The sequence below is a fragment of the Schistocerca cancellata genome, chromosome 3 (assembly GCF_023864275.1).
Source record: "Schistocerca cancellata isolate TAMUIC-IGC-003103 chromosome 3, iqSchCanc2.1, whole genome shotgun sequence".
Taxonomy (NCBI): Eukaryota; Metazoa; Arthropoda; class Insecta; order Orthoptera; family Acrididae; genus Schistocerca; species Schistocerca cancellata.
This window is the reverse complement of record NC_064628.1, coordinates 416,208,099-417,361,531: the sequence shown is the minus strand read 5'-3', so window position 1 is coordinate 417,361,531 and position 1,153,433 is coordinate 416,208,099. Positions and strand designations below refer to the sequence as shown.

At 42.2% G+C, this 1,153,433-nt stretch overlaps 2 protein-coding genes and 1 pseudogene across 4 annotated transcripts; 2 read left to right on the top strand and 1 right to left on the bottom strand.

Annotated features, from left to right (window-relative positions):
- Positions 1 to 101,009: 101,009 nt before the first annotated feature.
- On the bottom strand, positions 101,010 to 101,127 carry LOC126177401 (5S ribosomal RNA; annotated as a pseudogene).
- An 8,336-nt stretch (positions 101,128 to 109,463) lies between these two features.
- Positions 109,464 to 110,636, top strand: LOC126176348 (craniofacial development protein 2-like). The gene has a single exon (XM_049923501.1). It carries the CDS (start codon positions 109,464 to 109,466, stop codon positions 110,634 to 110,636), a length of 1,173 nt encoding a protein of 390 aa, XP_049779458.1.
- Positions 110,637 to 204,127: 93,491 nt separating this feature from the next.
- On the top strand, positions 204,128 to 790,522 carry LOC126175163 (diuretic hormone receptor-like). 3 transcript variants are annotated; one of them, XM_049921748.1, is made up of 12 exons: positions 204,128 to 204,216; positions 417,097 to 417,168; positions 528,408 to 529,276; positions 660,744 to 660,948; positions 667,706 to 667,799; positions 674,538 to 674,631; positions 683,160 to 683,240; positions 689,494 to 689,564; positions 696,532 to 696,660; positions 725,441 to 725,626; positions 768,080 to 768,273; positions 789,400 to 790,522. In XM_049921748.1, exons 3-12 carry the CDS (start codon positions 529,051 to 529,053, stop codon positions 789,542 to 789,544), a joined length of 1,425 nt encoding a protein of 474 aa, XP_049777705.1. In that variant the 5' UTR covers positions 204,128 to 204,216; positions 417,097 to 417,168; positions 528,408 to 529,050; the 3' UTR covers positions 789,545 to 790,522. The 3 variants fall into 3 exon arrangements, with proteins under 3 accessions (XP_049777705.1, XP_049777706.1, XP_049777707.1); XM_049921749.1 differs by lacking the exon at positions 789,400 to 790,522 and adding an exon at positions 778,086 to 778,641; XM_049921750.1 differs by lacking the exon at positions 696,532 to 696,660.
- Positions 790,523 to 1,153,433: the final 362,911 nt, after the last annotated feature.

Below are 1,153,433 nucleotides of genomic sequence, written 5' to 3'. Positions count from 1 at the left end.
TTTTATGGAATTCAGTGGAATATTTATGACCGTAAATGACTATGTACAGAATTCTTTTGAACTTCAGTGTCTTATTCTCCTTGTTTCATGGCTTTGACTGCCTCGATGGGTCAATGCCGTAGATCTTTTCATGTAACTTATATATTTTTCTCTTGCTTTACGTATTATGTACCATACTTTACTTGTTATCTTCATCTGGGTTCTCTGAACATCTTACGACAGTGGTCTTATTAGCACGCCAGTATTTTGTATTAACTAGTCGCTGTCACCACTCAGAAATCGTCTTCTGTTGAAACGTGCTCATCGATACCTCCACACCGCTTTAATGGCTAATAACGGCGTTACTCAAGCAGTATATTCACTGTCACTACAATCAAGGAGCAATATGCATTATTTGTCATGTATATCTACACTATGTGATCAAAAGTAATCGACCACCCCCAAAACATACGCTTTTCATATCAGGTGCATTGTGACGACACCTACTGCCAGGTACTCCGTATCAGCGACCTCAGTAGTGAATATACATCCTGACAGAGCAGAATGGGGTGCTCCGCGTAACTCACGGGCTTCGAACGTGGTCAGGTGATCGAGTATCACTTGTGTGATACGTCTGTACGCGAGATTTCCACACGCGAGATTTCCACTGCACGCGAGATTTCCCTAGGTCCACTGTTTCCGATCTGATAGTGAAGTGGAAACGTGAAGGAACACGTACAACACAAACGCCTACAGGCCGACCTTGGCTGTTGACTGACAGTGTAAGCAGGCTGTTTATGTTTTCTTATTGGCAACGTTACGTAGCGCTCTGTATGAAAATCACAGTCTGTGGCTAGTTTGCATTGTTGTCTGCCATTGTAGTGTTGGGCAGCTGGATGTTAACAGCGCGTAGCGTTGCGCAGTTGGAGGTGAGCCGCCAGCAGTGGTGGATGAGGGGAGAGAGATGGCGGAGTTTTGAAATTTGTAATAATGGATATCATGAACTGCTATATACATTATGACTTTTGAACACTATTGAAATAAATACATTGTTTGTTCTCTATTAAAATCTTTCATTTGCTAACTATACCTATTAGTAGTTAGTGCTTTCCGTAGTTTGAATCTTTTATTTAGCTGGCAGTAGTGGCGCTCGCTGTATTGCTGTAGCTTGAGTAACGAAGATTTTTGTGAGGTAAGTGATTTGTGAAAAGTATAGGTTAATGTTAGTCAGGGCCATTCTTTTATAGGGATTTTTGAAAGTCAGATTGCGTTGCGCTAAAAATATTGTGTGTCAGTATAAGGACAGTCTTGCATAACTGTTCTAAGGGGACTTTCCATATGTCGACCCTTAGCCAAGGATACCTCACTGGATTCTTCTGATTTTTTTCTTGTAGTTTGTGTAATTAGTGTAGCTATTGTTTATTGCTAGCGCGTAATTGTAGAGAGAATCTCCTTTGTAGTTGCAGCCTTTCATTGTTGTTGTGACATGCATGTAGATTTGCACCAAGTATTTCGCTGCTGCGCTTGCAATTAACGAGATATTATTTTCAGTGCTAAGTTAATGTGTTCTCTTATTTTTGCTCTTCAAATTGTGTTTTTCTGTGTTATCGTGTGAAATATTGTGACAATAATGGCGTGTGAAAAACGTAATACTAGGCTCCAAAGTAAACTGAGAAATGACAGTGAAGACGAAAGCAGTGTGTTAGCGCCATCATGTAATGAATTAACTAATATTCAAAGTAATAATTTGGTAACTGTGCATAGGGAAATGGAGCGGGCGTCAAATAATGGTGTAGACAGTGAAACAGGTAGTGAACATGGAAGCATTATCGATCGATCGGTCGGCAACAGCTCGCCTCAGGAATCGGGAATGACAGAACAAATATTGCAAATACTGTAGAGTCAGGTTTTGGGTTCTCACCGTTATCTCAAATGAGTCAAGACACATTTTCCACTTGTCAAAATGTGAATGTTGCCGGTGCAAATTCACTGCCGAAAAGCACTGAGGAACATGTTTCAGACACCAGTGCATTGTTATTACAGTTAATGCAACAAATGGAACAAAAGCTTCAAAAGTTAGACACAATGGAACAAAATCAGAGACAAACACAGCAAAAGCTTCAAAAGTTAGACACAATGGAACAACATCAGAGACAAACACAGCAACAGTTAGACGCAATGGAACAAAATCTTCACACCACACTTGAACAAACACGTGAAGATTTAACTACTGAGTTACATAAAATAGAATCGAAATGTCAAAAAGTCTGTAATGACGTAAAAACACAAATTTGTGAGCATTTCCAACCTATTTTTTTGCGGCATGAAAATGCATTACAGAATCACGAAGCAGCCATAAAAGAACTGCAAACTATTGTTCATGAAAATCATGAGACCTTGCAAGCTAAAATTGACAGTTGCATCTACCGATTCGGTTACGCAACTTGCAAAAACTCAAGAAAACTTAAAGGACACGGTAGATACTCTGAAAATTGGTTCAGAAAGACACATGGAGGAAATTAGTTCATTATCAGAGAAAGTAGATGAACTTTCGGATCAGCTAAATAATTTATCTACAAAGGTAGATGATGATCTGAATGACACAAGACCTGTAGCCTTTTCTGAAACTGAAGAGTATGCACAAATTAGAAAAATCAAACAAAATCAAAATCAAATCAATACACTGTACAAAAGAGAAATCCGGGAAGTACAAGATCAGTTGGCACAAGTAATACAAGAATTACATATTTTAGAGGACACTCGCGCTCCAGTACGGGAAGAGGGATATAGAAATATGGAGCAACCACAAAATAATAACACAGGACACTTCGGAAATTATGAAAGAAATTGGCAAGGTACACCGAATTTTTAGATGGAACCGCCGAAACGACGTAACAATGACCGATATGCTACTCGCCGACACGATGATTTTGACTATAAGCTGTTCATTACTACAAGTAAATTCAAAACGTTTAAGAATTCTGCCAACGACATTCATCCACAATTGTGGCTCCATCAATTCTCTCATTGTTTTCCTCCCAACTGGTCATTGGAGCACAGGTTAGAATTTATGTGTGGCTACTTGGAGAATGAACAAGCTGTAAGAATACGATCGGTCATTCACGATTGTCACATTGAAGGAGATTTTTATCATGCCTTCCTCTCAGCATATTGGTCTCAAGCTACACAAGACCGAGTAAAACATAGCATCATAATGATGAAACATTTCGAACAATCTGAATTTTCCAGTCTTGTGAAATATTTTGAAGACATGTTGCATAAGAATCAATATCTTTCAAACCCATACAGCCCTTCAGAACTCATCCACATTTGTTTAATGAAATTGCCTGAACATTTAAGAAATATTATTTTGGCAGGGCGTTGCAAAGACGACATTGAAGCTTTTCAGGGACTCTTACAAGAATTAGAAATTGACACAGACAGTCGCGGGACGCGAAAACAGGAAATCAATCACTACAGGTCACATCCGTCACAATTCCGTGACGACAGAAACAATAACTGGACACGACAAGCCTATTCTTACAACATAAATCGTGACCAAAACAGACACCACCCGTATGACAACCACCGGCAGAGTAATAGTTACAGAGAAAGATCGCATTTCCGTAGTAATGAATATGACAGAGACAATCATAGAAACAGACAATTTGGCCCCAGAACTATTATTATGACGGGAGACAGAATAACTTCATATGCAATGGTCCACCGTGCAGTGATAATTCAGGGAGAAATTCTCCACCACTTAACCAACAAGAAAGAAACTACAGGAACAACCGACATGAAGACAGAAGGTATCTGAATTTCATCAGAACTGGTGGGATTTAAACAGGGCTGGGTCCTCTGGGCAAGGTGAATTTGTAGAAGTTAGACCTCCAAATCCCAATAACGACGCGCGCCAACAAAGAAACAGACAATGACTTGCACGGCAGACAGCCACGTGCGCCGGCTGGCTCAGAGAAAAATAACATAGACGCTAACCTTGAGCAAATTTTAGCATTCTTTACCAAAGTATACCGTATGATAATTGCGTTCAAGTTGAAACTCTGCGTACTAGGAAGAGTAAAGGTTTACACTACATTTCACATGTAGAACCGTTTATTGAAAGATAATCTGCTTTTTAACTTTGTTTTTGCCATATAACTTTTCACTTTACATTACTAGTATGCTCTGTCAGACTTAGAATCTGTTAACATGCAACAGTGCTTGAAGTTAAATATCCAGTCAAGAATCAAGAGAACTTATTTAAACAGAAATTACAAATGCATTGTTATAGTGAACAGACGACACAGTGTTGTTATTTGTACATTCTTGCTTGTTAGTTGCACGATCACATAACGACTATAAGGCTCACATACTTAGAACATATATCGGCACTGCTAATGAGATTTTCATGCAACATTTTGGTTTACTTGAAAATAATTTCTGGATTTAAAGTACCTTCAGTGAGATACCAGATGACACAGTGGTTAGTTTATGTGACAGCTACACGATTTTATCACGACGCTACTAACGAGTGACAATTTACAATGTTGCTTTTTCAGTGTTTCTGTTTTATATCTGCACAGTTTTCCTGTATTATTCTGGATAGTAAAACATGTTTTAGTAGTAGCTTTTGTGGTATAGCTACAATGAGACTGCCTTTTCTGTAGCACAACAATACGTTACAGCACAGTACTTTCTTCATCATGGCAATAAGCATAACAACTAAGATATCTACACGCAAAGCATTTCACTTTTGTTTATCATGAGGTAAGTACATTGACTTCTGCAGAACTTAGCTTTCGGAGGACGACAACTACGACACTTCCACAGAGATTATCTTACAACAAGACGCACAGTTTAGCGCTACTGTACATGTATTTGAGTGATTAATTTTATACTTAAAACATTTATTTTTAAAGGTTTTTCAATTACAAAGAAAGGTTTCCGTGATACATTTTATTCCATTGCAATAATCTGTAACACCTGAGGGTTTAATTACATTAATCCTCAGGGGGGTATATGCTTACTTTGTGTACCATGTGTTTGGCAAGCACAAGGAGCCCTAGCTAATATGGTATTTGCTTATACAACTTTACACATCGGTATCATATTTCTCTAACACGCAAATTACACAGCTATCTGATCATTTAACTGAGAGATAAACATTTTTTTACTACATCAGTGACACATGTTTACGTAATTACACAGTTGGGTAACTTTACACTTATGAAATTGTATTTTGTCTGTACTTTGTGAACTGTTCATATTTTTTTGGAACCATTGTGATACTATGAGAGCTTTGAATGATGTATTTGGGATGGGATCATGATTTTTAAAGTACGTTTGAGGTAGATGACACTATTGAAATGAGAAGAGAATTTTCTTTAGGTTTTGAAATTATTGCAGAAAGCTACGACGTTTTAGAGATTTGACTGAGGTGTTAGGATGTTATTATTACGACGACGATGTGTATTATGCTGCTGAGGTATGTTTATGATTAATAAGCTGATGCTATATGAGTTATTTGATTATGCTACATATCTGTTATGATGAAATATTGAAGAAGTGTCGACGAATATGTATATATGTAATAAGGTAAGGAATAATGAGTAGTGGTTAGGGACTCTGGTTTGTGAATAAGGTTATTGGAAGCCAAGAATCGTACTTTAAGAGTTATGAAATGTATGTAAATGCGTGAATGTATTACAGTGCCGACGAAAATTTTTTGGACACTGTTATATCAATAGGATTTTGTTTCTACACATTTGTAATGCAAATTCTCAATCTGTGGAATTTTTTTATATGAGACTGCCACTGTAGCAGAAACTGCTGTCATAAATATTTCCATAAGAAAGGTAAGTGACCTTGACATAATGCGTTTTGGGCACCCAGCTGAGAGGTAGTCGTCTGACAAAAGAAAGCCATTAGGTGGAGAAAAATAAGAGGCCATTATCCTCACCATTGACATTCCTTTAGACAAAGCATTGCAAATACGACACACTCAAACTTGAAAACATATGATTACACTGCGGAGCTCTTAATTTATGATATTCACTAAAATGCCTAATGAAATGATGAGAAACATTTTACATCTATTGTCTTTCTAGTTGAGAGATTGCTCATATGTTTAATATCTGGTCTCCAGCTGTGTTGAAGCATTGGCTTTATAAAATAAAATTAAGTGCATTTGCTAATGTGAACACTTTCTGCCAACAGATCTGCACTTGGAATGGAAAGAACAATAATAAGGGATTAATAACAGTAACTGTATACATAATTTTCTTTTCAACTACTTGATAATTTTTTTTGGTAGAGTAAGTTTTTGTGATGCATCACTCTAGTGTTAAGATGTGACATAAGTATTAAACATGGCCATTTTTAATGTAATATTTTTTCTGCTTGAGCTTTGTCATGTTTAGATATAAGTTATTGCATTTGCTGCTGCTGTTTGCCAGGCATAATGTTACTGAATTTGACTTTGTATTACGCTGTTAAGCCAGTTTTACTACAGATTTATTTTTCTTGTTTGCTGCACAGTGCCTTATATTAGTTGTAATATTGCAATTGCTTTGCCAATTTGAATTTTTTTGTCATTGCTGTTCGTGTTAATTGTTTTGTGCTGCTGCATTGCCTCATCCCTTAGTTTATGCATCTGAGCTCAGTAGATTTAAGCTAGCTTAAGAGGGGGTAGCCTATAAGAGAATGAGTTGCGATGAATTTGAAGAAATGCACTGAGAGGTTATACGAGAAAAGTAAAGAAAGCAGGTATAGATATGACTTTTTGGAAATAATGAAGAACAAAGCGAGATCTAAGAGAAGTAAAGAAAGATTTGTTTGCAAAATACTGCAGTAAAACAAACCCTGTCCTTTCCTTGTGTTATCCCACTATGTGTTTGTGTACCCTTGTATATTTATGTTCCTCCTGTCTTTATATGTTTATCTGATAAGACTTATGAAACGTCCCCTTTGAAAAATTATACAATACTGTGCTTAAACTGACACACAATATTTTTAGCGCAACGCAATCTGACTTTCAAAAATCCCTACAAAAGAATGGCCCTGACTAACATTAATCTATACCTTTCACAAATCACTTACCTCACAAAAATCTTCATTACTCGAACTACTGCAATACAGCGAGCGCCACTACTGCCAGCTAAATAAAAGATTCAAACTATGGAAGGCACTAACTACTGATAGGGATAGTTAGCAAATGAAAGATATTAATAGAGAACAAACAATGTATTTACCTTAATAGTCATAATATATGATATCCAGTATTACAAACTTCAAAACTCCGCCATCTCTCTCCCCACATCCACCACTGCTGGCGGCTCACCTCCAACTGCGCAACGCTACGCGCTGTTCACATCCAGCTGCCGCTGCCAAACACTACAATGGCAGACAACAATGCAAACTAGCCACAGACTGCACACAGCACAGCCAGTGATTTTCATACAGAGCGCTATGTGGCGTTACCAATAAAAAAACCTAAACAGCCTACTTACATAGCCCCCATGCCCCCACAAAAAATTTTACAAATTGTTTTGGGCACTGGGCAATATATATTTGTTAAAATGTTTCATAATCGTAATTACAATAACAAAGAAATCAAATGCACACACTTATTGATACAATGTTGGTCAAAAGCTAAAATTTTCTCACAGTCCATAAAGATAGTCCTGATCACTCATCATAATAGTAATTACAGTTTTTTTTCACAAAGTCTCATTAGTAAAAGAAATAGCACACAGAAGTAGTGGATTTCCATGCAGTCTTGAAGAAGTAGAGTTGTCCTTCCAACGGAAAGACATTGCTCACTCTTGACATGCAGACAGGTAATGGGCCACAACAGAGCAAACCCACCGCAGAGTCAGTCGAAGTTGATGAATATTGGTAGGTAGGTCATCACAGAGTAGACCCACTGTAGTCCTGGTTGAGATTGTGGTATTGGTGGGCCACCAGAGATGCAGACCCATTGCAGTCCTTGTAGAAATAATGATATTGGTGAGTCATCAAAGGTGCAGACCCACTGAAGTCCATGTAGAGACGGCCAGCAGCCATCTGTTGCGACTGTGCAGGTGCACATACACCATCGAAGAGTCTTGCGGAGAATATAGCAAGTCCATGAACCACCACTTGTGCACGCACAAAGTTTTTGGAATTGTCTTTAGAAGTCTTGCAGACAATATAGCAAGTCCATAAACCACCACTTGTACACTCACGACGTTTTTGGAATTGTCCTTAGAACCAGCAATGCTCTTATCCAGTCCCTTGCTGAATTAGTAACACATGTGCAAACACTAACAGTCCCAACTTCTCACATATTGTCCATATACTATGACCAACAGAAATGTGTGCAGTGAAATGTAATGTACAAGTTACGTAATTTGATGAACTGGTGTCAATTACAATATTATAACATGAGAATACAATTACAAAGGTACAAAATACATCATTAAAAACATAACAATACAGATAAAATTTGTAGTACAGGCTTTACAAAAGAATGGAAATAACATATACATCAGTGTTACAGGAATTATGACATGAGTACATACATAAAAGATCAGAATAACTTTTGAAACATCAACTTTACACATGAGCATTAAAATAAAACAGAATAAATAATGTCTAAACATTTTTACAAAGAAAATAATATAGTATTAGAAAAATTCTACAACATAACTCTCATCAGCTAAACACATAAAGACAGGACAAACACAAATAAACAAGGCTACACAAACACATAGCGGAATAACACAGGAGGAAAGGACAGGGTTTGTTTTCAGTGTAACATTTGTTACTGCAGTCCAACCAAAAACTTCATTCCATAGATCTTTCGTCATATTTCTATATTTGCTCCAGCCAAAAAAATCCAATCCAAGCATGCTTTCTGTATTTTTCTCGTATAATGTCTCAGTGCATTTCTTCAAAGTCATCGCAAGTCATTCTCTGATAGGCTACCCCCTCTTAAGCTAACTTAAATCTACTGAGCTCAGATGCTAAACTAAGGGACGAGGCAATGCAGCAGCACAAAACTATTAACACAAACAGAAATGACAAAAGAAAAATGGAAAATTGCAAAGCAAGCTACAGTAAATCTAAATTACCAAGCAATGCAACATTACAACTAATATGAGTAAATGTGCAGCAACAAGAAAAATAAATCAATAGTAAAACTAGCTTAACAGAGTAATAAAAAGTGAAATTTAGTAGCACTATGCCTGGCAAACAGCAGCAGCAACTTATATCTAAACATGACATAGCTCAAGCAAAAAAAATATTACAATAAAAACAACAATGCAGAAAAGGGAAATGTCTATTCACATCTTAATGTCTATGTAATTAAAGTGTTGCACCACAACAACTTATTGTAAAAAAAAAATATTACCATGTACTTGAAAAGAATATTATGTATTCAGTTACTGTTACTAGTCCCTTCTTATTGTTCTTTCCTTTCCAAGTGCTCCTTTTTTGAAGAATGTGGATCACAAAATTATTATTTAATAGATCTGTTGACAGAAAGTGTTCACATTAGCAAATGCATTTTATTTTACTTTATAAAACCAATGCTGCAACACAGCTGGAAACTAGATATCAAATGAAATAAGCAACTATGAAAAGCAAAGCATAAAAATGTCATTCAATAGTCATGTGACATTTCATAAGTTAGTAGAAATTCTCTCAACTCTCGTAGAAAGATGCTTGTCATAATCAGGTGTGCAGATGTAAGTATCTTTCCAAGTAATGAACGTGTCGTATTTGCGATGCTATCTCTAAAGGAATGTCAATGGCGAGGATAATGGCCTCTTTTTTTCTCCACCTAATGGCTTTCTTTTGTCAGACGACTACCTCTCAGCTGGGCGCCCAAAACGCATTACGTCAAGGTCACTTACCTTTCTTACGGAAATATTTACGACAGCAGTTTCCGCTACAGTGACAGTCTTATATAAAAATATTTCACAGGTCAAGAATTTGCGTTACAAATCTGTAGAAACAAAATGCTATTGATATAACAGTGTCCAAAAAATTTTCGTCGGCATTGTAATACATTCACGCATTTACATACATTTTATAACTCTTAAAGTACGATTCTTGGTTTCCAACATCCTTTTTCACAAGCCAGAGTCTCTAACTTCTATTCATTATTCATATACATATAAACACGTAATCACATTCCTCATATATGGTAGCATCATCTTATTGTACTTTAAAGTCATGATCCCATACCAAATATATCATTCAAAGCTCTCGTACTATAACAATGGTTCTGAAAAAATATGAACAGTTCACAAAGTACAGACAAAATACAATTTCGTAAGTGTGAAGTTATCCAACGGTGTAATTACGTAAACATCTGTCACTGCCGTAGTAAAAAAGTTTCTTTCTCTCAGTTAAATGATCAGATAGCTATGTAATTTATGTGTTAGAGGAATATGGTACCGATGTGTAAAGTTGTATAAGCAAATACCATATTAGCTAGGGCTCCTTGTGCTTGCCAAACACATGTTACACAAAGTAAGCGTGTACCCCCCCCCCCCCCTGAGGATTAATGTAATTTTACCCTCAGGTGTTACAGATTACCGCAATGGAATGAAATCACGGAAAACTTTCTTTGTAATTCAAAAATCTTTAAATATAAATGTTTAAGTACAAAATTAATCACTCAAATACGTGTCCTGTAGCGCTAAATGTGCGTCTTGCTGTAAGATATTCTCTGTGGAAGTGTCGTAGTTATTTTTCTCTGAAAGCTAAGTTCTGCAGAAGTCAATGTACTTACCTCATGATAAACAAAAGTGAAATGCTTTGCGTATAGATATCGTAGTTATTACGTACCTTACCGTGATCAAGAAAGTACTGTGCTGTAACATATTGTTGTGCTACGGAAAAGGCTGTCTCATTGTAGCTACACCACAAAAGTTACTACTAAAACATGATTTACTTTAGAGAAGAATTCAGAAAAACTGTGCAGATATAAAACAGATACACCGCAAAAGCAACTTTGTAAATTGTCACTCATTAGTAACGTCTTGATATAATCGTGTAGCTGTCACATAAACTAACCACTGTCTCATCTGGTATCTCACAGAAAGTACTTTAATTTCAGAATGTATTTTCAAGTAAACCTAAATGTTGCATTAAAATCTCATTAGCAGTACTGGTAAATGTTCTAAGTATGTGAGCCTTATAGTCGTTACGTAATCGTGCAACTAACAAGCAAGAATGTACACACACAATAACACTGTGTCATCTGTTCGCAATAACAATGCATTCGTAATTTCTGTTTAAAGAAGTTCTCTTGGTTCTTGACTGGATAGTTAACTTTAAAACATATTTGCATGTTAACAGTTTCTAAGATCGAAAAAGATCACTAGTAACGTGAAGTGAAAAATTTTATAGCAAAGACTAAGTTAAAAAGCAGGTTATCTCTCAATAAATGGTTTTACATGTGAAATGTGGTGTAGCACTTTGGTCTTCCTAGTATGCAGAATTTCAACTTTTATGTTATCATGTGGTATACGTCAGTAAAGAATACTGGAATTTTTCTCAAGGTTAGTGTCTATGTTATTTTTCTCTGAGCCAGCCGGCGCACGCGGCAGCCTGCGGTGCGAGTCATTGTCTGTTCCTTTGTTGGCGCGCATCGTTATTGGGATTTGGAGACCTAATTTATGCAAATTCACCGTGACGAGAATACTCTGCTCTGTTTGAATCTCGCCAGTTCTGATGCACTTCAAGTCTGTCGTTATGATTATATCGTCTGTCGTCATGTCGGTAGTTCCTGTAGCTTCTTTCTTGTCAGTTAAGTGGTGGAGAATTTCTCCCTGAGTCGTAACTGTGCACTGGACCGTTGCGTCTGAAGTTATTCTGTCTCTCTTGATAATAATTGTTTTTGTTCCCATATTGTCTGTTTCTATGGTAATCTCTGTCATATTCATTACTGCGGAGAGGTGATCTTTCCCTGTAATTATTACTACTCTGCCAACGGTTGTCATATGGGTGGTGTCTGTTTTGGTCACGATTTACGTTATAAGAATAGCCTTGTCATGTATTATTTCTGTTATCATGGAATTGTGACAGATGTGACCTGTAATTGTTGTGTTCGTGTTTTTGCGTAACGCAATTGTCAGTGTCAATTTCCAGTTCTTATAACAGTCCCTGAAAAGCTTCAATGTCGTCTTTACAACGCCCTGCCAAAATAATATTTCTTAAATGTTCAGGCAATTTCATTAAGCAAATGCGGATGAGTTCTGAAGGGCTGTATGGGTTTGACAGGTACTGATTCTTGTGCAACATGTCTTCAAAATATTTCACAAGACTGGAAAATTCAGATTGTTCGAAATGTTTCATCATTATGATGCTATGTTTTACTCGGTCTTGTGTAGCTTGAGACCAATATGCTGAGAGGAACACATGGTAAAATTCTCCTTCACTGTGACAATCGTGAATGACCGATCGCATTCTTACAGCTGGTTCATTCTCCAAGTAGCCACACATAAATTCTAACCTGTGCTCCAATGACCAGTTGGGAGGAAAACAATGAGAAAATTGATGGAGCCATGCTTGTGGATGAATGTCGTTGGCAGAATTCTTAAACGTTTTGAATTTACAGTAGTAATGAACAGCTTATAATCAAAATCATCATGTCGGCGAGTCGCATTTAGGTCATTGTTACGTCGTTTCGGCGGATCCATCTAAAAATTCGGTGTACCTTGCCAATTTCTTTCATAATTTCCGAAGTGTCCTGTGTTATTATTTTGTGGTTGTTCCGTATTTCTATGTCCCTCTTCCCGTACTGGAGCGCGAGTGTCCTCTAAAATATGTAATTCTTGTATTACCTGCGTCAACTGATCTTGTACTTGCCGGATTTCTCTTTTGTACTGTGTATTAATTTGATTTTGATTTTGTTTGAATTTTCTAATTTGTTTTTACTCTTCTGTGTCAGTGAAGGCTTCAGGCCATGTGTCATTCAGATCATCATCTACCTTTGTAGATAAGTTAGTGACCTGATCCGAAAGTTTGGCTACTTTCTCCGATAGTGTACTTATTTTCTCAGTGTGTTTTTCTGAACCAAGTTTCAGAGTGTCCATTTGTGTTGAAATAGTATCTACTGTGTCCTTTAAGTTTTCTTGAGTTTTTGCAAGTTGTGTAACCGAATCGGTAGATGCAACTGAGTCAGTTTTAGCCGACAAGGTCTCATGATTTTCATGAACAATGGTTTGCAGTTCCTTTATGGCTGCTTCGTGATTCTGTAATGCATTTTCATGCCGCGAAAAAATAGGTTGAAAATGCTCACAAATTTGTGTTTTTACGTCATTACAGACTTTTTGACATTTCGATTCAATGTTATGTAACTCAGTAGTTAAATTTTGACGTGTTTGTTCAAGCTTATGTTCCACTGAGTCTAACTTTTGAAGCTTTTTTTCCATTGTGTCTAACTGTTGCTGTGTTTGCCTCTGGTGTTGTTCCATTGTGTCTAACTTTTGAAGCTTTTGCTGTGTTTGTCTCTGATATTGTTCCATTGTGTCTAACTTTAGAAGATTCTGTTCCATTGTGTCTAACTTTTGAAGATTTTGTCCCATTTGTTGCATTAATTGTAATAACAATGCATTAGTGTCTGGAATCTGTTCCTCTACGCTTTTCGGCAGTGCATTTGCACCAGCAACATTCACATTTTGACAGGCAGAAAATGTATCTTGACTTATTTGAGAAAACGGTGAGGACGCAAAACCTGAATCTACAGTATTTGCAAAATTGTGTCCTATCATTTCGGTTTCCTGAGGCGAGCTGTTGCCGAGCGATCGATCGATAATGCTTCCATGTTCACTAATTGTTTCACTGCCTACGCCATTGTTTGCCACCCGCTCCATTTCCCTATGCACAGTTACCAAATTACTGTGTTGAACATTAGTTAATTCATTACATGGTGGCGCTAACACACTACTTTCGTCTTCACTGTCATTTCTCAGTTTACTTTGGAGCCCAGTATTACGTTTTTCACACGCCATTATTGTCACAATATTTCACACAACAACACAGAAAAACACAATTTGAAGAGCAAAAATAGGGGAATACTTTAACATAGCACTGAAAATAATATCTAGTTAATTGCAAGCGCAGCTGAGAAATACTTGGTGGAAATCTACAGGGTTATTACAATTGATTGAAGCGATTTCACAGCTCTACAGTAACTTTATTATTTGAGATATTTTCACAATGCTTTGCACACACATACAAAAACTCAAAAAGTTTTTTTAGGCATTCACAAATGTTCGATATGTGCCCCTTTAGTGATTCGGCAGACATCAAGCCGATAATCAAGTTCCTCCCACACTGGCGCAGCATGTCCTCATCAATGAGTTCGAAAGCATCGTTGATGCGAGCTCGCAGTTCTGGCACGTTTCTTGGTAGAGGAGGTTTAAACACTGAATCTTTCACATAACCCCACAGAAAGAAATCGCATGGGGTTAAGTCGGGAGAGCGTGGAGGCCATGACATGAATTGCTGATCATGATCTCCACCACGAACGATCCATCGGTTTTCCAATCTCCTGTTTAAGAAATGCCGAATATCATATTGGAAGTGCGGTGGAGCACCATCCTGTTGAAAGATGAAGTCGGCGCTGTCGGTATCCAATTCTGGCATGAGCCAATTTTCCGCGGGCTACGCGTGAAACTTGCCCGCACGCGTTCAACCGTTTCTTTGCTCACTGCAGGTCGACCCGTTGATTTCCCCTTACAGAGGCATCCAGAAGCTTTAAACTGCGCATACCATCGCCGAATGGAGTTAGCAGTTGGTGGATCTTTGTTGAACTTCGTCCTGAAGTGTCGTTGCACTGTTATGACTGACTGATGTGAGTGCATTTCAAGCACGACATACGGTTTCTCGGCTCCTGTCGCCATTTTCTCTCACTGCGCTCTCGAGCGCTCTGACAGCAGAAACCTGAAGTGCGGCTTCAGCCGAACAAAACTTTATGAGTTTTTCTACGTATCTGTAGTGTGTCGTGACCATATGTCAATGAATGGAGCTACAGTGAATTTATGAAGTCGCTTCAATCATTTGTAATAGCCCTGTACATGCATACCACAACTGTTTTACTGTACAACAATGAAAGACTGCAACTACAAAGGAGATTCTCAATACAATTACGCACTACCCATAAACAAAATCTACACTAATTACACAAACTACAAGAAAAAATCAGAAGATTCCAGTGGGGTATCCTCGGCTAAGGGTCGACATATGAAACTTCCCCTTAGAAAAATTGTACACGACTGTGCTTAAACTGACACACAATATTTTTAGCGCAACGCAATCTGACTTTCAAAAATCCCTACAAAAGAATGGCCCTGACTAACATTAATCTATACCTTTCACAAATCACTTACCTCACAAAAATCTTCTTTACTCGAACTACTGCAATACAGCGAGCGCCAGCTAAATAAAAGATTCAAACTACGGAAGGCACTAACTACTGATAGGGATAGTTAGCAAATGAAAGATATTAATAGAGAACAAACAATGTATTTACCTTAATAGTCATAATATATGATATCCAGTATTACAAACTTCAAAACTCCGCCATCTCTCTCCCCACATCCACCACTGCTGGCGGCTCACCTCCAACTGCGCAACGCTACGCGTTGTTCACATCCAGCTGCCGCTGCCAAACACTACAATGGCAGACAACAATGCAAACTAGCCACAGACTGCACACAGCACAGCCAGTGATTTTCATACAGAGCGCTATGTGGCGTTACCAATAAAAAAAACCTAAACAGCCTACTTACAGACTGATGTTGTAGAATTTTTCTAATACTCAGCTACATTCACTATGATGAGGAATACTGTTATCCTCAATTATAATTTGCATTGATTATATGTTATTTAGTTTGTAAAGATGTTTAGACATTATTTATTCTGTTCCGTTTTAATGCTCATGTGTGAAGTTGATGTTTCGAAAGTTATTCTGATCTTTTATGTATGTACTCATTATTTTATATATTTACTTATGTCATAATATTTGTAACACTGATCTGCATGTTTATTTCTATTCTTTTGTAAAGTCTGTGTTACTACAAATGTTATCTGTACTGTTATGTTCTTTAATGATGTATTTTGTACCTTTGTAATTGTATTCTATTGATATAAAATTGTAATTGACACCAGTTCATTATATTATTAACTTGTAAGTTCCATTTAACTGCACACGTTTCTGTTGGTCATAGTATATGGACAATATGTGAGAAGTAGGGACTGTTAGTGTTTACACGTGTGTTAATAATTCAGCAAGGGACTGGATAACAGTATTGCTGGTTCTAAGGACAATTCCAAAAACTTCGTGAGTGCACAAGTGGTGGTTATGGACTTGCTATATTGTCCGCAAGACTCTTCGATAGTGGTTGTGCACCTGCGCAATCGCAGCGGATGGCTGCTGGCCATCTCTACAAGGACTGCAGTGGGTCTGCACCTTTGATGAATCATCAATTCCATTATCTCTACAAGGACTGCAGTGGGTCTGCATCTTTGATGACTCACCAATACCATTACTTGTACAATGACTACAGTGGGTCTACACCTTTGCTGACTCACCAATACCAAAATTTCTACAAGGACTGCAGTAGGTCTGCACCTCTGGTGGCCCACCAATACCGTAATATCTACCAGGACTACAGTGGGTCTGCTCTGTGATGACCTACCTACCAATACTCTTCAAAATTTCGAGTGACTCTGCTGTGGGTTTGCTCTGTTGTGGACCAATACCTGTCTGCATGTCAAGAGTCAGCACTGTCTTTCCGTTGGAAGGACAACACTACTTCTTCAAGACTGCATGGAAATCTACTACTTCCGTGTGCATTTTCATTTACTGCTGAGACTTTGAGAAAAACACTGCAATTTACCTGTGATGAATGATCAGGACTGTGTCTTTATGGACTGTGAGAAAATTTTAGCTTTTGACCAACATTGTATTAATAAGTGTGTGCATTTGATTTCTTTGTTATTGTAATTATGAAAATTTTTTTCAAATCTGTATTGGCCACTGCCCAAAGCAAATTGTAAAATTTTTTCTGGGGAGCATGGGGGCTATGTAAGTAGGCTGTTTATGTTTTCTTATTGGCAACGTTACGTAGCGCTCTGTATGAAAATCACTGGCTGTGCTGTGTGGCTGTGGCTAGTTTGATTTGTTGTCTGCCATTGTAGTGTTGGGCAGCTGGATGTTAACAGCGCGTAGCGTTGCGCAGTTTGAGGTGAGCCGCCAGCAGTGGTGGATGTGGGGAGAGAGATGGCGGAGTTTTGAAATTTGTAATAATGGATATCATGAACTGCTATATACATTATGACTTTTGAACACTATTGAAATAAATACATTGTTTGTTCTCTATTAAAATCTTTCATTTGCTAACTATACCTATTAGTAGTTAGTGCTTTCCGTAGTTTGAATCTTTTATTTAGCTGGCAGTAGTGGCGCTCGCTGTATTGCTGTAGCTTGAGTAACGAAGATTTTTGTGAGGTAAGTGATTTGTGAAAGGTATAGGTTAATGTTAGTCAGGGCCATTCTTTTATAGGGATTTTAGAAAGTCAGATTGCGTTGCGCTAAAAATACACTCCTGGAAATGGAAAAAAGAACACATTGACACCGGTGTGTCAGACCCACCATACTTGCTCCGGACACTGCGAGAGGGCTGTACAAGCAATGATCACACGCACGGCACAGCGGACACACCAGGAACCGCGGTGTTGGCCGTCGAATGGCGCTAGCTGCGCAGCATTTGTGCACCGCCGCCGTCAGTGCCAGCCAGTTTGCCGTGGCATACGGAGCTCCATCGCAGTCTTTAACACTGGTAGCATGCCGCGACAGCGTGGACGTGAACCGTATGTGCAGTTGACAGACTTTGAGCGAGGGCGTATAGTGGGCATGCGGGAGGCCGGATGGACGTACCGCCGAATTGCTCAACACGTGGGGCGTGAGGTCTCCACAGTACATCGATGTTGTCGCCAGTGGTCGGCGGAAGGTGCACGTGCCCGTCGACCTGGGACCGGACCGCAGCGACGCACGGATGCACGCCAAGACCGTAGGATCCTACGCAGTGCCGTAGGGGACCGCACCGCCACTTCCCAGCAAATTAGGGACACTGTTGCTCCTGGGGTATCGGCGAGGACCATTCGCAACCGTCTCCATGAAGCTGGGCCACGGTCCCGCACACCGTTAGGCCGTCTTCCGCTCACGCCCCAACATCGTGCAGCCCGCCTCCAGTGGTGTCGCGACAGGCGTGAATGGAGGGACGAATGGAGACGTGTCGTCTTCAGCGATGAGAGTCGCTTCTCCCTTGGTGCCAATGATGGTCGTATGCGTGTTTGGCGCCGGGCAGGTGAGCGCCACAATCAGGACTGCATACGACTGAGGCACACAGGGCCAACACCCCGCATCATTGTGTGGGGAGCGATCTACTACACTGGCCGTACACCACTGGTGATCGTCGAGGGAACACTGAATAGTGCACGGTACATCCAAACCGTCATCGAACCCATCGTTCTACCATTCCTAGACCGGCAAGGGAACTTGCTGTTCCAACAGGACAATGCACGTCCGCATGTATCCCGTGCCACCCAACGTGCTCTAGAAGGTGTAAGTCAACTACCCTGACCAGCAAGATCTCCGGATCTGTCCCCCATTGAGCATGTTTGGGATTGGATGAAGCGTCGTCTCACGCGGTCTGCACGTCCAGCACGAACGCTGGTCCAACTGAGGCGCCAGGTGGAAATGGCATGGCAAGCCGTTCCACAGGACTACATCCAGCATCTCTACGATCGTCACGATGGGAGAATAGCAGCCTGAATTGCTGCGAAAGGTGGATATACACTGTACTAGTGCCGACATTGTGCATGCTCTGTTGCCTGTGTCTATGTGCCTGTGGTTCTGTCAGTGTGATCATGTGATGTATCTGACCCCAGGAATGTATCAATAAAGTTTCCCCTTCCTGGGACAATGAATTCACGGTGTTCTTATTTCTATTTCCAGGAGTGTATAAGCCTACATGGCGGTCACAAAAAGCGATATAGAAAATAAGATATTATGTTATCTGTATCTAGAAAGGATGATGATGTAATGGATACAGATGCTGAAATATGACTATGGAATTATTCCACTGCTTAAGCAGCCTGGATCCCGAAGCCGTCAACTTCTGCCTTTGTGTGTGTGTGTGTGTGTGTGTGTGTGTGTGTTGCGTGTGTAGCGAGAGCGTTGCTGTTCATGTGCATGTATCCTTATGTGACATGTACTAACGCTCTGCACTCCACATGAAACTCAAGGGCGTGCCTGTTGAGACACAGACGTGCCGCTGCCGCCTGCCCGCAGCCTGGTGTCCCATGTGCGGCGGCCACGCCTCTGTTTCAAATGAAGATTGGTTCATAAGAGGCCGAAAACAGTCGTAATTGAACCATTAAATCTATTTACAACTGAATCGGTTTATTACTTGATTCCACGATGCTCTCTTGTGGATGTCCTGCCAACAAAAATTTATGCGTTGAATCTTATTTTTTGTCTTGACGTGTTTCATATTTCTGCCTTCAACATTTTTTTGAGTCATTTGTTGCAAAAACAGTAGTTCCGAGATATTGAGAGTCTAAGCTTTTTTTTAACATTATTAAATAATATACAGACTTACTATTGTGGCTCGGTGTCCTCTTCAGTGTCACAATTACCCAGTACTGTCCTCCTTCTTTACTTTCTTGCTTCTTTTGTCATTTGCGCTGAACTCTACTTTGCACACTCCAAGCACACCTCGTATTCACAGTTCAATAGAACTGTGCTACCTAATAGCACTCCTAACTGCTCCAGAATACCTTCAATACTTTATAATTCCAAACGTTAAATGTCCTTACAGCATCACAAAATGTTATCAAGTAATGACGCTGCCAAAAACATTTAGAGGCGCAACGGCACCACGTAACATTACAGAAGGAAACATTGCATTCTGAGTCTTCCCATACAAACAGTTCTTTAGTAGCTCTGTATTTGTCAAATCTTTGAATATAGGGTCGATTGTCTTTATTACTGTCACCGGAAGAGAATGTTTATGCATAAATCCATCTAGGTTAACAGAAAATTCAGCTTTCCTGTATTTAGACCAAGCACTACAAGGTGCGGCTATTTCAGAAACATTATTCTTGTTATTTACACTTCCTTCACTGTTTGCACACGTGTTTCCTGCAACTTCAGGAGCAGATATAGATCTCACACATCTGCTATTCAACAATTTGCGTTTCTTTTACGGTTGGTGAAAAGAACAATATTTGCAATCGTTACCCTGCATATTTTCTAACAAACTAGTGCCAGAAAAACAGGACTGATTTTTTTTATTCGTGATTACAACTTCTGAGACGTAACAGTGGATATCAAAACAAGGTAATTTACAGCCTTCTAGATTATGTGGTTCCCGGGGCATGACCATCCAAGTCCAGCAGTGTATACGAGGTGCTGAAAATTGTCAGTCGTACGTCACATTTTAAGACATTATTTGAAGGTCTTAAAATTCTCTGTTACTAGTGTCTGATATATCAAAATGTTTAGGAGAGTCTGTAGTACACTCCTGGAAATTGAAATAAGAACACCGTGAATTCATTGTCCCAGGAAGGGGAAACTTTATTGACACATTCCTGGGGTCAGATACATCACATGATCACACTGACAGAACCACAGGCACATAGACACAGGCAACAGAGCATGCACAATGTCGGCACTAGTACAGTGTATATCCACCTTTCGCAGCAATCCAGGCTGCTATTCTCCCATGGAGACGATCATAGAGATGCTGGATGTAGTCCTGTGGAACGGCTTGCCATGCCATTTCCACCTGGCGCCTCAGTTGGACCAGCGTTCGTGCTGGACGTGCAGACCGCGTGAGATGACGCTTCATCCAGTCCCAAACATGCTCAATGGGGGACAGATCCGGAGATCTTGCTGGCCAGGGTAGTTGACTTACACCTTCTAGAGCACGTTGGGTGGCACGGGATACATGCGGACGTGCATTGTCCTGTTGGAACAGCAAGTTCCCTTGCCGGTCTAGGAATGGTAGAACGATGGGTTCGATGACGGTTTGGATGTACCGTGCACTATTCAGTGTCCCCTCGACGATCACCAGTGGTGTACGGCCAGTGTAGGAGATCGCTCCCCACACCATGATGCCGGGTGTTGGCCCTGTGTGCCTCGGTCGTACGCAGTCCTGATTGTGGCGCTCACCTGCACGGCGCCAAACACGCATACGACCATCATTGGCACCAAGGCAGAAGCGACTCTCATCGCTGAAGACGACACGTCTCCATTCGTCCCTCCATTCACGCCTGTCGCGACACCACTGGAGGCGGGCTGCACGATGTTGGGGCGTGAGCGGAAGACGGCCTAACGGTGTGCGGGACCGTAGCCCAGCTTCATGGAGACGGTAGCGAATGGTCCTCGCCGATACCCCAGGAGCAACAGTGTCCCTAATTTGCTGGGAAGTGGCGGTGCGGTCCCCTACGGCACTGCGTAGGATCCTACGGTCTTGGCGTGCATCCGTGCGTCGCTGCGGTCCGGTCCCAGGTCGACGGGCACGTGCACCTTCCGCCGACCACTGGCGACAACATCGATGTACTGTGGAGACCTCACGCCCCACGTGTTGAGCAATTCGGCGGTACGTCCACCCGGCCTCCCGCATGCCCACTATGCGCCCTCGCTCAAAGTCCGTCAACTGCACATACGGTTCACGTCCACGCTGTCGCGGCATGCTACCAGTGTTAAAAGACTGCGATGGAGCTCCGTATGCCACGGCAAACTGGCTGACACTGACGGCGGCGGTGCACAAATGCTGCGCAGCTAGCGCCATTCGACGGCCAACACCGCGGTTCCTGGTGTGTCCGCTGTGCCGTGTGTGTGATCATTGCTTGTACAGCCCTCTCGCAGTGTCCGCAGCAAGTATGGTGGGTCTGACACACCGGTGTCAATGTGTTCTTTTTTCCATTTCCAGGAGTGTACATTATGGAACAGGACACAGAAAATATCAAATATCAACATAGAATTTCTCCTTAATAACTATCGAAAGCAATGAATCGTGCAAAGTAACTAAAACAGGAAAAAGAATAATGGATGTGCTCACACACTATTAACTTCATAATATGTGTGACTGCTAGGATTGCCGTATTCTGGCTTAATTCGTTCAGCTGAAAACTTATTTGCTGCTTGTAAAGTTAAATCTATCTAGTGTATCAAATCACAGGTTATGGTATAAACAAATGTATTTCATTTGCCACCTCGTTTGAGTTTGTATCACTTCAAGTTCCCATGCAATTATTTATTAAGGAAACTGCATGAATGACGATTATTAATATTTATCTACACATACTCATACATGCTGTCGCTTGCGTAGTTTTTGGCTTGTAAAGACATTCTAAGTGACGATTGACTCATTTCATCGACACACTTAGTTCTGTAGCTATGGAATTAATGTAACGTTGCTAGATCGAGTATTTCTAAGCATTCAAGAGTTTTACGTAGACATACTTTATTTTAGTGAGAATGCTCGCCATGTCATCCCTTGTGTTTAATGAGTGCAGATGTATTTTGGCAGCAGGGAAATCACCCTGTTTTCAGTGTCTCTCTTGCCTTTTCATTTACCTGAAAACCAGGAGCTGCACGTAAGCTCTGCCCCCTAGTGACAGGCGCGATTTATAATCTCCATTCAGTTTCACTATAATTGTTATTTCTGTTTTTTTTGCTCTATTCCCAGATACCCTATGTATTATTTTTCTTACTTTACATCTACACCCACACTCTGCAAAGCACTGTGAAGCGTATGGAAGAGGGTACGTCCCACTGTACCATTTATTAGGGTTTTTTTCCCTTTCCATTTATGTGTAGAGCGCAGGAAGAATGATAGTTTAAACGACTCTGTGCGTGCTGTAATAAATCTAATCGTGTCCTTATGATAGCTAAGTGAGTGTTTCGTAGGGGGTTGCAGTATATTGCATGAGCCTTCACTTAAAGATGATTCTTGAAACTTCATAAGTAGGCTTTCTCGGAATAGTTTATGTCGATCTTCAAGAGTCTGCCGTTTCATTTCCTTTAGAATATCTCTCACACTCTCCCGTGGGTTAAACGAACCTGTGACTATTCATGCTGACTTTCTCTGCATACGTTCTGTATCCCCTGTTGGTCCTATATGGTAAGGGTCCAACACACTTGATCGGTATTCTAGGCTGGGTACCACGAGTGATTTGTAAGCAACCTACTTTTTAGACTGACTGCATTTCCCTAGCATTCTATCAATAAACGGAAGTCTACCCATCTGCTTTACCCACGGCTGAGCCTACGTGATCATTCCATTTCGTATCTCTACAAAGTGTTGCACCCACATATTTGTATGAGTTGACCGATTCCAGCTGCGACTTATTGATATTACAGTTATAGGATACTACAGTTTCCGTTTTGTGCAGTGCACAACACCAAAAAACTTAGTACCCTTACTTTGATAGCACCCTACCAAGTGAGAATAAAACTATATTCGCACGTCAAAAATTCCGATTTTTGGTGACTGCGAACCATTGATTTCTAAAATACCCCTCTGCTTCCTTTTTCATTTCGACCTTGAGATTATAATTTCCCACATTGCCTTAGTGTTCTAACATTCGACATGTCCACCTCAATTAGCACTAACTTTATGTCTGACAGTTCATCGGCAGTAATCTATGTCCAAAGTTCTATATGAGGAACTGTTTTCAGAATGTTTTCAGTATTAGGAAGGCTTCACGAAGTTTACATAAGAGAACTATAAGTCCAATGTAAAGGTAGTTTGGTGGTTTCCCGTTGCGTTACACAAAGCAATACTGCAGTTTTTAAAAGTGTCTGTTGCTTTCCTCCGAGACGATCATTTATGTGTGCTAACCTCAACAAATATAGTGTCTACACTCGTTCTGTATGACTAAGCAGCAAAACAGTTTTGTCTAGCTTGTCTGGCTTGGTGCTGTGTGAGCTGTCACGTTTCATTATCACACATGTGACTATGAAAGGTACCTATGTATATGACTATGACATCTTCTGCATTACTGGGTAACAAGTAATTTGGAATTAATCTTTTACTGTGCAGCGAAGTGAACGCTTCTAAGAGATTTCCATGTGGATGTACACGGTCTGGTAGTCCTAGACTAGGACAGTGTTCCTTGATTATTGTGGCCAATATTCTTAGAGCACTCGACTCCCGGACTGTTACAGTCTTCGACATAATTGTTGTCAGAGACCGTTACAAGTAACTACAAGCAGGCCAGTTGGAACATAGATTTTTAGGCGCTATTAACCTCCATCATTCACTCGTTTTCCTGGCTTTGAAAAAGCATATCTGATGACAGAGGTGTTTCAGAGCACAACGTTCAGCGAACGTTACTGAACATGGGGTCCTGCAGAGTTCATGAAACTGAGACATAGGTACTGGGGCCGCTCCATAATATGCACGGTAGCTCTCATGTTGACTTAACACTTACAACTGAAGTGGGCTCGGGATCGAAGAGATTGTACTGTGGATCAATGGAAACTTGTCGCCTTGGGAGACGAACCATCTTCATTGTTATACCATGTAGATGGTCGTGTCGGGATACGCCGTCTTCCAGGTTAATGGCTGCTCTTCAAATTTGCTGCGCGCCTCGGACGGAGCAGTATTATGCTGTCGTGGACATTCCCCGGGGAACCCAATAAACGTGTGGTGCTAAACGAAAGTACCATGACACCTGTTGATGACACGAACATTACTGCGGATTACTTCTATCCCTTCTAGCTTCATGTCTTCCTCGAACACAGTGCCGTCTTCATCTAATTACAGTTCGTGTCTTAAGGCCAGAATCGATCTAAGGTTGTTTGAGGAACACGAGTGAACTCACTTTGAGGGTTTTTCGTGTGAGCTGAATCCGATGGAACGTATCTGCTATGGTACTATGGAAAAATGGTCGTGAACTCACCTTGATGTTTTTTCGTGTGATCTGAACCCGATGGAAAATACCCCGGTTATTACCAGAACTGCACACGTTCTCCTTTTAACTTGCTCATGCTAGCCTGTCAGCCAAGCAGGCAAGCTGCTGCTCGTTAGCAGCAGAACGGGCAGTCTGCACTGTTCCCACCCAAGCAAAGCTGTGCCCAACACAAGCAGGCTAAAGGAATCTAATTGCCTGCCCGTGTTCTCGCTGTACTGTGCTACGTAGCAGTTTACTCTGTTAGCTTTCATTGTAGTGTTATGAACAGAAGTTGATGAAAAGACTCTTCTAACCCCTAGTACCACTAGACCAGACTCAATGAATCATGTATTCATTTTGGGTCATTATAGACCAGGAAATGGTGGATTTCATTTGTTCTTTTTGCTTTTTGATTGTATTTCGGGCTTATTTATTCATTTCGATATGAACTGTTTTCTCTGAAACGTAACCTCTTTCTTCATTTGTGTGGCCATAGTAGTTACTTTAGCCAGCCGGTGTGGCCGAGCGGTTCTAGGCGCTACAGTCAGGAACCGCGCGACCACTACGGTCACAGGTTCGAATCCTGCTCGGGCATGGATGTGTGCGATGTCTTTAGGTTAGTTAGGTTTATGTAGTTCTAAGTTCTAGGGGACTGATGACCTCAGAAGTTAAGTCCCATAGTGGTCAGAGCCATTTGAACCATTTAGTAGTTGCTTTACAATTGTTGAGCGTATTTTTATTCTGTCTTTGCAACTACAAAAATGCGTGATTTTTTCAGCAAACGTGTTTCCTTCAAGGAGGTAAAGCATCATCAGTGGTCTGTAATTAAGTTCGTTACATTTTGATTTGATTTTAGGTACAAAAACAGTTCGTTAGGAACAAGGTGATTTGTACTGACGGTGATTTTCGGTTGATTTCTCGCTTACATCGGGAAATACCGTATGCTAGCGCATCGTTGTGTTTCTGCGTTAGACACTGATTATTTTGGTTTATTTTTCAGTTTTTCTGGAGCAATATGCATTTCTTACGTTTTTCACATCACACTTTTTTGCACACCACACATACGAAATGCATAGTGCTGCAGAACAACTGAAAATTAGACCATAATTATCGGTGTCTAACGCAGAAAAACAACGATGTGTTATCAAACGGCATTTCCCGATGTAAGTGAGAAGTCGACCGAAAATCACTGTAAGTACAAATCAACCTATTCTTAACGAACTTTTTTCGGTCTAAAAGCAAATCAAAATGTAAATAACTTAATTACAGATCACTGATGATGCTTTACCTCAATAAAGCGAAACGTGTCTGGTGTGAAAAATAACGCATTTTTGTAGTTGCAACGACAGATCAAAAATACCCTCAGGTACCCTCTTTCGACTAGTACTGGCTATTCTCGATTCTAATCATCATCAGGTCACCTCTAATACATGTTCTCCACAATACGCAGAACCATCTCTGAAAATCGAGGTCCTTTACACCTATGAAATTGGAGGTATCTACACTCCTGGAAATGGAAAAAAAAACACATTGACACCGGTGTGTCAGACCCACCATACTTGCTCCGGACACTGCGAGAGGGCTGTACAAGCAATGATCACACGCACGGCACAGCGGACACACGAGGAACCGCGGTGTTGGCCGTCGAATGGCGCTAGCTGCGCAGCATTTGTGCACCGCCGCCGTCAGTGTCAGCCAGTTTGCCGTGGCATACGGAGCTCCATCGCAGTCTTTAACACTGGTAGCATGCCGCGACAGCGTGGACGTGAACCGTATGTGCAGTTGACGGACTTTGAGCGAGGGCGTATAGTGGGCATGCGGGAGGCCGGGTGGACGTACCGCCGAATTGCTCAACACGTGGGGCGTGAGGTCTCCACAGTACATCGATGTTGTCGCCAGTGGTCGGCGGAAGGTGCACGTGCCCGTCGACCTAGGACCGGACCGCAGCGACGCACGGATGCACGCCAAGACCGTAGGATCCTACGCAGTGCCGTAGGGGACCGCAACGCCACTTCCCAGCAAATTAGGGACACTGTTGCTCCTGGGGTATCGGCGAGGACCATTCGCAACCGTCTCCATGAAGCTGGGCTACGGTCCCGCACACCGTTAGGCCGTCTTCCGCTCACGCCCCAACATCGTGCAGCCCGCCTCCAGTGGTGTCGCGACAGGCGTGAATGGAGGGACGAATGGAGACGTGTCGTCTTCAGCGATGAGAGTCGCTTCTGCCTTGGTGCCAATGATGGTCGTATGCGTGTTTGGCGCCGTGCAGGTGAGCGCCACAATCAGGACTGCATACGACCGAGGCACACAGGGCCAACACCCGGCATCATGGTGTGGGGAGCGATCTCCTACACTGGCCGTACATCACTGGTGATCGTCGAGGGGACACTGAATAGTGCACGGTACATCCAAACCGTCATCGAACCCATCGTTCTACCATTCCTAGACCGGCAAGGGAACTTGCTGTTCCAACAGGACAATGCACGTCCGCATGTATCCCGTGCCACCCAACGTGCTCTAGAAGGTGTAAGTCAACTACCCTGGCCAGCAAGATCTCCGGATCTGTCCCCCATTGAGCATGTTTGGGACTGGATGAAGCGTCGTCTCATGCGGTCTGCACGTCCAGCACGAACGCTGGTCCAACTGAGGCGCCAGGTGGAAATGGCATGGCAAGCCGTTCCACAGGACTACATCCAGCATCTCTACGATCGTCTCCATGGGAGAATAGCAGCCTGCATTGCTGCGAAAGGTGGATATACACTGTACTAGTGCCGACATTGTGCATGCTCTGTTGCCTGTGTCTATGTGCCTGTGGTTCTGTCAGTGTGATCATGTGATGTATCTGACCCCAGGAATGTGTCAATAAAGTTTCCCCTTCCTGGGACAATGAATTCACGGTGTTCTTATTTCAATTTCCAGGAGTGTATTATACAACGACAGTAGTAAGGTTTTTGAAGCCTAGTTTCTGTAACCTTAGAGTCTTTTAGTTAAATATGACTCCATTTATGACAATTTTAATTGCTTTTCCCAGGCTATATGTTGCAGTTTCTTTGAGTTCATTCTAAGTGACTAAAAAAGTTCATTTTAAGTCCCCCAAATGCATTGTAGCAAACATGAAGTTAGTTTTTCATATTATGTTAATGTAAAAAGTACATGTCTGAAAGCAGAAGCCTTCAATCATGCTAAGATTTCCATGTTATGTACCACCAGAATGTGGTTTTTAATATCCACTGAGCAACATTTTTTTCCTATTTTAGTCCTTGTTTGCCCTAAATTTATAAAGCCTATACACTGCTAAATTGCCTCAAGTTCGTAGCACATATTTCTACACACTTGCAGCCACCAAGTTTCTGTCCTCGTTCGAAATATTTATGTAATGAGAAAACTGTGGTGAAACTTACAAACATTCGTAACACGCTCGAGGATCCCGAATGAGTGTTCAGTAACTTCTTACACAATCTGCATTACGAGGCACCTACCAATTTATTTGAAGCTGCGTCATAAACAACGAAAACTTATCCACTGCTGGACTTGCACTCTGTTTCGTGACTAGTGTACATTCCGCAAATCTTAATTTCTTATCAGTCTCTTTGAAGTTTTGTTTGTTAATTTTGTGCACCCACCGTTCTGATAAATGAGCTGCAGTGACACTGCCTACGTAGGCATGTACCCGCTAGTCACGTTGAGCTGATGACGCAGCCTGTTACCAGGTGCAGCCGGCTGAACGGGTACCGTGAAACTTGCCTGGCTCGAGGAAAGCCAAGCCGGCCTGCTTTAATCACCGTGCTTCAGCACGCATGTACTCTTGTGTCCTCCTTTGGCAGGTTGAGCTGCTTTTATGGTTGCGCGGACGCAGTGGCCGGCAGGCAGAAGGCAGAGTTTGTACACCTCCGGTCATTTCCGTGCGCTTGCTCCGCATCCACAAACCTCCGGCCCGCAATTTGTGGTAGGTGCGTGATCTGAGCGTAGAAATCTGGCGCCACTTACCTTCGTGAACCTACCAAGGACCTGTACAATGCATGTCACGCAGAGTTGCTGATGTGTTGCGTTCAAAATGTTTAATAATCTGGTGATTATAATGTTTAGTATTATGAGTGTATTTTTAACTGTTTCTATGTCGTATTTTGTGTGGCAGATATTGGGAACGAACTCCGCATTCGCTCGAACCAACATGAGGAACCGATTAAATATTACGCTGAAGAAATGGAAGCGATTTACGTGACAAGGTTTAAAACATAAGACTCTACAAGTTTCATCGAAATTTGGGAATGTGGTAGCATGGCGCCCTCGTGACACGGACGCATCAGAATAGTGGCAGTTGCACGTGAGTTTTTCCCGGCTTATAGGTCTTTCAAACTGCAGAGAGGACTGAAGTCGGCTGACGTATTTCACAGCTGCCAGAATTTGGACAGTTGTACATCCTGCCGTTTTCAGTGTAATGCAATGAAGAAAAGAGCGTCCCTTGAAATCGGTGGCCCTGAAACCTGCATGTTTTCTGTCAGGTATGTAGACGGTACGTATGTTGTTTAGCCTCACGGAAGTGAGAACTTCAACGGCTTTTGATCAAATCTTAACTCAATCTAACCGAATATTCTTTTCACGAAGGAGGTGGAAAAAATCGGCGGTCTTCTCTTCATTGACGTGTTAATCAGCGAGAAAAAAATGATTCAAATGGCTCTAAGCACTAAGGGACTTAATATCTGAGTTCATCAGTCACCTAGACTTAGAACTATTTAAACCTGACTAACCTAATGACATCACACACATCTATGCCCGAGGCAGGATTCGAACCTTCGACCGTAGCATCATCGCGGTTCCGGACTGAAGCGTCTAGAACCGCTCTGCCACAGCGGCCAGCTAATCAGCGAGAAGTTGGTGTACGGTGGACATTCCGTTTACAGGAAGCAAACTGGTACTTATTTGTATCTACAGGCCAACAGTTGTCACAATCCATCTCAGCGCGAGGGAATACTTCGTTCCTTCGTCCACAGGGCCCACGTCATCTCAGACTCTAAAAGTTTCTCAGCTCAGTTAGCCCGTCTTGAGGTCACCTTTAGTTGGAATGTTTACTGTGAAGTATAGGTAAGTCGCACGTTGCACTGTCGATCGACAGTGAATCGGTTGAGTGATAACATAATAAGATTGCACCAAAGTCTACGACATTTTTGCCTTCTGCGGGAAGCATTTCCAAAAGAATTCTTCGTAATATCATGCGAAATGTGGTTTTCGACTACCATCTAGGATTAGGGCCCTTTTAGGAGCAACTTGGGATTATCGTGATATTCCTTGCAGTTGTGGCATGTAAGAGTGGCATGCCATGGCAGAGTTAGGGGTACAGTTACAGATATCGTGATAATTGGTACCTTAATATGTTTCACTTCACGGTTTTAGTGGTTTCTTTCTCTGTGTGTAATAGTCTACTCGCCAACACATCATGTAATTTACTACCTGATGTTTCCAGCACAGTCATAACTGCGCCACGAAATGGACCACACTTGTCAGTAAGATCATCCGTTTTGCGTCCACGCGTCCAAACTTCGATACCTGACCTATCGCCCAGGTGAAAGGTAAACATTAATGGTTTGTTTGTGCCACGCGTACTTGGAGGTACTAATCAATTTTTAAAAAAATATACTACTCGTAATAGCTATAATCATTAGTTGGAAAATGAATTAAATACTGATGTGTTGTTGCTCTGCGGGCTGTCCTTTGTCATCAACAAGAATATCTGCGCTTACACCCCTAACACTCTGTAAAGTGTCCGCCCCCGGTAGCTGAATGGTCAGCGCGACAGAATGTCAATCCTAAGGGCCTGGGTTCGATTCCCGGTTGGGTCGGAGATTTTCTCCGCTCAGGGACTGGGTGTTGTGTTGTCCTAATCATCGTCATTTCATCCCCATCGACGCGCAAGTCTCCGAAGTGTCGTCAAATCGAAAGACTTGCACCCGGCGAACGGTCTACCCGACGGGAGGCCTTCGTCACACGACATTTACCCTGTAAAGTGATCAGACCATTAGGACTGTGGACAAGAGGTGTATTGAGCATAAGCATCACGGACAGAACAGCCGAGTAATCCTGCCTTGGTACCGGTCACCCTGTGGAATATAACAATACGGCAGTTCTGGCATGCACTTCCAGCTATTGGGAGAGTATTAGAAAGGAGGCAGGTTAAATTAGAAAGTGACCTTATAAGCAGAGAGGGAGCTTCGAATCCTGCTCTCTCCCTAGTCAAACAACGGAGGGACAATGTTATTGTTGCCTCGCCTGTTGGTTAATTATTCACTATCGGTAACTTGTGATGTCAGTCATCTTTTGTTATGTGGTGGCTCTAGTGTCACAGAGAGAAGAGAGACAGAGAGAGAGAGAGAGGAGAGGAGAGTGTGTGTGTGTGTGTGCGTGCGTGTGTGTGTGTGTGTGTGTGTGTGTGTGTGTGTGTGTATGCACGTGCTTCGTCATGAAAAAAGAACTCTGAGTACTCTGGTACGCAGCCTTTATGGCTCATTAATGCGACTGTACCATTTATATACGTAATGAGACGAATTATGTGATACGCTGAATCCACTCAGGTCTGCAGATGGTCATAGCTGATCGAAATTAATTATATAGTTAACAAAATTTTTGTGGTTCATGAATGGAATTACAACAAAACAATTATCTGCTAGATCGCTATGAAACCTCATTGCAAATATGTTGCAACTCGTAAATATAGTGAGCGTTTCTTAGATAAAGCTGAGATATCTCATGCGTGTGGAGTTTTTTGATGGTCAAAACGATGACAGGATAGTACTTTTGAACTGTGTAACCGAAGATCCAAGGTAGAATGGACGATGTGTCAACCTCGTGCTTGCTCGATTCCCATGAGAGGTACTGCTTGTGTATAGATTAAGTTGGAATACTTTTCGTGTGATAATAATTGATCAAGAACGTTATTAATGAGCGTTCACGTGACAGGAAACAACCAGTACTGGCATTAATTAAAATTTAAACTGAACGTATAAACAAATTAATGAACAGAAACGGTTCATCATGAGACTTTTTCATTGATCTTCCGGTCCAATGTGGAGTGATTGTTCAAGATAATGAGCTAGATTGTTTCTAATGAAATATTAAGCGGCCCTCCTGGGAGGTGTCGCCAAACGTTTCCTTCGTTTGGTTTCCTAAAACCGAGCAACTGAGCAATACGAAAATTGGACGTGGGACGGTAGCAAGGATCGAACCTGACCTGAAGGCTGATCAGTCTCGCGCGCTGTCATGTACGCTATGCGAACAATTGGCACTAATTGTATCTGGAGGGCCGCTTCAATCTGTGCGAGAAGTGACCTGATTTGGCTAACTTCAATGCCAGTTAACTCGAAAACAGCGGAACGTATCGAATTTTTCTCTTAACTATTATTTCTCAGCACAGCCTACCCTGAAACACCTTTACAAGATTTTCAGACTCTTCCTGACCACCCTGTACGTACCAGTTAACGCGAAAATAGTGGAACGTATCCAATTTTTTTCTTAACTATTATTTTTCAGCACAGCCTACCCTGAAACACCTTTACAAGATTTTCAGACTCTTTCTGAGCACCATGTAAGTGCCAGTTTTGCACGTATGCAAGAGTGTAACCTTTCCATTCTCGAGTGGAGCAAATGATTCTTCACCTTTTGGATTAAGTTAAGTTAATTACTGTTGTTCAGAATGCCTCGTGGTAGTTTAATGGGTACGTGTATGAAAGAGAATTAATGGAAAATTGGATGAAAGATACCCTTCTCGGAATCAATAACTGAGAACACTTCCTTACCGCCGACCAATGCGAGTATGTTTAAATCAGTAAGAGGCGCAATAGTTTATTATGAATCATAGTTAAGTCATGATTTGTAATAGAGTGAGGGTATTATGGCATTGCTCGCCTTACGCAGTATCATGTTTGAAAAAGATGCTCTCTAAAGTCTTATTTCCCACCAAAGAGGGTAGAATAATAAATTTACAATGAGTTTAAACTTGGAATGTTTTTCTTAACCCAGAGCCGTCATTTTATCGTAGACCCCAATCCATGCTGTACCCGTCATCATAGAATGTTTTAGGCATCACTGAAGATAATGGAAACCTCTATGTCTGCCACAGACGGCCCCTGCCAGGCAGACTACACTCAAGACACCCTGTGTACCATATAACATACACAAGCACTTGCAGGCGCAACCAAGAGGAAAACAGTTCTTCAAAACAAACAGAACTTGCTAGAGACTAATGCGAACCTTTTTCTGCAGCGGTCACCTCACAGATTCACGGAAAGTTGGAGTACTCCTCCGGCCTCCGCCGGCTTTATAAGGCCAGCGCAGCAGCAGTAACAGCCAGTTTCTCGCCGAGCTAGGACCAGCTCCAACGGACCTCACCGACACTCTTGATGAATGGTCGTCTACAAGTTATTTGTTTTTGTGTGTATATAGTGATTGTTCGAGAAGTGTGGTTCAGTTTCAATAAACGACATTATACTGAGTGTTCTACAATACTGAGTATTCTCCAGAAACTGTACTGAAAATATTGTTGAAGAGAGATGAGGAATGAGTGGGACGAAATGAGCAGAGTGGTTAACTGTGCATTGTGTACCCAGGTTGCAGGTTGTACAATGCGTTATCCGTTGTGCAGTTCATTAAACGGTAATGATGACTGCCTGGATGTTGTACCGTCAATATTTCGGAAAAAAAATGTGGTAAGTTCCTATGGGACCAAACTGCTAAGATCATCGGTCCCTAGGCTTACACACAACTTGATCTAACTTAAACTAACTTACGCTAGCGACAATACACACACTCACGCCCGAGGGAGGACTCGAACCTCCGACGGGGGAAGCGACGCGAGCTGTGGCAAGGTGCCTTAGACCGCACGGCTGCCCGGCGCGGCTCAATAGTTCGGGATTAAACATCCTTAGTTAGAACGAACACTGAGAAGAGAAGGTGGTAGTGAGCGGACTTTTGCATCTGCGTCCCCCTCCCCCAATTCGTCCGATATTCCTGCCTAAGTTCCTCTCACATACCTGAAATGTTTAGGAAAGGCAACAACAAAAAAAGTAGGTCATACAATTTCAATTAAAACACTCCCATCTCGACGTCAAGCAGCTGCATTCCCGTACGTTATTTGACCACAGCGAGTAGGCTGTTCACTCGCAGAGCCTGCGAGGTGACCTGTGGCCGCAGACGCGCCACCGCCCTGGCCGGACCACACACCGACGCACTCCAGACTCGCGAGTATCGCTGACGGACGCCGCCGCCTCTGGCTGCGTTGATATGGAGCATCCCCGCGCTCTAGTGCATGATTTATGGCGCCGCTTGCATACAATAAACAGACTTTTACGTTCAAGTGAAATTTCAGCTAGCTGGCCGTCGCGCCGCTCAGCACCGGCCTCTTGCGCGTGATGGATGGCGGCTCTCAGCGGTGCCGGGAGCTGCCGGCCGGGACGCCGCGGACCGACAGTGGGTCTGGTACGCCGCAGACGTCGTAGCACACCTCAGTGTTTACACAGAGGAAGAGCGAGTAGCGGGTATACTCGTGAGTAAGCGCAAAGATTGCAGCGCGTGCTTCTTACGAAGGGTAGTCATGAAGTTTCAGTTATAGCCTGGAACCAATCGAGCTAGAACCACGAAACTGGGCGATAATGGCGTTAGTCCTTTTATATGTATTCCACCTTCACCTTGTGCACGTTTATGTATAAAAGCTTAGGATGAATCGACGTAGACCTTAGGTGCAGAAATCTCTGGTTTTGCAGTCAGGAAACGTTCCAGTCCGAAAATAACCTAGTCGTTTTTCTGTAAATGACTGCCATGCGATGGTGTCTTCATCCGAGAGAAGAGAAAGAAGTAACATGGTGACATATCTTCAGCATAAGGGGCGGGAAGGGGAGGGGCGGTTGGAGAAACGAGAGCAAAATTTTATAGCCCAAAAAAGCAGTCAGCAGACCCATGCAGAACAAGCTGGAGTGTTGTCGTGGAGCGCAGGTGTCGTTAAAAACGCTTGACAAAATACTCATGCCTATAATTGGGCACTCGTCAATGTTTTTACACTACCGGCAATTAAAAGTGCTACACCAAGAAGAAACGCAGATGATAAACGGGTATTCATTGGACAAATATATTATACTAGAACTGACATGTGATTACATTTTCACGCAGTTTGGGTGCACAGAAAAAAATGGTTCAAATGGCTCTGAGCACTATGGGACTTCAGAGGTCATCAGTCCCCTAGAACTTAGAACTACTTAAACCTAACTAACCTAGGACATCACACGCATCCATGCCCGAGGCAGGATTCGAACCTGCGAACGAAGCGGTCACGCGGTTCCAAACTGAAGCGCTTAGAACCGCACGGCCACACCGGCCGGCTGGGTGCATAGATCCTGAGAAATCAGTACCCAGAACAACCACCTCTGGCCGTAATAACGGCCTTGATACGCCTGGGCATTGAGTCAAACAGAGCTTGGATGGCATGTACACGTACAGCTGCCCATGCCGTTTCAACACGATACCACAGTTCATCAAGAGTAGTGACTGGCATATTGTGACGAGCCAGTTGCCCGGCCACCATTGACCAAACGTTTTCAATTGGTGAGAGATCTGGAGAAAGTGCTGTCCAGGACAGCAGTCGAACATTTTCTGCATCCAGAAAGGCCCGTACAGGACCTGCAACATGCTGTCGTGTATTATCCTGCTGAAATGTAGGGTTTCGCAGGGATCGAATGAAGGGTAGAGCCACAGGTCGTAACACATCTGAAATGTAACGTCCACAGTTCAAAGTGCCGTCAATGCGAACAAAAGGTGACCGAGACGTGTAACTAGTGGAACCCCATACCCTCAAGCCGGGTGATACGCCAGTGTGGCGATGACGAATACACGCTTCCAATGTGCGTTCACCGCGATGTCGCCATACACGGATACGACCATCATGATGCTGTAAACAGAACCTGGATTCATCCGAAAAAATGACGGTTTGCCATTCGTGCAGCCAGGTTCGTCGTTGAGTACACCATCGCAGGCGCTCCTGTCTGTGATGCAGCGTCAACGGTAACCACAGCCATGGTCTCCGAGCTGATAGTCCATGTTGCTGCAAACGTCGTCCAACTGTTCGTGCAGATTGTTGTTGTCTTGCAAACGTCCCCATGTGTTGACTCAGGGGTCGAGACATGGCTGCACGATTCGTTACAGCCAAGCGGATAAGATGCCTGTCATCTCGATTGCTAGTGATACGAGGCCGTTTGGCTCCAGCACGGCGTTCGGTATTACCCTCCTGAACCCACGGATTCCATATTCTGCTAACAGTCATTGGATCTCAACCAATGCGAGCAGCAATGCCGCGATACGATAAACCACAATCGCGATGGGCTACAATTCGACCTTTATCAAAGTCGGAAACGTGATGGTACGCATTTTTCCTCCTTACATGAGGCATCACAACAGCGTTTCACCAGGCAACGCTGGTCAACAGCTGTTTGTGTATGAGAAATCGGTTGGAAACTTTCCTCATGTAGGTTTAAGTGTCGCCACCGGCTCCAACCTTGTGTGAATGCTCTGAAAAGCTAATCTTTTGCATATCACAGCATCTTCTTCCTGTCAGTTAAATTTCGCGTTTGTAGCACGTCACGTTCGTGGTGTAGCAATTTTAATGGCCAGTAGTGTAAAAATATGTGGAACCTGTTTTCATTCCTTATGACAATAACAAAAAATTTATAGCAGTACTCGCAGGTAGCATCAAGAAAAAATTGTCAGTGTCACAAAGCATTCGTAACTTACTTTTAGTTGAAAACCACACGATAATAAAGCCGGAGTCGTTAATGGGAAGCATACCTTCTTTTTAGGGTTCAGCCCGCATCTCGTGGTCGTGTGGTAGCGTTCTCGCTTCCCACGCCCGGGTTCCTGGGTTCGATTCCCGGCGGGGTCAGGGATTTTCTCTGCCTCGTGATGGCTGGGTGTTGTGTGCTGTCCTTAGGTTAGTTAGGTTTAAGTAGTTCTAAGTTCTAGGGGACTGATGACCATAGATGTTAAGTCCCATAGTGCTCAGAGCCATTTGAACCATTCTTTTTAGGGTTCAGTTATTCTGTGGGTAAAAACGGATCTTTCATGTCCACCTGTCTGTTAGTCCGACTATTAGAAACTCTTTGTCTCTCGAACGAGTAGGCGCGTCAAGCTGAAATTTATGTCACATAGCAAGATCTGTAGTCCCTTGGCCATGTAAAAACTTGAAGCTTCTAAGTCAATGCGCCAATACATCAAAACCTACAGCGTAATTATCGTTCACGTAGAATCAAAAAATTTGGCAAGAAGCAAGGTTGCACAGTACAAATAAAGGAAAATATCCGAGAATAGTTAATTTATTATTATATCCCAACAAAGAAAAAGTTTTTTTTCATATGTAATTCGACCATGTGTCTGTCCGTCCTTTCGTTAGGACCCCTTTTTCTCAGTAGCGTGTAGCCGCATCCAGTTGAAATTTATGTCACAAACTAAGATCTAAAGTTTCTTGGCTGTATAATAAATATAAGCTTTTAAGTCAACGCAGTCGAAAGATACAGTCATTTATGTCACATTCTTTGAAACTGGCAAACTCACTCATTAAAACCTGTAGGGCACTTACCTTCGGCCTAGAATCGTGAAATGTGGAAAAAGCAAGGTTTCACAGTTCAAGTAAAGGAAAAAATCCGGAAATTGGTAATTTTTCATTATCTCAAACGAAAAACAATTGTCGTTCGTTATCCGACTTCCTCTTTGTCCGTATCTTTTTCTCAAGAACTTTTGGACCTATTAAGCTGAAATTTATACCAATCACTAACGACTATGAATCCTTGTTAATGCAAAAAGTTTAAGCTTCTAAGTCACCGTAATCAGAAGATTTGTGCCACGTATTTTGATACTCGAATACTCATTAAAACCGATAGGATCTACCCATTTACTTAGAATCATGAAAGACGTTGAGAGACAAGTTTGCGGTACCAGTAAAGGGAAAAATCAGAATATTGTTATTTTACATTTACATCACAAAAAAGAATATTATTTTTCTCAGTTGTTATCTTACACGAAACGTCGAAAGTCTTGGAATTCCCGAGATCGATATATTGCCAGTATGAATGCTGTCAACAGGCAAAAATGGTCGAGAGCCTCGATTGCTGGGATGGATGAACTATCAATATACTTAATTAAATTTGTACGGGACTCTCACAGCGCGAGTCCTCCTTGCAATTTGACAGAGACATTTCGTGGAAAACACTATGAACTTCATTTAACGTTTCCGGTAACGACGGCTAAACATATCTTCTGAAGCGATAAATACAATTTTTAACGTTGATAACATCTTGGCTGGAAATATCGAGACCACTGCAGTTGACTTAGCAATTCATTTTAATGGTCTCTCACATAATCCAGTAACAGCCTTCCGTTTTGCAATGTTGAGTGTTATTTGTCTACGTTGTCAGTGGCTTCAAGGTTATGACTGACCTAATTAGCAAACTCAATGTGGGTTGAAGATCCGTTTAAGTAAATACGTAATTTGGTAGTGTCCCGTGAACCTCCACACGTCTTGCCGTTATGTTTCTCTATCTTCTCGAAATTTATTTCCTCCAACGGCGATCAACTTAAGGTCACTTTCACTTGTTATACAGGATGAGACACTAACTATTGCCACCAAGAATAACTCATAAAGTGTGATAGGAGCCGAAATGTTTGTGGGACAAAAGTAGCATGTGACAACGCGGACAATAATATGGCATTGGTTTCTTGTAGCTAGGTGGGGTCGCTTCAGAGGTATGAAGATCAACTTTTTTTTAATGGAATGCTATGTTTGGTACTTATTTTCTGATAGCAGCTATCGAGACGAATCCAGTGATGTGTAACAGTAAGGTCTTTGAAGGTCAACGAATGTCACAAAGGTGGCATAAACGTCCATTTACAGAAGGTGTTCGAAGTTATGTCCATTCGTATCAATGCAGTGCTGCAATATTCTTCTCATGGACTGAGTGGTATTCCTTATCACTTGTAACGTCTAGTAGCAAAAAACATATTATGTAGTAACGAGAAAATCATATGTATTATATTTTGTTATTGTATAAAATTGTGTATTTTTTATTATTTGTTTTAGAGAATATCTGTGTCGGCGAGTAATGAAACAGCCACAGACGATAAATATCAAACAAAGATTAGAATATGTGACTAGTATATAATACATGACGAACATTAATTTCTCTATCTTCTTCTTCTTGGAGTTAAGCGAGTAGGATATCCTGTGACGTTGTATTGTACGCTAGCGTAGCATTTTTTTGTCAAGACTGGAAGATGTACGCCATTACGTGCGCATTTTAAAGGTGTGTAACAGTTAACGTATTTAAATGTTTGAATAGAGTTATTTAAATGAAAACTTGCATTATTAATTGTTATAGCTTGCTTGCATATCATCCCATCCTGTTGAGACATTTTTCAGTTATTTAAATATTATCTGTGGTTCCAAGCTGCGCGGCGAACGAAAGAGCCGCTGCCGTGGCGTATTCAAACTACCTCAGATAGAATCTATCATACCGCAAGGAAGCGGGAAAGTAATAGTGAAATAATATTATTTCTTTTAGCTTCCGGACTTGCAGTGCAGAGCAGCAGATTTTATGATGTGTTGCAGGTTGACGCGGGTGCTGATAATATATAGATAACAATAGAAAAAAGATAATGTACCTTCAAAATCTAATAGGAATCTTGCTGTGCTCGGTTCTGATCTGGCAAACTTCATAGTGAAAACGTATTTTTTCAATAAGAGTCTCATGTTCTGGTGCTAGTCGTGGTATTGAATGGTGTTTTACCGAGAAACAAAATCCACTGCAAAATCTTGTTGTTGAACAATCATACGAACTGTAACATCAGTATTCATAACAAAGTAATTTTCATTTTCAATAACTATAAAATAGGGAAGATATGTTGATTTTTAGAATGAGTTACAGTCACGAAAAATGTTGCTTCAATAGAAGGCCAGATACAGAACAATAAGAACTCAATATATTCTGTTTTGTTAAAAAGTAATGATGATAAAGAAATTCATAGCTCAGCATTACTAAAAGATATTTCGCGGCTCTTTTCATATATGCGTTGTTACGCAAATAATAATAATAGAAAAGAGTGACACCAACGATGCGAAACTGTCGCCCAAAAACGCGGGGCCCGAATTTGCAGTGGCCACAAAAATAAAATTTTTATGTATTTTCCTTTCATTGTCTATTGTCATATAGGTATATATGTATGTATTTAGTGATAAATGTATGTATGTGTATCATGATTAATGCAATGTATTAATGAATGTACAACCACTCTTTCATGAAAAAACGCACTACTGCAAGCGAGTCAGAGGAGACGATCCTGATAGTACTGAGAAACTGTAACGACTACGTAATCCGGGGGGCAGCCGAACCCCGAGATCAGATAAACTAATGGTAAGACTACAGTGTAGTTGTCCTGTTTGTAGAAGCTGAACTCCAGTGAAGTGATCTCATATCGCTAGTGGTGTGCGTAGTTTGATGTTAGTGTTTATGACAGGACAAAGTTGATGGTAGATAGTAATTTTTAGTGCGCAGTGTAGTGTAGATAAATTAACGTATTTTGTGTGCAAGTGGCAAAACTGTTAGATCTTGTGTTAGAGTAGGCAATTTAGGAATATGTTTAAATTGCGTAGTCAACGTCCGAGCAATATGGATACTGAGGAACAGCCATTAATTAGTGGAGGAAATGTAGAAACGGGTACCTTAAGCAGTACAAGTACTCTCTTTGAGGATATACCATGCGAAAATGTGGGGGCAGGGGCACAGGAAGTGGTACCACAGCCCACTAGTGCTCAAGGAGATGTAGATAAAGAAATTGCACCAACCCCAGAAAAGCAGGAACCAGAGAGTGGTAATCTGCCTGGCGGGTATTCACTTCAGGTGATATTAGAGCGCGTGCTGGATTACCAGGCAAAATTTGCGCAACAGCAAGCTGAGCGAGATCGCCAGCAAGCTGAGAGAGATCGCGAGCAAGCTGAGCGAGATCGCCAGCAAGCGGAGCGGGACCAGCAACTTGTGCAATAGTTAGAAAATATGAAAAAGGAGATTGCCGATATGAAACAGAATTATGAGTCGATACCTAAAGCCGTGCAGGAGTTGACGGTACAGGTCAACAACCTGCAAGTAGCAAATACCAACAGGGTAGACGAGATAGTTGTCTTAGCCAACCGAGTAGAAAAGCTAGAAATAGATTCCACACAGCTTGTAGAGCAGAAGTGGAACGAACAAGCGACCAAAATTGAAACCAAATTCAACTCATGGCTAGAAGCGAAGGAGAGTGAGATCGACAAAAATATTAATTCTAAGGTACAAGCAGCCATGATAGATAGAGATTCCGAATCGTTCAGTACCGCAGTAAATAGTCAGGTACAGAATGACGTGCAAACCATCAAACAAATACTCAGTGAGGATATTCCGCAGTGGGAAGTGAATATTAGTAAACGGATATCTGACTTGGAAAAGGGTTTAGCACAAAGCAGAAAACATCTAGAATATGAAACTATGTCGCCAACAGCCAATGTTTTTGGCAACGCACAAACTTATACGCGACACAACAATGGTGAAGCTGTAGGCGATAATGCGAAGAGCTGTAGCTTCAGTTCGGAGCACACAGCCTATGTCCCAGGAGCAAATCCATATAGTCCAAAAATATTAGTTGAAGAAAGTTTAATCAAAAATAGGCAGTTTCAAACGTTTACTACTGAACGGGAGTCAGTACACCCAGTAGTATTCATAATAAGCTTTAAAAATATCTTGCCTAGTGTGTGGAACGAAGCAAAGAAAATTCAATACGTAATGTCATACAGTCAGGGTGATGCAGCGTTGTGGGCTACGGAAGTAGCAGATAGCTGCATGACGTATGAACAGTTCGAAAGGGCGTTTTTGTCGAAATATTGGTCGCCTTGTATACAAGAGCGCCTAAGAAAAGAAGTATACAATCCCGAACCGTACTCACCCCGTCTTGGGAATTTGAGACGGTATTTTGAAAAGTATATAAACAAAACGCGCTACTGGGACGAGCCTATATCACCAAGAGACATAATAAGACTCCTAAAATCACATTTACCCATTCATATCAAAGAGAAATTAATACACGTACCAGAGAGCGACATGGAACACTTCCTGTCTGTTCTAGATTCAATAGACTTAATCCAGGAGGACGCAAAAGCAGCGTGTGATCACTCGCGGAATAATGGATTAGGGTGTAAACATGACAGAAATAATAGTGCACAAAACCACAACCATGGAAATGGTGGGAGTGGTAACAAGCGGCAAGAGCATTCGAAAAATGGTAATAATGGGAGAAGTCAGAACGGGTATGGGCAACCAACCTATAACAAAAAGCGTCGATTTGACGACCGGTACGACTCCGGAATGTCAGGGACCAACCGCTGGAAAAATGCGCGAGGTCAGTGGCATAGCAATTATAGTGACAGTAATCGCAACTGGAATCAGAATCAGCGAACAAGCCCAGAGCGACAGGGTAATGACCGGTACGACAACAACAGACCGCTACCGCAAAACGCGCCTATTGCGCAGTCGTGGCGGCCTACAAATCAAAACGTACACATAGTAGAGGTTGCGGACAATAGCCGTCCAAGTACCTCACAAGAAAGCAATCCAACAAACTAGAATCGGCCTCGATATGCTCTCCATCGCTGGCCGAGGGGTGGAGTGAGTGCAACACGAATGACAATAATATACCTCGAATATGTATGCTGCGATACAACGACGGTATCAGTATGGATAAAGATCTACTGACCGAACCGCACGAATGTAAGAAAGATAACAACGAAAATGTGCAAGCCATAATAGAAGCGAAAATCAATGATGTTGCAGTGAATATAATCATCGACACAGGTGCCTCAGTAAGTGTAATGAGTACAGAGTTGTTTAAAGCGCTGGGGAAAGGACGTAGCATACCGACTTTCCCGGTTAATAATTGCAAGGTGTCTGGAGCCATAAGTGCACAGAGCCAATTAGTTAAGTGCCAGGTGCAGGTGGAGATTTGTAAGGAGGGCGAAGCCATAGTGAGCTCGTTCCTCATTGTTGAAGGGTTAAAGGTGGCCTGCATTCTGGGAGTAGATTTTCTCCGTGAGAGGGACGCAGTGATCGACCTCTCCTTGGGGAAACTGAGCATAGTTAATAAAGGAAGGAGGATTGAGTTGTCTATGATGAAATCGAAGGAGGTACTTGTGCCATGTTGTAATCGAATGAATATCAAATGTAGGAACCCCTGGGTACTACACCTCGATGATTTTTCACATGTAGCAGACCTCTATTTCCCGAATTTAGAGGATCGAAATTTTGAAACAAATGTTGAGGCATTTCAAACCAAAGTACAGGAATCTGAAGGTTTAAGCAATATACAAAAGCAACAGTTGACGCAGCTGCTATCGGAATATACCATGGTATTTACCGACCGACCAGGAATAGTCAAAGGGTACCACTATCACATAGAGGTGATGCCCCACAAAACATATTGTCGCGCAACTTACTCCATCCCTTGGTCGAGGAGGGAAGTAGTGGCGAAAGAGATTCGGAAGATGCTAGAGTGGGATATCTTTGAGCCCTCTTTCTCCCCATACAGTAGTCCTCTTGTAGCAGTGGCGAAAGCCAACGGAAAAATCAGGCTAGTGTTAGATGCGAGGGATATTAATAAAATTATTATACCTGTCAGGACTCGTCCAGAAAATTTAGACGAGCAGATACAAAAATTTCATGGAGTGCAGGGCAGAAACAAGGGAGGAAAAGATAAAAAAGATATGGAACAAACTAACCAGCTGTGCTGCAAAGAGAAAAAAGAAGTACGACCGAGGTATAACTAACAAACAGAGATATAATGTAGGGGACATGGTACTTATTCGTAACCACCCTAAATCCTCAGCCACCTTAAAGCAAAATAGTAAGTGGCAATTGTTATATTCAGGGCCCTTTGAAGTAATAAACGTGCCACACGAATGTAGCTATTTGTTAGCACATCCCCATTTGGGGAAGATAAAAGGATTGTATCCACGTAAAGATGTAAAGTTATTTATTCAGGGACATGTCACATATAAGGAGTAATAGTTATAAGAAGATTTTAATTGTGTTTTAGAGTCTAAGTATGTTAGTTTTAAGAAAAAAATTGTATGTAATTAAACTTGGAGGAAGTGGAATCAGTAAAGTGAGCAATAGCATACAAAGGGAAGACTTTGTTTACAAACAATTAGAGTCATTAAAATACTATATGCTCATCAAGCAACGAACAATCTTCTTGTTGATAAAGTGAGGGTTAATTTCTTGAATCATTTTCCATGTGTAGTATGTAAGTACAATTAATGAGGCAATCTCATATAGTAAAGTAATAGATGTAATGGTATTAGAATTAAGGAACCCTGAGAGAGAGAGTCTCTATTAGCCAAAAATTGACTTTGTAATATGAAACAATTATGTGATGTAACGTTTGCTGCCAGTAGTGATCTGAGAACGACACTGGAGCAGAAGCCAATCAAAAACAAACCCGTTCCGTGTAAACTCCGCTTTGTATGTATCGATGCTTCAATTGAAGCCTGTGTACTTGGTACACGCCTTTGAATATTCATTACGCGATACGCGAATCAAGTTAATCGATGCGGAACCTACACTGTAGTCATGTAGGAAAGATCATTAAAAATAATGCTAGTACTAAATGAAGTATGTATTGAGCAATATGCCCAAGTCAAGTTGTCATGCACATGGTAAAATCTGTTTGCTAGATGGGTGATAACCAGGCAAGCTACACTAAAAAAAAGGAAAGGAAAGCTATGTACCAAAAATCACACACCTTTAAAAAATTACAAAAAGGCCATATACGCCTAGTAATAGCATTAAAAGTGTGTAGTGACAAAGTAAAAACAATGGACGCAATGTAGACGAGAGTGATTATGCTAAGAACAGTTAAGATGCAGTTAAGATGCATAAACAATTGAGGAAAGGACGGAATATTGTGTGTAGTAAGGACAGACAATGACTGTTGTATCTGCACCAATATATACGTCGATATAAGTCAAGTGTTGAGTGACAGACTGTCATAGTGCAGTGCTCAACGAACAAGAGACAGTGTAAAAAAACAATAGTGATTGATCCGTTCGGAGTCGATTCAAACAAACATCGCTCGACAGAGACATTTAGTATGTGTGAACCGAAACATTCTCGCGTGTTGAGAGACGCTCTGGCAGTGTATCAACCGTGAGAACAAGTGAAAGTGTGTAGTACAATGTGCGTGTGACGAGCCCTGAATACCAGTGTCACAATGCCACAAGAAACCTGTTATCACGCCAAAACATCCTGTGCATACCAGTGAAGCGACGGCTTACTGAACAATAAACGCTTTTAAACAAGTTGCATTTTCTTCCACAGCTAGTAATCTGTGTCCTTAAAGACAGTACACCGTTGTGGAATATTTGTTTCATGCGCTACGACGGGGAGCCATGCGGAGAAGCAGAGACGAGTGCCGTACCGCCAGCCAGCCGGTCGCGGTAAACCACTGCAACACGCCGACATTGGCGAATGGTTCGGCGCGGTTCGCGACTGCTTGGGTGCCACGTCAGCACGACGTCGCTGTTACTGAGAGCCGGTCGTCGACCCCAGCGGTCGTCGGCACGCTGCGTTCCAGACGACGCTACTCAACAATTGCTTCGCGCAGCACGCGCCGTACATTCTCGTCATTCAAATGAACTATCAACTATATGGTTAACGTACTAATATGAAAATGGTTTATTGGACACGAAATGACGTGACAAACATTTTTTTTCTTTAGTTACTGGGTGCAGACTCAAAAATATTCATTGGTTCAGTGATATATATATATATATATATATATATATATATATAATATGTTTTCGTCATGTGAATGAAGTAAACTCGCACGAATGCCAGAACATTATAGAAGAATTGTCGTGAATAAGTGCAGAGACAATCCATTACATTACTGTAAAACTGTTTAATGATTGACTTTCATTGCAACACAGAACACAAATGTGAAAAAGGGTAAAAGGTACATTTGTAACAAAGAGACTAAAAGTTTAACATTTTGTCATAAATAGCCTTTGTTAGCTGTGAACATTGGATAAAGTCTGAACTTTTTTGTGATGAACAATCAAACTGTGTGTAAGACAAACCAGGCGAGATGACCATGGCTCCGGCGCAGTTTTCCCAGGTTTTCTGACCGCACGTAGCCCGAATGGGAGAGCCAGATAACTGTAATGACCCTGGGACTAGGTTTACGGTCACCTCGCAAAGTGGAAGAAAACTATAAAGAGTGTAATTAAAACTATAGTGCAAAAGAACTAAGAAGTGAAAAGTGAATGTTCCAATCAAGGTGACAGATAATAACCAAACAGACGTTAGTGGCAGCATTTTGCCGAACATTCTTAACGTTAGTCAATTGCTGCCAGGGGGCATTGTAACGTCTAGTAGCAAAAAACATATTATGTAGTAACGAGAAAATCATATGTATTATATTTTGTTATTGTATAAAATTATGTATTTTTTTTATTATTTATTTTAGAGAATATCTGTGTCGGCGTGTAATGAAACCGCCACAGACGATAAATATCAAACAAAGATTAGAATATGTGACTAGTATATAATACATGACGAACATTAATTTCTCTGTCTTTTTCTTCTTGGAGTTAAGCGAGTAGGATATCCTGTGACGTTGTATTGTACGCTAGCGTAGCATTTTTTTGTCAAGACTGGAAGATGTAGCCATTACGTGCGCATTTTAAAGGTGTGTAACAGTTAACGTATTTAAATGTTTGAATAGAGTTATTTAAATGAAAACTTGCATTATTAATTGTTATAGCTTGCTTGCATATCATCCCATCCTGTTGAGACATTTTTCAGTTATTTAAATATTATCTGTGGTTCCGAGCTGCGCAACGAACGAAAGAGCCGCTGCCGTGGCGTATTCAAACTACCTCAAATAGAATCTATCATACCGCAAGGAAGCGGGAAAGTAATAGTGAAATAATATTATTTCTTTTAGCTTCCGGACTTGCAGTGCAGAGCAGCAGATTTTATGATGTGTTGCAGGTTGACGCGGGCTGCTGATAATATATAGCTAACAGTACAAAAAAGATAATGTACCTTCAAAATCTAATAGGAATCTTGCTGTGCTCGGTTCTGATCTGGCAAACTTTATAGTGAAAACGTATTTTTTCAATAAGAGTCTCATGTTCTGGTGCTAGTCGTGGTATTGAATGGTGTTTTACCGAGAAACAAAATCCACTGCAAAATCTTGTTGTTGAACAATCATACGAACTGTAACATCAGTATTCATAACAAAGTAATTTTCATTTTCAATAACTATAAAATAGGGAAGATATGTTGATTTTTAGAATGAGTTACAGTCACGAAAAATGTTGCTTCAATAGAAGGCCAGATACAGAACAATAAGAACTCAATATATTCTGTTTTGTTAAAAAGTAATGATGATAAAGAAATTCATAGCACAGCATTACTAAAAGGTATTTCGCGGCTCTTTTCATATATGCGTTGTTACGCAAATAATAATAATAGAAAAGAGTGACACCAACGATGCGAAACACTTCGGCATTTATCAAAACACATTCTTTCTCGTATATCGTGCAAATAGTAATTATTCGCCGAATATGGCGAATCAATCTAACCTGCCATTGACATGTAAACACCATCGATGGTTTCGAAATAAAACACTAATAGGAACAGTAAGACTGGTATCGTCGAATCAAGCGAATGTGAACGATATATTCCTTCCAAGTCGATATGCTTCTCATTTACGGAGAACGCCAAAGAAATTCAGTGAGAGCTATATACTTATACGCTGAAAGATATCCTCAACCAACTCACCCTACACGTCGTGCATTTAAATACGTGCGTGATAAACTGAGAATAACTGGATCTTTAATGCATCGGAAACATATCCGACAAAGGAAAGTTACTAACGAGGAAGTGGACGTTGGTACTCTTGCCACTGTGGTTCGAGATCGTTGTGTTAGTTCGCGTCAAATCGCAAGAGAATCTGGCATAAGCCAGAGTAGTGTTGTTCTTCTTCCGCATCGCCATAAATAACATCCTCACCATATCAGTCTTCAACAAGAATTAACTAGTACGAGTTGTATGCGTCGCATTCAATTCTGCCGATGGGCTGTACTTCAGATTCAGAGGGATGACATTTATTAATTTGGTTTTACTTACTGACGAGGCTACATTCACGAGCCACGGAAATGTTAATTTGCATAACATGCATTATTGGGCAACTCAAAACCCATGTTGGCTGCGGCAAGTTGCACACCAAAAACCGTGGTCGTGGATGTTTGGTGTGGATTTCTAGAGGACAGAGGAGAAAATCTTAATGGTAGGAAGTAACCACATTATTGCAAGTAACATTAGGTCTGTTATTGGGAGAAATACCTTTAGGAAAAAGGAAGGGTATGCGGTATCAACACGATGGTTGTCCAGCACATTTTCCGCTGATGGCTAAAAATGAGTTGCAGAGACAATCCCCAAATCGTTGGATTGGACGCAGAAGATATGTGTCGTTGCTGGCTCGTTCGTCAGACTTGCCGCCTCTGGAGTTTTTCTTGTGTGGAATCGTAAAATTTATTGTTTATAAAGACGTTCCAACTATACCTGAAGATATGAGAGAGATAATTGTCAGAGTTGTGCTTCGAGAAGTGCTAATGTGATAAGGAATATAACTCAATCCATGATAACAAGATTGCAAAATGCTTCAAATGGCTCTGAGCACTATGGGACTTAACATCTGAGGTCATCAATCCCCTAGAACTTAGAACTACTTAAACCTAACTGACCTAAGGACATCACACACATCCAAGCCCGAGGCAGGATTCGAACCTGCGACCGTAGCGGTCGCGCGGTACCAGACTGTAGCGCCTAGAACCGCTCGGCCACACAGGCCGGCAAGAAGATTGCAGCCCTGCACTGATAACTATGGTCATCACTTCGAACACCTTCTGTAAATGGACGTTCATGCCACCTTTGTGACCTTCGTTCACCTTCAAAGACCTCACTGTTACACATCAATGGGTTCGTCTCGATAGCCGCTATCAGAAAATAACTACCAAAATGCAGCACCCTATTTAAAAAAACAAATTTGTCTTCATGTCTCTGAAACGACCCCACCCAGAATCAAAAAACCAATGTCATATCATGGCTCCCGTTATCCCAAGCAACTTTTGTCCCACAAACTTTTCAGCTCCTATCATACTTTCTGAGTTATTCTTGGTGGCAATAGTTAGTGACTCATCCTGTATACTTCCACAGAAACTTTACTATCCAATTCTAACTTAGGGAGTCACATACGAGAAGTTGGTGCCGCCAAACACAGCATAGCACTCTTACAAAGTGACTAACGGTAACTGCGCTATCAACAGTTCAGTGAAAAGATAAAACGATCGCGTAGTCGATTTGCTTGTAACATACCTCATGACGCCTGGTTTTCCATTTCTTGATATAAATTTGAATCTGCCCTCGCGCTGTTGTGGAACAAAAGAGTCTTTTCGCGCGCAATCGGTATAGTCAGCGCAGGATACGGTAGCCGAAGGGCAGTGACTAGTTTTCGTCCAAAGCGCCTCTTTGGAAGGAGAGGCCAACACTGTTGCCACATTTCGGCTGGTGGGTGACTAGATAAAAAAAATCATTTTCGCTTTACTTGCAGCTTTATATGATGTGCGCATCATTTCGTTAATTGTCGTACTTATTGTGATGTTAAATCGCAACGAAGACAAGGATTCGAAAAATTTTGCAATGAAAAATAGGAGTCCCTATGATTTTGGTTTTTTGCATATTACATAATACGTTGCTGCTTCCGGAATTTAGCTGACATACTGCATTTTTTTGGGTGGATGTCTCTGTCTGTCACCCAATTTGAGAGAATTTATCTGACGTTGCACACTCATTTGCGATCGCACCGTACCGGCAATGAAGCCAGAATGAAATATCTTCAATATTCCTCATATTTTATAAACGGTTTGAGATATATATCCTTTCTTTCAGGAGTGCTAGTTCTGCGAGGTTCGCAGGAGAGCTTCTGTAAAGTTTGGAAGGTAGGAGGCGAGGTACTGGCGGAAGTAAAGCTGTGAGGACGGGGCGTGAGTCGTGCTTGGGTAGCTCAGTTGGTAGAGCACTTGCCTGCGAAAGGCAAAGGTGTCGAGTTCGAGTCTCGGTCCGGCACACAGTTTTAATCCACCAGAAAGTTTCATATCAGCGCACACTCCGCTGCAGAGTGAAAATCTCATTCTGGTTCGAGACACTGAAAAATTCAAATGGTTCAAGTGGCACCAAACACTATGACACGTAACATCTGAGGTCATCAGTCCCCTAGACTTAGAACTACTTAAATCTAACTGACCTAAGGACATCACACACATCCATGCCAGAGGCAGGATTCGAACCTGCGACCGTAGCAGCAGAGCGGTTCCGGACTGAAGCGCCTAGAACTGTTCGGCCACAGCAGCCGGCTGAGATACTGAAATGAGATCTTTGCAAATGATCGCATGTAAAAAGGGAAGTATTTTTGAATAAGGTTATTATGCAGAACTTCGTTATCTACCATGTTAGTCCCCTGACTACATACTTTTTCGATGAAAGAACGCAATGTTTAAGGGGGTAGGACATCAAACGGGCCAACCTGGAGCAGGAGAGACACCACAGGATATTTTAATTTTCCACTGTCTATACTTTTACAGATAAATTCATAAAACTTTGTCAGCATGACCAGGAAGGATTCAGGATTCACACTCATAGCAGTGAAAGTTGAAAAACATAACAAAATAATTTTTTTACATGCGAAATTTCATCGTTTTCACTTACTGTTGGCTGCATTTGTTGCTACAGGAACACATTTCTTCATAAGTAAGAGAGATACTTCGATGAATTTTGCACAGCATGTAAACCGTACTTACAGGTGTATTAAACTGTAGAATGTCCCAAATGTACTAAAAATTGTGGTAAAAATGGAGACAATTAACTATAAAATTTGAGTTTTTTCTAAACATGAAGTTTAAAACATAACAGCCGATTCATTTTTTTATAAATTAAATAAATGCTACAGTTTAATACATCTGTAAATATGGTTTGTCCGCTGTGTAAAATTTATCGAAGAATCTGTCTTATTTATGAAGAAAAGTGTACCTATAGCAACAAATGCAGCCAATAGTAAGTGAAAAATTGATGAAATTTCACATGTAAAAATAATTATTTTGTTATGTTTTTTTTTAATTTCCAGTGATGTGAGTGTGTATCCTGAATCTTTCCTGCCGATGCTGACAAAGTCTTATGAATTTATTCGTAAAAGTATAAGACAGTGGAAATTAAAATGTCCTGTGGTGCCTCTAATGCTCCAAGTCAGCCCGTTTGACATCCTACACCCGTTAAGGGCCATCGATAGCTGGTGGAACAAGAGATGTTATTGGTTTTGGAACAACGTAAGTGAAGTCATTATACGTTTATTTTGTACCGAGGAAGTTCTTTTTCATAAGATACTTAACTTACTTTTTTTCAGTTTCTCACTTAACAAAATAAACCACTGTTTCAGAATCCTCTCACAATTGCGTCTGCACAACATGTTGGTGAGGTGAGACTGTGTGAACTCCGCTGTGTTTTGGCAAAATAAACAAATTCTGAAATATCAATAAGAAAATGCGTAGTTTTGTCTCAAAATTCACCTTTCGTGACATTTCTTTGAATGTTACAAATTGTTAACAAGTCAGGCGAAAATAAATCGCTGCATTTTTAATGGAATTATTTTTAGATACTAACGAAAGCAGAGGTGAAAGATCATTTCGAGTGGTCACCATGCAAGTGTGACCGTGGAGGGGAACCGCTTAATATTTACAAAAACTGTGAGTGAGGACTTCAGTTTAGAACGACACTTCCCCTCCAGCGCTCGACATTTCCCACACAGCGCCTGTCCACAGTCCCCAATACTACCGCTCTCCCCACGCGCGCACTGCCGTCTCCACATGTACCAGCCACGGCATTCTGCACGGATCCTGCCTACCCATATACACGCCTATGGATAGCCTCATTTGAAGAGGTCCCCGTAACCTTGTAAGAGTTCAGTAGTGTGCCGCCACTTTCCAGGGCAATTTGTTAGCATCACACCACACTCCCAAAAAACACATAACATTAAAGCGTTTGTAACCTGCGAAAATGCTGAATAGGTCACTGAGGAAAAAGTCGTTGACTGTAAGCAAGTTGACTTTCCCATTCCAATACTACGAGTTTCTGAAATTGGCATCATTAGATATCTTGGAACACCATGTTGCAGACAGACATAAAAGGTACATGTTGTAGTGGTAACGTTCGTAAGCAGACTTTACACGTATCACTAGAACAGAACTTCTATGCCCATGGTATCTGATGATGACAATGTCCATAACGAGTAATGCTGGGATAATAAAGTCAACTTGCTCCCAGTCAACTACTTTCCCTTCACTGACACATTCGTCATTTTGCATACTAAATATTTTGTTCAACACAGTCGTATACCTCCTTCCTGGCTTTTCTATCATCAAATTGTACGATGCTGGTTGACCCTTCGCCATCTTCGGTTTCCGTTGCCTGATACGCTCCTTTGTTTCATACGTAATGAGTGGCTAAAGCAGTGATCTGAATTGGCCTGACACAGCTACAACATATCCGTTACTCCGATTCGGCGGCCATTGCGAGCGTGTGTGAGCAGTAGCGGAATCCGGCGGCGGCGATCCTTCCCACGTTCAAAGTACTGAGCAAGGTGCTGGAAACGACCCAATTTTCACTTTTCCCACTATCGCCTCGATTGTGTTATGTTCGGCTTCGTGCACCAGGACCTCCGTCCGCCTTCTGATTCCCGGTTCTTCATAGTATGACGGTCTGTATTTCGTTTCGTGTCACTCGTTCTTGTTTGACCGCCCTGTAAGCGTCTGCGCCATTAGAACACTGTCATCTGATGGTGCGTTGTTGTGCTTTTTCAGCAACTCAGCATACGTTGTGGCAACGTTGTCGCCTCCAAATGCAGAAAACGAATCTCCTCACAATACTGCGCTCTGTCAATGGGCTGCGCTGTTTAGTTTAGGGACCTCTAGTGGCGTGCTACAGCACTGCGACGCGGGGATGTCTCTGTATGCGAGGAATACAGGCTTTTATCTGTAAACACACAAAGAATTGATAGCAAATGACCTATTGTCATACGATATGGCGCAACTGGATATTATTTAAAAAAAATTTTTATTTGAACAGTCTTAGTTGAAACCGATCACTTGTGATTGTTAGGAGGGCGTGTTGAAAAGAAATGTCTCAGAATTTGTTAGGCGAAAAATCCTACATCTTGTTAAAATAAACGTTAGTCACATGTCACATCTTTATTCTTCATGTCTACACATTTGCGGTCTCTGAACTGTAAGGTGTAAATGACGTTGTTTAAAGTAACTACGTCGGTGGGTGATAAAGAGCTTGCTGTAATCGAGTTTGGATTCGAAGAGTTCATCTACACATGGAGCACCCCCTCCTTCAGCATGACAGCGGCAGAGCACACACGAGCGCTGCGACTTCTCCAACAATCCGATGCTTTGGATTCACTGTCATCAATCATCCTCCAGACAATCCCGACATGGCCTCATTCGATTTTCATCTCTCCAAAACTTAAAGAACACTCTCGAGGACTACACTTTAAAAGTGATGGAACGGTGCAAGCAGATGTGAGGCTGTGGCTTCGTCAACATTGTCCAGTGACGGTATCAACAAATGGGTCTGTCGTTGAGAGAAATGTTTTCGACGCCAGGGTGACTATGTAGACAAATAAATATGTAGACATGAAGAACAGAGATGTAGAACATTAATAGCGTTTGTTTTATTTGAAGAGCTTCAAGAGTTTTCCCATAAAACATTCAGAGCCATTTTTTTCAGCATCCTCTCGAAGTTTTGACCTCTTAATGATGATCTTCGGATCTATAACTGAAAATAAATGTAAATAAGAAATGAAACATTGTATATTCTACGTAACTAGTCAAGTTAATGATTTTTTACATGTTAGAGTAACTTATTAATGAATTATTTTTATTTATAGATCTAAAGACAATTATTAAGCGATCGTAACAAGTAATCATTCGTGACAATTTCCATCTGAGACTGTTACAAAAAATAGCTTTTACAAAGAAAAAATAATTGTCTAGATTTATTCTTTCCAACTTTATAACTACCTCATATAAATGCTTGACCAACAACAGATCTGAAAAACGAATGTCGAGGACACAGCCCAACAGAAGACCTTACTGGTACCGTACGACGTTCTGTGAAACTCTGCTCAGTGAGCCCCAAAGCAGAAGTCTCCCTGCACTCATCATTATTATCTTATTGATAAAGTTTTTAAAGATTTCAGTATAAAGGTTGCAACACTTAATGCGTGTTAATTCACGATTGAATGGTATGTGCCATGACGGAAATGTAGGTACAAACAACTGTCGTGAAAATAGCGGTTCCGTGGAGGTCCCGATTCTGAAATTCGCGCGCATTTCCGTCGCTGCATGATGTGACTGGGCGCCTGCAGCATAAGGGAAGGATGCAACCAGCCGTGACGATCCGAAGACGCAGCGGCGGATAGACGTACAGTAATGGAAATAAGTATTCATACACTAGAGCGTAGAAAAGTAAACTGCCTTTATTGACAATACGAAACCAAGAACACTAATTGGATATGCACTATATACACTGACCAGTCGCCAATGCAGCTATGCTAGTATATAGAACGAGAATGAACAAGCGTTTACAAAACAAAATACAAAAACGTCTGCCAAGTTCTCTACTGCCAACAGAAAATTCATAGACCAACAAAAAATGACACTTCTAACAAAGCCAGAACGTATTTAATACTTCGTATGCATAACCTTCCTATGTATTACTCCTCGCAACCTCTGTGGCATGGAATGGAGCAATTTTCTTGTAGTTTCCGACGTTATACCTTCCCATTCTCGAAGGAGATCCTCTATCAAAGAGGCCTTACTACGGATGTCGTGTTTTCTCACTCGTGTTTCCAGCTCACCCCACAAGTGTTCGATGGGATTCAGGTCCGGACTCTGAGCTGGTGTTTTAAGAGTGTGTGGAGTGTAGTAGAGCAACAACAGCTGGACAATTTGCGCCGTATGTTTCGGATCATTGTCCTGTTGGAAGTAATAATTTCTAGGAAGACCCAGGACGTCAAAACTCTGTTGTAAGTTCTGTTTGAGAATGTTCATATACACAAATCTGTCCATGGTGCCTTCCACAAACACTAATTTTCCGACACCGGAGGCTGAGATACAGTCCCATACCATCACTCCACCACCTCCGTGTTTCACCGTGGGTTGAGTGTTGTTTCGGCCGAGGTCTGTATTCGGTCTTCTCCAGACTAAGATCCTACCATCATTGTGCACGATATTACATTTGCTTTCATCACTAAACAATACAGTATCCCAGAAGTCTGCTGTCTTGTATACATGCTGTTTCGCGAATTCCATGCGCCACTTCCTGTTCTTTTTGCTGATGTAGGGCTTTAATCTCGTCGGGACGCTGGCTCTGTAGCCCGAACGATTGAGAATGGTACGAACTACCCTTGGAGTGATGTCCTTTCGGAAGTTGTCATGTACATATGCGGATAGTGCCGACGCTGTCATTTTCGGGTTTTTCTTGATGATTCTTAGTAGCATTCTGGTCTCTCTTGTTGTAAGCTTCTGTGGACGACCGTGTCGTTCACTGTTTATTACTACATGTCTGTCCTTACTTCGCTTAATGATAGATTGCACAGTCGCTTGGCTTCGTCCTATGATGTTCACAATTTCGGCATACGACTTGTGTTGAAGATAATGGGCGACAATGATGCTTGGGTCCTCAATGGTCGTTTCCTTCCTCTTGCTGCCCATTCCGCTGTATGACGGTACCCACGTCCGACGTGCTGTTGCTTCACAGCCGCCACACGACTACACAAGTGTGGCATGCACTCCGGGGCTGCGTCAGCCGTTTGTTTGGTTGAATGTATGAATACATTTTGCCCTGTCGTAGACCGTGCGGAGTGTAACATATTTTATTTTCCCAGAATAGATTCATGGCATACGGGAAGCTTCATTACCAAGAACATGGTTATCTGATGCAACATCATCGTACTTATTCGTATCGGCACTGTGTGTGATTTACTGTCCCAAAACATCATCGTAGTTTGTCACCAACTGTAGTATGAATACTTATTACCATGACTGTGTGTGGATGGAGTTAGACCGGGCAGCGCTGCGATAAAGACGCGTGGATCGCCGACATGGAGAACGTAGCCACGATAGAGGAGGACGCTTCGCCGCTGGTGATTGTCTAATCCTACGTAGTGAGAATCTTTCTAACAGACTGAGTGCAGCTGAGCGCTGGACATGAAATTGTGCTGCAAACAACCCGACATCAAATACTTGTGTAGCTGACCTAGACAAACAGCTGTCACGGGCAAAATCTGCGCTCATTAGGTCTGCGAAAAAAGTCCATAGCGATGCAAACGAGGCTTCAGTAACTGCTGGCGCAAGTGATTCAATTAATTCTGCGTAAAATGGAGACGTTGGCTGAACATCTGGGTCATGTCCCTGTTGGTATTAATAATAATGATTTAGTGTGACTCAACGTCCGAGCAGCTAGTCTTTTAAATGGATGCCACTTCGGTGACTACCTCATCAGCCCCACCACCAAAAGAGGACCTACACTTTCACTTGGAATACAAAACACCTGCCATTCCTGGATAATCTGCACATACTTGAGAGGTTAAGGCTAGATTAAAGATAGACTGAAGAAATCCGGACCGCTATTCAGTCTCACGAATTCTTGGTTTCGAGACACGCCCGTCACCGCTAGACCACCGGGCCTGAATAATGGCGGTAAAACGTTGGCACTATTCCCTCTTTCTCTTCAGTCGTGTGGGTGACAGAGGAGCGCTGTAGCCCAATGACGGCGAGTATGGAAGCCAATACAGCGAGCGCGGCACCGACTGGAGAGCCTGCAGGAGTATTCCCTTCGGTCTCTTTCCCTGATGTTTATGGGATTCCTGTGTGGAAGTACTTCGGCCCTGTACATAATATTCACCAATGTGGATCTTATCTTCCACCAGGTGATGCTGTTTTCAGTCCTGTACGTTCACGAAGGTTATATTGAATTAACTGACACTTTTATCCGATAGCACTTTTAGGTCACATGATTATTTATTCTGCAGCTTAGAACTTGCGGATCGCGTACCCTGTCAGAGCTAGTATCGTAGCACATTGTTTCAGTTGTGATTTTTTAATTTTATTCACCGTGATACTGAAAGGCAGATGTTCCTTACCAGTATCTCTCATAATGTCGATGTCACTTGTATGTATCTTTCGTAATTCCATTTTTGAGCTATTGCTGGTTGATACTTAATTTTTGCATAATCCACGTCGTTCTGAAACATGTCGATGCCTGGTGAAGGGTTTCAAATGGACAACATATTTTATTTTAATTTCCTCATGTGACTGCTGAGATCAGTGGCCTCATTCCAGTCCACATCCCAATTATTTGCTTAGCCACTAGCATGAAGACAGTAACATGGCGTCTTTAGAGCTAGTGTGAGGTGATTCCCTTCTTCCTTTCCTCACACCAGGGACAAAGAAAATTCGCTGGATTTCTTCAAATTTGACCATCGGGAACGACCCATACATCTACATCTACATTCTACATTTATACTCCGCAAGCCACCCAACGGTGTGTGGCGGAGGGCACTTTACGTGCCACTGTCATTATCTCCCTTTCCTGTTCCAGTCGCGTATGGTTCGCGGGAAGAACGACTGTCTGAAAGCCTCTGTGCGCGCTCTAATCTCTCTAATTTTACATTCGTGATCTCCTCGGGAGGTATAAGTAGGGGGAAGCAATATATTCGATACCTCATCCAGAAACGCACCCTCTCGAAACCTGGCGAGCAAGCTACACCGCGATGCAGAGCGCCTCTCTTGCAGAGTCTGCCACTTGAGTTTGTTAAACATCTCCGTAACGCTATCACGGTTACCAAATAACCCTGTGACGAAACGCGCCGCTCTTCTTTGGATCTTCTCTATCTCCTCCGTCAACCCGATCTGGTACGGATCCCACACTGATGAGCAATACTCAAGTATAGGTCGAACGAGTGTTTTGTAAGCCACCTCCTTTGTTGATGGACTACATTTTCTAAGGACTCTCCCAATGAATCTCAACCTGGTACCCGCCTTACCAACAATTAATTTTATATGATCATTCCACTTCAAATCGTTCCGCACGCATACTCCCAGATATTTTACAGAAGTAACTGCTACCAGTGTTTGTTCCGCTATCATATAATCATACAATAAAGGATCCTTCTTTCTATGTATTCGCAATACATTACATTTGTCTATGTTAAGGGTCAGTTGCCACTCCCTGCACCAAGTGCCTATCCGCTGCAGATCTTCCTGCATTTCGCTACAATTTTCTAATGCTGCAACTTCTCTGTATACTACAGCATCATCCGCGAAAAGCCGCATGGAACTTCCGACACTATCTACTAGGTCATTTATATATATTGTGAAAAGCAATGGTCCCATAACACTCCCCTGAGGCACGCCAGAGGTTACTTTAACGTCTGTAGATGTCTCTCCATTGAGAACAACATGCTGTGTTCTGTTTGCTAAAAACTCTTCAATCCAGCCACACAGCTGGTCTGATATTCCGTAGGCTCTTACTTTGTTTATCAGACGACAGTGCGGAACTGTATCGAACGCCTTCCGGAAGTCAAGGAAAATGGCATCTACCTGGGAGCCTGTATCTAATATTTTCTGGGTTTCATGAACAAATAATGCGAGTTGGGTTTCACACGATCGCTGTTTCCGGAATCCATGTTGATTCCTACATAGTAGATTCTGAGTTTCCAAAAACGACATGATACTCGAGCAAAAGACATGTTCTAAAATTCTACAACAGATCGACGTCAGAGAGATAGGTCTATAGTTTTGCGCATCTGCTCGACGACCCTTCTTGAAGACTGGGACTACCTGTGCTCTTTTCCAATCATTTGGAACCTTCTGTTCCTCTAGAGACTTGCGGTACACGGCTGTTAGAAGGGGGGCAAGTTCTTTCGCGTACTCTGTGTAGAATCGAATTGGTATCCCGTCAGGTCCAGTGGACTTTCCTCTGTTGAGTGATTCCAGTTGCTTTTCTATTCCTTGGACACTTATTTCAATGTCAGCCATTTTTTCGTTGGTGCGAGGATTTAGAGAAGGAACTGCAGTGCGGTCTTCCTCTGTGAAACAGCTTTGGAAAAAGGTGTTTAGTATTTCAGCTTTACGCTTGTCATCCTCTGTTTCAATGCCATCTTCATCCCAGAGTGTCTGGACATGATGTTTCGAGCCACTTACTGATTTAACGTAAGACCAGAACTTCCTAGGATTTTCTGTCAAGTCGGTACCTAGTATTTTACTTTCGAATTCACTGAACGCTTCACGCATAGCCCTCCTTACGCTAACTTTGACATCGTTTAGCTTCTGTTTGTCTGAGAGGTTTTGGCTGCGTTTAAACTTGGAGTGAAGCTCTCTTTGCTTTCGCAGTAGTTTCCTAACTTTGTTGTTGTACCACGGTGGGTTTTTCCCGTCCCTCACAGTTTTGCTCGGCACGTACCTGTCTAAAACGCATTTAACGGTTGCCTTGAACTTTTTCCATAAACACTCAACATTGTCAGTGTCGGAACAGAAATTTTCGTTTTGATCTGTTAGGTAGTCTGAAATCTGCCTTCTATTACTCTTGCTAAACAGATAAACCTTCCTCCCTTTTTTTATATTCCTATTAACTTCCATATTCAGGGATGCTGCAACGGCCTTATGATCACTGATTCCCTGTTCTGCACTTACAGAGTCGAAAAGTTCGGGTCTGTTTGTTATCAGTAGGTCCAAGATGTTATCTCCACGAGTCGGTTCTCTGTTTAATTGCTCGAGGTAATTTTCGGATAGTGCACTCAGTATAATGTCACTCGATGCTCTGTCCCTACCACCCGTCCTAAACATCTGAGTGTCCCAGTCTATATCTGGTAAATTGAAATCTCCACCTAAGACCATAACATGCTGAGAAAATTTATGTGAAATGTATTCCAAATTTTCTCTCAGTTGTTCTGCCACTAATGCTGCTGAGTCGGGGGGTCGGTAAAAGGAGCCAATTATTAACCTTGCTCGGTTGTTGAGTGTAACCTCCACCCATAATAATTCACAGGAACTATCCACTTCTACTTCACTACAGGATAAACTACTACTAACAGCGACGAACACTCCGCCACCGGTTGCATGCAATCTATCCTTTCTAAACACCGTCTGTGCCTTTGTAAAAATTTCGGCAGAATTTATCTCTGGCTTCAGCCAGCTTTCTGTACCTATAACGATTTCAGCTTCGGTGCTTTCTATCAGCGCTTGAAGTTCCGGTACTTTACCAACGCAGCTTCGACAGTTTACAATTACAATACCGATTGCTGCTTGGTCCCCGCATGTCCTGACTTTGCCCCGCACCCGTTGAGGCTGTTGCCCTTTCTGCACTTGCCCGAGGCCATCTAACCTAAAAAACCGCCCAGCCCACGCCACACAACCCCTGCTACCCGTGTAGCCGCTTGTTGCGTGTAGTGGACTCCTGACCTATCCAGCGGAACCCGAAACCCCACCACCCTATGGCGCAAGTCGAGGAATCTGCAGCCCACATGGTCGCAGAACCGTCTCAACCTCTGATTCAGACCCTCCACTCGGCTCTGTACCAAAGGTCCGCAGTCAGTCCTGTCGACGATGCTGCAGATGGTGAGCTCTGCTTTCATCCCGCTAGTGAGACTGGCAGTCTTCACCAAATCAGATAGCCGCCGGAAGCCAGAGAGGATTTCCTCCGATCCATAGCGACACACATCATTGGTGCCGACATGAGCGACCACCTGCAGATGGGTGCACCCTGTACCCTTCATGGCATCCGGAAGGCCCATAAAGGTGGCAATGCAGTTTCCCGCTGTTTTCAAAACGAGTCTTTCGACTGGTGTAGGGGAGATGGCTGGAGGAAGCTTCCAGAAAGTACTAAAAACTTCTGTGTCCTCAAAGAGCTGAGGCCTTTAGCATCCAGGGCTTACAACAGTCACCCTGATTGGCTTGGAGTGGTGCGTTGTGTAGTGGGCTTTAGAGACTGGCCGATACCGTCCTCACGATAAGAGTTTTGCTCTAGACTCAGCGTCCGGGGGTGGGGGAATGTTAAGTTCGGGGATGAGGGCTGCAGTTGCAGGCATCGTTGAGTACAGACGTTTCTCGTAGAACGTGATTGTAAGTGTACATTTGGGATGAAATTTACAAGTTAGCTCTCGTTGAAACCTAATGATATGAACGTCACCGAAAGTAGGGAGTGAATCACTATACTCACTAGCATATTAGATCGAACACTGGGATCTTGTGCTCGTAACGTGTCACCCTTGTGGTCATAGCAATAAGTCAGTGGAGCGTGTGGTACTGACTCTTTTCTCTGTCTTATGTTTGGAATTTCAAATCGAGCGTGTCTTTATTTGTAGTGGGATGGGATAGACTACCTCGTTGTCATGGGAGGTTTTAATAATGGCCATGGGCATCCAGTTTAAGGAATGTCCGTTTCCCCTATGTCAATTAAGTTTTACACAGTCCCTTTTGCTGTGTGCATGTCTGCTTCCAAACGCAGATTATATTGAACCCCTTGTGTGTTAGGAGGCCATCCCGGGCTGATTTTTCACAACTGAAACCTAACCCTCTGTTCAATATGTAATGAACTATAGTAGGTAAATGACGTTTAACTAGTGTCACGAATTATGCTGAATTTTCATAATAAATGATTTGTCAGTTGAACAGGAGATTATATGTCATAATACATAGTTCCATGTTTCTCTCCTTACCAGAGTATCCAATCGATGTTTCAATGATTGTCAAAGAAACTACGTGAAATTATTCACTGTGCGGTTGTACTGAGAGGTTCCATGCCCTCTTTTGCATGTCGCGTCTCACTTTCATCAATTTTATTAATGTTCTATGTCACGGCAAGGTGGTAACAGACCGAATAAGATTATTGTAATGAGAGTATTTGTACCGAGAACTAAAAAAACTTTTCACTTGATTCCCATGCATGTTGGGTTACTTCCCTGGGTGACCTGTGCGGGGCGAGCATCGGAGGACGCGGCACACTGCATTTCCGGTTGGGGACTGCACTTCCACGAATTCTGAGGGGTTCGTACAATGGGCTTAAGCGCCTGGCAGAATGACTGAAGTTGGTCGAGTTTCGCCTATTGTACGCAGGGCGAAATGACCTGCGAGACGTCTGAATGTCGCTGATGTTCATGTATTTATTGTTCCGACGCGTCAGGAATGAAGACTCCTGGCACCGACTGACTGCATTGTCCTCTTGATTCTGAGAATACTTGTGGACCGTGCCCTGCTGGGTGATACTGTCTGGCGCCAGATGGCCGGCAGTCTAGGCATGTTGTTTTCGTAGCTGGTCAAATGGTAAGTTCAGTGCCCTCAGCTGAATAGCAGAAGCATGATTGGTCAACTTAAACTGAGGCTAGTCGACGACATAAAGCCCTGCTCGAAATTGGAGGGGACGGTCGCTATTGGCGCAAATGATGTTGTGAGACAGTGTGGGGGAATTTTGGAATCAGCACTGAATGCCAATTCGCGGTTTTCGAGGAAAGTAGAGAGTTGAGCAATGCTGGCTTCGCTCTTGCGTTGTGGGGGCGTGGGGATTCGGGTCTGATCTTTGTCGGAGTCGGATGGTCTGGCGATGTAGTCGCACTTTTTTCGGCAGAACTTAGAATTCTCGGATAGCCTTCGAAGCCAGGGGTTGAAACAGAGTTGCTGCACACCAGAAGTCGGCGCCTACATCATCAGAAAGCTGCCTACCGACACCTGCTACAAATTTCAGGATTGGTAAAGCATTATGCGGCTCCGTCATTGTAGGACCAATAAATTTTATACTGAAGTCCTCAGCAGCACGAGCCCTCGCTTTATCACAATTCACCTTGCTTGTTTCTCCATGTGATCTCATGTGAGGTCTCACTACTAATCGCGATACTACAATATAGTCGAGAGAGTAATATTTGACTGATTAGGACCTCCAGTCATTATCGTCAAGCTATTGCATCACAGAGAGTGGGAACTCTTGTTCTCGAGCCAACTCATATTCACATAGTAGTTCAGAATACCCTTTCCTTTAACCTACCGTTTGTGTCGATAATCATGTGCCTTTAAGTTCTGATGTCCTTTAACCTACCGTTTGTGTCGATAATCATGTGCCTTTAAGTTCTGATGTATAATAAATCTCATTGTAGTATTTAAGCCACAATCATTTCGTAGATATATGCAGAATCCCATATCCTTTTGTTTATTGTGATAAAGTTCTCTTTTCCTTCTCTTTGGGTAGATTACGATTTTTATTAAATTATTGTGAGTGTGCACCACTAGCAGGGGCCACCATCATTTCCCTTCGTTACCGTTGTGTGCATAATTAATTAGGTGGTAGGTAAAGAGGGGGTCGAGTGGATGTCTCGTTCTCATGCAAAATTCGTCATAATTAAAGAGGTACAAACTCTTCTCCAGCCCGGCACATCGCAGTACTGGGTCTTAGCATTTTCGTTGCATGTATATATTCCTTTGTCACTCAGATTTAAGAGAGAAGTTAGAGCCTAATGTTTCAGGTTAAAACAGTCATGACTCACATATATGTGGTGACTGTTGTTTCGAACATGTCCGAAAGAAGAGACGCCATTTTGATCCAGCACTCACTGTGAGTTAAGACACAAAGAAATTACAGGGACTGGTGGCGAGTGAGCTCTGATTTAAATCAATGTAGAAAGTTAAAGATCTGAGCCGTACTGGGATTCAAATCCGCGTCTCCTGTTTACTAGGAAGATGCGCCATCCGGACACAGTTGTCATCGCAACTCCATGGTCTACGCTCACACCCACACCATCAGACCCAAATTCTCAACTTATCCGCACACTACTAATGTAGTGCCCCCTTACCCATAATCGTCATTACTCGTGGCATTCTGCCGATTCCCGTAAGATTTAGGGCCTGGTGTGTATCCGCACCGAAGAGATTATTCCCCGTCATCGCCTTAATTATGTCTACATTCGGACTTCTCCGAAACAACAGTCGCCGCAAATTCTGGGTGAAACAAAACTCTAATGACAAACTTTCAGAGGCTGGTCGGGGATACCTTGCGAGTATCTTGGTACAGGGGACCCACGTTTTCAAACATGGTTCAAATGGCTCTGAGCACTATGGGATTTAACATCAGAGGTCATCAGTCCCCTAGAACTTAGAACTACTTAAATCTAACTAGCCGAAGGACATCACACAAATCCATTCCCGAGGCAGGATTCGAACCTGCGACCGTAGCGGCCCCGCTGTTCCAGACTGAAGCGCCTAGAACGGCTCGGCCACTCCGGCCGGCTCCCACGATTTCCTGCTGCTTGTTGTACTTCGTTTTGTTTGTAGCCGCAGTTAGCTTTGTATTTGTATCGCAATGAAAACAGTGCACAACGGTGCAGATGTCGACGTTATGCGCTGTGTATCTCATTTCATTTCGCTCAGTTTTTGACAGCAGTATTGCCCTCCTTACCTCGTTGTGCACAAATTTGCCTTCAGTACTGCTCGGTTCTGTACAGAGTTTTGTTTAAATGGTTGGCTGATTTGAGGGAGGGGACCAAACAGCGTGGTCATCAGTCCCATCGGATTAGGGAAGGATGGGAAAGAAAGTCGGCCGTGCTCTTTCAAAGGAACCATCCCAGAATTTGCCTGAAGCGGTTTAGGGAAATAAGGGAAAACGTAAATCAAGATGCCGGAATGCGAGTCCAGTGTGCTAACCACTGCGCCACCTCTCTCGTTGGGTTTCTGTTGTCCTGCAGGGCTAGTACCGTGTTAACCGTCTTACACAGCAGTGATATGGGTAGGTTTACTGAAGAAGAGTTTCAGGCTTGAAGCATTGCTTATTTAGGTGTTTAACTGACAGAACTTTGCGCGGGACAATTGCATACCTACTACTTTCCTTTTGTCCAGTCAGTCGGCCGGAGTGACCGAGTGGTTATTGGCGCTACAGTCTGGAACCGCGTGACCGCTACGGTCGCAGGTTCGAATTCAGCCTCTGGTATGGGTGTGTGTGCTGTCCTTAGGTTAGTTAGGTTTAAATAGTTATAAGTTCTAGGGGACTGATGACCTCAGAAGTTCAGTCCCATAGTGCTCCGAACCATTTTTTTTTTTTTTTTTTTGTAACCGGGGGCCTACAACGACGGAGAGGCTCCGTCCCCGCCGCAGCCGCAGTGGTCTACAACCCCACGACGACTTCCGCAGTCCACTTCAACTCCCCGCCGCCCCACACCGAACCACTCTTTCAGGGTTATTGTGCCTTTCGGCTCCCGGTGGACCTCCCCCCCCCCCTTTCCCCCACGCCCACTTTCACCCAGGGAACATCTCACACCAGACGTGTGTAACCCTATGTTTGCGTGGTAGAGTAATGGTGGTGTACGCGTATGTGGAGAACTTGTTTGCGCAGCAATCGCCGACATAGTGTAGCTGAGGCGGGATAAGGGGAACCAGCCCGCATTAGCCGAGGCAGATGGAAAACCGCCTAAAAACCATCCACTGACTGGCCGGCTCCCCGGACCTCGACACAGGTCCGCCTGGCGGATTCGTGCCGGAGACCAGGCGCTCCTTCCCCGTCCGGAAAGCCATGCATTGGACCGCACGGCTAACCGGACGGATGGTTATGTCTGAGGATTCTTGCATTACTCTATATTGCCCGTTGTACTTTTTTCTGATTGCATAGTACAGGTTTCCTTATTGTCGTGAAGTTATTTTCAGAGAAAGAAGGTGTTTGCGGAAACAAATCGAATAAATCATAATTACATTATTGCTCTGTAACGAGCCCCCAGAGACAGTAGGTCCCTGATACCAAAATACGCAAAAGGCATCCGTGAACGATCTCTGCAAGTTTGTCGGTGAAGTTCTAGTTCACCCCACACATATGATTAAGGCGAGAACGGCCAATTTTCTCTTCAGTGCGGATGCGCACTACTCTCGAACTCTTACGGGAATCGGTGAAATGCCGCGAGTAATGAGCATAATGGGAAAGGGGCACTTCATTAGTAGTGTGTGGATAAGCTGAGAATTTGGGTCTGATGGGAATCGTGCTAGGGTTGTCCGTGCAGCTGCGATGGCCAATGTGTCCAGATGTCATAGTGTTCATTACATCTAACTAGTAAGCAGGAGACCCGTGTTCGAAACCTCGTCCAGCATAAATTTTCAACTTTCCCCGTTGATTTAAATCAATGCCCACTCCCAGCCAATGTCCGGTATTTTTTTGTGTCTTAAGTCATGACAAAGTCCAGCCATTGCATGTGCGGTGACTGACGAAGCAGCCGAAGGGGCGCGTCTCGACAAATGAAATCCAGCTTTGAGTGACAACTTAACCTAAATTCCTGAACGTAACCACAGACGCTGCGCAGAGTATGTAGACAAAGTAGTAGACCACCCTTTCAGTATAGAACAAGTCACATGTCTGCTGAAGAAATTAAACTTTTAATCTCGTGCTCAGGTTTGCTTATTTAGGTGTTTAATTAACAGATCTTGTGCGCAGTACAGCTGCATACCTACTACTTTCCTTTTGTCTAGTCGCAGACATTGTGGCGCCATGTAGTTTAACCTGAAAAACTCATTACCATTAAGTAATGTCTTTATCTAACTGTAGTATATTATGAAACAGTGAGACCCGAAGGGTCGGTGCTGAATAGGGTTGTGACAAATCTTGGCATTGCTGCCAACTGCCACTCAAGTCGGAAGATCAAATCCCGTTAACCATCTCATGTTGTTCTGGGAAACGATGATATAAAACTGGGTTCACTTCCCAATTGTAAAGCCGAGTGAAAAACAGGAGAACTCAAATACTAATTGCACAGTTCGAGTCACAGCAAAAAACTCGGAAGCGGCTGCTATTCCGACGACATTATTTTTTCAGTCCGTTATCCGGAAATGTGTCAAAGAAATACCCGTTTTCATTGATTTCATCTGAAAACGAGGATATGAGAACGAGATTATATTTGGGGTGAAAGAATACTCTCTACACAGTCTGACAAACTCGCTGTCAGTTAATGAAGATGCTCTTCCAGGAATATTTTGCCAAATTTGTCTTGCTATGGGGGGACAGTTTCCTTCAATGAAGTACTTAACCCTATAGAGAATCAACATCATCGCCAGAATTGTGTTCCTCAGTTACTTCTCTCTGAAAACACCTCACTGCACTTTGTATTGGAATTCACGTAAAAAAATTCTGTTGAAGTATTTCGGTGCAAGAGTCCTAGAGTCAAATGCATTCAAGAAAAGTTTCAAAGTTTTCAGTATCCAACGGCTCCATCTGGAGTAATGGCTTCATAGGTAATGGTCATCATGATACTTTCCTTAATTTCATGAACTTCAATTTACACCTAATCTGTCAAGAAAGAAAATTATAACCGTCTATTGCACAGCCAAATAACAAACGGGATTTCTCTTTAACCACTCCGCAATACAGACAAAGCAATTCGATAACCAATGGCACTATTTAATGCAAAAACAGTACAGTTGGAGCACGTGATGAAATACAATGAACAGAGCTGAATAGTGCTTCCTTGCATGTATGTTACGCATGAGGTATGATGTCATTGTCACAGCGCCATCATTATCTCCGGATTAGACGAGCCTTGCGTAAGGCTTTGATGCAGTGTCACTGAATGTTTTTGTTACATGAAAGCTCGTTAAAATGTAAATCATGTTATATATGTTCCTGAGTGGAGTAGAAGTTAGCAACAGTAGATGCAAGCCCATACCTTGTAGAAGTGTTATCTACGTCTACCGATCTGTTTCGATATAGAAGCATATATCACTAGGGGAAAGACAGCTACTACCTACAGGAAAATTAATGAGCCCTTTGGAGGAAAGAGAAGCAGCCGTGTGAATTTCAAGAGCTCAGATGGAAAACAAGTACTAAGCAAAGAAGAGAAAGCTGAAAGTGGAAAGATTATACAGAGGATCTATACAAGGGAGATGTACTTGACGGCAATGTTACAGAAATGGGAAAGGGCATAAATGAAGATGAGACGGGAGATATGATGGTGCGAGAAGAATTTGACAGAGCACTGAAAGACCTAAGTTGAAACAAGGCCCCGGAATTAGACGACATTCCGTCAGACCTATTGATAACCTTGGGAGAGCGAGCAATGACGAAACTCTTTCACCTTGTTTGCAAGTTGTGTGAGACAGGCGTACTCTCAGACTTCAAGAAATGTAGTAATTCCAGTTCCAAAGAAAGTAAGTGTTGACAATTGTGAATATTATCGAACTATCAGTTTCATTAGTCATGCCTGCAAAATATTAACACGATTTCCTTATAGAATAATGTAAAAACTGGTAGAAGCCTACTTCGCAAAAGATCAGTTTGGATTTCGGAGAATTGGAGGAACACGCGAGACAATACTGATTCTAGGACTTATCTCAGAAGATAAGTTAAGGAAAGGTAAACATACCTTTGCAGAATTCTTAGACTTAGAGAAATCTTTTACCAATACTGACTGGAATATTTCCTTTGAAATTCTGAAGGAAGCAGGGGTGCAATACAAGGAGCAAAAGACTATTTACTACTTGTACAGAAACCAGACAGCACTGATAGGAGTCGAGGAGCATGAAAAGGAAACAGTGATTAATAAAGGAATGATATAGTGTTGTAGCCGATCTTAGACGCTTTTAGATCTGTACACTGGGCAATCAGTAAAGGAACCCAAAGAAATGCTTGCAACTTAAATTAATGTTAAGGGAGAAGAGATAAAAACCTTGAAGTTTGCCCATGACATTGTAATTCAGAGGCAGCTAAGGACTTAAAAGAGCAGCTGAACGGTGTAAGAGGTCCGAGCAGATGTAATTGTCTTTATTTCATTTGTTACTAAGATCAGTTGTCCTAAAAATACTAAAGACTTAATACAGTGGGTGTGCACTTTGTCATTTGTTAATATATTTTGCATTCAGTGCGTGTGCACTTTATTTCACTTCATGATATGTTATGTAAAAATGCTAAAGACTTATACAGTGCGTGTGCACTTTGTCATCATTTTGTACTCATTGCGTATACTTTTTGTCATTTCTTGATATATTCTGTACTCAGTGCGTGTGCACTCTATTTCATTTTTATTGTGTTCTGCAATTATCAATAATGTATATACTCTGTGACTGTAGACTTAGTACCTAAACAGATTTTTAAAAAAATTGTTGCACATGGCAAGTCCAATTGACTCACCATCGCTGCCAAATTTTTGCCCCCCCCCCCCCCCCAAGTGGAGGGTTATGTAAGAGGTCCGAGCAGATGTAATTTCGATGTATTGCTCATGCGCTGCCTGCGATATGTGAGGTATAAGAGAATCTCAGACCAGAGAGCAGTGTTGACTGCAGTAGGAACTGTGTAGCAGTAGGAGTAAGTTGTTGCTACTGTGCAGTCTGGTCTGGTGTATGGTGTTGGCTGGGCCGGTCGTGGTGCAGCGATGCCGGAGCCTGAGCATTATTGTATAAGGTAAAAAGCAGCCTCGCGCATATGTAGTATTGTTATCTCAAGTCCCAATGTAAATGTTTTAAAAATCTGCTAATAATAATCTTTCTCATAAAAAGCAACTTTTAACTACCATTCATATCAATTTAAAGAATTTACTAATTTCTCCAATCCATAATCTTCCCGATTATTGCAAAAGAAAAATCAGTTGTTTCTTTTTGTAAATGACAAATCTATTGGCCAACATTGCACAGGGCTGTGCCAGAAAAATTTATTGTAAGAGCAGATATATATGCGTTATCCGGCGACTTTCATTGAGGTAAGAACTTTTCTTTTTTATTCAGAATGATCTTTCAGGGCCATGACGCAGCACTGCTGACATCCACAATTTGCCAGGTTAAATTAACAGTCAATTATTCAAAGGTTGTAACTGAGTCACATTTATTATTGAGAGATTAGTCACATTGTATTATTGCAAGATTACGGAATTTATCTGAGGGAGGTGTAACGTCTCTTAGTAAAAGACATATTATGTGATAAAGAGAAAACATTGTGTATCATATTTTGTTATTGTATAAAATTATGTATTTTTTTATTATTTATTTTAGATAATATCTGTGTCTGCGAGTAATGAAACCGCCACAGACGATAAATATTAAACAAAGATGAGAATATGTGACTTGTATAAATAATACCTAACGAACATTAATTTCTCTGTCTTCTTCTTGGAGTTACGTGAGAAGGATAGCCTGTGACGTGATATTGTATGCTAGCGTAGCATTCTTTTGTCAAGTTTGTAAGAGGGACGCCATTAGGCAAGATTGTCAAAAAGGTGTGTACTACTCAAATTGTTTAAATGTTTGAATGGAGTTATTTAGTGAAACCTTGTATTATGATTCATGTCAAGCTTGCCTGGTATTTTATCCCATCCCTTTAAGACATTTTCAGTTGGTTAAATATTATTCGTGGTGCAGAGCGGCGCTACGAACGAGCCAGCCACTGCCGCGGTTCATTAAAATTGCAGTACATGAAACCTATCATACCGCAAAGAAGCGGTCAGGTAATAGTGAAGTGAAAAATTATTTCTTTCAGCTTCCGAAGTTGCAGAGCAGAGCAGCAGATTTTATGATATGTTTTACAGGCTGACGCGGGCTGCTGATAATATAGTACTAATAGTGAAAAGAGATAATTTATTTTCATCACATGAAAGAAATCTTGCTGTGCGTAGTTCTGGTCTGGCAACCTTATAGTAAAAACATTATTTTTCTCCGATAATAGTCTCATGTTCTCGGGTTAGCCGTGGTACTTATTGTTGTTTTACTATTAACAAAAATCCACTGCAAAATTATGATGCTGAACAATCATTGCGTAATATAACTGCTTTAATAGAAAGCCAGATACAGAACAATAGGAACATAATACATTTTCTTTTGTTGAAAATTAGTGATCCAAAGAAAGGCATAGCACGGCACCGCTAAAAGGTATTTCGAGTCTGTTTTCGTAGTAACATATCTCATTTGATATATGAGTTGTTACGCGAATAATAAGAATAAGAATAAAAACAAAGCAAAGTAAGGCGAAATAAAATAAATATAAAAAAGTAGGCCAGAGAGGTGAAACTGTCGCCCAAAAACGCGGGGCCCGAATTTGCAGTGGCCACGAAAATAGTAACTGTTTTATGTGTTTTCTTTCATTGTCTATTGTTATATACATGTATGTATTTGGTGATAAATGTATGTATGTGTCATGATTAATGCCATGTATTAATGAATGTGCAAAATCTCTTTCATGAAAAAAAAACGCACCACTGCAAGTGAGTCAGAGGAAACGATCCTGATAGTACTGAGAAACTGTAACGACTACACAATCCGGGGGCAGCCGAACCCCGAAATCAGATAAACTAAAGGTAAGACTACAGTGTAGTTGTCCTGTTTGTAGAAGCTTAACTCCAGTGAAGTGATCTCATATCGCTAGTGGTGTGCGTAGTTTGACGTTAGTGTTTATAACAGGGCAAAGTTGAGTGTAGATACTAATTTTTAGTGTGCAGTGTATTGTAGATAAATTAACATATTTTGTGTGCAAGTGGCAAAACTGTCAGATCTTGTGTTCGAGTAGGTAATTTATGAATATGGTAAAATTGCGTAGTCAGCGTCCGAGCAATATGGATAGTGAGGAACAGCCATTAGTTAGTGCAGGAAATGTAGAAACGGGTGAATTAAGCAGTACAAGTACTCTCTTTGAGGATATACCATGCGAAAATGTGGGGGCAGGGGCACAGGAAGTGGTGCCACCGCCCACCAGTGCTCAAGGAGATGTAGATAAAGAAATTGCACCAACCCCAGAAAAGCAGGAACCAGAGAGTGGTAATCTGCCTGGTGGGTATTCACTTCAGGCGATATTAGAGCGCGTGCTGGATTACCAGTCAAAATTCGCACAACAACAAGCTGAAAAGGATGAAAAAATTGAGATCTTTCTCGCGCAGCAAGCTGAGCGGGATCGCCAGTTAACACAAAATTTCCTTGCCCAGCAAGCTGAGCGAGATAGCCAGTTAACGCTAAATTTCCTTGCCCAGCAAGCTGAGCGAGATCGCCAGCTAGAGGACAAGTTCCTTGCCCAGCAAGCTGAGCGGGATCGCCAGCAAGCTGAGCGAGACCAGCAACTTGTGCAATCGTTAGAAATTATAAAAAAAGAGATTGCCTGTATGAAACAGAATTATGAGTCGATACCTAAAGCCGTGCAGAAGTTGACTGTACAGGTCAACAACCTGCAAGTAGCAAACACTAACCGGGTAGACGAGATAGGTGTCTTAGCCAACCGATCAGAAAAGCTAGAAATAGATTCCACACAGCTTGTAGAGCAGAAGTGGAACGAACAAGCGACTAAAATTGAAACCGAATTCAACTCATGGCTAGAAGCGAAGGAGATCGACAAAAATATTAATTCTAAGGTACAAGCAGCCATGGCAGATAGAGATTCTGAATCGTTCAGTACCGCAGTAAAGAGTCAGGTACAGAACGACGTGCAAACCATCAAACAAATACTCAGTGAGGATATTCCGCAGTGGCAAGTGAATATTAGTAAACGGATATCCGACTTGGAAAAGGGTTTAGCCCAGAGCAGCAAACATCTTGAACATGAAACTATGTCGCCAACAGCCAATGTTTTTGGCAACGCACAAACTTATACGCGACGCAACAATGGTGAATCTTTAGGCGATAATGCGAAGACCTGTAGCTTCGGTTCGGAGCACACAGCCTATGTCCCAGGAGCAAACCAGTATAGTCCAAAAATATTGGTTGAAGAAAGTTTGATAAAAAATAGGCAGTTTCAAACGTTTACTACTGAACGTAAGTCAGTACACCCAGTAGTATTCATGAAAAGCTTTAAAAATATCTTGCCTAGTGTGTGGAACGAAGCCCAGAAAATTCAATACGTAATGTCATACATTCAGGGTGATGCAGCGTTGAGGGCTACGGAGCTGCATGACGTATGAACAATTCGAAAGGGCGTTTTTGTCGAAATACTGGTCGCCTTGTATACAAGAGCGGCTAAGAAAAGAAGTATACAATCCCGAACCGTACTCACCCCGTCTTGGGAATCTGAGACGGTATTTCGAGAAGTATATAAACAAAACGCGTTACTGGGATGAGCCTATCTCACCAAGAGACATAATAAGACTCCTAAAATCACATTTACCCATTCATATCAAAGAGAAATTAATACACGTACCAGAGAGCGACATGGAACATTTCCTGTCTGTTCTAGATTCAATAGATTTAATCCAGGAAGACGCAAAAGCAGCGTGTGATCACTCGCGGAATAATGGATCAGGGTGTAAACATGACAGAAATAATAGTGCACAAAACCACAACCATGGAAATGGTGGGGGTGGTAGCAAGCGGCAAGAACACTAGCAAAATTGTAATAATGGGAGAGGTCAGAACGGGTATGGTCAACTGTCCCATAACAAAAAGCGTCGATTTGACGACCGGTACGATTCCGGACTGCCAGGGACCAACCGCTGGAAAAATGCGCGAGGTCAGTGGCATAGCAATTACAGTGACAGTAATCGCAATTGGAATCAGAATCAGCGACCAAGCCCAGAACGGCAAGGTAATGACCGGTACGACAACAGCAGACCACCACTGCAAAACGCGCCTATTGCGCAGTCGTGGCGGCCTACAAATCAAAACGTAAATATAGTAGAGGTCGCGGACAATAGCCGTCCAAGTACCTCGCAAGCAAGCCATTCAACAAACTAGAATCGGCCTCGATAAGCTCTCCATCGCTGGCCGAGGGGTGGAGTGAGAGCAACACGAATGACAATAATATCCCTGGAATACATATGTTGCGATACAACGACGGTATCAGTATGAATAAAGATCTACTGACCGAACCGCATGAATGTAAGAAAGATAGCAACGAGAATGTGCAAGCCATAATAGATGCGAAAATCAATGATGTTGCAGTGAATATAATCATCGACACAGGTGCCTCAGTGAGTGTAATGAATACAGAGTTGTTTAAAGCGCTGGGGAAAGGACTTTCCCGGTTCATAATTGCAAGATGTCTGGAGCTATAAGTGCACAGAGCCAATTAGTTAAGTACCAGGTGCAGGTGGAGATTTGTAAGGAGGGCGAAGCCATAGCGAGCTCGTTCCTCATTGTTAAAGGGTTAAAGGTGGCCTGCATTCTGGGAGTAGATTTTCTCCATGAGAGGGACGCAGTGATCGACCTCTCCTCGGGAAAACTAAGCATAGTTAATAAAGGTAGGAGGATTGAGTTGTCTATGGTGAAATCGAAGGAGGTACTTGTTTGTGCCATGTTGCAACCGAATTAATATCAAATGTAGGAACCCCTGGGTACTACACCTCGATGATTGTTCACATGTAGCAGACCTCTATTATCCGAATTTAGAAGATAGAAATTTTGAAACAAATGTTGATGCATTTCAAACCAAAGTACAGGAATCTGAAAGTTTAAGCAACATACAAAAGCAACAGTTGACGCAGCTGCTATCGGAATATAACATGGTATCTACCGACCGACCAGGAATTATCAAGGGGTACCACTATCACATAGAGGTGATGCCCCACAAAACATACTGTCGTGCATCTTACCCCATCCCTTGGTCGAGGAGGGAAGTAGTGGCTAAAGAGATTTGAAAGATGTAAAATTATTTATTCAGTGACATGTCAGATGTAAATAGTAGCAGTAAGAAGATTTCAATTGTGTTTTAGAGTATAAGCATGTTAGCTTTAAGAAAGAATTTGTATGTATTTAGAATTTTGAAGAAGCAAGACATAAATAAGTAAGCATAGCATGAAAGCATAATTAGTAAACCGAGCAACAGCATGCAAATGGAAGACTTTGTTTACAGACAATTAGTGTCATTAAAATACTATATGCTCATCAAGCAATGAACAATCTTTTCGTTGATAAAATAATGATTAATTTCTTGAATCATTTTTCATTTGTAGTAAGTGAGTACAATTAATGATGCAATCTCATATAGTAATGTCACAGATGTAATTGTGTTAGAATTAAGGAACCCTGAGAGAGAGTCTCTAATGGCCAAAAATTGACCTTGTAGCCCGAACCAATTATGTGATGTAACGTTTACTGCCAATAGTGATCTGAGAACGACACTGGAGTAGAATTCAATCAGAAACAAACCCGTCCCGTGTAACCTACGCCTTATATGTATCGATGCTTCAATTGAAGCCAGTGTACTTGGTACACATCCTTGAGTATTAATTACGCGATACGCGAGTCAAGTCAATCAACGTGGAAACTACACTGTAGTCGTGTAGGACAGATCATTAAAAAATAATACTAGTACTAAACGAAGTATTTATTGAGCAATATGCCCAAATCCAGCTGTCATGCACATGGTAAAATCTGTTTGCTAGATGGGTGATAACCGGGCAAGCTACACTGAAAATGGAAAAGAAAGCTATGTACCAAAAATCACACACCTTTCAATAATTACAAAAAAGCCATATATGCCTAGTAATAGTATTAAAAGTGTATAATGACATGGTAAACACAATGGACTCAATGTAGATGAGAGTGATTATGCTAAGAACAGTTGATATGCATTAAAAATAAACTGTGTGCATAAACAATCTAGGAAAGGACGGAATATTGTGTGTAGTAGGGACAGAAAATGACTGTTGTATCTGCACCAATATATACGTCGGTATGAGTCAAGTGTTGAGTGACTAACTGTCATAGTGCAGTGCTCAACGAATAATAAATTTACCGTGTGTAAAACCGGTAGTTAGTGATCCGTTCGGAGTCGATCCAAACAAACATCGCTCGACGGAAACATTTAGTGTGTGTGAACCGAAACATTTTCGCGTGTTGAAGACGCTCTGGCAGCGTATCGACCGTGAGAACAAATGAAAATGTGTAGTACAACGTATGTGTGACGAACCCTGAATACCAGTGTCACAATGCGATTGACTTGTGAAGCCACAAGAAACCTGTTATCACGCCAAAACATCCTGTGCATACCAGCGAAACGACGGCTTACTGAACAATAAACGCTTTTAACCAAGTTGCATTTTCTTCCACAGCTAGTAATCTGTATCCTTAAAGACAGTACACCGTTGTGGAATATATGTTTCATGCATTGTGACGGGGAGCCATGCGGAGAAGCAGAGACGAGTGCCGTGCCGCCAGCCAGCCGGTCGCGGGAAACCACTGCAACACGCCAACATTTGTGAATGGTTCGGCGCGGTTCGCGACTACTCGGGCGCCACCCCAGCACACCGTGGCTGTTACGGCGAGCAGGTCGTCGACCCAGCGGTCGTTGGCACGACGCGTTCCAGACGACGCTACGCAACAATTGCTTCGCGCCGCCCGCTCCGTACAACATTGTTGACATTCAACTGAACTTTACCAACTACGCTGTTAATGTTCTATATGAAAACGATTTATTGGACACGAAATTACGTGACAGACATTTTTTTTCTTTAATTCACTGTGTATAAACTCAAAACATTTACTTGTTCGATGATATATGTTATATGTTTTCGTCATATTAGTGAAGCAAACTGACACGGATGCCATACCATGGTAGAACATTGGTCGTGAGTAAGTGCAGAGACAATCAATTACACTACTGTAAAACTGTTTAATGATTGACTTTCAGTGTGACACAGAACACAAATGTGAAAGAGTGTAGAAGGTACATTTTTAATAAGGAGACTAAAAGTTTAACATTCTGTCATACATAACCATTGTTATCTGTGAACATTGAATGAATTCCAACCTTTTTTGATGAACAATCGAACTGTGTTTTAAGACAAACCAGGCGAGATGACCATGGCTCCGGCGCAGTTTTCCAAGGTTTTCTGACCGCACGTAGCCCGAATGGTGGAGCCAAAAAACTGTAATGACCCTGGGACTAGGTTTACGGTCACCTCGCAAAGTGTGAGAAAACCATAAAGAGTGTGATTAAAACTATAATGCAAGATAGCAAACAAGTGAATAGTGAACATTCCAAATAAGGTAACATACAATGACAAAACGGACGTTAGTGGCAGCATATTGCCGAATATTCTTAACGTTAGTCAATTGCTGCCAGGGGGCATTGTAACGTCTCTTAGTAAAAGACATATTATGTGATAAAGAGAAAACATTGTGTATCATATTTTGTTATTGTATAAAATTATGTATTTTTTTATTATTTATTTTAGATAATATCTGTGTCGGCGAGTACTGAAACCGCCATAGATGATAAATATCAAACAAAGATGAGAATATGTGACTTGTATAAATAATACCTAACGAACATTAATTTCTCTGTCTTCTTCTTGGAGTTACGTGAGAAGGATAGCCTGTGACGTGATATTGTATGCTAGCGTAGCATTCTTTTGTCAAGTTTGTAAGAGGGACGCCATTAGGCAAGATTGTCAAAAAGGTGTGTACTACTCAAATTGTTTAAATGTTTGAATAGAGTTATTTAGTGAAACCTTGTATTATGATTCATGTCAAGCTTTCCTGGTATTTTATCCCATCCCTTTAAGACATTTTCAGTTGGTTAAATATTATTCGTGGTGCAGAGCGGCGCTACGAACGAGCCAGCCACTGCCGCGGTTCATTTAAATTGCAGTACATGAAACCTATCATACCGCAAAGAAGCGGTCAGGTAATAGTGAAGTGAAAAATTATTTCTTTCAGCTTCCGAAGTTGCAGAGCAGAGCAGCAGATTTTATGATGTGTTTTACAGGCTGACGCGGGCTGCTGATAATATAGTACTAATAGTGCAAAGAGATAATTTATTTTCATCACATGAAAGAAATCCTGCTGTGCGTAGTTCTGGTCTGGCAACCTTATAGTAAAAACATTATTTTTCTCCGATAATAGTCTCATGTTCTCGGGTTAGCCGTGGTACTTATTGTTGTTTTACTATTAACAAAAATCCACCGCAAAATTATGATGCTGAACAATCATTGCGTAATATAACTGCTTTAATAGAAAGCCAGATACAGAACAATAGGAACATAATACATTTTCTTTTGTTGAAAATTAGTGATCCAAAGAAAGGCATAGCACGGCACCGCTAAAAGGTATTTCGAGTCTGTTTTCGTAGTAACATATCTCATTTAATATATGAGATGTTACGCGAATCATAATAATAATAAAAACAAAGCAAATAAATAAAAAAAGAACAGAGAAGTGAAACTAGGCCAGAGAGAAGTGAAAGAGGTTACGCTAAATGTGAATGAACGACATAATTATATTTTTTACTGTTGATAGGTTAAGGAATTTTTCTGTTTTGAGGTTAAACTAAATGAGAATACATTTTAATTTTTGTGGGGAGGTTACACTTGGCGACAACCGGCCAGGATCGTATTTCTTTGTGAATTTCTGAGAAGTAGTCAGTTATATATTTGCTCTTATTTACTTTAATGTAGTTTGCATCTGGCACAACGCATTTACTAACTTGTCACGCTTTCTCTCACAGATCATCGGCAATTTATTGCTCTTTGTTGTAATTGTGTTTGTTCCATTTTTGCTTCGTGTTTGTTTCATTTTGTGCTTAATTTTGATTTGTGAAAAATGCCGCAAAAAACTTAACAGTACATCGCGATGTGCAATGAGTGAAATAGCAGACTCGAATAATTTGACCGATCATACTAGCGACAGTCAGTGTAATAGTGATAATCTTCTAATTACTGATAATCAGTGCTTACCGACCACTAGTGATGATTTTAATTCTAATGATGAGCAAACAAATTCAATTATGTCCACAGTAAATGTAACAATTGATGACGCGGCACGTTCCGATATAATGAACGCTGCCCAGTTTGACACGCCCGATTAGAATGTAGTCAGAATACGTCAGATTTATTTGATTCCGATGTAGTGACCAACAGAGCACATTCAATTAGCAAACCTTTTTGTGAATCAGACAATGACCAAATGGTTAACGGTACACAAAACGTGACAAATGCACATACACCATCACACAGCACAGAGAATACAGCAACTAATTTTGGCATGGGACAAGTTATGGCATTATTGCTACAACCGAATGAAAAACTAGACAGCAATGCCAAACAACTTAATGATAAACAAGACAACAATTTCAAACAACTTAATGAACAGAAGAAACAACTTAGTGAACAGATTACAGCCGTTGCCGCGCAATGTCATGATACTAAAGAACAATTACGTGAGGAAATTAAGGCTTGTGCTAGGAACAGTAGTGAAGAAATTAGATCTGTGGCACAAGAATTAAGTAATACACATGCAGCCACAACGAAATTACTTAGAGATGAAATTAGTGCAGTCGCTAAACAATGTTCTGAAAACGCAACACAGTTACGCGACGAGTTTAAATTAATGTCAGCAGAACTTTCATGCACACTGGATGCGAAAGTAGACGCGAAATTTGACCAACAGAACAGCCAAATTGACGAACGTTTTAATCACCACCTACAAAACAGTGAAACGCGTTACAGCAAATTTATACAGGAACAGAATAAAGTAAAGCAACAAGTCATGGAAACAATTACGGCACAGAGACAGGAAGACAGGCGTAAGTTATTTACGAAAGCAAAAACATACGTAGACAACAATATTGCTGCAGTATCAGACGAAATCAAACAGTTGAACACCGAATTGCACAGTGAAATCTCCGATCTTAAAACAAAAACAGACACACACACATTTGACTTTCAGACAATGACCAACAGACTTGAAAAGTTGGAACTAATACAGGTTCCCGATGCCATCAAAGCAGACGTTAAAAAATTGAACAAAACCACACGTAAAATACAAAAACAAATTAATGCTTGTGATACTAAAAACGATGATCAGGTAAAAGCACTGACTGAAAAATATGATGAATTGGCCAGTCGTATTGATGTTATCGAAAATAATAATGACACCAAATCAGACGATACGTCACCAGTTTCGCTTAATCAAACACCCGAATTCCAAAATTTACAGCAGACGATCAGTGAGATAGGTTCGTCCAATAATACATTACGTAGAAAATTGTCATCTTTACAGCACGAATTGACGGAGATGAAACATATTTCAGCCTTTAACACATCAGAGCATATGCCACTCTCCGAACATTTGTCAGACTCACACAGCCAGTATAATTTAAGTAATTTACAGAGAGTACGTGAGTTAGATTCCGAACAGTCACAGACAAGCAGATTATCATACAATCCTGAACCTGTTCAGACATACAGAGACGATAATTTTGATTATAAGCAATTTTTATCCGTTAGAAAATTTAAGGTATTTAAAAATGACAGAACAAAGATTCACCCTTTGGACTGGATACAACAATTTGCTTACGAATTTTCGCCGGCATTGCCTGTAATGCAGAAATTAAAATTTATTAGCAGCGCGTAAGAGACCTCAGGGGATTCATTACGCTTCGGTGAGTATGTGCCGTAGCGTGTACAGGGCCCCGGGCCGTAGTAGTGCTATTTCATCTTTAGTTTTCTGTACTGCTGCCTTCTCTTCTACTATCCTTTATATCTATCAGAACAACTCTTCAACTATCGATCTATCTCGGATTACGTATGAGTAAAGAAAACATGATATGACAAGATTTTTTTCTGAAAGTGACAATTTTCATTAGACGCTCCAGAAATGACAACTACCACATCTTTAATACCAGAAAAAAGTTTAATCATGAGTATCGTCAAAATTATCAGCAATCGCAGACACATTTCGTCAACAATAGAGGCTTTTCCCCACAACATCAACAAAACCAGCCGGTTAGCATACCTAACCAACAATGTAGTCTGCAAGGTCAACCAAGCTTTAAAGTTTCGCCGCCTACACGTATAGCGTCGGCTCCGCCAAATAGTAACGCACAGAAACAAGGAAATCACTACGTACAGAAAACACATCATTTCAATTCCTATCGCAACGCGCCGTTTAGCAATGACTATCATGACAGACGTAAAAGTAATGAGCACAATTTTCAGTGTACATTTAATAACAGTCGGTCTTACCAGCAGCAGAATCAACCACAACAGATTATCATGAATGAACCAGACAGTCGGTATCATCCCGAACGTAATACGTCAGGACGAAATATCAGAACAGTAAAAATAGTCGAAATACCACAGCATCCTCCCGCAAATAATTGCACGTGAGATAGAATTTGACTAGATACAGTACAGATTGCATCCTTCAGCAACGTAAGCAATACTTCAGATAGGCAGAATCTTGTTCACGAAAATGTTATTACTTTTGACTGCATCCGAGACACTCTTTTGCAAGAAAAACCAGTTATCCAAAAAACCATTTCCAACCCTGTCATTGAAGTAAAGATTGGATCATCCAAATTTTCAGCAGTAATCGATTCTGGATCAACTATGTCAGTTATAAATGAAGAAACTTTCAACGAATGTAACAAAGAGAATACCTATCCTACGTTATCATTAGGCAAAAGTAAAGTAAAAGGAGCAGTATCTGGTAAAGGAGTAGATGTAAAATTACAGACACACATATCGTTTTGTATTGCAGGTCGTACGTTCCACTCAAATTTTTGGATTGTTCCCTTATTGACAATAGACGTTATTTTCGGTACGAATTTTTTGGTACAACACGACGCAATTATTGACTTTCAAAATTCCTATTTACTGTTAAAGGATGAAAATGTACAACTGGCATTAGAATTTCAGCACTCTTTATCTGCAGATGAACAAACAATTAATCGGATAGAGGTCATTTCTGCATCACGTAACATAGACTGTCATTCCACATTGTTCACAGATACGTACATACACAACTACGAAACACCAGACGAAGCCGACTATGACGTTATGCAAATGATTTCTGATAAAGTAAAACAAAGCAGTGCAAATACATACGTCGAACGTACTCAACTACGCAATATTCTTTTACAGCAAGCTCCAGTTTTTGTCTACGTCCCTGGTACTATGTCCGGTTTTATGTATGAATTTCAAGTTAAACAGCACGACACGTTTAAAGCTAAACATTATCCCATTCCTTATATCTACAGAGAACAAGTTAAGAAAGAATTGCAAGCTATGCTAGACCAAGGAATTATTGAACCGGCAGTTAGTCCGTACATAAACCCGCTCCATATTGTTAAGAAAAAGGATGGTTCACTTCGCCTCGTACTTGATTCGCGTCACATCAATGACATTATTATTAATGAAACAGACCGCCCACAGACACTAGAAGAACTTCTACGGAAATTTCATGGTACTGCTATTTATTCCACATTAGATTTGAAATCAAGATTTTGGCAAATTCAGCTCCATCCTAACTGCAGAAAGTACGCAGCTTTTCTCTGTTTTGGTGACTGTTCTCAGTTTTGTAAATTACCGTTCGGTTTAACTATTTCTTCAGCAGCATTTATTCGCGGTTTGAGTAGTATACTTCCGACAGAACTTAAAGACAGAATCACAACGTATGTAGACGACATTCTTATTGCAGAAGCTAACTGGTCTGAACACAATCTGAATCTTGAACAACTGTTGCAAACTTTTCGTGCACAAGGACTCACAGTTAATCTTAGCAAATCGCTCTTTGGCAAAACTTCCATAAAATTTCTTGGATATGTAATTTCAGCGGAAGGCATTGCGCCTGACCCGGAAAGACTTCAAGCTTTACGTGACATTACTGTTCCAACGACGAAGAAACAACTACGCAGCTTTCTGGGTTTAATTAACTTTTTCCGTAAATTTATTCATTACTCTGCTTTAGACACCCCTAGATTATGCCAGTTGACGGGTAAAAACGCTATTTGGTCCTGGGATAGCCAAGCACATTCTGAATTTGTTAATTTGAAACATGCCTTGTTGAATGCACCTCTTATCACACCCAGATCTTACTAGAAATTTTTCCATTGCCACCGACAGTTCTAGCACCGCTTTAGACATATACATTTTTCAGGAAATTGAAGAAGACGGTACCACAGTATTTAAAAACATCGCCTTTGCAAGTCGTATTCTGTCACCTGCTGAACGCAATTATTCTGTTACAGAACTTGAAACATTATGTGTTGTATGGGCATTTACGAGATTCAGGCATTTTCTTTATGGAAGACATACTACTGTTTACACAGATCATAGAGCGATACAGTTTTTACTTTCCGCAAAATTCACACATGACAGGTTAAGCAGATGGAAACTTTATTTACAGGAATTTAATTTTACAATTGTTCACATTCCCGGTACACAAATATTGTAGCAGATGCACTATCCCGTTCTCTCAGCAACAATCAGCAGGACATCGCAACCAACTTCTGCCAAGCAAATTCTAGCGTCATGTATATTCAACAAGTCGCATTTGAAAACTTCATTTCATCGTCATTACGAGACATAGCACAAGAGCAGAGCAAAGACAACGATGGAATGAAATTAAACATCATTGGCAAGATAGGAATAACGTTACAATTAGAAACCATTACACTGTACGCAATAATATTCTGTTTCACCGCTCTCACCCTGACAGCAACAATTGGTTATTATGTATTCCTGACGAGCTTGTTAACAAATTAATTTGGTATACTCATTTAAGTTACGCACATTATGGAGCCAGAAAATGTTTTCTTGTATTGAGACAGAACTGTTATTTTGCCAACATGGAGAAACGTATTCGACGAGTTTTAGCGTCATGTAAAATCTGCCAGAAAGCTAAATCAGACACGACTTCACATATTCCTCCGTTACATCCCATTGTACCTGTTAAATTGAGACACATGGCCGCAGTAGCCTTTTTTGGTCCGATTCCCAGATGTAATAGAGGTTTTTGTTACAACTTTGTCGCTGTTGAACTCACTTCGAAATTTGTTACCTTCACTCCGTTACGCAAAGCTACTGCCAAAACTATTTCGAATGCATTTGTAAAACATTTTTTATTTCATGTAGGGCATGTATTGAAAGTAATTTCCGACAATGGACCACAATTTCGATCTGCAATATGGACACGTATGTTACGAGCTAGAAACATTTCTCCGATCTATATATCCAAGTATCACGCTTCTTCGAACCCTTGTGAACGACTAATGAAAGAAATTGGTAAACTATGTAGAATATACTGCCATAAAAAACATATTGATTGGGACACACACATACTCTCATTCGAGGATGTAATTAACTCCATACCAAATGAATCTACTATGCTATCTCCGACTGTTATATTGAAAAATGTATAAAATATTCTCGGTATTCTTGCCGCATCAGTTCTAGATAAAATCTCGAGCTTTCGACGATTACCTCCATCGTCATCGTCAGGAGCTGACTGTCTCCACTGCTGCTATGGTAGCCTCTATATAGCCCGAAGACGGCTTCTGATTGGTCGGCTTCTGATTGGTCGGCGATTACGTGCTGCTGTCTCAGACGGTGTCACTGTGTGCGCCGGTGGCGCCACCGCTTCCGTTTAAACGTAAACCTTGGAAGGAACGTCTCTGCTGCTTCTCTGCATCAAGCGCTCGTTTCCACGCACAGCTCAGATGGTATCCGCTATCGCGGTTAAAGTTCTTTTGGCTCATTCTGATTTCAACAGCCTCCTTAATAACAGAATCCCAGTACGTGGAGGCATGGGACAGAATTTTAGTTTCATCGAACAATATTTTGTGTTTGTTCGTGAGGCTGTGCTCCGCAATTGCCGATTTCTCAAGCTCTCTATTTTTAATGTGGCGTTGGTGTTCTGCACAGCGGTCGGAAACGGTACGAATAGTCTGACCTATATAATTGCTTCCACACTCACAGGGTATATTATAAACACCGGGGACCCTGAGGTCGAGATTGTCCTTAACAGGGCGCATCATCTCCTTAATTTTCTTAGGAGGACGAAAAATCGGTCTAATACCACGTCTACGCAGGACTCTTCCTATTTTGCTGGAAATTGCGCCACAAAAAGGAAGAACCGCAATTGGTGTTTCATCCTGTGAGGTTGCAGCATTATCACGTTTCCTTCTTTTGGAGAACGCTGCCTTTATATCGCGTGCACTATAGCCGTTCTTTCGGAACACGTTCTTTAGGTGATTAATCTCGAACCTTAAGTGGTCCTCGTCAGAAACAGTTTTAGTGAAATGACAGACGGTATGGCAATGGGCTCTCCGTTGTCTCCATCATTGGCTAACTTTTTTATGGAGAATTTTGAAGAACGTGCACTAAATTCGGCTCCCCTCCGTCCGTCCTTATTTTATCGTTACGTTGACGATACATTTATGATCTGGCCACACGGCGAAGAAGCTCTTAAAGAATTCATTGAACACATGAACAGCATCCATTCGAACATCCAGTTCACTGTCGAGATGGAGAAGGAAGGGAGACTGCCTTTCTTAGACATTTTAGTACAACGACAGACGGACGGGCGTCTTGGCCACTCTGTATACCGTAAGCCGACGCATACCGATTTATACCTGAACGCACAGAGTTTATATCACCCTGCTCAGAAGAGAGCCGTTTTGAACACGTTGGTATATAGTGCTAAAACTGTTTCTGACGAGGACCACTTAAGGTTCGAGATTAATCACCTAAAGAACGTGTTCCGAAAGAACGGCTATAGTGCACGCGATATAAAGGCAGCGTTCTCCAAAAGAAGGAAACGTGATAATGCTGCAACCTCACAGGATGAAACACCGATTGCGGTTCTTCCTTTTTGTGGCGCAATTTCCAGAAAAATAGGAAGAGTCCTGCGTAGACGTGGTATTAGACCGATTTTTCGTCCTCCTAAGAAAATTAAGGAGATGATGCGCCCTGTTAAGGACAATCTCGACCTCAGGGTCCCCGGTGTTTATAATATACCCTGTGAGTGTGGAAGCAATTATATAGGTCAGACTATTCGTACCGTTTCCGACCGCTGTGCAGAACACCAACGCCACATTAAAAATAGAGAGCTTGAGAAATCGGCAATTGCGGAGCACAGCCTCACGAACAAACACAAAATATTGTTCGATGAAACTAAAATTCTGTCCCATGCCTCCACGTACTGGGATTCTGTTATTAAGGAGGCTGTTGAAATCAGAATGAGCCAAAAGAACTTTAACCGCGATAGCGGATACCATCTGAGCTGTGCGTGGAAACGAGCGCTTGATGCAGAGAAGCAGCAGAGACGTTCCTTCCAAGGTTTACGTTTAAACGGAAGCGGTGGCGCCACCGGCGCACACAGTGACACCGTCTGAGACAGCAGCACGTAATCGCCGACCAATCAGAAGCCGACCAATCAGAAGCCGTCTTCGGGCTATATAGAGGCTACCATAGCAGCAGTGGAGACAGTCAGCTCCTGACGATGACGATGGAGGTAATCGTCGAAAGCTCGAGATTTTATCTAGAACTGACGCGGCAAGAATACCGAGAATATTTTATACATAAGTGCCGCCGCGAAAAACTTCGTTCTCATATTAAAAAATGTTGAACCGCCCAACAAAATTAAGGAATTAGTATCCTTTCCTACATCTCGTCGACTACGCTACCATGAAATAATTGACATTGCACTCAACAACAACATACGTGCCGCAGAGCGCCGGAGAAGACAGCAAAAACAGGTTTGTACACGCCGTGACCTTCACGTTGGAAAATAGATATTAGTACGTACACACTATTTATCCAACAGAGGAAAGAGTAGATGCAGTAAATTTGAGCTTCTATACGCAGGTCCATACAGAACTCGCAGCATTCCTCACCCCAATGTAGTACATATTGAAACATTGAGAACCAGAAAAAGCAAGGGCAATCACCATGTCTCCAATATTAAACCCCTTATTGAATGAACATACTTTACGATTTATCACACTGTAATGCCATTTCCTGAATTTTATATGACCAATGATGCAATTATATTTATGTGACTACTTACTGATGATTATCATATATTTTCTTGGCAAGTGCCCGGCAAGGTAAGGTTAGCAGGTCGCTTTTCTTGTCGTTATATATCAGACTGTGCACATTTTTCATTTTTTGTGTATGTATGATTGTTTTCCTATCGAAAGTAGAATTTTTGTCTGTATGCACTGTGTAACCATTAAGATATAACAAACACCAGTTGACTTTGACATTTTTGCTTATGATATCTCAATATCTTGACTATTCTTCATTTTTTTGCTACTGCATTATGATACTTTGTATACATTTTTTCACTTGAAAACTGTCTGTTTTTGACATAATACGTTTTCTGTTATGCTATGCTGTATGCTTAGTTGCATCACTAGAAACAAGTCTTTATCTAATGGGTATATGATTTAAATGCAAGATGTTAATCCTTATGCATCATTTTCAGAAAGCAATAAGGTGTACAAGAAATAAATTAAACAAACCACAGTGGTTTACTCTGAAATGGAAATTTTACCATCGCAATGAACGAAAGAAAATGCAATATCTTGTCATGAAGAGTAAATGGATCAGAATTAACAAGCATTAACCAGAATACACTATACACATCGTATGATAGCAGTCTTGACTAATTATTTTTCTTTCAGAATACGAGGCGATTGATGCAGGCTGTCAGACAGAAGTACACATCTTAGTTTTAGTGATGAAATATGCTAGAAATAAGAAACTGTATACTATGGATAGTTGTATGAAGTAAATGGTAATATGAATATGAATAATGAAGTGTCTATTTTTTGCAGATGATAATAAATGATGATGAATAGTTATATGAAGAATGCAGCTGATGGTAGTGATGAAGTTATGATAATATGAATAACGAAGTTTTCCTTTGCAGATGAGAATAATGATGAAGTTTATATATTTACTATTAGTTAAGAAATGCTATGTAGTTATTTAAGTATTTGTTGCAGTTCCTTTTGACAGTAGGTCTTATGTCACATGGTATAATGACAATGTTTTGGAAAAGACAGCTAGAGTACATACATAATGAGTACACGTTTCATTACCTGTTAATTCGGATTTCACTACTTTTCAGCATAATATGCGTTTCATCTTTCAGCTCAATAATCCATTTTGTACTTTTTTTTCTATGAGAAGCTATTCATGTAATTAATTTGCTATAAGCAGTTAGTCATTAAACCTGTTCTAGTACTTGCATTTTTTTTACCCAGTTGTGTCTATCATTTTTGAATGTGATCACATATACTCTACTTCTTTCATAACCTTGCTACAGCTGACTCATGACAAATGACGTTATTAATCCTTATTTCCAGCAATATGTCAAAAGCATATATTTTCATGCCCCAGCAATTATCGATCCCAACTTAATGCATTGCTAACATGCACAAAAAAATTATTACCAGTCCCAACTATTACCAGTATACAACCAAATAATGCTACCAGTTTAGGATATATTTCTAGTTCTAAATATAATGCAAACTTCTCAGATGTATTCAATCCGTTATATCTATGTATTATTGGACCACAGACCTTGAGTAATAGTTACAGTGTGTTACATTTTAAATATGTCCTATGTCACTTGAATGATGAGTTCTGAGTAATACTGAATGATGTTTTGTAATAATGCATAAATGCTATGTCAATAATTTCTGTAAATAATATTTTTGTTATACTCTATAAATGCTATGCCAATAATTAACTCATTTTGAATGATGACTTCTGAATACTGCATAAAAATGGTTTGTAACTGGCCAATGAGTGCCAATATTTACTGTAATTAGATGACTTATGAATACTGTTCTGTAATACTCCATACATAGTACAGAAATGTTTAGTAACTAACCAATGAGTGCCAATAATTACTCAAATCGGTTGATACACTAATGTAATTCTCAATTATGACTAGCATAAGACTTAATGTCCTTCACCTTCTGACCTAATTACCAGAAATTACTGCAATATCCGTTTGTCCTGTCCATCCTCATGATCATGGAGCACTATATTTGGTTTTTGCACTAATTCAACGTTGATGTGAGAGTATTGATTCTACAAGAATGTGGTGTTGACATATCAAGCTGTCCACCGCCTTGAACGATGAAGAGTTCATTATGGTCCTACAGTTTGGTGTACCTAGTGTACTACCAAAATGATAACATACAATATTGATGCAACGTTTCTGTGTCTTGGCTAGACTGATGAATACTTTAGGGAAGAGAACATCAGATTGTCTCACTTGGTGTTGTGCTTCTGTTCTCGGATCATTAGTGGTGTGCTTGTTGTTAGTGCTTTTTTTTTTTAAATAACAGGACATTTGAGTAGTTAGTCACTGTAGTATATAATAAGTGTGTTTCAACAAATGACCATTTCTTGTGTGATAATGTCAGTGAAACCTGAGTGTTAGGATATTTAGTTCAGATTTTGTTTCTTTTGTTGACTATGGTTAGATTGCCTAGTCAGAAAGATATCAACATGGATAATGAACAACAGTTAGTAAGTAGTGATACCGAGCTAGAAAGTGGGACACAAAGTAATGTTAGTGGCGTAGTTCAGGAAGTACAATGTGAGAATCTGGGGGCAGAAGGGCAAGAAATGTTGCCACTGCCAGCCAGTGATTCAGTTGATAGCGGAAATACTGTGCCACCCGCAAGCACTGGATACGGACCAGAGAGTGGTGAGGTGTCAGAAGTGCAATCATTAAGAGTTATGTTCGAGCGCATGCTCAATTTCCAAGCTGAATTTGTACGTATGCAAGCAGAACGCGATAGAGAACGTGATGCTAAACAAGCAGAGCGTGATCGACGCCTGCATGAGACTTGCAGTTAATGCAATCCTTGGAAACTATGCAAAATGAGATTGTTAGTTTAAGACAAAACTATGAAACTATACCCAAAACGGTGCAAGAACTGAGCGAAAGAGTAGATAGTATCCAACTGGCTAACGCCAGTATCGTAGATGAAATCAGTGTACTGACTAATAGGGTGGAACAATTAGAAATTGACACAAATCAAGTAATTGAGCACAAAATGTTCGAACAAGTGCACGAAATTGAAAACGAATTTATAAAAAAAATAGACTAGAAAGTGCACGCCGCGATTGAAGCCAGAGATGTGGGCTCAAATGCGGAAATGCAGGACCTAAAAAAGGTGGTACACACTGACATTCCGCTGTGGCAGCGGAATGTCAACCGTCGTCTTGCCGCGCTAGAAATCAGCTTGCTGCAAGGCGACGCACAGGCGTATGTCACGCCAGCCAGGTCCAACAATGATAGGCATATAAATACAGCAGTAAATAATTGCGACTGCGAGACAGAACAGGCAACCAATGTTACCGAAACAAATAAATGTCACCCCAAAATAGTGATTGAAGAAAGCCTGATTAGAAACAGACAGTTTCAGATCTTTACAACGGAGAAGAAATCTGTTCACCCTGTAGTGTTTATCAAGGGATTTAGAAACATTTTGCCTAGCGTTTGGAGTCACACACAGAAAATACAGTTCGTTATGTCTTACAGACAAGGAGATGCTGCATTATGGGCAACCGAAGCAGCTGACAGTTGCGACACATATGAGCAATTTGAAAAGGCATTCTTGGCCAAATATTGGTCAACATGTATTCAGGAGAGATTACGGAAAGAGGTATACAATCCAGAGCCGTATTCTCCACGACTAGGCAATTTGCGAACATATTTTGGGAAGTACATTAATAAGACCCGTTATTGGGACGAGCAGATTTCATCCCGGGATTTGATCAGACTTTTGAAATCACACTTGCCGATACACGTAAAGGAAAAACTTATACACGTGTCGGAGAATGACATGGAACATTTCTTGTCTGTTCTGGACTCAATTGACCTGATTCAGGAGGATGTTAAGGCAGCCTCTGAACAGGCTAGAAGTAACGGGAACGGTTACAGAAATGGTCGAAATAACACGCCTCCACCAAATAATGGAAACGGCGGAGGTAACAATAGGAGACAAGATTATGTACAAAATGGGAATAGAGGTAGAGACCGAAACGCCAATAGTCCGCCGGTGAATAATGACCGGAAAAGGAGGTCTGATGACCGATATGAAACAGGCCCACCAAGCAATAGTAGATGGAAAAATGCCAGGGGGCCGTGGAACACTAATACCTATAATGATGCAAACCGAACTTGGCCACAGAACTAGAGGCCCAGTCCGGACCGGCAAAACAGTGAAAGATATGACAATAACCGACCGCCACCACAAAATGCGCCAATTGCGCAACCGTGGCGGCCGACGCAACACAACTTACACATAGTGGAGGTCAGCGACACAGAGCAGCCACACCCATCCACCTGTAGTAATTCAACAAACCAGATTCAGCCGAGATACGCTCTCCATCGTCGGCTAAGGTTTGGAGTGAAGCAGCCCGACACAGAACAAAACATCGGGAATCTGTATCCTCAGGTATAATGACGGGGTACAGATGGGACATGAATTGATAACTGAACCATCCACGTGCATAAAGGAGCACAAAGACAAAGTACAAGCGATAATTGAGATCAAAATTAACAATATTGATGTGCAAGCAATCGTACATACAGGTGCTACTGTCAGTGTCACGAGTATGGACTTATTCAGAGTACTGGGGAAAGAAAACCGTATGCTGACTTTTCCTGTGAACAATTGCAAAGTCACTGGAGCCATAAGTGCACAGCGACAAATAAATAAACTCCAAGTGCGGGTAGAGATGTATATAGGGGAAGAAGCCATAGCGTGCTCATTCCTGGTAGTAAAGGGTTTAAGGGTAGCCTGCATTTTGGGGGTAGATTTTTTGAGAGAAAGGGACGCAGTAATCGACCTTTCTCGGGGAAAATTAAGTTTGATGAACGCGGGTAGGAAGATAGAATTGTCCATGCTCAGATCTGAAGAGGTACCTATGCCTAATTGTAATGCTATTAACATAAAATGTAGGAATCAGTGGATACTACATTTAGACAATCATTGTCAAGGACAAAATCTCTATTATCCAGACGTACAAAGTGATCAATTAAAAGCAAATGTGGACGCACTTGTGAACGAAGTATCACAGTCCGAAAATTTGAACTTAATGCTACAGCAGGATTTGGTACAGTTATTATCTAACTATGCAGATGTATTTTCAGAACCACCAGGAATTGTTAAGGGATATCATTACAATATCGAGGTGAAGCCTCACAAAACCTACTGTCGAGCCTCATACTCCATTCCTTGGTCCAAGAAGAAAATAGTAGCTAAAGAAATAAGAAAACTGATCGAGTGGGGAATAATAGAACCATCTTTGTCCCCTTATAGTAGTCCTTTGGTGGCGGTAGCAAAAGCAGACCGACAGGTACGGTTAGTATTAGATGCGAGAGACATAAACGAAATTATTGTACCTGCCAGGACTCATCCGGAAAACTTAGATGAGCAAATTCAAAAATTCCATGGAGTGCAATATTTGACATCTGTTGATATGAAAAGTTCATTCTGGCAAATCCTGCTCACACCCGAATCGAGGAAATATACTGCATTTATATTTGGGGGAAGGAGCTACCAATTTAGGGTACTACCTTTCGGCTTAAATGTAAGTCCTGGAGTTTTCATAACAGCCCTCGACGCGGTTTTAGGTCCGGATTTGCTGCAAAGGGTAACAGTGTATGTAGACGATCTGGTGATTGCTACTGCCACCTGGGAGGAGCACGTAGAACTACTGGATAGAGTCTTAGAAAGGTTTAAGCAAGCGGGAGTAACAGCGAATCTTGAGAAATCCAAATTTGGACGTAATCAGATTAAATTTCTAGGTCACATAATAACACCACAAGGCATCAAACCTGACAGCAAAAACTTGACGCAATTCGTGGGTTTCCTAGCCCGAGAACTAAGAGACAACTCAAAGCGTTTATGAGTCTTGCATCTATTTTTAGACGGTTTGTTCCAAACCAATTAATGAATAACGAATCTTTATTGAGCCTGTTGCGTAAAAATGCGCACTGGGTGTGGACAGAAGAATGTCAACGCGCATTTGACGCTATCAAAAACGCCTTGGTGAATGCAAACATACTGCGACACCCAGACATGACAAAAGATTTTTGCATAGCGACAGATTCGTGTTCATACGGTCTGGGCGCTTGTTTATTTCAGTGGGACAGGAGCAACGATCCCACAACAATCAATGTAATCGGATTTGCCAGCCGCACACTAAACAGCTGTGAGAGAGCATATTCCGCTACCGAATTAGAGGCTCTTGCAGTGGTTTGGGCGGTAAAGAAATTCAATTATTACATCTATGGCAAAAAAGTCAAAGTATTCAGTGACCACCAGGCTCTGAGCTATTTAATGTCTTGCAAATTATACCATACCCGCTTGCTAAGATGGAGGTTAGCATTGCAGGAATATAAAATTAAGATTATGTACCTAAAACGACAAGATAATGTTGTAGCTGACGCCTTGTCGAGGCTCCCACTAGGGCAATCCTCAGTGTCAAAGATTTTGGAACAATCGGAGGAATATCGAATACTCTTAGTACAAGATTAGGTACATAGGAGGGACTTTTTACATATGTATAAGAATATGTCTATATTGCAGGAAACTGATCCGATTTGGCGAGATATCATTAGCAAAATTAAAGAAGGAACCAATCTTAAAAGTGTTCAGAATTTCAAAATAGTAGGTAATATTCTGTATTATAAAACAGGTGTGTCAAATGACCATGCAGTCGTGTGTATACCGCAACAGGCTATCCCAGCTGTAGTGTGGCACACCCATTTAGCATGGGGTTACGCTGGGATATGCAAAACAATAAGGATTTTATCCAGATTCTGATACTTTAAGGGAATAAGCCAGCAGACTCGCACCATTATCAGGACTTGTCCTCTGTGCCAAAAGGCTAAGTTTCAAAATAAGTCCACAAGGTTTGAACTGCATCCTATAGTGGCTCATCGGCCACTTCAGTTAGTATCTATAGACATAGCAGGACCCTACCCTCGAGCCAAGGGTGGATTAAAGTACATTTTAGCGGTATATGACCTTTTCTCTAAATACTTAAAAATATACTGCCTTAAATCAGCCACTGCTCGTGGAATAGTTAAATGGTTAGGGAAAGAATATTTTACACAGGTGGGTAAGCCTGAAGCGATAATATCGGATAATGCTTCCTATTTTACAGGCCATACCTGGAAGAACTATTTACATGAACAAGATATAAAGCACATACTAATATCCCGTTTTCACCCACAAGCAAGTTTAGTAGAGAGAACATTTGGAGAGTTAAATAAATTTTTCAGGTTATACATTGCATGTAAGCACATAAGATGGTCAGATCTGATACCTAAGTTTTTGGAAATTCACAACGCAACCCCGCATGCTTCTACGGGGTATCCACCAAACGAGATTATAATGAATAATAATAGAGTTCTGAATGAGTGGCTGGCACCTTTGCCTAAGGTCCCAGTCCTTCCTGAGCCTAAGGAAGAGAAGATAAGAAAAGCAGGGTGCAACCTTACCAGGTGCGCTCAGAAAAGGAAAGAAAAATATAATCGACATGTGACGAATAACCAAAAATTTAGTGTTGGGGACTTGGTGCTCTTACGCAATCATCCTAAGTCCTCGGCATCCTTGAAACAGAATAGCAAGTGGCAATTGGTGTACAATGGACCTTTTAGAATAGTAAGTGTGCCACATGAGTGTAGCTATCTCTTAGCAGATCCCCACTCAGGGAGAGTACGGGGACTGTATCCGCGTAAGGATGTCAAAATATTCCTACAGTAAATGACTAATAGTCCTATGTGGACACCATTCTTTTGAAAATGAATGAACATTAATGATGTGTGATCTGTAGAGATAATGTACTAGTGTAGAAGTATTTAGTTATAAGAATATGATTGACTTTCTCTTTTGTTTATGAATATTTGTGTTATGTCTTCTTTTAATTAGTGTTAGCTGAGACATGCTCTAAATGTCTGCACAGATAACCTGATTAGTGCAATTATTTATAGTGTTAAATTATGACAGAGATCAGTCAGGAGGAACATTTTAGTAGTGATTAGTTTGTGTACTGCATAATATTCTATATGTGTGTCAAACTTGAAATATTTCTTGGTACAATCTTTTTTATTATATATGTATATATGTATATATGTGTAGCTGTCAGATTGACAGATTCGAACCCAGAATAATATCAATAATATGAGGCCCTGAGAACTTTATTATCAAACCAGTGTTAGCAAAGAGAATAATGCACCCAGTAGTGACCCGAGGGCACCATGGGAGGCAAACTTATTGCAAATTTAAGTAGCGCAAAGTTACACACAAAGAAGCTTCAATTGAAGCATGTGCAGATTCAACCAGTAAAAAAGGAGCTAGCCTGATACAGTCCAAGTCAATTTTAGCCTACAGAGACTACACTGTAGTTACGTAGGACCTTGCAAGTAAAGTGAGACATAATTTCAAAGGAGTTATTGAACAATATGCCTGAATCCGGCTGGAATGCACAAATAAAATCTACTCGAACATGAATATAGATGATTTTTGGGCAAACTAATACGAAATTTTAATATTTGTTACCATGTACGCAATTATCACACACCTTGGTAAAGAGCGAACAAGAAGTTATGAATGTGCTGTTAAAAAAAAAATGCACAACGGACATTGTAAATAAAAAAAAACTTAAACAAAAGTGCAGTATTGTGTGGCAGAGACAGACAGTGACTGTTAAACCTGCAGTAATACGTCACGAACTTGTTTTGTACAAGCAATAAGAAACTGTATCATCGCCATGTGTGCAAGTGGACAAGGAACTAGCACGGCACGAACAGTGAGCCGATAATGGACGGGGACCAAATTAGTGTCAAACTTTAACTCTTTGTGTGTCAAGGGACGCTAGGAAAGCGCATTGACTACAGAGATACATTTTGTCCTAAGGTGAAAACTTGCGTGTGACGAATGACAAGTCATGACATGGTGAAAAAATATTGTGTGCCCATAAAACGTGTTACTGTGACAACGAAACATTGTGCAAACCAGACTAGTGAAGGCCTACTGAATAATAACTGCCAATAACTGTGTGCGTTTTTTCCCACAGCAGGAAAAATGCCCATAAGGATAGTACACTGTTTGTGAACTTGTTGCATGTTTGCTGGAGCACTGCAAGAAGATGTCACACGGGCGAGCTGATATACAACGCACACCCGGCTACCTCAGCCATGCAGGGGCCGCAGCAGCCCGTAGCAGACCAGACGGCCACACGCCTCTCCGCGCCGTAGCTGTCAACACCGGGGGCGGTGACCTACACGGAGCCAACGCGCCGCGCCGAGCGCCGCTCAACAATCACTCCGCACCGCTCACCAACTACAGCATTATTGACATTTTCCAAAATATTTACACAAACTGCATAACATGTCAATGACTCCAATTTTGATAAACAGTGAACATTTATTATGTATATCCGTAAACTGATAAGAGAAAATGAACACTAACAAGTGTAGGAGATGGATTTGTAACATGTAGGTAGTGGAAACATTATGAAAAGTGAAGCTGTGCTAAGTGATTTAAAAAAAAACTAAGTGATATATCCTAGGACAAGTGACCTTGCAGTATATCGCATAATTAATAATAACGAGTTGTTAATCACACACAAAAAACTTTCGTTGAACTGTATGTGACTGTGATATTATGTAACCGTTGATGACAAACTGCTAAATTAATTCAAAAGAATGACTGTTAAAGAGACAAGATTAATCATGAAACAACTGGGATGGCTGGGCTCCAGCACAGTTTTGCCCAGGTTTCCTGCCTACCTTCGCCCAAATGGGGGAGCCATGAACATATATAACCCTGGGACTAATTAAAAGAGCCATTCCATAAAAAAATACAGAATTGTAAAGAACGTTACTGGCACCATTGTGTCAAAGTATAGAAACTCTTTGCCAAATGTTGCCAGGGGGCAATGTAACGTTCCCTGGCAAACTCACGCTATTAATAAACTAAAATTTATTTGTACCATATACGCCGCTCTGAGCAATTTGTATATACTGTAATTATTTAACAAAAAATATTATTGAATTTTGTGTAAAAGACATTTGTTATTATTGTAATATTTTTTTGTAGTAATATTCTCTCTGTATTTAGGATGGTAATATTTCTATATTCATTATGTGATTGCGTAATGTGTCAATATCTGCGATAACACAGATGTGAAATTTAGCCAGAGGAAAATAATGTTATGAGATTACAAAGAAATGTTAATAATCAGCAGTAGTATAAAAGCACCACGTACTGTGTATTCTTTGGTCATCTCCGTGTAGAGCTGAAAGCGAGAGGAAGCTGTGACGAAGCGTTTTATGAATGGGTAGACTTCTTTTGTCTGTATCTAGATTTAGCCGCCATTAGAGGAGAAATTACAAACTAATGTAAGTTGAATTATTGTTGGGTCTAAATATATCATAATTTATCAAAAGTGTGTATCATTAGCTTGCCCATGTCATCTATAATATTTATTTAAATAATTTTCAGCATTTTTAGCGGTGTTGCTGGGCTGTGCCGCTACCGATCGATTTGCAGTGGCAGCACATTTAAAAAAATTGTTCCGCTAAAGGAAAATTAACCAAACCCGTAAATCGGGAACAGATAAAAATTAGCAGTGAATTAAGAAAATGTTCTTCTTTTACAGTGATCCGGAGATTGATGAATTTTAACTAGTTACACATTTGTGCATTCGTGGCGCATAGTTAATGTTGAAATTTAACAATTTTGGTTCTCTCAAATAACTTAAATGTAATAGCGAAGTGTGTTTTATCAGTGATAATTAAATGTCGGCTTGGCAATATTTAACCATTTTCTGCTAATAGAGACAGTCTTGTGTTCCATAGCTAACGCCGGGAAAGAATTCAGTAAATATTTAAAAAAAAACCACTGCATTTAGAAAATGTGTGCCAAGGCCGAATTATGTAAAGGATTTAATTCTCAACTAAATATTCTTAATCAGTTAATATGAGTTCACGTAATTTTTAAATGTACGTAATTCTTTTGAAAATGCATTTCTATTACCACACGTAAATAAGAGAGAGGTTCTAAAACAAAGTTCGTACTTACTGAAGGAAAGAAAAGACAAAAATTAATTAACTAAAACAAACAAATTAGATTATTGATTATTCTTTAATGAAAAATTTCATTCATTACATTAAAGTAACCATTGGCATGGGGTTGATTTGATTGAACCAGTAGTGCAGCACATTGTGTCGTTGTAACTACTGGCCCACCACACCTTGAAATTTGGGGTGGGACCTGCGTGTCGTGGGTGAGTTCACTCTGTACTAGGCAGCTCGCCAGGTTACGTCATACACAGGTACGTCAATCACTCACATAGGTACAGAACCCACTCTCACTCTGAAAACAACGCAGTACCAATCCACTCTGCAGTCAACTCCTTTACGACACCAGAGTAACCATGACGAGGTAACAGTTGCAGCCTGGCCAGAGGCGTACGTAATCTGATTCCTGCTGCAAGCAGACTCTTTCCAATGGTCCCTCATACAGGATGATACAGTAATTGTAACAAGTGCCGGTATTTTGTCCCTAAAAGACGTTCGTTCGATCACAGTTGTTCCCACGACTGTACTGCGTGGACATCCAGAACCTGGTCTAGAGGTGTAGTAGTATTTCCCAGGCCACTGTTAAAACCGGCGACACACCACCCATGCATTGTGCCCAACACTTGCAGAAATCCGTCGATACGTCCATCCAGCTTCCCGCAAGCACACAATGCGACTCCGTTCCTATGGCTGAAGTTCGAGTACGTACTTGTCCAAGTGGCATGATCGTACCATAGAACGAATGATGCAGACACTGTTCGCCCCTAAACTCAGCACAGTTATTGCTGGCAGATTAAAAACAGAGTGTGTGCAGACAGGCCTCCTGAGCGCCGTGTCGTCGCTGCTGACCGTGAAGAATGAATGAATAACACCACAACCCATCGGAATGCACATACTCTGGTGCCACTGAGCACAGGCCTCGAATGTGTTCCATTTTTGGTCCCGGCGGAGATTCGAATCCTCCCTCGGGCATGGGTGTGTGTGTTTGTCCTTAGGATAATTTAGGTTAAGTAGTGTGTAAGCTTAGGGACTGATGACCTAAGCAGGTATGTCCCATAAGATTTCACACACATTTGAACATTTTTGTTCCATTTTTTTTCCGCCACTGTATGTCAGGAATATCTTTATTTCTCTTGTTCACCGTTAGAGGTGGTGACAACACAGTAATAAGAGTCGTTTTACGTTCTTCGTTCTAACGGATGCAGCTCAGTTACAAATGTTCGACGTCATTTTCGCCGAGAGTGTGATAAGCAGCTCCTACAGTTCAGTGCATGCTATGATGGTTGCTGGTTAACATAACAGTTTTATGGATATGGAACCGTGCCATAACATAAAAAAAACTGTACTAAAGAAATCAACAGTGGCCTTGTTTTGGATCTTTATGGTGACTCTGGCCGCGGAAGCCTACGCATTATGAAGTTCCTGTTGATGTGAGGGAATATCGCCCAGTCGCCCAGTCTGTTCTTGCTACCAGCAGCAGAGTCCTCAGAAGACAGCTCGTCTGACCATACGATAGTTATCCGCTCCTCATGTGTTCGACTTGTTTATGCGGAAACGTTAGTATTTTAGGCCATGTTGGAATAAATTACTACAAGCGCTTCATAACGGTAATACACAACAACGGTTAGAGTTTGTGGATTCCAGCTGGGCGTGGACACGTAACACGAATGGTTCAAATGGCTCTAGACACTATGGGACTTAACTTCTGAGGTCATCAGTCCCCTAGAACTTACAACTACTTAAACCTAACCAACCTAAGGACATCACACACATCCATGCCCGAGGCAGGATTCGAACCTGCGACCGGAGCGATCGCGCGGTTCCAGACTGCTTCTGTTTCTGCTGTGCATGCTTTTGTTAATTCAGCTCCAGCAGCTATGGTAGCAGAAAAATTCTGTTTCCCTTCTATGTTTCTTTAACGGTGACCTATTTACAAGCTTGTAAATAAAAACATGTTCGATACGGCGAAACAGTTACAGAGATGTGCAAACACAATTATAAATAGCAAATAACATCGATTAAAAGTATGTTTACAAAATAGCAGTTAACTTTGGTACAATCTGATGCGTGGTACCTGATGTCCGAAATCTGATATAATGACATCTAAATAACTTTGCTTCTACTTGACAGTCTAAGATTTGTCGCTATAACTGAATATAATATTGCAGACACTGTGGGTAGTTTCAAGATTTCTGTAAATAGCGTCTGCCAAGTCGGAAGGCGGTCTTCAGAGTACTGCATACAGCACTGGGTTGACTTCAGGCGCTGAACAGTACTGAGTATTTGCCGGTGCGGAAACTGTGTGAGTGCCCTTGGCGCCCTGTGTTCTAAGCCTGTCGCCACAAGAACATCCATTTCCTCCCATACGAAGCTGGAGCAAAGTGGTCCGCAGCTGAATGCGTTCCCTATTGTCTGCTAGTTAGTTACTTCTCCCATAGATAACTTGAACGATTCTTTTGTCGAAATAATGTAGAACGAATAAGTTTACAGGACATGTGTACTTGATTAGTGTTAGCACTAAGAATACATTTTATGAGTTCTGTTGATGAAACAACTTTTACTTTTTTTTCTGAGTACCAGTTTTTAAGTAGATATTCGTCAATGGAATACAAGGAGTCGTCCACGAGAAATTCTTTCAAGTTAGATTTAACCCTCTGAGATATGTGAAACCAAATATAATTTTAATTTTTTTCGCAAGATTAACCTTTATTATCATAGCACACAACGAGTACAACAAGAAATTCGCAAAAAGTAGACACTCAGTTGTTTTAAGGAGGTGCTTTCATTTCGGAATATGATTTTAAAATTTGTCACAAAATTAACTTTTGTTATCGTAGTAAGCAATGAATACAGGAAAGCACTCCGTCGTCAGGCCAGGAGTGGCCTACCGGGACCATCCGATCGCCGTGTCATCCTTAGTGGAGGATGCTGATAGGAGGGGCATGGGGTCAGCACTCAGCTCTCCCAGTCGTTATGATGGTATTCTTGACCTAAGCCGCTATTATTCGGTCGAATAGCTCCTCAATTGGCATCACGAGGCTGAGTGCACCCCGAAAAATGGCAACAGCGCATGGTGGCCTGGATGGTCACCCATCCAAGTGCCGACCACGCCCGACAACGCTTAACTTCGGTGATCTGACGGGAACCGGTGTATCCACCGCGGCAAGGCCGTTGCAATGAATACAAGAAGAAATTGGCAAAAAATAAAAATCACTTATTTTAACCTCTGGCTACAGTTCTGTACATAAATAATTAGTCTGTATCAGCTGTAACAGAAATAATTCTCGTCAATGGAAACCTCACCTACACACATGTGAATGTTTAATCTTTTCATCATGCCCAAGTGCTACCATCTGTTGTGCATCATTGTAAAGAAGCAGCAGCTTGTGACCGCAAGCATTCACGGAATTTGTTGGTTTGTTATTCTCCACTGCATAACTGCAGATTTTTATTGTTATTTTGCATGGTAATTACTGGATTTTCAGTTTATTTAACACAACAGTGAATATTTCGAAAGTATTTATTGTAGTCCATAAAAAGAAGCAAAACATTCAAAGTATGAACTGAAAACGAGTACATATATTTGCGCAAATCATGCATCTAAAATCATTAAAAAATTACCGAAGTTCATTGGAGCACAAAGAAAAACTTTCCTTCCTCCGGACAAAATTCAGGTCTCAAAGGGTTAAGGAGGTGTTTTCACTTTGGAAGCACTAGAACATGCAATTTCCAACCATCAATCATTTCATGCGATTTATCTGAAAATAAAATTCACATTTTTCCTAGACACAATCCCACATCTCGAAACTTCCATGAACTCATAATGCCTAAAAAAATTATAATCCTAAACATCACACAAAATTAGACATAAAATTTATTAAATTTTGTATCCAAATTACACACTGATGAAGTGGTGTCATTTCTAAAACACTCACAAAAGCGTAGTACAAAGTCAAATTTACGTTACAGTAACTTTAGATGTAATTACTTCGCTTCAAAGATCTCCTCAATATGACCACTGTAAAAATAAACCGCATGTCACAATCTCCTACAATCAGGTAGCGCAATCTCTGAGCGGGCTGTTGCTTTGATGGCTGTAAGGTGACGCTGCCATGCGACAGCATCGGTAGTTTCATGCTGAGTGAACTGGTCCTTCAAAAACTAGTTAGTAAAATGTTGGTTCAGGTAGAACCCACTGGTGCTCAAAGTGTTAAAACTAGCTTTGCTATCCTTTAGACATTTTATGGTATTGGAAAAACGATCAAAATTTTTGATTTCTGCATATTGAACATTCTGAATCAATGACAGTTTTAATAATGGGCAATAGAGGTCATTTTTTCCCTCTAGTGTTGTAGGTATGGACATCACTGTTCTTATTAAATTGTGATCGATTATTTATGGCGAATTTCATTAGTGAATGTATGTATTGTGACGCCGCAGTTAAAATTCGTGGCTCCTTGAAGAGATGTCTACGTTACGTCTGTGGGTGAACACCAGGTTGCTTTCGTACTATCAATACTTTCCTTCTAAATAATGAGTTACACAATAAAATTATTCCGTATGACATTACTGAGTGGAAATATGCAAAATATGTAAGGAGATCGATTCGTTTCTTTCCAAGAGAAGCAATTATATGCGGAGCAAAAGTCATCGAACGTAATTGTTTAAGAAGCTCAGTAAGATGCTGCTTGCAGCTCAAGTTTTCATCAATACACATCCAAAAATTTGGAGAAATATACAGTCTTTGCCGACCCCTATTCATATGTTTCATCAGTTGTTAGTATGAGTAGTTATTGCACAGAACTGAAATTGTATTTTTTGAGACAGTACACCTCGAATGCCTATGAAAACAATAACAAACGTGAGTGTGCGCTCGACATCTGTTGTAAGGCTAGCAGCTCAGTCGACGAATGTTATTAAATGTTTTGGATATAAAACGACCTACAAAACTTAATAACATAGTAAGGCCTTAAGTGATTTAGACAAAAGTTGTGTCAATGGTAAGGGCTCAGTGATTGATATTGAACTATCCTAATAAATCGCATTTCAAATCACAGGCCGGAATGAATATTTCGGGATATAAAGAAGTGAACGCTCTAGTAAATAAAACATGGAACAATGAAGGTAGCAGCAGCATTAGTAAATAGAAGTAATTAGATATGTACGACTGTAATTAGTTCAATAGTTTAACATCTAGTACCAATACAACGATCCAAAATGGCGCCCATATGAGCAAAAAACACTATATGCCAGAAAAGCGTTACAGCTACACGAAACCTTCGAGCAGCAATGAAAAGCTGATGAAATTCACATTTTTGCGTTTCTCGTGGTTTGGAAACTCATCCGTAATATGTACATACATCATTAAATGTATAGTTTATACAGGGTGATCCATTGATAGTGACTGGGCCAAATATCTCACGAAATAAGCATCAAACAAAACAACTATAAAGAACGAAACTCGTCTAGCTTGAAAGGGGAAACCAGATGGCGCTTGGGTTGGTCCGCTAGATGGCGCAGCCATAGGTCAAACGGATATCAACTGCGTTTTTTTTTTAATAGGAACCCCCATTTTTATTACATATTCGTGTAGTATGTAAAGAAATATGAATATTTTAGTTGGACCACTTTTTTCGCTTTTTGATAGATGGCGCTGTGATAGTCACAAACATGTAAGTACGTGGTATCACGTAACATTCCGCCAGTGTGGACGGTATTTGCTTCCTGATACATTACCCGTGTTAAAATGGACCGTTTACCAATTGCGGAAAAGGTCAATATCGTGTTGATGTATGGCTGTTGTGATCAAAATGCCCAACGGGCGTGTACTGTGTATGCTGCCCGATATCCTGGACGACATCATCAAAGTGTCCGGACCGTTCGCCGGGTAGTTACGTTATTTAAGGAAACAGGAAGCGTTCAGCCACATGTGAAACGTCAACCATGACCTGCAACAAATGATGATGCCCAAGTAGGTGTTTTAGCTGTTGTCGCGGTTAATCCGCACATCAGTAGCAGACAAATTACGCGAGAATCGGGAATCTCAAGAACATCGGTGTTGAGAATGCTACATCAACATCCATTGCACCCGTACCACATTTCTATGCACCAGGAATTGCATGGCGACGATTTTGAACGTCGTGTACAGTTCTGCCACTGGGCACAAGAGAAATTACGGGGCGATGACAGATTTTTTGCACGCGTTCTATTTAGCGGCGAAGCGTCATTCACCAACAGCGTAACGTAGACCGGCACAACATGCACTATTGGGCAACGGAAAATCCACGATGGTTGCGACACGCGGAACATCAGCGACCTTGGCAGGTTAATGCATGGTTCGGCATTATGGGAGGAAGGATAATTGGCCCACATTTTATCGATGGAAATCTAATCGATGTATGCTGATCCCCTACGCAATGTTCTACCGATGTTACTACAAGATGTTTTACTGTATGACAGAATGGCGATGTACTTCCAACATGATGCATGTCCTGCACGTAGCTCGCGTGCGGTTGAAGCGGCATTGAATAGCATATTTCATGACAGGTGGATTGGTCGTCGAAGCACCATACCATGGCCCGCACGTTCACCGGATCTGACGTCCCCGGATTTATTTCTGTGGGGAAAGTTGAAGGATATTTGCTATCGTGATCCACCGACAACGCCTGACAAAGTGCGTCAGCGCATTGTCAATGCATGTGCGAACATTACGGAAGGCGAACTACTCGCTGTTGAGAGGAATGTCGTTACACGCATTGCCAAATGCATTGAGGTTGACGGACATCATTTTGAGCATTTATTGCATTAATGTGGTATTTACAGGTAATCACGCTGTAACAGCATACGTTCTCAGAAATGATAAGTTCACAAAGGTACATATATCACAGTGGAACAACCGAAATAAAATGTTCAAACGTACCTACGTTCTGTATTTTAATCAAAAAACCTACCTGTTACCAACTGTTCGTCTAAAATTGTGAGCGATATGTTTGTGGCTATTACAGTGCCATCTACCACAAAGCGAAAAAAGTGGTCCAACTGAAACATTCATATTTCTTTACGTACTACACGAATATGTAATAAAATGTAGGTTCCTATTTTAAAAAAACGCAGTTGATATCCGTTTGACCTATGGCAGCGCCATCTAGCGGACCAACATAGTGCCATCTGGATTCCTCCTTCAAGGTAGACAAGTTTCGTTCATTGTAGTTTTTTCGTTTGATGCTTATTTCTTGAGATATTTGGTCCGGTTACGATCAATGGACTACCCTGTATATGTTTTTGGAAGTCAGACGGGCATAAGTTTTAGTCACGTTGATGTGAAGATATAAATAGCGGCAGCCATTTTCACGTGGGACAGCTAAGATTTCGGCAGGCAGTGATGCGGATTTCATGTATATACAGAACGTATGTCTGGGTGGAAACCGCATAAAGCGGGGAACTGAAATATTATCTAAGTCTTAGGTCGTGAACTTGTAAAAGTTTCACGTGCGACGATCGCGAGGAACTTTGAATTATTTTAGCTTGTGTGGGTGAACTGATTGGTTGGAACTTGTAAATATTTCGAAAAAAAAATTTTCAGCCTGAGGCCTCAGAATAATTTAGGGTTAGGCGACTTAGTCTAAACATCTATGAACTGTTTTGCAGGTAACTTGATGGTGGCCCGCAGTTAAAATATCGTTCGCAATCACAGAACTCTTAAACAGAAGTGTCCTGAAGCACTAAATATTTTCCATGGATTTTCTAAATGTTAAGTGTACCTGCATTTGATGATGGTTGACTTACTTACATTCTTGTACTGATAAATATTATATTATTTTGAAAATAAGGTGTTGTGAATAATGTGAAAGAACAGTTCATTTACTTTTTCTGCAATAAATTCAGTCTGTCAAAAATGGGAAGTGAACATTATTTCACCACAAATTCCTGTCTATATATTTATTAAACTTGAGACTGATTTCCTTTTGGTTAATATGATGGATATGTTGGCTGGACCCTGGGCAGTAACGTAGCCAATATTTTAGGATCCAGCCACACACCTTTGAGATCCAGTTTCTCTTGCATCACTCAGTTTTAAATTCATGCACATGCACGTGGGGATTCACTTGTTGATCACTGCAGGAAACAACATTGATTAACTTAACCATTAGTCATTTGCGTTTTCGATAGCAAGCAGCAAGAAGACGGTGTGAACGTGGCTTAAGATTTCACATTTCCAAAAATGTTCTGTTGTGTTGCATCTCACAATTGACGTGTAATTCGTTTTCGGAGAATTATTTAATAATGATTTGAAAAATATCATTAAAATCTCTTTGGTTGCTTTCTGTCTGATGGGATGTACCATAAAACTAGTATTGGCTTACAAAGTATCGATTCTGCTTAGCCGGCCGTTGTGGCCGAGCGGTTCTAGGCGCTTCAGTCTGGAATCGCGCGACCGCTACGGTCGCAGGTTCGAATCCTGCCTCGGGCATGAATGTGTGTGATGTCCTTAGGTTAGTTAGGTTCTAGGGGACTGATGACCTCAGATGTTAAGTCCCACAGTGCTGAGAGCCATTTGAACCATTTTTGATTCTGCTTATTGAATGTTAAGTGGAAGGTATTTCACATGTAAGAAATATGAGTAGGCCCAAAACTGAATCGTATGTGATTCGCTTTGTGATTTCTTCATAGTGAATAAAGTTTTCTACCGTTGCCACAATCTTTGAATTATTGAGAACAACTTTCTGCATTCTGTTTATTAAGGACGACACAGAACAGTTGAGTGTAAAGCCAACGATTACATGAATCTTCGGTTTCCTAAGAGTGTAGCATGATCTATATTCTACAGACTCAAAAGTCTTGGAAAGGTGGGAAAAATGCCATCTGGTGACATTTTATTATTTAAGGACTGCACTATTTGGTGAGTGAATGTATAAATAACCTTCTCAGTCAAGCGACCCTTCTGGAATCCAATCAGCGATATGCTAAGTAAATTGTTTCTACTTAAGTGTGAGACTGCACACGAGTACATCGCTTTTTCAGATATTTTGAAGAAAGGTGTCAGTGAGAAACTGGACAGCAATTATTTGTGACTGTCTTGTCACCTTTCTTATGGAGAGGTTTAACAACTGCACATTTTAACCCGTTTGGAAAAAATTACATATTTCAGTGGTGCATTACATGTCTAACTAAGGACATTGCTTATTAAGTTGGAACAGTTTCTCAAGATTCTATTTGAAATTCCATCAACACCACACGAGTCGTCGTTTTTTTAGCATTTTTAGAATGCTCTTAATTTCATTGAAGGATGTTGGTGCTACTTCTAGTTGTTTCAAGTGTTATGAAATGACATGTGTAGTACATTCCCTTTCTTCTTCAGATGAAATGGAGAAATACCGACTGTATAGTAACTTCCAACTGCTTCAACAAGCATTACAATATAATAATTGGAAGCAGGGAGCAAGGGGAAAAACAGTTCGACACCGTACGGGGGACATCGTTTGGTTCACCGATCGGTCGAAATCAGACCAAGGAGTTGGGGCAGCGGTGTACGGGGTTCACCCAAAACTGGACTGAATCATCTCTCTAGGAAAACCGGCCTCTGTATTCCAAGCTGCAATTGCTGCAATCAGGGCATGTGTGGAGAATAATATGCGTAGGTGATACAATGACCGTAGCATCTACATCTATTCAGACAGCCAGGCAGCCCTGAAATCATTGGCAGCTCCTTCAACAAGATGTAAGATTGTTGCAGAATGCCACAGGGCTCTGGTGGAGCTAGGGGGAAGCAATAAGGTAAATCTAGTGAGGGTCTCTGGCCACTCAGGGATCTGTGGCAATGAACAAGCCGACATATTGGCCAGGATGGGGCAATGACTCCATTTATTGGATCGGAACCTGTCCTGACAATCACCAAGGCTATGATCAAACTAGAAATACGGAACTGGCTTAGGAAACAACACGTAGAATATTGGACCAAGGTCCACAAACAAAAACAAGATCTGTAATCCTGGTATTGAACAGGAAAGAGATCAAACTCATGACTGGATTGATGACAGGCCATAAGAATTTCAAAACACACCTACACACAATGGGTATAACGGAAGAACACCCTAAATGTAGGATCTGTGATGAGGGTGAAGAAATTGCATCACATTTAATCCTCGAATGCATGGCATTGGAGAGCAAAAGATATAGAATCTTTGGGACAACTAGACCTGAAGAACTTGTGTAACAAAAAACTGGTAAAGGGACTCCTTGCACTATTTAAGGGCATTGGTTGGCTTTACTAGATAAGCAGGGAGCGATACCGCACAATAGACTCAGTTTCGGTGCGGACACTGGTGGGTTATACATAAGCTGTTTTAGCTTCCCTGTTAAAAATCAAATCAAATCAAGCGTTTAATCTCATTTTTGCTGTTACATTTACAAAGTGATTGTTAAGACTACTCGCAGTTTGTGAAGTATCAGCCACAACATTGACATTTAGTTTGTTATAGTATCTTGTGCACTTGGTGGCAGTCTTGTCTCCAGTTTGACAATATTCCATATAGTTTTAATATCTGCATTATTTATATCTGTCAGTATGTGCATTCTTCTGGACATTTTAATGACTATGCTTGTAATACTGCAATATTCTGTTTTAGTCTGCAAGAAATGTCAGCATTCGACTTACTCTGGCTGTTATGTAAATTTCCCTCCTTCCTTACGTGGTACACTACTGGCCATTAAAATTTCTACACCAAGAAGAAATGCAGGTGATAAACGGGTATTCATTGGACAAATATATTATACTAGAACTGACATGTGATTAAATTTTCACGCAATTTGGGTGCATAGATCCTGAGAAATCAGTACCCAGAACAACCACCTCTGGCCATAATAACGGCCATGATACGCCTGGGCGTTGAGTCAAACAGAGCTTGGATGGCGTGTACAGGTACAGCTGCCCATGCAGCTTCAACACGATACCACAGTTCATCAAGAGTAGTGACTGGCGTTTTGAGACGAGCCAGTTGCTCGGCCACCATTGACCAGACTTTTCAGTTGGTGAGAGATCTGGAGAATGTGATGGCCAGGGCAGCAGTCGAACATTTTCTGTATCCAGAAAAGGCCGTACAGAACCTGAAACATGCGGTCGTGCATTATCCTGCTCAAATGTAGGGTTTCGCAGGGATCGAATGAAGGGTAGGGCCACGGGTCGTAACACATCTGAAATGTAACGTCCACTGTTCAAAATGGCCCAGGAAATGATCTGGGGGGTGGGGGGGTGTGGTCTCTGCAGACATCACGAGACTCTGGCATAAAATGAGGGTGATACGCGATTACAAGAAATCAGCAAGAGAGTTCTCACAGCTTCTGTCACCTCAATTCTCCAACTTCCTACCTACACGTGGTGCCCCTGTTAAGCCGAGCAACTCAGCGGAAGGTTGGGTAACCAACCCCAGCGGGAAACTGAGTCGGTGAGCAGATAGGAGTTGGAGGGCAGTGGAAGGCAACGGGAAACCACCACTGAACTATCCAAGAAAACCCCATGGCTTCGCTCAGCTCAAAATGTTCTGGAGTTTCCAGTTCCACGATCGGATCTCCGGGGGGAACCAGGTTGAGAGGAGCTTCACGAAGAGTAAGATGGTGCAAAGAGAAGCACTGCATAGGATCATGGAATGTAAGATCCATGTCTCAAGGAAAAATAGATGTACTGAAGAGAGAACTGGAGAAAATTAACATCGACATATTGGGAATAAGTGAAATGAGGTGGACTGGCATGGGAGAATTTGCTTCGGATGGCCATATGGCGTATTATTCTGGGCACGATAACAACAAAAGTAATGGAGTAGCCTTCATAGTTAGTGATAAAGTGAGAAAAGCTGTAATAGGATGCAAATATAAAAATGATAGAATGATGTCCATCAGACTTCAAGGTCAGCCCCTCAACATCACAGTAATTCAAGTTTATGCGCCAACAACCGATGCTGAAAAGGAAATTATTGACCAGTTCTATGGAGATTTACAAGAATTACTACTGTCAACACAAAAAAAGGATATTGTCTTCATAGATGGAGATTGGAATGCAAAAGTGGGATATCAAGCTGTAGAAGGGAAATATGGTCTTGGTACAACAACTGAAGCAGAACAGAGACTCCTAGAATTCTGCCAAGAAAATTCATTAATAATTACTAATACACTGTTTCAACTACCAAAACGACGCCTATATATGTGGACTTCGCCAGATGGCCAACACCGGAACCAAATTGATTACATACATTGTAATCAGAGGTGGAAGAGCGCAGTTCAGTCAGCTACAACAATACCTGGGGCTGACTGCGGATCAGATCATGAGCTCCTGATTGCAAAATTTCGGCTGAAGCTTCAGAATGTAGCGAAAAGTATCCCAACTTGCAGATACGACCTTAACTCTATACCCTCCGACTACACTTTAGAGGTGCAAAACAGATTTAATGTATTAGAGCTGGAGGACAAAAGCTCACAAGAGATGTGGACAGAAGTAGCTAATACCGTCAAGGAGGCCGCAGAGAAACACATTCCCAAGAAAAGGAACAGCAAGAAGGCTAGATGGCTATCAGTTGAGGCACTGCAAATTTCAGACGAACGGAGGAAAGCAAAAATCGAGGGACATAGATCAGCTATGTTTGAATTAAATAAAGATTTTCAGAAATTAGCTAGAAGAGAAAAAGATATTGTTTAATGAACAGTGCATGGAAGTTGAAGATAGTAACGGAATGGGCAAGACAAAAATGGTTCAAATGGCTCTGAGCACTATGGGACTCAACTGCTGTGGTCATAAGTCCCCTAGAACTTAGAACTACTTAAACCTAACTAACCTAAGGACAGCACACAACACCCAGCCATCACCAGGCAGAGAAAATCCCTGACCCCGCCGGGAATCGAACCCGGGAACCCGGGCGTGGGAAGCGAGAACGCTACCGCACGACCACGAGATGCGGGCAATGGGGAAGACAAGAGATCTTTATAAGAAAATTATAAAAATTAAAGGAAAATTCCAGGCAAAAATTGGAATGATAAAAGATAGAAACGGGAAAGATCTGAGTTAAGCAGAGGATGTTAAGGAAAGATGGGCAGAATATGTAGAAGACCTATACAAGAAAGAACTGCATAATGACAGGGCTCCTACTGCTGATGTTAATGTTAATTTAGAACTAGAGCCAGATATTTTGGAGAGCGAAATCCAGTGGGCCCTTGAAAATATGGCTGATAACAAAACTAGTGGACATGATGAAATACCAGCAGAATTGTTTAAAGTCACTGGAAAGAATACAGTGAAAGTGCTGCACTCAATATGTCAAAAAATATGGATCACGCTGCAGTGGCCAGAAGACTGGAAAAGATCAGTATTCATCCCCATTCCAAAGAAGGGAAGTTCTAAAGAATGCTCAGCTTACCGAACAATCGCACTTATCTCACATGCTAGCAAAGTCATGTTAAAAATCTTACAAAATAGACTTCGCCAATATCTAGATCGAGAGCTACCAGAAAAACAAGCTGGATTTAGGAAAGGAAGAGGAACTAGAGATCAAATTGCCAACATTCGGTGGATTATGGACAAAGCAAGAGAATTCCAGAGAGATGTGTACCTCTGCTTTATTGACTACGCCAAAGCCTTTGACTGCGACGATCACAACAAATTAAGGAACGTACTGAAAAACATGGGTGTACCAGATCACTTCATTCATCTAATACGTAGTTTCTACCTTGACCAAGAAGCCACGGTGAGAACTATGCATGGAACAACGAAATGGATAAAGATTCAGAAAGGGGTCCGACAAGGCTGCATACTGTCACCGTACTTATTCAATCTGTATGCAGAACATGTTATGAGGAACGGGAGACTAGACGAAGGAGAAACAGGGATTAAAATAGCTGGAATAAATGTAAACAACCTCAGGTACGCGGATGATACGATCCTGTTGGCAGAAAGTGAAGAAGAATTGAGAACACTCTTGCTGAAGGTGAAAGACGAAAGTGAAAAGGCCGGTCTTACACTGAATGTGAAGAAAACGAAAATAATGGCAACTACACCTACCAATTCGTGGGACATAGTAGGAGAAACCATGGAGGTAGTGACCACATTCAGTTATCTCGGTTCCCAGATATCTGCTGATGGCGACTGCAGCCATGAAATCCGGAGACGCCTGTTGCTCGGTAGACAGGCGATGACAAACCTTGACAAGGTTATAACGTCCAGAGACATAACACTAGCAACAAAGATCCGTATTGTCAGGGCTATGGTCTTTCCAGTTGTGATGTATGGATGTGAGACCTGGACCGTTAGAAAGGCTGAGCGGCGAAGAATTGACTCCTTCGAATTGTGGTGTTGGAGGAAACTTCTTAGAGTTCCATGGACTGCAAAGAGAACCAACAGATCAATATTGGAGCAAGGAAAACCAGATTTCTCCCTGAAAGGTCTAATGTTGAAACAAAAGCTGACCTACAATGCGAAGGCATGCCTCGCTGAAAAAAAAAACATTAATACTGGGAAGACTGAAGGAACTAGAAGAAGAGGACGTCAGAGGATGAGATGGATCGATGGCATCACAGAAGCAATGTATTCCAACCTTGAAGGTCTACGGGAAAAAGTCCAAGACAGGAAAAAGTGGCGTGATTTGGTTCATGGGGTCACGAAGAGTCGGAACCGACTAAACGAATAGAGAGAGAGTGTGTGTGTTCAAAGTGCCGTCAATGCTAACAAGAGGTGACCGAGACGCGTAACCAATGGCACCCCATACCATAACGCCGGGTGATACGCCAGTATGGCGATGACGAATACACGCTTCCAATATGCATTCACCGCGATGTCGCCAAACACGGATGCGACCATCATGATGCTGTAAACAGAACATGGATTCATCCGAGAAAATGACGTTTTCCCTTTCGAGCACCCAGGTTCGTCGTTGAGTACACCATCGCAGGCGCTCCTGTCTGTGATGCAGCGTCAAGGGTAGCCACATGCATGGTCTCCGAGCTGATAGTCCATGCCGCTCCAAACGTCGTCGAACTGTTCTTGCAGATGGTTGTTGTCTTGCAAACGTCCCCATCTGTTGACTCAGGGATCGAGACATGGCTGCACGATCCGTTACAGCCATGCGGATAAGGTGCCTGTCATCTCGACTGCTAGTGATACGAGGCCGTTGGGATCCAGCACGGCGTTCCGTATTACCCTCCTGAACCCACCGATTCAATATGCTGCTAACAGTCATTGGATCTCGACCAACGCGATCAGCATTGTCGTGGTATGATAAACCGCAATCGCGACAGGTTACAATCCGACCTTTATCGAAGTCGGGAACGTGATGGTACGCATTTCTCCTCGTTACACGAGGTATCACAACGTTTCACCAGGCAACGCCGGTCAACTACCGTTTGTGTATGAGAAATCGGTTGGAAACGTTCCTCATGTGAGCACGTTGTAGGTGTCGCCACCGGCGCCAACCTTGTGTGAATGCTCGGAAAAGCTAATCATTTGCATATCACAACATCTTCTTCCTGTCGGTTAAATTTCGCGTCTGTAGCACGTCATCTTCGGGGTGTACCAATTTTAATGGCCAGTACTGTATAATCTTAAACCGACGCAATGAGGGAATTTTGCAAAGTCGTGTAATGAACCCCTAACGACTGGTAACGATTAAAAGGTTGACAGACGTTAACGCTATCCTGTTAACACACCACTGAACGGTAGCTTTAAATCCCTGGAAACATGACACTAATGATAACACGAAAAAGTACAACAGTATTGAACGATCACTATCCGGAAATTACGGAAAGCTCTGCTGCCCACTCTATCGGCCAACATGTACGGCACATTGGATGAAATGGCATGGAAGCAGGAAGCGGTCCGTGTTTATGGGCGCAATCTGGGGGCTGCTTCGTGGATCTTGGAGACGCCAGGCGGGTGGTTGTGCCTGTGTAAAGGCACCTCTCGCGTTACTTTTTGCTCACGTCCTGCTTGGAACACAACAATTTCCTCTCACTTTCGGTGTTCAGTGATACGCTACATTTAAGTGGAAAAGTGAGGCACCACAATGTAAGAATATGGGAGCAGGCACCTACTACAGTCGAGCACGGAAGAGACTCACTAAGGCTTCATAAATTTCGTGTCTCTTCCTGAGAAAAGATTTACAACTCTCTCCTTTTTACTACAAGTCGGTTACAGGTACTATAGGAGATTGGCTTTCTCCAATATTGCGAAAAAGTGCCGAAAATTTCATTTTCCGGCAGAACAAAACAACACCACGCTATCGCATGCATGTAAGAGCATGTATCTGACACATGTACTGAACACACCTCCTCCTTTCCCTCTTTGTGTCGACCTCTTCCACTGTACGTCCGCCTCAGCCTCCCACTTTCCTCTGGCCATATGTCCCCCACCCCCCTTTTCCCATCTCCACTTCCCCCTCTCGTTTTTGCACCTGTCCACCATTTGTCTTTACCTTCCGCCTCTTTTATCCATTTTCCCTCCTCCCCTCTCTTTGTCCATCTCTACATCTACATCTACATACATACTCCGCAATCCACCATACGGTGCGTGGCGGAGGGTACCTCGTACTACAACTAGCATCTTCTCTCCCTGTTCCACTCCCAAACAGAATGACTGCCTATATGCCTCTGTACGAGCCCTAATCTCTCTTATCTTATCTTTGTGGTCTTTCCGCGAAATATAAGTCGGCGGCAGTAAAATTGTACTGCAGTCAGCTTCAAATGCTGGTTCTCTAAATTTCCTCAGTAGCGATTCACTAAAAGAACGCCTCCTTTCCTCCAGTAACTCCCACCCCAATTCCTGAAGCATTTCCATAACACTCGCGTGATGATCAAACCTACCAGTAACAAATCTAGCAGCCCGCCTCTGAGTTGCTACTATGTCCTCCCTCAATCAAACCTGATAGGGATCCCAAACGCTCGAGCAGTACTCAAGAATAGGTCGTATTAGTGTTTTATAAGCTGCCTCCTTTACAGATGAACCACATCTTCCCTAAATTCTACCAATGAACCGAAGACGACTATCCGCCTTCCCACAACTGCCATTACATGCTTGTCCCACTTCATATCGCTCTGAGATGTTACGCCCAAATATTTAATTGACGTGACTGTGTCAAGCACTACACTACTAATGGAGTATTGAAACATTGCGGGATTCTTTTTCCTATTCATCTGCATTAATTTACATTTATCTATATTTAGAGTTAGCTGCCATTCTTTACACCAATCGCAAATCCTGTCCAAGTCGTATCCTCCTACAGTCACTCAACGACGACACCTTCCCGCACACCACAGCATCATCAGCAAACAGCCGCACATTGCTATCCACCCTGTCTAAAATATCATTTATGTAGATATAAAACAACAGCGGACCTACTTCCCTGGGTCACTCTAGATGATACCCTCGCCTCCGATGAACACCCGAGCTCCATCTCCTCCTCTATCGATCTCAGCCTTTCGCCAGCTAAGCTGATCGGCACACGCAGCCCCTGCAATAAAGTTCAATAAAGCAGGTCGATACGACTCCATAGCAGGTCGATCATGCAGGCCAATACTACTCCAACACAATGCGCAAGGCTGTCTGTACTCTAGGGGCTGGAAAGAACACGTTTTTGCCCAGACCTCCGTTCATATTAGAGCTAGGATTTTATAAACCTCACAGTGCTGGTAGTCGTGAGGCCTACTGTTTCTGGGTCAAATTTGGTTGAAATCGAACCAGCGCTTTGGGGCTCCTGGATATATATACATACATACGTTCTGCTTTGTTTATGTAACAGATGAGATGCGACTGCCATAGATCTGCCGTAATGGGCGTACCAATCTTTTACTGCATCATTCGGTCTAAGGTCGCTCGATCTAGCGGAATGTCATATTTTTAATGTGAATGGTTCGGAAAAATACAGATTTAAGTGAACAGCATGATAACAACAATAAATGTAGTAACTAAATGTGCTCATTACTGTTGTCTGGAAGTTTCTTGCATGTGTGGTGAATGGCACGCTGAACATTTTTGAAAGATAATGAAACCTTTGATACTAAACATATTTGTAAAAAATACTTAACATTATATATGCATAATTGTAAAATACATACCCTTGCATAGTTGTACGTTTCTTTTGAAAATAAAATAGTTGAAGGCGTATGCACAAGTTAAAATTTACTAAAGTTTACATCTTCATTCATGGAGAGGATATACTCCTGTGAGATCAGATTAATCCTTTTGAAACGCTATGTACCTCAAATTCAGCGGAATGGTGTTTAAGTAACCGTATCTTCAACTGTTAATGGTAATGCACGGAAAGATCAACTAGATACGCAACATAAAATTACCTAAAAATGTAGCTCTGAACGAAGAACAGTATGCAACATCCTAAAACCAACATTTCCCAAAATTAATTTGGACGTTCTGTTGGTACGTTATCACACCCGCTAGTGTAGCTATACGTTCAGAACGCCGGATTAAAGACAAGAAAGTGAGCCCTACTTTGATGGACTCTGTGCTGCAGGAAGACACCCGTTTATGTGGTAAATGAGGTATTCTAACAAACGCCAGCGTAAAATACGGTAACCTACACGACCTAGTACTAGATGACTCACAGACAGATAAAAAAACTACCGTGTGCGACTGAATGGGCATTGGCCATAAAATTAAAATATAATAAACGTGCCATATCTTAAAAACAGGGGACCCATATTAGGAGACAGCCGGCAGATCTTTCGTTGGCTTATTTATGATTGTGAGACGCACTGACTTAAGAACGAAATCTTATTCGTATTGCTGTTGGTCGTCAGCGACATGAAATGTATTTTTTCAAATAATTGCTTAATTCAGCTGAAAGTAGTCTCAGAAGCATTAATTATGGACTATTTTATAAATTTAAAAGTGCTAGTTAGTGTTTGGGTGGCTAGAAGGTACCAGGTCACCAAAAAACTTTAATTCAATACCAGTTTGACAAACCTTTATTTCACATTTCTTGGAGTAATACAAAAATATTTAAATCTTTAATAATTTATACACTTTGAACCAACTGGACCAAATTGTCTCGAAAACTTGAGATCAGTACGCATAACAGAATAGATGTCAAATTGATTTCTTGCATATTATTAGTTTGAAAAATTCATCATAGCAGTTCGGAAGCCAGTTCGGTATTTGCCTCCACTGGTAGTCACAACTGTTAGATGATAGAACTAAACCAAGGAAAAGCTTACACTGTAAAAGGACCACAAGATACAACATACTAATATAAGCGAACATGGATCAAAAACATCCTGACACTAATTTGATGGGTTAAGACAGAGTAATTATCCAAGCAAAAAAAGTTTTCACTTAATGTAACTACTCTATGCACCACGTGACTCACGATCAGAAAGACAGCAGAAAACATTAGGATGTTCAAACCCTTCTAGTTTAAGGGGGGACGCAACGGTAAATGTAAACATTAATTTAAAAATCGTTACAGTCATGTTTATTAATGTACAAATCTAAAATTTTGCGTGTGTAAAAAAAAGAGCTCTGATTCAGCAGAAAAATATAATAAAATATGCAGGATTAATATTTTGCCAGAAATTTGAATTTTTAATTTTTTTACTGTCTTTTTTACGTTAAGGCATAACTCAAATTCTAATTATGCAATTAATCTGAGAATTTCATTGTAGTGCCCTGAGAAGGTTATAAGATCACTGAACTACAGCTATTAATTTATGGGTCAAATTGTTTCATTAATAGAGTTTTGAGACAGAAACAGGTTGCGAACAGCTCCTGAAAATTTCATAGCATTAGCGTATATACTTTTTGAGAGAAGGCTTCTAATAACGTAAAAAATGTAAAACAGAGAAATTGAGGTTCAAATACTTTCTTCTCATACTTCTGCAGGTAATAACCTCACCTCAGTTTAAAATCCTTCATACTGATATTCCTTATCCATCAGGTTTCTCTTCTCTCCTCTTCTAATCTTCCTGGCCTGTATTTGCAGGTGAGACAGTGATCTGTTAGCTTTCTTGACCCTGCTCTCGTCGATGATGTAAAATGCGTTTGTTGTAAATACACCAGGATCTATAACAACAATCTTCAGCACTTCAATTCTGCCATTGTTTCCGTTATTGTAACATAAAACTGCATCATGGAAATCTGTTTTGAGTACTTCAAGTCCACAGAATGTCCTTTTAGAGCATCTAATCCAAATTAAATTATTGAGGCTTTAATTTGCATTTTCATTTTGTGTCTTTCTGTGAAGACATTTCCTCAATAAATAAGGGTTTGCAGGAAACCTGAATGTAGGCTTAACTGCATTCTTAACAGGTTCAGGTAATGAGTGTTTATGTGAATGCGTCACATTTCTATTGTTGAACTTACACCAATCGTCCTTCGGACACAGATTGTGCATTGGTGTTTGGTCAGTAGATAATTTATGGAAAAAAATGGCCCACACAGTACGCCTCATTGCCTCTAAATTACGCGTGTGTTCCCTGATGGCTCTCCCATAAAATAACTGAAGAGAATAAATTTTTTTCAGGGCAAGCCTGCCTTTTCCACCTAGTGGCTTTCCATCCTCAAATCTTCACCTTTCTTCTCTTTCAGCAAGCGACGAAGCCTACCACCAAGCCTCTTTTGGGTGTGGCCAACACATTCAAACTTTTCTATTATTGCATTGTACGGATTTTTACCTATTACAGCTTTGAACGAAGAGGAGTTCCCACCACCAAGGTAATGTATCTAACACCGAACTGGTCTTCAGATCTGGAAAATATCCTCACAACTGCAGCAGCCTCCATTCCCCCACTTGAGCCACTATTATTTTTAGAGTACGCTACTGCATGCATTTCTTACTACAGTTTCTCACTGTCTTCACTGTTGGACATTTTCCTTGTTGCACACTGGTGGCGGTATTTAGACATAATGTGTACATCTAAAACTTAACCCGAGTCAATACCAGTAACAGATGCAACTCCATACATAGATGTGAGACCCCTTTTCATCCAGGTCAAAGCTACAGACACACACAGCTAAGTAAGATTTGTAGGTTTCATACAGGTCAAAGATACAGACACACACAGCTAAGTGAGATTTGTAGGAGGTTCCCTGCCATGATTATCTACCCCAGGCTCTATTTCTTTTTGGTTTATTTCCACCAGTTGCTCCACTGCTTTCTTCATAGAATCTTTGGCAGTATCGCATACAGCGTCAGACATTTCTTCATTTATTTCTTCAAACTTTGCACAAGGTGGAGGCATGTTCAGAAAACCACACACTAAGTTACCTCCTACCCTGCCCTGTCCAAGGCATCTCAGAGCATATGCTAACCTAAAATTGCTTTCATACGTACCGGTGTCAGTTTTTTTGGAGGAGGAAAATGAAAATTCACAGCCACACGAATTACAAATTAATTTAAAATCACAAGCTTTTCCCACTCTTCTATCTTCAACAACAATCAAGCATTCCGTAGCTTGACAGCTAACACATGAACATGGAAACTCTATATCCTGGCAGAGAAGCTCTAAATCAGTAAGTCTGCATCCAGTGGACACCATATCAACGTCATTCGTGCAAGTTTCGATGCTGAAGCTGAGAGCTTATGTTCTTCATTTCGAGCTGCTTCCTCGATTTTGTTGGTAAGCCGATTTCCATGGAACCACCGTTTCCTGAGCACAGGTTTTCCACCACCTATTATGCATAAATCTTGATTTCCATGTAAAGGTTTGCGAATTCAACCTTCCACCTACTAATATATGTTAGTATTGTCAAAAATAAATAAACCGCATGCGAGAAAGTTTTCAGGCAAAGATATAGCTGTCAGTCAGAGATATGGATGTCAGCCAAAGATATCGAAAGAAAAACACTGAAACAAGCAGTTCCCAAATGTCGGAAAAGGTGGGAGTGGCTTTCAGTGCAGATTTAAAGGCATTTCTAAAGCTGCTACCACAATAGAATTCACACACAACATAGATTAAACGTTGTAGTTCAAGAAATGGTTCAAATGGCTCTGAGCACAATGCGACTTAACTTCTGAGGTCATCAGTCACCTAGAACGTAGAACTAATTAAACCTAACTAACCTAAGGACATCACACACATCAATGCCTGAGGCAGGATTCGAACCTGCGACCGCAGCGGTCATCATATTTTAGAAAAATAGATTTTTGGAGCAAAATACATTACATCCCCAGTTAATAGCAAAAAATTAAGGAGATCTACAACAAAAGTAATAAAACCAACTGATAGCTTAGGAACAAAATCGTTGAATAAAGCACAACAGGTAGCTTAAAGCTAGACTGTATAGCCGTTATTCTCCCTAATCACTTGCAAGGAAACTCATATGCGTGCTTTAAATCAAAAACAACGTAACAATTTTTAAACAACTTTTAACAACTGTATCTAGCATACATGACTCGGCTAAATCATTAACCTTTAAATACATTCATGCTCATAAAATAAGGATAATGCTGATACATGGTGAAACAAAGCTCTGGTGGGCGGATCGCGGGTTTATATTACCTGGGGGTATGACCACGCGGTGTATTTGACCTGCAGTCATCGTAGGGTGGCCCTGACAGCAGTCCACATACGCAGAAGTGTGTTGGTGCATGTCAGAGTACGGTGCAGCGAGTAAGAGTGCAGACGTTTTCAGACATGCTAATGGTGACTGTGTGTTGAAAATGGCTCAAAGAACATATTGATGACGTTATGATGGGTAGAATACTGGGGCGACTGGAGGCTGGTCTAACACAGCAGGTCGTAGGACGGGCCCTCCGTGTGCCACAAAGTGTGATCTCAAGATTATGCCAACGATTTCAGCAGACAGGAAACTTGGCCAGGCGCTGCAGTACGGGACGTTCACAGTGTGCAACATCACAAGAAGACCGTTATCTCACCATCAGTACCCACAGACGGCCACGAAGTACTGCAGGTAACCTTGCTCGGGACCTTACTGCAGCCACTGGAACAGTTGTCTCCAGACACACAGCCTACTGACGACTGAACAGACATGGTTCATTCGCCCGGTGACCTGCAAGTTGCATTTCACTGACCCCTGGTCATAGAAGAGCTCGTAAAGCCAGGTGTGAAGAACACAGTACATGGTCATTGGAACAGTGTACCAGGTATAGTCTGAACGGTGATTCTCGCCGTTTATCTGGCGCGAACAAGGAACCAGATACCAAGCCCTTAATGTCCTTGAAAGGAACCTGTATGGAGGTCGTGGTTTGACTGCATGTCTTTGACAGAGGAACTGTAACATGTCAGGTGTATCGAGACCTCATTTTGCACCAGTATGTCCACCTTTTCATGGGTGCAGTGGGTCCCACCTTCCTCATGCTGGATGATAACGCACAGCCCCACCGAGCTACCATCGTGGAGGAGTACCTTGAAACAGAAGATATCAGCTAATGGAGTGGCCTGCCTGTTCTCCAAACCTAAGCCCTATTGAGCACGTCTGGGATGCTCTCGGTCGACGTGTCGCTGCACGTCTTCAAACCCCTAGGACGCTTCAGGAGCTCCGACAGGCACTGGTGCAAGAATGGGAGGCTATACACCAGCTGCTGCTCGACCACCTGATCCAGAGTATGCTAACCGGTTGTGCTACCTGTGTACGTTTACACGGTGATCATATCTCATATTGATGTCGGGGTACGTGTGCAGGAAACAGTGGCGTTTTATAGCACATGTGTTTCGGGACGGTTTTCTCAACTTATCACCAATGCCGTGGACTTGCAGATCTGTGTCGTGTGTGTTACCTACGTGCCTAAGCTATTAGCACCAGTTTTGTGCAGTCCCACGTTGTGTGGCACCACATTTTGCATTTATCATTAATTTGTGAGCATGAGTGTATAATATTACACGCCAACGATTCGAACACATGCGATGCTCACTTTTATGAGCGTAGTTCACAAAACCTGTGACTATCAACGACCAACATGCTGCAGATTGTAAATGACGTCAAATCGCTGTACACACGGCCGGGTACCTCCTGAGCCGGCCAGAATTTGGTTCGCTCCAATAGACTACAGTGGTATCTCATAAGACATCAAATAATGGCGAAGGCACTGATCAAGAGGGTGATTTTTTCCACCGTGTACAAACTCTAGGGACTGACTGATAAGAGGATACGGACAAAAAACGTCTAACGAACTTAAGTCCGGAAATGATTGGTTTCAATGCTAGAGACAATTCATTCAATCACACACTGTTACAGAGACTGCAGTATAACACGCGCTGTACCATGCACCTACAGCTACAGTATGTTTTGAAAATGAATTCCATGTGCATCAACGCATGCATGCACGCATCGTAGAATGTTCTGTCTCACAAGTTCACATCGGCCAGGCAGCATCCAAACAGCGTCCAAGGTAGCATGAATACATTGCTCCAGTGTCTCCAAATCTGGAATAGGCTCTGCATATACGACACTTTTGACATGGCCCCATCACCAGATACCGACGGGTTGAGATCCGGGGAACGAGAACGTCATGCAACTGGACCGCCATGTCCGATCCATCGACCAGGGAAGACACGATTGAGATGCGTCCGGACTTTTAACGGCGAAATGCGATGGACCACCATCATGTAGCAGCCACATAACCGTTCAAAAATCATGGCATTTCTTGCAGCAGGGGAGTCAAAGCCACCCGCAAGAAACGCCGATAGTTCCGGCCTGTTAGGCGAGGGAGTAGGAGTAGCCCCAAATTACGGTTGCCAATTATCCCGGCCCACACATTCAGGCTGCACCGATGCTGATAACTCGCTGTCGCCATACCATCGGGGTTCAGCATACTATCCCACGGATGACTATGATGAAAATTGAAGGTACCACTCCACGTAAAGATGGCCTCATCTATGAATAGGATGGATGACACAAATCCCGAAATTGTGGTTGTCTGGTGAATAGACCAGTGACAAAACTGCTCCCGATATGGGATGTCTGTCGCTAGTAAGCGCTGCACATTCTGTAAGTGATAACAACTGTCATGGAAAATATTCCAGATGGTCGTCTGGCTTAGCCTGTACTGGCGGGCGTATTTCCTGTTACTGTCACGGCGGTCTTCTTCCACAGTGTTGATCACATTTTCCTCCAAGTCAGGTGTCCGAACATTACGGGTACGTTCATCATGATTTCCTGCATTCTGAAACGACCCTGTCTCAGACAAACTTCAAAAGAACGTTTCAAACATTGCCGGCCGCTGTGGGCAAGAGGTTCTGGGCATCTACAGTCCGGAACCGTGCGACTCCTATGGTAGCAGGTTTGAATCCTGCCTCGGGCATGGACATGTGTGATGTCCTTAGGTTAGTTAAGTTTAAGTAGTTTTAAGTTCTAGGGGACTGATGACCTCAGCTGTTAAGTCCCATAGAGCTCGGAGCCTTTTAAACCATTTGTTTCAAACATTGACTGTTGTCGTTGTTGTCAGCGGCGATGGTTCTCCTGATAAAATCTTGCTGCCCGCCTCCATAAAAAACAGCAAGTCGGCAAGCTCTCAATTCGAATAGGAAATCAATGTGTACACTCTGTATCACACCCACTATAATGTGAATCAGTAAGAGAAGTGAATCGGACACAACATTACCGATATCTATGGCAGTAGAGGACGCTAGGACATGAGGTATGAGGAACATTGACTGTTGTCTGCAGGGACGGATCTCACATAAAACCTTGCTACCCATTTCCGTAAATAAACAGCATGTCGGCAAGCTCGAGATTCGAATAGGGAATCAATGTGTACACGCTGTATCACACCCACTACAACGTGAATCAGAAGGAGAAGTGAACCAGACACAACATTAGCAATAACTATGGTAGTAGAAGACGCTATGACATGAGGTATGAGGAACATAGACTATTGTGGTTGTTGTCGGCGGGGACGGATCACCTGATATTACCTTGCTGCCCGCCTCCATTACTAAACAGCATGTCGACAAGCTCTCGATTCGGATAGGGATTCAATAAGTACACGCTGTATCACACCCACTATAATGTGAATCAGCAAGAGAAGTGAATCAGTCACACCATTACCAATCACTATAGCATTAGAGGACGCTAGGACATGAGGTATGGGGAATATTGACTGTTGTGATGTTGTCGGCGGGTACGGATCTCCTGATATAACATTGCTGCCCGCCTCAGTAAATAAACATCATGTCGGCAAGTTCTCGACACGAATAGGGAATTAATGTGAACACGCTGTATCACACCCACTATAATGTGAATCAGCAAGAGAAGTGAATTGGACACTACATTTCCAATAACTATGGCGGTAGTGCACGCTAGGACATGAGGTATGAGGAACATTGATTGTTGTTGTTGTTGTTGTCGGCGGGCACAGATCTCCTGATAAAACCTTGCCGCACGCCTCCGTAAATTGGCAGCATGTCGGCAAGCTCTAGATTCGAAAAGGGAAACAATGAGTACACGCTCTATCACACATACTACAACGTGAATCAGAAAGAGAAGTGAACCTGATACAACATTACGAATAACTATGAAGGTAGAGGACGCTGGGACATTAGATACTAGCAACATTGACTGTTGTGGTAGTTGTCGGCGGGGACGGATCTACTGATAAACCCATGCTGCCCGCCTCAGTAAATAAACAGTACGTCGGCAAGCAATAGATTCGAATAGGGAATCAATGTGTACACGTTGTATCACACCCACTATTACGTGAATCAGCACGAGAAGTGAACCTGACACAACATTACCAATAACTATGGCAGTAGAGGACGCTAGGACATGAGGTATGAAGAACATTGTTGTGATTGTTGTCGGTGGGAACGAATCTCCTGACACAATCTTACTGCCCGCCTCCGTAAAGATACATCATTTCGGCAAGGTCTGGTGTCGAATAGGGAGTCAATGTGAACACGCTGTATCACACCCACTACAACGTGAATCAGAAAGAGATGTGAACCTGACACAACATTACCAATATCTATGGCAGTAGAGGACGCTAGGACATTTGGTATGAGGAACATTGACTGTTGTTAATGATGTCGCTGGGGACGGATCTCCTGACGAGACCTTGATGCGCGGCTCCGTAAATAAACAGCATGTCGGCAAGCTCTCGATTCAAATATGGAATCAATGTGTACACGCTTTATCACACCCACTATAAAGTGATTCAGCAAGAGGTCTGAATCGGACACAACATTCCCAATAACTATGTCAGTAGAGGACGCTAGGACATGAGGTATGCCGAACATTGACTGTTGTGGTTGTTGTCAGCGGGGACGAATCTATTGGTACAATCTTACTGCCCGCCTCCATAAATAAACATAATGCTGGCAAGCTCTCGTTTCGGGTGGGGAATCAATGTTCACACGTTGTATCACACCCACTATAATGTGAATCAGCAAAAGAAGTGAATCGGACACAACATTACTAATAACTATGGCAGTAGAGGACGCTAGGGCATGAGGTATGAGAAACATTGACTGTTCTGGTTGTTGTGGGCTGAGACGGAACTCCTGATAAAACCTTTCCGCCCACCTCCGTAAATAAACAGCATTTCGGCAAACGCTCGATTCGAATAGGGAATCAATGTGTACACGCTGTATCACACACACTATAATGTGAATCAGCAAGAGAAGTGAATCGGGCACAACATTACCAAAAACTATGGCAGTTGAGGACGCTAGAACATGAGGTATGAGGTATATTGACTGTTGTGGTTGTTGTCGGCGGGTATGGATCTCCTGATAAAACCTTTCTGCCCACCTCCGTATATAATCAGCACGTCAGCAAGCTCTCGATTAGAATAGTGAATAAATGTGTACATGCTGTATCACACCCATTATAATGTGAATCAGCATGAGATGTGAATTGAACACATTATTACCATTAACTGTGGCAGTAGAGGATGCTAGGACATGAAGTATGGTGAACATTGAGTGTTCTGCTTTATGTCGTCGGGGACGGATCTCCTGATAAAACGTTCCTGTCCACCTCCGTAAATCACCCCATGTCGGCTACCTCACAATTGCAATAGGGGACCAATGTGTACACGCTGTATCACACCCTCTATAATGTGAATCAGCATATGAAGTGAATTGGAAACAATATAACCATTAACTATGGCAGTAGAGGATGTCAGGACATGAGGTATGAGGAACATTGACTATTCTGATTGCTGTCGGCAGGGACGGATCTCCTGATAAAACCTTACTGCCCACCTCCGTAAATAAACAGCATGTCGGCAAGCTCTCGTTTTGGATGGGGAATCAATGTTCACATGCTGTACCACACCCACTATAATGTGAGTCAGCAATAGAAGTGAATAGAACACATCATTACCAATAACTATGGCAGTAGAGTACGCTAGGACATGTGGTATGAGGAACATTGACTATTCTGGTTGTTGTCGGGAGGGATGGATCTCCTGATAAATGACTGCTGTCCGCTGCTGTAAATAAACAGCATTTCGGCAAACGCTCGATTCGAATGGGGAATCAATGTGCACACCCTGTATCACACCCACTATAATGTTAATCAGCAAGAGAAGTGAATAGGAGACAACATTGCCAATAATTATGGCAGTGGAGTTCACTAGGACATGAGGTATGAGGAACATTGATTGTTGTTGTAGTTGAAAACCTTTCTGCCCCCCTCTGTAAATAAACAGCATGTCGGCAAGCTCTCGATTGGAATAGGGAATCAATGTGTACACGCTGCATCACACCCACTATAATGTGAATCAGCAAAAGAAATGAATTGGACATAACATTACCATTAACTATGGCAGCAGAGGACGCTAGGACATTAGGTATGAGTAACATTGATTGTTGTTGTTGTTGTCGGCGGGCACGGATCTCTTGATAAAACATTTCCCCCCACCTCCGTATATAAACAGAATGTCTGCAAGCTCTCGATTAGAATAGAGAATCAATGTGTACACGCTCTATCGCACCCACTATAATGTAAATCAGCAAGGGAAGTGACGCAGGCAAATCATTACCAATAACTGTGGCAGTAGAGGATGCTGAGACATGAAGTATGGTGACTATTGAGTGTTCTGCTTGTTGTCGGCGGGGACGGATCTTCTGATAAAAGGATACTGCCGACCTCCGTAAATAAACAGCATGTCGGCAAGCTCTCCATTACAATAGGGGATCAATGTGTACACGCTGTATCACACCCTCTATAACGTCAATCAGCAACAGATGTGAATTGGAAACAACATTACCATTAACTATGGCAGTGGAGGATGCTAGGAGATGAGGTATGAGGAATATTGACTATTCTGGTTGTTGTCGGCAGGGACGGATCTCCTGATAAATCCTTAACGCCCACATCCGTAAATTAACAGCATGTCGTCAGGCTCTCGTTTCGGATGGGGAATCAATGTTCACATGCTATACCACACCCACTATAATGTGAATCAGCAAGAGAAGTGAATAGGACACAACATTACCAATAACTATGGCAGTAGAGGACGCTTGGACATGAGGTATGAGGAACATTGATTGTTGTTGTTGTTGTGGTCGGCGGGTACGGATCTCCTGATAAAACCTTGCTGCCCACCTCTGTAAATTAACAGCATGTCGGCAGACTCTCGTTTCGGATGGGGAATCAATGTTCACATGCTGTACCACACCCACTATAATGTGAATCAGCAAGAGAAGTGAATAGGACACAACATTACCAATAACTATGGCAGTAGAGGTCGCTAGGACATGAGGTATGAGGAACATTGATTGTTCTTGTTGTTGTTGTCGGCGGGCACGGATCTCCTGAAAAAACCTTGCTGCCGACCTCAGTAAATAAACAGCATGTCGGCAAGCTCTTGATTCGTATAGGGAATCAGTGTGTACACGCTGTATCACACCCACTATAATGTAAATCAGCAAGAGAAGTGAGTCGGACACAACATTTCCAATAACTATGGCGGTAGAGGACGCAAGGACATGAGGTATGAGGAACATTGATTGTTGTTGTTGTTGTCGGCGGGCACGGATTTCCTGATAAAACCTTTCTGCCCACCTCCGTAAATAAACAGCATGTCGGCAAACTCTCAATTCGACTAGGGAATCAATGTGCACACGCTGTATCAAAATGGTTCAAATGGCTCTGAGCACTATGGGACTCAACTGCTGTGGTCATAAGTCCCGTAGAACTTAGAACTACTTAAACCTAACTAACCTAAGGACAGCACACAACACCCAGCCATCACGAGGCAGAGAAAATCCCTGACCCCGCCGGGAATCGAACCCGGGAACCCGGGCGTGGGAAGCGAGAACGCTACTGCACGACCACGAGATGCGGGCCACGCTGTATCACACTCACTATAATGTGAATCAGCAAGAGAAGTGAATCGGACATAACATTACCAATGACTATGGAAGTAGAAGACGCTAGGACATTAGGTATGAGGAATATTGGCTGTTGTTGTTGTTGTCGGGGGGCACGGATCTCCTGATAAAACCATGCTGCCCACCTCCGTAAAAAAAACAGCATGTCGGCAAGCTCTCTGTTCGAATAGGTAATCAATGTGTACACGCTGTATCACACCCATTATAATGTGAATCAGCATGAGAAGTGAATCGGTCACAACATTACCAATAACTATGGCAGTAGAGGACGTTAGGACATGAGGTATGAGTAACATTGACTATTGTTGTTGTGGTCGGCGGGTACGGAGCTCCTGATAAAACCTTTCTGCCCACCTCCATAAATAAACAGCATGTCGAAATGCTCTCGATTCGAATAGGGAATCAATGTGTACAAGCTGTATCACACCCACTATAATGTGAATCAGCAAGAGAAGTGAATCGGACACAACATTACCAATAACTATGGCAGTAGAGGACGCTAGGGCATGTGGTATGAGGAACAGTACCACCCTCTAGGAGGAAACAATCCATACCGTAACGGTGGCCGCAGTATACAGAGCGAATTAGACCGCTGCTCCTGGAATAATGCATGATTGAGTAAATGGTCTGTAGTACGGAAAACATGTATGTATCTGGACATTAGTTCATTAGTCCACCTTTGTTCCGTATTCTGTTATCGATCATTCCCTAGACTTTGTACAGGATGGAAAAATTACCCTGTATTGGCTACAGTATTCAGCAGAACTGTATCACCATATCTGACTGAATTGTGGGAACTATGGTAAAAAGAATCACTACTCAACTTCTAGGCGTGTGATGTCACTACGGCATCGCTAAAAGCACACTGAACCATAGTAGCTGTCTGAAGTTACTGGAGCGTTGGCTTGTGTCTCACCGACGCCCGGACTACAAGAGAACCGCCTAATGCCAGTGACACAGGATCATTCGCAGCGCCACCGCCATGCCACCCATCGGACGTTGCATCGTGTTTTGTCCAGAGGAAACGTGGAGAGATGATGACAATCTATCAGTCGCACCTGAGAAGACGCATACTTGCTCAAAAGTGTGTAAACGAAACAAATGCATGACTAAAATCTATCAATCGAATTTCATTCGATAAACGAATAAACCACGCAAAATGGTAATGCATATCGGAAGTAGCTACATTGTTTAATAACAAGCTACTGTTAGACTGGTAACTGTACTATCCTCACTCATCGTGTTGCTTCATCCTTGAACACCGTATTTTGCAGAAACTCATACGATACGAAAGAGTCTGCTTTTTCTGGCGTTCTCAGACAACAGCGAACGAGCTATCTTTCAGCGCACACAGTTCCAAAAATAAAATATTTAATATCAGATCTTTGGTTTCCTTGCTAGCTGAAGAGGGATGTTACACGTTTCAGCCGAAAAGTTTTCTAACACCGCCGCTCTCTACTCACCTTCAAAGGTAGGCGAAGAGTCGCACACTTTCGCAGTTTGTCAGCGAGGCTCTTCCTGCGAAATGCCACCTCATGACTACGAAGCTCGTAAAGACCTGTTGCGCCTGCTGTTTCCCTGGAGGACAGACATCCTTTATGCAAAGCATCCCCCTTCCCGCCACCCCGACTCCCACACCAACACTCACACCTGGAGGTAGCATGAGACATGAAGTTCGCAGCCTTCTCATTAGCCTGCCTACAGGCGTTGGTTTATTAATTACACCAAAAGAGTAATTTGTTTATTTACATCTGCACTTTCTCCCTAGTGATTTGTGTCTCGAGAAGTTGCTCTCTGTTTCCTCAGATAGTACTTATAACGTCCCCCTTAGATATGCTACTAATATTTCATTCGTGCGTTTTTAGTACATAACACTACATCTGCAGTATATCTAAGAGAAGAAATTATACTACTACTTATGTCGTATATGACATGAGTGTGTAGGGGTTGGGATCCCTTTAAAAATTTTGACTAAAGTTTATGTCGTCCGGGTTTTTGAGTATATTAAGACTGAAGCATTATCTTCAGCTTTAGTTTTGAAAACTTTTTGTTTTTACGTTCACTCGTCACAATATTGTTCACAGACGTCGCATATTACAATAGAGTGTAACAGTTTTAACGCAAGTGATAAACATTTTCATGCCTACATGCTCATAGTGATCGAACAAAGACTGTATGTCCAGTATATAAACAGTCTAAGATCTCACAAGAAATCTGTACTGTGGTGAGGAACTGAAGTTACGTTGGTGTGAATTTTCGCGGTATGTATAAGACAGTATTCCTTCCAGAAACATCTAGAAGCTTCTATTACTCAAATTAATGAATCGTTTAATTTCCAGTTGTAACAACAGAGACAAACGTAAAAGAAATCATTTTTATGAATTCAAAACTCTAAGAAGTGTAATAGAAAGAGTATATATTTATATAGTAACGAAATAGTGTAATTTTTAAAACATGCTACACCGAAAAGCTATTTTATATGTAGCTTCCACATTAAGATACGTTTTGTCTTATGAAGTTAATTATAATATTGGAATATAAAAATAATTATTTGTTTAATGTGTAATAAAGTTTTGTTTTACATTACATAAGCTAAATTTTGGGTAGATCACATAACTAATGAGGAGGTATTGAATAGAATTGGGGAGAAGAGGAGTTTGTGGCACACTTGACTAGAAGAAGGGATCGGTTGGTGGCACATGTTCTGAGGCATCAAGGGATCACCAATTTAGTACTGGAGGGCAGCGTGGATGGTAAAAATCATAGAGTGAGACCAAGAGATGAATACACTAAGCGGATTCAGAAGGATGTAGGCTGCAGTAGGTACTGGGAGATGAAGAGGCTTGCACAGGATAGAGTAGCATGGAGAGCTGCATCAAACCAGTCTCAGAACTGAAGACCACAACAACAACAAGCTAAATTTCAAAAATATTTTATTTATTAGTGGAATTTGTTAGGAATGATACAAAGAGAAAATAAAAATCAGATTGCTTCTTGTATAGTAGATACTCTATTTTGAATCTAGGTCACTATAAAATGAAATGTCTAGGATAAATAACCTTCATATCACAACTTTATCACGTAATGGAAAAATTTTTAAACATTCAAAATTTCGTAAATGCACTAGTGTATTGAGTAATAATATGAGAAATATGAATGTTACACTCTGTAGCAGAAAATAAGAATAAATACACTCCTGGAAATGGAAAAAAGAACACATTGACACCGGTGTGTCAGACCCACCATACTTGCTCCGGACACTGCGAGAGGGCTGTACAAGCAATGATCACACGCACGGCACAGCGGACACACCAGGAACCGCGGTGTTGGCCGTCGAATGGCGCTAGCTGCGCAGCATTTGTGCACCGCCGCCGTCAGTGTCAGCCAGTTTGCCGTGGCATACGGAGCACCATCGCAGTCTTTAACACAGGTAGCATGCCGTGACAGCGTGGACGTGAACCGTATGTGCAGTTGACGGACTTTGAGCGAGGGCGTATAGTGGGCATGCGGGAGGCCGGGTGGACGTACCGCCGAATTGCTCAACACGTGGGGCGTGAGGTCTCCACAGTACATCGATGTTGTCGCCAGTGGTCGGCGGAAGGTGCACGTGCCCGTCGACCTGGGACCGGACCGCAGCGATGCACGGATGCACGCCAAGACCGTAGGATCTTACGCAGTGCCGTAGAGGACCGGACCGCCAGTTCCCAGCAAATTAGGGACACTGTTGCTCCTGGGGTATCGGCGAGGACCATTCGCAACCGTCTCCATGAAGCTGGGCTACGGTCCCGCACACCGTTAGGCCGTCTTCCGCTCACGCCCCAACATCGTGCAGCCCGCCTCCAGTGGTGTCGCGACAGGCGTGAATGGAGGGACGAATGGAGACGTGTCGTCTTCAGCGATGAGAGTCGCTTCTGCCTTGGTGCCAATGATGGTCGTATGCGTGTTTGGCGCCGTGCAGGTGAGCGCCACAATCAGGACTGCATACGACCGAGGCACACAGGGCCAACACCCGGCATCATGGTGTGGGGCGCGATCTCCTACACTGGCCGTACACCACTGGTGATCGTCGAGGGGACACTGAATAGTGCATGGTACATCCAAACCGTCATCGAACCCATCGTTCTACCATTCTTAGACCGGCAAGGGAACTTGCTGTTCCAACAGGACAATGCACGTCCGCATGTATCCCGTGCCACCCAACGTGCTCTAGAAGGTGTAAGTCAACTACCCTGGCCAGCAAGATCTCCGGATCTGTCCCCCATTGAGCATGTTTGGGACTGGATGAAGCGTCGTCTCACGCGGTCTGCACGTCCAGCACGAACGCTGGTCCAACTGAGGCACCAGGTGGAAATGGCATGGCAAGCCGTTCCACAGGACTACATCCAGCATCTGTACGATCGTCTCCATGGGAGAATAGCAGCCTGCATTGCTGCGAAAGGTGGATATACACTGTACTAGTGCCGACATTGTGCATGCTCTGTTGCCTGTGTCTATGTGCCTGTGGTTCTGTCAGTGTGATCATGTGATGTATCTGACCCCAGGAATGTGTCAATAAAGTTTCCCCTTCCTGGGACAATGAATTCACGGTGTTCTTATTTCAATTTCCAGGAGTGTATTACTCAAAATAAGATGGCATCGCAAATTTTACTTATTTCAAGACGTTACCGTAAACCTTGTTTCGTTATATGCTGGTGACAGCCGAGAACCAAAACTTGAAAAGCATTACCTCAGAATAAACAATAACGTTCTTGCCTCTCATGCAGCGGGCCCGGGTTCGATTCCCGACTGTGTTGGAGATTTTCTCCGCCCGTGGACTGGGTGTTGTGTTGTTGTCATCATAATTTCATCCTCATCACCAGCACGCAAGTCGCCCAATGTGGCATCGACCGAAATAAGACTTGCACTCGGCGGCCCAACTTCACCGGATGGGGTCTCCCGGCCAACAAATCGGTTTCGAAGCCTTCTGCAAAGGTTTCGTAACTCACTGTACTTTCTTTTCTCATTAGAATATGATATGGCCACAACAAAATTAAGGGACGGATAGAACCACTTTTTCGTGTCAGCGCTGTTTGAAGAATTTCAGCGACGTTTGCTTTTTTCGTTGTGGGATTCCGGGGCATAAAAGTTGTGGGTGACCGGTGATGCGGACTCCTGTCTCCTAACTAGCAACCACACGACATTAGAGAAGACAATTCGAACACTTCTGGACATAATATCAACTGTATTAAGTACTGAGATTGTTCTGGCGGTGGAAGGATCTGCCGTTGGAAGGACGTGCCGTTGGAATTGCTCCCTACGTTGCCCAGGGTACACCCGATCGCTGGTCATGACATTGTGTGTCTATCTTCCCCATGTTGCGATCATCGGTGAGGCCCCTTCTGTGTACTGTTGGCTCGTTTCCAAGATTCTTCAGCAATTGCCATGCCTTTCTATTGGTTTGTTTCATATCAAGCTGCATCAGAAGATGGCAGCATTTGTCTTTTCTTGTGGCTGATATGACTAACATCAGATCTTCACCAACCTGTATTGTTCCCTCAGAAAAGAAGTCATTTTCACCTCTTTGATGATGACCCAATTTCTGAAGAAACAACATAAAATGGCGAAGACGTGATATTAGCCACATCAGCTACAAGGAAAGAAAAGTGGTGCCATCTTGTGATGCAGCTTGATATGAAACAAAACAGTATAAAGCCATGACAATTGCTGTAGAACCTTGGAAACGAGCCAAAAGCTACTCCCTCGACCCTTCCTGGTATAACAGCTAACCAGATAGGGCAGCAGTTACCACTCAATGGCAAGTTGACAAAAAATCTGTAACTCCAAAGATCAAGAGCACTACTGTGGAGAATAACTACATTGCCACACCTTCCTCACTGGACGAATTAGAAAATGCAATATGCTCAATGAAGAACAATAAAGCCGCTGGATTAGATTGTTGTTGTTGTTGTTCGATAGAGAGCGGAAAAGGTGTAAAGCTAAGGGCGCAAGATCAGCTGAAGAAGGGGAGTATTTTCTGTTAGTCCAGCAGAACGCAGGCGCGCGTTATCGTGGAGTATCAGTGCTTCACGCTGCCTTTCTGGTCGTTGCTCCTGGATTGCGTCGATGTCAATAAACGTCAGTAGTGACCCCGGGGAAGCATTTCGCAGTATACTACACCGTCGCTGTTCCATCAGATGCATGACGTTATCTTCTGCGGATACGCGCAGGAGTCTTGAAAGAGGTGTTGCTGCTTTGTTTGCGCTCAACCATCACTTTCTTTTCCTTATGGTGGTGGTAAGACATCATTTATCGCCGCCAGTAACGATATAGGATAGAAATGGACGTTATTGTTCACGAGCCAACTGATGACGAGCGAGCAGAGATGCTCCTACAGCCACCTTCTCATTTTTGTGATTTTGGTTTGGAGCATGTGGTTGGTATCAATATACCCGATTTTTTAACCTTCCCCATTGCATGCAAATGCCACACTATGGTGGAATGGTCACAGTTCATCACAGTCCTCGAGTACGCTGACGTGGGTCATTGAGGGTTAATACGTTTAAACGATTTTCAACAAACCCTGAATTTCTTCCCGAACGTGGAGAGTCACTAATGTCAAAGCGATCCTCTTGAAAAAGACAAAACCATTTTCTTGGCGTACTCTGTCCAATGGTGTTATCCACATACACGGAGCAAATCTTTCTGACTGCCTGCGCTGTTGTTACCCCTCTATTGAATTCAGACAGATGAATAGGTTGGAAATGTTTCGATTTCGTCACTTCGCACTCCATTCCGGAGGGCTGAACGGAAGGCCTCTCCAGTTTGTCTGACGAACCGGTTTCAGGCTCTGTCTCAGGCTGATACTGATCTTCGGCCTGACATGGCTGCTTGTCCTGTTCCAGAGGTTGCCCCTCAGTCTGCAACATCCGGGCGGTCGCAGAGGGTGGGCTTACTGGTAGTTGGGAGCTCCAACGTCAGGCGCGTAATGGGGCCCCTTAGGGATATGGCAGCAAGAGAGGGGAAGAAAACCAATGTGCACTCCGTGTGCATACCGGGGGGAGTCATTCCAGATGTGGAAAGGGTCCTTCCGGATGCCATGAAGGGTACAGGGTGCACCCATCAGCAGGTGGTCGCTCATGTCGGCACCAATGATGTGTGTCGCTATGGATCGGAGGGAATCCTCTCTGGCTTCCGGCGGCTATCTGATTTGGTAAAGACTGCCAGTCTCGCTAGCGGGATGAAAGCAGAGTTCACCATCTGCAGCATCGTCGACAGGACTGACTGTGGACCTTTGGTACAGAACCGAGTGGAGGGTCTGAATCAGAGGCTGAGACGGTTCTGCGACCGTGTGGGCTGCAGATTCCTCGACTTGCGCCATAGGGTGGTGGGGTTTCGGGTTCCGCTGGATAGGTCAGGAGTCCACTACACGCTACAAGCGGCTACACGGGTAGTAGGGGTTGTGTGGCGTGGGCTGGGCGGTTTTTTAGGTTAGATGGTCTTGGGCAAGTACAGAAAGCGCAACAGCCTCAACGGGTGCGGGGCAAAGTCACGACATGCGGGGACCAAGCAGCAATCGGTATTGTAATTGTAAACTGCGAAGCTGCGTTGGTAAAGTACCGGAACTTCAAGCGCTGATAGAAAGCACCAATGCTGAAATCGTTATAGGTACAGAAAGCTGGCTGAAGCCAGAGATAAATTCTGCCGAAATTTTTACAAAGGTACAGACAGTGTTTAGAAAGGATAGATTGCATGCAACCGGTGGTGGAGTGTCCGTCGCTGTTAGTAGTAGTTTATCCTGTAGTGAAGTAGAAGTGGATAGTTCCTGTGAATTATTATGGGTGGAGGTTACACTCAACAACCAAGCTAGGTTAATAATTGGCTCCTTTTATCGACCTCCCGACTCAGCAGCATTAGTGGCAGAATAACTGAGAGAAAATTTGGAATATATTTCACATAAAGTTTCTCAGCATGTTATAGTCTTAGGTGGAGATTTCAATTTACCAGGTATAGACTGGGACACTCAGATGTTTAGGACGGGTGGTAGGGACAGAACATCGAGTGACATTATACTGAGTGCACTATCCGAAAATTACCTCGAGCAATTAAACGGAGAACCGACTCGTGGAGATAACCTCTTGGACCTACTGATAACAGACCCGAACTTTTCGACTCTGTATGTGCAGAACAGGGAATCAGTGATCATAAGGCCGTTGCAGCATCCCTGAATATGGAAGTTAATAGGAATATAAAAAAGGGAGGAAGGTTTATCTGTTTAGCAAGAGTAATAGAAGGCAGATTTCAGACTACCTAACAGATCAAAACGAAAATTTCTGTTCCGACACTGACAATATTGAGTGTTTATGGAAAAAGTTGAAGGCAATCGTAAAATGCGTTTTAGACAGGAACGTGCCAAGTAAATCTGTGAGGGACGGGAAAAAACTCACCGTGGTACAACAACAAAGTTAGGAAACTACTGCACTCCAAGTTTAAACGCAGCCAAAACCTCTCAGACAAACAGAAGCTAAACGATGTCAAAGTCAGCGTAAGGAGGGCTATGCGTGAAGCGTTCAGTGAATTCGAAAGTAAAATTCTATGTACCGACTTGACAGAAAATCCTAGGAAGTTCTGGTCTTACGTTAAATCATTAAGTTGCTCGAAACAGCATATCCAGACACTCCGGGATGATGATGGCATTGAAACAGAGAATGACACGCGTAAAGCTGAAATACTCAACACCTTTTTCCAAAGCTGTTTCACAGAGGAAGACCGCACTGCAGTTCCTTCTCTAAATCCTCGCACAAACGAAAAAATGGCTGACATCGAAATAAGTGTCCAAGGAATAGAAAAGCAACTGGAATCACTCAACAGAGGAAAGTCCACTGGACCTGACGGGATACCACTTCGATTCTACACAGAGTACGCGATAGAACTTGCCCCCCTTCTAACAGCCGTGTACCGCAAGTCTCTAGAGGAACGGAAGGTTCCAAATGATTGGAAAAGAGCACAGGTAGTCCCAGTCTTCAAGAAGGGTCGTCGAGCAGATGCGCAAAACTATAGACCTATTTCTCTGACGTCGATCTGTTGTAGAATTTTATAACATGTTTTTTGCTCGAGTATCATGTCGTTTTTGGAAACCCAGAATCTACTATGTAGGAATCAACATGGATTCCGGAAACAGCGATCGTGTGAGGCCCAACTCGCTTTATCTGTTCATGAGACCCAGAAAATATTAGATACAGGCTCCCAGGTAGATGCTATTTTTCTTGACTTCCGGAAGGCGTTCGATACAGTTCCGCACTGTCGCCTGATAAACAAAGTAAGAGCCTACGGAATATCAGACCAGCTGTGTGGCTGGATTGAAGAGTTTTTAGGAAACAGAACACAGCATGTTGTTATCAATGGAGAGACGTCTACAGACGTTAAAGTAACCTCTGGCGTGCCACAGGGGAGTGTTATGGGACCATTGCTTTTCACAATATATATAAATGACCTAGTAGATAGTGTCAGAAGTTCCATGCGGCTTTTCGCGGATGATGCTGTAGTATACAGAGAAGTTGCAGCATTAGAAAGTTGTAGCGAAATGAGGAAGATCTGCAGCGGATAGGCACGTGGTGCAGGGAGTGGCAACTGACCCTTAACACAGACAAATGTAATCTATTGCGAATACATAGAAAGAAGGATCCTTTATTGTATGATTATATGATAGCGGAACAAACACCGGTAGCAGTTACTTCTGTAAAATATCTGGGAGTATGCGTGCGGAACGATTTGAAGTGGAATGATCATATTAAAATTAATTGTTGGTAAGGCGGGTACCAGGTTGAGATTCATTGGGAGAGTCCTTAGAAAATGTAGTCCATCAACAAAGGAGGTGGCTTACAAAACACTCGTTCGACCTATACTTCAGTATTGCTCATCAGTGTGGGATCCGTACCAGATCGGGTTGACGGAGGAGATAGAGAAGATCCAAAGAAGAGCGGCGCGTTTGGTCACAGGGTAATTTGGTGACCGTGATAGCGTTACGGAGATGTTTAACAACCTAAAGTGGCAGACTCTGTAAGAGAGGCGCTCTGCGTCGCGGTGTAGCTTGCTCGCCAGGTTTCGAGAGGGTGCGTTTCTGGATGAGGTATCGAATATATTGCTTCCCCCTACTTATACCTCCCGAGGAGATCACGAATGTAAAATTAGAGAGATTAGTTCGCGCACGGAGGCTTTCAGACAGTCGTTCTTCCCGCGAACCATACGCGATTGGAACAGGAAAGGGAGGTAATGACAGTGGCACGTAAAGTGCCCTCCGCCACACACCATTGGGTGGCTTGCGGAGTATAGATGTAGATGTAGATGTAGATTTTCTAGCTTCCACAGCGCCACTCTGTATCTCCAAATAAAAAAATGACAATATGCAACCTCAAATAGCAATAGTAAATTACAAATTAAAGATGAAAATCGGTAAATAAACCCATAAAACCGGAATACCAACATGCAACCTAGTAAAATAGAGTGTTTTGTGTTCTGTTTGTAATCATACTGAAGGCGTGTTGAACAATTGTGTATAGCTAGAAGTTTTATGAATTTTATATATCTGAGTTCTCTGTAGACTGGGTAGCGTTGGTAGCTCTGTTGTATGTAGTAAGGGAAGTTGCTGGTGGAGGTCCTCTAGCGGTTTTATTCATATATTGTACTATATTTATATGCGTGTGTTGCGAATGAACTTTACGCAGTAGATAGAGATGTAGTTAGCGTATTTAATGTCTGTTGCTGCAGCATTCTCTATATCTTGTGCTGTAACTTAGTATTTACATCAGAATGTGTTATCTGTTGCTGTATTAGTGTTCTGTTCTATGTCTCCATCGTTTGCTGCATCATCGTTATTTCATTTGTGTCACTTTATTCCGTTTGTTTTGTGATTGTCACAAGACCTCCTGCAAGTGTAACTTATTTTAACGTCAAGCGCTGCATCGAAGACGGAAGGAGCTGTCATGGACTTTTGTGGTCGTACGGTTCACAACACGTGAGGCAAACAAGACATCCAAGACAATAGCATTCGTCTCATTTAGAGAGTAATGGAGGTCACGACTTTTCTTTATTCCATACGCTAACATCGAAAATACGTAAATGTATAAAATAATGATTGGTATGGACCGGATTGTGGATAAAGTAGAGATTAAAATGTTTGCAAGAATTAATTCCAAGACTCACCGAAAAAGTTGTGCTAACTGTTTTGAAGCCAAAATGAGAGACGATTTGTTGATTTACAAGCAAAAAACAAGCTGAAGCCATCCAACACTGACTTCATTCGACGTATGTGTTCAACGTAGTTCATTAAGGTATCTCAACAACGTAAGTTTCTTTTTTATCTTTTTCTTTTTTTAAGAAACTCTGAAACTTAGTTTCAGGAGTTGTTCTGTCATTAAAACGAGTGGGCAGCCATTCTAGCAGACGAATTAAAGCAGCAGCTCATTTAACTTACGCTGTATGAATAAATACTGTTGGAAAAAGTCAGCACATTTAGTATCTGTCGAAAAGGCGTCGGAATTGGTTGACTTTGTTGTAAGAAAATAATGAGAAACGACAGATTGGTGGTTAAAGATGTACTTTAATTGCAGATATTCTTGTTTGGCTGTGAAGTGTCGTAAAAGAGCCAGCTCGTAAATTTTCTTTTATACCTTATCGATAGCTGAGTCAAAGTCACCTTTTAATTCTTTTGCAAACGCATCAGTCTTTTATACACTGAGTCATAGTTTGAGTTACCCGATGACCAACGTGTTTAAGTATTATCTCGCATCTGTGTCTTTCATGCTTAATTTGTAAATATTGACAATGACAACTCACTCGAGAGGGGGATCACTCACACATGTACATAACATCGAATATTACAGAATATAATTCTATTCCCCCCCATGAACCATGGACCTTGCCGTTGGTGGGGAGGCTTGCGTGCCTCAGCGATACAGATAGCCGTACCGTAGGTGCAACCACAACGGAGGGGTATCTGTTGAGAGGCCAGACAAACGTGTGGTTCCTGAAGAGGGCAACAGTCTGGATGATTGACTGATCTGGCCTTGTAACACTAACCAAAACGGCCTTGCTGTGCTGGTACTGCGAACGGCTGAAAGCAAGGGGAAACTACGGCCGTAATTTTTCCCGAGGGCATGCAGCTTTACTGTATGATTAAATGATGATGGCGTCCTCTTGGGTAAAATATTCCGGAGGTAAAATAGTCCCCCATTCGGATCTCCGGGCGGGGACTATTCAAGAGGATGTCGTTATCAGGAGAAAGAAAACTGGCGTTCTACGGATCGGAGCGTGGAATGTCAGATCCCTTAATCGGGCAGGTAGGTTAGAAAATTTAAAAAGGGAAATGGATAGGTTAAAGTTAGAAATAGTGTGAATTAGTGAAGTTCGGTGGCAGGAGGAACAAGACTTTTGGTCAGGCGAATACAGGGTTATAAATACAAAGTCAAAGAGGGGTAATGCAGGAGTAGGTTTAAAAATGAATAGGAAAATAGGAATGCGGGTAAGCTACTACAAACAGCATAGTGAACGCATTATTGTGGCCAAGATACACTCCTGGGAATTGAAATAAGAACACCGTGGATTTATTGTCCCAGGAAGGGGAAACTTTATTGACACATTCCTGGGGTCAGATACATCACATGATCACACTGACAGAACCACAGGCACATAGACACAAGCAACAGAGCATGCACAATGTCGGCACTAGTACAGTGTATATCCACCTTTCGCAGCAATGCAGGCTGCTATTCTCCCATGGAGACGATCGTACAGATGCTGGATGTAGTCCTGTGGAACGGCTTGCCATGCCATTTCCACCTGGCGCCTCAGTTGGACCAGCGTTCGTGCTGGACGTGCAGACTGCGTGAGACGACGCTTCATCCAGTCCCAAACATGCTCAATGGGGGACAGATCCGGAGATCTTGCTGGCCAGGGTAGTTGACTTACACCTTCTAGAGCACGTTGGGTGGCACGGGATACATGCGGACGTGCATTGTCCTGTTGGAACAGCAAGTTCCCTTGCCGGTCTAGGAATGGTAGAACGATGGGTTCGATGACGGTTTGGATGTACCGTGCACTATTCAGTGTCCCCTCGACGATCACCAGTGGTGTACGGCCAGTGTAGGAGATCGCTCCCCACACCATGATGCCGGGTGTTGGCCCTGTGTGCCTCGGTCGTATGCAGTCCTGATTGTGGCGCTCACCTGCACGGCGCCAAACACGCATACGACCATCATTGGCACCAAGGCAGAAGCGACTCTCATCGCTGAAGACGACACGTCTCCATTCGTCCCTCCATTCACGCCTGTCGCGACACCACTGGAGGCGGGCTGCACGATGTTGGGGCGTGAGCGGAAGACGGCCTAACGGTGTGCGGGACCGTAGCCCAGCTTCATGGAGACGGTTGTGAATGGTCCTCGCCGATACCCCAGGAGCAACAGTGTCCCTAATTTGCTGGGAAGTGGCGGTGCGGTCCCCTACGGCACTGCGTAGGATCCTACGGTCTTGGCGTGCATCCGTGCGTCGCTGCGGTCCGGTCCCAGGTCGACGGGCACGTGCACCTTCCGCCGACCACTGGCGACAACATCGATGTACTGTGGAGACCTCACGCCACACGTGTTGAGCAATTCGGCGGTACGTCCACCTGGCCTCCCGCATGCCCACTATACGCCCTCGCTCAAAGTCCGTCAACTGCACATACGGTTCACGTCCACGCTGTCGCGGCATGCTACCAGTGTTAAAGACTGCGATGGAGCTCCGTATGCCACGGCAAACTGGCTGACACTGACGGCGGCGGTGCACAAATGCTGCGCAGCTAGCGCCATTCGACGGCCAACACCGCGGTTCCTGGTGTGTCCGCTGTGCCGTGCGTGTGATCATTGCTTGTACAGCCCTCTCGCAGTGTCCGGAGCAAGTATGGTGGGTCTGACACACCGGTGTCAATGTGTTCTTTTTTCCATTTCCAGGAGTGTAGATACGAAGCCCACACCTACTACAGTAGTACAAGTTTATATGCCAACTAGCTCTGCAGATGACGAAGAAATTGAAGAAATGTATGATGAAATAAAAGAAGTTATTCAGATAGTGAAGGGAGATGAAAATTTAATAGTCATGGGTGACTGGAATTCGAGTGTAGGAAAAGGGAGAGAAGGAAACGTAGTAGGTGAATATGGATTGGGGCTAAGAAATGAAAGAGGAAGCCGCCTGGTAGAATTTTGCACAGAGCACAACTTAATCATAGCTAACACTTGGTTTAAGACTCATGATAGAAGGTTGTATACATGGAAGAACCCTGGAGATACTAAAAGGTATCAGATTGATTATATAATGGTAAGACAGAGATTTAGGAACCAGGTTTTAAATTGTAAGACATTTCCAGGGGCAGACCACAATCTATTGGTTATGAACTGTCGATTAAAACTGAAGAAACTGCAAAAGGGTGGGAATTTAAGGAGATGGGACCTGGATAAACTGAAAGAACCAGAGGTTGTACAGAGTTTCAGGGAGAGCATAAGGGAACAATTGACAGGAATGGGTGAAAGAAATACAGTAGAAGAAGAATGGGTAGCTTTGAGGGATGAAGTAGTGAAGGCAGCAGAGGATCAAGTAGGTAAAAAGACGAGGGCTAGTAGAAATCCTTGGGTAACAGAAGAAATATTGAATTTAATTGATGAAAGGAGAAAATATAAAAATGCAGTAAATGAAGCAGGCAAAAAGGAATACAAACGTCTCAAAAATGAGATCGACAGGAAGTGCAAAATGGCTAAGCAGGCATGGCTAGAGGACAAATGTAAAGATGTAGAGGCTTATCTCACTAGGGGTAAGATAGATACTGCCTACAGGAAAATTAAAGAGACCTTTGGAGATAAGAGAACCACTTGTATGAACATCAAGAGCTCAGATGGAAACCCAGTTCTAAGCAAAGAAGGGAAAGCAGAAAGGTGGAAGGAGTATATAGAGGGTCTATACAAGGGCGATGCACTCGAGGACAATATTATGGAAATGGAAGAGGATGTAGATGAAGATGAAATGGGAGATACGATACTGCGTGAAGAGTTTGACAGAGCAATGAAAGACCTGAGTCGATACAAGGCCCCCGGAGTAGACAACATTCCATTGGAACTACTGACGGCCTTGGGAGAGCCAGTCCTGACAAAACTCTACCATCTAGTGAGCAAGATGCATGAAACAGGCGAAATACCCTCAGACTTCAAGAAGAATATAATAATTCCAATCCCAAAGAAAGCAGGTGTTGACAGATGTGAAAATTACCGAACAATCAGTTTAATAAGCCACAGCTGCAAAGTACTAACACGAATTCTTTACAGACGAATGGAAAAACTAGTAGAAGCCGACCTCGGGGAAGATCAGTTTGGATTCCGTAGAAATACTGGAACACGTGAGGCAATACTGACCTTACGACTTATCTTAGAAGAAAGATTAAGGAAAGGCAAACCTACGTTTCTAGCATTTGTAGACTTAGAGAAAGCTTTTGACAATGTTGACTGGAATACTCTCTTTCAAATTCTAAAGGTGGCAGGGGTAAAATACAGGGAGCGAAAGGCTATTTACAATTTGTACAGAAACCAGATGGCAGTTATAAGAGTCGAGGGGCACGAAAAGGAAGCAGTGGTTGGGAAGGGAGTGAGACAGGGTTGTAGCCTATCCCCGATGTTATTCAATCTGTATATTGAGCAAGCAGTGAAGGAAACAAAAGAAAAATTTGGAGTAGGAATTAAAATCCATTGAGAAGAAATAAAAACTTTGAGGTTCGCCGATGACATTGTAATTCTGTCAGAGACAGCAAAGGACTTGGACGAGCAGTTGAACGGAATGGATGGTGTCTTGAAGGGGGGATATAAGATGAACATCAACAAAAGCAAAACGAGGATAATGGAATGTAGTCGAATTAAGTCGGGTGATGTTGAGGGTATTAGATTAGGAAATGAGACACTTAAAGTAGTAAAGGAGTTATGCTATTTGGGGAGCAAAATAACTGATGATGGTCGAAGTAGAGAGGATATAAAATGTAGACTGGCAATGGCAAGGAAAGCGTTTCTGAGGAAGAGAAATTTGTTAACATCGAGTATAGATTTAAGTGTCAGGAAGTCATTTCTGAAAGTATTTGTATGGAGTGTAGCCATGTATGGAAGTGAAACATGGACGGTAAATAGTTTGGACAAGAAGAGAATAGAAGCTTTCGAAATGTGGTGCTACAGAAGAATGCTGAAAATTAGATGGATAGATCACGTAACTAATGAGGAGGTATTGAATAGGATTGGGGAGAAGAGAAGTTTGTGGCACAACTTGACCAGAAGAAGGAATCGGTTGGTAGGACATGTTCTGAGGCATCAAGGGATCACCAATTTAGTATTGGAGGGCAGCGTGGAGGGTAAAAATCGTAGGGGGAGACCAAGAGATGAATACACTAAGCAGATTCAGAAGGATGTAGGTTGCAGTAGGTACTGGGAGATGAAGAAGCTTGCACAGGATAGAGTAGCATGGAGAGCTGCATCAAACCAGTCTCAGGACTGAAGACCACAACAACAACATAATTCTATTGAATTAAAAAGGAAGTTAGAGAATCTTTTAGAAAGAGGAAAAATTGCAGGTCGTAAGAAACAAACCAGCAATCTCCCATTTCACAATTCCACACTCATAGCCATTATACCAAAATGATTTGATGAATTTAAGACTGTACTGCAACTTAGACCTCACAAAACTTTTAACTGCCGGTAAGTCATTATGTGATGTTTCATTATAATAAGAATAATTATAATAAATCATATCAAGAACAACATTTTTTTAATAAATCTTCGATTCTGCATGTGGCGTCAAAATATTTTTTATACCTCACCTTACCACGGAGGATTGTGGCTCAAATGGTTCAAATGGCTCTGAGCACTATGCGACTTAACTTCTGAGGTCATCAGTCGCCTAGAACTTAGAACTAATTAAACCTAACTAACCTAAGGACGTCACCCACATCCATGCCCGAGGCAGGATTCGAACCTGCGACCGTAGCGGTCACGCGGTTCCAGACTGAAGCGCCTTTAACCGCACGGCCACACCGGCCGGCCACGGAGGAATGTGAAATGTTACCCGTGCGAGAGGGGCTCGCATCGAATGCTAACAAAAGTTTATAGCTTTTCCTGTAGTAGTCGGTGTTGCGTGACACGTAAAAATGAGGAATTTTTTGCAGGTAGTCTTGCGAAATGAGTGTTATCTATGTCTGGTCGGAAATCTGATAGACAAAGAAGCCGACAGGTGAATCGAGGAAAGTTCGAGAGTCAGTGGAGGAGCACAAGGTACTTATGCGGAAGGTGTACAAAGTCAGAACACATTAGAACACCTACTGTCGATATCAGAAAGCAGCAGGAATAAAACAGGGGAATGTGCAGCGACTGCAGAACAAGTCGCACCGAGACAATCTGCGAGGATAGAAACTGACCTGTAAATCTTTAATTAAAAGTTTGATTGTTTGATTGTGGAAGTTAGACGTCAATTGACGGCAGAAACTGAAAAGATATGGGTGTAGGTCGCCGACGGTGTGGACGAAGTGAAAAATGCATGATAGGAGAGAAATAACAGCGTGGAAACAGGTATTGTTCCAAAAATAGCGGTGGTGTCTGCTCTCGACCAGGAGGTGCCTGCAATGGGGCAGCGAAGTGTGTTTACGACGCAGGTCGCGTCATCCTGTGTTTCCGCTGCAGGAAGTGCACTGCCGCCCATACTCAGTCGAACGCAGATCAACCACCCGAAAGCATAATTAAGGAATTTAGTTGTGCATCTGCGGGCGACAGGGGCGGATGAGTGGAATCCGTTGCTTGTTGCAGAGCAGACACTTACTGGGACGAGGCCACCGGTTTCGATGTGGCCATTTTTCGAGATCAATACGGACAAAGAATTCTGCACCAAGTTTGTCGGCGACGTGGTGGAACCAGGCGGCCCACGAAAGTGCAGAAGTGAGAATACGCTGGCCACCGTAAGGGCCATAGTCGTGCCAATATATGAAAACATGCAGTGCACACATTTTTTGTCGTTCTGACGGGATACACTCTAAGCCAAACGGTAATCGGTGCATGTGATTTAACGTACGGCGTGTTATAATTAAAGTTTCGAAATGCTGTAGACATAAGACCGCTGGTCAGAATGACGTCAAATTGCAACGGAACATTATCAGCGAAGAGGGAAAACTTATGGCAAAAGTAAAAAAACAATGCTAAACTGATCAATAGATGGCGCTGTATGTGTCAGCATATGCAAATGGAAACACCTGTCATGTGCAAGACCCACTGATGTTGGTACAAACATGCTAGGTACACGGCTTTTCCTCCTTTCGCGTCTGCGACGTTAGCTGTATTACAAAATTGATGACTGTGCACAAGCCGCTCCACTGAATTTGCAGACATTGAAGGGTCCGAAAAAAGGCGTTGGTCCGATTAATTGCCATGGATCTGATGAAAGTGATTCGGTACTTCGAAAAGAAGGATTCTTTTGGTGTGCAACCTGGTAGAGGAAGGAAATGAATTGATTCGACGTCAGTGCAAGCAGTGGCCACAGCAATGCAGGAGGAGACGAGAGGTGGTGTGCAAACGTGTAGCGCACGGAGAATCGCACGAACATTGGACATACCCGTAAGCAAGATGCGTAATATCCTACGAAACATTCTTCTTTGTTATCCATTCAAAATTACACATGTGCACGAGTTGCTTCCTGCTGACTTGCCAGCACGAGAGACCTTTGCTTTAGAATTTCTTGCTCGCATAGAAGTGGACAATTACTGGCCGTGGAAGATTTTTGACATATGACCTGTACCGTCACTGGTAGGCGCTAAGAGTGTCTTTTGCGCAACTATGTCATTCCCCCTCTCCAACAGTGTGGATGTGTGGGTGGGATCATTTTTATGCAAGATGGCGCCCCTCCGCACATTGAAAATCCAGTTAAGCAGCTGCTGAAGCGCGGAAATGCTAGAAGTATCAGCCGCTATTTCCTTACAGCCTGGCCGTCCCGATCACCTGATCTTAATCCTTGTGACTTCTAGTTGTGGGGCTATCTGAAAGATGTGTTCCGTGTTCCAGCTGCAAACTTAACTTCACTGAAGGCACGCTTTGCGCAACACATTCTAAACGTGACCCCGGAAACACTTCGATCAATTGTGGAACATGCTGTTTCTCGATATATTCACTGGTAATCGGAATATTCTTCTTACTCTGACCAGCATTGTGGCCGAGCGGTTCTAGGCACTTCAGTCCGGAACCACGCGGCTGCTACGGTCGCAGGTTCGATTCCTAACTCGGGCACGGATGTGTTTGATGTCCTTAGGTTAGTTAGGTTTTATTCGTTGTAAGTCTAGGGGACTGATGACCTCAGATGTTAAGTCCCACAGCGCTAAGAGCCATTCTTAGTCTGACGTCTTGCTATGCCCTCCTCCTCGCGTGTGGCCTGTTTGCTAATATTTTTGGTGGTCTTATTGTCAAAACTAAATAAATAAATTAAAAACAGAAATGAAAAGAGAACACAATGAAAAATAAATAAATACACTATGCTAATTGTACCCCTGCTCCACGTTCCCTAGGCTTTCTTTGGTTCCTGGAGGGTGGGAACGGGACCTGGTGGCGAGGCCTCGGGTCGCGACCCCTGCCCACTTTGCCCCCACACCTCCATTTGGGTGTCGGGAAGGTTTCTTAAAAAACTGTAAGGCAACTGTTCACGAGAAGAGGGAAATACTCGTTCGAGTCCCGGTCCGGCACAAATTTTCATTTTCGTCATTCCATTCTACAGCTGATGGTTGTCCTCATTCGCAATTGCGAATTCATTTCGTGTCTGTCATCATGAAGTTCCGCTCCTTCTGCCACAGTGGTCAATCATAACAACGACCTATTAAAATTATGACGTAACGTCATGTTCAGTGAGCCCATTAAGAGACCCAGAAGAACGCCACTATAACCGTGGATGAACTTCATTTTTTTACATTATGATGAAAACTATTTGGTCAGACACATAGATGGCGCTCGCAAACTATCATGTAAGTAAGAAAAAGGGGGGAAGAAAGTCTAAGCTACGAAAAGTCAGAATAAGTCCAGCCGTTGGAATATTTTGCAGTCAGAATTAAATAGTTCAGTCACCGTTAAACGACCTTCAGAAACACACTGGTCAGAGCGTCACGATTACTGCTAAAGGCACAATGTTAACTGGAAGTAAATAATATCAGGTTTGGAGATTTTCCAGATGACGAAACTCAAAATGTTTCACAAAGACGCGAGGTGAAATGAATGCTAAGCAGTCTGCAGAGACTGGAAACTGCCTTAGTGACAACTTTTTGGTCAGCCATATTGAAGGGATAAACTCTTGGAAAGTGTTGACACTGGTATTGGAACTGCAATAAAGTTGGACAATTCGTTACTTGAATAAGTTCGAGAGAATCGTTCTATGTACGACACTTATGAAAACGCTGTCACTGATAAAAGTAAGATAAATACGTACAAAATAGGTAATAAGAGGAAAAAGTCAAGAGAACTGGTAGTGGACGAAACAGCCGATCTTGATACTACATTCAAAGGGAAGGAAGAATTTTGGGTAGTATATTTCTGCTTATTATGGACAGATTGATGTCGGAATTGGAGAAAAGATCAAAAAAATGTTTGAAGAACTTCATAGGAACTTTGACTTCTGAAGTGCCATGGACATTGCCGTTGATGGGGAGGCGTGCTTACCTCATCGTTATAGATAGCCGTACCGTAGGTGCAATCGGAACGGAGAGGTATCTGTTGAGAGACCAGACAAACGTGTGATTCCTGAAGAGGGGCAGCAATCTTTTCAGTAGCTGCAGGGTCAACAGTCTGGATGATTGACTGATCTGGCCTTGTAACATCAGCCAAACGGCCTTGCTGTGCTGGTACTGCCAACTGCTGTGAGCAAGGGGAAACTACAGCCGTAATTTTTCCCGAGAGAATGCAGGGTTAAATGATGAGGGCATCTTCTAGGGTAAAATTTTCCGGAGGTAAAATATTCCCCCATTCGGATCTCCGGGCGTGGACTACTCAGGAGGATGTCTTTATCAGCGGAAATAAAACGCGTTCTACGGATCTGAGTGTGGAATGTCAGGTCCTTAATCGCGCAGACAGGGTAAAAAATTTAAAAAGGGCGATTGATAGGTTAAACTCAGATATAGTGGGAATTTGTGAGGTTCGGTGGCAGGAGCAACAGGACTTCTGATCAGGTGAATAAAGGGTTATAAATACAAAATCAAATAGCGGTAATGCAGGGGTGTGTTTATTGAGGAATAAAAGAACAGAACGCGGATAAGATACTACTAACAGCTAGGTGAAAGCACTATTGTAGCCATGATAAACACGAAGCCCACTCACCACAGTAGCACAAGTGTATATGCCAACTAGCTCCGCAGATGATCAAGCGATTGAATAAATGTATATGAGATAAAAGAAAGTATTCAGATAGTTACGGTAGACGAAAATGTAATAGTCATGTGGGACTTGAATGCGATTGTAGGAAAAGGAATAAAAGGAAAAGTAGTAGGTGAATATGGACTGGGGGTAAGAAATGAAAGAGGACGCCACCTGGTAGAATTTTGCACAGATCATAAATTAATCATAGCTAACACCTGCTTTAAGAAACATGTAAAATGTTGGATACGTGGAAGAGGCCTGCAAACACTGGAAGGTTTCAGATAGAACATATAATGATAAGACAGAGATTAAGGAACCAGGTTTTAAATTGTAAGACATTGCAGGGGCAGATGTGGACTCTGACCACAATTTATTGGTTATGAACTGTAGATTTAAAAACTGAAGAAATTGCAGAAATGTAGGAATTTAAGGAGATGGGGCCTGGATGAAATGAAAGAACTAGAGATTGTAGAGAGTTTCAGTGAGAGAATTAGGGAAAGGTTGACAAGAACAGGGGAAAGAAATCAATAGAAGCAGAATGGGTAGCTTTGATAGATGAAATAGTGAAGGCAGCAGAGGATCAAGTAGGTAAAAAGACGAGTGTTAGTAGAAATCCTTGGGTAACACAAGAGATAATTTAACTGATAAAAGGAGAAAATATAAAAAATGCACTAAATGAAGCAGGCGAAAGGGAATACAAACGTCCAAAAAATGAGATCGACAGGAAGTGTAAAATGGCTAAGCAAGGATGGCTAGAGGAAAAACGTAAGGACGCACAAGCGTGTATCACTGGGAGTAAGATAGATACTACCTACAGGAAAATTAAAGGAAGTATTGGAGAAAAGAGAACCACTTATATGAACATCAAGAGCTCAGATGAAAAACCAGTTCTAAGCAAAGACTGGGAAGCAGAAAGGTTCAAGGAGTATAGAGAGGGTCCATACAAGGGAGATATACTTGACAGCAATATTATGGAAATGAAAGAGAACTTAGATGAAAATTAGATGTGAGAAATGATACTGAGGGTAGAATTTGACAGAGCACTGAAAGACCTAAGTCGAAACATGTCCGCGGGAGTGGACAACATTTCGTTAGAATTACTGATAGACTTGGACCACCCAGGCATGACAAAATTGTTCCAGCAGGTGAGCAATATATATGAGACAGGCGAAATACCCTTAGACTTCAATAAACATTTAATAATTCCAATTCCAAAGTAAGTAGGTGCTGACAGCTGTGAAAGTTGTTGAACTATCAGTTCAATTAGTAACGGATGCAAAATACTAACACGAATTCTTTACAGAGGAATGGGAAAAGTAACAGAAGCCGACATCGGGGAAAATCAGTTTGGATACTGGAGAAATTTAGGAACACGCGAGGGAATACTGACCCTGCGACTTCTCATAGAATATGGGTTAAGGAAAGACAAACTTACTTTTACAGAATTTGTAGATTTAGAGAAAGCTTTTGACAATGTTGACTGGAATCCTATCTTTCAAATTCTAAAGGTGGCAGGATAAAATACAGGGAACGAAAGGTTATTTAGAATTTATACAGGAACCAGATGGCAGTTACAAGAGTCGAGGGACACGTAAGGGAAGCAGTAGTTGAGAAGGGAGTGAGACAGGGTTGTTGCCTACCCCTGATGTCATTCAATCTGTATACTGAGCAAGCAGTAAAAACAAAAGAAAAATCTGGAGTAGGATTACGTCCAGAGAGAAGAAATAAAAACTTTGAGATTTGCTGATGACATTATAATTCTGTCAGAGACAGCAAAGGGTTTGGAAGAGCAATTGAAAGGAATGGATAGTGTCTTGAAAGGAGAAAGTAAGATGAACACCAACAAAAGCAAATCGATGATAACGGAATGTAGTCGAATTAAATCAGGTGATTGTGAGAGAATTAGATTTGGAAATGACACAAAGCAGTAAATGAGTTTGACTATTTGGGCAACAAAATAACTCATGATGGGCGAAGTAGAGAGGATATAAAATGTAGACTGACAATGGCAAGAAAAGAGTTTCTGAAGAAGAGAAATTTGGTAAGGACTGGTACAGATTTAAATGTGAGGAAGTCTTTTCTAAAAGAATTCGTATGGAGTATAGCCATGTATGGAGGTGAAACTTGGACGAGAAACAGTTTAGACAAGAAGAGAATAGCAGCTATTGAAATGTGGTGCTACAGAAAAATGCTGAAGATTAGATGTGTGGATCACGTAACTGTTGGTGAGGAACTGAATAGAATCGAGGAGAAGAGGAATTTGTGGCACAACCTGACTAGAAGAAGGAATCGTTTGGTAGGACACATTCTGAGGCATCAAGGGGATCACCAATTTGGTACTGGAGGGAAGCATTGGGGTAAAAACCGTAAGGGGGACCAGGAGATGAATACAGTAAGCAGATTCGGAAGGATGTAGTTTGCAGTAGATACTCGGGGATGGAGTGGCTTGCATAGGATAAAGCAGCATGGAGAGCTGCATCAAACTACTTTTTGGACTCACGACGACGACAACAGCAACATCAACAAGTACTTTTCCTGCAGAACTCTGAACTATTGAAATGTGCTAGAAATCTCCAACTACATTACAAAGACGATTTTGAAGACTTTTTGAGTGATGAGGTTATTCATTTTAAAGCATATGTGAAGAGCAAGGACATAGAAATCTCATTCTTAAGTACTTTGTTCAGACGTACGGAGTACGACGTGGAAACCACGTTCAAGAAGTGTTTCCTAATTTGGAGGTTGCATTAAGAATATTTTTGTCAACCACTGTACCCAACATTGCCGATTGTTTGTCCGATCTCTCAAGATCCACGTCACAGGATCGAGTCAGCTGCCTTGCCTTCCTCGCCATGAATTCTGGCGTAACCAAGCAACTGGACTACGAAGATATGATCGTCAAATTTGCTATAGAGAAAGCACGCCTTGGGTGTGATGACTTCAATATGCACGTATTTATTATTATTATTAGCAGCAGCAGATACAGTATCCAGTTACGTACAGATGAAAACTACTTAGTGTAAGGGCAGAAGTATTTTTATCTGTCTAGCGGCAGCAAATAGCTAAATTCCCCCTTAGTAGTTTCCTATTAACAAAATTTCCGCCCATATGTTTGGTGTTATGGAAGTGGCCGCTTCATAGATGTGAAGTTTTCCTGCTCGCCTTAGATGAAATTACTCTGACAGAAGATTGTCGCAAGATCTGTGGTACGGCACTTGTTCCGCTGGATCAAAGGAAGATGACTATATGCAATGCGTCTTCAATTCCATCGATGAGATTATAACAAAACATTCTTCTTCATAGTATCCATTCAAAAATAATGACATAAACTTACCATATCTCTTCAAGTAAGATATCCAAAAGGTCCAGTGAGTAATTGGCTCTGAGCGCTATGGGACTTAACAGCTATGGTCATCAGTCCAGTGAGTGATTATGCAAGCTAAAGCGGTTGGAAAAAATATGAAGACACTACGAGGCATGCTTGCTTGAAAAATATGCAGATGTAACGAAGCCCGCCAGTTGAGCTGTAGTAGTTGACCACGAACGTTTGTGCGCTTACTGGATTCGGCTGTTAACTGCTAGATGCATATTATTACAAAATACGAGCGAGAGCTGCGGGCGTCAGGGACCGCAAATTGACGACTACTAGTGTACGGTCTCCACTTCAATTTTATAACTCACATGTTGCGTCCTCTGACTTATTTTTCATAAAAAATACTTCTTTAGGAGACAATTATTTCATAAAATTGAGAGGGAGAGCGTGTCCTTGAGGAAGTGAGTACACCAGTTTCCACCAGACTTTTCTCAAAGATGATTCAAGTGTTGGATTTAACAGAAGCTTATAACGCATAAGAACTGGCTACACTTGTTAAGGGAGAGTTATCCATGATCATAATTTCTAGAAAGTACACTTTTTTCAGTGTGTTGACAGTATTTTGATATCTAAGAATAACCGTTTCCGGGCACTGTCTTCTATTTTCAGGTCTATTAAGAAACATAAAAGTAAATGACAGTTGGGATCTAATTCAATGGCTACGATGTTACAGAGCTATTTTTTATTTACAATACAAATATTATGTGACATACAATTCTCATGGTTACAGAGTAACCAGTCTTATGAAATATACTGTCACTGTCATATACTAATGCCAAACGCGTACTGGTATGCTGTTGTTTTATATTAAATTTTAAAATATTTGATTGGTTTGAAAAGTCTGTTGTATCACCGAATGACTTTTGAACGTATTGACGGATTTAAAAACACAATCAAGAAATAATTTATACATAAAATTTATACATATACTTCCTTCCGTTAAAGGAAATGAATAAAAACTTTTTAAGACATGTCCTCGCTTCTTTTCCATTAAGCCTCGCAGTACCGATGGGGGGGGGGGGGGGTAGGGGGTTGGAGGGGGGTGAAGGACCTACCTTTTTTTTAAGAAAAGGTTAGTTAATATTTAAAAATTGTGAAAAAAATGAAGTGTTTTTAATTAATTCTTCTACCAGTTTCCATAAAATGTTATAAATTTTTCAATTAAACTCAATCCAAAAATTTAAGTCTTAGTAGTAGATTTCAGTTTCCACAATGGACGGCACATACAGTATTTTCGGGTTCAAGATCTTATATCTCTTTGAAAAGTATGCTGCGAGTAAAAGACAACAGTGAACGAAAATTTGCATTTTCTTAATGTTTTTCGAGGTGGTTATGAAGTACCCCCAGGTTGGAAGTACATGTTATTGAAAACGTCTTGATATTGTCATCTTAGGTACTAATAACCGCTTCAGCTGTATTTAGTCCTTTATTATTGGATCATTACCGGTTTCATGGCATTAAAAGCCGCACCTTCGGGTGAATACAGGGCTAAAACATTAGAGCGTAAAAACTCGGAACCCCTTTACCCAAAACTCGTTGTCCGTCAGAACGAAACACCGCAAAAAGGTGATATGTCATAGAATGAAAGAGCCTTACTCCAATGTAATGGATGTCACACAGAACACGCGGCCGCGTCCCCTGGGCACGATTCCTTATAACTAGAAGAAGCGGGGCCCGTTCACTATATTGGAATCCGGCTGCTTTATTTTATGACATACCGCCTTTTAGGATTCAGGATTTCCTAGAAGAAAGAACTCAACATGTCATTCTTAACGGTTCAAAATCTGCAGATGTAGAGGTAATTTCGGGAGTACCGCAAGGAAGCGTGATAGGACCTTTATTGTTTACAATATACATAAATGACTTAGTTGACAACATCGGTAGCTCCGTGAGGCTATTTGCAGATGACACGGTTGTCTACAAGAAAGTAGCAACATCAGAAGACTCGTACGTACTCCAGGAAGACCTGCAGAGGATTAATGCATGGTGCGACAGCTGGCAGCTTTCCCTAAACGTAGATAAATGTAATATAATGCGCATACATAGGGGCAGAAATCCATTCCAGTACGATTATGCCATAGGTGGTAAATCATTGGAAGCGGTAACGACCGTAAAATACTTAGGAGTTACTATCCGGAGCGATCTGAAGTGGAATGATCACATAAAACAAATAGTGGGAAAAGCAGGCGCCAGGTTGAGATTCATAGGAAGAATTCTAAGAAAATGTGACTCATCGACGAAAGAAGTAGCTTACAAAACGCTTGTTCGTCCGATTCTTGAGTATTGCTCATCAGTATGGGACCCTTACCAGGTTGGATTAATAGAAGAGATAGACATGATCCAGCGAAAAGCAGCGCGATTCGTCATCGGGACATTTAGTCAGCGCGAGAGCGTTACGGAGATGCTGAACAAGCTCCAGTGGCGGACACTTCAAGAAAGGCGTTACGCAATACGGAGAGGTTTATTATCGAAATTACGAGAGAGCACATTCCGGGAAGAGATGGGCAACATATTACTACCGCCCACATATATCTCGCGTAATGATCACAACGAAAAGATCCGAGAAATTAGAGCAAATACGGAGACTTACAAGCAGTCGTTCTTCCCACGCACAATTCGTGAATGGAACAGGGAAGGGGGGATCAGATAGTGGTACAATAAGTACCCTCCGCCACACACCGTAAGGTGGCTCGCGGAGTATAGATGTAGATGTAGATGTAGATGTTTCGTACTGACAGACAACGAATGTTGGGTAAAAAGGTTCCGAGCTTTTCCGCTCTAATGTTTTAGTCCCATGTTCGCCTGAAGATGTGGCTTTTAGTACCACGAAAGCGGTAGTGATCGGGTAATAAAGGACTTAATACAGCTGAAGAGGTTAGTAATGCCCAAGATGACTACTCATAGGTATAGTTGCCCTACCTATGATGTTTTCTGCCGTCTTGTATTGACAATAGTGATCTGAGAGATATTTTCAAGTTCTGGACAGTACGTACACGTCAGTACCTCTTTAAAGAATATGTCGTTAGTATGTATAAGCCAACAACAGTTAATGAAGTATTTTGAACTTTTTTGGGGTGGGTACAAAGTACCGCCCCCGTCCCTCCCTTGGTAATGCACATTACGGTAAATGCGTTGGTATTGCTAGAGTTAAACCACTGTCGAGGGAACTGGGTAAATGCGAGGACGAAAGTAGTGCCACGTTGAGAGGGCCTGCTGTGACGTTGCCAGTGCGCCGTCACAGCAGACAGATGTTAAAGCGTGCCATCTAAGTCTAACACGGCAGGCTGGTACAATGTGTAGTTCCATCTTTGCACAGAGAAAATGTCACTCTTGTTATGGCGCGTAGAGCCATAGGTCGTAGTGTATCAACCCTCACTATGCCGTATGTACACTCCTGGAAATTGAAATAAGAACACCGTGAATTCATTGTCCCAGGAAGGGGAAACTTTATTGACACATTCCTGGGGTCAGATACATCACATGATCACACTGACAGAGCCACAGGCACATAGACACAGGCAACAGAGCATGCACAATGTCGGCACTAGTACAGTGTATATCCACCTTTCGCAGCAATGCAGGCTGCTATTCTCCCATGGAGACAATCGTAGAGATGCTGGATGTAGTCCTGTGGAACGGCTTGCCATGCCATTTCTACCTGGCGCCTCAGTTGGACCAGCGTTCGTGCTGGACGTGCAGACCGCGTGAGACGACGCTTCATCTAATCCCAAACATGCTCAATGGGGGACAGATCCGGAGATCTTGCTGGCCAGGGTAGTTGACTTACACCTTCTAGAGCACGTTGGGTGGCACGGGATACATGCGGACGTGCATTGTCCTGTTGGAACAACAAGTTCCCTTGCCGGTCTAGGAATGGTAGAACGATGGGTTCGATGACGGTTTGGATGTACCGTGCACTATTCAGTGTCCCCTCGACGATCACCAGTGGTGTACGGCCAGTGTAGGAGACCGCTCCCCACACCATGATGCCGGGTGTTGGCCCTGTGTGCCTCGGTCGTATGCAGTCCTGATTGTGGCGCTCACCTGCACGGCGCCAAACACGCATACGACCATCATCGGCACCAAGGCAGAAGCGACTCTCATCGCTGAAGACGACACGTCTCCATTCGTCCCTCCATTCACGCCTGTCGCGACACCACTGGAGGCGGGCTGCACGATGTTGGGGCGTGAGCGGAAGACGGCCTAACGGTGTGCGGGACCGTAGCCCAGCTTCATGGAGACGGTTGCGAATGGTCCTCGCTGATACCCCAGGAGCAACAGTGTCTCTAATTTGCTGGGAAGTGGCGGTGCGGTCCCCTACGGCACTGCGTAGGATCCTATGGTCTTGGCGTGCATCCGTGCGTCGCTGTGGTCCGGTCCCAGGTCGACGGGCACGTGCACCTTCCGCCGACCACTGGCGACAACATCGATGTACTGTGGAGACCTCACGCCCCACGTGTTGAGCAATTCGGCGGTACGTCCACCCGGCCTCCCGCAGGCCCACTATACGTCCTCGCTCAAAGTCCGTCAACTGCACATACGGTTCACGTCCACGCTGTCGCGGCATGCTACCAGTGTTAAAGACCTTTTTTTTTTAATTTATTTATTTATTTTTTTTTTTGCTGCTCTTTATTTATTGACCCACCTTCTAATTGCTTATGGTGGGTCGTATTAAGCCTCTTAGCCACTGTGACTGGGCTCGGGCCCAGGAGTGGTTATGTGAGTTACCTCCCCTGTTCCCGATCCCACTCACACTGTTGCCCAAGTCTTGCCACGTGGAGGCGGGCTTTTACGTTACTTGTTCGTTGTGCAGCTTTTAGATACGTTACAAATAATATAAATAATACGGAAATGGAAAACAATTTCATTTTGAATTTAAGAAGGAGTAAACAGAAAGATAGGAAAGAAAAGGATAGAGAAATTACCACCACCTATGTGTGGGTTGCGGTCAGGGTCTTGGAATGACCTTCAAGACGCTGGCCGCCACTCACAGTTCACATATGTACTTGTAAACTTAGTTAGCTTTTTACTACTTACATAGTGCAAAATTAAATATTAACTAGTCTAGATGTGATGGAGTGATTTTATTGAATTTGTTTAGGTCTGTGTGTGTGTTATTATGTGTGGTTGTGGGTGTGTATGTGTGCTTGTCAGACAAGTTCTCGCTTGATGAATGATTGGCACCTCCCGGCTATATGGCAACTCAGCCTGGACGGTGGTTTTCCCCGATCTACATTGTGTATCCGTCGGGTTGGGCCCAGCAAAGGGGAACCACAATTAAGATCCTTCCATCCAGGCCCAGTGTTGTCTCTCGTCGGGAGGCGTAGGTTCATATGGTAGGTGCCTATCTTGGAGTTAACCCTTGTTTACAGGTGTCATGTCACCTTTTGACTGCATATCCTCTTGTGTGTGTTCTTGTATGTATGTGCTATGTGCGTGTGTGTGTATGTGTGTACATATGCATGTAAGACCAGTTCCTGCCGCCTGGTTACGCGGCAACTCAGCCTGGACGGTGGTTTTCCCCGATCTACGTTAAGTATCCGTCGGGTTGGGCCCAGCTAAGGGGAACCACAATTAAGATCCTTCCATCCAGGCTGGGTGTTGCTTCTCGCCAGGATGCGTAGGTCCCTGGGGTAAGTGCCTGGATTTTGACTATTACTCATTTGTGATTTTGTGTGCATGTGTGTGTTCTTTAGTGTTGGATGTTGTTCAGGTACCTAGACTACTCATACGCAGGTTGCCACAATGGGTCGTCGACATGGCTTATCTCAACATCTGTGTCTTCGCCCGAGGTGTTTGTACTGCTATCCATCTCATGGGCACTCTGTGGTCTGCGTCCCCGGCCTTGCCTTCTGAATAGTCTATTGTTTAGATATTCGGTATACAGGGACCTGGATATTTCGTCAGTTAGTGTATTAAGTTTGTCACATAGGTCTGGGTCTCGTAGAATGGTGTATATTTCATCTTGGGTATTCTGCCGGGTAATGTGTAGTGTGTGTCTAATGTTTGTGCGTTGCCCGCAGAATAGGACAGTGTGTTCTGGGGAGCCTTCTTCCCCACATGTGCATCTGGTAGTCTGCTGCAGACTCATGCGGCTCAGGTGCGTGGGATAAGGGCCGTGGCCTGTCAGAAAATGTACCATACCGCGGCTAGGATCGATATGCTTCAGTCTTAATCGTTCTTTGATGTCAGGGAAAAAGCTATAGAGGCCGGCCGGTGTGGCCGTGCGGTTAAAGGCGCTTCAGTCTGGAACCGCGTGACCACTACGGTCGCAGGTTCGAATCCTGCCTCGGGCATGGATGTGTGTGATGTCCTTAGGTTAGTTAGGTTTAAGTAGTTCTAAGTTCTAGGGGACTTATGACCACAGCAGTTGAGTCCCATAGTGCTCAGAGCCATTTGAACCATTTTTGAAAAAGCTATAGACTCGTCGGCCCTTATCGCTGTTAGCCCACTCGCTCTGCCAGGTATCCACTCGCCATGCTTTGAGTTGACGTGATGTAGCATATGGTTCACCAGTGATCTGCCGAACCTGGTCTAGTTTCCCCATCTTTAGCCAGTACTTTGCCGCACGGTATCTTATGGTTACGTCTATTGGGAAGATTCCCATCACGACGCAAAGTGCGTCGACTGAGGTTGTGTTGAAGGCCCCTGTTAGTCGAAGCAGAATGCTTCTTTGCCCCCGCCGTACGGCGGTTCTGTTAGTGGATAGGCTGAGTCTATGGGCCCACGTGCTGGCAGCAAAACATAGTACCGACTCGAAGAGAGCGCAATGATATGTTCGTATGACTGACAGTGGTAGTCTGTACTGTTTCGAGTTTAGCCTTGCCAGTTTGTGCAGTATTTTTTTCTGCTTTGTCCGTGGATATTCGTATGTGACCCTAAATAACGAAAAATGTGAGGTCATTCACATGAGTGCTAAAAGGAACTCGTTAAGCTTCGGCTACACGATAAATCAGTCTAATCTAAAAGCCGTAAATTCAACTAAATACCTAGGGATTACAATTACGAACAACTTAAATTGGAAAGAACACATAGAAAATGTTGTGGGGAAGGCTAACCAAAGACTGCGTTTTATTGACAGGACACTTTGAAAATGTAACAGACCTACTAAGGAGACTGCCTACACTACGATTGTCCGTCCTCTTTTACGATACTGCTGCGCGGTGTGGGATCCTTACCAGATAGGACTGACGAAGTGCATCGAAAAAGTTCAAAGAAATGCAACACGTTTTTTATCATCACGAAATATGGGAGAGAGTGTCACAGAAATGATACAGGATCTGGGCTGCAAATCATTAAAAGAAAGGAGTTTTTCGTTGCGACGGAATCTTCTCACGAAATTCCAATCACCGACTTTCTCCTCCGAATGCGAAAATATTTTGTTGACACCGACCTACACAGGGAGGGATGACCACCACGATAAAATGAAGCAAATCAGAGCTCGTACGGAAAGATATAGGTGTTCATTCTTTCCGCGCGCTATACGAAATTGGAATAATAGAGAATTGTGAAGGTACTTCGACGAACCTTCTACCAGGCACTTAAATGTCATTTTCAGAGTATCCATTTAGAAGTAGATGTAATTGTCAACTTTGTATATTCAAATAGAAATCCTTCCCGCATTTTTATTACTTATTCGGATACTACTGTTTACTCATATCATTATTTTCCATTCCTGGTAAATGTCACAGCAATCGACAAATACCAACTTTGCCTGTTGCTGCAGTTAAGAGCCGAAGCATTTGATTCTACATACCATTTACAATCGAAACCATTGTGCGCTAACGGTTGGTATTTACATTCGAAATTTAATTTAGTGTCGCAAAATTTGAATCTACAGCACAATTTGGATAGCCATTTCAAGTGTATTTAGAAAATACGTTTAGCATGACTCAGGAGCAACAACGTGGCTGTAATAGTTTTCTGTTCCCATCAGGATGCTTGATACTCATATGATATCTTAACCCCCCTTGCCTCTCACCATTGGGGTGTCTCATTTCGGTATGTCTCCTTTTCTCTCGCCATTGGTGTGCACGATTTCAGTGAGTTTCCAAGGCAGGTGCGCCTGTCACCATAACTTTATGGACATTTTACTTTATTACAATGACTGGGGCTCGATTCCGCCGGTAGCCACATAGAAGGCAGCGCGAGAGTCACGACGGTCGTATGGAAACACACACCGAAATCAGTCTCTGATGGCTGAGTAGGAGAACTGCCACCGAAGTCGAGCATTTCGATGGTCTGCGGACTCACCACAATCAACCCCGTAAGGAACAAAAAACTACGTTACCATACAAGTAGCTAATTTGTCAGAAATATCAGTGTGTAGCAGTATTATTTGTACTGTACATTGGCAGCACTCAGGTAACGTTTGAAGGTCAGTATCAACCGTTAGAACACAAAGGTTTACATTTACATGAAACGAAATGTAAAATCAAATGTGTCGATTCTTCATCGAAAATACACACACACTTGAGATCTGTTGATTGCACCACAACCTAGCAGGAATAGGAAACAATGGGTTGAGTAAATCGTACGAATTGTTTCGAGTAAAATCTGAATATGCAATAAAATAGGGGGTACCGACTTGAATATACCAAGTTGAACCCACCTACACACGAAGGATAGTTATGAGGTGGCGAGTTGAAGGACAGACAGTTGATCCGTCTACTAATATTAGCTTTTCACCTAGAACATTTTGTTTCGTACGATTCAACGTTTTATAGGTAGTTTAGTTGTCTCAATTTAAAATAAACACCCTGTATTTATTATTGCTTTTACAGCTACAGCTATTATACGCGGTCGTCAAACCCCCATCAGCATGAGTTAGTATTCATTACAGTAAAATTTGTGAGGAGTTTTGAGGAATATCGCAAACAGCCTCCACAACGTTTCTAGCTTTAATCGATGGTGTGCGACGGAACGGAAGCTGCGCGCAGTCTCATTCCTGTGTCCCCGCTACTGAGTTCTTCACTTCCACCTTCCATCTGTATGCTGAATCGTTGCCAATGTGTGTAACTAACTAAAATCACTACATCTGCTATACATTTACATCATCCTCTGCAACGCGGGAATTATAGCTAGACGACTTAGCACTTGTTCCATTTGTATATTTTTCCGTCTGTTCTGCGTTTTGGACACGCTTATTTTATCCCTCTTTTTCATCTGACTGTATATACGCAAATATTTGCAATGGTCCCTACACTAGAAGACAAGAAGGCTTACATAATAGCGTAACAAGGTTTGTACTCTCGACTTAAATTAAAAATCCGGACACACAACCAATGCATGGCTTGTGAGTATGCTTGCCGTAATTGGTACTCTTACTCAGACAGTGATTTTCAGTCTTCAATAGACATTTGGACAGAAAAACACGACGACGCTATAACACGAGTGAAATCGACTATTGCAGAACGCGATCGCGAAACGCGATCCATACCGATTGTTTCGTAAAACAAAAACGAAGACGCATTTATAAGGCAGTACAATGAAAAAATGAACACTGGCATTGTCACGAATCCAAAAGCAACGAACAGGATAAGCAAGCCAAGACTGATAATGTTCGTTATTGACTGAGGACCAGGTTTTGACAAACATTCCTGCTACACAAATTCGTTAATAAAAAAAAATGTATTCTCTGCACTATACAGTACTTTCTGTAGTTCGCAGTGGCTGTAACCATGCAAAATATAATTAACAGTCTTAGACAGAAAATTTAAAAAAAATCCATCTAAGGCTGTCAATCACAGTTTGCCTGATTACAGCCGCTGCGAACTGCAGATCAGTTTTGACTTTAAGCACTGGCGAATCCAAAGCAACATTCTGGAACTAGCATCATCATTCAAACAAACGCCAGCCTTTCTAACAAGAAGGAACAAAACTAGCGCTTCAAATACAGGCGCACCAAAAAAGTGCTTTAGCTGCAACTACGCGACCAGAGTGTCAGCTCTACTTACCAGAAAATGAGTGTTCTAAAGTACTCACGCTGAATTGCTGCCCGCCGCGGTGGTATGGCAGGGGGACTACTGCGCCCGAGGAATTCTGCAAGCTTTGTCGTTTCCGTGGAAACCACGATTAGAAGAAGACAATTGCCAGTGCTTGTACGTCAGCAAAGGCTCCTCCATCATGTCGTCGTACCTCAGTTGTTTTAGCACCCAAAAACAAAACAAAACAAAGCATCATGTAGTCGTCCCTGAAAATTACACGCAGATTACCGTCGCACATAGGCACACCGGATAAAAGAAGTTCAGTCGCCTCTGAACTCCGTCTCCCTAACATCGTGAACGACGTCCCTAGTCTCGGCAACGGCCACAATTCGACGAGGAAGAGCGTCTACGAGCCTTTTCCAGTGTGCTGTGTACATCTGATGCAATTGATTCCACAAATGGACGATAACAACTCGTAGAGCTACCAAATTTCAGGGATGTTGATTGCTATGCTTTACCACCTGTTCCAAATAGACCCAGACATTTTCTGTGGGATTACGATAGGCTAATTTAGAGAGCCCAGTGGAAATGTAATGGGTGCATGAAGTTCGTAAGACCAGGAACGTGTGCATGCTGCCCTGTGAACACGGGTGTGGCCATATTGGAAGATGGTAGCTATCCACAGGATACCATACTCATCATGAAGGCGTAGAAGATAGGGCAATTACTGGTCGTCGAGAATTTTGATATGAACATCCTGATTCACGTTCACGGGAAAATGAGTAAATCTGTCCAAGTCGTGGTACGAAGAACCGTTAAAGTGCACATACAGTGTTGGCGGCTCTTGGAGAGAGGACATTAGTGTTTAACGTCCCGTCGACAACGAAATCATTAGTGACAGAGCACAAGCTCTGATTGGGGAAGGATTAAGAAGAAAAGCGGCCGTACCTTTCCACAGGAACCATCCTGGCGTTTGCCTTAGCGATTTAGGGGAATGACGGAAAACCTAAACCAGCACCGGACGCAGGTTTGAACCGTCATCCTCCCGAATGTGACTGCCGTGTGCTAACTAACCACTGCGCTACCCCGCTTGGTGTCGGCGGTTCTTCTGTTGTGTGCTACTTCTGTTACGGCATTTAGTTTCTGTTGGTCGTAGCCAATCGGGCGATAGTGCAGAGTCGCCAAAGAAAATCGTTGAATCTAACGTCCTGTTTCGGCGAAAAACACGAATAATGACTGTTATTTTCAACATGGCTAATGCGAGGTTGATGATTATTGATCTGGCAATTATGGATAATAAAGTTGATGGCTGGTTATCATATGTGTTTCTTGTATTACACGATTCTCTGAAAATGACGGAATTTCTCGAAATATTGTTTGGTGTTCCAATGCTATGGCTTGGTTGTGAGTTAACAAACTATGTTAGCGAAAGAATAGGGTAAGGTCGAATATTAATTATAGAAGCAGTTTCCAACATTGTAATTCATCAACATTATACATAAGAATTTGACTGCGAGAACGTATTGCAAAATCTGACTGCGAAAAACTAATTTCATAGTATTTACCCGGTTCTCTGCTTAAAGATTCGTAATGGCAAGCGAACAGTCTGACTTCGACACTCAGAATCGTTAAACTTTTAAACTCTTCAATTGGCCCTGGAGAAACTCAGTGTTGACTTTTTTTATTATTTAATTTTGGCTTACTTGTTGTACAATGGGAACACCGTTACACTCCGTGACACTGCTCTTGCCTTGAAAAGCGAGCGCGTCACATTTGCTGAGCTACAACTAACTGCGTTCTCTCTCTCTCTTTTTTTTAAGGAATGCGTACCTGGTTCAGAATAAATCTGAATAAGTAACGATGATAATTCATATTTTGGCATGGACTTTGGATTCGAATAACGACTTGGGATAAATTATAACATCAGATGTTATTAGTTTTCTGATTAGGAAAGCTATGTATTGAATTTTATCTCTCTCATTGGTTTACAAACATTAATACACAAAAAATTACAGATCTCAAGCGGACAAACGTAAGAGGTCATTTCAAAAATTCAACCCGTAAAAATGATATTAAATATTCAACAGTTATCCCTACCCCATAATTCAAACTGAACATTATGCAAGGTTGTTTATATTTCCCTATATTCAAGTCTCCGGATGTCCGAAAGAAGAAGCTGCCGCGGTAAAGTACAAACTCTGAAACCAATTACCTTAAATTAAATCCTCTTCTACTACTCCTCGACATAATCATACTAAAACGTTCTTCCCACAATGCTTCAATCCCTTTCCACATCTCAAATAATTAACCAGTAAATCAACATGTTCCACTGCCTCAGAATATAACTGCAGCCGTACCACGCGGACTACGCAGTACTACTATTCATGACACACCGCTGCAGAGTACTGTGTTCCTTCATCTCACGATTAGCAGTGGGGCTCATCTCCCGCTCATCTTTAAAAGCAGAAATGGTCCAAGCAGGCCTCCAGGCGATACAGCCCCTCTGATAAGACTGCGCGCTTGTAATTTCAAACAGTACAAAGGCGCCTAGGCGTTCATGACATCCAAACACAAGAGAAATGCCTATGAAAGTATCTACAGGCCCCTGTCAAGGTTCCATTGGAAACCATACAGGACCTGTATGTATTCATTCCGTGCCTATTAGAAACTGTTTTGAATGTCAACGGTCTTCCTGCGCCGTATTAGGCATGGAAATGTGCTGTGTTTTTTATGTTTTCTTATTTTTGTCCAGCCGCTCTATTATCTGGATGCAGACAGTCATGTTAGAGAAACTGAAGTGCGTCTATTACACACAGTTGTTCTCTAGTGTACAAAAAAGCAATGCCACAAGCTGAAAGACTTTGTAACAGAAAGTCCACATAAAGTGTGCGCCAAGAAAGGTAGTAAAAGACAGCAAAGACCCGCCTTGGTTTGACAGTGCCGTTCAGAGAACGTTACTAGTATAGAGATCACTGCAATGTCACAGTAAGATGGTTCAAATGGCTCTGAGCACTATGGGACTCAACTGCAGAGGTCATTAGTCCCCTAGAACTTAGAACTAGTTAAACCTAACTAACCTAAGGACATCACACACATCCATGCCCGAGGCAGGATTCGAAACTGCGACCGTAGCGGTCTCGCGGTTCCAGACTGCAGCGCCTAGAACCGCACGGCCACTTCGGCCGGCTCACAGTAAGAACGATTGGAGGTATAATGATAGACAAAACTTAATAGCGACTGTTTCAATCATAAAAAGAGCAATGTGTGGTACCAAGAACAGCTTTTAGCCAGATCCTGGAGAAAGATGTATCAGAAAATACTATGAACTTCTAGGGAATGAACGAGTCGGGCCGCACTCCAAGCCGCGCTAGTCGACCGCCTCACTGGGGGGAAATGCAGCCGAGCCTCTGCGAAATACAGGAGCACGGACGGCCCGGCTAAGAGCACTCTGTGTCTCTTCTGCGAGCAGTTGTCTATGCGACGCCGTACGAGTAGTGTCTGCACCGCTGAGTTTCTTGTAGTAGTAGTAGTAGTAGTAGTTGTTGATGTTGTCGTTGTGAGCTGAGTGAAGATCCTGCGGGAGTTGTGCGATGGCGCTCTGCCAGTTGGATGAGTGGTGTCAAAAATGGCTCTGAGCACTATGGGACTTAACATCTGAGGTCATCAGTCCCCTAGAACTTAAAACTAGTTAAACCTAACCAACCTAAGGTCATCACACACATCCATACCCGAGGCAGGATTCGAACCTGCGATCGTTGCAGTCACGCGGTTCCGGACTGAAGCGCCTAGAAATGCTCGGTCACAACGGTCGGCGATGAGTGGTGTCGTTCCCTGGTCGACGTTGTGTACATTACAGGGAGTAGCTGTGGTAGCCATAGTGAATAGTTGCCGGATACGGCCTATTAATAAAGGTCTACATGTCGGAGATCAGCCGCACGGGGTAGCTGCGCGGTCTAGGGGGCCTTGCCACGGCTCGCGCGGCTCCCCCTGTCGGATGTTCGAGTCCTCCCTCGGGCATGAGTGTGTGTGTTGTCCTTAGCGTAAGTTAGTTGAAGCTAGATTCAGTAGTGTTTAAACCTAGGGGCCGATGACCTCAGCAGTTTGGACCCATAGGAAATTACCACACGTCGGAGATCGAAACGCCAGGCGGGGTTGTCAGCCACTCCCTATATTAGTCGCCCGCTGTGGATGATTCCCGAGATAAGTTTGCTGATAAAGAGCAAAGCAACACTTCAACGCATGGTGAGCGTCACATTTGCATGCAAATAGTTCTTCATTAGCATTAGGATTAGAGGCTTACTTGTGCTCACAACGTTTGGGTATGTGGTTTTCTGAATTTTGACTGAACCTAAGGCTTTGTTGGTTAAAGAATTTGTTGTTTTAATAATAGAGGCTGAAATGTGTAAAATTTATCTTATGTTTGTTCACTCAACACCTTTTAAACGTTTTTATTCCGCTGGGCCATTTGTTTTAGTGCCGTTGAACTCTCAGTAGTTCTTTGTGAATTTAAATGGTTATTATGCTTGAAACAAGTTACGAAAAATTGCAGCTGGCTTGTAAACCTTTGGGCTTTTCATCAGCTGATTATACTGTGCCGAAACTGAGTTTACGTAAGTTGCGGGCATTAAGATTCCAACTTGAGGTAAAGTGTACTTTCTCTTGAAATTTTTGTTCGACACTCCTGGACGTAGCCCTTTTAGTGAATACTGAGTTTTACTGCAGGCTTGTAAGCTCGCCTAATTTAATTTGACTTTCACCCCAATATTGGTTACGTAAATGTCAAGCAGGTTTCCTTTTAATGATGTTGAATGATTACTTGCCAGTGTATGTCTCGTAATTTTTTGAATATATGTGTGATTTAGATGTTACTTCTTTGCGACATGTGTTAGTTTTTTGAAGGCAGCTTTAGCATGGCCGGACGTGCTGTTTGTTTGGAAACTATGCCGTTCGTCATCACAGTCATTTGAAATTTTTGTGAACTATTCAGAGAATTATTTGCTGGTAATTTATTCTGAATAAATTTATATAACTCACATGTTTCTCCTGGGTTTGTGTCCATGGCCCTTCCACAACAGCCAAGAAATCTTCAGTTCACTCCCGTAGTGTTGAAACTGAAGGCTGTCTGAAAGAAAAAAATAGTAAATACCAAAGTTGAAAAAGTATTCACGCAACAGAGTTCTGTTAGGATCAATGTTTAACCACCCCACAAACTCGCAAATGAGCAAAGTGCCAGGCTGTGACTGAATTCCAGTTATACACACATCAAAAAAAGTTTTGTATCACCCCGGTTCCCAGAACATCTGCAGATAGACGTTGACTCTGGATATTGTATCACAGACACAGTTCCTTTGACTGTTCAAGAAATGTCACTAAACTCGCCCAAAGATGTAAACAACCATGCATGAGCAGCGCCTATTAGACGAAGGCGGTCCGACAGCCGATCAGTTCCAGTCATTCTACCATGAAGGAGGTACTCGGCTCGTGTTGTCTGTCGTTCTGCCATGCCTAGACGGTCAGTACCGCGGTTCAATCGAGCCCGCGTTGTTACTTTGTGCCAGGAAGGGCTCTCAACAAGGAAAGTGTCCAGGCGTCTCGGAGTGAACCAAAGCGATGTTGTTCGGACATGGAAGAGATACAGAGAGACAATAACTGTCGATGACATGCCTCGCTCAGGCCGCCCATGGGCTGCTACTGCAGTGGATGACCGCTACCTACGGATTATGGCTCGGAGAACCCTGACAGCAACACCACCATGTTGATTAATGCTTTTCGTGCAGCCACGGGACGTCGTGTTATGACTCAAACTGTGCGCAGTAGGCTGCATGATGCGCAACTTCAATCCCGACGTCCATGGAGAGGCCCATCTATGCAACCACGACACAATGCAGCGTGGTTCAGACGGACCCAACAACATGCCGAATGGACCGCTCAGGATTGGCATCACCGATGCATCACCGATGAGTGCCGCATATGCCTTCAACCAGACAATCTTCGGGACGTGTTTGGAAGCAACACGGTCAGGCTGAACGCCTTAGACACACTGTCCAGCGAGTGCAGCAAGGTACAGGTTCCCTGCTGTTTTGGGGTGGCCGACGTACGCCGCTGGTGGTCATGGAAAGCGCCTTAACGGCTATACGGTACGTGAATGCCATCCTCCTACCGACAGTGTAACCATATCGGCAGCATATTGGCGAGGCATTCGGCTTCCTGGACGACAATTGGCGACCCCATCGTGCACATCCTGTGAATGATTTGCTTCAGGAAAATGACATCGCTCGATTAGAGTGGCCAGAATGTTCTTCAGACATGGACCCTATCGAAAATGCCTGGGACAGATTGAAAAGAGCTGTTTATGGATGACGTGTCCCACGAACCACTCTGAGGAATCTTCGCCGAATCGCCGTTGAGGAGTGGGGCAATCTGGACCAACAGTACCTTGATGAACTTGTGGATGGTATGCCACAATGAATATAGGCATGCATCATTGCAAGAGGACGTGCTACTTGGTATTAGAGGTACCTGTGTGTACAGCAATCTGGACCAACCCCTCTGAAGCTCTCGCTGTATGGTGGAACAACATGCAATGAGTGGTTTTCATGAGCAATAAAAAGGGCGCAAATGATGTTTATGTTGATCTCTATTCCAGTTTTTCTGTACAGGTTCTGGAACTCTCGGAACCGAGGTGATGCAAAACTTTTTTTGATTTGTGTATTTTGCATTGAATCCGCTGTGAAAGGATCCTCTATCCTGCCTCATATTCATTTATGAATTCTTTGCGCAGCGCAGCACCACACCCATACTACTCAGAAATTTATAAAAAATTGGATGTAGTTACTAGAAAAACAGTACACTTTACATGACTGAAGGCTGTAGCATTCTTCTCGCTGCGCCAGCTCTCCCGTACCTGAACATGGACACAACCCCTGTCCACTTTGCTGCACAATAATTTCATGAATCTCACAGCGTCTCTTCAAAGCTCTGTTGCATGATGGTGCAACAGTCTCGATTCCACCTCACTGAGAAACCGCTAGTAGAACACAACAAGCGCAAGTTCTTCTGGGAGCTGTAAATCATGCAACCCAATAAATTGGTAAGGATATAGATGCAGGTCCTTTTTGAAAGTGTTTCGACACGATGCTCTCTTTATTCCCGCTAGGACAGATAAACAGCGTTAAGATTTCGTCGGACTTTGTTCCAGGCTTTTCTTCACTCGGAAAATGTTTTCTGGAGTTGGATCACTTTCGTGTGCCCAGGAGGGCAGGAAAGGCCAGGAAACTGATAACCGCACTCATCGCTCTGATAAATATAGCAAACTGAAGGATAAAGATTTTTAAATTTTAGGCTGTTTTGTATGAAGCAACATCAGACATAAAATATTCCAGACGTTTGCTATTGCACTTCGTATATAGTGGCACGACAATTTTAATCGTCACACTGCCTCCCAGAAGTAACTGACAACAAGAAGAGGTAAATGTGTTTGCTTGACAGGGAACTTAGAAGCTCCGAACTGGATCCTATCTTCAGGACGAACTGAAGTGATCACCATTCATCAGGGCCAACGGAAAATTACTTGGGGGCAGAAGATGTAACAGTGTGGCAACGTCTCTCGTGATATTAAGAGTTTCGTGGCTAATGTCCTTGGGACTAACAGTCATTGATGTCTAGAGATCTGTGAAGTTGTGCAGTCCACGGGCAGCTGACGATGCACTGCAGCCCGTTCCTCAATGTTCTTTTGTTTGCTGGTTTTTTTATCGTTGTATCATAATACTGTGAAATCCCACATCTATTAAGGTCAAGTGAAGAAGACACATTGTTTGTACGTATATGTGCGTGTTTGTGTGTGCGTGCGTGCGCGCGCGCGCGTGCGTGAGAGAGAGAAGAGAGAGAGAGAGAGAGTTGGTGGTAGTCTCAGATGTTTTCCTAGGAATACCAATAGCTAAACGTCTGTATTTACACGCATTTGAGTGTTCCTAAATCCACGGGAAATCTTGGTAACATATTCGACATTTTCTTTGTGTATTTGACTAACGAAAAAAGTGTGTTGTACGTTTTGATTTTTCATTGTTTTGAGATATCTAAACCTAATTCACCTTATTACTGCAGTAGTACATATGACGTATTTCATACAAGCATAATGGTGAGCTGATTCAATAAAATTATAGTAAAGTTGAAGGATTTCGAACCAAACGGTCACACACATTACTAGCTTACTTTTTAAGTTGTGAATATACCGTGACTAAAGCATTTGATACTCCCGAACCAAAGTCAATTACTATATGTTTATTACTTTAAGTCGATATTCGACGTTTTCCGAACACAAAATTCAATTTCCAAGGTTTATATTCACGTATTTAGCGGTTCATTTGCTTGAATTTTATGCATTTTTTAATCCGTTGTATATCTGTAGTCCGTCTCACAAGAAATCCTCATTTATTCTTACACATCTTAGCAGTCAATGTATGAAATGTCGCATTCGTAAAATATTTGTGCTTATGTGGAGACAGCTGTTACTCGGTTACTGAATGGCCGAAAAAAAAAAAAAAAAAAACAGATTATACGCATGTGCAACTAAGAATTTCAGTGCAGCCCTGGAACAGGAAGCTGAACTGCAAAAAGGGAAGAATGTGAAATACATAAACATGTAATGACTAGAGACGGTTTGTAGGTATGATACACTTTACCCGAGGTAATGTTATTGTATCTACTGGGAGAATACGTATTCCATCGTGTACGATTCATTATTTTGCGTCTTTGTGTGTGCTGGGGGGGGGGGGTGGGGGGGGGAAGGGGAGAGGTTGGGGAGGATGAAGGAGGGAGGGTTAGGGGATTGGAGGGAAGCCTGGAGGCAGAGATATGTACCGACTTTTATTTTACAGAGATTAAAAGAGGAGGGCACATTTGCTAACATTCGAGCGCTGGCGATTGTTGTCCATCCCTACGTGGTTTCCACGGAAACCACAGAGTTGGCAGCTTACCTCACGCCTGCATCGTTCCTCCCGCTGCACGATCGGGGCGGAAAGCTGCGCAGTGTGAGTCCTTCAGCACAATTACTCTCTGCTAAGTAAAGCTGACACTTTAGATGTGTAGTTGTAGGAACAGTACATTTTTGATGCGCCTATATTGTAGCGTTAGTTTTGGTCTTTTTTGTTAGAAAGGCTGGCGTGGGTTTAATTGTAAAGTATTTTTAGTTCACAACTGTGAATCGCAGCATCTACGGAAGTTTATGTTGCGATACATGCTCAGATTGTTTACAATTTTGTTTGTTCGTTTTGGGTATCAACATCTCCACTTGAGCTGTAGAGCTTTTTTACGACAATTTATATATTTTTTACCTAATTTTTCTTTACAAATTTGACTATAGTAATTTTAACTAGACCTACATAGTTATAGCTGTTTTTCATGCACGAATTTCTCGCAATAAAAATTGTTTCATCTATTGTTGGAAATGTATCTTGAAAGGTCTGTTCCCACATGAGAACTCCAAATTCCGCAGGTGTCCCGAAAATTAGCTACATAATATGGCAATGAATGTTATGCTACTTACGCTTGTGTTTTTTGTTATATTAACGTTGCAACACAGAGCCCCATATTTTCGCAGAGGTGTATTTCGCAGTTCCATTTGTGCCCAACAATATGACACTGAAGTCACCATAACGGCTATTCATTTAACGATTAGCCACCAAATTCACTACATCAGGAATTAAACAACAAAACCTGTATTCCACGTTATACGACAGAGGTATAAATGAAGCTGATTATAACGCTACACTTTCACGTTACTACAGAAAGAGAACAGTATTTTTTCATGTTAGAAATAATCTTAATTAAATACTTCAAACGTAATCAGTTAGCAGACTCTGGTTCCAAGATTCATTTAAATGTGTTTCCTACGCTAGCTTTTCCCCTACATATTATCATGCATGACCTTATGGGAAATCCGGTGTGATGTATGGGCTGTCTCGGGAATTATCTAGTTAACAAAGCAGCAATTGACTGCATTGATAGTAGCGATCGACAGTGTAGTGAATTTGTTGGATATCTAATAAGAAATTTTTAAATGGAATATTAGGTATATGATACACCTAGTGCATGTAATGAACTCTTATAGAAATGTAGCAATACGGAAATACAAACCGAGTAGAACTTTAATCAGGTAATAACACTATAGCAGGAGTAAGCGACATAGGCATGAATCGTATCGTTCTATATTAAAATTGCCGGAAGAATAAACCGCTACAAACAATGAAGAGTCTGCTGAACTACATATTCCACGGAATTCTGCAAACACTCGATGCGAACAGTGAAAACAATCGTGATACCCACCGGAATAACTCATTTCTCAGAAACTGATCTAACTTTTGTTATGGGGACACTGCTAAGGTGTTACGTCGAGAATTTCTAGCTGCTAATATTAGTATTTTTTAATTATTTATTATCACAGGATTAATTAACACAAAGATCAATAACAACATTTTGCAGTATTCCTGTTTTGTTCCGCCAAGCCTGTTTATTCGGGACATCCTCCTCCTTGCATAAACCGGGCATACTGGATTCGGGCAGAACAGATCCCGTGCAGCTAATGAAGAAATTGATAGCAGTAGAGGGGCTACACATTGTCTCTGTATTTATCTAAAGCTTATGGCACGGTTTCTAGATGTTATTATTCAAATGCACAGAGATTATTATGTACAGATTAAAAGAGGGTCAAAATTATCATTGTCACGAAAGCACCGAGACAAGGTTTGCAGTATGTCATCCATATTGTTCAATTTATACATGAAATGGCTCTCCGAAGATGGAGGAAGAGCTTTGGAGATATGGGAATCATTGTAATGATATACAGGTGTTTTCATTAAGTTTTTATGATAAACAAGCCATTGCAGCACAAAATGAAAGCGATCATGATTTCATGATATAACGTTTATTTCATGAATACGACAAATAAATGTCGTCTATGAGTCTAAAGAAAACGAATCTCTGGTAGTGAACACTGACACTAGATTTGAAATAAACATCTCTGATGGAGAAGTTATGAGACAGGAAGAAAAAGTGAAATATCTAAGGGCATATACTGACAAAATTGGATTGGGTAGTACAGAAAGGAAGAAAGCACGAAAGTAGTAGGGTTTGTGAAACTTTTTAGGTTCGACGAGATCATTTCTATCAGCAATAACAGAAGAGTGGGTAGGCTAATGGTTGAATCTTTTCTATCAGAGTTATGGATTATAAACACTAACCTGAAAAGAAGGCTAATATCTGTGGAAATGGACTATTTACGAAAGGGCGCTGGTACATCAACAACTGAAAAATAAGCTAGTGAATCAGAGCTAGAATGAGGACAAAAGAAATAGTGATAGATAAAACTGAAAGATAACCATTAAAATGGAGTGGGCATTTTGTTGAAAATACCAGATCTTCGGTGGGCAAAGAAACTATTTGAATGGAAACAATCTGGCAGGCGTCAACGCTGCAGACGACTACGTTCTTGGAAATTGTAGCTAACAATGAAATAGGTTTGACTGTATAGTTTTATGCAGATTACTCATTCACACTGTGCAGACAAAACTTTTGGGCACACAAGTAAGGGCGGACCAGTTGACGTCAGGCTAACGATCCGAGGTATAAGAATGCAGCACAGCGTTCCTCAACATAGCTGCGATTTCTGTCTGGATGACATAGCAGACTTGAGCCAATTAAAACGGGACGTCAGTCTCGAGTCACACATATCCCTGCATCCTCTCAGAGAAACTTCTTAGCACTTAAAAAAGTCCAAACACACATTGTTGTCAGAATGAGATTTGCAATCTGCAGCGGAGTGTGCGCTGATACGAAACCTCTTGGCAGATTAAAACTGTGTGCTGGACAGAGACTCGAACTCGGGACCTTTGCCTTTCGCGGGCAAGTGCTCTACCAAAGCACGACCCACGCCCCGTCCTCACAGCATCACTTCTGCTAGTACCTTGTCTCCTACATTGCAAACTTTACAGTAGCTCTCCTGTGAAACTTGCAGAACTAGCACTCCTGAAAGAAGGATATTGCTGTGAGGACGGGGCGTGAGTTGTGTTTTGGTAGAGCACTTGCCCGCGAAAGGCAAAGGTCCCGAGTTCGAGTCTCGGTCCGGCACACAGTTTTAATCTGCCAGGAAGTTTCATACCAGCGCACACTCCGCTGCAGAGTGAAAATCTCATTCTGGAAACACCCCCCAGGCTGTGGCTAAGCCTTGTCTCCGCAATATCCTTTCTTTCAAGAGTGCTAGTTCTGCAAGGTTCGCAGGGGAGCTTCTGTAAAGTTTGGAAGGTAGGAGACGAGGTACTGGCAGAAGTGAAACTGTGAGGACGGGGCGTGAGTCGTGCTTAGGTAGAGCACTTGCCCGCGAAAGGCAAAGGTACCGAGTTCGAATCTCGGTCTGGCTCACAGTTTTAATCTGCCAGGGAGTTTCACACATTGTTGTAATCGAAGATATGTGATTATTAATTGTTTACATGAAAGTTCCTTTTTATTTATTGATGTGGTACTTTCGAGCTTTGCTCATTTTCACAAGCCAAATATTCTGTATGCACTTAATGTGCACAGATCTATTTATGTTCAAATTACTTCCGGGAATACAAAATGGGTGAAATGGCTCTGAGCACTAGGACTTAACTTTTGATGTCATCAGTGCCCTATAACTTGGAACTACTTAAATCTAACCAACCTAAGGACATGCCCGAGGCAGGATTCGAACCTGCGACCGTAGCGGTCTCGCGGTCCCAGACTGTAGCGCCTGGAACCGCTCGGCCACTCCGGCCGGCCCCGGGAATACAGCCCGGTGTGTCGGCGACAATCACCGATATTTCGACAGAAGCACATCCTGCCACTTTCAAGGCAAAACTGGAGCTAGCAAGCGTTGCGCAAGGGAATATAAATCCTCGGTTTTCAGGAAAAATGCGGAAAAATAAAACAGCACACACACACACACACACACACACACACACACACACACACACACACACACACTGTAAATACAACGGCCATCACAAGCGAAAGATCACAAGGTTAGAGGTTATCGATAGTGTAATTATTAATCGGCGGTTAAAATAGCATAAACTCTGTACATCTGCTTTTTGACGAGGGAGACAGCTAACGCTGCCGTCGCTGGGACAAACGACCGCACGAGCGACAGCGCCGTCGGCACACGGGACGAGCTGGTTAACGCGATTTGCACTCTCAGCGCTCTCCAGCGGCCGTTGTTGGCTTTACTTGGCTGGCAAACTACACAGTTTTACGAAAATTGACGTGCGTGAAATAGTTACGTTAACTATGTCAGCGGTTGTCGAAGAAGAACGGATAAAATCGCGAAGAAGGTTCTAGACTAGTTGATGGCTTGAACAGCAAACTGCTGGTATAGGAACATTACAGAATGCTGTAAAACCATCTGAGATACATACTAGCAGAAGTTATTCGTTACTTAAATTGAATTTTCATGCGATTTTCGGTTTTAAATTGAATACAGTTAAGATATAGTGTGTCAGTCTGCGCGTGCATAATCTCCATATTCTCGGTGTTGCATTGACTACCAGCACTCCGAAATAACGTAATTTATCACATATACTTCAAGATCGAGAATTCAAGATCGAAATTCGTTTTGTAATTTCATTCGAATGGAAGCAGAGATTTCTTTAAGGCTGCTCACTATCGCGGAAAAATACAGGGTGAGTCACTAATTATTGACACCTAGAATAACTCTGAGTGTATGACAGGAGCTGAAAAGTTTGTGGGACAAATGTTGCATGGGACAACGGGGGCCATAATATGACGTTGTTTTGTTGTTGCTAGGTGGGGTCCAGTCAGAGATATGAAGGTCAACGTTGTTTTTTTAAGTGCGATGCTATAGTTTGATACTTATATTCTGATAGCGGGTATGGAGACGAATCCAGTGATGTGACAGTAAGGTCTCTGAAGGACAACGGAGGTCACAAAGGTGGTATGTACGTCCATTTACAGAAGGTGTTCGAAGTGATGACCACTGCTATCAGTGCAATGCTGCAGTCTTCGTATCATGGATTGAGTGGTATTCCTTATCACTTCGGCACTTATCGAAGCACATGCTCTGACTATCTAATGTCTGAAATTTGGTGTTCTCAGCAGACTCTTGACACTGTGGATCCCGGAATACTGAATTCCCTAATGATTTCCAAAGTGGAATATCCCATGTGTCCAACTCCAATTACCGTTCCCGTCGTGCCACCACAATCGCATCAGAAACATTTTCAAATGAATCACTTGGTTACAAATAACATCTCCGCAAAGGCATTACCCTTTTACGTCTTGTGCACGCGATACTGCCGTCATCTATATATGTGCGTAGCGCTATCCCGTGTTTTTCGTCACCTCAGTGTGCAATGCAGTATGTGTTGTGAAGCCGGCGGGGGATCTGAGTTATGGCAGCAGGCTGGTCACGACCATATTGCGCATGGGCGGAGTTGCTGGATACAGCAGAGACGAGAGTCTGAATATGACATAGGTCGCCTTCAGCTGGATTCCATAACAACTCGCTCACAGTCTAAAAACACATAGAGTCAGCGCAGGAGCTGAACTGTTGCAGCTGTGTCAGGACTATTCACATTACTTACTTGCAGCCTAATTATCGCGGACAAGTGCTGTGTATGTCAGACCACGATACCAGGGAACAAATGGAGCACTGGAAACATGTAAAGTAACCATCACAGAGAAAGGTGGTCCTGCGTGCTATTTGGAGCTATCATAGTGTAGTGCTAACTGATTATGCTGTTACAGAAGAAACCGCGCAGGAGAATGCCATCGAAAGTCCTGACGAGTTTACAGCAGGCTGTCAAGCGGTGGCTTCGCGGGAAGCTGTCCGACACGGTATTTCCGCACTACCGTGAAGTTCCAGCTGATGCTAAGCTGTTTGTGTTATCAAATTTTGCCTCACCCATCTGTATTCTCCTGACATAGCATCCAGGTTCTTATTCCTCTTTTTTGGGATGAAGCAGCTCCACTTGACAGTCACTTCCAGAGTAAAGATGAGGTACAGCATTTCCACAACAACCAAAACGCGGAATTACACAACCAGCGTCCCTGTTATTCATCCAGGATGTATCGCTTTTAAGGTTAAATGTGTAGACAATTACTGACACTACGAGCGAATTTCATGATCGTAGCGTAGTTTTCTCGTTACGATATATCAAAGGTAATCAGTTACTCTCTTGTTTTTGCCATGTAGGCTGTAGTGGAGGCTGACAGCTTGTAACGAAGGTCTATACTTTTCTTAGTTACACTTATGCTCAGTGGCACAGGGGAGAGCTACAATGAGGGCGTGAAAATTTTGGTGCTGGAGGCATGAGAATGACATAGAAAATACCTTCTATCTCGTCGGATATCGTCGACTGCAGCGAAGAGAACGTCGCTGTGACAATTTACATTTGTCTGATATGTAACGTACTAAGCAATATGCCACCATAATCAAGTCGGAAACCTTCTTTCTCGTAAGCCGTGCTATCTGGTGAGCATGGAAAGTGACAATTTACACATGCCGATGGCGAATCACAAGGGTTCCCCTCATGGAGAGGGCGACCCCCGCGACCATACATAGGGTCCGCTATACATTAAGAAGACATGTGCCTGAAACGTAAGCACCGAAAGCACCTCATGGGCGGCGGGACGTACGGCTTTACGTCAAACCGATAACACATAACCTCGGCCCTGTCTGGGAGGGTATCTCTCTCGAAAGCCGGAATTAAGACGCCGGTATCAGCGCGGTTGCCATTACGACCTTTCTGCACACGCCAAACAAAATTAACGCCCTATCGTTCCAGATTGAACCGATGTTAGTCAGTTTGAAGGATGAGGTTCCTATGTAAAATGACTCTCTCGACCACAAGCAAAGACAGATGGATGTAATGGACACCGGGACGTCGCCAAGATGAGAAGTAGGAAGAGCTGCAGATTGGGTGTCAGAAGAAATTTTGATCAACTGGGTATTCGAACGCATCTTACTGGCAGACTCCACTTCCGCAAACTTGTCCTCGATATTTTCCATATAAATCAATGGCCTTTCGGCGGTGATTGTTTCCGAGTCCGTCCTAGTACAGACCAGGTTGCAGGGAAAGTATTTCATCTGAAGCCAGTGAGCCTAACACTCCCCCAAGATCTAGCCAGACAAGGCTATGCCACAGGCTCATAGAAGCCAGCATTCAATGGTCCGTTACCACTCAAAGAGATGACCGTAAGAGAATGGCCAGGTTTTCGGAGCTTGGTACGCTTCATGCACTAAGCATCCGCCCTGATGCCACCCATTCCGATCAGGGGCTTTTCGCATGGGCGCCATCCAGTCACAGCAAGGGCCATCTGCCACAGCGGAAATTGCTGGGAGTACCAATGCTCCAGAATCACAAGCAACCACTCAAAGCTCAGGTGTCAGAAGTGTGATACCTGTGTTGTCAGGGGACTCAGCCAGATGGGTATATATCAATCCAACCACACGGACTGCCTACAGGTGCTGGTGACCTAGCGCTGCGGAGGGGCTATGTTAGGGAATGAAGAGGAAGAGGAAAGTGGGAGAGGAACCACGCAGTAGATCTAGAGAGTAAGATCTTCCTCAAATAGCTCTCACTGCGGAGAGAAAATTTGGAAGTGGAGGGCTAACCCCAAAGGGGCACCAAAAAGCCAAAAAGAAAGGATGACAGCGAAAGGCAAGCAGAACAAAACTGCAAGGAATACAGGAAACCAGGTGGATAGCTAGTCGACATAAGTAAGAACACCGAGAGAGAGGAAGGAGAGAGCAGAGGGGAGGAGCGAGGACATGGAGGGAGAAGCACAGCGAATGAAATGCAGGTGTTTTACCAACGAGCGCTGGCTCTGCACTCGTTGACAGCACACCACGCCTTGTAACCGTCCACCGCGGCGCTCGGGGTCACAGCACCAAGTTACGACACCGGTTGTGTGTTAAATAAAAGAACCTTACAACTGTAGCGGTATTTTGTAAACTATGGTATAATGCTCAGTTGCGGATGTTCCAACGACAGATTTTGATTAGGATGGGTAGAAGGGATAGGGAGTCGTGTGAAATTGTTCTAAGTGCCTTACTGGTTATAATCTTGAGCATTGATCAGAGATGCGACCAGTGAAGGTAATACTGTATGGTTGCTGATGACAAACAGGCACGAACCTTTCGACTCAGCGTAGAAGAGGGAATCAATAATCATAAGGCTGTTATAGAGCCACTAAATACGGCTGCAAATAGCAATACAAAGAAAGGTAAAAAAAAGTCTTTCTGTTTAGTAAGAGCGACAAGAAACATTTCAGGTTACCTGACAGGTCAACATGAAAATTCCATTTCCAGCTCTGACAGTACTGAGCGCCAATGGACAAAGTTCAAGAGCGTTGTAGAATACGCTTTAGACTAGTATGTACCGAGTGCCGATAAAACTTATGAGAGATGGAAAAGACCCGCCGTGGCTCGGCGACCGTGTTAGAAAGCTGCTACGAAAGCAAGGAAGGTTTCGCAAATTTAAAAGTAGCGGAAGCCTCACAGACCAACAAAAATTAAACGAAGCCAAAATTTTCGTAACGAGAACCACGCATGAAGAATTTAACGAATAGAAAAGTAATATTCTAGCTATCTACTTGACAGAAAATTATAAATTCTGAAGGTACAGATGTTTTGTGTCTCTCTGAACACCGTGTATCTGCAAGGATGGAGAAGTTAAATTTAAGGTATTACAGATTAGTATCTTATTCATTTAGAGTCAACATGGAAAAAGGAGGAATTGCTACTTATATAAAAATTGGCCACAAAGTCAAAAATATTGAATCAAATAGTTTTTTTTGTAGATCAGATCCTTGGAGCATGTGTTTGTGAGTAGCTGCTGTAATATACTTCTATAGTAATTGTAACAATCTACAGATCCCCTCAAGGTAACTTTCAGTTATTCATGAAAAATTTAGAGGCATTATTGAGCTACCTGTCAGACAAAAAGAAGCAGTTAGTGGTTTGTGGTGATTTTAATGTAGATTTCTTAAAACATGCAGATAGGAAAATTGAGATAGAATCTTTGTTTGGTTGTTTAAATCTAGTATCTGTAGTAAATTTTTCAACTTGTGTGCAGCAGGATAGTAGGTCATGCATTGGTAACATTTTCATAGACAGTGTTCAGGCAGAAATAATTAATGTGCACCCAGTTGTTGATGGGCTATCTGATCATCATGCACAGAAAATGATGTTGATGCCAAATTCTATTTATTCCACTGTAAATTGGTCTCAATATTTGAGAGTTGCTTTCCTGAAACATTACCCAAAAAATCCATTACAAAGTCAAGTAAGCCATGGATTACAAAGGGAATTAAGATATTATGTAAGGGGAAGAGGGAAATATATGTACAGGCCAGAATAAGTCAGGATCAGATGTTACTTACTTACTACAAAAGATACTGTAATATTTTAAAGAAAGTCATTAAGAAGTCAAGAAGCGTAAGTCTTGTGACAGAAATTAATAATGCAGATAATAAGATTAAAAGTATATGGAATATTGTCAAATGGGAGATGGGGCAGATTGACAGTGCACATCATACCATAGCAATAAAGTGAAATGATGATGTTGTGAGTGATAATTCCCAAGTTGCAAGTATTTTTAAGAGTCACTTTCTGAATGTAGCAACAAAAATAGGATTAAAGGGTTCAGTTGAAGAAGCAAAAAAAAATGTTAAAAATGTCATTCCCTAGGACTTTAGGCCTTTAGAAATAGCACCAATATCCCCAACTGAAATTGAGGAATTATAAATATACTGAAAAACAAGAGCTCATGTGGTGTTGATGGAGTATCTAACAGAATTTTGAAGAGCTGTTCTAATTTAATAAGTGGAGTCCTTAGTGGTATATGTAATGCTTCGCTGGCACAGGGAATTTTTCCAGGCAGTTTGAAATACTCAATTGTCAAATCTCTTCATAAGAAAGGGGACAAAAGTGATTTAAATAATTATAGACCAATCACACTGCTGACTTCATTTTCTAAAATATTCGGAAAAGTAGAGTAGTCTTACATTTAAGTGAAAATAATTTACTCAACATGTCGCAGTTCAGATTCTGCAAGGGTTACTCGACAGGGAATGCTGTCTACACATTTACCCATCAAATAGTACAAGCCATAAATAACAAATTATCGCCAGTTGGTATTTTGTGATCTTTCCAGCGTATTTGACTGTGTGCATCATGCTACACTCTTAGAAAAACTCAGGTTTTTTGGAATTGAAGGCTACACAAACAGCTGGTTTGAATCATACTTAATGAACAGAAAGCAAACATTTGTGCTGAATTACTCAAATAATTTTGGGAGGGTGGTAAATTTTAGTGAATAGGGAGTTATCACAATTTTGGGTCCTCTGCTGTTCCTTATTCATGTGAATGACCCCTCACTTAATGTTCAGCAAGCAGGACTAGTACTTTTTGCAGATGACACAAGTGTCAATAACTCCCCTTCCAGACAAAGCAGCTGAAGATATTGTTAAAGATGTATTTCAAAGAATTATTAAGTGGTTCTCAGAAAATTGACTCTCACTTAATTTTGAAAAAAAACGCACTATATCCAGCACTGTACACCGAACAGAGTCAGACCAACAATTGATGTAGCATATGAACAGGGCACAGGTAAGAGGGTACATTTCTACAAATATTTGAGTGTTCACATTGATGAAAACTTGACATGGAAAAAGCATACTACTGAGCTTCTCAAACAGTTAACTTCGGCTTCTTTTGCTCTTTGTATAAACGCTAGTCTTGGTAATAAACAGATCAGCCTCCTAACATACTTTGCATATTTCCACTCAATAATGTATTGTGGAATAGTTTTCTGTGGTAACTCACCACGTTGAAATAAAGTATTGAATGCGCAAAAGGGAGCTGTGAGGATAATTAGTGCTGTTTATGTTCACCCAAGGACGTCATGTAGGCACCTATTCATGGAATTAGGTATTTTAACTGCACCCTCACAGTACATATATATGCTAATGAAATACATTATTAACAATCCATCTCATTTCACAAAGAACAGCGATGTTCATATGCACAACACTAGAGGGAAAAATGACCTTTACTATCTGCTATTGAAGCTAACAGTTGTTCAAAAAGGAGTACATTATTCAGCAACAAATATCTTTGATCATTTGCCCAACAACATAAAGTGTCTGGCAGGTAGCAGATCGAGTTTTAAATCTAGCTTACAATTATTTCTTTTCGACGGCTCCTTCTATTCCATGGACAAGTTTCTGTTTCAAAACTGGTAAAAAAAATTGTGCCTCTGAATGTAGTTGTATATGTAGGACTAAAAATTTCAGTTATATTAATATTAGCACTATGCATGTGTGTATATATGTCTTGTAATCTGACTTTTTCCATAAGCAAGATATGAAGAAATAATAGACATACAGAGGGAAGAACCCTTTCCTATCCTCAATTTTCTGACACCCATACTTCTGAGCAGGCTACTATCGTATTTGCTCACCATCCCCACCTTCCATTATGCATTACAACCTGATGTCATTCACTCGCCCCTGCACCTACCTTTCAGGCGAAATATATAGGTCGTTTCTCGGTTTAGAGGTGGAAACGAACTTATAGCTGTTGGTGACTGCATTTCAATTACAATCATGGGAATGTTGTTAAATAATACACAAGCAGGATGGAGTAGCTGCTTGAACACTATTATTTCGGAATACCAAGGTTTAGGAAAAGGCTCCTCACACACAGCACAACATTCTTATTTTGCTCACCCCAATTCCCCTCAATGCTTTACACTTTAATATCTTCTCCTCCTTCCCCCTTACTGGAAAATTGTATGTCTTCGATATCATTACACATGAAAACACACATTTACGTTAATTGATATATGTATGCTAATTTACAATTATGAAATTATCAACAATCATTACAAACATAGCAGGGAAAAACCTAGTAGAGAAATGAGTTGCTTAAAAACATGCAAAAAAGACATGCAAAAAAGGACATGCTAGAAAAAGGCAAGCGTAAAGGAGATAAGAATAAAAGAGCACGCAAAAGAATACAGTAGAAAGAGAAATGGAAAAAGTCTTGCAAAAAAGGTATGCAAAAAACAGACACACAAATATAGGTGATACACAAAAAGAAGATACACAAAAGAAGAAGACATGAGAGAAAAAAGAAGACACATGAGAAAAGAACACACACAAGAAGAGGAGACACACCAAAAAAGAAGATATGCAAAAGAACACATTGAAAACTATGCAAGAAAAGAATATACTAAAAACACCACAGAAGAAAGTCCTGAAAAAGTGAAGCACAAGAAATTAAATGCAAAATAAACCACATAAGAAAGACACACAAAAAATATGGACAAGAAGAGAGGTGCAGTCAAGGCCCTCAAAGAAACACAAATAAGAGACAGACAAAACAGCCTGCAATAAAACCCAAGTTAAACACAAATAAAACATCGCATACAAACAACACACACACTAAGAAATGCAGAAACAAAAACATACATATGCAGCTACACACACACACACACACACACACACACACACACACACACAGAGGGAGGGAGGGAGAGAGAGAGAGAGAGAGAGAGAGAGAGAGAGAGAGAGAGAGAGACTCCCACCAACACCACTGCACACCAAAACAACAACACACACAATTGCAACCACATACACAGCCACAAACACAGTCACAATCACAACCACATGTGATCACAACAACACACACAATCATTAGCACATACACAATCCCAAACACACAGACAATTACAATCACACACTCAATCACAACCACAGGTGCAACCACAACCACACATGCAATGACAACTGCTCTCACAACCATACCACACACACACATTCACAGCCATGGCCCCACATCAATTCCCTCCAATGTTTTACTCCTTGATACCTTCTCCTCCCTCCCTCTTAATGGAAACATATACATATTAGATCTCATTACACATGAATATGAAAGTGTGCATTCATTGAGATATATGTGTGTTCAATTACAATTACGAAGTTATCAACAGTCATTACAAATATAAAAGGCATGCAAGAAAAAGACAGGCAAAGAAACACAAACAAGGAAAAGACATGCAAAAAGACATGCAAAATAGGCATGAAAGAAAGAGAATGGAAGAAAGGCAAGCAAAAATAGGCATGCAAAAAGCCAAGCAAGTAAAATATACAAATAAAGCATGCAAAATAAGGATGCTGCAAAAGGTATTCATAATAAGGAAGGCAAAGAAGAAATGCATAAATAGAAATTAAAAGAAGACATGCAAAAAAACCTTGTGAGAAAGATATGCAAAGAAAAAGACATGCAAAGAAACATGAAAAGAGACAACAAAAATAAACATGCAAAAAGCATAGGTAAAGAAAGACATATAAAATACATGCAAAAAGAGGACAGACAAAAAAGACACACAAGGAAAAGACATGCAAAGGAAAGACAAGAAAAAGAAAGATACAAAAAAAAGACACGCAGAAAATAACACATAGTAAAGGACATGAATAAAAAAGATGTGCAAAAAAGACATGTAAAGGTGAGACACGAAAAGGCACAAAAAAGAAGAACTCGCAGAGAAGGGCATGCAAAGAAAGACATACAAGAAAGGATAAGCAAAAAAAAGATGAAAAAGATACACCCAGAAAGAGATATACAAAGGAATAAGTCGTCCACAAAATAAAGACAGGGAGAAAGTAAGGAGGTGCTAGAAATAAAGAAATACAAAAATTAAATACAAGGAAATATAAATACATGTAAAGAAGTAAAGACAAATAAAAAGATTCTGTTATGCAAAAAAATAACATGGAAGAAAATAAAGTCAGAGACATCCATAAATAAATGTGGGAAAAAAACAAAAAAATGGAAGTATGACAAGCAAAAACATAAAGACATGCATGAAAGAAAGTCATGCAAGAAAACAAAGATATGCATAAAAGAAAGACTGCAGAAAGATAGACATGCAAGAACGATAGACATTCAGCAAAGAAACACATGCAAAAAACAATGACATGCAAAAAAGACACGCAAAATATGAAGTCATGCAAAACAGAAATAAATTTAAAAGGAAGGTATGAAAAAAGAAAGACATGAAATAAAGGAAAACATGCAAAAAAGACATGCAAAAACAAATACATGTATAAAAATGAACAGAAAGTAAGGCATGCCAAAAAAAGATATGCAGAAAAAAGACACAAAAAGGACATACAAGAAAGACTTCCAAGAAAAACACATGGAAAAAAAGATGTGCAAACTACATATGCTAAAGAAGATATGCAAAAACAGATATGCAAAGGAAGGTATAAAAGAAAGAGATGCAAAACGAGACACACAAAAAAGGTATGAATGTCACACAAGAAGGCCACAAAAAGTCACAAAAGTAAAGACATGCAGAAAAGGCACACAGAGAAAAGACATGCACACACAGACACATGCACGTACACATACGCACACACACAGACACATACACACACACAGACACATGATGACACAGGAAGAAGAAGCTACATTTAAAGTCATATTATGGAACATAAAGGCTTCTCAGCAGGCTCCACAGAAACAGACACATAGATTAGATTAGATTAGATTAATACTAGTTCCTTGGATCATGAATACGATATTTCGTAATGATGTGGAACGAGTCGAATTTTTCAATACATGACATAATTAGGTTAATTTAACAACATACTTAAGTTAATATAACAACTTTATTTTTTGTGTGTTTTTTATTTTTCTTTATTTTTTATTTTTATTTTTATTTCTTTTTATTTTTTAATAATTTTTTTTCTTAATTTATATCTAAAAATTCCTCTATGGAGTAGAAGGAGTTGTCATTCAGAAATTCTTTTAATTTCTTCTTAAATACTTGTTGGTTATCTGTCAGACTTTTGATACTATTTGGTAAGTGACCAAAGACTTTAGTGCCAGTATAATTCACCCCTTCTGTGCCAAAGTTAGATTTAATCTTGAATAGTGAAGATCGTCCTTTCTCCTAGTATTGTAGTTATGCACACTGCTATTACTTTTGAATTGGGTTTGGTTGTTAATAACAAATTTCATAAGAGAGTATATATACTGAGAAGCTACTGTGAATATCCCTAGATCCTTAAATAAATGTCTGCAGGATGATCTTGGGTGGACTCCAGCTATTATTCTGATTACACGCTTTTGTGCAATAAATACTTTATTCCTCAGTGATGAATTGCCCCAAAATATGATGCCATATGAAAGCAATGAGTGAAAATAGCCGTAGTAAGCTAATTTACTAAGATGTTTATCACCAAAATTTGCAATGACCCTTATTGCATAAGTAGCTGAACTCAAACGTTTCAGCAGATCATCAATGTGTTTCTTCCAATTTAATCTCTCATCAATGGACATACCTAAAAATTTAGAATATTCTACCTTAGCTATATGCTTCTGATTAAGGTCTATATTTATTAATGGCGTCATACCATTCACTGTACGGAACTGTATGTACTGTGTCTTATCAAAATTCAGTGAGAGTCCGTTTACAAGGAACCACTTAGTAATTTTCTGAAAGACAGTATTGACAATTTCATCAGATAATTCTTGTTTCTCAGGTGTGATTACTATACTTGTATCATCAGCAAAGAGAACTAACTTTGCCTCTTCATGAATATAGAATGGCAAGTCATTAATATATAATAAGAACAACAAAGGACCCAAGACTGACCCTTGTGGAACCCCATTCTTGATAGTTCCCCAGGTTGAGGAATGTGCTGATCTTTGCATGTTACGAGAACTACTTATTTCAACTTTCTGCACTCTTCCAGTTAGGTACGAATTAAACCATTTGTGCACTGTCCCACTCATGCCACAATACTTGAGCTTGTCTAGCAGAATTTCATGATTCATTCTGCCTCTACCACAACGTTTTAAACTTCGATATAGTACTGCCTTTACTGCCCATACATATTTCATCTCTCACATTAGACATGAAACCATACAAAACGGTTGATATGCATATTTTCAGATATAATGTAGAAGACATGTAGAAATAATACACATACAGGAAGGAATAATCACTTTCAAGTCACAATTAGGTGGCATCTATTCTGCTGAATATCAAACCTTTAAGGAAAAATACTTACATAGGTTAGAGATGGAAACGAGCATACATCCGTTGGTGCCTATGTTTCGGTTAAAATTATGAGAATGTCATCAAATATTACACTTGCAGGTGAGATTGTTGTTGTTGTTATTGTGGTCTTCAGTCCTGAGACTGGTTTGATGCAGCTCTCCATGCTACTCTATCCTGTGCAAGCTTCTTCATCTCCCAGTACCTACTGCAACCTGCATCCTTCTGAATCTGTTTAGTGTATTCATCTCTTGGTCTCCCTCTACGATTTTTACCCTCCACGCTGCCCTCCAGTACTAAACTGGTGATCCCTTGATGCCTCAGAACATGTCCTACCAACCGGTCCCTTGTTCTAGTCAAGTTGTGCCACAAACTCCTCTTCTCTCCAATCCTATTCAATACCTCCTCATTATTTATATGATCTACCCATCTAATCTTCAGAATTATTCTGTAGCACCACATTTCGAAAGCTTCTATTCTCGTCTTGTCCAAACTAGTTATCGTCCATGTTTCACTTCCATACATGGCTACGCTCCATACAAATACTTTCAGAAACGACTTCCTGACACTTAAATCTATACTCTATGTTAGAAAATTTCTCTTCTTCAGTAACGCATTCCTTGCCATTGCCAGTCTACATTTGGTATCCTCTCTATTTCGACCATCATCAGTTATTTTGCTCCCCAAATAGCAAAATTCCTTACTACTTTAAGTGTCTCATTTCCTAATCTAATTCCCTCAGCATCAGCCGACTTAATTCGACTACATTTCATTATCCTCGTGGGATTAGCTGCATTAATACCATAATAATGGAAGACGTAGATTTCTGAAAAGGCTCCTCACGCACAGCAAAATTTACAAATCTTTGACATAATGCAGCGCTTGAGAAATCGTGAATTGTTGAGACAATAAGAAATTCAGCCTTCAGTTGCAAGGTAATTTTTTTTAGTTTACCTAGGTTTCGATGCCAATAATGGTATCTTCCTCGGAACCTATTACTTAATTCATGGTGCTATAGATTAAACATCGAAACACGTCATCAACCTAATGATTTCATAATAAGGAAAATCGTGCTACTTAAATGTCCTCAAAAACATCCCTCAGAATAATGGATATAATCCCAGTATATAACAAAAAAAAACACGAAGGAAGGCTACCACCCTTTCCAGGTCAGGTACCCAGAATCAAGATCAGGCAGCAAAATACATATCGGTTCCCTTTATGGGCATATCGTACAAGGTATGTCGTTCATTAAAAGACCTAGGGTGTAAAGTTTCATACTCTACCACCAACAACCTTAAAAAGAATCTAGTCCATTCTCTTGATAAAGGTACTGATAAATCATCCCTGTCAGGTGTACGTAAGGCCACTTGTGTTGAATGTCCCTGTTATTGCATTGGCCAGACAGGAAGGCAGGAAGGACCCTGTCTGTTAGGTTTAACGAGCATCTGCCGACTAAAAGCGGTGGTGGAAGACGAGGATCTACATTTGCTGAACATTTTGTCCAAATGGCCCATGCCCCCAAGCCTCTAAAAGATGCAGAACTTCTGCATAATGAAGTCAAAGGGTGTAAGTTAGATACTGTTGAAGAATTGCAAATATTTACACATATACTAATGATAGAGGAAATTTACTTCATGATCAGCTGCTACTAAAAAATAGAAATTATTTCGAGGGATTTCAACCTTTACTCCAATGGAGTTGACCCACGGTCCGCTTCGAATGGCCGATGCTGTTTCCTAACTGCTTCGCCCTTTTATTATTGTGCGTTTGTACATTGTGTCTCCTTATATTTTGTATTATACTGGTAATGACACCAGTTGCAAAGGTGTTCCTTAATTTGCCTATTTTATGTTCAAGATAGTTCATGTTTCGCATGCCTGTATCTGCCATACTAATTTATTAGTTACTCTAGTAGGGTTTCGTCCTCTTATTATAATATCTGAATGTAAATTTTCTTGCCCTGTCTTAATAGCGAGTTCTTAGGAAAATTGTTTAATGTACTGTACCATAGGTAGGCATTTGTCCATTTGCAGGTCTGTTTCCTGTCACATTTTGCTTACAATTTACGTTGCGCTAAGTAATTTTGAGACAGCTTGTCTCTAGCGCTTGTGCATGTGCTCGCGCATGCGCTTGGCCGCTGGCTGAACCTCGCCGCTTAACTGCTCGCGAAGCCTAGCTTCCTTGCTGCTTACGTGTGACCCTTATTCCCGGCCCAGTGCAGCTCCGTCTACATTTTTGTTATTGTTTTTAGTATTAATTTTTAGTATTAGTATTTAGTCTTATGATTAAGCGTCTTTCTTCTGTATTAGTTTCATCCTGTGAGATGGCAAACGTTTGGTCCTCAAAATAATTTAATTTTTGCAAGTATCACGATTTTGCTTATTATAAGATCATTAGATTGATGATGTATTTCAATGTTTAATATACGTCCTTATGGTTTAATTTATAGGTTCTGAAGACGATACAATTTATGTCATCGAAACCTAGGTAAACTAAAAAATTTTACCTTTCAACTGAAGGCTGAATTTCTTATTGACTGACACAGCAAAATGTTCCTAGTTTTTAGACCCTCTCTCCACTGCCACAGTGTCTTACATCATGACACCTTCCCCTCCTTCACACCTTAATGGAAAAGCATACATTTTATTTCTTATTTCACGTGAAAACAAACAAGTACACTCTCAATTACAATTATGAATATGTCAATAAGCAATAGGAACACAGAGGGGAAAGCGCTCACAAAAAAGAGGCATGGAAAAAAGCGCAAAAAGACACACAAGGAAAGACATACAATCACAAACAGGAAGGAGGAGGCAAACAGAAAGTAAAACTTTTAAACAGACTGGCTCCACAGACAAATAGACAATTCTTATTTCCTCACTCTGCCTCTTCCACGATGTTTTACGCTACAATACTCCCCCTCCACCCACAAAGCAAATTACATACTTCACCTCTCACATTAGAGATGAAATCATATACATCAACTGATGCCAAGTTTCAGTTATTTATTTAGGAAGATATGAAGAAATAATATACATACAGGAGGGAGGAACCACTTAAATTCACAATTTCACTACACCAATTCTTCTGAACATGGTATGCACACAGAGCTACAAGTTCGTCATTTCCTCACCACTGCCTTCTCATGAGATCTTAAAACCTGACATTTTTTAACCTCCCTCACCCAACCTTTCAGGAAAAATACATACATAGATGATATCTCTCTGTAGAGAGCTGTTGGTGGCTGTATTTCAGTTACAGTTACGAGACTATCATCAAATATTACACATGGAGAATGGAGTAGCTGCATTAACACCTTAATTTTGGAAGACCTACATTTCTGAAAATACTCTTCACGCACACCAAAATGTTCCTAATTTGCTCGCTACTGTCTCCCCACCACCACAACGCAACAATGTTTTACACCTTGGAATCTTCCCTTCCGTCCGCCCTTACAGAATAAGCATATATTTCAGATCTCATTACACATGAAAACCGCATGAAAACAAACATATATATTCGACGATATATACACTCTCAATCAAAATTATGAATTTATCGGCAATCATTACCAACATAAAAGGGGACCACCACACCAAAGACAGACACCTAACAAAAACAGATACCCAACAAGAAAAGGCATGCAACGAAACAAGGCATGGAACAGAAGAAGGCATGCAGCATAGAAGACAGACAACAAAAAAAGATGAGCAACCAAAAAAGACGAACAAGAAAAGATGTGCACAACAAAGTGAGGCATACAACAAAGATTGGCATGAAATAAAAAATGGCGCACAGCAAAAAAGTCGCACAGCAAGAAGAGACAAGCTACATAAAAAGGTGCAGAACAAGAAAGCGCACTACAAAAAAATAAGCACAACAAGAAAGATGCGCAGCAAAAAAAGATGCGGAACAAAAAGAGACACACAACAGAAAAGATGTGCGAAGGAGAAGCTGCACAAAAGAAAACTTCCACAAATAATGCACACAAACAAAAATGCAAGTGCTCTCTCACACACACACACACACACACACACACACACACACACACACACACACACACACACATGCACAAATACACTTAGAAACACACACACGTGTGCAGATGAATGAAGACACAAGCTTGCAGACACACACTAGAAGAACTTGCCCACATGTACTCACAGACACACGCTCACAGACACACGCTCACAGACATATGCTCACGGACACATGTGCACCAACAAACCCACACACATGCAAATACACAGGAAAGAGGAACCACGTCCAAAATGCCATTTTCGAACAGACTGGGTTTTCAACAGGTTCCATGGACAGATAAACAATCCTTACTTTCTCAGTCTGCCTCTAACAAAATGTTTTATACTTCGATACTCTCCTCCGCCCCCTCCCCCCACATCCATTTCAAGCAAATTACATACTACACTACTGGCCATTAAAATTGCTACACCAAGAAGAAATGCAGATGATACACAGGTATTCACTGGACAAATATATTATAATAGAACTGACATGTGATTACATTTTCACGGAATTTGGGTGAATAGATCCTGAGAAATCAGTACCCAGAACAACCACCTCTGGCCGTAATAACGGCCTTGATACGCCTGGTCATTGAGTCAAACAGAGCTTGGATGACGTCTGCAGGTACACCTTCAACACGTTACCACAGTTCATCAAGAGTAGTGACTGGCGTATTGTGACGAGCCAGTTGCTCGGCCACCATTGACCAGACGTTTTCAATTGGTGAGAGATTTGGAGAATGTGCTGGCCAGGGCAGCAGTCGAACATTTTATGTATCCAGAAAGGCCCGTACAAGACCTGCAACATGAGGTCGTACATTATCCTGCTGAAACGTAGGGTTTCGCAGGGATCGAATGAAGGGTAGAGACACGGGTCGTAACACATCCGAAGTATAACGACCACTGTTGAAAGTGCCGTCAATGCGAACAAGAGGTGACCGAAACGTGTAACCAATGGCACCCCATACCATCACGCCGAGTGAAACGCCAGTACGGCGATGACGAATACACGCTCCAGTGTGCGTTCACCTCGATGTCGCCAAACACAGATGCGGCCATCATAATGCCATGCAGATAAGATACCTGTCATCTCGACTGCTAGTGATACGAGGCCGTTGGGATCCAACACGGCGTTCCGTATTACCCTCCTGAACCCACTGATTCCATATTGCCGGCCATTGTGGCCGAGCGGTTCTAGGCGCGTCAGTCAGGATGCCCCGCGACCGCTATGGTCGCAGGTTTGAATCCTGCCTCGGGCATGGATGTGTGTGATGTCCTTAGGTTAGTTAGGTTTAAGTAGTTCTAAGTTCTAGGGGACTGATGACCTCAGATGTTAAGTCCCGTAGTGCTCAGAGCCGAGCAGCAATGTCGCGATACGATAAACGGCAATCGCGATAGGCTACAACCCAACCTTTATCAAAGTCGGAAACATGATGGTACGCATTAGTCCTCCTTACACAAGGCATACACTGTTTGTGTATGAGAAATCGATTGGAAACTTTCCTCATGTCAGCACGTTGAAGGTGTCGCCACCGGCGCCAACCTTGTGTGAATGCACTGAAAAGCTAATCACTTGCATATCACAGCATCTTCTTCCTGTCGGTTAAATTTCGCGTCTGTAGCACGTCGTCTTCGTGGTGCAGCAATTTTAATCGCCCGTAGTGTATATTTCTTCCATTAGAATTGAAAAAACCTAACCATTGGTGTGCATATTGTCAGTTATTATAAGGAAGATAAGAAGAAATAATGCGCATACGGTAGGGAAGAACCACTTTTAGGTCACAATATGCCAACACCCATTCTTCTGAAGACCTCACCTTTCAGACAAAATACATACGTTTGTCATATCGCACTTCTGAGACGAGAACGAATATACACATGTTTGTTTCTATGTTTTAGTTAGAATTACAAGAATGTAATCAAATATTACACATGTGGGAGGGAGTAGCTGCATTAACACTGTAATTTCGGAATATGTAGGTTTCTGAGAAGGCTCCTCACACAGAGAAAAACGATCCTAGTTTGCTCACCACCTCTCCGCCCCCCCGCCCCCCAAACCTGTACAATATTTTACACCTTGGTATCTTCCCATCCTTCCCCCTTAATGAATAAGCATACATTTTATCTCCATTACTCATGAAAACAGACATACGTTTGTTGATGTAAGTATGCTCAATTACAATTGCGAATTTATCAACAATCATTAAAAACTCAGAAGGAGAAAAAAACTCACATCTAAATTTCGGAATATTGTGGTTTCTAATTAGGCTCCCTAGACAGAGCTATGCACTCCTCGTTTCACCGAACCACCATCCCATAATGTTCTGCTCCTCAATACATCACCAACCACAAAACCCATTTTAGAGAAGGTAGATACTTCATCTCTCACATTAGAGGTGAAAATACATACCCACAGCTGTTGGTATAAATAATTTTAAACACCGACTTTTCTCACAAAGCTCTGTACAAAGAGCTACACAATCCTAGTTTCCTCACCCTCACAGCCCACCCATGTTTCTCACCCCTTGATACTATTCACTACCCTCAATTTAAGGACATACATAAGTCATACTTCCCATTAGAGATGAAAACAAAAACATACCTTTGTTTATATACATATTTCCGGTTACAATTAGAGGAAAATCAACTAACATTTTACAAACAGAACGGAGTTACCACATTCAAACCAAATTTTGCCAACACCTAAGATTCTCAGCGAGCTCCACACACAGAGCTATGCTAACATGCCTTTCTCAACAACCTGCCCCCACCTTCAGCCCACCAACCATGGTTTACACATCGGTATCTTCAACCCCTCTACCATACACCCACTTTGGTACATTCACGAGTTATACAAGGGCAACGCTTTTGGTGGAGCTGCCATTTGTACTCAGGTGATTCGTGTGAAAACTTTTCAATGTAATTATGGCCACATGACAGGAATTAACGAACTTTGAACGTGGAACGATACTTGGAGCCTGCCGCACGGGACATTCCATTTCAGAAACCATTTGGGAATTCAATATTCCGAGGTCCACAGTGCCAAGAGTATGCTGAGAATACCAAATTTCATGCATTACCTCTCTCCATGGACAAATCAGTGGCTGACAGTTTTCACTTAACAACTGAGAACAGCGGCATTTTCGTAGAGTCGTCATTTCTAACAGACAAGCGACACTGCTTGAAATAACTGCAGAAATCTATGTGGGACGTACGACGAACGTATCTGTTAAGACAGCGAGGCGAAATCTGGCGTTAATGGGCTATGACAGCAGATGATCGACTCCAGTGTCATCACTAACAAAACATCACCTGTAGCATCTCTCCTGGGTTCGGGACTACATTGGTTGGACCCTAGACGACTGGAAAACCGTGGCCTGGTCAGATGAGTCCAGATTTCAGTAAATAAGAGCTGATGGTAGGGTTCAGGTGTGGCGCAGACTCCACGAAGTCATAGACTCAAGTTGTTAACAAAGAACTTTGCAATCTGGTGATAGCTCCGTAATGGTGTGGACTGTGTTACAAGAAGTGGACTGGGTCCTCTGGTCCAACTGAACATCATTCACTGGAAATGTTTGTGTGCGACTACCTGGAGACCATTTGCAGCCATTCATTGACTATGTTTCACGGAATTTTTATGGGTGACAATGCGCTATATCATCGAACCACAATTGTTTGTGACTGGCTTGAAGAACATTTTGGACTGTTCGAGCGAATGATTTAGCCACCGAAAGCTCCAGACATGGATCACATCAAACATTTATGAGACATAATCTAAAGGTCAGTTCATGCACAAAATCCTGCAGTGACTACACTTTCGCAGTTATGGCTGGCTGCAGAAGCAGCACGGCTCAGTATTTCTGCAGCGGACTTCCAACGACTTGTTGACTGCACGCCACGTTGAGTTGCTGCACTTAACCGTGCAAAAGGAGATCTGAAACGGTATTAGGAGGTACCCCATGACTTTTGTTACCTCACGTATTTCAGTTAAAATTACAATTATTTCATCAAATATTACAGGGGCTAAATTAATACCTTAATTTCGGAAGACCTAGGCTTCTGAAAAGGCTCCGCACACACAGCACACCTTTTCTAGTTTGCTTCCCCGCCCTCCCCTCCATGTTTTACACCTTGATTTCTTCCCCTCCCTCCCTCTTAATGGGAAAGTCAATGTTGTTTCTCGTGTTACGGATTAGAAGAAACATTCATTCATTGTCGTACATATGTTCAATTGCAGTTACGAGTATATCGACAATCATTAAAAACATAGGAGGGAGGAAGCACATACAAATAGAAATTTCGTAACACCGTGGTTTCTGGTTAGGTTTCATACACAGCAGTACACAATTCTCATTTCGCCAGACTTCCCTTGCACTCGTTCTGCTCGTCAGTACATTCCCCTGCCAACCCCCCCCCCCCCCTCCAGCACCACCATCACTCAATTTTAGCGAAGATAAATACTTCATCTCTCACATTAGAGATAAAAACACACGTCCACCGAAACTGCTATAAAATTTTTCAGTTACGATTAATGTTACATCAAGAAATGCTACACTCACAAACATACGAGAGCCATGTACAGTATGAAATTTGCGAGTTTCAAGATTTTGTACAAGGCTCCACAAACAGATCTACACCATAGCCTTTTCCTCATCTGCCCCCCCCCCCCCCCCCTTCCCCTCATTTACGCGTTCGTATCTTCCACGTTAAGAGATTTTTCATACATCACATTTCATTAGAGGTGGATACAATGATGCACATCCGTTGATATAAATAATTTCGGCTACATTAGAAGTATGTCGATAAAAATTACCCAGACAGGAGAGAGAATTCACATTCAAACATTCCCCCACATCTAATATTCTGAGCAGGCTCCACACACAGAGCTACTTATTATTTACTTCCTTCCTTTTCCCTATAATTATATTTTACTCGTTGCTATCTTCTATTCCCTCCCTCACCTCCCAATCATTAAACACACAGTAGTGGAGTTATATTCAAAGTAAAATTCTGAAACAGCTTGGCTACTGAAGAGACTCCAAACACAGAGTGACAATACGCGTTTCCTCTCCCCCCTTTTCTATTACGGTTTACAGGTCAATTCATTGCATCCTCCCTTCGTAAGGGAGAATACATGCTACATCTATTGCGATAAACGTGAAAGAAAACCTTTACAACCATTGACATACATTTTTCGGGTATGAGTAGGGGGATATCAAGAAATATTCCACGCACAGGAGAGAGGAGTAACAGTGAAACTGAAATTTCGTAACACCTAGGCTTCTGAACAGGTTCTACACTCACACGATCCTCTTTTCTTCGCACCCTGCCCTTCTCTAACAGTGTCTTACATCTCGGTACTTTCTTTGACCTTGTGCTAGGACAGAAGGATTTCACACGTTTACCCCCCCATGAACCACGGACCTTGCCGCTGGTGGGGAGGCTTGCGTGCCTCAGCGATACAGATGGCCGTACCGTAGGTGCAACCACAACGGAGGGGTATCTGTTGAGAGGCCAGACAAACATGTGGTTCCTGAAGAGGGGCAGCAGCCTTTTCAGTAGTTGCAGGGGCAACAGTCTGGATGATTGACTGATCTGGCCTTGTAACATTAACCAAAACGGCCTTGCTGTGCTGGTACTGCGAACGGCTGAAAGCAAGGGGAAACTACAGCCGTAATTTTTCCCGAGGAAATGCAGCTCTACTCTATAATTAAATGATGATGGCGTCCTCTTGGGTAAAATATTCCGGAGGTAAAATAGTCCCCCATTCGGATCTCCGGGCGGGGACTACTCAGGAGGACGTCGTTATCAGGAGAAAGAAAACTGGCGTTCTACGGATCGGAGCGTGGAATGTCAGATCCCTTAATCGGGCAGGTAAGTTAGAAAATTTAAAAAGGGAAATGGATAGGTTAAAGTTAGATATAGTAGGAATTAGTGAAGTTCGGTGGCAGGAGGAACAAGACTTTTGGTCAGGTGATTACAGGGTTATAAATACAAAATCAAATAGGGGTAATGCAGGAGTAGGTTTAATAATGAATAAAAAAACAGGAGTACGGGTTAGCTACTACAAACAGCATAGTGAACGCATTATTGTGGCCAAGATAGACACAAAGCCCATGCCTACTACAGTAGTACAAGTTTATATGCCAACTACCTCTGCAGATGATGAAGAAATAGATGAAATGTATGACGAGATAAAAGAAATTATTCAGGTAGTGAAAGGAGACGAAAATTTAATATTCATGGGTGACTGGAATTCGTCAGTAGGAAAAGGGAGAGAAGGAAACATAGTAGGTGAATATGGATTGGGGGGAAGGAATGAAAGAGGAAGCCGCCTTGTAGAATTTTGCACAGAGCATAACTTAATCATAGCCAACACTTGGTTCAAGAATCATAAAAGAAGGTTGTATACCTGGAAGAATCCTGGAGATACTAGTAGGTATCAGATAGATTATATAATGGTAAGACAGAGATTTAGGAACCAGGTTTTAAATTGTAAGACATTTCCTGGGGCAGATGTGGATTCTGACCACAATTTATTGGTTATGAACTGCAGATTGAAACTGAAGAAACTGCAAAAAGGTGGGAATTTAAGGAGATGGGACCTGGATAAACTGAAAGAACCAGAGGTTGTAGAGAGTTTCAGGGAGAGCATAAGGGAACAATTGACAGGAATGGGGGAAAGAAATACAGTAGAAGAAGAATGGGTAGCTCTGAGGGATGAAGTAGTGAAGGCAGCAGAGGATCAAGTAGGTAAAAAGACGAGGGCTAATAGAAATCCTTGGGTAACAGAAGAAATATTGAATTTAATTGATGAAAGGAGAAAATACAAAAATGCAGTAAATGAAGCAGGCAAAAAGGAATACAAACGTCTCAAAAATGATATCGACAGGAAGTGCAAAATGGCTAAGCAGGGATGGCTAGAGGACAAATGTAAGGATGTAGAGGCTTGTCTCACTAGGGGTAAGATAGATACTGCCTACAGGAAAATTAAAGAGACCTTTGGAGAGAAGAGAACCACTTGTATGAATATCAAGAGCTCAGATGGAAACCCAGTTCTAAGCAAAGAAGGGAAGGCAGAAAGGTGGAAGGAGTATATAGAGGGTTTATACAAGGGCGATGTACTTGAGGACAATATTATGGAAATGGAAGAGGATGTAGATGAAGACGAAATGGGAGATAAGATACTGCGTGAAGAGTTTGACAGAGCACTGAAAGACCTGAGTCGAAACAAGGCCCCGGGAGTAGACAACATTCCATTTGAACTACTGATGGCCTCGGGAGAGCCAGTCATGACAAAACTCTACCATCTGGTGAGCACGATGTATGAGACAGGCGAAATACCCTCAGACTTCAAGAAGAATATAATAATTCCAATCCCAAAGAAAGCAGGTGTTGACAGATGTGAAAATTACCGAACTATCAGTTTAATAAGTCACAGCTGCAAAATACTAACGCGAATTCTTTACAGACGAATGGAAAAACTAGTAGAAGCCGACCTCGGGGAAGATCAGTTCGGATTCCGTAGAAATGTTGGAAAACGTGAGGCAATACTGACCTTACGACTTATCTTAGAAGAAAGATTAAGAAAAGGCAAACCTACGTTTCTAGCATTTGTAGACTTAGAGAAAGCTTTTGACAATGTTAACTGGAATACTCTCCTTCAAATTCTAAAGGTGGCAGGGGTAAAATACAGGGAGCGAAAGGCTATTTACAGTTTGTACAGAAACCAGATGGCAGTTATAAGAGTCGAGGGGCATGAAAGGGAAGCAGTGGTTGGGAAAGGAGTAAGACAGGGTTGTAGCCTCTCCCCAATGTTATTCAATCTGTATATTGAGCAAGCAGTAAAGGAAACAAAAGAAAAATTCGGAGTAGGTATTAAAATTCATGGAGAAGAAGTAAAAACTTTGAGGTTCGCCGATGACATTGTAATTCTGTCAGAGACAGCAAAGGACTTGGAAGAGCAGTTGAACGGAATGGACAGTGTCTTGAAAGGAGGATATAAGATGAACATCAACAAAAGTAAAACGAGGATAATGGAATGTAGTCAAATTAAGTCGGGTGATGCTGAGGGAATTAGATTAGGAAATGAGACACTTAAAGTAGTAAAGGAGTTTTGCTATTTAGGGAGTAAAATAACCGATGATGGTCGAAGTAGAGAGGATATAAAATGTAGACTGGCAATGGCAAGGAAAGCGTTTCTCAAGAAGAGAAATTTGTTAACATCGAGTATAGATTTAAGTGTCAGGAAGTCGTTTCTGAAAGTATTTGTATGGAGTGTAGCCCTGTATGGAAGTGAAACATGGACGATAACTAGTTTGGACAAGAAGAGAATAGAAGCTTTCGAAATGTGGTGCTACAGAAGAATGCTGAAGATAAGGTGGGTAGATCACGTAACTAATGAGGAGGTATTGAATAGGATTGGGGAGAAGAGAAGTTTGTGGCACAACTTGACTAGAAGAAGGGATCGGTTGGTAGGACATGTTTTGAGGCATCAAGGGATCACAAATTTAGCATTGGAGGGCAGTGTGGAGGGTAAAAATCGTAGAGGGAGACCAAGAGATGAATACACTAAGCAGATTGAGAAGGATGTAGGTTGCTGTAGATACTGGGAGATGAAGAAGCTTGCACAGGATAGAGTAGCATGGAGAGCTGCATCAAACCAGTCTCAGGACTGAAGACCACAACAACAACAACGTGATGTAATTTTTTGGGTGGTTCGTTTCACTCTATTGAAACAGCACGAGCGAAATAAAATGTGGGATAAAGAACACTTAAAAACTTGTAACTTTGTGTATGTAATATATGAGTTGTATTTGTGCAGGTAGTCGAGTAACGTGTACAGCATGTTCAGGACGTAGTGGCAAAGAACATCGGTTAGCCTAGAGACAGCCGCAGAGCTCTATAGCCAGAGACCATCGTGCACGAGCTGGCCGCTAGAAGAAGGATAGGCGGCTGTATATTACTCACTGATAACTGTTAAGGAATAATAGTGGCACCGTACAATTGTCAACGAGGAGCAGTGAGAGACACTAAAGAGGAACTAAGTTTGTGTGTAAAGAGTCGGAAGGACTGGATGTGTAATTGCTGTTTGTTTGCAAACTTGAACTGATGCGGTTAGCTATCGATATTAATAAACCGGACGGTTGTATCCATTTATTCTGCAGGTGGAATGTTTCCGAAATTTTAGCAGTATGACTGAAAGTTGGCAATTGACAAAAAAAATTATGGTTATTAAGGTCCTTAGCTTATATCATCAGTTTCTTTTCTTCTTACCTTATCAAACTGTTACACCTCAGGAGTAAGACCACAAATATTTAGTAAATAGTTCAATTTATAGAAGCGATATGTGGCAATTGACTGTAAGAAAATAAGAATAAATCTACAAAGTTTATTTATCAAGAGAAATATATAAACAAACAGATCGTGCAGTCTGACGTAAAATCATGGAATGTCATCAAAAAGTACGTTATTAGTAACATAAATAGAAATGTAGATAGTTTTATATCTCGACAGCTGAAAAAGTTAGTAGTACTGGCGTTAGAGTAAATTATTCACATCTTACCCACCTTATCTGGCTGAACGTCGTTTAGACACCTCAAACCGACCATATAATATGACGGGTGGGGTTCACTCTACATGTCAGATAATGTGTGTGCGTACGGGGAGGAGTATGGGGGCAAGGAGGCAACGTGTCCTTAACACAAGAGATTCGTCTCTGCACCGAGCGGCAATTCTAATTTCTGATGTCGGCTACAGCCTCAAATTAAATCTCTGTAGGAAAAAAAACTGACATCGTGCGTATTTCTTTCTGCCAACAGAGGCGAAATGAAGTCTCTTTCACTCGATTCTATACAGGGCACGTCCCGAAGGCTTATGGATTTCTGTTTCAGTGGCAGGATACTCCAATGCGTGGTGCTTGCGGTGAACAGATTTCGGTGTTTCGTATTTTAAATAAACGTACTTCGTATTCGGAGGTGTGGACAGGGGCTACTTTACCAGCTGATCTCTCCTGTTTTAATTAAGTTTGACGGTGACTGTTTCATTCTAGCTTCTTTAATGTTATCCGATGAACACTTGAGTTTTTATATTAGCCTCTCTCAGTGAATCAAAGTGGACAATTTTACATTCTGTGTGGATGGATGTGAATGAGCAGGTTAATGAGAATGAGAATGAGTGATACTCACAGCGATTTTCACTCAGACTGCATGGTTATTACTACATTAAAAATGCTGTCGTCAGGCTGTTGTCAGCAGTGGATGCATATTCCAGGACCTGCATCAGAACAATGTGTTTATTTACTACCGGTTTCGGCCTATGACCTTTATCTGGTACGAAAAATTCGTCAGTGCATTGTCACATTAACATATTTCAGATATTTTTTTATTGCTATGATTCTAAATATCGTTTGAAAAAAAAATACCTGACACTAAAAATTCTAAAACTGAATACGAAAGAATCAAGACAGTTTTTCAGTTCAAATATTTAGGCAAAACCATTCAGGAGACTACCCTGGAAAAGATTGTGCGTTTCAAAATACTCTAACCTCAGACACTACAACACAATTATCAAACCAGAGGGTCCATGTGAGGTTCAGACACTGTTTCTAAACAGAAAGAGAAATTGATTAATGGAAAAGATTGAAAGAAAAGAATTCAGGAAAATGTAATAAGTCATTATGTCCGAGATCACTTAAAATTATAGTGTTAGCATTACCAGGTTCAGGACTAGATTACCATTTTCAGATGTGGTTAATACGGCAAGGAAACTGTAGAAATCGTTAATGGGAACACTGTAATTTCCAAGCCATCTTGGAGGTAATAAAGTATTACCTGAACTTTTAAAAGGTCACATACTTGCTTCTGGCAATATCTTGTTTTTAAGAAGATAATCAGCAAAACGTGAGGTCGAAATTACACATAAAACAGTTTATACAGGTTAGAAGCAAAGAAAGAAATTGAAAAGTATACCAAAACTTATTCTGATACAAAAAACTGCACGTTAAAATTCCTAGAGCATGTGGAAGGAATGGAACCAATCACGTTAAATATACAGGATATGGAACTGAACGAACGCATCAGTAACGTTAAAATGTAAATAATAATATGGATCGGAGGTATAAATGAAGACCTGGAGGCAACACGAAAATAAATTGAAATAGCAAGGAGGAACGGCTGGTCTGACAGAGGAAGTCCGAGAAGCTCTGAGCTACTTTGTCCGATGAATGGATAAGCGCTTGTGCTCTAAGAGAATGGAACGAATATGAGCACAAAGGAAATGTCCTTCGTTGTACATCGCGAACTCCAGTACGGTTCAATACTTATTATTAACAAATTTTGTATTCTGGTCATCCACAGCTGTAGAATTGTATGATGGTCAAAAATACTGTTTCAACTGTATGATATATATTTATTTGTGAACCAATTAGTTTCGCGGCGTTAGAGCAACATCGTCAGGGATGCATCTGTATACAAACAAGAGCAAAACAAATAAAGATTCCGTTTAGGTCAAAATGAAACTGAACTAGATACGAAACTGTATAGGACAATCAAGTATTCACATTTATTATATAATTTAGTTCAAGGTATTGCCAGTAGTGACCCAAGTTTCTTTGTCCTTTTGTCATTAAAGAGTTCACAGGTACAGTAATGTAAACCTCATAAAGTAGAGCTTGTATAATTGTACTACAGGTGACGATAGCGATGGTCAAGTTTAGGTACAACGTTGCTTACACAATAGACCATCCAAACAAAAGAAGGATTACGGGAAAGATAGAATGCAGGAAACATCTCGATAAAGGAAACCTAAAATTACGATAAAGCGGTAAACCAGATGGAACTTATTATTGAATCAATGCACGTGTGGGGTTAAGACACGTTCGATGGATGGAGGGGGGAGTGAGCTGTGAGTTCAGCAGACCTGAAAGCTTGACCCGCGCCCGGTGGACCATGCCCAGCGCCCGTCGCGGAGCGGCCGTAGTTGCCGGCGGGTTCCGCGAGGGGCGCTGCCGTCGCGGCGTCCAGCGGCGCGCAGCAAGTGGCTGTCTGAGGCTGCAGTGCGCGCCCGTCCGCCGCTCCTCGCGACCAGCGACCAGCAGCCGCCGACGCGCGTCTCATACCCACACACCTGCCAGGCCGCCAGCGATACAGGTAGGCACCGCTGCCGATCCGAGCAAACACCGGGGAAAGTCCGTGCAGGCGCATTAAAAAGAGACGGGCCTCGTTCTTTGTCCGCTCACCTCAGCGGGCCTAAAAGCCTAATTTCCATTCCTTCTTTTCTCATCCCGTCATTCTTCCAATTTGCAACACAACATACGTGACACATATGTGAGGTAACTGATCTGGCTGCCATACATGTAGCAATTTGCCATGTTTAAAGTACAGGAATATGTATTCTCATGAAATATCCCCACTTTCCTACATTAAAAAAATGCACTAATGCAGCAATAAAACTCGTGTTAATACCAGGAGGACTGGTGTCACATCATCATTGGGTTGGCCAATAGAAGGTAATGCTTTTTCAAGTTAAGTGGGCCTATTATTTTGCAGCTGATGATGGTGTTACAGTAACTTGACAAAGGATTAAATCGTATGAAATACGAAAGTTCACCATTTCGTAAGTTAATTTGCGGAAGATGCTGTTTGGGCTTCCACTAAATTTCGTTTCTCTTAAGTGGATACGTGTTTACCACCATTTTGTCTACCAAATTTTTATTGTGCGAGTTGTAACTATCCTGTTGCGAAATACTAGTCTTGAGCGATTTTGTTTTTTTAAGTTGCATATTAATGTCCGATTTCCAATCAAGGTGTTACCTCTTCAACAATGCTGGCAATTACATCTTCTTCCAACGTTAGGCACGTATTATTTTCGCCTTCACACACGATGGAATGCATAACGTTATCATAGTATACAGGTACACGCAAAGTTCGCCATTTAGCTGATGTATCCCTCTGCGTTATCGTAAAATCGTAATTTTCGACTGTATTCGGAAATTACTTCTGAAGTCAGAGGATAACTTGACGTTAACGTGAGACACAAAAAGGATTTCGCCAACACGAAGGATTTAGCGCCGGAAAGCTAAAACTCTCGAAGCTCATAAAAGAGAGAGACACACACAGAGAGAGATGGAAATTATAATTACTGTAAAAATATAATTGTATCCAGCCAACTTGAAACGTGCGAAAGCAAAAGCGATCTCAGGAGGACGGCTATTTTCTTTCGCTCATTAACGGTTCTGTTTCATCTGTCTTCAAGTTCTGTTCTGTCGCAAGTGAAACTCTTCTCGGAAGTAGTTGATCTGCTACTGGGAAAGCTAGTGTTGTTCAACGGCTGGCTGTGACTAATATGTTTAACAATACTGCGAGTGCTGTTTCATGTGAGAGGTATGACACAACTTAGTTATGTTTCATTGTTGTAAATACTCTTAGGATGCTGTTACTCATGAAGAGTATCAGAACTTGGGTTTGAGAAACGAGTAGGGCGTTACAGACACGGAGAAAAGCCAGTAGCCGAGACCATTCTGTTACTTGCCTAATGCTCTGGTGAACCAGAACAATCCGTGTCAAATATTTGCCGTTTTTGATAAGGGTGAGCGTGATGTAACTGCAAGAGGAGTCATAGCTGAAAGTGGAGCCACCGTAACTCGACACTTAAAGTTTCTTCAAAATTTTTGTCACCACTACACAGTGACTGAAAAAGATTTTCTCTCTTAAACTTTTGAGAACGACGCCATCACTGATCCGATGAAAGATTTATGCGTCACGAGGCCCTAAAATAATTCACTACGAAAGGAAAACTTGAATTATCACAGTAGATAAATATTTTACATTACCAAATTTCCCCCATATCTCCACTCCCTTTAAAAAACGTTGTTTGATGTTAATGTAAATTTATCATAAACAAAAAGTCCCAAGAGTGCCGAGCTGCGGCAAAAAAACTGATCTCCGTGTTTCATGATTAATTTAAGTCGTGTTACGGACCATATTCAAAAACCATTTTCTAAACCGTTTCTAACACTTTTCATCGTCATAATAAGGACGAATTTCCGCGATGGATTCTGAACGTATTGACGTAACAGGGTTTGAACTTTCCTTAGATCTGCTCATTTCATCTTCTGGTCATTGAAACTGCAAATATATACTGGAGTACACATGTTACGTCACTATTAGGAACTACTGATGCATCAGAAACTGGTGATACACCCGTATTTTTAACTGCAGTCCGATCTTGAAGTCCGACATAACAATTGGTTTGCCAGTGATGTATTTGCTACTGTGAAACACATCTCTACTACCGAACAGGAGCTCACAGATGTCAAGGTATGCAGTTTAGAGCCAATGTTTACTGGAGTTTTATCCTTTTTTTTATCCATACTACTCCCTCCGGAAGTTTGGTGGCGGTGTTCTTGTTCAGTCTACGTATAGACGTCATACTCCTTTTGTTTGGTCAACGGTTCCATATATCGAAACGACGTTTTCGGCAAATGATGGTACGCTAAGGGGCATAGCACTCTGGTATGTAATAAATAGTCTTAACTCTTGTATCGATCGAGATATTGCAGCAAGTATGATTTTTAAAAATAGAGTAATAAACTTTTTAACGGCATCAGAAGCACTGATTTAAAGTTTGTTAATGTTGAGGCTGAACCTTTTCGCGAAAGGATCCGAGAAACATTCTAAAATTAAAAGGCAAGTCGGCCGGAATCGGCCATTGCGTTTTAAACGCGCTCCTGTCACGCTACGTCGTATCTACTGTCTACGTGTGTGCTTTGTTGAACCAGCATGATCTGTGTCGGCAACCGACAGTTCATTTCTGCTTCAACATTCCTTGCATGCAGACGTGTACACCAATGAGAAGAAGTTAGAGATGCTACTTTTATACGCCATGAGTGTCTTTCGCATCCAACATCGTCATAAATTCCACCCCTATCACCTGTCATTACATCAGACATGTCAGAAATCTTATAGAATTTTGTCGGTTTGCCGTGCATCGCTTGGGAGTCGTCACTACGTCTTTTCAACGTGTACTCTTTACCGACGAAGTAACGTTTACGGAACACCGTAATATAAATTTACGTAACATGCAGTACTGGGCAGTTGAAAATGTATGCCGGGGCCGTCAGGTACAATGACCGTGAAGCGTAAACGTATGGTGCTGCTTCATAGGAAATTCCGTTATGGGACCTTGCTTCATCACAGGAATGTAAACTGGAAATACGTATGTACACTGCCTTACGAAAATTCTATCTGTTCTTCTGTAACATGTACCACGGGATAAGCGACAGTGTATTTGGTTCCAGCAAGACGGTTGCCTAGCTCACTCTTCACCTGTTGCAACGCAGATACTGAATGAAAAGCCTTCTGACCGTTGGATAGAACGGAATGCTGCAGTACAATAGTTGGACACGACTCTTGATTTGAGGTCTCTTCATTTCTTTCTGCGATGAGCACTGAAATATGTCCCAACTACCCCAAACGGCATTTCACCGTATATCGCTGTATTTTTATTTTGTACTGACTTTAAAGGTCTAAGGACTTTTTCCATTGTACTCGATAAAAGCGTAAAAGCCGATATCTAGAGAGTGTAAAAGAAAAATACAATAATATGCAGTCAAATGGCGGCATATTCTTTCAAAAAATACACCAAGATTGTGCCTCAGCACCATCGAAAATTTTCTACGCCAGACGATAAGCTTCGTCGAATCACCACAGCATGCAGCGGCATATCATCCAATGTTCTTTTATCTGCTCATCTATCTCTCGAGCGGCGATTGAAAATGTGCTTTTGTCGGTTGTAGACAATGTGAGCACATACTTAAGTGTAAAACTACGTTTCGTACAGAATATCATTTATTTTCTGGGTGACATGTTGTCAGTCATTCGGAAAAAACTATTTAGTTTATTTAAAATGTATTCCGCCTAATTAGAATTACGAGTAGTATTTATTCTTAGACACATTTGGCCGACAGCGTTCAGCCGTCTCCAGGAAAAGGCAAAGACAGGTCAGGTGTTTTTCTTAATTTCTTTTCTCTCTCTCTCTTTTTTGTTTTTTGAAATCTAGGAAAGTTAAAACAGTAGTTTCCCTGTTCTCTTGAATAGGGATGCTTACGATTATGAATTATGTATGACCGACGTTTCTGTTTCGGGTTTGACAAGCAAGCAGCAACGGTGATGTTCAAATGGAAAACTGCCTGACGAAAGTGTAGTTGTTTCCACCAAAAACTGGACACGTACGCACACTGGAAATAGTTTTTCCTAAGTCCCATGTAATGCTCCAAACGCAAGTATATGCCGTAATCCATGTACAAAAATCATAGCTGACGTTCTATCCTAGTAGGATAGGTCCGTCTTGCTGCATGTAACGATGGAACCGGGCATGAAAGCTCGGCTGGAAGGTGTTTACAATCCAATTGCTATCTTTAGCCACATCGATTTCCAATTTTAGTACAATTCTCGGATTCTTTGGAAATGAGTTTCAACCGCAACATTGACAAATATTATATTACTGTACTCCTCTTTTCAAGCGCTTCGGATGCCGTTATAAAAGTGTGTAATTGTATTTAAAAATCATACTTGTTTCAGCCCCTCGATCGATACAAGATGTAAGACATTTTATCACGTACTGAAGTGCATGCCCCTTAGCGTGTCATCATTAGCCGGATGTCTCTTTCCGGTATCTGGAACTGTTCACGAAATGAAAGAGGTGACGTCACTCTCTCTTTCTCTCTCTCTCTCTCTCTTTGTGTGTGTGTTCTGCAAAAAATTCTCTCACATTCACAAAACTGCGAAAGACAGAAAACGCATCAGTCTGTAATATTTTCAGTGGTTTAGTCAATAGTAGAAAATTTCTTCGATTCCAGAGGACTAAAATGACCCTGTTATTTAAAATTGTAAGCTTTAGTGTCTCGATAGAACTACTAATTACTTTATTCTCGTGTCCCAAACATTTGAAGGGAATGGAACGTAGTTGTGAACGTACATCTGCTTGTACGGTATCTCAGATTGCATTCATCGAATACAGAGGGAATAACGTAATACAGTTATAGGAAACGGGCAAGTTAAAAATGAACGGCGAATTGTCACATCTGAGCGGTAGCTTTACACCTTCGTATGTGATGGACGATAAGGACAAGTGTCATTTCCTAGCGAGAATTTCTTGTTCCCATTGTCGCTGTTGGCTACAAATTCCATTCATCACCCACACGGCATCCCGTAATCCAATGGAAAAAGAATTAAGATAAAACTATTCAACGTGGTCCGCTCTGTGTATCAGAACTTACTGACCAGTTACAATTGAGTCCATAGAACAGTGAAATGTGATAAGTTTATCAACAATTGTAAATTAATTCCTCTTTTATATTCTATAAGCGAACAGGATTTCTTTTATTCAAAATTAATTAGTGAAACAGAAGAGACTATAAAGCGTTTCATTCTTCTTCCCCCTCCCCCCCTCCCCCAGGCCTTGGTTTGATAGCAGCTAATGCGTTCCATTCAGGGTATTAACTGTTCCAGGTATCTAATTTTTATTGTTCAACGAAGAATCTACATAGAAAAATAAATTTACGCTTTTTAAGCTCTCACACAAGAAGAACTGATGAGACAGCAAACATTTACCGTGTGAGTATTGAATTAATTAATTTCTGTATGTATGTGTTCTCTTAGGAACTTATGGGACTGAAAAGCTTGAACAAAAATTATCTCTAAAATTTATGATCCGCTGCAGTCGTGTGTAACGGGGTGAAAGAGAATAACTGGATTATGTTACTTTTTTTGCTGTATTGGTAGCTCGGGTGTCCATGATCTTGAATACTAGCTCATACTTATCATTTTATTGATTTGATTCATTTGTAACTCAACTTATTATCGAGAATACATTTTTATAATGTGTCCTTCAAAAATAACGATATTTGCGTTAAAAGTGGTAGAAGTGTTTCCAGTAGTAACAGCTTAAAGTGGTGCATTATCTATGCACACTCCCGGTAGAAAGGAGAAAGAGGGAGATGACAAAATCACAAAGGGCACTTTCTGCTACTCGTACCACAATGTCAGCTCTACATGCGAATTCCATCTCAGTTGATTGTATAATCATGAATGAGAAGCTACATAGCGACGCACACACATTCCCAGGCACCAATATTTACTGGCACAGACGAATAACCTAACTTGATTGCATCGTACCTTACAAAAAGGAGCACCAGATTTATCTTACTGATAATGTCGTCCGTATAGAATTTTCTTTCAGGCTCAGAAATAGTTTGTTAAACCAATTTCGTCATTGTGTGTGTAGCCGTTCTGCAATTGCCGCTTAAAATGCTAATTCTGTACTGTATGCAGGATGTTGATTGTGAGCAAAAAGGTGAAAGTTTTCCAGTCTGACGCATTCCACTGCGTTAGCTGAAATACAAATTATTTTCGTTTTATTGCGTAAACTTAGCAGCACCCTTCGTAAATATAATACACATTCGTCGTTTGCTATCCCGCTTTTATCTTGTTGACCCCTGTAAGTGAAAAGACAGAAAACATTGCTAATATTGAAGGTAAATGGGAAGAGAGAAAGCACAGAGGAGGTATCTGACGATTCATTTCTTGAACACTTACTTTGTTAAATGTGCTTAACGAAGAATCTTTTGCCGAATAAAAGTCAAAGAGAGCCAACAACTTACTTAAACTGCAAAATATCGAATGAATGTGCCATCTTTCCTATAATTTAACTAGCTATAATATTGTGGTCATTTTAAGCGGTTTATGGTTTATTTTTATTAGCCTATCGATACGTTAAACCAAAGGACGGATTTTTCAGTTATCATCTTCACTAAAGATAAAGCCCTACGAATGCTAACAGACTGTCAAGTATTTTACTACTGTTATTACCGAAGCTAGCAGTGACACAGTATAAACTTTTGTGTTCACTGGAACGCCTAAATCTACTGATAATTCTTATGGTGCAAAGAATACCTGTCTAATTCTATCTGTAGCTCTTGGGCACTAATACGAATAACCATCCTAGTAAAGAGAAGGTAATTTTTCTTGAACTACAGATTTATTGCTGTTATCAGTTTCATTCCACTCAGACGTTTACATTGGCGGCCGCTGGATAGAGGTGGGGCGGTGGTATGTCACTACACTGAGGTTCGGGAGCACGTCGGTTAAAATTCCCGCCCAGCCACACAAAATCAGGTTTTCCTTGATTTCTGTAAATCTCTTAACGCGAACGCCGGGATAGTTATTTTGAAAAGGACACCTAAATCCTGAGCTTCCTTCCTTGAGACTAAGATTAGGATTAGGGAGTATCTTTGTTCCGACACAAACAACTATACAATTGACACAGGATGTTTTGTTGTTGTTGTTGAAAAACTGTCTTTGACGTTCCATATTGGCTGATATGTTGGCTGTTACTTCTGCTCATTCGATACGGTGGATAATTGAGTGGATTGCAAGAGATATTTTAGTTATTCTGGAGAATTCCCTAAGCAATTAAATTCACTCTGCAACTTACGTACTGAAAATAAATTGATTATTTCTACTCCCTGTCATAATGAAACGTTACGCAAGCACACGGAGGTCGTAAAAGAATGCCCAGATTACATCTACATGTATATCCTTCTGTGTTATATGAATCTCCATAATATAAGCGTGAGGACACCTTTTACTGCACCACATACTTTTAATAAGGTGACTTCTAGTCTCACTGGAGGATATACCAAGACGTTGGCTTTCTTATACGCTTCTGTGAGAAATCTCATTACAGCAATTTCATCTTGACTGTCTTAGCACGTGCCATGCCAACGGAAGTGAAAACAAAATTTTGATCTGCTCTAAAACATAACGGGGGATCAAAAAGTTTCCGTTTGAGGACTTTGGTGCACCGTATATTCAACGTAGCCCGCCTGTATACAGGTTGTTCGGAAATTACCTTTACGATCCTGTAGAACATTTAGGGGGGCGTGAGTGCATAATATTTTGAAGAGGAAGCTATGTCCGGAAACATACCGTTTCTGTTCTACAATGGTTTCAGCTCAGATGTGTAACGCATCTGCTGAGGGAAAAGAAAAGTCTCAGAGTTGCTTTTCTTTGCATGCAGTGGGACAGAGAGGATGATGTGCTCTACGATAGACGGTCACTTAACGCCTGCCTTGCTGCGAGACCTATTCAACGTATAACTGGAATAGAACTGATGTCCTGGTTGGGGAGTGCAGTATAGTGTTTCAGTGTTAAACAAACAAATGTGCTTAAGTGATAAATGGATGTTTCGTTAAGTTTATTTTCGAACTGTCACTTTAATAACTGTACTGCGCCACACGTAATTCATTTCCTCAAGCAGAAGTAGATGAGTTAAACATCTGAATTCAAACTGTTGTCGAATGGAAATGGCACGTTTCTAACCATGGATTCCTATTCAAAATGTTATGTACTAACTCCCCTCTTCAAGTCCTAGGGGTTTGTAAAGGGAATCCTCAAACTCCTGTAAAGCCACTGACATGTAGACAAGGGATAGTGTGACATTCGTCTCCTTCTGAGATGCGTGCGGTAAATGCGGAAACTTGAACTGTTGTTGTTGTGGTCTTCAGTCCTGAGACTGGTTTGATGCAGCTCTCCATGCTACTCTATCCTGTGCAAGTTCTGTCATCTCCCAGTACCTACTGCAACCTACATCCTTCTGAATCTGCTTAGTGTATTCATCTCTTGGTCTCCCTCTACGATTTTTACCCTCCACGCTGCCCTCCAATACTAAATTGGTGATCCCTTGATGCCTCAGAACATGTCCAACCAACCGATCCCTACTTCTGGTCAAGTTGTGCCACAAACTTCTCTTCTCCCCAATCCTATTCAATACTTCCTCATTAGTTATGTGATCTACCCATCTAATCTTCAGCATTCTTCTGTAGCACCACATTTCGAAAGCTTCTATTCTCTTCTTGTCCAAACTATTTACCGTCCATGTTTCACTTCCATACATGGCTACACTCCATACAAATACTTTCAGAAATGACTTCCTGACACTTAAATCAATACTCGATGTTAACAAATTTCTCTTCTTCAGGAACGCTTTCCTTGCCATTGCCAGTCTACATTTTATATCCTCTCTACTTCGACCATCATCAGTTATTTTGCTCCCCAAATAGCAAAACTCCTTATGTCGACATTATTACCAAATGCGTCCAGACAGGACCAACGTGCTGTTTTTCTTTTCTTGGCTGCCAGAAAGCACGGTAGACATCCATCAAAGAATGGAGCAGCCTGTCTGCCAAAAACCACCACTGTGGAATGGTGCGCCAAGTTGCGTGCTGGTCGCAGTTCGACACAAGACACCGGTCGATCTGGCAAGCCAGCCTCACCCATCACGAACAAGTGCGTGACTCTCGAGCACCAGCCCTGTAGTCTTCATCTCTCCCTCTGCTGTTATCATGCCTTCGGTCTCTTAACAGAGAACTTGCAAGGGTCGACGATTTCTGTCGTACGAAAATGTGCAGCAAGCAGCTGCGGACTTCTTCACGCAGCAGGACACGGTGTTTTGCGAAGCGGGGTATCTACTACCTGGCGCATCGGAGGGATGGTTGCCTCAGTACTTAGGCGATTTTGTCTCATAGGTGTACCTATTCTGGAATGTATGGACTTTGAACGGAAACTTATTAATACATCAATTTTAAATAAAACTTTCCTTCTCACTGCCTGTGTGGTCTCTTTGGATATATCACTAACGAATAAAATTTTCCATTGTGACCGTCTATGTAGTTAACAATCGAAAGAAAGAATAATAAATAGCGTTACTCTTTGACGTCACGTTACTGCCAAATTGTCCGACCCGATAGCTGAGTGATCAGCGTGACGGTTTGCCGTCCTACGGGCCCGGGTTCGATTCCCGGCTGGGTCGGAGATTTTCTCCGCTCAGGGACTGGGTGGTGTGCTGTCTTCATCATCATTTCATCCCCATCCGGCACGCAGGTCGCCCAATGTGGCGTCGAATGTAATAAGACCTGCACCAAGGCGGCCGGACTTGCTCCGCACGGGGTCTCACGGGTAATGACGCTAAACGCTCATTTCCGTTTCCACTGCCAAATTCATTAGAACAGGGGTACAAGCATGGATTGAGAATGGACAGGGATGTAGATCGGCCATGGTCCTTCTCAAAGGAACCACATATCTTAAGTGATTCAGGACAACCACGGGAAACTATCTGGATGGGCGGACGTAGATTTCAACCATTTCCCAGCAAATTATGAGTCCAATATCTTACCAGTGATACATCCCGGTCTGTCTGAATCGAAAGCCATCACAAGATGTAGAAACATTAATCCTAAAGGATACGATTTTCCGTGACTTTGATGATATTATCCGCGAGGAGCGTGAGTTCCGTGCAGAACGTAAAGGAGGATAAGAGGAATTTTAGCTCTGCAAGGAGAAGTAGGGATGTGTAGCGTGAAGTGAAAAATTGCGAAGTTACTGGACAATTTAGGTGCCAGGTGACACTAGTGCTGTACACGATTCTCAATGAAAGAGCCAAATATTTGAGCTGTCTCTTAAATGAACTGGTATTTCATGTTAACTCATACCTGAGATACAATACGTACGAAAATATTTTCTGTGGACATGATCTATCAGAAGTGAAATCGTATAAATAAAAGCATGGTCTCCTCTCACAAAAGGAGATCTTACATTGTCCAGTCGCATTAACGTGAAATCCTATCAAAAGTTTGAATAACCACTCCTTGTAGCGCGATGTCTGAGAGACATAATGGTAAAGTGTCAACAAGGTTCTGAACGGTACCGATAGGGATGTGTAGTCATGCCGACTCCAATGCCGTGGCCAGCTGCGCTAGGCTGCTCAATTGTGGATCCATGACGATGGCTGTGGTACTTAGATTCACGACTAAGTTAAATGCGGAGAATTTCGCAACGAGGGCAGTACGGTAAACTTATGCTTGTACTCTTTGAACCAGGCACGTACACTGCCATTGTGCCTTCCAGAATGACGACATCACCCAGGCAATGCCTCGAAAACATTCCCCAGACCATAGTGCTTTCAGTCGTTTCACGCCGCACGCGCCAAAGGCCACCTGTCCGATGGAGCATAAAACATGATTCATCTGAAAAGATCACCTGTCACCATTCAGTGGACGTCCAGTTACAGTACTGGCGTACAAATACCAGACTTCATCGCCGATGAACGGGAGTCTGCGTCGGTGTACGAACCGGGCGCCTACTGTGAAGGCCAATACGCAACATCATTCGCTGAACGGTCGTTCGGAAAAGACTGTTGGTAGCCCCTTCGTTCAGCTTGGCGGTCTGTTACTGAACATTTGCACGTCCATTCGCCCATATACATCTCCGAAGCCGCCGTTAATCTATGTCACCTATGGCCCTTGCTGCACCATAGCTGCATCGGCCTCAGTTTTGATAGCGCTAGTTTGCCATGCGTGGTATAGACTGATCAGCCAGAAAATTATAACCATCGACCTGCTATCGATATAAACTAGTTCGGGCAATAGCAGCATCACCTGGCGAGGAATGGAGGAATGACTGCTAGTCAGACACACACACGGTGCCTGTAGTATCAGCGAGCATGCTGTCAGTGTGTAGAATGGGGAAGGCGGTCGATCGATCTGAGTTTGACAGAGGGCAGATCGTGATGAGCCGGTGGCTCGGCACGAACATTTTGGAAACTGCACGACTTGTCGGGTGTTCGAGGAGTGTTGTGGTGGGTGTGTTCAACACGTGCCGAAATCAAGGTGAAACCACATCCAGACGTCATAAAGTTTGGCGGCCTGCCCTCTTCACAGATGCCGGACACCATTTGCTGGGCACTCTGGTAAAACAGGACAGGCAGCGAACTGTGGTGACACTAATGTTCAAATGTGTGTGAAATCTTATTGGACTTAACTGCTAAGGTCATCAGTCCCTAAGCTTACACACTACTTAACGTAAATTATCCTAAGGACTAACACACACACACACACCCATGCCCGAGGGAGGACTCGAACATCCGTCAGGACCAGCCGCACAGTCCATGACTACAGCGCCTTAGATCGCTCGGCTAATTCCGCGCGGCGGTGGCACTAATATCAGACTTTAATGTTGGACACAGTACATGTGTGTCTGAACGCACAGTGAACCGAATACTTCTAACGATGGGTCTTCGCAGCCGACGATCCATGTGTGTACCAATGTTAACACCACGACTTCGGCAACTGTGACTGAAATGGGAACGTGACATCGGTACTCAACGTAGGTGCAGTAGCACAGCGCTCCATGGTCGGATGAATCCCAATACTTTCTTCATCATGTTAATGGGAGGCCGGGAATCCGTCGTCTTCCAGGGGAACAGCTCCTTGACACATGTACTGCAGGACGGAGGCAAACTGGCGGCGACTCCATTATGCTTTGCCGGCAGAAGTGGCCGTGCGGTTACAGGCGCTGCAGTCTGGAACCGCAAGACCGCTACGGTCGCAGGTTCGAATCCTGCCTCGGGCATGGAAGTTTGTGATGTCCTTAGGTTAGTTAGGTTTAACTAGTTCTAAGTTCTAGGGGACTAATGACCTCAGCAGTTGAGTCCCATAGTGCTCAGAGCCATTTGAACCATTTGAACCATTATGCTTTGGGGAACATTTACTTGGGCGTCCGTGGTTCCAGTATAAATCATGTAAGGCAACATGACGGCCAAAGAACATCGTACACTAGTTGCAGACCACATACATTCCTTCATGACGATTATGTTACCCAATGGTAATGGCATTTTTCAACAAGACAATGTGCCATGTCACAAGACCAGAAGCGTGATGAAGTGATTCCAGGAGCACAGTGGCTAGTTGTAGTTGATGTGCTGGCGTCACAACTCGCCAGTTCTGAACCCGATGGAACACATCTGGGACGTGACTAAACGCAGACTCAGAATTCAAAGGCCCCCCTCCCCGAAATTTACGGGAATCATCTGACCTGTGTGTGCAGATATGGTGCCAACTCCCTCCAGCCACCTACTAAACCCTCATTACTTCCATACCACGACGCGTCGCCGCTGCTATTAGGTAGGTGGTCATAATCATCTGGCTGATCAGTGTACTTTAATGATGGCGGCATGCGAACAGTTTACAAACTTAGTTTTTTCGGAAATGCTTCCACCCTTGTTTTGAAAGCCAATGATCGTGAACTTTTGGATGTAGAGTAAATCACTCCGTATCCGCGTTACGACATTAATTGTACTGTTTCCTGCAGCGTCCCCGAAACGCTTTATGTACTTTCCACTAGTAGTGCTGCTACATTTCGTCTGTGAGCCGTTCTTGCACGCTGACATCGAACGTAGGTGGTGGTCACACTGATGTGACTGGATCGTGTAATTCGGCAGGATTTTATTACTCACATTGCTAGCACCATGGCACCTTGGTCGTACAGCTGACACTGTCTACAGATGCTAGAGGTAAAAAGGAAAATTGTTGAAGAGGAAGAACTTTCCCGTTTTCTCCCACCAATTTTTAAGTTTAAGATTTACCTGATGTGATTTAGAATGGATTATACAAAATTTGTAAAATAATCGTTCATAATAATCTCAAAGTAGGTATCACTTCATGCGTGCAAACTCACTGCAGTTCCACTCTTCACACACTGAAAAGCACGCTGATTGACTGCTAGATTTTTACAATGTCATGGAATAGCTTTCTTGGAAGAAGATACACATGCACCACCAACTGTAATGAGGGAGAGAGCTGTTCTATTAGATGGATGGCACTTCTGTCTGACAGCTGACGGGGTAGTTAGATACGTCACGTGAGCGGTAAGTTGACAGCCCTTGTAATGAGTATCGTTGGTAAACAAGAGGACATAGTGTGTAAGAAGGGTCACAAGCCTCTTTTAAACGCGAAAAATACGATTCTTAGACATCATTGGTCATTAACCAAAGCCACTCATAAGTTGACAATTGGAATCGCTGTCAGTTATTTCTGATTATATGATATTGCAGCTCCTGTGTTATTCAGAAATACGATGCAATGTCCTTTCGGGCATGCATTCATGTCCAAAGGAACAGGCACTGTGGCGACTGCAGCCGTTATGAAATACATTAAATGTATTCCCAGTTGCGAATGTGGACAACCATCAGCTGCATAATGGAATGACGGCAATGAAAATTTTTGCCGGACCGGGACTCGAATATGGATTACTCGCTTATTGGGACCGGTCGCCTAACCATTATGCTATCGGAACACAGCTTACGAGCAATGCGATGAGATAAGTTAGACATGGGGACTACAGATTTCTGTAAGACCAACTGTGAGAAGATGGTTCAGAAAGGTTGACGATGTATGGAAGTTTGCGTCTGACCGTGAGTCGTGCTCGGACAGCCTAATGGTCAGGTGACCGCTCGTGATAAAAGGGAAATTTGGGGTTGGGTCCCTTTGCTGCACCAACTTTTACTGTCGTCATTGCATAATAGAGCTGAACGGGTACGTATTGGCAAATGCGAAAACATTAGTACACTGCTGGACAACAATAATACATTAGAAGCTATAGCCGGCTGTTGTGGCCGAGCGGTTCTAGGCGCTTCAGTCTGGAACCGCGCGACCGATCCGGTTGCAGATTCGAATCCTGCCTCGGACATGAATGTGTGTAATGTCCTTAGGTTAGCAAGGTTTAAGTAGTTCTAAGTTCTAGGGGACTGATGACCATAGATGTTAAGTCCCATAGTGCTCAGAGCCATTTGAACCAGAAGCTATACCTTTCTGAACCACGCGTGGTCGTGCAGAAATCTGCAACTCCCATGTACAACTTTTCTCATCGCGTGTAATGTGGCACAGACATGATGTAGGGCATTGTAGGCCGGGAGACTGCGTCTGTGGTTATTCGGCTGTCTGGTCTCTATTTGACACCACTTCGGCTACTTGCAAGTCTCTGTGACGGAAATTAGGTGAAATATTTAGGATAAACACATCCAGTAATGGAGTAAGGTTAATCTCCATTCCCACCGGAAATCGAACCAGGGTGCCCACGATCTAGAGGCAATTACGCTAACCACCAGACTATTAGTATGGATGCAGTAAGATCGCAATTAATGTCTGAACATGGGCCGATGAGTCACAGATGGCCATAGTAACGCGCTGCGAGAGTTCCGATGTGTGTTACTAATAAACTACACACGTGCCCTATAATAGTCGTCGAACTTCCGACTAGATAAAATCTTCTTACATCTTGATTTGACGCCAACGGATACTAAATCAGTATTTCGACTACTATGAGTTATAATCGGATTAATTACACTTTGAATTTACTTTACACAAGAGTTTAGTCATTAAAATGCGCCTTATGTTAGTGTGCAACCCAATTCAAACTATGATATGCAATCAACCAGATAAACAAAACGCTGTCAGAAAAATATTTAATACATATAGTGACATTATTGCCATATAAACTCAGTAAACGTACCATAAAGGAATTATCTGAGTGGGGCAGAAATCGCTAGATGCGATGTACGTTTACAGATAAACAAATGATGACAATTTCAGGAAAATTGAATGACTTATTCAAGAGAAAGCGCTTCTCAAATTGAGCAAGTCAGTAAGTCATTAGACCATTTATGATCCGTATGCAAGCACTTATTCGGCTTGGCATTGAGTGATAAAGTTGCGGTTCTCCTTATGAGGGATGCCAAATTCTGTCCAATGGGCGCGTTAGATCAATGTTCGAAAAGTTCTGTTGCAGAGAGAACTGGCGACGTTGCTGGCCAGGGTATGGTTTAGCAAGCACGAAGACAAGCAGTAGAAATTCTTGCCTTGTACGGGTGGATATTATCTAGCTGAGAAGTAAGCCCACGATGGCTTGCCATGAAGGGCAACTAAACGGGGCGTAGAATATCATCGAATTACCACTGTGTTCTAAGGGTGTGGCATGTGACAACCAAAGTAGTTCTGCTTTGAAAAGAACTGTTACCCCAGAGCATCACTCCTGGCTAACGGTCCGTATGGCGGGTGTCAGTCAAGTTGGAAAGCCACTACTGTCTGGGGTGCCTTCAGATACGCCTTCGGCCTGGAATCTCATTGACTGGAGCAGAATTGTCTTCAGTGACGAGTCCCGACTCGAACTGAGCTCCGATGAACAGAGAAGACATGTCTAGAGACACCCTGGACAATGGTGGAATACTAACCTAACTGTCGCGCCCCGTACCGCCCTATAACCAGGAGTGATGGTGTGGGGTCCCATTTAGCTACTTAGTAGAACCCTTTTGGTTGTCATCCGAGGTAACCTTACAGCAAAGCAGCACATTCGCCTATATTCTATGCCCCATTTCGTTGCACTGCATGGAAAGCGAGAGTTACTTCTGCTTGTCTTTTTTGTGCTTACCAAACACTACCTCGGCCAAAAAGGTCGCCGGACCTCTCCCTATCTAAGAACGTTTGAAGCATTTGGGCAGGGCCCTCCAACCATCACCAGATTTTGACGATCTAACGCGACAGTCCAACAGCTGTGTCAATCAATGCCAAGTCGAATACCTGCTTGCGTAAGTACCAGTGGTGAAACTATGAGTTATTTACGTACTTAATTTATGAGTCTATTTCTCTCGCATAAATGTTGCAGTTCATCTGAAACTGTAATAATTTGTTTGTCTGCTCATGTACATGACATCTACCGATTTGCATCTCATTCTGATAATTCCTTCATATTGTGTCTTTTTTTCTCTCTCTCAAAGTGTCTATGTTAGACTCGCTGGTATTTCTTGGAGCCGCGTACGGCGTAGCAGTCTCTTTGCTGCACTTGCAATGACGTCAAGCGCAGCGTTACAGTTCCCTCCGTCGCACGAAGCCCAAAGTTGTACCTCAGGCAAATAAATAGAACAACCACAATAGAACGTGTTCCGTAATAAAACTTCACACATAACGAAGATAGTTCTAAGCCGTCTCGAAATGACCTTTCTACTGAACTTTACCAATAAGCACAACTTTGTACGCTTGCTCATTTACTTATCAATCTAGTATAATATTCTCCTATTAATGAACTGACTTCCGTTTTTGAAATCCTTACTATTAAAATAGCGGAAAATCTCGTACCCTCTCAGCGCAGTGACGTAGAAAACCGCGTGTTCTGGCTGGTAGTAGAGATAGTCTTATATACGCTTACACGGAATACGACGATAAGACTAAGCTGTAGGCCTTCGCTTCTCACCGACAAACTACTCTGCTGGCCTTTAAAATGTCGGCCTCTTGAGACTGGCAGGTAAAAATCGCCAAATATGCATGATGTGTACTACTCGCAAATTATTAGCATTGCAGCGCAACAGCACAAAGTGCGTAGGTGGAGCATCACCGATACTTTATACGTACGGGAAGATTATAAAGAGTTTTTCGTTCAGAAATCGCATTTGAATGTTGTTTGCGACAAAATCGTGTTATGCGTCCTATGACAAGGAGCGTAGTCTACCATCAGGTAACAGAATTCTACTGCGGCGGAATCGTGGGCTATCGAGACGGTTTATCGTTCCGTGACGGTGCTGCCACTTGTTCATCAGGTTTCCACTATTGTCATGCAGACACGGCATCGATGGGTTCAGGAGGGGCACACTCAACACCTTGCAGGATCACAACTTCACCACGCGACTAGTGCCGGAGAGGACATACAAACATTTCTCTCGTCTGTGGGGGATCGTGTGAGTCAGTAAATGGGCTGGTTTGCAGCAGGACAAGTATACGCGTGGACAGTACGATGACCTCTAGAACCAATGGAATATCAGCACAGTGACCATTGTCGGACTTCACATCGCTCTACAGCAGAGAGAGATACGCCGAAAACTCTGCACACACGAGTGGTACCATGTCGTTGTTTCGGGCGAGTTCCTGTTATGGGCACAGCAATACGATGAACGTATTCGTTTATGGAGAGTCCAAGGAGAACGAACGTTGCCAGCTAAGACTAGTCATCGCCATAAGGGCCCAGTACTTGACATAATGTAAAGAAGTGCCATTAGGTGCACACTGCTATCACTTGTGCTTCGCATAGCTGGTAGTTTGGACAGCAGGTGTTGTGTTTCTCATATGTTAAGGCCAGTGGCTGTGCCCTATCATTAATGTCTCCACGATGTTTCTTTCAACAAGCTTGTTGCCCTCACTGCTTCGATAAACAGAAAGTTCAACTGTTGCCCTGACGAACACTTTATTTCTAATACTCTTCTAATAAAGAACATCCGGTTTTCCGTTGCTGAGACTCTGGAATGCCACCGTTCTATAACCACTACATTTGTTGATCTCTGGCGTACAGTTGAACCAGCTAGCTCAGGTCGAGTCGATGACTTGCTGGGTTTGAGCTATTGATGCTATCACAGGTGGCAGCACTCTCTGCTTTATTTCCCTCTCTGTACACCAACAAATAACCGAAAGGTTTAATCCCGTGTTCTTCCTACTATACTGTACATGCACAATGAGCAAGATTTAATTTTCTTTATCTTCCTTGTGTTGCAATTTGGATGGTCAGAAGTGTACACATAGTCCGTGACACAGTTAAGATATTTGATGTGAAATAAAATACAATATGTTGTTTATTTTTATTTTACAAGGCTTTTTATTCAGCAGAGACTCCTCCTGACTCAGTACACAACTGGAAGCATTTTAAAGATTGTTCGAAGCAATTCAGATAGTGAAATTTGAAATTGCCTGCAGTACCCTGGTCAGAGCCTTATGAATATTTGACATCGTGTTGCAACGCTTTTCTTTCATTTTCAGTTTTGGAACTAACCAAAAGTCGCACGGAGAGAAATCAGGTGAATAAGGAGTGTGTTCAAGCAGAACAATACGTTCTCGAGCCAGGAAATGGCGTATGATCTTCCTTTTGTGTGTCAGTGCATTCTCGTGCAACAAACACTGTGTTCCTAGATTCCGGTATTCACGTTGAATCCGAACAATCACTCAAACAGTAATCTGGGGCGAACTGATTATAACTATTTCCTTTTAAATGAAAGAAAACAGTGAGCAGTTTCCTTATAACTTCTTTTGCGCATGCGCTCGTTTCTCAGTCTCGGAGATTCTTGACCTCCCCATTTCGAGCTTTGGCGCTTCGTAAGTGGCTAGTAGTGAAAACACGATGTTTCCTTACATGTTACGGTGAAAGAATGTAGACTAGGTCCCTATACGCCGGTCTGTTTATGCTTCTGCGTCGTTTCACTCTGCAACCTTTTTGATCGTCGTTGAGTGAGTGTGACACAACAGATCTTTTTGCCAGAATTTTCAGTTAGTGTTACTCGCAGTTGTTTTAGGAATTCCACTGAGCTATTCAGCTAACCTGATAGTTGCAGAACGATGGTTTCGAAGAATTTCAGCAACTTTATGAACATTTCCTTCGACTCTAGCAGTCGATGATATTCCTGGACGTGGATAATCTTTAATGCTCTCTTTACCATGAAAAAACCTTACATTCCCCTTGAAAACGTTTTTACGACGCATTGTTTCACTATAATCAACAGTCTGTATGATTTCAAAAGTGTCTGGAGAATATATATCCAATTTAAAACCGAACTTAATATTCTTACGGTGCTCCATTGTTCCTTTCACGACCGAAGTTCAAAATATACTGTTAAAGTTTCGCTATTGCGAGCAGTCTGTGATGCCAGCTCTGTTAAGAATATAATCGAAGTATCACCATAGTTAATTCATACATCCGTTCACAGATGGCATTCGTAGTATAAAATCAGTCACCTTTACTGGAGGACAAAAACTAGTGATCGATCGTTTACATCCTACAGCATTCTGCATCTTCAGTAGCTTAATACTTGAAAACATCCTTCGCGAAATATGGTGGAGTAGCTGAAGGGGCACTCCACGGCACGAGGGTGCTCGTGTGGTCTGTCCGTGTCACGTGATCGCTGTCCTACTGAGTACATTGTTTCCCATCGAGCTAGGGGTGCTAGCATTGGACAAAGCTCCGAGTAAACCTGCGGGAGCTGCGGGCGCCTGTTGAGCTCTCATGATTTAGTGTGGCTCCCGACTGCTAACAGAGTCTCGCTGGGTCCACACAACGAAGCGTCGCCGTCGTAATACGGGTGAAAGGGGATGCTTACACGACACTTGGGTAGATTTATCCAATTCAGTTGCGTACTTTAGTATATTATCTGTGAGAGTCAGGAAACAGTAACACAACAACAACAAATAAAGTTTATATTAAAAGACAGGGAAATAAGAAACAAATTTTAAATATTCTAGAAAGAAAATATACCGTACTTACAGATAAATTAAGCGTATTACCGCTATTGTGATTTAGGAAAACAGACATGAAGACTCTTATTAATAGGAACAGTGATTCAAAAATATTAATTCGATTTCAGAGAACTAAATCTTCCATATGAACGAAGATGAAAAATTGAAACTTCATTGGGCGTTACTTGTAAGTCTGAACAACTGTGCGGTGTGGTTTTCGTCGAGAGTGCGGTACAGCACCTCCTACAGCTCAAAGGATTCGAGGAGGAGAAGTTCGTTCGGTGGCATTGTAAGGTGAAGTCTACAGGTCGCCCCGTTGTGTTCGTGCTAGACCTAGAGCGCATTCAAAACACTTTTGCTAGTAAATCGCAGAAATCTACTCATCGCGCCAGCAGTGTGTTAGCTACTCCTCATACACCTGTCTGGCATGTGTTTTAATATCTGAAATGTATCTGTTGACAAGGATAAAGAAAAATGTCTATCATTGCTGAGAGGTCACCGTTTCAGCTCGAAGCACACTGGGTACAATTAGTTTCAAGCCACTGATAGTTTATCTAAAAAGAGGACCGTACGAACTTTCCCCACCGATCTGATTCGTATTGACAGGATGTATAAGACACGACTAGGAGTTCAACATGTGTAAACTGGGAGATAAAAAGCTTAGTCGGTTTCTATAAAATCAAGTTAGAATATTTTTGACCTACTTGTACACGTTGTATGGTCACTAGTATCTAACCGAGTGAGTAAGCTCTTAGGTACGTAAGTGCAACGTCTCTGGATCGAATGTCGCTGCCTGTATTTCCGTTTCCTTTTAATCACACTAGCAACATATTAATCCCATAATTCTCATTCTGGAAACATCCCCTAGGCTGTGGCAGAGCCATGTCTCCGCAACATCCTTTCTTTCAGGAGTGCTAGTCCTGCATGGTTCGCAGGAGAGCTTCTGTAAAGTTTGGAACGTTGGAGACGAGGTACTGGCGGAAGTAAAGCTGTGAGGAGGGGGCGTGAGTCGTGCTTGCGTAGCTCAGTTGGTGCCGGCACGGTAACTCAGCGTGTTCGGTCAGAGAGCTGATTAGCCTCTGTAATAAAAAAAACTGAGTGGAAGGAGCAACAAACGAACTTGACCGGATGTTCTGTGACGACCGCAATGACCAAACACAACGATCCACAACGAACTAAATGGAGAAAAAGGTTGGTAGAGCACTTGCCCGCGAAAGGCAAAGGTCCCGAGTTCAGGTCTCGCTCCGGCACAAAATGCCAGGAAGTTTCAACATATTTATTATTTTCATAATTTGTATCCTGAAAATGGAGACAAGCATGTTTTGGAAAGGAGACTGGAAATGTAAAGACGATACACAAGAACTTTCAATCAAATCAGTACAGTCATTTTATTTATGTTATTGTATCTACATTTGTGAAGAGTGTACTGTGTAGCCTACAGATCACTGCACAAATCAGGAGCTACTGAACGTAGAAACATGGCAAACAATTACTGGGTCATACAGCACATGTAATTAATAGCAATACAAACTTACATTCATAAACGGTTCTCGCTCATTAGACAATTTCGTCGTTCACCACTTGTTCTGTTGTTAAGGGTACGGGAGAAACGAAAAAAAGCAAGAAAGGAAATACCGACAGTGAGATTCGATACCGAGACCCTGCGCTTACGAAACTAATTGCTTACTTGCTCGGCTGCTGACGACTAGAATAGTAGCGATCATACGAAGTATCTAAGGCAGCCCAAAATTATCGTACGCGATTTTCTCGAAACCTGTTGAGGATTTAGTCTTCCTATTTACGTATGTTGAAGTCCTGGTCGTGTGCTACACGCTGTCAATACGAATCAAATCGGTGAGGAGAAGTTCGTTCGGTGTCCTTGTAAGGAGAAGTCTACAGGTCGCCACCATGTGTTCGTTCAAGACCTAGAGCGCATTGAACACACTGTTGCTGGTAATCCACAAAAATCTACTCAACGTGCCAGCCGTGTGTTAGCTACTCCTCATACACCTGTCTGGCATGTGTTTTAATATCTGAACTATACCTGTTGTTTGGAGTAGGTATTAAAATCCATGGAGAAGAAATAAAAACTTTGAGGTTCGCAGATGACATTGTAATTCTGTCAGAGACAGCAAAGGACTTGGAAGAGCAGTTGAACGGAATGGATGGTGTCTTGAAGGGAGGATATAAGATGAACATCAACAAAAGCAAAACGAGGGTAATGGAATGTAGTCGAATTAAGTCGGGTGATGCTGAGGGTATTAGATTAGGAAATGAGACACTTAAAGTAGTAAAAGAGTTTTGCTATTTGGGGAGCAAAATAACTGATGATGGTCGAAGTAGAGAGGATATAAAATGTAGACTGGCAATGGAAAGGAAAGCGTTTCTGAAGAAGAGAAATTTGTTAACATCGAGTATAGATTGAAGTGTCAGGAAGTCATTTCTGAAAGTATTTGTATGGAGTGTAGCCATGTATGGAAGTGAAACATGGACGGTAAATAGTTTGGACAAGAAGAGAATAGAAGCTTTTGAAATGTGGTGCTACAGAAGAATGCTGAAGACTAGATGGGTAGATCACATAACTAATGAGGATGTATTGAATAGGATTGGGGAGAAGAGAAGTTTGTGGCACAACTTGACCAGAAGAAGGGATCGGTTGGTAGGACATGTTCTGAGGCATCAAGGGATCACCAATTTAGTATTGGAGGGCAGCGTGGAGGGTAAAAATCGTAGGGGGAGACCAAGAGATGAATACACTAAGCAGATTCAGAAGGATGTAGGTTGCAGTAGGTACTGGGAGATGAAGAAGCTTGCACAGGATAGAGTAGCATGGAGAGCTGCATCAAACCAGTCTCAGGACTGAAGACAACAACAACAACAACCTGTTGACGAGGATAAAGAAAAATGTCTTATTGCTGAGAGGTCGTCGTTTCCACTCGAAGCACACTAGGTAACGTAAGAACGAGTGGGCTAGCGGCAACAGCTGCATCCCTACCTTCAATTACATGATATCGCAATCTACAGCGTCCGCCAAGATATACTTTTAGTTTCGATGCGTAAAATAAAATTCACCCCGAATTAGTACCTCGAGTCATGCAGAAGATGTGAAATCGGACGATATAGGTTTTGAACAGCCCGCACTTTATGGACTGGGTGATAGTGTTAATTGAAGAGTAGAAGTAGGTTGAGTCTTAATGGGGATTCATCACATGCAATGTTTCGCGTCATTAATAAAAAAGGCCATTGAAACATTACAAGGACTGGAAATAGAACAGAGTAAGATCCCAGGTACTTCATTGGTAATATCTGAATACAATGACTGCGCAGACACACGGGGCTTACATTAATCTGCTTGTCCTATAGTCGTCTTTATTGTTTCGTTTACAACAGCATTGTTAAAATCTACTCGTCTCTATCCGATACAATACAAAAAAGGATCAAAATACCGCAAGGAAACCGGACATACCTTGTAGAAACCATGAACAATTTATAGCGGTGTTTGAAAAGGTTTCTATTAGATTGTCCGAATAAAACATAAGAAATTTAACATCATGCCTACCACACTGAACCCGTCGAGGCAGTTTCCTGTGATAAACAAATGTCTGGCTCCTCATGACGATTTACATAAATACCATATTGCAGTGCGTGTGTTATTCCGATAAGGTGCAAAGTTTCTTCGGACATACATACATGGACAAAGGAACTTTGCATCGTATTCGGAATAGCACACACACTGCAATATCATATGAATCCGCCGATACCGGGCAAGTGACTTTCAAGTAAAATGTCTCGCCTGTACGGAGGTATACATAATGGATGAACGAGTGCAGGTTGTCGAAGTATTGTTAACGACGTATGGAAGTTTGGGCGAGCTGCCGACTCGTTCACGGATAGCCAAATGGTAAGGCAACTACTTGCGATAAGCGAGAAATCCGGGTTGGGGTCCAGGTCCGGCACAAATTTTCATTGTTGTCAATCTATTCTACAGCTGATGGTTATCCATATTCGCAGCTGCGAATATATTTAATGTATTGAAATAAATAGTCATTCCTAATGTTCGATGTAGTTACGTCAATTGTTTCCGTTAGAGTATGCAGTGAACCTTGATATCGCTCATTGTAACTCAACCCTCTTGTTTAGTGAGTCCGTAGTACTTTCTTATAGTAGGAGTCGTATCGCCATTTTCAACTATGTATCTGCGCTAATCTTCATGGAGTCTTCGCAGAAAATTTGTGAACCTAATCACTCCGGGCAGAAAAAAAGAGACGCCTGTGCGGTGGCGCTCGACTCGAAGGAAAGTCGGTTCGAATCGTGGTGGTGGGAAATTTTCACTAACTACATTCGGACGGCAAGGGGAGGAGTGGTCGTGGGGTAGACTTCTTGATCACCGGTCTACGTGCTAATGTGCCGGATTACATTCGAAACCTCTCCGCAGTGACTCGTGAAGTGAGGCCCAGTGACACTATTAATGGTGATGTATGTGGGTATGTTATCTGCATGCAATGTAACTGTTCATTTGCAATTCATGATACGTATATATCTTTGACATGGTTTTAGTATTTTTGGAAATACCATTTTGACTACCTGGATGATTTGAAAATAGGTCCCGGGGCGAAACTAGTCATCAAGTAAATAAAAATTATGATTTGCAGCATTGGCGTGTTTCTCGTTGTACTGGGTACGTTAAGCTTTGCGGCCCTCTTTGGTGCTTTTAGAAAGGCGTAAGCTATGCGCCAGCAGCAGATTTTAGCATCTACCTATCCTTGCTCCATAAAAACACAAACCCAACATTACACTGTTCAAGAACTCATCACGGTTATCCACACGACACAGATACACACCCTACACTTCATACCAGCTCGGAGGAAGACAACGGCGAACCACCTCCACCAGGGTTTTGCTTCGAACGGAGGGGCAGGACTGTTGCATCTGCACCTCTAAACAGTTTCCTGAGTACGGGGCTACTTTAATTTGACCTTAACTAACGGCTATTCACATCCTTAGAAGCAAAAATTTTATCTCTCACGTTACGTACACTTTTTATACTCTTTTTCCAAACAAATCATTGCTTCTATTAATCCCGGATGTTAAATTATTCCATTGTTCAATTTGGTTGAGAAACCATCTTACGTGTGCCGCTTCATTTGCGTCTACAGTGGAGGTTTCTGAAGTTCAGTTACTAATCAACCTTCCTCTTCGATGAAATACAAACTGGAAAAATTGGCCTAGTGGAAACAGTTTATATGATTCGAAGACTGCTGTATGTCTGTAAAATTCTACCCGGATAGCGACCGATTTTCTTTTCCATTCTTTTCATATCGGAGAGTTTTCTCCACCCCTAATGATCTAGTCGTCAACGGGGCTTTCAACTCTAAATTTCGTTTCTTTGCGAAACTTATTCGATGGCAGCCATTCCAGCAATAAAAAGGATGTGAATTTTCCTTGTTGTTTTGGTGTTAGTAACATAAAAGTTTCCAGTGCAATGTGAAATACGTGACTAGTTGCCGGATAACATTTTTCGTAAAAAAGATCCAGGAGAGCTGTTCATCTCTCCTTTGACGGTACCCACATTCGAGGGCAGCTGTCCCAGTGGAGAAGTTCTACTCTGAACAACCTGCGCTGTCAGTCTCCCTCGGCGCGGAAGCTTTGAAATACGAGTATTTCACAGCCACACCGGCCTGCGGCCCTGTTTTCATTTCAGCCGATGCAGACCGCTTGCCCGCTTGCCGCATTCGTTTGTTTTTGTTATATCCGCTTAATTTTTCGTTGTATGACGCTGTTCATTTATTGGAGAGGCGAAGCGATGCGGCCTGTAAACGTGGCCGGCCACCCAACAGTCTGTGTGCATTCTGAACTCCACACTAATTAGCGCTGCCATTGACAAATTTCTGGCTCTTTGATGATGCTGATTATGCACGAACCATAACACCCAGATGATGACGTTTATCATTTGGACTTGGTAATGTTCATTACAGTTTTCCTATCTCCGATTGTTCGATTACCTGTACACAAAAACTGAGCAAATACAATTTTAAAAAACTCCCATAGTTCAGTTCAAGGAGATAAATATGTACCAGTTTGTATAGATCGTGCTCGAATTGAGTGCCTTGAATAATCAAATAAAACGAAATATTATGATAATATTCTTACAACAGGCACTTGTTGTCCTAATTTGAACTTCCCTGACTGTTAAATTTCACATGCATAATGTGCCTAACATTCTGATATCCTTTTTCCCCGCCGGCCGATGTGGCCGAGCGTTTCCAGCCGCGATAGCCTGCAAACGCGCGACTGCTACGGTCGCAGGTTCGAATCCTGCCTCGGTCATGGATGTGTGTGATGTCTTTAGGTTAGTTAGGTTTAAGTAGTTCTAATTTCTAGGGGACTGGTGACCACAGAAGTTAAGTCCCATAGTGCTCAGAGTTATTTGAACCTTTTTTCCCTTTTTTCCATAATGCGGTACCAATAAGCGTTGTGCATTCTCTAAGATTTTGAAGTATAGATTTTCTTCTTCTTTGTTAAATGTGATTACATTTTTTAAAAAATTAGACATAATTCGGTTACCATGGCGAAAGCTAAAATACGTGGTTCAGCGTTTTGAACCAATAAGTAGTTCGTGTAAGTAATCTATACGAATGATTTTGGAGACAATATGAGCAGCCATTCTAGATTGTTTGTTAATGATAACTGTCATTTACCGTCAGGTCTAGTGAAGTAATCAGAGGTCCGCAGCTCGTGGTCTAGTGGCTAGCGCTGCTGTCTCTGGAGCACGGGGTCCCGGGTCCGATTCTCGGCCAGGTTGGGGATTTTGTCTGCCTGCGAACTGGGTTTTGGTGTTGTCCTCATCATCATTCGTGGCAGTGGCAAGATTGGACTGTGATAAAAATGGACTGTGTAAATCTGGAACTTTGTACAGGCGCTGATGACCCCAGTTGAGCGCCCCACAGACCAGTCATCATCATCTTCAAAGGTCAAAACCTACTGAAAAATGATTTAGACAAGATATCTGTGTGGTTAGAAAAGTGGCAATTGATTCTACATAATGAAACGTGTGAGGTAATCGACGTGGTCAGTAAAATGAATCCGTTGACTTTCCGTTACACGACCTATTACACGAATTTAAATTCTGTCAATTCAACTAAATACTTAGGAATTAGAATTACATATAACTTAAATTGGAATGATCACATAGGTAATGTTGTGGGGAAAGCGAACCAAAATGGCGTTTTATTGGCAGAACACTTAGAAGATTCAACAGGTCTACTAAGGAGACTGCCTACGCTACGCCTGCCCGTCCTCTTCTGGAATAGGCATACTGCTGCGCGGTGTGACATCCGCATTAGATAGGATCAATTTAGGACATCGAAAAAGTTCAAGGAAGCTCAGCTCGTTTGTTACTGTCGCGAAATAGGGGGGGGGAGTGACGTCACCGATTCGATACGCGAGTTCGAGTGGTAATAATTACAGCAATGGCGTTCTTCGTTATGGCGAGATTTTTTCACGAAATTTCACTCTTGCATTGCTGTTGTCGATCGACATTTCATATGGTCTCAATTTCGGCCATCGTCACTTATTTTACTTTTTGGATCTGAGGTTCTAATGTAGGAAGGTCATTATACAACTAAAGAACATTTTATTCCGAAGTTCCGAAGAGCCGCGTAATTCTACATCCCCCCCCCCCCCTCCCCGCCACGCCAACCACCCACACCCACACCCCGAACGCCTCCGACGTGTTACAGCCCTTCCTAAATGTTAGTTCCAGTATGACGTTAACAAGCAGCAACGCTCGTTTAGAGTTCGTGCGATTTTAAAATGTGTGTCGCAATTAATGATCCCCCAAACTGTGAGGTTCATAGTGTAATGAGGTTTCTCAGTTAAAAAAAGGAAAGGCTGTATCGAAATTTACAGACAGATACCCGAAGTTAATGGAAATGTAATGATTGAAGCTTCATTTCTAAAATGAAGCCTCCTATTAAATGCAAACGAACAAATACTCATAATGGAGCCCAGATGTGCCATCGGGTAATTACAATGTTTTTTATAAACTGGAGGATATTTTTGAAAAGAAAACACTATAGAAATGCCAACGCACTGAAATAAATGGTTACTGTTTTAACAATTTGGAGGCAACTGCGTATGCAAATGGCATACGAAAGCTTTATTAGCACTATGACAAGCGTTTATATTTGAATGGCGGCTACGTAGAATATAATATAACAAAAAATTCTTTCATTTTAGTGATAAAAATGTCTCGATAAGTAAATATTCTTTACTTTTAGAATGACCCTCGTAATTCCTTAGGGCCGCTCCAGTCTGCTGCTTTGAACGGTCCTTGTTTTAATTTTGTTGATGTTGTCTTACATCCTCTTCTCAAAACTCTTTTCATTCCTGCGCTTCCAATTCAATTGTGGTCTATGACAGCATTACCGCGTCATCAGCTAACTTCAAGGGTTTAAATTGTTCTTCCTGAACTTAAACCTCTCTATTTAGTTTCCTTTACAACTTGCCCAATATACACATTGAATAACATCGAAGATAAGCCACTGGCCTGTCTCACTCACTTCGGAATTACTGCTCTACTTTCGCCTTTAGCTCCCTGTTTTCTATCGCTGCTCCCTTCGGAATTTCAGGATGTACTCCAACAAACATAGTCAAGTACTTTCAAATGCTGGCAACGTAGATTTGCGTCCTCTCAGTCTGTTTTCTAGGATAAATCGTAGTGTCAGTACTGCCTCGCGTGTCCTACACTAAACTGAAGTTCTCCGAGACCGGCTTCTACTAGTTTTTTCCTTCTGCTGTAAATACTTCGTTTACGTATTTTTGAAACATGACGTATTTACTGAAATGACAGTTCCGTAATATTAACAGTCGTTAACACTTATCTTCTTGAAAGCGATACTGTCCACATGCGCTGTCTGATGAAAAGAATCCAGAAACCTGCTAGTTGACATTAAGATGCGGAGTGTCCACCTTCCACAATTATGACATCTTGAAATCTATTGGGAATACTATCAGTGAGGTGCCCGAATGTCTGTGGAGCAATGGCTGCTCGTCACTCCAGAGGAGCCGATACCAACACAGATACTGACGTTGGGCCCTGGGGGTCTGGAGCGGAGAACACGTGGTAACTCATGCCAAAGTAGTTCGATTTGGTGCTTTTAGGGACTTTGAGCAGCTAGTCGATTTCAGGAATGTTATTTTCCACCAGAGCTATTTTATTTAACAATCGCTTTCTGAAAATTGCTGTTGGATTGAATAAAAACTTAATTCCTACAAGCAATCATATAACTCTCTTGGAAAATGCCTTTCCGAGAGTGTGGTCTGAAATATTCCTGTGTAATACTGACATGGGGAAGACAGAGTCAATAATTAAATCACTGAAGACTAAGGACTCTCACGGATATGATGGAGTATCTAGCAGAGTGTTAAAGTACTGTCCTGCACATGTTAGCCATGTACTTAACCACATTTGTAATTTTTCCTTCAAGAATGGTCAGTTTCCCGAACGATTGAAGTACTCAGTAGCAGCGCCGATGTATAAAAATGGAGAAAGGGATAATGTAGGCCATTTTAGATCTATTTCTATGCCATCAGTGTTGGCTAAAGCTATAGAAAAAGCTATGTATGTAAAGATAATTGATCATTTTACTTCACATAAATTGTTATCAAAGGTACAGATCGATTTCAGAAGTGCTTCAAAAATTGAAAAAGCTATATTCTTTTTTCTCTGTGAAGTACTGGGTGGATTAAGCAAAATATTCGAACGTCACGCATATTTTATTTATTTTATTTAACTGAGGCGTTTGATTGTGTTGATCACAAAATATTGATCCGGAAGTTGAACTATTATGGGATACGGGGAGTAGCCCACAATTTTTTTACCTCTTACTTCAACGACAGACAGCAAACGGTCATTATCTATAATGCTGAGAACGGCTATGAAGTGCGGTCCGAGTGGGGCACGGTGATATTGGAGCTGCCCCAGGGATCAGTGTTGGGGGGCTCTCCTCTAGTACTACAGGTGATTCTGAAATATTTATGTTTGCTGAAGAACTAGCTTAGTAGTAAATGACGTTGTGTGAAACACTGGAACTGTTTCAAATAGTGCAGTTCATGACGTAAGTTCATGGCTTGTAGAAAATATACAAATTAACTTTTTACGGTTTCTAACACACCATTCAACAAAACCTGACGTTTTGATTTCACAGAATGGGCATATGATTAGTGAAACTGAACAGTTCAAATTTCTTGATGTTCAGATAGACAGTAAACTGTTGTGGGAAGCCCACGTTCAGGATCTTGTTCAAAGACTTAATGCTGTCGCTTTTACTATACGGGAGGTATCTGAAGTAAGTGATAGTTCGACACGAAAAGTAGTCTATTTTGCTTATTTTCTTTCGCTTTTGACGTATAGTATTATATTTTGGATTAACTCTTCCCATTCTCGAAGGATATTTTTGGCTCAGAAACGCGCGGTTCGGGCAATAAGTGGCGTAAGTTCGCGAACCCCTTGGCGACCCCTGTTTGTTAGTGAGGGTATTCTGACATTGGCCTCTCAGTATACATATTCTTTACTATTACTGTTAACATCACCAGCTTATTCCCAAGAATTAGCAGCTTTCACTCAACTAACATGAGACAGAAATCCAGTGTGCACTTGGATTGTTTTCCTCGACTCCTATGCAGAACACAATATTGTAAAATGTTTCAGTTCTTCGACATTTAGCGTTTTTTTTAAGCGCAGCGGGAGGAGCACATCCTAACCACAAAAAATACCTCTGTACCACAGCGTTACGTTCTCTGTACTTCGTTGCTGGTACTACACTCGACGGTAGGTAACGTTCTCCAGGCATTCGTCAAACCCAAACATTTCATCGGAATGTCTTATGATTGGTCACTTCGAATCACTCGTTTCCAGCCATATACTTCCCGCTGTCGTCGCTTTCAAATCATGAATCGCTTAGCACTCTGTAATTGCCTAGCACAGCCACTGTGCTAACCGAACTCCTGGTAGCAGTTTGAAACACAGTACTGATTCCTTCCTCCAATTTGAAGGCTTCTTGGTCTTCAACTTATTTGCTGTTGTTTCTTCGCGTTTCCACTTCGTAATCACACCACCAGCAGTCCACTTGGGTAGATTCAGAGGAGTTGAAACGTCCCTCATTGAATCGTCACTCAGGCGACTTTCAATTTCTAGCCCACGTTCGAAGTCAGTGTGGCCTCCTGGTCGACGCATTCTGTTGTTACTGCTTCTCTGCAGATAACACAGTACCCCTCGCATCGTTTTGTAGTGGCAGATCCGCCTCTCGTGTCATCTATAGGCCAATTCCAGATTACATACAGGTTTCCGTTGGTCTTTTATTAGATAATGTATATTAACTGTCAGACGTTTGCAACCTTATTTTTACTAAATAAGCAAATGTGTCATATACGTTTTGTTTGTGTGTCACTCGTACTAAATGTCCTATGAAGTTTCTATCCTTTGTCCTGTAGTCGTCTAAGTTCTTTTATACATAGTTTCAAACAAGTTTACTCTGAATCTACAGACATTCTTTTACATTATTCATTTGTTTCGCATCACTGATCGCTGCCCACACAACACACTACATTTTATTGAGTTCTTCGTGTTGTTCCCCTCGGCCTGTGGGGAAAAAGCTGACAGCACCTCACTGTAAAGAATGCGGTGTTGAGCTCAAGAAAAGGGAAAAAGTTTACACTTACCCCTCACAGATCTTTGGCATAGGATTTCACAGTAACATTCATTAAACTATAACAGTTTGCTGTCTAACGAAAGCGCCAAAGAAACTGATATAGTTATGCGTATTCAAATACAGAGATATGTAAACAGGCAGAATACTGCGCTGCGGTCGGCAAGGCCTAGGTAAGACAACAAGTGTTTGGCGCAGTTGTTGGATCGGTTACTGCTGCTACAATGACAAGTTATAAAGATTTAAGTGAGTTTGAACGTGGTGTTATAGCCGGAGTAAGAGCAATGGGACACAGCATCTCCGAGGCAGCGACGAAGTGGGGATTTTCCCGTACGACCATTTCACGTGTGTACCGTGTGTATCAGGAAAGCGGTAAAAAATGAAATCTCCGACATCACTGCGGGCGAAAAGAGATGCTGCAAGAACGGGACCAACGACGATTGAAAAGAGTCGATCAGTGTGAAAGCATTGCAACTTTTCTGCAAATTGCTGCAGATTTCAATTCTGAGCCATCAACAAGTGTCAGCGTGCGAACCATTCAACGAAATATCATCGATAAGGCCTTTTGAAACCGACGGCCTACTCGTGTGCCCTTGATGACTGCACGACACAAAGCTTTACGTCTCGCCTGGGCCCGTCAGCACAGACACTGGACTGTTGATGACTGGAAATATGTTGCCTGGTAGGACGAGTCTCTTTTCTGATTGTATCGAGTGGCTCGACATGCACGGTTATGGAGACAACCTCATGAATCCATGGACCATGCATGTCAGCAGGGGACTGTTCAAGCTGGTGGGAGGCTTTGTAATGGTGTGGGGCATGAGTGATATGGAACCTCTCATACGACTCTGACAGGTGACACTTACGTAAGCATCCTCTATGATCACCTATATCCATTCATGTCCATTATGTATTCCGACAGACTTGGCCAATTCCAAGGACAATGCGACACCCCACACGCTGAGAATTGCTACAGAGCAGCTCCGGGAACACTCTTGAGTTTAAACACTTGCGCCGGCCACCAAACTCACCAGGCATGAACATTATTGACCATACCTGGCTTGCAACGTGCTGTTCAGAAGAGATCTCCACCACCTCGTACTCTTACGAATTTATGGATAGCCCTGCAGGATTCATGGAAGATTATTTCTTTGTAGTCACTGTAAAGATTGGATCAGTCAGGTAGCATCAGTTATGTATTATGATTCATACATCTAACAAAGCGAAAAACAACTATATATATGTTCATCTCATTCGCCTTGTCTTGAGATACGTGCCATCCATTAAAGCTATTCAATATTTTTGTTAGCGTGTCAAGTCTAATTATCCTTACACTATTAGTAGGCACAATCTGGTTAAATAATCGAAATGGCAGTAGATAACTGACCTTACCATTTCTCTTTTGCTCTCCATCTCTTGATTAACACTGAGAATCACTGCTCTAGATTAAAGCGCTCTAGAACTCTAATAGCAGAACTTCATTAATTTGGACTCACACGAGAAACGAGATACCACTGAACACCCTGGTTTCGTTATAAGCCTTTGAACGGATAAAATATGTCTGTCATGTCCACCCAATATTTTTAGCTTTGAAGTTTTATATTGACAGCGATACGACCCTGATATGCACGTTTATTCGAAAACGTTAATTGTGTAGGACTACTGGGTAGCTGAAGATAGGCGAAGGGTATGGAGGAAGGGATATGTGAAATAAATACATGTGATTGCAATAGTACCAACATTTCTATTCTCTCTCTCTCTCTCTCTCTGTCTCTCTCTCTCTCCGTATGTGTGTGTGTGTGTGTGTGTGTGAGAGAGAGAGAGAGAGAGAGAGAGAGAGAGAGAGAGAGAGACAGAAGAGCAACGGGGAAAAATTATAATACAGGCAAAAAAATACAGAGCTTGGTGCAGAAGATTTATGTCCTTTCTGGGATTACGTTTGAAATTACGATAACCTGCGGGTCGACAGCTGTCAATATCTTCGAGTACAATAGTAGGCTGACGAATGTTTTGAAATTTTTGGGAACTGGTGTTATTATAATGACAGTTACAGCTGTCTGATATTATCTGAATTTATATATCGGCAAATGAGGTCGAAATCTGATCTTAAGCTAGGCCGCAACAAGGATACGAGAGGCTCTTAACGGTGACCGAAGTTCGTAATGGAGTGATGGGGGGGGGGGGGGGGCATTAGTAGGCATCACGCTACTTTTACACCATAGATATCGTTCATGAAGACTTTAGTATTAAATTTGTATAGACTCGCCATTTTCAATCTAAAGAAATAATAACCCGAGTAAAACATAGCCGTAGTCTTTTTGTGTTTTCACGCAGATGAACCATGCTACTGATGTTCCAAAATTGCAAGTACAGATGAAAATATGAATAGGTACACTGTATGGTATCTGGTGCTCGGTGACTGAACGAATAGGAGGTAGACAAGTCCATAGGCCGGAGGAGAAGTAGGCGGTACATTTCACCTGGAACTACCTATTAGCCTTCTTCCAGTATAATGGGTCCGTGTTTGTTGAATGCAGCGCGGAAGGAAAAGCAAAAAAAGAACCCAATTAAATTTGTGCGCATATTTGTTATTTTAGGTGAGGAATTTGTATGGCTCTGCACACCGGGTGCGCAAAGTCAGTTGTATTGGGAGGAAATGTTGGCAAGAGTTTTTTGAAGTATAGAGGAAATTTTACGTAGTGATTACCTGCCGAAGGGTGAAATAATATCAAGCCAATATTATGCAAGACTTCTGGACCAAGTACGTGGAAAACAAAAAAAGTAAAAAATAAAATATTTCGTCAGGATAACAGGTATTTGCCAACGGCAAGGCTGAAAGATTTTAAGTATGAATTAGAGAATAACCGCCGTCTTCATCGCAAGACAGTTACAGCATCCTCTGACTTCAGCTTATTCCATCATCTAAATGAACTACGGCTTCAAACCGCTTCGTGTCCAACAAGGAGTTCAAAGCAGAAGAGGATGGTATTTTGCAAATCTCGAACATTTTAAATGCTTCAATGGAGTCTATACACACGATAAACATAGCAAAAAGTGCACCGAACAAAAAGAGGATAACGTCGAAATATTGGTGTATTTATACTTTGAAGATTTTTTATGTTGCCTTTGTAACACTTCGGAATTAGGAAATAAGTAAATAAATTGGTTACATGCAACTCTCCATTCTAGTCGGTCTTGTGCAGGCCTCTTCATCTCCGCATAAACACTGCAACCTACATCAATCTGAACTTGCTTGCTGTATTGATGCCTATGTCCCCCTATACAATTTCTGTCCGCTTCACGTCCACACACTACCCTCCATTATCAAATAGACTTCCTTGATGCCTCAGTATATTTAATCAACCTGTGACTTCTATTAGCCACGTTATTCCGTATTAATTTTCTTTTTTGACTGCTCTGTTCCGTATATCTTCATTACTTATTCCACCGGCCTCACCATTCTTCCGTAGCACCACACTTCGAAATCTTCTGTTCTCTTATGTTCTTAACTGTTCATATTCCACGTTTCATTTCCGTACGATGTTTCATAGCAGAATAATTCCTTCAGAAAAGATTTCCCATCACTTGAATTTGTGTTAACCCTCCGGCAGGCGCGCCTACTGTTGTCACACGAGTAGGGGCGCGTTGTAAAATTTACAACATGGTCATTTGCCAGTAAAAACAAAATTGTCTTAAACAAACTATTATAGTTATTGAAGACAGCATTTCATACTCGCTATCTTCAACATTTATAACAAAAGCTTTTGCTCTTTTAGTTCTTTAAATGATAATTTAGCCAGTTTTTGTGACATATGTTCAATTTCATAACACCTTTCACAGACTATTTGTTTGCTAATTAAACCAGCAATGTTCAGAAAAATGGCCAACACCTTGTAATTCTAGAAATGGAGTATCAGGCACACATTTTAGCTACAACGTCAACTCCACTTTTTGTCATCTTGTACTCAATTATGATTTCAGGTTTCTGTCTTTCCCTATCCACTGTTGCCATGTCATGCACTGCAGACAAAAGTATGATGGCACAGCTTTTACAAGAAACATATGAAACTAATGTCTTATCCTACTGAAATCCAAACTTTGCACTTCTAATTTCTTTTGTTTTGTTTGGGAGAAATTCTGGAAGAATTTCACGTCTGTTCGTCATTGTACCAATGCAAGTGATAGTCTTCTGCAGCAAATATTCAGAAAGGAGGTAGCTTGTGTAGCAATTGTCAGTTGTAAGGTTCCTGTTAGAGTTTTATACAGGCACCACGTATCTTTTCACTACGTCCTCAGGAACATTGGATACCCGGGACTGTCCTTTGGTTGCATGTCGCAAGTAACTTCCAGAGTATTGAAATAAAATGTTTTTCCATTACACAGAGCAAACATTTTTGTCCCATATCTAGCTGGTTTGCTGGGTATGTACTGAATCCATCTACAGCGGTCTCCATAGGGGTGAAGCATTTCATCTATCGAGGTGAATTCACCAGACTGTAAGAACATTGACAGTTAGCAGCAAAAGAATCTAATATTGTACGAATTGCAACCAACTTATTTTCTCCTGTCATACAGCAGCATACAGCTTTTTTTTTAAAAAAAGAAAGAAAAAACAGAAACCTATTGTAATACATTGCTGTCCTAAGCAGTAGCAGTCCTGTTCCGGCTGTTGGCAAGGGTTCCAGTAAATTATCATGATGGCATTTTCTTCTTCTTCTTCTTCTTCTTCTTCATCTTAAAAAAAAGTCCCGAACACAGCCATTATTTCGTCACTTTATTACCCCTTTCCCGAGAATTGATGTGTGTCTCGCTGTTTATTTATATAGGTATTTGTATAGTTCACGATTTCACCAATAAATTCGAGGTCAATTACTTTCAAAAAAGCACTAACTTTATCAGTTATACCCGTCACCTCTCTCTTCAGATCAGGTGGAATTTGCACAATGCTTTTATTGTTGGTTTTTGAAGTTTTAGCACACTCACTTTTACACCAACGTGAAACTTTGTGGTATCAATAAAGAACCCTCGTATATTTGCTGTCTCTTCGGGATCATCACCATCATCACTTTCAAGATCAGGTTCACTGCGATGGTCCCATTCAATGTTTCCATCATTTAAATATACTTTACTTTTCTCCAAGCCTGAAAAGTTTGGATAGACTTTATCATCACCTTCTTTGAGCTGTTTGCAAATGTCTTCGTCTGATACAACCTTTAAATTGGAGCAAAACATCAAAGAAATGAAATGAATAAGTACATTCAGATATCGGTGTAACCAAAGTAACCTTTGATGTGCATGTATAAAAACTAAAAAACCAACGAGCAAGTATGGTTAACTTTTTAGTACACTTTCCTCTGGACACTGACAGCTGGAACAAAGCTTGCAACTGCCACACCAGCAGGCACGCGTTGTACTTTTTAGAACATTCGACACGTCTTTGTTTACAGTTCTGAAGACAAACTGAGAAAGCTAATCCAATTAAATGCAGCCACTTCAAAATTGTCGAGAAAACATCAGCGATGGAATACATGGCAGTAACGACGCAATAGCTCAAGGTTAAGGCGTCGATTAGACATAAAAACTGCATCTGTTGTACTTTTTACAACAGCGCGCCCGCTCGAGGGTTACACTAGCGAGGCATCCTGGCATCGAATGCGTAGCGGTAAGTATCTATGGCCCGACGACGTTTTTTATAATATGTAGTGATATACACAAATCTCTCACATGAATCACGCTATGTATTACTGAAAACCGTATCAGAATCGCTACGGTAGGTCTGAGATCAGCTTTCATTTACAGACAGAAAAACGCGACAGTGGTCGTTTACGTATAAAAGGAAACGTCCTCACTGTTTCATTACGCCACCATTGCCCAACCCAAACTTCTAAGGACAGAAACTTGAAATTTGGGAGGATGTTGATCTTACACTTTAGGAATCTCGTAGGAAGGGTTTTTCGAAATTCCATTGCTAACCGGGTGAAATAGGGGCTGGAAGGTTTTCTGAAAAACAGTCGCTATTAAGGCAAATTTCAAACTAGAACTACGAAAACTGGTATTTGGTTTCTCGGTCAGAAAAGAAAAAAAATTACGTTCTTCAGTGTTTTTGGAAATTCAACCACTAAGGCAGTGAAAACAAGGGATTAAACTTTTTATGGAAATATTCCACAATTATAGCTTTTTTGAAACTAAATGTATAAAAAGTTGAATTCTCTTCTCAGTTACAAATAAAAATGATACGTGTTTCAACTTTGGGAATTCAGCTTCGAAGGGGGTGAATTTGGGGATGAAAATTTTCTTGAAACTATTTCTATATATTAAGATTTTTAAACGTAAATCTATGACAACTGATATTTAAGTTATCGGTTAGAAATTAAAAAAAATATGTTTTAAGGAATAAAAGTTTCTGTGGAAATATCACTAAAAGAGTTTAAAAGGGTGGATTAACTAAAAACCTCCGGCTACAGCTACCGAAATCGCTTTTTGGTCACTAGTACATTCGGAACAGACCATGCCTGAGAGGCCTCAGTTATCATGAAAAGATTGGAAGGTGTAGCAATTTATGAACTACATAAAAATAAAGCTATTTAACAGTAGCCACCAAAAGTCGGCTTTGTCAGAACTGCATAGAAAAAGAAACGACTGTTAGATACATTCATTTTTCAGTGCAGCTAATATGAGTTTATAAAATTATTTTTCATGTAATTACTACCCAAAAACGTTAGAAGCAGAGGGCGCTAAGCATAATTCTGGTCAACTTTCACAATTCTCTGGAGTTTCGGCGGCTGTTTACTGCTTTTTGAGTCCAGATACCGCCTGCTCTGTAACTGATCAGTTCGTTGCTCTCATCATTGTTACTGGATGCTACTCCAAATGACACTTAATGCAGAACGAGTAACAATACCTGCACCTCATACTGATTATTAATCTCAACAGCAAATTATGTATACAGTCCATTGTATTGAATCAGTGTATATATCAGCGAAAACTATATCAAAACCCCTCATTAGTTCGTGAGATTAGCAGTGCCCAACAGACAGAAAAACGCGATGGGGAACTTAAAAAATATATAGATGTAAGCAAAGTCCTCTTGTTACAGAACCTCCTTTATTGCTATTACAGGTTTGTTTTTTACATCCACTCCACTTGGTGATCATCTGTTACCCTGCTGCCGAAACAGCAAAGTTTATCTACTACTTTTAGTGTATTATTGCCTAATTACTTCAGCATAGCATGATTTAATTCGGCTACATTCAATTACCCAAGTTTTACTTTTATTGATGTTCATGCAATAACTTCTTTCCAAGACTTTTATCCGTTCTTTCAGTTCCTATTTATTTCTTCTCTCTGAACATTAATTTCCCTCTGAAGATTATTTTTCAAAATACCTCGTTGGTTTCCTTTATATTTTGTAATTGAAAACGTTAGTATTTATGCTTTACGCATGACTTCGCGAGGTGGAGATGGTAATCTCAATCTGAAATTTCTTTTTCAAGATTGTGGGCAAATCATGCTTGCGTTTGAGGCTGAGTGACGATATGTATGAGAGCTTTCTCTATGAAACTATTTACTTCTGGAGTTATTCAGATTGAACGAATGCTTCCAACTTTTGTAGAAAGATCCTTCAAATCCCCAGACAAGATACCATATTATTCTGTGCACTTTATTGCTACAACGTGCTACTCATAAGAACGCCTACCAACTTAAAAGAATCTTCATGCAGCTATCTTCTTTACATCGCCGTTATTCAAATACTTAAGTGACACTCCATTAGATGATGATGTTTGGTTTGTGGGGCGCTCAGCTGCGCGGTTATCTGCGCCCGTGCAAATCCCCAAAAGTTGCTCAGTCCAGTCTCGCCACTTTTATGAATGATGATGAAAAGATGAGGACAGCACAAACACCCATTCCACTCCATTAGACTACTTCGCACAACGTATAATTAACGATAGTTAATTACAGTTGAACGGGATACATTTAACATTTAATCTCGGCAAAAATTTCGTTGAATACAATCAATTAATAAAATTAGCTCATAATTGTAAAATGTAAATTGCAGTTTATCGTAACCGCTACGTTAAATTTTTGAGCAGAGACTGAAGAACCCGTAATTACTGCTTTATGTGTGAATGAGTTTAATAACGTTAATTTGTAATCGTCCGCACCTATGCCCAGTCAGAATATTGTTTGTAATAAAATGGTCTGCTATAATCGTCCATTATCGCAACAGCATTAACAAGAGAGTTACCACTGACAGCCGTTGTGGCCGAGTGGTTCTAGGCGCTTCAGTCTGGAACCGCGCGACCGCTACGTTCGCAGGTTCGAATCCTGCCTCGGGCATGGATGTGTGTGATGTCCTTAGTTAGTTTAAGTAGTTCTAAGTTCTAGGGGACTGATGACTTCACATTTTACACTACTGGCCATTAAAATTGCTACACCAAGAGAAAATGCAGATGATAAACGGGTATTCATTGAACAAACATATTATACTAGAAATAACATGTGATTGCATTTTCACGCAATTTGGGTGCATAGATCCTGAGAAATCAGTACCCAGAACAACAACCTCTGGCCGTAATAACGGCCATGATACGCCTGGGCATTGAGTCAAACAGAGCTTGGATGGCGTGTACAGGTACAGCTGCCCGTGCAGCTTCAACACGATACCACAGTTCATCAAGAGTAGTGACTGGCGGATTGTGACGAGCCAGTTGCTCGGCCACCATTGACCAGACGTTTTCAATTGGTGAGAGATCTAGAGAATGTGCTGGCTAGGGCAGCAGTGGAACATTCTCTGTATCCAGAAAGGCCCGTACAGGACCTGCAACATGCGGTCATGCATTATCCTGTTGAAATGTAGGGTTTCTCAGGGATCGAATGAAGGGTAGAGCCACGGGTCGTAATACGTCTGAAATGTAACGTCCACTATTCAAAGTACCGTCAATGCGAACAAGAGGTGATCGAGACGTGTAACCAATGGCACCCCATAGCTTCACGCCGGGTGATACGCCAGTATGGCGATGACGAATACACGCTTCCAATGTGCGTTCACCGCGATGTCGATAAACACGGATGCGACCATCATGATTCTGTAAACAGAACCGGTATTCATACGAAAAAATTATGTTCTGCCATTCGTGCACCCAGATTCGTCGTTGAGTACGCCATCGGAGGCGCTCCTGTCTGTGATGCAGCGTCAAGGCTAACCGGAGCCATGGTCTCCGAGCTGATAGTCCATGCTGCTGAAAACGCCATCGAATTGTTCGTGCAGATGGTTGTTGTCTTGGAAACTTCCCCATCTGTTGACTCAGGGATCGAGACGTGGCTACACGATCCGTTACAGCCATAAGGATAAGATGCCTGTCATCTCGACTGCTAGTGATACGTTGGGATCCAGCACGGCGTTTCGTATTACCCTCCTGAACCCACCGATTCCAAATTCTGCTAACAGTCTTTGTGTCTCGACCAGCGCGAGCAGCAATGTCACGATACGATCAACCGCAATCGCGATAGGTTACAATCCGACCTTTATCAAAGTCGGAAACGTGATGGTACGCATTTCTTCTCCTTACACGAGGAATCACAACAACGTTTCATCAGCCAACGCCGGTCAACCGCTGTTTGTGTATGAGAAATCGGTTGGACATGTCCCTCATGGCAGCACGTTGTAGGTTTCGCCACCGGCGCCAACCTTGTGTGAATGCTCTGGAAAGCTAATCTTTTGCGTATCACAGCATCTTCTTCCTGTCGGTTAATTTTCGCGTCTGTAGCATGTCATCGTCGTGGTGTAGCAATTTTAATGGCCAGCAGTGTAAGTCCCATAGTCCTCAGAGCTATCTGAACCATTTTTAGAGTTACCATTGAAGGCAAACTGTTACCGAAAGCAAACTTTTCAATGTCGTTTTACTCTCGGGCTTCTTTCGTTTGATAGTTAATTCGTTTATTGCCTTGTAGGACAGACGAAAATCTGTGTCAAACATAGCTACAGAATGCGGCGCAGGTGTTGGTACAAATTTCGAAGCACACTGTTCAGCGCACATAGATAAATCAAAATTCCGCTGCGGACGAACTGCCGTGTTTTGAAGGTGAACCAACGACATCGACAATATTACGGTTGCACTGGATATGGGATCATTGAGAATGGACTGCGGATCAATTGAAACTTGCAGTCTTGACGGGTGAATCACATTTCATGTGAACGGCTAGTCGAAAAAAGCACCACACCATGAACGCAGCCCGACAGGAATGTTATCATGCCTTCTCTCTTTTAAATTTCTGTTGAGAAAGTGCGGAATTTGTTGTCGGAGATCGCGGAATATTCCCGCTTCAGCCCCTGTAGTTTCATGAAGTTCCGATAGGTGACGACGCTATACGTAGCCTTCAAAATGGCATTTGTAACGGAGGTGTGTTCAGACAGAGAGCTGTCATTCAGTTTCTTTTGGCGAAAAACAAGAGCATCGCAGATATTCGTAGGCGCGTGAAATATGTCTACGGAGAGACCTGTCAGTGAACAAACCCACGGCGAGTCATTAGGCGAGACGTCTGTCATCATCACAACAAGGTCGCGCAAACCTGTCCAGTCTCTCGCGTGACAGCCGGCTGCATTCTTGCAATGTTGGAACGTGCAGACACCTTCATTCGCAGTGATCAGCAAACACCTCGCTGCACAAATCTACGGCTGTGTTCATAGTGTGGAGACATTCGTCCATGACTTGGGTACTCAAAGGGAGTATGCCAGCAGTGTTCCTTGCCGCTTAACAGAAAACATAATGAGCAACGAACGAGCATCTGCGCGGATTGGCTTGCCTGTTACGAGAGTGATCATGACAATCTTTTGTCGAACGGCGTCACAGGCGATGAAGTATGAGTTCATCCCTTTGAGCAAGTGGAGTTGTACTATGCAGACAGGTTTTCCTAGAAAGGTGGCGTAAGGCCGACGCATTGAACAGAGGTTATGTGGAGAAATAGGATTGTTCAGCGAAAAGAGTGGAGAATAATACTGCGTATTGGAATCCTGAATAAAACCAATCTGCTTTCAGAAAAAAAGTGATGCATTACGTACTGAACGATGCTTGTAATTGCCGGCCGGTGTGGCCGAGCGGTTCTAGGACTTCAGTCTGGAACCGCACCACCGCTACGGTCGCAGGTTCGAATCCTGCCTCGGGCATGGATGTGTGTGATGTCCTTAGGTTAGTTAGGTTTGAGTAGTTCTAAGTCGTAGGGGACTGATGACCTCAGATGTTAAGTCCCATAGTGCTCGGAGCCATTTGAACCATTTGATGCTTGTAATTGAAGGTATTATGACAGCTGAGGACTACTTCAACATTACTGCAGCCCAACTGTCATCTTTCATACATGTTGACTTCCCCAACAGCGATGTCTGCTTCCAGGACGATATCTGTCTATGTCACAAGGCAACAATCTTCCTAGAGAGATTTGAGGAGCTTGACAGTGAGCTCACGTTGTTGTCTTGGCTATAAAATTCGACTGACCCAAACCTGATGGAACACATATGGTGCCAGATACTTCAGGTAAAGTACCTAGGAACTGTCGATTTCGTGCCACACCGAACTACTACTGTATTGCGTTGCAAAAGTGGTCCAACACGGTATGGAGCCGCTTTCCCTAATGTAAGGGTTCATCAGTGTAACTAATTGTCTTCGGAAAGCCATTGTGGACCAAAAGACCCAGTATTCAGAACCTAAGCTCTTCAGGTGATCTGCTTCTTGTCCCTACTCGAGGTAACTACGATTTGGAGCTGCAGAACAGTATGTACATTTTATGGAAATATTGTAGATATTTATCACATGACCGCAAATGAAGTCATTTCGTTTGTGTGGATGGTTGCGTATAGTAAAACGTCGTCAATACGGTGCCCGGGTTAACAACCATCCATAGGTCTCACGGTTCTTTTGTGAGTTTCTGCCTGTAACCATGCGGCCCTGAGATATTGCAGCCCATTGTTCCTTCTCAAGCTGCATTTCCTTTCTCGTGCCCCTCCTTCCCTGTCCTCGCACCTTCTCCATTGCCTCCCTCTCGGTGTTCTTAGTTATGTCGACCTGACTATCCAACTGATTTCCTCTACTCCTTGCGGTTTTGTTCCCCTTGCCTTTTCCTTTACATCCTTCATTTGTGGCGTTTGGTTCCCCTTTGGGGTTTGACCTCCACTTCTAAATTTTCTTACCGTTGTGTAAGCCATTTGGAGAAGACCTCCCTCCCTAGAATCTATGGCGTGGATTGCTCTCCGCCCTTCCTCCCTCTTGCTTCCCCATCGTAGCTCTCTTGAACAAGATAGGTCATCAGCAAATGCAGCCAGTCCATATTGCAATATGTGCCCATCTGGCTGAGCCCCATGGCAATACAGGGACCACACTTCTGATACCTCAGCTGCTGCCTCCCCATGTATGCCTAGGAGTGGTTGCTTGACGTTCTGGAACATGAAACTTCCAGGTGGATTAAAACTGTGTGCCCGGACCGAGACTCGAAATGTAGATCATTGCCTTTCTGATACAAGTGCACTACCATATGGGCTACCCAAGCACGACTCACGTCCCCTTCTGACAGCTAGATTCTGGATTCTGGAGCATCCTGACCACAGCTTGTCAGACAGCCTTTCCTGTGGCTGCGTGCCGCCCATGGGGAGAGCCCCTGCTGAGAATGGGTGGTGTCAGGGAGGATACTTTGCCTATGAAAGGTATCAAGCTACAAAAACCTAACAGTTCTTCTACAGCCATCTCATTAGATGGTAACGGGTCACTGAATGCTGCTTCTTATGACCCTGTGACCTGGGACGAGTGCCTGTCTCGCTGGCTTGGGGAGGAACACTTTCCACACTACTTGGTCTGTACCAGGACGGACACAAAGTCGTTATTTTTTGTGGAAAATATCGAAGACATGTTTGGCGAATCGGAGTCCCTCAGTAAAATGGGGTCAGGTTCCTTATTGATCAAAACTTCTTCTGCTTCCGAATCTGCGGCCTTTTGTGATTGTGATCATCTTAGCAAGGTCCCCGTATCAATTACACCTCACCAGTCTTTGAATATGGTTAAGGCAGTCATTTTCCTTAGCTTTCTCGTCCTTCAAACTGAGGAGGAACTGCTGGCCAATGTGGAACAATAAGCGTTCATTTTGTTCGGCATGTGCAGAAAGGTAATGAGGACAATCGTGCCACTACTGGCGCCTTTATTCTGGCTTTTGAGGGAGATAACCTCTCAGAGAAGGTCAAGGCTATGTGTAATCGATATGATGTGGAGCTGCACGTCCCGCCACGCTTGAGGTGCTTTCACCGTTTACATTTCAGGGACGTCTTCCCAATGTACCCCAGCTTCTCTGTGTGGTGAATATGGACAATCACTCCATGAGGGAAGCCCCTGTATTCCGCCACCCATGTGTGTTAATTGTCACAACTGTCACTCTACACTCTCATCAGCTTGCCCACCTTATAAAAGAAAAGAAGATACAAGGGTGTAAGCCCGATGATCGTTTATCTTACACTGCGGCTCATCAGAAATATAACCGACTTCATCCTGTGCCAGTGAATTCTACTTTTGCCTCTGCTTCATCCTTTCCTCCTCCTCGCTCTTCAATCTGTTTCTCTCTCCTCTCCCCTCCCCTGCAGTCCCACGTCCTCCCCTCTGGGTGCTGCTCCACCTCCATGAATGAAGAATGTCCTAATTCTTTGGTGTCTGCAGGTGGTAGGGCTCCCTCCTATGGAACCTTGCTGCTGGAATGTCTCAGACCAGAGGGCTGATACCAAAACTTGGCCATCGGGCCCAAGGGCTGTATACCCGAAGGTCACCTGCTCTCTTTCAGTACTGGATCTTGTAGAAGCCTTCTCTCCCTTTGTGGCCTACCCTCCTCAGCCAATCAAAGAGAAGAAGAAGAAGAAGAAGAAGAAGAAGCAGAAGTAATGATAATTAAATCGACACCTTAGTTGCAAACAGGCGTTGATATATTTCATTGGGGACATGTTGAAAATGTGTGTCCCGACCGGGACTCGAACCCGGGATCTCCTGCTTACATGGCAGACGCTCTATCTATCTGAGCCACCGAGGGCACAGAGGATAGCGCGCCTGCAGGGACTTATCCCTTGCACGCTACCCGGACGGACGGAGTTCGAATTATAAGATGCTACATCCTGTCTTTACCTTAGAATGTTACCTCTAATATTCGGGGCTGGCTAGTACTTAACCAGGGTACCAATTCCATCAATGTGATCGTTCAGCAGTATGTTTGTAATTACTATTATCTTTAAATTTTCTGTTTCTGCATTCGTGTCGCTGCTTGAACTTTCATCCTGGTATGCAGTGCCAATCGCAGCTATGTCGAACTTCTTCACCATCTGCAGGGAAGCGCTGTGATGATGGAAGATTATGTTACTACCCACTTGCTACGCGATCGCGTAACGACTTCTTTTCAAAACTCTTCTGTACTTTACAGTCCACCTAACACTTTCAACATATCAATGAAGCATTCCCATTAAACCTCCTAACAACCAAATTCGTCAACAGACAGATCATTAGTATTACAAATTCAAAAAGTAAGTAAGTAATTAAGTAATTCCAGTCAATCTTCTCTTGTTTCCTCTTTCGGAACAACAGCCATTGTCTTTCCGACCTCTTGTTCTTTGGCGATCATGGCAACTCCAAACGGCGCGATGTCAAAGTTAACGGCTCCATCCCACCAGTAATACACTCACCCTCCGTCTCGTCTTGTGGCTGTGCTGTGCATACGTTTGAGGTTCATTTTTGCGCATAACAAATGATGCGTGCAGAATATGCCTGTTTTCCATAAATTAAGATTTCCACAGGACTATCTTTCATCCATAGTAGAAAGGAAGTGGGATATGTTGCTGCTTTGAATAACAACATTTACCACCGCAATCTCAATACGGTTCAGAAGGATGGACACTGAACATTACAAGAGCAAGAAAGATCGAAGCCCTTGAAATGTTTATGTACCTCAGAATGCTTAAAATACCGTATACAGCAAGAGTAACTAACATCGAAGTATTGCGGCGAATACGCGAACAGCGAGAAACGTTAGCTACGCTTGAAAGAAGAAAACTAGGATATACCTTACTGCTGCAGGTGATAATAGAAGGGAAGACTGAGGGAAAATGAGGACAAAGAGGAATATCTTGGTTAAACAACATAAAGCAATGCACTGGAGTACCAAGCAAGTATTACATACCGCGGTTCGTAGAATAAAGGTGTGCCGTATGGTTATCAGCATCCATTAATGGATAAGAAGAAGAAGAAGAACACGTATTTCAGAATGATATTTCACACGGTCTTGAAGTGTGCGCTGATCTGAAATTCAAACAAAGAGTGGTGGAGGAGATTTGAACGTACATATGTAACAGGTAGTTCCAACCCATGTGAGGTCAGCCACTTGATTGCTAGAAACAAATCGCAGGACAGAGCATATGCTCTTTAAGGGGACTCAAAGACACATGTATATCCACAAATTTACTACTATTTGTTATAACTATAAAAACGGGAATGCGCAACGATGATAAACTGTGGAGTCTGGAAGGAAAGGCTCAATTTGTGAATAAAAAATCTCTCGAACAATAGCCATCGCCAAGTGGCATAGAAGGTAAGTGTCGTAGCGATTCCACTGGATGTGAAGACATAGTACAATTGAAGTTTTGCTCAAAGATAGGCATTTCAGGGCTAGTTTTTCAGTAACGTCCCCTGCTACATATAGTTTGGGCAGATTAAATTTTCTTACGAAGTGTGATTGGAAACTTTTAAGACTGGATCCGCAACTGCTTACTGATTTGGCGGGCAGGTATATGAAGGGTGGGGAGTGAGTCATTGCCTCGTCCTTGAACGTCCTCTGACAGAAAACTGCGTTTCTTTTATTCAGTTTGTTGAGGTAGCTGGTTGAGTGAGGGTCTGTTAGGGCTTGTTGCCGGATTCTGTCTGCGTGAAAATGGACATAAAAACGGAGCAACGAGATTGTGTCTGTGTTTTTTTTTAAACCGGGAAATCAACTTCTGAGGCTTAGAAACTATTAAAACAGGTTTTGGAGATAATTGTATGAGCCAGTCAAATGTTTTCGTCTGGTTCAACAGATTTAAAAATGACCGTCCTTCCACCTCAAAAACGAATGAAAATGTTGTGCAAGTTCGCGATTTAGTGCCCCCTGATCATAGACTTACAATTAGGGAGATGGCTGATGAACGTAATTTAATTTTCTATGCGGTTAAGTCAATTTTAACTGAAGATCTGAACATGCGTCGAGTGTCCGCATCCCACGCCCGGGTTCCCGGTTTCGATTCCCGGCGAGGTCAGGGATTTTCTCTGCCTCGTGATGACTGGGTGTAGTGTGATGTTCTTAGGTTAGTTAGGTTTAAGTATTTCTAAGTTCTAGGGGACGGGTGACCATAGATGTTAAGTCCCATAGTGCTCAGAGCCATTTGAACCATTTTTTGAGTGTCCGCAAAATTCATTGCAAAAGCCTTGTCAAGTGACCAGAAACAATACCGACTTGAAGTGTGCCAAGAACTGATTAATCGAACTAAAAATGACCCAGATTTGTTAAACAGGGTAATTACAGGCGACAAATCGTGCGTATATGGATATGATCCTGAAACCAAAGTCCAGTCTTCACAGTGGAAGACTCAAGGTTCACCACGACAGAAAAAAGCACGGCAAAGTCGATCTAAGGTGACTACAATGTTGGTGACTTTTTTCGATTCTACTGGTATTGTGCATCATGTATTTACCCCTGGAGGACAGGTAATTAAACAGGAATACTAAAAATGTATCCTTGAGCGTTTGCGCGAAAAGGTGCGGAAGAAAAGGATTGCATTGTAGAAAGACAGGAGTTGGATAATACACCATGACAATGCTCCGGCTCATTGTGCCTTCTCCATCGTTGGATTTTTGACCAAATTCAAATTTCCTGTGGGTCCACAACCACCATATTCTCCTGATTTTGCCCCTGCGGGCTTCTACCTGTTTCCTAAACTGAAATTTTCACTGAAAGGGAAGCGATTTGACTCGATTGAAGACTTCCAGGCAAATACAGAAAGCTTCCTTAACACATTTCAGGAGAAAAAGTTCCAGGAATGTTTCCAGAAGTGGAAACACCGTTGGAGTCGGTGAGTTCAGTCAGAAGGGGACTATTTTGCAGGAGATACATCACAACAGCATGTAAGTACCACCATTGTACAATTTCAAGTCCATTCTTAAAACTTTCCAGTCATACCTCGTACTATTCCATCCCACTTCCAAGACCTGAATTGCATGTTTAGTCCCAAGACCTAGCGAGTACCGTACCGGTTTTGTGCGTCAGGCTTGATCACTGCCAGTCTTTGGTGAAGGGTGCGGCCACGAAACTGCCTCTCACATCGTGCGTTCAATCGCCCGAGAATCTAAATGTGTGAGCCGGAGACAAAGCCCAAGATAAATGTCACGTTTTTGTGCTGTAGGATCCCTTATTGCTACTGACAAGTGTTAGTTCGCTTATTGCAGGTGTCAAAATAAGTAGACTAGGTACCAGTCCGGTTCGCAAAAATTTGAACTGAGAAGGTGCTATGCTGTCATTCGTGCTGTATGGATCCTTCTCTGTCTGTCCAATTTGGTGGCACCTTGTAATAATCTGTCTTGTACTTTCAAGGTTAAGTGAAGACCTGTTCCTTACCACAAACATGCGTTCTTTGCCATTACCGCAGCAATTTTCCGGGGCGCAAGGGAATAGAGTGAGCTGGATTTGTAAGGCGTCATTGAAGGAGATAGAATTTGTTTCCTCTTATAATGTATCAAAACCAAAATTTTAATTGGTATTTTGAGTATCATATTTCTTGAGGATGATATGACAAATGAGATATGTATTGCGGAACATATGGACATGTGATATTCTCCTTTAAATATGAATTCATACAAACCGACGCTTTCCGTCGACAGTGCGCGTAGCATTAAAGAAATAATTTCATTTCGACCGACTCTCGTTATATATTGAGGAAACGAAATGGTAAATATCTATCGCAACACCAGAGAACATGAACCTGATGACTCATAGGAGGGACATCCAGTACATATGTCATAGATATGTCAGTCTCCAATAATTTATTGCAGAAATGCACGTATCAGTTTCGGGAAGAATCCTCTTCCCTAAGTGCCAATGTCAAAGACGTATGTTTGCGTTTCCATGGATGCGTGTTTAGTTTTCATCCTAGTTTACGCAGAACAACTGGTGTGCCATTCACGGCGCTTTATCTTTGTTACTGCCGCCTGAGAGCGTCATCGTATTTCGAATGTGTTTCCTGAAACAGAGCACGTTTCCTTTGAATGTTCACTGGTGCTTGCAACCAAGATAGTCCCACAGTCAATTCGACATTACACAACAATGCGTCACTGTTGAATACTCAGAACAAAAGTCTGCAATTGAATGGATACCACTAATCAATGATTTCCCGTGAATACTATATTGCCTAGCAGTGTGGGTTGAATGCGGCTCGGCGTAACAGCATCTCAAAATCTAAGTCGTTTGAAATCTACTCCATCGACGTGAAACTTGCTTCAACGTGGTGCAGCGTTTTAGCTAATTAATATATCTTCGCCTTTTCAGTGTCGATAATTTGCTGTGAAGCATAGGAAAGTCAGCTTTGCATACACACGTTAACATGCACGCCACACAATTCACAAATCTGTCACAGCACTCTAGGTACAGACGGCAACACAATCTACTCTAGTTAGCTGTGTAACACACTGAGCGAGTTTCTTCTTCCCTAAATAGTATGGTGACGGGATAGGAGCTTATCTATTTCTTCACAGACGTCTCGTCTCAGCAACTCCACAACGAAGCGTACGGTTTACTGAAATGTGATCAGGTGAAGTATGGATGTAAATATCTAAATTTTCTCTGCTGCACTGTTGGGGACTTCGTCACTTAAAAATCTCTGATAATCATAAGTTTAGGGAATCCGGTACCTCGTCATCCAGAATACGTATGAAAATGAGAAACGCTGTATAAACACTCTTGCAAAATTTATCTAAACGTATTACCTGAACTTCAGTTGCTCAAGTACTGTGAGTTTGTATAACAAAACTCAAATCTTTATGAAGTTTAGCATTAAATGGATATAGACATCATTAAGATGAAGCACTACCTTTATCGTATATGCGTTTCAGAAGAATAAGCCATCCACTACTGAACGAATCTTACCGGTACTCACTTGAAGAAAAATCATAGAATACCAAAAATGCAGTTGTTGCTAAGGGGATCTGAGTTACCCTTCTTTAAATTCGAGTCTTGTTTGCTACCACTGCGCCATCTCACGAGACTCATAGGAGCAAGCGAAAAACTCATGTCACATATTTCTGAGGACAGCAGGTTCAGATAAGTGCGAAAATTATCGAACAATCAGATTAACAGTTCATTCATCTAAGAACTCACTCGTGTAATTGACAGTTCTCTGCGGGTAGTTCTGCAAATTCTTACTATCTTCTGGCGTTGCCACTTTGGTATGAACAACTGCACAACTGCATCATCTACGAATAGCCTTAAAGAGCATCCGACGCTTTCTACTAGATCATATAGCAACGGTCCTATCACGCTTCCCTGTGGTACTCCGGATATTACTTTTACATATGTCGATATAGTTTCGTTAAGAGCGAGGTGTTGAGTTCTATCTGCAAGAAAGTCTTGAATCCAATCGCAGGTCTGCTCCGATTCTCTGTAAGCTCGTATTTTTTTCATTAATCGGCAATGCGGGACGGTGTCAAACGCCTTACTGAAATCAAGGAACACAGCACCAACCTGAGCGCCGTAGTCCACTGCGCTGTGGATCTCATGGAGGAACAGAGCGAGTTTCGCGGGATCTCTGTTTGCAGAATCCAAGTTCATTTTTATAGAGGTGCTGTTCATTTTCCAAGAACGTCATAATTATTGAGCATAAAACATGTTCCATAATTCCACAATACATTGAAATCAACGATATAGTTCTATAAATATGTGGATCTGTCTTTAGGGCCTTTCTTAAAACGAGAATGACCTGCGCTTTTTTCCAGTCGTTAGGTACCTTTCGTTGCTCAAGCCATCTACTATAAATTACTGTTAGAAGAGGAGCAAGTTCTTTCGCATAATCTTTATAGAATCTTATAGGTATCTCATCTGGTCCTGAAGCCATTCCACTACTAAGCGATTGTAGCTGTTTTTCAATTCCGACATCGGTTATCTCAGTATCTGCCGTTTCGACGTTCGCACGACGATTGAAAGGAGGGACAGTGTTACGACCTTCCGCGATGAAACAACGTCGGAAGACCGAATTCAGTATTTCAGCCTTCTCTCTGATATCTTCCGTTTCGGTGCGGTGTGATCGCTGAGAGAATGAATAGATGATTTTAAGCCACTTACTGAGTTTACATACGACCAAAATATCTTAGGGTGTATACTCAGGTCGGTTGACAACGTCTTACTTTAGAAATAATTGAGTGCTTCTCTCATTGCTCTCCTTACGCTCATTTTTGCTTCGTTCAGCTTTTGTTTGTGAGATAGGCTTCTCTTGTCCTTCTTCTTCTTCTGGTTCCTATCCTTTCCGGATGTAGGCAATCATATTGGCAGGGCTTTTCCTGTCACTTGCAGCTCTAAATAGTTCTGTAGGTGTTTTAGAGGTCCACGTTCTGATGTTCCTAAGCCAGGATAGTTTTCTCCGGCCAACGCTTCTCTTCTCTTCTCTTCCCTGGTATTTTTCTTTGCAGGATGGTCTGGAGAGATGGTATCTGTTGTTGTTCCGCATGATGTGTCCCAGCCGGCCGGAGTGGCCGAGCGGTTCTAGGCGCTACAGTCTGGAACCGCGAGTCCGCTTCAGTCGCAGGTTCGAATCCTGCCTCGGGCATGGCTGTGTGTGGCGTCCTTAGGTTAGTTAGGTTTAACTACACTCCTGGAAATTGAAATAAGAACACCGTGAATTCATTGACCCAGGAAGGGGAAACTTTATTGACACATTCCTGGGGTCAGATACATCACATGATCACACTGACAGAACCACAGGCACATAGACACAGGCAACAGAGCATGCACAATGTCGGCACTAGTACAGTGTATATCCACCTTTCGCAGCAATGCAGGCTGCTATTCTCCCATGGAGACGATCGTAGAGATGCTGGATGTAGTCCTGTGGAACGGCTTGCCATGCCATTTCCACCTGGCGCCTCAGTTGGACCAGCGTTCGTGCTGGACGTGCAGACCGCGTGAGACGACGCTTCATCCAGTCCCAAACATGCTCAATGGGGGACAGATCCGGAGGTCTTGCTGGCCAGGGTAGTTGACTTACACCTTCTAGAGCACGTTGGGTGGCACGGGATACATGCGGACGTGCATTGTCCTGTTGGAACAGCAAGTTCCCTTGCCGGTCTAGGAATGGTAGAACGATGGGTTCGATGACGGTTTGGATGTACCGTGCACTATTCAGTGTCCCCTCGACGATCACCAGTGGTGTATGGCCAGTGTAGGAGATCGCTCCCCACACCATGAAGCCGGGTGTTGGCCCTGTGTGCCTCGGTCGTATTCAGTCCTGATTGTGGCGCTCACCTGCACGGCGCCAAACACGCATACGACCATCATTGGCACCAAGGCAGAAGCGACTCTCATCGCTGAAGACGACACGTCTCCATTCGTCCCTCCATTCACGCCTGTCGCGACACCACTGGAGGCGGGCTGCACGATGTTGGGGCGTGAGCGGAAGACGGCCTAACAGTGTGCGGGACCGTAGCCCAGCTTCATGGAGACGGTTGCGAATGGTCCTCGCCGATACCCCAGGAGCAACAGTGTCCCTAATTTGCTGGGAAGTGGCGGTGCGGTCCCCTACGGCACTGCGTAGGATCCTACGGTCTTGGCGTGCATCCGTGCGTCGCTGCGGTCCGGTCCCAGGTCGACGGGCACGTGCACCTTCCGCCGACCACTGGCGACAACATCGATGTACTGTGGAGACCTGACGCCCCACGTGTTGAGCAATTCGGCGGTACGTCCACCCGGCCTCCCGCATGCCCACTATACGCCCTCGCTCAAAGTCCGTCATCTGCACATACGGTTCACGTCCACGCTGTCGCGGCATGCTACCAGTGTTAAAGACTGCGATGGAGCTCCGTATGCCACGGCAAACTGGCTGACACTGACGGCGGCGGTGCACAAATGCTGCGCAGCTAGCGCCATTCGACGGCCAACACCGCGGTTCCTGGTGTGTCCGCTGTGCCGTGCGTGTGATCATTGCTTGTACAGCCCTCTCGCAGTGTCCGGAGCAAGTATGGTGGGTCTGACACACCGGTGTCAATGTGTTCTTTTTTCCATTTCCAGGAGTGTAGTTCTAAGTTCTAGGGGACTGATGACCACAGCAGTTAAGTCCCATAGTGCTCAGAGCCATTTGAACCGTTTTTTTTATGTGTCCCAGGTACTGGATCTTTCTTGCTTTCACGGTGGCCAGTACTTCTTTCTCTTTCTCCATTCTTCGTAGAACCCGGCATTTGTGACATGCGCTGTCCACGGTATTCTTAACATTCTCCTGTACAGCCAATTCTCAGAAGCTCCAGCCGCTTACCCAACGATTCTGTCAGAGTCCATTTTTCAACACCATAGAAGAGGGTGGAAAATACGTAGCAGCGTAGAAGTCTGATCTTCGTTGTAATTGCTAAGCCATGATTCTTGAAAAGGTTACTCATCTTATTGAAGACAGCGCTGGCTTTTCCAATTCGAGTTCTCTCCTCATCAGAAAGATCCCACTGGTCATTTATTGCAGTGCCAAGATACGTGTATTTATGTACTTGCTCAATGTGATTTTGGCCTATCTTAATGTGACATACAGGGACTCTGTTTTTACTGATTATCATTGTTTTCGTTTTGGAGGTTGACATCTAGAACATACTCAGAGCTTCTATGTGGAATTCTATCGACAAGGTACTGCAAACTGCGAACTTCTTGTCCTCCGCCGGCCGGAGTGGCCGAGCAGTTCTAGGCGCTTCAGTCTGGAACCACGCGACCACTACGGTCGCAGGTTCGAATCCTGTCTCGGGCATGGATGTGTGTGATGTCCATAGGTTAGTTAGGTTTAAGTAGTTCTAAGTCTAGGGGACTGATGAACTCACATGTTAAGTTCCATAGTCCTTAGAGCCATTTGAACCATTTTTCTTGTCCTCCTCCTCTTAATTCTTCCGGTTTTTAAAGTAAATAATTGGTAACGTAGTTTTTAATTGGAGGCGCAGTGAAATGTTTAGTACTACCACTTACCACGGATGATTAATTGTTTACGTCAAAATGTGTGCCTGTTTTGCTGTTTTATTGGCCTGTTTATAATTTGCTTTGGTTTTTCTGGTTTCTTTGAAGGTAATGCTTTGTCTTCTCCGAAGCACTATGGCCTAAAGTGTTTGCTAATGAGCTTTGAATGTCATGCTAGTGCCCTTGCTGTTTCTTTAGGGGTTTGCTAGAAAAGAAAATTTTTCAGATATAACTGTCTTATTGCTGGAATTATGTCTTGAAAATATGCTTGTAGCTGGTTTCTTAAATCTTTTGGTTAACTTGTTAAAAGGCAGCTAAGTTCAGAGGTTTTTGGTAATAGCTCAGATTAATTAATTCTACCGTAAGAGTCATTTATTTTATTCGTGGTTGTGTGTTGGAATTCTGTCTGATTAAAATTGTTTGTGCTGCAGGAAACTGTCGTTAATGATCTCTTGTACTCCAATGCTAGTACGTGCTACTTAGGATCAGGCCCCACTTACTCACGCCTCGTCAGTTTGCTTAGCCGGTTGTTTACGTCATTTGGAGAGCATACGCTCGGCAGTTCTCGCCGCTATCTATCTTTTCCTCCAACCGCGGCCGCACTAGTTAATGTTCCTGTTCAAGTTAAGTCTATACTTGGAATAATTCTGAATTTGTATCAGTTAGTTTGCTGCAAATTTTTACGTGTGTTGGCACCCCAAATTATACCTTAGACTTAATTATTCTTGTGTTATTGACAAATGTGTTGCCGGCCGGTATGTCCGAGCAGTTCTAGGCGCTACATTCTGGCACCGCGCGACCGCTACGGTCGCAGGTTCGAATCCTGCCTCGGGCATGGATGTGTGTGATGTCCTTAGGTTAGTTACGTTTAAGTAGTTCTAGGTTCTAGGGGACTGATGATCACAGATGTTAAGTCCCATAGTGCTCAGAGCCATTTGAACCAAAAAATGTGTTAAATCTCCAATTACCTAGATATTGGCCTTAAATTGTTTTTAATTGTTTTAAGTATGGTTCTAAGTTTCTTTAACCAGTCAAGTTTAAATCATGTTTCATTCTCACCGTTTCTTAATTAAGGCCATTCTGACCTGCTCTGATATTGTTGCTTAGGTTTAAGCTTGCCTTGATTACGCCTTTAGCCTTATTACATTCTGTACCTTATATAGCACGTGTCTTGCCTTAAAGAATATTTAGTCATCTTGGGTTAAAGTTAACTTTAAATTTTCTGTAAATTATTTAAATTGGCATTGAATTTTAAATGAGTTTCTCATTGCTTGGCCTTGTAACTAATTTAAAAAAAGTAAATAAATTCTTAATTGGCTACTATGTATTTTAACTGTGTAAAATAAATCTGAGTTCTACCAGTGAATGAAGTGTGTAAAATCTCCACTGACCCAGCCCTTCCGGGTCTTCCTTCTTGGCTGAATTAAGAGGCAGTAACTATCACCATTTCATCTGGTAGCAGAGCGTGGTTACGATTCATCGACGTCTGGATTATGGACCCAGCGCACATCCACAATACATAAAAACCTTTTTGAATTGGAGCATCAGACTAAGTTTATTTAAGTTTATAAGTCGAGTTATGACAGTGAAGTTGAATCCTTTGCGACACCGTGTATACAGAAAAACAGAAAAGGAAACTGAAGGTCTTTCAGATGACGATCAGTTTGGCTTTTGGAAAGTTAAAGGCGTCAGAGAGGCGTTTCTGTCGTTGCATTTGATTATGGTGGTGGTAAATTGTGAAAATATTGCAACTGTTGACATGTACCAAAAACCATTCAGCGGTTGTCAACGACCCTGGCGGAGGAATGCAGCGCCGTACTCGAAGAACTCCGTACCAACATTGTAGCACGTTGCAGAGCAATGCACTGCTGTTCGTGGTGATCACAAACCCTATTAAGAACCATGTCCCGCCTTTTGTAACGTCCAAAGAACCATCACGAATCGCAGTGACATTAGCGTAATTATTGTGCTTGAACAAAAGTGTCATTTCTGCCCATCTCATTGCGTATTTCTTACGGTTACCTTCTCTATTGTGCTGCAATGATTCTTTCTGTGTACTGCCCATGTATGTTACTTGACAGTTCACATCTTGCGGAAGCTGTTTTTGTCCTTAATATTTGCTCATCTATGTAGTAAACAACAGTTACCAGCCGAAGAGGAAAAATTGTTAAATGAGTGTGTGACCATAGGACTAACAATTGCACGAAGGTTTAGCCATTGCTATGTCAGTCTCTGGGAGTGCCAAGAGAAATCCTTTGCGTTCAGTAATGTTTGATTACCTTACTCTCCGTTCTTACTTACGAACCCAACTATGTTGAATTGTTTCAAGGCGGACATCCTGTTGGCATTGGCGCACACTTGGTTTATGTTTCGGAGCTGCTATTGCGCTGCAAGAAGTTCGTGGAGTACCAGCAACCGTAGTGGCTGATTTATGTATTGCCCGTCCTGAAGGATTCTCCCTGTTACTAGCGAGCCAACAGCCTGCTGTTTCTGCAGCCAGCTGTCAGTATTTATGTGTGCTGAGCAGAGATAAATACTAATGAGCTCTCTCGCTGTTCCGCACCAATGAGACTGCAGAGAGAGCAATTAAAGTCCTCGTCGTAGTCCTAATTAGTTACTGCCACGTTATCTCAGTTACAACAAGAACGCACCTGCGTATCCAAGATCTTGACTTAGAGAAAACCAGCTTGAATTATGACAAGGGGAAAATTATTCCCAAGTCTTGGCGATGTGATTTAATAATTGAATTTCGGAGGTCTACAACTCCGGTGGTACTTGCAACGATTGAGAAGGCGCAAACTGAAACACTGTACTCTCATCTAGGAGTAATTGGTTTCATTCCCATGTAATGAGATCATTAATCAATTTAGGCAATATCAGGATTGATACTATAATTACCAATGGTCGATTTCTACCATATCCACCCCTAACTAATCTAGTCTCTTCTTCCATTATCGGAGGAAAGTTCAGCCCAATTGAAATATCCATGATTCACCTGTTATTTCTTTACTGTTAACAGCAGCTGCATCTTTCCGTAGCAAAAAACGCGAATGCTAACGAACTATCCTTTAAAAGCAAAAATGGTATTATCTTCTTGAGAAAGCTTGCTTAAAAGCACGACGTTCACCAGTATTTAGTGGTATAACGAATTTAATATGAATGTCATCTGTAATATGAAGGGTAGCATTGAAACCTGTTCCACAGCTTGGAACTTTCAGTTTGTGAAAATCGCCTTCAAGACGAACTATTTTCCGTTTTATTTTGTAGACACATTGTCTACCTTTTCCTAATTTTCTTCTTTCTTTTCTATGCCAAATATATCGCGTAGCACTGCAGAGACACGAGGAATGAGATAGTTTGTAGAGATCAATTTTCGTTACACTTTGTTTCCCGCCTCTGTAATATCATGACAAGTATTTCAAAACATTGATATCACATTTTCATTGTAAATGTAATAACCGGTGAATTTATTTCCCTGATTTTATGGCGCAAAGAAGGGAGATGAAAATGTAAAATTGTGAGTACTGAATCTTCTACACATATTAATCATAAGATTCGACCATTAATGTAGTTTCTGTCTTCAGAGCGTCACAAATTATGAATGTTTGTAGTACGATATTTGGAGAAAACTACACGAGATAGCACATTGTATAACTATATGGGACCGCCTTCACTTCCAACACACCGGAGATTACGAACGCTCCACTGAAGAATAACATTTTATGAGAAACTAGCTGACCCGGCGAACTTCGTACCGCCTAACAGTCAATGAATGTCGTGTTACCTTTTAGCTGAACTAATTTAGGCTTTGATGAACGTAATACAATGATACAAAATAATATTAATATAGATAGAAATATAAAAGTATTTTTTATGAATGATGATGAATACATACAGAATGAGAATAAAAATTAAAAAAATAGTAATAATTAAGTATTTCAAACACATGTCAGAAAAAAAATCATTGAAAACTATGTTGTGCAGGTTGGGATACACTCTGATTAATTCATTAATCGGATTTTCATTCAAGCACCTTGTGATAAACGACATTCTTTGTTTTTTGGTCAGGCGCAAGAACAAATAATGCGGATGGTTTGCCGACACGTGAGCATGCCACGTACAATTGACCATGAGAAAATCACGCATTTTCTAGATTGAGGCCACAAATAGTCAAGGATTGGCCCTGTGATTTGTTGATCGTCATGGCGCAGGCAAGACGAATCGGGAATTGAATTCGTTTAAACTCAAAGGGCATATCTGTTGGGATCATCGGAATCCTTGGAATAAGAACTTCCTCATCTTTAAATTTTCCTTTAAGTATCGACGCGTGAATCACATTGCTCATCAGTTTTCTTATCACCAAACGCGTTCCATTGCACAGTTTTGGTTGGTTTAAATGTCTAAGCATGATGACTACCGAGCCAACCTTCAGTTGTAAGTTGTGCGGTGGTAAACCAGCCACATCCAAGGAGTTCAAAAATTCAGTTGGATAATTAGTGGCTTCTTCTTCGTTTGTTACACAGTCGATAGATTTGAATGAATACAGAGTACCTACGATTTGATTTCGAATTATAAAACTGAGGTCATCTACATCTTTATTTTTAGCCGCCAAAATTGCTCGCTCACTTAACCGTTTAGTATTTTTGTGGTTAGCAATGATATCGGAAATACTTTGTTGATAAGCTCGTCTTTTGATGAGACGAAATTGCAAAAATTTGGAGGAAATGAAATCAAACCGCTCGATTCGTCAACAGGAACACGGCCATTACCGATAGTCAGCAATTGCTTCGAGAAATCATCAGCAGATAGATCGTTCAACAATGCAACTCTCATATTTACAGACAGTTGAAGTTTGTTTACATATCGCCACAGATTTGATGCTTTGAGGCAAACGTTTATTTCGTCGGCAGCAGTAGATCTTGGAATTATTGGTAGTGTTTGTCGGAAATCGCCAGATAATAAAATCATTGAACCACCAAAACATCTCGAGTCATTGCGCAGATCTTTTAATGTTCGGTCTAGTGCTTCCAATGCGCGTTTGTGCGCCATTGTGCATTCGTCCCATATGATGATTTTTAATGCTACTAAAACTTTGGCCATTGCGGAGTGTTTCGAAATGTTACATGTCGGTTGTTCAGTAGTTTGAAGGTTTAATGGCAATTTTAACGCTGAGTGAGCCGTACGGCATCCGTCTAACAATGTGGCCGCTATTCCAGAAGAAACAATTGCTACCGCAATTTCGGATCTCGCACGTACAGTGGCCAAAATCAATGACATGAGGAATGTCTTCCCAGTTCCACCGGGGGCATCCAAAAAAATGTAAGCCAACATTTCCATCATCAATTGCATTAATCAGTGTATCATAGACTTCCTTCTGCTTAGGATTCAACATTCGTTTGAACTGATTGGATTAGTTCATGTGGATCATATTTACGTTCACGTTCCAATTCTCTATTAAATGCGTCATTCATTCCGCGATCTGGCGCTGGCATTCCTAACCTAACTAACAAACTGCCGCACATGAGGTGACACATATCTTCGATCAAGATCAAAGCCTGGTTATGCATATCCTCATTCGCCTCAAGATTGGGATTTCTTGAGCTGACACGAATTCGATATAAAATGTCTTCTGACATGTTATCTTTGTATTTGTTCCACAGGTCACGTGGGTTCGATGGGAAGCATGTCGAAATGATGATAGCAAATAATGTGCGTATCTGACTTGGAGATGCACAAATATTTGCTTCAGCGATTGTCGTGTCCCAATGAGTATCGTTTTCAAGCAAATTCAGCTCTTGACATGCTGCACGAAATGTGGGGCACACTATACCATTAACAGTTCGTAGTGATTCAAATGATTTTGGCCCTCGAACATGTACCAGCAACAACCGCAAATAGAAACATTCATCATTCTTCGGATGAACTGTGTAAATACGACCAAGAGCATCAGCAGAACGCATATCTGGATGACGAGGAACTGCATCGCCTTGCTTCCGACGTTGAAATTTCTTCGATGTAGCGTTCCAAGTGTAATAACGTGGCATTTCCGAGTAAAGCAACGTTCGTGCGAACGGATCGTTTTGACAAATCGCAAAGAAACTGGTCAGTGTTGTCGCTGGAGGTGTTTCGGCACGTTGAGCAGCATTCGACGCTGTGAAATATACTCTCTGACCGTTCTCTAGATGCGCCCCCAAATGTACAACAGTGGGATAACGTTCGTGAATAGGGAATGAGAATATACGCCAAATTGCTTCATTGCAGTTCACATATCTACCAACTTGACAGCGCGTGATTTCATCGTTGATATTGGATGTTTGGATACCAAAAACCGCCATGTCGCTCCCTTTCGTGACATATTTGCAAATGTATTTAATAGATTTGACCGAATTGCAATACTCAACATTACAATGTGCCTTGAATATTTTGGAAAGAAGTGGCGAATATGGAACAATCCAACTGTTGTCAACTATGAAATCGTTTCCTTTCACTTTAGTTGTGATAGTTCTACCATTATCATCGGGCGATCGACGCCGATACAATGGATAACCATCGTTGCCTGTAATGGTCTCTGCCGTGAATTTTCGCGGATACCGTTTGGAACACTTGCCGTCTACCATGCACGGTGATTGGCGGTTGATAGTGCCACATGGTCCATGAATCATATTCGTGATTACAACATCATGTAGGTCTGGATCGGTTTCAGGAGCAGGAATCTCCGCACATATGATGTCATCTATTTGATCTGGCCGAATTCTGTCTACTAACCAAATTAGAATGTGAGCATGCGGTAGGCCTCGTTTTTGCCATTCAACTGAATACATCCAGCATCGAGTAATCCCAAAGACGTGTTGCTTAACAATGTAATTTATTAGTGACCGAATTTTTTGCTTGAAAACCCGTGCGGTGATGTCGTGTCGATCACTTGACGTTTGTCCGGGAATTTAGCAATTGAATAATTTCCATTCATTTCGGATTACATGTAAATGTAATGAATAGATCTGGCCGACCATAATGACGAACATATGTCATTGCATCTTGCGCATATTCATGCATATGACGCGGGCTACCTGTGTATGTCGCTGGTAAAATAGTCAATCGACCAACATTTTCTGAATCTCCTTCTGTGCTTATTGCATCGCGTAAATGAATATACTCTTCCGAACGCAATTTAGCTTGATTCAACCGGATGAAAGTCAGGCGCTCCGTTTCGATTTTAACGTACATGTCAACGCAGTATTGTTGAAGCAGTCGACGAAATCGCAACAAATAATTGTCAGAATTTTCACGAATCATCAAACGATATGCGTAATAATTCATCGAACTAACCTTCTTGGTAGTTTCCTCACCTGAAACAAATACAGTAAAAATTGTATTTTAGAACCCCTAATAGGTTAACGGCTCTTACAGCTACTCTCTACTAAATTAGGAGTGACAACTTTTTTTGTGTACCAAAAGCAAACAGAATAAAATGTATATCAAGTTAAAATGAAAACAATGATATTGATCTTACCATTCAATGGATTAATCATTTTGATATTAAAGTGATATCCATCGTCTCCTTGCCAAAACATCAGCGGGTATTGTAACGCGTCATATGAACGGTGTGTTTCATATATTCTTTGTAGTTGCCCAGTATTGCGTCGTGTAAGCACAATATCACGTGTTTCCAAGTTTTCACCAACAATCAGGATTGCCACTTCATCGATTGTTGGAGCATTAAATGTGCGTTCATGTGTTCGAGCTGGTCTTTTATCTGCTCTGATTACAACTTTATAGTCATCACTTGGCATGCGCTCTAAAGCAGTCTTGAACAGCCTGACCAATGCATGATGTTCATTAAGCATTTGCTGCAAATCTTGGAGAATTGCTCTTTTCGTAGCTGTGTTGATCCCTTGACGCCGGTCACGTTCTTCCATATTGCCCATGAAGTATATTTGCAAGAATTTGTGCTGTGCACCTTCAATAGGTTGCAATGATCCAATGCGATGGCAAATCTGGCCTTGAATCTGTAAATTCAAAGCCATAGTTATAGTTAGATTTACAAACACTTTTTTTTCAAATAATAACATACCATTTTTATTTTAGAGACAAATACAGAAATCTAACAAACTACATTCCAAATTTTTTTTACAATCATAGAAAATAAAGTTTTTAACGTAAATTACCTTAAATGTCGGATTATATCCGTGTTCTTCGATAATTTCCGCCCCAAATGAAGTCATTTGGAAACAGACATTGTATTTTTGAGTGTGCGCTAGAAAATGTCGTGATTCCAATGTTTCGCCATAAAGCAGGGAACGCAATGGCTCTGGTGGCGGGACCACTAATGGCAATGTCACTTTACCACTAAGGCAGCACAAACCAGGCGTTTCACTAGCAAACTTCAATGCGCCACAATGCTGGCAAACAACGTCCATTGGACCAATGCAAACTAAACGATGCAAGCTGTAGTCGATGGTGCAATTATATCGAAACGCTGCTCGATTCAAATCAATACTTGAACCATTTCTTCTTGCACTTCGAAGATTATTCCTCTGTTCATCTGTACGATAAGCTCGACGATTTCTCGTTTCTAATCTAGCCGTTTCACGGGCTGCCTCTCTTTGCTCTTGTGTTTGAGAAGCACGAATTAAGGCCCTTCTTTGCTCCATCCTAACGCGGCGCTCTTCTCGGGCAATTTCTCGTTCTTCGTCAGATAATTGACTCGCGATATTCCGTTGCCTAATTGCATTACGGCTCCGCTGGGAAAGATTAGATCTTCTAGGACGCGGCATTTTTATTAATAGTAATACTGAATATGCACTCGCACAAAACCACATAAAACAATCGAGACATAGACAATAGCTTATCAAGAAAAATCATAGACAACCTATGAAAAGACATTTACACTTTTGTTAACCTGTAGAATAAATCTTTAATTAATTTAATAAATAATTTAGACAAAATAATGTCTAAAACAAACAAATATAACAGTACCTACCTGAACTTTCGAGACATTTTACACAAAATAAATTTCTGAACGCACACATAAATAGTTGTTACAGTATTTGACAGGATTGGACAACAAATGTTTGACATGTAATAAACAAATGAGCATTTATTGAAATGATTGAGTATTCATTACACATTTCTGAACACACGCGTAATATTTTTCAATCTTTTTTTTTTAAAAAATACACATAATAGTTTATTCATCCATTATAAATAGTTTATGAACGCATGCATAAATGTCAATCATTACTTACAGATTTTGACAAAAATATTTGACAGCTCCGAAACTAAAGAACGTTTAGGGAAAATAACGCATTTTTCAAGTATTCGTCAATTTTTCATTATTTTTAAGATGTATTCTGCTATTCGGGGCGGAGACAAATCCAACAAATCAAAAACCATGAAAATTTTTATTCGTCAATTTTTCATTATTTTTAAGATGTATTCTGCTATTCGGGGCGGAGACAAATCCAACAAATCAAAAACCATGAAAATTGGTCCAGCAGATCTCGAGTTATAAGTGTTGTAACAAACCCGACTTTGTTTTATATATATAGATAATGCATGCAGTACGTTCATCCTATTTGTTGACGTCCATTTAGATTTCGGAGATGAAATTATCTCAATTTTCACTCAAAACTTTTCACAATCACAACCTCTGTCAGCGACATAATTTTTGTTGTTGAAAATGACATCTGTTTCAGAAAAAAAGCTGTACAATTGTAAAAACCATCATCATACAAACTGAACATAAACGTAACTAATTCGTATTAGCTCAGATGTTTCAAGGGCTGTTAGCTTGACGAGGGACTCTTTTAGCAGGCACCCTTCCGGAACGAGTGTGAACATGACACTCTGATAGTGTCACATCGATCGCAGATAATGTCATAGATAAAGTGCTCCTGATTTCGGAAGTTTCCTACAGAATGTGTCAAATTCATCGTAAGGGTGGTACAAAGTGTTGTCCGAAGCGAGGAATTAGCTCCAAAGTAACCTACAAAGCAGTTCCGTAGCAGTCAAATTCACATGACACCCGCAACTGATTCATTTATCAAGTCCATTGTTCTCAAATAAAGCGTGCATATAAATTTTTATCTCAAATACGTATCGTCTCTGATCACTAGTTAGAAGTTACTTTATAGCAGAGCCGTAACGCATTTTATTGTTACTTATGCTGGAAACCAAGTGGATTGTGATGATTTGTAATTACTAATGGAGGTAGGAAAATACAAACAGGCAACGGGAACACTTCATGTTACATCAGTGGGTACGCTGAGAAATACCGTGATCATAGTGGTCATAATGGAACATTTCACAAAAAAAGGCTAGATTTAACGCACAAAAAGTGTGTAAAAGGAAATATGCAGTCCACTATAACAGTCTTAGCCTAGTTTATTTACCATATTGCAGAATAGTAATATGATTAACTCTTCCCGACGACAAACGATGTTACTATTCCCCTCTAGTTTCTTCTACCCGAGTTGTGACATTCATCATCACATGATAGCTCTCTGTTATCCGTCCGTTACGAAATATTTTTACAATTTTTTTCTTCTTAGTTTCCTTCTAAACTTAGTTTTTTACTCTTAATATAATGCCCCTCATTTTTGTTCCCTAATATTGTTTGCTTCCAGAACATCCTTGATCTCTTTAAACAAATCTATTCTTAGTTCTTAAGAAACAGACAAGCAGCTCTCATAATGTTCCGTGGTTTTTGCACATTTCCCTCAAGAAAACTCATTTTCTATACATCTCTGTCTGCACGTCAGTTGTTGCCTTCATTACAAAGCGTCTCAGAATAACGAACACCATTAAGGAAAAACGTTTAGAACAAAAGAGTTTATACATAAATTCTAACATAACGCCTCATTTGAACCAATCCTGAGGTAAAAGCTTCAAAAGATTTATTGCTAGTACTTATTTTTAATTTGTGAGGTTTCGAATTTATATTTTTCAGCAGTTCCAGTGACATCAGTTCACTTTTAGCTTTAGGTCACAAACTTCCCAGAAACTCGCTGTCAGTCTCAGTACTTTTATATATGTTGCGAAGGTTCGCTCAGTGTTCCTGTAGGTATCTGTAAGGGGTCACCAATGCTCTAGATGGAGTCTAGTAATTAAATGTCACGTAAGCATCTTCCTTGTGTGGAATTATGTCTTCATCCATCCCAATCGCCAAAATCTCTAGATTCAGATCTAGAGATACCAGTGACGAAGTAGTTCCACAACCACAACTAATTCACAGATCCACTAGTTAGGCCTTGCTTCAGATGAAATGTAGTATGCAGACAGACTTCACTATGCTGATAATTAATTGCGTTCTGTGAAAGAAAACAGAACATCATGTGACTGACAAATTCACGTACGTTTCAGGCAGTAAAAACACTTTCGTACTGTTGTCAGTTCCTCAAAACATGCACATCTTGTAAACAGTTCTCTGAACAAGCCTCATCACACATTGATAGAAGAACAGACTTTAAATTTTGTGTCACTGTACGTTGGTGTGCAATCGTCGATTTTTATCGTGAATGTCATTGAATCCAGTCCATTTAAATGAAGATACAGCAGTAAGTAGTAGTAAAGGAAGTACTTCACGATCGATATGACAAAACTGAAATCACGCAGCAGTGTCTCCAGGGTAAAAAGATGGTGCACAGATTTATGAACTTATTGATCGCCACGCACATGTTCCTGGGACAGCGAGCGAAGCAGAATGTTTTCGTATTCCTCAGATAAGCTGAGTAAGACTAACATTGTGTTTCTGTCGTTGAGAAACCAGCGAGAAATGGTTGCAGCATATCCCTATCGTTACTTAGTTTGTAGACACAGCAGTTAATTAAGAAAACCAATGAGAAATTTGGAAAAAGATTAAAGTTTCAAATAAATTATTCTCTTCCAATGATACTGTAATTCTGTCAAAGACAGCGAAGGAATAGCAGAGTCTGTTGAATATAATGTATAGTAATTTGAAAGTGGTTATAAGAAGAACATAAAGTGTAATAAAACAGTGGTAAAGGAGTGTACTCGAATTAAATTAGAAAATAACACGATAAAAGAAGTAATCAATTTTCACCCTTTGTACAGAAAAGTAACCGATGATGGCACAAGTAAAGAGGACACAGAATCCTGAATGGAAATATAGTACCTTTTTTCCAAGAATATAATGTTAACATTTGATGTAATAGAGGAGTCAGAAATGTGGAAGTTGATACATCATGTAACTAATAATGAAGTACCAATCCAATATGGGAGAAAGAAATTTACGGCACAACTTAAAGAAAGGATAGGTGGGTAGCTCACATCCTGAGGTATCAAGGTATCGTGAAGTAATGGGACAGGGCGAGAGCATTCGGGAGGACGACAGTTCACAACCGCGTCCGGCCATCCTGATTTAGATTTTCCGTGATTTCCGTAAATCGCTTAAGGCAAATGCCGGGAGGCTTTCTTCGAAAGGCCAATGCCGACTTCCTTGCCCATCCTTCCCTAATTCCGACGGGACAGATGACACTGCTGTTTGCTCCCCTCCCCCAAATCAACCAACCAACCAACCAAGTAAGTAATGAAGATAAGTGCGGGCGGATAAAAATTCCAGGAGGAGACCGAGGCTCGACTGCGATACGCAGGTTGAAATCGATTTAGACCACAGTAGTTATGCAGAGGTCTTCATAGGATGAACTAACGGAGGAAGTTACATGTAACCAGTCTTCGGACTGCAGAGAAGAAGACCAATAACGATGTGAGAACCATCACTCTCCTAAATTGGTCTTGGGAAACAATACTCTAAATGGAGGAACTGTTACTTTAACCTTACGTCTTCCAATTGCGGGTCCAGTTTCTGAAAATCTACATTATTGCGCACACGAATTTGCATATGTGTGTGAGAGTGTGTTTGTCTTTGTGTGTTAGTGGTGCTTGACTTTATTGTTGGGAGAGAAAGGAGGAGTAGATGAAACCCTCTATTACAAAAGAATGTCCTCTCCAGTAGCAAAAACAAAAATACTGACATAAACTTTCCTTCCAACTACCACCCTCCTCCCCCTTGCCAGACTGCTTTCAAAAGCATTATCTACCATTGTCCCCATGGGACTGAGAGGAAAGGTTTGCTATTTGACCCGCAACACTGGCACATAAAGTAGGAAATGTATCCAACCACTTTAAGTTCTCTTACTTCCCTTGCCAAATACCGGAAGAATTTGATTCGGAAACCCTCTACTCAAGTGTTACAATTGATTTGGTTATTTTGTTATGCTGGATAAAAACTATAAAAGACAGTAACATGGTATCAATTAAATTGTGTATACGGGCTCATCGAGCCAAAGTACGGTGGCTGCTGGATACATTGGATACAGCGCGGTAATGCAATGCATCCTGGAGGACCTGGATTAAAAATTCTCATCAGGCCATCCAGATTTATGTCTTCTACCGTTTTTCTAAAGAACCTAAGGCAAATACCGGAACAGCATAAAAATTTCGCAGTAAACGTGCAGCGTCAAATTCGAATAAAATCTCAAGTTTTCGATGACTGCCTCCATCACAGTCGCCGGTGAACGACGCTGTATCTGTCAGTCATAACCTCCGACGACAAGATGGAGGCAGTCATCGAAAACTTGCGATTTTATCCAAATTTAACGTGACAAGTTTACCGGGAATTTTTTTATCGAAGGACACCGTCACGAAAGACTTCGTAGCCAAATACTGGATTAGTTCCTTTGAAAGCGATAAAGCGATACGGCCGATTCCCTCTTCTATCCTTCAACGATCCATGCTTGTGTTAGATATCTAGTGACTTAGCCGAGGAAGAGGCTTGAAAGGTGAATGTCCTTTCTTTTATCATTGTACGCTACTATCATTTTATTAACCTTCCCTTGCTTCATGTCCTCCGTTAAGACAAAAGACTATAGGCACGCTGTGTATATGCCCAAAGTCTCACTAGCTTTGATATGACACACATTATGCGAAATCTGTATAGGAACGAGCAAGTGCTTTCTTCCAAAAGTTCCTTAGGAAAGGCTTCCCGTGACGCACATTTTTTTCCAAGGAAGTCTGCAACGTGTTTGTTAAAGACTTCTATGACGCTCTCTCTCTGACTAAACAAGCCCGTGACAAATAGAAAATTCTGAATCATCTCGCTGTCTGCCCTTTATCATATTTAGGAAGGATTATAAATGGACCAACTATCTTATTGACAATATGGTGAGTAACCCCAGTACAAACGCTAATAAAGCAAGATGCTGTATAAAAAATCATGTTTATATGCTGATGAGGGCAGAAGTTTCACGTAAGTGTAATACTACAGAGTGAATGAACTTGAAATAAGGAAAAGTATCCATCTATAGGATATGTATAAATTTCGTAAAATGTTTTGAGAAGCGACGACTACATTGCAATTGTGGAAAAGACAAAAAGTTCATTGCCGTGACTTCTGTTGTAAGAACTGTAAGGTAAAACTCCGGAAACCTGAAACCTACATAAATGTGATCCGCTAATAAACTAATATACTCTACTACAGCGTTTTGCGTACATGAGACGTTAATTGTGAGGACATAATATTGGACGTTATTTTAGAGCAGTAGAGCTAGAGCTTTCGACGATTCTATGCTTATGAGTTTATGAAACCTAAACGCTATCAGTGTATCAGATACTTTTAAACGGACTCCTTGAATCTTAGTCGTTTTCAGTGTAATACTGACTTCGTATCTTGTGTTAGCCTCTTTCATATTATAATGTTTTTTTTCTACTCTACTGATCCTTCCCTTAACAAACTGTCAACTTCCACATGCCTCTCTGTCTCCTAGTCTGATGATGGTTGACTTCTGCTATTCTTGTTAATACCTCTTTTATCTGTTCTGAAGCACAAAATTTCATAAATTAAAAACGTAATATTGTTTTGATTTCCCTTTTAATTCCCAGAGAAAAAATAGGACGATGTTTACTCGGTAGATGCGCACTCCAATCACTTTCGGCCAGGTTGTTTGCTATAATAACGTAGGATTTGTACATAAAGCTATATAACATGAGATGGTAGGTAATGGTAGGTAATGCCAGAAAATGGTACCGAAAAAAGTTATAATAAATGAAAGAAATTAATACAGTGTGCTTTTATGGGCACTTACGTGTCAAAAATGACCATCATGTACATCGAAGCTGCCGTGCAACCAAACTTCAAAGTTCTTCATAATATTATTATATTGTTGGTAACATATACATAGAGCTTCCTGCGATCAGTAACTCATATGACGCCTATCATTGAAGAAGCTACACAGCTACCTTTCTCTGGGTGGATAAGTCTACCCACATAAAAATTTATCATTGTACAACGCTTATCATGCGATAGTGTCAGAAACAACTGCGACTTTGAGTTCTTCGTTCATCCCAAAATACTCCAGCTTGAATGACACTGGACATCCATGAGCCTCAGATTTTTTTGTCCTTTTGCTATTGTTCGGGGTGCACAAAAGTATTACCATTCATGTAATTCAGTTATCCTGATAGAGTGCCATAATCTTATACTTTTTCTCTTACAGCTGTCGTTAACTAAGACCGTTAAATATTTTTGAATTTAAGCTTTATTCTGCTTTTGAAGGGCCAACATAAACAGATAACATTTAACTTTCGCAATTATTACCAACGTTAGCACATTTCTGTTTACGAGTACTATCGCAATCATTACAAGGAAAAATATTAATTTAGGGGCAACACGGCTTACGAATGATTGTCGAAACGAGCATTAGATTTATTGTGATATTTTTCGTTGGCTTATGACTCAACGGCAAAAATTTTAAGGTTCTGTGCATTCTTATTGCTGTGAAAGGTTCAAGTACGAGTAGTTGAGAATTACTATAGGCGCTGTGGTCAGGGAATTTAGAATATTTTCCACTGAAATAAGCGTCTGTAATACATAAGAAGACGTAGAATCAACGTGTTACGTGATGTCAGTAATCGACTACTGTCTTTCCGCAACGAGTAATTTTCACTCGTTTGATATTAGCAATATTTATTGCGTTGTAAAGTTCCTCTAATTTTTTCCTCGTTTCAGTGCGGAGTACTACAGGGTATTTTTCCCATTCTGGAAAACTTAGAAGATAAGAAAGGTACGTGGGTACACTAGTCTGCTATACGTCTTATTTGTCCGTCTGTTAATCTAATTCTTTTGACCCTGTTAAGTACTTTATCCCGTTTCCACGCTTTCCATACAATAGGCGACGTGTCCGGTCCGTCATCTTTAATCTTTTTTCGCTAGCGGAACGCTTTCTCTGTTCGAGAACTAAATCATGTCAGCACTTTATGGCTCCGTGAAGTGTTTATCCTCTTAATGAACAACCACTCCGAACTTACGACGAAGTCGCTCCTCCTTGAACGATTTTGCGTAATAGACGTCTTGACGTTATGAGAAAAGTTTTTCGAAAACACTCTTCCAGCAAAATTAAAATATGAATTTCTCGTTCGAATGCAGACTCGAGTACTCGGAAAAAAAACCGTAGATAACACGATCATATTAATAATAGTGATGATGATAGCTGTGATAGTGACGATAATGTAGAGGAAATATGCCTTTCTACCACATCTGTCAGTGATGCAGAGCCAAATTAGATTCCAATTTTTCAAGTCATACTGGAACGACATGTATCCTGTTTAACAGTATAACAAATCAGGCAGTCCATATCACAATGGACAACTAAGAGCTGTATAAAGGAAGTACGACAGTAAAAAATTCTGCCTGAACGGGACTCAAACCCGGATTTCCCATTTATCACCAGCGAGCACTCACCCTACTATTAGGGTACCCGAGCACGAATCATAGCCAGACCCAAACTTTCATATGCCGTTAACCACGTGTCTACAACCAGCATTCGTGTATTCATTGTATACATTGTGCGGATGCATGTCCGAAGGAACATTGAAACATATTTCTGAACAACACAGGCAATGCCAAACCGCAGATATTTATTTATTTAATATGGTAACCAGTTTTAGTCAGGTAGCCATCTGCAGACGGGTAATTCTGAAATTAACAGAGTGAGCATTGTATGATAAAGCTACGCACCTTAATACAATAAACATAGCTACAAAAAATAGTTATGTCTATAGATACACTTGAAAGTTCGAAAATAAAAGTAAATTTTCAGCTATATTTTTAGTTGCGTTTGCCACAATACTAATATTCTCAATATTACTCTTTACAGTTGTCCTGCTTCCAGAATTCTTCACTTTGTTTCTCACTTCAGTGTGCATAATTGTAGGCCCTCGAGTTGCTCTTTACGCGAAATGTCTAGAAGGAACTCAAGAACGTCTTTCTGGCGGTAGTTAACAAAAATTTAAAACGCGATGGTCCAATCTTTGTTAAAGGAGAACGTTTTAGATGCGGCACATTACCTCAATGCAGATTACGACACACAGATGTTTAAAACTGCTGCTGAGGGAAATAGTTAAGATGATAATTAACTGTAAGATGTTTCAGTATGGTATTTAGTACTACACTGACGCTCATAACTGATATCCAAGGAAATGAGAACAAAGTGCTGAGTGCGTAATAGGGAAGCCATTAGAAGACAGCTTAGTGTATATATATATATATATGTATATATATATATATATATATATATATATATATGTGTGTGTGTGTGTGTGTGTGTGTGTGTGTGTTTGTTTGTGTGTGTGTAACAGTCCGTGTGTATTTGGTACTGCAATTGCGAAAGCATTTGGCATACAGTATTGGAATCGTAGCGAACAAGAATGACACATCGCCTGTGCAGGACGTATAAAAAAAAATTCACTTCATTTCACAAGATTATGTCTTCTATAGGAATGAGGACACAAATCTGGGGTGTATTTACGAGTAAATTCACGCGTCTGAACCAAATGTTTACCTTGTTGGCAGTTGTAATTTGCCGGTACTCGTAACTGCCCGTATTGGTCATGTGGGTTGCTCTCTTATTATCCAATACGCGTTGTGTCGAATAACGATAACACAGTCAAGAAAATAAAATATGAAATTAAAAAGGGTAAAGGTGTTTGGCGTTTCCGTTTCAACACGTGCATTTCAATTGCAATTGCGTGGAGTGATTTGCTCGAAGCGCACGGCACTGTTCCTCCTACAGCCCAAACCATTCGACGATGGCACCGGAAGTATCAAAACTCGGGTTGTTTATACGGTATATTTCAAAGTCATTGCATCAAAAATCTATGGGTAACAGATAATGACATGGGGAACAACTTTTGTTAGCAACAAAGCGTCTTCAAGAGGAGAAAAATATTTTAGAAGTGAATTAGAAACTTTGCGCGGCCTACACCCTTTCTCGCTATGCAGATGACTGGATTGTAGGCAGCACACACTGCATACACACACCGCAGATTGTCTACAAATAGTAAAAGGTACATTTCATCACCAGGAGCATGAGAGAATATTTTGCCTCAAACAAAAGTTGTTCCTTTCCCACATGACGTGATCTATCACCAAATAGGACTGATACATACACTTTGAAACATGCTTAAAAGGCATATCTCATTAGAGCGCATTCGACAGTTTCTTTTCACATTGGCATGGTTTGCAGCGACGTTTGTGTTCCAACCCATACAGCATTCAATTGCTACAAACCCTCGATGACTCGACGCATTTTGGATAAGGAATGAGTGGACGAGTGAGTTAGCTGCACCAAGGGCGCCCTGCTAAGAACCAAATGAACCGCATACTTTCAAAACGGGCCAAGGCTACTATTCAGCTACCATATGTAAGTTAAAATTCACCTTATTCTTTTGTCTTGCTTCATGTAGAAGATACAGTCTTATGAAAACGGATGAGTTTGAAATACCGTGTATTTTAATGAGGCTGTGCGGTCGGATCGTTGTCGGACTAGACGGTGGCCGCAGTAAGAGCGAGGTGAAACTGAATGCTCGTAGAATGTTATCGATATTGTCTTTTCACATGCGCGGAGAAGACCACTTACTACCATCGAGCAGCAGTATCGTTACCTTGCCAGACGGTTGAGGTTATATTGATCCAAAACAACAGCTAGGTGGGGGAAGACCACCAGACAGCCTCTGGATCGCATCAGTGGTTTTAGTCGCGTCCAGGTGACGGGTGCCTGACGCATAGGATGATCGCCGACGTCGTGCGTAACAGTGTGGTGAATGCGGGCCGCAAGGGCCCAGCTCTTGTTTTATTTGAACAATTCGAAAACCTTGAGCTATAGTGAAAATATTTCCCCTAGAAAATTAAATTACATTAAATTACCAACAGCATAACGTGCTATTCATTTTTTGTCTAGGACTAATACTTTTCGAGTCGCAGGTAATGGAAAAATTGCCGATTACTAATAGTAATGTTTTAATAGTTTTTAATGATCACTGTTTCCTGTTAAGTGAAGTAGCTTAAGAACAAATTTTAAATATTGTACCACGTCTAAGTGCAATACAGCCGTACTGTGGTCTGCGGGTATAACAGGGAGCCCTGGGTGGGGTAGAAAATAGAAGTACGAGGGAAAATATGTAACCAGATTGTGATGACGCACTTCCATTTGTCATAGGTCTGCAATCTGAGAAGCAAACAGGTGATTCCCCGCGCTGTCTACCCCACTACGTCACACGGAACAACTACAAGGTATTTCGAAAAGTTATACTGACCTACAGTAACGCGCCTTATGAATCATTGGTGCGCAGACGTGCGAGGGCTGTTTATATTCCACTAAGTACAGATATGAGTGACAAATAATACCAACTCAAGAAACCGTTGCTCCGTCGTCTACTTGTAGATCTACGTAGGAAGAAGTGCAAAACAACAATCCTGTGACCCTCCTTCCTTCGCACTTCCACCCTCCAGAATCATTCCTCCGTCCCTCACCCCCCTCCCCACCCCAGAACACTTTTTATCACTCAATACGGCTGTACTCTACTTAGATGCGGTAAGTATATTTAACATTTTCCTTAACTCACTTCATTTAAAAATAAATATTAAATTTTTACCATTAAAACACTATTTTCAATAATATGCGGTTTTTCCATCCTCTACGACACGCAAAGTATTAGCCCTAGAGAAAAAGTGAAAATAACTTTTCTTCGTAGAAATTTAATGTGTTTTACGAGGATGTACTAAAAAGAAATACCCACAAAATTTTTATGTGGTAACTCTTACAGCGTATTAAATATCTCAAACTTCATTAACATTGTACATCTTTGTTCTTCATGTCTACATATAATGTAGCTCTCCCAACATCTACAGATGTCCAGAGGCTTAAGTCGTCTACCTCTGCAACAAAGGCAGGGCACATAAGTGTCGAGGAGCTTCATGTATTTCAACGTAAGCACAGTGTTACAGCAGATATGAGCATAACTCTACTGGATGAACATGAGCTGAGTGAAGGTATATGTCTGGTGAAATAACAGAAATGAGGAGGAAATGCTGGGGATATATACTCTGTCTGCAAACTGAAAAGCAAGCAGCGCTCGAGTGGGGGGAAATTGCCTTTCCCGGAAAAAGGCTGCAACTGCCATACAGGATGACCAAGAATCAATTTCCCCCTCTAGCAGCGTAGAACAGTATGCAGATATTAACGTAGATACTGTCCATAAGCGATTCTAGAGTTAGTACTGTTAGTAACTCATGTGTACATTCCATATTGTGCTAATGTACTTTGTGGAATATACCCCCCCCCACCCTCCACCCCCCGAGCACCCGGCAGTAAATTGTAAGACATACTGCAGAAGGTGGGTATGATTTGTGAAACACACTGTAGTTGTTTCTTGTGATGTAGTAGGGTAGCCAGAGTGAGGAATCACTCGCTCGGTCTTCTACTTGTAAATCTATGTACGAAGAAGTGCAAAACAACAATCCCGTGATCCTCCTTCCTTAGCACTGCCACCCTCCACCACCGTCACATGTTATTTTCTGCCAAGGTAGCAGATTCCTTCAATTCGTCTACTTCGTGACCCCCTACATGTTCTCATTTCTCCTAGGCCTCATCATTTTCGTCATTCTTCAGGTTATTCCGAGTCCACATTCTGTGCTCAAAAGAGACTTTATTTTGTTCACCTTGTTGTGTAATTATTTCTCGCTGCTACTATGAATAGCAGTGTCATCAGCGAATCTTATTGTTCACAATCGGTCTTTTTCAATTGTAGTCCCACTTCTGGACGGATCTTTTTATTTCTGTCATTCCATCTTCGATGTACAGATTGAATAGTATGGGAGAAAAGCAAGTTTCTTTTACAACTTTTTGAATTCAATCTCTTCGATCTTAGCCTTCCATCCTTATTGTTCCTTCTTGGTGCTTATGCATATTGCACATTAAACCATATTTGCCTGTTTATGCCTAATTTACTGAGAATTTCAAACATTGCGCCATTTTACATAATCGAACTTTTTTTCTAGGTCGACAAATCCTATGAAACTGTCTTTATTTTGCTTAAGTCTTACTTTCATTATCAAGCATGATGTCAGAACTACCTCTCTGGTACCTTTACCCATCCGAAAGCCGAGGTTACGTTAGTATATAATAAGCCGGTTAGTCTGTGACGTGCTTACTCTAAAACAAGACGAAGAGCTAGTGCAGCGTTAAGCCGGAGCAGTGAAGATTAACACGCTCCACAAACAGGGCAGGGCCTTGAAATCACATACTGCATGGGAGCGTAAACTTCTCTACCGCTTCGCTGTCACGGAGTCATAGCAAGTTAATTACCTCAACACTGGTACGGCGTTACAGGACGCAGAATTATAAGCGGATAACTTCTGCCAAAGATCCAGGTATTACTGTTGCCAGTTACTTTTATCTCAAATCACACAGGACTGCAATGATTATAAAAAAAATATTAAAAAGTATACTGAGAATATGTCTCAGAGGAAGAAAATTTTATTGTGTTTTAGAAATACAAATAGGCAGTATCAGTGCTCATATCGAAACGCTAAAATGTCTTTCTGGGTCTTGTTTTTAATGCAAGACTGGGAGTCTAATTAAAAGTTATGTGAATCGTTTTGCAGATCACAGTTACCCTCTGTCTGGTACTGGCACATACCAATGTACGCTTGGGTGGCAGATAAAACAAATCAGCAGTTATCCGTTCTACAGTGAAGTAAGACTTACCATATAACCATGTTTCGCACAGAGACCAAAATCCAGTGGGAACAGCGGTAAAACTGAGCGCATAGCACCGTCTTGCCGTCAGTCGTGCGGTTATGCATTAATCCTGGAGGAAAACATCCTAAAACTGGAATAAGTGTCCACGATTCAAAAATTGGACGAATTCAGACACAGAAGATTCTACTACATGTTCCACATATCACAGCCTAAAAGCCGTACTAACGTTCAGTACATTCATTATGCTATTATGTACATATATGAACTCATAAGATAGTCTTATAACAATAACAAGCCGAATAAAACTAAGTTGTTCCGTCCCTGACAATAGACAAAAAGATACCCATTTATTAAAGACATGCAGAATTCCGGTATACGAAATTCCTCTGCATCTTTCACAGTTGTCTGATGTAAACCAGACAACTGAACCCATCTGCTGTATTAGCTATGGTTTTTCAAACGACTCGACATAGTACGTTTGTCTGAACTAACTTTCGCCCAAAGAAAGGTGAAGTGTTTGTTAGTGAGACTTTGCATACCAGAAACTGGTTTAGAATAGGGGTTCGTCAAGCAATCCAGCATCCCAGAAACGTAATATCCGTTCATTTTGCTTATTATTGTAAGTTTATTGAGATACCATATACTGAATTCTTTTAATTGTACTATTACGGTGGTAATGGACAAAAATTCCAGGTCCTTTGAATATAAGGGTGTTAGATTTTTGAATTTGCTGAAGATAGCATTTTTGAGTAGGAGATTCAGCAGTTCTCATGACTGATTTGTTTTCCCACATTTTTGGAACGAAATGTTTCTGTTACTTCTCTTCATGTTGGTGCAGTTTTTATAAAGTTGTGTTGGTGACGGGGGTGGGGCGACGTTTCGTGAGCTGCTATAATGTCTGAAGAAACTAAAAAAGGTGATTTATTTGTGTCCTATCTATTCTTTCGAACATCTCCGACAGGATAGACACCACACACGTGACGATGTACATATATGTGCCTTGACAGCGAAATAGTATCTTCTGTGCGGATGCACTCACTCGTCCGAACACTTTGCGGGACTCGTTTGAATAGTACACAGGGGATAATGGACGGAGGACACTACATCTGTATTGTGCGGCTTGTGGGAATTTGTGCTGCAAGGGAGGCGTGTTCTGATGGCCGAGGCGGTTAAGCAACCGTTATACAGAAGGGTAACATGCGGGTTCGCGCCCCGGTCTGGCTCAAAATTTCAGATGTCGTCGTTGAATTTAATGCAATGCCCGTATGCGTCTGTAATCTGCAAATTTCTCTTTCATAAGGAATGTGAATCTCTTATGTTCCTACCAAGCAGTGTTTCTGAGTAAGAACGCAATGTAACAAAGCCAGATAATATCAAACTCGGCAGTAGCCGCACATAATAGAAGAGAAAGCACATGTTTGCCTTTAATACATCAGGAAAACATGAAAATTCTGATCATTAGCGACAGAATATCGCCACTTATCCCAGTATGCGGTTTCCTGTGTAAGATTGCTTTCACAGTAAAGCAGTAATACGAGTATTCATTCAACATAAATTAATCTGTACATTCTTAATTGTTTCTATACTCGTAATAATATTTATAGGAAAACAAGAAACATAACGGATAGAGATCGTAAGCAGAGGTCCTATGGAGAGACCAGCAGGTGACATTGACTACACAAGAGAGGATGAGTGCTTTGAGTTCTGGATCGATGTTGACTGTGGCTCTCATCTTATTGGACTCCCCAACTTAGCCACCCTACGACGGACGTTTGGCTGACAATGCATCAGCGGCGGATCTCGATTTACGTTTTCTTTGTGATGGGGGTTTTTATTCCATTATTTAAGGGAGGGACTTTCCACCTTATCGGTGAGTGGAGGGGATGGCAGACCCTGTTGCTCCCCCTTCATCCCGACTGGATTGGCTTCAACTGGGCTTGGTGGTTCACCCCGGCCCTCTACCTTCCCAATCCTTTCCTTACGGGTTCTGTTATGTCTTGAGCGTGCAACAGTGAAGGTGTGGTGTACTGCGGGCTGCTTGCCCGAGGCGTAACCGTCATTACTGACATTTATTATCAATACCTGAGACGTCTTGAAGACGCAGACCGAGAACAACGATCAGGAAGAATGCGTGAAGTGATGCTACTCCACGATAACACGTGCAAGCATTCTGCTAGACTAACAAAAAGTGCCATTGAGGCCGGCTCTGAGCACTATGGGACTTAACTACTGAGGTCATCAGTCCCCTAGAACTTAGAACTACTTAAACCTAACTAACCTAAGGACGTCACACACATCCATGCCCGAGGCAGGATTCGAACCTGCGACCGTAGCGGCCACGCGGTTCCAGACTGTAGCGCCTAGAACCGCTCGGCCACTCCGGCCGGCTGCCATAGAGGAGTTGGTTTGTAAAGTCTTTCCTCACCAACCTCATTCATCTGGTCTCGCGCCCTCAGATTTTTACCGTTTACGCCATGTATGCAACAACCTTCAAGGAACTTCCCTTCCGGGTGAAAATGCGCTCCAAATGTATCTCGCCGGCCGAAGTGGCCGTGCGGTTAAAGGCGCTGCAGTCTGGAACCGCAAGACCGCTACGGTCGCAGGTTCGAATCCTGCCTCGGGCATGGATGTTTGTGATGTCCTTAGGTTGGTTAGGTTTAACTAGTTCTAAGTTCTAGGGGACTAATGACCTCAGAAGTTGAGTCCCATAGTGCTCAGAGCCATTTGAACCATTTGAACCAAATGTATCTCGATGTCTTTTTCGCCTCGAAAACACGTGATTTCTAAAGTCGCGTAATCGAGAAGTTACCTCAGCGCTGACAGACCGTTGTAAATAATGAAGGAGAATATATTATTGATGACAAAGTCGGTGTTATGCGTGTGTGTTGCTGTTATTAAACTCATCGCTACAAACTTTTGCACCAACCTAATAGCTACAGACAAGAAGTGAGAAACTGTAGGATGCATGGTACGACACACTGGAACAATAGCAGAAGGAGTAAATGGGGAAAGGAATTGCCTGAAGCAATCAATGATGTGGCAGCATCTTTCGAGGTCCTCTCCATATGCTGAAAGAAGGAGGAAAGCGGGAAGAGTGGAATGAGATACTTTAGCAAATCAGTCTCTGTGCTGAACACTAGAGAGAGGAACATTTGTGTTACTTTTATACAATTTGAAAGCGAGAAACAGGGAAAAGAAGCCTCCAGTTATTTCTTGTATAGTGACTTACAATTCTACAGGCTACGTTGTTTTCGATGAACATAATTGTGTTTTCGAGTGCCATAGGCGCTAGTCGTGAGTAGTCTCAGCAATTTTACTTAATAATTCTGCTGCAGTGCCAGATGGACTCAACTATATATATATATATCGCGATGAATTGCAGAGTGAGTAGTCTCAGCAATTTTACTTAATAATTCTGCTGCAGTGCCAGATGGACTCAACTATATATATATATATATATATATATATATATATATATATATATATATATATATCTCGCGATGAATTGCAGAATGCGATTATGGTTAAATGTATTGACACATATGTGCATCTGCGACAGAATATTAGTCCGAAATTTCCAACATAATTGTCGCTAATGGCTTAATTTAAGCCCATTTTATACTTTAAAATATGTCAGTGATGTGATAGTTTGTACGTGTTTAAAAATTTTATTTTGCATCACAGCACAGTTGAGTCTACAATTCATGGAAACCACCGATATACTGAGCATCCGCAGATGATGGGACAATTTATGCCGCATATTCGTCGCCAGTAATAAAGCGGACGGAGACTAAATTAAATTCTGCGGTTTTTTTCCAATTAGATATTGATCTTAAGTAATAACAGTACCCATTTCATGCTGGCGCGGATGAAAGGACCCCGCTTCTTTCACTCCCGCAATTCAATTTACCTGTAATATTCTCAAGCAAAAGGAATTCAGCCAGTAAATTTGCAACGAAAAATTTGGCGAAGCGAATCGCGTCTTCCTGGTTGGTTGATCGCGTCATTTTTTGACATATTTCGCATACGAGCTACACATCATTTGAAATACTCTCAGTAAGGCTGCTAGCAACAGTGCTAAAACGTTGGTCTGTTTTATAACGTACGCAAGAATTTTGTGGAAATTGAACGCGATCGCAGTAGACCACACACTTATAAATTTGCACCCTCGTTCAGATTCTGTTCTCGTGTTTATGTGATTTGTGAGAAAACATCTCCTTACATAGTTTACCAACGTCTTTGGTATCGAGAAACGTAAGTATTATCCACCATAACTATACCTGAGGTAACGCACCGCGTAGTTGCGTATCTCAAGGGATTGCTCAAGAGGAAAGTAGACTGACAAAAAGCAACGGATAGCGATATGCACATACACAGATTGCGGAACACATGGTATGAAAAGGCAGCGAATTGGCTGACCTGTCATTAGCAGTCAGGTGATTCACGGGAAAAGCTTTCCGACATGATTACGGCCGCACAACGGGAACTAATAGTCTCTGAACGCGGAATAGTACTTGGAACCAGACACATGGGACATTCTGTTTCGGAAATCGTTACGGAATTCAGTATTACGCGATCCAGAGTGTCAAGAGTGTGCCGAGAATACAAATTTTCAGGCACTACTTCTAACCATGGACAACGCAGTGGCCGATGGCCTTCTCTTAATGACCGAGAGCAGCGGCGTTTGCGTAGAGTTGTCAGTGCTAACAGACAAACAGCACTGCGTGAACCTCAATGGAAATAAACTAACGTGATCACAGCTGATTAGCTTTTATAGCCCTAATAAGCCGAAGAAATTTGCGATATCACCATATGTACTGCGTCCGGTGCGTTGAAGTGATGGTTCTCGTACTCGTCTGCGACGATGGAAGGACTCCAGCCACAAATAAACTCTTTCAAACTCTAGGACGGCAGAAGGCGGTCCTCTGACTAATATACTCAAATACTGTCTTCTCCTGTCTGTGTTCTACAGATGAGAAGCGCTAACTCCCAACCTCAAGTACGGAGTTCAGATAACGTCTCAACGTAAGTATAGGCAGAGGAAGTGCTCTCAATTACTGAACGCTGCATAGTCAACGACGGCTTCGAACCTGGAGGTGAAGTCCAGAATCGTATAGGTTCGCAACAGTAGAGTTCCTAACTGTTCTAACTATAAACTCTGCTGAGAGCAAAGACAGCAAGTCCGTCTGTCTCAACAAAGGTGATATCGAGCGACCGTCACACATGGGTGCTCACAACGGAAGACCTCATCTCTCCAGCGCTGGCTTCCCAGCAAGGCTTGGCTCCCCACCCTCGTAATTCCGAAAACGAATCATATTCCCGAAACCACGGGATGTTCTCCCTCTCTGCAGATTTTTACGAACGCCGACCAACCATATTTTAGTCTTTTGTCGTCCAGCGCTGAAAGTTTGTGAGGAAAAACCTATATTCGTATAACGGTACACTTCTGAGCAAAAATCCTTGGAAATAACCCAGCTTGCGTGGTTTCCGAGGTGCCGCTTCTTCGTTCCTCTCACTGCGTCCAAGATTTTCGGCGTTTCCGAAGTGTAATCCTTCCGGTTCGGCTACAAACAGCCGGTCGCGACTGTATTATGCTCTAGCGCTTAGGTGCTACGACGTCCGTTGCTGTTTGCTGTGTTTAAGCAGGACCAACACACCAGTGTGGGCCTTCCAGCCAGGGCTTCAGTTCCGCCAGCCGTTTCATTTCCACTGGCGTTCCAACCTCTACTAGTAAAGGTATTCATTCATTACGCCGTTTTTATAATAAAGACACTCCGTCACCTTTCATGCAGTAATTGTTAACAATTATTTACAAGACGTACGTGACAATGTCAGTCTCCTTTATGTACAACCTATCACATGATACCTAATTGTGTTTGTAGATCATGGCAAAGTATGTGGATGAGTGCTTGTAAGGTGCGAAATTTTAGCCGCCTTGCAAAATACGTTCTGGTTTCAGTTGGTAAGGGCTGACGGTAGGGTTCGAGTGTGTCACAGACCCCAAGAAGCCATGGACCCAAGTTGCCAACAACGCACTGTGCAAGCTAGTGTGGTTCCGTAATGGTGTGGGTCATGTCTACATGGACTGGACTGGGTCCTCCTGTCCAACTGAACTGATCATTGACTGAAAATGGTTATTTTCGGCTGCTTGATGGACTCCACTTATGGATGAAAACGCTCCATGTCACCGGGCCCCAATTGTTCGCTACTGATTAGAAGAACGTTTTGGACAACTCGAGCCAATGATTTGGCCACCCAGATTGTCCGACGTGAATCCCACCGAACATTTCTGAGACATACTCGAGAGTTGAGTTCGTGCACGAAATCCTGCACCGGCAACACTTCCGAAATTATAATCGGCTAAAGAGGCAGCATGGCTCGTTATTTCTGCAGGGGACTTTCAACGAATTGTTGAGTCAATGCCACGTCGACCTGCTGCATTATGCCGGAAAAAGGAGGTCCGACACGACATGACTTGCGTCATCTCGGTGTATATGCTCTCTATTAGGTGTAACCAATGCTATTCGAAAACTTCTGGTGGAGATGTCCAGAAGATTTGCACATGCAGTTTATGGACATTTTTGGGACTTTGAGAAATGTCTAATCATTGTCATGAGCGACGTGGAAGCGATATGCTATCAGACAGCACAGGCATTGATCCTAATGCAAATTTCTGCAGAACGAGTGGTGGCGAATTGGAATCAGGGCAACAATGCAAAAAGATCAGGCAAAAGGCCTCCTAAAAGGATTACACGGCAAGAACATCGTGGGATCGTTCGACTGGCTGTTATGAACAGTTGGATGACAACAGCTGGAATCCGGTTATAGATTTCAGGCAGGGTGTCACCACGAACCGCCAGGAACATATTATTGGAAGCTGGGCACAGATCTCGAGTTGAGATGTGTGATGTATCACTGACACCATGCCTCACAAAACAGAGACTTGTGTAGTGTAGAGAAACGATCAGCCGCGACATTCAGTGTCATTCTATGGTGCACACCAATTAGTCTCACTTGTGTGTGTTGCGGTCCATTAGACGCCGGCGTTTCCGTAGACGAATTGGTGAGAGGTCACAGGACGCAGAGATTCCAGAGACCCATACCTCTCTAATACTGACAGTGATGATGCGAGGAGCTATTGGATATAACAGTAGGGCTGATTGAGCAATTGTTACGGGGAAGCTGAATGAGCGACAGTATGCCACACGAATGGTAAACCATATTGTCATGCCTTCCATGACCAGGACATCAAATGGCAGGGTGACACAAGAAGTCACACCACAGGCGCATTGATGGATGTATGGACTATTGACTGGCCTGCCCAGATCCATGATTTGTCAACCTCAAATCATGTCTGGGATGCAATGAGAAGGCGTATACTTTGCCTCCAGTCTCCAGACGACAATTTTCTTGAACTGATACAGCGCGATTGCTGACATGGCCAGAAATTCCTGAAGATGACATACGGAGGCTGTTTTCTTCCATGTTACAGTGAATAAAAGAGTGCATTCATGGACGTGTGAGTAGCAATTTATACTGAATCTGATGGAGCACATCAGTTCATAATGGATTGCTCGTATTCCTGTCATGAACGTCTCTACAAAGTCTGGAAAATATTGGTCTGGTGCTTATGGTGTAACACTTGCAGTTTCCGTCTTCACATTGTTATATACTTTTATCCACACTTTATATTGTTGCCGGAGGCATAGTCGCTGTTGAACTTGTTAACGAAGAAAAACAGTTACAAAATAATAAAGTTGGGCATTTATATCTTTCTCTGAGATTCCCCGTGGAGGATTTTCAATTAAGAAAAATAACAATCGTTGTCTAGGCACCCATTATCAATTTTCCCTATCATGTCCATTTAGGAACGACTGACACATGAGTTACAGTCCTCCAGGCCATTTGGCATAATTGCTCAAATATACACCGAATTTGACTTTAGGAGAACAGCTGCACCCTCGGACTAAATGTAGCGCTTTAATGTTAATGCTTTAACAAAATTATTCCCTACAGGTTCCTAATGGAAATGTACAAGAATTAATAAATACACCGACGGAAAAAAATCGCAATACCAAAAAGTATTTAATGTGGAGTATGAAATCTCGGGAGTACATTCGTCCATTCGTATGTAAGTGATTCGTATTTAAGTGATTAACGTTGCAAGGTCACAGGTTAATCTAAGTACAAGATAAGCCATTGCAAATGTGAAACGATTGTGCATTAATAACCGGTGTAACCGCCAGAATGTTGAGTGCAAGCACTCTGCCCTCAAATGAGTTCTCGCTTAACACCATTGCAGTCGCAAATGGCAGTGGTTTTGCCTCAGTGGAATGCACGCTAGAGGGCCTGTAGCTCGGTGTTGTCCATGAAGCAACCGATTCGTAACAGTTCACTGTGTCACTGCGGTTCCAACTGCTCAGATTGCTGCTGTAGATACAGTACCTCACGACAGAGCCAAATGCCAAACACGACGGTCTTCCCTCCATGTACGTAGCCGTCCGGAGCCCGATGCTCTTTCGACCTTATCTTCTCGTGATCAGCGCTGCCAGCAGTCATGTACAGTGGCTACATTCCTGCCAAGTCTTTCTTCAGTGTCGCAGAAGGAACACCAGCTTCTCGTAACCCCATTACACTACCTGGTTCAAAATCGGTGAGGTGTTGATAATGGCATCTCTGTTGCCTTAAAGGTATTCTTGACCTGAGTCAACTCACCCTATCCAATCTTAAATGTAACTAACACTCCTCATAGTGGTATGCACTGTCTTGTGGTATTCACATCAGATCGCTTCTTATAACGTGCTTCATTACGCTATGTACACAAATAAACACAGTATGTAGCTGCAGTTGGTTTTACACTGGCTCACAGCATGTAAACGTTCGATGTTTTTACAAAGAATACGGATAGACAGATACTGCACTTTACTACATCATGGTCTTTGGCAAGAGATACAGTGTATTATGATACAAATATTACTAGTACACGTTTTACATGTCAGTAAATGTTGCTAGCAGCATACTAAAGGTAAACAGCTAGAGGCGAATATTTAATAAATAATTAAAAACTTCTGTAAGTTACAAAATCTGATTTTTTTTGTGCCAGGATATCTTGGAAATTCTGGAAGAAACGGTTTTGGTTGACTTAGTCTGTTCATCCAAGTTGTTTGGGCTGATTTTAGTTTGTGGATGAAAATTTCTAATTCTTTAAGGAGGTCCTTCTGTAGTCTTTTTTCAGAAATGTGTAGCACAGAAAACCTGTTATTGATATCGTCTACAGAGTGTTCATGATGAGCAACATGTGATGCAAAGCTAGACTTGTGTATGTTTTTGAGTTGGAGGGCGTCCATATGTTCTTTGTAGTGGGTTGCAAAATTTCTCCCCGTTTGGCCTATGTCGAACGAAGAACAGGAGCATGTGAGTTTGTATATGCCAGAATTTTTATGCCAATCTCTTGTGGATTTATTATTATGAACAATTTTATTTTGTAGTTAATTGTCAGTGTGGAAGGATATTTTTATACTGTGTGGTCTGAAAAGATTTGCATGTTTATATGACACTTTGCCAAGGAATGGAAGACAGAAAAATTTTGGCTTTTCTTTCTTAGTTTGTAATGGTGATGGTGGATGCTTGAGTTTACTTTGGATTTTTTCAAATAGGGTGTCTATCAAAGAGGCATTGTATCCATTATTTTGGGCTACAGATTTAAGTATGTTCATGTCTTTACTTGCATTTTTTTCACTGATAGGGGTGCAGAGCATACGGTTTACAGATGACCTGAAGAAAGCAGTTTTATGTTGGTTTGGGTGGTATGAGATATTGTTAATGGTTTTCTGTATATTTGGAAGTTATGCTTGTTATTGTGAGTGGAGATATTCATGACAAGGAAGTTAATTCCTACGGTGGTCTAGTATTTAACTGTGAATTTAATATTTGGGTGCATTTTATTCATTTCACCTGCTATGTTATTTAGTTTTTCTTTTGTACCAGTGAAAAGTATTATTGTGTCATCCACATATCTTCTATAACACAAAATTTTGTCAGTAAATTGTGGGTGCATTAAGAAGAAGTTTTGTTCCAGATTATCTATAAATATGTCAGCAAGCAAGCTTGCAAGGCTGCTATCTATTGCCAGACCATTGTTTTGCATGTAAAACTTGCCACTAAATGAAAAATAGTTATGTGAGAGCAATATCATGAGTTCATAAATTTCTGCATTGATTAGCTTTTTGTATTTGATTAGATTCTTTTATATTTGTATTATTGTGAGAGTGTATTTTCAGGGGATATTGGTGTAGAGCTTTACTATGTCAAAGGAGGCAAATGTTGCTGTGTCTGGCACTATTAGATTTTTAATGTAGTTGATTAACTCAAAACTGTTGTTAAATGAAAAGCTGTTTTCAAAGGTGTAATTTTTGTTTAGTATATCATGAAGTTTTCTGGTGATTTTGTATCCTGGGTTGTTTATTGCATTTACAATTAGATGTACGGGACAACCAGCTTTGTGAATCTTTGGCTGAGGCCCTAACCTACGGGCCTATGGGGTCATGGTAACACAGTACTTAGCTTCACTACTGGTCAGTAGAAAATTGCAGTATTTAGGAATTCTTTTCAGCTTCTCTTGGTACTTTTGGATGGGGTCTGTTTGCAGTTCAGTGATATTAGATTCAAAAAATTCAATGGTTTTCTTATTGTAGTCTCTTTGGTACCTGTTGTGTTGCTTTTATCTACTTTTATTACTAGGGCTTCATGAATAGTAACTGTTTTATTGGTGTTTGCAAGTATTATCTGCTCACTATTTTCTATAAAATTTTTATTTATAATTTGTTTTGGTTTACATGCTGTGGCGTTTTGTGTGTTATGGTTTAGTTTGGCTTTGGCACAGGCTATTTTGGTGCTAATAATTAAATTTTTGATATTTTTCTTATTTAGTTTTGGACCAATGTTGTGTATGAATCCTTTATGTAATAGGCTCAGCTCATTGCTGTTAAAGTTATATCAGTGTTATTCACAACTCTGTGATAAAATTTATGTGTTGTACATGCAAGATCTACAGATTCGTCTTTTGGTTTTTCTGTGATCAGATCAGAAACTTTTTTCTTTTGCTTACATTCTATTTTTAGTTGTAACTTATTACCCTGTGCCACAACATTGTCAAGAAATTGTGTAAGGCGACTTGGGTCGATGACATCATATACTTCAAAATGTAACTCATGCAGCTGTTTAGTTAGCAGGTCTGTCTGTTTGTAGTCCTTCATGATTTCCGATTTTATCCAGAAGATTTCACAATTTCTTTTAGCTTTCTGTGGTGACTTGTTCCTGTAGGTGTCCATTGCTCGTTTTACCTGGCGAGGTAGTGGTAATATCATTATATCCATTGTGGATGACGAATTGCGACTGTGATTTAAACCGGCGTTTATCTGGTTATAAATATGCAACCAGTCACTTTTTTACGATTTATTCAATTATGAACATGTTTTCGAGCCACTGCAGGCTCATCTTCAGATGGGGCTGCTAGCAACATTTACTGAAATGTAAAACCTGTACTAGTAATATTTGTATCATAATACACTGCATCTCTTGCCAAAGACTTTCTTTTCTTTATTTTGCTTGTGCCTTTTTCCCACAGATACGCAGGGTCAGCATGGTTAAGCGGATTTGGCAATGTTAATTTAAGGGGTGGGCGGATGCCCTTCCTGCTGCCACCCAGAACCCCCGGGACGGAAGTGGTGTACCCCAACTGTCTGCGTGTAGTGTAATCCATGGTAGAGCGTGAACGTGTTCAGATCTCTGCGAGCCGTGTAACTGAGGCGGAACGTAGGGATCAGCCTGGTATTAACCTAGGGGGATGTGAAAAACCGCCTAAAAACGACATCCATGCTGGCCAGCACTCCAGCCTCCTTCGTTAATCCGCTGGGCGGATTCGATCCTTGGCTGGCGCGCCTACCGGAGTCCAGGAACCAGCGCATTAGCGCTCTCGGCTAACCTGGAGGGTATCTCTTGCCAAAGAGTATTATGTAGTAATGTGTAGTATCGGTCATAACCGTTTCTTTGTAAAAGGATCGAATGTTTACATGCTGTGAGCCAGTATAAAATCAGGTGTAGCTACATACTGTGTTTGTTTGTGTAAATAACGTAATAATGCAGTTATAAGAAGCAATCTGATGTAAATACCGCAAGGCAGTGCACTGTAAGTACCTAAAACATAAAAAATTCTCGATTCGTAAATGTTTCGCCACCGATTACTAAATTTCCGTTTTTTCCGCCAGCAACATGAGCACTGCATCTAGCTACCCTTGGCCCACAAGATCATTTTTCTGTAACACCTCCATCTGACGATGAACCTGCAGTGGCTCGAAAACATGTTCGTGGTTGAATAAATCGTAAAAATGCGATTGGTTGCATATTTATTACCAGATAAACGCCAGTTTAAATCACAGTCGCCTTTCATCATCCACAGTGGATGTACTGAAATTAATTATTCTTTTCAAATTTTTCTACAGATTAATCATTGTGAGAACATGAAGATAAAACAGATTCCTGATACTGTAATTCCTCTTTTTCACGTGGAATAAAAATCAATCAACACAGTATACCGTATGTAGGCCTACCACGACAAACAGTAAAAGACTACGCATTGCCTAGCGGTCCGTTTCTTCGTATCAGTTTCCGCCAAACAGCAAATAAGCTGACGGAAGAACGCGTTTAAAGAGTTTATAGAAGGAAACGTTGAACGTTTCTGCAGTTAGTTCGTAGGTTTCAAAAAGTGAATTCTCATTGGCAGAAAACCACATCGAAACGGTGTATGATTTTGGGTAGTTGTACCCAACATTTGCCAGAATCGAACATCATATTATCATACAAGCTGACAACTGCGCCATACAAAGTTTGCTGCCACTAGTACGAGAGAGAATTCGTGATACTCTACCACTGCTAGACGTCACTTTCCAAGGAGCATCTTTATCTCCATTCTACATGTGATGACGCTCTGGTAAGCTTCTAGGGGATGAGCTCACGATGCGACACGGTCTCAAGCGGAATCCACGAAGTTTAAACCGTCTGCACGCCAGAAATCAAAGATCTATTTCTTGCGCAAAAGACCAAGACAGGGTTCAGTGAAGAAGACGCTTGCTAAAGTGATAAATTTCACACACGCTTCAGAAATTCCGCTCCAACTTCGTTGTTGTTTCTAATTAATAACAAAATTCGCCGGTAAAGTGAGACGTTCGTGGAGCATCTTGTAGCTCCGCTCCCATCGGAAGCAGTAAAGAGATTGGTCGCGAAACCTGTAGGGTAGTTGCCATAGTACGGCTTCTTAAATGCAGCACCGCCAAGATAGAAAGGGTATCACTTACAAGAAGAGGAGAGGAGAGGTTTTTCGAAATGTGGTGCTACAGAAGGATGCTGGAGATTAGACGAGTAATTAGATGAGTAATTCACACAACTAATGAAGAAGTACCGTACGTAATTAGGGATGAAAGTAGTTTGTGGTACAACTTGACTAAGGGAAGGAATTAGTTGGTAGGAAACATTTTGAGACTTCAACGGATTGCCGATTAGGTACTGGAGGAATGTGTGGGGGTAAAAATCGAAGATGTAGACAAAAAGATGAATACAGTAAGCACATTCAGAAGGATGTAAGTTGCGGTATTTATTTAGAGATGAAGAGCCTTGCACAGTATAGAACAGAATGGACAGCCGCATCAAACCAGTCTTCGGACTGAAGACCCACCACAGCACCGTGTTATGTGTAAATAGGGAGCAAAATTCAATATAGATGGTAATCATTTACAACTTCATCAAAAGTGAAATAGGTAAATGTAAACACTTAGAGCGCGTTTAAACGCAGCTGTCACGTAAAACTAGTTTTTGAGAGTCAGATGTCAGACTGAAGTTCATTGGAAGGATTCCTGAGCAATGTAATTCACTCACGAGACAGTCAGCTTATAAGACCGTCATTTGGCTGATGCACCATTACAAGGTAGGATGAATGGAAAGGATATAGCAGCGAGTTACGCCAAATATTCTCTAGCAAGCGCAAGAGAGCGACGTAGGTGGCCATCCAATTTCGATGGCAAAAAGGTGCGTTGTCTGCGACAGATTGTAGCTGCAGACGTAAAGCCGGCCGGAGTGGCCGAGCGGTTATAGGCGCTACAGTCTGGAACCGCGCTGCCACTACGGTCGCAGGTTCTAATCCTGCCTCGGACATGGGTGTGTGTGATGTCCTTACGTTAGTTAGGTTTAAGTAGTTCTAAGTTCTAGGGGACTGATGACGTCAGCAGTTAAGTCCCATAGTGCTCAGAGCCATTTGAACCATTGCAAACGTAAAATAACTTGTAGACGATTCTTCGAAATCAGCTTGATGTCACGTAATGACTGTTTATTTTATAGGTTGGGTTTTAATTTTTAAAAATATAGTCTAAGAATTGCAGTAGGCTGGCCTAAGTGGCCGTGCGGTTCTAGGCACTTCAGTCAGGATCCGCGCAACCGCTACGGTCGCAGGTTCGAATCATGTCTCGGGCATGGATGTGTGTGATGACCTTAGGTTAGTCAGGTTTAAGTAGTTCTAAGTTCTAGGGGACTGATGACCTCAGCTGTTAAGTCCCAGAGTGCTCAGAGCCATTTGAACCAATTCCAGTACACTTTATGCGTTGTCATCGAAATAGTTCACCTACTAGACCCATCAATGCAAAAATGTTTGTGTATTAAGACATTTTGGTAACTATTTTAATGTCATCTGCTTGTTAGTCTAGTCGTTCTCCTCTACAAAGCATGAGAAGCTGAAACTTACATACATGCAAAAACTTTTTACAAGTGTAAAAAAAACCTTATATATAATGTACTTTGTTTGATGCACAATGTATTGCGTTAATATTTTCTTTCTCGGATTCACTTAGGGAATATCCGACACATAGGTTGAAGGCAGTGAAAAGAGGTGGGTGCTGTGTGTCTGTTTGCTGACGCAAATATTCATCTGTGAACAAAACGCGAGAAAATACATCAAGCAGTACGACTACTCTTTTCAGTTACCGTCCATTAATGCGGAAAATGTGAACTGCAACCAACTGTAGTACGTTAAGAGGTTTACTGGCGGAGCGTTCCATTTTATCGATAGTGCTGTGTTCACCGGCAGATAGCAGGTCGGTCTGCTCTGTTAATTCCATTAAACTCACTCCAACAAATTAAATCGATAGTTCGCTGGGAAATACTTCGTTCCCTTTGAATTTCTAACACTTTCGTTTCCGTCTCTACTCATTCAGTTGCGATGATATAATAAATTGTACGTTTAAAATGGTAGTACATATCTTTATACGATAAAGTTTTGTTGTGTACATTCACTGAAACGTTATCGTGTTATAGTCACGTAGATTAAGGTATTGCACATCATGCACGTTACTCGTTCTACTCCGCAACGCAAGTTTCTACTCTCTGCCGTTAGAGGGCGGTGTGTAACGTAACTACGTCGTTGCATGAGAAACAACGTACCGTAATCCCTCAGAAAAATTGGAAGCACGAATTCTAAGATTTCGTCCACCCATGGAGCACTGTCTCCTTCAACATGACGTTGGCAGACCACATACGAGCGCTGTGACATCCGCAAAAGCCCGACGCCTTGGTTTCACTGTCATCGATCACCTGCATACAGCCCAGCTTGTCCCCATCCGATTTTCATCTGATTCCAGAATTTAAAAAACACAGTCGAGGACTTCACGTTGATAGTGATGAAGTGGTGCAAGCAGAGGTGAGGTTTTATCTTCTTCAACAAAGGCAAAACATTCTACAGCGATAGTATCATCAAACTGGTCTCTCGTTGGGGGAGATATGTTCATCGGTGTGGTGACTATGTTGAGAAACATATATAAAGATATGAAAAATAATGATTTTGAATGTTAATAAATTTTGTTTTATTTAAATAGCTTTAAATGTTTCCATACAAAAGATTCAGAGGCGTTACTTTTCAGCATCCCCTCGTATAATCATATGAATGTTGCATCTATATAAATACGGAACAGTACTAAGTTTCTCCAAATATGGATGGAATACGATGTCTATTTTTAGTTTATCAATCTTCTCAGGCTGTGTAAAGTCCATTTGCCAGTCTTATCCTTCTGACCATAGAAGAGAAGTAGCTGAAAAATGTGGATGGGATGGTTATGTAGGATTTTGCGTAAGACATACGTCCCTGATATAATACGAATATGTTTAGGGCGCGATAGTCCTGATTATATAATGTATTGTTTGTAACTATCATTCAGAGTAGTTAACATCCAATTATCGTTCTCCCTATAAGTGTTTATATGCTACAATATTCCTCTGCTGCAGAAAGTAAACATTTCTCGGAGTGTATGCAATCTACCAAACCAATATACAGGGTCCTGAAATTTCTGTAATTGCCGGTTTCCACAGTTTGTAAGAAATATCTTGTGAATCAGTATCTAGGACAGATTAATACCTACCAGTAAATAACAGAAATTAGTAGCTAGTAACACTTGCTGGTGGCAAACAGACCCGAACTTTTCGACTCCGATGGCGAAGAACAGGGAATCAGTGATCATAGAGCCGTTACAGCTTCACTAAATATGGCTGTAAATAGGAACGCACAGAAAAACAGTAAGATTTTTCTATGTTAAAAAAGCGACAAGACATATTTCATATTTCGTGATTAGTCGTCACGAAAATTTCATCTCCAGCACTGACGACGTCGAACCTCAATGGACAACAAGAGCATCACACAACACGCTTTAGACAAGTCCTGTATGTAGCGAGCAGAATTGTGAGAGATGGAAAAGATCCACCATGGTTTCGTAACCGTGTCAGAAAACTGCTACGAAAGCAAAGAGAACTTCACTGAAAATTTAAACACAGCCGAAACCTCAAAGAGAAACGAAACTTTACGAAGCCAAAATTAGCGTAAGAAGCGTGAAGCGTTCAACGAACAAGAAAGACTCTATCAACCTAATTGACAGATAATCCTAAGGAGTTATTCACATATGTTCTATCATTTATCATTTAACGGATCGAAGTCATCTGTCCAGACACTCTATGACCTAAATGGCATCGAAACAGGGAACGAAACGGAAAAGGCCGTCTTTTTCCAAATCTTTCGCAGAGGAAGCTCACACTGTAACTACTCCTCCTAAATCATAGCCCGAACATCAAAACAAGAGGTATCGAAATAAATGACCAAGGAGCAGAAAAGCGACTGAAATCGCTGAACAGTGGAAAGGTCACTCGAACTGACGGGATACCAGTTCGATTCTACACAAAAAAAAAATTCGAAAGAACTCGCCCCCCCCCCCCCCCTCTTCCAGCAGCAATGCACTTTGTGTCTTTAGAGAAGCGAAGCGTTACTGATGATTGCAAAAAAGAAAAGCACAGGTCTTTCGCATTTTCGGGAAGTGTCGTCGAAAAGACGCACAAAAGTACAGGCGTTTATATCTGACGTCGGTCTGTTGTAGAATTTTTGGACATGTTTCATGCTCGATTATTAGGACATCTATGGAGACCGAAAATCTCATCTGTAGGAACCAACATAGGTTCCGGAAACAACGGTCGTCTGAAATCTAGGTCGCTCTGTTCGTCCACGAGGCACAGAAAGCAGAAGATGCAGTCACCCAGGTAGATACCGTGTTCCTTGATTTCCGGAACGTATTAGATATAGCCTCACACAGCAGCGTAATGAACAAAATACGAGCGTATGGAAAATCAGAGCAGCTGTGTGATTGGACTGAGGAATTTATAGCAAACAGAAGACAGCGAGTGATTCTGAACGGAGAGAAGTCTTCAAACGTAAAAATAACTTCGGTCGTACCCCAGGGGCAGTGTTGCAGGACCATTATTTTTCACAATATGTAGGGTGGTCAGAACCTTCTGTAAAGCATGTAAGGGTGTTTCAGTATATGTTGCGCTGAGAAATGACTGTTAAGAAAAAAGTCATTGCGTTGCGCCGTTTTCGAGTTGATTAGCATCGAAGTTAGCCAATCAGGCTATTGCGCGCGGAAATTCAAGCGGCCCGCCAGATACAATGAGTCATAGCTACTGTCATAGCGCAGATGATAGCGCAGAAACTGCTCAGCCAGTGGCTCGGGTTCTGTCCTTACTACCGCCCCAGGTCCACTTATTGTATCGCTCTCTTTTTCAGTTTCAGGAAATGAAACGAAGAACACGTTTGACGACAACGTCTCTGCCGAACCACCTGAATTTGCGCACGTAGCCGGTGTGACTGGCTAACTTCAGTGTTAATTAACTCGAAAACGGCGCAGTGTATCTAATTTTTTCTTAACAACTCTTTCTGAGCGCAGCCTACCCTGCAACATCCTTACAAAAGTTTAAAGACTGTTTCTGACCACCCAGTATATTAATGACGTATGAGATAACATTGGAAGTTCCATGACACTAACAAGGTGTTATTTACAGAAAAGTCGTAACGTTAGAAAGTTTTAGTGAGGTTCAGGGAGACCTTCGGAGGATCTACGCTACAGACAGTAAGTGGCAACTGACCCCCGACATAAAAAAATGTAATCTATTGCTAATACGTAGACAGAAAGACCATAAAGTGTAAAAGTGCAAAATAGCAGAACAGTGATTTGAAACAGTTACTTCCATAATATATACAGGAGTATGCGTATTGAGCTATCTGAAGTGGAATGACCACATAAAATTAATGAGTAAGGGAGACTAAGATTCATTGTCAGAGGAAGTAGATCATAAAACATTCGTTCGATCGGCAATTGAACATGGTTCGTCAGTATGGAATCCGTACCAGATAGAATTGGTAGAAGAAATAGAGAAGATCTAAAGAAGATCAGCACGTTGCATTACGGGTTCATTTAGTAAGTGCGAAAGCGTCACGGAGTTGTTCGGCCACCTACAGTGGCAGAAGCTGCAAGAGAGGCGTTCTGCATCACGGCGTGGTCTACTGTTAAAGTTCAGAGGGCGTAAGTTGTTAGGTGAGTCAACAAATGTATTTTTTCCTCCTATGTATATCTCATGGAAAAACCATAAAGATAAAGTTAGACTGAAGCCCACACGGAGGCTTACCAGCAATCGTTCTCACGCGAACTTTTATGCAACTGGAACCGGAGAACGAGGAAGTGACACTGGCTCACGAACTACCCTCCGCCACCCACCGTAAGATGGTTTACAGAGTACAGCTGTAGATGTAGATTTAAACAACTCTGCACAGCGGTGGACGTAGATTTAAAGAACTCTGTTCATAACAAAATAAAACAATTTCAAACAAAGTATTTAAGAAAATCAAACTTTATCATTTAATAGGAAGAACGCATTACGAACTGAGTGTGGCAGCTTTACAGCAAGAGTATATTTTTCACGTTATTCTGAGCTGCCTTTCCATTATTAATTTCTCCGGATTGGGTTCCTGATAAAAAGTAACTAAATTCAATTCTGCGCTAATGCGGGGTTTCTGGCAGAATGTTGTTCTGATTACATGTCACAGCAGTATTCGAGTCAGTTTTTGTCACAAAATTGTGGTTTCAGGCCAGTGAGATAACAAGTCCCCTGACTGATGTGTGAGATACATAACGAGAGATAGTGGTATGCTTACGAGGAAATAAATGTTTAGCTTGTATTAGATTGTGTAAAGTCCGCAGCTCCTGGTTTTGCGGTAGCGTTCTCGATTCCCGCGCACGGGGTCCCTGGTTTGATTCCCGGCGGCTTCAGGGATTTTTCCTCCCTCGAGATGACTGGGTGTTGTTGTGTCGTCGTCATCATCATTCATCCTTATCACGGTCGGTGGAAGGCAATGGCAAGCCACCTCCACTAGGACCTTGCCTTGTACGGCGGTGCGGGTCTCCCGCATCGTCCCCAACGCTTCTCGGAGTATGGGACTTCTTCAACATCAGATTGTGTAAAGGCATTTTAATGATGAGAAAAATTTCCAATCTGTATAGTGGCTATTGAAACTGTCATCTGAGATATTTAAGTATTTTTTCTACGTGACATTGGAACGTCGTTGCTTATAGGCAGGGAAAATAAGGGTCATATTTGAAATGGGACTGCACTGGAGACAGGCAGAAAAGAAGCGTGATCCACTGCGACCCCATGTACAGCTTTCCGAATACACCATCCCACATCGACCATTCGGTTACAGTACGACGTTACAAAACTTTATTTCAAGAGCAAGGTTTCCTATGGTGGAATTCCTCTTTTGGTAAACATCACAGACCATTTTATGAATACTCTGAACTCTAGAAAAAAAGTGTAATTGTCATAGTTTATAGCAAAACGAACATATGTCTCGTAGCTTACGATGACTCGGTCTCGAGTTTGTTTCGTCGACCTTAGTTACTTAAAATAGCCTGCTGCATATTCTATCTTACATTAATCAAATTATGGTATCTTCGTAACGAAACGTTTCGTCTCCTCTTATTAATCTGTTTCAATTTTATCCACTAAAATGCCAGAGAGTACAAAAGGGCAACTGGGCTCCGGTCTGCACCGTACCGTAACCCAGCTTCATTGAACGCTACGCGTCTGTGTGAGTGCGCAGGACGTCTGACGTCAGAGCCGCACCTCGCAGGACTCAAGGGCAGGAAGTGGATTAAGCGTGAGTGATCAGACGGGAGCGGGCTCCTTTGTGCCAGGTATTAGTACTCCACCTCCCAGTTAAGGTCTCGGCAACGGACAGTTCTGAGATCGAATCTGATGATTCGCTCAGGGCTCCTAATTGTCTGTAAGGGACGCCGACGTCTCACATCAAAGGCTCCAACCGCGGCTTAGTGTTCGGAACTGGCAATCACGAACCACGACGGTGTCTTTGGAAGGTGTTAGTCATGTTAATAATTCACTTATTGAAAAAATCAATTTAAAATACTGAAATTAGGGTCATATCAGTTGACGCCGATCAGCATTCCAGACAAACTCACCATTATCTTGCAATGCCTGCGGGAATTCACTATAACTGTTGTCTTCATTTATTCGTAATACTTATGAGTTTACATCTACTACATCTACATTTATACTCCGCAAGCCACCCAACGGTGTGTGGCGGAGGGCACTTTACGTGCCACTGTCATTACCTCCCTTTCCTGTTCCAGTCGCGTATGGTTCGCGGGAAGAACGACTGTCTGAAAGCCTCCGTGCGCGCTCTAATCTCTCTAATTTTACTCTCGTGATCTCCTCGGGAGGTATAAGTAGGGGGAAGCAATATATTCGATACCTCATCCAGAAAAGCATCCTCTCGAAACCTGGCGAGCAAGCTACACCGCGATGCAGAGCGCCTCTCTTGCAGAGTCTGCCACTTGAGTTTGTTAAACATCTCCGTAACGCTATCACGGTTACCAAATAACCCTGTGACGAAACGCGCTGCTCTTCTTTGGATCTTCTCTATCTCCTCCGTCAACCCGATCTGGTGCGGATCCCACACTGATGAGCAATACTCAAGTATAGGTCGAACGAGTGTTTTGTAAGCCACCTCCTTTGTTGATGGACTACATTTTCTAAGGACTCTCCCAATGAATTTCAACCTGGTACCCGCCTTACCAACAATTAATTTTATATGATCATTCCACTTCAAATCGTTCCGCACGCATACTCCCAGATATTTTACAGAAGTAACTGCTACCAGTGTTTGTTCCGCTATCATATAATCATACAATAAAGGATCCTTCTTTCTATGTATTCTCAATACATTACATTTGTCTATGTTAAGGGTCAGTTGCCACTCCCTGCACCAAGTGCCTATCCGCTGCAGATCTTCCTGCATTTCGCTACAATTTTCTAATGCTGCAACTTCTCTGTATACTACAGCATCATCCGCGAAAAGCCGCATGGAACTTCCGACACTATCTACTAGGTCATTTATATATATTGTGAAAAGCAATGGTCCCATAACACTCCCCTGTGGCGCGACAGAGGTTACTTTAACGTCTGTAGACGTCTCTCCGTTGATAACAACATGCTGTGTTCTGTTTGCTAAAAACTCTTCAATCCAGCCACACAGCTGGTCTGATATTCCGTAGGCTCTTACTTTGTTTATCAGGCGACAGTGCGGAACTGTATCGAACGCCTTCCGGAAGTCAAGAAAAATAGCATCTACCTGGGAGCCTGTATCTAATATTTTCTGGGTCTCATGAACAAATAGAGCGAGTTGGGTCTCATACGATCGCTGTTTCCGGAATCCATGTTGATTCCTACATAGTAGATTCTGAGTTTCCCAAAACGACATGATACTCGAGCAAAAAACATGTTCTAAAATTCTACAACAGATCGACGTCAGAGATATAGGTCTATAGTTTTGCGCATCTGCTCGACGACCCTTCTTGAAGACTGGGACTACCTGTGCTCTTTTCCAATCATTTGGAACCTTCCGTTCCTCTAGAGACTTGCGGTACACGGCTGTTAGAAGGGGGGCAAGTTCTTTCGCGTACTCTGTGTAGAATCGAATTGGTATCCCGTCAGGTCCAGTGGACTTTCCTCTGTTGAGTGATTCCAGTTGCTTTTCTATTCCTTGGACACTTATTTCGATGTCAGCCATTTTTTCGTTTGTGCGAGGATTTAGAGAAGGAACTGCAGTGTGGTCTTCCTCTGTGAAACAGCTTTGGAAAAAGGTGTTTAGTATTTCAGCTTTACGCTTGTCATCCTCTGTTTCAATGCCATCATCATCCCGGAGTGTCTGGACATGCTGTTTCGAGCCACTTACTGATTTAACGTAAGACCAGAACTTCCTAGGATTTTCTGTCAAGTCGGTACCTAGTATTTTACTTTAGAATTCACTAAACGCTTCACGCATAGCCCTCCTTACGCTAACTTTGACATCGTTTAGCTTCTGTTTGTCTGAGAGGTTTTGGCTGCGTTTAAATTTGGAGTGAAGCTCTCTTTGCTTTCGCTGTAATTTCCTAACTTTGTTGTTGTACCACGGTGGGTTTTTCCCGTCCCTCACAGTTTTACTCGGCACGTACCTGTCTAAAACGCATTTTACGATTGCCTTGAACTTTTTCCATAAACACTCAACATTGTCAGTGTCGGAACAGAAATTTTCGTTTTGATCTGTTAGGTAGCCTGAAATCTGCCTTATATTACTCTTGCTAAACAGATAAACCTTCCTCCCTTTTTTTATATTCCTATTAACATCCATATTCAGGGATGCTGCAACAGCCTTATGATCACTGATTCCCTGTTCTGCGCTTACAGAGTCGAAAAGTTCAGGTCTATTTGTTATCAGTAGGTCCAAGATGTTATCTCCACGAGTCGGTTCTCTGTTTAATTGTTCGAGGTAATTTTCGGATAGTGCACTCAGTATAATGTCACTCGATGCTCTGTCCCTACCACTCGTCCTAAACATCTGAGTGTCCCAGTCTATATCTGGTAAATTGAAATCTCCACCTAAGACTATAACATGCTGAGAAAATTTATGTGAAATGTATTCCAAATTTTCTCTCAGCTGTCCTGCCACTAATGCTGCTGAGTCGGGGGGTCGGTAAAAGGAGCCAATTATTAACCTAGCTCGGTTGTTGAGTGTAACCTCCACCCATAATAATTCACAGGAACTATCCACTTCTACTTCACTACAGGATAAACTACTACTAACAGCAACGAACACTCCACCACCGTTTGCATGCAATCTATCCTTTCTAAACACCGTCTGTACGTTTGTAAAAATTTCGGCAGAATTTATCTCTGGCTTTAGCCAGCTTTCTGTACCTATAAAGATTTTAGCTTCGGTGCTTTCTATCAGCGCTTGAAGTTCCGGTACTTTACCAACGCAACTTCGACAGTTTACAATTACAATACCGATTGCTGCTTGGTCCCCGCATGTCCTGACTTTGCCCCGCACCCGTTGAGGCTGTTGCCCTTTCTGTACTTGCCCGAGGCCATCTAACCTAAAAAACCGCCCAGCCCACGCCACACAACCCCTGCTACCCGTGTAGCCGCTTGTTGCGTGTAGAGGACTCCTGACCTATCCAGCGGAACCCGAAACCCCACCACCCTATGGCGCAAGTCGAGGAATCTGCAGCCCACACGGTCGCAGAACCGTCTCAGCCTCTGATTCAGACCATCCACTCGGCTCTGTACCAAAGGTCCGCAGTCAGTCCTGTCGACGATGCTGCAGATGGTGAGCTCTGCTTTCATCCCGCTAGCGAGACTGGCAGTCTTCACCAAATCAGATAGCCGATGGAAGCCAGAGAGGATTTCCTCCGATCCATAGCGACACACATCATTGGTGCCGACATGAGCGACCACCTGCAGATGGGTGCACCCTGTACCCTTCATGGCATCCGGAAGGACCCTTTCCACATCTGGAATGACTCCCCCCGGTATGCACACGGAGTGCACTTTGGTTTTCTTCCCCTCCCTTGCTGCCATATCCCTAAGGGGCCCCATTACGCGCCTGACGTTGGAGCTCCCAACTACCAGTAAGCCCACCCTCTGCGACCGCCCGAATCTTGCAGACTGAGGGGCAACCTCTGGAACAGGACAAGCAGCCATGTCAGGCCGAAGATCAGTATCAGTCTGAGACAGAGCCTGAAACCGGTTCGTCAGACAAACCGGAGAGGCCTTCCGCTCAGCCCTCCGGAATGTCTTTCGCCCCCTGCCACACCTTGAGACGACCTCCCACTCTACCACAGGTGAGGGATCAGCCTCAATGCGGGCAGTATCCCGGGCAACCACAGTCGTAGTCCGATCGGAGGATGCGTGGGACGAGCTGGCTGTCCCCGACAAACCCCCATCCGGACCCCCACAGTGATGACCATTGGCAACAGCCTCAAGCTGTGTGACCGAAGCCAACACTGCCTGAAGCTGGGAGCGAAGGGATGCCAACTCAGCCTGCATCCGAACACAGCAGTTGCAGTCCCTATCCATGCTAAAAACTGTTGTGCAAAGAACGTCTGAACTAATCTACAGAGAGCTCAAACAAATCGACACAACATTTAAACGGTTATTAAAATACAAGATTGCCTAGTGAATGCAGTAATGCCGCCACTTGTGCACTGCTGACACACTGCTCGGCGGCGGAAGGAGACTACGCGATTTTACACTATTCAGGTACTAAAACGCGATGCTACAACTCTCAAATACTATAATACGCCCGAAATTTATGAATTAACCAATGCAAGTACCAAAAACACGCAAAGAAATTAAGAATTAAACTATGTAACAAATGAGTGAGCTAGGAGTATACGACTTGCTGCTGCAGCTGCTTATCCAACGGCGGCAGGGAGCAGTTCGTAGACTGCCTTGAAAGAACCAAATAGTAGTTAATATACACCGTCCCGTCACATTAATGTGGTCGCCGACTATGTTCTGCGTCAGCATGCAATACACACTCACAGATGGCAGGTGGCATCTCTGACAGTGGAAGCTATATAAAGTTAGTCGGGGTCGGGAGGGAGAGGGGGGGAGCGGGAAACAGGGCATTCGTTGCAGTAACGCGAAAACGTAGTGATTTAACTGACGTCCAAAAGGGGATGATTATTGGCTTTCCGGCCAATGGCTCATTACCGAAACGACTAAATTTGTAACCAGAACGAGTGCCTCCGTTATTAAAACATACCGTGCGTGGCAAAATGGCCTAGCCGTAGCTGGCGCCGAGACATCTGTGGTGCACCGTGAGACATAGATCAAAGGGCTGAACGACGGTTGCGTAGATGTGAACAGGCGAACAGACGTGTAACTATTGAGCAACCGACCACCCAGATGAACCAAGGGGCTACCAACAGCGTCTCCTTAACGACCGTTCAGGGACCGTTGCTGCGCACAGGCCTCCACAGCTGACGCCAGGTCCATGCACCAATGCTAATTGCTGTTCATCAATGAAGAAGGGTGTAATTTGGACACCAATACAGCAACTGTACATCCACTGAATTGCGACAAGCAGCATTCACAGATAATCAGGTTTTTTGCACCCTCAGGAAGAAGGAAGTTGGCTTGTGCGGCCTGAAACGTCTAAATGCAGACACACTGCTACGAGGAGGGAGCGTTAGGGTGTGGGGAACGCTTTCTTTGCATTCCCCGGGTGATATCGCCATTTTGAAACCATAGTGGATCAACAGAAGTATGCGTTTATCCTTTGGTATCATGTCCACCCATACATGAAGTCTGCTTTTTCTCGGCACGATGGCATCTACCAGCAGGGCAATGCAACGTGTCACACAGCTCGCAACGTACCTGCGTGGTTCGAGCACCAGGACGAGTTTACCGTACTCCCCTGGCCATTAAACTCCCAGGATTTAAACCCAGTGGAGAATCTTTGGAATCACCTCGTGCGAGTTCTTGCCCCATGGATCCTTAACCGAGAAACCTAACGCAATAGAGTCGGCATGGCTGCTAGTCCACATCGATACATTCCTGAACCACTATGGCTCTCTTCCTGCACTTTTCGCTCCGCGAAAGGATCTTATTCAGGATATTGTCTGGTGGTCACACAAATGTGGCTGGGCGTCGTATGTATGTACGTTGTAACCTTCCAGGCTCGGAAATAGCTTCAGAATGGCGATTCAGAATTAATATATCGTTTAAAACAGTTATAGCTATTTAATACATAGCGATACGTCCATAGGACCTACAGAAAAAGTAGATGTATTGTGTTCTCGCCAATCGAAGCAACCGGAGCTGGCGCAGTGAAATAGTTTCTGAGTGGCACTAATGGCGGTTTGAAGAAAGTCGCCAACCACAAGCGGTGCCCAATCAGATATCTCCGCGCCACCGCCAATGATATGGACTTCTTCGTTGTTGTAAGCGATGGCTACAGGCAGCAATGTACAGTTCGTTTTCGGCGTTGGCGTACGACAGTTCTAGTACTCAGTTCCACGGCTGCAGTTCGTAGTGGAGTCGCCTTCGCATAGTAGCAAGTGTTTACTCAGTGACTGACAGTGTGGCGCCCAGGGCCGACAATGTTTCGTTGACACTGTATTCAGAACGTGCGCTTTGACAGGCCACTGCGAGTTCTTTCTGTCCGCAAGCACATACAACTAGTTGCTGTACAAGTTTAGTTTAGTATCAAAGCTCAGGGAAATGTAAATTTGTATGTCACTAATTTGTTTGCACTGTCACGGTTCCTCCATCCACCTCTGCGCACCTAAACCTATTATTGACGTGTGCAAACCGCTCTAATCAGTCGACACGTACACATCAAACTGTAAGTTGAAATTTAGTTTTACGTGTTTCATAAGCTTTCTATATGATTTCCCCTGGTCACACCTGCAACATCTACGCGATAATCCATTTGAGGACATACGTCCTGAAATGCATGTGGAGTCATCGAAGTGAGAACATTAGCAATGCCCGTCTGGAGTTCTGAAATTGTTCTCGACCAAGGAGGCACATACACAAGCTCTTTCATTTAACCTGATAAAGAGCATTCCATGGGTATCGGTTCGAAGATTTAAATAATCAACAGCAGAACAGTGTCGTCATGTCCAGCAAGAAGAGCCCAACGCTTTGGCAAATATTGATTTGAAAACTTGCTAACCTCCACATTACATTGGTGGGATGGTTGAAAGAAGTATTCTGCGGCGCACTTGTATGTGGCACCAGAATAGCATAAGAATATTAATAAATTAAAATGAAACTAGTAAACGATGAATGTCTCTGATGGGCTCGATAACGTGCGCGACCGCAGAGCCAAAGATACTGATTTGTTGGAGCAAGGAGAGCAAGGAGAGCGTTTGGCGCACAGTTGTAGGTAGCTGTCTGTGAGGGAAAGACGATGGAGTAGGCAGTTTCTGTGGTGTGCTGTGTGAAGTCACCAAGAGTTACATTAATGTAGGTATGTCAATATTGTTGAACACGGAAGTAGAATTCTTCACTGAGTTGGCTGATAATTTGTAATTGTTGAGTAAACCCAGGATGTACGTAAACTGTTTTGGGAAAAAGACTTGTTAGATATTTCGTTTTTGTAATGCTTTCAAGATTTGTTAACAGAGCTGTATGTAATTTGATGATTTACATTTATGTTGGATTACTGCAGTGAGATAATGCTTGACCCACCAGGGTAGCCGAGAGTGCTAACGCGCTGCTTCCTGGACTCGGGTAGGCGCGCCTGACCCGGATCGAATCCGCCCAGCGGATTAACGACGATGGCCGGTGTGCCGGCCAGCCTGGATGTGGTTTTTAGGCAGTTTTCCACATGCTCCTAGGTGAATACCGGGCTGGTCCCCACGTCCTGCCTCAGTTACACGACTCGCAGACATTTGACACACATTCACACTATTTCACGATTTACACTAGACGCAGACAGCTGGGGTACACTACTTCCGTCCCAGGGGGTATGGGGTGGTGGCAGGAAGGGCATCCAGCCACCCCTTAAAATTAACCATGCCAATTCCGTACTTAACCCGGCCGACCCAGCGCACAATGCGAGATGAAGGCAGTAGCAAAAGAATAAAGAAGAAAGAATGAAGTGAGATAATACTTGCTGTTTAGATCTCATTGTTTGTCAATCAATTGTGAGTAAGGTAGACTCAATTGTTTTTGAAAACACAAACTTAACTTGCAATATAATTTTGCTAACAAAACTCAGTATTAGTAATTCACCATAAAGAGTACCGCCTCCCAGTCCATGTCATATTTTTAAAGAAGTTGAATTTTCTTAAATGTTCTCGTTTATCAGCCAAATAAATTTCATGTGAATTTCAAGAATTATGGCCAGAGTTGCACACTGCTGAGCCTATAATTAGTATATTCGTATTTTATTATGAGAGACCAGAATATGTCGCGCTACTCCGGTGCTGCTTTAGAGGTAAGATAATTTAACAAATGAAAAGCATCAGTTTGCTTTTGTTCTACAACATCAAACTGGTGGTTTTCATTTATTATTGCTGGCCGCGGTAGTCTAGCGGTTCTAGGCGCTCAGTCCGGAACCGCGCGACTGCTACGGTCGCAGGTTCGAATCCTGCCTCGGGCATGGATGTGTGTGATGTCCTTAGGTTCGTTAGATTTAAGTAGTTCTACGTTCTAGGGGACTGATGACCACAGATGTTAAGTCCCATAGTGCTCAGAGCCATTTTTTTTTCATTTAGTATAATGCTGTTCTACCAAGAACCGACGGAAGATTCTGTTAACATAAGATAATTTAATTTATTTGTTATGTGAACAGGGCCTTAGGATTCAGTGCTTAAGGGGCTGAATGTATTTTGAATTGACTGTATTTGTTTATTGGTATTGGGAGTTGCATTGTCTAATCGATTCGTATAAAGTTTTAGCTACCAGTAACACAGAGTAAGCACACCACTTGCACTTGCAACACGGAACACCACAATTCGAGTTCTGTATTCATTTCACAGATCAGACTTCATTTAACGTAATCGCAAAGATAATTATATTATCATTTTTAAGGATCGTTACATTGTCTATCTTGCAAAAAATGTATTTATGGAATCGGTATCAAGCTTTGGCGTCAGTATTGCTCAAACATATGCAGGTACTCTTCGTTAAAACAGTTTGCTGAAAAGAAATGGAGTGTTCAATTTCTGTTCTGACATCGAACAGTACAAATGAACTTTTCTGTACCCCATATTCGAATGCCGTGCTGTTTAACCTCACCACTAATACTGAAGGTCACTTCGATGCTAAAATTGAGATGTGCAGCCATTATTTGTTCTTTCATGGTTTCTAGCATTGCCGTAGCATTATTCGTACATTTGTGCAGTCTTCCTGTTGGATTTCCTATAAAGTTTTAACTACATACGGTTTCTTTTTCAGATTAGTTTCTGAGATCACGCAAAACTGTTTTCTTTGTGTAGTTGTAGCTTATCTGTGCAAAGTGATGTAGTGGTTAGCACACTGGAGTCGCATTCAGGAGGACGACGGCTCAAATCAGAGTCCGGTCTACCTGATTTAAGCTTTCCGTGGTTTCCTAGATGTAACGCGGATGTTAGGATGGTTCCATTGAAAGAACGCTGTCGATTTCCTTCCCCACTGTTGAAGTTCGAGGTTTTGCTCCGACTGTAATGTCCGAAAGAACAGACACCACAAGTTCATACAACTGTTACGCCTCGATGGGCCATGAATCCAGCACCTTCAGTGTGGATGCACAGTTACGTTCGACCTCCTGCGGGAGTGCAGCCTTAGCTAGCTGCTGATGGCGAAAGCAATTAAAAGGCCATAATCTGATCGTAGTACGTCCAGTTTGTAGTTTTTTCGCCACAATTGTTCACAAGAACGATTCGCTTATATGCTCATTTAATACCCATCCACAACTATCAGGTGGAAAGTAATATTAGTGTTTTAAGTCCCGTCCACTAATAAGATTGTTTGAGACGAAGCATTGCTCGGATTTCTTACTACTGTAGGGGAAGGAACCATCCGGCATTTGCATGGAGTGACCTAAATGAATGCACACAACCGATATCTGAGTCACCGACCAGAGAAGTGAACCCGGATCTCTTGAAAGCGAGTACAGGGCGTTAGCCACTACACCACTTCACTCAGTCACTGTGAAGATATTGTTGAATTACTGTTCAGTGGAGAGCGAGCTTTTTCAAGTTTACTTTGTTTGAAATATAAGTACAGGAATAGGCCGAATGTAGTTAGTGCCCTGAGGCTACACGTAACCAGTTTTAATCCAGATATAGAATCTGTCGCTGGTGACAAACAATGTCAAATATCCGACTGAATTATTTTTAACACTGGCAACTCAACCTTGAGTATTCACATAATTGTGTCAGCTAGGTGAATAAAATAAAAATATTTTCTTTTTAAAAAAGCGTTTTCTAGTTGGACCATTACGGAATACGCAGAGTAACTCACAACTGGTTCACGTCTTGGTCTGAAGTGCCAAAGAACTGGTATATACATGTGTATTCAAATACAGAGATGTGTAAACAGGCAGAATATGGCGCTGCGGCCGACAACGCCTATAAAAGACAACAAGAGTCTGGCGCAATTTTTGATCGATTACTGCTACTACAATGGCAAGTTGTCAAGATTTAAGTGAGTTTGAACGTGATGGGATAGTAGGCGCACGAATAATGGGACACAGCATCTCCGAGGTAGCGATGAAGTGGGGATTTTTCCGTACGACAATTTCACGAGGGTACCGTGGGTGTCAGGAATCCCGTTAAATATCAAATCTCCGACATCGCTGCGGCCAGAAAAAGATACTGCAAGAACGGGACCAACGACGAATGAGGAGAATCGTTCAATGTGACAAAAGTGCAACCCTTCCGCAGATTTCTGCAGATTTCAGTGCTGGGCCATCAACAGGTGTCAGGTGCGAACCATTCAACGAAACATCAACGATATGGACTTTCGGAGGCGAAGGTACTCTCGTGCCCCCTAGATGACTGCACGATACAAAGCTTTATGCCTCGTGTGGGGCGAGCCGCTGTGACCGAGCCGTTTTAGGCGCTTCAGTCAGGAACCGCGAGACTGCTACGGTCGCAGGTTCGAATCCTGCCTCGGGCAAGGATGTGAGTGATGTCCTTAGGTTAGTTAGGTTTAAGTAGTTCTAAGTCCTAGGGGACTGATGACCTCAGATGTTAAGTTCCAAAGTGCTCAGAGGCATTTGAACCATTTCAACCTTGCCTGGGCTCGTCAACAGTGACACTTCACTGTTGATGACTAGAAACATGTTGCCTGGCCGGATGGAGACAGGCTTGTGAATCCATGGACCCTGGTTGTCAGCTGGAGATTGATGAAGCTGGTGGAGGCTCGGTAATTGGGATTGTGCAGTTGAAGTAATGTCTGACCTCTGATACTTGTAGATACGACTCTGACAGGTGACACGTACGTAAGTATCCTGTCTGATCACCGACATCCATTCACGTCCATTGTGCATTTCGACGGACTTGGGCAATTCCAGCAGGACAATGTGACACTCCAAACGTCCAGAATTGCTACAGAGTGGCTGCAGGAACATTATTCTGTGTTTAAACACTTCCACTAGCCAACAAACTCCCCAGATACGAACATTATTGAGTATATATGGGATGCCTTGTAATGTGCTGTTCAGGAGAGATCTCCACGCTTTCATACTCTTACGGATTTATGGACAGCCCTGTAGGATTCATGGTGTCAGTTCCCGGCAGTACTACCTCAGGAATTAGTAGAGTTCATGTCACGTCGAGTCGCGGCAAGGAGCCAGTCTCTTTGGCTCTTCAGCGTATGAGGGTTGTTCAATAAATAATTCAACACATTCTTTTCTCAGTCAGTTTTGGTTAAAAAATGAGGAATTTGCTGTGGGACGTCATGGAGTATTCCAGCTTCAGCCCATATAGATTCATGAAATTCCGATAGGTGGCGGCGCTACGCATATTCTTGAAAGTGACATGTGCAACAGAGGTGCGATCCGAGCAGACAGCTGTCATTGATTCTGTTTTGGCGGAAAACAAAGCATTGCAGATATTCATAGTCTTTTATAGAATGTCTGCGCAGACCTAACAGTGAACAGAGCACCGTGACTCGTTGGGCTAGGAATCTATCATCGTCACAACAAGGTTTCGCAAACCTCTCCAGTCTCCCGCGTGCCAGCATCCCGCACACAGCTGTGACTCCTGCAATATTGGAACGTGCGAACACTCTCATCCCAGGTAAGTGACTGATCACAATCAAACCCCTCGCTGCACGACTGGACGTATCTGTTGTTAGTGCGGATGCATTCATTCGTGACTTGAGGTGCTTAAACGTGTGTGCTAGCTTGGCTCCTCGTCACCTAACAGAATACCATAAGAAACAACGAAGGATCATCTGTGCGGAATTCCCGTTACGCTACGAGGATGATCGTGAAAATTTGTCAAACATCGTCAAAGGCGATGAAACACGGGTTCATCTCCTCGAATCGAAAATAAAACAGCAACGCATCGAGTGGTTCCACACCACCTCTCCTCCGAATAAAATGTTCAAAGTTACAGCCTCAGCTGGTAAACTCATGGAGACGATGTTCTTGGACTCTGAGGGGGATGTCTGTTTAATGTCCTCCCTCATGGCGCAACGATCAACTTTGAAGTACATTGTGGTACCCTCAGAAAATTGTAGAAACGGCTTAAGCGTTTTCGTCACCTTAAAAAGGCAGCCGCACTTCTCCACAGCCACGGCAACGCAAGGCCTCACACAAGTTTGCGCACCAGAGAGGGGGCTCACAAAACTTCATTGGACTGTTCTCCGTCATCCACCCTACAGCCTGGACCTCGCACCTTCCGACGTCCATCCGTTCGGCACAATGAAGGGTGCACTCTGCGAGAAGCAATAGGTGGATGGTGTGGAGGCTATTGGTGGAGCAAGCCATTGGCGCCGACGTCTACCAGTAGAGTGCTACCATGCGGGAATACACGCCCTCTACGAAGATAGTGATACCATTCGGGCATACAGAGGCTCCCACTATGTTGGCGTAAGACACACACGCTCACGCACGCACGCACACACACACACACACACACACACACACACACACACACACACACATAGTGTGGATAACAGTCGAAGCTCCGTGAGACTGTTCGCAGATGATGCGCTTGTCTCTAAGAATGTGACAAAGCCAGAAGACTGTATCGAATAGTAGGAAAATGGATCAAATGGCTCTGAGCACTATGTGACTTAACTTCTGAGGTCATCAGTCCCTTAGAACTTAGAACTACTTTAACTAACCTAAGGACATCACACACATCCATGCTCGAGGCAGGATTCAACCCTGCGACCGTAGCGTTCGCGCGGTTCCAGACTGTAGCGCATAAATAGACAATGGAATCAACTGCTGTACGATTACACTATTGGCAACAAATTACTGGAAACACTAAGTACAGTGAAATACGTAGGAGTAATCATCCGGTGTGACCTAAGGTGGAATGGCCACGTAAAGAACGAAGTAGCTCCATAATACGTCTTGAGTGTTGCTTATCAGTTTGGAGTTCAGACCAGGTTGTCTTAACAAGAGAGATAGAGAAGATTCGAAGAAGGGCGGCGTGTCGTTTACTCGGAGGGAGAGCATGACGGTGATGCTCATCAAACTCCAGTGGCAGAAGCTTAAAGAGAGGCGTTGTTTACCACGGAGTGTTATCGGTTGAAACTGCAGTACAATATGTTCCGGAACGAACTGGAGAACATTTAATTCCTCCAACGAACGTCTCGCGAACGGACCACAACGAGAAAATCCGGGAAATTAGAGCTAATACGCAGCTGTATTGACAACTAGCTTAGCTCTAAATGGCTCTGAGCACTATGGGACTTAACTTCTAAGGTCATCAGTCCCCTAGAACATAGAACTACTTAAACCTAACTAACCTAACGACATCACACACATCCATGCCCGAGGCAGGATTCGAACCTGCGACCGTAGCGGCCGCGCGGTTCCAGACTGTAGCGCCTTTAACCGCTTGGCCACCACGGCCGGCAACTAGCTTAGCGCCCGCTACTTTGCTCGCGTACACTTTGTGGACGGCAAAGACTTTTTCTTTTTCCATAATCGAATTTTTACGTTGTTAACAAACTGCAGCACTTTCTAGACTTTTCGCTCTGATTTAGTCCATAGAAGCGGTGCCTTTTCCGAATATACCTCTGACCAAAAAGCAGTTCTGGTTGCTGGAGTCCAAAGTTTTTGTTAATCATGCCTATGCGTTCTTGTGGCAACGTTTCCATTTCATCCCCTGACACATATTTCTTTATTTATAGCTCAGAATTAAAATAACAGTTTTCACAGATTTAGCTTTAAAATTTTTTTAATCTAACGAAATATTTTATTAATAATTTTTCTCACTTATTTCATCCTCTTAGACATTCAATTTCCAAATACAGTGAAATGCGTATTGTTTTACTTTCAATCGAGAAGTCAAATATCTGCTTTCATGGATGTAGCTTTAAAAATGTATTAGTAATTCTTTAATAACGATTTATTGAAAAAAATCACCCCCTTAGTAACTGAATTTCCAGAACAGCTGACAGACGTATTTTTTTATTCTGACTGAGGAACCAAGTACCAATATTCATACTTTTAGCTTGAAAATTGTCTTAAAAGCGATAGAGTGTTCTAATATCCGCAACGAAGCGTCGCGCAGCGCCTCCCTACAAACACGTGTCTGTCCTGGAAAGTATGCATTTTCGGACCCAAGTTTATTGGACTTACGTTTCTTGTTTCTGTGAATACTAAAGCCTCCCAAAGTATTAGACACTTTGTTGTGAACACTCTGTATAGAAAGATAATTCGTCCAAGGTACCATTCGCGAGAGGTTCAAATGGCTCTGAGCACTATGGGACTTAACTTCTGAGGTCATCAGTCCCCTAGAACTTAGAACTAGATAAACCTAACTAACCTAAGGACATCAGACACATCCATGCCTTAGGCAGGATTCGATCCTGCGACCGTAGCGGTCGCGCGGTTCGCGAGAGGAACAGGGAAGGGGGAATCAGATAATGATACCAGAAGTAACCTCCTCCACACGCCAAAAGGTCGTTCGCGGTGTATAACGTCGATCTTGCTGTATTATGAGTGATAATGAACTTTTCCAGAATAAGGTGTGCGAAATATCACGGGCTTAGATCTCTCAAACGGTATTTAGAGTGCTTCAGGACTGGCGTCACCTGTGATTTGTGACCCTCTGTGGAGAACCACAAGAGCTTGATAGATGTGGCTGCTGTATTTTTCGGCTGCTACGCTATATAAGACAGAGAACTGTGGTGCAGCTGCCAATGCTACGGGCATCCGCGCAGCATACACAATGCGTCGCACGTCCGCACGTATGGACTATTCCAGCACACGTGCATTGCGTCAACCAAGCCTCGCACAACCCAACGAGCGAGACTGATGTAATAGCGTACAGACTCTCCGGATGACGGGGAAAACTACGTTCACCTGTAAGTTACAACATGCAAACGTTTGCCGTCAAAGGGTGGTAACATTGATTGTTGGGAGTGAACAAAGGTTATCTGGAAAGTGGTTGAATCATTCATTTCCTGACTGGAGACGAACGTGCGTCCGCTTTCACCCACAGTGATCCTTAATGATATCGGGAGTGATGGATCACGTGTAAAATCCGACAGCGGGGAGAGAGAAGGCGGACAGAATTTAGCTTGTAAGAGCCGGCCTATGTGGCCGAGCGGTTCTAGGCGCTTCAGTCTGGAACCGCGGGACCGCTACGGTCGCACGTTCGAATCTTGCCTCGGGCATGGCTGTGTGTGATGTCCTTAGCTGAGTTAGGTTTAAGTAGTTCTAAGTTCTAGGGGAGTGATGACCTCAGATGTTAAGACCCATAGTGCTCAGAGCCATTCGAACAATTTCTTTTAGCTTGTAAGATTTCTAAAAACTAACAGTGCCACCAGAAGAGCGCTAAATCCCGTTGGTTTAATGAGAATGTAAACGTCACTCCTGACATAGTGTTGCACGGAAATGCAGAGTGTTGCAACTAAGGGAAGTAACCCTAAATATAGCCAGAATGAATAAATGTATGAGGATACGGCTTTCGGACAGGGTATGGCAGACAGTGCGAGGAATATTCAGACGTACGTTAGCAATTTATAACATTTCTCACTGCTGAATTATAAAATCGACGGCTATATCAAACTGTATGATTTCCTTTAACCCTGCTGTTCAATCCATGCATCAGAAAGGAAATGGCGTATATAAAATAAATACTGAAGAATGGGAATAAATTGATTCGTTGATAGCACCTCTATCCTCAGTGTAAGTGAATAATTATAGATCTTGAATGTAACGGTTCGAGCGGCTCCTTCCGTCGAAGGTTCGAGTCCTCTCTCGGGCATGGATGTGTGTTAGAATGGGAATAAATTTATTCGTTGATAGCAAAAAAAAATGTTCAAATGGCTCTGAGCACTATGGGACTTAACATCTATGGTCATCAGTCCCCTAGAACTTAGAACTACTTAAACCTAACTAACCTAAGGACTACACACAACACCCAGCCATCACGAGGCAGAGAAAATCCCTGACCCCGCCGGGAATTGAACGCGGGAACCCGGGCGTGGGAAGCGAGAACGCTACCGCACGACCACGAGATGCGGGCGATACGTTGATAGCACCTCAGATCTTGAATGCAACGGTTCGAGCGGCTCCCTCCGTCGGAGGTTCGAGTCCTCTCTCGGGCATGGATGTGTGTGTTGTCCTTACCGTAAGTTAGTTTGCTCCCATAGTCCTTACCACAAATTTCCGATTCTGAATGCAACGAATAGTCCAATGGTACAAAATATGGACAGTAAATCGAAGAAGGATGAATGGAATGAGAAGTAGCGGAATTGAGACCAACGATAAACTTAACCTTGAGATTGATGGGTATGAAGTACATGTAGTTAAGAAATTCTGCTACCTTGGAAGCAAAATAATCCATGACAGACGAGGCAAGGAGAACATAAAAAGCAAACTGCACCAGGCGAAGAGGGCATTCAAAGCCAAAGTAAGTCTACTAGTATCAAACATAGACTTTAATTTGAGGAAGAAATTTCTGAAAATGAACATTTGGAGCACACCATTGTGTGGTAGTGCGTCATTAAGTGCGGAAAACCCGGACAGACTGTAAACGAAGTGTTTGAGGCGTGGTGCTACAGCGTGTTAAAAAAAAGGTGGACTGACAAGACAAGGAATGACGTTTCCCGCAGTATCGGCGAAGAAAGGAACATATGGGGAACTCCGATAAGCAGAATGGTAGGAAGATAGGACAAGTGTTAAGGCACCCTATCACCACATCCTCCCCTCGGAAGAACGTTTATCTGAGAGATCTGCGGTAAACAACGTTCCCGCTTAGATTACCGCTACGACAAATTCGTACGTAACTAAGTTTCAGAACAGAATACACTCCACTGCAGTGTGCATTTCGGACTTCTTAGGCATTTGAAATATTAAATTTCTGATTCCATGTCGGATTTATTTTATTTTAATTTTTTTGGCATGCAGTATTGAACATACTTCTCACAAAGTTAGGAGCTTACCCAGTTAATCCCTGAGTTTAAAGCATGTGGATTTAGTAATCAGATTGATGAAACTGCGTACACGACGGGTTATAATTCCGGAAACGTATTTCTGAGTACCCATTAGGCTCAGTGCAAGCCAGAGTGTGACGGACGATAAGCAGAACTCCCGCTGAAGCTCTCGACTTTCATCGACTGCCTTAATGGAGTGTTCCTACACCCCTGACGGCTGGTGAATGTTGTTAGTATCGGTGTTCACTGGTATTTTTCCTGAACTGTCGACTTGTTTCTTTTAGTAGTACCTCGTAATGGGACTCCTGGACGTATCTTTCTGTTCATGTAAGCATACCGATAGCTTAATATGGAACACAGCTTGCCGGTAGTATTTGATGTAAACACTCTTAAAGGAAGAGGACTGAGCTGACAGAAAAATTTGCTTGAATGCGAAATCGGAATGTCCTTGTAGCACAACCACTTATCAACACTACTGATATGAAGTGAATATACGGACTGTCTCAGAAGGAATGGTTTATAATCAGGTATTTGACAGGAACTATAATGCGAAGCTAAAAGAGTATTTGTTAATCTCTGATACTGCAAAATAAATCTCTTATAATTCAAGCTCTTTGCTTTTCATATGATTAAAGGTGGCAGTATGAATTAAAACTAGGAAAAAATGTCCAAAGAAACATGGCCTCTAAGCTGCATACCTTAAGAGCCATGAGCACTTTTGTCTTCGCTAGTCTGAAACACATATCTTCCACTGGACAACAGCTCATATCTCTTAAGGTACGCATTTCAGAGCCGAGATTATTAGATGATTTTTTCTTCTTTGGACCATACTACCTCCTCTCAAAATATGGGAAGCAAAGAGTTTGCAGTAGAAGAGATTTGTGTTAAGGTACGCATCTTAGAGTCTGTGTTTACTAGACTTATTTGCTTCGAATAATCGTACCTGTCATATCCCTGAATGTTGACCATTCTTTCTCGAACACTCTGTAGAACTACTGAAGTAGGCTACGTGATACAACTTAGTGAATGTTCAAACATAGACAACTATACCGGTTTTCGAACAGTTCGTGGGTAGCGTATGTAATGTTTGCTGTGATTTCGTGTACCATATATGGGTGAAACAAGTAAAGGTTATTAAGTTTGTAGCCAAGTGCAAAATATCACCAACCGAATACGCACTCGACACAAACGTGGATATTATCAGTGGAAGAGTGAAAGCCACCGTGAAGTTACTCAGATGTCTTGAACTAGAGTTATTCTATCACTTGTATATGGATGATTGTAATATGTGAAGGAATCATTTTTATTTAAGAATTTGTGATTTAGTTAGTCCGAGAAGAAGAGTGTGTCTTTACGGAGGAGAGAGGCTGTGATAGAACGACGAGAAATACACAGTAAAGTGAGTTACGTATACGAATTGGCATGTATGGCGAGATATTTTGAGCTTATAATACATGAAGTGGCATACGTGAATGAGTTTTAGTAATAACAGGAAGATGTCTGCAACTCAGGTTCTTAGGTGTGGGCAAGCCTGTATTACTTTCAAATGCTGATTTGTTAGTGAAATTCCATTAGAAATATTCTCCATATATTCTGCTTGGTCTCGGAATAACTTACGTTTATTGAAACTGCTTTCCATTTCTGTCTCATTTACTGTGGCACATATGTTACTCTTATAATGATTTCGTCAATCCTTATAAGTAGTAGAGTCCGCGCAGGATACGGTAAGCGATACACAGTGACCAATTTTCGTCCAAAGCACAGGGCGAATTTATTCTTTTATTCAGAAGGGGAGGCCGACATGTTTTCTTTCTTTCGGCTGGTTGGCGATGGCAGAATCGAGGTGCACGCGCTGCAATCTTCCTCAAACGATTTTACCGAAACTATTCGGTAAAAAAAATTATTTTTGGTTTATTTATAGCTCAATATGTTGGTTTCCCTGCAGTATCTATATATATATAATTTGTAAAGAAATTATATTCCTCTGTTCCTGCATTTCCCTCAAAATGCTTTTATCTTCTTTCGTCGATCAGTCACTCGTCACCCAAGGTATCTTCAGAGTTAGCTTCACCTTACCTATGTTTGTCTGTCCAAGTATGATCTTTACAGATATCTTTGGTATTCATTATCGAAGTATCTACACTATATGATCTAAAGTATCCGGACACTCCTATGTAAAGCGGAGGTGACCACTACATGTCACGCCAGGTGCACCCATCAGACGTCAGAACGAAAGGGGACGGGCAGTATTGTGTTGTCAGTAGAGAAAAAGTAACAGCAGACTGATTCGGTCAGAAGAGCTCAGTCAATTCGAACATGGACTAGTCGTTGGATGTCACCTTAGTGACAAACCCGAAAGTGTCATTTCAACCCTTGTAGTGATTTCCAAGTAGACCGCTGGTGATGTGGTTATGATGTGTAAAGGTGAAGGGACAACCTCAGCCAATCCAAGACCAGGCAGACCATGTGTATTAACGGACATTCGAACACTGCGGAGGGTAGTTGTAAAAAATCACTGACGGATGGTTCAAATGGCTCTGAGCACTATGGGACTCAACTGCTGAGGTCATTAGTCCCCTAGAACTTAGAACTAGTTAAACCTAACTAACCTAAAGACATCACAAACATCCATGCCTGAGGCAGGATTCGAACCTGCGACCGTAGCGGTCTTGCGGTTCCAGACTGCAGCGCCTTTAACCGCACGGCCACTTCGGCCGGCTCACTGACGGAATCAGTTGTGATATCCAAAGTGCTACCAGCAATGCAGCCAGCTAGGGACTTTGCATATGGAGTTAATAACAGTAGGTAACAACAGTGGAGCAGCTTGTCATAATCCACACATTTCTGTTGTTGATGCTAAGCATCGGTTGAGGGAGATGTAAGGTGCGATACCACAGGACAGCGAATGACAGAAAATGTCTGATTTGGAGTGATGAATCACGCTGTACTCTGCGGCAATCCAATGCAAGTGTTTGTGGTTGGCGAATGCCTCGTGAACGTTACCTGCCATCAAAATGTAAACAATGTAATACGAGGCAGGTAGTGTTACGCTTTCAGAGTTAGGGAGCAATCCCCTAACTGCGCTTAAGAAAACGCCAAACGTGGAAGTGTGTGAGCACATTTTACAACACTGTGTACCGTGGACGGTAGATGAGTAGTTCGGAGACGATGACTGCGTCAATATGACAATGCACCCTGTCATAAAGCAGGATCTGCGAGGCAATGTTTTACGAAGGAAGACATTTCGGCCGGCCGGAGTGGCCGTGCGGTTCTAGGCGCTACAGTCTGGAACTGCGAGACCGCTGCGGTCGCAGGTTCGTATCCTGCCTCGGGCATGGATGTCTGTGGTGTCCTTAGGTTAGTTAGGTTTAAGTAATTCTAAGTTCTAGGGGACTGCTGACCTCAGCAGTTAAGTCCCATAGTCCTCAGAGCCATTTGAACCATTTGAAGACATTTCTGAAATACACTGGCCTGCCCAGAGTCACGAGTTGAACGCAATGGAGCTCCATTCGACTTCGCTTCAGACTCTAGCGTCCAACATCACTAGCTTGCTTAGCTTCGGCTCTGGAGGAAGAATTGGCTGCCATTCTTCCACAGACATTCAGCCACCTCTCTGAAATGGACCCAGAACAGTTCAAACCAAGATAAATATTGGAGAGTGGAATTTAAAGTAGGCTGCGGCGACAGTGACAATTTGGATCGAGGAGGAAGGTGTGCCGGTGTAATCCGTGCAGTTGTGTGAAGCCCTGTGCCAAGGTGGCCTCGTTGCTAACACGCCTGTCCAGCTAATCAGGAGACCCGAGTTCGATTCAGGGGCCTTGGTACAAATTTTCATTCACAGCTTCAAAAATGGTTCAAATGGCTCTGAGCACTATGGGACTTAACTGCTGAGGTCATCAGTCACCTAGAACTTAGAGCTACTTAAATCTAACTAACCTAGGGACAACACACAATTCCCAGCCCGAGGCAGGATTCGAACCTGCGGCCGTAGTGGTCGCGCGGTTCCAGACTGCAGCGCTTAGAACCGCTCGGCCACTCCGACCAGCCCATTCACCGCTTCAATCCATATACATACACACATATTAATGTCCACTAATAGTTATCTGGATATTGATCAGACAGTGTAAAGCCTCAGAGAACTTCATGCGCATTTCATCGATGCTCAATACTTTGCAAGTTGATCCTTCCGAGTCATAATATGTCAGTACAAAAATAATTCCATAAATTTACGGGATACTGACCTCAGCGCAAAGGTCTATTAATCCATACATCTATGCCAGTTCTACAGATAGTCGCAGTAGCGTTCCTTGGAAAGCAAGTCGTCTTCCCTCTAGGGATTCCCATTTGAGACCCCGAAGTATCTCCGTTATTCGAACCTACCAGTAACAAATCTAGCAGTCCGCCTCTGTAATCCTTCGTTGTCGTTCTTTAATCCAACCTGATGGGATCCGAAACAATCGATCAGCACTTATGAATGGGTCGCACTAGTATTCTGTACGCAGTCTCCTTTACAGATGAATCACACTTCCTTAAAACTCTTCAGATGAACCGTGGTCGACCATTCGCCTTCCCCTGTACAGTGCTTACATGCTCATTCTGTTTCACATCGCTTTGCTACGTTACACCCAGATATTTAATCGACCTGACAGAGTCGAGTAACACACCACTAATGCTGTCTTTATATTCGAACATTACGGGCTTGTTTCTCCTACTCACATTTCTCGCCACTTAGAGCTAATGGCATAATTATTTTGTTAAAAATCGGGGATGATGGTGGTTGAAATTAAAAGTGTGGATGTTGCTTTGTTCCTTTCGGACAGTAGATGAAATAACTGAATTATTGTGTTCCACTTCCATTTTGTGTGTTTCTCCCTTTTAATTGCAACGATTGTACAATTTTTTGCGAATTATTGAAACTTTTTATTCAGGCACCAGTCATGTGTATTCATAGGATGTGCATCAAATTCAGCAATGAATTAATGTGCTACGTAAAAGATAAACTCTGCGTCCTTTATCTTTCTCATTGATGCCAGTTTTCAAAATAATTTTCTATTACCTGATTTTTTAAGTTAATTTGCTTGCTTGTGATGAACAAAAATGGGAGGAAAAATCAAAGTGAACCGTGTACTGTCTCAAAATTAAGAAATTATCACATTTAATTAAACAACCTCATTGATATACGACAAAAATGCTGTTCATCTTGTTAGTTTCTTTAAAAATTTGCATTCTTATGATTAAATTCTTAATTTAATCAAACTGATGGTTTCCAGTTCGGTCTTTTCTTAATTGTTAGGAAGGGCTTGGGCTGGTGGCGACCCTGTAATTTTTAAATTTATAATTGTCCTTGTGAGGTGGCTTAACCAGAAGTTGCGCACAAGGGTTACATCTCCATTATTCTTGGTACGTAACGTATGTCGAGCCTTGGCTAGGATCCGTTTACAGTTCTACATACATACTTTACAAGGTTATCGTGTAATCCTAATGAGGAACAGTGGTGAATCGTAGGACAAATCTAGGAAGCCGGCCGGGGTGCAGGTTCGAATCCTGCCTCGGGCATGGATGTGTGTGATGTCCTTACGTTAGTTAGGTTTAAGTAGTTCTAAGTTCTAGGGGACTGATGGCCTCAGAAGTTAAGTATCATAGTGCTCAGAGGCATTTGAACCAAATCTAGGATTAATGAAGTTCGGTGGCTCTTAATATATAACATTCTATGTACAATGCTGATGCTACCGTTACATACAATACAGGAAACATACCTTCTGTTCGCTTGTGACATATATAACCACAGAATGACACAGAGGGATGTGAACGATATAGGTTAAACGTTACTGAAGAGCAAATTTAGTTCTAGTAGCAGTAGTAGTAGTAGTAGTAGTAGTAGATTTATTCATCAGTGGATAACTTTTACAGGAATATAGAGTGTGTTAAAGTATTATAGTGCATAAAATCAGTCGTACATGTGTTTAGATAGTACAGGTCTAGTTAGACAAAGATAGTCCTATAATTGGCCACGGCTATGTATGAATAGGAACCATACCGGCATTTGCCTGAAGTAATTTCGGGAAACCAAGAAAAACCTAAATTGCGATATCAAGAGTCAGGTTAGAGGCTTCACCCTCCGGAATACAAGATCAGTCCGAATAAGGCAGTGCAGCCTCACACGATTTATTTCTTGTATCAATACCGTCTCTAAAAAGTTGTTTTTACATTGTTCATTCATTAGTCAACAGTCACTGAGAACACACACACACAAAATTGACAGCTGTACTAAGTGTTAACTTGTGTAAGTATAATTCAGTTTATAACTTTCTTCCCACACGTTTTAAAGAGTCCGGTGATTATTAGGGAATTCGTAGCGACACTGTGAGCGGCCTTGTTCAGAAGACAGGAATATATGCAGAAACCACCACACTCATCTTTCTTCAGATGGGTAGTATCCAGGAAGTTAGTAAATTAAAGCAATGAACCGCTATTTTCCCGTATTGTGTTTAATTCACCGTACAATCACACAGACTGTCAACAGATGTCCGTAAAATCGTCCTCTGCACGGAAAATGGCATTCGGGTCAACGGATAACCATGTCAACGATGGCGTCAGGGTACCTATCAAACGGGGTAGGGTTTGCTGGGTGGTCCCACATCCACAATCGCTGTGTATACAACCATCGTCGGTGCAGTATGGCACAAAGAAAACGTCTATCAGACTCTCTGCGATGGAGGGCCACGAGAAAAATGGAAGCAGGAGAGTCGCAAACTGTTGAGGTCTGATAGTTTAATGTGAATAGTTCTGTTGTTTCTCTAATGTGGCAACAGTTTAAGGGACTGAAACAGTACCCCGAAGACTCGGACAAGGCCGACCACGTGTGATATCAGAAAGAGAGGACCGTTATTTGGATGTAAGGTTAGGGTGGTACCGACTTGCATGGCAACTGGCATCTGATCTCGCAGCATCCACTGGACGTGTTGCATCGAGCAAACTTGTCCAGAAGGCTTCTGTAGAGTGGCCTTCATCGTTGGAGACCTGCTGTACGTGTATGTCTGATGCGTCTTCACAGAAGCGAACGTCTAGAGTGGAGTCGTCAACATCCCACCTGGGCGGTCGAACAGTGGACCTATGTTCTTTTCACAGATGAGTCCCGATTTGGTCCGGAGAGTAATTCTCGACGCATTCGCATTCGGAGGGAACGTGGAACACGATTTCGGTACCCAAACATTATGGAAAGAGACTGATATCGACGCTGATCCTTAATGTTGTGGCCGGCCGGAGTGGCCGTGCGGCTCTAAGCGCTACAGTCTGGAGCCGAGCGACCGCTACGGTCGCAGGTTCGAATCCTGCCTCGGGCATGGATGTGTGTGATGTCCTAAGGTTAGTTAGGTTTAATTAGTTCTAAGTTCTAGGCGACTGATGACCTGAGAAGTTAAGTCGCACAGTGCTCAGAGCCATTTTTGAAGCTAATGTTGTGGGCAAGGATTATGTTGACCACACGAACATCTCTTTCTGAAGTTGTGTGCGTGAATCGGCAAGGTTTAACTACTGCCAGGTATCGTGACGACATCTTGGGAACTCATGTGCGGTTGTTGTGAGTTGGTGAGGGCCAAGACTTCGTACTGATGGACGATAATGATCGACCTCATATAGGAAGAGCGGTTGTCATTTTCTTGGAAACGGAAGATATTGCACGAATGGCGCGGCCTGCTACCTCTCCCGATTTGTATCCCATAGAGCGTGTCTGGGGCGCACTAGGAAGACGGGTTGCATCAGTTCAGCATTCAGTAACCGCTATCCAAGAGTCGGAATGTGTATGCAGATCCGCTAAACTGAGAAAAACGAAAAACATTTTTGTCTACCGTTGTGCATATTACTGTTGTTTACTTTGTGTATTCTTTACATTGTTTTAACTTTACGATGATCTGTTTATACTGTTTTGCAGCAAAATAAACACAACCTGGCAAAATTTTCGTTTGTTGCTTTAGGACACCAGTGTAATTCCGGCACGCTGTATTTAGTGTTAACTTTGTACATACTAACAAAACAAACTTTACTTTCTATTTCATGTCATCACCTGTGATGTCTATGCGCTTTTTAAGACCATGTACATGAGATTCTAATGTGACTTTGTATGAGAGTTCCATCTCGTCTCTCAACCACTTTATCACCGCCTGTCGAATCCCACCGTCGCCAGCGGAAGTCTGTCCTTCAACTTCCGAAAGAAGAAAGATTAAGTTGCTGCCGGGCCCATAGTTCGCGATGGAGCAGCCCAAACTTCCCACTCTAGCGGACTGCAATGACTTCCGCTAGCCGTGAGCAGTGTGTGCACCAAATTTTCTGCAAAAGTTATCCTCGCTGTTTTGAAGGGGCTCGCGCAGTTTTTCCAATACAGCGCTGCCAACATCACTAATGCCAATTTAATACCGAGACAAAAACTGAACACTACCTAATTATATCAAAAAAATGGTTTCCATTGTGTGGTTTGGGCAATTACTGTAGAGCAGAGGTCCTCCCCCTCCCACCTATCCCCTCTCCCATCAACCATCCTGAGACAAACACGCCTGAGTGGAATCAATTAGCTTCCCCCTCCCCCCCCTTTCTACCTTCCCCATCATCTACAACATTAGCGTCTAACTAAGCTTTAGAAAGAAAAAGAATTTTGTTTCAACATTTTTTAAACGACCAAAGTTAATGATAGTTAGTTTTTGTAGGTGTTTTATTAAGCCACAAAAAAAGAGTCAGCGAGACAATTGCTGCTTATTTCTTACAGCCATTTTTAAACAGAGTGATGAAGCAAGTGCTCGTACATTGCGGGTGCTACCTACAACTTCTTCTGAGGAAGTGAAATACTAGTTAGAAAACATGCTTCCTCTTCAACATTTCTCTGCCTTGCTATACCCTCACCCTACACTCCCAGCTAAAATTAATCGAATTACTGTTTGTATATCATTAGTTTGCTGGACTCCTTATTTCAGAAGTGACAAATTGGAGGACTTCAGGCTGTCAATGCCTAGTGTCCGACCATTATCACAACTGATAATGACAGTAATAATAATAATCATAATAATAACACATTATAGGCCCTATATCAGTGTAGTAGCCGTTACATATTGACTGCTGCTTTCTGCTGTCAATTCGTTCGTTTATTGTTGTGAAGTGAATAGGAAGCAGCTGATGATTTTTTTCCTTCATGTGAATTCACAGTAATATAAAACTCACGGAAGGATATAACGGCTATTTGACTGTGTTATATGCTGTGTTACACGATCCAGATTTCAGCCTTAGGCCATTTTCAAGTGTTACGATGGGAATAAATGAATACACGAAAAGTACAAGTATTACAAAAGTAGGACAATGAAGTAAATACGAAGCAAGTAGGTTACAGCATAGGCCATTATCAAGTGTTACACCTAAAGAAAATGAATACATGATAAAAGTACAAACAGCAGAAAAGTACGGCAGTGAAATGAATATGAAGCCATTTCTGGTCTGTTGTGAGGCCTACGTACTACCCAGAGAAGACTTTTCATGAAATGTTGAAGTATGTGTCTGGTGTGTGTGTCTGATTCACTGTCATATGTGCAGAGTACTAAGTAGTGGATGGACTACGTGAAGAAGATTTTCATAAGTTTCACACACTGTAAAATCCGCCACATTATTTCATGTATTAATGCTATCATTTGAAAGAAATCGCAATTATTGGCAACTTTCGTAATCACCTTTACAGTCTCTAAGATATAATATTAATAGTAATGAACTTTAAAATATAAATTAGTGTCGTCACATACACAATCGAACCCGTCTGTTTTTACCCCGCAGCGAATTTCATTTTATCCCTCAGGAGGTAATCACAGCCAGGTTGGGAACCACTGGTGTAGAGACCAACCATTGATTGTCGCTTATTCTGAGTAGTGGACAGACTAGTTTAATCTTACTCCGCTACGTACTTAGAAAAATGTCACTTCCTTCCATTACATATGATATTCAGCCTTGATCGTGGACTCCATTTTGATCTTTGTTTTCTGCAGAATCGTGCCGAAAACTGAGGTCTGGTGCCTCAGGCATGGTATACAGCCAGAGTCCACTTCGTTGTCACCCATTGTAAAAACTACATTTTCCTTCGTTTTTTAAAGACTTTTATCTTTATGTACTAAATTTCACAGTCGCCATACTGTAATTATTTGATAGATTACCACAGTGACGGAAAAAATTGCAGTACCAAAAAATAATTACTGTAGAGAAATGAAATTTCGAGAATACATTCGTCTCGGTAACATATTTCACTGACTAATACTGCAAGAGCACAGGTTAATGTAAGCGTGAGATAAGCCATAGCAAACGTGAAGTGCTGGTACATTAATAAAGGTTGTAGCCGCCAGAATGTTGAATACACGCATGCAAAGGTGCATGTATTACGTTGTACATGTGCCGGATGTCAGTGTGGTATCGATAGCAACGATTCCACGGCATAGGTACAAGTTCGAAGGTTGGCACTACGTCAGACACCGACGACAGCGCTCTCTAGCCGGAGCGGGAGAGCTCTACGAGCCCCGCGCCAGATTCAGCCCATTTTGATCAAGGGCAGACGGCCTGGAAACATCGCTTCAACCTCAGCTTGCTATTGAGACTATGTAGTACTTACGACGGGAATACGGTTTTGCACCTACGGACTCTTCACTTGTAAAGTTACGTATGTCATTGACTAATAATTAAATGTACTTGCACATAAAAGCTGTACCTAGAATCTTACCTCACCTGCTTCTGCTCACTTCCTATATTCGGCCTGCCCATTCCGTTTACAGGAGCTTACCCATGCGCCGCCTTCCAGGCGGGATACAAAAGTCAGGTTGTGGGATGGAGTTCCATGCCTGTTGCACATGGTCGGTCAATACAGGGGCGGTTAACGTTGATAGTGGATGACGCTGGAGTTGTCGTCCGATTATGTTCCATATGTGCTCCATTGGAGACAGATCTGGTGATTTAGGAGGCCAAGACAACATATCGATACTCTTTAGACCATGTGGGTTACAACAGCGGTAGGTGGGCGAGCGTTATCGTGTTGGAAGCACACCCTGGAATGCTGTTCATGAATGGGAGCACAACAGCTCGAATCATTAGACTGACGTACAAATTTACCGTCAGGATGCGTGGCATAATCACGAGAGTGCTCCTGCCATAATACGAAATCTCTAGCATCAACCTCAATGCATTTGACAGTCCGTGTAACGACACTCCTCTCAACAGCGAGTAGTTCGCCTTCCTTAATGTTCGCACATGCATTGACAATGCGCTGACGCATGTTGTCAGGCGTTGTCGGTGGATGATGATGGCAAATATCTTTCAACTTTCCCCACAGAAAGAAATCCGGGGACGTCAGATCCGGTGAACGTGCGGGCCATGGTATGGTGCTTCGACGACCAGTCCACCTCTCATGAAATATGCTATCCAATACCGCTTCAACCGCACACGAGCTATGTGCCCGACATCCATCATGTTGGACGTACATCGTCATTCTGTCATGCAGTGAAACATCTTGTAGTAACATCCGTGAAACATTACGTAGGAACTCAGGATACATTGCACCATTTAGATTGCCTGCTACCGAGCAGCATACATAGCACACGCCCGTTAGGCATTTTGATCACAATAGCGATACATCAACACGATATCGACCTTTCCGGCAATTGGTAAACGGTCCATTTTAACAGGGGTAATGTATCACGAAGCAAATACCGTCCGCACTGGCGGAATGTTACGTGACACCACGTTCTTATACGTTTGTCACTATTACAGCGCCATCTATCACAAGGCGAAAAAAGCGGTCCAACTAAAACATCCATATTTCTTTACGTACTATACAAATATCTAATAAAAATGGGGGTTCCTATCTAAAAAGGTAACCGCCTTGCCGCAGTGGATACACCGGTTCCCGTGAGATCACCGAAGTTAAGCGCTGTTGGGCGTGGCCTGTACTTGGATGGGTGACCATCCAGCCACCATGCGCTGTTGCCATTTTTCGGGGTGCACTCAGCCTCGTGATGCCAATCGAGGAGCTACTCGACCGAATAGTAGCGGCTTTGGTCAAGAATACCATCATAACGACCGGGAGAGCGGTGTGCTGACCCCACGCCCCTCCTATCCGCTTCCTCCTCCGAGGATCACACTGCGGTCGGATGGTCCCGGTAGGTCACTCGTGGCCTGAAGACGGAGTGCTATCTAAAAAAACGCAGCTGATATCCGTTTGACCTATGGCAGCGCCATCTACAGGGTCTAACCATAGCACCATCTGGTTTCCCCCTTCAAGCTAGACGAGTTTCGTTCTTTGTAGTTTTTTCGTTTGATGTTTATTTCGTGAGATATTTGGCCCGGTCACTATCAATGGACCACCCTGTATTCACTGATAAATGTTCACTCAGAATCTAATGTGCTACAGTCTTCCACATGCCCAAGGATATCTCTGTTTCACAAAAAGTCGCGTTGCTGTCCAGTCAGGTTGCGTACAAAATTGACGGAACAAAGATTTTGGTAGACCTAGTAGGATCCTTGAGGACATGTTCACTACTACCGCACTCTGACGCAGCCACCGGCCAAGAAACATTATTGACTGATGATACTGACCGAATAGACGAAACTGCTACAGCCATTAAAGAAATATATAGTGCGAGCATCGACTGAGCTAAGCTTTACAGTAAACAGCAGTATCATATGAGAAACTACCGTCACCTGGTGACAGTGTGTATAATTGTAAAAGACGTTTCTCGTGCGTTTGCGTTGAAACCGAAAGCGGCAGGACGTCCACGAGGGCCGCTGGCCGCCCGGGAACCGCCGGATATTCTGAAGAAGCAGGAGCGCGCGCGCTGCAGGTCCCGGCTTTTGTCGCCGTCGCGTCTCGCAGCTAAGCTCCGCACTTGCAGATAAGGCGCGCCCGTCGGTATACAAGCCGGGAACCCGCAACCACTCTGCGTCTCAACTCCGCTGCCGTGGTGGTGGCAAGCCCTGCGTCACATTTTCATTGCACGTGGAAAAGAGCCGTGAGTAATTCTTCAGGACAATATCAGCACATACAAGGTTACTGTAAACGCATGGAGCGATTTCGTAAATTCAGTGTAGCTACTTTAATTGACAAACATTACATGTCGTCACAGAACTCAACAGTGATATAGAAAAATTCAAAATGATTTATACTGCTGCAGCCGCACTTCAGATTTCTGCGACGAGAGTGGAGAAATTAGCAGTTAAACAAGACGATGTTGGGCGCAGAGAAAGCGTATGTTGTGCATGAACTGCAATCACACCAGCACGCTCTAACAGTGCAGCGACACTTCAGAACGAAACTCAATAAAGAACGGCGAAGCCATGCGCAGTTTAAAGCTTCAAGATGCCTCTGCAAGGGGACATCAACGGGTCGGCCTGCAGTGAGTGAAGAAGCGGTCAGATCGCGTGCGGGCGAGTTTCGTACATAGCCAAACGAGGTTCACGAACAGTGCAAGTAGAGAGCTGAGCTGTACCACGATCGACCGTTTGGAAGATCTGAAGCTGCGACCTTACCGCTTTCGGTAGCTATGAGCCCTGACTTGCGATCACAAAGCCAAAAGCTTTGAATTCTTGGCTGAGTTGCAACAGCTTATGGAAGAAAATAGGTTTTGTGAGAAACTCATCTTCAGTGAGGTAGCAACATTTTTTATGAATGGCACAGTGAATACGCATAGTGTGTGAATCTGGAGCTGTCGTGCAGAACATTCGAGATACGCCAAAAATTAATGTTTACTGTGCAGTCCCATGGCTTAAGGTTTTCGGTCCATTTTTCTTCCGTGAAAAGGCAGTTACATGAACTTGTAATCGAACATGCTGGAAAATTGGCTCATAACCCAACTAGGGACCGACAGTATGGACATCATCTAACAACAGGATGGAGCTCCACCCCACTTACACCGCGATGTTTACACAGGAAATTGAGAAACCGATGGATCGGTCGTTGTAGGCGTAATGACCAGCAATTCGTGTCATGGCCTCCACGCGCTCCTGACCTAACCCCATCCGATTCTTTGAGTGGGGTTACGCGAAAGATTCAGTGTTTACGCCTCCTCTGCCAACAAATCTATCAGAACTGCGAGCTCGCATCAACAGTAATTTTTAATAGATTGGTAGGGACATGGTGCGCTGAATATGAGAAGAACTTGATTATCGATTTGATGTCCGCAGGAACGGTAGGAGGACATGAAAGGAGCACTTGTTATAAGTAAAACTAAAACATTTTTGAATGTTTTACATGGGTGCGAAGTCCTGTGAGAATGTGTCAAATAACGTAATTACAGTAAATCTGTGAAATCACTTCCGTAATTTATAATAACTTTGTACTCTAACGCGAAGCAACACTCTGTTACGGCACTCATATCCCCAATCCGGAAGAGTGGGTTCAAATTCATGACCAACTGTTCACATTTAGGTTATCGACTTATTGCTCTAGATAACGTAAGTCGAATTTCAGGATGATTCGTCTGTATACAACAGAAGGGATATCCAACTCCACTCTTGTCCAATCCGACATAATCTTATCTGATAGTCTTGTGATCCAAAGGACGTCAAGTGGCATCTGACACTCCAGATACGGGTGTTGAGCTGAAGAGCGATAATGACGCGAATATTCACGCATTCGATACAAATCTCGACTCGGATAGCCAACACCAGCATCTGCTCCACCAAGAGCGATCGCAGTGAAGGGCAATGTGGATCAGTCAACTCGTAGCTACTGACGGTAAATCGGACGACCCCACCGAGCCCTAAATCGCTTCAGACAAATGTTCGGATGGTTTCTTTGAAAGGGCAAAGCCTACTTCCTTCCCCATCCTTCCCTAATCCACTGGGACCGATGACCTCGCTGTTTGGTCCCCTCCCCCAAATCAACCAACCAACCACCGAGCCCCAGCGAAGCCTTTGTGTACCTGAATATTAGTGGCCTCCGTTGAAAGTCCACTCTCGCATATATAAGTGAATGCGCAACGACACTGTTCTGTCACGAGTGGCCCGGTCTTTCAAGAATCGCAGTATTGTTCCTTGTTTTATGGATGCCACAAGTACCTACACTTCCTGCTGCCGTAGTTATTGGATGGAAGCTCACTGGACATGAGGCAGTCAATGTGGTACTAACATGACGGATGTCTTGCAGATTTTGCACAGATAGTTACAGTCCCAAAACAAGATTTGGAGATCGTTGAATCGCTCGCCAGGAAAACATAACACGGGTTACACGCTCCCTGGATGTAGCACTTGTGGACTTCTACATGTGGAGAAGATTAAGCTGACCTGTACGACATGGCTTGTAGTTTTTACTGGAACTTGAAATCTAATAACTCAAAATTTTTAGTAGTAATTAGAGTGAAACTTTCATCAAATATTTTACGTTTAGTTCGGCCTGCAGTACAGTATACCTCAGTATAAGACATAATGAAAATGAATGCTCCAAAATTAGCTACAATAAGGCAGTATAATTATTACTTTTTAAATTACACGACAGGCCAGTTTCAGCTTATTGTATGTAGCATCATAGTAAAGAATTGTCGAAATTGAACTGTCAAAATATCTGACAAAAAGTTATTTTTACGTCTCGTAACTACAAAGTGTTATACTTACACGATAGAAATAAAATTTACTATAGATGCAATATGGTCGTCACTTCCAAGTAGATGTCACTTCAGAATGTCAATAAGCCGAAACAGGCCTCTCGTATAAAATATTAAATAATAATAATAATAGTAGTAGTCATAAGATATATTATCTTATTGCAGCTAGTTTTGGAACGTTTAATTTCATTACGTCTTTAATCAAGTAATTAGTATATTTTGGCCTCTACGTGAAAATGATTTAAAAATGTGGAATATATAGTGGAGTGAATATTGACATTTATCTTATGTTCTGAATTAAGTCTAATTTTTATTGTAGTACTCTGTACTTCCACAATATTTAAAATAAAATGTCAAAACAAATTTTATTCCTTTAATTACTAACTTCTTTAAACAGTAAACCAGGAATTTGTCGTTATCTGTATTAAAAATTTTTTACAGCAGTCAGTTTTTCCCCGTAATAATTTAAGAACATATGATATGCTCCAGCCTAAAATATTTAGTACATTGTCGAATGACGTGGTTCACTGTGCAAGCAAGTACTATATTATCATTCATGAAAAATTTTGTTTTTGAAGATTCAATGTTGGATGAAATAATGATATCTTAAGCAAGTAAAAACTTCGATTACTGGATATTGAAACTAAAGATTTGCATCTCATTTTCTTCTCAATGACAACATATCAAAACAGTCCAGCTCCATAATCTTGTTGATTCTCAGTGTCCTTTCTGTCTTTTTCAGTTTTCTTTCTTTTCGTTATTATTGTGGCCTCCTTTGCCATGCTTTCAGCAGCTTTTTCAACTTCAGCGACACGTTGCCTGTCCACTTGTAGCATCCTACTTTTCATGTTATCCCCAGTTTTGACTAGTCTGTTCATGGTTTTTAATATGCTTGATACATAATCTGCTTAATACATCATTACAACATATTATTGCATCACACCAATCTGAAAAGCTGACATACGGAACAACAGTTTTTGGCAAGTGATCCCGAATTCAGCTACTGAAACTTCCATTTGGATTCTGTGTTTTTCTATGTAAGCGTTTTTCAAGGGGTTTAGAATCTGAAAGATGTCTATATGGTGGCTTTAGTTCTACCATAACTGTTTGTGGCATGGGATGTGCATGAGCATGTTTTTGGTACCATTTGTTTTACATGTCTTATACTATAACCATGAAGTGATTCCTTTTGGGCAGATGCCATTCTGTGGATACTCAGCAGTGGATATTTTGTGAAATAGAGTTTTCCAAATTGCTTTCCTCATCTCAATGATGTTTTCGCCATTTTTCCTGGTGGCTTGACCGTAATATTGTGCGAAGGTTTCTATTTCTCATTTGGTGAGTCTGCCTTGTCTAATAATTGCTTTGTCATCAGAGAGGTTGTTTCCTGTCATGTCCTTGAAAAATTTCCTAGATCTTGCACCCGTTCTTTCCTGCATAAGTCCAGTGAATTCCATGTTTTAAATTTGTTTCACAATTTAGTTTAGCAGCCGCAGAGCTATTGAATTCTTTAGAGTCAGCTTCACCAAGGTAGTGAGTGTACACACACCACGTGTCACAGTAGATCTTCTAGAAACAGAGACAGCCCCTTGCTTTCCATACCACCCCTGAAACCTTCAAAGTTTTGTCACATTTGTGTACATTTACCTTGTTGGCACAACCATGGAGTGTTTTGGCAGACATTCATAGACCAGCAGTTTCTTTCGCTGCCCTCTACATAGATGCTTCACTGACTTCTGTTAGGGCACTATGCAAACATTCGTAATACCTCGCGAATTTAACAGGTGGTTGTGGGAGACACATCATAGTACAGACTATGTGGGTTGCTTTTCTTCCCTTCTCAGTACACGTCATGGCATAAGTAAGGCGAATATTCACTTCACTACATTTTGTGCATATTACACACATTCAACTACATTTTTGCAAGATAGGCCTCTTCTCTTACTTATGTCATCACTAAACGTAAGAGATACTTCACTATTATAGCATTTACATTTAGCAGCTGACAAAAACAGTTCTGAAAGCTTGCACATACTAATTAAAAAGCAGCCGTTATTTTCGCTGTTTGCAGCATCAACATTGTGTTAATTTTCGGTAAGATGTATCAATCTGCGTATTGAAGCACAGCTTGACCAACTTTAAGGCTTCACTTCGCTGCAGTCTAACAGTTTCTTCGTTCTACGATTTCCAAGAACACGCTTGTGTTGATTACCGTAAAATTTACGATTGCAGTTAAGCTTCTACGTTTTGGCATTATACGATGTAAAAATGGTTGAAATACGCAGGCACAACACCACATTTACGACACGAAGGCACACGAAAAACGTAAGTAGCCACAAGTAATCTACGGGTGTGGATAGTGTTGTGACTTGGCAAGACAGCCAAGCCACTAGGAGGAAGCCGAAAGGCACGCGTTTAAGCTCACGCAGGCTGGCGTGAGGTCTGGAACAGGTAAAGTAATTATACTAGCAAAAAAAGGTACGTAGCTTCTGGAATACTTAACTTTAATCCATAATTGGTGAACATCGGTCTGACGGTACATGCATCACAAGATAAATAGCAAATGATAATGGCGCCTTGCTAGGTCGTAGCAAAATAACGTAGCTGAAGGCTATGCTAACTATCGTCTCGGCAAATGAGAGCGTAATTTGTCAGTGAACCATCGCTAGCAAAGTCGGCTGTACAACTGGGCTGAGTGCTAGGAAGTCTCTCTAGACCTGCCGTGTGACGGCGCTCGGTCTGCAATCACTGATAGTGGCGACACGCGGGTCCGGCGTATACTAACGGACCGCGGCCGATTTAAAGGCTACCACCTAGCAAGTGTGGTGTCTGGCGGTGACACCACAGATAGAAAGATCGAATGCAATAAATTCCTGGTCACAGTACAGTCGATATGTTCTTTAACGATATCACACAAGCGAGCTATTATGGAAATAACGGTGCCAAAACTAAATAACGATACATTGTAGGCGACGTTATGTGTTTAGCGCTAGTGTGACTACTAATCATTTGCGCGTCGTGTCTGCTTTAAAAAGGTGTTTAAAAACGAAAATGATGAGGTACTATACATAAAGATCAAATTTTTTGAATCAGAAAGGATAACAGAATTTTATTAAATAAAACATTCCATTTTTGTGCTTCCATAACGTCCAGGACCACTTAAAGAAAGTACACTACAAGGCAACATCCACGACCCTTAGTGATATGAAAGTCAGTAAAACAAAGGCCTAGCTATAATATGTGAGCTACGAACATGTAAAATAAGTTTTTCTGAGCCAAAACATTATGACCACCTGATTAGAGGTGTGTTGGTCAAGTTTTGGCACCAAATACAGCAGTGATTCCACGTGGCACGGATCCGACAAGTCCTTGGCAGCTTTCTGGAGGTAACAGCAAAAGATGTCTACGCACAGGTTACGTAAATCCTGTGAATTACGGGCCGCCGGTTACTGAGAGTGGAGCTGAAATACGATAACGTCTCAGACGTCTTCCATCAGATTCAGAACAGGAGAGTTTCACTGACAAGGCATCGCGAGTTCACTATAACGCTCTTCAAACCACTGTGGCACATATAGCCATGGTGTCATGGACAGTTATCTTGCTGAGAGGTGACACTGCCGTCGGAGGTGACATCAAGGATAAAGGGATGCAGCTGGTCTGGAACTATAGTCCGCAGCTGTCCTGGTACCTTGGTTTATTATCACAGATCCCACGGGCGCTCGGCTAAATATCCTCCGATGCGTAATACTGACTCCAGCGGCCAGCTTGCGTGGCGCTGGACATGTTTCCAGCAGCCGCTTGCCTGGAAGATGACATATACAGACTTTACAGTGCCAACAGGTGATGCGTTCCCAGTAATCCACGGTCAAATATCTGTGATTCTGAACCCACTGCAATCATAACTGACGATGTCGTTGGGTCAACATAGGAGGGTTGGAGCTTAAATAGCGGCAACTATTTATTCACAATCGATACGATAGCGTTGCATGTTTGCACCTGTTACTGTCCTTCAGAGTAGTCACCAGCGTTGTGTAGGACCCGTTTTCAGCGATGTGGAAGGCGGAGTATACCGTTATCAGAGCCTGTTCTGTTGATAGTACGCAGGGAGCGGTCTAAAGTGTGTGATTCTCTTGTACGACTGTGATGGTATTAGCCTGACGCATTACGTTCCTCCACGGCAGACCGTCATTGCACAGTATTACTCTTCGTTTTGGAGCATCACCTGCGATCAGCTTTGCGAATGAAGCGTCGACACTTTCTGCGCAACCCACCCATCATTTTGCACGACAATGCGCGGGCGCATACAGCGCAAGCTGTGGCTGCTCTGTTCGGTCGCTGGGACTGGGAAGTACTGTACTGTACCATCCACTATACTCCCCGGACTTAACACCTTGTGACTCTGATTTGATTACGAAGATGATGGAACCACTTCTAACATTCGCTTCAGCACTGTTCCAGAAATTCGACCGCTCCATCCGTACCATCAACAGAACAGGCTCTGCTGACGGTATAGTACGGCTTCCACATCACTGGCAACGTGTTCTACACAAAGCTGGTGACTAGTTTGAAGGCTGGTCCCGGCGGAGGTTCGAGTCCTCCCTCGGGCATGGGTTTGTGTATGTTTGTCCTTAGGATAATTTAGGTTAAATAGTGTGTAAGCTTAGGGACTGATGACTTTGGCAGTTAAGTCTCATAAGATTTCACACACATTTGAACATTTTTTGAACTAGTTTGAAGGACAGTAATAGGTGCAAACATGTAACTCTTGTGTATCAGTTGTGAATAAATAGTTGCCAAAATTTAAGTTCCAACACTCGTATCAACACGTAGGGGTCATCTGCTGCGTTGGCTGCTTATTCCCTAGTTCAATAACGTTCGAAGAACGATGTGTTCCGAAACAGCATTTTACTCTGTCGCTAGATCTTCTGCAGATCGCTGCCTTTTCTGCTGCAGAGAGCGGCCGTCCTGCGACCTCCATGTTGTGTGACAGGGCGTATATGTCCAACACCTTGTCACTTGGTTATGGATTCACCGTACCATACTTCAGTCACTATCCGCACATAACCGCGAAAGTAGCACGCAAACAGCTGACCACCTTCGCCTCAAAAATTGTTCTATTAGTTTGAGGAACGATCTACATACGTACTGCGTAAATGTAGTCTTTCTAATTCACCACTATCTGATTGTAGATGTGGGCAAGAGAACAACATGTCATGAAATGTCTGGAAAGGTCCCTACCTGAACTTGAACAGTTCAGACATGATGTTTCGCCTTAAGTTATGACACTACTGTTTAAGAAAAAAATGGTTCAAATGGCTCTGAGAACTATGGGACGTAACATCTGATGTCATCAGTCCCATAGAACTTAGAAATACTTAAATGTAACTAACCTAACGACATCACACACATTTTTGTGTGTGCAGGATTCGAACCTGCAACCGTGGTAGTCGCACGGTTTCGGACTGAAGTGCCTAGAACACCTCGGCCACAGCGGCCGGCTAATGTTTAAGACACTACGTTGTATCTACATCATAGCAGTGAAAAACATTTTTTCGCTGGACCTGTAATGTCGTTTACGTACCTTAAAGTAGGAACTGCTCCTCCTTAAAATTTCCACTCGTAACTATCGTAGTTTTCTTTTGATAGTTATCGTAAACTGTTCGTCTATTTCTGTAAATTACCTTTAAAATATTTGAATAAAGTCTGTAGGATATTAAATTTTCAACCGTAACTCTTGGTTTGGTTTCAGCATTTGGAGAAAAGCTGGAAATGCATTTCGCACACATTCACTTTTCATCATTTGGTATTACTATTTCTCTGTGCAGTACGACGGTCAGCAAATGACGAACATGAAATATAAAAATCATCTCTTGATAGCTTCCCAATGTTTCTCTTTACACATTTTTGATAATGGAAAGCTACTGCTATCATTAAAACTAAGAACACAACTTTTTTTCGCAGTCGTTATAAACAACAGTATGAAACAAAGCAGTGTAATGCCTAATGTACGAATGTGTCCAAGATCAATGGCAACATCATATCAATATGAGCCTAATTCAAATAATTAATTTCATTCAGTTTCGACTAACAGTATACTTATCACTAACAGTACTTACTGACGATATTATGTAGCAGCCTTGAAAGCAAAATTAAATTAAAATTATCATCATAATTAGTGCGTTGCACCGGCGAAACCTTGTTTCTTTGAGCAGTTTATTAGACGACACTAAGTACACGCTAAAGGATAATAATGAAACAGAAACCTGTCTAGGAAGTACACGTATTCACACAAAAGATGCTACCAATAGGCTGGAAAGCAGAAAATTTCCAAACTTCCCCTGCTCGCATCTGAACAGTGTCATTAGACTCACTAAACCTTAACAAGTAAATAAAAACTCTTAAATTTGTCACGAAATCCTTGTCGTTATGTGATAGTCTGCTTTCCAGATTTTTAGTTCTCAACATTCCCTTGGTATTGTGCAAGCAACTATGGAAATATAGCACTTGAATTTAAGATTCTTTAAATAGCATTTATAGACCAATAATTACTTGCGAAATTTAAAATTTACCCTGTGAATTGAATGTTCGAAGAAATTTCGGGCTTGCAGCTGACGGTCGTCACCTACAAAAATGGTTCAAATGGCTCTGAGCACTATGGGACTTAACATCTGAGGTCATCAGTCCCCTAGAACTTAGAACTACTTAAGCCTAACTAACCTAAGGGCATCACACAACACCCAGTCATCACGAGGCAGAGAATCGTCACCTACACTTCACGGTAGTTCGAATGGACACCTGCCTACCGCCTTGAGGTGAGCCATCGATGACTGAAGCCTGAAATTTCTGCGAACAATTACTGCCTGTTATTTTAATCCAGCGTTGAGAAAAAAAAAGTTTTTTATTAAGTGGTGTACATCCGAGGGGCTGCTGAAAAGTAATGTCTCCGAATTTTGTATGTGAAACCTCTCGAATCTTTTTAAAAACTACAAACGTTGTTAAGATACTACACATTTATTCCCCATGTCTACGTATCTGCAGCCATCTGCCGTCAGAGGGCTCCGAATTGTAGCGTGTAACATGGCGGTATGTGATGTGCGTACTGCAACAGAGTTTCGAATTCTAAGAGTTCGTCTAAAAATAGCCTCCTTCATCGTGACAATGCAAGGTCACACACGAGTGCTGCGGTATACGCAACGATCTGAGGCCTCGGGTTCACTGTCCTCGGTTACCCACCATACAGTCCCGTCTAGGCCCTGCCCAATTTTTCGTATGTTTCCTTAGAGAACACTTTCGATGAGTTCACTTTGTATTGATGAAGCGGTTCAAGCAGAGGTGAGGTTGTGGCTCCGCCAACAAAGTCAAACTTTATACCGTGGCGGTATCAAGGAACTGGTCTCTTCGTGGGAGAAATGTGTTCGTCACCAGGGCGACTCTGTTGAGAAATGGAATGTTAATAATGTTTGCTTTATTTATAAAGCTTTAATAGTTTCCACATAAAAAATTCGGATCATTTCTTTTCAGTACACCCTCGTAGAAGTATGCAATTGATGACATAATGGCATAGAATTTCTGAATATATGTATTGCAGTACATATTGAACGTGTGACGTTCAAACTGATAGAAAACTAAAAATCGCGATACGCCCGCCACCTCAGGTTGCTTTTACTTACACGATGTATTAGTGGTGGGGAATGTCACTCCAGCCAGAAGTGATTGACAGGTAATTAGAACGAGACTCTGCAACTAAGTTCCGCAATTGTGCCGAAAAGGTTTAACCAAGGAACACCGAAAAAAGGTTCCCATGTTGTCACATCATGCCATGTTGTAACACATTGGATGTGAGATTAGCTTCACCTGATACTGCAATGTGAGAAGTAAACTCATATATATTATGGGATGATCTGCTTAGGAAAGTGGCCTACGTCTCAATCTGAATGACAACTCGAGCTAGTATGAATAAATGGCTGACGAGCACATCATGTTTTTCAGACAGGCAATGTGCTCCTCCCAGCAGACCAAAGCTGTGCTGCAATAATTTTTGGAGGATTGAAATGAGTTCCACTTGATTGTCTGGACTCCAGATTTGTCAGATATCAATCTTGTCGAATGGTACGCCATGAAGTAGGAGCTGAAGGAAAGTACTACCTTTGGTAGGTGAAAGCGGGTGCCTTTAGTTTCCAGCTGTGCCCGAGAATATAAGACGCTAAGAAGAAATGTTAAAAGAAGAGATTTGTGTGTGACAGTGCATGTTTCCTGCTGGGTTTTTACTTTTATATGTGCATAATGGCACTGAAGCTTTGAGGCATGTTATAGAACACGACGACTTAAATATATTATATTAATATTAGTAAATGTAGTTTTGTAATTTATTGATTGGTTTGCTTGTTTTATAGCATTAGACAATGGGATAACTTAGTCCTCACCATGTTGTCTTACAGATATCACACATTTGACAATTGGTGGCGTAACATTCTCAGTACCGATTCAGCAGGCAGTTGTACGATGGCGTCACAACGTGTAAGATATGTCTTAGTTTTCGTGACAATGCCATCAGAGTGTTGAGACTCGCGGATGAAATCGTGCAGTTGTTTACTTTGGACTACCTTACTTTCGTAGCTGTTTGTGACAGCGTCCTTGAGCGGGGATTCACGTGTGAGATAAGATACTATGTCTCTTCTCCAACTGCTCCTTGTACCTGGTGAGCGTTCAACTTTTCGAAGTAATTTCCACTCGGAGGCAGATTATGTCTGTATCTTCATGATAAATTTCGTAAATTTGTAAAGATGGCGACTCTTCTATGTTTCACTGTCGTCTGCAGACGGGACTATTTTTCTGGGCTTACTTCTAAAATGTGGACTTCGTGAAAGGAGCTTTGAATGAGAGAACATTCCAGTTCCGATGTTCGTTCTCAGAGAGCTCCTGAGTAATACGTCCGCTAATGATATGTACCGCCTCAGTTACTGCCTGCCATTATTCTGCAAGATTTTCAGTGCAAATAAATTAATATCTTTGTTATGAATGAAGATAAGGAGAGAGATTCACTATCAAGCCCAACATAAAAGGGTTTCTGTGGCCTTTACCGGTGACGTAGAAGCATATGTCATGATAGTTAAAGCGGCACTGGAAATTTGGCCTAACTGCAGAGAAGACAGGTATTGTTACTGCACAAAAAGAAAGAAAAGCAGTGAGTTAGAAGACGGACTGGAATATGACCTTGAGATGGAACTGACTGCTTCTAGACATCTGGTAGAAAATAAGGTGTAATCTGTAGAGAAGTAAAGGCGCAGTAGAATGATCCCATGTATTGGAAGAAACTTCTAAGCGTGGCCATAACGTCTGATAGACTAGCAGACCTATCGAGGGACATCATACTACGAAAATACACGTAGACCATTTGCATATAGGACAGGAAATCCGTAAACAGTTCAGTAAGAACTTTAACACTTACAATGAATTTTGGCTCGTTCGCAAACTATTTTGTTATTCAGTTTTCCTTACAACGCCTGTCGGCAATCGCTGTCATCAGATCGGGGCAAACGCACGGGGAAAATCAAAATAAAGTGAACAAAGTATGAGGTGGGCGTGGATAAAGTGTCTGTGTGCCGCTTGGCGACAACTTTTTATCTCAGTTAGCTGCTACTGTCTTTCAATTTGACCTTGTAAGAAGATGAATTCACATCAATGAAGAATATATATAATTTGGTCACTGCACTGATTTTCTTAAAGATCAGCTGATGAACTTGAACGACAATGAAGTAATTTAGGTACAATGTTGTTGTAAATCGGCTGATTTCTCAAGCCTGTCTACCACCGTATTTGTATTTTTTGAAAATATCAGCACAAAAGTGCAAACTTCGGCGTTATATGCAGCGTCACTTGTTTGGAAACAAACTTGTTCCGTGCACTCACACCACTTGTTGCCTGCATGCAGTACTCCTCCGTTCCGTTTCGAGTTTTTTTTTCCGGCTTTGTCAGTTGTGCACTAACAGTGATACACAGCAGTGTGGGTGGGTTCGCTTGTGGGAAGTTGGCTGCCATGCACCGAGGCAACGCTGAGCTGTTCCTACAGCGACGGCAACCACAACACAAAACTTTTTTATGTGTTCATAGGCGCCTAAGAGAAACCAGATCCGTCTGTGTTACTCGTAGAACTATAGATAATGGTTGCGCGTGGTGTGACACGACACCCGATCTGAAAGAGGCAATCGCGCCTACAGGAACTGGCGCGTTGCATATACGCCAAGACACTCTTTTGAGAGTCGTACTCTGTGATTTGTCCCGTACTTGTTGCCGATTAACAGTTAAAGATTCTTTTCATTGTTGCGCAGGTATTTTCAAAGAAACAAGTGCAAGCGGGGTAAAAAAAATGGTTCAAATGGCTCTAAGCACTATGGGACTTAACTTCTGTGGTCATCAGTCCCCTTGAACTTAGAACTACGTAAACCTAACTAACCTAAGGACAACACAAACATCCATGCCCGAGGCAGGGTTCGAACCTGCGACCGTAGCGGTCGCGTGGTTCCAGACTGAAGCTCCTTGGCATTGATTGATAGAGTTGTTGGATATATTTTTGAGGGATATTGTGGAAAATTCTGTACAATTGGGACGTAATATCCTCAAAATCCTGAGCTGGTTGAAGGGCCCTGAGCACACTGCCCCAAACGATCTCAATTGGGGAGAGATCCAGCGGCCTTGCTGGCCAAGGTAGGGTTTGGCAAACGCGAAGCCAAGCTGTAAGAATTATCGCCGTCTGCGGGCGGGCAGTATCTTGCTGAGGTGTCACCCAAGGATGGTTTCCCATGGAGGAGAACAAAACGGGGAGTAAAATATTGCCGACGTACCTCTATGCTCTAAGGGCGCCGCAGATGACAGCTGAAGAGGACCTGCTATGAAAAGAATTGGCGCCCCCGACCATCAGAACAGGTAGTCCTACCATTTGGTGGGCATCAGTCAGGATGGTATCCCACAGCTGTCCAGTGCGTCTCCAGACATGTCTCCTGCTCACAGGGGCTCAGTTCGAAGTGGGACTCATCAGTGAGGACAGTTCTACTCCAGTGAATGACATTCCAGGCCGAATACGTATCTGGAGACGCCCTGGACAGCACTGGGATACAAACCCGATTACCGCCCACCATACCGCCTGACAACCTGAAGTGATGGTCTGGGGTGTCATTTCATTTCTAGCAGGACCCCTTGCAGCATAGCGGTACGCCGACGGTACTGTATGGCCCATTTTGTTGCCCTTCATGCAAACCGTCCGTGGCTTACATTTCAGCAAGATAATGCCCACCGGCGCACGCGAAAGTTTCTACAGCCTGTCTTCGTGCTTGCCAAGCTCTACCTTTGCCGGCAAGGTCACCAGATCTCTGCCAGTTGAGAACTTTTGGAACATTATGGGTTGGTCCCCCCAGCCAACTTTGGATTTTTATGTTTTAACACGCCAGTTGGACAGAATTTGGCACGATATCACTCAGGAGGACGTTCAAGAACTGTATCAATCAGTGACAACCCGAATACTGCTTGCATGAGAGCAAGAGGTGGACCAGAGCGTTAATGAACTGCTCAATTTGTGAAGCTCTTTCTCTTCAATAAATGATCCAATTTTTCAGAAGTTGTAGTTAATTGTTTGTCTGTACATGTATTTCACATCTGATTCAAATTCGGATATTTCCTGCAATATGCGTCTTTTTCTTTTCTTTTTTTTTTGTATGTGGTAAAATAAGCAGATGGCCACGGGAGCCATGTGAGAGCGCACAACTAATATCACCCTTAATGCGAAAATGAAAATTGAGAAATACGTGGAGCATAACGAAATTAGACGACCATATGTTACCCAAGATGCGCATTAAGATTGTAGCTTAGCGATTGAAGAAAATTCCGTGTGATAGATATTCATTATTTTTCACTCCCTAACGTTGTTTTTCAATCATCCTGTTTCATGTTACTTCGTGATATTCATTTAAGTTATATGAAATACATCAATTTTCGTTCAGTTCTATCCGAAACTTGGAGTGCTGTAAAAATGAAATTCATGTTTTGCTCTAAATATATAGTGATTTGGTTAACAGATTTTAGCGAAAGATAAACGCGTTATACATGTCACTGCAACACATCGTAGATATAGCTGGAAAAGGTATTAACTTTTTAGAACTGTAATCAGCTCTAAGAAGTTAAGTTTGATATTTTTCATGGCTTGTAGAAATAACGTTTACTTAAATGGTGATCGTATGAACTGTTAACGGGAATTAGACAATTAGCAAATGAACAATTAGTTTCAATGATTTATAATTTCGTTGCTGCAAGGAGTAGCATTTAACTTTAGTTATGTGACACACACACACACACACACACACACACACACACACGCGCACACACACACACACACACACACACAACACACACACCAACGTAGACAAGTGTGCGCGCGACAGATATCACAAACACAAAGATTTGTTTTACGAGCCATTTCAACTATGATCCCATCTTGGGACAGCAGAACGAGTGTGTCGCTGTCAGCAACGTACTTCTCAGTCTCAACTCTATTATCCCGCAAATACCGGTGTCGTAAACAGCAAAGTAAGAAGCGACTGATAATGTTCCGAGTTCACTGTAACTTGTTGATTTATATCTCCTGTGCTATGAATAAAACATAAAACTTCGAACTCGGACGACACAGTGGTCCAAGGTTGTGGCCACATCTCGCAGAAACAAATGGACGATCTGTAAACGATAAACTGTTCTAACTGCAGCGCTACGCATTCCTTCTTGAACGTAATGCGAAGAGAGTAAGGCGCACAGAAACTAAAGGGGGAGATGGGAATGACTGATATGGCTCCATCAGAGATGAAAATGACCCTGTAAAGTTCAAGAGCTTGAGAAAAGGTGCACACTGACTGTTTTTTGAATTCCTAATCCACATAAGATAAATGAAACAAGACTATTTTGGCTGTAATCGATGACAGAATTGCATGACTGTTACGAAATAAAACACTTGTTAACTTCTGTCACACAATTTTACTTGCGCACCTCACTCTATCAAGCATTGCATCAAATCATCAAATTGTTATCCATAACAAATTCGTTCCTGCCCCCCCCCCCTTCCTCCCCCGGCTCCTTCCAATCACCCTCACGCGACTGTTACATACACTGGTGTTCATCTTTATTGCACCTGCGAAGAAGTTTCAGTGAGGTGGCATACCATCTGCCTTTGTTGCCACAGAGATGGAATGTCGTTTGTTGTTAATGCTATTGGTTTCAAGATTTATATAAGACTATTCCTAAATCAGAGCTTGCATTTTTAACTATTTTACATTTAGTTTCCAAGAACGTAAATTTAATGGAAATTATTAATTCCGAAAATATTTAACCAAAGCTTTTTTATCTAGAATATACATATTTTCACTCCATAGCGAAATGTGCGCTGGTTTGAAACTTCCTGGCAGATTAAAACTGTGTGCTGGACCGGGCTCCAGGTACCAGGTTTATGACCCTGTCCCGCAAACAGTTTGAGTCTGTTGGGAAGTTTCAATTTTCTAATTTTTCTAGTAGCTATGCTTACTCTTATTCTTAATCCTTCAGTTCGCTGGTTGGAGGATTTTCGCATTGTTTCACAGTATTTTATTTGATCTATTTTGCCTTCTGGGTTGTGTAGGCATGTTTGTTTTCTCTCTAATAATGTTTAGTCTGTTTAGTACACAATAATTAACGGCAGTCATGTTGAACTGTCGGGGGATTTGCAAAATAATTATCTCCCAGCAGTGTGTGTAGCTTCTGCCCAACGCTGTGAAATCAGATACAGTCCTGTACGCTACACGTTATGGTACTCACCGTATAGTTTAACTGTAATTAGGCTGTGTCAAATGACTGCTCTGAATGGCCCCTCTAGGTATGACGTTAAATGGAGGAACTCAAATTAGTTCTAGATATTCGCGTAATGTTTAAGTATTCTCTGACGGTGCTGTTATTTTCTCACTCGAGTTGAGAAGGTGCTTCTCTCTTGACAAGATGTTTGCGCAGAATCCGTAAAGTTTTTCTTCGTATTATTCCTCAGCGATTGCACGGAGGAAATCCTCCTTTCTAGTCTACTCAGCCTATTTACTTTTCAGCATCCTTCTCTAACACTAGACACATATTTTTCTGAAGATTTCAAATATCTTACACCACCTCATCAAACATTTCATCTGGACAACAAATTCTATGAAATGTGATCACTTTTCTTTATTTCCATTATCAAATGCAACGTCAGAACTGTTTCTATTATGCCTTAACATTTATAACGACCAAACTAATCGTAATTTAACAGATTCTTAAATTTGTTTTCTATTGCTTTGTGTACGATTTGGCTGAATGATAGGCGGTTCTTATTTTCGGTATTATGTGCACGATATTCTTCTGAACTAATATGAAATAGTTAAAATTAGTTTTGTAAAAGGAAGGCACTAGTTTAGAGGATGGTCATTAACAGTTCTAAATCACGTAAAATCTCGTATTCCATCGAACTGAAATACGCACCAATAGCACAAGAAAATGAAAGACTGAAAGATAGCGGGATATTTGAGCCATCGAACCCTTCAGTTGATACAGAGAGTGATCGGTAATGATTCGATTGGCGCCTGAATCAAGTTTCATCGGCCGGAAGTATGTAAGACATTCTCTGACTGAACGTGCACCAAATAATCCTACTTTCATAGTGCTGCTTAGATCAGGCTTCTTCTTCAAGACAATACTTTGCTCAGTAAATTTCACCGTTGTGTGCGTATGTTAAAATCATTTTCTTGTTCGTGAGCCTATTTGTGTGGGATATTTTCGTTTGCTTTCAGTCTTACAAATAAATGATCTTGCAGACTCTTAGCGATCTTGTGGACGTCTGTGTTCTTACAGTAGTGTGTTTGCATACTTACGAGTTTGTGTGCTTGTTTGAGTGAGTGTGGAAGGGACCTGTACTGGCTAAGAATTTGTATTTATTTCTTATGCTACGTTTGTTAAGAGTAGCAACGTCGGCGGTACAGGATATAAGAATCGATGTAATGTTTAAGGTCGTTACACGTCTGTCTCATGTATCTGATTAGAATGACTCATACTTCATCTGTCACTGATATAAAAGAAAAAAAGGTCACGATTAATGAGCTGTTATCGTACTTATAGTCCTTTTATTTGCATTTTGCTACCCTAATTATCCTCATTTTTCTATTGTCGGTAATAAATAAGAGATAATACAGTGTCAGACACAAAGAAACCAGTGAGTCACCAACAGCTGTGCAGTTCGCCCACGCAGCAACAGTCTGACTGTGTGCTTTTCTAAGCGCCGTTACCGATTTATTACGACTAATGGCGAATGTCGATAAGGCTTTATCGCTAAGCTAGCTTATGGACTCCAATTTCACATAACATAGAGGTATGAAATGTTATTTGGTGCACGTTTAGTCAGGGAATATCTTACAGACTTCCTGTCGATGAAACTTGGTCTCAGACGCCAATGTCCTGCTCCAGTCAGGTGGAAATTAAAAACCCGATTTGATTTTGATTGTTGCTTTTTATGCTGTTTTTGGCCACAGGATGATGAAAAACCGATGTAATTGATGCTTTTTATGCAGTTTTTGGCCTCAAGACAATTAAAAGCCGATTTTTCCCATCCGATGTGATATAACCTTACCGTAGTGGATTGACTGACGTAACTAACAGTGTCACACATGTACGCTTATGCACACTGAATAGTGCACTTTAACGTCAATCGAATACCTTAAGCATTGTTGTATGATTCATTTGTCGTTTGTGGTCGACCACTATTAAATTATGATGCTTACAGCGCTATCTATTGCTACATTTTGTAACTATTTATTTTTCTTCTGCCATACGTTTTCCCTCTTCTCCGATAATATTCCGTTGCACTTTGACGTCATTCTTATCAGTGGTGTTATTTCTACAGCGATTTGAAAGTTTAACTTTAATTATAATCTCCCAGTGCAATTAATCGACGATACAATGGCTTACGAAATCCTCACTCAATCGCCTCTTGAAGGATTCTGGGCAGTCTGCGGTCCTAACCTGATCGGATTAGGAAGAGAGATAGAGAAGATTAATGAAGAGCAGCGTGTTTCGTCATACTTTATTTTCGTTAGTGTGATGGTGTTGCGGAGAAACTCACTAAGCTCTAATGGTGAACGTTGCGAAAGAGGCGTTATGCGTGATTTTCGATAGCGTGTCAGCAAACATATTAATTATTCTCACACAGCTCATCACCAATCAATCTATGCATCAACTAAAGGATTCGATGGCGTAATTATCACGCTACTATTCAGCCTCTCATTTTCTTGTGCTACTGGTGCGTACTTCTATTTTGTGGGATATCTTGATGATCCTGGAGTATGAGACATTGCGAAGTGAATGTACTCAAAATGGTTCAAATGGCTCTGAGCACTATGCGACTTAACTACTGAGGTCATCACTCGCCTAGAACTTAGAACTACTTAAACCTAACTAACCTAAGGACATCACACACATCCATGCCCGAGGCAGGATTCGAACCTACGACCGTAGCAGGCACGCGGTTCCGGACTGAAGTGCCTAGAACCGCACGGCCACCGCGGCCGGCTGCTTCCGTTGACCACAATCTTACTGAAATATCTCGGATTCCCTTCCAAAATAGTTGCTGTCCCTGATGAGGGACAATGTGCGTGGAGATTGCATTGTCTACAAAGGCCGCTAAGTACATTGTTTGTATTTAAATCGTCACCCTGTGATGTCACCTAATGGTGTGTAGTGAACGATGCTTCGGTTACTGCTATCATGTTCTCCATTTCAGTTCCATTCGAAAACGACGCGTGGGATGAACAGTTATCGATAAGCTTCTTTATATGGTATAATTTCTCTGATTTCCCCGAAATTGTAATTTCTTGAGAACTGTGTGAGGAGAATTAATATGCTTGCTGACACGCTATCGAAAATCACTCATAACGCCTCTTTTGCAACGTTCACCATTAGAGCTTAGTGAGTTTCTCCGCAACACCATCACACTAACGAAAATAAAGTATGATGAAACACGCTGCTCTTCATGCATTTTCTCTATCTCTCTTCCTAATCCGATCAGATTAGGGCCGTAGACTGCCTAGAATCCTTCAAGAGGCGATTGAGTGAGGATTTCGTAAGCACTGAGAGATTATAATTAAAGTTAATTAAAGTTAAACTTTCAAATCGCTGTAGAAATAACACCACTGGTAAGAATGACGTCAAAGTGCAACGGAATATTATCGGAGAAGAGGGAAAACGTATGGCAGAAGAAAAATAAATAGTTACAAAATGTAGCAATAGATGGCGCTGTAAGCATCATAATTTAATAGTGGTCGACTACAAACGACAAATGAATCATACAACAATGCTTAAGGTATTCGATTGACGTTAAACTGTACTATTCAGTGTGCATAAGCGTACATGTGTGACACTGTTAGTTACGTCAGTCAATCCACTACGATAAGGCTATATCACATCGGGTGGGAAAAATCGGCTTTTAATTGTCTTGAGGCCAAAAACTGCATAAAAAGCATCAATCACATCGGTTTTTAATCATCCTGTGGCCAAAAACAACATAAAAAGCAACAATCAAAATCAAATCGGGGTTTTAATTTCCGCCTGACTGGCGCAGGACATGTTCAGTATGCTGTCCACCGTTTTCTGCAACAACTTGAAATCGAGAAACAGCATCTTCCACAAATGATCCAAGTGTTTCCGGGGTCACGTTCAGAATGTGTTGCGCAATGCGTGCCTTCAACGCAGATAAGTTTGCCGTCGGAACACTGAACACATCTTTCAGATAGCCCCACAACCAGAAGTCACACTGATGAAGATCAGGTGATCGAGACGGCCAGGCCCTAGGGAACTGGCGGCTGATCATTCTAGAATTTCCGAAATGGCGCTTCAGCAGCTGCTTAACTGGATTTGCAACGTGCAGAGGCGAACCATCTTGCGTAATAATGATCTCATCCACACGTTCACGCTGTTGGAGAGCTGGAATGACGTGGCTGCGCAAGAGACACTCATAGCGCTTACCAGTGACGGTACAGGTAATAGTATCAGAAGCACTTGCCTTTTCGAAAAAAATATGGCTCTATGATAAATAATGCCGTAAACCCGCAGCACAAATTGAGCTTTTCAGGATGAAGTGGTACTAGCTGATTTGTGTATGGATTTCCCGTTGCCCATATTCCGACAATTCTCTGTATTGACACATCCTGTGGGCTTTGTCCGTCCACAAACTATCCCACGGCCAATCATTGTCCATTTCCATGCGAGCAAGAAGTTCTAAAGCAAAGGTATCTCTTGCTGGCAGGCCAACATGAAGCACCTCGTGTGCACATGGGTAATTTTGAATGGATAGCAAAGAAGGATGTTTCGTAGGACTTTACACACCCTGCTCACGGGTATGTCCGATGTTCGGGCAATTCTCCGTGCACTACACGTTTGCACACCACCACTCGCCTCCTCCTGTATTGCTGTGGACACTGCTTCCACTGACGTCGAATCAATTCGTTTCTTACCTCTACCAAGTTGCTCACCAAAATAACCCGTCTTTTCGAATTTCCGAATCATTTTTTCCAGACCCATGGCAGTCATCGGACCAACGCCTTTTTTCAAACCCTTCAGTGTCCGCAACTTCTGCAGAGCAACGTGTGCATAGTCATCGTTCTTGTAATACAGCTTTACAAGCAGAGTGCGTTCCTGCATTGAGACAGTCATGGCGAACGTCGTAGACGCGAAAGGGAAACGCTGTGTGCCCGGCGTGTTTATACCAACTTCAATAGGTCCTACGCATGACAGGTGTTTTCATTTACGTATTCTGACAACTATTGATCAATTTTCGCACTTAATTTTTTCTTTTGCCATACGTTTTACCTCTCCTCTGATAATATTTCGTTGCAATTTGACGTCATTCTCACAACTGCTGTTATTTATACAACGTTTAGAAAGTTTCCCGAATGAGATTTTTACTCTGCAGCGGAGTGTGCGCTGATATGAAACTTCCTGGCAGATTAAAACTGTGTGCCCCACCGAGACTCGAACTCGGGACCTTTGCCTTTCGCGGGCAAGTGCTCTACCATCTGAGCTACCGAAGCACGGATCACGCCCAGTCCTCACAGCTTTACTTCTGCCAGTATCTCGTCTCCTGCTAAGTAATTAATTGAATTTAATGTGCTACACAGAGATGAATCTGATGACAATTCATCAAGCAAAGTAGAGTTGAGATCAAGTCTCAAGTCTGGATTCTCAACTGGAATAAGTGACGCTTATGGAGCATTGCTCGTCCAGTAAAATCCCCTACATCCTAATTGTTGCTGGTTGGGTGTGACCATGTTATCTCTTGAGCTGTGGAAGTGCGAGATGGGTGCAAGTTGTGAAGTAATACATCGTGTGGTATGAATTTATAATCGCACGGGGGACGCACTGGATCACGGCGGTAGACAGCTACGCCGCAGGGTAGTGCTTCTCGGACGACGTCATCAACAACCGTCTTTCTCGACGATAGCGTCCGCAGCTCGTGGTCTAGTGGCTAGCGTTGCTATTTCTGGATCGCGGGGTCCCGCGTTCGATTCCCGGCGCTGATGACCGCGGAGTGGAGCGCCCCACAAACCAAACATCATCAACATCGTCAACATCGACGGTAGCAACAAGAGATTTACCTTTCCAGGTCGGGTTATGGGGGCGTGCTGCCTCTCCAGTTAGGTGGGTTAGGCTTTAGCGAATCATAATTGTTCCTACTTTCACAAACTTTTCTCTTCTGTGCTTTTGTTTATTGTGGTTAGCCACTAGTTTCCCAGGGGGTGGAAATGTTCTCTCGACTCCCAGTTTGCTGTTACATCCTTTGGCGGGGCTAGTTTCAAGTTTTAGCATCTACTTTCCTCCTTACGACCAGTCTACTCAGTTACAACTATTTTCTTCTCCCTCTGACTGTATCAATCGCTCTCTGCGTGACAGTTTCTTGCTGTTGACGAATGGGAAGCTTGCATTTCAATTCGGGAAAAATTCCCGGATTCTGATTTCCCTATCACGCGGCTTAAAGTGGAAAAACCCTATATTTTGCGGGCAACCTTGAAACGTCCCCTTTGAAGAATTTTACATGTGAAACGTCCACTTAGAACAATTGTACAAGACTGTGCTTAACCTGGCACACAATAATTTTAGCGCAACGCAATCTGACTATCTAAAAATCCCTGCAAAAGAATGGCCCTGACAAACATTAAACTATACCTTTTACAAATCACTTACCTCACAAAAATCTTCGCTGCTCGAACTACTGCAATACGGCGAGCGCCACTACTGCCAGCTAAATAAAAGATTCAAACTACTGAAGGCACTAACTACTGATAGGGATAGTTAGCAAATGAAAGATTTTAATAGAGAACAAACACTGTATTTACCTTAATATTCATAATTAACATCCAGTATTACAAAACTCCGCCATCTCTCTCCCCACATCCACCACTGCTGGCGGCTCACCTCCAACTGCCCAGCGCTATGCGCTGTTCGCATCCAGCTATAGCAGTTCATGACAACAATGGCAGACAACAATGCAAATTAGCCACATACTGCACACAGCACAGCCAGTGATTTTCATACAGAGTGCTATGTAACGTTGCCAATAAAAAACATAAACAGCAAACTTACATAAAGAAAACATAAACAGCCTACTTACAACCTGCACTTTCAAGGGGCGTCAAGTGTACACGTCTGACAGTCTTCCGGCTCGGGCATTTCCTTACAGTAAACTGGTTTACTGGGTATGCGACCTTTGCTTCGGACAGGAGCGGTTCTGCTAACCTGTCCGAGCGCGCATTGTGTCCTCAGCCGATGGGATGGCCGGGCCGTCCTCGCGCTCCCGACTTGAGCCCAGGGGATGTGAGGGTCAGCGGCTGCACAGTCAAGCCAAGCTGGCGTTCCCGGCATGAATTCACAGGCTACTTTCAATTGGACCTTAAAGTTAAATAAATAAATTGTAATACTCAGTAAAGTAACTCTTAACGACTTCGTATCAAACGAGATTGCATATTATTAACCTCAGTTTCTTAGAACTTCAAGCACTGGATCAGAATAACACTCTCTGACTGACATGTTCTGAGGGATATACACGTGGAGTTACTGTTAGGAATAATCGTTACTCCACTGCTGACAACAGTAATGACAACTCTAATCTTCGGGCTCAAGCTTGCATTCCAAATTGCTCGGTTCCTGCTCGGGTTTGTTTCTCTGAGGTACCGGATCGGGTCAGGTTTAGGACTGATTTATGGATTTTCTAGGAGGTAGAACTCAGTATATTATTCTGAACGGGACGCAATCGACAGATGTAAAGCATTTCTGGAGTATCGCAAGGGAGTATTATGGTGCCGTTACAGTTTCCATTATATAGGTATATAAATGATTTACTATGTAGCATCGGAAGCTCCATGAAGCTTTTTGCATGCGATGCAGTTGTCTATAGGAAGATCGCAAAGCAACGCCAGATGCTGTGTAGAAATGCAGGAAGAACGGCGAAGGATCGATTATTTACACGGGAACTGGCAGTTGGCCCTGAACGTAAGTAAATCAAAAGATTTTTCAATCATCCAGGTGAAGAGATTCATTGCTATTCTATTGGTGGAAAATCGCTGGAAACAGCAACAAACTTAAAATACCTAGGAGAACCCGCCCTGAGTGACCTCAAGTAGAATGACCACATAAAAGAAATATAAAAATCTGATGGCAGGCTTAGATTCGTTAGGAGAATCTTAAGGAAATGTAACTCATCGATGGAAGAAGTGGATTGCAAATGACTTGTTGCACCAATTCTCCAGTATTGTTCATCAGTCTGGGGGCCCTTATCAAGCATTATAAACAGAGAAGATAGAGAAGATACAACGAAGAACGATACATATCGTGACGGGATTGTTTCGTAAGCACGAGAGCCTTTCGGAGACGTTAAACTCCAGTGGAAGCTACTCTGTAGGAACCAACATGGATTCCGGAAACAGCGATCGTGTGAAACCCAACTCGCTTTATTTGTTCATGAGACCCAGAAAATAAAAGGTACAGGCTCCCAGGTAGATGCCATTTTCCTTGACGTCCGGAAGGCGTTCGATACAGTTCCGCACTGTCGCCTGATAAGCAAAGTAAGAGCCGACGGAATATCAGACCAGCTGTGTGGCTGGATTGAAGAGTTTTTATCAAACAGAACACGGCATCAGAATGAGATTTTCACTTGCCCGCGAAAGGCAAAGGTCCCGAGTTGGAGTCTCGGTAGGGCACACAGTTTTAATCTGCCAGGAAGTTTCAGAACACAGCATGTTGTTCTCAGTGGAGAGACGTCTACAGACTTTACAGTAACCTCTGGCGTGCCACAGGGGAGTGTTATGGGACCATTGCTTTTCACAATATATATATAAATGACCTAGTGGATAGTGTCGGAAGTTCCATGCGGCTTCTCGCGGATGATGATGTAGTATACAGAGAAGTTGCAGCATTAGAAAATTGCAGCGAAATGCAGGAAGATCTGCAGCGGATAGGCACTTAGTGCAGGGAGTGGCAACTGACCCTTAACATAGACAAATATAATGTATTGCGAATACATAGAAAGAAGGATCCTTTATTGTATGATTATATGATAGCGGAACAAACACTGGTAGCAGTTACTTCTGTAAAATATCTGGGAGTATGCGTGCGGAACGATTTGATGTGGAATGATCATATAAAATTAATTGTTAGTAAGGCGGGTACCAGGTTGAGATCATTGGAGAGTCCTTAGAAAATGTAGTCCATCAACAAAGGAGGTGGCTTACAAAACACTCGTTCGACCTATACTTGAGTATTGCTCATCAGTGTGGGATCCGTACCAGGTCGGGTTGACGGAGGAGATAGAGAAGATCCAAAGAAGAGCGGCGCGTTTCGTCACAGGGTTATTTGGTAAGCGTGATAGCGTTACGGAGATGTTTAGCAAACTCAAGTGGCAGACTCTGCAAGAGAGGCGCTCTGCATCGCGGTGTAGCTTGCTCGCCAGCTTTCGAGAGGGTCCGTTTCTGGATGAGGTATCGAATATATTGCTTCCCCTTACTTATACATCCCGAGGAGATCACGAATGTAAAATTAGAGAGATTAGAGCGCGCACGGGGGCTTTCTGGCAGTCGTTCTTCCCGCGAACCGTACGCGACTGGAACAGGAGAGGGAGGTAATGACAGTGGCACGTAAAGTGCCCTCCGCCACGCACACAGTTGGGTGGCTTGCGGAGTATAAATGTAGATGTAGATGTAGATCTTTCCGAAACCCAAAATGACCATTGTCTAACACACATCAAATTTCTTTTCTGTGTTCTAGTGAACAAGGTGTTGCGCAATAGTTCTCACAGTTATTTGCGCTTGCTGTCTTTGGTATTGCGAGGATGACATTTTTTCGAAATTCAGAAGTTTTCTGTCCACTCTCATACATTCTAAACACCATCTTTCGCAGTCGTTTGGTTGCTTGAGGAGTATAAATGTAGATGTAGATATAAGTACTACAAGAGGCGCTGTGCTTCATGAAGAGTGTTAAAGTTGAAATTCTGAGAGTATGCGTTCGAAAAGAGTAGGTTAGGATATTATTTCTCGTGAAATGATCACGAAGAGAAAGTCAGAAAAAGTAGAGGTAATACGGAAGTTTATCTACAGTCATTATTGCTGCCGACCAATCGCGAATGGAACAGGAAAGGGGAAAATGACAGAGACAACATACGTATCCTCCGCCACACGCCGTTAGGTGGCTTCAGAGTATAGCTGTAGCTGCAAATGCAGATGTATGGGGCGTGCGGAGAAGTAATGGCTTCTAATTTTATGTGTGAAAATTCTTACGTTGTTAACGTTCCGCATCTTTCTTCATCTGTGTATATTTGCAGGCATCTGTCGCAAGATCACTCAGAGCTCTATTGTGTAACAAGACGGTGTGTAAAGTAACTGTTGGTATATGAGAAACAGCGTGCTGTAATCGAGTTTTGAATTCGAAGAGTTCGTCAGTTCGTCTACAAATGGAGCACAATCCCTTCAGCATGACAGTGTCAGAACACACACGAGCGCTGCGACATTTTTAAACATTCCAGTGCCATGATTTAACTGTCATCAATCATCCTCCATATAGTCCTTACTTGTTCCCATGCGATTTTTATATGTTTCCAAAACATAGAGAACACCTTCGACAGTGATGAAGCAGTGCTAGCAGAAGTGAGATTGTGGCTCGTCAACGAAGCCGAACATTGCAGAGTGCCGGTATCAAGAAACTGGTCTCTTGTTGGGAGAAATTTATTTGTTAACGTAGTAATGATGTTGACACTATAAATACAAGTGCTATTCGGAAAGTAAGTTTCGGTCGGTCGTGAAATGGAAACCACTGTGAAAATCAAAAATGTTTGATTTGTAGCATTCACCTATGCCATCCAGCCACTTCTCTACATAGTCACCGCTTCGACTTAGCTTTCCTGTCGTAGCGTTGTAGTTTTCCTGTCGTAGCTTTGCACAAATTTTCGAATACCCTTGTCACAGAAGCCAACAGCCTGTTCTTTCCGCCAATTCTCTGCGCTGATCTACAGCTCTTTGTCTGTGCCAAAACGTTTGTCTTCACAGCCAGCAGTTCATGTGAGCAGAGATGAAACTCAGACCGAGCTCATTATTGGCTGAATTGTAGATGATCAAACACTTCACAGCAAAAAAGCTGCAGAAGTATTTTCATTACACTTCAAGAGTGCGGCCGAGAATTGTCAAGGAGGAGGAACTGTGTGACAATTATGCTCCGTGGGCTGTATGAAATTAGGCGAAATCTCTGAGCGGACACCCATACTTGGTGGGATACACCATTTTCTAGGCATCTTTACGTGCTCATTCTACGCTCAGAACTGGAAAGAGAGACATGACGCGATCGGCGAGCATACTAGAGACGCTACCCAGCACATATGTGCTAAGCTTCATCGGATTTTTACAGTGGTTTCCATTTCGTGACTGTCGGAACTTATCTAGGCGCTTCAGTCTGGAACCGCGTGACCGCTACGGTCGCAGGTTCGAATCCTGCCTCGGGCATGGATGTATGTGTGTGATGTCCGTAAGTTAGTTAGGTTTTAGTAGTTCTAAGTTCTAGGGGACTGATGACCATAGATGTTAAGTCCCATAGTGCTCAGAGCCATTTGAACCATTTTGAACCTGTCGGAACTTACTTACTTTCTGAATATCCGTCGTATGTAGACATGAAGAATAAACTTGTAGATTGTTCATAACGTCGACTTTTTCTTTAAAAAAAAAGCTGTAGGGGTTTTCGCCTAAAAATTCGGGCTCATTAGATTTTAGCACGCACTCATAGTTTTAGCTGTACATTAATAGTGACAGTGGCCAAATGACGCCATGTAAATCTGTTACTGCAGCGACGCCACCCACATCACAGTACTTTTGAATCTGAATATATGCCGCCCCGTGTTAGGAAGATTGCACTTTACATGCTTCTGCAATGTTGTGTAGATATAATCACGGAAACAAAGGTAACTGCGATAACAAACATAATATATGACTCTTGAGTCTGCCACCAAATCACGTTTTGTAAATCTCACAATATATCTTCGAAAACAACACCACGAAGTCTTAAGGTGGTTTCTGCCGGTTACTGCTGCCATGTAGCAACCAGCAGTAATCAGCAGAAACCATTCAACGACATCGAGAGGTTGCCTCGAAGGATATACAAAGCTGGCGGCACACCCGTGAGCCATATTACAGAGGAGATCAGCCGCGAAATACTGAGCAGTTACATTAGAATAAGTCATGCACTACTCCCCTGTATTGAGACGTACGGGTCTCTTATAGGGAAATCCTAAAAGTATACCTGAACAACCTCCGAATTACGAAGGTTGTTTATCACTGTATCTAAATCAGGTCAAAAGCATCCGGACACCCTTACATAATGCCGAATTGAACTCTAGATATCACGTTAGGTGGACCCGCCAGTATAAACGGAGGAGGGAAGTACTGTGTTGTCAGCAGAACGGCAGTAACAGATGGATGTATCGATTCAGGAAAGCGCAGTGACTACGAACGTAATTTGTCAATGGATGTGACTCGAGTGATGAATCCATCAGAGACATCTCAACCATTTAAAGTTGCCCAAGACGGTGTGACAGTGAACCAGAAACGCGAAGGAGTAAATACAGCTAAACCAATACCAGGCAGGCACTGCGGAAGGTGGTTGTAAAAATCGCACGAAACCAGCGGAAGTAATCACTCGTGAGATACAAATCACTAACAGCAGTCCGTTTATCACTGTGACTGCGCGCAGGGGTTGAAAAGAGTAGGGTACAGTGGACGAGCAGCTGCTCGTAAGCTACACATTTCTGTAGTCAATAGTAAGCGGCGGGTGAGGTGTAGAGATCGACGCCACTCGACAATGGGGTACTGTACTGTAAATGAGTGATTTCGAGTGAATGCCTGTCGCTGTCCGATGGAAGGGCTTAGGTACGGCAAATGCCTGGAGAACTTTACCTCTCTCATGTGCAGTGCGAACAGTTCAGTAGGGACAATGTAGTGGTTCATAATGCGGGTGTTTTTCTTCGTTAGGGCTGGTCCCCTTATTGTGCTTAAGAAAGCGCTAAATGTGGAATGCCTCATGCCGAACAGCGAAAACGTAGTAAGAGATAAACATTTTTCCCCTCATTTTATGTTCGGTGTCAGCGAGAAAAAAATGCGTATGGTTTGAAATTATGTCTAAAATTTTTGGAAGTCCCTAAGTGCTGTCAGTCTCAAACACTGCGTGAATGAAGTCTGAGTGTCAGCGCGCTGTCAGTTACAGTGCCTCGGGACAAACACAAAGTTTCTAACAGTAGTACTTGCCTTTTTGTGTCAGACGTTAAACATAAGATTTTATCGCTTAATGAGTAGATTATGACAGCGTTTAAAATTTTTGAATTCAGTAGATAATTACGCAAAATACTGTTGCCTTTGGAAGTCATTAGACGGCAACCAGAAACTGTAACTTGCACCGCCGGCCGGAGTGACCGAGCGGTTAAAGGCGCTACAGTCTGGAACCGCATGACCACTACGGTCGCAGGTTCGAATCCTGCCTCGGGCATGGATGTGTATGATGTCCTTAGGTTAGTTAGGTTTAAGTAGTTCTAAGTTCTAGGGGACTTATGACCACAGCAGTTGAGTCCCATAGTGCTCAGAGCCATTTGAACCATTTTTTTTTTTTTTTGTAACTTGCACCGGGTTCCGGGATAATCATTGTTTAGTAATGTAGATGGAGAAGGGAAGTGGCTGTCGGCATCCGTTTACGTTTGCAACATCTCTGGATTCACCTTAAGGAGTTTTTCTGGCTTCAAGGATAAAAAAATTGCTTATTTCGCCTCCTTACGGTCATAATAATATGTGATCTAAAGGATTTTGTCGATAAATTGTTCTTTACATCTGAAAATCACATTGGAGGAGCGCACGCGTCTACTGTAGCGGCTCTCGGCGCTTGGGCCGTTTGCGACTCCGATCGATATCTGATCCTCTGTAATGCTATTGTAACATTCTATGTCTAGGAAAATATCGATATAGGTGTTGTGCTTGCACACCAGATGTTTCAGGTATATGCTTTCTACAAAAGTGCGACGTGAAAAGCTGTTGTGGCGACGCTTCATGATAGAATGGTTCAAATGGCTCTGAGCACTATGCGACTTAACTTCTGAGGTCATCAGTCGCCTAGAACTTAGAACTAATTAAACCTAACCAACCGAAGGACATCACACACATCCATGCCCGAGGCAGGATTCGAACCTGCGACCGTAGCAGTCCCGCGGTTCCGGACTGCAGCGCCTAGAACCGCGAGACCACCGCGGCCGGCGCTTCATGATAGACGTTCAATGAATGGCAACCTCCAATAGGATTACTGTTCTGAAAGTTGGTGTAAGTAAAAGCAAGATGAGATGAACGGGACGTTTGATGCTTTTGATCACGAGACACCACTGACGAGTGAAATTATTGAAGCTACTGCTGATGTGTACAAACAGCTTACTGAAGACAGATTGACAGAGAGCTGTCTTGCAGCCTATACACAGAATAAAAATCAAGCAGTGATTTCATTAATTTTGGCTTACAAGGATGCTCCAAAACACATTTTTCCGAGTGCAAAAGTCGTCCAAGTTGCTAACAATCTGGCGTGCGTCATTTTTAAGGGTTTTCTTCATTAGATGGAAGTCATGGGAGTCGTTAGCGGCACCTCGGTTTGCTCATTCGCCACGAAACACCTCAAGGGTTCTAACAGGCTCTCGTTCCAGAAAAGCGTCCAGGCAACAGTTACGAATAGAAATACTCACTTTAGAAAATTTTATCTTAGAAAAAGTGGAAGATTTACAGTCTGAGACAGGAATAGCAGGTTAATGGGGAAAAGAAAAATTTTTAAATTATTTACGCATAAATACAAATCAAAATTTTAAATAGGTATTTCTCGAGACAACGTCTACTAAACTGTTTCGCATCGGAAGAAAATCAGCTCCGTAAAATGGTCTGATATTGAGAGTAATCGAGGAAAGATGGAAGTAATGAGTACAGGCAGAAACAAGAACAGCGCGAATATATCTGAATTGATGATCAGAAAGTAGATAGAGTTAAGTTTCCAGAATGGGATTTTCACTCTGCAGCGGAGTGTGCGCTGATATGAAACTTCCTGGCAGATTAAAACTGTGTGCCCGACCGAGACTCGAACTCGGGACCTTTGCCTTTCGCGGGCAAGTGCTCTACCATCTGAGCTACCGAACACGACTCACGCCCGGTCCTCACAGCTTTACTTCTGCTAGTATCTCGTCTCCTACCTTCTGTAAAGTTTGGAAGGTTTTAGTCTGCCAGGGAGTTTCAGAGTTAAGTTATTCTGCTTCCTAGGCAGCAAAACAGCGCATTACAGACGGAACAAGAAGGACATAAAAAACAGACTAGCACTAACAGAAAAGGTCATTATTAACCAAGAGAAGTCCACTAGTATCAAACATAGGCTTTAATTTGACGAAGAAATTTCTGAAAACGTACAGGATTCTATGTCAGTGAAATATGGATTGTTGGGAAACCGGAACAGAAGAGAATCGAAGCCAAATGGTTCAAATGGCTCTGAGCACTATGGGACTCAACATCTTAGGTCATAAGTCCCCTAGAACTTAGAACTACTTAAACCTAACTAACCTAAGGACATCACACACACCCATGCCCGAGGCAGGATTCGAACCTGCGACAGTAGCAGCCCCGCGGTTCCGGACTGCAGCGCCAGAACCGCTAGACCACCGCGGTCGGCAGAATCGAAGCATTTGAGATGTGGTGTTAAAGGAGAATGCTGAAAATTAGGTGGACTGATAAGGTACGGAATGAGCAGGTTTTACGCAAAATCGACGAGGAAATGGTTATATGGAAAACGCTGACAAGAAGAAGGAACTGGATGATAGTGCATCGGTTAAATATCAGGGAATAACTACCATGGTACTAGAAACAGCTGTAGAGGGTAAAGACTGCAGAGGAAGACGGAAATCTGAATATATCCAGTAAATAATTGAGGACGTAAGTGGCAAGTGGTTATTTGAGATGAAATGGCTGGCACAGGAGAGAGATTCGTGGCAGGCTGCGTCAAATAAGTCAGAAGCGTAGATGATTCAAAAATAAATAAATAAATAAATAAATAATAGCCACTTGCAATTTTGGCGTGAACCTCAAAAAGCAATGCGTTGTTCATACTGCTTGTTATTTATTTACATTTAAAGGCAAAAAAAATGTAGATTTTCAGCACCAACGTTTTCAAACGGCCGCCCGTTTGAAATTCACTTCCGGAAATTTGATTTTCGAGGTTCACAGCCAAGAGAATGTAATTCTGAAATGTTTATTTGTTTAACATTTTTTGCAGACCTATACTTGACGTTAATCTTGGGTAACGTTTAATAGCGCAATACGCATAGTTGTATTTTGGCCCATATTTTGTGGTACATGCGCCCATCCACTTACCGGTCAAAAAATTTTACGTAGGTCTAGTATGCAAGGACGTGCTTTTGTTTCTTAAGAAATTTTTGTATAATAAATTTTTTTTTTTTGCAGGAAATAAATGTTGAACGTGAGTTTGAAATAGGGCTCCGAGACAGAGAAATTCCCCTTAAGTGCATTACGGAAATCACAGAAAGCCTCACTCAGCATGGTCAGATGCAGGTTCGAACCGCCGTCGTCCAGAATATAATCTAGTCATACCTTTCGGTACCTACTGGGCGAGTACGTCGTTACGTAAGCGCATTTTCCACTGCCGGACCGTCTAGTTTTCACCGTGGCGTGGTGCTTCTGTTTCTTCTTTTTCTGCCGTGCTGTTTGTTTCCTTCTCCTTTATCGCTTGGCCGTTTAGAGGCCAAGTCCGTGGGAACGAGATACGCAGCGAGTACGCAGCACGCATCTGTTGCCACTAAACGAGGCGAAGGCGCAAACAAATAGCGGCGGCCGCGAAACGCTAACTGCAAACAACAGTTTAAAGACGAGCCGAGCCGAGCCGAGTCGCGCCGAGCAGAGCCGAATTCAGCCTGCGGAGTTCTAATTTAATTCCGCCGTCTGTCGGTGACGTCCCCTACCCCAGCCCGCTGTCCAGCCGGTTGCAGAGAAGGATACGCCGCCTCCAGCTCGAGCAGGATTCGTCTCACGGCTGCGACGGCGGACGGAAGAAAAAGAGAGGGCGCCGGCGAAAGGAACTAATTACAGCGGGAGTGCGAGGCTGCATCGGTAATTCGGTTTTACGTCTCGTCCCGCATTTTGTGGCGCCCGGGGAAAGCCCTCCTGCCTCTCGGAGCATGTCATTTCCGACTGAATGGCTGGTTGGGTAGCTGCACGTGCAAGTAAGTCAGAGTTACTTAGTGCCGTGCCACGACCTGATTCGATAAACCAGCCCGCGCTGGCGACGTTTACGACCCAAAGTTTTCACTACCCCCGTCTGCAGACCCCGGGGCAAGACCAGCAACGCGGCCCACGTCGAGTGCCGTACCCTCGTCCGGATGACGCCACTGAATTGTTGAATTACCCCGACATTTTATGAGCGCCCTATGTTCCATCGCCGCCAGACCCTTCTCATTAACCGCTAGAGGAGTGTATATTACTCGACACACTTCTCACGGCCAGTGGACCACCAGACCTCCTCCAGCACCAACCCTCCGTTTTACTATCTTCCTAGACACCATACCAGCCATTACAATTATGTAAATTAGCAATATCAACGGCTCTTAGTATCTCGCGGATTTTAATGATCTTTGATATCGGGTAGGCTGCTGGAATGATATGGCTTCACTGCATACCCAACAGCAGATATCTGCGTGTAGTTTTACCTAGTGTAATTGAGGAGTTTGGCTGTCAAATAGAGAATTCGGGTTTCAACTCTGGTCCTGTAAATGAGTTTTATCCATGTGAAACAAACATACTGGAGGATTATTTATTTCTTATTTCACAGTTACCATCAGTTATGTGGATTACTATTATTGTACTGATACTACTACAAATAAATGTCGTCTGACTAGGGCCTCCCGTTGGGTAGACCGTTCGCCGGGTACAAGTCTTTCGATCTGACGCCATTTCGGCGACTTGCGCGTCGATGGGGATGAAATGATGATGAGCAGGACAACACAACACCCAGTCCCTGAGCGGACAAAATCTCCAACTAATGCTACTGTTATGTAGTATTTACGCAAGAAATACAACAAATAAGATAGGCAGAAAAAAAACCGCTATCAGGAGTGATTTGGTTTCTAAGATTCTGGTAGGTCTGAAAAAAACAAGTTTTAGAGTCGTTATGTATTCCTATATTTCATATATGGCGTGATGGACTGCTCTTTGATACAAAAACCAAAACATGCCGAACTATCAATTGCAGGAACAGGGAAAGGAATGCATCAAGGAACAGTGTTGTAATGAACATCAAATTTAGGTGACTTACACACTTATGCGTTATGCAGGTTCATTGATGGAAGACAGACGAAAGAAATTTTTTTCATTCCAAGAGATAAGGAAACGCTAGAAAGATAGAAGACATTAGAAAATAGATAGATAGAACATTTTAGAAAATACACTATGTGATCAAAAGTATCCGGACACCCCCAAAAATATACTTTTTTCATATTAGGTGCATTGTGCTGCCACCTACTGCCAGGTACTCCATATCAGCGACCTCAGTAGTCATTAGACATCGTGAGAGAGCACAATGGGGCGCTCCTAGGAACTCATGGACTTCGAAAGTGGTCAGGTAATTGGGTGCCACTTGTGTCATACGTCTGTACGCGAGATTTCCACACTCCTAAACAGCTCTAGGTCCACTGTTTCCGATGCGATAGGGAAGTGGAAACATCAAGGGACACGTACATCACAAAAGCGTACAGGCCGACCACGTCTGTTGACTGACACAGTGGAAAAACGGTGTGCGGAGTGACGAATCACGGTAGACAATGTGACGATCCGATGTCAGGGTGTGGGTATGGTGAATGCGCGGTGAACGTCATCTGCCACCGTGTGTAGTGCCAGCAGTAAAGTTCGGAGGCGGTGGTGTTATGGTGGGGTCGTGTTTTTCATTTGTTTTTTTGCGTGGCACTATCATATCACAGGTCTACATTGATGTTTTAAGCACCTTCTTGCTTCCCACTCTTCCTGACCTGAATCCTACAGAACACCTTTGGTATATTTTGGAACGCCGACTTCGTGCCAGGCCGCACGTATCTATATCGATACCTCTCCTCAGTGCAGCACTCCGTGAAGAATGGGCTGCCAATCCCCAAGAAACCTCCCAGCACCTGATTGAACGTATGCCTGCGAGAGTGGAAACTAACGGGGGGGGGGGGGGGGGGGGCAACACCATATTGAATTCCAACATTACCAATGGAGGGCACCACGTACTTGTAAGTCATTTTCAGACACGTGTCCGGATGTTTAACAGGATCAACAAGGACGAGCATCACGAGGATAGCAATCAGCTGAAATGTCTAAAGGGATAGACACGTTCGCGACCAGAGACAGTTCTTAAATTTAGATCATAGATTTTCTGCAATGGCAACTGCATAATCCCGACATTGGAAGTCAGCTCATTCTGCTAACGAACTTGTCAATAAGCGAGAAAGAGCGGACAGAGGTTCAGGGCAGTTTCTTGCCCAAGATACAGAGGCAAATGTAACGCTCGCCAAGTGCCCAGGGAGCTGGCTGGACATGTTTGTGGACCGGGGAGTGATGGAGTGCATTGTGAAAAATGAGAGACAAGAACTGAAGTTGTTATAATAGCAGTAGACATGGATTTGGTAATAGGTGTAATTTTTATTCATACCAGAAATAGTGTCCTTTTAATTATTATTATTATTAACAGTAGAAAATAATGTGGGTGATGGGAGATAGTAGTGTGTAGGATAATATTAAGTATTAACGTATATTGCATAATTCGTATTAAAAACCATTTCAGTTTGTGATTAAATTATAGGTAAGAGGCTACAGTGGAATAAATAAATAAATAATCTCTTGCCCCTGGGGTGGAAAACTGCCCTTAAAAGGCGGAAGAATCAGTAGTGATCAACGGTCAACGGCATGATGATGCCGAAGGCAAAGGAAACCAATGCATCAGTGACACGTAATGCATATCCACAAGACATTGGACAGATAGTAACCGACGAAAGGGTAACATTCGACGAGTCGGAACGTGGAACGTCAGAAATATGACGTGATAGAGAAACTAGAAAATTTGAAAAGGTAAATGCTAAGGCTCAGTCTAGATATAGTGGGGTCATTGAGATAAGTGGAAAGAGGAGACGAACTTCTGGTCAGAAGGTATGTGGTAACATCAACAGTGGCCGAAACGAGGGTTGGATTCGTTTTGAATAAAAGGATTGAGCAGAGAGTTACTGTGAAGAGTTCAACGATGGGGTTGTTCTGATCAGTAACGATGTCGAACCAATGGCAAAAACAGTAGTTTAGTTATAACTGCCGACGTCACACACAAGCAGAAGATGAAGACCCTAGAGAGAGTATTTGAGATGATTCAGTGTATAAGGGCAGGATATAAGTAAATAATCATGGAGGACTGGAACGCAGTAGTAGGGGAAGGAACAGAAGAGGCAGTTAAGAGAGAATATGGGCTTTGACAGTGGGAATGAAATAGGAGAAAGGCTAAGTTCTGCAGTAAATTTCAGCCTAATAGCTAAATAATAGCCAGTACACCGTTCAGAAATTACAAGAGGAGGAGGTTGTACTTGGAAAAGGCCTGGAGATACGGAAAGTTTCTAGCTGGATTACATCATGGTCAGCCTGTGGTTCCGAAATCATTTGTAGGACTGTTAAAATATACCGAGGAGCAAATATACACTTCGAACGTAATTTAATAGAGTAGGCTGAAGTTTAAGAGAATCACTCGGAAGAATCTACGTCGAAATATATGCGATAGTAAAGGATTCAGGAACGATGAGGTTTCCTTTCCTGTTCTGTAAGGCTGTAGTTACCGCGATAATTTGTACTACGGAAGGAACTTCAGTTGGAGAGGAAGGGACATCACTAAAAACGGCGATCACAGATGTCGTACAGACAATCACTGTCACAAGGAATGTGACTGCGAAGACACATTGGCTAACAGAATAAATACGTTAACTGATCGACGAAAGAAGAAAGTAAAAAACATCTCCAGGGAAAGAAACAGAAACGCCGCAACATAATTCACTTAGAAATTAAATTAATATCAAGTGAAGTCAAGGCTTAATGGTGGGGTGAGAAATTGTAGAAATTGAAAAAGAAATGATCGTTGGAGGGAGTGATTGAACATACAGAAAATTCAAAAGAACAATCATTGAAACTAAAATCAAGTGGTAATTCCATTGCTCAGTGAAGAGGAGAAAGTGGGAATCCGTATAAGGCATCTACCAGGAGAAATAAATGTCTGATGACGTAACAGAAGAATTAGTGGTAGTCGATCTTGCAGACGTAAGGCATCCGATAACATAGCCAGAGTTTAACCATATTTTGGAAGTTTTGTGATTAAATAAATCAATAGGGGTAGATAAAACTCCATCAGATATTATACAATCATCGAGGGAAGTGGCAACCAAACGACTGCGAAAGATGGTGTTTAGAATGTATGAGAGTGGACAGATAACTTCTGAATTTCGAAAAAATATCATCCTCGCAATACCAAAGACAGCAAGCGCAGATAACTGTGAGAACTATTGCGCAAAACCTTAACATGTTAAGCATACAAGATGTTCACTAGAACACAGAAAAGAAATTTGATGTGTGTTAGACGATGGTCATTTTGGGTTTTGGAAAGATCTACATCTACATCTACATCTACATTTATACTCCGCAAGCCACCCAACTGTGTGTGTGGCGGAGGGCACTTTACGTGCCACTGTCATTACCTCCCTTTCCTGTTCCAGTCGCGTATGGTTCGCGGGAAGAACGACTATCTGAAAGCCTCTGTGCGCGCTCTAATCTCTCTAATTTTACATTCGTGATCTCCTCTGGAGGTATAAGTAGGGAGAAGCAATATATTCGATACCTCATCCAGAAACGCACCCTCTCGAAACCTGGCAAGCAAGCTACACCGCGATGCAGAGCGCCTCTCTTGCAGAGTCTGCCACTTGAGTTTGTTAAACATCTCCGTAACGCTATCACGGTTACCAAATAACCCTGCGACGAAACGCGCCGCTCTTCTTTGGATCTTCTCTATCTCCTCCGTCAACCCGATCTGGTACGGATCCCACACTGATGAGCAATACTCAAGTATAGGTCGAACGAGTGTTTTGTAAGCCACCTCCTTTGTTGATGGACTACATTTTCTAAGGACTCTCCCAATGAATCTCAACCTGGTACCCGCCTTACCAACAATTAATTTTATATGATCATTCCACTTCAAATCGTTCCGCACGCATACTCCCAGATATTTTACAGAAGTAACTGCTACCAGTGTATGTTCCGCTATCATATAATCATACAATAAAGGATCCTTCTTTCTATGTATTCGCAATACATTACATTCGTCTATGTTCAGGGTCAGTTGCCACTCCCTGCACCAAGTGCCTATCCACTGCAGATCTTCCTGCATTTCGCTACAATTTTCTAATGCTGCAACTTCTCTGTATACTACAGCATCATCCGTGAAAAGCCGCATGGAACTTCCGACACTATCTACTAGGTCATTTATATACACTCCTGAAAATGGAAAAAACAACACATTGACACCGGTGTGTCAGACCCACCATACTTGCTCCGGACACTGCGAGAGGGCTGTACAAGCAATGATCACACGCACGGCACAGCGGACACACCAGGAACCGCGGTGTTGGCCGTCGAATGGCGCTAGCTGCGCAGCATTTGTGCACTGCCGCCGTCAGTGTCAGCCAGTTTGCCGTGGCATACGGAGCTCCATCGCAGTCTTTAACACTGGTAGCATGCCGCGACAGCGTGGACGTGAACTGTATGTGCAGTTGACGGACTTTGAGCGAGGGCGTATAGTGGGCATGCGGGAGGCCGGGTGGACGTACCGCCGAATTGCTCAACACGTGGGGCGTGAGGTCTCCACAGTATATCGATGTTGTCGCCAGTGGTCGGCGGAAGGTGTACGTGCCCGTCGACCTGGGACCGGACCGCAGCGACGCACGGATGCACGCCAAGACCGTAGGATCCTACGCAGTGCCGTAGGGGACCGCACCGCCACTTCCCAGCAAATTAGGGACACTGTTGCTCCTGGGGTATCGGCGAGGACCATTCGCAACCGTCTCCATGAAGCTGGGCTACGGTCCCGCACACCGTTAGGCCGTCTTTCGCTCACGCCCCAACGTCGTGCAGCCCGCCTCCAGTGGTGTCGTGACAGGCGTGAATGGAGGGACGAATGGAGACGTGTCGTCTTCAGCGATGAGAGTCGCTTCTGCCTTGGTGCCAATGATGGTCGTATGCGTGTTTGGCGCCGTGCAGGTGAGCGCCACAATCAGGACTGCATACGACCGAGGCACACAGGGCCAACACCCGGCATCATGGTGTGGGGAGCGATCTCCTACACTGGCCGTACACCACTGGTGATCGTCGAGGGGACTCTGAATAGTGCACGGTACATCCAAACCGTCATCGAACCCATCGTTCTACCATTCCTAGACCGGCAAGGGAAATTGCTGTTCCAACAGGACAATGCACGTCCGCATGTATCCCGTGCCACCCAATGTACTCTAGAAGGTGTAAGTCAACTACCCTGGCCAGCAAGATCTCCGGATCTGTCCCCCATTGAGCATGTTTGGGACTGGATGAAGCGTCGTCTCACGCGGTCTGCACGTCCAGCACGAACGCTGGTCCAACTGAGGCGCCAGGTGGAAATGGCATGGCAAGCCGTTCCACAGGACTACATCCAGCATCTCTACGATCGTCTCCATGGGAGAATAGCAGCCTGCATTGCTGCGAAAGGTGGATATACACTGTACTAGTGCCGACATTGTGCATGCTCTGTTGCCTGTGCCTATGTGCCTGTGGTTCTGTCAGTGTGATCATGTGATGTATCTGACCCCAGGAATGTGTCAATAAAGTTTCCCCTTCCTGGGACAATGAATTCACGGTGTTCTTATTTCAATTTCGAGGAGTGTATATTGTGAAAAGCAATGGTCCCATAACACTCCCCTGTGGCACGCCAGAGGTTACTTTAATGTCTGTAGACGTCTCTCCGTTGATAACAACATGCTGTGTTCTGTTTGCTAAAAACTCTTCAATCCAGCCACACAGCTGGTCTGATATTCCGTAGGCTCTTACTTTGTTTACATGAAGACATCAGAGATACAATTCTGACGATGCGCTTGACAATTTAACGACGATTAGAAAATTCGTTTGATATTGTAAAATGGTGCAAGATGTTCGAAATTATCAGGAAAACAGGATCAAGCTATGGAGAAAAGCGAGTAATATTCAATAGTACAAGAATTAAGAGGGAAGAATAATAATGGAAGACCATGAGGGTATACTGAAAAAGGGTGTAAGAGGCGTACAAGCGTCTGAGACAAGGTACTACCCTGCCCACCAATGTTCGATTTTTACATCGAAGAAGTAACGACGGAACTCATCAAAGGATATCAACAATAATATTGGCTAATGACATTGCTATTCTCAGTCAAGTCGAAGACGAATTTCGAGAGCAGCTGAATGGAATGTTCAGTGTAATGAGTACAGAAGATGATGACGATACGGTTAAGACCCTGAAAACTAAAATCATGTAATCTCTACATTTTTGCATATTGATTACGTAAATATTAATTGTTACAACTGAAGACATACTAGAGTTACGAAAGACTATTTACAACTACTGCTATTACTGTCCGCCTCCGTTGCTGAGTGTTCAGTGCAGATGGTTGCCATGCAGAGGTCCCACGTTCGATTCCCGGTGCTGCCAAGGAATTTTCTTTGGTATGAGGAAAAGTACGGGGTGCGCTCAGCCTCGTTAAGCTAATTGAGGGGCCACTTACCGAGTAGTAACGGCTCCACGGTCTGGAAACTCTGCAAAACGGACAGGAGAGCGGTGTTTTGACCACATGCCCCTGCACATAGCATCGACACATGGTGAAGCACAGATCGGTTGGCAGCTTGTCGTGTCACGCTCAGAGTGGGCGCTGGAGGACAAACGGCAACAATACAAACATCCCACGACTCCCTTGCCAAAGGAGTCCAAAATTGCTCTCACAAGTTTCGGAAAAGCCGTGTTGATCTCCTCTTTGGACTGCAGGAGATCTGTGCTCGTAGATTTCCTCGAGCGGGGAACCACAATCTGTGCGCAGCGCTTTGAAGACATTCTGCAGAAATTGCAACGTACCGTAAAGACGAAAGCCAGGGATGGTGTCGGATGGAATCATATTGTTACACGATAACGCCAGCCTCCATACTGCCTACCGGACGAAAACTTCACTTCAACCATTTGGTTGGGATAAACTGCAACATCCACCGTACAGCCTGGATCTTTCAACGAGTGATTTTCACATCCTTGGCGACCTGAAAAAAGACATGCGAGGGCATCGGTTTCAGTTGGATGAGGAACTGCCAGAATGGATGTAATTGCGGATCCGTAAGCGGCCGACCATTTTATACGAAACAGGAACTGATCGTCTCATGTCCAAGTGGGATAAATGAAAAACAAAAATGTAGAAACAAAATACCTTTCAGCAGTCTAAATTTCCAGTTGTTATTTTATTTGAGAAACCAGTTTCGGCGCTACATTACGCGATCTTCAGGGCCCCTGAGTGACGTGGAGGAAGAGTCTCACCGCTGGTCCAGTGAAAATAGGGGCCGGCATTCAGTGACTGGTATTCGTGGATTTTTACTTGACACAGCGATCCCTTAGATCATCACTAGCCGACAACTGATGATCCAAGAGATCGCTGTGTCAAGTGCAAATGCATGAATACCAGTCACTGAATCCCGGCCACTATTTTCACTGGACCAGGGGTGGGACTCTTCCTCCACGTCGGTCCGGGGGACAGAAAGTAGCGTAACGTAATGCCGAATTTGGTTGCTCAAATAAAATAACAAATGGAAATCTATACAGGTGACATGAACCTAGCAGTTTGGTAACCACAGTTCGCGTCGTTCTGTCGTAAGCATATGTGGAGAGAGGTTGAAGGACGGTGAAATAAATTTTGTATTCAACAGCCGAGATTCCGCAACCATCTGCACTGAAGATGGGCTTACAGAGACAGTGACATAAATACAGGGTGTTTATCAATGAATATCGAGGTTTTAGCTCTTCATAATATTTATTACATTAAACTTACAGTTATAAATGATATATCAAGTGAAATAGCAACTCAAACAGTTGTGTTTGGCACCAGTGCGCATGCGCAGCGCGAAATTTTGCCGCCGCAATCCACTAGGCAGCGGTAGTAGCGAAGATGGCGACTAGTGAACAGAAAGCATTGTGTGTTTTTGAGTTTTTAAAGACCGAATTTGTAGTTACTGTGCAACATGCGTTACGGCTGAAATTCGGTTGCGATCCTCCAAGTGATAATAACATTCACAGACGGTATCATCAATTTGATGATACCGACTGCCTTCGTAAGGGGAAGAGCACAGGACGACCAAGACTTAGTGAAGAGACTGTTGAGCGAGTGAGAGAGTCGTTCACTCGTAGCCCAAAGAAATCAGTGCGAAAGGCTAGTCGTGAATTACAAGCTCCCGTGTCGACTGTTTGGAAAGTTTTAAGAAAACGCGTACCACTACGTCCTTACCGTTTACAGTTATTACAGGCTCTAAAGCTGGCAGACCATGGATTAAGTGCAAACTTCGCAAAATAAATGTTATTTCATGACGATGAAGATTTTCTGGATCATGTTGTCTTCAGTGATGGATCGACCTTTCACATAAGTGGACATTTTAACACTCACAATGTGCGCATCTGGGGCTCAGAAAACCCTCACGAGGTGGTACAAATGCAACGGGATTCCCCTAAAGTGACTGTTTTTTGTGCAGTATCCCGGCAGAAAGTTTATGGGCCTTTCTTTTTTGGTGAACCTGCTGTAACTGTCGCTTAAGCCTTGATACACTAGAGCAATGGCTCTTCCCTCAGTTGGAAGAAGATGAGCCAGAAAACTTCATTTTCCAGCAAGTTGGTGCGCCACCTCACTGGTATAGTGAAGTACTCGATTGGTTGAATTTCACTGTACCCAAGCACTGCATGGGCCACAAGGGCTTGCTTTGCATGGCCTCCACGTTCACCCGACCTAACGCTATGCAATTTTTTCTTTGGGGCTTCATCAAGGATCGTGTGTACATGCCTCCGCTACCAGCAGACCTCCCTGAATTAAGAAACCGGATTGAAGCAGCTGTTGCTCCAATCACCGAAGATACACTTATCAACATTTGGGAACAACATAGCCATAGACTTGCTGTGTACCATGTGACAAATGGTGCTCAAATTGAACATTAATAAGGTCCTTGATAAAACTGTTTCAGTTGCTCTTTCTTTTGACGTATCATTTATAACTGTAAGTATAGTATAATAAATATTATAAATATTCATTTATAAACATCCTGTAACTTAACTCGTGTGGTGATTAATTTTGAATGGAACCATTACGTAGCGCCATTGTGGCGGGCGGGCGATTTTCATTTGATTACTCCTTTTACGCTATGTGGTCTTGTAGCAATTGAGGGCAAAATAATTAGTCGACATTAGCAATAATGAGTGATCAAAATTTTGATATAAATACAGCACTGAGACTGTCTAGTGGCATCGGGCAAGCGACGCGGGCGGGTGATTTTAATTTGATTACTCCTTTTAAGTTATGTGGGCTTGAAGCAATTAAAGGCAGAATAGTTAGTTGAATTCACAATTTTGATATAACTACAGCACTGAGACTGCCTAGTGTCATCGGGCAAGCGACGCAGTTAGGAGAGCGAAGACGAATGGGGAGTCACTGTAGATACGATAAGGGCCGCAAATGGGAAAACCACTTACATAAGCGACTGTGACAAAGGACAGGTTGTTACGGCCCGCCGCCTGGGACCTGGCAGTTCGGTAACCACCGTTCGTGTCGTTCTGTCCGTTAGCGTATATGGAGAGAGGTTGAAGGGCGCCGAAAACATGGTTGTTGGACGTACACGGCGCATCACAGAACGTGGAGGTCCAGTCTTACCCGCTCTGCAAAGCAGGAAAGGCTGCGACCTGTGGCAAATCTCATGACAGAATACAATGCTGGCCCAGGTTCAAGTGTTTCGCTGAACATATCCCAGCACTCATTGTTGACTAGTGGTCTCTGTAGCAGACCATCACTACCTTCTCTCTTATTGACCAACGACATCATCAGTTTCGACTGCAAAGAACACGGTACCATCGAGAGTGGACCGTGGATCAGTGGAAATTGGTCACCTGATCGTCTGGATCACGTTACAGTAGATAAAAAGACGTGACAGCATATGACGTCATACAGGCGAATTGCTGCTCGAAACATACAACGCGCCATGGACACAGGCCATTGGGAGCAATATTTGCTGTGAGGGACATTTCGGCACGCTTCCATAGGACCTATGGAAGTAATCGAAGGCACAATGATAGCTGTGACGGCCTGAACATCTCCGTGTTCCTGTACGGTGATCGTGTCTTCCAGCAGGACAACGGTCCACGTTACAAGCCCGACATCACGCTACAGTTGAGGAGCGTGATGGTGAACGCACGTCTGGGACGATACCGGATACTATCACAGCATCCACAAACCATCAGCTCGTAATTTATGGGATTTGTGTGTCCTACGGGTAGACGTTTTGTGTCCCACACTTCTAGAAACCTAACAAGGACTTGTCGAGACCATGTTAAGCAGAATAGCTGTTGTGTTGCGCTCCGTAGATAAACCAACGTGGTAATAAGATGATGGTCATAATGTTTTGGCTCATTTGTATATATGGCTATATTCTGAGAACAATGCCGGCAGCAGCAGTCTTCTACTTACCAGGTTATTATAGTAAATCGTTTTTGTGGGGATTATTGGCTAATAGTTAATGAGTAGACAAAGGAGGTGGTGGTTTGTATTAACATATCTGTAACATTGGGCAAACCGACCTTTAATCAAAATATTAAACGAGAGTAGTGAGTAAGACATTTACGACATCCTACCTCTCAGTCTGTTTCGATCATAGTTGATCGTGAGTTCTTAAATTTCTCTGTTGCATTAGGCTGGCTACGGAGCAGGAAATTTATACTCTGATGTATATATTGCATCAACCTGGCTGCTCGATGCACGAATCAGACTGCTGCATCTGACTGTAAGTATAAGTGAGATAATAGTTTCACGGTGTCTGGTATATACACGATGTCTAGGATATAGTCTTGATTCAAAGACACTTCGGACTTGAAAAACACGTAGTCAGTTCAATTCTGCAACACGGGTTAGAGCTCCATTTCGAGATAATTAATTTCTGTGACCTTCGTAGAAATAATGAGAAAATGAACCCCTAACCTGTATACATGGGAATCTATTTCCAAATACATTTTTTTTGACTCGTCTGCAGAAAAATAAAGCACATACGAAAACAGAGCCAGCTCCGTAGTAGGACTGAAATTTAACTACAGAAACAATCAACAAATTAGTTTACTTATGCAATTTAAGACAAGTGAGTTGTCAACGGAAATTGTAAACAGGAGTTTAAAAAAATCAGAAGGTTTATTTTCAAAATGTGACTATGGAGAATGGAAGTTAAATGTGGGAATTATTCAAACACTTCGAGTGAAATGGCAAAGGCGTGTGCCGAACTTAAGGAAAGGAGATGACTTGGTCATGAAACAATGCGAACTGCTGGAACATTGACTATAGAAATTCGTTACTGCATTTCTCGTTATAAGAAACGTCGTGGACGACGAGATAACAAGACACTTAAAAACGATACCTGGGCGCATAAAGCAGATCATTCTTGTGTAATTTTTCCTCCTATCTATGTAATTACGTAGTTCTCAGATCGTTCGAGCAGTCAATCATTCATAGTAGGAAACACAGTCATAGCTCAGTCACTCAAAATGATTCAGAAATTTTACTTGTTAGAATGAAATGAGGCGACGATTCTTCTTCTCTGCAGGCTCGTGCTTTGCGGCAGTCTGCTAATCTGTACAAATAAAATGCCTCGTAATTTTGGGAGCGTTGTATAATCAGTCGGGAAACCTCAGATGAAGCGGATATTTGGCTTTGATGAAGTTAAACCTTCCGAAGAAGTAATGGAGCTCTTGGATTATTAAATGCAGGTTCATATCCAGTCTTTCGGAAGTTCCCTTCTCATTAACAACTACGCAATATATCGATGAATATCATTAATTCTCAAATGTCAAATACACACCTTTTGTATGAAGGAGCAATATTTATATATATTTCCCTTTTAATCGTACAATTTCGTATCAGTTATCTTTTGTCATAAATCTCAATATTCAGATTACAATTCTCCAAACAAAGCTCAGGCTAATCCGCACGAAGACAATCTCGGAAGCTTTTTTTTTAACAACCACCAGAGAGAGTACTAGAAAGAATAATTATGCGCTCATGGCATAGCTATTGTATGAAACTAATTTACGCATGGATTCTGCGAGTATGAAGATTAAAATTAGTGAACGTCATTCAAGGGTAGAATTGTATCAGAGTAATTCATCGAATATAAAGAGATATTACACTTGTACGAAACATGGTAGAAAACCCTCCTCATTTACTAAGCGAGGTGGAACATTGGTTGCGATACTACAGTCGCCTTCCAAAGGGCAGTGATGTAATTCCTCTTTCGTCCATCCAGACTTACGTTTATATGTTACCCTTTATCGCTAAAAGGAAACAATTAGTTAATTCAACTGAAATTGAGATCCCATTATCTGCTCCTTCCATCCCTAATCCTAACTTGAGCCACCCTAATGACATCATCGAGCTGGCCGATGTGGTCGAGCGGTTCTCCGCGCTTCAGTCTGGAACCGCGAGACAGCTACGGTCGCAGGTTCGAATACTGCCTCGAGCATGGATGTGTGTGATGTCCTTAGGTTAGTTAGGTTTAAGTAGTTCTAAGTTCTAGGGGACTGATGACCTCAGATGTTAAATCCCATAGTGCTCAGAGCCGTTTTGACATCATCGACAGGACATTAAACGTTGATATTCCCTTCCCTTCCCTTCCCTTCCCTTTTCTTCCCTTTCCTCCTCTTCCCTCCCATTCCCTCCCCTTCCCTTCCCTCACCTTCCCTTCCCTTCCCTCCCCTTCCCTTCCCTTTCCTTCCCTTCCGTTCCCTTCCTTTCGCTTCCCTTCCCTTCCCTTCCCTTCCCTTCCCTTCCCTTCCCTTCCCTTCTAGTCTTACTTGATGTGCTATTTGTATGCAAAATTTTGCGAGACTTTAGTGAGAAAATCGCCGAAACTGTTCACGACCAAGTACTTGCTTCTGTGGAGTAGGATGCCTGATCGCGAACTGATTAACGACAGTCCTGAAAATCGCTATCAACGACTTAGATACGTTACGCTTAGTCACAAGGGTCAAGGGCAATTGCAGGATTGTTCGACTGTACCGAGAGTTCAGAGACTTCAAAAAGCTTCTGTTTGATCTATTTGGTCTGTTAGATTCTGTTATAGGCCAAAGATTTTACGAAATGGATTAGCAAATTGAGAATTCGGTTTGACATCAACTGTACGTTATATTAGTGATACATGAAACTTTGTGCTGGATTGGAACTCGAACCCGGATTACCCACTTATCATGACTGGTCACCTCAACCACTTCGGATAACCATGCACGTCTCCCGTACCGACAAAAAGCTCCAAATGTCATACATAATCCTTATCGCCTATGCTCGCAATTGGTGAATCCCGTACAGGGAGACAGCTGTGAATTTTCAAACAGTATACACTATCGCACAAATGCTTTCGGACGCTCTGAAACTAAAATAAATACGGCTAGTTACCAGATTGAAATACCAATCAGTTATATTGTTTCTCCAGTGTCACGCTAAATATAACGTTTAAGAGTAGTGTTCCACGTTTCTAAAAATGAAATCGTTAAAAACATAACTTTTCGTTGTTACGTTGTGCAGGTTGCAAGCATTGCATACCGCTAGTTTTGTATTGTGGTGGCATAATACAATCTTTCCTAACTAGATGGCGTTCATAGAACATCAATAGGTAAGAACGGGGCATGTAGTTACGCGCGAGGTATCAAAGAGTGAACTTCAGTGAGTGCTCAGTGTAAACATCAATAATTGGCCGAAGAAAGAAGCTTTGAACAGGAAAATGTTCTGTAGTTGTCTTTACGTGCATTGACTGTGCGACAAATAACACGTCAAGATTATATTGCCTTGGGATGTGTCCATTATACCTTGCAGAGGCATGCGGATACTGGCCAGAATATCGACCGACCTCGAAAGGGTAGGCGAAAAGTCACATCAAAGTGTGATGACAAATATATAGCAGTCATGACGAAACGCGATCGCTTCAAAACAGTTCCATTTTTAGCACCAGAAGTCAACCATAACAGCGGAAAGCGGGTGAGTGTAGGTACTGTGAAAAGACGTCTTCAGACAATGAACCTTAACGAGCGTGTGGCGGTTAAGAAACCATTACTGACGGCTATTAATAGGCAGAAGAGGCTACACTGGTCAAGGCAACATGAAAGCTGGGCAGTAAATCACTGGAAAAAGGGGCTTTTCACTGATGAATCCAAATTTGAGGTCTTTGGCGCAAAGAGGTGCAAGTTTGTTCGCCAGTTGCCAGGTGAACAAACGTTACACCAAAGTGTATCTCCAACATTAAAGAATGAAGTGGTTTCCCTCATGGTCTGGGGATATGTTGGAGGCTAAATACTGGTGATCTCGCACAAATAAACGGAACAATGAAGAAAGAAGATTACCATATCATTGTACAGTATCATGCAAAGCCATGTGGAAGACATTTGATTGGCACGGGATTCGTCCTACAGCAAGACAACGGCCCTAAACACACTTCAAAACTGTGTAAAGCGTATTTGACATATTTAGAAAAAGACAAGGAACTGAAAAATATTATCTGCCTGCACCAATCCGCCGACAGAATCCTTCTGAACTGCTGTGGTATCACTTGGGTACAGCAGTTAATTGAAGGCCTATTAGCAACGTTCATCATCTCTGGACTAGACTACAAGAGGAATGGCGGCATGTCACCGAGGAAACCCCGATAAAGCTAACAGCACGAATGCCTCGCGTGTGCAGAGCAGTGATTAAAGCTAAAGGAGGCTACATTGAGGAGAGTAAAATTTGACTGCATGTATTTAGTTTCAATAAAATATTATTTCAAATCTGACTTACGAGTATTTCTAACAGTTCTGCTTCAAAGTTGGATTTTTTCTTCAAAATCACTAATGTTCAAAATCTTTTGAGTGACAGTGTTTGTCTCAAGGACCTTTTAATGTCATACACAGGCACTGTATAATCCCAAACATTGCGTAAACCCTTAGCAAGGATTTTAAACTTCGTTTACTGAGTAAAGACTTAAATTTTCTATGATTCAGCTGTGTGAGACCAAATATCCTAGCAATGATTCAGAAAATTACTTAAGTTGTCTCTTGAATAATAAGTGTTGTCTTTTAGCGCCAAGCATCCAGTGGAAATAAAAATGCTGGCAGCTAAAATACAGCAAGTTACCGCTTATAAAGCCCACCATTAGACTATAAAGTGCCTAGTCCGGCTCTGTGATCTACAGCTAACTTCTGAGACAAAAAGGACCAACACTAAGCGACCCTTCAAATTAAAATCTGTACGCAGTTATATTGATATCTAAAAAGCAATCGAAAAGTTTCTGTTCCAAGGCCCTACAGTCCATCGGTATGCCAATCAGGCAAAGCCGGCCGGAACCGCGCGACTGCTACGGTCGCAGGTTCGAATCCTGCCTCGGGCATGTGTGTGTGATGTCCTTAGGTTTAAGTAGTTCTAAGTTCTAGGGGACTGACGACCACATATGTTAAGTCCCATAGTGCTCAGAGCCATTTGAACCAATCAGGCAAAATCGCCTTGAGGAAATTATCCCAACGACGCATCAGACTGAAGATAACCATTTGGTGAAACACCGTGTCTTGCTGCGTGAAGAAGTCCGTAAACGCCAACTGCACATCCTCGTCCGACCGGATCGTCGACGCTTGAAGGCCCTTTTTAAAGTACCAGAGTAGTGGTAATGGCATGAGGGGGGATCAGTAATACGGGGCGGGTGCTCGAGCGTCACCCACTTCATTTATTGTCAGTAATGGATGAAGCTGGCCTCCCAGATCGACTGGAATTTTGTGTGAATCGCAACCAGCACGACACTTGGAGCACCAGTTGACAACGGTGGCTTTCGACAGACATGCTGCCCCATACACATTCTTCATTCTCCGACGGGTGTCCCGTGTTTGTCCTTCGGCAGCAAAAGAATAACAGCGCGTCGGTGCTGTTTGGACGTATTTGACAATAGCATTGCCATAGTAAACTTTTTCGCATTTACCGCACGCACTTCGCAAAGATACGAATGTCCCTTTTACATTTCTGCACCTTCGCCTAGTTAAGAACGCAGGCTCATAGATGATAAGCTGACAGATATGACGGATTTAACGAAGGACCTCATATGAAAGTGAACCAAGTAATATGTTCTTAACTGCTAGGATTCGTCAAAATCGAATGGGTAAATCAGTATATCACAAAAGCAGTGTGATAGTGCTGCTGTTGTTTGAGATATAGTGCACTGAATAGAAAACAATTACTCACGGGCATGTGACATTGCACTAATAAGTTGTAACGTTACCTCTAGCCTTCACAGTGGTTTGAATTTGGAGAGGAAAAGAGTTGATAAGTTCATTCAGATATGCCACATGCAGCTGCAGCCACTCATGGCAAATCTTGCAGAGGCAACAAATTACTGGGTTGTCAGTGCCTGTGTTTCTCTCGCTGTTCCAAACACTCTCAGGTACTTCCTATGGCAATAAACTCTGCTGATTTAGCCATCCAGTCGAGGTGCGGTATTCGTCAAACCAGGAATGTACGAGGGGCGTACAGTAAGTAAAGCAATACATCTTTTTCTCAGACAATTTAGCTTGAAAAATTTCGAATTTTGTTGTGGTACATCGTGGAATATTCATGCTTCAGCTCCTATACTTTCATGGAGTTCCAACAGGTGCTGGCGCTGTACAGAAGTACGTTCCAAGCAGAGAGGTGTGACTGAGTTCCTTTTCGAGGATAACCAGAGCACTACAGGTACAGAGGGTCCCAGAAAAATGTAGACAGTCTTGAATAGTCAATACTAATGAAACAAAATGACATATCGCTGCAGTTCTTGCACGGGGGAAGGTTGTTTTGTGTGTTAAAAACGACACCCATTGGCAACCAAACAACAGTTGACCGAACTACTACTGTCAGTGTTGCCCGTGTGATAACCGCACAGGATGCCTCGATAGTTTCACATAGCTGATTCAGTGTAGCTGGCTTCTGTTAATAAATTTCATTTCTCAAGATCCCGCGTAGGTAGAAATCAGTAGTGGGACTAGAGACAGTGGTGGGTACTCAACAGCTCTCTTCCACCTATCCATCGCCCAGGTGCATTTTCATCCAAGTAGGCTTTGACATCTCTGTGGTAGGGAGGCGGAGCACCATCTTGATGTAGGCAGAATCTTTCATTTCCAAACGCCTCTCAGATGGCAGGTAAAATCGATGTTTGCAGCATATGAAGATACACCTTACCAGTTAAGGTACCTTCAAAGAAGAATGGGCCAATCAAACCGCGTGATGACAGACCACACCACACATTGACACCAGGTAGATTAACATGTTTGTGCACAGGAACGTGAGGATTTTTAGGAGCCCATTACACCCAGTTGTGGCAGTTTACAATATCATTCCTTCGTCAGACCAGACCATCCCTGCAAACTGTCCATCCTCGCGAAGTATGCCTTCAGACCGCTCGTAGTACTTAACCCTTCGATTAGGGTTATCCTCGTTCATAGCGTGCAGCGATCCTGGAATGTACCCCGTCTGCCAGACCTGTCCTTATGCACATCCTGAACAGTACCGCCGGCTGCAAACTTACCCCGAATACCATAAATTGTTATAAGTGTTGGTGGCTGAGATCCGTACACATTGCACTATTGCCGTTGTACCTTCATCATGTTTTCGCACTTCCAGTAGCACATCAATACGGCCTTGCGTTGCGCAAATGACAATCTTACTTCATTCACTGCCGCACTGTTATATGCTTGAAAACGCGCTCCAAGATTGTTGAGAAAACAATGGATAACGTTATCGCCCAAAATTACTACAATATGTCAATTTCATCCAAAGATATTAACTACCAACCCCACTGTAATAATAGGCGCACGCAGAATATCTATGGAGACGTGGCAGTGCAAAAGCACGTTGCCTCCGACGTCGACCAGTAGAGTGGTATTATGCAGGCATAAGACCCACCAGGTAAGGTGGCCCAAGGCCTTTGCATTGAACGGAGAGTATGTTGAAAAATATGGTTTTGTAGCCAAAAGAGTGGGGAATAATATGATGTATTGGGCTCCTGAATAAAACCAACCTGCTGTTAGAAGAAAAAGTGTTGCACTATTTACTGAAAACTCCTCGTATGCGTGCTGGGCAGTGAAAACAACTGTGTTGTCCGACCAGAAGACTGGTTGGAGGTGTACCGATATAAGAGAAAGGGCAGAGTTTGGTCACGGACGCTGTTGGGATAAACATCCAGAATTTTCGTTTAATGTTCGCTGCCAGTGTGGCTATTGAGGTATTTGGAGGAAGGAAGGGGGAGAGCAATGGCTGTCCAGTAATGACTTCTGCTGGTATGGAGTTGTCGTGTTGCTTATTACGAATGACATCACAGCCTGTGCGCCGTGCACATAAAATGGTTCAAATCGCTCTGAGCACTATGGGACTTAACTTCTGAGGTCATCAGTCCCCTAGAACTTAGAACTACTTAAACCTAACTAACCTAAGGACATCACACACCTCCATGCCCGAGGCAGGATTCGAACATGCGACCGTAGCGGTCGCGCGGTTCCCAACTGTAGCGCCTAGAACCACTCGGCCACCCCGGCCGGCGCCGTGCAGATAGTTTTTCATTAGTTATTATGGTGCGAAAACCATCTAACACACCATTTCATCTGACAGTGTCTCATTTACGGCTTTGGCGTTCTAGAGCTTTGTTTATATCTTTGGTTTAGTAGTGGAGCTGTTGTGGGACATCGCACTACTGCACTGTTCATTTTGGCACTACTTTGCGATGTAAGTCACTGCACCAATTTTTCTACAGACATATGAACACCATATACGTAATACAATGTGGTAGACTCCTAGCGTGTAAATAATCGCGATATTGACAGTCTGCTAGTCGTTTGTTTCATGCTATTTTGTCTAAAACTGATATGGTGAGACCGTGGCTGTGTACAATTAATGTAGGTTAATTCTTACAAAGAAGGAAACAGCAACCAGCCACTATTAATACTGCTATTTATTTAGGTAAATAGCGCCGTTACCGGTTTCGAACTGTGTTGAAAATCATGTGAACAGCCGTCTGATGATGAACTTGCCAGTTCGAAACCGGTAACGGTGCTATTTACCTAAATAATTAGCAGTATTAATAGTGGCTGGTTGCTGTTTTCTTCTTTGTAAGAATTAACCTACATTAATAGTTTGTTTTACATTGGCGTATCTTTAACTTTTTGCATTAGAACTGGCTTAAGACTACTGAACTGGCTTAAGACTGCTGAAGAATTTTGTGTTCTTGAATTCGATTTTCATTAAGAATATTATGTCCATAATTTGTATTACGAATGAAAATTTTCATTTCTTTGATGATATCCATTTTCTCGCTTGCAAAATTGCAAGATTGTCTTCGACTTCCGAAAGATGACCTGTGTCTTTAATGTGTGTAGCCACATCTGAATTGATACATTCATCCAGTCTGCAGCAGTCTAAATATTCTATAAATCAAATTCTGAAATATCTGCCTGTTTGAGCTTAAATTTTCATTGGTTGCAGATAATTTTGTAAATGACAGATGATTCAAGATCTGTATCTATACTATACTGGAAGGAAGGAACTTGAACAAATTAGTAGGTTAAATGCAACGCGAGTCGCATCTTCTGTTTACTCAGACTAACATCGAATTCGATTTGAATGATGCGAAGCAGATAGATATTTTACTGTAGTTTTAAAGTACGAGGCTTGTTGATAGCCGCTAGATAAACAGACAAGTTTTATGCAGTCGTTTGCATCTGCGTACAGTGGTACTATCGGATACATGTTCAGTTGACACACAAAGTTACTCGGCTAATAAGTGAATACGATCGATCTAGGCAGAGAAAATCGCGAACAGCCTTTCAGCAAAGTTGAGGTGGCTGGTTGCGTAAAGCTTATTTGGGTGATGTGCTGTATTTTAAGCAGGGCGAGGAACGAGGTGGAGACAGGCCTGTTGTTACTATCGGCGAGGAAAACCTGTCAGCACTTTCGGAAGAAACACTTTGAATTTATGGGATTGGCTGCATAAGCCATTCGCTGCAGATAGGAGCGCTCTGTACCTTCTTAGAGGTGTTTCAACTTGGTAATTGGCAATATTGTGCACAACGGCAAATCACATAAAACTGTATAGAGTAGAGAGTTTTCCTATCCCTTCCCTATAGTCGATGTATGTCTATGCAAGAGGGGAATGGACTCATGACATTTTGGAGCACTTGCGGAAATTTTGCTTACTGTTATTCTTTTTGCCCGTGATTTGATCCTAGAGCTTTTGACAACCGCTTCTACACTCTGTGCTCTTTTTTTCCCTTGGGTGATGTATGTTGCGTATGTATAAGCCTATTACTCAAGTGATTCTGATGTGACTGTAAGCTCTTGCGCTCTCTGTAAAGTTGGAATGCAGACCTCAGCCTTTTAGGCCTAGATATATGTTATTTTGCTATTATAGAATATGGAATTTGATAAGGATCACGGTTCACAACATGTGTCAGCAAGTTTATTAATACAAAAACTGCAACTATTCTGAAGTAATTTGCAGTGATTTGCGACATATTTTCAGTGTACGGATGCTAGATATAGATGTACTTCCATTTTTTCTCTGTTCCTGCATCTTTCTCCTCTTTGTATTTTATTCTCTTTTTTCTTTTCACAGTATTGACTCAACCACTGGCAGTTGCTACCAGTTCCACAATATTTATTTTAAGTTTAGAGTATATTAGATTAGGTTAGTACTTGTTCCCTAGATCATGAATACGACACTTCGTAATGATGTGGAACGCGTCAGGTTAACGAAAGGTGTCTATACAAGATATTACATTACACACAATATTACATGACACTTAATATTTTTTTTGTTTCTTTGTGGAGGGTGGGGAAATTACCCACTTACTATATCCAAAAATTCCTCTAATGAGTAGAAGGAGTTACCATTAAGAAATTCTTTTAATTTCCTTTATAATGCTGTATGGCTATCTGTCAGACTTTTGATGCTATTAGGTAAGTGACCAAAGACATTTGTGGCAGCATAATTTACCCCCTTCTGAGCCAATGTTAGATTTAACGTTAAGTAGTGAAGATCATCCTTTCTCCTATAGTCTGGGAGACGAGTCGTTGGTATTGACAGCTCGGTAGCGTCTTTCCGTTGCCTAGCGACCGCAGGCAGGCAGCCAATGACGGCCTGACTTTGAGCGGGTAGCAAGGGCCACGTTGCCGCTCTGAAACCCGGTCGCGCGCGCTTATGAAACTTACCAGTGTCTCGCGTGCAGGCGGTGCGGTCGTTCGTCGTTTGTCTGAAGTTGAATTCGCAGTTTATTTCGTTTTTGTTGTTTTTAGTGTTTCTTTGTTTATGTTTAGTGGTAAACAATGTCTAGTGCGGCGGGTAGTACCAGCCCAACACAAGAAGTGGAACGGAGGAAGAAAAGTTTGCTACACACCCAGGCCCGTGAATTCGTGTGCTCTGTGAGGGATTACTTTGAGAAAGAAAAGGACAAAGGTGGTCCCTTAGTTCCTGTTGTTCAGGTTGTGAACAGAACTGCAGCAGCATTGAAAATAAGTAAGAACACTGTTGTAAAGATAGGGAAAGAACAGTATAGTGTAGATTGTGACGAGAGTGGCACAACAAAGCTGCACACACCAGGAAAGAAGCGACCAGAAATAAGCAGGTGACAGCTTTGGTCGATTTTCAGAAAGACGCTATTCGTCGTCATATATACAGCTATTATAAGAGAAAGGAACATCCCACTCTATCTAAATTACTGGTGTCGCTTCAGAAAGACGATCTTTTTGAAGGGAGCAAATTTTCATTGCGTACAGTGTTGAAAGACATAGGCTTCAGCTATTCACTGTTTAAAGGACGCAAAATATTAATGGAAAGGACAGATGTAGTTACATGGCGGTGCAGATTTCTGCGCAGGGTCATGGTTGTGGAATTCGAAAGTATAGTGTGGTTAGGTGAAACTTGGGTCAATGCCAGCCATTCTTTACGTAGAGGCTGGAATGATGGAACGCCCGAGGGGACAATGGCAGTGCCTGTTGGCAAAGGAGGGCGTATTATTGTCTTACATGCAGGAACATCGAAAGGTTTTGTGCCAAACTGCTTGAAAATGTTTCGGTCAAAAAAGACGGGAGATTACCATGAAGAAATGAACAGTGTAGTATTTCAAGAATGATTCGAGACATCGCTTATGACGAATCTGACAAGTCCATCAGTGTTATGGACAATGCGCCTTATCATTCCGTTGTTCACGATAAGGCATCAACCTTGGCAACAAAAAAAGACGATATCATTCAGAGGTTGAAACGGCGAAAAGTAGATTTCAGAGAAGATTTAACTCTCTTTCCAGCAGCTATCAATAAAGTGACAAGCGAGACGTGGGCTAAAATTGTAAACAGCACTGCAAGTGCCATCAGAGAGGCGGCCAAAACCGAAGGGGTTGTGGAAGAATGCATCGAAAATTTAATTGTACATCTGGGAGAGAGCAGTGATAGTTCGAGTAGTGCTGAGGAAGACAATGTCAAATCAGATTCTGACAGTGATGTGAGTGGTGTTTTTCCATTACAGTAACTATAACGTATTCAGGAATGTAAGGAGGGAGTTTGCTATCGATCTAAAACCAGATCATCATATTGTGAGTACTTTCTTCAGATTATAACTCTTAATACACTGACCAATTATTCTGTAGCTTGTAGTAGAACAAATTAATAATGCTAATACTTAACAATGGAAACCAAAACTGCTAATGTTCAACAACTTGCGAAAATAGTTTTCATTTCAGTTGTGAAGTTTAACAAATAACTTTATTATGTTTCAGCATCTTAGATACTTGTACTAAATAGCTCTTAACAGTTTTCGAGTTAATATATTTCAAGCATCAACTTTAAATAAATTCACGCGTAACAATACGACTTGTATTTTGTCTCGCTTTTATTTCTGATGCTAGAGAATGCGTGTAGCAGACAGGGCGCCGCGTGCTGTGAGCCACGTTCGGCAACAGCGCCGTCTGCCCGCCGGAACTGTCAGTACCAATCACTCGTCTCACGGACTATAGTGTAGTAGCCATGTACACTGCTATTACTTTTGAATTCGTTCGGATTGTTAATAACTAATTTCATAAGTGAATGTATATATTGTGCCGCTACAGAGAAGATCCGTAGCTCTTTAAATAAGTGTCTACAGGATGATCTTGGATGAGCTCCAGCAATTATTCTGATTACACGCTTTTGTGCAGCGAACACTCTTTTACTCAATGATGCGATACCCCAGAATATGTTGCCATACGAAAGCAGAGAATGAAAATAGGCGTGGTAAGCTAATTTACTGAGATGTATACGCCTAAATTTTCAATGACCCTATAGCATAAGTAATTGAACTCAAATGTTTTAACAGATCTTCAGGGTGTTTTTTCCAGTTCAACCCCTCATCAATGCATACACCTAGAAATTTTGAATATTCTACCTTATCTACCGATTTCTGATCTAAGTCTATATTTATTAATGATATCATTCCATTTACTGTGTGGAACTGCATGTACTGTGTTTTGTCAAAGTTTAATGAGAGCCCATTTGCCGAGAACCACTTAATGATTTTCTGAAAAACATCGTTTACAATTTCACCAGTTAATTCTTGTGTGTAGGGTGTGATAGCTATTCTTGTATCATCGGCAAAAAGTACCAGCTTTTTATCTTTGTGAATATAGAATGGCAAGCCATTTATATATATTAAGAACTGCAGAGGACCTAAGACAGAACCTTGCGGCACCCCATTCTTGATTGTTTCCCAGTTTGAGAAATCACCGTTTTTTTTGCATATAATGTGAACTGCTTATTTCAACTTTCTGCACTCTTCCAGTTAGGTATGATTTAAACCATTTGAGCGCTGTCCCATTCGTACCAGTGTAATTGAGTATTCCATGATTTACATAATCAAAAGCCTTTGAGAGATCACAAAAAATCCAAACAGGTGACTTCCGCTTACTCAGAGCATTTAATATTTCATTAGGGAACGTATACATAGCATTTTCCGTTGAAAAACCTTTCTGGAAACCAAACTGACATTTCGTTAAAACTTTATTTTTACAAAGGTGTGAAGCTACTCTACAATACATTACTTATTCAAGAATTTTGGATAAGGCAGTCGGAAGAGAGATCGGGCGGTAGTTGTTGACATCAGACGTATCCCCTTTTTTATGCACTGGTTTAACAATGGCATGTTGCACTTATACTTGGATCTAGGATACTTTCGTCGGAAGCAATACTGACGTGTATGTGGTTTGTTTACTAATGGTTAGATGCCATGATGTTGCAGGAAGTGTAGTGTTGGTTATTGTAGCTTTCTTATAAATTTTGAAGGTCCAAGGCATTGATACTTTTGTCAAGTTTTCAACAACCATTTCATAATGGATAATATATGCGTGTATATATATACATATTCTAAATATAAATCTATAGAATGATTCTAAAGTAGTTGGAGAATATATGCTGACGACCTTCTAACTAAGAATATGAAAAATTCTTTTTTTAATTTCTATGATTTTCTCACTTAGAAGCCAGCAGCAGCGTTGGCAACACTTTGACGATTGACACAATGTGTTTCGATTGGAGTTGCGACTAACGATATAAAATATCCAGTTGGAGTCTACGCAGCGAGCTTGTTGAAGATCTCTCTTGCAGTTTCTGACGAGGGTCACGTATGTCGAAATGCAGGGGTTTCAGGAGGAATTATAAATATTTTAGGATATTGTAGTAATTTGTATAAAACTTCCCATGTAACATGTGTCTAAATTTTATTGGGTTTAGAGGTACAGCTGGTCACGGAGGTGAGTTTCCAATTTGCGTGTTAATCCTCCACTTCCTATGTCTTTAATTAGCCAGTGTCATTTTTGTTTTCAAGTTAAAATTGTGAAGTTATTATTGGATTTACATGACTGCATTTTTCAATTGTAATGATGATTTTGATTTTTTGGCCAAATTCACTGTATCGTTTAAGAATTCCACAGGTGATGAGTGCGGCAATGTGCTAATGGTGTACGGGTTTTGTAAGGGAAACATTGCTGCTGTGTGTAGGGAATGCTATAAACGACATTATAATGTGTGCCAGATTCATGAATGTTTACTCGTCTTTTCACTAAACTGTTTGAGTCTAGTGCAGCGCCCAACAGTCATACATTCATCTGAACGAGCAAATGAACAGTGTGGTTTTTAATTACGTATTAGAATATAGCCCTACAACAAACACATGCAGAGTGTCGGCATGCATCGGTGTTCCTAACGTAAGAACAAGGGAGAAATTAAGTACGTACGGCCTCCATCCTTATCATTTACAGCAAATTTAACACTTTCGCGAACAATATGAAGGCCGTCAATTGGGATATTTTTGTTGGGTAATAGCATATCGTCGAATAATCCCACAACTGTTGTTTCATGATGTAGCCACTTTTACTCCTCACGGAATGAGTAACACCCTCAACTAAAATCGGTGATCGGACCAAAGCAGATTTGCATTTGTGTAGAACTTTGGAAGAACGCTACTCTGTTAACGCGTGGTGTCGTATGACAGACAGTGCACTGACCCTGTTGTGTTGGAGCATCGTCTTACGGAGCCCCGTTATCTAGTCATCCTTGATAACGAGCTTCTGCATTACTGTAACAGGGTTCTTTGGGTACAAGGATGTTCTTGTTCTTCCAGTATGACGGTGTCCCAGCACGTTCTAATCTCCAATAATCACGTCATATAAACCAAACTTTTCTCGAAAAATACATCGGCAGAAATGATTAGGTTTCTTGGCCATCAAGATCACCGGACATAACCCCTTCAGATTTTAGCCTGTGATCATGGTCGAAATGCGAAATTTGCAAAATAAACACAAGAGACTAAGTGGTCGTTCCGTTTATGGATAGTGATACCTAAAAAAAAAAGAACGGCAAGACGACCTTGGAAGATGTTGTCAAGAGAATTTCAAACTGCATTCAAGATGGATGCGGAATTCATGAAAGTCAACTTGGAACTTAATGATTTGATTTGTCCTGGAGTAACGCCTGCTTTGAGTATTTGTGCGGGGTTGCGATCTAACAGCTGTTCACCTGTAAAATTAGGTACATATTATGTGGAATGTTTTATTCGCATTAGTCCGGACTAACAGACCCTAAAAGATTTAGAGTTCCTCGTGAAACATCCTGTATTATGCGAAAAATGAACCCATACACCTGACTGAAGATCTGGTAGTAAAGCTTCTAAGTTTCATATGTTTTCACACAACAATAGAATTTCGTACCTTCAGCGGTAGACAGAACAATAGACAAGAAGCATACAGTGGAGTGGAGTAAGCGAAACATATTCTTCCACTAAAGGCGACGTATGAAGAAAGTGCGACCTTCACGAAACTCCTGAACAAAGTGAACTTACGCAATACTGTATTGTGGTGTGAAATGTGCTTACTGGTTGCGCTCAAATTTGAAATCTTCTTCGCTTAGGAAACACGTGTTCCTTTTAGCATGATCGAATACCTGACAATTACTTTTGTTTGTTGATTATACTGTGCGGGAAATTTCGTCACAAACTGTTGTTAAAGTAGTACCTTACTAGTGTGCTGGTATTTCGGAAACTTTGGTATCACTTCCGACATTAGACATTCTTGAATTTTATATACTGAGTGCTTTTTAACTTACATCGTACTACAGACAACAACAGACTAAATCCAGTCATGTAGCAATTACCTCTACAGAAACTTAGACTAGTACATCGTGAGCTCCTAAAAACACAGGCTGGCGCATGTGCCATTCCGTTTCACCAGTGAATGCTACGCAGCAGGTAGCTTATGCGAACTGTTTTGCTTTGTTCAAGTTTTCTGAAGTATTTTAGAAGTGTCGTGCACAGAGCCTTAGATCGTGCTATTTTGAGCTTTCATTCTGCTCATGTTTACATCGATATGTGTATTAGAAACAAAATTCTCGCATTTTATTTGATTATTGCTGCTTTTATTTGCAGTCCGAATGAAGAATAGGGGTGCAAGAAACAGGTATATTTCTATGATAGAATCACGCACTATGGTTATGTTTTATTTTCCTCGTGGAATTCAAATTAAATGACGTTTATTAAAACATGTACCAGGCTCCTGTGAGTACGAGTTGGCGAGCTGCATCTAAAGTGCATACTTGCGCATTAACCAAGTGTGTATATGAAACTCACCAAACACGGTACTTCAAATCGAATGAATTTCCAGGACATACAAGAACACACTTAACACTTACACACTACACGATTCCTTCTCCAAGGTAAATCACAAGTTATGTGTAAATATTGAAAATGACTAAAGTTGACAGATGGCCGACTATCTGTAATGTTAATTTCAGCCTTCTGCATTCTGAAAAGTTAAATATGAAGTAAACCATTTGTGCACTTACCCACTCATACCACAATATTTAAGCTTATCTAGAATAATTTCATCATTCATACAGTTAAAAACCTTTGAGATTTCACCAAAAATCCCAATGGGTGATGTTCGGTTATTCAGAGCATGAAATATTTGTTTAGTGAAAGCATATATAGCATTTTCTGCTGAGAAACCTTTTTGAAAACCAAAATGACATTTTATTAGTACTTCATTTTTACAAATATATGAAGCTACTCTTGAATACATTACTTCTTCAAGAATTTTGGATAAAGTTGTCATAAGTGAGACTGGGCAGTAGTTGTTAGCGTCAGACATATCCCCTTTTCCTGCAATGATTTGACAACAGCATATTCCAGTCTATCTGGAAAAATGGCATGTTTCATTTAGCTACTACATATGTGGCTGAGAATTCTCCTTATCTCTTGGGAACAAGCTTTTAGTACTCTGTTGGAAATGCCATCAATTCTATGAGAGCTTTTAATTATTAGTGAATTTATTATATTCCTAATTTCAGTAGGAGAGGTTGGTTGAATTTCGGTTTTATGAAAACTGCGTAGGTACTGACTCCTCCAAATACAGCCTTGCATTTATTAATGGACAGCTGGATCCTATTTTCTCTACAACAGTTGAAAATGATTATTAAAAACATTTTCTGCCTCTGACTTTTTGTTAACAAACTTTTCATTGAGTTTGACAGAAATACAGTCATACTGTGTTCTCGGTTTTCCGGTTTCCCTTTTATCAATATTCCAGATTGTTTTAATTTTATTATCAGAGGTGCTAATCTCAGACATAATGCGCATACTTCTGGTACTTTTAACAACTTTTCTTAATTCAGTGTAATAGTTTTTACTATGTTTGACTGTTTCTGGATCATTACTCCTCGCTATAAGATACGTTTCCCTTTTCTGTTTACAACATATTATTATTCATTTAGCAAGCCAAGGCTTTTTGGATGTTTTCTTATAACTATGTTTCACTGTTTTCTTAGGGAAATAGTTTTCAAATATACTCACAAAGATATCATGAAACATGTTAGGTTAGGTTAATTAGCATTAGGCTCCCTGTACACTTCATCCCAGTCTAACTGTTGCAAGCTTTCCCTAAAATATCCAACAATTAAATCATTAATTGAGTGCACTGTTTTGGAGGACTGTTTTGCATTACTGTATGGAGCTACGTAATATACTGTAACTAGCTGGAAACGAACCTCTCTAAATCCACTTCTAGAATGGTTAGAACAGCTTATGGCAGCACAACCACCTATAATGTCGTGTTAAAGTGCCGTGACGCAAATTATATAGCACCGCAGAACGTTTACACTTCAGAGCTCTGGGAAACAAAATGGCGGATGGGCCATGTCGTACTTATAGGAGCCTTAGGTACGTCCAAGACGTTATTATATGCGCTTTTGAAGGGTCAATAAAACCTTTTCTGGAATCTACCGAGACTCATAACTCTTTCCTGAGGTATAGCCGCGACAATGTAAGTTGCTAAAATGTACTGAATGTACAAAATTTAACAAAATGTGCCTATGTCACGGCAACTTATGCAAATATCCTCATCAAAGGGCGAGAAGATGATAAGAAGGAGAAAACCTCGCTTCATAAACATTCAGATTTGGTTCAAATGGCTCTGAGCACTATGGGACTTAACATCCGAGGTCATCAGTCCCCTAAAACTTAGAACTACCTGAACCTAACTAATCTAAGGACATCACACACATCCATGCCCGAGGCAGGATTTGAACCTGCAACCGTAGCGGTCACGCGGTTCCAGACTGAAGCGCCTAGAACCGCTCGGCCACACCAGCCGGCCATTCAGATTTACTTCTCTTCCATCATTTTTATTTCTTAAAGGAACCTCTCTTGCATGGATGATCGTAGTGTAAAAGGTAAAAGTCTGCAGCAGGTTGCGAGGGCGAATGAAATTTTCCACTTAGCAGTAACAGTTGTCTGTCGTTTCTTTCAAACGATTCAACCGATTCAACTTATTCTCCGGAGGATAGGATCTACAATCTCCGTTTTGTTGTCATGACTCAGGTTTTTCTAGTTTCGTGAATAATACTGTCGATTTCCTTGCCATCGTTACACAGCTGAACTGATGTTCATTCTCAAATAATATTGATACCGACATTCCAATTTCCCTTTCATTATAGGAGTAGGTAATGTATGTAGCTTCTTCTGAGCAATAAACAGAAATTAAGATCACTGTGTTGGTACGTCACAAAATAACAGTATTCTCCAGTATTAGCTGCTGGAAGTAGCAGACTGTTGGCGTTTACCGCACGCTGGTGTCGCCTATGCTCCGTCCTTGACTTACTATCCTACTGCAACGGGACGGGCAAGCTCGGTGCGGCGAGCGAAAATATTTCACTGGCTAGGGACAGCTGGCATTAGGGTTAGACTCGGCTTCTAGAAAGGAGAACAACAAATGTTTAATGGCAGCACGTTTAGTGAACGTTTATTGAAGTTATTGTGATAAAAATATTAGGAGGGCTAGATGGAGAGGGGTGACTTAAAGACAACTGGAGCATGATGTGATAGCTTACGCTGCCTATATGGTATCACAGGTGTCGTTGACCAGTGAGATGAGTCCGGCGATATTTGCTCGGCGCTGTTTTTCTTGCAGGTTCTCGGTGACAACAGCAGTTGGAAATTTCTTGAGTCTGGGTGGTGAACACCCTGGAACATTTAAAGCAGATTCACCCACTTCTGATTAACTCGTTACCATAGGGAAACAAAGGGGGGGGGCGGAGTGGAGAGGAGGAACTGGAGAATTTATTGTTCGCTTGTTGAGTTACTGGATGATTTGGTGGTGTCGGATAGGCAATTTCCTAGCATCACGCATAGTTGGGCTAGGGCGATGGTGAGTCTGTAACTCCTCACTCTACATTCCTTATCTCTTCCCATGCACTTCTGTGTGTTGCAAATTCTCGCGAACAAGTCGCATCTGGAGTGATAGTGTCATGCACATCACTCGCAAAGGAATCTCTTGTTGTCTTTAGGCACGCCGTAGTCGGCTTCTAGCCAATGGACGCGTCCGGTACTAAGAAATCGAAGTGTTACTATTTTCATGTCAGTTGTCGTAGAGCTTGCCCTGTCCTCATCTCCGTGTTACTGTTTCTGGCGACCGTACCAGTTCAATTACATCCATAATATGGCTTTTTGTATGGAAATTGTACGGTGAATTATAATTGTGCAAAGTTATTCCATTTATTGTCTTGATCGCACTGGTTTTTGAATAGAATTACCGGTTTCGGATGTGCAGTAGCCGTCATCAGACTCTGCAATAGAAGTAAAAGAATATACAGTACCAGCCACTACATTAAGAGATTAAAAACAAATTACAGAAGTTATAAAACCCGTTATACCATCTCATTCTGTTACACTACAAGAAGTCATAACATGTAAAAATAACATAAGTAAAAACTGTAATGCATGATTCAGCCGCTAAAACATAGGATGCAAAGCGATCCTAGACGTCTTTGATGCATTCATACCTTACAAATAAATATAAAAAGTAATTAAAATGACAGTCTTTTAAAATTAAAAGTGCAGTTCTTTAAATTGTTCTCAGTAGCATATAAGAAAGCATGATTAAAAAATTTAATCATTTGTAAAAAGTGTTCGTCTTCAGACAGTTTATTTTGTTAAGTGCTGACCAATTTAAACTGTAAGGAGACGATTACGTTGTTCATATGATTAAACATTTTAAATATCCTGCTTTCATACAGTGCAAATGATATTTTAACGAACTGTACTTTTAAAGGAACTTTCGTATTTATTTGTAGGTCGTGCATGCATCAACGACTTCTACGTTCGTTCTGGATCCTATATACAAATGGTTGAAGGATGGATGGCAGTTCTGACTTGTGATATTTTTTAAACGTTATGATTTGGTCCTGTGCAGCAGAATGTTTGTAATCTCTTACTGCAGCAACTAGTAATGTACCGGTATATTCTTTTACTTCTATTGTAGAGTATGAAGATGACTATTTGATAGCCGACAAAAGCTGTACGATCAAAGGCAATTAAATAAATTACGTGTACCATGATCACTGTACAGCTAAATTCTATTCTGATTTTAAATTCAAAGGTGTGCAATATTTCATATTACTATAGTCAGAGAAATTCTGTTATTATAACAATAACCAGCACCTATGTCAATACCCCTTGCTATAACTAGGCAACTTATACACTCCTGGAAATGGAAAAAAGAACACATTGTCACCGGTGTGTCAGACCCACCATACTTGCTCCGGACACTGCGAGAGGGCTGTACAAGCAATGATCACACGCACGGCACAGCGGACACACCAAGAACCGCGGTGTTGGCCGTCGAATGGCGCTAGCTGCGCAGCATTTGTGCACCGCCGCCGTCAGTGTCAGCCAGTTTGCCGTGGCATACGGAGCTCCATCGCAGTCTTTAACACTGGTAGCATGCCGCGACAGCGTGGACGTGAACCGTATGTGCAGTTGACGGACTTTGAGCGAGGGCATATAGTGGGCATGCGGGAGGCCGGGTGGACGTACCGCCGAATTGCTCAACACGTGGGGCGTGAGGTCTCCACAGTACATCGATGTTGTCGCCAGTGGTCGGCGGAAGGTGCACGTGCCCGTCGACCTGGGACCGGACCGCAGCGACGCACGGATGCACGCCAAGACCGTAGGATCTTACGCAGTGCCCTAGGGGACCGCACCGCCACTTCCCAGCAAATTAGGGACACTGTTGCTCCTGGGGTATCGGCGAGGACCATTCGCAACCGTCTCCATGAAGCTGGGCTACGGCCCCGCACACCGTTATGCCGTCTTCCGCTCACGCCCCAACATCGTGCAGCCCGCCTCCAGTGGTGTCGCGACAGTCGTGAATGGAGGGACGAATGGAGACGTGTCGTCTTCAGCGATGAGAGTCGCTTCTGCCTTGGTGCCAATGATGGTCGTATGCGTGTTTGGCGCCGTGCAGGTGAGCGCCACAATCAGGACTGCATACGACCGAGGCACACAGGGCCAACACCCGGCATCATGGTGTGGGGAGCGATCTCCTACACTGGCCGTACACCACTGGTGATCGTCGAGGGGACACTGAATAGTTCACGGTACATCCAAACCGTCATCGAACCCATCGTTCTACCATTCCTAGACCGGCAAGGGAACTTGCTGTTCCAACAGGACAATGCACGTCCGCATGTATCCCGTGCCACCCAACGTGCTCTAGAAAGTGTAAGTCAACTACCCTGGCCAGCAAGATCTCCGGATCTGTCCCCCATTGAGCATGTTTGGGACTGGATGAAGCGTCGTCTCACGCGGTCTGCACGTCCAGCACGAACGCTGGTCCAACTGAGGCGCCAGGTGGAAATGGCATGGCAAGCCGTTCCACAGGACTACATCCAGCATCTCTACGATCGTCTCCATGGGAGAATAGCAGCCTGCATTGCTGCGAAAGGTGGGTATACACTGTACTAGTGCCGACATTGTGCATGCTCTGTTGCCTGTGTCTATGTGCCTGTGGTTCTGTCAGTGTGATCATGTGATGTATCTGACCCCAGGAATGTGTCAATAAAGTTTCCCCTTCCTGGGACAATGAATTCACGGTGTTCTTATTTTAATTTCCAGGAGTGTATATCCATCACGCGCACATGGTTGTTCTTTGGTGTACTACACTCGCAAGAAAACTAATTAGAAAATACTGCCAAGTATGTGTACCGAAGTGAGCTGAACGGCACGTGACGTGTCTGGGTTGCCGTCACACCACGTCCTGGCCACCTGGTGGGGTCTGTCGACAGCAAAATGGGGCAGTATTAGCGCATTTGATGCGGTCAGATCCTGGACTTGACACCACCACCTTATCAATCAACGACGTAATACAATGAAACACCTACAGCCTTCCTTTTGATGTTATTTATTGCGTATCAACCAGTTTCGGTGACTCACTACACCATCTTCAGGCCTTAACTGACACTGAGGGGATCTACTCCAATCGTATACACGATCCCATCAGTGGCCAACATCTATGAATAGACTTCCGTAGAATGTAGCACCTGTGAAGTTACGTCTGCGACTGTTAACTACCAGTGTACTGTGACTCTCCAGAGGGAACTGACGCCGCTAGCCTCAGATTCTGTGGGCAATGTTGACGACGAGGGTCACCACCACTATTGTAGACTGCAATAGTGGATAGAAGTGCCACGGACCTCTGACATTTCATACGTCATCGTCTCTCTCCGGCAAAAGATACAGGATCGCGATTTCCGTTTTGTTGCGTAAAGCAGTCTGTAGGTCATCTGCACTTCGAGCAAGATCAAGGTCCGCCTCGTCAGTCCAGAGCTGCAGAGGCGGTTCTTTCACGTAGCGTAAGAAGCTCACGGTACCGGATCTGCGATGTCGGGGGCTCCATAGCCGCACAGTCCGGTCTTTCGAGGAATAAGTTTTCGCTGATATACTGTAGGACAAAACGACTCGGATTGATAAGTAAAACAGGCTAACAACCACAATACTCCTAAAGTCTAATCACTGTTCGTTTTAATTAAGGGTAGTTTGAGTTCAGCCGCAGCACGTCTTTACAGTATTCTTTCTACTAGATTTCAACGCGTTTTTGTAAGCTTTTCCAGACTGCTTTAACGTTTAACATAGTGAGTTACGCCAATGTTCTCGTCCTCTCCCGCCGAATAATGGAGTGTTCGGTTGTCATCCAACACTGTTGGATTTAGCAATGGCGGTAGCGAAGTTTTGCGTGTGGCATAGCCCAGTGGAGTTCGTCGCGATATTTTAATCTTACCAGAAAAAAAAAACTTTGTAACGAAACTCATACCACTTTCTAACGTCAGCTGTTATAATTTATAATTAGTCTTAAGACAGTCCATACATATCAGCGACGGGCAACGGCCAGCAGCTGTTAGTTCAGTTCGCTGATAATCAGAGCACTGGTGAAACCGTGAAAATCACATCGAGACTAGCCGGTGGAGACGACTCGGAACGAAGTGGGTTTGAATGGACGCAACATTCACCACTATGCGTCCAGACTCTTTAACGCATCAGCGACCTCGGCAAATTAACCATTTTCTTATTAAGAATGTACATAAAGCAAACACTGCAGAAGTTAACTACGATGGGCAGTTTTAACGTTTTAGCTGCTGTTTATTTTACGGGGAGGCTGTAGGTTCGAAAAAGCCAAATCGTATATCACTTGTAAGTGCTTAAATTAGTGAAGTAACATTTTACTAAGTGTTAACTTCACATTTTACATGGAAGTAAAATATCTTTAAATAAAAGGAGCACGTAGCGAGACTTTAAACTGGGCCAGCCGAACTGTGTCAGAATGGATTGAGGAACATTTCAAGACTATGGTGACATGTCTGTGCCTTTACCTGCCCCCAAGGTCCCGTTAGCACGAACTAAGTCATACTGAGAACGCCTGGGACGCCATTCAACAAGATGAGCTTGTGTTAAATATAATCACTAATCTCCGTGATTAGTAAGCGAACATTGAATGCTTGTGTCTCAGACTCTTCCTCAATGCATCTGTCGTCTCGTAGAATCCAAGTCACGATGCGTTACTGACGTTATTAGAAGTTAAGTTTGTACTACATATTGTCAGGTAAAAAAAAAACTGCTCACTCTCATGCAAGGCTATCTCCTAAGTGATGTCACACCATGTAATAATTAAATATTCTGCCCCTCGCTTTTAACAACCTAGGGAAATTCGGTACACATAAAACGGGGGTGACGACGAGTATCTGAAACCATATCGTCATCATCTTACGATGTTCTGCCCATTGGCAGGTTCCTGACACACTGATGCCGTCTGCATCTGATCCTGTTCCAGGCAAACTGCTTTGTTGTTTTGAGTCTTCCTCTTTTTCCTTCACTCAGCATTTTTATTCTTCTCCTTCGAATTTTCTGCTGTCTTTCCATCACACCTTAGGTAGCTGTTGATAGGATTCTTTTTCCTTTAAATATACCTCACACCTAGTATGATTCCTTTTCTTGACCAGGTTTACGAGAGTTCGTAAAATTTATAGCGAAATGGGCTGGTGCAAAAATAATCTTGTGAGTTACGGCTTACATCCAACTACTATGTAGCATTTTGTATCGTTCTCATGAGCTAAGGCGTGGCTGTTAGCTGATCATTTCCTGGCCTTATTTGGTAACGTTGGTTCTCCTGTCATCTCATAAAATTTTGCGTACTCATTACTGGAAAGTAGACCTGTATATTCCTCCAACAGTTTCACAGAGCCAGATGATCAACGGAACCACAACCGTGCATCTGGCCATCCAGAATTACATTTCCTTGATTTCTGTAAATCGCTAGAGGCAAATGCCGGCATGGTGTAGATGTTACGGCTTCCGCCGGTTGTCTTTAAAAAAACGAACTTGGCGATAGGGGTGGTAGAAATTCAAATGGCTGCCAGACTTACGATTCCCAATTAACAGGTACATTTGACCTTACCTTCTGATCTTCTGCTGTCTTGACCGTGACCAGAATCGGAACTCATCTCTTCTGACAAGGGTTTCTGATTGTTAATTATAGGGATATAGGTAGCAAAAAGCTAATTCAACGGATAAAAAATGGGAGAGATAGGTTAAAATATTGCTTGTAGTTACATGGTAATGTGAGGTTGTTAAGTTGAAATATAGGATACTACACACGTAGGAGTAGCACAAAGCTGATACAGACTGCAGGACTAGACAAAGGGAACAATCTGGAATACAAACGAGCGTTCTGTTAACTCGTCCAACACTTGATCAGGGAGAGGTAGAGTATGTATAAACTAAGAGAAAAAGAGCGTTGATTATTATCCACACAAAAGAATAAACTGAATCCCACGATGGTGCAGTGAAAAGTACTATCGAGCAAACATGAATAGTTTCTTCGCCTCTACCGATCGATATGCAAATCGGCGCAATTCTGATGGATCACGATCGAAATAATCGTAGTTGCATTACCTTTAATGTGAAACATTTGGAACCATAGTTATAAGGTCCATGGTCCATGGCTGCTACCGAGAACAGCAGGCAAGCACAAAGACATGCCGATGGCGGCAACTTCATTGCGTCTGTACTCCATGGATCTGCTCCAACTAAGCACTGTGAGCAACTGCGAACAAGAGGGCCTCTCCCGCCAGTTTTTTTGGCGACAGAATGGTAACTTAGTAAGCGTCCGCCGGCAGCAACAAAAGCCCATAGCCAACCTAAGCGGACTGACGGCTGAGTTTGGTTCCAGCACGCAAGGCGTGCTTTCACGGTTCCGAAGTTGGGTTCTCTGGAGTGGCGGGACCTCGTCGAAAGTGGAGGGACAGACTGGGGTCCCTCCGCCACGAAGAAGCCGTGGTCTTAAATTCAAAATAAAGGCTCGAACAACGTTTCGGGTGTTCACCATATTGCAAATTATTAGGAATATTTCAATCAAATCTTGGAAAATTACTCAGCTCACACGAGGCCACAGTCCTCTGGTTAGGCAAGGTCACGGTGACATCTGACTGCCGTGGAAAATTTGTTTGATAGTATTTAATTAACGATTGCTTTCATCGGGTTTCTGAATAGTAAAATTTTGGAAATTTGTGGTAAGTTCCTATGGGACCAAACTGCTAAGGTCATCGGTCCTTAGGGGTTTACACTACTTAATCTAACGTACACTCACTTACGCTAAGGACAACACACACACCCATGCCCGGGGGAGGACTCGAACCTCCGACGAGGGTAGCCACGCGAACCGTAGCAAGGCGCAACAGACCACATGGCTACCCCGCGCGGCTTCTGAATAGTTATCGGATCGATCGTTGTGATTTATAAAAGTATTCGTGCATTTGCGTATAGTCTGAATCTCCTGTCATAAAGATAAAATGAATTTTGTTACGCTACTCTCCTTGTCAGAAAGTTTGGACAGGGCGGCAGTCGTTCCTACTCCACACCTTTTGGTAGTCTAAATAGAAGTCTCTGTTTGAGCAGTTCTTTCGAAAGGGCATGGCCAATTTCCTTCCCCAGCTTTCAAACAGTCGGAGCTTTTGTCGCTTCTCTAATGAACTCGTTGTCCACGGGACGATCTTCTGCGAGTGGGAATCAAGTTGTACAAGAGGCAAGTTGAGGTATCAGACTTCGGCGTCGTGTGCCTGACACAGTACTTGTCTGCCTGCAACTCTAATACGAACTGTTAGTTTGTTACAACAAGCCACACTCTTACGTTCGCATTTAAGCATATGTGTTGCAAGTTCTTTGTTTTCTTACCCTTTTCAGTACTTCGTTGTTTCCCACTTGATCGACCCATTTGATTTTCTGCGTTCTCCTCCAAGTTCAAGAAATGGTTCAAATGGCACTGTGCACTATGGGACTTAACTTCTGAAGTCATCAGTCCCCTAGAACTTAGAACTACTCGAACCTAACTAACCTAAGGACATCACACACACCCATGCCCGAGGCAGGATTCTAACCAGCGACCGTAGCGGTCGTGCGGTTCCAGACTGTAACGCCTAGAACCGCTCGACGACCCCGGCCGGCCTCCTCCAAGTCCACATCTCCAATGTTTCAGTTTTCTCTCCTTCATCATTTTTCAAAGACCAGCTTTCACAGTCGCACTGAAAGAAACTCCATAAGAAACATTAAATCTGTTATGGAAAGTTGGTTTTGCCACTACAGTTCTTAATTTTATATCTTTTTCAGTCATCCAGTCGTCAATTGCTCCACGAAAATCTGAACTATCTACACTGCTCAATTTGACCTCTTGTTGCTTTCACTTTCATAGCTGCTTCGTCAGTTTCTTTCATCACATGTGTTAATTTTCATTCTATACTCTTGCAATCCCCCTCGGTATCATGTCATCAGAAAATCTGATGCAGTTGATCTTTCAGCCTCATATTCTTACTACTTGATTCTTTACTTCTAGTGTTTTTACTAACAAGTCTTCGATATATATTGTAGACAGAGGTAGAGAAAGACAACGCTGTCTCATTCATCTTTAGATTTCAAACCGGACTGTCATGCAACTTCTTAGCTTTGTACTTGCGTCCTGCATTGAATGTAGCTCTTTAATTAGGCCGGTATTACACTATCAAATTTATTTTACAAAGGAATCAAATTTTATAAGGGGTAATACAGTGTCGTAAAATATTTCGTCATAATTCCCGCAGAGGGTTGGAATGTATTAACAGAGCAACCGCGTAACATCAACTGAAAAATTATTGTTCTTATTAGTGTTGGTTCCGTAGGTCAGTCAGTGAATTTTCCAGTACGAATACGAAATTTAATTAATGTCCCACCTCCTGCTAATGTTAACATATAATAGTAAAATCTGAATGCAATGTAATGTACACAGTTCACTGCAGCTGAGTCGTAATCGCACCATTCAAAATCCTTTAACATGTGAAATAACTCGTGACCTGATGCGTTTAAGTTAAAAAAAAATTATGATTATATCCGAATTTTTGCCAAGTAATTTTTGACGCTATACGCCGATTCAAAAATAGGCATAATTTTTACGTTCTCGAAATTACGTGTAGTTTAGTCTTACAAAAGACCTTTTGGCCTTGTTCTTGCTTCTGTGTCTTGCGTGTACATATGAATTTTTGTGTTTCCTGGTTGCAACTTTCAGTCGGTATGCTTCTGACTCTTTCTTCTTTATGTGCATATCCTTAACTACAGCTATCACATGTTCCATTACATTTAACGCAAAAGTCAGTTCCTATTCACTTTCAGGTACCACTGTTGCATCATCAGTGAGTCGCACTGTGCTTATTTTCTGTCCTTGACAAACAACAACAGTCCTTTAGTTCCATTTTTAGTCAACAAATGAACATCAGTGGAGCCAACGAATTTAACTTATGTCTTTCGCGGTTCTGACTTCTTATATAAATCTGTCACTGCAGACTATTTTAATTTCGTTTTAAGAAAGAAAGTTGGTTTCAGTCTCCCCGCCTAAAATAAGAGAAACATGTTATTTCATTCCAGATTATAAAACGCATTTCCATATTTTTAGCGCCACCACAAGCTCAGAAATACGAGGCGCTACATTTGATCAAATAAATTTGCCGAAAGGTAACATTTGAAAAAAATTCCCTATTACACTACATCAAATATATTTCACAAACCAACTTAGTCAACAAAATTTGATAGTGTAATACCGGACTTGTGTTTCTGACGTCACAGCGTAGAGAAAGAACGTTGGGGATGGTTTCCGAACGTGTAGGGTAACATCTAGCATGATAGAAGTTCTCCACCTGCGTTTGGACGAACACGTATTAGAACGCCATCTACGCCACATGATGCCATCTGTCTTCAGTAGAAAGCCGCGAGACGTTATTTTGGCTTTTAGTTGAAATCCATACGTAAATATGCCGTTCCTAAGCACCAAAAAATTGCGGATCTCTCCAAAACCCGTCTTTAATTGTACAATTTGTGGTAATAAAGTGACGGTAAACGTCATACTGGTGATTAAAGTTTTATTGTAACTTGCCTACTATGGTATTATGCCGTTTCTAGGCAATAAAATATTGAAGATCCTTCATAAATGCAATGTTACCGGTACAATTTACTATAATTAAATGTTAGTTACTAATACACCCACGATTAAAGCTTTCAGGAGATGGAAAGAGCCAAAATATGGCTGTAAAACTTTCGTGGTTGGTGTAGCGCAATGATTAGACTCAGATTAGTAGTGTTACAAATGATGTTTAGCTGTGTTACACATGATGTGTAACTGATTCGCTTCGCACTACGTCGAAACATTTCCTTACCAACCTCTGCCTTTCCTGTTTGATACTTCCATATTAGTATAATAGAAGAATATCCTATAATAACCAATGGATATAATCGCGCTCTTTCTGAGGAGTGAGCTTTCGAGTGTCTTTAGCTGTAAGACATCTTGCACTACTTGGAGTAAGATATTTTACACGTTCTTGTTTTAAGTTTTGTATTTCACGTACTGTAAAGACTGTGCTGCTGAACAGGAACACTGTTCAAGTAAGAATGACCTTATGACTTTACTAAAAAGTGAGAATGATTAAATGTTTTGCCGAGCGGGATTAGCCGAACGGTCTCAGGCACTGCAGTCATTGACTGTGTGGCTGGTCCCGGCGGAAGTTCGAGTCCTCCCTTGGGCATGGGTGTGTGTGTTTGTCCTTAGGATAATTTAGGTTAAGTAGTGTGTAAGCTTAGGGACTGATGACCTTAGGAGTTAAGTCCCATAAGATTTCACACACATTTGAACATTTTGGTTAAATGTTTTAATTTTACATGGAGAACTATTCAAAAGTTGTATTGCGATATTTGTAATAAAACTGTAATAAGCTAACGTCGCTTCTGTCTGGCCATGGTTCTTCCCTTTTTGCCTTATAAGACGTCTACGGATAACGAAGCTTTTATTTATGTGTACGACATATACCACCGTGACTAGCATAAGGACGAGGGATGAAATGTTCATTTTAATAGAGCTAACATAGGTTTTTCACGTCCGTCCGTCCACTTGTTAAACAGTGTGATGTGCGAACCAGATGCAGCCGACCACCGCCACTGGAGCTCGCTGCGATGGCGTTGAGAACAAGTACTGCATGTACAAGTTGCATCGTTCCTCAGCGTTCAACAGAACGCTGAACTCGGCATGCTCAACGTAGATGTTCGAATGCATGGTCCGCGTGCCGATGGCTTTAGCCTCCTCTTTTAGTGAATACGATTCTAATTGCCAACCACTTTGCCACATTATTTAGTGCCGCAACTGCACTTAATAACAGGCATCGAAGTAAGACTACGAACGACTACCGTAATGGACCAGTCACCAGCAGATGAGACTCGGAAGACTCCTTAAGCCGTCGGCACACGGACCTTGCATCCGAGCGTTGAGCGTTGAGCGTGCCGAGTTGTGAGGCGCCATGTTGGCACTCATTTCAAGCCTATATGTATATATGCTGTTTCTGAGCAACAGCACAATGAGAATCACTGGAAAACCCGTTGTTAACTGTGTGATTCGTCCAATAAATATTGAGAAACATCATATTCGTGGCAAAAGATTTATTGTAACTTGCGTAATATGAGAGTAGGCTATTTAAAGGCAGCGAAGCACTGAAGATCCACCCAAAACGTGTTGTTCTTGGTACAATTTGTTATAATTAAATTTCAATTAGTAACATATATACGATTAAGGTTTTCAGCACTGGGTAACATACTATGATTAGAAACATACTGCATGTTGTTGGTGTAGCGTAATGACTAGCGTCACTGTCCTCTATTGAGTTGTGTTTTGGGGTGGTAGTTCGCGTCTTGCCACTTCCTATTTTTGTTTTTCCTAACATTCGCGGTTTTATTAGGTTCTGATACCTTATTATTAGTTTAATATAAGTATATAATATAATATTTTTGGTTATGTAAATATAAGTTCACCTTTTATCGAGGGGTAAGTTTGTTCGGTTGGCTTAATCTACCGAACAGCTTGCGCTACTTGTATAAAGATATTTTGTTCCTTTTTCTTTTGTGCTTCGTAATTCATATGTTGTAAAGATTCTGCTATTGGGTAGGAACAGTGATCGAGTAAGACTGACCTTGGGGTTTTACTAAAATGTGGGAGTGATGAAATAATGTTTATCGTATGGGGAGAAGTATTCCAAATTTGTACCGCACTGTTTGTAATGGAACTTTTATAAGCCTGTGTCCTTATTGATTGGACATGGTACTTTCCATTTCGTGGGTGATGGAAGAAACGTGTATTTCAATAGCGCTAACGTGGGAATTTTAGCGCGCCCGTTGAGTAAACAATGTGATTTACGAACTAGAAATATCCCTCAGCTGCCGCTGGAGTGCGTTGCAATCGCGTATACCACATTGGGGCCCACGTACCGTATGCACAAGTCACATCGTTCCTGAGCGTTCAGCAGGACGTTGAACATGGCACGCTCAACGTTAACGTTCGACAGCACGGTCCGTGTGCCGACGGCTTTAGACGCTGTCGCAGGGCGTGGAACGATATTTTTGGTTGACAGTCGCGCACGCAGTTCGCCCGTGCGCCGGAACATTAGGCCCTCCTCGGCACTCGCGGCAGTATTTGCAGTGCTCGCCCGAGCAGTAGTAAACAGGCCGTGGCGGCCCGGCGCCGCGAGGTTCCGATAGCGCGAGGTCGTGGGGTCGCCCCGCAGCCAACAAACACGCCTGCCGTGATAACCTGCCGCCGCTATCGCCGCGCCGAGTCACCAGCGGGAACGGCATAACCCCCTGCCGCGCCGCGCTCCCAGGTGCGTCACGAATACTAAACACTGCTGGTAGGACCAATGCCGCAGAACGGAAGCAAACAGCCGTTCCGTCTCGTGACATGGCTCGGTTTGTTTGTCGGACTCTCGCGTTATTGTCTGTTGCAAGAGATGGTACTGGCACACGTGATGTGCGCCCGGCAGAAAGAGCGTCATGTAGCTATGCGTGTACGGGTAACAAATGAATAACTGATCACATGCCCTTGCAAGTCTTAAGCTGTCGGCACACGGACCGTGCATTCGGATGTTGAGCATCGAGCGTGCTGTGTTTCCGACGTCATAGCGTGGAAAAAACGGATTGGTAAGCATTTACAACTTTGCAGAGCAATATCTAGCATGTAACGTGTGTTTCAACGTAGACGAATAAAATAGAAGAATGCCACCTACGGCATATACACGCCGTCTCTCTTCAGTACAGAGTCGTTAGACGCCATATTAGCTTTCTGTTAGACCTTGTGCTGTGTCAAAACGCCCGGGGTACGTTCGCCCTTACTGGTGCGGAGCGTCCTGCGTGATAAATCAATGATAACACCTGGTGGTCACGATAATGATGTGGTAAAACCAAAATCAAATTTTCTTCTAGGTGATATGAGAGCGTCTACGGAATAGCAGGTGGCGAGCATGCGCGACTGCAGCGTTATACCACATCGCCCTCGCTGCGTCCAGAGATGCCGCCTGAGGGACGCGCAGCAGCCGGCCGCTATTGCGAAGAATCTATAGCATCGATGATTATTACATTAATTGTTAAAAGTTGGCGTGGCGTTGCGTGTTTGTTCGTTTTAAATGGTTCCTATTGTACAACGAAAAGGGTTAGTTAGTTCCCGGATACACCTCTCACCGACCAAGTGGTGGTAGTGGTGTATATCAGGTCTGATCTTAAAGCGTTTCACTGCGTGGTATAGTGAGGCTACTCAGTTGACACCTAAGTCTTGGGAGAGTGCACGGAATTTTGTCAATTATAGTTGTGGGAACAGTTTCGTTCGTAAAATTTGCTGGGGTGAGTCCCGCGTGAGCCTGATTTAATTGAGAGATTGATTTGTTAGGTGCTGAGTTTTGTGGAATCGGTGTGATCGATATCCCGTCTGCATTGTATGTTGAGTGGTCGCGACGCGCCCAGATGTAATTGGGTTGCTTGTCGTTTTTATTGAGGTGGTTTGGGTATTGTGCGTGTGTGTATCGAGAAGGGAAAGCCTCGAACACGTGTTGGTAGTTGTATTTTCAAGACCACTAGCTTGCAGCAGACAGCGAATTGGCTCATAGAATGACGAACTGTTTCACTATACGGTGATGGTGTGCACGTATCACTGAGTAGACAAGCGATAGTAAATTGAAGGAACCATTTAACGAGCTATACGTAGCTAAACCAAAACTTGATTCATCAAGGTAACGAGTGGCCGATTTAAATGTAAGGGAACTAAGCGGATCGCGTGTGGTCAACTCCTGAAGAGGTCGGCCGCGGTGGTCTAGCGGTTCTAGGCGCGCAGTCCGGAACCGCGCGACTGCTACGGTCGCAGGTTCGAATCCTGCCTCGGGCATGGATGTGTGTGATGTTCATAGGTTATTCAGGTTTAAGTAGTTCTAAGTTCTAGGGGACTGATAACCACAGATAACCCATAGTGCTCAGAGCCATTTGAACCTGAAGAGGTCAAGATTTGCTTTTAAATTGTAACTTAAGGTTAGTTGAAAAGTAGCGGTGACATTTAGGATTTTTGTATTTGATTTTTTTATTACTTGTTTCCGTATTGTGGGGAATGATAATATATTTGCTGGCACCCGTTCACTGGTGATAACCAACGTGTATCGAGATACCTAGAAGGAAAATAAATCAAATTTTATTGGGGTTAAAGGAAACCTTCCAGTCTGTTTAATTGGTATCTAGTGTGAATATATCTATATCATTTTCGGAAGTATAAAAAGAGTGTAATTCAGAGATATTGATACAGTGGAGTCGATATCACGTATAATGTGGTGTTTTTAACTGTGCTCGGTGAAGGGTTCTTGAACGACTGAAATTATAAATAATCTACTGAAAGTAGATCTTCTCAATATTAAAGAAAAAATTTCAATTACGGGAAAAAGTTTTCTAAATGATGAATAAGTTTAATTGAAGTAATTGAATTATTTACGGAAAGGCTAAAGATGTTGCTACTCACAAAGATTCGTTATTCTGTGACGCATGCGAAGTCTCATCACTTACATATTATCGCTGCGTCGAGTTGTAAAATTATTTAAGGGAGAATTAAAAATGTTTTAATTCCTAACAGTAGTGATGGAAGTGTCCATAAACAGAATAATCATTTCAAGACGGTAGACAGATTGGTATTTTAGTACAAGTAATAAAATATTTCCGAGTTTGAGTCAGAGAGTGCGTCGTGCGTTGTGAAAAGCTCGTTGCGAAAGATAACAATTGCTAGTTAGATGTCGCAATTATCATCACGCAAGATAATCAGGTACTGAAATTAAAGTAATTTGTTGCTCTGACGATATCAGTATCGTAGACAACGAGAGTGGTTCATTAAATAAGCCCATTTATTCACTACTGCTTAACTTCAGTAATCATTGTTGTGTGAATATTGTTAAGTGATTATTCGTAGTTCTATCGTGCCTTGGTACGATTTCAGCGTCGTGTCTAGGCAGTTGGCAGACAGGCTGTCTGCATGGTCAGCGGTTGAGGTGGCTGCAATATTAATTGTACTAAGGCTGATTTCGTGTCCGATTAGTTCATTGCCAGTGTGATTGCGGCGCGGGCTAGATTCTTATCGTCATCAGAGGCTCCTCTCCAACTGGAATCTTCTGCAATTAGATAGCGTCCTGAAGTCTTAACATCTATTTTAAAATAAGAAACTGTACCTAATTACCTGTGGTGGTCGACTGGTGGCTTTGCGCAACAGGATACTCTGCAATAACGGCAGAGAGACGTTGGTACAGTACGATCCCTTGTCGTTGTCAATCGATCTTGGGTACTGCCAGCCAGGGACCAGTACAACCACATAAGTATATACACTGAGGGCCATGGAATACCTCCTAATATAGCGTCGCACCGATTTTTACCCGGCATAATGCAGCAAATAGACGTGGCACGCATTCAACAAGTCGTTGGAAGTCCCCTGCAAAAATATTGAGCCTTGCTGCATTTATAGCCGTCCATAACTGCAAAAGAGTTGCCGGTGTCACATTTTGTGCACGAGCTGACCTCTCGATCATCCCATAAAGTTTAGATGGGATTCATGTCTGGTGATCTGCGTGGCCAAATCATTTGCTTGAATCGTCCAGAGTGTTGTTCAAATCAATCGCGAACAATTGTGGCCCAGTGATAGAGTGCGCTGTCATCCATAAAAATTCCATCGTAGAATGGCTCCGAATTGTCTCCAAGTAGCCGGACGTAGCCACTTAGACTCAATGATCGGTACAGATGGACCAGAGAACCCAGTCCATTCCGTGTAAACATAGCCCACACCATTGTACAGCCACCACCAGGTTGTACAGTGCCCTAGTAACAACTAGGCTCCATGGCTTCGTGGGGGCTACGCCACACTCGAAGCCTACAATCAGCTCTTACCAGCTCAAATTGTGACTCATCTGGCAAGACCACGGTTGTCCAGTAGCCTAGAGTTCAATCCACATGGTCACGAGGCCAGGAGAGGCGCTGCAGGTGATGTCGTGCTTTAGACAAGGCACTCACGTCGGACGTCACTGCCATAGCCCATTAACGCCATATTTCACCACACTGTCCTAACGGATACGTTCGTCTTAAGTTCCACATTGATCTCTACGGCTGTTTCACGCAGTGTTCCTAGTCTGTTAGCACTGGCAGCTCTACGCAAGCGCCGCTGCTCTCTGACGTTCAGTGAAGGCTGATGGCCAGTGCTTGCTCCGTGGTGAAAGGCGCTGCAGTCAGTCATGGACTGTGCGGCTGGTCCCGGCGGAGGTTCGAGTCCTCCCTCTGGAATGGGTGTGTGTGTCTGTCCTTAGGATAATTTAGGTTAAGTAGTGTGTAAACGTAGGGACCGATGACATTAGCAGTCAACTCCCATAAGGTTTCACACGTTTGAACATTTTTGGTGAAAGGAAGTACCCAAAATTTGGTATTCTCGACACACTCTTGACCCCGTGGGTTTCTGAATACTGAATTGCTGAACGATTTAAGAAATGGAATATCCCATGGACCTAGCTCCAAGTACCATTCCGCTTTCAAAGTTTATTCATTCCCGTTATGCGGCCATAATCGCATCGGACATCTTTTCATATGAGTCACCTGAGTACAAATGACAGCTCTGCCAATGCACTGGCCTTTTATTACTTGCGTGCGCGATACTACCCCCATCTGTATATGGGCATATCGCCATCCCGTGCCTTTCGTCACCTCATTGTAACTGACAACATCATACTTACAACTTGAAAACTTCTCAGCCACTGTTTATAGGACCGTATTTTACATTAAAACTTTCTTAACACTACTGAGTTAAAAAGTTAAAAATAACTCGACAATGTAAACATCTCAGTGAAGTTCGTCTAATGACGTCGGAGAACGGGTTAGGGAATGTCGGGCAGGTATAGTTTCTCTGTTAACAGAAAAGGGAGCTACAGTTGCGGTGAGGAAGTCGCCTATCCCAGAAGAACGCTACAACTGCAGTACAGCATGAATCATCTATTCTGCATCTAGCAGTATAGAACAATGTGCAGAGTTTTACGTAGAGTCTGTCCATATGCGTCAGTATTGTTAGTACCTCATACTTGTATTCCAGTTAAGGCACTTAGTGGAAAATAAACGCCCTCGCCCTTACCTGTGCACTGCGTCGCTAGTGATTCATAAGACGAGAAGCGGAAGAGTCGGTATAATTTTGTGAATCACCTTGTACTTGCTTCTTGTGACGTGACGGAGTAAAGAAAGTGGGGTCTTGTCTAGTCGCTCTTCAGTTTTCAGATCTACGAAGGAGGACAATGCATGAACGCAACCGAGGGCCTGCCTTCCCCCACACGACCCTCTCCTCCCAGCCACCCCAACCTATTGCATCCCCATAATACAGTTTATAGCTTAACACGGCTCTACAGCACTTAGATGTGTTGCAAACGTGTGATATTCGTTCTTAAACCTCGTCATTTAGAAGCGAACATTAAATTTCTACAATTGAACCTAATTATTGGCTATTCTTTCATCCCCTGCAACGCCTAAACTATAAGTCCTAGAGATAAAATGAATGGAACGTTTTTGTAGGAAATGTAGTATATGTAGGAAATGTAGTATATTTTTTAGCAGGAAAGATTTTCGCTAGAAGTCGCGGTATTCAAATTATCAAAGAAAAGATGGAATAAAAACGGAATTGCCCCTGCAATAGATTCCTTAGGAGTCAGGAAGAAAAGACCAGCACTCTACCCAACGCCGAACCTGGGCATCGGGCGCTGTGCGGTCATCCTCTCGAGAATCCTGAACGATCCATAACACGAAGATAGTAACCTGGAGATGATTGCGATCTCCCGCACCTTGAAGCCTAGCTTCAAGAGCTCGCTCGCAGATTATGGGGTCATAGTCCCCCTCCAATTTAGCGTGGTCGACGTGAGGTAGACATCCGTGACGCAGGGACTCCGGTCGAGTTAAACTGATGTCGAGTTAAAAATCATGTTTCAGTCCACCAACTCTACCCTAACACTTACACACCACCGGTCAGGAAATTTAGTATGTTGTTTATGGCCTTCCTTCCTAGAACTGTACAAAATTTGCGACTGCAAGAATTATTCTCTTATTCGATCTTTTTGGTCTTGATCGACTAGGCTCCATATCGTAGCTGGAATGAAATCCTATTCGTTCAGCTCCGGTTATATACTGTTCTTACAGCTCCACGAGCCTGCAGTGCTGCCAGTTGTCACTGAATAACCGCTGTGTCCGTGATGTTTCGGCTCACCCGAGTGTGTTCTGTAATTTGCGCTTTCGTTACAACCTCTTCTACCGTTCCTTCCTCTTAAAACGCTGGCACTGGGTGCCAAGTGTAATGGGTCTACTCTGTAGTTACTGGTTTTGATTTTTTAAGTGCTGGTTTTTTACATTCTTACTTGCGCAGCGTATTTTCATAATTGTTCATATGATGTATTCTAACTAAATAGGGAAAAAATGCGCACAATAATCTTGTTCTCTGAAATTCTCGCATCATTATCTTGAAAAGGTGTTCTGGTGTCTATTCTTCTTTGATTACGTTTTCCTCTACACATACATATAATCTGATCTTCAAGATGATGTTGAGCTCCACTTGAGTGCATAGATCTTTTCTCAAGATGAAACGTAGGCAGGTGATTAAATGAAGTAACAAACCTACATTATCAGTTTCCCCAATTTGTTTTTCGGCTTCACCTGCTATCAGACAACATTACCATTTATTGCACCACATTATTGCACCACTTTCAGCAGTCTGTTGAAATTATACTCGTTCGGTAACTTTTTTATACCACAGTCAAGCCGATGCTATGCCGTCTGTATTCTGTTTTAAAAATTGATAATTTTCTCAGCATTTCCTCAGCACTCCATTATTACCTTCGTCGTGATTCACTCTTTTGTACGCCACTCCGAACATCCAAGGCCATTCTGCTTCTGTGATGATGTGACGCTAGCTTAGAGTTCCATCTACCAGTTTCATGTCTTTGTTTCGCAGACTATTCTTTTCACCGGTTGCACCACATGGCTTAATGTTACTTACCGATGAGAACAATATTCTGCCAAAGAATTTCCGATTGTAATCGGTACTTTCTCAGAGTTATGCCTATAACTGAGACTGAGTTCGAGATGAATTTATTTTCCTTTTACCTGCAGAAAGTTTTAATTAGTTTTACATTAATAAAATGTAAGGTGACATCGAAGGTTTCTCAAGATATGGTTACCTCACAGTCCCTAACCTAAAATAATCTTTCGCGTCATTCATTGCTTTTTAGACATAAAATTTAGCAACAGCGTTGATCGCTTAAAACAAGCCTTGCACTGAAAACGTTTATATCTTTATTTTTCGTTTTTAATTTTCTTTATATTTCTTATCATGCATCACGTTGATAATGTATGCCTGTTCTTCTCAGAGATTCGACGACGTTTGCTTACATTCTGCTATCACGTAAGTCCATAAAAGCACTAAATGCGCATTTTCTCTTTGATCCTACTAAGTACTACATCATGGTTGCTTCCTGGACAGGCTTATAATATCTGAAGCTTGCTTAGTGCCACGACTGATCATGTTTGTACCGACAATTTTTTATCGCCAATCCGGCTCGTATTTGAAGACTTTTAGTGTCCGCTCACTACAAAATATTTTTCTTTTTTCTTTTTAGATGCAGGCAAATTTCAAAGAATGGAGCACATTTTCGTTATCTTTCACTCGCCATAGTATTGATGATATTCACTGCATAGTAAATTTTCACTAGGAGCGATATGTATGCTTACGCTCTTTTCACGTTACGAGTATATTTTGGACATTCCTTTATTAATTTGAATACACGCAAAATGCTTTTTACAATGTGGATTGCACCAGATGATGATGCGGTTTTAGGTCGCGAAACCAGTTGTGTTTTAATAAACAACTATTTTACGAGCTGTTAGCAGAGTTATTCCTAACATCGTGGATCTCAACAGGTGAGATTGCCCGGAATATAAAATAGTTTTCTGATTTGCCAGAACTACGTAAGGGGAAAGCTGGAACAGATCCACGGAGGGAACGGGATCAGTAATCAAGACATTGGACTCGCTTTCTGCAGGACAGTGTTCAGATCCCCGGCTAATCAGCAGTAACGTAGGGTAAATACTGGGATGGGGATGGTCCTACGAAAAATGTCACGGAAAATTTGCTTCCCTCCTCTCCCCCCCCCCCTCCCCCGTCTGAATTCGTCTTTTGACTCTAATGACCATTATGTTGACGAGACGGTCAACTCTAAGCTAGTTTCCTTCTATTTCAGGGTGGAGCCGTTACACACCCCATGGGCGGCTGATTTGCTTCCGCAGTCGGAGAAATTGCTTCCTTTTTCTTGGTAAGTCTCCTGTTTGACATATTTTCAGACACTAAAGAAAGATTTTCTAATGAATACAGTGTACAGTGTATCTCAAATTATAGGGACGGTGTTTCTAACGTCTCTGGTGATATGAACCCACCGTTTTAATTTAAATGTTTCACGTTTTTTTTTTTTTTTTTTTTTTGTGGTTTTAGGGCGCACAACTTCAATGGTCATTAGCGCCCTGACTACTCTAAGAAGGCACCGCGAGGCACAAGTGGACAACAACAACTAAAAGGGAAAACACGATAAAAGACAGACTGACAGGCATAGAATTAAAAAACAGCATCATCAAATGTCCTGAGAGAGGTTTGTCAAATTGATAAAACGAAGAACACGAGCGACTGCTCGTGGGTCATCCGCTAAAATGGCATCGAAAGTACTTGGCAGGTTAAGATCTAGACGCAGTGTGTTAAAATATGGACAGGACATTAAAATGTGTCGAACCGTCAGCAAGTGTCCACATGGGCAGAACGGCGCTGGCGCAGCCGTCAGCAGATGGCGATGGCTGAACCGGCAGTGTCCAATTCTTAACCGGGCCAAAACTACCTCCTCCCGCCGAGAAGGGCGTGAGGAGGACGTCCAAGCCACAGGAAGAGGTTTTAAGGCCCGAAGCTTGTTGTCTGTAAGTGCAGCCCAATCGGCATGCCACAGCGACACAATGCGCCGACAAATGACCCTGCTAAAATCGGACGAAGGGACACAACAAGAAGCTGTCCGAGGCTGGAGGACCGCAGCCTTGGCTGCGGCATCTGCAGCTTCGTTCCCAGGGATACCGACATGGCCAGGAACCCACATAAAGCTAACCGGAGAACCGACGTCCACCAGCTGCTGAAGAGAGCGTTGGATCCGGTGTACGAAAGGGTGAACCGGGTACGGATCACTGAGGCTCTGGATGGCGCTCAGGGAGTCGGAGCAGATGACATAAGCAGAATGTCGGTGGCGGCAGATGTAAAGAACAGCCTGGTAGAGGGCAAAGAGCTCAGCTGTGAAGACCGAACAATGGCCATGGAGCCGGTATTTGAAACTTTGTGCCCCGACAATAAAGGAACACCCGACCCCGTCATTGGTCTTAGAGCCATCTGTATAAATGAAAGTCATGTTGATGAACTTCGAACGAAGTTCCAAAAAACGGTAGTGGTAGACCGAACCGGGGGTAACCTCTTTTGGGAGCGAGCTGAGGTCAAGATGAACGCGGACCTGAGCCTGGAGCCAAGGTGGCGTGTGGCTCTCGCCCACTCGAAAGGTTGCAGGGAGTGAAAAATCAAGGTGTTGAAGGAGGCGACGAAAGCGAACTCCAGGGGATAGCAGGGCAGAGACATACAACCCGTATTGACGGTCGAGAGAGTCGTCAAAAAAGGAACGATAAGACGGATGGTCGGGCATTGACAGTAGCCGACAGGCATACCGACAAAGCAGTATATCGCGCCGGTAGGTGAGTGGCAATTCGCCAGCGTCAGCATGAAGACTCTCTACGGGACTAGTATAAAATGCTCCGATCGCAAGTCGTAAACCCCGATGTTGTATGGAGTTGAGGCGGCGTAAGATGGATGGCCGTGCAGAGGAGTATACGAAGCTCCCATAATCCAGCTTGGAGCGGACGATCGACCGATAGAGACGAAGTAGGACAGTTCGATCCGCTCCCCACGACATACCACTGAGAACACGGAGGACATTTAAAGAACGGGTACAACGGGCGGCCAAATATGACACATGTGGAGACCAGCTAAGTTTCCTGTCAAATGTAAGGCCTAAAAATTTGGTTGTCTCCACGATTGGGAGAGCAACGGGACCGAGTCGTAAGGACGGTGGGAGAAACTCTTTGCAGCGCCAGAAGTTAATACAGACCGTCTTCTCGGCAGAAAAACGGAAGCCATTGGCGACACTCCAGGAGTAAAGACGGTCAAGAGAACGCTGAAGACAGCGCTCCAGGACACGTGTACACTGCGCGCTGCAATAGATGGTAAAATCGTCCACAAAAAGGGAGCCTGATACATCAGCTGGGAGGCAATCCATTATTGGATTGATCGCGATGGCGAAGAGAGCGACGCTCAAAACTGAGCCCTGTGGCACCCCATTCTCGTGGCGAAAGCTGTCGGACAGGACAGAACCCACACGTACCCTGAACTGTCGATCCAGTAAAAAGGAACGAATAAAAAGAGGGAGGCGACCGCGAAGGCCCCATGTATGCATGGTGCGGAGAATGCCCGCCCTCCAACAGGTGTCGTAAGCCTTCTCCAAATCAAAGAACACAGCCGCGGTCGGGCGCTTCCGCAAGAAGTTATTCATAATGAAGGTCGACAAGGTAACTAGATGGTCAACAGCAGAGCGGCGCCTACGAAATCCACATTGTACATTGGTAAGTAGGCGTCGAGACTCGAGCAGCCAAACCAATCGAGAGTTAACCATTCGCTCCATCACTTTACAGACACAGCTAGTAAGCGAGATGGGTCGATAACTGGAAGGCAAGTGCTTGTCCTTCCCCGGCTTAGGAATCGGGACAACAATAGACTCGCGCCAGCATGCGGGAACATGCCCCTCAATCCAGATGCGATTGTATGTACGAAGAAGAAAACCTTTACCCGCAGGAGAAAGGTTCTTCAGCATCTGAATATGAATAGAATCAGGCCCTGGAGCGGAGGACCGTGATCGGCCAAGTGCGTTTTCGAGTTCCCGCATGGTGAATGGGGCATTGTAACTTTCACAATTCGAGGAGCGGAAGTCAGGTGGCCTAGCCTCCTCTGCCTGTTTGCGGGGGAGGAAGGCAGGGTGGTAATGAGCGGAGCTCGAAACCTCTGCGAAAAAGCGGCCGAAGGCATTGGAGACAGCCTCAGGGGCCACAAGGACGTCATTCGCGACCTTCAAGCCAGAAACTGGGGAGTGGACCTTAGTGCCAGATAGCCGGCGCAGGCTACCCCAGACAACAGAAGAAGGAGTAAAACTGTTGAAGGTGCTTGTGAAAGCAGCCCAGCTGGCTTTCTTGCTTTCTTTAATAATACGACGACACTGAGCACGTAATCGTTTATAATTAATACAATTCGCCACTGTAGGGTGGCGTTTAAAGGTGCGTAAAGCACGTCGACGAGCACGTAAAGCGTCTCTACATGCTGCGGTCCACCAGGGGACCGGTACGCGACGTGGAGAAGAAGTAGGGTGAGGGATGGAATATTCAGCAGCAGCGAGAATGACTTCCGTGAGGTGTGCGACCTGACGATCGCAGCTTGTGAAGGTTTGATCCTGAAAGGTCGCCCTGGAAGAGAAGAGCCCCCAGTCTGCCTTGGAGATGTTCCAACTAGAGGAGCACGGAGAGGGAGTATGCTGCAGGAGATGGATAACACACGGGAAGTGGTCGCTCGAATATGTATCAGCAAGTGCATACCACTCAAACCGGCGTGCAAGTTGGGGAGTACATATAGAGAGGTCTAAATGGGAATAGGTGTGAGATGTGTCCGATAGAAAAGTAGGGGCGCCAGTATTGAGGCAGACAAGATTGAGCTGGTTGAAAAGGTCTGCTAACAAGGAGCCCCTCGGGCAGGATGCTGGAGAGCCCCAAAGGGGATGGTGGGCATTGAAGTCTCCAGTTAACAAAAATGGTGCAGGTAGCTGAGCAATAAGTTGCATCATGTCTGCCCTGGTAACGGCAGATGACGATGGAGTGTAAACGGTACAAAGGGAAAACGTAAAAGTGGGGAGAGTAATGCGGATGGCAACTGCCTGCAGGCCGGTGTGCAACGTGATGGGATCGTAGTAAATATCATCCTGGACCAGCAACATAACCCCTCCATGAGCTGGGATACCTACCACAGGGGGTAGGTCAAAACGCACAGAGGTGTAGTGTGCCAAGGCAATTTGATCGCATGGGCGTAGCTTCGTTTCCTGGAGGGCTACGACGAGCGGACGGTGCAAGCGGAGCAGCAACTTCAAGTCCTCTCGGTTGGAGCGAATGCTGCGAATATTCCAGTGAATAAGTGCCATCGTAAGAAAAGGAAGATGAAAAAAGGGGTCACCTCGAAGGCCGCTGAGGGCATGGCTTCGAGCGAGCACCGCCGCCGCTATCAGTAGGCGGACAGTCATCGTCCATTGGGTCCATAGGTTCATCGGCCATCTCGGGAGGATGGCCGGGAGGGGGAGCTTCCTCCGCCGGTGAACGGCCAGATGTACGGCTACCAGCGGTGCGGCCAGGCGAAACGGATGACGGCCTGGGGCGGCAACCGCTGGGTGGCGCAGGAGAAGAAATGCGCCGTGGCGGAGAACTGTGCTTCCTATGAGCCTTTTTGGAAGGACGTTTGGTGGAAGTACCGGTCGAAGGCTGGGAGGTCGAGGAACGTAGGAAGTCTGCACGGAATGGTTCCTTCTTGAAGGCCCGTGCATCTGACTTCGGGGTCTTCGTCTTAGCAGAAGCTGATGAAGGGGCTGATGTCTGTGGGGTGATGGGAGGAAGAGGAGACGTCGACCGCGCTATCTTAGCACTGGCCGAACGGACGACCGTGGTGCTGAAGGTCAGATCGCATGTCTGGGTTGCTACCTCCCTGGTAGAACGAGGAGAGGCGAGGACAGCACTGTATTTCCCCGCTGGGAGCAGCGCGGGCTTCCTACTAGCCAATAGCTTGCGAGCAGCCGAGGTGGACACTTTCTCTTTGACCCGAATTTCTTGGATACAGCGTTCTTCCTTATAGACAGGACAGTCGCGGGAGGATACGGCATGGTCACCCTGACAGTTCACACAACGAGGAGACGGAGGTGGACAGTCACCCTCATGGTCATCCCTGCCACAAGTGACACATTTAGCCGCATTGGAACAAGACTGTCGAGTGTGATTGAAACGCTGACACTGGTAGCAGCGCGTAGGTGTCGGGACATAGGGGCGAACAGAAATAACCTTGTAGCCCGCCTTGATGCGCGATGGCAGCTTAACACTATCGAAGGTCAAGAAAAGTGTCCGGGTCGGTACAAGGTCATTGTTGACCTTTTTCATGACCCTATGGACAGCCGTCACGCCCTGCTCTGCGAGGAAAGATTGAATCTCCTCGTCAGTCAATCCGTCGAGGGAGCTAGTATAGACTACACCACGAGACGAATTCAAAGTTCGGTGGGCCTCCACCCGGACAGGGAACGTGTACAGGAGTGTGGCCCGAAGCAGTTTTTGTGCCTGAAAGGCACTCTCAGTTTCTAGTAATAAGGTGCCGTTACGCAAACTGGTACAAGATTTGACAGATCCGGCTATGGCATCTACGCCCTTCTGGATAACGAAAGGGTTGACAGAGGAAAAATCCTTTCCGTCCTCAGATCGAGAAACGACGAGGAACTGTGGGGCAGGCGGTAGTACTTTTGTCACTGGTGGCTGGTCACGTTTCCGTTTTGGGGCAGAAGTCGAAAGCGATGGAGTAGAATCCATTGCGGAGGAATCCCCCATGATTGCCAGCGTCTCCGATGGCGCGCTCCTTCCTTGTGGGGACCCTCTCAGAGGGCACTCCCGCCTTAGGTGAATGTTTACACCTCAGGTCACACCTCCCGAGAAACAGACGGAGGGACCAATCGGCATGGTCAGAAGGTATCAGCTCAGGCAATCACCCCTCCCCGGGCCTGGCCTTTACCAGGGGGTACGCGCGTGCCTTACATGTCTACCCACGGCGGGGACTTACGCGTTACCCCGTCACCGGCTACGCGTGCGAACGCGTGGGTCGGCCTTCAGGCACGCACAGGGAGGAAGGAAGAAGAGGAAAAAGAAGAGAGAGAGGGAGAAAGAGGACAGACTGTCTCAAACGCCAAGGCGGAGACCAGAGAAGGCAAGGAGAAGAAGGCAATGAGAAGGCAAGGAGAAGAAGGCAATGAGAAGGCAAGGAGAAAAGGCAATGAGAAGGCAAGGAGAAAAAGGCAATGAGAAGGCAAGGAGAAAAAGGCAATGAGAAGGCAAGGAGAAAAAGGCAATGAGAAGGCAAGGAGAAGTCAAGGGAAAGAGTAAGGAAGACAGTGAGGTGGAGAAGAGCAAAGAAAAGAACCAACAAAAGGAAGGAAGAAACGAGAAGTGAAAAACCAGAAAGACCACAATTATAGGTCGTGGAACCGTCCGTCTCCGGACGCAGGCGCTAACTACCCCCGTGAGGGGGATGGACTCCTTTTAGTCGCCTCTTACGACAGGCAGGAATACCTCGGGCCTATTCTAATCCCCGGACCCGCAGGGGGGAAATGTTTCACGTGAAATGAGGTCGTGGAATTAAGAGTGAGTATGAGGCAGCTGCTGTAAACATTTTATGTCACATAACGAACATCTTCCTGCTGAATTGGAAGGTGTGGAGTGTTCTTAGTGAAGCTGATTTCTGTTCATGAGTGGTTGCAGACGTACTTGTAACGTACGGTGAAGGGTCGAGACAGACGAATGTGTATACAGAGAAAAGTTTCACTACAGCTGCCATACTATTTGGGAGAAATTTCTCCCTGTGCATAGATATGTACAAGAAAATGGGTCTCGTGAGATGCAGGCGGTCGGCTGAGGTGCTTGTACAGTAGTATTTAAGAATATGGGTTTGGATCGCATGGGAGAATATTCATCACTTGCCCAAGAAGTGTACTCTTCAAAGTATTTTGTGTGCAGAGAACTGATGATGCAATAACAAAACCTCTGTCACATAACTGCGCAGAATGATTTGGAATCCTGTGTTTACTTCCCTCAGTGAATATCCGATGCTGAGACTGGCGTTCATCTGAGTGTTGGCTCTGTGCTTAAATTATTCTTGAAATATGTAGGCTTTTTTTTTTTTTTTTTTTTTTGGTCATCAGTCTACTGACTGGTTTGATGCGGCCCGCCACGAATTCCTTTCCTGTGCTAACCTCTTCATCTCAGAATAGCACTTGCAACCTACGTCCTCAGTTATTTGCTTGACGTATTCCAATCTCTGTCTTCCTCTACAGTTTTTGCCCTCTACTGGTCCCTCTAGTACCATGGAAGTCATTCCCTCATGTCTTAGCAGATGTCCTATCATCCTGTCCCTTCTCCTTATCAGTGTTTTCCACATATTCCTTTCCTCTCCGATTCTGGGTAGAACCTCCTCATTCCTTACCTTATCAGTCCACATAATTTTCAACATTCGTCTATAGCACCACATCTCAAATGCTTCGATTCTCTTCTGTTCCGGTTTTCCCACAGTCCATGTTTCACTACCATACAATGCTGTACTCCAGACGTACATCCTCAGAAATTTCTTACTCAAATTAAGGCTGGTATTTGATATTAGTAGACTTCTCTTGGCCAGAAATGCCTTTTTTGCCATAGCGAGTCTGCTTTTGATGTCCTCCTTGCTCCGTCCGTCATTGGTTATTTTACTGCCTAAGTAGCAGAATTCCTTAACTTCTTTGACTTCGTGACCATCAATCCTGATGTTAAGTTTCTCGCTGTTCTCATTTCTACTACTTCTCATTACCTTCGTCTTTCTCCAATTTACTCTCAAACCATACTGTGTACTCATTAGACTGTTCATTCCGTCCAGCAGATCATTTAATTCTTTTTCGCTTTCACTCAGGATAGCAATGTCATCAGCGAATCGTAACACTGATATCCTTCCACTCCTGAACCTTTCTTTCATTTCCATCATTGCTTCCTCGATGTACAGATTGAAGAGTAGGGGCGAAAGGCTACAGCCTTGTCTTACACCCTTCTTAATACGATCACTGCGTTCTTGATCGTCCACTCTTATTATTCCCTCTTGGTTGTTGTACATATTGTATATGAGCCGTCTCTCCCTATAGCTTACCCCTACTTTTTTCAGAATCTCGAACAGCTTGCACCATTTTATATTGTCGAACGCTTTTTCCAGGTCGACAAATCCTATGAAAGTGTCTTGATTTTTCTTTAGCCTTGCTTCCATTATTAGCCCTAACGTCAGAATTGCCTCTCTCGTCCCTTTACTTTTCCTAAAGCCAAACTGATCGTCACCTAGCGCATTCTCAATTTTTTCCCATTCTTCTGTATATTATTCTTGTAAGCAGCTTCCATGCATGAGCTGTTAAGCTGATTGTGCGATAATTCTCTCACTTGTCAGCTCTTCCCGTCTTCGGAATTGTGTGGATGATGCTTTTCCGAAAGTCAGATGGTATATCGCCAGACTCATATATACTACACACCAACGTGAATAGTCGTTTTGTTGCCACTTCCCTCAATGATTTTAGAAATTCTGATGGAATGTTATTTACCCCTTCTGCCTTATTTGACCGTAAGTCCCACAAAGCTCTTTTAAATTCCGATTCTAATACTGGATCCCCTATCTCTTCTAAATCGACTCCTGTTTCTTCTTCTATCACATCAGACAAATCTTCACCCTCGTAGAGGCTTTCAATGAATACTTTCCACCTATCTGCTCTCCCCTCTGCATTTAACAGTGGAATTCCCGTTGCACTCTTAATGTTACCACCGTTGCTTTTAATGTCACCAAATGTTGATTTGACTTTCCTGTATGCTGAGTCTGTCCTTCCGACAATCATATCTTTTTCGATGTCCTCACATTTTTCCTGCAGCCATTTCGTCTTAGCTTCCATTATACTTCCTATTTATTTCATTCCTCAGCGACTTGTATTTCTGTATTCCTGATTTTCCCGGAACATGTTTGTACACTCCTGGAAATGGAAAAAAGAACACATTGACACCGGTGTGTCAGACCCACCATACTTGCTCCGGACACTGCGAGAGGGCTGTACAAGCAATGATCACACGCACGGCACAGCCGACACATCAGGAACCGCGCTGTTGGCCGTCGAATGGCGCTAGCTGCGCAGCATTTGTGCACCGCCGCCGTCAGTGTCAGCCAGTTTGCCGTGGCATACGGAGTTCCATCGCAGTCTTTAACACTGGTAGCATGCCGCGACAGCGTGGACGTGAACCGTATGTGCAGTTGACGGACTTTGAGCGAGGGCGTATAGTGGGCATGCGGGAGGCCGGGTGGACGGAACGCCGGATTGCTCAACACGTGGGGCGTGAGGTCTCCACAGTACATCGATGTTGTCGCCAGTGGTCGGCGGAAGGTGCACGTGCCCGTCGACCCGGGACCGGACCGCAGCGACGCACAGATGCACGCCAAGACCGTAGGATCCTACGCAGTGCCGTAGGGGACCGCACCGCCACTTCCCAGCAAATTAGGGACACTGTTGCTCCTGGGGTATCGGCGAGGACCATTCGCAACCGTCTCCATGAAGATGGGCTACGGTCCCGCACACCGTTAGGCCGTCTTCCACTCACGCCCCAACATCGTGCAGCCCGCCTCCAGTGGTGTCGCGACAGGCGTGAATGGAGGGACGAATGGAGACGTGTCGTCTTCAGCGATGAGAGTCGCTTCTGCCTTGGTGCCAATGATGGTCGTATGCGTGTTTGGCGCCGTGCAGGTGAGCGCCACAATCAGGACTGCATACGACCGAGGCACACAGGGCCAACACCCGGCATCATGGTGTGGGGAGCGATCTCCTACACTGGCCGTACACCACTGGTGATCGTCGAGGGGACACTGAATAGTGCACGGTACATCCAAACCGTCATCGAACCCATCGTTCTACCATTCCTAGACCGGCAAGGGAACTTGCTGTTCCAACAGGACAATGCACGTCCGCATGTATCCCGTGCCACCCAACGTGCTCTAGAAGGTGTAAGTCAACTACCCTGGCCAGCAAGATCTCCGGATCTGTCCCCCATTGAGCATGTTTGGGACTGGATGAAGCGTCGTCTCACGCGGTCTGCACGTCTAGCACGAACGCTGGTCCAACTGAGGCGCCAGGTGGAAATGGCATGGCAAGCCGTTCCACAGGATTACATCCAGCATCTCTATGATCGTCTCCATGGGAGAATAGCAGCCTGCATTGCTGCGAAAGGTGGATATACACTGTACTAGTGCCGACATTGTGCATGCTCTGTTGCCTGTGTCTATGTGCCTGTGGTTCTGTCAGTGTGATCATGTGATGTATCTGACCCCAGGAATATGTCAATAAAGTTTCCCCTTCCTGGGACAATGAATTCACGGCGTTCTTATTTCAATTTCCAGGAGCGTACTTCCTCCTTTCATCAATCAACTGAAGTATTTCTTCTGTTACCCATGGTTTCTTCGCAGCTACCTTCTTTGTATCTATGTTTTCCTTCCCAACTTCTGTGTTGGCCCTTTCAGAGATGTCCATTCCTCTTCAACTGTACTGCCTACTGCGCTTTTCCTTACTGATGTATCTATAGCATTAGAGAACTTCAAACGTATCTCGTCATTCCTTAGTACTTCCGTATCCCACTTCTTTGCGTATTGATTCTTCCTGACTAATGTCCTGAACTTCTTCATCACTACTATATTGTGATCTGAGTCTATATCTGCTCCTCGGTACGCCTTACAATCCAGTATCTGATTTCGGAATCTCTGTCTGACCATGATGTAATCTAATTGAAATCTTCCCGTATCTCCCGGCCTTTTCCAAGTATACCTCCTCCTCTTGTGATTCTTGAACAGGGTATTCGCTATTACAAGCTGAATTTGTTACAGAACTCAATTAGTCTTTCTCCTCTTTCATTCCTTGTCCCAAGCCCATATTCTCCTGTAATCTTTTCTTCTACTCTTTCCCCTACAACTGCATTCCAGTCGCCCATGACTATTAGATTTTCGTCCCCCTTTACATACTGCATTACCCTTTCAATATCCTCCTACACTTTCTCTATCTGTTCATCTTCAGCTTGCGACGTCGGCATGTATACCTGAACTATCGTTGTCGGTGTTGGTCTGCTGTCGATTCTGATTAGAACAACCCGGTCACTGAACTGTTCACACTAACACACCCTCTGCCCTACCTTCCTATTCATAATGCGTCCTACACCTGTTATACCATTTTCTGCTGCTGTTGATATTACCCGATACTCATCTGACCAGAAATCCTTGTCCTCCTTCCACTTCACTTCACTGACCCCTACCATATCTAGATTGAGCCTTTGCATTTCCATTTTCAGATTTTCTGGTTTCCCTACCACGTTCAAGCTTATGACATTCCACGCCCCGACTCGTAGAACGTTTTCTTTTCGTAGATTATTCAATCTTTTTCTCATGGTAACTTCCCCCTTGGCAATCCCCTCCCGGAGATCAGAATGGCGGACTATTCCGGAATCTTTTGCCAATGGAGAGATCATCATGACACTTCTTCAGTTACAGGCCACATGTCCTGTGGATACACGTTACGTGTCTTTAATGCAGTGGTTTCCATTGCGTTCTGCATCCTCATGTCGTTTATCATTGCTGATTCTTCCGCCTTTAGGGCAATTTTTCACCCCTAGGGCAAGAGAGTGCCCTGAACCTCTATCCGCTCCTCCGCCCTCTTTGACAAGGCCGTTGGCAGAATGAGGCTGACTTCTTATGCCGGAAGTCTTCGGCCGCCAATGCTGATTATTTATCAAAATTTAGGCAGTGGCGGGGATCGAACTCGGGACCGAAGACGTTTTGATTATGAATCAAAGACGATCCCCCTAGAATGTTTCTTTTTTTTACCTTTTTTTCCTTTATTAAAACAACCATATATTTACATAAGCACAAAAACAAAATATTGAAATGCTGGAACTGATTCAACACGAATTGTTTCCTACAATAGACTGAAGAACACATTTCAATATAGTGCCATTTGTAAGCTTAGAAAATATATCATAAATAGTAGCCTCTTCAGTCCAGACAGAGACATTGATCCGAAACGCAAACATATATATATAATTGATTGTCTTAACTGGAATGACAGTTCTGTCATTTGATTCATAACCGTCCAAACTCAAAGTAATTTGGAGCACACAAACGGATAACAAGAGATGCACAGGTACATAAATTAATGAAAACGTCATAATGAAGCTAATTACACCATTGAGAAGTCGGGAGTAGTCCTAGGAACTGGTATAACCTCTTACTCGTTGTGTATTTTGTTCGCTACATAGTCTTGCATGTGATTTGTGTCCTTACCGGCATCGAGAATTACCCTACGCCTTGTTTTTCAAAAATTATGTCTAACATGTTAGCAAACATCTTCCTGAAATTGGGGTAACGTTTCATCTTCCAGCGTGCCGTTCTCATGTAAGCCTCGAAACTAATGAGATTATCTTCACTATTGTGGATGATGATATATGCCACAAACTGTCCTAACATCCACATCACAGTGTTGTTCTTGATAGCGGGAAAATGTTTCGCGTCCGGCCAGAGCAGGATGTCGGTGCAGTGGTTGGCTGGGCTGCTGCGGGTAATCAGGCCCAGCCTCTGCTGCACCCATTTCCAGTTAATGAGATGACCGCCACAAGTGAAGCGATGGCGTAAGGTGTCGACCAGGCCACAGCGGACGCATTTATCACTGTCACTTAAACCGATTCTATGCAACCTTTCATTAGTGGGTATAACATCGTTTACCACTTTATACCATGTGGACGCCACTTCAGCAGTGTGGACGGTTAAACTTATGTTGTCCCAAACTGCCTTCCAATGAACACTCGGGTATTTAAGTTCAATAGGATTCCGGACTATTGGAGATGTCCATCTTTTTAATGACAGGTGCGTCGTCGGTAAATCCTGCGTGAAATAATGTCCATCAATATAGCTTACTTCAAGAAAAAACTGCTTGACATGTCGTAGTTTGTAATGTATTTTACCTACATCAATGGGTGGATGCGTATCGGTGGGTTGTAAGGTTCGGAAGAGCCAACTGGTTACGCTGAGAGTTTCCTTGTCCAACAAATGGGTGATTCGTTTAATACATAACGCAGTACACTTTCGGTTAATGTCAGGCATGTTTAGTCCGCCGGCCTGTCTGGAAGACGTCAGCGTGGTGTATTTCACTTTGAACAGATGCCCTTGCCAGATAAATCTATTAGAGAGTTTCATCACGTGTTTGGCCTGCATCTTGGGGACTGGAAATAGTTGGGCCATATAGTACGCTTTACTGAATATATAACTGCTGAGGAGTCGTATGCGTTGGAGAATGTTAACGGACCGCCAATTGTTTTCATAGATGGCACCTTGCATTTTATTGGTGACCTGCTTCCAATTTTTTGCATTCATTTTTAGCGGGCATTTGTCGATAATCATCCCCAGAGTGGTGTGGTTTTCGACACGCTTCGCCCAAGGTATAACAACTGCGTCGAATCCTCGAATGTTGACGAAGGTGCACTTACCGGCGTTGATTTTAGCACCGGAAGCACGACAGTACTCGTCTACCGCGGTCTTGAGGGTTGATACGTCTCCGTCGTTGCGCAGTAACACTCCGACGTCGTCGGCGTAAGCACGAACCACGAAGGACGTCCCGGCGATCGAAAGGCCTGCAAGTTTGTCATGAATAGAGCGTAAGAGCGGCTCGAGCGATAAAACAAATAACATCATGGAGAGAGGGCTCCCCTGCGGCACTCCTCTTTGGACCTCGATGGGTTGAGTAAGCGGTCCATTTACGCTGCTTCTGGTTGTAATGCCCGTGACGAAATGTTGCACGACATTTATAACCCGTTGCTCAAAACCACACCGCTGCAGTAGCTGTAGGAGGTACTCGTGGCGGACGCGATCAAAAGCCTTGCAAAAGTCGATAAACAGCAAAGCGAGATTCACGTTAGTGACTGACGCTATGGCTATTACATCTCTATATTCCGAAAGGGGCGTCATAATAGTGCGACCAGGGATGCATGATTGATGGTTGTGAATCACTTGCTTCATTAACGCACACAATCTGCTGTTGAGTGCTCTGGCGAAGGTTTTGTAATCAAAATTGAGTAAAGTAATAGGTCGGAAGTTATCTAAGGTTTTTCGGTGTTTGCTTTTTGGTATCAATACAATTCGGCCTTCCTTCATTTCGGCCGGCACGTCACTCCCTCGCATCACTTCATTGAGAAAATCTGTAAATGCGTGTCCGATTATGGGCCAGAAGCGCACATAAAATTCCCGTGGCAAACCATCAGGGCCAGGGGATTTATTTGATGGCGAGCCAGAAATCATTTCAAGGACTTCGTCTGGAGCAAAATCGTGTACGACCGCCAAGTTGTCCGCAGGTGTGACTACGGTGGGCAGAGCACTCACGATATCGCCGCCGTCATCACCATATGTTTCACATTGCGAGTACAGATCCGTGAAGTACCGATAAACTGCAGTAAGAATATCACTCTGTCGGGTCAAACGGAGTCCATCATCTGTGTCCAGCTCCCCGATAAAAGCTCGCTTGCAATGGGCACGATGTTTTATGAGGTGATACAGCGATGCAAGTTCGTCCTCTTGAAGCGATTTTGCTTTAGATCTGATCTTTAGTCCTTCAAGCTGCGTTCGCTTTATGCCTATAAGCTTCGCCTTTATTTGCTTGATGGTCGTCAGCTGTGTGTTGGTTGGTGTCGTAGTCGCATACAACTCCCGCAGAACTGTTTGGTAAAAATCAATCGTGCGTTTGACATCTTGCGCCCGTTGCCAACTGTAGTTTCTTAAAGATAATCGCATTTTCCGTTTGACCACAGCATTCCACCAGGCTATCTTGCTCGGATATCTGCAGCATTGCTTGAGACAATCCGCCCATGTCGTGGAGATGACATCTTGTAGCAAGGCATCGGCGAGAATAGAAACATTTAGGCTCCACGGAATCCTATGCCATATGCTGTTTGTCCAGATTTATTGTGACACAGAGGGCGCAGTGGTCGGAGAAGCTAGCCGGAATGACATCGGCGTCCAGAACATGTTGGCAAATGTTCTCAGAGATGTACAAACGGTCTAGACGGCTACATGCGGTGGTGGTCAGGTACGTGTACTTTACCAGGGTAGGAAATTTCAGTTCCCACGCATCCTTCAGCTGCAGGTGACGCACCAGATCATGTAGTTCCCTACAGTAATTAAAGTTTAGCGATTGGTCTTTCTGATATCATTGATACCAGCACTGGTGTTCTTGGCGGCCACGGGTGTTCCTCAACATCATTCAGATAGTTCACACAGACAGGTAGGACCTGTAGACGAGCATTGTCATGTTGAAAAATTCATATTACCATATAATCGCGCGAAAGGTAACACTTGGGGAATCGGGTCGTCCATGATGTATCGTTCTGTCATCAGAGCTCTTTCAGTCACTAACGGTCGTGACCATTCATCAGCAGTCCATGATTTCCAGGCGCGGCCTCACTCTAGACGTAGTCGTTAGTGTTGCACTGTTAGTAAAAGCCTACGCGTGGGACTGACATTTAGTGTTCTGTAATACTTCATCTCACATACAGTGTGATCTATTACTAATATAACCAGTCTCCATGGTCCCAGACTGCACCATATTCCTTATCGTTTCCCCAGGAACAATGAAATTAAAATATGACTAATAACTGCTGTCATCGTGTTTTATTAGAAATGAAGATGCTTAAATTCCACTAGTCTATCAAAGAAGCCTTTAAGTGAAATAAAATATAAACTATTTTTCCCAGACACTTGACAGATGTTTGGATAACGTGGGAGCACCGTCTATAATTTAGAGGTGCGCTGGATCCTCTCTTTAAAGGAACAAACATTCGTGGTTGACCGCCGCAGGTCGAGATGTTAATTAACTTCTGCGGCATACCTTGTCTGTGAGCTGCGTCAAGCGCCAGTGGCAGCCTAACTCAGCTACTCTGAAACCATATTTACATCTGTTAGTAAACGATAACACTGACTTGTTATCTGTCGGTATCAAATAAAACTGAAATAACACTCTTACTTCTAAAAAGTTCACAGGCATTACATAATAATGACTACATTTGAATGCCTAAGGTTAACTATATCCACCGAGACCCTATGAACTATATAGGGGAACGCGGGGCAAGATGGGGAAGCTAACTTTAAACTCTTACAAAAGGGATAAAAATAAAAAATTGAAGTAGGTTTGATTATAATTTGTTTACTTAACCATTGAATTACAATAGCATGCAATGAAACCTGAAAACTTGTTACATTTGGTTAGAAATATCTCGATTTGAAACATAAACTACCAATTCCCCGTCTTGCCCCATATGCGGGGTAAGATCGGGAACTAGCATGAATTCATCTCTAAAGCTTAAATAACGACTGGAATAACGAAATCATGTGACGATAAGGTTTCGAAACATGGTTCCGCGAATTGTAGAATCAGATATTACGTTTTATTTAGGCCTCTTACTTTCACATAGTACACTTTCTAACAGATCGAAGAACCCCATTGCTTGTGCGATTGATGTGGCCTATGGTTTTCGTATTGTTAAGGTAGGATTTCGTGCAAGAAACCCATTTAACCAATCTCTTCCAGCAGATTTGGCTGCAGTATTAAATGGATGTTTGATGTTGTTTCGTTCAGCTAGCTGAAAAGCAAGTTCACAAAGTTCTTTAAGTGTTAGGCCAAAATACTGTCCTTCCATCTGTGTTAAGTAGTGTTTAAGTTGTGCCTCTTGTTCTGGGGTGAACACACTAGTGATTGGTCCTAACCTTCTCACAACTGCATAGCCAGGATTAGCACATTTCTTTGCCACAAGTCGTTCAATTGTTGTCTGTGTGACTCCGCAGATCGTGGTCGTGCGGTAGCGTTCTCGCTTCCCACGCCCGCGTTCCCGGGTTCGATTCCCGGCGGGGTCAGGGATTTTCTCTGCCTCGTGATGACTGGGTGTTGTGTGATGTCCTTAGGTTAGTTAGGTTTAAGTAGTTCTAAGTTCTAGGGGACTGATGACCATAGATATTAAGTCCCATAGTGCTCAGAGCCATTTGAACCATTTTTTTGTTGTCTGTGTCACGTTGAACTGTCGAGCAGCCATGAAAGAACCCATATGACTTTCTATAACAGCATTTACAGCGTCTTCCATTGACTCCAATGACCAATCTTGCCTAGACGTTTATCGCCGATACTTGCGAACCATCTGAAATAAAGCACGTGGAACGTACTATTGAGTCAGATCATTCCTGGTAATCTATATTATGTAGTAAATACCATATTTCCAATAGTCAGTCGTTAAATCATAGCAAGAATACTGATTTTGCACGTTTTGTATAATTTTATTCACCATTTAGTCTAAGGCATACTTTGTATTTAATTAGGAAACGTTGGAATAACCAATACCATTCTATTTACAATTGTATTCAGCATATAATGTACGTGTTCAAAACCCGCAGCGAGGTAAACACATGAGACGATAAGATCGTAATGGTTGGACAAATAGTAGGAGCAAGACGGGGAAGCTCCCCATTTTGCCCCACCCCGTCTTGCCCCCTACCATGCTGTCAGGTTATGTCACGCCTACATGAATCCTATTTAGTGAAAATAGACTACTGACACAGCAGTTTACTGTTAATAAGACGTACTATTCAGTGCTATATATACAGTCTGAACAAATGTTCACGAAACACATGTTTTAGGACCTCGAAAGGTGTAAAACATTGCAAATCAGCATAACAATTGTACGTACCTTGCAAAGCTCACAGAAACCGCCGCGAAACTAAGGTTCAGCAATATCAACACACTGGGACTTGTGTATTGATGATGTTGAAGTAGCTATCCACAGATGGCAGCACTCTAACTGTAGCTTATAGCCCTTCCCCGTCTTACTTCACCTCCTCGTCTTGCCCCGCTTTCCCCTACTACAGCTTTACTAAATATGTTTGTGAAATTTAGGATACATTGCAGTGGTTCTCGTAACTTCCGGATAGTGCCTGTGTAATATTATTTTTTGAATATGTTTCAACTAGGATTCTTCCGTTTTGTCTCTTCTGTGTTATAAAACTGACGTTCGGCGGTGTCTTTACAAGCTTACGTTAACATTAGCCCACCCTATAGTCATTAAGTGATGTTTTGGACTCATGACAGTGTTTTACATAATTTATTGATAGCGTCGGCTTAAGACTGTCGTTCGAAAATAGCATGCTTTTTAATTTCCATTCACATCGTGACTCATGCTACCTAAAACTTACGTTCAGCGAACACTTTTGCGTCGTTTACATTCTCGTGTTTTACACATCCAAATACCATCTAGAAGCTAGCTGTATAACTCACCTTTTAACATTATTAAGTTTTTTGCAATGTCTTTAGTTTACTGTGTGACAAATGTGGATGTTGTCGTAGCTTAATTTGTTTTAAAAAAACATGTTGGTGTTTCATTGGCGTGAATGCAGCGAGGAAGTCAATAGAGTTTCAGATGAGGCTTTTCCATGGAGTTATTGACTATGTAGCCGAGACAAGAAAGTCGTAGAACGAGGAGGAAGGATTTGGGTCGTTCAGGCAGAATTATAATAGACAGGTTGAAGGGGAAAGAGACAAAGGGATCTGGGAGAAGGTAACAAATAATTGGCGAAGGAGGAAGCCTGACAAATAAAATTCCAGATTCCGGTTAGTAATCAGTTTGACTTGTTTTCTGAAACAAGAGAAGACCCTCAATCAATTTTTAAGCTAAGGAGAGTCCAGCAGGATCAGAGACACGACATTGTGACAAGAAGGGTAGAAAAGTCACGTAGAAACAAAAGATTCTTATTGCTAGTGTAGCAGTCACGGGAGATGTGTATCCCAAAGTCTACAGGAAGAGCTAGGTGTAGAATATCAGGCTACAAGTATCGTGAAACCTAATGACAAGCTTACCCATGTGACAGATAACATTGGAGCCTTGTGCAGAGATTTTGGTGGAGATGATGGTGTACTTCCTGTAGGAGGAGAAGGAAACAGCCTGGCGAGCTACATTGAATATGGTATTAAAGGTGACCTAGAGGAAATAAGAGTTGCAACATTACACACTCGTGTGGGGTTTGTAGAGGTTTTTTAGCGCCATAACCAGCCCTGCGTTAACATGGCTATAAGCGGTGTTAACAGAGAGTTGTGCGGACTGATTGTGACTGAAACAAGGTCTCGTATCTATGACGTGACTGTGCTTCGGAGATGGGAATGCACATATGGTGGCCTGCGCCGGAATGGGAGGCAGAAAGAGAAGTTAGCTGTACATCTTTCACAAGACAAAATCCCTGTGATTACTGGAGTCAGACGGACACATTTTTAAGTTTAGAGTCAAGCTGTAGACAGAGTATTGAGATAAATTAGAAAAGAACAGGACCATAGTATATGCAACAGTTTCAGATAAATGAAATCAATTTGTTTCATCAGAACATTAGAGGATTGAAAAACAAGATAATTAAGCTTCTTGTATTCCTAGAAAATGTGGAAAAATTCTGAAGTGGTGGCTGTTCTGTGTCTCTCTGAACACCACATAAACGCACGGACAGAGAAGTTAAATATCAGGTATTGTAGACTAGCATTATTTTCAAATAGAGTTAAAATGGAAAAAACAGGAGCTGAAAATGTGTAAAATTTGGTCACAAAGATAAAAAAATATTGCTTATGAATTTTTACTCCAATATAATTCCTTGATAATTGTAACAGCCTGCAGATTCCCTCTAGGAAACTTTCAATCATCTATGGAAAATTAAGATGCATTGCCGGCCAGAGTGGCCGAGCGGTTTTAGACGCTACAGTCTGGAACCGCGCGACCGCTACGGTCGCAGGTTCGAATCCTGCCTCGGGCATAGATGTGTGTGATGTCCTTAGGTTAGTTAGGTTTAATTAGTTCTACGTTCTAGGGGACTGATGACCAGAGAAGTTAAGTCCCATAATTCTCAGAGCCATTTGAACCATTTTTAAGTTGCATTATTAAGCTACCTCTCAGACAATAAGAAACAGCTAACAGTTTGTGGAGATTTCAGTGTAGATACCGTAAAAGATCTTGACAGCAAAAATGAACTACGAGTAGAATCATTATTCGGATGTTTAAATTCAGTAGCCTAGTTTCGAACTCATTTGCAGCAAGATAGTAGGACACTCATTGATAACGTTTTTGTACGCAATGCTCAGGAAGAAACTGCTAATCGACTATCTGGTAATGATGCATAGTTTATGAAAATAAATTGTTTGACACCCATCACGCCTGAGGCAGTTTCATAACAAGGTGTGAGGCTTATGAATGAGAACAGTATACAATGTTTTAAGAGTAAGTTAAAAGAGATAATGTGTGATGAAGCATATAAAGCTTGATGTAATGTTTTGAAAAGTGGTTCGAACTTAAAAAGTAATGTCCTTGGTGATATATGCAATGCAACACTGCTTTAGGGAATTTTTCCAGACAGGTTAAAAATATGCAATTGTTACACCTCTTTATAGGAAATGTGACAAACCAGACGTAAAGAATTTTCGTCCAGTTTCCTTTAAAAAATGTCGAAAAAGTAATGTACTCAAGAGTATCACACTTAAGTGGAAACAATTTGCTTTGCGTATCATTATAGATAGCTTTCTCGATTGAGAATGCTATTTATACATTATTTATACATATTGTCATTCATCAAATAATAACAGCCTCAAATAATACTAAATTAACAGTTGGTTTTTCTTTTGATCTTTCCAAGGTGTTTTATTGTATAGGTCATGGTAGTCTCTTACAAAACCGATCCTCTAGTTTTATAGAGTTTATGGCTTTTCACACAACTTGTCTGAATGATGTTTAACCAACTGAATGCAAATTTTTGTGCTGAATAATTCAACCAATGTTGGATGGGTAGAAAATTTAGTGACTATGGAGAAGGCGCAGAGGAAGTATCCAGAGGCTTCAACTTTGGAACCACTCCAATTCCCTATGTTTGTGAATGAGTTTCACTTAACATTCAACAAGCAGAATTGGTAGACGATTCAGTCTTATTACAAATCACGTTAGAGAGAATGGAACGGCTGATATCGCACGTGATATTTTCCAAACAGCTATAAAGTGGCTCTACATTATGAAAGCGCTCAACGAAGTGGGCAGGTGGCACCAAGGATGTTGACGAAATGGGTGGTCAATGTTGCAAGCCCTTCTTCCCCCTCCACCCCCACCCCCCCGCCTCTTTCAACAATTTCACACCGTTGGAGGGGAAGCAAGGAGGGCTGAAAAAGCAGAGCACCCTCGGCTACTTCGGATCACGTTGAAATTTTCTCGAATGGTTTTGAACGGTTCCTAGTGGTTGCATTCTGTGCAACAGAGCAAAAATTGCAGTCCCATTGCACTGCAAAGGGTAACGATTACGTTAAGTCCTTAAAGAAGAGTTGAATTTTCGAACTGTTGTTTTAGATCATGAAATGTGTGGGAATCAACGCCCCGAGGGAACGCGTGTTTTATTAACAATGTTTATGTCAAGTTTTTGTCGATTCTAAGCGCTGGGGGTTTGAAACGTTTTCATCTTGTACCCATAAGCAAAACCGAACGATTTCTACTATGGGCGTATCTTTGCTGACCACCATCGCTGAGGTATCAAAAGGAATAGTGAACTGCGTGTCAGATTGGGTAAACGGGGATATGACGAATCCCTTCGTGGGGAATGTCGTGTCAGACGGAAGTGTGGTGGAATTTGGTGCCAGTGTGACATCAACTAACCCATCTTACAAATCACATGAACTTCTGAGCTTTGGGCTCTTTTGACATGTGTCGACACCTTCGTGTTGGAAGCGTCGGCGATCGCGATGTTGATGTCCCTATCTGCCACACTTTTGCACCATTATAGAGCAAGGTTGTAGGCACCTTTGAGCCAAATTTCGATCGTCTACTTCGCAGCGGGAGACCAATTACGTGGTTTCGAAAAGTGAATGATTGATTCTGTTACGCAGTGTATTTGCAATAGGCCTACAGATGCGAAAACTCACTACGTATTGGTGATTCCAGAAAAAACTAATGTACAACAGCGGTTTAAGGCGCTGCAGTCATGGACTGTGCGGCTGGTGCCTTCGGAGGTTCGAGTTCTTCCTCGGGCATGGGTGTGTGTGTTGGTCCTTAGGATAATTTAGGTTAAGAAGTGTGTAAGCTTAATGACTGACGACTCAGTAGTTAAGTCCCATAAGATTTCACACACATTTCAACATTTTAACAACATCTTCCCCCTCCCAAGGGAGGTAAAAGTCTTAAATAATTTCTGATGTTACTATTGTTGATACAAAATTCCATTAAACATTAAATTGTCCGTATCTCAAAAGTAGTGTAATGTACAGCTTTTACTTTACATAAAGAGATGGCGTTGTTCAACGTACGTTTTTTTGACTGTCTAGATTGAGGAATCGAATGGTTGATTGACGTGACGGCGTAGCTGGTGTGTTCCTTATTGTGCGTCAAATGCAGGAAGAAGGAAATTAATGTTGAATGATCTGTTACCTGTGCGCCGCGCTTTTATTTATGGATGAACTAAGTTTCCGCAATGTATAATGGACACACATCGGTGGGGCACTGGCGAATCCTAACGTGTAGAAGATATCAGGTGTGAACATTTCGAAAATTCCTTTTACGAGAACAAACCTTGAAGTAAGACGTATCAGTCATTGAACCGGAAATGTTTCGCAGGTGCCACAAAGTAGCACATTGTATAGACGAATATAATCTGTAAATGTAAGGGTGACAAAAATATGGAAACACCAAGAGCATGAAACATTACCATGCCTAATACGGTGTTGGAAGCCAGTTAGCATTCAAAAGCATCCAGTTGTCTCGGAGTGGCCAAATACAGTTCCTGTTTGGCTTCAAAGAGTATGTTATACTGTTATTTCTGTATAATAGTGTCAAGTTCAGATAATGATGTGGGAGGTAGATAGTGATCCCTCATCCTTCTCTCCTAAGTAGACTGCAAACGCTAAATAGTACTGAGATCTTGGAGACAGTGCTGCCCAGGTTAGACGCGATAATTCATAAAACGAGTCCTCGACGATGTTAGTTTCTTGAACACAAGTTCTGTCGTGCTCCAACACATCGTCACTACTGGAGAACAAACCCTGTACAATGGGATGGACCCGGTGAGCCAAACTGGTTACGTAACCCTTGTCAGTAATGTGACCTTGCAGAGAACGCAAGGGACCCATGGAATACTAGGACTTGGCTGCCGAAATCATCGCCGAGCTCCTGGCTTGTTTCCGTCGTAGGGTGTAAACTCGAAAGTTGATAAAAATGTGAAACAAGACTCATCCGACCAAATGACTGTCTTCCATTGCTCCCTAGTCCAGGTTTTATGATTTCGGTACCACGGTTTCCTGTTACGAGTATTTGCATCACTGATGAGGCATTTAGGGATTTCAGCTCGCTCCTGCAATTCCCACCTTAAGGAGCTCCCTTCGTATGTATGTGGGGCTGAGAGGATACACGAGTTGGTTCAAATGGCTCTCAGCACTATGGGACTTAACTACTGAGGTCATCAGTCCCCTAGAACTTAGAACTACTTAAGCCTAACTAACCTAAGGACATCACACACATCCATGCCCGAGGCAGGATTCGAACCTGCGACCGTAGCGGTCACGCGGTTCCAAACTGACGCGCTTAGAACCGCACGGCCACACCGGCCGGCCGATACACGAGTGTGACACTCAGTTCTGTAGTGACTTTTGCAGCTGTAGTCTTATTTTTCGTCGCAGTCCTATTCAGTGTCCGTGCGTCAAGATCACTCAATGAACCTTTTCGTCCGCATTGTGAGTTAGCGGATGATTTTTTTCTGCTTTCCATTTATGCAGCATATATCTTCGATGTAGTGCCTTTTGCAAATTCTTCGGCTCCCTTGATTACGGATGCACCCGCCATAGGAGTACCAACAGTTTTCCCACATTCGAATTGATTTAGCTCCGACATAATGCACTGGAAACTACACCTAACACTGTCCTGGCTACGACTGACACGAGCAACGTGTTCAGGGCGAAGCACACATGTCGCCCTCGGTGAAATACAACACCGCAAACAGCAGGATTGGCTGGAATCTAGATTTATTTTCAAGCGTGGATTTCTGTCGATATTTTTGCCCAACCACTTTGTACGTTAATGTGACATATTTCATATTGTGCACTATGGAACTGTAACCCTATGGGCTCAAGCTCACAATGACGATATAGATCTCTTGTCGTTACCTGCAACAGATATACTAGTGGCCATTAAAATTGCTACACCTCGGAGAAGACGTGCTACTGACGTGAAATTTAACCGACAAGAAGAAGATGCTGTGATATGCAGATGATTAGCTTTTCAGAGCATTCACACAAGGCTGGGGCCGGTGGCGACACCTATAACGTCCTGACATGAGGAAAGTTTCCAACCGATTTCTCATACACAAACAACAGTTGACGTGCGTTGCCTGGTGAAACGTTGTTGTGATGCGTCGTGTAAGGAGGGGAAATGCGTACCGTCATGTTTCCGACTTTGACAAAGGTCGGATTGTAGCCTATCGCGATTGCGGTTTATTGTACCGTAACATTGATGCTCGCATTGGTCGAGATCAAATGACTGTTAGCAGAATATGGAATCAGTGGGTTCAAGAGGGTAATACGGAACGCCGTGATGGATGCCAACGGCCTCGTATCACTAACAGTCGAGATGACAGGCATCCTATCCGCATGGCTGTAACGGATCGTGCAGCCACGTCTCGATCCCTGAGTCAACAGATGGGGACGTTTCCAAACGACAACCATCTGCACGAACAGTTCGACGACGTTTGCAGCAGCATTGACTATCAGCTGAGAGACCATGGCTGCGCTTACCCGCGACGCTGCATCACAAACAGGAGCGCCTGCGATGGTATAGTCAACGACGAATCTGGGTGCACGAATGGCAAAACGTAATTTTTTCGGGTGAATCCAGGTTTTCCTTACAGCATCATGATGGCCGCAACCGTGTTTGGCGACTTCGCGGTGAACGCACATTGGAAGCGTGTACTCGTCATCGCCATACTGGTGTATCACCGGGTGTAATGGTATGGGGTGCCAATGGTTACACGTCCTTGTCACCTCTTGTTCGCATTGACGGCACTTTGAATGGTGGACGTTATATTTCAGATGTGTTACGACCCGTGGCTCTACCCTCCATTCGACCCCTGCAAAACTCTATATTTGATCTGAAGAAATAATTTTCAACACAGAATCGCCAAATACTGGCACTGGCCGTCGTCATTACCACACTATCACATGATCCTGCAATAAGGTGAGAGGCAGTCTAAGATGAGAATTTCGATAAGTAAGATGAGCCTGTTAATTGGCGAATGTGTGACGGTGGACCAAAAAGTTTTGGTTTTAAGGAGTTACTGCAATGAATGAAGCGCGACTCCGATGCGAGTACATAAGCACCGACATGTAGGCAAAGTGTTAGTGTTCAATCAGGAGCAATGTGCTGTTATTTTTTCTAGGATACCGAAGGACAAACGCTGGTAAACATCCATTGGAGAATGAAGACGGTACGTGGGGAGCATGTCTGTCGAAAAACACTGTCATGGAATGGTGGGGCAAGTTCCCTGCTGGTCGCTATTCGACACAAGACGCTGGTCGATCTGCAAGGTAAGGCCTCATCCATTAGGGACAACTACAAGCGGGCAGTTGATGATGCAATTAGTACACATCTCTGTCCATGCGATTATCACGTCTTCAGTCCCTAAAAAAAGACCCTAAGCGGTCGACGATTCTTGTCGGAGGCAGTTACGGATTTCTCCAGGTAGATGGACACAGTGCTTTACCAAATGGAAGTGTTCAACCTGATGGTTCGATAAAATGATTGTTTCAACGCTCACGGCGATTTGTCCCGACAAGCATTCTTATTATGGACTGTACAGCCTTCTAACAGAAACTTCTTGATCTCCTATAAAATTTAGTATCTGTTTTCTCTTTAAGATAAATGTAGTACCTGTATTCACTTTAAAATAAAATTTTCTGGTCGTAGTATTGTACTCGGTCTATCTACAACATCGTCGCTGCGATAGCAACAAGATACAAATACGGAACTTGCTACACATCCCTCCCTTCAATTTTTCGGATTGTTTGGAAAAGATACGCACGCAGACTCCCGTTCATTCAGAGCTCTGAACATGTTTCGCAGATTCTGATTTCTCACGTAGAGAACAATATTTTTCTCTCGTGAGGAGATTTGCAAACCACCGTCATACGGTGTGCGCGCGAACCTGCACAAATTTATTTGTTCCGGGTGGCTACGAACCGCAGCCCACACGGTATTCTAAATTGGCAGCCGAGTCACACGTGTTTGGAGCTGGTCTGTTTCCAGTATTTCGTGAGTTCCATGTGCTGGGGCGTCAGTGTATTTCGAGTAACTGAAAGCATTTCTGCGACCGTGCGTATGTATTATTCGAGAAGTCGTACTATTTATTTGTGGTAACTGTATTTCAGGTCAGAAACTGACGTTTATCTAATATTCTTGACACTGCTTTTTGCATGTAAGTTGGGGTATTATAAGTTGGACAATAAATTTTATTTCATTATTTTGGCTTTGAATCGCAGACGTGGAATTAATCACTGTTAGCTGCCCAGTTTAATTGCGTTCAGTGCAACATAATGAGATTAGGTCACCATGTGAGTGTTCGGTCTTTTACACTACTTAAATGTAGGTCGACCATCCCGTTGTGTTGTAATATAATGTTACTGGTTATATGCTTTACTAATCTAAGATTCTCCCTTGATACCATTTCCGCTCTGCATGATAACACATTTCATTAACATGACGAGAAAGTGTCTCTACGGAGCCATTGTGTGTCTCATTTTGGGTCCACATGTGATTACACTCTCTTCAGGAACGTGGCGGCAGTTGGAGAAGGCAGGGCATCATGACTCAGTATTCTTTGCTATTTCCTAAAAGCCGGTTATCCAATAGAGGTTGCGTTCATTTTTTTTCTTCCTTTTTTTTAATTTATGTCCGACCGAAGACATTTAAGTGATTCTTGAGCCTAACTGTAATTTTTCTTTGTCTGAAGCAGCCATCTTGTTGTAATTTTTCGCCAGCGAGTTACTTATGCAGCCATGCTGTGAAAAGAAAGCTAAATTGTCCCTCACAGAGTTATACTCATTCAGATCTTTACATGTCAGCCCACAGATTCCGATATTAGCACCAAAACTCAAGTATCTGCTTCTCATGTGCGAGAAATAATTGCCTGTTTGGCAATATGAAGAATAGTACCTCAAATACAGCAGGCTGATCAACGCGCAATCTCAGAAGGTCGTCTGCCAAGCGTCTGATGTTGTCCAGGCTTACCTCCCGCTCGCTCTCATCTTATTCTTGGTCTCAATTCTTTAATATCATTTGACATCGCATTTCCCAGTTGCTCTTATTTTACCATCAAGTTTCAGAGTAATTTGAGACAACTACGAGGCCTGATCAGTCTGTAGCTTCCGTGGTAGTTTCCTTTCTGTACCATGGATATGTGAAAAGAATGGTTTATTATGTTTAATGTTCATAGGTGGCAGCACTCTTGTATCGATAGGTTGGTAGTAATGCTCTGTTTTGTAGACGCTCTGTGCATCTCGCTTATCAAACAATATAGGTGACTCGAGAGGAGCAGTACGGAGCTATAAATTACTGTGTTTATTTAAACCGTACATACACTGGAAAGCTGCAGCCAGCTAACGATGAAGATGCGCTATCTCGTGCAACGGTGTTTAGGTGGTTCAAGGACTACAAAGAAGGCCGACGTGTCTGTGTTTCGGCATCTGCTGTCAACATCAACATAATTACTGTGATTGTCCGTGAGGATCGGCGGATAGCATTACTGGAAGTCGATGAAGTGTTGAGAATTTTGTGTGGCAATGTCTTTACGATTATGCATGATCATCTCCATATGACACGTGTTTGTGCCCGTTGTGTGCCACGTCTGTTGACACTCGCACAAAAAGCTATGCGAATGGAGACAAGCTATGAGATGCTGCAGCTCTTCGCTGATGGAGGGATGCGTTTCTGGAATCGACTATCAGCCGTGATTAGTCATGGCTGCGTCATTATGATCCTGCAGGAAAACGATCCAACGCAGTGTGGAAATCGTGTAATTCTCCAACACCTTGCAGCGTGACGTCTTCATCGCACGTTTTAAATTTCACGTTTTGAGAAATAACAGAGAAACGGGGAGGAAAATTTATTTCACTGTAGCTCAGTCCGTAATTCATATCAAAATCCTGGTCACTGTCTATCAGTTTCTTAGCAGAGGCACTGAATCATTCAAAACTTGTCTCAGTGTCATATCTATTCTTTGGACGCTCTGACGACATTCTGTTTCGACGCCGCGTTGGATACGATATTTTCGTATCTTTTCTGCCCGAGCACACTTTCTTACCACTCATTCTTACTTGAAAGATAAAACTGCATGCTGTAAGATCACAAATTAACTATCAAGACTCAACACTACAAACAAAAATCAAGATTCGAAACGGAAGAATAGTCTTTTCTGTACACGTACTGCTGCCTGTTGACGCCAAGCTAATGTATTGTTCTGAAATGTTTCTAACTATACCCGGACACTACAGGGTAATCGGGTTGGTACAGATAAGCTCATCCGAGGCGCTAGAGGAGGAGATAGGAATTTCATAGAAATTTTTTTTCAGGGATTAGACTTTTGTCTCAGATTTCAGCAGGTTCACAGCGTTTTTAAGCAAACAGAAACAATATTTTGTGAAAATTCTGCAGTGGTGTCACCCGCTAAAGGCCAAGTATCCTTTCTCTCCAAGTGGGGCGCAAATAAAACAAAAATACAGTATTTTACGTCAGTGCGCCCATAAATCGACAGATGTATTAGTAATAGTAATAATAGTAGCTTTATTTATCCGTACATCACTTTTACAAGGATATAGGACATGTCATACTTGTGTTAATAACATCCATCCAACTATTATCATATTAGAGGTTCTAAAATCTTACCACTAAAGTGCAGTGTGGACATTGTGCCAAAGCAAGAAATGCGACTGCAGAGTCAGATTGCAGTTGGTGAATAGGATAAACAGAGTTCTTTATTGCAGAGGGACGTAAATAATTAAAATATGTAACTATGCCAAACAATGCACAAGACTGAAACTACGAAACAAGTGTCCAAAGATACATACATACATAAATGTTAAAAATGAGGCTTAGATGAACAAGAAAGTGGTTGATGCAGAACTTCTTTGGCGGTACAGTGTGCAATACACTGAGGCGAAAAGTCACTGGTACCTCATAATACCGTGTCCGACCTATTTTTGCCCGGCCTCGTGCAGCAACTCGACGTAGCATGGACGCAATAAGTCGCTGGAAGTCTCCTGGAGAAATACTGTGCCTTGGTGCCTCTATAGCCGTAAATAATTGAAAAATTGTTGTCTATGTAGAATTTTGAGCACGAATTGACCTCTTGATTATGTACCATAAATGTTCGTTGAGGTACATGTCGGGTGACGTTGTTGGCCAAATCATTTGCTCAAATTGTCCAGAATGTGTTTAAAAAGAATCACAATCAGCGGTGGTGCAGTGACATGGCGCATTGTCATCCAAAAAAATTCCATCGTTCTTATGGAACGCAAAGTGCTTTGAATGGCTGCAGATAGTCTCCAAGTAACCGAACGGAATCATCTCCAGTCAATGATCGGTTAGAATGTCTCAGTCCATTCCATTATTTAGCCCGCACCATTGTGGAGAAACCACCAGCCAGGACCTTTGTCGTCTACTTGGGTCCTCGACATCGTGGGGTCTGCGCCATACTCGAATCCTGAATCCTACCATCAGCCTTTATCAGTTGAAATCTGGACTTGTGAGACCAGGCCACGGTTTTCCTATATTCTAGAGTCCAATCGATAAGGTCACAAGCCGAGGAGAGGAGCTGCAGGAGATGTTCTGCTGTTAGCAAAGGCACTCGCGTCGGTCTGACGTCTGCTGCCATAGTCAATAAGGCAAAATATCACCTCAGTGTCCTAAAAGATAGGTTCGTCGCACGTCCCAGATTGATTTCTGCGGTTATTTCATGCAGTTTGCTTGTCTGTTAGCACTGACAATTCTATACAAACGCCGCTGCACTCGGTCGTTAAGTGAAGGCCTTCAGCCACTGCGTTGCCCTCGGTGAAACGTAATGCCTGAGATGTAATATTATTGCCACACACTTGAGACTGTGGATCTCGGAAAATTGAATTCCTTAACGATTTCCGAAATGGAATGTCACATGCGTCTAGCTCCAACTACCATTCAAAGTCCGTTAATTTCACACGAATCCCCGAGTACAAATGACAGCTCAGCCGGCCGGCCCGGCCGAGCGGTTCTAGGCGCTACAGTCTGGAACCGCGCGACCGCTACGGTCGCAGGTTCGAATCATGCCTCGGGCATGGATGTGTTTGATGTCCTTAGGTTAGTTAGGTTTAATTAATTCTAAGTTCTAGGGGACTGCTGACCTCATAAGTTAAGTCCCATAGTGCTCAGAGCCATTTGAACCATTTTTTTTTTTTTTGACAGCTCAGCCAATGCACTGCCCTTTTATAACTTGTGTACCCGATTCTACCGCCATCTGTATAAGTGCATGTCGCAATCCTACGACTCTTTCCACCTCGGTGTACATTCAAGAAGGGTTGGAAGAAAATGTGAAAGGCAATCAAACAAAGAGTGTGAAATATGCAGCTTCTTGATGTAACTATCCGTAAAGAAATCGACCTGCAGGTTATCCATCGTGAAGATGTGATATTTTTAAGGTTGCCGTTCGATCGGGCCAATTTTTCATCGCTAGTGCACATCTCAGCGCCTGAGTTTCCTGAGAATAAAGTGGTTAGTCAGAGGATACAGAATTAGCACGCTCGAATAGTTTCCAGTCGGCGCTGCTTCAAGCGGCGGCGTCGCCGAGGCATAAGAGAAAATATTATGGCTGCCCCTGTGAGCTCCGGGCCGTGCGAGCCCCCACCGGCGTGCGGCGACGAAAGCTGCAACACATTTAGACCGGCGCCCGGCTAATCCGCAGCAGAAGTGAAGCTAGCGCGAACTGCATCGGCAGTTTGAGCAAGGCGCGTTCATTACTTAGCTGTAAAATGGTGGCCTGTTACTGCTGGCTACAGCGCCAGAAGCTTAACGAAATTAAAAGCAAAGGCGTCAACATTAAGGGTAAATACGAATTCCACAAATGTATGCGAGAGGGTAGATACGCTGAAAGACTAAAATGAAGGTATCTATGAGGAGGAAAAACTGTCTGATAACTTGACGGACGAAGAAACATGTATCTATAAGTGTGACATACGCATACTACATAACGTATTCGTTCTGATGCGCTACTTTATGTTAGAGACTGTGTGGGTAATGGAAAATTGAGAGAACGAAATTCACCAGGGACTTGTTTACCAATCAGTGAAAAGGAGAATACATTAAAAACGCACATACAGAGAGGTCAAAAAAAGAAAAAAAGTATCCACTGTTTAAAAGTCCACAACTGGCAAACTAATTGACGGAGTTGTTTCATCTTTGGTAGTGTAATAGTTTGTAGTTCGAACAACCGCCACACAAGCGTTGTATTGCGTTGTTTTGTTTTGTCAGATGACAGTCGCCAGATAGTCAGTGTTTTGTTCTTAGTTGCACCTAGTTACACGAGTAAACATGGCTGGTGCAAGGCTTACATTCGATGAAAGGAAGTCAGTTTTGAAGTGGTATTTTAAGTACGAAAACATTAATGAGGTTCAACGGCAATGGCGAAATGAGTATCAAACAGAGCCACTGTCGCGTTTAACGATTCGTCGCATTTGAGACATATTTGAAGCCGAAAGCTGTGTTAAAGATGTACACGAACAACGACCTGGACGACCTATAAGACTAACAAGTCCAGTAACTCCTGTCGTGTGTTACAACAATTCACTCGCTCACCACAAAAGTCTGTGAGACAGTGTGCCCGTGAAACTGGAGTGAGTCACTCAAGTGTTGGGCGAATTTTGAAGGCAGCAAAGTGGAAGTGCTGCATCCCACGGTTGCTATACGCAATGAATAAGGACGACCCAGATCGTAGAATGGACTACTGCGAGTGGTTTACTAACATCCTGCGCAACGATGAAGAGTTTGCAGAGATGATTGTGTGGTCTGATGAGGCACAGTTCAAACTCAATGGTACAGTAAATCGCCACAATTGCATCTACTGGGCCGCCGAAAATCCGAACGCCTATGTAGACAAAGCCGTGAATTTGTCTGGAGTAAATGTGTGGTGTGGGTTGTCTTACTGGGGCTTGATTGGACCATTCTTCCTTGACGGCACAGTTACCGGTGAGGTGTACCTTCAGAAGCTTCAGACATCCATTTCACATGCCATCCGAGACTTGCATGGAGATGGAAGAGTTTACTTTCAACAAAATGGTGCCCCAGTCCACTACCAAAATCGTGTTAGGGCGTATCTCGACGAAAATCTACCAGGAAGATGGATAGGCCGTAGAGGTGCTGTGGAGTATCCACCACTTTCTCCAGACCTAACTCCTCTGGGTTTTTACCTGTGTGGAACACTAAAGGACGTCGTTTATCGACAAAAGCCTAGCACAAAATTAATGAACTTGGAGAATCCATCGTACATTCGTGTGCAAATATCCAACTGAACACGTTGCAGTCAGTAGTTCGTGCTGCAGTTCGGCGGCATCGTTTGTGTGTGGATGTTAATGGTGACCATTTCGAACACCTACAGTGATATCTTTAAGATGGACTTTTAGCTACACTTTCACCAAAAATGAGACAACTCCGTCAATTAGTTTGCAAGTTATGGACTTTTAAACAGTGAATACATTTTTGGACTCCTCTATATTTCTATTTACACAAACACAATTAAACATTCATCTGCTATACTGAAAAGCACATTCTGAACACAGAATGTTGCGGTTAGTACTCAGTAGGCCCTTCAATCCTCTTTATGATCTCTTGTATTCTCCTTGTCATAGATTTTACCGGGGATTCTGCTTTTTCCACTGAAATTTTAAGCCATTTCTCAGGCAGAGCATCCCTTGCATTCTATTAGACTTCTGATGATTACTCATTTTTTCCTCGTGTACATTCCACAAATTCTCAGTTGGACTAATGTCTGGTGACTGCGTTGGTGTCGGCGTCCAGCAGAGAGTGTTATACAGCGAACTCAGATTAGATCTAAGGCTCTATGTTTTGGATCATTATCTTATGTGAAAATGTCGTGTTAGTAGATAAGTTGGTATCGTATTTGTTTTGTCTGTTGGTATTCCGGTTGCTATGGGTTTCATTATCGATTCTCATATTTTATTTGTAATTCACTGTTGATACTTGGGTTAATATATTGTAATTTTGTCATTTAGAGATAGAGAGTGGAGCTGTGGACGCTAGAAAATGGAGTGCCAAATGGAGAAATAGGAACATGTTCGACATATTCTTCTATCTCAGTTCGATAGAGGGATGCAAGTAGCGGAGACAGCCAGAAAAATTTGAGCCGTGTATGGGAATAATACTATTTGACAGAGCACGGCGGGAAAAAGGTTTTCTCGTATTAAGGAAGCTCGTTTTGATATTAGTGGCTCTCCAGGTTCGGGAAGACCTCCGCGGTTTCATAAAGGTCGTTTAAACGCATTAATCCACAATCATCCACGTCAGCGTACTCGAACTGTGATCATTTCACTGTCGTTCGAAACTTGCATGCAGTGGACAAGGTGTGTGGGTACGGGATGCTTTAAGCCAAAATCACAAAAAGCGGGTGGCTATGCATGCACCTCTGCTTGCTCCTTATCAGTTAGTTAGTGAACAACACCAGCCATTCCTATTAGGTTTTGTTACTGGTGACGAGAAATGGTGTCTTTATGCTGACATAAGGAAAAGAAAAGAAAAACCGAGCCCAAACCGTGTAGCAAATCCCCGTACGAAGACCTGCGAGTATCCACAAGAGATAATGCTAAGTATCTGATGGAAAACCGACGGTGTGGTGTACTATGAATTATTTCCCCTAGGTGTTATCATCACTGTTGACTTTTACTGTCAACAACTTAGAAGTCTTGCAGACGCAGTCAAAGAGTAAGTACCAGGAAGGCTGCATGAAGTTATGATACTCCACAATCTCATACGCCCGCATTCAGTTAGACTGATAAAACTATACACTAGTTGGGTTGGGAAGTGATTCCGCACCCACCTTATTCACGTGCGCTATCAGATTTTCACCTTTTCCGCTCTCTATCGAACAACGTTCAAGGAGCTTCCTTTCCGGGTGAAAATGAGTTTCGAACATGACTAGACGAGTTCTTCACCTCAAAACTACGTGATTTCTTCAGTTGCAGAATCGAAAAGTTACCCCCGCTGTCGCAGACTGTTTTATATAGGGAAAGAGAATATATTTTTGATGATTGAGGTCTCTGTCATGTGTATACGTGTGTTTATTAAACTTATAGAAAAGTACCAGAAACTTACGCACCAAACTATTGTAGCCCCAGGAGGATCCATATTAATCACGTTTCTGTATAGATACGTTTTTAGGTTGCTTATGCGAACCTTGTGAACTGTAATTCCCACGTCGTTTGCATTGCCGCCTTAAACAAGTAGTGAACCTCCTCCATGTTTAACTGAGGCTCTTATACGCCTCACTTCAAGTTCACAATTCATTTTGCTCCACAATGTACACTTGACTTAAAAAGTTCAGATCGATTCTCATCAGTGAACACAACCTCTCAAGCCCACAGGATTTATGTACTCTTGCAAATGCAACTCGCTTCCTCATGTTGATTTTACTGATGTATGGTTCTCTGCGGGCTGTTCAGCATCCATACCCAGCTTCATAAAGCACATTTCTTACAGTTTGTGGTGAAAAAGGCCTTCCTATATACCTTTGAACTGTAGTACGTTTTGGAGCGCTTAGTCTTGTATTTTTCTTGACTTCTCTAGGTAGCTGTCATTTCTCCTTCTGGGATAGAGTTGTAGGACGACCGCTTCGTCACTGACTTTTGTACGTTTTGTTCTGATTAAACCTATTTATTATAGCCTTCACTGCGTTAGTAGGTCTGCCAATGGTTTCTCCGTTTCCTTGAAAAGATTTTCCTTTTAGACAAACCTAATGTAGATATCGCTCGCTTCCTTTGCAGTTTAGAGACGTTCTTGACCTATGTTTTTTAAATATCACTCAAAGACGTAGAGAACGTTGAGGGAACTGTACACTACAGCTGATGAAACGCAACTGCATAAGGAAAGACAGAGGACGTGTGTGTTAGTGTGCCACCGTACCTAGAATGCTGTTTGCTAGACGAATACGTGTTTGACATGAGCTAGGGATTGTTTTGAATAATGTAAATTTTTCACAAATTAAGTAGCATTTAAGCCCCAGTACCGTTTTGTCTCTAAATGTAGATACAAACCGATGTATGTACATAGTTCTTGCTCGTTTTTAGCAATATTTTTACGATTGTGCTTGTTATGTTGTATGCGCTGTGATCGGACAGATACGTTTTGGAGTCACTGTAGGTGATCTAGTATTAGATTCAGAGTTTAACAGGGCTTTATAACAGTTGTGCTTAAATAATGTGGATTTTCTAAAATAACTAATGCGAAATGGAAACCAAACGACTATTCAAGTTGGTTTCTAGGATCTTTGAGGAGCACAGCATCAAAATCCTGAAATAATATAGTCCATAAAGTCCCGTACACAACAAGGGAGAATAAGAGCTAAAACTATCGTACCGTCAATTTAACAGCACATGCATTAAAGATGATGACAAGAGCCGCAAGCCGAACAATAGAGAAGAAAATTGAGTATCTGTGAAACGAAGGTTATTTCGGCTTTAGGATAGGAGAAGGCACGGGAAACGAAGACCTGACTTAGCACTTGATAATGGAAGCAAGAAAAATCAAGATATATTAATTGGATTTTTATACCTAGGAAAATATTTCGACAAAGTAAAATTATGTAAGACGATCGAAATTTTCAGGAAAATAGGAACGAACTACAGGAAAAGACGGATAAAGGATCTATGCGCCAGAAACAAGAGTGAAAAATAAGAACGAAATAGAAAGAACAAAGTGCTCGGTATAGAAAAGGTATACAAGTACGATAGGATCTGAGTCTTTCTCCTATACTACACAAACTCCATGTCGAAGAAGCAATGACGGATATGAATGATGCAAGGAGAACAAATATAGTAGACTAGGACAGAAAAGACAGCGTTCCTGGGCGAAAGTAGTCTGTTACTAGTAGCCAACGGCCCTATTTTTTGTGGTAGAAACGTTTGAGAATGTACATTTGGAGTACAGAATTGTATGGAAACAAATCACGGACTGTAGAAAACTGGAAAAGAAGAGAATCGAATCGCTTGAGGTGTGTGCTATAGAAACATTTTGAAAATTTGATGGAGCGAGAAGGAATTTGTCCTCGAATATATGAGGCAAGGAAGTACGGAAAAATTGAATAATTGACAAAGTGGAGGGTCAACACGATATATCTAAGTATATCAAAAATAAGTTCCATTGTGCATGAGGATGCTGTAGAGAAAAAAAAAACAGTAGGCGACGAAAGAAAGTAGAAAATATCTATCAAATGGCTCAGTGCGTTGGGTACAAGAGGTAGAGTAGAGTGGGGTAAGATTGCTCGGCGGGTAAGACTGCGCAAGGCTTGTATCTCAGTTTTAGTGATGCAGCAGTTGGCTACTCTGCAGGGCACGAAATACCCTCTGTGGCTGATTGCCGTAGTTTGATTGTTGGCCTGATGTTAACGGCTGCGCAATGCGGTAAGAACTGTTTTACGTTATTTTCATATAACATTTCATGTTCCGGAAATAAGCTATAACTCAGGCAATAATGGGATTATCAATTTTAACTTTATTCCATTGTGCGCTACGATGCATTGTCAGTCCTGTCGTATATTAATTAACACATCTATATCCCTACAAAGCGTTTCCATGTGCAGTCAAAAGCTGCAGTGTCGTAGTGTGGGGCAAGTTTACGCGTTACAGGTGGGGCAAAACTGCGCAGTGCGTAAGCTTACACCATGCGTTATAATTATCAGATTTTTCATAGACCTAGAAATATTTACGAACGTTGAGGTGGATATTATACATCGACAATATCCTCTAAGAATCCTTTTTTATATTTTAGCGTCTACAAAAGGAAAACCGAACGGAAACCATGCACTCCAGAAATGCTGGAAGCTGCAAAAGAGGGCATGAAAAATGGCAAGTCTAAACGACAAATAGCGAGGGAGCTTGGAATAAGTGAAGCTGCCCTCAGAAATCGCCTTAAAGAGGTACGAGGCCCTTGCAAGAAAACTTTTATCTCTATATTTTTTATTTTGAAAACTTTTGCCTAAGTAGGGATAAGCTTAAAATTAATGCTCCCACCCCCATTTTTTCAGGGTTTTGTGGTAAATAAACTGGGAAGATTCGGAAGAACTTATAATGATGAACAGGAACTGGAACTCGCCGAGCACTGCAGATCTTTGGACAAATGTTATTATGGTACAACTCTGAAAGATATCAGATTAGTTCATGACTACTCTGAGAGGAAGAACATAAAAACAAGATTTGACAAAAACACTAAGATGGCCGGAAAGGACTGGGCTTATGATTTCCTGCAGAGACGAAATCTTAGCCTTCGGATATCACAGAAAACTAGTCTCCGACGTGTGATGGGGTTGAACAAACAGCAAACGAGCATCTTCTTTGATAATCTTTCGTCGCTCATGGAGAGATATAAATCTGAACCTCATCGCATATATAACATGGATGACTCAGGAATTACAACTATTCCTAACAAAGTTCCGAAAGTGATGGAAACATGCGGCAAGAAGCACATAGGCAAAATAGCATCTGCAGAAAGAGGTCAGCTGATAACGGTTGGGTGTTGTATGGGAGATGGGGGGACTTACATCCCTCCAGGAATAACATTTCCTCGGAAAAGGATGAAGGAGAGTTTGAAGAATGGTGCCCCTTCTGGGTCACTAATGATGTGTTCGGACACTGGATACATCAACTCAGATTTGTATGTCACATGGCTACAACATTTTGAAAAACATACACAGCCAACAGAAGATGATACAGTGTTGTTAATTTTGAACAATCGCTCGTCACATTTGAGTCTGAACGCCTTTCTTTACTGCAAGGACCATAACATTCACGTGCTTACCATTCCTCCACACAGCAGCCACAAAATGCAGCCACTGGATCGCTGCTTTTTCAAGACACTGAAGGACATTTATTCTCAGGAATGCGACCAGTGGCTCATTAACCACCCTGGATACGTAATTACGCAAGAATGTATCGCTGAATTGTTTGGAAACGCTAATCAAAGGACGGCCACAATGACGAAGGCAACAAAGGCGTTGAAGATATGTGGCATTTATCAAATCAGTCGTCACATATTCACCGAGGAAGACTTCCTGCCTTCGACTGTTACAGACCAAAGTGACAAATTTAATGATGCATCCACAGTTGAAACTGGATCTCTCCAGAGCCAAAGTTCAGAGACATCTACAAATGAACCACAACCAGGATCAAGTACCTACCTTTCCCCAAAAGAAATAATTCCTTTGCCAAGAAGAAAAGATTGCCAAAAAAGATAGAAGAAAGGAAAGAAGTCATAAATGGTATCTGGGACCCCATTCAAGAAGCAACTGGAATCCCAATGAACAGCACAAGAAATAAAGAAACCAAAGAGGAAACTGTTTGATTCTGATCAAGCAAAGAAAAAGAAAGCAAAGCAAAACTTAAATACGTCTAGGGAAAATCACAAACTTTTCACTGTCCAGGCTGTACTGAAAAATACAATAATCCGCCAACAGAAGACTGGATTCAATGTCTCAAGTGCGATGAGTGGTAGCATGAATCCTGCTCTTGTTATGAAGGTTCTGGACACTTCATTTGTGATCTCTGTTAAAAAGGTTTTCGTCCATCAAGAATATTTTTGCATGTTTTTGATGAGAGGCCTAGATTTGTTCATTAGGTCAAATATTGTATCAACAGTAACTGTTATATGCTGAGAAACAAGGTATATTACGTTTATGCACGCTATAAATTAAATAAAAGACGAAGAACTAAATGACACATATGTTTTTCTCATTTGATAATAATGCGCAAATTTACCCCACTAGAAACGCACTCTAACCCCATGGTTGGGTAAGACTGCGCATTTGCATTACTTTTATTTACTAAGTGCGAATTACAGTTTAAATTGTTTCTGTAATTTCGGACTCTGTCATATAACAGGCAAAATTTAGATGAAATGCCAGTTAAAATATAATTGTAATTTGTGATGTTTCCTTCAGTATATCGCTATTTAAACCTTAAGTCCGCAATCTTGCCCCACTTTACTCTACTCTGAAATGAAGTTGGCAAAGAAGGATAATTCGTTGTAAGCTGGAGTAACATATTTCAAGAGCTCCAATTACTCCATATCGACTTCTGTATTCATCGTCCACCTTTTCCACGCGCTTCCTTTACCAACTGATCGAAAACGCACCTCGCTTCTCATTGCTCTAACAACTTTGCTAATGTGAGACATTGTGTAAACTGTAAGATCAAAACTACATAGTCTCCCCAGCAGTCTCTAACCACGAGCTGCCACCACCTATCTCATCAGAGACAGAAATAACGTCAGGAGGGACCCAGCGAAGCTTCGTATTTTAATACATTAAGTTGGTGCATAAGATCGTAGCGTCTTTCCGTAAGTTTCATAAACGCAACAGATATATTTAACAGAGACTCCTGGTCACCAATAATAAATTCTCCTTCACTATTTAAATAGTCTGCCAACACTGGGGTAGGTTTTCGTTTCTGCGACTGTAGAAATCACGTGGTTTTGAGGCGAACAACTGGTCGAGCCATGTTCAAAGTATATTTTCATCCGGAAAGGAAGCTTCTTGAAAGTTGTTTGACAGAGAGCGAAAAAGATGAAAATCTGAGGGCGCAAGATCAGGAAAATATGATGGCTGCGGAATGATTTCTCAACCTAACTTCTGTACAGTGTTGTTTCTCATTATAAGCAGAATGCAAGCTGGCGTTGTCGTGGTGTAGCATCACTTCACACAGTCCTTCGGGCCGCAGCTCTTGTATTGTGTCTGAAAGACGTCTCAGTAGTTGACAATAAATGTCAGCAGTGATGGTTACAGCTCGGGGAAGCAATTCGTAGTTCTCCACTTCGTCGCTGTTCCACCAGATGGATAACACATTATATTATGTAGAGGAGCATAGGTGTTTATACGGGGAGCTGCTACTCTGTGCCCGCGTCTCGTGGTCGTGCGGTAGCGTTCTCGCTTCCCACGCCCGGGTTCCCGGGTTCGATTCCCGGCGGGGTCAGAGATTTTCTCTGCCTCGTGATGGCTGGGTGTTGTGTGCTGTCCTTAGGTTAGTTAGGTTTAAGTAGTTCTAAGTTCTAGGGGACTTATGACCACAGCAGTTGAGTCCCATAGTGCTCAGAGCCATTTGAACCATTTTTTGCTACTCTGTTTTGGCTCAACCAATCCTTTTTTCTTTATATTAGCGTAAAGACGTTATTTCTGGACACCAGTAACGATATGGGATAGGAAAGGGCAGTGTTGTTCACGAGCCAATTGATAACGAGGAAGTAGAGAAGCACATATGGCCGCCCGCTGATTTTTATGATTTTGGCTTAGAGCATGCCGTACCCAAACACGCAAGTTTTGAACCTTCCCCATTCCTTGAAAATGTCGAACGATGGCCGAATGATCACAATTTATCTTATTTGGCCAATTCTCTATTATACTGTCTTGGATCATTGTGGATTAATGCGTTCAAACGATCTTCATCAAACCCTGGTGATGCTTCCGAACGTGGAGAGCCACTGATGTCAAAACGATCCTCCCTAAAACGAGTGAAACGATTTTTTGCCGTGACTTGTCGAATGCCATTATCCCTATACACGGTGCAAGTTTTCCTGGCTGTATTCGCACATGACGCAATTGTTTTTGGCTACCTCTGCTGCTGCCACCCCTCTATTGAACTCATACAGAAGAATATATCGGAAGTGTTTCGATTTCTCCACTTAACACACCATTTTCTAGCATCCATAGCTTCAATCTCTATCTCCAAATGACAAAATGATAGTATGTAAACTCAAGTAGGCACAGCGAACTACAAATGAAAAATTAAATCGATAAGTAAACCGTTAGGAACCGGAATAACAATATGAGAAACAAAAACGCTAAGAACTTACGCACCAATCGAATATATAAGTATAGTCCGTTTGCTCTCATGCAGTAAAATGTATTAGATGATATTGGACTTGACGTTTAGCTAATGTATAAATGAAAATTAAAGGTGCACTAGATGACAAAATTCGCGAGCTCCCTCACTTTATCGTTATACTTAACTGCACAGCTTGCTGTCTGTTAACACGCTATAAGCAAGGAGACGAACTGCTACTGACATATTGTCTCCAGGAGTGGATACGAAAAACTCTCCGAGCATTGGCAGACTGTTTTATGTACCCCAGGAGACTATATCGTTTCTGCTTAATTAGCCTCTTACCTTAATCTGCTGAGTTCGATAATATAACTGAAACCAGGCTATTTAGCACGCACTGCTCTACGAAAATAAATTAGAAATCATGATGATACCACTACGAGAAAAGTACTTTTTACAGGATTACTATGAAACTACACACATGTAGCAGTAGGGATAGATAACAAAATTCCGTTAACAAGTCATAAAGTGCCACAATTAGGTCATTACATTTGACACAAGTAGAAAAAGCAAGCATTAACAAGTGTGCAATACTGCAAGCTCTTTAGAGCTACAGGGTACAGAATGTATGGGACAATACTTATGCGAAGAGAAGTTGTATTAAGGTTTCTCTAGTGATTGGCGATCTGTCTAAAAGTGGCTCTTACACAGAAACGGTAAAAATTTTGTCTCCAGCCAGACTAGAGTTGGTAGCTAATGGGGTCTTTTACGTCAAGGATGAACACTTTATTTACCAGTAAACTAGCATGGACTAATAGCTGACATTGCTCCCTTGTCGTTCCAGTGAAGGCTAAGACCGAGAATTCGCAACGTAAATCGCGATGTCAGCTACAATTTCTGTTGAAACGTGCTTCCTGGACTCAAAAACACAGATATGCCGTGTCTATGTCATCCCTTTAGTGAGAACCATTGAGAATATTTCATCTAACTGACAAGAAAATATTCAGTGAACTTACCAGGATAATTCTGAACCACTCCGGGAGGTAAATCGATAGTCACGTAGGTACCAAAGGTTTTCTACAATGTTGCCAACGGCATTAGACTAGCGCCAGGTAGAATACATTTCCTCAGCCGATATGTTTCTGAAGCTGGGTAGTGCTGCGGAATCTCAGAGTTCTAAGATACACCGTCACCGGCTCCATCGTTTTGGCTGGGAGGAGAAACACGTAGCAGTAGCCAATGAATTCTATTCACATTTCTGTAACTATGATTTGGGTCTAAAGCATAGTTATGGATAATATCCAGACGCGCCTACTGCAGCTCGAATGTCATAAATATAGAGGAAATTATTTGAATTTTTCTCCTCTTCAGTAGCAGTTGTAGATGTGTTTGTTTTTCTGCTCTAAGCGAATTCCAAACTGAACGTTCTTTTCGATTTTCAGGCAACTTAAGACAGAGCTGAACCAAAGTAAGGAGATGAGGTTATCGTAGGTGAGCGTCGAGTGGTATTTCTATGGAGTACATCGCAGTTGGAGCATTTTTCTTATGGTGTATCTCCCTGTTGTTTTATACTAACGGCCCCCCTAGGCTATCGCAAGATTCATATGAGAATCATCGAAGTGTGATTACTAAACAGACTGCTACCTTAAATATTACAATATTTTCGGTCGAATCTGACTCCTTGGACGACGATAATTGTAATTTCATGTCATCTTATTTACTATTGGAAAGCCTTAATGATGCTTTTGTGATAGACCCTGCATACAAAATAAATAAAGGCAGCAAGACAGGCAGACATGGCGACTAGATCGTTCACACTTAAAAAGACCGTGGAATAACTTGAAGCAGTGGCACGTTGGTAGTTGTATTTAGAAAACCACCTAAAAACAACGTTCAAATCGTTAATACACCGGGCAGATTTTATCCAGGGCCAATCCCCCTCCCCGAACCCCCAAAGGGGCATACTAACACTCGCGGATATGCGGGCGAAGTTTATTCTTTTTCATACTACTATCATTACCAATTACATTTGGTTTAATACACATTAGTCTGTCTATAATACGCAAGCATGGCAATGGCAGCACTTTCAGTGCTATAAACGTTGTTTTACATTATTATCGAGCTCCACGTAAAAACTGTAACGGCTGTCTTTCGGATTCTGAAGGTTCCCTGAGTTGCTGGGGAATATCTCTATAGTAAGAGGCCTTATTCAGCACTGAAATAAGCAAAAAACACTGATCAGTAAGACATCATTAGCATATCATTCCAGGATTTTTAAGAAATAACAGACTAGTACCGTTTCAGTTCTCTAGGTGGGCAAACGATGTGGTGAATAGATTGGGCAGTAGTTGCAGAGTGTTTTCTGATGACGGCGTGTTTACGGGAAAGAGTTGTCATTCAGTAATTGTAAGGCGGATCAGGAGGCTTGGACGGAATTAATATTTGGTACGATTAATGTCGGCATGCTTTCAGTGAGAATAAGTGTAAGTTACTGAGGACGGATAGGAGGAACACTCCTGTAATTTTGGAATATAATATTATTAGCATGCTGCTTGACTCAGCCACGTCGACAAAATATCTAAGCGTAACGTACGAAACAAAATGAAACTGAACGAGGCCATAAGATCAATTATAGGGTAGGCCAAAGGCCCGCTATGATTTACCCCAGTTCTGGGAAAGTATTGCGCTCCTTTAAAAGAGACGGGACATGTAACACTTGAGCTGCCGTTTCTTGTGTACTTCTCGCATGGCTGAAATCCCTACCATATAGGATTAAAGGAAGACATCTAAGCAATTCATTGTCGTGCTGCAGTAGTTAGTACCGTTCTGTACGAGAATGTGACGTAATTGCTCTATGCGTTTAGTTAGGTAAGAAGGAAGAATATAATCTTTTCACGGTACGGTATTGAAGAAAGTTAGAGAAACAGCTATTGCGACTAGCCGGTAAATAACTCCACTGTCCAGCACTGATCACGCAGGCACAAAAACCGCAAAAAATTAAGGGATATCAGAGCTCAGAGAGAGGCATGCAGATATACGGGCAGTCCTTTTTCTCTCGCTCCATTCTCGAGTGGAATAGGGGACAGTGCAACTAGCAGTGGTGCAAAGTGCCCTCCATCGAGCACTATACAGTAGCTTTTGGATTATAAATGAATATGTAAATAACCCTTCTCTCACCATCGGTCTCTCTAAGATCACATCCTCGTAGCGTTCGCCTATTAAGGAAAATAGTACGACATGGAATAGCATACAGTTCGTGCACTTCTTTGTTATTTATATGAAAGCTATGCGATGTCTTTATTTAGTAACAGCTGTTCTTCATTGCAAATGTTAATTTAATTCAAGCAGCTGGTAACACCAGAAATTAACGATGTACCCTTAGAGACCCGTATTTCTTCATACAGTAGTACACCTTTGTTGAAGTTTACTCCTCCAGGAGTATAATCAGACATGCATAAAATTATAAACCTTTCGTTATATATCACGATATCTTCTCGAAACTGGGTTCGATAACTTAGTGGTACATCAATGCCTGTTCTCCTAGCCTATCAATATAGCGGTCTGATCCAATAAATTCTCCGTCTAATAATAATGCTGAGCAAATCCGCCCTGTTAGCTGAGATATCAACACCAGAAGACGAAGAAGAAGACAATGAGTAAGTGAACATCAAATAAAACAATACAATTGAGGAACGTAATTTCTTCAGGGTCTGTGTAGAAACGTACTAACTGTTTCTTATGGCTCTGAGCACTATGGGACTCAACTGCTGTGGTCATAAGTCCCCTAGAACTTAGAACTACTTAAACCTAACTAACCTAAGGACATCACACACATCCATGCCCGAGGCAGGATTCGAACCTGCGACCGTAGCAGTCCCGCGGTTCCGGACTGCAGCGCCAGAACCGCTAGACCACCGCGGCCGGCTAACTGTTTCTTATCTTTGCACATGAGTCTCTGGGGGCGGAAGAACACTTTAATTAATCTCTGGTTTGACTGTACCTCTAGTATGAAGGGAACGTTTAACATGTTCTCTCTTCCTAATCTACAGCTCTATGCCATCATTACCAACCCTCCTTTACATGATAAATGGGAAGGCTGGACCGCGTATCCTGTATTATTTTCCTTACGAATCATGGCCATGTAGCTCTGCAAGATAACTCTATGTCTTCCTGTTTAACTACTTATCAGCTCCTGCCCTATTTCCATATTGTCTGCTTAGTTCGAGGCAACAGCATTCCTCCACCTCCTAAAAAGCATAGCTCCATTTTCGTTTCATCTCATGCTTATCGATCAGAGATTGTCCATCTCAACATCATGATTCTCACTCCCAGACATAGTGACCCCCCCCCCCCTGTCTTCACACATAACTAGATCTAGGTTCATGGTCTATCTGGAAGCAATATCATTGTCGGGGTCGCAGCACGCCCCACACATTCATCATTTGTGTTTCATACAGTAATGCTGCCGAAAGCAGCCACCTTTTATGTTATTTTAGTCCAAAATTTTTTTTTCGTTTCAACTGTTACAAATCTATCAGAATAAAAATATAATTACGTAGCTTTATACCGTTGAAACAAACAACTGTTAGGCTAAAACAGTAATGTGGCTGTTGCCAAACAACCTGCATCACAGTTGTCAGAATGAAGTGAACAATAAAAGAAAAGGAATAAAGGATAAAAGTCGAGCAGTGCAGCAAGGAGGGAAAAGTAGAATTGTCGTCACGGGACGACGTTTTGATTAGGAACCAAAGTGATGTTAGTATTGGGAAAGAATGAGAATGTAAACAGTCTTCAATCTAATGCTTTTGAGAGGAATCAAATGTGCACCTTAAACGAGTTAAGGAAAACAAGCGAAATTTAGATCTGTGTGCTCGGATTTAGATTTAACCTCGGATCTACCGAATGTGAGTCCAGTACTACAATCGACATGCCTGGTTTTCAGTGCTCGTACCACTCGGCTCTCTTCCTCAGAGATTTTTATACTGCGCCAATCAATTTAACTTCCTCTTGGAAACAATGTAAATCAAAATATCTATTTGCATTCAACCAGACCATCTCTGTAGTTTCATGTGTCGTCACTTGTTACCTCTTTTGATACAAGTAATTGTGGGTCATTGGAGGAAGAGAAGATGGAAGTGACAGGACAGTAATCTGTGCGCCTTGAGAAGCCACACAGACGAGACTGAACTGTGAAAAAATGCGCAGTTTCCTACTGTGAGCAGAGGATCCACCACTGTTCAGCGGGTGTGGAGAACAGAAGCCTGTAAATTTCTTTTCTAATTTGTTGGTCTTGGCGACATGCTCATACAGACATCTCAAGAGTGGAATGTCAGTTATGACCACAAGGACCTGAGGACAACACAAGACGCAGTCTCAGAACACAGAAAATCTCCGACTCGACTGGGAATCGAAGCCAGGGCCTCTTCGATTAGCAATCCGCCGAGCTAAGCCGTGCAGCTACCGAAGCTGATGAATTCGGTACATTTTATTTCAACAGATGGTATTTCACTTTCAGACAAACCTATCTGCCTCTACACTTAAGTATTTGGAAAGATATTTTCTTTGTATGTTGTCAAGGTGATAGTTTCAGATGTTATTGAAAATAATGAGACAGCCTCCTGCCCTAAGTATTTAAATTTATCTATTATTTTAGCGAAGTTTACAACAAATACGATGTTTACGAGTTTATGGTCGGACTGACTGAGTACGAATGTGAAGATGAATATGAATGTAAAGGGAAGCTGATGAGTACATTTTCAACTGACAACTGACGTTGCGTTTCTGTTTCACCCGTATGAGACTGTTTTACCAATGGGGTGCACTGTACTGAGAATCAAGTGCAGAAACAAGGATGAATGCATCAACCTGTTGTTGCAAGAGCTGATCATCATGGGTGTACTGGAGTTTCAATTTTCGAGTTTATACTAGCATGAGCAATTTTTTATATGCAATCAACCTGTGAATAAACTACCTTTTCCCGATCGATTCATTTATAATAAATCTATTTTAAACTATGTACTGCGTAATGTTGGAGGCTTACCGCAGAAAACAATGTGACGCAGTCCAAATCGGTTACGCAATTATAGTAGCAAAGTAGTTACAACTGGAGACATTATTTTCAGAAATAAATAATTGAAATCTTTTTTGTCCAACGCAGTGAGATATCAGTTATTAAAATTTGTTTCACAAAGTATCGATCTTACATGAGGAACAATTTGGCCTGAAATCTTCTTTAGTATCCCCGTGGTTAAGGCGACTGCCAAGATGATTCCTTTGGAATGTACCCGACACATTATCTCCCCGTCCTTATCGAATCAGAGTTTATATCCTCATGTCTTATGACGTCGTCGTGGACAGGATGTTAAATGGTTATCTTGCTTCTCTTCTTCCTTCCATATCGTACTACGTTGCATTAGAGCTCCAAATCAGTAACGTACAGTAGAATAGGAACAAGCATGATATGTTCATATTTCGTCTTCTTAGTTTACCTTTTAAATGTTTTTTTTTGAGGTTGGTTAATTTAGCAATAGATACTACTTTATTTACAATGTCTATGTGTTCTTTGAAAGTTCAGATTCGTTCAAAGAATGAATAGGGTTATTTCTGTTTGTTTACTATCATCTATTTGTATACCACTTTATATCCATAATTACTGTTCCTTTAAGGCCTAGGATTTACCTTTGCTGGTTGCAATGTTATGTGCTCACTAGGTTTCAAGTATTCATGAAGGGCTCTTTATGATTCAATAGAAGATGCGACTGGTGTCAAATACTGGAGTTGATATCAGACAAATGTTTAAGGAATTGCTTATTTTGGATAGCACGTACAATGAAAGTTAACATGCAGACCGAGACAACATGACTAGAAAATGCTGGCAGCGTTTGAGGAGTCTTCCACGAAGTTCTTAAATATGAACCGAAGAAGAAGGAGTTAACTGAAGAGGTAAGACTAGGAATAAACTGACGAAAAATCTACCGTAGATTTTCTTTCCCAGGCTTAGCTGACGAGAGCGGTTTGAGGGAAATTATGCTACAGCATCTAAAACGAGTAACTTTTTAAAAACTATTACCTGAAAACGATGTGTGTTTGTGCATACATTAAATATATTGCACACAAAAGGGAGAGCTGGAACACGCTATCAAACCTCTCGAACATTATAAAAATTTGTAAATTGTACAAAAATATTCTTAGACTTTTTACGAGAGCTGCATTATACCTACTGTCATGAAGTATTGGAGAAGACCGTCATAACACATTTCATCGCTTCCTCCAAAATTAGCATTTCTGAACTTTGTGAATACATAATGCTGTAATATGTAAATCTTCAGCTGAATTTGCCCTGAAAGGTACGAGCTTCAAAACTTTCAAACTGAAACACTTACTCCTTAAGTGCAAGTGGTCTGACCAAAGCTAATGGAAACGTACGCAGTAACAAAGCTCAGGCAGAATAACAAAAGTTTCGTAATTAAAAGGCGCGTAGGTGGACTGAAGCCTTCGGCTTTTTCCTGTGGAAGTACAAACGAGCCTTCATGCACCATTCCAAGAGCGGAAATTAACAATATGCGAGGACAGACGTACCTGGCAGTAAGCCTCGAGATAATGCGAAATATTCTGAAAAATTGGAACGCTGAGAACATGTCTTCCATTTCGCTTTAGTTTATAATTAAGACCATTTATGTGATAGGCGCTTCAGTTCGGAATTGCGCTGCTGCTACGGTCGCAGTTTCGAATCCTGCCTCGGGCATGGATGTGTGTGGTGTCCTTAGATTAGTTAGGTTTACTTAGTTCTAAGTCTAGGGGACTGATGACCTCAGATGTTAAGTCTCATAGTGCTCAGAGCCATTTGAACCATTTATGTGATATCCAATGAAAGCGACAATGAACTACAGCCTTTAAGGCACTGAACTGTAGTACTTTTTAAGCACATGTCTGCTATACCTGTTACTAGGTATAAATTCACTGAGGTGACAAAAGTCATGGGATAGCGATAAGTACAGTCACAGGTTGTGGAAGTACTACGTACACAAGGTATAAAAGGGCAGTTCATTGTCGGAGCATTGTCGGAGTACTCAGGTGATTAATGTCAAAAGCTTTCCGACATGAGTAACGCTGCTCGACGGGAATTATCAGATACTGGACGCGGAATGGTTGTTGGAAAATTGTTAAGGAATTCAGTATTAAAAGATACACAGTGTGAAGAGTGTGCCGTGAACAAGGACAACAAGTTACGGACGGCCTTCACTTAATGACCGAGAACAGCGGCGTATGCATGGAGTTGTCTGTGCTGACAGACAAGCAACACTCCGTGAAATATCTGCAGAAATCAATGTGGGACTTGCGACGGAAGTAGCAGCTAGGACAGCGCGGCGAAATTTGGCATTAATGGGCTACGAATGCAGACGATCACCGTTAGCAAAGGCACTCGCTTCGAGATTAGCGCAGGCCCAGTAAAGTAATGTACCGAAGTTGTCAATAAGGCTCTGTGAAACTGTTGGTGACTCTATAGCCGTATGGGCTGTGTTTACATGGAACAGATTGCGTCCTCTTGTCTAATTGAATCTATAATTGACTGGAAGTGATTATGTTCGACTACTTGGAGACCATTTGTAGCCATTCATGGGCTTCATTTTCCCAAACAACAATAGAATTTTTATGGGTGACAATACACCATGTCGCCGGGCCACAGTTGTTAGTGATTGGTTTGAAGAACGTCCTGGATAATACGAGCAAATGATTTGGCCATCCTTATCGCCCGGCAAGAATCCCATCGAGAATTTATGGGACATAATCGAGGGGTCAATTCGTGCACAATATCCTGAATCGGAACACTTTTTCAATTATTCACGGTCATAGAGGCCGCATGGCTGAGTGTTTCTGCAGGGGCTTCCAACGACTTGTTGAGTCCATGCCATGTGACCTTGCCTCACTACGCCAGGCCAAAGGAGGTACGAAAAAATATTAGGAGGTACTCGACGACTTTTGTCACCTTAATGTAAATAAGCCTAAAGGAAAAATTTAACTGTCACCAGGATCTACATCTACATCTACATCTATGTGACTACTCTGCAATTCACATTTAAGTGCTTGGCAGAGGGTTCATCGAACCACAATCATACTATCTCTCTACCATTCCACTCCCGAAAAGCGCGCGGGAAAAACGAACACCTAAACCTTTCTGTTCGAGCTCTGATATCTCTTATTTTATTTTGTTGATCATTCCTACCTATGTAGGTTGGGCTCAACAAAATATTTTCGCATTCGGAACAGAAAGTTGGTGACTGAAATTTCGTAAATACACTCCTGGAAATGGAAAAAAGACAAGCAATGATCACACGCACGGCACAGCGGACACACCAGGAACCGCGATGTTGGCCGTTGAATGGCGCTAGCTGCGCAGCATTTGTGCACCGCCGCCGTCAGTGTCAGCCAGTTTGCCGTGGCATACGGAGCTCCATCGCAGTCTTTGACACTGGTAGCATGCCGCGACAGCGTGGACGTGAACCGTATGTGCAGTTGACGGACTTTGAGCGAGGGCGTATAGTGGGCATGCGGGAGGCCGGATGGACGTACCGCCGAATTGCTCAACACGTGGGGCGTGAGGTCTCCACAGTACATCGATGTTGTCGCCAGTGGTCGGCGGAAGGTGCACGTGCCCGTCGACCTGGGACCGGACCACAGCGACGCACGGATGCACGCCAAGACCGTAGGATCCTGCGCAGTGCCGTAGGGGACCGCACCGCCACTTCCCAGCAAATTAGGGACACTGTTGGTCCTGGGGTATCGGCGAGGACCATTCGCAACCGTCTCCATGAAGCTGGGCTACGGTCCCGCACACCGTTAGGCCGTCTTCCGCTCACGCCCCAACATCGTGCAGCCCGCCTCCAGTGGTGTCGCGACAGGCGTGAATGGAGGGACGAATGGAGACGTGTCGTCTTTAGCGATGAGAGTCACTTCTGCCTTGGTGCCAATGATGGTCGTATGCGTGTTTGGCGCCGTGCAGGTGAGCGCCAAAATCAGGACTGCATACGACCGAGGCACACAGGGCCAACACCCGGCATCATGGTGTGGGGAGCGATCTCCTACACTGGCCGTACACCACTGGTGAACGTCGAGGGGACACTGAATAGTGCACGGTACATCCAAACCGTCATCGAACCCATAGTTCTACCATTCCTAGACCGGCTAGGGAACTTGCTGTTCCAACAGGACAATGCACGTCCGCATGTATCCCGTGCCACCCAAAGTGCTCTAGAAGGTGTAAGTCAACTACCCTGGCCAGCAAGATCTCCGGATCTGTCCCCCATTGAGCATGTTTGGGACTGGATGAAGCGTCGTCTCACGCGGTCTGCACGTCCAGCACGAACGCTGGTCCAACTGAGGCGCCAGGTGGAAATGGCATGGCGAGCCGTTCCACGGGACTACATCCAGCATCTCTACGATTGTCTCCATGGGAGAATAGCAGCCTCCATTGCTGCGAAAGGTGAATATACACTGTACTAGTGCCGACATTGTGCATGCTCTGTTGCCTGTGTCTATGTGCCTGTGGTTCTGTCAGTGTGATCATGTGATGTATCTGACCCCAGGAATGTGTCAATAAAGTTTCCCCTTCCTGGGACAATGAAATCATGGTGTTCTTATTTCAATTTCCAGGAGTGTAGATCTCGCCGCGACGAAAAACGTCTTTGCTTTAATGGCTTCCATCCCAACTCGCGTATCATATCTGCCACATTCTCTCCCCTATTACGTGATAATACAAAACGAGCTGCCCTTTTGTGCACCCTCTCGATGTCCTCCGTCAATCCCACCTGGTAAGGATCCAACACCGCGCTGCAGTATTCTAACAGAGGACGAACGAGTGTAGTGTAAGCTGTCTCTTTAATGGACTTGTTGCATCTTCTAAGTGTCCTGCCAATGAAACGCAACCTTTGGCTCGCCTTCCCCACAATGTTACCTATGTGGTCTTTCCAACTGAAGTTGTTCGTAATTTTAACACCCAGGTACTTAGTTGAATTGACAGCCTTGAGAATTGTACTATTTATCAAGTAATCGAATTCCAACGGATTTCTTTTGGAACTCATGTGGATCACCTCACACTTTTCGTTATTTAGCGTCAACTGCCACCTGCCACACCATACAGCAATCTTTTCTAAATCGCTTTGCATCTGATATTGGTCTTCGGTTGACCTTACTAGACGGTAAATTACAGCATCATCTGCGAACAACCTAAGAGAACTGCTCAGATTGTCACCCAGGTCATTTATATAGATCAGGAACAGCAGAGGTTCCAGGGGAACACCTGATATCACTTGAGTTTTACTCGATGATTTGCCGTCTATTACTACGTACTGCGACCTTCCTGACAGGAAATCACGAATCCAGTCGCACAACTGAGACGATACCCCATAGGCCCGCAGCTTGATTAGAAGTCGCTTGTGAGGAACGGTGTCAAAAGCTTTCCGGAAAAATAGAAATACGGAATCAACTTGAGTTCGCCTGTCGATAGCGGCCATTACTTCGTGCGAATAAAGAGCTAGCTACGTTGCACAAGAACGATGTTTTCTGAAACCATGCTGATTACGTATCAATAGATCGTTCTCTTTGAGGTGATTCATAATGTTTGAATACAGTATATGCTCCAAAACCCTACTGCAAACCGACGTCAATGATATTGGTCTGTAGTTCGATGGATTACTCCTGCTACCCTTCTTAAACACTGGTGCGACCTGCGCAATTTTCCAATCTGTAGGTACAGATCTATCGGTGAGCGAGCGGTTGTATATGATTGCTAAGTGGGGAGCTATTGTGTCAGCGTAATCTGAAAGGAACCTAATCGGTGTACAATCTGGATCTGAAGACTTGCCCGTATCAAGCGATTTGAGTTACTTCGCAACCCCTAAGGTACCTACTTCGAAGAAACTCATACTAGCAGCTGTTCGTGTTTCAAATTCTGGTATATTCCATTCGCCTTCCCTGGTGAAGGAATTTCGGAAAACTGCGTTCAATAACTCCGCTTTAGCAGCACAGTCGTCGGTAACAGTACCTTCGGCACTGCGCAGCGAAGGTATTGACTGCGTCTTGCCGCTTGTGTACTTTGCATACGACCAGAATTTCTTCGGATTTTCTACCAAATTTCGAGACAATGTTTCGTTGTGGAACCTATTAAAGGCATCTCGCATTGAAGTCCGTGCCAAATTTCGCGCGTCTGTAAATTTTAGCCAATCTTCGGGATTTCGCGTTCTTCTGAACTTCGCATGCTTTTTCCGTTGCCTCTGCAACAGCGTTCGGATCTGATTTGTGTACCACGGGGGATCAGTTCCATCTCTTCCCAATTTATGAGGTATGAATCTCTCAATTTCTGTTGCTACTATATCTTTGAATTTGAGCCACATCTCGTCTACATTTGCATAGTCAGTTCGGAAGGAATGGAAATTGTCTCTTAGGAAGGTTTCTAGTGACACTTTATCCGCTTTTTTAAATAAAATTATTTTGCGTTTGTTTTTGGTGGATTTGGGGAGATTGTCTCTTAGGAAGGTTTCTAGTGACACTTTATCCGCTTTTTTAAATAAAATTATTTTGCGTTTGTTTTTGGTGGATTTGGGGAGATTGTCTCTTAGGAAGGTTTCTAGTGACACTTTATCCGCTTTTTTAAATAAAATTATTTTGCGTTTGTTTTTGGTGGATTTGGAAGAAACGGTATTGAGCCTAGCAACAACTACCCTGTGATCACTAATCTCTGTATCAGTCATGATGCTCTCTATTAGCTCTGGATTGTTTGTGGCTAAGAGGTCAAGTGTGTTTTCGCAACCATTTACAATTCGGATGGGTTCGTGGACTAACTGCTCGAAATAATTTTCGGAGAAAGCATTCAGGACAATCTCGGAAGATGGTTTCTGCCTACCACCGGTTTTGAACAAGTATTTTTGCCAACATATCGAGGGAAGGTTGAAGTCTCCACCAACTATAACCGTATGAGTGGGGTATTTATTTGTTACGAGACTAAAATTTTCTCTGAACTGTTCAGCAACTATATCATCGGAGTCTAGGGGTCGGTAGAGGGAGCCAATTATTAACTTAGCTTGGCTGTTAAGTATAACCTCCACCCATACCAATTCACACGGAGTATCTACTTCGACTTCACTACAAGATAAACCACTACTGACAGACACAAACACTCCACCACCAATCCTGCCTAATCTATATTTCCTGAACACCGTCTGACACTTTGTAAAAATTTCTGCAGAACTTATTTCAGTCTTTAGTCAGCTTTCTGTACCTATAACGATTTCAGCTTCTGTGCTTTCTATTAGCGCTTGTAGCTCAGGGGCTTTCCCAGCACAACTACAACAATTTACAAATACAATTCCGACTGTTCCTTGATCCAAGCACGTCCTGTATTTGCCATGCACCCTTTGAGATTGCAGCCCACCCCGTACTTTCCCGAGGCCTTGTAACCTAAAAACGATCCAGTCCACGCCACACAGCCCCCGCTACCCGTGTAGCTGCCAGCTGAGTGTAGTGAACTCCTGACCTATTCAGCGGAACCCGAAACCCCACCACCCTATGCCACAAGTCAGGGAATCTGCAGCCAACCGTCTGAGCCTCTGATTCAGACCCTCCACCCGGCTCTGCACCAAAGGTCCGCAGTCGGTTCTGTCAACAATGCTGCAGATGGTGAGCTCTGCCATCATCTCGTAAGCATGACCGGTAGCCTTCACCAAATCAGATAGCCGCTGGAATACAGAGAGAATTTCCTCGGATCCAAAGCGACACACGTCATTAGTGCCGACATGTGCCACCACCTGCAGCTGGCTGCACCCTGTGTTCATCATGGCATCCAGATGGACCCTTTCCGCATCAGGAATGACTCCACCCGGAATGCACACGGAGTGCACACTGGATTTCTTCCCCATCTTAGCCGCCATATCCCTAAGGGGCCCCATTGCGTGCCTAACATTGGAGCTCCCAACTACCAATAAGCCCACCCTCTGCGATTGCCCGGACCTTGAAGGCTGAGAATCATGCTCTGAAACAGGGCAGGCAGTTGCATCTGGCTCAGCCAGAGACAGTGCCTGAAACCTGTTTGTCAGACGCACCGGGGTGGATTTCTGATCAGCTTCCGGGGACGTCTTTCGCTGCCTGCCACGCCTTGGAACGACCTCCCAATCAACCACAGGTGAGGGCTCAGCCCCACTGCGGGCAGAAACCGGGGCAATCACAGCGGCAGACCGATCTGGAGACAGACGGGACGAGGTTGACATCCCCTTGATACCCAAGTCCGGCTCCCCACAGTGGTGCCCATTGGCAACAGCCTCAAGCTGCGCGACCGAAAACAGCGCCGCTTGCAGCTGTGAGCGAAGGGATGCCAACTCAGCCCTCATCCGAACACAGCAATCACAGTCCCTGTCCATTCTAATCGATGTCGAACAATAGTTACTGAAAGACGTGTCCGTGCCTAGATAACGCACGGGAAACACGAAAAGAATATATGAACTAACCTGTACAAATGCCTAACGACTGCGCTACAATCTGTTTGAATTTACGATTACAGTAATTAAATCTCGCTATCATCGTGCAAAACTGCCTGTAGCTTTGATAATACCTTCACCTGAGTGGAGAAGTGTATCCACAGGTTTCTTAATGTGTACCATATACTGCCGGTAACCTCTGTAGACCCTGTAGAGCTACCAAGCTTCACACATTTTGATTGCTGTGCCTTCCCACTGTTACAAATAGTCACAGACATTTTCGCTGGGGTTTGGAACGGCTCAGACATCGACAGCCGGGACCGCAGCCCAGCACCTGAAACGAGGTAACAGTTACTGGTCAGTGCCTTGCCCACTCAGCAGCGTCAGCAGACACTGCGCTACCGCATGAGGGACGTCACATGATCGCATGATCGTCCGACGTACCGTTTATGTCACACCAGGCCATCGATCCCCATCCAGGTGTTCCGACTTGGCGTCAATACATGAGGTCTTGTGTAACTGTCAGAACGTGGAAACGGGATTCAAACCACTGGGATCAACCTGTCAGGAGCTGTCTCAGCTGAGCCGTCCGATGACGAAAAGCTTTTGTTACATGATTTTGCCAGAGTATTTGCTAGGTGAGCTAGCTATGGGGTTTCGTAAGTTTTCTGTACTGTCTTGAAGTTAAAAGCTTCAAAAATGTTCTTCTATAATCTTCTTAATTTATATCAACAGTAGCATTGCCTTTGTCAACGGGAAGAACCACTATCTCCTCATCTGCATTTAAATCTTTGAGAGCCTTTCTCTCACCATTAGTTAAATTAATTTCGCAGGTTTACTGTGGCTCAGAAGTCTGTGTGGCGTCCATTTTAATTGCATTTACAGTTTCTTTGAGGAGTGTTCGTGTCCCTGCGTCTACATTCGCGATAATCTGCTCAGGAGATACTCTCATAGGTGTTATAGCGTAGTTTCCTCCTTTCGCAAGAACGGAAGACAATGTTCTCTCTGACTTATGAACAACAGTGTCAGGCAATATATTATTACTGCTTTGTAAATCAGTCTATAATTTTTCGAACATTTTCTTATACATAATGGTGTTTGTTTCCATTATATCTTTCATAGATCTAAATGTAAGATAATCTGTTTTATTCCATAGCTCCGTCTGAACTAGCAATTAGTAGAAGCAGTTGCAGCAATTTACGGATAACAGAATCGACTTCACGTCTTGTAAAATGAATCTCGTTAGTCGGCAAGTTGTTCAGCGCAGCTCTGGACGAAATGTCAGGAACCGAAAAGTTTCTTCGACGAAGGTCATACAGCCAGGAAGATTCATCAGCAGCTGTGACATCCGTTCGTAGAAACATTCATTGTATAATGCTTTAGAAATATTTCAACGTATTTTTATTCCATTATTACTGTTTAAAAACATTTATGAGTGATCCCAAAGAGTAAAACTGGCGGGAAATTTTGTCGTGTTCTGGCAGTGGAAGAAAGTCACTTTACTTTGAACAGTTATCGCGATCTGACTTTGGACTGGTGTTTTACGCAATGCGATACTGTTGGCAACTATTGAGATTAACGCTGTGGTTCTAATTACTAGAATCTACATCCAGAGCAGTAACTGACAATAATTCGACATAGCTGTTTCCGAAAATGGGATCATTTGAATGAGGCGTTTTGAAGACCGTGCATTACAAATGACAACAGTAAATGGGATTTATTGTAGAGAATAAATAAGTTTCGAAAAGGTAAGGAAATTGAGAGGTAACGTTACACGTCTTGATTTTATAGTCTCGTAACCCTTTGTTCATGCACAAAACAATCTGGTAAGCAATTTATCACGAATTCGTACGGACAAACATATCGACGTTTGTTCTGGCTTCTGTAGGCTTTCATCACCGCAAATGGGAGAGTCAGTGACGTTCAGACAAAGCAGTAGTGAATATGCAAACAGTAACTGTCATAATTGGCATGCGAATGAATGAATGAGTGAATGAATAAATGACAGAATGACCATGCGGCATCATTGAAGACTCCTTCTGGAGTTGTTCAGGCTCACTGTGCCAGTTTTTTTTTTTTTATTTGAGCCACTTCGACGACCTGAGCGTCTATGAAGATGAAATGATATGATTACCAGAATGAGATTTTCACTCTGCAGCGGAGTGTGCGCTGATATGAAACTTCCTGGCAGATTAAAACTGTGTGCCCGACCGAGACTCGAACTCGGGAACTTTGCCTTTCGCGGGCAAGTGCTCTACCATCTGAGCTACCGAAGCACGACTCACGCCCGGTCCTCACAGCTTTACTTCTCCCAGTATCTCGTCTCCGACCTTCCAAACTCTACAGAAGCTCTTCTGCAAGTTCGAGTCTCGGTCGGGCACACAGTTTTAATCTGCCAGGAAGTTTGATATGATTACGTTGTCATAGAATAGTAAGGAGCGTTATTTATGACGACAAGTTTTGGTTAAAAGACACTAGACAGAATCATCTAGTAGGAGCAGACTGAGAATTAAGAGATGTTGCATGAAGTGATGTGGTCACTTTAACCTCGAAATAATTTTTTAGATTTATAATGATGCATGCTTGAATCGCAGTACATGTGGGGACAGATATACAGTTCAAATTTGAGTCCAAGAAACATTATTACATACGATATCTTCACGAGTTGGCAGCCCAATCCTAAAGTTGACACAATACTTCGACGGTCCACCGGGCCATCGACTTCACGTGAAACGCTGCTGCTGTCGAGTTTCGCAGAACTGATAACTTCAACGAGACTTAATGACAGCCGCATCTCACTTGAAGATGACGGCCGGGTGGGCCGTCGAAATATTGTATAAATACTTAAAGGTCAGATGCGTATCTGTTGGGAAAGCTTACGAAGTAATTTTATTACGTGGTTGCTGTGCCTGAAATACTGCGATGATCTAATAAATTTATATTGAGACAAGTGCATGAGAGTACTTGTCTAGTGTACCAGAGTAAATTACTGTCGATCATAATCGAATTGTCAAATATTATAGAAAATTATCGTTCTAGCAAGTACAGACATAGTCCACAGGGGGAGCAGCGTCCGATAGAAATTGAAAGGTTACAGCAGCCTGTGGATACGAATGACTGTCCTGTAGTGACGTGTTTCACTCGATAGACGGGCCACATGTAAAATACACCGACGGAAAAATATAGGGTAAAGAAATTTCGGGAATAAACATAATTAAGTGATTAACATTGTAAGATCAGAGATTAATGTAAGCTCGAGAGAAGTCATTGCAAATGTGACATAATGGTACATTAATAACCGGTGCAACCGTCAGAATGTTTAATGCAGTCATGAATATGTGCGTGCTTTGTGGTGTACAGCAGTCAGATGTCAGTTTGTGGGGTGGACTTCCATGCCTGCTACACTTGATAGGTCAATACAAGGACGGTTAATGCTCTTTGTGGATGACGCTAGAGTTTTCGCCCGATCATGTCCCACTAGTGCTCGATAGGAGACAGATTTGGTAGTCGAGCATGCAAAGGCAAACTTTGCCACTCTGTAGAGCATGTTGTGTTACAACAGCGGTATACAGAATTCTGATCATCACTAACATCACAACGGGTCGAATCACCAGACCGGCCTTCAGGATGCGTGAGGTAATCACTACAGTGCTCCTGAGTCACATGAAATCGCACCCCAGACCTCAACTCCAGGTGTAGGTCCAGTGGTTCCAGCTCACAGACGGGTTCCACATCTACATCTATACGGATACTCCACAGGCCACCGCACATTCGTGGCGGAGGGTACCCTGTACCAGTACTAGTCATTTCCTTTCCTGTTCTACTCGCAAATAGAGCGAGGGAAAAACGAATGTCTATATGCCTCCATACGAGCCCTAATTTCTCGTATCTTATCTTCGCGTTAGTTACGTGAAACTTATGTTTGTGGCAGTAGAATCGTTCTGCAGTGAGCTTCAAATGCCGGTTTTCTAAATTTTCTCAATATTGCTCCTCGCAAAGATCATCGCGTTCACTCCAGGGATTCCCATTTGAGCTCCGAAGCAACCCTGTAACACTTGTTTTCGTTTTCTTACTCATCCGCATCAACCTACATTCTCCTACATTTAGAGCCAGATGTCATCCATCACACCAACTAAAACTTTTGTCTGGGTAACTCCATCGCGACACCTTCCCGTACGCCACAGTATTATCAGCAAACAGTCGCAGATTCCTACCCATCCTTTCCGTCAGATCATTTACGTATGTAGAAAACAATAACGGTCCCGTCACATTTCCCTGGGGCACTCCTGACGATACTTTGTCTATGACGAACACTCTCCGTCGAGGACAACATACTGGGTTCTATTACTTAAGAAGTCCTGGAGCAATTCACATATCTCTGAACTTATTCCATACGCTCGTACCTTCTTTAGCAATCTGCAGTGGTCCACGGTGTCAAGTGCTTTCCGGAAATCCAGAAATAAGGAATCGGTCTTTTGCCCTTCATCCATAGTTAACAGTATATCATGTGAGAAAATGGCAAACAGAGTTTCGCCCGAGCGATGATTTCTAAAACCATGTTGACTCGTGCACGTAAGCTTCTCAGTGTCAAGAAAGTATTCGGACTGAGAATAAGTTCAAAGACTCTGCAGCAAACAGAAGTTACGGATATTGGTCTGTAATTTTGCGGATCCGTTCGTTTACATTTCTGGAGTCACCTGCGCTATTTTCCAATCGCTTTTGACTTTGCGCTGGGCGAGAGATTCATGATAAATCCAAACTACGTAAAGGGCCAATGCTGTGGAGTACTATTTGTAAAATCGAACTCGAATTCAATCCGGACCTGGTGATTTATTTGGTTTAAAATATTTCAGTTGTTTCTCTACGCCAGGGATGCTTATTAATATGTTGCAAATAAGGGAGTCTGTTCGATGGTCAATTGACGGCATGTTTGAACGATTTCTTGAACGTGAAATTTAAATCTTCGGGTTTCGTTTCGCTGTCTTCAAATGCCACATTGGACTGATCAACAAGCGGTTTAAGTGTCCGGTCATCATTTCAAGCAACTTAATGGAAGCCTTAGACCCGTTTAACGATTTTACGTAAGATCAGAATTTTCTCGGGTTTTCTGCAACATCCCTTGCTAAGGTGTGACGGTGGTAGCTGTCGTGTGCTTCGCTCATAGACCTTTTCACAGACGCAAGAATCTCTACCAACCTTGCTTGGCGTCATTTGTGCGTTCCCTTTTGAACAGATAGTACAACAGCCTCTGCTTTCTCAGCATCCTCCGAATTTCTTTATTAAACCTTGGTGGATCTTTTCCATCCTTTGCCGGCAGGGTAGGCCGAGTGGTTCTAGGCGCTACAGTTTGGAACCGCGCGACCGCTACGGTTGATTTTTCTGCCACATCCCTTGTAAGGTGTGATTTACAGTCTGCTTAAACTTCTCCCGTAATTCCTCTACATCCGTCTTACTTGGACAAAGTGTTGCCAATTCACTGTCTAAGTGAGATACTGATAACTGCTTATCTACATAAATATGTTAATTAGTACCAATTGTAAGCCATCTATTGAAGGTCTCATTTTTATTTGCGTATTTTACGGAAAAAGAAAACATTTCACACATGCGATCTTTTGGTGTAAGTTTTGTTTACATTATCGTTTACTGTCATTTACTGGATTGTTTCAGTAAAGTATAGTTTGTGTTGTTAGTCCAGCTCAGAAATAAGCGAAAAGTTCATATAACGTAGACGCAGTTCTTTGTTTACATTTGTCTCGTCGCGTAAATAGTGCGAAGTTATTTTATTTAGAAACTTTTGAACTAGTCCTTTGTTTACATAGAGTGTGCTTACAGTTAAGTCCATTCAGTTGTGATTACGTAGCAGTTCTAAATGTGTGTCGATGTACTCCTGAAGATAGACGATAGTGTTCTCCATCGCCATCAGATGGTGTTGCTGTTTCCCATAGGTGGAACATTGCAGCAGCACTTGTTCCAGTTTGGAAGTACGTTGGGTGACATCCGTAAGACAATATGGTAGCATACAAGCATGGGCGACGGTGGATTGTGTGGGTGGGGAAACAGCATGAGGTCGCAAATCAGTTTTTCGTTGGGTATCAGAGTTCAGAGAGGGCACGGACTGTGCTGAAAAATGCAAAAGCAGTGGGTGTCCAGCAACTGTACGCAAACCAATCAATGCCGTGTCTGTCAATGTCTTGATAGTGAGGCATAAGCGAATCACGTCCGATGAATTACTTAAGGCAACAGGTCTATCACGGGAACCCTACAAAACATCATCGAAGAGGGTTTGAAGATGAAAGTGTTTGCACAATGGTGCCCCGTTCACTCACCATTTCGCAGGAACGGAAGCTTGTGGAGATATGCCAGCTGTTGGTGCAAAAGTACACTGAAGGTCCATCGGAGTTCTTTGAGCGTCTGATCATCGTCGACGAGTCAACGGTTCTTCAAAGAGACTCCAGAAAGGGCACAATAGTCACGGCCGGGACTATTCGTGCAGAAACAAATGGCGACGGCGTTCTGTTGTCAGGAAGGGTTACTGCTGGTGGACTACCTCCTTCCCAATGACACCATAAACAGTGATCGGTGCTGCAGTTCACTGCAGGACTCCGCCGACACATTCAACAACTCCGCCGTGGAAAATGGGACCGTGACGCTCTGCTCCAACACCACAATGCGCAGTCACATGCCAGTCTCTAAACCAAAGCCACGGAAAGTGAATTACCGTTCATTGTGCTGTCAAAACCTCCATATTCGCCAGATAAGGCCCCTAGGGACTATTACCTATTTGAAGCAATAAGAGAGGTCATGCGGAGTAAGAAGTTCACCACCAGCGACGAGCTTTTGGCAGTTGTCCACCACTGGCGTAAATACAGAAGGTACCAGAACCATGGAAAAAGTGCAAAGGTATTGGCGGATAATACCTGTAATATAACCTCTATTCGTTTCTTCAGTATATGGTTCCCGTGAACACAAAAAGAACTATAGTTCCAAAGGTTTCCATGTTCCAAGGATTTATCACCAGAAATATAAACACTGTAAGGCATAACTTGAAGTTTCCTGTCGTTCACTTGTTACGATATATTCACATTACGTTCGTCCTGCAAACAAAGCAGCAGACTAGAAATGTTATGCGGACAAGAATTAAAGTATGAACTACAATGATATAATGTAGGAGTTGATTTACCTTCCGCGTACATCTCTACCCTACTTCAAATCTTTGAAGTGCTAGACACTTTGGATCGTAGAGTATATTCGTTGGCCTCGCCATCCTTTCGCCGGCACTCGAGCGGCATCTCCTGACGTTAGGGGAGGGCCTGCAGGGGAGGCGAGAGCTTCTGCGATCCGTCACTCAGTCAACGTCAGCCTTCCCCGCGGCTGCTTCCCCAAGCAGGGCACTCAAGTTCAGGCATGCGGCGAAGCTCGACCACCAAGAGACAGACAGCACGTGACTGACTGTTGGCTGTTCCCGCGTAAGTTGACGCTCGAAGGATTTTCAAGCTCCCTCTCTGTGCTTTGGTGCGCATCGTTATACGAATGGGTATGCATACTCATGAGCCAAATCATTATGACCACCTGCTTAATAGCTTGTTTGTCCTTCTCTGGAACGAAATACGTCACTGATTCTGCCCATCAGGGAACCGCCAGCTGGTTGGTAGGTTTGAGGAGGCATGTGTCATTAGATGCCTACGCACAGTGATCATGTAATTTATGTAGATAACGGGCCGCTGATAGGCATTCGCAATAGTGATGCCCGATAGCTGCCCAGATGGATTCAATAGGATTTGCATCAAGAAAATTTGGTCGCTGAGACGTAAACATGAGTTCACTATAACGCTCCTCAAACCACTTTAGCACGGATCTGGCTCCGAGACATGCAAGATGACATAGCCGTCGGGGAAGACATCAATCATGAAGGAATGCAGGTGGTGCGCAGCTGTGGGAGTGTCTTAGATTACTGTTACGGGGTCCATTCAAGCGCAGGGGAATGTCTCCCGTAGCACAATATTGCTCCCACCAGCCTGCGTCCGTGGCGCACTGCACGTTTCGAGCCGCCGTTCACTTTGACGACGACGTTTGTGGAGACGACCGTCGACCTATAGTTTCAGTTTGCCATGAAGTTTCATACCATATAACACTCAGATGCAGAGTGAAAATTTCATCCTGAAAACGTCCCCTAGGCTGTGGATGACTCATGTCTCCACAATATCCTTTCTTTCTGAAGTGCTAGTCCTGCAAGTTTCGCAGGAGAGCTTCTGTGAAGTCTGGATGCTAGGAGATGAGGTACTGGCAGAAGTGGAACTAGGGTACCTCAGTCGGTAGAGCACTTTCCACCGAAAGGCAAAGCTCCCGTGTTCGTGTTTCGGGTCGGCACACAGTTTTAATCTGCTACGACGTTTCAAGATAATTAGCCTTAACCAGCCAATAGAATGAATTGCTTAACACGGCAGGAAGAAAATACAAACAAATGCTTGTGTAATGTTTTGTATTACTCCTTACCAATTTATGAATCATGAGACGTCCTCTTTTAGGATCAAATGACTCAACTGAGGTATCCAATCACGTCTTACATTTCGCCTTTATTCTGTCAATAACTCTCCATTTCTACTTTTCAAATGTACAAAGCTCTCCAATTTACTCTGGTGGACCGGAGAGAAGCTGAGGAAGGCTCACGAGAGTTACCATGTGCATTATTTGTCCAGAGACGACACAGTTCACGACGCCCATGAAGTCCAGGTATTGTTTCAAAAAATCGTGTCTTGGAAACTATCCTAGAGAATCGTGGTTTGTTTGCAAAACGTTTACGAGCTCAAAACGTTTTTCCGTTTGTCCTTTGCCCTTGATTGCAGATTGGACTTGGAATCAATCGAAATGGCAACAGACCAGGAAAGGATGAATGTGCCATCTTGTAAGCAGCTAGCCTTGACAGCCCGACTGTTTGGTGTGACCTAATGCACGATAAGGTGAGAGACCCGTTTTTCCTCGCAGATAAAACCGTAACGGGAAATGTTTACTTGGACATGCTCGAACAGCTTCTGCTATCACGGACAGAAGAGCTGCAGCCACCCGTCATCTGGCAGCACAGTAGGGCGCCCCAACAATGGAGTCTGAACATGCGGGATGTGCTGTATGACCCATTTACTGAGAGGGGATGGGTTGTGATGGTCCTATCGTACGCCCACGTGCACTCCCGTTTCACGCCATTACACTTCTTTTTCTAGGGTTACGTCAAGAGTTGCGTGTACTCAGTGAAGTTACTACCCTTCGTGCACAAATCAGTGAAGCAATCAGAAATATTGATGCTACATTGCTGGCCCATGCATAGGCATTACTCTAATATCATATAGATGTTCTACGACCGACGAGTTGGTCACAAGCCTACACTAATATTCTGCCACAGCAGAAAAAAAGAAAAGAAAAAAAAATCTTCAGACCCGGTAAAGTTTCAGAACAAACCACGATGCAGTAGTTTTAATAGCTTACGAGTTATGATTTTATGTCATCTCATATATATAGGGTGGTCAGGGACAGTCTAAAATGCTCGTAACAGTATTGCAGGGTAGGTTGCGGGGAGAAATAATCGTTAAGAAAAAGAAATTCGATACCATGAGCTGTTTCCCAACTAACTGGCATTGGAGTTAGCCAATCAGGCAATTGCACGAGCGAATTCAAGCGTCTCGTCAGAGATCGTGTCGCCGAATGTGCTCTTCGATTGGTTTTCTAATATCGAACAAGAAAGTGACACAAAAATTGGACATCGGACGGTAGGAAGGATCGAGTCAGAGCCAACGGCTGAACGGTTTCGTGCGCTATCATCTACACTATATGAACTGACACTAATGGTACCTGGCGGGCCACTTAAATTTGCATACACAAAGAAATGATTCGCTGACTTCAATGAAAATTAGCTCGCAAACGGTGCAACTATTATTTCTCACCACAGCCTATCCTGCAAGACCACCCTTACAAATTTCTTTTCACCCTGTTTCTGCCTGGAGACGGGCTGTTTGTGTTGTCCTTATCATTCCATCATCATCATCTTCATCAGTTGTGACAGCGTCTAGATTGGATTATGCAAAAAATGGACTGTGTTAGAATTGGTCCTTTGCATGGGCGATGATGTTCGCGCAGTTGAGCACACCACAAGCCAAACATAATCATCATCAGACGGTTTCTGACTATATATATCCTAAGTCTGGTGTTTCAGCAGATATTTATACTTTCGTTTTTGCTTTGAGTAGTTTGCATCAGCACAAACAGATATGTGCATCACGTTATCCATGCGACTCCTAGGGTCGACGGAAAGTGTTAGTTTGTTTCCTGTTACAAATAAAATAATTTTTAAAGAGGAATTTTACGTGGTCATTTCATAGAACGATCCAAAATTAGCTTTATTCGCCTTTGCCAATTTACCTCTTGATATCCTCCCGATTAGCTTCTAGTGGTTATAAGTTAGTTATAGCAGTTTGTCCACAACATGTCCAACCATTTATGCACATCATATTTAGGTAGCAGAGAATTTTCATGTTACTTTTAGTTTTAGTTTTGTGTAGTTTTTAATTTCTTTTCCACTTATCCGACAAAGTTAGTGGTAATTATAGTGGTATCAGATTGCTGACAATTGTACCTCTTGCTGTTGGCCACATCACATAAATAGTTACCACAAACACTCAGTGCATTTGCCCAAATCGCAGAGATGAGCAGCTGCACACATCGCTGATACGTCGGTACCTGTTTAAAATGCAGCAAAAGAATGATGTACAATTTAGTGTTCGTAATTTCCTGGTATGCTGTATTTATAACAGTACCGTTCGTTGGTTGGTTTGAGGGATGGGACCAAACAGCAGGGTCATCAGTCCCAACGGATTAGGGAAGGATAGGAAAGGAAGTCGGCTATGCCCTTTCAAAGGAACCTTCCTGGTATTTGCCTGAAGCGATTAAGGGAAATTACGAAAATCCTAAATCAGGATGACTGGACTCGGGTCTGAAGCGTCGTCGTCCCGAACGCGAGTCCAGTGTGCTAACCACTGCACCATCTTGTTCGGTCTAACAGTAAAGTATGGGATGTATAAACGGATATTAGGCGACAAGTAAATAGCAGAATGTATGGTAGAAATTGATTTCCGTAGACTTCTCAAGCCGACGAACACAAAAAATAACCACAGAAAAATTGGGAAATTTCAAAAAATAACGGTAAGAAAACGTAAAAAAGGACCAACGTTTTTACAATCAAGAGATCGTCAGTCCGTAAGTCTCAGCTTGGTGCATACGACACTATTTAGTAGCAGTGGTGCACAAGTGGAAGACGCTCTTGTTGATTCCACTCGTTACAAAGTTTGGTTGGCGTGGTGTCCTTAGATATCAGCCCATATCAGCCTCTTTGATCTTCTTTGGCTTTCAACACCCACTCTCATCTCTTGGGCAAGTGGTTTTAAAAGCGAATACTAGGTTAAGAATACCCAGTTTCGCCTTTCGTAAACTTCCGGCAATCTTTGTTCGAAATTGAGACGAAAAAACCTCTTTAATTACCCATACACCGACATAAGATTGATGTGTGGAAGTCTGTGGTTTGCATAACATTTTTATAGCAGTTAGCTGACTCACATAATCACTGTACAGTGGCGTAACTGTTTCATCAGTTCCGAGAACTCGTTGGCATCTTTCAAAGCATGGTCCACGAGGCAGAAAATAAGAATGCGTGACTTCTACATGTGTAAGCCGTTTTTGCATGTTACTGTGTAAACTACGCTCTTAAAATAAAAAAAATTAAAATTGAGATGTGATGTAGTCAGGCAAAATAATTGTTTACAAACTAGCGTCTGTCTTTGTTCTTAATATGAGAAGTTTAGAGAATTCATGAAATACTGAATAATGGGAGACTAGTGTACTTCAAAGAATGATTACGTACTACCTATTTATTTTATTGAGGAAGTAGGGGATGATGACAAGTACCTTAGATCTCTTCACCATAATATCACCACAGAATTCCAGAGCTTACAGTCTCTCTTTCTTCCCATTGTCGTACATGGTATTTGACAATCCTTGCTTTGTTTGATCGCTAATTCCATACTCAAGCGGTCAGGAAGGCTGTTTAATAGAACTCGATCCATTTAAACACGAATTACTTTTTGTGCGCCCTAAAACACCAATCATCATCATCATCACGAATTACTTTTAGGTGAGTTCCAGGAAACTGGAATTCGGAAAGGGGATTTCCAATAGGAAACACGTGCGATGGGATTTCCAGTACCAACATTTGCCTTAGACAAAAAAAAAAAAAAAAAAAAAAAAGCAGTAAGGCTTTGGTAGGAGTCAGAGATGGAAAATAATTTTCATTTTGGGATGGAACAACAATTGTCGTTTTAAACATTTAGGTATATTTAACTGGAAGTGAGTTGCATTTGTAAATCTTTGCCCAATAATTCATTACGTCGTGATCCGTCACTCACAAACACACACACACACATCGTAGAGCTACATAATAGTTAGGCATTTCGAAAATCATAAACTCTGCTAAAAAATTTTCATGAATGTACGTTACAGTGTAACATGGTAAGAAAGACTCTTTTTATCATGGGACGGGAAATGTGAAAATTTAATATATACAGAGTCATTGTGAAAAGTATATGAGCAAATGATGTCCACGCGAAATCGTTTATATATGTGCCACTTATGTGTACACTATATGTAGGCCACTTACTCATTATGAACTCGCGTATATTTAATTTGAAATCCAGAAGCAAAGTACCTTGCCCTAATCCATTGTGTAAATGTACTCAGAGTTGGTCCTTACCAGAGATCTGTTCTTTCCACCAAAATCCCAGTCAGGTGGAAGAGTTTTCCAGAAGGGATTACTTGAGAGGGGTTTCCAATGCCAGCGTTTGCCTTACAACCAATATTGCCTCACAAACAATGAAAACAGCCAAAACTGTTGGTAGAACATGATGGGATTGGAGCTGTTTTTGTTTCTGAAGCAGTCTTTTATGCCATTAATCATGTGAATTGGTAGTGGACGCGAGGGGTTTGCAGTTGCGAATGAATGGGAGACGTTACCAGCTCCAGTATTTGCCTAAAAAGCAAGGGAATTCTCCAGAACATTGGCTCGAACTCGTTCATTCATCTCTGGATAATAGAATTTATTGTCCCAGAAAAAGTCCACAATATTGTGTGTGTGTGTATGTGTGTGTGTGTGTGTGTGTGTGTGTGTGTGCAGGTTGGTCGGTGTTGTATTGCGTGTTATTTGCCTGTAACTGTGAGCATGGGCTATAGTGTACCTGTTGGACAAGACCCTGTGAAATGGAATAATGGTCAGAATGCTTTCACCAATAAATGAAAAAAGTCCAGAATTTCTCGATGACACCAAAAAGGTGCAGTGGAAGCTTTCTAAAACAGTGATTGTAACAGGTGCATTTTTTAAGTGATTGCAGCAAAAGGATCTGCTTTTGTACCATCATTGTGTCTCAATATTGGTTACGTTTTAACAAACGTAATAGGTACTTAAGTAAGCAGGGTGCTGGAACGGTCTCTGAGGAAACGAGGAAGGCTTAAGTAACAAAAGCAACTGAAATTAATTTGTACCAAAATAATAGAATTTAGAAAAAATTCTGGATATGATGAATCACAGCTGAATGTTATTTGTTGACATAGAGTCTGACGTAAAGCAGTTTAATTTCTTCTAAGCGGTGCTGCATCGTACAATACACAGCTGTACTAGGGTATTTTTATAGAAGACAGTCGATCTTGGTTCTCAATCAGACCCTCTTCGCCGCTCTAAAAAGCTGTTCAGCTACGTATTATACAACTGCAATGCCAAAAGCAACTTACAGAATGTTCCATTTTTATCAGTAGCTATGTATTTGTAACGGTAATGTCCTGGAAACATGAGAGACGTAACCATTAGACACAGACAAGTATTAATAACAATCGAGTATTCTGTAAGTGGCAGTTCGCATTCTCATTGGACAATACATAGCTGAATATCTTCTTGAGACCCGAAAGCGGTCTGATTCAGGTTCTAAATCGAGTGTCTTCGTTAAAAATAAAGTATTAGAGCTGTGTGTTTTACAATGAAATTTTTATGATTTAAATTTATCTGAGATGTTGACGTCATTTGTGCAAATCATGTGGAAAATGTGAGATTAAAAGGCAGAACAAAGATGTAGTGTTTCCGAAGCTTACACATATTAAATTTAACGACAGACGTACGATAGCGCAAATAAGAATGTGGAATTCTAATGAAATTTTCTCTCGTGTAGCCACGTCTGATCACTGTTTAAGCTGTTGTCTGAGAATTAATCTTCACGATTTGCGAAATACAGTCAAGTTAGGACAGAGTCTGTACAGCGAATGTGTAAACAGGTAAACCCACTGCTGAGGAAATAGAGCAAAGAGCAGGATCCAGTGGCTTGCTCCATTAAGCACTAAATGCTACGTGAAAATCCGCAACGTTTCCTAAGCCAAGTTCCACAGGCGCTATTTCTCGGCGCTGCTCTAACTTAATTAACAGCAGCCATCTTCTGAGGTAGACTAACACTCCATAGAAACTAATGATTAAATTATCTTTGTAATTAACTGGAAACGACTAAAATCTAAAATGTTAGAGCAACAGCAGAATTTCCTTTTTTATCTTTTGTTCCGAAAATTTTTCACCTTTAGTTACTCTTAAAACAGAGTAACTCATTAACTATTTATGAATATTTTTATTTTTTTGAACGTAGTATCATATTTTTGTCACTAAGGTATGCAGCATGAACTAAGATGAAATATGACAATTTGTAAGAAGTCAGTTCCAGTAGCTGCAGCGTGAGCGTTATTTGCTTGTATGTAGGGATTTCTGCACAACAGGCTTGCCTGTTTCGGCCTGCAGTGCCATTACCAAGTGCTCCTCTGGCTTTTGTGAATAGCGAATCCTATTTACGTCTTACGTATGACCAATAACGTCATTTTTTATAAATTTCATTTTTACTTAGATCTGATTGAAGTTGACGATTGTATGCATCCAGGGAGTAACTGTGAGCTGCCTGTTATGAAATAATATCATTATAATCTGCTAGCTATTATAATGTGAAATTTTTCGAGGTAATTGTTTGACAGCTATTCGATAGTGAGGATCCTTATCCTGCGTGTTCACGGCTTTTTCATCTTTGGGGATCAGGGATGCAGTGTTTGTTGTATAGGTATTATTTGATTAAATTATTTTTGGTGTATGTTTTATCTGTGATCCCATATGTTTATCTTTTTTCGTGGTCGAAGATGGCAATAAAATTTTCTAAGTAGTTATTGTATTTCAGGATAGTTTGTTCACTGCGTACTTTGTTCGGGGAATTTCTCATAAGAGTCTATATCTCCAGTTCTAACAAAATATTCATAGTACGTGATTTAATACTTTGTGTAAAATATCTATAGTGTTATCAATCTGTTCTGTTTTGTAATTTTCATTTTTAAGATGTAGGTAGAAAGTTGAACGATTGCTTTCACATGCTCACGTATTTTCTTTGAGTCTAATGTCGATGATTCTTCCAGTTTGTCCGATTCGAGAGTACGTGGAAGCAATCTCTCAACTTTCTACCTACATATTAAGAATTAAAACGACAAATGCCGGCCGGAGTGGCCGAACGGTTAAAGGCGCTACAGTCTGGAACCGCACGACCGCTACGGTCGCAGGTTCGAATCCTGCCTCGGGCATGGATGTGTGTGATGTCCTTAGGTTAGTTAGGTTTAAGTAGTTCTAAGTTCTAGGGGACTTATGACCACAGCAGTTGAGTCCCATAGTGCTCAGAGCCATTTGAACCATTTTTTGAAAACGACAAATCAGGACAGACTGAAAACACTGTACAAATTTACACAAAATATCAAAAGGACGTACAATGAATATTTTGGAAGAATTAGACGTATAAAACATACAAGAAATTTTCCGATCGACATACTCAATGAACAAATTGCCTTGAGACACAAGGCCTACTTAGGAAATTATATTGAAATTTTCGACCTGGAGAGAGATTAACATATGACATCACATGAATACAAAAAAATTAACTAAATAATATCTACATAACAAACGCTCCATCCCTCATTACCAAAGATGAAAAGTCTTCAAACATAGAGCAATTAAGGATTCCAACTGTCAAACAGCTGTCAAACAATCATCACGAAAAATTTCGCATTATAGAAACTGAGTGATTATAAGTCATAAAAGGCAGCTCACAGTAGCCTCCTGGATGCCGTATGATCGTCAACTCCACCGAATAATAAAAGTAATTAAAATGACATTATTGATCATAAGTAAGACATAAATAAGGTTCACTCGTCACAACACATACAGTTGCATTTAGAAATGGCATTGTAAGCAGAAATGGACAAGATTATTGCGCAGAACTCTCTAAATGTACGCAAATAAAGACTACGGTACAGCTACTGGAATTGGCGTCTCATAAAAGGTCGTATTAGTAATATCATATCTTAAAAGAATAATAAACCAGTTTGATAATTCAAGAGTACCGAAATTCCTTACTACTCTCATGAATTTATTAAAAAAATTCTATCGATGTTGCTACGAAATGAAGCGCTCTGAATGTGAATAAAATGCCACCATCGAAACAAGTGTCTGCCAATGTCGTGGCAATATTACTACACGCTTTAAGTAACTGACTGAAATACTTCACTGGCCAATAACGTGTTTGTTATGGAATGTTTAATGCGTAAACCATATGCGAATACTTAATTACATCGAAAAATCTCAAACAAAAGCATGATGATGAAATGGAATACCACTAGCTCTCGATGTTGCAGATTTTTTCTGAACAACTCAGTTAAAACACTCGTTGCCATCACAGAAAAATCCTATCTGTCCGTTTCTATCACTCAGCCGTTTTTTCTCAGGCCTTCTCAGTGGCAGGAACACAAGTCCTGAATGATTTCACGCACCCTACAGAGAACTGATCACCATCTCCAGTTTTTAAAGAGAGATAATGCCATTCTATGAAAACAACAAACATGGCTGCACCTTCCCTCCCCCATTTTTTTTTTCTGTTTGCTTACCAGCCTCACAACTGGTTTGATGTGGGCCTGCATGAATTCCTCTCCCATGACCACTTATTCATCTGAGAGCTATACTTACAACCTACGTTCTGAATTACTTGCTGGATGTATTCCATTTTCTGTGTTCCTCGACAGTTTTCACCGTCTGCAGTACCCCTCTGGTACCACTGAAGTTATTCCCTAATGCCTTAACAGGTGTCCTATCATCCTGCCCTTCTCCTTGTCAGTGTTTTCCACACATTCCTTTCCCCTCTGATTCTGCGGAGACTCTCCTCATTCCTTACGTAACCAGTCCACCTAATTTCCAACATTCTTCTGAAGCATCACATCTCAAATGCTTCGATCCTATTCTTCTCCGGTTTCCTCGCTGTCCATGTTCCACTACCATACAATTCTGTGCTCCAGACGTACATTATCAGAAATTTCTTCCTCAATTAAGGCCTTTGTTTGATACTAGCAGAGTTCTCTTGGCTAGAAGTGATCTTTTTGCCAGTGCTAGTCTGCTTTTCATGTCCTCCTCGCTCCGTTCGTCATGAATTATTATGCTGCTTAGGTAGCGGAATTCCTTAGCTTCATGTGCACTGTGATTACCAGTCCTAATCTTAAGTTTCTTGCTGTTCTCATTTCAGTTACTTCTTATTACTTTTGTCTTAATTCGATTTACTCTCATACCATATCCAATACCCATTATACGAGGGTTATTTGGAAAGTAAGGAACGATCGGTCGCGAAGTGGAAAATACAGTGAAAATCTGATGAAGCTTTGCACAGATGCGTCGATCGTATCATGCCACTATTTTCAGTCCTGAGCTCACCGTGAGAACTTACAGATGGTTGGAAATTAGCGTCTCCCGTCAAATGTGAGGGCCTGGCGAAAGATTTCGCCTGAAGCTATGCAATCCACATAACATGACTGTCATGCGATTCGTTCTTCATGACAATTCTCGGCCGCTCTCTGCATGGGCAATGAAGATGCTCCTGCAGCGTTTTCGATGGGAAGTGTTTGATCACCCACAATACACCCCATAATTGGCTACCTGTGAGGTTCACGTCTTCTCAAATGAATCGCTGGCTATGAAGGCAATCTTTCGACACAGACAACGAGCTGCAGTCCAGAGTAGAAAATTCTCGAAAAGCACTGGCGGCTGTCTTCTATAACGAGGGAATTGAAAATTTGGTACAATGCTACGACAGATGTCTGAGTGGCGACAGTATAGAGAAGTAGCTGGAAGGTATAGCTAACCGTTGCAAATAAAACAGTTTTTATTTTCACTGTGGTTTCCATTTCGCGACCTATCGTTCCTTACTTTCCTGAATAGCCCTCGTACTTTTCATTCCCTTCAGCATATCCTGCATTTCTTCTTCTCTTTCACAGAGAATAGCAACATCATTATAGAATCTTATCGTTGGTGTCGTTTCACCTTCACCAGTCTTGAATCTTTCTTCTATTTCCATCATTGCTTCTTTGGTGTATAGACTGAACAGTAGGAGCGAAAGACTGCATTCCAGACACACCCTTTTTAATCCAAACGCTTCGTTCTTGGTCTCCCACTCGTATTACTACCTCTTGGCTCTTGTACATATTGTATATTACCCGTCTTTCTCTGTAGCTTACTCCTACCTTTCTCAGCATTTCAAACATCTTCACCATCTGACATTGTGAAACGCTTTATCCAGGCAGACAAATCCTATGAACGTGTCTTGGTTTCTTCTTTGGCGTTGCCGCCATTAACAACCGCAACGTCAGAACTGCCTCTCTGGTGCCATCACCTATACAAAAGCCAAACTGATCCTCATTTAACAGATTCTCAAATTTCTTTTCCATTCTTCTATATCTTATCCTTGTCAGTATCTTGGATGCATGAGATGTTAAGCCAGCTGTGTCGACTCGTGCAATCTTCGGAATTGAGTGGATGACGTCGTAGGGTATGTTGCCACACTCGTACATGCTACACACCAAAGTGAATAGATGTTTTGATGTCACTTTCCCCAGTGGTTTTAGAAATTACGATGCAGTGTTACCTATTCCTTCTGCGTTATCCTATTACAAATCGTCCAAAGGTCTTTTAAATTCTAACAATGGACCGCTCATTTTTCTCTGTAGACACCATTTTGCTTCTTCTATCACATTATCAGACAAGTCTTCCACCTAAAAGAGCCCTTCAGCGTACTCTTACCTTCTCATGCTACTGATTTCACTGAAGGTTGTTTTGACTTTTACTGATTCAGTTCTTCCGATACTGTGTCTTCTTCGATTTCTACACATTTTTCATGCAGCCATTTTACCTTACCTTCCCTGAACTTCCTATTTAATTCAATCCCAAGTGATTCGTATTTTTGAGTTCCTCGCAATATTTCTGTATCACATCGTCCATCGATCATACGAAGTATCCCTCTTTTTACCCATGTTTCTTCGGAGTTACTTTCCTTGTACACGCGTTTTTCTTTTCAGCTTCTTTAATCGCTCTTTTCAGAGATGTCCATTCCTTTTCAACCGAACAACCAACTAAGCTCTTCTTTATCGCAGTGTCGACGGCGTCAAAGAACTTCAAGCGTATGTCATCATTCGTTAGTACTTCCTTATCCTACTTCTTTACGCACGGACACTTACTGGCTGGTCTCTTAAAGTCCAGCCTACTCTTTATCATTACTAAATTGTCATCTGAGTCTATATCTGCTCCTGGGTATGCCTTACAATCCAATATCTGATTTCGAAGACTCTGCCTGACCATGATGTAACTGAATGAAACTTTCCCATACCTCTTGGTCTTTTCCAAGAATACCTCTTCTAATTATTGAACAGACTATTCGCTATTAATAGCTGAAATTTATTGCAGAACTCAATTAGTTCTGCTACCACATCCATATACTCTCGTTAGCTTTTCTTCCACTCATTGACCTACAACCGCATTCCAGTGCCGCGTGACTTCTCATCTCCCTCCACATATTCAATTCCTCATTCAAAATCCTCATACACATTTTCTTCTACTTGCGCCATCGGCATGTACACCACTGTCGCTCTCGGTATTTGTTTGCTATCGATTCTAATTGGAACAACATTATCGCTGAACTGCTCGCTTTAACTCACTCTCTGCCCTGCCTTCCTATTCACAACGAATCACATTTTCTGCTGTTGTTGATATTATCCTATACTTGGCTGACGAATAATGCTTTCCGTCTTTCCATTTTATTTCACAAACCCTCACTATATCTAGATTGACCCTCTGCCTTTCCTTTTTCAGATTTCGTAGCTTACCTAAACCACATCCCCATTAGGAGAATTTCACCCTTTCTTTGGTTATTCAATCTTTTCCTCATTATAACCTCCACTTTGCCTGTCTCCTCCTAGAGACCAGAATTAGGGACTAGTCTGGTCTCTTTTGCCAATGGTGACACTTTTTCAGTTAAAGGCTACATATCCCATGGATACATATGATGTGTCTTTAAAGCAGTGGATCCGCAGCTCGTGGTCGTGCGGTAGCGTTCTCGCTTCCCGCGCCCAGGTTCCCGGGTTCGATTCCCGGCGAGGTCAGGGATTATCTCTGCCTCGTGATGACTGGGTGTTGCGTGATGTCCTTAGGTTAGTTAGGTTTAAGTAGTTCTAAGTTCTAGGGGACTGATGTTAAGTCCCATAGTGCTCAGAGCCATTTGAACCATTTTTTTTAAAGCAGTGGTATTAGTTACATTCTGCATCCCCATGCCGTTGATTGTTGCTGGTTCTTCTGCCTTTTAAGAGACGCTTCCCACCGCAAGGTGCAGCTCCCTCGCGCCTATAAGCACCCGGTAACCCCATTACAAGTAAATACCCATCTTTACTAACAGTAATTCTTCGTTTTCCAGAGCCCTTAGCTTGTGAATTGTACCTAAATTTCTCTCCCTTATCACTCACTGTGTCAGACAATATCACCTTTACATGCCCATAAATGTAAATCAGTTATTATTATTATTATTATTATTATTATTATTATTATTATTAGTACAGCAGCAGAAGTAGGAGCTATACAGCAGCAATAATAGTAAATACACCGCTATTAACAGCGCCTTTCTTCATAGTCGGTACTGACATTATACGCATTGACATCTCTTTCAAATCATTTTAATTCCACTAATACTGTAAAATGAAAATTATTGTAATATCTTAAATAACTAACAATAAGATGTAAAAAGTACTACTTATAGTCTGATGTAAGCAAAAATCTAATGTTGGGGAAAAACTAATGGCCCTATTCTGATTAGGTTAAGTAAATAAATAAGTCAATAAATTGTAGATAAATCGGCCTCGACATATTCTTCTTCGAATTCCACTAACCACGGTACGATGTGACAGTCTCGCATCTGTTTATCAATGCAGATCATGACATTTGGAGGAATGCGGACCACATCAAACTGTAAGAATAATTCTAAAGCGAACATATCGACTTCTGTAAGGCTTGTTACGTTAGCAAATTATTCCCTTTTCAAAATACGGGTACGTCACCCTGAGAGAGCTTTCTCTGATTTCGTTGTGTAGTGTTCATCAGGTCATCCATTCCTGAGCAGGATATTTCTTAACAGTTTCACCACACAGCCAGTGAAAGGAACTGGCTAAGTGAAATACGTGTCTGCGCCTACCAGAGAGAACCTGTCTGCTACAGCAGAAGCCGTTTCACGTATATCCTTGTAGTCCACGCTTGTTTATGGCGTTATAAATCCTCCTTTCAACCCCACAACCTCAGGTGGAGTTTCACCTCGCCGCTAGTTGCGTGGCCTCTGGCAAAAGCCTCATGTGCGTCTTAATAGCCCGAGCCACTTTGAGATGTTACAAATCTTCCTCTTCGCCTTGCGCACTTAGCGGAACATCAGCTCCCTAAGAGCAGCGTCGGCTTCGCTAGAAGTGGCTCAGGTATATTCCATTCCCCTTCACTATTTTGAACGTTAAAAATCTTCTGTGTCTTCCTTACTAGATCCTCACCTACCTGCGGATATGCGTCTGCATGCTGCAAGCGGCAGATAAATTCTTAGTTGTTTTGTTTGTTTCTTTTGGAAATAAGAAATTTTTTTCATAAAATACGTACTTGATATTCGAAACATGTATCAATTTAATTTCGACAACTGGAATTCTCACAGAATTCACATAGAATTGCTAGGTTGACTCATAGGTTTATTATAAAGTGAGTAGTATTTCTACGTAGAATACTGAACAGTGAATGATTAAGGCGTCCATAGTAGCGATACAGACTAATGTAACACTTATGCTCCAGTGAGTGAAGTGTGTGACTGAGATCCGACCTATTATCGACTCGCGATCTCTTGCAGCCAATTACGAGACGAGCTGCTGGTATGGCAGGTGGGTTTTCAATTTGTAACAGTTTTCTTATATGCTTTTCATCCTCTAAGAAAAACAGGGTAACCGAGTGATGACTCATGTAAAATCACAGTTTTCCAAACCAAATATCTGTATTTCACTACGATACAATGACGTACTCCAAACGCACATTCTCAATGCCTGTGCTAGTCTGTGTTTTATGTCTTCTTTGATTCTTTCGCCATGGGTTATTTTGCTGCCTAGGTAGCACAATTTCTTAAGTTCCTCTACTTCGTGATCATCAATTATGACCTTACGTTTCTCGCTATTCTATTTTCTACTAAACCTCATTTTCCGTTTGACTGTCAGTCCATGTTAAGGATCACTTTGCTGTGTATTAAGGATCACTTTCCTGTCTCTCCGTCCATTCGTCTGAATGTTAAGATCCCTTTTTTCAGGAACAGGTACTGTTATTAGGTTTAAATTTAAGTCGGATATCAGGGTCTACGTTCCCATAGCGCTGCAAATAATTTAAGTATGTAAGACAATGCAGTCAAATAATACGGATATTTGTGTTACATATTTTGATACTCGCTAATTGGCTCATCGAAAACTATAGATGAGCTAGATGTCGAGCCTCATGACCTAGCTGTCCAGTCTGCTTACTGCAGTGTAGCGCTCTTGTCGCTCATGGTTCTCACGGCAGTGTTTACTCGTGTGCTGCATCATATACTAGTGTTGATTTATGCGAACTACAATAGCTCTTTCTACCGAAAAACGTCTCTTAAGTCCACTTTTGAAGCACAATATACGCGACTAAAAGCATACGAAACTGAACTTTCTTAAGTAACGTAGCGTGACTGGACCTAAGAGAGCTGACAGGAATCCATTTGCCCATTATTTCCATCATAGTTTACGTTAAGCTCGTGATGAAGCAGCTGTAGGGCGTTAGACAACCAGAGAGGATGTTGTCTGGATCATCAACCGATCCAGCCAATGTCACAGGCTAATTGTGTCATTACAGTCAATGTCAATTGTTTAATAACCTAATAAAAGCACAAATGAGTAAAGATGTGTTCCCGGCAATGGAGATGGACATTGTGTTCCTACAGAAGGTATGCGACACTACCCCATAGGAATTTGGTGGTTATGACGTCTGTAGTTTAGAGGGTGGTGAAGGTGGCAGTGGCAAAACCATTCTATTACGGCAGAGGGAGGTGACGGAAGGTGTGACCTATTTATCACCGATCTGAGATGTTGCGCTTACTGTAGGAGACGTCCGTTTGATGAGCGTCTATGCTCCGTTAGGACCAACGGAGAGATGCAAAAGGACAATCTTTCGTACGGCGTATGTGGCACCTTTCTTTGGACAAGGTATGGAGAACAACACTGTGCAGGACAGGAAGAAGGTCAGAATCGGTCGTAATGTCATTTGTATTTTTTAAATATATACACTCCTGGAAATGGAAAAAAGAACACATTGACACCGGTGTGTCAGACCCACCATACTTGCTCCGGACACTGCGAGAGGGCTGTACAAGCAATGATCACACGCACGGCACAGCGGACACACCAGGAACCGCGGTGTTGGCCGTCGAATGGCGCTAGCTGCGCAGCATTTGTGCACCGCCGCCGTTAGTGTCAGCCAGTTTGCCGTGGCATACGGAGCTCCATCGCAGTCTTTAACACTGGTAGCATGCCGCGACAGCGTGGGCGTCAACCGTATGTGCAGTTGACGGACTTTGAGCGAGGGCGTATAGTGGGCATGCGGGAGGCCGGGTGGACGTACCGCCGAATTGCTCAACACGTGGGGCGTGAGGTCTCCACAGTACATCGATGTTGTCGCCAGTGGTCGGCGGAAGGTGCACGTGCCCGTCGACCTGGGACCGGACCGCAGCGACGCACGGATGCACGCCAAGACCGTAGGATCCTACGCAGTGCCGTAGGGGACCGCACCGCCACTTCCCAGCAAATTAGGGCCACTGTTGCTCCTGGGGTATCGGCGAGGACCATTCGCACCCGTCTCCATGAATCTGGGCTACGGTCCCGCACACCGTTAGGCCGTCTTCCGCTCACGCCCCAACATCGTGCAGCCCGCCTCCAGTGGTGTCGCGACAGGCGTGAATGGAGGGACGAATGGAGACGTGTCGTCTTCAGCGATGAGAGTCGCTTCTGCCTTGGTGCCAATGATGGTCGTATGCGTGTTTGGCGCCGTGCAGGTGAGCGCCACAATCAGGACTGCATACGACCGAGGCACACAGGGCCAACACCCGGCATCATGGTGTGGGGAGCGATCTCCTACACTGGCCGTACGCCACTGGTAATCGTCGAGGGGACACTGAATAGTGCACGGTACATCCAAACCGTCATCGAACCCATCGTTCTACCATTCCTAGACCGGCAAGGGAACTTGCTGTTCCAACAGGACAATGCACGTCCGCATGTATCCCGTGCCACCCAACGTGCTCTAGAAGGTGTAAGTCAACTACCCTGGCCAGCAAGATCTCCGGGTCTGTCCCCCATTGAGCATGTTTGGGACTGGATGAAGCGTCGTCTCACGCGGTCTGCACGTCCAGCACGAACGCTGGTCCAACTGAGGCGCCAGGTGGAAATGGCATGGCAAGCCGTTCCACAGGACTACATCCAGCATCTCTACGATCGTCTCCATGGGAGAATAGCAGCCTGCATTGCTGCGAAAGGTGGATATACACTGTACTAGTGCCGACATTGTGCATGCTCTGTTTTCTGTGTCTATATGCCTGTGGTTCTGTCAGTGTGATCATGTGATGTATCTGACCCCAGGAATGTGTCAATAAAGTTTCCCCTTCCTGGGACAATGAATTCACGGTGTTCTTATTTCACTTTTCCAGGAGTGTATTTATTATGTGTAAAATAAAGTGATGCGACAAAAAATAAAAATAAAAAACAAAAAATCGATAGAACCCTTAAAAAAATAAATAAAAAGCTGTGAGGTGCCAACCTGGAAAACGAGAGGTCATGGGACCGAATCTCCATCGGACAGCGGATTTTACAGTCTTCGTTTTAATCTGGCTTTCACCTTTCAACGATGTGAGGAGTCGCCAAAAGTAATACATTGTTCACATTCAATTTTTAACTGTAGGTCACCTTTCCCCGTCGGATAAATGGACTTAGAGAGCGAGTCTTACTTGCACTTGTTCTTTTATTATTTTATTTCATTTTTCCTTTTTTTTGTTTTTACACTTTTGGCTCTCGTAGTTCTCTTCATCTCAGAGTTCTATCAGTCTGGGGGCAAGGTACAGGCAAATCCCAATTGCAGATGTTGAATCACGTTTTGTATTTAAAGCCACATTAGTGATACATCGACCCCGACTATTTTTTTTAAATTGGTAACAGGTTTTAAGAGATATTACGTTTTTGTCATGGTTTCGACTGTATCTCCTTTCTCATCGTGTGAAGCTGCGAATCTTGCTCAGTAAATTTTGCATATAGGCTTGTAGCCCTTATATGTCTATATTAATTAATTAGGTGGTAGTAATGTCGCAAATCTACATATTCAAACAGAGTTACCCGCTGTTTTACGAACAGAAATGGGATGAAGATGATTGGAAACTGATGTAGTAACGTTTGTACGGTTGTTCTGCGCTGTGCTGTATTTTTTCTAATTTGTCTCAATTATTCGATTTCAGTAACTGACGTCAAATATGAATCATTGAAGGACACATTAATGATCTTGAAAATAGATGAATGAAGTGCGGTGTGCCACAAGTGTGGTAAACAACCCACCATGGCTTGAAGGAGGAATGCTTTTCGCATTAACAGCAATAAAACTGTTTCTGCGGGAAGCATTTTTCCGGGACTGCTTGCAGCAAGAAATGCGTTAATTATGTCAGAATCTTGCTAAAATTGTTGCAGTTGAACCGTCTAACAACCCTACCACAAACAAGGTCAAAAATTAATTATGATTGTAGTGTTGCTCACGCTGCTAAATATTGCATTTTCGGGCAACAACAAAGTTATATTATGTGGCAGGTGTGATTACCGCACAATTAATAAAGTCATTTCTTGAAATAATGGATGAACTAGGCAATCATCTTTTCGTGTTTCCCACGCTGGTCTCGTTGTGAACTCATGGCTCAATCATCGAAAATCTAGGTAGTGATGATTCCAAGTTCGGATGCAAAGAGGCCTAGGTGTTATTCTGCGATATTCAAAAGTTTTATAGATGTGTTTCATAAACCATTCTTGAAGATTAGACTTTTGCAAGTTAAGACAATGGTGATGTAAAAAAGTAATCAGCACTCCGAATTAAAGTTACACTTCTTTTTTTTTTTTACTTTTGTTGCAACATCACTTCACAATATAAAACATACTTGAAAATATCTTCCTCACTGTTAAAGTTCACATTTCATAAACTGACTACAATTTGCGTCTTTTCAACATGACGGCCAAGACTTGACTCTCTAATAACCGCTTACGCGCCCAAAAATCAGAGTTACAAGTACGTCAAAGATCATAGTGACAAAAGAAAGAATACACATAACAATAATATCATTGCAATATAAACATATCGATGTATCAAAGTACCTCTACATTAATGAAATCAAATCTGAATGTAGTCACAGAAATATGTTAACTATTTTACAGAAACACAATAGAATCTTGCTGGTATCGAGAGGTTGAGGTGAGATTCCGTAATGGTTACGTAATTCAAGTACCATTACAACCGCAAACAACTATCGGTTTCCAAACACCAAAACAGTAACTGGAAATGCACAAATGGAAATGGCGAAAACAAATGGAAATCAAAAGTAGAAAGTGATCAGTTAGTTATATTAAGAGTTGTTCCAACAGTGCAACAAGAGAGATAATATGAAGGAAATAAATATGTACTCGTATATACTCTCCTGCCTGTTGTGATGTGTAGATCGTCAGGAAAGGAGTCACAGAAACGATATTTCGAATGGTAGGGGTGAGTGTTTTAGCTTGGTACATTTTTCAGATTTTCTCTTCTACCTGGTCGTGTGATAGAAGTTTAGTACATTTTATTATAACATTTTTAAATGCTGGCATACCGTTTTTATGTGTTGGTGTCGCATTCTGAAGCTAAAAAAATTCAGGTTCTTCCAAATGTGAAAACATGCTACAAAGTCGACCTACACCACGGTTATGTATCTATGAATAAACATTGGACTGCATTTTAAAAGCGCTGCATTGAAAAAATTTTCTCAGTGCTGTATTTAACAGCCTATCTATTACAGTATTTATCTACTACACACAAACTATCAGTAACTGAAATCAAATGAATTAGAAATATTATCAGAACTGTTTTGAAATAGAAGCTGTTAAAAACTGACATAAATTAGCATTTCTAACACAGATAGAATTCTTAAGACATTAAATAAACTTAATCCATTTGTAAGTTACACATTTCAAATGTTAAAAGTTATTTTTATGTTTCATGGTAAAAGATGGTGCACGAACGACGACGTAAAGCCTTAACTGTCCACGTGTTACTTAAATAGTTCTAAAATACAGATATTTCTCATCAAGAATCAGTGTAAATGAAGAACTGATAATATATTCCAAATAGCTATAATATATTATGCAGAACTTCTACACATTTAAGCTACAAATGCTGTGCAAAACACAACCTCATACCTGGCAACACAAAAAGTGTAGACAATGGCGGAAGCTGATTATGGTGGGACCCCGTGTGATTCTAAAGTCAGGCACTAGGCGCAAGTCCTGCCTGGAAAACATCATGTGTTCCTTTGTACACTATCCTTTACAACACCCTGCCGTACAATAGGGTAGACAAGAAGACTGGGAAAGGTAATGCACAGAGTTACCAAGCTAGGCAATTGGAGTAAGCATAGAAGGTGGCTTATGGTTAATGAAAATGCATACTTAATCGGGGGAGGCCTACTGACAGGCTTCAGTCTCTTGCAAAGCAGGATTTAGGATAGGTTCGTCGCTGCAGTAAGTCTCGCAACGCATCCCAAATGTGCTCGGTGGGATTTAAATCGGGGGAGGGGAGGATGTTCAGGGCAGCCCATTCGCTGAATATCTTCTCTTTCCAGGAGCTACCCCACTTACGCAAATCGATGCGGTCGCTCGTTGCAATCCGTTAAAATAAAGTCAGGGCCGAACGCTTCACTGAAAAGATGCACATTGGGAAGGAGTTGAAAGGTGGCTACACTGAGCCACAGCGCCAGAAATCGCGCCAGAGAGTATTGTTCCGCCGCCTCCACTGGCAGTGATTATTGAGACGCAGCGACAGGCAGTTCTTGCCGAGAAGTAGTGGTGGACACTGCTTGTAGCTGAAGTTGGAGTGAGATGGGGTAGTAGTGAGTGTTTGTTCCATGTTTTATGCAGCTATGTGATGGGAGAGATAGCAGATGTTATTCTAATGGAGACATTGTAATGATCAGAGTGCATTTCGTCAATATAAATTAAGGTAACAAACTACTTTTATTCTTCTCTCTCATTATTTCAGTGACCTGAATAATGTGTCATTACAGGTTCAGTCAACAAGAATCTGGCGTGTGTTCTTGTATTAGAGTGTAATTTTGGTTTTCTTGCACAATTATAGTATTTGTAATTTTCTTTTATCACGTCAGTATAATTGGTATTTTAAAATTCTTGTCTTGTTGAAGAAGAACCGTGCCAGATGTGCGTTGAGTCATACTACCACATACAGAACAGCTACACTTGTGCTTTGTTGGTTTCGTAGGTTTTATAGTTGCTGGGGACTTAATTAATTATTTGTATTAACTGAAATTTTCATTTCATTCTTTGTGGTTGTTACATGCAGTCAGATTGCGTACAAAAACTAGTCAGGGCCAGCCGTTTACGAAACAGCGTAATCGGACATACAGCGACAGAAAATTAAAAAGTATTTGCATTGCATTCTTATATCTTTATTTTAATTAAGCACCCATGCACGTGGCGACCGCTGCTTTGGATCGTCCCTTGGAATTCTTCTGATTGTAAAAATAGTAGACAGTAGTATTGTTGTAGTAATTTGTAGTTTAGTAATTGTAGTCTATTTTGCATGTGTAGATTTGGTAATTGGCATTCTTCTAATGGTATTTTTCAAAATTTAATTTTTATTGCCTTGTATACGCGTTTGACGATTTGGTGCAATTATTTCAATTGTTCGATTAATCGTGTTTGAGGGAAATATTTCGTGTGAATGGTATTGTTGAAGATAAAGAGTCATTGTGTGTAATTTTCATATAGTGACGAGTTTTGTATGTTTTGTAAATGATTACGCGATCGATGAAAAAGGCAAAAATGATGAATAGTGAGAATGACGAAATTGTTAACATGGCGAACTCGCCAACAGAGGAAAACAGTATGATGGATAATGAAGTGGAAAACAATGTAATAAGTCGGGAAAATAGTCCGGAACCATTTCAAAATTTTTCTCAATCAGAAAATTCACAGAATCCGAGATTAACGACAGAAGATTCTGGAATAGTATCGAACTCAGATAGCTTTACTGCTATGACGAAGGAAGTTAGTTTTACGGGAAATGTTAGGGGCGAAAAGAATTTCGAACAAGTTAATCTGGAGCAGTTGATGAGTGCAATATTAAATTTACCATCTGAAATAAAAAAAGATAGGGGAACAATGGAGCAGTTTCGATCTGAATTAAAAACAGAGATAGGAACAATTAAAACTGAGATGGGAACTTTGGGATCTGAATTAAAAAATGATATGGGAACAATGGAAACACAGTTTAGATCTGAATTAAAAACACAGATGGGAACAATGGAAACACGGTTAGACTCACGAATAGGGACATGTTTCAAAAATATGAAAGATGAATTAAAGAAAGAAATCAGAGAAGAAGTACAACCGATTTGGAATTCTCACAATAATAGATTAAGTGCAGTAGAGATTAGACAAAGGGAACAGGATAGAGAACAGGAAGAAAGAGATCGCGTGATAGTACAGAAATTTTCAGAGTTAAATTTACAACGTGCAAAAGATAAGGAAGAAATATTTGAGAGAATCAAGGAATCCGTACCAAATGACAGATTAAATAACCTAACACAACAGTATGAACAGTTAACTACTAAATGCGTTAATACTGAAACGCGAGTCGCGACACTTACGGAAGACGTAAATAAACAGAAAGAACAAATTGGTGACTTATCGGAAAGAGTGGAGGAGATTTCAGATAAATTGACAAATCTTAGTTTAAATGGGGACAGAGATTCGGATGACACAGCTCCATTGCCATTTTCAGAAACCGAAGAGTACCAGAGCATAAGTAAACATGTTGAAAATCAGGGAAAATTTAATGAACGCGTGAAAAGGGAATTTGAGGCATTAAAAAAGCAAGTCAAACAAATTGAAGGCGAAATCGTAGGAAAAGACGGCAAAAGAAATTTAGAATCACAGATACCAGAGGGGTTTGAAGAAAATAATTTGTCTCATTTACGGGATGCAACAAGAGAGCGCCAGGCGCGCGAACTTGAGAATAATCGGCATTGGGACAGGGACAGACGCGGTAGGTCTTTGTCGCCACGAGGCGAAAACTTTGACTATAAACACTTCTTGACTGTTCGGAAATTTAAGATCTTCCGCAATTCTAAGAATGACATACATCCATGTTCATGGTTAGATCAATTTATGTACGCACTTCCACCAAATTGGCCACTAAGTCACAAACTGGAATTTGTGTGTGGATATTTAGAAAACGAACCGGCGACGCGGATGCGCGCACTCATTAGAGATTGTAATAATCTGAATCATTTTTATCATGCATTTCTATCGGCATATTGGTCCGAAAACACGCAAGACAGAGTCAAACACAGTCTTATTATGCAGCGTAATTTCAAACAGTCTGAGTTCCGCACGCCAGCGGAATATTTTGAAGACATGATTCGAAAGAATCAGTTCCTTTCCAACCCTTATAGCCCGACTGAATTAATTCGCATTTGTTTAACTAAGCTGCCACAATCCATAAGACAAATTGCTTTAGCTGGAAGATGTAAAGACGACATCGATACTTTTAAGACTTTGTTGCAAGAACTTGAGTATGACAACGACGACGGGACTTCTTGTAACTTTTTCAGTAACAGTAATTACAATAGATTTTCAGAGAAAAGGAATAGTGATCGGAACGGGCGTTATATGGGTAATTTTGACAATGACAGACGTAACAGACAGGACAATAGATACCAGCCTTATGACAATAACAGACGTTCTAACAGAAATTACACAGACAATTATAATAACGGTAATTCGTACCGGAATGATCAATCATACGGAAACAGTAATCGGTATTATCAAGACAGAAATTATTCAAACAGTAATAGAAATTCTTACTACAGAAATAATCCGGGTAGTAGATACAACAATAATTTCAGAAGTGACAGTCGAAATTACACAAGAAGTAGCTATGCAGACAGACAGCAAAACAGAAATTTTAATAACAGACACAACCAAGAATTTGTATCTAACAGACAGGAGGGACCTAATTGGCATCCTCCACGTGACAGAACTTCAGAGAGACAAGTGCAAATCGTAGAAATGGATCCGCGAAATGACGCGAATAATCAAAGACGTGACGCAAACAATCGACAATGACTAGCAGCTTCGGCTTCTGGCAGCAATATAGACGGTTCAGAAAGTAATGACACTACGGCTTTACACTGCGTACGCCTGGAAGACATGAGAGACATTTTGCTAGACGAAAAGGAAAATAATGTAGACGCATTTTTACATCCTGTTATTTAAGTATGTGTGGGTAAGAATAAGTTCACTGCAGTTTTAGATTCTGGGAGCCCATTGAAGGTCATTAGTGAATCAGTTTTTCGTATATGTGAAAGGACTATTGCCTGTCCTGTGTTACCTATTTCTAAAACTACAATTCGAGGAGCGATTTCTGGAAAAGGTGTAGAAGTTAAACAACAGACCAACCTAAATTTCAATTGTCAAGGATACGAATTTTCTGCTAATTTTATTATTGTTCCATTACTCAGTACACAAATTATACTAGGTATGGAGTTTCTTAACGCACATAAGGCAATTTTGAACTTTAAAGAGGGAAGTGTGAATTTGACTGTTGCCGGAATGCCGAAATGTTGGAAATTTTTCGAGTGTTTAACAAGATCTGAGTCAGATACAAAATGTTTAAGGTTTCTTACTTCTGATGTTTTCGTTGAGCATTATGACGACAATGTGTTTATTCATGACAATGACAATAGATACAGAGACGCGATGGATGATATAATTAATAGCGAAGAACTGATTAATGAAAAGGTTAAGAAAGCTGAAGTGCCAGATGACGTTGCAAGAGAAGAGCTGCACCAAATTTTGACTTCACATGCTACAGTGTTTAGTCATCACACGGGAACTATACAAGGCTTACAATATTTATTTAAAGTAAAAGAACACACACCATTTCGGGGGAAAACGTACGCTATTCCTTTGGCTTACAGAGACAAGGTTAAGAATGAACTTCAGTACATGTTAGATCAGGGCATTATTGAGCCTGCAGTCAGTCCTTATACTAGCCCATTACACGTTGTTCTTAAAAAGGATGGGTCAATTCGTTTGGTTCTGGATTCCAGACAGATAAATAATATCATCATTCCTGAAACTGACCGCCCACAAAATTTAGATGAACTTCTTCAACATTTCCATGGAATTAAAGTTTTATCCACGATTGACATGCGCGCAAGTTTTTGACAAATAGAACTCCACCCTGATTGTAGAAAATATATTGCCTTTTTAGCCTTTGGTAACTGTTACCAGTTTCGGAAATTACCGTTTGGACTTACTGTATCTTCGGCAGCATTCATTCGTAGCTTAAATGAAATTTTACCTGTTTATCTTCGTGACAATATTACTTCATATGTTGACGATATTCTTATTGCTAAACGTTCTTGGAGTGAGCACAACAAAATTTTGGATTCATTATTACGTATTTTTGCAAGAGTTGGCATTACGGTGAACTTAGAAAAATCTGAATTTGGTCGTTCTCAGGTGAAATTTCTCGGTCACATTATTTCTACAGAAGGTATTCTTCCTGATCCAGAGAAATTAGACGCTATTCGTAATTATGCTGTTCCTACCACAAAACGTGATGTTCGTAGTTTTCTTGGTGTCTGTAATTTTCTTAGACGCTTTGTTAGATTGGACGATTTGGCCACACCTCGTTTATGTGAACTATCTGGAAAGAAATCTAATTGGTGTTGGGATGAGGAAGCTCAGTCAGAATTTGAACAACTTCGTGATGCTTTAGTTGGTGCTCCACTTCTTTCACACCCGGATTTATCTAAAGATTTTTGTTTGGCGACGGACTCATCATACAAAGGCCTAGGTGCACATTTATTTCAAGAGATAGAAGAAAACGGCGTTGTAGTACAAAGGACTATTGCATTTGGAAGTCGTGTTCTTTCTAAATCAGAAAAGAATTATTCGATTGCGGAACTTGAAGCTTTGGCTGTTGTTTGGGCTTTTACAAAATTTCGGACATTCTTGTTTGGCAGACATACTAAGGTTTACACCGATCATCGAGCTCTGGAATTTCTTATGTCAACAAAATTAACTCACGGCAGATTGTCACGATGGGCGTTGTACCTACAGGAATTTGATTTTAGTATTGTTTACATACAGGGTTCTTCAAATATTGTTGCTGATGCTTTATCACGTGCACCTATGGGTTTGAAACAAAGTGCTGAAGAGGACTGCAAGGAAAACAATTATTGCTTGATGTATATTCAAGGTGTTGCGTTTGAGAACTTTATTTCGTCTTCGCTCCAGGACATTGCTAAGGAGCAAAATAAGGATCCAATCTGGAAGGACATTAAGGAGAAGTGGAAGAGAAAGGAAAGCGTAGCGATTAGACAGCATTACTTAGTTCGCAATGACATTCTTTTTAAACGAAAATCGGTCGACAACTCTGTTTGGTTAGTTTGTATTCCTGATGAGTGGGTTAATAAGCTGATTTGGTATACGCATTTCAGTTATGCACACTTTGGTCCCAGAAAATGCTTTCATAAATTACGAGAAAATTGCTACTTCAATAATATGGAAAAACGTATTCGATTTGTTCTTGCCAAATGCAAATTATGTCAAAAGGCTAAGCCGCCGACAGTTTCTCACAGAGCACCATTGTTTCCTATCATTCCAGCAAAATTAAAGGACATGGCTGCAGTTGATTTGTTCGGTCCAGTGGTTCGATCTACTAATGGTTTTGCGTACATTTTCGTAGCAGTGGAGTTGACATCAAAATATGTGTGTTTTACTCCGTTACGCAAAGCAACAGCTCGTTCAGTATCTAATGCTTTCATTAACCATTTTCTTAAAGAAGTGGGTCATGTTGATAAGGTTATATCAGATAATGGATCACAGTTTCGTTCTAAAATTTGGCTTCATACTCTACGGCGTCGTAAAATTAGCCCAATTTTCATTTCACTTTTTCACCCTCAATCTAACGCTTCAGAGAGATGGATGAAGGAAATCAATAAATTGTGTCGTCTTTATTGTCATCAGAATCACAGAACTTGGGATCAGTATCTTCATATTTTCCAAAACATTCTGAATGAACTTCCTAACGACTCAACTTCTTTACCACCTATACTGATATTAAAAAACAAAGCACCGACAAATCGCATTTCTGAAATCGTTCCTTTTCCGCCTACACGGAAACTGCGGCATTCTGAAGTTGTCAACCTGGCTCTACAAAATATTGCGTCTGCGGCTGCTAGAAGAGAGAGATCAGCGAAGCGTCCTGGTCGTTTAAAAATCTTGTCAGTTGGTCAGAAGGTGTTAATTAAGGCTCATCGTTTGTCTCACAAAGGAAAGGGCTTGTGTCGGAAATTTTTTCTGCTTTATAACGGTCCATATAGAATTCGCAAAATTATTCATGATAACACCGTCGAAGTAGAAACTCTTAAATCACGACGCTCTAAGGGAATACATCATATATCTAACGTTAAAATTTTTGTGGAATGATATACTTTTGAAAAATTTTTGTAGAATGACATACTTTTGAGAAACTAACAGTTGTATGTAAACACACGGAGAGTACAAGGATACCGCGCTGTGTTTTGGCGGCGGCATATACTCAAAGCAACAGTCAAGTCTGCGCGCCGCACAAGGCAGTCGTTGACCGCAAACAATCACTTCCTACGTCACGCGCCTACAGCTGATCAAGCGCTCAGTGTGAATGCACTGACAGCCGTAAATAAATACACAGTCTAATTTCTCCGACTAAATTCAGTATAAAGCTATAGTGACTTGATGAATTCTGTTATTAACATTCAGTATTTTTCAGGATACGGTTCTATAAAATATTTAAGAACTTCAGGTAAATTCTGTGCGTGTCCGACGTTAAGACGACTTGCTATCGAGAAAATTTCAGGAAAAATGTCATTTCGAAGAAGAAAGTAATAAACTAAAAAGGTAATTATTAATTGAGTTTATTTTTCAGGTAACATATTTCCACTTAGGTACGTACTTTAGACGTAATTTGCTGCTCGCGATTACGTGATTCATACTTTGTGCTAAATTTCATGTTCTATGAAATTACTTGTGAAGCGACGTGCTTGCGTACGTTAACTGATTTTGACAATGATTATTAATGAACTGGGTTGTAACTTGTGTATATTATGCATCGCTTGACTGCACTGCTTTTTCACTGATGTTATATTTCTTTTATTATGTGCCTGCTGTGCTTATTTATTTAAATTATAATTGTCACCTGATTAATTGTGCTGATGTGGTTAGGTATGTAAGTTATACTTTGTGATTTATCTGCTTGCGCCTTCATGTTTACTTATTAAGATACGATGCTAATGACCTGTTTAGTACGTAAGATATATGTTTACTGCTATGCGTATGGATTGCACATTTACACATTTCTGCTTGTTGTCATAACTATACTTTAATTTGGTATATAGCAATGCTGATGTACAGTGTACAAACATAGAGTTTAGGTTACACTATGGTACTAGTTACAGATTGTTTGCTTGGCAGAGCCTCGTTGTAAGAATTGTGCTGCATCCACTTGTTGATATTCTGTTCACTACTGGTATATTTACTCGCTATTGCTTGCCTTGCTTACGCTCAGTGCCTTATATTTTTAAGATAAGAAAATGAACTGCTATAATTCGACGAACGACATTAGTACAAGAAACTTCATAGAAGTCACATGAGCTGGAGGTTTTATGAAAGCTGTATAAATGTATGCCAATAGGAAGGAAGCTAACGACATGACATACCAACACAGTTATTACACTGCATTTCTCGTGAGCAATTGAAATAGGAAGTGACACTTGACACAAGAAATACTCCACATGTTTGCTTCTGTTTGCCATAATTCTTGAAGTGGTGTACACACTGTGAAATATTAGGATCATTCACACTCCGAAATCGTACTTAATTACTGAGAGTTATTCGAACTAAGTCTGTTAGAGGTCATGTATGCATTCTTTGTTTATAATTCATAATGAGTAGAAGATTTTGGTCAGATGGATTACACAGAGGTTGTGTGTTGACAGTGTGTCTTCGGATTGTATGGGATGAGGAGGTTTGCATTAGGATTTTATCTGTACTCGATCAAGGAGACTGACTAGAGGAAAGAGTTGTTATGGAAGTGAAATGATACTGGCAATAAGGTTTATATGTATCGACGTATTGAAGAGGTATTATGGAGGTATTGAGATTATATGAAGTTGATTGGAGTTATGGTGTATAAGAGGTAAAATAAGTGAGGTGCATATTTTTTTTTTTTTGTTGTTGGTCTATATGGAACAAGGAGGATAAAGATAGCAGACTAGAACACTAAATTGGAAGGAAGATTGTCTACACACACTTTGTTAAATCACTAAGCAGTATGTACTTTTTTTTGGAGAGAGGAAGTTGCATATCTTGGCACACTGACAGTTGTTCAGCAACCGTACATTTTGTTCTTGACATGATGACTATGACGTTGACTTAACTATTATTGACTGTTATACATTGCTGTCACTACTACTTGATACACATGATGAACATGAAATTTTGACAGAAGTGGATTCACACAGTTAACACTATTCAATTACACAGTAGTACTTAATGTGGATGAAAGATGACTGAGTGTGTTTTGTGTGTTTTCCTTTCCTAATCCTACCCACCTATCTCCTAAATATTATTTTATTTCTTTGTAGTGGCTTGCACTGACACCCATAAATATTATAGGTTTACTGATGTTTGTGTATTTGTAATAGTTAATATGACAATTATCTGACATCATTTGTGTGTTTGTTATGATTTCTATGTTTAGTGTAAAAGCATTTGTATGTGTATTCAAACTATTGTTCATGCGTGAACTGTCTGATCAGTGATAGTAAATATTATGGACTGTTACTTGTACTTTTTCTACATGATTGGTGCCACTAGGACATGTTTAATTTCTGCTGAGGAACAGTGTGATCAGTGATAGTTGTTTAATGTCATTTGTCGGTGTCTGCACCTACTCAACAATGCTGGGTGCCACTGATGAACTGCTTCTACTGAGAAATGTGACTTGTTGCTGTGTGTACCTCTTCAACATTGCTGGGTACCACAGATGGAACTGCTTCTACTGAAATGATGTACTTCTTGCTGTCTGCACCTACTCAACATTGCTGGGTGCCACTGATGGACTGATTCTACTGAGATGATGTCACCTGTTGCTGTTTGCACCTACTCAACATTGATGGGTGCCATTGATGAACTGCTTCTACTGAGAAATGTGACTTGTTGCTGTGTGTACCTCTTCAACATTGCTGGGTACCACAAATGGAACTGCTTCTACTGAAATGATGTTACTTTGCTGGGTACCACAAATGGAACTGCTTCTACTGAAATGATGTTACTTCTTGCTGTCTGTACCTCTTCAACATTGCTGGGTACCACAAATGGAACTGCTTCTACCGAAATGATGTTACTTCTTGCTGTCTGTACCTCTTCAACATTGCTGGGTACCACAAATGGAACTGCTTCTACTGAAATGATGTTACTTCTTGCTGTCTGTATCTCTTCAACATTGCTGGGTACCACAAATGGAACTGCTTCTACTGAAATGATGTTACTTCTTGCTGTCTGTACCTCTTCAACATTGCTGGGTGCCACAGATGGAGCTACTTCTATGGAAATGATGTCATCTGTCGGTGTCTGCACCTACTCAACAATGCTGGGTGCCACTGATGAACCGCTTCTACTGAAATGATATCACCTGTTGGAGTCTGCACCTACTCAACATTGCTGGGTGCCACTGATGGACTGCTTCTACTGAAATGATGTCACCTGTTGGAGTCTGCACCTGTTCCACAATGCTGGGTGCCACTGATGGACTGCTTCTACTGAAATGATGTCACCTGATGGTGTCTGCACCTACTCAACATTGCTGGGTGCTACTGCTGTAACTGTCAACCACTTGTTATGAAAACATTTTATGAGAATATTTGTATAAACTGATTTTTTGTGTATTACTGTTTGTGAAAAGTTATAAGACTCTTACCTGCTCATATTCGTCATTGCTGACGCTATCGATTGAATTGTTTAACCACATGATATTTCTGTAAACTATTATGTAAAGTCATATGTATGAAAGAATTTGTATTCCTTACTGTATTTTATATATTAGGCTATTGTAAGGTCAGTGCAAAGCCAAAATTTTATCTAGTTATATGATACTTACGTATTAATATTATCTTTTATTTTTGTCTGTATTTTTTTTTTACGAATTTGGTGGTATTTTCACCACCAATGCTGGCAAAAATACCATCAAATTCTAGCCCGTGGAGGAAGGGCATATGAAAGGTGGCTACACTGAGCCACAGCGCCAGAAATCGCGCCAGAGAGTATTGTTCCGCCGCCTCCACTGGCAGTGATTATTGAGACGCAGCAACAGGCAGTTCTTGCCGAGAAGTAGTGGTGGACACTGCTTGTAGCTGAAGTTGGAGTGAGATGGGGTAGTAGTGAGTGTTTGTTCCATGTTTTATGCAGCTATGTGATGGGAGCGATAGCAGATGTTATTCTAATGGAGACATTGTAATGATCAGAGTGCATTTCGTCAATATAAATTAAGGTAACAAACTACTTTTATTCTTCTCTCTCATTATTTCAGTGACCTGAATAATGTGTCATTACAGGTTCAGTCAACAAGAATCTGGCGTGTGTTCTTGTATTAGAGTGTAATTTTGGTTTTCTTGCACAATTATAGTATTTGTAATTTTCTTTTATCACGTCAGTATAATTGGTATTTTAAAATTCTTGTCTTGTTGAAGAAGAACCGTGCCAGATGTGCGTTGAGTCATACTACCACATACAGAACAGCTACACTTGTGCTTTGTTGGTTTCGTAGGTTTTATAGTTGCTGGGGACTTAATTAGTTATTTGTATTAACTGAAATTTTCATTTCATTCTTTGTGGTTGTTACATGCAGTCAGATTGCGTACAAAAACTAGTCAGGGCCAGCCGTTTACGAAACAGCGTAATCGGACATACAGCGACAGAAAATTAAAAAGTATTTGCATTGCATTCTTATATCTTTATTTTAATTAAGCACCCATGCAGAGTATAGAATCACAATAACACTGACCGGTTACAGTACCGTGTTCATAGATTCGATGGTCAGTGCACAGTGCAACATTATGCTTTTGTAAAGCCTCGTCGCCAGCTTTGTCATACCTCGTCGCTACTACTGTGGAGGCCGAGTTGCCACTATTACTGTAGGCCGAGTTTGTGAGTTCGTGGAACGGCTTCTGGTGCCGCACACCGCTAAGATAATTTCTCCCGGCCACTATTACACAGCTATGCCCCAGGGTCGGGTAACAGGATAGCAAAACATAGATTCTGCAACACTCCAAAAATTAGTAATAAAGTCACACAAATGAGTTAAAAAAGGTCTGTTTACCTCTGTGGGTAGTTGAATGATTAAGTATGCAACACTGCATGTAATATAACACAAAAAGGCCCTTAATGGCTATGTGCAAATAATCGTAGGTAAACTTCACAGTACAACAACTATCTGTTAACTTCTAAGAGTTCACTAAAGGACGTTGCCTGTCTAAGCCAGTCCTGGACGATGATCTATAACCAAGATGGCGCTGCTGCTCTCCTATCTTCCGAGCAGGCTTCAGTCCGTTATCGTCCGGTCATTGGTGGATTGCACTCGGCTGGCAATTGGCGGAGGCGAAGTCGATATCTTCATCTTCAGCTCCGCCCATGGCGCTGGTGGAACTCTCGCAGATGGCGAGTATCTACGGCACTGGCACCAGCTCGCACTTTTGCACCTGTGGTGCTTTTGCCCTGGCTGTGTCTTGTCCGCACGGCACAGCATATGCCTCGCTACACGGTTAGCACCTGGACCACGAAAACGATCATGTTCTATAATGCTGCACGTATCCTCATATGGCGAGAAGTGCTATCACGTAATGCACCCAGGAAAATTGTCGATCACCATCGTTTTGGCGGACGCGATGTTACTGCTTGGAGGACCATAATGTTGCAAGTACGTAGCTGACCTCCACGTCTTTGAATACGGTACACTCACAGGTCAGCGTTACTGTGACACTGTACTCCTTTCCCATGCACGTGTTTTTAGGCATGCAGTTCGTTCTGACTTCATTTTAATTGATCGCAGTTTGTGATCGCATCGAACTGAGCAAATGGAGGAACTCTTGGAACGGGAGTATATTCTGCGAATCTGCTTACTTTCCCGTTCGGCCGAATTAAATCGCACAGAACCTGTTTGGGTGCGTCCAAGGGATGTACTGCAGCATATCCACGTAATTCAACAACCATCCACCTGTTGCCAACCACGCTGGTGAAGAACGCGTTTCCAACCTCGTGGCCGTTCGTGGTGATCATACAGCACATTAAGAACCATCTGCAGTCGTTTGTAATGTTCAGTAGATAATTATGAACCGCGGTGAATTGTCTTTTAATAAAAGTGTTATTTCTGTTCGTCTCATTGCGTACATAGCGTTTCCGAGTTCATTGACCCTGCAGCTAGCCAGTCAAGCAGTTCCGCGAGTAGTTTCATCCTGCCCGCGAGATAAATTTACTATCAGTCGTTCTAGTAGCGGAGAGGATAGCGCACAGGACTATTGAGCTTTTGGCTCGTGTTCCATCCCTACTACCTCCCCATGTCCAATTTTTCTATCGCATTCGAGCTCTGTTTTAGAAAACAAAACGAATTACTCGATTGTGGACACCAGCTCTGGCAGGCGGCTTGAATTTGCTAGTGCAACGGTTTCGCTGACTAATTTCTATGCTAGTTAACAAGTAAAAGGCGCAACATATCAATTTTTTAACAATTACTTGTCAGCAAAATCTTTCCAGAAACACCCTTCAAGCTTTTTAGGCTCTGCTCACCCTGCAAAAATAACGGAATCAATATTATCATTACGACTGCATTTTTGTCCAAATATGTTCGTTTAGTATAAAAATACTTCATGTTTCAGGAGGAGTTCTATAAATAAGAATGCCGCAAACGATTTTCGCACATAATGTTACATACTATGGTATGTGTAATGGATGTCTATTTTGTACATGTACAATTACACATTAGTATTGTACTATGGTACACAAAGAAAAACATGCAAGCCGCGAAAATGCATAATCGAACGTAGAAGAACGTCCGTTAGAAGTAACACGGCTTTTTTATTTTTGGATTCTAAACGTAATGCGTGTAGTGAGCACGATTCGAAACGTGGGTCAAGCGTTTGTCGTGGGTATCCAATTGATTGCCAAGGGTTGTGTATATGGGAACAGTGAATATGACAATATTCTATCATGTATCTATACACGCAATCACTGTAACATAAGGGTGATAATAGTTATAAATTTTCTTAGAAACAGGTGTTCAGATGTCTTCTAGTCGATAGCTGTATCATTGGTTGGAGCAAGATATTACACTCCTTGTTAGGTGAATTACAACCGATTTTAAGCCATAAATATAACAGATATATAAACACTGTATACAATGGAAGATAAAGAAACATACATATGTATCATTTAATTACATGTAGAGCAAAAGACTTACATCGTGCTGTATAGAAGCAAAGTTCTCAACTACAACTGGAACGGTTTTTCATTAATTAAACAAACAGTTGTGGGATTAGGACAATGAGAAACTGATAACTGAGAACGTTGCAGCGTGACATGTTGAGTCTTGTACCGAAAGGAAGCAAAAGACAGGATGTTATGGGTGGCTTCTTACAAAAAAATGGTTCAAATGGCTCTGAGCACTATGGGACTTAACATCTGAGGTCACCAGTCCCCTAGAACTTAGAATTACTTAAACCTAACTAACCTAAGAACATCGCACACATCCATGTCCGAGGCAGGATTCGAACCTGCGACCGTAGCAGGCGAGCGGTTCCGGACTGAAGCGTCTAGAACCGCTCGGCCACAGCGGCCGGCCTCTTCTTACAACACAAATGCACACGTGGGTTAATACGGTTCTTTATTTACATGAACTTTCTTTTATATTGAACAGAGTCCATGTGTCGTGGTACAAGCTCATCAGTAATAGTCTTCTTACAGACAGTATCGGTAATCTTGCTATTACAAAGTTTAGTCTCACTGCTAGTCCCGCTATAGTCACTAATTTGGTCGCTATGTAATGTTGTAACCTGAAATGGACTATACTCGTTGCGTTAGTATATTGGCAGACGCCAAACTGGAAGAGTGAGTCGTTGAGTGAGGCCCTCTGGTCAGCAGCGGCGGCCTAAATACAAACATCAAAAGTTTTGCATCACCCAGATTACCAGAACTCATGAAGATAGACGTTTACTGTGGATATTGTATCACAGACACAGTCCCTTTGACTTTTCAGAGACGTCACTAAAGCGGCCAAAAGCTGTAAACAACCACGCATTCGCAGCGCCTATAAGACGGTGGGGATCCGACGGCCGATCAGTTTCAGTCATTACACCAGGAAGGAGGTTCGTATTGTCTGTAGTTCAGTTATGCCTAGACAGTCAATACCACGGTTTGATCGCGTCCGCATTCTTACTTTGTGCCAGGAAGGGCTCTCAACAAGGGAAGTGTCCAGGCGTCCCGTTGTGAACCAAAGCGATGTTGTTCGGACATGCAGTATATACAGAGAGACAGAAACTGTCGATGACATGCCTCGCTCAGGCCGCCCAAGGGTTACTACTGCAATAGATGACCGCTACTTACAGATTATGGCCCGGAGGAACCCTGACAGCAACGCCACCATGTTGAATAATGCTTTTCGTGCAGCCACGGGACGTCGTGTTACGACTCAAACTGTGCGCAACAGGCTGCACGATCCGCAACTTCACTCCCGGCGACCATGGCGAGGTCCATCTTTGAAACCACAACACCATGCAGCGCGGTACAGATGCGCCCAACAAAATGCCGAATGGACCACTGAGGATTAGCATCACGTTGTCTTCACTGATGAGTGTCGCGTACGCCTTCAACCAGACAATCGTCGGAGACGTGTTTGGAGGCAAACCGGTCAGGTAGAACGCCTTAGACACACTGCCCAGCGAGAGCAGCAAGGTGGAGGTTCCCTGATGTTTTGGGGTGGTATTATGTGAGGTCAACGTACGCCGCTGGTGGTCATGGAAGGCGCCGTAATGGCTGTACAATACGTGAATGCCATCCTCCAACAGATAGTGGACCCATATTGGCAGCACATTGGCGAGGCATTCGTCTTCATGTACGACACTTCCCGCCCCATCGTGCACATCTTGTGAATGACTTCCTTCAGGGTAACTACATCGCTCGACTATAGTGGCCAACGTGATCTCCAGACATGATCGCTATCGAACATGCCTGGGACAGATTGAAAAGGGCTGTTAATGGACGACGTGACCCACCAGCCACTCTGGGGGTGGACTAATAGTGCCTTGATGAACTTGTGGATAGTATGCCACGACGAATACAGGCATTCATCTGTGCAAGAGAACGTACTAAAGTATGGTTTGCATAAGCAATAAAAAGGGCGGAAATGATGTTTATGTTGATCTCTATTCCAATTGTCCGTACAGGTTCCGGAACTCTCGGAACCGAGGTGATGCAAACCTTTTTTTGATTTGTGTACATACTGTCGAGAAGGCGCTGGCGGTATGTTGCTTGTCGATGTTTTTCAGGTCTCTCTCGTGATAGGCGTACTTGATTCTGCCCCCACTTTTCTATCTTCGCGCTGCAGATTTGCCGACATTTGTACTCAGGACAACTTACGCTAGCGCATGATATTTTTAATGGAGAGTTTTGTATGTCTGAAACTCATTTTTCTACTTGCATGTTCTTCACTTTGCGGAAAGCATAATGGTTTGATGGTACGCAATGCTACAGGAACAACTGAGACATCCATGATATTTACGTCATTACTTGAAGCAATTCAAAATAATAAATCATGCTTCCTTGTTTATAGAACTCGATAATGGAATCATGTCTTTCCGAAACACGTTGTGTTTTTAAGTTAAATAAATCTCACATGTGTTCAACTGGTGCGTCATAAGCTCTGTACCGATCTCGGTGCCAGTTCAGTCAAGTCTGAGGAGACGATAATTCACCATGTCGCACGGCGAATGCGTCGCCTGTCGTATCGGGAGCACATGGGCCTTCGCGGCTTATGTTAGTCCCACGTCACTTCCGCCGCAGCCCCGGAACGCCGCGACACGCAGTGCTTCAAGTTGCTCACCAGTGTGAAAGGAGAAGCCGCCGGCTGACAACTCGCAAGAGACCTGCAGCCCCCAAAAACCTCCACCCCCGGGAGCGGGGCTTAGTGGTGAGAGGAGCGCCCCGCTCGGCTCAGACTCGCCGGCCTGTGTTCAGCCGCTCGTTGTTTGTCTTCAGCGCCGGGGATAGTGGCGGCGCCACGCGGCGTTTCGCGTAAATGCCGTACAACTCTTGGGTGTAGGAGGGTGAGGTGGGGGGGGGGGGAAATTGACGGGACGACGTCGACTATCGTGGTTGCTGTAGAACGAGCGAGCGGTGGCTGAAGGCATGTATGAACAGTAACAGGGGAGGAGCGAACTACTTAAATCTGCATCTACATACTCAGAAAGTCGGTGAATGGCGACGGGTACCTTGCAACGTCGCCAGTTATTCCCTTTCCTGTTTCACGCGCAAATAGATCGAGCGAAGAGTGAATGACTGTAAGCTTCTGTACGATCCCTGAGTTTTCTATCAGCTCTCATTCTGCAAAGTATAGTCAAATATCGGTTCTCTATTTGACTTGAAAGAACATTTCAGCAATTGACGCACGTAGACTGAACCTACCAGTAACATATATGAAACATATTCGCAACCGCGATTACGAACAACCCTCAGCTGTATTAGGGAATGAAGACAACGAAAATTTGTGCCAGACCATGACTCGAAACCTAATCACCCACTTTACGCCAGTGGTGCCTTGCGCGCATTAGCGGTCCATGTGGACTCATGGCCTGACCCAAACTTCCATAATTCGTCGTTTCTGCGTCACATCCTGACTCTTACACACATTATGTAATTCCCGTCCAAGGGAGAACATTTTAACTGAAACTCGTTGCCTGATATCGGTGGATAAATACGATATTATGGTGCCTGATCTGTTAAGGAAAACGATCCTTAACACAGGTACTCCAGCAACCCACCATGGGTAACATTTGTAGTGGCATGCCTCTGAATAGCTTCCTTGCAAGAACTGTCCTAATATCAAATATATGTCTTAACCTGGTGAAGAGATTTCCGAGAACATTCTTTTCGAGCATAGCAACAGATGTATGTGAATCTTGGACTGTGTAGAAATCGGCAAGGAAGAGAATCTAAGTGTTTGAAATGTGGTCTTATGGAAGGATCTTGAAATTTAAGTGGACTGAGAAGCTAAGAAGTGAAAAGGTTCCTCGCAGGTTGGCGAGGAATAGGATGCTGCCAAGAAGAAGAGGTAGAATGATAGGACATGTTTTAAGACATCAGGAAAATAACTCCTATGGTACCAGAGGGAACGGTAGCGGGTAAAAGTGTAGGTGAAGAAAGAGATAGGAATATACTTCTAAAAAAATTGAAGGCGTTGAGTGCAAGTCCTACTCTGAGCTGAACAGGTGGCATAGCTGAGGACGTTGTGACATGCACATCAAAACAGTCAGCAGTATGATGATTACAAAAGTCAGTGGTCAAATGATGATGTGTTAGTGATGGAGAATTACCCAATGCAATGAATCTGTCGATCGGGTAGGCGGGAAATATTTCTATAGGTAGAATTGAAGCGAAGGTATGGATATTTCGATTAGTTGTGTTAATTTCTTCTTTTTATCGGTGAGTATGATATCAGGTTTATTATGTGGCGTTGTTTTATCTGTTATAATCGTTCTGTTCCAGTATAATTTGTATTCATCATTCTCCAGTACATTTTGTGGTGCATACCTGTATGTGGGAAAGTGTTGTTTTATTAGTTTATGTTGTATGGAAAGTTGTTGATGTATTATTTTCGCTACATTGTCATGTCTTCTGGGGTATTCTGTATTTGCTAGTATTGTACATCCACTTGTGATGTGATCTACTGTTTCTATTTGTTGTTTGCAAAGTGTGCATTTATCTGTTGTGGCATTGGGATCTTTAATAATATGCTTGCCGTAATATCTGGTGTTTATTGTTTGATCCTGTATTGCAATCATGAATCCTTCGTACTCACTGTATATATTGCCTTTTCTTAGCCATGTGTTGGATGCGTCTCGATCGATGTGTGGTTGTGTTAGATGATACGGGTGCTTGCCATGTAGTGTTTTCTTTTTCCAATTTACTTTCTTCGCATCTGTTGATGTTAAGAGATCTAAAGGGTTGTAGAAGTGGTTATGAAATTGCAATGGTGTAGCCGATGTATTTATATGAGTGACTGCTTTGTGTATTTTACTAGTTTCTGCTCGTTCTATAAAGAATTTTCTTAAATTGTCTACCTGTTCATAATGTAGGTTTTTTATGTCGATAAATCCTCTTCCTCCTTCCTTTCTGCTTAATGTGAATCTTTCTGTTGCTGAATGTATGTGATGTATTCTCTATTTGTGGCATTGTGATCGTGTAAGTGTATTGAGTGCTTCTAGGTCTGTATTACTCCATTTCACTACTCCAAATGAGTAGGTAAATATTGGTATAGCATAAGTATTTATAGCTTTTGTCTTGTTTCTTGCTGTCAATTCTTTTGGTTTGTGTTGAATTTTTGGTTTTGTTTCCTTCTATTTAACTTTTTTTGTATCTTCTAAGTCGTTTGGCTAATGCTTGTAATTCCTGCTTCTTTTCATCTAATTGCTCTATCGCTTTTTGTTGTGAAATTTTACCTAACCTTTTTCGTTTTTTGTCAGATATTTCATTTCTTATAAATTGTATTAGCTGCCCGATGTCTTTTCTCATTTTTCTATTCTGATCTGTAGCCTGTGTTGCCATGCTGGTTTTGTGGGTTTCTTCTGTGTGTTGGTTGGTTCTGATCTCTGCCTAGTGTGTATAGTGTAGTGAATGCTCCTATATAAACCAGTAGTTTTAACTCTTCCATAGTTGTATTTTCATTTATTTTGTTGTGTATGATTGTGTTGATAGTTTTTATTGTTGTTTCTACTTGTGGGTTATTTGTTGGTGTATGTAAGAATCGTCTGATGTCTGTATTTGTGTCTTTGTGTTCTATATATGTCAGCTGAAATTTTTCTTCTATATGTAACATGTGTGTCACTTTGTGCTCTATTTGTGCTTGTTTTGGTGGCTGTATTAAGATTTCGTTTTCCTCTGATTGTTTAATTGATGCGTGTAGTTCTTTGTTTGTTTGCTCTGGGATGTTTGAGTCAATTACTGTATTTTCTTCTTCTTCTTCTTCTGATTGCACATTATTTTGTTCCAGTATTTGTTGTACTTGTTGTTTGATGTTTTCTAATTCTGACTGGGGTATCCTGTTAGTTTTGATTATTACACGGATCTGATCAGCTAGTCGTTGTTACGTTAAAAATTTTAATTCTGGGTACCTGGTAATAAATGTTGTGTATACTTGTGATGTGTATCCAGTTGTGTTAGTTCCTAAGTTTGTTGCCTAGCAATAACACAACATGAGGTTTCGGTTAACTTCATCTGACCATCTCATCCTCTGTCTTTGTTTTCCCTCTAGAATGGTTGCAGGAAGCATACCTGCAAAACACCTATATTTGGATTTAAATCATTTTCCCTGTGCCCAGCAGTGTCGTTACCATTGTGGGCGGGCATAGGGTTCAAGCGTCGTCCCCGACCATGACAGCGCTTGTCCGAGGCTTCATTAGTTCTGTCCTGAACCAACTAATCACACTAAAAAGTGGGTTAGCCCTATTAGTGGTTTGTTCTTTCGTCGCCTTTTACGACTGGCAGAACATACTGGAGGCCTATTCTTTTTCCGGGCCTTATTATCATCATTATCGTCTATATTGACACTTATTATGAAGCCCAAGATAATGGCGATATATAGTTGAAGAAATTTCAAAGTTGTTTACTGAGATGAGAGCTCTGTCGTATAATGAATCATCAGACAGACGTCTGACAGCTGTTAAGCTGCACGTAGTATTTCCTGGTATTATTAATCGAAATTTGTTAGCACTTGGTTGCGGTAACAACGTTATAAAAAACAAAATTGGGGAGCTGCAAGCCAAAAGCAATGTGGTACATCATCTCTGCTATCGTGTCAAAATGGTTCAAAAGGATCTGATCACTATGGGACTTAACATCTGAGGTCGTCAGTCCCCTAGAACTTAGAACTACTTAAACCTAACTAACCTAAGGTCATCACACACATCCATGCCCGAGGTAGGATACGAACCTGCGGTTCCAGACTGAAGCGCCTAGAACCGGTCGGCCACAGCGGCCGGCAATTTGGAGAAGAGGTGGAACGTAAATAGATACGTACATACATACATATCTTATATTTTGTGTCTATATCACGACAGGATTCGAGCTAACAAATGGTGCATAGTTACTGTAAACGAGCAATAGACGCCACTAGCGACGCACTACTTACAAACGGTTGTAAGCGTAAGACAATGGATTCTAATAAGAGCTATCATAGTTAAGATTCTACCTGCGATCGGGCTACTTGCAGTGAAAAATATAAGAAATGCCGCAGAAGAGTGGTGATTAGAGAACTAAGAGTAGAAACAGAGCCTATATACGTAGATACGGTAGAACTGGTTGAAACTTACATCAGGTGTTGCGACCCTCAGCACAGTGGACTGTGTAGCGCAGAGACGACCACCTGAAGTAATAGGAGGGCACACGGAGAAGGGAAGTAAATAGGAAAGCTAGTAAGTCGATGGGGCGAAGCTATAACTATCTATTAGGACGACTAGGAGGTGTCGCGAAACCGACTAGCATGGCAGTTCACATGAAACTAACAGTCTTAATCACAAGCTATGGAAGTATATTATGAAACGAAGTAAATGACGGCGAAGGCGCATAAAACGCAAAAAGTATGATATGACAACCATGAAACTGACAATTTACAGGCTGAAAAAAAGTTGGAAAAGTATACTATAAAGCCTTGTGAATAACGCAGAAGGCGAAGCCTCACGTGGTGGTGGTAAGATCGTATGGGACCAAACTGCTGAGGTCATCGGTCCCTAGGCCTACACACAACTTAATCTAACTTTAACTTACGCTAAGGACAACAGACACATCAACGCACGAGTGACGACTCGAACCTCCAACGGGAAGAGCCGCACAAACCGTGGCAAGGTGTCGCGCCGCCTAAAGTCGTGTAAAACGTAGGAGGTGTAACAAGATAGACTAATGGCAGAAATAGAACACATTATAACGAGAAAGCCAATTTGATTTTATCCATACTGGATGAGAGGTCGTGGTTGTGAATGTCAATGTTAAAAAAATATAGGCTCAACCACTTCTTTATAGTGTAAAACACTAAGATTGAGGCGTGTCGGAAGTCAAGCTTCCATCATCAGAATAATAAAAAGTAAAAGAACCTGTTAAAACTCGCTAAAATGGAACATGCACCAGGCACAATAAAATTGATAATAAAATTAAAACATCGTGGCTGCTTCCCTTGTTGCAGCCGTGTCTTCCTAGGTGCATCTCCACATAGTCGTCAAAATATAAAAACCTCTATAATGGTGTCGCCTATGGTGTTCAACATTTAACCACATGGCTCTCTCCTCTATCGTCGTATACCGCCCGTGCGTCTTCGTTGATACCTCACACCACATAGCCAAACACGACACTGAAACGCGAGTGAGCTCACCGCGCAAGTAAACAAGGAAGTCACAGAGATGTCTATACAAACAGATAACGTATACATGTTCCAAGGACCTCATGAAATGATGGTATCCTGCCAATTGCTAAAAATGTAGTTACTAAAAGAAACCAGTGAAATGTTTGAAAAAGTTATTTGTATCACCAGTTAGCTGTACATTCAGTGTGTTTTGATTATCCACGCTATGTACCGTAATTTCCAGTTGTTCTAGTAGATCCAGCTTTTTTCTTTTGTCCTGTCTATGTAAAATAACGAGATCCTGATATATTACAAACATGGGGTGTCCCGTTTCCCAAATATGCGTGGCTACAGCTGACTTTTCGAAATTATTAAGCCGGAAAGCATCGCTATGTTCTTTGTAACGTACTTTAAAGGACCTACCAGTTTGGCCTACATAACTTGCCTTGCACGTGTTACACTGAATTTTATAAACCCCAGCTCTCTCATATAAACAGGTTTTACACTATAAACAAGTGGTTGAGCCGATATATTTTTTAACATTGACAAGAAAGCCACTTTTTTCACGTCAGGACATATAAAAACTGTATACAACACTAAGAAACCTTCCCAAGTACTAAGAAAATGTCATGTAGTGAAAAGAAAAGTTAGGTGAGTTGCATCAAATCTACAACCAAACATAATGCAATAACATTCCAAAGCCAGGAAAGAGAAGCTATGAAGGTGGACGCTGCTTAAAAAAAAGTATTCAGGAGGGCCAGATGTTTGAGTGAGGTTTGTTCATTCACAGTATGCAACGGGTTGTGGTTGGTGCTGCGGGGTATTTCGATTTACTCAAGATTATTCAATACACCGCCTTCAGGCTGCAGATGTAGAATGCTGCAGCTCATGTTTATGTCCGATACAGGGTGGTCACTAATTTTTAGGTGGTTGATCAAGGCTGATTTTGAGTTGTCGAATTCCTGATGCTCTCAAAAATGTGCGTTAAAGGAACGATCGGTCTCTGTACAGATATGTCGGCAGTCCCTACACTGAATCTCATCAATACCTGACTAAGCGTAGCGATTGCACTCTCTGGTTTCGTGATGTTTCAGTTGGAGTCAAACTTTACTGGGAGCGTAGAAAGCAGGTGTAATCCTGGCTTTTCTAAGCCATTTACCGATCACATCAGATGTGATACCCAGATACGGGAGACTGCAACGAATTTGTACGAGACAGTCTGTGCTGAAGGGTACTAAAGTAATCTGAACACTGGACTCGCATTCGGGAGGAAGACGGTTCATTCCCGCATCCGGCCATCCTGATTTAGGTTTTCCGTGATTTCCCTAAATCGCTCCAGGTAAATGCCGGGATGGTTCCTTTGAAAGGGCACGGCCGACTTCCTTCCCGTTTTTCCCTAATCCGATGAGACCGATGACCTTGCTGTCTGGTCTCTTACCCCAAACAACCCACCCCAAGTAATCTGATAACGGTTCTTAGGTGGGACTTCCAACTGAATTTATTGGAGGAGTGATTCAATAAGATTCTCTTGACATCCGTTAGAATGCACAATAAATCTAATTGTATTAAGCTCACGCTGTTGGTCTTCTGAAAATGGCACGCGACTGATACATTGCATGGAGAGCAGCCGTTTTATGCTGTTCCGAGTGATTTGAGGAATAATAAATGATACAACTAACCTATTAAAGTGGACTTCATTTTTTTCGTAGGGTTATTTACAGATCCAAAAATGGGAATGTGAAGCCATTATGGTGTTACAAAGAGAACTCAAGTTTAGGATGCGTTTTATTAAAATCTTGTTGAAAGAGTTGTACTTGGGCATCGGCTCCCTTGTACAAGAGTATAATGCTTCAACTATTCTCTTTGAAGGTGCTGAGGATGGATGGAAAAGAACCAGATGTTCGATACAGTTAATGTAAATGTAAGCAGGTACGCTTGCAGAAGGGGACACCATAACCAGCGCGTCGATTTGTCTGTTACTATGTTAATAAAGGAGAAATAATTATTATCCATCACGATTCAAAGCAATGTCAGGAATTTGTTAATTATTTGCGGGTCTCAGTAGGAAGCTGACATAGGTTGGATACAACGATATGAGTCACGTCTTTAATAGGGATATTTGGGAGCATGTTTGCAATATACAAGCTTACCAAGTTAGTGTCATTGTTTATGTTTACCTGTGTAAGGTGTTTAATGAGGCCGACTCTGTTTTTGATAGTATAATCAATGTGAAAACTATATTGTTTACTAAGGATAGTTTCAGTCCATTGGTTAGCCTGTAATCTATGAGTCAGTAGCACAAATAATAAAAGAATAAGGCTTATGAACCGTCACTACACCTCTGAACGTCCTAGGGAAATTTTTCCGTGGGATTGAAAGGACACGACGCATTAAAGTGGAAGGAAGAACACTTTATGCTTTCTGAAAATGATCAGCTTCATACAAAACTACAAACGTACAGCCATTGACTGCAGCCACAATAGTGGCCTGATTTTCTTGACGTTTCTTACTAACAACGCGCAGAAACCATCCTGCGAGATAATAAAGTCCACTATAAAAAAATTGCGGAAGGAAACACCAACTAGTTGTATTATTCACTATTCTTCAGATCATTGCAAACAGCATAAAATCGCTGCTCTCCGTGCAGTGCTTCATCGTGTCAGTCACGTTCCGCTTTCTGAACGAGACTACCAGCGTGAGATGGATACGATCAGATTTACTGGTGATCAACCAGATGATGTTGATTCATTCATCCAAGAAATACAATTAAAAGTCCCACCTAATAACCGTTATCAGAATACTTTATTACTCTTTCGCACAGACAAACTTGTAAAAAACTCATTTGAGGGTCCCGCATCTGTTAGGATCAGTAAATAGGTTAGGAAAGCAGGGATTGAAACCCCTTTCTACGCCTCCAGTAATGTTGGACTCCAACTGAAACATCACGAAACCAGAGAGCGCAATCGTTACGCTTAGTCAGATAATGATCAGATACAGCGTAGAGATTGCCGATGTACACTATGTGATCAAAAGTATCCGGACACCCCCAAAGACATACGTTTTTCATATTAGGTGCATTGTGCTACCACCTGCTGCCAGGTACTCGGTATCAGCGACCTCAATAGTCATTAACCATCGTGAGAGAGCAGAATGCTGCACTCCACAAAGCTCACGGACTTTGAACGTGGTCAAGTGATGGGGTGTCACTTGTGTCATACGTCTGTAAACGAGATTTCCACACTCCTAAACATCCCTAGGTCCACTGTTTCCTCTGTGATACAGAAGTGGAAACGTGAAGGGACACGTACAGCACAAAAGCGTACGAGCCGACCTTGTCTGTTGACTGACAGAGAACGCCGACAGTTGAAGACGGTCATAATGTGTAATAGGCAGACGTCTATCCAGACCATGATACAGGAATTCCGAACTGCATCAGGATCCACTGCAAGTACCATGACAGTTACGCGGGAGGTGAGAAAACTTGGATTTCATGGTCGAGCGACTGTTCATAAGCCACACATCACGCCAGTAAATGCCAAATGACGCCTCGCTTGGTGTAAGGAACGTAAACAATGGAAGATTGAACAATGAAAAAACGTTGTGTGGAGCGACGAATCACGATACACAATGTAGAGACCCGATGGCAGGGTGTGGGTATGGCGAATGCCCGGTGAAAATCAACTGCCAGCGAGTGTAGTGCCAACAGTAAAATTCGGAGGCGGTGGTGTTGTGGTGTGGTTGTGTTTTTCATGGATGGCACTGTCACAGCGCAGGACTACATTGATGTTTTAAGCACCTTCTTGCTTCCCAATGTTGAAGAGCAATTCGGGGATGGCGATTCCATCTTTCAACACGATCGAGCAGCTGTTCATAATGTACGGCCTGTGGCGGAGAGGCTGCACGACAGTAACATCCTTGTAGTGGGCTGACCTGCACAGAATCCTGACCTGAATCCTATAGAACGCCTTTGGGATGTTCCGGAACGCCGACTTCGTGCCAGGACTCCTCAGTGCAGCACTCCGTGAAAAATGGGCAGCCATTCCCCAGAAAACCTTCCAGCACCTGATTGAACGTATGCCTGCGAGAGTGGAAGCTGTCATCAAGGCTAAGGGTGGGCCAACACCATGCTGAATTCCAGCATTACCGATGCAGGGCGCCACGAACTTGTAAGACATTTTCAGCCAGGTGTCAGGATACATTTGATCACATAACCTATCTGTACAGGCTAGACAGGTTGTGCCTTTAAAGTACGTTTGAGAGAGCATCTGGACCTTAAAACCTCAAAATCAGCCTTAACCAATGGCATAAAAATAATGGCCACTCTTTTCCAGACATCAACGTGGTCTGCAGCATTCTACATCTTCTGCCTGAAGACGGTGTCCTGAATATTCTTGAGGAAATCGAAGTAATCTGCAGCACCAACCACGACCCGTTGCATACTTTGAATTAACAAACCTCGCTTAAACACATGACCCTACTCAATAATTAATCTTTTTCGAAACAGGGTCCAGCTTCATCCCTTCTCTTTTCTGGCTTCGGATAATTGTTCCATTACGTTCGGTTGTAGACTTACTGCATCTCAACTAAATGTTTATTTACTAAGTGTCTTGTTCTCAGTACTTGGGAAGAGGTCTTAGAATTGTTCACTGTATTTGCATGTATGGACTTGAAAAAACGAGGTTTCTTATTGAAAGTGTTTTATTGAGTCCGTTAGTCTATCGTATTATACTTTCTACGTTTTATGTGTCTTCGGAGTTATTCACCTTAATTTACAGTATGCTGTTTCAACTTTGCATTTTTAACCTGCTCAGTTGGATGATTGTCGTATTATACCTTTCTACATTTTATGCTCTTTCGTCGTCATTCACAACATTTCAAAGTACACTTTCTTAATTTGTACGGAAGACTGACAAATTCATGTGAACCGGACTAGACACTTTCGCTTGCTAACCTTCCTAATAGATGGTAACAGCTTCGCCGCATCGACTTAGTGGCTGACCTATTGCTTCCTTTCTCTTTGTTCGCTATTCCGTGACCTGCTATTGCTTGTGATGGCCTCATATGCTCTATCCAGTCCCGCCGCGCTTGGGTTCGCAACACGAGACGTAAGTTTCAACCTGTTATTCTGTCTCGTATGCCCCTCTGTTTCCATTCTTGGTTCCCCGATCGTCACTGTTATGCGACATTTCTTCTATTTTTCACTGCAACTAGTCCGACCACAGGTAGAGTTTTAGATACGGTATCTCTTATTAGTATCAGTTTTCTTATCGTTAGAAAAATTTATAAATAATTCTTCTTTAGCGTCACGTCTTTCTTGTTTTCTGTAACATTACAAGTGATGAAGGGCATCTGTTTCCTCGAAAGTAGTCGCGATACTGGAAAATAAGAGTGTTACAACTGAAACTGTTTACCTCCGTATTAACTATGTATTATTTTATTTGAAAATACACCTTTTACTTGAGTGTTTGGTATATCTTCTGTTTCAGGTTGGGAGACTTGTTGGTGGGTATCTGGAGGCAGTGGCCCATACTGAAGCTGGATACTACACACCCAAATACTGTCTGCTGCATCGCTGCTCCCATTGACGCCTATGACGAGAAGCCGTGTCAGGATCAATAGTTCGTTTGTGTTAAGAACTAGATACACAACACGTAGAAAAAAGTGTACAATTAATTAAAATATCTGTTTCGTTCATTATGCTTTCTGCAGTAGAGCATTTCAGACGAACGTGTTGTTTTAAATCAGTTTACCACGCCTAACGCACTTTCTGAATGTCTTTTAAAATGAACACTTCCTTTATGCGTGAACTGACTCTCGGAAATGATAGAAGGGCTTCTCTATGAGCAAGAGTCTAATGTGCAAGCGTCGTTGTTGTGTCGTGTTACAGTACAAATGATCAATATTTTTGTGTTCTGAGGATAGTACTGTGAATACTGAACTCCACAACACTTAATTAATCTTGGCACGCACTGGTAACAGAGGTGCAGGAACACTGGACGACAAGTTGGCGTATAATGGGGACGAGAGGTGACTGGTGTATAAGCACGCAAAACGACAGTGTAGATCGCTTTCCCTGCAGAGAGAACCTCCCACCTGTTGAGTAAAGTACTCCAAAGTGCAACGTGGGCCATGGCGCTGCCGTCGCTGATGTTCCCTATGCTGGAGAACACGACTCTGGAGGAGCTGCAGTGCCTGCTGGCGGAAGCCACGGGGGCAGAGCTGGAAGCGGCGGTGTCGGGGGCCAGCTGCCCCCGAGCCTGGGACAGCGTCACCTGCTGGCCAACCTCGCCGGCCGACACTCTCGTGCTGATGCCCTGCTTCTCGGAGCTCAACGGTATGCCGTATGACACCAGCCGTAAGTACTCTGAACATTTATCGACTAATCGTAAGGTCAACGGACGAACTGTTAGTCACACACGTAATAGAGAACGTCAGTAACTTTGGGGATCTTTAGATCGCGTAGAACTGGTGGTAGACTATCGTGTGATCCTCCACCACTGGTAAAGACTCAGGTGACAAAGGTCGCGGGATAGCGATATGCACATACACAGATGGCGGCAGTATTGCAGACACAAGGTATAAAAACGTAGTGCATTGGTGGAGCTGTCATTTGTATTCACGTATTTCATGTCAAAAGATTTTCTGCGTTGTTATGGCCGCATAATGTAATTAACAGATTTTGAACGCAGTGTGGTAGTTGAAGCTATGCCAGTGGGATATTTCACTTCTGAAATCGCTAGGGATTTTAATATTCCTTGTTCCACAGTGTCAAGAGTGTATTGAGAATACCAAATTTCAGGCATTAACTTTCACCACGGACAAGGCAATGGACGACGGCCTTGACTTAACGACCGAGAGCAGCGGCGTTTGCATAGAGTTGTCGGTTCTAGCAGACAAGCAACACTCCGTGAAACAACTGCAGAAAGCAATGTCTACGTACAACGAACGTATCAGTTAGGACACTGCGGCTAAATTTGGCGTTAATGGGCGTGGTGGCAGACGAGCGACGCCAGTTCCTTTGCTAACATCTGATGGCCCGCGACCATATCGGCTGGACGCTAGGCAATCGTGACCTGATCAGATGAGTTCTGATTTCAGTCGGCAAAATCTGATAGTGGGGTTCGAGTGTAACGCATACCCCACGAAGCCATGGATCCAAACTGTCAACAAGGCACCGTGCAAGGTGGTAGTGGCTCCACAATGGTGTGAGCCCTATTTACGTGGAACTGACGGAGTGCACTGGTCCAAATGAATTGACCAGTTACTGGAAATGGTTATCTTCGGCTACTTGGAAACCATTTTCTGCCATTCAAGGACTCCGGCTCCCAAAAGACTGACTGAATGTGTATGGATGGCAATGCGCGATGTCACAGGACCACAATTGTCGGCGATATGTTTCTGGACATTTCAAGCGACTGATTTGGCTACCCTGATCGCTTGAAATCAGTCCCACCCTATATTTATGGGACACAATCGAGAAGTCAGTTCGTCCAAAAAATACTACACCGGCAACATTTTTTCAATTATGGTCGACTGTAGAGGCATCACGCCTCAATATTTCGGCAGAGGACTTCCAACGAATTGCTTAGTCCATGCCTCGTCTAGTTGATACACTACACCGGACGAAAGGTGGTCCGACACGATATTAGGAGGTATCCCACGTCTTTTGTGGCCTTAGTGTGAGGTGTATGCTGGGGGGAGAGGGGGGGAGGGGGCGAAGGGGTCTATCCCATTTCAAACAAGACGGAAAATGAGAATGTTGGCCTTTTTTTTTAATCATTAACATTATTACAAAATAAAACAACTTATTTGTCAAATTAAAATTCGGTAAAGTTTGTGCTTGTTTTTCGAACAACACAGTTTGTAGGTATTATATCATCGAAATCAGACCGCGGTAAAAAATACATCGTAGGCAACCCGATCAGGCTGAACGCCTTAGAAACACTGTCGAGCGAGTGCAGCAAGGTGGAGGTACCCTGCTGTTTTTGGGTGGCATTATGTGTAGCCGATATACGCCGCTGGTGGTCATGGAAGGTGCCGTAACAGCTGTATGATACGCGAATGTCCAAAATTTATTGCAGAATCCAAGTAGTCTTTCTCCTCTCTCATTCCTACCGTAAGTCCATATTCTCTCTTAATCCTTTCGTCTGCTCCTTCCCCTACAAACACATCTCAATCCGCCACGACTGTTAGATTTTCATCTCTCTTTACATACTGAATTCCTAGTTCAATGTCCTCATAAACTTTCTCTATCTCTTCACCTTCTGCTTGCATTATGTGTAGCCGATAAACGCCGCGGGTGGTCATGGAAGGTGCCGTAACGGCTGTATGATACGTGAATGTCGTCCTCAGACCGATAGCGCAACCATATTGGCCGCATATTGGCGAAGCATTATTTTTCATGGATGACAATTCGCCCCCCATCGTGCACATGTTGTGAATGATTTCATTCAGGATAACGACAAATTGGAAAATGGAAATTTTTTGCAAGGTCAGATGGGACCAAAATGCTGAGGTCATCGTACCCGGAGCTAAGGACGACACATGCACACACACACACACACACACACACACACATGCCCGAGGGAGAACTCGAACCTCCGACGGAGAGAGCCGCAGGATAACGACATCGCTCGAGTAGAGTAGCCAGCATGTTCTCCAGACATGAACCCTATCGTACATGCCTGGGATGGATTGAAAAGGGATGTTTATGGACAACGTGACCTGCCAACCACTCTGAGGGATCTACGCCGAATTGCCGTTGAGGAGTGGGACAATCTGGTCCAACAGCGGCTTGATAAACTTGTGGGTAGTGTGCCATGATGAATACAGGCATGCATCAATGGAAGAGGACGTGCTACTGGGTATTAGAGGTGCCGTTGTGTACAGAATTCTGGAGAACCACCCCTGAATGTCTCGCTGTATGGTGGTACAACATGCAATGTGTAATTTTCATGAGCAATAAATAGGGCGGAAATGATGTTTACGTTGATCTGCATTCAATTTTGTGTACAGGTTCCGGAACTCTCGGAACCGAGGTGATACAAAACCTTTCCCTGATGTGTGCATATAAAGCAAAATATTTAAATAAAAAGGGAACTGAATATAGAATTGTATAGATTGTGTTGGTACGTATGCTGTTAGATCTTAAATTTAATGTAATTTTCATCTTGTTTCAGGTTTTATGATAAATACAATTTGAAATGTAATCAAAATTGTCATATTTTTCAGCATTTGATTTAAAAACAATATTGGTATCCATTTTTACGATATCTTTAGTACACAGCTGTACAAGAAAGGGAAAGTAAATACAAACAGTGGCAAAACTCGCTGAGGTACGCAATCTACGCAACACAAATGTGTGAGGCCTCTTCCCACTTTGAGTGGCAGACGGAAGCCCATAGCAGACTAAGATCAGCGCAGCCGTTTAGACAAGGGCCTCCATTAAATTCTCTCCGCGAAATGTAAGTTGGCGGCAGTAAAATTGTACTGCAGTCAGCCTAAAATGCTGGTTCTCTAAATTTCCTCAGTAGCAATTCACGAAAAGAACGCCTCCTTTCCTCCAGAGACTCCCACCCGAGTTCCTGAAGCATTTCCGTAACACTCGCGTGATGATCAAACCTACCAGTAACAAATCTAGCAGCCCTGCTCAAGAACTACAAGAGGAGGAGGTATACACGCAAAAGGCTGGGAGATGGCGGGAAAATTCCACAACGGTCAGTAAGAGATTCAGACATTGGATTGTAAGGCGTAACCAGGAGCAGATACGGACACATTTCACAATTTAGTAGTGATGAAGAGTAGGCTGAAATTTAAGAAACTGATTGGGAAGAACTGATACGCAGCGTTATATCTGGGTATAGTTACTGCGATAATGAATAGGTTATTATGCACTCCATTCGGAGAGGAATGGGCATCTTTAAAAAGGCAATCAGAGAAGCTGGAAATAAAAACCAGGTACGATGAAAGTAACTGCGAAAAAACCTCGGGAAACGTAAGAAATACGTCAGCTGACTGACGAAAGAGCGAAGTGCAATAATATTCAGGGAAATTAAGGAATACAGAAATAAAAGTCACTTACCAATGAAATAAACAGGAAGTACAGGGAAGCTAAGGAGAAATCACTACATGAAAAATATGAAGAAATCGATAAGGAAATGACTGTCGGAAGGACTGCCTCAGCATATAAAAAATCAAAGCAAACTTCAGTGAAATTAAATTGAATGGTGGTAACATTAAGAGTGTAGTGGGAATTCCACTGTTAAATGCAGCAGAGAGCGTGGATAGGTCAAAAGAGTGCATCGAAGGTCTTTATGAGGGGAGAACTTGTCCGATATCGTGACAAGAAGAATAAGCGGAGTCGACAGGAAATGGATTTGGGATTCATTGTTAGAATCAAAATTTAAAAGGTACTTGGCTGACTTAAGATAAAATGAGGCAGAAGGGATGAATTACATGGCATCGGATTTTCCATTATGAGTATGGGAAATGCCAACAAAACGACTATTCTCGTTGGTTTGTAGAATGTATGAAACAGGTGACGTACCATCAGACTTTCGTAAAAATATCTTTCACACAATTTCGAAGATAGCAAGGGCTGGTAAATGTGAAAACTATCGCACAATCAGCTTTACAGCTCATGTATTCAATTTGCTGACATGAATAATGTACAGAAGAATCGAAAAGAAAATCGAGGCTCTGTTAGATGAAGATCAGTTTTGCTTTAGGAAACCTAAAGGCACCGGAGAGGTGATTGATAATGGTAACAAGACTGAAAGAAAGTGAAGACACTTTCAGGGGATTTGTTGACCTAGAAAAAACGTTTGACAGTGCGAATTGGAGCAAAATATTCGAAATTCTGAGAACAAATTGGGAAGCAATCGGGAAGGGCGAATGGTACACAATATGTACAAGAACCGAAAAGGAACAGCAGTACTGGAAGACCAAGAACGAAGTGCACAGCTTAGAAAAGGGTGTGAGACAGGGATGTAGTGTTTCACCACGATTGTTCTGTCCATACATCGAAAGAGCAATTATTGAAATATAAGAAAGGTTCCACAATGGAGTTAAATTTCAAGGTTAATAGATATCAATGATTAGATTCACTGTTGACATTCCTATCCTCAGTGAAAGTGAAGAAAAACTGTAGGACCTGTTGAATGAAATGAACAATCTAATGAGTACAGAATATGGATCCGAAGTCAATCGACGAAAGATGCAAGTAATTGGTTGTAGCAGAATCGAGAACAGCGAGAAACTTAAAATTAAAATTTGAGCTTAACGTTTAGAATAAGTTAAGGTGTTCTGCGATCTAGGAAGCAAAATACACTCCTGGAAATTGAAATAAGAACACCGTGAATTCATTGTCCCAGGAAGGGGAAACTTTATTGACACATTCCTGGGGTCAGATACATCACATGATCACACTGACAGAACCACAGGCACATAGACACAGGCAACAGAGCATGCACAATGTCGGCACTAGTACAGTGTATATCCACCTTTCGCAGCAATGCAGGCTGCTATTCTCCCATGGAGACGATCGTAGAGATGCTGGATGTAGTCCTGTGGAACGGCTTGCCATGCCATTTCCACCTGGCGCCTCAGTTGGACCAGCGTTCGTGCTGGACGTGCAGACCGCGTGAGACGGCGCTTCATCCAGTCCCAAACATGCTCAATGGGGGACAGATCCGGAGATCTTGCTGGCCAGGGTAGTTGACTTACACCTTCTAGAGCACGTTGGGTGGCACGGGATACATGCGGACGTGCATTGTCCTGTTGGAACAGCAAGTTCCCTTGCCGGTCTAGGAGTGGTAGAACGATGGGTTCGATGACGGTTTGGATGTACCGTGCACTATTCAGTGTCCCCTCGACGATCACCAGTGGTGTACGTCCAGTGTAGGAGATCGCTCCCCACACCATGATGCCGGGTGTTGGCCCTGTGTGCCTCGGTCGTATGCAGTCCTGATTGTGGCGCTCACCTGCACAGCGCCAAACACGCATACGACCATCATTGGCACCAAGGCAGAAGCAACTCTCATCGCTGAAGACGACACGTCTCCATTCGTCCCTCCATTCACGCCTGTCGCGACACCACTGGAGGCGGGCTGCACGATGTTGGGGCGTGAGCGGAAGACGGCCTAACGGTGTGCGGGACCGTAGCCCAGCTTCATGGAGACGGTTGCGAATGGTCCTCGCCGATACCCCAGGAGCAACAGTGTCCCTAATTTGCTGGGAAGTGGCGGTGCGGTCCCCTACGGCACTGCGTAGGATCCTACGGTCTTGGCGTGCATCCGTGCGTCGCTGCGGTCCGGTCCCAGGTCGACGGGCACGTGCACCTTCCGCCGACCACTGGCGACAACATCGATGTACTGTGGAGACCTCACGCCCCACGTGTTGAGCAATTCGGCGGTACGTCCACCCGGCCTCCCGCATGCCCACTATACGCCCTCGCTCAAAGTCCGTCAACTGCACATACGGTTCACGTCCACGCTGTCGCGGCATGCTACCAGTGTTAAAGACTGCGATGGAGCTCGGTATGCCACGGCAAACTGGCTGACACTGACGGCGGCGGTGCACAAATGCTGCGCAGCTAGCGCCATTCGACGGCCAACACCGCGGTTCCCGGTGAGTCCGCTGTGCCGTGCGTGTGATCATTGCTTGTACAGCCCTCTCGCAGTGTCCGGAGCAAGTATGGTGGGTCTGACACACCGGTGTCAATGTGTTCTTTTTTCCATTTCCAGGAGTGTAGGTCGCGACAGATGGAGAAATGAGGGCATAAAAAGCAGACTAGCACAGACAGAAAGAGCAGTCCTGGCTAAGATAATTCTACTAGTATCAAACATAGGCCTTAATTATAGGAAGGAAGTTCTGACAATGTTCGTTTCGAACACAGTATTGTATGGTAGTGAAACAACGAATGTGGGAAAACCGGAGCAGAAGAGAATATGAGATTCTGAGATGTGGTGTTACAGAAGAGTATCGAAAATAATGGTAAGGAATGAGAAGATCATGCGAAGAATTGGCGGGGAAAGGAGTGTGTGAAAACACTGACAAGAAAAAGGGACAGGATGATAGAACCTCTGTTAGGACATTAGTGACTAGATTAGATTACTACTTGTTCTGTAGATCATGAATACGACACTTCGTAATGATGTGGAACGTGTCAGGTTAATAAAAGGTGTATATACAAGGTATTACATTACACAAAATATTACGTGACACTTAATATTTTTTGTGGGGGTTGGAGAAATTATCCACTTACTATATCCTAAAATTTATCTAATGAGTAGGAGTTGCCATTAAGAAATTCTTTTGATTTTCTTTTAAATGCTGTATGGCTATCTGTCGGACTTTTGATGCTATTAGGTAAGTGACCAAAGACTTTTGTGGGAGCATAATTTACCCCCTTCTGAGCGAAAGTTGAGTAGTGAAGATCATCCTTTTTCCTAGTGTTGTAGCCGGCCGCGGTGGTCTAGCGGATCTGGCGCTGCAGTCCAGAACTGCGGGACTGCTACGGTCGCAGGTTCGAATCCTGCCCCGGGCATGGATGTGTGTGATGTCCTTAGGTTAGTTAGGTTTAAGTAGTTCTAAGTTCTAGGGGACTTATGACCTCAGAAGTTGAGTCCCATAGTGCTCAGGGCCATTTGAACCTAGTGTTGTAGCCTTGTACACTGCTATTACTTTTGAATGCGTTCGGATTGTTAATAACAAATTTCATAAGTGAACATATATATTGTGAGGCTGCAGTGAAGATCTCTTTAAATAAGTGTCTGCAGGATGATCTTGGATGAGCTCCAGCAATTATTCTGATTGCACGCTTTTGTGCAATGAACACTCTTTTATTCAATGATGAGTTACCCCAGAATATGATGCCATACGAAATCAGAGAATGAAAATAGCCGTGGTAAGCTTATAAAAATTACACAGGCCGAAGAATGCTTGCAACTGTTTTTTATTTGTCGGCATTGCACACTCCGCTATCGCCGCAATTTTCTCCGGGTCAGGTTGTATTCCATTTGCTGAGGCAATATGGCCTTAGATTTGTATGCTCTCTCGTCCGAACTGTGACTTATCTAAGTTGACTGTTACACCTGCCTTCTCAAAAACATCCAGTAGTCTGTTCAGAACGTCATTATGGTCCTCCCACGACTTTTCCGCAATTAATATGTCATCCACGTAAATTGTCACTCGCTGTTTCAAATTATCAGGTAAAATGCTATTTAATCCCCTTATAAAAGCAGCTGATGAGACGTTTAGTCCGAACGGGAGACGCCGGAATTGGAAACAATTTCCGTAACACAGGAACGCTGTATATAATCTGCAAGATGGGTGTAGCACGATTTGCCAAAAACTCGAACGGAGGTCGACAGATGATAGTACCTTTACCCCGTGGAAACGTTGTAAGAGTTCCTCAAGGATATAAGGCCTGTCCGTTTCCGACATAATAATTGTGTTTATCTGTCTCGAGCCTAGCACCAAACGAACTGAGTTGTCTCGTTTTGGTACGACAAGCAAGGGTGAGTTGTACGAGCTTACTGCCCGGTCAATTATTCCTTGTTCTAACATCTTGTTTATTTCCTTCTCCACCTGGGCTTTATACGCCACGGGAATAGGGTATGGTCTAACAGAAAACTTCTGATGGTCACGTACTATGAATTGGCAAGTAAAACCCTTAAATGCCCTCGGAGTCTCAGAAAATACCCATTCATAATTCCTAAGTAGGCAATACAATTTCTCCTTTTCCCTGTCCGTGGTTCTGACACCCGCGATGCTCTTTCTCAGTGCATCAGCAAAAACAACATCTTTCCCCTGCTCACCAGACATAGAGCACGACTCACTTACATAGTTTACGAGTAGCTCCAGTCTGGGTTGCGACTCGGTTTGAGCTTGAAATTTTAGGCAACTAATTTCTGACTCGGCACGTAATATGCATTCATCAAATACTAAATTAATTGGCTGATCCCCAACTTGAACTGTCATTACTCCTCCACCCATGTCAATTACTGAATGGTGGGCATTCATGAAGTCATTTCCTAAAATCATAGCCACATACAGCATTGGGAGCACAAAGAAGTTGTACTCAAACTCTCTTTCCTGGCAGGTAAAATTAAGCCGAGTCTGCCTTCGGATTTCTACGCTCTTACCGCAGATTGCACCCTTCACCTTTATTCATCGCACTTGAAAAACGGGCCAAGTCCCAGTCCCTTCGCATTTTTGAAATGCTGCCTCGCTCACTATCGAGAAAGGGCTTCCAGTGTCAATGACACACTTAAAACATATTTCGTTTACTGCAACTGTCACGACTGGATTTATTCCCGAAATTTTAGCACTCGTTGTTTCTTGCAACAAATCCTCTCTAATATCTTCCCTCCCTATATACGTTTGCACTCCTTTGCCATGTCGCTCATTTGTTCCGATTGGGCGACTTCTGCGCTGATCGTTTGCCATTGCCGGTTTTGTTCATTTCCATTTGCTGAATTATGTCTAGGGTTAGCCGGCCGAATTTCATCATGAGGTGCTCCGCCTACAGTCCTATTCCCACCGTGTTCACCGTAGTATCGATTCTGGTTGCCGTAACTGTTGCGTTCACGATCCTGTCCACGTCCTCGATCATTTCCGTTGTTCCACCTGTGTTCGCGACTGTTACCCCAGTTTCTATACGTCCGGTCCCGATTATTGTTCCGTTCGCGTCGCGACGACCAGTCACGCCGTTGATTAGTACTACGGCCACGACTGTGATCGCGCTACTGTGCCCCGTAATAACTTTGTGCCTGATTAGGCTGGCATTCTCCTGTATTGTATTCCAACTCTTGGAGAAGTGTCTTAAACGTTTCCACGTCCTTTTTGCATAGTCCCGCAAGAATGACGTGGCGCAAGTGCATCGGCAATTTGGTGATGCATATCCTAATTAGTTCCGCAGGCCCATATGGATGGTATAAAAATTGATTTGCGTGCAGCATGTGGTCGAATAGGCGTTCTGGGCTGCCTAAACCAGACTGTTTCAAATTTGGCAGCATAATTATGCCATGCTTGACCCTATCTTGTGCCGATTCCGACCAATAGGCGGACAGAAAGGCTTGTCGAAACTCCCGAGTGGAGTTGCAGTGACGCGCTGCCGACCTCATGCGAATCGCCGGTTCGCCTTCCAAATAGCCACACATATATTCTATCTTATGTGAACTTGCCCAGTCAGGGGAGAAGACAAAGCTCAAATTGCTCGAGCCATGCTCGTGGATGTATTCCTTTTTGCGAATTTCTAAATATCTCAAACTTTCTCACCGTAAGGAAATGTTTAAAATCAAATCCCCGCATTTCCTCCCAGCGAGGCCCTTGAATGTTTCTATTTTTCTCATGTCTGCCCCTCAAAATACATTCTTCCCTGTCGTCAAAATCTCCCTCGTGGTCGGAGTCCCTCTCTGCACTGTTCGTACGGCTATTTTTAGTGCTATTGGCGAGTTCAGAATCACATGCCATGCGGTTTTCCAGATGCGCCACGCGTTCTTGTAATTCGCCTGTTACAGCTTTGTGCCGCCTGTTCACTTCGAACTGTCCCTTCTGAAATCTAAGAAGCGAACGCACTTCATCGGTCTCTGCGACCGCTACCGGTGTAGTATTGTTCTCGCTTTCCGTCACCTTCATCGTGCCTACGATGTCCGCTAATGCCGCAATCTTATCATGTATTTGTCTGTTGTCCTCCGCCCCAGTCTGCTTCAATTGTTCTACTTGCTCTTCGAGTGCGTGTATCGCTTGACTGTTGCCCGCTACTGTGTTGCTAATGGACGCTGGACAATGCGTTTCCGCCTCCTGGACCCTCGAGAGTACCTGCTGGCGTCCCCTTTGGCATTCTTCTCTCAGCGCTTGGAAATTGCTAAGTAGCTATTCTTCACTCTCTTTCGATTCTGCATCGCGACTCCGCTTGCCCTGTTCTAAGGCTTGCAGATGGTCTTCGATTTGTTCAAATGTACGGCCTAATTCTTTCATAATATCGCTTTTTATTTCACTTTCCAGATTGTTTATTCTTTGTGAGATGTCATCGGACACTCTCTGCATCGACTTGTCGACTTTATTTGTCTGCTGGATTAGTTTTTCGTCTATTTGTTCGCCTAGCTCGCGGATCGATTTTTCAGATTTCTGCGTCATTTGTTCGCCTAGCTCACGGATCGATTTTTCAGATTTCTCTGTCATTTGTTCGCCTAGCTCTCGAATCGATTTTTCAGATGATTCTTTCTGTTCTCGGAACGATTTTTCTGATTTCTCTGCGTTTTCTTTATTTTGTTGCAATAAGGCTTTCATGAGTTCTTCCAAATCAATTTGCTTAGTAGGAGGCAAATTAATTTCTGGCTCTGCTGTGAGCCCGTTCGTCCTGTTCTGCATTTCGTCTGAAGTATTTCCCATTGCATTTTCGGAACCGTCCGACGCGTTAATATTCGATATCAGATTACCCCCTTGGTCCATGTTGCTTAAGTTGTTTGACCGCCTACTTTTAGCTTGTTTACGTGTCTGCATTAGTTAAATTTATACCGGGTACGCAACACACTAATCAGAATGAACGCATCCCCCAAAAATTACGACAGTCACACGAAAGGTACCCAACCTAGTACGCACTTTTTCACACGCAAAACAAATTTATATCTTTGATCGAAGTCAGTGCAATTTACAAGCGAGAAAAAAAACACATACATATAAAACAAACAAATGTAGAAAACAAAACAAGACAAACAACAAAACGCCGCTCAACAACGCCGTGAATATTTTGAAAGTCTGTTCAGAAACAACGCAGAAGTTGTTTGAGCATTGTAGGGAAAAAAAATTAAGATTATACAACGCTCGCAATCTAACATTTCAGAGATTCCAGAGTCTAGCGGAATCACAGAACAGGGTCGTCATGTGTAACGTTGTTGCTTTAATTTCTTCTGAAAGCGGTGCTGATAGACAATAAAAGCGGGTTAAAAGCTGTGAGCTGTCTGGGGAAGTTAACCTTGCATTACTGAGCAACTGTTTCACCAGGTATCCAGTCTAGCTTACCAAATTCCCAACCAGAATAACATTAATTATAATCTTTTAATAGTCATATGACAACTGGTGATATATATATAGTTTAGTTATGAATCAATATATATATATAAGAGAATTTAAATAAAAAGAAATAAATCAGTTTATATTTGGAAATTTATTTTAACATTGATCATTGAAATTTCAGCATATTAAACTGGTGCCTTATTTAGGATTGTGAAAATGTGAGTTTGTAATCTTACAGAACACATCAAATATGGAGCCAAGATTGAGAGACTGCATACAACACTGCATTCATAAAATAACACACGAAGAACGTTGAAGCATATGCAAGAGGAAATTAACCACTACCAACCGATTCAATTTTCACCCAAAGAAGTTACGTTCGTAGCACAATCCTGTCCGTCATGTAATTACCACACACTGGTATACTAAATTCATACTAACTCTCTGTGAAATCTTCCCGAAAAGAATAGCTGAGGGCTACTTTGATGATTTCACCACATGCTTCACATGGTCAACTTGGTTTACACAAATAGTGTAACTCCACAATAATTTTGATAATTAAAATAAATTAGATCGAAAAGCAATTTACAAAAGAAAAACTTCGAACTAGTTACTAATGTCTTACTATTAACCTGATGGGTCAAACAATTGTAGAAGCACGTGGTACTTGTCTCACAAAGTACACCCCACGTGGGTTGAACAAAAAGAAAAGTTACTGTATTGAAAAATATTGTCAAGACGAGGCATTATAATCTCACGCACATTCGCATTTAAGATTGATGATCTTAGTTAGTTACTGATCAACACGTGGTTTCACTTTACTCACAAAGTAGTGACAAAGCAACTACTGGAAGATATTCTGAACTGTACACTCGAATCACACTGCGTTGCAATTTAAGATAACATTAGATATTTTAGAGCTAAACCTGACATAAAGGTGATTAAATTTTCAGTTAGGCTGAACTCAAGAAATCCATTGTCCTACGGACTTAGCAGACACGTGCTTAGCCGGAGATCTTACCATTTCAGACGCTCGCCTCGGACAGACTGCCCTGTTCCCTTCCTGAGGGTGGCTCACAAATACAAACGGAAGTGGCCAGAGGGGCAGCTTCCTATACCAACATGACAAGGGATGGACAGGACCACACTAAGAATAGAAACCTCTCTGCTTTTAGAAAGCGTAGCTACCTGTTCCGACGTTGGTCCTACTGTTCTCTAGCAGACAGGCTTGTCTGCTACCATCCAGCACGCAACTAGAAATACATTTGCTCATTCATCCTCTCACACAGAAGGGAAGGGGGATGACAGTATCTTATCATATACAGTATATAAAAGAAAGCGGATGTAGGTTCCGTATGAGACTGTGTGACATGAATTACATATAAACAGTGTTTTAAAGTGTAGTAGTGTGACAGATCGTTCTTGTTTATGTGTAAAAGTAACACGTTCCACTACTCAGTCTTCTCTCAGATAGTCAGAAACGCCACAGTAAATTTAGAAGAGGAATTTATGTCGTAAATGACAACAGATTTAAGAAATTAGCATGAAAGGAATCCAACAGAGACCTTTCACCCATTTGAGGAGAATGACGTTCATGGTATTAGAGGGAGATGTAGAGGGTAAAAACTGTAGATGCAGCAAATAATTGAGGACATAGGTTTCAACTGCTAATGTAGGATGAAAAGGTCAGTTCAGCATGGTAATGCAGTATCGGCTGCATCAAACCTGTCAGAAGACTGATGACTAGATAGCGGATTATATGCATCATAAAAACCTCAAAATATACATGCAAATATGCATGAAAAATACTTAAAAATGCAAAAAAAGTGTCGAAATATGCAAGATCAAATAATAAGAAAACATGGTAGTTACTGGGTGAACTATATCAATTACGAGGAAGAGTACCGGCCAGGCTAAAAATTGGTACATTTAGAACGCTGATGTCATTTTCTGAGTACTTTATGGTTCATGTTAGGAAGGGGGCATTTCTGGGATTATTTTCTAAAAACTTGCAAATGGGGACGCATACCGTCTTTCAAGAATTGTTCCTTCTTTGCTTTTGTTGTCGGTAACAAGCAGATGGGATGCGAGTGAGTCGCAGCGAAACAGTCGATATGTACAGGACCAACTTCGCGATACGCCGCCTGCAGAGTGGCACGCTCAAAAACTCGGTAATATTTTATTTAAAAAAACAACATAAAATCTTGAATTTTTCTGAATGTCATTAACTTTGGACCAAAGCATAATTTACAATTTATTTTACATTTTTCTACTGTAGTGGACATAAACGACCAAGTACTGTTCCAAATGTTCGGGATTAATATTGTGTCTTCGATCATTCAAAACATTTTTATAAGCAGAGGCGTACCGTTTTACAGCAACTGAGGTAACTGGGCAGTATTTGAATTAGGGTGCAATGTTTGCACTTATTGTTTCTGGTAATAGTTCACCCATCCCATTAATAAAACTATCAATTTGGCACCAGGGTTCAAAGCCTGGGTTAATGCTTAAAACGTTTACAAACTTTTCTTTAAGTTTCTTGGGAATACCTCCGGCAATGAGGAGTTCACTAGAATAGTTTTATTCATTAAATGAATAGCTTCATTCAACGCCAAACGTTGAGTTTCAAGCTTTTGAATACTTGGTGATATATCGGATAAATGAGTGATAATCACAGAAATGTCTTTTTAACATCGGAATCATCAAAAGCTTTCTTGCACTGGCAAACTGCCAAAGCCTCTGCACTGTCGAAGTCGTGTAACCCCTATATTGGACTCGAAATGTTAATTGTAAAATAACACAGCTTCAACCCATGTACCCCAACGTGTTACCACTGGTTCGAAAGGTAAAGGCACATTTTGTAATTTTATTTGTAGGTCTTGATGCGAGCTGGAGCCTTCAGAAACACTTTCTGTGTGGATGAAATCAGTTTATTTACATATTTATTCAGCAAGGCGATGTACTCCATCAGCGAAGCATGTCACACGAATCAAATTGGGATAAAATACTCGGTGGGCTTTTCCTGCTTTGATCATAAAGGGAGCAGCATCTGAAATAAACACAAACCCTCTTACATCTGCAGAAGATTCTGGAAATATTTTTGTAATACCCTCATTCATAAATCAGGCGACTATAGAATGATTTACTTTTTCAAGTTCTTTGCAAGCCACTAAACAGGAAGAAGAAGGCTCTTCTTTTAAAGCTCCAACAATTAAATTTGCAATGTAACGGCCACAAGTGTCTGTAGTTTGGTCAACTGAAATCCAGATAATGCTGGCCTTGAGTTCATTGCGTCTTTCATCAACAACATTTACGTAAATTGTCGGTATGTAATTTTTACGCAATGTTAATTCATCTGGTATATTTTGATTTAAGCAGTATTTGCGCAGGAAGCCTTTGAGAATAGGGTTTGTAAGTTTGTGAAGAGGGTTATTGCTTGCAATGAATGCTTTACGTAGATCCATGTTAAACCGACTTTTTCGGTTACCTTCGGAAAAATCAATGTTACTGCAACTTGCTGTTGTCAGAAGTTGTTGTCATGGACCTTTCTTCTGCATTACTGCGATATTAAGACTTGTCTAGACATGCTGGTCTGATTGAAACTTTTTTTTTTTTTTGTACGAAATGTTTTCCTCACAAACTCAACAATATAAATCAATACCGTCATATGTAAATACTCCAGAATGGTCAGCTATCCACGAAACGACGTTTCTTTTTTCTTTTTTCGGACGGCATGGCGCACAACACGTTACCCACTACATGTCGTAAAAACGTTCAACTGTGTACGAGTAAATAGGAAGCTAAACTGAAACAACGGACGTGCGACTAGAAGCTTGCATAGTTTAATTTAATTGTTGCCGACGCATACGGTAAGACGGCGGAGGGGATTAACCGGAGGTGCGGGCGCAAGAGCGTTGCCTGTCTGTTCCTGTTCCTCTTCTGTAATGATTTCGCTTGGCAGTGGCCTCTCGCTTAGCGATTGCACGCAGTTCTAGGTCGCGGTCAGTCTGTGAGACACCAAAACTAGATTGAACCAGAGACCACCCGAATACATTTTTACGAGTTAAATATTGTAAACATAGAGCGAAAACATGCATCGTCACTAGTTTTTAGTTAATATATCAACAACCGGCGAAAAGGAGCCAAATATGCAGATGCATATGGAACATGAAAATGCGTGTAATCCGGTCTCGACTGATGACTCAAAAGACTGTGCTGGTAATGGCAAATGGTTCAAATGGCTCTGAGAACTATGCGACTTAACTTATGAGGTCATCAGTCGCCTAGAACTTAGAACTAATTAAACCTAACTAACATAAGGACATCACACACATCCATGCCTGAGGCAGGATTCGAACCTGCGACCGTAGCGGTCGCTCGGCTCCAGACTGTAGCATGGTAATGGCAGATATACTGTTATTATCCATATGACTACGTGTCCGTGCTTTTATTCTATGCATCAGAATTCCTGAGAAACCGGGAGGAAGGCATCTCTGTTCAGATTCGGGACTCTGTTTCTGGAAATCTCGCTATCCATCCACTTCTGAAACAAGTTAGTTCTGTTTCGTTGTTACCTTTTATGACCATGAAATCTGGAAAAGTAATTCAGGTTCAGTCCCGAAAGTAGGTCGAAGATCACAGACTTTCCAAATAACTTTGTAATGTTTCCATCAGCTTTTCCAACAGCAGCAACATATTTTTGTATGACTCTGAAAATCTCTCTAGTACTACTACCCAAACCTTGCTGGAGCTCTGGGCTCCCGGACACAAACTTGAGGGCAGGTTCCATTCCACACACCTACAGAACACGTCACTGAATTTTACATCGATTCTAACTGATAATTACAATTATCTAAACGTGCAAATATAAGTAAAACATTCAGTGATTGAAGAATTTGTGTTATGATATGTTTAGGTGTGTCATTGTGTAATGAAGATACAACTGCGTCATTAAAACTGTCAAAGATGAAAGCTCTTACATAAATCTTTTGGACTGAGACGTTCCATGTCAACGATAGTACAGCAATATTTCTATTGTTGTAAAACACCTATGGTGGCTAGAATATCGGCCTTTACCAGGCGTTCATTAGGAAACGCATTGTTTGGGATACAGCCAGTCCTTCGCAAGTGCACCACAGACAGAAAAGAATCTGAAAAACTGCATTGTACTATTGGAAAAGTTAATAGAGTGTAAGATCACAGTAAAAAAGCAAAAATAAACGTGTCGGTTTCTGCAGACACGTTAGTACTAAGGAACTGTTCGCTGCTATCTTACTACAGCAGGTAAACGTTCCTCATTCTGTTAGCAGCGGACAGAACTGTAATACACTGTAACCTTTTTAACAATACAGTCATCAGATGTACGTTGCCTTCAGTTAAGAAAAGGCAGGTTAAACTGTAAGCCACCAAGTGACGCAATTTATTTGGCCTTCCAGACAATATAAGTTATTTGCAAATATTAGTTTTGCCATCTACGTGTTAGCGTCTTTGTTCCAGTCGCACGCGTTTGTTTGACGTGGGTGAGTGACCCTCCATCCATGACTGACTGGCCCAACTGCGACACATGTATGTTTCCGTAATTATTTGGTCGCACCTGAAAATGTAGGTTTAGGCTTCGAAACAGGTCATGCAATAAATAAGATAGGCCTATTACTGGCAACTGAAGTGGATTTCTTATTTTGTTAATATCGAATATTCCTCGGTTGAGAAGTTCCCGTGATCAAATATTTCCTAATGTAACAACGGAAACCCTGATGATGAAGATGTGGTTTATAATTGTATATTAGAACTAGTAACAGCTCTATTAGACAGACAGTAGTGGCATTTATAATGTTAATTTTCCCAGATGATTTCTCACTGATATGTCCTGTTTAGTCACAGATAACACCACATCACCCCCTTCTCTCTTCAAATTTACGCCAGTTATATTCCTAACCGTCACTTGCTTGTTGGCCTTAGAAGACAGCTCTTCAACTATCTACATTTCTTTCGTGGGAACTGAAATGAATCATTGGTGAATTTTTTCCCTAAATCTGCGATCTTCCTTCTCACGCAAATGCATAACTTGACCCTGCCAAACTATTTCAGTGTAACTTCGAAGTCTTGTCTTGACGAAATGTACAAACTATTTAGATGTGTTGTAAATATAATGAACAAATTACATTATACGTAGTTTGTAGCCGGCCAAAAACTCTGCTAAACCATGGACGTGTGGAGCAACAGACCAAGTTAACGTTATTGCTGTCGGTGTCAGCGCCGCGCGTGTTTGTGTAGCCTGCATTCTGGATGCAATATAAATGTATTGACATTCTACAGTGGGACCGTCTGCTTGTGGCTGATAACTGCAACACACGGCCCGTGCTATCACTTTTGCATATGACAGTTGCAGGGGCGCATCGCTCTTGCTGTTATCGAGCGGTATTGGGGGTTTTGTCGGCTGTTTACTGGCGCTCTCACATCTCCATGAATAAACAGTTTTCTTGATCCGTCATATTCCCAGCCTTCACCTAAAGCGTTACTACATTTGTCTCCTAGATTTATAGATCTTTCTTCAAACATACAAACTCTATCATCATTCCATTTCGTTGATAAACCTGTATCGTTCTTTAGAGTAAATCTGTAAAGAAATTTTGATGATTAGGGTAAGTGCACGGATACACTTGAAAGATTTTTGCTCTCAGACAGTTTGGTTCTCTCAGATAGCACTCGCAGAATTATTTAAATTAGGGCCGAATTTTCGCTTAGAGCCACTGTCTGATAGTTTCTTGCGAGTACTTTCCGTAAGTAAGAGTTTTGCGAAAGCAGATGTCGGAAGCGTTTACACACAGCATGGTGAGAGTGTATATAAAGGCTGATAGATAACCCTCTCCGAGATAATTCGGTCGCAATTGTGCTCCTGAAGCAAGAGGTTACGATAGAAGAGCCTCAGGCTGCAGCTACGCTTTTAATACTGTTAATGCAAAAGGAAAAAAAATATAAACTATGTGTTCCTGTAGGATAAGACTGGATTATCTGTTAGATGATTCAGGAGCATGCAAGAACCTCGTTACAGGTCATGTGATGGAAAAGCCACATAAACTTTACGACAATGACAGCAATGGAGATGGAAGGATACTCTTTATAATTTGATCCAAAGTTGCCAATCTAGGTAGCATTATGCGGAAATCCCTTAGCAATAAAGACAGATTGCTTGTGATGCTAATATTCCTAGCATCATCTATGGGGGACTGGTGACTCTGTAGTGTGGTCCCTTTCTTTCCAAACCAACTAACCATCACCTATGTTTAGTCTGTTTCATATTTGGGAAAGTGACAATTACGGTGAGATGACATTACACAAATTTCATCTTGATGCCCATAGACGTCAAAGGCCAAATAAGGTGAATATCTGGTAAATGAAGCATCTCCGGAGATACATGTTATTTGAACGTTTCTAACTGTATTGACTTAAGGAACGACTAGTAAATTACTGAAATGTAGAAATGGCTCTGAGCACTATGGGACTTAACATCTTAGGTCATCAGTCCCGTAGAACGTAGAACTAGTTTAACCTAACTAACCTAAGGACATCACACACATCCATGTCCGAGGCAGGATTCGAACCTGCGACCGCAGCGGTTGTGCGGTTCCAGACTGAAGTACCTAGAACCGCTCGGCCACACCGGCCGGCAAATTACTGAAGATCTTCTCTTCAACACCCAGTATAATAATGAAATCACAAAATATTACGTCATAGAAAATTATAGATTTAGCTGGATTACTTAAAGTTAAATAACAATTTTGCGATTTCCGAAATAATTATTTTCAAACATAACTTCACTTGTTTCTCTATGTTAATTAACCTGTTTTAAAAGACTAATTTGCCAGATACCTTCAACTGCCGATATTCTGGTAAATTTCTTCTGTGGAGGTGTTTAGCCTGTAGCCATTTGAGTCAATAAACTTTGCTTCTTATCTTGACGTTTCAACCACAGCCCAGTTACATTCTCAAAACCCACCCTCTCACGACCCGAACTCGGAACCTCCCATTTCGCGAGCATGCTCTCACCGACTGTAACTGTACATTCCAACGCTGGCCTTCCCTCGTACACACTAATTAAATGCCTAACTTCGTCTTCCTGGCAGCTTTCTTCATCACTTTTTTTCTTTTTGCGTCACATCGGTGCACTGACAATGCGTATCCACCGTGATAGTAATCTCAACTGTCCCGACAGTGTCGGTACACGTTATAGAGCGGGTTGTTGCAGTGTTGATGTGGAGCAGTCGGTACGCGCTGTTCTGTAATTCGTAATTTCTTGTTAACATGGGATCGAATCTCCTCAGTGACAATTTTGTTTCATTTGTTACTTCTGTATAATATGTCTATGGTGTTTATATGTTATTTGTCGCGTAGCATTTTTCAGTCTAAGTCTGAGCCTACACTTACGGCACGAATGGGAGGTTCCGTAGTGTCGGTAACGAAAGAGAAATAGGCAAAGACATGGAAAGGAACTGAATGTCACCTAGACGTTCTTCCGGAAACAAACAGAGCGCATCAGGAAGTGTATAAAAAAACCGTTAGGATTAAAGTAGTAAGCCTCATAGCTGTATCCAGCACGATTCCGTAGAAATAAATTTTTGTTATCAGGAAAAGACTTCATGCTTAGCCTGCGAGCAACCACATCCACAGCCATCTTCTAAAATTCTCTTTAGCACAATTGAGTCAAACAGTTCAGCACCATTAAAGTAAGAGGAGAAAGTTTTGTCTACTCTGGAGAGGTGCATAAGCGAAGTTATTTTAAATTTTCGCTGTAAACGGGCAAGTAGATGCTTCTAAAAGGGACAGAACCCTAGGCCACACAAAATACACTTTTCTCTCTTCTGTATCGCAGGTGCAGTTTTGAAGGGCTTGGTTACATTCCCTTGTGGGTTAGGAGCACCAGCGAGCGAGAGGTATTGCCTAATTTGTAGCAGTCAGGGCGAGTTTTGAATAGTGTCTGCATACCACTGTCGGTGAGAGCATGCTCGCGAAATGGAGGGTTCTGAGTTCGAGTCGTAAGAGGGTGGGGTTTGAGAATATAACTGGGCTGTGGTTGGAACGTCGAGATTAACCTGCAATTTATTTGAAATGCTACTGCTCCGAGCTACTAATAAATAATGTAGAATCCCATACCCATAATTCCCGCGGATCCTGTGATGGTTCGTTGCCTAGAGTTGCAGGTCCACTGTTCCAGTTTATTGTTATTGTTACCTTGGCTTTATAAAAATGAAACAGGGCATTGAGTAATGTTTGGTGGTTATGTTCGGTACAAAATAATAACACGAGTAAGATGAACTGAAATATTTCGCTGCATCAGTGTTGCCTCCTACACTCTAGGCGAAACCAGTACAACACAATCTTGAAGACGTGCGTAATGATGGCTGTCAAAGTGTCTGCTTGCTACACCCACTGATATCGTGTGAAGTCTGTGACGTCACCTGCCGCTATTTCCCGCTTTCCACTGGGGCCACTGCTTTCATTGTGGTGGCTTATTATGTTCTCCTCAAGGCGTCGCACAAACTCTTCGTTAGAAGTATGATATCTTCCATAAATCAGATTAAGTTTGACGTAATTTAAAGCTACTCTTATGGTCAATTATATAGATACTTCAGTATATCCAAATTACGCTAGGAATACGTCAAACATTGCCACCTCTGTTCAGATGCAAGTCATGGTTATAATATATTGATTGAACTGGGTTAAAAACGGTTGAAGGGCCTAAAAACATACAAATACACAAATGACTAGAAAAAAATCCCAAACAGAAAGCAAACCATACTATCATGATGTGTAGCAAACGATCCAGTTTTCTCAGGGGATTACGAAAGTGAAATTATACTTTGTCCCAGTGATGTGTTACGAGAGTTGTCAATGAATCTTTATCGATAATTTAATAAATTAACATCACTTAAAAATCGCTTTTAAGTAACATTATTTATCAGAAGCGATGTATTTTGACACCATGCTTCCGCTGCTATAACTTAATTGCTTCAAGAGGCTATATTCTAAAAAGTGTCATGACTAAGATGAGTAGTAGTCTCATATCAGATACGCAAGATTAACTGATGGAAGCCATGCCGTGCAAAATCTATTTTGTCACTGCGAATAAGAGGTAGTCATGACTGCCAAAAATATGTAAGTAAAGCTGCGGATAGTTCTTCAAAGCAAAGCCTAATAAGAAAATATTAACTACACGAGGAAATCTCAAAGTAAATGTAAGTGAAAAGAGCGGTAGGTAAAGATCGGAGAATTTCAAGCACCAGCGGCCGAAAACTTGTGCTGTATTACAAGGAGTGATTAAAATGTTTCCGTTCGAAGGCCACAGCATCCACTTGCCTACATGGTGGTGCTTATATACCAGCATCCGAGTCGCGCTGGGTTGTATATGTGCTGCAGCAAAGCCCTTAATCGCAAACTTTTTGATCTTCCCTCATACATCCGCATGAACTTATATTATATAGAATTTTAGATTATAGTCTACAGAGTAGATTTCATCTCAAGCAGTCGATTTGGAAAAAAATTTAGTAATCGCAGTTGATGTCGAATTAACAAAAAGAGCAGCTGGTTCAATAGAATTAGGTCACAAGGTGTGAGAGGATTGGACGGAGCCATGATGTGGAGGAGGAGGTGCTGATGAAAGACGCAGAATCGAAATGCTGGTAGGACGGGAAGATCTGACCGTTATGCTGATATTAAAATTGGATTCTATCGAAGTTACGTTGCAAAGAATGTGTCTATGTGAGATTTCATTGATGCATGAGCGTACAACGACTACAAATTAGGGAGAAACGACAGAGCGGATGTTACCGGGCGTGCGGGATATAGAGGTGTGAACGAGGAAAATGGTGGCGGCGGGGAGGAGGGGGGAGAGGAATTGATTTTCTGATAGAGATTTTGTATTGGTGAAGTTACACATATCCGGAGAATAAAATGTGTTGGAATTTGGTGAGTGTGTTAGAATCTGCGACGTAAAGATTGATGTTACTACCGTGAAATATTTTCCACACCCATCTCTCTACGTAGACGATGGCTTCCTCCCTTTGGTGACGAGCAGTTTCACGGCACGTACTGTTGCCGTCTGCGCGGTACTGTCTTGCGGACAGCGTCAAAGTCGGAGAACGTAATTCCTCTCGGCGGCCAAGGCGCGCTGTAAAACCATGAGGGCTTGTAGTGTAGCTAGTTGCGGGTCGTCGAGCTGTTCGTCGACCGCGCTCGGTTAGCCGGCGTAGGGAGCAGTGGGGCACCCGAGATGCTTGCATAGCCGCCTTTACTGCGCGTTCCCGACTTTTTACGGCGATTCTCAGACGTGAGCGGACTTGTTTTATTCCTTTCCATTTCTCGCAAGGCTGTCACGAGCTCCTTGCAATCCGCCCTGCTTTTTAATGCTGGCTTCCCCGTTCGGCCATGACACGGCACTTTTCACGTATACAGCTACACACTTCGCGGCAATGAATATTCTAAACGCCGGGTCCAGTTTTGCTGCTGCGACTCGCGTAAAGGAAGGACGAGCTCAAGTTGAAACTTTAAAAGGTTATTTCGGGGGGGAGTGGCAGTTGTAGCAACTGTAACTGAATCAAAAGAAAATAGGCGAAACGTCTTTATACAGTAAAACCGTGTGGTGGATCTGGTCTCGAACCAGCACCCTTTCCATTCTGTAACAGCCAGACTAGCGTCATTCCACGGCAAAGAAAAAAGTTGATATAAATATATAAGGCCTGTAACAAAAAGAAAAGGTTAGGGATGAAGTAAGACAATTTCAAATCGACGTGGTGGCCCATACCTAGACTGAACGAAAGGGGAAAGAAAGTGAACAGCAGGACTGTTATATCTATCTACGCAGTGGTATCGATAAAGACCGGGCAAAGTTTGGGTTTCCACGCTTACCAAGCAAAAATCAGCTAAAGACATTAAGCATTGGGATGCAACAGATGGTTGGATTATAAAGGTACAGCTTGAAGCAAAAGGACTGAAGTGGTTGTAATTGAAGTGTGTGCTCCATTAAATGCAAATCAAGCCACGTTAAAACACATGTATTTAATATGTTTTAACTTACTCTGTTCACAAGAAGGGGTAACCAAAAGGGCAATACTATGTAGGGTCCTTACTTTTCGTATCTTCGTAACAGATGTAAGGCACCAGCAGGGATTGATATACCACTGTGGATATCGGAATTGTCCGCATCGGCTGAAAACTGACCATTACTCAGATCTTTCACCAATAAAAAAAACATAAGAAAGGTACCACAACGTATTAGTGAGAGGAGGAGGGCGGCCCTATCAAACCTGAGTCATTGATGTTGCACCTCCCATAAAACAACTAAAAGAAAATAATGGTCCAAATTAACCCAATTTACTATGAAACTCTCTGCTGGCATAAACATGGACCAGAGTTAATCATAGGGTCTGCTCGAGATCGACAAATAAAGAGAACACGGAAACTGACAGTTGCTAAACATGAAATCTGATCTAACAATTAAATGACCGGCAAGGACGGGGTAGGTAAGGTGAGTGGGGAAGACCGGCATATTATAAATCAGTTACTGAAAGACAAATTGTGGCCTAATTGCGCTAAAAGAACGGAAAACTACTGGATCAAAACATCACTGGTCGAGTATGATTAAGCTCTAAATCGCTAAAGAAAAGCATAAGATTCGCGGAACATATTTGACCCTAAAAGATGCACATACAAGCGAGCACCTATGCTGTAATTTCTCACCACACTAGCTATCGTCGTGATCTGCTGCTCTCAGAAGCCCATTAACTGCTGATGGCTCTCGCTGCTCTACCAAGACCGCTCAGTTTCTGTGAGCCAATGGAAAGTCTCTGCGAAGTGCTGGTCAATCATATAATCGTTAACAAAATAACTCCCCACCTCGCAAAAGTTTTACAATGTTCATCAACTGTCGAACTCCTATGCACGCAGGTCTTCAACAGTTTTCCGTTACACTACACTCTTCTGTTACGCTTTCACTTGTTTGTGTTTGTCTCCAAGTCTGAATTTCTCTGAAACTGGCGTCCTGTCTTCCTCCGCTCTGGTATTTTTAAGGACTAATCAGTGACGTGGTCTCTTATGACATTCTAGGCAGGACAGTGTTCACCCCATGTGGATTGGTGCCAGAATGTCAGTCCATCGCTATCAAAAAGAGAGAAAAGGATTCCTAGGCAAAGTACGCAAGCCCAGGCGCTCGTCACAGCACGTTATGTCTTCTTTGCATAGAGGCCGGGATCCCATATTGCACAGAGCATATTATGTGGAAAACTGTTGGGAGGCAACTCCTAGACGCCATTGCAATCTACCTGCCGCTAGTAGACACTTTCCCCATCCCCTCGCTTTCACCTCTGAAAGATGGACGAAATTCTCAGTTGTGTGGGGGGCTGTGGATGGGGGGAAAGCCTTACAGGACTCAGTGGTTGCTTTTTGGCTCTTGTTTTTCCTTGTTTCGTGATGGCCTCATGTAAACTACAGAAAACAACACACGCAAAATTGCCACCAGAAAAGAGGCACCTCAATCCTCGAAATCAATTAGGTTATTTGTTACTAGCCTCACATATTTATTAACTGACAGGAATAGAACTTAGATTGTAATGAATTTAAATCAGTTATAAACGAAAGATAACATGTTCCAGTACGGAAGAAGATTGTATCGTTTCACAAGGCTTGTGTGAGCCAAGTATGTAAGCAAATGATTTAAATCTGACTTTTTTGATTTAGCCACTGACAGCATTAACATGGAGCTCTTCTTGCTATACGAGCTACAGCATGGAGAAACTTGTCATGCATCTCAGTGACTAATACAATCTGCCTTTTTAGCTCTCATTACGCCAGTTTGAGTGACAGGGTGTCCACCCCCGGTAGCTGAGTGAAGCCGGCACGAACTGAAACGGGTCTAAAATGGTTCAAATGGCTCTGAGCACTATGGAACTTAACATCTGAGGTCATCAGTCCCCTAGAAATTAGAACTACTTAAACCTAACTTACCTAAGGATATCACACACATCCATGCCCGAGGCAGGATTCGAACCTGCGACGGTAGCGGTCGCGCAGTTCCAGACTGAAGCGCCTAGAACCGCTCGGCCCCTGTGGCCGGCTGAAACGGGTCTCTGTTGATCCATCGACGATACGGGTCAGCGATCTTACAAGTAGGAATTCACAGATTCCAGATATTGATGGCTCCAGTTATTCATTTATTGATATGGCTCTCTGTACATGGAGTATATAGGGGCGTGAGGATAGCTTTAATAAGAGACGCAAAAATTGATCATCTAAATAAAACAACTCCTAGAAGCACAATGTTGTTAGGCGACACTTTTTGTAAATTGTAATTTTATGTACCACAATATGAAGCATAGCACAGCTTGGTCCCAAATAAACGATAAGAGGAAGATTCTGCTAATGTCCTGTAGATACAGAATCGAGCGAAAATCACTCAATACTGATGGACATATTCTCAAAAGCGCGACCGTGAAATGGCTAACATGATAATACGTTCACATAAGCAATTCAGGATCAGCTTTAATCGAGTACTGGACGATGTGGTGTGCTCACCAACAACGGACTGACACTGAAACGAGTGTAGATCTTAAAGTCACGTGAATTTCATAGCAAAGATTTTACATTTCCGGAATAAATACTAAAGCGAATTTAGAAATGAAGTAAAGCATGAAAAACTCCGTTCAGTGGTCTTTAGGCGCACGTCAGAGCACTCCCTCACAAAACAAAGGCCATGTCACTAGGTCGCTTACTTCAGGCGAAGATCAGGTAAGTATAATCAAAAATAAAACGATGAAAATAAATATTCAGTTGTAGGACTAAAGTGGAAAACCGGCTGAAAGTACTACATGATGAAATAAAAGCTCAGGACCTAACTCCAAACTATTAACAGTGAATTCATCAAGCAGTCGAAGTCTTAATCACCTAGGATTGAAGATGGCTATTTTAACCATAAAGATACTCATAAATCTACATGGACACAGGCTGTGGTCCAAAGAAAATCTATAACTGACTACGTCAGAGGCAGATAGAAATACTTTTCTTAAAATTTTTGACGTGAGATTGTATAGAGTCGCAGAATGTGGTACTGACCATAACCATATAAAAACTATAATATTTTTCTCAGCAGCTACATTTTTTATAAATCAAGCAAAATGCAATGATGAAGAGATTTAAAAATGAAGTATAAATTTAAAAACTGGAGAACGAATCAACGTTATTCCTGTATAGTCTTGGATTTAATCTGTAACTTAATAACTTAACATACTCTTTGGGATTGATATGTATCACAATATTGTCACATGTACGGGGGAAGCAATTAAGAAAGCTTTAGGAATACAGCAGCGTAACTCAGGAATTCAAAAGAGAAATTCATGTTGGAATGAAAACACTGAGAAACTAGTATAAGAAAAGTAGAGAACATACAGTATATTGTTAATGGCAAATAACAAGGAGAACAGGAATGGCCATAACCACGCAAATGTAGATCATAGGTGAAGAAAGCATTCAGAAGTACCAAGAATGAAGTATGGACAATAGATCAGTATACTTGAGGTGGTCGAAGCAATGAAGCATACAGAACTATGAAATCCCTGTGATGTAACAGGACAGAAAAATTTCCCATTACCTTAACTCCAATGAAAGATTGAAAGAAGTACTGTGAGAATCTGTTTACTGAAAACCACCTAGAATTCTTTGTAAAAATTGACTGTGAATTGTTTATCTCTGATGTGTCTTAATTTTCAGTTGCGTTCTAAAGGGGTGGGGATGGGGAAGCGGGGGATACAATCACCAGACGAATGGAAAATACATATTCAACATAGAAAAAAGGCGGACAGGAAAAAGTGCTCCAACCATATGAGTGCAACAAATTCAGTTTCAACATTCTATGGAAAACTCATAGAGGTGAAAATTGAATTAAAGATTCTGGGAGAAGAAGAACAGAGGGGTTCAGTGCCGGAATATCATGAACAAACAATGTTTTTTGCCTAAACAGTTCGCAGAAGAAAGACTGGTGAGGAATTTAAAGACCCATATAGTTTTCATTGATTTTAAGGAAGTCTATTTCCCTCTGTAAATTGTGGACTGCAGTGTTAGAGAACAGAGTGAGTCGTTTATAAATGTTGATACCACGATGATGTTAAAGATTTTCAGGGTTGGTAGAGAAGGGTTAATTATCAATTCGAGGTAAGGGACCCTGCTCTGGAAGCGACCGAATCGAAAGTTGTAAGCAAAAATCGTTCTGGTACCTCAGTGGGCCTCTTCTAATACATGGTCTTTGCTTTTCATATCTTAGAAGGAGGGAGAAAGGGAAAAAGAAAATCAATAAAAATATCTGGTAAACATGGGATGTAAAATGCACAGCTTAAGAGCTAGCAGGAGTTTTTTTCAGTAGAAGGGATATATTTCGCGGTAGTTTGTAATAACATCCCGGAATCGCCATGTGTTTTAGGTCGACGGTACTCGTACTTAGTGACAGCAGGTCTTCCGTAAACAGACCGCTCCTCAAGGTGTGTCACGTGATCTTCAATCCGTGGAACCTAGTCGGGTGAATATCACATCTGAATACAGTTTAACTCAGATTTGATGCTGTTCTCTTTATAATAAAATTCACAGTTTACGAAGAAGGATAGCAGAGTACATGTATTGCAAGAAATGTAAGAACGTTGATAATGTTAGCGGCGAATATTCGATTTAGTCGGCTAGTGGGGAGCGCAAGGTAACCAAAGCCCCATTGGAGGAGCAGCAGGGCGAGACGTTGAGGGCACAGTCAGGCTATATTGCAGTGTCAGGTGACGGCGGAGTCTGGATACACTTTGAAAGTCGACGGAGGAAGGCAGCCATATAACTTGGAACACAAAGGATCGGAACAATACGTTACTGAGACGGCAGAAAAAAAGTGCCGCAGCAACACCATCATAGTTTTGTTTGAGTGTTATATTGACGCTATTATCAGTTTATTGATTTACGGGAAGGTTTTAATTAAACTTCGGCTAATTGAGCCAGTTCAGACGGAAAATATTTACCCTACGTGTACCGAACTTTGTAGGAATTATGTTTAGACTGCGCGCTGCAGGATCTGGTTCAAATGGCTCTGAGCACTATGGGACTCAACTGCTGTAGTCATAAGTCCCCTAGGACTTAGAACTACTTAAACCTAACTAACCTAAGAACATCACACACATCCATGCCCGAGGCAGGATTCGAACCTGCGACCGTAGCGGTCGTGCGGTTCCAGACTGTAGCGCCTTTAACCGCTCGGCCACTCCAGCCGGCTGCAGGATCTGCATTGACAATAGTTTACCGTCATGACTTGCCATTAGGCACTGGTATTTATACGGCGACGTAGGGTTGAAACACAAGCTTCGTTGTGTATTACAACTGCAGACTGTTTACAAGGTCTGGACAAGGCGAGGGCTTTACTCGTAAAGCTGTTTTATCAAAACAACAGCAATTGTGCCCCTGTTCACGACGCTTTAAAAGAATACGGAAACGTCCTCGTTCCGTAACGAGGTTGCAGGACGTAATTTGGAAGTTCAACTTAACTGACGATTTTGGAATCGCTCCTGGGAGAGGCAGAGAGCCAACTGCGCCACTGATTGAAGAACTTACTGTTGCAATGGCTGAGAATGCTAGGAGCAATGTGCTACCTTCAATCACTGCAAGAGGTGTGTCATGACAGCTGAACTTTCCGTGGTACACTGTTTGAAAACTGCTGCGAACAGTTGTGAACTGGTACCTCAGGTGTAGTTCCAGCTGTCCTGGAAGCAGATGGTCGTCACATTGAGCAAAGTTTCTAATTTTGAACCTAATCATGGTACTCAGTTAACAAACATCACCTTCTCACTTGGAAATGAAAATGTGTTTCTTCCAATGGTTTATTCATTATTTCTCTTCTGCTGTCCTTACAAATGTTTCTACAAAGTTTCGTTGTCCTACGATGACTAGTTTTTCATTGGGACCCTCTCAGTAGCGAAAATTTAATTAGAACCACCTCGTATTTATTTTGAGAAACAGCGATCTTGGTTTAAAATTATGTGAAGAGACCAAATGTTGTTTTTATTTAACTGTGAAACACAGTTTCGGCCGATTTAGACCTTTGTCAAAGCCGTTTAATTTATTGAGCGTTATGGGTTTATGAGCCCCCATCACCGACAGTCATCATGACAATTTTAATGAATATCTGACACACACCTACATCACGCTGTCTCATCAGTTAGTCACCCTTTCATTGCCTAACCGATATTTCTTAGAATCAGCCTTTTAGTCATCTCTTTGTCCAATTCCGTTAAGTGGAAGGTATATTTCTGTTTGTTTGAAAGTCTAAGGAGTCTGTTCTGTATCGTTGTTACTGGCTGCACTTGCAATTTGGCTTAGGTTATTTTAACAGGGGTCAATATAGTGTCGGGTGCTAACACTGCTGGAGTTTGGACAGAGATTCCCTTCTTCGATGCCAAACGAAATGTATCTAATTTAACAAAGATGAAGCCTTTAATAAAGAATGCATGCTTCTATACATAACAGAATGGCTCACCTTAGCGAATGAGTAAATATATCAACAAAACAATCTAGATGACAGTTCGTTTTTCTTAATTGTAATAATCAGCTTCAGCTGAATTTGGTTATCAACAAATACAAAATTGTCGGTGTTAACAACGGTCACGAGTTGATGTCGATTTTAGCAACCGTCCGCCTGTTTCACAGTTGTAGATCTGAAGAAGGTCTCAATATTAAAGTATTAAGAAGGAAAAAATAGCTGAATGGTCAGCACGGCTGACTGCATTCTGGAGAACCTGAGTTCGGGTCCCATTACTGTCAGGTGTTATCCCAATGTGGGAGGATTTGAACGGGTGCACTGTTCTCACGATTCTAACTGAGGAGCTACTTGACCAAGTGGTACCGGCTCCACATCACGAAAACTGACAACGACCGGGTGGGGGGGGGGGGGAGCCTTTGTGTTCACCCAAAGAGCCACTATACCACCTGCCATGACACCATTGGCGGAGGATGACACGGCAGTCAGTCGTACCAACGGGGGGGCCAGGACCTGTGAACGGAGCTTATGCTACATTCACCTCTGTCTTCCTTACCAGTTTTCAGCCTCTGGTCCTCCCTCTAATACAATGAAAGTTATTCCCTGATGTCTTACCGCACGTCCCATTATCCCGTCTCTTTTTCTTGTCAGTGTTTTCCGTATATTCCTTTCTTAGTCGATTCTGCGGGGATCCTATTCATTCCTTATCACTCAGAATAACGTTCAACGTCCTTCAGCAGCACCGCATCTCAGAAGTATCGTTTCTCTTCTTACCCGGTTTTCCTACTCCCATATAATGCTGTGCTTCAAACGTACCTTTCCAGAGACTTCATCATCAAGGCCGATATTTCATACTGCTAGAAGTCCCTTGGACAGGACTGCGCTTCTTGCTTTGATAATCTGCTTTTTATGTCCTCCGAGCTTCATCTGTCCGGTGTTATTTTGTTTCCAAGGTAGCAAAAATGGTTCAAATGGTTCAAATGGCTCTGAGCACTATGGAACTTAACTACTGTGGTCATCAGTCCCCTAGAACGTAGAACTACTTAAACCTAACTAACCTAAGGACATCACACACATCCATGCCCGAGGCAGGATTCGAACCTGCGACCGTAGCAGTCCCGCGGTTCCGGACTGAGCGCCTGAACCGCGAGACCACCGCGGCCGGCGCAAAAATGGTTCAACTGGCTCTGAGCACTATGGGACTTAACATCTGTGGTCATCAGTCCCCTAGAACTTAGAACTACTTAAACCTAACTAAGCTAAGGACATGACACACATCCATGACCGAGGCAGGATTCGAACCTGCGACCGTAGCGGTCACGCGGTTCCAGACTGAAGGGCCTAGAACCGTACGGCCACACCGGCCGGCCCAAGGTAGCAGAATTCTTTCACTTTGTCTACTTCGTGGGCTCCAATTTAATGTTTGGTTTGTCGCTATTCTCTGCTGGTCCTCATTGCTGTAGTCTTCTATCGGTTTACTTTTAATCTATCTTCAGTATTCAACAGACTTAGTTTCATTCTGGAAGTCCTGTAGTTTTTAGTAATTTTTCTTCACTTTTACAGAGGATAAGAATGTCGTCTGCGAATCTTGCCATTGATACACTTTAGTCTTAATTTTAGTCCTTCTCTCGAATTTTTTTTTCTTCCGTCATTGCTTCTCGATGCATAGATTGAGCAATGAACTCGGATGAATGTATCTCTCTCTTACACCATTTTCAAACTGAGCAGTTCTTTCTTGATCTTCCATTCTTATTGTCCCCTCTTGGTTATTTTACGCGTTGTAATTTATCTGTCTTCCCTTGGAGCTTACTCGTATATGCCCCAGAATTACGAACATTTTGCACTATTTTGTATTGTCGGACCCTTTTTCCAGGTTGACAAATCCTAGTAAGTGACACACTTTTCTTCAGTCTTGCTTCCATTATCAATCACAACATCAGATCTACCACTCTGATGCCCGTACAACTTCTAAAGTCAAATTTATCGTCATTAGACCCCAATTTTCTTTTTCATTCTTCTGTATATAATTCTTGTCAGCAACTTGGTTACATAAGACGTTAAGCTGATTGGGCGATAGTTCTCGCACTTATCTGCCTTTCCTACGTTGGGGTTTGTGTGAATGTCATTTTACTGGAAGACTGGCGGTATGTTTCAAACTCGTAGCTTCTACATACCAACTTGAATAGTCGCCTGGTTGTCACTTTCCCCAATGGTTTGAGAAATTTGGAGGGAATGATATCTATCCCTTCTGCCTTACTTGATCGAAGACTGGTACATTTCTGTTGCATTGTTGCACTCTTTTGCAATACTGGATACTCTGCGTCTTCCATTTCTTCCTCAGTCACGTCATCACGAAAGTTCTCTCCCTCTTCAACCATCTACATTCTACCTATCCATTCTCTCCTCTGCGCTTAACAGTGGTATTACCGTTGCATTCTTAACGTTGCCCTTGCTTTCAGTTTCATCGAAAGTTGTTCTGACTTCTCTATATGCTGAGGCAGTCCTTCCAACGTCAATTTTTTTCGATTTTTTCTCATTTTTCCTGTAGCCATTTAGTATTGGCTTCCTTGCACATTCTATTTATTTCATTCCGAAGGTATTCCCCAAGTTTCCTGACCATTTTTGTACTTTCTTCTTTCTTCGAGCAATTGATTTCTTCTGTTCCCCAAGGTCTCTTCAGTCACTTTTCTTGTACCTCTGTCTGCCCAGCTTCTGTGACTGTCATTTTTAGAGATGACCATTACTATTGTACTGAACTGTCTACTGTGGTATTCATTATTGCGGTATCTGCTGCCTCTGAGAGCTTCAAATGTACTTACCAGTACTTCAATATCCCACTTCGTTTCACAGTGACTCTTCCAGATGATTCTGTTAAACTTCAGCCCGATCCTCATCATTACTATTTTGTGATGTGAATCTGTACCTAGTCCTGAGTGCACCATAAAACTCTATAATTGGTGCTCCGTCTGGCCCTAATGTTATCAGCTAGAAACTTTCCAATTCTCCAGGCCTTTTACAAGTATGCCTCACTTGTTATTATTGGTCTACTGGCTGCTACTAGCTGAAAATGATACTTGAACGCAAATAGTCTTCCTCCTCTCTCATTCGTACTACCAAGTCCATACTCTCCCGTAATTCCTTCTCCTATTTCTTCGCTACCAGTGCGTTCAGAGCCGCCATGACTATTAGATAATCAGCTCCTTTACGTACTGAATCGCGCGTTCTATATCGTCGTATAGTTTCTCTATCCACTCATCTTCTGTTTGAGACGTCGACATGTATACCTGAACTATTGTTGTTGTTGGCGATTTGCTGTAGATTCTGATGGGAACAGCAGGAATACGTAACTGTTCGCAGCAACTCACTATGTCACCTACCTTCCTACTCATAATGTATCATTTGGTCGTTATATCATCTTCCGGTGCTGCTTGCATTGCCATATACCCATCTGAGCAGAAATATTTGTCTGCTTTCCACCTCACTTCACTGACCCCCAATATAAATACATTGAGTATTTTCATTTTCTTTTTCTGATTTCCTGGCTTCCCTACCACGTTAAAACTTCTCACGTTCCACGCTCCGACACGCAGTATGTTTCCCTAGCATTAGTTACTCAGTCTTTTCCTCATGATTACCTCGCCTTTAAATTGGAATCTTTTGCCCCTGGCCCACATGTCACCAAAGCTGTTTCGGCTACGCTGAAAAAGTTTGGCTGGGAGCCTTTACACATCCTTCTTACAGTCCCGATCTCTCCCCATACGAACTCCATATTTCTGGAGTCACGAAGAAAGACATTCGTGGACGTCAATCTGTTACGACGAAGTGCACGCCGGGGTCCAATCATGCATCAGCAGGCAAGCCCCAACATCTTTTCATGAAGACATTGACTTTCACGTTTCACAATGGGATGAATTTAATAACAGTTACGGTGATTACTTCTGAAATAAAATACAGTCTACTTATTTTTTACGATCTGCCTTGTTATCATGTGACTGTCCATTACGTTTGTAATAGTTTAAGTGTCATTTGCGCCTGGAAGGCTGGTAAAACTGCAAATATGCCATCTGGCCCACGCGATTAGTTTTTCGGAGTATGTGTTATTGCGGCGTGTAGATCATCTTCGTTAATCTTCACACTGACACTGTCAGATGCTGTAACACTAAGTTCTTCTTGAAGATTTTGTATCAGTTCTACCTGTGCATTGTTATCAACAGCACGGTGGGACATTACGTGTGCGAAATGTCTGTATATTCTTTCCTTAATTTGGTTTTGGGTGGTTAATAGTGTTCCATCGTACATTTTAACTTCTGCAAATACTTTCCTTTGCTCCCTCTTCTTTTAACTTGAAGCATGGAAAACACCTTTTAATTGTTTGCGCTTCAAAGCCAAGATTTTGGATTTAATATTCTTGATATGAACCTAGTTCCCAACAGCTGTCGTATCTTGTCTGTGAAAGTCCGCAGAAACTTATCAAATGCATGCGTTGTCTTTTGACCGAAACCGTTCCCGCGCGAATAATCCACGAACACATTTTTCACTTTGGTTTGGCATATTGGAGCTATCATGTCAATACAGAGTTATAAAAACTTGCCGTCACATTCCTCTCATGTGATCCAAAAAACTCGTGGCACGCTGTATCTTGCAGGTGCGCAACATTTGGTTCCCAGCATCCCCGTGATCGGCAAGTGTTTTGTGGCCAGAGATGTAGATCCTATCGAATCCAATCGCTGAGGTATTCGTAATAGAAGGGAAGAGTGCATAGGCTCACGCGTGTCGGATACGTTACACTCTATCCCTATGTACGAGTATGTATGCTAACGCTATGGAGGGGTTACAACTGGAGAATTCATCTTTGAAAGTTAGAACACAGCTAAAATCTTACTCAAATGTGATATTGTCATCGTTCTCACCGAATAGGGGATCAGTTCATCTTTGAAAAGCTCTTCTCTACTGTGTCTCTTATTACTTCCTAACGGCACATATATATATTAATGATCCTCTTGTTGTACAATGTGTAGATACCTCTACGTTGAGGAAGATTTTCAACGTCTTTAATTACAGTTCTTTCTTTCATCACTGTCGCTGTCCGTAATTCACTTTCTTGTCCCGAATTAAAAACTGCTTTATACTGTAGCGGTAGGCTGCAAGGCGTCATAATTTATTGAATGTTATGGGGTTAAAAACTCCCATCACTGACAGTCTCCAGTGACAATTTTGATGAATATCTGACACATAATTGCATCCCATCGTATGATCCGTTTTTGCATCATCATTAGGTGGCGGTATTTCACTCTTCTCTTCGTCCTCGGTTGGTTCGTCTGCCCAGTTACGTTGAGTAGGAGGTTTGTTTCCATTACTTGGAAGTCGCGAGGGGTCCGTTCTGTATGGTTGTAGTGGCTGCACTTTCAATTTGGGTTAAAGTAGCAGAGGTGGATACGCTGTTGGAGGCTGATACTGCTGTATTTTGCGCAGAGGTTCCCACAGGTCCTTCATTCATTTTACTGGCTACTTGTTTACTCTTTTCACGCGTTGGTGTAGTAATTTTCTCTGTGCCTTGATGCGTAAGCTTTCGTTTTTGTGTTTTCTAGGGGAACGGTTTCTTGTTGAAGTTCCTGAACTGTCCGCTGCAGTTCTCAGTTACAAATCCTCAGATATTATTGCGTTTCGTGGCATGTTGTTCACTAGGGCTGGTGTCATTCAGGGTCGTTGGCAAAAACGGGGTTTGGTGTTTTTGTCCAGTGGCAGTCGCTGCGTAGGATAGCGGTCTAGTAGACATAGCCGCGGTTCTTGTTTCTTCTCCGGCCGGCGTCTGGGCCGTACACTGCTGAGGACTTCCCCTGCACCCAGTGCTTGGACGTGGTTGTCTGTCAAAGATGACTATGGCTCGATACCCGCACATGCTGATGTAATACGTTGTTCATTGTCTCACACTGTTCAACGCCGAAAACCTCTGTGCATTAAACGATTTATCCAGAATATTGGTAATGGCTCTCCTGTAAGTTGAGACAACTGCATTAATATTTCACATCGTACTTCGTAGGTAGTTGAAAAATTCTGACAGTTCCGATACCAAATCTATGTACTTAAAACACAAACTTCTTAAGCAATGTCATCACAGTGTTTAAATTTTAACGAACCTCCACGCAGTTTCACTACTTTATCACTATATTCTGCGTTCTTCAGTTTAACAAAACTAACACTGGTGTTAATCGACATTTCGCTTCTAATATTATCACCAAAACTCAGTTCACATACTTTTTCAAAGAAATTTTCAGCTTTGAGAAAAGTCTGTCTAACATACTTTCCATCGAAAGTATACTTCAAAATGTCTTTCCTACTTGGTTGAGACATCCCAGCATTTTCTGTTATTCAGATAGTTTCAAATACTGCAGATCTAATCTAAATACAAAATGCAAACTCACTGCGTCATGAGCAAGGTCGGCCATAGCACACTGCAGAAAACAAGGAGTACACATCACCATTACCACCGGCAGATTGAGTGCACCTAGACGGCATAAACTGTTAATTTTCACATTTGTTTTCAGGTACAGGTTTACACCAGTCGTGCATCGTGTCAGTGTTAATACTATCAGAAAAGTCTCCCTAAAATTGTTTGGCACAACTTTCGTAAAATACTTTCATTGTAAAATAACCAAAACAAATTGTTTTGTTTTATTACTTTGCAAGCAGTTTCGATCTAACAAATCATCTTCCGGCAGAGCGTGGACATAGGTACATAAAGAAGACCATAAAACGTTTTATTATGAGAAAAGACGAAATTCACCATGGGAATCATTAGAACTATGAAACATTTACATTCAAAATTTCTGGAATCATTACTTATCACACTGTAAACACGTGGCCCTGTAAGTACAACTAAGATAAACAAAAGAACATATGTTACCTATCAAAACAACTACATTTCTATTCAGTCATAGTACACCTTGCTTACGGCATGATATTATAAATTTTAGAAGTGAATTGAGAACTCTATACTTATTCTGATAATAGGCTAGACAAGTAAACTTTTACTGTCAATGTGTATGATAATTAGTATTCATACATTAGGTACTTTCTATCGATATTATACTACAATTTACATTGTAGCTTGTCTCAGAATAAAAAAGCAGATTAACAAAAGACTATCAACTAATTTCTATGTAGTACAGATTAATTATATTATAAAACTGCCACCTCAAATATCTCTGGAACAACAATAGACATTAAAAAACGGTTTTCACCAGTATGAACATACGGCAGGGACTGAGGAAACAAAATACTATGTGAAATTTTAAAACGTAAACAAATACTATTTTCAACACAAACTTGTGTATTTTTAAATGGACACTCCCTATTATTTCGTAGGTAATCAATAGCATGAAAAATCACAAAAATAATGGCGTTAGTTGCATCGAAATACGTCAATTACATCCCGAGAAATTGCGAAGTTGACGCTTGAAATAAATGAAGCGCACAGCTAACACACTTCCTGAGACTCAAGTGTGCACCTCACACTGCTTGTGTCAGGGGCTCACACAATGGGACGGTATGCACAATCCACAGAAATAAACAAGTGACACGTCCAACGCAAAGTTACGTTTTCCAAATTGTGAATATATGTTTATACTAGCGAAATGACAACTAGAGCTACAATTAGAGATAACATAGTTGAATTCACTTTTCTAAACACGTTTACTACTGCTACGTCGCCCACAGAAACTGTATTGTTGCGCGTTACATCCAGCATCGAAAATACACCCACATCTTTACCATTAAAACTGTGTCACGTCAACATATGTTCGAAGTGCTCTCCGTTTCGATCAATACACGTTTGCAGACGGGTAACGAGAGAGTGTTGCACAGATTGCAGAGTTTCTACAGATATTGCCGCATACGTCGCAGTAATACGATGTTGCACATCGTCTACTGTCGTTGGGGTTTTTTGATACACTCCGTCTCTCACTGCACCCTAGAGAAAGAAGTCTAATGGCGTCAAGTCAGACGACCGTGGTGTCCATCGCACAGTACCTCCCAGCCTCATCCACCTATTTGGCAGTGTCGCATCTAGAACCTCTCTGGCAACTTTTGCATTGTGTGCGGGACATCCATCATGTTGGAACCATATTGATAGAGGAGTTTCCAATCCTAAATTCTCCATGAGGAGCGCTAGTGTGTGTTGCAGAAATGATGCATGTCGCTGTCCATTCATTGTTCTACGGTAAAAATAGGGACCTACAATACAGTTAGCAATGATACCGCACCAAACATTGACACTCCACTGTCGTTGATGAGCAACTTGCCGAATCCAGTGGGAATTTTCCATGGACCGGTAGTGCATGTTCTGTAGATTCACGTTACCATGATTTGTAAATGAAGCCTCGTCCGTAAACAACTTACTGCTTAGGAATATTGGATTACCTTACAAATGCTGAAGTGAAAAACGACAGAATGCAATGCGGGATTCAATGTCATTCCCGTACAGTTCTTGATGCAGTGAGATATGGAACGGATGAAACCGATGCCGATGCAAGGTTCTGCACACACTACTGTGGCTTATTCCTACACCTCGCGCAATTTCTCGTACATCTACCTGAGGATTGTGCGCTACAGGAGCTAGAACACAACTTCGTTTCCATTGCCAGTCGCTGGCGTTGTACGTCGACGTTTTGTGGAGAGAGCCAAGCTTCCTGTTTCCGTGAGTGTCTTGTAGAAGTTGCCAATTGTTAGACGTGACGGATACTATCGATTTTGGTAGCGTTCAGCATACAGTGTCACTGCTGCGGTTTCATTTCTGTGACATTCGTCATAAATTAAAATGATATATAGTGTTTCTTCATTACTGAAGGCTGACATATTGACTAGATGACGGCAAATGTAACAAGGCACAAGGAAACAGGTTTTAATGTGGCAACGTATGTGAATTACATTTCAGTATGAGAGCAGTTCAGCAGACAGATTAGGAGACACTTGTACACTGAAGGTAGAGCGTGCCGTGGCAATATTGGTATGTTTACGGCAGGATACAGGCACCTGTGCAGGCAACCCGTGCTCTGAGCACACTACTACATGCGACGCATTACGGCAGAAACTGTGACGACGTTGCTATTCTTTACAAGCCACATATTTCAGAACTTATGAAGTTTAGAAACGTGAAACCAAATGTGTTACCACTAATTGTACCTCCAGTTGTCTTTTCGCAACAATAAACATTTTGCGCAGGACATCCATAATTCTGATACCGCAATATTTGACACATTATAAGAGGTGGGCCGGTTCAAGTTAGGTACAGCCCAAGAATGGGATAAACCATCCCCCTTTAGGAGTGCCATCAATGAAGTATGGGCCAATGAAGTGTTGTCATACAATACCACACCATACATGAATACTCCACTGACGTAGTACGTCAATCACATCACGTTTACCGCCAGCGTGAGGTGTACGCTTAAGTCTCAGGACGTGCGCTAGCTGTGCGCTTCATTTATTTCAAGCATCGACTTAGCTTCGCAATTTCTCGGGATGTAATTGACGTATTGCGATGCAACCAAAGCCATTATTTTTGTGACTTTTCATGCTATTGATTGCATACAAAATAATAGGGGTGTCCTTTTAAAAATACACAAGTTTGTGTTGAAAATAGTGTTTGTTTACGTTTTAAAATTTCACATAGCATTTTGTTTCCTCAGTCCCTGCCGTACGTTCATGGTGGTGAAAACCGTTTTTGAATATCTATTATTGTTTCAGAAATATTTGAGGTGGCAAAGTTAGGTGAGACACCCATATATACACAGGGTGTAGGCACAAGGAAAGTTACCAGTATATTATTTGTGATAGTGCATCTACATCTACAGCTACATGACACTCCGCAAGCCACCTAATGGTGTGTGGTGGAGGGTACTTCCGATACCACTATCTGTTTCCTCCAACCCTGTTCCACCCGCGAATAGAGCGTGGGAATGATTGTTGGTAAGACTCTATATTGGCTCGAATTTCTCGAATTTTCTCCTAGTGGTCAATGTGTTTTGTGACTCCTCCTGAAAAGTGCTGTCCCGAAATTTCAATAGAAAATCTCACCGTGATGCACAACGCTTCTATTGTAACGTCTGCCATTGGAGTTTATTTAGTATCTCCGTAAAGTTCTCTCGCCAGATAGACGATTCCGTGACGGAACGCGCCGCTCTTCGTTGAATCTTCTCTATTTTCTGTGTCAGTCCTGCCTGATAGGGATCCCAAATAAATGAACAACCGGACAAACAAGTGCCTCATAAGCCACTGCTTTCGTGGATGCCTTACATTTCCTTAAGATTCTTCCGATGAATCTGAGTCTGGTGTCTGCTTTTCCCACTATCTCTTTGATATGGTCATGCCATTTATGGTCGCTCTGGATAGTTACACCTAGATATTTTACGGCAGACGCTGTCTCCAGCTGTTGTCATCAATAGTGTAGCTGTACAGTAGTGGATTTCATTTCCTATGTATACGCAATATGTTACATTTATTTACGTTCAGGGTCAACTGCCAGAGTCTGCATCATTCATCAATTTTCTGCAGGTCGTTTTGCAAATTCTTATTATCTTCTAGCGTTGCTACTTTGGTATAGACAACTGCATCATCTGCGAATAGCCTTAAAGAGCATTCGACGCTTTCTGCTAGATCGTTTATATGTATTGTACACTACGGTCGCAGTTTCGAATCCTGCCTCGGGCATGGATGTGTGTGCTGTCCTTAGGTTAGTTAGGTTTAAGTAGTTCTAAGTTCTAGGGTACTGATGACCTTAGAAGTTAAGTCCCATTGTGCTCAGAGCCATTTGAACCATAGTATATTGTAAACAGCAACGGTCCCATCACACTCTCTTGTGGTACTTCGAATATTACCTTTACATCTGTCGATTTAGTTCCGTTAAGAGCGACGTGTTCAGTTTTATCTGCAAGGAAGTCTTGAATCCAATCGCAGGTCTGCTCCGATACTCCGTAAGCTCGTATTTTTTTCATTAACCGGCAGTGTGGAACGGTGTCAAATGACTTACTGAAATCAAGGAACACGGCACCAACCTGCCCGCAGCTGGAAACGAAACGTCAGGGAGAAGTATTTCTACTATTGGACCACGGCCTCTTAGCCCGGAAGTTTTAATTACTGAAGACGCCGGCCGTGAAAGCCTACACGCTATGATTAGAGCGAGCTGAGTTTCGCCGGACCTCTGTTTGCGGAATCCATGTTGATTTTTATAGAAGAGCTGTTCATTTTCCAAGAAAGTCCTAATTCTTGAGCATAAAACATGTTCAATAATTCTACAACAGATTGACGTCAACGATACAGGAATATAATTCTGTGGATCCGTCTTACGGCCTTTCTTAAAAACGGGAATGACTTGCGCTTTTTTCCAGTCGTTAGACACCTTTCGTTGCTCAAGCGATCTACGATAAATTATCGCTAGAAGGGGAGCAAGTTCTTTCGCATAATCTATATAGAATCTTATAGGTATCTCATCTGGTCCTGAAGCCTTCCCACTACTAAGTGATTGTGGCTGCTTTTCAATTCTGCGGTCGGTTATCTCATCATCTTCCATTTAGATGTGCGCACGATGATTGAAAGGAGCGACAGTGTTACTATATTCCGCAGTGAAACAACTTCGAATGACCGAAGGGATAGACGATTTCACGCACTTTCTGATTTTACATACGACCAAAATCCCTTATTTTTTTTACTCAGGTCGGGTGACAACGTCTTACTTTCGGAATCATTCGACGCTTCTCTCCTTGCTCTCCTTACGCTCATTTTCGCTTCGTTCAGCTTTTGTTTGTCAGCTACGTTATTACTTCTCTCGACTGAGATGAAGTGCTCTTTGATTACGTGGCGCTTTTCTTATACAGCTATTAAACCATGGTGGTGGATCTTTCCCATCCGTTAAAACCGTGCTCTGAACGGATATGTCTAGGGTATATTGAACGATGCCTTTGACTTTTTTCCATTTGTTCTCCACATCTTTTTCCTGATCACTGAATATTTAATGCTGACTGCTGAGATATTCTGAAATTTGAATCCTGTCACCCTTGCTGAGCAAATGTATCTTCCTACCTTTTTTAACATTTCTTGCAGGACCTGTCGTCATAGATGCTGTCACAACCTTTTGATCACTTAAACCTTCCTCTACGTTAATTGATTCGTTAAGTTCAGGTCTGTTTGTTGCCAGGAGGTCTAAGACGTTACCCTCACGAGTTGGTTCTCCTACTATCTGCTGAAGGTAATTTTCGGACAAGACATCCAGAACAATGCCACATGATTCCCTGTCTCTGGTACCAGTTTTTATGGAATAACACCATTCTATACCTGGCAAGTTGAAGTCACCCGCTATTACAACAGCATAATCAGGAAAATTACTAATGATAATCTACCAGTTCTGTCTGAAGCGATCTACAACTACAGATCCTGACCCAGGTGCTCTATAGAAGCATCCGTCTCCATATTTGACCGTTCTTTGATACTCAATTTCACCCTCACTAATTCACATACGGAATCCAGATAACCCCGCTAGATTTTATCGAATTTCTTACTGCGATTAACGCGCCTCCACCACTGGCGACTAACCTATCCATACGCTAAACATTCCAGTCCGAACTTAGGTTTTTGTTATCACTGACGTCTGGTTTCAACCAGCTTTTTGTTCCCAATACTGTCTGTGCATTATAACCTCCAGTAAGGGATACTAATTTTGGGACCTTTGCTTGAATGCTCCGGCAGTTTACTAAAATCATATTAATCTCTTCTATCTCTGATCTGCGAAGACCAGGATTCTCTGAGGAGGCTGTGGCTGATTTAACAGGCAAATCGTCTTTGCTCTCAAGGGAGAGGTTCTCTAACCTAACAAGGCCTATATTAAGTGGAACATTACAATTCGGCACCCGACAGTGGAGGTCGAGAAATTCGCATCCGATACCGTCGAAGAGCCCTCTGAGCCTCTGGTTTAGACCTTCCACTATTCTCCAAACCAGAGGACCACGATTAACCCTGGGTACGATGTTTCAAATAGACAGCTTAGCGTGCACCCCGCGTGCGTTGCAAGTTGTCTTCACCAAAACAGCCAGCCGCTGAAAGGAGCCGAGGATGGCCTCAGAACCCAAGCGATAGGCATCGTTCGTGCCGACATGTGCCACTACAAGCAGCTGGTTGCACCCAGTGCGTTCGATGGCCGCCAGCAGGGCCTCCTCCACATCACGGATGAGACCTCCCAGCAAACACAGAATGCACACTGGAACTCTTTCCCGCCTTGCCTGCTATCTCCCTGAGGGGCTTCATCACTCGCCTGACATTGGAGCTCTCAATGACTAGCATACCCACCCTCTGTTCTTGTCCGGACTGGGCAGGAAAATCGACCGCTAGCTCAACAGGAGAGGCATCCCCTGCTGGCTGAGAGTTATCCTCAACAATGGGTAGCACCTCGTAACTATTGCTAAGACTTAGGCAGCCGGCCGCACGGCCTGCTCCCTCTTTCGCCTTCCGCCCAGTGACACGCGAACCCACCACTGTCTGCCACCCACTCTGGCGTGAGGACGGACCGATTGGATGTTGCGTATCGAAAGCCGCAGTTACGTCCGGGCCACCAGGAGGTTCCAGTGGCAACAAAGGTGTCGCAGGTCTCGTCACTGTCGCCGCGACGTCACCGCAACTTTGAGCATTAGTTAGAAACTTGTCGACGGTAGCCAACGCAGCTTCCAGCTGTTTACGAACAGGAGCCAACTCTCCTTGTGTCCGCTCACAACAAGCATAGTCCCTAGCCATATCCTACTGTGTATAAAATAGATATAAGGACTCCAATGGCGCTACTGAGTTTGAAAAAATACAGAAGGAGAATAAAGCAACACTAAAAGTTGCTGTGCAGGTTTCTCACAGTACTCTTCACCGCAAGCTATCAAAGAGAAATAAATTTCTCTACTGAAGTTGATGTATTTACAGACACCTGTTATTAGAGTTCCTGTTTGCCGAAAAGTTAGTGCACGAGAAAGTATTCAAACTAGAATGCACTGATCTAAACTGTGAGCTGCCTACTAGCACAAAATTAAAACTTAGTGGCGTGACGGAGTTTCTGACGACGGGAAAATTTACACTAGGTAGCCGCCCTGTACAACGATATTCATAAGACTTAAGCCTAAACAAAAACTAAGATTAATTTTCTAACCACTAGTCTACATGGTAAAATGCACGAGTGCGGTTCACTTCTTTGCAGAAGAACGTGAACATTGCTGCCACTATACCAGCTTTCTGCTTGTGACACGGTCCTGCTATTATCCCCTTCACTTTAAATGTGGACTACCACTTTTAGCGAGTTGTTTGTTTACAACTTGTTTTGAACGATACGGAGTAGCTCGAAGGCAATTACCTTTCCGTTATACCTTATTAAAAAGTATCTGAGAAGAATCTTCAATTTACGTGAGCTAGTATGACTTTTAATTTAAAAAAGTATTTTACAGCCAATGTGAATCATTTCATTCAAAATTCGGAAATTCGGCTGCGGCTTGGGCATGCTTATATCTCAAAAGAAAACCGCAGTTAGATATTCTATGTACCATGATTGTTAGTAAACCTCTCAGTTACTTATGTTTGAAGAATAAGGTACTATCGTTCAGTAATCGATTAGAAATCCAGCACATACTTTATTTGAAGATCTTGATTTCAGCTGCTCAATAGCTATTGCATTTAAACCGTGTCCAGTGGATTCATTAAGTTTTTTATAGTGCATGAGAGTTAGAATCTGGCTATGAGCGTGTTAAAATCGTATAGTAACACGTGCTGTAACAAATCTGACGAGTTTAAATGACTCAGTGCATTACAGAGAATAGATGTTCACTAGCTGAAATCTAGATTTACAATAAAATATATATTGGATTTGCGAATGATTGCTGAAAACCTTTCTCTTTCTGAAATATACTACAGTCGTTGTGCACAATTGTTGAGATGGAATCAAACTTGGTTAATATTTGAAGATCTCAATTTTATAACGTACATTTATTCATAGTTAATGCTTCATTTCTGAAGTAATGAATGTGTCTGCGTTACGTTGGTGTTTGATTATTTATTTATTAATGCCGATAGTATGAAATATTATGTGCTGAAGCACTGAACATGTGCCATACAATATGACTTTCAACATAATACATACGTAATAGGATACTTAGCAAGAAACAGAGGGTGGTAAGGTGATGGATAACAAAATTAACATACATAGTATAGAAGTTTTTTTTATCCATAACCAAAGATCAATCTAAAAACTAATTTGGTCTTTGAAATTCCTTTAAAAAGAATGAGAGCCCCTTAATATGTACAATTAATCAAATAAGAGAGTTTTTACAGTTTGGAATTGCGCACCTTAAGATCACTTGGTTATAAGGTCTCAAGTGCCTCTGTCCCTGGCTGTACTGAGTAAGGAGATATGCACTCAAACAGCAAATATTTTGATTAGTAAAACTACATGCCAATAATATTAACAATAATGGACTTCTGGTTCCATGCGCAAATCAGAAAATGAGTCACAATCACTTAATATTGTAAGAGATGATAACAATTTTTATGAATAAATTTAAAAAAACCAACTGACTACAACAGTAAGTACCGGACACTAATAATTAGCTTAAATGAAAATGGCCACCCTGTAAGAAAGGTTGGCTACAATAACATATGTACAAGAAAAGAATTCACATAACTGCACCCAGCTGGTCGCAGTACCAAGTAGTGGGCATTGACAACAGAAACCAGAACACCTACACACTTCCACAAACGAGACCACTATTAAACCAATGGCTAACGATAAAAGATGGAGCAGTAAATTTAAAAGAACGAAGCTTCGACTGACGGAATATTTGTAACCCATACAGCACAAGTAGCACTCCAGATTCCACATTGGGCTCAAACATCAAACAGTAAGGATAATTATTACAGACACTTATAAAAACTCTTAGTCTGATATACCACTTGCACTATTGACAATTTAAATAAAAGCTGCCTGAATACACTCAGTCAGAACGCTCCAGTGTGTTTAATTGAAACAAGAAAATAAAAATGGACTACATTCTGAGTGATGTTACAGACACTATTCACCATATTTGTGAATTATCTACAATGCACAAGGCGCAAAGGTCGCAGACGCCTATAAGCGTAATCTTAAATCCATTCCACGAACGCGGCTACTGGTAAACACTTCTTAACAAGTGGGTTAACTGAAGCACAGAGCATAGAATACGATGCTCGCCAAACAAATTCGTGTACTTCTGCCGCACTGTTCAGCATGTGTATCCACATGTAACAGACAGCAGGGGTAAATGAGACAGTCTTGCAATTATAAAACCGTGTTCTCCAGCCAAGGAAATTTAATAGTCTGACTTCTGTTCAAAATATGGCTAATTCCAGCAGGTGCCTCTAACCTTCAGGTGCCATATAACCGGCAATCCATCTTCTAACTGACGACGAGCCGATTTTCAGGAGCGTTAAGTGAATGCTCCGTTGACTGATGACCTCAGATGTTAAGTCCCATAGTGCTCAGAGCCATTTTGAATGCTCCGTACCGCGCTCACGCCATCTCGCGGGGTACCGAGGAAGACATTGCTTGGCGACTGGAAAAGAGGTTATACTGGGTCGAATATACACACGCTCAACATTATAGTATGTTGTGATGTGAAGTTACATATCGCTGAGAGATATTATTTTTCTGCTCACTTCTTGTCTATTTTTGAGGAGAGTACATGGCTTGGTAACTCTGCAGAAACGCTTCAGATTTCTTCTTAAGAAAAGAGAGGGCCAAGATGTTGGTAACATGGTCTTGTTTGACCAAAGAATGTCAGTCTCAGAGGCTCTAAAGAAAGAAAATGGGTACCCAGGGCACTGCAGTTCCCGGAAGCGGTTCCGTTAGGCCTCTTCACTTCGCTTTGGCGGCTAAAGTGGATTTCTCCTTTGAAGGAACTTGCCACTGAACCACTGTAAGTCCCTACTGTATAATTGTCCGTGACGGATTCAGCTACCTGTACGTAGATCTAAGACTGGGGTACTGTGAGAAAATGCGTTTCCTTGTACTCCAAATCTTGTTATCCAATCAAGTGAGTCTTGACCGCCACAGAGCTTGGGCGTGAAGAGCTCGACCAATGAGCAAAACATCGCTAGCAGCAGATACCAACCTAATGTGTACTCTGATGCATTCTGTAAGCAACGAATGCGATATTTTTGCAGGGTTTTCTTATATTCACATAAATGAAGGGAAATTTTCGCTGGTCACTGTGGAAATGGTACGGAGTTACCCTCCATATAAAGTTTTCACATAGTCAGGAACTTTACGAGGGGAAGACGTCTCAAGCATTCGTGTTTCAGAGGTCGTTGGTGCGAGCGTTTATCTCCGCCATCTCAGCTGAACTTACCCGGTGCTAACTGACGTGGTCTAGCGCCGTTTGATGAGTTTGGAGTGAGTGTTGCATCCCACATTAGCGCTATCCACTTCCTCAACAGCTCACAATTTGCGGAGTTTCCTGATTAATTGTACAATATGAGTTCGTTGGTCTTGGACTCGTTTACTTTGCATTTGCGAGCTGCACGGAATAGAAGAGCGTTTAGCGTTCCCCAAGCAGTGTTGCACTTAGATGAGATAACTTTCGACAGGGTTAGCCGGACGTTCGTGACTAACCTGAGCTTCTAGAGAGCTTTCTATTTCAAAGTTTTAGGTGACTTTGTGGTCACTGTGTTGGAGAAATTTCTCATTCAGAATTACGAGACTGTTCATTTCAATGGAAAATTATTCTCTATCACTTTAATGTGGTATGGGTCGAGATCCCTGAATTAATAAACGACTGAGACTTGATTTTAATCTCAGAAACAAACTATTATCCTACAACTGATGGGGGTCAGGCAATCCGTTAAAACCAAATATAGCCCCTAAATTCCTAATTTGTTTACCTCGCTATGACGGTATTCCATTCAATGCAGGTGCCAGCCCTTCTGGTTAAATATTAAACACGGGAGCACTTTGACCTGTGATTATGACTTGTGATTTTCGAGTATTGCACTGAGATTTTCACAGACGAGTTAAACGCTGGTCTTAGAGAGACCGAGAAAGACAGTGTAATATTTCTGGCTTAGTCAGCCATCATATTAGGCTTCAAGAGGCTGTTTCCAGAGCAGTGGAGATGCAAGAAGTATATAGATGACGAAATGTGGTGTGAGGTACCTGTGGCAGATGTTAGATTCGGTACCATTCCCGTGAGAAAGACCGCCTGCATAATGTTGCTGCTCTGTGATTGGCTGTGTGTTTGGGGCAAGGGTGCCAAAGCCTGAAAGTGTAGTTATTATTATTAGTTAAACTTCTCATTGGAATGACTTCACTTTTTGATATAAATATCTCTCAACAGCTGACTATCAATCAGTCATTTTAGAATTATTAAAAACAATTTAAATCAAAAACAAAAGACTGACGAAATTGCAGACGAAGCATTTCGGAAGCGTTCCGGTCACGCCTTTTCTGGTATGGCGCGCGAAGTGTTTCGGGCTGTTCGTCACTCTGGATTAGGCAGTCGACAAGAACAGACATGTTGTCTGTCGTAGGATGTTTTTCCAATTTTTATTTAAGCTCCTGTTCGTCGCTCTGGATTAGGCAGTCGAGATGTACAGTCATGTTGTCTGTGGTTGGATGTGTTTGTCAGTATTCAGTATTAAAAGATTCACTCCAGTAGTCATGAGGCACAGACACGTGCAACAAATAGTGTAAACATACATTTTCGTAAACATTGAGTTTGATCATGTACTTTGCTGTATCAGAAGGTGTTGTATTAAGCTCATGTAGTCTTCTCGTGTGGCTATATTAAAATACGCGACTGGCATCCCAAAGAAGTGATATATTATTTCAGAACAGAACCTCGCTAAAAGTCAGTTTCAGCCTGAAGATACAAAACGTACGACCTGCGTGCTGTTTTCTGCGCTGGGGACACCAACTTGAAGACAGCAGGTTAGTGAACTATAACAGAACCTTCGTATTCGACACAGTGCAGTGGAAACAACTAGGCGCCTCACGTGTACTGCATGCATAGAACAAATGCGCTCAGTGACACGTCATCTGCAGTAATGCAGAGGAGGTAAAGGAGGATGATTAACACCAGCAATCAATTCATTCTTCCTTTCTTGCCGTAACAGGCAGGGCAGGTTCTGTTCCTGTCGACGTTAATCCAGGAAAATCATAACAATTGAAGTTGAGTGTATAGCAAATGGCACTATAGTCTGCTATACAATAGTCTGCAGCTCGTGGTCGTGCGGTAGCGTTCTCGCTTCCCACGCCCGGGTTCCCGGGTTCGATTCCCGGCGGGGTCAGGGATTTTCCCTGCCTCGTGATCACTGGGTGTTGCGTGCTGTCCTTAGGTTAGTTAGGTTTAAGTAGTTGTAAGTTCTAGGGACTGATGACCATAGCTGTTAAGTCCCATAGTGCTCAGTGCCATTTGAACCATTTTTGCTATACAATAGAATGATTCACAGATTTTTGTCTGTTTTTTTTGTAAAAGACATGTGGGTAAGAGTTTTTACAGCCAAAAAACGATGCAAAATTTTCATTGATATTTACTTTTGTATATTTTGTGACACACCGTTTTATAATGTACTCTATTAATAGTTTTTGATAATGTTTTAATAACCTGTCTTGTATTTTGAGTGAATGTACATATAAATTGTAATGATTTTATGTATAGATTGTAATGCTAATTATAATATACATTTGATAGCTAAGACATCATGTCTGGTCTATAAATATACTGAGCGTAGATCTCTAATTCAGTCGCAGACTTGACGGTATCAAGTGATATGCAAGGTATATTTTGACTGAATGTAACTGTATATTATCAAACGAAACTATACGGTTCCAGAGACTTTTTAAAGTCACAAAGAATCCCTGATGTGTATATGTAGACCGAAGTAACAAATCAAAACTTGTACCAAGGTATTCGAACCAGCGTCTCTCTCTCACTAGGCAGAAGCTTTAAACAATACGCGACACTGAGACAGTGGCTCTGCACAGCTGCATACACTACCCTAACACGCCTCCCCCCTCATTCCCAAATCTCACACACACCTGAGGCATGAATGGGAATTCGGATTGACGACGGATGCATGCTAAGGTAATCCGTGCAGTTGTGAAAAGCCGGTGTGCCAGGGAGGCGTAACGGCTAGCGCATCTACCTAGTGAGCAGGAGACCCGGGTTCAATTCCTAGTGTCGGCAGTTGGCTTTCAGCCGTGATACCGTGCGGACGGGCTCGGCGCGCCGGGCAGTGCTCCGCAGGTGTTGTTGTTTACCCGCTAGTGCGCGGTCGCGTCGTTGTATTGCCTTATAGTACCTGTACCACCCCGCCATGGCGTTCTCATATCGAACAGCTACAATCAAACTAACGTTCAACGCATCGTACACGACACCGAAGGCCCATGAAATTGAACGGTTTCTTCGAGACATCATGCACATAGAACCGCAAGAACTGATAGGCATTCATTTGGGTATTGTATCCAGCACAGTGTACCTCAGACTGATTGACGACACGCCCGGGTTCCCGGGTTCGATTACCGGCAGGGTCTGGGATTTTCTCTGCCTCGTGATGGCTGGGTGTTGTGTGCTGTCCTTAGGTTAGTTAGGTTTAAGTAGTTCTAAGTTCTAGGAGACTGATGACCATAGATGTTAAGTCCCATAGTGCTCAGAGCCATTTGAACTGATTGACGAAGCGGCCTGCGACAGACTACTCCAACGATCTGCAAACGGCTTTCGCTTCTGTCACGCAGACGGTAATGTGAGTGTGGTAGGAGCTGACCACGCTGGTCTGGGGATGCGTACCGTGCGCATCTTTGAACTACCGTTCGAAGTTCCTGCCAACCTTGTCGTTGATGCGCTGCGGCCGTACGGAACAGTTCTGAGCCACACAGAGGAGAAATGGAACTTATTCGAAACGTACCCTGTCCTTAACGGGGTACGACAAGTGCTCAGAGAACTTAAGAAGCACGTTACATTATATATTTTCGTTGGTGGCTGCCGTGCAATTGTTATATATGATGGTCAACCGAGGACCTGCTCGGGCTGCGGCCAGGAGGGCCATGTTAGAACTGAGTGTCTGCAGCGCCGCCTCGTTCTGTTGTCCCGCAATGAACTTCCCCAACGATCCACTATGACCTCGCTCCCGCTAACATATGTGGAGGCGGCACGACATGATGTGATGGATGATCAAAACCTGCTACCTCCTCAAGCCGCTGCCAGCTCCGTTGGAGAGTCAGCGCCGTCGACGACGCCGCAGCCCTACGGTGCAGAGGTTCCTACAGCCTCTGCCCACCGCAGCGTCGTGGGCACTCAGCCACTTTCACTGTCGGGATCGGACACAGGGATTCCTAGTGACAAAGACTGTGTCGAGCCCCGCCCTCCAGTGGATGTCGAATCTCGGACCCGAAAGCAAAAATCACCCAAGCGACACAAGAAGAGGCGATTGGCAGTTGAAAAACAGGATAGGGATGTGAAGCCGGCGGAAGTCATCAACTTCGTTGACTCGTTCACAGTTGCAACGGACTCCAGTGGCATCATTCACCAAAAGCTGCCTGAAGACAAGGAACACTCTCCCAAATCTGGTGGCCCAGAAAACGAGGCGCATTGCGTCGACTCCCAAAATGTGGGCTCCTGTGAAAGCGACCAGCCACCAATGACATCACAATCCTCTCTTGGTGATTGGACAGACGATATGGAGGCAGATGAAGCACAGCAAACATCGATATCTCCATCAGAGCCCATGGCTGCTATTGAGCCCGGAGGGCTCTGCCAGTCAGGGACTCAAAAGGCACACTAATGCACAGCATGGAGCTGGATGGTTGTGTGGTGTGTGAGATCACTGTGGGCTTGCACCAGCACACTGCCTCCGCCACTTGATATGTCTCAGTCATACCGTGTGGGAACAGTCAATGTAAATGGTGTCCACTCCACTGTCAAGACGCGCATGTTACACGACATGATCAGAGCGGCAGACTTGGACATTGCCCTTCTCCAGGAGGTCAGTCCCGAGCTGCGTTTAGACGTATATGGCTACACCACCTACAGCCTACCCTGAGGTGAGGGCGCAGGAGGAACGGCCATCCTTCTCCGAGATGGCGTAGACGCGACGGACGTGACGTACTTGCCGAACGGGCGAGGCATCGCTCTCACACTTGGCGCAGTCCGCCTCATTAACGTCTACGCTCCCTCCGGTAATTCGCACCGTGGTGACAGGCATGTCTTCTATTCGGAGGAGGTAGCCCCACTTTTGCAAGGAAACATGAACCATTACATAGTGGGCGGTGATTTTAATAGTGTTCTGCGGCCCGAGGACCAGATACCGCATTACGTCCCATGCCCGGCTCTACAAGCATTGATACGTGACCTCGCGTTCCACGACACATGGCTCTTACATCATGGGGAACCAGCATGGATATACGCACTTTACCAGCCATTCTGCCAGTCGTCTGGACCGGATATACGTCTCGCGTGCTCTCCGCACAGCAACCTGTGATGCAGAACTCTGGCCGACGGCCTTCACGGATCATCTCGCGTACATCTGCTCTCTCACCTTACCCCGACAACTCAAAAGACGCAGCAGGAGCCTGTGGACGCTGAACGTCTCCCTCCTTCGCGAGGAAGCGTGTCGGCGAGCAGTCACTGACACGTGGCGTCGATGTATTAGGCGCCTGCCCATGTATGCTTCCACGTTGCTGTGGTGGCTGGGATGTGTCAAACCTGCACTCCGAAAGACCCTGATGGCCTACGGGCGAGACAGATCAAACTGGCAAAGGGCAACATCGGAATATTACTATACAGCGTTACGTGAGCTGGCGACACAGCCGCCGTCTCCCGAACGTCAGATGTCCGTACAACGCATCAAAGCTCGTCTACTTCGCATCAGGACAGAGCAGTTAGAAGGTGTCCGCATCCTTGCGCGAGTGCAAGACTGCATCCCAACGAAACGGCGTCAGTGTATCACATTGTGCGCGAGAGGCGCCACCGCAAACGTCAGCTCATTACGGCGGTAAACACGGAGGAGGGCGGCCGCGCAGTGACACAAACGGACATCGCGCACACGTTCGCCAGACACTATGGGACCTTGTACATGGTAGATCCGCGAAACGTACGTGTTTATGGCGAGCTGTTGCACGATTTTTGTCCGCAGCTCGTGGTCTTGTGGTAGCGTTCTCGCTTCCCACGCCCGGGTTCCCGGGTTCGATTCCCGGCGGGGTCAGGGATTTTCTCTGCCTCGTGATGACTGGGTGTTGTGTGATGTCCTTAGGTTAGTTAGGTTTAAGTAGTTCTAAGTTCTAGGGGACTGATGACCTCAGAAGTTGAGTCCCATAGTGCTCAGAGCTATTTGAACCATTTTTGCACGATTTTTCCGCCCCTCGGGACGTGGCACCCGATGATAGTCTGCTGTTGCCCATTACATCCGACGAGCTGACATCGGCCTTGGCACGTGGAGCACCGAACAAGTCGCCTGGACCGGACGGTTTACCCTGTAATTCTACCGCACTTTTTACAACCTTATGGGCGACAAGTGGCTCCAAATGTTTCAAGACCTGATCCGCCCTGCATTCACAGAAAACATCTTGATCCCAGTTCCGAAACCGAATGGTGGTTGCAGGTGGCAGGACTTTCGCCCACTCACACTCCTCAACAACGACTACAAGATCTTCGCCCGCATCCTCCGCTCTCGTCTTCACACCGCTATCGGGAAAGCCATCCACACAGATCAGACATGTTTAGGTGGTGTCAGCAACATTCATACGGCGTTAGGAGCATACCGCGACGTAGTTGCTTTGACGGCGGCCTGCAAAATACGAGGCGCCCTTGTCGCCGTAGATTTTGACCACGCATTCGACCGCGTCGACCACGGCTTCTTACGCGCAGTTTTGCAACACATGGGCCTCTCTCCAGAGTCTGCTCAGGTGGTCCTTCGACTGGTCCACGGAGCGCGCTCCCGCATGATGGTCAACGGTTATCAGTCTGGTCACATTGTTGTTGGATGGTCAGAGCGACAAGGGTGCCCCCTGTCGGGTATATTATTTGCTGCACCGCTTGAACCAGCTTTTCATGCTCTACGGCAGCGGTTAACTGGTATTTCCTTGCGGGACATAACCTTTCGTTGTGGTGCATTCGCCGATGACGTGGTGTTCTTGGCCAGATCAGAGGGTCAAATGCATATTGCGCTACAGTGGCTGCGCCAGTAGGGGGCGGTCGCTGGAGGCGTCATCAAAGTGAAGAAGACAAAATACATGGATGTCGGAGGGGGGCTTTCCCACACAACGGCGGTGCCCCTTGACAAGGTGCCCGTACTCAAGTGTTTAGGAGTGCAATTCTATAGCAACGTCCGCCGCACGGCGGCGGCTACGTACCGCCGGCTCCTACACCACACACGCGCTCTGATGCAGGACAACAAACTGCGTCGCTTGGATATGCTCCTCAGAACACGTTATGTCAACACCTATCTTGTCTCAAAACTGAACTATTTTGCTCATGTCCTTCCCTTGACGGCTACTATGGCCGACAGATTTCAAGCAGCATATGGACATTTCGTAAACACCGGTCTGGTTTTTGAAGTCCGATACGCCACCCTGACACTGCCGCAGCGGGCGGGCGGTATCGGTATAATTCATGTATATAACCGTGAGCGATCGCTTTATCTCAGCTCTATGCGTCGCACGTGGACCTCTGCCCACGCCACTCTGACGGGCACCCTGATAGCGAAAGTGGCACCACACTCTCTGCATCCCCCGGTTTCTGTAGGACACATTTCACCGGCACTCACCCACATCAGAATGTTCTTGATTGACTTCAGCTACTTACGGTCAGAACTTCCGACGACACGGAAGCCCAGCACGAAAGACTATTATCGCCTCTATCAACAGCAGAAACCTGTAAATACGGTCGCCCACAGACATCCTGTAGTTTCCTGGAACACGGTGTGGCAAGCGGTACACACGTCTTTTCTACCTACGACGGTGCGTTCATTGTGGTACGTGGTTGTGAATGGGAAGTTCGCTACTCGTCAGGGGCTACATTCCATTCATCTGACGGACGACCCCTTGTGTCCGACATGCTCAGTCGTTGACTCGGTTGTACACCGTCTGACTTGTGCCGCGACCAGCGTGTGCAGGCTACTGACGCAGCGCGTACTGTCATTACTCTTGCGGAGATTGCCGGAGTCTATCTCCCCTGATGATATATTACGCCCCGACGGAGTATACTTTCCATCAACCAGGACGAACGCCGTTAACTGGCTAAAAGGCATGGCCCTTTACTACATATTTTGCGATGCTCCCAAAGGCACACTCGACTTTTGGTCCCTACTGATGACGACACATGCAGCTTTCAGTCGCCACCCGAAGTACAGAATTCGTTCAAAAATGGTTGAAATGGCTCTGAGCACTATGGGACTTAACTACTGAGGTCATCAGTCCCCTAGAACTTAGAACTACTTAAACCTAACTAACCTAAGGACATCACACACATTCATGCCTGAGGCAGGATTCGAACCTGCGACCGTAGCGGTACGCGGTTCCAAACTGAAGCGCTTAGAACCGCACGGCCACACCGGCCGGCACAGAATTCGTTTCGCAAATTATTTAGGTTCATTATTTGCGGATGCTCCTGATCACTGGAGCGTTCCGGGTATGAGACGCTGAAAATGAAGAAGAATCCTGGAGCATATTGATCCTCTACGGACGGAATAGGGGGGAACCCTCCCAGCTGACGAGAAGACGACTCGGACGCTCGGCTACGGCAGTTGTAGGATCTTTCTTTGTAATGAAACAAAAATAAATCTATAAATACAATACAAAATGAAAATTTAAAAAAAATAATTAAAAATGTTCTAAAAATTAAAGATATAAATAAATAAAACAAGATCGAATGAACCCACTACATCCTCGTCCTGATCCTTCGATCCTCGAACACGTTGCTTGGGCGTGGCGGCGGGATGGCCAGGCTTCGGGTGTCGACCCCTGCCCTACGCGTCGCTCTGCTCCTGCAGCGGTTCCTTAAAAAAAAAAAAGTGAGCAGGAGACCCTGGTTCAATTCCTAGTGTCAGTATACATTTTCATTTGTTGCTTCAATCAGCTTATGTAAATGTAATTGTTGTGACATGTAACACATGTTCTTTCGTTTATAGTACTGGTGCTATTGGGGCCACATACTTACACAATGATATGTAATCTTGTTTACTTTATAGAATTATAGACATGTACTATTTATCATAAAAAATATTAAATGTAGTATTTAAAATTACTGTAAATGCTATTGTTCGTTCATGGTACCCAGGTTCTGAAACAAAACGGCTTTACTCGAAACTAGTTGCAGAGTCGAAAACAAATTTGAAGAGATTGGTGTGGTAACTTTGCGAAAAAAATCCCTTAATTTAAGTAAAGTGGAGGTTATCGGCTCAGATATTGTACTTTCTGGAGGATAACATCGGAAAGTCACTGCTACATGAAGAAACAGTAAAGTGCCCAAGAGTGGCTCCTCTGCCATGAGAGAACATGTTTCCAGTGCACCGTTTCATTCCCATTTCAGTTGGCGCAATATTGTGAACCAAATGTTGTACTTGAGGATATAAGACAGTACGATACCTCACGGTGGCCTGTGGCTTGTTCCAGGCCATCAGGTACCATAAACAGTGCAATGATCATAAAATTTTGTTTTACGGGAACCTCTTAATAAAGGACTCAGTTAATGTTATCAGTGACAGGACAAGAATGTGCTATATTCTTCCTCTTCTGACGACTAAAACGGTTGTATTATTTTGTCTCTTTCAGCTTTTTCTAGCTGAATTTTCATTGTACTCGTCGACAGTCCTTTCACGTAGTGTTTCCGAGTAAGTGGCGTTGCCGAAACAGGTTTCACCTTTAAGCCGTGTTAACGTACAAAGGGTGAGTCAGTGAAAGAGCACGCAGTCTTTATAATTCCGCAGCACGTAACCCGGTCGCCGGCGGCGTCGCTCTGTGATGACGTGCAGAACGACCACTGCTGCTGTTTAGCGCAGACTTTTTCCAGCAGCTGAATATTCAACGTACTAACAGAAGCTGAATTAAATTTCAGTCCGTCGTTGTCCACCAACGCGATTTGGAGCAGTGGGAATCTGCCACAAACATTTTCTCCAGCGTATGAAGCGTAGCACAACAGTCACTCCACTAGTGTCGTTGACGGAATATACACACATCACCTCGGTTCCGAGAGTTCCGGAACCTGTACAGAAAATTGGAACAGAGATCAACATAAACATCGTTTCCGCCCTTTTTAATACTCATGAGAATCATACATTGCATGTTGTACCACCATACAGCGAGACATTCAGAGGTGGCGGTCCAGATTGCTGTACACACCGGTCCCTCTAATACCCAGTAGCACGTCCTCTTGTATTGATGCATGCCGGTATTCCTCGAGGTAAACTGCCCACAAGTTCATCAAGGCACTGTTGGTCCAGATTGTCCCCCTCCCCAACGGCTATTCGGCGTTGATCCCTCAGAGTGGTTGGTGGGTAACATCGTCCATAAATCGCTCTTTTAAGTCTATCCCAGGCACGTTCGCCAGGGTTCATGTCTGGAGAACACGCTGCCCACTCTAGTCGAGCGATGTCGTTATCCTGAAGGAGTCATTCACAAGATGTACACGATTGTGGTGCGAACTGTCGTTTATGAAGACGAATGCCTCGTTAATATGCTGCAGATATTGTTGCACTGTCGGTCGGAGGATGGCATTCACGTATCATACAGCCGTTACGTCGCCTTCCATGACCACCAGCGGAGTACATCGGCTACACATATTGTCACCCCAAAAGAGCAGGGTACCTCCACCTTGCTGCACTCGCTGGACAGTACGTCTAAGGCGTTCAGCCTGATCGGTTTCCCTCCAAACACGTCTCCGACGATTGTCTGGTTGAAGGCATATGTGACAGTCATCGGTGAAGACAACGTGTTGCCAATCCTAAGAGGTCCATTCGGCATGTTGTTGGGCCCATCTGTCCGGCGCTGCATGGTGTCGTGGTTGTGAAGATGGACCTCACCAAGGACGTCGGGAATGCATGGACGCCGAGAGTGAAGTTGCGCATCATGCAGCCTATTCCTCACAGTTTGAGTAGTAACACGATGCCCTATGGCTGCACGAATATCATTATTCAGCATGCCGGCGTTGCTGTCAGGGTTCCTCCGAGCCATAGTCCATAGGTAGCGGTCATCCTCTGCAGTAGTAGTCCTTGGGAGGCCTGAGCGAGGCATGTCATCGACAGTTCCTGTCTCAATGTATCCCCTACATGTCCGAACAACATCGCTTTGGTTCAGTCAGCGACACCTGGACAGTTCCCTTGTTGTGAGCCCTTTCTGGCTCAAAGTAACAATGTGGACGCGATCGAACCGCAGTATTGACCGTCTAGGCGTGGTTGAACTACAGACAACACGAGCTGTGTACCTCCTTGCTGGTGGAATGACTGGAATTGGTCGGCTGTCGGACCCCCTCCGTCTAATAGGCGCTGCTCATGCATGGTTGTTTACATCTTTGGTCGGGGTTAGTCACATCTCTGAACAGTCAAAGGGACTGACACTGTGATACAATATCCGCAGTCAACGTCAACCTTCAGGAGTTCTGGAAACGGGGGTGATGCAAAACTTTTTTGACGTGAGTATTTAGATACCGTAAAGTTATCTATAGTCATCCAAAGACGGCGGAGTTATAACATATTCGTGTATGGTATGTCTCAGTCTGGATTCGAAAGTCTGCCATTTTCTGATTATCAGGGTGACCCCTCTAAATTTTTTGAAATGAGTCGGTTTTGTTGGGTATTCTCGTTGCGCTCGTTTTTCATTTGTCCTAATACTGGAGTCTGATTACAGATTTTCTAATATCTGCGTGATTTTACAGTCGTTATGATTGCGTGCTGTGGTTCAGTTCTGATAGTTTTGTTGCACACCGCATCGTACTTTACGAAATCAATACAAGTAAAGGGGTCAGTAACCTAAAGTTGTGACGTACACCAATATGCGTGGTTGTATGTGAGGTGCATACCGTCTCTCACTGCAACTTTACAATTGCTGATATTTCAAAATGAATTTCAAAATTCGTTGTAAATGGGCCTTTCAAACTGTTACTGCTAAAATACACGTTACCTACCAGAAAAGAATAGTACTAAATCAGAAATCTTTTAATTACTTTTGAAATACATCTCAATTAGCAGCCATCTTTAATTTTCTTGAAATTACCTTCGTGTTGAATATACATTTTGGAGAATAAACACTTCACCATGAGCTGATATGTCTCACCTAGAGCCCATTTTCCTTTTTTAAATTCTTCAAAGATGTTTTTTTTTTAAATTTTCCTTGATATCTGAGTTTGTAGTTAGAAAACTTAGTTATGTTGGCAGATTTTTTAAAAATCCTTTTTTTTCTGTTACTGAGTCCACTGCTTTGAGATGCAACTCACTATGTGGAACTTTTCCTCAGAAACAATAAAGGTTTGCAACATTATATCTTCTCATCTCCAGTGATGAATTTTCCTGTCGCTTGTCTTTCTTTGGTTTTCCATGTGTTTCATTTCTTTGCATTCCGAACTACCTTCCGAGAATGTTATTTGACCCATATAATTCTTACGTGGTCGACGAGAGAGTCTTCATGAACTTCATTTCCGTATTTATTCTGTTTGCAATTCTTGTCCTTTGAAGAAAATTATTCTTTTTTTGCTTAATTTCTCTGGGGTGGAGGGGAAGGATGATATATTATTATGGGTAATAACCTATATTGCGGTACGAATTGATAGCACGTAATCCTACTTTTCCTTAATTTATGGTAAATGTGATTTAATAGATACGGCCTGCATACTAATAGCTAATGCATTTGGGAGTAAATTACGTCAGGTAGAAGTACAAGGTACTCAGACGGAAGTCGGAGCCACCACCTCGCTCCAGTTTCTTTTTCCAGTAAATGTCCCTTCGCTGCAGGGTAAAGTAATTATGAGCAATCCTCCGTCTATGATATGGTAATATTTCTGTTATAATTTTGCTGCCAAATAATACTGTCGACGCAATTTCCATTTATGTGGTAAGAAAGTTCCGTCACCCCTCTTTTTGTGAGTCATGTAAACTTTATTTTGTGCGGAGCCATAATTTACTTTTCTATTTTTTTAACCAATATTTCGTAGACAATACTTTCAGACTTCTGGCCGGCTGCAGCATTACATCAGTGTTTCCCCATAGGGTTCGCAGGTCCGATTTACATATGAACCCCTCCCTGTCTTGAAAGCCAGAGTGTTGCACGTTGACATTCCGATTACTGCCACATTTTTAAATTCAGAAGTAGTTCATCTTCTATACGGACAATCGTGTACCGAAAATAGTACACCATAAGACAAAAGAGGACACGCAATGTAGGAATTACCCTGATGTAATGAAAATAGGTATTTGTGATTACTTGTACAGACAAACAAATGAAAACAGTTTCGGATGGATTCTACGATTCATTCGACATAAAGAGCTTCAGAAACTGAGCAAGACAAACACGGTGGTCCACTTTTGGCTCTTATCCAAGCAGTTGTTTGGCTTGACAATGATTGATAGAGTTGCTGGAAGTCCTCCTAAGGGATATCGTGCCAAATTCACTCCGATTGGCGCTTACTTTTTTCGTCTTCTGACTGATTAGACGCGACCCATCGCCAATTTCTCTCCTGTGCGAGCCTTTTCATCTCGAAACAGCACTTGCTACCTACCTCCTCAGTTGTTTGCTGGATGTATTCTAATCTCTGTCTTCCTCTACAGTTTTTACCCTTCGCAGCTCCCTCTAGGGTATGGAAGTTATTCCCTGATTTCTTAACAAGTGTCCTATCGTACTACCGCATCTAATTGTCAGCGTTTTTGTCATATTCCTCTTCTCGACGATTTTTTGGAGAAACTCATCATTCATTATCTTAAAAGTCCTCTTAATTTTCAACTTTCTTCGGTACCACCACATCTCAAATACCCCGATTCTATTCTGTCCCGATTTTCCCACAGTCCATGTCTCACCACTATGCAATACTGTGCTCAAAACGTACATTGTCAGAGACATCGTCCTCAAATTAAGGTTCTCTGTAACGCTAGATGACTTCCCTTGCCTAGGAATGACCCTATTGCCAGTGCTAAACTGCGTTTTATGTTCTCCTTGCTCCATCTGTTATGGCTTACTTTGCTGCGTAGGTAGCAGAATTTCTTGACTTCCTCTACTGCGTAATCGACAATTATGGCGTTAAGTTTCTTTCTGTTATTATTTCTTCTAGTTCTCATTACTTTCGTCTTGCTTCGATTTGTTCTCAATCCATATTCTGTACCCATCAGACTTTTCATTCTGTTCAACAGTTTCTTTAGTTCTATTTCCCTTTCACTGAGGATGGCAATCATCAGCGAATCCCATCACTGACATGGTTTCACCCCGAGTTTTAATCCCACACTTGAATTTTCGTTTTATTTCCGTCATTGTTTTTACGGTGTATAGATTAAACAATAGTGGCGCAAGATTATAGCTCTCTCTCTCACCCTTTTTAATCCGAGCACTTCGTTCTTCGTCTCCCACTCTAATTGTTCCCCCTTGGTTCTTGCACACACTGTATAGTACCCGCCTTTCCCTAGAGATATTCCCTACTTTTCTCAGAATTTCGAACTTCATGCACCGTTTTACATTGTTGAACACTTTTTCTAGGATGACAACCGAAGGGGTGCTGCTATGAAAGGAAGTGGCACACCAGACCGTCCATCACTCGTGACTGTGGGGCCGTATAGCGGGCGACAGTCGTGTTGGTATCCCACCACTGTCTGGGGCGTCTCCAGACAGGTTTCCGCTGGCAGTCGGGTACTCAGTTCGATGCGGGACTCATCACTGGAAACAATTTTACTCCATTCGTTGAGATTCCATTCCGAATGTGTCCGAAACCACTGGAGATAGGCTTATGATGTACCGAGCTCAACAGTAGTTGGCGCGAGAGGCGCTGTGAGATCAGCCCCCTTTCTGTGAGGCGTCTATTAATTGTTCTTGTGGTCAATGAAGCACCAGTTACACACTGGATTAATGATAATGATGAATCCAGGGCTCTGAGTGGCTCCCTCTCTGACACTTCTCGATCTACAAATGTGCCCTCACGTTCTGTCGCCTCTCTAGGTGAACCGCTTCCTTCCTGGCCCTATGTTGGACCATGGTTCACCCATGCCGGCAAACATCATCGAATAGTGTCAAGTCGAGAGATTCGTCCTCTCCCAAATGCTGTCATCTGCGTATAGCGTTCTCGCGCCTGCCTTCGAGGCATATTTACTGTCCAGCTGAGTACAGGGCATGGAATTTGTGAGAACTATACGTACTGGTATCGACATGTCTGCTGTTTACCAGCCTTTCCAGCTGCACGGTGACATCGTGCTGCAGCGTCACACACTACTCTTTTAAATTTTTTTAATTGTGCATATACAAAACTTCCGAAGCAGAGTGTCTCCTTAGCGGAGTGTTTCCGTGTCTTTGCCTTCGATGCGGAAGGATTTGGTTCGATTCCAGTAGCCATTCAGATTTTTCTGAGGTAAGGAGATGTTGAACGGGATCCACTCAGCTCCGTCAAGTCATGTGAGTGACTGTTGAATAAAGACGCAGTGCCATCATTAGAATTCATCCAGTGGCAATAACGACTGGAGGGGTTGGGGACATGTTGATCACATGTCCCACGACCTAAATGGCTGGTCGTACTGCCTTGTAAGTAGCAGTCGGTCAGTCAGAACAGTCCGAAGGTCTAATCCGTGAATGCTGTAGTGTGTTAAGTTCCGGTGCTTCACCCTGAAAGCGCCGTAGCTTCAAGTAAACTACTGCAGCAGCTACGTTAACTTACACCAGCTTTCGTTTTCTCTTTGTATCACGTGTAGCTTCCGTAAAGTACTCCTCTATAAAGGTGTTGAAGTGGGGCAGAGTGAATTTATCGCGACGTAGCGAATGAGCGGTGTAACCATTACAGACACGGCGTTCTACACCAGCAGATACTGGTGTGTGCTGCACTCGGCTCGATGCGACCGGCCGTGGATCCCCTGAGATGGTGACGTGGTCCGTCCGGTGCCACATTGTCGTGTTCCCGTAAACAGCTCGCGTCTCTCGTCGTAAAGTTAGCCCTAAGAGTCTGCAGCCAGGCGCGCAGACAAAAGGCTTTACTGCTCCACCCTATCCCTCGCGCAGTCCTATTACTACGCTACGCACTCGCTTCATGCAACGTCATTACGCGTTACTCTCGCAGCGTTGCGAATACCGTAAAATCCAGATTCTATTGTACCCTTTACGGGAGAGCGGATTCCTATAGCAGTTGGCAAGAATCGCTTATTCGGTTCTCGATTCCATTTTCGCGCCAGTTTCACTGCTCCTAAGGTATGATTGTTTCACACTTAGAATCACCTCCAGTTTTTCTCATGCAGGCTGATCGTTTGGTGAGCACGTGCCCTCGGTGAAAAATTCTCCATTTATTGTTCGCTATTTGAAATATAGGTACAACAGTGAATTTTCAGTACCACAATTCAAGCAATATTTTTCACACTGTGCATTCAAACGATAGTTTCAGACTTAGCACCAGATAAAAGAATTTTGTTAGTATCTGTCCCATGCAATGAAATAAATTACCGTGTCTAACCTTTTACTTAGCTTCAGTATTGCTCCTATGAACATTAGTGCTCTTACGACAATATTTGCAAATAGATGTTAAAAGCGGGTGCTGTTTTTGAGCTTTTGTAAATGAAGGGACGTTTCTGTCCTAATTACGACACTGGACTTTTTTCTGGACATTCAAATGACCCTCTTGCAGATTTAAAATATGATCCAGAAAATATCCGAATAAATTACCCCTACTTTCTGTCAAGACTTTCCTGTAACATCATGTTTTGGCTATTTTATCTACTGTTCCTTCATTTCGTGTAACATACACTCGAATAACGTTTATAGAGGTTTGTAATTGTCAAGTTTAGAGTGCTCCGAATTTCGCTTATTTTTCCTATTTTTGTAACTGTCACGTTTCATAATTGTTGATTATAGCGTGAGTTTCTATGGTTTGCTTCAGAAACATCTCCAGCTATAGGCCAATGTCGCGATCATTTGGCAAAAAGATGTTTTCGTTTATATTAATCTTTCCTCTTGATGTCTTTTTCTTTCAGTTCTCTTCCTTGCTACAACTTTCTTCCGAGATTTTGCGCTTTAGTAAGACGAATGATTCCTTTCTGTCTAGTAATGGTATATATTAAAAGAATTTTATCTATGTAATAATGCTGATATCATTGTTTACTGATGGGGTCTATTTGCTACTGGTTTCTTCAGTCTTAATCTATATTCTCTTATAAATGTGCTGTCTATTTCCATCTACTAATTCCCCAATTACTTCTGAAATGGAATAAAGAAGATATGTCTGCTAGTACTGGCCCTACTGTTCGTCGCTCTGACATTATTTTATTACTACCTCAAATTTGCTTTAACTTGTTGTTTACCTGTCCGATGTTGCTTCGGTTGTTTGGGGGAGGAAACTAAAGAGCGAAGTCATTGGTCCCATCGGGTTAGGAAAGGATGGGAAAGGAAGTCGGCCGTGTCCTTTCAGAGGAATCACCCCGGAATTCGCCTGAAGCGATTTAGGGAAATCACGAAAACCTAAATCAGGATGGCCGGACGCTGGATTGAACCGTCGTCCTCCAGAAGGCGATGCGCCACCTCGCTCGGTGGTCTCCGACCTAAGAGGGTGGATTGGAAAGTATCGTTCTGAGGTAGCAAACACCGGAAACATTCTTAAGTGGCATGGCTGCTAGTAAGTGCTCTTTTACGTTGTAGCTATCTTTAGCTGTGGGTGTTTAGCTGTGGGTGTTCTTAGAGCTGAGTAAATAGAAATATTATTCGCAGGTAAAGCTCGTTTTATAAAAATAATGCATTGCGGCGCTGATGAAAACTAGGTTGTGGAAAATCATGGTAACAGTTGACAAGTATCTTGTCTGCCTAAAACGTTTCAAGAATGTATTACAATGGATTAATAAAAAATATAGCGACGTTAAGATGGTGACTTTAATGTTTCAGATGCTCTACACAGTTTCCTCCCCTTCCTTCCGCCCCCACCCTCCTTGAGTACAACGCAGAGAACGTACATACTATAAAGCTAAAATTTCAGGAAAATCCTTGTTTTGGATGTTGTTCAACTCCCGTGTCACATTGGCTTGGACGATGGTTCTGTCATGAAAGATGTGCATTTGTGCACTTTTTCGTTCTGCGGTAGGTTCGTATTGATACGACAAAATCTCCTTACCTGTAGTCATTTCTTTCTAGAAAATAACCTTCCACGTTTTCATTTCAGTCAAGTTAACGCTGGCGTCCACGTGTCGTTGTTTTGGTCATACCTATTATTTAAGTTTTTAGTTCACTGATCTGACGTTGCTTCAGGATTAACATACAACATAACAATAACATGTTACGACTTAGGACGCTAAAGCTGCACACAAAAATTCAATAGATATTCGTACAGCTAACTGAGGCATTTACACTTTTCCGAACCCGTCATATTGCTTTCTTTCTTGTATTACAATCGCTGTCATTTCCACTTCTCGGTCCACATACGGCGAAAGAATTACGCGCATTGTCTTGTGTCGAATACGTCAGGATACTGCATCTGACTTCAATGAGAAGAGGGCATTTTCCGGTGGAGTCAAGAGGCAGTGTACAGCGTCTGATAGCGGTAGCACTTTGGCAGTGGCCAGAAATTTCCCTAGAAACTTCTGATGCATTCGTATCAGAATAACTGTGATAATAACAAAACCTGCAATACTTTGCAACCCTTTTTAGACAAGCGCAGATAGTAGGTTGTAACCTCTTTGAATGAGGACAGTTATAGAAAATTTGCCAGAAGTTGTTTAAAAATCTTATATTTGAGCCATAAAAAGTGCTAAAAAGGATTACGTCATGAGAAATATTAATGACCATTCATAAGTAGTCTAGCTACTCCTCTCTCTCCGTACATGTTTTTTTATGGAGGTGCAGTTTGCCAACAGTGTCTTCACAATCCCTTTGCATTTCAGTGACGGATGTTGCCGAAGAAATAAATTTAACAGAATGATTGCTTATGTGGCCAGTTTCTCTCAAGTCTTGGGGCTAGTATCTCGGAGTGGTTTTGGGGTAGCATGTTTCACAAGTAACCAAGACTTCCTGGATTCGAACGTCACCTGAGCTTGAAGTTTGAATAAAAATCTTCAGTAATGGTGGCCTAAGACATGCGGCATCAGAAATGACAGTCGTTCTACCAACGTCGTTGTCATTGAGATCAGAGTAGTGGACAAAATGTCAGGGCACTCTTTTGCGCTTGGGGAGGGAGATGGTCCCCAAATGACGGAAGAATCAGCAATGATTAAGAGCTAAGGATACAGAAGGCAATGGAAACCACTGCGTTAAAGACACATTATTTGTATTCACAGGACTTGTGACCTGTAATTGAAAAAGTATCATGGCGATCTCTCTATTGGTAAAAGATTCCGGATTAGTCCCTCATTTGGTTCTCCTGGAGAGGACTGCCAAGGGAGAGGTGACGATGAGAAAAAGATAGGGTAACATACGACGAGTTAACATTCTACGAGTCTGAGCATGGAATATCAAAAGTCTGAGCGAAGTAGGAAAGCTAGAACTTCAGAAAATGGAAATGCAAAAGCTCAATCTAGATGTAGGGGGGTTCAGTGAAGTGAAATGGAAATAAGACAAGGATTTCTGGTCAGACGAATAGAGGGTAATATCAATAGTAACAGAAAGTGGTAAAAAGGGAGCGGGATTCGTTATGAGGGGAAGCTAGGGTAGAGAGTGTGTTACTGTGAACAGTTCTGTGATAGGATTGTTCTCATCAGATTCAGCAGCATACTGACACCGACAACGATAGTTCTGGTATACACGGCAACGTCGCAAGCAGAACACAAGGTGATAAAGGTATCGTATAATAATATTGAGCAGGTAATTCATTATCTGAAAGGAGATGAAAATCCTAATAATAGTGGGGTATTGGAACGCAGTTGCAGGGAAAGAAGTAGAATAAAGTGTTTTGGGAGAATGTGTGCGTGTCAGTAAGAATGACAAAGAATAATTGAGTTCTGCAATAAATTTGAGCTAATAATAGTGAATATTCTGTTCAAGAATCGTAAGAGGAGAACGTATATTTACAGAAGATCCGGAGACATGAGAACATCCCAGCTGAATTACGTCATACTGAGACAGAGATTCCGAAATCAGATATTCGATTGCAGAACGTACCCAGGTGCATTTACAGGCTCAGAGCATAATTTAGTAACGATGAAGATTAAGATGAAATTTAAGAGATTTGCTTAGAAGAAACAGCTGAAAGGAAGTGGGAAGCTAAAGTACTAAGGTACAGGAGGCGTGTTTGAAATAGATTCTGCCATCAGGAATAACACAGTAAACATTTCAGTTCAAGAGGAGTGGATATGTATAAAAAAGGCAACAAAGATGTCGAACAGACAAACATAGGTACAAGGAGCCTACTGCGAAGAAACCTTGCATAACACGAGAAATACTTCAGTTGATCGACGAATGGAGGAAGTTCAAAACTGTTCAGAGAAAGAGAGGAATACAGCGATATAAAATTAAATAGTAAATGCAGGGCAGCCAAGGCGAAATAGCAACAAGAAAGGATATAGAAAAGACAAAACAACGTTAGGTGAAATTAGAAGCATGGATTTTAACATTAAGAGTGAAATGGGAATTCCAATTGTGAACGCACAGGACAGAGCGGATAGGTTGCAAGAGTACATTGAAAGACTCTATGAGAGAGAACTGATCTAAAGACGCGATGGGAGAAGAGGTAGAGCATCTAGTATTACGAACAGAAATTAAAAAGAGCTCTAGAAGTCTTGAGATCAAATATGGCAGAAAGGACAGATCACACTCCATCGAAATTTATAAAATCATTGGTGGAAGCTGAAATACGTAGAATCTACGAGACTGGCGATGTACCATCAGACTTAGGGGAAAATATTATCCACACAGTTCCGAAACTAACAAGGGTAGGTAAGTGCGAGATCACACAGTCAGCTTAACAGCTCATGCATTAATGTTACTGACAAGAATAAGAAGAAAATTTAAGATCTGTTTGACGACGATCAGCATGAATTCAGAAAAGGAAACGGCCCAGACAGTCAGTTCTGATGTTGCGTTTGATAACAAGAGCAAGACCTAAGAAAAATCAAGAGACTGTCTTTAACTTCTCTCCCCAATAAGTTGAAGTTATTAAGACTGAATAATATATAGTTCTTGACTGGAAACTTTTGGCCAAGAGGAGTCCTTCCCCAATATCTTAACACAAATATCCCCCACACTCCGAGATACAAATTTAGTTCCCAATTTGAATTCTCATGTTTATAAAACAAAATGATTATATAGCTACCGCTCCTAATCATACTCTGTCTGTTTCTCGTTGTCGACGTCAGCACCTGGAATAAAATTTCTGTGGCTCTGCAGAATTACAGCGATCGTCGTCTCTGAAAATTCTTAAAATAACCAGAGGCAAATCGTATGCTGTGGGGAAGTCGTCTTGGTGCTATGACGTACTCATTCTGCAGCATGGGAATCAGTGTCCAATGTCCAAGTTGTGTATTAATTTAGATAAAAGTCCAGAAGTTAATCTCTCAAAATGAGCTTAACCGATCGCAGTGCAGGCTTAACTGATCTCTCAAGATACTAATTTCCCTACGAGTTACGACACACCAAAAAATGTTCTGAGCCACAGACAACGAAAAAGTTAAAACCACAAAAGAATTAAACGTACGTTTCCCATTCATGACACTATATTTTTCCACAAATGATCTTCATAGCTACATTTCAGGATATATCGTCCTCTGGTATGAGATGAAATTTTATCATAATTAGTCAAATTACATTACGTATTCAAAATGGAAGCTTACAATAATTCCGATAATTACAGTTCCGCTGCGATCCTACTCTCCGCAATTGCTAAATCAGAGGTAAGTCCATCGTACACATAATGTTCCACATTATATCCACAAAGTTTTAAATCACGAGTCAGAGGTAATCTGTCTCTCGCAGTCGTAAAGAGTCGTTGATCCATATAGGTTACTTGCGCAGTTACACATCAGCATAAGTACATATGTTAAGATAAAGTGTAAAATTATATTCGATACCAGATAGCGTTCAACAATCGGAAGTAAAACAAAATTTGCGAATTCTGAGAAAAAGTGACATAAGCTATAGGAATAAACGAGTAGTACACTATATGGTCTACATCCAAGAGAGAACATTAAAACTGGAAGACCAAGAACGAAGTGCTCGGACTAAAAAGCGTGTAAGACAGAAATGTAGTCTTTCGCTGCTGCTGCTCAATCTATACATCGAAGATGCAAAGGCAGAAATAAAAGGAAGGTTAAAGAGTGGGATTAAAATTCTGAGTGAAAGGTTATCAATGACAAGATTTGCTGATTGACATTTCTATTATCAGTGAAAGTGAAGAAGAATTTCAGGATGGAATAAACAGTCTAATGCGTACAGAGTAAAGATAGAAAATAAATCGAAGAAAGATGAAAGTAGAGAAGTAGCAGAAACAAGAACAATGAGGAACTTAACGTCAGGCTTGCAGATCATGAAGTAGACAAAATCAAGGAATATCTGTAGTGGGACAAAATTCGTTCTACACCACTTCGTTTGTGTGGGTTGCATACATTCAGACCCTCAGTCTGCCCATTAACAATGTGGTATGTGGCAGCTGAAGAGAAGTCCCGTGAGCAGCAGGTGACCGTTAATTGTGTGCTGTCATCTTGGAAACGGTAACCAGCATTCTCCTGACACAAGGATGCCACTACACCATATTAATCATTGAATCGGGTGATCCCAACGACCACCTGCACTTTTGAGCTGCGGAGCTTCGTATTTGTGGACGTGGGCAAGTGGTAATCATGTGAGGGCCTATTCCTTACCACTGAGTGTGGCCCACTTATCTACTAATAGTCAACAGTCTTCGTTCCACAATGTTTGCTTAAAAATTTATTACAGACTCTTAACTGCACTGTCAAGTCTTTGAAATATGTGTTGCGATTTGTGCCAATGTAGTAATGTGTGTTCACATATGTGGTCGACTGATAGTGTTGATTGTTTCTGTCTGCTGCACTGCTATGTCACCACCTCTCCCTGGTGTTGCCTGTGGCTGTGACAAGGTGAACATTAGAAGAATTCTAATTTTTGCGGCTTCTCTATTCTCTGGCGTAACTGTACATGAATAGCCTGAAAGACCTTCACTGGGGAAAAAGGTTTTGGGGAGATGGGAGAGAAAAAAAATGGAAATTTTATGGGGGGGGGGGATTTCAGTGTAAACATGTATCCTGTTGATTGGTACCTATAGGAAATGAGGGCATGCGTTACGGTGGCCAGTGGGAAGACAGAAGGTGAGGGGGAGTTTGGCGGGTGAGCAGGTCCATGGTATTGAGAGGGGAAGCGATGGGTAGAGATGGAGAGAGCATAGGGAGGGGATGGGCGCTCTGATATGGAGTGTCATAGGTAGGAAATTATAGTTGATGGAACAGATAAATATCAGATCAGGTTTCACTATCTGGGAAAAGGAGTCAGTTGAAATTACGTTGGCATAGGGTATGCTGCATGTATGTAGGTGCAGACACTGTGGGTTGTATTTGTAAAGGCATGGCAGCATACCAGGATTGGTGATCAGAGGGGACGCAATAGGCTTATTGGAATCTAGTTTGTGTGTAGTGCATAGGATAAGCAGAGTTGTTCGATGAGGGAGAGGAGGAGTGGAAATTTGATGAGATGATAGTGAATCCACAGGAGAGATGGTAGACAGATATAGAAAGCAAGGTGGATTGCATGACATCCATGAATTTGGAGGGACTGGTAAAACTCGAGCACATATTCACTCAAAACTTACATATGAGCGAATGGATCAGACTAAGTATTAGACAGATATATCTTTTTTTATTGGGGAGTGGGCTGCTGGCAGTTGCAGTTCGCTGCTCTTCAGTCAATCGATGTTAAAAATGTAAAACATAGTAAAATTATGCTAGGTGTTCGAAAAATTAGTGTTTTCACAAAATTAAATGTAGGTCGCCAGTTGTAAAAGTAAAAACCTGATTTGTTGATTAAATAAGATATGTACACAGACGAATGAAGTAAGGAGTTTACTTAGCCTGAAAATGGAAGGGTATCATGATACGGCATTTGTAGCGTTTGGGGCTCTGTGCAGGCAGATGTTTTTCTGGATGGATGTTTGGCGGAGAGATCTGGAGAATGAAGAGGGATGTGTCTCCAAACCAAGCCTTGTTGTCTCGTTGGAGAGGATTGGTGAGAAAGGGATCCCTGACAAGGGGACGAAGGGTGGGTTCTCCTGGATGTGGTAGGACGGGTGGATTTAATGGTCAGGTAAGGGACAATTAAACTTCCCGTGGGAGATTACGTGGAGAGTGTAGAAGTGTAATGTTGGGTCAGACATGTCAGATTACCAGGATATGATAGCATGAGGGGTACTAGCAGGTGATTAATGTTGAGTTTACGGATAACTTAGGATATTCACAGATGTTCAAGATTGTAGAGCAGGGTGTGTGAGGAATTTTGTAAGTTATTAGAGGATTTGGGCAGGGGAGGAGTGTGCGGCATTCTAGGAACTGTAAGAAGTGATAGAAAGAGAGAGGGGCGGAGATCCATACCAGATTTGCATAACAGAAGGTGCTTGTGATCAGGGATTTTGTAGGTATGGAGGATCACGGAAGGCTGAAATCCCCCTATTTGACCAGTTAATAGTCCCATTAATTTTGGTCTATTGTGGGTTTTCTGGGATTAGACAGAGTGCACCGAGCCATTTAAGCAATCATTCTTCTTCCTACTTCGTATTTGAATGGAATGCGGATAAGCTCTCATACATGGTACAATGGAGCGTACTGCCTGTCATGTACGTGACAGTGGTTTGCAGAGTGTGGATGTAGATGTAAATAAAACCGTATGTCTGCATCTCCTTAACATGAACACAAGACCCTAACGACTTCCGTGGTTGTGCACATTCGTATACCAGCACAGTAGGTTAATGTGATATCTGTTTGGAACCACTGCAGTCATCGAGTGGTTATGGCATTCAGAAACCACGTGTCTCAGTTTTAATGAAGGTACTTTAGGCAATAATTTTTCGATCTTCTAATACTAGATAACAAATCCACAGTGATATATTTAATATTAATCGTAGGAGCACTAAGGTATTTTAGGTTACATGGAGCACCAACCAAGGGCAAGTTTTTCCCATGTAGCAATAGGCTGTAAATCTTGTAATATATATTTATTTTAAGTAATTATGTTTCCAATGTGAAATCAGTGTAACAGGAAACATTGACAACATAACTGAAAAGTAATTTTTCGAACACATAGGATGAAAATAACAAGCAACAAAGGTCATATCTTGGACAACGAAAGTTTACATAAACTAGAAACATAAAGTATGTGTATTTTCAACTTTCCACCGCGTAATGAATAGTCCACTAAATTTCTTTCGACCTACTCTGAGGATGGCTGGACGATACATGGCAGAAATATCAGTGGAAGAAATTTTATTTGCACAGCTGCAAGCCTGAAATTTAATGGAATATAAAGTATGTACTTGATTACACAGGCTGTACAAGTTACTGTGCACTATTTGATCTAATAACTGAAAAGTAGTTTTCTCCTCTACGAAAAGTTTCAAAAACAAAAGTAACAATACTTGCACAAATACAGGTTATGGTACACTGAGAACTTCCAAAAACACTCTGCACTTAGAGACAATACTGTCATTTAAAGATGATATTTACCACCTCCACAAACAATCGTTGATTCTGAATGACTCTTACACATATGGAGACCACGGTTTCCGCATTTAAGCTTAGCTTTCTTGGTTTCTTGGTGTTGTCTCTGATTCTTAGGTACTTGTATCCTTCAAGCCTCAGTTGTGCGACTGAATTCGTGATTTCCTGTCAGAAAAGTCACAGATCGTAGTAACAGACGGAAATTCATCGAGTAAAACAGAAATAATATGCGGCGTTCCCCAAGGTTGTTTTACAGGCTCTCTGTTGTTCCTGATTTATATTAACAACATAGGAGACAATCCCAGAAGCTGTCTCAGATTGTTTGCAGATGATGTTGTTATTTACCGTCTTGTAAATTCACCAGATGACCAAAACGAATTGCAAAATGATTTAGATAAGATATCTACATGGTGCGAAAAGTGGCAATTGACCCTGAATAGAGAAAAGTGTGAAATTATTCACATGAGTACTAAAAGAAATCCGCTAAATTTCGATTACGCGATAAGTCACACAAATCTGAAGGCTGTAAATTCAACTAAATACTTACCTATTACAATTACAATTACAATTACAATTACGCTAAATTTAAACGATCACATAGATAATGCTATGGGTAGAGCCAACCAAAGACTGCGATTCATTGGCAGAACACTTAGAAGGTGCAACAGGTCTACTAATGAGACTGCTTACACCACGCTTGTTCGCCCTATTCTGGAGTGTTGCTGTGCGGTGTGGGATCCGCATCAGATGGGACGGATGACACTGAAAAAGTACAGAGAAGGGAAGCTCGTTTTATACTATAGCGAAGTAGGGGAGATATTGCCACAGACATTATACTTGAATTGGAATGGCAATCATTACAACAAAGGCGTTTTTCGTTGCGACGGGATCTTCTACTGAAATTTCAATCACCAGTTTTCTCCTCCGATTGCGAAAACATTCTGTTTGCATCCACCTACATAAGGAGAAATGATCATCACGATATAATAAGAGAAATCAGGGCTCGCACAGAAAAATTTATGTGCTCGTCTTTCCCGCGCGCCTTTCGAGTGTGGAACGGAAGAGAAACAGCTTGAAGGTGGTTTATTGAACCCTCTGCCAGGCACTTTGTTGTGAATAATAGAGTAGATGTAGACATCTAGGATCTTACTTTCCTAGTTGGTCCCTCATTTGCAGCAACTTTGGTTACCACTAGTTTTCTTCGAAGGATCTCCCCCAAACTGGAGGCCTTTCAAGTCCTTGGATCGCTCCTCTACATATGGTTTCAAAAGTTCAATGCCTAATTCATGGAGACACAGTTTTCTGGCGTTTGATTTCCCTTCGTTCCACTCAGAAACACTCATCTTGAACTGTATGTATGAATTTACTGCAGCTATATGAAGTAGGCTTAGCATATTGACAGTGGCCATCTTCTCGTACTCCTTTTTGTAGAATATGTCCTAGCCATTTGATCTAAGGCATCCACTCCTCCTTTAGTATAATTGTAATATAGGTTTATGTGGGTTTCCTTTTTTGGTGTATCAACTTCTACTCCTGCGTCACGATGTTGTGTTGACAACATCACCAGGTTCATTTTTTTTTTTTTTTGTTTTTCCTTTGTGATAAGAGACAATTGTTACTGGAGACTTCTTAGTAGACGGATCTGTGAATGCAAATTTGGAGGGATACAGCTTTCTGCCTGCTGTCGTCTTAAGTTCTTGCGGTAGGTGTTTGCTGTTTGATATGAGTGTTCCAACCAATGTAATTTTGTTAACTTCATACAGAATGTCCACGAATTCCACATAAGTGTAAAAACGGTCAGTTGTGATACTGTAGTCTGTATTCTTTATCGGCTGCACCAATCTCTTCACAATCTTAAGAGGACCTCAATCACAGGGGGGGCTGCTTTCTTTTCCAGCATAAACTTCAACCTTTATTATGTAACGTTTAGATGCGCTTCTAAGAATTCTAACAAGTGTACCATATTTTCCACGTTTGTCTTTGAGGAAAACTTTGAAAGGACAGCGACCTTCAAAAAGACATAGCATTTCATCAACTGTATTCCGGAGTTCACTACTGAAGTACCTTGGGAATATTCCATTTAATTCTTCAAACACTCCACGCAGCTGCGCAAATTTGTCAGTTTCACGCCTTTCTGCCCTGGTGCTCTTATCATCAAAGCGAAGAATTTTCAGTAGCTGATGTGCTCTTGTCTTCCTCATAGTTCCTCTATATACGGACCATGCCATTAAATTTGATCGTAAATCAGGTAACGAAATATTGGTTCCTGGTAATTCCCATTAGAATTAAAATGTCCATCAAAGCATATATTGCAGGAATGCTAGCAGGAGATACTTTTTTTTTCTTTCGGTTTCTTCATTAGTATTGTCAACAATTTCTGTGCTTTCTCAGAAGTGAAAAATTTCTTGAATGATTCACAAATACTTGTTACTTTCCCAGCAGTAGCTATTCCCTGATATATACAGACCACGTTGCCAAATCCCTTTTGCAGTTCATTGGAGCTTCTGCAAGATACACTCTACCAGAACTTGTAACATATTTGTTTGAAGCGGTACCTGCATTCTTGGATCTTCAGTGTCCTCCGCTTCTTCCTTTGAATTCTCTTCTACTTTTGTGTAATCCGGCTCAAAATCACTGAAATCTGATAATTCTTAGTCTACTAAAACTTTAGCATGAATTTTTGCGTCGTTCAAGTGTCTATACCTCATTTTAGAAAATCTGTTTTACAAGAAAGGCGTTTGATCTACTGTGAAAAACTGCTAATGATAATGGTTATTAATCAACAATGAAAATGAAACTTAACAATTAGACTCTCATAAGACACTTTAACATTTGATGTTGCCAAATGAAATTTAATATACGAAAAATGTACTGGTAATTTTTAATTCTGCTTGATGGTTGTAGGGAAGACAATAAAATTATGGTCGCATGTAGTACCAACCGAGGGCAAAATGTGCCCTTGGGCAAAAAAATTCCTATTTTTTATTTGCAGTTTTTAACATTATAACCATAGAAATGTACAGTATAATACTTTATAAGTTGAAAGACAAATAGAAAAGGTCCCATAAACATGATACGATACTTGTTACGATTTTTTAATAAAAGGCAGATGTATGGGCAATTTTTGTGTACACAACTATATGATGGTGGCATGACGAAAATTCTTTTTCACTTCGGAATTTGCGACTGCCATAAGAAGCAGATGATATAATTATGGTGTTTGGTTCTGCGCTTACTACTAACTTCACTGTACTCAATAAAATTATTCAAGAAAATGTGTGGTTCCGATTTCCTAGTAGGATGATTTTCATAACCAGAACCATTATTGACTTATTACATTGCGCAAAGGCTGAAACGTAATCCTGACTCGCACTTATTGATGATAATGTTTCGTCCAAATTTTTGGAGGGCACTGGTTTTAAGTTATCCCTGCCTGTGTAGTAAAAGAAACGTTGACATTACCTCAGGACCACAGCCATTGAGGGCTTACCATGCGTGGACAAACGGCGATTCAATTGCAGTTACCCGCACTTTGGAAATGCTCATAGAGACTGTCGTATCCCATGCCGACAGTACTTAAACGACTTTATTATAGGCATCAGAACTTATTTTCAAAGTATTTAACGTTCTCGCTATCTGATAACCATTTTTGAAAGCTAATGTCATATTTCGTGGCATAGTTCTATGTATTTGTTGTTGCAAATAAAATAGATCCTATGTTTTCCATACGTCATTAAGTGAATCGTTCTAGTGTAATATTTTTAGCAAGTAAGAGGCAGCGTGCACACATCAGAAACAAACACAAATCCGAGAACCAACAGTGTTGATCTCGTTTTAGTCTGTGAAACGAAACACACACCTGAGAACGGAAAAGTGAGAACTGAGAAGCGAGCACAACACTGCGACCTGAAAAGCGAGGACCAAAAATCAAGTTCTCGGATTTGCCATTACTACTGTCTGTTATCTTAGCAAAATAAAGTAAATGAATGTATTTAGAAATTTAAAAGGACTGAGAATTTATGTGCAGAGTCTCATCTTAAAGGAATTTTGGTGCTGATTTAAAATCTAGCCTCAGATTTTGCGAGCCTGTCGTATTTACGAAATTATGTAGAGTGTAATATTATTGTTTACGTTTCGCTACTATTAATTCACTTGACACCTTTGGATTAGATTTTTATGTGTAGAACATGATGTATTTTTCCTCCAGCATATGCTGAATAAATGTTACTTTTGAAAAAACGGTTCGTAATTGAATCTGAAAATTGAACTTGATGAAACGTATTATCCTATAATAGTCTAGAAATATTATCCATCCTCAGTTCATAGTACCAAAATATCGTGTAACATATTAAATTGATCTCAACAGTAAAAATATGGAATTCTTACAGTAGTCCTAAAATAGAACTCAAGAAGGATTGTCTGGTATCAGTGGAATCAGCAAATAATTAACAATATCTTGATACTGTCATAAATATGTCTTATGTACCACGGCTATTTTTTAAAGGTCTGAGCAGTCTGGAACGAAAACCTCAGTGAATATGAAAAACGTTTTATTTGCTATATTTAGCAATACATACATAGATGACATCTGACTTCGACGTTTGTTGTAGCGTGGTGCCAAATTTCCAGTACCCTCGTCATAGAAGGCGGCCGCCTATGCTTTCCACCAATTCTATACACTGGTCTGCTGCTAGTTCTCTGTGCCAAAAATACTGCCCTCATAGCCAGCGTTCCAGGTGCCCAACGCACTGAAATCAGAAGGAGCCAGGTTCAGGATGTACTTTCTGTGGTCAAACACTTCCCATGGAAAGCGCTGCAGGAGGGTTTTTTTTTTTTTTTTTTTTTTCAGCAGTGTGCGACCCAGTTTTGCAATGAAGCAGGACATTGCCTGCTGACAACATTCATCTACGCCTGTTCTGAATTATACCTCGTAGACGATTGTATCGAATCGCCAGATCCACTACCTGAAGAAGATCCTACGTTGACACACGCTTCTTTTCGTGAACGCGTGCATCGTTCTTGTAAAACACAACTAGTTCTTTACTCGCACGAGGTGTTGATTGCTATTGACAAGTACTTCTGGATCTCCGGAAGACATTTGGCCTCTACCACACAAGCAGCTTGCAGTGAAATCGCGTGCTTATGAAATATCGCCTCAGTTATGTGAATGGATTCGTGATTTCCTGTCAGAGAGATCACAGTTCCTAGTAATTAACGGAAAGCCATTGAGTAAAACGAATGCGATTTCTAGCGTCCCCCAAAGTAGTGTTATAAGCCATTTGCTGTTCCTTATCTATATAAACGATTTGGGAGACAATCTGAGCAGCCGTCTTAGGTTGTTTGCATATGACGCTATCGTTTTCGACTAGTAAAGTCATCAAAAGATCAAAACAAATTGTAAAACGGTTTAGAAAAGATACGCTATGTGATCAAAAGTATCCGGACACCCCCAAAACTTACGTTTTTCATATTAGGGGCATTGTGATGCCACCTACTGCCAGGTACTCAATATCAGCGACCTCAGTAGTTATTAGACATGGTGAGAGAGCAGAATGGGGCTTTCCGCGGAACTTAGGGACTTCGAACGTGGTCAGGTGATTGGGTGTCACTTGTGTCATACGTGTGTATGCGAAATTTCCACACTCCTAAACATCCCTACGTCCACTGTTTCCGATGTGATAGTGAAGTGGAAACGTGAAGGGACACGTATAGCACAAAAGCGTACAGGCCGATCTCGTCTGTTTACTGACGGAGACGGCCGACAGTTGAAGAGGGTTGTAATGTTTAATAGGTAGACATCTATCCAGACCATCACACAGGAATTGCAAACTGCATCAGGGCAATACTGCAAGTAGTATGACAGTTAGGCAGGAGGTGAGGAAATTTGGATTTCATGGACGAGCGGCTGCTCATAAGCCACACATCACGCCGGTAGATGCCAAACGACGCCTCGCTTGGTGTTAAGGAGCGTAAACATTGGACGATTGAACAGTGGGAAAACGTTGTGTGGTTACAGTACACAATGTGGCGATCCGATGGCAGGGTGTGGGTACGGCGAATGCCCGGTGAACGTCATCTGGCAGCGTGTGTTGTGCCAACAGTAAAATTCGGAAGCGGTGGTGTTATGGTGTGGTCGTGTTTTTTCATGGACTTGCACTCCTTGTTGCTTTGCGTTGCACTATCACAGCACATGCCTACATTGATGTTTTAAGCACCTTCTTGCTTCACACTATTGAAGAGCATTTTGGGGATGGCGATTGCATTTTTCAACACGATCGAGCACTTGCTCATAATGCACGGCCAGTGGCGGAGTGGTTACACGACAATAACATCCCTGTAATGGACTGGTATGCACAGAGTCCTGACCTGAATCCTATAGAACACCTTAGAGATGTTTTGGAAAGCCGTCTTCGTTCCGGTCCTCACCGGCCGACATCGATACCTCTCCTTAGTGCAGCACTCCGTGAAGAACGGGCTGCCATTCCCCGGGAAACCTTCCAGCACCTGAATGAACATATGTCTGCGAGAGTGGAAGCTGTCATCAAGGCTAAGGTTGGGCCAACACCATATGGAATTCTAGCATTACCGATGGAGGGTGACACGAACTTGTGAGTCATTTTGAGCCAGGTGTCCGGATACTTTTGATCACATACTGTAGGATGCGAAAATTGGCAATTGACGGTAAACATCGAAAAGTGTGATGTCATCCACATGAGTGTCAAAAGGAATCTGTTAAATTCAGGTTGCACAATAAATAAGTCAAATCTAAAGGCCGTAAATTCAACTAAATACCTAGGAATTTTAATTACGAACAACTTAAATTGGAAGGAACACATAGAAAACGTTGTGGGGAAGGCTCTCCAAAGACTGCAAAGACTGCGTTTCATTGGCAGGACAGTTAGAAATGTAACAGATCTCCTAATGAAACTGCCTACACTACGCTTGTCCGCCCTCTTTTAGAACGCTGCTGCGCGGTGTGGGATCCTTACCAGATAGCAGAAGAAGTTCATAGAAGGGCAGCACGTTTTGTGCTATGGCGAAATAGGGGGAGAGCGTGTCAGTGAAATGATAAGGATTTGGGAAGGATATCATCAAAACAAAGGCGTTATTCATTTCTGAGGAATATTCTCACGAAATTTCAATCACCAACTTTTTCCCCCGAATGCGAAAATATTTTATTGACGCCGACCTACGTAGGGAGAAACCATCACCACCATAAAATACGGGAACCCAGGGCTCATACAGAAAGATACAGGTGTTCGTTTTTTCAGCGCGCTATACGAGATTGAAATAATAGGGAATTGTGAAGGGGGTTCGATGAACCCTCTGCCAGGTACTTAAATGGATTTGCAGAGTGTCCATGTAGATGTAGATGTACGTCATGTTGCAAAGCTCGTCCACCATTCCCGCACTTTGTTGTCGATCATAACAGGTACGTTTGTGGGCTCCATGGAAATCAGGAGTTGTTGTTGTTGTTGTTGTGGTCTTCAGTCCTGAGACTGGATTGATGCAGCTCTCCATGCTACTCTATCCTGTGCAAGCTTCTTCATCTGCCAATACCTACTGCAGCCTACATCCTTCTGAATCTGCTTAGTGTACTCATCTCTTGGTTTCCCTCTACGATTTTTACCCTCCACGCTGCCCTCAAGTACTAAACTGGTGATCCCTTGATGCCTCAGAACATGTCCTACCAACCGATCCCTTCTTCTAGTCAAGTTGTGCCACAAGTTTCTCTTCTCCCCAATACCTCTTCATTAGTTATGTGATCTACCCCTCTAATCTTCAGCATTCTTCTGTAGCACCACATTTCGAAAGCTTCTATTCTCTTCTTGTCTAAACTATTTATCGTCCATGTTTCACTTCCATACATGGCTACACTCCATACAAATACTTTCAGAAACGACTTCCTAATACTTAAATCAATACTCGATGTTAACAAATTTCTCTTCTTCTGAAATGCTTTCGTTGCCATTGCCATTCTACATTTTATATCCTTTCTACTTCTACCATCATCAGTTATTTTGCTCTCCAAATAGCAGAAATCCTTTACTACTTTAAGTGTCTCATTTCCTAATCTAATTCCCTCAGCATCACCCGAATTAATTCAACTACATTTCATTATCCTTGTTATGCTTTTGTTGATGTTCATCTTATACCCTCCTTTCAAGACACTGTCCACTTCGTTCAACTGCTCTTCCAAGTCCTTTGCTGTTTCTGACAGAATTACAATGTCATCGGCGAACCTCAAAGTTTTTATTTCATCTCCATGGATTTTAATACCTACTCCGAACTTTTATTTTGTTTCCTTTACTGCTTGCTCAATACACAGATTGAATAGCATGGGGGAGAGTCTACAACCCTGTCTCACTCCCTTCCCAACCACTTCTTCCCTTTCATGTCCCTCGACTCTTATAACTGCCATCTAGTTTCTGTACAAATTGTAAATACCCTATCGCTCCCTGTATTTTACCCCTGCCACCTTCAGAATTTGAAAGAGAGTATTCCAGTCAACATTGTCAAAAGCTCTCTCTAAGTCTACAAATGCTAGAAACGTCACTTTGTGTTTCCTTAATCTTTCTTCTAAGATAAGTCGTAGGGTCAGTGTTGCCTCACGTGTACAGGAGTATACCATCAGAATGAAGATATCGAATAACAGTACGCGTTTTGCACTTGGCGGAGACTGTAGTTCTAGGCATCTTAGCACGCTCCCTGTGCAGTCAGAACTGAAAAGTACGACGTGATGCGATCGACGGGCATACTAGGGACAGTGCAGAACACAGCTGCGCGAAACTTCATCAGATTTTCATTGTGGTTTTATCTTCGCAGTGATCGAAGTTGGGAAAAGAAGCCATCATCGAAGAGAGAAAAAAAAGTAGAATGCACTTGACGAAAATTCCGTTTGGAGTAAAATAGTTTTTTGTTAAGTGTTGCGATTTAGTTTGTTGCGTCAAGGCCGGTAGCCACGCGGACCCCCTGAAGGCCACACGGCCGCGCCGCAACACGCCTCCGGCAGATCCGCATGCCGCACCGTCTATCACTGGATGCGCAGGCCGGCCGTAAATCCGCGAGGCTATTCTCAGAGGCGGCCGCCGGCCGGCGCTTCCGGCTTCGCTCCCGTGGGACGCCTGGACGTGGGACGCCGCCGTGGTCGTGTTTCGAGTTGTTACAGTCTCTCGTGTTGCCGAAGGTGGGTGCTGAGTTGTTACGGTCTCTCGTGTTGCCGAAGGTGGGTGCTGAGTTGTTACGGTCTCTCGTGTTGCCGAAGGTGGGTGCTGAGTTGTTACGGTCTCTCGTGTTGCCGAAGGTGGGTGCTGAGTTGTTACGGTCTCTCGTGTTGCTGAAGGTGGGTGCTGAGTTGTTACGGTCTCTCGTGTTGCCGAAGGTGGGTGCTGAGTTGTTACGGTCTCTCGTGTTGCCGAAGGTGGGTGCTGAGTTGTTACGGTCTCTCTCGTGTTGCCAAAGGTGGGTGCTGAGTTGTTACGGTCTCTCGTGTTGCCTAAGGTGAGTGCTGAGTTGTTACGGTCTCTCGTATTGCCGAATGTGGGTGCGCCCGGGTACAGAAAGCAGGGCCACGTGACTCAGCATAACTGGGAATCGTTATTACATAGTGGCTCAGTTTGGTTCAATGCACCGGAATGTATGTGGTTTACCAAAGTAGAGGTAGTAATTATTCCAGAATTATAATCAAATTCAGTTGCCAACACTAGTAATTTAAAACTTGAAACAGACCGTGTAGCGGAGTTTGCCAACAACATAGATCGACTTATATTCTGATGGAAAAAAAAGATGTAGCGTAAAGTAATGAACTTTTGGTAACACAATTGTCTAGGTAACACATGTACATGGTTAACATCGCAAGACCACAGTTTACTGTAAGCGCGAGATAAGCCATTCCAAATGTCAAATGCTAGTGCGATAATAACCGGCTTAATCGCGAGAATTTTTAGTAAAAGTAAGCAAACGTGCATGCATTGTGTTGTAGTGGTGCCGTACATCAGTTTGTGGGATAAAGTTCCGCGCCTTTTGTATTCGGCATGTCAATATGGGGGCGGTTGGTGCTGTTTGTGGATGACGCTGGATTTGGCGTCCAACGATGTCTCTCTTAGAGTCAGATATGGTAATTAGGTAAGCTCAACATGTCAGCATTCTGTATGGCATACTGGGTTACAGCATCGGTATGTGGGCGAGCTTTATGTCATCAGAAAACACCCCCTTTCATATTGTTTATGTATGGCAGCACAACAGATCGTATCAAGAGATTTACGTACAAATTTGCAGTTAGGATGCATGGGATAACCAAGAGAGTGTATAAAATGACTTTTATCTTAATACGAGGGCAGTTCAATAAGTAATGCAACACATTTTTTTTCTCGGCCAATTTTGGTTGAAAAAACCGGAAATTTCTTGTGGAATATTTTCAAACATTCCCGCTTCGTCTCGTATAGTTTCATTGACTTCCGACAGGTGGCAGCGCTGTACGGAGCTGTTAAAATGTCGTCTGTAACGGATGTGCGTTGCAAACAACGGGCAGTGATCGAGTTTCTTATGGCGGAAAACCAGGGCATCTCAGATATTCATAGGCGCTTGCAGAATGTCTACGGTGATCTGGCAGTGGACAAAAGCACGGTGAGTCGTTGGGCAAAGCGTATGTCATCATCGCCGCAAGGTCAAGAAAGACTGTCTGATCTCCCGCGTGCGGGCCGGCCGTGCACAACTGTGACTCCTGCAATGGCCGAGCGTGCGAACACACTCGTTCGAGATGATCGACGGATCACCATCAAACAAATCAGTGCTCAACTTGACATCTCTGTTGGTAGTGCTGTCACAATTGTTCACCAGTTGGGACATTCAAAGGTTTGTTCCCGCTGGGTCCCTCGTTGTCTAACCGAACACCATAAAGAGCAAAGGAGAACCATCTGTGCGGAATTGCTTGCTCGTCATGTGGCTGAGGGTGACAATTTCTTGTCAAAGATTGTTACAGGCGATGATACATGGGTTCATCACTTCGAACCTGAAACAAAACGGCAATCAATGGAGTGGCGCCACACCCACTCCCCTACCAAGAAAAAGTTTAAAGCCATACCCTCAGCCGGTAAAGTCATGGTTACAGTCTTCTGGGACGCTGAAGGGGTTATTCTGTTCGATGTCCTTCCCCATGGTCAAACGATCAACTCTGAAGTGTATTATGCTACTCTTCAGAAATTGAAGAAACAACTTCAGCGTGTTCGTAGGCACAAAAATCTGAACGAACTTCTCCTTCTTCATGACAACGCAAAACCTGACACAAGTCTTCGCACCCGAGAGGAGCTCACAAAACTTCAGTGGACTGTTCTTCCTCATGCACCCTACAGCCCTGATCTCGCACCGTCGGATTTCCATATGTTTGGCCCAATGAAGGACGCAATCCGTGGGAGGCACTACGCGGATGATGAAGAAGTTATTGATGCAGTACGACGTTGGCTCCGACATCGACCAGTGGAATGGTACCGTGCAGGCATACAGGCCCTCATTTCAAGGTGGCATAAGGCCGTAGCATTGAATGGAGATTACGTTGAAAAATAGTGTTGTGTAGCTATAAGATTGGGGAATAACCTGGTGTATTTTATTGATGAATAAAACAACCCCTGTTTCAGAAAAAAAATGTGTTGCATTACTTATTGAACTGCCCTCGTAATATGAATATTTATATATGGGTTTGGAGAGAGAGAGAGATTGATTTTTGATTGAGATTTTTACTTTATGTAGTAACTGGTACCTGAATTTTGGTTGCTGCCTCCTTGAATGATTAGCTTCTGCACCAGTTGGTGCCGTATTATAATTTGGAGGATGTTATTGTTCTTTAAGGTTTAAAATACGACTCTGTTAATTACTTGGCCGTATTGGGAATAGCTTTGAGCCCACGTTTTTGTAGCTTTTCATACCTAAGGGACCACTGTTGCAAGTAAATAAGATCAAAGAGCAATCTGCTTTTCGTGAGAAAAGGAGATTTCTTGGCACACAAACTTCCTTCAAACTACCCGTCCTGCTACATCAAAATTGGTCAGTGGAGTTCAGCACCATATTATCATACAAGAACATAATCCAATTACTGTAATGAAGAAATTATGAGAGGTTGTTACTCATTGAATGAAAACTATAGAGAATGCATCTCTTTTCCTGTATTTCAGTGAACTTTGTACTCTTACAATTCTGTCGATTGATAGACGGCGACGACAATGAAGTACACCTCCTTTTCGAAAAACAAGATATTTCTGTTCTTTACTTCCAGAAAATTTGTATACATAGATGTTCGGCAGTCCTTACACGTACTTTACTCGGTTTTATCACTAAAATATAAAAAAATGGCTCTGAGCACTATGGGACTTAACTTCTTTGGTCATCAGTCCCCTAGAACGTAGCACTACTTAAACCTAACTAACCTAAGGACATCACACACATCCATGCCCGAGGCAGGATTCGAACCTGCGACCATAGCGGTCGCGCGGTTCCAGACTGTAGCACCTAGAACCGCATGGCCATTTCGGCCGGCCTAAAATATCAATTTTCATTAAATATAACTATACGTTCCGAGCAACGGCCTAGCAACACGCCCTCTTTCCACTAGATACAGGTTCACAGTCCTCTTTTTTTTAATAATTTTTTTTTGAGTCCATTCTCAAATATTCACAACTACTATCGTTGCGGGGATTGCGCGCTAAAGAGTTTCTTGCTGTCCAGCTGCGCTTCACTTCACTTCAAGTACTTTTTGAATCACATTTACGTTTACGGTATTTACATACATTACTGAGCTTCTCAGAATAAAATCAGGCAAAAATTAGTTTTAAAAAAAGCAGTGAGGCACACATAACATTACAAGTGCTCTTGCCGTCATTCGAAATCACGCTCCAGGCCATAACGCCAGCTATAGGTTCAGCATTTCTAGCCTGCAACTGGCCTCCTTCTAACCAATACACGACCATCACTGGCCCCGAGGTGGAATCAGCTTTCACCAGAAAATGCACCAGACGTCCACCCTGCCCTCTACTGAGCTCTAGCTTGACAGCACTGAAGTCGAAAATGGTGGTGGTTTGGATCAATCGAATGCACGCTACACGGCATTTGGTTCGGAGCTTTCCTTGAAGTAAGCTATAGATGGTCTTCCCTTTCGGGAGTGCTACGTGGTCTTCTTCCGACCGTACATTCTTTTGATCACCTCTGTCATCAATCAGTGGCTGTAGTCCTGCACAATTTTTCTGCAATATCGCAGAAGGAACGTCCAATTTCTCGTAGTCCTATAACACCGCACCGTTCAGCCTCAGCGAGGTGTTGATAACGGCGTCTTGGTCGAGTTAAAGGCATTCTTGACTGACGTCAACTCACCATGTCCAATGTCAAAGGTAAGTAACGCTCACGACCGTTACAGAGTCAGTTTAAAGCAAACCTGATTGAGTCCCTCGTCGTGGCACCACTAGCGCTACTCTTATGCAACTGGCACGCAACTGGAATAGACCTCATGTTTCAGATGTAGAAACGTATCTACCAAATTTCGTTTATGTATCGTAACTCCTTGTAGGTATTGCTACCTTTCTTCCGTTAGTGTAAACCTTTTGGTTATAATTAAAGTACAGTATCTAACGCAGGTCCATTGTGGGCTGCAATTATCGTGTGGTAGCCGAACAGTAAACATGCTAATGTGTTACAGTGGAACCTATTTACGCTGTAAAAATAAATTCCAATTTTGGCCACCAAGTGCTAATCTGGCGCTGCACACTGCTTGCATGATGGTATGAAATCCACTCTGTCATAAGACAAGCCATAAGTGTCTTGCAATCGAGAAGAGAGAGCGTGTACTGTTAGTGAAACTGTACCTGCGCAGAAGGCTCCTGAATGCTCTCTGGAAGACTGTAGATTGATGTCCATTTCACTTTCCTACGTCTAGGCAACTCATAAAATGCACATTTCGATGGTAGGCAATCAAAACCACGTAGCTCCATCTGTCTGTGAAACCCTCGTAATTCCAGTGAACAGAAACTTCATTATCAAAGAAATATTTGAAATTGAATGGCTTCCTCTAATATGTCAATGACTAGGCTTCTGTTTTCTGGTTACACCTGTAGCAGCTTTATCTGTATAACTTTATATTATATTTTAAGAAACCCATTTTGCTTCTCCTGTAAAATTTAACAAAATGGGGTTACGAGGTTGTCATTGCCTACCACCGATGTACTGGATAGCATCAAATCTTTAGGAATGGGACAAAGAAATAATGGTAACATGCAGTTACTAGTTGCAGAACTGACTCGAAAATTGTGGGCTATTCAATGCAAAGACAAACGCAAACGCTAAACGCGACACTTAACTGGAAAATCGCTACAGACGCGCCTGGCCGGAGCCGTGCACCGAACCGCAGCTCTTCAATGAGCGAGACACGAGTCACTCTCGGGCGCTCGCCGCGAAATCGACACCTCCACATTTCAAGGGAACCCCGACTAGACTCTCCCTCACACTTTTTGCCACAGCTAACACTGAAAGCCTGTCTCTCTTTCTTCCTGCGTATAATAAAAGTCCGCAGAATTTTCCATTCAGCATTTGTTTTATTCTCTTTTAAAATAGCTTAAATTGGCAGAATACCGGGCCTCGCCTAACGACTGGCCGAAAAATATCAGCCCACATAAATGCAGCTTGCTTTACACGCTGTTAATGGGAACGTAGCGGGGTCCCTGCTTTTACGCTAGCATCTTCTGGAACACCTGTGGGTTTTGTTTAAATCTCTCAGTTCCTCTCGTGACTAACATGGCTTTGAAAGGCACTTTTATAGCACTCTGGCTTAGAGACACCCAAAGCGGCTTACTCTCACGACTGCTGCCCGTGAGAACTTCTGTTGGCAAACCTCTCGTAATTCCTCTATTGTCAACACATTGCCGAAGTCATGCAAGTGCCACATTCCACGAACTGAGGAAAACAAACGCTAATACGCCAGAATTCACGGTCTCGGCTTTTCCATTCAAGATGTTTACGAGAATACAACATAAAGTGACTATACACACTGACTGAAAATAAATTCGCAACACCAGGAAGTATTTGTGCGACATAAACGAATGTTAGTAGCCGTGTTTCCACATCTGAAAGATAATGTACATTCCAGTTTCGCGCTAGTCGCGTAAGAATTGTGCCAGTAGCACCACTATGAGAAAGCAAATGGTGTCTGCTTTAAACTCAAGCTTTAACAGTCATGAAATTTCCTTACCTTTGACAATGGACGTGGTGAGTTGATGTTGGTCAAGAATGCCTTTAAGGTGACAAAGTCGCCATTATCAACACCTCACTCAGTATGAAAGAGGCTTTGTAACATACCGCTATTACACCACCCCTTTCACACTCAAATGCTCCTTCTGCAATACTGCAGAAAGACTTGGTAGGAATGTAACTACCTTATATGGTTGCTAGGAACTGTTTTCACGAGAATATATGGTCACAGAAAGACCGGGCTCCGGATGATCATGTGGCGCCACCTAGACTGAATACCATCGTTTTCGGCGTATGTCTCTTGTGCATCCTGCTGTATCTGCAGCCGCAGTTTCACAGCACTTGGCACCGCAGTGACACAAAGAACTGTTGCAAATCGTTTACTTCAAGGGTAGCTCTGAGAAAGACGCCCTGAAGTGTGCATCCCACTGACCTCAAACCACCACTATTTTCGACTTGAATGGTGTCTGACGAGAGCGCACTGAAACAGAGGGTGGAGGGCTACTGTGTTTTCTGATGAATACTGGTTCTGCCTCTATGGCACTGATGGCCGTGTGCTTAATAGGAGGAGGTGTCTACGAGACATACTGGACCTACACCTTGAGCTATGGTCTGGGATACGATTTTATTTATGACAGTAGGAACACTCTCGTAACTATCCCAAGCACTCTGACGGCCTCATTGCTCGTCAGCCTGATGATTCGACTTAGTTCTACTACCATTCATGAACAGCATTCCAGAGGGTTTTTTAAAAATAGTTCAAATGGCTCTGAGCGCTAAGGGACTTAACATTTGAGGTCATCAGTTCCCTAGAACTTAGAACTACTTAAACCTAACTAACCTAAGGACATCACACACATCCATGCCCGAGGCAGGATTCGAACCTGCGACCGTAGCGGTCACGCGGTTCCAGACTGAAGCGCCTAGAACCGCACGGCCACACCGGCCGGCGGGTATTTTAAAACAGGATAATACTCGCCCACATACCGTCGTTGCAACCCCAATATGTTCTACAGAGTGCCGACATGTTGCCTTGGCCTGTTCGATTACCAGATCTGCGTCTAATCGAGCACATGCGTGACAAATGGTTCAAATGGCTCTGAGCACTATGGGACTGAACATCTGTAGTCATCAGTCCCCCAGGAATTAGAACTACTTAAACCTAACTAACCTAAGGACATCACACGCATCCATGCTCGAGGCAGGATTCGAACCTGCGACCGTAGCGCCTAGAACCGCTCAGCCACCAGGGCCGGCACATGCAGGACATCATCGGACGACAACTCCAGCATCATCCATAAATAGCATTAACCGCCCCCGTGTTGACCAACGAAGTGCAACACACATGGAATTCCATCCCACAAACTGACATCCGGCACCTGTGCAGTACAATGCATGCACGTTTGCATGCTTGCAGTCAACATTCTGGCGGTTACACCTCTTATTAGTGTAGTAGCATTTCACATTTACAATAATTTAGCTAGTGCTTACATTAACCTACGGTTTTTCAATTAGTCCTATTACTTGTTGCTGTTGGGATTTTATGTTCGTTTTTGCAGTTTTATGTTCGTTCTTCAGGAAATAGTCTAACTGCTTAAGTCTTTACAGCAGAACAGACTAATCATTGCACTTCGCCATCCAAAGTGATGTTGAATTTTGACCTCTTACCTCGCAGACTTCTTTCTGTTTTCGTAATTCCCTCCCAAAATCTTGTCGAGGCCCAATACGACATTGGGATGAAAATGTTATGATCATGCGGCAAATATATCTCCGTGTTTTCTTGATTTTTTTAACCTTTTGCTAACTTCATTGAATATTACTCCTCTCAACACTTGGTTAAATTCAGCACAAGATCCATGCATGGTATTCTACCCGTGAATCTATGAAAACTAATTACGTATGTAGTAAAAGTATTCGTGACAGCTAAGTAATCTTAAATATAGTCGTGGATCGCGACATAATTAGAAGCTCGCGCTCAGATATGAGATGTCGGTAAATTTAAGGTCATCCATTTCTTGATACAGTATCGGTTGTGTACAGGAGTGAAATGGCGATGGGGTCAGGTTGTGATTTTTCAGGTATCTGTTGTTAGAGGCAGTACAGAAAGGCTTGCATGTTAGACTAAGAAGGTACATATAGCGATGAAAGGAAAATGAGGGCTACCAAATTCTCCAACAAATTACCAGAAAAATGGCTACCATGTCCTATAACTTTACTAAAATTCGGCTATACACAGTTACGCATGGTGCTACAGACTACAAACCACGCTGTAGCAGAACCCTTGGGTTCAAGTGCATGTCGCAATGAGAGTGACATAAAAAACGTAGGTATATGTGGACAGATAGGCGGTGGAAACCAATAACCATAGTCCAGAGGTACGTACCATCAAGCTTTGCACGTCCTTTTTAGTGTGCAAACTTAACTGAAGGAAATACCCACACATGTGGTACCGCTGTAAGCAGTCGGTCATCTGAGATTGTAACTCTTCTGCTCACTAGGCACTTGAGCTCTGGAGCTCTGCCATGCTTGGCGTTTAAAGGCCTCTATACACGGCATTTGTGACTGTTTGCTTACAGTTGAGATGTGACTGCGCCGTTTTCTACCTCCAATTAGCAATCAGTGTGCGTAAAATAAACGGTTTCTCAGTACGTATGAAGTCTTTATGGACTGACGAAAGTGGTTTGTAATGTAAGTCTCTACCTTCGTTAAAAGACCTACAGCTAATATTCATATTTGCAATCCTTCAATATTCGGACATTACGAAGTTGAACATAAGTGAGAAGTTACAATAAGATATCTCACATGTCGGACGACATCAAAGAAAATTGGTAAATGTGGGACTGAATAGGATTCTATAATTAAAACATTGACATTACAGCAGCCGTTTAAAAACAAACAAGTGTGCCGACAAAACTGATTTTCAAAATGAAAACTGTTTGATTATATATTACCGTTACTATCGGAAATAACAGACAATGCCTTAAATTTATAATGATTCAGTGGGTATAGCTACGAAATTCCTGGGCATCTCTCTCAAGACGAAGATAAACGCAAGAAGAAATATTAAAGTTTTTTCACCTGACAAAACAAATGTTTTATATTCATACAGGTGATTTTTTCCACTCTGTGCGAACTCCAGGGACTGATCGATGAGAGGATACGGAACAAAAAAGGTCTAAAGAACTTACGTGCGGAATTGCATGGTTTCCACGATAGAGACCATTTATTCAATTATACTTTCTTACAGAGACCGCGGTCTAATACGTGCTGTAGCATGCAGCCTCAGTTACAGTAGGAATGGTTTCCTGCTGGGGGATGGTACTGTTCCTCATACTTCATGCCTAAGCGCCCTATATTGCCATAGTAATTGCTAATGTGTCGGATTCACTTCTCTTGCAGACTCACCCTGTAAAGGATGTGATACAGCGTTGTACACAATGGTCCCGCATTCGAATCGAGAGCTTACCGACATTGTGTTTACTTACAGAAAGGCAACTGCTAATGGGCGGCGGGCAGCAAGGTTTTATCAGGAGACCTATTCCCGCCGACAACAACCACAGCATTCAATATTTACAACAGTGTTTCGCCATTTATCTGAGACAGGGTCGTTTCAGGATGCAGGAAATCAAGAAGGACGTACCTGAAATGTTAGGACACCAGACTTGGAGCAACATACGTTAACACTGTGGAAGGCAACCGCCGTGTTAGTAACAGGTAGTTGCCCCACCAGTACAGGATAAGTTAGACGATCGTGTGGAACATTCTCCATGACAACTGTTACTTCCCTGATCACTTGCAGCGTGTGCAGGGCTTTCTAGCGACAGATTTTCTACACCGAGAGCAATTTTGTACCTGGTTCCTTCACTAGGCTGCCACGATTCCGAGGATTTTGTCAGCCATTATATTCACAAATGAGGCCACCTTTACGCGGAATGGTATCTTCAACATTCGTAAAATTTATCTGTGGGATAGTATGCCGATCACCCATGGTATAGTGACAGCGAATCATCAGCATAGCTGCAGCCGGAATGTGTGGGCCAGGGTAGTTAGCGACAGTGTTCTGGGATCGGTCTGCCGTCCAAGTCGCCTAGCAGGCCAAAACTAACGGCGTTTCTTGCGCGTGACTTTGCTTCCCCTGCTGGAAGAAGCGCTATTGACGTTTCGAAGGGTATGTAAGCAGCCTGGCCGATGTGAACGTGTGGCAGAGAACATGTTTCGTCGCGTACACGGACGAGTTGAGGCAAATTGAAACCATTTTCCACACATACTGTATCTGTGGCTGCATGGTATAGCGTATATTAGACCGCAGTCTCTGTAACAATGTATGATTGAATAAATGGTCTCTAGCATGGAAACCATGCATTTCCGGTCATCAGTTCATTACAACATTTTTGTTCAGTATCCTCTCATCGATCAATCGCTAGAGTTGGTACACGGTGGAAAAAATATTACCCTATATATATATATATATATATATATATATATATATATATATATATATATATATATATATATATATATATACTGGAGTACGTCAAGGTGACGGGCTATCTCCACTTCTGTTTAATATAGTCCTGGATAAAGTCATTAAGGAATGGGAAAAAGAATTAAAAAATCAATCCTACTGGAAACCAATCCATCTTGGTAGAACCAAAGACAACGTGGAGGTATCTTGTTTAGCATTCGCGGACGACTTGGCCATACTTGCAGATGATGAAGAAATCGCCACCAAACAAATAGAGATCCTTAAGGAATGCGCGGATAAAGTAGGTTTACAAATTTCGTTTCAAAAGACAGAATTTTTCTGTACGAAATTCCATATACACAGTTTGAACACAAAATATGGAAAAATAAATAGAGTAAAACATTTTAAATACCTAGGTGAAATTTTGGAGCCAACCGGAGGAGAGAAAGTTGCACAGAAGATCAGACAACAGAAAATGAAGAGAGCATATGGTATGACACATGAAATATACAATAAAAAATGCATCTCCTCGAACACAAAAATCAGACACTACTGCGCAGTAATTAAGCCAGCAGCACTATATGCTAGTGAAACGCTCACACTCCACACAAAATGTGACTTAGAAAAAATACTAAAAGAAGAACGCAAAATTATGAGAAAGATTTTAGGTCCAAAATTAACAGAAGAAGGATACCGGATACAATCAAGAAGAACCACAGAAACTATATCAAACCTGGCAGCAGACATAAGAAGGCGAAGATTAAAATTTTATGGACATGTCACTAGACTCCCCCCCCCACACGACTCACCAACAGAATTCTCACTTACATAGAAAAAGTCAAATCAACAACACCATGGATTAGCCAAGTAAAATTAGATTTACAAAAAGCAAATATTGCACTTAAAGATGTCAAAGATAGAAAAACTTTTAGAAATAAGGTGGAAAAGTGGATTGTATTGTCGGAGAAGGAAGCACTAAAGAGACCAGGAACAAAATGGACAGAAGAAAGAAAAAGAAAACATGGAGAACGAATGAAAGAAGTATGGAAGAAACGACGTCAGAAAGCTTTGCGTGATCCTTCTGGGTCCATTCGCGATAAGTAAAGTAAAGTATATATATATATATATATATATATTGAAGTGCGGCCGGTAGGTGTGGACCAGCGGATCTAGGCGCTTCAGTCTGGAACCGCGTGACCGCTACGGTCGCAGGTTCGAATCCTGCCTCGGACATGGATGTGTGTGATGTCCTTAGGTTAGTTAGGTCTAAGTAGTTCTAAGTTCTAGGGGATTGATGACCTCAGATGTTAAGTCTCATAGTGCTCAGAGCCATTTGAACCTGTTTTTTGAAGCGCTAATGCAACTGGTACTCTCGATCCATATTCAGTACTCATTAGATTGATCATTCCATTCAGAAGATCATGTAACTCTTCTTCACTTTAACTTAAGATAGCAATGTCATTAGCGACTCGTACCATTGATATCCTTTCACTTTGAAGTTTAATTCCACTCTTGAACCTTTCTTTTATTTCCATCACTGCTTCTACTATGTACAGATTGAACAGTAGGGCCGAAAGTCTACAGCCCTGTCTTACAACCTTTTTAATCCGAGCACTTCGTTCTGGGTCGTCCACTCTTATTATTCCCTCTTGGTTTTTTTACATATTGTATATTACCCATCTCTCCCTACAGCTTACCCCTATTTCTCTCAGAATTTCGAAAATCTTGCCCCATTTTACATTGTCGAACGCTTTTTGCAAGTCGGCAAATCCTATGAACGTGTCTTGATTTTTCTTTAGTCTTGCTTCCATTATCAACAGAAACGGAGAATTGCCTCTATTGTACCTTTACCATTTCTAAAGCGAAATCGATCGTCCTGTAACACATTCCCAGTTTTCTTTTCATTTTTTTGTATATTATTCTTGTCAGCAACTTGGATACGTGAGCTTTTAATCTGATTCTACAGTAATTCTTGCACTTGTCACCTCTTGCAGTCTTCGGAAATGTGTGGATCATATTTTTCGGAAAGTACGATGGTATGTCGCCAGACTCATACATTCTGCACACCAACGTGAATAGTTATTTTGTTGCTACTTCTCCCAATGATTTTAGAAATTCTGATGGAATGTTATCCATCCCTTCTGCCTTATTTGTTCTTAAGTCCTCCAAAGATCTTTTAAAAATCTGGTTCTAATACTGGATCCCCTATCTCTTCTAAATCGACTCCTGTTTCTTCTTCAATTACATCAGACAAACCTTCCCCCTCATAGACGCTTTTAGTGTGTTATCATGTTGACCCAAAGACATCATCAGTTACGATTGCAGAGGGCACGGTATCATCGAGATTCACCAGTGGAATCTTGTCCGCTGGTCGGATGAATCACGCGTTTCTTGTTACACCAGGTTGACGGTCGTGCACAGAAATTCAGGATGTCCTCTACTCGAAACATGCAGCCCGTCACGGATGGAGGTTGAGAGTGCCAGTATAACGCTATGATGCGCTGTCACCATCGTCATCGTGGGATCTGAGGAAGTAATCGAAGCCATTAAGACAGCTGTGGACAATATGAACACAATTTTGGACAACCGGCATCCCTTCGCGCTTGATTTATTCTCCACCGGAGATGGAATTTTCCACGAGGATACCTAGCACTGTCACAGGGCCGCCACTGTGCTGCCGTGGTTCGAGGGACACAGTAGCGACCTCGCTACTGTGTTTAGCAAGAGAGACAGAAAACAAACCCAAGGTAAACATTAAGGACTGCTGAAAATAAATTTGTTGGTACTAATGTACGAAATACAGGGTGGCTCGTCCGCAGCTTGTGGTCGTGCGGTAGCGTTCTCGCTTCCCACGCCCGGGTTACCGGGTTCGATTCCCGGCGGGGTCAGGGATTTTCTCTGCCTCGAGATGACTGGGTGTTGTGTGATGTCCTTAGGTTAGTTAGGTTTAAGTAGTTCTAAGTTCTAAGGGACTGATGACCATAGATGTTAAGTCCCATAGTGCTCAGAGCCATTTGAACCATTTGAACAGGGTGGCTCGAAAATCCGCTAACGTTTGAAAATTTAATACTTCATGGAATAACGTAAGTAGCGAGATAAAAATTGAAACACATACTTGAAATGATGTGGAATTTATTTAAAACAAAACGAAGTGCACAAAATTAACAACAGATTGCGCTTCACATGACGCAAGAAGAATAACACAGATCTGCGACATAGTTTCACATTTATTGATTTTTATATTTTTTTCAACGCTGATTTCGGGAAAAATAGTGAAAAATTCCATCACGTACAGTTATTTCACAAACTGCTTGTCTAGTTTTAGATTTTTACGATATTTCAGAGCTCTGGTGAGTTTGAATTTTGGTTTTTAGGATCTCCATAAACTGTTTTTGGCCGTTTCTATACTAGATACACGTAAAATACAGAGTAATTAGGAGAAACGAGCAGTATTTTCATGTCAGTGCCTGTCTGTCGCGCTGCTCCTTCCCCCGCCATCACCAAGCTGTGAGCTTCTGCTATTGTCCTTCAGTTCACAGTACCTCATCACTCTGTGCTGTTCACGTGTAGTTGTTACTAGTGCTTTAAAGTAGTGACTGACTCCTTCTGTTGAGAAGTTGTTTTATGGACAATGGACAATGGACAATGGCTGCCAGAGGATGTATAAACTCGGCAGATTGTTTCTGCTACATTTGTGGTAGCTATGCCGTTTAAAAGCAACAAAGAAACATTTCCGATTTTTTTGAAAAAGTAAATTTCGCTTATTTTGGTATAACGTTAGGCGATCAAGATAAGTCTTGGCCTCACATAAAGTCTGTTGACTGTGTGTTGAAGAACTGAAGCAATGGTTTCTACGTAAAAAGCAGTCCTTACGTTTTGGAATACCGATGGTTTGGAGGGAGCCCAAAAATCATAGTGACGACTGTTATTTTTGTTCTTGCAACGTATGAGGTCTTAATTTTAAAAACAAAAAGGATATTTCTTACACTAACATTCAATCAGCGATGCACCCTGTTCCTCATGGCCCTGAAGTACCAATATCTTCTTCTTCAGATTCTCTGGATGATGTAAAAGATCATGAGCCATTGGCTCAATAACGTGATAGTGAAGAAGACAGAGATTGCCACGGTCCTGGCACAACCGATCCCATTCCATTCTCACAATCTGAACTGAACTATTTAGTTATAGACCTAGGTCTTCGTAAAGAATCGGCAGAGGTTTTAGGATCTAGATTGAAAAATAAGCGTTTGTTGGCTCCGGGTAAATCCTTTTCTTGGTATCAATTGAGGGAAAAGGAGTTTGTATCTTTCTTCTCTCAAAAAGGTGACCTGGTGTTTTGCAGTGATATTCCTGGACTCATGGTACGTTTCAAAATAGAATATGCTCCTGATGACCGGAGAGTTTTTATTTGTTCTTCAAAAAGAAGCCTTCAAGCAGTACTTATACACAAAGGCAAGAAGTATGCTTCTATACCAGTTGGACACCCGGTTCACTTAAAATAATGTTACGAAAACCTCGAACTGGTTTTAGGAAAACTCTACTATTCACACCACAAATGGACACTATGTGGTGATTTAAAATTGATTTCAATGCTGCTTGATCAACAAAGTGCCTATACAAAGTTCCGTCGCTTTATCTGTGAATGGGACAGTAGAGACACAAAGCAACATCACATAAAAAGAGCTTGACCATTGAGAAAAACCTCACAGGTAGGGGTTAAAAATGTTGAGAGGAAAAGCCATGTGGATCCCAAAAAGTTCTTACTTCCACCACTTCACATTAAGTTGGGGCTGATGAAAGGATTTGTTAAGGCATTGCCAAAAGAAGGGGAGTGTTTCAGATACACTCCTGGAAATGGAAAAAAGAACACATTGACACCGGTGTGTCAGACCCACCATACTTGCTCCGGACACTGCGAGAGGGCTGTACAAGCAATGATCAAACGCACGGCACAGCGGACACACCAGGAACCGCGGTGTTGGCCGTCGAATGGCGCTAGCTGCGCAGCATTTGTGCACCGCCGCCGTCAGTGTCAGCCAGTTTGCCGTGGCATACGGAGCTCCATCGCAGTCTTTAACACTGGTAGCATGCCGCGACAGCGTGGACGTGAACCGTATGTGCAGTTGACCGACTTTGAGCGAGGGCGTATAGTGGGCATGCGGGAGGCCGGGTGGACGTACCGCCCAATTGCTCAACACGTGGGGCATGAGGTCTCCACAGTACGTCGATGTTGTCATCAGTGGTCGGCGGAAGGTGCACGTGCCCGTCGACCTGGGACCGGACCGCAGCGACGCAGGGATGCACGCCAAGACCGTAGGATCCTACGCAGTGCCGTAGGGGACCGCACCGCCACTTCCCAGCAAATTAGGGACACTGTTGCTCCTGGGGTATCGGCGAGGACCATTCGCAACCGTCTCCATGAAGCTGGGCTACGGTCCCGCACACCGTTAGGCCGTATTCCGCTCACGCCCCAACATCGTGCAGCCCGCCTCCAGTGGTGTCGCGACAGGCGTGAATGGAGGGACGAATGGAGACGTGTCGTCTTCAGCGATGAGAGTCGCTTCTGCCTTGGTGCCAATGATGGTCGTATGCGTGTTTGGCGCCGTGCAGGTGAGCGCCACAATGAGGACTGCATACGACCGAGGCACACAGGGCCAACACCCGGCATCATGGTGTGGGGAGCGATTTCCTACACTGGCCGTACACCACTGGTGATCGTCGAGGGGACACTGAATAGTGCACGGTACATCCAAACCGTCATCGAACCCATCGTTCTACCATTCCTAGACCGGCAAGGGAACTTGCTGTTCCAACAGGACAATGCACGTCCGCATGTATCCCGTGCCACCCAACGAGCTCTAGAAGGTGTAAGTCAACTACCCTGGCCAGCAAGATCTCCGGATCTGTCCCCCATTGAGCATGTTTGGGACTGGATGAAGCGTCGTCTCACGCGGTCTGCACGTCCAGCACGAACGCTGGTCCAACTGAGGCGCCAGGTGGAAATGGCATGGCAAGCCGATCCACAGGACTACATCCAGCATCTCTACGATCGTCTCCATGGGAGAATAGCAGCCTGCATTGCTGCGAAAGGTGGATATACACTGTACTAGTGCCGACATTGTGCATGCTCTGTTGCCTGTGTCTATGTGCCTGTGGTTCTGTCAGTGTGATCATGTGATGTATCTGACCCCAGGAATGTGTCAATAAAGTTTCCCCTTCCTGGGGCAATGAATTCACGGTGTTCTTATTTCAGTTTCCAGGAGTGTATCTTTATGGACAGTTTCCTGGTTTATCCGAGGCAAAGCTAAAGAAAGGAATTTTTCTAGGGCCAGACATTGGAAAACTAATGACAGATCCCAACTTTGTGGACAAAATGGAAACAAAAGAACTGGCAGCACGGACATCTTTTAATGTAGTTGTTACGGGTTCCTAGGAAACAAAAGAGATCCAAACTACAGGACAATTCTCGCAGACATGCTCGACAACTTTAAGAAGCTGGGCTGTAACATGAGCACGAAAGTTCACTTTCTCCACTCACATCTTGACTACTTCCATGCAAACCTTGGTGATGTAAGTGAAGAGCAGGGCGAAAGATTCTACCTCAACGAGTCCACAGCCGGAAAAGTAATAAAAGAAGCTTCGACAGAAAGCGAAAGCGTTATTATAGGACTTGTGAGCTTAAAGATAAATGGAAGTGTACTGGAAATGTAGTTTAGAACATGGTTTATAAATAAAATAAAATTTTAACTTTGAAAAAATGTAATAAATTGCTTAAATTTTGTTATTATACCGAAAATATTCCCTTTTTGTGAGAAAACCTGACGTGATTGAAAAAAAATTGATTTCATTTTTGAATCAGCGCTGAAAAGTACATAAAAGTCAGTTATCAAATTTCAAACAACTTTCCAAAAATATTTTTTGCACACCTGTGTAATTTGCATAACAGTTGATGTTTAGCAAAGAAAAATGTCCAGCATGTCGGCCTCTCTTCATCAACAGCACCTGTAGTCGATGGACAGCATTGTGAACACCACTGTTCGCTTATCAGTAGCTGTGGTGAGAAACTGCCATCAGACGCTGTCTTAGCATCACTAATGAGGTCGGGCGATTGCAGTAGACATGTGACTTCATGTAACGCACAATCTACAATCACGTGTTTATTAGCCAGGCTATGGATGATGCAAATCTGCAACGTATCGCCATACCTAGCATCCATCACGCTGATGTTTTATGACCGATTCTCATGCGGCTTCACTGACAAGTTGCAGTCCAACGTCATCTGTGGGCCGGTTTTTGCACTCGTTTTTGGTTTAAATAAGACGCCATTAATTTCCGTCATGTGTCAACTTCATTGTTGAAACCTATCGGGAGCGAAAAGCAATTGAGACTGAAGATCCGACGCGGTGGCAAAAAGAATTAACTTGGAGCAATTATGTTCAAGTTATTTGCCGCGTATTTAAAACTTTGCACAACATGCAGATATAATCACCTTTTAAGTCAGTAAACGTCACTAACTGCGGGCACGTCAGATTGCATCCACTTGGCTACCACTGCGTGTGCGCACGGTTTACGGACACCGATCAAAGGGGATGTATGCGGGTCGAGAGTTGGTGTGGTATCAGCGATTTCTGATCCGTTGCGATACCACGCATGCAGGCACCCAGAGATAAAAACAATGGACAGACGCGCTGACGCCAGAGATAATGCCGCAGCGTCGGTCGACAACAGATGCGCTGTCTGCGATCACTACTAAATTAATATCCTTTGGCCGTATCTGCTAGCGAGGCTATCGCTGACTGTCACACGGGTTCGATGTTCACAGTCGCTTCATAGCCACGTGCCCTGTATTTCTTCTAATGGTAACTAGTATACAGTTACCTTCAAGAATTTTACTATCCGTATGTAGGTAGCATTGTGACAATTCACAGATTATTTAACTTTTGTTTTCATGTATCATTCCTTTTGCTTAGAAATCAAGGTTCGATTCGCCGTACTACCAAGGATTTCTCCTTGATGTAAGGTCTGGTATGGGAAGCACTCAGTCTCATGGGGCCAACGGAGGAGCTATTTCTACGGATTACAAGCGGTGCAAAGGTACAGAAACCCGACAACGATCAGGAGTGTGGTGTGCTTACCACATACCCCTACATAATGCATCAAGGACGCCTTTGGCAAGGGATGCCACTGCGGTCGGTTGGACCCGATAGGGCCGTCTAGGACCAAAACGCGGAGCTTTACCTTTTACCTGTTTAATTCATGAATAAAAAGAAACTCGGAGCATTACGTTTTACAAGTGTCTATTGGAATGCTACTCTCCATGGAGTATAACAATGAGACGTTTCACAGAAAGGAGTATGCAATGGAAGTCAACCTCCTCAAGCATCTCCTTAGTATCATTTGACTGGCGAGTCACCACGTTAATTTGTGCAGAACTGACTTTATATCAATACATTCCAGATAGCGTTGTTGACTGTCATGAGACCGAACATAGTTACAGGTTTGTAAAGTTTATTCTTTTTTTCGGGTGATAAGTCTTTTGTACCAAACTCTTCATCTTACAGTAACACTTGGATTCACCTTCCTCTGTTAATATACATCTGAATCCCTGTCTTCACTTACAATTTTTAGTCGCTGCGGTTCCACTTAATAAACAGGAAATAAGTTCCTTGATGTTTTAACACAAGTTCTCTCAGTCTGTCTCTTCTTTTTGTCAATGTTTTCCACAAGTTCGTCTCCTCGGCAATTCTAGGGAAAGCTCCTGATCTCTTATCAACCCACCAATTTATAAACGTCATCTTCAAGAACTACATTTCAAACGCTTTGATTCTCGTCTTTTCGGATATCCTCCACGTTAATGACTCACTTCCATTCATTTTCTGTGCTCCAAACGTACGCTCTCAGGAATCTCTTCGACAAATTGAGGCCAAATTTTGAGTCTAGTAGATTTCACTTGGCCAGGAATGCTCTCTTTTTTAGTGTTGGTCAACTTTTTATGTCCTTGTTACTGGGTACGTCACGTGATGTTTTGCTGCCATGGTAGCAGAATTCTTTCACATTCTCTAATACGTGGTTTTATTGGTAATCTCATTTTTTCCTACACCTCAGTACGTCCGTGTTTCCTACGTTTATTCTCAATCCGTAACGTATATTCAATAGACTATTCATTCAAATAAAGACGTTCTGTAATCCTTCTTCACTTTCACTGAGGATAGCAATGTCGTCAGCTAACCTTATCATTAATATTCTTTCACTTTTAATTTTAAAGCCATTCCTGGACCTTTCTTTTATTTCCAGTATCGTTTTATCGATGTGTACATTGAACAGCAGAACTGATAGAGTGCGTCCTTGTCTTACACCCATTTTAATCCGAGCACATTTTACATCTACATCTACATCTACATCTACATCTATACTCCGCGAGCCACCTTACGGTGTGTGGCGGAGGGTACTTATTGTACCACTATCAGATCCCCCCTTCCCTGTTCCATTCACGAATTGTGCGTGGGAAGAACGACTGCTTGTAAGTCTCCGTATTTGCTCTAATTTCTCGGATCTTTTCGTTGTGATCATTACGCGAGATATATGTGGGCGGTAGTAATATGTTGCCCATCTCTTCCCGGAATGTGCTCTCTCGTAATTTCGATAATAAACCTCTCCGTATTGCGTAACGCCTTTCTTGAAGTGTCCGCCACTGGAGCTTGTTCAGCATCTCCGTAACGCTCTCGCGCTGACTAAATGTCCCCATGACGAATCGCGCTGCTTTTCGCTGGATCATGTCTATCTCTTCTATTAATCCAACCTGGTAAGGGTTCTTGTACATACTGCAGTAATGCTACAGCTTACACCGACTTTCCTGACAATTTAAACATCTTGCAACATTTCATTGTCTAAAGTTTTTTATAGGTTGGAAAATTATGTGAATTTCTTGCTTTTTCTTTAGACTTGGTTGATCTTAGGAAGAACGTATTGTATGAGGATCTATTTTTAATTTTTAACTCACCATTATTATGTGTCTTAATCCACAGGAAGGAGTCAGCAGACCAGGAGGGAAAAGTAATAATTCTTGAATGTATTAACTGTTCAATAACAGAAGTCGGAAGCAGAATCACTGGATCCTAAATTAGGCAAACGTATTCGGTTTTTAAGTAGTGTCTATGTAATGTAACTGAAATATTTCTCTATCGCCATGGTTAACTTTGCAGCGATTGTTGTCAAAGCCACATTGAATTATTACCTAGAGATGTGGGTCTCATTCTCACGTTTCCAGAACTTCTTTCATTTGCAATCGTTCTAATATGGGCTACAAATTATTAAAAGCAGTTCTCCTTAGTGTAGATCTGAAGATTGTAGATGTAACTAAGCGACACTCTATTGGCGTGTTCAGTCAGTCAAACTGACGGTTAATTAGAAATGAATATTAATAACAATCAGTCGAGTATTCGTAAGATGTGATGCCGTCGGGTGAAGGAGGCACTGCGATCAATATTGTTTGTTGAAATTCGTAATGGTATCGATCACCATAAAATATAACTGCAACTCGGTGACTACCGTTTTAGATTAAACAGCACAATCCTGAGATCATGCTTACTAAATAGTAACTACCTATGTACAATGTTGGCCACAACAATTTCGTTACTAGGGGTAACTCATTAATATTTACGCACAAGTGTTCTGTACGCGGTCTGCTTTACAGATGTCCCACACTTCCCTACAACACTGCCAACAAAGCGAAGTCGATCATTCACCTTCCCTACAACGGACCTCACGTAACCGTTCCATTTCATGTCGCTCTGCAACGCTTCCCCCTGATATTTATCCGACGGTACTGTGCCAAACAACGAACAAGTAATAATGTGTTCAGACATAACACTATATTAATTGCCACTCATATGCATTGACTTACACTTTTCTGCATTTAGAGCAAGCTGACATTTATCGCTACAAATAGAAGTTCCTCCCTAGTCGTCTAGTCACCCTGTATTCTCCTACAGTCAGCCAACGGCCACATTTTACCGTACACTGCAGTGTCTTCATCAAACAGTCGCAGATTGGTGCTCATCCTATCCGTCATATCATTTATGTATATAAAGGACAAGAGCGGTCTTATCAAAATTTCTGTAGGTCATTCCTGACGATGCCCATTTCTCCGACGAGCACTCGCCTTGAGCCACTCACATATCTGAGAAGTTATTCCATATGATCATAACTTCGTTAAAAGCCTGTGGTGTGGCATTTGGTCAAATACTTTCGGGAATTACATGAGTATCGAATCTACCCGTTGTCCTTCATTCAGTGTTCGCTGGATATCGTGCGAGGAATGAGCAAGCTGAATTTGACACTATCGATGATTTCCAAATTGGTGTTGATTCGTGGATACAAACTTCTAGGTCTCAAGGAAATTTATTATATTCAAAATTACAACGTGGTCAAGAATTCTGCAGCTAACCTTAGCTTGTGTAGTACGCGGAATGAAGATGCGTTAGAACAAACACGTTTCAATGCCTCATAACAGTCTGTAGCTGAAGTTCGCACTCAGTGCTAAATATTTGACAGAAAATCTTGTTAGTAATGGATTAACTTCGTAGTACTGATATTTTCAGCTCTCTGAAACGACTGCTTGGCTTATTCGCATACCGAGCTGCCCCGATTAGTTTCAAAATTGCTACATTACAGGCCACAGTTTATATCGCTTCGAGATGGCGTCCTGTATCTGTCTGCCAAGTACGCAGTTTTAAATAGGCCTGCTTATTTTCCGGAGCCCAGAATCGAGAGAGATGGCTGGAGGGAGGTACGACGTTCTGCCGCTGATTTCACTACCAAACGGAATTTTAGACGTGAGGTGGGCCACGCGAAACAAATGTAAAGTGGCGGTATCATACACAACAGGAAGAGAGCTGAGTCAGCCCAAAAAGTGCTCGGTTTACCCCAGCTCCTTTCCACATTAAACAAAATGTCAATATTACTCAATAGCTTGCGAGAAGGACTGTAATGAAAGTAACCTGTCAAGGTCACTTGCATCCAGAATTATTGTCGTGCTAGACCTAAGGTAGCAGTTTCGAAGTGGTGGGAGGTATTTACGGTAGTGGGGCATGCCTAGAAGTAGCAGGAGAAAATCCATTGTACTCTACGAATGTGCGTCAATGTTCTGGGGTAGCTTCCTGCATTGTCTTATGGAGTGTGGATATGTTGACATTACTAATGCGATTCGTCCGTCCCTCAGTGGCGAGTCCACTGCTGCAGTCGAGAACCCCAAACTAAGTGCCATCATCGAGTCTTACCAACGGTTTCTTTTGCTATCATCAGCTGTAAAATCACGTACAGCACTATTCATATGCCGTAAGGTATGTATGAATCACTACATTCAGACTACCGAATGAATGGCAATGAATAATTTGCTAAATGCAACTGATGCGACTGAGCATGTGGTCGACCAACTAGCCATAAAATATTTATTGTATGAATCATAATAACTGCTTTTTTTTAATAATTTGTTTGCTTGTGTTATATTGACGATACTAGGTGACTGGAGCCGCTATTTTGTAAACCTTAAAAACGAATGGATTGGTAGCAAATAATTTAGGTGTGATGTCTATATTGGACTCACCTGTTTTTATTGCTGATGTTTTCTGTGATAAGTATTTTTTGTTACAACATATATGTCTGCTTAGTTGAACGACAAATAAAAGTCCTGCATTAAGATTGTTAACATTATATCCCCAGAGAAATCCACAAACAGCAATTTTTCTGGATAACTCATCGAAATGAAACTCTCAACGATATCAAAATAAATTCAGATAAAATGATAACTATGACAGAAATAATAATCAATCAATTCCTTCAGCTGAGGGGTGAGTCTGAGATATTACGTGGCTTCTAACAGTAGCAGCAATCATCAGTATTATTTTGTGTTGGGCGCTGCCGTATGTTTACTCCTCTTTGTTGTAGCATTATCTCTTAATGTACTCTGACGATTAAACCACATCCCTGTATTTTTAATAATTTTAAAGAAACGATCAAACCATTTATCTCCATTATTTTTTTCTTTTTAGGATACATTAATCGAGTCTTGTGGCATTACAAGTTAGACCCTAACATTAGTATATCTGTATGCTTTGAGCAGTGCCTTTTTGTAAAAATTACTGCCATCCCCACGGAAACTACATATTTATGATAACGCACAGTGATGAACGCAGACGTTGGCACCGATTAGATTTTTATCCAAAAGATGCTGTTACTATCTTCGTCTGAAACAAAATCACCCCGAAGGAATTATCCGAATGGATAATACGGTCTCAATTCGAAGCGGGACTCATCGCTGAAGACAATTCTGCTTCAGACAATGAGATTCCAGGCCCTGATGACCAGCCAAGACGTGTCTGGAGACCGTCCAGACGTCGGTGGGATACTAACCTGACTCTCGCCTGCCATACGCCCCATCAGTCAGGAGTGATGGGATGAGATGCAATATCTTTTCTTAACAGGATCCGCTGGTTGTCATACGAGGCACCGTTAAAGTACAGCAGTACTTCGACGATATTCTTCGCCCAAAGTTGTTGCCCTTGATGGCAAGCCATCCTGGGCTTGTATTTCAGCAAGATAATGCCCTTTCTCACACGGCGAGAGTTTCTACTGTTTGTCTTCGTGCTTGTCGAACATTACCTTGGCCAGCAAAGTTGCCAGATCTCTCCTTAATAGAGAACGTTTGGAGAATTATGGGCAGGGCCCTCCAACCATCTCGGGTTTTTGACGCTGTAATGCGCCAATTAAACAGAATTTGACACAACACCCTGAGAAGGACCTTATTAATCAATGCCAAGCCCGATACCTGCTTGCATAACGTTTAGAGGAGGACCAACGCGTTACTGTCTTGCTCTATTCGTGACGCTTTTAATCTTAAATAAATCATCCAATTTTTCTGAAATTGTAATTATTGGTTTGTCTATATACGCACATTACATTATCCGATTTCTGTCCAGTTAGGATAATTCCTTCATGGTGCGTCTTTTTTGTGTTGGTGTAGATTTCGCAGGAAATCAAGCTGCGTTCCAGCAAAAGTATTCTATAATACCTAATCTGGAGTTCGATCTGTGCTCAGTTCTAGGATTTCTTTCTGTGACTTATGGCATTTTCCAGTGACAGGGTTTTTAAAACGTGAAAAGTGTCACGCTGCACTACTATTCAGAGTCTATGTTAAAATCTTCATTCTCACTGTAACACACTGGATTAGTCAGTCCAAATGTCATAGGAATACCAGGGCATGAAACGTCCAATATGACCACACTTTGCAAAGCAATATCGTGATCAAACCAATCTTCAGATTGGAGGCAGCTTTAACTTATTTAACATGTATGAATGAGCGAATTTCATACTTGACTACTTTCAACGGCCGATCGACTACCGATGAAGGTAAGACATGAAGGAATTTCTAAATTTGCCAGGATCAAGGATCTTCTCAAATGTACTTTTGTCTAATAGCATGTTGGGTACAGGACTAAGGCATAAAGTAGTGGACACACGAACCACAGATGAACATAAATTTGTATGATAAGCACAAAATTTCTGATTTTACTCTTCTCCTTCATGCTCCATTCATATCCATGAAGCTGGTATTTGGGAAAGACAACACATCACCTTTTCATAAGCTGATGCTTTAACTTACATCAATAGTTTGGAAATTTTACATCTATTCCCAGATTTTTGGTAGAAGTTTCTGTCGACCAGCCCAAACACGAGACAACAATTTGGTACAAAGCAGCTAAACGATCTATGTTGCATGTTTTATCTCCATTGATAAAACTTCATGTACTGTATAACAGTATAATGGTCCTTTCACCAAGAGTACGGTTTGAGTGTCTCACATAATGTTTTTAATGTGTGTTTTGTGTTATTATGTGTTTTGTGAAACACTTGGAAAACGAATGAAGGTTGGGGTTCCAAAGTACCATTGATGATAAAATCACTAAAGACAGGTCGCCTACTTGGGTTGGAAAAGGGTTTCTCTCTGGTCTGTGTATGTGTGGGGGGGGGGGGGGGGGATGTGGGAATGTAGTCATTTCCTTCTTCTCTTCTGTCTTCTGTGACACGGCCTGGCGCTCCCCTTCTGGCAACGACTCCACGTCAGAGTAGTCTAGCACTTGCTCCCAACGTTCTCAGTTACATTACATAACATATGTTCCACTCTGTCTTCGTTTGTTAGTTTTACTTCTCTACTCCTTCCAGCACAATGGAAGGGATTTCCGGACGTGTTAACACATCTTGTACCAATCTGGCCCTTATTCTTGTAGACTTTTTTCAGGAGTTCTTCTCATCACTAATTCTGTGGAGAAACTCCTTATTTCTTATCTTATCATTTCACCTAATATTTTTAACATCCTTCAATTGCGGTGTGTTTGTACTTCATCAAAACTATTATTCTGTACGGTATTCCTATATACCATAATTCACTTCTATACAATCATGTGCTACAAACGTACATTTTCAATAATTTGTTCCTAAAAATAATTGAAACTGGTAAAAATTTTTTGGCCAGGAGTGTCCTCGCGGCCTCTGCTAGTCTGCTCATTACGTCGATGTTGCTTCGCCCGTCATGTGCTACTTTACTTCCAAGGCACCTGAGTTCTTTCGATTCATCTGCGTCGTGGTCATCAATTTTGATAATTTTGTAGCTAATCTCATTTCTGCTCCTGTCATTAGTCTCGTCGTTATTTGGTTTGTTCTCAATCTGTAGTGCACGGGACATTAAATTCATTCTATTTAACAGGTTCTGCAATTCTTCCACACTTTCACTGAGGATGGGAATATCATCAGCGAATCTTATCACTGATATAATTTCGCCATAAATTTTGATCCCGTTCCAGAAGTTTTATTTATTCCCATCATTACTTCCTCGATGCATAGATTGAAAACAGGGGTGTCTTTAACCCTATCTCATTCGAGCACGTCCCTCTAGGTCTTCCACTCTTGTTGTTCCCTCTTGGTTCTAGTGCATACTATTTAATACGTGAATTACTATATAGCTCACACGTAGTTTTCTGAGAATTTCGAACGTCCTGCACCGTTTTACATTGTCTAACTCTCCGTATAGGTCAAGAAATTTGTGTCTTTCTTGTTATCGAGTCTTCATTCTCCACTGTCCAGTCACGTTAATGTGACCACCTGTCAAAAGTCTGAGTGATCATCTTTCGCAGCGCAAACCGCTACGAGACGTGCAGGAAGAGCCTCAGTGAGGTCCTGGAAGGTACCAAGAGGGATGTGGAGCCGTGTCGATTCCAGTGCCGAGTGCAGCTTTGCCAGACTACTCGGATGAGGATGCACAGCACAAACAGCCCGATCGAGGTGGTCCCACAGATTCGCGATAGGGTTTAAACCCAGGGAGTCTGGTGACCATGGAAGTACGGTAAACTCATCCTGGTGCCCTCTGAACCACGCAAGTCTGATATGTTACATTGTCCTGTCGGTAGATGCTATCGCCTGCCGAGGAAAAACAGACATCGTCTCCAAGGATAGATGCATATATGTGTTGATTCACTGTGCCCTCAGTTTTGGATAGCGCCATTTTGCAGTGCACGACATACACCTTAACCACGGCGACACGCGAAAAGTTTATATATTTAGCAATTTCGGAAATACTTTAATCTTTGTCCCGAATGCAATGATCATGTCCTTCTGGACGTCAGATAAATCACTCAGTTCTGCTCTATGACAACGATTTCACTGTTTCCCGCGTACGTCTTGTACTTCCTACCCCCCCCCCCCTCCCTCTCCACTTCCCACCACCATTGGCACATTTTTTTATACACTCTAACTGCTAAAGTTTCCAAGAGGAGTCTGCGAGTGCCTATCGCAAGTTGACGTCAAATATAGGTGGCGGCCACATTAATGTGACTGGACCGTGTATTATCAAGTACAACTGCTTGTATGTTGCCTTTACCTTTTCTAAACTAATCGTCATCTGCTAGATTATGAATTTTCATATCTAGGGATGCACAAATGAGAAATTAAGCTGTGTGTATAACACCATATGCCTCCTGAATACAAGGCTAGTTTGCTAAAGACCGTGCATCCGCATTCGGCTTATCTCTGTACTTCGTACGGCAAATTAAAGGTCGTTATAGCTTGTCTGTTTCCACGCTCGATGTGCAAAAGGCTGCCTTCAGTACTGTCTGAAAACCTGCAGCCGCGGTAACAGTGAGGCGATGGCACTAAACCAAGAAATTTGCGTTAGTGGATTGTTCATGGGAGACGAGTGAACAATGAATAGAGTCGTCGGACTGAACAACAATTCTCAACCGAAGATTTTTTAAATATTACAGAACACAAGGTGTTGCAAAAGGTTGCATATTATTTCAAATAAAATGATAGCTTATAAATGAAAGAAGTTATAAGTTTGAGGTTACTTGTAACGCGTAAGAGTACAAAGTTTTCATTTTCAAAACGATCTCAAAGTACGTTTTACTTATTTGTATATACAACCAGCGCGTACTTTTTGCATTTATGTTCTGCGTCACGCAAATGTACAATGAGCCTCTATAGGATGCACGATAATCATTCTATACTTTTGTGAACATTTCTGGAGTTCATGGATTCACTGGTGTTTCTAAGCAGTGTCGCAGTTATCTAAAGTTCTTCTAAGGGAAGACACATAGATGGGTTGTTTCACACTTCTCTGTCAATAACAGTCATATTCTTTGAGATCAGGTGACCATGGAGGCCAGTATTGCAATTAGAGATCTTTAAGCACCTTACCAGGTGTCAGATTAAATCCTGCTGTTGCTGAATTATCGTCATAACTACTAAACACGTATTGGGTAATGGTCGAGCGAGCTAGATTACGGTGGGTGCAAAATCCCCTCACTGTACTAAACCGATATAAAAGTTTCTGAGTATGGTATAGGTGAGGTACAATGTAAATGGTCGTGGCTTCCAATCCAAGACTGCGTTAGTTAAACCAATCTTTCCGTGGATTATCTTAACGAATGGGCACGTAGGATGTCCTTCTACCTGTTTTCTGTGAGTATCTCGTAATTGTTGCCCCCTCGAAGCAGCTCTTGTAGTGTAGTGGATACTTCAGAAGATGCAAGCGGACTACCTGTGATTGCAAGTTGACAAGAAGGGTAGCTTATTTACTTAAACTAATTCCCGGGGTGCCATTATGATTAGTTTATTATCAAACATCGTAAAACAGTAACAGTTTAATATTACAAAACAATTCCTTTCAAAAAGTTGATAAAATTCGAGAGTCTGATGAGACCGAGTACGACTTAGGAAGAGGACCCGAACACATCCTGTCGGTGATTGGCGGGATAAGTGATTCAACAATATTTAATTGTCAACTGAATCAATCCTTCTCTTTACTACCATTACTCACTACTATGCCCTATGGTCCGATCACAAACATTGCCTTCAGTGTGACCAGCTCCCGACTGGCTGCCATCGTATTCTGCAGTGCTGCTTAAGGCAGCGAATTACTTCTGCTGTCTGCCAAGATCCCGTATTCGTAAAAGTTAGAAAACAAAATATATTGCAAAACGAGGGGTCCTCAGACAGACCGTTCCCAGCAAACACATGAACCAGCAATTGACTACTGGCGCCATAGTAAACTGTAAGTTTCTAGGCGTAAGTTAAAACGTACCCCAATTTTACGTTATTCACACAGAGTATGTAGTATTGTGAATGGGATGAATGTCTTTGAAAACCTTGTATGTTTTATCCCTCCTACAATATAAATGAATTTCGAATGTCAACACTGGGGAAACAGTTCATGAAATCTGATATTGTTAAGTTGGAGCACGTGATTTTTTGAAAAATACGTTTCTTATTCACAAACGCCTTTATCGAATTTGATGGAGTTACATCAGCTCTATTTGTTTCACCAAACTGGATCATATATTTGTGAATAAAATTAAAAAATAAGCACTTAATTCCCCAATATTGTCCTCTAAAATCTGTCAATTAACCAGAAGTTTCTTACTGGGTAATGGTACGTCATACCATTAATTACCATTCAACACTTTCATGCGACTGTCACCAGCAGGAATATCCCATTAATCGATTCTGAGAACGTCCCAAACATTGTTTCTTCGTAGGTAATAATTACAAACCGTTTTCTATTAAAAATTTTCTATGTGCGCGTTTCTGATTTAATACTTTGTCAGAATATAAAACAAAACAACGTAATACACAGTACTATGCCAAGGGGTATCAACCAAAACGTTGGTGCTGTTGAGCATCAGTGATTCGGCTGCTATCACTGCACGCAGTACTTTATAATTAAGCTCTTTTTCTGATACTCTGACGACAAGGTTGTGGCCGAATCGCGTAAATAACTGAGTTTCAGCAACAAAATGATTATTGTTGTTAGCAACCAAAAGCGACGTTGAATATGTGGTAAGTATTCCTATCATGTTCACAGGCTTACTGCGTGACATTACGTCACAAGTTAAACTTTTGTGTCTGCCAACGGTGGCCTTACACAGAGTTATGTAGGTGCTGTTGTTATTTTGGTCAGCTGCTGTGCAGATGTAATGTGATAATGTTGTTCTGCCCAACTGCTGTATCGATTGTAGTTGCTTTACCGTAAATAGGGACACGGGACGCAACACTGACCCCAAGCCATCTCTTACAACACATGTTAAGGAAAGGCAAACCTACGGTTGTAGCATTTGTAAACTTAGATATAGTTTTTGACAATGTTGACTGGAATACTGTCGCTGAAATTCTGAAAGTAGTAGGAGTAAAATACAGGAAGAGAAATGCTATTAAAACTTGTACCGGAACTAGACGGCCGTTGTAAGTGTCGGGGGTATGAAATTGAAGCAGTCGTTGAGAATGGAGAGATAAGGGGTGTAGCCTACTCCCAATGGTGTTCAATCTGCACACTGAGCAAGCAATAAACAGAAAGAAGAGAAAAATATAGAGTAGGAATTAAAGTTCAGGAAGAATAAACAAAAACATTGAGATTTGCCGAAAACACTAAAATTCTGTGAGAGACAGAAAAGGACTTGGAAGAGCAGTTGAACGGAGTGGACATTTTCTTGAAAAGAACATGTAAGATGAATATCAACAAAAGCAAATCAAGGATAATGGAATGTAGTCGAAATAAATCAGATGATGCTGAGAGAATTAGATTAGGATACGAGACACTAAAAGTGGTGGATGACTTTTATTATTTGAGCAACAAAATAACTGATGATGGCCGAAGTGGAGAGGATAAAAATACTGAAGAATGCCAATGGAAAGAAAAGCGTTTCTGAGGAAGAGAAATTTGCTAACATCGAATATAGATTTATGTCTCCAGAATGAGATTTTCACTCTGCCGCAGAGTGTGCGCTGATATGAAACTTCCTGGCAGATTAAAACTGTGTGCCGGACCGAGACTCGAACTCGGGACCTTCGCCTTTCGCGGGTAAGTGCTCTCCGTGACGGGGTGTGAGTCGTGCTTGGGTAACTTAGTTGGTAGAGCACTTGCCCGCGAAAGGCATAGGTCCCGAATTCGAGTCTCGGTCCGGCACGCAGTTTTAATCTGCCAGGAAGTTTCATAGATTTATGTGCTAGGAAGTCTTTTCTGAAAGGGTATGTGGAGTGTAGCCGCGCGTGGAAGTTAAACATGGACGATAAAAAGTTCGGACAAGTAGAGGATTGAAGCTTTTGAAATGAGGTTAAACGGAAGAATGCTTGTGATTAAATAGGCAGATCACGTAACTAATGGGGAAGTACTGAAAAGAATTGGGGAGAAAAGTAATTTGTTGCACAATATGACTAGAAGAAGAGTTCGGTTGGTAGCACACTTTCTGAGACATCAAATGCTCATCAGTTTAGTAGTGGACGGAAATGTGGGGGATATAAATCGTAGGGGGAGAGCAGGGGATGAATACGGCAAGCAGATTCAGAACGACATAGGTCTGCAGCAGTTATTCGGAGGTGAATAGCTTGCACATGACAGAGTAGCAGGGAAAGGTGCATCAACATAACAGTTATAGAATGACCTCGGATTTGGGAAGGTTGAGTAATGAAATCGGACGTTCTCTTTCATAATAACCATCCCAGCATTTTCATCTAGCGATTTATGGTAATTACGTAAATCCAAAGCCCGGATGTCTCGCTGGAGATTTGAACCGCCGCCCTATCAAATTCCACACGTTACATTTGCGATACCTCAAGAACTTAATATGGTTCGAGTGAAGGTACTTCTGTCATTAGTGCAGACTGTGAACAACACGGAGTATTTCCGGGAGAAGCGTGGATGTATGTGAGTGTGTGTGTGTGTGCTGTCTGTGAGTGTCTGTGCGCATGTGTTGACTAGTTTCTCACAAGACATTTTTCATTTAGTAAGACTGGCGATGTGTCTTTCTGATGCAGTGTGATAGACGTCAATGCCAGAACTGTAACTTCTTAACCTCTTTCCTTCGTTGTCTCTTGGCCGAAAGCCACGTGACCAGAGTTAGTGCCCGCTGGGAAGGGAATGGACGGGACGGGACGGGACAGTTTCCATCAGACTGGGCGCTGGGCTTCCAATCGCGTAGCCAGTGCCGTAGTTCCTCATTACGCAGCCGGAGGCCGTCCACGACAAAGGCCTCGCCGAGCGCCTTAGGCGCGCGGATTTACTGCTTCCGCACCCAAGGCCTGTCCCCCTACGCGTTACGCGATTGGGCGGCAGGTGTGGGACGGGGAGGACAATGACGCGGCCACTGTGCAGCGCGGCGGCCATCTGGTAGCAGCGGCGCGTAGCGGGCGGGGCAGGCGCCGTGACGTCACCACGTGGCGCCGGCGCCGCCGCGCGGAGAGGGCGCGCCCGTCTGCAGCTGGCACGCACCCTGCATCCCAGAGCCTGGCACATGCTGATGCGGGCCAGGGTGCGAGCCAAGGACGGGCAGGAGAGGGAGGAACGAGAAAGTACACTACTGGCCATTAAAATTGCTACACCACGACCATGACGTGCTACAGATGAGAAATTTAACCGACAGGAAGAAGATGCTGTGATATGCAAATGACTGGCTTTTCAGAGCATTCACGCAAGGTTGGCGCCGGTGTCGACACCTACAACGTGCTGACATAAGGAAAGTTTCCAACCGATTTCTCATACACAAACAGCAGTTTACCGGCGTTGCCTGGTGAAACGTTGTTGTGATGCCTCGTGTAAGGAGTAGGAACGCGTACCATCACGTTTCCGACTTTGATAAAGGTCTGATTGTAGCCTATCGCTATTGCGGTTTATCGTATCGCGACATTGCTGCTCACTTTGGTTGAGATCCTATGACTGTTGGCAGAACATGGAATCGGTGGGTTCAGGAGGCTAATACGGAACGCCGTGCTGGATACCAAGGGCCTCGTATCACTAGCAGTCGAGATGACAGGCATCTTATCCGCATGACTGTAACGGATCGTGCAGCCACGTCTCGATTCCTGAGTCTACAGATGCGGACTTTGCAAGACAACAACCATCTGCACGAACAGTTCGACGACGTTTGCAGCAGCATGGACTATCAGCTCGGAGACCGTGGCTGCGGTTACCATTGATGCTGCATCACAGACAGGAGCGCCTGCGATGGTGTACTCAACGACGAAACTGTGCGCACGAATGGCAAAACGTCATTTTTTCGGGTGAAACCAGGTTCTGTTTACAGCATCATGATCGTCGCATCCGTCTTTAGCGACATCGCGGTGAATGCACATGGGATGCGCGTATCCGTCATCGCCATACTGGCGTATCACCTGGCGTGATGGTATGGGGTGCTATTGGTTAGACGTCTCGGTCACCTCTTGTTCGCATTGATGGCACTTTGAACAGTGGACTCACATTTCAGATGTGTTACGACCCGTGGCTCTACCCTTCATTCGATGCCTGCGAAACCCTACATTTCAGCTGGATAACGCACGACCGCATGTTGTAGGTCCTGTGTGGGCCTTTCTGGATACAGAAAATATTCGACTACTGCCCTGGCCAGCACATTCTCCAGATGTCTCACCAATTGAAAACGTCTGGCCAATGGGGGCCGTGCAACTGGCTCGTCACAATACGCCAGTCACTACTCTTGTTGAACTGTAGTATCGTGTTGAAGCTGCATGGGCAGCCGTACCTGTACACGCCATCCAAGCTCTGTTTGACTCAATGCCCAGGCGTATCAAGGCAGTTATTACGGCCAGACGTGGTTGTTCTGCGTACTGATTTCTCAGGATCTATGCACCCAAATTGCGAGAAAATGTAATCACATGTCAGTTCTAGTATAATATATTTGTCTAATGAATACCCGTTTTTCATCTGCATTTCTTCTTGGTGTAGCAATTTTAATGGCCTGTAGTTTACTTTGCCGGCTCTTCAAGTTGGAATTTGCAAATTATTGGTACTTGTGAACAACCGTACAGAGTACGTGGGAGTAGCGCCATCTACATGCGGTGTATATATAAAAATTACGTAGCGAGCCTTCATTCAGAAATTGAATTTCGGTGCTAGCTGTTGAAGGGAAAATCCTGTTATGCCTCTTGTAACAAGGAGAAACGCCTACCAAATCGTGTCAGAATACAACTGTATCTGTATCACGACCTGTCGAGACAGCGGTTTATTGTTATGTGACGTGGCTGCTCGGGTTAGTTGTGAGGGATTCCACGACTGTCATTAGAAAATGGAAATGATGGGTTACAGATAGCTATACTCCACGTAACTCCGGATGTCAGCGGCCCCACGTGACTAGTGCCCGAGTGGTCAACGTATTCACCTGGCCTTGCAGGATCATATAATTAGGCTGCATACCTCGAGTCAGGAAACGCATTTGTGGATCTGTAGTAAGACCTAAAGTGGCATTCGGGAAGACTGTGGTTCAGATTCTCATCCGGATTCAGGATTCCCATGGTTTACAAACGCCAATTAAGGCAATTGCCGGGATGCTTCCTACTAAAAGTATCTGGCCTATCTACTACCACAATCTGAGAAAGGCGTGCTTCTCTGATGACCTCGTTTTTTGCACTGTATTAAACCGTAATTACTTTATTCCGGTTTCAGTGGAAAAGAATGTTGTGAAGCTTTTATTAAGAAACCTGTCACAGTTGCAGTACATACTCGTTTGTTTGGGTGCGCAGCTCGTGGTCTCTCTGTCGCGTTTCTCGCTTCCCGAGCACGGGGCCCCGGGTTCTATTTCCGGCGGGGTCAGGGATTTTCACCTGCCTCGAGATAACTGGGTGTTTGTGTTGTCCTCATCGTTTCATCATCATTCATGAAAGTGGTGAGATTGGGCAGAGCAAAGGTTGGGAATTTGTACGGGCACTGATAACAGCGCAGTTGAGCGCTCCACAAAGCAGACATCGTCATCGTAAGTTTGGCGGCTAGTTTCGAACCAGCTTGTTCTTTCTCAAGCCTGACTTCCCGCCGCTGCACTGACTGTGCTTTATCTTAATAGCTAACGCTTTACAAAATAATCGCAGATGACTATCGCAATCGACATGTGTCTGCCTAGCTAGCAAGTTTGCTTCTGACATGCTAAGTAGGCACATGTTGATAGTGACAGTCATCTGCGATTACCTTTTTAAAGCATGTAGAGCGATTTTGCTGTTTGTTATCAAGATCAGACACATTCAGTGCAGGTCAGTCTTGAGAATGAAACAGTTGGTTCGAAGGTAGTCGCCAAACATAGGCACCGCAACTGTGACGGTGTCTGTCAATAAACGCTACAAGAATTTTTTGAAAAGGTTGCTGGTCCCGTATAAATAAAATATTGAAACTGAAAAAAGCGAAAAGGATTTTTTTTGCTTTTTGTTTTTTTTTTGTTTTGTTTTAGAAGTGCTTCTCTGCTTGGTGGTAACGGCGGAGGTCCTGAGCAGTCTCGGAAAAGTGACTCGCACAAATGTTTTGGGCAATAGAAGGAAATAATGTGGTTGTGTGAAAATTGTCGCCGTTAATAGATGAGAAACTTCCGCGCAATAATACGGCACGACGAATTAGTACTTCAGTAATGAAATCAGTGTCATCTATTTTCTTGTTGGCTCTTGTATACCGTCTCGAGTAATACAAATTATGTTTCTCGTATATAGCAGTTAACATGTGTAAAAGGCAACACATATAAGATCCGTACTATTATTTCTACAAAATGCACCGTACGGTCACCTTAGCACTATCGATACCAACGCATATTCCATAACGTGGCTTACAAGTATGATGAGGGAGGCGGGGCGACACGGATACTTTATGCTCATACTAAGAAAAATCTAAAAAAAAGTGGAATTCGTAAATTGTTATTGAGTTACAGTAACACAATTCGTTTTAGAGAGGCACTGATATGTAAGTAGGGTCCAGAACCTGAAAATATCGTTTAGCACACTCTTATCAATATGAAAGCACTTTCATCAGCATGTACTGCCAGCTGTACTATGACTAGAACAAAAAAAACTTAAAATGCAAATTTCGTTAAGTGCTGTTTAAGTTTACTCACAATATGGTTTCTAGAGAAGTACTGACGTGTAAGTAGGATCCTGAATTTGAAATAATTGAATATGACACTCATTTGGAAAAGTGACATCAACTACTACGACTTAAATTTTTGGTTTAAGTTTAACTGAAATATGTAGAACATTTATAGTATCTGGTAAAAGAATTAATTAAAAACAATAAATACCTTTCCTCAGAATTTTAACATATGAAAAAGCAGAGTAGATTACAATGTCTTCAAAAGGTTTGGGTTAATTTTACCTGAAATACCTGAAACATTTATGGTATCTGGTTAAAAAGTTTAATTAAAAAGAATAAATACCTTTTTTCAAAATTTTAAAACATGAAAAAACAGAGAAGATTACAATATCTTCAAAAGCTGGGCACGAAGTACCCCTACCATCCCCCACTTTGTACTTCGAGGGCTATTGCGACAAGTGGCCACCGTATGTTCGACGTCCAATAACCACTCAAAGACGGCAGGTGGCAGCAGTAGTAGTGGAGCGCATATAAAGCTTTTCGGGTGAACGCGGAATACAGTGCAGTAATGCGGAAACAGAGAGATTTATCTGACGCCCAAAAGGTATGATCTTTGACTTTCGAGCCAGAGATCGAAGGATTTCCGAAACGTCTAAGTAACAGACTGTTTCCGTGCCGCCGCAGTTAAAGTACACCGTGCATGCCAAAATGGCGCTATCCAAAACCGCCAATAGATAACAGGGGTGAGTGACAGCTGCGGCACACAGCAGATATTCTTTCATGTCCATGGTTGTCCATTTAGCCTACGTTTACTTGGTAATAGTGGAATTGAAGTTATTTATATTAAATATTCCCACAATGAAACGGAGGGTCATGTAAAAAATAATGTGATAACTAGAAAGAGATCAGTCATTTCCCCGTCAGGTAATAATGTTATCGTAGCGTTGGATAGTATCACAGATTGTCTGATTCTTAGTAGTAAAATATTTACAAGAGATTGAAATTTTAATGGTTTAATTGCATTACGTTTAGAAATGAGAGACTAGAATATTACGCATTTCACATTTTTCATGCACGGATTTGCATTTTCTTTCCTTTTGACTACTGTTATTAAAAATTTGATCTCGTGTTGAAAGTTTTGCATTATTAACTTTCGTTAAACTCTGGTCGACGAGGCACAGTGTGATGCGAAGTCTATAGCTTTCAGAACACAATAGGCGCTGTTCTCTCAGACACCGCTTAAGAAGAGCGTGCTGATCAGATAGCACGTGCTCAGGGCAGAGGGATACGCAAGCCGAGGAGAAAGGGAACGGCTCGATACCAGGATGAGAACTTTTCAGACGAAGAGAAGAGCCTCCAGTGAACCATCAACAAGTTTTCGGATTTGAAGACGAGTCTTACAGCGAGGCTCGTTCTCCAATGCCTGTCACACAGCTCGTGTAATTGGCAGCAGTTTTGTAGACAGTCGGCTTGACTTCGGATCGACGATATTCTTGAAGCTAGTGTTGAAAGCTAAACTGGATGTGGAATATCACGGCCACTGAGATCCAAATAGCTAAAAAGTAACATAATTATTTTGCTCTTTACCTCGTGTTTTACTACTAGTGGCACATCTATTTCTTGTTGGTTTTCCTTCTTTTCTATTCATTTCTACATTTCCTCTCACGTCTCACTTTCCATTATTATTAATGTCATTATTGACATTTTGGCTTTTGTAATATTATGTGGAGAAAGTATTAAGGAGTATATTTCGTGTTTGTGTTGCGTAGCTGGTGGTGACCCAAAGAAATACTGCTCATGACATGTTTCATGCGACACCCAGGGTGAATGAAAAACTCCATAATGCTAGCCATTACAAACAAAATTGCACTCTAAGACAAAAACGGCGCCCCATGAAGGGATTATCCGAATGCGACGGAAACTAGTAGATGTGTCGTACATTTACATACAAACAAATGATTAACATTTCAGAAAAACTGAATTACTCATTCAAAAGAACCAGCTTAACAAATAGAGCAATGACCAGTACGTGCTGGTTCACCTTTGACCCTAATGGAAGCATTTATTCAGCTTGGAACTAATTGAAAGGCTTGCCGGATGCCCTCCTGCGGAATATAGTGTAAAATTCTGTCCAGTTTGCAAATTAGGTCATTAGAATGCCGAACTGATTGGAGGGTCCTGCCCATAATGCTCCAGAAATTTTCAATTGGGGAGAGATAGAATGACTTCGCTAGCCGAGGCAGGATTTTGGAAGCCTTAGGATACGCAATAGAAACTTCCACCGCGTGCTGCAATGTAGGCAAATGATGGCTTGCCATGAATGGCAATAGAACAGGGCGTAGTATATCGTCGGCTACAGCTGTGCTGGAAGGGTGTCGCGGATGACAACCAAAGGGGTCCTCCTAAGAAAAGAAATGACACCCCAGACCTTCAGTTCTTGTTAGGATCTATGGCGGGCAGCACGATGGTTGGCATTCCACCGCTGCCCGGGACGTCTCTACAGACGCTTTCGTTGGTCATCGAGCCTCAGTTTGGAGCAGTACTCACCACTGAAGACAATTCTATTTCAGTTAATGAGATTACAGACGCTGACGACCAGCGAAGAAGTGTCTGGAGAGGCCTTGGACAGCAGTAAGATACCAGTATGTGTGTCGCCCGCAGTATGACCCGACAACCATGATTGATAGTCTGGGGTGCAGTTTCATTCCATAGCAGCAGCTTTACACGACAGCGATATTTCGTCGATATTCTGCTCTCCGTTTTGTTGCCCTTCAAGACAACCATCCTTGTCTTATATTTCACCAAGATAATGTCCTTCCGCACATGGCGAGAGTTTCTACTGCCTGTCTTCGTGCTTGCCAAGCCCTACATTGGCCTGCTACGTCGGCAGATCTCTTCCCAGTTGAGTAGGTTTGGAACATTATGGGTAGGACAATCTACCAGCTCGATATTTTCACGATCTAACGCCAATTGGACAGAATTAAGCATGATATGCCTCAGGAGGACATACGACAACTCATTCAATCAATACCAAGCCGAATAATTGCTCGCATAAGGGCCAGAGATGGGTCAACGCGTTACTGACTTGCTCCGTTTGTGAACTGTAATCAGTTTTGGTGTACATGTGTGTTACACGTACCGATTTCTGTCCCATTCGGATAATTCTTTCGCGATGCACCTTCATTTAGCGTAGAGCGCTCAAGAACTAGTCTACTGCGATATTCAGTTTAGCTTCATGTATTATCAAGGACAGTAAACCGTGAAGAATAATCAGTACTCCAGCAGCGACTGACTAGCGCCCCTACACGGTTGTTGAAGTCAGCATGGGTCAGGGCAGCATACACAGTCACTGATGAAATGCTGGTTATTCTTCATTGCTAAACAGAATATCGTGCTAGACTAATATGAGCCCGCTCTATCGAATGAGCAGGTAAAATTCCGCTTAAAAATTATTGTACACACTGTCTTTCTTGTTTTTAGGCCTCCTTTTTCCCGCAGTCGCAGTTATACAATCATATACCATGTTTTGCGACTGTAATAATTTTCTTATGTACACCACACACATTCCGCTTTATTTCAAAGCATCTTCAGTGTACACTACAACACTTTGGTTTTTCTTGCAAATTAATACTTTTAGGCACTATTAAATTACAGTTATTACACACTGTATTTTGCCTCCTACTTCATTACTGCTATTCATCAACCCCTCCACCAACAAAACGCCCGTATGTGTGGGAAATCCCGAGTAGTGATGATCTGGGTGGGGCGACTAAGCGAAGCAGATTCCTGTGTGGTGGGAGTCCTCGTAGGGCGGTAGGGAAAAATAGACGCTGCCTTGTCTTTCGTTGTCCTGGATGGAATGAGATGCCGTCTCTGCAATTTATTGGTGTCAGCGGAAGGCCAAACTGAAGACTTTTATCGTCGGCATATGAACTTGTTGTGGACACCCATATAGTGTGTTACGTATGCATGTGACGTGAGACTTCGTCGTCTGCTTTCTGAAAGCGCAGAGGTCTGCTGCCCCAGTGATGATTGTCATTAATTATGTTGCTGCTGATTCTAGGACTTCACTCCTGGTAGGTGTGGTTGCTGGGAGGACCACTGAAATCTTGACTGATTCAAGCGGTGCTGACGTTTCCAATTCTTAGTTAGTTAGTTGTAGTTAGTTTCATGTTCTATGGATCATTTTACACGATAAATCATAATGATGAGAAACGAGTGATTTTACTTTCACATGGCAAGTTAATTTTTAAATACGCCTGCTTGCACCACCTTTTGCACATTATAGCAATAGAAATTGGTCTGTGGAATAGGAGGACTTGTTATGGAGAAAACTTCTTCAATTGGTTGTCATCTTTTACTCTGCTGTCTGTTAGACATTCAGTGTGAGTGGATACGTCATCAGAAACTTTAGTTGCAGCTTTGTACACAGTTTTTTGTGCTAAAGACAACCTTAGTGTGGAGTAATGGCTCTTATTTTTCCTTCTAGTATTGTAATTATGGCCGGCCGCTGTGGCCGAGCGGTTCTAGGTGCTTCAGTCCGGAACTGCGCTGGTGCTACTGTCGCAGGTTCGAATCCTGCCTCTGGAATGGATGTGTGTGATGTCCGTAGGTTAGTTATGTTTCAGTAGTTCTAAGTCTAGGAGACTGATGTCCTCAGATGTTAAGTCCCATAGTGCTTGGAGCCATTTTTTTAATTATGTGCATCATTGTTCCTTTTGAACGGTAGTGGTTACTGACAGCAAACTTCGTGAAGGAATAAATACACTGTGAATCATTATTCAAATCCCCAACTCGTTAAACAGATGCCTACAGTCTACAAGATGATCGTGAGTGATCATCACGTATCATTTTTACAGAAGGCATTTGAGCATTGAAATCTTTCTTTCTTAAAGATGAGCCACCCAAAGCATTATTCGATACGAAATCATTGAATGAAAATATGCCAAATATGTTGACTTAATTTGTCTCTCCCCAAGATTTACTATGATTCTAAGTACAAATGTGGCTGAACTAAGTTGTTCTAAGAGTTCCAAAATGTGCTTGTTCCAGTTTAAATTTTCATCAATGTGGACACCTGAGAATTTTGAAGTTTTCGCTTTGTTTATAATTTCCTCACCGTGTGTTACACTTATCATTGGTGTAGTTCCAATAGATGTCCAAACTGACTCTGATGTGTATTTTTAAAGTTGAGAGTGACATCGTTTGCAGAAAACCAGCCAACTACGCGTTTAAGAACATTGTTTACCATTTCTTCTGTTTCTGTATGTATGATTGGATTGATTAAAATACCAGTGTCATCTGCAAAAAAAGGGCCGACTTTTTGTGTGTTAGACGGTAGATCTTTAACATATATGAGGAACAACAGTTAACCTAAGACTGAGCCTTGGGCAACCCCAGTCATGGATTCTTCCTACTCAGAATTAAGTCCCCGGACTACGTTGGTTGATTTACTAAGTATAACTTCCTGCATTATTTTGGTTCTACGAACGTGTATTGTGTTAAGCTTTGTTTGTGTCCAGCCTGGAGATGTCCTGCACGAGTGCTCTGAGGACTAAGGATGTAGCAGTTTGGACATGGTTCATGAATCTCTTCAATGGAAGATTTCTCGGCGGGAATTTGGGAATACTGCAGCCATTTAGCTTTTATGATTAACATATTGCACCATCCGCTCTGCAATCTTTTTCCCCACTGGTTATAACAGTACAGTTATCACAAGTCTCAAGTCATTTTATCGAGTTCCAGAAACTCTCTGCCGGGAATAAGTGTCTACTATGTATCAAAGTTTTAAATGGTAGCCGCTACGTGCTCAATGTGTGTTTGGGGCTCGGATCATAGTTTCAGCGACGGTACCCTGCAATCTGGCTATGTACGGAAAATAGGAATTTTTTTTTTGGGGGGGGGGGGAGGGGGGAGGTTGAGCGTTATATGTACAATCACCAATCACCTGGAATTAATAATAATTAATGGTCACGCAAAATCTACATGACACTCTGCCATGATGTGGAATTGGCCAACATACCCGGTGAAAGCCCTGTACACATACAAACGAGTGAATAGGCCTTTCCTCTTCGTCCCTGATTTTATCAGTAAAAGTATTGACGTGGTAGGTGTTTCATTCACGTCATTCTCTAGTGGGTTATATTTAGTAAACTGACGCTATACTGTTACGGAATCTGGGGAATGATCACCCCATGGTCCTATGTGTTACGAGTCAGTATGGACACCAGCACCAGAGTGAGTTGGTGCTGTTGTGCAAAGAATACTCGCCGCAAGGAATTCTTTGATGCTCGGTTTGGCCATGTATGAAGAATGTATAGAGCCACTTTGACTACAGTGTAACCTTTGCTGGTGTAATGTGCAATCGTATGTGCATTTCTGGGAAAAATATTTGCAGTGTCCGGCGGCTTGGTATCTAATTATAAAGGATACAAAATTATTCAAGCCCTTTATCAGTTCCAGCAGCGACAACTGCATTGGCGAGGCAAGGGAGGACTCGAACCTCCGCCGGGACCAGCCGCACAGTCCATGACTGCAGCGCCTTAGACCGCGTGGCTAATCCCACGCGGCTCCGATTTAGTTCGTGCTGTGTGCTGTCGCCCAGTAGAGCATGCATAAAACGTAATTAAAAGTATCACCTTAACTACGGAGCGTAGGAAAAACGTATCTGCGAATAATTGATTTGCTTGTGTGGCGTGGTTGAGTTGGTAAAGCGTTCGGTCGTCAAACGAATGGTACTGTGGTGAAATCCCGCTGTTGAGGAATTATTTTTAACTGTTATATAGTTGAACATTTTCGTGATATGTAAACAGACGCTTCGGAGTTTGTAGCAATGTTATTTTGGCAGCCTGCCTTCGCTTCGTTAGTTGAACTTTATGTATTTACTATATATATTATTAATTTGTTTATTAGCACTACGATTAGTTTTATTATTATTATTAGTGTTTGTATTATTATGGTTATTACTATTACTTCCGCACTTGTGATGCAAGTGTTTCCTTATTTTTCCGTCCGAATTACATGTTCTATGAAACTACAATTATGGTCTATAGGTTTACTACTTTCAAAGAAACAAAGCGAAAGTAGACTGCCAAGAAAAAAATTCTGTAAACCCCAAAAAGCCCTTTCATATATCATAAATATCTTGTTCCATATAACACTTTCACACACAACAGAGTGAAAAAAACATTATCGTCTTTAAGGTTTGAACCCAGGCTTCTACCAACTTGCCAATGGGAGCTGCACGTATTACTTATTTACTTTTGTGCTTTTCGTCTGCTCCGTTAACAGGTTTTACTTTCAATTAATGTATACGCCCGGTCTGCAGGATGACAGCACGTAGTACGAACAAATTGGAGTTTTTATTGACACTGTATCGATATACAACGTTTGGTTCCGATCTGAGTGTCTGACGTCTGGAGGTTTGGGTGTAAGCGCTTTCATCCTCAAATACTGGATAGTCATGCATCGTTGGCTAAACTACTTTTTCACCCCCACCATTCTGATCGGTAGGTGGTTCTCAAACCCACAGCGATTCTTTCCAGGCAGTAAGTGATAAGTGTACCACGTTTGGTTGAAATCTGTCCAGAAGGTCAGGAAGAGGCTTTTATAATAAGTATGGATTCCGTGGCAGTTGGTGAAAGTTAGAATATACGAGGGCTATTCTGAAAGTAATGGAAACCACTGTGAAAATCAAAACTGCTTTATTGGCAATAGTTAGCTACAACTTCCAGCTACGTATCTCCATAATCGCCGATCCGACGAAGACTTCTGTCGTAGCGTTGTACCAACTTTCCAATGCCATCGTTATAGAAGGCAGCTGCCAGTGCCCACCAATTATCTGCTTTGACCTACAGCTCGCTGTCTGTGCCAAAATGTTGTCTTCATAGCCAGCGGTTTATGTGAGCAGAGATGAAACTCAGAGGGACACAATTATGGGCTGTATTGTGTGTAATCAGACATTTCCAATTGAAAACGATGCAAGGGCATCTTCATTGACCTGCAGAATACGGTTGAGAATTGTCTTGAAGAAGAAGGCGCACGACAGTTATGTAATGTTGTAAGCATAGCTTCAGGCGAAATTTCTCACCTTGCCCTCGTGCTTCGCGGGAGACACTATTGCTCTAGGTATCTATATGTGTTCCCTGTGTGCTAAGAACTTGACGTAACACGATCGACGGGAATACTAGAGCCACTTCCCAACACACCTGTGATAGAATTCATCTGATTTTCACTATGGTTTCTATTTCGCGACCGATAGTTCCTTACTTTCTGAATAACACTAGTGTGTTAGTCTCCAGATCTAACTCTCTTAACTGTTTTCTTATGTATTATGCTCCTTGATATTGCTTCGGAATTTGCTCTAGGAGACTCAGTAGTCATAGTTACTTCGTGTAAAACTGGATATTATGAACAACAACTGATGTCATTTCTTATAAAACCATAATAAAATAATTCACGCCTATTGTTGAGGAATCTTCAGGAAACTAAATGCTTTTTGCCGGACTGTCATTTCTGCTTCTACTCCTGTGGAAGCGGTGTATAACCTAACTCTCACTGCAACAAAAACAAAAATTCATAGAAGAAATGTAATTCTGTCATTCTAAAGTAGGACAATCTGCCGGTACAGTGTTTCAAACTTTTTGTCACCTTTTCACCTAGCCAAATGTAAGAACCAACAATCACGGCATTAATATTGAGCATTTCGGAAAAAACTACGTTACCTCCACTACCGCATTTGTAATACTCAAACAGGCTATTTAATGCTTAAAGTGAATGCTTGAATCAGCTATAAATGAGAGAAACTGTTACTGACGACTCAAATTTGCATAACAAGTACTGACAGAATCTCACCCTTTTTGGTCTCTGTCATGTGACTTCAGAACCTAACACGACAGAGTTAGTGGTCTACGCCGTCTAAGGAATGATTTCACGATGAGGTTAAAATTTTTCAGGGATGGTGAAGAAGGGGAACTGTATCACTTGCAGGTAAGGAACGCTGGTCCAGAAACGATCGAGTCGAAAGTTATGTTCGAAAACTTGTCTGATACCTCTGACAGGGGATTAAATGATCCGCTAGTGTTGTGGCCAATACTGTAGGCTGTGAAACTTTCAGAGGTAGTATTACGGATCAAAACAAGAAAAAAGTCTAGTAAACATGGCCCATAAAAAGCATATTTTAAGGCCTATGAGCATTTGTTAATCTACGATACTGTAAAGCACACGCCTTCTACTGCAAACTGTTTGGTTTCCACATCTTTGGAGGAGGGAGTGTGGACCAAAACAATAAAAAACTCCACTAAATATTGGCACTAAAATACATACTTTCCTTAAGACCTATGCGCATTTGTTCAGTGGAATATATGTTTCACAGTAGCGAAGACAGGTAATTGCTCATAGTTCTTAAGGTATACATTTTATAGTCCATATTTACTAGATATTTTTCCTTGTTTTGGCCCACACTACCAACTCTGAAAGTTATCTAACCTACAATTTTAGCAACAACAGTACCGGTATATAGATTTCACCGTCGGAGGTACCAGAACGATTTTCGCTTCTAGCTTTTGGCTCGGGCGTTTCCGGACCAGGGTACCTTCCTCAAATTTATACACTGTAACCTCCCCACAAAATAAAATTAAATATTATGGATAAGATTCTAATTTTAGTGTAACCTCCCCACAAATAAAATAAATATTATTGGTTAATGAATCTGATTTAGTGTAACCTCAAAACAAAATTCTTTCTCATTTGCAACCTCCCTACAAAATTCTTTTACATTTAATCTACCCCCAAAATTCTTTCTGATTTAATCTAAGCTCAAAATTCATTCACATTTAGCGTAACCTCACAACAGAAAAATTCCTAAAACTCTCAACAGTAAAAATTATAATTACGTCGTTCACATTCCGTGTAACGTCCCAATAAAAAAATAAATTCAGTAACCCGGTAATAAAACAATGTAAGTAACCTCTCAATTAAATTGTCGCTCACTTATGACTTTTCAATAATTCACTGTGAATTTAACCTGGTAAATTTTGGACGACAGCAGTGCTGCGTCATGGCGCTGAAAGATCATTCTGAATGAAAAAAGGAAAAATTCTTACCTCAATGAAGTCGCCGGACATATCTGCTCTTACAATAATTTTTTCCGGCACAGCTCTGTGCAATGCTGGCCGACCTATCTGTCATTTATGAAAGGGAGCACCTGATTTTTCTATTGCAGTAATCGGGATGATCATGGATGGGAGAAATTAGTAAATTCTTTAAATTGAAATGAATGGTTGTTAAAAGTTACTTTTTATGAGGAAGATTATTATTAGGAGAGTTTTAAAACATTTACATGCGACTTGAGATAACATTACTACATATGCGCGAGACTGCGTTTTACCTTATACAATAATACTCAGGCTCCGGTATCGCTGCACCGCGACCGGGTCAGCCAACACGATACACCAGACCAGACCAGAGCCGACTCCAGACTAGCAACAACTTACTGCTGCAGCTACACAGTTCCTACTGCAGTCAACACTGCTCTCTGGTCAGAGACCTTGCATATCGCAGGCAGCGCATGAGCAATACATCGAAATTACATCTGCTCGGACCTCTTACAACACTCACGCTTCTCTATCACCCATGAAAGCCTGTAACATCATCATGTAAATAGCTGTGGTCTAAGATATCTGTGGTGGAAGAACGTTAGCACCAATCCTGATCCTGTTATTGGTAGATGACGCAGCTTATTTCTCTTTGGCCTTTCAGCATCGAGCGCACGTTAGCATGCACCACTGAGGCCCGCTACACACTGAAGCGAACGGTCTGTGCCCCGTATCATGCGCGCGGTTAGTAGCCACGCTTTCTTTTATGGCATTTCACAGTTGCACGGGCGTTCCGCAAGCGGTGGAGCAGTCCACTAGGATCCCCGGAGCCGATAACCGTCCGCATCAGATGAATACAGAAACAAGTTGATGCGTGCACAGTCCTACGCTTATCTCGCAGAAGAAGCATGAAAAATTCAGAATGAGATTTTCACTCTGCAGCGGAGTGTGCGCTGATATGAAACTTCCTGACAGATTAAAACTGTGTGCCGGACCGAGACTCGAACTCGGGACCTTTGAAAATTGCGGGCAGGTGCTCTACCAACTGCAGAGTGAAAATCTCATTCTGGAAACATCCCCTAGGCTGTGGTTAAGCCATGTCTCCGCAATATCCTTTCTTCCAGCAGTAATAGTTCTGCAAGGTTTGCAGAAGAGCTTCTGTGAGATTTGGAAGGTAGGAGACAAGGTACTGGCAGAATTGAAGCTGTGAAGACGAGTCGTGAGTCGTGTTTAGGTAGCTCGGTTGCTAGACAACTTGCCCGCGAAAGGCAAAGGTCCCGAGTTCGAGTCTCGGTCATGCACACAGTTTTAATCTGTCAGGTAGTTTCAAGAAAACTTCATTTCAGCACAGTATTTCCCTAGAGAGGCAATAAGATTGTTTATCAGAGTATTTTGAAAATTTTCTACAATGTCAGTATAACCTTTTAATCAGTGAATCTAAGAGAGGAACTGTGCCATAAACACTCACTTGATCTTGGGTGACAATACAATAATTATGGCAATTAATACGTAAAACACAAAAAAGTAAAATTGTTTAATACCAAACGAACGAAATTAAGAAAAAAATTGAATGATTAAAAATCTTATTTACGTTAATCGTCTTCGATAAACTTGTTCATATTCTTACCATATTGTTGCTGCTACTCGTTCTATCGAAGTTACAGGCATCCGTTTGCGATCTTAAAGTATCAAACTGACTTGCACTCCACCGACAAGCTCGGCAAAAGGACGAATAGATATAGGTTACTAATTATAAAATTTGTCTTCGTCGTTACGCAGTTTGCAATACATTGTGACCAACTTCCCTTTCTTACATCTATGTCCCAAAGCAGGATGCATCCAAAATCTTCCTTCGCATGTGGAATTCCTCTTTTTGTGTGGGCAGTAAAATTAAAATGAGACAGATGGAAAAAGTGAGTAAATTGCTTTTTATTTAAAAATAATCTCCATAACTGTTTATACATTTGTCCCACTCTGAGCCAAGACGGGCAGCGCCCTCACGGTAAAATGTTTGCGGCTGCGTACAGAACCATGTGGTACAGAGCCGTGCACCTCTCCGAAGCAAATCGACAACCAGGAATGCCTTTCTTCAGGGCTCTAAAAACATGGAAATCGCTCGGGTGTCTGGACTTGATGGCGCGCTTCAGGTTTTACCAAGTGCTCTCGTACCACTGTGCGTTAATTCAGGTGATCTCTCCCACTGTCATTACCATCTATTTGGAATCCTGAGGAAATACATTCGCCGGCCAGAGTGGCCAAGCGGTTCTAGGCGCTACAATGTGGAACCGCGCGACCGCTACGGTCGCAGTTTCGAATCCTGCCTCGGGCATGGATGTGTGTGATGTCCTTAGGTTAGTTAGGTTCAAGTAGTTCTAAGTTTTAAGGGACTGAGGACCTCAGAAGTTAAGTCCCATAGTGCTCAGAGCCATTTGAACCCTTTTTTTTTAATACATTCCTGGCCGTAGATTTGCTTCGGGGAAAGAGGTACAGTCATGATTGTTTAGGCAACCGCAAACATTTTCCCGTGAAGGCATTGACTATTCTGTCTCACAGTAGAGTAAGTGTAGTAATAGGCTTTGCGATTACTTTTGAAGCAAAAGACAGTATACTTCCTTTGTCATCTGTCTAGTTTTCATTTGGTTGTATGATAAATATCAGATAGAGTGACTTTTAATTGCGGGGAGCTCATCTCTACACTTTCGATCAAAGAGCAGGATGTGCAGCTGCACAGAGCACAGAACTACAACGTCCCTCCATTGCACGGAATCACGGTCACCCGCCCGACTGTGAAAACTATCGGCGCGGTTCCAAAACCACGCACGGGAGGCGGAGCGCGGACCATCAGCTTAAGTTTGTAACAAGCCTAAGGCTGCAGCCGCTGTTCGGGTTGAAACTGATACTGCATATTCTGTACTCAACAGCCTTTAATGACATGCTCGTTGTAAATAGATGCACGCCGGAAAATTTTCTTTTCATAAGACATAATCGTAAGTTTGTCTTTGATGTTGTGTTCATCAACGGCATATTCGCCGAAATGTTCAGGGTGACTTCAAAAGTCCCTGAAACCTGGTTGGTTGGTGAAATGCGATAACAAATATTTGCATGTGCACATTTGTCTTTAATTGGGGCGATACACTGGCACGATTATTTTTGGGTTTCTTCGTGTTTATTATGTCCTGTTTTCCAACAGAATTTTGGTCACAGATGAACAAGACGTGCTGTTTTAGCTCACTATCCACGTGTCTATTGTTGCAGAAAACGCGAGCCGGTGGTGCCACGCGAACGGCACGTGGTCGAGCTACAGCAACTACTCGTCGTGCGAGGCGATGCTGCCCAAGATGCCGGTGGCCGAGGTGATCGACGAGGTCATCGTCGAGGTGGCCACGACGCTGTACTTCACCGGCTACTCCGTCTCGCTCGCCGCCCTCATCGTCGCCGTCACGATATTCCTATACTTCAAGTAACGTATGACAGACAGTATTCTGAAGGAAATTACGTACGCTAGAGCCTTCTATCAGCACCTGACTACTAGACTGCTAATTCAGATACTTTGTACACTGATGCAAATGTAGCATCTTACACCATGAAGCACTAGACCGATATTTATCAAACTCTGTGATTGTTTTCGTCGCATAACGAATATTAAATGAATAAATTTTTGTTCCGCTCAGAATTGACGTCCATCATCAACATCGGTGTATGTTGTTATCCTTAGGGGGCATGAATACACCCACCGAATTCGCTGTGGTGTCGAAGTGAACAGGCTCCATATGTCACCTTGAGGAATTCCTTGGCTTGCTTAGAGCACATGCTGTGTCGGTTCATTAGTACTGTTTCCTGGCAGCTGACATTAAAGTGTATGTCTCCCAAACAAATTTGATGTAGCAGGGGACTGGACGAGCCAGTCAAGGATCTTTACTTTCAACAAGGCAGTTGTGGTGTGAACGTAAGTTGTCCTCCCAGAATCTGCCATTTGGTACTTGTTTACGAAGGATATGGTAACAGGGTTTAGCATTCTTATCACCTCTTGACATGGAATTCAGTGTCGATGTAAATATTAACGTATCAGTGCTGTTACCACATCTAACAGATCACCAGATCATGATCGTCGAAGATGTACAAGGATGGGCCTCGAGAATCTTTCACAAGGTTTTCTACAGAGACGCTGCAGTCGGTTTCATTGCCACAAACAGAAGCGAAACTCGTCTGTGAACATCAGAGACTGCCAGTCAGTGCCTCTTTACGAGATGGCTCAACGCCAATCGAGTCCCTGTCGACTGTGGTACGAAGCCAGTGATAAACAACTCATGGCAGCTCGAGATCTGCGGCCTGCTTCCAGTAATAATCTGCTCCCGAGGGTTTGTAGTGACACCGCCTGTAACATCTACCCGGATATCAACTTTTCTTATTCCTCAGAGCCAGTCGAACAATCCTACCATATTCTTCTAAAATATTTGTTACCGAAGGACACGTGCCCTTTCTTCTTGCTGAATCTTTCTCTACTCGTTCAGCCGGAGTTGCAGTGTAGTCAACTGACAGAGTGGTATTTCGCTAGGGACCTCCTATTTCCTTCATTTTAATAATTTGACCTTTATAATCAACATATCCCACAAGTTACTGTAGTATTTGATAGTGGTCGATCAACGCCACAGCTTATCTCTTTCCGCCAGTGTATTTTAACAGAGCTGGGTCAATAATTCGCAAGCACATATCACGTGAGGGAAGATAGCCTTGGAAGTTTACAATAAACAATGTAACCCGCCACAGCGTTCAAGATGACCGCAAACGTCTTGCGCAATGGCACTCGGCACTGAGGTAGTCAGTTCGATCCTAGAGGTGAAAAAGGTTTCGTAGCCAACATGACCGGCAAGACGAAGAGAGTTGACCACGTACAGCTCCTTATGACCACAACGTCCTGTGTTAAATTCCAAACCATTCTGAATTGTGTCACGGATTGAGAGCAAGGAGCACAATTGATGGTGACTTTTAACTTAATTGGAACCGTGGTTCCTCTGGAGAAGAAGAAGTTACGAACTGACAGTATGTTTCATCAACAAAAACACACATTTGTTCGGTTTTGTACACGAGACACTTAGACTCAAGGCACCTCACACGGTAGTAGTGCGAGTGCAGTCAGAAAAGAGGCGAACAGTAGGTCTGTCTAGAATCGCAGAAGCTCTTTCAATCATTCATTCATTATGAATTTGGTGGTTTATTTATTCCAATTGTGGGGCGGCGGGTGGAAATAATTTTTGTTATTAAAATGTTGTTTGCTGTTCTCAACACTGGCTCTCTTACTACAATATTGGCAACCAGAAAGTACAGGTCAGAGTCTAATGCGCTGATGCAACTATCACTGTTCAAATTAAATGTTTAAGTGAATGCTCGCCATAATTTGATGATAATATTCATCAAACGCCACGCTAAATAATGGTAGAATGTCTGTCCCGTGGCGGCACGTGAAAATACGACATACACAAACTGAAGATAGATCATTGAAGTCATCTCAGAATTAACACTTCACTCGAAAACGATTTCATGGTTACGCGTATCCCGAGTAACTTATTACGGCATCCGAGTCTGTTTATAGCAATGATACCGATTGGACGCGACTCCCGGCACAGTTGGTGTGCTAATCAGCATCTGGAGAGAACTGGGGCCTTCCTCTCTCGCGCAGCGTTCTTATATATAAAGCCGCGGTGCGGACGGCTAAGGGAAGCCTGATCAAATCCGCTCTCCCGACTAACCACTGGACTAGACTTTAAGTTATCAAATAAATCATTGCTTCCTTTGCTGATGGCCGATGAAGCTCTCAATTTAAATGTGCAATCAGCACACAGGTAAGTAATCATAATAAAAGTCTGTCGAGGCTAAGTCAAATATTTTGGGCGAGAGAATTAATTTCATTACACTACACGCAGTAGACGAGCTCTGAACTTGCCCTTTGGAGATACGCTATCGCTATAGTTTTACAGTTATTCAGTTGAAACTTCTCACATCTTTATGATTATAGAGAATCTCCCTTCTACTTAAATGTAAACATCCTAGCTTTATTTATTCGCCTACTGAATCTATCTTTCTTCCTTAATTTCTAAGACAAAAACCAGAAAATCATGAATTTCAACTAAAATTTTAATTTGTGAGATCCAGAATACTGTTTCTACTAAATTATTATGCAAAAGGAATCTAAATGTAAATTTTTAAGTTTCTAGCTCTTTTCTGTTGTGCCAATGATTTTTACAGAAAAGCATCCAAATTTCGAAAATGGTTAAAGTTATTGAACTGATATTCAACACATATTGATTTAGTATTACTCCTGACATGCTAGAAACGTTTCAGGTTATTTACTTGATTGTTAAAGTATTGCGCAACATTTATGACGTCAGAGCTAGTTACAGCAGACTAGGCTGGCACACAATGGAAAGACTGATGTGAATTTTATATGGCGTGAGTAGGCTGCTTCCCTACACAATGTAGTTGTGCAAGTTGTGAGTGTTACACCATAGCATCCATCATTATTTAGAGCTCTATGTATGATTTACAAAGGTGTTGTTCTAATCTCTTCTTAGGAGGTAGCAACTGGTATGCAGTGGTCCTTTAGTATGGGTGTTACGTGATCTGCTCTACGACATACTGTGTTCTACTCTACGACACGGTAAAACAGAATGTGTGGATGGATTTGTAGCTAGGGTTTATATTCCATTGCTGTTGTGGAGGGGCGAAACAAGGAGGGCAAAGTGCCGACGAACACAATGATAAGAGGACATCCCTGGCCAAGAGAAGTCTACTGGTATCAGACGAGGCCTTAATTTCAGAAAGAAATTTTTGCGCAACGTACGTTTCGAGCGCAGTATTGTAGGCAAGGTAGGGAATCACGGACTGTGTAAAAATTGGAATGGAAGATAATCGAAGCGTTTGTGACGTAGTGCTGTAGAAGGATGTTGGAAGTTCGGTGGACTGATGGAGGAGTGTGTGGATTCTCCGTAATATCGGCGAAGAAAGGAATGTATGGAGGACACTGACAAGAAGAAGGGATAGTATGGTAGTTAATGTAATACATCAGTAAATAACTCCCATGGTACTAGAGCGAGCTGCAGTGGGCAACATCTGTCGGTAATACAGAGATTGGTGTAAGTACAACAAGTAATTTAGGACGTAGGATGCAAGTGCTACTCTGAGATGAAGAGGTCATCACAGCAGAGGAATTCTTGATGTAGTGCATCAGTCCAGTCAGAAGACTGATGATGGAAAAAACAATAAGGAAATAAAAAGAAATAGCTGTCGTGGAAGAAACTAAACATGTGAAATGTGTCACCTCTTCTGTAAGTAGCTCTTCAAAATGAATGGAATGCACTTCTACCAGGCATTTTTTCAAGTTGGTGACATGGTTAGCCTTCCTTTACGGAAATCTATCCACAGTGACATGAAGGAATTTTATAAGAGGCATCTAATTTAGCTCCTGATGACTAAGAACTACCACCCATAACGTTGGTTTGTTAGAAGCTGAGTAATTTAGATATTTGTGTGAATAACTGCACTTCCTGGAGTCAGTTCGTTATCGTTCTGTACAACATTACTGCGGCAATGTTCTGGAGCAGTCCACGTCAATGACAATAAGTTTCTTTTCTCATAGTCCGCCTGAGTAGTTAACATAGCTGGCAAGGTAGCTCAAAATATTCGATCAGACGTCTGGCTGCCCTCAGTAATAAGAGAACGGAGTGAAGTATTCAGCGATGAGCTTGAAGGGGTGTCACGTGACGTTCGCCGAGAACAAATGCATAAAACAATAACGAACAAAATGAAGATAAAAGAGTGGTTAGTACGGCAGATGCCGTACGTGTAGCTCGGATTCGATTCCCGGCCAAGTCGGAGATTTTATCCGCTCGGGGACTGGGTGTTGTGTTGTCCCCATCACTTCATCATCGTCGACGAGTATGTCTTCGAAGAGGCGTCAAATAAAAAGAATTAGACTAGGCAGCAGAACAGTCGGAGATAGGTCTCCAAGCCAACAATGCCACATGATACCTTTTATCACAAAGCAATAGATACTCATATTTTTTTGAAGTTTCTCTTACTGGTCTTTTATGCTGCTCAAGTTCAAGTGACTGCTGATACAGAAATTCTGATTGAAATCAGTTTAACATAATGATACTCTACGATTAGCTTTGTTCTACGCTAAGTTTTCTTCTCTCATTGCTCGTTAAGGTACATCAGTAGTAGCATAACCCTAACAAATATTAAGCCTACACAACTAAAAACCGAGGTATGTAAATGGTGTCATAGTGTCTACTAATTATTACAAAAAACGTGTTTAATGTAAGAAATGCACTGTACGTACGATGTATGATATGAGGAAGGTGGATGGTACGTTGCGAAATGCTGTGAATAGGAATCCAGCTCACTCTGATTTATATCTTCAACCTGACAGTTGTCACCACCTGGCTCAGAGTAAAGTGTTTTTCCGTACCTTGTTTCATAGGGCACATGTCATCTCAGATCCTGAAAGTTAGTCAGCTGAGCTAGCTAGCCCTCTTAGAAGTCACCTTTCGCCAAAATGGTTTTTGGCTAAGACAGATTGGACGAGCGTTGCGCTATAGACTAACAGTGAATTGGGGGAAAACAACGATGTATCAACTACCTCTATGGCGTACACAGCTATTGTTTGCAATAGGATTGGTCGTATTGTGCGGAAACATCATGTGAAATGTAGTTTTCGGCCAAGATCTAACATTAGGATCAATTTAGGTTCATCCGAAAAGGAAGATCTTGATATGTGTAAAGCAGGTGTTTATCGTACTCCTTGCAGTTGTGGCAATTCGTGTGTTGGCCAGACCATCAGTTCCTCGGAGGAGCCGTCTTTTGAGCATAAGCATCACACATGCTTACAGTGGCCGAGCGAATCTGCTATTGCACAACATTACCTTTCCAACAGTCTTCTTATGCTATATAACAACACAGAAATTCTGGCATACATTTCTGAGTATTGGGACGGTGTTATTAAGGAAGCACTTGAGGTTAAATTAGCAAGCGCCCTTATAAATAGAGATGGAGGTTGTTGCCTAAAGTCTGCTGAGAAACACGTTTGTGCCTAGCCAAACAACATAAATTTAGAGCTATATCGCTCGCCTTTGGTATAATATTCACTGTCGACAGCTTCCGATGTTGATCATAGTTGGTTATTAGGTGGTGTGCCTACTGTGTGTGTGTGTGTGTGTGTGTGTGTGTGTGTGTGTGTGTGTGTGGGCACGTGTGCACGTGTTGCCTTTCGACATGCGTGCACCATACGCCTCCACAGAGCTCTTTCGTGCATGTTGTGCCTTGAAAATAACAGGATGAGCACTTTCTGAAGTGTCAGCGGTTGTCGAAGACGTCATCCGGCTGCATTCCCGTAAGCCGTTTGAACAAATGTAATTAGATTGTGTACTTACTATTCCGGCTTTACTCTTTTTTACTATCACTGTAACAAACGTTGTATCAGAGTGCACATACTTTCGAGAACTACTCAATGCTGTTGGAACACTACATCATTTTACTGAACAGGAACTTATTCCCCTCGTTATATCTGAAGATACAAATCTTACATATATTATCTCTGGAAAAAATATTTGTACGGTTTGAGTTCTACAACTTATTGAAAACAATACTTCGGTGTTTTATATCACTTTAGAATATCACGTATGAGGTACTTTGCGACGTACGTTGAAGACTTGGTAATGTGGCAAAAATTTTCTCGGATATTCTTGTGAATCAAATTTGAATAACGAATACATTCAAACAATAGCACCTACTACTTACAGATTCCTTTAGACATCATTGTGTGAGTCCTATGTGCCTTACTGACATATATTTCTCGATACGAAAATTACCCTTAGGAAAACATACGTTTAGTTTCTATTTGCGTCCAATGGCTCATCTGGAGAACCGGGAGATTTATCGCGGCAGAAGCTTTCCCATTCGTTCCTCGGCCAGTGCGAAACATTTGAAACGGCACAAGTAAATATTGATGCGCCCTACTGGCATATTTGCTCGCAAGCCTCGGAGAAGCTCAGCAACATTCGTGCAGTCAGCCTGCCTGGATACTAGGGCTCATATTATTCAACGATATTTCTTTCTAATAGCTAGTCCATAATATCACCTTTATAGCGACTTTTATGCATTTATTGTGTGTTTTAGTACAAAATATTAAACACTGTTTTATGCCACCTATTTTGTTTCAGAGAATTGCGATGCCTCCGAAATGCCATCCACATGAATCTCATGTGGGCGTATATCCTCACCGACTTCTGGTGGATTCTGACTGGTATTGTAGAGGTAAGAGGGTGTTATTTGTTCCAGTGTGTGGTTCTCACTACTGATAAATACACTCCTGGAAATGGAAAAAAGAACACATTGACACCGGTGTGTCAGACCCACCATACTTGCTCCGGACACTGCTAGAAGGCTGTACAAGCAATGATCACACGCACGGCACAGCGGACACACCAGGAACCGCGGTGTTGGCCGTCGAATGGCGCTAGCTGCGCAGCATTTGTGCACCGCCGCCCTCAGTGTCAGCCAGTTTGCCGTGGCATACGGAGCTCCATCGCAGTCTTTAACACTGGTAGCATGCCGCGACAGCGTGGACGTGAACCGTATGTGCAGTTGACGGACTTTGAGCGAGGGCGTATAGTGGGCATGCGGGAGGCCGGGTGGACGTACCGCCGAATTGCTCAACACGTGGGGCGTGAGGTCTCCACAGTACATCGATGTTGTCGCCACTGGTCGGCGGAAGGTGCACGTGCCCGTCGACCTGGGACCGGACCGCAGCGACGCACGGATGCACGCCAAGACCGTAGGATCCTACGCAGTGCCGTAGGGGACCGCACCGCCACTTCCCAGCAAATTAGGGACACTGTTGCTCCTGGGGTATCGGCGAGGACCATTCGCAACCGTCTCCATGAAGCTGGGCTACGGTCCCGCACACCGTTAGGCCGTCTTCCGCTCACGCCCCAACATATTGCAGCCCGCCTCCAGTGGTGTCGCGACAGGCGTGAATGGAGGGACGAATGGAGACGTGTCGTCTTCAGCGATGAGAGTCGCTTCTGCCTTGGTGCCAATGATGGTCGTATGCGTGTTTGGCGCCGTGCAGGTGAGCGCCACAATCAGGACTGCATACGACCGAGGCACACAGGGCCAACACCCGGCATCATGGTGTGGGGAGCGATCTCCTACACTGGCCGTACACCACTGGTGATCGTCGAGGGGACACTGAATAGTGCACGGTACATCCAAACCGTCATCGAACCCATCGTTCTACCATTCCTAGACCGGCAAGGGAACTTGCTGTTCCAACAGGACAATGCACGTCCGCATGTATCCCGTGCCACCCAACGTGCTCTAGAAGGTGTAAGTCAACTACCTTGGCCAGCAAGATCTCCGGATCTGTCCCCCATTGAGCATGTTTGGGACTGGATGAAGCGTCGTCTCACGCGGTCTGCACGTCCAGCACGAACGCTGGTCCAACTGAGGCGCCAGGTGGAAATGGCATGGCAAGCCGTTCCACAGGACTACATCCAGCATCTCTACGATCGTCTCCGTGGGAGAATAGCAGCCTGCATTGCTGCGAAAGGTGGATATACACTGTACTAGTGCCGACATTGTGCATGCTCTGTTGCCTGTGTCTATGTGCCTGTGGTTCTGTCAGTGTGATCATGTGATGTATCTGACCCCAGGAATGTGTCAATAAAGTTTCCCCTTCCTGGGACAATGAATTCACGGTGTTCTTATTTCAATTTCCAGGAGTGTATAAATATGTATTGCAACACCAGAAAACTTAGCATATAAGGAAACAATACATATTTTGAATACAGAGTATAGTCGGAGGCACACAAGATGAATTTTGCAAATGATTTGTTATCAGTCCTCTGGTTTGATGCCACCCGCCACGAGTTCCTCTCGTGTGCTACCCTCTTCGTCTCAGAGTAGCACTTGCACATTACGTCCTCGATTATTCGTACCTTTTTTTCTCACTTTCTGTCTTCCTCTACAGTCTTTACCCTCTACAGCTCCCTACAGTATCATGGAGGTTATTACCTGATGTCTATAGGTATGTCCTATCATCCTGTCCCTTCTTCTTGTCAGCGTTTCCGATAGGATGCTTTTTTCGCCCGTTCTGCTCAAAAGCTCCCCATTCCTTATCAGCCCATTAAGTTTACGAAATTCTTCTGTAGCACCGTACTTCAACGTTTCGATTTTCCTCTGTACCGCTTATACCACTGTGCTCCAAACGTACATTCTCAGAAATTTCTTCCTGGAATTGTGGCCCAAGTTTGATGACACTACCCTTCCTTTGTCCAGGAATGCCCTCTTGGTTGCGGTAAACTGCTTTTTAAGTCCTCCTTGCTTCGTCCGTCAGGTAGTAGAATAAGGTGTTTTCGTCCATGATCATATGTTTCATGTTAACTTTCTCGACATTCTCATTTCTGTTACTTTTCATTACTTCAATAATTAGCCTGATCGCTCTCAAACCATATTCTTTAGGCATTGTTCATTGCATTCGACATAGTGTAATTCTTCTTCGCTTTAACTGACGACAGCAGTGTCACAAGGAAATTTTATCATGTATATCTTTTAACTTTGGATTTTAATCCCTCTCTAGAACTTATCTTTTATTTCCGATGGATAGATTGAATGCTAGGGTAGAAAGACTACGTATCTGTCTTAGCTCCTCTTTACTCGGAGCACTTAGTTCTTCAGTCCTATTTTTCCCTCTTGGCTTCTGTACATATTTTATGTTACCCGATCATCCAGCAGCAATTGTCGAACGCGTTTTGTTGGTCGACAAGTCGTATGAGAGAGTCTTGATTTTTCTTCAGTCCTGTTTTCATTATCAAGCGCAACATCAACACTGGCTCTCTAGTGCCTTTACCATTCCTGGAGCAAAACTGATCGTGAACTGATCGAAAACTGAGCAAAACAGATCCTCAACATTCTTTTCCATTCATATTTGCATTTTTCCTGTCAGTAACTTGCTTGTGGGTATAAAGGGACCGAAATTTATTTCATCCCTGACAGCAACAACGGCTCTGACTTGGCTGGGTGTCGAGTAAAACTGGATGTCGGGTATGGGTGAGCCATTGCACGCTGTTTCACTAGTATTGCAGAGTTGATCAGTCGTAATGGATGTTGAGTGGTGGTATGCCAGACTCACGGCAACCGATGACCAGATGTTTTAAATGCGTCATATATCTGGTTGTGAGGGAAAGATCTGCTTCTGCGTTATAGAACTGAAAGATAGTCACGTAAACCTCGAAAATAGGGCACAGTCATTGCCCTTATCACGCAAGAACTGTAACGCTTGCCTTTAAAACTAGCGGCTATGAGAACAAGAGTTGATGGGGTTGTGTACCCAGTTGATCTCCAAATCATTACGCCATCATCTAGGCGCCTATGACCATGACGAATCAAAAGTGAAACGTTCGTTACCGCAAAACAGTCCATCGCGATGCTGTACGCGGGACCGAGACTTGCCTGAAAAGGCGAAGTCGTGCTACTCCTGTCTCTTGTATTCTTGTACACACTACGGTCGGTATGCGTCTCTTTCTGTTTCCCTATCAAGGGAAACCGCGACAGGGGGTCTATGCCGACAATTCACGGTGTTCCAAACGTTGTCGCACGCTTCGTGGATACTTGATTTTTTGCGGAAGCCCAATACCTGATGCAAAGTACTTGACATGGCTGTACGAGGTCTTGTCAAAAAATTCCGGAACTTTGTCCACAAAAATTTTCCACGCTTACCTTTTACTTATTGTGCATGGTCTCCTCCGGAATACTCCCCTCCACAATTGATAAAACGCTCCCTACGCCGTTTCCACTTCCGGAAGCAGTCCTGGTACGCCTCTTGCTGGATCGCCCGAAAAGCTGTTTGCGAATTTTCTTTTATCTCGTCTAACGTTGCAAATCTTCGTCCTTTCAACGGCGTTTTCAACTTTTATTATTTACAAAGTCCGCAGGGGCCCGGCCTGGAGAGTACGGAGGTTAATGCAGCACATTGATTTCGTTTTTTGTGCAATAGTAACACACCAACAAAAATGAATGTGTGGGTGCGTTATCGTGATGCAAGAGCCGTGAATTCTTTCGTCACACTTCAGGCCGTTTCTTCTCATATTTTCTCGTCGGCGTCGTAGCACCTTGGTTTTGATATTTGACCTGGCCTGACGAGCTTTTCTTGGGCCTGGACAACACTTTCCAACCCCCTGTGAAGACACCTGCTTCAACTCTGCGATCTCGAAATTCACAAACTGTGCAACAAAACGTTCTACTCAGTGCATCACTGAAAAATAACAGCAGACATATGTGCAAGGATGCCAACCGCTTTTCGCTCTCACACACCAATGGCGCGAAATTACGAATGTTCTGGAATTTTTTGAACAGGCCTCGTACTATCCTGCAGAGCCCACTGGACAGTATCATTCCTCTTAGGCGTCAGTTGCAACGTCTGATATTAAAATTATCTGTTTTTTCCACTTTCCCAAATGCACAATTTTTATGACGTTTACAAATTTCGGCTTAAAAACGCCATCTTAGGATCTGTGCAGACAATGAACTGCAATTATTTAGTTCCAGTATGATGAACATGGACGAATTAAGGGCAAAATTTAAACAGATTGTGAATCGTGATCTGGGCAAATATGCGATTAGAACGTGGATTAAGGACGGAAAAGACCAACGTGTTTTAGCAACGAAATTTAGAAAATGCCCAGGAAGCAAAGGCTGTTGCACTCTCGGTTCAAAAGAGAAGGCACAAAGGAACGACAGGCAGAATATAGTAAATTATCCTGGGTATGTGAAAAGATATCGCGAAGCATGCAGCAACTACAGTGCCACCGTCATACGGTAGCAAAGGATCTGACCCAGAACACGAGCAAATGCTGGTCGTATGTAGAGTAGCTAAGAGGGTCTAAGGGTTCCGTCCAGTCACTCTTTGACCAATCTGTTGTGACAGTTAAAGACAGCAAAACAAAAGCCAAAGCTATAAACTCAGCTTTTAAGAGGTTTTTAAGAGAATCGTGCAAACATACCGTCACTTGACAACGCACAGAGTTCCGTATGGGCGGCATAGCAAAAAGCATCCCTGTCGTAGAGAAAGAACTAAAAGAGTTTAAAAAATAAGTCGGCAGGTCCTGATGAAACCCTATTCGGTTTCACGAAGAGTTCGCTACAGAATTGGCCCCTTACGTAGCTTGCGCCTATCAAGAATCTCTCTCCCGTCGCAAAGTCTCAAGTGATTGGAAAAAAGCCCAAGTGACTCCTCTATAAAAGAGGGGTAAAAGAATGAACCTGCAACAATACAGACCAATATCCTTAACATCGGTTTCTTGCAATATTCTAGAATTCTCAATTCGAACATAATAAATTTCCTCGAGGCTGAAAAGCTTATGTCCACGAATCAACACGGTTTTGAAAGCATCGTTCATGCAATACCCAGCTGGTCCTTAAATCACATAATACACTCCGAACTATGGATGAAGGGTAATAGGCAGATTAAATATTTCCAGATTTTTGGAAAACATTTGACACGGTACCCAACTGTAGTGTGTTAACGAAGGTACGAGCTTACGGAATAGGTTCCGACATATGTCAGTGGCTCGAAAATTTCGTCAGTGATGAAACCCAGTATGTCATGCTCGACGGCGGATGTTAGTCAGAGACAAAGGTATCGACAGCAGTGCCCCAGATAAAAGTGATGCGAGCGCTATTTTTTACTACATGCATAAATGATCTAGCGGACAGCGTGGGCGTAAATCTGCGGTTCTATGTGTCGTCTATGAGTGACCGTAGGAGGACACAAGAAAACATCGAAAAGGTAAGAGACGGACTGCTAGAGTTGTTACCGGTAGGTTTGAACAACATGCAAGTGTTAGGGATGTGCTTCGGGAACTCAAATCTGAATCCCTGGGAGGAAGACGACGTTCACCTCGAGGAGCACTATTAAGAAAATTTAGGAAACGGGATTTTGAAGCTGACTGCAGAACGATTCTGTTGCCTCCGACATACATTGCGTGTAAGGACCCCGAAAGTAAAATACGAGAATTTGGGGCTCATAAGGAAGCATACAGACATTCCTTTTTCGCTCGTCCTTTTTGGGTGTGGAACAGTAAAGGAAGTGACTAGTGCAGTACGGGGTACCCTCCACCGCGCGCCATACCGTGGCTTGCGGATTATGTATGTAGATGTAGATGTGGTGCCTATTCAACTAATCTTATTAATATTTAAGACACAGTAATCTCTGCTGAAGTGTATATTACAGTTTTAAACAGTTAAACTTCCTGCTAATCGTATGCACACAAAAGTAATCACCCGAAAAATTGCGGAGCTAAGGTGGCGAAAAACAGGATGATTTTAAAACAAAAGATATGTGGTATTTACTTAGAAATATCTTTAGAGTAACAAAACATCAACAAATATAAGGATTGTATGTGCTTTGTGTATTAAACCGGGAACCTAGAAACGATGGAGAGGCTTCGTCCCGCCGTAGTCCTCAATGGTTCCACAACCCCACAACAGGCTACAGCCGTCCACGCACCTTACCTCCGCCCACACCAAACCCAGAAATATTGTCCGCCCCCTTCCCCCCCCCCCCCCCCGCCATCACCACCACCCCCTCACCCCTGGGAAAGTCACATACCAGACGAGTGTAGCCCTAAATGTTTGCGTGGTAGAGTAATGATTGTGTACGCTTACGTGGAGACAGCGTTTGCGCAGCAATCGCCGATATAGTGTAACGGAGGCGGAATAAGGGGAACCAGCCCACATTCGCCGAGGCAGATGGAAAACCATCTTAAAATCCATCCATAGGCTGACCGGCGCACCGGACCTCGACACTAATCCGCCAGTCGGATTCGTGCTGGGATCCGTCACTCCTTCCCGCTCAGGAAGCTGCGCGTTAGACCGCCCGGCTAGCCGGAGGGACAATATAAGGATACTGCACTTTATCTGATTTTTGGATGTTTATGTAGCAAGGATTACCACTCTTTATGATTACTTACACACTGTTATCTTTTTTTACAGGTATCAGAGAAAGTGAGTAGCTCTGTGTGCGTCGTCCTGGTGCTACTTTTCTACTATTTTCAGATGACAAACTTCTTCTGGATGTTCGTAGAAGGTGAGAGCATTTAATTTTCAACTGAGTTATAGAAACCTGAAATGTATCCTCAATACTGACTCACTGAAATTCTGAACAGTTTTTCAAATCTAATGTTAGAAAGGGAGACACGATACGATTTATGACACTGAGTCAAGCACTAAATATAGAATAAATACGACACACCGAGCAGATGTACTGGTGTAAGCGTTTTCGGAACTGTTTCAAAGGCAGTGACGATCTTCCCTTCTAATTTTCTTGTGTACGTGGAGGAGTTATCTGTGATATTTTTGCACCCTTTTAGCGAAGTTGCGAATAGGTAATGTATAAATCTCAGATGAGGAAACTAATTTTGAATTAACTGAGAGAGATGACGAAGTGGTTAGGAGAGAGAGCTCGCGATCTGGAAGGGAGACATGTAAATAACTAGTAAGTGGGTTGGTTGAGTGCACTCCCAGAAAATTTAATGATGTTTTTATTTTCTTATAAACGACTAGGCTGAGCACACTAACCACCTACTAACTAACATTTTTTTATAAACGGCTGCAAACCAACACTCCCACAAAAATAAAAATTTTCTGTAATTTTCAACCAAAATTCTATAGTGCGAATCATACGTCAATTTCTTTTTACCATACATTACTACATACGTAAGTGTATCTTTCGGAATTTTTTCATTGACAGTTGCACACAATTTCATTGTTGTTTTCTGAATAGCTAACACATTCATTCTTCTAGACATATACAGGGTGAGTCACCTAACATTAGCGCTGGATATATTTCGTAAACCACAACAAATACTGACGAATCGATTAAACAGACCGAACGTGAGGAGAGGGGCTAGTGTAATTGGTTAATACAAACCATAAAAAAATGCACGGAAGTATGTTTTTTAACACAAACCTACGTGTTTTGAAATGGAACCCCGTTAGTTTTGTTAGCACATCTGAACATATAAACAAATACGTAATCAGTGCCGTTTGTTGCATTGTAAAATGTTAATTACATCCGGAGATATTGTAACCTAAACTTCGCGCTTGAGTACCACTCCTCAGCTGTTCGATCGTGTGTATCGGAGAGCACCGAATTACGTAGGGATCCAAAGGGAACGGTGATGGACCTTAGGTACAGCAGAAACTGGAACAGCACATTACGTCCACATGCTAACACCTTTTTATTGGTCTTTTTGACTGACGCACATGTACATTACCATGATGGGTGAGGTACACGTACACACGTGGTTTCCGTTTTCAATTACGGAGTGGAATAGAGTGTGTCCCTACATGTCAGGCCAATAGATGTTCAATGAGGTGGCCATCATTTGCTGCACACAATTGCAATCTCTGGCTTAATGAATGTCGTACACGCCGCAGAACATCTGGTGTAATGTCGCCGCAGGCTGCCACAATACGTTGTTTCATATCCTCTGGGGTTGTAGGCACATCACGGTACACATTCTCCTTTAACGTACCCCACAGAAAGAAGTCCAGAGGTGTAAGATCAGGAGAACGGGCTGGCCAATTTATGCGTCCTATGAAACGCCCGTCGAACATCCTGTCAAGCGTCAACTTTAGGTTACAATATATCCGGATGTAATTAACATTTTGCAGTGCAACAAACGGCACTGATTACGTATTTGCTTATATGTTCAGATGTGCTAACAAAACTAACGTGGTTCCATTTAAAAAAACGTAGGTTTGTGTTAAAAAACATACTTCCGTGTTTTTTTTATGGTTTGTATTAAACTATTACACTAGCCCCTCTCCTCACGTTCCGTCTGTGGAATCGGTTCGTCAGTATTTGATGTGGTTTACGAAATATATCCAGCGGTAACGTTAGGTGACTCACCCTATATATTACATAGATAGGATAATTTTGAATAAAATTTAATTGACTCACATTAACATCACCGTTCAGTTGTGTAGTTCTCTTAAAATCTAGGAAAGCATTATAAGCTTCTAGATAATTATTTGGCGGATCTAGATTCCACATTTCTTGAGGAAAAATCTCGTTTCTTCCATTTTTATTATAGATATTCTGTAATTTAACATTATCGAATAAGGAAGAGTCAACTAACTGGTTATTTTTCCTTTTTATCTGGAAAACAACAAAGATGAAGTAAGGCATATCAGATTCTGCAGAGTTATGGAAATTTGTTATATCTAACTCAAAAATTTTTTTTCATCCAATCCAGCAATCTGTACAGTTTGTGGCTCAAACAAAGATATGGGAATTTTTGGATTTTTAAGTCTATCTTGTTCTAATTCATGCAAATATTCTGGTTCAAATTTAACAACAGGAACACGAATTTCCATCTATTCTACAAGAATTTTTCCCTGTATTGGAAGCGTGGTCACAGTTCAACTCCAGCTTGGTTACGATCTAACAAACGAAGAATAGAATCTCCAGCACTCGATGAGCAAGTAAAAATTACTGTTAAATCTCCTTCCCACCTAGTTTCTTTACAATCGTTAAAACTCCACCATTTAATTCTAATGGATGAAATACTTAACTTTTCTTACTTTTTACCTTCCAATTACTAAGGATATGACCTTCCAAGGTTACCTCATTGGGTAGAGTCGTAGTCAATCGAGTGAGAGCCGATGAAGAAATAATTGGAAATTCCATTCGAGACAAAATATTGTTACCTTTCTTCATAGCGATAACATTGAGCAGTTTTGTTACATAATTAAGACCAATTTTTTATTGGATTTTCCATCATAAGTTGGATAATCTGTCCCATCAGTTCCAATAATACTGACATTCCTGTACAATTGAGCATGATGTGGATAAACCCAACCATCTCCAATATTTATATTAATCTCCGTGTTCTGTGTTGGGGAGATTCAAATTATTTTTATTTTCTCATTCACAGGGAATGAGTAAAACAGATAACTTTCATGTTTGTTCATGATTTATTTTTGAATAAAAAATATTAAGTAATTTCTAAAATAACTGTTACACAAGCACCATTAAAGTCAATTAAATTATCATTTTCTACAGGTACAGTAATTTCTAGGTCTTGAATTGGATCAAAATTTGAATATTTTCAGGATAATTCGGTTCGTGAATTATTGGCCCACCAAATACTGCATTAGCCTTGAATAAAGCATTAGTATTAGTTTTGCCATGAAATTGACCTCTACACTTTACAAACATTCCATCAGAAAGAATAAAATTTATATTGATTGACTCGAATGGAATAATTTTAGGAACATGTTTAGCAACAGTCTTTTCATTAGCCTCAACAATTTGAATACTAAATCGAAGCACACTTCCAATGCTGTCTTTTGTGACCATATACAATTTTTACATCACTTTCGATAACAATTCTGTTTAAAATTTCATCTGCTGTGATGCGAATATTTGGCTTCTTCAAATGAATATATTTTTCAAAGTTTTTCAAACTATACTGACCTACAGGAATTTCTGTCGTTTCTCCATCACAGTAAAGTTTATTATTTCTCGAAGTAATATTTGGAGCTAGTAAAGTTGAATAAAATCCAACCAGTGCAACACTACTAAAGCTGTCTCGTATTAGCACAGTCAATCGTTATCTCAGAACAGATGACTTACCACTCAGCTGAAATAATTTACTCATTTACTATTAAAAATTTTTATTACTAAATGAGCAAAACTTATTGGGAACCGAAATTAAGACTTCCAGAAAACAAGTCGAAAAATAAACATGCTAAACTTCTACCAAATTCTATTCAATGTAAAATAATTGGGCTGAGTGGATGTGGAAAGACTACTGTAATGATTGATAATTAAATTCAACCACCTGGCTGGTTAAACTAGAACAAAATTAATCATTTGTACATTTACTCAAAAAGTTTAGATCAACCAAAATACTTGGAATTTATGAAAGGATGTGAAAAAATTGAAGATAACAATAATGAAAAAATAGCTACCTTTGACGAAAATAATGATGAAATTGTTCCATTGGCTTAGTGTCAAGACAATTCAGTCTTCAATGACTTCATTCTTGAGAACCAAGACATCGTTAGAGAATATTTTACTAGAGGTAGACACAAAGGAATAGATTGTTTTTACTTAGCTCAAACCTACTCGAATATACCAAAACAACTAGTATGAGATAACCCTTTTTTTTTAAATATTGTTAGACAAGATGAACAAATTTAAATCATATTTACCATGAGGTTTTTGGGGAAGATTTAAAGTTTAATAGAAATGTCTAGTAAATGTTGGAATGATATTCCTTATGACAGATATGACTAGAAAACCAAAATAAAGGTAACCTCAGAAATAAAATACAACGTTTCATAACAACATAAACTTAAAAATATTTTAATTCATTTTTTATTCTTAATAAATGTTTGCAAAATACGACCCAGAAGCCGTTAAAAAAGCTAGACAGAATAGGAGAGTAAAAGAACAGTTAAGAGAAGAGTTTAAAAAATGGAAAAAACCTCCAAGAAGAGAGTATGGAAAATTTAAAAAAGTATAATAGCCAGTTATCGATGCCATTGAACACGTCAAACAAGGAATCGAATTATTAGGTGACAATGTTCTGAAAGCTATTGCAGAAAAAAGAGAAGTTGAAAAACAAATGATTCGAAATCATAATCATGAGTATTTACAGTTACATCATTGGTCTGATGATATTCCAGGAAAATATGACTACACACTAAGTGAATCAGAAATTCAAGATGCATTGAATAAATATGAAAAGAGAAAAAAATCTCAATGTCCTATAAAGGATAGCAATGTTAAAAAATAAATATAAGTGAAAGAATGCTAAAATATGCAAACTATGTGAAGATACTACTTGTGGATTAAGGCCTGTTGGTACCTTTAAATATATAGGAAGATTACCAGTAACATTTGAAGGAGATAAATGAAAAATTGGTGAAAAATATATGAAGGAACTGATGGATTAATGAGTCTAAAACTGACAAGCAAATTACTATGAGTGATTTGGGAGAAAAGTTTGATGGAGTATATTTATCAGATTATGCAGATACACTCCTGGAAATGGAAAAAAGAACACATTGACACCGGTGTGTCAGACCCACCATACTTGCTCCGGACACTGCGAGAGGGCTGTACAAGCAATGATCACACGCACGGCACAGCGGACACACCAGGAACCGCGGTGTTGGCCGTCGAATGGCGCTAGCTGCGCAGCATTTGTGCACCGCCGCCGTCAGTGTCAGCCAGTTTGCCGTGGCATACGGAGCTCCATCGCAGTCTTTAACACTGGTAGCATGCCGCGACAGCGTGGACGTGAACCGTATGTGCAGTTGACGGACTGTGAGCGAGGGCGTATAGTGGGCATGCGGGAGGTCGGGTGGACGTACCGCCGAATTGCTCAACACGTGGGGCGTGAGGTCCCCACAGTACATCGATGTTGACGCCAGTGGTCGGCGGAAGGTGCACGTGCCCGTCGACCTGGGACCGGACCGCAGCGACGCACGGATGCACGCCAAGACCGTAGGATCCTACGCAGTGCCGTAGGGGACCGCACCGCCACTTCCCAGCAAATTAGGGACACTGTTGCTCCTGGGGTATCGGCGAGGACCATTCGCAACCGTCTCCATGAAGCTGGGCTACGGTCCCGCACACCGTTAGGCCGTCTTCCGCTCACGCCCCAACATCGTGCAGCCCGCCTCCAGTGGTGTCGCGACAGGCGTGAATGGAGGGACGAATGGAGACGTGTCGTCTTCAGCGATGAGAGTCGCTTCTGCCTTGGTGCCAATGATGGTCGTATGCGTGTTTGGCGCCGTGCAGGTGAGCGCCACAATCAGGACTGCATACGACCGAGGCACACAGGGCCAACACCCGGCATCATGGTGTGGGGAGCGATCTCCTACACTGGCCGTACACCACTGGTGATCGTCGAGGGGACACTGAATAGTGCACGGTACATCCAAACCGTCATCGAACCCATCGTTCTACCATTCCTAGACCGGCAAGGGAACTTGCTGTTCCAACAGGACAATGCACGTCCGCATGTATCCCGTGCCACCCAACGTGCTCTAGAAGGTGTAAGTCAACTACCCTAACCAGCAAGATCTCCGGATCTGTCCCCCATTGAGCATGTTTGGGACTGGATGAAGCGTCGTCTCACGCGGTCTGCACGTCCAGCACGAACGCTGGTCCAACTGAGGCGCCAGGTGGAAATGGCATGGCAAGCCGTTCCACAGGACTACATCCAGCATCTCTACGATCGTCTCCATGGGAGAATAGCAGCCTGCATTGCTGCGAAAGGTGGATATACACTGTACTAGTGCCGACATTGTGCATGCTCTGTTGCCTGTGTCTATGTGCCTGTGGTTCTGTCAGTGTGATCATGTGATGTATCTGACCCCAGGAATGTGTCAATAAAGTTTCCCCTTCCTGGGACAATGAATTCACGGTGTTCTTATTTCAATTTCCAGGAGTGTATATTATACAGTTCAGGAGCATTGTATTATGACAATAATCCGAATAAAATTAGATCAAGTAAAGGTAATAAACTTAAATATCTGATAAAACCAATTGTTGATGACTATTTTTCAAACTTAAGAAGACTAACTATAGATTCTAGTTCACATGAGAAGAAAGGCAACGGCTTAGTTTTAAAAAATGTACAGAAAAACCAACTGAATATGATAGGATGGACGATGTTTAGCAATTAATTGACAGATTAGCAATTATTCATGGTGAAAAAGTGGGAATAATGCAAATGTCGACAATTAAATTTAGTGATTTCGCAGTCAACAACCCAAAAGTGTGTGAATGTGTGTGAATGAGGAAACTGACACTTTCATTGTTTCTATCTGTATGTTATCCTGATGATGATGAAGAAGAAGATATAATCTCTGCACTCATAAATCAATTAACTGATGAAAGTGTGAATTATTTACACAATCTCAAAGCACATGAAATATGTATTGTATATGAATACTTTAAAAAACAGTGGCCAAATAATTGAACACTGAATTGACTCACGTAAAAAGTCAACTTTCATTAAGAAATCGCATAAAATTCTTTAAAGATTTATTTTAGATCAACTGATGGGGTGACCATCCCACCTTGAATTCTTACATTAATTCAATTTGATGAAGAAGATTCATTATGTCATTAACCAATTCTTCCTGTGTATAATTATCCAAAGTATTGAAATAATTTCAATGGGAAACAATTGTCAAATTTTCTCTAATTCATTGATATAAATTTATTGAATTGGACACATAATTAATTCTTAAAATTTGTTCGCTGTTTTGGTGAATATTTCTGGTTATATACATTTGCCTTTGTACATTTTTTAATTGTGCTCAGATGACATAGTATTCATAATTAAAATTATATAATCTTAAAACAACAAAAGCCAGTCTTATATTTTCATTGCTTCTTTGAGGAACAACATGGGGTAGTAGTGTATCTATTTCTCTGATTCTTTTGTTTCTTACATCAAAAGCCATATTAACTGTTTCTGGATGACAGTATCCTAAGCTGCTGTGAGGTCAATCGAAGGCAGACCTGTAACTTGACCACAATCGTACGCAACCGAAATATGTTGGATCATCTTAAGGATACGTCCACAGTAAGACCTTCCTGGAAAAAAGCCTGACTGCTTTTTCATGAGACCTTTCTCAACGTACTCTGATATTAGATTTAAAATCATTCTTTCCAGAACATTATGCAACTTGTACAAAGGTGAAACTGGAAGAGATTCTTTTGGGTCTATTGGCTCTTTCACAGGCTTTAGCAGTGCTAGTACTCCACATATCTGGGGAATTTACAATTTTAAAATTCAGGTAGTCGTAAAATTTAACATCCACTGTTTTGTAGCATGTCCAACCATTTTAACTTGTTCTGATCGTAATTGTTCCTAGTCTGCAGCTTTATTGTTCTTTATATACTTAATCCTTGAAAGCTCTTTGTAGTTCATTCTGAACCCACCACCAAACATCCGAAAAATGTTCCCTAGAAAATTGTTGACGGACTATTTGTAATTGATGGGCCCAACGAAAGCTTAACAGGACGAAAGGTTAAGCGGCGACAATTTCGTCATGATTCTTCTTGTACTTCCAATAGTGTTACTCCCTGTTCTCTGACAACTGCATTACATTATGTTACATAAGTCAACTTTGCGACATACGAGAAGTAAAGCAAATAACTTTGGCTTGTAGACTAGAGACAGACAGCAGTTACGATGTATCCTTCTCCCAGTGGAAGCACCATTTCACATGTGGCATCAACGCTTTAACATTTGCTCAGAACTAACATCGCCGTACTGCGACACGAGAGTAAGTATTCATATTCTCACTTAAACGGAAGTCAAACTGCGACAGCATTACTATGTTGCTATGAAACTGCTAGTCGGCAGTGTATCCGTGCCTACTGAACTGAACCCTCATTATACGTATATGCAGAGGTTCTATGTCTGTTGTATGTCTGTTCAGTGTAACTGGAGAGTGTCGTGAGAATAAATAACAAGAACTTTTTTTAATGTTACTACATTTTATGATCGCTTTGATATTTTTATCTGTGCCAGTAATTACATTATTAATTGTAGACAACTAATGTTCTGCTTCCAGGACTTTATTTGTATATGCTGGTGGTGCAAACGTTTACGGGGAAGCTTATGCAGATGCGTGCTTACATTCTCATTGGATGGGGTGAGTAGTCTTCAATTCATAGACGTATTATTCGTGATAAAGGTTTTCTGTTTTCTGTGATTCAACTGAACGGTAATATTAAATTTTGCCATAAATTTCGAATCAAAATATTTTAGTTCATAACGAGGAAATAATCATAGACCATTTTTCCTACAACATATTTGAAACAATGAAAAATGGTAGTAATAGTAACAACGTAGGGAGAACTTTTAGAAAGGCTCTAATTTTCTTTGTAATTTCTTCATTTATTAGAATTTGAGATCCATAAAAGTAACCGAAATCATTTCTAGCACTGAATGGCTGGATGTACAGAATGTACTGTATTTTATGAGTCTATTATAGTCTGTATTTTAAAGAATGAACTTTTTTCTCCTTAATCCTACGTGTTTCAGAAGATGTTCAATGGTATTCTGAGAAAAATATAGTTATAAGCTACGGGTGAAAGTTAAATTTCAAGTTGATTACATCAGTAGCCAAACCGAGAGTTCCGTTTTAAGAATGTTAGTGTGCTCGCTTATAGCTTTCAAACTACCACGCACTTTGTTCAACACTCAAACACCGCGTGTAGATTTCGTTGTAACGATTCATTTTTGAAAGTTTCTTCAATTTTCCTGACTGCAGCGCTGTCCAGATATTTATATAGTACCATTAGATTTCGTAACTCCTTTCGGCTAAGGACGTCAAGTAAGTATGTTTTATGACGTTCTAGGTAGCTCTCATTACCTTCTGTAACATCATAGATTAAGGGTCGTCCTGCGACAGCAATCACACAATTTGCGTACGCGCTGCTAGATGCCGCCGCGAGCGCTAAGAGTGCATTGCGATCGCAGTCGCGCTTGTTGCGTAAGGGCCGCGAGGTGCCGCCACGAACGCAACTGTATACGAGTATAAGTGCCGACGGAGTTCGGCCAGCTCTCATTTTGTTGGCATCTCATTCTTGCCTAGTCTCTTATTTGCTTAGCTCTTATTCGTTTATGGCTCATGTTACTGTGCTCTCTTTCAGCCATTCTGATTGTTTTGATTTACTCCCCACTGAGAAGTGCTCATTTTGGCATTTCACTTTTGCATATTTCTCATTTTGTTAATAATATGCTCCTTAGCTTTTTACAGTTAAATTGATTAACATAGTCTGATGTAATGTTTGTTCACTTCAGCCTGTTTATATTTTGATGTTCTTTAAATACTGTGATAATTATCGGAGGCATTTCTTCCCTTAAACGTGTGTAAAGTATTCTCCATGTAGGATTTGTTCTGTGACACAGGTGTAAGGTTTTGAATATAATTTATATACGAAACTGTGCTTTAAAATGAATTTATTTTTTCAGTTTGTACTACATCAGACGGCAATTTTGTGATATGAGGCAGCAGTATGAGGGGCGAACCCATGGAAAAAGTCTTAAGTGATCCCCTTTAAAAATAAAAATTTGTGTGTTTGTGTGACACAGAAAGACGTGACACGTTAGGCACGGAATATATATATATATATATATATATATATATATATATATATATATATATATATATATATATATATATATATCAAAATATCAAATTATACGTCACACTTCCACGACGGATCTGTGACTATTTGGCTCTGTACATAGTATCTAGGCTAAATTCATACTCAGAGATGTTTTCTTATTTACTGTTGTTCCTGCATTCGTCAGTTTCGTTAATTTATTACTGGTTACTTTTGCTGTCTTAGTTCCTTTTCATCTACATCTACATGACTACTCTGCAATTCACATTTAAGTACTTGGCAGAGGGTTCATCGAACCACAATCGTACTATCTCTCTACCATTCCACTCCCGAACAGCGCGCGGGAAAAACGAACACCTAAACCTTTCTGTTCGTGCTCTGATTTCTCTTATTTTATTTTGATGAGCATTCGTACCTATGTAGGTTGGGCTCAACACAATATTTTGACATTCAGAAGAGAAAGTTGGCGACTGAGATTTCGTAAATAGATCTCGCCCCGACGAAAAACGTCTTTGCTTTAATGACTTCCATCCCAATTCGCGTATCATATCTGCCACACTCTCTCCCCTATTACGTGATAATACAAAACGAGCTGCCCTTCTTTGCACCCTTTCGATGTCCTCCGTCAGTCCCACCTGGTAAAGATCCCACACCGCGCAGCAATATTCTAACAGAGGACGAACGAGTGTAGTGCAAGCTGTCTCTTTAGTGGACTTGTTGCATCTTCTAAGCATCCTGCCAATGAAACGCAACCTTCGGCTCGCCTTCCCCACAATATTATCTATGTGGTCTTTCCAACTGAAGTTGTTCGTAATTTTAACACCCAGGTACTTAGTTGAATTGACAGCCTTGAGAATTGTACTATTTATCGAGTAATCGAATTCTAACGGATTTCATTTGGAACTCATGTGGATCACCTCACACTTTTCGTTATTTAGCGTAAACTGCCACCTGCCACACCATACAGCAATCTTTTCTAAATCGCTTTGCAACTGATACTGGTCTTCGGATGACCTTACTAGACGGTAAATTACAGCATCATCCGCGAACAACCTAAGAGAACTGCTCACATTGTCACCCAGGTCATTTATATAGATCAGGAACAGCAGAGGTCCCAGGACGCTTCCCTGGGGAACACCTGATATCACTTCAGTTTTACTCGATTATTTGCCGTCTATTACTACGAACTGCGACCTTCCTGACAGGAAATCACGAATCCAACTGAGACGATACCCCATAGGCCCGCAGCTTGGTTAGAAGTCGCTTGTGAGGAACGGTGTCAAAAGCTTTCCGGAAATCCAGAAATACGGAATCAACTTGGGATCCCCTGTCGATAGCGGCCATTACTTCGTGCGAATAAAGAGCTAGCTGCGTTGCACAAGAACGATGTTTTCTGAAACCATGCTGATTACGTATCAATAGATCGTTCCCTTCGAGGTGATTCATAATGTTTGAATACAGTATATGCTCCAAAACCCTACTGCAAACCGACGTCAATGATATAGGTCTGTAGGTGGATGGATTACTCCTACTACCCTTCTTAAACACTGGTGCGACCTGCGCAATTTTCCAATCTGTAGGTACAGATCTATCGGTGAGCGAGCGGTTGTATATGATTGCTAAGTAGGGAGCTATTGTATCAGCGTAATCTGAAAGGAACCTAATCGGTATACAATCTGCACCTGAAGACTTGCCCGTATCAAGCGATTTGAGTTGTTTCGCAACCCCTAAAGTATCTACTTCTAAGAAACTCATGCTAGCAGCTGTTCGTGTTTCAAATTCTGGAATATTCCATTCGTCCTCCCTGGTGAAGGAATTTCGGGAAACTGCGTTCAATAACTCCGCTTTAGTGGCACAGTCGTCGGTAACAGTGCCATCGGCACTGCGCAGCGAAGGTATTGACTGCGTCTTGCCGCTTGTGTACTTTACATACGACCAGAATTTCTTTGGATTTTCTACCACATTTCGAGACAATGTTTCGTTGTGGAACCTATTAAAGGCATCTCGCATTGAAGTCCGTGCCAGATTTCGCGCCTCTGTAAATTTTAGCCAATCTTCGGGATTTCGCGTTCTTCTGAACTTCGCATGCTTTTTCCGTTGCCTCTGCAACAGCGTTCGGACCTGTTTTGTGTACCATGGGGGATCAGTTCCATGTCTTACGAATTTATGAGGTATGAATCTCTCAATTGCTGTTGCTACTATATTTTTGAATTTGAGCCACATCTCGTCTACATTTGCATAATCAGATCGCAAGGAATGGAGATTGTCTCTTAGGAAGGCTTCTAGTGACACTTTATCCGCTTTTTTAAATAAAATTATTTTGCGTTTGTTTCTGGTGGATTTGGAAGAAACGGTATTGAGCCTAGCTACAACGACCTTGTGATCACTAATCCCTGTATCAGTTATGATGCCCTCTATTAGCTCTGGATTGTTTGTGGCTAAGAGGTCAAGTGTGTTTTCGCAACCATTTACAATTCGCGTGGGTTCGTGGACTAACAGCTCGAAATAATTTTCGGAGGAAGCATTTAGGATAATATCGGAAGATGTTTTCTGCCTACCACCGGTTTTGAACAAGTATTTTTGCCAACATATCGAGGGAAGGCTTTAGTCGCATGAGTGGGGTATTTATTTGTTACGAGACTCAAATTTTCTCTGAACTGTTCAGCAACTATATCATCGGAGTCTGGGGGTCGATAGAAGGAGCCAATTATTAACTTAGTTCGGCTGTTAAGTATAACCTCCACCCATACCAATTCGCACAGAGTATCTACTTCGACTTCAGTGCAAGATAAACCACCACTGACAGACACAAACACTCCACCATCAATTCTGCCTAATCTATCTATCCTGAACACGGTCTGAGACTTCGTAAAAATTTCTGCAGAACTTATTTCAGGCTTTAGCCAGCTTTCTGTACCTATAACGATTTCAGCTTCTGTGCTTTCTATTAGCGCTTGAAGCTCAGGGACTTTCTCAGCACAACTACAACAATTTACAACTACAATTCCGACTGTTCCTTGATCCAGGCACGTCCTGTATTTGCCACTTACCTACTGCTAAAATAATTTCGGCTGTTTGGTACAACAATGATCTCTTTATGTGTATTACGCAGTCAGCGGATAATCTGAAAGTCTGTTGATAGACCTAGATGAGGATCACTTCCTCATTTGCTTGATCAAATGAAAGGAAGGGAGGAAGATAGAGTATAGCGGCCGATTGACAATGGGATATTTAGAAACGGAGCACAAACTCATATTATGGAAGGATGGGGAAAGAAATTGTCCTTGCCCTTTTCAATGGAACCACCCTGTCATTTGTGCTAAGCGCTTTAGGGATATCACGGACAACCTAAATGTGGATGACCAGATGCAGATTTGAACCATCATCCTCCCGAATGCATCTCCACTGTGCTAACAACAGCTCGGTGATCGAGGAATGGAGGAGTTACAGTATTGACATAATTGTAAATGCTGAATTATGAAATTTCGCGAAGGGACGTTAATTGTGTGGTAGAATTAAGAGGCTAGGAATGTCGCCTGATTTCGTGCAGCCGAAATAATGTAACTGTCATGTGATATCTTCTTCATGATAATTGTCAGTTGCACAATGCAAACACAACGAAGATGCTCAGGTGCATTTTCAATGGGAACTTTTGATAGCCCTCCATGTATCTCGAACTTAGTTCCCTTTGATTTTCATCTGTTTGCTTATACGAACCGCTGGCTATGACGGCAGTATTTTGGCATACCAGAGAAGGGAATTTGGGAAGTTGGTACCAGGCTACGACAAGAATCTGCAGCTGCTGGAATGTGTAGGTGTAGGTAAATGATGCAAAAAAAAAAAACTCGCAACTTTGGAGAGGTCGAATACAATAGAAATCACAGCGAACAACTTGACCATTGCTATTACCCTTTTTGGTTGGGAAAAGTTTATCTATGCATTGTTATACAAGTAGGTTCGTAAACTCACTATAAAATGATTTCACCGACAACTGTAATCTTGATCACTTCCGAATATAACATCAGAAAGTGTAGCATTGTCTATAATAGACTTGAGACGCAGAAAACAAATGAAGGTAAAAGTATTCCGGCTTAAGAACTTCTGTTCTCACCAGAAGGGACGAAATCACATTTTGTAAAACATTCATGGTTGTGGAATACCTTCACTTAAAAGTTACCTAAACATTATTTCGTCAGAATTCAGGCTTCTATAAGAAAAAGCTGTTTATTACGATTATTGAAGTCTGCAACGGTATGACTTTCTCTCGCTAAAATCAACTATTACCAAGACACTTGATTATCAAGAAAATTACTGTATTATTTACAGCAAGTAATGAACAGAATAGTTCGTTATTGTTAAACGTCATGTGTAAACACAGTCTACTGACATGGAGTCAGTCGCTGTCTAGACATAAACAGTCTTGGAGTGCAGATCTGACCTCATTAAAGTGTTACCTCTGTCAGCTGATTTGGAACATTATAGCCGAAGAAAACGTCACTGCAAATCGTGATGGTGTAGAAGTTTAAAATTAACTAATACGAACCGAACCTAAATGAAATTTTTATAGTTCATAATGTGCTACGATTCTTTGTCAATTGTTTATGTTTCGTATTTTGCACAGTGATCATCTTCGTACAATTTGATGTCTGTGTTTTCCTTAAATCGTTACTACCAGAGAAACTACTATCTAAAATTTAGCCATCATTACCACACAGGTTTCGCTGTACAATGTAATGGGCCAATCAAAGCTGTCAGAACTGTTCTCTTTTCCAGGGGTGCCACTAGTAATCATAACCGCGTGGGGCATCGCGAAGGGACTCACTACGGGAACTGGAGACCCCACGGTGAGTATTCGAGACAGCAGCTGTACTGCTATTTGTGGAACTTCCTAAATCTCACTATGGCTTATGTATTTTATTGCAATGCGATATGAAAACTTTTCAGTAGGGTTTAGTGGCAGACTGTTGCATGACCTACCGAGAAACGTGGCTAAATGATTAGAAACACTGGCCTCTAGTTAGTAGTGAAATTATTGCCTACCCATAGAAATGTAGGTTTTCCGTTATTTCCGTAAATCTCCTTAAGTGAATCTTGTAATTATTTCTCTGGAGACTACGACATGGGATGTCTGCCACTTTAACGGACCGTACAGTTTCGTGCACAGGCTGACCTGAATTGTTGAGCGGAGTAATGAAATAATCAGGGCCTCCATTAGATAAAACATGTGAGTGCAGATAAATTTTGACAGCACTGTCATTGCAGCTGTATTTTAGTGCCTATGTTTGATGCAGTTCTACAAGTCTCCGTCAATAAATGTCTGAGATGTCGTTGGTTGCATTTAATTTTATTCTACATTTTGGGACTCGGCTAGAGGGTAAACCTCGAGAACCTTCAAGGTTATGCACCACGACATTTAGAGGCCTGCGATGTTACGCGAGAAGACTTTATACCGTGTTAAATTGGCAAACTCAGAGATCATGCACAACAATTCTACCATCTCTAATGTACCTAATCTTTGGTACTAACTTGCCTACTACTTGTATCTTGATTGGTGCTGTAAACGTTAATGAATAATACGAAGCCATCGACATTATAATGATATTCTACAGGTAAGGTAGACAGACACCATTCATGACACTGATTGAATTATTCAAGACTACACATTCTGCATACGGGAGTCATCGGTTCCTTACATCCAGCGGGTGTGTGGAGGGGAACGGAAAAGTGAATATTTAGAAACTGCACGTATTTTACATGCTGTTTACTGTAAATTTCAGTCACGCCAGTCAGAAAATCAAGAGAGCATGGTAATTTTTCCTACTACAGCAGATTTTAGTGTTTGCCATAGTATTTACACTGTTACTCCGAATGATCGAATCTTTAAGCAGACATCTTAGGTATTATTTGGCCAAAAATGACGGAATGATGTTAGTTTTGTGGACAGTATTATTGCTGTTCTTAAGCAAAAGAAGTTTTCATGCTTATTGGCTTTCTACTTCCTTATTTACAAGCAACTGAAATTTTTCATCAATGTGACTGTGAATGTCGCTTTCAGAAAAAGCTATCTGAAAGAAATTAATGAATATTTGTACTTAGTTTCGCATACAATTATTACAGGTGTCAGTTTAACAGAATACTGATTATTTCTTTTGCCGAATTTTTACACTTCACCTGACAATGTCTCTAGCTGTGGAACTAGGAGAATACTAGCAAATATTACATCTGGTACACTTCTTTGGCTATATGGTTAAACATGTGGGCTCTTATAAGCCACTCGGTTATTTGCGTTAGCTGGTTCCGAGTGAATAACAGAGCTGTTGACAAACTGCATTTTTCGGAGCCAGCCCTGAAGATGATCTTCAACGAAGATTGAAACTGGTACTCATTCATGAAAAGGAACGTTCGGGCAACACAGTGTAGCAGACCTAAACAGAGTTTGCATTGTCATTTTCAGGCACTGTCAATCTGGAAATTGGTTTAAATGGAATGTGTACTAGGTACTAATTCCTTCGCGGGTAGTAATAAATAATAACTCTGACCATCTACCGAGAGCAGTATGCACAGTCATACTCAAAAGTATCCGAACGACCTAAATTGCATTTCGCCTGATTCGCATGCAACCGGCATAACGCAGCTGTCTAGCAGGTCCTCTAATCGCTCCTTGGTACAGTCGTTTGACTATTGAAAATGGTTCCCACAAGTCACCACTAGAAAACACTGCTCTGTATCGCAGTAACTCATGATGTAAAGTAATACCACGATGCTACAAATATCAGGGAACATCTTATCACAGATAAGACTGTCCTTAAGGCTTGTAAGCTCACATTTATTACAATAAATGACATACCTGAAGTGTTACCACTCTCATTATTACGTCAGGTAAGTAATGCACGTAGTAAGTTCGTCGTATTCATGATTTCCTCTTCAAAGTAACATACAGTACTTATTATTTAACACAAAATGATATTAAAAATTTAAGTTATCCACGAGCAGCTTGTTGAGAATATGTATGAACTTCAAATGACACGACGAACCATCTCGTTCTGCATATGGATTCAACCCAGGTTAGGCAGACTAAGCAAAGATTTCGTGACTGACACACACTAACAGTCATTACTGATTAGGCATACAGAGAGTGATATACCTCGATTTTAGACAGTATCAGTTAGCAAATATCAACTTTAAATGACATAACAAAAATATTTTTAACGGACGCGAATTCCTCCCCAGCTTCTCTTGTCCCTGTTAACGAACTAGGAGAGATGTTAAATATTGCTTCTTCACAAGTAACTTACTTGAAATGCCGTGACGTAAAGCTTTGTGTTGGACAGGGATCCGAACCCAGAACCTAATCGGATTGATATCGAAACACAACCAACTGTGACATATCTGATTTCCTTGCCAGTAGCTAGATGTTTTAACTGAAATGACGAGAAGAAACATTAATTTTTTCCTTCCCAGGACTCCAACCCGGCACCTATCGCTGTTATATTCTAGAGAAAACGAACGATAAATATGGGTTTGTTGCACCAGCAGCGACATGTGAGCATGTTAGAACTAGAAATAATATGATGAAGAGTTCAGTGCTCACTGGGAATAGAGCCCCACGCATATCGTTGTTGACTACACACAAAGAGACGTCAGCTACCGAATTTTTCTCCACCAGCAGCTCAGAATAACATCTTGAACTTACAGTGATCTCGCAAACAGTTCTGTGTCCCACTGGGAGTCAAAAATGTCAGATATCGTTAGTGTTGACAACGAATGAAAAAACATTTAAAAATCAAAATTATTATCCACCAGCAGATAGGTGTTCTCATGCTAGAGCTTGATAATAGATAATGAAATCTTTAGTGCCGAGCCAGGATTCGAACCCATTCACACGTAATATGTGGAGATGTTGAGGAACCTGCAGTTTTGAACAAACAAGAAATTGTAACCGAGCTGTATTGCCACGAAGGGATCAAATTCCGCGTTAAGGGCGGTCTGAGTTGCATTCTCAGTTCATAACCAATTTTATCGACATACAGAAGCTCAGATAAAAGACGGAATAAGTGTCCTGTGACTCTACATAGCACCGAGCGAGGCGGCGCAGTCGTTAGCACATGGACTCGCACTCGGGAGGACGACGGTTCAATCCCGCGTGCTGCCATCCTGATTTAGGTTTTCCGTGATTTCCCTAAATCGCTCCAGGTAAATGCTGTGATGGTTCCTTTGAAAGGGCACGGCCGACTTCCTTCCCTAATCCGATGAGACCGATGACCTCGCTGTTTGGTCTCTTCCCCCAAACTACCCAATCTACATAGCGTTTGTTTCGTCACTAGAAATAAATAACTAGTGTAAGAAAGGTTACTGGTGATAGAATTTCTACATGTCGCCACTCTAGACTTTATTGTGGTTCAACCTAACGTCTACTTGGCAGAGAAGGAATGTCATCTGTAATGTGAATTTCAGACCACACTGCCATTATATCTTCTTCACTTGGTGTAGTCAGAAGAGAATGGAATCTTTCTCTCCCTATCTAAAATTATTGACAGAAGTGGGAATCGAACCGAGACCATAGGTATAAGAACCTATCATCAGTCCAACAGACCACCAAACCCTCTTTTCCGTGACTCATTTTTCTATTGTAACGCCGTTGCGCCACACTGGATGAGAATTCTGACACACAGGCTCCCTGTAGTAAATTGCAGCATGTTCAGTAAATTCATTTACTTGGTTGACCAAATCACCATGAACTAGCTGCCTCGGCTGCCCAGTGCATACATTCGACTCTACTTTTGTAATCACCGAAATAAAATCACGTAACTGCCACCTACACAGAACTGCCAACAGTGTAGGATGCAGAAATTTAAATAGGAAGTGTTCCTATCCACTTGAGCTATTCCATTGCGCTATCTGTTTGTAAAAAACGTCCTGCAGCGCAAAAGAAAAGCTGTAACTGTTTCTCTCATTGTCAGAAGTCTAGACCCGGCCATTTGCATTATCTCGCAGCTCTGTGGTATGCAGAAGTTCTGGAGGAATTGTTGTTCAGCTCTGGAGCTATTGGAGCTATGTGTCAGCTAGTAGCGTAATGGTAAGTGTCTGCGATACAGAGCAGTGTTTTCTGGTGGTGACTTGTTGGAACCATTTTCAATAGTCAAACGACTGTACCAAGGAGCGATTAGAGGACCTGCTAGACAGCTGCGTTATGCCGGTTGAATGCGAATCAGGCGAAATGCAATTCAGGTCGTTCTGATACTTTTGAGTATGACTGTACTTTTATGTTTGTAGTATAGCATTTTAGCTCATTTTATTGCATGTTATACCACAAATCAGCAGCTGGCTTACATGTACGTTACCTATGTACGTTCAACAATCAGCCGACACTAAAGGCGAGAGTTTATTTGTGTTACAAAACTGTTAAGGCTTTCGTGGCCACTTGTTGACAAACTGCCTTTATGCTCTGTCTCGGATATCTAATGATTTCACTGACGTTTTGCCAGCACGAGTGCCTGGCATTGTCAAAGCTTCACCCTCCATTGCCGGTCGTGAACTGGAGCCGAGCTCGTGGCTGCAGACTGTATGTACCTGGCGCGCCCACATCCGAAAGCTTCTCCTCGTTCCGGTGCGGTTCTCCTCTTGCTACCTGCGACGGTAGTTTTCTGCAGTACGAGAAGCCAGGATCCGTTTACCTTATGGCTTTCCGCCTTTCTTGTTGAAACTGTTCGTGTGTTTTTGTGTTTCTATAGCTTCTCTGAACAAGCGCGTGTGATAGTGCTTCTCCACAGCCAGAACTTTCCTGTGAGCGAATTTTATTACGTGATCGGTCTCACTCAGTGCGTGCTCTGCCACGGCCGATTTTTCTGCCTGCCCCAACCTGCCCAAAGAACATCAGCGACATAGCAGGTTGGGGCAGGCAGAGAAATCGGCCGCGGCAGAGCACGCACTGAGTGAGACCGATCACATAATAAAATTCGCCGACACCGAAGTTCTGACTGTAAAGAAGCACTATCACACGCGCTTGTTCAGAGAAGCTGTAGGAATACAAAAAACACGCGAACAGTTTCAACAAGAAAGAGGAAAGTCTTAAGATAACGGATCCTGGCTTCCCGTACTACAGCGAACGACTGTCGCAGGTAGCAAGAGGAGAACCGCACCGAAAATGACCAAGGAGAAGCCCTCGGATGTGGGCGCGCCAGGTACATACAGTTTGCGGCTGCGAGCTCGGCTCCAGTTCACGCCCGGAAATGGAGGGTGAAGCTTTGACAATGCCAGCCACTCGTGCTAGCGAAACGTCGGTAAAATCACTAGATGAACGTCGGCCGAAGAACCCGAGACAGAAGCCAATAGGCTGTTTGGTTCAAATGGTGCAAATGGCTCTGAGCACTATGGGACTTAACAGCTATGGTCATCAGTCCCCTAGAACTTAGAACTACTTAAACCTAACTAACCTAAGGACAGAACACAACACCCAGCCATCACGAGGCAGAGAAAATCCCTGACCCCGCCGGGAATCGAACCAGGGAACCCGGGCGTGGGAAGCGAGAACGCTACCGCACGACCACGAGATGCGGGCATAGGCTGTTTGTTTTACGTTACTTCACATATGCTGTCTCATCAGAAGTACCCGGGCTCCCTACGCAATTTGAAGCTGACGGATAGATGAGACGAAAAGCGGAACCTCCAATAGAAAACAAAGCGTGAAATACTGTGTTGTCAGTAGAAGAAGCAGTAACAGCAAAATCGGACGGTGAAAAGAGCTCAGTGATTTCGGACGTGGTATGGTCAATGAATGTCTGCTAAGTAACAAATCCATCAGGGACACTGTAATCCTTCTGAAGCTGCCCAAGTCGTTGTAAAGAGGAAACGAACGGGAAAAGCCACTGATAAACCAAAACTCATGTACTGGTGGACAGAGACTATCGAGAATTGCGGAGTGTGATATATGGAGTTTACATAATGGTATAGAATGCTGTAGCAGCTACTCATCAACCACTCATTGACGTAGTCAGTATCAAACGACGCTAGCGGTGGTGGAAACAGCGACCTCAGTGAACAGTGAACGACTGGAAAAGACTGATTTGAACTGGATAGTGAATGACGGGCATGGGGGTGTTTTACGTGGTTAGGCTGTGGTCCCATAATTTGCACTTAAGATGATGCTAAATGCATTAAGAAATGAACACATTTTTCAGCATTGGATACGGAGTACAGTACAGCAACAGTAGAAAGACAATGATTATTTCATCATGACAATGTACACATGTCATGAAGTAGCATCTTTGAGGCAATGATTTGTGGACAATGACTTTTTCAAATGGACTGGCCTGCCCAGACCCCAGCGTTCAACATCACCACCATCTCCCGTTTCAGCTTTTGAGGAAGAATGGGCTCGCATTCGTCCACTGTCATTTAGACACATCATTAAAAGCGTCCCCAGCAGAGTTGAAGCCGCGAAAAATGCGGAAGTTGGACAGAACCATATCAGTGTCCACTTACAGGTGTCCGGATGGTTTTACCAGATTGCCTAACGGCGCAGATGGGTACATAATACAACTCTTCACTGCAATGAGAAACTACAGTTGCAGTAAACAGATGATCGCCGCTGTCGTTACATTAAAATACAGTATATAAACCTTTTGTTAATTTTTTACTCTACGTGTAATTATGTTCATTATAGCTGGGCTAGAAATGGAGAGTGAGGGGGGGGGGGTGCGGGTGGGAGAGAGAAAAAGAGTAACGGAGGAGGAGAGGTATAAAGAGACAGGGCGAGGGGAGGGGGCGACAGTTGGCGGAGACACGACCGCTCATGGTTTGTCTGTGTGACAGGTGCCGAGCGCCGAACCGCTGCGCCTGCACTGCCCGTGGATGGACGTTGACGCGTACGACTCGATCCACATGGGCCCCATCATGCTCGTGCTGTTCGCGAACCTCGGCTTCCTCGCCAGGATTATGTGGGTGAGTGGCCGCTGCTCCTGCCTCCTCTGACTGACACATTCATATCAACGGGCCCTTACCGTGTCCAAATAAATGAACACTATGTTGGAAAGAGACACAGTGTCTCACAAAGGAGTTTACGCTGTTTGAACTTTAATAGCTGAGGGGGTATTAGTACAAACTTATCCAACTGTGATTATATGGTGCTCTCATGACTAGTTTGTCAAACATTTAGTTAGTTTACTTTCAGCTGTTGGTAACTACACATAAATAGCAAGGTGGCAGGAAACGTGTTCCTAGACCAACGAAAGTGGATTTAAGTGTTATTGCATATGTGAGAACACAAAAGATGTAAAGCGACGATGGCAGCCAGAGTTGGATACTGTGTTTCCGTCACTTGTGACCACAACGGAATGACACTACTGGCCATTAAAAGTGCTACACCACGAAGATGACGTGCTACAGACGCGAAATTTAACCGACAGGAAGAAGATACTGTGATATGCAAATGATTGGCTTCTCAGAGTATTCACACAACGTGCTGACATGAGAAAAGTTTCCAACCGATTTCTCATACACAAACAGAAGTTTACCGGCGTTGCCTCGTAAAACGTTATTGTGATGCCTCGTGTAAGGAGGAGAAATGCGAACCATCACGTTTCCGACTTTGATAAAGGTCGGATTGTAGCCTATAGCGATTGCGGTTTATCGTATCGCGACATTGCTGCTTGCGTTGGTCGAGACCCAATGACAGTTAGCAGAATATGGAATCGGTGGGTTCAGGAGGGTAATACGGAACGCCTTGTTGGACCGAAACGGCCTCGTATCACTAGCAGTCGAGATGACGCACCTTATCCGCATAACTGTAACGGATCGTGCAGCCACATCTCAATCGCTGAGTCAACAGATGGGGACGTTTGCAAGACAACAACCATCTGCACGAACAGTTCGACGGCATTTGTAGCAGCATCGACTATCAGCTCGGAGACCATGACTGCGGTTACGCTTGACGCTGCATCACAGACAGGAACGCCTGCGATGGTGTACTCAACGACGAACCTGGGTGCACGAATAGCAAAATGTAATTTTTTCGGATCAATTCAGGTTCTGTTAACAGCATCATGATGGTCGAATCCGTTTTTGGCGACATCGCAGTGAACGCACATTGAAAGCGTGTATTCGTCACCGCCATACTGGCGTATCACCCGGCATGATGGTATGGGGTGCCATTGGTTACACGTCTCGGCCGCCTCTTGTTCGCACTGACGGCACTTTGAACAGTGGACGTTACATTTCAGATGTATTACGACCCGTGGCTCTACCCTTCATTCGATCGCTGCGAAACCCTACGTTTCAGCAGGATAATGCACAGCCGCATGTTGCAGGTCCTGTACGGGCCGTTCTGGATACAGAAAATGTTCGACTGCTGCCCTGGCCAGCACATTCTCCAGATCTCTCACCAACTAAATACTTCTGGTCAATGGTGACCGAGCAACTGGCTCGTCAAAATACGCCCGTCACTACTCTTGATGAACTGTGGAATTGTGTTGAAGCTGCATGGGCAGCTGTGCCTGTACACGCTATCCAAGCTGTGTTTGACTCAATGCCCAGGCGTATCAAGGCCGTTATTACGGCAAGAGGTGGTTGTTCTGGGTACTGATTTCTCAGGAACTATGGACCCAAACTACGTGAAAATCTAATGACATGTCAGTTCTAGTATAATATATTTGTCCACTGAATACCCGTGTATCATCTGCATTTCTTTTTAGCGTAGCACTTTTTATGGCCAGTAGTGTATGTGACTTCCGTCACCCATGACAAAAATTAAATTATGTGACTAATTTCTGAGGGATTTAGCTGTGTGTGATCTGGAGAACGGACAGTGTGGCGGGAGGAAAGCAGTACCGGGTGAAAGAGGGTTGGACGCAGCGGTACAAGGTTTCACAAGATCCCCGAAGAAGTCCATACGGCAAAGCTGCGCGGGAGTCTGGTGTAAGTAAATATTCACCTACATTTTGAAACAAGCAAAGTGGGAAAGCTACTATCCCGGGTTGCTTCACGCGGGGAATGACAACGATCTGGAAAGGCACCTCGAATTTCTTAAATGGGTTTGCAATAAAGAACAGTTGACGGATGACATGATTTGATCTGATGACTCGACTTTTAAACTGAATGGAAGCATCAATTACCGTAACTGTGTGCACTGGGCAAGAGATAAGCCAGATGTTACGGAAGAACGACCTGTTAGTCTTCCTGTTTTGTCAGTGTCGTGTCTTCTGTCTGTCAGAAGACTTGTAGTGGTATTCACTTTTTAAGAAACAGTGACAGGTCTAAAGTACCTTACCATGTTGCAGGAAAGAACTGTACCGGGTGTTCATGAATTGTACTGCAATGAAGATTTTTTTTATTGTCCAACAAGACGGTGCAGCATCACATTACCATCGTGGCGTGTGGCAATTTCTGGATTAAACATTTGCTGAGAGATGCATAGGCCGATGAGGAGGTGTCGAGTTTTCATGCAGATCTCCCGATCTAACGCCGTTAGACATCTCTCTGTGGGGAACTGTGGAGGACACCATCAATGCCAGGAAGAAACGAACGCTGTTGGACATGAGAGAGGCCACTGTGACTGCCTGTGAATCCACTCCAACAGCAACCGTACACATTTGTATCAATAGGCATCGCAAATGGTATTTGCTGCTGATGGAGGGCATTTTGAACGTCTTAATCAGTAAAACGTCATCAGTAATGTCGTGGCGATGCATGTGAGTTAAAAATTCATAATTTTTTGTGGGAATTATGGAAGTTGAAAAACTGTAAACCCATTTGTGGGACACCCTGGATTGTCTGCAACTCCACTATGCCATCAGTATTAAGGTCGAGGCCCACGAGAAAGGCAGGCCGCGGCGCGTACGTCACGTAGTCCGAAACTCGCTCGCTCGCTCAGCTCAGCAGACAAAATGCGTTTATAAAACTGTTAACTCGCAGTTGGGCATGTAAGTACTAACGAGAATTGCATCTTCCACTGTAATCTTCTATTATGAAGTCTTACTGATTAACAGTACTACAGCAAAATTTAATTTAAGACCAATACTCGAGATAGGTGGTATAACGGCGTGTTTATATAATTTAGTCTCTTCTGCTTAACAGTACACATTACATGCTGTAAATGGAGCCTTATGTAACTGCTAATCATCTTAGCATGATTTCATTTGATTGTACGCCAGTAGAGCCGTAACAAATTATAAGTAGGCCGATGGACTTCCCATCATTACAGGACTAATAACAGTAAGATTCCATAATAGCGCATTCCAGTGGATGATTCAGTTCTCGTTTGTACAGACACGCCTAGTTACGAGTTAACAGGTGTAGAAATGTAGTTTGTCTGCTGATTTGACCGAACGAGCGAGCGAGCGCTGGACTACCTACGTGACGCACGCGCCGTGGCCCGTCTTTCTCGTAGGCCTCGATTAAGGTATTATTGCGTCACTACCATTCTGAATGTGTAAACACAAGGGCGGCAGTAGGTGAGATGTGAGTAACACAGGATTGCAGCCTACCTCCGATGTTACTGAAACTCTGCATTGACAAACCTGTTCTGTCGTTAAAATGTAGTAATGACAGGGAGTATTAGATCCACAAAAAACATTATTTCTCGTTACAGAACGACATACACTGAGGTGACAAAAGTCTTGGGATAGCGATACGCACATACACAGAAGGCGGTAGCATCGAGTACACACGCTATAACATCATAGGGTATTTGGGCAGCTGTCATTTGGACTCAGATGATTCTTGTGAAACGGTTTCCGACGTCATTGTGGTCATACGAGGGGAATTAACATTCTTTGTACACGGAATGGTTGTTGGAGCTAGACGCATGGGACATTCGACTTCGGAAATCTGTAGGAAATTCAATATTCCGTGATCGACAGTGATAAGAGTGTGCCGGTAGCACCATATTTCGGCCATTACATCTCACCACGGACAACACAGTGGCCGACGGCCTTCATTTAACTACCGTGAACAGCGGCCCTTGCGTAGAGTTGTCGTTGCTAACAGATAAGCAACACTGCATGAAATAACCGCAGAAATCAATGTGGGACGTACGACGATAGTACCCCTTAGGACACTGCAGCAAGATTTGGCGTTAATGGCCTATGGCAGCAGACTACCGATGCTAATGTCTTTGCTAACATGAGGACATCGCTTGCAGTGTCTCTCGTGAACTCGTGACTACGTCGGTTGGACGCCAGACGACAGGAAAAACGTTGCCTGATCACACGAGTCCCAATTTCAGTTGGTAAGAGCTGATGTTAGGGTTCAAGTGTGGCGAAGACCTCACGAATCCATGGACCAAAGTTGTTAACAGGACAGCGTGAAAGCTGGTTGTGGTTCCGAAGTGCGCCATGTCACCAGGCCACAATTGTTCGCGTTTGGTTTGAACAATATTGTGGACAATTCGAGCGAATCATTTGGCAACGCAGATCGCCCGACATATATCCCACTGCACATTTATCACTGTTCGTGCTCAGAATCCTGCACCGGCTTCACTTTCGCAATTATGGACGGCTTTTGAGTCAATGCCACGTCGAGTTGCTGCGCTACGCCTGATAAAATGGAGGTCCGATACCATACTGGAAGGTATCCCATGGTTTTTGTCACCTGTGTGTGTATCAAAATGTCAGAGATACTCCTCGAAAAATTAAACAGATAGTCTCCACTCATAACAGGTATCTGATTCCACAACCCCTCCCCCCATTCTGGTCGACCTCTAACGGTATGACCAGCTGCTGTTATGGGACCGTTTTACAGAACAGTCACGCTACACATGTAAATTCGTATAAAATCATTGTAGAGATCCACCCTCAACCTTGATATTTAATTACAATCAGGGAAATGAATTGGTATTAAATGTATTAGTTATTGTCAGTTTATGTCGTGATCGAAAACAGATTTGCATGCTGGTAGTGGAAATAAGATAATGTTTTGGAAGCACGCTGATCAACATGGGTGCAGAGCCAAGCGCCAGAATAATCAGCGACCCTGCAGAGTCCTTCTACACTTTCGTGACACCCCATGGAAGCACCTTCTACATGAAGAACAGTCAGAACATCCTGTCGCGACCGCTTATGGAGATGTTTGTAATAGATGGAGTGAGGAAGAATTTTTATCGAATGGCACCCAGGAAAAAGGATTTTAGGACTCCGGAGATTGCCATCTTGCAGGCGAAAAGAGAGCCGGAAGCTAGGTCTTTGAAAACCGTGACGTGCCACCAAATGGATAGGTCCTACAAACAACGTTAAGGACATAAGACATACGAAAATTGGTTCATCTAAATGTTTCCAGAGTGACCAGAAGCAAACACTGCCAGAGGAAGCTGCCTCACTGGCTGAGGAGAGAGACGGGAATCGTGAGGAACAACTTTTTGCAGAGGATAATGGTAGGAAAGAAACCATTAGTTAGCCAAATTAAACATAGTCAGAGAAAGGATCTCCTACTATCTGAGGACTAAGCAGATTCGTAGCCCACCCAATCAAACTGAGCGTTTATCGAAAAATGCGACAAAGCGAGGTTTCCTTGTTGGATGCTATCACGCAGGGATAACTTCACTTCACTTCTTCTTCTTCTTTTTCTTCTTATTGCTTGGTAGTCAACTTCAGATTTTGTCATATTACCTCTCATCTTGGAGAACTGCTGCCATTCTGCTATCTTCTTGAGATTCAGTCACAAGTAGATCTGATGCATTTGGGGAGGGTGGGAGGATTTAGAAAATTTTTCTGCTATCCAACATTTAGACACAGGAGAGTGGCACTAGTGGTCCCAGTGACTAATATTTCAGTACATCAGTCACAGACAGCTAGACTGTGGTGCCATAGAGCTACTACTACGTGAGATGTAGTAGATTTCAAGTCAAGTATAACCGTACAATCTCAGAGCCTCACTCTGAATATTTGCCTTGCAAAGCCATTTATAGTTTGCTACCAATACAAACAACATGCGTGACACATTACGTTCAGGACTTCGAAGTATTACCTTCAGCAGTTCTATTCTGTGCAACCAGTTTGACGAGAATCACTAAGTACTCGCATAATTTATTCTCAGCTTTCCACCCTGACTCTCATGGTACATTCATCATTTTTGTATATCACCGTTTACCATAGTGAAATGTTAATTAAGAACTTGCACAGGTTCCCTTTATTGTGTATGAAGAATTAATTATCGGTAAGATTATATGAGTATTGTGTTTGTTTCATTGTTAATTATCTTAATTATCAAACTTTTGACATGCAAATAAATCCAAGTAATCTGAATGACATTTTGTTGACCCTCCGCAATACAAGGTATCTTACACGGCGCAGAACCGTGTGACCTTCTGGTGTGCGGAGGATCATTGTTCCTACCTACTCATCCCTCCCTGGTTGTGCTCTCTCTAGTCTGGCCTTCCTCCACAAGTGTTGTGGGTGCATGTCCTCTTGTATCAGACCGACGTCTGCAGGGCAGAATCTGATGAGCTATCCTGGTGGGCGTTTCATTTAATGGAAGTTCCTCAGCTCTTTCGTCTACATCTACATACATACTCCGCAATCCACCATACGGTGCGTGGTGGAGGGTACCTCGTACCACAACTAGCATCTTCTCTCCCTGTTCCACTCCACTCCCAATCAGAACAAGGGAAATATGACTGCCTATATGCCTCTGTACGAGCCCCAATCTCTCTTATCTTATCTTTGTGGTCTTTCCGTGAAATGTAAGTTGGCGGCAGTAAAATTGTACTGCAGTCAGCCTCAAATGCTGGTTCTCTAAATTTCGTCAGTAGCGGTTCACGAAAAGAACGCCTCCTTTCCTCTAGAGACTCCTACCCGAATTCCTGAAGCATTTCCGTAACACTCGCGTGATGATCAAACCTACCAGTAACAAATCTAGCAGCCCGCCTCTGAATTGCTTCTATGTCCTCCCTCAATCCATCCTGATGGGGATCCCAAACGCTCGAGCAGTACATTAAAGTAACGTCTGGCGTGCCACAGGGTAGTGTTATGGGACCATTGCTTTTCACAATATATATAAATGACCTAGTAGATAGTGTCAGAAGTTCCATGCGGCTTTTCGCGGATGATGCTGTAGTATACAGAGAAGTTGCAGCATTAGAAAATTGTAGCGAAATGCAGGAAGATCTGCAGCGGATAGGCACTTGGTGCAGGGAGTGGCAACTGACCCTTAACATAGACAAATGTGATGTATTGCGAATACATAGAAAGAATGATCCTTTATTGTATGATTATATGATAGCGGAACAAACACTGGTAGCAGTTACTTCTGTAAAATATCTGGGAGTATGCGTGCGGAACGATTTAAAGTGGAATGATCATATAAAATTAATTGTTGGTAAGGCGGGTACCAGGTTGAGATTCATTGGGAGAGTCCTTAGAAAATGTAGTCCATCAACAAAGGAGGTGGCTTACAAAACACTCGTTCGACCTAAACTTGAGTATTGCTCATCAGTGTGGGATCCGTACCAGATCGGGTTGACGGAGGAGATAGAGAAGATCCAAAGAAGAGCGGCGCGTTTCGTCACAGGGTTATTTGGTAAGCGTGATAGCGTTACGGAGATATTTAGCTAACTCAAGTGGCAGACTCTGCAAGAGAGGCGTTCTGCATCGCGGTGTAGCTTGCTCGCCAGGTTTCGAGAGGGTGCGTTTCTGGATGAGGTATCGAATATATTGCTTCCCCCTACTTATACCTCCCGAGGAGATCACGAATGTAAAATTAGAGAGATTAGAGCGCGCACAGAGGCTTTCAGACAGTCGTTCTTCCCGCGAACCATACGCGACTGGAACAGGAAAGGGAGGTAATGACAGTGGCACGTAAAGTGCCCTCCGCCATACACACCGTTGGGTGGCTTGCGGAGTATAAATGTAGATGTAGATGTAGATGTACTCAAGAATAGGTCGTATAAATTTTTATAAGCGGTCTCCTTTACAGATGAACTACATCATCCCAAAATTCTACCAATAAACCGAAGACGACTATCCGCCTTCCCCACAACTGCCATTACATGCTTGTCCCACTTCATATCGCTCTGCAATGTTACGCCCAAATATTTAACCGACGTGACTGTGTCAATCGCTATACTACTAATGGAGTATTCAAACATTACAGGATTCTTTTTCCTATTCATCTGCATTAATTTACATTTATCTATATTTAGAGTTAGCTGCCATTCTTTACACCAATCGCAAATCCCGTCCAAGTCGTATCCTCCTACAGTCACTTAACGACGACACCTTCCCGTACACCGCAGCATCATCAGCAAACAGCCGCACATTGCTATCCACCCTATCCAAAAGATCATTTATGTAGATAGAAAACAACAGCGGACCTACCACATTTCCCTGGGGCACTGATACCCTCACCTCCGATGAACACTCACCATCGAGGACAACGTACTGGGTTCTATTACTTAAGAGGTCTTCGAGCCACTCACATACTTGGGAACCAATCTCATATGCTCGTACCTTAGTTAGGAGTCTGCAGTGGGGCACCGAGTCAAACGCTCTCCGGAAGTCAAGGAATATGGCATCCGTCTGATACCCTTCATCCATGGTTCGCAAGGTATCATGAGAAAAAAGGGCTAGTTGCGTTTCGCAGGAGCGATGCTTTCTAAAGCCGTGTTGATGCATGGACAGCAACTTCTGTGTCTCAAGAAAATTCATTATATTCGAACTGAGAATATGTTCGAGAAACCTGCAACAGACCGATGTTAAGGATATTGGTCTGTAATTTTGAGGATCCGTCCTTCTACCCTTCTTATATACAGGCGTCACCCGCGCTTTTTTCCAGTCGCTCGGCACTTTACGTTGGGCAAGAGATTCGCGATAAATGCAAGCTAAGTAAGGAGCTAATGCAGTAGAGTAGTCTCTGTAAAACGGAATTGGAATCCCATCAGGACCTGGCGTTTTATTTATTTTCAACCCATTCAGCTGCTTCACAACCCCACGTATGTCTATCACTATGTCCTCCATACGGGAATCTGTACGAGATTCAAACGGCGGTATGTTTGTACGATCCTCCTGCGTGAAAGATTTCTCACATGCTAAATTTAAAATTTCAGCTTTCGTTTTGCTGTCTTCCGTTGCCAGGCCAGACTGATCAGTGAGTGACTGAATGGAAGCCTTTGACCCGCTTACCTGTTTTACGTAAGACCAGAATTTTCTTGGGTTTTCAACAAGATCTTTTGCTAAGATATGACGGTGGTAGTGGTTGAATTCTTCGCGCATCGCTCTTATTACAGCATCACGAATCTCTACTAACTTTTGCCTGCCCTCATTCTCCCGATCTTTCTTGTACCGCGAGTGCAACTGCCTTTGCTTCCTGAGCATTCTCCAAATTGCGCTGTTAAACCACGGTGGGTCTTTTCCGTCCATAGCCCACTTTTTCGGCACATACTTGTCCAATGAGTGATTTACAATGTGTTTAAAATATGCCCATAATTCTTCCACATCCATCGTACCGGAAGTAAATGAAGTCAATTCATTTACTAAGTGGGGAGCTAACAACTGCTTCTCTGCTCTTTCTAGTAAGAATACTCTCCTAGCCTTCTTGACCAACTTTTTAACTTTCGTAAACATAGTCGTAATGACAACATCATGATCACTAATCCCTGTCTCAACACTGACACCGTCGATGAGGTCTGGTCTGTTCGTGGCTACGAGACCTAAAATATTTCCATTACGTGTTGGCTGTCGATTTAGCTGCTCAAGACAGTTTTCGGATAATGTTTTTAAAAGTAATTCACACGACGGCTTGTCTGTACCACATGTAATGAATCCATAGGCAACCGAGTCTATACTAGGTAGGTTGAAGTCGGCTCCGACTAATTGAGCATGATCCGGGTACTTCTGCGATACAGAATGTAGACTCCCTTTGAATGATTCTAGAACTGTCACGGTGGAACCTGGTGTCAGGTAATAACACCCCACAATTAACTTTATTTCCCATAGCCCTGTTAAACGTGTCCAGATAACTTCACATTCACACTCTACTTCGACCTCAATAGACACAATAATTTTGTCAACTGCAATGACCACACCACCTCCTACGGTGTCTAATCTGTCTTTCCGATACACGTTCCAACCATCACTAAATATTTCAGAACTTCCTATCTCAGGGTTCAGCCAGGTCTCAGACCCGAGAATAATTTGCGCGCCACAAGCTTCCTGGAGGGCAGTAAATTCAGGAACTTTCTTCCGAACACTCTGAAAATTTACTGCTAATATCTTAATAGCTGAAGTGCCATTACACTGAGCGCGTCCTGATTCCCCTGCCTGCACGTCGACTGGTGAGTGTTCATCAGGACACCTCACACTACTGCCTTGCCTAAAAAAAAAAAAAAAACCATGTGCGCGTTTCCAAAAGCTGTAGGAGTGTTGCTGTAACAGTCGGAATTTTTTCGCCATGTTCATGTTTGACACTGGCTCTGGTACTATTGGGTTCATTACATATTTATCTCCAGGCAGAAAATGGGCAGAGAGTCAGTGCATCAGCATCGCCTTCTGGTGTGATGGACCTTAAGTTGAGAGGGGGCTTCAGTACTAGTCAAATTAATATTCAGTTGTACCTCACTGAGCCTTGCGAATCCCAGTACATTCCGCAGACAATACTTTATAATGCCCGCCATTTTTCTCCACCATCTTCCCACTAGGCTGCTCATGAGGTAACGAATTTCCATGTGGTACCGTGGCGGCAAGAAATTGATAAGTCTTTGTGATGACTAACGACTTACGAACTTGTGCTAATTTCCTGTTTGGACCGTGAAGTGTTTTCGCTTTATGTGTGTAAATCGTACGAGGTAGTCCATGTCTTGCGCCGAATCGCTGGAGCACCGTGAGAAAATTATCGATTGACAAGTCTGTACAGAGTTTGAGGTACACTGCTCGTGTGGTAGCACACGTAAACAGAGAGATACGTGACTTGCACATTTCTCTTCCCGCTGTGATGAATTTGATGAATAGTGGTCCAGCAGAGTCCAGCAAAAGATTTGGCAGGCTGAACTCTTTCGGATGGCGGCGGTGCTTCAGTTTCTTGCCCTCGTGGGTACCTCAGATCTTACGCCTAATGCAGGACTGTAGGATTGTTTTGATTGCTTGACGAGCCCTGAGGATCCAACATTCGTTTTGGAGTTTGGACAGTATAGATGTATTGGAAGCGATCTCAGAATCTAAACACGATTGTCCTTTGAATTTTATTCGTCCACATAGCACAAAAGTACATAACGATTAGTAGGTTCAGCGAAATTAAATCGCCAACCTCAGATCATTTCCTAACAAAAAATATTTTGAAACTTCCTGGCAGATTAAAACTGTCTGCCTGACCGAGACTCGAACTCGGGACCTTCGCCTTTCGCGGGCAAGTGCTCTACCAACTGAGCTACCGAAGCACGACTCACGTCCGGTACTCACAGCTTTACTTCTGCCAGTATCTCGTCTCCTACCTTCCAAACTTTACAGAAGCCCTCCTGCGAACCTGGCAGAAGTAAAGCTGTGAGTACCGGACGTGAGTCGTGCTTCGGTAGTTCAGTTGGTAGAGCACTTGCACGCGAAAGGCAAAGGTCCCGAGTTCGAGTCTCGGTCGGGCACACAGTTTTAATCTGCCAGGAAGTTTCATATCAGCGCACACTCCGCTGCAGAGTGAAAATTTCATTCTGGAAAAAATATTTTACGGGGCCAAGCCATTTCGTCGACTGTTCACATTAAATGGCCTACTTCACTGCTACCACGTCGTATGAGGCACACTTTGTGAAATGGTAATACTCCTTCTCATGTTGGTTTGGCTTTAAAATTTTCCATAATTGTACCGTTATATACTCGTATATCACTATTAACACCACATTCTATGAAGTTACTACTTATATTGATATTCATGCGATCTGATATATGGTATTGTATGCTTTGTAATTATGTACTGCATTGTTAGTTGTTTATATATTTTATCTGTCACATAATTATACGTGACATTACGCTGGAAGGTGCTGCAGTAGATTAAAACTGAGCTCAACATTGTATATTATAGATAATAACGATATGCCATGTCCGATGTTTTTATGGCTACGCTTAGTAGCGCTCCTCTCCCTTTTTAAGTTTAAAGGTGGAGTCTGGACCAAAACTTTTATATAATGAGTCAATATTTAACACTTACCAACTTAACATAACCTAGACCATGACTTAGATAACAGGCTGATTACATTGGGCCATAACCTAGACCTCTGCCTATTCAGCTCATATCAGCTGATCAGTGAAGATATACCATTATTATATGAGACTCTACACTCGCATGTACTAAAGTCATTCAGCACCGTTTTCATATTTTTAAGCTCTATGTATCAATAATTTATTAGAGCAACGTTAATACTTACCACTTTATGCATCTGATAACAATGACTATAGCACTGATGTAAGATACAGTAACAAAATGTTTGTAATAATCTTTTGACGTATGATGAAAGATGGTAATATGGAATGTCGTCTCTATAAGATATGTTTACTGTGAATATGAATGCAATTTATGTTGATATGGCGCTAGAATTTTCCACAATTGTACCGTTATGTACTCGTACATCATAGTTGTATTCAATTGATGTTAACAGTCAACGGAATGGATCGCCCCTGTCAATTTTTTCTGTAGAAATGTTCTAAAGATGGCTATTTAAATTCGCCGGAACTAGTAATCATTGTGTATTTTTGTGTGACCTGGACGAATAAACTTCTGTAATCAGAAGATCAACCGTGTTTGTGGTAAGTTATTTTGCAGTGCTTGTAGTTCACCAGCGAAGGATTCTCGCTGGACTACCCATATCTAAGACATTCTGGCAGTTGATAGTACAGTAGCTGTAACCAGTCGTGAAGATTTCTCCGTCTGACGAATGTTATGGAAAAAAATGGAGAGTCCTTGCTGTAGTACGAGCGAGCCTCCAGTATGAGCTGAATTTAGATAGGTTCATGAGGCTGGACGGTATAGATATTGACAGAACTTGGCTATCGGTTTCCTTCGTTATTTTTTTCCCAGGACGTAATCAGTCGACAGCTGGTTAGGTGTTCCATAGGTCATTTGGACGATTGTTTTATTGAAATGATGTGAAATGAATCAATTTACAGGATATGTACACATGATTAGCGTTAATATTAATGAACGCATTGTTATTTTTAGTCCTACTGTCACAACTACATTTTTTTAAACTGGCTACCGGTTTTCTAATGGAAGAGGAGGATCAGACCAAGAGAAGTGATTTTAAACTAGATTTAAAACTTACTTCGCTATCTGTCAGACATTTTAAGTTATTGGGAAAATGAACAAAAATTTTTGTTGCTGCATTCTTCTTTCTGTGCCACACTGGCAGCTTTAGCAATGGGTAATAAAGGCAATCTCTCCCTTTAGTTTCATGTTGATATACATCACCTTTCTAAATAAAAATGTCGTGTGACTAAGGCCTCCCGTCGGATAGACCGTTCTCCGGGTGCTAATCTTTCGATTTGACGCCATTTCCATGATTTTGGCGTCGATGAGGATGAAATGTTGATGATTTGGACAACACAACACCCAGTTCATGAGCGGATCAAATCTCCGACCCAGGTGGGAATCAAAGCCACGCCCTTAGGATTGACATTCTACCGCGCTGACCACTCAGCTACCGGGGGCGGACACTGTTCATATGAAACTGTTATGGATGATTTATGACGAATTTCATTAGAGAATGTATGTATCGCATTTAAAATGCCTAGCTCCTTGAGGATGTACTGAGATTACTTCTGTGGGTAAACATCAGATATTACTCTTACCGCTCGCTTTTGTGAAATCAACACTACCTTTCTAAATGAGGAGTTACCCTATAAAATCATTCCGCAAGACATTATTGACTGGAAATACGCAAAATATGTGAAGAATTAGTTAAGATTGATTCTAAGATCAATAAATTATAGGAAGAGCAAAAAGAACTGAACTTAATTGTTTGAGATCTTCAATAATATGCCTCTTCCAGTTCAAGTTTTCATCAATATGTACGCCCAAAACTTTGGAGCATTGCGTTCTGTTTAGTGACTCGTGCTGATGTGATACATCAGTTGTTGGTATGACTCTATATGTTATACAAAACTGATTGTAGTGCGTTTTTTCACGATTTTCAGAGAACTATAGCTTTTAGTTGTTACGAGTTGGTAGTAAGTTTCGATAAGGGGGTGGGCTGATCAATAACATTAGGCCTTCATGTTGGTAGTACATGAAGATTGCCAAGCTAAAATTTTCTATTTCGATTGCAAAGTTATCCTTGTTTGTATTCTTGTTTATAATAGGTGCCACAGTGCCACATCAGTTCATCACAGTGAATTCCCTTATACCATGTGTCCTGCAGTAACAGTTTACAGTTTTCCAACAGGACAGGGGAGAACAGTCCAAATGTATCATAGAACACAGCCCTACATTGTAAAAGGCTGAGTTGTTGACCCTTTGCTCACAGCTCCAGGCAGTGTTAGCTTTCATCACACAGCTTGAGGATGCTGACAAGGAGTGGGAGTCGTACGCAGAGATTCGAGGGACGTCGAGCATGTCCATGTGTCCCCTGGTAGGTCCACTGCCGTGGCCGCTCTGGTTGCTGCCTGCACTGAGGTTCACCCCTCACCTGTGGACAGATGGGAGATCATTCCAAAGTCTGGCAAGCAGCAAAAGACTTTCCGAGGGGCCGATTGTAGGGTCTCCTAGTTCGTTTTACAAACAGGTTTTGGGTGTTATCTGTGACTGGGGAAGTCTCTAAGCTGGATGCAATGGTCCACCCTGCTCAAGAGGAAGCTTCTCGTCTGCATGGTCTGGGCTTTCACAGAGGGTGGGTTTGCTGGTTGTTGGGAGATCCAACGTTAGGTGCGTAATGGGGCTCCTTAGCAACATGGCTGCCAAGGAGGCGATGGAAGCCAGTGTGTACTCCGTGTGCATACCAGGGGGAGTCATTCCGGATGTGGAATTGGTGCTTCCGGATGCCATGAAGAATACAGGGTGCAGCCAACTACAGGTGGTGGCCCATGTCGGTACTAATGACGTGTGTCGCTTTGGACCGGAGGAGATTCTCTCCGGTTTTGGGCGGCTAGCGGAAATGGTAAAGGCTGCCAGTCTTGCTTGCGAGATTAAGGAGGAGCTCACCACCTGCAGCATCGTCGACAGAACCGACTGTGGTTCTTTGGTGCAGAGCCAAGTGGTGGGTCTGAATCAGAGGCTCAGGCGGTTCTGTGACCGTGTAGGCTGCTGATTCCTTGACTTGCGGCATCGAGTGGTGGGTTTCCGGGATCTGCTTAATAGGTCAGGAATCCACTACACGCAGGAAGCGGCTACACGGGTAGCGGGGGCTGTGTGGAAGGGACTGGGCGGTTTTTTACGTTAGAGGGTATCAGGAAACCACAGAAAGGGCGTCCGTCTTAAAGGGGGCAGGTAAAACACAGTAAGGTAGTTGTAGAAACAATCAGTATTGTAGTTACAAACAGTCGTGGCAGTATTGGGAAAGAACCAGAGCTCCAAACCCTAATAGAAAGCACTGAATCTCAAATAGTTGCAGGTACGAAAAGCTGGCTAAAGCCGGAAATAAGTTCAGCCGAAATTATTTGAAACGAGCTAACAGTATTCAGAAAAGACAGAGTATTGCTGTCAGAAGTAGTTTACCTTGTAGTGAAATTGAAGTAGATAGCTATTGCGAAATAGTATGGGTAGAGGTTCTACTTGACAATCGGACTAAACTATTAATTGGATCGTTTTACCGGCCTTCCGACTCAGAAGATATAGTTGCTGAACAGTTCAAAGAAAAGTTGAGTCTCATTTCAAATAGGTGCCCCACTCATACAATTATAGTTGGTGGCGACCTCAGTCTACCCTAGATATGCTGGAAAAATTATACGTTTAAAGCCGCCGGAAGGCTTAAACCGCAGTCAGAAATTTTACTGAATGCTTTCTCAGAAAATTATTTTGAACAATTCGTTCATGAGCACATTCGAAGCGTAAATGGTTGCGAAAGCTTACTTGACCTCTTAGCAACAAATAAGCCTGGGAAAATTGGGACTATAATGACGAATACAGGGATTAGCGACCACAAGGCAGTTGCTGCTAGGCTGGACACCATAACACCCACAACCATCAAAAAGAAACGCAATGTACATCTATTTAAAAAAGCGGATAAAAATGCTCTTAACGCATTTTTAAGAGACAGTCTCCACTCCTTCCGATCTGATCAAGTAAGCGTGGAAAAGACGTGGATTGATTTCAAAGAGGTAGTATAGACGGCAATTGAGAGATACATACCACGTAAATTAACAAGTGATGTTACTGATCCCCCGTGGTACACAAAACGTGTCAGATCGCTGTTGCAGAGGCACCGAAAAAAGCGTGCCAAATTTAAAAGAACGCAAAATCTCCAAGATTGGTAAAGTTTTGCAGGAGTTCGAAATATAGAGCGTACTTCATTGCGTGATGCTTTTAATAATTTCCACAACGAAATTCTGTCTCGGAATCTGGCAGAAAACCCAAAGAGATTCTGGTCATGAGTAAAGCACACCAGTGGCAAGACGCAACCAATATCTTCACTGCGCGATAACAACGGTGAAGTCACTGATGCCATTGCCACTAAAGCAGAGTTATAATACATGGTTTTCCGAAACTCCTTCACCAAAGAAGACGAAGTAAATATTCCTGAATTCCAGTCAAGGACAACTGCCAAGACGAGAAACATGAAATAGATATCGTCCGTATAGCAAAGCAGCTAAAATCAGTTAATACAGGCAAGGCCTCGGGTCCAGATTGTATGCCAGTCACGTTCCTTTCAGAGGATGCTGTTACAATAGCTCCATATTTAGCAATTATATACGACTGATCCCTCACAGAAAGTTCCGTACCTAAAGACTAGAAAATTTCTCAAGTCACATCAATACGCAAGAAGGGAAACAGGAGTAATACGCTGAATTACAGGCCCACATCACTACCGTCGATTTTCAGTAGGGTTTTGGAACATATACTGTATGCGAACATTCTGAATAACCTCGAAGAAAACGATTTATTGACACATAGTCAGCATGGATTCAGGAAACATCGTTCTTGTGAAAAACAACTAGCTCTTTATACTCATGAAGTAATGGGTGCTATCAACAGGGGATGTAAAATTGATTCCATATTTTTAGATTTCCAGAAGGCTTTCGACACCGTTCCTCACAAGCGTCTTCGAACCAAACTGCGTGCCTATGGAATATCGCCTCAGTTGTGTGACTGGATTCGTTATTTCCTGTCAGAAAGTTCACAGTTCGTAGTAACAGACGAAAAGTCATCGAGCATAACAGAAGTAATATCCGGCGTTTTCCAAGGAAGTGTTATAGGCCCTCTATTGTACTGATCTATTTTAACGACATAGGAGACAATCTGAGTAGCCCTCTTAGATTGTCTGCAGATGATGCTGTCATTTATCGTCTTGTGAAGTCATCAGACGACCAAAAAGAATTGCAAAATGATTTAGATAAAATATCTCTATGGTGCAAAAAGTGGCAATTGACCCTAAATAAAGAATATTGTGAAGTTATTCACATGAGTACTAAAAGAAATCCACTAAATTTCGATTACACGGTAAGTCCCACAAATCTTAAGGCTGTAAATTCAACTAAATATTTAGGGATTACAATCACAAATAGCCTAAATTGGAACGATCACATAGACAATGTTGTGCGTAGAGCAAACCAAAGACTGCGATTCACTGGCAGAGCACTTAGAAAATGTAACAGGTCTACTAAAGAGACTGCTTACACCACGGTTGTACGCCCTATTCTGGAGTATTGCTGTTTGGTGTGGCATGCGCATCAGCTCTGACTGATGGATGACATCGAAACAGTTCAAAGAACGGCGGCTCGTTTTGTGTTATCGCGAAACAGGGGGATAGTGCCACAGGCATGATACGTGAATTGGAGTGGCAGTCATTAAAACAAAGGCGTTTTCCGTTGCGACGGGATCTTCTCATGAAATTTCAGTCACCAGTTTTCTTCTCCGATTGAGAAAACTTTCTTTTGGCATCCACCTACATAAGGAGAAATGATCATGACGATAAAATAAGAGGAATCAGGGCTCGCACAGAAAAATTTAAGTGCTCCTTTTTTCCCGCGCGCCGTTAGAGAGTAGAACAGTAGAGAGGTAGCATGAAGATGGTTCATTGAACCCTCTGCCAGGCACTTTATTGTGAATAGCAGAGTAATCACGTAGATGCAGATGTAGAAGAGTTATAGTTTGGTGGCTGGCTCTTCTGATGACTTTCTAGTGATTTCAGTGTGAAGGATGCAATAGGAGTCATCCTCGGTGTCTCAGTCTACAGCTAAAATATGAGTGTGTGCGTGGGATTCTTGCCCTTATGCCTTGCACATAATTTTAAGTTACTAGCAGTTGGTAGTGAATTTAGATAAGGGGTTGACGCAGTATTGTATTATGTCGTCTGAAAATCTCCCGTTTTGTTCCGATTAGTTCAGAACCAGAAGAATTTCGAAAAGTCTGTCTTCTTCAATCATGATCAGATGAAGGAACGTGTGCGTAATGTTGACAGCAGCAGTGGAATTTAGTGTGAGTCGCAGTAAAATCTCTAGTATCTCAGGTGGGGATCTAGCGCCTCGTTCGGAGAATGTGCATTGCTTTCGTGAGATGTCGCGTCGATGTCTACCCTCCACTTAGACTTCCCATGTTTATCTTTCCTCACTGTATGATGAATGAAATAAAATAGTACCCTCCCTGAGAGTTGAGTGGGAGCGAGCTCAACGTACCCATTTGTAAAGTAGTCAAGTATTACGTCGTAGTACATTTCCTTAAATGCTTCTTGGCGATGAAATCGTATCCTCAGATGAAACTTCCTGGCAGATTAAAAACTGTGTGCCGGACCGAGACTCGAACTCGGGAACTTTACACAGTTTTAATCAGCCAGGAAGTTTCGTATCATCGCACATTCCACTGCAGAGTGAAAATTTCATTCTGGAACCCCCTACCCTCCCCCCAGGCTGTGGCAAAGCCATGTCTCCGCAGTATCCTTTCTTCCAGGAGTGCTAGTTCTGCAAGTTTCGCAGGAGAGTTTCTGTGAAGTTTGGAAGATAAGAGACGAGGTACTGGCGGAATTAAAGCTGTGAGGACGGGTCGCAATCCCTGTAGTCTCAACGTCCGAGAAGTGTCTGAAGTTGTTAGCAGATGGCAAAGGAGACAACAACAGTTGCAAGCACACTGGATCCTGGCTTGGTCTCACTAAATACCCGTCGAAATTTGGAAGGGACCAACAAGAAAGATTCTGAAACACGTACTGGCAAACTGTCTTTCACCATTTTCCAATAAAATCACCTGCTATGTGAATGTCCACGGAGTAACTTCCGCTGAACTGATTTTTGGATGTGCTAGTGTAATCAATGGGCGTATGATAAAATTTCTTTAGAAGTTGTAGAACAGGTGGCTGGTGTGAAAGAACATGAAGACTTTTCAAAAGCAGGGAGTGACAGCGAAGAATTTTTCAAAGTCTTTTCATATTAAACTGAAAAAAAATTGTCGTGGTGTGGGGGTGTAGCTATAATTCTAATAAATTAACAGTTAATTCTCATCGATTTACAGTCCGCATTTTCAAATCGTCAGTCAGCGATTTTACTATGAAGTTGGATTAACTTCAGCATCCAGGACACATCTACCAGTCCTACTCAGTCCTGTAGACGAAGAAAAGCATACTTGCGCCGTCTGAAGATACGTGAATCCGTGGGAAGCAACAGCTTTTTTACACAGAAGTAACGTTTGTCTGAACCGCAAGAATCTTAGCACCCCTTCCTTTATCACAAATCGACTTACGATGGACCTGTCTAGACTTAGCACACAAGTCTTTTCCTTCTTCCTACAATCTGAAACTATTTGTCCACACTGCGGACAAAGAAAACATTCGTTTGCCCGTTTCACTTTATATATTCGATCACTGACACATCTTACGGGCCTGCGCCGAGTGGTCGCGACACTTAAAAAAGACGCAGAATGGTTTTTGTACTGTAGTATACTTCTGGGTTGGTCTTTTAGATTTCGCGTATATGTGGAGTGTGGGAGCCGTGGGGGCAATAAAATATGTCGTGTGGCTAGGGCCTCCCGCCGGGAGACCTTTCGCCGGGTGCAAGTCTTTCGATGTGACACCACTTCGGCGACTTGCGCGTCGATGAAAAGATGAGGATTAGGACAACACAACACCCATTCCGTGAGCGGAGAAAATCTTCGACCCAGCCTGCAATCGAACCCGGGCCCTTAGGATTGACATCCTGTCGTGCTGACCACTTTTTTTCCGTTTTGTTCGATATAATTCATTACGTTTGGTCTGGGCGGACGTCACAACACATCCGTTCAAGTTGATTGTTGATTCCATGACTCAGTTTTTTTATTACAGAGAGCACGCAGCCCTCTGACCGAACACGCTGTGCTACCGTATCGGCTGTCCACTCAGCTACCGGGGGCAGACGTGGGGGCAACACTAGAGGCGGTAGAAATATCACCGCCTATGTTCTGCGTGGTAAGGGCATTCCCTTCGGATAGTGCCGTACGCTTTGCATGAATTATCCAACGGCTGCATATAAATCCGGAAAAGGGCGGAGAATTCTCAACGCGAGAACTCGGCCATATCGGCTCAAGTCTTCCCCAAGAGCCCGTAGAGATTGAATACGTCCTGTTACTCAATGAATGTCGAATTGAGTTACTCTGGGGCGGCCAATCGAATGGGTGTTATGGCTTCTAGGTAATGTAAGTGGCCCTGAGTCACCGTAACGAAATTGGAGGATCCTCTTAGTTTCTGCGTTCGTCTCAGTCGTCACCGCGACATATTCAAGTAAATGCTTTTGCTCTCCTGCATGTTAGCCGCGAAGAAGTAAGTATATGTCGAATATAGTTACTGACGGGTCCTTGTCGGCGAACTATTCAAACTGCTCCCAGAAAAGCGCCCATTTCTCCAGATAACCTGAAAAGGACTGAAACTTGATCGGTGGAGGTCTTATTGAGATTGAAGGAACACTCGTTGCTACAGACTGTACTGTGGGATTAACTGAAATGTTTTAAGTTTGCTGCAGATTTTTCGAGCTGTTCTCTATCTCGTGCGACATTCAAGAAGTAGCGCTTTTTACGGCGTCTTTACACTCTTCGCATTCTCCAACGTCTGCCTCGTATTCGTTATCGTCTAACATTTAACGGATCCCCACATATAGGTTGGTGAGCCGGTGCAAGACACCTTGTAGTCTCCTTATACGGTATTTATGATCCTCGAGTTCCGTAGTGTCTGCCAACTTTTCAACTTCAGCGACGAAAACCGCAATGTTTGCGCTCGTACATTTCCTCTTTAGGCCATGTAATTGTGCTACCATATTGTCCGCCACATCCAATCCGCCGTCGGCACGCGATCAGCTAGCAGCTACCACGAATGGGCTAATCTGAAGATCGCTAGTCTGAGTAGTACAATGAACAACCGGCCGATGGCAGCACTAGCTACAGGCGCTGGAGCATTCGCAGTAGCATTCACGAATAGCGCGTATTATCGTTACAAGCGAAGGAAAGCTTTAATTTAAACAGCAACGGAAGAACAAAGAATGTGCGTCGTTGCACTTATATCACAGTTTAACATATACAATCACGACACGTGCTCATTATTGTCATACTTTGCGAAAGTGCCTATCTGACAGCGAATAGTGTCATTTCTAATGATTTGTACTGTATGGGAACTATAACTTGGCATGTGGGCCGCCTTGTTCCGGATCGGAAACTATCGGCAGCAGTCGGGAGATTTCGTGGCGTGGCATGGCGATTTGTACCTGTTGCCAACTGTGCCGCGTAGACTGCATTTGTCGTCTGCTTTGTTGCCTGCTATGTCGGTCATTTAGCTGTGCTGTTGCTATCAGTGTATAGTAGCTGTGCTTTGACTGCTTCGAAAATGAGTGATGATCCGGTTGCCGGCCCATCGCGGGCTTTATCGTCGACTCCATTTCGGAAAAAGAATCCGGCTATAAGGACCGCTTATCGTAAATTGATGATGAATGTAATGAAGTGCTGCGAAGATGAAAAAATACAAAAATCGCTGTCGTGCCCGATTTGGCTGTCTTCCCTCAGAGCTGCGACGCACACAGGGAAGAGCCTGCGTAGTATTGCGGGAGTTACAGAATTTTCCAGGAATCAGACTCCAGGAACTCCTGGGAAGAAGGGCTTAGTTTCAGTTATAATCCTATTAGAGAATATTTCTAAATAGCTCCACATTTGGCTGTAATTAATCTAAAATGTGTACTATTTTACTGATAGAGCCAGTAGAAAGACAGATGCTTATAGTAATGACTAATCGTACACTTTAACCCATTTCTGAAAATATTCAAATGCAATTCGACTCTTTCGGAGGGCCACATTATAGATGACATGTCATCTGAAAATCTGTTGACTCTTGCAAGAGCTTGGGTGCGGCTGGTCCCGGCGGAGGTTCGAGTCCTCCCTCGCGCATGGGTGTGTGTGTTTGTCCTTAGGATAATTTAGGTTAAGTAGTGCGTAAGCCTATGGACTGATGACCTTAGCAGTTAAGTCCCATAAGATTTCACACACATTTGAACGTTTTAGCAAGCGCTTGATTTCAGGCTGTTACTGAGGAAGACTGAAAAGGTTACTGCAAAAAGGTACACCAGCTTGAGCAGGAGTACTGGAGGCATGGTGGTGTGATGGAAATAGCCACTGACAACCTCAATGTCGACGTATGTACTTCAGATACCAGTGACAAATAAGAGAAAACTATTGCGTAAGAAAGTGAAACTGTTAGTGCAGCGCAATTATCAGAAGGTTCAGCAAAATTGGCCTGTTTCATTCTTGTTTTATTATACATTTGTGTTGACTGTTATTATAGCTTTGCTGAAATGTGTGGCATCCAGTAAATTTAAAAAATAAACAGTAAGTTAGTATCTTCCATTTCGAGTGTCGTTAGCTAATCTTTAACCTACTTCTAATTTCGCATTTATTTTGATACCTTAACTGATATCGTAGAACGTTAATGTCTTTATTTAATATGTCAATACAAACAGTGATCTCAATTTCGATAGCACGAAGTATTTAACTGACGATTAAGTCTGTTCTACACATAGCTTCTTTTGTGTGTGTTGCCTGCACTGCGCGCTTGCAGTACAACTAGGCGGAGCTTGTTCTCCTCCTCACCGCGCCACTTCCCTCAGCAGCTCGCTGTCCGCTTCCCGCACCCCACGCTAGGAGACGTCAAGTAACAGTTCGTGTATAGTAACATAGTTTTTGTAATGGGTAGTGTACGTAGTACTATAAAAAATCGACAGTAACTTAAATATGACACCGTATTTCTCTTTCTTCAGTTCCTGGGAGTATGAAATGGTACGTTACACAACAGTACGTGTACGATGCTCTTGTAACCTACAGATATTTCCTGAAGGATATCTGTTTCTTTTAAGAACCAAAAATGGCTAGCAAACAGCAGAAGACCTGGCCTTTGCAGAAACAAATTGTTTATCGTCTTAACAACTTGAAGTTTTGTTTATTACACTTCCAGTCAAATCGCTACATGCGAAACATAGGAAACTTGAATGGAGTTCAATGTCTAATTATTTAATGTACAAAACAAGCCATCAAAACTGTAGCTGAAGAGAAAATCACGCAGACGCGAAAAAAAAGCTTTTTCCGCACACAGAAGAAACTAACCACCACTGTTACTACATCTGGCCCACAAGCGGCAAGAATCTTAAAAAAATTCTCCGTACAAAACTATTTGTGCGCTGGAAAGTCGAGTGCAGTGTAAGAATGTAAGAAGGGAAGTGGCTTTCATAATAACAGTTAAGAATCGAAATATATGCTCCTCGTGCATTAAATATGTGTTTACATTCTCTTGATTTCATTGGTACAAGCCGCAGTTATAAACGTTGCAAAGTATTTCTTCTTGAATAAGTCACCCTTTATGGCGCTGAATCAATGAGATTCGTCTATTTTATAGATTTATTTCACGACTGTTCATACCTCTCGGTAACCTACTAAAGCAGACTGTGCTTATAGCCTGAGAATCAAATTACTTTATTACTGCCATAGAGCCTCCGTAGGACTATGAATGTATTACGATGATATAGCTGTACTTACCTGTGTTGCAGGAGAAACGCTTGCCTTTCCTTGTCGTCCAGATCGCCTTTGTTGTTCTGACCTTTCCTTATCGGCTCGCTCCGTCCCGGATTTCGATAAAAAAAAGAAAAAAAGATGTTGCGTCGTGAATATATATTATTATGGTGTGTATTAGATCGACAACAAAATCTGTTTCACGTCACAGAACTACATATATCAACAAATGTTAACAAGTCAGAGATCCACCTCCAAAGAATAAACAGATAATCTCCTACTCGTTACCGATCTCTCATTCTGCAACACAAGCAGTAACGGAAGCCGAGAAGGAAAACCTCATCTGCTGATGATTTTATAATTATGTCAGTCACGAAAAAGTACTTCGAAGGTCAGTTGAACGGAAAAGATGTCACCTTGAAATTTTAACATCAAAAACAGTAAAGTAAGGGTAATCATGCTTAGGTGACGGCCAACAACGTCTACAAATTTTCAAATATGCGCAACACTGTGCTGTCTGTAATGTTATTTTACTTTGCTACCAGTTTCAGTTCTAAACCATCATCAACGGCAGCTGTACAAAATACAAAAGCTGTCAATGTGACAATGCCAAACGAAATAAGAAAAGTGGCAAAAAACGTTAAAGCGATCAAAATACTCACGAAAATCATCACAGATGTATCACATGTCATACATGTTTTAATGTAAGTTCCCACAGAATACCACACCTGAAAAGATAATATAAAATCAAAAGTTGTAACAAGATAAACATATGATGGTACATTGACAAAAGGACCACAAGTGACGTACAGCATACAAAGTCAATGAACTTCCAAGTCAAAAATGGCAGTCTTGTCCTAATCCAAAGAAGTGGCCATTAAATAATTATGTGATAAGCAGAGTACAATACTGAGTATTAACAGTCGTACACTTTACTGAAATTACGTAAAAACACACCAATAAAATAGTATATAAAGTAACAGGGAAGCAAGATTGATGAATAAAAGAATGCACAATATTATTAAATTTCTTCAAAAACCTAAACATCTAAAATACATGAACTCGGTTAAGACTGTTTGAACAGCGAGATGACTGACGACGGCCGAAGTAGAAATGATTCAAAAGCAGATTGGCAATAGAATGAAAAGATTTTATAGAAAGGAGAAATTTGCTATCACCGAATATAAATTTAAGTTCTAGGAAGTGTTTTTTTGAAGATATTTGGCTCCAGTGTAGCCTTGTATGAAGGTCAAAGGCGGACGTACTACAGAAGAATACGGAAAATTAATTGGGTCGATGGGGTACCTTGTTATCAGTTGGTCATGAGGTAACCAATTGTCTTGACTATCAGGGTGTAATAGACTTCTCTAGTGAGGGAAAGACATTTTGGATGTACTCATTTTTTATTTGTTGTATTTACATAATAGGATACCTTTTTGTGTTTTATTATATGCCACTGGCATAGTAACATCATCTAATACGGCATGGTTGATGTCGTGGAAATACGTGTATTCCCGTACCTTTCCTGTTGTACTTCCACAGAAACGTATTAGGCCTACATGAAGGAAGCAGCGGCCACAGATGTCTTCTTGCCCCGGGCCTCCACATGGGTTAACGTGGCACTGGAGACATGAGTTACAAATTAATGGAATTCAGTATGTTTGCCGCCATCTGACTTCTACTTACTACACACCTAAGGCAGTTTGTGCTGGGAAACGGCTTCAGTTAAATTAAAAACTGGTGGCAGCTGTAGTTGGCTATTTTATGGAAGTTCCAGAGTAATATTTGAGTGTTGGTATTTAATGACCGGAAATACGCTGGATATAGTTCATTGTCTAACAACTGGTTATGTCGAAACAATGTATATTTTTTATCTAAGACATAATTACCTCCAGAACTAGAGCATGCCTAAAAATAAGAACCGCTATAGGGTCCAGAACTATTCTTTGCCGACAGCCTGTTCCCCATTGCTTAATAAATTATTAGACGACGGTTTCGGAGAGGCGTAACTTCAGCAGCCGTGAATATTAACTTTCGAAACAAGAATATCTTCTTTTAGTGTGGGCAGCTTTCCACGTGTGCTAACGAGCGTGAGTGGCTTTCTTTGCGACTCTATCACTGTGAAATTTTCTTTGATGAATTTTCATTGGTTATAGTTACGCACATGTAGGGGAAAGAGTGTTAAAATGAATTGGCAACACTATTACCGAGTTTCTGTGAACTATAGCCTCTCGCATTTCGACGTAAACATCATATCAAGTCTTTTCGTGTTCGCGCATACGATTTATAAAATCACGGATGGACTCAGTCACGAATTTGTCCCGTGACCGTGGTCTATTTATAGTCCACTTGCATGGCATCAGGGAGACGTCGTATGTCATGTGCTTGTTCTTAAATAAGGCTTACACTTATTCATTCAATGTCTTGGTATGAAAACAGTTTGCGGACGTAATAGAAAAAGTGTAAAATTTCATCGTACTGGATGCGTTAAGTAGCCTACTATATAGATCTTAATTAAAACAAAAATTGACATATTGCATATAACATTTATTACGTATATAACTATTTAAAATTTTCGCTTAAAAGTAAATAAAATGTAGCTAGGATTTAATTTTGACATTTCACAGTACTCATTATCTTTCAGTCTATGTTTTCAGTCTTATTTACAGTAGGTCTATCTCTACTTCTACAAGTTCACTTCCGTCTTACAAGAAAAATATAATCTTTACGAAAATTCCTTGAGTACATCAGTATTCTGCGTAGAATCGAAAATTTGGCTTTCCAGATATATTCTGGTCCCGCTTCTGCTCTCCGCTGGCAATTATTATTAACTCCTTGCCTGCTCTGTTTCAACACAGTGTTCCTCGAGCACTACTGCATTGTCTAATAACAGCATCTTTCGGCAGTCCATGCTCACGCTGTTACATATCTAAGAAAAGTTATTAGAATCTTACAATATTTTAATAAGTTCATTAGACCGCATCTCGTGGTCGTGCGGTAGCGTTCTCGCTTCCCACGCCCGGGTTCCCGGGTTCGATTCCCGGCGGGGTCGGGGATTTTCTCTGCCTCGTGATGGCTGGGTGTTGTGTGCTGTCCTTAGGTTAGTTAGGTTTAAGTAGTTCTAAGTTCTAGGGGACTGATGACCATAGATGTTAAGTCCCATAGTGCTCAGAGCCATTTGAACCAATAAGTTCATTCGTAACTCTTTTCATTACGTTAGGAAATACACTGCTGGAAATGAAAAGAGAAAAGAAAGAAGAAAAGTGCATGTTGAGAAATAGTAGTGGTCCAATAAGAGATTTCCTCTAATATTTAGCAACGAATTTTCCAGAACAGCAGTAAACATAGTGAAAACAGCGAAGCGAGCAGATGCGAACTGAATCTTAATAGGACTGAAATTCTTGTCTAATACACAGTGATTACATTTATAGTTCTTCTTTTAACTACTGAATATAATAAGCGTGTATTTTCATCAAAAAAGGGGCATAGAACTCATTCTAGACATACGTTCAAAGCTGTAAACCGTACACCATTTTCGCCGGCCGGAGTGGCCGAGCGGTTCTAGGCGCTACAGTCTGGAAACGCGCGACCGCTACGGTCGCAGGTTCGAATCCTGCCTCGGGCTTGAATGTGTGTGATGTCCATAGGTTAGTTACGTTTAAGTAGTTCTAAGTTCTAGGGGACTTAAGACCTCAGCAGTTGAGTCCCATAGTGCTCAGAGCCATTTGAACCTTACACCGTTTACGTGAGAGTCTTCCTCTCTCTGCCGACGATTCCCCGTTAATAGAAAATAAAAAAATTAAAAGCCTGAAAATTTTCCGACTGCATGTGATTAAATTTGCAGCCGCTACTAACCACCGAAATACCGGGTGGAAGCTAACATTCTGCTAATCTGATCAGCCCATCGTGCGTTACTTTGCTTCCACGGTACGAAAATTGCTTCACTTCGTCTAATACGTGGTTCCCAATTGTGTTGTAACGAGCTGACCTTTCTTCGTTTTGTTAACAGTCCATTTTTTGCGCCCTTTCGACTGTTAACGTGATTCAACATGTGTTATAATTATTCCTGACTTTTGGATGAATAATTGGGATTAAAGGCAGGAAAAGGAAACTGGATGTGAAAGAGACAGAAAAGAAGTAATTAATTCCAGCCGCCGAGGGCACTGCAGCAACGGCGAGAGTAAAGAATTTGTGCCGGACCGAGGCTGGAACGCTGAAACTCAGCACCTCTAGAACAGTTGCTTCAACTGCCTCGGCCATCCGGACACACTTCCTGTCAGACCCAAACTTCCAGCTTCATGCTCGCCGCTCCACAACTGTTCTAGAGAAGCGAAGCATCTGGGTTCGATCGCGGTCCGACACAAATTTTCAAATCTCAGCATTGCATTGCCGCAATGCCCTGTGTGGCTGGAAGTCATTATTTCTTTCCATCTCTTTGCAATCTCGATTCCTTTCCATTCCATTCACGCTAGTTATTCCTGTATATTGTCCCAGCTGCTTCATAGCGAGTGATGACTGTTCTGTCGGACATGTGCGATCGAGCAGACGTCCCTCATACCTACATGTTCCTGACTTTCACCCAGGATAGCGAACCGGTGTGTTGATATGTACCACGTCACAGCTCGTAATTCGACAGGTGGTTTTCACAGTGCTCGCTGCCTGTTCATAGGTGCTGATCACGAAGCTGCGGTCGGCGAACACGGTGGAGACGCAGCAGTACCGAAAGGCCAGCAAGGCGCTGCTGGTGCTGATCCCGCTGCTGGGCATCACCTACATCCTGGTCATCGCCGGCCCGAGGGAGGGCCTCTCGTCTGACGGCTACATCTACGTCAGAGCGATCCTCATCTCCACTCAGGTGCGGTTCCTGGTTCCTCCTGCTCTCTCTGACTGCCGTTTACCACTGTTTCTACAGCGCTGCCTTGACTCTACTCCCAGGTGTGCTATTATAAGAAAATTACACTACTGGCCATTAAAATTGCTACACCAAGAAGAAATGCAGATGATAAACAGGTATTCATTGGACAAATATATTATACTAGAACTGACATGTGACTACATTTTCACGCAATTTGGGTGCATAGATCCTGAGAAATCAGTACGCAGAATAACCACCTCTGGCCGTAATAACGGCCTTGATACGCCTGGGTATTGCGTCAAACACAGCTTGAATGACGTGTACAGGTACAGCTGCCCATGCAGCTTCAACACGATACCACAGTTCAACAAGAATAGTGACTGGCGTATTGTGACGAGTCAGTTGCTCGGCCACCAATGACCAGACGTTTTCAATTCATGAGAGATCTGGAGAATGTACTGGCCAGGGCAGCAGTCGAACATTTTCTGTATCCAGAAAGGCCCGTTCAGGACCTGTAACATGCGGTCGTGCATTATCCTGCTGAAATGTGGGGTTCAGCAGGGATCGAATGAAGGGTAGGGACACGGGTCGTAACACATCAGAAATGTAACGTCCACTGTTCAAAGTGACGTCAATGCGAACAAGAGGTGACCGAGACGTGTAACCAATGGCACTCCATACCATCACGCCGGGTGATACCTCAGTATGGCGTTGACGAATACGCGCTTCCAATGTACGTTCACCGCGATGTCGCCAAACACGGATGTGACCATCATGATGCTGTAAACATAAACTGGATTCATCCGGAAATATGACGTTTTGCCATTCGTGCACCCAGGTTCGTCGTTGAGTACACCATCGCAGGCGGTCCTGTCTGTGATGCAGCGTCAAGGGTAGCCGCAGCCATGGTCTCCGAGCTGATAGTCCATGCTGCTGCAAACGTCGCTCGAACTGTTCGTGCAGATCGTTGTTGTCTTGCAAACGTCCCCATCTGTTGACTCAGTGATCGAGACGTGGCTGCACGATCCGCTACAGCCATGCGGATAAGATGCCTGTCATCTCGACTGCTTGTGATACGAGGCCGTTGGGTTCAAGCATGGCGGTCCGTATTACCCTCCTGAACCCACCGATTCCATACTCTGCTAACAGTCATTAGATCTCGACCAACGCGAGCAGCAATGTCGCGATACGGTAAACCGCAATCGCGATAGACTACAATCCGACCTTTATCAAAGTCGGAAACGTGATGGTACCCATTTCTCCTCCTTACATGAGGCATCACAACAACGTTACACCAGGCAACGCCGGTCAACTGCTGTTTGTGTATGAGAAATCGGTTGGAAACTTTCCTCATGTCAGTACGTTGTAGGTGTCGGCACCGGGGCCAACCTTGTGTGAATACTCTGAAAAGCTAATCATTTGCATATCACAGCATCTTCTTCCTGTCGGTTAAATTTCGCGTCTGTAGCACGTCATCTTCGTGGTGTACCAATTTCAATGGTCAGTAGAGTATACAGAGGGCGGTAGTTTCACGTTCACTAGGTATAAAAGAGCAGTTCATTGGCGGTAATCTCATTTGTGCTCAGCTCATGCATGTGAAAATGTTTCCAACGTGATTTTCGCCGAAAGACGGGAATTAGCAGACTTTGAACGCTGAATGATAGTTGGAGCGAGGAGCATGGGACTATCCATTTCTAAAACAGCTAGGGAATCCAACGTTCCGAGATCAACAACATCAAGAGTGTTTCGAGGATACCACACTTCAGGTACTACCTCTCAACGCGGATAACGCAGTAACCGACAGCCTTCAGTTAACGACCGAGAGCAGATGCGCTTGCAAAGAGATGTCAGTGCTAACAGACAAGCAACACTGCGTGAAATAGCAGCAGGAAAGAATGTGGGACGTATGACGAACATATTCGTTAGAACAGTGTGGAAAAATTTGGCTTTCGTGACCTTTGGAAGCAGAGGACCGTCGCGATTGTCTTTGCTAGCAAAACGACATCGCTCGCAGCGCCTCTCCTGGGTTCGTGACCATATCGGTTGGATCCTATACGACTGGACAACCGTGGCCTGGTCAGATGACTCCCGATTTGAGTTGGTAAGAGCTTATGGAAGAGTTCCAGTGTGGCATTTGTCCCACGAATCGGTGTACCCAAGTTGTCGAAAAGGCACCGTACAAGCTGATGGTAACTCTATAACGGAGTTGGCTGTGTTTGAATGGATCATTGACTCGAAATGACTACGTTCAGCTACTGGTAGAACATTTGCAGCCATTCATGGACTTCATGTTACTAATAAACGATGAAATTTTCGTTGATGACAGTGCTCCATGTCGACTGGCCACAGTTGTTCAAGGATGGTTTGGAAAACATTCTGGACAGCTCGTGCAAATGATTTGGTCACCCAGATCGTCCGACATAAAAACCATCGAACGTTTATGTGATGTAATAGAGGAGTCAGATCGTCCATAAAATCCTGCATCGGTAACATTTTTGCAATTACGGACAGCTATACAGGCTACATTGGTCATTCTTTCTGAAGGGGATATCCAATGACTTGTTGAGTCCGGGGTGCGTCGAACTGCTGCACTACGCCCATCAAAAAGAGATCCGACACGATACGAGCTTTCGCATGTCTTTTATCACTTTAGCATATAGGTTGCAAGTGGCTGGTAGTGAGACTCACCTTAACTTATCGGATTATTGCCTGGATCAGCCTGGCCTTCCCGGAAGTCAGAATGATCCCCATGTTTTCAAACATGAAAAATTTCGTGCAACCGATGAGACAGAAAGATCCTCGTAAATGAAACATGGATGTCAGTTTTGCACAAATTAATTACTAAAAGCTAGTGTTAGGGACTGTGCAATTACGAAACAGATACGAGATGGCCGGATTTGCCCATTTTATTGGCTCTCATCAGCACAAAAATGAGAAAGGAAGTATAAATGGTAAGCTTAGCGCCTGTTGCTTCACTCGCGTAGACTGTGTTGACTACACAGATCTTTTCTTTCTTTCTTTGTCTTCAATCGGATTTGTGTTGTCACGCCCGCTGCTAATGTGTAAATGTACACACTATAAAAGAGATAGTGACATTATAGAAGGCTACCGGCCTTTGCATAATGAAACTGCTCCAACAAGTGTTTAATTCCACATAGCGAGTCAAAAAAAGAAAGAGACAAATTGGATAAGTGGTTTTACAGTTACTAACGGCAGTCTTAATTAGATACTGAATTCTCTCATCTCAGACGTGTATTACTGTACATGGAATCGGATTTAAACGTGGAATGTACTTTGTCATCAGTAATGATACGTTTGTGTAGAAACTACAATAAAAATAAATTTTAGAAAAACATGTATTAAAGATGCGTTTCTTTTTCTATGCAATTCTGACAAAGCCGATTTATCAAGGTGACTATTAAATGGTGTTCCTTGATTTAGTTCACAAACTGCAACACCTTCTAAGCTTTTCACCGCAATTAATGCCACAGAAGCGTGTTCTTTTACGAATGTTCTTCTGACCAAAAGGCGATTCTGCTTTTATAATGAAATACTTTCATAAAACTTTCCATCCCCATCTTCACCCCCTCATGGGTTATAATTCTAAAAAAACTGAAATAATTATTTTTTTCCAACCGAGAAGTGAATACCGATTTTTAGAGATGCAGCTTTAAAATGCTTTAGCTCTTCTTTAACAATGATTTATTTTTAAAAAACATTTTTGGAACAATGTTTCGTCCACTTAGCATCTGAATTTCCAAAAATGCTGAAACACGTGTTTTTTTATATCTGACTGAGAAACGAGATACCAACCTTCGTAGCTCTAAGTTAAAAATTGCCTTAGCAGCGACATAATTTTCAGTAAATCTTTTATCCCTATTTCATCCCCTTAGGGGTAGAATTTCGAAAAATATCTTTTTAAATGGTGCCTGCGGTATAAGATAAGCAGCCTTTCCAAGTTTCAAGTTTCTATCCTCAGCACTTTGAACTGGGCGATGATGAGTCAGTCAGGACATTTCCAAAAACGGAAGCTAAACATTGATAATCTTAGGAAAGACTTACTTTGATTATACACTCCTGGAAATTGAAATAAGAACACCGTGAATTCATTGTCCCAGGAAGGGGAAACTTTATTGACACATTCCTGGGGTCAGATACATCACATGATCACACTGACAGAACCACAGGCACATAGACACAGGCAACAGAGCATGCACAATGTCGGCACTAGTACAGTGTATATCCACCTTTCGCAGCAATGCAGGCTGCTATTCTCCCATGGAGACGATCGTAGAGATGCTGGATGTAGTCCTGTGGAACGGCTTGCCATGCCATTTCCACCTGGCGCCTCAGTTGGACCAGCGTTCGTGCTGGACGTGCAGACCGTGTGAGACGACGCTTCATCCAGTCCCAAACATGCTCAATGGGGGACAGATCCGGAGATCTTGCTGGCCAGGGTAGTTGACTTACACCTTCTAGAGCACGTTGGGTGGCACGGGATACATGTGGACGTGCACTGTCCTGTTGGAACAGCAAATTCCCTTGCCGGTCTAGGAATGGTAGAACGATGGGTTCGATGACGGTTTGGATGTACCGTACACTATTCAGTGTCCCCTCGACGATCACCAGTGGTGCACGGCCAGTGTAGGAGATCGCTCCCCACACCATGATGCCGGGTGTTGGCCCTGTGTGCCTCGGTCGTATGCAGTCCTGATTGTGGCGCTCACCTGCACGGCGCCAAACACGCATACGACCATCATTGGCACCAAGGCAGAAGCGACTCTCATCGCTGAAGACGACACGTCTCCATTCGTCCCTCCATTCACGCCTGTCGCGACACCGCTGGAGGCGGGCTGCACGATGTTGGGGTGTGAGCAGAAGACGGCCTAACGGTGTGCGGGACCGTAGCCCAGCTTCATGGAGACGGTTGCGAATGGTCCTCGCCGATACCCCAGCAGCAACAGTGTCCCTAATTTGCTGGGAAGTGGCGGTGCGGTCCCCTACGGCACTGCGTAGGATCCTACGGTCTTGGCGTGCATCCGTGCGTCGCTGCGGTCCGGTCCCAGGTCGACGGGCACGTGCACCTTCCGCCGACCACTGGCGACTACATCGATGTACTGTGGAGACCTCACGCCCCACGTGTTGAGCAATTCGGCGGTACGTCCACTCGGCCTCCCGCATTCCCACGATACGCCCTCGCTCAAAGTCCGTCAACTGCACATACGATTCACGTCCACGCTGTCGCGGCATGCTACCAGTTTTAATGACTGCGATGGAGCTCCGTATGCCACGGCAAACTAGCTGACACTGACGGCGGCGGTGCACAAATGCTGCGCAGCTAGCGCCATTCGACGGCCAACACCGCGGTTCCTGGTGTGTCCGCTGTGCCGTGCGTGTGATCATTGCTTGTACAGCCCTCTCGCAGTGTCCGGAGCAAGTATGGTGGGTCTGACACACCGGTGTCAATGTGTTCTTTTTTCCATTTCCAGGAGTGTAGATTAAGCACGTGTGAGTGGGCCGCAGGGAACTGATAAGACAAAATGGAAGTTATTGTCTCTATGTATATCGCTGAGATTTATATTTACAAGAGGTGCAGAGAAAATTGTATTGGTCAGGTACTATGCAACGGGAACTTAATCAGATATGCAAGAATAGCTGCCACGTATGTATCATCTGTAGACACGTAGACACGCCACTCTCCCGACATTCTATAATCTTAATGTGTTCGTTGTTCTAGGCGTTTGGAAGAACTACTTACTAGTTTAACAGCTGCCGCATCGCACACAGGTGCTATTTCCTGCATGTAATCCACAATTTATATAGTGCTTCGTCTCACATATCATGAAGATATACTACTCGCATTTTTGGTTACATTTTAAGTTAATGTATTCATCCAAAAATCTCTCAGGATGGTGGGATAGGCCTACATCGTTGATTGGCAAATATTGTACGCGCGCGCGCGTGTACACACACACACACACACACACACACACACACACACACACACACACACACACACACACTGATACTGCGAAAGTGTAGGCTACCTGCCCACCATTGTTTTGACGATTTTCAGTAATAAAATGAAAATACTCTTAAGTCGGATGGAATGCATATAGCAATTAATCAAAGAAAACTGTGACAGAATACTCGTATTTCGAAATGCAGCCCCTGTGGCGCTTTAGACGAAGGAAAGTGGCATAACAATCTACAGCCAAATTGAAATTTTTGTGGGATGACAAAAGGTGCGTCTCTGTAGTTGCGCCACTGGAAGTTCACACGTGCAACTGCCGTGCAGCTACAGTATTGCTCAACGGACTAGGCGCAATCGCATGGTATGGAAGGACCATCTTCTGGCAGCGGTGGAGCTCGGCCGCCAGTCTGCCACCAGCCTAGAGTGAAGGGGCAGCTGCTCTCAGAATTTCCTCCTCCAAGAAAAATTTAGCTGCAAAGCGCGAACTTCTTACTTAGTAAAGACTGAAAACTAATTTTTAAGTGCTCCTCCAGGAATATGCATCTTAATTGCTAACAGAAGATATGCCTTCAGCAATTATTTCTGTTACGCTGCTGATTTTCCACACTCGTTCTTTTTATCAGAATGGCGGAAATTATTACCACAAATAAGTCAGTCAGACAAGTGGCGGATGCGGTTGAATCCTGATGCGCAGCGCGCTTGCGTGAGAGTGAGTTTTCGAAAAGAACTGGCACATCGGATTAATTACTGATGGTCTGCAATACTGCTCAACGTGACTTTGGTCTTTAGGCGGTTTTCCAGAGTCGTCCAGGAAAATGCTGGTCTAGTCCCCCATTTCGGTTTCACAAGATGTGATATTTGTTGTGGTCTTCAGTCCAAAGTCTGGTTTGATGCAGCTCTGGCTTGATGCGAGCCTCTTCATATGCGAATAACTACTGCAAGCTACGTCTTTCTGAATCTGCTTCCTGTATTCATACCCCCCGGTCTCCGTCTACAACTTTTACCATCCACACTTCAGTCCAGTACTAAAGTGGACATCCCTTGATATATCAGAATGTGTCCTATCAACTGATCCCTTCTTTTGGTCAAGTTATGCCAAAAATTCCTTGTCTCCCCAGTTCTGTTCAGTACATCGTCATTATTAACGTCACCGACCCCATCTAATCTTCACCACTGTTTTGTAGCACCACATTTCGAAAGCTTCTATTCTCTTTTTATCTAAACTGTTTATCGTCCATGTTTCACATCCGTACATGGCTACACTCCCAACGAATACCTTCAGAAAAGACTTCGTAACGCTTAAATCTATATTCGATGTTAACAGATTTCTGTTCTTTAGAAATGTCTTTCGTGCCATTCCCAGTTTACATTTTACATCGTCTCTACCGTCCGCGGCTCGTGGTCTTGGGGTAGCGTTCTCGCTTCCCGCTCACGGGCTCCAGGGTCGATTCCAGGCGGGGTCAGGGATTTTCTCTGCCCCGAGATGACTGAGTGTTGTGTGTCTTTCATCCTCATTACTAGCAAGTCGCCGTAGTGGCGTTAAAGAACTTATGCAGCGGCGGCCGAACCGCCCCGCGAGGGATCTCCCGACCACCAATGCCATGCGCTCAGTATTAATATTATCTTCTCTACTTCGTCCATCATCAGTTACTTTTCTACCCAAATAGCAGAACTCAACTACTACTTTAACTGTCTTGTTTGCTAATCTACCTCTCTTAGCATCACCTGATTTAATTCGACTGTACTTTATCGATGTTTCGCTTTTGTTATTGTTCACCATATATCCTCCTTCCAAGACACTGTCATTCCGTTCAGCTGCTCTTCCAAGTCCTTTAATGTCGCTCACAGAATTACAATGTCATTGGTAAACCTCGAAGTTTTTATTTCTTCTCCCAGAACTTTAATTCCTATTTTTGTCCTTTGGTTTCCTTTACTGCTTGTTCAGTGTATATATTGAATAACATAGGAGATAGACTACAACCATATCTCACTCCCTTCTGAACCATTGCTTTCCCTTGATGCCCCTCGACTTTATAACTGCCGGTTGGTTTCTATAGACATTGTAAATAGCTTTCCGCTCCCTGTATTTTACCCCTTCTAGCTTAAGAATTTCAAAGAGAGTATTTCAGTCAACACTGTCAAAAACTTCCTCTAAGTCCACAAATGCCATAAAAGTAAGTTTGCCTTTCCTTAACCCATCTTGTAAGACAAATCTTAGGGTCAGTATTGCCTCACGAGTTCCCACGTTCCTCCGGAATCCAAACTGATCTTCCCCGAGGTCTGATTCTATCAGTTTTTCCATTGTTCTGTAACGAATTCGTGTTAGTATTTTGCAACCATGACTTACTAAACTGACTATTCGGTAATTTCCACATTTGTCAGCAACTTCTTTGGAACTGGAGTTACTAGTTTGCTATTGAAGTCTGAGGGTATTCATTCAAGTTGCGCACAAAATGGAAGAGTTTTGTCATGGCTGGCTCTCCCACGGCTATCAGTAGTTCTGATGGAATATCGTCTACTATCAGGGCCTTCTTTCGAATTAGACCTTTCAGAGGTTTGTCAAATTCTTCTCCAAGTATCATGTCTCCCATCTCATCCTTCTCTACGTCCACTTTCCTTTCTATAATACTGATTTCAAGTTCGTCTCCCTTGTACAGACCCTGTATATATTCCTTCAATCCTTCCGCTTACCCTTCTTTGCCTAGGACAGTTTTAACATCTGAGCTCTTGATATTCATACAGCTGCTTCTCTTCTCCCCAAAGGCCTCTTTAAGTTTCCAGTAGGTGGTATCTATCTTACCCCCATTAAAATATGCTTCTGAACCTTACATTTGTCCTGTAGCCATTCCTGTTTAGCAATTTTGCACTTCCTCATTCTTTAAACGTTTGTATTCGTGTTCTCCTGCTTCATTTACATGTAGCACTCCGTCTTAAGGCCACATGTGGCCCACCGGGACCATCTGACCGCCGTGTCATCCTCAGATGAGGATGCGGATAGGAGGGGCGTGTAGTCAGCGCACCGCTCTCCCGGTCGCTATGATGGTTTTCTTTGACCGGAGCCGCTACTGTTCGGTCGAGTTTCTCCTCAATTGGCATGACGAAGCTGAGTACACCCCGAAAAATGGCAACAGCACATGGCGGCCCGGACGGTCACACATCCATGTGCCGGCCACGCCTGACAACGCTTAACTTCGGTGATCTGATGGGAACCGCTGTTTCCACTGCGGCAAGGCCGTTGATCCTGCTTCATTTGCTGCCTTTTAAATTTTCTCCTTTCATCAATTAAATTCAATATCTCTCGTGTTATTCAAAGATTCCTATTAAACCTAGTCTTTTTACCTATTTGATCCTTTACTGCCTTCACTATTTCATCCCTTAAAGCTACCCATTCGTCCTCTACTGCATTCCTTTCCTCTCATCTAGTCAAGCATTGTATAATTCTCCCTCTGAAGCTCTCAACAACCTCTGGTTCTTTCAACTTATCCAGGCCCCACCTCCTTAATTTTCTACATTTTCCCCATTTCTTCAGTATTAATCTATAGCCGGCCGAAGTGGCCGTGCGGTTCTAGGCGCTGCAGTCTGGAACCGCGAGACTGCTACGGTCGCAGGCTCGAATCCTGCCTCGGGCATGGATGTGTGTGAAGTCCTTAGGTAAGTTAGGTTTAACTAGTTCTAAGTTCTAGGGGACTAATGACCTGAGAAGTTGAGTCCCATAGTGCTCAGAGCCATTTGAACCATTAATCTATATTTCCTAAACAATAAAATGTGGTCAGAGTCCACATCTGCCTCTGGTAATGTCTTACAATTTAACATCTGTTTCCTAAATCTCTGTCCAACAATTATATAATCAATCTGAAACCTTTCGGTGTATCTAGGTCTCTTCCACGTTTCCAATCTAATCTGATGATACTTAAGTCACGTGTAACGATGATTAAATTATGTTCTGTGCAAAAATTCTACCAGGTGTCTCCCTCTTTTATTCCATTATTCCAGTCCATATTCACTTACTATTTTGCCTTCTCTTCGTGTTCCTATTATAGAATTCCAGCCCCCCATCACGATTAAATTTTCGTCTCCTTTAACTATATGAATAATTTCTTTTATCTCGTCATACATTTCTTCAACAACTCATCATCCATGGAGCTAATTTGCATATAGACATGTACTGCTGTTGTAAGCGTGGGCTGCGTGTCTATCTTGGCTACAATAATGCGTTCACTATTCTTTCGTAGTAGCTTTCCCGCACTCATTATTAAAACTACTTCTGTATTGCCCTATTTGATTTTGTATTTTTATCCTGTATTCACCTGGCCAAAATCCCTGTTCCTCCTGCCCACTAACTTCATTAATTTCCAATATATCAAACTTTAACCTATTCATTTCCCTCTTAAATTTTCTAACCTACCTGCCCGATTAACGGATCTAACATTCCACGCTCCTATGTGTACAATGCAGATTGGTTTCTCCTGATGGCGGCATCCACCTGAGTAGTCCCCGCCCGGAAATCCGAAAGGGGGAATATTATACCTCCGCAATATTTTAAGATTTAACCATACAGTACAGCTGCGTATCCTTGGGGAAAAGTTATGGCTGTAAAATCCCCTTGATTTCAGCCGTTCGCAGTACCAGCACAAGACCGTTTTGGTTGTTGTTACAAGGCCAGATCAGTCAATCATCCGGACTGTAGCCCCTACAGCTACCGAAAAGGCTGCTGCCCCTCTTCAGAAACCACATGTTTGTATGGTTTCGCAAGAGATATCTCTCCGTTGTAGTTCTACCTGCGGTATAGGTATCCTTATCGCTGAGGCACACGAGCCACTCCACCGACAACAACGTCCATTTGTTTGGTACACAGGTCAACTTGAGAATTGTTATGGATGATTTTTGAAGTCCACATATGTGACTGCCAAGCTGGTTTCTCATCTCTACATTTTAACTGATGTTACATTGTTTTAATTTGTTACAAAGATCAAACTGTTCTCGTCGAGTAGCACACTTTGAGACGTAAGTTAGTTCAGCATTAGCAGAATGCAACCTGCAGATATTTTGTAGAAATTTAAATGGGATTACATTTGAGAAAGATAACGTATATATACAGATGGTTTTCATTTCGTCAGGCATGTCCGAAAGAAAAGACACCAGTGTGGATCCAGCAGCCATTACGAATTAATATACAAAGGACATACAATCCTTGGCTGTGAATGGGCGTTGTTTAAAATCAATGGGGAAAGTTGAAAGCCCGCATCTCGTGGTCGTGTGGTAGCGTTCTCGCTTCCCACGCCCGGGTTCCCGGGTTCGATTCCCGGCGGGGTCAGGGATTTTCTCTGCCTCGTGATGGCTGGGTGTTGTGTGCTGTCCTTAGGTTAGTTAGGTTTAAGTAGTTCTAAGTTCTAGGGGACTGATGACCATAGATGTTAAGTCCCATAGTGCTCAGAGCCATTTGAAAGTTGAAAATTTGAGCTGGATGAGGACTAATACCCAGGTCTCCTGCATGCTAGGCAGTTGCGCTGACCACCATGCCATCTAGAGACACTGCTCATTGCAACTTCACTGACTATCCTCCAGTCACACGCAAATTTGCAGCTTATCCACACATCACAAATATAGTTCCCTTTGCCCATTTTCCTCTCCACTCGAGTTATTGTGCTGCTAGTAATAATGTTAATGGGCAAGGGGCACTACTTTTCTAGTGTGTGGATAAGTTGAGAATTTGGGTCTGATGGGAGGTGTGCTAGGGTAGCCCGTGCATTTTCAATGACTGCTGTGCTCGGCGACTCAGTAGTCAGAGCATTTGCTTCGTAAGCGGGACACTCATCTTCGAAACCCAGTCCGGCACAAATTTTCAACTTTCCCACTGATTTCAGTCAATGCTCGCTCACAGCCAAGATCTTTTTGTACTAAAGACAACATAGTTTTCTGAAGCGGTTTTATGCAACTTCAAGGGCCTGTATATGAAGAAGACGATGTAGAGAGCATGAAAACCATCAAGAGCTAGTCGAAATGCGCAACTTATTTAAAAAATGAGGTAGTGACTGCTAGCACAAAGAAGTTATTTTATGTATGACACCATCACAACAGATCAATAAAAATAATCATTTTACGTATTATTAACACATAAACCGACCAACAAGTGATATTCTTTGTGTGTGAAGTGTGTTGTGTAAGATTAGCACAACATTCTGTTCGACTTGCTAAGTGTTTTCCAATACACTTAAATGGGTTCAGGCTTGGATACTCACAAATGCACGTTTCATATTTCCAAACATCCTGTATATAGATGACATTGATACTGATTTTAGCAGAACTAAGATGATTTTTTTCACGAAGTAATACAGACAATTTCGACTTAGCTACAGATATGAAATGTATTTTTTCATCCGCTGTCTGAGATCTGCAATCATACATATTACAATAAGCAACGTTTTTGTGCTTTATATGTATACTGATATACTCTACCTCAAGAAACATATACTAAGCGAAAATTTAGGGGTGCATATTTATCAAAGCACACGTAAAATAATTTGTGAGCCTTGTTTCACATCAGCAATGACGTGTTCCGTTTTGAGTGACGGTTTTCATTCTTGGTGGTGAACTATTTTTGTCAAGTAGTTCAGTTCTCTCAGTATTTTTGATATTGGTCACTGTAATTTCCGCATTAGCTGTACTTAAAAAAGTAATTTAGTTAATAGAGACTGGCTTAGTTTATTCAATGCATTGCTTCTTCTTCTTATGAACTGCGGAATAATATTATTTTTTGGAGAAGTAACAGTTTATAGTACTTTTTGTCTTCCCAGGTGGTTAATGACGTAAGAGGAAAGTGACTGCTATGCAGTTATTAGCGTTACGTTTTTTCATTCAACTGTAACCCACATGACGCTGCTTTTTGCAGTAATGAACCTAGAGAATCTACCATGCAGTTACATTACCAGAATTGGGTTCGTTAATTTAGCATGCAACCATAATACAGACTCTTCATCCAGCGAGAATCTCTGCAAAGTGTTTGCAGGAGCACTTCTTCTTCTCTGAATATTCACCATGGAAACGTCTGTAAACACAAAATACTAATTGCCAAAGCCAGCCCTTATATACAATATAGCACATGGATTGTGGCGATGATAGTCCACTTCCACTCCACTGTTTTGTGTGTGTGTGTGTGTGTGTGTGTGTGTGTGTGTGTGAGAGAGAGAGAGAGAGAGAGAGAGAGAGAGAAAGACAGAGAGAGAGACTGTATTTCATGCGTAGTCCTAACACTGTCTCGGACTTAACAAGGGTGGATCCATTTCCTAGCCAGACACAGACCTAAAGAAGCTATATGTTTATCTTTGTCTTATCCCAGACCTAACACAAGTGGACTCATCTCTGAATCCTTCCTCAGATCTCCGATGATGCGTATGGAGAGAGATTTTGCAAGAATAAGGATAAAGCTGTATATAAAATAGCTTAAGCAAACACAATCATGTACAGTGCATTTCTGTGTAATGAATTCAACCTCCATCAAGGTCCATGTGATATAGTACCTAGAAGGGATAGCTTTGGCAGTTATCGTTGTGTTTCTATGGATATTTCTGGGTGAAATATTGGAGGAAGAAGTGCTGAAAGTACTTCATGGATGCTCTGGCTGGGTGGGGAATCTGTATTATGGCTGGATGCTAAGGAAACCAAACTACATCTAGTAGAGCAATGAAATGGAAAATTCTCAAGGTTCATCTCTGCGAGATGCTATGTCACGTGGGTAATGAGCGATTGATGAAAGTTGATATCGATATAGACTCAGTAGCGGATTTCCTCTTGGGTCACTGCTTACCTCTGGAGAGAAAACACAATCATAAAGGGATATAAGGACGTATAGGAGCCATAGCTAACTGGTAATGTCCTAGATTGTTAAGAAAGAGAGAGGTTACTTCGATTACAGTACCAGAACTGCTGGTAACACATACATCTAAACCCATATAAAAAAAAAAAGTTTCCATTCCCCTAACCAGGTAGTATGTAATGACTAGGCTGTAGTGGGTACACACTTTTCATCTTGACACTCCCATGACTAATACTATTGCTTGACGTTTGCTGGACTAAAAGTCAGTTATCATAGTTTCAGTCACTTTTTTCGGCTGTGGACCACTGTTGCGTCAGTGGCGGAAAATTCACTGCTTTCGACATAACATTGACTAACATCAGCATAAAGTTCGCTGATTTCCATTGTAAACCGGTTAATTTAGATGTACAATTGATTCATTTTAGTACAGAATTCGTCGATTTCGACACAAAATTGACTGGTCTGAAAATAGAGCTGACTGATTTTGGAAGAGAGTGATGAAATGGCAGTGTTACAGCAGAACTGTAGCAAACTGATCTGCTGGCTCTACAACCTTGGTATGAAATGCAGTGATAAATGGAAGGCATTTCTTAAAAACTTAAGTCAGCATCAGTCTTTCTTTATAAATAGAGTCATTAATTATTTTATAAGTGTAGGAATCTGTGGCATGAGGGCAATACTCTCCAAATGATATAATTGAGAATGGCTTACCTGGATTATTGTCAGTATGTTTTAAATCCCAGAACATGGATCAGTGACCCAGAACACTACATATTATCCGTTTTGTAATGAGGTGCTTCACCATTCAGAAAATGATTTCTGTAAGGGATCACAGTCATCGAAGACATTGGAAATAGACCTGTACTATGCGGTATATTCCGCTTTACTACACAAGTATTCAGTGTAGCTGTCAAGCTAAAATTTAAGTGGGGATGATGTCACTTTAATATATTATGGAGGTGCTAAAGAAACTCCAGTGGTATGCTAGGATGAGTTCCGTGGAGAACTGTGTAAGATCCAGCTTCTTCCCAATAGGTCTTACAAAATGACCACAAAGAGAAATTACGAGAAACTGGGATTCTTTCCACACTCCATTCTTGAATGGAGCAGGGACGAGGGTTACATGATGGAAGCACTAACCACCATATATCGTGAAATGGCTTGCAGATGTTACACATGCAATAGAATTGCTTAGGAAAGGAAATTTGTGCTGCATATAGCTATTATTTATGTGGTAAATTCTCTAAATTCAGCTCTGTGAGACAAGGTGTCAAGGCAAAAGTACCGTATTTCCTAAATGGAAACAATAATGTGACAGTAAATAGCATTGAATATTATGCTAGACTTACTTGAAACAATTAAATTGAGCATAATAGCACTTGCTGCTCAATGTGTGTGTTAGTGATATGTAAAATATTTAGGTTAATGAACCTGCTGAAATTGGTTTGTTTATAAAAAAAAACTCTCTTCTGCTACTAGTTATGCGCATTCCACATTATCTTCCTCACCTAAAGGTTTTCAAAATTTTCCTAACGTAGCTTCACCCATGAAATCTCATTTAAGTCCTTGCAGAACATACACTCCGGGAAATGGAAAAAAGAACACATTGACACCGGTGTGTCAGACCCACCATACTTGCTCCGGACACTGCGAGAGGACTGTACAATCAATGATCACACGCACGGCACAGCGGTCACACCAGGAACCGCGGTGTTGGCCGTCGAATGGCGCTAGCTGCGCAGCATTTGTGCACCGCCGCAGTTAGTGTCAGCCAGTTTGCCGTGGCATACGGAGCTCCATCGCAGTCTTTAACACTGGTAGCATGCCGCGACAGCGTGGACGTGAACCGTATGTGCAGTTGACGGACTTTGAGCGAGGGCGTATAGTGGGCATGCGGGAGGCCGGGTGGACGTACCGCCGAATTGCTCAACACGTGGGGCGTGAGGTCTCCACAGTACATCGATGTTGTCGCCAGTGGTCGGCGGAAGGTGCACGTGCCCGTCGACTTGGGACCGGACCGCAGCGACGCACGGATGCACGCCAAGACCGTAGGATCCTACGCAGTGCCGTAGGGGACCACACCGCCACTTCCCAGCAAATTAGGGACACTGTTGCTCCTGGGGTATCGGCGAGGACCTTTCGCAACCGTCTCCATGAAGCTGGGCTACGGTCCCGCACACCGTTAGGCCGTCTTCCGCTCACGCCCCAACATCGTGCAGCCCGCCTCCAGTGGTGTCGCGACAGGCGTGAATGGAGGGACGAATGGAGACGTGTCGTCTTCAGCGATGAGAGTCGCTTCTGCCTTGGTTGACGCCGTGCAGGTGAGCGCCACAATCAGGACTGCATACGGCCGAGGCACACAGGGCCAACACCCGGCATCATGGTGTGGGGAGCGATCTCCTACACTGGCAGTACACCACTGGTGATCGTCGAGGGGACACTGAATAGTGCACGGTACATCCAAACCGTCATCGAACCCATCGTTCTACCATTCCTAGACCGGCAAGGGAACTTGCTGTTCCAACAGGACAGTGCACGTCCGCATGTATCCCGTGCCACCCAACGTGCTCTAGAAGGTGTAAGTCAACTACCCTGGCCAGCAAGATCTCCGGATCTGTCCCCCTTTGAGCATGTTTGGGACTGGATGAAGCGTCGTCTCACGCGGTCTGCACGTCCAGCACGAACGCTGGTCCAACTGAGGCGCCAGGTGGAAGTGGCATGGCAAGCCGTTCCACAGGACTACATCCAGCATCTCTACGATCGTCTCCATGGGAGAATAGCAGCCTGCATTGCTGCGAAAGGTGGATATACACTGTACTAGTGCCGACATTGTGCATGCTCTGTTGCCTGTGTCTATGTGCCTGTGGTTCTGTCAGTGTGATCATGTGATGTATCTGACCCCAGGAATGTGTCAATAAAGTTTCCCCTTCCTGGGAGAATGAATTCACGGTGTTCTTATTTCAATTTCCAGGAGTGTATTTAGGTTACACAGAGCTCCAGATGATATAACATGTGGCTTAAAGAGAGTTTGCCAACGAAGTGGTTTCACTTTTATAACAAAGTAAAGTAATGAAATAATACTTACTATGTAGAGATGAGAAAACAGCAAGGGAATTGCATATACAGATGTCAGAAACCAATCAAAACAGTTATCAGGCTGACCTATGCAGGAGACTGTGCATCTCAACCTTACCAAACCCTATCTTCTTGTCCATGATGAGCAGCAGGGCACACGTTTAAATAATATGTAAATATATCTTTCTCTTTATGCACATTAGCACTATAAGAGGAGAAAGTTATCCACAGAACCGAGCCAAAACAAACATATGAAAAATAGTGCACTTCATTCTGTCATCCGAGACGCTGCTTTTGTATATGGTGGCAAAAACCTGAGCCCTTGGCACTGATGAAGGGTGGTGTATGGTAGGGGATTGCAACCTCCATGAGGGATGAGGTGGGGGAGTGTGTTTCCATTGCAGGGATTGCTTTCCTCTGGCCCCAACACACACAGTAGCGCTTGCCGTGAGCAATGGAAGGCCAGCCCCTGTGGCTTGCATTGCCTTGAACAGCCAGCACTGCCTTCAGTGGCCTAGCCCACCACCTGTAGCGTGTTTGTTGAAATAAATACTACTCTGACATACTGCTACACACAGCTCAGCATCCTGCGATCAGAGTGCTAAAAGAATGAATGTTTAATCTAACAGCATTCTGCAACATGTCCACTGGCGCCATAAATATACGCAAGAGACCTTACATCACTTGCAAATTATTCTCAATACGTCAAAACCAAGAGATTATTCGTTCATTTAAGAGGGAAAAATTTGGGAACATTTCAAGCATTGATAGGTATACAGTAACTCCAGTAGTGGAAGGTGAAATCGACTTTATTTTAGAAATAATGGTTAGTTTTTGTCTCGAATGCAAAATGAGTTGTCCTTACCTATTGCTTTCCAAGCAAAAAAAAATTGAGATATAACAAATGATCCACAGGTCTTATGGATTAAATGCACAGCAAAACAAAAGAGACGTGTATTGAAAATGCATCTGTGATGTGTTCACTAAACAGTTTATGTTTTTTACAGTGCTCATCACTCTGCTGAACTCTGGCTTTATGTGTATGCCTCCATCCTTGCACAGCATGGCTATAGCGTAGGATATAGACCCTACACATAAGGGTGTATTGATAAGTGCAGCTGGGACTGCTCTGACTTGGGTTCCACCTCTAGGAGCTGCAGCCAGCTGTGGCCACGTCAGATCAGCTCATGTTATTTGATGTCCATCCTACCTCTCTGACATGTTTTGAACCTCATTCACATGCGTATGAGTGTTAGACCAACATGGTGGAGTAAACGTTTGCAGAATACGTCAACATCATCCTTCTGAATGACGAAGATGACAGTAATGGAAGAGCTGCTCCTCACTTTATCAAGATCGTTCTGCATAATGTCCCACTCCATCCCCTACCCTTAAGCAAGGGCTTTGAGAAAGGATACCTTCACTATCAGCAGGCATGACTGTGGTGCTTCAAGGAGACACTTCAACCTGAATTGGAAGAGGCGGTACTGCTTTACATTGAAGAGGAATGCACAAGTAGTTTAGTTGGCTATTAATGAGTGGAACTGTAAAACAAGTGATGTACTGAGTAACACCTAACCAGTTAATTGTAAAAGTGGTCGCATTACCAATACGTTTTCAAATGGTTCTAGTATGGAAATGGTGTATTTTAGGACGCTGGTTCCAATTAAAAATATATACTCTACAAGCCCTAGAGGTTTCTAATGGGAATTTCCGAACACTCTGCACATTCACGAGCTAATACATTAGATCCTAAAAAAAGCACAGGAAATCTGGCGACCAAGCAGGTTGAGCTCATATGCTTCAGCCAATAGGAGAATTCCCCATTTCCCAATCTGAGTGTCCCACCACTTATATGTATGGTAGTTATGATAGAATGGAGGATGGTGAGGTGAGAGGGTGTTAGGGGGAAGAGGTTTGTGACTTTGATCTTGACCTTGACTTTAACCTATGCAGGAGATCTAGCAACGATGCAGGCTGCACCAGCTCTCTTTTTCCTCAGTACTTAGAATACCTTTTTGAAAGGTAGTTGTCTGCTCAAAAATGGTTCAAATGGCTCTAAGCACTATGGGACTTAACATCTGAGGTCATCAGTCCCCTAGACATAGAACATCTTAAACCTAACTAAAGACTGAAGCGTCTAGAACCACTCGGCCACAGCGGCTGGCTGTTTGTCTGCAGTGTAGCTTTGTACAGATGTGTAATTTGCAAGACATTCATTGCAGAGAAGAATGGGAAGAAGCTTTTGGACCAGTGGCTTATAGATGGGTGATGAAGATTAGATTGGAAGATCAAACAACTAATGAAGAGGTCTGGAAGCGAATAGGGAAACATTAAATTTGTAGCATAGCGTGACTAAAATTAGCGGTCGGTTGATAGAACGTTCCTGAGGCATCAAAGTAAGGCCGCTTGCATAATGGAGCGGAGTGTCAGAAATAGTTAGCAAAAATGCACAGGAAAACTAAGTCTTGGCTACAGCAAGCAGGTTTCAACGGATGTAGTTTGCAGTAGTCATACAGATATGAAGAGGTCTGTACAGAATAATCTTAGGTGGAAAGCTGCATAAACTAGTCTTTGAACTGAAGCCCACAACAACAATTAATTAAGTGAAGGCTGTTTACTGTAAAGTTAAAGGTCAAGATAATCTACGCCTGGTGCAATTAACATAATGTGTAGGATGCTAGGCATAGTATAAGTTCATAGGCTGAAGTTCCCTGATCCTCTAGTAAGATTATGAGAGACTTTATTGTCAAATACGGTAAACTGTACATAGTATACATGTAATACTGTGAATTGTACATTGCGGTAGGATATTAAAGTTAGTAAATCCTCGCATTTCATTGAACTTATGGGTAGCTCACGTGATTATGAGTCTAACTGAAATGCGTTATACGCATAAAAACTATGATTGTTCCAGCATATACAGTTGTAAGACGCGAAAGTCACAGTACGGACCACACAAGAGTACACGACATGTAGTGCGGTAATTGGAATCCAACGCCTTTTTAGTTCTGCATTCAGGCAGTACTTTTACTGTCGTCGCTTCCCTAAACATGTGTTTAAATGAACATGTTCGCTCGCAAAGGTGTTGTGAGAAGCTGAAGATGTGAGCGTTGCTCTTCCTTCGCTTAGAAAGGGGCTACGACTTCTTCTCATCACTGACTTAGTTGAGACATATGGCTTACGCAGATCATGGCCAGAAATGAAAGTGACGTACGTGGGGGCTTCAGAAGACTGTAGCGTTTAGAGAAAAATGGATTTCTGGCGCGGGTCAGGTGGGGCGTGACCTACTTACGTAAGCGTAGTTTCGAGGCGGCGGCTGACGCTGCAGAAAGATTACAGAACAGTATTCACAGTGTCGTCGGTACGAGTCCACATAACAAAACTTTTTTTTCATTTCTAATTTTTGCGTTCCTTACACTGCAGATAAACTGAAAATATCTTATTTATCGACTCCTCCGTTACTTCGTGGTCGAACAGTTCCATACTTAAGGTTGAATAACAAGTACACTGGTTTTGTTCCACTCGTGTATGCTTATTTGTAATTAGTTTTCGACTTACTGGGTCATGTTCAGGAAACAACTGCCTAGCGTCTACATGGGACTCGAGATCTCAGTTAGCCAACATTTAAATGGTTCAAATGGCTCTGAGCACTATGGGACTTGGCATCTGAGGTCATCAGTCCCATAGAACTTAGAACTACTTAAACCTAACTAACCTAAAGACATCACACACTTCTACGCCCGAGGCAGGATTCGAACCCGTGACCGTAGCGGTCGCGCGGTTCCAGACTGAAGCGCCTAGAACCGCTCGGCCTCTGGTTACCTCTGGTTACTTAAGAGGAAGTGTTCCTTATAGAGGCTGGTCAGTAGTCTCATGTAGATGTCCCAGCAAGTCGAACACTAGCTAGAAATAAACAAATATCAATATAACAAGAACCGTTTACTTGTTATTCAACCTTATAAGAAAAGAACTGAAATAATGTTGAGTTTATTGTATTGATTGAACTTTTCGTAAAAGGTATGAAAAGGAAAAGCAAAGGATAGTTTGAGAAAGCAGAGGATAGCTTGAAACTGCAAAAAAATGTGCAGGAAGCGATTTTACGGCGTGTACAAGAACTTAGCATACAAAATTGGGTACTTTTATTATTTTGCAGTGAATGATACACGAGTACATGGATGATACTTATAATAAAAGCAGGGATGGAGTAATTTTCTCATCTGGCACATGTTACATATGCCCTATTTTATAACTACATGGTTACTTCAAAGTTTCTATAGAAAAACAAACTTGGCTTCTGTTAATAAAACGTTCTCTTTGTTGCACTGTTTGGCAGAAAACCATGCGTAACGCATCATTTCGCCGCATATAGGCAAGGAGAACTGGTGATGTGCAATGGAATGTGTTTCGTTACAGTCTTCACGGGATTTCATTTCGTTTCCTCTCTCGATGAAGTAAGTGTAGTTTTGAAGGTTTCTGATCAAATTCTTTACCTGTCGATAAAATTAGACACCGTAGGGTGCACTAGCGCGGTGCATTTGGGCTGGAATCACTTTAATACTGCTCGCACGTTGGTCACATCCGTTTCTTTCAACTCTCTGCATATACCATAAATTTGGAAGAAGTCGGTGATGACGAGTAGACACGGTCCCTTTGTTGGTTCACACACTGCTTCTACAAAGCAGTATCGCTCGTATCTCTATGGCTGTCACGCTCTGCATGTTGCTATGCGGTTCTTCTTGCTATGAACTCACAGCGTCGGTACTGAGTTCAGCGTTTACTCCCCGCCGGTTATTAATTTTACATAGTTTCATCCTGGTATGCGCTGTGAAATATCAATACCGCCCACGGAGGTATTCCAGACACGGTGACAACAGGGCTCTAATAGAAGAGGTAGCGAATTCCAATAGTTAGTAGCAGAGCTCTGCCAAATTAACTTACAGTCATTACGCTTCTATCATTTAGCCACGTCAGAATAAGAAGCAAACGGCATTGACAAACCATATTTTACATTTCTGCACATAAACACTCTGTTATTCCAGTATTAACTCTGTGCTTCATGCTGTTACACTAACATGGGATTTTGAAAAATAAAGATCAGGAATGAGTTTTTGCTGTACAAAGGGAGAAAGAGTAAAAGAAATAGAAGGGGAATAAATCAACAAATCACGGCGATACAGTGAAGAATGCGGTAGTAGTGGAGTTACGTCCTCATGAAGACACCGTGGGTAGGCTTTACCATAGTGGCTAATCGAATGGCTCCTTTTACACACAGTGACAGCTTACTTCCCTTACGCCACATAATCTGTCCTGTGATTAATCTAAAAACCTCGATGCGGACGACATGCTGCAAAATATTATATTATGCTTCTTTTCTTTGAAACAAGGAAACAGAAAACAGGGGACATAAGTAAGACTGAAGAAAGCTGTTCTCTTGTGGATTGTTACTGGCTCACAGCAAACACGTTTTGTTGTTTTGATACCAATTCTCATTTCATTCATCCCCAACTTATCAGTTTATGGTCACATAGTCCCTTACAAGTATTGTCTTGCTTGTGTCAAGCAGTTCATCCCTTTGCCATACCTATGATTGAAAACATACATAACACGCTATTTCTTAACTGATGCCCCGTCATACGTCTTCTGCTAAGTATGACGAACGGTTTTCATCCCATATTCAAGTAACCCTCTATTATCAATTTCGTGTAACAACATGTTATAGATACATGTAATTTACTCTCCACCACGTTGTAGAAAAGCAGTATACTACAGAAGAAAAGGGTATGAAGTTTTACTCGAGTGAAATTATGAAGTACAAGCACAGCGAAAGATCTTGAATTCATTCAAAAAGCAGCTGCGCTGAGAAACTATGATAATTATTGCATGACATTTATTAATGTAGTTAAATGAATAAATGAAAATGAGAAAGTCAATCGGTGGAGAGCGTCATAAAGCAAAATGTACTACTCGTACCCATTTATTCAAAGTAACCGTTGTGAGAGGTAACTGGGCAACATTGGAAAAGGGTGGAACGATTGACTGAGTAGGGACAACATTAACAGTTTACACATTTATTTTAAAATTAAAAAGTCGCACCAAATTAATCACTGACAACCCAGTAACAACACTCAATATAGTTAGTCAATACAGCTTGAACACTTTCCACAAAATTATTTCCTAAAGGAAGCCAATATTTAAGAAACCATATTACAGCCGAACCAACAAAATTTACAATTTGACATCTAAAAAACTGAAACTTTTATGCAAATCTTTCAATTATTATTCTTCCTCAGAAATATGAGCTACCTTAATCTCATTTAAACCAGTAATCAACTGCCTCCTTTCCAAACTTACGAAGCACGACAAGTGTAGCCAAATCAACTATTAAATGTCTGAATTTCCGAGAATATGCAAGTGACTATATAAATGTTGTTTACGACCTATAGCAGACTCAATGATGACCAATTGACCTTAATGCTTGACCTTAATTCTCAGTAACTTAATTTGATACACAGAGAAACAGTACATTGTTTCCTTTTCTGTATTCTTTCTTGTGTCACAACCGCTTCTCCAGCACATACTTTGTCCTGTGATATACCCCATCCAGATACCTCAGCCTAATATAAGCTATTACACCTCAAACATTTAAGTGGCACAGACCAGAAATAACAACAATTCTTAGAAGGCAAATAGCTTAAACTGCAGTCACTTGATACTACAGTCCTCATCAGTGTGATTAATAAACAACCAGACACAAGTGAGCAATTCCATAACTAGTGAACTCCCCCCGCCCCCTTCCTGACCCACTGCAACACAGCGTAACCAGTCGTTTAGCCTCTAAGTCAAAGACTGAAATATTCTCGGGAGTCAGGGTTGGTCCACAATGGTGAGCAATGTGATACCGACTCACCCTAAGTTAACCTTCGACTAAGCCTATAATATTAGCGAATAATAGTACCTGTTCTAAACTTACGATTAACTCAGCGACTGCATTAAGACAACGCATATCTGGCCACTTGAGACACGTTACATGCAACAGTGTGTGTCTTTAGTAACCGTGCCTTTTACTTCCTTCGTGCTCGAAGCTAACCACTCTAGCCAGGGTATCTTCCGTCAAGTAAACACCGGAGCAGTTTCTTGGCGCCCTTGCTTTCCGCACACGCCTCGGTTTCTCCCGTCTCCGTGCTTGCGTGCGTCCGTCCTCTCTCTCTCTCTCTCTCTCTCTCTCTCTCTACATCCACCGTTCTTCCTCCTTTCACAGCCTGCCTGCTGCTCCACAGATAAACCCCTTTCTGCCCAGAGTTCCACATGCATAGTCAGGGCAGTAAGCATAACCCAGAAGACCGGTAAGTGCCAACCTACGACAAATCATCGTGCCATACATGACGCACCATCATTTACACGAAGGGTGAAGCTATTGATGACTTGTAGTCGTCGCAGCAGGAAAATATTGTGACTTCAGAGTGTGCGCATTCGGTACAGATTATCCTTGGTAGCAATAGAACAGTCCATATGTTACTATTGTTCTGAGGAGGGCCTTTTGTTTCGAACAACAGCTAAAAAGAAGTCAGTTACTTTTTCTCCTCGCTTTGATATTTTATGATTAGGTAAACACTAATGTGTTTCAATTCTTAACTGTCACTACATTCTAGTCATTAGTTGATAAATACTTTTTCAACAGATGTGAGTGATGGTTGACAGAAATATCCAGTTACAGCTTTTATGCCATCTTTCGAACTTATTCTTGATGAAATCATATCACATTAAAATTTATTTATACGTCTGGTGATCTAAGATATTCGTCTGTACGTACACACGAACCTCAAACTCATGTAGTCTATCTTTTTGTTAAATAGGGTTGTTGTAATGATCTCACGACTACTAATTATTTCCTGGTTTTAGAGAACTAGAGAACTACCGATACTAAATATTTTTTAAACCACGCATCTATTTAGTAGAGCTTGAAACTATGTCTGGTTCTCTTTTCTAAGATGGTTATTCCGTTGAAACTAAAAGAAAATGAGATCCAAATATAACCACAATACAAGTCAGGACCAGAGTTGATCACTGTGATCAACCAGTAATAGAATCCAACAATAGTCCATGAACAAAGAAAGGTTCGTACAGTCCCGAAGAGATGCAGAATCCAGTCCAATTCTTTATGATCCAAGCGAGGTGATTAACTGTAGCCATATCGGCTGACATGAAGGCCGTATTTCGCTGCAATGTATCTCGCTCCACATGACAGGGTCTATAACAGCCACACGAATTTCTTACGTGCTTAACGTAGTCTTCACGGGGACATTGGATGAGTCACCAAGGACCTCGGTATTGCTGTTGTTGAAATCCTGATGGTGCGTGGCTATGAGCAGCGGTTTTAGAGTGTCCTCGTCACAGCTCACAAAGCTTGCAAGAACCACGCATGCGGTAACTACTTCTGCCTCCGTTCTGGTTATCGCCGCAGTAGGGGCCGCGGCAGGTCTTCTGTTTCAATTTCCGGCCAGCATACAAGAGATTTTAAGGTTTGTCAGTAATATTGTACTGACAAACGGTTTGCGTTTGGAAGTTCAGACTGTACGGTTGGCCGCGGGCCACGATGAGAATTAGTATGAGCGGTATGGTTTGGTTTAGTGACGAAGCTCACTTCCATTTGGATGGGTTCGTTAATAAGCAAAACTGGCGCATTTGGGGGACTGAGAATCTGCATTTCGCCATCGAGAAGTCTCTTCACCCTCGATGGGTGACTGTGTGATGAGTAATATCCAGTCATGGAATAATCTATGAGCTACTCTTTGATGGCACTGTGACTACCGAAGGGTAGGTGAGGGTTTTGGAAGATGATTTCATTCCCATTATCCAAAATGACCCTGATAACGACAAGATGTGGTCCATGGATGACGGAGCTCGATCTCATCGGAGCAGAAGAGTGTTTGGTGTCACTCTAGGGCCCGCATTATGACTCTGGGTATAACTCGATTGTGCATCATACTCTCCGGGTCTGAACACCTTCGACCCCTTTTTGCGGGGCAATATTAAAGACAAGGTGTACAGCATGTGGCGTTCGCTGCTTTATTCAGTGGTTCGGTATTTACCTAAATTGTTAATGAAAATGATATTCTTATTTTATTACATTGAGTAATTAGTAAATAAAATTTCTCCCGGCTGAGGACTTGGTCAAGTTGCTAAAGAACTCCAAGTTAACGTTGTGTTAAAGTGTTGTCTGTAAGTTGTGTAAGTGTCACTAAACCATAGTTCATACAACAGATTCTATACAACTATTGATTATGATGGAAATAGTTATCTTCAGCAAAATGAATATCAGCCGCGCACAACACTGACGTATGTTATCTGAAACAATATTCTTCGCAACTCGTGCGTAATTAATTTCGGTTCCATACATCAGCTAGAAAAGTTCGTTGTAAGTATCGTGCTATGAGCACTGTTTTTAAAGAACCAATCTGGTTCGAATTATTTCATTAAAATGGGCTCGGGACCACCGGTGCACATTTATTTTTACACATTTGTATTACGTTCGGCATTTATGTCTGCAGATTTACGTAATTTGAATTTGCCGCTGAGATAATTGTTAAGATGGCGGCAGACAATTGATAGAGACTCTCTATTGTTAGGCCAAATAAGTAAGTATTTGAAATGCTTATTACACTCTATAAATTCTACTTTCGTATTGTGCACTATTTTGACTTCATCAAGCAAACATTTGATTTGTTTCTAAGGAAAACACAGACAAAAACGCGATACAAATTGCTATCATCAATGGCTGCGCTCGTTGCAGCGGAAAGAAATAATTAACACAGATAATGCTTACTGAGAGAGGAATTAAAGTTACAAATAATTATTCAAATAATGAACTCTATTGTCAAGTAATAATTAACAAATAATTACAATTTCTTAACAGACCTCAGTTTGATAAGCGTCCACAACCTACAAAAGCCAACCAACAAAAGTTAAAAACAAAGGAAGACAAACACAGATCTACATCTATCTACATGATTACTCTGCAATTCACATTTAAGTGCTTGGCAGAGGGTTCATCGAATCACAATAATACTATCTCCCTACCTTTCCACTCCCGAACAGCGCGCGGGAAAAACGAACACCTAAAACTTTCTGTTCGAGCTCTGATTTCTCTTATTTTATATCGATGATCATTCCTACCTATGTAGGTTGGGCTCAACAAAATATTTTCGCATTAGGAAGAGAAAGTTAGTGACTGAAATTTTGTAAATAGATCTCGCCGCGACGAAAAACGTCTTTGCTTTAATGACTTCCATCCCAACTCGCGTATCATATCTGCCACACCCTCTCCCCTATTACGTGATAATACAAAACGAGCTGTCCTTTTTTGCACCCTTTCGATGTCCTCCTTCAGTCCCACCTGGTAAGGATCCCACACCGCGCAGCAATATTCTAACAGAGGACGAACGAGTGTAGTGTAAGCTGTCTCTTTAGTGGACTTGTTGCATCTTCTAAGTGTCCTGCCAATGAAACGCAACCTTTGGCTCACCTTCCCCACAATATTGTCTATGTGGTCTTTCCAACTGAAGTTGTTCGTAATTTTTACACCCAGGTACTTAGTTGAATTGACAGCCTTGAGAACTGTACTATTTGTTGACTAATCGAATTCCAACGGATTTCTTTTGGAACTCATGTGGATCACCTCACACTTTTCGTTATTTAGCGTCAACTGCTAACTGCCACACCATACAGCAATCTTTTCTAAATCGCTTTGCAACTGATACTCGCCTTCGGATAACCTTACTAAACGGTAAATTACAGCATCATCTGCGAACAACCTAAGAGAACTGCTCAGATTGTCACCCAGGTCATTTATATAGATCAGGAACAAGAGAGGTCCCAGGACGCTTCCCTGGGGGACACCTGATATCACTTCAGTTTTACTCGATGATTTGCCGTCTATTATTACTAACTGCGACCTTCCTGACAGGAAATCACAAAATGAATTAACAATTGTCATTCTCTTTGTATGATACACTTTGATATGTCCAATTACATCATAGAATATTATATAAATAATTAATATTTATCATCGTTTTCACTATTTTTTTCATATGTCGAATAGATAATGTTTATAACTGTTACAAGCATGATTTCCTCTCGTCGCACTGTAGCTAAAATTTATCTCGTGGATGTTACAATGCCCCTTGGGCTGAGAAAAAAAAATTAGTTTATCTATTGTATATTTTTTTTATCAGTCCGCGTAATCGACGAAGATTTGCTATTCTCAAGATGCAAATTTTTAGTTTCAATGTTGTTTTATACATGATAAAATTGTAGTTGAATCGAGTATTTTAAATGACTTCAGTGACTGTATTATCTCGGAAATTGCTGCGGATACTTCCCGGATTAACTTATCCCCCCCCCCCCTCCCCCAATATGGGTTCACTGGACTCGGAAAACCGGGAATAAAACCGTCCAAGGGGCTTCAAGAAAATACAGACACCTACTTTTAACAGTCAGGCTTGACATGAATGTAATAAAATATGCTGGAAAATGCAAATTTATGAGTTTGTTGTAAGCATCTGAGATAATGAATTTTTTTTCATGGTGGTATATCATAACAATTTCCAAAGTCACTCATTTATCGAATGTCATAACAATTTGCCACTGATGTCGTAAGACCGCCTCCGTGTCGAGCCGTTGGAACGCAGACAGGTAGTGGCTGCTGCTGGACCGCCCCCGGCCTAGTCGGTGGGGCGTCGGTTGCCGTCGGCTGCATCGTGGTTTGGATCTGCTGCTGGCTAGAAGTCGCGCTGCAGCAGGTCTTGCATCTCCTTTCCCACGTCCCTCAGTTTAAGATGGGTACATGAAATGTCAAAATACAAGCATCAGTGACAAGATAATTACTATTCTCATCCTGTGGAAAAGTTTATTAGTGTCCATTTCACTCGCATTCACACGGATGGAATTAGATGGTTTTTGGAGTATGTTATGTATTTTGACACTGTTCAACACAATGTCGTGATTCACATTTAAGTTTATCACAATATGCACATTTTGAACGCCGCACCGTTAATCATACATGTGTCCGTAGTGTGCTTCGTTTACTTAAGCGGAATGTAAATATTTTCGCGACGCGCTGCGTAGCCAACGTTGCATTATTGTTTTGCCGCGCGGCTGGCTGTACAGTCTGTCACATTAAATTTGGCACGCGGAGACGCTTCGTATCAAACTACTTAAGGTCATCAGTTCAAGTTAATTATTAATACAGTCAACAGTAATCAACGTTCATAGCGATGCTGCTAACTTTGACACTCCAAGAGCGTTCATAAGGTTACGTGATCACAGTTTTTATCACTGTTCATCATTATTCACAATATAAATTAGTTCTTCACGCGTGCACCAGTTCCTGCGAAACACGTTTCACTGTTCTGATTGCTGTCAGTAGTCTTACAGAGTACTTAACAGACAATCTATATGCAAATGACACTTTTCAAATAATGAGGTCTGGTACACTTGCACGTAAGATCATATTGCCATGACTGAATAACAAAATTCAAAATTTTACACTGTCATATAAACATGAGACAATATAAAACTTTCAGAATATGCTACATTATCTTGACCATGAGATCATTACTGAACTGTCCAGATAACAGTATATTTCCATTTTTATTACAGATACATATATTTATATATTTATATTTTTATTACATTTTTATTCGGATTGTTATTTACCATGTTTTTATGACAGACGTCCATGTTCGGTTTACCTAACTGGAATGTTGCTCATAAGAGCATTTTAAATGACTTCGTAATGAAACCGTGTATGTAAATCAGTACACATTCAGATTCCGCTTCACTAGTGGTGAAAGTCGTTGTTTTATTTTATTTTATTTTAATTTTTTTTTATTTCAGTCACACAGCTCACATACCACCAACACTCGCTACGTGTATGGGACTACATGACTTAATCTGATGAAAATATTTTTGTTATTCCATTCTCACACAGGAACAAATAAATTATTTAACCATTTTAATCGTTTCTATGCTACGTATACAAAGGTAAAATTCCTCACATTTAATGCAATACCACTCAAGTGGACTTTTATCAAGTTATTGATCCCTTTTAGAGTAAAAATACATTTATTATGAAGATTCTCTACTCCTTGTTCAAATAATTCAAGAACATTACAATGTAATACATAAAAGCTTATAAAATAATACATACATAATATTATCAAATTATTACTGCTAATTATTTTACCATAAATATTATATTTACAGTTATGGGGTAGTGCACTTGCACTTCTGATTGGTCCTTTGTATCACTTCGTTTTTCTTAGTCCAGGGGACCGAGTAAGATGCTCTGCAATAGGTCTTGGGCGGATATACTTTCATATTATACTGGTAATCTTTTATGATTCCAGGGCGTTCAGTGAATATTTCGAGGTATCCGGATAATAATTCTGTTAATTGTCTAGCCTCTGAAGCATTAATGCAAGTTGCCTCCTGTACTTTCTCTTCTATTGTTGTGACGATGTCACTCACGTTGCTGGGTGCATCGTTATTTCGATTTTTATGACACATCTGTGGGTGCTTACGATCCAACACTAACAACTTCTTTTTGCTGACAGAAAGATTCATTTTTCTCATCAGCGGAAGGTCCGCACCGATCTCCCGATTCAACATTAATGTAATGGGTCGCTGTTGGTACTTAACTGCACATGTCCCACGGGTGAGATCAATTACAGCTTCCCTTTTCCGAAGGTACTCAAGACCTAGAAGCACCGGTACTGACAAGTTATCCATTAGTAGGAACGTGCATAATAAGCGATCATTTCCCAAGGAAACTTCCACCTGTGTCTGGTATTTTATACTCTGTGCCTTTTTTCCCAATGCCCCTATAACCTTACAACTTGCAACCGGCAAAATCGGCAATCTCCTTATCTCCGATACCTTCTTGAAAAACTGCGTGTTCATGACTGATACATTCGCACCTGTGTCAAGCAGAATAGTAGTTGTTACACCATTTACAGCTCCGGTGACACTTGCTTGGATATTTTCCCTTTGTGGCTTATCAGAGACAGCAGGTTCCTGATATAGCTCATCTTTGATCCTGTTGCGATCCTGATACCGTATCGTGTTTATTTTTTGTTCTGTCGACCTATTGCCTTCATTGTTGGCCTCGGTCACCTGGCGAAGGCCTACGGGGACCGAAATTAGTTTGTTGGCTTCTGAGTGTTTTGTTTTGCTTCCGAAGGTACCTCCACTATTCTAACATTTTGTGAGTTTTCAGTCGGAGGAGGCCTGCTTGGATCCCACCACGGTGGATATTGATTTGCTTGGTATAGGTATTGCCTGTACATAATTTATTGGCTGACCTGAATAGATAGAATTTTGCTGCGGCTGCCAATGACTTGGCCCTGGCTGTCGCCAATATTCACTGTCACCCCGCATATTTTTAGGCTTGTCTTTATGTGGACTGTCTGACCATTGTCATTTCGTCTCTTTCAGTTGCTATTGTTATTGTTTTGGTTTTCATTGTGGTACTACCTCTGATTACCATTCGGTTGTTGGCTTTCTTCGGCCTTTTGATAATTACTGTTATTATTATTAGGATAACCAAAATTTTGGTTGTATTGATTCCTACTACTATTATTATTATTGTATTTTCCGTTACTATAAGCCTTACTTTTATTTTTCTTTGGACTACCTTCGCCCCTATTTCCATTCCATGAATTTTTCTGTTAGGACTATTATTATTACTGATCACGTCTGAATTTTTTCTGGCGTCTTCTTGCACTAGATCCAGAGAATCAATTACAGACAGAAATTCTTTCAGATCGGTGTCTGTAACATTAAATAATTTTTCTCTAATATGTATGGGTAATCTAGCTTTTAACACTCGCAATAAGTCTCTGGTGGTTACTGGCTCATCCCAGTACCGGGTCATGTTAATATATTTTTCAAAGTACTTTCTTAAGGAACCTGACTTCGGATTGTACATTTCTGCATTGTAAACAATTTTACGGAGTCGCTCTTGAGTAGACGCTGACCAGAATTGCTCAAGGAACGCCTTCTCAAAGTCGTGGAAAGTCTTGCGAGTTTCTGTTGCATTTAATGCCCAGAGCGACGCATCACCAGAAATATGTGAAACAAAAAACTGTATTTTCTGTTCTTCCGACCATGATTTTGGAAGAACACTTGAAGTTTCGAATGAAAACTACTGGATGTATGTTTTTCTTACTTTCTTCGTTAAATATTTGCAACTGTCTTTCTTCATGCATCAAAGAAGTTAAGTGCATGGAATTGCTATAATTCGCAGGTGGTGTGGTTACTTTATTACAAGTACATTCTATTCCACTATTATTGTTCCTTGGTGTCACATATTGCTTTGGTAATATCGGTTGATTACAAAAATTTGGTCTTTCTTGTGGTGCATTAAAATTCGCCGTTAGATTATCTGCGATATTTTGCCTGTCAGTATCAGTGTTGTCATTACTGCATACTGTCAGATTTTCAAAGTTTTGATTTTCGGAGCTCAGCACCCTGGCTACTTCTGTTCGGACTTCCTTTCGAATTTCCGAGGGAATGTCCTCCAGCATTGTTTCCACAGCGGTAGCCAAGGCTTTGAATTGGTTCTCTAGTCTATCTACTTCTGTTTGAAGACTATTGACCTGAACTGGAATGTTTGTTAAGGGTTCAGTAGTGGTTTTTACTGCATCGATCTCCTGCTTAGAATGGGTAGCAATAGCATTATCACGATCGACCAACACTTGATTTATCCTACGGACAATTTTTTTTATCTCTTTCTAGAAAAATATTGTTTATATTTTCCATAAATATCTTTTCCTTTTCTTGGTCCCTGAGCTCCTGTTGCTGTTTTTCTACAAGCTTTTCCTGTCTACGTTTTTCCTTTTCCTTCTGACGTTGTCTTTCACACTCCTGCTCTTTAATAGTAAACTTTTCAAAAAATGCTGTTAGCATATCCTGTATGGACATAGCTTGAGCATTGCTAACTTATACCCCTTGCCCAGAACAAATATTGTCATTAATTCCTAACTGGTTGAATGCAGGAGTGTCAGTTTGTTTTGGCAGCTCCTCAGTTTTACTATCACTCGGGACATCAGTTACGAAATTATCATTCATAATTAAATTTTCTAATAATTCGACGGAAATATGGGTAGATTGTTCTACCTGACACTCTGATGTCATCTCTGCATCAGTATGCTCATTCGCTTAATTTTGTTTCTTTTGATTTACCGTTCTATCACCAATACAGCACAACAAATATATAAATCACTGACAAGCACCAATTGACACAAAATAATCTTATAACTAACACATATACACAAATAACACTAAAAAATATTATTCTCGCAGCCAGAATATTCAATTATTACTACTTATAGCTGGAGGTACTGATATTAATTTTCTGAACACATCAGCGAAGGCTTCACCACCGCCAAGTCGACAACTGCCGTTTTTCTGGACTTGCGAATCGCTTTCGGCAAGATCTGGCAAGACAACCTCGTACACAAGATGCTGACACAGACCCCTATACCGGATATTTATGTCAAGATTGTGGATGACTTTCTCCGTGGCAGGACCTTCCTAGTGGCTCAACGGGGAATGCGTTCTGGCATTCGCCAATTGTCGGCAGGCACTCCGCAAGGATCGGTGCTATCTCCCATCCCTTTTAATATCGATGTCAATGATATGCCGGTCATCCCCGAGTGCCACCTTGCACAATACGCTGACGACACAGCACTATACACCACTGGCCGCATTACTGACGCCGTCGTCGCCCGCCTCCAGCGACAGGTGGACGCCACTATCACCTGGTGCCGGACAAACAAAATAGCTCTCAATGCCGCCAAAACTACGGCAGTTTACTTAACGAAACGGCGCCCAGTCCTCCGCCGCAATATCTCGATTGCAGGTGTGCAGGTGCCCTGGTCCCCGACAACCACCTATCTCGGGGTCCAGATGGACCACAAGTTGCTCTTCCACTGTCATGCGAAGTATGTCACCAACAAGGGGCAAAAGCTAACCAGGGCTTTGTACCCGCTCTTTCGCAGTAGGGAACTTAACCTGCATACCAAGCTCCGCATTTACCGAACAGTTATCCTGCCTGCCCTCACGTATGGCTCTGCTGCATGGGCCACGATTAGTGTCACCAGGATGCGGACATTCAGCGCCTGCAGAACAAGGTGCTCAGGTGGAGCCTGACGCCCCGCCACTCACGAGGATTGTCACTCTCCACGAGGAAGCGGATATCGTCCCCCTAAAGACGACCATACGCAACAACGCGCGGCGGCTCTATGAGAAAGTGGATGCCTTGCGGGACACTGTCCATGGGTTACGCCACGTTGGGACCACACTTCCACGCCGCTGGCATCGACATCAGGTTCCCCTAACCATCCTAGAGGAATCGGATTCCGACCATGGCTAACGATAGGCCTGGCACGCCCACCACGGACGCATCATTTGGCGGGACTAGCCCCCATTCTACGTCCAATACTTTCCAATCATACCTGCCAACGTTAGGCTAAATTTCTCTGCCTGACTCATGTAGTACTGCCACCGTCAGAGGGTGGTACGGGACTACAAGTCCCACCGCCACACCTCCAAAGTGAATTGCAGTGACCGGTGATGCTGTATTGTAACATATCACAGAAAAAAAAGTTTAATTTTAAATTGCACACAGAGCGAATGTTGTTTGTGTGTTGCAATTTAATTACTGAATATCAATATTTGCTCCTACCTGAGTTGATTGAGAATTGTGATCTGCAATGCTTATATGAAGTTACTGTAGCACCGGCGCAGATACAGATTCGCACTGCAGTTCGGTAGGAAGATGTCAATGCTCATGAAACAAGTAAATAAACAATGATTTATAGTTAGCTTTGGTACCCCGTACCTGTAATAGATCACAATTTCAATTATTAAAATGAATAAATGTACATTGGTGGCCCCTTGTTGGGCGCCAGTGTGGCGTTCGCTGTTTTGTTCAGTGGTTTGGTGTTTAACAAATTTGTAAATGAAAATGATAATCTTCTATTATTACATTGAGTAATTACTATATAAATTTTCTCCCGGCTAAAGATTTGGTCGAGTTGTTAAATAACTCCAAGTTAACGTTGTGTTAAAGTGTGGTCTGTAAGTTGTATAAGTGTCACTAAATCATAGTTCATACAACAGATTCTATACAACTATTGATTATGATGGAAATAGTTATCTTCAGCAAAATGATCATTGAAACACCGAATATCAGCCGCGCACAACACTGACGTATGTTACCTGAAACAATATTCTTCGCAACTCGTGCGTAATTAATTTCGGTTCCATACATCAGCTAGAAAAGTTCGTTGTAAGTATCGTGGTATGAGCACTGTTTTTAAGGAACCAATCTGGTTCGAATTATTTTCATTAAAATGAGTTCGGGACCACCGGTGCACATTTATTTTTACACATTTGTGTTACGTTCGGCATGTATGTCTGCAGATTTGCGTAATTTGAATTTGCCGCTGAGATAATTGTTAAGATGGCGGCAGACAATTGATAGAGACTCTCTATTGTTAGGCCAAATAAGTAAGTATTTGAAAAGCTTATTAAAACTCTATAAACTCTACTTTCGTATTGTGCACTATTTAGACTTCATCAAGCAAACATTTGATTTGTTTCTAAGGAAAACACAGACAAAAACGCGATACAAATCGCTATCGTCAATGGCTGCGCTCGTTGCAGCGGAAAGAAATAATTAACACAGATAATGCTTACTGAGAGAGGAATTAAAGTTACAAATAATTATTCACTCACATTTATAATAATAATGAACTCTGTTGTCAAGTAATAATTAACAAATAATTACAATTTCTTAACAGACCTCAGTTTGATAAGCCTCCGCAACCTACAAAAGCCAACCATAAAACGGATAATACCAAGGAAGACAAACGCAGATCATAAAAAGAATTTACAATTATCATTGTCTTTGTATGATACACATCGATATTTCCAATTACATCATAGAATATTATATAAATAATTTATATTTATCATCGTTTTCATTATTTTTTTGATATGTCGAATAGATAATGTTTATAACTGTTACAGGCATAATTTCCTCTCGTCGCACTGTAGCTAAAATTCGTCTCGTGGATGTTACAAGCAATAACCCCAAAACCATTGTTGAGCTGAAAAAGCCATTCAGGAGGTCATCGACATCATGGACGTTCCGACACTACATCGGGTCATGCAGGATTTCGCTATTCGTCTGCACCACATCGTCGCCAATCACGGCAGGCATACGGAGCATGTCATAACGAAAATGTGAATACATGTAGTGACGTTCACATGTTGAATAAAGTGTGTGCACGCCATGGTTCGTAACTAATTTACGTTTTTTTCATATAGTTCAATAATAACCTCCTTGTAGTTAACACATACCCAAGTTAAGATTAAAGTGACAAACATGCCTCTTTAAACACTCTGCATACTCCTGCACATGAACAAATATTGTCAGTTGCTTGTCTCGACGGAAAACGTCTGTCGAACAAGGGCTCGAGCTGGGTAATACGCAATAAAGTAGAGTGTACACAATGTTATTTGTCTTGGGAGACAAAAGTAGTGCGCGGAGGACTCCTTTCCCGGTGGCCCACCGCGCTCGGGTTCAAATGGCTCTGAGCACTATGGTACTTAACATCTGAGGTCGTCAGTCCCCTAGAACGTAGAACTACCTAAACCCAACTAACATAAGGACGTCTCACACATCCATGCCCGAGGCAGGATTCTAACCTGCGGCCGTAGCCAGTCGCACGATTCTGGACTCGACCCCGCGCTAGGGGAAATGTAGTTCTACAACTGAAGCAGTCACACAAACACCGATCTTGGAGGAGTTCTAAGCAGCAGCTAGCGAGTCTGCAAACGATGGTATTAACAGATTATGCCAGTACGACAGGAATTTCGACAAGTAGACTGTTTACTACTGAAAAGAAAGTGGGTTACAGGATTACGCAATAATTGCCACAGAAGGAGCGATTTATTTTTGCGTCAGCTGTAAACCTTTTTTCCTTTCTCTAGTTGCCAAGTTAAAATTAACTTCTTTCACGAAAACACATTACACAATTTAACCACAATAACATGGTAATTCAGTTGCAATTACGACAGGATCCTCTAACAGTCTATTATCAAACGAACAACTGAGGACAAGTCAGGTCAATAGTTTATCAAAAGCGCATGTACTGTATAAAAATAAAAGCCTGATGCATTCCCATTTGTTGTTACACATCCACAATAATTCTCATTACAACTGTAATCGATGGCCCTTAAAATAACTATAGTATTTCATTTAAAACAACTGTACTTGCTCATAAATCGCAGTAGATAAGAAAGTTTTACGTGTTAACTGTATGTGAAAATGCTCTTCAGTTTGCTTACCGTCATTTTCCTAAAACTTCTTTCGGTGTCCGGAACCGTTTTTGGGATTTGAGGATGTTCTGAATGTTTCACGTTCACTCTGTTGTATGAGCGCACGATCGGAAGCGTATTCACTGCATACAATACGTTTTCTCGAGACAGCAGAAACGTGCAGGTCTCAAGTTTAAATAAAAGTTCAACGTTTTGGCTACATTTCGTATGCAGCGATGTATGACTGAACATGCAGAAATTTCGCAGAGCACCTTCCCTGATAGAGGAATATCACAGTAACTGTGACAATTAACGAAATGATACGAAGTTCATCATGAAGTTCACGAATGATACTATGAGATGCCACATCATAATTTTTTTTCCAAACATTTTTTTTTAATTTGTATGATAAAGATTGCAGACTGTCAGGCTTCTGCGTACATCCATTCTCGCTTTGTAGCCAAGGCATGCAGATAATGTTTCGTTCATAGTGGACGATGCTCACTTCTCAACCCCGCCCCTTCAGAGTGGATCGCCCATCACTGAGAATGAAAATGCACGTCATCGTATGAGCCAAGTTATTTTGCACGATCTCTCAACTGTAATTTCGTCTCTCAGAGTGATGACACAAGGAAACTCTTGGTGGCCGCCCATCGACGTAAATAATGTCAAAGGTCCTTAATTGAGACATTGAAATCGGTTTAATTTCCGACGTGCTAAGGGGTTGGTTGTTTCGGGGAAGGAGACCAGACAGCGAGGTCATCGGTCTCATCGGATTAGGGAAGGACGGGGAAGGAAGTCGGCCGTGCCCTTTGAAAGGAACCATCCCGGCATTTGCCTGGAGCGATTTAGGGAAATCACGGAAAACCTAAATCAGGATGGCCGGACGCGGGATTGAACCGTCGTCCTCCCGAATTGCTAAGGGGTTCCTTCTACATGCAGCCAAGAGATGACTCTGATTCCAATAGCACAATTTCGGGCCCATTTCCAAAAACATATGGATTAAACCAAGGATGCCAAGTTTGCATGAATCACGGTCCGTGCTGTTCCCCCCGTCGGAGGTTCGACTCCTCCCTCGAGCATGGGTGTGTGTGTTGTCCATAGAGTAAGTTGGTCTAAGTTAGATTAAGTAGTGCGTAGGCTTAGGAACCAATGACCTCAGCAGTTTGGTCCCTTAAGACCTTACCACAAATTTCCAATTTCAAACGACGTGAAATTGCATAGAGTGTAAACGTATGTTACATCTATCACAATGCTTTCAAAACTATCAAGCTACGCAAAACTAACAATTTTAGACTTGCAGGTATTTCCCTAATAGAAATTTGCTCACGGCAGTATATTTTCTATTATTGTTAACTATATCTTCGTTTAGGTGTCTTTTTTTTATTTCTTCCTGAATAAGTCACACCTAAAGATGGACACAAAGATTATAATTTATCCTAACGTAATGTTTATGTGTAAAAATTATATTTACATTGTAAGTATTCTTGAAAATATTGTATTACAAATGTAAAGAGTGAAAAAGAAATGCTGCACTTGGCGGTCGGCATGCGATACCCCATCCCGGTCCGAGACAAAAATGTATCTTGCAAAACCAAGTCCCGCCAATAGGTTTAATAGAAATGACATTTAAAAAACTAGGCTCTGGCAACTCTGTGTGTGCTTGTCTGCGTTTATCGTGGCCAATAACAGGTAGCATGAACCCATTAGCTTAGTGAGACGAGCCAACGCCGTGAGGAAGATATATGCAGTCTTGCTGATGTTCGAGTAGCTTCCGCGCAAATATTTTTTTCCCCTTTTCTTAGGTTGAAGTATCAAATTTTATCCAATTTATACCTCCACATTGTGGTATCTTACGTACTTCTTTCTTTTACTGTTACCTTTATTTAAACATTAAGACATAACATGAACTTCTTACAGACGTAAACGATTACTTTTTTTTCGTCCATGACCCAAATAAAGCCGATGTTAAATAACTGTGGATACGTTAACACCGTCTCTATCCGATGTGATACAAAATACGCAGTAGGTAGGCTACACGAGAGAGCACACTAGGCTATTCATAATGATTCTATTCAATACGTTTGACGTCCAGGCTTATCTTCACAGAGCCAGTACGTTCACGTACGAGCAACGTTCACTTTAGAGAAGTTGTTCAAAGCGATCACTTAACATTTGCGATCACTTCGCCACTAACTGTATCATACTTTTCGGGACTCTACGCAACACACCTGTATCCGCCATTGCTGAAGCAGCATGCACGCGAGTTATTAGGACTTGTACATCCATTGGTGGAGTACTATAAATGTTTACCTCTAAGTGTCGCCACAAATAAAAATTTAATGGATCAAGGTCCGGCAAACGTGGATGCCAGAACACTGGACTTCAACGACTTCATTACTTAATTTAAACAATTACGCACATTCATTCCAAAGTGTGGCGGCGCACCATCATTCTGAAACCACAGCTTTCGCCGAACACCAAGTGGAACGTTTTCTAATGCGTCAGGCTAAGTATTGCAAGGAAAGCGCACGATTCAAGGGATAATTCAACTAGTCTGGCAACAGGTAAACGCCAAAAAGCACTCATACCAAAGCGAGCCTGAAAGCCACGTTCGCCGATGAAGTACGGGTTGTATTCCGACAAATAGTGATTGTAGCGGACGTTTAAAATACGTTCACGAGTAAAGGTAGATTCGTCAGTCCATATCAAGTTATTTATAATATGTTCGTTGTCTTACTCTTGGAGTAAAAGCCGTTCACAGAATTATACTCGTTGAATGCGATCTTCTGTCCATTGGTATTGCCTTAACGTGTAACGACGTGGATGCATTTCTTCATACTGTAACGCTTCAGAAACCAGTCTTTGAGAGATCTGGAACTGCCTTGCGATATCACGGGTACTTATCCGAGGTGACTGGTAAACAGTTGAAAGAATCGCGTCGTATGTTTGTAGAGTATGTCTTATTCTTGGGCGACCTATGTCCATTACTTGTGGACGAAGATTATCAGTTTTCCAAAGGCCTTGCTCCAAGCGACTAAAAATATCGTTATCTGGATGGCACCTTTGAGGGTACCATGCAGCAAACACATGACCAATAGCAGTTTAATTATAAAAAAAAAAGGTTCAAATGGGTGTGAAATCTTATGGGACTTAACTGCTAAGGTCATCAGTCCCTGAGCTTACACAGCTTACAGGCAGAATACTGATAGCTGGGAAAAATGACAAAGTATGTGGCAGTTTTGTGGGTGAGTCTTGTTGATGGGAACCTGTGGATATGCCCATATGGTTTCAGTCTTGTTTTTCTGATGTATACTACGAGATTCCATAGTTTTCGGGATTCCAATGTGTATCGACTTTCTGTTCTTTCTGGGCGCAGTATCTTTCTTAGAAGTTTGCTTCATTTTTAGGATGTCTTCAGATTTTCTGTATAGTTTAAAGGTTTCGCTAGTGTACAAGACTTCAATCTCGATAAGTGTGTTATAGTATCTGATTTTAACGTATTTGGTCCTACAATTTGTTGCAGGCGTAGATGTCATAGTAAGCTACTTTAAGTTTTTGCATGCGAATTTTCTGTGCCATTTTCTCTCCACCTGTTGTTTCATCGATTTCGCCCAAATACATCAGGTAGGGAACTCTCTCGATTTATTCATATCTTGTGATCAGTTTTTGACTTGGATGTTTTAAGGATATGTACTTCGTTTTTTTTGGAAGAATATTTGTTTGTTGACTTTTCAGCTTGTTCTTCAGAGCCTTTAGCTTCTTAACTATAGTCGACTCGTCATCTGCTAGTATTTCCAGATTATCTGCGAAAGCTAAGGAAGAAATATGGATGTCATTTCTGGATCTTCGTAGTCCTATGGGCTTCCAGTGTTTTTGGATATTTTTCAAGTTCTTTTTCCCACGCCTGGATGATTTTGTTCAAAACCAGATTAAAGAGTATAGAAGATAGACCGTCGTCCTACCTAACACCGCATTTAAGTGGTTCTGTTATCTGAAACATGAATTTTCTTCCGAAGTTGTGTTGGTGACCGTTTTCTTGGTGAGATTTAGGTTTTCGGGTCGAATCGTTGCTCTCCGACGGTGATAAAAACTTTTGTCTATTGATGGAATCATGCGACGTGTTGAAGTCCTTAAAGGAACATGGGATGTGGCTGATACTGAGCGCACTGTACTTTAATATTATTTTTTAAAAACAATATTTTTCCTGTGCAATTTAGATCAGTGAGGAAGCCTGCTTGGTATTCTCTAATTTTGTAATCGAGGTTCTCCTGGACTATTTGGAGAAGACATGCTGACAGAATTTTGTATGTAATTTTCAGAAGAGAAGTTACTCGATAGTTATTTGAATCCGTTTTGTCTTTTTTGTGCAGAGGATCAATCAGAGCACATTTCCAGTCTTCGGGACATATTTATGTCTGCCACATCTCTCTCATAGTTTGCGTAAGATTTTTGAATGAATTTAATCTAAGAATTTTCAGCAGTTTCACGGAGGTATCTTCTTCTCCTGAAGCTCTGTTATTTTTAGGATATATCTGTGGATCTCTTTTTGGAATGTGCTATGGATTCAATAAGGATGTAATTGGAGATTTCCTTAGCCGATTTTTTATTTAAAGAATCGCTATTCCTGCTACTGCCAGTTTGCATTTAGTATCTTCACTGCCTCGTCTGTTAGCGGTTATTTTGCTGCCCGAGCATCAAGATTCATCTATTACTTTTAGTGTGGCATTTGCCTAGTTTGCCGCATCATCTGCTTTAGTTTGACGATATTCCATCATTCTGATCCTACTTTTGTTTGCTGGACATCTACAGCATTTTTTAAGATACTGTCCATTCTGTGCAAGTACTCCTCCAAGCCCTTTGCTCTCTGACAGATTTACAATGTCACTGGCAAAACTTAAAAAGTTTTTCTTCGTGTTGCTGAACTGTAATTCCCATTCCAAATTTCTCCATGGATTCCTTTACTGCTTAATCATTGTTCGGGTCGAATAACATTGAGGTAGTGCTTCAAACATGTCTCAGTCCCTTCTCAACTACCAGTTCTCTTTAATGGTTATGAACTCTAGGATTCCATCTTATAAACAACGCCTCTATACTAGCAATAGGGTGGACACGATCTTATTATGTTAACCTACTTTTGGAATGTTACATCCTTGCAGCCAGCGGCAGTGACCCGGAGCCAGGCTATTGTGTTGGGCAGGGCTTCATGGTGGCGCTGTTCTACTGCTTCCTGAACTCGGAGGTGCAGACGGCGGTGCGGCACCGGCTGGACAGCTGGCAGACGGCTCGCTCGCTGCGGACGCGGGGGCGGGACTCACGGAGGCGGCACCGCAGCAGCAGCGGCGGCCGCCCCAGCAAAGACTGGTCGCCGCGGTCGCGCACCGAGAGCCTCAGGTGCGCAGCGGCGGCTGGGCCGGAGGAGGAGGCGGCGCGGCCGCTCTGCCGGCAAGTCTAGTGACCGCTGGTCGCAAAGCTCGCATACACCCACGCGCACACGCACTCTATGCGCACTAAAGTGGCCCTTTTCTGTAGGTAATTTTCCGAAAGATAAAATTTTCCTCTTCGCACCCTCTTGTTCTCGTGAAGTGATATAGAGCTTACATTATTTTGTTCAGACTCCTAATAGGCCACCTACAAAATACTTGATGTACGAACATAATATTCAAAATGGTTAGTTTCGAACAGAAGTGGTATACTCTTCCCAAACTCCTCCACTTGTTTTTTTATTCCGAGAAAAAATTAAGGGAGACCTTTTCAGGCCACTCTGCCACCATATTTTGCAAACATTCCTGAAAAACTAAAAACAATATTTACAACTATTACTTAACTAAAACATGCTGAACACACACAGAAGTTAAGTTTTCTTCTGATATTAGATTTGGCGTCAGCTGAGCACTTTTACCTCCTGCAAAATAAATTGTTTCTCAAAAGCATGGTTTCGCAGCAATATCTATACGTACAAAAATTGATCTTGTGTGTATGCGTATATGAATGTGTATTCCACATCTCCCCCTAAAGCAGTCGATAGATTCCATCCACATTTGGTAGACAAGCTACTTATTGTGTGCAAAGAAGAACTTTTGGGGTAAGTCCAAGCTAGCTCAGACAAGAGTGGTGTTGTGGGTCAAAAAGCGTTGCTAACCTCTGACATCTACACTGCCCTGCATGACTGGTGTGTCATGGAGGTAGTATCAGAATAAATACTAGGGGGTGTACATGCAGAGTGGCATAGCTGAGCAGAGAGAGGAAGGGTAGGAAATGATTATGAAGAGCAGCAGGATGAGATGATAAAAGGGGGACGAGGACATTGAGAGAAGTGTGAGTAAGAGATGGAGAGAGAGGGGGAGACGGACAGTTAGAGAGTGGGTAGGAGGCGATAGAGGCAGGTGACTGGGGGAAAGATGGGATGAGGAAAAACACCTAGAGGAAGATAGGAATAAATGGACAAGGAGAATGGGGAAGAGGTGATGAACTAAGAGTGAGGGGAGGAGCAATTTGACAAAGAAAGAGAGAAAGGAGGAGATGGGCAGATATGGGGCTGGGAAGAGAAGGACATGTATAAAGAGAGGGCGAGGAGAAGGTGGACTGAGAGAGGAGGAGTTTGTGATGAACAGGGTGAGGGACAGGAGAAGTTGGTAAAAAGGCAAGGTGGAGAAATTGTATGGATGTAGGGGGGGGGGGGAATAGATGGACTGCGGGAGGGGGATGAAGAGATGGGCAGAGGGAGGGGAGGTACAGATGGGCAGAGGGAGGGGAGCCAGAGATGGGCCGAGGTAGAGGAGGAAGGGAAGGAGGAGGACGAGGAGGAGATGGAGATGGCCCAAGTGGGGATATGGATGGTATGGGTAGAGGGAAGATGAAGAGGAAGTGACAGAGAGATGGAGAAGAAGTTGGACAGAAGAGTGGGGGAGGAGGGGATCGATGGATGTAGCGGGAGGAGAAGGAGATGAATGGAGGGGGCGATGGACAGAGGGAGGGGCATGTTAAGATGGACAGAAAGGGGAGATGGAAAGATATACAGGGTAGTGGAGACAGACAAAGAGATGGGCGAAGAAGAGTTGGAAAGAGAGATGGAAGAGGTGGAGATGGACAGAAGGGAAACTGGGAGGTGTGCACAATATACGTGCTGTACGTGTCCACAGGCGAAGCCGTCGGTGAAAGACGAGTACACTAGTAAAATTCTCTCAGATTTTCAGCCACATAAAATGATTTCCAATCCTTTATCTCTTTGCCGAGTACTCCTCGGTCTTTATCTAGTTGTGAGTGTCGTGTGATTGCTGCTACCACCCTTATGCAGCGGCGCTACCGCAATACCTTAAAAGACACTGCACTGGGTACCACTGCTTACACATATGGTAGCGCCGCTATATGGGAACGGTAGCAGCAACCATGCAACAGTCACCACTTGACAGCGATTGAGGAGTACTCCATCCAAAGGTTGTAGGTTTTAAACTACCTGGGTCTGCTGAAATCCGGAGAGAAGTCTGTTTATTTGTTTCTCATATTCATCTTTTCCCAGATAGTTATGATGAAATAGTCTGATACCTCGTTCACAAAGTCGTTTACAACTGAGATATCGATTTTTTCAGCTCCATTTTAGTAAACAGGATCATCCCTCCATGTCGAAGTGCCTTCGTCGAATTCGGCGCTGACGGAAAATCTCCTGAGGAACGTTTTTTATCAGTTGTTTCAGAGGATGAGAACCAATTGTTTATAAAGCAGGATGCAAAATATATCTCTTCAGTTGATTTTTTCTTCTTCACCTACTTCTGCCTACGGCATAACTTGCGCGAAATTTTATTTAACCGCTCTTGGATCTTCATCGCTCTTGGAGCTGTAATATACGCACTACAGGGTCTATTAAGGTATTGCGGTAGAGCCGCTGTTTAAAGATGGCAGCGGCTACGACACGACAGTCACCACTTGACAAAGACGGAGAAGCTTCATCATTAAATAACGACCGAGGCATATTATAGTATCAGTAACGAAGTACCACATATCTTTGGAAATTGTTTTCGACCCAGCTTTGCTATTTATAGGATAAATTGTCTGATAATTTATCACTTTACCCTTGAATCTAAAATCTTGATCTGAAACCAGACTCGCGCTTCCATTCGGGTAAGAAAGGAGTATTTTTATAGTATTCTTAACTACAATAGGTAAAAGAAATTGATCTAGAAATTGCCATAGCCTTTGCAATATTAAAATTTTGTTGCTGTCTTTCTACGTGACTCGCTTCTCTTATACTTTTTATCTGGTGCGTTGAAGAAGATAATGATTTGTTATCAGATTTCACAAAATCAAGCTCTAAGACTTCTAATACAACCATTAATACGTAAATTTGAATCGCTGATTTTACACCGGCGAAAGCTTCTGAGAGATGGGGAGGGAAAAAGTGGGGAAGTGCCACCAGTTGCTGAAATTGTTGTTACTGCAGCAGTTATTGTTGTTACCGATGTTTGCTGAATGTTTGACAGACGACATTTCACTGTTGTCACTAGAAACACTGATATCGCTGTTTTGTGTTGAACCTTCCGTTGTGGCTGCACCAGTCTTAAGTGTGACAAAATGTTGTTTCATTTCTTCATACGTCCTTTTTATCATGGCGGGTGCCACTGTATGTTTATAGTTTTTCAATCCACATCAATAACGGAACAGCGGTGGCCTTTTCAGCGTTAAAATTGTAGAATTTTGAATTTTTATCCTCTACATTTTTCGCCTCCCAGTGCAACAAAACAGTGTAGGACTGCTACAAGATTTCTCACGGAGGACACAAGAACATTCTCACAGACCGTACGGGATGCACATCGGCTAGTTCCTGCTTGATGGTTCGGCTCGTCTTCCCTTAATTGAGCCTAAACTGAAACACAGTGCCTCTACACTATAACTACCTTTATTTAGAATAGGTTCAAAAAACGATATTCTTTTACGGCAAAATCTGCCTGATATGTCTTGGACACATTGTCAAACTCTCGTCAAATTTCGACGTCTAAGTCTTAGAAATTACAAGCTTAATAGTCTTGCAGATGATGAAGCGTATAAAGCTTATTTGTGTGTACTTTATCTCTGAAAATTTCCTAAAAACTAAAATCACGTGGGTTTATGCTTGAGTGACGAGGAGGCCAGTGAACTATTCTCTCATCAAAAATATAGCAGAATACTATCGCAGAGGTATGGACGGCTTGTACCCCTGCATTATCTTGCATTAAATAACCGCAGGTCTTTTCTCCGATTGTTAATTCTCTGAAACAGAAAATGTTGCAGAACATTGTTCACTTACTTGGCCGGCCGCTGTGGTCGGGTGGTTCTAGGCGCTTCAGTCCGGAACCACGTGGATGCTTCGATCGCAGGTTCGAATCCTGCCTCGGGCATGGATGTGTGTGATCTTCTTAGGTTAGTTAGGTTTAAGTAGATCTAAGTCTAGGGGATTGATGACCACATATATTAAGTCCAATAGTGATTAGAGCCATTTGAACCATTTTTTCACTTACTTCCAGCAATTTGAAAATTTACGGCTTGATGGAAGAACGGTCCAATAGTTCTAAATTCACTAACTGCACGCCACATTCTATTTTTCACATCATGTAACTAATGAGGACATTCAGAACTCCAATATTCCTTGTTTTGTGCGGTCACGTACCATTGTTAATGAACTATGCCTTAACAGAAGAATAGCCCCTCCATCACGCACTGACTGCAACATCTGGTTGCACTCCCGTCGTCGAGCAACAGTATGTGAGAAGCTCAAACGCAGCTCTGTGAAATGAAGCTACTGACGCTCCAGTTTGAGGCCCTAAATGGCGCAAACATTTTCTGGGATTTACTCCCAGAGACATTCCTAACGGTCTAGATTTTCCTCGTTTAAAATCTTGGTTTTTCCAGACATTTTCTGCTGACATGAAGCCAGTGTCTTGAGATTTCTTATTTACACTTTCTGATCAAACGTATCCTGGCATTTATTAGCGGACGTTAAAATGGGGTGGAATGAACCTTCACCTTCATGATTGGTCGAACTCTACAAGGGACTCATTCAGTGAGATGTTGGAATGTCTGTGAAGGAGACGTAGCCCATTCTTCCTCATGAGGGAAAACCGTGGAAGGTAGTGTGACATTGGATCCTGGAATCTGGAGCGAAGCTGACGTACTTACTCATCCCAAAACTATTTCATTGGGTTTAGGTCGCGATCTGGGCAGGCAAGGCCATTTCAAGAATGATTTGTACACAATATGATTTATCAAAAGCTGCATTGTTGTACTAATACAATCATCATCGTCTCCGAACAGTTCCTCTACTCTATGCAGTACACAATGCAGTAACATTTGTTCACATCCTCCCACATTTATAATTTCCTCAAAGCAATATTGGTACCATACCCTAACCATAAAAAAGTACTCCGAACCCTAACACCACCTCCTCTGTATTTTGCTGCGAGCACAGCATATGGCGGTTGGTAGCGCTCTCCAGGAATTTGCAAACCCTTCAATCGGACTGCCACAGCGTATAGCGCGATTCATTATTCCACATCATTCGTTTCCAGTCACACACTGGCCAGTGTGGCGCTCTTTACGCCAAATCAGGAGTTGCGTAACAAATACTACGGAAATGTGTGGTTTGTGAAGAGTTGCCCGATCATTGTACCCCATGAATTTCATTCTTCTTAACTCTCTACTCACAGTTTTTGTCGTAGCAAGACTGCAGCCAGAAGTTTCTAGCTCACGTGTGATTCCTTCTCCTCATATCAGGCGATTTTGAACTACTACCCTCTACAATGATTAGTACATGCCTTGTCTTATTTAGCTCGGATTTCCCCTTCACAATCACATCACCAACAAGGGACTGATGACCTTCAATTTAGTCCCTTTACTCTCCAAACCAATCAACGAACCAGTCACACCATCAACAGACGACTTTGGCAGCTTTAGGATTGAAAGATCCCTGAGTGTTGTTACTCATATTGCATCCGATGGCTAGTTCAAGCTGAAGTAACCGAGCCCTCCTGAACGACCAATTCTGCCGTTATTGCTTCCCTAGTGACAGCACAGAGCTCCCGTCCCCCCTTGTTACTGGCTTCTCCCTCTTGGTTTAAATTTCGCTTGAAAGAAAACTGTAATTTGTCGGTAATGAGCTCTACAATTTCTGCGAATGCGACATGGCATACAGTAGATGGCATCAGATGTCCAAGCATATCTTGTGGAAGTTCAGCCTAAGACAAAAAACGAAGCACCACGAAAGAGTTATGCAAATTGGTCACAAATTTATATTCATACAGGGATCAACAACAAAAATGTAAGATTGTAGACGGTAGCGGCCGATGGATGATGGTGTGATGCTACAGCTCAGTTTCAGACTGCAGCTTGCAAGGATATTAAACAGGGGGCACGTCGATACCAGGGCGTAAGGTTTTATCAAATTTCATTCCGTGTACTCAGTCTGACTGTAACTGCGTATGCCTCGCAAATAGGCGTTTGAGTTACATACGCAGATGTCAGCGTTTGAGAGAGGACGTGTAATTGGGCTGCAAGGAGCCGGTTGGAATTATCGGTAAATCGGTCGACAGTTGCAAAGGAGTGACGATGCCTCTGTTCGACAATGTTGGCAGGAATGGGTGAACCATGGCCGAACACAGCGCCAAGAAGGAGGCGGTCGACGTAGAGAGACGACACAACCTCAGGACCGAGAAATGGTCAGCGAGCTCCGGATTCATCATCATCATCAATCCGACGTACAACTGGTGCTTCAGTGATCACCAGGACTATTAAAAGAAAAGGGGCTAAGCTGACGGCATCCCTTACGCCAACTATCACTGACCTCTGTAGACCAACAAACCAGTGTTCAGAGATGGCAGGCACGTTCGGCATGGAATCTCATTGAATGGAGTAGAACTGCCTCCAGTGATGAGGCCCGCTACGAACTGAGCTCAGATGACGAGCAAAAACGTGTCTAAAGATACCCCGGACAACGGCGGAACACCAGCCTGACTGTCACACGCCATAGGGCTCGACAGCCAGTACTGATGGTCTAGGGTGCCGTTTTATTTCATAGCAGGACCCCTTTGGTTTTCATCTGCGGCACCCTTACAGCACAGCGATAGGTCAACGACATTCTGTGTCCCGTTTTGTTGCCCTTCACGGCAGGCCATCCTGGGCTTACATTTTCGGCAAGCTAATGCCCATCAGAGCATCGGAAGAATTTGTACCGCTTGTCCTCGTGCTTGCCAAACCCTACCTTGGCCACCGAGGTCGACGCATCTTTCCACAATTAGGAACGGTTGGGGCATTATGGCAGGGTCCTGCAACCATCTCGTAATTTTGACGATCTATCGTGTCCGTTGGACAGAATTTGGCACGGTATCCGCCAGGACGACATCCAACGACCCTGTCAATCAATGCCAAGCCGAACAACCGCTAGTATAAAAACCAGAAGTAGATCAACGCGTTATTCATTGGCTCTATCTGTCCAGCTCTATCTTTTAAAATAATTATGTAATTTTTCCGAAATTGTAATCATTTGTCTCTCTATATGTACATCACATTCGCTGATTTGAGCCCCATTCGTATGATTCGTTCGTGTTGCGTCGATTTTTTTTTTCCTAGAGTTTATATCACGATCTGGTAGTCTCTCATCCGTCAGATGATACTGTGCTACATCCCTAATGTACTGAAGAGGCTTCCTGTTCGGCAGAACTGTAGTACAGGACAAATCGGTTAACGTTTTACGGGATTCTTTGCAGTTAGTCATAACAATAGTGCCAAGATCATTGTACGACAATAATGCTCTTTTTCGTGGAAAATTCAACCAGCGGTAAATTTAATGTCAGCCGAGACCAATATGAACCATGAAAGGGGGGATTAGGGGGAAGTAATAATACTCAAGAGATTCACAGGTCTCACTGTGGTTTGTGTAACAAGCAAACAGGTTCCATAGCGCACATATAAATATCCACCATGGCATTAGCTTGCCACCGCCAGTCTAGTCGGATCACACAGTATGTATTTCAAGCAGACGCCCTAAGATGACCTATCGTTACACCACCTTCCACGTGCTGTAATATGACGCGTGATTCTTATCAGCAGGGAAACGGTTTTCAATATTACTTCTATCTATAATGATTTTCACATTTTCGGCATTCTCCTGGTTAAGGCTCAACAAGGAGCCGTTGTAGGAATTTTTACACGTAACTCCACACTCAACAATGTGCAGTAATTACACTACTGGCCATTAAAGTTGCTATACCAAAAAGAAATGTAGATGATAAACGGGTATTCATTGGACAAATATATTATACTAGAACTGACATGTGATTACATTTTCACGCAATTTGGGTGCATAGATCCTGAGAAATCAGTACACAGAACAACCACCTCTGGCTGTAATAACGGCCTTGATACGCCTGGGCATTGAGTCAAACAGAGCTTGGATGGCGTCTACAGGTACAGCTGCCCATGCAGCTTCAACACGATACCACAGCTCATCAAGAGTAGTGACTGGCGTATTGTGACGAGCCAGTTGCTCGGCCACCATTGACCAGACGTTTTCAGTTGGTGAGAGATCCGGAGAATGTTCTGGCCAGGGCAGCAGTCGAACATTTTCTGTATCGAGAAAGGCTCGTACAGGACCTGCAACATGCGGTCGTGCATTATCCTGCTTAAATGTAGGGCTTCGCAGGGATCGAATGAAGGAAAGAGCCACGGATCGTAACACATCAGAAATGTAACGTCCACTGTTCAAGGTGCCATTAATGCGAACAAGAGGTGACCGAAACGTGTAACGAGTGGCACACCATACCATCACTCCGGGTGATACGCCAGTATGGCGATGACGAATACACGCTTCCAATGTGCGTTCTCCGCGATGTCGCCAAACACGGATGCGACCATCATGATGCTGTAAACAGAACCTGGATTCATCCGAAAAAATGACGTTTTACCATTCGTGCACCCAGGTTCGTCGTTGAGTACACCATCGCAGGCGCTCCTGTCTGTGATGCAGCATCAACGGTAACTGCAGCCATGGTCTCCGAACTGATAGTCCGTGCTGCTGCAAACGTCGTCGAACTGTTCGTGGAGATGGTTATTGTCTTGCGAACGTCCCCATCTGTTGACTCAGGCATCGCGTCTGTAGCACGTCATCTTCGTGGTGTAGCAATTTTAATGGCCAGTAGTGTAACACGTCTCTATAATAGCAGATCACTGCCGTTAACGTCGTGGATTGTAACCTAGTGAGAGTACACGATTTCTTATGTGACATGAATGTTCGGCCACAGGTCTATTTCCAATCAGTTCTCCATCATTTTATTTACATCCGTCAATTTTTCAGCAACTGTAGTATACATTTCATTCAATCGTTAATTGCACAGGTATGTTTATTTCGCTTCATCAGTTTCCAGAAATTAATTTGTCGTTTTCAGAAGCCTAAAAATTAGGAAGACTATATATTATTAGACCATGGCCATACATTTATGTTATGTATAAGAAATGTATTAGAAAAACTGGTTTAGTATTGTTGTAGCAGATGCCATGATGTGTCAAAAACTGTACATGTTGTACGAGATAATTGTAAACACAGATTGACATATTGATAATTTACACTAAATGAATCACATCTATGTGCATTCAAGCTGTTGTGTCAGCAGCAGGGAAGACATATAAGATCATATAAAAGTGTAACTAAAGTAAATAATGATGTTACATATAATACATTTGAATAACGTGACACACAGTTCTAATATTTAAAAGGAGTAGTCTACTGCAATAAGAGGTAGTATGCAATCAAAATAGTCTACTTTTTCAATGCATTTTCGAGAGATACTCTATGTGAGGTATTTTCTTTCTCAGCATCCTGGCCTGAAGATATATCTTTTGTTGAAGTTGAATTCTGTTTTACCCATGCCCTATAGAGGACGAGTAAAACCTTTGTGTTTCAACCTCCTACACGCGTTTTGGCTACGAACCTCAGTTCCATATAGCTACAAATGCTTAATGCAGTGAGAGATGGAGCGTATAGATGAATATTTCAGAAGAGAAAGAGCGACTAACAATAAAAAATATCCTGAAATATATTTAGAGAAATTAAGATGTAGGAATATGATATATGATCTTAAAATGAAATGCCAACATTCAGTGATAACTGGTACTTATTTTTATCATCATTCAATTGAAATATTTTATAGAGTTTCTCCTCTGTGAACTCGTTTATCGTTTTGCAGGTTGACAGACGGCTCCGACCCTTAAAAACATGGTGGAGGCGAGACCGTCCACATATACCCCGTTAATACTCTTACACTAAATCGTGTGAGCTATACTTAGGGCGCTAAGTAATACCTTCTTGAGGCCACTGAATGTCCATCTCTGCCTGTGTCACGAAATGCTTACGTACTGTGCTTTATTGTTGCCTTTGCTTGCCATAAATTTATATAATTCACTTTCAGGTAAGAGATGTTTCTCTGGAAATTCCACCTATCTTATAGTGCTAGTTAGGTAGCTAGTAAATGTATAGTATTTTAAACTGTGATGTTAATAGTTAGTAACACGTAGCAGATAATTGTTCAGAACCCTTTAGTTCTTACTGATGACGTGACGAAAATGCGCCCATGATAAAGGACGACCTATGCGTTTTCATTGGTGGTGTCCTCGCTTCTAACTGGCTTGTGACAATGACTGAATAATGCATTTTGTACATATGGCGTTGGTCACATTATACTATTCAGAAGCGAAAACATTGTAAATCAAAAATTCCTTTGACTTGAAGTCAGCCTGAAGTGTCTTGCAGTTCTAAATCATTTGTCATATATCTATGGTTTTGATGTGGGGTTCACAGTGACAATTTCTTTTCTTCTTCCTTCCTGTTATAGGCATACTATAAATTCTTCCGTACCACTAAGCGCAGTGATGATAAAACTACATTTATTGATAAGTCTCATTTCCTGGTTGTGGAACTCTTTATTGTATCGTTGTGTACTGTGCTACACTTAATATACGCTATGCAACTAACATTCATTATTCTTGTAATCAGCTTCTTCCGAATTTGTTTCTATCTTCAATTTCTTTTTAAATGCTTGTTTTCTTGTCTGATTTTTTTCTTTCTGTAATGATGTTGTATAATAATGCTGTAGAAGCTGCTTAGGGTGCTGTTAACTCGCAAAATTTACAATGCTCTTCTCTGAAAGAAGTGACATCCAGTACAACATTATAGCCTGCGGCTAGTACTGAGGCAACTACCAGCAAAACTGAACGTGGTAATGTTCTCTGTTGTTAATGAGTATCAGAAACATAAATATACACATTAGAAATATCTTGTCTTTCTTCCCTATTTGTCTTCTACCTTAGCGTTGCACAGTAATGGCTCCGTCAGATCACTTAACCAGACATATGAAACCCTTTCATATTGTAGAGGTGAGGAAGTAAAAGTATTTAAATGTGTGTGATGTTTCAAAAACTATGGAGACGGTTTATAATTTCTTTTAGCGATACATTAAACGAACTGTTTGCTTATTAAACAATTGTGAAAGACATCCAGAAACAGTTTTACGGGGACTAATAAATTGCGTTTAAGAAAAGCGGTCCTTTTTGTTTAGAAAAATATTTGAAGCCTCTCCTAAATCATAACGCTTTCACGGAACTTTCAGCAGACAATGCCTCTGGCCTCTGAACCTTAATTTTGATCTACTCCACAGAAGAAAACGGTGTGATCTACGTGGGAACCGCTCTACCACCTTTACATTTCAGTTTGCCCGTAAGCTCGTTTTTACTTTTCCATCTGAGATGTTTTGAACAGATTTCTTCCCCCTGTTTCTTTTAATGCTTCTTCGTTTCGTGTTTTATCCATCAACTTCTTCTAGAGACTGAAATTGTGAGGTGGCATCGGATGATTCACTTAGTACAGCTATATGTAAAGCTCATGGCTCAAATTCCAGGTTTGTACACAGTATAATCTCTCGTCCGAAACAATAGAGATAAACATTCTCCTGTTGAGTTATAGTGTCAGTTTGATGGCTAAGCAGCCGGCCGGAGTGGCCGTGCGGTTCTAGGCGCTACAGGCTGGAACCGCGAGACCGCTACGGTCGCAGGTTCGAATCCTGCCTCGGGCATGGATGTGTGTGATGTCCTTAGGTTAGTTAGGTTTAAGTAGTTCTAAGTTCTAGCGGACTGATGACCTCAGAAGTTGAGTCCCATAGTGCTCAAAGCCATTTGAATCATTTTTTGATGGCTTAGCGAGTAAGGACCTTCAACTCACCTTGTAGTATGAGGTGGGGGTTACTTTGTGTACCAGTGTCAATTCCGTACCTTTCAAGTTCCAGTTGACAACGGTACTCAGGAAGAAAGATGTTTGATAGACGTCTGTATGAGCTCGATTCCCTCAATTTTAACATCATGGTCATACACATAACAGGAAATAAAATACTGGTTGTTTCTTCTAGGAACGTACGCTCTCAGTATTTTAACAGTAAACCACACTTTGATGTCCGACGCGTCTCTTGCAGCGTCTGCCAAAGGAGTTGGATGAGCATATATCTCCGTGACACTTTGGCGCTTACCGCAGCACCATGTTGCGAAACGTGCTGCTCTTCTTTGGATCCTCCCAACTTTGAAATACATCTGGTAAGAGTCACTGAGTGACAATAACAAAGCAACCGTCGAGAAAGGGTTTTGGCTCTGAGCACTACGGGACTTAACATCTATGGTCATCAGTCCCCTAGTACTTAGAACTACTTAAACCTGACTAACCTAAGGGCAGACAACAACACCCAGTCATCAGGAGGCAGAGAAAATCCCTGACCCCGATGGGAATCGAACCCGGGAACCCGGGCAAAGGGTTTTGTGAGCCGTATCCTACGTGGGTATAATACACATCCTGAGGATTCTCCCAGTAACCTATGATTTTGCATCTGCTTTCTTACGATAGTTTTAATTGATCGTTCTGTACACATACTCCCAGATATTTAGGACTGTGATAGCTTCGAGTGATTGTTCTTGAAACGTGTAATCAGGTAATAACGGGTATTTCCATTTTTTTGAGTGCAGTAGAGTACATACGTTTTCGCTGAATATAAGTTGCCAGTCTCTCAGTAAGCGTCGATTCACTGCAGGTCGTTGTGCATATTGCCTAAATTTTCTAGCTTTTCGACTTCTCATACAGAGTTCCAACGATAACTGTTTACAATGTACGATGGTAAAGTAGCTGTAGTCGAGCCGAACAAACTGATACGGGACACCTGAGAGCTATGAAGCCGGGAAACAGCCTAAAACTGTAGTACAAATGCCAACTGAGCTAAAGCGCATGCGGGCCATGCTAGTTCATTCACTTTTTCTCACCCTAGACGCCCATGAATATTGTAAACCCTTTGTTCTTGCCCTTACAAAATTTAAAATTAACTTTTGTGTAAATTTTATCTCAAAATATTGTCAGATGTCACAGTATAAAATTAGCAGTAACATCGTTTTCTCGGTCTGGCCTTCTTAATATGAAACTAGTATGCTTGTGACAACTTAGGATCGAATTATACACCTTTTCAGTGTTTGTGCAACATTTACGAAAGTTTTTTCTCTTTCATTATTTTCACAGAGAAGCTTAAATCAATGCTGTTAACGAAATAGCCAACTAAACCGGCAGCGTAAGAGTATGAGATGATAATCGAAATCTCGCATGGCGCGAATGCGCTATAGCTTAGGTGGTTTCTGTAGGCCAGTTTGAAATTTATATCGTGGCTTGATGGATCAAAAGTATCTTATATCAAATTGTTCGTTTCGACTTCCCCTAAACCACTGTGGCACGCTGTAAAGTGTTATCGTCTACAGCCTACACAGCATGGTCAGGAACGGTCTGAAAACCTTGTAAGGGCGCTGCAGGGTAGTATGTGCTGAGATATGATTGTTAAGAAAAAAATTCGATGCGCCGTTTCCGATTTGATTAACACTGAATTCACCCAGTCAGATAGATATTTGTGCAAATCAAGCAGCCTGAAAGAGACGTAATCGCCACACTTTTATTTCGTTTATTTTTCAAACCGAACAGATGTAGATTTTTCTCATCACTTCCAAAACGGGTAAATTGTAATTGTTAATGAGAATGTGAATATTTAGTTAATCACGGTCCCAGGGACTCCGTTCTTACAGCACTTTATTGCATGTGAGTTCTTGAACTTGCGCGCAAGGACCTGATGGCCAACAGTAATGCTAACTAAATAGTAAAGAGCGCAAAGTATCGTATTTTTTGCTAACAATTATTTCTCAGGGCAACATACCGTGCAGCAGCCGTGCAAGTCATTCCCGTAAACATGAAATTATTACATACGTAACACAAAATTGCCTTTGACTCTCTTGTTCTAGCACACAGTGCAGCAGCCCTCGGAAACATGTTCGTTCACTTGCTGAAACTGACAGTAAACAAATGCAGACACAAAACATGCACAGCGTAAAATGAGTCATCAGTTCTTTTTTAATTTATTGGCTTTCAGAACTTGTCCATAAACCCACATACACACACACAGCCACCTCTGCATCGTAAATCGTTTGATTTGACAATACAGAGCATACATAGTTTAAGTCGTACCGTGGGTACGCAGTTACATAGGACATTGTCCGATATAAAACAAGTTTTACATCCACAGCATACTGAAACGAGTGAAGAAGATGAAAATATAACACATGATATACAGTGAGAGCAGTCAACAGTAGAAATTTTGATGAGAACAATAGGCACTATCGAAGAGAAGATAGAAATGCCATACTTCGTTTAAACGACTACAGCACTGTAGACCATACTACAGGTACTCGTACTGTAAATGATAAAATATTATTGCAGTTAATGTTCTGCTAACTTACATTTTCCATACACGGGTAGCATTTTTACATTCTCTTCGTTCGTGTACGTTGTATTTTTCTTTTCCTTCCTGCCTGGTTCGATGCGGCCTGCCACGATTTCTTCTCTTACACCCGACATCCTCAATTAACTGTTGGATGTATCAGTCACCTAACGGTCAACAACCTTTCGTAGTACCACATCTCAAATGCTTCTACTGTCGTTCCCAGCTTCTCCGAAGTTCGTGGTGCATTACCATATAATACCATGCTCCAAACGGACATTTCATACTAGGAAACTTCTCTTGGCTAGGAATGCCCTCTTCGTCTATGCTAGCCTGCTTTTCATATCCTTGCTTTGTCTCTTATGTCTCATTTCCCTTCCAACGTAAGTGCATTTCCTAATTCCGTCTATTTCGTGGTCCCCGATTTTGATGTTATGGTTTATCGATAATCTCGTTTCCGCTACTCCACATTAGTTCCGTCTTTCTTCAATTTACCCTCAGTTCATAATCTTTACTCACTAGACTGTTCATTCTATTCAACATCTCCTCTGCTCTTAATTCTTCTTCCCTTTGACTGAAAACAGTAATGTCATCATTGTTATCATTGTTATCATTGATATGCTTTGACCCTGAATTTTAATTTCACCCTTGAACGTTTTCTTGTTTCCGTCAGTGCGTACCCGATGTATAGATTTAAATGTAAGGGTGACGGACTACATACTATTTAGGCCGACCACGTCTACACTGCTTATCTACTCTGCAATCCACACCAAACTGCCTGGCAGAGAGTTCATCGAACCACTTTCGGACTATTTCTCTAACTTTCCACTCTCGAATAGCGCGCAGGAAAAACAAACAATATTTCCGCCTGAGCTCTAGCCTCTCTGAATTTATTACGATGATCATTTCTTCACGCCTCAACACAAGTTTGGAATATCATAGGGTTTACTACCGTGGCTTCTTATAGTACACCCATTAAGGTTTGCACAATACCTTATTAATAAAAGAAACATAATTGCTTCTGAAAGCAAGAACGATTTTAGTTAGTCACAAAAAATCATTACAAAACACAGCTAGCTCTCTCCTAAGTGTATATCTTGAAAACAAAAACAGTGAAAATATTTAGCTCATGACGATGATTATCCGTCTTTAGTAGTGAGTACCTCTCTGCACACGAAAGATTTCTTCCACTCTGCGATGCTGTCTCAAGATGTGACCACCTAGTTTATCTTGAGGTATGAGGCGCCACGCTTCAGTAACAGCTTCAGTGAGGTCCTGAAGATTGTCAGGCGGATTCGGATCCTGTACAATGGCCACCTTCAACAGGCTCCATGCATGCTCAACTGCATTCACGTATAGGAAATGTGCTGGCCAATGCTTTCGGATGATGTTGCATCAATGAAGATACCGAAACACTTCTAGAGTACGGTGCGGTCTTCCATTGTCATCGACTAGATTGAAGTTGTCACCTGCTTCACGTCTGTCGTTTGTAGGACCTCTTGGAAGATTGGGGAACCAGTCAGATGGCCGTAGACGGGAATTAGAGAATCCCGCCATCCCATCATTATTGCCGCCCTCAACATTACCCTTCGACCTGCAAACGGTTGCACTTCCCGAACGTATCGGCTTTCCTGGTATCGTCTAGCGCTTCTCCAAACCCTGTCACGTCTTGAGTCAGGTCGCATATCAATCCTGGTCTCATCAACAAACGTGACATTACTACATGCTGCAATGATCCAGTGTCGATGTGCAAGAGCCCAAGTCCTTCGACTGCATCGGTTCCTTTGCCTCAATGCAAAACTTCTCTTTGGCCTTCTGGAATAAAGACAACCCTGATGCAGTTTCCTACGCCCAGTATGGTCTGATGTACGAATCACTGTTGCCCGGGAGAATTCCATTATTTCTGGCAGATGATGTTGGTCGCCTGCGAGTCGACAGTTGTACGAAACGATCCTGCGTTGATCTTGTCATACGAGGACGACCACTGCGTGGTATATTGTTCACCTTTTCCGTCTCTCTGTACTTTCTCTACACCTTAGACGCATCACTTTGAGTGACATGTAAATTGTCGGAAACATCTTGCTTCGTATGACTTGCTGAAAGTACAGCCACTATCCTGACTCTATCAAAGTGTTGTATGCCTCTACGTGGAATGTTACTGCAGTGCTGGAAACAAACTGAATGAAGCTGTTGTTGGTACTGGACTGCTCGCGGTGTGCCGCTGTGGCAGTGGTGTTTCCACATGACTGACAAACGGCAACAAATATGCCCGTGGTAAGCACCGTCCATTGCATGGACTCTAACTGGGTAATGCATCAAGTGCCTAAGTCAGTGGGCCTCTAGTATAGTAGATATTTTACGATAGTATTCCAAACTTTTGTTGAGCAGTGTAGGTTGACATCAACAAAATGTTTTTGCTCTCAGAGAAAAGAAGTTGGTGACTATAATTTCGTGAAAAGATCCCGCCGCTACGAAATAGTCTTCGTTTTAATGATTGTCGCTTCCATTCGCTTGTTATGTTTTTGACCTCTTCTTTCAACTTTTTCGATATCCTCAGTCACTCCTTTCTGGTAAGGACGTATACTGCACACCAGTACTTCACCAGGGGATGGACAAGCATAGTGCAGGCAGTCTCTTCAGTATACCTGTTGCATCTTCAATGTCAAAGCCAATAAAACGCAGTCTTTGTTTTGTCTTCACATAACATTTTCTATGGGATAATTCCAATCTAAAGTATTATTAACTGTAATTCATAGGTATTTAGTTGTATTGACAGCCTTTAGACTTGTGTGAATTATTGTCTACCAGAAATTTAACGGATAACTTTTAATTCTCATGTGCACGACTTCACACTTCTCATTATTTAGAGTCAACTGTCACTTCTCGCACCCTAAAGATATCTTACCTAAATAATTTTGTAATTACTTTTCATCTTCTGATGACTCTGACAGACGATAAGTGACAGCATCATCTCTAACCAATCTAAGAGTGCTGCTCACATTGTCTCCTAAATCGTTTGTACAGAATAGGAACACTGGAGGGCCTATAACCCTTCAGTTGGGAATAATAGATATGATTTCTGTCTTACTTGATGGGTTTTTGTTGATTATTACGAACTGTGACCTTTCTGATAGGAAATCACAAATCCAGTCACATAGCTTTGACGATACTCCGTAATCATGCAGTTTGATTGGAAGTGTGGAGGAATGGCGTCAAAAGCTTCCTGGAAACCTAGAAACGTGGAATCAATTTGAGAGCCCCTGTCGACAGCACTGATTACTTCGTATGAATAATGAGATAGTTGCGTTTCACAAGAACAACACTTTCTGATTTGCTGTTGACTGTGTATCAATAATTCGTTTTCTTCGAGACAATCCGTAGTGTTCGAACACATTATACGTTCCAGAATCTTACTGTAAATCGATGTTAGTGATACGACTCTGTAGTTCATTGCATTACTTTTATTTTCGTTCTTAAGTATTGACGATACTTGCGAAACTTTACAGTTTTTAGATATGGATCTTTCGTCGGGCTTGCTGTTGTTGGCTATACGATTGCTAAGTAAGGCGATATTACAAGGCCTACAACTTGGCTTCCGCCGTTTTTTATTGACGTTCGGGGCTTTATTGTGAAGAAGTTACAAAAAAATTATTATTCATTGTATTGCCCATCGCTGGCCTCTACATTCTCCCATCTTTCGGATAGCATATGAATTTCGTGGCAGAAGAACTGGGCGTCTTTTGTGGTGAACCATGAATCGATTCAATTCTACACTTGTTCATATGATCAGAAGTGCTGGTCAGCCATACTATATGCCACTGATCAAAAAAGGTGGCAGTCAGAGAGAGCAACTTATGGAGAATACAGCGGAAGGGATAGGACTTCTCATTTCAACGTTTCGATGTATGTTTTGATGGATTTTGCGACATGGGGTCGAGCGCTGACCAGCTGAAAAATTACCTTTATATGACTATCGCTGTATTCAGGCCGTTTGTATTTCTGTGCTGGGATCTAACGCCTCAGTTGCTTTCAATAATAACGTCCTGTGACTGTCTTCGTCTGTTTCAGTAGCTACGAAAACGTTCTGTCTTCCACCGCCATGCCGGTCTTCGACGTCAAAAATCACCGTTCTTAAGGCGTTGAAAACATTCTCTGCACGTTCTTCCACTAATATTTCCCTCGCCATTGGTCTTACCCAGCATTTTAAGAGCCACAGCCGCAGATTTCTACATGCTAAAGCAGAAAATTAAAACTTCCCGCAAATGGCGAGATATGGGTACGTAAGTTGACGTACTTAATCGAGAATAGCCTTATGATGCAATCACAAATCGACTAATATTTTTATGGCATTATGTTTACAGATGTCTAAGCTTATTGTATTACACCTATGACCAACCACCTAAACCACATTTGCCGCTACTGGTGTCTATTGAAAAACGGCGGAAGCAAAGTTGTAGACCTAATATATCAGTATAATCTGAAAAGAACATAATTGGTATACAGTGTGTACTGGAAGACTTGCCTTTATTAAGTGATTTAATCTGCTTCGCAGCATCTAGGATATCTACCCTCAAGTTACTCATGTTGTCAGCTGTTCTTAATTCGAGTTTTGGAATATTTACTTCCTCCTCTTTGGTGAATGAGCTGCGGAAGACCACCTTTAGCAACCAGGCTTTGGCAGCACTGTCATTGTTATTGATTGTGTCTTGCCACTGTTTTACTTCCAGACGACAATAATCTCTTTGGATTTTCTGGCCGATTTCGAGACTATTTCGTTTTTAAGCTATTAATAGCATCTCTCATTGAAGTACGTACTAAGTTTTCATCTTCAGTAAAACATCGCCAGTCCTGGCGACCTTAGGTTCGTTTCAGTTAGCCAACTGTGTTCTGGGGTATTAGTTCCGTCTCTTATTATTTGATTTCCAATAAATTTCTCAATAGCCGTCGATACTATTATTTTAATGTAAGTTAAGTCATTCTTGGTCTTCCATTCTTCTTGTTCCATCTTGTCTCTTGGACATACAGCTTATTATTCTTCTTTCCCTATATCTGTCTCAGAATTCCGAGTATCTTGCACCATTTGACACTATAGAACGTTTTCCCTACTGAAGAAATTCTATGAGCGCATCTTGAGTCTCCTTCAGTATTGCTGCCATTATCAAGCGCTACATCAGAACTATCTATCCGGTGCATTTTACTTTCTCAAAACCAAACTGATCGGCAACAGACAGATCCTCAGTTTTAATACTTATTCGTCTGTATGTTATTCTTGTCGATAACATGGAGCACGAGCCGTTATGGTGATAGTGTCGTAGTTCTCGAACTTACTGGCCCTTGTTATCTTTGGGATTGCATGGAACATATTTTTGCGAACGTCTGATGATGTGTTTCCAGACTCATAGATTCTACACACGAACTAGAATAGTCTCTGGGCTGCCATTTCGCCTAATTATTTCAGGAATGTAGATGGAATGGTATACATCTCTTCCGCCTTATTTAATGGCAGGACTTCCGCAGCTCTATGAAACTTTGACTCTCCCACGTGTCCCGTATCGACTCCCACTTCTTCCTCAGTTTCTTCACCAGGCAAGGCCTCGTTCGGGTAGAATTCTTAAATGTGTATTTTTCCGCCTATACACTCTATATGTAACAATGGTATTCTCAATGCACTCTTAACGCTGATACTCTTTACTTTCAATTTCACAGGAGTATGTTTTTATTTTTTTTATTTGATGTAGTAGTCTTTCCTACGATGTTTTCTTCTACGATTTCTTCACTTTTTTCTTGCATTTCATCTTAGCTTCCCTGCACTTCCAGTTTTTTTTCGTTCCTGTGTGACTTGTATTGCTGTGTTCATAAATATCTCTGAACAAATTTTCTACTTGATTCTTTCGTTTATTAATCGATGTATTTCTTTTGTTACCCAAGATTTGTTCCTAGTTACCATCCTTAAACCCATGTCTGTCCGTCTATCTGCTGTGTTTGCTCTTTTTAGACGGGTCCATTCCTCTCGAACTGAAGTAGTCATTATCGCAGTATCTATAGTCTTGGTAACGGGAAAATTACAAGGAGGGTAGTCACGTTTGTCGATGACTGTCTTGTAGGTAAACAACTTTTGCACGATAACCTGTTTTTCTTGTCAATGAATACTGGCCAAAGCAATGAATTAAAATTTGTACCAAGGCCACGTTTTGAATCAGGTCTCTCGCTTGCTAGACAGACGCACTAACTACTGCGCCACCCCCGTTCTGTGGCTAACACAGCTGCATGCATTACCCTAGTACGTCTCCCTCCCTAATAGAAACTCCAGTTTGTGCCTCAGATTATCTTTATGCCCCCTTGTCAGCGAAAACATATAATTTCCTATATCCATGTTTTTCTTATTTTTTTCTGTTTTTATCTGCACAGAAAGGCATTTGGGGTGGTCACAATGACTGAGACATCTTGCGTATCTCATTTTTGTCATTATCAGTGCATACGCCAAATCTGTGAGCATTACTTCTAGCGCCTTCCTTCACAACTGTTTTTTAAAATAATTATCTATTCGTGTTGTGAATGTACTGTGTGATCTAAGTGTTCTTCAGGTCTCTCTCTCTCTCTGTCTCTCTTTCCTGCCTTCTTCCACTTGCCTACGTGCTCGTTGCGCTGTGCGTCCTGCTGTGCTGTCCCGTGTGCCCTCCCGTAACTGTGCCGCCGCCCCCGCACCGCCCGGAGGCAGGATGGCGTCCAGGGTGTCGGTGATCGCCGGCTGCGACCTGCCGGACGGCGCGGCGGCCTCCCGCCCCAGCCACCTCAACGGCGGCGGTGGCGGCGCCGTCACTCCGGCCATAGCCTGGCTGTCCACACGCACCGGCTGGAACTGAGCGTCTTCGCGACTCCGGATCACTGCCTACAGCGCCTGGTGCGCTATCTCCCTGCTTCATCACTACGTGGCGAGGAAGTGTTCCTGCGGTGCCCTGCAGACGTGGTTCGTGCTGCCTCTCTGGGACAATGGAGGCGAATAGTAATTTGCTGGTGTTGTCCTATTTGGGAGCCAACTAGTACATATAGTTGACGTCAAGTTTTTGGTTGGCAGGACTTACAATTATGAAAATCAAGTGTAGTAGTGGAATAACCACCAAACAACAGTGTACATCTTTCTAACTGCCCTAAAATAACGCAGTGAGTGGCTGGAAACGAAAGGGGTTCCACCATTTTAGAATCTGGTGTGTGCTACTTCCCATGTATACTTTCGGCAATGTATAACTCTTCTGTGGAACTGACCTCGACATTTCGTTACAATACACGCGATTAAAACGAGGAAAAGCTCATTTCTGTATCATTATTCCCCTCCGCCACACCCCCACCCGCCACAGTGTCATAATGTATCAGTTCGAGGTCTTTCTACTGCTGAAATACATTCCAGGTCTTCCAGGTACTCTGGAGTTCACAAGGTTTGTAGCGTAACAGAATACTCGAGGACGCAATGCTGTCCAGCTTGTGCTCTATAATTTTACAGCAGAACAAGGAAACACTTGAGACCAGGTGTTGTATAGTAATTTCCTGGTGCTGTCCCATTTGGGAACGACGTACGAGCTCTGTATGGCATTATAATCCGTGCAGGAAAAACTGACCTTGATCTTGTGCATGAAGGTAGCAACAACACATCCCTCCTATAAGATCCAAAATCAAAATTAGTCTGTAAATTGGTGTCTCTTAATATTGATGATATTAGATGTCGTTATATTTTGTACAGTGCATCAGTATTTAATACCAAAGACTGATAATGTAATTGACTTTAAAAAACGAACTGAGGGAATTAATCTTTTTTACTCATTCAATTGATTGTGTACCGAGTAATAAATGAGTGACCTACTTTGCAGTTGCAGTAGAAATGTTTCTCATGTGTGTGCCCGGGACCTTGAGTGAAGTATGAGCCTAAGTAAACCTACTACATTTCTTCATCACGTCTCTGAGGTAATAAATGCCCTCGTAATGTCAGTAATTAGTTGGCAACAGTTCAACAAATTGTCTTCGCCTACGTCAATGTTTACGACATTACACTTCTGCCGATACCCGAAGAATACAGCTTTAATCAAGAATATGTTAAAAGTGAATTTCTGCAACTCATTGGATATTTCAGTAATTAATACCAGTTTAACGCATGTAAAGCTGCTTGCTACACGGGAGATGATATCCCAAGAAAAGTTGTCAGAGCTATTAGTGATACTAAACTGTACTGGTGCAATGGTACCCAGAAATAACGATATAAATTACAAGTTTTAGCTCATGAGAACTAGAATGCCACAACAAACGGAGTACAAACTCAGATAGATTAAGGATGGGATACGAAACGGGCCACTAACAAATTAATTAACAAATTTGCGCATAGTGTGAAGACGGAGAACCTAAAGGGAATCTAATGATGGAAATTCGAAGCTCCCTTTCCGGGAAAATGGTGCAGTACAAAAGAAATTGCAGTTGCTTCTACGATTACACTAACTCACAGCGTGAAGAACAAAATATAAATGACAGAACCACATATACTTGAACTAAACTGAACATGCCACATGTAGTGCCAAGACAGTCAGTATGTTGTTGTGGTCTTCAGTCCAGAGACTGGTTTGATTCAGCTCTCCATGCTACTGTATCCTGTGCAAGCTTCTTCATCTCCCAGTACCTACTGTAACCTACATCCTTATGAATCTGTTTAGTGTATTCATCCCTTCGTCTCCCTCTACGATTTTTACCCTCCACACTGCCCTCCAATACTAAATTGCTGATCCCTTGATTCCTCAGAATATATCCTACCAGAGAGTCAGTATATTATTCATTAATTCTACCTACAGTATCTAAGCGATAGGGAAAAGAACAATATTTTTACATAATTGTTGAAACCGTTCACTGCTACAGGTAGCCCTCTTTCCACAAAATACGATTGCCGCCTTTTCGTATCCCATTTCGTCAAACACGTTTTCCTCATCTTCAGTTCATCTTACAATGAATTTAGTGTTGATTGCGTCTTAAAATACGGAATCCTCTGAAGAACTTATGTTGAGTAACTTTCTTCAGTCCTTATCATCACCATCATCGTCAGCCATTTGACATCCGCTGTGACATCCTCTACACTCTTCCATGCTGTAAGGTTTTTAGATTTACGCATATAAGTAGCTCCTCCACGATTTCTGACGTCCATTCACCTCCCATGACGTCATTTTCGTGACCTTTCCTCAGTTCCTGAAATCTGATAAAGAGTTTCTTTGTTCCTTCGCTGCATACGAACCCCACCCCCTCCATTTCATTCTGATTATGCTACAACTGTTTTCCATATAAATTTGCAGGCTGATCCATTAGTACTTCCTTTCCTGCTAGTAATTCCTAACATATGTATCTCCGTTGTTCGATCAGTATCTCTCCATTTGTTGTGTGGTTTTTACAGTAGATATCAAGTCTCAGTATCACAGTGAAATCCTGATACTATACTGTAGCAAACCTTCCTGTTAGCCACACATCGATGGATTATTTTGAAAATTCTATTTAATTTAACAACTACGCTCCGTGCCATTTTCATCCTTCTGTGTATTTCTTTTATTTCCCATGAAGCCATTGTCTTCAAGCCCCCATCAAAATTTAAAAAAAAGGTATAAACTTTCTGTGGCTTCATTGTCATTCTTTATAGTTCTGCTTTGTGTTAACATCGAATTATTTTAGTCTTACTGTAATTTTGAAGCCCACCTTAAAACTTGCTGTAGTAAGTTTCTTTATTTGTCATTGATTACACACATCCGTGGCATGAGTTGTCCGAAAATGGTTCAGATACGTTTCGCTAACATGTTTTATTTCTTTAATCTACCATTTTAAGCATATGAAGAATTACTCTTACAGTCCCTTCTTCTTTCCCCTCTGACAACCACTTTACACTATTCTTCAGTACACTAAAATGCGTTGATCCAGCTTCTGGCTTTTGAAGGTTTGATATTTCTCTGTCACCGAGTAGAAACCATTCTCAGTCTCTAGGAATCCAAAACAAACATTTAGTTTGTATACCTTATTTCTTCCTGCAGTTTCATTAAGGAATAAAGAAACGTAAATTGTGCTACGACCATCAAAACCAAACTTATTGCTTTGATTCACATCTTTTGCTTTTGCCATACTACTGGTACAATGTTACTGAATATCTCTTATACCATAGGGAAGAGGTTAATATGTTTGATTGTTTTTTTTCTCATATATCCCCGGTTTTGTGACGAAGAACGGAGTAGCATTTTCGTCTTTCGTGGAATCAGCTTCCCACTTAGTATTCGTATGAGTTCCATTTGTTATTTATTTACTAGAGAGAAAATCAGTTGCTTTATGGCTGTATTTTTTATTTTACTTCGATGTTTATCTCATTACTGTGCAATCAGTTCCAATACAGCATTGCCTCATCTTCAGGTATTTGTTACGCTTGTTTCATGAATCGAGTGTCATAAATACTGTAACTGTTGTTCCTTCAAGGGACACTATTTGATCATTCGTGTCAAACACTCTCTGCTCTCTAACAGCTACTTAAACATCAGACAATAATATCTTGAAGTCGATTTACAAACATCAGATAAGCATCAAAATAAAAGGAAAGTACAGTTTCAAGGAAACTGACTTTCATTGTAATAAAGTGCATCATTGTTCCGGGTTTCGGGAGTCGCCTTATTTCATGATATTCGCTAGAATACTTTCTATCTTAGTTTTGAGTTGCTTATTGCTCCCGCTTTCGTCAGCTCTACTGAAACATCATCATCTCTAGACCTTTTCCTTCCTTAATAACCCGAATGACTCGACACACTTCATATGACATTAATTCTGAAACGTTGTTACTGTTATTATCAAGTGCCTCAGTTTATGATTCATCTCTTGAACTACACAAACATGTAAAGAACTGTCGAGATTTTTGAATAAATTTCTTTCTGTTCTCGCTGCTATCTTTACATATAAAATGTGATCTCCACACAACATGTTTCTCTTTTCGTTTCGTCATATTTCATTGTTTTCATTTTTTCTTCTTACAAAATTTTCGTCGTACCTCTCGAAGATACTTCTCTGAGTTTTTCCTGATTCAGTATGTAATTCCACTGTTTGCTTGGAAATTGTGTATTCTCTTTAATACAAGAAATCCACATCTTTCTTTGCCCTTTTCTTCATCCTGTGGTGTCTTTTCCTGTTTGCATAAGTATGTTTGTTAAAGAATTTTCCCCTTTGTTTGTGTTCTTATAACCCTCATTTTGCCAAACACTAAATTTATCCACAGCTATTCTTAGATAATATCTGATCACTTGCCAATTTGTTTCTTTCTATCACTACACTTCCTTTTCAGTGTATCTAACTAGTATACTATCTCATGATATTATAAATTAGCTTTCTACAGTCTGTTTTTATTTGAAAGAAACATTCAGTTTCAGTTTCTTATCTATGATAGGTTTTGTTGAAATGAGAGGATATTATTCTAATAAAAATTGCCAATAAATATTCAAATAGCTAGAAATCCTTTTTTTTTTTTTTTACAAAGAACCTTCATCTGAAGGTGTATGAAGTGAAATAAACCTTTTCAGTTCGTGTTGTCTCCTTCAGAAATCTGTAGATTCCGTTTTGTATTCCATTTGATCAGCTCCAGTTCCATATATATTTAGTTATTTGTAGGAATTCTGTTAGGGATATTGCATTGTTCTTTGTGACAAATTCTACTAAATTCTGGTTTCTATAGAGTCAGGTACCATATATAAACTACTTCAGTGAAGAATAAATTTTAGTTTTTATTCTACTCTGAAATTTATTTCTGTTGTGATTCAGTAGTGATGTTTGCTGACCTCAGCTTCTGTAACTCTTCCTAGAAGTATTCCATCTCCTCAATAACCTGAGAATGTCTTGAAGCGTAGACCTGAATGATTTTGATGCAATATCTTTTACAAATAATAAATTCGGATCTTGCTCTGAAGTTATATATTTTTTTCAGACTCTGTAATATAATCTTTAATTCCAGGGTTTACACTAAAGCTTCATCAAAAGTCACTCCATTTTCTGTTCCACTGAAATACAACAGATATCCTGACTTTATTTGTATTTGATTCATTTTCTGCATTGCCCTGATAGTTGTACTATATTATATTTGATCTTGTTTTATTCTACTTATAGGTATCCTATCATCAGATCATAAAATTTAAAGTTTTTCCTACCACTGCCAAAACTCTAGCAGAACCTTCTTCTACATTTCGTTTCAGCCTCACTATGTTCTACAGACGCCTGTGGAATAAATTCCATGAGTGCCACATTCATCATGTTTCTCCAATTTCTGTCATCATTCGCTACCGTTCCCAACTGCTTTTCTTTCACATGTGTATGGTTGTCGTCGTCAGTGGGATATTAAACTGTAAACATGCTTCCTGTTCGTCTGCTTTCTGGAAATTTGGGATGTCTTAACAATTGCAAGCAATATTTCAAGAACATATTCCTATTCAGGACCTGTTACCTACAGTAAAATATAGCTGGAGAATGTATATGAAATTCTACTGAAATCTTCGAAGATCTTTAGAAGTGTCCCTCTCTTTGTCGTATCCAAAACCAACATCCTCTCTGACAAGATAGTATGCCTTAATTTTGAAGTTAGCATCCAATGGTAAACAGAGATTGTGGGCAGGTCTGAAACACATCGACTCTTAGCGATGTCTTTGTTGTATATTTCTCGTTCAGTTTAGTTTATTTATTTCTATTTTTTATTTTCTTACTCGTCAGTTCTATCTTGGACTTTTCCATGAATAACGTGTTAGAATATTCTCTTTTAGCTTATCTTCTCTATCATTCAAGTAAAAATTTTGCTAAGAACCAAATTTATCACTCACGTCTCATGTATTTAGAAAAAATGGGTACGGTACATCAGTAATACTTCTGCGTAACAGATTCATCACTTTAAAACATTTCTTACCAGATTTCCTTGCTTTCGTTTATTTGCTTTATAAATTCCTTGATTATAACGGAATGTATTCCTAAAACTATTCTTCTGTACCTCTCTAGTAAATTACATCACAGTACTACAGCTTCTGTTTGTCTCTTCTTGTGATTTTAATAACCAAGATTTGCTCACTTCCATTTATTTGTTCCATATTTCGCATCCAGCTAAACGTTCTACATGTAATGATCTCTGTATGCATTACGATAACAGCATTTGTTTTATGACATGTAATATTTAATTGCAAACAGACTTCTTCAAGTGTGGAAATTGCCACTTGCGTGTTCGACTGTATGTGCGAGTGTGTAATTGTGAAAGTCACACTGATGTGTCAATAATGCGTATGAAATGGCCTACTTTGCAAGATGCTAGTTAGTTAAATACATCTTACAGTAAGATGTCATAAAGAAAGGAAATGGTCATGCGATATAGTTGCACACATCACATGAGCTCCAGAACCAGGTCATGATAAAGTCATGCCTATGGTACGTCAGACATATAATAATTCTCAAATCATGATGGATCATCGCTTATCAGTCAAATCATTGAAAATATTAATTAGACATATATATATATATATATATATATATATATATATATATATATATATATATATATATATATATATAATGTCCGGTTCTCAGATTTTCTCTTAACGATCACGAGAAGGGTGCTGAGACGACCGCCGTTTTGACGGCATTATACAGATACGTCGTTTCCTGGATTGTGCATTCGTGTAGCTTCTGATATTGATGTCTACTTTCCACAGCAAATCATCATTCCATTATTTGCGACCGTTACACAACCGAAAGAACAAGATACACAGAGCTCCTGAGTATTGCAAGCTTAGCGCTTTTTAAGAAGTCAGTATACTTGGCTTTGTCGCCACCTGACCTGCAGGACAGACTGCTCCCATAAAAATGATCCTGATGGGGAATGAAGTAATCTTCGATCCAGTATGTATGCGATTCAAGAGAAATGATAAAATAGCGTCGTACTAAAGAAATGTTGAAATGTACCGTAATGTCATTAGTTTCTTACTGCAGCTCTTCTCTACTTTTAATACGCTGAGCCCAGACGGCAGCATAGTTGTGGCTATAAATACGAGTGAGGAAAAAATCTAATTTTATTCTTCATTGTAACATTAAATATTCCTTTCATAATGTGAACGAAGTAAAAATGACCAATAAAACAGTTTGTACGAAAGGATTTAGGATTGTGAAGCGTAGAAATAATTCCACTGTGATGATAAAAAATAAAAATGACAATCTTCACTAGATTCAATGGATATTACTCAATGAATGTGTAGAATTACGCATCAGTGACGTTCATGCAAAGGTTTTGTTCTCCTTACGTAACATTGCTTATAAGTTTGTCAAGAACGAAATGTGTAATCTTAATTACATTTAAATTTGTTTTTATTTTGAGGAGGTCAGCTGACGGAATTGGACATAAAATACTTGCAATTCATGCTTGTTTATACTATCGTGGAAATCAAGGAGAAAACACTACACCGTTTACTGAGATCTTCGTACGTTCGTCTCGTTCAAATCTTTACTCAGCGTAAAGAGAAACTGTTAAGGACGTTGTTGTAAGATATGCTTGGTCTGCCTGTTTTTGAAGAGTGCCGATAACGTAAAGTACAAATGGAGAAATATAAATTGGTCCAATTAAATGTTCCTTCTGTAAAATATCCTGTAGATGAAAATATGTGTAAAAGATATTTATATCAGAGGGTAAATAATGACAAACAAAGAAATCATTAAGTGTCAAGTTTTTTGATTTTAATTTTACATCCAGTTATTTCCGTGTGGTTATATGGTGCACTGGATTGTACGTGTGTTCAAAGCATACTTGTACCGAATTACTAGAGTAAGAACAATTTATTATTTGGATCGATGTATTTTTGTAAAAAAAACCTTCAGTGTTTCAGTAAAACAATAAAAGCAATTGATATCAAATATTTTTCAGCATTGTACCGTACTTTCTCTTTCATCACCTCAAGACAAAACAAAAACTCCAATCCCTCACCTAGAAGCTCAGTAATTTATTGTAAGGTGCCTTTGAAACCTGCAATACAAGCAATTATTGACCACATATTTGTATTGCGAGTTCGCTTTCATCTGTTATCAGCTGCCAGGGAAATATCCACCAAATGGAGCTCAACAGTTCGTTGTTCTCAAATCAAAACTACCAATCACCGTTCTTACAGGAAATTAATCCTTCTAATCTTTTACAACGACCAATTAACTTTTAATTTCAAAGTGATTATGCAGGTTATATTTTGCAGAGAAGATAACAGTAACCAGACACTTTTTACGCTATTTACTGACATAAATAGCGCCGTTACAGGTTTAGAACCGACAGGTTCATTATCAGACGGCTTGTTTACGTTAAGATACATTTCTCATAACTTGAACGCGCCGTGTGATGATGAATCTGTCCGTTCGAAACCGATAACGGCGCTGTTGATGTAAATAAACAGCGTTGTGAAAAGAGGCTGGTTTCTGTTATCTACTCTGCAAGAATCAACTTATATCTTTACACAGTCATGGGATCAAAATGTCAGTTTTCGACTGAATAACACAAAATAGTTATAGCGGTTTTTCATTTACCGAGCCTCGTGGTAGTGCACGAGCTGAAGGGAAAGACCATTCTCACTGAGAACTATAGGAAAACTGTACTTCGTTATGAATCGTTTTCGAGATACTGGTTGTAGACATTGTCAAGAATAAGAGCAGTAACGGTGATAGCAATCAACAGTCAAATTGTCTGTAAGACTTAGTTAAAAAACTGGTACTTCCAACCTCAATACAATTTATATCTAATATAGATGTTTTGCTAATAATATTTGATTTGTGCAGTCTTCCATAATAAACACAGAACGGATTAGTTATTTGACAACACTTCTGCCTACCCAACGCTCAGTAGTTTTCTCACTTTAGCACCGGCCGTAAGGAATTTCAAGAGCTCCATCTTGCCGAATGTGGATAACAGTTCTTATTGCCGTTTTAGCAACCGGTAACGGAGGAGTTGAAAATATTGTGCTTCGTTAAGATGGTTCTCTACGTTTCTGGTCACTGAAATTGAAACACTATGAAGAATTCATGCAAAAAGTAAAATAGTCATGAAGTGTACCATATGCTTGGATTTCAGTACAACGGTACAAAGTGAGAAGGAGCAAATCCATCAACGTTCTCTACGTAAGGAAAGACACCAACAGGTGTCGGAAATCGATTTTGTCCATCATACAACATGAAAGAATGTTTTCGTGAAGTGCATTTTTGCGCTTTGTCTTGAAAAATGCAACGATAAATTTATTCCGAGTCTCATTAACACATCAGTACATAGAACTAATAGGCCACTTTTGTCACAAGAAATTACTATTTCAAACAGGTTTTTTTTCGTAGTTGATGAAAACAGTAAGCATAGTAAATGTCAAATGTTGATTTTTCTTAAAACTCTGACTAGAGTTAAGGTTATTTTATTGTTATTTGATTTGTAACAAGTTAGAAACCTGGTTATTTCGTTTCTTAATTTTAATTCTGATAGGTTTTTTGTGACTTTGATTCTGAACAATTTGGTATACACTCCTGGAAATGGAAAAAAGAACACATTGACACCGAAGTGTCAGACCCACCATACTTGCTCCGGACACTGCGAGAGGGCTGTACAAGCAATGATCACACGCACGGCACAGCGAACACACCAGGAACCGCGGTGTTGGCCGTCGAATGGCGCTAGCTGCGCAGCATTTGTGCACCGCCGCCGTCAGTGTCAGCCAGTTTGCCGTGGCATACGGAGCTCCATCGCAGTCTTTAACACTGGTAGCATGCCGCGACAGCGTGGACGTGAACCGTATGTGCAGTTGACGGACTTTGAGCGAGGGCGTATAGTGGGCATGCGGGAGGCCGGGTGGACGTACCGCCGAATTGCTCAGCACGTGGGGCGTGAGGTCTCCACAGTACATCGATGTTGTCGCCAGTGGTCGGCGGAAGGCGCACGTGCCCGTCGACCCGGGACCGGACCGCAGCGACGCACGGATGCACGCCAAGACCGTAGGATCCTATGCAGTGCCGTAGGGGACCGCACCGCCACTTCCCAGCAAATTAGGGACACTGTTGCTCCTGGGGTATCAGCGAGGACCATTCGCAACCGTCTCCATGAAGCTGGGCTACGGTCCCGCACACCGTTAGGCCGTCTTCCGCTCACGCCCCAACATCGTGCAGCCCGCCTCCAGTGGTGTCGCGACAGGCGTGAATGGAGGGACGAATGGAGACGTGTCGTCTTCAGCGATGAGAGTCGCTTCTGCCTTGGTGCCAATGATGGTCGTATGCGTGTCTGGCGCCGTGCAGGTGAGCGCCACAATCAGGACTGCATACGACCGAGGCACACAGGGCCAACACCCGGCATCATGGTGTGGGGAGCGATCTCCTACACTGGCCGTACACCACTGGTGATCGTCGAGGGGACACTGAATAGTGCACGGTACATCCAAACCGTCATCGAACCCATCGTTCTACCATTCCTAGACCGGCAAGGGAACTTGCTGTTCCAACAGGACAATGCACGTCCGCATGTATCCCGTGCCACCCAACGTGCTCTAGAAGGTGTAAGTCAACTACCCTGGCCAGCAAGATCTCCGGATCTGTCCCCCATTGAGCATGTTTGGGACTGGATGAAGCGTCGTCTCACGCGGTCTGCACGTCCAGCACGAACGCTGGTCCAACTGAGGCGCCAGGTGGAAATGGCATGGCAAGCCGTTCCACAGGACTACATCCAGCATCTCTACGATCGTCTCCATGGGAGAATAGCAGCCTGCGTTGCTGCGAAAGGTGGATATACACTGTACTAGTGCCGACATTGTGCATGCTCTGTTGCCTGTGTCAATTTCCAGGAGTGTACTTGAGGGATAGATATATTATATTTTTTAGTGAAAAATGGCAATTCTGTACGTAGGTGTATATTTTGTTACACAAATGATGCATGCGTAGTGACCAAAATTTTCAGAATGACGTACAAGTAGTTCAGCTTATTACATTTATACAAACGTTTGAGTTCAATGCAGAGGCGCTGTTTGAGGCGAGAAGGTGAGTTTAGTCTAATGGTCTCGTCATATATCCCTTGTGGTGAGGAAAGTTTCACCTTTGGTCATCCAACCAAAACAGTGGAGCTTTAGCGAACGGACTCTGGTGCGTCATTTACAGTGGTGGAGACGTTTAACGTATGAAGCTGTTAAACGACGAGTCAAACCGGCCCGGCCGAAGGCCCTTCGCTGGCAGGCACCGGTGCACCTTCACTGGTGTACAGATGGAACAGTCCTCATGAGCGATCTACCTGTATGCCGAATTTACACCTAATCATACTAGCGAACGTTTAATGCACACGCCATAGCATGAATAACTAGGTCCAATCCTTACGTAAAAATCAAAATGTGCAGATTATTTATCTCTAACATTAACAAGAGTGTATTCATTTTAATGCAATATTTCATGAGAGGCAATTATTATTAATTAAATAATTTTTGATATACTTTTGCTCCGACTTTGAACACGATTTATTATGAAACTCTTCTTATCGTTGTTTGCCGATTGGTCGAAAAGACGTACTGAATTGTGATGTATTGCGGTTCAGTAGAACTGAGCGGCATGATAGGGAAGAGACAATAGTGACAATCAATAAGAAAAATGCTAAGAAAAATAGCGGGGCTAACGGAGATGAAGCTGGTCTTGGGTATCGAGACTGGAGGTCGTTTCGTTTTAGAGTCGAAAGGGTGAGGGCTGGTGACCCAGATGCGATTTCATAGACCATGTGCGATATATCTTCTGGGAAACAAGTGGTCATGTACTGCAAAATGACCGGAATACCAGACCACATGGGAACTCTAAAGTTTTCGTTTGTGAGTGTGTTAATAAGCATTGCAGATGTAACAGTCTGGTCAGTTATCCATGAATTGCAAGGGGCACTTCGAGATTGGTATTTACGAACTTGGCTGCATGCTGCAACTGCTGAGATAAGTAGTGCCACTACAGCAGATTTATGTTTTGAAGAATACGCTGATAAATTTCAAAGGTACCTCGTTTGCCACCTAATTCATTTGATGCAATTGACCTTAGCTACAGTCATTTCTTTATATAGCAGCTAACAAGTTTCCTAACAGCCAACTGCTCTGCAGCTGCAATTTGTTTGTAGACTAGAAGAATGAGTGATGGGTCAAAATCAGTTAAGGTAAATACGATCATGTATTTGCATTCTCCACCAAGATACTGTTATCTAAACAGAGTGGTAGCTAGAAACAGTTGAAAATACATCTAAATCTAGGGATCAGGGAAGTGGCATGATTTTTTAAAACGTATATACAACGCAGATATTCCTCTGTAACTCAAAATTCCTGAATCTTATGGCACTGATAAATATTAAAAAAGACCAAGACAAATTTTATTCAACGTAATGCCTGGAATATTTAATAGTTTTCAGTGAAAGTTGAGCTAGCTCCAGGAAAAAGTTGTTATTCATTACACAGAATGAAAACAATGAAAATATAAACTGTCAGATATTTATCAAGTTTAACCCTGAAACGGATTAATACTGTAATGTACGAATCATTTAACTTTCCGTCGAAAACAGTAGGGTAGAGATGCAAAAATATCATCTAAGTTTATATTAGTGTTTGAAACGTAAGGCGCTGTTTCACGGAGTAAGTCGTTATCACATGTGATGAAAACTCGTAAGAAGATAAATTTTAGAAAATGTGTTATGTAAGTATTTGGAAGTAGTTAAATGTGGTCAAAATTGTTATGCACACAATAAAAACTTTTGTGTGATAGGAAAGAGAAATCTTTTCTCAATTAAGTCATGATTAAGAGTTATTTAATATATGTACCTACTATTAAATTTTTCCGTCAGTTAAAACATTATATTGATGTTTTTCTAGCCTTTAACTTATCAACATGTTTCAGAAATCTATTGACTTAAAAGTTTCCCATCAAACAACTAAAGTTGAGTTGACCTTAGCTACACATTCACCAACTTGAGTTTTTATAAACTACTTCCAACGCTGACTACGTAAGATAAGGAATCGTAGGCCATGGGTGAAATATGAACCCAAATAATTATGAAATTAGCCGAAAAGCTTACGTTTCAAATCTATATACCAATAAGACCACATCTGATACTCAGGGCAGCTGCGGCACGCGACCACGCATTTGCAGTTATCTCACTTGTTCGTGGACCCAGTCTTCCTGGAATGATTTTGCTTCTACTGCAACATTTTTCATTCTTATCAGTTTCTCCTACTAATTATGATACAAAATTTTGCGCCTTGACACCTGTGGTGCCCTTATTCGTTCGACGTAAATAGTAGCAGCTTGTGTCTCTTGGGCTTCAGATCGGTCCTGTTCGCCACACCTCATAGGATCTTTCAAATTAACACCACCAGCAGCGACACTGCAGAGACTTCTTACAATTAATTGTTCAACATAATCGGCTTACAACCACATGCCTTACACGAGCTACAATTTCAAAATTTCAACCTTCCTGGAATACTCATTTATTACAGAACGGCGCATCACATCTTGAGAACTGGCCCTACGCTTTTCCCAGGGCTTTGGAAGTGCCTGTACAGTGACTGAAAATCTTTGGTGTTCGAGAGCGTGTTGAAAACTTATGGTTCCAAATTTTTGTGTCAAAACAATTAAAGCTGCTTAAATAAAACAAGCTTTACTAACAGTCTTCATTCCTAAACATTTATTTCTCAACATTCTTACTCTGGCGACGAACACATTTCTCTCAATGAGAGGCTAATTAGTTGATATCATTACTATAGAGTGTTTGTTGACGGAGCTACAGGCTCCCGACCGGCCGCGGTGGCCGTGCGGTTCTAGGCGCTTTAGTCCGGAACCGCGAGACTGCTACGGTGATGTGCGTGATGTCTTTGGGTTAGTTAGGTTTAACTAGGTCTAAGTGCTAGGGGACTGATGACCTCAGATGTTAAGTCCCATAGTGCTCAGAGCCATTTGAAACATTTTTTTTACAACCTCACATCTGCTTGCACCATCTCACCACTACGAAAGTGAAGTCCCCGAAGGCGTTCTTTAAGTTTTGTGAACAGATAAAAATCGGGTGGGGTGATGTCGGGACATTGTGGAGGATAATCGATGACAGTGAACACAAAGCCTCTGGTTGTTGCAGTTCAGGCAGCGCCCCCGTGTGATCTGACATTGTCATGCTGAAGGAGAGGTTCAAAATAGTTCAAATGGCTCTGAGCACTATGGGACTTAACCCCTGACGTCTTCAGTCCCCTAGAACTTACAACTACTTAAACCTAACTGACCTAAGGATTAAGACACATCCATGCCCGAGGCAGGATTCGAACCTGCGACCGTAGCGATCGCGCGGTTCCAGACTGTAGCGCCTAGAACCGCTTTGCCACCCCGACCGGCTGAAGGAGAGGGTGTTCCACGTGTGGACCAACTCTTAGAACTGGAAACTCGATTGCAGGATATTGTTCCTCGTACGTCGATTTAGTTGCGTTAAGCGCCGTCGTGTTATACGCAACAATTCGGAGTCATAGCGGCACAGGACTGTAAATGAGATGACAAAAATAAAAGATGTACAATATTAATAACGTTTGTTTTATTTTAAAAGGTTTAAGAATTTTCACAGAAAAAATCTGAAGGCATTATTTTTCAGCATCCTATCGTATAATACTGAAGATCGGTGCAGCAATCGACATTCACTAACGCAGAGGTCGAATTTTTGCAGTCTTTGCAAGGAGATGGTGATACATGCAAAAAAATGTTACTTTCTGTCCTAATTGCGCATAGTGCGAAAGAAATATGATGTTCTCCATGCCTAGAACGCGACCTGCTCTCCATTATCCTGTTGTAATAATACTTACCGCCATCCCCCTCCTCGTGAACAAAGCACCTTTGCTTTAGTTGGGTGGTTTGCGTGCCTTAACGATACAGTAGCCGTACTGTAAGCGCAACCATTGCAGAGGGGTATCTATAGAGATGCCAGACAAATGTGTGATACCTGAAGAGGGTAGCAGCCTTTTCAGTAATTTCAGGGGCAACAATATGGATGCCTGTCTAATCTGGCCTTGTAACATAGACCATCACGAACTTGCTGTGCTGATGCTGAGAACGGTTGAAAGCAAAGGGAAATGATAGCCATATTTTTCCGGACGGCATGCAGCTCTCCCGTGCGGTTACATTATGATGGCATCCTCTACGGTAAAATATTCCGGAGGTAAAATAGTCCCCCATTCGGATCTCCGGGGATGGACTACTCAGAATGATTTCGTCATCAAGAAAAACGAAAACTGGCATTCTACGGGACGGAGCATGGAATGTTACATCCGTTAATCTGGTAGGTAGCTTAGAAAGTTTTAAAACGTAAATGGACAGGTTGGAGTCAGATATAGTGCGAATTAGTGACGTTAGGTGGTAGGAGCAACAGTACTTCTGGTCAGGTAAATACGGGCTTAGATATACAAAATAATTAGGGGTAATGCAGGAGTAGGTTTAAAAATTAATAAGAAAATAAGAATGTGGGTAAGGTTCTATGAACAGCATGGTGACCGCAATATTGTAGCGAAGAGAGACCTAATGCCTAGACCATCCAAAGTAGTACAAGTTTAAGTGCCAAATAGCTCCGCATATGATGAAGAAATTGAAGAACTGCATTAGGTGATAAAGGAAATTATTTACATAATTAAGGAAGACGAACATTTAATTGTGATGTTGGACTGGAATTCATAGTAGTAAAAGGATCAGAAAGAAAATAAGTAGGTGAAAATGCACTGGAAGAAAGGAACTGAAGAGGAAGCCGCTTGGTGGAATTTTTCGCTGAGCATAAATTAATCATCACTTCTCTTGAGGTTTATAAAAGGAGGTTTTACATGTGGAAAACCTGGAGACACAGGAACGTTTCAGATTGATTTAGCAAACAAAATAAGGGAAAGGGAATACAAACGTCTTAAAATGAGATTGACAGAAAGTACAAAATGTCTAATGGGGGTTAGATAGATATCGCCCACAGGAGAACTGAAGAGGCCTTTGATGAAACGACAAGCAGCTGTATGACTATCAAAGGCTCAGATGAAAAAACAGTCCTAATCAGAGAAGGGAAAGCTGAAAGCTGGAAGGAGTATATATAGAGAGCCTGCACAAGAAAGATTAACTTGAAGACAATGTTACAGAAATAGAAGAGAACGTCGATGAAGATAAGATGGGAGATACGATACTGCGAGAAGAATTTGTCAGGACACTGAAGTCGAAAGAAGGCCCCAGAGTTGGCAACATTCCGTAGGAACTACTGATAGCAATGGGGAAGCCAGCCATGAGAAAACTCTTCCATCTGGTTGGCAAGATGTATGCTAGGGGAGAAATAGCCTCAGACTTCAAGAAGAATATAATGATTCCAATTCCAAAGAAAGTAGGTGCTGACAGGTGTGAACTGTACCGAACTATAAGTTTAATAAGTCATGATTGCAAATCACTAACACGAAATCTTTACAGAAGAATGGAAAAACTGGTACAAACCGACTTAGGGAAATTTCACATTAGATTCCGGAGAAATGTAGGAAAACGTGAGGCCACACTGTGCCTACGACGTATCTCAGAAGACAGGTCAAGAAAAGGCAAAACAACGTTAATATCCTTTGTAGACTTAGAGAAATCTTTTGACAATATGTAATATGGACTTTGAAATTCTGAATATAGCGATAGTAAAATACAGGGGGCAAAGTGGTATAGGGGTATTTACAAATTCTACAGAAAGCAGACGACAGTTATAAGAGTCGAGGGACATGAGAGGGTGGCAGTGGTTGAAAAGGGAGTGAGCCAGGTTTGTAACCTATCCGCGATGTTATGCAACAGGTACACTAAAAAGCAGTAAAGGAAACCAAAGAGAAAAAATTGAAATAGGAATTATAGTTCAGGTAGAAGAAGCAAAAATTTGGTATTTGCTTATGACGTAATTCTGCCAGACAAAGCAAACGACTTGAAAGAGCAGTTGAAAGTCATGGGCAATCTTAGGGAAGGAGGATATAAGATGAACATTAACAAAAGGGAAAGAAGGATAATGGAATGTAATCGAATTAAATCAGTGATGGTGTGGGAATTAGCTTAGACAGTTAAAGTTTTAGATTAGTTTTTCTATTTGGGCAGTAAAGTAACTGACAATGGATGAAGGATGGCAATGGCAAGAAAAGCGTTTCTGAACAAGAGAACTTAGTTAAGCTGGAATATAGGTTTAAGTAATACGGAGTCTTTCCTGAAAGTATTTGTGTGGAGTGTAGCCATGTATGAAAGTGAAACGTGCACGATTAACAGATTGGGGAAGAAGAGAATAGAAGCTTGTGAAATGTAGTGCTGCTGAAGAATGTTGATGATTGGATGGTTCGATCTCGTAAATAATAGACAGAACAGCATGACGAGCTGTATAAAAGCAGTCTTCGTACTGAAGACCACAAGAACAACAACAACAGCAACAACAATGATACTTCAGCAAAATACGAGACGGAGGCGACGGAAATATAGTTCCGCTATTTTCAAATATCTGTTCTGTGAATTTAATCAGTAGTGTTTTCTTAGTAAAGCGTAGATTTCATTTCGGAAATTCCCACATAGCTTTCTTATGGACCGCACTGCCATGTTACAGTTCTAGCAGCTCACTTGTGATTTAGGAGCAGGTGACATAAGCAACTTTCATATATCACAGACACGCTGAAATTTCTCAGAACTCTCCTGACAGAAAGGATATTTTCATTTTTGTTATTGGGGATACAAATTCGGAATAAGAGCCAGAGAAGCTGTTGTAATTTTAATTAACAATTTTCTTCTATATCACTTACGTTTATTGCGTATCACGTGCTTTGGGCGCTGCCATCGTCGGTTGCTGAAAACTGGAATAAAAGTGGCATACATACGGGACCTCACAATCACACAGTATAATAAAGGGTTATGTACACAAATTAGTCGAATATGTCAAAAGTAAATACCGCGTCACAGAAATACAGCTAACGCCCAAAAGTTGGAAAAACAGGAAATATAGAATTAATTTTTCGATATACTGTACATAACAGGTGTTCCATTTGCATAGCTCTGATGTGTTTATTGCATTCCAAACCTGTCAACGTTTTTACCGCTACAGCTACGTGAAGTCTGTGAGTAATGCTGATTCCAGGCCTCATGACAGTTTACAAAGTAGTGCACTCTTGATCACATTTCGGGAAGTAAGGAAGAAAACATTTACCATTTTACCTAGCTTTTCTAAATACCGTGTGGGAAAAACAAGATGTGTGCTTCATATAAGTAGTAATTCCTGAACCCAGGCTAATTCTTTGAGAGAAACGTCTTTGGAAGCTAACTATACTTGAAAAAGTTCTTTGGAAACGCTTCAGGCTAAGTGTATTCTTATATTTTAATAAGTAAGGAAACAAGAGTTGCCGAGAGGAGATAAAGAGGAAAAAGCTTGAAAGACATGCACAAGCTTTCGTTACTAGAAAGCAACGTTTCTACTTCCAGTGAACTAAGATCAGATATTGTGCCATTAAGACTCTACTTTACTTATGAGAGAAGTTTGATACAGCTAACTGAGCAGACTGCGTCTTGTCTGCTTTCTGGAAAGTTTCATGCGCATTACTCGCAATCTACACGGGGAAAGGCAAGTTTCTTCAGTGCTGTCCACACGGTTCGCGGTCTGTCGGTCCCTCGCGGCAGAGGGTCAAGGGGTGAGGGATTGTGGTGATGAGGGGGAGCGGGGGGCGGTAAGTGCGTCCGCAGGGCGGGCGAGCTACACCATAATGGACGTTCAGTAGGCTGCGGCAACCCGAGACCTCGACATTCTGCGGCGACGGCAGCGTCGGGTTGCTTCTGAGTTGACCCGTCCTCTAGCAGGTGACACAAACTGCCTGTGGCAGTCACTGACACTTCTTACTACAATGAAAAAAAATTGTGAGTATAGTTTAAATATCAATATTGATTGAGAAAGAAAATTAGTCAGAAGGAAAATAAAACAGCAAATAACTTTCAAAAAATACTATTTTCTCTTGAAATTATTCTTCCCTGTAGTCAAACCTAATTGTGGTTACGGGAGAGTCGTGGAGTCACGGCCGGTTTAAATTTTTCCACTTTATTGTGTAGCTGTCTGGGTTAATCGAAATATTAATATACTTCCTGTTATCTCAAAACATGTTCTATGAATGTTGGAGTGTAATGAATTTGATTTGATATTTATAGCTCTTAATTACATCGAAAGTAAAAGAGCTAAAATTACAAGGCTTGCAGAAAGTGTCTTAGAGTATCAGCCATTGTCATTTCTGTGATAATATCGGCTGTTGGTGATACAATGCACTGACAATTATTGAATAATAATAGAACACATAAGCATTGGAGCTTAATGCTACTGTTTCAGCTCAGTTCACGAATGTTTAGCGCAGGGTTTTGCGGATCTCAGTACTACAAAATGTGCTCTTGACCTATACTTCCAACACGTGTCCAACCTCTACACTTGGTACAAAACATCCAGTCTTCCTCAGATGCCACCAGGCACATAACCTATTTTTCAGTGTCCTCTGTTGACACACTATTTTCAGTAAGTTCTAGCTTTCTTTGCACTTTGTGTTTCCATGGCCATTCCTTGAGTGTTTATTTTATTGTGGGACACACGACTAAAGTTCAGCTTTCTTCAATCCTCTTTCAGACTTTATTTCTTCTGCTTTTATTATCTTCTCTTCGGCTCGTTTTTCTTTTGTAATAGTTGAAATCGCTTAAGATGCATCCCGCTTTTGCTCATTTTGTTAGACATAACATTGTTCACAGCCGTTTTCATGCACTCTTCATTCCATTTTTCACTTATTTTCCTTCGTTTTCCACAATTTGAGTCTGAATAGCTGTAAGAGTAAGGAAATATAAACTAAAAATTGAAATCGCTTCTGGCTCATGCTGAATGACAATCGGGCGGCCTGTACTGTACAACAAACAAGCAGTAGGATCTAGTCATATCTTACGTCTTCTTGTAGAAATTATCAGGAGGCGTTTGTCACATATATAGATAACCGAAATACACCAACGATATTAACCACTTACCTTGGAGACGTGTACCACAGGGCACAAAATATGTTCCTAGTGCTAAGAGCTACAGCAACACCACCGAACACTCAGAGCAACAAATCAGCGGACCGATAGTGCACGATTTTCCTCTATACAAGGACGATAAAAGTCGAAGTCGATAAGTCGATATGAGCTATATTTGACACTATTTAAGCGCGACTTAATAAGCGCTCTAAGACAAAAATGAAGAAAAGAATCTCTGAAGAGGATGGAATATGGCAGATGCGATGTACATCATCAGTCCAACAAATGATTACATTCAGAAAAAGTGGATCATTAGTTCAAGCCAAATAGCCTTACAAATTGAGCCAGTCAATAACTTGTTGGTCGTCCTCTGGCCCTTGTGCAAGCAATTATTCGGTTTGGCATTGATTGTTAGAGTTGTTGGATGTCCTCGTAAAGGATATCATGCCAAATTCTGTCCAATTGGCGCATTAGATCATCAAAATCCGAGATGGTTGGAGAGACCCGTCCATAATGCCCCAAAGTTCTCAGCTGGGGGGGGGGGGGGGGGGAGATCTGGCTACCTTGTTGGCCAAGATAGGGTTTGGCAAGCACGAAGACGAGCAGTAGAAACCGTATTCGTGTGCAGGCGGCCATTGTCTTGCTGAAATGTAATCCAAGGGTAGCTTGCCATGAGGGGCAACGTAAAGGGGCTTAGATACCGTTTGTGTACCGCTGTGCTGTAAGGGTGCCGTGGATGACAGCCAGAGTGGTCCTGCTACGGAAACAAATGGCACCTCAGAACATCACTCCCTCACGTCATGCCATATGGTAGCCGAAATTCAGGCTGATACCCCACGCCTGTCTGTGTTCTCTCCAGATATGTCTTCGGCTTAGGATGTCATTAACTAGAGTGGATTTGTCTTCAGTGATGAGTCTCGTCTCGAAATGAGCCTCGATGACCAGCGAAGTCGTGTCAGGAGATGACCTGGGGAGTGGTGGGTCTTCAACTTGACTCTCGCCCACCATGCGGCCTGGCAGCTGGGGGTGATGGTCTGGGGTGCCATTTGTTTTCATAGCAGGACCCCTTCGCTTATTATCCCCGGTACCCCTGCAACCAAGCAGTACATCGAGGGTATTCTACGCCCCGTTTCGTTGCCCTCATTACACCTCTTTCCATATACACTCCTGGAAATGGAAAAAAGAACACATTGACACCGGTGTTTCAGACCCACCATACTTGCTCCGGACACTGCGAGAGGGCTGTACAAGCAATGATCACACGCACGGCACAGCGGACACACCAGGAACCGCGGTGTTGGCCGTCGAATGGCGCTAGCTGCGCAGCATTTGTGCACCGCCGCCGTCAGTGTCAGCCAGTTTGCCGTGGCATACGGAGCTCCATCGCAGTCTTTAACACTGGTAGCATGCCGCGACAGCGTGGACGTGAACCGTATGTGCAGTTGACGGACTTTGAGCGAGGGCGTATAGTGGGCATGCGGGAGGCCGGGTGGACGTACCGCCGAATTGCTCAACACGTGGGGCGTGAGGTCTCCACAGTACATCGATGTTGTCGCCAGTGGTCGGCGGAAGGTGCACGTGCCCGTCGACCTGGGACCGGACCGCAGCGACGCACGGATGCACGCCAAGACCGTAGGATCCTACGCAGTGCCGTAGGGGACCGCACCGCCACTTCCCAGCAAATTAGGGACACTGTTGCTCCTGGGGTATCGGCGAGGACCATTGGCAACCGTCTCCATGAAGCTGTGCTACGGTCCCGCACACCGTTAGGCCGTCTTCCGCTCACGCCCCAACATCGTGCAGCCCGCCTCCAGTGGTGTCGCGACAGGCGTGAATGGAGGGACGAATGGAGACGTGTCGTCTTCAGCGATGAGAGTCGCTTCTGCCTTGGTGCCAATGATGGTCGTATGCGTGTTTGGCGCCGTGCAGGTGAGCGCCACAATCAGGACTGCATACGACCGAGGCACACAGGGCCAACACCCGGCATCATGGTGTGGGGAGCGATCTCCTACACTGGCCGTACACCACTGGTGATCGTCGAGGGGACACTGAATAGTGCACGGTACATCCAAAACGTCATCGAACCCATCGTTCTACCATTCCTAGACCGGCAAGGGAACTTGCTGTTCCAACAGGACAATGCACGTCCGCATGTATCCCGTACCACCCAACGTGCTCTAGAAGGTGTAAGTCAACTACCCTGGCCAGCAAGATCTCCGGATCTGTTCCCCATTGAGCATGTTTGAGACTGGATGAAGCGTCGTCTCACGCGGTCTGCACGTCCAGCACGAACGCTGGTCCAACTGAGGCACCAGGTGGAAATGACATGGCAAGCCGTTCCACAGGACTACATCCAGCATCTCTACGATCGTCTCCATGGGAGAATAGCAGCCTGCATTGCTGCGAAAGGTGGATATACACTGTACTAGTGCCGACATTGTGCATGCTTTGTTGCCTGTGTCTATGTGCCTGTGATTCTGTCAGTGTGATCATGTGATGTATCTGACCCCAGGAATGTGTCAATAAAGTTTCCCCTTCCTAGGACAATGAATTCACGGTGTTCTTATTTCAATTTCCAGGAGTGTAGTTGTCTCGCCCTTCCACCTGCCGATAAACATGTTGTCTACAACACGCTCTAATAATCTAGATGCTTATCACCCGAAACCACTACATATCTGCTTTATCACACCTGTGTTCCCCAAATTGCATCTATTACTATGTAATTTCAGTCATGTGGTCTCTAATCTTATTCTAAATTCATGTTCGGGTATTTCGTTAACGCTATTAATCAAAAGCATCCATCAGGGTAACTAAAGAAAAGCGAATTTTGTAAATGTTAAGCTAAAAGTAATTACGTTCACAGTTAGATCCAAACTTAACTCATACAAGTACAATAGTTTCGTAATCAGAAAGGCTGACGAATATGACGGTGTAATCGTTTATTTTATGTTGTTAAAGTTCACAAAAGTGTTAGGTAAAATTTACAAAACCCTAAATTTCACAGTCTGTAAATGCTCGAGTAAGCTGTGGCTTAACAAGGCCAGACGCCTAATGATGGAAAAAACTTGTGCAGTTGCAAGTTTCTGTGCAGTGGTAGGAGTGATTGCCCTGAACTACATGCTATAAATCTCGACCGGTGGGGCTGAATATTGGAATGGTGGTGCATCTGAAGATAACTTCAGTAAATTTCTTTTGAATATCTCGGAAACTTCGACCTCTGACGGAAACGTATTCCTGTACAAAATTTAACTACATTAAATTTGCTACAAACTGGCGCTGTACATTTTTTTTTTCTGTACGACTAATGGTTCGCACGCAGCGAACGAGAGAAAATGAAAATCTCGCACGTGATTTTTTGCATTGCGGATTTCATAAAACGTCCTCCGTAAGGGCAGCTGAATCTCACTGTATGAAGAATGTATTAAAATAATTCCAGTAATAGTGCAAGTAACACATTAATAAACACAGTATGATGTGCCACGAAAGTACAGTTTCACCGAGCGAGGTGGCGCAGTAGTTAGCACACTGGAGTCGCATTCGGAAGGACGACGGTTCAAACCCGCTTTCAGCAGTCCTGATTTAGGTTTTCCGTGATTTCTCTAAATCGTTTCAGGCAAATGCCAGGACGGTTCCCTTGAAAGGTCACGGACGATTTCCTTCCCCACCCTTCCCAAATTGAATCGTTTGCTGCGTCGCTAATGACCTCGCTATGGACGGACCGCTAAACACTAATCTCCTCCTCCTTTTAATTAACAGTTTCACCGCACATTTGAACACCCACCCTGCGCAACAGTTCGCGACAGCACGCCTCATGCGGTCCTGGCGCACCCAAGAGCTTGCATATTGGCTGATCTCCGATTGCAGCAGCGTACGGAAGGGAGAACGAGCTTCCAGGCAAAGCCGATGGCGGTCTGACGTCCAAAACCGAATATACCACATCTTGTGGGAGCCAGTACCAGTCAGAGGGGGAAGCGTTTGACAACGTAGGTACTGCTAACACATTCGTCCTCCAGTTCGGGTACTCAAAGGTGTGTCTCCACTGGATTCTTCGCTATCTAAGAAAAGACCGTAAAGGATACATTCTATGGGAAGTAGTACACGGTTGTTGGGAGGTTATTAATGCAGCAAAATGTTGGCTCCGACGTCAACCAGAAGAGTGGCACCATGCGGGCATACAGGCCCCTCCGAGTAAGGTCGCGTAACCCCATAGCACTGAGTGTAGGGTTTTGTAGCCAAAAGAGTGGGGAATAACACGGTGTGTGGGAATCGTGAATAAAGCCGACTTGCTTTCAGAAAAAAAGTGCTAGATTATTTATTGAACGCTCTTTGAACTACATCTATATTATCTGTAATGACGTAGAAGAAGTAGACTGGTGAAATATGACGAATCACTTTGAAACACCGTGAATAATGAAAAAAAAGTACTACTACGTCAGAAACTTCTCGTACTATTCGCAGATAAAATCTTTCCAAGCACCATGCGTACAAGGTGGTGCGTCTTTAAGGGGAGTTAGGAAGAAAAAAATTTGTTTTCACATTTCCGGATTTTTATCTCATTGTAAAACGTTCAATTTTGCGAATAAACTTATAAACTCACATGGGAAGCAGCTTTTAAATTTTTTTTTAAATGTAATCTACACCGGTTGAAAATGTTAAAAATTTTACGTGCATTACTTGAAGATCTAATAAAATCGGTTATTTTATTATATAGACAGCTGTGGATTGCTATGTTATAAAGGTCATGTCCACAAGAGAATGGGCACCAGTTTGAGGAAGCTGAAACAAAATTTGAGAGACAAGAAGATTTCTGTCGGTAAAACCATAAGACGCAGGCTGACAGACAAAATGATTGATGAACTACAGGAGTATTATGGGATGGCCATTAGAAATAATACTGAGGATTTGTTAGAAATGAAGCAGGAAGTATGGGCTACCTGCTTCCACAGACTGTGAACTGATGAAAAACCAGTACACCACCTTTGCACTCCTGGACCTGAGTCATAGTGCAATTACGGTAACGACCAGTTCCCAGTTCATACAACCATAAACATTCCATCATAGCAGCAGTCATGGATATCATAAAACCCATTTACAGAGACCTGGCAAATTGTGAATTATTGAAGAAGTGTCTGTACAGTCAGACTCAAAATCCCAATGAGTCGTTCAATAATCTTATATGGACTCGCTTACCAAGTTGGAATGAAGACACTAAAGTGGGGTGTTAGTGATGCTGCTATTGCTTTTAATGGTAGCAACATTGGTAGAGTGAAAGTGCCACAGCATATGTGAGTTAATCCTGGAGTAAACTGCACCAGAAAACTTGAAGACATGGACAAGGTTCGCATTGATAAAGCAGAGTATGCAGCACAGTTGACCACTAAGGAGTCCAGAAAGAAGAAAAGAAGAAAAAACTTGGTAAAAGATTTAGAGGATGATATAAAGTTATGTTGAAATGTGCTTCTGAGTGAATAAAAATATAAAAAAATTAAGCATAATTAAGTTAGTTACAGTCTTTTGAAACTTTAGAAGCTGTTCCTCAAAATTTATATTTTCTATTGCATTTTCCCCTAAATCTCAGAAACCACTTCGATTAGAGTATTCAAATGTTCAGGGACTAATAACATACATGTCCTGAGTCTACTGAATTAAAAGAAGAACTTAATGTTACGTATATTTAAAATTATTTGGGATAACGTATAAAAAAGTACACAAAATGTTAACCGTCTAATTAAAAAATTGCTTCTCCGAAAGCAGTGGCTGAAATGCAATTACTGTGGTTCAATAGACCCAGAACATACATTTTAAAGTCCTGTAAAAGTTTCATGTCAATGGCTACAGTGGCTCCTGAAATACAGGGAAGCCAAGCCACTAAATTTAACATTGTCGGGATAGGGCGTTCCAACTGCCCTGAAGCGAGCGGCACACCGGACACCCGCTTAGCGCCACCAGCAGCTGAGGACGTGGCTTCATCACTGAGTAGGCCGTGCAGCGCCGGCTCGCGGCTAGGGCGCGCCATGCGCCTAAGCACGATAAGAGAATCCACTCCAGTCGGGAAACTGGCCGAGCGGCGGACGTACGGGCCCATTCGCGCCCTCGTTTCCTAAATAATGGCCCCTGCTCTGGCGAGAAAGACAGAAACATTGTCGCTGGCGAAAGCCAGGAATTCCAATATAGAAGGCGGAGTGGCTTTCCGAGGGAGTGGCAGTGAAATGTATGGAGAGTTTCTGCGTGCAGGAAAATCGTAACAAAGAGTTGTGATAATGCAGTAGTTGTCGAAAATAAGGTGACGATGTTATAGGAACATAACTACAATATTTTCTAACAGTCACCCCAAGGTAAAGGCTTTTCTTTTACAAATAAAAGTGTTCATGAAATCTGACAGAATTATAATAAGTCACCTCGGCCGGCCGCGGTGGTCTAGCGGTTCTGGCGCTGCAGTCCGGAACCGCGGGACTGCTACGGTCGCAGGTTCGAATCCTGCCTCGGGCATGGGTGTGTGTGATGTCCTTAGGTTAGTTAGGTTTAAGTAGTTCTAAGTTCTAGGGGACTTATGACCTCAGATGTTGAGTCCCATAGTGCTCAGAGCCATTTGAACCATTTGAATAAGTCACCTCTGCTTGACCAAGAAAATAGGAAGCACCCATAAGGGAGGAACAAACAAAATGAAATTCCAGAGATTCAGAGGGCGTGTGATGTTACTCTAAGGCTTATAAAACCAAGTGAAATTTAGAGAAAGTCTGCCAGGTCTAAAACTAGCAAAAGCACGTTTGTAGCACAGTATTATAGGGTAGTCATGAAATGTCGAGAAGCCGCAGAACAAGAGAATCAAAGCGTTTAAGGTGTGATGCTGTAGAAATATGTTCAATAGAAGATGAATTGATAATTAATGAAGAGGTTCTGTACACAATCAGTGAAGACATGATCATATGGGAAACACTCACCAAAGCATGGGACAGGGTGATTGGACATGTGTTAAGACATCTGGGAAAACCTTCCATGATAGTAGAAGAAACTGTAAAGGGCGCAAACTGTAGGGGAAGAGAGAAACAGAAATACACAGTCTGACTAAGAAGCGAAGCACCCAGAGATAGCGAAGGACATAAAATACACTACTGGCCATTAAAATTGCTACGCCAACAAGAAATGCAGATGATAAACTGGCATTCATTGGACAAATATATTATACTATAACTGATGGTTCAAATGGTTCTGAGCACTATGCGACTTATCTTCTGAGGTCATCAGTCGCCTAGAACTTAGAACTACTTAAACCTAACTAACCTAAGGACATCACACACATCCATGCCCGAGGCAAGATTCGAACCTGCGACCGTAGCGGTCACTCGGCTCAAGACTGTAGCGCCTAGAACCGCACGGCCACACCGGCCGGCCATACTAGGACTGACATGTGATTACATTTTCACGCAATTTGGGTGCACAGATCCTGAGAAATCAGTACCCAGAACATTCACCTCCCGCCGTAATAACGGCCTTGATACGCCTGGGTCTTGAGTCAAACAGAGCATGGATGGCGTGTACAGTTACATCTGCACATGTAGCTTCAACACGATATCACAGTTCATCAAGAGTAGTGACTCGCTTATTGTGACGAGTCAGTGGCTCGGCCACCATTGACATACGTTTTCAATTGCTGAGAGATCTGGAGAATGTGCTGGCCAGGGCAGCAGTCGAACGTTTTCTGTCACCAGAAACGCCCGTACAGGACCTGCAATATGCGGTCGTGCATTATCCTTCTCAAATGAAGGGTTTCGCAGGGAAGGGAAGAGCCACGGGTCGTAACACATCTGAAATGTAACGCAACTGTTCAAAGGGCCGTCAATGCGAACAAGAGGTGACCGAGACGTGTAATCAATGGCATCCCATACCATCAAGCCGGGTGATACGCCAGTATGGCGATGACGAATACACGCTTCCAATGTGCGTTCACCGTGATGTCGCCAAACACGGATGCGACAATCATGATGCTATAAACAGAACGTGGATTCATCCGAAAAAGTGACGTTTTGCCATTGGTGCACCCAGGTTCGTCGTTGAGTACACCATCGCAGGCGCACCTGTCTGTGATGCAGCGTCAATGGTAACCGCAGCCACGGTCTCCGAGCTGATAGTCCATGCTGCTTCAAAGATCGTCGAACTGTTCGTGCAGATGGTTGTTGTCTTGCAAAGTCCGCATCTGTGGACTCAGGAATCGAGACGTGGCTGCACGATCCGTTACAGTCATGCGGATAAGATGCCTGTCATCTCGATTGCTAGTGATACGAGGCCGTTGGTATCCAGCACGGTGTTCCGTATTACCCTCCTGAAGCCACCGATTCCATTTTCTGAAACAGTCATAGGATCTCAACCAAAGTGAGCAGTAATGTCGCGATACGATAAATCGTAATTTTTCTATATACACAGCATGTAGATGCCGCTACTCCCACGTACTCTGTACGGTTGTTCTCAACTACCAATAATTTGCATATTCCAACTTGAAGAGCCGGCAAAGTACACTACTGGCCATTAAAATTGCTACACCAAGAAGAAATGCAGATGATAAACGGGTATTCATTAGACAAATATATTATACTAGAACTGACATGTGGTTACATTCTCACGCAATTTGGGTGCATTGATCCTGAGAAATCAGTACCCAGAACAATCACAACTGGCCCCACAGGCCGTCCTTCTCCTTCGAGAGTCCCGCCGCCTCTACCGCTCTTTTCTCCGCACTCGTGACCGGGATACACTTACCCACCACCGGCAATTACAACGACACATCCGCAACCTGCTTATTGCGAAGAAACGCCGTGCCTGGCGCCAGACATGTACACAACTCAACACCACGCTCCCCATAAACTCTTCCAAGTATTGGTCTTCTTTCCACCGCCTTACTGGAAACCGCCCCACCCTCCAGTACCCTCACCTCCTTAATGACCGTCCCTTTCCTGACAACCTCAGTAAGGCCAACCACTTTGCCTCCCACCTCTCTGATGTTTTTTCCATCCCAGATGATCCCCACTTTGATTATTCCCTCTTCCCTGATGTCATGGACCGTACGAATACCTCTGTTCCTCCCCTTGCTCCTAGCTTCCAGTACTTGGGCCACACCCCACCATCTGCACTTAACACTCCCATCACAACACAGGACATCAGCCTCACACTCCGCACTAAACGCAACACTGCTCCCGGCCACGACTGCGTTACCTACCGCCACCTCAAACACTGCCCTCCCTCCTTCCTTTCCCTCCTTGCCACCCTCTACAATGTCATCCTTGCCACTGGCTTCTATCCCGACCTGTGGAAAACCTCCCGTATCCTGATGTTCTCCAAACCCAACAAGCCTCCATCTGATGCCTCTTCCTATCGTCCTATCTGTCTCACATCGGTGTTCAGCAAGCTCTTGGAATCCATCCTTTCCTGGCGCATCCATCTCCACCTCTGCCAAAACCACCTCCTCCGAAACACCCAATGTGGCTTTCGACCTTCCTTCTCTGCTGATGACCAACTCCTCCGCCTCACTCATCTCCTCTCCCTCCAGCTTAACTCCCGTCGCTCCGCCATTTTTGTCTCACTTGACCTCGAAAAGGCCTACGACCGTGTCTGGCATCCCGGTCTCCTGTTTAAACTCCAAACCTACGCCCTTCCTATCAGCTACATTCAACTGATGGCCTCCTTCCTCTCCCACCGCCCCGCCTATGTTACCATTCATAATGCCAATTCCCACACCTTCTACCCCTCTGCAGGTGTGCCCCAGGGCTCTGTCCTCTCCCCTCTCCTCTACCTCCTGTACACGGCAGATATGCCCCAGCCCCCCCCCTCCAGTACACCTCTTGCAATATGCTGATGACACCGCATTCCTCGCCCTCGCTCCTACCATCCAACGGTCCCAACGCCTTCTCCAGAATCACCTGGACCTTTTTGCTGCATGGTGTAACCAGTGGCTCCTGAAACTCAATCCTTCCAAGACCCAGGCAGTCATCGTAGGTCGTACCACTCACTCCTTCCAGCTCCTGGATTTCTCCCTTACTGTCTGCACACGTCCTGTCCACCTCACCCCCACCCTCACCTACCTTGGCCTCACCATTGACCGTCACCTCACCTGGATCCCTCATCTCCGCTCCATCCAATCCAAAGCCCACAACCGCCTCCGACTCCTCAAACTCCTCTCTGGCCGGACGTGGGGGTTGCACCCCTCTACCATCCTCCACACCTACAAATCCTTAATCCGTCCCATCCTCTGTTATGCCAGTCCTGCCTGGATATCTGTCCCCCCCCCCCAAATTCTATAAGTCCCTCCAAATCCTTGAGCGTCATGCACTCCGCCTCGCCTTCCGTATACGCCTCCAGTTCCCCACGCGGATCCTCTATGATCTCATTCCTTTCCCCCATCTGCTCCTATTCCTCGAACATATCCGCATCCTCTACACCTCCCGCCGTTCTGAACCCCCCCACCCCCTGGTTGCTCCTCTCCTCTCCCATCCCCGCCCCCTGCCACGTCTTCACCGTTGTGCCCCCTACCCTCCATCTCTACACCCTACATCTCCTTTCCCAAGGTGGCTTCCATCAGCTCCCCCTCCCGGATGATGCCCTCTCTCCCTCCATTTATCCTTCCTATCAACTCTGATCCTCAACCCACCCTCCTTTCCTCCTTCCTTTCCCTGGGCTCCCTCTTCCTCCCCCCTTCCATCCTGTGTTTTCACCCCGCCTATCATCTCCTTTCTCTCCCCCCCCCACCGAGTCCTTTTGTACTCCCCTCCTCTGCCTTCCCCAATCCCTGGCCCGCCTGCTCAGCACCCCCCACCCCTCTTATGGATCCTCCTCTTCCATTGGCTCATTTCCCCCCTCCCCCTTCGCTTTTCCTCCTTCCCCCCCTTTTTTCCCGTCATCTGACCAGTTTCCCCCACCTGCTCTCGGGTGTGGTATGTCGTATTTGTGCCAACTTTTAGCGCTGTGTTTAAGTGAGTGTTCGGTGTTGTGCGTCCTTCCACAGTGTTGCGCACAGAAATCATGCTGTCGCTGGGTGTGCTTTTTATATCTCTTGCGAACAGAACCCAGATTGTCACCGTGTTTTTTTAATTGTCTGTCTATTGTTTTTCTGCTTCCTGCGTGTTTTATTAGCTTCATCGACCCTGTGTTTTATGTTTTACGCTCCAGAATTTTCTGATATTTTTCCTTTAAGTCACCGATTTTATCGCCAACTGTTATTATTTTTTATTATCTTCATCTATTTAAAAAATTCTGTAGGCTGAAGAGCGGCGTAATAAGCTGCTGCCAGCCCGCCCCCTTTAAGGGGGAATCGAAACCCAATAAAGGAAAAAAAATAACCAAAACTGGCCGTAATAAGAGCCTTGATACGCCTGGGCATTGAGTCAAACAGAGCTTGGATGGCGTGTACAGGTACAGATGCCCTAGCAGCTTCAACACGATACCACAGTTCATCAAGAGTAGTGACTGGCGTATTGTGACGAGCGAGTTGCTCGGCCCCCATTGGCCAGACGTTTTCAATTGGTGAGACATCTGGAGAATGTGCTGGCCAGGGCAGTAGTCGAACATTTTCTGTATCCAGAAACGCCCGTACAGGACCTACAACATGCGGTCGTGCATTATCCTGCTGAAATGTAGGGTTTCGCAGGCATCGAATGAAGGTTAGAACCACGGGTCGTAACACAACTGAAATGTAACGTCCACTGTTCAAAGTGCTGTCAGTGCGAACAAGAGGTGACCGAGACGTGTCACCAATAGCACCCCATACCATCACGCCAGGTGATACGCCAGTATGGCGATGACGGATACGCGCATCCGATGTGCGTTTACCGCGATGTCGCCAAACACGGATGCGACGATCATGATGCTCTAAACAGAACCTGGTTTCACCCGAATAAGTGACTTTCGCCATTCGTGCGCCCAGGTTCATCGTTGAGTACACCATCGCAGGCGCTCCTGTCTGTGATGCAGCGTCAATGGTCCCGCTTGTCTTGAGATTCAACTCATGAGGATGTAGGATGTACATGACGTACGGTTGCGCCGTGAGAGTTCCCCAAGTTACTACCAGCCACGACTTCTCAGCCCCCAACCCAAAAAAAAAAAAAACTTTGGAACACTTAGAGCACGCCCCAGGTCGCTACCAAACCAGACGACGATGATCCATTAGCGTACCGGGAAACAGCGACTCATCGCTGAACTTACTCGAACATCATTCGTCAGCTGTTCATGCTTTCTTGTCATGGCACCACTCCAAACACAATAATGGTCTTCCCGCTAATTGCTGAGGTTAACTTCAAGAGTCAAAACTGATGCTGTCATAGCTGACATAGGTAATTACATTCGTTATTCTCTGTCTTTCTATCTTCTCTCTTTCTGTGAAAACGTAGCTATTTAGGCTTTCTTTCTAAACAAGAAACGTTCGTTTTTCGCAGTACTGAATCATCTAATACACCTCGAAAAAGGCAGGAAGACAGTTTACTAATACTACAAATCACACGCACGGCACAGCGGACACACCAGGAACCGCGGTGTTGGCCGTCGAATGGCGCTAGCTGCGCAGCATTTGTGCACCGCCGCCGTCGGTGTCAGCCAGTTTGCCGTGGCATACGGAGCTCCATCGCAGTCTTTAACACTGGTAGCATGCCGCGACAGCGTGGACGTGAACCGTATGTGCAGTTGACGGACTTTGAGCGAGGGCGTATAGTGGGCATGCGGGAGCCGGGTGGACGTACCGCCGAATTGCTCAACACGTGGGGCGTGAGGTCTCCACAGTACATCGATGTTGTCGCCAGTGGTCGGCGGAAGGTGCACGTGCCCGTCGACCTGGGATCGGACCGCAGCGACGCACGGATGCACGCCAAGACCGTAGGATCCTACGCAGTGCCGTAGGGGACCACACCGCCACTTCCCAGCAAATTAGGGACACTTGCTCCTGGGGTATCGGCGAGGACCGTTCGCAACCGTCTCCATGAAGCTGGGCTACGGTCCTGCACACCGTTAGGCCGTCTTCCGCTCACGTCCCAACATCGTGCAGCCCGCCACCAGTGGTGTCCCGACAGGCGTGAATGGAGGGACGAATGGAGACGTGTCGTCTTCAGCGATGAGAGTCGCTTCTGCCTTGGTGCCAATGATGGTCGTATGCGTGTTTGGCGCCGTGCAGGTGAGCGCCACAATCAGGACTGCATACGACCGAGGCACACAGGGCCAACACCCGGCATCATGGTGTGGGGAGCGATCTCCTACACTGGCCGTACACCACTGGTGATCGTCGAGGGGACACTGAATAGTGCACGGTACATCCAAACCGTCATCGAACCCATCGTTCTACCATTCCTAGATCGGCAAGGGAACTTGCTGTTCCAACAGGACAATGCACGTCCGCATGTATCCCGTGCCACCCAACGTGCTCTAGAAGGTGTAAGTCAACTACCCTGTCCAGCAAGATCTCCGGATCTGTCCCCCATTGAGCATGTTTGGGACTGGATGAAGCGTCGTCTCACGCGGTCTGCACGTCCAGCACGAACGCTGGTCCAACTGAGGCGCCAGGTGGAAATGGCATGGCAAGCCGTTCCACAGGACTACATCCAGCATCTCTACGATCGTCTCCATGGGAGAATAGCAGCCTGCATTGCTGCGAAAGGTGGATATACACTGTACTAGTGCCGACATTGTGCATGCTCTGTTGCCTGTGTCTATGTGCCTGTGGTTCTGTCAGTGTGATCATGTGATGTATCTGACCCCAGGAATGTGTCAATAAAGTTTCTCCTTCCTGGGACAATGAATTCACGGTGTTCTTATTTCAATTTCCAGGAGTGTATTAGGGTTACAGACAGTACGAAAATAGGAACAAGCACATACACCGTTTAAGTGCGATTAAATCTTCAAATGTGAGTTGTTACCCATAAGGATTTAGTCTGGTTGCATGTTTCTGTACGCTTCAATGTTCTGAATACAATATGTAACTGCCCACTGATTTGATTTAAAGTAACTATGTAATGTCCCCCCGTTTTGAAGTTAATTATATGATTAAGAGAGATTCAGTGCCACAAAATTATCATTGCTCTATGGTAGTCATGGGGCAAAAAAAAAAAAAAAAAAGTAGAACTGGGAGAAACACAACCTGATAATAAAAAAATGTTTTCTTAAATTATCAGTTAATCTCAAACTCTCTTTCAACATGACAGTTTACTAAGAATATCGTGTGGAAAGTCAAGCTTAAAGAATTATCCGGACTGAACCCAAGGAATAGCAATATAAAAGGTAAGGAAGATATTATTTCTCACAACTTCATTGAATTTCGTAAAGAATTTTACAACTACCAAGAAACTCATAATTTTCTCACTCAGGCTACATTTACTCTCTAAATTAATCGGAAAAATGTTATGAAGTAGTATATATTGTAGTTTTTAATTACATCTCAACTGCTTGCCCATATAAACCACCTATTTCCTCTGCAAACAAAATACAAGTAACGTTGTATTGGACTAGAAGTTCATAGTACGAGGAGGTAACGAAGAAACTGCAATTATGTTTAAATGCTATATATATTTTCAAATTGTTTACAGAACAACCTTTTCCCTTTCTCTATTATAGCTAATACATTTGGCCCACCGTGTCTCCGACTGTTCAAAATATTCTTTGTAATCATCTTTACAAATGGCTGACAGGTCCTCTCTCGTATTTTTTATTTTGACTTCTCCAAAGTTGTCCAACTGATTTCCTCTCTTGCACATTTTCATGCACGGAAATAAGAAAAACTCGCACAGAGCCAGTTTAGGCAAGTAAGGTGTGTGAGGATGCGTAACAATGCCGTTTGTAGCCAAAAACTGTTTAACAGAGATGGTTGTGTATGCAGGTGCGTTTATGTGGTGGAAGAACCAGTCTCATGTCTGCCCAAATCAGGTCTTTTTTGATGAACACAGTTTCACAGTCTTCTTAAAATTTCCGAATGAAAGGGTTGATTGACTGTTTCACATGGGAGAACCAACACTGAATGAACTATGCCTTTGTCTTCAATAAAGCAAATCAGTATTGTTTTGACTCTACGAAATGTGTTTGGGCAGGGTGATGTAACCTCCCCACAAAATTTTGTAAATAATATGAATATGATTCTAATTTAGTGTAACCTCCCCACAGAAAATTTTACCGTAACCTCCCAACAAAATTCGTTCCCATTTAACCTCCGCACAAGATTCATTCACATTTAGTGTAAGCTCAAAACAGAAAAATTCCTAAACCTCTCAACAGTAAAAATTATAATTATGTCGTTCACATTCATGTGTAATGTCCCAACAAAAAAAAAAAAAAAAAAAAATTCAGTAACCTGGTAATAATACAATGTAACTAACCTCTCAATTAAATTGTCACTCACTTATGACTTTTCAATAATTGACTATGAATTTAACCTGGTAAATTTTGGACGTCAGCAGTGTTGCGTCATGGCCCTGAAAGATCATTCTAAATAAAAAAAGAGAAAAATTGTTACCTCAATGAAGTCGCCGGAAACGCACATATATTTGCTCTTAAAATAATGTTTTCTGGCACAGCCCTGTGCAATGCTGGCCTATAGATTTGTCATTTATGAAAGGAAGCAACTGATTTTTCTTTTCCAACAATCGGGATGATCATGGATGGGAGAAATTAGTAAATTCTTTAAATTGAAATGAATGGTTGTTAAAAGTTACTTTTTATGAGAAAGTTTATTATTACGAGATTTTGAAAACATTTACATGGGACTTGAGATGACATTACTACATATACGCGAGGCTTCTTTTTACCTTATACAATAATACTCGGGCTCCGGCATCGCTGCACCGCAACTGGCCACGCAACACGATACACCAGGCCAGACCATAGCAGACTGCAGACTAGCAACAACCTACTGCTACAGCTACACAGTTCGTACTGCAGTCAACACTGCTCTCTGGTCAGCGATTCTCTTATACCTTGCATATCGCAGGCAGCGCATGAGAAATACATCGAAATTACATCTGCACGGACCTCTTGGCTGATAATGTCGTCTTCCATTGGTTTGACTGTTCCTTTGTTCCTGAATCAGAACCATAGCACCATGACTCATCGCTACCAATGACCTTTGACAGAAAATCTGTAACAGTTTCAAGTTGTTGTTTCAAAATACGACTTGTTTCGACTCGTCGTTCCTTTTGATTGTCATAGAGAACCCGAGGAACAAACTTCGCAGCAACCATTTTTATCCCAGAATCTTCAGTTTAAATTCTCTGAAGCGAGTTCCAGGATAGCCCACTAATCTGTCAGTTGATCAATTGTCTGTCCATGGTCTGTGAGCACAAGCTCTCGAATTTTTTCAACATTGATGGACGTCCCAAACGAGATTTTGCATCAATCGGAATGTCACCAGTGTTAAGTAGAGAAAAACACTCGCACATTTGAGTTTTGCCCACAGCGTCATCCAGGTAAGCTGTTTACCTCATTAAAACAGTTTTAACAGCATTTTTACTGAGTAGAGAACAAAATTTCACATCTGCACATTGTTCACTTAAATTTTCCATCATAAAAAACGAAACAAGAACAAAACAGTGCTAGAAAAAACTATCACTTCAGTGAACAGAACAAGCTAGGTCGACAACACAGGTGGCATCGAATTGGTAATCAGTTGCGCTATGTACGACTAGCGGCAGAAAATCTTAGTAAACAAGCTCTGTAAGTAGGCTGTTTATGTTTTCTTATTGGCAACGTTACGTAGCGCTCTGTATGAAAATCACTGGCTGTGCTGTGTGCAGTCTGTGGCTAGTTTGCATTGTTGTCTGCCATTGTAGTGTTGGGCAGCTGAATGTGAACAGCGCGTAGCGTTGCGCAGTTGGAGGTGAGCCGCCAGCAGTGGTGGATGTGGGGAGAGAGATGGCGGAGTTTTGAAATTTGTAAGACTGGATGTCATGAACTGCTATATACATTATGACTTTTGAACACTATTGAGGTAAATACATTGTTTGTTCTCTATCAAAATCTTTCATTTGCTAACTATGCCTATTAGTAGTTAGTGCCTTCAGTAGTTTGAATCTTTTATTTAGCTGGCAGTAGTGGCGCTCACTGTATTGCAGTAGTTCGAGTAACGAAGATTTTTGGTGAGGTAAGTGATTTGTGCTAGGTATAGGTTAATGTTAGTAAGGGCCATTCTTTTGTAGGGATTTTTGAAAGCCAGATTGCGTTGCACTAAAAAATATTGTGTGTCAGTTTAAGCACAGTCATGTCTAATTTTTCAAAGGGGACGTTTCAGCTCCATCCACCGCAATGTGATTGCAGTTTTTTTTAGGTAACCCCTTGTAAAATTAGTAATAATCTTCTAACAATATGAAGTATAACTGCTACTGTACAAAAATTGATTTTACTAATTATGACATATCTGTTCTCTCTGTAGTGCCTATCACTTGTATATAGTTTTGATGATCACTCATTTGCCCAGTTGTTAATATGAAAGCAACGTAATTTTAAAGAGTATGTGAACTCTCATTCGATGGATCTGTTTTGAGGAGATGCTCCTGGGTCTGGAACACATAAAATTAATTTTACTTGCGTTATGTGATATTACTAAACAATACCATAATACAATAACATTAATTATAATAATAGTACCAATATACATAGTACATCAGTTTGTTCTGTTAAGCATTTATTCAATAAAGTTGAAGAAATTGTCCACAATAAAGTTTTTCAGGCTGCTCTTAAACTAAACATTATTTATAGCTACACTTTTTGTGGCTGCTGGCATTTTAGTGAATGTATGTTTTTTGTTAGTGGACAACTGTTACGACTAAAGTGATAAGCATTTTATCTTGGGTTGGTTGAAACGACTCAGCATTAAATGATGGCGAGTTGTCAATAAACTTTTATTAATGTCGTGGGAAGTGTCATTAGCAGCCATTTCTGAAACTTACTCAACTTGCTATTTTATTATCTGCACACTAACCGATCCCTATACCTGGCAATGTAAATAATCGTAGGTCATTAATGTCCACAAGAAAAAACATTCGACAAAAGATGACATCTTGTATTACCATTTATGTGGTGAACAAAACAGTTTTAAAAATTAAAAGAAAGAGGTCATAATCTTAAGAAGAGAAACGAAAAGAAAATTGAGTTAGATTAAGAGTCGTGTGCCAAATTTCAAACTTATAATTGGTTTTGGCACCTAACTCATGATTTCACAAATTTTAAAAATCAAAATTTATTGTTTCTTTTTGCTCCAGAGAAAGGGGTGTATTAAACATTTATTGTTTGTATTTGTTTGTCTTTTTGGTGCATACACACATATCAAAATATTTTTTAATTTTAGGAGAGGAAGAAACAAAGTTTATCTCTTTAAAAAACGTTTTATTCAGTATGAAAATAAACATATTGCATTAATTTTGTATTTTATTCTTTTTTTCAAATGAATTGTGGTACATCTCTATTGCGTTATTGTAGCATTAAAGTGATGAACTTTGTTTTGCAATACCTAAGGTTACTGAAATCAGTAAAAGGATCATGTGTTTGAGTCTACAGGTTGTAGATACACCAGAAGTAATGGTGAGCTTTTGAACAACATCCTACTGTCCAAAAAATGATTTCTGAGCTATTGAAATAAACATAATTAATCGGTCTTGATTTTTTCGAAAAAACTCCATCATCATATTCATTTTCTTAGCAACAAATTTTATTTGGATACATTAGGAATTACTGATTACTTTTTTCCATACAATTTAGTTACAGCATAATCACTGGGTTTGGAATAGTATCATGGGGTTTTTCTTTTCCATCAAAGAGGTCTTCTTTTGAAGAAACACTGACTATTACTGTTTTTCTTCACCACACAAGTTTCGAAAATGTAACCCTCCATTTTAAAAAATTACGCAAATCACAAGTCAGATTAAAGTATATTTTGTAACAGAACTTTTGTTCAGTCAAGCGGATTGCAAATTTGTATTCCATGTACTTAAATTAAAACGATGCAATTTTGATTGGTACTTACAGATAACGTTCGAAATAAAGAAATTCAGCAACACGTCTGACGTTTGTCATACAGTAAACCAAACAACGACTGACTGTTCACCAGTAATTGAAATTCATAGATGTCCTGTTAGATTGGTTCACTACCAACCCACAGAAATAAATCTTTGAATGATATTGCCATTTGTCGTCCGACACGATAGCACAGAACACTTTTGGGAGTTTCATTTCGGTTTATCCCATCTTTTATCTGCTCACGAATTTAAGGTAAACAAGGCTTAACTGCGTCCCAATCTGACGAACACAGATACCTTAATTCATTGGTGTATCTTCATAACATCTTTTATTTCCTGTCTGCGAGATATTACCTGAATCATTTTGCAACACTGCCACTGAAATGACAGCATTGTAATTTATGTAAAAGTATGCTGTGATTCATGCAGTCAGTTATCTTTGACAAATCAGAGAAAATACCTGCAGCTACAAATTTATTATCTAATAAGTACATTCACACTATCTATGTCAGTAATCGTCTCAGAATCGGAATCTCTCACAATTCACAGTGGCACTTGGACAGGGTGTTGCGATCAGATGGTCAGTAATCAGTGTCTACATTATGTACTCTAAGAGTTATGAGAACCCTGGCAAAAGTGAAACTCATATATAGATCGTTTGCTTTTCTTTACCACCTTCCTTGAGCAGATGCTAATCATATTCTCCTCTGTCACGACTGTTATGTGATAAAATACTTGCTCTATGAATACTTAAGATTTTACTAACTCACAAGTGCACTACACAATTAAATTTCTTGATTTTTAACATAACGACTACATTACTTTAATTTTAAAGATTTAATGATCAGTGGTATTTGTTTTGGTAAACTGAGTGTCACACTTATGTAACTAAAGCTATTTCTTAAGGATATTCTCAGATATTCCACAACATTATTTATTGGCACTAACAATTTCATACTGTCAGTAAAGGATATACTTATTGTAGAGATTTACCCCATTACAACCATCTATTACCAATGTATCAACTATTCTTACAGCTGTCTGTTGCTATTCATTTCTAGTTCTATCTTTCTCTTCTTTCATTCTGTCCCACACTGTTTTTATTTTGTTATTTCATGTTGCTATCTTCTCTGCATTGCTATACATAGTATTCTGCAGTATTCTTTTAATTGAGCTACGTAATCAACTTTGAAGATCTTCCTGGCTGACATATACAGTTTATTTTTTGTGCTATAAGATAGCATTATTTCTTGAGTAACCTAGGATTGCAGTGAAGACTTCTGTTTAATGTAAATTCTGGAATAAAACCATTCTCAAACAATGAAATAATTATATCAGCGAATGTGTTGCATTTTTAATTCATATCACGAATACTGTAAACATCCCTCCAGTTTCCTGAAATGTTCAATTTTTAGTATGTTAACTATCCTGTACTCAGATTTAGTAGGCTTTTTAACCGGACTGCCATTTACACCTAGAACTAGAAGTTGCATGGCATCATCTGTTGATTATTTCTTTGTGAAATAATTTTGCTTTTTTGGTATTGTTTATAAAGATATTATCAGTGGCTATCTTAGAATAGCAACTATTGTAGTTGGAAAGTTTATTATAGTAATTATATTTAATGACAATATTTGCTGGAGATTTTTTTATGGAAATGTATGTTAACTATGATCAACAACGATTTCTTTCTTTTATCCTGTTAGTTATGCCTAGAGAGCTTCAAAGCTATTCATGAAGTTATAATTTCCTACAATTGCTCAGAATATATCTGTACTTATTATGAAGGATACGTTAGAGATTTCTGCTTCTCATGAACGTTCTTATATTACTTGTCAAGGTGGAATTTGTTAATGTGAATGTACTTGAATTTAAAGAAGTTCCTAACTAATGTGGTAACTTCCTCGTTATGCAAGTCTTATCATCAGAAGTAATAAGTTAATTTAAACCCTGGAAAGTTTAATGTATATGTATCACTTAACACATGCTGTTCAGGCATGCATATTATGACAACTAGATTAGGGAATCTATTTCATCAACACAGATGAGTAATTCACCAATTTTATTTCTGATTCCTCGGGTGTTCTGGTGTAATTACGGTATATTGAATCAGATACATGTTGGATAGACGTTTCCTGACAACTTCTGTTTGCATTGTGAAATCTGCTTGCTGTTTTGCTATTTTCTCAACATAAATTTTTCTTTCAACCCTACACTCTTCTAAAACTCTTTAGCTTTCTTCCCTCCCCACCCTAAAGAAAGGTGCTCCTCTGACACATGTAACCAACGATACATGTTATTTCCTGTATCTACTTTTTTAATTGAAAGAACCTAACAATAGTATGTTATATGTTTTGACACCTTCGAGTAGTAACGTACTTTTAGCATGTGTTCGCATCGTCTGTAGGGGGAACATAGACTATTACAACTAAAAGTTGTAGAGCAGTGGCAAGTTGCCACTTCGCACTATACCAGTTCTTGGAGATGCAACCAAAACTGCGTATGATGTCATAGTCCCGTTTATGTTACAAGAAGGCATCAGGATCTAAAACGAGTGGTAGACATTAAACGTGATTCACGAACTAAATTAACTGCTTTAATACAAAGGAGCTAACAACAAACGAACTTTGTTTCAGTATAAATACAAGCACTTTATACTACAGCATGAAGCATTACCGTTAAAAATGTCCCTAAAAGTCAAACACTACTGCAGAACTTTGTTACCGTACCTATTCTGGGTCTAACATGATACGAATTTCATAAAAATATGTTTGGCAGTCTACTCTTTGCATCTGGTCACTGATTCATTATGGAAAATCAACACTGTGACCTTCCAATAAAATAAATATTACGCCCAATGTGGTAGCTATAGGAATGTCCCTCATCACAAGTTACGAGTCAATATGATGTTAATTTCTGGGTACCATTTCTTAAAGAAAGCTTTCTTGTGTCATAAAAGTATACTTTCCATATCTGCTATTTTAACGATGTTAATTGAATCATTTTCATTTATGTGAAGCAGTTATGCCAATTACTTATTCTCTATCACTGCCATTTAAGAGAAAAGCACTCTCAACGTTTTTCTAAAAACATAAAGAAGCTCTCACCCAATGAAAATCAGACATTTATAGGGAAACGAAAGATAATGAAAGTATGATATAAGAAATAAACTAGTTTGACATACAGAGACTCAAACGATATTTTGACGAAGAACTTTAGTTAGCACAGATAACTTTTTTAGGTCAGACAGAAATCAAAACTCATGTGGCCAACTAAAGTACACAGTAAGAAATTGTTCTAAAGGTAAGAGATAAAAATTGAGATGAGGCTAATAGACATACTGGTGCAATATGAGAGAAAAACTGAGGAATAAGTTTGGAAAATTGTAAGTCTGCAGCCTATATATAATGAATGATGAAATGTGATTCAGCTGTCAGTTGTGATTAGAAAACGAAAACAGAGTCATTACTGCATCAGAGGTAAAAATAAGTCACACGGTTGTTTGTGAACACATGTTTGGAATTTCATGATCGGAGAGAGCATTTATTTATCAATAGTAGCAGGAAAAGCAAATAATTGTTACAAAAACTGCAGTTATATTTACATTTAGGTAATTGTAAATTCTTTGTGGGGTACAGGTTCATATCATATTGTGCTCATCGCGTGTCACGGACTGAAGAAGTAGGCACAAAACTTAGATAGCGGGAAAAGTGCGTATTTAGTCCACCTATTATATTCTCTTCAATTCCATTATAAACTAAAGCTTTTAAGTGGACTTAAGTGGACTTTAGTACTAAAATATCTTTAGTTCAATTATATTTTGCTCCAGACGGATTGTTTGACAAAACAAACATGGTTTCAATTTTTAGAGTAATTATTTCTCCCGATCGCAGGAAATTGTTAAAGGCTGGACGGCGGACGTCTCAAAGCAACAAACGCCCCAACACATTATGACATATTAGACAGCGGAGTGTAAATGAAACCTTAATAAGATGACTGTACAGAAACTCGTTTCCTCGTTAAACTATTCCTGACTTAACGATGCACGAAAGAGAGTGAAGTTATTACAAGGCGTAAAGCCCTTTGCCTCTCCTTGCAGCGCCACCCCTTTAAGCTTAAAGGCGGTTCGCTTCCTCCTCACACCATGCCATCCGCTGTGCTTCCCATCTCCTTCGTGCGACTTGTTTACGGCATATTCCACGTTTCTTCAGGGATACTCCGCTTATTTTTCTGTCTCATAAATTAATTTTACTGTTATTTGCAACGTATCTGCCCTGTCTTTCTCTGCGTAGCTTCTTTGGTTCACGGAGTACGTCCTCTGCTGGAAAGTAACGAACTCCACTAACATTTCGTGTTGTGAGAGACAACTAATGGGGCGCGAGAAACTGCGAGATGCTGACCTGCGTTTCAGACAGTAAGGCGACATTGTTCCGGCAGAATACATCGGGCCGTTACTGAAAATTGTCACGTAATCCAATTTCTTGAAATGTGCAGATTTTTCTCCCTAACCTCATGGGAACTGAACATTATACGCTTTTCGGCCAAAGAAAAGCAACACGAGCCCTAAATAAAAAGAAATAAAATTTATTTTTCGGAAATTCCATTTGAGCTGACCCTTCGCTTTGACGTAGGGCTAGGTACGCTCTTTACTTTGGTAGACTCTATGGACTCATATTAACACGTAGATTTCCGTGCCTGCTGTTACCTACATTAAAATGCCTTACGGGTGTACTGCCGGGTCGTCTTAAAAACTACTTAAAATGTTATAATACTGAACTACCTGATGACTTTTCGTTGGGTAAGGACGACAGTCATATTAAACTTTTTCAATTAAGTCATTGACGACATTTAAATGTATGTTTATGTTATTTATTTATTTCATTGTCACGGTTTCGACTGCAGATTCATTTTCATGTACAAGGTGTAAACCGAAGCCAATAACACTCATACACAATAAAGTGCAAGCCATAATGTGATAAAATTTGATAGGTACAATTTAAGGAACATTACTTACATAGTCAGTAAATATCGTACATGACGTCATCGAAATATTAGAAAAGTATTTGAAAAATACATTTTCCAAACTTCGGGAACTGGCGCCTTGTACTAAAAGATGAAAAAAGTTCGTTTTAGCGTTATTAATGAAAACTGATGTTCATAAGCTTTCCAGGTACAACCCAACCCACAACCCAGCCTATTCACTTATGCGTGCACCTGTTCGACTCATTGTAACCAAGATGGCATTGTGTTGCCAGTGGGACTCGTTTAAATTCGACATTCATTTGTCTTCAACGTGTCCATTCTGTACATTTACGACAGATAGTGAGTTCACGGAAAATGTTTCGTTCCACAATGACAGGATATTCATGTCGTCGAAGGAAGACATGACTTTCATGTAGGGCCGTGTGAATGGCAATGGACACGAGGCTGCATGGCTGTATCAGGCGGCGCTGCCAGACCGAAGACAGCTATGTCATCCAACCTCTGGTATTGTGTATAGTATCGCTGCCGAGACAGGATCCGTTGCACCACAGACAACTGATCGACGAAGATCACGTACTGCTGACGAGGAAGAGCGCAATCCACGGGCTGTTGACGAAGAGACGTCTATCAGTGCAAGACAAGTGGCCCTGGCGGGGGCTGCATTTCTAAGTTCAGCATGGAGGATACGAGCAACTACTGTACCCCTCGCATCTTCAACGAGTGCAGTTCCCTACGCCTGCCTATCACCCACCAAGGAAGAACTTCTGCCAATAGTCTGTTGCAAAAATTACCAGTCGGTTGTTTGTCTTTCCGGTTTTATTTACAGACTTTTACTAGAGATGGAATAACAAATTTCAGCGATCAACACAAATGGGCCGATCGCAATCCTCCTGCTACAGTCGTAGTCTACACATCTGCATGAGTTTAAGATTAATGTGTGGGCTGGAATTATAGGTAGTGTCTGGCAGGTCCACGTGTCTCCCAGCACGTCTTACATGTTCTATCAACGTGGACTTCATTCAGAACACCTTCCAAGACATACTAGAAGATGTACCTGTGTAAATAAGAAGATACATGTCGTTTATGTACGATGGAGGTACCCCACTTTTCAGTCTCAGTGTTCGAGATGCACTAAAATGACAGATGGATATGTAGAGGAGGACCATTTCCATGGTCTGGATGTTCCTCCGACCTCAATCCTTTGCATTAATATCTCGGGCCGCCGTAGACAATCGGTCTACGTAGCAGACCACCTGGGCGCTGAAAGTCTTCATCGACGTATCATGGAAGCCTATGAATTGTATTCGAAACTATCAGGGAGTGTATAAAAGGGTTGTCAGTCCATGATTCGATGGGTGCATGCGTGTTTACGAGCGAGAGAACATTTCAAGCATTTATTTTGTGTTTATGTGTAGAGCTCCAATCACTTCACAACTCGAGAACGAAGGATTCTCTGACATATTTTTTGTGAACATTGATTGTTGTTTTGGTGTAACAATCCTGTCCAGAAAGTTTATAAAGTCTATCTGAAACACTCTGTATTCAAGTGTTCTCATCGTAAGATCTCAGGGAGGATAAAAAAGGGAGAACAGCTAATATTACGAACTGCAACCGCACTTCAACGGTCTGTGCTGTTATGCTGTGGTAAGCACGATACATATCGAAACATGAACTAGTACTGATATTTTCTGTACCATTTCAGAGATTATAATTCGGGCAACAACCGCTTTTCGAGCTACAAAATCTTTGGAGTATTAACTTCGTTTTAATAAATGTGTACAGGTTCTTTATTCCTGGCGTTAACACATTCTTATAAATTCTTGATCACTCCAGCATCTCACAGAAAATCACTTTGTATAATACATTCTTAATGTTTATTTGCCACTTTCTAAAAGTAACGGATCGTACTCATGAAACATTACGCATCCATTTCATGGAATAAAATTCAAAACTAGTGCCTCAATATTGCACTGGAACTATAAAGATTCTGTTGCTCATAACGTGGTTACTGCACGAATTACAATCTCTGAAGTTGTGCGGACAAATATCAACATTAATTCCAGTCATCGCATGGTTCGTGGTTACCGCATCACTGTGATGGCGAGCGTTAAAACACCACATTACATTGAAGTGGGTCCACCACTGGTAATGTTAGCTGTAATTCCTGCTTTTAATTCGCACACATTGTCAGTTCAGAGGATGCCACGACTAGTACATTTACATGTCCACATATGTTTTGTAAAAATCGAAGACATGTCATTCAGACAAGTCTGGCGTTTCCTAACTTTGTAAGCGTTGCCCCTTAAATTGTGTTTATCAAATGTTGTCACACAATGCTAAGTGCTTTGTTATCTATACATTGTTTTGGTTCCAGTTTTCACTTTGCAATTGAAGATGGTTCTACAGCCGGAAACATGCAGGCAAATGGGGCAATCATATGATTTAAAAGTTATATATCTGTCATTCTGACCTTTCTTTAACTGGTCTTCTTCAATGGTGAAGACTAATTTAGCTGGGGAGTCCGTGATTAAATATATTGCTATTGTAACCATGTCATGGGACCAGCGGCGTCAAATTTCTTAAAATTATATTACCACGGGAATGCCACTGGTCGATGTTAGATCAGGGGGAGAGGACGTAGGGCAGACTATTGGTGGAATACCAGGCTTGGGATAATTGTCAGCTCATCGCGAATGGGGACAGCCCTGAGAGGGTAGTGTTTTCTGCCTTTTGTCACAGGAAATAGACGCCAGTTCTGTGTACGCTGTTTCGGTAAGCCTGTGATCACATTGGGTCCTTTATTCCAAAATTTCTAGCATTCAGGTGTCAGTAACCGTCTGTTGATGTTCTGCTTTTTGATTTCAGTTACATCCCTTAATTTTTGAGTGAGTATCCACGTCTGTCTCGCTAGTAATCGGGCTTCCCGAAATTTTATACTCAGATCCCAATCATAACAGTTTTATGAAAGTCCCTGAGCATGATGCTGCACATAGTGCTTATGCCATGATAAATGAGTAGCACTCAGTTAGTAGCCCATTAGATAATGAATTATACTTAGTAGCAATTTAGAAGATTAACTCATGTAATACAAGTCCGCAGTAGCAACTTGCATTTCAATAACAAATCTGCTAATGACTTTAAAAATAATCAGCTATTGTAGAATCACTAAGAGAAAAACTTTCATACAATTACGCTATTTCTGACCTTTTTCTACGATATTGTATAGCATCATATCTTATGCTTCAGACTGACATAGGTGCCGAAATTGCAATAGCTAACTGAAAAAGTTACAACGTTTATCTGTCGGTGTAGTTTTGTGTGCGAATATGTTTAATTTAGGTAGGGGAAGAGCTAGAGCTTGAAAGCTAATGTCAGTACTGTCTTCTTTTGCGTATTTCCATGCTGCACACATCAGTCAGCTAGTTGTTGCCTTTCCTTTATTTTATATTCAATAAATATTAAATTTAACAGATGTAAACAAAGGGAATACAAACGCCTAGGAAATAAGGTTGATGGGGAGTGCTAAATGTCTAAGCATGAACGGCTTGAAGATAAATGCAATTCCATAGCTGCCTCCAATTAAACAATGCCAAGACAAATCTGACGATGCTTAGTAGAAAGGAATATACCTTGTTCTTAAAAGTCGGTAAAACAGAAAAATAGAGAAGAGAAAGAATTCTTTTTCGTAGGAAACAAGGAAAGGTCGGCCGAAATAAGAAATATATTTGAATTATGTTGGCACTGGCAAAGAGAAATTTTTCAGCAAAGAAAGCTGTTCTGATATCGGATCTTGATATGGAAAGGGGGATGAAGTTCCTGAATGTGTAGTTCTGGAGCATAGCTTTGTGCACAAGTGATCCATCGACAGTCAGATGTATGGAAAAGAAGCAACTCGAAGCGTTAAAATTTGGTGCTATTCAAGAAAAAACTTATGTTGATACATCAAGTACGAAATGACGAAGTACAAAAGAGAAAACGCGTGGAAAGAAGTCTGTGGAAATCTCTTAGCGAGAAGAAGAAGCAGGTTAGTGGGACACTTGATACGTAACCGAGGTAGTAGCAAAATCGGGGGAAAATATCTAATGATTGGTCATAGTTCTGATTCCCATCCCATGCTCTGGGCAGTGAGCGTTATGCCATTTATAATATGGGTACCATGCCGACATTAATCTATATTCACTTTCTGCATGTCCTTAGCCCGCAGCTCGAGGTCTTGCGGTAGCGTTCTCGCTTCCGGCGCACGGGGTCCCGGGTTCGATGTCCGGCGGAGTCAGCGATGTTACTTGCCTCGATGTGACTGGGTGTCGTTGTATCGTTGAGTCATTCATCCTCATTACGATCGGAGGAAGGCAATGGCAAAACACCTCCGCTAGGACCTTGCCTAGTCGGTGGTGTGGGACTCCCGCATAGTTTCCTACGCTCCTTGTAGTATGGGACCTCATCATCATCACATGTCCTTAAGCATTTACACTGAGGTGACAGAGGGCATCGAATAGCGATGTGAACACATACAGGTAGCGGTAGTATCGCTTACACAAGATATAAAATGGCGGTGCCTTGGCTGAGCTGTCGTTTCTACTCGGATGATTCAATTGGAAAGGTTTCCGATTTGATTATGGCCGTACGATGGGAATCAAGCCTTTGAACGCGGACTGGTAGTTGGAGCTAGACGAATGGGACATTCCATTTCAGAAATCGTTACGGAATTTTATATTACGAGATACAGAGCGTCAATAGTGTGCTGAGACTACCAAATTTCAGGCATTACTCCTATCCACAGACGACTCAATGGCCAACGGCCTTATCTTAACGACCGAGAACAGCAGCGTTTGTGCAGATTTATCAGTGGTAACAGACAAGCAACACTGTGAGAAATAAGCGCAGAAGTCAATGTAGGCCATACGACGAACGTATCCGTTAGGACAGAGCGGCGACATTTGATGTTAATGGGCTAAGGCAGCAGACGACCGATGCTAGTGCTTTTACCAACAGCACGACATAGCCTGAAGCGCCTCTCCTGGTGTCATTATATCTGTTAGATCCTAGACGACTGGAAAACTGGTGTCTGGTTCGATGAGTCCTGTTTATAGTTGGCAAGAGCTGATGGTAGGATTCGAGTGTAGCACAGATTGGACGAAGCCATGGACCCAAGGCACTGTGTAAATTAGTGATGGCTCCATAAACATGTGGGCTGTGTTTGCATGGAATGTACTGGGTCCTCTGGTTCAACCGATAATTGACTGGAAAGTGTTTTGTTTGGATACTATGAGACCATTTGCTGCCATTCATGGGCTTCATGTTCTCAAACAACGATGAAACTTTCATGGTTGACAGTGCTTCTTGTCACCGGGGCACAATTGTTCGAGATTGCTTTGAAGAACATTGTGGACGATTCTACCGAATTATGTGGCCACTTGTATCACCCGACTTGAATGCCATCTAACAGTTATGAGACATACTCCGCAGGTAATTTCGTGCTCAAAATCGTGCATCAACAACACTTTCTGAACTATGTACCGCTCTACAGGCAGCATGACCCAATATTTCTGCGAGGCACTTTCAACGACTTGTTGTGCCTATGCCACGTCGAGTTGCTGCACTACGCCGTGCAAAAAGGAGGTCCGACAAAATATATGTAGCACATGACTTCTGCCACCTCAGTGTACTTTAAACTGTGTGTCAGTTGTTGTGCCATCACATTTTATATCCGATACCAAATCTGAGCTTTCTCACAGATGGTAATCCTTAGTCCCGCTTTCCGATTCGCAACTGCCTACCCACGACTAGATTCGTCTTCCAATCACCGATCAGAGAAACGTAGGCAATAGCCTACCGTACTGCCATCCCCCACCACATGAATTTGTCATCAAATGTTCCAATGGAATCTCAGATACGCGTCGTCAGTAACCACCAGGTAAGTGAAATAGACAGATTAAGATCTTCATCAGTATACAGCAGTTAATCGCACTAAAGAGGACTGTAGCATTGTCGGCTTAAACATCGGCAGTTCAGTTGCCTTAGTGATGTACAACGACGCAGCCTAACACCCAAAATTATTTTATTCAAAGGTGTAAGTGTTCACAATAGGTTAAATGTTACAGAACAATACTTCACTTATTAACAGGAAGACGTGTAGTCTGTTCCCTTTAATCCCGCCTCACCATGCCCATATGTTTCATCAACTGAAACCTGCAGCCGACTAATAACTACCCGATTGATGTAAGCCTTTGTCTGCTAATTAATTGAAACTCAGCGTTCTATCCCGAGAATATGATAAAATGAGAATGAGAAAGCATTTTCATATTGGTACGCTTTCGTTTTAGGAAAAATAGCTCTGTTTAATCGTTGAAGACACGATGTAGGGTCTACTTATTTCAGAAATGTAAACGATGGTTTTAAAAAATTGTTTCCACCCCAGAGAGAACACGACTTGCCCCTGCATCCAAGAGGACTGGCGGACCACTCGCGATCTTTTGAGCTTCCAAAGAACTTTGAAAAAAAAAATTACGTTTTGCAGCGTGTAGGTCAGTCAGACGGAGGAACAGTACTCACTCATGTTTACTGGTCATTCACTTCGCCTACTGATACCACTTCTCCAGGAAGAAGCACATTCTACCGGAATTATTGGCAACGTCTAACAGATGTCTCAAAACAATTGCCGTTATGGAAAAGTGACTTTACGCCTGCTTGGTTTACTCTGACCACAAACCACTATTCTCGAGAGTTGGTTTTATTTCGTCACACAAGTTTTCAATCTTTTCTTGTGGGGCTAATAGGCACACTGGAAGTTTGGAAGATATCGGTTATGTAAGATTTTTCAAAATTATATTTTGTGAAGGCCATATTGAAACATTATTCACACTTAACAATATTATTACATAAAACTCGAGGTCATGAGAGTACACTTTATTCAAAATTTATTCCAGCCTCCTGTATTTCGCTCGTTTAAATTTTAGGATCATGAACCTGTGACATATGTACTTTTTATTACATGAAAAGGTTTAATTGGACTGAAAATGTGAACTTAATGTGGTCGCTCAAGTCAACCTTTTGTTAAACAATGTGTCTACTTGTTCCCTGCTGAAACTTGCTGTTGTTGCATACTCGTGGATTTGGCTCACCATAGCCTTACTTCATTTTTTTTCATAAAATCGTAATAGAAGTCTTCTCCCGCTTTCATGTTTGTCTCATTTAAGTGATGCTTTATTTTCAGTTGCTGCGGATATTTGTACAGTGGGTTTAAGACCTCATCTTTACTCAAATGCGTAAGCTTATAATATTAATTTTTAAAACCATCCTGGAGTACCGTTTCCCGTTCGTCACTGAATGGATATACTTATTATTCAATAAAACAGGTTTCGTAACCACTGCTTTGTTTTCTCGTAAAGCATTAAGTCTGTCACCTAATGTACCACTACGAGTAAAAATTAAGTATTTCTCACTCACTTTCCTGATTATCATTTCAAAAATTCGGACTTTAGTCACTATTTTTTCATCACGTTTACATCCTGACTTCACAATCTTCTACTATCAATAAAATATCCTGCAAAATATGTTTTATGTGATCTGTTTCGTCTGATAAAAGCTGAAATTGCATTCTCTGATACAACCCTAAGGTTCCATTGTAGCGCTTTAACATTCCCGTTGTTATTCCTTGAGCTAGACGTTGTCAAAGCCTACGAGATAGAGAATAACGTCAGTGGTATCTTCATTGTAATACACTGAAGAACCAATGAAATTGGTGCACCTGCCTATTATCGTATAAGGCCCCACAAGCAAGCAGAAGAGCCGCAACACGACGTGGTAGGGACTCAACTAATGTTTAAAGTAGTGCTGGAATGAATCGACTCCATGAATCCTGCAGGGCTGTCCATAAATCCGTAAGAGTACGAGGGATAAAGATCTCTTCTGAACAGCACGTGCAAGGCATCCCTGATATGCTCAACAATGTTGCTCAACAATGTTCATGTCTGGAGGATTTGGAGGCCAGCGGAAGTGTTTAATCTCAGAAGACTGTTTCTGGAGCCACGCTATAGCAATTATGGGTGTGTACTTTATAGCATTATCTTGCTGGAATTGCCCAAGTCCATTGGAATGATCAATGGACATGAATGGATGCCGATGGTCAGGCAGGATGCTTACGTATGTGTCACCTGTCAGAGTCGTATCTCGTCGTATCAGGGTTTCATTAGGTAGTCTACATACCCATACACATCCATTCGCTCGATGCCATTTGAAAGGAGATTCTTTCGACCATGCAGCATGTTTCCAACTATCAACTGTCCAATGTCAGTGTTGATTGGCACAGGTGTGACGTGAAGCTTTGTGTCGTGCAGTCATAAAGGGAACACGAGTGGACCTTCGGCTCCGAAAACCCTTTTCGATTATGTTTCGTTGAATGGTACTCATGACAGTTATTGATGGCCCAGCGTTGAAATCTTCAGCAATTTGCGAAAGCATTGCACTTCTGTCACGTTGAACGATTCTCTTCAATTGTCGTTGGTCCCGTTCTTGTAGGATCTTTTTCCGGTTGCAGAGATGTCGAAGATTTGACATTTTAAATGATTCCTGATATTCACGATAAAATCGTGAAACGTTCGTATGGGAAAATCCCAACTTCAACGCTACTCTGTGTCCCATCACTCATGCGCCGACTGTAACACCACGTTAAAACTCAATTAGATCTTGGTAATCTGGCATTGTAGCAGCAGTAACCTATTTAACAACTGTGCCGGACACTTGTTATCTCTTTTAGGGGTTGCCGACGGCAGCACAATCTTCTGCCTCTTTACATATCTCTTTATGTGAATACGTATGCCTATAGAATTTTTTTGGCGCTTCAGTGTATTACTTCCTTCCAAACAACACCCAAATTCCAAATTTATGTTTGCATGGCGAAAGACTCACAAGGAAAACATAAGTTGTTGCCACTCTGTAATGAACTTTTGTTTTGAGTGGTTTCTATTTTCCCTAGTTCACACTGCAGCTGCGCGACATGTCTGTCATTACTCTTAGACCTTAGAAACAGCTCCCTCCCGATAGAAAACGTTGTCTGATATTACTCGACCTTCTAAAAACACTGTCCGCCCCTGGTAGCTGAGTGGTCAGCGCGACGGAATGTCATACTTAACGGCCCGGGTTCGATTCCCGGTTGGGTCGGAGCTTTTCTCCGCTCAGGGACTGGGTGTTGTGTTGTCCTTATCACCATCGTTTCATCCCCCTCGCCACGCAAGTCGCCGAAGTGGCGTTAACTTGAAAGACCTGCACCAAGCGAACGGTCTACCCGATGGGAGGCCCTCGTCACACGGCATTTCCATTTCCATAGGAACACTACATACACGACATATCACCATACCTAACACCCAATAGCGTGCAGGAAACCCGTTGGCATTAAAAACAGCTTCCAGACCCTCTAAATGGATAAATTGAGGTCTTGTAACATTTTCAAGGGAATGTTGTGTTAGTCTTCTTGCTAACAATAAGCAAGTTCAGGTAACTATGATAGAGGCGAACAGGCATCACGCATTCTTCTCACCGAAGTGGACCACAAAGGCGCAATAATACTGAGATATGGTGACTGTGATGGCAAGGAAAGATGGGGCAGCTCATCCTCGTCTTTACACAACCAATCCCCCACCAGCGAGCTGCGCGAACAGAGGCCCTGTCGTCTTGAAACACATTAGCATTGGGGAACAAATATTGTACAATGGGATAGACGTAATTAGTCAAAACAGGCACGTAATATTTCACAGTAATGCGATCTTGTAAAGTAATCATGGGATCTATGGAATACTGCATCGTGTCTGCCCAAAACATCACCGAACTCCTACCATGTTTCACTCATGAGACCCAAACTCGGCCAGAAGTTGGAGCAGCGTGAAACAAAACTCATTCGACGAAATGACATTTGAAAAAAGGAAAAGCGATTCAAAAGTCAATCGCAAATTCAATCTGTAATTTTGTACAACAAACCTTGATTTCAGCTACTGAATAACTATCTTCAGAACATTTTAATTGTGACTTATAGACTCGTCAAGCTTTTCACATGTTATTATACGACTGTAGGACGTACATGACTAGATTGTAACTTCCTTCCATTGCTCCACAGTTCAATTTTTCCTGTTATCTGCATTTGTGGTACTGATGGGTGGCTTTGGAATTCCCGCTCGCCCTTGATTTCATGCTGCTGCAGCTTCCTTCCTGTTGTTTTGCTGCTGACAGTATTCGCGAATGCAGCTTTCAGGACGACAGTGACTTTTGCAGCTACCTTTGTCTTCTTTTTCGTCATAAGCCTCTTCATTGACCGTGTGTCGCGATCACTCAGCACGCGTTTTCATCAGCGTTGTGACTTAGAGGATGATGTTTTCCGCTTTCCCTGTATGCGGTATAAATCTTCGATACGTTGGCCCTAGAAACACTATACACTTCGGTTCTCTTGGTTATGGAAGCACCTATGATATGGGCATCAACAGTTGCCCTAGTTCGAATGCACAGAGCACCTACATAATGCACTCACACTACAAAGAATGGCCATGGCTGACAGTCGAACGTACTGAGGACATTGCACAGATACCAATCGTGGTTAAATGTAACTATGCAACCGGTAGACTTGACGACAATTTGCATTTACGTTCAAGTGTTGAAGAATGCGTTTCTCGCGTTGTTTCCATATTTTTGTCGTACCCCTGTAGTTGTAGCATTGCGAAGGTTCGTAACTTCAATTTAGCTCCAGGTTGTGCAGAGTTCTGTTCCTCCAGTTGACTGATGCTGACTCTTGATCTCTTAACAACCATGATGAAGAACCCAAGGCGCAACCTGGAGTGACAGTTTACAGTATCCCAAATATATTACTGACCTTAAACATCGCTCCTTGGCGCGTAAGGATGACGAATTTTTTTCTACTTTAAACCATTATGACTGTATCTAACTTCCTTCAAATTCCCAATTGATATTTTGTTTGATAACTGCTAATTAATGTATTTGTGATGCTGCCTACAGGAACGTCGTAAGGCTATGAGATCTTAATTCACTTTTGGTTGGTTCCACAGTGTGGAGCAGAGAACAGCTAAAAGCCCCATCGAATCACTGTTTCTGGCCCGTTCACAGATACCGCCGGTGAGTGTTGAACCATTATAAGTGACAATATTTACTGAAAACATAAATGTAAGCATAATATGGCTTACAATGAAAGGAAACAAAACGGGGCATAGAATATCTTCGACGTACCGCCGTGCTGTAAGAGTGCCACGGACGACAAAATGTTCAAATGTGTGTGAAATCTTATGGGACTTAACTGCTAACGTCATCAGTCCCTAAGCTTACACACTACGTAACCTAAATTATCCTAAGGACAAACACACATACCCATGCCCGAGGGAGGACACGAACCTCCGCCGGGACCAGCCGCACAGTCCATGACTGCAGCGCCTCAGACCGCTCGGCCAATCCCGCGCGGCACTGAATACATAAAAAGGGTTTCATGCCACAGTATGAACTTATTACGTGTAGAAAGGGAATTAAAAAGTATATGTGTCGGAGGAAAGTAAGGTTGGCTTCAGCTTCAGTCTTGATCAGTGTTATATATTAGTACGTTAGTATATCGAAGGACGTGTTAAAGCAGTTAAATTATTACAAAATTTTCTGTGTCTGATCACGTCATATTTCTCTCCAACCATCTTCAAAACTCTTCGTTTCGATGCTTGTGCTGACATTGTCTTCAGGATTCCACTGGTGTTCCTAGACGGCTGAATACTGTCGAAGTGCAGCGTCGCTTTCGCTTAGGGAAGGCTATATCCCCACACCTATCCGGAGAAGTGATGCTACTGCCTAAAAATATCCAGGTTGCCAGTTGTGGATTTTAAGAAAATAACGATTTTTAGCCATAAAAATTAGTATTTCTAGAAGGAAAATCTGTGAAACAGTTGAGATATCGAAAATGAGTGCAGTTTCAAAAGTGGTGACGGCAACAGGCTTCCCTCTACGTTTATTCCCACCATTAACTAAGTAATCACCCAACTACGCCGAGCGATAAGCATAAAGAACTGCCATGATATGTCCGAGGCAACACAACGATAATAATGTTTTGGCGATTACCTTTCTTTACGAACTTGTGGGTCATTAAAAGGACCTTCCCATTTTTTGTACGTCGTTTGACCGAGATATATCTGAATGTATTATCTAATCAACGACTGCAACCCACCAATGACAGCGTGAGAGGTTGACGACTTAAAGGCAGAAACTCCACTTCTGCAGAGACGGACGGCAAAATAACCTTTTATAGCTGAACACGACGCTGCCTCTCAACAGTGTTCAGCCATGGGCGGACATCAGTTGATTTCTGAAAATCATCGCAGCAGAGAGTCCTAAATGTTGAACACAGAAGACGTTCGAAGATGTATATTACGCGGCATAACGAATAAGATTATTTTACGGTTCGGCAATAACGGCCAAGAAAGAGTGCTGTGTCATATAAAGAATTTAAATCGTTAATCGTGCATCACAATTTCTTACATCTTGTTTCAAAAACAGAACTATTGATTTTGATCGTGGGGTGTTTTTAAAACGTACACAAGACTGTGAGCACCAGTCGAGGAAAGTATTACATCTTTGGTCAACCTCGGCTTAACATACGTTTCTATTCACATAAATGAGATCTCCGATCGTGGTGAAAGGGGTTAGTGCTTGCGCATGTTATATAGCTAGCATACAGAGGATGTTGCAGACATGTCTGATCTACCAATTGCAGCGGTCGGCAGCAACGTTTTGTCAACAAGACGTTGCAGCGGGAGGCTCATCGTGGTCTTGACAGTGATTTCCGTCTCGCAGCGACCGTTGATCAGCTCGGGTGGGTCCCTTTTCCATTTCGGACGGTGCCGTCGCTTAACGACCGCCTTGGACGCAGCGCGCGTGCGTTCTCCACGGTGCCGTGACGTCACGCCGCTCACCGGCACTGACTGGCATCGGCGAAGCACTCGCGTCGCCTGCCTACTACCGTATCCCCACGCGCAAGTCTACTGTTTCTGCGGCTAATTAACGCTGGAACCATTTAACGAGTGGATTATTAGTACTTACCTAGTCCGATTACATGGATGTGCATTATAACCTCCCCACAAAAATCATAATAAAAAATGAAAATGAACCATGAACCAAGTGTAACCTCCCCTCGGAAATAAGAATTAAATAAATTTTAAATATTGTAACCTCAGAACAAAATTGGGCCCCATTTATAATCTCTGTGCAGAAATGCATTCACATTTAATGTTCCCACAAAATTCTTTCCTCATTTAATGTTAAGTTCGACACAGAAACATTCCTAAACCCAAAAATAATAAAAAAGGAAAGTTCAGTAACCTGGTAAATTTTATGACGACAGCAGCGCTGCGCCACGGCCCTGTATTCTGAATAAAAAAAGCAAAATTTCTTACCTCAATAAAAACTGCGAATTTATCTGCTCTTACCTAAAAAATTTTTGGCACAGCTCCGTGCAATGCTGGCCTATGTTTTGTGACTCGTGAAAGGAATTAATTATTCATTGGATAAAATCTTTAAATTGAAATGAATGCTTTAAAAAAATGCTTTATATTATAAAAATTATTATTGGGGCATTTTTTGAAAGAAATTGAATGACAGTTAACATACATTACTAGATATGCGCAAGGCTGCTTCTTTACCTTCTACAATAACACCCATCCTCCAGAGTCCCGACCAGAGCAGACTGCCCACACGCACAGACACGCGCCGACTACTGCCGACTCACGCAGACTACTGTCGACTACTGCCGACTAATGCCGACTAGCAACAACTAACTACATACTGCTCTCTGGTCAGAGACTCTCCTAAGTCTTGCCTGTTGCAGGCAGCGCATACATCGCATACCTCTTACATAACCCTCCATTGGGGGGGCAAAAGTTTGGCAGCGATGGTGAGTCAATTGGACTTGCCATGAGCAACAAATTTTTCTTAATCAACTAAGTTTACTATCACAGAATATATACATATATATAAGTGCAGAACATGAAATAAAATATAGTGCACACTGTAACGGAACATATTAAAGGCTTTACTGTACCGAAGTATGAGATACCCTCCAAATTCAACCAGTTTAACGAGTATTTATGATTATAGAAAAGTTATTGTGTATGTTAACAATGATTGCATAACATGTCTCCATAAACAGTCAACCCATTAAATTATACTGAGTAACTGACCCACACAAAAGTTTATATCACTTGATCACTGATACAGCAAATGTCATCATGTAAAAACACTAAGTTCATCTTAAATAATTAATATGAAGTACGAAAAATAGTGGCCAACTTAGGTATTTTGGATCTCCTTAAATAAAAATCACCCAGTGAAACCTATTTGTTCACTAGGAGCGTTTTCACTCAGTATTCACGTAAGCAATCCTATTTTAGACGAAAACCAATGTAATTCTTAATAATTCATGTTACTTACTTATTTATGCAAATTAGAGAAGTCAATTGACAAACTTCTAAAAAACGGCCTTTTTGTAACAAAGAATTATTCTGTCAAGTCAACAAATCTGTCTGTCATTTTAATAACATGTTAAATTATGTGACTCGATGCAAATTAATAACTTTTCTGCACAAATTATGATAACAAATGTACATGTGACTTGTAAACTATATCTCTTTTTAGTAGTTCTTTGACAATGTTATAAATACAAGCAGCAAGAACGGTCGGGAGGCAGTCGGAATGTCACTTTGGTAAAGTGTGTTTGTGTGTTATTGTTTGAGGTGGATAAACAATGCAAAGAACATGTAACGGAAGTACTACTTTGTGTTGTGTCATTGTCTTTGGTGGACAGTGGAATTAAGATGGCCACCAGAGTAATAAATATTTGAAGTTTACATATTTGTTGGTTTCGCTCGTTCTTTATCATCAAAAGCACATAAAAAACACGGGACCTCATGTTTTTAACCCTAGACAACCAGATTTAGAGCCAGCATCAGCATCGAGACACAGCAGCGATCCAGCAAGTAGCAGCGATTACCACAACACAATGCATTTTAATGGCGCCAACCTATCATCAAGTGCTAACAAGCTCCGTAAATGGGAGTGAAATAGTGCGATTATAGCAATTAGCTATATCTACGACCAGGCGACCATTACAAAAGTGGGAGCTCGTCCGGGATCTTTAAGTGCGTCGATGACAATAGTGCAGCGATAAAATTCGTAAGTGCTTAGCAGTCCAAACTAGTTTATTTGTGCAGTGTGGCAGCAGTGAAAATATGAAAACGGAAAAAACGTGTGTATGTGCGACTACGAAAAACAATCATCACAGCGCTCGGAAGATTAACGTCTGGATTATGTCAATGGAATTCATCAATCAAGACTTCAGCTTCGATAAAACCGAATAGAAGTGAAGAAAGCCAACAGGAACACCGATCACGACATCACAGCATAGCTACATAAAGCAAGGTATTTTGTTGTTGTTGTTATTTAAAATAATTAATTGTTAACATGTCTCTACCTGAGAGGAATGAGATCGTAGGAAATGTAAAAATTGAACCAGGGGATGGTGAACAATTAAACTTAACAGAGTGGCTAGCAGACTTTGCAACTCAAATAAGCTCGCAACTTAAACAGTCGAGTGAACTAGTAAGTTTGAATTTTGATCTATTAAGTACTCATCTCAATGAGAAGTGTGAGGAAATTAAAACTACCCTCAGTAAGGACACTAGAGAACAGTTGATACATATCAGAAAAGAATTTCAAGTTAAAGTTGAAAGTTTAAATGAAAACATACAAGCTAACACAGACAGCATTGCTGTCATCTACAACAGAGTAGATACTGAAGTTGAAAGATTAGATCAGAGAATAGACAAAACATCAGAAAACCTTAAACATGAATACAACCTGTATACCACTAATGTAGATACAAAAGTAGAAAATATACACACTAAATATACACAATTGGAAGATGCATTGATGTTAAAACAAATGTTTTACAATCAAAATACAATGTATGGGCACATCCAAGAGAAATGCTTTCCGGGTGAAAATCTGCTCCCTATTGACTTTATTCACCAATGTAAGGATATGTTTGTTGTAGGAATGTCAGATAACATAAAAATTAAGTTAGTAAAACGGCTTCTTGAAGGGGAGGCCCTATCCTGGGCAAATGAGAATAATGATTCTTGGAATACTTTTGAAGAGGTTGAAGCTAAATTTATTTGCAAATTTTGGTCACAATCCATACAAGCCAGATTAAAGTCAGAATATCTAAATGGACCAGTGTATAGAGGGAAAGTAGGGGGAATGCAAAAATTTTGCAGAGATCAATTGAAAAAGCTTGCTCACATGAATAACTCTTTTGATATTATGACACACATTGATGTTTTAAAAAGAAGGTTACCAGAGAGACTGCAGTGGGAATTGGTCCATGGACCAGACGATTCAATGGAAGAGTTCCTGAAATTTGTAGATAGATTAGATAGGGCCTTGGGAAGAGAAAATAACCAAAGTTTTGGCTCTGGCAACAACCAGTATGGGGGGGTGGAAAAGGAATGTAAATAGAGATTATTATGGGAGGAGAGACTTTGAAAATTCTGGAAATAATGCTCCAAATAGGGGAGATAGGAGATATGAAAATGATTTCAGAAACAATACACAGGAGGGAGGATGGAGGAGAGATAACAGGAATGATAGAAATAGGTATTGGGGAAGAGATAAAGATAGAAGAGGGTTTGTTGAAACTAGTGAACAAAACGACAACTACAAACGGACAGACTGAGGGAACCAGCCAGGAAACGGTGGACAGTCCCACTAGATGTCCGTAGTTTTGGGGCTAGACAATATTATGACAGGACAACACATAACCGAAGCTGGAGAAGGAGAAGATACAATGTAAAGAGTAAGTACCATGAAAACACTGATGTTGTTAGAATGAATAAATTAGAATTTAATAAAAGGTTTTGGGATACTATGAGTAAAAGTGATACAGTTAATGAAAACAGTGTTCAAGCACAGGTAGTTAGTGAAAGTGCAGAAGTTGAAGGTATTGCAGAGTTCCATAGTTGGGCTGAAAAAGAAACTGGTGTTAATAACAAGTCAGACACACCACAAATAGAATCTATTTAGGGGGGTTTATTTGATAAGAGGGGGGATGATGAAGTGTTTAATGGAGCCAAAGACTCAATTGCTGAGATTCATATACATAGGGGGGAAACTGAAGATGGGGTTGTTGTGGAGGAGGAGGAAGAAGCAATAGAGGGTCATTTAAATAATGATCCTAAATCAAGTGATGTTATTGATGAGAGTGTGGAGGAAGAAATAAAAGTATTTGTAGAATTGAAAAGTGATGATGAGGTAAAGGTAAGTGATGTGACAAACATGGGTAATGATGAGGTTAATGTAAGTGAAATGCAGACTAGGGAATGTGTATCTGAGGACAAGCTATTGCCTATTGGGAACTATGAAACACTAATCTATGAGAATGGTAATAACAATAATATTAAAGAAAATATAAAGGGATGGAATGTAAATGTGTGTTTTCAAGAAAAAGGGGAAAAGTTATTAGAAGTATTGTGGAACAACTATGGGAACTGTATAAACAAAGATGCCTTTTGGAAAGAATTAGCAAAGGTAAGTGCAACCTTGTATCCTACATGGTGGACAAGAATCCGTAGTGGACTTTATAAAAAATGGGGTGAAAACAGTAGGTTGTTAAGTGACAACACAGTGTTAAAAGGAACAGATGAAAACAAAGGTTTATGTTTAAATGTCAATGCTTTGCAAACAGAGAGGGATGTGTCTAAGTGTAGGAAAGAGACATTAGACTTAGGAACTAAAGAAATTGAAAATGATCTATTGTTTGAAAATACTGAAATAGACAAAGATGTTGAGCTAGGTTGTCCATATGTTAAAGTAAACATTGACATTTGTCCATTTGAAATAAAAGAAAGCCCACATCCTAATGCATATAGACTTATCTTTCCCAGATCAAGAAGGTTATTTGGATTAAGAAACATCACTGAATTGAAACCATATAAACATGATTAAGCACATTTCCCTGTTTGAATACAGTTACTTACCCATTTTCCATAAAGCATGTTATCAGCAAAGTTTTTACTGAGTGTGTCAAATAGCAACTACCACTCATCCTACAGACCCTGGAAAAGTTCCAGATCTCTGAGAGAATGTTTTTATATTTTTATTGTTACTAGTGAATATTAAATTTTGAGACATCTTCTTTACTTGCAATGGGCAAGAAGGTGACAAACATTTATTACTTTCCTTTTGTATTGTTGAATATGGGACATACTTGCACCAAATAAGACAATGTAAAAATTGTTGTGCAAGACCCATCATTTTGATACTATTGTGTTCTTAGGCATAAGATTTGTGTACAATTTTCTACAGCTAATCAGATGTTCACCAAGTTTGATGTTTGTGTTATGTTGTGACAAATTTAAGTGTCCAATTTTAGTATTAATATGTTCTGGTACTGTCTTGACTATGTGTCGCAATGGGAGAGAATATTTAAAAAACTCTTCCTTTTTTTTCAAATGCACACTATATTCATACATGTGACTTCTCTAGTGTTTGTGTTTATGTATCATGTCCATACTTATAATTATGTTCTTTGTTTTCATTTCTTTTATGTAGCTCAAAAAGAGCAGACAGTTGCAACATTTTCCTATGGACATATGACCTGTCCATCTGTGTAATATATTTATGCTCCTTCTATTATCTTGATTAATCTGTGACTCAATGAGAACTGACTTTGAAATAATTTACATACACTTTTTATATATCTTAAAATCGCATGTGATATATTTGTGTCTGTTTTTGATCATTTTCCATGTGGCTCACTGGGAGCAAAGATTAACAATTTTTTTACTTAAATATATTACTAAATATTTTTATTATGCTGGCATACTGAGAGCCATAACACAAAGTGCATTTGAAACAACACAACTAAAATATTTGCAGGAATAAGTCATTTTGAAACGGTGTAATGGTCATTGCATACATACACATTATGCATAGTAAAACAAAAAAATTACTAAAGTAGCACTTTTCCAAATTTTAACCATTTGACACATTTGTCCTAGTCGGCTAATATCATTAACGTTCTGTAAATGATATTACCCGAGGGGGGTATTGTAACGGTACATATTAAAGGCTTTACTGTACCGAAGTATGAGATACCCTCCAAATTCAACCAGTTTAACGAGTATTTATGATTATAGAAAAGTTATTGTGTATGTTAACAATGATTGCATAACATGTCTCCATAAACAGTCAACCCATTAAATTATGCTGAGTAACTGACCCACACAAAAGTTTATATCACTTGATCACTGATACAGCAAATGTCATCATGTAAAAACACTAAGTTCATCTTAAATAATTAATATGAAGTACGAAAAATAGTGGCCAACTTAGGTATTTTGGATCTCCTTAAATAAAAACCACCCAGTGAAACCTATTTGTTCACTAGGAGCGTTTTCACTCAGTATTCACGTAAGCAATCCTATTTTAGACGAAAACCAATGTAATTCTTAATAATTCATGTTACTTACTTATTTATGCAAATTAGAGAAGTCAATTGACAAACTTCTAAAAAACGGCCTTTTTGTAACAAAGAATTATTCTGTCAAGTCAACAAATCTGTCTGTCATTTTAATAACATGTTAAATTATGTCACTCGATGCAAATTAATAACTTTTCTGCACAAATTATGATAACAAATGTACATGTGACTTGTAAACTATATCTCTTTTTAGTAGTTCTTTGACAATGTTATAAATACAAGCAGCAAGAACGGTCGGGAGGCAGTCGGAATGTCACTTTGGTAAAGTGTGTTTGTGTGTTATTGTTTGAGGTGGATAAACAATGCAAAGAACATGTAACGGAAGTACTACTTTGTGTTGTGTCATTGTCTTTGGTGGACAGTGGAATTAAGATGGCCACCAGAGTAATAAATATTTGAAGTTTACATATTTGTTGGTTTCGCTCGTTCTTTATCATCAAAAGCACATAAAAAACACGGGACCTCATGTTTTTAACCCTAGACAATCAGATTTAGAGCCAGCATCAGCATCGAGACACAGCAGCGATCCAGCAAGTAGCAGCGATTACCACAACACAATGCATTTTAATGGCGCCAACCAATCATCAAGTGCTAACAAGCTCCGTAAATGGGAGTGAAATAGTGTGATTATAGCAATTAGCTATATCTACGACCAGGCGACGATTACAACATGCACTGAGTACAGAACATATCAAGCAATGACAAAATGTATACACAATGAGTACAAAACATATTAACAAACGGCAAAAGTGCACACGCACTGTAGTACAGAACATATCAGGAAATAACAAAATGTATAAGCAATGAGTACAAATCATATTAACAAATAACATAAAGTGCACACGCACTGTAGTGCAGAATATCAGTAAATCACAAAAAGTAAACGCAATGAGTACAAATCATATTAACAAATGACATAAAGTGCACAGACACTGTAGTATTTTTACTATTTTTTTTACTATTTAACAAGAACTAGAATAGGAAAGGGAAGGATTGCATCATGGTTGTAGCACATTAGGTTGCACGCAGCTGCACTGATAGTCCATATCTTTCTACAGAAGCACAAGACCAAGTGAGACAATCTGAAGTTCTTTTCCTTGAAGTATTAATCAGTGTAGCCAAGACACTGAAATGTCGTAGTAATATTCCATGTTATCATTTTGGTAGTACATTAGGTACACCAAACAGTGGGACCATAATAACATATCCATCGCTCAAGGTGGTGGACAGCATGTCGTGTCAACACCACGTTCTTGTAAGGTACACCAATGTAGAATTAGTGCAAAAACCAAATATAGTGGTCCATGAGCGTGAGGATAGACAGGACAAACGGATATTGCAGTAATTTCTGGTAATTAGGTCAGAAGGTGAAGGGCATTAAGTCTTATGCCAGTCATCATTGATAATTACTAGTCTATCAACTGAGTTGATTAAATAGTGGCACTCAGTGCCCAGTTACTGAACATTTCTGTACCATGTATGAAGTATTACAGAATAATGTTCATAAGTTATCTGTTTACAGAGAACATTGGCACTCATTGACCAGTTACAAACCATCAGAAGTCATCAATCAAAACAGGAGCTAATGAGTGTAGCATCAAGCTACTAGTATTCATATATATAGCATAAAAGTGACATAATACAAATTTAAAATATAAGAAACAGCGACATTCATTGGCCAACAAGTATTGAATATTACAAAACATTTTACATATTTAAAAATAATTATTGGCACTCAGTGGCCAATTACAAACCATCAGAAGTCATCATTCAAAACAAGAGTCAAAGAGTGTAGCATCAAGCTACTGGTATTCATATATATAGCATGTAAGTGACATAATATAAATTTAAAATATAAAAAACTGTGGCATTCATTGGCCAGCAAGTATTGAATATTACAAAACATTTTTCATCATTCAAGTGACATATGGCATATTTAAATATGTAACATTCTGTAACTATTACTCAAAGTCTGTGATTAGAAAACATCATTCAGTATTACTCATAACTCCTTTAAACTACTAGCAATATTTGGGACTGGTAATACATTTTTTTGTGCTAACAATACATTGCGTTTGGATCGATAATTAATTGCTGGGGCATAAAAATATTGGCTTTTGACTTATTGCTGCAAGTGAAAATGGGTAACATCATTCGTCATGAGTCAGCTGTAGCAAGGTTATGAAACAAATAGAGTATATGTGATCACATTCATGTATGACACACACAAATGGGTAAAAAAATGCAAGTTAAATGACCAACTGCTTATAGCACATTAATTTCATGAATAATTTCTCCTGCAAAAAATACAAAATGGATTATTAAGCTGAAAGAAGAAACGCATATTATGCTGAAAACTTCGAATTAACAGGTAATGAAATGTGTATGAAATATATATGTTCTCTAGCTGTCCATTCCAAAATCTTCAGTCATCATACCATGCGACATAAGACATACTGTTAAAACAAACTGCAACAAATACCTAAATAACTACATAGCATTTCTTAACTAACAGTAAATATATAAACTTCATCATTATTTTCATCTGCAAAGAAAAACTTCATTATCCATATCATCATAACTCCATTATTATCATCACCTGTAAAGAAAAACTTTATTATCCATATTAGAATATTCTGCATCACTATTCATCATCATTCAATATCATCTGCAAAAAAATCACTTCATTATTCATTATACAACTATTCATAGTATAGAGTTCCTTATATCTAGCATATTTCATCATTAAAACTAAGATGTGTATTTATGTCTGACAGTCTGCATCAGTCGCCTCGTATTCTGAAAGAAAAAATTAGTTAAGACTGCTGTTATACGATGTGTATAGTATATTCTTGTTAATGCTTGTTAATTCTGGTCCATTTACTCTTTGTGACGAGGTATTGTATCTTCTTTCGTTCATTCCGAAAGTGAAATTCCCATAAATTATTTCTTTTACACGTTATTTCTTTCTGAAAATGATGAACAATGATTAATGTCTTGCATTTAAATCATATACCCATTAAATAAAAGCTGGTTTCTAGTGATATAATTAAGCATACAGCATAGCATGACACAAAACGTAAAATGTCAAAAACCATAGACAGTGTTCAGGTGCAAAAATGTACACAGAATATCATAATGTAGCAGCAAAAAAATGTAAAATAGTCACGATGTTGAGATATCATAAGGCAAAATGTCAAAGTCAATTGGTGTTTGTTGTATCTTAAATATTTCATAGTGCATACACACAAAACAGTAAAAGGATCATACATACATGAAAAATGGAAAATGTGCACGGTCTAATGTGTAACAACAAGAAATGCCTCTCTATGTTCAGCTTGTATGTTGCGTAGTTGATACAGGCGAGAGTTGAAGACTTTAATGGAGAAACAATTTGATAAAATTAATATGTCACTAGACAGAATAGCATAATTGGTCATAAAATATATAAGTTTATCTGGAAAAATGTGCACGGTCTGATGTGTAACGACAAGAAAAGCGACCTGCTAACCTTATCTTGCCGGGCACTTGCCAAGAAAAAATATGATAATCATCAGTAAGTGTTCATGTGAATATAATTACATAAGTGGTCATAAAAAATCAGGAAATGACATTACAGTGTGATAAATCATAAAGTAAGTTCATTCAATAAAGGGTTTGATGTGGGAGATATGGTGATTCCCTTTGGTTTTTCTGTTTCTCAAAGTTTCGACGTGTACTGCATTGGGGTGAGGAATGCTGCGAATTCGATATGGACCTGCATATAGAAGCTCAAATTTACTACATCTACTTTTTCCTCTATTAGATAAATAATGTGTGCGTACTAATATCTTCTGTCCAATGTGAAAGTCACGGCGTGTACAAACCTGTTTTTGCTGTCTTGTCCGGCGCTCTGCGGCACGTTTGATGTTGTTCAGCGCAATGTCAATTATTTCATGGTGTCGTAGTCGACGACATGTAGGAAAGGATACTAATTCTTTAATTTTGTTAGGTGGTTCAACATTTTTCAGTATAACAGACGGAGATAGCATAGTAGATTTATTTGGTATGGAATTAATTTCGTCCTGGAATGAGAGAATGTGTGTGTCCCAATCAATATGTTTTTTATGGCAGTATATTGTTTTTATGGCAGTATATTCTACATTCTTTCATTAATCGTTCACAAGGGTTCGAAGAAGCATGGTACCTGGATATATAGATCGGAGAAATGTTTCTAGCTCGTAACATACGTCTCCATATAGCAGATCGAAACTGTGATCCATTGTCGGAAATTACTTTCAATACATGGCCTACATGAAATAGAAAATGTTTTACAAATGCTTTCGAAGCAGTTTTAGCAGTAGTTTTGCGTAACGGAGTGAAGGTAACAAATTTCGAAGTAAGTTCAAAAGCGACAAAGATGTAGCAAAAACCTCTATTAGTTCTGGGAATCGGACCAAAAATGTCTACAGCGGCCATAACAGGTACAATGGGATGTAATGTAGGAATATGTGAAGTCGTATCTGACTTAGCTTTCTGGCAGATTTTACATGACGCTAAAAATCGTCGAATACGTTTCTTCATGTTGGTAAAATAACAGTTCTGTCTCAGTATAAGAAAACATTTTCTGGCTCCGTAATGTGCGTAACTTAAATGAGTATACCAGATTAATTTGTTAACAAGCTCGTCAGGAATGCATATTAAACAATTGTTGCTGTCAGGGTGAGAGCGGCGAAACAGAATGTCATTGCGTACAGTGTAATGGTTTCTAATGGTAACATTATTCCAATCTTGCCAAAGGTGTTTAATTTCTTTCCACACGTTGTCTTTATTCTGCTCTTGTGCTATGTCTTGTAATGACGACGAAATGAAATTTTCAAATGCAACTTGTTGAATGTACATGACGCTGAAATTTGCTTTGCAGAAGTTAGTTGCGATGTCTTGCTGATTGTTGCTGAGAGAACTGGATAGTGCGTCTGCTACAATATTTTGTCTACCGGGAATGTGAACAATTGTAAAATTAAATTCTTGTAAATAAAGTTTCCATCTACTTAATCTGTCGTGTGTAAATTTAGCGGAAAGTAAAAACTGTGTCGCTCTATGGTCTGTGTAAACGGTCGTATGTCTTCCATAAAGGAAATGCCTAAATCTCGTAACTGCCCATACAACACATAATGTTTCAAGTTCTGTAACAGAGTAATTGCGTTCAGCAGGTGACAGACTGCGACTCGCAAAGGCGATGTTTTTAATTACTGTACAACCATCTTCTTCAATTTCCTGAAAAGCGATGTTAGAACTGTCGGTGGCAATGGAAAAATTTCTAGTAAGATCTGGGTGTGATAAAAGTGGTGCATTCAACAGAGCTTCTTTCAGATTCATAAATTCAGAATGTGCTTGCTTATCCCAGGACCAAATGGTGTTTTTGCCTGTCAATTGACATAATCTAGGGGTGTCTCAAGCAGAGTAATGAATAAATTTACGAAAAAAGTAAATTAAACCCAAAAAGCTGCGTAGTCGTTTCTTCGTCGTAGGAACAGTAATGTCACGTAAAGCTTGAAGTTTTTCCGGGTCAGGCTCAATGCCTTCTGCTAAAATTACATGTCCAAGAAATTTTATAGAAGTTTTGCCAAAGTGCGATTTACTGAGATTAACTGAGAGTCCTTGTGCACGAAAAGTTCGTAACAGTTGTTCAAGAATCAGATTGTATTCAGACCAGTTAGCTTCTGCAATAAGAATGTCGTCTACAATCGTTGTGATTCTGTCTTTTAATGCAAAAGTGTGTATCGGATGTCGTCAAAAGTAATAACATTTTCGTGAACAAGATTCTGCGTGTCAAAAGTATTGCTTGCGTTGCTGTAAGATGCAACCTGTACTGTATCTAGTCAAATTCTATCTGACGTGCTATTATTTTCGGGAGGATGCTGTGGCATTTCCACTACTTGTACTGTTCTGTTATTTCTTCCTGACGTATTACGTTCGGGATGATATCTACTGTCTGGTTCATTCATGATAATTTGTTGTTGCGGATGATTTTGCTGCTGGTAAGGCCGACTGTTATTAAACGTACGCTGAAAATTGTGCTCATTACTTTTACGTCTGTCATGATAATCATTTCTATACGGTGCGTTGCGATATGGGTTGAAATAGTGTGTTTTCTATACATACTGATTTCCTTGTTGGTGCGCGTTACTATTTGTTGGAGCTTACTCTATACGTGTAGGCGGCGAAATATTAAAGCTTGGTTGACCTTGTACATTACATTGTTGGTTAGGTATGCTAACCGGCTGGCTTTGATGCTGTTGCGGTGAAAAACCTGTATTGTTACCAAAATGTGTTTGCAACTGCTGAAAATTTTGTACATACTGATGATTACAATTTTATCAGTTATTAAAATTACGGCGGTAGTTGTCATTTCGGGAGTGTCTAAAGAGAACTGTCACTTTCGGTAAAATTTGTCTTATCGGGTTTTCTTTACTCATTCCGAATCCTAGAGATCGATAGTTGAAGAGCTGTTTTGACAGATATAAAGGATAGTAGAAGAGAAGGCAGCAGTGCAGATAACTAAAGATGAAACAGCACTACCACGGCTCGGGGCCCTGTGCACGCTACGGCACATATTCATTAAAGCGTAATGAATCCCCTGAGGTCAATTACGCGCTGCAAATAAATTTCAGTTTCTGCGTTACAGGCAATGCCGGTGAAAATTCAAAAGCAAGTTGTTGTATCCAATCCAATTCTAGTTTCTGCGTTACAGGCCAAACTGATGAAAATACAAAAGCAAATTGTCGTATCCAGTCCAAAGCGTAAATCTGTGTTCCGTCATTATTAAATACCTTAGATTTTTTTACAGATAAAAATTGCTTGTAATCAACGTTATCGTCTCTGAATGTGTGAACAGGTTCAGGATTGTGTGAGAATCTATTTATCTGTGTCTTTTCGGATTCTAAGTCGCGTGGTCTCTGTAAATTACTTAAGTTATACTGGCAGTGTGAGTGTGACAAATGTTCGGAAAGTGGCGTATGCTGTGACGTGTTAGTGACTGAAACAATTTTCATTTCTGTCACTTCTTGCTGTAAAGTTGACAATTTTCTACGTAATGTATTATTGGACAAATCTATCTCACTGATTGACTGCTGTAAATTTTAGAATTCAGATGTTTGATTAAACGAAATCGGTGAAGTATCGTCTGATTTGCTGTCATTATTACTTTCAATAACGTCAATACGACTAGCCAATTCATCATATTTTTCAGTCAGTATTTTTACCTGATCATCGTTTTTAGTGTCACAAGCATTAATTTGTTTTTGTATTTTACGTGTGGTTTCGTTCAATTTTTTAATGTCTGCTTTCATGACATCGGAATCCTGTATTAATTCTAATTGTTCAAGTCTGTCGCTCACTGTCTGAAAGTCTACTGTATGTGTATCTGTTTTTGATTTAAGATCGGAAATTTCATCACTAAATTCGGTATTCAACTGTTTGATGGTATTAATTTCGTCTGATACTGTAGCAATATTGTTGTCTACGTATGTTTTCGCCTTCGTAAAAAATTTACGCTTATCTTCCTGTCTCTGTGCAGTAATTGTTTACATGACTTGTCGTTTTACTTTATTTTGTTCCTGTATGAATTTACGGTAACGCGTTTCAATATTTTGTAAGTGGTGATTAAAACGTTCGTCAATTTGACTGTTCTGTTGATCAAATTTCGCGTCTCCTTTTGCATCCAGTGTGCGTGAAAGTTCTGCTGACATTAATTTAAGCTCGTCGCGTAACTGTGTTGTGTTTTCAGAGCATTGTTAAGCGACTGCACTAATTTCGTCTCTAAGTGATTCTGTTGTAACTGCTTGCGTATTCCTTAATTCTTGAGCAACAGATCTAATTTCTTCACTACTTTTCCTAGCACAAGCCTTAATTTCCTCACGTAATTGTTCCTTAGTGTCATGACATTGCGCGGCAATGGCTGTAATCTGTTCACTAAGCTGTCTGGAATTATTGTCTAATTTTTCATTAAGGTTGTCATGTTTTTCATTAAGTTGTTTGTTCTGTTCATTAAGTTGTTTGTGATTGTTGTCATGTTCTTTCTTAAACTGTAGCAATACTGCCATAAATTTGATTCAAGCCAAAATTAGCGGCTCTATTTTCTATGCTGTGTGTTGGTGTATCTGTATTTGTCACGTTTTCTGTAACAATTTGGTCTTTCTGTAATTCTTGAAAAGGTTTCCCAATCGGATGTGCACTGTTAGTCACTACCTCGGACTCAAATAAATCTGTCGTATTTTGGGTACACTGTTCATTTTCGTTAGAAAAATTCATCTGTTCACAATTCAAATTTTGCAAATTGGGCGTGTCGAACTGGGCAGCGTTCATTGTAACAGAACGTCCCGCGTCATCAATGGTCGTTAAATTAACAGAGGACACAATTGAATTTATTTGCTCATCATTAGCATTAAAATCGTTACTAGTGATCAGTACGCACTGGTTGTCTGTAAATGGAGGACTGTCATTAAGACACTGACTGTCGCAAGTATTAGTAGAGTCGGCTATTTCACGCATTACACATCGCGATGTACTGTTAACAGTTTTTCGCGGCATTTTCACAAATCAAAATTAAGCACAAATGAAACAAGGACAATGCAAAATGCAACAAACATAATTACAACAAAGAGCAACAAATTGCCGATGATCTGTGAAAGAAAGAGTGACAAATTAGTAAATGCGTTGCGCCAGATGCAAACTACGTTTAAGTAAATAAGAGCAGATATATGACTACTTCTCAGAACATTCCCAACGAAATACGATCCTGGCTGGATGTCGGCAAGTGTAACCTCCCCACAAAAATCATAATAAAAAAATGAAAATGAACCATGAACCAAGTGTAACCTCCCCTCGGAAATAAGAATTAAATGAATTTTAAATATTGTAGCCTCGGAACAAAATCTCTGTGCAGAAATGCGTTCACATTTAATGTTCCCACAAAATTCTTTTCTCATTTAATATTAAGTTCGAAACAGAAAAATTCCTAAACCCAAAAATAATAAAAAAGGAAAATTTAGTAGCCTGGTAAATTTTATGACGACAGCAGCGCTGCGCCACGGCCCTGTATTCTGAATATAAAAAGCAAAAATTCTTACCTCAATAAAAACTGCGAATATATCTGCTCTTACCTAAAAAATTTTCGGCACAGCTCCGTGCAATGCTGGCCTATGTTTTGTGACTCGTGAAAGGAATTAATTATTCATTGGATAAAATCTTTAAATTGAAATGAATGCTTTAAAAAAATACTTTATATTATAAAAATTATTATTGGGGCATTTTTTGAAAGAAATTGGATGACAGTTAACATACATTACTAGATATGCGCAAGGCTGCTTCTTTACCTTCTACAATAATACCCATCCTCCAGAGTCCCGACCAGAGCAGACTGCCCACACGCGCAGACACGCGCCGACTACTGCCGACTCACGCAGACTACTGTCGACTACTGCCGACTCACGCAGACTAGCAACAGCTAACTACATACTGCTCTCTGGTCAGAGACTCTCCTAAGTCTTGCCTGTTGCAGGCAGCGCATACATCGCATACCTCTTACAGCATTCGAGCCTTAGTGCAACCTCATGTTCCACTGCTTGTCGTTAAACGTCTTATTTATTTGACCTGTATGTCTCTGATCTTCCTTATTGAACAAAAGGATAAGAAATTAATATATTCTTAACGTTAGTGTTATCACAGCCGTGGCACTAGCTCCAAAGAAAAGTTATACAAGACCGAGGAAAGGAATTCGCTTGAAACGATTTACGATAACCACGAACGTAAACCAGGGCGATTGGAGAAGGATTTGATTCCGTTTGCCGCTTAAGTACTAAAACGCCCTAGTCTATTTTCGGGAATTCGGAAAGAAAGTATTTCTTGTTTGAATTTCTCCATGTGCAATGGTGTTTTCATTTTGAGTCATCAGTATTCTGACAAGTTTGATGGCCTGCACCAACCACTCCTTCTCTGATTGTTACTGGTACCCAACGCCCTCAATTATTTGCTGGATGTCTTCACCTACAATTTTTACCTTCTACAGCTCTATCCAGTACCATGGAAGTTACTCCGCGCTGCCGCGTGTTCTGCTGTCCTGTCCCTTCATCTTGTCAATGTTTCCTCCATGATCAACCGAGCGAGACGGCGCAGTGGCTAGCGTACTGGACTCGCGTTCTGGAGAGCAACGGTTCAAACCTGCGTCCGGCCATCCAGATTTAGGTTCCCCGTGATTTATCTGAGTATTAGTAGTAGCAGTAACTTTATTCATCCGTACATCTATTTTTACAAGGATTTAGACATGTCGAAGTATTTACAAATTTAGACCCATTTAAAATAAGCTAATTCGTATAAACATACATTTACAGATATCTAGTTAGAGACAATCATTTAATTTACTCCTGGTATACAATACTTTTTTTTACAAAATAACTTATTAAATTATGTAAGACCACACTGTTCACTATCAGTCACTGCACACAATATACACACATTGTTTCACTTCACTATACGCACAAACACACCCACACTCGTGATCTTTGGGCCATTTTCTGTACCACAACTTCCCATTTGCTACCCTGAAAAACTGAGTCAGCATTCCTCTATAATGAGTGAGATGTTGAGCTCAGAAAGACGAGAGGTGTTAGTCTTGTGCAGTGCATAGCTTAGGGGTACGTTTTTCTAGAAAAGGAAAAAAAAGGAAAAAAAACATAGTGTGAAGGTGTTATGTGGAATGCTGAATGTTTATATAAATTTATTTGAATAATGTTTTTTTTTACCATTCCCCTACTCTGTTTTATCTAAGTAATCCTTCAATGTTTAAAATGTATTGTATAGCATCTAAATGCTCAAGGCTAATATCGGGATGGTTCCTTTCAAAGGGCGTGGCCGATTTTCTTCCTCAATCTTGACACAACGTGAGCTTGTGCTCCGTCTCTAAAGATCTCCATGTCGACGGGACGTTAAACCCTATCTTCATTCCTTTTCCTTCTACATGATCAGTTCTGTGGAGAACTTCCTCATTCCTCGTAAGTCCACCTTATCTTTCCTTTATAGGACCACATCGTAAATGCTTTGATTGTCGTCTTTTCTGATACACCCACAGTCAGTGATTCACTACCACACAATACAGTGCTCCGAAAGCACATTCTTATATATTTCCTCTTCAAATTAAAGTCCGTGTTTGATACCATTAGACTTCGTTTGGACAGGAATACGGTCTTTGCCTGATGTAGTCCTCTTTCTATGTCCATCTTGCATCGTTCGTTATATGTTATTTGCCTCCGTGGAAGAATAATTCCTTAACTTTATCTACTTCGCGGTCACTAATTTTGATGCGACTTTATTGTTAATCACGTTTCTGGTATCCCTCATTGCTTTCGCCTTTATTCGGTTACATTCTATCCAAATTCTGTTATCACTAGACAGTTCATTCAGTTCAACAGGTCCAGTAATGCTTCTTCACTTCCATTTAGTGTACCAATGCCACCAACGAATCCTGTCATTGATATCCTTTAATCTCACTCTTCAACCTGTATGGTGACGCAATACGTTATCCTGAGTAGCCAGCTGTCACAAAGGAATAGTAATAACGGCTTTCGACAATTTAACTGTACAGTATGTCCGAATGAAGTATACTCGCTATCGAAGCCTAGCTATTTCTTGATATTTCTAAAGTTTCGCGAAACGTCAGCGGCAAAACTACTCAGTATCGGAATTGACTTTGTTTCGTACTTGTTAACACGAGGCAATGGCATCTGGAATCTTCCACGGGAAGGCCGAAAAGAGGTATGCCCGTGAAGGAGAAATGATAAGCCACTTGTATCCCTCGCCCGCCGACGAAGAGAACGGAGTTAGGTGGTGCTAGAGGTGCTCTCATACCCAAACTGCCACTCCCATCTCCTAATAAACACCATGTATTCGTCTTCATTTTCGTTCGGAGTCAAATGCCCGTACTCGTGTCCTACGTACTGATTCGAATAATTCCAGAATGAGATTTTCACTCTGCAGCGGAGTGTGCGCTGATATGAAACTTCCTGGCAGATTAAAACTGTGTGCCCGACCGAGACTCGAACTCGGGACCTTTGCCTTTCGCGGGCAAGTGCTCTACCATCTGAGCTACAGAAGCACGACTCACGCCCGGTCCTCACAGCTTTACTTCTGCCAGTATCTCGTCTCCCACCTTCCAAACTTTACAGAAGCTCTCCTGCGAAACTTGCAGAACTAGCACTCCTGAAAGAAAGGATGGCTTAGCCACAGCCTGGGGGATGTTTCCAGAATGAGATTTTCACTCTGCAGCGGAGTGTGCGCTGATATGAAACTTCCTGGCAGATTAAAACTGTTTGCTCCACCGAGACTCGATCTCGGGACCTTTGCCTTTGGCAACGCAGTAGAAAAACTACTTCAGCGCACAACGTCAAACAAGAAATGTGAGATCTGTAATGCTCACTCTGTAAGTGCCTATGCCCCGCAAGAAGGGATAGCTTGCTTGACAGGGTGGAGGAGGGCCCTGCAGAAAGGTTGCTAGCTAGGAGAAAGAACTGACTGAACGCCTAAATGCCGCGACAGCTACTGGATATCAACACATAAGAGACGCGGTAGCTATGAAAGTTTGAAGAATGCGTTTTTATGGGAACACTACCTACCATTCAGCCTAAACTGTTCAACTGAAGATAAATAAAATTGAGGACCTATAATACCTAAATCTTTTTTATCTAAATCGTCAACTTTCGAATTTTGTAAACTGAAATTATATCTTCACACGTTTAGGAATGTAGATTACCGCCAAATAGTACCTGCCACGAGTGTTCGGATGCTTGTGACCATGGACAACGTTTTCTCCTCTCTGTCTTCCCGTGTTGTAATTGCTTGAGGAGTGGAATTGTGATATGAAAATGCATTGATTTTAATAGTTTCAGCTAAGGAATTCACTGAAACGAAAAGAACAGTAAAATTTAACTCAAACTAGGCAATCGAATGTAAGAGTAATGAAAAAGGTGGCCTTACTGCATATCGGCTGCAATTTCCTCTTCAGAAATTAACCAGAGATTTGGTGTCTTCCGTCAGGAAAGGTATCCCACAATTAAAATAAAGTTTCGGAGAGTGATTCTTAAAAGACTGAACAGACCTTTCATTACCCCTCCCTCCCCTCCCTCGTTCTTGCTCTTGAACTTTCCTTTCCTCCCAGAAATAATAAAAGAAACAAGTAGCAAATTTTGTTTAAATTGTGCTTTTAATTTAATTTCTCTCCTTCTCTCTTCCATTCACTACTCATTCTCTTTTCTTTAAAATAAATGAATTGATGATACGCTTCTGTTTTCCTTCCTTGTTCTTTCGCATCTCTCTCTCTCTCTCTCTCTCTATTTCTCAACACATCAGTAATTAATGGGTATTTGACAAGCTCCGTTTTGCGTACAGTGCGAACGTAAACAAAGTTAAGTTCCTGTGAGCGGCTTGGAGTTTCAATGGCATTTTCCAACTTTCGAAGGCGAGTCTTTTTATTTCGTGCAGAAACAGGAGACTTTACAGAGGCAGATCCGTACCAATTGCTGCTTGCTAATTATGTAGTTCAAACTGTAGTGTGCTGTAGTTGTCGCGAGTTAAAGGAAACTGGTGTTATTAATAGAATATACCTTTATCAAGAAAACAGCTACGACTTCTTAAAAAGAAAATGAGCTATATTGTCTCCTTCAGAACTAATGTGTTTAAGTTTTTCTGACTGTTTGATTGTCTTCCTTTCAACATTCGTCCTCGGACTTTTTAATTGAGATTTTTGATGACGTTTTAGCGATACGATTGGGGGCCAAATGGAACATAATAACAATGTATGTTTCCTGTTTAGCATTGGGACTTAGGAATGTAACGGAATGTAATCACAATGGTACGGAACTAATACAAATATATGGGTGCTGACATTCCCTTATTCTCGTGCCTTGGGGTAAGATGAGGCTGGTGGCCTTTGTCGCAACTATTTCGTTAATTCTCAATTGTTGAGAGTTGATCCGTATCTGGCTATAAACACATACGTGTACATATAAGTAATGAGGCCGCAAACTTATTCGAAAACGTGTATGACACTTATTAGTGGTCTGTGTGTCGTTTAGAAACAAATAAAAATAGGAAAACGCAGTGTACTTAGCTTGGTGCCCAAGTGTTTGTTACGCTCCATGCGCCCACTGAGGGGTTCAAGATGTGGTGACTGTCAGGAACAATTATTTACTGGCTCCATAACGAGGTCTCAGTCTGCTACAGAAAAACTTAAGTTCCCTACCAGTTTCATTGAATCTAGTTTGCAAGTAGACTTTAAATTCAGAGGTAATGTTAAGATTTTTACCCAATTTCTGGTCTGTCAGTTTGTAGTTCGTTTAAAGAAGAGCGAAACTGCAGATATAACGTACTAGTCCTGCTGCCTCTTTCGAACCAAGATCTACCTCAGACGGCAGTGACGAACTGAATATCGAAAGTCAAGAGCTGTAAAACTTATTACTGTTTCTCATTCTTAAAAGACACTGAAAAATCGAAAGCTCTTTACCAGAAGTGATTCATTTTTTGAAGCATCAGTGGTTGATATGGAGTAAACATTGTGTGTAGCTAACACATCCTTTGATCTTTACAGGCGTAAACAGGTTTTTACTTACGATTCTGTCATTGACAATACCCTCAAAACAGGGGAATGCAAATTAGAAGACACAAACAGAGCATTAACTTCAAAACACGAACATCCTCAGAGGTATTTTGTACACTACAGGTAATATAAAGTCAAATATCAATCGAGTACATTATGCATATAAACGATGTATGATGACCAAAGAAGAGCAATATGGTATTGTAAAACACTCACAGTACATTCTTTGATATGTCACATAATGTTCTTCAGTAAACTTTTCCATGTTAATCACAAGAATGGAAAGTAACTACTACTCATAACGATTACAGAACAATCACTGCTGTTGTCTTGTCCGTAACAGTGACAGCCTCGTGATGGATGTGCCGTTAAATCTGCAGTATGCTTATGACAGAAAGAAATCGAATTGCTGAATGCTTCAATGACACGAAGTTGTTAAATTAAAAATGAAAACGTTCAACTGCGAGAGGCACTTTCACATAGCGCCAAACAGCAGCTTTGGTGACTACGTAAGGGTGATACAGACTGGAGTCAGCGTTGCAATGTGTGTGCACATGATAACAGTTCATTACAACAAACTGCCACAATTTTCAACATGAAAGTTTTCTGGGTGTGGTACCTAATGGAGAAAACCAACGTTTCGGCCACAATTGTGTATCGGCAGTTGTTGAAACCTGGAATATAGCCTACATTTGTTTTATGGCAGTGTTTGTGTATGGGTGGTCTAGGCGTAGCGTCTTTGATTCATAATCAAAACGTCTTCGGTCCCGGGTTCGATCCCCGCCACTGCCTAAATTTTCATAAATAATCAGCATTGGCGGCCGAAGACTTCCGGCTTAAGAAGTCAGCCTCAATCTGCCAACGGCCTTGTCAAAGATGGCGGAGGAGCGGATAGAGGTTCAGGGCACTCTCGTGTCCTAAGGGTGGGAAATTGCCCCTAAAGGCGGAAGAATCAGCAATGATCAACGACATGAGGATGCAGAAGGCAATGGAAACCACTGCGTTAAAGACACGTTACGTGTATCCACAGGACATGTGGCCTGTAATTGAAGAAGTGTCATGATGATCTCTCCATTGGCAAAAGATTCCGGAATAGTCCCCCATTCGGATCTCCGGGAGGGGACTGCCAAGGAGGAGATTACCATGAGAAAAAGATTGAATAATCTACGAAAGGATAACGTTCTACGAGTCGGGGCGGGGAATGTCAGAAGCTTGAACGTGGTAGGGAAACTAGAAAATCTGAAAACGGAAATGCAAAGGCTCAATCTAGATGTAGTAGGGGTCAGTGAAGTGAAGTGGAAGGAAGACAAGGATATCTGGTCAGATGAGTATCGGGTAATATCAACAGCAGCAGAAAATGGTATAACAGGTGTAGGATTCGTCATGAATAGGAAGGTAGGGCAGAGGGTGTGTTACTGTGAACAGTTCAGTGACCGGGTTGTTCTAATCAGAATCGACAGCAGACCAACACCGACCACGATAGTTCAAGTATACATGCAGACGTCGCAAGCTGAAGATGAACAGATAGAGAAAGTGTATGAGGATATTGAAAGGGTAATGCAGTATGTAAAGGGGGACGAAAATCTAATAGTCATGGGCGACTGGAATGCAGTTGTAGGGGAAGGAATAGAAGAAAAGGTTACAGGAGAATATGGGCTTGGGACAAGGAATGAGAGAGGTGAAGGACTAAATGAGTTCTGTAACAAGTTTCAGCTAGTAATACCGAATACCCTGTTCAAGAATCACAAGAGGACGAGGTATACTTGGAAAAGGCCGGGAGATATGGGAAGATTTCGATTAGATTACATCATGGTCAGACAGAGATTTCGAAATCAGATACTGGATTGTAAGGCGTACCCAGGAGCAGATATAGACTCAGATCACAATATAGTAGTGATGAAGAGTAGGCTGAAGTTCAAGACATTAGTCAGGAAGAATCAATACGCAAAGAAGTGGGATACGGAAGTACAAAGGAATGACGAGATACGTTTGAAGTTCTCTAACGCTATAGATACAGCAATAAGGAATAGCGCAGTAGGCAGTACAGTTGAAAAGGAATGGACATCTCTAATGAGGGCCATCACAGAAGTTGGGAAGGAAAACATAGGTACAAAGAAGGTAGCTGCGAAGAAACCATGGGTAACAGAAGAAATACTTCAGTTGATTGATGAAAGGAGGAAGTACAAACATGTTCCGGGAAAATCAGGAATACAGAAATACAGTCGCTGAGGAATGAAATAAATAGGAAGTGCAGGGGAGCTAAGACGAAATGGCTGCAGGAAAAATGTGAAGACATCGAAAAAGATATGATTGTCGGAAGGACGGACTCAGCAGACAGGAAAGTCAAAACAACCGTTGGTGACATTAAAAGCAACGGTGGTAACATTAAGACTGCAACGGGAATTCCACTGCTAAATGCAGAGGAGAGAACAGATTGGTGGAAAGAATACATTGAAAGCCTCTATGAGGGTGAAGATTTGTCTGATGTGATAGAAGAAGAAACAGGAGTCGATTTAGAAGAGATAGGGGATCCAGTATTAGAATCGGAATTTAAAAGAGCTTTGGAGGACTTACGGTCAAATAAGGCAGAAGGGATAGATAACATTCCATCAGAATTTCTAAAATCATTTGGGAAGTGACAACAAAACGACTATTCACGTTGGTGTGTAGAATATATGAGTCTGGCGGTATACCATCTGACTTTCGGAAAAGCGTCATCCAACAGTTCCGAAGACGGCAAGAGCTGACCAGTGCGAGAATTATCGCACAATCAGCTTAACAGCTCATGCATCGAAGCTGCTTACAAGAATAATATACAGATGAATGGAAAAGAAAATTGAGAATGCGCTAGGTGACGATCAGTTTGGCTTTAGGAAAAGTAAAGGGACGAGAGAGGCAATTCTGACGTTACGGCTAATAATGGAAGCAAGCAAAAGAAAAATCAAGACACTTTCATAGGATTTGTAGACCTGGAAAAAGCGTTCGACAATATAAAATGGTGCAAGCTGTTCGAGATTCTGAAAAAAGTAGGGGTAAACTATAGGGAGAGACGGGTCATATACTATATGTACAACAACCAAGAGGGAATAATAAGAGTGGACGATCAAGAACGAAGTGCTCGTATTAAGAAGGATGTAAGACAAGGCTGTAGCCTTTCGCCCCTACTCTTCAATCTGTACATCGAGGAAGCAATGATAGAAATAAAAGAAAGGTTCAGGAGTGGAATTAAAACACAAGGTGAAAGGATATCAATGATACGCTTCGCTGATGACATTGCTATCCTGAGTGAAAGTGAAGAGGAATTAAATGATCTGCTGAACGGAATGAACAGTATAATGAGTACACAGTACGGTTTGAGAGTAAATCGGAGAAAGACGAAGATAATGAGAAGTAGTAGAAATGAGAACACCGAGAAACATAACATCGGGATTGATGGTCACGAAGTCAATGAAGTTAAGGAATTCTGCTACCTAGGCAGTAAAATAACCAATGACGGAAGAAGCAAGGAGGACATCAAAAGCAGACTCGCTATGGCAAAAAAAGGCATCTCTGGCCAAGAGAAGTCTACTAATATCAAATACCGGCCTTAATTTGAGGAAGAAATTTCTGAGGATGTACGTCTGGAGCACAGCATTGTATGGTAGTGAAATATGGACTGTGGGAAAACCGGAACAGAAGAGAATCGATGCATTGGAGATGTGGTGCTATAGACGAATGTTGAAAATTAGGTGGACTGATAAGATAAGGAATGAGGAGGTTCTACGCAGAATCGGAGTGCAAAGGAATATGTGGAAAACACTGATAAGGAGAAGGGACAGGATGATAGGACATCTGCTAAGACATGAGGGAATGACTTCCATGGTACTAGAGGGAGCTGTAGAGGGCAAAATCTGTAGAGGAAGACAGAGATTGGAATACGTCAAGCAAATAATTGAGGACGTAGGTTGCAAGTGCTACTCTGAGATGAAGACGTTAGCACAGGAAAGGAATTCGTGGCGGGCCGCACCGAACTGACGACCAAAAAAAAAGAAGAGCAGACGGTTTAATTCCTTGCAGAGCAGGTGTTCACCTCATTGTGGAGGTGATAAACAAGGGTGACAGACTATGACACCACCATGCAACTCATCTGAACCCGTTCCTCCCCCACTTCATATGTTGTTTCTCATACGTTGTGGCCATGGACACAATATAATATTATTTCATTCATATAGAATTCTAAGTTTTAGGTTAATTCCTCTAGTAAAGAAATACTGCAGAAAAAGGTTCGAACTGCTAAATAAACAAAATTGTTGAATTACAATATTTGAACTGTTCAACGGGTTACAAACCAGTCAAAAACCCTCCAGATATCTCTTGGACACATTTACTTTTTTCCAATATTTATTCCTTACCAGTTCTTTTTCAAAATAAACGTTTTGGGTCATACAAAATAGAGCAAAACTAGACAACAAATAGGATGAAGACAGGCCATCATATAGTGAACATAACTTGAAATACCCGAAAAGTCATTAATAAATTGATAAATGGTAAAACAATGGGTTCACGAGTTATGGGAGAGGAACAAATTACATATTTCGCTTCGTAAACAAAAGTATTGCTTCCGTAAGTTTTCTCATGTTGATTTTCACCTACACGGTGAAATTACTCCTAAAACCTGCCATTGACATCGTCTTTCAGACTTACTGTAATGTCTTATGTCATAGTGAGACGTCACTATACGATCCGTAGCCATGGGAAAGTGCAGAAATGCACTTGGTGCAGCACTATAGGGACGGTAAACTGATGACGGTCATTTGTGATGCCAAACAAACACAATTCTTAACAATGATGCTTAGTGATAGACATTAGCTGCAGATTCGCTTGAAATACGCAATCAATGTAAATTAAACCAGTCAATTATTCGTCCACAACAGCTTTTGTACTGCTTACTGTCAATATGTTTTGAATGATTGGGTTGGAAGAATGGAAGCATGTTCTCCATACCCGTTAACCGCATTTACTTTAGCAGTTCATTTAATTGTGAGACGATAAGCAAAAAATCAAATCAGAAGTACTGGTACAGGATCCTGGTAACGTAGGTACAAATCTACAATCATTTCAGATGTTTTATTGCCAGGAGGACAAAGCTACTTGCCTTGGGGCATGTTACGCAACCGCTGAATGAGCAACACATGCTGCCAGAAAGCCACGAACACGTGGTACTGAAAAATCTACAACTATTACTGATGATTCAATAGTTTGTTCCATGGAATAAACTGAGAGACAAGGTTTCATGGCACTGGGAAACTGGTGGCTAAGCTAGTAGGTATGAAAAGATCGAAATACAGATCAAGTCTTGTTTTTGTGTCAAAATCGCAATTACAGAGGGCGAGTATCTCATGTGATATACGATTCTGGAAGCTATTCAAATATCCTCTGTCAACCTCGATGCCGTAACTTGTGAAGGTAGTCACAGTTGGATGCTATGAAAAAACTTACCTACTTCATAAAATTTCATTTATTAGGAGCTTAGAGCAACAGAATGGTAATTTCTATCGATCACTTTTTGATTCATGGTTCAAATACGATTTTTCTTAACGTTGCTACTAACTATAAGAGCGTCACAGACTTTAACGTGCTTCAGGACCCCATGTGTGTACACAATTAATGATTGGCTCCCCATTTTGGCGAGGGAATTGGGGGGGGGGGGGGGGGGCAGGCACAACACATTACCATACCTAATATTGTGTACGAAACTCTATGGGATTGAGAACAGTTTACAGTCGTCCCGGAATGAATAAACATAATCCTTGTAAGGTACTATAGGAAATCTGACACTATTGTTACTGCAAAATAGCGATAAATAATGATCACTTTCATTTCTCTGCAGAGATAACCAGAGGCTAAATACTATTGGAATTTGGTGATTGATGAGTGGTTTTGAAATTCAATCCTGCCATTCAATTCACTGCTGCTGGAACTTCCTGGCAGACTAAGCAGCGGAGTGTGCCTTCCTGGCAGATTAAAACTGTGTGCCGGACCGAGAAAGTGCCCGCGAAAGGCAAGGGTCCCGAGTTCGAGTCTCTATCTGGCACACAGCTTTAATCTGCCAGGAAGTTTCATATCAGCGCACACTCCGCTGCAGTGTGAAAATCTCATTCTGGAAACATCCCCCAGGCTGTGGCTAAGCCTTGTCTCCGCAATATCCTTTCTTTCAGGAGTGCTGGTTCTACAAGTATCGCAGGAGAGCTTCTGTAAAGTTTTGAAGGTAGGAACCGAGGTACTGGCGGAAATAAAGCTGTGAGGACGGGGCGTGACTCGTGCTTGGGTATCTCAGTTGGTAGAGCACTGGCCCGCGGAAGGCAAAGGTCCCGAGTTCGAGTCTCGGTCCGGCACACAGCTTTAATCTGCTAGGAAGTTTCATACCAGCGCACACTCCGCTGCAGAGTGAAAATCTCATTCTGGCACTGTTGCTGGAGATTTCTTTTTGTTGTGTAGGTGCTGACAGGGTTTTAGAGTGCAACTTTCAGTTCTGCAGTGACCTTTGCAGCTATCGTCCTCTTATTTTTCATCACAATTCTCCTCAATGACCGTATGCCACGATAACTCACTAAAACGTTTCGTTCGCGTTGTGACTTAGCGGATGATATTCTTCCAAATCACATGGCTCCAAGCACTATGAGACTTTAACATCTGATGTAATCAGTCTCATAGATTTATAACTACTTAAACCTAACTAACCTAAGAGCATCACACACATCCACGCCCGAGTAAGGATTCGAACCTGCGACCGTAGCAGCAGCGCGGTTCCGGAATGAAGTGCCTAGAACCGCTCGGCCACAGCGGCCGGCGATATTCTTCCAACTTCACTGGTATTGTAATGAGTTTTACATACGTTGCCTCTTGAATCACCCAAATAGTGCGACTACTTGGGTTGCAGAAGCTCCCTCCATTCGTATGCTAACAATCTGTCAACGTTCGAACTGTCACAGTGGTGTAACTGAAGACAGCCTTACAGAGCGATGGGAGTTGATGGTTGCTATGAAACTCATTGAAACTCATTACACACATACACACATACACAAACACACACACACACACACACACACACACACACACACACACACACGATCCATTGATCGTGACCGTGGTAAATATCTCACGAAATAAGCATCAAACGAAAAAACTACAAAGTACGAAACTCGTCTAGCTTGAAGGGGGAAACCAGATGGCGCTATGGTTGGCGCACTTGATGGCGCTGCCATAGGTTAAACGGATATCAACTGCTATTTCTGAAATAGGAACCCCCATTTTTATTACATATTCGTGTAGTACGTATAGAAATATAAATGTTCTGGTTTGAACACTTTTTTCGCTTTGTGATAGATGGCGCTGTAATAGTCACTAACATATGGCTCACAATTTTAGACGACTAGCTGGTAACAGGTACGTTTTTTAAGTTAAAATACAGAGCGCAGGTACAGTTGAACATTTTATTTCGGTTCTTCCGATGTGATACATGTACCTTTGTGAACTTATCATTTCTGAGAATGCATGCTGTTACAGCATGATTAACTGTAAATACCACATTAATGCAATAAATGCTCAAAATGGTGTCTGTCATTCTCAATGCATTTGGCAATACGTGTAACGACATTGCTCTCAACTGCGAGTAGTTCGCCTTCTGTAACGCTTGCACAATCATTGACAATGCGCTGACTCATGTTGTCACGCATTGTCGGTGGATCACGATGGCAAATATCCTTCAATTATCCCCACAGAAAGTAATCCGGGGACGTCAGATCCGGTGAACATGTGGGCCGTTGTATGGTGCTTCGACGACCAATCCACCTCTCATGAAATATGCTGTTCAATACAGCTTCAACCGCACGCGAGCTATGTGCCGGACACCCATCATGTTGGAAGTACATCGCCATTCTGTCATGCAGTGAAACATCTTGTAGTAAGGTCGGTAAAACATTACGTAGGAATTGAGACTGCCATCGATAAAATGGTGGCCAATTATCCTCCTTCCATAATGCTGCACCATACATTACCCCGCCAAGGTCGCTGATGTTCCACTTGTCGCAGCTATCGTGGATTTGCCGTGGCCGATAGTGCGTATTAGGCCGGTTTACGTTACCGCTGTTGGTGAATGACGCTTCATCGCTAAACAGAAAACGTGCAAAAAATCTGTCATCGTCCCGTAATTTCTCTTGTGCCCAGTGGCAGAAGTGTACACGACGTTCAAAGTCGTCGCTATGCAATTCCTGGTGCATAGAAATATGGAACGGGTGCAGTCGATGTTGATGTAGAATTCCCAACACCGACGTTTTTGAGATTCCCGATTATCGCGCAATTTGTCTGCTACTAACGTGCGGATTAGCCGCGACAGCAGCTAAAACACCTACTTGGGCATCATAATTTGTTGCAGGTCGTGGTTGACGTTAAAATATGTGGCTGAACACTCCCTGTTTCCTTAAATAACGTAACTATCCGGCGAACGGTCCGGACACTTGGATGATGTCGTCCAGGATACCGAGCAGCATACATAGCACACGCTCATGGGGCATTCTGATCACAATAGCCACACATCAACACGATATCGACCTTTTGCGCAATTGGTAAACGGTCAATTTTAACACGGGTAATGTATCACGAAGCAAATACCGTCCGCACTGGCGGTTACGTGATACCACGTACTTATACGTTTGTGACTGTTACAGCGCCATCTATCACTAAGCGAAAAAAATTTGTCCAACTAAAACATTCATATATCTTTACGTACTATACGAATATGTAATAAAAAATGAGGGTTCCTATTTAAGAAATCGCAGTTGATATCCGTTTGACCTATGGCAGCCCCATCTAGCGGGCCAACCAGAGCGCCATCTGGTTTCCTCCTTCAAGGTAGACGAGTTTCGTTCTTTGTAGTTATTTCGTTTGATGCTTATTTCGTGAGATATTGGCACGGTCACTATCAATGGATCACCCTGTATATACTGAATTCTCGTGACAACGTAGGACGCCAGATGGTGGTTAAGCTTTGTGTATTCCTGTTTCAAGGACAGGACTTGGTAAACGAAATCAGTTTGCAATTGGGCTGTTAGTTACACATCTCTCGAAGGACAAGGTGAAGCTGGTGAATCTTATCTACACAATTTCGTTGTTAACGAAGTACTGGGAGTTGATCCGAGTCCGTAGATAACTTATCACATAATGGCATAATTGCGTCATGTAGTAAAGCCGCATATCGTATCGCACCGTGACAATGTTGACATGCGCTAGAGTGAACTCGATCTACTAAAGGGTGTCACACAAATACTCAAAGAGGAAGTGAGCGATACGTATTAATTGTAGAGTCACCAGTTAGGAACGACTCAATGCAGGGAAGCTTATGGAAACTAAGTGTTTTGTCTTGGTACTGAAACATTAACTTTGTTCTTCTACCACACACTGAGGTGACAATTTTCATGGGATACCTCCTAATAACTTGACGGACCACATTTTGTCCGGTGCAGGGCTGCAGCACGAAGCGGCACGGCGTCAACAAGTCGCTGGAAGCCTCCTTCAGAAATACTGCCCAAAGCTGCCCCTATAGCCGTTCATAATTGTGAAACTGTTCCCGATGCAGGATTTTGTGCAAGAACTGGTCTCTCGATTATCTCTGATAAATGTTTGATGGGTTTCATAACGGGCGATCTGGTTGGCCAAATCATTCACCTGAACTCCCCAGAATGTCCTTCAAAATAGTCCCGACATGGTGCATTGTCATCCATAAAAATGAAGTCCATGAATGGCTGACAGCATTCTGCATGTAGGGAACATAACCATTTCTAGTCAATGATCGCTTCCATTCCAAGCAACCACAGCCCTCGCCATTATGGAACCGTCGACAGCTCGCACAGTATCTTGTGACAACTTGGGTTTAAGGCTTCGTGGTGTCAGCCACAGTCATTACCAACTGAAAGAATTTTTAACATTGTGTAGCCCTGTCAGCAACTGTGGTAATTGAACATGTAACACGTCAGTCTCAGTTTCGAATAGACCAAACTTTGCCCAGGTTTCAGCCAAAATAATTTGGCCTTCTCCAGAAGCTATTGACCATAAACAAAGTTTGGCCATGTCAACTGTAAAACTGTAGCGCCGTAGTAACCAGTCACAAATCTACATTACTTGGGCTGAGGAGAAACAGCAGGACCCACTTCGCGGACGAAGTCGGTAGGCCAAATTATTTTGGCTGAAACCTGGGTAAAGTCTGGTCTGTCTGCAACTGAGTCTGACGCGTTACATGTTCAATTACCAACTGAAATCGGGACTCATTTGACTAGGCCTCGATATGGAAATGGAAATTTGTGGTAAGGTCTTACGGGACCAAACTGCGGAGGTCATCGGTCCCTAAGCTTACAAATTACTTAATCTAACTTAAATTACCCTACACTAAGGACGACACATACACCGCCGCCCGAGGGAGGACTCGAACCTCCGACGGGGGGAGCCGAGCGGACCGTGACAAGGCTCCGACCGCGCGGCGCCACGATGTGAAGACCAGAAGATGTGCTGCAGCTGACGTCGTACTACAAACAAAGGCACTCGCGTCACTCTTCAGCTGTCATAGCCCATTAACGCTAAATTTCGCCCTGATGTCCTAACGGATACTTTCGACATACGTCTCACATTGGTTTCTCCGGTTATTTGACACAGTGTTGCTGTTATACAAGCACTGACAACTGTACGCATTCGCCGCTGCCCGTGGTCGTTAAGCTAAGGTCGTGGCCACTGTATCGTCCGTGGTGAGAGGTAATGACTGAAACCTGATTTCTCAGCACACTCTTGACACTGTGGCTCTCGGAATATTGAATTCCATAACGATGTCCGAAATGGAATGTCCTGTGTGTCTAGATCCAACTACCATTCCGCGTTCAGAGTCCTTTAATTCTCGTCGTGAGGACATAACCACGTCGGAAGCCTTTCCACATGAACCACCTGGGTACAAATGACAGCTCTGCCAATGCACTGCCCTTTTATACATTGTATACACGATACTACCACCAACTCTATACATGTATATCACTGTCCCATGACTTTTGTTACCTCAGTATATCATGCAAGCGAACTGCTTTACCATTTTCGAATTCTTAATAGATTTTTCACGTTTGGGTATGGTTATGCCATGTGGGGTATCACTACCTCCATGTGTATTTGTCGTTATGGTTTCGCACTACTCCTCAGCCTGAATTTTTTCAAATATAAAGAGCAGGTGAGCAATAACATCTGTAACCACGTAAAATGTACGCAAAAGCTATCTTTAATGAATTATTACACCTATACACTATCCTACAGGCTTTATTTTGAAACATGTCGAACGCGTCAAGAGTTGAGATCAAGCAATAACCGATACCTTACAGCGCTAATTACTACATAACCCAGCAGTCTATTCTAACGATTACTTCTCGGCTACTGTCTCATAAGGATTGCAGTAGGCTACAGGCATCGTTAATATGAAATTATCAGGCAATAAAGGAAGATTAAGCTGCACCTGCGAGACAATGCTTTGCAGAACTTTTCTGCTCTTTCTGATTCTATCATAACCGTACTGCAAACTCAATGCCTCAACCGTCCGTCTTCACTTTTGTGGATAAAGCACCAGTAGTAATTGTTCTATAACTTATTATGGGTAGAAGTTACTCTTCCTACGATTAACCTGGAATGAATAAAATTTTGCTTAAGAATGGCCTATTAAAGAGTTTATTGTAGCGTGTATTCCTTTCTACATTTTCTGCTTTCATTTCTTTGTGCCTTCTTAGTGAGCTTTTACGCTCAATATGCATTGCTTATTCGCACAATTTACTTAAGTGGCATGAGCTTCGTATGACTTATAGCTTACCTAATATCTGTGAACGTTCTCACCGTGCTATAGGTGCTCTGCTGTTGCTTCCTACCTGCGTTCCGCAGCAGTGGCGGTAGAGCCAATGACAACGTTCTTAAGAGAAAACTTTTCTAAGTCACTAAAGATAGAAATGCGTTTGAACTATGCATAATTCTAACGCTGTTTCAAATAAGTGAAAGATGTCTGGTGAAAGAGCTTTCCAGTTTGCAGTATGCAAGCAAAAATCTGAGACTATAGGCAAATGAAAATGGTAAATCACAGTACGTTGAATAAAGGAAGTCAGGAAGGGAAAGACCTTCCATCTCACCCCCCCCCCTCCAAGGCACCTCCCCCCGCCCCTCCGACCCAAAAAACCTGGTTTTCCCATAATAAGCAGAAACGACAGAAAGAAACAACTGTCTCCTCACTTGCACCCTTGCAGAAGAATAGTTTGCATTCTGTGGTGTAAAGTTGTGATAATTGGTGCCAGATTAGTTCTTGAAACAACTACAAGACTAATGTCCTTGTCGAATTTATCGGTGAATGCTGTATCTTCAAAGCTGCATTTCTCTAAACTGCAATTGCATGGATGTTACGCCTAAGTAATGTACCAAACAGTGGAGCAAACAATATATTTTTAGTATTATATTAAAGCATTGTACGTATTTTTTTGGAACGTATACTGACAAATACAATTTAATAACGAACTATTGGTGTTTTTAATCTTTTCATATTTTGGGCCAAAGTCAAATGGTTCAAATGGCTTTGAGCACTATGGGACTTAACATCTAAGGTCATCAGTCTCCTAGACTTAGAACTACTTAAACCTAACTAACCTAAGGACATCACACACATCCATGACCGAGGCAAGATTCGAACCTGCCACCGTAGCGGCTACGCGGTTCCAGACTGAAGCGCCTAGAACCGCTCGGCCACACCGGCAGGCGGCTACAGTCATGTAATTATATTTAAATGATATTTCCTGCATTTGACTGTAAAACTTCATTATCTTACATAACTGTGTTGGTTTCAGCCTTAAGTCATTATCGTGGACACCAATGTTTGGTACAATTAAACTTTGCTAATGACGATTACTTCACAAAGTCCAATTAGACCCAACTTTGTTGTACTTAGTAATGGCTTAAGGCCTAAACCCCTGTAATAATACAAAATAAAGAAACTCGTATAGTTAAGTGACGGATATATTATTTAGACATTAATATCTGTGATAAATATGCGGGGTAAAATTATCTGAGGCAATTCTATACAATATTAATGACGTGATAATTATTCCTATGATGACTGAAACCCTACTAAGTGTTATGTTACATTTTTTACATTTTCCTTGCGTGCTTTGTCGTGTAGAGAAACAAACGGAAATTAAATAAAAAGGGAATGATAATTGTTTAATGAACAGTGAGTGTGAAATATAACACAAGATAATGGAATTAAAACCAGTTTCGTAGAAATTTAAAAGAAATAATGGTCTATCCAGTGTGCACGTAAAGTTATATTCTAACGTTACGATCGGTCCGTCTGAGACAGTTGATGAGCTCAGATCTGTATCGACGTTATACTGTTTTTTATTTGATTTGGCCTCCAGAGTTAGTACTCTAAATATCCAATTAACACGCACGTTTACATTATGTATTTAAATGTATGGCAATAATGCATAAATGCATATTTACAGATTAAAAAGCTCAAACTATGACAAATTTTTTCACAATAAATTTTAACAAAGAACATGATAAGTAAATTAGACATATGTGCATTATCAGTACACGGTATTCTTTCAACTTCATTACAAGCGATACGAAGAAATGTAAATATGAAAACTATTAAATCTATAGAGGTTTCTTCACACTCCTCAGGAAATAGACAATCACTTTATAAGTCTAAAATCTTTGGTAAACATAACAGAAGATTACTTAGGAAGGTAAAATCCCATATTCATCAGTGTTTCAAAAAATTTCGGATTTTTCACTGTCATATTAGACACAGGAAAACAGAATGTGATTTACATCAGCTTTTCACTGAATCTCGCACACATGCAGGAAAACCGTAAATATCGATTCCATGCAGATGCAGACAAAAAGATGCGTGGTTAATGAACAGTTGAATGGTAGTGAAACTCTAATATCAGTGCAAATGAGTCCTCGTAACCCATGGTGTTCTATGACCTTGAGGTTGTAGAGCCACATTATATACTGAAAGTCACCGTTAAAAATGGTTTTCGTTTGACTTTGAACTCTTACTGGCTTGGATGGTAGGTTGTTACTTTACTATTGTTTAGTTTTGGCTGACATTGGCATTTCTGAAACCAAATACATCGGCCTGCGAGAATACGTCACGAATTTGATCCTGTTTTATAATACTTCAAAGAAGTGTGCAAAGTGGTTAAATCGTGAACAAAGTTGTCCCTGTGCTTTAATGATTCGCCTAATATTGCTGTTCATGAAATGGTACCTGGGCGTTATTTTGTAGCATACTGATCCTGAAATGAAAATATCTTACCTCCTAATGTAACTGCTTGGAAACGCGACGCCTGCTGTTCTCTATGCGGCAGCTCAAAATTTCTAATTACAGTTGCTGAGAGCTTGGTTCATTGCTACAGACAACAAATAAACTATTTTATACACATCAATGAGTGAGACACTTGTTTTAAAAAATGACTTGGCTTGAGGATGTGCACAATGCTCTTAGGTGAAGTATTTCTTTAACAAATAGTTTTTCAATTATCTGATATATTATTAGATGTCAAATGAGTGGTCAATGCTACGCACATCATACCCAGCTTTACGTCAGTAATTTTCATTTTGTTTACAGGAAGAAATATCACTGTTCAGCCTGATAAACTCTGTAACTCAGCGCACAAGCTGCACACGAAAACTTCAGAATTTGGCGCGCACTTATGAAATATGTACAGAAATTTAAGTTCTGAAACTGACAGTATTTTTCTTTCGCTGTACTTTGGCGTTTTGCATATTCGCCTAAATGGCCTTTCTTACGAAAGATACACACAATAAGAATAAAAATGGTATAGAGACAGTATATTTTAACGATGTGTCGCAAAAAATTACATATATATTACGAGGTATTAAGCAAATACTCTCACTGTAGCTCTGTGTCTGAAGAGAAATATTTCTTACAGTTTTAATAACTGGAGTAGTTCATTCAATCTGATATTTTGTGCTGTCAGTGAGGGCTAACTTTAATACCGGTTAGCGGGCAGGGATTTTCGTCGCTGTAATTACTTTCAGGCAGGCGACAGGTAGGATCATAATAGGTGCACGGACTAGCAAGTTTCAAAAGCCCTGTACGTAAAATGTCCAAAAATATATGATATTTTACGTTGAAAATCAAATACAATGATGCGTTGAAAGTAAATTGTATTTCCATAGGATAAATGAAATGTACAGTATTCTTGTATGTTCTGCTATATTAACTGATCCTTTTATCACCGATTTTGGTCTTAGGCTATCGTCAGACATTAATTAACTAACGGCGTCAAAGATCCATTGAAAGAGACGTTACACAAGGAGATTGGAGTAGAAACACAGAATAGAAGTCATCTTTTAGACTGCAGTGGTAGTGTAATTAAAAACATTAAACACGAAATTAGTATGGACGGAACAAACCAAGATATTGTTAACACTAAACTGCGAAACACTGTTCGTATGCAACATTTTAAATCAAATTAAGAATGAAATTTAAGTAAATTTAAGTCAAGTCAATCTATTTGTCCTACTCGTGTTAGGCCCTATGTTCGCCGATCACGCAGAGATATAGAAACTAGACTGGCTGAAAAATAAAAGACGCAGCTAGAAACTGCACACTTACGTGTCCACTTTTTCTGAGCTCGTAATGAGTGAGGTTAATAGATACCAGCCACAATCCTACACTTAGCATACATAGACCAAGAACTTAATTTGTTGGAAGGACTGGATATCAACAAACTTCTGGCTCAGGATCCTGATGTAATATTAAACAATGAAACACAGTTCAATACTTTTCCCTCTTCTAAGCTCTAGTTAATCCTAACAGAATTCCAGTGTTTCAAACACTGTCTGTTCCATTCTCTTTCTAAGTGTTTACTGTATTTATTTATTTTACTGCGGCTGTATACACTGGTTATATCCATCAGTTTTATACTATGTAGACCTTCTGCAGCAAGAGAAAGCCTTTATACCACCGGATTCATGTATTTCCTATTACAACCGTCTATTCTATCTTTTAGTTTGTTTCTGTTTCAACTTTCATATCAAACACCCCTTCCAGTTTTTCATTCAGTATTCGTGTGCCAATTTTATTTTATAATGACCCACAAGTTTTTCTCAGTCAATCCTTATTCTGAAAAGCTCTCATTTGGTGACAGTACCAATTAAGATCACTTTTACAAGTTTTACATTCTTACACAGTCTCCATACAATTCTGTGACATTAGGCCGGCATTAGTAATAGCATTTTGCCTTTTTGAGTAGCAACCACTGTCGTGAGTTCTTAATCTTTTTTTCACTGCATGAATTACGCTCTCATCGTCTTTAGAGTGTGTCCTACGTACAGAAACCTTAAGCACGCCAAGTAGATGGAAGTCGAAGGGCGCCAGACGTGGACTATAGGGCGGGTAGGGCACTGACGTCCGAACTGATCTGGAGATTTATTATACAGACACTCAGACGAGTGTGGGCATGCATTGTTGTGTTGGAGCAGGATTTATTTTGGGTCTTTATCAGGAGGAACGAGTCAGAAATGAATCGTTTGTCAACACACCCTCGAGAATGACACAATAGACACCCCAAAAGATTGCCAGCAGCGGAAGCAGCTTTGATTTTCTTTTTCTGTCGGATTCTAGAAGATGACACTCCATTGACTGCAGTTTTCTTTCTGGCCTTGAGTGGTGCACGCATGGTTTGCATTTTATTTTGCTACATGTAACGATTCGTGATAGAAAGGCCTCTACATTGACCGCCAAACAATTACAGCAGTTTAGGTGAAATGGCTTTTCTTTGGATCTTGTGGACTATTGGAAGCAATCGTGGAACCGGCCATGAACACACCTTCGTATATTAAAGCTTGTTTATTATTGCACAGACACTTCCAGAGCTCTCGGAAAGCTGTATAGGCAGTTGTCAAACTGTGAAGCCCCATTGTGCCCCACTAACCGTACCCGCACTTTTCACCGTGTCGGGAACAGTGGCTGTGACAGGACGTCTCGATCGTGGCCAGTCATGGAATTTTGTTCAGCAATACCCGACGCTTTAACTCTCTTTACCCATTTCCCTATACAACTATCAACTGCGCCATAACCATACGTTTGGTACTTGCATTGCTTAATTCATAAATTTCGGGCGTATTATAGTATTTGAGAGTTGTAGCATCGCGTTTTAGTACTCGAATAGTGTTAAATCGCGTAGTTTCCTTCCGCCGCCGAGCAGTGTGTCAGCAGTGCACAAGTGGCAGCATTACTGCATTTACTAGGCAATCTTGTATTTTAATAACCGTTTCAATTTTGTGTCGTTTTGTTTGCGCTCTCTGTAGATTAGTTCAGACGTTCTTTGCACAGCAGTTTTTAGCATGGATAGGGACTGCAACTGCTGTGTTCGGATGCAGGCTGAGTTGGCATCCCTCCGCTCCCAGCTTCAGGCAGTGTTGGCTTCGGTCACACGGCTTGAGGCTGTTGCCAATGGGCATCACTGTGGGGGTCCGGATGGGGGTTTGTCGGGGACAGCCAGCTCGTCCCACGCATCCCCCGATCGGACTACGACTGTGGTTGCCCGGGATACTGCCCGCATTGAGGCTGATCCCTCACCTGTGGTAGAGTGGGAGGTCGTCTCAAGGTGTGGCAGGGGGCCAAAGACATTCCGGAGGGCTGAACGGAAGGCCTCTCCAGTTTGTCTGACGAACCGGTTTCAGGCTCTCTCTCAGGCTGATACTGATCTTCGGCCTGACATGGCTGCTTGTCCTGTTCCAGAGGTTGCCCCTCAGTCTGCAAGATCCGGGCACTCGCAGAGGGTAGGCTTACTGGTAGTTGGGAGCTCCAACGTCAGGCGCGTAATAGGGCCCCTTAGGAATATGGCAGCAAGGGAGGGGAAGAAAACCAAAGTGCACTCCGTGTGCATACCGGGGGGAGTCATTCCAGATGTGGAAATGGTCCTTCCGGATGCCATGAAGGGTACAGGGTGCACCCATCTGCAGGTGGTCGCTCATGTCGGCACCAATGATGTGTGTCGCTATGGATCGGAGGAAATCCTCGCCAAGACCGCACGCCAAGACCGTAGGATCCTACGCAGTGCCGTAGGGGACCGCACCGCCACTTCCCAGCAAATTAGGGACACTGTTGCTCCTGGGGTATCGGCGAGGACCATTCGAAACCGTCTCCATGAAGCTGGGCTACGGTCCCGCACACCGTTAGGCCGTCTTCCGCTCACGCCCCAACATCGTGCAGCCCGCCTCCAGTGGTGTCGCGACAGGCGTGAATGGAGGGACGAATGGAGACGTGTCGTCTTCAGCGATGAGAGTCGCTTCTGCCTTGGTGCCAATGATGGTCGTATGCGCGTTTGGCGCCGTGCAGGTGAGCGCCACAATCAGGACTGCATACGACCGAGGCACAAAGGGCCAACACCCGGCATCATGGTGTGGGGAGCGATCTCCTACACCGGCCGTACACCACTGGTGATCGTCGAGGGGACACTGAATAGTGCATGGTACATCCAAACCGTCATCGAACCCATCGTTCTACCATTCCTAGACCGGCAAGGGAACTTGCTGTTCCAACAGGACAATGCACGTCCGCATGTATCCCGTGCCACCCAACGTGCTCTAGAAGGTGTAAGTCAACTACCCTGGCCAGCAAGATCTCCGGATCTGTCCCCCATTGAGCATGTTTGGGACTGGATGAAGCGTCGTCTTACGCGGTCTGCACGTCCAGCACGAACGCTGGTCCAACTGAGGCGCCAGGTGGAAATGGCATGGCAAGCCGTTCCACAGGACTACATCCAGCATCCCTACGATCGTCTCCATGGGAGAATAGCAGCCTGCATTGCTGCGAAAGGTGGATATACACTGTACTAGTGCCGACATTGTGCATGCTCTGTTGAATGTGGCTACGTGCCTGTGGTTCTGTCAGTGTGATCATGTGATGTATCTGACCCCAGGAATGTGTCAATAAAGTTTCCCCTTCCTGGGACAATGAATTCACGGTGTTCTTATTTCAATTTCCAGGAGTGTATATAAATGACCTAGTAGATAGTGTCGGAAGTTCCATGCGGCTTTTCGCGGATGATGCTGTAGTATACCGAGAAGTTGCTGCATTAGAAAATTGTAGCGAAATGCAGGAAGATCTGCAGCGGATAGGCACTTGGTGCAGGGAGTGGCAACAGACCCTTAACATAGACAAATGTAATGTATTGCGAATACATAGAAAGAAGGATCCTTTATTGTATGATTATATGATAGCGGAACAAACACTGGTAGCAGCTACTTCTGTAAAATATCTGGGAGTATGCGTGTGGAACGATTTGAAGTGGAATGATCATATAAAATTAATTGTTGGTAAGGCGGGTACCAGGTTGAGATTCATTGGGAGAGTCCTTAGAAAATGTAGTCCATCAACAAAGGAGGTGGCTTACAAAACACTCGTTCGACCTATACTTGAGTATTGCTCATCAGTGTGGGATCCGTACCAGATCGGGTTGACGGAGGAGATAGAGAAGATCCAAAGAAGAGCGGCGCGTTTCGTCACTGGGTTATTTGGTAACTGTGATAGCGTTACGGAGATGTTTAACAAACTCAAGTGGCAGACTCTGCAAGAGAGGCGCTCTGCATCGCAGTGTAGCTTGCTCGCCAGGTTTCGAGAGGGTGCGTTTCTGGATGAGGTATCGAATATATTGCTTCCCCCTATTTAACCTCCCGAGGAGATCACGAATGTAAAATTAGAGAGATTAGAGCGCGCACAGAGGCTTTCAGACAGTCGTTCTTCCCGCGAACCATACGCGACTGGAACAAGAAAGGGAGATAATGACAGTGGCACGTAAAGTGCCCTCCGCCACACACCGTTGGGTGGCTTGCGGAGTATAAATGTAGAATGTAGATAGAAGCGCACAATCGGTTACAATAACCGTGCTTTATTTTACCGTATCCAACTATTCAGTACCAGAGTGTTGCTTGTAAAGAGTGTCTTTGTAGACGCGACTTTGATGGTACGCTATGACTCTCTCATCTGTCGGGAGTTGTTGAAAGTGCTTTCCCCCACCTACATTCCGAGTTGACATCAACCGCAGCATACCCGCGTCTTGCAAGTCGCCTAGCTTCAGGTGTCATCCACTTGCTTCTCGGGCGTCTGCAGCAGAGCTACCAGCCCAAACGTTCCGAACAGCAAACCAGCAACAACAGATACTACGTGACTTGTTATCGACGGGAACTCGGGACGCCACCACTTCAGGTGCTGGTCTCTCGCCCTGTGGCGGCGCTCCAGCCTTCAACAAGAGGAAGAGACGGCACGGGACCGTTTCCCTCCACAAGTCACATGCTCGGAAGTAGTCCGCGCCTCAGCAGTACGTAGGCCGGCGTATGGCCTGCGAGAAGACACTCATCGTCGAGAGCTATGCCGGGAAACAGCACCGAAAGTTCCGCAGGTCGTCACTAGCTATCACATTTGAGTTCCACAAACAAATGGCACTTCGCTGTGGTTGCACTGACGAAGGGATACTGGAGATACCCAAAAGAAGTGATAGTGACTGTGGGTGTGACATTATCAATGACTGTAACGATGATGATGATTCTTCAGTAGAATCTCGCAGTGATTCGCGTCCACGTACTTCACCCAGCATAGCTCACCAGGATAGTTCTTCTTCAGATTCTGAAAGTGAAGACGGACCGATCCTTCAAAAGGCCACGCTTTAGTGACAAATTCGATTGGGAAAAGTGTGATGTCAGTCCAGCGTTGCATGTATTTGACGACTCATCCTCAGTACATAAAAACCAGCCAGCGCATGATTCAAGTGTTTCATCCTTTTTCATGCTATTTCAATCAGAAAATCTGATGAAATTTATACCACTTGAAACGAACCGATTTTATACTTTCACCATGGCAAATCAGCGAAGTTATGTCCAGTGACCGTTTTATGTTACATTTGAGAACGCTGCATTTTAGTGACAACTCTGCCAACCGTGGTGATGACAGTTTCTTTTTAAATTACGAAAATAATTAGTACAGTTAGTACGGCATTCTGCAGTGCGCTCAATGCATACAAAAAGTTCTGTGCCGATGAAAGTCTATTATTGTTTAAAGGTTACTTATCTTTTAAAAATTCATTCCTTCGAAACGAAGTAGATTTGGAATGAAGACATTTGTTTTGTGCGACTGTAAAACTGGATACGTCTTTGATTTTATTAAATACACAAGCACAGCAACAGAAACTGAAGTTCCTAATTTAGAGAAATCCGACGATATATTGGCAGCAGTAACGAAGCCATATTGTGGACGCGGACATATCCTGTGTGTCGACAATTGGTATACAAGTCCACACTCGTTCCTCTGGCTTCACAACCATAGAACTGCAGCATGCGGTACTGCCCATAGCAACAGGCGAAATTTGCCGAAGATACAAAAGAAATTGAAATGAGGTGAAGTTGAATTTGTGTCAACTGACACAATGCTTGCCATCAAGTGGTGCGACGGGAGAAAAACGTGGATGTTGACTACCTGTAACATTACAGAGATGCGTGGCACGGGAAAGACAAACAGGAAGACTGGCGAGAAAGTAATGAAGCCGCAACGTGTTATTGATTACAACGCAAGTATGGGGGCAGTAGACAGCTGTAACATGCTGTTAAGCTCAGTTGGATCTGCACGTCTTCTTCTTCTTCTTCTTCGGTTATCAACCCACAGGTTGGTTGGCAGCAGCACGCCATTCCGTTCTTTTGTCAACTTTCTTCTTCATATCTGCATAGGTCTGGCACCCGATGTCATTTATTACTTGTTGAATGTAGCTTAATCTAGGTCGTCCTCGGCGAGTTCTTCCTTCAATGATTCCTTCTAATATTCTCTTAATGAAATTGTTATGCCGTAAAATGTGACCTATGAAGGTTATTCTTCTTTTCTGTATATTTCGCCAAAGAGATCTGTTTTCTTTCACTCTTCTGAGGACATCTTCGTTTGTAGCCTTGTCTCGCCAGCTGATTTTTTCCATTCTCCGGTAGCACCACATTTCGAATGCCTCTAATCTTCTCTTTTCTTCTTTTCCACAAGTCCAAGTTTCACATCCGTAAAGGGCTGTACTCCACACATAGGTTTTCATGACTCTCTTTCTTACGTCTAAACTAACATTTCTACTCGTCAGTAAGTTTCTTTTTCCATTGAATGCTATTTTGGCAAGTTGTATTCTGTTTTTAATGTCACTTTTGCTCCTTCCATCTGCTGTTATTTTGCTACCTAAGTAGTTAAATTCTGTAACCTGCCCTAGTTTCTCTCCCTTTATTGTTATTCGTATGGGTTCATTGTAGTTCAGGGCGCCACTCACCATCACTTTAGTCTTTTTCTTATTTATTTTCATTCCATACTGTTCTTTTAAGGTGTTTTCCATTTCATTGAGTGCGGCTTCTAAATCTTCTTTCCTTTCTGTAATTATGGCGATATCATCTGCATATCGCAACATATCTATTTTCATTCCGTTAAGTTTTATTCCTACTTCAATATTCTCTCTTATTTTGTCTATTGCTTCTTGGATATATGCGTTGAAAATTACTGGAGATAGTGGGCATCCCTGTCTCACTCCTTTCCTTATTCTTGCTGTTTCTTCTTTGTTTTCCTTCTTAACTAGGGCTGTTTCATTTTGGTATATTTTAAAGATTATCCTTCTATCATTATATTTCAGACCAGCCTTCTTCAGAATTCTAAACATTTCTGGCCATACAACATTGTCAAATGCCTTTTCGAGGTCTACGAAGGCTATAAATACTTGTTTGTTTTTGGAAATTTGTTTCTCAATTATTAGTCTTAAAGATAAGATTGCTTCCCTCGTCCCTACACCGCTTCTAAAACCGAATTGGTCTTCACTTAGAGTGCTATTCAATTGGTTTTCAACTCTTTTCAAAATTATTCTTATTAGAATTTTTGATGCGTGTGAAAGAAGACTGAGTGTTCGATGGTTTTCACAGTCCATAGTAGATGCTTTCTTAGGTATGGGGAATATGATGCATTTCTGATAGTCTTCAGGAACTTCACCTGTTTTGTATATTTTCTGTATGAGTTGCAGTAATGTAGCTTTCATTTTGTCTCCTGATTTCTTAATTAGTTCAGAAGGTATATCATCAACACCTGCCGCTTTCTTATCTGGTAGTTCTTTTAGTGCTTTTTCAAATTCATCTTTCAGAATTGTGTCCCCTAGTTCTTCTTTCTCTACTTCTTCGCTTAATTCTATCATATTATCTGTTAGAGGGTCTCCTTGATATAGCTCTTCAATGTATTCTTGCCATCTCTTCAGCGTGTCATATCCAAATAGTACCTTGCCCTCTTTGTTCTTTATAGTTCCTGAAGATTTTACTTTCCGTTTAGCAAAGTTTTGTTTTATTGTTCTGTAGGCCAAGTCAGTTTTTCCTTTAACCATGTTTTCCTCCACCTCTTTACAAATGCTGTTGAGGTAATTTTCTTTTGCTTTCCTAGATTCTCTGTTTATTTGGTTTCTAAGCTTTCTATATTTGTTTTCGCTTTGCTCGTCAAAGGCATTTTTGTATAGTCTTCTTTCTTCCATTAGACAAATTATTTCAGGTGTTATCCACTCTTTCCTGTTTACAGGTTTGGCTTTCCCAATAAATTCTTCTGCTGCTTTATGTATGCCTTCTTTGATTTGTTTCCACTCCTCGTTAGTACTCCCGGGAATAATGTTTGATGCCATCTCATCAGTTTTCCGTGCATAAGGGATCACTAGTTCTTCAGACTTTAGGTTATCTCTGTTCCATACTTTGTTCGTTTTTCTCTCTAATCGCTTGAGTTTGAGTAAGCATTTCATCATTACAAGGTTGTGATCATTTTTTTATCTTTCGGACCTTTGTGTTTTGAATGCTCACACTCTTCACAGATCAGTGAAAGGAAGAAAAATACTAATAGCACATTTTTATTTATGTCTAGTACGAGAACGGAGAAGTGATAGGAAAGGAAGACGCTCTGTTGACGAGGGTACTCTGCACTTTACTAGACGACAGTTTCCAAATGTCATTCCAAGTTACCAGTCCAAGAAACGCGGACTATGGCGTAGATGTGCAGTCTGCTCGAAAGAGAATGTGAGCCGAGAAACGAAATATGAATGCAAAACATGCAACTTACCCTTGTGTGTTGTACCACGTATCAGAACATGTCACAGAAAGCAGAAGTTTTTGCCAAGTTTCTATATCTGGAAGATGAAATTAAGCCCTTACTTCTGAAAGAATTCTTTGAAATTTAAAAAGTTTAAAAAACAATAAAAATAAATTAGAAAAGAATTACAAAAATAAAATAAAAATGTTTTTAACTTCCACATTGTCGGTCCAAAGCCTGGATGAGAAAGAAAGATGAGAAATCTAAATGTGCAAAATAAATAAAAATAAATAAGTAAAAAGAGTGAATTATTTGAGCTTGAAGAGCCTCTTCGGATGAATTACTGTGCTGACAAACACGTTAGGTACGAACATGTGAAACATCCAGTCTATGCTGAGATACGCAGATTGGATGCTTCATGAACGAAACAAAAAGAAAAGAATTATTCAAATCGATCGTTCCAATCGTGAATAGCGGAAATCGTGAAAATCTCGTAGAAGAAAAGCTTTTTCAGTAGTTCCTGAATTTTCCAGTTTTCTAGGCAACTTTTCTAATTTTTCTTTGATACAAACCTTCCGTTAACAGTTAGAACGCAACTAACGGAGAATCATCCAAATCGGCCAAAGCCATTTTCGAGTTTTATTTAGACTAAACCTTATACAGGGTGCGTCAAAAAATGTATACACACTTTGAAGCGTCATCGAAAATTTATTTCCCGTTCTACAATGTTAAATTTCAGGAAATGGAAAGCTTGAAGTCTAATTGGAAAAATAAATGTTCTTTGCAAATGTGATTAATGTTCAAACTGGTGGCCTTCAGCATCAATACATTTCTGAGTACGAGTGACCACAGATTCCGTACATCGTACCAAAGTGTCCAATGACATTTCTGCGCACACCGCCTGAATCTCATTCCAAAGTGTGTCCAGGTTAGGGGTTTACGTTTGTACACCTCATCTTTTACTGTGCCCCATAAGAAGAAATCCCGTGGCGTGAGGTCTGGAGAGCGTGCACGAAACTCAATTGGTCCCCTGCGTCCTATCCACTGGCCTGGCACATTGTGATCCAGGTATGCTCGTACGTCCCTATGATAGTGCGGCGGGGCACCATCTTGTTGGAAATAAAACTTATCACTATCGTATAATGCACGAATGGCAGGGAATATGGAGTCAGCAAGCATTGTTAGGTACGTTTCTCCAGTAACAGTACCTTCAAAGCGGAAAGGCCCAATGAGTCCCCTTGCAGACAAACCACACCACACATTTACACCAGGCAAATTCACAGCCTTTTTAACTGTAATGTATTATCTTCAGCCCAGTACACACAATTGTGCCTATTCACAGTTCCATTGAGTTTGAATTGGGCTTCATCCGACCAATAATGCTACCCAAAAATCCCGGTTGACATCTCACCGTCTCCTGAACCCATTCACAAAATTCTAACCTTCGATCTGGATCGACGTCACTTAGCTGTTGCATCAGCCTCGGAATGTACACACGAAACTTGCCTTTCTTCAGAATGCGAAGCACACTACTAGCACTTACATTACTCTCACGTGCCACCTGCCTTAAAGGTTTTTGAGGCGAACGCTGAAATAGTTCCAAGACCGCAGTTGCGGAAACATCACTTGTAGCTGTACGAGGTCGCCCTGATCGACCTTTATGCACATCACACACTTTTCCATGAATTTCTAATATGTCTCGTAGACTTGTAATTGTTAACCATACTCACTTCTCCACTGTCTTCGAACCGCCGCTACATTCTCAAACTTCCAATACCACTTAATTATCTGCTTCCGCGCTTCAAACCTCAAACGCACGTCCGCCATGTTGCAGCCACTTCCTTGCCACTGTTGCCACCTGTTGAAGAAGCGTAACATTACTTTCCCACAGATATTTAACCTTTTCGAACGGGGAATAAATTGTCTATATATATATAGATGTGATTTGAAGAGAATTAATAAAATGAGCTCTAACATCGAAAGTAAGCGTTTCCGGACCCATGTCCACATAACATATTTTCTTTCTTTGTGTGTGAGGAAAGTTTCCTGAAAGTTTGGTCGTACCTTTTTGTAACACACTATATATATATATATATATATATATATATATATATATATATATAACAGATTTTCTTTCTTTGTGTGTGAGGAAAGTTTCCTGAAAGTTTGGTCGTACCTTTTTGTAACACCCTATATATATATATATATATATATATATATATATATATATATATATATATATATATATATAGGGTGTTACAAAAAGGTACGACCAAACTTTCAAGAAACTTTCCTCACACACAAAGAAAGAAAATATGTTATGTGGACATGGGTCCGGAAACGCTTACTTTCCATGTTAGAGCTCATTTTATTAATTCTCTTCAAATCACATTAATCATGGAATGGAAACACACAGCAACAGGACGTACCAGCGTGACTTCAAACACTTTGTTACAGGAAATGTTCAAAATGTCCTCCGGTAGCGAGGATACATGCATCCACCCCCCGTCGCATGGAATCCCTGATGCGCTGATGCAGCCCTGGAGAATGGCGTATTGTATCACAGCCGTCCACAATACGAGTACGAAGAGTCTCTACATTTGGTACCAGGGTTGCGTAGGCAAGAGCTTTCAAATGCCCCCATAAATGAAAGTCGGTTGAGGTCAGGAGAGCGCAGAGGCTATGGAATTGGTCCGCCTCTACCAATCCATCGGTCACCGAATCTGTTGTTGAGAAGCGTACGAACACTTCGACTGAAATGTGCAGGAGCTTCATCGTGCATGAACCACATGTTGTGTCGCACTTGTAAAGGCACATGTTCTAGTAGCACAGGAAGAGTATCCCGTCTGAAATAATGATAACGTGCTCCATTGAACGTAGGTGGAAGAACATGGGGCCCAATCAAGACATCACCAACAATGCCTGCCCAAACGTTCACAGAGAATCTGTGTTGATGACGTGATTACACAATTGCGTGCAGATTCTCTTCAACCCTCACATGTTGATTGCGAAAATTTACAATTTGATCACGTTGGAATGAGGCCTCATCTGCAAACACAACATTTGCACTGAAATAAGGATTGACACATTGTTGGATGAACCATTCGCAGAAGTGTACCCGTGGAGGCCAATCAGCTGCTGATAGTGCCTGCACACGCTGTACATGGTACGGAAGCAACTGATTCTCCCGTAGCACTCTCCATACAGTGACGTGGTCAACGTTACCTTGTACAGCAGCAACTTCTCTGACGCTGACATTAGGGTTATCGTCAACTGCGCGAAGAATTTCCTCGTCCATTGCAGTTGTCCTCGTCGTTCTAGGTCTTCCCCAGTCGCGAGTCATAGGCTGGAATGTTCCGTGCTCCCTAAGACGCCGATCAATTGCTTCGAACGTCCTCCTGTCGGGACACCTTCGTTCTGGAAATCTGTCTCGATACATACGTACCGCGCCACGGCTATTGCCCCGTGCTAATCCATACATCAAATGGGCATCTGCCAACTCCGCATTTTTAAACATTGCACTGACTGCAAAACCACGTTCGTGATGAACACTAATCTGTTGATGCTACGTACTGATATGCTTGATGCTGGTACTGTAGAGCAATGTGTCGCATGTCCACACAAGCACCGAAGTCAACATTACCTTCCTTCAATTGGGCCGACTGGCGGTGAATCGAGTAAGTACAGTACATACTGACGAAACTAAAATGAAATCTAACATGGAAATTAAGTGTTTCCGGACACATGTCCACATAACAACTTTTCTTTATTTGTGTGTGAGGAATGTTTCCTGAAAGTTTGACTGTACCTTTTTGTAACAACCTGTATATATATATACAAAAAGGCGAGTCACCTGACGTTACCGCAGGATATATTTCGTAGACCACATCAAATACTGACGAATCGATTCCACAGACCGAACGTGAGGAGAGGGCTAGTGTAATTGGTTAATACAAACCATAAAAAATGCACGGAAGTATGGTTTTAACACAAACCTACATTTTATTAAATGGAACCCCGTTAGTTTCGTTAGCACATCTGAACATATAAACAAATACGTAATTAGTGCCGTTTGTTGCACTGTAAAATGTTAATTACATCCGGAGATATTGTAACCTAAACGGAAACCACGTGTGTACGTTTACCTCACCCCTCACATGGTAATGTACATGTGCGTCAATGAAAAAGACCAATAAAAAGGTGTTAGCATGTGGACGTAATGTGCTGTTCCAGTCTCTTCTGTACCTAAGGTCCATCACAGTTCCCTTTGGATACCTACGTAATTCGGTGCTCTCCGATACACGCGATCGAACAGCGGAGGAGTGGTACTCAAGCGTCAACTTTAGGTTATAGGGTGTTCCAAAAAGGTACGGCCAAACTTTCAAGAAACATTCCTCATATACAAAGAAAGAAAATATGCTATGTGGACATGTGTCCGGAAACGCTTACTTTCCACGTTAGAGCTCATTTTATTACTTCTCTACAAATCACATTAATCATGGAATGGAAACACACAGCAACAGAACGTACCAGCGTGACTTCAAACATTTTGTTACAGGAAATGTTGAAAATGTCCTCCGTTAGCACATGCATTCACTCTCAGTCGCATGGAATCCCTGATGCGCTGACGCAGCCCTGGAGAATGGCGTATTGTATCACAGCCGTCCACAATAGGAGCACGAAGAGTCTCTATATTTGGTACCGGGGTTGCGCAGGCAAGAGCTTTCAAATGCCCCCATAAATGAAAGTCAAGAGGGTTGAGGTTAGGAGACCATGGAGGCCATGGAATTGGTCCGCCTCTACCAATCCATCGGTCACCGAATCTGTTGTTGAGAAGCGTACGAACACTTCGACTGAAATGTTGAGGAGCTCCATCGTGCATGAATCACATATTGTGTCGTACTTGTAAAGGCACATGTTCTAGCAGCACAGGTAGAGTATTCCGTATGAAATGATTATCACGTGCTCCATTGAGCGTAGGTGGAAGCGTAGGTGACGAAACTAAAATGAGCCCTAACATGGAATTTAAACGTTCCTGGACACATGTCCACATAACATCTTTTCTTTATTTGTGTGTGAGGAATGTTTCCTGAAAGTTTGGCCGTACCTTTTTGTAACACCATATATATATATATATATATATATATATATATATATATACTCCTGGAAATTGAAATAAGAACACCGTGAATTCATTGTCCCAGGAAGGGGAAACTTTATTGACACATTCCTGGGGTCAGATACATCACATGATCACACTGACAGAACCACAGGCACATAGACACAGGCAACAGAGCATGCACAATGTCGGCACTAGTACAGTGTATATCCACCTTTCGCAGCAATGCAGGCTGCTATTCTCCCATGGAGACGATCGTAGAGATGCTGGATGTAGTCCTGTGGAACGGCTTGCCATGCCATTTCCACCTGGCGCCTCAGTTGGACCAGCGTTGGTGCTGGACGTGCAGACCGCGTGAGACGACGCTTCATCCAGTCCCAAACATGCTCAATGGGGGACAGATCCGGAGATCTTGCTGGCCAGGGTAGTTGACTTACACCTTCTAGAGCACGTTGGGTGGCACGGGATACATGCGGACGTGCATTGTCCTGTTGGAACAGCAAGTTCCCTTGCCGGTCTAGGAATGGTAGAGCGATGGGTTCGATGACGGTTTGGATGTACCGTGTACTATTCAGTGTCCTCTCGACGATCACCAGTGGTGTACGGCCAGTGTAGGAGATCGCTCCCCACACCATGATGCCGGGTGTTGGCCCTATGTGCCTCGGTCGTATGCAGTCCTGATTGTGGCGCTCACCTGCACGGCGCCAAACACGCATACGACCATCATTGGCACCAAGGCAGAAGCGACTCTCATCGCTGAAGACGACACGTCTCCATTCGTCCCTCCATTCACGCCTGTCGCGACACCACTGGAGGCGGGCTGCACGATGTTGGGGCGTGAGCGGAAGACGGCCTAACGGTGTGCGGGACCGTAGCCCAGCTTCATGGAGACGGTTGCGAATGGTCCTCGCCGATACCCCAGGAGCAACAGTGTCCCTAATTTGCTGGGAAGTGGCGGTGCGGTCCCCTACGGCACTGCGTAGGATCCTACGGTCTTGGCGTGCATCCGTGCGTCGCTGCGGTCCGGTCCCAGGTCGACGGGCACGTGCACCTTCCGCCGACCACTGGCGACAACATCGATGTACTGTGGAGACCTCACGCCCCACGTGTTGAGCAATTCGGCGGTACGTCCACCCGGCCTCCCGCATGCCCACTATACGCCCTCGCTCAAAGTCCGTCAACTGCACATACGGTTCACGTCCACGCTGTCGCGGCATGCTACCAGTGTTAAAGACTGCGATGGAGCTCCTTATGCCACGGCAAACTGGCTGACACTGACGGCGGCGGTGCACAAATGCTGCGCAGCTAGCGCCATTCGACGGCCCCAACACCGCGGTTCCTGGTGTGTCCGCTGTGCCGTGCGTGTGATCATTGCTTGTACAGCCCTCTCGCAGTGTCCGGAGCAAGTATGGTGGGTCTGACACACCGGTGTCAATGTGTTCTTTTTTCCATTTCCAGGAGTGCATATATAGGGTGTCCCAGCTATCTTGTCCACCCAAAATATCTCTGGAACAATAACAGCTATTGGAGAACGACTTTCACCGGTATCAATGTAGGGCTGGGCCCATGATTGTACATATTTGGAAACATTCTAAAACGAAAGCATATGTGTTTTTTAACGCAAACGTATGTTTTTTTTTAAATGGACCTCCTATATTTCTTCTTCAGCAATCCATAGCATGACAAAGCACATGCACAATGGCGTTGATTGCATCGCAACATTCCCATTACATCCCGAGATATTGAGACGCGAAGTTGACGCTTGAAACACCCAACATGCGCTGGTAGCGCACGTCCTGTGGCTCAGGCGTGAACCCCATGCTGCCCGTAATCGCGATTGACAAGTAAGTGTCCCTCTTGATAAGTATGGAGATGTGATTACACACACACACACACACACACACACACACACACACACACACACATATATATATATATATATATATATATATATATATATATTCCTGGAAATGGAAAAAAGAGCACATTGACAGCGGTGTGTCAGACCCACCATACTTGCCCCGGACACTGCGAGAGGGCTGTACAAGCAATGATCACACGCACGGCACAGCGGATACACCAGGAACCGCGGTGTTGGCCGTCGAATGGCGCTAGCTGCGCAGCATTTGTGCACCGCCGCCGTCAGTGTCAGCCAGTTTGCCGTGGCTTACGGAGCTCCATCGCAGTCTTTAACACTGGTAGCATGCCGCGACAGCGTGGACGTGAACCGTATGTGCAGTTGACGGACATTGAGCGAGGGCGTATAGTGGGCATGCGGGAGGCCGGGTGGACGTACTGCCGAATTGCTCAACACGTGGGGCGTGAGGTCTCCACAGTACATCGATGTTGTCGCCAGTGGTCGGCGGAAGGTGCACGTGCCCGTCGACCTGGGACCGGACCGCAGCGACGCACGGATGCCCGCAATGACCGTAGGATCCTACGCAGTGCCGTAGGGGACCGCACCGCCACTTCCCAGCAAATTAGGGACACTGTTGCTCCTGGGGTATCGGCGAGGACCATTCGCAACCGTCTCCATGAAGCTGGGCTACGGTCCCGCACACCGTTAGGCCGTCTTCCACTCACGCCCCAACATCGTGCAGCCCGCCTCCAGTGGTGTCGCGACAGGCGTGAATGGAGGGACGAATGGAGACGTGTCGTCTTCAGCGATGAGAGTCGCTTCTGCCTTGGTGCCAATGATGGTCGTATGCGTGTTTGGCGCCGTGCAGGTGAGCGCCACAATCAGGACTGCATACGACCGAGGCACACAGGGCCAACACCCGGCATCTTGGTGTGGGGAGCGATCTCCTACACTGGCCGTACACCACTGGTGATCGTCGAGGGGACACTGAATAGTGCACGGTACATCCAAACCGTCATCGAACCCATCGTTCTACCATTCCTAGACCGGAAAGGGAACTTGCTGTTCCAACAGGACAATGCACGTCCGCATGTATCCCGTGCCACCCAACGTGCTCTAGAAGGTGTAAGTCAACTACCCTGGCCAGCATGATCTCCGGATCTGTCCCCCATTGAGCATGTTTGGGACTGGATGAAGCGTCGTCTCACGCGGTCTGCACGTCCAGCACGAACGCTGGTCCAACTGAGGCGCCAGGTGGAAATGGCATGGCAAGCCGTTCCACAGGACTACATCCAGCATCTCTACGATCGTCTCCATGGGAGAATAGCAGCCTGCATTGCTGCGAAAGGTGGATATACACTGTACTAGTGCCGACATTGTGCATGCTCTGTTGCCTGTGTCTATGTGCCTGTGGTTCTGTCAGTGTGATCATGTGATGTATCTGACCCCAGGAATGTGTCAATAAAGTTTCCCCTTCCTGGGACAATGAATTCACTGTGTTCTTATTTCAATTTCCAGGAGTGTATATATATATATATATATATATAGGGTGTTTCAAAAATGACCGGTATGTTTGAAACGGCATTAAAAACTAAACGAGCAGCGATAGAAATACACAGTTTGTTGCAATATGCTTGGGACAACAGTACAATTTCAGGCAGACAAACTTTCGAAATTACAGTAGTTACAACTTTCAACAACAGATGGCGCTGCGGTCTGGGAAACTCAATAGGACGATATTTTCCACATATCAACCATGCGTAGCAATAATATGGCGTAGTCTCTGAATGAAATTACCCGAAACCTTTGACAATGTGTCTGGCGGAATGGCTTCACATGCGGATGAGATGTACTGCTTCAGCTGTTTAATTGTTTCTGGATCCTGGCGGTACACCTGGTCTTTCAAGTGTCCCCACAGAAAGAAGTCACAGGGGTTCATGTCTGGCGAATAGGGAGGCCAATCCGCGCCGCCTCCTGTATGTTTCGGATAGCCCAAAGCAATGACACGATCATCGAAATATTAATTCAGGAAATTAAAGACGTCGGCCGTGCGATGTGGCCGGGCACCATCTTGCATAAACCACAAGATGTTCGCAGTGTCGTCTAAGGCAGTTTGTACCGCCACAAATTCACGAAGAATGTCCAGATAGCGTGATGCAGTAATCGTTTCGGATCCGAAAAATGGGCCAATGATTCCTTTGGAAGAAATGGCGGCCCAGACCAGTACTTTTTGAGGATGCAGGGACGATGGGACTGCAACATGGGGCTTTTCGGTTCCCCATATGCGCCAGTTCTGTTTATTGACGAAGCCGTCCAGGTAAAAATAAGCTTCGTCAGTAAACCAAATGCTGCCCACATGCATATCGCCGTCATCAATCCTGTGCACTATATCGTTAGCGAATGTCTGTCGTGTAGCAATGGTAGCAGCATTGAGGGGTTGCCGCGTTTGAATTTTGTATGGATAGAGGTGTAAATTCTGGCGCATGAGACAATACGTGGACGTTGGCGTCATTTGGACCGCAGCTGCAACACGGCGAACGGAAACCCGAGGCCGCTTTTGGATCACCTGCTGCACTAGCTTCGCGTTGCCCTCTGTGGTTGCCGTACGCGGTCGCCCTACCTTTCCAGCACGTTCATCCGTCACGTTCCCAGTCCGTTGAAATTTTTCAAACAGATCCTTTATTGTATTGCTTTTCGGTCCTTTGGTTACATTAAACTTCCGCTGAAAACTTCGTCTTGTTGCAACAACACTGTGTTCTAGGCGGTGGAATTCCAACACCAGAAAAATCCTCTGTTCTAAGAAATAAACCATGTTGTCTACAGCACACTTGCACGTTGTGAACAGCACACGCTTACAGCAGAAAGACGACGTACAGAATGGCGCACCCACAGACTGCGTTGTCTTCTATATCTTCCACATCACTTGCAGCGCCATCTGTGGTTGAAAATTGTAACTACTGTAATTTCGAAAGTTTGTCCGCCTGAAAATGTACTGTTGTCCCAAGCATATTGCAACAAACGGTGTATTTCTATCGCTGCTCGTTTAGTTTTTATTGCCGTTTCAAATATACTGGTCATTTTTGAAACACCCTGTATATATATATATATATATATATATATATATATATATATATATATATATATATATATATATATATTCCATTAAACGATGGTCGGCTGCAGGCACCCATTACGATTTAAAGATGAAGTTTAATTAAATGGTGTAGAAACTGTATAATAGCCGGCCGCAGTGGCCGTGCGGTTCTGGGCGCTGCAGTCTGGAACCGCGAGACCGCTACGGTCGCAGGTTCGACTCCTGCCTCGGGCATGGATGTGTGTGATGTCCTTAGGTTAGTTAGGTTTAACTAGTTCTAAGTTCTAGGGGACTAATGACCTCAGAAGTTGAGTCCCATAGTGCTCAGAGCCATTTTGAAACTGTATAATAACAGTTGCGTCACGTATTAAAAGAATTCAGAAACGTTTACATGTTTGGTTTTGAAGTTTTCCAGAGTATAATTTATTGGTTTAATGAGCTCAAATTATTATGATTAGCTTCCAAAGTCTGTCTCTTCACCCATTCACTTCCCTCGAAAATTGTTTGTGTTCGAATCATTGCGCTAGTACAGACGAACGTCAACGTTTGATTGTTACGGACTCTCCAGCGTTTATTTCGTAAGTTACGTACAAAAAGCTGATGTATAAGAATCAGCATGTCAAATGAATCTCGGTCACACCGAGACTGACAGGCAGTTGCGACTGCCCTGACTCCAGAAGTACGCAACACAGGGCGAGGTCGGCCGAGCGAAGAGTTGAAGTACAGACGGCAGTCCGCGGAGATGGCTATTAGCGCAGGTCAAGGGATTAGACGACCTCAAGAGCGCGCTCGACACAGCCAGCCGGACACAAAGCTACAGCAGCCAAAGGGTTAATAGCGACATACTTTCAGAAAAGCTTTCATCGCACATTTCACCCCCTTAGAAGAGGAGTAATTTCGAACAATCCCTTCTTAAACGATGCCTACAGAATAACACCCAGCTTCAACTTTCTATCCTTAGCGGTTTTGGCTGAATTTATAAAAACAGTGAAACACGTATCTTTATAAATTCGAAATTTTTATTCCTAACTAAGAAGTCAAATTTAAATTTTCATAGATTTAGCTTTAAAAATTCTTTAAACAGAAAATTTTTCATAAAAGTTCCATTCCCATATTGCACCCACTTAGGGGTTCAGTTTTCCAAATTACTAGAAAACATATTTTTTATTTGTAACCGAGAAACCAAATATCAATTTTTGTACATCTATCTTCAAAACTGCCTTAACAGCGAAATTTTTCAGAAAAACACTTCATCCCCAATTTAACCACTTACAGCTGTAATTTCGAAAAATAAGCGCTGCCTAGACTATAAGATCCACAACTTCTTTGAATTTTTTCTGTCCCTAGCGTTTTGGGTTGGGCGATGAGGAGTCAGTAGTCGGGACAATGCCTTTTATAAGCATTTATAGAAATAAAAGATTTAATTAAGAGTAATTGAAAAAGAACACTTAAAAATTTTACTATTTCACTTTTTGCTCTGTAATTTACTTTTACTCTTCTACGGGACTAGTGATTTCATTAAGTTCATTCAAAGCAAAAAAAATTAGGAGTACACGTGTAACGTGCGATGGCAGATATGCCAGTCACATTTTTTTCTGTGAATATTATTAAGAAAAAAAAAACCTCGCGACCTGGCGATAATTTCGTGGAAAACCACATGCATCGAAGCATTTCCTCAAAGGACAGACCCTGAAATTTATTGTAGATCAAGGTGTTTATTCTATTTGCATCGGTTCCACTTGCAATTTCCGTCTACTGTGTGATAAGACTACGGCACTCCTTGAAGTGGCGGATGTAATTATTCACCTGTCAGCGAAAGTATACGTCGCCCGGTTTACATATCGGCATACACTTTGGAGGAACTACTTCAAATGATCATGTAGCCATTTCGACATCATCGAAATACAACCGATCATGTAAGGAGTGATCTGTTTTTCCACCCATGGGTCAGTCATGTACGGAAATGACTCTATTTTTACCTAAGATAGCGACACTTTGTCGAGAACTGACTATAGGATCGTAAGCGTAGGCTTCCGCGACCATTGTCACTGTCAATAAAATTCTTCTGGGCTGTTGAAGGCATCGTCAACAAATAAAATTGTCAGACGTTTCGGCCACTATTGCAAACGGCCATCTCAGGGCTTTGTGCTGAGTTCTGGAATGACAAGGCGGCCAACAGCCCAGAAGAATTTTATTGACAGGGATTGTAGAATTCTCTTGTGAGTGCTCCAGCCAGCCAGCTAACAGTAATTCATCAAAGGGCTAGGCCCCAAGTTATGACATTGATTATTTGGCAAGTGAGTCACATTTATAAAACTTTCTTTTTTAAAAATGCAATGATAATAAAACATAATTAAATTGGGTTAGATAGAGCAGCAATCAGTCGTAAAATTAAGTTGCTTTAATATGACATTGTGACTATAATTGTCATATTAAAGCAACTTAATTCTACGACTGTTTGCTGCTCTATTCAACCCAATATAACCACAGTCGTTGCGTGCACCCACCCCATGGAGGGCAACCTGATGAACATAATTAAATAATCGTTTAGAAATAGCAAAATGATACCCCGCTAACCCAGACCCTAGATTTAAAGCTATCGTGCCAAATTTGGAGCAAAATTTTTGAAGATCGAATATAACAACGACTAGTACAAATTTAGTAACAGGTAAAAACAAATTTAAATGTTCAAGCTGACAAAGGTTTTAAATTACAAATCAAAATATGACACCGTCTCAGGGAGCTAACAAATTTAAGCGCACAAGGGCCAGAAATGCCCGGAAGACTAGGGAAAACTGGATAGCGAAAGGACGACACAAAGGGGATCCAAGTCGAAAGACAAAAATGCGTGACCTGTGAACAGATTTAGATTCCTGTGACGAGAGAAGAGAAAATTTAAACAGCAGTCACCATGCAAAATAGCTGCTTCACACAGGGTAGCGGCAGCGGTAAATCGTACTGCCAGTGCGCTCACCCTAATTGCACGCATAGACTGCGGAAACAGTAGCTGACCCATCAGCCAACACCAGGGCGCTAGTAAAATAAGCGATATACGACAAGAAGATACCTAGAAACATCAGTAGGTCAATTAGTACGATAACACACGGTCAGCAAATAACTAACTAAACAAGCAATCCAGAATAAGATAGAACAACCCCGGCAAACGCCGATTAACAGATTAAACTAAGAATTTCAGGAATAGTACAATTCAAACACTGGCAAAACCCTCGAGTAAGAATATGAACATAACCAAGGTATAAATATACACACATCAAAAAAAGTTTTGCACCACCTCGGTTCCGAGATTTCCGGAACCTGTACAGGAAATTTGAATAGAGATCAACATGAACATCATTTCCGCCCATTTTGTTCCTCATGAAAACCACATATTGCATGTTGGGCCACCGTTCAGCGAGACCTTCAGAGGTGGTGGTCCACATAGCTGTGCACACCGGTACCCTTAACATCCAGTAGCACGTTCTGTTGCATTGATGCCTGTCTGTATTCGTTGTGGCATACTATCTAGAAGTTCATCAAGGCACTGTTGATCCAGATTGTCCCTCTTCTCTACGGCGATTCGGTGTATATCCCTCACAGTGGTCGGTGGGTCACTCGTCCATAAACAGCCCTTTTCATCTATACCAGGCATGTTCGATAGGGTTCATGTCTGGAGAACACGCTGACCATTCTAGTCGAGCTATGTCGTTACCCTGAAGGAAGTCATTCACAAGATGTGAATGATGGGGCACGAATTGTCGTCCATGAAGACGAATACGTTGCCAATATGCTGCCGGTAAGGTTGCACTATCGGTCGGAGGATGGCATCCACGTATCGTACAGCCGTTATGGTGCCTTCCATGACCACCAACGGCGTATGTCGGCTCCACACAGTGCCACCCCAAAACAGCAGGAAACCTACACCTTGCTGCACTCACCGGACAATGTGTCTAAGGCGTTCAGCCTGACAGGGTTGCTTCCAAACACGTCTCCGATGATTTTCTGGTTGAAGGCATATGCGACACTCATCGGTGAAGAGAATGTGATGCCAATCCTGAGCAGTCCATGCGGCATGTTGTTGGGCCCATCTGTGTCACGGTAACAAAGATGGACCTCGCCATGGACTTCGGGAGTGAAGTTGCGCATCATGCAGCCTATTGCGCACGGTTTTTGTCCTGTGGCTGCGCAAAAACCATTGTTCAACATGATGGCGTTGCTGTCAGGTCTCCTCCGAACCATAATCCACTGCAGTAGTAGTCCTTGGGCGACCTGAGTGAGGGATGTCATCGACAGCTCCTACCTCTCTGTATCTCCTGCATGTCCAAACAACATAGCTTTGGTGCTCTGCGAGACGCCAGATCACTTCCCTTGTTGAGATCCCTTCCTGGCACAAAGTAATAACGCGGACGCGATCGAACCGTGGTATTGACCGTCCAGGCATGGTTGAACTAGAGGCAACACGAGCCGTGTACCTTCTTCCTGGTCGAATGACTGGAACTGATCGGCTGTCGTACCCCGTCCAATAGGCGCTGCTCATGCATGCTTGTTTACATCTTTGGACGTATTCAGTGACATTTCTGAACAGTCAAAGGGACTGTGTCAGTGATAAAATATCCACAGTCAGCGTCTATTCTCCAGGAGTTTTGGGAACCAGGCTGATGGAAAACTTTTTTTAATGTGTGTAGTTTAAGTAGATTTAAAAAAAACCGTATGAAAATCCCTACCGGGTTGAAATGTTGGTTCTATTAATGATATAAGGTCAGATACCAGTACAAGACGGCCCGCAAACCCAGTCAGGTTCCAGGAATCAAGTCAGGTATGTCACCTTACAACACCCAAGGGAACCAACACAATAAATTTTACAGCTCTCCGGCAGTGTTCCCGGTATACTAAGGATGTGGCCAGATCAGAAACTTAAACATAATTGAAATACCTCGTTTCTCATAAATGGTCTTGACAGCAGCACTAGCACCTACGACCACCATCACTTTGCCACAGCTTGTACAGACGGTGACAGTAATGATATTAGGCGTTATTTGCCAACGAGAAACACTACTAAAACCAAACACTAAAAAACTGTCACCACAATCATCACATCCAGAGATCACAACGAGACGGCCGCAGTGGCCGAGCGGTTCTAGGCGCTACAGTCTGGAGCCGCGCGACCGCTACGGTCGCAGGTGCGAATCCTGCCCCGGGCATGGATGTGTGTGATGTCCTTAGGTTTGTTTGGTTTAAGTAGTTCTAAGTTCTAGAGGACTGATGACCTCAGAAGTTAAGTCCCATAGTGCTCAGAGCCATTTGAACTATTTGGGCCACAACGAAATTACTTTTCAGGAAAGCAAGACGGAGCCCTCAGTGAACACTGAGGTGCGCCAACTGAAACAGTTTATGTAAGCGACACAGACCACACTACAACGGATCCAAACCTCGCGGAAAGCACAAATTCACAATTCAGGGAAGAACCACATAGGGCGGGGTAGTAACAACAGAGCCCGCTAATGCCGCCGAACTAGATCACGCAACACAGCTTGGCAACAAGAATCAGGTAATGATAATCAAGGTCGTTCCCCTTGCAACACTTCCCTCAGAGCACATCGACCAATACACCCACCACCTGCGTGTGAAAAACACATTTCCTCCAACATACTTCCTTTCTCCTTGTTCCCTGGTGACTGTCCATTCCACCACCCGCCCGCCTCGCACACATTTCAAAGCGGAATGCTTGGAGCAAGAGCACCACCCGGCGACCAAAGGGAAAACGAAACAGAGATCCGGTTTACAAACTGCAATCGATACAAGCTGACACGGCTCAAACTCTCACAGTGAAACAAGAAACACTCCCGTTTATTTCCAATAACGCGTGGGTATAGGAAGACAAGAATCCGTATCTCGCTACCTTCACCCAGTGTTACGTGCACGCTCAAGATTAATGGGCTCCAAGAATTAGACAAGGCCCCACAAAATTCGGAGCAAGCTTCCTAGAAATAGCCGCATCCCTGCCGCAATTGCAGTTGAACTTATGGAAAAACTATCCCTAGCTTTAGCATGAAATGGCTGCCTACCCTGATTGTAATTCCTAGTTTGACAGAGGTGAGCAAATACTTCATTGCGCGTAACCTTATCCGAATTCCGTTTCATGATCTCTGGAGTTATATCCGGAAGCAAAAGGTCCTTGACGCTCCACAAATTAGGCCACCCGGAGTGGCCGCGGGGTTTGGGCGCAATGTCGCAGACTGCGTGGCCCTTCCTGCCAGAGGTTCGGGCATGGGTGTGTGTGTTGTTCTTAGCATAAGTTAGTTTAAGTAGTGTGTAAGTCTAGGGGCCGATGACCTGAGCAGTTTGATCTCTTAGAAATTCACACTCATTTGAACATTTTCCACAAATTTGCTAGAGGGGCATTAATGGGGTAGTCAAACATTAAGGAGGCCAGGGTAGCGTTCACCACTACAGTTGACCAGATTTAAAAGCCATCAAACTTACTCCGAGATCTGCATGGTAGATGGTAAGAGCGGCCTTGAGGTTTCTTTTCACCATATAGGCGAAATACAGGTGGGGACAATATGGTTTTCTTATCTCAAATAGCTCACACTCCCCCAGTAGTCGGTTGACATCCTTACATAACGATGACCAACTCAAGTGTTCCCGCATCTTCGCGATAGTCTTGTGAAGCCCCAAATGCCCCCTCCCTCTCCCCCAAAGCAAGGAACAATAAAGTAATAAAAAATGGAACGAACTAGCTCCACAGGCAAAAAAATCCCAACATCAGCAGATCTCCGAACCTCGCAACAAATTTTGCCCTGCTGCAGATAACCGATGGCTACAAACAGGATTCATGGTCGAAGGGTGTCACCTTCCGACGTCCTCGGCGCCTTCCCGGAACATGCGACGAAGTATGTCGGCCACCTGACTTCAGACCCCTTAATGTACCGTACTCTGAACCGGAATGGGGAGATCCGTACCGACACCTTTCTAGGTCATGCTAAGACGCAATTAAGCCTTGGTTGTACGTTTCAAATCTTACTCCCTTTGCCCGAGACATAATTTAAATTTCTTAAGGGCGAAGAGTACGGCCAAGGCCTCAACTCGTAAAAGGAACAATTTAATTAAGCAACAATTAAACTCTTCATAGCGTAAGCGATGAGACGCCTTTCCGGAACATTCCCGCAAAAACACGGCCGCTACGCCAGCATTAGACGCGTCATTGTGGACAATGAAGCCTTTTTCGATGCCCTGTATGAGCTAGACTGGGCGATTACTCAAGGCGATATTAATTCCCTGAAAAGCTGCCTCTCGCTTTTCACGCTAACTGGTACAAAGGACGGTGAGCTGAGCAAAATGAGGAAGAACATTCCTGAAGTAATGAATCCAGCTATCCCTTTCTTGTTCCTGGGAGGAGGAAAAGTCATAAGGCTGAGATACTATTGTGATCTAATTCCATCGCTGGCAGAAGGCGACCCAAGAATGAAATTTATCGCCTAGCCAGTGTAACATTAGACGGCTTCACGATTAATCCATCTGTCCAAGCCGTAACAACACTTTCTCGACACGAACAATATTGGTAAAGTGAATGGCTATATACAAGATCATCATCATGGTGAACTTAATGTTGCCCAGAACATGATCTAGCAGGTGAAACAGCACAGCGGCCCTGGTAGATAAGCCAAAAGGCACCTGATTTAACTCATATGTTTCACAATTGGTGCAAAATGCAGTGACATGCTTGCAGTCCTCGGCCAACGGTATCTGGTAATAGGCTTGGTTAAGCCTAAGCACCGCGAAATAACAACCCCCAGTTGTGCAGGCCAGGGAGGCGCAGATTACAGAATGACCTTTTGATTAAGTTCCCTGTAAGCAATAACCTTCCCGTAATCTTTGCCTTGTCCCTTAAGGATAAGAAACATTGGGGAAGTATAATGTGATGTGGAGGACCTAATAACCTGATCCTTAAACATGTGATTGTCGTTTAGAAGCAACGTCCTTTCGGGTGGTGTGTGTGCGTGTGTGGGGGGGGGGGGGGGGGGGGGACAATCGATAAGCAGTTTGTCGCACCGGAACATCATCTTATAATGGGTAAAAAAAAAAAGGTTCAAATGGCTCTGAGTTCTATGGGACTTAACATCTGAGGTCATCAGTCCCCTAGAACTACTTAAACCTAACTAACCTAATAACATCACACACATCCATGCCCGAGGCAGGATTCGAACCTGCGACCGTAGCGGTCGCGCGGTTCCAGACTGTAGCGCCTAGAACCGCTTGGCCACCACGGCCGGCGATGCAGTTTACCAAAAGCGGACGAGCAAGTAGAGATACCAGCGCCTACCTCGTCAGTGATTAACAGGACTGCCCAGCGATGCTCCTAACCTTACTGCCAATTTCGCAATGCCACCCTCAATCGGCAGCTGCCGTAACTTGAGCCAATACTGAAGCTCCTCCCGTGTTACATAGCTCAGACATGGTATAAAGCGAATCTCATTCCATATGACTGGAATGATAGCGTAGAGAGGGAGTTACTGTGAAAACTTCAATCGTAGAATAATTCTCATCAGATTCGACAGGAAAACCACCGTTGACAACGATAATTCAGGTATACATGCCGATGTCTCAAGTAGGGATTATAAAGGATAGGTGCTAGGACTGCGAGAGGAGAAAGAATCCTTGTGTTCTATCGTAAATTTTAGCTAGTAGTAGTGTTGGGAAAGGACTGGACCCACAGATAGGGGCTCAGACCACTATTTACTAAAGCAGATTAATAGGCTGAAGATTACACGATTCATGAAGAAGAATCAGTAAGTTAACTACTGAAACTCTCAAGTATTGAGGAACAATGATGAGGTAATTATGAATCTTGCAGTAGGCAGTTCAGTTGAGGCGGGGTGACGTCCCAGAAAGAAGGCCATCCCAGAGGTTGGATAGAAAAAATTAGTTGTAGGAAAAGGAAACTGCAAAAAGATCTTGAACGATAAAGGAAATACGTTATCTCATCGACAAATGAAGGAAATATCAATATTTTTGGGTAAAGATAGCAATACATTCAGAGAGGCTTCGGCACAGAGGAGGGAGTGGATATGCGGCAGGAATACTATGAGGTCATCTACCAGACATGACAGTTGAAGAACTGGGCGTCGATTAGGTAGGCATAGTGGGCATAGTATTAGAGTCAGAGTTTGAAAGATGTAGAGAATATAAGTTATACATGTTGCTGCGAGCGACCTGATATTTAGTAGATAAGTTGCCAGCCAAGACCGTCTCTTGAAACATTTTTATTTTTATTTTATTTCCTCAACGATATCTTTCGACAGAGTCCAACTGTCATTTACAATGTACTAGGAGACAAACATTACTATGATAATCCACACTTGTACATCCACTGTACAAGTGGACAAACAACGTAACAACAGACATCAAAAAGTTTCCACATACCATCTGGAGATAATATTACTGCAAATAAATCGCACAAACATAACAAGATCACCTTCCGCTTATAAGACAAAGACGTTACATTGACTTGCCAAATACATAAAACAGAGCAAATAAAAAGTTTATATCATGGTCAGTGTGCCCCGGCATAGAGGCAAGTTCGTCAAAGGACAACTCCATACAGACATCCATTTCACTAACAGCTGAAGGAAAAAACAGGATGTGGAAAGCAAACGGAAGTGGTCTGTTTAAATCATTCCTGCGTTTTCTCAAAAATCTCGGGGAAAACAAGGTGCTACATTTTAGTGCGTCAACGGGATACCATATATACAAATTGAACGCCATTACTAATAGGTGGATTAAATAAAATGGATATACAGAGCAGCAATAGTAACTCATTATAGACTGTGATCACACAAGTGAACTGCAAAAATGATAATTCTCATACAGTCTCATTAGATCTGTTTTACTGTCACGCTGGTTATTTATCTGATGTCAGTTTATTTTTATTTAGATTATTAAAATTAAATCGCAAATCTGTAACCTAGCTACATTATATTTAAAACAGCAAAACGTTTAAAAATTCTCCAAGAATAATGAAACTGGATCTGAAAAGAATACGACCTTAATTAAAATCTCCAGATCACTAAGAAGTCTCAAGGTCGTATGAAGATGACAATGATGTTTGGTTTGTGGGACGCTCAACTGCGCGGTCATGAGCGCCCGTACAAATTCCCAACAATTTGCTCAGTCCAATCTCGCCACTTTGAATGATGACGAAATGATGAGGACAACACAAATATCCAGTCTGCTCGAGGCAAGTGAAAATCTCTGACCCAGTCGGGAATCGAATCCTGGACCCCGTGGTCGGGAATCGAGAACGTGACCGCGAGACCACGAGCTGCGGCCTCCACGGTCGTGTGTTTAGGTACTTCTTCTCTCTGACTTTGAGACAATATGTACATCTACACACGCCATTACCATTTTCCCAACAGCAAGAAACTACCCATCAACGTCCTTACGTGAAACATTCTCAACTGAAATCTTCACTACATGGACTAAAATCCGTTGACAAAAGGAAATTCTCCATCAGGAGTATCCGGAACCAAGTCTCCAGTTGACATATGTAGCAGAAAACCTCAAATCCATCGCAAAAGAATCGCTGACTTTCGCTAATATGGAGGAAAATGTGCTCTTTCTAATAAAATCTTGTGAGTGAATACTAATTCGATTACATGGAGGACACCTTTTGTTACTTGCTTCAATAATTGAACAAGTCAAATCTGTCGAAATAGTGCCTATTTTCAACGATTTCATCCCACTGCATTAGGGTTGAATATTGTAAGTCAACAAGCAGAAAAAAAGTTAAGAGTTGACGTAATAAACAAATTTTGGCCAAAAGAAAAGAAGGTCATATCTCTATTTGGAACCAGCATCTAAATGCAACCGAAACATTTATAAAAATGTTCCCATCACGAATTAAACAAAATATTGTCCAGCATCTATCATTTTCAAATCTTTACCAATGTGATGTAGTTCAAAACGACACAGTTAGTGAAAACTTTGGGCGACTTGAACCAGCTATAAACGCTTTTCGTAAGATACACTACCTGATCAAAGGCATCCAGACACCTATTAGCGCGGAGACAGCCAAGAACTTTGCAAGTGTGCAGTGCTCTGGCACACAAGCAGATCCCTGTCACCTGAGTGCACACTTACCCCATGACTAAGCCATGATGCCTGAGCAGGTGCAGGGGGAACCTACGAACACGTCGCCATTAGATGTCAGCGCAGTTGCTCAAGGCATAGTCTAACAACCTGCTTGTGGCATGGTTTCATATTTCTCAACAACAGAAATCAGAAAGAAACGCCATTTTCAGTATTATTTAATGATTTTTGGTTCACACAAGACATAAGAAAGCGACTGATTGCTGTACTTCTTCTTCCCAGCTTTAAGCAAACATAGTCATTGAGCACACCCATTCCATATGGAACGGACCCTGATAATAAAATTTACGGACTGCGGCCATCTTATAAAACTTTTATTTACCAAGATAGCTATTTTCACAAACTAGTGGATTACTAGTTTCGGCAACAGAGTAACTTTATCATAACCGACGTGCCATTAAAACATGAAACGACATTACGTAGCATGTATCTGTTCTGTTCTTTTTTTTTTTTTTTTCGTGCTATACAAATTATAAGATACGCATACATTGCGGTGTCCTATCTGGAATGTTACCGTAATGTCTAGATGTTCTTACGCACAATGTATGTTCTTGTTGTGACAAACTGGTTTAAATCATTGTATGATGCAACTACCACTGCCCGGTTTAATGGATCTGAAGATGGCTACTTATATTGCCAATACTAATATCCCATTAATGGATTAACATAACGATCTTAGGAAATAAATTAAAATTTACATTAGAAGACTATAGTACAATTTTACAGATGGCCTCCTGCAGCGACTGATCATGTCAGGTAATCACAATAAAATTTACATCAAGGAAAAGCGAACGCCACACGGACAGGCAAAAATAGTTTTCCACACATCGTTACTCAGGCTGGCAAGTGATCATGGCTTATTTAGTTTCGTCATCCAAAAAAGCTCTTTTACACACATGTGTTGATCGAAGCATTGCTGTCACGTTTGCGGCTTCATTGTGGAGACGTGAAAACTTGTCCGAAGAAAAACTTCGTAGAACTCTTGGACAGTTTTAACATACAATAATGCTTCTCTTAAGCGGAAAATGCATTTCAGATCGATCAATCCGATCTGAGTATGCAGAAGGGTGCGTTAAGCTGAAAGGGCCTCGAAAATACACTATGTGATCAAAGTATCCGACCTACCAAAATCACTACGTTTTTCATATTAGGTGCATTGCCCTGCCACCTACTGCCAGGTACTCTACATCAGAGACCTCAGTAGTCATTAGACATCGTGAGAGAGCAGAATGGGCGCTACGCGGAACTCACGGACTTCGAAGGTGGTCAGGTGGCTGGGTGTCACTTGGTCATACTTCCGGATGCGAGATTTCCACACTCCTAAACATCCCTAGGTCCACTGTTTCCAATGTGATAGTGAAGTGGAAACGTGGAGGAAACACAGACAGCACAAAAGACTACCGGCTAACTTCTTCTGTTGACTGACAGAGACTGCCGATAGTTGAAGAGGATCGTAATGTGTAATAGGCAGACATCTATCCAGACCATCACACACGACTTCCAAACTGTATCAGGGTCAACTACAAGTACTATGACAGTCAGGCCGGTGGTGAGAAACTTGGATTTCATGGACGAGGGGCTGCTCATAAATCACACATCACGCCGGTAAATGTCAAACGATGCCTTGCTTTGTGTAAGGAACGTAAACATTGGACGACTGAAAAGTGGAAAAACATTGTGTGGAGTGACGAACCACGGTAGACATTGTGGCGATCCCATGACTGGGTGTGGGTATGGCCAGCGTATGTAGTGCCAAGAGAAAAATTCGGAAGCGGTGGTGTTATGGTGTGGTCGTATTTCTCATGGAGCGGGCTTGCACCCCTTGTTGTTTTCGGTAGCACTATCACAGTACAGGCCTACACTGATGTTTTAAGCACCTTCTTGCTTCCCACTGTTGAAGAGCAATTCGGGGATGGTGACCGCATCTTTCAACACGATTGAGCACCTGTTCATAATGCAGTGCCTGTGTCGGAGTGGTTACGCGACAATAACATCGCTGTAATGGACTGGCCTGCACAGAGTCCTGACCCGAATCCTACAGACAACCTTTGGGATGTTTTGGAATGCCGAATTCGTGCCAGGCCTCATCGACTTACATCGATACCTCTCGTCAGTGCAGTACTCCGTGAAGAATGAGCCGTCATTCCCCAAGGAACCTTTCAGCACCTGATTGAAAGTAAGCCTACCACAGTGTCATCAAAGCTAAGGATAGGCCAACACCATGCTGAATTCCAGCATTACCGATGGAGGGCACCACGAACTTTTTATGTTCAAATGGTTCAAATGTCTCTGAGCACTATGGGACTTAACATCTGTGGTCATCAGTCCCCTAGAACTTAGAACTACTTAAACATGACTAACCTAAGGACATCACACACATCCATGCCCGAGGCAGTCGCACGGTTACGGACTGAGCGCCTAGAACCGCGAGACCACCGCGGCCGGCGAACTTATATATCATTTTCAGCCAGGTGTCCGGATATTTTTGATCACATAGTGTAGCTCAAAAACAGATGTGAGGTTGGCAGTGTCCTGAAAACGATTAGAAAATTGTTACTATAATTATCTCAACTACGCAATGAATTCTTTGAAATTCGTGCTTTCTTTAACGCTAAAGCGCTTAAGGATTTGATTGGTATTCATTGGTAGATGTTGTCCCTTACACAATGCGATGTTCTGTTCAAATGCATCAGTTTTCATAATAAAATCAGAGAAAGTTACCTTCTTACCTCATAGCGTCTTGTTTATGACATCCAAATGTGCAGTCAAGTCCACTAAAAATTCGAGATCTGCAATCTATTCTGGATCTTCTAATTTTGGTTCCTGCTTTCCTTTTCCCTTCATAAATCCAACAATAGTGTTTTTGAAATCGTAATAGTTTTCCAGGCATGCCCCCTCGATTTAACCAACATACATCGCAGCTGTGGACAAGATCTTCATTATCTTCCTTCTGTTACATCAAACACTGTTGAAAGTGGTGGGACAGTAATGTATGCCACTTTAAAAAATTTGCTGTCGGTACCGACAATTCCATCACGTCCTCCGTGCTACCAAATTTAGCACAGAGTGCTGCTTCATGCATAAAACAATGAATTCCGTACAACACCTCTCGACAGTTGCAACTTTTTGCTCTTTCGACATCAATTAAATATTTACATTCCTTGTGCTTAGTGTTGTAAAGCCATTTCATAGAAAATTTGAGGTGGCCGTAAGGCCAGAGATTTCGTAATAAACATTAATGATAACTAAGTTTTTTTTCGAAAAAGGATTGTGTGCTTCCTGTTCGTTTTTGTAGTGACGATAGATCGTTAGACTGCCTCTTCCTGAACAACTCACATTGGGCCTCTGAATGTCTTTGCTACCACGATCAAATAGAGATAAACAGCACGGCTGCTACGATTCTTTTGCGCTCAAGAAATTCGTGCAGCACCAAACGCCGAAAGTAATGGCGTCGCAGTGCATAGCTACATCAATTGTCGCCCTGTACTGGGTATCTCGGGAGACCAGTCTACTTCAGGAAAACTTATAGTCCATAACCTATTGCCTGACAGCAGTGATACAAAAAAATAATCGTCTCTGACAACTGTTCCTCTAGGTAAACCGTACACTGCGCTGTAAAATTTGTTCATATCCTTCCACATTAGCGTTCTTCTAAGCGCAGTAAGAGTGTTCACACCGTAACCACGGAAAACACCGCAACATTCTACAATCACCTCTTATGTACTTCACTGTTGGCACTATACATGATGGCAGGTAACGTTTGTCAGGGACAAAACAACCGCAAACCCTCAGTCGGATTGGCGCAGTGTGCACTGTGATTCATTACTCCAAATACCACGTTTCCAGTCATCTACTGCCCAGAAGCTTCTTTCTGTACATCGTATGAAGTGTCGCTTAGCATTGACTACAGAAATCCGTGGCTTACATGGGACTGCTCGCCATTGCACCGCAGTTTTAATTTCCTAATTACCTAACATTGTGCTAGAAAGACCAGTGGAAGCGATTTGGAAATCGCAAGTGATTCTTTCCGTTGAGTTCAAGCGATTTTTTTACTATCCTCCCCCTACCCCCATGCAATACTCGGCAACCCTTGTCAGCCATTGTATGAGGACTGTTTGGTCTTGATTCAAATGCGGTTGTTACTGCGCGTTTCAAATTCGCAGCCAACAGTCGATTTAGGGCGCGTTAAGAGAATTCGTGATAGATTCGTTACTTTTGTTAGAACTAGTCCACCTTTAAGTCACTGAGGTCTCCTTACGGAACACACTGGCCACGTTTCATCCTATCGGGTCCGCATGTCGTGACGTCTAGTCGGCATTTCTGCAGTACATATGGGTGTCCGGATGCTTTTCATCAGATAGTGCACATGTCCAACCTTAAGTTTCTTGATAACGTTAGTCTTTTTTCATCTGAGGTTGGGTGTTACCAGATAGGCGGGGTGATTCTTACACAGTCTGTTTATTATGTTGGTTTCTTAGTCACTGATGCTCTCAGTAACTCTTCTCCCATGTCAAGAACCATCATCATTCGATAGTTGGAATAACAGGTAGGATACGTTAAGCACCTTCGCTGTACCTTTGCAGAACTGTTTAGGATTCAAGAGGAGTTTAAGGCTTTACTTTTAATCATCGGTGTAGTGTGTCTTGGCATTTTATAGCTGGTTTCTCTCCGTCCAACTGGGAACCAGTATCTGTCACAGCAGAGGACTGAACAAAAATATGGAAACGCCAAAATAATGACAGATTACCATGCCTAATACGGTGTAGAAAAATCATTGGCATTCAGAAGGTATTCGTTTTGCCTCGGAATGGATAAATGCATATCATGTGAGGCTTTGAATGAAATCACATACTAGTCTCCCTGCAAAATAGTGGCAAGTTCAGGTAACGATACTGAAGATGGATGGCGAGAAGTGGGGGGACTGCAGTGGGGAAGCCAGTGGGAGTTCTAGCGACACCCTCTTCTGGGAATGCAGAATCGGTAGTACAAATAAGTTGACAGAGGGGCAGGAGCACAAGATCTGTGCGCTTCAGGTGCAGTTACAACAGGCAAAGGAGTAACTAGATAGGTTCAGGAGGATGAGTGGTACTGGGTAATAGGAACTGGCAGTTGGCAAGAAGGCAGCTAGCAGGAGGAGGTGTACGGACAGTTATACTTTGCGTAGATGTAATAGATTTACCCCATTGTCAGAGTTCAGTGCCTCTTGTAGCTGTAGGTATAGGAAACGTGCAGTGGTTCGCACGGTAGAGGTGTGGGCCAGCATTTGCAGGAAGTGTTGGTGCGTGAGTACCAGGCCACAAGAATTGTGAAGCTTAGTGCAGAGTTGATTCAGGTGACTGACAGTATAGTGGAGTTATATAGTAATTTTACGAAGGAGGATCAGGTAGTGATAGTGGTTGAAGCAGGGAATAGTCTTGATAGGAACGGGGAATATGATGTAGGTAGATACCAGGCAAAGATAGCTACTCAACCTGGTGGCACTGATGTGCATTTCGTGCAACTGTTTCAGCGTCATGGTCGGCCTCATCTTAATGCGGCTGTTAGGCGCGTTAACATGGGGTTGGAGAAGGCACTGGTGGCAGAGGGAGTGGGTTACATTGCAGTGGTGCCAGTTGAGTCGCCAAGATCGGGTTTCACTAGGCACAGCCTGCACCTCAGTAGGTATGGGAAGGGGAGGCTGGCAAAGCTTATAGGTGACAATGTAGTGGGTGGTGGCGGGATCACTCGTGGAAAAACTCCTGTAGTAGTTGGTGTTAGAGGTACACCTTTTTTAGATTAAAAATGGTTCAAATGGCTCTGAGCACTATGGGACTTAACATCGATGGTCATCAGTCCCCTAGAACTTAGAACTACTTAAACCTAACTAACCTAAGGACATCACACAACACCCAGCCATCACGAGGCAGAGAAAATCCCTGACCCCGCCGGGAATCGAACCCGGGAACCCGGGCGTGGGAAGCGAGAACGCTACTGCACGACCACGAGATACGGGCTTTAGATTAAAGTCAGCTGATAGGTATACCAGCTTAAACGAAATCCTTCTAAGGCCTCACCTTCAGAGGACGTCATGTTTCGAAATAGAGAAGGAATTAACATATTTCATCAAAATACTTGAGGGATTAGAAGTAAAGTCAGTGAACTGCTTATTGATGTTGACTCTGAAATTATTGGTATATCGGAGCACCACTTATATAATTTGACAATTCAGAGGCTTCCTTTACGATGATACAGATTAGCTGGCTGTTTTTCAAGGAGTACCTTGTGGGGCGGGGGAGTAGCCATGTAGATAAAAAACAGTATTCCATTTGAGTCCGTAGACGAATCACGGCACTGCACAGAACAGATATTTCAATGTTGTGCTGGGGCAGTTGAATTCAGTGAAACTAAACTTCTAATTGTTGTTGTTTATAGGTCCCCTAACTGACTTCAGAGCATTTCTGCTCAAGGTAGAGAGGGTTCTTGATTCACTTAATAGTAAGTACCAGAAATTAGATATATATGGCGACTTCAATCATAATTTTATATATGATGGTGGACGAAAAAAGATGTTGGTAGATTTCCTAAATTCATATGATCTGATGCAGACTGTTTTTTCCAACTAGGGAAAAGGGGAACAGTAGCACAGCCATAAACAATATTTTTATTCAGTCTTCATTACTAGATGGACATTCTGTTAGTAAAAGGGTGAATGGCATTTCAAACCATGATCCACTAATTTTAACACTAAAAGGCTTTTTTGCTCAAACAAATGTCACATATAATTACAAACTTTGTAGGAAAGTTAATCCAACAGAAATAGAAAGTTTTCTAAACCTTGTAAAGGAACAAGAGTGGCAGGATGTTTATAGTGACGATAATAAAGATGACAGATAAAGAGCTTTCCTTAACACGTTTCTCATGCTCTTTGAGAGCTGCGTTTTATTAGAACGTTCTAAACGATGTAGTAGCAATAAAAGACAGCCTGGGTGACTGACTAGTGCGACATGGATATCATCTAGAACAAAGTGTGAATTACATCAAAATGTTAGCAGTAGTCACAATCAAGAAACAGTAGTCCATTACAAACAGTATTGTAAGGTGCTTAAAATGTTATTACGAAGGCAAAGAGTATGCGGTACGCAAACAGAATAGCTAATTAACGGGATAAAATTAAAACCATATGGTCAGTTCTGAAGGAAGTGTCTGGTCAGCAACACAAAGTCGATCATATAAAGTCGGTTCGTAGTAAAATTATTTCTGTTCCTGATAAATCAGATATTTGTACAATCATTTTCTGAGCATTGCTGGTGAATTAAATAAAAAATTAGTTTTTTTAAATATTTTAAACATAGCTGCACAACAGCAACAGCAGTTAACTGGTCGGCTGTTTATAATTTTATTACGAAACATATAGTTTCTACTCTCTTGGCAAATGCCTTTCGGAGATTGATGCCTAATGATTAAATCAGTGAAGACTAAGGATTCATGGATATGACGGAGTGCCTGGCAGAATATTAAAGTACTGCGCTGCCCGTGTTAGCCTTATATTTAGCCATATGTGTAATTTTTCCTTAAATTGGTCAACTTTGCTTATTTTCATTCGCTAATGTCGTACGGTATTATATTTTGGGGTAACTGTTCATATTCTAAAATAAAATATTTTTTGGCTGGGGAACGGGCGTTTCGGGCAATAAGTGGTGTGAGTTTACGAACGTCTTGTCGACCCCTGTTCACGAGTGTGGGTATATTGACATTGGTCTCTCAATATATATATTGGCTCTGAGCACTATGGGACTTAACATCTGAGGTCATCAGTCCCCTAGAACTTAGAACCACTTAAACCTAACTAACCTAAGGACATCACACACATCAATGCTCGAGGCAGGATTCGAACCTGCGATCGTAGCGGTAGCGCGGTTCCAGACTGAAGCGCCTAGAACCGCTCGGCCATTCCGGCCGGCCAATATACACTCCTGGAAATGGAAAAAAGAACACATTGACACCAGTGTGTCAGACCCGCCATACTTGCTCCGGACACTGCGAGAGGGCTGTACAAGCAATGATCACACGCACGGCACAGCGGACACACCAGGAACCGCGGTGTTGGCCGTCGAATGGCGCTAGCTGCGCAGCATTTGTGCACCGCCGCCGTCAGTGTCAGCCAGTTTGCCGTGGCATACGGAGCTCCATCGCAGTCTTTAACACTGGTAGCATGCCGCGACAGCGTGGACGTGAACCGTATGTGCAGTTGACGGACTTTGAGCGAGGGCGTATAGTGGGCATGCGGGAGGCCGGGTGGACGTACCGCCGAATTGCTCAACACGTGGGGCGTGAGGTCTCCACAGTACATCGATGTTGTCGCCAGTGGTCGGCGGAAGGTGCACGTGCCCGTCGACCTGGGACCGGACCGCAGCGAAGCACGGATGCACGCCAAGACCGTAGGATCCTACGCAGTGCCGCAGGGGACCGCACCGCCACTTCCCAGCAAATTTGGGACACTGTTGCTCCTGGGGTATCGGCGAGGACCATTCGCAACCGTCTCCATGAAGCTGGGCTACGGTCCCGCACACCGTTAGGCCGTCTTCCGCTCACGCCCCAACATCGTGCAGCCCGCCTCCAGTGGTGTCGCGACAGGCGTGAATGGAGGGACGAATGGAGACGTGTCGTCTTCAGCGATGAGAGTCGCTTCTGCCTTGGTGCCAATGATGGTCGTATGCGTGTTTGGCGCCGTGCAGGTGAGCGCCACAATCAGGACTGCATACGACCGAGGCACACAGGGCCAACACCCGGCATCATGGTGTGGGGAGCGATCTCCTACACTGGCCGTACACCACTGGTGATCGTCGAGGGGACACTGAATAGTGCACGGTACATCCAAACCGTCATCGAACCCATCGTTCTACCATTCCTAGACCGGCAAGGGAACTTGCTGTTCCAACAGGACAATGCACGTCCGCATGTATCCCGTGCCACCCAACGTGCTCTAGAAGGTGTAAGTCAACTATCCTGGCCAGCAAGATCTCCGGATCTGTCCCCCATTGAGCATGTTTGGGACTGGATGAAGCGTCGTCTCACGCGGTCTGCACGTCCAGCACGAACGCTGGTCCAACTGAGGCGCCAGGTGGAAATGGCATGGCAAGCCGTTCCACAGGACTACATCCAGCATCTCTACGATCGTCTCCATGGGAGAATAGCAGCCTGTATTGCTGCGAAAGGTGGATATACACTGTACTAGTGCCGACATTGTGCATGCTCTGTTGCCTGTGTCTATGTGCCTGTGGTTCTGTCAGTGTGATCATGTGATGTATCTGACCCCAGGAATGTGTCAATAAAGTTTCCCCTTCCTGGGACAATGAATTCACGGTGTTCTTATTTCAATTTTCAGGAGTGTATATGTATTCCTTACTGTCATTTAATGTTAACAATATTAGCTTATTCCCATGTATAAGCAGCTTACACTCAGTTAATACTCAGCAGAAGTCAAACCTGCATTAGGATCGGATTTCCTTAACTCTTGTGCAGAAAGGTGTGCACTGTACTACTGCTTCCATTTTCAATAAGCTACCACAAGAATTCAAAAATCTTAGCAGTAACCCACGCGCTTTCGAATCGAAACTGAAGAGTTTCCTTATGGACCATTCTTTCTATTCTGTCGAGAATTTGCTTTAAAAATTAAGCTGATTCTTGTTTTATTTTTATCTGTTATTACTTTTACGTTGTAATTTCATGTAATAATTGCCCTTACTTACACTTATGGCTTGACATTTCGGGTTCATAAACATTTTATTTTTATCTGTTATTACTTTTACGTTGTAATTTCATGTAATGACACATTCCATGACCTTGGAGATTTGCTGCTCAATTTGATCCTACGGAACGTGACATGAAAATAAATAAAAAGAAAACCTTCTCTCCAAAGTACACCACAGAGGCTCAATGATACTGACATATTGGGACTGTGGTGGTCAGGAGAGATGTGACAACTCATCCTCGTGCTCACAAAACCAGTCCTGGAGATGCGATGTTTGGGAACAGAAGCGTGTTGTCTTTGAACATAGCATCACCACTGTGGAAAAAACATAGTACCACGGAATGAATCTGATGAACTAAAATGGTCACCCTTGTCAATAATGCAACCTTGCAGATCAACCATGGTGCTCATGGAATACCGTGATATGGCTGCCCAAATCAGCACAAAACCGCAGCTGTATATCACTCTTGGGGCATAAAGTTGGTCAGAACTTGGGGACAATGTGAAGCAAGCTTTATCCTTCCAAATGACATTCATCCATTGCTCCATAGTTATGGTTTGTGGCTTCGGGACCACGTTTTGTAATTCCGAGCATTTTAATCACTGATGACTTGTTTCGGAGTACCAGCTCGGCTTGCCGTCCCGTACTATTGGAGCTACCTTCCTGTTGTTTCGGTTCAGACAGGTCCGCGAGTGTGACATCCTGCATTCAGTTGAAAAGTGACTTTTGCAGCTGTCGATCTCTCATTTTTCTCACAACCGTCTACAGTGACCTTGACGATCACACAATACACACTTCTGCGCGCTTTCACTGTATGCGGTATAGGTCTTAGATATGATGTCCCTTGAAACACCAAATACTTCGGCTCGATTGGTTACATGAGCACCAACAATTTTACCGCGTTTCAATGCACTAAGCTCATACATAATGCGCACAAAGCTACACAGAGCAGTATTACGAGCACGACTGGTACTTGCAACATATAGATAACATTGCTCTGATGTCGTTCGTGTTCACATACACCGCAACCCGCGGGGTTGGCTAGCAACTGCATTTCTGTTCAAGGATGAATTTCTCATGGTGTTTCCACATTTTCCTTGACGCCAGGTATCTATGATTCTCTCATCCCTTTGTATTTCTTGTTTCTTCCTTTCATCTTCCCTGCTGATCTCACCCTGCTATGTCTCACTCTTCCTGTGACGTCGGACTCTCTACATTAATTGCATCTGTACTGTTCCCACATGTTTCTGTTAGACGCCAATATTCACCTTCGACCAGAACTTGAAGTAACACTGACATTTCTTAAAGGTTCACATAGTCATTACTGTAAATGTTGTACTAGTATTATTATAAAACAGTAAACACAAAAAATTAGTTCACTACCATGGATTTAATTTTTTCGTAATTTGTCACTTCGCATGCGTCTGAGACTGTATGTTGTATTGGCTGATAATTCACGGATTTTCCAGTAAAGTGGCCAACTCTAGTTGGGCGTTGAATAATTCATAAATTCCAAATGTTTTGAAGCGTCCGCTAAGATCTTTTTCTAGTGTTCCTAGTTAGCTAAGAACCACTGGCACCACTCTCACTTTTGTTATTGTTATTATTCGGTTGGAGCATACGTACATAGGTGTCTGGTCTTGCAGGTTAGTATTTCTGTTGGTATGAGTTTATTTATCGGCTGTCAATTTTTGTTTGTCGTTTACTATCGCTATTTGAGCTTACATATTGTCATTTTGTCAGCTGGTGATCATGAGTGGAAATGTGGACGCTAGAGTATGAAGTGCCAAGTGGAAAATCGGAACATTTCCGACGTATTCTTCCGTTTGAGTTCAACAAATGGGTGACAGCAGCGGAGGCAGCCAGAAACATTTGCACCGTGTATGGTGATAATCTCATCGGAGAGAGCATGGAAACAAACAGTTTTCTCGTTTTAAGGAGAATCATTTTGACATTAGTGACTCGACATTCAAGAACTTGGGAATTTGATGGAGATCATTCAAACGCATTATTCCACAACGAATCAAGTCAATGTACTCGAGAACTGTAAAATGCCTTGAACAGTTGTCTTTCCTACACCGTGCGACATTTACGTGCAATGGGAGGGGTACAGAAATTGGGTGTACAAGCACCGCATGCTCCAAGCCAAAATCACAAAACTCAGCGGGTGGTCATAAGTGAGACTCTGCTTGCTCGTCATCACTTGGTTCGCGGACAACATCGACCATTCCTATTGTGTGCCGTTACTGGTGACGAGAAACGGTGTCTTTATGTTACCATAAGGAAACAAATGAATCGTTGAACCGAAACGAAGTAGCATCTCCCGTACAAAGACCTGTGCGCATCAACATAAGATAATGTTATGCATGTGATGGGACAGCGACGGTACGGTCTACTACGAATTGCATCCTTGGGCTATAACATCACTCTTGATATTTATTGTCAACAACTGAGACCAAGAAAAATGACCAGTAAAAGTACGTCAGGTGCTGCTACTCCACAATAGCGACCGCCCGCTTTCTGGTAGACTGACAAAAAATACTACACTGGAGTTGGGTTGGCCAGTTGTTCCACACCCACCTTTTACACATGATCTTGCACAATTAGATTTTCCCCTTTTCCGTTCTCTATCGGATGAATTTCAAGGAACTTCCTTTCCGGATGAAAATACGCTCCGAATATGGCTCGACGAGTTATTCGCCTCAAAACAACCTGCGTTCTTCAGTCACGAATCTAAAAGTTACCCCAGCATGGGAAGACTGTTGCAAGTAGTGAAGAAAAATATATTACTAATGACTAAATTCTCTGTTACGTGCATCTGTAGGCCGGCCAGAGTGGCCGAGCGGTTCTAGGCGTTACAGTCTGGAACCGCGCGACTGCTACGGTGGCCCGGAGATCCCTAGCGAGCCGGTTCGGCCGCCGCTCCACAAGTTCTTTAACGCCACTACGGCGACTTACGAGTGAATGAGGATGAAATGACGATGAAAGACACACAACACCCAGTCATCTCGAGGCAGAGAAAATCCCTGACCCATCCGGGAATCGTACCTGGGACCCCGTGCGCGGGAAGCGAGAACGCTACCGCAAGGCCACGAGCCGCGGACATCTTTTCAGGTGAAATAATTACACACCTACACAAATAGATAGAGGACTCTCTCTATGAAGAAACTGTTTGTCATAGCAGTCGAGAAGCTACTAAAGCGTTGCGGTTAGTAATAGAAGACGGGCTTATGAAAAAAAAACTATATTGAAAATTCGTAGATATGGAGAAGGCTTTTCAAAATTAGCATGATACGATTCGCTGAAGGCGTGGTGGAGCTATCCGAGGGTGCACAGGAGACCAGTAATGTCTTTAGTGAATTGTAATATGTGCTAAATGATGGCTACGGCATGCACATTCAGAAAAGGGATGCCGAGGTGACGGCGTATATTCATATTCTCATATTTTCAGTCAAAAAAGAAAATGAAAACAAGGGAGGTTGTGCAGAACGAGTGGTCCCTTGTGGGCTACCTTCCCTCTGAGATGGCACCGTTACTACAATGCTCGCGGCGGACGACATCTTGCTAATAGAGCTGAATTAATAATGCTGATGACGAGCGACGCTGGGGGAGCGCACAAAGCGGCCACGCATGCGTGGGACGGAGGCGGAGGCGGAGGCGGGGCTCTAGGGAGCGCCAGAGAGGCGGCACGCCATCTCCAGCACGGAGTGCCCGCTTCAGTCTGCTGCCCGAGACCAGCCAGCGATGCTCCCACCAGCGAGTCGCGCATTCATGGCATCAGTAACCGACAGTCATAGGATTGGAGCAGAAGCCAAATTCAATGCAGCCCATGGCGCATGTATCTTTCTTGTACCTTGGAGATGTAACGGTGTGAACCTGAAATCCACTGAGCCGATTTTCCATCGTTTTGAAGGATATTTTCCGAGTAAGATGTGACCCAAACCCAGTGCAACGAAAGCAGAATGCTGGTCTTTCCATCTCAGTAACAGAGAAGGCAACCGTCAGTTGCATATACATGGTGTCTCTAACCTTCTGGGTCAAACTGAAGCAGGTGACAGTGTGCCCAAATCCCATTACACTGAGATGGAGACGCAACGGTCGAAAATGCATAGCCGTTTGTCATAGGAGGCAGGCAGCTCGGACCCTAGTAAGCAGGTCTTCATCCGTTTCTACAGAAATTTCATACATCAACTTCTTGACGTAACCCCATAGGAAAAATTCAGAGGTGTGAGATGCGATGATCGCACTGGCCATGGGACAGGACCTTTCCTTTTAAACCAACGATGAGGTCACGCGTTGCTCAGGTGGTCATACGCATTAATATCAAAGTCGGCTGGTGCACCGTCGTGTTGAAATCCCATCCTCTCGCGGACAACAACGGGTGCAGCCTCTAACAATTGTGGCAGCACATCTCGCAGCAATACCAGGTAACGTGGACCAGTCAAACGGAGAGGCAGCAAATAAAGTCCCGTTAGGTGATCTTGGACATTTCCTCCCCGTACGTTGACAGAGAACCTTTGCTGGTGGCCACGATGCGAGTGGCGTGGGAATTGCCCTCATTTTAGACATGGCTGTTGCGGCTGTTGGAAAGACCATAACAGGTAAAAGAGGCCTCATCCATGACAATACAAACCGTAAGATATTCGGTACCACAGCATTGCTGTGGATATCCATTGAGACAAGTTAACGAGGAGCTGAAAATCCACTGTTCCCAGTGCTTCGACACGTTCTTTATGATAAGGTTGTAATGCCTCTTCCACCAGTACTCTCCACACTGTATCCTCCGAAGCGCGCGTTTCACGGGTAAGTTGACGAGTGTTTATAGCTTTGTGACTGGTCACATGATCAAACAACATCTTCTCAAAGTCTGGTGTAGAGGCATGTCCCTGCTGGGAGCTTTGGCCAGCTATCTGTGGTGTGAACGATCCTGTATCACGTAAGTTGATGTCCAAGAAGATATACGTCTTCCAATTATGATGAAGCCATTTGGAAAAATCTTCTCTGTATATTCGCACTGCTTTACAGACACTGCATCCTGGCGCACCCTACATTACATGCATGATTGCTAAGTAACGACGAGTGACGTTCCAGCTTAGACTACTCGTCATATAGTGTACACAATAACACATCACAAGCTGTCTGATGCAGTGGACAATTTACATCAGGGATACTGCTGTATGTGCGCCACAGGTTAATGCGCAGGTGCTATGCATTTGGTCCTCCCATGACATACGTGCTATGAGGTAAGTTGTGTACAATATGTCTGTTGGTGGTTGGTGATAAAGGGCGTGTGCTGTGTATGACATGCTGCCTGTCTTAGTGTACAACAGACAACAGCGATCTTTGCGAGAGTGCGGCAGCACTGCATTCGCCATTGGAATATATGCAATGACACTGGCGTTCGTCGCTTTCGACAATTAATGTGAGATGCGTTGTTGCTATGCGATGTAGGCCGTGTGTGTCCACAACACAACATATATGCATTGCCGAACATTGGTTCCCTGTCTGAATATAGTCGGTTATGGACCCACAATTGCCTATTAAAATTCCAGTTCCAAACACCATAAAAAACAACTATTGCTCAAAATGACGTCAAATTTGAAAGGTGCAATATCGAATAACGGTGAAAAGTTATGGAAAAAACCACGAAAATCTTAGCACTAGACGGCTCTGTAAGCGGCAAGATATTGAGAATAATAGACGCGGGGTACACGGATGTTTTCTAGTTTGCGTGTGAGACGCTCGGTGTCGCTGTCTCAATTCAAAATGGCACACTACTAGTAAAAATTTTTTACAAGAACGGTGACTGTGCGCCAGTAACTCTACAAAAGTTCTGGACACTCAGGGGCATGAAAGAAAGGAAATGGTCTAATGTCTGCCAAAGTTCTGGAGAAATGGTTACGAAATTCGAAAAGACAGGCTCTTTTGAATGGCAGTGAGACAGAGGCAGGGAAACAACTGATGCAACCTCAGTATAAGATGTGGCCACAGCATTGCAGGTGGGGTCGAGCGGTAGTGTACAAACATGCTGTACACGGAGAATTGTCCGAACTTCGCACTGGGAGCACTGTGGATAAATTTCTACGAAACATCTTGCACTTTTATCCATATATAATTATTAGTGTTCAGGAATTGCTTCTGTTGAACTGCTAGCACGACAAACTTTTGCTCTAGAGTTTCTTGCATGTAAGTGTGCAATGAGAATCTATGGAACATTCTGTGAACAGACATAGCCAATTTACATCCCCACAGGACTGCAGAATGTGCGCAACGGAAAATCCGTTCGCACATCAGTTGATACAGCTCTATTTTGCAAAGGTAGCTGTTTTGTTCGTGTTGACAACATCGTTTATCTTAGGGTCACATTGCACCGTCATTGTACCGTCATTGGTAAGCCCTACGACCGTCTCTTGAGCATTAATGTCATTCCAACTCTTCAACAGCGTGGATGCAAGATGGCGCCTTGCCGTGCTTTGCACAGCCAGTGAATCAGCTGCTGCAGACGCATTTTGGAAATGCTAGAATTATCAGTCGACATTTCCCTACAGTCTGGCTATCCAGATCACCTCATCTTAATTCTTGTGACTTCGGGTTGTGGGATTATCTGAAATACCTGGTGGTTATAATTAAACTTTCCTTATTTAACACATTATAACTCGGAAACTAGTTACAGCACAAGTACCAAACTTGGTAGTATTAACGTAAAGAATATGGGGTGCAGAATTTCCATGCGTCACAGAACCACCGTCCAGTTCCAACTATGGCCACCAGGCACCGTGATCAGTCATTGTGATTCATAGTCTCACAGAACTGACCTACCGCAGTGCCCTTTTTGACGTGCCAACATGAGCTTGGACAAAAGGAGCGGGGCATTATTGGTGGAGCTCTGTTATCAAAACAAAAGGAATTCTGCAACTGCAGTTTGAGAATATCGGCGGCTGAAAGGATTACGAGAGGGTTATCTTTCTCCACCTGCTGTGAGGAGCATGATGAAGAAGTTCGAATCAACTGGAGACCTGGGTGTCTCTCCGGGAAGAGACCGGCGACCGGTTGCACCACAGGTGGTTGTAGAAATCGCTGTTGTTATGGCAGACCACGCTGAGCGCCATTCTCTATCGTGTCAGTTTGCGTGTTGTGTCACGACAGTTGAACATCCCGCGGTTCACTGTAAGGGAGGTGCTTCGAACCATTCTCAAATGGTATCCGTACAGGAACCATATTTTACAGCAGCTTGCACTACAGGCTGCAGAACGAAGTGTTCACTTCGCTTTCCACTTCCTCGCAAAGACTGAAGTTGACGAGGGCTGGCCGTGGACAATCCTATAGACAGACGAAGCTCATTTTTCTCTGACGGGTGAGGTGAATACACAGAATTTCCGAGTGTGGGGAGCTTCACCTGCAGTGACTGTGTATGAAGTTCCTCTTTATGATGAACGTGTTACCGTACGGTGTGGCTTCACGACTACGTTCATCATTAGCCCATTCTCTTTTCAACAGGTTGTCGCTCATGGACCAAAGAAGTGCAGCGTGAGTGGCTAGCGCTACTGCGATGTGCTTCTCCAGCATGTCATACCCACCCAGCAGGAGAGAGACACGTTGAACTCAACAGATGTCATGCAAGGTGGGGCCCCACCGCACATCACTCGTTAAGTTCACCTGTTTCTCTGAAGCACATCTGGAAACGAATCGATCGTTTCCAAATTCTTGGCCGGTACTACCACCGGATCTCATTCCCTGTGATACCTGGTTGTAGGCCTACCTGAAAGAACAGGGTTTACCGAGGGAACATTCACACATGTACCGATCTGAATCGCAGCATATCCAGAGAGGTAACCTGCACACCTACAGACATGCTTCATTATGCTGTGCAGAATGCAATACTGCGCTTTCAGAGTCTTCTGGATGGGTGCCATATTTAGCCCCTTTCGGAGCAGCAATGGTGCCGGTATGTAATGGTATGAAGTATCGTAGCAGGACATTGAAAGTGTTTCATTTGAATTGATTCAGCATTATTTCTCTTTCCCATGTCCTTGTCATTAATGTGCCAAGTTTGGTACCCGTAAGGTCCGCTGATCTGCAGAGGGTTTAGTGTACAACTGTGGAATATTGTGCTCCGATGTGCCTAAAGGGCAACCAATATAGAAGCTCAACAAGCTATACAACATCGCGCACGATCACAGTAAAAGAAGTACATTGTTTCATGAACATCGACATTCTAATACATCGCCAACTAAAAGAGGTTCCTGCTGTCCCGAAAAGGCTATAGACGAATAGCGGACTGCTAAGATGGTAGCGAACTTCTATAGCTGTACAACGTTGTTCGCCGTACCTTTTGGAAAATCCTTTTCCACCATGTGTTATGAATTTCTGTTTAATAATTCAGATTTATCAACTGAATCGTCGCTCTCTGTATTACAGCGCCATACGAAATTTTTTAAATGTATAGATTGGACCATTGTGAAATTAATGTCTCAAGAATTTAAGTGCACAACTGATAAACGCACTTGTCTCTGTACAACTACATAGTGACAATTATTTCCTTGTGCTTTTATATTTCATTACTAAACTAAATGTTGCTTAGAAATTTTTATGTCAAAAAGGCTTTTGGGGAATATGCTGTACTAATTAATGAGAGTGAACAGACTGTGAGGATAGAATAGCATGAGGGAATAATATTGATGAAGATGGTATCTAATAAAGATGGACGCTAATTACCATAAAATTCAAACACGGCATTCTGAACAAGCTGAGCTATAAATTGCGAAAACCATTCATACACTTCATCAGTATGATTAATAGCAAAACCCTCTTGTCGAATCATGGGAATCGTTGGATCATGACTAATTATGAACGGCTACAATGAAAGAACCACACAAGGGGGAAATCAGATTGAAACTACAGCACATATACTATTATAAGGAATCCTTACACACACACACACACACACACACACACAAACACACACACACACACACACACACACACACACACACACCTACACACACACACACTTGTGTGTGCTTGAAACAGAAGAGATACAGAATAGACACTAACATTAGAGAACACCAAAAATTAAAAGACAATTACGTAAGAGCCGAAAAGCCAGCAGCAGATATTCTTAGCTCACTAGCTTGGACAATCAGTGACAGCAAAAATTTGAATAACTGTTCCCGTCTGTGAAGTACGTTTATAAACGAACATCAGTTACATAAAAGGCAGAATTGTAAAGGTTCACAGAGGCAATATATATATATATATATATATATATATATATATATATATATATATATATACACTCCTGGAAATTGAAATAAGAACACCGTGAATTCATTGTCCCAGGAAGGGGAAACTTTATTGACACATTCCTGGGTTCAGATACATCACATGACCACACTGACAGAACCACAGGCACATAGACACAGGCAACAGAGCATGCACAATGTCGGCACTACTACAGTGTATATCCACCTTTCGCAGCAATGCAGGCTGCTATTCTCCCATGGAGACGATCGTAGAGATGCTGGATGTAGTCCTGTGGAACGGCTTGCCATGCCATTTCCACCTGGCGCCTCAGTTGGACCAGCGTTCGTGCTGGACGTGCAGACCGCGTGAGACGACGCTTCATCCAGTCCCAAACATGCTCAATGGGGGACAGATCCGGAGATCTTGCTGGCCAGGGTAGTTGACTTACACCTTCTAGAGCACGTTGGATGGCACGGGATACATGCGGACGTGCATTGTCCTGTTGGAACAGCAAGTTCCCTTGCCGGTCTAGGAATGGTAGAACGATGGGTTCGATGACGGTTTGGATGTACCGTGCACTATTCAGTGTCCCCTCGACGATCACCAGTGGTGTACGGCCAGTGTAGGAGATCGCTCCCCACACCATGATGCCGGGTGTTGGCCCTGTGTGCCTCGGTCGTATGCAGTCCTGATTGTGGCGCTCACCTGCACGTCGCCAAACACGCATACGACCATCATTGGCACCAAGGCAGAAGCGACTCTTATCGCTGAAGACGACACGTCTCCATTCGTCCCTCCATTCACGCCTGTCGCGACACCACTGGAGGCGTGCTGCACGATGTTGGGGCGTTAGCGGAAGAAGGCCTAACGGTGTGCGGGACCGTAGCCCAGCTTCATGGAGACGGTTGCAAATGGTCCTCGCCGATACCCCAGGAGCAACAGTGTCCCTAATTTGCTGGGAAGTGGCGGTGCGGTCCCCTACGGCACTGCGTAGGATCCTACGGTCTTGGCGTGCATCCGTGCGTCGCTGCGGTCCGGTCCCAGGTCGACGGGCACGTGCACCTTCCGCCGACCACTGGCGACAACATCGATGTACTGTGGAGACCTCACGCCCCACGTGTTGAGCAATTCGGCGGTACGTCCACCCGGCCTCCCGCATGCCCACTATACGCCCTCGCTCAAAGTCCGTCAACTGCACATACGGTTCACGTCCACGCTGTCGCGGCATGCTACCAGTGTTAAAGACTGCGATGGAGCTCCGTATGCCACGGCAAACTGGCTGACACTGACGGCGGCGGTGCACAAATGCTGCGCAGCTAGCGCCATTCGACGGCCAACACCGCGGTTCCTGGTGTGTCCGCTGTGCCGTGCGTGTGATCATTGCTTGTACAGCCCTCTCGCAGTGTCCGGAGCAAGTATGGTGGGTCTGCCACACCGGTGTCAATGTGTTCTTTTTTCTATTTCCAGGAGTGTATATATATGCCTGTAAAACAGTCAAAAGTAAACGTCCTTTACACTAACGTGCACAATCACAGTAGTCAATGAGTCTAATGCGATATAGTCTGTGAAGCAGTCTTCTGCTTTTTCATTTCAACTTTACACACATGGCTGTGAAGCAGTCTATATAACTAACATACGCAGTGACGGAAGCGAAATATTAAAACGTACATGCCTGTGAAGTAAACTGAGGTCTTTACCAAGCTCTTTATGAGCAACGAAGTCTCAGGCAAGCAAAGGGGCCAAAGGGGCTGAAGCATAAAAATTAGGCAAACACAGTAACTGTTCGATTTCTGTCGATCTTCCAGTCAGTTGTCTGATACATTCTGAAGCACACACATAGAGTACAAATTACATGTAGACGGCAACTGAATACACCAGAAACATGAGAGTATACGACTGAGTCTCTCTGGCCCGCTAGTATCAAGTAAGAAAATAAATATTAAGAAACACTTAGATACAGGGGACAAGAGACACTAAAATTTCAATTAGAATACCATACGCCCCCTGAAGCTGACACCCTCTTACAACTGAACGAGTATTTGTCTCCGACAGATTCTTAGCCAGGATGCTGATCCACACAAAAGCATTGGCCTGTAGAACTATCCCAATTAGTTTAATGTCAAAGTAACAAAGGACACTCAGAGGTGACTGCAAAGGGATGGATTGTTGTCTCTTGAATCCTGACCAATACTTATGGTTCTCAAAAATGTCGCTCATCGCCGCTCCTGTATGAGGCCAAATCAAATCATGGGTAGTCTACCCGCCCACGTCCACCAGCCAAAGCAGCACGAACGCGCCCGAAGACCAACTCCAGAGTATGGTCCGTCACCGCACAAAAGTACGACGGGGAATAGCATTGGAACTCTCCATTAGGCGATGGGTCGGCCCTCGAAATAAACATCAACACGATGTTCCATCAAAACCGTCAAACCTCAGCCGATCGAAACTGAGCTGCGCGCTTGGTTACATAAATTCCTTGCGGAGCCTCCGCAGACGCTACCACTCGGGGACTCCAAGAAAGCCGTAGCTAAGCGACACTAGGGAAAGAGTTTACGGATATCGCTACGCACGCGGCTCAGAGGTATGGCTGAATTAATTACCAGAAAGTGTTTCATGTATCTTGTATACGTGAACTACGTTCGTCTTTTAACACTAACTATTTTAAAGCTGGAATGACTGCCATAGTATTTAAATGAAGTACCATAGGTGCAATACGTTTGTTGAAGTAGAGTCCGGATATTTGTAGTCACACTGTTAGTATCACAAGAAAGAATCTGGAATATTTTCATAGAAAACGGACAATATAGTTTTTAAAGAAGTGCCTGTCCTATTTAATATCTCAAGGTGCTGAATTCCATTTTACACACATATTTTGCACCAAATAGAGCGAGTGAGTCTAGTGGTTACATGTACATCATTTGTTTGCGGGTGTGCTTATACTTCGGCCATTTATATGTTAATAAACAGAAAATTACTTTTGAATTATTATAAATTATCTTTTTAGGCTTTAAAACAAGACTTACTTGAAGCGATACAATTAAATATAGTTTCTTAGCAGAACGTGTTTCCAAACATAAATGAAAATTCGTGTGTGGAACCAAGAGAGTTGTCGAGAAACAATTTCCTCAGGATAAATTTTTAACTTTGCTTTACTACCTGTAAGTCATTTTATGTTATTCGCCTACTGATGTAGGTTTTTGTAGCTGCACACTTATCTTTCTTCTGAGCCACTATCACCTTTGCTAATGAGCAATGAAGGCAATTTTTTTCTTCTAGTGTTGTACCAGTGGCTCGAGCTATTCTTCTTAATATGTGGAACATTACTTCTGACAAATTTCATTGGAGAATACTCACACTTTGTATGAGGAGATAAACTACCTAACTTATTCGGGAGTCGACTACAAGTTGATAGTAGTTGAAACAACATGTTATTCACACCGCTTGCTTCAGTGCAACAATTTTTTTTTTCTAAGTGATGAGTACACCTCACCATTGTGCCTTAAGTAATTCATGTGTGTAAACGGGTAATGTAAGTTAAAACGCAAATTTGTTTGTTTCGATAACTAGTAATTATACGACGAGTAAAATTTTCTGAACCTTGTTGTTTGAGTAGTTCGCCAAAATGTTTCTTCTTGTTCAAGTTTTCTGCAATACTTACACCTAAAAATATGGAGCATTCTTCACTATTTACCATCTCACGTCCACATACCATATTAATGTTGGTGTTATTTCATTTCTTGTACAGCAGTAAATACAGTGTGTGTGTGTGTGTGTGTGTGTGTGTGTGTGTGTGTGTGTGTGTGTTCTTTCTTTCGCGTCCATTTACACCGCTTAGTAATGTTTTAACAAAGGAACAATAATATTTTAAGAATTTGATCTGTTGCTTTCTCTCTAACAGGATCAGTTATATAATCCCTGTACCGTCCTCAGAAAATACTAAACCTGTTTCATGTTTGTTTAATGGGAGGTCATTCACACGTATGGGCGTACAACGTTGAATACTGCAGGATGTCCCTTGACATGTCTTTATAGTCACTTAAATTTTCTCCCCTTTCAGCACTTATTGTTTTTAATTTTCCTTACAAATTATTTGCATAGTGTTAAGTATGGTCCCACAAATTACTTGTACATACTTGGACCAGCATTGCAAGATACATTCCAAAATGAATGTGAAAACGCAACAGTAAGATTTTTTGAATGACATGGGATCATCATACGGTAAGATACACTCCACGATATTTTAGAGCCTCTACTACACTAATTACTATTGCATCTGCTTCGTGTTGGCACTTGTGGCGGTTGAGTCTCGAATGCAACTTACTCAGTTGTACCCTATTTTCCCATCCATCACCCACAACACGAATTCCATTCTCACGAAATTTTCTTCGGTAGCATTAGACCTTCCGCGGTTTGAAGTGTTTACAAGACCGTCTCCCACACACGAACAGGTACTTTGTATTTTTGAAACAAGTCAGTAGAGGTCAAGATAGAGCTAAGCTTCATATATTGTATATAGGAACTGCACTCTACGATGACGATTAATACTCCAGAAATAGTTGTCAGAGGCGTCTCTGAGAAAATACCATGCCAACACAGCTCCTTAACCAATGACTTGATTATACTATTTACCAACACTAAATTCTGAAATCGGAAATGTAATAGCAACTTGAAGCACTCAGTAAACAGCTCCAGTCGAGAAAGGAAACGCCTGTTTGTGGAGGTGTGCTGCGAATCAGGCTCACGTTGCAAAGTACGTTCGAACGGCTATGGGATGTCCGAGATTATTACTTTTTTTCCATGTATGGAGAATGGTGTTTTCCCCCGATGTAAATCAGTTTGATGAATAACCTCTCCACTTACCAAAAAAGCTATTTTAGTCTACAGCCTGTTTCGGTTAAGGAAATTGTGGAATTCCTTAAAAGGCAGCTGTCAATAACGGGTCAGTTGACTGGTGTTGGTCAGTGAGAACTGCACGGAGAGCGTCTTTACTCTAGTTTTTTGTGGATGAACGCAAGCTTCTGGCCACGAGGGGTAGCCGAGCGGTCTGGGGTGTCTTGTCACGGTCCGCGCGGCTCCCCCCATCGGAGGTTCGAATCCTCCCTCGGGAATGGGTGTAAGTGTCGTCCTTAGCGCAAGATTATTGACCGATAACCTCAGCAGTTTGGTCCCATAAGACCTAACCACAAATTTCCTACCACAAACTTCTGTTCCTTCACTTATGTCCATAGTGTCACCTCTTCATTACATCAAGAATTACAAGGTTGTTTCCAGCTTGTATGAGGCGAACTACGAAGAGGCATTTGTTTCCTACTAGCAACCTGTCCCGACTTCACATGGGTAGCACTAAATAACTACCATCGGGCGACTTGCTGGCGCAGCGGCATTAAGTTATACACCCAATCCTTCCTCGTCAATCGCTCTGTCTATTAGCGAAAACCGTATCAAGATCACTACAGGGTTCCTGAGATTAGCCTTCACATACAGACAGAGAAAACGTGGCGGGGGACGCTGATTTAAGTTTATACTCCTTAGTTGTGTGATCTCTGTATCGTGTCTTAAAATTCCTTCAATTTGTTCGATGCAACTAGTCGTAAAACCAGAACGGTAGATTTTGTACGTGGCACCGATTCTGTTTCAGTCTTGCGATGTGTTAATGTTGCGTGTTGAAAGTTGTAGCAGTGAAGGTTACGAAGTAATCATGAAATTGCAGAATCTATTACACATACGAGTGCCCCAACTAACGGTACATTCACATAATTCATTATTGCAAATATGGTCTGTAACATACGTATAAACAAAGTAATAATATTCATCAAATAAAATTTGCTATAAAAATGGATTAGCTATGTCTGTAGACTTCTAGCTCCTCCAAAAAATATGAAAACAGACTTACGGATTTTGAGAGAAATCGTTCAGGTTCTGAGTTTCTGAACGAGTATCTTACGATCCATGTTTGTCATATGCGTGTAAAGGCAATCAAACAATCCCAAAACCTTATGTGAAAACACAACCCTGTTTCACCTACAGACTATGTGAGATATGCTACTTCAGTGACATTATCATTTTGAAATTAGCTCTTATTATTGGCCGTGTTGTGTACTAGTTATTGACTGGTTCCCTTAGATAGAGAAAATCCTACTTACCCCTCTGGCAATACAAAACATTTTCAGTTTTTTGGTGATAAGCAACTATGCTTGGTATGCTAGTCACACTCATAAATACTGTTGAGTCCTTAGGGGCTCCGCATTCGTTTTCTGGGTACGGGCTTGGCTACCTTAGGGTTCCTGACCTCAGGACTGGTGCGTGCCGCCAGTCCCCAGTCATCACAATCTCTGGGCATGCTTCAGAGACCACTGTGCTGGGCGGTGGTGTAATGTTGAGTGTCACAGGGAACGGGTATCTTGGCTTGCCACCCGGATAGCGAGGATGGTAAAAGCTCTATAAAAACCCTTCCGTCTCTATGTGTGCTGTTCGCTGATGAGATGCATGGCTGTTGAGGTGGAACAGTCGTTAGCCGGAAACCTCAAGTAGAACCTGCCACACCTCAGTTGTATAAGGTTCACTCAGTCACGAGAGGCTCTGTCTGAGTGGATCCTTACTTACCTAGCTACACGTGGGACCCAGATGGATCCTTCTAAATTTTCCCTTCTTCTTCCCAACGGAAAGGATGAGCCGCTGGAAGGTACCCACACCCAGTATCAAAAAGATGGTTCGTATAGCCTCCCACTTCAGAACCGTTTCAGAATTACAGTTTTTATAGTAAGAGAATGCATGCTGATAGTCAGAGCGTAAATTTATTACTTAAAAGGGAAAAGGGAAATTTTGATAAGGGCTCAGCCTTTCACATTCAAAGGGGTTTAGAGCTGACTACAGATACGTTAAAATCTGTTAAGCGTTTGCGAAATGGGATACTATTGATGGAAACGTCAAGCTCCTAACAATTGACAAACATGGAGAAGACCAAAAACATTGGGGAATATGCCACTGAGACTGCCACTGGCTCCACAACACAGTGACCTACAGTAAAGGTATTGTGACATGCCAAGTACTGGTGGACATCCCCAAAGAAGGCCTCTAAGCTGAGTGTGTTCAAGAAAGCATTCTAGACGTGCATAATATTATGAAAAGGGTGAAAGGCGATCTGATTAAATTTAAGCCGTTTATATACATCTACATCTACGTGATTACTCTGCTATTCACAATAAAGTGCCTGGCAAAGGGTTCAATGAACCATCTTCAAGAGGTCTCTCTACCGTTCCACTCACGAACGGCGCGCGAGATAAACGAGCACTTAAATATTCGGTGCGAGCGCTGATTTCTCTTATTTTATCGTGATGATCATTTCTCCCTATGTAGGTGAGTGCCAACAGAATGTTTTCGCAATCGGAGGAGAAAACTGGTGACTGAAATTTCATGAGAAGATCCCGTCGCAGCGAAAAACGCCTTTGTTTTAATGATTGCCACTCCAATTCACGTGTCATGTCGGTGACACTTTCTCCCCTATTTCGCAATTATCCTCATTTTTGATAGCATAAATTTCCCAGAACGTATTAAGGCATGTTTTTTTTCGGTTGACTGTGCCGCCCTATATTCCCAATCCAATGCACTGATTTAAATAACAGCGCTTTGATCACACCACTCTTCGACGTAAGGGAGATGCCACTTGTTGCAAATGTGATAAGGCTGCCCACGAAGCAGTAGGCTGTTCATTTCCTCTGAAGTGTGCGAATTGCTCTGGGGCTCATCCTGTCTAGAGTGGAGACTGCTGTGTCTTCATTGAGAACGAAACATACAGGAGAGCAAAAGCAGAAGGCCAATATGGTGAGGCCAAAATGATTTATAATGCCACGCAGCCCCCGCGTTCGCTCCCTAATTTTCTTCAGTTGTTAAACGGCTAGTTCTGATAACTGATGCTGCTACATAATCTGAGGTCGCTAGTGTTAACACTAGTACCTACGTTTGTCAGTGTACTTTTGCTGCTGCAGTTACTTCAAAGCCTACACTTCCTCACAAAACATCAAACAAAATCATGGCAGCTGATGTTGCGGAGCTCCGTGCTCCTCCAGTAGTTCTGTCTGGTCTACCGTATAGTATTCCCAATCCCCTTCTCTGCCATTGTCGCGGCTCCGAAACCTGCCCGAGGCAAGAAATCAAAGGTCGAGCGTGCACCACCGATGGAGTCGGAAAGCAAACAGTCCGATGAGGTTGACATCATCCTCTCTGACGTCTCTCATGATTCTTCTGTAGAGGTACTGGACCTTGCTGTTAGACTGGGACAAGTATCTCTCCCCAGGACTGAGCTTCCGACCATAATATGCTCCCCTCCACGGCGGAAAGATAGGATGAATGTGCGACCTCGTGATGGTTGACTCCGTTTTACAGTGGAAAATTAATGGGTTCAGAACAAACGTGAAGGAAATGAATCTGCTAACACAGGGGCGCCCCCTTTGCCTATGTTTAACAATAAACACAATATGAAGATACTGATGCCCCTGTACTACGGGTCTATGTCCTTCACCGAAAAGATGACCTGACGGGAAACAGAGCCGAGGGAAGGGTTGTTGCGTCTCTCAATAGCACACACCACTCCTCTGCTCTCTCCTTGGATACTAACTTACAAGCAGTAGCTGTTGCACTTCATGATACAATAGATTGTGAGGCTCTCACGAGCCTTATTGAATAATCCCTCCCCCCTCCCCCAATTTCTCCTGTTGGGTGATTTCATCGGCCATAATGTATTACGTGCTTCGAGCTATAATTGCTGTAGGGGTCGAGTCTTGGAGAACTTCATAATGTCTCAGGAGATGTTTATCCTCAATACTGGCATTTCTACTCACTTTTTGGCCACTAATGGGCCGTCCTCAGCCGTAAACCTCTCTTTCCATCCTCCCAACCTTGCAGACTGGGGTTATTGGGAAGCAACTCATGACCTTTATTCCAGTGACCACTTCCCACTGTGGATACATCTACCTGATGGAGGATTGCTTGAACAGAAGCCACCGAAATGGGTGGTCAGCAGGGCTAACTGGACGCTGCTCAACCTGCTGCCAGTGTTTGAACATTGCAACAGCAAACCTGAATGGGTGGACCACATCACACGACTGATGAACATTGGCTACCACACCTGACTCACATTTGCGATGACGACAGTTCAAACCCGCATCGGGTGATCCCGATTTATGTTTCCTGTGATTTCCCTGAATCGTTTCATAAGAATTTCAGTATGGTTCCTTTGAAAGGGCACAGCTCATCCTTCTCTAAACCGAGCATGTGCTTGTTTGTTATGAGCTCGTAGTCGATGGAATGTTAAACACTAATCTCCTCCTTCTCCTCCTCATCCATCCCAAGTTCTACAAGTAATATCAGAGGGCAACCTGTGCCTTGGTGGACCGGTGAGTGCTGTTCAGTAATCCGGGAGAGGCGTGTGGCTATTCAACGGTTTGAATGCAGACCAACAGCAGACAACCTCAAGGCCTTTCGAGTCGTGAGAGCCAAGACACGACGTGTAATTAGAGCATGAAAAGGTCATGGAAAGTGTTCCAGGATTCTATCACCCGTTCCCCGATGGGAAGCTATCAGAAGAATTTACAGTAAACACAAACGCTTACCAATACCAGCAGTGCTGAAACAGGTGTGTCTACAAACAACGCCCAGAAACATCGCTCAGATGATGGCAGAGCATTTTGCCACAACTGCTGTCAATGCCAGCAAGGCTCCAGCTTTTGGTCACTACCGGCTGCAGAGAGGGGCAGGTCAGATTTTAGATCCCACAATTATGAGTCTTACAACTGCCCTTTCTCCACGTGCGAGCTAGAGTCGCACTGTCTGAGACTCGTGATACTTCACCCTGTCGCGACCAAATCCAGTACTACATGCTTCGGGTAACCACGTGGTCTCGGGCACTATGCCACAGTTCGCGCGGCTCCCCCCGTCGGAGGTTCGAGTCCTCCCTCGGACAGGGGTGTGTTTGTTATCCTTAGCGTAAGTTAGTTTAAGTTGGATTAACTAGTGTGTGAACCTAGGGACCGATGACCTCAGGAGTTTCGTCCCGTAAAAACTTATCACAAATTTTCAATTTGCATGCTTAGACACTTGCGATCTTGCGAACGCTGGAGCAAATGATGGGTGCTTAGAATGCTGCTTCCATTGTCTGTTCCGATACTCTGCCCTTCCCTCTTTACGCTCTGTACCCAGAAGAAAAAGAAGTCCAGAATATCCAGAACGCCCTCCTTCGACTAGAACGGATTGGGAAGGAACTGTGTTTCTGCTGGATATCAGGACACATGGATGTCGCGGGGAATGAAAGGGCGAATGTAGAAGCCAAGGAGCCGTGTCGTCATTCTCAGTTATTTCTGTATGCCATTACCCTTGCAAGCTATCACCTCACTGTTGAGGTACAGAGCCATGCGCCTGGCTTCTTGCTGACGTATAGCTTCTTCCTCCGGCGAGATGACTCCCAACGTGTGGTGCTTGCGACGTACAAATCGCTGTGTGCCACATTATACTAGACTGTGTTTTATTTTCGAACGAACGTGACGTTAAAACGAGTGAACTGAGGCTTTTAAGGTTTTGTAATTTGCCCCACTATTTTCAGAAAATTTTAGGGAGACGTTCATGATGTGTTAACCGGGTGACTGACTCACCCATGTTTTTTGTGTGTGTTACATTATCCTGTGTCTTTCTTTTAGCTTTCGTGTGGTTTCACATCTGTTTTAATCTCAACTGCCGCACCTTCCACCCCTTCTCAGTAGACTTCAGGCGTGCTAGATGCAGTGATTGCGTGGTTCAACGCTAGTAAGGTGGCAGTTGGTGAATGAGTGTGATTTCATAAATTTCCTCCTCACTGTGTGCAACAGTTTTAGAAATTTTTCGAACATACCTTTTGTTAATGAGTAAAGAGTGCTGATAACATCGCCTGTTTAGTGCCCATAAGCTCCAAAAACATACACACAATTACAGTTTAATCTTCTACTGTTTGATTCTCTACTTTTTGGCGCTACGGTACACATTAGTTACTTTCTAAATCTGAATTTACACCCTAGGCAGTGCCTGAATGGAAGCCTAAAACGGGTCTCAATTAAAAGATCATCTGAGCTATATGCCAGAAATGGTCCAAAGAATATTAGCCATAATAATTATGAAAAATCCGCCTCGATTGCGCAAACTACCTGGTGTTTACCTAGGCTTCAGCGTTGGTAACCACGCCTTCTTCAGAACAAATATAAAACCGCTTGCCTAAATAGGCATAGTCAAAGGCTAAAATCAACACCTATAGCGGCAATACCCGATAAATATTTTTCACAAATACACGGTACATATGTACCAAGTCAATGTTACCTATCTCAACCCTGTGTGTGCTGCCTCGCCCCAGCCAACGTACGATGGTCACTGGCTCTCCACCGAACTGAGGCACCGCGGGCTGCTCACATGGGTGGCTATCAAAATCACTGCGCATGCGCGCGGCCAGGAAACGCTCTTCTCATGCATGGGAGCGGGATTACAAAGTTAACACGGATCAGAACCTAACTGATTGCCAAAAGTTTTCGCACAAATAGCAAATTGAGCAAATGATAAAAGCGACGATGCGGGAATTAAGACATATTTAATAGCAACGCACGACAAAATTTGTGCACAGGTGGTAAATCAGCCACAAGCTAATATGGAGGCCCTAGAATTAGGTAGAAGTTACAACTAAACTAAAAAGATAGCTATGCTAAGGACGTTATTGTTAATGGATAAAACCACACTAATAATATCTGCAGGAGAAACAACCATACTCGCTACATTGCCATAATACTAAGCGGCCGACCAGGCCGTAATCACAAGACGTTAAAGATTTATAACATATCTTGGCTCCATGATCTTATAATTACATAGAAGCCAACAAAGATACATAAAATACCTCCTTAAAGCGCGCAGCAATAAGAAAATACAAACGGTGTTCTTCTTGGCTCACCAAACCCTCGACACAGTAGGAGGGAAAACGTACCAAAATGGAGCGGGGGGGCGTCTTTAACATCCGTGAACAATCAACATCGTGCGCGTGCATCAACTAACTTCCACGTCATGCAACGTAATGTGAAGAATTAAGTAAGGGGCCGAAACTCTCAAAGAAATTTCTGTTTTTTAATTGGAGCTGATCGTTGAGCACATCGTGTTCGGCATACAGCAGGTGTTTAAAAATCTGCATTTTCTCTAAGATGTCCAATTTTGAACCCTTAACTTCAGCATAAAGCAACTCGGTATTAGACGAAGGGCTCGGCGCATGAGCCATCTGTATAAGGTGTTCTGCATGAGTGGAACCCCTCATGCCATCACTGCTTCTAGTGCGGATGTGATTTTTATATCTAGTCATGAGAGCTCGGCATGTCTGACCTATTTAAAATTTCGGACAGTCAACGCGAGTAATTTTATACACTCCAGACTGAGACAATTTATCATCTGTGCTCTGCAACGCGTGGTTTAAATTCTTGTGCAGATTATTGTTGGTGGAAAAGGCTACTCTAAAGTTATAGGATCTAAGTAAACGCCCTAATTTGGAAGTAACATTACCTACAAAAGGGATCGATACTGTTGCCATCGGTTTGTCATTTACTAAATCTCCTAATATGGAAGCCGTACCATTATTTTTATTTATTTTCATATTGTAAAAACGTCTTACCAGTTGCTAACTATAACCATTATTTAGCTGTTTTATATTTGCTCTGAAGAAGGCGTGGTTACCCACGCTGAAACCTAGGTAAACACCAGGTAATGTGTGCAATCGAGGCGGATTTTTCATAATTATTTCGATACTTACGATTGCTGACGCGCTGCAATGCTGAAAGTTCTTAAATATTAGCCTTGTTTACCACATAGTAAAATTAAGATTATTTTTCTCTGCAATTAATGTAACTATCACGAAGCGCACAGAAATAGAAATAAGAAATAAGGAGAACCCTAAAGCTTTCAATATACTCATAAATTTTATCCATGATTTTTCCTACACTACGCTGTCATGCGGTTGGTGACTGCCATGAAGCAAAGATAAAATTCCGCAATTCAGAAGTAAATTAAAGCAGGAAGTTTAAGGCTTGGTTAAAGCCGTCATATGTTGGAAGTCATCATCTTACACAGTTTGTAAAAACCTCTAAACTGTTGCGAAAACTCATCCTAATATACGCTGTACCGTAAGTGGTTCAGAACAGCCGTACGACAAGCCGGCCGGAGTGGCCGTGCGGTTCTGGGCGCTACAGTCTGGAGCCGAGCGACCGCTACGGTCGCAGGTTCGAATCCTGCCTCGGGCATGGATGTGTGTGATGTCCTTAGGTTAGTTAGGTTTAATTAGTTCTAAGTTCTAGGCGACTGATGACCTCAGAAGTTAAGTCGCATAGTGCTCAGAGCCATTTGAACCTTACGACACAGTCTAGGTGTTTTTCACAAAATTAATGTTTTCGTTGTTTTTCTGCATCAATAAAGAACTAACAAGTGCTACCCACAAGCCAGAGCCTGATTAATTTCCCGCGAAGCAGAAGTTTTTCTCATAATAACCGTTGCAGAAAATTCGTAGTATTTCATTTCTCCTTTTGAAACTAAGACATAGTATTAAAACGACTTTGTATGGGTTTCTAAATTACGTTATTTTTCCGGAATTGTACTTCTGCAATATTTTTCTGTGTTAACCTAACGATAATTATTCTGAAGAAACGCACCAGTTTTCTATGGATATAAGTACATACCAGGGTAAAGTTTCCGTTCTGGTTATTTTCTGCTGTTGTACTTCAAGCAATGCAGCCGGGTGACGTCTTCGGAACCGTCAACTCACGACAGGTGCACACCTTGTCAATTTCATGGCACATATGTTCCTTACACAGAGCCATCGCGCAGGTTCAAAAATGCTTCAAACGGCTCTGAGCACTATTGCTTCAAAAATGCTTCAAATGGCTCTGAGCACTATGGGACTTAACTGCTGCGGTCATCAGTCCCCTAGAACTTAGAACTACTTAAACCTAACTAACCTAAGGACATCACACACATCCATGCCCGAGGCAGGATTCGAACCTGCGACCGTAACGGTCGCGCGGTTCCAGACTGTAGCGCCTAGAACTTCTCGGCCACTCCGGCCGGCCATCGCGTAGGGTTTGTGCATTTGAAATAACTGTGCCTGTCGACATATCGGCGGTTGTCGAAGACATCAGCTGGCCGTAATCCTCTAATTAATTTGGAAATCTTACACGCTGGAAGAAACTCAAGTTTCACGTTCAGATTTTCTTCCCTGGCTACCTCAAATAGAACTAGAAAAAGCAGTACTCAGCGGTCGACAGGTAGATTTATGCAGCGTTTGTTTTGCCACTACCCGCGCGTCGAAGACAGCGACTTGTTTGCCAACAACGTTAGATATACGGGCGAGTTTGCCGAATACTTCTTCTTATTTACGTTCTTGAGTATCTCTTTGCTTTTGTTACATCAGAAGCCAATCGTTTAACACACCACTTCAACGAGTCTTACTTCACCATGTAACTTCAAACCTTATGACCACGGAGAGCAGAAGCTATCTCTCAGTGTCGGTGGAAGTTCTGTAATTTATCAGCGCTTTATCAGCGATTTATCGAATTTATGAAAGCAAGGAAATGCTAATCTAATGTCTCTACGGAACAAGTAAAGCGTTTCCTCTGTTATTCGTGATAGTTCAACAAGAGGCGCATGTCTGAAGTACCGGCTACCCACAGTTAGTTTATCAGTTAAAAAATCTTCGTACTCATTCTGTATCAGTTTCAAAAGCGTTTTTATAATTAAATTACCACCTGAGAGCTCAGCATAGGAGTAAATGATCAGCCAGTCTCGTAATTAACAGTTCTTCTTTCGTTTTAATCTTTCTCATACACACGTAAGTGCTACATCCTACATTCTCTCTGACGCGGCTCGCGTAATCTATTGTTTGTTTGCCTTTACGCTTTTTCTCTCCAATGCTCCTTCCACCAGATAGCGATCTAACATGTTCCTTCGTGTGGAATCAGAACGGCCTTTACTCATATATTCTGTTTTTAACTTCACACAAGGAGATTTTCCCCTCTCGTGGACTAGGTGTTATCTTCACATCGTCGTCACTCCACGCGAAGTCGTCTGTATGGCATAGTATAAATAGTCTTAAGCATACGCAACTTAGTACCAGGATACGCCCTAAACTGATGCATCTTCTGAATTCTCGACCCACAAAACTGTCGTATCATATTTCCACTGTTGAGATGACTGTAAGGAAACGTACCGAAAGCTAGTAAATTTTAAAAAATTAAAAGAAAAAATCAACTTTATACAAGTTTCAGAATCTCTTGACAGACGAAATCTAACATGGAGACTTGACGGCCATGGCATTTATGTAATTCTTTTGATAATTAAGAGACGTAAAGTTTTGGACTCAAGTATGAATCGTCCACATCCGTTCGACGCAACTCTAAAATATTCTCGATGAAATCGACTTGAAATTTTCTGTGCATCTTTAATTCATTAAAGCTCTAACGAATTTTCGATGGACCACGTTAGGAGTACACTGTGATAGAATACTTGACGGCGATGTGACTGACCCTGGTTCCATTCCTAACTGCGGCAAATTTTTAAGCACAAGTGTATAATCTGTAAGCATTTCTGTAAAGCGTAAAATACATGAAGATGAAGAAAAATTAATGTGTAATGCTTTTTTAAATTTAAACAATCGTAACTGAAAATATTTTATATAGGATCTGTTCTTATGAATTTATATTAGCAACGAAAACTGGAATTTTCTGTGCTGTACGTAATTAGAGGAGACGAATATTTCTCCAAAAAAATTGATAAGTGTTAATTAGCATTTCTTTGATGAACGTTATATTCAAATGAAGAATATTAAACCCGTACACAGAGTTACTGCTGTTAAATGAATTGGAATCTCGAAATTAAGCCACTTTGACTTAAGAATGGTGGACTAGATGTGTAAATATACTGAAGCACACACCGTATTGATCACATTTTTCGTTTACAGCTACAGGCAGACTTTAGAAAAGAGTATGGTCCACACCGAAGTTTGGCACTACTTGGAACTCTAGACTAGATATCCACAATGGTACGGACGTTATTTTGAGGTGGACGGGGGTTGCTGGATCGGGTAGAGGAGAATGAGTGGCATACTGTGCTTGCATCTGTGAAGCATGTGTACGGGGGGTCAGTGGAGACGAAGCATATCAGGACACGGTCATTATCATTTTGACAGTTCTGACCAACCGGTCTGCTTTAAGAGTTCGACAAAGGATTAGAAACAGCGGTGGTCAGACGTGTTATGCAATGACTTTCACTAAATGAACAGATGGTTCAAATGGCTCTGAGCACTATGGGACTTAACATCTCAAGTCATCAGTCCCCTAGAACTTAGAACTACCTAAACCTAACTAACCTAAGGACATCACACACATCCATGCCCGAGGCAGGATTCAAACCTGCGACCGTAGCGGTCGTGCGGTTCCAGACTGAAGCGCCTAGAACCTCTCTGCCAAAATGAACAGAACTAGCCCAATATGAACTGTGGAAACTTGTCGATGCTGTGGTTTGTGGCCCTACCTCTATGACTAATATCGTCTCTAGCGCCCGAAGTAGCTGCCAATAAGGGCGATGGTATCCCAGCAACGTATAGGAAGTTTGGGAAACCGCCCCCAAGAAGGGTCCTGCAAAGTTTTTGTGTACGTGATCACATGGTAATCTGGAGTACGCAGTGTAGAGGAACATCATTCTAAATGGATTCTTTCGCACGCCTTACAAGCACGGAACGCGTGCTCAATGTTGGTGTCAATACCCGATCAAAGCATTCATCCTCAACTACTCTCAACGTGTCTTGTCGTGACGGATCAAAATTATTGTACCGGTTTTCGTGTCGTCACGATTTAATTTCATCGTTTCAATTTATCACAATAGCAGTCATGAAGTAAGATAAGTTAGGGAAAACGGTTCAAATGGTTCAAATGGCTCTGAGCACTATGGGACTTAACATCTGTGGTCATCAGTCCCCTAGAACTTAGAACTACTTAAACCTAACTAACCTAAGGACATCACACACATCCATGCCCGAGGCAGGATTCGAACCTGCGACCGTAGCAGCGGCGCGGTTCCGGACTGCGCGCCTAGAACCGCTAGACCAGGGAAAAGGGTATGATATTTATCATTCCTTTGTAAGTAAAGTGTACGTTGATGAATAAGTTATAGCAAAATCTGTACTGTGTTCAGCCGTGGAAGTATTAGTATAGAGACACCAAAGATCATCCGTGCATCGTTTGTCTAGAGCAGAGATTGGGCGAGCCAGAGATCTTCCTGGGCGAACTGGCCACTAGAAGAGCAACAAACGGCCACGAGATTCTCTATTTCAATTGTTAAGAAATAATGGTATAGCCGAAATTTTTCTTGATCGGCGATTCAAGCTCAGGAACACACGTACCGGAGGTGAACTATTACAAACAGCTAATTTTGCAGCTACGTATTGTTAGTGGCGTAGCCATTGGGACCACATTGCTCTAGATGAACCATTTCAAAGCCGAAATTCCAACTTCTACCAATATGTCTGTAATAAAAGTGATGAGCGACATTACATTTAGGATTTGCTAGAGGGAGCGCGAGAGGTCAACACCTCACGAGGCCTATATTTTGAAAATCTGAACTTCAAGTTGAGATAAAGTGTGGTGGTGGCACCTAGGATTTATTATGAGTTTGTTTTGCGTTTTGCATGTCGCTTAGTGTGGGGCTATTAGTTTTGTACAGTTACTCATTTGCAATCGACATTTGGTCAAAGTAAAACATTTATATTTTTACAGAAAATAAACTTTCACCATTCAAAAAAAATTTTAGTTGCCAGTTATGAACCCCCTACGATTTTGGTACAATAGATTGTAAAAGGGAAAGAATTTGAAAAGGAAAGTAAAAGTATTAGTTCTGACATTTAGCAAGTAGGGTAAGCACGCCCGAGTCAGCAGCTGGATCCAGACAATTGAATTCAGAATAGATACAGGCGAAGATGGTTAATTTCAAGGACTAGCATCTTATAGCTTAACACTTTCAAGCGATTTCATAAGAAGTTGACATTGAAACGTTACGATTAATTATATACTAGATTTGGCCATAATTCACTCCTGGAAATTGAAATAAGAACACCGTGAATTCATTGTCCCAGGAAGGGGAAACTTTATTGACACATTCGTGGGGTCAGATACATCACATGATCACACTGACAGAACCACAGGCACATAGACACAGGCAACAGAGCATGCACAATGTCGGCACTAGTACAGTGTATATCCACCTTTCGCAGCAATGCAGGCTGCTATTCTCCCATGGAGACGATCGTAGAGATGCTGGATGTAGTCCTGTGGAACGGCTTGCTATTCCATTTCCACCTGGCGCCTCAGTTGGACCAGCGTTCGTGCTGGACGTGCAGACCGCGTGAGACGACGCTTCATCCAGTCCCAAACATGCTCAATGGGGGACAGATCCGGAGATCTTGCTGGCCAGGGTAGTTGACTTACTCCTTCTAGAGCACGTTGGGTGGCACGGGATACATGCGGACGTGCATTGTGCTGTTGGAACAGCAAGTTCCCTTGCCGGTCTAGGAATGGTAGAACGATGGGTTCGATGACGGTTTGGATGTACCGTGCACTATTCAGTGTCCCCTCGACGATCACCAGTGGTGTACGGCCAGTGTAGGAGATCGCTCCCCACACCATGATGCCGGGTGTTGGCCCTGTGTGCCTCGGTCGTATGCAGTCCTGATTGTGGCGCTCACCTGCACGGCGCCAAACACGCATACGACCATCATTGGCACCAAGGCAGAAGCGACTCTCATCGCTGAAGACGACACGTCTCCATTCGTCCCTCCATTCACGCGTGTCGCGACACCACTGGAGGCGGGCTGCACGATGTTGGGGCGTGAGCGGAAGACGGCCTAACGGTGTGCGGGACCGTAGCCCAGCTTCATGGAGACGGTTGCGAATGGTCCTCGCCGATACCCCAGGAGCAACAGTGTCCCTAATTTGCTGGGAAGTGGCGGTGCGGTCCCCTACGGCACTGCGTAGGATTCTACGGTCTTGGCGTGCATCCGTGCGTCGCTGCGGTCCGGTCCCAGGTCGACAGGCACGTGCACCTTCCGCCGACCACTGGCGACAACATCGATGTACTGTGGAGACCTCACGCCCCACGTGTTGAGCAATTCGGCGGTACGTCCACCCGGCCTCCCGCATGCCCACTATATGACCTCGCTCAAAGTCCGTCAACTGCACATATGGTTCACGTCCACGCTGTCGCGGCATGCTACCAGTGTTAAAGACTGCGATGGAGCTCCGTATGCCACGGCAAACTGGCTGGCACTGACGGCGGCGGTGCACAAATGCTGCGCAGCTAGCGCCATTCGACAGCCAACACCGCGGTTCCTGGTGTGTCCGCTGTGCCGTGCGTGTGATCATTGCTTGTACAGCCCTCTCGCAGTGTCCGGAGCAAGTATGGTGGGTCTGACACACCGGTGTCAATGTGTTCTTTTTTCCATTTCCAGGAGTGTACTTCTAAAAGGTTAACCAAAGAAACGAACTGACATAAAAAATCTGAGTATTATACTGAACATTTATTAGAAGCGGAACAAATAACCAGAGGTGGTGTCTCAAGAACTTATTTACGTTGTTTTCGTAACAATTTGTATCTCTGTACTTGGATGTCAGATTCCATTGCGGAAATATTTGAATTCTGACACTTTTCAAGTAAGTAATTGGTGGTACATAAATGTTAAAGTCTTAACTATCACGATACTGAAGGACATATATTAATGCGGGAAGAGCAGTTTTAGCAATATGTAGTGGAATACTGCTACGTGCTAACTTAAGCATGCATACGATGCACACATTGAGAGAATTTTTACAAAAAAGAAGCTTTCTTAGAAGTGACTTGGCTTGTACATTCGCTCTGTTGTATGTGGATAGCTCTTTTTTAGTTAAAATGCATTTCTCAAATATAATCCATTAAATGGAAGCTGCACTGGGAGGTAAAATTACCAGTTCGATCAGGCAGTTGATTACATGTTGGTCACATAGTTGCTGGTGCCGTGGGATTGCCTTGCTGTGGTTGTCGGTTCACACATACAAGCGACCCTCGGTCCGTCACTGCCCAACATGCTACGCACACATGTCGAATAGGTCTAGCTGTTTGTTTCCACCTCACGTCAGAGGCATTCACACGTAAGCTTCACTTCGGATCACACACAGCCGGCCGCGGTGGTCTCGCGGTTCTAGGCGCTCAGTCCGGAACCGCGACTGCTACGGTCGCAGGTTCGAATCCTGCCTCGGGCATGGGTGTGTGTGATGTCCTTAGGTTAGTTAGGTTTAAGTATTTCTAAGTTCTAGGGGACTGATGACCACAGATGTTAAGTCCCATAGTGCTCAGAGCCATTTGATCACACACACGTCACATGCGACTTAGTCATACAGTAAGCATGGCGGCACAGTATTCTTTTGAAGACCAACGTGATATGCTTTTTTAATTTATTTATTATTTTTTTAATGGACTAGCCGACGGTAATGCGCATGAAGATCGACGGTTGTAGGAGGTACGGTATCCAGCAAGACGCCACCCACACCCGCAGACATTTACAGCAATTCATCGGTGAGTTGGCGAAACAGACTCGTTAGCAGGATATCACGGTGTTCTGGAATACCTCGAACACGATGGGATGCTGCATTTGGAGAGACTGTTCTAGAGCGCTTCGAAGAAGCACCTACGACAAGTACTCAATTGGTTGGACACGACATGGTTTTCATCCATCGGTTAGTCTGGGAGGTTTTGAGGGGTGACAGCCATCATCCATTTAGTTTCCTCCCTATTCAAGACCTAAATCCTTTGGAGGATTATGAACACAGGCTAGTGTTTTGCCGGTGATCTCTGCGGCGTGTTCCACGAGATCCCGACTTCCCGCCATTGTGTTGTTTACCGACAAGTGCACCTTCTATCAGGATGGCCTTGACAACACTCGAAACATTAATTACTGGGCAAGGGGAAATCCACACACCACGTACGTCCATGGACACGAGGTACGAATTTCGCTCAACATTTGGGCAGACATTGTGGGTGACCTGATTGGGCCAGTCTGTTTACGTGCTCGACTTACTGGGGTATGCATGAAAGTCTACCTGGCCTGCTGGAAGATGTTCCCCTGGACATACGGTTACGCAAATGGTTGCAGCATGATGGGGCGTCCGCACGTAACAGTCGTGCTATGCCCGGATATTTAAATGAGCTGTTAGACGGCCGGGTAATTGACAGAGGTGCTCGTAGGACGTTGGCCCCCACGATCACCAAACCTTACGCCACCGGACATTGTCCTGAGGGGATTCAAGGTTCTAGTTCACCCACCAGGACGCGAACCACCTAGAAACGGAGAGGAATTTATGGATAGGATTCAACATCCCACCAATCACATCAGGGCAATGCCAGGAATCTTCGAAACAGTTCGGCAAAACACCGTTCGACGTTACCAAGCTTGCGTCGCGTCAGAGCACCTATTGTAAGTAAGCAACGCCCTTGCTGCAAAAAACGCTCTTTGCAGTGCCGACACAATTTGTAAAGGACTTTCCGCACGTGACCCAACAGCTGTTGATGGGTTTGTTCCCGGTACGTCTTATCATGAAACTACAATGGACGTGTCAGGACCGCTGCAGATTTGCCCTCAGGCCCCTAGAGTGGAAGGCTGGCGCGCTACCACCGAGCGTGCGGGTCGCCTTGGATACATCGCGATCTCCGGAATGCAAAGCATTCGCGGTCGTGCATTGTCCAGGGATCCGGCAACAGGGTAATCCCGCGGGCAATCGGAGCGCGTGGCGCCAAGTTTCCATAGTTTAAATGTTGTGCGTCGTCGACCTGCACAACATTAGTAATTTTGGTTACTACTGGGATCAGCTATCCATTTTACTATCACTGCCAACTTACAGATGAGATCCATCTATGTAGTAAATATAACGCTGTTTTCATTCTGTAAAAGATTCGTTTTCTTTTATTTATGAAGCACTTACAGTCGCCTGCTATACAAGTTTGCTGTACACATAAAATAAAGTAGGTTTCCATGTATCTGTACTCATGTGACGGCATGCACAACCAGTATGTTCCAAACCGCCACGCACAAAAGCGGGATTCTTCCGTAACCCATACCTCGGATTCTAATGGTGACAGAAAGATAGGCTCAAGTGTTTTGTATAGCCCTTGGGTTAAGTACCAAAAATGGTTCAAATGGCTCTGAGCACTGTGCGACTTAACTTCTGAGGTCATCAGTCGCCGAGAACTTAGAACTAATGAAACCTAACTAACCTAAGGACATCACACACATCCATGCCCGAGGCAGGATTCGAACCTGCGACCGTAGCGGTCGCTCGGCGGTTAGGTACCATTTGTACATCCAGCAGACCGACTGTCGTTCTGTAACTATCCTACAACACAGGGCTGATTTTTGAATACTACACATCAACTCCTCCTTAGGCAAAAGGAACAAATTGGTTGGATCATTTTGCAATAGATGTGGTCTATGGTGCACCTTCACGGGCTTGTGGACGGTTTCTGAAAAATCCGAAAAAGCGGTATTTACCATTTTTCCTTCACCAGTGGGTATCTAAATAGCGAACAGCAGAAAATTGCTCAAATTTTCACGGTGTAACTTGGGGCATTTATCTAGAAGTGACACATTCCCGTTTTCAAAAATCTCATCTATTATCGAGAAACACCCTAAAGATTGGGTTTTTGGATACCAGAACTGGGTGGCGGATTCCAAGACGGCTATGCACAGCAAATGGCAGGAATTTTTTAGGTATATCCGTAAGATCTCGATCTCCAGCAACCTACAAAACTTTCGTGGCGTCGTATCCGTTTCCGAGATACAGAGGCTCATGGTTACCTTACTTGTACACATAAAATACCTGCGTAATAGCCGATGAGTTGCAAATGTAGTTTATAAGGTGACGTAGCACCGAGAAATATGCTGCAAAGTTTCTTCGTTAGCATCAGAAAGTTACTGGGAATCGTATGTTGTAGTACTGAAGCCCATGCAGATTTTTTGTGCGCGTAAATTCCAGTCTGAGGTGCAAACTTAATTTTGCGTTATTTCAGTTTCATGCAAGTAAACACTCAAAACTTTACTGATCCCTAAAGTTCTTTTTGTATGAGTAACCTGCCCTGTCGTATTGGCGAAATGTAATTGATGAGCAATAAGTATAATGCATCTGACATGACAATGGCTATAGTATACTCTTTTCCCATTATTTCCTTTAAAAAAGTTGAGCCGATAGTCTCGCTTAGGAACTTCATTTGAATCATACAGAGAATGTTAGAGACAAATCTATGGTCCGTTCTTGGTGGTAGTGTGACGTGTTCGAGCCATATGTGGTTTTGATGCATGTGTTAATTCTGCGTCGCAATCAGAAAGTGAAATATGAATGGTAAGCAGCCTAAGTAATCCAGCATTTCTCTGTCAGCTACAGAAGTAAGGCCAGTAAACAAATAGCTATGTGTCCGTTTCAGTAGGAGTGAAAAAGAGAGACGAAAAATGACAGTTGTCTTTGACTAAACTGTTTTATGAAACACAGAAAGGAAGAGACTGTTCTGTGATGGTTGTGTCTGAATGTCCACACTTAGGAATTAGTACAGCGTTACCATCTTCAATCACTAGTACAGAGCTACAAAAGAAACAGCTGGATGTTAGTGATCCAGACGAAGAGGTACTGGGCAATAAGGGAAGCAGCCGTCTGAATTTGATCGTCTTGACACATATCACTACGTTGGATAATGAAATAGTCACTACAGCATAAAGTTTGAGTCCCAAATAAACTGTCGGCAACTTAGCAAGACATATAATTTTCCAACTGTAACCGAATTATAAAAGAAAACTTTTTATCAGTTACATTTTATTAAAGATCACTCATTTCTAGATCAGAATATCTATTATGAATATTTAATGTAATTATCACCTGCTTGCAGGTATTTCCAACTTTCATGACTGGATTGGTTTCCGTGGCAAGCATACAACTCCGTTAGAGAGGTTACCTTTTGTTTGAAATGTGTTCTATTTGGAAAAGAATCCGATGGTAAAGATGCACATCTAAAATTACAGACATTCCTCAGAACACGATTAAGCGAAATAAGACCGCCATGGAAATATTAAGAGCCCAACCATCTGAGAACAGCTTTCATAAGAAGCAGGTACTGATCACATAGTTTTCAGAAGCTGTTGTAACAACTGCCTAGGGACACTTTTAATAACGATTCCCAGTAGTTCTATTTTCATATAATACAACTGTAATTAATTTAACCATGAAACCCAAACGAAATTGTATTCTATGTACAATGTTTTATGTAATCTGCATAATGCCGTCTGTTTTCTCTACATTGACATGAAGTTACAATTGGAATACATTAGTAACCCCATACTTTTCATTTTGAATTGAACTGTTATTTAGAGTAATTGCGGGAGACAATTTAATTATCAAGGTTGAGGTTGATGCCGAAAGTTTTATTGCCTGCTGTAGGAAGCAAGGTTACAATGTAGTCAACAAACTAAGCGCTGGGTATAAACAATTGGTTGAGGAGAATCCCAAGAGGATTGTTAACAGTCATTTTTATGATTTTTTTTCTATTTTGATTAACTTTCCAAATATGTATTAATAGACTGTAAATGCCAATAAACAGTATTTAGGTAGATGAATCAGTATTTATTTTATGAACTACTTTTAAAGATATAACGCAGGCAATGAAATTGTTAAATAAACAAATAACATTCAATAATTAGGAAGCCAGAATACTGTTTTACGTAGTACAAACGACTTCGGAAAATTGCTAGATGAATCATTCGAAAGGGCTGTAACTTGCTTCAGTTAATTTCTGTAATTTCGTTATAAAACACTGATCCACTATTTTTATCATTCTTTATTATTGTGACACCAGAATAGCAATGCGGGATGCACAACTTCTCTGTTATAAGAAAGTGTAGTACAAATTATGAATCTCACTTCTCTGTAAATTTCTTTCGTGGCTTATGCGTTATTATGAGTGGGAAATAGGCCCATATTTATAATTTTTAATTGACTTACACATAGATTAATAACTGCTATTCTCAAAGTATAGATACGAACTTATTCTCTGCAAAAGACTTAGGTGTGCATGTATTTGAAAGTAACTTTTAGCATCTTAGAAGATAAACAAGGCAGTGACACTTCACATGGAGAGAGAGAGGAACTATCAATGAATCCAAAGTGCAAATCCAAATAGCATACGCCATTTCTATTCTAAGAGCCTTGACTGAACGTACAGTTGGAGTGAAATCATATTTGGGTAACATATTTCGAAAAGCACCCTAGTGAAGAAATTCTGACAAAATTGGAAACATATAACAATTATTTTAGAAATTTGCAGAATTTCTGAGAAAAATGTTTTTCTTCGCCACGGCTAAAACCATAGTAAAATAGGGATTTTCAATTAAAATTTTAATTAAAGAAATTAAAGAGGAAGTAATTGCATTTGCCACTGAGCTACACATGTCGTGTCCTTACTTTTCTAATTGTTCTTTGACAGATTCAGAATTTACGGTGGTTGTATACGTCTACCGTCTCATCTGGATACAGCTTCAAAACATGCAAGTCATTTGAGTTGGCGAACACTGATTTATTTTAGTTTGTGAGACAACATAACGGAAAAAATAGCTGCTGAAGTTAGAGCAGCAAAGTTCTTCTGTCTTAGCAGACGAAACTGAAGACATTCCGCAATAAGATCTGATCCATTGTACTGAGCTTCATAAAGGATATCTCCTTTGTGAACGATTTCTCAGATTTGTTGGAGTAAGTGACCGAGAAGACAATGGCTTGGCAGAAACTTTGGTGGGGACTCTCGTAAGCTGTGATTTTGGCATATACTACTCGCCATTAAAACTGCTACACCACGAAGATGACGTGCTACAGACGCGAAACTTAACCGACAGGAAGAAGATGCAGTGATGTGCACATGATTAGCTTTTCAGACCATTCACACAAGATTGGCGCCGGTGGCGACATCTACAACGTGCTGACATGAGGAAAGTTTCCAACCAATTTGTCATACACAAACAGCAGTTGACCGGCGTTGCCTGGTCAAACGTTGTTGTGATGCCTCGTGTAAGAAGGAGAAATGCGTACCATCACGTTTCCGACTTTGATAAAGGTCGGAATGTAGCCTATCGCGATTGCGGTTTATCGTATCGCGACATTGCTGCTCGTGTTGGTCAAGATCCAATGACTGTTAGCAGAATATGGAATCAGTGTGTCCAGGAGGGTAATACGGAACGCCGTGCTGGATCGCAACAGCCTCGTATCACTAGCAGTCGACATGACAGGCAGCTTATCCGCATGGCTGTAAAGGATCGTGCAGTCACATCTCGATCCCTGAGGCAACAGATGGGGACGTTTGCAAGACAACAACGTTGTCGACGACGTTTGCAGCAGCATGGACTATCAGCTCGGAAACCAAGGCTGCGGTTACCCTTGACGCTGCATCACAGACAGGAGCGCCTGCGATGGTGTACTCAACGTCGAAGTGCACGAATGGCAAAACGTCATTTTTTCAGATGAATCCAGGTTCCGTTTACTGCATCATGATATTCGCATCCGTGTTTATCGACATTGCGGTAAACGCACACAGGAAGCGTGTATTGGTCATCGCCATACTGGTGTATCACCCGGCGTGATGGTATGGGGTGCCATTGGTTACACGTCTCGGTCATCTCTTGTTCGCATTGACAGCACTTTCAACAGTGGCCGTCACATTTCAGATGTGTTACGACTCGTGGCTCTACCCTTCATTCGATCCCTGCGAAACTCTAGATTTCAGCAGGATAATGCACGACCGGATGTTGCAGGTCCTGTACGGGCCTTCCTGGATACAGAAAATGTTCGACTGCTGCCCTGGCCAGCACATTCTTCAGATCTCTCTCCAACTGAAAACGTCTGGTCAAGGTGGCCGGGCAACTGGCTCATCACAATACGCCAGTCACTACTCTTGATTAACTGTGGTATCGTGTTGAAGCTGCATGGGCAGCTGTACCTGTACACTCCATCTAAGCTCTGTTTGACTCAATGCCCAGGCGTACCAAGGCCGTTATTACGGCAAGAGGTGGTTGTTCTGGATACTGATTTCTGAGGATCTATGCACCCAAATAGCGTGAAAATATAATCACATGTCAGTTCTAGTATAATATATTTGTCCAATGAATACCCGTTTATCATCTGAATTTCTTCTTGGTGTAGCAAGTTTAATGGCCATTTGTGTATCTGGGCGTACAGGGATACGACGGCTGCAATGCAATGAGTGGTCAATTTAAGGCTCTTCAAGCAGAAGTGGAGAACCGGTGTCAACCAGCACTGTACCTTCGTTGCTCAAGCAATGTGTTCAGTCTTGCAGTGATTCACAGCTGTGAAACCCCTCACATCGGGGATACCCTTACCACAATGAAAGTAATAGGTATTTTTCTCACAAGCAGCTATGTTCGGGGTTTCGCTCTCACAAACAATGTTTCTGAAATCCCACCCGAAGTTGCCAGGAAGCGTGTCAAGCCAAACTGTGCTACCAGATTAATTGAAAACCACTCGGGCATAATAACATTTGCACGCCACTGTGACCGAGCGGTTCTAGGCGCTTCAGTCCGGAACCGCGCTGCTGCTACGGTCGCAGGTTCGAATCCTGCCTCTGGCATGGATGTGTGTGATGTCCTTAGGTTAGTTAGGCTTAAGTAGTTCTAAGTTCTAGGGGACTGATGACCTCAGATGTTAAGTCCCATAGTGCTTAGAGCAATTTGAACTCATTTTTTTTGGTCCCGAAATTCATTACTGATGTCAGTTTTTCCGATATACAGTCCACTACTCGCGCCTACAGTAGTGACATCCCATGTCCACAACTTGTTATGAAAAGCAAATTCAAGATATGGAAGAGGAAATAAGAAAATGTCACAGAGTGGCAAGCCGAATAAAGCAGTCGAAACATTAGGGATGAGCTTCAGCTGCCTGCATTGACTGAAAACTTACTTCCACTCGACAATGAAAGAAGAGAGACTGAATGAACTGGCACGACTGTCCACTAACCGACGTATTAGTGTGAATCCCAACATTATAACTAACATTTTCGCTGGACCCCTCCACGACTTGACTTCACTTTCTGTTAGTTTCTTTGAATTTTGCGAGGTGTGTGCTTTTCTACTGCGGTTTGGTACTTCACTACCGCTGCTGTAAATTAAATATTAATCTAGTAGTTTCGATGTATTAAGAAGTTTAATGGATCATTTAAGGCGAATGAAAGCAGCAAATCAATTCCTGTCCGTCTGCGTGATCGATTAGAAGGTTTAGTCGAATCTGTTTTGAATTGTAATATAAAAATTCACAATTGGTAAAATTAACTTTCCGATAAACTAGTGCTAAGCACGAAAAACATCAAACCTGGTACTGGGATGTAGGCAATAATATTCTAATTAGTTTTTAGTAGCTGCACTTTCATTTTGCTTTTGAGACTTTTTACTGTGTCGTATTACGTCTTTAGTTTTTAGCTGTGAGTTATATTGCCGGCCGGCCGGAGTGGCCGAGCGGTTCTAGGCGCTACATTTTGGAACCGGACGACCGCTGCGGTCGCAGGTTCGAATCCTGCCTCGGGTATGGATGTGTGTGATGTCCTTAGGTTAGTTAGGTTTAATTAGTTCTAAGTTCTAGGCGACTGATGACCTCAGAAGTTAAGTCGCATAGTACTCAGAGCCATTTGAAGTTATATTGCCCCTAATCCTCTTTCACATTTCTTTCTGTTGTTGTGAACTGAGAATTCTTTAACCTCTTGCATAAATTAACACTTAGATTACTAATTTTATTTCCCTACGTTGGGTGGCAGTGACTGACATCAGTAATCAAGGAAACTGAAAACAGCAAAGAGATACGAGATCAGTGGATTAATAAGCGAATGGATCCGATTGTTTAGATGATTAAAACATGAAATATTAGCTTTTATTAGAGTACTTTCTGTTCATAAAATTACTAATCTCAGAGCGTAGTTGTCTGGGCGTGGCCACAACTCGGTTATTATGTGTAAGGAGGGCAAATGAATCAGCTCACCATTTTTTGTTATTATTTGTTGTGTGACGATGTCGTGGGTCAGTATGGCACGTCACCTCGCAGCTGTGCGGGCTGAGTCGACAGCTCTCATCGGCAACAGGCGGCTTTAAGGTGAGGGCCTGGTCAAGTCTTCTCGTTTAATGCCTTGTTGTGGGGTTGTGTGGAACAAGCTGCGGTATCACCGCGTCGGTAGGCAGATTTAGGCGATGGATGGAAGAGCGTCCTTGTCCTCTTGCTTGTGCGCTATCTCCTCAACTGCCCTTCTTCTCACCTTGCTAAGCTCAACGTCTGCTCGAAATATTCCTGCTCTAGGAGTTGTCATTTGCAGACTAAATCTGTAATACCACCCACTGACTGGTCACCTTTGACCAAGCCTCCCTGTGCCGCACGGAAATTTTCAGCCTTGTGTGGACTGGTTTGTGACTTGAGCAATGGCGTCGTTGTTATGTTCTCACCGACAAGACCGTCACCAGAGTTCGCCGAGCATTGTTCCGATGTTCTTCTCCATTTCTAAGTTGCTGTGAAAGCAGCCACCCTACACTCCTTTGTAATGGCTATCTCTGTGTCAGGCCCGAAAAGTCTCATGTTTGTGCTCCCTCTAAGAATGTGGTGGCGTACGTGATTTATACTGATGCGACAAAGAAACTGGTACAGGCATGCGTATTCAAATACAGAGGTATATAAACAGGCAGACTACGGTGCTGTGGTCGGCAACGCCTACCTAGGACGAATGTCTAGCGCAGTTGTTGATCAGTTACTGCTGCTACAATAACAAGTTATCAACATTAACGAGCGATGGGGCACAGCATCTCGAAGATTGCCGGCCGCGGTGGCCGTGCGGTTCTGGCGCTGCAGTCCGGAACCGCGAGGCTGCTACGGTCGCAGGTTCGAATCCTGCCTCGGGCATGTGTGTGTGTAATGTCCTTAGGTTAGTTAGGTTTAAGTAGTTCTAAGTTCTAGGGGACTTATGACCTAAGATGTTGAGTCCCATAGTGCTCAGAGCCATTTGAACCATCTCCAAGATAGCGGCGAAGTGGGGATTTTCCCCTACGACCATTACACGAGTGTACCGTGAATATGAGTAATCCGGTAAAACATCAAATCTCTGACATCGCTGCGGCCGAAAGGAGATTTTGCAAGAACAGGACCAACGGCGACTGAAGAGCGTCGTTCAACGTGGCAAAAGTGCAACCCTTCCGCAAATTACTACAAATTTCAATGCAGGGCCATCAGTAAGTGTCAGCGTTCGAACTATTCAACGATAGATCATCGATATGGGCTTTCGGACCCGAAGGCCCACTCGCATACCCTCGATGACTGCACGACACAAAGCTTTACGGTTCGCCTGGGACCGTCAACAACGACATTGGACTGCTGATGACATGCCTATTAAAATGGCTCTGAGCACTATGGGACTTAACTTCTGAGGTCATCAGTCCCCTAGAACTTAGAACTACTTAAACCTAACTAACCTAAGGACATCACACAACACCCTGTCATCACGAGACAGAACATGCCTATACCAGTTACTTTGGCGGTTCGGTGTACGATTCTTTCAGTCGTTTTTTCTGTAAGAAAACTGGCGGTATTTGTGTTCATTGCAGTACTGTCTCATTTATGTTAAATTCTTTGCCTTTTCTACTTCCTTGCTTTTACAGTACTTACCAGCAAGTTTGAATGCGTCATGTATAAAGGTTGTGTAAAATGCAAAAGCAAACTAACTACGGAGAAAATGGAAGAAAAGCTATAGTATACAATATTTGAAACGAATGAATAGCATCTTATACTTGAAGCAAGTGGAGTGTCAGCCATTCTTAACAGGAACAGCTGTAACATGCAGCCTTTGCGTAGTCTCCGTGTCACCACTCAAAGGCGGCGGCGGGGCTCCAGATATCGCGCCACCAGCGATGGGACTTCGCGCGGCTCATTATATCCCGAGGGTCGGCGCGCTGATGGACTCGGGAACTCAATCAGCCGGCCGTAATGCGCGTCAAATTGCCGGACAGCGGCCAACCTTTGACACGTGACCGCCGTCCACGGAGAGCCGCTAAAGAGCAGCGCCGGGCGAGGAAAGTGCGGCCCATGGGGGCAGCCGAGCTATCCCCTTCGCAACAGCATTACCCCTGCAATCGCCTGACACACACGCACACTTACAGCGAGCCGCTCAAACACGTACCAAACGTCGTAAAAACATTGGAATTCAAGTGTCGTCTCCAAGCGTTACCCTTTATTATCTCTTTACTGGCACGAACGTCAACTCACTTTAATAGCAGTCTGCTTTCAACTTGAATAAGCGTGCGAATGAATGAAGGGATCTGATCTCCGTGTGAAACACACTGGTATGCTGCAGTGCTTAAGCCACTGCATTCACTACTTGACCGAGGGAACTGGGGACGACTAGCAGTTACTGATCATGACACTTGCATAAGACAAGACTGTAAGAATTTCTTCCTCTGTGTGCCCATACTGACAGTAAAAGCCTTACAGTTCCTTAGGGTATTTCTGCTCTGTCGTGAAAACTACAAGAAAATGCGTGTTTTTCTCAGCAGTCGCGTTTCGCTTCATTGACGTAAATCGTCATCATTTGTGGTAATTTCCGCTTGGTTTTCCGCCTGCATCAGAAAATGCCGTCCGATAGCATGCCTCTGGTTTCTTTCTTCTTTAGACACTGGTACTTTTCCTCTAATTTTTCGCTGCTTCGCAGAACTAAGGATTTCTTACGGTTTATACAGCGCACTTTTCCGTACACACTATTAATTGTTTGTTTGTATAAAATTAGACGGCAAGTATCAGTCTCTAGCAAAGGATGAAACCACAGACATGCTATCAGATGGCGTTTCCTGATGTAGGCGAAATACCAAGCAGACCACTGATGATGCATTACTTCAATAAAGCAAAACACGTCTGGAGAGAATAGCACAAAAAAAAGGTTCAAATGGCTATGAGCACTATGGGACTCATTTTCTGAGGTCACCAGTCCCCTAGAACTTAGAACTACCTAAACCTAACTAACCTAAGGACTTCACACACGTTCATGCCCGAGGCAGGATTCGAACTTTCGACCGTAGCGGTCGCGCGGTTCCAGACTGTATGAGAATAACACGCACTTTATTTAAGTTGTAACGACTGAACAGAAATACCCTCAGCAGCTGTCGGAATGGTTGCTTCTCCGTTTTTCCCCCAATACCAGTATGTGCTTCGTCTCTAATGTCGCCATTGACAGATTACTAAATCACATTCTTTCCTTCTCTTCATGTGTGGGACGAAGCTGGTATTCGTATCCGATGATTTTCTTAGGACAGCATTACCGAGTGCTCTCTGCTGGCCATTTTTACTATTGGTGCCAAAAAAGTATTATAGATCGCTTAAAATATTTTCATTTGTACGATGTTTGCGCTACTAACTTTATCTCGTCCAAATTACAACTTTGATCATAAGGTATCATCATTGGTGGTAATATCTTCTCAGGGTGTATTGCTAATCACCCTGAGGAAGGCGTCTTGAAACAGTCGCCGAAACGTCGGCATTTTATAGTTGACAATGCGATCTCAAACCCAGAAAATTTTTGACTACAGGCCGGTTGGTGTGGCCGTGCGGTTCTAGGCGCTTCAGTCTGGAACCGCGTGACCGCTACGGTCGCAGGTTCGAGTCCTGCCTCGGGCATGGATGTGTGTGGTGTCCTTAGGTTAGTTAGGTTTAATTAGTTCTAAGTTCTATGCGACTGATGACCTCAGAAGTTAGGTCGTATAGTGCTCAGAGCCATTTGAATCATTTTGACTACTCTTAATTTTGTTTTGAGATGATGCTGTATTTTGGAGTCATCAAACTACTGGATAATTTGACGCGAACTACCACGAAATCTTCATTTATGCCTAACTCTTCATCTCTGAACATCACTTCCACCCTACGTCCTCAAATATTTAGTGGACTTATTTCAGTTTCCGTCTTCGCGTACAGTTTTTACCACTTACAACTCCCTCTAGAACTATGGGAGATATTTCTTGATATTTAACGTATAGGCCTATCCTCTCATTCATTTCTTTATTATTGTCAATGTCCAATTCTACGGAAAACCTCCCCATTCCTCATCTTACAGTCCACCTAATTTTGAACAACTTTCTGCAACATCATATGTCAAACGCTTCGATTCTCTTCTTTTTCAATTTTCCCGAACACTATGATCCAGTCCGGCATAATTCTTTGCTACAACTGCGAATTCTCAGAAATTTCGTGACATGAAGGAGCTCACGCTCTGCTTGTCTTGTCTGACTTTTTATATCCTCTTAGCTTCGTCTGTCTTGCGTTCTTGCTTCCATGTTACTAAATTTTTTTAACGGCAACTGTTTCGCGGTTCCCAATTAGATGCTAAGTTTTATCTCATTTATGCTGGTCCTCATTACTTCCGCCTTCCTTTGGTTTACTTTCAGCCTATATTATGCACTCATTAGACCAATCAGAAAACGGGTCACTAATTCTTTCTCAGTTTAATTGAGGACAGCAATTTCATCAGCGAATCATGTCATTGTAAATTTTAATCCGACTCGTGAAACTCTCTTTTGCTTCCGTCATTCGTTCTTCGATGTAGAGACTGAAGAATAGGGAAAAAATACTGCATCATCGCCTTACACCCTTTTTAATCCTAGCAGTTCTTGGTCTTTTACCGTCACTATTCCTTATTGGTTCTTGTACCTACATGTTGTATGTTACCCGTCTTTTACTATATCTTATTCCTGTTATTCCCAGAATTTCGTACATCTTGTGCCACATTACATCGTCGAAAGCCTCTTGTAGCGCTAAAAATGCTGATGTAGACTTTTTTTACTGCTTCAAATATCAAGTACAATGTTAATACTGCCTGTCTGGGCCGGCCGGGGTAGCTGAGCGTTTCTAGGCGCTACAGTCTGGAATCGCGCGACCGGTACGGTCGCAGGTTCGAATCCTGCCTCGAGCATGGATGTGTGTGATGTCCTTAGGTTAGTTAGGTTTAAGTAGTTCTAAGTTCTAGGGAACTGATGAGTTTAGAAGTTAAGTCCCATAGAACTCAGAGCCATTTGAACCATTTCGAACTACCTGTCTGGTGCCTGTACCTTTCCTAATATCAACTTATCTTCATTTAACAAGTTCTTAATTTTCTTTTTATCCCTCTCTATACAGAGTGAGTCGCTAGCTATTGCCACATACAATATCTCCGAAAGTGTGATAGTTGCAGAAAAGTTTGTTGGACAAATGTTGCATGGGACAACGGGGGCCATAACATGACGCTGGTTTTTAGTTGCTAGTGGGGTCGCGTCGGACATATGAAGGTTTTTTTAAATGGGATGCTATAGTTTAGAACGTATCTTCTGATAGCGGCTACCGAGACGAATCCAATGATGTGTAACAGTAAGGTCTTTGAAGGTCGACGGAGGTCAAAAAGATGACTTGAACGTCCATTTAGTGAAGTTGTTCGACTTGATGACCGTTGATATCAATGCAGTGCTGCAGTATTCTTCTCATGGACTGTGTGGTATTCCTTATCACTTCGGCACTTATCGAAGCACATGCTCTGACAATTCTCTCTCGTATATCGTGCAATAGTAAATATTCGCCGAATACGGCCTATCCCTCTAACGTGCCATTGACTAGTAAACACCATTCGATGGTTCCGCAATACAACACTAATAGAAATGGTAAGACTAGAATCGTCGAATCAAGCGAATGTGATTGATGTATTTCTTCGAAGAACTAGTCGGTAAGCTTCTAATTTACGTAGAACGCCAACGAAATTCAGTGACAGTTAGAGACTTATACGCTGAAAAATTTCCTCAGCGTACTCATCCTACACGTTGTACATTTAGGTATGTGTATGATAAATTGAGAACAACTCTATCTTTAACGCATCGGAAGCATATCCGGCAAAGGAAAACGAGGGAACGGCAATTGGTACTCTTGTCACTGTGGTTCGAGATCCTTGTGTCAGTTCGCGTCAAATCGCAAGGGAATCTGGCATGAGAGAAGGTAGTGTTTTCGTGTTCTGCATCGTCATAAATATCATCCTTACCATACCAGTCTCCACCAAGAATTAACTGGTACGGATTGTACGTGTTGCATTGAATTCTGCCGATGGGCTGAACTTCAGATTCAGAGGGGTGACGTATTTATTAATTTGATTTTATTTACTGACGTGGTACATTCACGAACCATGGAAGTGTTAATTTACATAACATGCAACTAAAAATCCATGTTGGCTGCGCCAAGTTGCACACCAAAAACTGTGGTCGGTGAATGTATGTTTGAGATTCTGGAGGACGGAATTATAGGTCCCTATTTCATCGAAGGAAATCTTAATGGTAGGAAGTACACCACATTCCTGCAAGAAACATTAGGTCTGTTATTGGAAAGCATATCTTTAGGAACAAAGAACAGGATGTGGTATCAAAACGATGGGTGTCCGGCATAGTTTACGTTAATGGCTAGAAATGAGTTACAGAGAGAGTTCTCAAATCGTTAGATTAGACGCGGAGGAGATGTGTCGTGGCCGGCTCGTTCTCCAGAGTTCACGCTTCTGGATTTTTTCATGTGGGGACTCGTAAAAGACATTGTTTATAAAGACGTTCCAACTACACCTGAAGATATGCGAGAGAGAATTGTCAGAGCAGTGCCGATGTGATGAAAAATACCACTCAATCAATGATAAGAAGACTGAGCACTGCATTGATACCAATGGGCATCATTTGGATCACCTTCTGTATATGGACGTTCTTGCCACCTTTGTGACCTTTGTTGACCTTTGAAGACATTACTGTTACACGGCATTGGATTCATCTCGATAGCCGCTATCAGAAAATGAGAATCAAACTATAGCATCTCATTTAAAAAAACAAAGTTGACCTTCGTATCTCTGAAGCGACCCTCCCTAGCAATAAAAAACCAACATAATATTATGGCTTACGTTGTCCCATGAAACTTTTGTCCGACAAACTTTTCACCCCTTATCATAATTTCGGAGTTATTCTGGGTGGCAATAGTTAGTGACTCACCCTGTATAATTCAGGTCAAACTTGGATATATTAGGTGTTAAGTTGATTAAGTGACAGCTGCCTAACGTATCTGCTATTGCTATCTTCTCCATTCTGTGAATAATACTTTTCCGAAAGTTTGATAATATAGACTCTACGCACCAGTGTATATTGGCGTTTGGTTGTCGCTTTCTCCAACAATTTTAAAAATTTCGTAGAAATGTTATCTGTCTCTTTCGCTTCATTTGCTGTCTGCCTACTTAACTGGGTGTTAACGTGCTTGCCTCCCATACACTGGGACCGGGTTCGATTCCTGGCCAGGTTGGAGATTTTCTCCGCTCGGGGAGTGGGTGTTGTGTTGTCCTCATCATCGGCCGTAAGTCGCCCAAAGTGGCGCCGACTGAAACAGTACTTGCACTTGGTGGCCAAAACCGAATGGCACCTCCCGGCCAACGTTGCTATACGATCATTTCATTTCATGCGTCATTTGATCGCAAGTGTTCCGAAGCTCTGTTACATTCTGACTATAATATTATATATCCTACGTGATCCACATCGACTAGCATTTCTTCCTCAAGCGCGACATCAAAGTCGTCCTCCCTCTTGAAGAGGTCTTCAGCATACTCCTTCAATCTCTTTCTTCCCAACTGTGCGATTAATAATGGAATTTTCACAGTACTTTTAGTGTACATACTTTTGCAGTTAAGTTCACCGAATGTTATTTTCAGTTTTCCATATACTGAATCAGTCCTTCTGAAGACCATACGTTTTTTGACTTCTTTACGTTTTTTCCTGTAACCGTTTCGTCTTGGGTTCCTTGCACTTTCTATTTATTTCATTCTCATGTGTAGTGTGTGTAAGCTACTGTTATAACGTAAGTGGTAATCAAAACAGACACCACCCATATGAGAACCATTGGCAGAATAATAATGAATACAGAGGAAGAAAACATTTCCATGGTAACGACTAGGACAGAGATAGCCGTAGAAGTAGACAATATGGGAACCAAAACAATTATTATCATGGGAGACAAAATGACTTCAGATGCAACGGTATACCTCATAATTACGATTCCGAGAGAAATTCTTCACCACATAACCGACGAGAAAGAAATCACAGAAATTACCGACAAGACGACAGACGCTATAGGTGTGACAAAAGACCTGAATTCAATCAGGAATGGCGTGATTCAAATAGGGCACGGCCTACTCCACAAGCTGACATTGCAGAAAGTAGACCTCCATAACCCAGTAACGGCGAACGACTGCAAAGATATAATAGACAATGACTCACACCACAGGCAGCCACAAAACGTACCTTTGAAGCTGACGACACAGCTGTCATGACTATCAATTAACACAGTAATTTTATGAGCCCACTTTTATGGGGAACAGACGACACAATCTTACTGGTTCTACACTTTTCCGTTTTAGTTGCACGATTACATGACGACTATAATGTTTACATTCGTGGAACACATACTGCGAATGAGGTCTTACTGTAAAATTTTGGTTCACTTGAAAAAAAAAAGAATATTTTGTATTTAAAGTACTTTCTGGGGGGAGAGAGACACGGTTGTTTTCATAGTACAACAGTACGTTACAGTATAGTACTGTCAAGGTCATGGCAATGAACATAATAGCTACGATGTTATCCGCATAGCACTTTACTTTTGTGTATGACAAAGGTAAGTATATTGAGTATTGGAGAACTTTGCTTATGAACGACGATAACAACGACATTTGGCACATTTTTACAGTTAAGTAATGAGAGATTTTTTTTTTAAGTGAGAACTATAGTTTAGCACTACATGATACACATTTGAGTGTTTACGTTTTGTACTTGGAACATTTTTAGAAATATTTTTGAATTACAGTGATACAGAGAATGTTTTCTTTGATACGTTTCACTTCACAGTTTAATCTGTAGCATTTGAGTTATAATTACATTTCCCTCATTGGGGTGTGCCTACTTTGTGTACCATGCATGTGGCAAGCGAAAGGAGCCCTAACTAATATGGTATTTGCTTATACAATTTTATACATCAGTACCATATTTCTCTGACACAGAATTACATAGATATCTGGTCATTTAACAGAGAGGACTGAACACTTTTACTAGGTCACTGACATATGTCGAAGTAATTACACAGTTGGATTACTTTGTACTTATGTAATTGTACTTTGCATGAATTTGGAAATGTTCATATTTACTTTTGGAACCTTTGTGATACTGTGAGAGGTCTCAGTGATGTATCTTGCATGGGATCATGATTTTTGAAGTACGTTTGAGATAGATGACACTACTGAAAGAAGCAAGAGAGCAATTTTTTTAAGGTTTTGAGATTATTTAAGGAAGCTACGACTATTTTGAGATGTGATTGGTCTGTTATGATGATGATGATGTTCATTATGATGCTGAGATATGTTAATGATCAATAATATGATGCTATATGAGGAATGTGATTATGCTATGTGCTTATCATGATGAAATATTGTAGAAGTATCAACGAATATGTATACATGTAATAGGGCGATGAGTAGTGGTTGGGGACTATGATTTATGAAAAAAAAATGTTGGAAACCAAGAGTCGTACTTTAAGAGTTATGAAATGTGAGTATATATATGACTGTGAGTACCACAAGGCTCATGAAAAATTTTGGACACTGTTATTGATGAGATTTTGTTTCTAAACAACTCTCCTGTAAATTTCCAACCTGTGAAATGTTTTTGTTTGTATGAAACTTTTCTTGTAGCTCAAACTGCTGTTGTAAATATTTTGGTAAAGTGTGTATGTGACCTTCATGTAACGCTGTGCCCAGTTGCACGCTAGCTGCTTTGAAATATACAGATTGTTGTGTGTAATTTCAATTTTACTTGTGCCACTTTAGTCACTTTGAAGCTCGCCGCACCCCCGTAAGCGCTCACATAGCTGCAGAAAAGAGAGGCTGTCGACCTTGCTATTGACATTTCTTTGCAGAACGCACGACAAACATGACACACTATTACTTGGAAACATATGATTAGACTTTGGCGCTCGTACTGTGTGCTACTTACTGAAATGCTTATGAAGCGATGAGAAGTATTCTTATGTCTACACAACTGATTATGACAAATATCTTTCTACAAAAGTTGAGAGAATTTTTACTGACTTATGAAATGCCATATGGCTGGTGAATGATGTTTTCATGGTTTGCTTTGTACATATTTGCTTATTTTATTTGATATCTGGTTTCTAGCTGTGCTGTAGCATTGGTTTTATGAAATAAAATTTAATACATATGCTAATGTGAACCCTTTCTGTCACAAAATCCATTAAATAATAATTTTATGACCCACATTCTCAAAAAAGAGAACTTGGGAAGGAAAGATCAGTAAGAAAGAGCAGTTCAAAGCACTAGTAACAGGAATTTCATACATAATTTTCTTTTCAAGGTCTTAGTAATCAATAAGTTGTTGTGGTGCACCACTCTGGTTTTACGATGTGACACAGACATTAAAATGTAAATAGATGTTTCCCTTATCTGCATTGCCGTCCTTACTGTAATATTTTTTCTGCTTGTGCTTTGTCACGTTTAGGTATAAGTTCCTGCATTTGCTGCTGCTATTGTCAGGCAGTCTCTTACTGAATTTTACATTCTAATACTGTGCTAAGCCAGTTTTACCACTGATTTATTTGCTTTCGTTTGTTTCTTGGTGCCTTATATTATCGTAACGTTTGTAAGTAGGCTGTTTATGTTTTCTTATTGGCAACATTACGTAGCGCTCTGTATGAAAATCACTGGCTGTGCTGTGTGCAGTCTGTGGCTAGTTTGCATTGTTGTCTGCCATTGTAGAGTTGGGCAGCGGCAGCTGGATGTGAACAGCGCGTAGCGTTGCGCAGTTGGAGGTAAGCCGCCAGCAGTGGTGGATGTGGGGAGAGAGATGGCGGAGTTTTGAAATTTGTTATACTGGATATTATGAACTGATATATATATATATATATATATATATATATATATATATATATATATATATATATTATGACTATTAAGGTAAATACATTGTTTGTTCTCTATTAAAATCTTTCAATTGCTAACTATCCCTATCAGTAGTTAGTGGCTTCCGTAGTTTGAATCTTTTATTTAGCTGGCAGTAGTGGCGCTCGCTGTATTGCAGTAGTTCGAGTAATGAAGCACAGTCTTGAATAAATTGTTCAAAGGGGACGTTTCATATGACGACCCTTAGCCGAGGATACTTCACTGGAATCTTCTGATATTTTCTTCTAGTTTGTGTAATTAGTGTAGCTTTTGTTTATTGCTAGCACGTAATTGTAGAGAGAATTTCCTTTGCAGTTGTAGTTTTTCATTCTTGTACAGTAAAACAGTTGTGGCATGCATGTAGATTTGCACCAAGTATTTCGCAGCTGCGCTTGCAATTAACTAGATATTATTTCCAGTGCTATGTTAATGTGTTCCCCTACTTTGGCTCTTCAAATTGTGAAAGGTATAGGTTAATGTTAGTCAGGGCCATTCTTTTGTAGGGATTTTTGAAAGCCAGATTGCGTTGCGCTAAAAATATTGTGTGTCAGTTTAAGCACAGTCTTGTATAAATTGTTCAAATGGGACGTTTCATATGACGACCCTTAGCCGAGGATACTTCACTGGAATCTTCTGATATTTTCTTCTAGTTTGTGTAATTAGTGTAGCTTTTGTTTATTGCTAGCACGTAATTGTAGAGAGAATTTCCTTTGCAGTTGTAGTTTTTCATTCTTGTACAGTAAAACAGTTGTGGCATGCATGTAGATTTGCACCAAGTATTTCGCAGCTGCGCTTGCAATTAACTAGATATTATTTCCAGTGCTATGTTAATGTGTTCCCCTACTTTGGCTCTTCAAATTGTGTTTTTCCGTGTTGTCTTGTGAAATAATGTGACAATAATGGCGTGTGAAAAACGTAACACTAGGCTCCAAAGTAAACTGAGAAATGACAGTGAAGACGAAAGTAGTGTGTTAGCGCCACCATGTAATGAATTAACTAATGTTCAACATAGTAATTTGGTAATGGTGCATAAGGAAATGGAGCGGGCGGCAAACAATGGCGTAGGCAGTGAAACAATTAGTGTACAGGGAAGCATTATCGATTGATCGCTCGGTAACAGCTTGCCTCAGGAATCCGAAATGATAGGACTCAATTTTGAAAATACTGTAGATTCAGGTTTTGCGTCATCACCGTTTTCTCAAATAAGTCAAGATACATTTCCTGCTTGTCAAAATGTGAATGTTGCTGGTGCAAATGCACTGCCGAAAAGCGTAGAGGAACAGATTCCAGACACTAATGCATTGTTATTACAATTAATGCAAAAAATGGGACAAAATCTTCAAACGTTAGACACAATGGAACAATATCAGAGACAAACACAACAAAAGCTTCGAAAGTTAGACACAATGGAACAAAACCAGAGACAAACACAGCAACAGTTACACACAATGGAACAAAATCAGAGACAAACACTGCAAAAGCTTCAAAAGTTAGACTCATTGGAACAAACTCTCGAACAAACACGTGAGGTTTTAACTGCTGAGTTACATAACATTGAATCGAAATATCAAAAAGTCTGTAATGACGTAAAAACACAAATTTGTGAGCATTTTCAACCTATTTTTTCGCGGCATGAAAATGCATTACAGGATCATGAAGCAGCCATAAAAGAACTGCAAACCATTGTTCATGAAAATCATGAGACCTTGTGGGCTAAAATAGACTCAGTTGCATCTACCGATTCGGTTACGCAACTTGCAAAAACTCAGGAAAACTTAAAGGACACAGTAGATACGATTTCAACACAAATGGACACTCTGAAACTTTGTTCAGAAAAACACACTGAGGAAATAAGTACGCTATCGGAGAAAGTAGCCGAACTTTCGGATCAGTTCACTAACTTATCTGCAAAGGTAGATGATGATCTGAATGACACAAGACCTGTAGCCATCACTGACACAGAAGAGTACGAACAAATTAGGAAATTCAAACAAAATAAGAATCAAATTAATACGCAACACCAAAGAGAAATCCGGGAACTACATGATCAGCTGACACAGGTAATACAAGAATTACGTATTTCAGAGGCCACTCGCGCTCCAATACAGGAAGAGGGACATAGAAATATGGAACAGCCACAAAATAATAACTCAGGGCACTTCGGAAATTATGAAAGAAATTGGCAAGGTACACCGAATTTTGAGATGGAACCGCCGACACGACGTAACAATGACCGATATGCTACTCGCCGACACGAAGATTTTGACTATAAGCTGTTCATTACTACACGTAAATTCAAAACGTTTAAGAATTCTGTCAACGACATTCATCCACAAGCGTGGCTCCATCAATTCTCTCATTGTTTTCCTCCCAACTGGTCATTGGAGCACAGGTTAGAATTTATGTGTGGCTACTTGGAGAATGAACCAGCTGTAAGAATGCGATCGGTCATTCACGATTGTCACAGTGAAGGAGAATTTTACCATGCGTTCCTCTCAGCATATTGGTCTCAAACTACACAAGACCGAGTAAAACATAGCAACATAATGATGAAACATTTCGAACAATCTGAATTTTCCAGTCTTGTGAAACATTTTGAAGACATGTTGCACAAGAATCAGTACCTGTCAAACCCATACAGCCCTTCAGAACTCATACGCATTTGCTTAATCAAATTACCTAAACATTTACGACATATTATTTTGGCAGGACGTTGCAAAGACGACATTGATGCTTTTCAGGGACTGTTACAAGAACTGGAAATTGACACTGACAATTGCGGAACGCGAAAACAGGAGTACAACAATTACAGATCACATCCGTCACAATTCCGCGATGCCAGAAATAATATACGACAAGGCTATTCTCTCAATGTAAATCGCGACCGAAACAGACACCACCCATATGACAACCGTTGGCAGAGTAGTAATAATTACAGGGAAATATCACCTCTCCATGGTAATGACTATCACAGAGACAATTAGAGAAACAGACAATATGGGAACCAAAATAATTATTATCAAGGGAGACAGAATAACTTTAGACGCAACGGTCCAGCTCGCAGTTACGACTCAGGGAGAAATTCTCCACCACGTGACCAACGAGAAAGAAACTATGGAATCGACCGACATGACGACAGACGATATGATCGTAACGACAGATCTGAACTGCATCAGAACTGGCGGGATTCAAATAGAGCAGGGCACTTTCGACAACGTGAATTTGTAGACGCTAGGTCTCCTAATCCCAGTAACGACGCGCGCCAACAAAGAAACAGACAATGACTCGCACCGCAGGCTGTCGCATGCGCCGGCTATCTCAGAGAAAAATAACATAGACGCTAACCTTGAGAAAAAGTCCAGTATTCTTTACCGACGTATACCACATGATAATTGCGTTAAAGTTGAAACTCTGCATACTAGGAAGAGCAAAGATTTACACCACATTTCACATGTAAAAACGTTTATTGAAGATAATCTGCTTTTTAACTTTGTCTTTGCCATATAACTTTTCACTTTACATTACCAGTATGGTTTGTCAGACTTAGTATCTGTTAACATGCAACAGTGTTTGAAGTTATATATCAAATCAAGAACCAAGAGAACTTACTTAAACAGAAATTACGAATGCATTGTTATAGTGAACAGATGTCATAGTGTTATTGTGTATGTACATTCTTGCTTGTTAGTTGCACGATTACATTACGACTGTCAGGCTTACATACTTAGAACATATACTGCCAATGAGATTTTAATGCAACATTTTGGTTTACTTGAAAATACATTCTGGATTTAAAGTACTTTCTGTGAGTTACCAGATGAGACAGTGGTTAGTTTATGTGACAGCAACACGATTTTATCACAACGCTACTAATGAGTGACAATTTCCAATTTTGCTTTTGTGGTGTATCTGTTTCATATCTGCACAGTTTTTCTGTATTATTCTGGAAAGTAAAACATGTTTAATAGTAACTTTTGTGGTATAGCTACAATGAGACAGCCTTTTCCGTAGCACAACAGTAATTACAGCACAGTACTTTCATCATCACAACAATAAGCGTAATAACTAAGATATCTATACGCACAGCATTTCACTTTTGTTTATCATGAGGTAAGTACATTGGCTTCTGCAGAACTTATCTTTTGGAGGAAAATAACTACGACACTTCCACAGAGATTATCTTACAACAAGACGCACAGTTTAGCGCTACAGTACACGTATTTCAGTGATTAATTTTGTACTTCAAACATTTATTTTTAAAGATATTTGAAGTACAATGGTACAAAGGTTTTCCGTGATACATTTCATTCCACTGCTGTAACCTGTAACACCTGAAGGTATAATTACATTAATCCTCAGGGGGGTACACGCTTACTTTGTGTACCATGTGTTTGGCAAGCACAAGGAGCCCTAGCTAATATGGTATTTGCTTATACAACTTTACACATCGGTACCATATTTCTCTAACACACAAATTACACAGCTATCTGATCATTTAACTGAGAGATAAACATTTTTTTACTACATCAGTGACACATGTTTACGTAATTACACAGTTGGGTAACTTTACACTTATGAAATTGTATTTTGTCTGTACTTTGTGAACTGTTCATATTTTTTCGGAACCATTGTGATACTATGAGAGCTTTGAATGATGTATTTGGGATGGGATCATGATTTTTAAAGTACGTTTGAGGTAGATGACACTATTGAAATGAGCAGAGAATTTTCTTTAGGTTTTGAAATTATTGCAGTAAGCTTCGACGTTTTTGAGATTTGACTGAGGTGTTATGATGTTATTATTACGACGATGATGTGTATTATCCTGCTGAGGTATGTTTATGATTAATAAGCTGGTGCTATATGAGTTATTTGATTATGCTACATATCTGTTATGACGAAATATTGAAGAAGTGTCGACGACTAAGGTAAGGAATAATGAGTAGTGTTTAGGGACTCTGGTTTGTGAAAAAGGTTGTTGGAAACCAAGAATCGTACTTTAAGAGTTATGAAATGCGTGTAAATGCATGAATGTATCACAATGCCGACGAAAACGTTTTGAACACTGTTATATTCATAGGATTTTGTTTCTACACATTTGCAACGTAAATTCTCGACCTGTGAAATTTTTATATGAGACTGTTACTGTAGTGGAAAAATATTTCGGTAAGAAAGGTAAGTGACTATGACGTAATGCATTGTGAGCAGCCAGGTGTGCCAGCCGCCTTGAGAAAAAGCCATTAGGGTGTGCATTCCAGAGGCACAGGTAGAAAAAAAAAGGGAGGCCATTATCGTCGCCATTGACATTCCTTTAGAGAAAGCATCGCAAATACGACACGCTCATTGCTTGGAAAGATACTTACATCTGCACACCTGATTATGACAAGCGTCTTTCTACGAGAGTTGAGAGAATTTCTACTAACTTATGAAATGTCACATGACTATTGAATGATATTTTTATGCTTTGCTTTTCATAGTTGCTTATTTCATTTGATATCTAGTTTCCAGCTGTGTTGCAGCATTGGTTTTATGAAATAAAATAAAATGCATTTGCTAATGTGAACACTTTCTGTCAACAGATCTATTAAATAATAATTTTGTGATCCACATTCTTAAAAAAAGGAGCACTTGGAAAGGAAAGAACAATAAGAAGGGACTAGTAACAGTAACTGCATATAATTTTCTTTTCAAGTACTTAGTAATTTTTTTTTGTGGAATTAGTTTTTGTGGTGCACCACTTTAATTACATAGAAATTAAGATGTGAATATACATTTCCCTTATCTGCATTGTTGTTTTTACTGTAATATTTTTTTCTGCTTGAGCTATGTCATGTTTAGGTATAAGTTACTGCTGTTTGCCAGGCATAGTGTTACTGAATTTAACTTTGTGTTACTCTGCTAAGCCAGTTTACTACTGATTTATTTTTCTTGTTTGCTGCACAGTGCCTTATATTAGTTGTAATATTGCAATTGCTTTGCCTATTTAAATTTTTTGTCATTGATGTTTGTGTTAATTGTTTTGTGCTGCTGCATTGCCTCGTCACTCAGTTTAGCATCTGAGCTCAGTAGATTTAAGTTAGCTTAATATGGGGTAGCCTATAAGAGAATGAGTTGCGATGAATTTGAAGAAATGCACTGAGAGGTTATACGAGAAAAATACAGAAATCATGCTTGGATAGAATTTTTTTGGTAGAAGCAAATGTTGAAATAAGACGAAAAATCTATGGAATGAAGTTTTGGGTTGGACTGCAGTATCAAATGTTACACTGAAAACAAACCCTGTCCTTTCCTTTTGTGTTATCCCGCTACGTGTTTGTGTACCCTTATGTATTTGTTTTCTTCCTGTCTCTGTGTAGTTTCATAGAATTTTTTCTTCTTCTAATACTAAGCTACATTCACTATGATGAGGAATACTGTTATCCTCAAATATAATTGGAATTAATAATATGTTATTTACCTTGTAAATATGCTTAGACATTATTTATTCTGTTTTGTTTTAAAGCTCATGTGTGAAGTTGATGTTTCAATAATTATTCTGATTTTTATGTATTTACTTATGTCATAATTCCTGTAACACTGATGTATATGTTTATTTCTATTCTGTTGTAAAGCCTGTACTACAAATGTTATCAGTATTGTTATGTTTTTAATGATGTATTTTGTACCTTTGTAATTGTATTCTTATGTTATAAAATTGTAATTGACACCAGTTCATCATATTATTAACTTGTACGTTACATTTCACTGCACACATTTCTGTTGGTCATAGTATATGGACAATATGTGAGAAATAGGGACTGTTAGTGTTTGCACGTGTGTTGATAATTCAGCAAGGGACTGGATAACAGCATTGCTGGTTCTAAGGACAATTCCAAAAACTTTGTGAGTGCACAAGTGGTGGTTATGGACTTGCTATATTATCTGCAAGACTCTTCAATGGTGATTGTGCACCTGCACAGTCACAACAGATGGCTGCTGGGCATCTCTACAAGGACTGCAGTGGGTCTGCATCTTTGATGACCCACCAATACCGTTATTTCTACAAGGACTACAGTGGGTCTACATCTTTGCTGACTCACCAGTACCATTATTTCTACAAGGACTGCAGTGGGTCGGCACCTCTAGTGGCCCACCAATACCACAATCTCTACCAGGACTACAGTGGGCCTGTCCACAATTTCTACAAGGACTGCAGTGGGTCTGCACCTCTGGTGGCCCACCAATACCACAATCTCTACCAGTACTACAGTGGTCTGCTCTGTGATGACCTACCTACCAATATTCTTGAACTTGGACTGACTCTGCTGTGGGTTTGCTCTGTTGTGGCCCATTACCTATCAGCGTGTCAAGAGTCAGCACTGTCTTTCCGTTGGAAGGACAACACCACTTGTTCAAGACTGCATGGAAATCCACTACTTCTGTGTGCATTTTCTTTTACTGCTCAGACTTTGAAAAAAAAAAAAAAGAAAACACTGAAATTTTACTGTGATGAACAATTGGGACTGTCCTTATGGACTGTGAGAAAATTTTAGCTTTTGACCAACATTGTATAAATAAGTGTGTGCATTTCATATCTTTGTTATTGTAATTACGAAAAATTTTTCAAATCATTATTGGCCACTGCCCAAAACAATTTGTAAAATTTTTTGTGGGGAGCATGGGGGCAATGTAAGTAGGCTGTTTATGTTTTCTTATTGGCAACAGTACGTGGCGCTCTGTACGAAAATCACTGGCTGTGCTGTGTGCAGTCTGTGGCTAGTTTGCATTGTTGTCTGCTATTGTAGTGTTGGGCAGCGGCAGCTGGATGTGAACAGCGCGTAGCGTTGCGCACTTGGAGGTGAGCCGCCAGCAGTGGTGGACGTGGGGAGAGAGATGGCGGAGTTTTGAAATTTGTTATACTGGATATTATGAACTGCTATATATATTATGACTATTAAGGTAAATATATTGTTTGTTCTCTATTAAAATCTTTCATTTGCTAACTATCCCTATCAGTAGTTAGTGACTTTCGTAGTTTGCATCTTTTATTTAGCTGGCAGTAGTGGCGCTCGCTGTATTGCAATAGTTCGAGTAATGAAGATTTTTGTGAGGTAAGTGATTTGTGAAAGGTATAGGTTAATGTTAGTCAGGGCCATTCTTTTGTAGGGATTTTTGAAAGTCAGATTGCGTTGCGCTAAAAATATTGTGTGTCAGTTTAAGCACAGTCTTGTATAGATTTTCTAAGGGGACGTTTCACGTTGCATGTTCGTTGCCAACTTAGATAAGTTGCTGCTTGCTTTGCCAATTTGCATTTTTGTCATTGTTATTTATGCTAATTGTTTTGTGCGTTGCCCCATTCTCTAGCTTTATCTATCTGAGCTCAGTAGATTTAAGTTAGTTTAAGAGGGAGTATGCTATATGAGAAAATGTTGTTGTTGTTGTGGTCTTCAGTCCTTAGACTGGTTTGATGCAGCTCTCCACGCTACTCTATCCTGTGCAAGCTTCTTCATCTCCCAGTACTTACTGCAACATACATCCTTCTGAATCTGCTTAGTGTATTCAACTCTTGGCCCCCCTCTACTATTTTTACCTTCCACGCTGCCCTCCAATACTAAATTGGTGAACCCTCGATGCCTCAAAATATGTCCTAAGAACGGATCCCTTCTTCTAGTCCAGTTGTGCCACAAATCTCTCTTCTCCGCAATTCTATTCAATACCTCCTCATTAGTTATGTGATCTACCCATCTAATCTTCAGCATTCTTCTGTAGCACCAAATTTCGGAAGCTTATATTCTCTTCTTGTCTAAACTATTTATCGTCCACGTTTCACTTCCATACGTGGCTACACTCCATACAAATACTTTCAGAAACGACTTCCTGACACTTAAATCTATATTCGATATTAACAAATTTTTCTTCTTCAGAAACGCTTTCCTTGGCATTGCAAGTCTACATTTTATATCCTCTCTACTTCGACCATCATCAGTTATTTTACTCCCCAAATAGCTAAACTCATTTGCTACTTTAAGTGTCTCATTTCCTAATCTAATTCCCTCAGCATCACCCGACTGAATTCGGCTATATTGCATTATCCTCGTTTCTCTTTTGTTGATGTTCATCTTATATCCTCCTTTCAAGACACTGCCCATTCCGTTCAACTGCTCTTCCAAGTTCTTTGCTGTCTCTGACAGAATTACAATGTCATCGCGAACCTCAAAGTTTTTATTTCTTCTCCACGGATTTTAACACCTACTCCGAATTTTTCTTTTGTTTCCTTTACTGCTTGCTCAATATACAGATTGAATAACATCGAGGAGAGGCTACAACCCTGTCTCACTCCCTTCCCAACCACTGCTTCCTTTTCATGGCCCTCGACTCTTATGACTGCCATCTTGTTTCTGTACAAATTGTAAATAGCCTTTCGCTCCCTGTATTTTACCCCTGCCACCTTTATAATTTCAAAGAGAGTGTTCCAGTCAACATTGTCAAAAGCTTTCTCTAAGTCCACAAATGCTAGAAAGGTATGTTTCCCTTTCCTTAGTCTTTCTTCTAAGATAAGGTGTAAGGTCAGTATTGCCTCACGTGTTCCAACATTTCTACGGAATCCAAACTGATCTTCCCCGAGGTCGGCTTCTACCAGTTTTTCCATTCGTCTGGAAAGAATTCGCATTAATAAGAAAATGAGTTGTGATGAAATGCATTGAGTAGCTATAAGGAAAAGGTTTGGCCAAAGAGTATTGTACAATGAGGAACTATTATTTTGTTAGACAGGATTTACTTGGAAACAAATGATGGTAAGTAAGACACAAAAGTACATATACAGTTAAATTGGAGTTTTTTGTGGGAACAAATGCTGAAGTAAGAGAGATAAATGAGGTTTTAGTTGGAAATGAAGTAGTTTTGGCTGAAAGCTATAGAGGGATCAGTATGAAATATATTATTGAAAGGGAAAAAATGAAAATGAGGTACAAATTGCTCACCAGAAGTACTGCAGTACTAATTGTTACACCGGAAACAGACCATGTCCTTTCCTTTTGTATTATTTCGCTATGTGTATACGTGTTGTCTTGTGTGTCTGTGTTCTTCCTGTCTCTGTGTGTTTAACTGATCAGATTAATTTGGTAGAGATTTTTTTCTTCTAATACTAAGCTGCATTCATTGTGATGACGAATACTATTACCCTCATATGCAATGGGTTCAAATGGCTCTGAGCACTATGGAACTTAACTTCTGAGGTCATCAGTCTCGTAGAACTTAGAACTACTTAAACCTAACTAACCTAAGGACATCACACACATCCATGCCCGAGGCAGGATTCGAACCTGCGACCGTAGCAGTCACGCAGTTCGAGACTGTAGCGCCTAGAACAGTTTCGCCACTCCGGCCAGCTCAAATGCAAACTGGTTTTGTAACATATTATCTACTTTGTGGAGATGTTTACATTATTTATTCTGTCATGTTTTCTTTAATGCCCATGTTTCAAGTTAATGTTTCAAAGGCTATTTCCATTTTTCATTTATTTACTTATGTCACAATTTCTGTAATACTCACGTATATGCTTATTTCTATTCTTGTGTAAAGCCTGTATTACTACAAATGTTATCTGCATTATCCTTTTCCTGAAAGCAATGATGTTTTCTGCACCTTTGTAAGAGTATTCTTATGATGTAAAATTGTAATTGTATAGACACAAGTTCTTCAAGTTAAGTTAATAGTAGAGATTCATTTTACTGCACACATTTGCCTGTTGGTCATATTGTATGTTAAAATCTCAGAGGTTATAAGACTGTCTTAGTGCTTGCACGTGTGTTGATAATTCAGCAAGGGTCTGATTAACAGCATTGCTGGTGCTAAGGATATTTCGGGAAAAAAAAATAGTGAATGCACAAGTGGTGGTTTATGGACTTGTTACATTGTAATCAAGACTCTTCAATTGTGATTGTGCACCTGCACAGTCACAACGGATGGCTGCTGGCCACCTCTACAAGGACTACAGTGGGTCTGCACCTTTGATGGCCCAATTCTACCCTAATCTCTACAAGGAACACTGTGGTTCTGCCCTGTTGTGCCCCATTACAATAACCATGCCTTCATGTCAAGAGTCAGCTCTGTGTATCTATTGGGAGGACAACACTACTTCTTCGAAACTGCTTGGAAGTCCACTACTTACGTGTGCATTTTCTTTTACTGCTCAGACTTTGTGCATAAAACTGCCATAGTCTACTCTTCTGATGACAGAGTACGACTTTTTTAGGGACTGTGAGAACAATATTTGCATTATTGGCCAACAATATATGACTAATTGTGTGCATCTGGTCTCTTTGATGTTGTTAATATAAAAAAAATTAACAATCTAGTCTTTGCCACTGCCAAAGCACTTTGTAAAATTTCTTGAGAGGAGCAGGGAGGGCTACGTTTGTGTTTGTATGGTGGCAGCGCTATTCAGCGCTATAGACAGCATTAATATCAGTGACAGCACTGTGCACCCTCTGTAAGAGACTCTGTGGCTGGTAGGACTCGCAGTTGGAAGCAGAATAGCCAGCAATGATGGCAGTTGGAAGTGAATAGTCAACCGTGATGGAGGTTAGAGGTTAATAATTAGCAGTGTTGGAGCTTTGCAATGTTAGTGCAAGCAGACAGTCTGGACGTGTGTCTGTCATGGAGACTTAATGTAAGATGCTAATGGAATTACTGACGATTGTGTAATTTTTCGAACTGGTGGTCACATGATTAAAGTAAAATCTGCTAAATACATTGTTTGGTCTGCAACAAAATCTTTCGTTGCCTACCACATGCCTATTAGTAGTTAGGGCCTACAGTCGTTAGAATCTTTTTATTTATCTGGTTGTATCGTGCTTGCTGTATTGCTGTAGTTCGTGTAATGAAGATTTTCTGTGAGGTAAGTGAATTACGAAATGTATGGATTATTGTTAGGATTTCTTCTAATTCAGGGCCATTCTCTTGAGTTAATTTTAAAGCAGTCATATCGCATTATCCTTGAACATTGTGGGTACTTAATGAATAGGAAAAGTTTGAGTTGTGTTTGTCAGGTCAAATTCTGTAAGTCAGAAATTAAATGATAAAAAATAGCGAAGTGCAACTTGCATTCAATTTTACTCAGCAGTTTCAGAATTAAATAAAATAGAATTTTCACCTTCTCCGTTACTGCAGCTTAAGTAAAAATATTTTATTAAACATAGACGTTTCAATTTGCCAGTAAGAGGAGCAACAAAAATGTTCCCCTTACATGTCTTCACTCAGTTTCTTGACGGTTCGCTACTTATAGTTTCTAGGGGAATATATTGAGATGCTGACAGCACACGTAAACAAAGCGAACTATGTGAGATAATTCCTGTTAAGGTATACAACAACTCTAATGTACAGGTAACACAGGACTGGTCTTAATTGACAAAATCTAGTACAAAAACTACTGCAATCTCCAGATACTTATGACAGTCTATAGTAGTGTGCGGTAGTTTTACAACTCTAAACATAACTCTTTTGCCATTCTAACGAATAATTTACCGTTTACTTTCTTGAACTTCGCCTGATTTAATTCGTCTCTGTCAGATCACCCCCATGTATTACTTTTGTTGATGCCTGTGTTATAACCTCTTTCGAAGACACTGTCCATTCCATTCATCTGTTCTTAGAAGTTCTTTGCTCTCTCGGACAGATTACAATTTCGTCGGCTTCGGTTTTTATTTCTTCTTTGTAAACTTTAATTCCATTTCCTAATGTATCCCTAGTTATATTTTCTGCTAACTCAGAGCGTAGGTTGAATGATAGTGGGAATAGGTTACAACCTTTCCTCCTCCTTCACAACTACTACTTCGCTACTATATCATTGGAATATTACCATTGCAATCTGATTTCTGTGGTTCCTTCAGGATTTCGATGAGTGCATGCAGTTATACATTGCCAAAAATTTTCCCTAAAACTTCAAATTTTATAAAAGTAGGTTTGCCTTCATTTAAGCTATCCTTTAAGATACTTTGTAAGGCAGCATTATTTCGCACAAGTCCTACTGATTTTCTGTCCTATTTGATTCGCATACTGAGCAGGGAAGTTGACTGTCCACTTGCTTCTTACAAGGGAACCTCCCCATTGCACCCCTCTCAGATTTAGTTATAAGTTGGCACAGTGGATAGGCCTTGAAAAACTGAACACAGATCAATCGAGAAAACAGGAAGAAGTTGTGTGGAACTATGAAAAATATAAGCAAAATATACAAACTGAGTAGTCTGTGTGCAAGGTAGGCAACATCAAGGGTAATGTGAGCTGAGGATCGCCGTGGTCCCGTGGTTAGCCAGAGCAGCTGCAAAACGAGACGTCCTTGGTTCAACTCTTCCCTCGAGTGAAAGGTTTAATTTTTTATTTTCAGTTTATGTGACAACCTCGTATCTTTTCATCAATTTTTTGGGAGTGATTATCACATCCACAAGAAAACCTAAATCGGACAAGGTAGAAGTATCTTTTTACTCATTCGCCAAGTGTACAAGTTAGGTGGGCCGATAACATATCCCTGTCATGTGACGCACGTGCCGTAACCAGTGGCGTATAGAATATATCGGACGTGCTTTCCTGTGGAGGAATCGGTTGATCTATGACCTTGCGATCAAATGTTTTCGGTTCCCATTGGAGAGGCACGTCCTTTCGTATACTAATCGCACGGTTTTGCGGTGCGGTCGCAAAACACAGACACTAAACTTATTACAGTGAACAGAGACGTCAATGAACGAACGTTAGACAGGTCATTGAAACGTCCCCTTGGAACAATTTATACTGGACTGTGCTTAAGCTGACACAAAATATTTTTAGCGCAACGCAATCTGACTTTCAAAAATCCCTACAAAAGAACGGCCCTGACTAACATTAACCTATACCATTCACAAATCACTTACCTCACAAAAATCTTCATTACTCGAACTACTGAAATACAGCGAGCGCCACTACTGCCAGCTAAATAAAATATTCAAACTACTGAAGGCACTAACTACTGATGGGCATAGTTAGCAAATGAAAGATTTTAATACAGAACAAACAATGTATTTACCTTAATAGTCATAATATATATATCAGTTCATGACATCCATTCTGTACTCAAAAATCCGCCATCTCTCTCCCCACATCCACCACTGCTGGCGGCTCACCTCCAACTGTGCAATGCAACGCGCTGTTCACATCCAGCTGCCGCTGCCCAACACTACAATGGCAGACAACAATGCAAACTAGCCACAGACTGCACACAGCACAGCCAGTGATTTTCATACAGAGCACTACGTAACATTGCCAATAAGAAAACATAAACAGCCTACTTACATAGCCTACTTACATAGCCCCCATGCTCCCCACAAAAAATTTTACAAATTGTTTTGGGCAGTGGCCAATAATGATTTGATAAAATTTTTCATAATTACAATAACAAAGATATCAAGTGCACACACTTATTGATACAATGTTGGTCAAAAGCTAAAATTATCTCACAGTCCATAAAGACAGTCCTGATCATTCGTCACAGTGAAACTGCCGTTTCTTTTCTCATAGTCTGAGCAGTAAAAGACAATGCACACGGAAGTAGTGGATTTTCATGCAGTCTTGAAGAAGTAGTGTTGTCCTTCCAACGGAAAGACAGTGCTGACTCTTGACATGCAGACAGGTAATGGGCCACAACAGAGCAAACCTACAGCAGAGTCATTCGAACTTTTGAAGAATATTGGTAGGTAGGTCATCACAGAGCAGACCCACTGTAGTCCTGGTAGAGATGGTGGTATTGGTGGGCCACCAGAGGTGCAGACCCACTGCAGTCCTTGTAGAGGTAATGGTATTGGTGGGTCATCAAAGGTGTAGACCCACTGTAGTCCTTGTTGAAATTATGGTATTGGTGGGTCATCAGAGATGCAGACCCACTGTAGTCCTTGTAGAGATGACCAGCAGCCATCTGTTGTGACTGTGCAGGTGCACAATCACCATTGAAGAGTCTTGCTGATAATATAGCAAGTCCATAACCACCACTTGTGCTCTCACAAAGTTTTTGGAATTGTCCTTAGAACTAGCAATGCTGTTATCCAGTCCCTTGCTGAATTATTAACACACGTGCAAACACTAACAGTCCCTACTTCTCACATATTGTCCATATACTATGACCAACAGAAAAGTGTGCAGTGAAATGTAACTAACAAGTTAAGGGGCTCCGGAATGCCCTATACTTGCAATGTTAAAATAACGCTTATAAATTACATCTTTCCTCACAAAGTATTTGAGGTAGGAAGTTGAACTTTTTACAGATTATTTATTGGAATATGGGCTACAACTTGACACAGGGATTTTAAAAAATTTTGTTCACTTTTTAAAGATGATTTTTGTTCAATTGTAATGAAAATTCACAACATTTTTTTGCAATTTTTTATTTATATATTCAAAAATATACAGTATTTTGGAAAAAGGCTGTGTTAAATTATGCAGAAGGTACTGTGTAACATTTACTGAAAGTTTGAAACAAATATGTTTGGTAGATCCTTAGAAAACATGTAATTAGTATGAGAAAATAAAAGTTTTGGGAATCGAGCGACAAAGATTGGATTAACTTTTTAGTGCATTCCAGGTCCATAGGATGGATTATCTTCATGCTCTGCAAACTCCTCCTCCAGCTTCCTCTTGTTCCTCCTCCTGTTTACTCTTGCTTGTATTTCTAGACTCTTTACAGCCCTGTCTGCAGCCCGAAGGCGTTCCTTGTCTAAAGCAAGCATCGCTCGTGGCATGTTAGAACCTATCTTCATTCCCATATTTCTAAATACCTTGCACCTTACAATGTTGCCATCATTGAAAGTCGCAACAGCATCATACACACCAAAGTGAAGTGTTACTATTCCAACAAATACAGTCTTGGGGATTCTCGACCATATAACACTATTTACACTTTCATTGGGGTCTTGAGTTTTTCCGTGAATACACTTTTTCAACAGTTCAGGTGCTGCTAAGTCTCTGAAAATAGGTTAGCCACAACACATACTTTATCTCACATCACTAAAATGTACCTGATGAACACGGACGTTAATAATAACACCATTTGACAGCAGTTTAACAGCGCCACAGTGGGTCACGCCCATGTAGAACACATTTCAAAAAAAATTTAAAAATAGTTGTAGTCTTCGGAATTGAATAAATTATATATCTGCAGATTCAGAAAGCGCAAAAAAGTAAAAATTGAACTTTTCATGATTTTGAGCCTTTCCGAAGCCCCTTAATAATATGATGAACTGGTGTCAATTACAATTTTATAACATAAGAATACAATTACAAAAGTACAAAATACATCATTAAAGAACATAACAATACAGATAACATTCGTAGTACAAGCTTTACAAAAGAATCGAAATAACATATACATCAGTGTTACAGGAATTATGACATGAGTACATACATAAAAGATCAGAATAACTTTTGAAACATCAACTTAACACATGAGCATTAAATCAAAACAGAATAAATAATGCCTAAGCATCTTTACAAAGTACATAACAGATTATTAATGCAAATTATATTTGAGGATAACAGTATTCCTCATCATAGTTCATGTAGCTACGTATTAGAAGAATTCTACAACATAAGTCTTTTCAGATAAACATATGAAGACAGGAAGAACATAAATACACAAGGGCACACAAACATATAGCGGAATAATACAAGGAAAGGACAGGGTTTGTTTTCAGTGTAACATTTGGTACTGCAGTCCAACCCCAAACTTCATTCCATAGATCATTCCTCTTATTTCGATATTTACTCCAGCCAAAAAATTCTATCCAACCATGCTTTCTGTATTCTGTTCACAATTTCTTCCTCATTATTTATTTACCATTATCTTACCTCATCATTTATTTCCAAGAAAATCCTACCTATACCTGCTTTCTGTACTTTTTTCGTATAACTTCTCAATGCATTTCTGCCAATTCATCGCAACTCATTCTCTTATATAGTCTACCCCTTCTTAAGCTAACTTAAATCTAATGAGCTCAGATGCTAAACTAAGGGACGAGGCAATGCAGCAGCACAAAACAATTAACACAAACATCAATGACAAAAAATTTAAATAGGCAAAGCAATTGCAATATTACAACTAATATAAGGCACTGTGCAGCAAACAAGAAAAATAAATCCGTAGTAAAACTGGCTTAGAAGAGTAACACAAAGTCAAATTCAGTACCACTATGCCTGGCAAACAGCAGTAACTTATACCTAAACATGACATAGCTCAAGCAGAAAAATATTACAGTAAAAACAACAATGCAGATAAGGGAAATGTATATTCACATCTTAATGTCTATGTAATTAAAGTGGTGCACCTCAAGAACTAATTCTACAAAAAATTACCAAGTACTTGAAAAGAAAATTATATATTGAGTTACTGTTATTAGTCCCTTCTTATTGTTCTTTCCTTTCGAAGAGCTCCTTTTTTCGAAGAATGTGGATCATAAACTAATAATTTAGTAGATCTGTTGACAGAAAGTTTTCACATTAGCAAATGCATCTAAGTTTATTTTATAAAACTAACTCTGCAAGACAGCTGGAAACCAGATATCAAATGAAATAACCAACTATATAGAAAGTAAAGCATAAGAACATCATTCAGTAGTCATGAGGCATTTCATAAGTTAGTAGAAAAATCTCTCAACTCTCATAGAAAGATACTTGTCATAATCAGGTGTGCAGATGTAAGAATGTTTCCAAGTAATGAGCGTGTCGTATTTGCGGTGCTTTCTATAAAGGAATGTCAATAGCGAGGATAAGGGCCCCCTTTCTTTTTTTCTACCTGTGGCTCTGCAAAGGCTTCCACTAATGGCTTTTTTTTTCAGGCGTCTGACACAGCTGGGTGCCCACGACTCATTACGTGCAGGTGGTCACTTAACTTTCTTACGGAAATATTTATGAAAGCTGTTTCTGCTACAGTGACAGTCTCATATAAAAATATTTCACAGGTCAAGAATTTGTGTTACAAATGTGTAGAAGCAAAATCTTATGAATATAGCAGTGTCCAAAAAATTTTCGCTGGCATTGTGATACATTCACGTATTTACACACATTTCGTAACTCGTAAAGTACGATTCTTGGTTTCCAACAACCTTTTTCACAAGTCAGAGTCCCTAACCACTATTCATTACTCCTTACCTTATTACACACACACACACACACACACACACACACACACACACACATATATATATATATATATATATATATATATATATATATATATATATATATATTCGTCGACACGTCAATCTTGCGACGACACTTCAATATTTCATCATAATAAATACATAGCATAATCAAATACCTCATATAGCATCAGCTTATTGATCATGAACATACCACAACAGCATAATACACATAGTCATCGTAATAATAACATCATAACACCTCAGTCAACTCTCAAAATCGTCGTAGCATCCTCCAATAATTTCAAAACCTAAAAAAATTCTCTGCTCATGTCAAAAGTGTCATCTGCCTCAAACGTACTTTAAAAATCGTGAACCCATACCAAATATATCATTCAAAGCTCTCATAATATCACAATGGGTCTGAAAATAATATGAACAGTTCACAAAGTACAGACAAAATACAATTTCGTAAGTGTCAAGTTACCCAACTGTGTAATTGCGTAAACATGTGTCACTGATGTAGTAAAAAAGTTTGTCTCCCTCAGTTAAATGATCAGATAGCTGTGTAATTTGAGTTAGAGGAATATGGTACCTATGTGTAAAGTTGTATAAGCAAATACCATATTAGCTAGGGCTCCTTGTGCTTGCCAAACACATGGTACACAAAGCATGCGTGTACCCCCCTGGGGATTAATGTAATTATACCCTCAGGTGTTACAGATTACAGCAATGGAATGAAATGTATCACAGAAAACTTTCTTTGTATTTCAAAAATCTTGAAAAATAAATGGTTTAAGTACAAAATTAAGCACTCAAATGCGTGTCCTGTAGCGCTAAATGTGCATCTTGTTGTAAGATAATCTCTGTGGAAGTGTCGTAGTTATTTTCCTCCGAAAGCTAAGTTCTGCAGAAGCCAATGTACTTACCTCATGATAAACAAAAGTGAAATGCTGTGCGTATAGATATCTTAGTTATTACGCTTATTGTTGTGATGATGAAAGTACTGTGCTGTAACGTATTATTGTGCTACAGAAAAGGCTGTCTCATTGTAGCTATACCACAAAAGTTGGTATTAAAACATGTTTTACTTTCCAGAATAATTCAGAAAAACTGTGCAGATATGAAACAGAAACACCGTAAACAGATTCTAAGTCTGACAAAGCATACTAGTAATGTAAAGTGAAAAGTTATATGGCAACTACAAAGTTAAAAGGCAGATTATCTTTCAATAAACGGTTTTACATGTGAAATGTGGTGTAAACCTTTACTCTTCCTAGTACGCAGAGTTTCAACTTCAACGTAATTACCATGTGGTATACGTCAGATTCTGTAAGGTCCATTGTAAACTAGAAAGAATTTGTGACTCAAGTGTTTCTTCTTATGTGACAATGAATGAGCTTTAATGAGAACTTTCTGACGAATGTATAATTTCTTTGCATTTGCTTTACTGTGTAGTTTTCTCCTTTTGTCTGCTGCAGATTTTATATTTTTAAGAGCCAAATCAATTATGTCTTTGTGTCGAAGTTTACGTGTATTCGGGAAAGGTACAAGCTCTCTGATTCTGTTCGGTGGTTCTTCATTCTTTAGTACAAGAGTAAGTGGTAAAGCAGTGGAATCATGAAGCATTTCATTCAGCACATTTTGAAATAAGTGTAAATATCTGTCCCAATGCTGATGCTTTCTGTGACAATAAAGTCTGCAAAGGTTATTGATTTCTTTCATAATCCGTTCAGACGGGTTACAATGTGGTGAGTACAATGAAATAAAAACAGGGTTTGATTTTATGATTCCGAAGCATGCGTGACCAAACAGCAGATCTGAATTGCGGTCCGTTATCTGAAATGACTTTAACAACGTGGCCAACATCACGTAAGAAATTTTTAACAAAGGCGTTGGATACAGACCGTCCAGTGGCTTTACGTAAAGGAGTGAAAGAAACAAATTTTGAAGTAAGTTCAACAGCGACTAGAACGTACGCAAATCCATTAGATGTTCTGACAAGCGGTCCCAAGAGATCAACAGCAGCAAATTCTTTTAATTTAGAAGGAATGATAGGAAACAGCGGAGCACGATGGGAGATAGTAGATGGTTTCGCCTTTTGACAAAGTTTACAAATAGAAAAGACTCTTCGAATTCGCTTTTACATATTGTTAAAATGACAAGTCGTTCGAAGAATATGATAATATTTTCGTGGGCCAAAATGTGCGTAGCTGAAATGAATGTACCAAATGAGCTGATTAACAAAATCGTCAGGAATACAAAGTACCCATAGCTTGTCATCAACAGTGCAGCGTTAGAACAGTATGTTGTTTCTAACCAGATAATAATGCCGAATCTCAGTGTGCGGCTTTTCATGCCATTTACTTTTGATGTCTTTCCAAATCGGATCTTTATCTTGTTCATGAGCAATGTCCTTTAAAGATGTGGTGATGAAGGTTTCAAAGGCGGCTTTCTGAATATAAAGAATACTGAAATTTTTCTCGAGGTTGCCTTCTGTGTTACTTTTCTCAAGCCCAGCCGGTGCGCGTGACAGCGCGTCCGCAACAATGTTCTCCTTGTCGGGAATGTAGACTATTGTGAAGCGGAATTCTTGCAGAAACAATGCCCAACGTTTTAACCTATCATGATTTAATTTTGAAGACATAAGAAATTGTAATGCACGATGATCACTGTATACTTTTACGTGCTTACCAGAAAGAAATAAACGGAATTTGTTAAATGCCCAAACGATAGCTAAAGCTTCTAATTCAGTAACGGAATAATTTTTTTCAGATTTTGTTAGCACTCGGCTAGCAAAAGCAATGGTTTTCTGAATGGTAGTGTCATTTTCTATGGCTTCTTGAAATAAACGGGCACCAAGACCGACTTTAGAAGAATCCGTGCTAAGGCAGAAATCTTGTGACAGATCTGGATGAGCTAGTATTGGCGCGTTAAGTAGCGATTCTTTCAAAGAATGGAATTCCAACTGTGCTTGTTCGTCCCAGTTCCAAATAGTATTTTTTCCAGTGAGAGAACAAAGTTTTGGTGTAACAAGAATTTGCATATTCAGAAAACGACGGTAAAAATTTACGAGACCTAGAAAACTGCGGGCTTGTTTTTTTGTGGATGGAACTGGAATGGCTCTGATTGATTCTAACTTTTCAGGATCCGGCTGAATGCCTTCAGAAGAAATAATATGTCCCATAAACCTCACCTTTGACCTACCGAATTCAGACTTTTCCAAGTTAACTGTAATTCCAGATTCTGCAAAAATACGTAACAAACTGTTGAGGATGCGGTTATGTTGTTCCCATGAAGCTTCTGCTATTAGAATATCGTCCACAAATAAGGTGATGTGACGTTTTAAGAACTCAGGTAATATGGAATTTAGCCCGCGAATGAATGCTGCCAAAGAAATGTTCAAACCAAAAGGAAGTTTCCGAAACTGATAACAAACGACGAAACAAAGGAAAGCTGTGTATTTTCTACATTCTGGATGAAGTTCGATCTGATAAAAGCTGGATCTGAGATCAATGGAAGACAACACTTTTACACCATTAAAATTTTGAAGAAGTTCTTCCATCGTCTGCAGCCTGTCTGTTTCAGGAATAATGATAGTATTGATTTGTCTCGAATCTAAGACAAGCCTGATCGATCCATTTTTCTTCTGAATAACATGTAATGGGTTGTTGTATGAGCTTACTGCAGGCTCAATAATGCCCTCATTAAGCTTAGATTGTATTTCTGTTCTAACACGGTCCCTATAATGCGCCGGAATTACGTATGGTCTAACACAAAATTTAGTATGCTCACGAACACGAAATTGGTATTGAAATCCCTTGATTGTTCCGGTTTTGTGAGTAAAAACTGTGGAATGTGCTTGTAAAATCTCAAAAAGGTCCTGCCTATCAGGGTCATTACAATTCTCAATTGTTTGAATTTTATTCTGAATTAACTCATTAATCTCAAATATGCCGTCGATGTGATTCCTGTCAGTACTTGCAGAGTGATTGTTAGTGTCTAGTTCCGTAGAAAATTCCGAACTGTTGTCTAACAGAAGGTAAAGCCGATTAATTTCCTCGTCATGGTTTGAGAGCCAATCTTCAAATTTCAAAGCTATTGACTTACCTTTTTTCTCTAAACTTGTTTCAGCATCGTGAAAGTTTAAGATTGCTTTGTATTCATTCAAAAAGTCTACTCCCAATATAATTTCCGTCGACAATAATGAAACAATAAGAAAGTTCATAGAGAAGCAGTGGCTTTGACAAAAGAATTCTAAGTTGGTTTGTTGACGTACATCTACACTTTTTCCAATGATTGCACCTTGTAATTTAATCTTACGTAACGGAAGTGTGGGGCAATCGTTCGATTTGTTGCACTTGCTAAAAGCTGTTTCACTAATTACTGAAATGGGACTGCCAGAGTCAAGTACTGCCGTAAATTTTACGTCATTTACAGTAATGTGAATCACAGGATATGCAATGTTGTTATGTTTTGCGTCGAGTTCCTGGAGTAAGATGTCCCTAATGTCTTCCATTTTTACGTAATTACTAGCTACGGCAACTGCGTCGTCAGTTTCATAAGTACGTTTTGTGGCTGCCAGCAGTGTGAGTCATTACCTATTGTCTCTTTGTTGGCGCGCATCGTTATTGGGATTTGGAGACCTAACTTCTACAAATTCACCGTGACGAGAGGGCCCTGCCCTGTTTAAATTCCGCCAGTTCTGATGCAGTTCAGGTCTGTCGTTACGATCATATCGTCTGTCGTCATGTCGGTAGATTCCATAGTTTCTTTCTTGTCGGTCACGTGGTGGAGAATTTCTCCCTGAGTCGTAACTGCGAGCTGAACCGTTGCGTCTAAAGTTATTCTGTCTCCCTTGATAATAATTATTTTGGTTCCCATATTGTCTCTTTCTCTGATTGTCTCTGTGATAGTCATTACCATGGAGAGGTGATCTTTCCCTGTAATTACTACTACTCTGCCAACGGTTGCCATACGGGTGGTGTCTGTTTTGGTCACGATTTACATTGTAAGAATAGCCTTGTCGTGTCCATTTATTATTTCTGTCATCGCGGAATTGTGACAGATGTGACCTGTAATTGTTGTACTCCTGTTTTCGCGTTCCGCGATTGTCAGTGTCAATTTCCAGTTCTTGTAACAGTCCCTGAAAAGCTTCAGTGTCGTCTTTGCAACGTCCTGCTAAAATAATATGTCGTAAATTTTCAGGCAGTTTGATTAAGCAAATGCGGATGAGTTCTGAAGGGCTGTATGGGTTTGACAGGTACTGATTCTTGTGCAACATGTCTTCAAAAATATTTCACAAGACTGGAAAATTCAGATTGTTCAAAGTGTTTCATCATCATGATGCTATGTTTTACTCGGTCTTGTGTAGCTTGAGACCAATATGCTGAGAGGAACGCATGGTAAAATTCTCCTTCACTGTGACAATCGTGAATGACCGATCACATTCTTTCAGCTGGTTCATTCTCAAAGTAGCCACACATAAATTCTAACCTGTGCTCCAATGACCAGTTGGGAGGAAAACAATGAGAAAATTGATGAAGCCATGCTTGTGGATGAATGTCGTTGCCAGAATTCTTAAATGTTTTGAATTTACGTGTAGTAATGAACAGCTTATAGTCAAAATCATCATGTTGGCGAGTCGCGTGTCAGTCATTGTTACGTCGTTTCGGCGGTTCCATCTCAAAATTCGGTGTACCTTGCCAATTTCTTTCATGATTTCCGAAGTGCCCTGTGTTATTATTTTGTGGCTGTTCCGTATTTCTATGTCCCTCTTCCTGTATTGGAGCGCGAGTGTCCTCTGAAATACATAATTCTTGTATTACCTGTGTCAGCTGATCTTGTACTTCCCGGATTTCTCTTTTGTACTGTGTATAGATTTGATTTTGATTTTGTTTGAATTTTCTAATTTGTTCATACTCTTCTGTGTCAGTGAAGGCTACAGGTCTTGTGTCATTCAGATCATCATCTACCTTTGTAGATAAGTTAGTGACCTGATCCGAAAGTTCGGCTACTTTCTCCGATAGTGAACACATTTCCTCAGTGTGTTTTTCTGAACCAAGTTTCAGAGTGTCCATTTGTGTTGAAATCGAATCTACTGTGTCCTTTAAGTTTTCCTGAGTTTTTGCAAGTTGCGTAACCGAATCGGTGGATGGAACTGAGTCAATTTTAGCCCACAAGGTCTCATGATTTTCATAAACAATGGTTTGCAGTTCTTTTATGGCTGCTTCGTGATTCTGTAATGCATTTTCATACCGCAAAAAAATAGGTTGAAAATGATCACAAATTTGTGTTTTTACGTCATTACAGACTTTTTGATATTTCGATTCAATGTTATGTAACTCAGTAGTTAAATCTTCAAGTGTTTGTTCAAGTGTGGTGTCTAACTTTTGAAGATTTTGTTCCATTGTGTCTAACTTTTTAAGATTTTGTTCCACTGTGTCTAACTTTTTAAGATTTTGTTCCACTGTGTCTGACTTTTGCTGTGTTTGTCTCTGGTGTTGTTCCATTGTGTCTAACTTTTGAAGCTTTTGTCCCATTTGTTGCATTAATTGTAATAACAATGCACTGGTGTCTGAAACGTGTTCCTCAGTGCTTTTCGGCAGTGAATTTGCACCGGCAACATTTACATTTTGACAAGCGGAAAATGTGTCTTGACTCATTTGAGAAAACGGTGAGAACCCAAAACCTGAGTCTACGGTATTTGCAATATTGTGTTCTGTCATTCCAGATTCCTGAGGCGAGCTGTTGCCGACCTATCGATCGATAATGCTTCCCTGTTCACTACCTGTTTCACTGTCTACTCCATTATTTGACGCCCGCTCCATTTCCCTATGCACAGTTACCAAATTACTACTTTGAGTATTAGTTAATTCATTACATGGTGGCGCTAACACACTGGTTTCGTCTTCACTGTCATTTCTCAGTTTACTTTGGAGCCTAGTTTTACGTTTTTCACACGCCATTATTGTCACAATATTTCACATGATAACACAGAAAAACACAATTTGAAGAGCAAAAATAAGAGAACACATTAACATAGTACTGAAATAATATCTAGTTAATTGCAGCTGCGAAATACTTGGTGCAAATCTACATGCATACCACAACTGTTTTACGGTACAACAATGAAAAACTACAACTACAATGGAAATTCTCTCTATAATTACGCGCTTGCAATAAACAAAACTACACTAAATACACAAACTACAAGAAAAAATCAGAAGATTCCAGTGAGGTATCCTAGGCTAAGGGTCGACATATGAAACGTCCCCTTGGAACAATTTATACAGGACTGTGCTTAACCTGACACACAATATTTTTAGCGCAACGCAATCTGACTTTCAAAAATCCCTACAAAAGAACGGCCCTGACTAACATTAACCTATACCTTTCACAAATCACTTACCTCACAAAAATCTTCATTACTCGAACTACTGAAATACAGCGAGCGCCACTACTGCCAGCTAAATAAAAGATTCAAACTACTGAAGGCACTAACTACAGATGGGCATAGTTAGCAAATGAAAGATTTTAATAGAGAACAAACAATGTATTTACCTTAATAAGTCATAATATATATTATCAGTTCATGACATCCATTCTGTACTCAAAATTCCGCCATCTCTCTCCCCACATCCACCACTGCTGGTGGCTCACCTCCAACTGCGCAACGCTACGCGCTGTTCACATCCAGCTGCCGCTGCCCAACACTGCAATGGCAGACAACAATGCAAACTAGCCACAGACTGCACACAGCACAGCCAGTGATTTTCATACAGAGCGCTACGTAATGTTGCCAATAAGAAAACATAAACAGCCTACTTACATAGCCTACTTACATCACAACTTTGCAAAAATAAACTTTTCACTCGAGGGAAGGCTTGAACCAAGGACCTCTCGTTCCGCAGCTGCTCACGCTAACCACGGGACCACGGCGCTCCTGATCCCATTCTGTCCTTGATATTACCTATGTCGAACATGGACTATCCAGTCTGTATATTTTGCTTATTTTTTTCATAGTTCCACACAACTTCTTCCTGTTTTCTCGATTTATCTGTGTTCAGTTTTTCAAGGCCTATCCACTGTGCCAACTTATAACTAAATCTGAGGGGGGTGCAATGGGGAGGTTCCCTTGTTAGTCGGCTTTATCTCATGATCCTTACGCAACATATAAGATGGTTGCAGCACAACTGTCGCATTACAAATAATATGTTTACATTATGTCATCATTGATTTTTACATATCATAAGTCATTTAAATGCTTCATTACTATATTACGCAGAATAAGTCTGCCTATAATAAATAAGTATCTGCATTTTAGATGAGTTCTTGATACCAGGTCGCCGGCCGCTGTGGCCGAGCGGTTCTAGGCGCTTCAGTCCGGAACCGCGCGGCTGCTACGGTCGCAGGTTCGAATCCTGCTTAAAACCATTTGAACCATTTGATACCAGGTCAGTCACAGCCGGTGACCATATACTGCAAAAACTCACACAGTCTGTTCCACTGAATTAGGATCAATCCCCATTAAATAGGAAATAACTGAGTGTTAACTTTTAGGACAATTGTCTTCGCACTACATACTGAATTACTGCCTCAGTATTCATCGTGATTTTACATATATTGGTCTCATGAAACTGACTTTACATCTAAGGCATTTATTTAATTCAATACTAGAACATAAATTCATTAAAAATACAAATAACCACACATAAAACGTACACTAAGATAGTTGCCCTACATTTAGGGTCTACATGAAATCACACAAAAAATATAACTTATCCTAAAGGCAATAACTATATTGTTCTTCCTCGTTCTCTTCTCGGTTATAATATTTCTTCAGGCCTTTATGAGGGAACAACCCTTTGGCGAGGCGCCCCCCCCCCAACCCCGCAATTATGGATATCTGCCAATACATAATTACTCAGATGTGGAATGTTGACTATCTTATTCAGTCCAATAAAAAGATGTTGTCATTTTTTATTCATCCTCTTCATCGCAGATGACTTGCCGTGTTTCCGTTACGGTACTTTATCATTCAAATTGTATCTATTAACTTTAATTAGTTTCCCATTACACTTTCGTTTTCTTAACATCGCAACTTTGTGCAAGGCTAGCTGCACTTTACTAATAAGTTAATTTTTGGCTATTACCGGATCAGCTATTCTCGTTAAGTTCTCAATCATTCACAGGATGCTTCCTTGTGAAACATTATTGCTAAAGTACTACATTGAGTGCATGAATGAATCTTCTCAAATATATCTACGCAGTCTATTCTTCTATAATGATTTTTCTCTACATTTGTTCTACGAAACCTATTGAAGTCCTGGAACACTCGATCCACAGGCGATTCCTTCGCATGGTACAAAGATGTGTCTTACATTTAAATTATCCATACGTTCATGCCATGCTTTACTGTCATAATACAAGGCATTGTCGGCCAGTATAGCAGTGGGTTTGCCTACGTTTGGAATGTAATCATTTACGAGTTTACTTAACATTGGATTGACATTAGTAGATCGTAGAGGATACATGCGTAGAAACTTCGAAAAAGTATCATAAAATGCTATTAAATGTTTAAATATACCTTTCGCAGCTGGTAATGGCCCTATGACGTCACATGACAAAAGTTCAAGAGGTTTTGACTTTACCAAGGGCAGCAACCATAGTTTATTACAATAGATTACAGGTTAAACTTTTGACATAATTCACATTTACGTAAGATTTCAAATACTTCTATCTTCATGTTGAGAACAAAATAGTATTGCTTCAATTTCTCCGAACGCTTATTAGTACTAGTTTCCCCACGAATTACGGATATACCATACAAGCTGAGGAAACATTATAGTTGGAATACAGACTCTCCATCTTTCTTCTCCATCCATAATTTACGAAGTAGTATATTCAGACGTAACTTTAGGATGTTATTCCGTAGATTACAGATAATCTTATTACAGTATGGGTCCCGTTGCTGTAGCTTGGACATATTTCTACACAAATATTCTACGTTGTTCTTAAAACGTACGTTTTGTATAACCATATTTATAAAATTCTGTTTCGGTTCGATTAGCTGAAGCTCACCACCACTGCTTCGAGGTAATCGAGATACAGCGTCAGCCACAATAATTATTTTCTTTACCTTTAATATATTTTATTCCTATTTGGTATTCCTCTAATAGTAAAGCCCATCTCATTACCCTTGAATGAAGAATTTAGCACGTCACAAGAAAGGTCAAAGTTTTATGGACACAATGTACTACTACTATTTATGCGTATACAAAATATCTAAACTTCTTGACAGCCCACACCACACCTAATATCTCCCACTCGGTCGTAATGTATGCTCCCTCGCAGATGGAAAGCGTGCTGCTTTCAAATGAGATATGACCATAATGTCTTCCAAATTGTCAGGCTCTTTGACTTGGAATAACATGGCACCTGTGCCAGTTGCTGAATACAAAATTCTTTATTGATGACAGGATGACACAAGAGATTAGCCTTTAACAAAGCTTCGCGTATATAGTCAAAGGCTTTGCTACATTCGTTATTCCATTTCCATAGCACATTACTTTTTGATAGTCACAAAATCTAATCATTGTTTGGTAAGCGATTGCGTAAAAGCTTTCTGAAAAAAGACGCAAAAGATTCTAATTGTCTCTTTGTTTGAGGATATGGACAATTTCTAATCGCAACCAATTTCTTCAGATTAGGTACTATTCCATCAGGCGAAATAATATTCCCGAGAAATTTGATTTTATCTCGACCAAATTTTAATTTTTCTGGATTCACAGTTACACCGTATTCACTGAACTTATCTAACACCCTCCTCGCTCTTCCGGAGTACCAGTGGTTATTAGCAAATCTTCAATGTAAGTCGTTACTTTCCCTTGTAAATCGTAGCCCAACACCGTGTCGAGCGCGGTGATGAAAACACATCCACTTACGTTTAAACCCAAGGGCATCACTCCAAAATGAAAGCTCCTTCCAGCAAATATGTATTTTCTAAAATTTTTAGCTGGTTTGGTTTGCCAATAAAATTATCGGAAGTCAATAGAAGTTAACAAATGGTTGGCTCTGAGCACTATGGGACTTAACATCTGTGGTCATCAGTCCCCTAGAACTTAGAACTACTTAAATCTAACCAACCTAAGGACAGCACACACATCCATGCCCGAGGCAGGATTCGAACCTGCGACCGTAGCAGTCGCGCGGTTCCGGACTGAGCGCCTAGAACCGCTAGACCACCGCGGCCGGCAGAAGTTAACAGTTCACCTCATGAAAACACTGCACCACTTCTTCTAAATCTTACAGTCTGGTACGTAGAGGTTTGATGCTTTTATTAATATCTCAGGCGTCCAGAACCAATCGCAAACTACCGACTGATTTACCCACAGCTACTAAGGGACTGCTGTACGCAGAAGTGGAAGGCTCAGTAATGCCCATTCCTACAGCCCTCGAATTTCCTTCGCCACCTTTTCTTTTTGCCCAAGGAATTGAGTATGATGCTTTACAGGGCGTCTGAAGAGGGTATATATCCGTCTCACACTCATAATCCTTTATAACACCAGGTTTTTCTTATCAAAATCAATAGCAGGACTTTCTTCTGAAGTACTTTAGGTAGTACGTGCCTTTGCTCATTAGTTAGATATTCGGATTCTTGTATTTTAACTTTTATAGGTTCATTGATGTCTGACGCTCCTTGATCGATAATCGGATATTTGGGATCATTGTTGTTGAAGCAGAGTATTTCAGTTTCATTACTTTTTTTTAATTTGATTACATATTTTCTTTTCAAATTCCATTTTCCGTACTAACGGTAACTCACCAACCCGTCCCTGCTTGTTTAAGGAACACATCCCCTTCGCAGTGTCGAGCTTTACGTCTCGTTCACGCATAAAATCCCATCCTCAAATACATGGGTAAATTAGGAGCCAACAAAAAGGTGCTAATAAATCGTTCCCCTTGCGCTGCTATTTCTATTTGTACTTGTGCCCTTATGGGTACTGAATGTGTTCTAATGCTCCAGACAAAGTACAGTAGGTACTGGTAATACTAGAAACTTCTGTTCTCTACTCAAATATTTATAAAGTGCCATATTCACCACACTAAAAGTTGCGTCATTGTCCAACAGGATGCTACTACCTTCATCTAAGATTTTAACTTTCAGCATGGGTTGCACCACTTCAGTAGGATTATTATCTAATTTTCCTGGATTATCTAGGAGTTCTTCTCTAAAATACATTCCATCATTATACCTCAATACACACCCTTTCAAGATTTTATTGCCTCCTGTCTCTTCGCACGCTTCACTGGGAAGGCATAGGGTAGCTGGTTTCAGTTTGTCGCATCTGTTTGGTGGTTACCCGTTTCATCGAGTACCACCACTCGAACCCCAGAATGCTTGCCGTTCCATTCATTGCGACCATTAGTAGAGATAATCTTAGGCCTAGACATTACGGGCATTGGTACAAATTGTCCGTTATCTCTATAACATTAGTGGGGGCACCCTAGTGAGTATTCGGTCCATTACCCCACTGGACACGCCTGTCTTGCGCTTGTCCTTGCTGTACCGACTGCACTTCGTACTTTCGGTTTCTAATTAAATCGCTTGAATTGTGTCCTTTATGGTGTTGCTGATTTCTATTGCTATATTCAGCGTTATTACTACGATTTTGTTCATTACTCCTGTAATTGTTATTAGAATTATTTTGTTTATAATTTTTATCTCCAGACTGAATACCATTATCCTCATTGTTATACATGCTATTTTGATTTCGATTAACATAGTGATCCTTTCCACAGCCTTTCGTTTTACGATTACTATTGTTGCTACTACAACAACTATTTTGTTGAGGGTGGCTACAATTAGTACAGTGAAATTCATTCCCCATGCTCTTTACGTCTTCCTGAATTACGTCAAGGGAATCAATAACTGATAAAAATTGGCCAACATCGTCATCCGATACGTTTATTAATTTCTCGCGTAAACAAATAGGTAATTTTCTCTTGAGAATTCTGATATCCTCTCTGCCACTAATGGGATTATCCCAGTATCGAGTTTCATTTATGTACTTTTCAAAGTATTTTCGTAAAGTCCCCGTTTTAGAAATGTAAAATTCCGGACTATAAATTTCCGTAATCGGTTTTGTTTGCTTTGCTGCCAATATTTCGCGATTCATAATTTTCCAGTATCTCTCTCTACAGGTTCTGCAACTCTGAGCTGTTTCCGATGCACACAACGAAACTTCTCCACTGGTCTTTGACATTATAAACTGTAGTTTATTTTGTTCCTTCCAACATAGAGGAAATACATTTCTGAAACTTTTATAAACACCATTGGGTGTATAGAATTTCTGTCGTTCGAAAATATTTCAAACTGCCTAGCTTTGAAAATACTGTGTACAACCTTAGAGGATGGAACAGTTTCGATCTTCAAGATCCGACTCATCGCTACTTCCACTGTTACTATGATCGCTCTCTCGTCACTTTCGCTTCCTAACGGGCGATTCATTTCTAGAATATGGTTCTGGATATCTTTCAAATTGGTTTCGTCTTTCAGGACAACCTTCACCTTTTGACAAACGATTGGTTACTTATTCCTGCCACGTAGCCATCTCAGATCAAACTTTCTCTTTAATAAGATTCAATTCTGCTTTCATTTGTTCCACGCTACCTACATCCTCGTGTCGTGGTGCATTTGGTGTATTCTGTTGCGTCGCGTCTGAACTTAAGTGTGAACTTCTTCCGCCTTTACTTCTAACCATTCCGACAAATCTTCCTCCATCTCAATCGTCTGTGTACTAAGATGGTCATAAATAAATTCCTGCCTTCTGATTTTTAAATCTTCTACTTGTTTAGTTACTTAGTTTCTGGAAACCACTGCGTTGAAGACATATTTTTTTGAATCCACAGTAATTGCGGCCTTTAATTGAATAAGTTATGAGATTTAAATCTTCCTGGTAGATTAAAACTATCTGTCAGAGCTTTCATTGTGATTTAAATCTTCCTCGTAGACTAAAACTATCTGTCAAAGCGGGACTCAAACCTATGACCTACGTCTTTCGCAGTGAGGTATTCCAACATTTTTATTTTTCATTTTTCTTCTTTCTTTCGATTTCAATCTTCGCCTTTATTCTTTGTGTTTCTGCACGCATGTTGCAAGACATCTTACAAATTCCATCGACGACAGTCTTCAGTTTTTAATTACACTTAGCGGCCCGGCCCCTGGCCGAACACGCTGAGGTACTGTGCCCACTGACTGAGCTACCCAAGCACGACTCGCGGCTCACCGACCTGGAAACGATTTTTCTGCTATATCCAGTGTATTGTTCCTCTAATGTTTACGAAGCTTAGATGATAGGGTGATAGGCATTGGCGGATATAAAGCTGTGATGACGGTCGTCAGATGTGCTTCGTAGAGCAACTGACTGTTAAAGACAAATGTCCCGGTACAGAGTAGGAATCTGATAGGAAGCTCCAAATCAGAGTGAAAATTCATTCTGGAAGTTGTATGAAAATATTTCTACCAGCAAAGCGTCCGAATTTGTCTCAGTTGAGACTCTGAGAAGATGGTGCCCATAAGAAAATGCTTGCACAACCAACAAGGACTTACAGTTTTACGAGTTGGAGCGTGGGATGCTGGAAATCTAGAATGTGGTAAGGAAGCCAGAAAGTTAGAAAAGGATAGGCAGTCTAAATACTCGTGTAGTAGGGCTCGGTGATAACTGGACACAAGAATATTTGGGAGAATAATACTGGGTATTATTATCATCAGCAGAAAATAAGATCAGGAAAGTAGGATTCGTTATGACAAGAAAGAAAGGTCTAATAGAGAATTACTGTGAACAATGATGTGGTACGGATTGTTGTGATTAAAATCAACACCAAACCACCACCAACAATTATAGTTCCATTATACAGGGTGTTTCAAAAATGACCAGTATATTTGAAACGGCAATAAAAACTAAACGAGCAGCGATAGAAATACACCGTTTGTTGCAATATGCTTGGGACAACAGTACATTTTCAGGCGGACAAACTTTCGAAATTACAGTAGTTACAATTTTCAACAACAGATGGCGCTGCAAGTGATGTGAAAGATATAGAAGACAACGCAGTCTGTGGGTGCGCCATTCTGTACATCGTCTTTCTGTTGTAAGCGCGTGCTGTTCACAACGTGCAAGTGTGCTGTAGACAACACGGTTTATTCCTTAGAACAGAGGATTTTTCTGGTGTTGGAATTCCACCGCCTAGAACACAGTGTTGTTGCAACAAGACGAAGTTTTCAACGGAGGTTTAATGTAACCAAAGGACCGAAAAGCGATACAATAAAGGATCTGTTTGAAAAATTTCAATGGACTGGGAACGTGACGGATGAACGTGCTGGAAAGGTAGGGCGACCGTGTACGGCAACCACAGAGGGCAACGCGCAGCTAGTGCAGCAGGTGATCCGACAGCGGCCTCGGGTTTCCGTTCGCCGTGTTGCAGCTGCGGTCCAAATGACGCCAACGTCCACGTATCGTCTCATGCGCCAGAGTTTACACCTCTATCCACACAAAATTCAAACGCGGCAACCCCTCAGCGCCGCTACCATTGCTGCACGAGAGACATTCGCTAACGATATAGTGCACAGGATTGATGACGGCGATATGCATGTGGGCAGCATTTGGTTTACTGACGAAGCTTATCTTTACCTGGACGGCTTCGTCAATAAACAAAACTGGCACATATGGGGAACCGAAAAGCCCCATGTTGCACTCCCATCGTCCCTGCATCCTCAAAAAGTACTGGTGTGGGCCGCCATTTCTTCCAAAGGAATCATTGGCCCATTTTTCAGATCCGAAACGATTACTGCATCACGCTATCTGGACATTCTTCGTGAATTTGTGGCGGTACAAACTGCCTTAGACGACACTGCGAACACCTCGTGGTTTATGCAAGATGGTGCCCGGCCACATCGCACGGCCGACGTCTTTAATTTCCTGAATAAATATTTCGATGATCGTGTGATTGCTTTGGGCTATCCGAAACATACAGGAGGTGGCGTGGATTGGCCTCCCTATTCGCCAGACATGAACCCCTGTGACTTCTTTCTGTGGGGACACTTGAAAGACCAGGTGTACCGACAGAATCCAGAAACAATTGAACAGCTGAAGCAGTACATCTCATCTGCATGTGAAGCCATTCCGCCAGACACGTTGTCAAAGGTTTCGGGTAATTTCATTCAGAGACTACGCCATATTATTGCTACGCATGGTGGATATGTGGAAAATATCGTACTATAGAGTTTCCCAGACCGCAGCGCCATCTGTTGTTGAAAATTGTAGCTACTGTAATTTCGAAAGTTTGTCCGCCTGAAAATGTACTGTTGTCCCAAGCATATTGCAACAAACGGTGTATTTCTATCGCTGCTCGTTTAGTTTTTATTGCCGTTTCAAATATACCGGTCATTTTTGAAACACCCTGTACATGTCAATGTAACTACCGAAAGACAGAGAAATAGAGAGGTTATGCGAGGACAGGTAACTAGTAAGTAAGAAAATAGACGGAAGGAGATCAAAATCTAATAATAATACAGTTCCCTTAGTTCAAAATGGCTCTGAGCACTATGTGACTTAACTTCTGAGGTCATCAGTCGTCTAGAACTTAGAACTAATTAAACCTAACTAACATAAGGACATCACACACATCCATGCCCGAGGCAGGATTCGAACCTGCGACCGTAGCGTTCGCTCGGTTCCAGACTGCAGCGCCTAGAACCGCACGGCCACTCCGGCCGGCTCCCTTAGTTATACAATAATTAGAGCTAATAATAGCAGAGTCTAAGTTGAAGAATCACCTAACGAGGAGGTATATAGACTCTAGTATCAACTCAGTAAAGGCGAAGAGTAGGCCGACCATTAAGAGAATAGTCATCTTAACTCACTGTGTGAAGTAGTGAGATACCAGAGGAGTGGGGAACGAAGACGTGAGTTTGAAGTTCTCTGAAGCTGCAGATATTGCGGTATTGAATACCATAGGAAAGAGTTTAGTTCAAGAGGAACTCATTTTGCAACTCACCTACTCTTTTGCTCTATGTTCTCAGTACACGAAAATTACAAAAAAAAGTAAGAATATTTGCGCCTTTTTACAAGTAGTTTAGATTTTAAAAAATCATAACGCAATCTGACGGTCTTACAGAAATGCATTTAATTGTAGGTAGACGCCACGCATCCATAATAAACGCGGAAGTGAAATAATATTTGAGAGAATGTTAATAATTCAGTTACTTCTAGTAAATTCATAATGTGGCCGTATGAACACGTCAATGATCCACCTTGTAGGCGAATCACGTGCCATGACCAAGTTTGCTTCAGTCTGATAACCTAACACACTTTCGTACAAAACTTGAAAAACAACGGTGTAGAACTTCATCGAACATAATCTGGTTCTGGTAAGCAGCGAACCGTTTCGGAATCTCCTCACCGTCAGTTACCTTCTATGCTGAAAATCATGCAAATAGTAGACCAAGTTTTCTGTTGCACACAATTTTGAAAAATCTATAGTGACTGCTTCATAGCTAATTAAGATGATTAACATTCCTGGTGAATGCAGAGCATGGATTGGATTCCGCGTTTGAAATTACGTGTAGCCTGCAGACAGAATACCACGGGACTTAAGTATTTTAAACACTGTTTCTCCGATGATAGTGGAATGGAAAAAATACAGTTCAGTGTACAGAGTGGTTTTAATTAATCTTCCGCTACTTGAGGTCCCCCGCCCCAATGAAGAACGAATGCCGGAAAGAGAATGAAGAGATGTGAAAGCATTTGTAAGCACATGGGAAAGAGAAATCACAAATAAAGCACTGAAAATAAGAAACTTTAATGTTCACATAAGATTGCAGCATACGTTATTTACGTACCGTGTTTATGTCCTGGTTGCAAACGTTATTCGATTTGACAACCATCTGCACTCACGACAGCCTGGAACCGCACTAGAGACACCGATTCACAATCGTTCGCAGAACTTTTCGAACGGTGGACCGCGGAAGGTTCAGCTGTCGTGACAGAAAAGCTGCACTGCTTGATGACCGCACATTGCGTCCAGCATTCTCGGCCATAGCTGCTGTAACTTCTTCAACAACGTGTGGCACAATTGGTCGTCAGCCTCTCCCAGAAACCACTTCCAAGGCGCCGTTTAATGTCAACTCCCGAATCATGTTCAAAATGGTTCAAATTTCTCTGAGCACTATGCGACTTAACTTCTGAGGTCATCAGTCCCCTAGAACGTAGAACTAATTAAACCTAACTAACCTAAGGACATCACACACATCCATGCCCGAGGCAGGATTCGAACCTGCGCCGTAGCGGTCGCTCGGTTCCAGACTGTAGCGCCTAGCCGGCCGGAGTGGCCGTGCGGTCCTAGGCGCTACAGTCTGGAACCGAGCGACCGCTACGGTCGCAGGTTCTAATCCTGCCTCGGGCATGGATGTGTGTGATGTCCTTAGGGTAGTTAGGTATAATTAGTTCTAGGTGACTGATGACCTCAGAAGTTAAGTCGCATAGTGCTCAGAGCCATTTTTTGTAGCGCCTAGAACCGCACGGCCACTCCGGCCGGCCGAATCATGTTCTTCGACCACTATGTGGAAAGGAGACCTCTCCATATTCTTGTAAAGTATCGATACTCGCCAAGGGTAGCAACACTATAGCTATTGTTTTGATAAAGCAGCTTCGTGAGTAAAAGTGTGGTCACTCTTGCTTGCCCCTTAATGAGTGTTTGCAAACGTAATTCACACGGATACTTATGTTTCAACCTACGTTGCCGTATCCATACTAGCCCCTAACCTCAAGTCAGGAAATTAGCATCACTAATAACGGAAATTCTGTTACGCACAGTCTCAGCGTCATACCTATGAAGTGGGGTATACGTACGATAAATACTTTTCTGTCTATACTGGCTCCAGTTGCGAAAGTTTAATTATAAGCAACCTGTATAAATATTAGGAATCAAAGCATAACCATTGATGCAACAGTCCGCAGCTCGTGGTCTAGTTGCTGCCTCTGGATAACGGGGTCCCGGGTTCGATTCCCAGCGGGGTTTGGGATTTTCACTGCCGAGGACTGTGTGTTTATGTTGTCCTCACCATTTCATCATCCTGATCATCATTCGTGACAGCGGCTAGATTGGACTGTTTAAAAAGAGGACCGTGTAAAAATTTGGACTTTGTACGGTCCGGGCGCTGATGACCGCGCATTTGATAGCCCCAAAAACCAAACATCAACATTAATGATGCAAGTAGCAGTACGTTTGTCCGTAAATAGACGACTTGGAATACAGGGCGATCACATAAGAAAAAAAATTTAACAAAGGAGTAAACGCGAGTGTGATGTAACCAACACGGCTACATGAGGATGGGTTAGTGAAAACCCGATTCTGTACCATGTGCATAGAAAGCTATCTATCTGCCTGAACAAAGGAGTTAAGTCTGGAAACAGGTAAAAACACTTTAAAGATCCGTAAAACGCACGAAACAAATATTACGCCACATTGCAGCTGGCGACCCGAAGTCGTGCCGTACTTTTTCCCTTGAAGCATGAAAATGGCAGCTGGACATTGGAAGACAGGAAACGGGTGATCTGGAGTGATGAATCGTGTTACAGCTTGTGGAAATCCGAAGGAAGGGTTTACGTTTGCGAATGCGTGTTGTTTTAGGTAAAAATTGTTGATAGGAGAAGAGTTCTTCGCTGCATTAACGAGGTTCAAATTTATGCATCGTAATGTAATTGTGGCCAGCTTCAATTCATTACACCTGTCGTCCATAGCCAACACGTGGAAGAAACAGCCTAGAACACCGTAAGAGTATCTCGTAACAAGCCACCGGAAACACAGTCAGTAGTCCGACCGGAAGTTTCGTTTCAGTCAACGGGAGCTTGCAGAGAGACCACTTGGCCTCGCACACCTCTGATTCGTTCGTACCTCCACCCACCAGAGTCACTGTGTAACCAAAAGTGTCCGGCCATCCCGACGTAATGCGGAATTGACGACTAAATGTCACGAGAGGTGGACCAGCGAATACAAATGGAGAGTAAAGAGACAGTAACTGCAGATGTCATAGTTAGCGTAAGGAGGGCTATGCGTGAATCGTTCAGTGCATTCGAAAGTACAATTCCATGTACCGACTTTACAGAAAATCCTAGGAAGTTCTGGTCTTACGTTAAATCAGTAAGTGGCTCGAAACAGCATATCCAGACCCTCCGGGATGATGATGGCATTGAAACAGAGGATGACACGCGTAGAGCTGAAATACTAAACACCTTTGTCCATAGCTGTTTCACACAGGAAGACCGCACTGCAGTTCCTTCTCTAAATCCTCGCACAAACGAAAAAATGGCTGACATCGAAATAAGTGTCCAAGGAATAGAAAAACAACTGGAATCACTCACTGGACCTGACGGGATACCAATTCAATTCTACACAGAGTACGCGAAAGAACTTGCCACCCTTCTAACAGCCGTGTACCGCAAGTCTCTAGAAGAACGGAAGGTTCCAAATGATTGGAAAAAAGCACAGGTAGTCCCAGTCTTCAAGAAGGGTCGTCGAGCAGATGCGCAGAACTATAGACCTATATCTCTGACGTCGATCTGTTGTAGAATTTTAGAACATGTTTTTTGCTCGCATATCATGTCGTTTCTGGAAACCCAGAATCTACTTTGTAGGAATCAACATGGATTCCGGAAACAGCGATCGTGTGAGACCCAACCCGCTTTATTTGTTCATGAGACTTAGAGAATATTAGATACAGGCTCCCAGGTAGATGCCATTTTGCTTGACTTCCGGGAGGCGTTCGATACAGTTCCGCACTGTCGCCTGATAAACAAAGTAAGAGCCTACGGAATATCGGACCAGATGTATGGCTGGATTGAAGGGTTTTTAGCAAAGAGAACACAGCATGTTGTTCTCAATGGAGAGACGTCTACAGACGTTAAACTAACCTCTGGCGTGCCACAGGGGAGTGTTATGGGACCATTGCTTTTCACAATATATACAGGGTGTTCAAAGGGTCAGTATAAATTTGAAAACTGAATAAATCACGGAATAATGTAGATAGAGAGGTACAAATTGACAAACATTCTTAGAATGACATGAGGTTTTATTATAACCGAAAAAATACAAAATTTCACAAAATGTCCGACAGATGGCGCTTAATCTGATCAGAATAGCAACAATTAGCATAACAAAGTAAGACAAAGCAAATATGATGTTCTTTACAGGAAATGCTCAATATGTCCACCATCATTCCTCAACAGCAGCTGTAGTCGAGGAATGAACAGCACTGTAAAGCATGTGCGGTGTTATGGTGAGACATTGGCGTCGGATGTTGTCTTTCAGCATCCCTAGAGATGTCGGTCGATCACGACACACTTACGACTTCAGGTAACCCCAAAGTCAATAATCGCTCGGACTGAGGTCTGCGGACCTGGGAGGCCAAGCATGACGAAAGTGGCGGCTAAGCACACGATCATCACCAAACGACGCGCGCAAGAGATCTTTCGCGCGTCTAGCAATATGAGGGCCTGCATAAAACCCCATGTCATTCCAAGCACGTGTGTCAATTTTTGCCTCTCTATCTACATTATTCAGTGATTTATTCAGTTTTCAAATTTATACTGACTTTTTGATCACCCGGTATATAAATGACCTAGTAGATAGTGTCGGAAGTTCCATGCGGCTTTTCGCGGATGATGCTGTAGTATACAGAGAGGTTGCAGCATTAGAAAAGTGCAGCGAAATGCAGGAAGATCTGCAGCGGATAGGCACTTGGTGCAGGGAGTGGCAACTTACACTTAACATAGACAAATGTAATGTATTGCGAATACATAGAAAGAATGATCCTTTATTGTATGATTATATGATAGCGGAACAAACAATGGTAGCAGTTACTTCTGTAAAATATCTGGGAGTATGAGTGCGGAACGATTAGGAATGAGCATATAAAATTAATTGTTGGTAAGACGGGTACCAGGTTGAGATTAATTGGGAGAGTCCTCAGAAAATTTGAGTCTCGTAACAAATAAATACCCCACTCATACGGTTATAGTTGGTGGGGACTTCAACCTTCCCTCGATATGTTGGCAAAAATACTTGATCAGAACCGGTGGTAGGCAGAAAACATCTTCCGAGGTGGTACTAAATGCTTTCTCCGATAATTATTTCGAGCAGTTAGTCCACGAACCCACACGAACTGTAAATGGTTGCGAAAACACTCTTGACCTCTTAGCCACAAACAATGCAGAGCTAATAGAGAGCATCATGACTGATACAGGGAGTAGTGATCACAAGGTCGTCGTAGCTAGGCTCAATACCTTTTCGTCCAAATCCACCAGAAACAAACGCAAAGAGACAATCTCCATTCCTTCCGAACTGACTATGCAAATTTAGACGAGATGTGGCTCAAATTCAAAGATATAATAGCAACAGCAATTGAGAGATTCATACCTCATAAATTGGTAAGAGATGGAACTGATCCCCCATGGTACACAAAACAGGTCCGAACGCTGTTGCAGAGGCAACGAAAAAAGCATGCGAAGTTCAGAAGAACGCGAAATCCCGAAGATGGCTAAAATTTACAGACGTGTGAAATTTGGCACGGACTTCAATGCGAGATGCCTTTAATAGGTTCCCCAACGAAACATTGTCTCGAAATTTGGTACAAAATCCGAAGAAATTGTGATCGTATGTGAAGTACACAAGCGGCAAGACGCAGTCAATACCTTCGCTGCGCAGCGCCGATGGTACTGTTACCGACGGCTATGCCGCTAAAGCGGAGTTATTGAACGCAGTTTTCCGAAATTCCTTCACCAGGGAAATAAATGGAATATTCTGGAATTTGAAACACGTGCAGCTGCTAGCATGAGTTTCTTAGAAGTAGATACCTTAGGGGTTGCGAAGCAACTCAAATAGCTTCATACGGGCAAGTCTTCAGGTCCAGATTGTATTCCGATTTGGTTCCTTTCAGATTACGCTGATACAGTAGCTCCCTACTTCGCAATTATATACAACCGCACGCTCACCGATAGATCTGTACCTACAGATTGAAAAATTGCGCAGGTCGCACCAGTGTTTAAGAAGGGTAGCAGGAGTAATCCATCGAACTACAGACCTATATCATTGACATCGGTTTGCAGTAGGGTTTTGGTGCATATACTGTATTCAAACACTATGAATCACCTCGAAGGGAACGATCTATTGATACGTAATCAGCATGGTTTAAGAAAACATCGTTCCTGTGCAACGCAACTAGCTCTTTATTTGCACGAAGTAATGGCCGCTGTCGACAGGGGATCTTAAGTTGATTCCGTATTTCTAGATTTCCGGAAAGCTTTTGACACCGTTCCTCACAAGCGACTTCTAATCAAGCTGCGGGCCTATGGGGTATCGTCTCAGTTGTGCGACTGGATTCGTGATTTCCTTTCAGGAAGATCGCAGTTCGTAGTAATAGACGGCAAATCATCGAGTAAAACTGAAGTGATATCAGGTGTTCCCCAGGGAAGCGTCCTGGGACCTCTGCTGTTCCTGATCTATATAAATGACCAGAGTGACAATGTGAGCAGTTCTCTTAGGATATTCGCAGATGATGCTGTAATCTACCGTCTAGTAATGTCATCCGAAGACCAGTATCATTTGCAAAGCGATTTAGATAAGATTGCTGTATGTTGTGACAGGTAGCTGTTGGCACTAAATAACGAAAAGTGTGAGGTGATCCACATGAGTTCCAAAAGAAATCCGTTGGAATTCGATTACTCGATAAATAGTACAATTAACCAGGCTGTCAATTCAGTTAAGTGCCTGGGTGTAAAAATTACGACCAACTTCAGTTGGAAAGACCACACAGATAATATTGTGGGGAAGGCGAGCCAAAGGTTGCGTTTCATTGGCAGGACACTTAGAAGATGCAACAAGTCCACTAAAGAAACAGCTTACACTACACTCGTTCGTGCTCTGTTAGAATATTGCTGCGCGATGTGGGATCCTTAGCAGGTGGGATTGACGGAGGACATCGAAAGGGTGCAAAGAAGGGCAGCTCGTTTTGTATTATCACGTAATAGGGGAGAGAGTGTGGCAGATATGATACCCGAGTTGGGATGGAAGTCATTAAGGCAAAGACGTTTTTCATCGCGGCGAGTGCTATTTATAAAACATGAGCCACCAACTTTCTCTTCCGAATGCGAAAATATTTTGTTGAGCCCATCCTACATAGGTAGGAATGGTCACCAAAATAAAATAACAGAAATCAGAGTTCGAACAGATAGATTTAGGTGTTCGTTTTTCCCGCGGGCTGTTCGGGAGTGGAATGTTAGGGAAATAGTATGATTGTGGTTCGATGAACCCTCTGCCAAGCACTTAAATGTGAATTGCAGTGTAATCCTGTAGATGTAGATGTAGATGTAGATGTAGAAAATGTAGTCCATCGACAAAGGAGGTGGCTTAGAAAACACTCGTTCGGCCTATACTTGAGTATTGCTCATTAGTGTGGGATCCGTACCAGATCGGGATGACGGAGGAGATAGAGAAAATCCAAAGAAGAGAGGTGCGTTTCGTCACAGGGTTATTTGGTAAGCGTGATAGCGTTAAGGAGATGTTTAGCAAACTCAAGTGGCAGACTCTGCAAGACAGGCGCTCTGCATCGCGGTGTAGCTTGCTGTCCAGGTTTCGAGAGGGTGCGTTTCTGGATGAGGTATCGAATATATTGCTTCCCCCTACTTATACCTCCCAAGGAGATCACGAATGTAAAATTAGAGAGATTCGAGCGCGCACGGAAGCTTTCCGGCAGTCGTTCTTCCCACGAACCATACGCGACTGGAATAGAAAAGGGAGGTAATGACAGTGGCACGTAAAGTGCCCTGCGCCACACACCGTTGGGTGGCTTGTGGAGTATAAACGCAGATGTAGATGTAGAATGGTCGGCCAGGAGAGCTCATTAACTTTAACGTGGAGCAGTCGTAGGATGTCACCTACGTAGCAAATCGACCAGGGACATTTCACCCTTCTGAGGCTTCCGAAGTCGACTGTCCGTGATGTGACTGTCAAGTGGAAACGAGAAAGAAAACCACACTAATCCAAGACTAGGCGAGCCTCATGTACTGACACACAAGAACTGGCGAACAATACGGAGGGTAGTTGTAAGAAATCAGCAGAACGAATCACCGTTAAGTTTCAAGGTGTTACCAACAGCGCAGCTAATACAGTGACTGTGGTAGGGAGTTGAAAATATTGTGGTACAATGGTCGAGCAGCTCCTCATAAACGACACATTTCTGTAATCAATGTTGAGCGACGCTTGAGGTGGTGTAAGGAGCTACACCATTGGCCATTCACTGACAGGAAACAAGCGATTTGGAGTGATGGATCGTTTTAGACCTTGTGGCAATTCGAGGGAAGGCTTTAGGTCTTGTTCACAGTAACAAGATTCAAATTTATATATGGTACGGCAGTTATGTTTAAGGATACGCCCTATCGTGTGACTTATCGATGTATTGCCTTAACTGTAAGGTTTAACTGAATATCTTAACTTGGTCCTGTGTGTCTGACAAAGGCAAATAATAGCCTATCAGATCAATGACAAAGGAATTCATCAAAGGACGAAATTATACAAAGTTCTCAACTGCCTCAGTTTATTACTTATGTAAGTAATTAAATTTACTATATTCAAATGAAACTTCCTGGCAGATTAAAACTGTGTGCTGGACCGAGACTCGAACTCTGGACCTTTGCCTTTCGCGGGCAAAATGGCACTCTGGTTGTATGTAAATTGATCGAACATTAAAATGAGAACAGAAGCACCTTGGAAATTTGGATAAGGGCTCTTGAATCTGGTTAAGTTGAAGGCGTATGTGCACAAAACATTTACATTCACTGTAGGGGTCCGTGATCACTGAAAGGTGAGATAGAAGAACCTTTCGTCTCGTCTGGAGAAATCATCTAGAAGTGAAGGCTCTCCGCGGAGACAATAGCTCATGAAGGTGCTAAAGTAAGAAGTTCGCTGCAGAAATAACTATCTGTAGAGTGCTTTCAACAAGAAAAACTCTTTGTTCTGTGTTTTTCAGTGTCGCATAATTTTTAGTGGCTGAGTAATAACCTTTGTGACTTCCGACCAGTGAGCAGTTACCTCACAAGACTCTTGTCTCCCTTCCACACTCTTATTTCAGGTAGATGAGTAGGTACAAAAAGTGTTAGACTTGGTGCTCCAAAATGTTTTCGACTTCCTTCATTCTCTGCCTATGTTCGCACACTGGGCAATATAGAAGAACCTCTGTAAGCACAGTTACAGTAATTTACTCCCATTTCTAACTTATGCACACGAACCAATGGTAGCTCTTTTTATATTTCCTGAACTATTTGGTCTTGGTGCCACCTAGACAATGTGTTGGCATCTTACAATCTTCAAAGGAGTCCAAAACTTTCTGTCCCCATTCCACTTTGTAAGGTGTTGTCTTATTATCCCGAACTGATTGAAGAATTTTGACTGCCCTCTGTTTTCTCCACAACAGCAGTTTTTCCGGGGCTTCGCCGTTTAGCGAATGCGTTCTGTGATCACACAGTTTCCGAAAAACTTACTCTGTCATGCTTCACATCCGGAAGACATAATCTGCACTGTTTGACTTAGAACAGTCGGTGCCAAGTGGCAACCTTTCAAAACACAGCCCGCCCTGATATCATTCCTCCCTTGGAATTATTGTCGCACAGGGGCGAGTTGCGCTTCTGTTTATGGAGAATGGGACAGACGTCCTGCAGTTCATGACCCTACTATGTGTCCCTCACTTTCCGCGAAATTCTACATGCTTTCACAGTGGTTTCTAATTTTGCTTTGCATTCCCTTGAAAATAGGAAACTGTAACCCAATTAGTTAAATATTGGCAATACAGATACTGACTGACATTTCATTATCTGGTGGGGGTTAGTTTATTCCCATATAATTTGATTCTCCCATACACATTTTACGTAAGTTATTGGACAGTTTCGTTAAAAACGATCGCGTAAAATACGCAGATAAGAAAAAACCGATGCGAGGTGGCCCAGCATGGAGAGCTCCCTCTAGCCAATCTTTAGTCCGATTACTGCAACAACAAGAAATGTAAATTTTATGTAACTGACGGTCAGCGACATAAAACGGAAATAAAGGCGTTTGAGAGCTTAGAAAAATTGTTCTCTTGATATCAGGAACGTCTTCTTCAGTATAGGTCAAAATTTATCAGTTTTAGCTGGCCAGAGTGACTCAGCATTGCTTGCTATTTCTACTTCTCAATCCAACTCTGTAACGCAATTCATCCGCAAGTGTGCGGAAGTTCCCCTCGCACTATTTCCGAAAACGTATCGAACCGTGAGGGGAGGGAGGGGCGGGAGGGTGGGGGTGGGGGGAGCGACTGCGGTTGCGTAAATGGCAGCTACCCAGGAAGAGCCTTGCGTCGCTGCAGATGGCATTAACGAACTTAATTTGGACATTAGCGGCAGCGCAGAGAAGGGCACGGTGGCTTGCGATGGATACGGGGGCCCACCAGCTGTTTGGAAGAGCGGAGGCAGTGCCAAAGCAAGCGTGTAATTAAAGGAAAGTCTCATCTAAATTCACAGGCAGGCTACCCTGGCAGCGGCGGTCGTTAACGTGGTGGCCGGCGGCGGCTGTTGTCTCGCGCTGGTAAATCACCGCCAGCTACTCGCCGTTCATTAACACTATTCTCATAAACCGTGGAATCTATATATCCCATGTCTGGTGTTGCTACATAATGGTGGTTCAAAAATGGTTGAAATGGCTCTGAGCACTATGGGACTTAACTTCTGAGGTCATCAGTCCCCTAGAGCTTAGAACTACTTAAACCTAACTAACCTAAGGACATCACACACATCCATGCCCGAGGCAGGATTCGACCCTGCGACCGTAGCGGTCGTGCGGTTCCAGACTGTAGCGCCTAGATCCGCTCGGCCACCACCGGCCGGCTAATGGTGGTGTACCAGTATGTAGAAGCCCTACAACTTTACGAATGAAAGTCTCTGAAATAGGACTTTTAATAGTGCCAAATGTGTTTCGGGTGGCCGAGCGGTTGTAGGCGCTACAGTCTGGAGCCGCGGACCGCTACAGTCGCAGGTTCGAATCCTGAATCCTGCCTCCGGCATGGATGTGTTTGATGTCCTTAGGTTGGTTAGGTTTAAGTGGTTCTAAGTTCTAGGGGACTGATGACCTCAGAAGTTAAGTCCCATAGTGCTCAGAAACATTTTTTTGTGTCTCGGTTTTACATCAGAAAAATATCTTTAGTGTTGCGATACAACGTTCTGAATAAAGTGGGATCAACTACAGTTTGACATCAGTCTTACGACTAGTCTGATTCGGCCCACTGCGGTTTGCCTCCTGATGCCACTATCCTGCTGTAAGACTACAAAGAACACCAAGCGTCCTCAATTACGAGGGCTATTCGGAAAGTGAGGAACGATCGGTCGCGGAATGGAAACCACCATGTAAATTCGACGAGGCTTTTCACAGACGTTTTGGGCAGTGTCTCTAGTACGCCCGTCGATCGCATGAAGACACTCATTTCATTTGCGAGCGCACTGTGTGCGGGTTAAGGTGCCTAGAACAACAAAGTCTCCTGCCAAGTAGGAGGGCCCACTGAGAGGCTTCGCCTTAATGATTGCAGCCCACCTAACACAACTACCATTCACTTCCTTCTTCATGGCAATTCTCAGCCGCACTCTGCAGGGGCAGTGAAGACGCTCCCGCAGCCTTTTCGATGGGAAGTGTTCGATCACTTACACCACAGCCCTAATTGGCTTGTCCTGAGTATCATCTCTGTTCACATGAAGACAACACTTGGGCGCAGGCTATGTGCTATAGACCAGCGTAGAGAATTATCGGAAAGCATGTGCGGCTCCCTTCTATGACGATGGTGTTGGAAATTTTGTATAACGCTCCGACAAACGTCTAACTCGGAGCGGCGACTATGTAGAGAAGTATCTGGAAGGTTTAGCTAAATGTGCAAAGAAATGCGTTTAGATTTTCACTGTGGTTTCCATTTCGCGACCGATCGTTCCTTACTTTCCGAACAACCCTCGTATTAGTTGCAAGAATTCCAAGCTCTGAATTCCTGTTTAGCTTTGCACTACAGCTCCGCTTAGTACCGTGAAAGTTATGCCCTGATGTCTAAACACATGTCCTGCAACCCATTTACTTATTCTAGTCATCCTTTAGTCCAAATTAATTTCCTTCCAGACTTCTCTTCTCTTGACTTCTTTCTTCTACCCGTAAACCTTCATGTCTCTTACAAGATAGCAGAATCCCAGTTTATCGCTATTGTATTTGTTTGTTGCTTCTCAACACCTTATTTTTACTTTTGTTTATTACTGATCCAGTTCTGTGTTCAGTCGACCATTTAGTTCAACAGGTCCCGCAATTAATCCTGATTATCGCTGCGTACAGCAATACCACCCGAGGATTTTAGTGCTATCCTCATCACTCTAAATTTAAATGTCATTTCAGAAATTTATTTTTAATTCTCCAATTGCTTCTTTCATAAATAGGCTGAACAGTAGACGTAAAAGATTGCTTCACTGCGTTATGCCCAATTTAATGCAAGCATTTATCTCTATTCTTCTTCCATTCTTACAATTTCTGCTTTGTAGTTGTATATAGGGTTGTCAGAAGCAGTCTGAAAAGCTTCTAAGGGTATTTCAGGCTACGTTGTGCTGAGAAATAATAGTTCCGAAAAAAATTCGGTACGTTAGGCCGTTTTCGAGTTAATTAGGGTTGATGTTAGCCAGTAAGACAATAAGGTCGTTGCGCGCGCAAATTCATGCGGCCCGCCACATACAATAGTGTCAATTAATCTCTTAGTGTATATGACAGATGACAGCAAGCGAGATGCTCAGCCTTTGGCTCGGGTTCGATCCTTACTACCGTCCAATTTCCAGTTTTTGTATCGTTCTCTTGTTCAAGTTTAGGAAACCAGACGAAGAGACGTTTGGAAACATTTGCGCACAACATCCTGATGTGTTAACTTCAACGCTAATGAAATCTGAATCGGCACAACGAACTGTGATATTTATTACCGCATATAATAGGCACATTTTTAGAATTTCATGGCTTTATGATACTGTGGAGAAGATATTGACACCTGTTCAACCGATAGCAAGTATGTTTTTATAATACACCTCTTGTCGCTCACATAACTATATCGTCAATGTCTAATGATTTCTCATATCCAAAATTTTCTAGGGTCATTACTGGTTCCCTGGTGCATTTATTTTTCCTGAAGGCAAACCGGTAGCCATGTGCCGAACCTTCAGCTTCTTTACATTCCTATTAGAGACAACAACTTGTATGCAGGAACTATCATTATGAGTGGGCAATATGTTTCAAATCTATCTTTCGTGATTGTTGGAAGACATTCTTTCGAACGTCCGATACTACACGCGAAATAGGAATATGCAATGTGCGTCAATATGTAATTTGCTTCAGTAAATACGCCATGCCCCAAGAGTCAACAATGCGGCAACGCTGCGCCTCGTCGGACACTTTTTGAATGGCCTCTGCAATAGATAATACTGACTATGAAGAGAGCGTAGCAAGTTAATGACATAGGACAGAAATAAAGGTAAAAAGTTAAGAGCAAAACTGTCACAGATGAGTCCGCTAAATTTGCGCCAATTTGAAGATCATTTTGAGTACAAGAATTCTCGGATATCTCGGTGGTGAATGTCTCGGATATTATACACGATCAGACAAGCAATGTATGATCACTAACTCTGTGCAAGAGATAGATTAAGTACTTAGTGAAGACTGAATATTATCGACTGCGGGATCACCGAGCCCTTTTCCTTAAAATTCTAGAATAATTTGGATCCGACGTAAAAGCTGGTAGTTTACAGCAAATTCATCCTCCTTTGGTGACCAAATTTCTTCGCAAAAAAATGTTCAAATGTGTGTGATATCTTATGGGACTTAACTGCTAAGGTCATCAGTCCCGAAGCTTATGCACTACTTAACCTAAATTATCCTAAGGACAAATACACACACCCATGCCCGAGGGAGGACTCGAACCTCCGCCGGGACCAGCCGATCAGTCCATGACTGCAGCGCCTTAGACCGCTCAGCTAATCCCACGTGGCGGCCCATTTCTATGCAGGATAGGGATTCGGCTCTCTCGTAGCTGTTATTACACTCACATGATGATCGCGTTCGCGTAGTTTCCTATAGGTGACGAGATTCCGTAAGTAAATGTCTGGGAGAAATAGCAGCCTATACAGTTCTTTCACCACTGTCCTCCACGTAAACATTTGAAATGTTAACAGATTTCATCAAAGGAGATTTTCTTCATTAAGCATCATGTATTTTGCAACTAAAGTAACGTACTACTGTCTTGTTAACTAGACAAAGACTTAGTTCAGTATAGCAGAACGTTACGTTAAAAGAAAGAAGAAAAAAGGCTACAAAGAACAATCCAAAACGAATGATGTGATATTTTCAGTGCAGACATTGGTTTCACGGAAGTAAACGCTCATAGTACACTGAACGAAACTGCTAGGACTTCTGAGAAGTTTGGAAAGTGGAAGGGACATACTGACAGAACTGAAGATTGTGAAGTACTTGGGTGTCAGGCTAAATTCCGAGTTCAGTTCCCAGTGTATGATACACTTTTAATCAGACTAGATCTCACACACTGCTACTTTCTGAAATAAGTCTTTAGTCTATGCTATCCTTTTTTCCAGGAATTCTAGTCCAGCGTGGCAAACTGAAGAGCTGCTGTAAAGTGGGGGTTCAGAAGGGGACTACTGACAGAGTTGAAGCTTTGAATGTGGGATTGGGTAGTTCGGTCGGTAAAGACCATTGCCATCGAAAAGCAAGTCTGTGGAGTCATGTCCCGGTACATCTTACAGTTAAGAACAGTCAGCAATTGAGCTGTGTAGGTTATCTGCTTATAACCTCCCTCTCATCCGAAACAGTGCGATACATAGCCTACTCCCCTCGAATAGCACCAAGGACAGCCTGGATCTTTCTTCTTAATTCAATGGAAGTATTACCTGCAGTAGCTGAAGTTATTTATTATAAGTAATGTATTTGCAAATAATTATTGTTGCGAAGGCCAATGAGTCGAATATTTTCTCAGTGGCCAGAAACGTTAATGTGGGTGCCAGTCTACGTCAAAAAGTAAAAACAAGTTACACCATGGAAATTTTTGGTCTATGAAACTGTGTTAAATATACACTGAAGAGCAATAGAAACTGGTACACCTGCCTAACACCGTGTATGGCCCCGCGAGCACGCAGATGTGCCGCAACACGACGTGGCATGGTCTCGACTAATGTCTGACGTAGTGCTGGAGGGAACTGAAACCATGAATCTTGCAGGGCTGTCCGAACATCCGTACGAGTGCGAGGAAGTGGAGATCTCTTCCGAATAGCACGTTGCAAGGCGTCCCAGATACGCCCAATGAAGTTCATGTCTGCGGAGTTTGGTGGCCAGCGGAAGTGTTTCAAGTCAAAAGATGGTTCCTGGAGCCACTCGGTACCAATTCTAGAAGTGTGGGGTATCGCATTGTCCTGCTGGAATTGCCCGTCGGAATGGACAGAGGACATGAATGTATCCAGGTGATTAGACAGGATGTTTACGTACGTCTCACTTGGCAGACTCATATCTAGAAGTATCATGGGTCCCATATCACTCCAACAGCAAACGTCCCACACCATAACAGAAGCTCCACCAGCTTGTAAGGCCCCTGCTTACGTGCAGGGTCCTGGGATTATTGGGGTTGCCTCTACTACCAGTACACGTCCATCCGTTCGATACAATATGCTCTATACGACCAGGCAACATGTTTCTATTCATCAACGGTCTTCGGCTCCGAAAGCCCGCATCGACGATGTTCCATAGAGTGATTCGCACGATGACACATGTCGATGGCTCCAGCAAATTTGGAAGGGTTGCACTTCTGTCACTTTGAACGATTCTCATCAGTAGTCGTTGGTCCAGTTCCGTTATTACGGGATCTATTTCGGCCTCTGCGATGTCGGAGATTTGATGTTTTACTGGATTCCTGATCTTCACCGTACATCGTGAAATAGTCGTGCGGGAAAATCCCCACTTCAACGCTACCTTTGATATGCTGTGTCACATCGCTCGTGTGCCGACTATAACGCCACTTTCAGATTCACTTAAATCTTGATAACTTGCCATTGTAGCAGCAGTAACCGATCTAACAACTGCTCCAGACACGTGTTTTCTAATATAGGCGTTGCCGACCGCACCGTACTCTGCCTGTTTACATATCTCTGTAAGTGAATACGCATGCCTATACCAGTTTCTCTGGCGCTGCAGTGCATATACCTATCTCTTGATTTTATGGATTCCCTCATGTTTGTATCTTGTCAGTAAATATCTTTTCCTATGATGGTGAGCACATTCGAAAATATTTCCTCTTCCACTAAAAAGAAACTACGGAAAGAATTGCGATCTTCCAATCTATGCGACGAAACACATTACATCGAGAATATAGATATTATACATGTGAAAACTTACATTAGACACTATACTTCAACTAAATTAATTTTAAAAACTAGAATGGGATTTTTTTCTTCTTTATTATATTTCGATTCTCGCCCTCCCCCCCCCCCCTCCCGACAGAGGGGTGGGCTGGCAGCAGTATTATTCCCCACTCTGCAGCCTACATATAAAGTTAAAAAACATAATGAGGTGGCATAACAATAAAAAGAGGTGAAACTTCCTGGCAGATTAAATCTGTGTGCCCGACCGAGACTCGAACTCGGAACCTTTGCCCTTCGCAGGCAAGTGCTCTACCATCTTTTCTTTTTTTTTTTTAACTTGAGTCACTGGTTTATCATCTGTTATTTGGATGTGTACAACTTCCTCTAGTCCTTCTGTTACACTATTTTCTTCTTCACTTTCACTCTGAGCTATCGAAGCACGAGTCACGCCCGCTCCTCACAGCCTTACTTTTGCCAGTATCTCGTCTCCTACCTTCCAAACTTTACAGAAGCTCTCCTGCGAACCTTGCAGGAGAGCTTCTGCAGGAAGTTTCATATCAGCGAACACTCCGGTGCAGAGTGAAAGTCTCATTCTGGAATCATACCCTAGGCTGTGGCTAAGCCATATCTCCGCAGTATCCTTTCTTTCAGGAGTGCTAGTTCTGCAAGGTTGGCAGGAGAGCTTCTGTAAAGTTTGGAAGGTAGGAGACGAGGTATTGGCAGAAGTAAAGCTGTGAGGACGAGGCGTGTGTCGTGCTTGGGTAGCTCAGTTGGGAGAGCACTTGCCCACGAAAGGCAAAGGTCCTGAGTTCGAGTGTCGGTCCAGCACACAGTTTTAATCTGCCAGAAAGTTTCAGTGTTGTTCGTGTTCTGCATCGCCATAAATATCATCCTTACCATATCAGTTTCCACCAAGAATTAACTGGTACGGATTGTATGCGTTGCATTGAATTCTGACGATGGGCTGATCTTTAGATTCAGAGGGGTGATGAATTTATTAATTTGATTTCATTTAGTGCCAAGGCTACATTCACGAACCATGGAAATGTTAATTTGCATAACATGCATTATTGGGCAACTAAAAATCCATGTTGGCTGTGGAAAGTTGCACACCAAAAACTGTGGTCGATGAATGTATGGTGTGGGATTCTGGAGGACGGAATTATAGGTCCCTATTTCATCGAAGGAAACCTTAATGGTAGGAAGTACACCATATTCCTGCAAGATACATTAGGTCTGTTCATGGAAGGCATACCTTTAGGAACAAAGAACAGGTTGTGGTATCAAAACGATGGGTGTCCAGAGTAGTTTATGCTAATGATTAGAAATGAGTTATAGAGAGAATTCTCAAATTGTTGGATTGGACGCAGAGGAGATGTGTCGTGGCCGGCTCGTTCGCCAGACTTGACACTTCTGGATTTTTTCTTGTGGGGACTCGTAAAAGACATTGTTTATAAAGACGTTCCAACTACAACCAAAATATCATTTTCGAATAAAAAGAGGTGATAAAACGGTGACTGTTCAAAACTAGTACTTGGCGAAAATTTTGCGAAGAAAATATTACAAATAAGGATGTCAGCAATGCTGATTGAAAACAGTTAGGGCCTAGACGGGCACAATTAAGACACAGCGACAGTTTGGTTTCTGTTCGCAGCACTTTAAAAAGGGGACACACAACACAGAACACTTACAGAAAACACTGCACTATAGATTACAAAGGCATATGGGTATGGGGACGGGTTGGGTGGGGGGGGGGGGGGGAGGAGTACCTGGACAGATGAGGATGGTGGAAGGGTGGGAGCTTATGCAGGGAGAGGGCAAAGAGTAAGGGGTGGGGGAAGCAGGGCGGCCGTTAGAAAGGAATGGGGAAGACGGTGGAGAGTAGAAAAAAGGGACTTGGGGGGGGGGGGAGAGAGAGAGAATGGAGTCAAGGAGTGGGTAGGTGGAGAAAAAACAGGATGGTAGGTGGGGGAGGGAGCCCAGGAAAGGCCAGAGGGAAGGAGAGGGGTGTGAGGATCATAGTTGATAGAGGGGTAAATGGAGGGAGATAGGGCATCATCTGGGGAAAATGGGACGAAAATTCGTCGAGTTAACGAATAACTTTCAGAAGTATGCATGCAGGTCGTTGGAATGGAGGGAAATAGGGCATCATCCGGGGAAAATGGGATGAAAATTCGTCGAGTTAACGAATGACTTCCATAAGTATGCATGCAGGTCGTTGTACAGCATTATTCGCTGTTTAAGCCACCGACGAGTCCAGAACCTCCTTCGCAGTTTCCTCGGTTTTTCATCGACAGTCGCTAACAGAGGTCAAGCAGTTGTTTTATGCGCATTAACTTTCGTAAAGAAACTGTGGTTTATGCGCCAGAAGCCGCGCAAGATGTCACATACTGCCTCTGGAGAGCGCTGGTGATGAGGAGCCCGTTATATTCCGCGAGACGTATCATGCGGTATAGAGCGTGCAGTAACCGTGACGGACACCACGTCTGGGGTGCTACGCGATGAAAAAAGTAGCCTGTGCGAGGACGGCTTTAAGACGGAAAACAATACATACCCATTTTGAGATGAAATGCTGATACTACCTTTGTCAGCATACTATCTAGGGCTAAGCCTATCGCTTGATGTTAGATAGATTGATGTTTGCAAAAACCTAGATGCCTGCTCCCGTAGTGCGATATGTTTGCCTTCACAATATCTTTGGAATTCTTGTGACCTTCCTGAAGAAATTATTCGATCGCTGTCGAAGAAATCTCCAGAGATCACTCGTTTCAACTTTTCTGCCGCGGTTTTAAGACGGTTGGCTCAAGGGCGCGTGGGTGGCACTGTTTTATCTTCAGGTACAGCAGAATATTTGAATATAGAGATCTCAAAGTGGTCGTTATCTACTGAAACATCGTAAAATATGTTTTTTTTTTCAAACAGTCTGAACGAAGAGCAGCTACAACACACCTTTGAATCAGGTTTCAGATTGACTGTTGCTATATTCTTCAACAATTCGTTTCAACGTCTCCCAATAACCAACTTGAACTTACGTTTCGAATGTTACTCCAACAGTACTATTCGAAACTAGTAAACCACTTGATGAAAAGTATCCAATATCTCCTAGGTAAGGCACAATTGACTGCTAGCAGTCACGAGGGGTAGACCTGCCGGTATAAAAGAAGGCGGTGAGTGTTGCGTGGTCAGCAGACAAAGCAGCAACAGCAGAGTGAGTCGCGCAGCGTCTTCGAGCGTCGAATATTCGTAGGACGTCACAAACTGCCGCTTGAGAGCGCTGACGTCTCTGGCTGTGATGTGATGTGGAGTGGAAACGTGAGAAACCGCAGCTAAACTAAGGTCAGGCAGACGTCATATACTGCCTAGACAATTTTGGAAAGCGGTTCTAAAAATATCACATGAAGTCAGCGCAAGGTATCACTCGTGAGTTCCAAAGTGCTACCAGCAGTCTACGTAACGCAGTAAGTGTTCGTAGAGAGTTACAGAAACTGGTTCACAACGGTCAAGCAGCCCCTCATGAGCCACATATTTTTGTACTCAGTGCTGAAGGAGGCTTCAGTTGGTTCAAAGAGCGACAGCAATGGACACTGGGTAACTAGAAACGAGTGAATCGGAGTAACAAATAACTTTATTGCCTGTGGCATTCTATTGGAAGGGCTTGGGATTGGCGAACGTCTGAAGAACTTTGTCTCCCATCGTGTGTAGCGCCAACAGTGAATTCGGAGGAAGTGGTGCCAGGGTATGGGGGTGGTTTTCGTTGTTAGTGTGTGGTCCTCTTACTGCACTTAAGAAGTAGCTAAATGCGAAAGAACAGATTTTACAGCATTATGTACTGAGCACAGTAGAGGAACAGTTCGAGGATGACGATGGTACCCGCATAACAATGCGGCCTATCAGGGTAATGGATGGTGAACAATAACATTCCTGAAACCGTCTGACCTGCCCGGAGCACTGCTGCAGATTCTGCTTTTTCTACACACTTGTAGTTCTCTGCTGCATATGTTCTGTGACTGAAATACAGGGTGCCCATCACAGGAATGCAAGATTTCGAAATTAAAAATCTCGAAAACTACGATCGACAGATGAGAGCTACAACCCGTATAATACATGTATGAGACAGAGGGCGCATACTGCGAACCAGATTCTCACAGTGACTAATAATGAAGTAGTAGATTCGCTGATGAATCTTATGTTGCAACTTTGGTTGCAGTTTTTTGCCACACAGCTGGTTTTGGAGAATCGACCAGAACCAGAGTTGTTCATGTGAGATGGGGCTACACCACACTGCTCTGAACAGTTGTTTCGCTTTTCTTGATAAACATATCGGAAATAGAGTCATTGCATTGGTTTATTGCGAAATTACTAGCACTGGTATATCGGTTAGCCTTCATATTTTCCCGATCTGACTCCTTGTGACTACTTTTTGTGGGTCGCATTGAAAGACACTGCTGGAACCATCCCACCACGCTGGACGAGCTTGAATCTGTGATGTGCGTGCTATCTGAATCCATCGCTAATGAGACACTACAGGATGCCGTGGAAAATTTCACTGTACTTTTGCACCACCTCCGTACTGACAGTGGTGGACGTTTTGAAAAGATAGTGATTGCAAAGACTGCTTGCTGAGGACGAGTTTAATTATGTACGCTGATATGACACGAGCTGCACAGTGTACAGTGCCATCAATTAGAAGCTTCTCGAACTATTTTGAAATTCTGTAAAACTGCTGTATTAAATTCTTACAGTTTTTGCAATAAACATACTTGTTATTACACTCGTCTAATTACCTCGTTTTCGAAATGCTTAGTTTCGAAATCAGGGTTTTCCTCACGGGACTACATGTACATCTGACACAATACAATAAGAGCAAAGCGTTTGAAGTCCAGATGGGGAATTCAGTTCTGTGAATAGCCATAGATACATTTTTTTCAAATGATGGATATATAAAAGTCCATATATATAGTGTCTGTAAGAGACAACACTTATGAATAACTGGAACTTAAGTTAAACATCATTTTCATAGAATTTAGTTCCCTTGATTCCTCAGGTTTCCAACACTTTGTACTCAGTCAGAAATCAGGTTTACTTCCAGCGCTACACAACACTCCCTTATGCCACAGAAACTACATTATTCTGTGAACACAAGTAGTAGGGAGATGGTGCCACTAACACAAATTTGATATGCAAGTTAATTAAACTGATCAATCAATTACACCATCTGATCATACACGCCCCCACTCCAATTCCCGATGACGTCATCTGATTTCCTAAGCCGCAAGTGGTTTCCTGCTTCCTACATGCCAACCCCTCCCCCTCCTCCACCTAGCCTATTGGCGGGAATTTCAAACCTTGGCGAGAATTTCTTTGTCCCAGGGCTGTGCTGATGTTCCAACCCATACCTCACCTGAGAATAGACAGGAAATTACAAATGGCGTTACCTTTTCTTGGACTCAAACGCTAGTGCTTCTGGGCAGAAGGCCCTAGTGCACCATCCCTTTCCTTTTGTGGACACCAGTCACAGATAGACTAATAACAAGAAGAGGATGCTTCCTGCAATATGTTAAACGTATTTCTCAGTAGGACTGGACCCCACATGGAACAAAAACGAAATTCTGGGGAACTAACCAGATCACCTTTTCAGACATCCACTGCTCAGAACAAGGCAGCTCATCATCTCTGCCAGCCAAATCCTCTGCCATATATGTGGCCAGAGCAGCCTACAGGGCATGGCACATGGTGACGGTCTCCTTGAGGTGATGGTCCTTCACCAACACAAAAGGGAAATTTAGCGACACCACCGCACCCTACATGCCGCCCACTGGTCGAACGCAGCTGCGATGGTAATCTCACATAAACTTGACCACCCTCACACCATCCCACGGCAAGCGACCACTGTTCTGCGATGGAGAAGACTGCACTGTAACAATCTATTTAACGTCCATGCACTTCCTATAATCAACCATCTTTTAAAAAGGAAAACACAATCGCTTCCCAAGAAAACAGACGTATTCCATTTTACTTTTATTAGCAAAATCGGATAGTTTTTTCGTTCAACTTCAGGATACAATTCGCATCTCAGTATTTTACGACAGCCAACAAAGCGCATCACCACCGACTGCAAATAATCAGACTACAGTCTCCTATACATGTTCATCCTGCGTAAATTTGGAAAGAAACTTCCACTATTTTGCTGCAAAAACTACCAATCACCGCAGAATATCCTCATTATTTCGAAACAATCATCAGTGTAACGAGAAAGCGAGAATTTAAACTCCGAAGAAAATAAAGCTTCTGTATAAAGCAATTTCTTTCAGCTTGATGGACATTTGCATGACCTGAGAGTACCTCTCGCATTCAAATCAGTGTCTGTAAATAAACTGTCATGTACGTTTGTATTAGAAACATTTCAGACATGTGAAATAACGTTAGAGAATACACTATATCACGCCGTTAACTCACATGTCAAAAAATACAATCATTTTACACTCAACAACAAGAAGCTATAATTCAAGAGGACGTTGCTGTTCCGTACACTACGGCAAGTGCAATTTTACCAACGCAGAGCTATTGCTCACCTGTGTTTACAAAAAATTTTGCGAGAGCTTTTGTAATGAAAATTCCTATAAGATTTTACCACATTTCTCTCTCCTACCACATAGAAACAAGTTACCATCTGTGTGCTTGTATTTGACATTTTTTTGCTGTATCATTCCCCTCTACGGAAATGTCTGTAAAGTTTCTATCATACAGCAGATTCTTGCATTCTAATTTTGTCAGCGATTTGATCATCACAGCCTGTTTCATGCAATCTATTCAGATGTCTGGGAAAAGAAAAAAAAAAAAAAAAACAACATCATTTCTAGGTTCCACAATGAGCTGTAACCGAAGTGGTGTCTACTTTCTAATTAGACGTTACAAGGTATGAAATAACACATGGATTGCAGTAAAACCTATTTTTAAACGCAGAATCGGGACGATGACAATAAAAACAGTCATAATCCCACAAGAATTGATACAGCCGATTTCTATTACTTTTATGAGCAAAATCGGTGTAGTTTCGAGAGACTATATGCACCTACATCTACATCTACATGATTACTCTACAATTCACATTTAAGTGCTTGGCAGAGGGTTCATCGAACCACAATCATACTATCTCCCTAACATTCCACTCCCGAACAGCGCGCGGGAAAAACGAACACCTAAACCTTTCTGTTCGAGCTCTGATTTCTCTTATTTTATTTTGATGATCATTCCTACCTATGTAGGTTGGGCTCAACAAAATATTTTCGCATTCGGAACAGAAAGTTGGTGACTGAAATTTCGTAAATAGATCTCGCCGCGACGAAAAACGTCTTTGCCTTAATGACTTCCATCCCAACTCGGGTATCATATCTGCCACACTCTCTCCCCTATTACGTCATAATATAAAACGAGCTGCCCTTTTTTGCACCCTTTCGATGTACTCCGTCAATCCCAACTGGTAAGGATCCCACACCACGCAGCAATATTCTAACAGAGGACGGACAAGTGTAGTGTAAGCTGTCACTTTAGTGGACTTGTTGCATGTTCTAAGTGTCCTGCCAATGTAACGCAACCTTTGGCTCGCCTTCCCCACAATATTATCTATGTGGTCTTTCCAACTGAAGTTGGTCGTAATTTTTACACCCAGGTACTTAGTTGAATTGACAGCCTTGAGAATTGTACTATTTATCGTGTAATCGAATTCCAACGGATTTCTTTTGGAACTCATGTGGATCACCTCACACTTTTCGTTATTTAGCGCCAACAGCCACCTGCCACACCATACAGCAATGTTTTCTAAATCGCTTTGCAACTGATACTGGTCTTCGGATGACATTACTAGACGGTAAATTACAGCATCATCTGCGAACAACCTAAGAGAACTGCTCACATTGTCACACAGGTCATTTATATAGATCATGAGCAGCAGAGGTCCCAGGACGCTTCCCTGGGGAACACCTGATATCACTTCAGTTTTACTCGATGATTTGCCGTCTATTACTAGGAACTGCCACCTTCCTGACAGGAAATCACGAATCCAGTCGCACAACTGAGACGATACCCCATAGGCCCACAGCTTGATTAGAAGTCGCTTGTGAGGAACGGTGTCAAAAGCTTTCCGGAAATCTAGAAATGCGGAATAAACTTTAGATCCCCTGTCGACAGCGGCCATTACTTCGTGCGAATAAAGAGCTAGCTGCGTTGCACAGGAACGATTTTTTCTTAAACCATACTGATTACGTATCAATAGATCGTTCCCTTCGAGGTGATTCATAATGTTTGAATACAGTATATGCTCCAAAACCCTACTGCAAACCGACGTCAATGATATTGGTCTGTAGTTCGATGGATTACTCCTACTACCCTTCTTAAACACTGGTGCGACCTGCGCAATTTTCCAATCTGTAGGTACAGATCTATCTGTAAGCGAGCGGTTGTATATGATCTCTAAGTAGGGAGCTATTGTATTAGCGTAATCTGAAAGGAACCTAATCGGTATACAATCTGGACCTGAAGACTTGCCCGTATGAAACTATTTGAGTTGCTTCGCAACCCCTAAGGTATCTACTTCTAAGAAACTCATGCTAGCAGCTGTTCGTGTTACAAATTCTGGATTATTACATTCTTCTTCCCTGGTGAAGGAATTTCGGAAAACTGCGTTCAATAACTCCGCTTTAGCGGCACAGTCGTCGGTAAACGTACCATCGGCACTGCGCAGCGAAGGTGTTGACTCTGTCTTGCCGCTTGTGTACTTTGCATACGACCAGAATTTTTCGGATTTTGTACCAAATTTCGAGACAATGTTTCGTTGGGGAACCTATTAAAGGCATCTCGCATTGAAATCCGTGCCAAATTTCGTGCGTCTGTAAATTTTAGCCAATCTTCGGGATATCGCGTTCTTCTGAACTTCACATGCTTTTTCCGTTGCCTCTGCAACAGCGTTCGGATCTGTTTTGTGTACCATGGGGGATCAGTTCATCTCTTACCAATTTATGAGGTGTGAATTTCTGAATTGCTGTTGCTATTATATCTTTGAATTTGAGCCACATCTCGTCTATATTTGCATAGTCAGTTCGGTAGGAATGGATATTGTCTCTTAGGAATGCTTCTAGTGACACTTTATCCGCTGTTTTAAATAAAATTATTTTAGTTTGTTTCTGGTGGATTTGGAAGAAACTGAATTGAGCCTACCTACAACGACCTTGTGATCACTAATCCCTGTATCAATCATGATGCTCTCTATTAGCTCTGGATTATTTGTGGCTAAGAGAACAAAAGTGTTTTCGCAACCATTTACAATTCGCGTGGGTTCGTGGACTAACTGCTCGAAATAATTTTCGGAGAAAGCATTTAGGATCATCTCGGAAGATGTTTTCTGCCTACCACCGGTTTTGAACAAGAATTTTTGCCAACATATCGAGGGAAGGTTGAAGTCCCCACCAACTATAACCGTATGAGTGGGGTATTTATTTGTTACGTGACTCAAATTTTCTCTGAACTGTTCAGCAACTGCATCATCGGAGTCTGGGGGTCGGTAGAAGAAGCCAATTATTAACTTAGTTCGGCTGTTAAGTATAACCTCCACCCATACCAATTCGCACGGAGTATCTTCATCGACTTCACTACAAGATAAACCACTACTGACAGACACAAACACTCCACCACCAATACTGCCTCATCTATCTTTCCTGAACACCGTCTGAGACTTCGTAAAAATTTCTGCAGAACTTATTTCATGCTTTAGCCAGCTTTCTGTATATATAACGATTTCAGCTTCTGTGCTTTCTATTAGCACTTGAAGCTCAGGGACTTTCCCAGCACAACTACAACAACTTAAAACTACAATTCCGACTGTTCCTTGATCCAAGCACGTCCTGTATTTGCCACGCACCCTTTGAGATTGCAGCCCAGCCCGTACTTACCCGAGGCCTTCTAACCTCAAAAACCGCCCAATCCACGCCACACAGCCTCCGCTACCCGTGTAGCCGCCAGCTGAGTGTAGTGAACTCCTGACCAGCGGAACCCGAAATCCCACCACCCTATTGCGCAAGTCAAGGAATCTGCAGCCAACACGGTCGCAAAACCGTCTGAGCATCTGATTCAGACCCTCCACCGGCTCTGCACCAAAGGTCGACAGTCGGTTCTGTCAACGATGCTGCAGATGGTGAGCTCTGCCTTCATCTCGTGAAGCCGGCTGGAGTGGCCGAGCGGTTTTAGGCACTACAGTCTGGAACCGAGCGACTTCTATCGTCGCAGGTTCGAATCCTGCTTTGGGAATGGATGTGTGTGATGTCCTTAGGTTAGTTAGGTTTAATTAGTTCTAAGTTCTAGGCGACTGATGACCTCAGAAGTTAAATCGCATAGTGCTCAGTGCCATTTGAGCCATTTTTCATCTCGTAAGCAAGACCGGCAGCCTTCACCAAATCAGGTAGCCGCTGGAATCCAGAGAGAATTTCCTGAGATCCAAAGCGACACACGTCATTAATGCCGACATGTGCTACCACCTGCAGCTGGCTGCACCCTGTGCTCTTCATGGCATCTGGAAGGACCCTTTCCACATCAGTAATGACTCCACCCAGAATGCACACGGAGTGCACACTTGATTTCTTCCCCTCGTTAGCCGCTATATCCCTAAGGTGCCCCATTACGCGCCTAACGTTGGAGCTCCCAACTACCAATAAGCCCACCCTCTGCGATTGCCTGGACCTTGAAGGCTGAGAATCATCCTCTGAAACAGGGCAGGCAGCTGCATCTGGCTCAGCCAGAGACAGTACCTGAAACCTGTTTGTCAGACGCACCGGGGAGGCTTTCTGATCTGCCTCTGGGGACATCTTTCGCTGCCTGCCACGCCTTGGAACGACCTCCCAATCAACCACAGGCGAGGGCTCAGCCCCACTGCGGACAGCAACCGGGGCAACCACAGTGGCAGACCGATCTGGGGATAGACGTGACGAGGTTGACATCGCTGTGATACACAAGTCCGGCTCCCCACAGTGGTGCCCATTGGCAACAGCCTCAAGCTGTGCGACCGAAGTCAGCGCTGCCTGCAGCTGTGAGCGAAGGGATGGCAACTCAGCCCTCATCCGAACACAGCAATCACAGTCCCTGTCCGTTCTAATCGATGTTGAACAACAGTTACTGAAACATGAGACTGTGCCTAGATAACGCAAGGGAAACACGCAAAGAATGTATGAACTAACCTGTACAAATGCCTAACGACTGCGCTACAATCTGCATGAATTTACGATTACAGTGCCTAAAACTCGAATTTACACTTCCTATACGAAACTATGTAACAAATAAGTGAGCTAGGAGTGTACGACTTGCTGTTGGCAGCTGCTTATCCAACGGCGGCAGGGAGCACACTGGCTGTGACCAACTGACACTGGCCATTCAAAACAAAAACAGAAGAGAAACGACTACGCGAATTTACACTATTCAGGTACTAAAACGCGATGCTACAACTCTTAAATACACATAGAAAAATATGGAAACTGGAAGAGTTTGTGGCACTGTAGAGCATTTCAAACAGCTACCCCACCAGGAAAAGACTAGCAGATGTCTCAGTGCTCCATTTCAAAGAGCATTGCATCCTCTTTTTTCAGTCATGTACATGACCATTGTTCTGATGTTGACCATCACGGGAAGGTGATGTTCACAACACGTGTGAGGTAGTAGTAATGATATGGGGTACTGTTATCTTGCTGGTGAAAAGAAAAAAAAAACATGTGGAGGTTATCACAGCGCATGGAAATAGGACGAGTCTGAGGCATTGTGGAACACTTCCAAACCACTCTCTGAAGGTGATGATCTCCATATTCAAGCTTTAACCAGTCATACCACTCCTTGTAGTAGAACCTCCTACAAGATTTTACTGCAGCTCTGTCTTCTGTCTTCCGATACATCGAAAAACAAATACTATCTGCATGTTGACATTAAGCATATTACAAATACACGTATCATTACATTGGGACAGATGGCCAGTGGTCGATGTCTTTTGCACAGTTCTGCGTAATATTTTGTCAACTGTACTCGTGGAAGACCATATCCCACAGACTATCAGTCACAAGAGAAGGTTCCTGTATTGTTCCTTCATAAAAAGTTCAATATATTGCTTTTTTGGCTGTAACACATTCAAGCAATGTACGACGACAGCTTTGTACAGTGCCAAACACTTCTTTTATTTCTACTGTGACTTCGAGGTTTGTGTCAGATGCTAAACCGAGATAACATATTTCGATCCATTGGCTCTCACAGAAAACTGGACATCACGTGGTGTAGACTATACAGCTCCCCCACACACAGATTAATAGAAACAAAACGGAGAAGTGATAGTTCTCAGTGACAAAAGTGAGGAACACACAGAAAAATATGGAAACTGGAAGTGTTTGTGGCATTGTAGAGCATTTCCAACAGCTATCCAAAGGAGATGACCTATAGAGTTAATATCACCTTCCATGGCAATGGGGTAGTGAACGTCTCGGTGTTCCATTTCGAAAAGCATTGTTTCCTCATTCTGCAGTCATGTACATGATAACTGTTCCAGTGTTGACTGTCGCTGGAAGATACTGTCCACAACACACATGAGGCAGTTGAAATAAAAACAGGTACTTTTATCTTACTGGTGAAAAGAAAAAAAAATATGTGGAGGCTATTGCAGCACATGGAAATAGGATGAGTTTGCGGCGTTGTGTAGCGTTCCCAAAAACTATATGAAGGTGATGATCTATACAGATAATCTCATCGTCCACCAGGAAAAGACTAGCAGATGTCTCAGTGCTCCATTTCAAAGAGCATTGCATCCTCATTTTTCAGTCATGTACATGACCATTGTTCTGATGTTGACCATCACGGGAAGGTGATGTTCACAACACGTGTGAGGTAGTAGTAATGTAAAGGGGTACTGTTATCTTGCTGGTGAAAAGAAAAAAAAAAAAAAAACATGTGGAGGTTATCACAGCGCATGGAAATTGGACGAGTCTGAGGCATTGTGGAACACTTCCAAACAACTCTCTGAAGGTTATGATCACCATATTCAATCCCCTGCTCCACAATGACAAGTAGCAGAGATCCAGTGTTCCGCCAAGGCTCTCTCTCTCTCCCTAACTAAGTGATTTCAGTCAATTATTATGTGGTAATAATCAGAGTACCAGATCATGAATGGGATGGGAAAGACGCTGTTAAATGGCACAATGTTCTGTGTTATGCACTGCAGTTGACAGCATGATCAATTTTAACAGTTTTTCGCAATTTCGATGCCAGACAATGACATAGCAGAATGTTTCCCAATTTCAGTATCATCGATAAAAACCCCTCCACTACTTTGCACGTACCATATACAATAAGGCAAGTGCAGATAGATGACTGTGCAGTATGTCAATTCGACCATATACACCAAAGTATGAAATTAGATTATCTACAGATTCCCAGTGCAACGATTACGACTGGCCATATTTTTCAGTGTGGATGGGCATCACTGAGTATTCTTGCATATGTAGGCTAAAGTCGGAGTTTGACAGAACCCCCCACATTGTCCTTGACCAATCCTCCCTACACCACCAATCTTACCTATGGCATCAATCCAAATGCACCAGATCTCTCCAGATGCGTGCGAGTCTAGGAGGATAGCACCCCTTATCGCTGTATGGTAGAAATGAAAGGGTTGGTTGGTACATTATGGAGTTCCATACGGATGGAGTTTGAAACATTTCACGCAAATCAACTTTGCTATTAATTCTGAAGCATTATTCCAATGTCTGGAGCCAGTACCAGGAAGGTAATGGCATGAGAGAGTTGATCATAGAGCATAAACACACACTCCAATGGTTACATGGTTCTGCAGGTAAAAATGCTATATTGTTAAAGCCATATGGTTTCTGAAATATTATGTAAGTAGGCTGTTTAGGTTTTCTTAACGCTCTATATGAAAATCACTGGCTGTGCTGTGTGCAGTCTGTGGCTAGTTTGCATTGTTGTCTGCCATTGTAGTGTTGGGCAGCGGCAGCTGGATGTGAACAGCGCGTAGCGTTGCGCAGTTGGAGGTGAGCCGCCAGCAGTGGTGGATGTGGGGAGAGAGATAGCGGAGTTTTGAAATTTGTTATACTGGATATTATGAACTGCTACATATATTATGACTATTAAGGTAAATACATTGTTTGTTCTCTATTAAAATCTTTCATTTGCTAACTATCCCTATCAGTAGTTAGTGACTTTCGTAGTTTGAATCTTTTATTTAGCTGGCAGTAGTGGCGCTCGCTGTATTGCAGTAGTTCGAGTAACGAAGATTTTTGGTGAGGTAAGTGATTTGTGAAAGGTACAGGTTAATGTTAGTCAGGGCCATTCCTTTGTAGGGATTTCTGAAAGGCAGATTGCGTTGCGCTAAAAAATATTGTGTGTCAGTTTAAGCACAGTCTTGTATAAATGTTCATAAGGGGACGTTTCAATTAGTCACGTAGAATGCAATTCTCCTAATACTCTAATGGACAATATATTTGTCCGACATCAGACATACAGCCACACTGCAAGTTTCCTACTCGAATCACTATGGTGACGAAATTTAAAGTGATAAAAGTACTTTCTTCTACACTTTTCTGGTATCATAGGTTGACACTATCCGTGTATATCCGCCGCTCGTGCTGCTTGTAAACCAACTAGAACCTAGTCCGGAGACTGCTGTTCTGTCTCTAAGGAGATTTATGGATTTTATACTTCTTTTTAAGTCGGAAACTTTCTTAACCTTAACAATACTTTCAACGACAGTGGTGCTTATCATTAGTAGTAGTAGTAGAAGTAGTAGTAGTATTGGTTTTGATGGATGTGACTATGTCTCACTGGGAAATAGAACGAGGAAAAACCGACATGAATAATTTCGATAGCCGATATATTGAGGTACCATCCATGCAATGCTGTGTGAAAATGCACACTAAGGCGTAGCAACTTATTATAAGGGAGTAAGCACCACAATCAGTAGCCAGAGGAGATGTAAAGTCTTATTGCTGTTTACAGTAGCATCACAACAGCTCTGGTAGCATTCCTCTTGCAGAAAGAAGTCCTGGTCTGATGTTAAGTAGTTTTGCTCATGTGTAGGGTAATAGAGCAATTTCGGCGTAACACGATGTCTCTAGAGTATGACATTGGTCCACTATCCTACAGAACACTCTAGGGAATGGTTATAGTCTGATAAATGTATTATTTATTCCCCTTAATACTTAAGGAATAACATGGTTTGGGAGTACCAACCATGATTCGGTAATATCTATATCCTACGGCATGTGTGAGAACACGGTCGTACATTGGGATACATATTTTTTGCATGCTTTAATATGGCACTTCTATGTATTTCTTATGTTGTCTTTGTTGATGTATGTGTTTCGAATACCCATATCTTTTACATAGGGAGGGGGAGGGTTAAAAGAGAGTGGAGCCAGAGCATAATTTTTAACCTTTTCTTGGTCTTGACTGTCCAGGTACCCCAACCCACCTCAAGTGCCCGCATTTCATGGTACTATTTCTCTAATTTTATGTATTCTCAGTCAGTTTAAGTAATTCAGCAAGTTTTTCTCGCGATTCAACGTATTTGATCGTATTTCTCACAGCTTTACGTATTCCCTACGATTTTTCCTTTTTATACCAGATTTTCCAAGAGTTTTACCGATTTTAGGCCATTTTTCATTTTTTTTGATACGTTACCGTAAGTATATTGACGGCATAACCATGCGTTGTTTGATATTATGTGAGGATATTTGCCTACCAAAATATTCTAAGGATTCCCCTCTTTCTGATGATCTACATACATGCATTTTGGACAGGAGGATCATGAAAAGTATAGTAATACTCTCCTCATACCTAGATGAGACTCAAAGAGTGTTGCATATTGGAAACTCGTAGTCTGGAAACAAATTCTTGAACTGCTATGACATATCAGAGAGATTGTCTGCCGACTCGTAGTGATGCACTTGGTGGAAACTGGAAGTCTAGCACAGTTCTACACGTCCACCCACGTATGGACATGCAACAGGGAGTTGACATGTGTACAGAGTTGATTTCTGCTGATGCAAATAAAGATACCCCCTTACATCCCATCCTCTTTCCACTGTAGTCCTTGTAGAGATGGCCAGCAGCCATCTGCTGCGACTGTGCAGGTGCACAATCACCATTGAAGAGTCTTGCGGATAATAGAGCAAGTCCATAACCACCACTTGTGCACTCACAAAGTTTTTGGAATTGTCCTTAGAACCAGCAATGCTGTTATCCAGTCACTTGCTGAATTATTAACACACGTGCAAACACTAACAGTCCCTACTTCTCACATATTGTCCATATACTATGACCAACAGAACTGTGTGCAGTGAAATGTAACTTACAAGTTACTTAATTTGATGAACTGGTGTCAATTACAATTTTATAACATAAAAATACAATAACATAGGTACTAAATACATCATTAAAGAACATAACAATACAGATAACATTTGTAGTACAGGCTTCACAAGAGAATAGAAATAAACGTATACATCAGTGTTACAGGAATTATGACATGAGTACATACATAAAAGATCAGAATAACTTGCGAAACATCAACTTCACATGTGAGCAACAAAACAGAATAAATAATGTCTAAACATCTTTACAAAGTAAATAACAGAGTATTAGAAAATGTCTACAACATAGCTCTCATCAGCTAAACACATAAAGACAGGAAAAACACAAATACACAAGGGTACACAAACATATAGAGGGATGACAGAAAAGGAAAGGACAGGGTTTGTTTTACTGCAGTATTTTGCATGGAGATCTCCCTTCGTTCATCATTATTCCCAAAAGTACTATCTATACCTCCTTCCTGTATTCTATTCATATTTCTTTCAAAATAATTGTTTCTCATTGTACAATACTCATTTTGGCCCAAATCTTTTTCATATAACTTCGCAAAGCATTCTTTACCTATTCTCCATAGTCAGTTTCTTATATAGTCTACCCCTCTTAAGCTAACTTAAATCTACTGAGCTCAGATGCTAAACTAAGGGACGAGGCAATGCAGCAGCACATAACAAATTAACACAAACAGCAATGCAAGCAGCAGTAAATCTAAATTACCGAGCAATGCAACATTACAACTAATATGAGCCAATGTGCAGCAACAAGAAAACTAAATCCGTAGTAAAACTGGCTTAACAGAGTAATACAAAGTGAAATTTAGTAGCACTATGCCTGGCAAATAGCAGCAGCAGAAGTATTAACTTATATCTAAACATGACATAGCTCAAGCAGAAAAAATATTACAGTAAAAATGGCCATGTTTAATACTTATATCACATCTTAACACTACAGTGATGGATCACGAGAACTTACACTAGCAGATAAGTTACCAAATCGTAAAGAAATTATTTATGCAATTCCTGTGAAGGGAAATGTCTATTTATGTGCCCTCGTTTTCTTGGAAGTAAATCATAAATTTCTTATTGACTGGATCTGTAGGCATAAAATAACTATATTAGTACATATATTAAATTTTATTTTAACCAATGCTGCAGTGCAGCTAGAAACTAGATATTAAAGAAAATGAGCAAATATGTACAAAGGACGGCATGAAACATCATTCATTAGCCATATGGCATTTCATAATGCAGTAAAAATTCCCTCAATTCTAGAGAAAGACGCTTGTCATAATCAGTTGTGCAGATGTAAGCGTGTCGTGTTTGCGGTGCTTTCTACAAAGGTATGTCAAAAGCGAGTATAATGGCCTCCCTTTTTTTTCTTTTCTACCTGAGCGTCTGAAAAGGCTTGTTCTCCAGGTGTCTGACGCAGCTGTGTGCCCACGACGCACCTGCAGGTCACTTAACTTTCTTACGGAAATATTTACGACAGCAGCTTCCGCTACAGTGACAGTCTCATATAAAAATATTTCACAGGTCAAGAATTTGCGTTGCAAATGCGTAGAAACAAAATCTTATGAATATAACAGTGTCCAAAAAAATTTTCGCCGGCATTGTGATACATTCACGCATTTACACACATTTCATAACTCTTAATGTACGATTCTTGGTTTCCAACATCCTTTTTCACAAGTCAAGAGTCCCTAACCTCTATTCATTATTCATATACATATAAACACGTAATCACATTCCTCATATATGGTAGCATCATCTTATTGACATAAACATACCTCAACAGCATAATACATATCGTCGTCGTAAAAATAACATCATAACACCTCAGTCAAATCTCAAAAACGTCGTAGCTTTCTGCAATAATTTCAAAACCTAAAGAAAATTCTCTGCTCATTTCAATAGTGTCATCTACCTCAAACGTACTTTGAAAATCATGATCTCATACCAAATACATCATTCAAAGCTCTCATAGTATCACAATGGTTCCGAAAAAATATGAAGAGTTCACACAGTACAGACAAAATACAATTTCGTAAGTGTGAAGTTACCCAACGGTGTAATTATGTAAACATGTGTCACTGACGTAATAAAAAAGTTTGTCTCTCTCAGTTAAATGATCAGATAGCTGTGTAATTTGTGTTTTAGAGAGATATGGTACCGATGTGTAAAGTTGGATAAGCAAATACCATATTAGCTAGGGCTCCTTGTGCTTGCCAAACACATGGTACACAAAGTAAACGTGTACCCCCCTGAGGATTATTGTAATTATACCCTCAGGTGTTACAGATTACAGCAATGGAATAAAATGTATCACGGAAAACTTTCTTTGTAATTCAAAAATCTTTAAAAAAAATGTTTTAAGTACAAAATTAATCACTCAAATACGTGTCCTGTAGCGCTAAATGTGCGTCTTGCTGTAAGATCATCTCTGTGGAAGTCTCGTAGTTATTGTCCTCCGAAAGCTAAGTTCTGCAGAAGTCAATGTACTTACCTCATGATAAACAAAAGTGAAATACTTTGGGTATAGATTTCTTAGTTATTACGCTTGTTGTTGTGATGAAGAAATTACTGTGCTGTAACGTATTGTTGTGCTATGGAAAAGGCTGTCTCATTGTAGCTATACCACAAAAGTTACTATTAAATATGTTTTACTTTCCAGAAGAATTCAGAAAAACCGTGCAGATATGAAACAGAAACACCGCAAAAGCAATAATATAAATTGTGTCACTCATTAGTAGCATCGTGGTATAATCGTGTAGCTGTCAAAGAAACCAAATACTAAGTCATCTTTAATCTCACAGAAAGTACTTCAAATAAAGAATGTTTTTTCAAGTAAACCAAAATGTTGCATTAAAATCTCATTAGCAGTACCAGATATGTTCTAAGTATGTGAGCCTTATAGTCGTTACGTAATCGTGCAACTAACAAGCAAGAATGTACACACACAATAACACTGTGTCGTCTGTTTGCAATAACAATGCAGTCGTAATTTCTGTTTAAATAAGTTCTCTTGGTTCTTGACTGGATATTTAACTTTAAACATTGTTGCATGGTAACAGTTTCTCAGTGTGACAAATTGTACAAGTAGCGTGAAGTGAAAATTGCAAAGCCTAAGTTAAAAAGCAGATTATCTGTCAATAAATGGTTTTACATGTGAAATGTGGTGTAAACCTTTACTCTTCCTAGTACGCAAAGTTTCAACTTCAACGCAATTATCATGTGGTATACATCGGATTCTGTAAGGTCCATTGTAAACTAGAAAGAATTTGTGACTCAAGTGTTTCTTCTTATGTGACAATGAATGAGCTTTAATGAGAACTTTCTGACCAATATATAATTTCTATGCATTTGCTTTATCGTGTAGTTTTCTCCTTTTGTCTGCTGCAGATTTTATATTTTTAAGAGCCAAATCAATTATGTCTTTGTGTCGAAGTTTACGTGTATTCGGGAAAGGTACAAGCTCTCTGATTCTGTTCGGTGGTTCTTCATTCTTCAGTACAAGAGTAGGTGGTAAAGCAGTGGAGTCATGAGGCATTTAATTCAGCACGTTTTGAAATAAGTGTAAATATCTGTCCCAATGCTGATGCTTTCTGTGACAATAAAGTCTGCAAAGCTTATTGATTTCTTTCATAATCCGTTCGGAGGGGTTACAATGTGGTGAATACAATGAAATAAAAACAGGTTTGATTTTATGATTGCGAAGCATGCGTGACCAAACAGCAGATCTGAATTGCGGTCCGTTATCTGAAATGACTTTAGCAACGTGGCCAACTTCATGTTAGAAATTTTTAACAAAGGCGTTGGATACAGACCGTCCAGTGGCTTTACGTAACGGAGTGAAAGAAACAAATTTTGAAGTAAGTTCAACAGCGACTAGAACGTACGAAAATCCATTCGATGTTCTGACAAGGGGTCCCAAGAGATCAACAGCAGCAAATTCTTTTAATTTAGAAGGAATAATAGGAAACAACGGAGCACGATGTGAGATAGTAGACGGTTTCGCCTTTTGACAAAGTTTACAAATAGACAAGACTCTTCGAATTCTCTTTTCCATATTATTAAAATAACAAGTCGTTCGAAGAATATGATAACATTTTCGTGGACCAAAATGTGGGTAGCTGAAATGAATGTACCAAATGAGCTTATTAACAAAATCGTCTGGAATGCAAAGTACCCATAGCTTGTCATCAACAGTGCAGCGTTTGAACAGTATGTTGTTTCTAACCAGGTAATAATGCCGAATCTGAGTGTGTGTCTTTTCATGCCATTTACTTTTGATGTCTTTCCAAATCGGGTCTTTATCTTGTTCATGAGCAATGTTCTTTAAAGATGTGGTGATGAGTTTTCGAAGGCGACTTTGTGAATGTAAAGAATACTGAAATTTTTCTTAAGGTTGCCTTCTGTGTTACTTTTCTCAAGCCCAGCCGGTGCGCGTGACAGCGCGTCCGCAACAATGTTCTCCTTGCCGGGAATGTAGACTATTGTGAAGCGGAATTCTTGCAGAAACAATGCCCAACGTTTTAACCTGTCATGATTTAATTTTGAAGACATAAGAAATTGTAATGCACGATGATCACTGTATACTTTTACGTGCTTACCAGAAAGAAAGAAACGGAATTTGTTAAATGCCCAAACGATCGCTAACGCTTCTAATTCAGTAACGGAATAATTTTTTTCAGATTTTGTTAGCACTCGGCTAGCAAAAGCAATGGTTTTCTGAACAGTAGTGTCATTTTCTATGGCTTCTTGAAATAAGTGGGCACCAAGACCGACTTAAGAAGAATCCGTGCTAAGGCAGAAATCTTGTGACAGATCTGGAGGAGCTAGTATTGGCACGTGAAGTAACGCTTCTTTCAAAGAATTGAATTCCAACTGTGCTTGTTCGTCCCAGTTCCAAACAGTATTTTTTCCGGGGAGAGAACAAAGTTTTGGTGTAACTAGAATTTGCATATTCAGAAAACGACGGTAAAAATTTATGAGACCTAGAAAACTGCGGACTTGTTTTTTTGTGGATGGAACTGGAATGGCTCTGATTGCTTCTAACATTTCAGGATCCGGCTGAATGCCTTCAGAAGAAATAATATGTCCCAAAAACCTCACCTTTGACCTACCGAATTCAGACTTTTCCAAGTTAACTGTAATTCCAGATTCTGCAAAAATACGTAACAAACTGTTGAGGATGCGGTTATGTTGTTCCCATGAAGCTTCTGCTATTAGAATATCGTCCACATATAAGGTGATGTGACGTTTTAAGAACTCAGGTAATATGGAATTTAACCCGCGAATGAATGCTGCCGAAGAAATGTTCAAACCAAAAGGAAGTTTCCGAAACTGATAACAAACGCCGAAACAAAGGAAAGCTCTGTATTTTCTGCATTCTGGATGAAGTTCGATCTGATAAAAGCTGGATCTGAGGTCAATGGAAGACAACACTTTTACATTATTAAAATTTTGAAGAAGTTCTTCCATCGTCTGCAGCCTGTCTGTTTCAGAAATAATGATAGTATTGATTTGTCTCGAATCTAAGACAAGCCTGATCGATCCATTTTTCTTCTCAACAACATGTAACAGATTGTTGTATGAGCTTACTGCAGGCTCAATAATGCCCTCATTAAGCATAGATTGTATTTCTGTTCTAACACGGTCCCAATAATGTGCTGGAATTACGTATGGTCTAACACAAAATTTAGTATGCTCACGAACACGAAATTGGTATTGAAATCCCTTGATTGTTCCAGTTTTATGAGTAAAAACTGTGGAATGTGCTTGTAAAATCTCAAAAAGGTCCTGCCTATCAGTGTCATTACAATTCTCAATTGTTTGAATTTTATTTTGAATTAACTCCATAATTTCAAATATGCCGTCCTTGTCATCCCTGTCAGTACTTGCAGAGTGATTGTTAGTGTCTAGTTCCGTAGAAAATTCCGAACTGTTGTCTAACAGAAGGTAAAGCCGATTAATTTCCTCATCATGGTTTGAGAGCCAGTCTTCAAATTTCAAAGCTATTGACTTACCTTCTTTCTCTAAACTTATTTCAGCATCGTGAAAGCTTAAAATTGCTTTGTATTCATTCAAAAAGTGTACTCCCAGTATAATTTCCGTCGACAATAATGGAACAATAAGAAAGTTCATAGAGAAGCTGTGGCTTTGACAAAAGAATTCTAAGTTGGTTTGTTGGCGTACATCTACACTTTTTCCGAAGATTGCACCTTGTAATTTAATCTTACGTAACGGAAGTGTGGGACAATCATTCGATTTGTTGCATTTGCTAAAGGCTGTTTCACTAATTACTGAAATGGGACTGCCAGAGTCAAGTACTGCAGTAAATTTTATGTCATTTACAGTAATGTGAATCACGGGATATGCAATGTTGTTATGTTTTATGTCGTGAGTAAGATGTCCCTAATGTCTTCCATTTTCACGTAATTACTAGCTATGGCAGCTGCGTCGTCAGTTTCATAAGTACGTTTTGTTGCTGCCAGCAGAGTGAGTCATTGGCTATTGTCTCTTTGTTGGTGCGCATCGTTATTGGGATTTGGAGACCTAACTTCTACAAATTCATCGTGACGAGAGTGCTCTGCTCTGTTTAAATCTCGCCAGTTCTGATGCAATTCAGGTCTGTCGTTACGATCATATCGTCTGTCGTCATGTCGGTAGATTCGATAGTTTCTTTCTTGTCGGTCACGTGGTGGAGAATTTCTCCCTGAATCGTAACTGCGCGCTGGACTGTTGCGTCTAAAGTTATTCTGTCTCCCTTGATAATAATTGTTTTGGTTCCCATATTGTCTGTTTCTCTGATTGTCTCTGTGACAGTCATTACCGCGGAGAGGTGATCTTTCCCTGTAATTATTACTACTCTGCCAACGGTTATCATACGGGTGGTGCCTGTTTTGGTCACGATTTGCGTTGTAAGAATAGACTTGTCGTGTCCAGTTATTGTTTCTGTCGTCACGGAATTGTGACGGATGTGCCCTGTAGTGATTGTTTTCCCGTTTTCGCATCCCGCGACTGTCTGTGTCAATTTATAATTCTTGTAAGAGTCCCTGAAAAGCTTCAATGTCGTCTTTGCAACGCCCTGCTAAAATAATATGTCTCAATTGTTCAGGCAGTTTGATTAAGCAAATGCGGATGAGTTCTGAGGGGCTGTATGGGTTTGAAAGATACTGATTCTTATGCAACATATCTTCAATATATTTCACAAGACTGGAAAATTCAGATTGTTCGAAATGTTTCATCATTATGATGCCATGTTTTACTCAGCATTTTCATCATTATGATGCCATGTTTTACTCGGCATGATAAAATTCTCCTTCACTGTGACAATCGTCAATGACCGATCGCATTCTTACAGCTGGTTCATTCTCCAAGTAGCCACACATAAATTCTAACCTGTGCTCCAATGACCAGTTGGGAGGAAAACAATGAGAGAATTGATGGAGCCATGCTTGTGGATGAATGTCGTTGCCAGAATTCTTAACTGTTTTGAATTTACGTGTAGTAATGAACAGCTTATAGTCAAAATCATCATGTCGGCGAGTCACATATCGGTCATTGTTACATCGTGTCGCCGGTTCCATCTCAAAATTCGGTGCACCTTGCCAATTCCTTTCATAATTACCGAAATGCCTTGTATTATTATTTTGTGGCTTTTCCGTATTTCTATGTCTCTCTTCCCGTATTGGGGCGCGAGTGTCCTCTGAAATACGTAATTCTTGTATTACCTGTGTCAACTGATCTTGTACTTCCCGGATTTCTCTTTTGTACTGTGTATTGATTTGATTTTGATTTTGTTTGAATTTTCTTATTTGTTCATACTCTTCTGTGTCAGTGAAGGCTACGGGTCTTGTGTCATTCAGATCATCATCTACCTTTGTAGATAAGTTAGTGACCTGATCCGAAAGTTCAGCTACTTTCTCCGATAGTGAACACCTTTCCTCAGTGTGTTTTTCTGAACCAAGTTTCAGAGTGTCCATTTGTGTTGAAATCGAATCTACTGTGTTCTTTAAGTTTTCCTGAGTTTTTGCCAGTTGCGTAACCGAATCGGTAGATGCAACTGAGTCAATTTTAGCCCACAAGGTCTCATGATTTTCATGAGCAATGGTTTGCAGCTCTTTTATGGCTGCTTCGTGATTCTGTAATGCATTTTCATGCCGCGAAAAAATAGGCTGAAAATGCTCACAAATTTGTGTTTTTACGTCATTACAGACTTTTTGACATTTCGATTCAATGTTATGTAACTCAGTAGTTAAATCTTCACGTGTTTGTTCAAGTGTGGTGTCTAACTTCCGAAGATTTTGTTCCATTGTGTCTAACTTTTGAAGCTTTTGCTGTGTTTGTCTCTGATTTTGTTCCATTGTGTCTAACTTTTGAAGATTCTGTTCCATTGTGTCTAACTTTTGAAGCTTTTGCTGTGTTTGTCTCTGATTTTGTTCCATTGTGTCTAACTTTTGAAGATTCTGTTCCATTGTGTCTAACTTTTGAAGAATGTGTCCCATTTGTTGCATTAATTGTAATAACAATTGATTAGTGTCTGGAATCTGTTCCTCTACGCTTTTCGGCAGTGCATTTGCACCAGCAATATTCACATTTTGACAAGCAGAAAATGTGTCTTGACTTATTTGAGAAAACGGTGAGGACGCAAAACCTGAATCTACAGTATTTGAAAAATTGTGTCCTATCATTTCGGATTCCTGAGGCGAGCTGTTGCCGACCGATCGATCGATAATGCTTCCCTGTTCACTACCTGTTTGACTGTCTACACCATTATTTGCCGCCCGCTCCATATCCCTATGCACAGTTACCAAATTACTACTTCGAATGTCTGTTAATTCACTACCCAGTGGTGCTGATAAGCTACGCTCGTCGTCACTATTATTTCTCAGTTTACTTTGGAGCCGAGTGTTACGTTTTTCACACGCCATTATTGTCACAATATTTCACACGATAACACAGAAAAGCACAATTTGAATAGCAAAAATAAGAGAACACATTAACATAGCACTGAAACTAATATCTAGTTAATTGCAGCTGCGAAATACTTGGTGCAAATCTACATGCATGCCACAACTGTTTTACTGTACAACAATGAAAGGCTGCAACTACAAAGGAGATTCTCTCTACAATTACGCGCTAGCAATAAACAAAATCTACACTAATTACACAAACTACAAGAAAAAATCAGAAGATTCCAGTGAGGTATCCTGGCAGGGTCGACATATGAAACGTCCCCTTTGAATAATTTATACATGAAACGTCCCCTTAGAACAAATTATACAAGACTGTGCTTAAACTGCCACACAATGTTTTTAGCGCAACGCAATCTGACTATCAAAAATCCCTGCAAAGGAATGGCCCTGAGTAACATTAAACTACACCTCTCACAAATAACTTACCTCACAAAAATCTTCATTACTGGAACTACTGCAATACAGCGAGCGCAACTACTGCCAGCCAAATAAAAGATTCAAACTACTGAAGGCACTAACTACTAATAGGAATAGTTAGCAAATGAAAGATTTTAATAGAGAACAAACACTGTATTTACCTTAATATCATCAAAAGTCATAATATATGTAATTTCAAAACTCCGCCATCTCTCTCCTCACATCCACCACTGCTGGCGGCTCACCTCTAACTGCCCAACGCTATGCGCTGTTAACATCCAGCTGCCCAACAATACAATGGCAGACAACAATGCAAACTAGCCACAGACTGCACACAGCACAGCCAGTGATTTTCATACAGAGCGCTACGTAGCGTTGCCAATAAGAAAACATAAACAGCCTACTTACATAAAGGAAACATAAACAGCCTACTTACAACCACAGCGCTGAGACAAAGAAATTCCCTAAAAAATACGAAATTCCTGCCAAAATTCGAAATTCACCACAAAATACCATATTTCCACCAATAGGGTAGGTGGGAAAGGAGGAGGGGAGAGGATGGAGACCCATTTGCCAGCCGTGGAAAACACATAACGTCATGTGGGTCTGGGGGAGGGGGGGGTGATGAGCTTGCTTGGGGGCTAATTAATAGATCAACTTAACTAATTTGCATAACAATTTGACATCATAATTGCGCTCGTGTCGCCATCTCCCTAATACAAACATATCGCTAAGTCATCATTTTCAGAATGGGAAACAAAAAATATTCTCGTTCGACCAACTCATAGCAAAACGATCTACCAGGAAACTTGAGGCACAGCAACGATTTACATGTGCGAAGCTATACAAGTATTTGTGCACCCTAAACATGGTCTCTTCCGCTTCAACTCACAAACCGAGTAGCTAAATGACTTTGAATGACAAAAGCTAGTCGATGCTTTACCTTTTTCTACCAAGATGAAACCTTTAGGTCGCTTGTCATTGCATAAACTTTTTTTGCTCCAACTGATCTCTCTGGTCTCTGTTTCTATCCCGGTTTATAGTGGTAGGTACACGTTGTGTCTGCAGATAGATAACAACATGGAAAGTTGTTCGGTTAAGTCCCTAATATCCACAAAGGTGGATTTGCTGTGTCCTATTCATGCAGTTTGTTCTCGAATCGACAGATCCAGGACCCATCGTCGACTAAGTGGCAGCGACTGTAAAATCATTGATGTTATCACAAATTCATTGATATCAGTAAAATATTCAGTGGGTATACGGCTATCTTTAATTCACCTCTCCAGTATAAAATGTTGTTAAGAGTTGGGTAAGAGGGTTATCATGATACTTACTGCGTTTCTGCCTTGCCGTCCGTATTCATCTGGATACGACAGTCTTCTTAATATCATTCATCACACAGCTGCTGACATATCACTGCGAACTAGATGTGTTTGAAAATGTGAGGGAAACCATGATTCAAGTGAACCAGCGCAGTACCGGAAATAACCACCTCTGTGCTCATGTCGCATATACTCGTGCGCTGGATCCAGTATTTATTATCTCCTCATAACAATGTGGCGGTATATTTTTTCGGTGTAACACTGTGTCTGCACACTACAGGAGAGAATGAAAGAGGAAGAAGAAGGTGAAGAAGAAGAGGAGGAATATGAAGACAGAGATGGATCATTTCAATGGGGAAGCGCTCGAGAAACCCAAATTCAATTACCAAAGATGTTCCATTTCTTGCAGTTACTTGAGATGGTGAATTAAACCTATAAAAGACGTTGAAGTTGTGGCTTGCATGGATGCAGCGGTTTCACATTTGAGCTGTACAGTAAAGCAGAATGTAAGAAACTGTTTTCTGCAAGTCTGTAAAAAAATAGCAGAATGAACAAAAAAGGAAATTAACGCTAGTAGTCCCACGCTACGATCACCCTCGTAGAGTGGCGCTTTGTCAGAAGAGAGTACATTTAGGCACATTTGTGCTGCGCTAGAGATAACAAGTGCATCACAGTGTGGGTGTGAAATAGCACGACAAACGGAAAGCAGTCTGAAGATGAAGTATGCGGGATAGTGCGAGTCTCGTGGGAAAACATCTAAATTACACACGTATTCACCGTGAAATTCTGGCGGTATGTGTACCATATGCAATAGTGAAATGATTCCAGCTCTTTCACCAAGGCTGCACAGATGTAGGTGGTGCTGATAGGAGAGGAAGGTCATCAACATCGACTAGAGGTGACAATATACAGGCACTGGAGAAAATGATTTGCAGCGGGCCGGCCGGAGTGGCCTGCCTCGGGCATGGATGTGTGTGATGACCTTAGGTTAGTTAGGTTTAAGTAGTTCTAAGTTCGGGGGGACTGATGACCTCAGAAGTTAAGTCCCATTGCGCTTACAGACATTTGAACCATTTGCAGCGGTTTCAGAATTTCCGACGATGAAGATATTCACACAGTGGTTCTCGAATGGCTCCATGATCTAGCAGCGGGTTTCTGTCGTCGAGGAACTGAAAAACTGGTAGAACAAGCTTGAAAATGGCTGATGTTCACCAACCGTATTTCAATTTTAATAAAGGACCAAAACATACAACCGGTTACACAAACATCATTCCACTGATGTGGTTTTGATACAAACTAAGGCCAACTTCATCAGAAAAAGTTACAGTTACATTGATTCAAAATGTGTGGAGAGATGATAGAAACACATGAGTTAAAGGAGTTAGGTCAAATAAGTAAAGAACTGACATAAGACTGGTAGAAAGTTTGAAACTACCTCTTTAATTATTTTAATTGAATACTGACCTACAGAATATTCCCTGACAAGACAACTCAAACTTAACCTATTCATTTATTACCCACAATATACAAGTTCAACGCAATCTGACTGCTATACATTCACAACATGACTTCCAGTAATCAACACAAAAGAATGGCCCTGAAATGCAACAAATCCTAACAATAACACAAATCCAAAAAATATGAAATTAAAGGAAAATGAAACTACCTCAAACTCTGTTAACTGCCTAGATTCATTTCAATCACGAATACCGTTAGTGGAAACACCATTCTTTTTCGTAAGTTACTTACCTCACAGAGAATCTTCATAACATGAACTACAGCAGTTACAGCAAGTAGCAACAACAGGCGGCTGATTTTAAAGATTCTAACTACAATAGACTCTAGATACTAGGAGGCGTATGGTTAGCAAAAGAAAGATTTTGATGAAGAGCAAGCAATGTAATTAGAAAATTTTACCTTATTCATGTGACATCCAGTTCCAAAAGTTACGTAATTGTCGATAATTCCACTACACAAACATTATCAACGACATTCATCATCATGTATTTCCTAGCACATTTTCGTACAAACACATCATTTCTTCTCACTTTACACTGTGTGTCATACCAACATCGAGTCTCCACTAAAAAAATGTCAATTCACTTCTCTACCCACTCGCTAACTGCTAGTCCGTCCAACCACACAATCCCTTGCCGAGGGCGCAGAGCGCTGTCAGCTATATTAATACAGTCTATAGCGCTGCCAACATACAAACAGGTTACTTGCAGGTTGTTTGCAGACATCTGGTTACTACGTTAAAAAGTATTATTAGATACAGGTAACTATGACAATTTGATGTGTAGTGCAGCATTCAGTAAAAGTTACTTGGCTTGCCATAATAATAATTTAATTTTTCAACTTCCCTCATGGGAGAATTTTTCTGATTGTGTTTTCAGGTTAATAATAAAATATCATTTTATGGTTCTTACAAAAATATATTTATCTATTTAAGTTATTAGTTTATAAACAAAATCCTTCAAAGGAATGTCTGAATGTCATTACTTGGTTAAGAAACACTAGAAAAGAAACATACTTTAGCAGTAATATTTTGGTGAATGAGAACAATTTTTTGGTTTAGTATCTTCGTTTTATTTCGTCATATAATAACGCACATAAGCATTGTAGTCACGAAATCTAAACTCAGAACGGTTATGTGAAGAATTTTTCGCAGTTGCGTGACATTTTACAGTTTTTTTTTTTTTTTTTTTTTTTTTTTTTTTTTTTTTTTAAGGATTTGCAGCCTGATCCATACAGTGATGTAGGTGCCTTTTAGAGCAGACATAAGTGTAGGAAAGCAACCGTCTAGGGAAAACTGCTCACATATGAGCAGCTGTCGCTGCCACGTGCGCAATGGTTATACGACGGATAGGCTACGTTCTGGGTGACAGGAAATATTCGCCTGAGGTGTGAGTTTATCGCAAATAGTCGACGTCATTCTAATGGGTTCTGACGTGATTAATAGCCAGCAGCTCTCAGCGGCGGCAGCTGATATGATGAGAGAATTTCCTCAGCGGAAGGAGATGATGCAATTTGTTGGGTGAAAACCGCCCGGGGGCGGACCCCGCCAACCCACGGCGCCTCCTCCTCTGCAAAGCAGGCGTCGGCGGCTTTCCCGGAGACGGAGATAAATGCGCGCCCAGAATACTGACGGCCTGGCGGCAGCTCCCGATCGTCGGCGTGGTCGGCGAGCGGCCCGCTAATATTTCGGATGAGACTTGTTTCTGAGACGAGTCCAGGGACGGAAAACAGACGGCGGCCACAAGGAAGAACGGTCCATCCAAAGCTGCTATCCGTGAAACTACTCACCGAGAGTGGCCACTATCATCTCCTCTGGAACTGGAAGACATGGACTTCTGACCTGCAGAGGGGAAAAAAGGAAGTACTCTCACTGTGAGTGATTGGAGCAGCCATGTGCATGTGACCGGCCAAACCCAATTTTAGGATGAACTAGTTTCGCCTAGGCCAAACTCGTTCATCCCGTTACCGATAGTATAAAACAGTTTAGCCTAGGTCTAATCGGTTTATCCTAGTTAGAATATACGTGCTTTAGAATAAACTGTTATATCCTAGACTGAACTAATTTCCCCTAGTCTGTATCTTCTATAAGTTTTTCAAAGTAGACTGAATAAAGGAATATAAATAAGATAGTCAATATGAGTCATTAAAGTTATTTATTAACTAGTCAGTAATTTCACATCTGTCACTAGTTCAACTTACATATATCAATCCTCAGAAACCACCTTATCTGCAATTTGCTTATTTAATTATTTTTGCAAGGTTTACTCTCGTGCCACATAGAATTGCAGACTAAGGTAGACTAGGTACGGTGTGCCAGGGTACGGTTGTGACAGTCGCCATATTAGCCAAACAAAAAAGAATAACGTGGAGAGTGGGAGGGAGACAAAAGCGGCGTGCCTGTCTGGACTTGTGTCACAGTACTGCATCAGCCGTCACGCGACAATAACGCTAGCAGCGGTCTAGATTACTTTTCAACAGTCAAAAGTAGGTTTCTTGATTCCATTTCTTTTAATGATTGTTGCTATATGTGTACTGATAAAGTATTGAGAGTTTCTTCTCATTAAACGTTAAACATTAGTAGTTTAATATCAGTGATTATTTCGCACGTAGAAAATTTTGTATTGCATTTCGATGTTTTTCTTGTGGAGGAGTGCGTTGGGTACGGTTGTGACATATTTTCTGTGTACGGTTGTGACATGTTTTAAGCGTACGGTTGTGACATATTTTCTGGATACCGTTGTGACACGAAGATAATAATTTTTTTCTAGATGCCCAGAAAGAGGTTGAGGAAGACTGACAGAGAGCAGTGTGGCATTACAGAATATGAAGACGCTTATAAAGAAGTGAAAAACGGGAGTTCTGTACGCAGAGCCGCGGAAATGCACGAAGTTAATCGCATGTCTTTGCTACGATACATTCGTAAACCCGATGGAGTCACTGCAGGCCAGAATGAAGACAGCGTCAGCATGGGATATGTCGCACATAATAAAGTGTTCTCTGAGGAGCAGGAACAGCAGCTGCCACTTTATATAACACGATGCGCAGAAATATATTTTGGCCTTTCTCCGAAAGAGGTACGGAAGCTAGCTTTCGAACTTAGCACTAAATACAATCTGAAGCGACCTGTTACTTGGCTCGAGAATGAGATGGCTGGCGAGGAATGGTTTCGTTCATTCATGAATAAAAACCCTTCACTCTCTGTTCGCGTAGCTCAAGCAACTAGCCTTTCAAGAGCAACGAGCTTTAATAAAACAAATGTAAAAGCTTTTTATGACAATTTGCAAACTGTTATGGACAGACAGAAATATGAACCACAGGATGTATACAATGTTGATGAAACAGGCGTCACTAATGTCCAAAAACCTGACAAGGTAGCAAGATGTGGGGTACGCCAAGTGGGAGCTCTTACTTCAGCTGAGCGAGGCACATTAGTCACAGTTGCTTGTGCAGTAAATGCCTTGGGGAATACTATGACTCCTCTGTTTATATTTCCACGGTTTCGTTATCGTGATCATTTTGTTAGGGATGGGCCTGTAGGATCAATTGGGACTGTAAATCCTTCAGGATGGATGCAAGATGAATCATTATTAGTATTTCTCCAACATTTTAAGAAATTCACTAATGCTTCTATAACGCATAAAGTGTTGCTATTGCCGGATAACCATTCCTCACACATTCACATCAACACACAGGATTTTTGTAAAGAAAATGGAATCACATTGCTTTTATTTCCTCCACACTGTTCGCACAAACTTCAACCCTTGGATAGATCTGTGTTCGGACCCTTCAAGAAAGCTATAAATACTGCTTGTGATGGCTGGATGTGGAGTCACCCTGGAAAAACAATGACAATCTACGATATACCAGGTATTATCAAAACTGCTATGCCTCTGGCTTTCACACAATCGAACATTCAGGCTGGTTTTAGCAAAACTGGTATTCACCCCTATAATCGTAATGCATTTCAAGAAACTGACTTTGCATCTTCCTTTGTTACGGACAGAGCAAACCCTGACACAGAAAAGAACACTTGTGCAACACTGTCTCCTGAAGCGCACACACCGAACCCCGAGACTGGGAAAAGCAATGCTGGAGTTAACAATGAAATACCACAGTTTTTAACACAAGAATTTGGCTTTTCACCATCGTCTGAAATAGAAAGACCTGACTCTGGAGAGAACAATCCTGAACGCAATGAAGAATTGGAGCCACTTTCAGCTGTTTTATTATGCGAATCTTCAATCCCATGTTCATGTAGTATTGAGCTAACTGCGTCATTCTCAGCCACTCCACCTGTTTTCTCGCCTGAAGTTGTTCGGCCTTTTCCTTTTTATTTTTTTTTTTTGGTCATCAGTCTACTGACTGGTTTGATGCGGCCCGCCACGAACTCCTTTCCTGTGCTAACCTCTTCATCTCAGAGTAGCACTTGCAACCTATGTCCTCAATTATTTGCTTGACGTATTCCAATCTCTGTCTTCCTCTACAGTTTTTGCCCTCTACAGCTCCCTCTATTACCATGGAAGTCATTCCCTCATGACTTAGCAGATGTCCTATCATCCTATACCTTCTCCTTATCAGTGTTTTCCACATATTCCTTTCCTCTCCGATTCTGCGTAGAACCTCCTCATTCCTTACCTTATCAGTCCACCTAATTTTCAACATTCGTCTATAGCACCACATCTCAAATGCTTCGATTCTCTTCTGTTCCGGTTTTCCCACAGTCCATGTTTCACTACCATACAATGCTGTACTCCAGACGTACATCCTCAGAAAGGCCGGTATTTGATATTAGTAGACTTCTCTTGGTCAGAAATGTCTTTTTTGCCATAGCGAGTCTGCTTTTGATTTCCTCCTTGCTTCGTCCGTCATTGGTTATTTTACTGCCTAGGTAGCAGAATTCCTTAACTTCATTGACTTCGTGACCATCAATCCTGATGTTAAGTTTCTCGCTGTTCTCATTTCTACTACTTCTCATTACCTTCGTCTTTCTCCGATTTACTCACAAACCATACTGTGTACTCATTAGATTGTTCATTCCGTTCAGCAGATCATTTAATTCTTCTTCACTTTCACTCAGGATAGCAATGTCATCAGCGAATCGTATCATTGATATCCTGTCACCTTGTATTTTAATTCCACTCCTGAACCTTTCTTTTATTTCCATCAGTGCTTACTCGATGTACAGATTGAAGAGTAGGTGCGAAAGGCTACAGCCTTGTCTTACACCCTTCTTAATACGAGCACTTCGTTCTTGATCGTCCACTCTTATTATTCCCTCTTGGTTGTTGTACGTACTGTATATGACTCGTCTCTCCCTATAGTTTACCCCTACTTTTTTCCGAATCTCGAACAGCTTGCACCATTCTATATTGTCGAACGCTTTTTCCAGGTCGACAAATCCTATGAAAGTGTCTTGATTTTTCTTTAGCCTTCCTTCCATTATTAGCCGTAACGTCATAATTGCCTCTCTCGTCCCTTTACTTTTCCTAAAGCCAAACTGATCGTCACTTAGCGCATTCTCAATTTTCTTTTCCATTCATCTGTATATTATTCTTGTAAGCAGCTTCGATGCATGAGCTGTTAAGCTGATTGTGCGATAATTCTCGCACTTGTCAGCTCTTGCCGTCTTCGGCATTGTGTGGATGATGCTTTTCAGAAAGTCAGATGGTATATCGCCAGACTCATATATTCTACACACCAACGTGAATAGTCGTTTTGTTGCCACTTCCCCCAATGATTTTAGAAATTCTGATGGAATGTTATCTATCCCTTCTGCCTTATTTGACCGTAAGTCCTCCAAAGCTCTTTTAATTTCCGATTCTAATACTGGATCCCCTATCTCTTCTAAATCGACTCCTGTTTCTTCTTCTATCACAGCAGACAAATCTTTACCCTCATAGAGGCTTTCAATGTATTCTTTCCACCTATCTGCTCTCTCCTCTGCATTTAACAGTGGAATTCCCGTTGCACTCTTAATGTTACCACCGTTGCTTTTAATGTCACCAAAGGTTGTTTTGACTTTCCTATATGCTGAGTCTGTCCTTCCGACAATCATATCTTGTTCGATGTCTTCACATTTTTTCCTGCAGCCATTTCGTCTTAGCTTCCCTGCACTTCCTATTTATTTCATTCCTCAGCGACTTGTATTTCTGTATTCCTGATTTTCCCGGAAAATGTTTGTACTTCCTCCTTTCATCAAAGTGGCACAGTGTAAGCCTTTTCCGGCCGTGGTGGCCGTGCGGTTCTAGGCGCTCCATCCGGAGCCACGCTGTTGCTACGGTTGCAGGTTCGAATCCTGCCTCGGGCATGGGTGTATGTGACGTCCTTAGGTTAGTGAGGTTTAAGTAGTTCTAAGTTCTAGGGGACTGATGCCCACAGCAGTGGAGTCCCATAGTGCTCAGAGCCATTTGAACCATTTTGTAAGCCTTTTCCTAAGGCTCCACAAAGAAAATCAAGAGGTTTCAGAAATAAAAAGTCAACCATTTATACAGACACGCCTGAAAAAGAGGCAGTTAGGCAAGAATATGACGAAAAAGAAAAACGATTGAAGGCTCAGCAGGTAAAGAAACATCTTACTGAATCAAGAGGAGTAAATAAAGGAAAATGAAAAAAACAGAGCAAAGAAAAGGAAGATACCACCATCGTCATCGGACGAAGAATATAATTTCTGTCTGTTTTGCTTAGGCCCATATTCAAAAAGTAGGCCTGGCGAAAAATGGATAAAATGTCAAGGAAAATGTGAGCTCTGGTCCCACTTGGAGTGCGCAGGTGGCAGTCGGTTTTACATTTGTCATAATTGCGATGAGTCAGACCAGATCTCAGTGTCGTACTTCTGCACTTTTAGAACTAAGATTCAACCTTATATTTCTACTGTTCTTTGTTTTTTGTGATCATATTTACACAAATGCTTAGATTTTCCTTGAATAAGACATTTTAAGATCTTTGTTTCACTGGTTTTTATAATGCCTATTTATTTATATGTTTTGTATTTCAACATACTTATTATATTGTATAGTTTGATATTTTAGTTAAATTCTTTTGCTGATTGTAATATGATGACTGTTATAATAACAGCTATAGATGCTAGGGTTCCTTATTAATTACAAGCTATTAAAGTATTCCAAGATTATATTTCTTTTGTTGCATAAAAGTTAAATTTTTGCTATTATGTTAGATATTAGTTGCAATAAAACTGATTTGATATTATTTTGATGCAATATTTAACGTGTCACTACCGACCCCCAGGTACTGTCACAATCGCTCCTGGGGTGTGGTCGGTTGTGACATTTTTCCAATTTTTTTCTAATTTGCTCCTATGAGATAACCATTGTAACTAGCGACAAAATTTTAATATTTTCATTTAGACAAATGTACACTGTACTATAAAAAACATTTTTACTCCATCTAACTCGCATAGTAACAACATCAAATGAAAATTGTCACAACCATACCCAGTCTACCCTACTTTGTTTTTCTTACAATTGCATTTGTTTGTTGTGCAGTTTCTCATTCATCTGCATTTCACGAACCCTTGCCCTGATTCAACTGAATATTTTGTGGCCGCAGTCCTTAAGGATATTTCAGTATCCTGGTTAATATCTCCCACATCTAAAAACGTGTGACTGCAGACGTCGAAACCAGTTCTAAAAAAATAAAAAACGACTAAAAACAAATATTTTTTAAATATTTTATTAGAAAAAATTATGGAAAATTTTCATAAAATTATACCTGAAATAATGTTTTTTAAGTACGCCCTGTTTGGTATTAACTCTGTAGAGGCCCTCATCAGTCTTTTTAAGTATTACTCCGATTATGTTTCCAAGGTCACCTCTGCCTTTATCTATATCTGGAATGGGTATGGTTACGTTGTCTCCAATGTCAGCTGGTGGATGGTGTCTGTTAGAGGAAGCTTTCATTCTTTTAGCTTGTTTTTTTAAATTTTCTGTCGAAATTTATCTAGCATTTTGAATGTCGTTTGTGTCAATTTTCACAGTTATCATCATCACTGTCTTCGTACTGTTCAGTATTGCTGTCATAATCGATTGCCTTCTTTAGATCATCTTCATCTGAATATCAAATATGATTTCTTGAGGCAACGAGGAAGTGGAAAGTCCTACTCTAGGTTCGATTCGGAGTAATGCTTTGTAGGGTGATTGCTTTATGCCACAGTGTAAGCTAGATTTTTCACGAATTGGACATACCTTAATCCTTGCGACCACTGTCTTTTAACCAAGAACATATCCATGTTTTCGATGTCTTGCTTGGCACGTTGAACAGAACCCTGACTTTGGATGTCTCTTGGTTTTCCATGCACAATTTTCAGTTCTGACCAAAGATTTGCGAGTTCACTTATAACATTATTGACAAATACTCTGCCATTATCAGATTGAAGAATGCACGGCGCCCCTACAGTTAGGAATATGTCATTCAGATGGTAAGCCACTTCTTCAGCCCTCTTTAATGTTAACGCACGAAGGAGAACAAATTTTGTGAGATGGTCTTGGTAAACTAGAGTGAATTTTAAATTCCCGTCTGATTGTGTTTGGAAATCTATGAAATCGACTTGGCGTCTGCTATTCATTTCCGAATGGAGAATTGGCTTTGAAAATAGCCATCTTTTCTTTTTTTCTGCTTTTGTTGACAAACATCACACATTGATGAAAAGAGGTGTATCATTTGCTATGTGATATTTTTATATTCTTTTGATGTCTCGGCTAATATTCTATCGCGACCACCATGACCCACAGCTACATGAGCTGCGTCAATCACATCATAAAGTTAAACAGCTGGAACAAAGTATTTTATATTCCCCTCACACTGTGCAGTGAGTATTTTCATATCACCAATTTTCAAAACAGCAAATCGTTTCAGTATTCTTTTCTGTAATGATGTTCTTTTTCCTAACTTTTCCGCATCTTCTACTTGTTTAACCAAATCCGCATATTAGTCTACTGCTAACACATTATAATGAGAAGACTCTTTGTTTTCATTCGACAGAATTTCCTCCAGAAACTTTTGTATACAGATCGTTTGATTGGCTTGTCTACTACACGAAGGCTCATCGATGATGAAATGCCTTACAATAATTACACTAGGATAATAATAACATCTTTTAAACTCAACCAGCAACTTAAAATGCGCACTCGTCGTTGCAAAATACCGTTCAAAACAAAGAACACTGCGAGCGAAGAGCAGTCGAGAGGCGTGAGGGGCGAGTCAGAGATGATTCGGGGATTCCCCGTTCGTACAGGCAGCGACATGCGCTCCGCCTACGCAAAACTACACTCCTGGAAATGGAATAAAGAACACATTGATACCGGTGTGTCAGAACCACCATACTTGCTCCGGACACTGCGAGAGGGCTGTACAAGCAATGATCACACGCACGGCACAGCGGACACACCAGGAACCGCGGTGCTGGCCGTCGAATGGCGCTAGCTGCGCAGCATTTGTGCACCGCCGCCGTCAGTGTCAGCCAGTTTTCCGTGGCATACGGAGCTCCATCGCAGTCTTTAACACTGGTAGCATGCCGCGACAGCGTGGACGTGAACCGTATGTGCAGTTGACGGACTTTGAGCGAGGGCGTATAGTGGGCATGCGGGAGGCCGGGTGGACGTACCGCCGAATTGCTCAACACGTGGGGCGTGAGGTCTCCACAGTACATCGATGTTGTCGCCAGTGGTCGGCGGAAGGTGCACGTGCCCGTCGACCTGGGACTGGACCGCACGGATGCACGCCAAGACCGTAGGATCCTACGCAGTGCCGTAGTGGACCGCACCGCCACTTCCCAGCAAATTAGGGACACTGTTGCTCCTGGGGTATCGGCGAGGACCATTCGCAACCGTCTGCATGAAGCTGGGCTACGGTCCCGCACACCGTTAGGCCGTCTTCCGCTCACGCCCCAACATCGTGCAGCCCGCCTCCAGTGGTGTCGCGACAGGCGTGAATGGAGGGACGAATGGAGACGTGTCGTCTTCAGCGATGAGAGTCGCTTCTGCCTTGGTGCCAATGATGGTCGTATGCGTGTTTGGCGCCGTGCAGGTGAGCGCCACAATCAGGACTGCATACGACCGAGGCACACAGGGCCAACACCCGGCATCATGGTGTGGGGAGCGATCTCCTACACTGGCCGTACACCACTGGTGATCGTCGAGGGGACACTGAATAGTGCACGGTACATCCAAACCGTCATCGAACCCATCGTTCTACCATTCCTAGACCGGCAAGGGAACTTGCTGTTCCAACAGGACAATGCACGTCCGCATGTATCCCGTGCCACCCAACGTGCTCTAGAAGGTGTAAGTCAACTACCCTGGCCAGCAAGATCTCCGGATCTGTCCCCCATCGAGCATGTTTGGGACGGGATGAAGCGTCGTCTCACGCGGTCTGCACGTCCAGTACGAACGCTGGTCCAACTGAGGCGCCAGGTGGAAATGGTATGGCAAGCCGTTCCACAGGACTACATCCAGCATCTCTACGATCGTCTCCATGGGAGAATAGCAGCCTGCATTGCTGCGAAAGGTGGATATACACTGTACTAGTGCCGACATTGTGCATGCTCTGTTGCCTGTGTCTATGTGCCTGTGGTTCTGTCAGTGTGATCATGTGATGTATCTGACCCCAGGAATGTGTCAATAAAGTTTCCCCTTCCTGGGACAATGAATTCACGGTGTTCTTATTTCAATTTCCAGGAGTGTAGTTCAGACTAATATGTACCTGTTTATCCTAAAGAATGTAAATTCTAACTACGATAAACTGATTCGACCTAGGCTAAACTGTTTTATCCTATCGGTTAACCGAATGAACGAGTTATATATACGTGACTTACATAATAATTCGAGAGTCTATAATATTACGTGACTGTCCAGAAATCTGGAGCCCAAACGTCAGTTTGAGGTCGTCTATCAGTCAGCTTCCTGGGGCCACAATTTTTTTTTTCAGTTTTTCGCGTTGTTATTGACTGAGCTTAAAAATTTAAAATGCTGTCATACTGTACTCATTAAGAGATATAACTTTATGTTAAAGTTTCACGACACACAAAAACCATAATTTTAGTCACCCAGTATTTTAGAAACAGAGCGCTTAGCGACAAAATGCCGTAACGAAAAAAGTTCATAACTTACTACATTTTCGTTGTTGTTGCACAGTAAAACTTCAGCATCAGTCACGATTATTTAATTTATTACTCTTTACAGCCGACCCTATTCGCCTCACAGTTGGCAGACCATATCCTCATACATACCACTGAATGTACAGCACGTCCAAAATTCTATCATTGTACGACTCACAGTGCAGGAGAAACGACATCATACACATTTAGATGGATGAAAAACTAGATACTGCTTAAAATGGCGAGCAGCAAAACTTCAAAATCAGGAATGACATTTTCATTTATTACATCTTTACTATCGTCACTATTTTCAGCACATTTTGCAGACAGTACCTACAGATGTCGCTGTGTGCATGTAAAACTATACAAGGTGGAGAAAAATTGTGTCATGAAATTTTAACTCATCTCATGCCAGTAGGAACCAAAATTACTAATGTTATGACATATAGTACAGAAGATATGAAGTCATAGACCTTTGCATGCTTGAGGGACTTGCTTTTTCTTGAAATTGAGCACATTATCCAAGGCATTTTCATTCGGTATTCATAATGAGAGCACTTAGCTTCCAACTCTGGCCAGACATGGGGTTTGAACCCCTCTACCATCCTCCACAACTACAAATCCTTACTCCATCCCATCCTCTGTTATGCCAGTCCTACCTTCATATCCGCCCCCCTCCCACCCGAATTATATAAGTCCCTCCAGATCCTCGAGCACCATGCACTGCACCTCGCCTTCTGTATATGCCTCCCATCCCCCAGGTGGATCCTCTACGACCTGGTTCCTTTCCTCCATCTACTCCTACTCCTCGAACATATCTGCGTACTCTACACCTCCCGCTGCCTTGATGCCCCTCATCTCCTGGTTGGTCCTCTCCTCACCAACCCCCGCCCTCTGCCACGTCTTCGCCGTTGTGTACTCCTACCCTCCACCTCTACAGCCTTCATCTCTTTTCCAAAGGTGGATCCCGTCGACGCCACTTCCCTGATGATGCCCCCTCTCCCTCCATTTACTCCTCCTATCAACTCTGATCCTCACCTCCCCCTCCCTTCCTCTGTAATTTTCTGGGGCTCCCTCTCCCGCCCCTTCCATCCTGCTTTTTCCTCGCCTACCTCTCTCTGCCTCCCTTCTCTCCCCCGAGTCCTTTTGCATTCCCCTCCTCTGCCTTTCCCCATTCCCTCTTGCATCTACCTTGTCCCCCTTATGAGTCCTCTCCCTCTGTCAGTTACCACCCCCCCCCCACCACACTTCGTTTTTCCTCTCCTCCCCCTTTTTCCCCCCTTATCTGTCCAGGTCACCCCCCCAACTGCCCTTGGCTGTACTGTGTCATCTTCGTGCCAACGCTTTAGTCCAGTGTTTCCAGTGAGTGTTAAGTGTTGTGCTTCTTTTCCGAAGTGATGCGAATGGAAATCATACTGTCGCTGGGTGTGGTTTTTATATCTCTTGCGAACAGAAACCAGCCTGTTGCTATGTTTTTTTTTTAATTGTCTGTCTACTATTTTACCTGTCTGCTTCCTGTGTATTTTATTAGCACCGTAAATCCTTTGTTATATGTTTTAACTATCCACAATTTTCAGCCATTTACTATATCAGTCACCGTTTTATCGTCTGATTTTATTGTTTATTATCTTCTTCTTATGTTTTAAAAAATTCTGCAGGCTGAAGAGCGGTGTACTAGGCTCCTGCTAGCCCGACCCCTTTGAGGGGATCGAAAATCAATAAAAGGAAAAAAAATATTAGCTTCCAACAAATTTTAAGCTCAACTTCAAACTTTTCCAAATTTTTACTGCCTTAGTTTATCGTCAAATACTTAACACATTAGCCCATTTGTACTTAGACTTCTGAAACTCTTTTATACATGGGAGTTCGATTCTTTAAGAAATCGAGGATTACTAGTAAATGACCTAATGGGAGAGTAAATGGACTTTGATAGAAGACTGAACGTTCATGCTACAGCTGTCATAAATATTCACGATAAGAAAAGCTTCTGCTCCAGTCCCGGATCCAGGCGATGTGTCTGGAATTGTACGAGCTCGACAGAAGCCTGAGATCTGAAATAGGCTGAACATACAATTCGGTTACTGAACATGCAATTGTAAAATGAGAACTGTGCTAGACCGCTGCTACGGCTTCATATCCCTGCAGAATGAAATTCAGAACTTTTCCTGGCGATTATTATTTACAGGAATTTCGCGGGACGTGGTGTAGGATGCAGCCTCTGTGACAGCTTTCCAAAACGTGGTGGGCCTCGTGTTCGATCTTGACCACTGTTTAAATAATCAGCAATGGCATCCAAAGACTTTACGTGTAAGTGGTTATCGTCATTCTGACAGCGGCCATGGCGACGTGACACAGGGCCGCAAGAGGATAAGAAAATGCGTTTAAGCGGAAGACTCTGCAGTGGTTAAGTGATTAGGACGGAGAAAGCAATGGAAACACACAAACACTGGTACTTTGGGTCTTTGTAATCATAAGTGATACTTTCCGTTCTGCAAGATGCAGTATCGCTTGAAGGTATTTTGTAGTTGAATTAGTAGTTTGGTAGTACGAGGAATGAAAATGTATTGATTGATAAGTGAAAGTAAGCATGGACTTAAGCCGTAAAAAATGTCACCAAGGTGATCACAAGTATTTTATCGGATGGGAAGACTGCAGCATACCTAATTAATTAAAGCAACTTTCTGTTAATGCTTTTATTTACGTACAGCAATGCCTAAAACTAAAGAATATGCTGTAGATTTCTGACGGCACTGAGTCAAGTCCAAATCAGTTCTTTGCAGCTAAGGTGTTTGGCATTCCACAACAGCTTGTGAGTGTCCGGGCCTGTCTTCAGAATAAAAGGGGACGATAGAGAACAACGCACGAAGTGGTCGGTTGCGGAAAACCACCTAAAAAGAATATAGGTACACCTGGAGGCAACCGATGGCTAATCCGAAAAGATCAGCCCGGACAATATGTGACGATCTACAGGTAAAACAGGGGACAAAAGTACATGTTTCGGCAGTTAAACGTCGCTTTAGTAGCTATAGATATGAACGGCAGGCAACTTTCTCGAAAACCTAAGATAAGTACAGAATATACAGAGGAGGTAGTACCATGATGTGGAGCTCTTAAAAGTGGTGCAGTTCCTCTCGTCGAAATTAATGGTATAATGGATGGTCTGAAGAATTGTGAAATATGGTACCCCACAGAGAACGAAATATGCCTAGTATTGGCTACTGCAACATGACAACGATCCGACACACATTTCCGGCTATGTAAATACAGTTTCGAAGCAGCACAAAGTAATGATAGTCGAATGGCCAAGTCAGTGTCGAGACTAGAGCCCCGTAGAGCGTGGTTGAGGCGAGCTGGATAGACATGAGCGCCAACAGAAGTGCGACAAAACGAGGCATTCTACTAAGAATTGTGTGAGCAATGGAAGAATACGCTTCAGGGGCAATTGGTCAGACTCGAGAGATCTATGCTATCCGGGTGTGCTCCAGTCATACACTACTGGACATTAAAATTGGTACACCACGAAGATTACGTGCTACAAGAGCGAAATTTAACCGACAGGAAGAAGATCCTGTGATATGCAAATGATTAGCTTTTCAGAGCATTCACACAAGGTTGGCGCCGGTGGCGACACCTACAACGTGCTGACACGAGGAAAGTTTCCAACCGATTTCTCTTACACAAACAGCAGTTGACCGGCGTTACCTGGTGAAACGTTGTTGTAATGCCTCGTGTAAGGAGAACTGCGTACCATCACGTTTCCGACTTTGATAAAGGTCGGATTGTAGCCTATCGCGATTGCGGTTTAGCGTATCTCGACATTGCTGCTCGCGTTGGTCGAAATACAATGACTGTTAGCAGAATATGGAATCGGTGGGTTCAGGAGGGTAATACGGAACGCCCTGCTGGATCCCAACGGCCTCGTATCACTAGCAGACGAGATGACAGGCATCTTATCCTCATGGCTGTAACGGATCGTGCAGCCACATCTCTATCCCCGAGTCAACAGATGGGGACGTTTGGAAGACATCTGCACGAACAGTTCGACGAAGTTTGCAGCAGCATGGACAGTCAGTTCGGAGACCATGGCTGCGGTTACCCTTGACGCTGCATAACAGACAGGAGCGCCTGCGATGGTGTACTCAACGACGAAACTGGGTGCACGAATGGCAAAACGTCATTTTTTTCGGATGAATCCAGGTTCTGTTTAAAGCATCATGATGGTCGCATCAGTGTTTGTCGACATCGCGGTGAACGCACATTGGAAGCGTGTATTCGTCATCGCCATACTGGCGTATCACCCGGCGTGATGGTATGGGGTGCCACTGGTTACACATCTCGGTCTCCTCTTGTTCGCATTGACGGCACTTTGAACAGTGGGCATTTCAGATGTTTTACGACCCGTGCCTCTACCTTTCATTCGATCCCCACGAAACCCTACATTTCAGCAGGGTAACGCACGACCGCAAGTTGCAGGTCCTGTACAGGCCTTTCTGGATACAGAAAATGTTCGACTGCTGCCCTGGCCACCAACTGAAAACGTCTGGTCAATGGTGGCCGAGCAACTGGTTCGTCACAATACGCCTGTCACTACTCTTGATGACCTGTGGTATCGTGTTGTAGCTGCGTGTACCTGTACACGCCATCCAAGCTCTATTTGACTCAATGCCCAGGCGTATCAAGGCCGTTATCTCGGCCAGAGGTGGTTGTTCTGTGTACTGATTTCTCAGGATCTATGCAGCCAAATTGCGTGAAAATGTAATCACACGTCAGTTCGAGTATAATATATTTGTCCAATGAATACCCGCTTATCATCTACATTACTTCTTGGTGTGGCAATTTTAATGGCCAGTAGTGTACTTGCAAAGGGCTTTGTAACCAGTTATTAAGCCAAAAGCATCATGGGGCAAGACTTAATTATTGTTTACCTCCTGTTTAGTTATAAAAAAATAGTTTTGAGCTTACGAAATTTGTTGGTTTGTGTTTATTATTGATGCAAAGATTAGAATCACTTAATATGTCCAAGCAAGTAAATCTCCCATTATAATGATTTGGTAATTAAGTTCTTACATTTAAATTTTCTGCTAACGAATTTGTTTTTCGAATTCATTAAAAAATAGTTTTGAACGATACTATTATTGTGAATCTTCCTGAGGGAGATTAGTGGCCAACTTTCTTCTGTTAAGGGGCAGCTTGTAAGTCCAGCGAAGAGGCAGGAGGTGACACGTGTTCGGTGAGCGCAGCCCGTTGTAAGGCAGCGAGGCTGTCAGCAGGCAGCCAATATCCGCCGCCCAGCGGAGCGAGCCAGCGAAGCGAGGCTGTGTGTCGGGACGCATGTTTCGCCTCACAGCAGGTGGCTGGGGGCTGAGGCTGGAGGCTATTCCCCGGAGATTTCACGTCGCCTGGACGCCTCGTTGAGCTGTGACACCTGCCGTCTCTGCAAAGCGACGGTCTCACACCCGCGCTGGGGCAATATATCGAACGGAGCAGCCACCTGGACTGTGGAATTCGAGGAGATTGCGGTTGCTGCAGCGTGCTGTGACGTGTTGCTATCTATAGCACTAACAAAAAACTTCTCCACGTCTTTTTTCCGGAGTGTCTTCTGACCGGTTCAGCCACGAATTCATCTCCTGCACTAACCTCTCCATCTCAGACTAGCACGTAAACCTTACGCCGTCTATTATTCGCTAGATGTTTTACAGTGTCTGTTTTTCCCTGCAGTTATTACCATCTTCAGCTCCCTCTAGTACCATGGAAGTTGTTCCTTGATATCCAAAAGCATGTCATATCATCCTGTCCCTTCTTCTTGTCAGTGTCTTTCACACGTTCCTTCGTTCGTCGATTGTGGTAAGAACCATCTCCTTCCTTACCTTATCTGTCCAACTGATTTTAAAATATTTTTCAGTAGCATCACGTATCGAAAGCTTCGAATCTCTTCTCTTCCGGTTTTTGCACAGTCCTTGAGTCAGTAGCATCGAATACTAATGCTCCAAGCATACATTCTCAGAATTTCTTCCTATAATTAAGGCATGTGTTTGCTACCAGTAGACTTCTCTTGGTCAGAAATGCCTTGTTTGCTTCTACTAGTCTGCCTTTTATGTCTTCCTCGCTTTGCCTTAAAAATTGCCTCCAAGGTTGGAGATTTCCTTAACTTTGAGAGAGGAAAAGTCAATCTCTCACTTATTTTCGTATTCACGGCTATACTTTAACGTTGTTATTACACAGCAGACACCGTTTTCTATCGGAAGACAGGAAGTTGTTGAACACGTGCAAGCACTGATGGGAGCTAGAGATGGGGGATCCGCTCTTGAACTAATTCATAGAGTTGAATCTTTCAAAGGAGTGAACAATCAGTGATTCAGAAAAAAAGAACGGTAGCTCCAAACGTTTCCCACGGCAGAGAGAGAGAGAGAGAGAGAGAGAGAGACGGAGCATATCAGCGGGGCCTCTGCTGGTCACAGCACACTGCACGCCACACAACACAGCCAGCCGCGGCCTCTGCCCTGCTTCTACCTTGGCTGCCTGCATTGTGCAGTGCCCCATTGGATTTTGTGTTTCACATATGCCGTGCCATCTCTGTCCTTCTTCTGTGGCGTGCAGTGTCTGGCGCAGCTTAGCTTCGCATCACACTCTGTCGGCGATCGTTTCAGTCGCACGTCCTGCCCTCTGGGCAGTTGATGCGAGCAACAGGACAGAGAGCCACCTAGCAGATAACATAGGAACTACTTGCAACAACCTGCTCGCAAGGGAATGGACGATTTGTCTCAGAGCGGGTGAGTTCACCGCTCCCCCCACCCTCAGAACTCGCCCACTCAACGCTCACCCCACCGTCTCGACTCTAGCCAGAGCGTTGAGCAAAGGGACTCAGGTGTCACTCTGGTCTCTGCGGTCTCAGCTCACGAAGTAATACAGCTCGCGGCTCGACCTGCTCGACTCAGCGCCTCTGCATCGGAGTTCGTCCCTACTGGATATTGTTCTTCGTAGTAATACCGCTATGTATATTACATTATTATGTTATGTATATATCAATTGTTTTTATTTTATTTTTATTTGTTTAAACTGATTAGATTAGGTTCCTGATGACTCCTCTTACTATAGGATTTTTATTATGGACACTCGAATTTACGTTTTAATTACGAGCGAACCGATAAACGTATCGCAAAATGTGATACACCAATATTTTCCTTGTTTTATTCTGCGTAAGGCTATATGCAGCACTTTCGTTTTACAGTCAAATTTATATATTTTTTTCTTATTCTGGTACGGATTTTGCGATTTTAGGCGTCTTCGGAAGGAAACGTTCACTTTAAAAATATATGGCTTGCGATGTATTTGTATGAGGTTAATGAAATTTTAATACATTATAGCCAAATATATTGTTAATGTAAACCTCAAGTTACAACATTTTCCGATCACCCAAAAAACCACGATAGTGGAAAATAAATCAATAATCAAAAACTTTGTCATATCGTGGAAATTTCAATAAACAATACAAATTTCTTACTCATTATTTGTGTTACTTCAAAATAGGATCAAATAAGATCAAAATACAGGTATAGTACTGGAATAAACCAAGTTTAAAGGGCAATGTGCCTTCCATTTATTTTCTATTGTAAATGAGTGGTGAGTCATGAAAAAGAGCTAATTCATTTCAGGGAGTGAACAGTTCTGATCCAATCTCTGAAAAGAACAGTTTTGCCCATCTCTAATGGGAGCAGGTACATTGTTGATGGATGTGGGATCCTTAAGGCAGCTCTCCTTCGAATATATTTTCTGGACTTGAGAAAACGCGTATGGTTTGGTTATTTAACAGAAAATCTTGCAGTGGACATTTGATGCTTGGAAGCCATGTGCAGCTGTCAGGGAGAGGAACATCTCAAAGTGCTTACTGAGTGCAGAATGCTGGTCCCAAGAATTTCTAGCACCGTTGTGCAAACTATGCTTTCGGCTGAAGTGAAAAACAGCCTACTTGTATCTACCTGTTACGCATTTCTGCCCATGGCAAGGACAGGGGTGCGAGAGAGAGGGTAGGTCTCCTGACTGAGGCATTTCGACAGTGTCGTAAACGTGCATTGTGTACAGGGGCATCAATAAGAAAACGTGAGTTTCCATGTTCGTCTTTGACTGGATGCTACAAATGGAGCTATCAGGTGCTGTCTTCCCTCCGCCTGCCGAGTTTTTTTGGAAAGAGTCGGGCCTTTGGAAAAATTTCAGGATGGAATCCTACATTCATGGTGATTCTTAAATGGTCTGTTTTGGAGTACAAATGCTCTTTTCTTAATTTAGCCGAGAACACAGGGCAGACATGCTGTAATGTTCAACCCCTCAAGATAATTATCTATGTGTTAAATGTGTTGTTCCCATTAGCCCCAAACGAAAATTCTCAAAACATGCTGCCTAAACTGGCAGTGGGAAACACAGTTTGGAAAACTAACGTCTTCTCAACCGTGCACAGAAATTTACGAGTCAGGGATTGCCTTCGCCTCGAACAGGGAAAGGAATGTTATCAACTATGGTTGTGATTGGCTGGGAGGTTGAGGAGACGAGCTAGAGGGGAGAACTGGCGCAAATGGACTCTTGTGATTGGTATGAAACTAATGTGAAGTGTTGCTGCGTTGGTGCATTTTTCGCGTTTACCGAGTTTTGATGGGGAGGAGGCTCATCTTCTGATTCAGATTCTAGTCTGGAGAGGAAATTCTGGTCTTGACTAGGATTATGAGTGTGTTTTACTTGGGAGACTCGTCCTGAGCGTGACATCGCACTGGCACCTGTCCCAAATGGGGTGCCTGTGTTGAAATCTTAGCCGTATCTGTAATTTGGACTTCAATCATTTCGGATAATCGCTGTGCCGAGGACAATCTTATTCGTATCAGGTCTGCTGCATTGACGTTTTTATCTCCTTGTGGACACTGCCATATAAGTGAGTCAAATTGGTCCATTGTATGACTGGCAAACGGGAAGCCTCACACTGGAATCTGCCGAGGTTTTAGAGCTCCGTTAGAGAGTAATTGCAATCCATCTGACAGATCGCCTGCCCACGATCTTGCGTGTTTTGTGCCCGCGATAATGAATTACAGGCGCCACACGTCACCACTCTGCTGACGATTGCATCACGACCATCACCTGAGACAGTGACACGCATCAAGAAACGATTATAATGTCGTTGTCCCGCTTCCTTGGGACAAACAAATTCTCAGATACGCCACTTGTTCTAGCTGCACCAACGTAGTGTAAATTCTGTGTCGAATAAATTCATCAATGTGTACTCAGCGTCAAATGATTTCGGATTGCATTATCAGTATTTCAAGGTAGGGTAAATAGATTAAACAGATAAACCCTAGTCTTTGCCAACGAAGCGCTACCCAATGGAGTGCTACTTTTCTTGCTTGGATTTCTGTTCCCAAAAGTTCATGATTTATTTGTCCTCTCGCTTAACTTGTGCTGTTTGTCCTATTTATGATTAATAAACTCTTGTTATTTTTATACAAGATTAATCTTGCGTTGGAATATTAATCACCCGTTACTAATAGAATACAATAGTGACAGGGCTACTAGTTTAATAATTTTTCTCGACATTCATCTTTTATTTAAGATTCTGATAGAAGTGATAATCTCCAATGCTGGCTAGTAATAACGAGAAAGTCAGAGGGCGGGTTTAATTTGGCAGACGCATTGCCAGGTACACAACTGGAAGACTTATAAGCTGTTAAATCGACTGCTGCCAGAATGTAAACTTGCAGGCGCCTGTTGTCTTTCAAATCAAACAGCAAGACCAGCGTTGTCCTCCAGTTTGGCGACTGCAGCCAAGCATCCCGAATTGACTGCACCATCTGTATCCATGAGATGTCATTTTCGTTACAAGGATTCTTTTTCACTATTGCACAGTAGTAAATTAGATTCGCCTAGCCATAAGAATTACTAGCGCTAAATATATTGATGATCTGTAATATTTTCGTTTTGTTTGAATGCCTTTTAATCATTTTTATTGTGATTTCTGTGTCACTTGATCGCTATTCGTGATGGAGAACGGCGTTGTGTTAACTTGTGGGATTTGACGCTCACGTAGATTAGGGTTGCTTTTATGTGATATGAGTTGTAAGGGATTTAGAATTAGCGGCTCGCTAGAGTAGATTTCATTGTAAACTTTGTGGCATTGCGGTTAATAGCAATTGATCTGAATGCATACTTACTATAAACAAGGCACTTTCGCTGCAAAGTAGTAAAACAATTCGAACATCTAGTAAACCATTTCGAACATAGTCACGAATCGATCAGCGGGGGACCGGTAGCACTGATCAAGAGAAAGTTGCGGATAATTCGCAGTCGAATGTAGCAGCGCCCTTGCGGATAAATCGAACACAGAATTTTCTGTTATGTCACGGTAACTCAGTCACCCGCCGTCTAGGGGTAGCATCTAGCAGTAGAGTTTGAAACCCACGACCGTCTAAATTTTGCTTCATAATCACCATTGTCGGCCGAAGACTTTCGATATAAGAAGTCACCTTCATTCTGCCAACGATGTTCTCAAAAAGGGCGGATGAGCGGACAGAGAACCAGGGCACTCTCTTGTCCTTGGGTGTGATAAACTGCCTCTAAAGACGAAAGAATAACAATGATCAGCGGCATGAAAATGCAGAAAGCAGTTGAAACCTCTCCATTAAAGATACGTAACGTGTATCCACAGGACATGTGGCCTGTAATTGAAAAAGTGTCATGATGATATCACCATTGGCAAGATATTCCGGAATAGCCCCAATTCGGATCTCCGAGAGAGGACTTGCAAGTATGGGAGGTGACCATGAGAAAAAGATTGAATAACCAACAAAAGGATAACGCTCTTTTAGCCGGGGCGTGGAATATCAAAAGCTTCAACGTGATAGAGAAGCTATAAACTCTGAAAGGGGAAATGCAAATGCTCAATTTAGATATGGTAGGGGTCAGTGAAGTGAAATGGAAAGAAGGCTTTCTGGTCAGATGAGTGTAGGGTAATATCAACAGTAGAAGAAAATGGTCTAACGGGAGTAGAACTCGTTATGAAAAGGAAGGCAGGGCACAGTGTGTTACTGTAAACAGTTAAGCTATGGGTTATATATACACCACACCAACATCGACAACGATAGTTCAGGTATAAATTCCGAAGTCGCGAGCTGAAGATGAAGAGATAAAGAAAGTGTATGAGGATACTGAAAAGGTAACACTGTACGTAAAGTGAGATGAAAATGCGGCTGGTCCCGGCGGAGGGTCGAGTCCTCCCTCGGGCATGGGTGTGTGTGTTTATCCTTAGGATAATTTAGGTTCAGTAGTGTGTAAGCTTAGGGACTGATGACCTTAGCAGTTAAGTCCCAAAAGATTTCACACATATTTGAACATTTGAGATGAAAATCTAACAGTCTTGGGAGACTGGAATGCAGTTATAGGGGAAGGAGCAGAAGAAAAATGTTACAGGAGGATATGGGCTTGGGACAAGGAATAATAGAGGAGAAAGACTAATTGAGTCTGTGATAAATTTCAGGTAGTAATAGCAAATACTCTGTTCAACAGTTGCAAGAGGAGGAGGTATACTTGGAAATGCCACGGTGGTACCGGAAGATTTCAGTTACATTACATCATGGTCGGACAGCGATTACGAAATCAGATACTGGTTTGTAAGACGTATTCAGAGACTCAGATCACAATACATTGCGATGAAAAGTAGGTTGATCTTCTTTATTTTATTTTTCGTACGACACGTTTCGGAAAATGATTCCCATTTTCAATTGGGTTTTTTGTGTTTTTTATGCCATTTCTATGTGATGTTGTCTGCTTCATTTCGTTGACTTTACTGAAATACATAAGAAAACACGTGATTTTTAGTTGGTTGTCGATCATTTTGTGAAGTTAGTGGCGAAATTTAGAAGAATTTGTACTTACAGATTTCTTATGGTCCATTTGTTCAGAATCTCACACACACTAAACATCACACACACAACTTTTTGTACACTTTTAAACATCGAAAACATTTTACATAAACAAAACAGATACACAGATGTTGCTACAAGTAGTCAACAGACATGACATTATAGGTCTTCCACTGAGTATGATATGCTTTTGTACAGAGGTTATTTGCCTTAAATATTTGGATCATAATTTACGTATATCTATTTTACAATTGTGCTTATTTCTGCGTGTCACTATTTTTATTTAAGTGTACTATCGAAACATCTGAGGAAATTCACTGATTCACTCCCAAGTTTTTCGTTTAATATTTAATCTTGATATTTTCGGTAATGAGAATATATCTCCAGTTCTTCTAGGAAATCTATTCTATGTCCTTTATTTGGTCAGTGGAGTACTTTGACATTTTGCTCTATTTTCCCAAATGGGAGTCTTGTATTATATATATGCGTTGCTATGGCTGATGTGTGTCTGTTGTGTGAGTAGGCTTTATGTGCTCTGTGTACCTGGTGTTGAAATTTCGGCCTGTTTGTCCTAGGTACAACATGGAACATTCTTGGCATGTTGTTTTGTATATTCCAGAGTCGAGTATGGATCATGCTTACACTTTATATTATGTATTAGATTTTTTGTTGTTTGTTAGGTGTAGAAAACCCAATTTTCACTTTGTGATTTTTGAAACTATTTGCAATCTTCTGTGATACATTGCCAATGTATGGGATACTAGATATACATTTGTTTTTCTCTTTTTCTTCTGCGATGCAGTTTGTACCTGGGTCTTTCTTCACTTTGTCTAGGATGGTGTCAACCATGGAAGCATTGTAACCATTGGCAACTGCAATAATTTCCACAGTGATTATTTCTTGTTTCATGTTTTCTTGGCTCAATGGTATTTCAGTTGCCCTGTGTAGCACAGACCTGTATACTGCCACACTGCCTGTTTATGGATATTTGGGTGACATGAGGTTCAGGGATTATGGTGTCAGTCACTGTGTTTTTCCTATGAGTTTTGAATGTGCATGTGTTGTTGTGTCTTGTAATATTTAGGTCCAAAAAGTTGATGCTTTTATTTTGCTCATGTTCCACTGTAAATTTGATTTTCTCATGTAGATTATTGAAGTAATTTAGAATGTTTGTGATGTCTTTAGTATCCCCTTTCACTAACAGTAGTATGTCATACACATACCTCCTATCAAATTAAATTTTCTTTAGGCAGGTACTTGGCTGTTAATTAATTTTTGTTGTTAGCGATTTATGTATGTGAGCTATGGTACTAGATATACATGATCCCATTTCTAAGCCATCTGGTTGTTTATAAACGTTGACATTAAAAGTGAAGCAGTTGTAACTTACGCTTAGCTGAATGAGTTCCATAAATTCAACAATTTCTGTGTATGAAATTTTCTTGTATTTCATAAGGTTCTTTTGTATTACTGTTACAGCTTCTTGACTGGATATGGAAACGTAGGAAAAATGTGAGAACGTCAGGCGCATCAAACAGATCGAGAACAAGCAGGCAGAAATGTCGGAAGTCAAAGAAGAGCAGAACCGGTTCACCTGACAACAAAAGGTACAAACAGAACACTTACAGGATGTTTGTGAGCGGTTGCGCCGTTAGAATCACAGTCTGTTGCGGCACCGCTTCGTCGTGATCATGGTAGGAGAGAAGAACATGGATTACGTTATTTAGATACACATTATTAGGCTACATCATTCTTACAGAGGCGAACGCTGCAAGACACTCACCAGCCGCCATAGGGCGCACGCCAGAGTGCGCGCCTTCTTTGGTGCAAAATATGACAGAAACCGATCCAGAACACAGTTGTGTATGTGTTCAGCGGACGGAAACATTGTTTCGTGAATCTGACGATGTCATGTGATATAAACTGAGCATCTTGGGGGGACTTCCTGGTTTTTAGTTCTTTAGCTAGTATCATGCTGTTTTTTTACAGAATATGTTGCTTCATATGTATAATTTTTCATCACAGTGTTATTCAGTTTTTGTAATAGTTTTTATCTTGGGTTGTTTGTAGAGTTGACCACGGGATGTATTGGGTTTCCATCCTTGTGTATTTTTGGCTGTGCTCTTAGGGGTGGTGCTTTAGGATTCATCCATGTAAGGTATTTCTTTTCAGTTTCTGTCAGTAGGAAATGTGTGTTCTTTAGTTGTTCCTTAATTTTATTTTGAAATTATATGGTTGGTTCTTTTTCAATGTGCTGAATGTTACTAGCATCAAAAAGTTCATGTGTTTTATCTATGTATTCCTTTTCTTTCATCGAAACTAATGTATTCCTTTTGTCTGACTTTACAACTATGGAATGGTTGTTTTCCAGTTTATTATTTATGGATTCTAGAGTTTTTCATCACTTATTGTATATTTAGACCTAAATTTATCTTTATTTACTTCTTTCTCAAGAAGCTTGCGTACTTTGTGACCTATTGCTCCTTTTGTATTAGAATGTAATTTTGCAACAACCCTAGACAGAGTGAAGAAAGATAGAGGTACAAACCGCACCACAGAAGAAAAAGAGAAAAACAAATGCATATATAGTATCCTATACATTGGCAATGTATCACAGAAGATTGCAAATATTTTCAAAAATCACAAAGTGAAAATTGGGTTTTCTACACCTAATAAACTACAACAAAAACTAGTACATAATATAAAGTGTAAGCATGATCCATACTCCGACTCTGGACCATACAAGATAACATGCCAAGAATGTTCCATGTTCGACCTAGGACAAACAGGCCGAAATTTCAACACCAGGTACACAGAGCTCACAAAATCCTACACACACAACAGACACACTACGTCAGCCATAGCAACACCTACACATACTACAGGATACCCATTTGGGAAAATAGATCAAAATGTCAAAGTACTCCACCGACTAAATAAAGGACATAAAATAGATTTGCTAGAAGAACTGGAGGTATATTCAAATTACAGAAAATATCAATATAAAATATTAAACGAAAAATTTTTCTTACATATTGCAGTAAAGTCAACGAAATGTAGGAGACTTTCACACATCGGCAATAACACATAGAAATGACGTAACAAACACAAAAAACGCGCTGGGAAATGGGAATCATTTCTCGAAACGCGTCTTGCGCAAAATGAAATAAAGAAAATCATGACTGGCAGCAGATGAGTTATTTTCACAGTCACAGGCTTTCAGAACCAATAATTATGGATCAAATCAGACTATGAGGAGGAAGATTTGTCTGATGTGACGGAAGAAAGAAACAGAAGTCAATTTAGATCAGATAGGGGACCCAGTATTAGAATCAGTATTTGAAAGCGCTTTCGAGAACTTAGGCTCAAACAAGGCAGGAAGAAAAGATAACATTCCATCAGAATTCCTAAAATCATTGGGGAAGTGGCAACAAAACGATTCTTCACGTTGGTGTGTAGAATAAATGTGGGTGGCAGCATACCATCTGACATTCGAAGAAATCCACATATTTCCGAAGACTGAAAGAGCTTATAAATGCGAGGATTATCGCAGAATCATCCAAGCCCTTACAAGAATAATATGCGGATGAGTGGAAAAGAAAATTGAGAATGTGCTAGGTGGCGATCAGTTTGGCTTTAGGAAAGGTAAAGGTACCAGAGGGCAGTTCTGACGTTACTGCTGATAATGAAAGCAAAACTAAAGAAAAGTCAAGAGATTTTCAATGTGTTTGTCGATCGGGACGAAGCGGGAAGCGTTCGACAATGTAAAGTGGTGCTAGAGGTTCGAAATTATGAGAAAAATAAACTTAAACTATAGTAAGAGACGCATAATATACAATATGTGGAACATCCTAGTCGGAATAATAAGAGTGGACGACCAAGGACGAAGTGCTCGGATAAAAAAGGGTGTGGGACAGGAATGTAGCCTTTCGCCCATACTGTTCAATCTGTACATCGAAGAAGCAATCATGGAAATAAAAGAAAGGTTCAGGGGTGGAATTGAAATTCAAGGTGAACGGATGTCAATGACACGACTCGCTTATGACCTTGCTATCCTGAATGAAAATAAAGGAAACTTACAGTGTCTGCCGAACGGAATGAATAGTGTAATGAGTGCATAATATGGATTGAGAGTACATTGAAGGAAGACGAAAGTAACGAGAAGTAGGAGAAATGAGAACAATGAGAAACTTAACATCAGGATTGATGAATACGAAGTAGGTGAAGATAAAGAATTCTGCTACCTAGGCAGTAAAATAACCCATGACGGATGAAGCAAGGAGGACGTCAAAAGCAAACAAGCACTCGCAAAAGGGGCATCCCTGACCGAGAGAAATCTACTAATATCAAACATAGGCCTTCATTTGTGAAGAAATTTCTGAGAACGTACGTCTGGAGCACAGCATTGTATGGTAGTGAAGCAAGCACTGTGGGTAAACCGGAACAGGAGAGATTCGAAGCTTTTTAAATGTAGTGCTACAGACGAATGTTGAAAATTAGATGGACTGATAAGTTACGGATTGAGGAGGAACTGTGCAGAATCGGAGAGGAAAGGAATATGACAAGGAGAATGGAGAAGAAGACAGGACATAGGTTAAGACGTCAGGGAATGAGTTCCATGGTACTAGTGGGTGGTGTAGAGGTCAAAAACTGTACCGGAAGACAGTGATTGGAATACATCCAACATATAATGAGGACGTACGTTGCAAGTGCTACTCTGAGACGGAGGGGTTGGCACAGGAGAGGAATTCGTGGCGAGTTGCATCAAACCAGTCAGAAGACTGATGGCTCAAAAATATCCAGTCAGGCAATGAGAGAGAAGGTGAAGCCACTGCAGAGCGTCATGTACGCATGGCAAGACGTACTGTTAGCGGGAGTGGAAGAGCAGACTCACGAACAAAACGTTACAGAGCTATGAAATGGGGTTCATCTGATCCTGGATGTGTTAGTGGATGATCTCAATTTGCGGCACTAACGCGATTCATGCAGGAAACGGAAATTAACAGGCAGTAAGACTCACGAGAGAGAGAAGATAGCCACGAATAAGTTGATGGAACTAATTGTTCCGGCCTAGGGTTAAGCGCCAGCACGCCGGTCAAGAACGGTAAAGCAGAGAAGGCTGTGAGACGATGTCAGCCAGTAGTACACTGACCGATCCCTCTCTAGGACGTCAGCGAGACAGTAGCGGCATCTAGGTGGCCCCAGTTGAAGACTGGCCATTCTACGAACTCTATAGCAGAGAGTTAGGACTGTATAATTTCGTTTGTATAACGCATTATCTATAGTGATGAGACTTCTTATTAGTCTGTCGCCATTTGCTTGCGACCCATCATTGTAAATTCTCTAAGTTAAGCACTGTAATTTATTTTCTGTAATAAACTTCTTTAATGCGGTTTGTTTGAACTGTTGTCTAGCGATCCGAAAGCAGGTTTCCTGGGCACCCCAAATTCGACGAGCGGGCAGGACTCAATATTAATCACTAAGGAGAAGAAGGAGATACGAGTGCTTGGTGAAATTATAGAACAGGTTAAGAAAAAAGTCACTGGTGTTAAGGAAGAGAGAGAAAACGTTAAGAGAGCATCAACAGAGATGCGAGAAGCCACAAACGAAGCAATACACGATGCCAGGGCGGCGCGGTTAAGAGACCAAGGTGCACCCAAAGACACGTTGTTAGGGATAGAGCAAATAAAACGGGCCAAAACCGAACTCTTCAAAACCATAAAAGGGAAGGACTGTCCAGGAAACGTAGGAAAAAAATGTGAGAACGTCAGGCGCATCAAACAGATCGAGAACAAGCAGGCAGAAATGTCGGAAGTCAAAGAAGAGCAGAACCGGTTCACCTGACAACAAAAGGTACAAACAGAAGACTTACAGGACGTTTGTGAGCGGTTGCGCCGTTAGAATCACAGTCTGTTGCGGCAGCGCTTCGTCGTGATCATGGTAGGAGAGAAGAACATGGATTACGTTATTTAGATACACATTATTAGGCTACATCATTCTTACAGAGGCGAACGCTGCAAGACACTCACCAGCCGCCATAGGGCATACGCCAGAGTGCCCGCCTTCTTTGGTGCAAAATATGACAGAAACCGATCCGGAACACAGTTGTGTATGTGTTCAGCGGACGGAAACATTGTTTCGTGAATCTGACGACACAAGAGAAGGCTTTAACACTGCACAAGGATCGTTTTGATTCCAATTTGTGGAGACGTGTGCTACAGAAACGAGCAAAATTCGTTTGGAGGAAATGAACCATTCGACCACAAATATTTCTTATCTTCTCTTGACTTCGCCAGAAGATGATGGGTACGAAACGCATTGAAACGTTGCGACAAGACGACGCCACCACTCGGCTGATAACCCGAGAAGAATTCATCAGCATTTCTTATCAATTCAAAGTTTCCAGGTGTACAAGAAGAATAACAGTAAATTGCATCAAAAAGTTGGATAGCCCAGTACGATAATGTGCTACCAAAAATCATGGCAGCTTAAATGCAAGCTGAAATTTATCTGCGGATTTTTAGAGAGGTCTGTCTCTGGACATGTACGCAGTGTAGCGGAGCAGAGTGTGGTGGCTCATACAAAGAGTTCAAGGACGCGTTATTTAACACATTTTTTGGAGGACATGAAAGAAAGAATCAAGCAGGAGATTATGCTGGGCAAAGGCCTAGAAGCGTCCGGATTCCGTAGTCCGGTGAAGTTCTTTGAGTTGCTAGTTAAGAAGAATCGTTTTCCTGGACCAGCCGTACAGTCCCAAGGAAATTATGAGGCACTGTTAGGTCAAATTATCTCTGCACTACCAACAATTCTTTCTCGGACGGTGCGACGATTCTACTGAATCATTCAAGAGCGCACTGCGCGGATTAGACTGTCAACGAAATACAAAACGCAAGACATTCGAAAAGAAACAATGACCGCAATTGGAAAGACTCGTCAGAAAGGAACGACGACAGGCAAAACGGGAGAAAATGTCAATCATAGGGGAACGACAACTCGATGGAATAACCAGCCACTGTCAGAGACCAGAGATAGATGAAGCAATTAGAACAATAATTACGACGAGCAGCGAAGCCGAAACTGGAGAGAATCACAAAATCCAAAACAGTTGCAGCGGGATGCTGGAGAACCACAGCAGCAAAGAAACAACTGGGAGAACAACATTCAGTATCAGAAAAGTACCCAAAAAGATCAAAATATCCAGCTTATGCCACTTAACCCGGCTGTGTGGAGACGTTGCAGAACTTTAAACAGGGACTGGTGCTTGGCTGCTGCGGACGTGGCTCTAAACAAGGCTGCGGAAGCTATCGCAACGAGCAACATATGTTAGAATATGGAGACACAAGATTTGTAGAATAGGTGTATGCAGCAGTTCATTTAGATCAGAGTGAATAATCAGTTAGTACCTACAACTCCAATGGATTAGCAAATTCTAGGTGATATCGAATAGCATAGTCTAGATTATCTGTTAATTGAATTTCTGTACTTGTTGTGTTTGTACTTGCCATTTATTAGCTTGCGGTATAACTCTTTGCGAAATGTGGTCGAATGAAATGCGTGTTCCCAGAATGAGATTTTCACTCTTCAGCGGAGTGTGCGCTGATATGAAACTTCCCAGCAGAGACTCGAACTCGGGACCTTTGCCTTTCGCGGGAAAGTGCTCTACCGACTGAGCTACCCAAGCACGACTCACAACCTGTCGTCACAGCTTTACTAAAGCTGCGAGGACGGGTCGTGAATCGTGCTTGGGTAGCTCAGATAGTAGAGCACTTGCCCGCGAAAGGCAAAGGTCCCGAGTTCGAAATGCGTGTTTGTTACATCATCGTATCAACCCGTTCACTCCCTGGTTGAAAATAAAAGTCAGGCTTGAAAAGAAATTCGTCAGAAGTGACAAGTCCTCGTATAAGCTGGCACTTTCATGTGGCATGATAACCCACGCATATTGATGAATTAAGCTCTTTGTCAACTAGCATTTTACCTTTGTTACAAATGGCCATTATGTCTTTGGGCCATATTGTCGTTGTCTACTATCACCCTCCAAGGAGAGCAAGAATGCTAGTCAAGAAACGATCTCATTATGAACACCTAATTCAGCTGTGTAATTCTCGGGGCAGTGTCTTCTATAATATCACTACGGGCTGTGAGATCATGTCTGTAATTTTTAGCCGCATCCTGTACACTGCCCAGGAAGCGAGTGTACGCTGCTTTCCGCAGTTTCGCAGTGGCGAGATTCCGACCATGCTACTGTGCATGATTGTCTCGATTTTCTGATGTGTTGTGAGTCTTTTTAGCTGCCCGACGTTAGGTGCGTCGAGGCGCTAATTCTGCTGGTATTCCGTACCATCACCAGTCGTGCGACTTCATTCTCGAAGTCTTTGCATTATACCGGTGCCTTGAGAGCGTCGTGGGCTACCTGTGTATGGCGAGGCGTGACCAAGAAAATTGCGAGTCAGAGTGGCGTGGCGTACCTCCGGCTCAGGAGAAGGGAGGGGGCCATTGTTGAGGACGAAGATCCACCTACAATGGAGAATTAATTTAAACTTTTGTATTTTATTACAGCGACCATCCAACAACAGGAAGACAGGAGGTATTTTTGTAACATGTTAAGCAGCACGTTCGTCGGAACTAATGACATTTAAGTTTCACATGCGCGAATCCAGCGGCAGTTGTCACAAGACAGGGCGTTTATGCAGCCGAATGGGAGCGCGGTTTCGGACTACTGCGACATTTGGTGACAATGCCCTCCGAGAGTACTAAGAGCAGGAGGAGTACATATAGCGTACTCATTATCTAAGAGAATGGAGGGTTTAGAGGTAAGGTTCACAGATCCTACGTGAAGAAAATAGTTAACAATAAGTGTTATGTGGAGTGAATATATTTGAGTGATGAGTGAATGCAGTGCTGGTCGAACATATGGATATGCATGACGTAAATGTTTCTAACACAACTCTCACACATAGACCAGAGACACTGCACACCGTATATTTAAGACAATTGTAAAGGTTAAGGATGTCATATTTACTCTATGTGACAACACTTATTTCTTCTTTCCATATTATTACAATCACTCAGATAAAGACATACGTGTTCATACATTGTTTATTCAAAGAGCTCATTTTTCTGTGGTTGTTCTACTCGTACGAAACTGTTCCCGAAAAAAAAAAATAAACAATGCGAGGACATGGCACCCAAGCATGTTATGAGGACTGTGCAGATCTTGGAAGCTTTCAAACACAGTGGCGATGTGTCCTTTGCAGCGTGGCGAGGCAACATCCTGCAGCCAGCCACAATGACCACGAGGTAGCTTGAAGGAAGATTGAAACGGCCCTTTTGAAAATTAAGAATGACTGTGCTGGTAAACTTCTACGTTATTTAATCTTCAAACAGATGACCAAACCAACGTACTCAAACAGTTTTCTCTTTACTTATTCTGATCATCACTAAACTTACACACAATATTTTTAGCGCAACGCAATCTCACTTTCAATAATCCCTACAAAAGAATGGCCCTCACTAACAATAACGTATACCTTTCATGAATCACTTACCCCACAAAAATCTTCGTGACTCGAACTACTGCAATACAGCGAGCGCCATTACTGCCGGCTAAATAAAAGGTTCTAACTACTGATGGCACTAACTACTGATAGGCATAGTTAGCAAATGAAAGATTTTTATAGAGAACAAACAATGTATTTACCTTAATAGTGTTCAAAAGTGATCATTCATGACATCCATACAAATTTCCTTTTTCTGGAGGACACACGTCCAGATCGTTCGCTTATAGTAACTTCTCAAAACTCTGGCATCTCTCTCTCCACATCCACAACTGCTGACGGCTCACCTCCAACTGCCCAACGCTATGCGCTGTTCACATCCAGCTGCCCAACACTACAGAAGCGGATATTCCAACAATGAGCCCAACCAGCCACAGACTGCACACAGCGCAGTCAGCCATTTTCATACAGAGCACTACGTGGCGTTACCAACATAAAAGCCTAAACAGCCTACTTACAAAATGTTTGTGGTGTGGACAGCCCAGAACGCCACTGAGTGGAAGGCCAGACTGCAGCGCTGAATGAATGCTGGGACAGATGGGGGCCAGCCAGCTGCCTTAGCAGCCAAACTACAGTGGAAGCCGAAGGGTACCTGCGCCACGCGCGACGGCTGCCCTAAGCAGCCCATCCCGGGCAGCAACAATTGGAGGCGGCCGACTGGACAAGAGTGGCCCGCCATTGACATCACACCACACCCTCAAAAACCTTGCAGACGGCCTGGCGCTGCGAAACTGATAGCTGATAGCAACCAGGCGCAGAACAGTTGTGATTTGTCCCTGCCGGATAGGAGGTTCGTCCCAGATATTACACCACACCCTTTAGGGACCTGCAGACAAGCCTGCACCACAACAAGTCCTGGAGAAATCCTAGAGGCGGGCCCACCCATTTACAGATAGCATGCGGTATCTGGTGGTCATTATCTGGATAGATTGTTCCTGCAGTCATGCACTACGATGCAGGCGAATGCTGCTGACTTTGCAAACATCTCACCCTATCCTCAGGTGCACTGAGAAACAAGAACTCATCATTAGGACTTTGGTTGCGGACCAAATGCAGTCCTGCCCACCTATATAATCTAAGGGAAGACGGCAGTCCTTCCGCTGTCGAGAGACAAGACAGAGGCAGAGACATCACTTCCTGAATTTGGCACCGTGCATCAACACTGGTGCTTCATTTCCTCTTACCAGATGACACATCCGTCATACCCGACAGCGGGCCAGACGGATGATTCCTGTCAGGTCGAGGTGATGCCAACAGCCCAGCTGCCATCGTAATGCTGTCAATGATAAGATGGCGGACCAGAGCAGCTGCAGATTCTGCTTCTCCTACATCAGGCGCTGAGTCAAGGACAACCTTCACTCTAGGGCACCAATACTGCACCTCGATGCTGTAACAAGTGCAGAGACAATTTGTGCATGTGTCTAGCACAGTGTTCTATCCATGTGAATTTTAAAATGTAAATAGGCTCGACAGAGACCTTCACAAAGGGAGCGATAGGATGTTTCTAATAACTCTTAATTTCATGTTCTTGTGTAACTGATTTAATTTTTGATACATCTATATTTGTAATGATAATTTTCATGCATATATGTAAAATCTATTTGAAAGGCGAGATATAAAAGTACTGTAGGTAGTTGAAACAATGTTACGTTGCTCTAGGAAATAAGCATAACAGATGACACACGTTACATGCTTGACTAGATTTTGAGAAAGAGTGGGTTTCTAAAATTGTAATTAATTTTTGTTTCTGAATTAATGGTGACAGAGCAGGGTAAATCACTGAGATAGAGAAACGTTCGAAGTCCATAGATTTGTAATGTGATATAAGTCGTTTCTGATCTCAGAAATTATATGGAGTGGGTAAAAAAAATACTGCTGCAAGACCTTTTTAACGGCTTAGTAATTGTTGAAACGTCCCCTTAGAACAATTATACATATAAAACGTCCACTTAGAACAATTATACAAGCCTGTGCTTAACCTGACACACAATATTATTTAACGCAACGCAATCTGACTTTCAATAACCCCTACAAAACAATGGCCCTGACTAACCTTAACCTATACCTTTTACAAATCACTTACCTCACAAAAATCTTCGCTGCTCGAACTACTGCAATACAGCGAGTGCCACTACTGCCAGCTAAATAAAAGATTCAAACTACTGGAGGCACTAACTACTGATAGGGATAGTTAGCAAATGAAAGATATTATTAGAGAACAAACAATGTATTTACCTTAATATTCATAATTGACATCCAGTCTTACAGATTATCAAAACTCGGCCATCTCTCTCCCCACGTCCACCACTGCTGGCGGCTCACCTCCAACTGCCCAGCGCTACGCGCTGTTCGCATCCAGCTATAGCAGTTCATGACAACAATGGCAGACAACAATTCAAACTTTTCATATAGAGAGTGCTACGTAACGTTGCCAATAAAAAAACATAAACAGCAAACTTACATAAAGAAAACATAAACAGCCTACTTACATAAAAACATAAACAGCAAACTTACATAAAGAAAACATAAACAGCCTACTTACATAAAAACATAAACAGCAAACTTACATAGCCCCCATGCTCCCCACAAAAAATTTTTACAAATGGTGTTGGGCACTGGCCAATACAGATTTGAAAAAAATTTTTCATAATTACAATCACAAAGATATCAAATGCACACACTTATTAATACAATGTTGGTCAACAGCTAAAATTTTCTCACAGTCCATAAAGACAGTCCAGATTGTTCATCATAATAGTAATTACAGTTTCTCATTAGTAAAAGAAATTGCACACAGAAGTAGTGGATTTCCATGTAGTATTGAAGAAGTAGTGTTGTCCTTCCAACGGAAAGACAGTGCTGACTCTTGAAATGCTGACAGGTAATGGGCCACAATGGAGCAAACCCACAGCAGAGTCATTCGAAGTTCTGACGAATATTGGTAGATAGGTCATCACAGAGCAGACCAACTGCAGTCCTGGTAGAGAGTATGGTATTGGTGGGCCACCAGAGGTGCAGACCCACTGCAGTCCTTGTAGAAACTGTGGTACTGGTGAGTCAGCAAAGGTGTAGACCCACTGTAGTCCTTGTAGAAACTGTGGTACTGGTGAGTCAGCAAAGGTGTAGACCCACTGTAGTCCTGGTAGAGATGGCCAGCAGCCATCTGCTGCGACTGTGCAGGTGCACAATCACCATCGAAGAGTCTTGCAGAGAAGATAGCAAGTCCATAAACCACCACTTGTGCACGCACAAAGTTTTTGGGAATTGTCCTTAGAACCAGCAATGCTGTTATCCAGTCCCTTGCTGAATTAGTAACACACGTGCAAACACTAACAGTCCCTACTTCTCACATATTGTCCATATACTATGACCAACAGAATGTGTGCAGTGAAATGAATGTTTACAAGTTAATAATATGATGAACTGGTGTCAATTACAATTATATAACATAAGAATACAATTACAAAGATACAAAATACATCATTAAAAACATAACAATACAGATAATATTTGTAGTAATAGGGGCTTTACAAAAGAATAGAAATAAACATATACATCAGTGTTACAGGAATGATGACATGAGTACATACATAAAAGATCAGAATAACTTTTGAAACGTCAACTTCACACATGAGCATTAAAACAAAGCAGAATAAATAAAGTCTAAGCATCTTTACAAAGAAAATAACAGAGTATTAGAAAAATTCTACAACATAGCTCTCATCAGCTAAACACATAAAGACAGGAAAAACACAAATACACACGGGTACCCAAACACATAGTGGGATAACACCAAAAGGAAAGGACAACACACAATTACATATTGGGAAAAAACAGCAAAGAGGAAAGGACAGGGTTTGTTTTACTGCAGTATTTTGCTTGGAGATCTCCCTTCATTCCATAGATCGTTCGTCTTATTTCAACCTTTGCTTCCACCAAAAAAATCCTATCTAAGCATGCTTTCTGTATTTATATGTTCACATATTGCTTACCCCATCATTTATTTACAAGAAAATCCTACCTATACCTCGTTCCTGTATTCTATTCATATTTCTTTCAAAATAATTATTTCTGATTGTACAATACTCATTGGGGCCCAAATCTTTCTTCGCAATGCATTCTTTACCTATTCTCCATAGTCAGTTTCTTATATAGTCTACCCCCTTTTAAGCTAACTTAAATCTACTGAGCTCAGATATATATACCAAGGGACGAGGCAATGCAGCAAAAAAAAATAATTAACACAAACATCAATGACAAAAAATAGAAATGACAAAGCAAGCAGCATAAATTAGCAAAGCAAGTGCAATATTACAACTAATATAAGGCAATGCAGGAAACAAGAAAAACTAGCTTAGAAGAGTAACACAAAGTCAAATTCAGTAACACTATGCCTGGCAAACAGCAGCAACTTATACCTAAACATGACATAGCTCAAGCAGAAAAAATATTACAGTAAAAACAACAATGCAGACAAGGGAAAAGCATATTCACATCTTAATGTCTATGTAATTAAAGTGGTGCACCATAACAACTTATTGTAAAAAAAATATTACCATGTACTTGAAAAGAAAATTATGTGTTACTGTTATTAGTTCCTTCTTATTGTTCTTTCCTTTCCAAGTGCTCCTTTTTTAAAGAATGTGGATCATAAAATAATTATTTAATAGATCTGTTGACAGAAAGAGTTCACATTAGCAAATGCATTTCATTTTATAAAAGCAATGCTGCAACACAGCTGGAAACCAGATATCAAATGAAATAAGCAATTACGCAAACCAAAGCATAAAAATATCATTCAATAGTCATGTGGCATTTCGTTTCATAAGTTAATGGCTCTCAACTCTTGTAGAAAGACACTTGTCATAATCAGGTGAGCAGATGTACGAATATTTCCCATCAATTCATAAGCATTTCAATAATTAGCACAAAGTGCGAGTAATCATATGTTTTTAAGTAACGAGGGTGTCGCATTAGCGATGAAAGGCACATCCTAATGGCTTATTCTCCAGGTGTTTGACACAGCTGTGTGCCCACAACGCATTACAAAACTCATATGTTTTTAAGTGACGAGGGTGTCGCATTAGCGATGCCCTCTACAAAGGAATGTCATTAACAGATATATAGGCCTCTCTTTGTCCTTCTCTTCCACCTGTGCCTCTGGCACACCCTAATGGCTTTCTTTTCTACCTGAGCGTCTGAAAAGGCTTGTTCTCCAGGTGTCTGACACACCTGGGTGCCCACGTCACATTATGTGCAGGTGGTCACTTAACTTTCTTACGGAAATATTTACGACAGTAGTTTCCGCTACAGTGACAGTCTCATATAAAAACATTTCACAGGTCAAGAATTTTATTGACATAAACATACCTCAACAGCATAATACACATCGTCGTCGTAAAAATAACATCATAACACCTCAGTCAAATGTCAAAAACGTCGTAGCTTCCTCCAATGATTTCAAAACCTAAAGAAAATTCTCTGCTCATTTCAGTAGTGTCATCTACCTCAAACGTACTTTAAAAATTATACTCCCTTACCAAATACATCTTTCAAAGTTCTCATAGTATCACAATGGTTCCAAAAAAATATGAACAGTGCACAAAGTACAGACAAAGTACAATTTCTTAAGTGTGAAGTAATCCAACTCTGTAATTGCGTAAACATGTGTCACTGACGTAGTAAAAGGATGTTTGTTTCTCTGTTAAATGATCAGATAGCTGTGTAATTTATGTGTTAGAGAAATATGGTACCGATGTGTAAAGTTGTATAAGCAAATACCATATTAGCTAGGGCTCCTTGTGCTTGCCAAACACATGGTACACAAAGTAGGCGTGTACCCCCCTGAGGTTTATTGTAATTATACCCTCAGGTGTTACAGATTACAGCAATGGAATGAAATGTATCACGAAAAACTTTCTTTGTAATTCAAAACTCTTTAAAAATAAATGTTTTAAGTACAAAATTAATCACTCAAATACGTGTCCTGTAGCGCTAAATGTGCGTCTTGCTGTAAGATAATCTCTGGGAAGTGTCGTAGTTATTGTCCTCCGAAAGCTAAGTTCTGCAGAAGTCAATGTACTTACCTCATGATAAACAAAGTGAAATGCTTTGCGTATAGATAACTTAGTTATTACGCTTATTGCCGCGATGAAGGAATTATTGTGCTGTAAAGTATTGTTGTGCTACGGAAAAGGCTGTCTCATTGTAGCTATACCACAAAAGTTACTACTAAAACATGTCTCACTTTATAGAAGAATTCAGAAAAAACTGTGCAGATATAAAACAGATACACCGCAAAAGCAACATTGTAAATTGTCACGCATTAGCAGCGTCGTGATAAAATCGTGTAGCTGTCACATAAACTAACCACTGTGTCATCTGGCATTTCACAGAAAGCACCTCAAATCCAGAATCCACTCGTAAGCAAACCAAAATGTTGTATGAAAATTTCATTAGCAGTGCTGGTATATGTTCTAAGTATGTAAGCCGTATATTCGTTATGTAATCGTGCAACTAACAAGGAAGAATGTATAAATAACAACACTGTGTCGTCTGTTCGCAATAACAATGCATTCGCAATTACTTGGCTAAGTTACCTATGTTCTTGACTGGATGGTTAGTTAACTTTAAAAACATAGTTGCTAGCGTGAAGTGACAATTGCAAAGACTAAGTTAAAAAGCAGATTATCTGTCAATAAATGGTTTTACATGAGAAATGTGGTGTAAACCTTTACTCTTCCTAGTACGCAGAGTTTCAACTTCAACGCAATTATCGTGCGGTATTCGTCCGTAAAGAATACTGGAATTTTGCTCAAGGTTAGCGTCAATGTTATTTTTCCCTGAGCCAGCGGGCGCACGCGGCTGCCTGCGGTGTGAGTCATTGTCTGTTTCTTTGTTGGCGCGCGCCGTTACTGGGATTAGGAGGCCTAACTTCCACAAATTCGCCTTGCCCAGAGGGCCCAGCTCTGTTTAAAGCTCGCCAGTTCTGATGGAATTCAGGTCTGTCGTTATGTCGGTAGTTGACATAGTTTCTTGTTTGTCGGTCATGTGGTGGAGAATTTCTCCCGGAATCGTAACTGCGTGCTGGACTGTTGCGTCTAAAGTTATTCTGTCTCCCTTGATAATAATAGTTTTGGTTCCCATATTGTCTGTTTCTCTGATTGTCTCTGTGATAGTCATTACCGCAGAAAGGTGATCTTTCCCTATAACTATTACTACTCTGCCAACGGTTGTCATATGGGAGGTGCCTGTTTTGGTCACGATTTGTGTGGTGAGAATAGCCTTGTCGCGTCCAGTTATCGTTTCTGTCGTCACGGAATTGTGACAGATGTGACCTGTAATTGTTGTACTCCTGTTTTCGCGTTCCGCGATTTTCAGTGTCAATTTCTAGTTCTTGTAACAGTCCCTGAAAAGCTTCAATGTCGTCTTTGCAACGTCCTGCTAAAATAATATGTCTCAAATGTTCAGGCAGTTTGATTAAGCAAATGCGGATGAGTTCTGAGGGGCTGTATGGGTTTGACAGGTATTGATTCTTGTGCAACATGTCTTCAAAATATTTGACAAGACTGGAAAATTCAGATTGTTCAAAGTGTTTCATCATCATGATGCTATGTTTTACGCGGTCTTGTGTGGCTTGAGACCAATATGCTGAGAGGAAGGCATGATAAAAATCTCCTTCACTGTGACAATCGTGAATGACCGATCGCATTCTTACAGCTGGTTCATTCTCCAAATAGCCACACATAAATTCTAATCTGTGTTCTAATGACCAGTTGGGAGGAAAACAATGAGAGAATTGATGGAGCCATGCTTGTGGATGAATGTCGTTGCCAGAATTCTTAAATGTTTTGAATTTACGTGTAGTAATGAACAGCTTATAATCAAAATCATCGTGTCGGCGAGTAGCATATCGGTCATTGTTACGTCGTGTCGGCGGTTCCATCTCAAAATTCGGTGCACCTTGCCAGTTCCTTTCATAATTACCGAAATGCTCTGTGTTATTATTTTGTGGCTTTTCCGTATTTATATGTCCCTCTTCCCTAATTGGGGCGCGAGTGTCCTCTGAAATACGTAATTCTTGTATTACCTGTGTCAGCTGATCTTGTACTTCCCGCATTTCTCTTTTGTATTGCGTATTAATTTGATTCTGATTTTGTTTGAATTTTCTTATTTGTTCATACTCTTCTGTGTCCGTGAAGGCTACGGGTCTTGTGTCATTCAGATCATCATCTACCTTTGTAGATAAGTTAGTGACCTGATCCGAAAGTTCAGCTACTTTCTCCGATAGTGAACACATTTCCTCAGTGTGTTTTTCTGAACCAAGTTTCAGAGTGTCCATTTGTGTTGCAATCGAATCTACTGTGTTCTTTAAGTTGTCCTGAGTTTTTGCCAGTTGCGTAACCGAATCGGTAGATGCAACTGAGTCAATTTTAGCCCACAAGGTCTCATGATTTTCATGAACAATGGTTTGCAGCTCTTTTATGGCTGCTTCGTGATTCTGTAATGCATTTTCATGCCGCGAAAAAATAGGCTGAAAATGCTCACAAATTTGTGTTTTTACGTCATTACAGACTTTTTGACATTTCGATTCAATGTTATGTAATTCAGTAGTTAAATCTTCACGTGTTTGTTCAAGTGTGGTGTCTAACTTCCGAAGATTTTGTTCCATTGTGTCTAACTTTTGCTGTGTTTGTCTCTGGTGTTGTTCCATTGTGTCTAACTTTTGAAGATTTTGTTCCACTGTGTCTAATTTTTTAAGATTTTGTTCCATTGTGTCTAACTTTTGAAGATTTTGTCCCATCTGTCTCTGATTTTGTTCCATTTGTTGCATTAATTGCAATAATAATGTATTAGTGTCTGGAATCTGTTTCTCTATGCTTTTTAGCAGTGCATTTTGACCGGCAACATTCACATTTTGACAAGCAGAAAATGTGTCTTGACTCATTTGAGAAAAAGGTGAGGACCCAAAACCTGAATCTACAGTATTTGCAAAATTGTGTCCTATCATTTCGGATTCCTGAGGCGAGCTGTTGCCGACCGATCGATCGATAATGCTTCCCTGTTCACTACCTGTTTGACTGTCTACGCCATTGTTTGACGCCCGCTCCATTTCCCTATGCACAGTTACCAAATTACTACTTTGAACATTAGTTAACTCATTACACAGTGGCGCTAACACATTGCATTCGTCTTCACTGTCGTTTCTTAGTTTACTTTGGAGCCGAGTGTTACGTTTTTCACACGCCATTATTGAGACAATATTTCACACGATAACACACGAAAACACAATTTGAAGAGCAAAAATAAGAGAACACATTAACATAGCACTGAAAATAATATGTAGTTAATTACAAGCGCAGCTGCGAAATACTTGTTGCAAATCTACATGCATGCCACAACTGTTTTACATTACAACAATGAAAGACTGCAACTACAAAGGAGATTCTCTCTACAATTACGCGCTAGCAATAAACAAAAGCTACACTAAATACACAAACTACAAAAAAAAATCAGAAGATTCCAGTGAGGTATCCTAGGCTAAGGGTCGACATATGAAACGTCCCCTTAGAACAATTTTACATGGAACGTCCCCTTTAGAACAATTTATACAAGCCTGTGCTTAACCTGACACACAATATTATTTAACGCAACGCAATCTGACTTTCAATAACCCCTACAAAACAATGGCCCTGACTAACTTTAACCTATACCTTTTACAAATCACTTACCTCACAAAAATCTTCGCTGCTCGAACTACTGCAATACAGCGAGTGCCACTACTGCCAGCTAAATAAAAGATTCAAACTACTGGAGGCACTAACTACTGATAGGGATAGTTAGCAAATGAAAGATATTATTAGAGAACAAACAATGTATTTACCTTAATATTCATAATTGACATCCAGTCTTACAGATTATCAAAACTCGGCCATCTCTCTCCCCACGTCCACCACTGCTGGCGGCTCACCTCCAACTGCCCAGCGCTACGCGCTGTTCGCATCCAGCTATAGCAGTTCATGACAACAATGGCAGACAACAATTCAAACTTTTCATATAGAGAGTGCTACGTAACGTTGCCAATAAAAAAACATAAACAGCAAACTTACATAAAGAAAACATAAACAGCCTACTTACATAAAAACATAAACAGCAAACTTACATAAAGAAAACATAAACAGCCTACTTACATAAAAACATAAACAGCAAACTTACATTGTTCATCCGAAGGCTGTGGTATAAGAACGACCTTATGGTCCACATGAATCTTATTACAGACATTAACGTTTATATGTTGTTCTTGTAGGCATGCAGCTTTGTGTGGGTGACTCCTGTGCTGAATGAGGACAAGTTAGGATGGTTTTTTCATGTGCAGACATTGTTGGCTAAGTATCCCCTGTCACGTTATCATTGCAAGATTTAAATACCATTTCATGATTTCCTCTGTTCCGAGCCACATTATACTATTTCAAAGTGAGACACGACCCATGTGGAAATCAACCGCAGGTGGGGGGAGTGAGACAGGACATATCACTCTTACTTATCTTCATGTTCAAGACGATTCTTTAATGTTGTTGTTACAGCCCAGACATCATTTTGATTCAAATGGCTCAGAGCACTATGGGACTTAACAGCTGAGGTCATGAGTCTCCTATAACTTAGAACTACTTACACCTAACTAACCTAAGGACATCATACATATCCATGCTCGAGGCAGGATTCGAACCTGCGACCGTAGTAGTCGCGCTGTTCCGGACTGAAGCGCCTAGAGCCGCTCGGCCACCGCGGCTGTCGACATCATTTTCTGTGAGACGACAGGACGGCATGCATTGTTAATGCATGCATGAACTTTATGGCAGCTCTCCTTCGAATAATATTTTCTGGAGATGGGAACAAGCAGGCGGTTTCGGTATTTAACAGTAAATGTTGCAGTGGACATTCACAGTTTGGAAGTCACGTGCAGCTGTTAGGAAGACAGATATCTCAAAACTCTTAATGGAGACAGAATGCTGGCTCCAAGAATTTCTCGCATAGTGTGCAAACAGTGTTTTCGGCCGAAAAGGCGAGAAGCGGCCTATCTGGATCTTGCTATTAGATGTTTCTGGCTAGGACAGGGACGTGCTGCAAGATAGAAAGTAGGTCACCCGGCCGACGCTTTACGGCAGTGTCGTAAGCGCCCGTTGTATGCAGGGCTGGCGTTTCCACGTTCGCCTTGGACCGGGCACTACAGAGGGAAACATCAAATCGTGTTGTCCCTCGGACTACCAAGCTTTTTATGAAGTCTCCGACCTTTGGAACAATTTTAGGATGGGATCCAACATTTATGGTGGCTCTGAAGTGGTCTATCTTGGGACACAGAAGCACTTCTCTTAATATAGCCAAGGCTCCTTTGTCAGACATGCAGTAAGACTTGGCCCATTAAGATAATGATATCTGTGATAAATGTGTTGTTCACTTCAGGCGTAAATGTGAACCCTAAAAACATGCTGCCTAAAGTGGCTGTGGGAAACACAATTTGGGAGCATAATGTCTTCTCCTCGCCACACGGAAATTTATGAGTTAGGGATCGTCTGCTCGTCCAGCAGGGAAAAGAATGTTATTAACTTCCGTTAGCATTGGCTGGGAGGTTAAGCAGACGAACCAAATGGGTACCGTAGCGCTCGTGGAGTCTTGTGATTGGCATGATACCCTTGTGGGAGCAGTTGCATAGGTATGTTTTTAAAGTTTACCAACTTTTGATGGAAATGGTTGTGGAGGAGACTCATCTTCTGATTCAGATTGGGCTGGAGAGGAAATTCTGGTCTTGACTTTGGTTACGAGTAGGATTTACCTGGGACGCTCATGCTGAGCGTGACTTGGCACTGTCTCTGGTCTTGAATGGGGAGGTAAGCCATAGCTGTACTGACGGTTTGGACCTAAATCATCTCAGACAACCTGCTGTGCCAAGGACAGTCTTGTTCATATCAGGTCTGTCACCTAGACGTTTGATCTCCTTGTAGACACTGTCGTACTTGTGAGTTACATTTGTCTGTGGTACGACAGACAAACACACTGGAATCTTCTGAGATTTCAGGGCTCTGTTACAGAATAATTGCCGTCCGTCTGACAGATTGCATGCCCACGACTTTGCATATTCCATGCCTGCAATAAAGAATTACAGGTGCCACATATTACTACTCTGGCGATACTTGCACAAAAATTGTCACCTGAGACAGCAATATGTATCAGGAAAGAATTATAGTGTTGCTGCTCTGGCTTGTTAGGGCCGACAGATTCACAGTTTCGCCACCTGTTCTCAGCTGCACCAATGTAGTGGAAATTTCGTGTAGAATATATCCATCAACGTCTACTCAGCGCTAGATAATTGCACGCTGCGTCATCTATGTTCTCAGCCAGGGTAAATAGATTAAACAGATAAACCTTAAGTCTTATCAACCAACCGCCACACAGTGGAGGAGATGTTCACACGGGGTGACGGCGCTCACCTCTCCTATGCCCTGTCTGCAACGTCGTCACGTGGATGGAGCCCACGCAGCCGCCTGAATCGCGCCTGTCATTCGAGAACACCTCCATCTTCGATTAATCCCCGGATGCGACACGAATACTTTAGCTATTTCTTCCTCAAACACCCCCCTCCTCCAAGAATCTAGACCCCATGTGGAACGAAATCCGTCTGGAACTCAAATTCAAAACAACAGAAATTGTATCAAAACTAGAAGGATAGAAAATAGATTACTAAACTCAAAGTAAATGTAGTAACACGAATGGTGCTCGATAGATCTGAATCCTTCACATCAAGACAACAATGCCCTTGCAACCAAAATGGTACACAATCCTCCTGTCAAGCTGTCTGTGGTAGGAAGGGGTGGGCCAAAGGGAATTTGAACATAATTCGTTACACACTTCCTCTTTATTTTAACACAACACACTAAGTTAAATTTACTAAACAGCTATAGGAGAAACACCTCCAGTGCTATTGGTTGCTAAGAAACAAAATAATTTGCAGTCATAAAACTGAACCAGACTGATTAATAGCAGACAGGTTAAACACAATAACAGAAAAACTGTAGCAATACAATGAAAGAGTCAAAAATTCTTTCTCGGAAGAAACTTTAAGATTTACAATGAAAATATAAGTATAGTCCACAAATAAGAATCGTATCAGGAAACGGCTCTACCACCGCATGGCAGAGATGAGTAAGGCCCACAAGAGAAATAACCAGATAACATTAATGGTAAATATTGCATCCTAAATGGTACAAATAGTCAGTGAGAACTTTCATGAAATTAACAGATTTTACATCTCCTAGTGTTTGGCCAGTTCCAAAAAAACAGCCTTGCATATTGAAAAGTATATACATAGCGTAAAATTTTGTAACGAACGCCGGCCGAAGTGGCCGTGCGGTTAAAGGCGCTCCAGTCTGGAACGGCAAGACCACTACGGTCGCAGGTTCGAATCCTGCCTCGGGTATGGATGTTTGTGATGTCCTTAGGTTAGTTAGGTTTAACTAGTTCGAAGTTCTAGGGGACTAATGACCTCAGCAGTTGAGTCCCATAGTGCTCAGAGCCATTTGAACCATTTTTTTTTTTGTAACGAACCAGATATGGTGAGGTGTAGTATAGATTGTGTGGATCAATTCTAGTGTCCGATTCCACCGTCGGCTTTGAGCACTGTCGTCGTATCTAAAGCAGAGACGCTACATAGATGCAGTCTTTGAAAGCAACTGATCGTCATCTTAAACAAACAAATGTAGCATACGATAAAATTACAAACCCAGTTCACGTGATTAATTACTTAGCCACAAATTACACCGAAAAGAATTAAAGGTAACGATAATAAATAAGAGAGAAAACGAGAAGTATACATGTCTGAAACAAATTATGATCGTAATATAGTAGAGTAAGAAAAGCACAGAGAACCTTTAAATCCTGTGCATACACTGCAATCGGTAACTGGAACTTACCTATATAGGTTAATTCTGGTCACCGAATCCAGCCGTTCCACGGTTCTTGATTTAAATCGTTTTAACAAGTGTGTGCACTAAAGTTACAGGATTTCTACATGTGGTATTAATATCTTAATGTCTATGAAAAAGAGAAAAATTTGGAAACTGTACCTACAAAATTTATTAGTTTTTCGTAGTAGTTCTGAGATCGATAAGAAATCCAGAAATCCTACATATCTATAGTCCACAGATTTACTGCAAAAATGTCCACAATTACGAACCATCGAAAAGTGGGAATCGGAAACTAGTTAGCGATTCCAGCCATTCGGTGATTCATTAATTATGTCGTCCTTCAGCTCGTGTGTGCACTAAAATGTAGGGTAATATGACTTCTGCATTTGTGATTGCTCTCTGAACTACTGCAACAAAGTTACTGATATTGGAATCGGTAACTAGAACTGACCTATATAGAACATCATTTCTAGTTTCCGATTCCAGTTTTTGTTATACACAGCAGTAGTTTTAAAGGGAAATTATACATGCAGAAATGGTATTACGTTTCAGTGCATACAACTGCAAAAATAATTTACATATGAATCATGGATCAACTGGAACCTGTAACTGCAATTTACCTACGTAGGTTAATTCTGGTTATCGATTCCACTATTCTATATTTTGTTGTAGATATTCGTTTGTCATGTAACGGCTTTTCTTTTAGAATTTAGTGTGTCGGTTTCTCCATATTTTATGCTACTGTTTCGTACTTGTTGCCACTCACTTAATTTTTACGGTTTCCTGATGCATTATAGTTTCTCCCTTCCCAAAATCCTCACTTTCCTGCGCTACTTCCTTTAGGTTCAATAATTAAAATAAAATTAAAGCTCAGTATGAATTCACCATGTGCTCTACTGTAATGCAATTTAAAGGTTCTCTGTGCTTTTTTAGTCGCATAAATTACGAGAATACTTCTTACCAGACATGAAAATTTGTTTCTAATTCTTCTCCTTCATTATTTTAGTTATCTGCAGTTCGTTTCATTGTAATTCGTGACTAAATAAATAACTGCGTGAATGTGATTGTAATTTTATCGTATGCTACATTCGTTTGTTTAGGAGTATGATCCACTGCTAGAATTGATCCGAGTGTGTAGTAGCGTCTCTGCTCAACAGCAATCGCTGGTTCAAGATGTTACGGGTAATGCGTTAAAGTAATTTTAGATAGCTCTTTGTATGGAGGACTCTGAAGTGTAAAGGCGTGTTGTATCTTACGTCTGCTGGATATATACTTACTCGCTACGGGCAGTAATGATGTTCTTTTGCAAGATACCATACTAGAAATAATTAAGGTAAAGAAAGTTGTTTTGTCACCAATGCAGTGTGCGTATTGATAAGTGATGATTCAGACAATGTACGCTAAGCAACAGCCTTGCGCAATAGCTGGATGCTATTTATACAATTTAACGGGGGTAGGACGTCAAACGGGCCGACTTGGAGCAGGAGAGGCATCACAGGACATTTTAATTTCCAGTGTCTATACTTTTACAAATAAATTCATGAAATTTACACTCATTGCACTGGAAGTTCGAAAACATAAGAAAATAAATTTTTTTAAGTGTGAAATTTCATCATTTTGAAAATTACTAATGGCTGCATTTCTTGCTATAGGTACACTTTTCTTCATAAGTTAGAGAGATTCTTCGATGAATTTTGCACAGTATACATACCATACTTACAGGTGTATGAAACTCTAGAATTTATTTAATTTATGAAAAAATGAATAACCTGTTGTGTTTTAAACTTCATGTTTAGAAAAAACACAAATTTTGTAGTTAGTTACCTCAATTTTTACCACAGTTTTTAATAGATTTGGAAAATTCTAGATATTCATACACCTTTAAGTATGGTTTGTATGCTGTGGAAAATTCATCGAACCATCTCTCTTACTTATGAAGAAAAGTGTACCTATAGCAACAAATGCTGCCATTAGTAAGTGCAAAAAATTATGAAATGTCACATGTAAAAAAGAATTGCTTCGGTATGTTTTCGAACTTCCACTGCTATGAGTGTGAATTCTGAATCCTTCCTGGTCATGCTAACACAGGTTTATGAATTTATTCGTAAAAGTATAGACAGTGGAAATTAAAATGTCCTGTGGTACTTTTCCTGCTCCAAGTCGGCCCCTTTGACGTCCTACCCTCTTTAAAGTACTAGCAAAGAGCAGTGCGAAGAGCGTAACCATTGCGCAGATAAAGGTAAAATTTAATTATTTCAGGGACAGCATTCATTAAGCACAGGGACCATTATTTTCAAATTTATGAAATTTTTTTATTATATATATATATTACCAGGGTCAGTTACGAATCAATAGTATTGCATCAGATTCAGTTTTTGTGTCACATAAATTTATGCAGTTTCGGTTTGCTTTAAACTTATTGACAGTTTACATTTTCGCAGTCAAAAAAGTTCAGTACAGGGCAAACTGCATAAGCGACTAGATAAGATATACGTTCCATACCATACTCATTCTAACAGATGTGTTTCAAGCTATTGTCAGTTTGATAATTTGAATCATTATTTCAAAGGTACATGTTACAATACAATGAGTAAGATTTACAACCATTCAGTTGGCCGAGCCACATTTGCATAAACACATTTAAGAAAATAAATCTAGTAATTACTCTATTGGCAAATTAGACTGTTAACACCACCAATTTACATGAGCTACAACCAAAGACAGAGCGCAATGAGTAAGACACAAATGATTACATTGACTTGCTATACAGCCCAGTCTTGGCAAGGTGTAATGGTTTACAGCGATCATGTGGTGCAGGACCACTTGTTCACAACTGTCTGCACGGTCGAGCTCCGCTTTCAGACTCCACTCCTGCTCTTTCAGCTAGGTATATTTCTTCCAAGGCCCACCAAAAGAAACACAGGTGGTTGCCTAATTAACAGAGAAATACAAAATTTAGTACAGGAATTGAGCCAGGCCTCTACTGTAGACCGAATGCTGCCGTACGACAGTCAGAATTACAGAAAACAAGAAAATAATTTTTCAGTGAGTTAACGGAGTCGCTTCAGGGAACTTGTAAGGTGGCCAAAACCTAGTCACAGTTTTTAACAAAGTTACCTAGCAGGAAATTCGACTGCCAACCACAAACTGTACCATACTTGAGCGACGTGAGCGATCGTTAAGCAAATAACCGCCACGCCAGCGGAGCACTAAACCCCAATCTAACACTCTCGTTTGGCTAACGAACCCCTGACTAACAGCAGATAGAACATAACCCTCTCAATAACATTACAGCCACATGTGATATAGTAGTAACAATAGCAAAATAAAGTCCCCACTGAGAGACACTTAATAATTAAGGTTACACGTGAACAGTCCATTTAGTAGACCTGTTGCATGTTCTAGGTGTTCTGCCAATGAATCGCAGTCTTTGGTTTGCTCTGCCCGCAACATTATCTATGTGATTTTTCTAACGAACCCCTGACTAACATCAGATATAACATAACCCTCTCAATAACATTATAGTAGTAACTAAAGCAAAATGAAGTCCTCACTGAGAGAGACTTAATAATTAAGAACATATGTGAGCAGTATCTTTAGTAGACCTGTTGCATCTTCTAAGTGTTCTGCCATTGAATCGCAGCCTTTGGTTTGCTCTACCCGCAACATTATCTATTTAATTGTTCCAATTTAGGTAATTTGTAATTGTATTTAGCTGAATTTACAGCCTTATGATCTGGGTGACTTACGGCGTAATCGAAATTTATCGGATTTCTCTTGGTACTCACGTGAATAGGTTCATACTTTTCTTTATTCAGGGTTAATTGCCACTTTTGGCGCTATAAATATATCTTATCTAAATCATTTTGCAATTCGTTTTGGTCATCTCATGACTTAACAGAAAGGTAAATGACAGCATCATATGCAAACAATCTAAGAGGGCCACTCAGATTGTCTACTGTGTCGTTAATATAGATTAGGAACAATAGAGGGCCCATAACACTCCCTTGGGGAACGCCGGATATTACTTGTTTTCCTCGATGACTTTCCGTCTACACTCCTGGAAATTGAAATAAGAACACCGTGAATTCATTGTCCCAGGAAGGGGAAACTTTATTGACACATTCCTGGGGTCAGATACATCACATGATCACACTGACAGAACCACAGGCACATATACACAGGCAACAGAGCATGCACAATGTCGGCACTAGTACAGTGTATATCCACCTTTCGCAGCAATGCAGGCTGCTATTCTCCCATGGAGACGATCGTAGAGATGCTGGATGTAGTCCTGTGGAACGGCTTGCCATGCCATTTCCACCTGGCGCCTCAGTTGGACCAGCGTTCGTGCTGGACGTGCAGACCGCGTGAGACGACGCTTCATCCAGTCCCAAACATGCTCAATGGGGGACAGATCCGGAGATCTTGCTGGCCAGGGTAGTTGACTTACACCTTCTAGAGCACGTTGGGTGGCACGGGATACATGCGGACGTGCATTGTCCTGTTGGAACAGCAAGTTACCTTGCCGGTCTAGGAATGGTAGAACGATGGGTTCGATGACGGTTTGGATGTACCGTGCACTATTCAGTGTCCCCTCGACGATCACCAGTGGTGTACGGCCAGTGTAGGAGATCGCTCCCCACACCATGATGCCGGGTGTTGCCCCTGTGTGCCTCGGTCGTATGCAGTCCTGATTGTGGCGCTCACCTGCACGGCGCCAAACACGCATACGACCATCATTGGCACCAAGGCAGAAGCGACTCTCATCGCTGAAGACGACACGTCTCCATTCGTCCCTGCATTCACGCCTGTCGCGACACCACTGGAGGCGGGCTGCAAGATGTTGGGGCGTGAGCGGAAGACGGCCTAACGGTGTGCGGGACCGTAGCCCAGCTTCATGGAGACGGTTGCGAATGGTCCTCGCCGATACCCCAGGAGCAACAGTGTCCCTAATTTGCTGGGAAGTGGCGGTGCGGTCCCCTACGGCACTGCGTAGGATCCTACGGTCTTGGCGTGCATCCGTGCGTCGCTGCGGTCCGGTCCCAGGTCGACATCCACGTGCACCTTCCGCCGACCACTGGCGACAACATTGATGTACTGTGGAGACCTCACGCCCCACGTGTTGAGCAATTCGGCGGTACGTCCACCCGGCCTCCCGCATGCCCACTATACGCCCTCGCTCAAAGTCCGTCAACTGCACATACGGTTCACGTCCACGCTGTCGCGGCATGCTACCAGTGTTAAAGACTGGGATGGAGCTCCGTATGCCACGGCAAACTGGCTGACACTGACGGCGGCGGTGCACAAATTCTGCGCAGCTAGCGCCATTCGACGGCCAACACCGCGGTCCCTGGTGTGTCCGCTGTGCCGTGCATGTGATCATTGCTTGTACAGCCCTCTCGCAGTGTCCGGAGCAAGTATGGTGGGTCTGACACACCGGTGTCAATGTGTTCTTTTTTCCATTTCCAGGAGTGTATTACTACGAGCTGTGACCTTCCTGACAGTAAATCACGAATGGAGTCGCACAACTGAGGCGATATTCCATAGGCAAGCAGTTTCGTTAGAAGACTCTTGTGAGAAACGGTGTCGAAAGCTATTTTTGCTTCTGGTGCTCGGGTCACTCGCATCCGATAAACCAAATCGGAAGCTCACCAGACATATCCGTACAACGATCCAGGAAGGACAGCGTGGAGCCGACACATAACTTCAGCATAGCCGAGGTCCGCTGTCGGGCTCCAGGTCCGATCGCTCGCTGAAGCACACAACACGCTCCTTCTCTCAGTACACGTCCGACACGTCCAAAGGTTTGCAGTCGGCCACAACCGAGGTAGTAATGATTCGCAATCCAAGAGCCCGCCTGGGTGTCTCGTCCTGGTATCGCTGCTACACTCAGAGCACGGGTTATTGTCAAGTACAAGAAGTAGAAAGACGGGTGGCACATGAAAAGGTAGACAAATTTAATACATTGTAAAGCTCACCTCGTGGCCTGCGTCCTCGCTACATGGCAGACATGCGACGGCACAAATGGTGGCAATTCAGTAGAAAGTTTTTTGTGTGTTAGAAAACGTGAAATGTACGGAAATTGGGAATAGCTGCAACTGGTCACCGGAGCATTTTGCGTTGGTTTCTCCAGTTTCGTGGTACTGGTTGTCCATGTAAAGGAAAAAGCACAAGGCGACAGCGCGTCTCAGAGGAAATCGTTGAGTGCGTGAGAAATTCTAGAAAAATAAGTTGTTCGCGTACGAGTGAATCGGTCGTTCCGCGGAAAACAGTGTAGAATGTTTTGCGTCAGGGTTTGCGTTTCAAACCCTAACGTTTGCAGTTGTTACAAAGCTTGACTCCAGGTGACAGTGCCCGCCGATTGCAGATCTGTAGCCGGTCGCTGTGGCCGAGCGGTTGTAGGCTCTTCAGTGTGGAACCACGAGACCGCTATGGTCCCAGGTTCGAATCCTGCCTCGGACATGGATGTGTGTGATGTCCTTAGGTTAGTTAGATTTAAGTAGTTGCTCTAGGGGACTGATGACAGATGGTAAGTCCCATAGTGCTCAGAGCCATTTCAACCATTTGCAGATTTGTACCCAAATGCCGCAACCTGTGGAAGATGATGTTCTGTATCCAAGAAAATGGTGCATGGTACGATTTTCTTCATCCAGCAACGACAGGTTTCGAGTAGCTGAATATGTTGGACTTATTCACTGCTGACTTCTCAACTTCCAGCGTTTAACAGGACAGGGCTCCACCTCACTGGAGAACAAGTGTGCGAGCCTCTTTCAACGGAGAACAGCCACGTCGCTGAATAGAGAGCGCTGGTTTGGGTCATGTTCCTCTATTGAAATTGTCCCCCGGGTCGCCAGATCTCACGCCACGTACCTTATTCTTGTGAGGTTACGTTAAAGACTAAGTTTATGTATCCCCAATGCCAACAACACTGCAAGAACTGCAGGAACGCAAAACTGCTCTGTGACGGACATTGACGGAAACATGATAGTGAATGTAACGACGGAAATGGATTACCGTTTGCATATGTGTCGAGTGAGCAAGGATGCACACAATTAACGTTGTGGCATGTACCAGAAACTTGGTGAGTGTATGTGATCAAAAGTATCCGGACACCTGGCTGAAAATGACTTACAAGTTAGTGGCGCACCCCATCGGTAATGCTGGAATTCAATATGGTGTTGGCCCACCCCATAGCCTTGATGACAGCTTCCATCCTCGCAGGCGTACGTTAAATCAGATGCTGGAAGGTTTCTTGGGGAATGGTAGGCCATTCTTCACGCAGTGCTGCACTAAGGAGAGGTATCGAAGTAGGTTGGTGAGGCCTGGCACGAAGTCGGCGTTCCAAAACATCCCAAAGATGTTTTATGGGATTCAGGTCAGGACTCTGTGGGGCTGTTCCCATTGCTACAAGGTCCGTGACTCACCGACCGTGGACACGAAAGTTGAGTTTGGATTTAAGTTATCAGCAAGACAAGACTGTTCACATTATGCCGTCTGGTTCTAGTTGTTGGCTATAGGGATATTCCTGTGAGCAACAACGTGTGTGTTCGAGATGGCGAATATTTAGCTATCTGTATTTGGCTATTTGCAATTGAAATGCGCCAGCGGAATTTTCTGCCTTGTAGTCGTTAACGTTCCGGTTGTCTGCCCTGGGTGTTGATGTAAATTCAGGATGCATCCTTTCCTCAACGTGTCGTCGCTGTCCAGCAAGGTGTGTAGTTTGACAGCTTAATGTATGCTTGGTTGTTGGCGTCCATGCATTTTACATTTTGCATTGAACTCCCGGTTGTCTGCTAGTGAGTGGAGTGCAAGGTACCTTGCCTGTGGGTCCGTTGACTGTCTGTTGGTTGGGTTGTCGTCGGATCGAGAATGGTTGGGCCGACTGCCTGTCTCACCTAAGTGATCGTTAGTATTTCAAGTGCTGGCCGACCCCCTAAACTTCTTAGTGGCTTTTCTTATTCTCTGTTGTGTTCATCATAGCCGATGGTTTTGAATTAAAGTTGAATTGTTTTTAGTGGTGTCTTAAGTCATGGGTCTTCAGCCGCTTTAGAAGCCGGCCGGTGTGGCCGAGCGATTCTAGGCGCTTCAGTCTGGAACCGCGCGACCGCTACGGTTGCAGGTTTGAATCCTGCCTCGGGCATGGATGTGTGTGATGTCCTTAGGCTAGTTAGGTCTAAGTAGTTCTAAGTTCTAGGGGACTGATGACCTCAGATGTTAAGTCCCATAGTGCTCAGAGCCATTTGAACCATTTGAAACGCTTTAGAATAAAAATTCCAAGCTTGTCAAGCGTTAGATTGTTTGGGCCTTGTACCGGATGAAAATATTGTTTGTAGCTAAAGCCTTGGGGCTTCTGCCTACTAAAAATTATTTTAGTTGTGGGCCTTCAGCCGTTTTAAACTTAAATTTTCTTGCTTGTAATGTGTTCGATTCTTTGGGCCGTCAGCCTGATTAAAACGCTACTGAGCATTAAAATTGCTACACCAAGAGGAAATGCAGATGATAAACGGATATTCACTGGAAAAATATATTATAATAGAACTGAAATGTGATTACAATTTCACGAATTTTGGGTGCATAGTCCTGAGAAATCAGTACCCAGAACAATCACCTCTGGCCGTAATAACGGCCTTGATACGCCTGAGCATTGAGTCAAACAGAGTTTGGATGGCCTGTACAGGTACAGCTGCCCATGCAGCTTCAACACAATACCCGTATTGTGACGAGCCAGTTGCTCGGCCACCATTAACCAGACGTTTTCAATTGGTGAGAGATCTGGATAATGTGCTGGACAGGGGAGCAGACAAACATTTTCTGTATCCGGAAAGACTCGTACAGGACCTGCAACATGCGGTCGTGTATTATCCTGCTGAAATGTAGGGTTTCGCAGGGATCGAATGAAGGGTACTGCCACGGGTGGTAACATACCTGAAATGTAACATCCACTGTTCAAAGTTCTGTCAATTCGAACAAGAGGTGACCGAGATGTGTAACCAATGGCACCCCATACCATCACGCCGGGTGATACGCCAGTATGGCGATGACGAATGCACGCTTCAAATGTGCGTTCACCGCGATGTCGCCAAACACGGATGCGACCATCATGATGCTCTAAACAGAACTTGGATTCATCCGAAACAATGACGTTTTGCCATTCGTGCACCCAGGTTCGTCGTTGAGTACATCATCGCAGGCGCTCCTGTTTGTGATGCTGGGTCAAGGGTAACCGCAGCCATGGTCTCCCAACAGATAGTCCATGCTGCTGCCAACGTCGTCGAACTGTTCGTGAAGATTTTTGTTGTCTTGCAAACGTCCCCATCTGTTGACTCAGGGATCAAGAGTTGGCTGCACGATCCGTTACAGCCATGCGGATAAGATGCCTGTCATCTCGACTGCTAGTGATACGAGACCGTTGGGATCCAGCACGGCGTTACATATTACCCTCCTGAACCCACCGATTCCATATTCTGCTAACAGTCATTGGATCTTGACATACGCGAGCAGCAATGTCGCGATACGACAAACTGCAATCGCGATAGGCTACAATACGATCTTTATCATAGTCGGAAACGTGATGGTACGCATTTCTCCCCCTTACAAGAGGCATCGCAACAACGTTTCACCATTCAACGCCGGTCATTTGCTATTTGTGTATAAGAAATCGGTTGGAAGCTTTCCTCATGTCAGCACGTTGTAGGTGTCGACACCCGCTCCAAACTTGTGTGAATGCTGTGAAAAGCTAATCATTTGCACATCACAGCTTATTCCTCCCGTCGATTAAATTTCGCGCCCGTAGCACGTCATATTCGTGGTGTAGCAATGTTAATGGCCAGTAGTGTACATTAAAGTGGTAGAGCACTTGCCCGCGAAAGGCAAAGGTCCCGAGTTCGAGTCTCGGTCCGGCACACAGTTTTAATCTGCCAGGAAGTTTCATATCCGCGCACACTCCGCTGCAGATTGATAATCTCATCCCGGGGAATAGAGTATATTGTTTATAGATAAAGCCTTGGGCTCTGTGTCTACTAAAGATTAATTTAGTTGCGTTTTAAGTCATGGACCTTCAGCAGTTTTAAAATTAAATTTCCTTGCTTGTCAAGTATTAGAATGTTTGAGACCTTCAGCTTAATTTAGCGTAAGCCTTTGTTGTTTAAATTTAATTTATTATGAGTTTTAAGCCATGGGGCCTTCAGGTGTTTTTAAATTAAGGATCTTGGCCTTTAGAGCATGAGACCGTTTCGGACCTTCAGCCTCACTGAAGATGAGGCGTTCTGCCATGTGTTTTTTAGTTAATTTTACCTTGATTCTTAAATTATGGGCTTTCAGACGTCTTTAAATTAAGGTTGTTGCTTTTCAAGTGTTAGATTTTTGGCCTTTAGCCTAATTGTAGAACTTACATAACGTGAGGCCTTCTGCCCTCTAAATATTCCCTTTGGCGTCTGAATTTTGAGTTAATGGCTTTTCGCCGTTTTTTTTTAATTAAAGTGGCTGTGGCCTTAATGAATAAGACAGTGTGGCGTATTCAGCCGATAACTATGTTCAAGAATTTGTACTGTAATGTTTGGTCAAATAAATAAAGTTGTATGTGTTCGAGTGTAACTGACAGCCGCTCATTTTGGCCCCTTTCCACAATTCCTACTACTTGTCCTGTCCTGCGGACTTAGCAGGGCGTTTCAGAGAGGTTTGAGCCAGGTGATATGTAACTATTAGTTAAGTGACCCCAGTTAAAAATGAGCTGAGCCGCCTTGAAACTAGTTACGAGGTGCAAAATAAAAATGCAACTCACAAAATGACAGCTCAGTTTATTCGTGTATACTATATTCTATCAACAGCTGACGTTGTTTATAATCCCATCGCTGTCTGCGGGAAGCCATTATTGACACACGAAGCTGGATTCTATCATCCACAATGTATTTTGCCGTTGTTCAGGTTCAACTATCCGTTCCCCTGATATACTATAATAACTTGGTCATTCACAAAAATAGCAGTATTATACGTTAGACTTCCTCTGTGCCACAGCGTCGCCAATGTGATGTCCTTTTTCCGCAGAGAGTAACTGCCGGCTCTCTGCGGCACGCCTTACCTCTATTTAAGAAACGGCTTTCTCGACTCTCTTTCTTTTGGTTTCGAGTTTCGCTACTGCAGACTGGATCTGCGAAGGGTTTTCACCAGATCTTCTATTATTTCCGTCTCTTTCGTCTTGAAAGTTTTTAAGGGCGATGTTCTGCTTGCTCTGTTAACGTTTTTTTTGGATGTGTATGTAATGAAATATTTTGAAAAGTTACCTTTATGTTTCTTAGTCTTTGTTTCTTCCTTTCCAGGAAAAACAGTTTGAAGTTAGTTACTAGATGATTTCAGTTAGTATCACGCTTTCTATACATTTCAGTTAGTATCACGCTTTCTATACAGTCTGTCCTTGGAAAAATGGTCAGTATTCAGACAGGACCACTCTTTCGAAGAAAAGAACATCATGCGGACATATCACCTATTCCGAAAGTTTTCTGGGATGGAATACTTTTTTTTTGGGGCTAGTGGCATACACGCAGGTGTCTTACCCACCAAAACTATTTGCCATATTATTCTAGCCCAGTCTACCCCGTTGCCTTCAGCTGCTTTTTCGGAGTGTCTTCCTGCCATAGAAATTAGAGTTGACCCAAAACTGAACATTGTTTGATTCCTTTGTGACTTTCTGCCTTTCCAACATTATCTGCATTAATAGGTTTTGTTTGCATGGCCATCTTCCGCAGCGGCTGTTATAATCCTTTACCCCGCCTTAAGCTTACTGCAATTTAATTAAAGACAATTTTACACCAGATGCGTTTCGCTATTATTTATAAAGCATCTTCCGTGGTTATTCTGAGTATTACAAACTTATGTATCCAATTTGCAGAATAACCACGGAAGGTGCTTTATTAAAAAAAAGGGAATAAAGCACAACATTTTGCATTCTGTTTCTTAAGAATGATTCAAACCAGTTGTGTGTAAAGTTGTCAATTGTATAGAAAACAATGTACATTAGATGTGCTCTATCTAGGAAATAAACAAATGTAAAGTCGCGTGACTAGGGCCTCCCATTGTATAGAAAACAATGTACATTAGATGTGCTCTATCTAGGAAATAAACAAATGTAAAGTCGCGTGACTAGGGCCTCCCGTCGGGTAGACCATTCGCCGTGTGCAACTATCTCGATTTGACACAACTTCGATTACTTGCCCGTCGATGGGGATGAAATTATAGTAGTTAGGACAACACAACACCCAGTCCCTGAGGGGGAAAAATCTCCGACCCAGCCGGGAATCGAACCCCGGCCCTTAGGATTGACATTCTGCCGCGCTGACCACCTTTTTTTTTAACCAAGCGCCTAATCAATTTTTTTCAAAATATGTAGCAGTGAATGGTGCACGACGCTTGCCGTTATGCTACTTTTTTTTTTTTTTGTTCTCCTGGACATCTTCCACTTCCGGCGTTGGCCCCTATCACCCATATCACCCCCAAAATCCTATCTAACCTAAAGTTAAGAAAAATAAATAAATAAATAAAAAATAAAAATAAAAAAGAATAATCTGTTGTCACCGCCACTTTCACACTAACTTAACCTACTTTTTTATTTTTTTTAATAATATATAAAGAAACTGAATAAATTTTCTTTCCGTGACAAACTATCCAATACCCGTAAAACAGAAGAACACGAAATCAATCAAGCACTTCTGATTTGTTTTATGTTACGGCTTCGTGCAAAATTATTTTTCCAGAGGCACTTTGACTTGCCGTACTATAAAAATAAATAAATAAATAAATGACAACTTAATGATAATGAAGCAAAATTAGTATCTACTCGCTGTAGTGTTGTGCAGCAACCAAAAAATTACCGCTTCATAATGGCAAAGTGTGAAGTAAGAAATTCAGAAACAAAGCTTTGTATTTCCGACTCGTGTTAAGATTGTGGTGCTCTTCCATTATATACTGTATGTACTCGTCTATACTCGCATGTGTATTCGTAACTGCAAAATATGCAAACTGGCCGATAATCCAAGTGTAGCTATTGTGCTTTGTGGCAGGAAAGAAATGCCAGTCTGGTTGAAACACATCTTTAAGTGTAATAGCAGAGTCTGTGTTTCTAGTAATTATTGCGAGTTTTTTTCTAGTCTAGTTCCACGTGTGGTATTGGTCTCGGCAGATGAGAATGTGTGCCAAGGTATTTACAGTATGGCAATGATCGCAGTACGGACTCTGCTTCATTTTGATATTGCGCAGCTTTTCACCTGTGGGGACCTTCTCGTTTACAATGTCATACCACGTGGACACTACTTTGGAGTGGAGGATGGGATTGTTAATGTTTTTCCAGACGTTACTCCAATTGACCGCTGGATATTTCGCTTCCATTCGGTTTTGCCTATGGTGTCTCGTGAGGTGGTAATAGGTCCTTCTGGTGTTAAGCAGCTGTGAAGTATCTTGAATGTAGCTCATTTCCAGGTAGTAAGTCCGGACGTGATCGAGTTGAGCGCTGATGCGACCAACATCCACTGGGGCCTTTCTGCTCGTTGGGGCTAACGTGTTGAATAACGTTTTCGTAATTGTCGGATGGGGTGACTGCAGTATTTTGCGGATTCGGTCCATCCATACGGCAGTGCATTGGTTCTTGAAGTCTTTGACGCCCAAACCACCAGCGGCGCGGGTTAACACTATGGTTGGCATGGTGACTTTAAAGATGTTTCCGCTCCATATGAACCAATATGCGGCAGCTGAAACCTTCTGCGCTGTATCCTTGGGTACTGGTAATACTGCTGCGATGTGATATATTTTGCTTAGCGCATAGCTGTTAATCAATAGAGCTCTCTGTATCCGATTGAGCGTTCTAGTTTTGTGTTCACGGAGAGTAGCCATGAATATATATAGTTTATGGTCCCAGTTGGCTACTGTCATCTCTCTTCGGTTGGCCATTAGAATCATACCTAAGTGGTTGTCTTCTCTGTCCTTTGTAGCCATGTTCTTTGAATGGTCTCCATATGGGGTCCGACAGGTAAAATTTTCGATTTCTGTTGATTGAGTCTGGCTCCGGAAGAAGTGGTGTAAGCGTGAATTTTTTGTTGAACGACTTCCATTTCTGAGTGCGTGTTAACTACTACACTGACGTCATCAGCATAAGCGTGACACACGGTTTTTGTACCCATCATCTGTAGACCTTGTAACCTGTGATGCAGGTTTAACACTAACGGTTCTACGGCGATTGCGTATAGTGCCATAGAAATGGGGCAGCCTTGTCTCAATGATTGCTTGATCGGGGCTGTTGAACTTAGCTGACCATTAATTTTGATTAGAGAGGAAGTTCCGACTATACATTTGCGTATGATCTGAATAAAATGAGCACTGAATCCCATCCGTTGCATTACAGTTAGTAGAAAGTGGTGGTTGATGCGGTCAAAAGCCTTATCGAAGTCTAAAAACATGAGACCAACATTGCATTTACATAGCCACGACAAATATATTATGTCTCTATATTCACATAATGCATTCGATATTGATCTCCCTGGGACAGCACTCATTGGATAAGGGCCAAGTACTTTCGGCAGTACCGTCTTCAGTCTACAGCTTATGAGTCGGGTGAAGATTTTATAGTCGGAATTGAGCAGTGTTAGTGGTCGAAAATCCTTCAGTGCTACGTGGTTTTTTGGGTATCAGTACAATCATTCCTTCGGTATACTGAAATGGCATCTGCACGTCTCCCAAAAATTCATTGCATATTTTGGTGAATTCCGGTCCTATGATGTGCCAAAAACAAGCATAAAATTCTATGGGAGGCCATCCAAACCAGCAAATTTCTTTGTAGGCGAATCTTTGATTATGGCACATACTTCTTCCTCAGTTATGTGGGCTACAAGGTCGGCGTTGTCAGTCGGACGGGCCGTGGATTGAATGTTCGATAAAAGCGGCTCACTTGCCGTCGCATCAGTCGCCGATGCGGAGTAAAAATCAGTATAATGTTGCACCACGTAGGTTTTTTCTGTGACTTGTTGATCGTATTCGTTCCACTGTTCATCACTGAGAGTGTGGATTAACTTTTGTTTACCTCTCTTGGCTTCCCGTATCACGTGATATACGGACGTATTCTCCTGCGTCAGTTCAATCGGAGGGCGCGATCGAACTTCTTTCCCCTCTAGTGATTGTCGTACCAACGCCGTTATTCTTGGTTTAGTGCGTTTTATTCTAGAGCTGTTTGCTACTAATCCCATGGGGTCATCATGTAGTTCGCGGAGGCAAAGATAGTGATACTCCAAGGTGCGTTTTCGCCTGTACGCTTTCATGCGACCATATCGTGCGATGCAATTTTTTTTTTTTTTATCTGCGGTTTCGCAGACTGGCCCGCATCTCGTGGTCGTGCGGTAGCGTTCTCGCTTCCCACGCCCGGGTTCCCGGGTTCGAGTCCCGGCGGGGTCAGGGATTTTCTCTGCCTCGTGATGGCTGGGTGTTGTGTGCTGTCCTTAGGTTAGTTAGGTTTAAGTAGTTCTAAGTTCTAGGGGACTGATGACCATAGATGTTAAGTCCCATAGTGCTCAGAGCCATTTCGCAGACTGTAGCCACCACATGATGCGTGTTGGATATCTGGATTGCATCCGAAGACAACGCTGCCGTGTATCATGGATCTCCTGTTTCAGTACTGCGTCCTCCAAAAGTGACACGTTTAGCTGCCACACGCCCCTTCCCAGGAATGTTTTTTGTTTAGTATGCTTCGCGGTTATATGAAATGCGCAGTGATCCGAGAAGTTAAGAGGCCAAATTTCACTGTCAGTTACATTATGGATAAGACCTTTCGTTACATACAGCCTGTCTAGTCTGCTTGCCGAAGTACTGGATACGTACGTGTATCCTCGGGTGTGCGGGGAAGATGGCACCAAGCATCTATCATATCTAGTCCGTTAATTAACATCAACAGCTCCTCACAAAATTTGAAGTTCGGGATTTGATCTACTGACCCAATACGCAGTTAAAATCTCCACCCAAAATTATGTGCAGTCGAGGATCCGTTATTAATGGGACAATTTCGTCCCGGACCAGGTTGCCCCTTGCTCGTTTTCCGCTGGATCCAGAGGGAGCATATACATTAACAAGAAGTATATCATATATTAGTGCAGTTATGCCTCGTCCAGATTCAAGTATAGCTTTTGCTGTACATGGTATGCCATGTTTGAACAATATTCCTGTTCCACATTCATTGCCTATGTTTAAGATCGCCTCATATCCGTACACATCCGCTAATTTGGTCCTAACTACCTCTTGTAACATCGCTATGTCAATGTCGGCGGCATATAAGTAATCCTTCACAGATTGTAACTTTACGTCCGAAACTATTCTGTTTAATTCAGCGTGGCGATTTTATACGTCTGCGTGATTCGGTAGTGCAACTAAGCGCATTCAGTGTCGTCAGACCATGCTGTCCCCGTATCAGTTCCGCAGCGGTCAACAGAGTCCAATGGTTCTTCAATTGGAGGGGCGAGGTTCATCTGTACGTCCTCATTCGGGTTGGGGATGTCTGGTTTTCCGATGTCTACCACGCCTTGCTTTCCGCTTCGATCTGTTTTAAGAATTTTTTTGGTACGGGAGAGTTTTTTCTCCAGTTCTCGAATGTCTTCAGGGCTCTGTTATCGTGTTTGCCGTTTAGGTTTCACCGGCTGCTGTCTGATGTCGTCTTCCTCAGCATTCTTCAAATCTTCTAAGCGGGTGGTGTTTCGACCCAAATTGTCGACCGTGCTCTTGGTGGATGATGGCGTCAATAGAGAAATCGGTTCACTGTGAGTTTGCTCATTCCGGGATGGTTCTTGCATGTTATTCTCAACAGCGAAGGAATCGAAGAATTTGCTGTGGCTCTGTTGGTGGTGTCTGTTGTGTTGAAACCGTTACAGCTGTCACGATTTCCGTAGGTTCGGGTGGTCTAGCTTCTGTTGTGTCAGTGGTGGCAATCTGGGCTTCTTCTCGGGTTGGATGGTTCTCCGAATTCACATCAGGGCTTGGGGTCAGGACTTGGCCGCGGGCAGCCGTAGCGTAAGTCGCTGGCAGCGCAGTCATAGCCGACGGTCGCGGCGCCTCGCCAGCCGGCAACTGCGCCACTCGCCGCTGTAAACGCTCAGCGCGGACGTGGCCGGGAGAGTTGCAAGCCGCGCACGTCCTCGCCTGGCTGTCGTATACGAGGTGCATTCAAGTTCTAAGGCCTCTGATTTTTTGCCTCCGGACTGGAAAGAGATAGAAACATGCGCATTGTTTTAAAATGAGGCCGCGTTCATTGTCAATACGTTCCAGAGATGGCAGCACCGTACGGCAGATGGAATTTTACCGCCAGCGGCGAGAATGAGAACTGTTTTAAATACTTAAAATGGCGACGTTTTCCTTACTTGAACAGCGTGCAATCATTCGTTTTCTGAATTTGCGTGGTGTGAAACCAATTGAAATTCATCGACCTTTGAAGGAGACATGTGGTGATGGAGTTATGGATGAGTCGAAAGTGCGTTCGTGGGTGCGACAGTTTAATGAAGGCAGAACATCATGTGACAACAAACCGAAACAACCTCGGGCTGGCACAAGCTGGTCTGACGACATGATCGAGAAAGTGGAGAGAATTGTTTTGGGGGATCGCCGAATGACTGTTGAACAGATCACCTCCAGTGTTGGCATTTCTGTGGGTTCTGTGCACACAATCCTGCATGACGACCTGATAATGGGAAAAGTGTCATCCAGGTGGGTGCCACGAATGCTGATGGACGACCACATGGCTGCCCGTGTGGCATGTTGCCAAGCAATGTTGACGCGCAACGACAGCATGAATGGGACTTTCCTTTCGTCGGTTTTGACAATGGATGAGACATGGATGCCATTTTTCAATCTAGAAACAAAGCGCCAGTCAGCTCAATGGAAGCACACAGATTCACAGCCACCAAAAGAATTTCGGGTAACCGCCAGTGCTGAAAAAATGATGGTGTCCATGTTCTGGGACAGCGAGGGCGTAATCCTTACCCATTGCGTTCCAAAGGGCACTACGGTAACAGGTGCATCCTACGAAAATCTTTTGAAGAACAAATTTCTTCCTGCACTGCAACAAAAACGTCCGGGAAGGCTGCGCATGTGCTGTTTCACCAAGACAACGCACCCGCACATCACGCTAACGTTATGCAACAGTTTCTTCGTGATAACAACTTTGAAGTGATTCCTCATGCTCCCTACTCACCTGACCTGGCTACTAGTGACTCTTGGCTTTTTCCAACAATGAAAGACGCTCTCCGTGGCCGCACATTATCCAGCCGTGCTGCTATTGCCTCAGCGATTGTCCAGTGGTCAAAACAGACTCCTAAAGAAGCCTTCGCCGCTGCCATGGAATCATGGCGTCAGCGTTGTGAAAAATGTGTACGTCTGCAGGGCGATTACGTAGAGAAGTAACGCCAGTTTCATCGATTTCGGGTGAGTAGTTAATTAGAAAAAAAATCGGAGGCCTTAGAACTTGAATGCACCTCGTATAACGATACCTCGGTATCCACAGACGCTGATGTATGACGGTACATGTTTGTGCAAATCGACCTTTAATTATCCGTGGAGAACTTGGAATATGCGCGCGTTGGACCACCGTTCGGCAACATTGCTGAGAACTTTACCGTACGGCGCTATCACTGCGTTTATTTGTTCCGCCGGTACTTCGAATGATAGTTCGAATACCCTGATCGTTCGTATTCCAAGTCCTGCATGTGTTGCGGTGACTTCGCCTACGTTTCCATCACAATGTTTCAACTTCATAATTCCTCCGCAAGACTCAACTATTTTGTCACATAAGTTAGCATTCCTCAATTTCACAAATACAGCGCTGCTCACTATCGAAAGATGCATTCCAATGTCACCCTCTGAATCAACTTTCACTTCGTATTCCAACCAATCTTAAATTTCGTGTAGTTTAGGTCGGGCGTAATTACTATCAAACGATAATTTCGAAGTATCTTGTCTGTTCAAGTGGGCCATCACGGATTCATATTTCAAATTTCAATATGCGTAGAATTTCTGCAACGATGCAAGAAGCACTGCGACTTACCACGCCGAAGCATAGCAGCCCGCGGCGCACGAAACTCAGCACACGTCCGCACACACGGCTGACGCGGCGAGACTGCCAGCTACGGGGGGCGGACACATGCATTGTAAAAGTAGTTTGAACGTTATCAGTTCAAGAAAATGATTTGGCAAACTGTTTGTATCTACATACCTTGAATTGATCCGGTCTCATATATGTTAGAAAAATATTAATTTTAATACATGAGGAAACACTGGTGATCGATACCGTATCGTCATAAACTCAGCGTAATTGCTCTTTCTATGTTTTGTGGTGTAGGGCCACAGAAAATGAGGTTGACAATCTCTTGTTTATTGTTATTGTGATGTCACAAAGCAAATGATATGAAGGTGTTTTCTGTATTAGGGGTGGTAGTTATTCATTCGTGGAATACTGTTGTATTAATAACGCATGTAATCATATTGTATTTAATATGGAAAAAAGAACATAGCTCACACATACAGGCATACGTAAAAGTCTAGATTCACAAGGGTAGAACAGATAGCCGGCTGAGACCTTCCAGTAGGAATATCTCAACTTTGCTGAAGTAATTTTTGATAACCAAGAAATATCTAAATCTGGGTAACTGGATGGAGACTGGTGCTTCTTTTGTCCCAAATACAGTTCCATTCTGGTTTGCAGTGAAGTCATTGCATTACATTTTTTGTGTGACCATTACCCTTTTGTCTCTATTTCACAGTTTTAAAGTAAGATCATTCAAAATAAAACTTGTTGTGCCAAACTGTGGCATCAAATAACACAGACTCAATATCTTTTAGGTAATCGTTCAAAGAATAGAATTTATTGCATAAAGGGCGTTTTCAGCTGCACATTAAATCGTTTCAGTAACATCTTGTAGCAGTTTAATGTACAACCTCATTCGTTGATAAAAAATATTCTGAGATATTTTTATTTTTTTGTTTTTTTGGTAAATGTTGGTTTAGTCTAGATCTTGTTTGACAGTCATGAACAGAGTTGTTTATGCAGCAATTATCAAGGTTATTTTTGATGAACATAAGTGGTAGCTAAATAAACTCTCATGGTATGGTTAAAATTTGCAATATTTAGAACATGTCTTTAGGATGAGTCAGATTAGTTGTTTTATTATTCTTGTGGCTTTTCTGGAATAAGAAAACATTTTTCATATTTTGGGAATTTGTTACCCAGAAAAGAATTCAGTAGCTAAGAATGGGGTACACATATGTATAGAATGCTACAAAAAGACATATGCTGTTTACATACAGGTAACACGACTAATGGCATAAGATGCTAATGCACTCTATTGGCAAATATTTTTGTGTGCTCTCGTTGCCTGATAATCAGTACTCACTCCTAGAAATGTTGTGTTTATTATGAAGTTACTAGAGGTACCATCTACACAAACAGTTTCCTCTTCGAACTATAATTCATGGCATTTGTTTTCTTTTCGATCAATGTAACTTAACTGCATACTGATCAGCTGCAAACTTCCTTGAAAGTTTAATTTGCTTTCTTTGCTAGGTCTTCTTTTTTTCAGTAACTATAATACTGCAGCTGTTAGAAAAGACAATATTTGGACCATGAATAACGCTATTGGGAAAGTTATTGTTGTATATCAGGACAACACTGGTCATAATGTGATACTCCAAGAAACTCCTATATCAACATAATTGGCTAGTGTAATAGGAACCAGTCATGATATACTCACTATATTCGTGTTGATTCTAGCTTATTTAGAAAAAAATTTATGGTCGATAGTACAAAAAGCCATAGAAAGACCTGAGAATATGCCTATGTTACATTTCTTCTTATGAGAGCATAAAGTATAGATTTTGTAGTTAATACTATGGTTTACACATCACCTCTTCCATTTCGCGTGCCGAACTCTCATTCACTTAAAAGGTTGTATTTATTCAAGTGATTAAATTATCTGTTTTACGTAACTGGTTCCACTACTTTTAGAATAAGGACAGGAGGACAAATGTTGATTAATTCTAAAGTCCTCCCAGTAGCCTTGTTGTATATGAAGTTCTACGTACTCGTTTGCTCGGTGCGTGCAATATGTTCATTGTTCCGTTTATAGCACCGTTGTCAATACTACAGAGTGGAATGTGTGTGTGATGCGGGCCACGGCAGCGGACGACGTCCTGCAGGCTTCAATTATGCACACCCTGGCCATGTTGCTTAGCGACTGTGACGTCAGCACACCGCTGCACCAGGTGTGCTCAGGTCCTCACTCGACCTGTGCCTAAGTAGCACAGCAACAATTCTGTCACTCGACTGATATGTCAGTTTAGCGTGACGTCCATGTCAAATGTCAATGCGAAAATACAGTAACTTGTATGATGGAACAGAACAGACACGATTTTGCATCGTGAAAGCTTTAATGGACACGGTGCTTGATATTCTACTGGAGGTCGCCTACTTCTTAAATACCTTTGTCGTTCACTGATAAGACAAAAAATTATGTAAACACCGCGAGAATTTTATGCCTGAACATAAATGCAGATGATAGCCAAGTCTTTGTGTAGCGTTGTTGTTTTCTACCACGAACGGCACCTGTGCAACGTTCTCAATATGTTAAAAGTGTCAATCTTGGTCAAAACAGTGTTGTGTCTTGTCGTGGGAGCATTATGTCTGAGCTAAGTGAATTCAGACATAGGTATATTGTTGGTGCTCATATGGTCTGTGCTTTCGTAACCAAGGTAGCCGAAGTGTTAGGTGTTTCAAGTGGCACCGTGCTGAAGATTTATATCGCATACAAGGAAATTGGAAAAACTTCATATGCTAAGTCACAACGCGGAGGAAAGTGTGAGTTGTGTGATCGTGACAGATAGTCATTGAAGAGGATCGTCTCGAAAAATGAGAGGATAACAGCTGCAGAAGTGTCTGCAGAAATGAATTCGCACTCGCAATCCCTTTCAGCACCCAATCGACAAGAATAGAGCTCTTTGTAGTGGGAACAAAGGGCGTTGTGAAGTTCCAAAAACACACATCAGAGACGCAAAATCCCGCAGCGGGAAAACTTGGTGCTGAAGACAAAAACCATGGACTATGGAGCAACCGTAGAAATTCATTTGGTCGGTTGTTACATTTTTTATCCTATTTCCAACTTCTAGCCCAGTTTACGTCCCTTTACTGAAACGTGGTGGGAGTTTTTGATGATTGGGGGCAACCATATCGTGGTGTTGCATCGACCCCCATGGGTACTCTACAAGGTCACATTACTGCCAAGCATTATGTGACCATTCTCGCTGACCAGATACATTCCATTGTATAACGTTCTTTCCCAACTGTGAGGCTATGTTTCAGGAAGACAGAGCCCCTTTTCACACTCTTCACAGCCTCCAGGATTGGTTTTGCCAGCTCAAGGATGAATTGTCGGATCTCCCCGGGCCACCACATTCAATGCGTGTCTGTTTTATTCAGCCTTTGTGGTCTACTTTGGAGAGAAGGGTGCGTGATCGCTTTCCACCTCCATCATTGTTACCTGAACTTGCCACTATTTTCCACGAAGAAATCGTACGAGATTCCCTGTATTTCTTCATTCCGAGATGATTGGAAGCTGTTTCCAATGTAAAGTATTTCATAGACCGCATTAAGCCTGGCTACATACTGTTTGTTTGGCGTTTATTTTTGTCTATTCCTGGTAACTTCAATGACCAATAACTGAAGACGAAATTCAAAGGGTCTAAGTACCAAAATGAATGTTTCGGAAAATAGGCAGAAAACCAGTTGAATCCTTGATACGAATAATATGTTAGTAAGTCACACTGTAGTGCTGACCACACGCCCCTCCTATCTGCATCCTCAGCTGAGCATGACACGGTTGTCGGATGGCCCCGATGGGACACTTGTGGCCTGAAGACAGAGCGCTTTTTTTTCTAAGTCACACTGTAGGCTGCTGTAACCTGGTACGTACACTAGTGGCCATTAAAATTGCTACACCAAGACGAAATGCAGATGATAAACGGGTATTCATTGGACAAATATATTATACTACAACTGACATGTGGTTACATTCTCACGCAATTTGGGTGCATTGATCCTGAGAAATCAGTACTCAGAACAACCACAACTGGCCGTAATAAGAGCCTTGATACGCCTGGGCATTGAGTCAAACAGAGCTTTGATGGCGTGTACAGGTACAGCTGCCCAAGCAGCTTCAACACAAAACCACATTTCATCAAGAGTAGTGACTGGCGTATTGTGACGAGCCAGTTGCTCGGCCACCATAGACCAGACGTTTTCAGTTGGTGAGAGATCGGCAGAATGTGCTGGCCAGGGTAGCAGTCGAACATTTCCTGTTTCCAGAAAGGCCCGTACAGGACCTGCAACATGCGGTCGTGTATTATCCTGCTGAATTGTAGGGTTTCGCAGGGACTGAATGAAGGGTAGAGCCACGGGTCGTAACACATCTGAAATATAACGTCCACTGTTCAAAGTGCCGTCAATGTGAACAAGAGGTGACCGAGACGTGTAACCAATGGCATCCTATACTATCATGCCGGGTGACACGCCAGTATGGCGATAACGAATACACCCTTCCAAGGTGCGTTCACCGCGATGTTTCCAAACACGGATGCGACCATCATGATACTGTAAACAGAACATGGAATCATCCGAAAAAATGACGTTTTGCCATTCGTGCACCCAGGTTCGTCGTTGAGTACACCATCGCGCACTCTCCTGTCTGCGATACAGCGTCAAGGGTAACCGCAGCCATGGTCTCCGAGCTTATAGTCCATGCTGCTTCAAACGTTGTCGAACTGTTCGTGCAGATGGTTGTCGACTTTCAAACGTCGCCATCTGTTGGCTCAGGGATCGAGACGTGTCTGCACGGTCCGTTACAGCCATGCGAATAAGATTCCTGTCATCTCGACTGCAAGTGATACGAGACCGTTGGGATCCAGCACGGCGTTCCGTATTACCCTCCTGAACCCATCGATTTCGTATTCTGCTAACAGTCATTGGATCAACACCAACGCGAGCAGCAATGTCGCGATACGATAAACCGCAATCGCGATAGGCTACAATCCGACCTTTATCAAAGTCGGAAACGTGATGGTAAGCATTTCTCCTCCTTACACGAGGCATCACAACAACGTTTCACCAGGCAACGCCGGTCAACTGCTGTTTGTGTATGAGAAATTGATTGGAAACGTTCCTCATGTCAGCACGTTGTAGGTGTCGCCACCGGCGCCTATCTTGTGTGAATGCTCTGAAAAGCTAATCACTAGCATATCACAGGATCTTCTTCCTGTCTGTTAAATTTCGCGTCTGTAGCACGTCATCTTCGTGGTGTAGCAATTTTAATGGCCAGTAGTGTAATAGGGTACTTAAATGAGCAACTAATACGCCTTTAGTATCACAAAAAAATGACAGTTTGAAAACGGGCTAAACCCACTGCTCTTGTGTTGTTTTTGCAGCGACTGCAATAACAAGAAGACTTGGGATAAGACTACCAAATACCATCTCGTAAGGTTCTACACGCTTTTAACCACAGATGTCCAGGTAAAGCTTTCTGTGTTTTTCGGTTAAATATGGTCTCATAATTAACGGGTCCTTCTTCTTCTCTCGCGTTTGGTCCCTCCTTTAGTTCCGTATTTTGGAAATCGGGGACTGGTGCCCTTCTTCAGAACATTGGACGTTGCCCACTCTTCCAGCTCGTTAAGGTTTCTTCGTATTTTGACCTGTTCAAAGGCAGTTATTCTAATCCACGATGCAGTTGATATCAAGAGTTTGTTGGTGGAGATCAAGTTTTATGCTTCCATGTAGAAGCCAAGAAAATGCGAGTCATGAATTTGCATAATTTTGAAAGACTTTGAATGACGTGATGAAATCACTGACTTCCTTAGATCACCTTGAACAAAACATTTCACTGACTTCTTTCCCTTTTAAGTGGTCGCAAAATCTCGATTGCATGCCACAAAGCAATCTCCAGAAATGAGACATTTATGGTCAACACATTGAACCATGCCATATGACACTAGAAACATGTACATGAATATAATATTTTTTTAGTTTTCTGCGTAGCAATTGCCACTCCATATACACAGTTTTCACTTCAAGGAGTTGCTGGGTCCATGATTGAAAAATACAAATGAACTGGATGTGATTTCATTGGCTCCCCTGTTACATTCCATCTATTTCACATATACATTGTTGCAACACCAGTCTCATGCATGTGTACACCGAAATTTTTACATGAGGGTTCTCTCGGGTAGAACATATCTTAATGTGTAAGGAAATGTACGAACTTAAACTGTTGGAGATCTATGGCAAACGTGCTAGTATCACTGTTTGATAACGTTGCAAAAAAATGGTTCAAATGGCATTGAGCACTATGGGACTTAACATCGATGATCATCAGTCCCCTAGAACTTAGAACTACTTAAACCTAACTAACCTAAGGACATCACACAACACCCAGTCATAACGAGGCAGAGAAAATCCCTGACCCCGCCGGGAATCGAACTCGGGAACCCGGGCGTAGGAAGCGAGAACGCTACCGCACGACCACGAGCTGCGGACGATAACGTTGCAACAAGTGCTTCAGTTCTTAACCGTGATTGAGCTACTGAAGTTCTTGCTTAGCTTTGTCAGGATTCAGGTGGTTTGCCTTACCGTCTAGAAATAATCGGTGACATGTTCGGCATGTAACTGTTATACGTTCCTAAAGGATACGTGCGGAAAATCCGCAAGCAAAACTACTCTGTAAAATTTATACTTCACAGTATAACTGGGATATTTTACTTTGAACGAAGTGCTGAGCGTGTTCATATTGAGATCGAGGCTTAAGTACTCCTTCGTTGTGCGCTTTCTTCTGCAATGACTCATATCTTTAATCAACATGTGAACGTGAGCACGGAAAATCTGCCGATCTTGATCTAAATATTTGCTATTAAATGCTCCACCTTCTTTGTTTCTGAAAACGGTACCACCTGCCTTTTTCTTCTGTGCCATTATCTCTATTTTTTTCTTTCAAATACCGAAAAAGTCATACACGTCTTCTTACTTATCTGTTTATGTGCGCCCTCACGTCAGGAACTATGAAAATCAATGTACACTGCGGCGACTTTCCATCGGATCGATGTAATTTCCATTTCGCCACGTTCTGCTGGAATAACGTCTTTTTGACACATTAAGAACGTACGTCGCGTCTGCTCATCTCGATGGTAGAGCCCAGTAAACATGTTCGTCTTATGTTCCGTTGACAAGGAGTGACAATAACACACACATTTGCAGGTAACCTAAAACCAAATATTGTGACACAGTATAATGATGATGATGTTTGATTTGGGGGGGCACTCAACTGCCCGGTGATCAGCGCCCGTACAAATTCCCAATTTTTACACTTTTTACACAGTCCAATCTAGCCACCGTCACGAAAGATGATGATGATCATGAAATGATTAGTACAATGCAGACACCCACTCCACGGCAGAGAAAATCCACAGCCCGTTCGGGAATCGAACCCGGGATCCCGTGATCCAGAGGCAGCAATGCTATCCACTAGACCGTCACAGTATAATTTGACAATATTTTATTATTTGTTTACAATAAGAACCTCATGCAGTTATTCTTATTATGGAGCATTAACGTTTGGTGCGCTGATCCCATACGTGGATGTTTGGCTGTTGCTTGAAAGGTATTTCTTTTTCTTTCCCTGTCTTGCAAGATAAACCAGGCACTCTTCTTTTTTTCTCCACCACTCTCTGCCACATTCACAATGTCTCTTCATTGCTTTTTGCTGATCACAGTATTCAGGCTCCTCACAACGCGTCATAACTTCCTTCATCTTTATTAATACACTCCTGGAAATTGAAATAAGAACACCGTGAATTCATTGTCCCAGGAAGGGGAAACTTTATTGACACATTCCTGGGGTCAGATACATCACATGATCACACTGACAGAACCACAGGCACATATACACAGGCAACAGAGCATGCACAATGTCGGCACTAGTACAGTGTATATCCACCTTTCGCAGCAATGCAGGCTGCTATTCTCCCATGGAGACGATCGTAGAGATGCTGGATGTAGTCCTGTGGAACGGCTTGCCATGCCATTTCCACCTGGCGCCTCAGTTGGACCAGCGTTCGTGCTGGACGTGCAGACCGCGTGAGACGACGCTTCATCCAGTCCCAAACATGTTCAATGGGGGACAGATCCGGAGATCTTGCTGGCCAGGGTAGTTGACTTACACCTTCTAGAGCACGTTGGGTGGCACGGGATACATGCGGACGTGCATTGTCCTGTTGGAAAAGCAAGTTCTCTTGCCAGTCTAGGAATGGTAGAACGATGGGTTCGATGACGGTTTGGATGTACCGTGCACTATTCAGTGTCCCCTCGACGATCACCAGTGGTGTACGGCCAGTGTAGGAGATCGCTCCCCACACCATGATGCCGGGTGTTGGCCCTGTGTGCCTCGGTCGTATGCAGTCCTGATTGTGGCGCTCACCTGCACGGCGCCAAACACGCATACGACCATCACTGGCACCAAGGCAGAAGCGACTCTCATCGCTGAAGACGACACGTCTCCATTCGTCCCTCCATTCACGCCTGTCGTGACACCACTGGAGGCGGGCTGCACGATGTTGGGGCGTGAGCGGAAGACGGCCTAACGGTGTGCGGGACCGTAGCCCAGCTTCATGGAGACGGTTACGAATGGTCCTCGCCGATACCCCAGGAGCAACAGTGTCCCTAATTTGCTGGGAAGTGGCGGTGCGGTCCCCTATGGCACTGCGTAGGATCCTACGGTCTTGGCGTGCATCCGTGCGTCGCTGCGGTCCGGTCCCAGGTCGACGGGCACGTGCACCTTCCGCCGACCACTGGCGACAACATCGATGTACTGTGGAGACCTCACGCCCCACGTGTTGAGCAATTCGGCGGTACGTCCACCCGGCCTCCCGCATGCCCACTATACGCCCTCGCTCAAAGTCCGTCAACTGCACATACGGTTCACGTCCACGCTGTCGCGGCATGCTACCAGTGTTAAAGACTGCGATGGAGCTCCGTATGCCACGGCAAACTGGCTGACACTGACGGCGGCGGTGCACAAATGCTGCGCAGCTAGCGCCATTCGACGGCCAACACCGCGGTTCCTGGTGTGTCCGCTGTGCCGTGCGTATGATCATTGCTTGTACAGCCCTCTCGCAGTGTCCGGAGCAAGTATGGTGGGTCTGACACACCGGTGTCAATGTGTTCTTTTTTCCATTTCCAGGAGTGTAAATGCCAACTGATGAACAGCAGAGCGCTAGCGGTAGTACGCGGACTTACCGCATATCGCCATTCCTCATGGGTTGAACACCATCTACGAGGGACATAGAAAACTAACGGGAGTACGTAAGGATATAGCACCTCTCCTCAGGTACTGGCCTTGTTCCGTACCTCCTATCGAGAGAAAAATTTCGTTTGTCACAAAAATTGTGCTTAGCGCCTTTTCAGTTTCTAGTCTTCAGTTATTTTCTATGCTATTTAGTGGTAATTTATAGAACTATACAGTACAGAGTATACACAAACAAACCACATACACTGTTGCCTTCATTGGCAAGTATGCTACGTAATGAAAACTTCTGTAGCGATTATTTTCATGTGTATTAAAATGCAGTGAATTTAGGTACTTATGGTGATTAATATCTCACAGACCATTGTGTGAGTCATTATCATATCGAACGCAACAGTAACAATTAATTAAATCTAGTTAATATGGATTAATTATTTGTTTACCAGTAGCATAATCTATTTTGCGAATTGTAGTGAGGTATCTCATGACAAGGCAGTTACACTATTCCGGTATTACACGATGAGACTTAATAGCGATGTTGCTGTGGCATTATACAGGGTGTCCCAGCTATCTTGTCCACCCAAAATATCTCTGGAACAATAACAGCTATTGGTAAACGACTTTCACCGGCATCAATGTAGGGCTGGAGCCCATGAATGTACATATTTGGAAACATTCTAAAACGAAAGCATATGTGTTTTTAACACAAACTTATGTTTTTTTGAATGGACCTTCTATATTTTTTCTTCAGAAATCCATAGCATGACAAAGCACATACACAATGGCGTTGATTGCATCGCAATATTCCCATTACATCCCGAGATATTGAGACGCGAAGTTGACGCTTGAAACACCCGACATGCGCTGCTGGCGCACGTTCTGACGCTCAGGCGTGAACCCCATGCTGCCCGTAATCGCGATGTGATTGACATGTGTAATCACACCTCCATACTTATCAAGAGGTCCGAAACGAATAATACGGTCTGCTGCCATCCTGCATTAACGTCGTACATTCCAGCAGGTATTTATCCCATAGGCTAGGGGTGATGCGGTTCTGTAACATATCTGTGTACCGCAACGTTAGTCACAAAGTTAACTTCGCTTATCGTTAATCCTTTACTAAAAAGGTAATGCCGTTCAACGTTAAAACTTTACTTTACTGTAGATCTAGCACAAGTGACAGTTAATCATTCACTCGTAATAGTAAAATTCATGTTGATGGTTTTAGTGAATCGAGCAAGTGGACTAAAAGTGTTTAGGTAAAAATGTTTTGATTTGGGAAGTTCAGGTAGGACATAGAAAATGAAAGTAAACATATTTAACCAATTAGTTTTATTATCACATAATTATCAATGTCATGTTTATCTAATGCGTTAAATGACAAATTGTTGCAAACAAATGTTTCTTAACATCACTTGGTAAAATGGCCCTTTGTAGAGACTTCCACTGTGATACCAGCACTACATACTAAACATAGCACATATGCTTTCGTTTTAGAATGTTTCCAAATATGTACATTCATGGGCCCCTGCCCTACATTGATACCGGTGAAAGTCGTTTTCCAATAGCTGTTATTGTTCCAGAGATATTTTGGGTGGACAAGATAGCTGGGACATCCTGTATATAAATTTCTCTGGTTACAAATAATGTAGTTTTTGTGTATCACTATATTTAAAATTTCCATGCAATGTACTTCTTTATTTTCACTTTTAGCATACATTTTACTTACTTGAATTGTAATGCATATTCAAACCACACATTTTGACAAGTGAATAGTAGTACAGAGAGTCCAAAGACACAAGCGGCCACAGAGGTGTCTAGGAGACGACTTGAAATTGCTCTGATTTACATTATTTGTCAGACGAATATAGGATAATATAAATTGCAGCAGGAAGTATAATGAGGCGAGTGGTATTCTTTATGAATAGAAAAGTAGGGCAGAGAGTGAGCTATTACGAACAGCTCTGTATTAGGGTTATTCTGGTCAGATTTGACAGCAAAATAACGCCGACGACGATAGTTCAGGTTTACATGCCAAAGTCGCAAGTAGAAAATGAAGGGATAAAGTATGTGAACGGGGTCATTTAGTACGTAACGGAAGATGAAAATCTAATAACCGTGGAGGATTTGATCACGGCTGTAGGGCTAGGAAAAGAAGAAGTGATTACGGGAGAATATGGACTTAGCAGTAGGAATGAGAGTGTAGGTAACGAATGCACTGTTCAAGAATAACAAGAGGAAGAGGAATACTTGGAGCAGTCATGGAGACATGCCAAGGCAGCAGCAGTAATACACCCTGATCAGACAGAGATTCCAAAATAAAAATAGGATTGTAAGGCGTATCCAGGAGCAAATATAGACTCAGATCAAAATTTACTAATGATGAAGACCAGATAGGAGTTTCATACAATCGTTCAGAAGAATCAGTGTGAAAGGCAGTGGTATATAGAAGTAATGAGGAATGATGAGACGAGTTTGAAGTCCGCTAATGATGTGGACACTCCGATAACGAATAGGTCAGTAGACAGTTCAGCTGAAGAGAAGTGGATGTCTCTGAAAATGGCAATTACAGATGCTGGAGAGACGAATGTAGGCACATGGAACGTAATTACGAGGGAAAGATGGATTTAAAGAAAATGAAATACTTCAACCAATCAACAAAAGAAGGAAGTACAAAAATATACTGGAGCAGACAGGATTTTTTTCTTGTGTCATCAGCTTTCTGACTTGTCTGGTGCGACCCACCACTAATACCTCTCCTGCGTCAACCTTTTCATCTCAGAGTAGCAATTTCAGCCTACGTCCTCAATTATTTGCTGGATGTACTCCAATATCTGTCTTGTTCTGCAGTACTCCTTTCTACAGCTCCGTCTACTACGTGGTAGTTATTCTATGACGTCTAACACAAGTCTTATGATTATGTCCTTTCTTCGGGTCAGTGTTTTACATAAATCTGCGAAGAACCTGCTCATTCGTTGCCTTATCTGTTCACCTAATTTCAAACATTCTTCTGTAGCACGACAGCTCAAATGCTTCGACTCTCTTCTGTTCCGTGTAACCTGCAGTCCATGTTTCACTACTATACAGCGCTGAGCTCTGAAATTTCTTCTTCAAATTTATTCCTTAGTCTGATACTAGTAGACCTCTCTTGGCCAGCAATGCCTTTTTTTGCTAGTGCCAGTCTTTTTTTTATGCCCTCTTTGCTCCGTCCATCGATGGTTATTTTGGTGCCTAGGTTGAAGAACTACTTAACTTCGTCCATTCCATGATCCCCGATTCTGTTGTCAAGATACTCTCTGTTCTCATTTCTGATACTTCTCATTGCTTACGTCTTTCTTCTATTTACTCTCAGTCCAAACCCTGTACTCATCAGACTGTTCATTCCATGGAATAGATCCTATAATTCTTATTCACTATCACTGAGGGTAGCAGTGTCAACATCGAATCTCGTCATTGGTATCCCTTCAGGCTGAATTTTAATCTCACTCTTGGACCTTTGATTTACTTCCGTCATTGCTTCTTCGCCGTATAGATTGAAAAGTAGAGATGAGAAATTACATGTCTGTCTTATACCCTTTCACAGAAACCCAGCAATATAAATCACATAGGACTGAGATAAATAAAAGTGATTGGCAGCCAAAGTGTACTGACTGCGCAAAATGAGAAATAATCGATAAAAGAATGTTCGTCGGTCGGACTAACTCAGCCCATAGGAAAGTAAAACCAACCTCCAGTGAAATAAAAGCAAAAGTGGGAACATTAAGAGTGCAGTGGGAATTCCAGTGCTAATCGCAGAGCAAAAAGAAAACGGATAAATAGAAAGGGTACGTCGAAGGCCTCTATGAGCGTCGAGATTTGTCTGAAGACTTAATAGTAGAAGAAATTGGACTCCATAAGAAAGGTAATCCAGACCTGGAGTTAGAATTTAAAAGATCTCAGGAAGATTTGAGATCAAATAAGGCAGATGGGGTAAATAACATTCCATCGGAATTTCTAGAACCAAAGTCGGAAATGGCAACCATACAACCATTCAAGTTCGTGCATAAAATGCATGTGTCTGACGACGTACTACCAGACGTTCAGAAAAATACTATCCACAAAATTCCAAAAATAACAAGGGCAGACAAATCCGAAAACTATTGCTCGGTCAAGTTAACAGCTCGTGCAGCCAAGCTGCTGTCAAGTATTACACGCAGAATATTGGAAAAGAAAATTGAGGGTCTGATAGGTGAGGACGAGTTTGGCTTTAGGAGTGGTAAAGGCACCAGTGAGAGAGTTCTTACGTTGTGTTTGATAATTCACTCAAGACTGAAGAAAACTCAAGACAGGCTCATAGGATTTGTCGATATAAAAGAAGCATTTGACAATGAAAGATCGTGCAAGATATTAGATATTTGATATAAATTGCACTACATTCTAGAGAAAGACGGGTGATATACAATATTTACAATAGAGAAAAAGGAACATTATGTTTGGGAGACCAAGAACGAACTACTTCTATAAAATGAGTGTAGGACAAGAATGCGGACTTGCGCTAGTTCAGTCTATACGTTGAAGAAGCAATGACAGATTTAAGAAAAGGGTCAAAAGTGGAATCAAATTTTAGTTTTGAAGGGTGGCAATGATAAGATTTGGTGACGACTTTGCTATCATCAGTAAAGGTGAAGAGGAATTACAGGATCTACTGAATGGAATAAACAGTCTAGTGAGTACGGAATATGGATTGAGAGTAAACCGGAAAGAGACGAAAGTAGTGAGAATTAGCAGAAGTGAGAATAGTGGGAAACTGAACATAAAAATTGGTGTTTACGAAAGACAAAGAGACTCTGCTACCACGGAAGCAAAATTACTCATGACGGACGAAGCAAAAAGGACATACCTGTAAGAAGCGGCATAGCACACGCGAAGACGGCACTTCTGCATCAAACATAGGTCTTAATTCTTGGAAGAAATTTCTGTTAATGTACTTTTGGTGCGCAGCATTGTATGGTAAAAAGTAATGGACAATGGGAAAACCGGAACAGAGGAGAATGGAAGACTTTGTTATGCGATGCTACAGAAGAATGTTGAATATCAGATGGACTGATAAAGAATGTGTAGGTTCTCTGCCGAATCGGGAAGAAAGGAACTTAAAGGAAACACTGACAAGGAGAAGGGATGGGATGGTAGGTCATGTGTTAGACTTTTAGACGTGTAGCATCTAGCCACTTTTAAATATGAATTGTGTTAAGCGTTTAATGAAGTACACCATCCGTGGCCTAGCGCCAACGATTTTTAGAAGCAAGCATACACTTATTACGTCTATGTCACACGGCGTTTTATGGCAAAGGGGTATGCATTAGTCATAATTCTTCCCCTTTGTATAGATATTATTTAGGAGTGCGAATTTTAAAGCCCTAACGCGCACATAACAATAACAATTACGTGAAAAATTTCACATTGTAATTTGAAGAAGAGTTTCAAATCATTGGTCAAACGTTTTCATGCCGACTATTCGTTCTAGTCTTTAATTCAAGATTGGTTGCCACGTTGATTTTCTATGACCGAAGCATCGCTCCGGTATGGGCGTAAAGTTTCTGTAGTTGAGACCGCACCATGAAATTCCAAAACAAGTTTCATCTAAGGATACTCTTAATAACAAGTAGGGGAGATTGTTGTACTTTCGGACTTTTTCCGGAAGTTCGCCTCTAATTATCCCTGTAATAGAAGTGTAACACATTTTCTTATATCAGTTTTAAAGGAGGGGAGTTACGTTCTATGTGCTGCTATCTTTTTTAGTAATTCCAAAAGATAATCGAAAAATTTAGGTTTTCCAAATGTAACAACAAGTTAAAAGATACAATATCGTCATTTGCCTAGGAACAAATGTTTCATTTAAATTTAAATGCATTATAATAGAAAAAAATTTCACTACTGTATTAAGTCGTCTCTCTGTACCATTATTACTCTGCTTCAAACCAATAATCATGAACTGTAATCAAATTAAGCAGAAATATAATCAAAAGCCAGTTACAATTGAAATATATTTGGAGACCGAAGCTTTTGGATACTAACAAAAATTTGCGTTTGAAAGACATTAACGAAACTCATATAATTTGTAAATATTCCATGTTTCTTGGTATAAGACCTCCTTCTGTTCCATTGTACAAGATGGTGCATACCATAAAATTCTGTACCGTAACTGTAGATTTGAAAATATATTCCCAATACCACTTAAATGAGAAGAACTCGAACTATTTGCAAATACTACACAAAATACAACCTCATGTCCATGTCTAAAAATGGCGGGACTATTTATGGCGGTCTCTTGCGGTCATTACTTCGTGTGATTATAAAGCTATTCAGTAGACTAAAATCTCCCCCATTCCTAATGAGAGGGAGAACTTCTACAGTCTAAGTGCACGTACCGTGTTCTCATTCCTCGTAGGGTACTCGCGATACAGTTTATGCTTAAATGGTTGGAAGGTATCCCATGACTTCAGAGTAAATATACTGGTCGTTACCGCGAACTAGAGTAACAAATTGTCCTGCCAGGATATTAAACTTCACAAAAATATTTTCAGTTAGTGTAAAAGGCTACAGAAACAATGAATATTACGATGACTACATCCAAAATCAGCTAACTCTACACTCACAACAATGATGATTGATGTTCAACTGTTTTGACGCTACTTACATGAGACTGCGGAATCAGTCGTGAATTCACATGCAGATCCCGTGGACACAAGTATTGGCTTATCGAATTCCGAACGGATACGGATTTACTGAACAACTGTATGTAACAAAACCGAGTACTGTATTTGCAGCAACCTTGTCTAACATTATAGAGTTACCAGTTTTCTGGAAGACATGATCGTCAAATGCACGGACTCTGCGGCAACAGTTATAGGGGCAGTTGGAGTTTCTTATGTGACTTGTGTAACTCTTGTAGTTTCGAGTTAGTATTCAAAGATTTCTTTTTCTTAGACTTCCAAGGTGTTTAATTGAAACAGTAAAGAATTTGATGGCATATTATTTCAGATCTAATAATCGTATCTTGGATAACATCTGACTGTAATTGTGTAGCTACAGTCGGCTTCTGTGACCGATCGGTTCTAGGCGCTTAAGACTGGACCCACGCGACCGCTACGGTCACAGGTTCGAATCCTGCCTCGGACATGGAGGCGTGTGATGTCCTTAGGTTAGTTAGGTTTAAGTAGTACTAAGTTCTAGGGGGCTGATGACCTCAGATGTTAAGTCCCATAGTGCTCAGAGCCATTTGTAGTTACAGGTCCCTAATTATTCGTGTGGAGAAGAAGAGTATTTTAACCTACCTCGTGGATGAAAACAGCACTGACGAGATTTATTCACGAGTGCAGAAATAATGAAAGCTGACACTCGTGACTCGGTTATGTAGCGAGTGATTTTCGCACGTTTCTGCGTTAAGAAAAATGACAATTACAGCTATTTGGAGGAATCTTTTCATCTTTGTCGTATTTCATGTTTATGCACCGTTTGTATTGCGTACTAAATAAATAAATTTGCATTCATGGTCTTTTCTTTTTTCATTATGTTTTCCACATCTCTAGAGGAGTGTTGTGTATAGATTCTCCAGTTTTTGCGTTCCTGTCTATAACATTCTGTTAAACAACATGAACCAGAACACAACCAACAAATTTTCAGGCGTCAAAGCAACAAATACGTGCAGTAAACACACACTCTAAAATGTATATCTTAAGAGCTATGAGCACTTGATCGTCTTAGTTACTGTGAAACACATTTCTTCTACTGCAAGGTCTTTGCACTACATATTTTGGGAGGTGGTGGCGTAGACTAAAAAAAGAAAAATGCATTCTTTGGGAGCTGTGGCCACTTATTCAGCAGAAGAGATATGTTTCACAGTAAATAAGATGAACAAATTCTTACAGCTCTTAAGGTATCAGTTCAGAGCCCATGTTTAGTTGATATATTTTGTTGCTTTGGTCCATATTACTACCTCTGAGAATGTAGAATGCAAAACGTTTCTAGCTGAAGAGATATGTCTGACAGAAGCGAATATGAACAGGCTCTCTAGTGCCACTACCATTTTATGGACACATCAGTGGGAATTGGTAGTGGAGTATTGCAGCAGCTGCTGGTAGCTGGCGAGCGCAGTGTGTTGTTATTTTGCTTATAGTAACAGAGGGGTTGAATTGTTGCAAGACAGGCGAGGCTCGCTTGGTGAAACCCACCAGTGCAGTGTTAATGTACGGTAGAGGCGAGGAGTCTCTCCACTACTGGGTTCCAGTGGCGTTGTCGATAACGTGACTAGAAGCAGCGCCTTGCCGTAACAGGTGTGCTGCTGTCTTGTATAAACAGCAAAGAGACTACATAGTGCCACCAGCAGTCAGCCAGCAAGCCGGACTCCAACCCAGGATGCTGTAGGTCGTATACCGCGTACAGCAGCCAATCTCTGCCATCACAATGGGCGCGTCTCTGGGCCATACGCCAATGGCCGCTGGAACGCAGCCATTCATCACAGAGCTGGCTGCTGCAGCAAGAACCCTGAAGTCCTCGTGTGCCGCTGACACAAGGTGTTTGTTATGTGACTCACACAACAGGGACGCGTGCCGCACGCTGAGCACAGGCATTGGCAAACCTGGGCACATGTGATTCGGCCAGCTGGCTGGAGGCTGATTTCATCTCTACTGCACAATGTATGATTATAATAAAGTGCTAACACTGATAGCGGAGTCTCTGAATGTGTTGGCCAGCCTGCCATCCTGTCTCAACACTCCGCCTCCTGCCATCGTCACATCACAGTTCCCCTTTCACCCCCGTGGACGTCTATAGCTTTCAAAGTAGCTTTGCTAGACATTTTTTTCTTGTTTGTAGGCATACTACCATCCCTGAAGCTCTGTCAGTGGTATTCTGGTTCGCCATATATAATGCGCAAATAAAAGATTTTCTTTCTATAATTCGAACACACCTTGCGTTAACTTTACACTGATGTAAATGAAAACTGTTACATCATGAACACCTTGGCCTAATGCCACCAAAGTGATAGTCTAGTATTTACTTTGAGATGTTTTGATAAAATTTTCCTACTTATAAAAGAGCATTTTTGGTACAGATGTAGAATTGTGTGAGTATGTGATGGCTATTACTTGTGACAAACGTTACGGGAAACTTCAGCTTGAGATCGCAACACCGCCAGCCTGGAGGACTTACAATTGCAGCTTATTGCCATCTTTCGGACTTTGATGAAGATCGAATAATTGACATGAAGAACATTGGAGCACCGTACATATTGTTGGCTTCAGTATAATCATTGCCGAATGAGTGGTGACGAGATGGACTCAAAACAACATTGTGGCAAGAACATTAGTACCACATTACAAGATGATCACGTAGCTGTTTGATGGGATCCGACGAGTAAAAGGACGACTTGTAGCATTTGCAGCATAATATCACCATAAAGCGTCGGGAACAGATGACTGGATATTGGGTTGATATCTCGAGTCGCCATGCGTCCCTTCACTGCTTACATCCACCATAGACAACAGATCCTTGCATGGTGCGAGAGTAAAATGGGATAGTGAGTTTCATTCTGTGATGTTCAGCGATGAGTTTAGATTCTGTTTGAGGTGGTCAGTTCTGTCCCTACGTCCCTGCAGACAACTTAGCGAAAGGTCACAGGAAGCAGCGTTTCTTGAGACCCGATCCCCTCCAGTTGCTGGGATCATCGTGTAGGGAGACACTGGATATGGTAACAGTCCTGGTTTGGTAATTGTTGAAAGAAAGCTGCATTCTTGCCAAGGTGTGAAAAGAATAGTAAACCCTGCTGACGTATCCTTTATGACCAGGAAATCAAACGGCATATTCCAGCAAGGTCACATGCTGCATTTCGCACAAACGCCTTCAGGAACGCATGGACTCTTCACTGACCCGGCCGATCATTTGGTTTATCACCCACAAAAAATGTGTGGGATGCGATGAGACGGCATATTCTTTTATAACAGCCTTCAAACAGCAATCTTCGTGAGCTCATAAAACATGATTTTCAGGGACGGATATAAACTCTTAAACGTGGCATTCTGAGGTTGTTCCATGCCACAAAAAATGTTACAACTGTGCACTCGTGCCCACCGGGGTAGTATCTCATACCGATGAGCTATGTATTTTCTACAGTATATAATATTTATGTGCTTTTTTTTAACCTAGCAATATCCGTCATGTAATTTAATCGTTTTGTTTTTGTTTAGTCAGGTAAGATACCCAGACTAAGGATATCTAGAAAGGTAGTGACATTAAGGCATGACAGTAAACAATGCACGCGGGAAGTGTCACTTTCCGTTGTTTCACTGGTTTTCTGTTGTCAGATATAGTTCTTCCTGTTGGAGCTAAAGCTAATCTAATAGTGGCCTAGTTTATAGACAAAATTTGCTCGTGTGCGCTGGGGCACGTTACCAGCATGTCATCGTAAACAAGGACACCATTACAAACATTTATTTCATAAGTTGATGAATACTGCGGCCAAGTTTAAGGGTGTGATTGAAAGCCAGCTGTCAACTCAGAAAATTAAATGTCTTTCGAGAAACAGACAAACCTGTAGTAGGACCTGGGAACAAATTCAGAGAAAACTCACCACTTTGGTTTTAGCTTATTTTGGAATGAAATAAACAAATTATATAATTCCTGGAACACGTCTTTCTTAGCGACTGTGTTGCAGTTTATAGAGCCGTAGAATCTCTTAGTGAATAATCTCAATCACATCCTATCGCAGCCAAGGGAGATTTCCAGTTACAGTACTTTACTGTGTGTTTTTTGGTAACGACAGGGTATTCTATTTTCAGGCAATACTGAAGAACCAAAGAGACTGGTACACCTGCCTAATATCGCGTAGGGCCCCTGCCAGCTCGCATAGTGCTGCAACACTACATGGCAAGAACTCGACTAATGTCTGAAGGAGTGCTGGTGTCAACCATGAATCCTGCAGTGCTCTCCATAAACCCGTAAGGGTACGAGAAGGTGGAGATCTCTTCTGAACATAACGTTACATCCCATATATGCTCAATAATGTTCATGTCTGGGAATTTTTGTGGCGAGCGGGACTGTTTAAACTCAGAAGAATGTTCGTGGAGCCACTCTGTAGCAATTAAGGATGTGTGAAGTGTCGCATTGTCCTGCTTGAATCTCCCCAAGTCCGTCGGAATGCACAATTGACATGAATGGACGCAGGTGATCAGAAAGCATGCTTACGGACGTGTCGCCCGTCAAAGTGGTATCTAGACGTATCAGGAGTCACCAACTGCACACACTCCACACCATTACAGAGCCTCCTACAGTCCCCTGCTAACATGTACAAAAAAAAAAAAAAATGGCTCTGAGCACTATGGGACTTAACATCTATGGTCATCAGTCCCCTAGAACTTAGAACTACTTAAACCTAACTAACCTAAGGACATCACACAACACCCAGCCATCACGAGGCAGAGAAAATCCCTGACCCCGCCGGGAATCGAAACCGGGAACCCGGGCGTGGTAACATGTACAGTTCTTGGATTCATGAGGTGGTCTCCATATCCGTACACGTCCATCTGCTCGATACAATTTCAAACTAGACTCGTCCGACCATGTAACACGTTTCCAGTCATAAATAGTTCAATGTCGGTGCTGGCGGGCCCAGGCGAGGCGTAAAGCTTTGTATCGTGCAGTCATCAACGGTACACGAAATGGCCTTCGGCTCCGAAAGCCCATATCGATGATGTTTCGTAGAATGGTTCACACACAGTCACTTTTTGATGTTCCAGCATTGAAATCTGCAGCATTGTCCAGTTCAGCCAAATTTCCTCGAAGGTGTATCGCCTCAGCATGTACTAACTGTTCTTATGCCAGCACCTCCGGCCACTGTCGATGTCTAAGGAGCACAACTGTGTCTATGGCTCCTTCCACGTTTTACTGATGTTCGTAAGAATCTGCTAAACGGTTCTCATACGGAAGTGCAAAGTGATATTCCCAAAATTGTTTCTGACTTTCCACAAATATTGTTTCCAGACTATGCGATGCCAGTCTCTCTACAAAGAGGTAGTGAAGGGTAAAAATCTTGTGACAAATAAACGATACAGTCCTTATTATACGAAGCATATACGTTCCCGGTACAATATTACATCGCCTTGGTAAGTCATTTAGGACCACAGTGACGTCGTAGCCGGTAGTCAGAAAGTCCATCCACAGGCCGAGCATTAGTGGGATGGAGAACGATTGCTGTCAGATTTTACTGGCACGTAAAATCTTGCTTGGTCTCAGTAGATGTAGGCAGTGAAGACCACATTTTAACGACCTTGGAATAGAAGCTGGGGTTTTACTAGGTTGTGAACGGAATTCAGTCCATTCATTTTCGAAGGGCCTATGTCGGTATTGGTCTCGGTGAATTTAAAAACGAAGGAAAAACCGAAATATTGATGGTGAGACAGAGATTTCAGTCACACTACTGCCAAATGTGATTCCAGTGTCGTAACCGATGTGCTACATTCCCCGTCAAAAATACAAAATGCTTATAACGCTCCTACGTTTGGAAATTCAAGGAAAGCAAAATAAAATCTTCTACAGTTCATAATTTGGTAATAATTTTATATCTCATCAACTAATAATAGATAGTGATGTCATATGAAAGATACGACACTCAAAGGCCAGAAAATGTACAACACGGAGGACTGTCGCATTCTAAAACAGCTTATCGGTTTAGCCACTGAAAAAAGTATTATAAGAACGTATCAAGATAATAGATGTCCAGAGGAAATACTTGGACGCCGGTTACGTCCAGACTTTTAAATGTTCCCTAAGTTCCACCATTTGACAATTCTTATGTTGCCATTAATTTTCGACTCCATATCGCACGTATAGAACGCTTCCAAAATCTTTAGTATACGTGCATTGCTCGTTTACCAACACACAAAAATAAACATCGATTTATATTGCTGTAGCAATCTTGTAGTTGCATTAGGATCATCTATAAAAGTTGCGGTCCACAGCGTTCCACAAGGAGAATAATATTGTGTACCTGGTCTCGAAAAGAACTTTACACAAAACAGAAAGTGCTAGTATGGATTGACTCTTAGGAAGCATACGAGAGATATCGGTAGGGTGTTAGCTGCCACTACTGCTTTTTAGTATTATTGCTGAGAAACTTACAAAGCATCACGGAAAGCAAGAGGAGACGATTATGTACGTAGATGATCAAGCAGCGTAGGCTCAGTCAGAGGAAGTGCAACAATTTATGATGGAGGGATTCGTAAGAATGGGAAAGTGTATGGAATGATGGCACACACAGGAAACAGCAAATTGATGAGCATCAGCAAGCAGTAAGGTTCCGTCAAATATCACTGGAATGAATGATTTTGACATAGGTGAAATATTTTAGATACTACTTAAGTCTGGTTACCGGAAAATGGAACCATTAGTTAAATCTATCGTCAAATAAAATCAAGTCCATGGCACCCCAAGGCTCACAACATTTAAAATATAAATTCATATCAGAAAACACAATTTTTGAACTAGTTAACATCTTCACATTCCTGGATTGTGACGTATCATATTTCAGCGAAGTGGATAGTGAAACAAAGATTTAAATATTTAGTAGGATGTTACATCTTTGATTATTTGTTGTTGTGTCATTCTCAATTGAATATAATATTATGTTTTTAATTATTACTTTAGATCCGTCTATCACCGTTAAATAAAAACTAATTTTTCTAGCCCGTATGCTTTTGGCTTATATTATTTGCCAGACATATTCAGTGGTAATTTTCGTAGATACTGGTATACACGTTTTCTTTCTCCCGATTTACAGATGTTGAAATTTCGTTTCACAGAACTAGGAGAAAAACGTTTGTTTACTTGAAATTATATTTTGGACGGTGTTTCCAAATGAAATGGCTAGCAAATAATACAGGCAAAACGCGTACGACAACAAAAATTATTTTTATTAGTTGTGACGGATGCATCTCACGTGATAATTATCAATGTCAATATGATTTTTTGCACTTTCAGAAGAACGCTCAGGGGAAAAGTGTGAGAGGACAAAGGGCCAAGATTTTAAAAAGTCATGGCATTTCCCAGTGGACTATATTGAAGTAAAAATTGGCCTACCATCTCCAGAAAACGTAGTAAATTCCAAGCAACCGAATGAGATTTTTAAGAACCGTGTAGAGAGTACGAAGAAGAGACAAATTAAAAGATGATACCATCCAGAAGACTGGAGATATTTACAATTTAATTAAAAAAATTAAGGCGTACAGTAAAATGAAAAGAACAAATAGAAAGTATGGCCGAGTAACGTATTCCAAAACAACTGCTACATTACATTTCAAAAGTAAAGAAGGAACATTGGTGGACCAGAAGAAGATGGGTGTGTATAGAAAACACTAAGGAAGAACTGGTCTAACGCTTGAGGGAGAAGAAGAAGAAAATGGAACATTATGGACGAAATAAGAAGATATTGTGGGTAGAATAGCTTTTGGAAAGACTAAAGTTTTGTTGTCATGAAAATGAATTGATAGAATTAAGAAAGAGTCGTGGGGTGTTTTACCTGGATTGTAATACTGCATGGTAGCGAACCATGATAAGTCAGAAAGGAAGAGCTAAAGAACACTTCGGTAATTTTGGTACGAGGCTCCGGAGAAAAATTAAATGGGCTGAGTGATCAGTAAATAAATATTTCAAAGAATAAGAGAAGAGTTAAAACTAATGGATTTGACAGAATGAGGGAAACGTCTTGTCTGAGACGTACATTGTGAAGAAATTGCCTGCAGCGAAGAGTTGTAGAAAAAAAGATTGTAAGAGAAACAGGAAGACGAAGCTGAACACTTGGAACGCTGGAGGACATTAAGAAAGGTCGCAGTTCAGCGTATGGTCGAGAAGTTTCGTAAGCCAGATATACCAAAGAGGATGAAGAAGAAGAACTGATTTCAAATGCCTTCTGTAGTTTCTCTCATGTAAACGAAGCCGTGCTGGCTGGACTGATGTTTGATACGTATTCCAGTGCAGGCAGTAACTGCTGGCAGCGATACCGTGATGATGCACCTCCCTGCCCCGTGCAGACGCCCAGGCAACCGATAAAATGAATGCTGGCCACGGAGTGCTTGACCCAGAAGGCGGCCGCCCCAGGCCTCGGCGTGAGTTATCGCCGCATCTTCCTCCGCCGCCGTGCTGCACGCGGTATCTGTCGTCTGCATAGGGCGACCAACATTCTGTCATGGTTTTCAGGGAGATGGCCAACATATGACCTGATGATGAGGGAGACATAAGGGAGATTCTGTCGCAGTTGATTTCAGCTGCACAGCTGCACAGAATTTTCTTGGAATGGGTAACAATGGAGATAAAAATACAAGAAAGACTATTATATTCAGCGTACATTTGCTACTTTATACCGTACGAGAGAAAGGAAGTAGTGGCCAGAAAGTCTAGTAAACGTTTGAGGCAGTGGTGGGCATTAACCAAGAATAACGTCTTATTCTTCCCACTACATACTGCTGCCAACTTGAAAAGTCTATCAGTACTGGCTCCTGCAAAGCGTTACGAAATGTTCTAGTGTTGCGTGAGTAAGCTGAAAAATAACGAGCGTGTGTAATCCATTCTTTGTTACGTGTAATTTATACCATAGCTGTTGATTGGCACGAGGCGAGCGCAGCTGTGGTTTGCCGGTACTGACCGACAAACAAGAAGACATTCCCCCTATTAAGGTCCCTCTAGACGCGTAGGTTACGCACTCTTTATCCGTTGCTTGAATTCCCTTGAGCCAAACTGTTATTTCCGCAGAAACACGGAACAAATAAAAAGTTGATTGGCGACTCCATGGAGTGCTGTGTGCACAACGACCATATACGTGAAATTAGAAGGAAGGTCAGCTTTGGCCGTAATATGGATGGTTTATTGGTAGCAAAATCGATTTTCAATCACATAGTGATCATCTTCAGTGCTGTAGTGTACAAATTAAACTCATAGGCACTGGTATCAAGTTATTATCAGTAACCAAAGCTAAGAAACGATCACAATAACTTCCGTGTTTCTGCGGAAATCACAGTTTGACTCAAGGGAATTCAAGCAGTGGAGAAAGAGTGCGTAACCTACGCGTCTAGAGGGACCTTCATAGGGAGTTATTTTGATCGTTTTTTAGCTTTGGTTACTGATAATAAGGCTATATGTCGACAGTAAATTTAAATTTCCTATAGCTTTGTTTAATCTTATAAACTGAAACTATAGTAAATTGAACTATTATTCTTTATGCTCGCGTATCCGTGTTGTTGTCCTGAATACAACAAGTACTGTGCTTGCGGAAACGCTCTCTGATAAATGAGTCACCAAAACTGAAACTGGACTACTGTATTTTTAAGTAACAAAGTCATTATAAAACCAAAATTGTAAACTTTGAAACTGCGTTCTGTGCAGGAGTGAGCAGAGCTACAATACGCGACGTCACAGTACGTGACTTGCAGTTACAATATACAAAGCTTACAGAATGAAAAAGCTGTACAAAATTGAAATCGGCTATCGAAAGAATAACGTACAAAAACTTTTCTACGAAAATTCCCTGTACATTTAGGTACTCAGTTCGCTTAAACGAAATTCCAAACACAGAATAACGCACACGCAAATGTAACATTGAATTGCGAAAATAACTGTCTAGATATGAAATGAAATCTGCAATAAACTTTGCCCAAACTGATCTAACAATGAATTCTGAAAATCAAAGCTAACTGAATGATCTAACTTTGACCTACGTGCTCTGTTAAACTGGCCCTAACAATTTTTCTTGGCTTACTTGTGGTGACAGAAACTTGGTAATGCTAGAAGTGATGAACATTAAATATGTATCGCTGCAGTAAGCAGACTAAATAGGAAAGAAAAAGTCTTGTGGCGTGCAATGCCGGGACATGTAACTGTTCTAATCCGCTCATGCTTCAATCTGACTGTGTTTCGCAGAGTGCAATGCGGCGACACATACAATCAGAAAATCAATTTCTTTTGCGTGGAGATGGTGCTGGAATTTGAAATTGTTGAATGATTGAAGGAAAACTGACCTTTTAAAAAAACTGTACTGCAGAAACAGACTCGTTCGTTGACAATAAAAATCCTATAATGGTAAAGGGTAACTTCACTCATTCTTCCCTGAGCAATGAAACATATTACCCCAAACCGATAAAGAGAGATTTCACTAAGACTTAACAACTGTTTGGTACATTGACGTAGGTTTCGACACCTCTAACGATGTCTTCACCAGAATAAAATTTTGTGAAACATGCTTTTATACGTTCATTGGTGCTAGCACAACAAATACAAATATGTGATTCAATTATTGTAAACTTTCAAACAGTGTTTAAATATGTTAATTTCTGAACATACCATGGCATTACCCTTTTATGAAGAAGATATCGACTACAAAAACACAGATACCACGAAGTTGCTCTTTATAAATAATGAGAAACCTCCAACCTACAAATTTCTCATGTCTGGAGTATATAAAATAAAATATAACCATTGTCCGAGTTTTTATGTAGGACAGTCAGGGAGGACATTTAAGACCTGCTTCCCTGAGCATTTGCTCAACAAAGATGGCCAGCATTCACATAAGACAACTTTCCCAGAACACCTCAAAACAGAGAAACACATTTCCTCTCCCATCCTTGCTTAACATAGAAATTTTCATATAACTGACAAGGGCTACAAAATGAACCATTTAGAAGAATCTGAAATGTATGAACATTCTCACCTAATTTCAAAATATTTGTTGAATGATCAACTTGCATTAAAACCAAAACTGACGCTATTTTTACTGCATATCATCTCCTATAAAATGTGAAAACCAGCTCATCCGTTTTATATAGAATGTTTTTCAAATGTACTGGGTGATCACAAAGTCAGTACAAATTTGAAAACTTAATAAACCACGGAATAATATAGATATAGAGGTAAAAATTGACGCACATGGTTGGAATGACATGGGGTTTTATTAGAACAAAAAAAAAAACAAAGTTCACAAAATGTCTGACAGATCGCGCTGGACAGCAAAACGTCAGTGGCTGCGCATGACAATCGTGTATAAAAGGAGCTGCAATGAGAGAGAGAATCAGATGTGCCAGCAGTCGCAGCATGTTGACGTTACCTGAAAAGGCGCTTTTAGTGAAGCTGTATTATCAGAATGGGGAATGTGCTAGATCAGTGTTACGGTCCTATCGCCATAGGAAGGGGATTCGAACGGGTAAAGGTCCGTTGACAAATACAGCTGTGGCGAGAATGATTTCGAAGTTCGAAGCCACGGGTTGTTTACACGGTAGACCCCGCAGTGGCCGACCGACCACAAGGCGTAATGCTGCTGAAACAGTTCAGGAAGAAATGGAGACTGTATCGGGGAAGTCTATGCACGGGGAAGTCAGCGCACGTGCAGTCGCACGTCGCACCGGCATTCTATACACTGGTTGGCACTTAGGCGTACCCTCCGATGCTATCCGTACAAAATCCATCGGCATCATGAACTGTTACCTGGCGATTTAGCGGAGGGCATTAGTGGTGTGGGCGTTTTAAAAGATGGCGGAAGATGACGATTGGTTGAGTAACGTGTTGTGGACCGACGAAGCTCGTTTCACGCTCAGAGGGTCTGTCAACGCCCACAACTGCAGAATTTGGGCTACCGCAAATCCTAGAACTGTCGTGGATACTCCATTGCACGACGAGAAAGTCACGGTATCGGGCCGGCCGGTGTGGCCGTGCCGCTCTAGGCGCTTCAGTCTCGAACCGCGTGAACGCTACGGTCGCAAGTTCGAATCCTGCCTCGAGCATGGATGTGTGTGATGTCTTTAGGTTATTTAGGTTTAAGTAGTTCTAAGTTCTAGGGGACTGATGACCACAGATGTTAAGTCCCATAGTGCTCAGAGCCATTTGAACCATTTCAACGGTATGGGTTGGATTTACCACATCTACCGTTATCGGGCCATTTTTCTTCGAGGAAATGCATGATTCTGGTTTTGTAACTGCTGCCGTGACGGGTGAGAGGTACGCCGATGTGTTACAGAATCGCATCATCCCCAGCCTGGCTGATAAACACCTGCTGGAACGTACGATGTTTATGCAGGATGGCGCACCAGCCCAAATTGCCAGCCGCGTGAAGGATCTCTCGCGCGCGTCGTTTGGTGATGATCGTGTTCTCAGCCGCCACTTTCGTCATGCTTGGCCTCCCAGCTCCCCAGACCTCAGTCCGTGCGATTATTGGCTTTGGGGTTACCTGAAGTCGCAAGTGTATCGTGATCGACCGACATCTCTAGGGTTGCTGAAAGACAACATCCGACGCCAATGCCGCACCATAACTCCGGACATGCTTTACAGTGCTGTTCGCAACATTATTCCTCGGCTACAGCTATTGTTCAGGAATGATGGTGGACATATTGAGCATTTCCTGTAAGGAACATCATCTTTGCTTTGTCTTACTTTGTTATGCTAATTATTGCTATTCTGATCAGATGATGCGCCATCTGTCGGACATTTTTTGAACCTTTGTATTTTTTTAATTCTAATAAAACCCCATGTCATTCCAAGCATGTGTGTCAATTTGTACCTCTCTATCTACATTATTCCGTGATTTATTCAGTTTTTAAATTTATACTGACTTTTTTATCTGCCGGTATTATATATAACTTCTTTATCTACCTTGGTTGTATTTCTTATACATGCTTTTATGTATGTTCCTTCATGCCAGCGCAACAGTTAGATGTGATTTAGGAACTGCAAATTGTCAAACAGAGTCAAAAATTATCACATGTTTTACGTAAATTTATGAATATACCATGACATTATCCTTCTATGAAGATGATATCGACTGTCTGCTAAACTAATTATAGTAAATGTAGTAAATATAGGGAATGTAATTCATGTACGAAAAAGTAGCTTACTAAACGTTCAACGGATTTCTAAGAAGTATTGATCAGTATGGGACCCTCATCATGTAGGATTAGTGGAAGAGCTGGAGAGTATCCAACGAGCCGGCCGCTGTGACGGAGTGGTTCTAAGCACTTCAGTCCTAAACCGCGCTGCTGCTACGGTCGCAGGTTCGAATCCTGCTTCGGGCATGGATGTGTGTGATGTCCTTAGGTTAGTTTGCTTTAAATAGTTCTAAGTCTAGGGGACTGATGACCTCAGATGTTAAGTTCAAATGGTTCAAATGGCTCTGAGCACTATGGGACTTAACATCTATGGTCATCAGTCCCCTAGAACTTAGAACTACTTAAACCTAACTAACCTAAGGACATCACACAACACCCAGTCATCACAGATGTTAAGTCCCATAGTGCTTAGAGCCATTTGAATATCCAACGAAGAGCAACATCTTTCGGCATGAGGTCGTTTACTCGTCCGGAGACTGTAATGGATACACTCAACACCAGTGAAACCCTCCGCCACACACCGTGAGGTGGATAGTGGGGTACCGATGTAGATGTAGACATAGACTGTTACCTCGTATATACTGCACTCGTATATATTGCATATTATATCTTTGCTAGTAGCTTACTCTTATTTTTACTCAGAATTTCGAGCGAATGCTTCGTCTAGGTCGTTAAAACCTATGAATGTGTCTTAATTTTTCCTTAAGACTTACTTCTATTACCAAACACAACCTCAGAGTAGCTTTTGGCGTCCTTACCGTTCCGAATGCCAAACTGATCCTAGCTGAAGGCGCCTCGATTTTCGTTTCGATTGGCTTACACATTATTCTCGATAGTAAATTGGCTAGAGCCAGTTCGCTAATCGATGACAGTCATCGTATTTATCAGCCTTTACAAACTTCGACATTCAGTGGCTGACACCTTTCGGAAAAAATCTGATGGCAAGTCTCGTAGATTTCACACACCAACCTGAAAGGTGGTTCGGTTGCGATATCTACAATGATTTTAGAAATTCCGGTGGGACGTCATTTATCCTTTCTGCCTTATCTGATCACAACTTTTCCTTAGATCTGTTAAACTATGACACTAACACATCATCCATCTCGACTCCCAAGTCATCGTTCGTCACGTCGTCAGACAGTTCCACCATCTCATAGAGGTCTTCAATGTACTCTTTACACGATTTTGGTCTCGCCACCGCTTCCAAAAGTGAGATTACGAACCCACTTTTAAAGCTGACGGTCATGGTATTGATTTCACCGAAGGTTCTTTTCACCATCCCATACGCTATATAAATCCTTCTGACTACCATTTTTTTTGCCAGTTTTAAAATTTTCCCGGGCTCTCAGACGATCGTCATTAACTACACACCGTGTTTTTTCGAGTGAGTATCTGTCACTGATATTCAAGGTGATGGGTAGGTGTCAAGTCAAAATATCTCGCACTTTAGTTGACGTCGATCAGCTGAAAGCCCGAAATTCCTCTGAAGGACCACTTCTTCTTCTAGCTCATCACAGTTTTCTGCCAGCTATTTCTTCTTAGCTCCCAAGCACTTCCCATTTATTTATTTCTGAAGTAATTAAGTGTATTACTTTCATCCCACGAACATTTTTGTATGTCCTTGTTTCTTCGAGCAACCCCAGAATTTCTTCTGTTATCCAAAATTTCTTCGCAGTTTCCTTCCTTGCACAAACTGTATGTTTATCTGTCCAACTTCTATGACAGTCCTTTTCAGAGATGTCATTTCCTCTTTCGTCTCCATCTGAAAGGCCTACTGTTGTATTCATTATCGCCGTATCTATAGCCTTACAGAACTTCAAACCCATCCCATCGTTCCTTAGTATTTCAGCATTCCACATGTTACGACAGTGATTTCTCCGAACGGTTTCTCATAAACTGCAGTCTGTTCGTCATCACTACTAAATCGTAATTCGAGTCTAAGGCTGTCTGCTCCAATTCGTCTTACAGTACAGCTTATTTCGGAAACAGTGTGACCATGTTGTAATCCAAATGGAATCTTCCCCTTATTTCGGTCTTTTTCCAAATATATCTCCTTCTTTCGTGATTTCTGAACAGCGAAATTATGTTTAAATGTCGGTAATATCTATGACCTGGAATTTTTGTGAGTTTGATCTTCTTTGCTTAATATGCTGTTATAACTGCCGTCTGTCAGAACGTTTGTTCATAAAGTGAGGAAGAAGTAAACTATCTTACAGAGGTACCAGTTTTTGTAGCGTCTATTACCGTTACCCCTATATGACCATATTTATCAGTGACAAATCGTTCTCTTCCAGCAATTAGTCAATGTAACTTGTCTCTCACAGTGAATTCCCTGCTTTAGCGGGAGTGTGGTCCCTTCCTTATAACTGCTTATTAAATAAGAAAATCGAGGTCGTCGACTCTAGTAAAAGATAATATACATAGGTACATACATTGTATTGAGATATTGTGTTAAACTTCGTTATTTGATATCAAATATTATTCATTTGATATTAAACGTCGTTACTTAGGAGTTTTAGACAGTAAAAATTAGATTCATTGATCTCTATCGTCAAACCACAAAACAGACCTCTTAATACCTGTTTGATTTGGGGCCCCAATAGATCACTAGGCTGACTTCCCATTGCTCGTTGCCCTTTGCACTTTCCGGCTGTCGTGCCTGTTTTTCATGCTGCTGATTTCATTGACTTCGATTTCTTTTTCGTTTCCCGTCTTTTTTTTTTTTCATAGTCTTCTTACCGGTTCGATGCGGCCCACCGCCACGAATTCCTTTCCATTGCCAACCACTTCAAGTTGTGTACCACTTGCAATCCACACACATTAAAAGAAGTCTTGCATCAAAACGGTTCCCAGAACTCGTGAAGATAGACGTTGACTGTGGATATTGTATCGCAGACACAGTCCCTTTGACTCTACAGAGATGTCACTAAACCCGCCCAAAGGTGTAAACACCCATGCACGAGTAGCACCAATTAGTCGGAAGGGGTCCGGCAGCGGTCAATCCACCAGGAAGGAGTTACACGCCTCGTGTTTGTAGTTCAACCACGTCCAGACGGTCAGGTCCACGGTTCGATCGCGCCCAAATTGTTACTTTGCGCCAGGAAGGGCTCTCTCAACAAGGGAAGTGTCCAGACGTCTTGGAGTAAACAAAAACGATGTTGTTTGGATATGGAGGAGATACAGAGAGAAAGGAACTGTCGATGATACGGCTCGTTCAGGCCGCCCAAGGGACGCTACTACAGTCGATGACCGCTACCTACGGATTGTGGCTCGGAGGAACCCTGACTGCATCGCTATCATGTTGAGTATTGCTTTTTGTGCAGCCACAAGACATCGTTATGACTCAAGCTGTGCGCAGTAGGCTGCATGATGCGCAACATTACTCCCGACGCCCATGGCGAGGTCCAACTTTGTAACCACGACACAATACAGCGCGGTACAATTGGGTCCCACAACAGGCCGAATGGACTACTCAGGATTGGCATCACGCTGTCTTCACCGATGAGTGTCGCATACACCTTCAACCAGACAATCGTCGGAGACGTATTTGGGGGAAACCTGGTCAGGCTGAACGTCTTGGACACACTGTTCAGCCAGTGCAGCAAGGTGGAGGTTCCCTGATGTTTTGGAGTGGCATTATGTGGGGCCGACTTACGCCGCTGGTGGTAACAGAAGGCGCCGTTATGGCTGTAAGATACGTGAATACCATCCTCAGACCATTAGCGCAACCATATCGGCAGGGCATTGGCGAGGCATTCGTCTTCATGGACGACAATTCGCACCCCCGTCATGCACATCTTGAGAGTGACTTCCTTCAGGGTACACGACATTGCTCGACCAGTGTGGCCAGCATGTTCTCCAGACATGAACACTGTCGAACATGCCTGGGATAGATTGGAAAGAGCTGTTTATGGACGACGTGTCCCACGAACCACTCTGTGGGATTTACGTCGAATCGCTGTTGAGGAGTGGACACTCTGGACCAACAGTGCCTTGATCAACTTTTGTTCAGTATGTTACAACGAATACAGGCATGCAGCAATGCAAGAGGACGTGCTACTATTAGAGGTACCTGTGTGAACACCATCTCTGAAGGTCTCTCTGTATGGTGATACAACTTGAAATGTGTGATTTTCATGAGCAGTAAAGAGGGCGGAAGTGATGTTTATCTTGATCTCTATTCCATTTTTCTGCACAGGCTCTGGAACTCTTGGAACCGAGGTGACGCAGAACTGTTTTTGATATTCGTATTTCTTCAATTATTTGCTGGATTTACTAGCATTCCAGTCTCTGTCTTCCTCCGTGGGGTCTTAATAGACGTCCTACCATCCTGTCCCTTCTTCTTGCCGGTGTTTTACATACATTCCTTTCCTACCCAGTTCTCCAGAAGACCTCCACACTCCTTACTTATCAGTCCATCTAGTTTTCAACATTCTTCTGCAGCGCCATATCACAGTTGCTTCGTTTCTCTTCTCTTCTGATTTTCCCATAGTCCACGTTTTAGTACCATACAGTGTAAGATGTATACATTGCCAGCGATGGGCGAGACATGACAGAATCTCTGACCAGAGAGTAGTTTATCGTTAGCTGTTGCTAGTCTGCGCTTGACCGCGCGAGTCGACCGTAGTAGTCAGTCCGGTAGTAGTCTTCAGTCCAGTAGTAGTCGTCAGTCCGTGCTAGTCGGTTCTAGTCGGCGGGAGTCGGCATGCGTCGGCTGTGTGCTCTGGTCGCGACTCTGGTCAGGATTCTGGACGATGAGTATTGTTGTATAAGGTAAAGAAGCAGCCTTGCGTATATTTAATAATGTATGTTAATTGTAATTTAATTTGTTCAAAAAAATGCCCCAAAAATATTTTTTTTATAAAGTAACTCTTTTAAAGAAAAATATTCATTTCAATTTAAAGAATTTTTCCAATGCATTATCATTGCTTCCAACAATTAAAAAAATATATATATATATATATACACCTCGTTAAAAAACCTTGGTTCACCTGGCCCGGGTGATAGTACCTCGCGAGGGTCCCTAGCCAGGGAAACGGTGAAGACCTCAACGGCAGTGAAGGCGGCGATGAAGATCATCAGAACGGCGGAACTGGCGGACGAGGCAGGCTTTTATATAATAGCACCAGACTGTAGCGTCTGTTCCCACAGTGGGCGGCTGCAAAAGGCGTCTGTCCCACATGTTAGTGGCGGCCTCACTTATAATACTAAGCTAAATGCTTGAATTTTTATCATCGAAAGGTTCAACTACCTTTCCCCAAACCAAACTTTAACCTAAAACATGATGGTAAATTTCAAAATGTAAACTACTCCAGGAAGTAACCAATCTTCTATCGCTATTCATGGCGGTGCAACTAGGCCTTTGGATTCTGGAGAGCCTAGAACATCATGTAAGGAAGAGTCGGAGCTTCCGAGTACTTCTTCAAAGATAAGACCCAAGAAAAAACATCTACTGGGGACTCTGAATATCAACACACTTATGAAAGTTGGAAAACTAAAACACCTAACGGACGCTCTCAATCAACGCAACATACTTATATTAGCTCTTCAGGAAACAAGGTATCTGGATGAAAATGCATTTGAATCAGGTGGATACAGGATCTACAAAGGAAAACCAGCCATTAAAAATTCCAATAATACGACTATATTAGGGACCGCATTTATGGTCAAACAGCAACTTACGGAATCAATAACTAATTTTAGCTCCCCATCAGAACGAATTTCATTTCTGACGTTCAAGTCAGGCAATAAACGCTACACTATTATAAATGCACATGCACCTATTAACCAACATAACAGAACAAATGTTGACAAAGTGGAAGATTTTTGGGAAATGCTTGAACACGAAACATCCATATTACCAAAAGAACATATAAAAATTTTAGTGGGAGACTTTAATGCACAAGTTGGCAAAGAAATTTAAATCAGTAGTTGGAGATTATCCAGCACATCCAAGAACCAACAGAAATGGGGAAAGACTCATAGATTTTTGTAGACAGTTTAATCTAAAATTAATGTCGACATGTTTCAGGAAACTTGCAAGAAAGAAAAAAACGTGGGTATCACCTAATCCAAAT

Excerpts from the sequence above, each read along its gene's own strand:
- LOC126176348 (XM_049923501.1), top strand. The coding sequence starts at position 109,464 with ATGGCTTCGCTCAGCTCAAAATGTTCTGGAGTTTCCAGTTCCACGATC.
- LOC126175163 (XM_049921748.1), top strand. The coding sequence starts at position 529,051 with ATGGCGCTGCCGTCGCTGATGTTCCCTATGCTGGAGAACACGACTCTG. Across the intron at positions 689,565-696,531 it reads CGGGAACTGGAGACCCCACG|GTGCCGAGCGCCGAACCGCT; the intron begins GTGAGTATTCGA and ends TCTGTGTGACAG. Across the intron at positions 696,661-725,440 it reads TCCTCGCCAGGATTATGTGG|GTGCTGATCACGAAGCTGCG; the intron begins GTGAGTGGCCGC and ends GCCTGTTCATAG.